This window comes from Mesoplodon mirus, assembly GCF_964341445.2.
Source record: "Mesoplodon mirus genome assembly, chromosome: 3".
NCBI lineage: Eukaryota > Metazoa > Chordata > Mammalia > Artiodactyla > Ziphiidae > Mesoplodon > Mesoplodon mirus.
In genome coordinates this window covers 169233120-170331447 of record NC_138978.1, presented here as the reverse complement: position 1 = coordinate 170331447, position 1098328 = coordinate 169233120, and the positions used below count along the sequence as shown (strand labels likewise).

General features: G+C 38.9%; 7 protein-coding genes and 2 long non-coding RNA genes across 24 annotated transcripts; 6 read left to right on the top strand and 3 right to left on the bottom strand.

The window, feature by feature from the left end:
- Nucleotides 1–19326: 19326 nt before the first annotated feature.
- VAMP4 (vesicle associated membrane protein 4) lies at nucleotides 19327–50644 on the bottom strand. 2 transcript variants are annotated; one of them, XM_082616578.1, is made up of 9 exons: nucleotides 50479–50644; nucleotides 49705–49939; nucleotides 47563–47682; nucleotides 41424–41470; nucleotides 37786–37836; nucleotides 28916–29016; nucleotides 26900–26979; nucleotides 23777–23828; nucleotides 19327–21557 (listed from the first exon to the last, which is right to left on the bottom strand). In XM_082616578.1, the coding sequence occupies exons 3-9, from the start codon at nucleotides 47626–47628 to the stop codon at nucleotides 21529–21531; spliced, it is 426 nt and encodes a 141-aa protein (XP_082472704.1). In that variant the 5' UTR covers nucleotides 47629–47682; nucleotides 49705–49939; nucleotides 50479–50644; the 3' UTR covers nucleotides 19327–21528. The 2 variants fall into 2 exon arrangements, with proteins under 2 accessions (XP_082472704.1, XP_082472703.1); XM_082616577.1 differs by lacking the exon at nucleotides 49705–49939.
- A 4-nt stretch (nucleotides 50645–50648) lies between these two features.
- LOC309801589 lies at nucleotides 50649–71470 on the top strand. The gene is made up of 4 exons (XR_014293616.1): nucleotides 50649–50829; nucleotides 51143–51305; nucleotides 52600–52655; nucleotides 71116–71470. It is a non-coding gene; the product is annotated as an uncharacterized lncRNA (long non-coding RNA).
- A 2040-nt stretch (nucleotides 71471–73510) lies between these two features.
- METTL13 (methyltransferase 13, eEF1A N-terminus and K55) lies at nucleotides 73511–87831 on the top strand. Of its 2 annotated transcripts, none has more exons than XM_082616576.1 (8): nucleotides 73511–73784; nucleotides 75579–76338; nucleotides 77621–77820; nucleotides 79267–79462; nucleotides 81887–82054; nucleotides 83590–83805; nucleotides 86024–86155; nucleotides 87364–87831. In XM_082616576.1, the coding sequence occupies exons 2-8, from the start codon at nucleotides 75684–75686 to the stop codon at nucleotides 87636–87638; spliced, it is 1842 nt and encodes a 613-aa protein (XP_082472702.1). In that variant the 5' UTR covers nucleotides 73511–73784; nucleotides 75579–75683; the 3' UTR covers nucleotides 87639–87831. The 2 variants fall into 2 exon arrangements, with proteins under 2 accessions (XP_082472702.1, XP_082472701.1); XM_082616575.1 differs by having other exon boundaries at nucleotides 73773–74198.
- Nucleotides 87832–124098: 36267 nt separating this feature from the next.
- DNM3 (dynamin 3) lies at nucleotides 124099–715670 on the top strand. Of its 10 annotated transcripts, none has more exons than XR_014293319.1 (23): nucleotides 124099–124399; nucleotides 215691–215764; nucleotides 280876–281025; nucleotides 281959–282162; nucleotides 319464–319562; nucleotides 320140–320300; nucleotides 331299–331441; nucleotides 342550–342685; nucleotides 345205–345272; nucleotides 348547–348685; nucleotides 364954–365040; nucleotides 369588–369658; nucleotides 381221–381272; nucleotides 382100–382129; nucleotides 420542–420655; nucleotides 547559–547668; nucleotides 614019–614130; nucleotides 676433–676597; nucleotides 684635–684861; nucleotides 686125–686361; nucleotides 711871–711948; nucleotides 714317–714420; nucleotides 715493–715670. XR_014293319.1 is itself a non-coding variant. In XM_082612947.1 (23 exons), the coding sequence occupies exons 1-22, from the start codon at nucleotides 124239–124241 to the stop codon at nucleotides 714336–714338; spliced, it is 2640 nt and encodes an 879-aa protein (XP_082469073.1). In that variant the 5' UTR covers nucleotides 124099–124238; the 3' UTR covers nucleotides 714339–714361; nucleotides 715493–715670. The 10 variants fall into 10 exon arrangements, 7 of the variants coding, with proteins under 7 accessions (XP_082469073.1, XP_082469076.1, XP_082469074.1 ...); XM_082612947.1 differs by having other exon boundaries at nucleotides 714317–714361; XR_014293317.1 differs by lacking the exon at nucleotides 382100–382129.
- Nucleotides 430659–436601, bottom strand: LOC309799988. The gene is made up of 3 exons (XR_014293384.1): nucleotides 434199–436601; nucleotides 432534–432650; nucleotides 430659–431009 (listed from the first exon to the last, which is right to left on the bottom strand). It is a non-coding gene; the product is annotated as an uncharacterized lncRNA (long non-coding RNA).
- Nucleotides 715671–726799: 11129 nt separating the features above from the next.
- On the bottom strand, nucleotides 726800–729469 carry PIGC (phosphatidylinositol glycan anchor biosynthesis class C). Of its 2 annotated transcripts, none has more exons than XM_082614472.1 (2): nucleotides 729357–729469; nucleotides 726800–728200 (listed from the first exon to the last, which is right to left on the bottom strand). In XM_082614472.1, the coding sequence occupies exon 2, from the start codon at nucleotides 727980–727982 to the stop codon at nucleotides 727089–727091; it is 894 nt and encodes a 297-aa protein (XP_082470598.1). In that variant the 5' UTR covers nucleotides 727983–728200; nucleotides 729357–729469; the 3' UTR covers nucleotides 726800–727088. The 2 variants fall into 2 exon arrangements, with proteins under 2 accessions (XP_082470598.1, XP_082470599.1); XM_082614473.1 differs by lacking the exon at nucleotides 729357–729469 and adding an exon at nucleotides 728990–729328.
- A 124-nt stretch (nucleotides 729470–729593) lies between these two features.
- On the top strand, nucleotides 729594–750932 carry LOC309799312 (uncharacterized protein C1orf105; the record flags this gene model as incomplete). Its single annotated transcript, XM_082612263.1, has 5 exons — nucleotides 729594–729734; nucleotides 730677–730762; nucleotides 733788–733878; nucleotides 742636–742693; nucleotides 750715–750932. 5 exons carry the CDS (start codon nucleotides 729594–729596, stop codon nucleotides 750909–750911), a joined length of 573 nt encoding a protein of 190 aa, XP_082468389.1. The 3' UTR covers nucleotides 750912–750932.
- A 65204-nt stretch (nucleotides 750933–816136) lies between these two features.
- SUCO (SUN domain containing ossification factor) lies at nucleotides 816137–890515 on the top strand. Of its 4 annotated transcripts, none has more exons than XM_082612944.1 (24): nucleotides 816137–816488; nucleotides 834247–834355; nucleotides 836057–836167; nucleotides 838321–838475; nucleotides 841523–841660; nucleotides 841895–842045; nucleotides 845518–845641; nucleotides 846341–846477; nucleotides 847540–847607; nucleotides 854828–854935; nucleotides 856717–856822; nucleotides 859358–859378; nucleotides 859581–859636; nucleotides 860148–860239; nucleotides 861055–861120; nucleotides 866780–866848; nucleotides 867808–867898; nucleotides 870850–872007; nucleotides 874637–874724; nucleotides 877417–877521; nucleotides 879084–879238; nucleotides 879831–879922; nucleotides 887424–887479; nucleotides 888489–890515. In XM_082612944.1, exons 1-24 carry the CDS (start codon nucleotides 816427–816429, stop codon nucleotides 888930–888932), a joined length of 3762 nt encoding a protein of 1253 aa, XP_082469070.1. In that variant the 5' UTR covers nucleotides 816137–816426; the 3' UTR covers nucleotides 888933–890515. The 4 variants fall into 4 exon arrangements, with proteins under 4 accessions (XP_082469070.1, XP_082469071.1, XP_082469068.1 ...); XM_082612942.1 differs by having other exon boundaries at nucleotides 816313–816488; nucleotides 846353–846477; XM_082612945.1 differs by lacking the exon at nucleotides 859358–859378 and having other exon boundaries at nucleotides 846353–846477.
- Nucleotides 890516–1047851: 157336 nt separating this feature from the next.
- Nucleotides 1047852–1054701, top strand: FASLG (Fas ligand; the record flags this gene model as incomplete). The annotated part of the gene is made up of 4 exons (XM_082615581.1): nucleotides 1047852–1048142; nucleotides 1048720–1048765; nucleotides 1053033–1053089; nucleotides 1054307–1054701. The coding sequence occupies 4 exons, from the start codon at nucleotides 1047852–1047854 to the stop codon at nucleotides 1054699–1054701; spliced, it is 789 nt and encodes a 262-aa protein (XP_082471707.1).
- Nucleotides 1054702–1098328: the final 43627 nt, after the last annotated feature.

Sequence of the window (1098328 nt, the reverse complement as noted above, 5' to 3'; positions counted from 1 at the left end):
GTGAGTACAACTGTACTGATTTGAAATTGTTGACATATTTCCTTCTCTTTGGTAAATAGCTGTTGCCCTGAGCCCTTGAGGGTCCCGCCCTGGTCCTGGGCTCAGTCCTCCCTAATATTTTAAAATATTTTGAATATTACCTTGCTGAGTCTAGTGCTTTTAATGCTTTTAGCTAATGATTGAGTTCTATTAAAAAAATTTCGTTGAGTTTACAGGTGGAAGTCAAGGTGGGTGGAGTATTAAGAGGACAAATTTGCCAGTCCCATGGGATAAATAGCTAGTTTCTAATGGGTATTGATTTCAAAGGAGCAGGGTAGAAATATGGCAGTAAGTTCCCTGCACCTTGACACGGATGATGATCATCACCACTCGTCATCCTTGTTCCAAAGGGAAAGGCGAGTGGAGAAACGAGAAAGAGGAAAGTGATGGGCGCAGAGTAGCATTGAACACATTTGTGACTGAACAAATAATTGAATACAAGACTGCATGACAAGTAGAAGTACCATCTCAGGATACTTGTTTTTATGAGGGTTAAACAAGGTAATCAATGCAACAAATGTGAAGCACTTGTTTTTATGAGGGTTAAACAAGGTAATCAATGCAACAAATGTGAAGCACTTGTTTTTATGAGGGTTAAACAAGATAATCAATGCAACAAATGTGAAGCACTTGCTCTATGTCAGGTTTGGGCTAAAATACAAAGTTGGGTCCAAACAAAGACTGTTAATTAAGAGGAGAAAGTAAGGTTGAGAAATGAGAAAGTGTATGCAGCAAGGAATTGATGGGCCAGAGAAAGGTCTGGTATTTTAAAGGATATGAAAGATAATGAGCAGAGAATAAAATCAGCAACAGGTTTCAGGCATTAAAAAAAACAAATTCACATAATGCTGGTATTAGCAGAACAACCCAGCTCTATGAGATAATTCTCTCACTATACTCCATCTTACTAAACTTACACTACTGAGCTCAACTTGGGCCCCATATTTAGGATAGACATTGGAACGTGTAAATGCTCCAAGGGAGAGTGGCCAATGAGCAGGGTCAGCTCGATGTGCATGTGACAAGTGCGCTCACACTGGGCGCTTTTAGAAGGGCACTGCACTTGGTTAAAAGCCCTGTCAACTGTCTTGAAATTCTAGTAATCTTATCTTTGAACTTCTGTTTTGTAAGTGAAGTCCGATGGGGCCAAGGAGATAGGTGCGTGCTCACATCCCCGAGCCTTGCCGGGCATCCACAGTCAGCATCTGTGGCCACTACCTGGCAGCTGTGATGCACTTACCTTATACTTGCTTTGAGTCTCGCCGAACTCCCATGAATCATGGGCCCCCTAGATCCTGTGCCGTGTTCCATATCAACAGCATCAGGGGTGCCAGCAGCCACAAGAGGCCACACTTTCCATCAAAACCAGACCTTGCTTCCAACGCAGAAAGAAGGTAATGGCATTCAAAGAAACAGGAACGACCTAGGAACCCTATCTTATCCTTTCTTTCTTGGGTAACTTCGCCGTACGAGCCAAGTGCTTATGCTGAAAACGATGATCTAGAAGAGAAGGGAAACACAGGGCAACTCGTAGCTCCTTTTTCTTTCTTACTCATCATCAGGTAGAGAGTGTTGGTAGAATGTGCACATATCAAGAAGTGAAACAAAACGTTTTATGCAGCATTTTCACTGTTCTGATAAAAATGAAACCTATGCATTGATGAGTTACAAAATACAAAATGTAATTTCAGTGATTCTGCACACAAGATAAAACCTCTTATCATTTGCATTTAAAACTGGCATTGCATAAATGGTAGGATTCGTTCTGACAGTTAAAATTTAATTTTTTCTTTCCCTAGAATGGTAATTACCCCTACTGCGCTTTTTAAAAATTATTTTTTTTAATTGTGGTAAAACACACAACGTAAAATTTACTGTCTTAACCATTTTTAAGTGCACGCTTCAGGGGCATTGAGTACTTTCACGTTGTGAACACCCACCACCATCCATCTCCAGAACCCTTTTTGTCTCACAAAACTGAAATTCTCTACCCACTGAACAATAACTCCCCATTGTTCCCTCCTTCTAGCCCCTGGCAACCACCATTCTACTTTCTGGCTGTATGAATTTTGCTACTATAGGCAATTCATATAAACAGAATCATACAATATCTGTTCTTTTGTGACTGGCATATTTCACTTAACAACGTCCCCAAGGTTCAGCCATATTATAGCATATGACAAGATTTCCTTCCTTTTTAAGGCTGAATAGCTTTAATGGCTGAATGCCATTGTATGTACATACCACGTAATCTTTATCCACTCATCGGTTAACGGACACGTGGGTTGCTTCCACCTCTTGACTATGGTGAATAATGTTGCTATGAACATGGGTGTACACAGACCAGTTCAAGTTCCTGCTTTCAGTTCTTTTGGGTACATTCCAAGAAGTAGAATTGCTAGATCATATGCTAATTCTGTTTTTAATTTTTTGAGGAAATGCCATAATATTTTCCATGGTTGCTGTACCAATTTACATTCCCAACAACAGTGCACAGTGTTTCCTTGCCAATACTTGTTATTTTCTCTTTTTTGATAGTAGCCATACTAATAGGAGTAGGCTGGTGTCTCATTGGGGTTTTGGTTTTCATTTCCCTAATGGTTATTGACATTGACCCTGTTATGTTTTATAACTAATAAAAAATATATATATATATATTTTAAAACTAAATTTATTTATTTATTTATTTTTGGCTGTGTTGGGTCTTTGTTGCTGTGCTTTCTCTAGTTGTGCTTTCTCTAACTGGGGCTACTCTTTGTTGCGGTGTGCGGGCTTCTCCTTGTGGTGGTTTCTCTCGTTGTGGAGCACGGGGTCTAGGCACGCAGGCTTCAGTAGTTGTGGCACGCAGCCTCAGTAGTTGTGGCTCTCGGGCTCTAGAGCGCAGGCTCAGTAGTTGTGGCACACAGGCTTAGTTGCTCCGGGACATGTGGGATCTTCCTGGACCAGGGATTGAACCCGTGTCCCCTGCATTGGCAGGCGGATTCTTAACCACTGCACCACCAGGGAAGCCCGAGCTGGGTAGAAACTTAATCTGAGTTTATGAAATCTCTTTGCAAGGAGATGTTGATCACCTGTTGCCCATCACTCTTGACTGTGGAAATAGGGAAAAAAGACTTAGTGAAAGTTTCAGAGATTTATTCATAAAGGAAAACCGCCTAGCGCAAGGTGATGCAGCTTGATGTCAAGGATCCAGTGGTTGGTTTCACGCTGGATTTCAGCTTTGGCTCTGTCACGCATCCCCTGTGCAAGTGCTGGGTTAATTGTTAAATCTCTCTCTGTGCCTTGATCGGCCAGGCAGGGCAGTAGGGGCAGATCCTGAGATGGGCCAGCGTTGTGTTGTATGGCACTTGCCTTGTCTGAGGCGCTTGCATAGCTTTCAAGCAAGCAAGAGTGAAGGAAGAAAGGGAGCTTTATCTGTCACCAAGGGGGATTGGGCCATTTCTGCAGGCCCAGAAAGTTTGGGGATCTGAGGATTCAAGTTTCTCAAGTGCATCCAGGCAAGTATTCCCATCCCAAGTCTCTAGGTCCTATTCCTTCTCTACCAGGACACTTCTTTGGTACAGACCTGCCTAGGCTAAGGAGTCATCCTTCTCTGAAGTTCTGCCAACTCCTGTGGTTAAGTCCTGGGCCTGGTCTCCAGCTCTCTGTTCTTTAGGCTCAGGAAATGAAGGTCTCTTTAAATACTTCCAAGGAGACTCTGATTCTCACATTTTGCTTTAAATTAATGATTGATTGCCCTGCACCTGTCGTTTTCCTTTTCAAAGCCATGGAGGGTTTTTGGCAGTAGGCACCCTATTCCAAAGTCCTTATGAATACTGCGTTCCTCTCAAATGCCAGAGGTATCGCATGAATTTATGCACCCCTCCACCTGTATCACCCCCTCTCCACCAGAGGGGACATTTTAGCAATTGCACTGCTACTGAATGTCAGGAACTATCAGTACCCACCTACCACCAGTGATGAGATCCACATTGCCTTCCAATCGGTGGGTGATCCAATTCCAGAATTCATCCTTAGAACTTGTTTTCTAGGACCACTCCTGGCACCAACCATTTCAATTGGGTCCCTTAGAAACAGTTGGGCCCAGGGATTCAGGCCCATTTGTTTTGCTGAGGGAGTGCTTTTCAGGAGAAAATCTGCACCATGATAAGGGATGCAGGATAAGGAAAGCTAAGGATGTAGTTCTGGGTAAAGTCTAGTCTCCACTGAGCCAAGAGGTTGTGTGTGTGTGTGTGTGTGTGTGTGTGTGTGTGTGTGTGTGTGTGTGTGTGTGTGTGTGTGTGTGTGTGTGTGTGTGTGTGTGTGTGTGTGTGTGTGTGTGTGTGTGTGTGTGTGTGTGTGTGTGTGTGTGTGTGTGTGGCTCTGAGGCATATATCACAACATAAAGTTTCTCACCTTCAGACACAGAGTTAGCCTTCTGAACCCCAGTATGAGTCAGTCATTGGCTCCAGGGTACCCTTAGGGATAGGGCATAACCTCCAGGTGAGGCAGTGCCCAGTGGCTGAGGGCAGTTCTCCCAGAGAAGGGGGCAACTGTGAGCCATTAGCAGCTACCCTTTACAATAGCTGAGGAATGGGATCTGGGCATCAGATGTACTTTCCACCCTACTTTTGGATGGTGACCGGTATGGACTATATCACTAGGACTCCTTGTCATCTGCTTTCTAGTCGGGTTAAAAAAAAACTGGGAGCCCTAGCACTGGATCACACAGGAAATGGAATGAGGTCAAGGTATTTATGCACTTGGCTTCCTCCCTGTAAGATCATCTTAGGCTGGCTACCTCCCTTGACCAAGTCAAACAGCCCTGTCCATGTGACTTTTTTCTTCCAGGTTCCTTCCAGGTAAACCCTCCCTTCCCTCATCCCTTCAAACCTGGGTGTTACCCTACCCCTTCTAGTTCCTTTAAGTCCCATCCATATTTTGTCAACAATCTCTTTATTAAACATTCCTTGAATTATTTTAAGTGTGTTGTGACCTGTGGCGACTAATGCAGTATGCCACCATGGCAGCAATTGATGGGATCAGAAGGATAAAAAGTTTACTTTTTACTCAAGTACACAGAGCATCTATCCAAGGTTTTTGAGTAGAAGAGTGAAATAATCTGATTTTTTTTGAACTTTCAATTTTCTCTTAGTTGCCTGTACCATGTAGGTTTTCCAGTAATTCTTTTCAAGAAAAGAGACAAGAATGTTATATGTTCTGAGCCCTCATATTTCTGACTATGCATGTGTGTTTGTGGTTTTCATGCGTAACTGATAACTGGCTGGGTATTAAAATTCTTGAGTCAACAGTTCTAGCCTCCCAGCTGTGTAGATGCCTTTCTAGGATTCTAGAATTTAGTGTAAGAGAAGACAGAGATGAGCTTTATTTTTGCTTCCTTGTAGGTATCCCATTTTTCCTGCCTCAATACTTACAGGATTTTCTCCTTAAACTTATGGTTATACACTCTGCCACAGGGTATCTTAATGTGTCTTTTCTTATATTTGACAAAACCTGTATGTCCTATAGGACTTTTTAAAAGTTTTTTTGATTGATTGATTTGATGATGGCTTCTGGTCCACTCTTTTTTTTTTTTTTTTTTTTTTTTTTTTTTTTTTTTTTTTTTTTCGGTATGCGGGCCTCTCACTGTTGTGGCCTCTCCCGTTGCGGAGCACAGGCTCCGGATGCGCAGGCCCAGCGGCCATGGCTCACGGGCCCAGCCGCTCCGCGGCATATGGGATCCTCCCAGACCGGGGCACGAACCCGTATCCCCTGCATCGGCAGGCGGACTCTCAACCACTGCGCCACCAGGGAGGCCCTGGTCCACTCTTTTTAGATTTCTTACACAGGAATATTATGTAATTATTAGTAATCTTATTCTTTTTTCCTCTCCATTTACATTTTTAGTCTTTTTCCTCTGTGTTCTATGCCAGCTTTTTTGGCCTCTCTTCCATTCCTCTGATTTTCTTCAGTCAATTCTGCTCCTTACTGCTTCAGTGAAGGGTTTGATAACTGCATTGGAATTTGTTTCCTGGCACTCCTTGCTTATCTAACTTGCTCCCCTTTTAGCTGATCTGTCTGTATAACTCCTTAACTGTTTTATCTGTGACTTTCTGAATTATGGAGACCATGATGCCGAGGTACTCTAAAAATTTAGTTCTTATAGTACACCATTTTAAAAATTATAGTTGTCTTTTGCTTCAGGATAATTGACTCATTCATTCATCTATTGTAGTGAGTACCTTGGGATACATCAGAACAAAAGAGACAAAAATCTCTCTTCTCGTGAAGCTTACATTTGGATTAAAAGAGAAAGACAATAAACAAAAGGCATAATTAATTAGATATCTACAGAATGTTAGAAAGGCTAAATGTTCTGGGAAAATAGAGATGGTAAGAGGATTGGATAGTGCACTCGGGGACACTTCATTGAGAAGATGAAATTTGATCAAAGACTTGAAAGATGCCTGGGAAGTGTTCATGCAGCCCTCTGAGGAAGAGCTTTTCAGATAGGCACACAGCAAGTGCAAGACCCTTAAGACAGGAGCATGCCTGGTGTGTCTGAGGAATAGTGAGGAGGCCAGTTAGGCTGCAGCACGGTGAATAAAGGAAAGAAGACAGGCAAAGAGGTCAGAAAGGTAACCTGGGGATACATCCGGAGAGTTTTTGGGTTTTACCCTAAAGGGTTTTGGCTCTTACCCTAAAGAAGATAGAAAGTCTTTGGACAGCTTTGAGCAAAGGCATGATCTGATTACATTTTGAAAGAATCTTTTCCACCATTCTATTGAGAACAAGTTAAGGGGAGAAAAGGAAAAGTAGAATATGGAGAACAGTTAGAAAACCATTGCAGTATTCCAGGTGAGAGGCGACGGTAGCTAAGGACCAGATGGTCACAGTGGAGGTAATAGAACGGTCAGATTTCAGATATATTTTATAGGTAGAACCAGAAGGATTTTCTGACAAATTAAAATGTGAGTTGTGAAAGAAATTAAGGAGTCAATATAACTCCATGATTTGGGGGCTAAGCAATTGGAGGGATTCAGTTGTCATCAACTGAGATGTGAGAAAATGCTTGTGGAGTAAGTCTGGGGGAGCAGTTTGGAATTTTGTTTTAGATGTGCTAAATTTGAAATGAAGAATCATGAAAATGTCACATCGAATATTTATTTACTTTTCATTGAAATATAGTTGATTTACAACATACTAGTTTCAGGTGTGCAACATAGTGATTCAAAATTTTTATAGGTTACATTCCATTAAAAGTTATTTTAAAATATTGGCTATATTCCTTGTGCTGTACAATATCCTGGTACCTTATTTTATACATGGTAGTTTGTACCTCTTAATCTCCTACCCTGTCTGTCCTTCCCCCATTCCCTCTCCCCACTGGTAACCACTAGTTTGTCTTTATATCTGTGAGTCTGTCTTCCTTTTTTGTTACATTCACTAGTTTGTTGTATTTTTTAGATTCCACATATAAGAATATCATACAGTATTTGTCTTTCTCTGTCTGGTTTATTTCACTTAGCATAATGCTGTCCAGGTCCATCTATGTTGTTGCAAATGGGAAAATTTCTTTTTATGGCTGAGTAGTATTCCATTGTATATACATCACATCATCTTTATTCATTCATCTGTTGATGGATACTTAGGTTGTTTTCACATCTTAGTTATTGTAAATAATGCTGCTATGAACATTGGGGTGCATGTATCTTTTCAAATTAGTATTTTTCTTTTCTTTGGATATATACCCAGGAGCAGAATTACTGGATAACATGGTAGTTCTATTTTTAGTTTTTTGAGAAACCTCCATACTGTTTTCCATAGTGACTGTACCAATTTACATTCTAACCAGCAGTGTACGAGGGTTCCATTTTCTCCACATCCTCTCCAACATTTGTTATTTGTGGTCATTTTGATAGCCATTCTGACAGGTGTGAGGTGATAGCTCATTTGGTTTTGATTTGCATTTCTTTGATTAGCGATGTTGAGCATCTTTTCATGTGCCTGTTGGCCATCTGTATGTCTTCTTTGGAAAAATGTCTTTTCAGGTCTTCTACTCATTTTGTAATCAGATTGTTTGCTTTTTGACATTGAGTTATATGAGCTGTATATATATATATATATATATATATATATATATATAATTTATTTTTCATGGAAAGGCATTTTATTTTAAATATAGCAGTGTGTGCATGTCAATCCCAAACTCCCTCCCAATCTATTCCTCCCCCCACCCACCCTTCCCCCCTGGTAACCATAAGGTTGTTCTCTAAGTCTGTGAGTCTGTTTCTGTTTCATAAATAAGTTCATTTGTATCATTTTTTTTAGGTTCTGCATATAAGCAATATCATATGATATTTGTTTTGCTCTGTCTGACTTACTTCACTTAGTATGATAATCTCCAGGTCCATCCATGTTGCTGCAAATGACATTTCATTCTTTTTAATGGCTGAGTAATATTCCATTGTATAGATGTACCAAATCTTCTTTATCCATTCATCTGTTGATGGATGTTTAGGTTGCTTCCATGTCTTGGCTATTGTAAACAGTGCTGCAATGAACATTGGGGTGAATGTATCCTTTTGAACCATGTTTTTCTCTGGATATATGCCCGAGAGTGGGATTGCTGGATCATATGGTAGCTCTATTTTTAGTTTTTTAAGGAACCTCCATACTGTTCTCCATAGTGGCTGTACCAATTTACATTCCCACCAACAGTGTAGCAGGGTTCCCTTTTCTCCACACCCTCTCCAGCATTTATTGTTTGCAGATTTTTTGATGATGATCATTCTGACTGGTGTGAGGTGGTATCTCATTGTACTTCTAATTTGCATTTTTCTAATAGTTAGTTAGCAATGTTGAGCATCTTTTCATGTGCCTCTTGGCCATCTGTATGTCTTCTTTGGAGAAATGTCTCTTTAGGTCTTCTGCCAATTTTTTGGTTTTTTATTGAGCTGAATAAGCTGTTTGTAAATTTTGGAGACTACTCCCTTGTCAGTTGCATCATTTGCAAATATTTTCACCCATTCTGTGGGTTGTCTTTTGTTTTGTTTATGGTTTCCTTTGCTGTGCAAAAGCTTTGAGTTTAATTAGGTCCCATTTGTTTATTTTTGGGAGATGATCAAAAAAGATATTACTGCGTTTATGTCAAAGAGTATTCTGCCTATGTTTTCCTCTAAGAGTTTTATATTATCTGGTCTTACATTTAGGCCTTTAATCCATTTTGAGTTTATTTTTGTGTATGGTGTTAAAGAATGTTCTGATTTCATTATTTTACATGTAGCTGTCCAGTTTTCCCAGCCACTTATCAAAGTCCTTCCTCCATTTTATAGTCTTGCCTCCTTTGTCATAGATTAATTGGCCATAGGTGCGTGGGTTTATTTCTGGGCTTTCTATCCTGTACCATTGATCTATATTTCTGTTTCTGTGACAGTACTGTACTGTTTTGATGACTGTAGCTTTGTAGTATAGTCTAAAGTCAGGGTGCCTGATTCCTCCATGCTTTCTCAAGATTTTTCTTTCTCAAGATTTCTTTGGCTCTTCAGGGTCTTTTGTGTCAAAACTTTTTTGTTACAGTTCTGTGAAAAATGCCATTGGTAATTTGATAGCGATTGCACTCAATCTGTAGATTGCCTTGGGAATATGGTCATTTTAACCATATTAATTCTTCCAATCCATGAACACAATACATCTTCCCAACTATCTGTGTCATCTTCATTTTCTTTCATCATTGTCTTATAGTTTTCCAAGGAGGTTTTTACCTCCTTAGATTTATTCCTAGGTATGTTACTCTTTTTGATGTGATGGTAAATGGAATTGTTTCTTAATTTCTTTCTAATAGTTTTTGTTAGTGTATAGAGATGCGACAGATTTTTGTGTTTATTTTGTATCCTTCAACTTTATTGAATTTATTGAGCTCTAGTAGTTTTTTGTGGCATCTTTAGGATTTCCTATGTATGGGGTCATGTCATCTGCAAACAGTGACAATTTTACTTCTTCCTTTCCCATTTGTATTCCTTTTATTTCTTCTCTGACTGCTGTGGCTAGGATTTCCAATACTATGTTGAATAAAAGTGGCAAGAGTGGGCATCCTTGTCTTGTTCCTGATCTTAGAAGAAGTGCTTTCAGCTTTTCATAATTGAGTATAATGTCTGCTCTGGGCTTATCATATATGACCTTTATTATGTTGAGGTATATTCCCTCTGTCCCACTTGTTGAGAGTATAAAAACTCTTTATAATTTATGTTTATGATAAAACATAAATGGATGTTGAATTTTGTAAAAAGCTTTTTTTGCATCTTTTGAAATGATCACATGGTTTTTCTTCTTCAGTTTGTTAATGTGGTTTATCACATTGATTTTGTGAATATTAAAAAATCCTTCAGATATAGAGAACAAATGTATGGATAACAGGGGGGAAAGGCGGGGGGGTGGGATGAATTGGCAGATTGGGATTGACATATATACATAATTGATACTATGTATAAAATAGATAACTAATGAGAACCTACTGTATAGCACAGGGAACTCTACTCAATGCTCTGTGTTGACCTAAATGGGAAGGAAATCCAAAAAAGAGGGGATGTATATATACGTATTGCTGATTCACTTTGTTTAGAAACTAACACAATACTGTAAAGCAACTATACTCCAATAAAAAAATTTTTTTAAAAAGAAAAAAATTGGCCCATGGGGAAAAAAAATTAAAAATAAATAAATAAATGAAATAAAAAATCCTTGCATCCCTGGGATAAATCCCACTTGATCATGGTTATGATCCTTTTAATATATTGTTGAATTTGGTTTGCTAATATTTGGTTGAGGATTCCTGCATCTATGTTCATGAGTGATATTGGCCTGAAATTGTGTGTGTGTGTGATATCTTTGTGTGGTTTTGGTATCAGGGTGATTCTGGCCTCAAAGAATGAGTTCAGAAGTGTTCCTTCCTCTGCAATTTTTTAAATAGTTTGAGAAGGATAGGTGTTAACTCTTTTCTAAATGTTTGGTAGAATTCAGCTGTGAAGCTGTCTGGGCCTGGACTTTTGCTTGTTGGGAGTTTTAAAATTACTGATTCAATTTCATTACTGGTAATTGGTCTGTTCATATTTTCTATTTCTTCCTGGTTCAGTCTTGGGAGATTGTACCTTTCTAAGAATTTGTCCATTTCTTCTAGGTTGTCCATTTTACTGGCATATAACTGTTTGTAGTAATCTCTTATGATCCTTTTGTATTTCTGAAATATATGTTGTAACTTCTCCTTTTTCACTTCCAATTTTATTGATTTGGGCCCTCCCTCTTTTTTTCTTGATGAGTCTGGCTAAAGGTTTATCAATTTTATCTTTTCAAAGAACCAACTCTTAGTTTCATTGATCTTTTCTATTGCTTTTTAAAATTTCTATTTCATTTATTTATGCTCTGCTCTGTATGATTTCTTTCCTTCTACCAACTTTGGGTTTTGTTCTTCTTTTTCTAGTTTGTTTAGTTGTAAGGTTAGGTTTTTTACTTGAGGATTTTCTTGTTTCCTGAGGTATGCTTATATCACTATAAAATTCCCTCTTAGAACTGCTTTTGCTGTGTCCCATAGGTTTTGAATCACTGTGTTGTTCTGTTTATCTCCAGGTATTTTTAAATTTTCTTCAGTGATCCATTGGCTGTTTAGTAGAATATTGTTTAGCTTCCATGTGTTTGTGCTTTTTGTAGTTTTTATCTTGTAGTTGATTTCCAGTTTCATTGTGTTGTGATTGGTAAAGATGCTTGATATGATTTCAATTTTTAAAATTTACTAAGACTTGTTTTGTGGCCTAAGATGTACTTTATCCTGGAGAATGTTCCATGTGCATTGAAAAGAATGTGTATTTTGCTGCTTTTGGATGCAGTATTCTCTCTATATATCTATTAAGTTCATTTAGTCTAATGTGTCATTTAAGACCAGTGTTTTCTTATTTTTCTGTCTAGATGATCTGTTCATTGATGTAAGTGGTGTGTTAAAGTCCCCTGCCGTTACTGTGTTTTACTGTCAATTTCCCCCTTTATGTCTGTTAATATTTGCTTTATGTATTTAGGTGCTCCTATGTTGAATGCATATATATTTACAATTGTTACATCTTCTTCTTGGATTGACCTTTGGTCATTATGTACTGTCCTTTGTACTCTTGTTACAGTGTTTGTTTTAAAGCCTGTTTTGTTTGCTATAAGTACTGCTTCCTCAGCTTTCTTTTGATTTCCACTTGCATGGAATACCATTTTCCATCCCCTCACTTTCAGTCTGTGTCTTTAGATCAGAAATGAGTCTCTTGTAGGCAGCATATATATGGGTCTTGGTTTTTTTTTTTTCATCCATTTAGCCACTCTGTCTTTTGATTGGAGCATTTAGTCCCTTTCCATTTACAATAATTATTGATAGGTATGTACTTATTGCCATTTTGTTAATTGTTTTGGGGTTGTTTTTCTAGTTATTTTTGTTCCTTTTGTTCTCTTCCCTTTTGATTTGATGACTATTTTTAGGGTTTATGTTTGGATTCCTTCTTCTTTCTTGCATGTGTATGTAGTATAGATTTTTGGTGTGTCATTACCATGAGGTTTATATATAGTAACCTACATATATGTGAATATTTTAAGTTGTTGAGATCTTAATTTCAAATGCATTTTAACAACCCTGCATTTTTATCCCCCTCCCCACCACGATTACTCTTTTTGACACCATATTTTACATCTTTTTGTTTTGTGTATCCCTTAACTACTCATTGCAGCCATAGATGATTTTACTAATTTTGTCTTTAACTTTCCTACTTAGCTTTGCACATGGTTGATTCACTACCTTTACTGTATATTTGCTTTTACCAAAGAGTTTTCTCCTTCTGTAATTTTCAGGTTTATAACTGTGGCCTTTTTTTGCTCAGAGAAGTCCCTTTAACATTTCTCATAAAGCTGAGCTCTTCTAGATTTTGTCTGTAAAACCTTTGCTCTCTTTATCAAATCCAAATGAAAGCCTTGATGGGTAGAGTATTCTTAGTTGTAGGTTTTTCCCTTTCATCCCTTTAAATATATCGTGCCACTCCCTTCTGGCCTGCAGAGTTTCTGGTGAAAAGCCAGCTGATGGCCTAATAGGAGTTCCCTTGTATGTGACTTGTTGCTTTTCCCTTACTGCTTAATATTTTCTCTTTATATTTAATTTTGCCATTTTAATTACAATGTGTCCTGGCATGATTCTCTTTGGGTTGATCCTTCTGGGACTCTGTGCTTCCTATACTTGGATGTCTGTTTCCTTTCCCAGGTTAGGGAAGTTTTCAGCTATTATGTCTTCAAATATGTTCTCTGCCCCTTTCTCTCCCTTCTCCTCTGGGATCCTTTTAATGCAAATGTTAGTACACTTGATGCTGTCTCAGAGGTCTCTTAACTTATTCTCATTTCTTTTTATTCTTTTTTTTCCTTTGTTAAGCTTCAGTGGTTTCCACTACTCTATCTTCCAGCTCACTGATCCGTTTCTCTATATCATCATCTAATCTGTTGATTCTGTCTAGTGTGTCTTTTACTTTGGATATTGTATTCTTCAGCTTTGCTTGGTTCTTCTTTATATCTTCTAAATCTCTGTTAAACTTCTTACTGTCTTCATCCATTCTTCTCCCAAGTTCTTTGATCGTCTTTCCAATCAATAGCTTGAACCCTTTATCAGGTAGATTGCCTTTAAACTTCACTTAGTGCTTCTTCTGGGGTTTTATCCTCTTCCTTAGTTTGGAACACGTTCCTCTACTGCCTCATTTTGCCTAATTTGCTGTTATTTCTATGAGTTTGTATCACCTTGGGTACGTGGGCTTTTGTAGACAACGTCCTGTGTATTCCAGCAGCACACTCCCCTCTGGTCACCAGAGCTGTATGCTCTGGAGGTGCCCCCCTCTGTGGGCTGCATGGATCCTTCTATTGTGGCGGGCTGACTACTGTGGGTGGTCTGGTAGGCATGGCTGGCTCCCAGTCCAGTAGGTTGCAGGCCCTACCTTGTGCAGAGGGTGCAGCTACTGGTTGGGCCAGGTCACATGGTGGCTGGCTGTGGAACCCTGGGTGGTGGGCAGGGCTAGTGCTGGCCTGCTGGTGGACAGAGCTGGGTTCTGAAGTAGGTAGTTGCAGGGCCAGGGTTCCTGGATCTAGTGTCATCCTGCTGGTGGTTGGGGCTGGTTCCTGACATGGCTAGGTGTGGGTTCTGGTGTGTCTCAAAGCTGGTACTGGCCCACTGGTGAGTGGGGCTGGATCCTGGGGCAGCTGGCTGAGGGGTCCAATGTGTCTTGGAGCTGGTATTGGCCTGATGGTGGGTGGGGCTGCAGCCTGGGGAATCCTCAGACTGGTGCTGGCCTGCTGGTGTGCAGGCTGGGTCCTGTCATGGCAGGCTGCAGGGCTGCGGTCATCCTGGGGCTGGTGTTCACCTGCTGGTCGGAAGGGCTAGGGCCCAGGGTGTCTGGGTAGCTGGTTCCTGCCCACTGATGTGTGATGGTGTTCCTGTGGCTAGTGACAGCTCACTGGTGGGCAGAACCAGGTCCCAGGGTCTCTGGCTGCGGGACCTTGGAAGTCCCGGTGGTACTGCCAATGCACTGTGTGGAGGGCTGGATCCTGGACCCTCTGGTGGACAGGGCTGTGTCCTAGACAGGCTGTGGCCTCAGGGGTTCTTAAGGTTGTCTCCTGCTGGTAGGTGGGGCTGTGTCCCCACCTGGCTAGTTGCTTGGCCTGAGGTGTCCCAGTACTGGTGCCAACAGGCTGGTGGGTAAGGCCAGGTCCCAGTGCTAATAAGCTAGAGGAAAGATACCAAAATGGTGCTTGCCAGCACCAGTGTCCACATGGTAGAACAAGCTGCCAAAAGTGGCTGCCACCAGCATCTCTGTCCCCAGGGTGAGCTCCAGTTACCTCCTGTCTCTCCCAGAGGCTGTCCAAGAACAGCAGGTAGGTCTGACCCAGGCTCCTTTCAAAGTACTTCTTCTGCCCTGGATCCCAGAGCATGTGAGATTTTTGTATGTGCTCTTTAAGAGTGGAGCCTCTGTTTCCCACAGCCCTCTGGTTCTCCCAAATGAAAGCCCTACTGGCCTTCGAAGCCAAGAATCTAGAGGCTCATCTTCCTAGTGTAGGATGCCCGGGCTGGGGAGCCAATATGGGGCTCAGACCCATTACTTCTTGGGGAGAACCTCTACAATTGTAACTATCCTCTCATTTGTGGGTCTCCTACCCAGGGGCGTGGGTCTTAACCATACTGCAACTCTACCTCTCCTACCCACCACATTGTGGTTCCTTCTTTATATCTTTAGTTGTAGATGATCTTTTCTGCTAGATCAATAGTTACTCTGTAAATAGTTGTGATTTTGGTGTGCCCATAAGTGGAGGTGAGCTCAGGGTCTTCCTACTCTGCCATCTTGGCCAAGGTCCTCTAGAATATTGAATAAAGTCCATATTCAGAAGTCAAGCAGGAGACATAAACTTGGGATTTGTCAGCACATAAATGTTATTTCAAATTATAAGATTACCAATGGGGATGTGTGTGGGGATGTGTGATTCAGACCAAGACCTGAACCCCGGAGCAGTCCAGTGTTGAGCTGGGGAGAAAAGGAGCAACCAATGAGGTAAGAACAAACCAAGCCCAGGAAGTGTGTATTAAGGAGAAAAGAACAATCAGCTACATCAAATGCTGCTGATGTGCAGGGGAGAGGGCTGAGACTGGAACCCTGGCATTAGCAAAGCAGAGGTCATTGGTGATCCTGACAAGAGTTTAAGTTTGGAGTGTGTAGGCAAAAGTTTTACTGAAGCATTTAAGAGAATGAGTGAAAAAGAGCTAGAAACCATAAGCATAGACACATTTTTCAAGGACTGTTGCTATAAAAAGCAAAGATATGAGGTGGAGGCTGACAGGGGAAGTGGGGAGGAAAGGTGGTTGGTGTTTTGTTTTTGTTTTTTTAAGAAGGAAGAAACAACAGTGGTTTTGTATGTTACAGGGGATGACCCAGGAGGATGTGCTCATAGGCTCCACGCACAACTTTTCACACATCCTTGGACGAGATCCAGTCCTTTTACTCAATACACAGGGTGAGTGCACTGCCCCAGGCCCTGCTCAGTTATACATTTGACTACGAGTCAAAACTCTTCTTATACCTGCAGCTGAAAAGCAGGGTGTTGTGCTCCACAGACGTTTCTAGCATTCAGTAGTTGTTCACAAAGTGTGACTCTGTTGAATTCAGGTAGGATCTGACCTTCCTGCCTGGTTCTCTCACAAATGACTGGTTGAATTATATTAAATACCATCATTCTCAGAATGCACATACCCGGCTCCTTCCCATCTCCATTCCTGACTACAGCCCTCTATTTATAGAGACTGTATACCTCTGGGTACAATGATGCCCCCAGTATCATCCCCTTCCCACACCTTTTTGGAGAATTAAAGAGACAAAATTTAGTTTATGGGTGGAGGAAGGTTGAAGAGAATGAACACTACTCTAGTTGCCTCTAAAAGCAGCATATGCAGCTGAGAGGTAGGTGCTGGGTTTTCTGACTGGAACACAAAGCGTTAAGAGAAATTCGTCCCCCTTCCTCTCTTTCAAATAGACATCACTGAGGTAAAGCATGAGTATTCCAGCAATTGTTTTTTCTGCTGTTGAGACTCAGTAATTTTACACTGAGACATTCTTCCTAGATTCTCTTAATAGGTTGGGCATTGGGCATGGTTTTTGGTGATGGAACACCTTTTATTTCTTATTTTTCCTCCATGTACTTTATTGGAAAACTGGGATGGATTAAATCAGGGTGATTAGCCAGATGGTATTTCAAATAAATTATGCTTTAAAGTTAAGGCAACAGGTAACACATATTGAATGAGCTAAGAAAGTGCTTACTTTTGTTTTCTATGAAATAGTTTATTTTACTGTTTACTATGGAGGGGCTATAAATACATATATGATAGGAACACCAAGGAGTAAATTTTGCAACACTGGTAAAAATGGTTATGAAGATTTGAGAGTCTAGAGAACAGGGTACATAAAAAGGAATGAAACGTGGATGGACCTAGAGGCTGTCATACAGAGTGAAGTAAGTCAGAGAAAAACAAATACCGTGTATTAATGCATATGTGGAACCTAGAAAAATGGTACAGATGAACTGGTTTGCAAGGCAAACACAGAGACACAGATGTAGAGAACAAACGTATGGACACCAAGGGGGGAGAGTGGGGGGTGGGTGGGTGGTGGTGGGACAAATTGGGAGATTGGGATTGACATATATATGCTAATATGTATAAAATGGATAACTAATAAGAACCTGCTGCATAAAAATAAATTCAAATTAAAAAAATAGAGAACAGGGTGCACATCTTTTTCATTGCTCATCTCCCACCATACCTCTTAAAACATCAAAGGCACTTATCAAAATGATTAAATAAAGGAGTGTGGAATTTAAAACAATGACACATACCACAGGCATAAAATCAAGGGCTTGAGTTTTCTAAGAGTTTGATATCTGACATTTTACTGACTAAAGTCTGACTTATGCAATGTACTTTGTAGCCTTCAAATATTTAACAGATGATTTGATTTCAAGACCTTTTCAAATGAAAAGAACCTAATGAAATACTGTAAAATCAGAATTTTTCTTTACCCAGTTATTAGAAAAGAGCACTCCTGTCTCCTGGTAAAGGCAAAAGACCCACTATTATGTCAACCGTGCCATCTCTGCAGTGAGGACTGTGGACACCAACACTCACTTCATGAGCAAACACACCAGTGTCTCTGTGGTTTTCCTAGGCACACTCACCTGGCCAGGAGCACAGCACTATGCTGGGCTGGTCATGCTTTCCTTTCAATTCCTACTGACCTGTTCCAAGCAGCTCCTTAAATAAAACGGGAGCAGGAATAAAAGTTTGTGTCTCCCCATCCCTTATTCTACTTGATTTCCAGAAAAAGTCAGAGTAAGACAAACTTATACAGAAGGCTCAAGCCCCACAACAGTCAAAGAAATGCTTCCACTTTGTCTACAACATGGAACAAACAGTGGATGGACTGAGAAGCAGGGCGCCTTCCAGCTCTTTCTGACTCAGTGTCTTTACATGGCAGCAACTTCCTACAGAAACATCAGCACTACGCTGCATTCTGAAACAAATGTATAAATGCTTTTGGACTGATCTATGCATGCTCTTACTCCCCACTCAGGGAAAAATAAAATTGACTCCAATCACATTTCCATGTGAAAACACAACCTTAGACTAATATGAGTTGGTTTTCCTAGACTTAGGAATACTGACTCAATACAGATAGACATCTTCTGAAGGCATTCATTCTCAACATGAAAAAACAATTTCTTGTGTATTTTCTAATTGTAGTATATACACATTTAGATGTAGATAGTGTGGGCAACAATGCTGACAGGCCATTAAGCATGTTTAAGATTGTTCTGATGAGAAATTTCCATTTTTTTCTTCTCAGTTTGTACACGTATAATCATTTCCAGGATACTCAAATGCTACACAGAATTGAAAGATGCCCAATTTTGCTATTAAAAAAATGAAGTTATAATTTTCTAGTGCAGAGTGACTGCAGAGGAAGACTATCATAAGCAATCTACAGGAGCGCTAACAGAAGGTATTTCTGTATTTGATGTGTACTAAGTACCCTTCCTCCATTTTAGATAACGTTCCATTTTCAACATTGAACTTTTCTTTAGTCAAGAAATCCCCAAGTTTATAAAACCGGAGGGCAATTTCCAGTGAGCTTTATCAGGATAGAGGGGCCAAAAAACTACAGGTATTACTGGGTTATAATCAGTAGGAGGGACTGATTAATCAGCATTATCATGAAACTGCTGCAGGGCAATAGGTTTCAGTAATTAAACATAAATCACGAGGGTATGTTGCAGGCATTATAAAAATAGTGACCTGATTTCACTGGGTATCAACTAGTATTTACAAAGCTAGCTGAATTTTTCTGTTGCTCTGCATTGCTGTTAAAATAATGAGAGTTCTGACGGTGGGGAAACTTCATTTTTCAAGTGCAGGATGATCCGAGCTGAATAAGAAAAAGAATGATTAAGGGAGAGGAGGAAGGTAGGCCTGGCATCAATTTGAACAAATTTTTCTTTTTCTGAAGGCTCATGTCTCCAAGGTTATGATAATAAAGTCATAAACATGCCAGCCACTTTAAGGGTCTCAGGATTAATGAAGACCAAGAACGATGAAATGATAAACGGTGAGCCAAGCCACCACTAGTGCAAGGCTCTAACAGAGTAACCTAGCCGCCACCAGTATTCTCAGCAGCAGTATATTTAAATACAAAGAGAACTACGCATACATGGTATTGTCATATAAATATTTCCTTTATTGTTCATGGTTAAAAATTTTATTTTCTTTCTTTATTTAAAAGCATACTTTATTAAAGAAACACTGGAAATGTGGATTCTTCTTGAGAAATAATCTTCCTCTTCACTGATCGATATGAAGAAACCAGATTCCTATACCAACTAATGGAAAGTTAACCACTGGTGAGTCTAGTTCCAATCCCAAATCAAGGACACACACGTTAGTACTGATTCTGTCCACTCACTTAAAACACTCCCATTCCTGAACTAGATTAGCTACTGAAATTCTAAAAATGCTCATTTTCCTGGGTATCCTCTTTTGTCAAAGGGTTTAGTATTTATTATGTTATTTACAGTAATTGACATTTATGAAAAGTGGAGAGACCAGAGAAAACACTCCATAGTATGTAAGACCTTTATCTCTTTTTAAATGTTCTTAGTAGACTATAATACTAAGCAATTATATTTAGATCTTCATGACTTGAAGGTGTCTTGAATATCTCTTAATCTGCTTTCTCCCTTAGAATTTCTTTCCATTCTAAAGAGAACATTTTTGCATCTTAGTATTAATCCTGTAGAATTAAAAAAAAAAAACAAAGAAAGATTCTATGTTTCATACATTTTGAATTAAAATTACCAAAGCAATAAACCCTATAAGGATCATTTTTTTTCTTATTTAAATACTGGTACTTTCTATTAACCCTATTTCAAATTTAGAGTTATATATACACATTGTGAAGATGTCCGTGTACATAAGTTTCTGCAGAACCTCCAATTTCATTATAAAACTTCTTCCTCACACACGTTAGAGAACTATGTATGTTCACTTTCACATGTTTAAACAACCCAAGAAGGGTGGCATATTTTAAAGTTAACAACACTTTTTATCATTATAAAAACAGACTGAGATTAATGGTGACCCTTGCATTTGGTTACTCTGACTGATTAGCTAGGCTCCTGACTTTTTATATTCATTATTGTTGGCTAATTTGACACTGGATTGTATGTATCACATGCATTTTCCAGGAGATAAAGAGGGAATACAAAACCCACAAATTCTGAGCACATGATTTTGCTACTTTTAGCACTTCTGGTAAAAGGGCTAGTTGAAGTTAAACAGGAAAGCTATTAACAAAGAGAAAAGTAGGGGACAAGTTACGTGTGGATTTCATTTACTCACATTTGGACTGGTCCTCCTTATTGGAGGCTAACTGAAAACAGATCAGACCATGACTTCTAGCTTTATGTTGGTCACTTTCAAATACTCCAATGACACTCTCCAATAATTTTATTATCTCCAGTTTTATGACGCCATACTATGCTTTTCACACTGTTTAAATTTCCCATTTCCATAATCCAAATGCCAAAAAATTACTACACATTCCCTTATACAGTCAAAAATAGGTTTACCAGAATGTTGTTAGTTATAGCTGAAGGCAGCAACATTTACAACATTTAGCTTTTGTTACACCCATAAACATGTGAAAATTGCTTGCAAAGCAATTGTAATATGAGAAGAATCTTGCAAACATCAATGGAATGGTTACACACGTCTTTCAGCATAATGATTTGGTACTCTACAGAGGCTCCCTGACCACCAGCCTGACCCCCACCTTGATGCAACAAATGCAAGTCCTTATGCCATTAAAATAACAGTATGAAATATCATTATCAGTGTTTAACTATATATACAAATAATGAACTGGCAAGTATCTAGTTTCAAATTAGACCCTTGGAATATGGCAAAATCAAGGCTGGTTATCTTTGCCATAAACATAATTTTTTTTTTTTTTTTTTTGCGGTACGTGGGCCTCTCACCGTTGTGGCCTCTCCCATTGCAGAGCACGGGCTCCGGACGTGCAGGCTCAGCAGCCATGGCTCACGGGCCCAGCCGCTCCGCGGCATGTGGGATCCTCCCGGACCTGGGCACAAACCCGCGTCCCCTGCATCAGCAGGCGGACTCTCAACCACTGCGCCACCAGGGAAGCCCCGCCTTAAACGTAATTATTAAAAGCACACTTTGTTGGAAGGGAAGAAGATAATGGGACATTCTCAGTGCTCCAATTTGAAGTGATACTTGCCTCTTAATTTCTTGAAAAAGAAACTTTGAAAGTTATATACATGGGTTTCATTTAAATTATGCAGCAATCTTTTATTATTATTGTCCCAGATTTTGTTTAATGAAGATCTGTCATCAAATCAAGTATGGTATTTCACAACTATAAGAACTGCAAGAGAAAAAAATGAAAAAGAAACATCAAAATCAGATTCAAAATCAGATTCATCAGATTAGCATTTTGATCAGATTAATACATAACCATAGCATAAAGCAGCTAAAATACTTAAATATTTAATAACGGGAAAATATTTACAATATATTTATTAGAAAGTATACATATGATCTTAGTTTTTGAAAAATATGTTTATATATTAATAGGAAAAGACTTAAAGTATATACAATAGTTATATTAATAGTAGCTATCTCTGTGTGGTAAGAGAACAGTTGGATTTTATTTTCTTCTTTATGTTATTCATGGGTTGATTCTTGGTACTGGCAGTAGTTATGTTCTATAAAGTCACCAAAAACACTGAATGAGTAAACACTGAACCACTGCTCTGAGGGGAAACACAGGCTTAAATCCCTGCCACCCTCTGGCTACATTTTTGACAACCAATCCATACATAACCTTGTTTTACATGTTTCTGTGTGAAGACACCTTATCTACTATATACTGTTGGCTTATTAACACTGAACTCCTGGCCAACAGTGCTGTCACTCACGCCTGAACAAAGCTCATCTAACACGTGTATTTCCTCCACAAGACACATCACAGCCTTGCTGCGCTCAGCAACACTAGCCAGCACTGCAGCACCAGTATACTCAGGGGCCTTTTTAAACAGCAAAAGCATCAACAAGACACACAAAAATGTGAGAAACTGCGCACTAACATTCGCTTCTCTGACTGCATCTGCCAATGACTCCGAAAGCATTGGGGTAACTGATCAATGTTAGCTAGTAGGTGAATTCACAAACACAGAATCCACAAATGATGAGGACTGACTTTTTCTTTAGAACAAAATCTTTTTTTCTGTTTAAAAAGAGTATCACCATGGAATTTTTCAAATGGTTATTCTGAGATACTTTCCAAATCTTTATAAAATCCCTGTAAACATAGATAAAGAAGCTTTGGAGAAAAGGAGATATTAAAAATGATCTGACCAGAGAAAGACAAATATATGATATCACTTATATGTGGAATCTAAAAAGTAATACATATGAATCTATATACAAAACAGAAACAGACTCATAGTCATAGAAAACAAACTTCTGGTTATCAAAGAGGAAAGGGGAGGGGGGAGGGATAGATTAGGAATATGGGATTAACAGATACAAGCTACTATACATAAAATAGATAAGCAACAAGGACCTACTATATAGCACAGGGAACTGTATTCAATATCTTGTAATAACCTATAATGGAAAATAATCTGAAATAATATATAACTGAATCACTTTGCTGTATACCTGAAACTAACACAACAATATAAATCAACTACACTAAAAATTTTTTTTGAATGATCTGACTTTAAAAAGAATATTAAGGGGAGAAAAAAGGAAGGGCAAGAGTTATGTTTCCATGACTGAAATGAAGCTCAAATCCAAAACAAATTATCATCTGGAGAATTTATCTGGATTTTCCTTCAAACACAGTATTACGAAATGCAAGCTGCCATACCTAAAAGTTAAAAATAAATAGAAAATGAGTGTTATGGTCCTGATCATAATAGTAGCTATATCTGGCCTCAAACAAATCACTTAGCCCTGCCTTTGCAGGGGTAGGGGTGGAGGGTAGGACAGAGGTTCTCTTTGAGAATCTGATGAAAGATATACTCTCACCATAAAACTGTACATATGCATATTCACATAAAATTTTACGTACAATTTATGTGCATTTTCAGAGAGCTACAGATTCTAGGTTAAGAACTCCTTACTGACCTACTTGAGAATGGACTTGAGGATATGGGGAGGGGGAAGGGTAAGCTGTGACAAAGCAAAAGAGAGGCATGGACATATATACACTACCAAACGTAAGGTAGATAGATAGTGGGAAGCAGCCACAGAGCACAGGGAGATCAGCTCGGTGCTTTGTGACCGCCTGGAGGGGTGGGATGGGGAGGGTGGGAGGGAGGGAGAGGCATGAGGGAAGGGATGTGGGAACAGATGTATATGTATGACTGATTCACTTTGTTATAAAGCAGAAACTAATAAAAAAAATTTAAAAATAAAAAAAAATTTAAAAAAAGAACTCCTTACTGGAGTCAGAAGTCATTACTCAATCCTGACATTAGTCATACTAGGTCAACTGAATATAAATTAAAAAGGAAATTTAAATGAACTTCAAAACAAATGACACCCCCCCAAATTAATAATCCAGTAAATACTTACTGATAATCACTAACAAAACGATAACAGCAACCAAAGCCATGATGGCTTTTATCTACAACACACAAAAAGGCATAAGAAAGATTAATGTCTGACTTGTTAATAAAGACTATCTGTTGTGCTGTTTACCACATTACACTAACTCATCATTGGACAGGCTCATTCCTTGAAAGGTTTACAAATTTTTTCTCAGATGAACTTCTGACTATTTGCATCTTTTTGTAATAATCAGAGTTCCCCGAATTTGAGGGTTTTGGCTTGCCTAGATTTTATTGTTTAAGGCTGCAGAGTAAACAGTAATAATCAAAGCCTTTACGGGCCTGATCTTTTTTGTCCATGATTTCTCACACATTTCTAATCTAAGACCAGGAAAAGAACAATATTTTATCAACTCTGTTCAGACGTGTCAGGATATTATGAATAAGATTGGCATCCAATACAGATGGTTCAATATATATAGTATAAGGCAGCATCTGTTATAGCACTTATTCTCAAAGTATATTAGAATTCGGTTAGTTTTTGTTCCCCTTACTTTCTTCTTAGCATTTTTATCTTCATTTTGAGGAATATAATTTAGATTTTTTGTGAAGAACCTCATTTAATAAATAACTTGCCTAAGAGCATTCTGTGTGTCAGTTTCACAGTTGAGAGGAGAAACCTTAAGATTAGTCCTTAGCTAGTTAATATTTTAGGTCTACATCACCTCTCTCCATAAAACTGTCACATTCCTCATCTAATCCTAAAATGCATAGATTATAAATTGATTTGATTTTCCTGATGAATTCAAATGAGTCTTGTTTTCACCATTTTCATAGATAATTGATTAAAGATGGTTCATTCAGAAAAAAGATACTCAGTTATTATAAACACATACAACACTGATGAATATCACAAACAGTAACTAGAAGTAGCTAATGAAATGTTTCTAAAATAAAACAAATGGCTGCATTTTAGTGGCATTACATTCATGACAAGAACAAAGTGACCAAGAGAATATACATGGAAGCTTTCCAATTTGAATACCAGGTGCCTATTAAAATTATTAATTATGATAACCAAAAAATGTAGACAGTACTTTACACTGTAAAGTACTTTAGTGACCAAGTGATCCAGAGAATATATGGAAGCTTTGCATCTTTTTTTAAGCTGAAAACATTTCTAAAGTAATTTGGAATTTTACAATAGCTTTTCAACTTTACCAAAAATATATCTTAATTTGCCCTGTTAATTTGTGCTAGCCTTAACATTTAGAAGATTTAAACGGAAATATCAATACCAATTTTAAAACACCTAAATAAACGGAGTTTCTAACACTGGCCAGGAAACGTTTACAACCAAAAATGGCAGTAATGTATTCATGCACGTCCAAAGCTCTCTTCTTCCAAACAACATAGACAAAAATCTGCTTCTCATTAAACACATAAGAGCCTCAGAGCCCCATAAGATACTTAAGAGAGGTGTCACTGATTCTCTCTCCCCACCCATTGGATAATTCTGTTCACTTACTTATTTTTAAAGTCAGGTTTATGAAAACATACTTTACATACAATAAAATTCACCCTCTTAAAGTTCATTTTGACGCGTTTTGACATACATACAGTTGTCAACCATCACCTTCATAGTCGAACGTAAGACATTTTCATCACTCAGAAAGTTCCCTCATGCCCTGCTGTAGTCAATCTCCACCCTCCATCCTTAGCCACTGGCAACCTCTGATCTCTTTTCTGTCCCTATATCCCTTTCCTTAGCTCTTCCCAAATAATCATTATGAAGTTAATCCAGAAAATGGTAGTGATATAGAGACTATTTAAAAATATAAATTTAAAATAGAATTCAATTTTTCCCCTTAAAAGCATACTATTCCTTTGATGTGGACCCCGTAAAGTACAAAATCAAACTCTTTAGATATAGCTAAAAAAAAGCTAGGCAAAATGCACATTATCATTTTGTTAATGGCCACGTGAATGAGTCATGTGGGGAGAGGAGGTAGCTCACGGACCTTTTGTTCTTCCAAACTAGTCTGCAGGATAGAAAATTTCTATAGAAATAGAAAATTTATTCATTAAAGAAAAACAGAAAATTTAAATTCTACATAAGAGGAGCAATGAAACTTGTTTCTTTCCCTAAGTTCTATTTCTGAAAGTAAGAGGATTCAGCAGGTAAACAGACAGAAATAAGCAAATCCAAGTCAACTCTTGAAAGAAATCCTTAGCATATGTCAACATCGAGTTTTGAAAGTTACTGCTAAACTTGAAAATGAAAGACTAAAACCAATGTGGTATATCCAAGGTTTTCAACAAAGCCAAAAATGATACACAGTATCAGGAGGAAAAAGAAAAGATCTGCTCATATGACATGAAATTCGCTATAAAGTCTTAAGAGAAACATTTTTTCTGTTTGATATATAGTAGCCATACTTGATAAATAAATTCATTTCCATAAAATGTTTTTCAGGAATATATTAGCATATAATGATTCCCATTTTTTTCCTTGTTACAAATTTTTCTTTTATATCTTATTTCTCCTATCCAAGTACTAACCAGGTCTGACCCTGCTCAGCTTCTGAGATCAGGCAGGTTGAGGGTGGTATGGCATAAGACTGTATCTTATTTCTCTGGAATAATGAGTGACAGTGGGATTTTCTTTTTAGCCCCATTTGCCATATGGATTCTGACACATTAAACTGCTTTTATTTTTTTCTCCATCCAACAGAAAATTATATTTTTCTCTGGCTTGCTTTCTGTCTTTTAAATATCTCTATGTAATGCTATAGGTTGCTCCAAAAACGTACTAAAAATAAATTACAAGTTAATATTGCTTACAAGATAAATCTAGAGGAAGCTAAATTATTAATAAACTGTGGATTACTCTCTATGAAGAAATCCATGAAAACATCCTTTTAGGCACTGCTTGATTCCTTTAGTTACTTCTGACCCATAAGATATTAATTCAACAAATATTTACTGAGTTCCACCATGTCCCAGGTTCAGAAGATATAATAATAAGCAAGACAGTTGTAGTCCTGTTCCCCACAGAGCTTATCACCTAGAGGCCCTTTTTTCTTCATGTCTTTAAATACCACTGGATATGCTGACGGACCTATCCAATATCTTCCAATTTACTTACTTTGCATCCACGCCACCACATTTGCCTTCGAAGTTGTTTGGATCTGTTGCTAAAAGCAGTTGCATTATCCGATAAGCTTTCTATATCACATAGAGGATGGAGAGAAGGATTAATCGACATAACAGCATTCTTTTATCTAGTCACACAAAGACAAGAAAACACTAATTTCTACTTCTGCAAGTCTATTCCCTTTTAAGCATGAAAACATCTTTCCTTTCCTCTACCCACAAACTCTGGCATTCTGTATTCTAAAAAAAAAACCAAAAAGTAAAAAATGGCTGCAGGTCAGTTTGCTCAATCCACTTTTACAATAAGAGTAAGAGAAGTCTCCCCAGGGCCTCAATGCTTTCAAATAAACTTATGAATTCTGGTAGAAATACTCTTTAAAAATTCAAATACTTGGCACAACTATAGAAAAAAAAATTTACAACAGAGAAGGCTAGATTCTTAGAAGATATCAAAAGTGACTGATTTTGAAGCAAAACAATGTATTTTTAAAGTGTTTAAATAAGTTTTTTGGTTAAAAAAGTCTGTCAAGGATTAATCAGATATTCATTCAGCCATTCATCATCTAAAAAATATGTGAGTGCCTAATAAGTGCCATGGACTGTTATAAGAACAGAGACTAACATTTGTCAGTAAAGAAATGTTACTAAGTCATCAGAGAAAGCATAAGATAAAAATATTAGATATGTGTGAAATAAGTTTGAAAAGAAGTGATTAGACCTATCCTCCTTGAGATCAGGAGAAATACAAAGCACATCAACGTAACAGGACAAAAGAAAAAAATAATCTAACTCTTCAACAATGAATTTTTAATCTTTCTGTTCTCAACTGATCAATTAAAGAAATAATACAACAATAAGATGATTCAAAGCAAAGGGAGCTACATACAACTCAATAACAAAAAAGCAAACAACCCAATCGAAAACTGGGCAGAAGACTTAAATAGACATTTCTCCAAAGAAGACATACAGATGGCCAATAGGCACATGAAAAGACAGTCAACATCTCTAATGATTAGAGAAATGCAAATCAAAACTACAATGAGGTACCACCTTGTATCAGTCAGAATGGCCATCATTAAAAAGTCTACAAATGACAAATGCTTAAGAGGGTGTGGAGAAAAGGGAATCCTCCTACACTGTTGGTGGGAATGTAAATTGTGCAGCCACTGTGGAAAACAGTACGGAGGTTCCTCAAAAAACTAAAAATAGAGTTGCCATATGATCCTGCAATCCCACTTCCGGGCATATATCTGGAGGAAACTATAATTTAAAAAGATACATGCACCCCAATGTTCACTGCAGCACTATTTCCAATAGCCAAGACATAGAAACAACTTAAATGTTCATCAACAGATGAATGGATAAAGAAGATGTGGTACATATTATAATGGAATACTACTCTGCCAGAAAAAAAGAGTAAAATAATGCCATTTGCAGCAACATGGATGGACCTAGAGATTATTATACTATGTGAAGTCAGAAAGAGAAAGACAAATATCATAGATATCACTTACATTTGGAATATAAAATATGACACAAATGAACGTATCTACGAAACAGAAACACAGACATAGGGAACAGACTTGTGGTTGCCAAGGGCAGGGGGTGGCGGGGTGGGGGAAAGGATGCATTGGGAGTTTGGGATTAGCAGATGCAAACTATTATACACAGAATGAATAAACAACAAGGTCCTACTGTATAGCACAGGGAATTATATTCAATATCCTGTGATAAACCATAATGGAAAAGAATATGAAACAGAATATATATATGTATAACTGAATCACTTTGCTGTACAGTAGAAATGAACACAACATTGTAAATCAACTATACTTGAATAAATTGTATATAAAAAAAACAAAGTAAAGGGAGCTAAAGTTAAAAACATTAAGACCATAAATGCCATTTTTCCTAAGTCAAGATTCCTAAACTTTGGCTAGAAAAATGGGAGAAGTAAACTATCAAAATACAGATTAATAACATCAAGAATTATATGAAGTATCTGTACCTGATTTGTCCTGTAGTTCATCTAGTCTCTCCCCTCTTTCTATTACCTTTGTAATATTTTCTTGCATGACATCAATGACTTCATCCACCTGATTCTGAACACTAGTTTAAAAGAAAAAGATTAAAAAATAATGCATTCTTTTGAGAATTTTACAGTTTTTGAGACTTTCATTAGACATGATAGAAAACAGCAAGTTCTCAGAATTATTCAACTCTAAAATGTTTAAGGCTTGTAGCAACAGTCCTTCCATTTGTGGGCTTGATTACTCAGGCAATTAAAAGAACATGATACAAATAAAGTAATATTTAACTTATAGTTTATTCTTAACCCTGTTTCTTCAAATTAAATATACTGTCAGAATGCTCAGTAACTACAGAATTTAGTCCAATAGCTTGACTCTAAATAATCCGTTTCATTTTCTTTTCAATAGGCCATTGAGGCATCACATAGACACAGCTATAAGCTACTTTTGCTATACATACAGTTCACACACTAAGGCTAACAAAAGAGTTTGCCCAGGTATGTTAGAAGCCTATGAAAAATATTCAGTTTCCAAAATGGAAAGGTACAGTATGCCCTAGGACACTAAGGCTCAGTGGGTATAACTCTTCACAGCTCATCAATTTCCTCTTAAACAGGGTTTAAAACAATGAGCAACACTTGGGAGGGTTTTGAAGCACCCACGAAGGAGCAAAGAGTAAACATTTTTGGTTGTTCTTCAAAATGAAAATATGATTTTCTTTATATCAGGTGATGAGAGCCTGTTCCAACCAAACTTCAGACTGTTCAATGAAGATTTTTTTTTAATAAATTTATTTATGGCTGCATTGGGTCTTTGTTGCTGCGCGTGGGCTTTCTCTAGCTGCGGCGAGCAGGGGCTACTCTTCGTTGTGGTGCGTGGGCTTCTCATTGCGGTGGCTTCTCTTGTTGCAGAGCATGGGCTCTAGGTGCATGGGCTCAGTAGTCGTGGCACACGGGCTCAGTAGTTGTGGCACACAGGCTTAGTTGCTCCAAGGCATGTGGGATCTTCCCGGACCAGGGCTCAAACCCGTGTCCCCTGCATTGGCAGGCAGATTCTTAACCACTGCGCCACCAGGGAAGTCCCATGTTCAAATGAAGATTTAAACTAAATTCAAAAATTTAATAATTGGACCTCAACTGCCTACTCTCACTCAGAAGTTACCCCCAGAGTACATAAACACAGAAATGATTAAGTGTCTAGTTTTCCTCTTTTGCTTCAATCATTTGACAAATGTCTAGTTTTCCCCTGTTGCTTCAATCATTTGACAAAATGTTACCTTAAATTAGTTTATGGAATAAGTCATGCCAGAGAAATATTTAAAATGAGAAATAAAATGAACTCACAGTTCTTATAACTCAAAAACTTTAAAATATAAAAACTGTTTAAAGTGGATTACTAGCAACTATAAGTAGATATATGTTTTAAATAAATAAGGATATGCAATTGTTCTTTCTAGTTGGGGAAGTGTATCAATTTATCAAATATCACCTAGGAAGCTTTTAAGAAAATTTCACAATACACATCTCCTCACTGCCCCCCTACTCTATAGTGAGTGGGGAGTAAGGCAGGACATGTGTAATTTTGAAAAAGAGTTCTATCCCTTCCCTGTCACGAAGCTGTATCTTCAAAAAGTTTGCTTTAAAAACAAAATGAAGGCCCATTTAGACACATACGGTTTCGGAAGAAGCATCCTCAGATTCAAGTAGAACTACTATGTTTGATGATAGTCACCCCTCCTCCCATGTTAAAAGCACCCACTGATTATCCACTCATAGACTTCAGGGTTCATCATAGCTCCCTAGAGTTCTGTGCCTCTCACACAGTATTCCACTAAACGGTATAAAACTGAAGCACAACTAAAGTGGGACATGGAGAATTCCCTTCTGCCCACACAGATCTGAAAGAGCCCCCACGTGTCTAAGAGGTCTTGTTGCAACTCCCAAGTAGACAGCTAAAGATGTAAAATCTTATACAAGAACAATGGCACAAATACTTAAGCAATTTATTCAATAAATAATTAAGAAGAGGGCTTCCCTGGTGGTGCAGTGGTTGAGAGTCCGCCTGCCGATGCAGGGGACATGGGTTCGTGCCCCGGTCCAGGAAGATCCCACATGCCGCAGAGCGGCTGGGCCCGTGAGCCATGGCCGCTGGGCCTGCGCGTCTGGAGCCTGTGCTCCACAACGGGAGGGGCCACAACACTGAGAGGCCCGCGTACCGCAAAAAAAAAATAATAATAATTAAGAAGAGCTTACTATGTACTGTTCTAGGCACTAGGAAAACAATACTGAACGAAGCAGACAATAATTCCGGCTCTCATGGAACGTATGCTTAAATGTGCAATGAATGCACTTCATTAACCTTCAGAGTTGTTTAACAGTCTGTGTCTAACCCATTACTCTATATTGTTTACAGCATTTAACACTAAGCGAAAGTATTTATTTATTTACATGCTTATTTCCTGTCGCTCCTCACTAGAAGGTAAGTTCAACAAATGCAGAGACCTTGCCTACTTTGTTCACTTTTGTAGCCCCAGTACCTGTAACATTGCTTGGGAAAGAGTATGCACTTAATACTTAACAGCTGAATAAGTGAACAGTTTGGGTATAAGTCCTGCAAAGCACATCCAGCTACTTGAGAAAGAGTTATAAGGCAGATATAAGAATGTAGAGGTCTCCATTTAACTATAATGGAAGCAGAGCTATTGTTTATCAAGGGCCAATCTTGAAATTCCTAGGTAGTTATTTTCCATCATATGCAAGAGATAATAGCCTAAAGTAAGGTGCAGCACGGTGGAAATGGACAGAATGTACGGCAGCACCTACACATAATCAGATTATAGCTATTGTGGATATTAATATACCTATACTACATGTGATTTTAAAACAAAACCAAAATAACTGAAGGAATCATTATGGTCCCAGCATCCCTATAAGCAAAAGACTCCATGGATAATACAGGCAGATTAATTGGAATAGAATTCATAAAATTACAGATTAAGTCTTACTAGATTATGATAAACCTAGGGGTATTACCTCAACAACATGACACACGTGTAATCTCTATGGCTAATGGAAACCACCCAACATTTTAATTTTTCCTGCCAAGTGATTAATAAATTATTGTTACTTTCTCCTTCACATATTACTAGCCACTGGTATAACCCTCTTAATCCAGCTACTGTATAACTCTCATTCAATCTTAAGATAACGGAAAATCTCATGACTGTGCTTCTATATTTCAAGATATTTTCATGCCCAGAACACAACTTTTATAGAAAAAAAAAGAAGAAAATCATCTATTTATTTACTTTAATATAAAGGATAATTTTTAAAAAAACAAGTGGAAAGGGACCTCCTGGTGGTCCAGTGGTTAAGACTCCGCGCTCCCAATGCACGGGGCCCAGGTTCGATCCCTGGTCGGGGAACTAGATCCCGCATGCCACAACTAAGAGCCCACATGCCACAACTAAGAGCCTGCATGCCACCACCAAAGATCCAGCAAGTTGCAACTAAAGATCCTGCATGCGACAATGAAGATCCCACGTGACGCAACTGAGACCTGGCACAGCCAAATAAATAAATAAATAATTTTTTTAAAAGTGAAAACGTATTTCCCCATGATTTTTTATATTTTCATAGCAGTTACAATACTTTGATTTCTATTTGTATTTTATGTTGGTCTTATCCTATTATACTGTAAATGCCTTAAAAACAGAGATTGTCCCACTCATCTGTTTCCCAGGTCATGTGAAATGTGCCTGGTAGAAAACAGGCATTCAACGAATATTTTCTGATCTGAATTAAGTATTTCATTTATTCAAAAATATATATTAAGGAGTTATTATTATGCTATGCATTGAGGATAGTGATGTGAACGTTTTGATCCTCAGCAAGATTACAGTCTAGTGGGGAACACTGGTAGCTAGGATTATATTACCATATGTCAAGTGCCATAATGGAAGGAAGCACATTGGTATCAGTCGTGCAGCCTAGATGAATCCAGCCTGGACCAGAGATGGCATCAAGATCCTGGTGCTGAGTTTTGAGAGGTTAAGAGTGAATTGGGCAGAGTAAAAAAGGTGATGGATGGTGGGAAAGTTCTAGGCTAAAGGAATAAGAGGAGGGGATATTTCAGCAACCAACCATTACCTGGATATGGGTGATGGAGTTGGGGGAAGAAAAGGGTAGAGAACTTCTAGATTTATAATTTGAGCAACTGAGTAGATGTAGATGATGGTCATTAACTGAAATAGAAAATTAGGGACTCAAAGAAAAAGCAAGTTTTTGAAGGAGGGGGTGGAGATTTATATCATTTCCTGTTAGAGTCATATAGTAGAAGAAAGGATACAAGAGAGAACATACCCAGGAAAATATCAAGACGTAGAGAAAAGACATTTTAACATTGTTTTAGTAATTTATTTATTTATTTTTGCTGTGTTGGGTCTTTGTTTCTGCGCGAGCGCTTTCTCTAGTTGTGGCAAGCGGGGGCCACTCTTCATCGCGGTGCGTGGGCCTCTTACTATTGCGGCCTCTCTTGTTGCGGAGCACAGGCTCCAGACACGCAGGCTCAGTAGTTGTGGCTCACGGGCCTAGTTGCTCCACGGCATGTGGAATCCTCCCAGACCAGGGCTCAAACCCGTGTCCCCTGCATTAGCAGGCAGATTCTCAACCACTGCACCACCAGGGAAGCCCTTAACATTGTTTTAAATCCTCCTTAGAGTCTGACAGCACTTGTGTTTCTGAGATGTCTTTATTCTAATTATCACCACTACAGGGAAGCCGCATGGTGTAGTGTAGAGAGGCCATGCTCTGGACACAGAGAGATCTGGGTTTGCAATTCAGCATTATCACTTACTATGTATGTGGCTTTGCAAGTCATTTTGCAAGCCTCTTTGAGCCTCATATTTTCTCACCTTTGAAATGAATATGATAATCTTTCCCTTATGAGAATTAGATGTGACAAGTGTGTTTTAAACACTTAGCACGGTTCCTAACACTTAGCATGTGTTTAATGTCAGTGTTCTTCCATTAAGGAAAAAAAAGCTCATGCTCTGCAACACACTCATCTGCTATTTTATAAAGAAAATATTTATTTTCACAGTTAACACCCCCATCTTGTGGCTTCTTAAGGTACTGTTGACAAAAAAAGTTTTAAATATATGCTGTATTTTTGCAAGTATATATATATATATATGTGTGTATATATATATACACACATATGCATATATACTATATGTAGTATATATGCTGTAGTTTTGCAATTATATATATATATACATATATATATGTATGTACATATATACATATATATATGTATATATATGTATCTGTTCATCATGGAACATTCCTTGGGGGAATTAAGTTAAACTTGTTGGACCAAGGCTATAGATAGGAGATTTCCTACCTGTGGCAGAGAATGTCTACAATTCACTGGAGTGGCATTTATAATGCTACTATTTATTTTAAAAGCAAAGGAAACATTCCAAAGAGAATCATAAATTTTTTTTTTTTTTTTTTTTTTTTTTTTTGCGGTATGCGGGCCTCTCACTGTTGTGGCCTCTCCCGTTGCGGAGCACAGGCTCCGGATGCGCAGGCCCAGCGGCCATGGCTCACGGGCCCAGCCGCTCCGCGGCATATGGGATCCTCCCAGACCGGGGCACGAACCCGTATCCCCTGCATCGGCAGGCGGACTCTCAACCACTGTGCCACCAGGGAGGCCCAAGAATCATAAATTTTTTATATAGGCATGTGACTATTTAAAATCTTTCCCAGGGCTTCCCTGGTGGCGCAGTGGTTGAGAGTCCGCCTGCCGATGCAGGGGACACGGGTTCGTGCCCCGGTCCGGGAAGATCCCACATGCTGCGGAGCGGCTGGGCCCGTGAGCCATGGCCCCTGAGCCTGCGCGTCCGGAGCCTGTGCTCCGCAATGGGAGAGGCCACAACAGTGAGAGGCCTGCGTACTGCAAAAATAAAAAATAAAAAAATAAAATCTTTCCCAAAAATCTTCCCTGAAAAGTGACACTGGAATACTAAAGAACCCATTAAAAGGACCTACTGTATCAGCACAGGGAACTATATTCAATATCTTGTAACAACCTATAGTGGAAAAGAATCTGAAAAAGAATATATATATATGTATAACTGAATCACTCTGCTGTACACCTGAAAATTAAACACTGTAAATCAACTTATACTTCAATTAAAAAAAAAAGTGACACTGGGCATTTTTGTGGGATTAATCTGTTATCAACATGTCAATCAAATGCAGACAAAGCAACAATGTTGCTGATCCACACATCAAAAAAACACCCTGTATGGAAACGTTACACATTAAGTGGTGACAACACACCTTAAAGAAACTCACCAGTGCTCCCAATTTTAGTTACTAAACAAATGCCAGGAATCTGTCCTTGGGCAAGTAGCGTGGCGGGTTGTGCTCCACCATTTGGGGCCACTTTGGGCACACGCCTGAGTCGTGCCCTGGTTCGGTAAACACTCATGGGGTTGTGCCAAGGGTTAATTTGTGTGTTTTGATGACTGACCACCTTCTGAGTACGTATGATAAGCCTTCAGCTCTAGAGTAAGAGCCATTACACTTCCTCAACAGTGCCTTACTCTTCTAAAATTCTGTGATCACCAACGTTATTATGGTAATTTAATATGCACATATACACATTCACGTGCATGTGTGCTTGGCACTTACTAACATAGACATATCCTGCAATGCCCACTCTGTATAACTGGCACTGGTTTTGGGGTCAGCTGGAAAGTCATACTCAAAAGACTCACTGGGCCACACTCAGTACCAGGCTCACTCTGCAGAAGGATGTCAGACAAGAAATGAAGCACATTGGCAGGGAAAAAACAGGTGTGTCATCAGTGGAGTCGTCTTCTCCTGTGGCAGCTGAGGTATATATGTGGGTGGACAGAGAAGTCACTCTGGCTCAGAGAAGGGCACTGGCTCTGCCACGGCATCCTCGCAACCTTGAATGCCTTGTGATCCTTCCAAAGATGAGGATGAGTGGCTTCTGAGGCCATCTCCCACTCACCTCCCCATCTCCCCTAGGAGACTGTCATGAGACAGTTTCTTATCACCTCCCAGGTTCTGATGACATATAAGGCTTTGTGCAGGATATACCCGCAGACTATAAAACCACTTAGCTGCAGGCTAGAATTGGCTCCTTTGTAATAGGGCATCTCACTATTCATACTGCAGCCCCCTGGACCCTTCTATTTTGGTATCATCATTTTTGGTGTTTAGGACAAGAACCCAGGGAGCTGGCACCTTCGGCTACTCTTCCTTTGACAATCTATGTAAGTAATAAACTGTCTGAATCTAAGTGGCTCATTGTATCTTTACTGGCTGAATCAGACACTTGAAGCAGCAGAGACTCTCTCTTCTGCTGGCCTTGAAGAAGCAAGCACTGTGGGTTGTACAGCTGCAAGGAAGTGCATCCTGTCAACAACTACCTGAGCTTAGTCAGGAGCTTCAGATGAGATCAAAGCCCTGGTGACACCTCAATTTCAGCCTTGTGAGACCCTGCAGAGGGCCCACCTAAGTAGTGACTGAACGCCTGAACCATGGAAAATGTGAGATGATGAATGTTTGCTGTTTTAGGCTGCTAGGTTTAGGGTAACTTGTTATACAGCAATAGAAAATGAAAACATCCCATTTAGTAGTCAAATCAGTTTGTTGGTACTGTATTACAGAGTCCATGAGCTAGGATCAGGCTCAGTGTGGACCTATTTCTTTACACCAACCACTACCTGACTAAAGCCCAAGTATCTAATCAATAACTTTTTTCTTTTTTAAACTGTGGTTTATTATTTATTTATTCATTCATTCATTCATTCATTCATTTATTTTTGTCACATCGTGCAGCATGCGGGATCTTAGTTCCCCTAAGAGGGATCGAACCCGTGCTTCCTGCAGTGGAAGCGTGGAGTCTTAGCCACTGGACCACCAGGAAAGTCCCTCATCAATAACTTGATATCCCATTACAGTACCCTTCCCACTATGTGCCATCTATATCCAGACTTAGGGTAGCAACTACCCCTCCTTAGATCCTGAACCTGGGCCATTCAGTTTATCTTTTATAGCTCGGTAAGTTTCCAGGCCTACTTCACTGCTCCATTCATTCCTTCTCCCTTCTTGCCAGGACTCATATGATTCTAATATTAGATACATTCACTACAGCATTATCCACCATCTACCATCAACAATATATACAGAAAAGCTCTAAACTGAAAATTAATGAGCCATAAAACTTAGATCAATAAATGGATTAGGATAAGTAATAGATATGAACAAATTCTGGAAGTATATAAACAAGATACTGTACTTCAGAAAACTAAATCTATTATATTACTTTTATTATCATGCTGAAAATGGGAATCAAGCTATAGATTTAAAACCAAAATAGACCTTGAGATTATGCTAAATAAATGAATTTGATATATAATAATTAAATTAAGAAAACCAACAACCAGGAATTGCGTCTCCTTAGCTATAATTAAGAGGTAACTTTGTGAAAATGAAAAGAATGACTGGGTTTTTACAACCTAGTAGTAATATTAGTCTACATCAAGGCTCAGCAAATTTTTCTGTAAAGGGCCAGCCAGATAATAGAGAGTTTAGATTTTGTGGGCCATAAGGTCTCTGTCACAACTACTCAAATCTGTCACTGTAGTTTGAAAGTAGCCAATAGATACTAGGAATGGCTGTGTTTCAATAAAACTTCACAAAATTAGGTGGCAGCCAGATTTGGGTCATATGCTGTAGTTTGCCAACCCCTGGTCCTTGTAGAAATATGATAATCATTTAAACAAATGAGTGTCTCACAAACTTACTGCTTAATTTTTTCATTTCTAGGTCCAAATCTTGGTCCAGATGGTCCCCTTCTGAAAACAAAACACCAAGTACATATTAATGAGAACATTAAAACAAACCCCAAAACAGAAAACACACACACTTGCTGAATTCTAAACATGGATCATTTATCATAAGGAACCACATATTACTGGTACTGATGGAACCTAATGATATTTAATCATGTCTGTACTTCATTGGTACTTAGTGCAGGCCATCACAGCTTAATTCTTCTGAATGTTATCACTTTTAATATAATTCTTAGTTATACACAGGTAGTTTTAATCATTAAACTCTGAAATACCATAACAACTAAAGTGCCAGTGACTATGAATAACTTTATGATCAATTATAGAACACTAGAAGTCCAACTACCTTGAATTTAGGCTCTAATGAAATGCTGATTTGGGGGGATGGATGTAGAGAAAAATCCATTCAAAACACTAAAATTTTTCAAGTATGTTTTTTGATTACTCATCTTAAAACTTAGCAACATAACTAAAGGGAAATTTAAGGGTCTACGAAAATATTAACATTTCTCAAATTATTATCTCTCCATAATAGTTGAGTGTTGTATCATTTAAACCAATCCATTTTAATACTCTGAAAATTAAAATTTTTGGATGTTTTAAGTAATTTTCCATATTCTGATGATAGAAAATAAGGTGTAAACCATAAAACTCAAAAAAGAATAGGTTCTGTACCAATTAAGCATTAATTTCCCATTTCCCCCTCCTCCCAGCCCTTGGCAACCACCATTCTACTTTGTGTCTCTATGAATTTGATTACTCTAGGTGCCTCAGATAAGAAGAATCATGTAAAATGTATCCTTTTGTGACCAGCTTCTTTCACTTAGCATAATTAATGTCTTCAAGGTTCATCCATGTTGTACCATGTGTCAGAATTTCCTTCCTTTTTAATACTGAGTACTATGCCATTGTATGTACATACCATATTTTGTTTACCCATCTTTCCACTGACGGACACTTGGGTTACTTCCACCTTTTGGCGATTATGAATAATCCTGCTATGAACAGGATTATTTTTCATAATAATCAACAGGTGTTAACTTTTTTTTTTTTTTTTTTTTTTTTTTTGCAGTACGCGGGCCTCTCACTGTTGTGGCCTCTCCCATTGCGGAGCACAGGCTCCGGACGCGCAGGCTCAGCGGCCATGGCTCACGGGCCCAGCTGCTCCGCAGCATGTGGGATCTTCCTGGACCGGGGCACGAACCCGTGTCCCCTGCATCGGCAGGCGGACTCTCAACCACTGCGCCACCAGGGAAGCCCGTGTTGATTAATTTTTTAAAAATTATTTCAGAAATTTTATTAGCTTTGTCTCCCTTTTAATACATAGACAGAACCACAGGGTGTGGTAGTGTGCCGGTTTTGTCGTCAGGCCCTTTGGAAGATGTACAGCATTATTTGGGAGTGAACCTCCAGTGTACAGTTAGCCTGAAAAGTTTGTTTCTCACTTACATTCGGGTGATCACTTGTTTAGCCAAAGCATCTGACCTTTTCAATACTGAGTCCTTTGTTGACAGGTAGCTGTTGCTCTAGTCTAAGGCTTCTCACTGTAATTGGCACTATGAGCAATTAGCTTTTTGACTCTGGAAACCTTGTTACCTGTAGGAAATTATCTTCCCACTTCATCTGACTTTGCTGCCAAAAATGATACTATTTCCTGTTATTGGATCTGATTTCCATCCTGCAGGCTCTTTTTGCCAATTGCTTCATGGCTGTCAATTACTTCTATAAAATGTTTTATACAATGTTTTTTATTTGGAAAAATAAAAGCCTCTATAAAAAACTCCACAACATTATAGCAAAGTGGGAGATAAATGTTTCCTCCCAGGCATACCCTTCTGGAGGTATGAGCCTCCAGAGAAAACTCTTGCAACAACATGTCATCCTTCCTGACTTTGCAAATAAAACTGAGGCCCTTTCTAATCAAAACTGCAAAGGACTGACCAGGTTAATTAATTCTGACAGAGCATCAAAGCAATCCAACGGGGAAAAGATCATCTTTCCATCAAATGGTGGTGGAACAGTTGGAGAGCCATATGCTCCCCGGCCCCCCCAAAATGATCCTTCACCCTTAACTCAACCATATATAAAAAAATTAACTTATAATAGATTATAGACCTAAATGTAAAAGTCAAAACAATAAAACTTTTGGAAGAAAACAAAGAAGAAAATCTTAGAACATTTAGGTTTGGCAAAGATTTCTTAAATAAACAAAAACAATGAAAGGAAAAATTTAATAAACTAATTTCATCAAAATCAAAACTCTGCTCTTCAAAAGATACAGTTATGAAAAGATTAAATTACAGACTGGGAGTAAGTATCTGTAAAACATATATCTGACAAAGAACTTGTATCTTGAATATATAAAAAACACACAACTTAATAAGACGACAAACTTAGAAATGGGCAAAAGATTTTTAACATGTACATCATCAAAGAAGATATAAGGGGCTTCCCTGGTGGTGCAGTGTTTAAGAATCCGCCTGCCAATGCAGGGGACATGGGTTCGTGCCCCGGTCCGGTTCGAGCCCTGGCCTGGGAAGATCCCACATGCCACGGAGCAACTAGGCCCTTGAGCCACAACTACTAAGCCTGTGCTCTAGAGCCCACAAGCCATAACTACTGAGCCCACGTGCCACAACTACTGGATCCTGTGCGCCTAGTCCCCATGCTCCACAACAAGAGAAGCCACTGAAATAACAAAGAGTAGCCCCTGCTCGCCGCAACTAGAGAATGCCTGCGCACAGCAATGAAGACCCAACACAGCCAAAAATAAATAAATTAAACAAACAAACAAATAAATAAAAAGAAGATATAAGGATGGCAAATACACACAAAAGAAGATGTTCAGTATAATTTGTAATTATGGAAATGCAAATTAAAACCGTAATGGTATACTACTATACACCCACAGGAGTGGCTAAAATTAAAAGACTGACCATATGCAGTGCTGATGAGGATCTGGAGCAACTAGAACCCCCATACAGTACTGGTAGGAATATAAAGTGGTACACAACTTTGGGAAACAGCTGTAAACATACACCAGCCATTCCACTCCTGTTTACCCAAGAGAAATGAAAGCATAAGTCTACACAAAACCTGTACATGAGTGTTTATAGCAGCTTTATTTGTAATAGCTAAAAACTAGAAACACCCCAAATATCCATCAATAAGTGAATGGGTGAATGAATTGCAGTATGTTCATATAATGGACCACTGCTCAGAAATAAAAAGAAACAAACTATTGATGCATGCAACAACATGGGTGAATCTCAAAATAATTATGCAAAGTGAATGAAGCCAGTAAAAAAAAGAGGCATACTGTATGACTCCACTTCCAAAAAAAAAATCTAGACAATACAAACTACAGTGATAGAAAGCAGATCAGTGGCTGCCTAGGACTGGGAGAGTGACAGATTACCAAGAGGTATGAGGAAACTTTTGAGGTGATGGCTATGTTCATTATTTGAATTTCATGATGATTTCACAGGTGTACAGTGAATATGTCAAAACTCTTATTGTACACTATATGTATTTTATTGTATGTCAGTTACACCTCAATAAAGCTGTAAAAAGAAAAACAAAAAACTTACAGAAAGAAGTCCTCTTCTTCATCTGAATCATCTTCCAAAAGATTTCTCTGTCAAAAAAAGAAAAAGACTTGAGTTTTTAGATTCCAAGGGGCTTACCAACTGTCAGGGGCAGGGTAATGAAACAAGTTCTATCCTGGTGAAATTTCTTAACTCCAAGCTTCCAGACACAGGCAAGAGTAATTACAGGTGCTTCACTGGAAGCTGAAAGATATGGAACCACACTGCAGACTTTCTAAGGAAATGCTTATAAGCCTGGAATCCTTTGACTGACCACAAGGTAGAGAGGTCACTGAAGCTGGCATGGGAGTGAGGGATGCAGGCCATCAGGGAGGGGCAAGTCCTTCCTCCTCCCCCTGCCTTCCAGTCTCTCTCTATCAGCAGAACCTAAGAAGAAGCTGGGGGCAAAGGAGAAATGTAGCTGCAGAGTCCAACTCTAGCATCAGAGAGAAGAGTATAGAAGGTAGGTTTGGAGCTGAGAGACAAGGGTTTATTAACTGGCACAGTCCACCTAACAGCCACTCGGCCTACGAATAGTCCTCTGCACATATTTGAACTTCCAAACAAAAACAACTTTATACTTTTACCTTATAAGATACAACTGTTTTTCTTAAAATAAGGAATGTCTCACCTGCTCCCCAAAAGGGGAAGATATAAAGTTCCAAAAGGAGGCTGAAGAAGAGCAAAAACCAGACCTTTTCAGCATGCAAGAACTCAAACAGTATACAACTTGTAGGCCAAGTAACGGCTCCCCATAGATGTCGACGTCCTAATCCCCGAAACCTGTGAATGTTTCCTTGAATGGTAAAAGGAACTTTGCAGAAGTTATTAAATCAAGGATCTTGAGGTGGGAAGATCAATATAGTGGGCCCAAAGTCATCACAAGAGTACTTAAAAAAGAGAGAGGCAGAAGAGTGTGTGTGTGTGTGTGTGTGAGAGAGAGAGAGGCAGACAGACAGACAGACAGAGGTTGGAAGATGTCACCCTGCTGGATTTAAAGATACAGGAAGGGGCATAAGCAAGGAGGTCAGGCAACCTCTAAAAGTTGGGAAAGGCAAGGAAAGAGCTTCCTCCCTATAGTCTCCAGAAGGAACATGGCCCTGCCAGTGCCTTGATTTTAGCCCAGCAAGATCCATTTTGGACTTCTGGTCACCAGAACTATAATAAATTTGTGTTGTTTTAAGTTTGTGGTAATTTGTTAAAGCAGCAACAGGAAGCAAATACAACACCCATGTACTTTTTCTGAAGAAACTACTCAAGGAATTACACCAGCTAAAAAGAAAATTAAATCAGAACAAAGATCTTAAGATGGAGATTGATATACCCAGTACATCTAATAAAATGTGTGGTCAAATCTAAATGGAAGGGGCTTCCCTGGTGGCGCAGTGGTTGAGAGTCCGCCTGCCGATGCAGGCGACACGGGCTCGTGCCCCGGTCCAGGAAGATCCCACATGCCGTGGAGCGGCTGGGCCCGTGAGCCATGGCCGCTGAGTCTGCGCGTCCGGAGCCTGTGCTCCGCAACGGGAGAGGCCACAACAGTGAGAGGCCTGAGTACCGCAAAAAAAAAAAAAAAACACACAAAAAAAAACTAAATAGAAGATGACTGTGAACTATAACTTACAGCTATTGAAAGAGAAAAATGCATAATATAAAGAAAAATTCTAAAAGAATCTAAAACTTTTCTCACAAAACCCAAAAGCAGGAAGTGGAGAGTAAAATGAGAAAGTTAAAAGCAAAGTAACATGCTCAACTTGGTGGGGAGAGGAGTGGAGAAGTGGGAAGAGGCCTAGAATGAAAAAGTAGTGTGGAGGGGCATAGTTTTTGGCATGTTGAGAGAGAACACAAATTTAAACATTATTGTTAACATATAAAGTTAATTAAAAAGAGAGAGGGAAAGAGAAAGAAAGGGAGGACATTTTTAACTGCCTAGTGGTCCTGGAGGCAGGGAAAAAGTGAGGAAAAATAATCAATCTAGCTACAGAAGTTAGGGAAAATAGGGAAAACATAAGAAATACAATGAATATCATTATCTCTATATATTATAATAAATAATACACAAAGAGTAAGAAAATGAAAAGAGGGTGTGTTCAATATTCATTTAACAACTATGTTTGAGCATCTTCTATGTACTAGGCACTGTTCTAAGTCCCAAGCATCAGCTTTGGACAAGACAGACAAGGTCTGAGCTCTTACAGAAAAACACCTGACGGTGATGAATGTTAGGCAGAGAATTAAAACAGTGATGGGATAAAAAGTGACAGGGTGACTAAATAAGATTAGGCTGTCAAGGAAAATCATTCTTAAAAGGTAAAATTTAGGCTGAGATCCAAACAATAAAAAAGAGCCAACCAAAGATCAGGGTGAAGAACACTCACTGCCAGCAGAGGGACTAGCGAGTGCAGGAAAGTCCAAATATATCAGTTACCTTAATAAGTGTGAACGGTGTGAATGCTCCTACTCAAAGTAAAAACTATACATGATTAGAGTTCAAAAAAACTGCAGCCAATATCTGTTTATAAGAAATTTACCTAAAATAAATGCCAAATAAAGGATGAAAGAAAAAAGAGAGATGAAAGAGATATCAAATTCTAACAAAAAGAATGTTAGAGTTAGCAAAAGTAATATAAAGAGATTATTTTAGGACAAGCATTAAACAATCAAATAAGATTTTACAATGACAAAATGCACAATCCACCAAGATTTAACAGCAACAAATGTTTATATGTAACAATATAGTTTCAAAATACATAAAGCAAAAGCTGCTCAAATTATAAGAAGAAATGGATACATTCAAAAATCATAGGAAAGCTTTAACATATCCTTCAAAGATGGAGAAACCAGGAAGACAAAAAAATAAATAATCTAGAACTGTGTACTCAGCAAATGTTATTTTCAAATATCCAAGAAATGAATAAGCAATAAAAGAATTTTAATAAATAGCCCAAACTAGAAATTACACAGGTCACATTCTCTGGGCATAATGAAATGGAAATTAAAACAAATAAAAGGAAATTTTAAAACACTCTTCTGTTAAAATGTTAAAAGGTAAATGTAAACTTAACAAACTAATTAGAAATGAATGACCCTGGGAACATTACAAAACAAAATCTGTAGAGTATGGTCACAGCAGTACCTAAAAGAAAATGTGACCTTAAATCCATTTATTTATGAAATTACAAAGACTGAAAATATATAAAATAAGTATTTAACTATTAAGATGAGTAAATTATTCCTAAGTCACAAACAACCCCAGAATCTCTAAAAAAAAAAAAATTCATGAATTTGATTACATAAAAATTTAAAACATAAAGAACATACAATATCATACACAAGGTTAAATGGCAAGTAACAGGCTGGGAAAGAAATCTGCAACATATTTGTAGACTAAAGGGTCTGGCATCTCTCTTTTATAAAGATCGCTGACAAACTAGTAAGAAAAAGACACATTATAGAAAAATCATCAAAGAAGAGAAACAGACAATTCCTAACAAAAAAAGAAACGGCCATGACCACATGAAAACATGTTCAAAGTCAATAATATTCAGGAAGATACATTACTTCCTTCAACAAATATTTCTAGCTAATAAGTAACAATCATTACATTTACAATACAGTTTATTTGCCTTAGAGGATGATGATACTAAAGTGTGTTTATTATAGTTGCCCAATGAGAAACACAATGAAAATGAACGTCTTTACACTTATTCACTGAACAAAAACACAAGAGCTAGGGATACATTATCAAAAAAGGGTAATGAGATACAATGAGATGTCATTTCACACCCACTAGGCAGATAATAACAAGTGTTGGTGAGGAGAAATTGGTGGTGAGGAGAAATGTGGAGAAATTAGAACTCTCATACACAGCTGGACGGGAATGTAAAAATTGTGCAGCCACTCTGGAAAACAGTTTGGCAATTCTTCAAAAGGTTGAACATAGAGTTACTATAATACCCAGTAATTCTACTCCTAGGTATTTACCCAAGAGAAATGAAAACATATGTAATTAAATGAAATGAAAATAAAAACTTGTATGTGAACATTCATAGCAGTGGTATTCATAATAGCCAAAAAGTATAAGTAATCCTAAATGTCTATCAACTGATGAATGAATAAAGAAAGTGTAGTATATTCATATAGTGGAATATTATTCAGCAATAAAAAAGAATGAAGTACTGATATATACTACAACATGGATGAACTTTGAAAACATTATGCTAAGAAGCCATTTACAAAAGACAACATAGTGTATGCTTCCATTTATATAAAATGTCCAGAATAGACAAATCTATAGATTTGTGGTTGCCTAGGGCTGAAGGGATGAGGAGAACGGGGGATGATTGCTAAAAAGTACAGAGTTTCTTCTTGGAATGATGAAAGTGTCCTAAAATTGATGGTGGTGATGGTTGCACAATTTGGTACTAAATACTAGTTACTAAAATCCACTGAACTGTACACTTTTAATGAGTGAATTGTATGGCATGTTAATTATATCTCAATAAAGCTGTTATCAAAAAAGTGTTATAGGGGGCTTCCCTGATGGCGCAGTGGTTGAGAGTCCACCTGCTGAGGCAGGGGACACAGGTTCGTGCCCCGGACCAGGAAGATCCCACATGCCGCAGAGCGGCTAGGCCCGTGAGCCATGGCCGGGGAGCCTGCGCGTCCAGAGCCTGTGCCCCGCAATGGGAGAGGCCACAACAGTGAGAGGCCCACGTACCACAAAAAAAAAAAAAAAAAAAAAAAAAGTGTTATAGGAAAGAGGAACAAAATTTTTTAAAGTTTTATAAAAGTAATTTATAAATTCTTAGAACCAATCAGTTACCAAATTTCATGATCTGATAAACATTCAAAAGGAGGACTCTATTTAAACAGCCAATTTTTTTTTCAATTCTGCTATTTAATATCCTATTTTTACAATAAATTGCAGTAGTATTCAACCAACAATGTAAAAAGAAAGTGCCATAGTTATGGTCTTAGAAGTAGAACTGATTGAAACTGTATATTTTATATTTTTGAGTAAATAAAGCTTATTTTAAAAAGTTTACTAGCAGTTAGTCTATTGGTGGATTGTGTCCCCCTTCAAGCAAAACAAAAACAGACACTGAATAAAGAGTTAGAATAAAGGGATGACAAATGATTCCTGTACTGTATTTCAAGATACTCCTAAATCATAAGATGTTGGACAGAGGTTCTAAGGTTGTGCAAAAAAGGAGCATGTAAAATGAAGTCAAATAGACTATCTGCTGTTTAAGGGCAGAGACCATGCCCTCTAGTTTTTAGCACAATGCCTAGCACATAGTAGGCAGTCAATAAACATTTGTTGCATGAATCAGAAAAGAAAGGACTGGCAAGAAGATAGGAAGTGCGGGAGGGCTTTAGGTTGCTGGATGAAAAAGAATAGCTCTAATTCCTTCCCTCAATAAATACTTATTGATTACTTATTCTAAAAGTAGCCTATCTACAATATTCATATCAATGCTATCTTCCAAAATGCTGCATAATTTCTAGATTTATACAATCCTGCACAGAATGTTCTGAAATAAACTAAAAATTGAACATTATATAAAAGCTGCTCTGGACTCTGTGGCAACTGCAGGACCAGAATCCTTTATCTGCAATTCCAAAATCTAAAAAGTTCTGAAAACCAAGAGATTTTATAAGCTTTGGAGTCAAAACTCATTTGGAGGAAAATCTTACCTGAATTGATATTAGCTAATTTATATGCTTAATTAGAATAATCAGACATTCCACTGAGAAATATTAGTATGTTTGGAGGTGCTGCTCTAGACCCCCAAAAGGCTCTTGTATAATGTGCACTAACTAGCTTTGTAAAATCTGAAAAATTCTGAGGAACTCCAACCACATTTGGCTCCAGAGTACTAAATAAGATATTGTGTATTTGCACAAAATTCCCTTTGAAAGACTAGAAAGAAGCTGGGAACATAATTTGGTCAATAATGGAAATAGAATTTGGTTGAGTCCCAATCTAAGTAACATATATTTTTTAGTGTTTACTATGAAGAAAACAAATAGGATTCGAATATAGCCATAAATATTAGATTATTCTAAAACAAATTATTTACAAAGGAAAGAAAAGATATTTTGAATCTTTCTTTTTTAAAGATTAAGATTCTGAACTTACCCTTTCACTTTTCACAGAACCAGTGACATCATCATCATTTAGATGGCGCTTAAACTTGGGAGGCATCTTTTTTAATGAAGAAGTACTCTTCTACTTCTCAGCAGAAAAAGTCTTCACCACCTTAAGGAGAAAATAAATTTCCTCAGATTTGAGACTTTGGGGTATAAGCTAAAGCACTGAAAACAGCGTACAAGGCCCTATATGGTGGGGCCCCTCCACTTCTCCGACTTCAGCTGCTCCCTCTCACCTGCTCCACTCCGGTGACCCTGGCCTCCATGCTAGGCCTCAATACACAACAGTTAAAAAGAGAAAATGCAGGTAACTTTTAGAGAACACGTGGGGGAAATGAGCGAAAATATTTTTATAAAATCAAAGAGCAGAGGGGGAAAATTAGGAGGTTGTCCGCTTGCAAGTGAGACATCAAATGCTTAAAGATTTTAACTTGGAGTCAGAAGATGGCAGAACACTTCTAATTCTCTCACTTTTAGGGAGTTACTTAAACAATGATTCTGTTTCCTCATCTGTAAAATAGTGATTTCTAGGCTTCTGCATGGAGTTGGGATATATGCAAAAACATTCTGTCAATTACAACGTCCTGTTCTAATGCATAACACTAGGTGCTCCAAGAAAAGGGGTAAGTTTGGAAAGTACTGGGTTAAACAAAGACAGGTTTTTTGTTTTTGTTTTTCTGGTTTGCTACAGAAAGTCTCACAGTCTTTTATATACTAATTTGCATTATGATTTTCCAGGAAAATGCTTGAATATGCAACATATTCAAAATTTTCTTGAGAAAAAGCTGACATGCAAATACGAGTTTCCAGTATCTTGGACTAGAAGATGGATGAATAATAAGAATAGCTAAGGTGTACTGAATGTTTTACTATGTATCAGGCACTATGCTCAGAGATTTACACACATTTTCTTTTACTCTTTACAACACTCCTTTGAAGTAAGCACAAAGAAACTAAGAGAAAACTAAGGCTTGGTAAAAGATAAGTAACTAATAGTGTTAGTCACTCTACTGATTGAAATATCAGAAACATAGGCCTAAATTATTAATGGCTGTGCATGATCAATTTTAATATTTATCCAATTAGTTGTCTATCAGGTTATACAGTTCTGTTCTAGAAAGACCACTTCCCTGTAACAACCCAGCAGTCCTCTTTCCCTTTCCACAAGAAGAACCTCTAAGATTTTTAAGTATAATTAGACATTTGTTGGTTAAGATCACACACTTAAAAAAGAATAAACAAGCCCAGAGTCCAGTTTCATAAACAAAATAAAGTAAAATTTTAAGTTGACTTCCCATCAAAACAAATTGATATACTTTTCTTTGATAAGAAATAATTTTCCAAACCAGAAACTTAACCACTTGTAACAAAAACCAAATACTTGCTACCTAAGTAACAGCTCTAGAGTTCTTCATTCTACAATATTTCTGTCACGTACATCCGGCATCTGACCCATTTTATTCCTCATACTTTGATTTCAGAATAATTCATTCATGCAGAAATGTTACAGAATGCATGGAGAAACAGATGACAAAGGAAGCAACCGAAGAACTAGAGCTTTTAATTATACCTATATTTTATTTATATTTTAAACCCTACAAAGGGTCTGCTTCAATATCCAAAAGCAAATAACAGGCCGACTTACATAACATCTTTATGAAATATACAGTAAAGCTACAAGTTTAATGATGAGCAAACCCAAATTCAGGTCCCATAATCCAAGAATCAGCTTCATGAAGGCAAGAAATCACTGTCTGACAAACATAAAAGCCATCATCAGCAAAGCAGCAGGCAGATTAATTAACTGTGCTTGATGAAGCACAGGGTAAATGATGATATTTGCACCAAATGACTAGTAGAAATAAACAATGCTCAGAAATTAGATTTATACATATTCTACCTAAGAGTTCTCCTGTACAAAATACATATGAATTCAGGTGTTTGTGTCTAGGTATATATGTAAATAAGAGAGCCTTCATGATGTATTTCAACATCACCAATACATTTTTAAAATGTCACACCACCATATGCTTCTTATGCCATCATCATACGTTTACAATTTCATGTATGTATTTTTTGAAGAGGCAGTACTTTCTGTATTCAATGGCTTTACAAGTAATAAACTTCTAACCTGTTGTTTAGCAAATGTTGGCTTCTTTTTTGCTTTATGCAAACAACAAGCACACCAAACCCCCTAGTATTTCATTTCACAAAAAGCTTGAATCTGGGCAGAGGCTTCCCTTTTCCCAGCCTGCGTTCCCTTTCTGACTCCTCTTCCTCATCTCTCATCAGCAGTCTTGGTTGGTGCAGTTTCACGGAAATAAGTGACTTGGATGGACACAGCCTGGAGATGTTATTCACAAAACCTGTCAAAGTGTAATGATTCACCTCACCTTCCGGTCATTATAAACACAGCGGGGTTGGTGCTCTCTCTCCCAAGCTTTTTAATGGTGAAACAAATCCACCCCTCCAGCAAGCAGCTCCATTCACATACACCCCGCCCCACTCCCACCCCATCTGTCGCACCAGGCCACGTCCCCCGACATCTCCTAACTCTAGTCCTTTCTGCCCCAAGATCCCCACTAGCAGTCCGGGCTGCCTCCCACTCTTCTCCAATCTTCCCCAGCCCCGCCACTGTTCTCTTCCCATTTCCCCAGAGCACCCTACAATTCCCATTCTTCTCCCCCTTAACCGCTCCCCATCGCACACTCCTGTCCTGGTCGCCCTTCCTCAGGGAACCCCCGGTCCGACCCCAGCCTTTTCCCACTCTGGGCTCCCTCCACTGCCCCCGAGGCCGGTCCCCCTGCCCGACGCGGACGTTGGGGGCGGCGGGGCAGGCACTTCGTCTCTGTTTCCTTCCTCCGCACATAAGCCCTTCCCGTCGGGAACAGGCGGGCGGCCGTACCTGCGTCTCCCGGGGAGCTCCGGGCAGCTCTCCGGGGCGGGTAGCGCTGGGCGGGCGGAGGAAGGAGTAGGAAGCGGAGGAAGAAAGCTGGGAGGGGGAACACAGTAGGCGCGCAACCCGCGCCTGTCGCTCCGCCGCAACTGCGCCCCCGCTCATCGAGCCGATCGGCGCTCCGCAGCCTGGCGCCAGGCGAAGGGAGCGGGTCCAGGCCGCGGAGATCGTCGAGGGAGTCGATTCCCCCTTCCGCTCTCTACCTAGAGGCCCTAGCAGACGCGAAGTTTGGATCCCCGGAATGATTTTGTGCTTTAAGGGAGGAACAATAGCCGCGGGCTCCCGAGGTCCCAAGCCGAGGTCGGAAGTTCAGGGAAGGTGGAGGAAGCTCTGAGAAGTCACGCAGGGTGGGGAGCCTTAGGGCTTGCTCCTGGCTGGGGTTGATGAGGCCTTAATAACGTGGTGCTTTGTGCCTGGTCCATCCCCCGGGCTAAGGCAGCCTAACAGAAAAACGAGGATGGCTCGAGCCTGACGATCGGCTTCGGCTCGTCTTGGGCCTTTCCTGAAGTAAGGAGATGTGTGTGATCCCTTGTTTATAGCATCAGAGTTAGACTGATGAGAGGTCTTCAGGAGAGAGATCTTCAGGGTTACTAATCCAGTCTCTTTATTTTAGACATTAGGAATCTCTCGTCCAAAGAGATTTACTTGACGTTGCACAGCTAGTTGGACAGGTTTGGGACGAGGACTCAGTGTTCTTTCCCCTGTATGCTGTAGAGTTCTAACCTCAAATAACTGGGTCCAGACACCAGGCAGACACCAGAGCCTTCAGATTTCAGGTGGGAATTCACTCTTGCACGTCCATTCCACTGTTCTCTTGACGCCGCCTACCTCCCCTCCCCCCAAGTTAGTAGCGTATTTAAGCCTGCAGAGGCTGGGCATAGTAATCCAAAACAATTCAGTTTCGTTTTTGCTTTCTCTTGTTTGTCTTATTTATCCATTCCTCCCACACACGCCCCAGCTGGATTGTTTTATCATTTTTTTCCTATCAATTTTTTTGCTACACGTCATTTTTACTAAATATCTTTGGGTCCTTTGTTTAATACAGTGTTTTGATTTAGTGCATATGTAGGCCAAACAAACACTAATTGAAAGATACCTTGGCTAGGGCAATGACTCTCAGGTTAATTACGTAGAGTTGAACCACCTGAAAAGCTTTAGAAACGGAGGATGCCCCGCACTACTCTGAAATTCTGATTTAATTGGCCTGGGATATTGAGAAACAGTAAGCCATAGGTTGTCAATTGAAGCTTCTGAAAGCCTGATGTTAGACTCGCTCATCATCTGTGAGTCCACTACTCGGATCCAGGCTGACTTGGACTGAAATAGTCCACCTGGAAGGGAAGTTGCTTATAGGGTGTTTCTCTGCTTGGGCATGATGATGAGACTACCCATCCACAGATAACCCAGAAGTTTTTTGGTTTGCGTTTTCCTGTCCACAGTTGGCTTTATATCTGCATATCTGCTTGCTATGGGTGTTTCCCTGCATTGGTGCCTTAGCCAGTTAGAGCTTTAACCACTTACAGCCTCTGCCCTTCTTACAGAACAACTTAAGGCAATATGATTATTGAGCTGTACTGTCATGTCATTGCATAGCTTGTATGAATAAACCATTCTTTTTGGTTTTTTTAACCATAGTTCTTTAGTTCTGCCAAATATTTTGGTATAATTGGTTTGGGGAGGGCTAATGCAAGCCTCACCCTTTAATCACCTGAACAAAGTCTCTTTGACTATCCCCAACATTTCTGAAAGCTTAGAAAGTGTCCTTTTACAGTTAATATGAATCAGATATACCAGTTATCCTGAAAGAATGTAAATAGCACTGGACTTAAAGTCAGAATGGGGTTCCAGTCTCACCAATTTGAATTATTTGATTATCTCGTACCCTATTTTCTCTTTCTTTTTTTATTTTATTTATTTTTATTTTTATTTTTTTTTATTTTCTCTTTCTTAAGCTCCAATTATTCAGATGTTGGTCCTCTAATTTTCTTATTTCTCTTTCAATATTAGACCTTCACCCTTAGTGGGGCCTAATATCCTCCTCACCAGAGATCCTTTGTTCTTTCTTTTCAGAGATCCTTTCTTCGAGGACTAAATCTCTGGACTTCTGCTGGGATGCAGAAGGGAATGTAAGCATCTGATTGATTCTTAAATAGGCTTTCTATTATTCCTTCTGTTTTTAGCCCACACCATGCTCAGAGGTATCTGGTGTTTTCAGTTCCCTTATGTGGGGTTTAGCTGTGTGAATCAGGTTGCTTCATGACCTGCTTAGGATTCCTGTTTCTCAAGTTGGCTAAGATAATTGCCACTAATTCATATACTTGCCAGGTTTCAATATTTTGTTGTTATTATCTTCTCTCCCATGAGGCAGAAAAAAATACAAATCAGTTATAAGCCTGTGAACAATTGTTCAGCATCAGTCAAAATGTAAATCAAAATAAACAATGAAATATCATTTTTAATCTATCAGTGACTGGGAAGGAAGGAGTTCAGCAGATCTACAATCAGTTCTGTCCCTTTAGAGGGAAATACTCCTAGGAGAGCAAGCAAGCATGCAAATCTTAAAAGTATGGTAATAACAGACTTCCTGGCTACAAACTAATATTTACTAGCAGGAGAGTTTGTATCTATGGAATTCCTTTAGCAAGATGTCCTTGGGCTGGGATTGATTACAGAGACCAATTGTTGATCAGTTAATTTAAAAAGTCAGTTAAAGCAATAGGTCATAAAAATGGCAGATATACTTTAACTTTTTAACTTCTGACTCAAATGTGTAATTATACATTCACTCACTAATCTTTGAAGTAGGGCCAAGACCTTTTATCTGAGCATGAATCTGTTTGTTGGAGCACCTCATTGTCTTTATTATAAATTACTTTGTTTAAATTTTCTTTTTCTTCAAAGCAGAGCAAGAACTTAAAGACACATTTGAAGCAATTTGAGTGCCAAGTCAATCTAGATTTTGTACAATTTTTTTCCAAAGTTTTACAGATTTTTCTTACCCATATCTAGTTCTATAGTAATTTATTTGTTGTTCACCTTCATCAATTTAGTTTTCATGGAAACAACTTTTTATTGGTATTTCATTTGTTTGAATATTTAAATTCCATAAGTATAATAAGAGGCATAAATATTTTAGGTTACAAATACAAAGTGACTCTTGATAACCATACAGCTCAACTGTTTTGGTGAGGAAGTACACAGGTGTATCATATAGCTAACCTGTTAGCCTCTAAGCTGTGAGTGCTGAGGGCCTTGGTGTTATGTAAATATAGTTAGCTTGTTTTACTTTTGATTTTGAAAGGATCTCAAACTTACCAAAGAATAAATACAAAGAACTCTTGCAAACGCTTTATTCAGATTCACTGGTTAACATTTTCTGATGCCAGGCTCCACTCCTAATTGAATTTCATGGCTCACAGTGTGAATAATACTGAAAGAGTTCAGCCCAGTCTTCTCTCTCCTAGTAGATGAAGGAACAGAGGGCCAGAAAGTATACTCGACTTAACTCACGGGGGTTGTTAACATTTCACTTCATTTGCTTTATTCTCTCCCCACCTCTTTCCGCACCTAATTATTTAAAAGTTACATACATCATGCGTGCTTACCCCTAGATACTTCAGTGGCTTTTCCTAAGAACAAGAACATTATCTTCATAACTATGATTCAATTTTCAAATTCAGAAAATTTAACACTGATACAATACTATTTTCTAATAAAGCTTCCATACTCAAAGTTTGCCAGTAGTGCCCATTGTGTCCTTTGTGGCAACAGTGAGTACAGTTCACAGAGAGAATGTACAGTAATGAGTAACAGAGCAAGTGGGTTAAGTGGAGTCTGGTTTTTAAAGATAGACTCTACTGTAGTTTAATTTTTGTTAAAAAAAATATAATAAAATGGAATGTCCCCTATGCTTTCCTCATGGAATGTTAATTCTAACATTATAAGATGGACTCATAGAGATGCTTTGTTCCTCTCCTAACTTCTTGTTTATTGATGTGACATGTTACAAGCATTTTATCTTGGAGAAGTTGCCTCCCACAAAGATGGCAACAACAGAGACCTGTGTAGTAATATGCTGTAATTGTATTATAAATTTATTTGCTACTTCTCTGAAAGTTAAACATGGCTACCACTTATTAAATGCCCATTTTGTTAAACACTATGTTCAGTGATTAGCATATGTTATTTCAGCACAACAACCCTCTGATAACAAGTATTATTTTTTTCATTTTATCAATGTGGAAACCAAGGTTTTGAGATGAATTATGTAATTTGTCCAAGGTAAGAGTATGGTAAAATTGGGCACATTGGTAAATATTGCAGAGCTATAAGTTTAAATTAAGATGAGATAAATATTTTATTGAAATGGGTTGCATGCTTTGCCCTTAAAATAGAAATTAGACAATTTATTCTTAAAGCATGGTAAAGGTGGAATCTGTCAGGCTTAATGTCTTGTGATGATCTTATATGACTAAGGAGGCTTTAGTCTGTTGAAGGTCAAACACAACTTTAATTTCTTGCTGAAGACAGAAATATTAATCTTGGGTGTTATATCAAAGTGAATAAATTCGTCCATCAGCTATGTGACAAGTATTCTGTTAAAGTCTCGCGATATAAAGATGGTAAACAGTGTTTTCTGTCCTCCAAGAACCCACATTCTTACATAGAAACACAAGACTAAGCAACTATTGAAAACTGAGTAAAGTTCATTATAGATTCAAGTGAACAATGGAATATATACTTATATATACACACACATATATGGATATCTTAGCAAATAGTATTGCCTAAGGTGAACTGTAATATCAAAACTGAATTACTTGTAGGAGTTTAACAGTAAATGAAAACCACAAGTGGAATCAAGCAGACATGCTGATACACCTCAGGACAAGCAAGAGGAGGAATCCATTACTATTGCCAGGTACGAAGAGGCAAGAGAAGGGTCAACAGAACAAAGCAAGAGCCACAGTTGTAGGAGAGGGGCTATCTGGCAGGAGCCATGGTCCTAGATAGAGGAATCTTAGCCATTGCTAAGACAGCTCTGACCTATTCTCCTCCTACTTCTCTTGCCAACTAAGTGAACCCCATGGAAAGACAAAAGGAAGGTGATAAAGTCTTCCCCTTCCCTTAAATGCACTTTTCTTTGGGGAAAGTGTTTTAGCATTCCCAGAGCATGGGAATCCTCAGCTTCAACTATTATCTCTATGAAGAAGAATCCAAAGAGTGTATATAAGGAAAAAAAGCAGAATTTAGGAGAATGTCTGTGTTTAGGGGTGAGAGGATGAGGGGTGTTCAATAAGAAGTGGTCAGAGCAGTACACAGAAAAACAGTAGAGACAGGACAGTGTAAAAGAAGGAGGAGGAATGGTCATTAGCACCAAAAACTTCAGAGAAATTGGGGGTGGGGAGGGCGGGGGGAGGGGTGGGGGGAATGAAGGCTAGAAAAAGCCATCAGATTTGTTGGCTCGCAGACCACTACTGATCTTCAGGAAGTGTTTCAGTAACATTGTGGAAGTGGAAGCCATATTGTAAGAGTTGATTTTTAGGGGAAATGCAGATTATATATTCCTCTTTCAAGAAATTCAGTTGTAAAGAGAAGTTGCAACTCAAAGCAGCAATAGGGTTAAGGTACCATCAGAAATAACTATGTTATATTTAGGAATGGGGAATAAGGAGCCAGTGTGAGAATGAGATTGAAAATGCAAATCAAAAGAAGAAAAAACACCAACGGACATTGGAGTGATATCTCTGAATAGGTGGGGGATCAGGGTTGGAGAGTAGCAGAGGGTAGTTCTGGGCAAGCTGGAGAGAGAATACCTTCTTGGAGGCAAGGGGGAAAGAAGTGACTGATGATGAAGATATAGAGATTTTGAAATGGAAAAGAGAGAAGTTAAGGAAACTCATAGACTCAAAATGATCAGTGGGGGGCTTCCCTGGTGGTGCAGTGGTTGAGAATCTGCCTGCTAATGCAGGGGACACGGGTTCGAGCCCTGGTCTGGGAAGATCCCACATGCCGCGGAGCAACTAGGCCCATGAGCCATAACTACTGAGCCTGCGCGTCTGGAGCCTGTGCTCCGCAACAAGAGAGGCCGCGATAGTGAGAGGCCCGCGCACCGTGATGAAGAGTGGCCCCCACTTGCCACAACTAGAGAAAGCCCTCGCACAGAAATGAAGACCCAACACAGCCCTAAATAAATAAATTAATTTAAAAAAAAAAAGATCAGTGGGCTTCCCTGGTGGCGCAGTGGTTGAGAGTCCGCCTGCCGATGCAGGGGACACGGGTTCGTGCCCCCGTCCGGGAAGATCCCACATGCTGCGGAGCGGCTGGGCCCGTGAGCCATGGCTGCTGAGCCTGCGCGTCCGGAGCCTGTGCTCCGCAATGGGAGAGGCCACAGCAGTGAGAGGCCCATGTACCGCAAAAAAAGAAAAAAAAAAAAAGAAAAGAAAAAGAAAAAATCAGTAAAAGGCAAGCAAGGTCTTTTGTGAAGGGTCAAGAAAGCAGTGTTGGAGTTGGAAGCTTAAAAAAAATGGAGACGGTTTGGAATAGCTGCTTTAACAATGGTGAAATGGTGAACAAAAGGAAATTCTCAGCAGCTGTGAAGATCCAGGCTAGAATCGTGATTTTGACTACTTTTTTTTTTTCTTTTGCGGTACGCGGGCTTCTCACTGTTGTGGCCTCTCCCGTTGCGGAGCAACAGGCTCCAGATGCGCAGGCTCAGCAGCCATGGCTCACGGGCCCAGCCGCTCCGCAGCATGTGGGATCTTCCCGGACGGGGGCACGAACCCGTGTCCCCTGCATCGGCAGGCGGACTCTCAACCACTGCGCCACCAGGGAAGCCCTTGACTGCTCCTTTAAATCAAGGACTCTGTCTTAGATTCCTTCTTAATCCTCCGTGGTACCTTGCACAGAGCAAGCACACAATAAATATTTATTGATGATTCTAATTTTTAAAGTTTGCTTTTGAATGAGAAGAAAAGATAAGAGAAAAAAGAAAAGGGAAGTGAAAGCATGAGAGAATGTTTTATATGGCCAGTGCGTGGGAATCCTAGAAGCACTTTGCCTGCTTACTGACCTTCACAAAATCACTTACTTTCAATGGTACTGGTTTCATTTCCCAGGGAGCAAAAGAATGAGTAATCTCCGCCTCCTTCTTGTCTTCCAAGAATATCACAAGCCCTTAGTAAAATAATATTTACATATTCTTTTGTTCATGTTATAAACAAGATAATATACAATTTCTCCATTTTTAAAGATTTCCTGTTCTTTTCTCTGTACTGTTTTATTATTATTAAAAGTTGGCTAGCGAGAGTTTGGCCTATTGCCATTGATTTTCTTTTGGCATTTCAAGAAAACAGAAATGAGAAAAAAGTATGAAAAATGAAAATTTGTGACTTACAAAAGTAAAATGAAGAAAGGAAACAGAGGCAATTTGATTCCAAGTCTTATTAGTCAATATCACTGTCTTTAAGTATTTAAATAAATGTTTATGTTGGGATTCAATAGTCATTTCACCTTATCAATCTACCTGAAGTGCACTTTAATTTCATAATCTGGACTTCCCTGGTGGCACAGTGGTTAAGAATATGCCTGCCAATGCAGGGGACACGGGTTCAAGCTCTGGTCCGGGAAGATCCCACATGCCGCGGAGCAACTAAGCCCGCATGCCACAACTACTAAACCTGGGCTCTAGAGCCTGCGAGCCACAACTACTGAAGCCTGCGTGCCTAGAGGCCGTGCTCCACAACAAGAGGTCACCGCAATGCGAGGCATGTGCACTGCAACAAAGACTAGCCCCTGATCTCTGCAACTAGAGAAAGCCCGCGTGCAGCAATGAAGACCCAGTGCAGTGAAAAATAAATTAAAAAAAAAATTCATAATCTATTTCTAGGAGGCACTCTCTCTTTGTATTTTACCCATAAAGTGTAAACAAACAAAATGCTTTAATTTAAAAAAAAAATGTTAACTGGAAAACACCTTTTTAAGTCATCCATAGCTTGCTATATCATATTCAGTTTTTCCCTATGTTGTAGTAGATCACGTCTCTTTTAATAATTAATAATAGAACAGTTTTCCTTCCGGCTCTGGTTATGTTGTTGTTATTTTGAGTTTATTAAGCATCCAACTCTCCCCCACTTTAAAAGAAAAACAATTATTTAACCAGAAAACTTCATAGTATCTTTTCTGTGACTCTGAATTCATCATGTTAGCTTACATTACAATGAATGCCTCAATGTCAGGAAGGTCCAGGTCTGAAACATGGTATACGAGATTAACTGTGGGAAAACTAACTGGCCTCAAGCTCAATGACAATCATCCCTATGGAATAATTTTAAGAAAAGTTTTTGGCAATCACCGTGCTGCCTTTCTCCCTCAATCCTTTACAGATGAATAACAAGTTTTGTAACTATTTTCTAAAATGTCATGGTAGTAAATTTAATAATGGACCTGTGCTTAGAATTATTTTGAGAGAATTCTTGAGGAAGTTTTCATGACCAAAGAACTCATCATTATGTTTTGAAACCTGTTTATTGCAACACAGTTCTAAGAGTATACTCTTGAAGGAAAATGTGTTTACATTTTAAGTTTTTCTTTTTTTTAAATGTGTGTGCAAATCTTTTGAGTCTGCGCTAGATCTCAGGGTTCCGGCACTGACACAGGGCTGCAGAGATGCAACTGAGTCACATCCCGAACCAGTGTCAGCATCTATGTGCACAGACATATTTCCCTACCTGCTCTTGATTTCCAGGCTACTCTTTTTTTTTTTTTTTTGCGGTGCGCGGGCCTCTCACTGTTGTGGCCTCTCCCGTTGCGGAGCACAGGCTCCGCACGCGCAGGCTCAGCGGCCATGGCTCACGGGACCAGCCACTCCGCGGCATGTGGGATCTTCCCGGACCGGGGCACGAACCCATGTCCCCTAGCATCGGCAGGCAGACTCTCAACCACTAGCGCCACCAGGGAAGCCCCTCCAGGCTACTCTTGATTTCAGTTATTGTATTTTTTGGTTCCAGAATTTCCATTAAAAATAGATTCTAATTCCTTGCGGAAATTATCTTTTTATCATATTTTAAAAATATTTTAATCAAAGTCCTTGTCTGCTAATCTAATACCCGAATTACTGGTTTCTATTATCTATTTTTTTCTTGGATTTTGGTGATATGACTCTTATCTCTTCGTATACCTAATAGTTTTTGATATTCATTCAATATTGACTATTGAATATAAAATAACCAAGTATTAAAAATTAAGTAGAGGGAATTCCCTGGCCATCCAGCGGTTAGGACTGCTCTTTCACTGCTAAGGGTGTGGGTTCAATCCCTGATGGGAGAACTAAGATCCCACAAGCTGCACGGTGTAGCAAAAAAAAAAAAATTGAGTATAAAATATTGAGTATAATAAAGAACATCAATGTGATGTTATCCCTCTCCAAAGTGGAATCACTCTCATCTCTGCTGGATAGATAAAGATGCTAAGCAGAAAGCTTCTGAAAAACAGTGATTTTCTCATCCTAACCTCCCACCCCAAGTAGCTTCAGCATTCAGCAAAATTTTGTGGGGAAACCATCTGTGTCGCTCAGTTATTCACTCTTCCCTTCTTCCTGAAATCCTGGTGCTCCAAGATTTCATCTTTGTCTTTTCGGTCCTGTGAGAACCCAAAATGTAAGTGCTTTGTTTGTTTTGTCCCCCAACAATGACCCTTGACCCAGGCAAAGCCCCGATTCTCAGCATCTTGCCTTGTACCCAGAATCTATAAGCACCTCCAGCTGGCAAAGGAAAAAGCTCACCATTTTGCAGTTCCTCCTCTGGAATCTTGGTCCCTCTACTCTTGTTGCTCCAACAGCTCTTGGATTGCTTTATAGAGATGCTTTTGGTACTTATCTGGCTTTTCCATTTATTCCTAGAGGGAGAATTGGTGTGGCTCAATTTACTCCATCAGACCTGAAAGTAGAACTATATTCAAGCTACTCTTAAACTACTATAAAGAGATAAGCTCACTTGCCGTGACTACACAAGAAAATGGGAGGGAGGGGTTTCTGAAAGGGAGAGTTTCTTAAGTCCTCCCACATACAAGCGGGTAGTTAGAGTGCATTACTTATTATAGGCTCTGGCTGGGAGGTGAGCCAGAGTGAGAAGATCCTGGTTTCTTCAGGCAATGAAGGCACATTCAATCAGCATTGTTTATTCAGAAATACTTGGGTCAGCTCCCCTTTGGCCACATATTACAGAGTTGGTAGAAAGAAAAGTAGGGTCTCCTTTTACTTAATATTTCTCTTTATATATAGGCTGTATCTAAACCTTTTTATGCATGATATATACACATTTATCATTCCTATTTTCCTTTATTATGGCAGTGAATTATTTGTTTTTCATTTTTAATCTTTTTTTTTAAGCAAAGAAATGATCACATCCTCTGTTCACACTCATTTCAAAGCCTATAACACAATCCATAAAGTTGGTCTCAGAGTCACAGTCACACTTCACTGGCATAGCAAATCACAAGGGCTCCATTATCATAGTTCCCTGCTTTAGGTTCTTTGGTCACAAGTAGCATATGAGCAGTTATTTAGAAGGAATGAAATTATGTCATCAAAATACCTTGAATAGATACATTTCAAACTTTCTTCAGAAGATGAAAAAAAAGTGAAATAATAAATCTTTCCCTAACAACGTTCTTTAAAAATGTAGTCAAGTTTTCTCTATGGACTAAGCCGGCCTCTGTGATTTATTCTTTACGTAATTATAGATTTAAGGCAGCACCAAAAGCACAGGAAAAATTCTTGTGACCATGAAGCATCCTTCACGGCCCTCCTATTAAGTGACAGGCACTGTGCATACACATTATGTACCAAGAACCTTGACGATCTAGTGAAATCTAGGAACCTCTTATTAAAATAATATCTCTAAATGCATCAAAATACAGAATTACAAAGGAAGGAAATTTATAATGCTATAAAATATTTTAAAAGAAAATTTGTGATACACTAATATATATGCTTCTTTATTAACTCATTAAATAAAATCTAGCGTCAGGCCTAACATCTACCATGATTTTGAATTAGTAATGAGCATAAACAATATTTCAGGGTATCTATGGTTGTAGTGTGATATGAAAATCTTAGTGATTCCTATCACTAGAACTGCTGAGGGTTTTGGGGGGCTCCATTTATAGTTGAAGAAAATGCTAATATCTGTTAGAGATTACTGAAAATAAAGATGTAATTTCTTTCCCATCCAAGTTCACAGACCCTCTGAATTCTGTCCATGGTCTTCAAGGCTCCCCTGATTTAAATATTTCATCCTCTTTACCAAAGAGTGGGTGGCCCCAAGGATACTGCGAGGTTTCTTTCTTTTTTTTTTTTTAAGTTATTTATTTTTTAGCTGCTTTGGGTCTTTGTTGCTGTGCGCAGGCTTTCTCTAGTTGCAGTGAGCGGGGGCTACTCTTCGTTGTGGTGAGCGGGCTTCTCATTGCGGTGGCTTCTCTTGTTGCAGAGCATGGGCTCTAGGCGCACAGGCTTCAGTAGTTGTGGCTCGCGAGCTTATTTGCTCCACGGCATGTGGGATCTTCCCGGACCAGGGCTTGAACCCGTGTCCCCTGCATTGGCAGGGGGATTCTTAACCACTGCGCCACCAGGGAAGCCCTGGGAGGTTTCTGAGCAAAGAACAAATAACTGTTTCTTGCCTATATATCCAGGCATGGAAGTTTGCCCTTCCTGATTAGAATATTTTTGCTTATTAACATGCTCATAGCTCTGCCTTGCCCAAAGTCCTTGCACCATTTCTGAAAACCTTGGAGTTGGATTGAATTTTAAAAGTCATCTGGTACAATCAAAATGTCCTGCCCTAAAAATAAATGTTGAGTTCTTATTATGTATCATGTTCTGTGCCATATATGTTACTGCAACTGATTCTCACAGCAACCCCATGAGGCAGGTGTTATTAGTTCTAGTTTACATAGACTCATTTGTTCATTCAGAAAAAACTGTATTGAACATCTGTTGTTTCTCTGTTACTAAACTAGGTGTGTGATTTAAATACAGACACAGTTGCTGTCCTCAGACTATCATATAGCAGGAAAGAAAGGCAGAAATAAATTACATAATTACATAAGTGTTTTGTTAAAAGAACAAACAAATGGCTGAGAATGAGATTCAAGGGGAACCTATTTCAAAAGATAAGGTTGTCAAGGGAGATCTCTCTGAATAGGTAGCATTTAAGTTGAAACTAGACGTATGAGAGAAACCAGTCATGCAAAAAGCAAGAGAAAGAGTGTTCCAGGCCGAGAGAATAGCAGGAGCAAAGGTTGTTAGACAGGAAACTTTGGCTTTTTTTTTTTTAAGTTTTGGCTGCACCTCGCAACATGCAGGATCTTATTTCCCCAACCAGAGATCGAACCCACACCCCCTGTAGTGGAAGCGCGGAATCTTAACCACTGGACCACCAGGGAAGTCCCAAGTTTGGCATTTTTAAGAACAATTTTTAAATTGTGGTAGAAAATATATAACATAAAATTTATCATCCCAACCATTTTAAAGTGCGTAGTTCTGTAGTGTTAACTACATTCTCATTATTGTGCAACAGACCTCTAGAACTTTTTTGTGTTGTAAAACTCAAACTCCGTACCCATTGAACAACTCCCCTGTTTCCATTCTCCCAAACCTCTGGCAATGACAACTCGACTTTGTTTCTATGCATTTGACTACTTCAGATACCTTATATGAGTGGAATCATACAACATTTGTCTTTTTGTGACTGGCTTATTTCACATAGCACAATATCCTCAGGGTTCATCCATGTTGTAGCACATGTTAGAATTTCTTTTTTAAAAAGGCTAATATTCTATTGTGTATGTATACACCACATTTTCTTTATCCATTCATCCATCAATGGATATTTGGGTTTCTCCACCTTCTCACTATTGTGAATAGTGCTGCTATGAACATGAGTGTGCAAACCTTTTGGAGAGATTGCTTTCAATTCTTTTTTTTTTTTTAATTTATTTATTGTTTCTGGCTGCATTGGGTCTTCGTTGCTGTGCACAGGCTTTCCCCTGGTTGCGGCTAGTGGAGGCTACTCTTTGTTGCGGTGTGCGGGCTTCTCATTGCGGTGGCTTCTCTTGTTGCAGAGCACAGGCTCTAGGTGTGCGGGCTGCAGTAGTTGTGGCTCGCGGGCTCAGTAGTTGTGGCGCACGGGCTTAGTTGCTCCGCGGCATGTGGGATCTTCCCGGACCAGGGCTTGAACCCGTGTCCCCTGCATTGGCAGGCAGATTCTGAACCACTGCGCCACCAGGGAAGTCCTGCTTTCAGTTCTTTTGGATATATACCCAGAAGTGGAATAGCTGGATCATATGGTAATTCTACCTTTAATTTTTTTCAAGGAACCTCCATACTGTTCTCCATAGTGGCTGCACCAATTTACATTCCCACCAACAGTGTACAAGGGTTCCAAATTCTCCACATCCTCAGTAACACTTGGGACACACACTGCACAGATACATGAGGCAAAGTTCAGGGTGACCAGGGATCTAGACCAGGGCAAGGGTCTAGAGATACCAGGTCATGGAAGGGGCACATGCCTAATCTCAAGTCCTAACTTACCCAATGTGGAATATTCCCCCTCAAGACAGATCTCGAGGTGACTTGACTGCCTTGCAAGGGAAGGAGGGCTGGGCTGACTGGCTAGAGTATCATCCAATAAGAGACACCTGGGAGTCCTGGTTGCTAGAGAGGCTCAGAACCCACCAGGCACCAAGTCCAAATGGGGACTGACTGTCGCCAGTTTAAAGCTGCCACGTCATAACGATTTTCAGGGGTTGGGCTCCTTCCACACTGGAGGCTATGCAAGTAGTGGGGACTGGCCAGAGAGAGCACCACAGACCTGGAAGACCCTGCGGGCCCAACGCCAGTTGGCTGAGTGCGTATTGGGCATGCTTGGGCCACCCAGGTCAGGGTAGCCGTGTTACCATGGCTGTTAGCCTTGAGCTCTAACCCTCCCCCTTCCTTGAGGTAACTAAGCTATGGAGCAGTGGTATCCTTGTCTTACAGAAAACCACCAGAAGAGAAAAACAAGAGCCCACCAGAAGTGGTTAGAACCAGCTAGGCCCAAGATGGCAGAAAACCTGACTTGCAGAAGACCTTGAGCCTCATTATAATACATTAGCATGCTAAATAACACACCCATCAGCACCATGACAGTCGACAACTGCCAGAAGAGCCCATACAAGGACTGAAAAGGGGCGTTGTCCCAATTCCGAGCATACCCCACCCCTGTTCTCAGATAAGTCATGAATATTCCTCCCTCTCTTTACTGTATTCCCTTCCTTTTACCTTGATGCTCCTATATATGTGGTATCTCAACCCAAGCTGGGTTAAGAAGTTGATTTGTGAACTAGGTTCCCGCCTCTCCATTCTCTGGCCACTGAATAAAGTTGTGCTGTTTCAGTCACACCATAGGTTTTGTTATTGGCTGTGCAAATCTGAATGGAAAAAGAACCTTCGAGTCATGGGGCTTTGGCTGGGCCAGGGCCCAGGTGGAGCTCCATACGACCAGTTCAGTAACAGCCAGGAATCTGGAACAAGGCAGGTGTCAGGAGAGGCAGGTCACAGGAGTAGAACTATTGAGGGTACAAGTCATCTGCCTAATTCTAAGCCCTAACCTACACAAATATGCATATTCCCCAAGGTAGAGCTAGAGGAATCTGGTCTTGCCAGGGCGTGGTTGGCCGGGCTAGCCAGAGTATCTGCCAATAAGACACCCTTGGGAACTATGATTTCTGGAGAAGCCCAGGACCCTGTCAGGCAGCACATCCAAATGAGGACTGACTGTCACCAGTTTAAAGCTGCCACCTCAGAACGATTTTCAGGTGGTGGGCTCCCTTTACCCTGGGAGTTATGCATGTGGTTGAGAACTGGCCTGAGTTTTACAGGTCTGGAGGGCCCTGGCTGCCCAAGGGCAGCTGAAAGTGTACGTGCTGGGCATCATCGTTCAGCAAGATCAGCTTGGCCGGAACCTGGAACAGGGCAAGTGTCCGGAGAGGCCAGGATATTAACCTCTTATCAGACATATGACTTGCAAATACGCCCATCCCACAGGTTACCTTTTCATTCTGTTTATTGTTTCCTTTGATGCAGAGAAGTTTGATGTAGTCCCATGTGCATATATTTGCTTTTTTTTTCTTCTGGCTGTGTTGGGTCTTCGTTGCTGCGCGCAGGCTTTCTCTAGTTGCGGTGAGCGGGGGCTGCTCTTTGTTGCGGTGCACAGGCTTCTCATTGCGGTGGCCTCTCTTGTTGCAGAGCATGGGCTCTAGGTGCGCGGGCTTCAGTAGTTGTGGCACATGGGCTCAGTAGTTGTGGCTCGTGGGCTCTAGAGCACAGGCTCAGTAGTTGTGGTGCACGGGTTTAGTTGCTCCGCGGCATGTAGGATCTTCCCAGACCAGGGCTAGAACCCGTGTCTCCTGCATTGGCGGGCAGATTCTTAACCACTGCGCCACCAGGGAAGTCCTGTATTTGCTTTTGTTGCCTATGTTTGTGGTGTCATATCCAAGAAGTCATTGCCAAATCCAATGTCATGAAGCTTTCCTCCAACATTTTCCTCCAGGAGCTTTATAGTATTAGGTCTTAAAATGGATTAAAGATGTAAACTGTATTTTTGTATTGATAAATGGTAAGGATAGGGGTCCGACTTCATTCTTTTGCATATGGATATCCAGCTTTCCCAATACCAAGGAGTTTGGTATTTTTGAGGATGATGGAGTAGGCCAGTGTGTCTGGAGTTTGGTAAACAGAGAGAGTGGTAGAAGAGGAGATCGGAGATGTAGCCAGGGTCTGGGTCATGAAAGACTTTATAGAACATGGGAAGAGTCTAGATTTCATCCTCAAAGCATTGTGAATCCACTGGAGAGTAACATAAACAGATCTATACTTTAAAATTCTTACTTTATTTTATTTTTTGATTTATTTTTTTGGCTGCGTTGCACGGTGTGTGGGATCTTAGTTCCTTGACCAGAGATTGAACCTGCGCCCCTGCAGTGGAAGCACAGTCTTAACCACTGGACTGCCAGGGAAGTCTCTATACTTTGTTTGTTTGTTTGTTTGTTTGTTTTGTGGTACGTGGGCCTCTCACTGTTGTGGCCTCTCCCGTTGCGGAGCACAGGCTCCGGACACGCAGGCTCAGCGGCCATGGCTCACGGGACCAGCCACTCTGCGGCATGTGGGATCTTCCCGGACCGGAGCACGAACCCGTGTCCCCTGCATCGGCAGGCGGGCTCTCAACCACTGCGCCACCAGGGAAGCCCAAAGTCCCTATACTTTTAATGATCATTGTTTTCCTCAAAATGTTAAACATAGAGTTATCATATGATCCAGCAATTCCACTCCTAGATATATATCCTATATAATTGAAAACACACATTCATACAAAAACTTGTACATGAATGTTCATAGCAACATTATTCATAATAGCCAAAATGTGTCAACAACACAAATGTTCATCTATCAATGAATAGATATACCACATTTTGTTTATCCATACGATGAAATATTATTCAGCAAGTAAATGGAATGAAGTACTGTTACATGCTACAACATGGATGAACCTTGAAAACAAGTGAAAGAAGCCAGTCATAAAAGACCACATACTATGTGATTCCTTTTTAATGAAATCTCCAGAATAGGAAATCTATTGAAACAGTAGATTAATGATTGCAAGATGGTGGAAATATTTTGGAAGTAGATAGTGGTGATGGTTGCATTGCATTGTGAGTATACTAAAACACACTAAAGTATACATTTTTAAATGGTGAATTTTGTTATGTGAAATATGTCTTATTGGAAAAACAGCTACATATTTTTATAAATCACTGTGGCTGCTGTGCAGTAAATGGATTAAGGCTGGGCACGAGCAAAGGAGGCAAAGGAGGCCATTAGGTGAAGGATCAGAAGGCTAGAAGTTTGACAAAATTCACGTACTGAGAAACTGCTAGATCTTTCTGATTCCAAATCCCATGTTCTTAACCTCTGTACTACATAGTTTCCTATTAAATGACAGGGGTTTAAATTTAGCCAAGGCTTCCCTTTCCTGCCACCTCTCTCCAGAAGTGCGCACACCACATTTCCTGAGGACTTTTTTCTGTTGAGTTTTCAAACATCAGAACTGTTGCTCGGATGAAATTTCCACATACTGGCGGAAACTTTTTCCTTCCTTGTATCAGACCAATGAGCATAAAAGTACACTGTTCAAAGATGAAATGCATTAAGAACAGTAAAAAGTTTGGCACCATCATTTGCGATGCGTCTTAGGGGAAGACCTTCCTTGAATTCTCATGGCAAGAAAAGTGCTTTAGTTTTAGAGAAGGATTACATATAACTTTTTCGTTGGACTAAAGGGAATTTTGTTCTCCTAGTTTCTTTGAAGTTCTCTGGATCTGAATGTTAAAAAAAATACCTTAGGTGGAGCACTTAAGAACTTTTTATTTATTAAATGCTGTTTTAAAAATCCCTTTTTTTGGTGGTAGAAAAATATTTTGTTATGGACTGAGGACAGAGAGCATCCAATAAAATGGGATACATGAGTTGTTCATGGTAGATGTGCTGAGTACTAGAGTTTGGTAAAAAAAAAACCAACAACTTGTTTTCCAAGAGTTTTTTCTTTTCCTGCAAAATAACTGAAATTTAGAATAAAATTATGGAGAACATATTTTAATGGTTTAACCTTGTAATCTTTCCCAGTAGCCAGGCTGCAAAATACAAAGATGAGATCCAAAAGGAGGGCTTTGTGAGCCTCCCCCTGTAGGGGTCCAATGCACCAGGCACAGGCCATTGTCTCTGACATCATTCCCTCATCTTTCCTGGCTTTCTAGTTTTCCAAATGTTATTGCCAACTGGCCTTAAAGGTAAACAACTTGCCATGTATACTATGCCCTTTGCTTTCCCCCCATAAAAGTGGACATAAATGCTTTGTAGTCGGTGCATTTCAGAAAACGAGTACACTTACAGAGGTCTACAGTGATAGAGTAGGAAACTACCAAGCAAAGAAAATCCTGGGAATCAAGTATAATACCCAGAGGCAGGCATGGCTGAATTCACTCAGCCATGTATAACTTTTTAATTTATTTTTAAACAATTGGAGTTTTGCCTTAGTTATGTGTATGTGTGTGTGTGTGTGTGTGTGTGTCTCCATCCCATGAATTCAAAGTAATATATGAGAAAATTCTTGGCAAATTGCAAGTGATATACAAACTAAAAAAATACTATTATGATTATCCCAATCTTAGGAATCCAATGTCAGCTAAAGAATGACTTCAGGTCAACAAAGGTTGATGCCAGCTAATAAAATGGTACAACATTATCCTAGGATGTCATGTGTTTCTTGCATTGTTCCAAGACATAGGAGACCATTTATTTCTTAAGTTCTCAAAGGTGGAAAACAAACCCATTTGCAAAGGAGACTTCCAGTGTGAAATAGTTTCCAGCATTGTACAAGCCACTCCCTGTACACCAAGGAGAGATTCCCTTTAAACAGTTTTATATCCCACTCATGAAGCCTTTTCATGTCTTGGACTACGAACTCCAATTGGATACCACTGACAGAATTTGAGAAGGGTATGAGCCCCGGGATAGGCATGCAGGGTGAGGAGACTAGCTTTTAGCTCTGGCTCTGGGTTTTACTAGTGTGGTGACCTCTAAATTCCTCGTAGCAACAGTTCTACAAATGACACCCTGTTTCTTTCTATAGATGATTTTCCCAGTCATCCAGAGGCCCAGGTGGAAGTCATTGTGTGCCCCTCAATCTTTTATACCCTCTATACAATCAGTCAACAAATGCTTCAGTTCTTCCTAAGAACATCTCTCACATTATCAGTTCAACTGTAACAAACCTGGTTCTCCATTGGCTTCTTGTGGCCAAACAAGTTTAATCCAAATGCTTGGAATAGAAGAATTCTATTCTTCTCAAAACCTGACCTTCACTTTAGTTTCTAGCTTTATCTTCTGTTGCTCCCCTCCCACTGTAACTTTCTGCCCAACGATACACTCCCTCTCCTGTTTAGGCTGTGTATTCGTTTCCTGTTGCCACTGCAGCAAATTACCAAAAACTTATTAACTTAAACAATACAAATTTATTATCTTACAGTTCTGCAGGTCAGAAGCCTGACAGGATCAACTAAAATCAAGGTGTCCACAGGGCTGTGTTCCCTCACAGGCTCTAGAAAAGAATCCTTTCCCTTGACTTTTCCAGCCTCTAGAAGCACTTACCTTGGCTCGTGGCCCCCTCCCCCATCATCCAAGCCAGCAACTCTGAGCCAGTCCTTCTCTTGCTGCTCCCTCTCTGGTTCTCCCTTTTCTGCCTCCCTCTCCTACTTCTACCTATGTCATCCTGATACTACTGGAACAAGTTCAGGTGTGCAGTATTTACTGAAGTAGTCAGATTACAGAATCTTTTAAAATCTTTTTGTCCCTTCCTCAGGAAAGCCTTCTCTGGTCACCCCCCAAATCAGAAGATGTCTCAAAGATATCTGCTCTTGTGGACTCTTATATTTCTCCTTCACAGCACTTATCACAAACCCTCATTACAGATTCTTTTTTGTAATTGTTTGCTGTGTGCTTTCCATACCATTGTCTTGCTTACCACTCACTGCATTCTTAGCTTTCACCATAGTGATTGGCTCATACTAGTCCCTTTAAATGTTTGTTGATTGAATCAGTCCTTGAGGGGAGAGGGCAGAGGCTGTGTTGTTTTGCTTCTTTGGTATTGGGGAGCACTTCAAGCACAGTGTCCTCTGCTCTCAATAAGTGCTCTCTGAAAGAACACATGTCACATCCATTAGGAATGCTGCATGATGTCATAGCTGGAGCCACTCAGAGGCCCCTTCCAGCTCACCTTATCTTGGGTAGAGAGGAAATAATGTGAACTCAGCAAGTGGTACATGAAAATAGATTTTCTTTGAGGTTCTTGTAGAGGGCTTTTAGATTAACCTTTTAAAATTGTGGAGTTGGAACCATATCCATTTTGACTTATCTCTTAATTATACTTTAAAACAGTAATTCTCAAAGTGTGGTCCCTGGGCCAACGTTGTTGTTATCACCAGGGAACTTGTTAGAAATGCAAATCCTTGGGCTTCACTGTAGACCTGGTGAATCAGAAACTCTGGGGCTAGAGCTCAGCAATCTGTGTTTTTGTAAGTCTTCCAGGTGATTCTGATGCATGCCAAAGTTTGAGAACTACTGTTTTAAACCAAAGTTCAAGTCTAGTTTAATCTATTTAACTAGTAAGAGAGTCTGCTTGGCTATCTATGCCAGTGAGGTCTAAAATATCCCAGACTACAGAAGCTCAATTCCAAGCCTACCTGCCCTCCTTGAGACAGGATGACAAGAGTACAGCCATTTTGGAAAAGGACCAGGGAACCACCTTGGGCAAACAGGACTTGCAAGCTAAAGAACAAAGACCCAGAGGGCCTGTGTCACAAAGACAAAAACCAGGCTTGCAGGAATAAAAAATTAACTTTATCTCTGTTACACTAAGGAGTATACCTAGTTGCCACAAGACAAGAAGCTCAACTATAAATTTTAGCCATATCTATTCCTGTGCTTTCTTACAGAAAATTCTCATGCATTTCTTTCTCCTTGGAGAAGCACTCTCTATTCCTGATAGCCACCATGGAGCCACCTGTTGCTGATCAAAGAAGTTTGATTATTTCTGAAAATTATCAGTGATCATGAGACAAACCCTCCGTTTTGTTATACAGTAGGTCCCCTACATACGAACCTTCAAGTTGCGAACTTTCAAAGACGCAAACGTGCGTTCCATCAACGTCAGGCGTGAGTGAAATTGGAGCTTGCCCTCCGTCTCCTATTGCTGATGATCCTTCAGCTCCACCATCTCCCACCTCCTCTCCCTCCTCCAGTCAGTAACTCTTCTTGCCTGGTCACTCGATGCCAGCCCCTGTATGAGAGCGGTTGTACTGTACTACTGTACTTTTCAAGGTACTGTACTGTAAGATTAAAAATGTTTTCTTTATTTTTTGTTTGTTTTTTAATGTATCATTTGTGTGAAAAGTATTATAAACCTATTACAGTACAGTACTATATAGGTGATTGCATTAGTTGGGTACCTAGGCTAACTTTGTTGGACTTAAACGAACAAATTGGACTTAAGAACGCGTTCTCAGAATGGAACTCCTTCGTCTGGAGGAGACTTACTGTAAAATCAACTTACCCCTTCTATTCTGAGAGCTGGTGCTTTTTTTTTTTGTGCCATCCTTGTTATGTTCAAGCTATATCTTTATTTTTTTTTTTTATTTTTATTTTTTTTTTGCGGTACGCGGGCCTCTCACTGTTGTGGCCTCTCCCGTTGCGGAGCACAGGCTCCGGAGGCGCAGGCTCAGTGGCCATGGCTCACGGGCCCAGCCGCTCCACGGCATGTGGGATCTTCCTGGACCGGGGCACGAACCCGTGTCTCCTGCATCGGCAGGCGGACTCTCAACCACTGCGCCACCAGGGAAGCCCCAAGCTATCTCTTTAAATAAAAAGATTTGCTTGCCTAAGAGTCTTGTGGAGGCGATATTCATTTCTATGGTATTGCTGTCCAAGAATCTGGAAAGAGCCCAGTAACATCCTCAGTCTGTAAATTCCTCCTGCAATCTATAATGCTGTGAAAAGCCCAATGATGCACATATTTTAAAACAGTGCCATTCACAGGAACTTCCTTAGGGTATTTGGATAAGATGAGCATCTGAAAACATAGTACGTTCATTAAATACATAAAATAAGCTGTAGTAACTACTTTTAATGGTTTTTTGTTTTATTTATTTATTTATTTTGGGCTGCATTGGGTCTTCGTTGCTGCACGCGGGTTTTCTCTAGTTGCAGTGAGCCGGGGCTACTCTTCGCTGCGGTGCACGGGCTTCTCATTGCACTGGCTTTTCTCTTGCTGCCGAGCACAGGCTCTAGGCCCGCCGGCTTTAGTAGTTGCAGTATGCAGGCTCAGTAGTCGTGGTGCACAGGTTTAGCTGCTCCTCTGCATGTGGGATTTTCCCAGACCAGGGCTCGAACCTGTGTCTCCTGCACTGGCAGGCAGATTCTTAACCACTGCGCCACCAGGGAAGTCCCAAGTAACTACTTTTAGATGACATCCGAATGACAACCTGAGGCGGCCAATTACCAAAATGAGCCTTAAGTTTTTTTTTTTTTTTAATAGATTTTATTTATTTATTTATTTCGGCTGCGTTGGGTCTTCGTTGCTGCACACGGGCTTTCTCTACTTGTGGCGAGCCGGGGCTCCTCTTCGTTGCGGTGCGCGGGCTTCTCACTGCGGTGGCCTCTCCCGTTGCAGAGCACGGACTCTAGGCCTGTGGGTTTCAGTAGTTGTGGCACGTGGGCTCAGTAGTTGTGGCTCGCGGGCTCTAGAGTGCAGGCTCAGTATTTGTGGCGCACGGGCTGAGCCTTAAGTTTTGCACACTGTGCTTTGAGGGAAGGAGGAAGAGGGAGAGGACGCACTTCTGAATAACTGGTTGTTATTCTTTTCCCCTGAATTTCCATGTTGTTACATTATTAACAGTGAAACCCTGGGAATTCTCTGGTAGTCCAGTGGTTAGGACTAGGCGCTCTCACTGCTGGGGCCCCAGCTTCAATCCCTGTTTGGGAAACTAAGATCCTGAAAGCTGAGCACAGCCAAGTGCTACTTTCCTCCAAATTAAACCTGAATTGTACAAGTAAAGTGGTTAAAGTAAGGCGGGGGTGGGGCGGGAGATGCACAAGATAAGCTGGGTTGGGCAGCTTTCTTCTGCTGTGGACTGGCTCTACTCATCCCTTGCCTCACTTCCTTCTAATCTACAAGTTTTCCTTTTCCGAGGCCCCTCTCCTCCAGTGTGCCCACCGCCGTCAGCGCTCAGCCCTTATGTGGCTCGTGATCAGAATGGGAGCTCAGAGACGAAAGGAACAAACAGCCTGGGACCCGGGAGCTCTCTTCCAAGGCTGCTGAGAAAGCTCCCCCAGCTCGGTGCTCCGACGCAAGCCTGAGACCGGGACAGCCCAGCTCCCGCCCTGCCCCCGGCCCGTGGCCCCACCCCGCCCCGCTCCGGCTCACGTAAATAAAAGCGCGGCTCCTGCGACGAAGCCGCCGGCGTGAGGCGAGCGCGTTGCAGCCAATGACGTGCCAGGACGAAAATCACTGACCAATGAGCTGCTGAGATGGTGTGGACAGCCAGCCAATCGTGAAGCCTCGCACCCGGATATGATTGCCGGTTCTGAAACCGAGCTCTGAGGAAGGGTGAGGGCCTCTCCACATGGGTGTGGGGCTTTGGGATGGAACAGGGGGGTGAGCGTTTATTAGGTTCAGTGCCTTGCGTGTGCGGTGAGCGTGTAAGGATCACCCTTTTGGGTTTTGAGTGAGGGACAAGTCGATGTGGCTGTTTGTCCGTGGAAAGAACTCCCGCTGCGGTGTCCCAGAACCAGCGCGTGGGGAAACCCCTCGGATGGTACCGCACAGGGAGTAGGAGAGTCTTGAAGACGCAGCTCGAGCAGTGGGAATATGAATCTCTTACCTAAAAGCCCTAAGGAGTTTGGCTCCATTGACTATTGGGAGAAGTTCTTCCAGCAGCGGGGAAAGAAAGCTTTCGAGTGGTATGGAACCTACCTGGAACTGTGCGGGTTGCTGCACAAATATATCAAGCCCAGGGAAAAGGTAAGCGCGGCCGGGCAGCCCTGTGTATGCCCTGGAAGGTAGGAACTGATAACAGAAATCCTGCACTTGTTTAGACGGTGACAGGCGTGGGCGCCCTAAACGGGCCCATATTTTCAGGATTCTGTGCAACATTCTAGCTAAAAGGTAATTACAGAGTATCCTTTTAAAGGTTTTCAGGTAACAGAGCTTCCACCCCCAGATCATTCTTGAATTAATAACCTCACTGGAAGAATGAGTGAGGTTATTAAGAATAACCTCATTTCTTTAGTAGTGCAACCTAGACATCTCCTCCTAGTGAGGAAAGTGTGCTTTTCTATCACTGTGCATCCCCGTGGAGCTGGCAGCACCCGGGGCTTTACTGATAAATGAATCTGTTATCAAATAGTTGTTGTGGGCCCACTGACTTTCAGGCACTGTGTTCAGCCCTTAAGCCACACGAGCATTAAGATATAAATCCTGAGCACATTCCAGAAGTGAAAAGTGCCAAGTACAGTAATAGGAGGTTTGATAGAGGTGGAAGTAGGGAAGGAAGAAGGGTAGAAAACGAAGATTTGAGGAGGAAGCTTTAAGAGCCAAACCTTATGCTGGGTGCTGTGTGTGTGTGTGTTTGCTCAGTCATTGAGTTCTCATAATAAACCTTGAGGTGAGTGGTAATACACGAATTCTACAGATGAGGAAACTAAGGCTCTGAGAGCCAGTTTCTTGTCCAAGATCATACATGTAGTAAGTGGTCGTGTGGGGATTTAAACTTAGATCCACCTAGCTCCAAAGCTTATGCACTTGTCATTGTACGATGCTTTTCCAGAGATGGTGATATCAGGGCAGAATTTTGAAGGATCAATGGGAGATTCCTCCACAGAGAGGGAGGCAACAGCCTGTGTTTTAAGTTTGGCTTCAGAAAATAGCAGAATATCATGAGTTGGAGCCAAGGCATGAGTGGAACAGGATTATGCCAGACCTAGGTTTTCAACAGTAAAACAAATAGGAGATTTCAGTTATAACTACTGTATTTGGATTCTGTGACTTCCTATCAATTCCTGAATAATAAATTCTTGATTCAGAGAAAAGAACAACCATGATTAGTTTGTTCCTGCAATTGATTAATAAACTCTTGATTCAGAGAAAAGAACAACCCCGGTTAGTTTGTTTCTGCATAACTTGCACTGTTATAGCGGAATGTGGTTTGTTATGAGTGAGTTCTTCTAATCGGTGGTGTTTCAAGATGGAGCCTAGAATCCACTTTGTAATGGTGCTCTCTCATGGCATAGCATCTTCGCCCTCTGAAAACATACAGCAGCCAGGGTGAGACTTGATTCCTTGAAGTGTCTGAAGCTCATTCCCTTGCCTTGATCACCTCCATCTTGTTTTCTTTCCCCCTAGGTGCTGGTGATTGGGTGTGGTAACTCAGAGCTAAGCGAGCAGCTGTATGACGTGGGCTATCAGGATATAGTGAACATTGACATCAGTGAGGTCGTCATCAAGCAAATGAAGGAACGCAATGCCAGCCGACGGCCCCAGATGAGCTTCTTGAAGATGGACATGACACAGATGGAGTTTCCCGATGCCTCATTCCAGGTGGTGTTGGACAAGGGCACCCTGGACGCTGTCCTGACAGATGAGGAGGAGAAGACGCTGCAGCAGGTGGACAGGATGCTGGCTGAGGTTGGCCGTGTCCTGCAGGTGGGCGGTCGCTACCTCTGCATCTCCCTGGCTCAGGCTCACGTCCTGAAGAAAGCAGTGGGTCACTTCTCTCGGGAGGGGTGGATGGTGAGGGTGCACCAGGTGACCAACAGCCAAGACCAGCTGTTGGAAGCAGAGCCTCGGTTCTCCTTGCCTGTCTTTGCCTTCATCATGACCAAGTTCAGGCCGGTCCCTGGCTCTGCCCTTCAGATCTTTGAGCTGTGTGCTCAGGAGCAGGGCAAGCCTGTGCGGCTGGAGAGTGCCGAGCGGCTGGCTGAGGCGGTGCGGGAGCGGCAGCAGTATGCCTGGCTGTGCAGCCAGCTGTACCGCAAGGCCGGGCTGGGGAGTGTGTCTCTGGACTTGTGCAGTGGGGACACGGGGGAGCCACGCTACACCCTCCACGTGGTGGACAGCCCCACTGTGAAACCATCGCGGGACAGTCATTTTGCCATTTTCATCAGTGAGTTGGGATTGCTCCCTCTCTTCCCTGGAGGGGGCTGGCTTACAGGGGCTGGGGCTGGGGCTTTGGCGGATGGGTATGCCTTGGCTGGTTTTATCTTGCAGGGGGCGGTGCTTGAAGAGGTTAGACTGGCCAAGGCATGAGGAAGGGGGAGCTGCCTGCTTGGATTTGAGGTTTATTTCTTCTCATCTTCCATTGCAAAGGCTTGAAGTAATACAGATACATTTAGGCAGGTCACACATTTGTAGAGATGTTAGTCACTCACTTTGTAACAAGGAGTAGTGGAAGCAACGGGAGTCCCAGCCTTGTAGCCTGTAAGCTGTGTGACCTGGGGAAGTGTCTGTGCGTCTCTGCTGAATTTAGAGACAGTACAGAGTAGTAGCTAAAAAAGTGAGCTCTGGAACCAGACTATTTAGTTTCCAGTCCTGGCTCAGTCGCTTCCTGGTGGTATTGGACAAGTTAGTGTTCTTTCTGTGCCTCAGTTTCTTCATCTATAAAGTGAGACCTTAACTGTGTAATTGTGAGAAGTGTAAAAGCTCTTTGAATGGTGCCTGGCACATGGTAAGTTTTACAGATGTTAGTGTTATTATTGAAAGGGGTAAATGATACCAGATTCACCTTAGTAATGATCAAAAGAGGTAGTATGAGGAAATGCTTTCAAAAGTAGAATATTCTAGACAACGTGAGGTGGTGATACATCATGCTGGTAATTTGTTTCCTGACAGCAAATCCATTTTTCCAAGTACTTCCTTATCCTAACTGTGCACCTGCGAGAACTAAAAGCACAGCGGATACGAGCATGGAGTCTGGGGCTGGACTGCCTGGGGTTGAGCCCTAGCTTCGCAGTTACGAGCTGTGTGAACTTGGGCAAATAATGTAACTTCTGTGTCTTAATTTCCTCATTTATACAATGGGAATAATAATAATACTCCCTGCACCTTGGGCTATTATGAGGATTTGATTAGTTTCTGTGTGTGAACTGCTTGGAATAATGCCTGGCACGTAAGAAGTGTTAGCATTATTGCTATTTTTCTTGCACTAGGTACTTGCCTCCCTCCCCTTACATACACGCTCACACTTCTTTTCCATGCTGGGTCCTGCCATGGGTCAGATGGCAGCTTTGCTGTGGACATTGTTGACTGGGGATTGATAGCCCCTCAGTTGGTCACAGTTGGAAGGGTTGCTGGGCTTGGGTAGGGGCTGGCTCTCTGCCACATGGGGCATATTGGTTGTGGGCTTGAACTTTTCCCAGGACTCCCTGTCAACAAATGCCTCTTTCTAGTCCCCCAGGGTCGGGAGACCGAGTGGCTCTTTGGCATGGAGGAGGGCCGGAAGCAACTGGCAGCCAGTGCGGGCTTCAGGAGGCTGATCACAGTGGCCCTTCACCGAGGTCAGCAGTACGAAGGCATGGACAGCATCCAGGCCGAGCTGTCGGCCAGAGTCATGGAGCTGGCCCCGGCCGGGATGCCCGCCCAGCAGCAGGTAACAAAGCTTTGGTAGCAGCTTTCAGGGTCTCTGGAGAAGTCATATTAGTAGCCAGGAAGGCAGAGGGTATCTTGGCAGAAGCTAGGACTAGGGTCTGTGACCCTAGTCTGTTCCTGGAGGGCATGTCAGCAGCTAAGAGCTAAGTGAGCAGAAGTTATGTCCCAGGCAGTGAGTGGAAGGTGAGCGGTTGCCCTTATTGAGACCCCCAGTAGCATCTGTGCCTGTGGGGCCACTCGGATGGCATGAAGGAAGTGCTCTCCACCTTGCAGGCTCCAGCTCTGCACACTGCAGCTTACTCAGGCTGTATTTCTCCTAACTCACTTTGCTCAGGATTTCCTTGGCCATTTTGCTTCTTAGAACCATCATTATGTGAGGTAGAATGGGAAAGGGCCAAAACAGCTCAGCTTAATTTTCAGGATATTAACATTGCTGGTCTGATGTTCCACTGGGAAGGAAACGGAAGGTTTTTGCCAAAATGTTGATATGGTATTATCAGTTGTCGCCATCTGTCTTGTACTGTCCTGCTCACAAGACGGTAATTGATAGGTGACTTTATTGCAAGGGCTTTATAGAAAGGAGTTTATCCTTCTTGATAGATGGGAAAGACAAGGTACCTGGAAGCTTAATGCTGTAGTAACAGAACTAAAAAGAAGAACCCAGGCTCCTGGGTTCCCAGCCTGTGGTTCTGCCCACTAGGCTGGCTTGTGCTTATAGATGAATATGTATTTGATGCTTTCTGGAAGACTTTGGGGTTGGTGTCCCATCAGAGAGACCCAGATCCTGTGGGAGGCTCATTTGTGACTTTCTCTCAACAGTGCCTACACCTCGGCAAAGTCAGGAGTCCCTCATGATTATTAAATACTCTTGTAAGTCTTTAAAAAGAAATAAATGTGAAGATTGGGAAGGGAGTGGAAAAGTTTAGGGGAAAAATGTATTTTTTCCTCCTAATTTTTTCTTCTGTTTAGAAGAATGCAGAAAAAAGTTGAGAATAACTGGGGGAAGGGAGACACTTCGCCACATTTGGAGTGGTTGCTTTCCCCATGGATTTTAATATCTTTATCCCTATTCAGATTCCTTCTCTCATGATTCTAGTCCCTTCATGAGGCTTCCTTCTAGCTTTCATTGTCTTGGACTATTGAAAGTCCTTTTAAGGATTACTGTTGAGAAACTCATATTTTTCTTGTGGAGAACCAACTGCATTTCACGAATGGTTTGGGGAATCTTTAGTTGTTCAGTTGGTTTTCAAAAAGGTCAGTTAAACCTTTTGAGATCTAGTCAAACACCCCAGAAGAATACTTTAACAAAATGGCAAATCTTCGAAGTTGTTGCTGCTCAGAACCTTGGTGTGGGGATTCTTCACATACACACAAAGGGAAGGGATTATAATTTCTCGTATTTCTCAGTTGAGCTGGTGTTTTCACCACATCTCTGCTCTTCCTTCAGGTACCCTTCCTGTCTGTGGGCGGGGACATCGGGGTCCGGACTGTTCAGCACCAAGACTGCAGCCCTTTGAGTGGCGACTACGTCGTCGAGGACGTGCAGGGGGATGACAAGCGCTACTTTCGGCGGCTGATCTTCCTCAGCAACAGGAACGTGGTGCAGTCAGAAGCCAGGCTGCTGCAGGATGTGTCTCACAGAGGTGAGGCGGCATGGGCACAGGGGTGGGGCCCACGTGGACGTGGTATGGACAGTTTGGGGTGGTCAGAAAGACCTGGGAGCTTGGTGGAGCTGTAGGACAGACCCGGATCCCTGTGACCAGAGGCACATGGCTCTGTGGGTTGTCCTCTTATCATCTGGGCTCTTAGGGTGTGAGTGGCGATGAACAGAAGGGAGGTCGACGTTCTGTTATTGAGCAAAGCCTGACTCTGCAGTGATAAGGAACCGGGGTGGTGGTTTACCAGACAAATGTGATAATCACTTTAATGCCTGCAGTTCAAAGAGCACTTTTTTTACAAGTTGCTCCATATAGGTCTGTATATTAATTCAGTAGGCCTGCCCTCCTCCATGGGGCCACCTCCTAGCACCTGTTTTAGAGGGTTGTACAGTTGGTGGGTGCCCTAGAGGTCACCTAGTCTGGTAGAACTTTCTGCAGTGAAGGAAATGTTTAATACCCAGTTAGCTGCCCAGGGTGGCAGCCATGAACCATATGTGGCTACCGAGCACTGTGACTAAGGAACTGAATCTTTAACCTTTTTTAATTCTGATGAACTTACATTTAAATTTAAATGGCCACAAGTGGCGCATGGCTACAGGCTTCGACAGGGTAGATCTCTACCATGTTCTCTCTTTTTTTAAAAATTAATTTATTTATTTATTTATTTTTGGCTGCGTCGGGTCTTCATTGCTGTGCGTGGGCTTTCTCTAGCTGTGGCGAGCGGGGGCTACTCTTCGTTGTGGTGTCCAGGCTTCTCATTGCGGTGGCCTCTCTTGTTGCAGAGCATGGGCTCTAGGTGCGTGGGCTTCAGTAGTTGTGGCACACGGGCTCAGTAGTTGTGGCATGCAGGCTCTAGAGCACAGGTTCAGTAGTTGTGGCACATGGGCTTAGTTGCCCTGCGGCATGTGGGATCTTCCCGGACCAGGGATCAAACCCGTGTCCCCTGCATTGGCAGGCGGATTCTTAACCACTGCGCCACCAGGGAATCCCCCCACCATGTTCTCTTTTAAGTGGTCTCCCAGGTGCTGCTCAGAAACACCCACTAATGGGGAGAGCAATCGTTTGTTTATTTTCTTGGGGCATTATATGTTTGCATTATAAAAGTAATACTTACTCATTGTAATCAATCACAGATTACATGTATAGAGTAGAAAAATATTCCTCCCCACCGCTTCTCCAGTATAACTTCCCTTTAGAGGCACAGAGAGTCAGGCTTGGAATCTGAAATTGCCTCTTGTGATTGCCGGTCATTCCCTTTGCCTGATGATGCTGTCCTGTTGGCAAGGCCATCTGGAAGGAGGGTGAAAAGGGAGAATTCAGAACCTCATGAGGTCATGGGTTTGCCCACAGCTCAGGATCAGGTTATTCTCAGCAGGATGGTGTCCTCTTGAGGGGTGTCCCCTGGTCATGTGCACCCATATTTGTTGCGTTCCTGTGCTGTCATTGGGTCACTTGGGCTGCAGGTTGGTTCAGTTTCATCTCACTGAAAGCTCAGTAAAAGTGCTTCAAAGAACATTTTGCCCTCCAATTTGGGTTTTGGTTTTTTTCCCTACTGTTATCAAGCCTTCTTAGTATCACCTAATTCTTAGGGGAATGATTTCCCTCATGGAAGTATTGGTGAGCAAGAAGGAGAATGTGTTAAAAAGCAATTTAACATCTCTGAAAAGCACGCTGCCACTTACATTACAGTGCCCAATGGTGCAGCTGGTCCCCAGGAAAACCCCAGAGCCATCTGTTCACTCTTTCCTGGAGCAGTTGAGGGAGTAGGTAGGGGGAGCGTAGAGGGGCCAGCTGCTGCAGACAGGTAGTCCCAGGTTCAAATCCTGGCTGCATTGCCTACTGATTTGGGCCTAATTAATAACTCTTCAGATCTTCAGTGTTTCCATCTGCCAGGAATTGGAATAAGAGCATTGATATAGGGTTGTTTCAAAGCTACAAGAGTAAAAGTCCTAGTATAGTAATTGGCATAGAGGAGGTAGTTGGAAACTCAGTCCTTTTTCCCCTAAAAGAACTGACGACTAAACTTCTCACCTGTTAGTGGCTTTATATTTCCCAGAGGACAGGTACTAGTACCCCTCACTTGAGTTTTCCCAGTGTTCTGAGTTTTGGGGTGTTTCTTTGCCACTTCCCTTTTCTGACTCTGGTGTATGTTAAATGTTTAACAACCGTCTCTTTGGGGAAAAAAAGCCATGATATGCAGTTTGCCCATTTCTGTGGCATAAAAATGGCCACCATGGCCAGATTTCAAGCCACCAACATGTCAGCCAGTTCACAGAATTCCTGCATATTTCACAATTGGGTTCTCGAGTCTCATCAAACCAGTTGCAGCATACTGCTGCTGGTGTGCCTTACTTTCCAAGGAGTAGTGTACCACGCATATGACTTCATTCATCTCTGTCTGTGATCCAGCCCAGAAGAAACGGAAAAAGGACAGGAAGAAGCAGCGGCCTGCTGATACTCCAGAGGACCTCCCTGCAGCTCCGGGGCAGTCCATTGATAAGAGTTACCTGTGCTGTGAACACCATAAAGCCATGATTGCCGGCCTTGCCCTGCTGAGAAACCCGGAGCTTCTCCTAGGTGAGGGTGTCGCCACTGCCTTCCACAGGAGGGAACATGTAAGATTACAGAGGTAATCAGTGTCAGCTGCCATGCAGTTTAAGAACCATGATTATAGACCAACAGATGCACATATAGTCATGTCTTTCTTATTCCCAACCATCTTCTACATTCATGAACATCCAAATAACTTTTCCTTCAAACTCAAATTGTTTGAAACAGCTACATGTGCTGATACCTAATTTTTTTTTCCTCTATTCATTTATTTTAAAAATCAGTGTAGAATAAACTATACTCAGTTTAAAAAGTTAATGTATAAAATACATTCAATGAGATCTGTAAAGTATACAGATCTTAAGTTGTTCAGCTTGATGAATTTTGCACATGCATTTACCTATGTAACCAGATGGAATATTTAAAAATCACATCTCTGGAGAAATATACCTGTGCACTTTAGGAGAATTTCTGGCTTTTCAGTGATACATTATTTGAGTACTAGATGCAATTCTATCTTGAATTTCTACTTTTAAAAAAAAAAACCATAGGGGCTTCCCTGGTGGCGCAGTGGTTGAGAGTCCGCCTGCCGATGCAGGGGACACGGGTTCGTGCCCCGGTCCGGGAGGATCCCACATGCCGCGGAGCGGCTGGGCCCGTGAGCCATGGCTGCTGAGCCTGCACGTCCGGAGCCTGTGCTCCTCAACGGGAGAGGCCACGACAGTGAGAGGCCCGCGTACCGCAAAAAAAAAACAAACAAACAAAAAAAACCATAGTATGAGTAGTACAGTCATAGCCTTATCACTAATAATAGGTTTGGATCTGACCACAGTAGCAAAAATGTTCGTGATTCTGTCTACTCTTGTAACTGTCTTCACCCAAAGTCCCTAAGTATGTCTTACTGGAACATGCTGTACATTTGATCTATCTTAGTGTTGATGTATGTCCCTAGAGTCTCAGTTCTTCCATTTAATTCTCAGGGTCTGTCTCCTTTTGGTGATTCTTTCTTGTTTCTTACCTTCCTTTCATTCCCTGTGGTTGCTGTGGTTTTTCTGTGCTTGTGTGTAGGATTTGGGCCTTTGTTTTCCTGTGGTTTCTGGAACTTGGGTGGATTGCCCTCACTTGGTGGCTGTGTCTGAGAAGGCAGTGTGGCCTTTGAGTTGAAAGCTGAGCAGAGGGCATCACATCTACACTCCCTGTGATCATAAACAAGATGTCGGCCATTGTCCCTCCCGTTTCCTAGAGGGGTTTAATAATGCTTATGGTGGGAGTTATTGCTATAATGTCAGCTGAGTGCTTTGGGATCTTTAAGGGGCCATAATAATAATACACTGGTTCATCTTCTGGATCTAGTAAAGGAAGGATTGTGAGGCCAGGGTTGAATTTTCAGATGTTAAATTGACTCCCGAATTTCTAGAAAGAGGCAAGGGAGGCCAGGTCTCTAAATCTTGTTTCCCCTGGGCAGCACCAACGATCTGACTCCCTCTTTTGCCCTCCCCAGGTGTGGTACAAAACTTTACAGTGAGCAGGTGGTAAAACGATGCTTTTATTCTTTATTACAGAGACCCCACTGGGATTGTTGGTGGTAGGCTTGGGTGGGGGCAGCCTCCCCCTTTTTGTCCACGATCATTTCCCAAAGTCCTGCATCGATGCTGTGGAGATCGACCCCTCCATGTTGCAAGTGGCCACTCAGTGGTTTGGCTTCTCCCAGAGCGACCGTATGAAGGTCCACATCGCGGATGGCCTGGACTATATTACCAGCCTGGCAGAAGAGGAAGGTATGGCTACTGGAGAATTTGGAGGGGCGTTGAGGGAGGATTGATCCGAGGTTGTCAGGCCTGCAAGGGCCTCTAGAACTCATCTCTCAGAGGGCAGCATCGGCATCATCCCAGTCTTTCACCAGTTCGTTTGTTCATTCATTTGTTGACAGTTATTCAATAAATATAGAGTGTCAACCACATGCTCAGTACTCTTAGGGGTTGGGCTATGGCAGCAAGCAAAACAGACCGTTTCCTGCCCTAATGACGCTAACAAACGAGTGGGCTTCCCTTCTGAATCTCTTCTGACCCTGTAACCTTGCCACTTTCTCATCATCCCAAGAAACCCAGAATCTGTATCTGAGTGAGGAAAAGGGGAAGAAACATTGCGGGGGGAGTGTTGGGAAGTTGTTTTGTAAATCTTTCAGCTAGAGGTGAAGCCAGAACCAGAGCGAAACAGCATTCATGTAGATGAGTGGTTCTAAACCTCAGGGACAATGTCTGCAGGCACTTTTTTGTTGTAACCATTAGGTACGGGTGTTTCTGGCATCTAGTGGGTAGAGACCAAGGATGCTGCTCAACATCCTACAATGCACAGGACAGCCACTGATGATAAAGAATTATCTAGCCCAAATGTCAATAGTGCTGAGGTTAAACCATGATGCAGGTGTTAGTGGGAATTCCAGTAGCCCTGCTGCTACTGGAATTAAGGCTCCATTTTGCTATAATAATTTGTATCCCAGACTTGGACAAAAGGCATATTAATGTTTTACAATAGCTCCCCTGATCCTTCTGCAGCTTAATATGTAGGCTTCTGATGACTGATGCTTTGAAGAACATGAGCCCCTCTGGGAGAAGTCAGTTAGGTTGGTTCAGTCCTATGTGAACCTGGGGAGCCCAGGCCACACATCCTTCCTGGTCTGCTCATTCTATAATAGATGCTCTGGTTCTCGCTGGGTTAGAGTATCTTCCAGGAAGGGTGTGGCAAAACGGGATGCCTGGGGTAAGCGTTTTGGTGCTGGGATGGACAGATGCTGTCTTATGTAATTGCAAACTGAACTGAACTCTATCAGAGTTTCACAGGTTCACTCTCTGAGACTGGGACCAGTCTGGGGTCCCAGGGCTGGTACATGTGAAGCACTTAAAACAGTGCCAGGCACATGGTAGGTACTCAATCCATGATGTGCTGCTGCTGTTACTACCTCTAAGTCAGTTTTGAACAGCCCTGGCCTTCGTCTTAACAACAACCTTTTGGATTGTTGGAGGTCTCAGTGCCACAAATGTGGGCCTTGGTTGTCCTTGGACTTTGATGAGCCAACATGTTCTGCTCTTGAAGAAACCAAAGTCAGATCTGTGCTATGAACAGTGATGGACATGCTGTAGTCCTAAGTAAATAGATATTTATCGAATAATCATTAGCATTGTCTCGAAGTCTGCCCAAAACAAATCATTAGTATCGCAGGCCTACCCCTTGTAAAAACTAACATTATAGTAAGGAGTGGATCAGATTCATGGTCAGTTCTTTCTCACCCATTGAGCGAAATCAGTTCTTTCTTGAGCCAGTAATTGTTCAAGCAGCTAGAAAAGATATGCTAACTTTAATTTGGGAACATTTTCTCCTAGGAGGCAACATATGCTGTTTCCAGAGTTAAGTTAAAGTTATCATTTTCAGGTTCAGCCCTTAAAGGCAGAGGCAGCTGCTTTGTCTACATCAATGGTTCTCAACTCTTGACTATATTTCGAATCACCTGGGGAGCTTAAGAAAAGTACACCGGAGGCTTCCCATCTCCCCTCCCATCTGTTCCTCGCCACCCCAGGGTTTTAACTCTGTTGATTAGGAGTGGAGCCCAGGTTCTCTGAATCTTTAGAATTTTCCCATTTGACTCTAATGTTCTGTCAGGATTGAAAATCACTATATAGATGGACTCTTAACCAAGCAGTAATCCTGCTGGAGTGGACCCCAGTAATGTGTGTCTGTGGAAAGGGCTTTAAAATGTGGAGGAAGAAGGTGAGATGAAGGCTCCATCTTCGACGTGGAGTACTCACAGCAGAACGCTGATGACGTGCCTCCTCTGGACTGTGACATTAGTGCCCTTACAAGCAAACCACATCCTCCATGCCATCCTTCTGACTTAGCCACCTGTGCCCACCACAGGTCATGGAGGAGATGTGGTGGAGGAATGTAAATGGTGTTATTTTATCCAGCAGAGACAAAGACTCGTTTGCTTCTCGTTCCCAGCACGACCTCACTACGATGTCATAATGTTTGATGTGGACAGTAAGGACCCAACCCTGGGAATGAGTTGTCCACCCCCAGCGTTTGTGGCCCAACCTTTCCTGCAGAAGGTCAAAAGCATCTTGACTCCTGAAGGTATGAAGAACAGAAGGTTGGGGAGGGAGAAGGGATGGGCCCTTTAAGGAAATTTTGCTTTTTAATGAAAAATGCACATATCATAAGTGTGTACCTTGATAGGTTTCCCCAAATTGAACATATTTATTTACCAGCACCAAACACCGAACATTTCCAGTGCCCCAGAAGTCCACCTCTTACCTCCTTTCAGTAACCTGTCCTCTCAAGGATAGCCACTATCTTCACTTCTATCAGCACAGCTTAGTTTTGCCCATACGGAATGTTCTCTGTTTCCTTCACTCAGCATGACGTTTGTGAGATTCACGCATAGTGTTGTGTTGACACTGGGTGATACACAATTGATTTCTCCATTCTGCTTTTGGCATTTGGGTTGTTTCCTGTTTGGGGCTTTTATAAGAAGTGTTGCCATTAACGTTCTAGTAGATGCCTTTTGGGGAAATGTGTGTGCAGGTCTGTTGGGCATAGATGTAGGGCTATAATTGCTGGATCACAGATTATGCATATGTTCAGTTTTTGTAGACGCTGCCACACAAAGTAGTTGTAGCAATTCACATCCCCACCAGCATGGTGGCGCTAGGGACCATTTGAATTCTTCCCACATGCCCTGGACTGGGCAGTATGTGATTTCATGTTCATAGCAGCCTGTTTTCAGATGAGGAAACTGAGGTAGAGACTTGTCAAGGTGACACAAGATAAGAGCTAGGGCTCCAACCCTGATCCTTGTGACTTGAAAGCTGAAGCTCTTTATCCTTATGTTCACTGGCTCCCAGGTATTTTCATTTGGCTAAGGCACTGTGGTGAACAGAGTTGATTTAGAACCCTTAATTGTCACCAGTGAAGGCATGTGATATATGTGTCAAGAACATAATCTCTCTGTGGAATTGCTACATTCTTACCTGGGGGTATGTATTCTTTCTCAAAGCAATCCTTTGTGAAACTGAAGCATGGAGAATGGTAACATTTGTTAGCAGCACAAAAGAGCAAGAAATTACCTTGAAGTTTTCTCATGATTCACGCATCCCCCATGCTTTTCTCTTCCTGCCTTTGTACGCTGTGTGTTCTCTGCAAAGTCACTGCCGCTGTAGGTGTGTTCCTTGGTCCACCAGCCTCCCTGGGGCAGGAATGGCTGTATTCCTCAGAGCTGAACCTTGTCTCCAGCGTGTCCCCTGAACCACAGTCATTCTGACCCTTTCCTCCCCACCCTACAGGAGTCTTTGTCCTCAACCTCGTGTGCCGAGACCCAGGGCTGAAGGACTCAGTGCTGGTTGGGCTCAAGGCAGTGTTCCCCCTCCTGTATGTCCGGCGAATTGAGGGTGAAGTAAACGAGATCCTGTTCTGTCAGCCGCACCCTGAGCGGAAACTTGCCACGCCAGAGCTGCTGGAAATGGCCCAGGCCTTGGAGCAAACCCTGAGGAAGCCTGGAAAGGGCTGGGATGACACGTACGTCCTGTCAGACATGCTCAAAACTGTGAAGATTGTGTGATTGTCAGGACCAGGCAGTCCTCTCAGCTTCCTGCCAGACTGACCTTGGGCTCCTGGCCTACCAGAGATTGAAGAAATATAATGCACAATACTTTTTAAGCCTTGTATTTTTCTTAGTTTCATACTCCCCTGCATGCGACCTCCAGCTTGGTGAGGTTGCCTGAAGATCTGGGAAAATAAAAAAGTCCTTTCCATCCTGTCTTCTTCCGTACTGCTTGGGTTAATTGCCTTTGCTTCCTTTACTGTGTCCTTGAGTAGGAGTCCCTGCCGGAGCCCCCATCAGGTGTTATGCCTTAACGAGCATGCCCCAAGCTCCTTAGGACTGGAGACAATCAAATGTGATTGCTGGTTTGCTTTACTTTCTCCTTCTCTTGGTCCTAAAGGAACAATCTCAAGTGAGATAGCAGAACATTCTGTGCCAAAAGACTATAAATAGAGTAGGATCATTTAAGAGAACATCTACGCTGTCTCCCTACAGATGGAACAGCTGCTGACACGGTCCCAAGTTTTTTTTTAATATAAATTTATTTATTTATTTATTTTTGCCTGTGTTGGGTCTTCCTTGCGGCCAGCGGAGGCTACTCTTCGTTGCAGTGTGCGGGCTTCTCATTGCAGTGTCTTCTCCTGTTGCAGAGCACGGGCTCTAGGCATGCGGGCTTCAGTAGTTGTGGCCCGTGGGCTCAGTAGTTGTAGCTCGTGGGCTCTGGAGCATAGGCTCAGTAGCTGTGGCACACGGGCTTAGTTGCTCCGTGGCATGTGGGATCTTCCTGGACCAGGGCTCGAACCCATGTCCCCTGCCTTGGCAGATGGATTCTCAACCACTGTGCCACCAGGGAAGCCCAATGGTCCCAAGTTTTAAGAATCTGCTAACCCACTCCTCTGCTTAACAACTTTCCTTGTAGCCTAAGCCATCTGTTCTGTTCCAGTGGAGGGAGTGGATGTAACTGGCCCCATGACTGCATGTGTCAGAGACTTAGCAGGCTGAAGTCTCCAGTATTGGTTTACTCACATTTACTGAGTGGCAGCTACATGCCATACCCACTGTAAAGAGCTGTAGTGGAAGTAAAGATGTTTAAGAATTGCCCCAAACCAAGAATTAGTGATAAAAATTAACATGTTCCAGGAACTTTTCTAAGTAATTCAATACACTGTCTCATTTGATCTGAGATAAAGGATAATTAAACCAAAACTGCATCTAACCCCAAATCTCACTTGGCCAGAAGTATCAATCTTACCTATTGAAACTTATGCCAGCAGTTCAGAAATTGGCTGGAATTTCACCTCTCCTAATAGTAGTAAGCCAAGGCTGACTTAATGAGCAGCACCATGGAAAATCTACCACCCCAGCACCTCTCTCCACAGGCCCTTAAAATGAACTCTAACCTCTTGAGGTGAAGCATATTTCAAAACTAGGTTGTCATCCTTACAAAATTTGCAGCCCGTTGAGGAGAAGGCTGTGTGTGCAGAGTAATGATTTTAGATGGTATCCATTAGAAATACTCGGTCTTCTTCACGGTGGGGGGGCCTTCCCTGGAACTGTGTAAAGGGAAGGTTATCTCATAGCATTCCCTGCACCCCAAGGACCTCAGCTTGGGAATCCTCTATTGTTTTCTAATTTGTAAACTCATGCAGTGTTAGGATAGGTTATAGAGGCATAGGGTCTGAGTTGGAGGATCTAGTGCTGTGCAGACTTTGAAACAGCATACTTGGTGGTATAGCCAAGCTAGAGAGTTACAAGAATGCTGACAAGGTCTCAACTGTGTCTCTTATGAGGAGTAGTTGAAGGAATGAGGTTCACTGGAGAGAAGCCTTTGGATGTAGGAAGAGGCACTCAGGGGTGATGATAATTGTCTTAAAATTTTTGAAAGACTGGGTATGTAAGAAGAGTGAGGTTGGTTACACATGGTTCCAAAGGCTGAAGAAAGACCAATGGGCAGAAATTACAGTTGGGCAGCTTTCAGCTTAATTTCCTACAAAGAGGTTTGTGCTGATGGAGACCATCGTGTTTACCAGGACACATGGTGATTCAGGCTTTTGCTCAAACCCTAGTCTAACTCTGCTCGGTGTGCTCACTTGTGAGGAAAGGGTTTTGTGTGTACAAGGCAATGCCATTGGCCTGTATACCATCTTTCCTACTGGAGAACTAACTATTAGCTTTTTCTTTTTTGGGGGGGTAGGGGATTTCATTTTATTTCATATTTTTAAAAACTGAGGTGTAATTGACACAACATTATATTAGTTTCAGGTGTACAACACAGTGATTCAATTGTATATATTGTGAAATGATCACAGTATGCTATTCACTTTTGCATTGATGACAGGCAAATGGCTCTTCATGAGAATTTTGCCTGACTTTAGGCATATGAACCCTGGAGGATAGGGAAGCTTGTAAAGTCATATTCCTTCTAGACCAGGCAAGTAACAAGTGTGAAGTGAGCCAGGTGTGAAACATAAAGGCTAGGATAAAGCCTGCCGTAAACCAGAGAATATATGCCCCGTAGAAAAACAGCAGCTCTTCTTCCAGCGGAGAGTTGTTCTGCAGGAGTTGCTAGAATTTTTTAAAAGAAGCCAGAAATCCCAAGTGGATGTGTGTGTGTGTGAATATTAAAGTGTTAGCCAATCAGAACACCTGTTCAAGCCATATTCAACCAGTTGGCCCGTCAGCTTCCACTACAGGGGACAGCCTTCAGAACACCTGAGAATCTGGCATACACCCAGGCTCCAAATGAGTATAAAACAAGGAACAAGCTGATAGCTACCAATCTCAAAAGTCTGGAAAAGTTCCATCTTGTGTTATGACTTACATTTTCTGTAATGGCTACTCTTGAGTGGGGATTGTCCCACCACCTTTGGGATAGTGTACAATTTAACTTCCCAGGACTGTCAGAAAACTGAATGAAAATATATCACATGACCTACCCACCCCCACCACCAAGACACATTCTGCAACAATGTAGAACTGGTGAGACTGGTTATTGTTCCTCCCCCTCCCCCCTCACACCAGTTTTTCACTGTGTCTCCAATCTGCCTTCATGACTCAGCTCGCTAACTGGGCTGCTGCTTGAGTCCATCTTCTTACAGGTAGACCAGTAGTTCTCAGCTGCATGTCAGCGTCATCTGATATGATAGGCAAAATAATGGTCCCCAAAGATGTCCACATCCCAATCCCAGCAACCTGTGAATATGTTACATTACACGGCAGAGGGGAATTAAGGTAGCAGAAGGAGTTGAGGTTGCTAACCAGCTGACTCTGATATGGAGATTATTCTAGAGTATCCAGGTGGGCCCAACATAATCACGAGAGTCTTTAAATGTGGAAGAGAGCGCAGCAAAACAGCCAGTGTCAGAACGATGTGATGTGAGGAAGGCTCGACTGGCTTTGAAGATGGAAGGAACTCAGGCAGCCTCTGAAAGCTGTAAAGGTAAGAAAACCGTTTCTCCAGTAGAGCCTCCAGTAAGGAATGCAAATCAGCCAATAATTTTAGCCCAGTGAAATTTCTGACTTCTGCATTATAGACATATATAATCAGTTTGTGTTTTTTGAGCCACTAAGTTTGTGGTAAATTGTTACAGCAGCAATAGAAAACTAATATACAGGGGAAAGGTGTGTGATAAGAACTTTAAAAATCTCATTTGGCAACTTTCAAATATGCAGTACAGTATTATTAACTATGGTCACCATGTTGTACATTACATCCCCATGACCTGCTTTTTTTTTTTTTTTGGTTGTGTTGGGTCTTTGTTGCTGTGTGCAGGGTTTCTGTAGTTGCTGCGAGCGGGAGCTATGCTTCGTTGTGGTGCGCGGGCTTCTCATTGCGTTGACTTCTCTTATTATGGAGCATGGGCTCTAGGCATGCAGGCGTCAGTAGTTGTGGCATGGGGGTTTTGTTCCTGGGGTTAGTGCAGACCACACAAGACTGCCCCCCAACCCCGCTTCAGACACCAGTCTCCCCACTGCAAGTCCAGGTTGTTGCCCGTGCTTCTGACCAACTGGCTGTAAATCCAAGGTTCCCATGACCCTTTTCTCGGGTTTGATAATTTGTCAGAGTGGCTCACAGAACTCGGGAGAACAGTTTACTTAGGTTACCAGTTTTTTATAAAAGGATGCAACTCAGAACAGCCAGATAGAAGAAGTACATGGTAAGCTATGTGGGAAGGGGTGTGGAGCTTCCATGTCTTCTCTGGGCATGCCACCCTCCTTGTACCTCCATGTGTTCACCCACCCAAAAGCTCTCAAAACCCTGTGCTCATGGGAGCTTTATGGAGGCTTTATCATGTAGACATGATTGATTATTAACTCAATGTCCAGCCCTTTTCCCTTCCCCAGAGAATGGGGGTGGGTGGCGGGGATGAAAGCCCCTAGATTCTAATCATGGCTTTGCGAGCGACCCAGGTTCTTGGACTCTTTAATCAATAGAAATTGTTAAGAGGCCAGATGAGGAATTCAGGCAAGGCTTTATTGGGAGTAGTGCTGCAGCATGAGGGAGCGAGAACAAGTAACAGGTGCCCTTGCTCGCTCCCCGTGGTGGGGCGCTGGGGCAAGGCGTTCCCTTAAAGGGGGTGAGGTTGGGGTAGATCCGTGGGTGGGGCCGGAGGGGTGGCTTAGGTGGTCTGCCCTTCTCCTTGGTGGTGCTGTGTGCAGGCATCTATGTATAGTACCCTGCTTTTGCTCCTGGCACCTCAGAAGTGGCAGCTGGGTTTTGGTCTTTTTGTATCTTGTTAATAATTTGCCCCAACTGCTCATGCAGGCAGTTATTTTTAGTCCCTTATAGTTTCTTTGTAGTCTGTTGCTTGAGGAGATGTTTGTCCAGGTGCAAGCACTGCAGTTGAGGGTCCCAGGTCTCAGCCTGTCTCAGCTTGGTCTTTCTGATGGCCAGCTTTCATCCAACAGCCTACCAAGAGTGACCACTTAGAACAAAAGATGTTTTGCAGGAGTTTTAGGAGCACTATGTCAGGAACTGGGGTCAGAGACCTACACATACATAATTATTTTGCACACCTATGCGCTGGTGCACACGCCAGCCCCCTGCCCTTTGAGTGGACGGCAGCAGGGAGGGGAGGTCAGCTTGTGGTATGGGGTGATCTCCTCCGTGGAGCACCGTGGACACACTCGCGCCATAATTGGGCCCTGGTGTGCATCCTAAGGACTGCTCAGTGAAGGCCAAATACTTCAGCAGAGTAAATCACAGGTAATCCACTTTCCCTCTTGTGGGTTGCCTTGCCATTTCATTTCTACAAATTTGTCAATAAGTAATGGTCAATAAGAAGCAGAATTCTTTGTTTTTTTAAAAATATTCAACAGGCATATTTTTGAGAGTGTGTTATGTGCCAGACACACATATGTGCTTGTGTTGAGTATAGATGGAGGAAAGAGAGAGAATTCCTGCTGTTACAGGACTCACTGACAAATTGCAACACCTGGATGAGTTCTGGAACCACCGCCCCTCCCCCCATGTTAATTGTGAAGAATGCACAGAAGATGGCCAGATGTTTGCTAAGAGTCTTCTTAGATCCTGTTAGAACAGACAAAGGGTCAAGTCTCAATAAAAAATGGCTCCCTTAAAGTGACTGAAGGTGTGACGAACTGTTTTGTTTTTCTGGCTCAGGTCTGACCTGGTTCCTATGCTTCCCGGTAGATGGCACTAGAAAACGCATTTAAGTGCTGGGGTTTCTACAAAATTTCCTTGGGAGAGGCAGAAAGAACTCTTTCAATGACTTGTTTCACCTGAACCATACTTCCTGCTTTTTTCTCATGTCTGAGGACAGACTCCTTTTTTCTCTCTCTTTACCCAGTATCCTACCCCCTCTGCTCTTTCATCATCATTCTTTTGTCCTTCCCATGAATATAAAAAGAGTATGCTTTTTCTCCAATCAAGGACCTCTACAATGGTTTGCATCACATCCCTGACTTTAGAAACATTGGCTGGAAGAAGAGCAATGGGATAATTCTAATAGAGCTTAAAACTAGGAAGCGTATAAGAAAGAAAAATGTAAAAACATGCGTCTGGGCCTGAGTCAAATTTTCTGTCAGATGATTTTCTGTCATTTCTATCATAGTAAATTAGAAGATAAGAGAAAGGTTGGTAAAAGTAAAATTTGATTGAAATAATGGATTTTGATATTTTTTCATGTAAGCCTGCCTGTAGTGGGTTGAACAGTGGCTCCCAAAAAGAAATATCCAAGTCTTAACCCCTGGAACCTACACATGTGATCTTATTCAGAAAAGGGTCTTTGCAGTTGTAATTAAGAATCTCGAGATGAGATCATTCTGGATTGGGGCAGTTCTAAATCCTATGACAAAGCCTTAGAATAGATGGGGAAACAGACTGAGACAGGGGAGACACACAGGGTAGAAGGCCATGTGAGGACCGAGGCAGATTGGAGAGATGTAACCACAAGCCAGGGGATGCCAAGGGTCACTAACAGCCACCAAAAGCAAGGAAAGAGGCATGAAACCATTCTCCCGCAGCCTCCAGAAGGAACCAACAATGCCGACACCTTGATTGAGGACATCTGGCTCATAACTGAGAGGAAGAATTTCTGTAGTTTTAGCCACCTAGTTTGTGGTCATTTGTTTTGGCAGCCTCAGTAAATGAATACCACTGCCTGTCCATGCCACTCCACAGAACCAGAGGTTGTATGGTCTCTGGGCAACGTGCTACCTACAGGTGTGTTTAGTTTAGCCCTCACAGGACAGTTTATATAAAATCTGGATTTCTGGCTTCTTTGGAAAACTTAGAAGCTCTGGCAATGCCAGGCTCACATTCACACTTGGCTAGAACTGGTAAACATCTGTCCATTTTAGATCAATCATATTTTCTGCAGTTCCCACTGCTCCCTATCTGCCTCCTTCATGCATTTGTTACACACCTGGTCCTGTAGGCATTTGAGGTTGTAGATTCTATATATGCATCAGGATTGGTAGGTTAAAAGACCCAATCCTCTCCTTTAGATTAAGAGGAAAGAAGCCCCTGATTTTGCAGTCAGTAGTTGTGGAGGGTTTTTATAAAGCAGAACAGTGTAAGAGGTAGCTCTGAAATCTGGTTGCTTAATAAAACTACCTGGAGACCATTTTCCATATACAGATTCTGGACTGTATCCCAGACCAACTGCCTCAGAATCTTGGCTTTATGTGTGGGGTGATAGAGGAGGACAGGGGTAGAGACTAGGAATCCGCATTTTTAAAAGCTCCCAAGTGATTCTGATAATAAACAGGCCATAGAACAGCTGCTACAGGATATTATCTTCTAGGACTAAAAAATGGAGTGTGAATTTCTTATCCCACTGGAGATCTTTGAAGCATGTTGTTTTTAAAAAGTCTTTTCTCAATAAAATTGGAATGATTTGTAATATTTTGCAGAGCTAAGGGTCTGAATTTGTTAAATTCTTTGTATTTAAGTACCTACAAACGAAAAGTGGCCAAACAAGGTAGCTCCTTTTAATAAGAGCAGAGAAACAGACAGCTAATTAGTACTATAGTGATATATTTTATCCAGGCAATATATTCATGAAACCTTTTTTCTCTCTGTTTTGGTCATGAGTGGGAACAAGCTGAGAAGATGCTCCATAGGGCTTGTTGACCTGCTGATGGGGCCTGCAGAGTACCATTTTCCAGGGATAGGACTGGTTAGGTTGAGACGTAATCTACAATTCTGAAACAGATATTTCCAGCTTCTCTTTTTAACATAAGGCCCAGATCTCTACAAGTCTCCTGGGGTTGCTCGTAGACCAACTGAAGGAATGAATAAGGAAATACAAGCGTATTTAAAGGAAGTCGTTACCACAATTTTGATCAAGGAAGGTTACATTTGGCGCTTCTCCAAAGCATTGCATACAAATTCAACTCACAAATATCTTATTAAATGATTCTTTTATTCGATAAACATTGAGTGCCTACTATGTGCCAGGCACTGTTCTATTGCACTAGAAATACTGCAGTGAATAAAAGTAAAAATAAAAGTCCCTATTCTCATGAGCCTTACATTTGACGATGAAAACTAAAAAGAAAGCTTTGTTAATATGTGGCAGGTGCTTTTCATAGAAAGCATGTTTGCTATATGGATTATACTAATTTATTAATTTTAAAGGCACCTATGCCAACATGTCCTGCAGAGAACCCAAGCTGACCTTTCCCTGAATAATAGTTCACAGAAGCCACCAAGTGCAATTTTCAAGCTTAATTTCTCTCAGCAATGTTTTATAACTTTTAATCCACAATTATTGTACACCTTTGTTAGATACCTGTCTAAATACTTTATAATTTTAATGCTATTGTAAATTGATCCTGTGCAGAAATGGGGAGGATTCCTGTCTTTCTCCTGTTCTCAGCTGTATTTCTTCATCTTCTAAAACAATGCTGCTGGGGTCCAAGCCAGGCCTTTCAGGGGCTCGTCAGCTTCTGCTTGGAATGCCCTCAGGTGGCACCAACTTCGACCTCACAGACCTACTCTCCCCTCACAAGCAAAGCAATGTCTGCAGTCTTGAGCTCCACACCTTTATCAGACATACTCAGGTTCCTCAGTGTCCTCTTTATTGACATTATTCTGGGACCTATACTAGACTGGGGAGCCAGAAGTCACCATGCAGGCACACAAGAACAGGAATAGAAACTTTGACCTTTTCCTTAATATCTTCCTCCTTTCAGCGTATATCAAGCACTAGCCACGTACCAAACACTATGCTGGGGCATTAGGGTACAAAAATCAAGAACTTTACATTTTGATAAGCTACCAAATTGGGTTAGATTGCCAAAGATGATGGCCCTGGGATGTGAGGGTGGAGAGGAATGAAGGTAGGCTGGCCTTTCTCACTTCCTGGCTCTCTGGGGGCATTGCTGATACAGAGCTGCCAGCTTAGGAAGATTGAAAGCAAAGGTGACTGAGCAGTTTAGCCTTTCAGAAATTGTTTCTGCCCTTTTTCTGGTGAGAGAAGAGCTCCCCTAGCCAGGAATTAAGATCCTATTAGTTCATAGCTATAAAACATAGTTGTTAACATAAAGAGAACTAACATTTACTTATGACTTACTATGTGTGGGGTACCATACAAATATTGTATAATTTTTAAGAAGTAGCTTTATTGAGGTATGATTGACAAACAACAAACTGAACATGTGTAACTTATCATACACTGATAAGTTTTAAAATTTGTATATACCCATGAAACAATCAAGCCCTCACCCTCAAAAACTTCCTTCTGTCTCTTTGTAATCCCTTGGCCCTATTTCTTTTCTTTTTTTTTTTTTTTTTTTTTTTTGCGGTACGCGGGCCTCTCACTGTTGTGGCCTCTCCCGCTGCGCAGCTCGGGCTCCGGACGCGCAGGCTCAGCGGCCATGGCTCACGGGCCCAGCCGCTCCGCGGCATGTGGGATCTTCCCGGACCGGGGCACGAACCCGTGTCCCCTGCATCGGCAGGCGGACTCTCAACCACTGCGTCACCAGGGAAGCCCCTTTGGCCCTATTTCTTCCCACCCCAAGTCTTATCTTCAAGCAAAAAATGGTCTGTTTTCTGTCACTATAGATCAGCTTACATTTTCTAGAATTTTATATTATCAGAGTCATACAGTATGTACTCTTTTTTGTTTGACTTTCACTCAGCATACTTTGAGATTCATCATATTGTGTGTATCAATAGTTAATTCATTTTCATTACTGAAGGATATTCCATTGTTTGGATATACCACAAATTTTATCCATTCATCTGTTGATTTTTTTTTTTTTTTTTTTTTTTTTTTTTTGGCTGTTGCTGTGTGACTTGCGGGATCTTAGTTCCCCAACCAGGGATTGAACCCAGGCCCATGGCAGTGAAAACACAGAGTCCTAACCACTGGACTGCCAGAGAATTCCCTGTTGACGAATCTTTAAGTCATTTACAGTTTTGGTGATTAAAAATAAAGCTGCTATGTTCAAGTTTTTTAATGGCTGTGTACTTTCATTTCTCTTAGGTAAATTACCTAAGAGTGGAATGGCTGTGTCCTATGGTAGGTGTATATTTCACTTTTTAAGAAACTACTAAACTGTTTTCCAAACTGATTGTATCATCTTACATTTTTCCCAGCAGTGTATGAGAGCTCCAATTGCTCCATGTCTTTGCTAACACTTAAGTCTGGCCAGTCTTTTTAATTTCAGACATTGTAAAATGTGTGTAGTGGTAATAGCTAATGGTATTGAGCATCTTTTCATGTGTTTATTTGTCATGCATGTATCTTCTTTGGTGAAGTATCTTTTCAAATCTTTTGCCTGTTCAAAAAATTAAATAGTTTTCTTATTATTCAGTTTTGAGAGTTCTTTATATATTCTATACTTTGTGTTACTTGTCTTTTATCAGGTAAGAGATTTGCAAATATTCTTGTGCCTTATCTTTTCATTTTCTTAACAGTATCTTTTAAAAAGCAGACATTTTGATGGAGTCCAATTTATCAGTTCTTTTATGGATTGTGTTTATGATCCATATCTAAAAAATCTTTGGCAGCTAGCCCAAGGTCACAAAGATTGTTTTCCCCTTTTCTTCTAGAAGTTTTATAGTTTTTGATTCTATATGTAGGTCTAGAATTCGTTTCAAGTTAATTTGGTGTATGGTATGAAGTATAGATCAATTTGAAATATATATATATATATAAATATCCAATTACCAGCACCATTTGCTGAAAAGACTATGTTTTTCTCACTAAATTGCCTTTGCACTTTTGTCAAAATCAATTGTTCAAATGTGTGGGGGTCTATTTCTGGACTCTTCCATTAATCTGTCCACCTTTATTCCAATATTACTCAGTCTTGATGACTATAACTTTATAGTCTTTTTAAAATTATTTATTTATTTATTTATTTTTGGCTGTGTTGTGTCTTCCTTGCTGTGTATGCGCTTTCTCTAGATGCGGCGAGTGGGGGCTACTCCTTGTTGCGGTGCCACAGGCTTCTCATTGCAGTGACTTCTCTTATTATGGAGCACGGACTCTAGGCACATGGGCTTCAGTAGTTGTGGCACGTGGGCTCACTAGTTGTGGCTCGAGGGCTCTAGAGTGCAGGCTCAGTAGTTGAGGTACACGGGTTTAGTTGCTCCGTGGCATGTGGGATCTTCCCAGACCAGGGCTTGAACCCGTGTACCCTGCATTGGCAGGCAGATTCTTAACCACTGCGCCACCAGGGAAGCCTAGTGCTATTGTAAATAGTGTTTAAATTTTTCAATTTCAGATTGTTTGTTGCCAGCATATGGAAATACAAGGCCAATATACAAAAGTCAACGTATCCTGAAACTTTGCTAAACTCTTTTACTCTAGTATCAATAGCTTTTTTTTCCAGATTCCATAGGATTTTCTTCATAGACAGTCATGTCACCCTGAGTAAAGAGCTTTATTTCTTCCTTTCCAATTTTAAATTTTTATGTGTTTTTATTGCCTTATTGGACTGGCTAGAATCTCCAGTACAATACTGAACAGAAAAGGTGAGAGCAGACATCCTTACCTTGTTCATACTTAGGGGAAAGCATTCTGTCTTTCACCATTATGTGTGATGTTGGCTGTAAGTTTCTCATAGATACCCTTTATCAGGTTGAGGAATTTGCCTTCTACTCAAGTTTACTGAGATTTTTAAAAAAATCATAAATGGATGTTGGATTTTATCAAATACTTTTTCATGATTTTCCTTTTTGGTCTGTTAATATGGTGAATTATATTAGTTGATTTAAAAAAAAAAACCTTGCATTTCTGGGATAAAGCCCACTTGATTGTGATGGATTATCCTCTTAAAATATTGTTTGACTGGTTTTGCTAAAATTTTCTTAAGTATTTTTACATTGATGTTCATGAAAAATATGAGTTAATAATTTTCCTTTCTTGAAATGTCTTTGCTGGTTTTGGTTTCAGTGTAATGCTCATTTTGTAGAATGAATTAAGAAATACTCCCTCCTTTCTAATTATCTGGAAGCATTTGTGCAGAACTGGAGTTCATTCTTCTTTTAGTACACCTCACTGGTGAATTCGTCTGGGTCTGGAATTTCCTCTGTGGAAGGGTTTTTAACTACAAATTAATTCCATTTTTTGGATAGATATAGGGATATTCAGGCTTCAAAAGTTCTTGAGTGAGATTTTATAGTTTTTGTCTTTAAAGGAATTTCTCTCCCCTACTTTGGTGACTCCAATTACATATATCTTAGGATTCTTGAGATTGTTCTACAGCTCAATGATGCTCTATTTATTTTTTTCATTCTCTTTCTCTCTTTTATTTTTGATAATTTCTATTGTTAGGTCTTCAAATGTTTTTTTCTGCCATGTTTAATCTGCCGTTAATCCCATTCATTGTATTTTTCATCCCAGGTCTGTGGTTTTCATCTCTCGAAGTTTGATTTGGGTCTTTTTATGTCATACATATCTCAAATGTATTTAATGTTCCTCTAAGTTCTTAAATGTGTGAAATGCAGTTATAATAATTGTTTTAATGTCCTTGTCTACTAATTGTATCAGCTGTCTTTTTTCGTGGTTGATTTTGGTTGACTTTTTTCTCCTCATTATGGGTTGTGTTGCTCTGCTTCTCTGAGTGCTTGTTAATATTTGATTGGATGCTGCACATCGTGAATTTTATGTTTTTTGAGTGCTGGGTATATATGTATACTTATAAATATTCTTAAGCTTTGTTTCAGGACATAGTTAAGTTATGTGGGAACAATGTGATACTTTTGTCTTGCTTTTAAGCTTTGTTAATCAGAAACACAGAAGTGTTTAGTGTAAGGTTGATTTTTGCCTTACTTTGAGGCAAAATCCTTCTGAATACTCTACCTAATGCCCCAGAAATTATGAAGTTTTCTACTCAGGATGAAAGAACTATTCCAGATCCTGTGTGTACTCTGGGTATTATTTTCCCTAATCTTTACAGTCCTTTACTGAATACTTGAAGGGGACCCTCTGCCTTGCAAACTCTGGCCACTTGATCTCTCTGGAGTCTCATCTGTGTGTCTTCTGCTCAGAGTTGACCAGGCTTCATGTTGATTCCATGGCCTGGGAACTCTCTTATGGCAGTAAGCTGGCTCAGTCATAGGGCTCACATCACTTATTTACCATCAGTTTTGAGTAGGTGAGCCGGCCGGCAGGCGGGCCCCAGCTGTAGCTGGAGTATTCCTTGGCAGGGACTTTGTCTTTTATTGCCTGATGTCCTATGTCTTGAAAATAGTTGTTTTATATATTTTGTCTTGTATTTCAGTTGTTGAAAGTGGGAGGTAAAATTTGGTCCCTATTACTCCATTTTACCGGAAATGGAAATTACTTAATCCTAATAACTTCATTTTACAATGAGTATTTTTTTATCCCTATTTTTCATGCAAGAAAATTTTGGTTCAGAGAGATTTCATTCTAAGCTAATTAAAGGTAAACCAAGGGCTTAAATCCAGGTGTTTCTTTCCAAAGTCTGAGTTCTTTTCACTGTGTTAGGCTCATGATGTTGTCTGAATGGCAGTCAGGGCTTGGTTTTAGCTCAGTCTCTGAGTTCAATGATATACATGATCTTAGTTAAGTCAAGCAAATTTTCTATGTCAGAACTCAAGGGAACCTTTCCATTGCTTTGTTCCAAGGTTACTCTTTAGGCCCTGACTGACTTCTCTTCTTATAGGCCACATATTTTCAGCCTGGTTTTCTGTCCCTTTTAAAGCAATGACCCTATTTGTAAAGTTATTTTCCTTTAAAACTCCTTTCTCCCCCAGGGGCTTAGTGCAGAGTCTGGCACACAAAAAGGTCCTCAATTAATGCTTATTGAGTGAGTAAATAAATGGGTGTATGCATGATTGACTGAAGAAAAGGGTGTTGTCCCCTTCCTTGCTTTCTCCTAAAAACCACAGTAGGAGGGTCCCAGGCCCCTGCAATTCCTGGACACCAGTGGAATCACATTAACATTGGCAATTCCCAGCGTCTGGTTCCACTCGGTCAAGCAGGCCCTTTAGCTCTCTTGAAACTCTTCCCCCCGACCCAGTAACAGTATTTCTGAATTTTTAAGAGTTCATGAAGGAATAACTACCAAGTATTTTGAACTGTTGGAGAAAAAAGGCACTAACTATAGTTATGTAAACAGAAGGTGGTAATTTTTTTGTTCCATCAATTTAAATACCAAAGTCTGAAATTCTGATGGTACCGGTTTTGGGCTGTAAATGTCACCTGTCAGCAAGAAAGTCATGAAATTCATAAAAGGGCACTTTTCTTCCTAAGATCCCTCTGGCTTAAATAGCTCCTGCTGACCAGGTGATGGGATGAGTCAAGGCCCCTTTCTGGCACACTTGGCCATTACCAGGAGTGCTTGCCTCCTAGGAGGTCTTTTGCAGCCCAGTGGGCTATGGAAGAAAGAGGAGGGGCCAGAATAGAAAATTCTGCTCAACAGCCCCACACGTGTCTTTGTCCTTCAGGCATGGTGACATCCCCATTTATTGTTTGATTCCACAAAATGGTTAGTCTCAGACGCTGGCTTTTAGGACCCTTGGGAATCCAGTTAAATTTAACTGCTGTTTATGGAGCCTGTGCTGTGTGCCCAGCTCGGTGCTCTTATCGAAGTGATCTTTAGCTTTCTGTTTGGCAGATATCTCACTCCTTAATCCTTCACTCTGAAGAGAGAACACTGAGAAGTAACACCTTGGGACCTGGGAGGATCAGCTCTGCAAAGAGACTTGTAGCTCTGATAGATTAAGGGTCTCTGATAGTTATAGAAATGCCCAGAAAATTCTCTGCCCTTTCTGATCCCACCCCCCTACTTATTCCCATCCCCTGAAAGGCTTGAATATGCTACAGTGTTTGGAAATTAGTTCAGGTAAGTCCAATGAAATATATACTATGATAAAGGTGCTTCAATTTGTGCTTTAATTGCTTATTAAAATTCATACTTAAAAGTGGATATTTTATATATGTTAGTCATATCTACCTGTTTATTCATTTTGTCTTTATAAATACTTATTTGAGATAGGTGCTAGCACTTTCTCCATTTTCCTCAGATGTGGAAGCTGAAAAGGGTTAAGGTATTTACCAAACAAGTTAGAAACTGAAATTTAATTAAAATTTGATCGGCTGATTCTAGTTCCAATGCTCTTCTCGCTATACCCCTTCCTCTCAGAGGGACCTCTTTATGGGCCAATAACATTTGTTTTAAATCTTCAATTTACCTGTTAGTGCTTTTTCTTCTACCTATGCTGCTCACTACTAATTTTAGTGTTAGATAAACCTTATTTTAAATCCTGGATTTATCACTTAAAAGCTTTGTGACTTTGGGCAGACTACTTCTCTGACTCTCAGTTTCTTTAGGATAAAACCACCTGCCTTTCAGGGTGGTTGTTTTGATATTCTGAGAGATTATGTATATAAATGCCTGGCACACTAAATACACTGGGATTAACTATTACTAGCCATACAGTTCCCATTTCTTTCACAGTACATCCTCTCATTCCACTTGAAGCTTCATTCCATAAAATCTTCCCTTATTATTTCAGACCTCGTGAATCTATCTTTTCTGAGTTACTTCATTATTTACAGCCTCTATTCAATTTGGCAATTAATTATTGTTTTATATTCTTAATCTTCGTCCCTGACTAGTTTGGAAGCTTTGGGGAGCCATTGGACTAGGTCTGAGGTCTCTGTATATTCTATGGTATTGAATACATCCTAGGTGTGCAGTAAATACTTGATGAAGTGTGATGGCTTAGATTCTTTGGGGAGTAAGTCTTGTAGTCACAGTAGAAAGCAGAAGGCAGGGTATCCTAGTGCCACTGGCTTGTACTAATATGTCCAGCTCATACTGTTGTAGAGACTGAGAGGATAAAGGCAGCCTTCCTATGTCGAAGCATAACTGTTTGTAGCAAGACTGGTGATTTCGGTTATGTATTGCCTCTCCAGGTTGCCCGACCCATAGTGACCTATGCACTGAGTCAAGGTTGCAGTGAGACCAAACCACAAGTCTCAGAGCATAGACTTTGAGTCTTACACCCATTCTGACTACCTTCGGGTCCTTGAGCAAGTTTTATCAGCCCTCTGAATCTGTTTGCTCATTTTAAAAATGGGGATAATGGTCTTTGCAGGGCTGTTATAAAGATAAAATGAACTTTATTAATTGCAAGGATTTAGTAAATGGTAATGTGCTATAAAATCTTTTTAAAATTATTTTTTTTAAATTATTTTTATTAAGAATTATTTTATTAAGAAGGGTTTGGATCCTTGTTTTTACTATTTTAAAAAGGCAGAAGGGTAAAATGAAGTGAATAAAAAGAGAGCTAACTTGTTGTTGCCCAAATTGTGCTTATCTAGAGTCAAGGAAAAAAGGTGAGTGAGACAGTTTTGGGGAAGGGCATCTGAAGATACTAGCACGTTTATAAGCCAAGTGCAGAAAAGTGTCCTAATCAGAAAAAAGGCTTGCTTTTTCAGAGTCCTAGAATACTGAGGGAGCTAAGATGGTTTTGGGGATGTGGGATGGAAGAGCAAGAAACAGGTATGATCTTGAGGGTCAGAGCTAGAAAAAGAGCCCATGGAAGGAGTAGAACCTGTGCTAATTCAATGGTCCATGTGCCAATGATTAGCTATTTACCTAGCATATATACATCGGGCACTGTGGTAAGTATTTTCCAGGCCGTATCTCATTTAATCTTCACAACAACCTCTGGGTAGCCGATACTGCTATCCCTGCTTTACTGGTGAAGAAACAGAAGCTTAGAGTTAAATCATCACAAGATCAGCTCTTGTTCTGCCTGACTGCAGATCCTAACTCTCAACCAATACGTCCTACTCTCTTGAAACCTGTGAACTTACGTTCCCACTTAGTTTGTTTCCCTCCAAATATTTTACTTTGGAGTAAAAACTACTTCTGTATGTGAACACACCAGGGTATGTGGTATTGTGATCTGGGTTAGGAGGTTATTGCCCTGGAGAAGAGGAAGTGGAGAAAGACCACAATCCTAGCAACAGACAGACACACACACCTCATGTTTATTGATTCTCTGGTCATCACGGAAGCAAAAATTTACCAAAAGCAGTGATGGAAACCCAGATTAGCAGAGAGCAGGGGGAGGGTGGTAAATTTTGGATTGGGGACTGCCCTGCAAGAGCCCCATTTCTTCTCAGTAGTGTAGGTCAAGATCACAAGCTGTTCCCGAAAGCACATTCACCTCTTCCTGGAACAGTGCTTATTTCCAGAGCTCTGTAGGGCTTCTTATACATCCTGACCATCTCCTGAGATGTGACCCTAATAATTCATTCTTCATACTGCTTATTAACTGAACATGACAGCAGAGTTGAATACAATGGGCCTGGGAGAGAAATGATTTTTTTTTTTTTTTTTTTTTTTTTGCGGTACGCGGGCCTCTCACTGTCGTGGCTTCTCCCGTTGCGGAGCACAGGCTCCGGACGCGCAGGCTCAGCTGCCATGGCTCACGGACCCAGCCGCTCCGCGGCATGTGGGATCTTCCCGGACCGGGGCACGAACCCGTGTCCCCTGCATCGGCAGGCGGACTCTCAACCACTGCGCCACCAGGGAAGCCCAGAAATGATTTTTTAATAGCTAAAAGAATCATTTAATCTCAATATGAAAAATATTTCTCAATTTATTCCTCAAATCTTGTCTTGAGTCGCCTGTTTATGGCTATCAACTGTACCAGGTACAGAGATGAATAAGAAACAGCCCCTAAGTCTAATGTAAAAATGGAAATGTGATACATTGTGATTATTACTAGAATAGAAGTTCCAGCAATTAAAGCCTCCCTCAATTAGAATAGATTACAAAGCAAAGTCATGCGCTTTCCTGTTTCTGGAAGTTTCATGCAGAGGCTGGATAATCACCTGGTCATGACTGCATTCTTGCATAGGATGGGGACATGGACTACATGACCTGAAAATATTCTCTTCCTGGGGTGCTAAGACTATTATTTCACGCAGCAGCTACAATGTTGTGGTAGTTCTGGCATTAAGGCAGAAGCAGCATGGCAGATATTCCTGGTTGCCTCCCCCAAATTTATTCTCTTTCCTAACTAAGAGAAATCCAAGTTTGTCCCGATTATGCCCAGCTAGTTTGACACTAGGGGTGGCCTTGTTACATAGTTCTGACAGTGAGATGCAAGATCAAGTCATCAAGTGGGGCTTCTGAGAAACCTTTTTAAACGAGGCTGAGTCATCTGATAAGAGCTTTTTCAGCTTTTACATTTTGCCTTTTGTCCCCTCTCCAACTTTTATTTTCTGCTAGGAACATGGCTATGATGTCTAGAGGTGGAATAGCCATTTTGTGACAAAAACCACTTTGCTAAAGATAGCGAGACAGAAAAAGAAGAGAAACCTGTGTCTCTGGTGCCATCCTAGATACTCTTTACCATCCTCGATTCCACACACGGGAAATTTTTGTCACAGGAAAAAATAAACCACTATTTAGTTAACTCACTGTAATTGAATTTCTGTTAATTGCAGCCAAATACACTCTTAACTGATATATACAATATAGTGAAAGACATCTGGGTTCAAATTTCCTTTTCATCATTATTATCTATGAGACATTAGGCAAGTTACATGGATCTCATGAAATGTCAATCTTATTTTTAACTGACATGAATAATACATATCTTACAAGGCTTTTGGAAAGATTAAATGAGACAATATGAATTGAAGTTGTCCAGCACATTACCTGGTACACAGAAGGACCTCAATAGATGTTTCTTTGATTTTTGTAGTTGAATATCTCCCTAAATGTGGTCCTTGAGACCACTGAGAAAAGATGCTCATTTTATTGATGGGCAGAATCCATAGTAGGGATGTGCAAGATGATCCACTGATGTGTGAAAAGAAAATAATGGAAATTCTATTTAGATTTATTTGTATCTTTTTAACATTTCTATTTTGAGTGCATTTTATCTTATAAGTACAGAAACACATGATCTAACTTATAAATTAAAAAACTAAATGCTTGAAGTGCATAATAAAAAAAAAAGATTTGGAGACTACAGTAACATTATTTGGGTTGCTTGTTTAGAAAAGGAAAATTTCTGGGCCATTCATTACCATGAGGTGACTGCTTTCATGCGGTATGAACAAAAAGCATTGGGAGCACAGGGGGAAAGTATCTAGGTCTATTTGGGAGAGGCAAGGACAGCTTCCAGAAAAGGCATCACACGAGCCAAAGGATGAGGAATTTGCGGAGGAAGAAAAGTATGTTCTAGGCAGAAGATTTCAGCTGGGCAAAACTTGAGCAGGAGAGAGCTGGAGGGTTCTAGAAACTTAGAGTGCTTTGTTTTTTTCTGTATCAAAGTGGTGGGACGGTCAGGAGATGTGCCTGGGACCCAACTATGCCATGCAAATGTTTAGGTTTCATACTCTTAGCAATTGAGAGCCATGGAAGGATTTGAGGCAGAGAGACACCGTTAGATTTGTGTGTTAGATCACTCTAGGAGCAGAATGGAGAATAGATTTGAGGTGACATCAGCCTAGAGAGAAAAAGACCAGTGAGAAAGCCAGTGTTTTCTGACGAGTTATGAGATATGAGGGTCATCGAGGGAGCTGGTAATGGGAGTGGAGAGGAAGGGATGGATTTGAAAGATAATAAGAGGTTCACATCAATAAGACATGATATATCTTTGTGATATACTGGATATAAGCAGTGAGGGAGACATGTTTTTTGCTAAAGTAATTAGGTGAATGGAAGGGCCATATCCCCAAAATAGAATGTTGAAGGAGGAGGCATTCTGCTGCTTCTGCCACTAACTGTCTGAACTTGACAAGTTACTTGACCTTTTCAAGTCTCATTTCTCTTCATCCATAAAATGAAATTGTTATGACTATTAGATATAATGGTATGTAGGAGGTACTCCATCCATGAAGGCTAACAGTAACATCTTTCAGATGTTAAAATGCATAACATTTTATTTTCCCAAGTAATACATATGCTTTAGCATAGTAAAAAAAAAAAAATGCTTGCATGCATCTTCAGAAAGTCTTGAATTGTGTGTGTTTGTATAGTTGTATTCACTTATATTTGCATAAAGGAACAGAGAAAGGATATACAACAGACTTAAATACCTAAGGGATGGAGATGGGGGTATGGGATGGGGGGAGGGAGGGTGGGAAGATGAACATAGACATGGGAACAAGATTTCAAAATGTGCACACTTTCATATTGTCCTAATTTTGAAACATGACTATTTTAAAACATTAAATAAAAAAATTAGAATGATAAACAACAAGGTCTTAATTATAGCACAGGGAACTATATTCAATATCCCATGATAAACCATAATGGAAAAGAATATAAAAAAAGAATGTGTATATGTGTATAACTGAGTCACTTTGCTGTACAGTAGAGATTGACACAGCATTGTAAATCAACTATACTTCAATAAAAAAACCTGGGTGACTTAAATGGTGTGAATTTCAGGCTGTCCAGTGGGTTCCATCAAAAGTCCTGGGGCTCTTACACCTTTCTGCCTTTACAAAACCCACCTCTTTTCTGGAATTTTCCTCCTACCCTCCCCCCACCCCCAACTTCCCTTCTACCTTGGTTGACTTATTTTTTCCTTCCTTTCCTTACTTTCTGCTCCTCTTCCACCCTCCCCTCCTTCTTTCTTTCTAAAATATACACATACATCACCTATTCTGGCCTCTTAATCGCAATTATTAAGTAATAAGCAGAAATCCTTCAGCTATGGGGTTGACATAAACAAGGGCAAAAATTCACCTTTGCATAATACCAGAGCCAAAGGGAAACCAGAAGCCTTAAAAGAAATTCAGAAGCTGTTTCTCTAATTAGACTGTGAGCTCTTAGAAAGCAGACTCTTGTCTTTTCTACCTCTGTGACTCCAGTACCTTGCACAGTGGCTGGTACACAGTAGGTGCTCAGTAAATGAGTGCTAAACTCAATTGAAAGAAATCTAATAGGGCATGTCCTTCCTTTTCAAGAATTTTTGTCTAGAGGTGAAGAACTCTGAATTTTGAAAATTAAATGATGCAGTATACACAGAAGCAGGAAAATGGTTAAGAGTGCGAAACTGAGGGGCAGGTAGACCTGGGCTCAAATTCCTTTTTTACAAATAACTATGTGACCTTGACTAAATCACTTAACTTCTCTGAACCTGTTTTCATCTGTAAAACGTGTACTCCTGGGTATGCACACATGCACACCAGTTTCAGATGGTTTGTATGACAATTGAATGGGATAACCAAAGTAAAGGCCTTAGCACAATGCCTGGCACCTAGTAATTGCTCAGTGTTGTTTCATTGAACGTGTTATTGCTGAACATGATATCTAGTTACTATAACAAAATTTCTGCAAGGTCAGATCAATGGTACAGGTCTCAGACTTATGAAACCTGAAAGAGCCTCAACTAAGAGAGGAGCTGAGGAGGAGAGATTGGATTAGAAGCCTGTCAGCAGAGGGTACTTGCATCTTTAAATTGAGTTCCTTGATGAAGCTATACCTGGAAGACAAGAGAAACCAGGCTTGGAGTCATGGATTTTGTGCACGACAAAATGATTAGAACAAAGTGCAATGTTGGCTGGTGGCCTCATGCTTGTTATCTCAGAAGTGCAGATCTTATGCACCTCTATCTGATTCATTTTCAGCAATGTGCTTTTTTGCCACCAAAAGAGGGGTGGAAAGAGGAGGGATGACAGAAGGATACTGGAGGACTGATGGGAGAGAATATTTGAGGACAGAACGAAATAGACCAAGACTCCTGTGCTTTTTAACTCATTGATTGCCGGGAACCTGGCTGAGGCAGAGCATTGGTTTATTCAGATCTTATGCAGCTCAGCAGCCTGTTAACAACGTGTCTGAGTCACAGGAGGTCAAGTGACTGCAGATTCTCTGATGAGTCATTGTCTTGCTTCCACTAATGTCCTGGTGGCTGGGGCTGACTTGTTTACTGAGAGCAAGCTACAGCTGTCTGCAGGTACAGACTCACTTGTGCTCCAGACCTCACCAGAAGAGCCAACAGGCTTGATTCCAGAGCTTCTGCACTCCTGGAAGGTCCTGATGTGGAACAGGTGGTAGGGGCAACCCTATGTGATGTGATAATGCTCCTCCCTTTGATTTGATATTATAATGAGCAAGTGTTTAGATTGGGAACCCAAAGGACTGAGCAAGAGGTAGAAGGTGTGAATACCACGAATTACATCACTCAGGATCCTAGCAAGACAGATGACACATTCACACTGGGCAACTGAGGAGCACTTAATAGATAGACTATTTACAAGGTGTGGGCTGGGTTCAGGGAAATAACAAGGGATGGTGCAGGGTCTCTCGGAAAGCAAGAGTGGGGAGCCATTACTAGGCTGAAGAAGCAAGGAGAGGGAGTGGTTACTGGAGTTGGGAGGGAGGAAAAGTATGGAGAGGGTCACCTGAGAGGAGCTGTGGCCTTCATTTAAGGGTGACAGTCGACTTCTGGTCAACCAACAGGAAGGGAGCAAGAGGAATAAATACCCAACCTTACTCTCCTTCCACTCTCCCTTCTTAGATCCTTCCACTGGCCAACTCTAACTGGAAGCCAGTGAGCAAGGGGGCTATTGATATAGGTCACAGAGGTCAGCCTTCTGGGGAAGGGGGTGGGTGGAAAAGGGAGAGAGAGGATCTGGGGGGGCAAACAGAAAATATTTAGTACTACTTCCTGCCTAGACATGCTAGTTTCCTCTCTGGTTCTCAGTTTTGTTCATCAGTAAAATGGGGAAATCACTCTACCTACTGTGTTTTGAGAATGGAATGAAATAATGTGGGTAAAGTGTTTTGAAAAGCCCCAAAGGGTTTTGTGAATGTTGAGCATGAAGTTGCTGAGTAGCTGCTATGTTTCAAGGAAGAAAATGTCATAGTGACCAGAGTAAATTCCTTGCTTCCGAGTTGATTTACCAGCCCTTTTAAAAAAAATTTGTGTTTTATATTGGAGAATAGTTGATTAACAATGTTGTGTTAGTTTTAGTTGTACAGAAAAGTGATTCAGTTACACATATACATGTATGTACCCTTTTTCGAATTCTTTTCCCATTTAGGTTATTACAGAATATTGAGTAGAGTTCCCTGTGCTATAAGTAGGTCCTTGTTGGTTATCTATTTTAAATACAGCAGTGTGTACATGTCAGTCTCAAACTCCCAATCAACCCTCCCCTCCACCCTTCCCCCTGGTAACCATAAGTTCGTCTCTAAGTCTGTGAGTCTGTTTCCATTTTGTAAATAAGATCATTTGTATAATTTTTTTTGATTCCTCATATGTGATATCATGATATTTGTCTTTCTCTGACTGACTTACTTCACTTAGTATGATAATCTCCAGGCCCAACCAAGTTGCTGCAAATGGCATTGTTTCATTCTTTTTAATGGCACCAGCCCTTCTTGAGACCCTACGAAGTATATAGCCCACACCTGAGGCTGAACATGGGAAAGATGGGTGGGCTATAAAAAAAAAAAAAAAAAAGGTGATGACAGATACAAGGCATAGCCACTTCTCCCTCAAAAGCCTGTACTATAGTTAGAAAGATATGAAGGTGTGTTCATGTGTGTATATTCCTTTATCTACATATGAAATGTACAGAATAGAAAGATAGGATCTTATCTATGTCTATCATGTGAATACACACACATGCACAAAATAATGCAGTCACTTATGCAAAATGAAGCAATACAGTTAGGAATGATTAGAGCTGGTTAGGGACAGTCAGGAAGGTATTCAGAAGAATGGAGTTTGAGTTGGAAACTGGACCTTGAGGTGCCAGCCTTTGGCCTGTCCAGGTTGGTAAGTTATTATTCTCCTTCCATGTTTAGAAATAGACCTTTTCAAAAAGAGGAGGAAATATTTAAGTTCTTTCAACTTACATCTTTGTTTCTTCTTTTTAACTCCAATGTCAGGCATGGTATTCTGAAGGTCCTCAAGAAATGTTCGTTAACTGAATCAGTAAAAAAAGATCTGGCACTTGTGCTGTTTTATTAAGTGAGAGAAGAGAATGCATATGATAACAGGGTCTCTTTTCAGCACTGGTCTCTATGAGAATTCTTCCAAGGGTGTTTAAAAAAACCACTGCAGGCAAAAGAACCCACAGTGAGTGAGCTTAGCATATGCGTTTGATAAGTGATTTGCATATGATTAGTGTGTGCATAGATTGCAATCTTGGAAATTTCCAGACAGAAAATGACTGCTCTCTGGGAGATGTTTAGTTTATTAAGAGCCTGTGACATGCCAGACATGTTTCTCCTCTTCTTCAGTTCTGGGACTCAGTAGAAAGAGATGAGTAAGGGTGGTGATAGTCTCCTCAAATAGTTGTCAGGTTATTGTAAAGCTTAAAAACAGTGGTTAGCCCTCAAGCACTTGTCCCATAAATGTTTCTAGTCAAGGACTCAGGATGTAGCAATGCGACAGAGTGTTAAAGTAACATTATCCAAACTTCTTTGAGCAAATATCAGTGGAAATGATACTGGTGTGGGACTGCTCAGAAACACTGCTATGAACTCAGGAATCACTGGCTCTGAGCCCATGGGACACAACCCAGAGAACAGAGCCCTGGAGCCATGCCAAGGCTTCTTGAGCTTTGAGATGTGTCTGTAGCAGGTAGGAGCTCTTGAAACAGGCTGAATATTGTGGAATAAAAGCACAGCCTGCCCTTCCTATCATCTCCCTGAAGAAGCAAGAGGAGAACATCACCCACTCAGAAGCTTGAGGGCCACAGAGAATGTTTGTTTCAACCCCTGCTCTCCCCCAGGCTCAGGGCTGCGGGTGTGTGAGGCTGGTGTCAGGCTTCCGATAACCAAAGAACTCGTGCCACACCTCAACCTAAACACAAGACTGCCAAGCCCTGGTAAAGGACCACAAATGATGAGGTGTATATATGCCTAGGTGGGCCCTGGCTGTTGAATATTTTTTCCATTTATTTTTATTGAGGTAAAACACACATAAGATAGAATTAACCACTTTAAATTGTACAGTTCAGTGGCTTTTAGTACATTCACAATGCTGTGTAACCATCACCACAATCTAGTTTCAAGACATTTTCAACATCCTTAAAAAAGCACCCCATGCCCATTAAGCTGTCATTCCCCATTTCCCTCTTTGCCCAGTCCCTGAGCACTGCCAATCTGGGTTTGGTCTCTATGGAGTTATCTATTCTGGATATTTCATATAAAAGTAATCTATAATATGTGGCCTTTTATGTCTGGCTGCTTTTTCACTTAGCATAAAGTTTTTGAGGGTCATCCATGGTGTGGCATATATCAGTACCTCATTCATTTTTATGGCTAAATAATATTCCATTGTATGAGGATACCATATTGTGTTTATCCACTCATCAGCTGATGGAAATTTGGGTTGTTATCACCTTTTGGCTATTGTGAATAATGCTGCTATGAAATTCGTGTACCAGGTTTTTTTGAATACCTATTTTCAATTTTAGGGGGCTATATACCTAGCAGTAGAAATGCTTGCTGAGCAATATGATAATTCTGTGTTTAGCTTATTGAGGAAACAGCAAACTGTTTTCCATAGCAGCAGCACCATTTTATATTCCCACCAGCAATGTAGGAGGGTTCCAGTTTCTCCACATCTTCACTAACACTTATTTCCCATTTAAAGAAAGGGTTTTAGCCATCTTAGTGTGTGGTTTTGATTTGCATTTCCGTAGTGACTAATAATACTGGGCATCTTTTCATTCCCGGTTTCATTTAACTCAATGGAAATATTTTAAAGCTATAAGTTTCTGCACTTGAGGGGATGTGTAGTATAATTTAGATGGTAAATTCTCATGTGTAGATTTGTTTAGCTATCTTTGAGTCATGTGGAGTAGGCTACTATGGATGAGTTGCAAGGTCTTTCCAGATATGACCATTATCTTTAGCAGAGCTAGAGATTTCTTCATTTCCATTTCTCTGTAGTTTACTGCCTGTGTTTTAATAACTGGATCTTACCATTCCTCTGTGAGTCCTCAAATGCAACCTGCAATTGCACTGATTTTGAGTTGTTGTAACTGGTCTTGAGTATTCTGAGATTGGGACATATTTTTTTTTAAATTTTTATTTTATATTGGAGCATAGTTGATTAACAGTGTTGTGTTCGTTTCAGGTGTACAGAAAAGTGATTCAGTTACACATATACATGTATCTATTCTTTTTAAAATTTATTTCCCATTTAGGTTATTACAGAATATTGAGCAGAGTTCCCCATGCTATATAGTAGGTCCTGTTGGTTATCTATTTTAAATATAGTAGTGTGTACTTGTCAATCGAGACTGGCACATATTAAGAATATATAGCGAGATCACATTCCTCCTTATTATTTGGGTATTATTTATTCAACAGAAATGTTCTCTTCTTCCGAGTAGGATTGCAGATAAATACAGGATATCCTGTTTTGTTTTATAATTTACCTAAATCTGGCAACTCTACTTACTGGGCACTTAGCTGGACTACACTTCTCAGTCTTCCTTGCACTTGGGGGTGGCCATGGGACTGAGTTCTACCAGTGTAATGTTTGTAGAAGTGATGTGCCATTTCTAGGACCACCCCATAAAAACCTCCCATGTGCGTTCCTGTATGATTTTTCCTTTTTGTAATTGGCTAGAATGGAGAAAACTTCTAGGGTGACTTTGGAAACTGCATGTTGAATTTGGAGAGCTACTGTTAGACTGACTGCATAGAGGAAGACCACCCTATAACTTATTCACTTTTCTGCACTATGAGAGCAAAAAATAAATTTTTATTGTATTTGGACTATTATGCATTTTGGGATCTATTATATTTGTTATATGAACAGTTTACTTAAGCAATAAATATATGCAGGGGGTTAAGTAATTTTATTGGTGACTAAATTGCTAGAGAAAGAGAGAACTTAGTATGGAACAGCTAACTGAATAATATGGGAATTATTTATAACTTCCAAAAGCAGTGCTGTAAAAGTGTGCCAGTAGGCTCTTGCTATGTAATCATTAACTCTAGAACTTAGTGGCTTAAGAGAACAACAGTCACTTTATTCTCTCTCAGGTTCTGTGGGTCAGGAATTTGGGAAGGGCTCAGCTGATCAGGATATTATTTATACTGAAGTTTAATTCAATCGGTATTTAATGTGGAAACTCATCTTATGGAAACCATGATTTGTGCTGTGGAGGGAAGTCAGAAAAGTAGATGGCATGATTCTGACTATCAGGAAGCTTGCAATACTATCAGACTTGCCCACATGGATAGGTACAAAATAATATAGAACACCTAGTTAACGTGTTAAAATCATTCATTCAGCAAATTCTTGGGGGGCGGAGTCAAGATGGCATACTAGGAGGACTCGGAATTGGCGTCTCCTCAAAACTAGGGCACCTACCATGCACCAGTGTGAGACCACGGACATCTAAGAGGACGGGAGGAACCCCCAGTGACCGGGTAGGATGTGGGGCGTAGGGGGAGGAGAAGTGGAGGCGGGACAGGACTGGTGACTTTGAGGGGCAGCTGGGGGAGGGGAAGGGATCCCACTCCCGAAGGGGGAAATTGGGGAACCATTAGGAGGGCAGAGGATCAAAAGGGAGCATGGCCAGGTTTCCCCTGCCCACTTGGGCCCCAAGGAACCTGCTCAGATCCTGAGCTTTATCCTCTGCCCACCTAGGCCCCCTCCAGCCGCGCGGGTCCTGAGGGAGTGGGAGGGAGGGAAGGGGGAGCAAAAGTAAAGGTCGGACCTCCGGGACCCGGACCCCTGAGGGGTGGCTGGGGGAGGGGAGGAGTTCCTACACCCAGGGGGACCCACCCACAGTTAGGGGTCAAGCGGCGACAGGGGAGACCCTGGGGGAGACTGTTGGGGAGGGGTGCTAAGGAACGGAAGGGAACGCAGCCAGCGCTTTCCCTGTCCACCGGGGAGCCTGTTGGGCTCCAGGGCCTAATTCTCTTCCCTCGGAGCCTCCCGCAGAGCCCAAGCCCCGCCGCTAGACCCTCACTCAGGGCCCTACCTCCAAACTCTGGAACTCCGTACTCCAGAGGCCCTGCTTTGGACGTGCTGCCTCTGCCCCTCCTCGCAAGTCCTAAGTAGAGGCCCCGCCCCACACTTGAATGTCACCACCCCACCTGCCTAGATCCTGCCCCACCCTAAATCTGTCTCTGCTTAAGTTCCACCCCCGCCTAAACTCTGCCCCCATAACTAAGGCTTTTTTTCTTTTTTCCTCTTTTAGATTGGGGTTCTGTTTCACTTTGTTGATTCATTGTAGATTCTTTTATATTTTTATTTTTCCTAATCTTTTATTTTTTAAATTTAATTTAATTGTATTTTATTTTTGCTGTATGCGGGCCTCTCACTGCTGTGGCCTCTCCCGCTGCGGAGCACAGGCTCCAGACATGCAGGCTCAGCGGCCGTGGCTCACGGGCCCAGCTGCTCTGCAGCATGTGGGATCTTCCCGGATCGGGGTACGAACCTGTGTCCCTTGCATTGGCAGGCGGACCCTCAACCACTGTGCCACCAGGAAAGCCCTATTTTTAAATTTTTTATACAATTTTAAAGGTTACACTCCATTCAGTTATTACAAAATATTGGCTATATTCCCTGTGTTGTACAATACATACCCAGTAGTTTATGCCTCCCACTCTCCCACCTCCTATATTGTCCCTGTCCTCCTCCCCACTGGTAACCACTAGTTTGTTCTCTAGGTCTGTGAGTCTGCTTCTTTTTTGTTATATTCACTAGTTTGTTATGCTTTTAAGATTCCACATATAAGTTTACCATGTATTTTTCAATCTCAATATTAGGTTGGCAAATGCAGGTACTTTGTTTTCCCGGGTTCAATGTTTTCACACAGGGATCCAAGTATGGCCCCTTGAAGCACATCAGAGAGCATCTCTGGTAGTTCTTAGCTGTGTGGCATTAGCCAAGCCACCTAATCTCTCCAATTTCTGTTTCCTTGATGGAAGAGGGAATGGTGTTGCTATCTGACTGTTAGTTATTACTTCAAAGGTAGCTGTGTTGATCTAATGAAATAACTGATGTGAAAATGGTTTGAGGCTATAAAGCAGTAACAAAAGCTCTCAGTGTTATTCATCACCACTGTCTTTGGCAAAAGGTCCAGGAGGGAGGGGGTTCAGTTGGGTGTCAAGTGTATCATCATGGATGTACTTTTCTGAGATTTATACTTCTCCTGTAAAATAAAAGAGAGGAGACCTGGTGAAACAGGCAAAGCTGTCTTAGGGCACTCTCACTGTGGTGTGTGTATGAGGTCCTCCCCATTCTTGTCCCCTTGCCCCAGTCCCAGACCCCCGTTTCTAAGCTGGCACTGCTGTAATGTAATCTTTTCTAAGAGATAGTTGATAATGGCTTAAGGTAATTTTTTCTCTTTTCCAAGTGATGTTTTCCCATTAACATAATTCTCAGAGATCCCATAAGAATAACTCTACATTGGCAGAATTTTAGAGTCATTACAAGCTTCTTGGGGAAGGGGTTAGGTATATTTTTATTTTGGATTGTGGCTGACTATTACCTAAATTGTGCCCAGACTATCATACTTTGTATTACCATTTCATGTATTACCGTTACATAAATGCCAGAGGTTATTTATTTTTATTGCAGTATAATATTAAGTGTACAGTTCAATGAGTATTGACAAACATATACAAATACGTAACTACCACCACAGTCAAGACATAGTTTCCATGTGCCCTAGTCCCCCATTCCCATCATCAGCTCCAGACTGCCTTCTGTCAACACAGATTGTCTAGAATGTCATATAAAGGTATTCATATAAGATGTAATATTCTATGTTTGGCTTGTTGATTCCATAGATTATGGCCTATGCTTTAAGTAAACAAAATTCAGTACATGTAACTACTTTCCTACAACTGTGAATAGTCTGCAGTTTTGTGTACTGAATGAACTCTTGGCTAATGATAGTCCATGTGATCATGGTGGCCTGGGCATCTCACATTTTTACTGTTTAAATCAGACAGAAATATTTCCCATTTAATAATCTTAGTTATAACTAGTTAGTTATCCACTGCCATTGAGTGGCAAAATTTTGGGGATAGGGAAGCTTGAGGACTCTCCTGCTTCTATTTGCAAAGATCTTTTAACCTTACATTATGCAACACTTTTGTCTTTGATAAGCTGGTATGTATGTAAACCAATTATGGGTCAAGCAAATGGCATTTATTCAACTTTTAATTTTTTTTTAACTCTTCTTAAAAGTTTTAAAGTTTACTTTTGACTGTGTTGGGTCTTCACTGCTGCGTGTGGGCTTTCTCGAGTTGCGGTGAGCGGGGGCTACTCTTCCTCACGGTGCAGAGGCTTCTCACTGAGGTGGCTTCTCTTCTTGTGGAGCATGGGCTCTAGGCGCTTGGGCATCAGTAGTTGTGCCTCTTGGGCTCTAGAGCACAGGCTCAGTAGTTGTGGCGCACGGGCTTAGTTGCTCCTCGGCATCCTGGACCAGGGATCGAAGCCGTTTTCCCTGAATTGGCAGGTGGATTCTTAACCACTGGGCCACAAGGGAAGTCCCTATTCATCTTTTTAAATTGTAAGAGTAATACATGCTCATTGTAGAAAATTTGAGAAATAAAAGGAAAAGGACAGTAATTTTTTCCCCATACTTTCTCATAGGGAATAACATTAAATTTCTGGGTATATTTCTTCCCAGTTCTTTTTCTTAGACATGGCCTTTTATGTAGATATGGTAATACTTTATTTAAAAGTTTGTACCCTGCTCTTTAAATTTAATATTTCATTCTTAGCAATTCTTTGTGTCAATAAAAAGCCTTCATAAACATTTTAAATGGCCATTTATAGCTTACCAAATAGATATTATATTATAATTCTATATATATACACAGATGTGTGTGTGTATATATATATATATATATATATATACACACACATACAGAGAGAGATTTATAATTCAATAAATGAGAATTAAGAAGCACTAGAGGGGCTTCCCTGGTGGCGCAGTGGTTGAGAGTCCGCCTGCTGATGCAGGGGACATGGGTTCGTGCCCCGGTCTGGGAAAATCTCACGTGCCGCGGAGCGGCTAGTCCTGTGAGCCATGGCCGCTGAGTCTGCGCGTCCTGAGCCTGTGCTCCGCAACGGGAGAGGCCACAACAGTGAGAGGCCCGCCTACCGAAAAAAAAAAAAAACAAAAACACACTAGAGGGACCTTCACCTTTAAAAGGAGTCCTATGTGATTAACTTTAGTATATATGGATTATGTTTACAGGAGAACACAGTTATACCTACTTGATAGAAAGAAGCACAAACTGGCTGCTAGATCAGACTTAAGTGATATAGAGAGTTCTCCTTAACCCTTCTCTCTTAATACTTTACACTTGCCTACTGGTATTTGTGCTCTGCATGTGTGTAGATTTATCCATGCTTCCATGAGACTACTGGTGAGTTTCCATCTGCCGGATCTCACATTGACAGAAGTCATACGGAGTGGTGCTTCCAGAGTTATTTTGGTTCTTGATGACAGCTGATGAAAAATATGGACAATAAAACTGGGAGTTTTTGCCCTCTCACCACCAACCTCCCCCCCTACCCCAGACTAAAGGAGAGAAGCCCTGAGAGGCATAAGTGTCAACTATAATGGCTACAGTATTGAAAGTCTGTATATCTATATTGGATGTTCACAGGGCTTACAGAGTTCAAAAGATGCCCACAGACAAGATGATTTGCAGTAAGATCTAAAATCTATCCACGAGATAAACCTTTAGAGAAAGAACTGAAGGCCTTGAATAGGTCTTAAATAGTACATAGAGTAAGAATATTGTTTACGCAGTGATGCTCACAATGGACAACATGACAAATGCTTAAGTTTTTTTTAAAAGATTTTTTGATGCGGACCATTTAAAAAAATCTTTATTGAATTTGTTACAATACTGCTTCTGTTTTATGTTTTGGTTCTTTGGCCCCCAAGGCATGTGGGATCTTAGCTCCCTGACGGGGGATTGAACCCGCATCCCCTGCACTGGAAGGCAAAGTCTTAACCACTGGACCGCCACGAAAGTCCCATTGCTTAAGTTTTTATTCAGTTCTGCTTCATAAATATTTATTGACCACCAAGCTAGGCACTGTGAGAAATCTATGGAATATGACTTTGCAGTAATCTGACTGATTTAAAAAAAATGAATTCTTGAATTCATATATTCGAGTATGTGCTGTTCTTTGAGAGGTTAAACATTTTTCTAGGGATGTTTTTACCACTTCAAAATTTTCTAACTCCTCTCTTAGAGCTTTCCTTCAGGCCTGTAGCATATTAAAAAAAAACCCAACTATCTATCTATATAATATGTGTATACCTGTGTATATAGATATATATTCTTAAAATTAGCCAAAAGTTATTTGGTGCTAAGTTCTATGAATGAGGTAGGAGATCAATGTGGATAATATTCTGTTCATCTAAAATGATGTGACTGAGTTTGAACTTTGGGGTAAAGTTCATCAATTTCAAAGGAGTTCCACTGATATTGTATGAAATGTGGAGGTATTGCAGTAAGTTTGTCACTTCTCAAAATGATCCTGAAGGAAAATATTCATTTAAATATAAGAACTCTGAAGTGTTTATAAAAAGTTCTAATTTCTTAGCTAGAGAGCCACGCCTAAAAAAGACTATTAACCTTTGGAATCTTCTGCCTTGCTAGGAAGATGGAGTGGAAACAAATGTAATAGTTAGAGAGCAAGAGTTGGCATTACTTACTTGGTGTCGAAACAGGGCTGAGATGATCGTGTGATACAGTCAGGAAGCTGGGGTGCCTGACCAGGCTCCTCTTTTCAGCTTTTCACTCACTTTCAAAGGTGTAGGTTGTCTTTCTGTCAAAAATTTCCCCCTGCTTTTTGCTTTCAAGTTTTCCCTTGCTAGTTGTTTTATCCAAAGTAATTTATGAGCAAATGGTATCAAGTGTGTCTGTGTGTGTTTAATTTCTCTTGATTCCATATTACTGTAGGACTGATTCTGGAAATGGGAAGTAAAGAAGGAAAGCAATTAACAAGACTAGTTCAGGATGATTTCTTGAAGGAGGTGGGTGGGACTGATTTTTCCTAAGTTCTAGAGAATAGAGATGACAGGCATTGCTTCAGTGCACATGAAATTCAAATTTATCTAAGGATGATACATTCTCTATCTAATGCATGGTAGCACTGTCTCCTAGAGTGGAGTGCAAGATACTCGAGGCAAGGATGAGTGCTTCTGAATCTTTTATATTCCTCACAGCACATAGCCGAGTGCAGGACAGACTCATTAAGGCTCACCTCAAGAGTCACCTCTTCTCTGAAACTTCCATGACGTTCTCCAGGCAGTATTGTTACTCTCAGATTTCCATCTCGTGTTCCTTTAAACAAACCCTGTGTCTTAGCTTGGGCTGCCATAACAAAATAACATAGGCTGGGTGGCTTAAACAACAGAAATTTATTTTCTCAAAATTCTGGAGGTTGGAAGTCCAAGATTAAGGTGCTGACTGATTCAGTTCCTGGTGAAGATCCTCTTCCTGGCTTGTAGGTGGCTGTCTTCTCACTGTGTCCTCGCATGGCAGAAAGAGAAAGAGAGCAAGCTCTCTAGTGTCTCCTCTTAGAAGGACACTAATCCTATTGGATCAAGGCTCCACTCTTATGACCTTATTTAATTTTAATTACTTCTTTACTCCAAATACAGCTACAGTGGGGGTTAGGGCTTCAACATATAGATTTTGAGTAGACAATTCAGTCCATCGCACCCTTAGAACACTTATTACATTTTCTTGTAATAATTTATGTCTGTCTGCAATAGACTATGGTTGTCTTAGGTGCGAAGCACTGTGCTAGGCATTGAGAATCACAAAGATGGATCTTGCTCTCAAGGAGCTTGTCATTAGTTGTATTAGCTTTCTATGGCTGCTGTGACAAATTACCACAAACATAGTGGTTCAAAACAACACAAATTTATTATCTTACACTTCTGTTGATTAAAAGTCCAACACTAGTCTCACTGGGCTAAAACCAAGATGTTGGCAGGGCTGTGGTCATTTTGGAGGCTCTCAGGGATAAGGATTATCTGTTTCCTGCCTTTTCCAGCTTCTTGAGGCTGCCTGCATTCCTTGGCTTGTGGTCCCCTCTTTCTCCATCTTCAAAGCCAGCAGTCATGTCTCCCTCAGACATAGCTGGTAAAGGTTCTCTTTTCTTAAACTGGGCCCATCCAGATAATCCAGCAGAATCTCCCCCATTCAAAGCTATTTAATTTAATAACATCTGTAAAGTCCCATTTGCCATGTCAGGTAAGATGTTCATAGGTTTTAGGGATTAGAATGTGGACATAATTTGGGGGGGCATTATTCTGCCTACTATGTTAGTGGAAGAGAAAGATGTAAATTAGAGACTCAGTGCAATGTGTCAAGTGCAATGTGAAGATCTATTCAGGGTGCCTGTACATGGGAAGCATAGAAGAAGGTGGCTGTTCAACCAATCACAGTAAAAATGAGGCACTGACAGCAAAAAGGAGAAGGAGGAGATGGGTTCCAGGGAGGTAGAAAGGGCATGATTTGGGAACCAACTTGAGGTAGGGGATGAGGGAGAAAGAGAGAAAGGGAGTTAGAATGACTTCCAGATGCTGGACTGGGTGGTACTCTTTATAGCTGAGCCTCAGAAATTAACTAGAATGAGGACACAAGTACCTTAGGACTTCTCTCTGCTCCTCTCTTTCTGTATTTTTTAATTTTTCTCTCTCTGAAGACCAGCATCTTTTGCATCTCCTTCCTGTAGATGAAAACATTACTAACCATAGTTCCACAGTTCTCTCTTTCTCCCTCTGAATTCTGTAGTACTTGGAAAGGGCTCTGATTGATATAGCATGAGTCAGTGTTCCCCTGGTGCATCAGGCTGTGGCCACAGCACAGTTAGTTGCCCTAGTGCCATTTTATTGTCATGACTGCTCTGGCTTCAACCATATGGTAGATGGAGGAGTGATTCTTAGAAAAAGCAGACATTGTTGTCTGTTGGGCAGACATCCCACTTACCTTGGAGAAGATGATGTGTTCTGTCTTTCTCTTCTTCTTCTTTTTTTTTTTAAAGTTGAAGTATAATTTACAGTAAAATGCACAGATCTTAAGTGTTTAGTTTGATGAGTTTTGGTAAATGTATACTCACACTCAAATCAAGATATAGAACGTTTCCATCACCTCCACAAGTCTCTCATGCCTCTAGCAGTCAATCCCCACCCCTCAAAGGCAACCACTGCTGACTTCTGTCACTGTAGAATAGTTTTGCCTGTTCCAGAACTTCACATAAATGGAATCATACAATACATACTTTGGCTTCTTTCATTCAACATAATGCAACTGAGATTCAACTAAGTTGTCGCTGTATCAGAATCCACTCCTCTTTGTTGCTGAGAGTCTATCACTGAATGCATATATCACACTTGTTTATTCATTCACCTTTTGATGGACATTTGGGTTCTTGGTTTTTTGGTTATAATGGACATTTTAATACAAGTATTTCTATGGTTAGAGGGAAATTTATAGCATTAAGTGTTGAGACTAGAAAAGATGAGTTCAGATTTGAATAAATTAAGTCAGAAGTGAGGATAAATTAATTCAGGCAGTGAGGTCTAGGACCAACGGAAATATAGTCTAAGGCCCAGAAGAGAGAGGTGGGCTAGTTATTTAGATTCTGTAGTCCCTAGCCATTATGTGTAGTTAAAGCCATGGGAAGTCCTCAGGTAGACTAAAAGGTCCATGAATTAAATCCTGAGGAGTATCAGTATTTGAAAAGAGGATCCCTCTAAGGAGGCTAAGGGAAGCATGCATTTACCCTTTGTGTCGCCGTCACAAGGCACAGGACCCAACGTACAGTCTCAGTTCGCTAAACTTAAGAGAATGGGTGCAGAGTGCATGGTTATGGATAGAGCCTATAGAAGGAGATCAGAGGAGAAATGGCATGAGGGGTCGCAAAGGGCAGAATGAGCTTGGTAGATTGAAGAGGAGGAGTGGTGCGGGGTAAGCACGACGGACTCCACCTTTCCTTAGATGGGGCTGGGAGGACCAAGCCGTTAAAGTTGAACGATTAAGTAGGGTCAGACTACGCAGGGCCTGAAATGGATGTCAGATTGAAGAATTTAGACTCCAAAAGGCCGGCTACCCCAAGAAGAGCCAGGGTTCTGGAGTGGGGCGTGAGAACGAGAAATTTCCTTCTGGGAGGTGCACTCTGGAGGCGGTGCACTGGTGGAGGCAGCCGAGGTGCTGCCGCTGGCGACAGTGCCGACTTGTTACCGGTGGTAGGGCTTTCCACTGGACTTGGGCTTTGTAGCTCCTGAAAGGGAACAGTGCCGCCGGCTGCTGCTGATTTTATGCCATTCCCTGACCAAGTGCTGTAACCCTGCTCCTGAGCCTTGAAATCAGACGACAGAGGCGGTGGCATCTGGCCGCAGCTGGGAGGCAGTGCGTGCGCGCCGCGCCGGGATGTCTGACTGGGAATACTAGGGCAAAGCAGACGCCCAGCGCGCCGCGGGCGGGGCGGTCGCGGGCCAGGCCACGCCCCCGCTCGCCTGCGCAGGCGCGCTTTGGCGCCCTTGCTGTCAGGAGCGCACTAGAGGCCGGACGGTGGCGGGATCCGACGTCTGACTGGACCCGGCTGACTGAACTGAGCGCGGCAGCGGCGGCGAGGTCTGCGTGGCCCCGGCTCCCCGCAACGTCGCAGAGACTAGCAGGGTCTAGCGGGCAGCCGGCGGCGCAGGCACAATGGGGAACCGGGAGATGGAGGAGCTGATCCCTCTGGTGAACCGTCTGCAGGACGCCTTCTCCTCGCTGGGACAGAGCTGTCTGCTGGAGCTGCCTCAGATCGCCGTGGTGGGCGGCCAGAGCGCCGGCAAGAGCTCGGTGCTCGAGAACTTCGTGGGCAGGTGAGCGTGCAGGGCGCGGGGGTGGGGCGGTGGGGGTGGGGGCGACCCCACTTCTGGCCGTTCGAGAGGGCGAGGTTGGACCAGGGGCTGCGGCGGAACGGAGGGAAGAGCGGAGGTGTCTGTGAGGCGGGCGGGGTCGTCCCGGCTCCGGGCATCCTCTGTGCCTCCCCGCCTGGCGGTTCTCCTGTCTGCCTTTCATCCTGCTATACAAAGCTATTTCCTCCTGGTCCTCCGGTCTGGGAGTCGGGGGAGGGGGTCCGCCCCGGGATCGACTTCCCCCGCCCGATGTGCGCCAGCCCCGCGCAGCCTGGGTGCGTCGCGCGCCCGGGAGCTTCGCAGTCCCCCTCTCTGCTTTCCCAGCTCAATATCCTCCTCCTTTTCTAGTCAGCCTCCCGGAGGCTCTCGGTAAGGCTGTGGGGTTTATTTCTCCGCCCCTCCCCCCCTTGGAGATGCTTTCCTTCTCGCCCTGATTCTCGGCTCCTGTCAGCTGTCTACTGTTCGAGACAGTCGTCGCCTGCCCCTAGCAGGGGAGGCGGGGTGCGAGGAGAAAGAAATCGTTTGTTGTGGTGAGGCTTTAACCCGCGACGCTTCCCCACCATTCTCCTCTCTAGAAGTCGAAGAATAAAAGGTGGTGTGTTCGCGTGTGCACCTATTCACAAATCCAGGCATATGTCAGAGAAACCGAGGCACAGACTCTGAGGGGGGGGTGGACGTGGACTTGTGTTGTCCAGGTGCCATGTCATTCCTGCATCATCTCGGAAGGGACGAGCATCTTTCTCGCACTCTCTCTGCGCCCCCTCCCCCAGCATCATCTTCGGTTCCCTAAGCTTTTATTTGTCCTGCCAGCCTTCAAGTTAACACGCTGAATCTAAATTATAGTTACGGGTTTCGTAGTTACTCTTAATTCAGAAAAAGCTAAAGAATTAATTTTTAAATTGGGAATCAGCATTTTTTCCATTGAGCAATTCATGAGAGATTAAGTTACCTTAACGGCCTTGCCTGAGCAGTGTAGACATTTGCTAAGAAAAGCCCATTAGAAAGCATTATGAAAGCCGAAATCTGTTTCCTAGCAGTAAACCAGGTAGAAATGTACAACAGCCGAGAGAGTGGGCCAGAGAGGGTACAATACAGAGATTGTACTTTACTCTTTTTATTTGGGATTCAGAAAGTTCCTGTTTTTTGGGTTTTTTTTCTTCTTTTTTTGTTAGTGTTTGGTGATGTGTAAAATTTAGATATTCCCATATCTCCTTTGGGAATGCTAGTATCCATAAAGTGTATATTCTTTTCTCTCAGATGATGCTCTCTCTCAGGTGATACTCTTAGGGTTTTTGTTTTTTGTTTTTCTGTTGAACTAGAAAGCTAAGAAACCCAACTTAAAAAAAATTAAAGTTGCTGACAGTTGGTTGGTATCTTTGACTAAGTCACTTAATCACTTTGCTTGGTTTTATCATTAATTTGAGTGATGAGAAAAGTGATGGTAAAGCATTTTGCCTACGTCATCATAGGCTTATGGTGAAGTGATGGATGAATATGTGATTTAAAACATGTACACAGAACAGTCACATACTTAAGGGTTTTACTCTCTTAATGCCAATGAAATTCACTAAATTTAAAGTGGTATCTATAGGGAAGGTGAGGTTTGATGACAACGTACTTTTGGGTTTTCAAACTCCAGAGCATTTAACGGTATGCCTTACTTGTCATTTAGCTACTTTTGTTTTTTAAACAAATACTTAAAGATTAAAATTGTAAGTAATTCATATGCAGTGACCATATTTTATGCATCTTTCATATATTTAGTTGGATGAGTCTGTTTTATAAATTCTTTTGAACCTAATGTCAATTTTATGTATGTATCTTAATTCTGTTCTTCAGATTTTCAAATCCTGAATATATTCATTAATGCTGTAATAAAATTGTAAACATTTTTCCTCATTAGCTATCCTCTTTTCAAATGAGAATTTTAAAAAATTTGGAAGAGTAAAATATTGTAGCTTGAACATTTTTTATGATAGAATGAAAAACAGGGACGTCATTTACCAGAATACATTAGTAATTTATTATACTTTTTAAAGCTTTACCAATAATTACTTACTGTAAGAATGTCAAGTCAAAGAAAAGGATGGACATAAAGGGAAAAACTCATTTAGTAAATATAGCAATGCTTTATTATCTGTAGAGATGACACCTGCCAGCAGAGCTTATATATTACGAGAAAATTAATTAAAAAGGTCATTTGACTTTAATAAAGGTTTCGGTCATTGAATTATTGAGGAATCTAATTTCTGATTATAAACCAACCTTAGGGAAAAAGGAATTCTCTATTTTGTTAGGAGATTCATCCTAGGTGGAAAGAACTACTCGTATTCTACTATAACCTTTTATCTTTATTATCCAGAAATTTTCCAATAAAGATAAGGTTCTTTTCTTTAAGAATGAAACTTTCCTCTTTTACATGTAGCTGTTTTCATTTTAAGACTCTGACCTCTGTGCAGTTATTGAACGCAGTCGTAAAACAAGGGGTCATTACTTGTGTAAATTAAGCATTTGCTCATCATTTAAGCTGGTCTTCAAAATAATGATCATTTCTCCTTAATATTTAACATTCCATGTTTAGTGGCCTAAACATCTCTTCTCCTCTCAGTTTGTTTGTTTATATTGATTTTTTTGACACCACTGAGTGAATTTGGATGTGAATGTGTTACTTCATTTAACTGTAGCTCTAAAATCCAATTTTGGGGTGACAAGTTTGAGATTATTATGAATATAATGAATCATGAATGAACTACTTGTTTGTGATTTTTCTTGCTGAAGTGATGAATTTACATATTAATGTAATATAGTGTGAGTAACCAGATTGTTCTTTTGGGTGTTCAGATGAGATATAATGCTCTCAGTGAGAGGCAGCTTAAGGTCTAATGAATAGAAGCTGAGACTCATTGTCTGAATATAGGGGTTCACTAGCTGGCTTGGGGTCTGCCCATTGGTCTGGTTTGTGCACAGAAGAATTTATTCAACTACTTTTACACCCCCCCCCCTTTATTTTTTTTTCAGTGCAGTGAGATGTTGATGATGATAATGGTCAACATTTATGGAGTACTTGTTATGCATCAGGTACTATTCTAGGTGCTTTTACATGGGTAATTTCATTGAATCCTCATAAACCCCTGAAGAGGAGGGTACTCTTTTTTTTTTTTTTTTTTTTTTTTTTTTGCGGTACGTGGGCCTCTCACTGTTGTGGCATCTCCCGTTGCGGAGCCTGTGCTCCGGACGCGCAGGCTCAGGGGCCATGGCTCACGGGCCCAGCCGCTCTGCAGCATGTGGGATCTTCCTGGACCGGGGCACGAACCGTGTCCCCTGCATCGGCAGGCGGACTCTCAACCACTGCGCCACCAGGGAAGCCTGAGGAGGGTACTCTTAAGAGTTCTGTTTTATAGAGGAGGAAATTGAGATTTAGAGACTTTGAGTAACTTGCTGAAGGCAAATTTAACATAAAAACAGTGGAGCTAGGATTCAACTTGAGGTATCTGGGCTCTATACTTGTGCTCTAAAACCTCTGTGCTGTATTAAACCCCCTCCGTATTGAGATTTACCAGTTCCTCTGATAAATACTTTTAACTTCTTTCTTTGATCACACTTAAAATCACCACCTAAAATAATAAGAAACTGCTATGTTAATAATTTCAGTCATATTTATTTATGTATGTCTATCTTGCCTCATTTCACAGAGGATTTGAGGCAACCCCTTAGGCAGAAACAACATTAGTTAAAAGATAAGTTTTTTTCTTTACCTATATTTAGACATTCTTGAAGGGAGCTCTAGGATATAATTGAGTTATTTATTTAAGTATGTGTTGATAGGGAATATAACTTGTTTATAGAGGTGTTAAGTGAAAACTGTACTACTAGTTGCTAAGGTGTAAATGTTTTTTAATGACATACTTGTTAGAAACATTAGTTCTTCAATGCTTACTATATAGGCAGATGATTCACATTATTTTCTTCTAGCCTAAATGGTAAATAGACTTTCAATTTTGCACAGGTAGAATAGGTTTTTTGACTAATGGGGATCAAATAAAGGATAAAGTGACTATGTTGAGGGGAATACATTTCAATGTGGAAATGTCATATAAGGTTTATTTATTTAGTTGTGAGGTTTCTAGAGATGGGTATGTTGATTATCAAATTAGAGTTGTTTCACAGGAGAACCTTAAAAGTGAGCCATTTGATGCTGTTGTTGAATGGACGTGACCAGATAATTTTTCAAAAATCCAAAGTCATTTATATGTCTTAGATAGATACTAATTTTTTTTTAAAAGAATAACCACTTCTGTAGGCTTTTATTTATTTATTTATTTGTTTGTTTGTTTATTTAGGCTGTGTTGGGTCTTCGTTTCTGTGCGAGCGCTTTCTCTAGTTGCGGCGAGCCGGGGCCACTCTTCATCGCGGTGCGCGGGCCTCTCACTATCGCGGCCTCTCTTGTTGCGGAGCACAGGCTCCAGATGCGCAGGCTCAGTAGCTGTGGCTCACGGGCCTAGTTGCTCGGTGGCATGTGGGATCTTCCCAGACCAGGGCTCGAACCTGTGTTCCCTGCATTAGCAGGCGGATTCTTAACCACTACGCTACCAGGGAAGCCCCTGATAGATACTAATTTATTCTTAAATCCTTTGATTTCAAGAGAGTCTTAAAAATTGGGGAGGTAAGAGTTCTCTAATTGCAAATAAGATTAGGCACAGAGCATGCATATTAGTAAACTTCTTAATTCAGAAATAGGTTTGTATTGAGGGAAAAGACTTTTAAAAATATCAAAGCATCTGAATTAGTGACTATTTTTCAACAAATGGCTTCCAAGTATTAAAGTTATTAGATAAATGGGTGCTAACAATTAAAATGTGATCACTGTTGAAAATCATACTTCATGGTTCTCAAGGGTCTATTTAACTGAAGTGTCAGAAACATAAACTTTGTTTCATCCAACAATGAATTGCTAAAACCTGAAATTACAAAGGTATTTTTGCTGAATTCACACTATGTAATATACTTTTAGGTTATCATAAATTCAGTTGGTAGGATTTAATTATAACAATCAACTTAATTATCAATAATTCGTTAGAAGCAATATACCTAGGTGAACTGGACTTCATAGGATATCTCTGTTTTGAAATTTACTTATGATTAATAGATATCAAAAAAATGCACTCCATTACTCCTTTAAGAATGAAGTTGGGCAGGCGTCATCCAAAACTTTGGAGGAATGGAAACTTAGTAGTTAGCTGTTCTAGAAGGTAGGCTATTGGTTTCTCTACCAATGGGACATACATTTAGTATATTAGTGTTTGTCTTAGGTAGTAAGTACTTGGTGCTAGGGCTAATAAGTACAGTTAAATTATGCTGTTTTACTTATTATGATTAATTTTGAGGACTGCAAGAAGCTAAAAGAAATAGATGTTTTTTTTCCTCTTCCACCAGAGCCAAGTCAAGAGAACTCTTGAGTTAATGTACTGTATAGAACAATTCATTTTCTGTATGGCCAAAGTTTTGCCTGTCTCTAAGTCTGCTTTGCTTTTTCTCACAGTCAGCATTCATTTAAAAATTCTAAAGGATTATGTTGTAGTAAACACATTTTTATAAAGTGGACGGAAGAAGGAGGCCAATATTTGCTTCGCCTTACTTGGTTGCAGGCATGGATTCTGTTATACACATTCCGTGCCTTCTGTAGCTTGTTTTCACATCCCCATGTTAATAAGGGAGGAAACTCAGGGTTAGAGAGACAAATAATTTGTACAAGGTCACATGGCTAGCAAGTGCCAAGCTGGGATTTAGCCTTGGATATGACTCCTATTGATACTCTTGAGAAATGTGGGCAAGGAAAGTCAATGAGCATATATTACTGCGTTCTAAGTATACTGGGTAAGAATGTAGAAGGAAGTATAAATGTATAGGAGCTGATATATATATATATATATATATATATATATATAAAGAGAACTGACAGCATAAGCTATGAGACCACAACTTTCAAAGAGTTTGTAAAATGAAGGCAGTTGGGTATAATGCAAACTAAATGGGACAAAATAATTTATACTATGTCACTTTATTTTTGTGAAAAAGAAAACAACTCTGAAAAGCTACAATTCTGAAAATGAATTTGTGATATAGTGGAAAGCAGACAGTATTTGAGATTTCGGTGTCATTTGGCAGTCGGTATCATTTTAGCTCAAGGCTGCATGTACTGAAGTATCGATGTCAAAGCAGGGAGTTGGTGATCTGTGTCTCAGTGTCTGACTTGACAACAAGGCATTGAATTTAGACTGTCACTTAATCACAAAGAACACTATGTTGGAGAGGGCCTGAGAGAAGAGTAGCAGGAAAGAAAAGAGGTTGGAGAGATTAAAAATATAACTGGATGCATTGAGATAGGTGGGATAGATCAGACTCACTAAGGATCTTTAAGGCACTAATACTTAAGGAGATGGAATTCTATTCTTTAAGAATAAGGCATTTAGTTAAAGTAGTAGAGCAAGTGGAAGACAAAATGTCAGGGAAAATGTTCTAAAGGCAAACCTTAGAGTAGAATGTATTTAGAAAGAAAGGAAGGTAAAGGCAAAGGGAAGGTTGATACTAAATGATTTTTATTATTGAATTAAACACTGTTCCAGAAAATTAGAAGGTTTATTAATACCAGGTTGGCAATTTTGGTTTTTTTGGTCATAGCTGGCTTAGCTTTTTAAAAATCAGTAGTGAGGACTGGCTTTTCACTAGGTTCTGTAAAAAAAAAAAAAAAAAAAAAAAACAACTTTCTCCTAGTTTAATTTTCGTCACTTCTTGGAGCTACATTAGGATGCAGAGAAACAAGAAATTGGCCCAAGGTCAGAAATAGAATCACAGTTGAGTTTGGAACTTGGTGTTCAGAACTGGGAGCCCCATGGCAGTTCATCATTTTCCCTTTCTCCTCTTATTGTTTTAAAGTGCCTCCCTCTCATCCTCTCCACCTCCGTTTCCCATTCCCTTCCATTGGACCACTCTTTCCTCCTCCTTGATACTCCCCTCCATTACTTTTCTTGATGGTAGACCAGCAATGATTTTTTTTCCCCCCATACACAATAGGGTAAAGAGACAGGGAACAGGATTTTTCTCAGGCTTAGACCAGGTAATTTGTCTGAGATAATATATTCTAGAGTAAATTGTAAGTTTTAGGAAACAGATGGGCCCAGGAAAAGACTACATGAAATAGTGGATGTTTTCACACAATATTAATATTTTCACACCAGGTGGGCATATCTAGAAAGTTGTGCCTGGGTTGGTCACTGATTGACCTTGCTTAAACCGAGGAAAGCTTCTGAAAAGTTGTGTATGAATAAGTAATATAAATGGAAAGGTTACTATTTAAAGAAATGGGTGAGATTTTTTGTAAATTAAAAAATATATATGGGGCCTCCCTGGTGGCGCAGTGGTTAAGAATCCGCCTGCCAATGTAGGGGACACGGGTTTGAGCCCTGGTCCGGGAAGATCCCACATGCCACGGAGCAACTAAGCCCATGTGCCACAGCTACTGAGCCTGTGCTCTAGAGCCCGTGAGCCACAACTGCTGAGCCCATGTGCCACAACTACTGAAGCCCGCGTGCCTAGAGCCCATGCTCTGCAACAAGAGAAGCCACCACAATGAGAAGCCCATGCACTGCAACGAAGAGTAGCCCCTGCTTGCCGCAACTAGAGAAAGCCCACGTGCAGCAACGAAGACCCAACACAGCCAAAAATAAAAATAAATAAATAAATTTATAAAAAACAAAACAAGTGAGCATGCTTTAAAAGAAATAATAAATAAGATATATATTTGGGTAGCAAATCCTTACCTTTCAGTTTGCCTGTTTCATATTCTTTTTTTGTGTTTGTATTCTTTGGGTGAGGCCCATCAATGTCATAGAAATTATTTTAACAGTTTCAACAAGCATTAATGTTGCGTTAAATTCTTAATGTTAATAAGAAAGGCAAGATAATTGTTGAGGAAAAGGATGACTTATTTGGTCCATGAATTTTATGAATGATACAGATTGCTTTAGATTTTGTTTTTCTTCTAACATCCCTACTGAAGATTCTCTATTTTCAGGAGTTTAAAGTGTGTGTGTCTCAGTGCTTCTTTGTGACAGTGTCTTATTTTCATTTCCCGGAGCTTCAAGGTCATGATATCCCCAGGAATAACACATACACACCTATTAGAAGTTAGTAGGGCTTCTGAAGGACCTCATTGTCTATCATTTCCTTGGCTTGAAATTGAAAAGACTAATTCATTTAAATAAGTAATTTGATGGGTACCTAATCTTACTTAAGATATTTGTTTTCTTAGATCCTCAAAAAGCCAATATTTGAAAAGGAGTCATCATATTCTGGTGATAGAGTGCCGGCTTTGCTGGTAGGTGTGTCGGTCCCACCGCTGACTCTATACTGGATACACACATGGCTCCTCAGCAAGGCATTGAACTTCACTGAGACTTAATTTCCTCATTTGCATTATAGGGACAATAATACAGACTTCATTGTTTTATGTGCGTGTGAGTTCCAAGTAAGATGATGTAAAGCGTATGGCCCCATAATAAGCATTTAATAAATGATTGCTGCGATATTGTGATTTATAAGAAAAATATATATTTTGTCATTCACATGACATGTCATTCACATGATAATTCTCAAATATATTTGGTCTTCGTTCACAGTTCCTGACTCACAGCTCCCAAAACCCTTGGAATTTCCGAAGTGTTGAAGGTGATAAGGGTGTCTTTTGTTAGGTTAATGAGGTGACTTTTGGAAAGCACCCAAGGATGAGGGCCAGTTGCCAGTGGAACTAACCACGTGATTAGAGGGTTGGAACTTTGTTCAATCCCCCACCCCCAACCTCTAGGGAACGGAGTGGGGCTTCAAGTTGAATCAGTTGCCAGTGGCTAATGATTTAATCAAGCATAACTGTAATGAAGCCTTCATAAAAAAAACCCCAAAAGGACAGGGTTCAGAGAGCTTCTGGGTTGGCAAACACGTGGAGATTTGGGGAGAGTGGTGTACCTGTAGAAGGTTTGGAAGCTCCTCACCCTTTCCCCATACCTTGTCTTGTATGTCTCTTCCATATGGCTGTTCCTGATATATATATATATATCTTTTTATAATAAACCAGTAGTATAATAAGTAAAATGCTTCTCTGAGTTCTCTGAACCGCTCTAGCAAGTTGACTGAATAGAGGAGGTCATGGGAACATCCAACCTGTAGCTGGCGGGTTAGAAACACAGCTAACAACCTGGGCTTATGATTGGTGTCTGAAGTTGCAGGAGAGGGCAGTCTTGTGGAACTGAGCTGTCAACCTGTGAAATCTGATGCTTTCTCCAGGTAGATAGTGTCAGAATTGAGTTGAATTGTAGGATACCCAGCTGGTGTCCGGAGTACTGCTTATTGTCGGTGTGGAAAAAACCACCTCCCCATGTTGGAATTGCTACCAGAACCCATTTAATGGTTATTAGCTTTAGTCTTTTATCTGGAATGGACGTTTTCTAACTATTTTAAAAATAACAGTAAATTTAGGAGAGAGGATAGATAGTACTGTGTAATGTGCCTGGTCTATGATAATGCAATCAATAAATGATAGCTATTTAAGTTTTTTATCTAGACTGGGCATTTTCTGAAACAAAAGCAAATTTAGGAGAGAATAGATAGTAATGTATATTTGCAAATTCTCTTTTTTGTGCATGTGAGAAAAATCACAGCTGCATCAAAATACCAACTTTTAGATCAGACTAACTTAAAGTATATTTGGACCTTTTTAAAAGAAAACATTGTCCACAATTTGCATCAGCCCAGGGTATTTTTTTTTCTTTAAACAGATATATACAACATAAATCCCGTTTGTATACTCTTCCCTTCCAAGAGTTCCAAAGTACTTTTCATTTATTCTTTTATTAATCCTAACAGTATCCCTGAGAGCATAGTAAAGGCATGTTTTATTAACTTCAATTTAGAAATGTGGAAGATTGAACTAGAAAAAGTTAAGTAACATGCTAGGGTTTAAGTGACAAACACCAGAGATGATGAACATAGTAGAGTTAATAACATAGAGATAATAGAATTAAAATGAATTTTGCTGAAATTATTTTCATATGTTCTCCTAGAGAATGAATTTTAAGCAAAGTATTTGATTCTGTGATATGGAATAAACCATTCTTAGCATATCTTTATCTTTTGGAAATGTTAGGTGAAGTTGTAGGCAAAGATGGTGGTAGAAGTGGGAAAAACAACTGAGAGAGTCTGATTGGAGAAGCAGGACGACTTAGCAAGAATATGAGCTAAGGCCAAGGAACAGAAATGATCTACAGACAAGGGATCAGGAGGTAAGATAGAAAAATAATAGTGTCTGGTGCTATTAGACCTTAGAGAAGTATCAAAATTCTTGCAGTAGGTGTTGAACTAATACCCAGTGACTCTATTTTCAATGGAAAGTTTCATATCCTGACTTGATTGACATTTCCACAACTGTTAACCTCCAATTTTAGCTCTGAGCTAGTTAACTAATTCCATTTGGTATTACCTTATCTTTGTGTTGCTAGGTATGCCTCAGAAGCTTTGTGTAAGAATAGCTTTGGGTTATCCAGAGGAGGCTTAGAGCTTTGTGTGTATGTGTGTCTGTTTCTGTTACCTAGTTAATAAAATTGAGGTCCATTCTTTTCATATATTTAAAGGAGGAGAAAAGATTTGAAGAAAGAACACAGTGGAATCTTACTGCTGAGGGAGTTAGGAGTATTTGTGAGTTATCTAGTTTGAGGTGGATTTGATTTACACCCACGGTAGATGTTCCCTGGATGTTTGTTAAAGAAATACCGCAGATAAGCTGAGGCAACATGGCAGAAAGCAAGGAGAGCTAGGATTAGTCTGGTCTTTACTGTCACCCCACTGGTCTTCCGCAGCTCTCCCTGTCTGATTTAGAGCCCCTCTTCAGTGGTCCTCGTTCATACTTCACTGCACAGGGATCTTACTGTACAATTGGTTGCCTTGTCTATCTGTCCAAGTGTTTGCAGCTTCCATGAAGTCAGGAGCTGTGTTTCATTGGTCATTTTCCATAACACAATGCTGGCATATAGCAGGAGCTAAATGAATGAACTAACTACGTGATTCTATACATTTATCCAAGCTGAAGCATACGTTCTTCGTCAATAAATTGGTTGAGGATGGGGTGGATGTTGGACTGGATCCGAGGTTTTCAAACTGTGGGTGTGACCTACTAGTGGGATGTGATATCAATTTAGTGGGTTGCAACAGCCTTAAAAAAGTATCAGAGTACCTTCCAGGTAGTGATGATAAGCACTGTATGGTGAACCTTTTGCATTAGTTGTATATTTGTATATGTTTACCATGCAGCAATATAAAATGTATTTCTTACTATGGTTGTCCTCAAAATTGTTGAATGCCTCTGGACTAGATCAATGTTACCTCTAGTCATTTATTTAATTCTATGTTTCAATGGTAGGATGTATTATGGAAGGCAAAATTCACACTATACTATACTATTTCTCTAGGTGAGTTAAAATGAAGATAATTTTAATATTTTTATTTTGTTAAATTGACTGTCTTTTAATTGAAAAAGGAATATGTATATGTGATAAAAACTCAGACATTTCAAGAGTGCATATAGTAGAAATAGTAAAAATTGTCTTTCTCTCACTGAGGTTTCTTATTTATTAAGATGTTTCATTTAACCTGCATATCTGACAAATTATTTCTGAGTTTATATTTTCTTTATATTACATTTATTTGATTTTTGAGAGCAGAGAGAGTTTAATAAACTTGTTTGGTTGTAGGTAGATGATTAAACCAGTTGTGAAAGGATACGTTTGAAAATTCTAATAGCAGGTGGATTTGTTCACTCACTGAGTCATTTACAGTCATATTTTGAGAGTCCACTCCATGCCAGAAACTGTGTGAGGCTCTATGTATATAACAGCTCCTTCAAAGAACTTGGTAACCCAGAAGGGTACAGGATTGATATGCACCATGCTGTTGTTATCAGGGTAACCAGGCTAACAATTTTTATGCAAGGCATTTGTTAGAAAGTAGTTGGCTGGGTCAGGATGGTATCTCCAAATATCTGAGGAGCTGTTAACTGGAGATTGGCTCTGTATGTCCCTGGAAGACTGAATTAGAACAAAGGGGTGAAAGTTATAGGCAGGCAGATTTAAACTTAACATAAGGGAGACTGCTCAACAGAACGGTTAAGAAATGGAATGAATTGCCTGTGAAGCAGTAAGTATTCCATCACCAGAAGGATAGAGGCTGGGGATTAAAGACTCACTGGCTTCTTGGCATGGTGTAGAAGGAGGCAGGTGGAGCCTCTGAAGGTTCTTGACTTTGAAGATTCTTGCTATCGCATAGCAACAGTTAAGTGTTTGTGATTATTATTGGAAATGGAAGTTTAGATAGAATTTGGGTGTCTTTAGAGGTACAGAGTGGTCTGAATGGTTAAAGGAAAATATCACATCTCTTTGGAGAGTCCAGGAAAGATTTCATCAAAGAGGTAGGGTTTGAGATGAGCCAGGAAAGTATAAGAATTTGATAAGTTGAGATGGGGCCAAAAGTCACAGATTGCAGCCTTTTCTGACCTCTCGATGACTTAGGGATGGTTCCCTAAGTTTAGTTCCGTGCTGTTTAGCTCTTCAAGGTTTCTGACTGACTTATTGTAGTTTGTGGTCCCTGAGGCAGACTGCAAACTCCTTACTGGTATTCCCCATAGTATCTTGCACAATTCTGTTTATGTACTTAATTTTTATTGAATTTTCACTAAGAAAACTGTTGACCCGACTTAAGATGGGTTGGTATTGGGCATAAAGATCATGGCTTTTAGAAATACTTCTATTTGACACTTATGAGATAATATTGACTGTGTTTGAAATAATGCTCTTAGCTTGATAAACTAATATTTATAGCCCATGTACCTTAGTTTTTGAGTTATCCTTTCTCTCACCTGTACTTCTCTACTATTTTTACTTATTTAAAAATTTTTTTAATTATAGTTGATTTACAGTGTTGCATTAGTTTCAGGTGTACAGCATAGTGATTTTTTTTTAGGTTATATTCCATTATAGGTTATTATAAGATATTAGATGTAATTCCCTTCCATTTTTTTAATGATATAAATCTACTTATGATTCTTCTGTTTTAACATCTGCCCTCTTCAGCTGTGTTAGCTTAGCTCTTTCCTTCCCTCACTATCTTTCCAACTTTTACTATCTGAACTCTTGTTCTCTGAACCCAGGAACCAAGTAGATTTGAATTACAAGGGATAATTAATACGTGAAAGAATGGTCCATCTCAACATTTCCCAAAGCAAGTATATAGATATGTGTGTGTATGATTTACCTGAGGAACTTGTCAAAATATGGGTTCTTGGGCTCTACTCATGGAGACTGACTCAGTGGGTCTGGAGTTAAACCAGAGTAATCGGTGTTCTTCCAAAAGCTCTTCTGGTCCTTCTGATAAGCAGCCAGATTTGGGAGCTACTAATCACTACTTTCACAGTTCCTATTATTTCTGCAGCTGTGGATAAGGAATGAAATGTGTCTTCATTTCCCATCAGTACACTGAAACTGCCCTTGCCAAGGTCACTGATGATCTCCAAATAGCTTAATTTACTTTCTAAATATTTCTGAAGTTAATCACCTATGTATGCTTAATTCCTACTACCAGTGATGCTTAATTCCTACAACCATTGACTGAGTTCAAGTTATCATCATTCATCTTCTGGACTATAGCAATATACTTAATGCCTTTCCCACCTGTAACCCTTCAATCTAACTTCCACACAGTCATGGCATGATAGATATGAAATTAAAATTAAATGGTGTCACTATCTTGGTGAAAACTTTTCTCTTAATGCCAATAGCATAAAATTTAAGCTTCTTGGCATGGCATAAATGACCCTGAATGGCCCAGCTTCTCCAGGTTATCTGTTGTGCTTTGACTGAACTGTGATTCATGCCCTACACACATTTACCATGTGTTTCACATTTCTTTGCCTTTTTCATGTGGACCCCTTTATAAGAAGGGTATTATAATCTTGGAAGAACAAAAACAACAAAGTTGGAGGACCCACACTTTCCAATTCTAGAACTTACTACAAAACTGCAGTAATCAAAACAGTATAGTACTGGCATAAGGATAGACATAGACCAATGGAATAGAATTGAGAGTCTGGGAATAAACTATTACATTTATGGTCAATTGATTTCTGACAAGAATGCCAAGACAATTCAGTGCAGGGTGGGAAAAGTAGCCTTTTTAACAAATGGTGCTGGGGCAACAGGATACACACATGCAAAAGAATTTGGAACGCTATCTCAAACCATATACAAAAACTAACTAAAAATGTATTGAAGACCTAAATGCAAAAGCTAAAACAATAAAACTCTTAGAGTTTTAGAGCAATACACAAGTGCAAATCTTGATGACTTTAGATTTGGCAGTGGTTTCTTAGCTATGACACTGGAAGTACAAGTGACCAAAAAAAAAATAATAATAACTTGGACTTCATCACAATTAAAAACTATTGTGCTTTGAAGGACACTACTAAGAACATGAAAAGATAACCCAGAGAATGGGAGACTTTTTTTTTTTTTTTTTTTGCAAAGCATGTATCTGATAAAGGACTAGTATCCAGAATATATAAGGAACTCTTATAACTTAATGAAAAGACAAATAACCCAATTTTAAAATGGGCAAAGGATTTGAGTAGGTATTTCTCCAGTGAATATATACAAGTTACCAATAAGCACATGAAAAGATGCTCGGTGTCATTAGCTATTAGGGAAATGCAGATCAAAACAATGATGAGATATCACTTCACATGCACTAAGATGGGTATGATTAAAGAAAAAGATGAACAATAACAAGTTTCAATGAGGATATGGAGAAATTGGATTCCTCATACATTTCTGATGGGAGTGTAAAATTGTAAAGCCACTTTGGAAAACAATTTTTCAGTTTCTTAAAAAGTTAAATATAGTTATAATATCCAGTAATTCCACTCCTATGCATTACACCGACAAGAATGAAAACCTTAGTATACACAATAACCTGAACATAAATGTTTATAGCAACATTATTCATAATAGCCAAAAGGTAGAAATAGCCCAGATACACATCAGTTGATGAATGGATAAACAAAATGTGATATATCCATAAATGAAACTTTATTCAGACATAAAAAGGAATAGAGTACTGATACATGCTACAATGTGGATGAACCTTGAAAACATTATGCTAAGTGAAAGAAGCCAGACACAAAAGACCACATATCATATTCCATTTATATGAAATGTCCAGAATAGGCAAATCCATAGGGACAGAAAGCAGATTAGTGGTTGCCAGGAGCTAAGGCAGGGTATGGAAATGGAGAATGACTGCTAGTGGGTATGGGGTTTCTTTTGGGGGTGATGAAAATGTTCGGGGATTAGATAGCATTGATGGTGGTACAATATTGTGAATATGTTAAAAATGACTGAATTGTACACTTCCAAAGGGTGAATTTTATGGTACGTGAATTATATCTCAATTAAAAGAAAACCTTAGGAGAGGATATGTGAAAGAGGGGAAAAAGAAGAAAAGCAGAAGAAAGGCACCCTGCAAAGGGAGCCAAGGAGAGACCAAAGATGTAGCAGGTAAATCAAGAGGCTGTTTAGAACTGAGAGAAAAGAGCAGTTTTATTGGAGTGGTAGGAATCTCAACTTGCAGTGAGTTGAGAAGGGAATGGGAAGTAAGTGGGGACAGAGTGCATAGACAACTCTTCTGAGGAAAAACTGGAACAGGGTCTGGGAGGGTGCATTTTTTTGATGGGAGATATTAGAGCAGTGATCCCCAACATCTTTGGCAGCAGGGACCGGTTTCATGCAAGACAATTTTTCCATGCACCGGGGGCGTGGGGGGGGATGGTTCAGGCGGTAATGCTAGCAATGGGGAGCGGCAGATGAAGTTTCGCTCACTCACTGCTGCTCACCTCCTGCTGTGCGGTCCTGGTTGGGTACCCCTGTATTAGAGCATTTTTGTTTGCTAGTGGGAATGATCCAGGAGAAGACATAGATGATACAGGGAAGAAAGACAGGAGGGAGGGTCAGGAAAGCCTTGGGAAAATGCAGGGGGATGGAATCCAGGGGTTCTGTAATGGAAAGCCTTTTACAAGAGGAGGAGGGGCACCTCATCCATTGGAACTAAAGGATAAAGAAGTTGGGGCATAGAGTTGATAGGGGGAGGATAGGGAAGTTCCAATTTCATAAGATGACAGCATTAGCTGATGGTAGAGTGGGAAGGAGAGGGAGGAATAGAAAGAAGGGAAAACGTAGGCAAAGAATATCTGAGGGAATGGGAATGTGAGTTCAGTAGAGAACTATATTAAAAATGTATATGAAATTGTCCTTTTCATAAGTCAAAAACAAGTGGATTTTCTAAAATGCAAGTTTTGTCAAGTTACTCTACTGTTAAAATCTCTGTTACCCAGCTTTTTGGCATGATACACTGTTTCGCTCATGATCTGCCATCTGCCTCTGTCCATTCTCCTCTCCTGCTGCTCCTCCCCGTTCACCGTGGTGTTCAGTCCTGCTGAACTACTTAGAGTTCCTAGCAAAAGCATCAAGGCCTTTCATGTCTCCATAGCTTAACACATATTCCTATCTACCTGGAAAGCTCTTTGGGTTCCCTTTTGCCTGCCTAACTTGACTTACTTTTCAAGATACAGCTTTCATCTCTTCTTGGAAGCCTTCACTAAACTCACAGGTAGAAGATATTCACTAAATGTATGTTGAAGGACTGGAGATTCTTAGAGCTCTGTTGAACTGATGATGAACTCTTTGAATACAGAAGAATTATCCAGAAAAGCAGTGTTGTGTGCACAAAAAGCCAAGGGCTCTTAAAAGTTTTGTGGCTTTCTAAGTTTGCATTTGCAAAGTCTTCATTTTCAAAGTCTAAAAAGTCTAAATGTCTAGGACATAGGACATAGACTCCTCAATAAATGAGCTTTAAAAATAGTGCTTAAGCAAAGAGTTACATGTAGCAAAACATGCCCAAGAGATGGTCTCCATGCAAGGATCACAAGGACATTTGCTTTATTTAAAATGCTGCATTTTTTTGTCATAACATTTAAGACAGATTTTGAAAGACCTATAACTGAAAGCTGTTTTTCCAAAAGGTAATGTTTCTCCAGAATGACTTGTAGGTTCCCTGGTTTGGACCCATGAATGGGTGAATGGAGGAATACATTTGGCGTAGAAGGAAAATATGTATATTTGGACCTACCCTGCATATTTTCCGTTAAGGTCTCCAGCTGCTTGAGTATTAAGGAGTTGTGCCAGTGAGGAGGACAGGACCTGGTAACTGGTTGAAAGGAGCTAACAGAGCTTATGATAAGGCTTGCCAGGGGAGACGACAAACTCCCAGTTGTCCATAGAACAGACAGGACTTGTGGAAACATAGTGTTAAGTGGAGGCCCCTGAGCTTGGAAAAGGGACTTTTCTATTAGGCTGGAACCAAGAAAAGCACAAAGAGATCACAGCTAATATACATAATATACATGTACAAACACCTCCATTTGGAATGGGGTACAGCATTTATCGTTGAGTTGTCATTGTGTGGCTTGTTTATTCAATATCTTCTCTCTAAAAAATGGTATATAAATTGAATATTTGTAAATAGTGTTTCCTTAACACTTTGCATTACTATATTAGAGATGCTTTAATTTTTAAATTTTGCTTGCCAAAAGTTTCTAATTCTTGCTTGAAAAATTTTTCTCAGCATGTAGCTTGGATTTTTAGAGTGAGAATCTTTGTGAGGCTAAATTGTTTTATAATGAAATTGATCATTCCTTAATTTCCCTTTTAAAACACAGATGTTTGAAATCTAGCAAGTTTTCTTAATTGGAGAGAAACATTTCCTTAATTTATAAGAAGTTAGTTATCATCCATGCAAATAAAACCATTTTAAATTTAGATTTATTTATATCCTGTTTTTCCACAGAGGATTTGAGGTGGCTTCCTATATTCATTCATTTTTTTCAACAAATATTTATAGAGATATTGGACACATAAAATGAAACAATAAAGATTAGAAATGAAGAAGCAGGACAAAAAAAAAAAGTAACTACGGTAAGACCAAAGAATGGAGAATAGAAAATTTTCAAACATAAAAATTATCATAATAGTGGACTTGAACGCATGTAAGCAGCCTGGTAGTCAGGGGCAAAAGCGAAATATGATCACTTAGTTTTATTACCAGCAAGGAGGAAGAAACATTCATATTCACAGTTTCCTCTAGAGCTAAGGCAAGAACAATTTCTCATATTTTATAACAACCTGTAGTAGCTTCCTTCCTCTGGGATCTCATTCATTATCAGGGTTCAGCTTGGCAGGTGACTTTGGAACCTTGAGCCTGGATCCCATTCCCATATTGCGGATGCATGCTGAAATTTCAACTTAAATGCTCATACTTTCACTAATAGATTCATCCTCTTCCCCAGATAGCTCATTTCTTATGTGTATTAATGGACTTCTCTTCTCTTAATCAACAAGCCTTAAAACTTTCATATTTTCTTCAACTCTCCACCCCCCACACCAACTAAATGTGGGGTTTCTACTTCAGGGTGCCTTTGTACTCTCTCGGTGCTTTTCCACTTCTGTTGCTGTTGTCTCAGTTCCGAACTTATTTTCCTCTTGCCTGCTCTATTACAATAGCTTGTTTAATAGCCTCAGTTCTTCTAGTGTCAACCCCTGTCTAAATCATTGTAAATACTCTTGCCAGAGTTCTCTTAAAGCACAACTCTAATCATCATCAGCTCCTTTTTCCAACATAATAAAATCCTAACTCCTTGGCATGACATTTAAAGCTTTCCATGATCTGGTCACCAACTACTTTCCAGCATAATCTTCCATTCCTCACATACTGTAGGTACCATTCTCTGGAACATTCCTTGTGCAGATTTCTTTCCCTTGTGTCATTACCCATACTGTTTCCTCAATCTAGAATGCTTTTGCTCTTCCTATTCCTCCCATTTTAATTCAATTTATAAAAATTTTCCTGAGTCTTTGCCATAAACAAAGGATTGTGCTAGCTATTGTGGATTCAGAGATAGAATGCTTACCCTTTCCCTCAAAGATCTCACAATTGTGTTCAGAGGAATTAGTAAATTGAAGTTTACATACTGTTTCCTCTATGAAGCCTTTCTAATTTCCTAGCTTAAATTGATTTTACTTTCTTTCGTGTTTTTTTAAAGCCCTTACTTGCATTTTTTATTTTTCATTTTAAATTTTTTTCTACAGTTTTTAAAGATTACTTTCCATTTATAGTTATTACAAAATATTGGCTGTATTCCCTGTATTGTATAATAGATCCTTGAGCCTATCTTACACCCAATAGTTTGTTCCTCTCACTTCCCTACCCCTGTTGCCTGCCGTGCCCCCTCCTGCCCCTGCACTGGTAACCACTAATTTGTACCCTGTATCTCTCACTTATATATTTTAAATAGGCCTTATGGATATTCCAAATATTATTTTATATGCCCCATTATAAGCTTCTATGCATCACATTACCTGCATCCTTAGGTCCCTATGCATGCCATATTATAACTTTCACACAGTAAGTGTTCAATAACTATTTGCAGGACTGCATACATGGTCAATTGGCTGAGATGTTACATAGATCCTAAGAAGTAGGTATCATTGTCTGTCAAAACACTCACAATGTATTTTTGGGGTCTGGTTTGAAAAGTTGCTTTTAGATCTTATCTTAAAAGCTTTGGTGCCTGTAAGTTCTAATAAAGGCCAAACATTTAAAAAGTTTTCCGGTATGTGTGTAACCACACATGGAGCGCAGCCTTTGAAGTCAGCAGGAAATCTACACAGCATGTGGAGAAGAGCCTGAAATGGTTTGGGCAGGGATAGGAGTCAGACTTTCAGGGCAGGCCTCCCCCAAGGACAAGTGAGCTGAAGATCAGGCTTGGAACAGATTTGAAGCAAACCTGTATTCACATGAGAGGTGATGGCTTTTGAAATTTGATATAACTCTGATTAGTTTGCTGTGGAAATGGTTACTGGTTAAGTGATTGAAGAACACTCCTCTCCCTGCCCCTACCATGATTACTTTATTTCATTAAAAAAAAAACCCTATATTTTATTTTATTTTTTATTTTTAAATTTGTTTTGGCAGCACTGCGCACAGCATGTGAGATCTTAGTTCCCTGACCAGGGATGGAACCCGTGCCCACTTCAGTGCAAGCGAGGAGTCCTAACCACTGGACCGCCAGGGAATTACCCTAAAAAACCTATATTTTAATATGGCTGTTCATACTTTGAACCTAAAATATTTGGAATATAGAAGTCACATCTGTGCTAGGCTATAATAGGTCACATCCATGGTTCATCTAGTCCATGATTTTTCTGCTAACAGATAGTCAAGTAATATGCCATGGAGAGACACTGGGCACATGGTCTCACTTTCATATATTAATCTTAAACTGAGGTTAAATGCACCCAAAGTATTTTTCGTATACTTGTCATATTTTTTTCTTCATTTCCTTTGAATTTACTTTTATTTAAACCTAACTTCTGCTTGGAATAATGTATACTTCATATTTATAGTCCACTTTGGAAATTATTAACAGGCCGCAAATTTACATGCTTGAGTGTTGAAGGGAATTCTTATCATCACAGTATTTGGCATTTCTGGGTTCTACTTCAGTGGTACCTTTGATCATATATCGCATGTTTATATATTTACCATATTTCATCTATCAAAGATGCCACAATTTTAAGATGCACCATTATTTTATATAAGCTAAGAAAGAAAAAAAATCCACTGTCATTTAAATACATGCTTTCTGGTCATAAAGAACCTAGGGGCAAGATGGGAATAAAGACACAGACCTACTAGAGAATGGACTTGAGGATATGGGGAGGGGGAAGAGTAAGCTGTGACAAAGTGAGAGAGTGGCATGGACATATATACACTACCAAACATAAAATAGATAGCTAGTGAGAAGCAGCTGCATAGCACAGGGTGATCAGCTTGGTGGTGTGTGACCACCTAGAGGGGTGGGTTAGGGAGGATGGGAGGCAGGGAGACGCAAGAGGGAAGAGATATGGGAACATATGTATATGTATAACTGATTCACTTTGTTATAAAGCAGAAACTAACACACCACTGTAAAACAATTATACTCCAATAAAGATGTTAAAAAAATACATGCTTTCTTATGTTTTATCATTATTGGAAAAGCTCTCAGACTTTAGAAATAGATTTTTATCATATATCACTCTTGTGTATACATAAGTTGTAAGATGTTAATAAAATTAATTGGTTAATTATTCCCCAAACTTCTTCACACTGAGTCCAACTCATGAATTACTCTTCAGTGCATGACTGATGATTGTGTTTTTCCACCCAATATCATCCCTTATACTGTTAAGAGTGTTAGTGGTGAAGCGTTTCTTTAAAAAGTACTTCTTGATTGAATAAGAATAATGTTATTTCCTAAGAGACAGAATCTTTTAGAGCTGATCAGTTTTAGAATTCTTTGGTTCACTCTCTGGGACCCACCCTCCATGGTGAGAGTGTCAAGAGGTATCCTGATCACAGCTCCTGGCATGCCAGGCATCCATCTTCTCTCTGGTCTGCCCAGGCCAAGGGGCAGAAACTGAAACGCCCTGAAGAACTTGGTGCCAAGCCAAGTGATTTTTCCTGTTTTCAACCCTGACACGTAGTCTGCGCATTGCGTGAACGGGTGGAAAATTTTGAGCAAAAAATGGCTTCTTGCCAGATCTATTTGAAATACTCAAATCTACCTATTTAATGGCATCTTCATAGATACGCATAATTGAGTTAGAAATGTCACAACTTAGGCAATTTTTCAGGCAGAAAGAAGGGAGAATTAGCTCTCTTCTAAGTCAGTGCTTCTTGGCAACTCTGGCTTGCTTTATGAAGCAAGGAGTAGCCTCTGTCTATTGAAAAACATAATTTTTTGTTTTCTCTCTTTCATTGATAGAGCAATTGCCATATGAGAAGAAACAAAAGAAGCTTCTTTGTGTCCTTTATATAATTTATCAGACTACAGTTGCAGGGGCTAATTATTCTTGCATGTGCTTTTTTTAAGGATGTGTATTTGAACATCATATGTTTGGTCTTTTGGAGAAAACCATTTTGTGAATGAATGCTTTTGGGCACAAGCTATTGCTTACCCCTCTGAATTAAGGTATGTGAAAACACCTGGCACATAGCCCAGGTGCTATTTCCTTTGCACTCCCCCATCTGGTACTATCCTCCACATGCCCAAGGAACTGTCATCTGCTTACTCACTGCTTGGGCACGTAGGATCTTAGCAGAGTTCAAGTTTCCCAAGATCTACAGTGTGTGATTTTCACTCTTACTCGAGTTTGTTTCTTCAGAGGCATTTCCTCATAAGGGAAGCAGGTAGTTATATCTGTCATATGTAGTTAACTGTTGAATTGTGCTGCTTCATTCTAGAGTTCCTCTTCTCTAGTTTATACTAACCACGTTTTTCCTGTACCCATATCCACAAAGAAACTTAAGCTCTTGACCTGAAATTTTCTGGTTGTTTATTTTCTCTTTTTCCATTTACTTAATTATAAATGGATTCATGTCATGACTGATAATCATTAGTTCTCACTGAGATACGATGCTGGGTTATTATCACTAAAATATTTTACTGCTGTACCTTATTTTTATTGTTTGAGAAATTAAAACTAATGCTTATAGGTGATAAATGTTTCATGCTACCTCAAGAAGGAAATCAACTTATTACCAGTTACTTTCAGTTTAATTTAACTTTCAACTTGTTAAAGGTGGGAACTGATAACTTTTACATGGACTCCAGTTAATTTTTTTTTTTTTTTTGGTACGCTGGCCTCTCACTGTTGTGGCCTCTCCTGTTGCGGAGCACAGGCTCCGGACGCGCAGGCTCAGCGGCCATGGCTCACGGGCCCAGCCGCTCCGCGGCATGTGGGATCTTCCCGGACCAGGGCACAAACCCGTGTCCCCTGCATCGGCAGGCGGACTCTCAACCACTGCGCCACCAGGGAAGCCCTAGTTAATTTTTTTTAATTGAAATATAATTGATTTACAATGTTGTGTTAGTTTCTGATGTATAGCAAAGTGATTGTTATACATGTGTATATGTATTCTTTTCCATTATGGTTTATTACAGGATATTATAGTTCCCTGTGCTATATAGTAGGACCTTGTTGTTTATCTATTTTATATATAGTAGTTTTTATCTGCTAATTTAAGTTAATTTTTTAATATGGGAAGTTCTGACATGTCCTATAATTTTAGTTACAGCAGCTCATATCTGATATTCAGCTTCCTTCACTAACCATTTGGATCATAAGGCCGTAATTAGGCACCATTGGTGGGAGCTACTGGAAGTGCAGATGTAGTGCCTAGGAAGATATAAATATGCATTGAAGAACTAACCTTGCAGTCAGGGTTCTGATGGCTTGCTTTAGGACCTATTTAAATACTTTTACATTTGCTATTATTATGTTTTCCATTATTATGAAAATATTAATAATATCTGTTTGACATGAATTGCCCCTTGTATTCCTTACTGGTTTAAAGTAAAATTGGTGACATACATAATTTTTATGGACTCTTACTATATCCTCATTATTAAGAAGACATGACTGAAAATAAATATTAGGCGAGACCAGTTGAAAAATAATGTGTTTATATTTTCATTGTGAACTAGCTGATGATCAGGCAGTTTTTTACTCATTTGGGACTTGTAAACTTTTGAAGTCTCTCGTGCATTGTTTGCTGTTCTGCAGAAGGTTGGTGCTAGTTGCCTGAAATGAAAAGTGAAGAATTGATCTTCAGCAAGATGATTTCTGTTGAACACTTGCTATATGCCAGTTATTTTGCAGAACAGACTGTGCATCAAAAAGAGATATAGAATGGTTGCTGCACTCAAAATTATATGCTAAAAGTCAAAAGTTTGCACTGGATATTGTCATAAGTAGTGGGGCAGAGAGGGCTATTTGGGGTGGAGGGAGGTCAGGGAGAAACCAGTGCCCATTGTTTAGAAATGGAGTGATACAGTACACAATCATGTATGTGCTCACCACTTTGTGCTCAATGCCTAGAGTCACAAGAACAGACAGATACATTGCTGTTAGGGATCTTATTTTTACCAAATGCTGCACAATTTTTCATAAATTTCCAAAAAACAAAGTATCATACAATCTTCTCTCAATTTACATGCTAGTTTTATTCTGAGAAAATTCCATGTGTTACCTGAATTCTTGTTTATATGTAAAACAGAATTAGGCTCCAGCTCAGATAACTTCACCTACATGGATGTGTAGCAAAAGATTAGAAAATTATGCAGGATGCAGGGTAGTTGTTCAGTGTACAGAACTCTCCCCAAAATTCAGGGTGGTTAACATTCCTGGTTCTGCAGTCACTGTGAAACATCTTCATGAATTTCCAAATTGCACTCCCTTGACAACCAGTGCCCTAGTGTAATATCAGTGACTATGTAACTTATATGTCCTAATTTCCCTTTTTTGTTTAAATATTTGGTTGTTGTTGTTTTGCTTGTTTTTATCTGCCGAAGAGAACGTTTAAACTGTAATCCTCTAGTAAGTCAGAGGTCATGTATTGATTAAATGTTTTCTCCAGAAAGATAGATTCTATGGATTTTAGAAGTAGTAAATTCTTTATTCCATTCAATTTAGCCAACATTTGCTGAGCTAGGTACCATACAAGTCTGGGCTATGGCTTCTGCTCTCACATGGCTGGCTAATAGCCCATCAGGAAAGTCAGTGTGACAAGGAGTGTGTGGAGAATTTGAGAAATGATAAAGCCTTGTAGAGGATTGAGGGAAGGTCAGGGGAAATGACAGAGACTGTCACATTTGAGTTAGGTCTTAAGGAATAAGTGTAATTTTAATAGGATTTTAGGAGTGTACTACTTTGTAACAGAAAGTTGAATTTGACATGACCTTTCAAGTCATATTACTTATACAGACTTTGCAATGAATTACCAAATGCCAAGTATTTCTTGAGGTGATAAACTATCCCCCAGTTTCTACTTTTTTTTCCTTTTGCAGTTAATTTTTTTGTCGTTTGTCTTTACATCTTTGTATCTTGATCTTCCCAGCTTGTTTTTGAGGATAGAAACTGTGCCTTACACTTCAGTGGATCTCCCATAGTGCTGAGCACAGAGTAGCCACTCAGTGAATATTGGAACTTAGATTATTGTCAAAATAATTTATGTAGGAATGAAGGGATTATTCATAGTTGGGAAAATTTTCGGTTTATTTTCCTATTAGCATTTCCTAGGAAAAGTGAAGTCAAGATGTTAATAATTGGGACAGTAGGAGGACAGCCTAGCCTCCACCAATCTTGGCACGCTGAGCAGGCCCCAGGTGTACTCTGTCTCAGTTTGTAGAACCATGTTGTTTTTCTTCTAGTCTCTTTCTTTAGATAAGAGAAAATTTGGAAAACTAATATCTGCTCTGGAATTTGATAGAAATTACCACTCAGGAGGTCTCTTTATGAATATTCATGTCTCATTCAGGTCTAATTTGGACAAGATGTTCTTTCTCACTTTGGAGTCAGTTGACGAGTAAGAATTATAGATATATTTTTTAATAGTTTAGATAAATTTGATAATATTTGTAAAGCATGTTATAAACCGGAAAGTATTACAGAAATTCTGCTGCTGCTGTTATTAAGATTGAGGGAGGAATATAATCATAGCAAGGAGGAGCAAAATAGTTCTATAATTACTTTTAGGGTCTGAGTCTTGTGTTTGCCATAATTTGTGAGGACACGTGGTAAGCTTTGTTGACTCACGTTTTATTGTTGTACTTATTGGATGTATTTGGATATTTAAAGATATAATGGTATAGTCCTTTAAGGAATCAAGTTGAATCATACTTCAAGATGAAAAGATCTTGAATGAGCTTCACTTGCTGTGAAGTTACTTCATCTCTGTAGGTGAAACATTTTTCATCAGTAAAATGGTATGTATTTCCCCAGCCTGTTATGAGTTTCTTTAATGGGTATGAAGGGCACAGCTTGGTGCCTGGCCTGTGATAGGTTCTCCATTTCCATAAATGTTTGCTATAGAATATTACTATTATTAAAAGAGTTATTTAAAATCCCAAATTCAGGGGCTTCCCTGGTAGCGCAGTTGTTGAGAGTCTGCCTGCCGATGCAGGGGACGCGGGTTCGTGCCCCTGTCCTGGAGGATCCCACATGCCGCGGAGCGGCTGGGCCCGTGAGCCATGGCCGCTGAGCCTGCACATCTGGAGCCTGTGCTCCGCAATGGGAGAGGCCACAACAGTGAGAGGCCCGGGTACCACAAAAAATAAAAATAAAAAGATAAAAAAATAAAATCCCAAATTCAACAGATATTTGTTGAACAACTACTATGTGTCAGGCAGTATTTTTAAGAACTAGAGAACAAAGCCAATGAAGGAATCAAAGATTACTGTTCTCTAGGAACTCACATTCTAACTGCAGAGATGGGTAAGCAACTGGCATAATAAATAAGTAAATTATATGGTATGTTATGGATGGTTAGGAATATGGACCTAAGTAAAGGTAAAGCATGGCACGGGGGATCAGTACTGTTCAGGAGGAAGAGACGAAGGCTTGGAGATGACAGCATTAATTGTGTCTCCAGAGTCGAGAATTGGTATTGCAAATAGCAAAATAACTTAAGGTGGGAGAGATTGGTCCCAAGCAAAGAATAGGTAGTTTTGGGAGTGAGAAGCCAACATCTCTTAAAGAAGTATTCAGCCCCTTTGTTCTAAAGAGCAGCTGTTACTCTCTAGAAGCTGTGGAAATGCCTGATGTTGTTAACTATTAGGCTTAAAACCTGTGAAAAGTTACATACTTTTTCTTTCCCTTTCTCCAGAAAGTAAAAAAAAAAAAATTCTTTTATCTTTTCCTTCAATGACAATAAAATAAGCATTCCTAATAGTATTATTAAATCTTTCCTTTAGGAGCTGTTTCCTTTACTTCCTAAAGGATTTTGCTCTAATCCAAACCAGAGGCACGTTTATGTTAAACCTCTCATTATATGACATTATTACTGTGTTTTCAAAAGTAAGAATGTTTCTATTTTTCTCCTGAATGTCACTTGATTACAGGAAAGGGATGTGAGAGGGCCTCTTACCACAGCTAAAGTACATTATTTAGCACTTCATGGTAGACAGCTCTTTTTCTGGAACTCATTTGGAAACTTAATGTGATGTGAACTCAGTTTTTTCAATTCCTAATCAGATGTCAGTTTTTCTATTATATTTTAAAATTATATGTCACATCCATATACATATATACAAACATGTATTTTTCATATATCTAGATATTCAGGTATAAACTTAGATGCCATAAATATATTTGTATATATTGTGTATAGATATGTATATATACACATAAGCATATTTTAGTAATTAAGTTAATTTGATTAATCTCTTAATTGTTTGAAAGAATTGGGGAAACCATCAGTTTTTATAATTAAAATGTCCTTAAAATTAATTGTGGAATTTGTACAAGTCAAAATTAACGTTTCAGTGGTGTCTGTGATAGTTCTTACATTTCGATGTTGCAATGAGAAGGTATACAGTGGTATAATAGATAATATAGGATTTTCAAAGATAATTTGAGAACTCCATGCTTTTAGCATCAAAATATGATACTCAAATAGTTCAATACTTGTCAAATGCACATATATAATTAGTGAGCCTGGATGACTTGCTATTCTTGCATTTATTCAGCAATTTCTAGAGTTCATGATTGCTTTTTCTAAATTGTATGTACTAAAGCGACTAAAAAAACCAGTGTTATTCCATTGGAATAAGCATGCAATTGTACCTTTTCCTGCTTGGTTGAAGGACTAACAGTGTCTCTTTTTGAAGACAAGTTGGAACATAGGATGTAAAAATGACGCTTGTGTAAGTTATGGCTGGACTCTGAAGGAGTAAACCAAGTATTTACTGGCAGTATAGTGTTGTGTAGTGTTTAAGAGCATTGATCTGAGCCTGAACACTGGATTTAAATCCTGTCTTGCCACTTACTAGGTGGCCAATCTTGGTCAAGTTGCTTAACCTTTTGGGCTTTAGTGTCCTTATCTGTGAAATAAGAATAATAGTACCTACCTTCTAGGGTCATTTTGAAGATTAAATGAGTTGGTATTTGTAAAGCACTTAGGATATTTTGTTACATAAATATAAAAATAGATATCACAGTAAGTAAAAAAAAAGAGTTCATCTTTTAAAGAAATATACTTAAATTTTTACTGATAAAATGGTGTGGTATCTGGGATTTGCTTCAAAATAATCTGGTAGGAGAGTGGGACATGGGAGTGAGAGAGAAAAGGGATGAATCAAGGTTGTTTATGTGTTGATAATTGTTGAAGTGGAATTTAGGTATGTGGATTTATTACACTATTCTTTCTAATATAAGCTTGGAATTTCCCAAATAAAAAGTCAAAACAACAAAAAAGTGCAGTTTGCCCCTTTCCATTTTCTTTTTCTTTCTTTTCTTTCCTCCCTCCCTCCCTTCCTCTTTCTCTCTCTCCCCCTTTCCTTTTTTCTGGAAATATCATTTTTTTAACATCTTTATTGAGGTATAATTGCTTTACAATGGTGTGTTAGTTTCTGCTGTACAACAAAGTGAATCAGCTATACATATACATATGTCCCCATATCTCCTCCCTCTTGCGCCTCCCTCCCACCCTCCCTATCCCACACCTCTAAGTGGACACAAAGCACCGAGTTGATCTCCCTGTGTGATGCGACTGCTTCCCACTAGCTATCTACTTTATCATTGGTAGGGTATATATGTCCATGCCACTCTTTTCCTTTGTTCCAGCTTAACCTTCCCCCTCCCCGTGACCTCAAGTCCATTTTTTACGTCTGTGTCTTTATTCCTATCCTGCCCCTAGGTTCTTCAGAACCTTTTTTTTTTTTTAAGATTCCATATATGTGTGTTAGTGTATGGTATTTGTTTTTCTCTTTCTGACTTACTTCGCTCTCTATGACAGTCTCTAGGTCCATCCACCTCACTACAAATAACTCAATTTCGTTTCTTTTCATGGCTGAGTAATATTCCATTGTATATATGTGCCACATCTTCTTTATCCATTCATCTGTCGATGGGCATATAGGTTGCTTCCATGACCTGACTATTGTAAATAGTGCTGCAATGAGCATTAAGGTGCATGACTCTTTGAATTATGGTTTTCTCAGAGTATATGCCCAGTAGTGGGATTGCTGGGTCATACGGTAATTATATTTTTAGTTTTTTAAGGAACCTCCGTACTGTTCTCTATAATGGCTGAATCAATTTACATTCCCACCAACAGTGCAGAGGGTTCCCTTTTCTCCACACCCTCTCCAGCATTTATTGTTTCTAGATTTTTTGAGGATGGCCATTCTGACTGGTGTGAGGTGATACCTCATTGTAGTTTTGATTGCATTTCTCTAATGATTAGTGATGCTGAGCATACTTTCATGTGTTTGTTGGCTACCTGTATATCTTCTTTGGAGAAATGTCTATTTAGCTCTTCTGCCCATTTTTGGATTGGGTTGTTTGTTTTATTGATATTGAGCTGCATGAGCTGCTTGTATATTTTGGAGATTAATCCTTTGTCAGTTGCTTCATTGGCAAATATTTTCTCCCATTCTGAGGGTTGTCTTTTCGTCTTGTTTATGGTTTCCTTTGCTGTGCAAAAGCTTTGAAGTTTCATTAGATCCCATTTGTTTGTTTTTGTTTTTATTTCCATTTCTCTAGGAAGTGGGTCAAAAAGGATCTTGCTGTGATGTATGTCAGAGTGTTTTGCCTATGTTTTCCTCTAAGAATTTGATAATGTCTGGCCTTACGTTTAGGTCTTTAATCCATTTTGAGTTTATTTTTGTGTATGGTGTTAGGGAGTATTCTAATTTCATTCTTTTACATGTAGCTGTCCAGTTTTCCCAGTACCACTTATTGAAGAGGTTGTCTTTTCTCCATTGTATATTCTTGCCTCCTTTTTCAAAGATAAGGTGACCTTTTGTGCATGGGTTTATCTCTGGGCTTTCTGTCCTGTTCCATTGATCTATATTTCTGTTTTTGTGCCAGTACCATACTGTCTTGATTACTGCAGCTTTCTATATAGTCTGAAGTCATGGAGCCTGATTCCTCCAGCTCCGTATTTCTTTCTCAAGATTGCTTTGGCTATTCAGGGTCTTTTGTGTTTCCATACAAATTGTGAATTTTTTTTGTTCTAGTTCTGTGAAAAATGCCATTGGTAGTTTGATGGGGATTGCATTGAATCTGTAGATTACTTTGTGTAGTATAGTCATTTTCACTATGTTGATTCTTCCAATCCAAGAACATGGTATATCTCTCCATCTGTTTGTATCATCTTTAATTTCTTTCATCAGTGTCTTATAGTTTTCTGCATACAGGTCTTTTGTCTCCTTAGGTAGGTTTATTCCTAGGTATTTTATTCTATTTGCTGCAATGATAAATGGAAGTGTTTCCTTAATTTCTCTTTCAGAGTTTTCATCATTAGTGTATAGGAATGCAAGAGATTTCTGTGCATTAATATTGTATCCTGCTACTTTACCAAATTCATTGATTAGCTCTAGTAGTTTTCTGGTAGCATCTTTAGGATTCTCTATGTATATTATCATGTCATCTGCAAACAGTGATAGTTTTACTTCTTTTCCAATTTGGATTCTTTTTATTTCTTTTTCTTCTCTGATTGCTGTGGCTGAAACTTCCAAAACTATGTTGAATAACAGTAGTGAGAGTAGGGAGCCTTGTCTTGTTCCTGATCTTAGTGGAAATGGTTTCAGATTTTCACCATTGAGAACAATGTAGGCTGTGGGTTTGTCATATATGACCTTTATTATGTTGAGGTAGGTTCCCTCTATGCCTACTTTCTGGAGAGTTTTATCATATATGGGTGTTGAATTTTGTCAAAAGCTCTTTCTGCATCTATTGTGATGAAAATATAGTCTTTCTCCTTCAATTTGTTAATATGGATTATCACATTGATTTGCGTATATTGAAGAATCCTTGCTTTCCTGGGATAAATCCCACTTTATCATGGTGTATGATCCTTTTAATGTGCTGTTGGATTCTGTTTCCTAGTATTTTTTTGAGGATTTTTGCATCTATATTCATCACTGATATTGGCCTGTATTTTTCTTTATTTGTGACATCTTTGTCTGGTTTTGGTGTCAGGGTGATGGTGGCCTGGTAGAATGAGTTTGGGAGTGTTTCTCCCTCTGCTATATTTTGGAAGAGTTTGAGAAGGATAGGTGTTAGCTCTTCTCTAAATGTTTGATAGAATTCGCCTGTGAAGCCACCTGGTCCTGGGCTTTTGTTTGTTGGAGGATTTTTAATCACAGTTTCAATTTCAGTGCTTGTGATTGGTCTGTTTATATTTTCTGTTTCTTCCTGATTCAGTCTTGGAAGGTTGTGCTTTTCTAAGAATTTGTCTACTTCTTCCAGGTTGTCCGTTTTCGTGACATAGAGTTGCTTGTAGTAATCTCTCATGATCTTTTGTATTTCTGCAGTGTCAGTTGTTACTTCTCCTTTTTCATTTCTAATTCTGTTGATTTGAGTCTTCTCCCTTTTTTTCTTGATGAGTCTGGCTAATGGTTTATAATTTTATCTTCTCAAAGAACCAGGCTTTAGTTTCATTGATCTTTGCTCTTGTTCCCTTCATTTCTTTTTCGTTTATTTCTGATCTGATCTTTATGATTTCTTTCTTTCTGCTAACTTTGGGGGTTTTTTGTTCTTCTTTCTCTAATTGCTTTAGGTGTCAGGTTAGGTTGTTTATTTGAGATTTTTCTTGTTTCTTGAGGTAGGATTGTGTTACTATAAACTTCCCTTTTAGAACTGCTTTTGCTTCATCCCATAGGTTTTGGATTGTTGTGTTTTCATTGTCATTTTTTTCTAGGTAATTTTTGATTTCCTTTTAGATTTCTTCAGTGATCACTTGCTTATTTAGTAGTGTATTGTTTAGCCTCCATGTGTTTGTATTTTTTTTTACAGATTTTTTCCTGTAATTGATATCTAGTCTCATAGCGCAGCAGTCGGAAAAGATACTTGATATGATTTCAATTTCCTTAAATTTACCAATGCTTGATTTATGACCCAAGATATGATCTATTCTGGAGAATGTTCCTGGAGCACTTGAGAAGAAAGTGTATTCTATTGTTTTTGGATGGAATGTCCTTTAAATATCAATTAAGTCCATCTTGTTTAATGTGTCATTTAAAGCTTGTGTTTCCTTATTTATTTTCATTTTGGATGATCTATCCATTGGTGAAAGTGCAGTGTTAAAGTCCCCTACTATGATTGTTTTACTGTCTATTTCCCCTTTTATGGCTGTTAGCATTTGCCTTATGTATTGAGGTGCTCGTATGTTGGATGCATAAATAATTACAACTGTTATATCTTCTTCTTGGATTGATCCCTTGATGATTATGTAGTGTCCTTCTTTGTCTCTTGTAATCGTTTTTATTTTAAAGTCTATTGTGTCTGTTATGAGAATTGTTCCTCCAGCTTTCTTTTGATTTCCATTTGCATGGAATATCTTTTTCCAACCCCTCACTTTCAGTCTGTATGTGTCCCTAGGTCTGAAGTGGGTCTCTTGTAGACAGCATATATACAGGTCTTGTTTTTGTATCCATTCAGCCAATCTATGTCTTTTGCTTGGAGGTTTTAATCCATTTATATATAAGGTAATTATCAATATGTAGTTTCCTATGACCATTTTCTGAATTGTTTTGGCTTTGTTATTGTAGGTCTTTTTCTTCTCTTGTGTTTCCTGCCTAGAGAAGTTCCTTTAGCATTTGTTGTAAAGCTGGTTTGGTGGTGCTAAATTCTCTTAGCTTTTGCTTGTCTGTAAAGGTTTTAATTTCTCCATCAAACCTGAATGAGATCCTTGCTGGGTAGAGTAATCTTGGTTGTAGGTTTTTCCCTTTATTCACTTTAAATATGTCCTGCTGCTCCCTTCTGGCTTGTAGAGTTTCTGCTGAAAGGTCAGCTGTTAACCTTATGTTATTTGTATGTTATTTGTTGCTCCCTTGTATGTTATTTGTTGTTCTTCTCTTGCTGCTTTTAATATTTTTTTCTTTGTATTTAATTTTTGATAGTTTGATTAATATTTGTCTTGGCTTGTTTCTCCTTGGATTTATCTTATATGGGACTCTCTGTGCTTCCTGTTTTGGTTGACTATTTCCTTTCCCATATTAGGGAAGTTTTCAACTATAATCTCTTGAAATATCTTCTCAATCCCTTTCTTTTTCTCTTCTTCTACTGGGACCCCTATAGTTTGAATGTTGGTGCATTTCATGTTGTCCCAGAGGTCTCTGAGACTGTCCTCAATTCTTTTCATTCTTTATTGTTTATTTTCCTCTGTGGTAGTTATTTCCACTATTTTATCTTCTAGGTCTCTTATCCCTTTTTCTGCCTTAGTTATTCTGCTATTGATTCCTTCTAGAGAATTTTTAATTTCATTTATTGTGTGTTCATCATTGTTTATTTGCTCTTTAGTTCCTCTAGGTCCTTGTTAAACGTTTCTTGTATTTTCTCCATTCTATTTCCAAGATTTTGGATCATCTTTACTATCATTGCTCTGAATTCTTTTTCAGGAACACTGCCTATTTCCTCTTCATCTTTATTCTAGTGGGTTTTTACCTTGCTCCTTCATCTGCTGTGTATTTCTCTGTCTTCTCATTTTGCTTAACTTACTGTGTTTGAGGTCTCCTTTTTGCAGGCTGTATGTTCATAGTTCCCATTGTTTTTGGTGTTTGCCCCCAGTGGGTAAGGTTGGTTCGGTGGGTTGTGTAGGCTTCCTGGTGGAGGGGAGTGGTGCCTGTGTTCTGGTGGATGAGGTTGAATATTATCCTTCTGGTGGGCAGTACTGCATCTGGTGATGTGTTTTGGTGTGTCTGTGAACTTATGATTTTAGGCAGCTTCTCTGCTAATGGGTGGAGTTGTGTTCCTTTCTTGCTAGTTGTTTGCCATAGAGTGTCCAGCACTGTAGCTTGCTGGTCGTTGAGTGGAGCTGGATCTTAGGGTTGAGATGCAGATCTCTGGGAGAGCTTTTGCCGTTTGATATTACCTGGGTCACTGGTGGGCCAGGGTCCTGAACTCGGCTCTCCTACCTCTGAAACTCAGGCCTGACACCTGGCCAGAGGACCAAGACCCTGACAGCTACGTGGGTCAGAAGAAAAGGGAGAAAAAAGAAAGGAAGAAAGAGAGAGAGGGAGAGAGAGAGGGAGGGAGGGAGGGACGGAGGAAGGAAGAAAGAAAGAGAAAGAAAGAAAATAAATAATGTTATCAAAATAAAAAATATTATTAAAAATAAAAAAATTAAAAAGTAATAAAAAAAGAAAGAAGGGAGCAAACAAACCAAAACACAAATCCACAAATGATAACAAGTGCCAAAAACTATACCAAAAATACAAACTAAACAAACAAAACAAAACAAAAGCATGACAGACAGAATCCTAGGACAAATGGTAAAAGCAAAGCTATACAGACAAAATCACACGAAGAAACCTACACATACAGTCACAAAAAAGAGAAAAAGGAAAAAATTATATATCTATATATAAAAAAAAGGAAGAGAGCAACCAAATCAATAAACACATCTACCAGTCAGAATGAGCTCTAAATACTAAACTAAGATAAACATAAAACCAGAAACCAATTAGATGCAGAAAGCAAACCCCAAGTCTACAGTTGGTCCCAAAGTCCACTGCCTCAATTTTGGGATGATTCATTGTCTGTTCAGGTATTCCAGAGATGCAGGGTACATCAAGTTGATTGTGGAGATTTAATCTGCTGCTCCTAAGGCTGCTGGGAGAAATTTACCTTTCTCTTCTTTGTTCGAACAGCTCCTGGGGCTCACCTTTGGCTTCGGCCCGCCTCTGCATGTAAGTCACCTGAGGGTGTCTGTTCCCTGCCCAGACAGGACAGGGTTAACGGAGAAGCTGATTAGTGAGCTCTGGCTCACTCAGGCCAGGGGTAGGGAGGGCTATGGAATGTGGGGCGAATCTGTGGCGGCAGAGGCCAGCATGACGTTGCAATAGCCTGAGGTGCACCATGTGTTCTCCCGGAGAAGTTGTCCCTGGATCAGGGGACCCTGGCAGTGGCGGGCTGCACAGGCTCCTGGGAGGGGAGGTGTGGATAGTGACCTGTACTTGCACACAGGCTTCTTGGTGGCTGCAGCAGCAGCCTTAGTGTTTCATGCCCGTCTCTGGTGTCAGTGCTGATATCTGCGCTGATAGCCATGGCTCATGCCCATCTCTGTAGCTTGTTTAGGTGGTGCTCTGAATCCCCTCTCCTCACGCACCCGGAAACAATGGTCTCTTGCCATTTAGGCAGTTCCAGACTTCTTCCCGGACTCCCTCCTTGCTAGCTGTGGCGCACTAGCCCCCTTCAGGCTATGTTCACAGAGCCAACCCCAGTCCTCTCCCTGCGATCTGACCTCTGAAGCCTGAGCCTCAACTCCCAGCCCCCACCTGCCCTGGTGGGTGAGCAGACAAGCCTCTCAGGCTGGTGAGTGCTGGTTGGCACCGATCCTCTGTGCAGGATTCTCTCCACTTTGCCCTCTGCACCCCTGTTGCTGGGCTCTCCTCCATGGCTCCAAAGCTTCCCCCCCGTCTCCGCCAGTGACGGGTCTTCCTAGTGTGGGGAAACTTTTCCTCCTTCATAGTTCCCTCCCAGAAGTGCAGGTCTCATCCATATTCTTTTGTCTCTGTTCTTCCTTTTTTCTTTTGCCTTACCCAGGTATGTGGGTAGTTGCTTGATTTGGGGGAAGTCTGAGGTCTTCTGCCAGCGTTCAGTAGGTGTTCTGTAGGAGTTGTTCCACGTGTAGATGTATTTTTGATGTATTTGTGGGGAGGAACGTGATCTCCACGTCTTACTCCTCCTCCATCTTGAATGTCCCCTCTCTCCCGCTTTCTTTTTATTTCTTCCTTCCTTTCCTTCCCTCCCTCCCTCCCTTCCTTCCTTCCTTCCCTCCCTCCCTCCCTTTCTCCCTTCTTTCTTTCCTTCCTCCACCCCTCCCTGCCTCCCTATTCCGTATCACTCCTTGTCCAAATCTGGCATACTATTTCTGTCTTTTTTGGTGTAGTTCAAATGCCACCTAGTATGAAGCCCTCCTTGATAACCCCAGCCACATACCATCTCTTCTCTTCTTTCTAACATAGCCCCTGGGCCTTTCTTAGGCCCTCCTGTATGCTGTATGGCTCTGGGATTATTCCCATGTGTGACTTTTTTCTTCTAGCCTTAAACTCCATGGGGGCTAGAATAATCATTTAATTCCCATAGCAAACACCTGACACTTCACATCTTTGTAGAACAAATGGCCTTTGTTGACTGTAATTAAGAAGGAGTGTAAAAAACATTGTGTCACTCTTGTTACTAAAATACCTTGTTTCTGAATGAAAGATTATTATTAGGATTGTATAATGGTAGTTCTAAATAGAAATACTTGTGGCTTTATATTATTTTTGCTGTTTGGGGTATTTCCTTTTATCTTTTCCAGGATTTCATTTGGAAAGTTAATGTTTCAGGTTATTAGCTAAGTTACAGAAATAAATATTCATCTAATTCTAGAATATTGGGATTCTGAATATGTGTGATACTTGTTTTCCATTTTATAGTTATGGAAAGTAAGATTTTCATTTGTGGACTCACATTATTTTTTCTGCTTATAGACTTTAATGATTCAAAGGAGAGTCTAGTATGAAATTGGAAAAAGTTAATTTTGAAAACCTAAGTCACAGAACTTTGTTTTGCTTCTGGATAGGCCCTGGAATCATAGAAATAAAACAACCATAATTTTAGTCACCCAACTCTTGCCCATAACACAGGTAAGGTTTCCTTTAGGTGTATTCCTGAAACACCTTATGTAAAGTACAGTTTGCTAAATGGTATATTTTAACTTATATTTTAAACCCAAAGATTTTATGTCTATTAGACAGTTGTAACTAGGATCATTTTTATAAGGGAGAGACTATTTTAAAGCAAAGAATTATAATTAACCTTATAAACAAGTTTGCTTGTTTATAAGTTGAACTTACCCAAGGTGAAGATTCCATTCATCTTAGCCTTTTCTTTACAATAAATCTTTCTTGCTGAATATATTGCCAAGTAGTGAAATTGGGCTACCTTGAGCTTCACTTCAGTCTCCTTTCCATTTACATCCTCTATAGAGGTGCTAATCACCAGTGAAATAGTTAAAAGATGATGCTGACAGCAAAAAGAAGCACTAAAGGACACGGGCAGTCTATAAACTAAACAATCAAGTTTCTAAAAAAAAAAATGAAGTGAGGTTATATTGCCTAACAGCATTATTGCCTTGATTTTCTCACTTGCAGTGGAGATTAAAGAGTCTCTGAATTTGGTTTTCTCCACTCCCTGCTGCATTGCCACCCCAGTGGCATGTTCTCATTAACCCAGTTTCTTGACCTTTAGCTACTGCACTGAAGAATTCAAATTTGCAAGAATTGAATTGCCTCATTCATATCTGCAAGGTTCGAATCATGGTTAAGTTTTAGGCGGGGTGTCTGATGAACAGGCTGCAAGTGAGAGTGGGTGTCCTTTAGTGAGGATCTGCGCTTGCTAAGCTATATTGTTTCATTCACTCATTTTCTCATTTAGCTTTTCTGTAGCACTAAGGACAGTGATTCTCAGTGTAGTCATTGTGACACATCATGCTATCTCTGGCTGACTAATGAGGTTCTGAGACAATTTAAAAATAGATTTTTCACTTAAAAATATGCCACATGAAATTATTAAGAAGAATGAAGGAGTAGGTATCGAAGATAAGATGTCCAACAATTCCTGCCAAGAAGGATTACTAACCGTTTGCCGAAGCTTTAATGAATTTTTTCTTTTGCTTTTCATATAGATTAAACAAAAGAGTGTGGGAACTTTTCTCCCTCCTACTTTCTTGGGAATAGGGACCTTGTTCCCTATTCTGCTGAATCCTTCATTGTCAATTAATAAAATGCTTTGCACAAATTGAATAATCAGGAAATATTAATTTAAAATTCCTTTACTTTTTTTGGTAGTTGGGAAAAACTCAAATCTGTTGGCAAGTTGATAGGACTGTGGGAACTTATTTATGAAAAATGCTTGCAACTGAAGCGGACTTCTCTCCTATACTAAATGTGCTTCTGGTAAAAGGATCTGCTGAACCACCTGTTTCTCCCATGAACTGGAGAAGAGACTTGTGTTAAGTGACAGAGGTGCAAGTAAGCCCCATTTATTCCACTGCTTTTCTGCATAGGTGTGAACCCAGACTGGACAATTCATCATCCAGGGGAGAGCCAGGTGGCCATGGCTTTATTTCTTTTATATTTTTGCATGGAAAAGCATGTCATTAGTACTTCAGGGGAAGAAGAGTATTGCATTGATCCCTAGAAGTACTTGGTACTGTTGGGACCTTTCATCAAGCAGATTCTGTCTACCTCAGTGAGTGTATTTCTGACCTTTGAGGTCAAGTTCTTTTTTTTTTTTAATGGAAAAAACATTAATATGTGAAAAACAAGAAATAACCTGAGGAAATTATCCATCTGATCAGATCCTCTGTCATTCTGGGAAATTTTACTATTACAACCTTTACAGAAATTTGCTAAGATTTTAACATGGAGCCTCCTATATTTTCTGTCAGAGCGTTTCTAGTTGTACAATAAAGTAAATAGATTTCATGCTAATACATTTAATTTTATCTGTAACATTCTCATAATTCAATCTGCTGCCCCCAAATCAAAACTAATGTACTTTTGGCTTATCTACTAGTTTGAATCACCTGTATCATTCTGCCCATACTCAGTTGTTAACATGTATTCAGGGTCTAATGTATGAAAGGCACCGTTTTAGTTGTTCAAAGAAGCAAGGGTTGGAAGTAGTTAGAAAGTCCTTTCTTTACTACAGTTTTCAAACATCAGATCATAATGAGTTTGAATGAGAAATGACTTACTTGTTGAGTAGCTGTGTTTTTAAAATCTAGGGTTTTTTGTTGTTGTTGTTATGGCTCAGAAGAGAATGAAGAATTATATGATGTATGCAATTAGTGCTGTCCGCTTTAGATTACTTTGGATATTTGAAAGCATGAAAGCATTCAGACAGGTGAATGTTGCAGTTGCAGGTAATGGAAACCACTCTAGCTATATAAGCAAAAAAAAAAAAAAAAAAAAGGTATCTGCCAAGGGAATTGCTACCTTTAATAAGTTTAGGAAGCTGGGGACTCAGGAAGTCTCTATGCCAACTTCTGGTCTGACCACTTTAGTCACAACCAAGAGTCACGAAGCACCTGTTGTCTTCTGGGACATTCTACCTTAGCTGTGATTCACAATCAGATTGCTGCCTGAACTGTTAACTTCAAAGCTGTCTGCTGCCTGCTAGATCTATACCAGCAAAAAAAAACACCTTGAGTGCTGCTTCTCTCCCACTTAACTTGATTCTGAATTCAGGTCTTATGGAAGTGCATCTAATGGTGAAACCTAAATTGCATTGAGAATGCTAGTTACAAGGGATTCTGGAAAACAATGATTTTGGCATTCTAGCTTCTACGGTATAGGAAGGCAGAGGAGGAGACTGGAACAGAAGTTGAGCTAGCTGGTTGCTGTCTCTACCACAAATGCTCTTGTGTTATTCCCTGTGACTTCTACAAAATAATCTTAAATTTAGAATTTGACTGATTAAATAAGGGAAAAGATTTTCAGATATAGACCTTGTATTTTGTATTTAGGTCTTCATGTAGATTTTTAAATAGATTTTTTGTTTTTATAATCTAAGTCTTCAGAAGAGTATCTAGTAATCAGCAGTTACATGGTCAGATGTGTCAACTGTAATCATTCAAGTATCTATAGGTGTAGTTATAGTTTGTATTACATGTGTCTTCTCTTTAGAACTTGGCTATTTTTTGAAATTGAACTTTTCCCACTGGTGCTTATGCTAGTGCATTTAATTGAGATTATTTTTTGCCATAGAGAGCATTAAGTAGAGCAAATGGAGCATAAACAGTATTAGTTTACTACTTTAATTTTGTGATCATGATATCGAATATACATTAAGTATAGTGTAGAATATACTTAAGATAGAGCTCCTTCTTTCAGGAACTTAACATTTAAGGAAATGGACAATGTATAATGCTTTTTAACCTGAAAATTCTTCTTTCCAGTTTTGTCTTTTCACATAGAACTAAGCAGAGGGACTGAGGGGTGTGGTTTTCAGCTGTACTTGGGAATATTTACATGACTGGTAAATTTTCAGATGAGATAATAGGAGATTCCAGGCAGAGGGCCAGGCCGAGCCAGAAGTGGCACCATAGAGCCAGTCAGGGCCTGAAAGAGCTGGAGAGTCTGGATGAAGGCCATGGGTGAACTATTATTCTGTGTATGTCTTTGAAATGGCAGCATTCTCCATACAGTATAGATATGCAAATACCAGCACCCAGTGAACCCCACTTTGATGTGTTGCCAAGCTCCTTTGGCCTCTAGTGGGTGCTGAGTGGGAGAGATTCCAGCCTCAGTCAAAACATCTGTTAGGAGAACAACAGGATTAATTTCGGAATTTGTCATCTTTTACCTCAGTTTCTCCAAGGAGACAGTTTTGTTATTTGACCTGAATGTTACATAATGTTTTAGGAAACAAATCTTAGAATTTTCTATGAAACAATAAATTTGCAATACCAAGTGAATATTATTTCTCTTTAAATAGATTTTTTCCAGGTCTAGAATTATTATTTTTGACTTTATTTTGAAATAATTTCAAACATAGAAAAATTGCAAGAATAATATAAAAAAACTCCTGCATACCCTTCACCCAGATTAACCAATTTTTAATGTTTTGCACACACACACACGTGTGTGTGTGTGTGTGTATGTCTTTTCCTGTACCATTTGAGAGTTAGTGGAGATATCATGCACCTTTACTCCTAAACACTTAATGTGTATATTGCCTAAGAACAAGGACATTCTCTTATATAACCACGTGGATATATGTCCCTATTCAAAATTTACCAACTGTCCCAATAATATTCTTTAGATCAGCGGTCCCTAACCTTTTTGGCACCAGGGACCGGTTTCGTGGAAGACAATTTTTTCACAGACTGGGGCGGGGGATGGTTTTGGGATGATTCAAGTGCATTACATTTATTGTGCACTTTATTTCTATTATTATTACATTGTAATATATAATGAAATAATTCTACAGCTCACCATAATGCAGAATCAGTGGGAGCCCTGAGCTTGTTTTCCTGCAACTAGATGGTCCCATCTGGGGGTGATGGGAGACAGTGGCACCCGAGGTGTGTTGCTTATGTCCGGTCTACTCCGTCATCTCATTTTGGTGGCTGTCACTGCAGAAAACCCTGCTTCACAAAGATAGGATGTTGGAAATGGAAGCAGGCTTTTCAGTGCTTTTGTGGCAATCTCAGGATATCCTGCCTTGACTTTAATCCAGAACGTATGGAGATTTGAAGTTGTCTCAAACATACTTTGTTTTTTTTTTTTTTGCGGTACGCGGGCCTCTCACTGTTGTGGCCTCTCCCATTGCGGAGCACAGGCTCCGGACGTGCAGGCTCAGCAGCCATGGCTCACGGGCCCAGCCGCTCCGCGGCATGTGGGATCTTCCCAGACGGGGGCACGAACCCGTGTCCCCTGCATCGGCAGGTGGACTCTCAACCACTGCGCCACCAGGGAAGCCCTCAAACATACTTTTAAGGCCACCGTCATTTGCGATCTCAAGCAGTTGATCCTCTTCTAGCACGGACAAAGTCGATTCACCTGGCTTATTTACAAATGGGATTCAGATCCATTCCTTCCCAGTTCTGGGGTCTTTTGTAGTTGGGAAGTAATGCTCAAACTCTTTTGAAAGCTGTGATCATGCACCAGGTGGGAGAAAGAAGGCCCTGGCTCAGTCTCTTTCAAAATCTCTGCCAATGTTTGAAACATGTCAGAAATCCCAATGTTCCCTCATCACCCCCATAATTCCAGTTTGGCTTTGAATGCAGCCACTTTATCTGCCAACTTGAACACAGTCGTCGTTCTCCCCTGAAGTGACAGATTGAGTTCATTGAGAAGGTTGAATATATCACACAAGTAAGCAAGTTTTGTGACCCATTCTGTGTCACTGAAATATGCTGCCAGTGGTGACTGTTTTTCTAAAAGAAATCTCTGAAACGGCTCTTGTAACTCAAAAACTCTGGCCAGTGATCTATCTTTAGAAAGCCATCTCACTTCTGTGTATAAGAGAAGACGTGTGTGCTCTATGTCCATCTCCTCACAGAGCTGTGAGAACAGACTTGAGTTAAAGGGATGTACTTTAATGTGGTTGATAATTTTAATCACATTCTGCAAAACATTGTTAAGTTCAGGTGACATTTTTCAGCTAGCCAGCATTTCTTTATGGATGACACAGTGCATAGAAGCAACCTCTTTGACCCGAGTAGTGAAACCAGAAAGCCGTCCAGTCATGGCAGCCGCTCTGTCCATGCATATCCCGACGCAAAGTGACCAATTCAGTTTTCCTGATAAGTAATCATTCAAAGACTTGAATAGTTCTGCAGTTGTGGTATTGGTTGGCAGCAAAAGTGCACATAACATCCTCATGCGTATCCTGAAATTTATTGCACAGAAACAAGCATTGTTGCCTTGTTGTCAACATCAGTAGACTCGTCAACCTGGATTGTGTACCATGGTGACTCATTAATCCTCTCTAACAATTGTGCCTCAATATCCTCTGCTATTTCATCAATTCTTCTAGTTATGGTGCTAGCTGAAAGAGGAACACGTGTCACGTTTTGAACTGCAACCTCCTAAAAGTTCATGACAAATGTCCTCAGCAGCAGGCAGGGTCAACTCTTCACCAATAGTAAAGGGCTTCTTAGCTTTAGCAATGTGTTTAGCCACTAAGAATGATGCTCTCAGTGCAGACACATTTGATGAAGTGGTGGCCTTCAGTAATTGCTTCTTTTCTTTGTGTTCATATTGTTTTCTTTTGAAAAACTCCAAAGGCTTGTCTTTTAATGCAGGATGCTTGGTCTCCATGTGGTGAAGCAGTTTTGAAGGTTCATGGCTTCCTTGGATAGCCAGTCTCCACCTATTGTACAAAGTGGGCTTGTTGCAATGAACCTGTAATTGAAGTAGGACTCTTGGTATTCTCTTTTAAATGCAGCTTTCTTTTTGTTGGCAGTCTTAGAGTCTTCTGCTGTCTCATCATTGGGTCTTTCCCCCTTTTCAAAGAAGCTCTCCAGTGACGTTTGTTTTTTACTCATTTTGGCTAGGGTAGCTTGTGGGCTTACTAAAACAGTGACTGAGACAAGTGTGCAGTATGGGAGAGAGGCACAGACAGAGGGGGTAAATAAAATGGGTGAAAATATAAAATAAAATAAAATAATGGGCAGGGCACGTGCAGACTAAAATAAGGGTTGGACTCTGACTTAAAGCCTGCCACCAGATGCAGCTGTAGAATTGAAGTACATCAACTCACTTGCCACTATATAAAGCCTGCCACCAAATGCAGCTTAATTGTCACTTGCCTCTCACAGATAGGGTTTTGATATGAGTCTGCAGGCAATTGATTTATTATGGTCTCTGGGCAGTCAGACCTCTCTGCTAATGATAATCTGTATTTGCAGCCTCTCCCCAGCGCTAGCATCATCACCTCAGCTCCACCTCAGATCATCAGGCATTAGACTCTCATAAGGAGCACGCAACCTAGATCCCCCGCATGCGCAGTTCACAGTAGGGTTCGCGCTCCTATGAGAATCTAATGCTGCCGCTGATCTGACAGGAGGTGGAGCTCAGGGGTAATGCAAGTGATGGGGAGCAGCTGTAAATACAGATGAAGCTTCACTTGCTTACCTGCCACTCACCTCCTGCTGTGTGGCCTGGTTCCTAACAGGCCACGGACTGGGACCGGTCCATGGCCCGGGGGTTGGGAACCCTGCTTTAAAGCGTATTTCCCCTTGACCAAGCATCCAAGTCAAGATCACATACTGCATTTAGTTGTCATGTCTTTCTAATCTCCTTTAATCTGGAACATTTCCCTAGCCTTTCCTTTTCTTTCATGACACATATCGCTGAAGAGTATAAGCCAGTTGTCTTATAGACTAACCATTAATTTTGGCTTGTATGATTCAATTTTTAAAAAATAAATGACTTTATATTTTAATTTGAAAAACATAGAAATATATGAGAAAGAAAACATTCACCTATGATCCTACTATCCAAGGATACAGTTGACATTGGCATATTTCCTTTCTTCCCCTATGAATATATTTTTCTACGTTATTGAGATCATTCTGTATATGCGATTTTTGTAGCTGATTTTATGAGAATTTTCCACCTTATTAAATGCTCATTGAAAGCATAATTTTAGTAGCTTCCTTGTATTCCTTATTACAGATACACTAACATATATTTAAATATTCTTTTATTGTTGGACATTTAAATTGTTTCAGAAGCTCAGGGCATTCCCAGTCTGACTTTTGAGTAAGGTTTGCTTTCTCCCAATGTGCCAATGTACCTGTCTGTTCAGAGTGTTTGTCACACCATCTGCAGTGACAGTGTGTTGTCATTTTCTCAGTCTGCCTGCTGGGAGATCACAGGGAGTTGAATATAGCTGAGTCAAACAGATGTTCAACTTGGATGCATCTTCAAGGTCTTGTCTTATTCCAGTCCTGAAGAAGCTTCTTGGGCTCTGAGAGACAGAGAGAGCTTCTGGCTGAAAAAATACTCCACAGTTTTTCAGTGGCAACAGCAGCCCATGGATTCCAGTTTGGTTCTGGTGTTCCCTTTGGGGATTTGTATCAACGATGAAAGAAGCAGAGGTTGGCTGAGTCTGTCACCTCCTGAAACGTTTTTTTTTCTTCAGAATAAAGAATATGCATCATCTCTTCTGTGATTCTTCTCTTGACGCTCCTGTCCAGCCTTCCACACTGGACCCAGCAGGGTTAATCACCCTCACCTCTGAGTTATCCATGAATCTTGTCCTTAGGTCTGTTACTGTAGCCCTCATACCGTATTGTGTACAAGACTGGCTTCCCCACAAGGCTTTGAGTTTTTTTAACAGTTAGACTTTTCCCTGCAATGAACTACCCTAAAACTTAGTGGCTTAGAACAGCAGCCATTAATGTAGCTCATGATTCTGTGGAATCAGCAGTTTGGGCTGTGCTTAGCAGGGCTCAGCTGATTTTTGCTGGGATGGACTCTTATGGATGGCCACTGGTTCAGCTGGGGGCTGGCTGATTGATGACTGGAGCACCTCAGTTTGTCTCTTGGGGTTTCTCATTCTTAAACAAGCTACTTGGGCTTGTTGACTCATGGCCACAGGGTTCCCAAGAGCATTAAGAGGGCAAACCCTGAGGTGCAAGAACTTTTCAAATTTCTCCTTCTGGTACATTTGCTACTGTCCCATTTTCCAAAGCAAGTCATATGTCTGACCCCAGAGTGACTGTGGGAGGGTGCTATAAAAAGGTGTAGATATGTCAACAAATGGGGCCATTTCTGCAGTCAATCCACTACAAGTTCCTTGATGTCAGGGTTGAATTTACACATCTTTCTATGCTTAGCTTGTATCATGCGTTTGGCACAAGTTAGGTGCTTGGGAAATGTTGAACTGATCTGTATAGTTACCTGACTCCTTTAGTATCACCCCAAATTCTAGGGTACAGTGAGAGCATTAAGGCAATGCTCTGGGGTGCCAAGCTTTAGGAGACTCTGCTTCTGGCTATTGATCAGTTAGTTGATAAGGAAAGTCTAAGGAGAGAAGGTGGGTAAACACTTGGTATTTTTTTTTAAAAATCAGATTTTTAGTGGAATCCTAATAACCTTCTTTATCTCCTAGGCAAAACATGCATACTTTTATAGTTATCTTGTACCCTTATCTTTCTTAAAAGAGTGCCCTTGATGTTCATTTTAATCTGATTTTATTCTGTAAAACTATTAGGGAAAGAGCATACAGCTGTGTTTAGACTGTATGCTCTAGAGTCAAGGCCTCTGAAGAATTCCTGAAATTTCAAATAACTAGGAAGAGTACCTCCCTTAGTTATATGCAATGGGGACCTCTGTCATAGCCCTCAAACTTTAGAGGGTCTTACTCTATCTTTCCTCTGGCTTTATGGGGCTAGGAGTTGGAGGGGTCAAGGATGTGCCAGGGGGGCACATGCTCACCTAGAGGTTGTACTCTTCCTCCTTTATGTTCCAGGTAACTCAGACTCCAAAATTTTCTGCCTAAGTGGCCTTAAGTTGCTTTCAGGACCTGTGTGGGCCTCTTTGCTTTTCTCCTAAAGGCACACCACACCAATGTGTCCCCTTAGGTGCAAGAGATGTCCAAGGAGTAGCATTTGCACAGTGGGGGTTAGGGAGAAGATGGATCTTGGACTTCGGGTTGGGGTACCCATAACCTTGCTTTGGAGGATTCTGAGGGTGTGGGTTGGAACTGGGAGTATGGTGAGATGTTGACAGGCCCTAGGCTAGGGGCCACTTTGCCTTGGACTGCAAAGGTTGTGGGTTGTCTGATCGGGAATCTTGAAAGGATGTTTGTTGACAGTAGTGGAATATTCCAGGGGAGCAAGAGCTGGACTGGTCTCTTTGGTTCATTTGTTTTTTTGATTTAATTGAAGTATAGTTGATGTACAATATTATATATTAGCAGTGTACAATATAGTGATTCATAATTTTTAAAGGTTATATTCTATTTATAGTTATTATAAAATATTGACTATATTCCCTGTGTCATATAATATATCCTTATTACAACTTATTTTATACATAGTAGTTTGTACCTCTTAATCCCTTACCCCTATATAGCCCCTCCCCCTTCCCTCTCCCCACTGATAACCACTAGTTTGTTTTCTATATCCGTTATTTGGCTTTTAAAAAAAATATTCATTGGTTTGTTGTACTTTTTAGATTCCACATGTAAGTGATATCATACAGTATTTGCCTTTCTCTGACTTATTTCCTTTAGCATAATGTCCTCCTAGTCCATCCATGTTGCTGCAAATGGCAAAATTTCATTGTTTTTTATGGCTGAGTAGTATTCCACCTGTTCTTTATCCATTCATCCGTTGATGGACATTTAGGTTGCTTCCATATCTTGGCAATTGTAAATAGTGCTACTATGACATCAGGGTGCATGTATCTTTTCAAATTAGTGTTTTCTTCTTTTTTTTTTTTTCTTTAGGATGCATACCCAGGAGTGGAATTGCTGGGTCAAATCACAGTTCTATTTTTAGTTTATTAAGAAACCTCCATACTGTTTTCCGCAGTGGCTGCATAGACTGGTCTTTTTTGAATTCTGGGAGTTTTGCTAAAAATCAAATGACTTCTGGAATATAATGAGCTAAACACTGCTAAATAGCTGCTTAACCTACTACATTTTATGGCAGTAAGTGAATTTGTTTCTTCTTTTGTGAGATTATGAGCTGAAAGTTTGGTTCCTGTTAATATATGACAAAATTATGAGATTGTATTCTTTCTTTTAGGAAAACTGTCAAGTTGTTAAGCTTGATCAATAAAAAATCTTTTGAGGTCTAAGTGATTACTGTGTAAAGTAATCATTACATCATTATGGTATAATGATGCCTTTTTTTTGTCCTTCCCTCTCCCCTGCTCTTTTTTCTTTTTTTTTTTTCTTCAAAATCCCCATGGTCAGTCACTGCCTTCCTGGAAAATTACCTTTGCCTTTGTTATTTACCTTATGATTTTAGGAATTTAGAATGGTGTAGGAATCTTAACAGAAGAGTTGGAATCAAAGCTTATTGTTTTCTGGCTATGGCTTGAATTTGAAATAAGAAAGGGCAAACATAAAAGTTTTAGTCTTTAAAATGTGAGGATTAGGTTAAGTCATTAGTGGTGAACATATGTCTAGTAATTTCATTTACAAGGCATTTGATTAATGACTATACTATAAACATTTCTTCAGATTCACATAACTCTCTTAAAGCCAAATTATTTTTGCAAGTTAGCACACAGAGTTATCTTTTCTGGCTTAATGTTTGAACATTATACACTTTCTTACTAGAAAGTTATTTCCTATTGGTTATAGTAGAATTATATTTTAATGTGTTGTGATTGGATAGCAATGTATTATCATCAAATAAAAGGGCAAGAGAAGGTAGATTTATCAGACAGTTGAATTACTGGAGATGTAATTGCTGTGAGGGAAAACCCAGTTGTCTGTGGGTTGTAGACAGAGTGCTTCCTGTTTTCTGCTGGAGAACTAGAATTGATTAGATTCAGACCAGTAGACTTCTGCTGATATTCATAGAATCACAGAATTATAGAGATAGGATTTTAGAAATCATCTAATCCAATACCCTCATTTAAAAAATAAGGATATTGAGGTGAAAGTTCTCTTCTTCAAGGTCACACTGTAGTCAGAACCCAAGGACCATAACCCTGAGCTAGTGACCATTACTTCTAAATACAGAGATTGTCTGCTCTGTGTTCATATTAGGTATACATTCTGGAGGTGAAGTCTTTTTAAAAAATTGTTTATTATTTAAAAGATTTTCTATAATTGTCACAGATGCATGAACAATTAAGCCAGTTCTTAGCCTGTTTTTACAAGTTCTTTGGTTTGCCTTTATTATTGCCAGAGTTATTGTTATTGCAAAAGCATCCCATTCTTTTTTCTTTTTTTTTGTGGTACGCGGGCCTCTCACTGTTGTGGCCTCTCCCATTGTGGAGCACAGGCTCCGGACGCGCAGGCTCAGCGGCCATGGCTCACGGGCCCAGCCGCTCCGCAGCATGTGGGATCTTCCCGGACCGGGGCACGAACCCATGTCCCCTGCATTGGCAGGCGGACTCTCAACCACTGCGCCACCAGGGAAGCCCAAGCATCCCATTCTTTAAGGATCCTTTCCCAGTGATTTGTGAGACCCGTAAAAAATGGTAAACCTTACATTTTTTTGTTGTGTTTTATTTACTTTATTAAATAGGTAATTCTTTCACAAATCTCTGCTCTGTTTAAATATTTCTTTGATAATTTATAAATACATTTATGCAACCCACATATGTGTAAATGGGCATGCAACCATCAATATTAGAAAAGATTTGGGATTTATTTCATTCACTGTTAATTTATTATAACCAAATAGTTAAGTTATTTTAAAGCATCATCTGATATATAGTTTTCTTTTCATTGTCTGTTATTTCTCAATAGGAACATATGGAACCTTCAGGATATGTGTAAAACAATCCTTAAAATCTGATTGTATTTTGGAAGTCAAAAAGGATTTTGTTTCCGTTATGCTCTCTGTAACCTGTCTTGTTTTATTTTTTTCCCCAATCTCCCAGTTCATCCCACCACGCCCCCGCCCCCCACCCCGGGCACTTTCCCCCTTTGGTGTCCATACGTTTGTTCTCTACATCTGTGTCTCTTTTTCTGCCTTGCAAACCGGTTCATCTGTACCATTTTTTCTAGATTCCACATATATGCATTAATATACGATACTTGTTTTTCTCTTTCTGACTTACTTCGCTCTGTATGACAGTCTCTAGATTCATCCACGTCTATAAAAATGACCCAATTTTTTCTTTCCTATGGCTGAGTAATACTCCATTGTATATATATACCACATCTTCTTTATCCATTTGTCTATTGATGGGCATTTAGGTTGCTTCCATGACCTGGCTATTGTAAATAGTGCTGCAATGAATATTGGGGTGCATGTGTATTTTTGAATTATGGTTTTCTCAGGGTATATGCCCAGTAGTGGGATTGCTGGGTCATATGGTAATTCTACTTTTAGTTTTTTAAGGAACCTCCATACTGTTCTCCATAGTGGCTGTATCCATTTACCTTCCCACCAACAGTGCAAGAGGGTTCCCTTTCTCCACACCCTCTCCAGCATTTGTTGTTTGTAGATTTTCTGATGATGCCCATTCTAACTGGTGTGAGGTGATACCTCATTGTAGTTTTGATTTTCATTTCTCTAATAATAATTATGTTGAGCAGCTTTTTATGTGCCTTTTGGCCATCTGTATGTCTTCTTTGGAGAAATGTCTATTTGGGTCATCTGCCCATTTTTTGACTGGGTTGTTTGTTTTTTTTAAATATTGAGTTACATGAGCTGTTTATATATTTTGGAGATTAAGCCTTTGTCCATTGATTCATTTGCAAATATTTTCTCCTATTCTGAGGGCTACCTTTTCGTCTTGTTTATAGTTTCCTTTGCTGTGCAAAAGCTTTTAAGTTTCATTAGGTACTATTTGTTTATTTTTGTTTTTATTTCCATTACTCTATGAGGTGGGTCAAAAAAGATCTTGCTGTGATTTATGTCAAAGAGTGTTCTTCCTATGTTTCTTCTAAGAGTTTTATAGTGTCTGATCTTACATTTAGGTCTTTAATTTATTTTGAGTTTATTTTTGTGTATGGTGTTAGGTAGTGTTCTAATTTCATTCTTTTACATATAGCTGTCCAAGTTTCCCAGCACCACTTATTGAAGAGACTGTCTTTTCTCCATTGTATATCCTTGCCTCCTTTGTTGTAGATTAGTTGACCATAGGTGCATGGGTTTATCTTTGGGCTTTCTATCCTGTTCCATTGATCTATATTTCTGTTTTTGTGCCAGTACCATATTGTCTTGATTACTATAGCTTTGTAGTATAGTCTGAAGTCAGGGAACCTGATTCCTCTAGCTCCGTGTTTTCCCTCAAGATTGCTTTGGCTATTTGGGATCTTTTGTGTCTTCATACAAATTTTAAGATTTTTTGTTCTAGTTCTGTAAAGAAATGCCATTGGTAGTTTGATAGGGATTGCATTGAATCTGTAGATTGCTTTGGGTAGTATAGTCATTGTCACAATATGGATTTTTCCAATCCAAGAACATGGTATATCTCTCCATCTGTTTGTGTCATCTTTGATTTCTTTCATCAGTGTCTTACAGTCTGAGTACAGGGCTTTTACCTCTTTAAGTAGGTTTATTCCTAGGTATTTTATTCTTTTTGTTGCAGTAGTGAATGGGGTTGTTTCCTTAATTTCTCTTTCTGATCTTTTGTTGTTAGTATACAGGAATGCAAGAGATTTCTGTACATTAATTTTGTATCCTGCTACTTTACCAAATTCATTGATTAGCTCTAGTAGTTTTCTAGTGGCATCTTTAGGATTCTCTATGTATAGTATGTCGTCTGCAAACAGTGACAGTTTTACTTCTTTTCCGATTTGTATTCCTTTTATTTCTTTTTCTTCTCTGATTCCTATGGCTAAGACTTCCAAAACTATGTTGAATAAGAGTGGCTAGAGTGGACATCCTTGTCTTGTTCCTGATCTTAGAGGAAATGCTTTCAGTTTTTCACCATTGAGACTGATGTTTTCTGTGGGTTTCTCTTATATAGCCTTTATGATTTTGAGGTAGGTTCCCTCTTTGCCTACTTTCTGGAGAGTTTTTATCATAAATGGGTGTTGAAAGCTTTTTGTCGAAAGCTTTTTCTGCATCTGTTGAGATGGATCATATGGTTTTTATTCTTCTATTTGTTAATATGGTGTATCACATTGATTGATTTGCATATATTGAAGAATGCTTGCATTCCTGGGAAAAATTTCACTTGATCGTGGTGTATGATCCTTTTAATATGTTGTTGGATTCTGTTTGGTAGTATTTTGTTGAGGATTTTTGCATCTATATTCATCAGTGATATTGGTCTGTAATTTCCTTTTTTGTAGTGTCCCTGTCTGGTTTTGGTATCAGGGTGATGGTGGCCTCGTAGAATGAGTTTGGGAGTATTCCTTCCTCTGCAGTTTTTTGGAAGAGTTTGAGAAGGATGGATGTTAATTCTTCTCTAAATATTTGGTAGAATTCACCTGTGAAGCCATCTGGTCCTGGACTTTATTTGTTGGAAGATTTTTTTTTTTTTTAGTTTTTATTTACTTAATTATTTATTTTTGGCTGCGTTTGGTCTTCATTGCTGCGCGAGGGCTTTTCTCTAGTTGCAGTGAGCAGGGGCTACTGTTGGTTGTGGTGCGTGGGTCTCTCATTGCGGTGGCTTCTCTTGTTGTGGAGCACAGACTCTATGCTCATGGGCTTCAGTAGTTGTGGCATGCGGGCACAGTACTTGTGGCTCATGGGCTGTAGAGCACAGGTTCAGTAATTGTGGTGCGTGGACTTAGTTGCTCCATGGCATGTGGGATCTTCCTGTACCAGGGCTCAAACCCATGTCCCCTGCATTGGCAGGTGGATTCTTAACCACTGTGCCACCAGGGAAGCCCCTGTTGGAAGATTTTTAATCACAGTTTCAATTTCATTACTTATGATTAGTCTGTTCGTATTTTCTGTTTCATCTTGGTTCAGCCTTGGAAGGTTATACCTTTCTAAGAATTTGTCCATTTCTTCCAGGTTGTCCATTTTATTGGCATAGAGTTGCATGTAGTAGTCTCTTACGATGCTTTGTATTTCTGTGGTGTCTGTTGTAGATTTGAGTCCTCTCCCTCTTTTTCTTGATGAGTCTGTCTAAAGGTTTATCAATTTTGTTTACCTTTTCAAAGAACCAGCTTTTAGTTTTATTGATCTTTGCTATTGTTTTCTTTGTTTCTATTTCATTTATTTCTGCTCTGATCTTTATGAGTTTTTTCCTTCTACTAACTTTGGGTTTTGTTTGTTCTTTTTTCTCTAGTTGCTTTAGATGTAAGGTTAGATTGTTTGAGATGTTTCTTGTTTTCTGAGGTAGGATTGTATTGCTATAAACTTCCATCTTAGAACTACTTTTGCTGCATCCATAGGTTTTGGATCATCATGTTTTCATCGTCATTTGTCTCTAGGTGTCTTTCGATTTCCTCTTTGATTTCTTCAGTGATCTCTTGGTCATTTAGTAATGTATTGTTTATCTCCATGTGTTTGTGTTTTTTGCATTTTTTCCCCTGTAATTGATTTCTAATCTCATAGTGTTATGGTCGGAAAAGATGCTTGATATGATTTCAATATTCTTAAATATACCGAGACTTGATTTGTGACCAAGATGTGATCTATCCTGGAGAATGTTCTGTGTGCACTTGAGAAGAAAGTGTAATCTGCTGTTTTTGGATGGTATGTCCTATAAATATCAATTAAATCTATGTGGTCTATTGTGCCATTTAAAGCTTGTGTTTCCTTATTAATTTTCTGTCTGGATGATCTGTCCATTGGTTTAAGTGAGGTGTTAAAGTCCCCCACTATTATTTTGTTACTGGCGATTTCCTGTTTATAGCTGTTAGCAGTTGCTTTATATATTGAGGTGCTCCTATGTTGGGTGCATATATATTTATAATTGTTTTATCTTCTTGGATTGACCCCTTGATCATTCTGTAGTGTACTTCCTTGTCCCTTGTAAGATTTTTTATTTTAATGTCTATTTTATCTGATATGAGTATTGCTGCTTCAGCTTTCTTTTGATTTCCATTTGCATGGAATATCTTTTTCCATCCCCTCACTTTTAGTCTATGTGTGTCCCTAGGTCTGAAGTGGGTCTCTTGTAGACAGCTTATATATGGGTCTTGTTTTTGTATTCATTCAGCGAGACTTTGTCTTTTGTTTGGAGCATTTAATTTAGTCACATTTAAGGTAATTATCGATATGTATGTTCCTATTACCATTTTCTTAATTGTTTTGTGTTTGTTTTTGTAGGTCCTTTTCTTCTCTTGTGTTTCCCACTTAGAGAAGTTCCTTCAGCATTTGTTGTAGAGCTGGTTTGGTGCTACTGAGTTCTCTTAGCTTTTGCTTGTCTGTAAAGCTTTTGTTCTTTTATTTTATTAATTAATTAATTAATTTATCTTTTTTTTTTAACATCTTTATTGGAGTGTAATTGCTTTACAATCATGTGTTAGTTTCTGCTTTATAACAAAGTGAATCAGTTATACATATACATCTGTTCCCATATCTCTTCCCTCTTGCATCTCCCTCCCTCCCTCTCACCCTCCCTATTCCACCCCTCTAGGTGGTCACAAACCACCGAGCTGATCTCCCTGTGCTATGTGGCTGCTTCCCACTAGCTATCTATTTTACATTTGGTAGTATATATATGTCCATGCCACTCTCTCACTTTGTCACAGCTTACCCTTACCCCTCCCCATATCCTCAAGTCCATGCTCTAGTAGGTCTGTGTCTTTATTCCCTTCTTACTCCTAGGTACTTCATGACCTTTTTTTTTTTTCCCTTAGATTCCATATATATGTGTTAGCATATGGTATTTGTTTTTCTCTTTCTGACTTATTTCAGTCTGTTTGACAGACTCTAGGTCCATCCACCTCACTACAAATAACTCAATTTCGTTTCTTTTTATGGCTGAGTAGTATTCCATTGTATATATGTGCCACATCTTCTTTATCTGTTCATCTGTTGATGGACACTTAGGTTGCTTCCATGTCCTGGCTGTTGTAAATAGAGCTGCAGTGAACATTTTGGTACATGACTCTTTTTGAATTATGGTTTTCTCAGGGTATATGCCCAGTATTGGAATTGTTGGGTCATATGGTGGTTCTATTTGTAGTTTTTTAAGGAACCTTCACACTGTTCTCCATAGTGGCTGTATCAATTTACATTCCCACCAACAGTGCAGGAGGGTTCCCTTTTCTCCACACCCTCTCCAGCATTTATTGTTTGTAGATTTTTTGATGATGGCCATTCTGAGTAGTGTGAGGTGATACCTCATTGTAGTTTTAATTTGCATTTCTCTAATGATTAATGATGTTGAGCATTCATTCATGTGTTTGTTGGCAATCTGTACGTCTTCTTTGGAGAAATGTCTATTTAGGTCTTCTGCCTATTTTTGGATTGGGTTGTTTGTTTTTTTGTTATTGAGCTGCATGAGCTGCTTGTAAATTTTAGAGATTAATCCTTTGTCAGTTGCTTCATTGGCAAACATTTTCTCCCATTCTGAGGGTTGTCTTTTTGTCTTGTTTATGGTTTCCTTTGCTGTACAAAAGCTTTTAAGTTTCAGTAGGTCCCATTTGTTTATTTTTGTTTTTACTTCCATTTCTCTAGGAGGTGGTTCAAAAAGGATCTTGCTGTGATTTATGTCATAGAGCATTCTGCCTGTGTTTTCCTCTAAGAGTTTGATAGTGTCTGTCCTTACATTTAGGTCTTTAATCCATTTTGAGTTTATTTTTGTGTATGGTGTTAGGGAGTGTTCTAATTTCATACTTGTACATGTGCCTGTCCAGTTTTCCCAGCACCACTTATTTCTCCATCTAATCTGAATGAGATCCTTGCCCAGCAGAGTAATCTTGGTTGTAGGTTTTTCCGTTTTATCACTTTAAATATATCATGCCACTCAGAATTTCGCTGAGTAATCATCTGTTAATCTTATGGCAGTTCCCTTGTATGTTGTTTTTTTCCCCTTGTTGCTTTCTGTAATTTTTCTTTGTCTTTTTTTTTTTTTTTTTTTTTTCTCCGTACGCGGGCCTCTCACTGTTGTGGCCTCTCCCGTTGCGGAGCACAGGCTCCGGATGCGCAGGCTCAGCGGCCATGGCTCACGGGCCCAGCCGCTCCGCGGCATATGGGATCCTCCCAGACCGGGGCACGAACCCGTATCCCCTGCATCGGCAGGCGGACTCTCAACCACTGCGCCACCAGGGAGGCCCTTTCTTTGTCTTTAATTGTTGTCAGTTTGCTTACTATGTGTCTTGGTGTGTTTCTCCTTTGGTTTATCCTGCCTGGGACTCTCTGCCCTTTCTGGACTTGGGTGGCTATTTCCTTTCCCATGTTAGGCAAGTTTTTGACTATAATCTCTTCAAATATTTTCTTGGGTTCTTTCTCTCTTCTCCTTCAGGACCCCTATAATGCAAATGTTGGTGTGTTTAATTTTGTCTCAGAGGTCTCTTAAGCTGTCCTCATTTCTTTTCATTCTTTTCTTTTTATTCTGTTCCATGGTAGTGAATTCCACCATTCTGTCTTCCAGGTCACTTATCCATTCTTCTGCCTCAGTTATTCTGCTATTGATTCCTTCTAGTGTATTTTTCATTTCAGTTATTGTATTATTCATCTATTTTTTGTTCTTTTATTCTTCTAGGTGTTTGTTCTTTAATTCTTCTAGGTCTTTGTTAAACATTTCTTGCATCTTCTCGATCTTTTCCTCCCTTCTTTTTTTGAGGTCCTGGATCATCTTAATTACTATTATTCTGAATTCTTTTTCTGGAATGTTGCCTGTCTCCAGTTCATTTAGTTGTTTTTCTGGGGTTTTATTTTGTTCCTTCATCTGGTATCTAGTCCTCTGCCTTTTCATTTTGTCTATCTTTCTGTGAATGTCAACCTGTCTAGTATTTTAATACCCATATAGTCAGGAAGTTCTTGGTTACCTCCTATTTAAAGATTTTTCTTTTTTTCCTTAGGTTTTATTTTTTTCTTCTCCTATTTCTGTAGCTGGAAATCAATAGTTATTGTTATATATTAAGGATTTAGAGGAATTTTTGGTTCTCTTTATGATTAGAAAAATCATTTGTTCGTGAAGTGTGAAAAATTAGTAACATTATTATTATTATTTTTTTAAATTAATTTATTTTTTGCTGTGTTGGATCTTCGTTTCTGTGTGAGGGCTTTCCCTAGTTGTGGCAAGTGGGGGCCACTCTTCATCGCGCTGCGTGGGCCTCTCACTATTGCGGCCTCTCTTGTTGTGGAGCACAGGCTCCAGATGCGCAGCCTCAGTAGTTGTGGCTCACGGGCCTAGTTGCTCCGCGGCATGTGGGATCCTCCCAGGCCAGGGCTCGAACCTGTGTCCCCTGCATTAGCAGGCAGATTCTCAACCACTGCGCCACCAGGGAAGCCCAGTAACATTATATTTGCAATAGAGTTTTGAAGCCAGTTCCCAGGGCTCTACAGTGAAACGATAGTGGAGCTGGGAATAAAACCAAGGTCGTATGAAATTCATTTTTTTTTTTTTTTAGAGGAGAGGAAATAATGTCATTTCGCCAGAGAACAAACTCTGTAGCTAGTAGAAACAATGAAAAGAGTTCTTAATATAGTTTATAAAACTGGTATAGATGCAAGAAATAGTAGTGATGGGGAACTTCTAGTATCCTGATGTTGGATGGAAGTCTAATTCTGCTAAATGAAGAGCAAGGCATCATAATGGAAAGGACCTTGAAATAGGTTCCAATTTCCTTTTGCTTGGCTGAAGGACCTTGAGTAACTCATTTAACAGTTTCTGTCCTTGGAACGTTAAAACCTTTCTTTCCAAACTTCTAAGGTTATTATGAAGATCAAATATGATAAAGCTTTTGAAAGTATTAAAAACAGTACTACACAGATGTGAGTTAGCATAAAGCCAAAACATCTGATGTATTCTTCTCTTGTATTGCCAACAGTGTCATCTCTTTGCAGGTGGAAGAAGCAGTGGAGAGAATTGCCATTCTGTGTCTTTTAATGATTGATAAAGAATGTATTGGTGATATGGCCTTAAAAGGAATTCTGGGAAAGGTGACCTTATTAGACTTTATAATGTCAAGGCAAGACACTACTGGGTATAATTTTTTTAAAGTAGATTTTAAGAAATTTAGAGAAAAAGTAGATATTTTAGAAGGGACTGTGACTCATGAAGATGGTTCATAACAAAAAGTGAAATTCTAGTGATTTATTTGTAAATGATTTAAACAAGAGAGGAAGGTGTATGGGCAAGATGGTTTATCTTAACAAAGCCAGTGATATAGACAACTCTCTGAGCACACAGTGTATGGAAAATACAACAAATAGTAAGGGAGGAGAATGTAACTAAGGAAAAATACAAGCATAGAATTTATTTAAAATGAAATTGGTTACTTTCCTGTAGTAGAATTGGCTTTAAAATATGCATTTAACAGAACATTTCAAAGTTAAAACAATGGCTATTGGCTACTCCTTAACTCTCTGACTAGAAAAGAATTCATAAGAAGGTTTAGGCAGGATAGTGTCATTTAGGCTTAAACTGAGAATTAACTGAAGTTTATGAAAAGATTAGAGCAAACAAACAAAAATAGGCTAAAGACAGGAAAGTGGGCTCTTTGTTTTTTAAAGGTTAAAGCTCCTTCCAGATGATAGAGAAGGGGATAAGGCCACTTATTAGGGAGGCTGGAAAGCCTCCTTAAAGCTAGTCTTTACTGCAAATATATTAACAGAGACTGAGCATTTACCAGGGATAGTTGCAGAAGAAGGGGAAAGATTTGGGTTTAAATGTCTTTATTTCTAGCATTACTACTTAATGTGTTCAGTGTAGCTGCATGGATGTCTAGATGTGTTGTCATCATCATGATCTGAGTTTAAGCCTCATTTTGTGTTCTTCTAATTAGGATTAACCAGTCATTTGTAGTGCAGATTTGTAGTGATATTGAGTGCTGAGAACTAGGGTATGTGGAAAAATTGAGAAAAACTACAAGTGTACCAACCTCTATTATCCAAACCACCCCTAATTATTTACAGTAGGCTCAGTGAATCAAAGGATGCTCTTGGGTGCAATTCTTCAAAAACCTATTCTCAAACAGTGTGGGATCTACCAAGTTGAGGGCCAGAGAAAGAACATTAAGGGTACTTTGTAGCTTGCCTGGGGACCCCTAATCAAACCTCTCTTCCAAAGCTGATATGTAGTGCCTTAAAATGAGCTGTTTACTTGGCTGTGCTTTCTCGTTTACATTTTGTGTTCAAATTCTTTACAGCTCATGTCAAAGGAGAAGAATGGAGCCTGGGCAGCAACCCCTTTTGTGAGGACATATTTAAAACTTAGTTTGATATTGTACTGTAAGAAGGATGCTAAAAATAATGATCATAGTGGATCGTTTTCCAATTTTATTTTAAGATTTGACTTTTTAAAACTATCTTCAGTCTTAAACGGAAATACTTATTCTGTGAATTTATATATAAGTAGCATTTCTAGCCACGTAGAAAAAATGAGTAGTTTGTTCGTTTTCCTAGAAAACTAACAGATGCTTTCCTAGAGATAAAGTGTAATTAAATTTATTTATAGTTGAGTTGGTAACTTTCCTATAGTAAAATTGGTTTTACAATATGCATTTAACAGAACATATTTAAAAGTTAGAACAATGGCTACCAGATACTCCCTGAGCCTCTCGTATTAAAAATAATTCATATGAAGTTTTAGATGTCAGTTGAATTAACTTATAAGCAACGTCCAGTGGGGAAAGAAATCATTAAATTGGCCCTTTTTTCTTTTGATACTGCTCCTGCAAAATAAGTTTGAGAATTATAAAGGTGACATAGTTTATGCTAGGATAGTAATAATAACTTCTAATTCTGTATGTGTGTGTGTGGAGGGGAAGGGCGTGTATAACTCTATCTAGAAGGACATTTTTTTGGTCTTGATTTTTAGATACCAATCACATCATCAAAAAATAAAGTCATTAATCTTGAATTGAGGTAAAATAACAATGGATGTGGTTTCTAAGAGTCACTCCATGTGGTTATTGAGAAGTCTGATTTTAAAAATGTATTGGAAGCTTCCCTGGTGGCGCAGTGGTTAAGAATCCGCCTGCCAATTCAGGGGACATGGGTTCGAGCCCTGGTCCGGGAAGATCCCACATGCTGCGGAGCAACTAAGCCCATGCTCTACAGCTACTGAGCCTGCACTCTAGAGCCCTCATCAGCCACAACTACTGAGCTCACGTGCCACAACTACTGAAGCCCACACACCTAGAGCCCATGCTCTGCAACAAGAGAAGCCACTGCAATGAGAAGCCTGCGCACTGCAACGAAGAGTAGCCCCTACTTGATGCAACTAAAGAAAGCCCACGTGCAGCAATGAAAACCTAATGCAGCCCAAAATAATTAATTAATAAAACACCCAGTAATGCTTTAAAAAAATAAAATAAAAATGTATTTGTTTCTGAAACTTTTCCCATATAATTGACTTTATATGGTTTTTGCAACCAAATTGTGCTGAGATGGCCAACAGCCCACCCAAGAGAGGAAGAGCATCAAGGTGAAAATGCCCCAGTAGTCAAAACGTCAGATCTAAGAGTTTCCCATTTAGAAAGCTGGAAGTGGCTGATATCAATGGATGGTATTAAAGATGGGGCTGGAGGCATAAATTTGGTAATCACATTCAGTAAATATCTCATCTCTTCCCTAATTATTTTTAAATAAACTTTTAATTTTAGAATGGTTTTAGGTTTATAGAAATATTGCAGAGATAGTAAAGAGAATTCTCATATACCCCATACTCAGTTTCCCCTATGATTAAAATTTTACATTAGTATGGTATGTTATAATTAACAAACCAAGATTGATATAATTTTTATTATTTAAAGTCTGTATTCTATCCAGATTTCCTTGGTTTTTATCTCATGGTCTTTTCTATTCCAGGATCTCATGCAAGATAGCATTCTGCATTTAGTCATTGTGTCTGTTTAGGCTCTTCTTGACTTTCACAGTTTATCAGACTTTCCTTGTTTTTGATGATATTGACAATTTTGAGGAGTACTGATCAAGTATTTGGTAGAATGTCTCTTAGTTGGGATTTGTCTGATGTTTTTATCCTGGGGTTATGTGTTTTTGGGAGGAAGACTACAGAGGGAAATTGCCTTTTTCATCACATCATGTCAAGGGCACATACTATCAACATGACTTATTACTGTTGATGTTGACCATTATCACCTGAGATAGTGTTTCCCTTTCCATACTGTCCTCTTTGGAAAGAAGTCACTTTGTACAACCTACACTTAAGAAGTGGGAATTTTATTCCACTTCCCTGAGGGTGGATTCTTTACATAAATTACTAGGAATTCTCCTGCATGGCATATTGGTTTGTTCTCTGTTTATTTATTCACCCAACCATTTACTTATATCAGTTGGACTCATGGATATTTATTTTATACTTTGGGTTACAAGCCAATACTATCAATACTTTATTTTTTTGTTCACACTGTTCCCTTGGGAGCTCTTTCAGTTGGTTTCAATGTCCCCTTTACCCATCATTTGTTCCATCTTGTGTGTGTGTGTGTGTGTGTGTGTGTGTGTGTTCTGAGCACTTCCTTACTTTCTGTCGCTGTAAAATGCTCCAGGATCATCTTTTATATTTTACATGCTAGTCTCAGAATCAGCTATTTCTCCAAGGAACCCTGAAGAATGGTATTAGGAACTAAGATCTGATGTTAGTTGTGCTCATTGTTACTGGGATATAGTTGCTTCTAGGCCTTCTCAGCTGACAGAACAAGGAAATATATATGTGTATACTAACCCATGTATATACACATAAATATAAATATTTCTGTATGCGACCATCTGTACCTATGTTAAACTAAACATGAGTTCATACTCATGTCTTCACTGTAATCCATTACCATATGGATAATTTATCCTCTACCTCTTGCTTATTTGTAACTTCCCCATTCCAACAGTGAGAACTTTGGCTCCCACCTTTCATTTATTTACTTATTTTTTTTTTTTTTTTTTTTTTTTTTGCTGTACGCGGGCCTCTCACTGCTGTGGCCTCTCCCGTTGCGGAGCACAGGCTCCGGACACACAGGCTCCGCGGCCATGGCTCGCGGGCCCAGCCGCTCCACGGCATGTGGGATCTTCCGGGATCGGGGCACGAACCCGTGTCCCCTGCATCGGCAGGCGGACTCTCAACCACTGCGCCACCAGGGAAGCCCTATTTACTTATTTTAAGTTATCATGAATATATCCCATAATCTTAAATATATAGTTATATTTTACATACTTGGTAAACACTGTGACAAAACTCCTATAATTTTTCTGAAAAATGGCAATTTCCCTCTGTAGTCTTTCTCCCCAAAACACGTAACCCCATGATAAAAACATCAGACAAATCCCAATTGAGATATTCTACCAAATACTTGACCAGTACTCCTCAAAATTGTCAATATCATCCAAAACAAGGAAAGTCTGATAAACTGTCATAGTTATATTATACATGTGTAACAATATCAGAACTTTTAACTTGTACCCTCAGGGGTAACAGCTTTACCAGCCATAGTACAGTGGTTATATACAGTTCCTTTTGTCTTACGTCTAGCAGATTTCACTCATTTCCAAAGTTACTTAGGTAAGTACCCTACCCCATCAGTGAATAGTTCCATACAATTAGAACAATTTGTAAGAACAATTTGTAATACAGTTAGATTGTTTTGTCATACTCTTCATTCCATTTTGGAATCCTCTGATGTCTTTAATGATTTTTTTTAGTTGCCTACATTAAGGTTCACTTTTTGTGCTGTAAAGTTTTGTAAGTTTTTAAAAAATTTTAATTAATTAATTAATTTCTTGGCTGTGTTGGGTCTTCGTTGCCACGTACGGGCTTTCTCTAATTGCAGCGAGCAGGGGCTACTCTTCGTTGTGGTGTGTGGGCTTCTCATTGTGGTGGCTTCTCTTGTTGCGGAGCACAGGCTCTAGGTATGTGAGCTTCAGTAGTCGCAGCACGCGGGCTCAGTGGTTGTGGCTCGTGGGCTCTAGGGCACAGGCTCGGTAGTTGTGGCGCACGGGCTTAGCTGCTCTGCGGCATGTGGGATCTTCCCGGACCAGGGCTTGAACCCATGTCCCCTGCACTGGCAGGTGGATTCTCAACCACTGCGCCACCAGGGAAGCCCCAAAGTTTTGTAAGTTTTGACAGTACATAGTGTCATGTATTCACTACTGCAGTGTCATATACCCCAAATTATTTTTAATTGTTTAATATTTGATCATTTTTGACTAAAAAATTCCAGCAGTTTGGGGTGATTCAATCTAATATCACTTGAAATGTAAGCCAGTGATTATTTACAGTTACATGAAATAGCTGAAACTTTCAATTAAGTTTTAAGTTATCATAAAGATATACCATAATCTTAAACATATAGTTATATTTTACATACTGGGTAAACACTATGATAAAACTCCTGTAATTTGTCTGATAAAAGTTATGTTAAATGGTTACATTCCTTAATCCTCTCCAAATATTTGCATTTTCAAAGAAGAAATACATATTTGAATTACATACTAATTCAAATATATCCTAACAAGTGTTAGACTTTTAGGCAGTGTTAACAACTTGACTTAAAAACTTGTAGGCAGGGTAGGGAAATCTTACTCTCTAGTGCCAACCTCCTTTAATTATTAACATAATGTATTGCTTCTTACTTCATTTTTGAAATGTCCTAGAGTCGTAGATGTTTGGGACCATCTTAAAGTTATCCTCAAGCCACATCATCTGTGTGAAACAGAATTACATATCTTCATTCAACAAATATGTTTTTGAGTATCTTCTATATGTGTGATATTGTGTTAGGGGCAGCGTTCCAAATTGTAGATCAGCCACCTTCCAGGTGGCTAAAATGCTCTTGGAACCAGTGGCTTCCAGACTGCTAAATTTCAAGAGACAGTTAAAGAAAAATGGCATGGATGTAGAGTTGCCACCTTTTTATTTTGTGAAGCCTGGACATTAAAAATGAACAAACAAACAAACAAGACTTTGATCAGGCAGGATTTGTTTTGCCTCTTCTGAATGTCAAATTTAAATTTCATATTATGTTCCTTTCTCTAATTAATAAAAGCTTTTCACCCTAATCCACTTTTATTTGAAGGCTTTTTTCTTAAACAACTTCAGCTATTATCCTACTCTATAGATGTCAAGGGTAGACCTTCAATGAGAAGAACAGATGTCAGAAATTTGGCAGTTGTGAATAATCATGTCTATCTCTTGTCAATATTTTGATTTTAAGTAAGGGAAATGCTGTGGAGAACTGCTGCTTTGGTTGGAAACCTAGATTAGCACATGCTGTTCCATAGTGAATGCTTAATAATATCTGCCAACTGAATGAAATAATGAACCTTCTCAAATCGTCTCATTCATTATGTGGAGATACAGAATCTAGCATCTGACAAGAACTTCCTTTGCTGTAACAATCTGGCATTTTCTACATTTTATAGGTGAACATAATAAAAACAAAATATTTGCCCTAATTGGCCTATCTAATTGGTAGAAGTTATCTTAGTTTTCTGACTTTGTCTTAATCTCTTTATAATAAGAAATCATTTAAAAATTAGTACATTTCTCATTCTCATTTTCATTTTGAACCTAGTTTCACAAGTAAGCATTTCATTGGGCATGACGAGACAGCATTTTGTGGATTTAGTGATCCTACAAATCTTGTACCATCGCTCCCAAGACCTAATAAGGCTGAAATAAAAAAAATTGTTTTAAGTCCTTAGGATATAAATAAAAATTGAATATATTTATGAAGATATAGAGATTTATAAAACTTAATCAAGAGATGACCACTTCATTCTCTGAAACTAGTTTTTCTCTCTTAAAGAAATATGTTCATTGAAGAATATTTAGAAAACACAGATTACATGATAAGAAAACAAAAATCACCTACAGTCAGCTGAAAGTTAGCCATAATGTTTTGGCATAGATTTAGCTTATATTGTACTGTTATGTCATATGATTTAAAAAATGTAATTTATATGTTTTTATTTTATGTAGAAAATGAATTTCACGTTATTAACTATTCTGTTATACTATAATAATTAATAGTATTCCATTGTGTGATAGGTCCCCTCTTTTTGGATGTTTGTATTATTTCCAATCACAATTTCACTTTAATTCTTGTTAATCTGACAGGAGATTATGCTGTTGACTTTTTAGGAGAAAGGGATGAAGAGTTGTATTTGAAACTAAAATGAAGTTGTGGGACAGCAATGCCCTTAAGTGCTTGGAATCACTGCTATGGAATTTGGTCTGCTTGCTTCCCTAGCTGGGCTGCAGGCCTGCTGAGGCCTGTTTGCTGTTAGCCAGCTGAGAGGGCAGTGGCCTCAGTTGTGTCAGCAGGAACAGAGCGGGCTTCATCTCTGCTCTTTGTCTCAGATTTGGTGCTGGTGTGTTGTCCCTGCTGCTGCCATGTGATGGCTCGTAAGCAGCACTATACACAGGATCTGTAACTCCTTTTGAAAGCTCTATTGTGAGATGCTGCTGAGTTTTAATGCAGAGGAGGTTTTTGCTAGCGTGTTGCTTTTGGTTTCTTTCAAATGTGAATGTGCCTTCCTCTAAAGAATCCTAAGGAAAGCACCTAAAAGATGAATTAAATTATCCTTCCCTTCAAGCCTCCTATGGTAGAATGGTAATGTAATAGAAAAGTAAGTACTCATATTTCTTTCTCTATTTTGCATTGCAGTTAATCACTATGAGGGAAGTGAGAAATAAGAGAGTGGGGGTGGGAATCAGGGAAGGTTTCATAAATGAAATGATATTTGAATGGGGTGATGAAGAATGAGTACGGTTTTTGAGAGTAGAAACAGATGACAAGAAGCACAGAAATGTAGATAGTGGAAGTTACTCAGGTTTTTTTTTTTTTAATTCATTCATAAAACATTAATTCGGGGCCTATGATATACCAGGAATTATACTAAACGTTGGTTACACAAGGATGAATTAGATATGGTTTCTCTTTCTAGCAGTTGAAGTGTGGTTGGGAAGGTAGAAAATATATAAGCATATATAGTTGGCTCTATAATATAGGTTTCTACAAATAATATGGAGTTCAGTGTAGGGATATCATAGCCCAGCTTAGGCAAAGTAACGAAAAGTCTTGGAGGGCTGATACCTGAGCTGAGTTTTGAAGGACCTATAGGCAAGGGGGGAGGGTACTCCAGATAGAGGAAACTGCATGTGCAAAAGCAAGTATGCAAGAAAGAAGATGGAATCTACAGGATACTACAAGAAGTCCTGTGTACAGCAAAAGAAGATACTGCAAAGTGGAGGAGGATTGGCAATAAGTAATTTATGAGGGCTTGAGTTAAGACAGATGGGGAGAGGGACTTCCCTGGTGGTCCAGTGGTTAAGACTTTGCCTTTCAATGTAGGGGGTATGGGTTCGATCCCTCGTCGGGGAGCTAAGATCCCACATCCCTCGTGGCCAAAAAACCAAAACATAAAACAGAAGCAATATTGTAACAAATTCAATAAAGACTTTAAAAATGGTCCACATCAAAAAAAAAAAAAAAAAAAGACGGGGAGAAAATCAAGGATGACTTCCCAGTTTTTTACTTGGTTGATTGGTTGGTGGTGCCATTCACTGTTACAGGAGATAAACAAGGAGAAGTGGATTGGGACATCACTGTGCTTGGACTGGGACATGTTGAGTTTGGGGTACTTGTGATGTACAAGTAGAAGTCTGGAGCTCAGAAGAGAGATCGAGACTGCAGATACTTGACTGGGAACCATTAGTAGGGAGTGGATGAAACCACTGAGGGGGAGAACATGTAGAGTGAGAAGAGGGCTGATAAAAACCCAGAAAGGACTAGACAATGGAAGACACTGAGAAGGAGAAGAGGTTGGAGTAAAACCAGGAGGGAATGGAGTGAGGGAAATTTACTGAGAAAGCATCAGGAAAGGAGAAGTGAGAAGAGGAGAGGATGAGAGGAGAAGAAAAGAGAGGAGAGGAGAGAGAGGTCAGCAGTATCAAGTGTTCCTGAAAGAAGAAGGAAGATAAATTCTGTGAGTCCCATTGTTTTTAGAAATAAGAAGGTCATAGTGATATTGATGAAGGCAGCTTTAAGGGTGAAGTAGAAGACTGACTTGAATTTCAGTGTTTGAGGCACACATTAGAGGTCAAGGAGGCATGATTTTATTTTATTTATTTTTGGCTGCATTGGGTCCTTGTTGCTGTGTGTGGGCTTTCTCTAGTTGCAGTGAGCGGGGGCTACTCTTCTTTGAGGTGCACGTGCTTCTCATTGTGGTAGCTTCTCTTGTGGAGCACGGGCTCTAGGCACGCAGGCTTCAGGAGTTGTGGCACGCGGGCTCAGTAGTTGTGGTGCACAGGCTTAGTTGCTCTGTGGCATGTGGGATCTTCCCGGACCAGGGCTCAAACCCATGTCCCCTACATTGGCAGGCGGATTCTTAACCACTGGGCCACCAGGGAAGCCGGAGGCATGATTTTAGAATCCTCTTCTAAGAAGCTTGGTTGTAGACAGAGTGGTGAGGGGTAAGAGCAGGTGGGAGGGGATGAGTGAAGCAAGGACGGAGGGAGATGGTGGTATTAGTTTGCTTGTTTTTTCCCCGAAGATGGAAAACTGGAATATTTTTTATAAGAACCACGTGAGAGAGGAGGTTGAAAATGTAGGAGAGTCTGAGAGGATGTAAACTGCTGGAGAGAGGTCTCTGAGGAGGAAGGAGGGAAGGGGGTTATGAGTACAAATGCATAATTGTACGGAGATCTTTCAAAGATGTCTGAGTGACGTTAAAGGTACACATACTAGTACACAGACTTCATTCTAAGTGGGCCTTAACTCTGTCTCTGTTTGTAGTGTTAGCCTATTTCAAAGGCTTTACTATTTTATGTCCCCCCAACAAAGAAAGTATGAGATTAGCTATTTAGTCTTCCCTGTTATCCCGATATTCTTCCTCTCTCTAGTTTAACCTATGATCTAAACGATTTTTTCCCCTAATATCTACTGAGTGACCTCTGTAAAAAGTAAAGAATAAAATTTCTTGACATATTCCTCTCGACCTATTAGGGACATGCTCTTCTCAAGTGGTGGGGGTCCCTGGAGAGAGAACTTCATGGGTTATAAGGCAACTTCTTTGGGAGACGGTTCTTTTAGAAAAAGTACAGAACTGGAAATCATGTTCCAGCCCCAATTCTGTCATTAGTGAGCTCCTGTGATAGGGTATGAGTCCCTTGAACCCCTCTTTGTCTCTTTCCTCACTTGTAACAGGTGAGTACTAAGTGCCATTGTACTTACCTCCTGTACTGTTGAGAGAACTAATATATGTATATTATTAATGCTTTGAAATGTATAGAATGCAGTGCATATGAAAGATGATATTATCATAGTTGTACCTTATCTGGCCAGAATTCAGAAATCCAAAAATTCATTGGTCCCTAGCAATGACAGTTTATAACGACATTGTGCATTATGTGGTAGAAAGCATTTTCACATCCTTGGTTTTCCATGTAACCCTGAAAGAAGACAGCTGTAAAGGGACAAGAGGTGAATTAAATAGGCTCTGCGTAGCCATGGTGATGTAGAAGTGTTCCTCTAGATTACCCTCAGGTGAGCAATGCAGGCTGTTGCCCAGAGCCCACTCACTTCCACACAACTCTCAGGCTGGGCTTTCTGACATCTACACCCATTATGGAGTAGGAGTGGCAGACTAGGAGCTAGGAGGAAAGTAATGGTTAAGAGCAGGCACGGTTATGGCAGGGAGATGTGGTACCTATCGTAAAATACCTCTTAAGGGAACAGTAATAATAATAAAAGCTCACAATTTGTGCAGGATTAGCAGGCCTTTTAAAGATTTAATGTGGGCTTAGCTATGTTTTAGCATAATACAATTGTTGATGTTTAAAATGGGGACTTTATAAAGATATTTAAATACTTGATATACTGTATGCTAAGAATGCCAAGAAGAAAATATCAACTATATTTATAGTTTTTCATTAAAATAAAAATTTGACAGTTAAAGTGCCAGCTGGGGCCTTTCCCAAAGGGTCTCACTCTTGTATTTGTAGGATGCCCATGAGTTACTGCTTCTTATATAAATTGCTGAGAGATAGAGCTGGTATCTATCTCTCATGTAGATGGTAGATGGTGTACAAAACCTGATGATAGATGAAGGGAGCTTCATATTATCGGTTCAAGCTTATATTTCCATAGCACATTTTAAAAAACATTTTAAGTCTATAGTGCTCCATGGGATCATAAAAAGGTTAATCCATACTCAGGATTTTTCAAGAATAAAATAACCTTACCCCATACTATATTCTGACCCTGGAGAACACATTATCAGCTTTGGAATAGCAATTATTCAGCTTTCTAGTTCTGAGATATAGTGTTCTTTCATTTAATATCTTTAATTGAAATAGTAACCTATAATAGACATTACTAAACATCAAATATGAAAGTTTCATTATATTTCTTTTACCAGTTTAATGAGCATTTTAATTATCCTTTGAGAATTGCCAGTGATCGAAATCAGACTTCTGTAAAAGGAAAGTAAAAACATTTATTATTGAATTGTGGTAGCCCTGTTGACATTCAGGAAGGACAAGCCTTGAAACCTTCTAAGATCCAAAATTCCTGCCGTGAGAAATGTTTTTGTCTTTTATAACAAGAGTCTGAAATCTGGACAATGGCTTAAAATCAAAGTAATGACCTGGAATGCTGTTGATTCAGAAGAAATGTGTTCAGGAGTGATAATCTTTGTTAAAAAGGAGAGACTATTTTTTAAATTGATCAAAGACTTACATTTCTCATTATTTTACTAACAGTTGTTTCAGTGAACATTTGCTACTGTCTTCACATTGAAGTTGACTTGTTGAACATTCATTCGATAAGCTTGAGACAAAGTTGTTGTGTCAGAAGCAACATTTTGGTGATTGCCTTACCTGCTGGTAGTGACAGGTTGTTAGGTGTTTGTCAGGGATTGGACATATAAAAGTACCTTTAGTGGTTAAAGACTACTTGTATTTTTCTGTTCTCTGAGTGGAAATTTTCTACAGCAGTTACGTTAAGAAAAGCCTTTTTTAAAACATACTTTTGATTTTATTGAAAAAGTTTAAAAATCAGTAAATACAAAGACTTACAACAAATGCCAGTGTACTCATCACCCAAAATTAGTAAGTTATTAATATTTTGTCTTTACAGATATGAATGACATTACAAATATAATAGAAATAAATATTACATGTATGGTAATGTCTTCTTTGTTTCTTCAGCTCCAGAGCCCAGAACTAATCACCAACTTAAATTAGGTGTTTATCCTTCAAGGCTGTTTTTACACTTTTACTCCATATATGTGTTTGTAAACAAAATATAGAATTGTTTTGTATGCTTAAAAAATCTACATAAAAGCTATCATTCTGCACCTTTTTTTTCAACTGAACATTACTTTGTTGAAAGCTATCCATGTTGATTCTTACAAATCTTGTTTATTCATTTTAATTGCTGTGTATTCCACTGTATGAATAAACCACAACCTACTCTAAGAACAGGGTTGAACTGGGGTGAAAATGGGGTGATACCATAAGGAGAAGTTCTAATTGAGAGAAACAAGATAAGGAAATTATTATTGATGTCTTCTTTGTACTTGATGCTATCTTTCTGAATTTTATTTTTCTGGAGGTAACTTTTTTCATTTAAATTTATGCTCCAAGGTGGATGTTGACAATAATACTGGCTTAAATTTTTTTACTTTTCATGCTATAATTTTTAGAGAGCTTTCCCAAGCACTATCTGATTTATTAGTACATGACATGACTAATTGGAGGAAAGCAAGTATCCTATTGCTATTTTACTTGTTTAGTAACTCATTTAAGGCCCTAGAGCTAGTGTCAGGACAAAACACTTTCTTCCTTGTAACCCATTGTCCTTTTTTTTTTTAAATTTAATTTAATTAATTTATTTTTTATACAGCAGGTTCTTATTAGTTATTTAATACATATTAGTGTATATATGTCAATCTCAAGCTCCCAATTCATTCCACCACCTCCATTGTCCTTTATTTGTAGCACATTGTTAATGTGGGGATTGATGAGGAAGGTATTTTGGTTGGAGGTTTTAATTGAGCTTGGAATTTGAAAATTTAACTTGTAGACTTGTCACTTTTGGAAAAGCAGGCTTAAGTAACCTTAAATTAAAAAGATAATAGCTGGGCTTCCATGGTGGCACAGTGGTTGAGAGTCCGCCTGCCGATGCAGGGGACACGGGTTCGTGCCACGGTCCGGGAAGATCCCACATGCTGCGTAGCGGCTAGGCCCGTGAGCCATGGCCACTGAGCCTGTGCGTCCGGAGCCTTGCTCCGCAATGGGAGAGGCCACAACAGTGAGAGGCCCACGTACCCCGCCGCCCCCCCTCCAAAAAAAAGATAATAGCTAAAAATTCTACTTATGTCTTACACACTTTAAAATTTTGCTTAAAAACTATTTAAATGAAACTAAAAATAGAGCTACCATATGACCCAGCAGTTCCACTCCTGGGTATATAGCCAAAAAACCCCCAAAACCCCACCAATTCAAAAAGATATATGCACCCCAATGTTCATAGCAGCATTGTTTACAATTGCCAAGATATGGAAGCAACCTAAGTGTCCATCAACAGATGAACGGATAAAGAAGATGTGGTATATATATACAATGGAGTACTGCTCAGCCATAAAAAAGAGTGAAATAATGGCATTTGCAGCAACATGGATGGACTTGGAGGGTGTTAAGCTAAGTAAAGTAAGTCAGACAGAGAAAGACAAGTACTGTATGATATCACTTATATGTGGAATCTAAAAAAATACAACAAACTAGTGCATATAATAAAAAAGAAGCAGACTCACAGATATGGAGAACAAACTAGTGGTTATCAGTTGAGAGAGGGAAGAGGGAGGATTAAGTGGTACAAACTAGCATGTATAAGATAAGCTACAAGGATATATTGTACAGCATGGGAATTATAGCCAATATTTTATAATAACTAAATGGAGTGTAAACTTTAAAAACTGTGAATCACTATATTGTGCACCTGTAACTTATATAATATTGTACATCAACTATTCTCCAATAAAAAATTTAAAAAACAAACTATTTAAAATGGTCTATTAAGGGCAAAATCATCACAGAACTAGAATTCATTATCCACTAGATATGGGTTCATAGGCTCTACATTTATTATAACTAACTAGTGCTTAGTAGAGGAATAATTCTGGAGAATATTTTATTGACCAAGTTTAGAATCTGTCAGAGACACAGATTTGATTTACATTTATAGATAATGTGACTATATTTAAATGCTGGGGTTAAAGGATAATCCTTATATCTATTCTATAAGTTTTGTAACATATGTTGCACCTAGCTATACTTTAAGGGACAGATTGGTTTGTGATATGTCAAAAATATGGATTTATGTAATAGCTAAAATATATCCAGAATATATATGAGTGCAAAGTGTGGCAATTATACTAGGTGCCTGTGATCTAGTTGGAGAAGGATGACTTAATGTTACTTGTATATATGTTAATAGGGCAACTTATCAAGAATTCACTGTAGCATGGTAGAGAAACACAACTTCGTTGTTTGTTCTGCAGCCTTAAGAGAAGCATGCATTCTATCCTTAGGAATGGGAGACTATTTACTCCATTCCTAAAGATGGAATTCTTATTCCCAAGGAAGGTAAACATGCTCTTGGATTGTCCTAGAATTCATGGCGCAGGCTTTTAGGACCATCTTGTGTCTAAAGTCTTTGAAAGAACAACTGAATCCTATTATTGTTGAAAGAGATTGGGAAAGAAATGCTAGTTGTCTTTAGAAGATTGGCTGATCCTCTTCCAGGGAAGAAAGAAATTTCTAGGGAGTGGAAATCAGAGGTGGTCCATTTTTGTGGGCAGTTGAAGCTGGTACTCTAGTTGAAGCAGTTCCTTGGAGGTTCCAAAGTGGGTATGGTTATGTGGGTGCTAGGGAGGACTGAGCATTGAGACAGCTTTGACATCCATAGTGAAGGTCCTCATGCCTAACGTAGCATAGAGTAAGCAATGGATGCTACCAATGGAGCTAAGTCACCTTCAACAGGGCCATGAGGGTTTACAATGAGCATTTCCAGGAGGGGGTGTTCACCATGGGCCACTGACTACAGGCCTTGCCTTCATTTTTCTTCACTGCATCACCTTGTGGGTCTTTTGGCCTTGCTGCTCGGCTTGTGGAATTTTAGTTCCCCCACCAGGGATCGAACGTAGGCCCTGGCAGTGAAAGTGCTGAGTCCTAACCACTGGACTGCCAGGGAATTCCCAGCCTCACCTTTAGGGTCTGATACAACTTAAGGGGTGAGGGAAGAAAGAGCCTTTAAACATGTCAGATTTCTCACTGACATGGCTGAATCATGTCCTTGAAGTCTGAACTGATTTGAATATGAAAAAAAACAAAAAGAGGGACTTCCCTGGTGGCGCAGTGGTTAAGGATCTGCCTGGCAACGTAGGGGACATGGGTTCGAGCCCTGTTCCGGGAAGATCCCACATGCTGCAGAGCAACTAAGCCCGTGCGCCACAACTACTGAGCCTGTGCTCTAGAGCCCACGAGCCACAACTATTGAGCCCATGTGCTTACAGCCCGTGCTCCACACCAAGAGAAGCCACCACAATGAGAAGCCTGTGTACTACAACAAAGAGTAGCCCCCACTCGCCACAACTAGAGAAAGCCTGCGTGCAGCAAAAAAGACCCAATGCAGCCAAAAATAAATAAATTTATTAAAAACAAAAAGATATGATATTTCTTGCATCTCTAGTGTAGTGGAGCAGTTCATAGCTTTATATGCATATGAATGTGCACATGAATATATATATGCATCTGTTTCATACCTCCCTGGCATTTATGCATCCATCCTGAAATGTCGTCTTCCCTTGTTTCACCACCTGGAAAATGCTTACTCATCATTCAAAATTCATGTCAAATACCACTTCTCTTTGAATAAGTAGAGAGTAGGGAGTCTAAAAATAATTCTTGACTTCCTAATTTGCAGTATAGAAATAATGCCTGCCTTGATTAAATCACGGACTGGTTGTAAGATTTTTATTAAATGACATAGTAAAGAGACAGAAGGTATTAAAGACTGACGGAGCCATACAAAAGCATGGAGTAGAGGAATTCGGTGTGCATAGAGGCAGGGCTCTAGGGAGACCTGTCTTGATGGAGCTGAAGATTTATTTTTAATTTTTTTTAATCTCTGGGTGTATGTGGCTGGGAGGAGAATAACCAAAAAAATACTCAGTGTGAGACTGGATTTAGGGGAGGATCTTGAAAATCAGGAAGAGGACTTTTAATACAATGAGGTGGTTATCAGGAAACATTTTCTTAATAGATGAGGGAGTATTTCAAGTCAATTTAGCTTGGGAGTGTTACACAAAATTAATTTTATTGAAGGGTGAACAGCCTGGAGAGACAGGAAAATCAATGTGGATACAAGTAGATTGTGAGGGCAAAAATCATGAATAGGTTTAAAAGCACAACCTCAAGACTGAAAATATAATGGGCTGCTTTTGAAGTAGAGAGTTTTAAATTGTAGGAGGTGACTCACCTTCTAAATTTATTGGTAGAGTATGATTTCAAGGTGTGATGTTTTAATGAAGGATGGATGTACTAGACTGAATTCCGTGGGGGAAGGGACTGTTACTGGATTGTTCAATCTTTTCACAGTGCTGGCAACGTCATAGCTTTCAAAGATTAGCTGAAGAAATGAAGTAACTTGTCAAACATTAGTAAGATATTTTTAGCTGTAGTTCAGTTGTACTTTGTAAAAATAAATATTTTAATTTCTTCTTTAAGACAGTTTCTTTTTAAATAACCGTTCCCCATTTCAAAGACCAAGAAGCTGCTCTTTGTGTTCCACCATTAGGTCAGCCTTATGAAATGATGAACCTGAGTGTCAAGAAACTTTTGCACAGGGCTTCCCTCGTGGCGCAGTGGTTGAGAGTCCGCCTGTCGATGCAGGGGACACGGGTTTGTGCCCCGGTCTGGGAAGATCCCACGTGCCGCGGAGCGGCTGGGTCCGTGAGCCATGGCCGCTGAGCCTGCGCGTCCGGAGCCTGTGCTCCGCAACGGGAGAGGCCACAACAGTGAGAGGCCCGTGTACCGGAAAAAAAAAAAAAAAAAAAAAAAGAAACTTTTGCACAAAATCCAGGGTCTGACATGATTCTGAATCTACTATTTTGGTTTTTTAATAAAAATGCACTGTGATATTATGATTTATAAGAAATATATATTTGGTCGTTCAGATAACCAAAATATATTTCTCATATATATTTTGTCATCATCCACAGTTTCTGGTTCACAGCTTCCAAAACCCTAGGAATTTCCTAAGTGATGAGAGCCTTAAAGGTACCTTTTGTTGGATTAATGAGGTGACTTTTGGACCCCACCTAAGGATGGGGGCTGATTGCTAGGGAAACTGACCAAGTCATAGGGGATTGGAAACTTTAGTCCCACCCACCTGACCTCTGGGGAGGAGAGGGAGCAGGAGATTGGATCAATCACCAGTGGCGAAGTATTTAATCAGTCATGACTATATAATGAAGCCTCCACAAAACCCCAAAAGGACAGGGTTCAGAGAGCTTCCAGGTTGGTGAATACCGGGAGATTTGGGGAGAATAGTATACCTGGTGAGGGCATGGAAGCTCCATGCCCTTTCTCCATACCTTGCCCTATGCATCTCTTCCATTTGGCTGTTCCTGAGTTATATATTTTTATAACAAATCAGTAATCTAGTAAGTAAAATGTTTCTCTGAGTTCTGTGAGCCCCTGTAGCAAATTAATTGAACCCAAGGAGGAGGTTGCGGGAACCTCTGATTTATAGCCAGTTGGTCAGAAGTACAGGTAACAACTTGGACTTGTGACTGGTATCTGAAACCAATACCATGTTGCAATGTTAGAACCCCCAATCTCTAGCCCCATAAGTCAGAAGCACAGGTAATAACCTGGGCTTACAATTGGCATCTGAAGTGGTAGGGAGATGGGGGCAGTCTTATAGGACTGAACTCTTAACTTGTGGAATCTTATGTGATCTCTGGGTAGATGGTATCAGAATTCAGTTGAATTCTTGGGAACTCTGCTCATATCAGAATTGTCATTAGTGTGGGGAGCCCCTCACCCACCCCATACACATTGGAAATTGAGTTTCAGAACACCAAAAGATGCACTAATCTTTCATATTTTATGGATATCCACTTTATTTTGGAAACTTATTTTTATTAAAAATTCTTCCAGGAAATGTCCACCAGATGTGACTTCCTGGGCCTTCTGTATTTTAAATATGTCTCTAACAAGTAATAATAATAGGAAGAAAAAGAGCTCACGTTTATTGAAGTCTTGCTATGTGCTCTATGCATATTATTTAATCCTTTCAACAATGCTTTAGAGTATATAATTCTATTTTTATTTTATAGACCTCCACCCTGAGATTTAGAGAGCTGATAGCCAAGGTAATATAGACTTAATGAGCAGTAGAGCTGCTATTTGAACCCAAGTCTTTTTTGGAAACAAAGTTTGTCTGTGTCCCACCACATTGTGCTGCAAGGCAGAAATAATTCCAGGCAGGCTCTGTTTTTAAGCATACCCAGAATCTGACCACCTCTCACCACCTTCACTGTTACCATCCTGGTTCAATGCTCCATGATGTTTTGCTTCTTTTATTCTAACATTTTCTGTTTTCCATACTTCTCTCTATGGACTCTAGTTTATTCTTAATAGCTGAAGTGATCCTTTAAAATAAGTCAGATCAATAGTTCCTGATTTCACATTTCTCCCTCTGACCTAATTTCTGATTTCTTTCCTTTGCTAATTCCTTTCTAGCATGATCTGCACAGCTAATTCACTCCACCCCTTCAAGTCATTTTCTCATTGAGGCCTACCCTGACTGACTATTTAAAACTGCAACCCCAAAGGGACTTAATATACCATAATCTAGGATTTTCAAGCTCTTGATAAAGTTCTTAAAACTCAAAAATTCTTTGCTTCAATGTTAAACAATAACTTTTTTAATGTTGAGATACAGAATTGGAATATATGTAAAATACCGCAAACATACATAGTCTTAAGTGGAATAGTGAAGATGCACCTAGTGTTTTTCAAACATTGACTATATCTCTTTGTAAGACATACATTTTACATTGTGACCCAGTGGATGTTTATAAAATTGAAACAAAAGTATTGTGAAATACTTAACATTTCTACATGTGACATACTGGGATATTTTCTATTGAATTATATTCCTTTTCATTATAAAAAGTATGTTGGTTATGATTTATAAAATTGATTTCATCACCTACTTATTGGTCACATCCCATAGTGTAAAAAATATTGGCTTATTGCATCTCAAATCTCATTGACTCAGGAGATAAGATATGAATCTTGAGCACTGACTTCGTGAAAATATAAAATGTAGAGAGTGACAGCTGAAACTTCACTTTAGTTTTGAGTTATTGACATGTGACTATTAGTGAATATTTACAATATTCACATTAACAAAAGTAATAGATTTAGTTGCATAAATATGTAATTAAATGATTTAAAGTGCTTCTATTTTGTTAATATTGTGTACTAATGTTAGAACTCTTGTGCTACATGCTACTTTCCATCAAGTGAATCAAGAGATTTCGTTCTATCTTTTCTTCCCTCACTTCCAAATCTCAGTATTTTCATTTTCAGTTGATTGGCATTTATTTTTCTACCTATATTGATATTAAAAACTAACAATGAGGAAAAATATTCAATAATGAAAAAAATATTGATAATTTATGCTCCATAAAGTATTACAACAATAATTCATAAATACATAACCCTACATAGCCTATCACACAATAAATTTTTTAGCATCTTATTTCTGAGGATAGAAAACATTTAATAGATATTATCTCTGTAATATTTTCTGATATAGTATATTTTCTAAATTTAAAATTTCCTAATATCTTTATTAAAAGTAAGAAACCCATATTCCAAGCTGTCTTTAATCATTGTCATCTTACATGCAATGTTCCAGCCACAATAAATTTTTTAGCCAATCCGTTTCTTCCTTTCTTTCTTCCTCTCTTCTTGCCTGCCTTCCTTCCTCCCTTTTGTCCTTTCCTCTAATAGTTTTGAGTACCTGCTATGTGCCATGCATGGTAGTAGGGAGAAAATAAAAGATATAATCCTTTGCCTTCGTTGGATTTAAACTGGATATCCCCAGTTGTGGAAGTGAAAACAGGAAGCCTTAAGATTGCTTAGAAAGCCACTGATGGGATTAGATTCTGTGTATCCTGCTTTACTTCTAACATCAGAGACTGATAGAGCATTGGAAGTGGCAGAGGTGTTCGCAGACATTAGTTCAGCCCTCACATTTTAAAGATGTTCTAGAAAACTGAGTCTCTTATAGATTAAATGATGTGTTGAAGTCACAGCTGGAACCTAAGCTGGGTTTTTGACCAGTGCTCTTTTATACCACCTCCTCTCTCTTTTTTGTGATACCATCTACCCAGATCCCATGTTGTCATATACTTTTATATGTGGTTTGTGCTGTTAAAGATCCCTTTTCATAATGCACACACTGAACTATAGACTTTTACCATTATTGGTTTTGTTACTTGAAATTATAATTGGAACTATTAGAGATACATCTGTGGAAAGGCAGTGAAAGCAGGCCATTAAGTGCTAATAAATGCCTCTCCTTATAAGAATGGAAATCTTTTCTAAGTATTTGAGCTCTTTTCACTGGTGCTCTTAAGTGGCTAGAAATAAAACTTGCAACACGCTTGTGGAATACTCTAGATGCCAGGGGATTCATTTCATTCTGTATTTGAATTGAGCACATTGTAGTTGGAGAATGTTTGTGTTTAAGCTCTCATTCCATGTTTTGCATTAACCTTTATTATGGAAAACAGTAGAACAATACTGAGAGCTCTTAGAGAATAGTCTTTAGGTAGCTGATGACTTTCCAGGAAGCAGCTGAAAAGGTTGAAGTTATAGGTGTTTATTTTGATATATTTTCCTTTTCATATTACCCAAAACTTTTCAGTATGACAAACTGAATCTAGTTTACCCTAAATTCACATGCCTATGGCTAGCAAAAGATCATCAAAAATACTTGTTGCTATGGATGTGTGTGTGTGTGTGTATATATATATATATATATATATGTTCTGAAACAAATTTGGGTAATTAATTACTAAATAGATTTCAGGATAACTTACTACTGCTATTTTTGCTAAAAATAATGATAATGATGATGATGGTTATAATGATAGCAGCTAACATTTTTGACCACTTACTATGTGCTAGGTGTTACTATAAGTACTTCAGTCTTCCTGTCTATGATTTCAAAATGCAGAATCCTCTGAAAATTAAATATTTTTGTAATTCATTTGGCAACACTTATATTGACCTAAACTCATTTACCGGCAAACTTTACCTGACTGATGTGAGGTTATTCACAGTTTATCTTTTTTTTTTTTTTTGCTATACGCGGGCCTCTCACTGCTGTGGCCTCTCCCGTTGCGGAGCACAGGCTCCGGACGCGCAGGCTCAGCGGCCATGGCTCACGGGCCCAGCCGCTCCGCGGCATGTGGGATCCTCCCGGACCGGGGCACGAACCCGGACCGGGGCACGAACCCGTGTCCCCTGAATCGTCAGGCGGACTCTCAACCACTGCGCCACCAGGGAAGCCCCACAGTTTATCTTTATCTCTGTTAGTGTGAATATTCGTTTGTTTTGCTATAGATATACCAGTAGCAAATATGTGTTAGATATATTAGCCTGTTTGATTTCAGGTTGCTGCTTCAGATTTCATTACACAATGTAAGTTTCATGCATGATTTTACCATTCTCAAATCAAAAAAAATTAAAAAAAAATTTTAATTGAAGTATAGTTGAGTTACATTGTTATGTTAGTTTCTGGTATACAGTGAAGTGATTCAGTTATACATATATATATTCTTTTTCATATTTTCCATTATGGTTTATTACAGGATATTGAATATAGTTCCCTGGGCTATACAGTAGGACCTTGTTTTTTTAATCTATTTTGTATATAGTAGTTTGTATCTGCTAATCCCAAACTCCTACCACCCCCTTTCCCCTTTAGTAACCATAAATTTGTTTTCTGTGTCTGGGAGTCTTTCTCAAACCAGAAAAATATTGAGTTGCGTTATCATATTTGGCCAACAACAGGTAAAGGGTTGTATTATCTCCACCCCCACCCCAACTTACAGATGAGGAAACTGAGCCAGTTAGCAGTGGATTTTGAATTTAAACCCAGGCATTTTAGTGCTAGAATCTGTGCTCTTAACCACCATGCTATACAGCCTTAAAAATGAGTCTTTAAAAGCATTTCACAGGGCTTCCCTGGTGGCGCAGTGGTTGGGAGTCCGCTTGCCGATGCAGAGGACGCGGGTTCGTGCCCCGGTCCGGGAAGATCCCACATGCCGCGGAGTGGCTGGGCCCGTGAGCCATGGCCGCTGGGCCTGCGCGTCCGGAGCCTGTGCTCCGCAACGTGAGAGGCCCGCGTAACGCAAAAAAAAAAAAAAAAAAAAAAAAAAAAAAAAAAAAGCATTTCACAGACATAATTATTATATTATTTATCTAATAAAACTCCAGTAAAGATAAATTCAGATTTGAAAATAATTACTCCATTTATATCTCTCTGTTCTGCTTCCTATGTTAAATGCTATCTTAAACATTCATTTTTTTAGTAGATTCTGTCAGATTTGATTGTTTTATCTTCAACCTAATGGCCTGTTCTTCTTTGGACTTCTTAAATTTTCAAAAGCTTGTGTGCTCGTTTTTTAAAGCATGTTGGGGGACTTCCCTGGTGGCGCAGTGGTTAAGAGTCTGCCTGCAATGCAGGAGACATGGGTTCAAGCCCTAGTCCAGGAAGATCCCACATGCCACAGAGCAACTAAGCCCATGTGCCACAGCTACTGAGCCTGTGCTCTAGAGCCCGTGAGCCACAACTACTAAGCCCACGTGCCACAACTGCTGAAGTTTGTGCGCCTAGAGCCTGTGCTCCGCAACAAGAGAAGCCACCGCAATGAGAAACACGTGCACTGCAATGAAGAGTAGCCCCCACTCGCTTTCTCTGCAACTAGAGAAAGCCTGTGCGCAGCAACGAAGACCCAACGGAGCCAAAATTAATTAATTAATTAATTAAAAAATAAACTGGGTCTTACAAGAAAGAGGAAACATTGTTGCTGACGCAAGTGATACTTTGAGGTGCTTTACACTCTAAATAAATAAGGAAGCCACCGAGCAGTTTAGTATAGCAAATAATTTGGACAGTAAAAAAAAATGGTCACCTTAGTTACACACTCTCAGTTTACTGATTGTTGGTGGACATGTAGTTTACATATTATTCTTGACATATACAAATGAGCAATATGGTCTAATGGGTATACTCAGAGAAGTGTAGATAGAGAAAATAATTCTTAAGTTTATTCATTAATATGCCTTCTTTAGTCAGCAGAGTTTATTGAATAGTAAGAAGGAATTTATTGAACTCTGTTATGTGTTTCCACTGGCTACTCTTAGTACATTTCAGGACTTGGAGCTATTAAAAGTATTTTTCCTAAACTTTTATTGGGAATATAGTTTCAAAGGTAACTTCTAAGATAAGAAATAACTAAACATTTGTTATGTGTGTATTTTAAATATATATATTCATGTTTATATATATATAATCATCGATTAGATATTGAGTGCTTTTCCTTTTTCCTTAGTTCTTTGATCTTTAAAATTTTCGTAATCAATGATATAGGATCACAGGAAAAAGTCAGTTAAACAGACAAGAAAAAATACATTTCAGGTAAGAAAATAAAACAATAGACCACATACATGATACCTATATCTTTAATTATGAATGTGTATTTATTTTTTAAAGTCACCCCTTAAAATTTATCTTCCCAATAAATTCAATTTTCATTCCTAGAATGCTGACTTCATGTGTTTACCAAGTCACCACTGAGCACGCTCTTTGTGCCAGGTGCTATGCCAAACGCTGGCGTTATAGAAATGAGGTTCCTGTCATAGGGAGCTTGTCTAGGAGAGGGGATGTGACTGGGGTTCGTAGTACTTTGGAATAAAGAGGAGGAGCATCTAAATATACTGTCATATCAGGAAATACTTGCCATGCATAGGAAGCTCTGCCAAGGGAGATGGGTAAAGAAAGGTGCATTGGGTAAGGGCTTCTGTAGTAGAGGAGTCAACACAGGGGTCTGAAATTAGTGTGAAGTCACTTGAGAACCAGATGTTCTGGGAATAAAAGATTTGTGAGGGGGAATAATGTATGAAGCTTCTAGAGTGTTAGGGAGGAACTGGATTCAAGGATCCACTTAAAACTGTCTTTGACAATTGGAAATCCTTTTCCCATTGACAAAAACACTATACGGTGTGGCTGTGGCTCTCTGTTTTGTTTTAGTGGAGAAAATGACCTATACTTTGGGGCTATTTTTTTCTTCCAGTGTCTCAGAAAAAGTGAAAACAGAGAGTACAGTGTTGGCTAGGGAAGTTTCTACCCTTATTCACACTTTCCTTCCATCCCCCTGCCAAGGAACCTGTAATACACATTCAGGACCAAGGACAGTAATTGGGCCACATTTCTCCAAGTTATGCCTTAGCAGGGGAGGGGTTGAAGTGGGCTGCCTAGACCAGCCTTGCCTAGTCATTGGATAAGTGTTCTCTCGCCCTTGTTTCTCACTGAGTGTGGTCTTCCACACATGGGCCTTTCCTAGCCATTGTGGTGTCAAAATACAAAGGTCTGAGGTTCATGAATGGGATGCATGGAAAAAAGGACGCCTTTCAGTTTCTTTGATAGCCAGGCTTTAGGCCTGCCTCTTAACTTGGCCAAATGAAGGTTACATATGATCCAGCCCATGTTTTCAGGGTTGTGAAGGGAACGTATTGGGGTTTGAGGCAAAGGCTGTCTGACCTTGTCCTTTCCACACGTTTCTTAAAAACCCTGCAGGAAGGGGGTGACCAACAGAACTGAATGTTTAGCACCCTGGGTTCTCTTATTTTTCTTTGATCTGTAGTACATATTTTCAATGGGGGTGAGATTGCCCCTGAGGGGGCAAAAATTGATTCTTGGGGGTCAAAAAGAATCTTACTTTTTTTTTTTTTTTTTGCGGTACGCGGGCCTCTCACTGTTGTCGCCTCTCCCGTTGCGGAGCACAGGCTCCAGATGCGCAGGCTCAGCTGCCATGGCTCATGGGCCCAGCCGCTCCGCGGCATGTGGGATCTTCCCGGACCGGGGCACGAACCCATGTCCCCTGCATCGGCAGGCGGACTCTCAACCGCTGCGCCACCAGGGAAGCCCAATCTCACTCTTTTTATGTATAAAGCATAGATGTACATGCAGTACATATACTATAGTACAGCTGTGGTATTAAATTTAATGGAAGGAAATTAATGCGGAAAATGTCTAATAAGGCTTCTTATGTGCATAGTAGTAAAGAAGAAAGTTGAGAAACATGTCTAAACCATGCTGTCTCTCTTTTTCTTTCTCATTCTCTTTGTTAGGCAGTGCAAGGCTGGTTCAGTGACTCATAATGCCATCACTATTCTGGACTCTGTCTGTTTTTGCTCTGCCATTCTTAGTGCATAGCTTTCTTCTTCAAGGTTGCCTTGTGATGTAAGATGGTTGCTGCAGCTCTGCTATCATGTATAACTCAGAGGGAGAAGAAAGAGGAGGGTAGGACCAAAGGTACACATCAACTAAATTAGATCCTTTCAAAGGAACTATCTGTGATGTCACTCAGCAACCTCTAATTATATCTTACTGACTAAAATATAATTGTGTGGACACTCCATTTATAAGGGAGGCTGGGAAGTGTAGGTTTATTTATTTACCTATTTAAGTTGGGCACATTGCCATTCTCAACAAAATTGGGATTCTGTTAATAAGAAATAACGGGCAAATGGATATTGGGTAGGCAACTAACAGTCTCTTTAGTTGTCCCTTTGTCATTCATTTGTAGGGCAACTACCCAGGGTAAAGTATAATCTGTGATTTGAAATAGAATGACAGCTAAGTGCCTCTACTTGATGCTGGGACTCATTAATCTGGTGCTTTAAATTCTTGAACTGACTTTGTGAATAAGTAAATAAAATGGATTACATATGAAGGCATTAAATTTTTGAGAGCATTTCCTAGTGGGGAGAACACATGGTATTTGTAAACTGAGAACTGGCTTCTTCAGTTTACAGATCTCTGACTCAGAAACTTTTGCATTTTGAATATTGCAATGGGAACCATTAATTACTGGTTAATTATATTTAATGAAAACATTGCTTAGAAATTCTGAGTTTTGTGAATGAAAGGTAAATATTGAAATTTCTTAGATGTTAGTAAAAAAAATAAAAGCACTGTTTCTTGCGTTTGGATGTGCAACTATGTTTTTCAAACAAAATGATGGTGGTATTTATTGAATACCACAAATTATAGAGTAAATGATAGCCCCAAAATGTGATCTTTTACAAATCATTAAATGCTAATATTCTTACTGTGTGCCAAGAATTTAGGGGGAAAAGGAAACTGTGGTGGAAAATTTCCAATTAAATGTGTGGATTTTGGCATAATTACTTCCTTCAGAAGCAATTAAAGTGGCATTGTAATGGCTGGCAAAGCTGGAGATTAGGGCATGCAAACACAAAGCCATTTTAACAGCGCCATTGTGTTCAGTGTGTGGAATACGTGACCTCAGTCCTTCTTGGGGCAGGGAGTAAACAGTATTTGGCAGTGACCTATGTCTGTTTCTCTCTCCTGTTTCTCTCCCTCTTTTTCCTCTTTTCCTTTCTCTGTTTAAAATTGAGTTATCATTTTGAAAGACTGTGAGATAATAATCCTACAGGAACTGTTTTGGAACACATAAGATTACATTTTGAGGATAATTTTTAGAAGAGACTTCTCTGTTTTTAAGGAATGATTTTTAAAAGTATATTGGCCCTTGGATTTTTAAAAATATTGTTTCCTTCAAATTCTATTCTGTGTCTTCAGACATTCAATAATATTTGCCTCCCTGATGTTCTGTATTGTGTACTTTGGTGAATACTGTTAGAACTTAAACATTCATAATAAAAATATTAATTTCAATGACCTCAGGAAATTACTGGTAAATCAAAAGTTGTCTTGCCTGTTCTTTCTGTCCATGTAAAATGCCACTTAGTTGTCTGCCTGTTGAGAATCAGATATGGGAATGTTTTCCTTCCATGTTTTGAATATATGGGGCAATGAGAAAACATCCTGAAAGAGTAGGTGGAAAGTGTTAAAAATAATACCTGGGCACTGAAGGAGGCACTGGGAGGAACACAGGGATGAGGGAGCAGATGTGTAAATAGACCAGTATGACAAGTGTGTGTTGAGAGTTTAGGTAGAGGCATGTACAGGGGGATTTCAAAGAAGGTGTACAGGGGAATTTTCTCAGAGAATGTGATATGGAGCTGAGTATTGAAGATTAAGTAGGAGTTGACTAGATGAAGACGTGGGGAGAGAGCATCCCATGAGGAAAGCATGGAATATGCCAAGGAACGTGCCTGAGAGCACAGGTGAACACTGAAACTTCCACTAGGATGCACACTTGTTGTTGTTGTTGTTTACAGTTTGGATTTCATGCTAAAGACAGTGGGGAGTCATTTAATGATTTAGAGTTTGGGAATGTTGTGATGGGACTTATGTTCCTCTTGAGGTTGGATTGGAGGGTGCTCAAATTGGATGCAGGGAAATTAATTGGGAGATTATTGTGGTAGTCTGTATGAGAGTTGGAGGCACCTGGAACGGGGATTGAAATAGAGAAGAGAGGATGCATTTAAGCGATATTAAGGTAGAATCAGCAGGACTTGGTGGCCATTTTGGAGCATGAAGACAGAGGAAGATGGTGGATGGATGATTTCCATGTACTTGGTTTGGCTGACATGTATGGATGCTGATGATGTGGATTGTGATTGAGAATAAAGGAGGAGAAACATGTTGGATAGATGTTAATGAGTTGAATTGTAGAGACTGGTTTTGAGACATCTAAGTGGAGATGTCTAAGAGGCTAGTGTGACTTTGGGATACCTCTGACTTCTGGTATTTAACTTATTGCTCTGGGGACTCTTTCTCAATCTCTTCGTTAGTTCTACTTCTTTCAGGTGCTCATTAAGTATTGATATTTTCCAGACTCCATATTCATCACTCTTCTCCACTCTGTTCCTACTCATCTATTCTCTTGGCTTCAACAACCTGCTCCAATGAAGACTGACAAATTATTATCTCTACACAGGACCTTTATCCTAAGTTCCAGTTGCTCAGTCTAACTATGTACCTCTTGTCTTAATCTAGATATTCTCAGGTATCTAAAGGTCAACATATCCTCATCTTCTCCCATTTTTTTTTTTTTTTTTTACAGTGTAGCGTAGTCTAATACTCAAGAGCACAGATGCTAGAGTCACACTTTCTAGGTTTGAGTCTTAGATCTGTCACTAGCTTTGTGACTTTGAGAAAATTATGTAACCTTTCTGTGTCTCAGTGTTCCCATCGGTGAAATGAGAATAACAATAGTATCTACCTCATAGGGTTGTTATGAAGATCAAATGAGAATGATGCCTGGCACATGGTAGATACTATATATATATCAGCTATTACCAGATATTTCTGTATTTCCTATTCTGGTTAACGGCACCACTATTCAATCAGCTTCCCAAACCAGAAATATCCTGGTGGCTATTCACTCCTTCATATCATTTCATTCCACATCAAAGTGATCATTAAGTCCTGTCAGTTGTCCTTTCTCTTTGCTGTCTTCTCTCCATCTTCACTATCACTGCCTTGAATAACCTTTATCATCTTCTTCCTCAGTGACCTAGACTGCTTAGTGACTAGCCAGCCTTCTTGTCTTCTGTTTTCCCTTTTCAACATTCTCTGTAGAGTCCCCCAGTGAACTGTAAATCTGATCACTGAAAACTCTTCAGTGCTCCCCTGTTTTCATAGGAAGAAGAAAATACAAGTGAAGCCTCTAAGGTCTCCTCCTGCCTCCTTCTCCACCTCATTCTGACCTTTCTTTAATATTTACAGTTTCATAATATTCTGTGTTATGTAGATCTCCCATGTCTTTACACATTCCCTGTGGATCCCCTGTGGAATGCCTCCTTATCTCATGTCTTTCTGAAATTGTTTCTGGCTGGTCCCCCAAGCGGAATAGATTATTCCCTGCTTTGCATCGATACTTCAACTTGTGTGGAGCTTAACCATAGAGTCTGTCATGCTTACTGTAGTCATTTGCATTTCATTTCCCACTCTCCTCCCCAAGACTAAGATGATTTGGCTTTGAATGGATCAGCTACATGAATTAACTTATTGGAGGGTATGAGTTATATCTCTTGGCTTCAGTCAAGGGCAGATGTTAGACTTTTATTTACTGAACAGATCACCTGGTTAGTCATCATTACATCTATATTGAACAAAAGCATGTCCATTGTTTATTTTCTGCTAAGTGGGAAAATTCCTTTTAGCTTTGTTGATACAGCCATTGCTCTCTTTTTAGGCTTCCAAAGATCAATCATTTCCTAATTGAGCAATGATAATATTTCTTGATAACTAAGTTTCTGGAAGAGCCAATAAGAAATGTTATCAAGGTGGTTCTTAGACCATAGCATAGGAACTGTTCTCTCCTTTTTGTTCAGGAATCAGGAAACCATGAAAGAGCATTGACTTTTTGTCTGAAGACTAGCTGTTAAGACTGTGTAGATTAATGCTTTATTGAGGTGGGTTGAGAGAGAAGAAAGACATTTGAATCGTAGCTGCTATGTGGCATAGCGAGGGAAGCACTATTCCTGCCTTAAAATCTGTACAGTCCAATCATAGATAAGGCATTCAGGCTAAAGAAGGGAGTCAATTTAATACTGCTTAGTCTCCAGATTACTCTTCTTGCTCTACCTTGAAGGTCCATTTTTCAGGAAAATGGCACACAAATTTAAAGCCACAGTAATACTAAAGGCACAGTCTTTTTTTCTGCATTAATTTAGCAAAGTAATTTTTCTGTAAGATCTACCTACAGGAGAACCAACCACCTATTGCACAGAAAATAATAAAATTCAAATGGATGGTTGTACTTAATGGCTAATGAATTATTCACGATTGTTTGTATCAGTGCCTTGGCTCCCTGTTTTGTTGATGGAGGCAGGAATAAGGAACTGAGCTTTCCAAACCAGTGCAGCTGGTCAATATCAAGGGGACAGGTCAGGTGGGATCTGAGCCTCCTCACCTCCAAATTTCATTCATGAAATGTTAAAAATTGTCAAGGCTTCCTTTTTTTTTTTTTACACGAGAGGATGCTAAAATATCAGGGAAAACACCCTGTGGTTGTACTGTAGCAATAGTACTACTTTTTTTTTTGTGGTGCTTTGGTTTTTAAAAATTTCCAATGTGTTGCATTTCCTTTAATTCATAGGATTATCTCAATTTAGTAGAAAAAGAAACTGAGGTTTAGAGAATTTTGCCCATTCAGTGGCAGAACTGGGTTTCAATGAGAGGTTCTCTGTGTTTCATTTGAGGGCTCACCCCCTTAGCTCTCACAGCAGGGGTGTGCTGGGCATATGGTTTTCATGCTGCTGGGTCATCAGAATGACATGAATCTTCAGGGTTCCAGATTAGTCACTCAGTCTTCAGAAGAGAGAAATTTCTCTCTCATGCTTTGTGGCACTCAGATACTCCTGTGAAGTCAGAAGAGACTTCAAAATAGCAGGATTTGGTTACCAAATCTTTTGACTTTTGGTGAAAATGTATGTGTTGGAGGTAGGACTGGTGAGAGCCATGAAGGGGATACTTAAAAACGTTTATTACTCTTAAAGCAAAGTTCTGTTTGCTTAATAAAAATGTAGAGAAAAGTGTTAGCTATGTCTGTCGTCTTACTTTTAGCCAAACACATAATTATTTGTTATTTAAGATGTTTGATACCTTCTCTTTTGCTTTGATAATGTTCAAATGATTGTTACTAAATCTACATTATAAATATATGGTTACGAGCTTGAGTTGAAGCAGATCCCAGCACGAAGATATTAAGTAACTAAACCTGCTTTCTTCCTTCTTCCTTCTCTCCTTTATTTTCTACATCTTTTTCTTAAAGAAAATATTTTATTGATTTGTTAAATGCCATCATTTAGACATTTAAGACATGTATATTTATCTTTGGCATCTATACATCCTAAAACCTCATTCATGGCCCTAATAACTCAAACAGATGGCCTCCAGCTCTTTGCTCTGGAGTTTTGTTTCATTTTCCCTTTATCTATTTTAATTCTCAAATTAACTTTTCCTTTTTAGGTCTAGGCACAGAGTAGATGCTCTCCTTGTTTTTTTAAAAATGATTACTGAAAACATCCAAACTAACAAATATTCTAATATAGTTCCTGAAGAATATTAAGAGTATCTGATTACATGTATTTGGATGTTTTTAAAAGGAGGGTGTTTGTCTCTCTCATTTCTGAACTCTAGTGTCATTTATCTGCTCCCTTCTTAATGGTTTTCTTTGTGCATGTATGTCTTTATCTTCCCGTTAGATTTCATACTCCTGGTGTCTAACTAGTGCAGGCCCATGCCCACAGCATCTTTTAGCACTTCTTAGTTTTTCAGTGAATTTTTTGATAAGTAAATCATATTATTTATTCAGGTGGCATTTTTTAAGAGCAAAAACAAGTCTGTAATTTCACTATTCTCTATTTTAGCTACATATATTGACATTCCAAATGAAGCTTAGCCCTTGGAGTCAAGGAGTAAAGTCATTAACTTAGCTAAGAGGCTGTCAGAATTTACACTAGCACTTGCAAAATAAATTAGTTGTAAGTAGGGGAAATTTTGCTTCATTTTATCTCTGTAACTCTCTGTTTCAAAGTTATCAGTGGAGCTAAAGCCTTGGATTTTGCAGCATTCTCACTGACCATTACCAATTGTATAAGCTGTTGTTTACTGAAATCCCATCTGTGTTGAAGCTGTGTTCTGTCAGTTTTCCTACAAAACTCATAGTACATCCCATGCCATTATTACCCACTAAATCGTTAAGTAACATTTCCTAACTTGAGGCCGGTTGTTCTCAAACTGTAACAGGGAAGAGCTAAGTTGAACTCCATGTTTGATCTGTTTCTTTGACTTTAACCTTTGCTTTTTATTGTTTTTGTTATTATAATCATACATAATGGCCTCCCTCAGGTAACCTTGCCCCTCTGCCTGAATGTTAAACCAAAGTGCCTTTGTACATCCTGACCCTGTCCACCTGTGGATGGCTGCAAGAAAGAAGAAATTAACACATCCCCTCCCGGAGGCTGGCCATTCCAGGTGATATTTGCAAAACTTATGGCCATTTTACTTTACTTCCTCATCACCTCCCCCTCTCTGATTCTATAAAAGAAACTGGCATCCAGACCCAGATAAGACAGTTATTCAGAGACACTAGTCCGCCATCTTCTTTGTCTGCAGGATTTCTGAATAAAGTTGCTATTCCTTGCCTCAACACCTCATCTCCTATTCACTAGCCTGTTGTGCGGCATGCAGAGCGAGCTTGGACGCGATAAAAAAACCATGGTGAACATCAGAATCCCCTGGAGTTTGTTAAGAGTATAGATGCCACATCTTTCCCCGAACATTTTGAATCTGTAGGTTCAAAATGGATCCTGGGTGTCTGTGGTTATAACACTTTCTGGTGGTCCTGGAACCACTTTTTGGGAAACATTGCCATTGAGTCAGAAATTTATTTTGAATGGAATTCTGTGATTTTTAAAATGATGATGCTTCTAAAAGTTGTGAGTCATTCTAAATGTCTTTAAAAACAGTGTTATAGGTATGTTTATGAATTCTCTTTGACATTGCAGAATCAGTACTGATTTATGTGGTGTTATAGATGTAATTATAAAATACTTTCTTTGCAGTTTTATTGGTTTAGTGTGTGTATATATATATATATATATATATTTTTTTTTTTTTTTTTTTTTTTTTTTTTTTGCGGTATGCGGGCCTCTCACTGTTGTGGCCTCTCCCGTTGCGGAGCACAGGCTCCGGATGCGCAGGCCCAGCGGCCATGGCTCACGGGCCCAGCCGCTCCGCGGCATACGGGATCCTCCCGGACCGGGGCAGGAACCCGCATCCCCTGCATCGGCAGGTGGACTCTCAACCACTGCGCCACCAGGGAGGCCCGTTTAGTGTATATTAACATGCCATTTTAAACACAATATTTATTTGAAAAATCTCCTTTTTTATAAGCTCCTATCTATCGGAAATGAGAAAAAACAAAAATCAAATTGCAGTATTTTTTCTGCTGTTAATTTCTACATATGCAATATTTATCTCCACTTAATCCCACATTTTGTGTGTGACCTTTTATTGGAGAAAAAATTTAGGTATTTAGAAGATACAATCTAATGTGCCTTTTTAATGGTCAGTATTTCACGGTGTTAATATTGATCTTGAAGCTGGACGGAGTGATGAATTTTTTAATTACCAAAGAGTTTAAGGATTAACTTCCACAGTAAATATTTTTGTAAATCCTTGTTCTCTGAAAATAAAAATTAATTGACAATACACAGTAGTTTAATGCAAACTTTTATTAATTCCAGCTAAATGAATGAATTACATATTCCAGTGAGGTCATTATGATAATACACATGGGTTAATATTCAGTGTAAGGATCCTTCCCCACCCCCACCCCCTTTTTTATTTTGCAAATGTGTCTTTTATAAGGTGGGTCTAGCATTCTTTAGGTATGTGATGCATTGAAAGGTTGAGAATTAGAAAATTTCTGTGGAACTTGATTTGTAAATTTATAGGTGATCAGAATTCCTTAATATGCCTTAATCTATTCCTTCTTTTTTTTTTAGGGACTTTCTCCCTCGAGGGTCAGGCATTGTAACGAGAAGGCCTCTTGTGCTGCAGCTTGTTACTTCCAAAGCAGGTAATGAATGAGGATGTTTGCCACATGGGTGAGTGTATCCCATGGTACCTGTTGTCTCCATTCCTGGCTGTTGGGTTGTAGCAACAGAAACGTTTTGTGATCACTCTGCTACGGGTAGCTGCCTATATTTACCTCCAAAATGCCCTCTTCTTCATTGCTTTTTAAATTTATTACATTAAATGGAAAGTCTCATTTCTCATTGTAATATATTTATAATTTTACAGTGTGGCATAACCACTAATACCCCTTTGGTATACTTCCTTCCTTCCTGCGTGTGTGTGTGTGTGTGTGTCTGGGAATTTTTTAAAAGTAATTTAACATCCATCTAACACCTGTATGCATATTGTCGACTGAAAAAAAAAAAGTGCAACCTAAAAGCTGAGAGTTGTGTTTTATTTGGTGGGAATTTTTAGGATTTAAAGCCCGGGAGGCAGCATCTCAAGTAACCCTGAGAGACCTGCTCTCAGGAGGCAACGGGGGAGCTAGGATATTTGGAGTTTTGCAACAAAGGGCAGGTAGTAGGAACAAAAGATTACTGTTAATAAAAGAAAACTAGATATCTCAAGGAATTTATCACTTTTCTGAGACTGGGAAGATGCAAGAGTCTGGGCTCAGTGAAATCATTTCTTTGATATGCACCTCAGCTATCTGGGGTCAGTATCTTGTGTTTTCACATCCTGAGTTTCCTCAGGGCTCACCAGCTCACCTTCCTGTGGTGGCTGCAATCACTGATAACAGTGACACGCTTTGTTTACTGATATGGCGGGCAATATTCCATTTATCAATATGTGTATAGTGTATGTGTATCTATATCTATGTTTATATCCATATCTGGATCTATATCTAATGTGCTGTTCTTGGCCCTCTCCTTAACACCATGGTAATTTGATAGGCAAATGAGCTTTGTTTTCATTTTTGTTTCTCAATAACTGGTGATGTGGAATTTTTTGTGTGTGTTTATTTGGTATTTGTATTTCTTCTTTTGTGAATTGGCTGTTTTCTTTTATCTTTGCCTATTGCTTTTTGAGGATTTTACTACTTTTCCTAACAATTTCTTTGAATGCTTAAGACTGAAGCACTTGTAAGGTTCATACCTCATAATTTGCAAAAAACAAGGTCATGGAGGTTTACCCTTATGTTTTCTTATAATAATTTTACAGTTTTGATTTTACATTTAGACCTTTGATCCATTTTGAGTTAATTTTTATAAGTGGTACAAAGTAAGAGTTCAACTTCATTTTTTGCATGTGTATATCCAATTGTCCCAGCACCATTTTTAGAAAAGACTATTCTTTCTTCACTGTATGTTTTTTGGCACCTTTATTGAAAATCAATTGGCCATAGATATATGGGTTTATTTCTGGACTCCCAAGTCTATTCAATTGTTCTATATCTCTGTATTTGTGCCTGTACCATACTCTCTTAATTACCCTTGCTTTGTACTTAGTTTTGAAATTCAGAAGTATGAGTTTTTCTTCTTTGTTCGTCCTTTTCAAGGTTGTTTTGGCTATCCTGAGTCCTTTAAAATTCTATGTGAATTTGAGAATCAGCTTGTTTTATCCTAGGAATGCAAGATTGATTTAATATCTGAAAATCAAGTAATGTATCATATCAACAGAACGAAAACAAAAATCACAGGATTGTCTCAATAGACTTAGGATGAGCATTTAAGAAAATCCCATACTCCATCATGAAACACTCAGCAAACTAGGAATAGAAGGGCACTTCCTCAACTTAATAAAGGACATGTATGAAAAACTCACAGCTAACATCATACTTAATGGTGAAAGACAGAATGCTTTCCCTCTAATATTGGGAATAAGACAAGGATGTCCACTGTTGTCACTTCTATTCAGTGTTGTACTAGAGGTTCTAGCCAGCTCAGTTTGGGCAGTAGAAAAAAATAAAAGACATCCATATTGGAGAGGATAGAGTAAAATTATCTCTATTTGCAGATGACATGATCGAGTACATAAAAGTTCCTAAGGAAGTCACTAAACAACTATTAGAACTAATAAATGAGCTCCACAAGTTTACAGGATACCAGATAAAGATACAAAAATCAATTGTAATTTTATACACTTGCAATGTGCAATCAAAAACTTGCAGTAAGAAAACAATTCTATTTATAATAGCATCATAAAGAATATACTACTTAGGAATAAATTTAACAAGAGAGCAAAACTTATACTCTGAAAACTACAAACTATCATTTAGATAATTTGAAAAACATCCCATGTTCACTGATTGGAAGACTTAATGTAAGATGGCAATACTTCCCAAATTGATTGAGTCAATGCAATCCTTATCACAATTTAGCTCACTTTTTGGGTAGAAATTGTAGACATTTTAAACCATTTCTTAATGTAAAAAAATCGAAGTTTGATCCAAAGGAATGGACTTGAATGATGTCATTTGGAAAAAGTAAATTGCTTACAAATCTACAATGTATCAGATACTATTTGAAGCTCTGGAGATACAGCAGTGACTAGGACAAAGTCTCTGCCTTTCTGGTGATTTATAGTCTGGTTATATCGTTTTTAATATATAGAAGGTTTACTCTTTTTGGTTATAAAATCTATACATTTACATTTAACAAAAAGTAAATATTTAGCATCGTTTTTTCCTTTCCATACTTTTTAAATTTTTTAGCATTTAGTTCTGAAATTTATTTTCATGTATGAAGAAATAATTCTTTCCCCAGTCTCCTTTATCTTATATTCCACTCTTAGTGCAATCTATTTCTGAATATCTTTTTTATTTTAATGTGCCAACACTATAGTGTTGTGCCATGCGGCATATGGGATCTTAGTTCCCTGACTTGCACCTCCTGCAGTGGAAGCACAAAGTCTTAACCACTGGACTGCCAGGGAAGTCCCTACAGTGTTTTACTTTTAACAGGTTTATAATTTGCTTTAATATCTATCTATCAGGGCTATAGTCCTCCCCCCATTATCTATCTATTTATTTATAATTTTTATTATTTTTTTTAATTTGAAGAGTTTGAATAACAAAATTTTATTTGCCTAAAACTGATACAGGCTTCTTCTACCTTTTAGGCGTTCCCAGTTTGGGAGCTTTTTTTTTTTTAACATAATTATTGGAGTAAAATTGCTTTACAATGTTGTGTTAGTTTCTGCTATATAACAAAGTGGATCAGCTATATGTCTACACATATCCCCATATCTCCTCCCTCTTGCGTCTCCCTCCCACCTGCCCTATCCCACCCCTCTAGGTGGTCACAAGGCACAGAGGTGATCTCCCTGTGCTATGAGGCTGCTTCCCACTAGCTATCTATTTTACATTTGGTAGTGTATATATGTCCATGTCATTCTCTCATGTCGTCCCAGCTTACCCTTCCCTTTACCTGTGTCCTCAAGTCCATTCTCTACGTCTGTGTCTTTATTCCTGTCCTGCCCCGAGGTTGTTCAGAACCCCCCCCCCCTTTTTTTTGATTCCATATATAGGTGTTAGTATATGGTATTTGTTTTTCTCTTTCTGACTTACTTCACTCTGTATGACAGACTCTAGGTCCATCCACCTCACCACAAATAACTCAATTTTGTTTCTTTTTATAGCTGAGTAATATTCCATTGTATATATGTGCCACATCTTCTTTATCCATTCATCTGTCAATGGACACTTAGGTTGCTTCCATGTCCTGGTTATTCTAAGTAGAGCTGGAATGAACATTGTGGTACATGATTCTTCTTGAATTATGGTTTTCTCAGGGTATATGCCCAGTAGTGGGATTGCTGGGTCGTATGGTAGTTCTATTTTTAGTTTTTTAAGGAACCTCCGTACTGTTCTTCATAGTGGCTGTGTCAATTTACATTCCCCCCAACAGTGCAAGAGGGTTCCCTTTTCTCCACACCCTCTCCAGCATTTATTGTTTGTAGATTTTTGATGATGGCCATTCTGACCAGTGTGAGGTGATACCTCATTGTAGTTTTGATTTGCATTTCTCTAATGATTAGAGATGAGCATCCTTTTATGTGTTTGTTGGCAATCTGTATATCTTCTTTGGAAAAATGTCTATTTAGGTTTTCTGCCCATTTTTGGATTAGGTTGTTATTTTTTGATAATTGAGCTGCATGAGCTGCTTGTATATTTTGGAGATTAATCCTTTGTCAGTTGCTTCGTTTGAAAATATTCTCCCATTCTCAGGATTGTCTTTTGGTCTTGTTTATGGTTTCCTTTGCTGTGCAAAAGCTTTTAAGTTTCATTAGGTCCCATTTGTTTACTTTTGTTTTTATTTCAATTTCTCTAGGAGGTGGGTCAAAAAGGATCTTGCTGTGATGTATGTCATAGAGTGTTCTGCCTATGTTTTCCTCTAAGAGTTTGATAGTGTCTGGCCTTACATTTAGGTCTTTAATCCATTTTGAGTTTATTTTTGTGTATGGGGTTAGGGAGTGTTCTAATTTCATTCTTTTACATGTAGCTGTCCAGTTTTCCCAGCACCATTTAGTGAAGAGGCTGTCTTTTCTCCATTGTATATTCTTGCCTCCTTTATCAAAGATAAGGTGACCATATGTGCATGTGTTTATCTCTGGGCTTTCTACCCTGTTCCTCTGATCTATATTTTTGTTTTTGTGCCAGTACAATACTAACTTGATTACTGTAGCTTTGTAGTATAGTCTGAAGTCAGGGAGCCAAGATTGCTTTGGCTATTTGGGGTCTTTTGTGTTGCCATACAAATTGTGAAGTTTTTTGTTCTAGTTCTGTGAAAAACGCCATTGGTAGTTTGATAGGGATTGCATTGAATCTGTGGATTGCTCTGGGTAGTATAGTCATTTTCACAATGTTGATTTTTCCAATCCAAGAATATGGTATATCTCTCTATCTGTTTGTATCATCTTTAATTTCTTCAGTGTCTTATAGTTTTCTGCATACAGGACTTTTGTCTCCTTAGGTAGGTTTATTCCTAGGTATTATATTCTTTTTGTTTCAGTGGTAAATGGGAGTGTTTCCTTAATTTCTCTTTCAGATTTTTCATCGTTAGTGTATAGGAATGCAAGAGATTTTTGTGCATTAATTTTGTATCCTGCTACTTTACCAAATTCACTGATTAGCTCTAGCAGTTTTCTGGTAGCATCTTTAGGATGCTCTATGTGTAGTATCATGTCATCTGGAAACAGTGACAGTTTTACTTCTTCCTTTCTGATTTAGATTCCTTTTATTTCTTTTTCTTCTCTGATTGCTGATGCTAAAAGTTCCAAAACCATGTTGAGTAATAGTGGTGAGAGTGGGCAACCTTGTCTTCTTCCTGATCTTAGTGAAAATGGTATCAGTTTTTCACCATTGAGATCCATGTTGGCTGTGGGTTTGTCATATATGGCCTTTATTATGTTGAGGAAAGTTCCCTCTATGCCTACTTTCTGCAGGGTTTTTATCATAAATGGGTGTTGAATTTTGTCGAAAGCTTTCTCTGCATCTACTGAGATGATCATATGGTTTTCATCCTTCAATTTGTTAATATGGTGTATCACATTGATTGATTTGCATATGTTGAAGAATCTTTGCATTCCCAGGAGAAACCCCACTTGACATGGTGTATGATCCTTTTAATGTGCTGTTGGATTCTGTTTGCTAGTATTTTGTTGAGGATTTTTGCATCTCTGTTTTTCAGTGATATTGGCCTGTAGTTTTCTTTTTTTGTAACATCTTTGTCTTGTTGTGGTATCAGGGTGATGGTGGCCTTGTAGAATGAGTTTGGGAGTGATCCTCCCTCTGTTATATTTTGGAAGAGTTTGAGAAGGATAGGTGTTTGCTCTTCTCCAAATGTTTGATAGAATTCACCTATGAAGCCATCTGGTTCTGGGCTTTTGTTTGTTGGAAGATTTTAAATCACAGTTTTAATTTCAGTGCTTGTGATTGGTCTGTTTATATTTTCTATTTCTTCCTGGTTCAGTCTCGGAAGGTTGTGCTTTTCTAAGAATTTGTCCATTTCTTCCAGGTTGTCCATTTTATTGGCCTATAGTTGCTTATAGTGATCTCTCATGATCCTTTGTATTTCTGCAGTGTCAGTTGTTACTTCTTTTTCATTTCAAATTCTGTTAATTTGAGTCTTCTCCCTTTTTTTCTTGATGAGTCTGGCTAATGGTTTATCAATTTTGTTTATCTTCTCAAAGAACCAACCCTTAGTTTTATTGATATTTGCATTGATTCCTTCATTTCTTTTTCATTTATTTCTGATCTGATCTTTATGATTTCTTTCATTCTGCTAACTTTGGGTGTTTTTTTGTTCTTCTTTCTCTAATTGCTTTAGGTGTCAGGTTAGGTTGTTTATTTGAGATTTTTTTGTTTCTTGAGGTAGGATTGTATTACTATAAACTACCTCTTAGAACTGCTTTTGCTGCATCCCATAGGTTTTGGGTCATCGTGTTTTCACTGTCATTTGTTTCTAGGTATTTTTTTATTTCCTCTTTGATTTCTTCACTGATCTCTTGGTTATTTAGTAGCGTATTGTTTAGCTTTCATGTGTTTGTATTTTTTACAGATTTTTTCCTGTAATTGATATCTAGTCTCACAAAGTTGTGGTTGGAAAAGATACTTGATATGATTTCAATTTTCTTAAATTTACCATGGTGTGATTTGTGACCCAAGATATGGTCTATCCTGGAGAATGTTCCATGAGCACTTGAGAAGAATGTGTATTCTGTTGTTTTTGGATGGCATGTCCTATCAATGTCAATTGTCCATCTTGTTTAATGTCATTTAAAGCTTGTGTTTCCTTATTAATTTTCTCTTTGGATGATCTGTCCATTGGTGAAAGTGGGGTGTTACTGTTAATTTCCCCTTTTATGGCTGTTAGCATTTGCCTTATGTATTGAAGTTCTCCTATGTTGGGCGCATAAATATTTACAATTGTTATATCTTCTTCCTGGATTCATCCCTTGATCATTATATAGTGTCCTTTTTTGTCTCTTGAAATAGTCTTTATTTTAAAGTCTATTATGTCTGAGATGAGAATTGCTACTCCAGCTTTCTTTTGATTTCCATTTGCATGGGACATCTTTTTCTATCCGCTCACTTTCAGTCTGTATGTGTCCCTAGGTCTGAAGTGGGTCTCTTGTAGACAGCATATATATGAGTCTTGTTTTTGTATCCAGTCAGCCAGTCCATGTCATTTGGTTGGAGCCTTTAATCCAGTTACATTTAAGATAGTTATCAATATGTATGTACCTATTATCATTTTCTTAATTGTTTTGGGTTTGTTATTGTAGGTCTTTTCCTTCTCTTGTGTTTCCTGCCTAGAGAAGTTCCTTTAGCTGTTTTTGCAAAGCTGGTTTAGCTTTTGCTTGTCTGTAAAGGTTTTAATTTCTCTGTCGAATCTGAATGAGATCCTTGCTGGGTAGAGTAATCTTGATTGTAGGTTTTTCCCTTTCATCACTTTAAATATGTCCTGCCACTCCCTTCTGGCTTGCAGAGTTTCTGCTGAGAAAGCAGCTGTTATTCTCATGGGGATTCCCTTGTATGTTATTTGCTGCTTTTCCCTTGGTGCTTTTAATATTTTTCCTTTGTGTTTAATTTTTGATAGTTAGATTAATATGTATCTTGGCATGTAAATCTCCTTGGATTTATCCTGTATGGGACTCTCTGTGCTTCCTGGACTTGATTAACTATTTCCTTTCCCATATTAGGGGCGTTTTCAACTATCATCACTTCAGATATTTTCTCAGTACCTTTCTTTTTCTCTGCATCTTCTGGGACCCCTATAATACGAATGTTGGTGCGTTTAATGTTGTCCCAGACATCTCTGAGACTGTCCTCAATTCTTTTCATTCTCTTTTCTTTATTCTGCTCTGCAGAAGTTATTTCCACTATTTTATCTTCCAGGTCGCTTATCCATTCTTCTGCCTCAGTTATTCTGCTATTGATTCCTTCTAGAGAATTTTAAATTCCATTTACTGTGTTATTCATCATTGTTTGTTTGCTCTTTAGTTCTTCTAGGTCCTTGTTAAACGGTTCTTGTATTTTCTCTGTTCTATTTCCAAGATTTTGGGTCATCTTTAATATCATTATTTTGAATTCTTTTTCAGGTAGACTGCCTATTTCCTCTTCATTTGTTTTTTTGGTGGGTTTTTATCCCCTTGTGTATTTCTCTTCTCATTTTGCTTAACTTACTCTGTTTGGGGTCTCCTTTGCACAGGCGCATGTTCGTAGTTCCCATTGTTTTTGGTGTCTGCCCCCAGTGGGTAAGGTTGGTTCAGTGGGTTGTGTAGGCTTCCTGGTGGAGTGGACTTCTGTCCGTGTTCTGGTGGATCTTGTCTTTCTAGTGGGCCGGACCACCTCCAGTGGTGTGTTTTAGGGTGTCTGTGGACTTATTATGATTTTAGCCAGCCTCTCTGCTAATGGGTGGGTTTGTGTTCCTGTTTTTCTAGTTGTTTGGCATGGGGTGTCCAGCACTGGAGATTTCTGGTCATTGAGTGGAGCTGGGTCTTTGCGTTGAGATGGAGATCTCTGGGAGAGCTCTCTCCAATTGATATTATGTGGGGCTGGGAGGTCTCTGGTGGTCCAATGTCCTGAACTCGGCTCCCCCACCTCAGAGGCTCAGGCCGGAAACCCAGCTGGGGCACCAAAACCCTGTCAGCCACACAGCTTTTGGGAGGTATGAGGTCTTCTGCTAGCATTCAGTAGGTGTTCTTTAGGAGTTGTTCCACACGTTGACATATTTTTTATGTATTTTTCTGGAGGAAGGTGATCTCCATGTCTTACTTCTACTCCGTTTTGAAGGTCCTCTCAGGACTTTGTTTTTTGTGTTTTTTTTCCCCTGACTGCTTTGTGCACAGCAGATTGAGAGAACAAAGCTCCATTTATCATACACATATACACATAGGTCCAGTCCATTACAGTAATTGTCACAGGTGTGTGGTTCAGGAAAAGAATGAGTCCATCTTATAAATTATCTTCTCTTAGCATCTTCAGATAATAAGAAAAAAGTGACACGTTTCTCCTCAAGGTAAATCCACAATAAAAACAGGGTAACAGGAAAAAGCTCATGGAAGGCTCTTATGTGAAGGACTAAAATACCAGATCCTCAAATGTATACATGTATGGATGCACTGTTGATAGTTTTCTATTCCCATAATTTATTTTTATTTAGGGGTTCTTTTCTATTTGTGTCAAAGTTTAGAATAATTTTTTAAAGACAAAACCATTGCCACTAGAATTATTTTAACTTCAATAGATTCATTAGAGAATAATCAATATCTTTAAAATATTATTATTTTTTTCCAATACAGAGACCATGCTATATTCTTTCCTTTGCTCACATTTTCTTTTACTTTGGTAAAATTCTTGATGGTCTTTGTACACAGTCCATACATTTCTAGTTAGGGTGTTCATACATTTCTAGTTAGGGTGTTCATACTTATTTTTGTTCTTGTAGTTTGAATATGTTTTTTTTTTCCATTATATTTTCTGACTCCTAATTGCTGATCTATGTAAAAGCTGCTATTTTTAATTTTAATCTTAAATTAACCATCTTACTCTATGTTTGACAGATTAAAATATTTTTAATTGATTCTCTTGGGTATTTTAGTTATATAGCAATTTTATTTGCATTTCTTAATTTATTCAACGAATACTTATGCAAATATTGGGATGGCTGAGAGAAGAGACTTATTGACCAGAATATTAATAAGCTCTGTTGCAGTGGGGGCTTTTTGTTGAGTATTGACATGGGAAAGATGTTCTTACACATTGAGCTCCTTTGAGAAGGAACATCACATGCTTCTTCCTTATACTCTTTTGTCAACAGTCTCCCAGTCTTGTCCCTTCCAAGCCCCTGACCGTTCTTTCACTACCTCCCATTAATCAGTGAGGATCATACCTCATGCCCCTCCTCTCTCTTCATGTGAAGTGGACTAGAAATTCTCCCCTCAGGGAAAACTTAAAACTTAAAACTTACTATCCCGACAATCCTTCAGCAACCTCAAAATGGGGCTTTTGCATTTCAGTACTCTACTCTAATTGATGCCAGCTAATTGCCCCCCCTCCTTTTTTTTTTCTTACCCTAAAGGCACACTGTTCACAGGGATGTCTGGGGTATGACTATAGGCTTGGGTTGATGGATGGCTAACAAAATGGCAAAAAGGGGAGATATATGTCACTGTTCGTGCAATTTACTTGTGCCTTCATATCTTAACTGGGATAAGTTCCATAAATACTACTTTCTTTTGATAGATGCATTCATTCACCCAATGTTTATTGAGTGATTCCTGTGTACCAGGCAAATATCCCTGTCATCATGGAGCTTATATTCTTGTGGAGAAACCAACAGGAAGTGTAAAAAAATAAAGCAAAACAAACACACAGAAGGTTAGGGGATGAAGAAAGTGGACATTTAAGCCGTGATGATATTTGTGTAGGCATAGGGATGTTAGATGATTCTAAGGTGGGAGCTGCTTATTTGTTTGAAGTTTAACAGGGAGACCAGTAGGTCTGGAGGTGGAGTAGTGAGGAAGGGGAGTAGGAAATGGGGTAAAGAGAGACGATGTTGCTGAAACAGGGAAAAAGCTCATTGGGTTGGGTCTTGTGGGCTAGGGACCTCAAAAGGGAACGTGATAGGAGGATTAGAGCCTTAAAGTAGGTGTCACTGAATGTAAGAGAAGGAAATGATAGAGTGATTCAGAGATTGAAAAGTGGTAGGATAATTTCTTTACTCATGAAGAAGGTGAAGGGATACCTCTTTTGTTGTAACCAAATGGAAAGTGGAAAATATGGGGGAAACTGCAGATAGGTCTGTACTTGTAGTGGATTCCTTGTTTGATGACTTTATTTTCTCTAGGAGAAGTAGGAGACGAAGTATTTGCTGATAATGATTATCTTTTTATTTCCATTAGTATGTCTTTCATTTCTCTTTAATGCCCTATTACATTAATCAAGTCTTCCAGAACCATATTGTGTTCCTTTGATGAAAATGCCTCTTGTGTTAAATTATGCATATGCTATTTGCTATTTGTTTTTCCTGGTAAGGAACCATTTTATTCCTAATTTTTAAAAGATTTTAAAATCTAATAAATAAATAGGTATATAGTTTTATTGAATGCATTTTGGCATTTATTGAGATTATCTTTTAAAAAACTCAGATATGTTCACCCTTACCTTTATAGATTTCTTATTTAAGCGTCCTTGCATTCCCAAGATATACTTGATTATAGTACCTTATTCTTTTACTGTACTGTTAAAGAAATTTCACTAATTTATTTAGGTTATTTACATTTCTTTCTATACACATCTATCTTGTTGGTGTTATAGAGTTATCAAGTGAAAGCTATACTAGTCAGCATAAAATAAATTGAGCAACACTCTCTGTCTTTTGCCTTTCTTCTATTAGCTTTGGATACTCTTAAAAATGCATTTTGGTTTCTGTTTCCAATTAAGGAGGGCTGCTAGCCTGGCTTATTACAAAGGGTTATGCCTTCACCTCAGGAGTTCAGCAGCCATGGGTAGTAAGAGCCTGGGCAAGGTTAGACTTGAGGCTGTGGTTGCACTGGGTCCCGAGGCCTGGGTGTCATGCACATGGGGAATATTCAAAACATGTAGATTCTTAGTGTTCTAATGCAGAAATTTTACTGCCATAACTCTAGAAACTTTTATAAAAGGATTGCTACCCCAAGACAGTGACTATGGAGAAAACTATAATAATAATTTGCTGCCATTCTTTTGAGCATTAATTATGTATCAGCACTATGCATTTTGAAGATACTTTAAAAAAATTTATTATTATTATTATTATGTTTCTTTAATTTTTTAAATTTATGTTTGGCTGCATTGGGTCTTTATTGCTGCGTGCGGGCTTTCTCTAGTTGCGGTGAGCGGGTTTCTCATTGCAGTGGCTTCTCTTGTTGTGGAGCACAGGCTCTAGGTGCACAGGCTTCAGTAGTTGTGGCATGCAGGCTCAGTAGTTGTGGCTCGCGGGCTCTAGAGCACAGGCTCAGTAGTTGTAGTGCACGGGCTTAGTTGCTCCATGGCATGTGGGATCTTCCCGGACCAGGGCTTGAACCCATGTCACTTGCATTGGCAGGTGGATTCTTAACCACTGTGCCACTAGGGAAGTCCCTGAAGATACTTGTATTTAATCTTTACAAGAAAATTCTGAGATACATATCATGATTCCCATTTTAGAAAAAGAGCCCCAGCAAGGTTAATCTATTTGTCCAAGGCTACACTGTTGGTAGGAGTGGGGATTGTTATCAGTATCTTCCTGACACTGTTAATATTGCATTTTTAAAATAAGAAACTTGAACTGCTTGATTTATATTTTCAGGACACACTTTATATTTTTATAGGGTATTTTTTAATGTAAAGGAGCATAAATATATGAATAATAAATATAGAAATTGGTTAATTCACAATTATCTAATTTCCAACATAATGCCCATATAGTAATATTTAACTGTTTGTCTCCACCTGCTGTTTTATTAGTTGCTAAACCAAGTCAAAAATTAATTATAGGCGCTATGCCTTATTCTACATAATTTGTTTTAGGACATTTAGTACTTATCACAGAGGGCATTCCAAAAATTCACTCAGTGTTGTGAGAAAGGTGAGCAAAATCACCACCTCTGTTTTATTAACAGTTTTAAGTGATATCATGGTAGTTTGGTTTCAGAGAGAGGTATTTCTGTAGGTATAGCTTGGAAGGACAAGACTTGGACAAAGCGTTGATAAGGTGTTGGGTGAGGACTGCAGTGTCAAGAGCAAGGAAGTAGGGAGAAGGTCTTCATAACACAAGAAGACAGTTTTCAGTGCCTGGGGGTTTCTTCCAGTGCCATGCTGAAACTGGGTTATGCCAGCTCCCACCATCAGGCTGTGCACCTGTCTTCCCATCTCTGTAATCAGTGACATCATGGTGATAGCTTGAAGTTGGTCATGGTGGGAATATTTACAGTACAGAAATGGTCAAATGCTACAAATCAGGACTTTTTCCTCCCTATGGTGCCAGCTATTAAACATTTACCAGCATACCACTGGTTTCCTTCTTTTCAACACCTGATTTTTACTGTTTACTGGTTAAATGACATGTCAGACTGAGAAAGAAAGTGTGTCTGAGTGTAATACTTTGATGAACTACTGAGTAAAGTGAAAGTGTCACTACTTTAAGAAATGATCCATTTGGAGTTTGATATGCCCTCTGAAGGAGAAGTATTTTTTTAAGACATCAGAATCCAAGTCATTCTCTGTGTTAAAAGTTACTGTTAAGGACTTATACAAGTAAAGCCTGTAGGTCATGGTTAAGGACAAATGATTTTGTCTCCTGGAGAACTTTTCTGTTAAAATATTTCTCTAAATGCTGTTATATTCCCTCACTCTCCTTTATTTCAATGACAATAATATAAGAAAAGAAGGTATTAAAAATCAGAAATTACAAAATGGATACATTAAAGGTAATTGTTCAAGTTACTGAAGTATTCTTTTTTTTGTGGAAAATTTCCTTGGTACTTCTGTGTGTGTCAAGTATAATAATTCATCAAAATTTGATTTACCACCTTTGTATTGCATCTGCTGCACAATATAACATGTGTCCATGTTTTAAAAACTGCCCAAGGCTTGTAATTTATTAAAAACTTATTACTCTTCAGTATTTGGGGTTCTTGGTTAGAGTTGCTATAAATAAGCATTTTAATAAAGATGCTCAGTAACAGAAAATTTGTTTCCAAGGCACCACATAACTAACAGGATGAGGTGGAGACGTAAAGTTCAGTCAGCAGGTCTGAGAAGCAGCAGGAAGGCTTGAAGGTGGAGAATCACTGTGTTCTGAGTGATGGGCTGCACAATGGAGTCCATCTTCAGGTCAGCATGGAGAGTACTGTGAGTCCCGGTGGAACTGAGCCAAAGGGTGTTTGAGGAGACTGTTTCCTACTATAATAGCCAGGGAATAATTAATTTTAGAGAAAAATGTCAACTTTTCACAGGTGAGGTATTTTAAAGGAGTTCATACATTAGTTAGACTTTAAATCTTGATTTATGTACAGTGACCAGACCTTGTTTTCTAGTTTCATAAATTAGACTGACACATACTTAGTGGAAAAGTTCAAGTACTGTTTTGAATAACAACACTGAAAATATTTTAAAACTACCTCTCATTTTGTTTTGCATTTAAATATCTGTATTTAATTAAGGTTGATTATTTTAGCATAAGATAGTCTGTTTTTGCAGAGGATGAAATGTTTATTTTTTTTCATCATAACAAGCTAACCACATGGTGAAAACAAATGTGATTCTGAAAACATTCTTTCTTAACTACAGCTTTGACCTTGTTCTGCTCCAGTGCTGGTTCCCTGTTGCTTTCCATATAAAGTACAGGTTACCACAAAAAGTGCAGACTCATAGTTTAAAGTCCCTTGAATATAGTTACTCTTAAATTTTAGTGTGCACAAAATACCGTGAGGATTCCTGGGCATCACCCTCAGAGGTTTTGATTCAGTAGGTCTGGGGTAGGGCCCAGGGTTCTGCATTTTAAAGAACTACTGCAGAGTGCTTCTAAAGCTGTTGGTCTTTGAGTTACACTTTGAGAAACAATTATAACAATTTCATCTACTTATTTTCCTGTTGTTATCTTTTGTTTCTCCAAATACCTTTACTGCTTCCTTTTAATAGGATCTTTTTGTTGAGGAATTACCTACTGTTCTTTAAAAAGTTGTCTAAATATTTGGTTATGGAGTCTTTCTGTAGGTCTAAGCTCTGTGCTTTGAATATAACAGGCATTCATTCAATGCTGTATTGTATTCTCCTCCTGCTGCCTGGGCATCTAGCTCAAACACCAGCACATCTGGCCCTGGTATTTTAAGAACGAGTGTCTTCAAAGACTATCAGAGGTTGAGGTTCTAAGAACGCCAAGTTTTGTTGTTAACATAACTGACTTTCCTTCCAGGTGTAAATGTAGAAATGTAAGAACCATCCAGGAGAAATCTCCACTCATCCCTTGGAGCTGGGGTCCTCCTACTTGATTTCTGATAAGCCCAGGAATTCCCACTGACCCCATGGAATGTCACATAGTTATCAAGCACATAATCTTAATTCTGGAAAATGTAACTATCAAAAATAAATTAGAAATATTTGGTGGGGGAGTTGGACAGAGGGGGGACGTTAAGTTTTCCAAGAAGTTTGAGGATCACTGGCATAGAAGGGATCAAAGGGTTTCACCTTTCTGGAGGATGCTTTGGGTTATTATTCCATGAATATTGGACATAATATAATAAATGAGCTTCCAGAAGTCCTAGGTAGAAGAACATTCTTGTTAAATGGATAGAGATGTAGAGGCTATAAACATGTATTAGAGTAGGGCTGTGTTGAAATATTCCCAAATTTATAACCTATTTCATAGGCCAAATGGTTCTCTTTCAGGGTTCTTATAAACTTTATTTTTGAGGTGGAAATAAGGTAGTTAGTACTGTTTAGGACTTTCAACCAGACCTACTTTAAATCTGGTTTGGTTGTTCTTTCAATATTTGTGTAACTCAAGAAATCAAACTTGTCCTTATGTGTGGTTATTGGAATTCCACTGTGAATTACTGGTTATATTCAAAATTCTTTTCTTTTTTCGTTTTTCTTTGCCGACAACACTCTGAAACTGTTATTTTCTACTAATTTTCTCATTACCCTTTTTTTTCTCAGTTTAAATATTGGCTATATGTTTATTAATAGACTTAGGATTTCTAGTAGCTCAGTTATGTACCTTCCAATACAAAGTCGAGAAATTTTCACTCAACTCTCAAAATTTAGAGAAAAGTCAAAGAGCTATTCTAAGCAAACCTGACCCAAATTTTATTTCTTCACGGTTAGATGACTGCCCTTTAACAACACATGCATTTCCATTTAGGAAGAAAATAAGTAAATAAAAGGTATTACATATTTCTCCTCAAAGAAAATGAAGAAATAATACATTTCAATAGAATTACTACTCCTGATTGTGAGGCTAAGATGACTTTTTTTTTGTGGTTCTCGGGCCTCTCACTGTTGTGGCCTCTCCCGTTGCGGAGCACAGGCTCCGGACGCGCAGGCCCAGCGGCCATGGCTCATAGGCCCAGCCGCTCCGCGGCATGTGGGATCTTCCCAGACCAGGGCACAAACCCGTGTCCCCTGCATCGGCAGGCGGACTCTCAACCACTGCGCTATCAGGGAAGCCCCTAAGATGACTTTTGAGTTGGCAATAATTTGTTGTTTTTTAGGTCTCTATTCTATTTTAGAGAGAACGTTTTGAGGCTTTTATATGCCTTGAGTTTCCAAACCAAAAATTATAGTCCTCTAACCTTAGACTCTTTTGGTCCATTTAATATTTACTCTAGGCTTATGTCTGCTTAAAGTGTTTAGATAGAAGAGAGAGACATCAGGTTTCCTAATTTTGGGGCCTTTCTCTCTTTTTATTCCTCTCCTTGCTCCCATTTTTTAAAAAATGGGTTTTCTTGAAGTAATTGATATTGAAGAGGACCAAAAGGTAAACTGTAGAGTTGTTAACAGCTGTTTAAATCTGAGAGGAGGAGGTATGATTTTTATTTATTTATTTTTGCGGTTCTCAGGCCTCTCACTGTTGTGGCCTCTCCCCTTGCGGAGCACAGGCTCCGGACGCGCAGGCTCAGCGGCCATGGCTCACGGGCCCAGCCGCTCCGCGGCATGTGGGATCTTCCCAGACCGGGGCACGAACCCGTGTCCCCTGCATCAGCCGGCGGACTCTCAACCACTGCGCCACCAGGGAAGCCCCTGATTTTTTTTAATAGAAAGAAAACGAATAGACTTGTTTTACATCATGACCATGGCTATAGCCAACTAATAATTATTACTTATCCGTCCCTTCCCGCTCTCATTTTTTCCCTTTCGGGCTTCTAACGATAGTAATCTTAGATCAAGGATGTCCTCTGTATTTGCATTTGTTAGATGAGTCAAGTAGTTTAGAATGCATTTTCTCTGCCTCCTTCTCTGTGGGGCTTGTTTTACCCTTCCTGCTGCCACAGCCTGCATCCTCCTCTCTGTGTAACACTGACTTCAGTAGTCACTTGACCCTGCTACTGTTGAATGGTATGGTCTCCAACTGGAAGAGACTGGTTGTTCTGTTGTCTGAACAGCATAGGAACAGATCATAGTTGAGCTACTCTGCTGGTTTATAAGATGCTTTTGTACTAACTGAAGGTGTTTGTTTTGCAAAATGAACTAAATTCACATTAAGTACTTTTCAATTAATGTTGTTAGTTTAATTTTAACAATCTCCTGCAGGTCTGGTGGAATTTTTTTCTCTTTGTTTTCCCCAAAGTGTATTTGTTTTGTAAATTTTTATCTTCATGTTTTTGCAGTTATTCATTCATTCATGTGTTCATTAAACAGATTTTAATGGCCACAGTGTGCCACACAGAAGTTGCCAGTTTGTGTCCTGCACACGATGTTTCTTCAATTGTTTTCCTGTTATTCTTATCTTGATTACTGTTTAAAGGAACTGATTTTTAAATCTCTGTATAAGTAATACAGTAATACAGTGGATGGAATTGTCTTTCTCACTTTAGTTTTTTTTTTTTTTTGGCTGGGTTGCTGCATGGGCTTTCTCTAGTTGTGGCGAGTGGGAGCTACTCTTTGTTGTGGTGAGTGGGCTTCTCCTTGAGGTGGCTTCTCTTGCTGTGGAGCACGGGCTCTAGGTGCGTGGGCTTCAGTAGTTGTGGCGTGTGGGCTTCAGTAGTGGCTTGCAGGCTCTAGAGCACAGGCTCAGTAGTTGTGGTGCACGGGCTTAGTTGCTCCGCGGCATGTGGGATCTTCCCAGACCAGGGCTTGAACCCGTGTCCCCTGCATTGGCAAGCGGATTCTTAACCACTGTGCCACCAGGGAAGCCCTATTGAGTCTTCTTTTTCAAAAAGGATGATGCAAAATTGGAAAAAAAATCCAATTATTTGCATTTTTTGGTTCATAGGGTTTTATTTAGGTAAGAATTTATTAAATAGATAATATGCAGCAGAGATATATGGATGAAAGATAAACAGTTCAGAAATAGAAGAATTAACCATTAGAAAAAGTGTTAAAATTTGGTAAGGGGACAAATTCAAATGTTTCATAAAGGAGGATTTCAGAAAATGATTTTTTTCAACCCATACTTTATTATTAAAGTCAATTTCTTAAAGATCTTAGTAATTATGAGAGGCTATTTCAAAGGTTTAAAATTCATGGTATATATTTATTCAACAATGGAGGAGTACAGGGAGTAGACAGTAGAAGCAAAGAGAATGAACTGGTAGAAGTTGGATTGGTGGCCTAAGAGGTTTTTTTTTTTCATGTTTAAAAACTGCTAAAAAGTACATTTCTAAAATAATTTTCATTTTCATTTTGCTCTGAAACAAGGGGATAAGATTGGGAACAATGGGAGTTGGCAGTGTAATAGTCTGCTATTAAACTTTTCCAGTGTATTTTTCATTTGAGTTATTGTGTTTTTCATCTTTAGAAGCTCTTAAAAATATTGTCCATTTCTCTCTGCATCAACTTCATGGTTTCTTCACTCTTCTTGAACATATGGAATACCTCTTTGTAATTTGTTTCTGTTCCTCTTGATTGAATTTTATCCTGGTTATGCATCATATTTTCCTGCTTTGTTCATGCTTGGTAATCTTGACTAGATATTGGACATTGTGAATTTCATGTTGTGCTGGATATTGTTTTAGTAATTTTGGACTTTGTTCTCATGTGCAGTTAACAGGTATCCATTTGATCTTCTTGAGGCTTACTTTTAAAATTTGTTAGGATGGCTTCAGAGCAGCCTTTAGTGAAGGGCAAACTTGACCTCATTATTGACTCTATTTGAAGCCCAGATATTAGTAGGCATTTCCACTCTTGCTCATTGGAACACCAAGTACTCCATGCATTTTGTGAGCTCTGGATATCGTTCCTTCTACTCCTTTCTAGTGGTTCTTTCCTCCAGCCTAGGTACTGTCCTTACATGTGTTCACTGATTGGTACTTGGAGGACTCCTCTAAGGGTCTCTGGAACATTCTCTCTGTTTAGCCCCCTTCTCATCAGTATTTCACTGCACAAAATTCTAGCTGCCATGGCCTCCTTGAACTCTGAGTTTTGTCTTTTTATCTTAGTGAGACCATTGAAGTCTGTTTGGGTTCTTCCTCTCTGTGCTGTGGTCTCCAGGCAATACCCTGGAACAACTGAAGCATTCACCTTGTTGATTTCCCTTCTCTCAGGAATTACTGTCTTGATTGCCTGTTGTCCAATGTCTGAACATTGTTCTTTCATATATTTGATCATATTTTCTAATTGTTTAAGGTGGGAGAGTAAATCTGAATCCTGATACTCTATCATGGCTGGAAGAGGAGGTGAGATTCAGTTAACCATTAACCCTGCTTGTTAACACTGATCAACACTGAGATCACATTGGTTTTCACTGCTTATGAAAACATTGCCAGGGTTATTTTTGGGCATTGGTTTATGGCTCTGAGGTCATGAAGAAAATCTTACAATTATACCTCCCAGATAAAGAGTTTACCTCAAACTGTTTATTTCACCTGTCCTCTTTTTTTGTTGTTGTTGTAATATGTCTCCCAATTATGGAAGCTACCAAAGAAATACAGAATATCAAATGAGTGAGGCATTTTCTCCCAAGTTAAAAACACCAGTTTTGCTAGAATCTTGATGATGCCTCTGAGCTATTTATAAGGATGTATAATCCATATATTTTTAGGTAACAAAGGGAATTTTTACCGGGCTGCAAGGTAGATGTGTTAGCAAGGGCTTTGAATTGAGAAAGGACTTGGATTTATAGTTGCCATGTTTAGAACATCACCTTAAAATTTACCTCCATTAGACTCTGCAGATGGTTACCACTAATATTGCTGTGTTTGTCAGGGGAGAGGTCAATCTTAGTAGAATATCATCAGGACTATTTATTGGTACTTACTTTATCAGCTCTTGGCTGTTGAAAAGACGATCCCAAAGTTGGTCTCCTAAGGAATAATGGCATGACTAGTAGGGAAGCTAAATTAGTTCATGAGGCCTCTCCTTGCTCTAAGGATTACACATCTACCTAAAACAGGTGGCTTTGCTTCAATTACTCTAACTATAGTGGGAATTAAATGTTAGATGATACCAAGACTAAGAACCTCACAAGGGTAGTTGTTTAAACACATTACATAAATGTGTGGTGCACATCTATAATTTTAAGTTAAAATTAAATTATTTTAACTAAATACCTTTAGCTAACTAATCAAGAAAGAGATTATTAGAGAGATGAGCAAGCAAGTGAATAGCCCCTTACTTAAGGGCCATCTTGTGTAGGCTGTTGATACCTGGGGTTCCCACCCGTGTATTTCCACAGGCTTGAGGGAGATTAGGGGCACTATGCTAAACTAATGTTGATTGATAAGCATCCTTTCCATGCTGACTTGTTGGCTAGATAATAAGGTAATTGTGAACTTGTGACAAATGTGTGAGTAAATATGAATACTGTGCAGTTTGGTGAACTATCCATTACATGTCCATTTCAGTTGGTAGCAGTGGTGGGATTACCATGCAATGACATCTATCGAAGTGAGACAAGAGGAACAGGGAGTAGATACCTGTTACTCTGATGGTGGCATAGTGGTAGACAGGTGGGGTTTGTAGTTCTTGGGGTGTGTGGATCAGGGGGCTGCATTTGGATTGAGGCTTCATTTCTTCCCTTTATGCCTCCAGCCTTATTCTCAGCTCAAGAGTTGTAGTTGGTAGGACTTTTGTGTGTGTGTCTGCTATACTGTCCTTAGGTTAATATCCTATGGCAAGATTTGTGTATGTGTATGTTGGGGAAAGGGGTGTGCATTATCCATCAAGGTTTCTAATTTGACTGGGCCTAGATATTTTTAAAAAGTACTACTCATAGCTTAAGTGTTTTTAATTTCATTATAACAGGCTGAGAAAAATCAGTTTTTCATAGCAAATACTGGAGCTTTTTAATTTGACTTTAGAAGTTTTATCAATAATAATTTTAGGTATATTAATAATAATTACTTTCCTTACTGTTTATGTAGAATTTCAAAATTTATCTAAGATAAAATAATAAAATACTTAAGCAAATTAAATTTGTTTCCTTTGGCTCCAACCTGCCATATCTACATTCATTTTTACTCCTTATGTTATCTCTCCCAAATCCCTGAGGTTTCAAATCCTATTAGCACCTGGAAAGCCTTTCCAAGAGCATCTGATAAGTTCACTTACGCTCAGATACAAGTAACTGATACAGTTTAAAGTGTTAATATCCCAAAGGTCTTTGCATTTTAACAGAAAAAAATGAGAAGCCTTATGTTATAGAAATTAATCTCTACCAGTGGAATTTTCTGTTGGGAAGGGGGGAAGGGTTTTTGTTTGTTTGTTTTTAATCTATAGGGGCTTTTTCAAGCTCTTAAAACCACACCAGTTAGGTGGCTGTAGCTGTGCTTCTCCCCAAGTTTAGCACCTTAAGGTAATTCCATCTTCACTTAGTTAGGAGTACTTTATAAATTATTTCTAATCTTTAAAACATTCCACTTGTAGTGAACAGACAGTATTTTAATATGCTTGACAGGTGATGAAACAAATACAACATTTCAGAGAAGTAAAATAGCGTATTTGAAAATACTTGGAAAAGTGTTAACACATTAGACAAACATACATTTTTATTGGTAAAATGTTTCAGCCCTGACAACTTAAGCAGTGTCACTAAATTTTTAATCAAGGTACTAATTTATAATGGATAAGGAAAGTAGGAGAAGTAAATACTGAGATGTTTTAAGAATGAGCTGGGTTAAGAACTCTTATTTCTTTATTTGAGTGCCTAAGGTAAACCGTCAGTTTTGTTTTTTAGAGTTCTGGGTGTTTGGGCATGGAAGGGTAATATGATAGACTGTCAAATGACCAACGCCAAGATGAAAAAAAAAATATATATATATAAGCTCACATCTGAATGAGCTTCTCATTGATCTGATTACTTTTAGAAAAAGGAAGGCAGCTCTTCTCTGATAACATGGGGAATTGAAAGAAGTGCTGCCAAGGAAAACAGCTACTACATGTTACTGGTTCTGCTGGAACTCCTGTTGACATACATCCTAAAAAAGATGAGTTTCCTGAAGGAGCCAAATTCCTAAATGGTAATCCGACCAAAACACTATAAGCAACTCTTGTGGTTAAAACAGAATCCAGATAGAGGAAGTACTAAGGTCAAGATTTGTAAACTACAACTAAATTATGAAAACTATTCTGCTTCCTAGTATTCAAGCATTCAAGAGCTCTGAAAAAATGCAGTATTATGTGACTTCCTCAATTATGTAATTTGTTTAGGCATATTGGTTAGGAAGTGAAAATATAACTACCTCACTTAGATTTTATCTGTTTTTTTGTATTAAAGATAATATTCTTATTTTATTTTCAAAAGAGAAAAGCATCAAAGCTACTAAAAAATCATATTATTTTTGTAATTAAAGAGAAATCTCAAGAATTTACTATTTCATGAAATAAATACCTGCTGCATTTATAAAATGATATTAATATGGGAAGTTGTAGAATATATATGTATATATATATATATGTATATATATATATATTTTTTTTTTGCCGTACGTGGCCTCTCACTGTTGTGGCCTCTCCCGTTGTGGAGCACAGGCTCCGGACGCGCAGGCTCAGCGGCCGTGGCTCATGGGCCTAGCCGCTCCGTGGCACATGGGATCTTCCTGGACCGGGGCATGAACCCGTGTCCCCTGCATCGGCAGGCGGACTCTCAACCACTGTGCCACCAGGGAAGCCCTGTAGAATATATTTTAAATATTGTAAGATATTACTAATTGTACCAGTAATGGAAGAACATTATCCTATCAATATTTGCTCCTAGTTTTAGCTAAATTTGTGAATAGAAATGTTATATATGGTTCTCCATCCAGCAACAAAGACCAGTAATTTACCAAGGGTGGGGTGGTGAGAGTGGCACTGCCAGTGAAAGCATAACGAGGGGTGGCAAATAAGCACATGAAAAGATGCTCAACATCATTAGTCACTAGGGAAATGGAAATTAAAACCAGATGGAGGTATCACTATTTTAGACACCTATTAGAATGTCTAAAATTAAAAAGACTGGCCATACAAAGTGTTGACTAGCATGTAAAGAATTGGAACTCTCATGCTCTGTTGGTATCTAATGTAAAATGGTGCAACCACTTTGGAAAACAGTTTGGCACTTTCTTTAAAAGTTAAACGCACCTACCTGTATGATCAGCCAATCCACTCTTAGGTATTTACTCAAGAGAAACTGATGCATTTGTCTTTTGACTTGTACACAAATAGCCCCAAAATGGAAACAATCCAAGTTGGGTTCATCAACAGGTGAATGGATAAACAAATTGTGGAATGTCCATACAATGGGATACAACTCAGCAATAAAAGGGAATAAACAATGGATACACTCAGCAACATGGATGAATCTCAAAATAATTATTCAGAGTGAAAAAAGCCAGACCAAAATAGTACATATTATATGATTCTACAATTCTAGAAAATGGAGACTAATCTATAGTGACAGAAAGCACAGCAGTGGTTTGGAGGGGAAGGTGGGCTGAAGGAAGGGATTACAATGAAGAAATTTGGGGGGAGATGGATATGTTCTTTATCTTGATTATAGTGATGTTTCATAGGCGTATACATGTGTCAGAACATCGAATTGTATACTGTAAATATATGTGGTTTATTGTTGTGATTGTTAATTTTATGTCATCCTTACTGGGCTAAGGGATGCCTAGATAGCTGGTAAAACATTATTTCTGGGTGTGTCTGAGAGTGTCTCCTGAAGAGAGAAGATTAGCTTTTGCACTGATAAACTGAGTAAAGAAAATCACCCTCACCAATATGGATGGGAATTCCTCCTTTCCCCGAATTTCTCAGGCCTTTGGGCTTGCACTGCAACTAAACTACCAGCTTTCCTGGCCTCCAGCTTGCAGATGGGTCTTTGCAGCCTACATAATTGTGTGAGCCAATCACTCATAATGAATCTCTTTCTATGTACCTGTATCCTACTGGTTCTGTTTCTCTGGAGAACCTTGACTAATACAATTGTATATCAATTATACCTCAGTAAAGTTGTTAAAAATATTATATGTCCATCTACCCAATTGCTGTCAATCTGTGGCTTAGTCATATACAGAAACTGCTGCTTATTTGGGGGATGGGGGATGGAGGGTATGCCATGCCATCCTACTCATGGTTTGGTTTCCACGCACTGTTTCCCAGAAATGTTAGGTAATAACACAATATGGCTAATCACATACATACTTTCCTAAGGTTAAATTTTCTTTAAGGTATTGTAAACTCTACTAGTCCTATATTTGCTGAGTCCTTAGTTCAAACAATGAGACTTGGTGGTTGCTTTATTGGTTGTAATGATCCTGGTGATTGATCTTCTTTCTTGTTTTTGTTTTGTTTTTTTCACTTAAAACATGATAGCTACTTTGATAGAACTCACATTTTGACCTCAAGGCAGGCAAATCTTTGTATCTCTACCTCTTTTGATGAATGTAGGACTTGGTGCCTACTTGGTTATAAGTTGTGAAGTACCGAAATAGAAACCAAACCTGGAAATATTTTACATGCAATGCTTTGCATTATAAAAGTCTTATTTGTCATCTGTTTGCATTTCTGTTCCTGAAGTGTGCTTATATTTGGCAAAAGCATTCTGATTCTCTGAAGTTTTAATTTATTTTTAAAGAAATGTGTTTCTGAATAATCATATTTCTGAAGAGGCAGATTTTCTGCTAAGGCAGCAAAACTTGGTGTAAGAAAATGTATTGCTGATTTATTGTGTGACCTTGGTCAGTGCATAGCACTGTGGTCTTTAGTGTTCTATTCTTTGAAATATATGTGGTGTTCAAAGCATAGTACTATAAGCTGACATTGTGAACTTCTAAGCAGTAGTTTCCCAATGTATTCTCTCTTTCATTGCTAGGTTGTGCATTTTTCACTCAGAAAGTGTCTTTTCTTTCTCATATACTGTGTTGTACCATATAGAGATGATTTGGATGGTAATGGCAGTGATGACTAACTAGAAAGAGGACATTAAAATAATCAAAATATTGATGTCCTCTGAAAGTTAGTATACAAAAATCAAGATTTCCATACTCATTTAAAAGATTAAAGAATATGTTCTCTGCTCCCCATGTCAACTAGAACTTTTGTTTGTTTGATACATCACCACATAATTCTTGTACAGTTTTCCCAGTACTTGCAAGGCCTCATGGACATATGATTCAAGTAAAGCCATAGCTTCTGTAGTGGGGAGACACAGGGCAGAATTGACAATTCAGTGATAAGCTGTGCGGTTGTGACTCTCAATGCAAAAGGAGTTCAAACTAGTTTGAGTCATTAGAGAAGGTGCTGTGATCTGATGTATACTTCAGACAAATGGAGGGTAAGCTGGGGAGAGGCAGAATTAAAATTAGGTCTTGAGGGTGGGTTACACAGGAGTCAGTGAGCAGACCTCTCCTTTCATGATGGTAATGAGCCTGACTTGGCAGGGTGAGGCCAGGTTAGGGAGAACACTGAAAACTTGATAGAGGAGTTCGGAATTTTGTGGTTAAAAACAGAAAGCCATTGTAAATTTCTGAGCAGGGAAATATAATTCGTGAAAAAAAAAATTTTAAGAATCCTATCTTGAAGACTGCAGCAATACAAGTTCAAGTGATAGAGGTGTTGACAAGGCAGTGGACAGTTGTTTTACCTAAAATATAAATAGATTATTTAAGATTGCTTAGGTTCCTGGATATTGATAGTTCTTCCCAAAGCCTTCAGAGTTTGTTTCTATCTTTCCAGTCTCGTTTTCTTCTGTGTTGTTCAGTCAATCCTCTATTTTAGCAACAGTGAGCACAGCATTTCTCAGGCTGTTCTTTCTGACTGGAATTCCTTCTGTCACCCTCTCTTTCTGATGCACTTTTGTTTCCTGGTAAGCTTCAGCTCTGATGCCACCTCTTCTATCACCCTTCTATAACATCATCCTTCCCGTAATTATTTTTGCTTTTCCTTATGTGCCGTAGCACTTACAGAGGCTACTCTAACAATACTGATCACGTTGTTCTGTAACTTAGTGTTTGTCTGACTCTCTTATCTGGTAATCAGTGAACTTCTTGAGGGCAGAAGCCACTATATTTGTATACCAAGCACCTAAGTGTAGCTCCAGTAAAATGGTAGGCATTTGTTTAAATGCTCCTTGAATGAATGAACTGGTCCCTCTACATCTCCACTGAATGTTGAATTTGAGGTCTTGTGAGATCCTACCCAGTATAAACTTTAGTGGATGAAAATACAGTGGAAGTTTATGTTCCATGAAAACTTAATGACATGAAATTTAGTACATGAAACTTAAATAGGTTGATTAGTAAATTTATTGGTTATTTTGAAGAGAGTTATTTTACAATGTGAATCACCAGATAACTTATTTGGTTACTACTTTGCTGCTATAGAAAGCAAAGGGCTTTGTATGACTGGACTGTAATACATTTCTGTATTTCAAATTATGATTCTTTTCTCTTAGGGAGTTATAATTTCTATTTCTCATTATTAATAGCACTGATTTAACTGCCAGCATATGAATAAAACACTCTACTTTTTACTTTGTTTTATTCTCTCATTCAGAGAGGTTGTTATTATGGCTTCTGGTAAGAAATGGCTGATGATTCTAGCCATTTACATAATGGTTCTTTTTTTGGAGAGAAGGTTTTCAGAGCTTTAAAACATTCAAATTCCAATTAAGTAAAAATTGCCATATAATATAAGAAATGGTCTGCTTATTTAATTTGTGTTATATGTGGATATCTAGAGGACTAACATATTTGTGCCTTCACACTCATCTAGTTCCTGAAGATGTATTTCTTTCAAACATCACATCCTAGTTGACAGTTGCTATTATCTACAGATCGAAAATTTGGCTGTTATCTTTTCCTTTGTAATTAATGCCATATTTACACCTTCAATTATAATAATTATTTATGGTTTTAGAAGTTTAGGCAAACTATCTTGCCCTTTCAATGATACCAGTTATCTGAGCTTTAAATAGATGAGCCCCACCCCCGCCCCTCCCATGCCCACAGCCATTGCTGCAGCCACAGCCACCCTGGTCCAGGATCCACACCTGGGACGACCTCGTAGATTGCTGTGGTGGAACGTGCAGCTGGAGCATTTGGGGAATGCGGAGATGGAGACCCGACTGGTGCACGCCAGGACCTGCTGAGCTTCTGCCGCCGCTGAGTCCACACCTTCAATGTGGCAGAGGAGTAAGACGTGGAGATCACCTCCCTCCCCAAAAATACATCAGAAATACATCTACATGTGGAACAGCTCCTACAGAACACCTACTGAACGCTGGCAGAAGACCTCAGACCTTCCAAAAGGCAAGAAACTCCCCACGTACCTGGGTAGGGCAAAAGAAAAAAGAAAAAACAGAGACAAAAGAATAGGGACGGGACCTGCACCTCTGAGAGGGAGCTGTGAAGGAGGAAAGGTTTCCACACACTAGGAAGCCCCTTCGCGGGCGGAGACTGCGGGTGGCGGAGGGGGGAGCTTCGGAGCCGCGGAGGAGAGCGCAACAACAGGGTTGCAGAGGGCAAGGCGGAGAGATTCCTGCACAGAAGGTCGGTGCCGACCAGCACTCACCAGCAGGAGAGGCTTGTCTGCTCATCTGCTGGGGCAGGCGGGGGCTGGGAGCTGAGGCTCCAGTTTCAGAGGTGGGATCCCAGGGAGAGGACTGGGGTTGGCTGCGTGAACACAGCCTGAAGGGGGCTAGTGCGCCACAGCTAGCTGGGAGGGAGTCCGGGAAAATGTCTGGACCTGCCTGAGGCAAGAGACTATTGTTTCGGGGTGTGTGAGGAGAGGAGACTCGGAGCACTACCTAAACGAGCTTCAGAGATGGGCACAAGCCATGGCTATCAGCATGGACCCCAGAAACGGGCATGAGATGCTAACATTGCTGCTGCAGCCACCAAGATGCCTGTGTGCAAGCACATGTCACTATCCACACCACCCCTCTTGGGAGCCTGTACAGCCCTCCACTGCCAGGGTCCCGTGATCCAGGGCAACTTCCCCGGGAGAACACACGGCGCGTCTCAGGCTGGTGCAACGTCACGCTGGTCTCTGTGCTGCAGGCTCGCCCTGCATTCCGTACCCCCCACCCCCGGCCTGAGTGAGCCAGAGCCCCCGAATCAGCTGCTCCTTCAACCCCATCCTGTCTGGGCGGGGAACAGACTCCCTCAGGCGACCTATGCGCAGAGGTGAGGCCAAATCCAAAGCTCGACCCCAGGAGCTGTGCGAACAAAGAAGAGAAAGGGAAATTTCTCCCAGCAGCCTCAGGAGCAGTGGATTAAATCTCCACAATCAACTTGATGTACCCTACATCGGTGGAATACCTGAATAGACCACAAATCATCCCAAAATTTAGGCGGTGGACTTTGGAAGCAACTGTAGACTTGGGGTTTGCTTTCTGTATCGAATTTCTTTCTGGTTTTATGTTTATCTTAGTTTAGTGTTTAGAGCTTATTTCAATTGATAGATTTGTTTATTGATTTGGTTGCCCTCTTCCTTTTTTAAACTATATATATATATATATATATATTTTTTTTTCCTTTTTCACTTTTTGTGTGTATGTGGAGGCTTCTTTGTGTGATCTTGTCTGTATAGCTTTGCTTTTGCCATTTGTCTTAGGGTTCTGTCTGGTTTTTTTTTTTTAGTATAGTTTTTAGCGCTTTTTATCATTGGTGGATTTGTTTATTGGTTTGGTTACTCTCTTCTTTCTTTCCTTCTTTAATGACTTTAAAATTTTTTATTTTTAATAATATTTTTCTAAATTTAATAACTTTATTTTATTTTATTATTTTTTTCTATCTTTTTTTTCCCTCCCTTTTCTTCTGAGTTGTGTGGCTCACAGGGTGTTCATGCTCTGGCTGGGTGTCAGGCCTGTGCCTCTGATGGGGGAGAGCCAAGTTCAGGACTTTGGTCCAGCAGAGACCTCCCGGATCCACGTAATATCAAATGGCGAAAGCTCTCCCAGAGATCTCCATCTCAATGCTTAACACAGCTCCACTCAAAGACCAGCAGGCTACAGTGCTGGACACCCTATGACAAACAACTAGCAAGACAGGAATACAACCCCACCCATTAGCATACAGGGTGCCTAAAATCATAATAAGGTCACAGACAACCCAAAACACACCAATGGACGCGGTCCTGCCCATAAGAAAGACAAGATCTAACCTCATCCACCAGAACACAGGCACCAGTCCCCTCCACAACCCACTGAACCAACCTTACCCACTGGGGGAAGACACCAGAAAAAACGGGACCTATAAACCTGCAGCCTGCGAAAGGAGACCTCAAACACAGTAAGTTAAGCAAAATGAGAAGACAGAGAAATACACAGCAGATGAAGGAGCAAGGTAAAAACCCACTAGACCAAAGATGAAGAGGAAATAGGCAGTCTACCTGAAAAAGAATTCAGAGTAATGATAGTAAAGATGATCCAAAATCTTGGAAATAGAATGGAGAAAATACAAGAAACATTTAACAAGGACCTAGAAGAACTAAAGGGCAAACAAACAATGATGAACAACACAATAAATGAATTTAAAAATTCTCTAGAAGAATCAATAGCAGAATAACTGAGGCAGAAAAAGGGATAAGAGACCTAGAAGATAAAATAGTGGAAATAACTACTGCAGATGAAAATAAACAATAAAGAATGAAAAGAATTGAGGACAGTCTCAGAGACTTCTGGGACAACATTAAATGCACCAACATTCAAATTATAGGGGTCGCAGAAGAAGAAGAGAAAAAGAAAGGGACTGAGAAAATATTTGAAGAGATTATAGTTGAAAACTTCCCTAATATGGGAAAGGAAATAGTTAGTCAAGTCCAGGAAGCACAGAGAGTCCCATACAGGATAAATCCAAGGAGAAACATGCCAAGACACATATTAAACTATCAAAAACTAAATACAAAGAAAAAATATTAAAAGCAGCAAGGGAAAAAAACAAATAACATACAAGGGAATCACCATAAGATTAACAGCTGATCTTTCAGCAGATACTCTGCAAGCTAGAAGGGAGGTGCAGGACATACTTAAAGTGATGAAAGGGAAAAACCTACACCCACGATTACTCTACCCAGCAAGGATCTCATTCAGATTTGACAGAGAAATTAAAACCCTTACAGACAAGCAAAAGCTAAGAGAACTCAGCACCACCAAACCAGCTTTATAACAAATGCTAAAGGAACTTGTCTAGGCAGGAAATACAAGAGAAGGAAAAGACCTGCAATAACAAACCCAAAAAGAGTAAGAAAAGAACATACATATAACTACCTTAAATGTAAATGGATTAAATGCTCCAATGAAAAGGCATAGACTGGATGAATGGATACAAAAACAAGACCCATATATATGCTGTCTAAAAGAGACCCACTTCAGACCTAGGGACACATACAGACTGAAGGTGAGGGGATGGAAAAAGATATTCCATGCAAATGGAAATCAAAAGAAAGCTGGAGTAGCAATTCTCATCTCAGACAAAATAGATTTTAAAATAAAGACTGTTAGAAGAGACAAAGAAGGACACTACATAATGATCAAGGGATCAATCCAAGAAGAAGATATAACAATTGTAAATATTTATGCACCCAACATAGGAGTACCTCAATACATAAGGCAAATGCTAACAGCCATAAAAGGGGAAATGAACAGTAACACAATCACAGTAGGGGAGTTTAGCACCTGCTTTCACCAATGAACAGATCATCCAAAATGAAAATAAACAAGGAAACACAATCTTTAAATGATACATTAAAGAAGATGGACTTAATTGATATTGATAGGACATTCCAGCTAAAAACAACAGAATACACTATCTTCTCAAGTGCTCATGGAACATTCTCCAGGATAGATCATATCTTGGGTCACAAATCAAGTCTCAGTAAATTTTAAAAAATTGAAATTGTATCAAGTATCCTTTCTGAACACAATGCTATGAGACTAGGTATCAATTACAGGAAAAAATCTTTAAAAAATACAAACACATGGGGGCTAAACAATACACTACTAAATAACCAAGAGATCACTGAAGAAATTAGAGAAGATATCAAAAAATACCTTGAAACAAGTGACAGTGGAAACATGATGACCCAAAACTATGGGATGCAGCAAAAGCAGTTCCAGGAGGGAAGTTTATAGCAATCCAATCCTACCTCAAGAAACAAGAAATATCTAAAATTAAAAAACCTAACCTTACACCTAAAGCAATTAGAGAAAGAAGAACAAAAAACCCCAAAGTTAGCAGAAGAAAAGAAATCATAAAGATCAGATCAGAAAAAATGAAAAAGAAATGAAGGAAGCAATAGCAAATATCAATAAAACTAAAGGCTGGTTCTTTGAGAAGATAAACAGAATTGATACAACATTAGCCAGTGTCATCAATGAAGAAATGGAGAAGACTCAAATGAATAGAATTAGAAATGAAAAAGGAGAAGTAACAACTGACACTGCAGAAATACAAAGGATCATGAGAGATTACTACAGGCAACTCTATGCCAATAAAATGGACAACCTGGAAGAAATGGACAAATACTTAGGAAAGCACAACCTTCCAAGACTGAACCAGGAAGAAATAGAAAATATAAACAGACCAATCACAAGTACTGGAATTGAGATTGTGATTAAAAATCTTCCAATCCACAAAAGCCCAGGACCAGATGGCTTCACAGGCAAATTCTATCAAACATTTAGAGAAGAGCTAACACCTATCCTTCGCAAGCTCTTCCAAAATATAGCAGAGGGAGGAACACTCCTAAACTCATTCTACGAGGCCACCATCACCCTGACACCAAAACCAGACAAAGATGTCACAAAGAAAGAAAACTACAGGCCAATATCACTGATGAACATAGATGCAAAAATCCTCAACAAAATACTAGCAAAAAGAATCCATCATCACATTAAAAGCATCATATACCATGATCAAGTGGGGTTTATCCCAGGAATGCAAGGATTCTTCAGTATACACAAATCAATCAATGTGACACACCATATTAACAAACTGAAGGATAAAAACCATATGATCATCTCAGTAGGTGCAGAAAAAGCCTTTGACAAAATTCAGCACCCATTTATGATAAAAACCCTCCAGAAAGTAGGCATAGAAGGAAGTTACCTCAACATAATAAAGGTCATATATGACAAACCCACAGCCAACATCGTTCTCAACAGTGAGAAACTGAAATCATTTTCTCTAAGATGAGGAACAAGGCAAGGTTGTCCACTCTCACCACTATTATTCAACATAGTTTTGGAAGTTTTAGCAATAGCAATCAGAGGCGAAAAAGAAATAAAAGGAATCCAAATCGAAAAGAGGAAGTAAGGCTATCACTGTTTGCAGATGACATGACACAATACATAGATAATCCTAAAGATGCTACCAGAAAACTGCTAGAGCTAATCAATGAATTTGGTAAAGTAGCAGGATACAAAATTATTCCACAGAAATCTCTTGCATTCCTATATACTAATTATGAAAAATCTGAAAGAGAGGTTAAGGAAAGACTCCCATTTACCACTGCAACAAAAAGAATAAAATACCTAGGAACAAACCTACCTAAGGAGATGACCTGTATGCAGAAAACTGTAAGACACTGATGAAAGAAATTAAAGATGATCCAAAGGGATGGAGAGATATACTACATTCTTGGATTGGAAAAATCAACATTGTGAAAATGATGATACTACCCAGAGCAATCCACAGATTCAGTGCAATCCCTATCAAACTACCAATGGCATTTTTCACAGAACTAGAACAGAAAATTTCATGATTTGTATGGAAACACAAAAGACCCCGAGTAGCCAAAGCAATTTTGAGAAAGAAAAACGGAGCTGGAGGAATCAGGCTCCCTGACAAAGCTACAGTAATGAAGACAGTATGGTACTGGCACAAAAACAGAAATATAGATCAGTGGAACAGGATAGAAAGCCCAGAGATAAACCCATGCACCTATGGTCACCTTATCTTTGATAAAGGAGGCAAGAATATACAATGGAGAAAAGACAACCTCTTCAATAAGTGGTCCTGGGAAAACTGGACAGCTACATGGGAAAGAATGAAATTAGAACACTCCCAAAGACCATACTCAAAAATAAACTCAAAATGGATTAAAGACCTAAATGTAAGGTCAGACACTATCAAACTCTTAGAGGAAAACACAGGCAGAACACTGTATGAGTTAAATCACAGCAAGATCCTTTTTGCCCCACCTCCTAGAGAAATGGAAATAAAAACAAAAATAAACAAATGGGACCTAATGAAACTTAAAAGCTTTTGCATAGCAAAGGAAAAAATAAACACGACTAAATGACGACCCTCAGAATGGGAGAAAATATTTGCAAATTAAGCAACTGACAAAGGATTAATCTCCAAAATTTACAAGCAGCTCATGCAGCTCAATATCAAAAAAACAAACAACCCAATCCAAAAATGGGCAGAAGACCTAAGTAAGCTTTTCTCCAAAGAAGAGATACATATTGCCAAAAAACACCTAAAAGGATGCTCAGCATCACTAATCATTAGAGAAATGCAAATCAAAAATACCATGAGGTAAATACGCAGACCTACTAGAGAGTGTGCTTGGGGACGCGGGGCGGGGGAAGGGTAAGTTGGGACAAAGTGAGAGTGGCATGGACATATATACAGTACCAGGTATAAAAGTGATAGCTGGTGGGAAGCAGCCACATAGCACAGGGAGATCAGCTCGGTGCTTTGTGTCCACCTGGTGGGGTGGGATAGGGAGTGTGGGAGGGAAGGAGGCTCAAGAGGGAAGAGATATCTGGATATATGTATATGTATAGCTGATTCACTTTGTTATAAAGCAGAAACTAAGACACCATTTTAAAGCAATTTTACTCCAATAAAGATGTAAAAATAAAAAAAATAGATGAAAATTTAGGGAAGCATTCAGTATACCCTACACTCAATTCTTTATTATTATTTACAGTACCTTTCTGCTTCCTTATTTTTCTTAAATTTTAGCTAGAGGCATGCTAATAGCCAGCAGTGATCCGAAGAATATGTAACTTTGTAAGAAATGTCTTTGGAATAAAAAGCATTGAATCCCCTTTAAGCTTTTAATTTTCTTTACGAAAGTATGGGATGTGGGGTTGGGTTTCCTCATTATTATGGACAGTATCCTTTTTCATATGTTCCAGTTTTCCAGGAAAGCTGATGAAGCATGACATCCCAAACTGCATGCAATACATGTGGGCTTTACTCTGCACATAACTCAGAGACAGTTGTCCCTCATGTTCTGGACGTAAACCTGCAATTAATGCACTTTTAGATCACTTAAGTTTGGGGGCAGGGATATTTTATTATTGATTTATATTGAACTTGCAGTCCACTGTAACTGCCAAATCTTTCGTTCTTGTACTTTGCTTGGATCCTCTTCTGGTGTTATTGATTTAAGAGCAGGATTTTACATTTATTATGATAGTAAATTTCTTTTGTTAAATTTCAGTGATGATTCCAGCCTACTGAGATAATTTTGGGTTCTGATTCTCTTTTCCAATTTGGTTACAATTCCTCCTTTGTCGTTGTAATAAACTTATCATCTAACCTTTCCCAAATCACTGGAGGGAACAGTGCTTGTCAGAACAGGCTCTAAGACCTTATGAAATAGCCAAAGACCTTGTTCCCCCTCATACATTTCTTAACCATCTTTGACTTTTGGGTGCCTACTAATACTCCTTGATGACAAAATGGAAAATGAAATCCTCTTAGGATAGCAAAGTGACTGCCAACCCTAATGCCCTTAAATCGCTTCGCTGCTTAGTACTGTCACCATTGAAATGCAGTTCCCTCTGGGGGCAGTGACATTTTATATTTGATCACCTTTCATTTCAATTAGCATGCTTGCTCATTCCCACAAGGAGAGGTTTAGTCCTTAGTGACGAGTCCAGAAGATTCTAAATCACACCAGTGGAAAACACCACCAGAAGAAGAAGAATTTTTAATGAAAATGTATTTTCATACTGTGACATTTCAAGTAGGACAACCAGAACTGAGGAAACTGGGGCAACACTTTATGTGATTTTTCCTGAGATAGCTAAAAATATGTTCTCAGTGGAGAATTAATGAATTATAGTGATTTGATGCCAAGCAGTTTTTTCTTTTTTCTTTTGCGCTATGCGAGCCTCTCCCGTTGCGGAGCATAGGCTCTGGACGTGCAGGCTCAGTGGCCATGGCTCAGGGGCCCAGCCGCTCCATGGCATGTGGGATCTTCCCGGACCGGGGCATGAACCCATGTCCCCTGCATTGGCAGGTGGACTCTCAACCACTGCGCCACCAGGGAAGCCCAGCAGTTCTGTTTTAATTAGGGATATTTAGCTTACTAGTAAAATGTTACCACAATTTGAAGGTAGAGAAGTTCTGTTAGAACAGCTTAAATTGATATTCTCTTTTTTTAAACACTGGCTCAGCATGTTAAAATAAAAATTTGAATACATATATGGATAGTACTACTATGTAATAGTGAACTTCAACTTGTAGTTGCAGCTGGGTGGGCTCTTAGCTCTACTCTTTTTTGAGTCAGTGAGTTGCTGAAAAGTGTTATCTCTTAGCCAGGGAGAAGTTACCATAAATGTATTGTCTGCATGAATGAACGGCTTAATGGCATGAAAGTTATGCACAGCTGGACTTTAGAAAATTTGACAAATATCCATTTATATATAAAACACGATAAGTCAGATCATTTCAAAAATAATATAATTTTCTAAAATAAGATCCTAACTTTCTTATACAGGACAATTATAAAATAAATCATTTTTTCAATATATGCTGAGTGTATTGTATGTTTCCGGCTCTATGGCAAATACAAAGGAGATAGAGATGAATATGAGATAGTCTTGGACCCATAGGAGCTCAGAGACTTAATAGCACAAATGGCTAATAAAATGATAAAGCTACTATCATAACCATAACAATAACCATAACTATAACTGTATCTCATGTGACACCACAAAGACATGTCTCATTTTATTGTGCTTCACAGATGTTGTGTTTTTTCAAGTTGAAAGTTTGTGTTAACCCTGTTTCAAGCAAGTCTTTCAGCCCCGTTTTTCTAACAGCATTTGCTCACTTTGTGTCTCTGTGTTACATTTTGGTAATTCTCACAATATTTCAAACTTTTTCATTATTATTTATTTGTTATGGTGATCTATGATCAGTGATCTTTGATGTTACTATTATACTTGTTTTCGGGCACCACAAACAGTGCCCAAAGATGGTGAACTTAATAGATAAAAGTTGTGTGTGTTCTGACTGCTCTGCTGATTAGCCGTTCCCCCATCTCTGTCTCCGCGGACCTCTGTATTCCCTGAGACACAAAAATATTGAAGTTAACCCAATTAATAACCCTACATGGCCTCTAAATGTTCAAGTGAAGGAAGAATTACATGTCTTTCATTTTAAATCAAAAGCTAGAAATGATTAAGTTTAGTGAGGAAGGTATGTTGAAAGCCAAGATAAGCCAAAAGCTAGACTTCTTGTGCCAAACAGCAAAGGTGTGAATGCAAAGGAAAAGCTCTTGAAGGAAATTTACAGTGTTACTCCATTGAACAAGTGAATAAGAAAGTGAAACAGCCTTATTGCTGTTTGTATGGAGAAAGTTTCAGTGGTCTGGATAGAAGTTTAAACCAACCACAACATTCCCTTAAGCCAAATCCTAATTCAGAGAAAGACCCTAACTCTCCTTGATTCCATGAAGACTGAGAGAGGTGAGGAAGCAGCAGAAGAAAAGTTTGAAGCTAGCAGAGGTTGGTTCATGAGGGTTAAGGAAAGAAGACGTCTCCATGAAAGTGCAAGGTTAAGCAGTAAGTGCTGATGTAGAAGCTGCAGCAAGTTATTCAGAAGATCTATTTAAGACAATTAATGAAGGTGACTACACTAAACGGTTTTCAGTGTAGACAAAACAGCCTTCTATTAGAAAGAGATGCCATCTTAAGACTTTCATAGCTCTTAGAGAGGAGAAGTCAATGCCTGACTTAAAAGTTTCAAAGGATAAGCTGGGGCTAATGCATCTGGTGACTAAGTTGAAGCTAGTGAACCCATGGACAATAGAGAACCCCCAAAGTGTCCGAACAAGGGGATAGTGTAGTCAGATTTACATACTAAATGGATAGCTTTGATGATGATGAGGAGGGTGGATAGTATAGGACAAGACTCAGAGCATGACTCTGGAGTAAGATGTTCAGGTGACACAAGACAAGAGCTTCCCTTACTTGGCATTGGTAAAAGGATTTAGAATGGAGTGAATAAATTTTTAGAAAGTAAAGTGCAATAGATATACCTATCTTACATATTTTTTAAGTTTGTTTGTAGGCAACATATAGTTTCTATTAATACTGTAAATTATATATTTTTAAAATTATGTTTTCTGATTGACTCTCATGATGAAATATTATATAGGAATAAAACTAGTGAAATGTAGCCGTATGCATTAACATGAATTAATCTTAGAAGCATAATGTTGAGTGAATAAAAAGCAAGTCCCAGGTCAAATGACCTCATTTTTATAAAGCTCAAAAACAAGCAAAACTAAATATTGAGGTGTTGTTTAGAGTTGCATATATGTGTTATCAATCAATATAGAAAAGGAAATATTAAAAACAAAATTAAGGATGATTGTTACCTCTTACAGAGGGGGAGGTGAGGGAAAGGATATGGAATGTGGAAGTACATGCGTGGATGGAATGGTACTGGACAGTTCTGGTTCTTATATGGGAGGTGGATTTAAGGATGCTGGTTTTATTACTATTAGTCATTATATGTATGTCATCCACTACCTATGTATTCTTTTGTATTATGAAATATTACATTAAAAAGATAATAAAGGAAAAAATAGATGTATAGGTAGAAATAAGAGCAAGAAATCCAGATTTCTAGCTTGGATTACTGGATCAATGATGGTGACATCAAGTAAACAGATAAAACTGACAGTTTATTCAGGGAAAATGATAAGCTGAGGTGCTTGAAGCACATTCAAGCAGATGTATATTCAAGCCTGCAGTTTGGGGGAGAAATCTAGGCTAGAAATGTAGATTTAGAAGTCATACAGTTGTTTTTCAAACCAAAAAGTGGATAAAATTACCCGGGGGGAATGAGAAAAATAGTGAGTAAGAAGGGTGTACAAAGGAACACCAGCATTTAAGTGCCAGGAGGAAAAGAAACCCATGCAGAGAAGGAATGGATAGAAAGACAGGAAGAAAACCTAGAGAGGACATCATGGAGGAAGCCAGTGGGGTAGAGTTTCATGAAAGAGGAGTGATTATCAGTGTCGGGTACAGCTGGGCTATTTACTAAAGTGAGGCCTGGAGTTGAGAGCCTCTGCTGACCTTAGTGAGTTCTGTTTCAGAGCAGTGGGGGCAGAAACCAACTGCAGTGGAGGGACATTGGGTACAGAGGGTATAGAGGAATGTTTGCAGAAATATGAGTGTACTGAGTGGAATTCTTTCTCCCCAAATTCATGCCAACCTCAGATTGTGATCATATTTCAAAATACAGTCTTTGCAGATGTAATCAAGTTAAGGTAGGTAATCAAACACTGAATTAAAATGGGTCCTAATCCAATGACTTTTGTCTTTACATGACGAGAGAAATTTGGATACAGACACACAGGGAGAATGTCATGTGACAACAGCAGCAGAGATCGGAATGATGCAGCCACAAGCTAAGAATGCCAAGGACTAGGCAAGAAATGGTATACCTGATTTAGATAACAAATAACTTTACCAGTTTTTTCACCAGTTTACATGTCTGTTTTCAAAACATTGTTGTGGGGACTTCATATATCACAATAATTAAGAAATATGCTGTATCTTTTCTAATAGTATGTTTCTGTATAACACTGTTAATGAGTCATATGTACCTGTAAGAACCTGGAAAAATAGATTTTTAGCTTCAAAAAAAAAAAAAAAAAAGAATGCCAGGGATTGATGGCTGCCACCAGAAGCTAAGATAATGTTATGGAACAAATTCTCCTCTGGAGCCTTCAGAGAGAACATGGCTGTGCTGACTTTTGGACTTATATACTACAGAACTGAAATCACAAAATTTTTCTTGTTTTAAGCCACCCAGTTTGTGATACTTTGTTACAGCAGCCTTAGGAAACAAATACAATAAGTGATAGCTAGAGTGTTATCTAGTTAAGGGAGCTCTGCTTTTTATAGGATGGATGAGACTTGCATATTTTCAGAATAAGTGGAGTCAGGAGAGTGGGAAAAGATACAGATAAAGGAGGGGTGGGAAATGCTTGGTGGAGCCCTGTCCTGGAGGCCCCAAGAGGAAAAGGGGTCAAGGGTCCAGGTAAAGAGTTGACTCTGAAGTGTAAACTGTACTCTGTGACCAGAAGAATGAAGGCAGGGTTGAGTGAGGCAGTAGTTACGTTTGTAAGTAAGAACAGGAAGATAAGAAAGAGTATCTATGATGACCTCAGTTTTCTTAAAGAGGTAAATTCTGCTGGACATGGGGATGTGGGGGGAGGTTAAGTTAAAAGAAGTAGTGGAGGTTTGTAGTAGTTATTAAGGATGAGGTAGCTGGGATCAAAGACAAACTATGATTGACAATGCCTAGGTCAGAGACCGTTAATTTGTACCAAAGATGACCTGTACTGTTGTGATGTAGCTTCAGACAGTGCTTGGACTCACAGGTGTCATGGCGAGGAAGGTAACTTTTGGAGTTGGGGTTTTGTAAGATGGGTGCATTGGAGGGATAGAAGTGCAAGGGAGAAGAGAAGAGGATGCCGGTCAGCGGATGGGTCAAACGATCAGCAGTGGACTCCAGACTGACTAGAAAGGAAGAGTTAGAGGACAGAAGGGAGTGAGAGACTTTAAAGAAAGAATAGGGTAACGAGAGCTGTCATGATATTTGATAGAAATATATGCTTTTGATCCCTGCATTTTTGACAAAGTGTGGCCATTGTCATCTGTGAATGTTTAACATCTCTTATACCATACTCCAAACTAAAGTAAAATGGAAAATAATGAGTATTGGCAAGGGTGTGGAGAAACTGGAACTCTTGTGCATTACTGGTAAGAATGCAAAATGGTGCAGCCACTGGAAAACAGTTTGGTGGTACCTCAAAAAGTTTAGGATACAGCAATTCCAATTCTGGGTTATATACTCAAAAGGATTGAAAGAATGAACTCAAACAGATACATGTAAACCAATATTCATGGCAATTGCCAAAAGGTTGAAACAACTCAGGTGTCCATCAGCAGATGAATGGATAAACAAAATGTAGTATATGCATACAGTGGATATTATTCAGCTATAAAAAGGAATGCAGTCTGATACATGTTGCAATATGGATGAACATTAAAATGTTATGCTAAGTTCAGTAAGATGCAAAGGGACAAATATTGTATGATTCCACTTGTATGAGGTATTTAGAATAGGCAAATTTATAGAGACAAAGTAGAATAGAGGTTAGCAGAGGCTGGGGGAAAAGAGAAATGGGAATTATTTAATGTGTACAGAGTTTCTGTTTAGAATGATAAAAAATTTTGGAAATAGTGGTGATTGTTGCACAACATTGTGAATGTACTTAATGCCACTGAATTGTACATGTAAAAATGGTTAAAACTACACCGATTAGAATGGAAAAATACACTGACAATACTAAATGCTGGTGAGGATGTGGAGCAACAAGAACTCTCATAATTGCTGGTGGGAGTACAAAATGGTACAGACACTTTGGAAGACAGTTTAGCAGTTTCTTACATAACTAAACATACTTTTACCATACGATCTAGCAATTACAATATTTGGTATTTATTCAAAGGAGTAAAAAAATTATGTTCACGCAAATCCCTGCACATGATATTTATAACAGCTTTATTCATAATTGCCGAAACTTGGAAGCAACCAAGATAGGTGAATGGATAAATAAACTGAGGCACATCCAGATGATGGATTATTCAGTGCTAAAAAGAAATGAGCTATCAAGTCATGAAAAGACATGGAGGAAACTTAAATGCATATTACTAAGTGAATGAAGCCAACCTGAAAAGGTTATACACTATCTGATTTTAACTATAACTTCTGGAAAAGGCAAAACTATGGAGAGAGTAAAAAGATCAGTGATTGCCAAACGTTGTGGGGAGGAGAGGGATGAATATAGGGAGAGCACAGAGGGTTTTTGGAGTGGTGAAGCTATTCTGTGTGTTACTATAATGATGGATACATGTCATTGTACATTTGTCCAAATCCATAGAATGTACACACCAAGAGTGAATCCTAATCACCCATGGACTATGGCTGATTATGATGTGCTAATGTAGGTTCATTGATTGTAATAAATTACCATTCTGGTGGGGGGTGTCGATATTGAAGGAAATTGTGTGTTTGTGGGGACGGGAGGTATAGGGAAACACCTTGTATTTTTCATTTAATTTTTCTCTGAACATAAAACTGCTCTAAAAAATAAGGTTTATTTTTAAAAAGTGGTTAAAATGATAAATTTTGTTATGTGTATTTCATCACACATAAACCAAACCTTAAAAGTACAAAAGAGATTTTTTTCAAAGCTGTTTATTTTATTAAGAATCCCTTGATTCATGGTGTTTTATCACATAATTAAAAACTGTACTTTGTATTTTGGGGTATATGTTATTTTAAGTGTAACCAGTAAGAGTTGAATAAGCAGGACACAAGAGGAGCAAAAAGGCCTCGTCTCGCTTGGTCCCTTCAGTGACTTCTCTTCCTTGGGAACCTCCATTGTGGTGCCCTTTGGAGGAAGAAGTCTCTTGTTTTTCTGACCATCTGGTCCACACAGACACTCCCTGTTGGAGTCCTTGCCCTCCCAAGTGGCCCTCGTGAGCAACACTAAAATGTCTCTTGGGCTGCTACTTTCCCCATGTGGCCACATCTGATCCATGGGAAACGTTCAGGCATCCTGTCCTTTGCCCTGTCACTGTGGCTGTGCAGTCTGGATAGTCTACTAACCACAGGCTTGAGCTTTCCCTGGCTTGGCCAGGCACTAGGTTCTTAAAATGTTCTTCACTAAGTGTGAGATATGGAAGACGGCATCTTTCCACCCTGCCCCTCATGGCAAAAATGTGGAACCTGGGGGGCTTGGCCATTAATTTCTTCAAAGAAATCTCTTTGCAAATGCACACTTATTCTCATCCTTTTATTGTTATATTTTTGGAGACATTAAGGGGACCCGAGAGGTATAAAAAATCATATCTGAGTCATATCCTATGACATTTCTTCCTATGGTGTTGATCTCATACCTGAAGGTTTCCACTGTAACTAAAATCCATGAGGTTGCAGCAGCTTGGTATGGTGAAATGAACTAGAGACCAGGGATGAAATAACTTGAGGTCTCGTATATCCACCATTTTTTTGGTTTTGTGACTCTATAAGGAAATCATTTAAGCTTTTTGATGATCACTTTCCATAAAATGGTTTTGAAGATTGAATGACTTAATGCACCTGGAGGTGCTTTGAACATTATACATGTGCTAGACATGTGCAAAATGCACTGTTGTTAGTTCAGAAGATTTTCTCTGCTATGGAGGCTTCTGATGAACATGATTCTGTGATCATGGAACTCAGAACTACGTTTTTTTCCCTCTGATACTAAAAATGTTAGTCTCAAGGGACTCATAGTTGGAGTGGAAGTCCATTCTTATGTTACATTTGTTTACTAAGCTATACTGAGGCAAAATGGGAGTTGATTTAAATATTGTTTTAAGTTTTCTATTGGAACACATAAATGATTACTATATCAATGTAAATTTGAAATACCAAATGCAAAATTATGTTGTATTGTCCAAGTGTGAACTTTGGTGGTTGCAACTGGTGCTATTAGGGACATATCTCAGATTCTGCCTGCATTTGGGTCATTTAGCTTTGATGGAGAAAAGTAGTATTTCTGGTTATACAGAAATAATAACAATTATTATTATCATTATTTTACAAGCTACATTTATATGGCACTTAGCATGTACATGCTTACCATGGCACTTATGTAAGTGCTTTGCATATATTGACTTATGTTCACAACAGTACTGTGGGGGAGCTGATATTATTATTATTCCCATTTTACATAGTAGAAATTGAGGCACAAAGGAGTTACAGTTTCCCCAGGATAATAATACCTACTTTCCGTGTTGTTGTGGGTAGTAACATGAGATAATGTGTCTGTCTGTGAATAAAAGCTTGGTGTATGATACTCAGTCATTTTTAATTTATTCCAAGGGTCAAAAGTTACTAATTACACAAGTCCATGTGATTTTGAGACTTGCACTTGGGCAAAACCACAGATTTATGCTGAAATAAATGAAAATAAGCAATTTGTCTTATTTACCCTGTGTGGTTCCTTTCCATGGGAAACGTTCAAGCATCCTGTCCTTTGCCCTCTCACTGTGGCTGTGCAGTCTGGATAGTCTACTAACCACAGGCTTGAGCTTTCCCTGGCCTGGCCAGGCACTAGGCCTTATTTCTTATTTCTATTTTCACTTTATATATGGATTACTTTGAAGCCCAAACAACCCATTATATCTTGAAATAATTTTTTAAAGGAATCCAGTAACAAACTCAGAACTATTAAAGAATAATAAAGGTGAGATCATATATATTAAAAATTTTAAGGGTAACTCTTTTGGTAAACCTTGACCTGTTAGCTTTTATGAGATAGTATTATTAGTAGTTATTAGTATTATCATTTTACTTGGGAGGAAACTGAGGCACAGAGAAGTTACAGTTTAGCTGGGATAATAATACCTGTTTCCCAGGATTATTGTGGGTATTAACAGGAGTTAATGTGTGTTAATTTATGTCCTGACTTATGCAATAGATATGTCTTAAAATATGGGTATAAAATAAGTTTTTGGATTCAAATTCTATTTTAAATGTGATAAATGAAAAGATTTTTGGTAAGATGTATAATAACCCTCCAATTATCTTTGAGGGTGAGTATGAATTTTTATATGCAATGCACTTCCATCTCATACAGGCACAGCATTCTAAATCACCTTTTAAGACCATGATGTGTTATGGTCAAAAATCACCATTAGGACTACAAAGTGCGGTATATATATATATATAGCCACAACTATCGTCTCTAACCCTTCACTGCTCAGTGCTTATCAGTGGCCTTTAATTAGTTCTTTAATATCTTCTTTGAGGATGTTAACAAGAAAGAATCCAGTAGCTGTTATCAGGATTCAGTTTGTTTTCTGAGGAAACTTCTTTCCTCAACAGGTCATAAAAATCAAATGAAGAGCATGTCAAATTTCAGCTACTACTTTTATTTTGCTCATTTGGAAAAATAATAACCATAATAATAACCTACATTTTTTACATTCATAGTATGGAATGGACACTGCTAAATGCTTTATGTGCATCGCCTCATTTAGCATTTACCCACAAAGAGGGGTGCATTCTGTCTCCTGCACTCCTCCATAAATGCTTTATGCTTTCATTCATTCATTTCTCAAATTTTATGTATATATATATTTTTTCTTTGCCGTGCACGCGGCGTGCAGGATCTTAGTTCCCCGACTGGTGATCGAACCTGTGCCCCCTTCAGTGTAAGCATGGAGTCTTAACCACTGGACCACTAGGGGAGTCCCTCAAATATATTTCTTATTTTTTAATTTTATTTTTAAAATTTATTTATTTATTTGGCTGCGTTGGGTCTTAGTTGTGGCATGTGGGATCTTTGCTGTGGCATGCATGATGTTTCGTGTGGTGCACCGGCTTCTCTCTAGTTGTGGTGTGTGGGCCCTAGAGCGCGCAGGCTCAGTGGTGTGGCACTTGGACTTAGTGCCGCACTACGGCATGTGGGATCTTAGTTTCCCGACCAGGGATCGAACCTGCATCCCCTGCCTTGGAAGGAGGATCCTTAACCACTGGACCACCAGGGAAGTCCCTCAAATATATTTTTTAAATTGAATATTTCTTGTTATTTTCCTGGCTGGTTCATCCTCAACTCCCTTTGCTTTTCCACCTTGGTGCTTTTGTTATCACTTGTTTGTAGTTTTAAATGTTCTCTTAGCTTTCCCTCAATTCTATCTATTCTCCTAAATTTAGCTCATACTCAAGTCTTTCCATAAATCCACCCAGCCTAAAAAGACCCCCACCCTTTCTAAATCCACATGACACCAATGTGCACCATTTATTTGTCAATTACTCATGAAGGTGTTTTCTATTCTGGAATCTTATTTAAATCTTGTGCTTAATTTTCACAAGTTTGTCTTCTTTCTCCAACTTGGGTAAGTTCTTCAAGATTGTGAATTATAGCTTATCACTTTGTGTCACCTATAGTAGTAGTTGCTTAATAAGTAGATTTTCACCAGAAACTCAACTCCCAGTTGAAAGGATATATTATATTATAGAATGGAAAACAGTCTCAATTCTGTCACCTAAGAAGCACAGTGTGTAATTGAAGGCTTGCTCACTAAGGGAGTAAAAAACCTTATCACAAAAGCACAGGTTTTTGGGAGACTGAAAATATAATATTTTTGTCGTGTTAAATTTCTTACTAAAATGAAGTCCAGAGAGCAATAACATACTCTCAAGAGTCTTATCCAGAGCTTGTCTCTATAACTGATTAGACCAGAAGGGGAGGAAATGGCTCATAAAAAGATTCTAAAGAGTTCTGCTGAGAAAAAGATTTTGCTCCATAATGTTGATTCATACTGAATGAGAAAAAAAAAAATACTGGAAGTTCTAAAATACTGAAAGAGACATTCTAGGCCTCATGTGTTTTTGAAAAATACTGAATAGTAATTCAGGTTTAACTTGGAATTATTCATTCACTCATTTATTTTTTTAATCATTCCTGTAGCTTTAAGGAATGTTAAGTTGAAGAAGTAAGTGAAACAGTCCCTACTCTCTTAGCACTTTCATTATAGTATTGGAGATAAGACATATAAATAAATAGTTCCTGTGTTGTGGAGCGTGTAATACATGTTATACGAATATTTTTAAGCATGTTACTTTGGATAGAGAATCTTTAAGTTTCTTTCTACCTGTAAAATTACGTTCACAGGGCTTCTGTGGTGGCACAGTAGTTGAGAGTCCGCCTGCCGATGCAGGGGATGCGGGTTCGTGCCCCGGTCCGGGAAGGTCCCACATGCCGCAGAGCAACTGGGCCCGTGAACCATGGCCGCTGAGCCTGTGCTCCGCAACGGGAGAGGCCACAACAGTGAGAGGCCCGCATATCACAAAAAAAAAAAAAAAAATTATATTCACAGAGGAGAAAAGCATTCTTTACAGTCAGTGAAGTGATCAAAGGAAGTTGTTGGTGGAAATGATCTTTGAGCAGGACCTTGTTAGGTAATATTTTGATAGGCACATACTGTAATCATGATACAAATCATCTATTGAGTGTTTGCTATGAAGGAGTCAGTATATTAGGTGCTTTAAACACATATTCCTGTGAGGAAGAGGGTACTGCAGAGTTATCTATGAATACCCTGAAATTATACTGAAAATTCTGTGTATATGTAAGTTTGTACATTTTTATGGGGAAAGGTTCCAGAGCTTCCAGAAACACGAACCATGGTAGAGAGAGTAGCACCTGTGATTCCTGGACTTTGAGAAATGCACACATAGATGGGTGGCAGGTGGAAAGAAGGAACTACTGAAGACAAAGAAGCTGTGAAAGGCTGAGAATTGGATGCTCCTAGGAGGGGAGAGCTTGAAGTAGTGAGAAGCAGTTCGTCTGGGATGGTTAACAGATTGTCCTCAGGAGTCAGAATGTCTGGATTTAAATTCTGGACTGCCATCTCCTAGCTGTGTGACCTCAGGCAACCTATTTATTCTCTCTGAAAACAAGAGCTCTGCTATTTAGATTAGCTGTTACATATTTACTTAAAATTTCTTTGGTTATTTTTTAAAAAAGTTCTATTGGAGTATAGTTGATTTACAATGTTGTGTTACTTTTTGCTGTACAGCAAAGTGAATCAGTTATATGTATACATATATCCACTCTTTTTAAGATTCTTTTCCCATATAGTTCCCTGTGCTATAAAGTAGGTCCTTATTAGTTGTCTATTTTATATATAGTACTGTGTATATGTCAGTCCCAATCTCCCAATTTATCCCTCCCCCGCCTCCCCTGGTAACCATAAGATTGTTTTCTCATCTGTAACTCTATTTCCATTTTGTAAATAAGTTCATTTGTAGCCTTTTTTTAGATTCTACATGTAAGCAATATCATACAATATTTGTCCTTCTCTGACTTGCTTCATTCATTATGACAGTCTCTAGATTCAGCCATGTTGCTGCAAATGACATTGCTTCATTCTTTTTATGGCTGAGTAATATTCTATTGCATATATGTACCACATATTCTTTATCCATTCTTCTGTCGATGGACATTTAAGTTGCTTCCATGTCCTGGCTATTGTAAATAGTGCTGCAGTGAACACTGGGGTGCATGTATCCTTTCAAATTATGGTTTTCTCCAGGTGTATGCCCAGTAGTGGTATTGCTGGATCATATGGTAGCTCTATTTTTAGTTTTTTAAGAACCTCCATACTGTTCTCCATAGTGGCTGTACCAATTTACATTCCCACCAACAGTGCAGGAGGGTTCCCTTTTTTCCACACCCTTTCCAGCATTTATTGTTTCTAGATTTCTTGATGATCTTTGGTTATTTTTAAAATTAAGAGCTTACTATGTGTTAAATGCTGCATTCATTTATTCTTTGATATGTGTATGTAAATGTGTATGATGTATTCTTTGATGTATGTATTGAATAATATACATTTGTTGAGACCATATAACTAGTCACTGGGAGAGTAGTCACTGGGAGAACTTTTATGAAAGAAGCAGACATGGCCATGCTCTTGTCCTCACAGCAACCTATGAATGAGATACCATTTACAGAGGAGGGAACTAGGGATCGGGCAATGTAAATGACTTTCCAGGGCACGAGATAAAGAAATGGAGAACCTTCAAACTCAGGTCTGATTCCAAAGTTTTAAACACTCATGTTCTCAACTACAGAATATTGCACAGCATGGCTGACTTTGCAAGAATGTTAACAAAGGGAAACCTACCTTAGGGATAATTTACGTGTAGATTTTGTGGTTGAAAGAGGAAGGATGCAGATATTTTGCATGGGCTCATCCAATGTTGTGAAACTACTATGGGGGTTATCAAGTAATAGGCCATATTTTCAAATCAGTTTTTAGTATGATGACACATTTGGATGATCCAGTGGTTAATACATTGTTATTGAGATTACACTCTTCATTGTGATCCATGTGACATATTCATATCTGAGGACCCTCTAAAATGAGTGCACTTGGTTTCCAAGCAAGGTGATTTTTTTCTCATATGTTTTTCACTGATTATCCTTTTTTCAAGTCTTAGAATTTTATCTATTTTGCAAAAGTAATTGTTTGCTTCCATGTTTGAGCCCCTTTTCAAGGAGGTGAGTGTCCTTGTGAGAGAATTTTCTATTTATTAAGTTCCTACTGAGATCATTGATGACTACTGCAGCTAAGCATTAATTTACAAGCAAATTGAGTTGGCAGAAACCATAGTACTGAGTTTCAGATGAGAACTTTATTTTGTTTTTCTTTATAGGTACATTTCTTTTAGCATCATTTAAACTGAAACACATAATGCATTGGGTTCTGCTAAGTGTTGGCTGCTCTTGTGAGAATCCCTTGGGATTAAATAAAAAATTATTTAAAGGGGGCCTTAAAATATTTTAAATTTATTTATCTCCATTTAGATAATTCAAACACTAATTGACCAGTTCTATTAATTGAATTTTCTTCATACTAGGGGCAATTTTTAGTTTTCTCCCTTCCTCCCTCCCTCTTTCCTTTCTCCTCTTTTTAAGTTTTCAAGAAGTGGTTATATTGGCTCTATTGTCTGAGTCATAGAATAATTTTTGCAATTTATGTAGTAAAGGCCTTTTGTCAGAAGAGTTACTTTGCATTTTAGTTTTATGCAATCAATTTTGAATATTATGCCCAAGAATTCTCATACATTCATAATTTTTCATTTATTCAGACTTTTATTGCAAAAATATGTACTCTCATTACCAAGCTATCCCATACTGACTCTGACTGCTTAGTGATTGGGCCACAGTTGATAATAAATATTTTTGTATGACTCTCTACAGCACTGAAGTGATTTGCTCTAATGAGACAGAATTTAGAGGAGATGTGTGTCTCATTTTTAAGAATATGTACTTTTGTTAAAATTTAGTGCATTTAGCAGAGTAGGCATTCATGGGAAAATTCTTATGCTTTTAGCTAAACATGCTGTGTGTGTGTATATATGTGTGTGTATGTGCAAGCTTGAGCCAGAGGAGAAAACTATTCTTTTTTTTTTTTTTTTTTGCGGTACATGGGCCTCTCACTGTTGTGGCCTCTCCCATTGTGGAGCACAGGCTCCGGACGCACAGGCTCAGCAGCCATGGCTCACGGGCCCAGCCGCTCCACGGCATGTGGGATCTTCCCGGACCGGGGCACGAACCCGTGTCCCCTGCATCGGCAGGCGGACTGTCAATGACTGCGCCACCAGGGAAGCCCAGAAAACTATTCTTTAGTAATACTGTAAAGAATGCTGTAGATAAAGATAAAAAAAATTAAATTGTCTTGTAGAAATTGACAAGCTGATTCTAAAATTCCTAGGAAATGCAAAGGACCCAGAATAGCTAAAACAACTTTAAAATATAACAACAAAGTTGGAGAATGAACACTACCTGATTTTAAGATTTGTTACAAAGCTACAATAATCAAGATAGTGTGGCATTGATATAAATATAGTTAAATAGACCAATGGAACAGAACAGAGTTCAAAAATAGACCTACAGATATATAGACAACTGATTTTTGATAAAAGTGGAAAGACTATTCAATGGAGAAAGGGTAGTATTTTCAACAAACAGTTTTGGAAAAATTGAATATTTATGTGTAAAAAATGAACTTCTATTTATACCTTTTACCACATAAAAAGTTAAGTTGGCTCTGTTTCTAACTGATAATGACCTTCATGGAGACATTTGAGGAGCTTACCAAACACACTAAGATATTGTTAAAATATTTAGATGGAATAGTGTTGCTGACAAATTGTGCATAGAAGCTCACACTCATAGAAAAAATTTTTTTTTGTCCAGCTGCAAATATATCCAGCAATGAATATTGTAATTTGATATTTTGAGAATTTTTTAAGTTACATATTTATACACTTGTAATTCTGATATGATTACTACTTAAATTTCATTTATAAACTTCATTTCTTGTGTATAAGATTCTATGGGAAAATATTTTCATTTTGCAAATTTTAGACTCTGTTATATTTTTTGTATAGCAGTCTGATTACTTGAACTTTCATAACAAAGTCTAGTGATTTCACTTTAATCACAGATTTTTACTTGGCAGATCACCTTATTTTTGTCTTCTTAAAACAAGAAATAACATTGAAATGTTTGCTGTTTCTGAAATTGTACATTCATTACTCTTTAATAATACTGTAATAACTCACTTATTTGGAAACCTCTTTTCAGTTTCTAAACTTAGTTGATTATCAGGAGGAAGTAAAAAGAGTCTTGGGCAGCCAAAATTAATATTACAAAGACTATGACCTAAAGTTCATTTTTGCAGGGTCGTGGCCTTACTCTGGGCAATTCCAGTCTTAATTTAGAGTCAGACCATACATACTAGGTTATTGGACTTCTCAGTCTAGAATAAAATATAACGCTGCCAGTTAGAATGGGAATATGCCTTAAAAACAGAAGAAGAGACACAATAAAAAGAAAAGCATACAAAAGGTAAAACAATTTTTAAGTTAGCAAAGTAATCGATAGCAAAAACCTTTGAAATAACAAGAAATATTTAAATTATGTATAGAACATTGTTTAAGGATACAGGAAACTATATAATACATACTCAATTTCTATAAATGTCAATAGTCACTTGCTAGTATTTACCTTGCCCTTTCAACAGCTTTTAACATTATTAATTATTCTCTCCTTAAAACATACACTATTCTTTTAGCTTCCATGATGCCAAATACTCCTAGTTTTTGTTCTATCTCTTTGGCCAACTCTCTCTGTCTTTTTTGCTGATGCATTATCTTCTACCTGGCCTTTAAAGTTTGCACCTACCCAAGGCTCCTTTCTGTGTCATTTCGTATTCTCCCTTATGGAATCTCTTCTATGCCATGACTTCAGTTACAACTCATGCACCTATGAATCTCACATTTATAGCTCCTGGACTAAACTCCAGACATGTATTTCCAGCTGACTGCTTGAAGCTCTACTTGGAGATTTCAAAGATATCAAACTCAACATGTCAAAAGTCATATATTTATGATCATTTTCTTCTCAATACCCACAAACCTCAAGTGTCTGCCAGTGTTTATTTGTTGATTCATTCACTCATTTACTCATCCGTTTATTTGCTCTTTAATTCAAAATATATATATTGAATACCCAATAGATGCAGTTCATCGTTTTAGGTACTGGGAGTACAGCAGATAATGTTTCTGTTCTCATAGAGCTTATATTCCAGTAGGTGAAGACAGGCAATAAAAAACAAAATCTTCACATAATGATTATGTGCACAGAAGAAAGTAAATTAGATGATGTGATAGAGTGTGACTGAGCTGCTACTTTTCTTTGCCTGATCAAGGAAGGCTTTCTAAATTAGAAATGATATTTTGGATGAGAAATAAATGACAGGATGGAGCCACACATGCAGAGATCTGGATGAAGGACATTCCAGAAGAGGAGCACCTTGTAGAAGGACCCTGGGGTGGGGAGGATGTTACAGCTAAAGTGTTTTGAGCACAGAGGGTAGAAATAGTGTTACAGATAGAGGTACACAGGGTTCAGACTGTCTAGGACTTTGTAGGCTGGGGAGAGTAATTTGGATATTTCTGACTGATCTGGAAAACCAGTAAAATTTTTTAAAAAGGAAGAAACATGATCTGACATATGTTTTAGAAAGATCTCTCTAGCTGCCATGTGGAGAATGGATTTAGTGGAGCAAGAGTGGAATCAGGAAGACCAGTTGGGATGCTTTTACGGTAGTCCAGGTAACAGGTGGCGTCAGCTTAGAAGGAGGATGACCACAGTGGAGGCAGTGAGAAGATGACTGGGAGAGAGTGGAGGAAAAGGGGATGTAGAAATAGCTGTTTTTTGATTCGAGGACCTGATTCAGTGGTAGTATCAATAATTGAGATGTGGAAGACAGGAGGAGGAGGAAGTGTGGATGATGAGAGGGGAAGGCAATGGGAGATTAAAAGTTTGGTTTTGGACATGTTAATATTGAGATCTATTAGACATCCAAGTGGAAATGTCGATTAAACATTAGAATTAGAATGCTTGAGACATGAATTTGGGGAGATATATATGTGATATATATATATTTGATATATATATCACATGTGTGTATGTATATATATATATATATTGTTTTAAAGGCCAATAGATTATATAAGAGAGGATAGGATATCCACCTAGGGAGAGAGAGATGACAAAGAAAATAAGGTCTAGGAGGAAATCTAGCTGCACTCCAATATTTAGAAGTGGTGAAGAGAAGGAACAATGAGCAAAGGATATGGTGAAGGAGCCGTAAGAGAGGAAGAAGAAAAAGTCAGGAAAGTTGGAATAATGGGAGTCAGTAGAAGAGAATGTTTCAAGGAAGAGGAGGAAAATCATGTCAGATGCTGCTGAGACTTAATTATCCACTTTGCAAATTTTGGCCAGGTGCTTGACCTGCTTCCTATTTGGTTTCAGTATTTGGAATATGGTTTATCTCTCAATTGTGTTTTCTTTTTTTTTTTGGGTGGAATGGTCTTTTTTTAAAAAAATATCCTTATTGGAGTATAATTGCTTTACAATGTTGTGTTAGTTTCTGCTGTATAACAAAGTGAATCAGCTATGCGTAAACATATATCCCCTCCCTCTTGTGTCTCCCTCTCACCCTCCCTATCCCACCCCTCTAGGTGGTCACAAAGCACCGAGCTGATCTCCCTGTGCTATGCAGCGTCTACCCACTAGCTATCTATTTTACATTTGGTAGTGTATATAGAGAGAGTCCCGGCCACTCTCTCACTTCGTCCCAGCTTACCCTTCCCTCTCCCCATGACATCAAGTCCATTCTCTACATCTGCGTCTTTATTCCTGTCCTGCCCCTAGGTTCTTCAGAACACTTTTTTAAAAAATTAATTAATTAATCAATGCATTGGGTCTTCGTTGCTGCGCCCGGCTTTTTCTTGTTGTGGCGAGCGGGGGCCACGCTTCGTTGTGCTGTGCGGGTTTCTCATTGCAGTGGTTTCTCTTGTTGCAGAGCATGGGCTCCAGCTCACGGGCTTCAGTAGTTGTGGATCGCGGGCTCTAGAGAGCAGGCTCAGTAGTTTTGGCACACAGGCTTAGTTGCTTCACTGAATGTGAGATCTTCCAGGACCAGGGATCGAACCTGTGTCCCTGGCATTAGCAGGCAGATTCTTAGCTGCTGTGCCACCAGGGAAGTCCCAGTAGTGTATTGTTTAGCCTCCATTTGTTTGTATTTTTTACAGATTTTTTCCTGTAATTGATACCTAGTCTCATAGCGTTGTGGTCAGAAAAGATACTTGATAAAATTTCAATTTTCTTAAAATTACCAAGGCTTGATTTATGACCCAAGATATGATCTGTCCTGGAGAATGTTCCATGAACACTTGAGAAGAGAGTGTATTCTGTTGATTTTGGATGGAATGTCCTATCAATATCAATTAAGTCCATCTTGTTTAATGTATCATTTAAAACTTGTGTTTCCTTACTTATTTTTCATTTTGGATGATCTGTCCATTGGTGAAAGTGGGGTGTTAAAGTCCCCTACTATGATTGTGTTACTGTCGATTTCCCCTTTTATGGCTGTTAACATTTACCTTATGTATTGAGGTGCTCCTATGTTGGGTGCATAAATGTTTACAATTGTTATATCTTCTTCTTGGATTGATCCCTTGATCATTATGTAGTCTCTTTCTTTGTCTCTTGTAATAATCTTTGTTTTAAAGTCTATTTTGTCTGATATGAGAATTGCTACTCCAGCTTTCTTTTGATTTCCATTTGCATGGAATATCTTTTTCCATCCCCTCACTTTCAGTCTGTATGTGTCCCTAGGTCTGAAATGGGTCTCTTGTAGACAGCATATATACAGGTCTTGTTTTTGTATCCATTCAGCCAGTCTATGTCTTTTCACTGGAGCATTTAATCCATTTACATTTAAGGTAGTTATCAATATGTATGTTCCTACTACCCTTTTCTTACTTGTTTTGTGCTTGTTATTGTAGGTCTTTACCTTCTCTTATGTTTCCTGCCTAGAGAAGTTCCTTTAGCATATGTTGTAAAGCTGGTTTGGTGGTGCTGAATTCTCTTAGCTTTTGCTTCTCTGTAAAGGTTTTAATTTATCTGTCAAATCTGAATGAAATCCTTGCTGTCTAGAATAATCTTGGGTATAGATTTTTCCCTTTCATCACTTTAAATATGTCCTGCCACTCCCTCCTGGCTTGCAGAGTTTCTGCTGAAAGATCAGATGTTAACCTTATGTGGATTCCCTTGTATATTATTTGTTGTTTTTCCCTTGTGGCTTTTAATATTTGTTCTTTGTATTTAATTTTTCATAATTTGATTAATATGTGTCTTGGTGTGTTTCTCCTTGGATTTATCCTGTATGGGACTCTCTGTGCTTCCTGGACTTGATTGACTATTTCCTTTTCCATATAGGGAAGTTTTCAACTATAATCTCTCCAAATATTTTCTCAGTCCCTTTCTTTTTCTCTTCTTCTTCTGAGACCCCTATAATTTGAATGTTGGTGCATTTAATATTGTCCCAGAGGTCTCTGAGACCGTTCTCAATTCTTTTCATTCTTTTTTCTTTATTCTGCTCTGCGGTAGTTACTTCCACTATTTTATCTTCCAGGTCACTATCCATTCTTCTGCCTCAGTTATTCTGCTGTTGATTCCTTCTAGAGAATTTTTAATTTCATTTATTGTGTTGTTCATCATTGTTTGCTCTTTAGTTCTTCTAGGTCTTTGTTAAACGTTTCTTGTATTTTCTCCATTCTATTTCCAAGATTTTGGATCATCTTTACTATCATTACTCTGAATTCTTTTTCAGGTAGACTGCCTGTTTCTTCTTCATTTGTTTGGTCTAGTGGGTCTTTACATTGCTCCTTCATCTGCTGTGTGTTTCTCTGTCTTCTCATTTTGCTTAACTTACTCTGTTTGGGGTCTCCTTTTCGTAGGCTGCAGGTTTGTAGTTCCTGTTGTTTTTGGTGTCTGCCCCCAGTGGGTAAGGTTGGTTCAGTTGGTTGTGTAGGCTTCCTGGTGCAGGGGACTGGTGCCTGTGTTCTGGTGGATGAGGCTGGATCTTGTCTTTCTTATGGGCAGGCCCACGTCTGGTGATGTGTTTTGGGGTGTCTGTGACCGTATTATGATTTTAGGCATCCTTTCTGCTAATGAGTGGGGTTGTGTTCTTGTCTTGCTAGTTGTTTGGCATAGAGTGTCCAGCACTGTAGTTTGCTGGTCGTTTAGTGGAGCTGAGTCTTAGTGTTGAGATGGAGATCTCTGGGAGAGCTTTTGCTGTTTGATATTACGTGGAGCCGGGAAGTCTGGTGAACGAGACTCGTTCAGGAGATCCTGAACTCGGATCTCCCACCTCAGAGGCACAGGCCTGGCACCCGGCCAGAGCACCAAGACCCTGTGGGCCACATGGCTCAGAAGAAAAGGGAGAAAAAGGGAAAGAAAGAAAAAAAAGTAAAGTGAAATAAAGTTATTAAAATAAAAAGTATTATTAAAAACTAAAAAAATTAAAAAGTAATAAATAAAAAAGAAAGAAAGAAGAGAGCAATGAAACCAAAAAACAAATCCACCAATGACAGACAGAACCCTGGAAAAAATGGTAAAAGCAAAGCTATACAGACAAAATCACACAAAGAAGCATATGCATACACACTCACAAAAAGAGAAAAAGGAAAATAATATATATATATATATATACATATAAAAAAAGGAAGAGAGCAACCAAATCAATAAACAAATCTACCAGTGGTAATAAACTCTAAATATTAAACTAAGATAAACATAAAACCAGAAACAAGTTAGATGCAGAAAGCAAACCCCAACTCTACAGTTCCTTTCAAAGTCCACCGCCTAAATTTTGGGATGATTCATTGTCTATTCAAGTATTCCAGAGATGCAGGGTACATCAAGTTGATTGTGGAGATTTAATCCACTGCTCCTAAGGCTGCTGGGAGAAATTTCCCTTTCTCTTTGCTCGCACAGCTCTCGGGGTTCAGCGTTGGATTTGGACCCGCCTCTACATGTAGGTCACCTGAGGGCGTCTGTTCTTCACTCAGACAGGATGGGGTTAAAGTAGCAGTTGATTTGGGGTCTCTGACTCACTCAGGCCGCGGGGAGGGAGGGGTACGGAATGCAGGGAGAGCCTATGGCGGCAGAGGCCGGTGTGACATTGCAACATCCTGAGGTGTGCCGTGTGTTTTCCAGGGGAAGTTGCCCCTGGATCATGGGACCCTGGCAGTGGCGGGCTGCACAGGCCCCCAGGAGGGAAGGTGTGGATAGTGACCTGTACTTGCACACAGGCTTCTTGGTGGCTGCAGCAGCAGCCTTAGCATCTCAGGCCCGTCTCTGGGGTCCGCGCTGATAGCCGTGGCTCACGCCCCTCTCTGGAGTTCCTTTAAGCGGCGCTCCAGGAAACAAGAGGGAAGAAAAAGTCTCTTGCCTCTTCAGCAGGTCCAGACTTTTCCCCGGACTCCCTCCCGGCTAGGTGTGGTGCACTAGCCCCTTCAGGCGGTGTTCACGCCGCCAACCCCAGTCCTCTCCCTGGGATCCGACCTCTGAAGCCCGAGCCTCAGCTCCCAGCCCCCGCCCATCCTGGCGGGTGAGCAGACAAGCTTCTCGGGCTGGTGAGTGCTGGTCGGCACTGATCCTCTGTGCGGGAATCTCTCCGCTTTGCTCTCCGCACCCCTGTTGCTGCGCTCTCCTCCGTGGCTCCGAAGCCTCCCGCCTCTGCCACCCGCAGTCTCCACCCGTGAAGGGGCTTCCTAGTGTGTGGAAACCTTTCCTCCTTTACAGCTCCCTCTCAGAGGTGCAGGTCCCGTCCCTATTCTTTTGTCTCTGTTTTTTCTTTTTTCTTTTGCCCTACCCAGGTACGTGGGGAGTTTCTTGCCTTTTGGGAGGTCTGAGGTCTTCTACCAGCGTTCAGTAGTTGTTCTGTACGAGTTGTTCCACATGTAGACGTATTTCTGATGTATTTGTGGGGAGGAAGGTGATCTCCACGGCTTACTCCTCTGCCATCTTTAAGGTCTCCTTTCTCAATTGTGTTTTATGTGGAAACGAAGATTATGAAATAGAGTTAATTTTTGTTATACTTTTTGAGCTCATTCTGAAAAAATATGGAACTAAATTGAGCTATGTAAGTATTACAGCTGCTGATTCTCTGATTGTTATTTTGGGCACTTGTGGTAGAATTCCATACAAATTCGTATTGCTGGATGGATTTCTGCCAAATGTTAGTCCTGGTCTTATATGCCAGCACTGTTCTGTGGCCACTTAATCCTCACCTGTAGGGTTAGCCTCACCCAGGCTTTAGACCCAGCCCAACTCTTAGGCAAGCAACCTGTATAGGCTATCGTTGAGCAGTAAATATCAAGGAAATACTATTATTAATCTCTCTTTACTGAGGTGTATGTGGGTGGCTTTGGCTTTGTTTCCTGTGAAAAAGGCTCTACCTCCCATTTCATGACTGAATTCTCACCTTGTTTTTTTGCCTTGGACCATCTGGCTCACTTGGGTCCAGAGTTCTGTTTTGGCCTCCTCCTCTGCCTCAGGAGTACCAGAGCCCTGATGCTATCCCCTGGTCTCTGCAGCTGGTCTCTAATACCTGCCTAGCACTCACCTTTTGTCTGCTATGAAATCTTGGCCCTTCTTATTTCCGCCCTATTGTTCTTTACCCTCTGACTGGGACCTCTACCTTTCACCGACTGTTGGACTCCCTCAGGTTAATTGTTTGTTTCTTTAGATTTCCTTTTTTTTTTTTTTTTGATTACTAAACTTTCCCTGTTTATGTTAGGACACAGTTGACTTCTGCTGTATATCTGGGTCTGTATAATTCATATCTAACTTGCCTTGTTGCTTACTTAACCAACGTTCCAGGCTCTTGCCTTCAATTTGGAATGACTTGAAGGATTTCTGGAAGCATTTTTCCAAATTGCTCAATGGTATGCAAAGAGGACTTCTTTAAAGAAGGTAGAAATCTACAGGTGTTCTTTTCTCTAAATATGATAGGCATTAGGGAAACACAGATGAATAAAATGCAGCCTTTGCCTTTAAGGAAATATGTTTTTAAATGTAGTCATACTAGATGGTCTTTACAGCCAGTGGATTCAGCTAGTTGCATTGAAAACCATTCCCTGTTTATGTGTCCAATGTACTCCATTTTCATTGGAGCCCCGTGGTTAAAAACATTGCTATTAAAACATTTTAGAAATAAAACTCCAGCTAAAGTATTGAGGACCCTAGTTCTTAGAATAAAGATTGACAGGAGGTTATATGCCTGTGCTCCATAATAATTCCTTTCTACTTAACCTTGATTAATTGAAACATATGAATGTTTTTCCCCATGGAAGGGGCATATTGGAAATATTTAAATTCTTATGGTCATGCTGTGCTTTTCACAGATGATTGGAATTCTGCCCAGGCACAAACCATATCATCCTTCCCCCAAACAATTTGTCAGCTGTTTAACCTAGCGTAATTTGTTTTTCATGATCAGCAGAAATGACAGTTGTAAAATGCTTTATAGGGAAATAAAAATAAAATAGAATGATAGCTCTGATTTTCTTTAATATCCTCTTTTTTCTCCCCAATCATTCTTTGATATAAAAATGTATCTTAACCTTTGCTTTAATACTGGGAAAACAGGAAAGATCTTTTTAAACTAGAGTCTTATTTTGTGAAACTGAAAACATACTATGAATTTCAGCAAGATAGGTTATACTGACACACAAAAGAATTTCATGGATGCATTATTAGGATTTCATTGCTTATATACACATAGCCTTCAACCTTTATATGAGCTTGTGGCTAAGAAATTTAATCACTCTCCATTCAGACTGAACTTGGGCTGAAGCCTGGAATTGTTTGAGAAAGAGATCATTCCAGTGCCCAACTACCAAGCATTTAGAATGAAAGGAACACTGAGAACATGCCAAGAGAGCTTGTGCCACTGGAAACTGTACCTTTCTATGAGAAAGAATTTATCTCAGGACCATAAGATGAGGTTTGTTAGAGCTTTAGACATATTAATTTACAACAGTATAAAAGTCTTAGAAGATACACACTTATAAGCTCTTAAAAAATCTAACTATTGATTGGCTGGTGCAGCGTGTTCTGTAGGGTTTGGCTTAGGTGTTAGAATTTCCTTCATCCCCAAACTCATGTGAATATTCTTCAGACGTGAGTATAGTAAATGATTCATTGTTCTTGTGGTAATCCTTTACAAGATTTTCATTTATAATTGTATTTTTGGACAGCAGGGAAGTAAAGCTGTGACCTTTAAATTCTGCACTGCTAATCAAGATTTATTCAGGGATTGTGTGATGATAAGCTGACTGATGATCCTCCTCAATAGCAATTATGGGCAATTGTTCAAAAACATGTATGCCACCTCTACTGTCCACCTATTTATAGTCTGCTTGCTAGAGAGCTGGGATCCCATAACAGGAGTGGCTTATCTTGTTGCTAGGAGGACTCATCTTATTGACAATATAATCCTGTAGCTGTGAATTCTGAATTGTAGTTATGGTTGCCATGTTTTTCTAATAAGAAAGTAGGATATGTGGTCTGACAATTATCACTGTACTGTTAGAGATGAAGGGGACATAGACCTATGAGTCTCTGGACCTGGGTAGAGGATGGACTACAGGTAGCTCCCTTCTGACAATTTAGATTAGGTTTTCCCTGAATTTTCTATCCTGTAGGATGAATTATTTCCCAGGAAGCTCTTTGAGACCCATAGAAATAGGGATTTTGTGGTTCCTGCCCATTAGTCCTTCTGATATGCTGGGCAGGTCTGAATCCCAGTGATGGACATAGTTGAGACCCAAGTTGACATTCCTGCTATGGTTACTCTTAGGTCATTTAGGATCACTCTCTGTGTGTGCGTGCGTGTGTGTGTGTGTGGTATTTTGTGGTAAAAATAATGGTCTTTGTAGGGTTTAAGCAGTGAGAATACAGAAATGGTTTTTACAGGCGTAAAATGACTCGACAAAATGGTAAATCCCCACTCTCACCTGATGAATTTCACATGCTCCCACCACCATCAATTCTACCTACTTTTGTCGTCCGTCTGTACTCATTATTCTGTTTCCTTCCTGTTCCTATGGATGAACTGGCATGTTCCTTTCTAGCGCTTCCTATCCCCTCTTCCTTGAGACATCACTTCAGCACTTGTCCCTTCTCACTTCTGCACCATCAGCTTTTCCTCAGGACTGGATTAATACCATCAGCCTATGAACGTGCTATTAGTTTGCCCATCTTTATAAAACCCTCCCTTGACTTCATAACCCTCTCCAGATGCCCTCTCACTTCTTTCCTCTCCTTTACAACACAACTTTTTTTTTTTTTTTTTTGTGGTACGCGGGCCTCTCACTGTTGTGGCCTCTCCCATTGCGGAGCACAGGCTCCATACATGCAGGCTCAGCAGCCATGGCTCACGAGCCCAGCCGCTCTGCAGCACGCGGGATCCTCCTGGACCAGGGCATGAACCTGTGTACCCTGCATCGGCAGGCGGACTCTCAACCACTGTGCCACCACGGAAGCCCTACAACACAACTTTTTAAAAGAAATATCTGCAACCAGTCTCCACTTCCTCTCCTCCTATTCTCTCTAAAGTCTATTCCAATCAGACTATCACCCACTCTATTCCACTCTAACAGCACTTTTCAACATCCTGAATGACCCTCAAGTTGCCCAATTTTATGATTTGTTCTTAGTTCTCATCTTACCTGACATGTTGGCAGTATTTGATGGAGTGGAAAGTCTCCTTTCATGAAACATTCTCTTTAACTGGCTTTGGGTCACCTTTCTCTCTGGGTTTTTTCTCCTATCTTGTTGACCACTCGGGCTTACTCTCCATTTCCTGACCTCTAAACATTGGAAAACCTGGGACCCAGTGCTCTGACCTCTTCCTTATCTGTCTCTCGCTTAGTGATCTCATCTACTTGCCTAACTTTAATGAATTCCAAATATATATAAATCTAGCTTGGACTTCTCCCTAGATGAAAGACTCACAGATCCAGCCCCAAAGCATTTTTGTGCTAATTAGAAAAGGGTAACCTTTCCTCAAGCCCTTGACTGCCATCTTCTGTAAAAATTTCAGAATAGATATACACTTATCAGATGAGATGAATGCGAATTGTGTGTCTTTCAGCTTTGTGATTCTCAACCATTAGTGGCAGTTCTGTTTCTCCATGTGGGTGGTGTGTAGTAGGCATCACAAGCTTAATAGGTCCCAAACTGAACTTTTAAATTTAATTTTATTGGAGTATAGTTGATTTATAATGTTGTGTTAGTTTTAGGTGTACAACAAAGTGATTCGGTTATACATATACATATATTCATTCTTTTTTTAGATTCTTTTCTCATATAGGTAATCACAGAATATTAAGTAGAGATCCCTGTGCCATACAGTAGGACCTTGTTGGTTATCTGTCTTATATATAGTAGTGTGTTTATGTTCATCCCAAGCTTCTGATTTATCCCTCCCCCCTACCCACATGTTTCCCCTTTGGTAACCATAAGTTTGTTTTCGATATCTGTAAATCTGTTGCTGTTTTGTAAATAAGTTCATTTGTATCTTTTTAAAAGTTAGATTCTACATATGAGTGATATCATATGATATTTGTCTTTCTCTGTCTGACTTACTTCACTTAGTATGATAACCAATAGGTCCATCTATGTTGCTGTAAATGGCGTTATTTCATTCTTTTTTATGGCTTAGTAATATTCCATTGTATATATGTACCACATCTTCTTTATCCATTCCTCTGTCGATGGACATTTAGGTTGCTTCCATGTTTTGGCTATTGTAAATAGTGCTGCAGTGAACATTGGGATGCATGTATCTTTTCAAATTAAGGTTTTCTCCGGATATATGCCCAGGAGTGGGCTTGCTAGATCATATGGTAACTCTGTTCTTAGTTTCTTAAGGAACCTCCATACTGTTCTCCATAGTGGCTGTACCAATTTACATTCCCACCAACAGTGTAGGAGGGTTCCCTTTTCTCCACACCCTCTCCAGCATTTATTGTTTGTAGATTTTTTGATGGTGGCCATTCTGACTGGTGTAAGGTGATGCCTCATTGTAGTTTTGATTTGCATTTCTCTGATAATTAGTGATGTTGAGCATGCTTTGATGTGCTTTTTAGCCTTCTGTATGTCTTCTTTAGAGAAATGTCTATTAAGGTCTTCTGCCCATTTTTTATTGGGTTGCCAAACTGATCTCTTGATCCCCAACCCCATCTCCCCAACATCTTCCTTTATGTCAGTCTTTTCTACTTCAAAATTCTTCTCACTGCTGAGGTCAGCCTCCTTGAAGTTATTCTTAATTCCTTTCTTTCTCCTATACCTCTCATTTAATCCATCAGCAAATCCTGCTGGTTTTTCCTTCAAACTTCATTATAATGTAACCACTCCTCACCACTCCCACCCAGGTCCAAGCCTCATCATCTCACCTTTACTATTCTGCTAGCCAGCTTCTTCTCTTATACCTCTCTGTCTGTTCTTAACACAACAGTACAGTTCTTTATTTAAAACCTAGGTCACCTCATGTTTCCCCTCTACCCAAAATGCTTCAAGTGCTCTACCATTCATTTAGAGTAAAAATCAAAGCCCTTAAAATGGCCCACAGGTCCTATACCATCCAGGTCTGTACCACAGCTCTGACCTCATCTCCTGCCTCTCTCCCCCATGCTCTGTGCTCCAGGCACGTTGGCCTCCTTGCTCTTCCTCCAATATGCCAAGCATAGTCTGCTTCAGGCAGTCTACTGGGATCCTCTTATGTAAAGCATGGCTTCTTGAGTCTTTGCTCAAATGTTACTTTATCATATCAGAGAAGCCTTCCTTGACCGACACATATAACAAAGCAACCTCCCTTCCCCAGTATTTAATATCCCCCGTATTCAGTTTTCTCCATAGCACTTATAATCTGGCACACAAACACTGTTTACTATTTTATCTCACTGTAATTTAAGCTTCACGAGGCTAGAGACTATTTTTTTCACTTTACTATATACCCAACTTCTGAAACAGTGCCTGAGAAGTAGTAGGAGCTCAGTAAATACATCCCTAAATCTCTTTGTGGAACCCTATCCCTAAAAAGACACAGAGGTTTGAGATGGTACTGCATAATTCCAATCTCTCAATTCCAAGGTAAAAGCATTTTCAGAAGTCCAGGAATGAATTTAAATCTAATTTGAAAATTGCATTGATTTTGCAGCTTTCTGGAAGGGCATTAGTTTACTACAGAGAAAGCAAATAGGCGCCATCTAGTGGCAACTAGAGAAGTACACATTTGTGTTACTTGAATTATTGATTAGTAACATAATTGAAAATGTAGTCCCTGATCCAGAAACTTTTTAATTCTATGAACGTAATAATTACGATAGCCGAAAGTTCTCAGATTTTCAGTTTCCACACAACATATTGAATTGAAAAGTACTGTTTATTATAAATTACTTACGGCTCATGTTTACTTACTAAGTTTTATTTGTTTATTTTTTAGGATCTGACATCCATTGTTCCTCTTTATTTTTCTTATTGTTTTATCCTCTACTTATCTTTAAACTCTTACATGGTACTGGCCTAACCACTGAGTGGGTAAATAAAATAAAGGCTCTATCATCTAAGAATTTATAATCTAATAAAAACAGCACCAATGAAGTAAATATGCGAAAGAAAATGCCAGATGATGCAGTGGTCTCTTCAGGTCAGACTTCTGAAGCCTATTGAAGCTTAATTGTTGTGTATATTTCCACCATTGATGCATGAGCCACATCTTGTAGTTGCCTCCCTGTTGGCCTTGCCATATAGTGGGTGAAGGTTAAATATTTATGGTGGGGAATCATAGAAGGACTACCAATAATTGTCTCAGCTGCTATCTGGCCCAGAATACTTAGCCTTAGTCTACGTTTGGTGGAGCAGTTCTTCAGCTAGTTGTTAGAGAAATTAAAGTATTTGTTAAGACTTGTTCCCTTGTTAAAATTATCATAAAATTTTTAGGTCTAATAGTATCAGTTTCCTTTTTTGAGTTGTGTTGTTTATCATATACTTGATATCTCTGGAAGCAGATATAGAAATTGATAGCACAACAGTTTCAAGATGTTACTGAAATTTAAAAAAACGAATATTCTGTTATTACATAGTTACTTTAGAGTTTTTCCTTCTGCCTACAGATACTGATTTTTTTTTTTTAGATTGCAGGTAAATAGTTTCTTTGTAATATCCTATCTTTTTTTTCTTGAGAAAATATCTTTTTAATTAAAGAAATTGGTGTGGTATTTTGAGTAGTATATTTTAAAGCTAAAATATTCCATATATTATTTCTTTTTAAAGAATAAAGCAAACGTTGTTTCTAAATCTTCTTGCCTTTTGAAGCTATATTTATATAATTTAGCATTCCATCGTGATAAAGTGGTGATATTGAAAAAGGACATTCTAATAGGATTAGTAAGTAGGCTTTTTGTGTACCCTAGCTCTAATTTCTTTGACAATTGGTTGCTATTATTTGTTTCATCATTTGGAGGGCCAGAATTCTCTTTATTTAGTAGGCTAAGTGGTTTAAAGACTGCTTATATTACTTAATTGCTTATCTGAAAATTAGCAAATTTAGCAGCCTTAGCATTTGAACTGTTTAATATTTCTAAAGTTAACTGTACTTTTTGTTAACTACTGTGTTCTCTCATTGTGATGGCTGAAGAGGAAATACTGGATACTTTGACTCGTAATTAAAGAGGCATTATTTCCTAATTGTTGCAAGAGTACATGAATTTTAGGTTGTATTAATTTGTCTTTTGTAGAATATGCAGAATTTCTACATTGCAAAGGAAAAAAAATTACAGATTTTGATGAAGTTCGCCATGAGATTGAAGCAGAAACAGATCGAGTAACCGGAATGAATAAAGGGATTTCCTCCATACCCATTAATTTACGAGTCTATTCCCCACATGGTAAGTCAAACAACAAAATTCCAAATTCTTGTCCTCAAAAATTTTTACTATATTAATTAACATACAGTATTTATAGAAGATGTTTTTTTCTCTCAAAAAATACCGAGTTTCTAGGATTGTGCTTAGATACTTCAGTAAATGGTATGATCCAAACAGCTCATAAAATTATTTATGGGGAGACAGGAGGAGATAACTTTTAAAAGAGAATTGAGTAAGTCATTTAAAAAAGTTTTTTTAATGTTTATCTGAAACTTTTAGAATTCCGAAGAGGTATGCATGAAAACTTCCATTTTTTTTTTTTTTTTTTTTTTTTTTGCGGTACGGTGGCCTCTCATTGTTGTGGCCTCTCCCGCTGCGGAGCACAGGCTCCGGACACGCAGGCCCAGCGGCCATGGCTCACGGGCCCAGCCGCTCCGCGGCATGTGGGATCTTCCCGGACCGGGGCACGAACCCGTGTCCCCTGCATCAGCAGGCGGACTCTCAACCACTGCGCCACCAGGGAAGCCCATGTATGATTCTTTTAAAGGGAAGGGCAAACCTTACCCAGAGAATTTTTACACCATTTGAAGGCAATGTACAAGACTGGCAAACAACATATTCACTTATTGTTCAGTGTTTGAATTATAGCTCCCAGTAACAAATGTGACAGCTCTCTGAGAAAACTATTAGGTATGCAAATCAGTGCTTCTTAAATTATGTTAAAATGATCATTTGGCCTAGCACAATCATATTATAAAAATAGAGAAAACTTGAAAAGCCATTTTGAATTCTATCCTTTTTATTCTATGCACATGAGTCGAAGTTCTTCAGATACACAATACGTAAAGCTCAGCTTGTTTTATTTCTACTAAAGTGACACATGATTCTGCATTGCTGATATCTTTCAGCATTGACGGTATATGTAAAACCTTTTTTTTTTTTTCCTTTCCATAGTGTTAAATCTAACCCTTATCGACCTGCCTGGAATTACTAAAGTGCCCGTGGGAGATCAGCCACCAGATATTGAGCACCAAATCAGAGAAATGATTATGCAGTTCATCACACGGGAGAACTGTCTGATTTTGGCTGTTACCCCAGCCAACACCGATCTTGCAAACTCAGATGCACTGAAACTAGCTAAAGAAGTTGATCCTCAAGGTGAGTGTATGGCCCATAAGACGAATGGGAATTCGTTTAAAATGTCAAGAGTTTGGGTATATTTCAAGGTAACACAAATTCTCCTAAGTTGATTTTATTATTAATTAAATTCACCATTATTAATATTGTTAGGTCTTTCATATTTAAGATGCTGAAAGAAAAATAACTGGGGAATATAGTCTAAACCTATATAAATAAATGTAAGATTAACTGAGATCTAGGAAAATAGACATTTCTAATTGTTATGAACTACTTATTTTAACAGCTAATAAAAGAAATTTCTGATACAGATTTCAGATTCTTCCCTTAGTTTTTATGAGTTATCTGAATATACTCCCAATAAAAAATCTTTTCTGTTTTTGTTTGTTTTTCATTAAAATAGGAAGCTCGTTTAATGCATGTAAGATAGTATTTAGTTTATAATATTTGACTTAAATCTCTGCTTTCATAATATATATTTGTTACTGGCATTTCAGAATCCAAAAAAGTCCCTTATTTATGCTGAGGTTTGACTTTTTCTTTCTCTGAGCTGAGTAATAATTTATGTTCAGGGACTCCAATGATGGGTCTTTGTGTGTGTCTGTTTAAAGAAATTATGAATGGCACTCAGTGATGTGTCCTTTCAAGATGCAGATGCATCTTCTCCAATTCTAGGAATTCTTTTTAAAAAAAATAATTAATTGCCCCATTTTCTCTGGTCTCTTTATCTGGAATTCTTATTATTGACATCTTAAAACTCCTGGATTAATCCTCTTTTTTTTTTTTTAATCTCATTTATCATCTGTTTGTCTCTTTGTTCTACTTTTTGCAATCTTTACTCAACTTTTAGCTCCTCTAATTTTTCATTTTTGATATCATTTAAAAGTTCCAACAGCATTTTCTTATTTTGTGAATGTTATTTTTTAAAATAGCATCATGCTCTTGGCTTCTCAAGTGCAGTATCTTCTCTAAAGATTTTAATGAGAGCTTTTTGAGGTTTTCTTTTTGTAATCTACAATGTCTCTGAGTTCATTTTTTTTCTGGTTGTTTGTTTTGGTCATTATCTTTGATGTTAGAGACCTTTTTCAAATGACTGGTGATCTTTTGCTGCTCTCATAGATTTAAGAGTAGAGCACTAAAAAGCTGATGGAAGGTCTGCCTGTGCTTGAAAGGGATTCATTGACTAATGGGCTTTTCCATAGGGTGATTGGGCTGGGACCTGGCCATTTTGTGGGTAGACTTCCTCAGCTGCTATTAGATTCTGCAAGTATTTTCTCTTGAGGTGACTTGATATAAGCCTGATGTCCAGTGGTCTCAGAGCTACAAGGAAGAATTGAGTTGGTGGGGGAAGGTGGGGTGATTCTCACTATTCAGCATGTAGACTTTTCATTAATCCCTCTGCTTTCATAATGGCATTCCTGAAGGTCTTCTTAAGTCCAAAGTCCTTCTGGTTCATCCTCTTCTGAAAGTAAATCTTCAGTATTCTGCTGAGGTCAAGGAGGAGTAACTGTGTGGGTGTGCAAGATGGGAAAAAGAGTCTGGTGGCCTAACAGTAAACCATATAAATTTTCAGCTAGTTCTTCTATTTTCAGCTCCCCTTACACTAACCTTGGTGCCTTCAGTTCTTGAACCTTTTCAGAGTTCTGCAGTAGTGACTGGTTTTCTTCTTCTTGGCTTCTTCCAATATACCTGAGATTGGGGTTTCAAAAAAAGCAGGTGGAAGTTCCAGATGGCTACATGGGGACCATCACCAGGACTCCTTCTTCAGCATCAGTGACTTGGGAGAGCCAGATTATGGATTGGGGCTGGAGTCTAGTTATAAAAATGATACTAAAACACCCCTGTCTCAGAAGCCTTCTTGTTCTGAAGGAGACAAAACCAGGTTATCTGATTGGAACAGAGAGAGATAACACTTCCATCAGTGGATTCTAGTGAGTGCAGCACAATCACATCCCTGAGAAGTCCACACTGACTTCAGATGAAACATCATGGAGGAGTACAAATGGTATCCCCAGTCTGTCTGCCACAAATCTGTATCCAGAAAGTTAAATGAGACTTTTTTTTCTGCTATAGATCTAGCTTATTTTACAAACTTATTTTTATTAGCTGCCACTTAGAAATTGCCATGTGAATGTTCATGAATTTACCCCAAATGAGCCTCATTTCTTGCGGCTCATTTTAACTCCTGCTTTGTCAAAGATAGGCCCTCGTTACCCCAATTTTTTATATCCTGTAAATGGTAGTCCTAAGAACAGATTTTTGAAAGTTTGCAGATAATTCACAGGGAACTTTGCAGATAATTCACAGGGAACTTTGCAAATAATTGATAATTTTACAGAAATAGAGAAAATATTCAATGCCACTTTATGCTACTTCTTTGTCTACTCTTACATGGTGATCGCTAAGGAGGACAAATTCATTGCCTGAAGGCTCATAAGTACAATTCTTGGGTTAGTTACTAGAAGTTCCTTGCTAACCTCAGGGTTTATTATTTGTTTTTGAATCCTAGTTTCAATTCTGAAACTTCTGAACACTATAGTACTTGAGAACCCTCAGGTTTGCATGGTGATTAGGTCTCCACCAGAGACCCACTTTTGTGTGCTGCTATCCTGAGGCTTTGGCTGGTCCTGGACATCACTGAAGCTCCAAGGGAAGAGGGTGAATTCTTGCCCAAAGCAATAGGGTTCACATTTGTAGTAAAAGAATTAAAATAGAGAAAAGAAGAAGCTGTAGGACTCAATGCAACTTGAGCTTAGAATATGAGATATAGAGACATGGTATATTGGGGTTGACAAATAGATACCTTTATTTACCCTCTGTGCCCTCCCAGTCATTCTGTGGGAAGACCGAATCATTCTAATATCTGATTCAGAGGTCTAGTTTTCCTTATAATTACAGCTTTGGTAAAAAAGCAGTGACACCAACTTTGGTTAGTTAGGTATGTGTTGCTTAACTTCTATGTGTTTTTGAGTTTCCCAGATTTCTTTCTGCTATTGATTTCTAATTTCATTCCATTGGATTGGAGAGCGTATTTTGTATTATTATTATTGTTATTTTTTTTTGCGGTACGTGGGCCTCTCACCGTTGTGGCCTCTCCCGCTGCAGAGCACAGGCTCCGGACACACAGGCTCAGCGGCCATGGCTCACGGGCACAGCCGCTCCGCGGCATGTGGGACCTTCCCGGACTGGGGCACGAACCCGTGTCCCCTGCATCGGCAGGCGGACTCCCAACCACTGCGCCACCAGGGAAGCCCCGTATTTTGTATTATTTTAATCCTTTCAAATTTATTGAGACTTGTTTTATGGCCTAACATGTGGTCTGTCCTGGAGAATGTTCCATGTGCATTTGAGCAGAATGTATTTTTTGCTGTTGTTGGGTAGAGTGTTCTATAGATGCTTTTTAGTTCTATTTGGTTTATAATGCTGTTCAAATATTGTTGCCTTCTTGGTCCTCTGTCTGGTTCTTCTATTATTGAAAATGAGATATTGAAGTCTCCCATTATTATTGATAAATTGTCTATTTCTCCCTTCAATTGTGTTGCGTTTTGCTTTTTGTATTTTAGAACTGTTGTTAGGTATATTTATACTTGTTATGTCTTCTTGATGGATTGACCTTTTGATCATTATAAAATGTCTTTTGTCTCTAGTAACAATTTTTGTCCTAAATTCTATTTTGTTTGAAATTAGTGTAGCCACTGCAACTCTCTTTTTGTTACTATGTCCTTGGTATATCTTTTTCCATTCTTTACTTTCAACCTATTTGTGTCTTTGAATATAAAATGTGTCTCCTGTAGATAGCACATAGTTGGATCAATTTTTAAAAAGCCCATTCTACCAATATCTGCCTTTTGATTGGAGTGTTAGTCCATTTCCATGTAATTACTGAAAGATAGAATTTATGACTTTCATTTTGCTATTTTACGTATGTAAGTCTTTTTGTTTCTCTATTTCTTTATTATTGCCTTGATTTTTGTTAAAAATGTATTTTCTAGTGTACCATTTTAATTACCTTGTCACTTATTTTAGTATTTTAAAGTTATTTTCTTAGTGGTTGCCATGGGATTACAATTAACCTCTTAATTTATAACCTCTTAATTTATAATCTGGTTCAGATCAATACCAACTTAATTTCAATAGTATACAAAATTTTTGCTTCCATATAGCTCCAGTTCCTCCCTTTCCTTTGTGCTATTATTGTTCTACAAATTACCTTTATACATCACAAGCCCATCAACACAGACATAAATACTTCTTTATGTAGTTCTCTTTTAAATCAGATAGGAGAAAAAAAGTTACACACAAACACAAATACATTATATTTTTTTTACATTTACTTATGTACATTTGTCCCTTGGTATCTGTGGGGGATGGGTCTAGGACCCCCAGTGGAAACACACCCAAATCTGCACATGCTCAAGTCCCTTATATAAAATGACATGATATTTTCATGTAACCTATGCACATCCTCCCATATACTTTAAATCATCTCTAGATTACTTATAATACCTAATACAATGTAAATGCTATGTAAATAGTTTCTGGTGTGTGGCAAATTCAAGTTTTGCTTTTGGCAACATTATGGGATTGTTTTGGGAATATTTTTGATCCACAGTTGGTTGACTCCATGGATGCAGAAGCTGTGGATATGGAGGATCAACTGTAGTTACCTTTACCACTGTTCTTTATTTCTTTGTGTGAATTAGAGTTACTGTCTAGTGTCCTTTTATTTCACCCTGAAGGACTTCAGTTAGTATTTCTTGTAGGGTAAATTTGCTAGTAAGGGAATCTTTCAGTTTTTATTTATCTGGGACTCTCTTAACTTCTCCTTAATTTTTGAAGGAAAATTCTTAGCTGATAGTCTTTATTTCACCACTTTGAGCATGCTATCTCACTGCTTTCTGACCTCTGTAGCTTTCTGATGAGAAATCAGCTGTTAATCTCACTGAGGATCCCTTCAACATCATGAATCTCTTCTCTCTTGTTGCTTTATAGATTTTCTCTTTGTCTTTGTCTTTTGAAAGTTTGATTATGATGTTGATAGATGTGGATCTCTTTGATTTTTTATCCTTCTTGGAGTTTGTTGAACTTTTTGGATGTGTAGATTGATAGTTTTCATCAAATTTTGGACATTTTCAGCCATTATTTCTTTAACTATTCTTTCTTCCCCTTTCTTTTCTTTCTGAGATTCCCATTAAATGTATGTTGGTACACTTGATATGCTCCTTTATTTTCTTTATTCATTTTTCTTTCTGATCCTCAGATGAGAGAAACAATCTCAACTGACCTGTCTTAAGATTTGCTGATTCTTTTTTCTGCTTGCTCAGATCTGCTGTTGAACCTTTCTAGGGAATTTTTTATTCGTATTATTTTAATTTTCACCTCCAGAATTTATTTTTTAAAAATAATTTCTATATCTTTATTGATATTCTATATTTGGTGAAAAATCATTCTCTTACTTTTTTGGTTATTTAGATATGGCTTCCTTTAGCTCTTTGAAGATATTTAAAATAGCTGATTTAAAGTCTTTGTCTAGTAGGTTCAATGTCTGGGCTTCCTCAGAGACAGTTTTTCTACTGCATGCTTATTTTCCTGTGCATGAGGCATACTTTCTTCACACATCTTGTAATATTTTGTTGAAAGTGGAACATGTTAAGTAATATAATGTGGCACCACTCAAAATCAGATTCCTCTCCTCCCCCAGTGTTTGTTTTTGTTGTTGGTTGTTGTTGTTGTTGTTGCTATTTGTTTGCTTAGTAATTTTCCTGAGCTAATTCTGTAAGGTCTGTATTCTTTGTTATTTGTGGTTATTAAAGTCTTTACTCAGTTTTCTCATTGATCAGCTAGTTATTAGACAGAGATTTTCTTAAATGCTCAGAGCCAAGTAGTCTCCCAGCATTTGCTGAAGGATTTGATGTGCATTTTGGAATATGCCTTCAGTGCTCAGGCAGTTTATAACTCTGCCTTAGTCTTCACTTCCTGCTTGTCTTCACTTCCTGCTTGTGTAGAGCCTTAAGGTTAGCTAGAGGTGAGAGTTTAGGGCCTTCTGAGATCTTTCCTGAGAATATGCACAGCCCCAGGCATGCATGTAGCCTTCTCGATTCTAGATTATACAAAATTCACAGGCCCTTATGGCCATCTCGTTCCCCCAATTTTTCTTTTTTTTGGTCATCATCTTTTTCTCCCTCAACTGTTATTGCTGCCTGAGGCAGCTGTTATGTTAAACAATCGCCACTGATTGTTTCCCACATGCTACCTGGGGGAAAATGCTATTTGCACTGAGTAAGCTCTGAGTTGGGCCAAATAAAGAAAGCTCTATGAATGGATATTTTTAGAGAACTACTAGACAGGTTAAATAATTACAATTCTCTGAAAGTGGTACTTTTGGTGTATTCCAACCCCATTCTTTCCCTTCCAATAGCTGCTGGCTGCTATTTTTTGCTGTGATGGTGGGATTTTTGGTTTTTAAGGCTACTGCAGAGCTAAGGAGAGGGGAATGGGAATAGGGAAAGTCCAAACACCACAAATTTCTCTGTTATTCCTGAGATCCAGTGATTTTGCTGAATAAATGCCCCTCACATTGTTGTAAACCTTTGGTTAATTTTGAGAGTTCTGAAAAAGTTGATTTTGACAACTATTGCCAGTATTCTTGTTGCTTTTATGGAGAAATGGCCTTTTCAGAGGTTCTATTCCACCATTCCTTATTCCATTCCAATATTCTTTATCCTAATCCTATATAACTTTAATAATCAGGACATTTTCATATAAAAGAAATCTGAATTGAGATGATGAGGATAATCTGGTTGTGATATCAGTCACCCTGTTAGTCTTCAGGATTGATTTGGCTGGCTTGAAAGTGACCTGTTCTCATCACTTCATGTACATTCTTCCTGATGTTTTGCCTTTAGCTAAAGAGGATTACCTATTTAGATAATAGAGGACCATTCTTTATTCAAGGTATCTAAATTATAATCTTATCCACCAAGGTACATAATTATATAGTTTTCTGAGAAGTGGTCTATTTTAGGCAGTAGCTACTTTGCACTAAATTAAGCCTATTTGACATAGATAGGCCATTTTCACCTTAGTAGGACTTGGGTATATTCGAATATGTACCTGAGAAGGAAGTTTATGTTGATAAGTTAATTATAAATTATTTGCATAATGATCTTAAAAGTTAAAGCTTTTACAAAATAAATGTTACTAAAATGCTGGGATAGAGTTATACATTTTTTATATTAAAATAAGATTCATGATGAATTATTCTCCCAGTGTATGTAGAATGTCACAGATTTGTAGCTAGACAAAGGTTGAGCTTACCTTTTGAATTATTTGTGAAAAATGTTTTTCTGACTAAATGAAGATTTTCAGTAAAACTCCAAGGGGAATGGCTATGCTATTTAAAAGGTCAAACTCCTAATCATCAGAATTATTTAATGTTTTACAAATATTTTTCCCAGTATAGTGGTCTTAAATTTTCAAAGTACTCTTACATACTTTGGTTTTAGTTTCACCAGAATACTTTGAGGTTGGCTGAGTTGAGGTCATATTTTGGGATGAGGAAATTTGTTCAGGTGATGTACACAATGTTGAATAACATGCCTGCAACCACACAGTGCATTTGTGATAGCCCCTTCCTCCTCATCTAGTGCTCTTTCTACTTCATCAGACCATTCTTCAATTAATTGCTTTATTAAATGGTATAGATGAAAGAACACAGGATTTGGAAACTGATCTGTCACTTCATGGTTGTATATTCTTGGGCAAGTTATTTAACTTTTTTGAACTTTATTACCTCAACTCTAAAATGACATGAAATTATAATAAACCTCAAAGGGTTGCTATGATAATTAAATAAGATAAATTTGCCTGTAAAGACAACTCAAACTCTAAATGGCTGGCCAAATGCTAACAGTTATTTTCCTCTTGAAAATATTCATAGTATGCTACTTTGTTATTTTATTTTTTGTACATCATTTATAGTATTAATAAACCTATAAAACAATCAGTAGCATTCTCTAATCCAAACTGCTGCCTACACTAATGTGAACTAATAAGTCTTGATAACAGGTAGAATTGTAATAGAATTATTTTGAATATTTTAATAATGTGTCATAAAAATTAAAATAATTTCAGATTCACCTGCAAATTGCTAGATTAACTGTAGGTAAAAGAAGACCTTAGCTGGGTTGAGGCTGGGATAGGGTGGAAGGAGGGTTGTCCTTAGCTTCGCTTGATGTGTTTAAGGCATTGTGCCAGCTGCTACTCACAGAAACAGAGTAAGAGGGCCAGACTAGGATTCTTACCTTGGAGACTGCATTGGTTTCTCTAAGGAACATTTCCTCCAGCTATTAGAAGTTCTAATCAGGTGCATTAAGAATTCAATCACTGCCTTTGTTAGTTAATCCATTAATTTGTTATTCAGCAGACATTTACCAGGCATCTATTGAGCCAGGCAAAGTGCTTGTGGTCCTTAGCATTAATTCTATGTGCTGGACCACCTAGTAGGATCCTAGGCTAGGTAGATACACACTACATATTTCTGATTATTTTTGTGACTTTCCACTACTTAAAAAAAATAAGCTGTTTGCATGGCATCTTGTCTTATGTGTGAGGTCATAAAAGTCCCCAGAAAAAGGTTTACAGAGGATCTGCTTTATGAAATGAACATTTTCATATTTTAGGGGATGTGATTTGGCTCACAACATATATTAATTCAAGTGAAATGGGTTGTGTAATAACACTGTGTGTCATATGTTATAACCACAAGTATCCTGTCAAGTAGGTGGCATTGCCCAGTTTTATATAAGAGGAACTGAGCTTAGAGAAGCTATGGAACTTGCTCACGGTTAGATAGCTCGTGAGTAGCAGAAGCATGATATGAGCCTACCTATCTCTGAGACCAGTAGGTGTAGTCTACCACTGTATCGTCTATCTTTCTCACACCAACTGTGTTTTAAACACTTCGTTCAGTGATAATCATGAACACGTTAGATTTTTATAAAATTTGAGTAATACCTGCTTGATGAAGTAGTTTTATGGTACTAAACATGGTGAAGCATTGTTAAAGTTATGTTGAATTAGGTTTTGTTCATAATTCTTCTATTTAAGGCAGAGATTTATTAGAATATCTCTGTATCGATCTGTATAAGAAACAGACTCATTGACAAACTTAAGGATTGAACTTTCAGAGGAAATATTATAAATGCTGGCTAAAGAATTGGTTTGGAAGAGTTCATGTTTACATTCTCACCTGAATGCTTCTTCATTATTTCCCAAAAGCACTCAGTGAATATTATCTTCAACTGGTTTAATGTGATTTTTACTTTTCATATCAGTTTTCAATATGGCTACATTGCTTTAACTAATTTTAAAAGATGATTGTAGTTGCTTGTTCATTTATTCAACAAGTAGTTAATGAGCAACTACTATATGCTGGACACCACTTTGAGCAGCATGAATACAGTGGAACAAAGCAAATCTTGGCCTTATGCAATTCACATTCTAATGGGGGAAACAGCCAAGATGTCTGATAAATGATTATTTTAATGTCCAGTAGTGATAAGTGCTATGAAGAAAAATAAAATAGTATAAGGGAAGAGAGAGTAATGGTCCATGGAAGCAGCATATGACCAGAGAACTGTTAAGTGAGGGAACAAGCCCTGTGAATATCTGGAGGTGCAGCATTCCAGGTAAAGGGGACAGCAAGCACAAAGGACTGGGAGAACTGGCTTTTCTGTTAAGGAACAGCAAGGAGGCCATCGAGGATGGAGCTCAGTGAGAGGAAGAGAAGTACTTTCTGCAATCAGAGAGGTAGGCGGGCCCAGATCAAGTGAGGTCTTCTAGGCCATGACAGAGACTTTGTATTTTGTTCAAAGTGTGATGAGCAGCCGCTGGAGTGTTTTGAGTGTAGAGAGACAAGATCTGATTTATGTTTTCATAGGTCAGTCTGGCTGCTGTGAGAAGAAATGACTAAAAGAGGGGCACGAGTATAAACAAGGAGATCAGTTGGATTACTCCTTCAAAGAGGTCCAGTGGGGAGAGGGATGATGTGGCTTAGAATAAGAGAGTAATGGTACAGAGGGAAGAAGTTGTCAGACTCAAGATATATTTTGAAAGTAGAGCTGATAGTTTACTGGTGGCTTGCTGTGAGTAAAAGAAAGGAGTCAAAGTTGACTCCAAGGGTTTTAATGGTGATGCCATTTACTGGGATTGGGAATATTAGGAGAGAAACATGGTTGGGGGAATCAAGTTTTCCCTTTTGGACATATAAAATTTGAGATGTTTATTAGTCACCTAAGTAGTGGTGTTAGAGACTGGAATTCAAGGGAGAGTTTCAAGCTGGAGTTATGAATCTGGGGGATATCAGCCTAGAGGTGGTGTCCTGAGTTGGATTATATCCCCCCCAAAAGATATATCTAAGTTCTAACCCCTGATAACCTGTGAATGTGTCCTTATTTGGAAATAGGGTCTTTGCAGATGTAATTAGGTTAAGAATCTTGAGATGAGATATTCCTGGATTTATGGCGCTTCCTAAATCCAATGAGTAGTGTTTTTGTAGGAGAAGAGAGAGGGGGATTTGGGAGGGACACAGAGAAGACCATGCCAAGATGGAGGCAGAGATTGGAGCAAACCACCAGTTTGTGGTAATTTGTTGTGACATCCTTAGGGAACTAATTCAGATAATATCTAACTCCTTGAGACTAGTTGAGTTGAGAGCACGTAGATGAATGTAGATAGAGAAGAGAAGGAAGACCAAGGAAGTAGCATTGGGGCTCTCCAGTATTTTAATAATGGTGAAGGGGAGGAGAAAAAGCAAAGGTGACTGAGAAGTGGTAGAAACCCAAGTGAGTATGGTATTCCTGAAGCCATGGGAAAAGAGGATTTCAAGAAGGGCGTTGTCATGGGCTGTGTCAAATGCTGCTGAGAGATCAAGAGGGTGGTTTGGTAGGTCAAGGCCCATTCTACTGCTCAGGCATTGTAAGGAAGCCCAATAACAGTATGAAATGAAACACAGGAGCTGGTAACTATGGGAAAGTGGGATTTCCCTTACATTGTAGTGAAATGGTGTACCCAACCTAATGGCATAAAAGGCAGTGAATCTATATTTCTTTGCCCCTCTGACTTGGCAATTTCCCCAGTCCTTACAACTTGTATTCAGCTTCAGACTTACAGCAGTTCTCTGTGAGGAACCCAGGAAGTGCTGGGAAGCTGCATCCATTCAGTTGCTTGTATTCTTAGCCCATGAATTCTTTCCATTGCTTCCTGGAAGATCCAGTTGTAAACAGAAGGAAACCAGCCTTGAACTCTGTCTAAGTCATCATTACTTTCAACTTTTGTATCTAAACCAGACTTTTATATTTTCATGTAATGGAGATGAGGGTAGAGAATTGACCTTTGGATTTGGCACATGAAAGTCATTGCTGACCTTGATAAGAAGGGTGTGGTAGGAAAATCTCCTAGGAGAAGGTTCAAAGGAGACTTGGATGTGAGGAAGTGGAGACAGAATACAGACAGCTTTCTCAGGATTCACGGTAGAGGGAAGCAGAAAAATGGGACACTAGTTGTTTAAGATCAGAGAACGTTTTTGAAGGATGGGCAATATTCATACCATGTTTGTGTGTTGATGAGAATGGACCAGAAGAGAGAGAAAAGTGTTAAAGAAGAATAGAGATGGGATAAATATAGGAGAAGCAGGATAAAGACAGGATAAATATATGAGAAAAATCCTTGATTAAGGGGAGTGGGAATGTTACATGGGGCACCTGTGGGAGTCCTTGCCATAGATAGAAGAGAATTAGATTGTTCTCTATTTTAAGAGTACAAAAGGCAGAGGATATGGATACAGATGAGGTTAGCTGGTTAGATTGATTGGTGGAGAGATAGCTTTCAACCTATTGAGTTTATTTATGATGGTGTAATATCCACCTATCCTGATAGGTTCTAATGGTCATATAATAAAGACGCCATGTTTACACTGCTGTTCAACATGACTAGAAGTGACACTAGTATCTTTGTGTTTTATAGATACTGTTATACCCTCGCTGAGCAGTTCATCCTAAAGAGGCACTCACATTTTCTGTATAAAAGCAGAAGAGTCAATCCCAGCAGTGGTATTGATTTATTACTTGAGCATGAGTTCATTACCCATGAAGACTCTCACTGTGCCTTTTATCTTCTAGGCACAGCAGTATTTTAGCATTACCCATCAAGCTTGTTGTCTACAATAGAGGGGTGTTTAAAGGCCTCACTAGGGAGGCAAATGTGTCTGGAAATTCCTTTCATGGTGATTTATTTCTCAGCAAACAAATTTCATTTCTAAATCTAGCATGACCAGAGGTCTTCCGGAAGTATAAAGAACACTCCAAGAGGAGTGTTAGACCTCTGGTTGGGAAAGAGTGCACCATTTTCTCTTGAGATGAAATTTGTGAATTGGTGAGAATTTACCAGGAGGCTGGAGGCAGACTTCCTTATTTGTTTTGTGGAGGTGTGTCCAACCTACCTCCTCAAGGTTTTGCCTTTCCACAAGTCTCCATATTCAATCTGGAAAAAGTTAGTTCATAGGTGATGTAAGCTGATACTCATTGACCTTTGGCAACACTTAGCAGTTGCCAAAGCGCTTTACTTTTCTATCTGGTCATGGAGGTGCTGGAGGTGCTGTTAAGTTAAACAGAAGCTTCAAGCATCCAGGTGTTAAGTCAGCACTCAGAATATAATGAATATGTTTATACAATGCAAATGTAAGAGCAATCCATGGAGAAAACCTATTTTCCAGTCAGTGTCTCTTTCTCTGCAGCTATTCTTTTTTCCTAATTGGATTCTCATTTTACCTTGAGATTCTTAGCTTAAATATTTGACCATATTAAAAACAATTAATACAGTTGTTCCTCAGTGCCCCTGGGGGATTGATTCCAAGAGGCCCTGCAGATACCAAAATCCATGGATGTTCAAGTTCCTTATATAAAATTACATAATACAATGAATACAGTTCACCCTCCTCACCTGCAGGTTTTGCATCAGCAGATACGGAGGGTCAACTGTAGATATTAAGTAATTAAATCAAGAGTGCAAACCCTACCAGATATTAATTGAATCAATTAATATTTGTGAAGCTATCTGATTCTTTAAGAAGAAATAACCTAGTGTGTTAACTGATACAAGGCATGTTTTGACTTCTTAAGGGATATGTTTTTGAGCTTATTTTTAGCATGAGTGCGACTCTTAAAATCAATTAGTTTTTGTTTTGTTTTTTTTTTTCAAATGGAGGAAATGCTAGGAACAAAGGCTAAAACCAAAATATTTCTGGTCTTTGAAAAAGTTGTTTTACATTCTTTCTGTTCAATCAATCATTCTTTTAAATTTAACATCTACTATGTACTAAGCTTGAACAAGGAATACATTAGATATCTGCTCTAAATAAAGCAGGGACCACAGATATACATGACCTTACAATCCTGTGTGATCAGAACTTTGATAGGAGGTGTATGGAATACATCATCATAATATTATACTCTGAACCCTGAGAATTACAGATGCATATTTCAAATTCATATTGCTATTTTACATTTGTACTTGAATTTCAAGAGTTTCACGTGTATACAATTCGAATAAGTTTGTTAAATCTTATGTTAGAAATCAGCCTCTTTGCAAAGAGAGTAGTTCATCTGAAGATTGATAAATAGGCTTACCCAAGTGTAGAGAAGAACTTCCATTTGAGTTTTATAAAGTATGTTGAGTCTTACAATTATATTTAAGATTACATCTAGATTTATATGTCATATATAAATCACATCTAGATTTATGTATGTCATAAAAAGTATGTTGAATCTTAGAATTGGAAACATGACAACAAAAAAAATTCATCTTAATAGGCTTTAAAAAGATTTTTTACAGAAGTGTGTACTTCTTGATATGCTATTTTTGTTGGGAAAAATAAAATAACCTTGATTATGAAATTCACCATGAAAGAGAGAAAGAGAATAGATTTAGGACTTGAATATGGATATAAATAAATAAATTTAATTCTTTTAAAAAACAGGAATAAAAGAGAAAAACGTGAAGACGTTGGTAACAGTGAATGTTCTATTAAAATGGAACTTGTTATTGTCATCAAGATTGTATCAGTATGAAAGGCCACTAAGACGTGGATTACTAAAACTGACACGTTCATTCCTTTTGCCACTGGGGGTCACTGTAAAGACGTTGCTTGAACAAGTCTAACATTTCCTTTTGTGGCGTTTGAATCTAGAAATTTAAATGTGAAAAAGAAACACTATTTATTAGAAAGACTAAAAATATATATAAGAAAGAAATAAGACATATTCTCTTGTTCCCTAAATTGCATATTACTGATCTGAATCTTTCTTAAGACTTCTGTTTATATTGATATATGTATAAGTGTTGCATTGCTATTCAAAGTGGAAGTGTTTAATTAAAGTGACTTTAACATTATAGAATAATTGTATTCTCATGTGTTTCTCGTTTCAAAATTCAAAGATATTTAAAACACAAGTAATAGTTACCTATGCAATTAAATCTTACTCCTGAATTCTGATATGACCATAAACTTCTAACATTCCCATTCATGTAGATAGAAACATATTCTATAATCTATCTCCAGAATATCTGTCCAAACCAGATCTATATATTTATTTCATTGACAGTATAAATAAAAATATCATTAAAACAAAACAAAACTCTTCTAAATTTCTATAAGACCCTCATTTTCCATGGCTTATCAGAATCTCTCTCTCTCCTTCCCTCCAACTCTATATTCCTTTCCTTTTTCTTCTCTCTGTTCTTCATCTAACATTTCTTGAGTGCTCGTTATGATCCTTGAATAGAAAGAGAATTATTTCTTCCACTGAGACAAGAGTGAAGTAAGAAATTTAGTACATGCAGATAGAGGTTCATCTGTAGATATCTGGAGAGGCATTTGAAGAATTTATTGCCTATTGACATAGGTTTTTTTCCTCTTAAGTAAGAAGCAAGGCTATAGGCTGAGAAGGAACTGGGAGTCAGGGTGGTGGTGGGGGGACAGTAAGGAGGATAGGAGAAAAGGGAGCTGTGTATGATGTTTGAGGAGAAAGGTATTTTGGACAGCCACTGTGGGGAAAGAGAGAAGGAGAAAGTGGGCAACATTGAAGGACTCCATTGAGGCCAGAGCCATCTGCACCAAGGCTTCAGGATTTTATGATTCCCAGGAACACTCAGCAGTGAAGGATTTTGAGAGGCAAGTACTTGGATTGCTTTTGGGTCAGAATTCTGTGGGATCCATTGGATGGAAGGCAGAAGAGTTGAGGATATTGGAAAAATAATAGTTAGAAAGATGAACTGTGAAACCCTTGGAGGAAGGGAAGAAAGGGAAGCCAAAAAGGACCCGTAAGTTTGGGGAAAATGGGATGGTTCAGAGTTGAGGTTCCAAATAAGACTGAAGAATATCAATGCATTATTTATAGTAGGTGAGTAAAGAAATCGGAAGAATAGGAGTTTGTGGTTAGAGACTAGAATGTTAGAGTTTATAATTTACAGTTGGAACAAGTCCAGATAATAAATGTCCAGGATGTGGTCATGGGAGGAAATTGCTAAAATGACATGCAGGTGAAAATCATTGAATAGAAGAGCTCAAGAAACTAAATACATGAAGAGAAATGAATACATCGTCCTCACATACATTGATGCTGCCTGGATAATGGTGGAACTAAGGATGGTGAAGAAGATCCTGATGCTGAAACCTGCAATAAAGAGGGTGTGTCTCTGTGTGTGTGTGTGTGTGTGTGTGTGTGTTTGTGTCTGAGTGTTGAAGATGGGTGTCTGGGCATTTGGTAGGTGACGGCAACAAGGAGGAACAGAGGGTGCTATAACCAGATGGTGTAAGGCTCCAAAGCAATATTTTATATGAAGGTGGAAGATTTTGGTTTGGAACAGAACTGAGGAGTAAGAACATTAACCTTCATTCTCTTTTCTTCCACCAGAGGGGCATGAAGGAAAGAACTAGATGAAGGCAAGGAGGTGAGAGCTATTGTTTAGACCAGAACATGAGTGTGTTGGAGTAATATGGTGACAATAAAGACAGTTCCAAGTGGCATAGTGCAAAGGATTGGCAGAAAGGCAGCAAGGGGAGGAAGTGAGAAGCATGTTGAAATGAAAGTACAAGCTGTTCTGCTGAAATAACCAGGAAACGTTCTTTTTTTTTTTTTTTTTTGTGGTACGTGGACCTCTCACTGTTGTGTCCTCTCCCGTTGTGGAGCACAGGCTCCAGATGCGCAGGCTCAACGGCCATGGCTCACAGGCCCAGCCGCTCCGTGGCATGTGGGATCTTCCCGGACCGGGGCATGAACCTGTGTCCCCTGCCTCGGCAGGCAGACTCTCAACCACTGCGCCACCAGGGAAGCCCCAGGAAACATTCTTAAGAAATGTTGCCTTAATAAAGAAAGTACACTAATAAAGCATAAGACATATAAAAATTACATTTTAAAACAGTATAGCCTAGTGGTTAATAGCACAAACTCTGGAGCCAAACTGCCTGGGCTTGAATCCTGGCTCTACCACTTACTAGCTGTGTGATCTTGGGCAAATTTCTTAATCTTTACATACCTCAGTTTCCTCATCTGTAAAATGGGGATAATAATACTACCTTCCTTATAAGGTTGTTATGAAATTAAATGAGTTAATATCTGCATAGTATTTAGAAAAGTGCCTGGCACTTAATAAACCCTGTAAAAGTACACATAAAATTAACATACTTCGTTGGTTAGAAAGTAGGTTTGTGGCTGTTGAGTTTCAGACTAACAAAGTTATTTTTCCTGCAGGAATTTCTGTGATAAAAGCCAATAGTTGCTGTATTTTCAGGAAGGTTATAGCTGTTAAACTGAAGTCTTACTCAGCAAAGTTAACCCTTGCTTTCTACTTCCTTCTTGCTTGTCTCTTCTTAGGGTTGCCAACATTATGACTTGTCTAATGCTCCTTACACATTCATGTGTTGTCACCTTTATAACCCATAATGATGCACAAAGCCAGAGCCAGTTAGATTACCTATACAGTTGTGTGCATGGGGTGTGTGTGTGTGAAACACAGTTTCTGGTGATGGTGCCTATAGTGATCTATATAATGAAAATCATGTTCCCTATTTAGTAGGTCCCAGTGGAGCTGATGGACTTAATAGAAACTTTTGCTGTAGGAGAAATTCCTGTTCAGATGAAGGACAGATGACCTGAGAAGCTTGGATTTGATTTGGGAGTGAAGGATGACATTAAAAGAGATCTGGTGCTATCAACTAGTTCCAAGTTAACCAACTGGAACTTCAGTTAAAAGTGTTTCCACGCTATTGCCAACAGAGTCCCTGGATGGTGTTCTGAACCAGACCATTTTGTAATCAGCAGTCTGAGCTATCTGTTCAGGATTTCAAATAGTTTGCTGAGGGCTATGAGTGGAGCATTATTAGTTACTGTCTGCAGTTAAAACCCCTGTATGAGAAAGGTAAGAGTGGGAAATATATAACAGTCCCAGGTCTACAACAATGATGGAGTCCTACTGGGCAGGCATTGTGAAGAATTCCTAGCCTGGCAGTGAAAGAAGTTTATTGATTAAATCCTAAGTGTACTTTCTGGGAGGAACTCCCTTGTCCGCTGTCCATTGTTCTCCCAGGGCTCTACCTTCTGGGAGTTTCTTCCTTGTCCATTATCTTCTAAGACATATCTGAAGTGGAAATGAGGGATTATAACCTTCTCTGGAGATGCATAGCTTTCACAGCCTGTTGTCTACTTGTAAAATCTTGGGGTCATAAAGGTTTTAAGACTCAAACTATCAAAGGCTTTTTCAGGGCAGGCTTTTTGTTTCTTTGGGAATACAATTTCTTTAAAAACTCATTAAGCCTTAACTATCTGCTTCTAGTTAATTCCAAGTACAAACAACTACACCAAAAGCTTTTTCCTAGACATAGATCTTAAAAGATCTTAAATCTGTTTTTTTGTTTTCTTGCCACCAATACTCTTTCCCCACCCGTCTTCTCTCTCTTTCAACTTATTACAGTTATCTTCAGGCTACCTGAGACTATTGGCTTGGGTAGGGAGGTATGTATTTTAAGTGTAAAGTCTGATGAGTTTTGATGAACATATACACTCATGCAACTACCATTACAACCAAGATAAAGAACATTTCCATCACCTATAAAAGTTCCCTTGTGTTCCTTTCTAGTCAATTCCACCCTGGTCCCATAGCCCTGGTGCCAGAAAACCACTGATCTGCTTTTTGTTGCCATCTGTTAGATTTGCCTTTAGAGTTCTATGTAAAATGGAATCATCCAGTAAGTACTCATGGTGTCTGGGTACTTCTGCTCAGCATAATGTTTTTGAGATTCATCCATGCTGCTGCATGTTTTAGTTCATTCTTTTAATTAAATTGGTGAATAGTATTTCACTGTGTGACTATGCCACATTTTGTTGATTCATTTACCTGTTGATGGAACTTTAGTTTTCTCCAGTTTTGGGTGATAACAGATAAAGCTGCCATAAATATTTATGTACAAGTTTTATATGTTTTCATTTCACTTGGGAAAATAAGAGTGGAATTGCTGGACTATTCACAATAACCAAGACATGGAAACAACCTAAATGTCCATCCACAGCTGAATGCATAAAGAAGACGTGGTATATATATGCAATGGAATACTACTCAGCCATAAAAAGAATGAAATAATGCCATTTACAGCAACATGGATGGACCTAGAGATGATCATACTAAGTGAAGTAAGTCAGAAAGAGAAAGACAAAAATACCATATGATATCACTTATATGTGGAATCTAAAATATGACACAAATGAACCTATCTACGAAACAGAAACAGACTCATGGACATAACAGACTTGTGGTTGCCAAGGGGGAGGGAGTTGAGGGAGGGGTGGAGTGGGAGGTTGAGGTTAGCAGATCTAAGCTATTATATATAGAATGGATAAAAAACAAGGTCCTACTGTATAGCACAGGGAACTGTATTCAATATCCTGTGATAAACCATAATGGAAAAGAATATGAAAAAGGAATGTATCTATCTATCTATCTATCTATCTATCTATCTATCTATCTATCTATCTATATATATATATAACTGAATCACTTTTCTATACAGTAGAAATTAACACAACATTGTAAATCAATTATACTTCAATAAAAAAAAGTGGAATTGCTGGGTAAGTGTATGTTTAATATTTTTAAGAAACCACTACAAATTTTATTCCCAGCAGCAATATGTGAGTGCTTCAGTTGCTCCACATGCTCACCAACACTTGGTATTATTAGTTCTATTTTAATCGTAGTCATTGTAATGTCTGTGTAGTGGTACTGATTTGCATTTCCCTGACGATTCATGGTGCTTAGCATCATTTCATGTCCTAATAGGCCATTTGTAAATTTTCTTTTGTGAAGTGTCTGCCTATTTTAAACTGTCTTCTTAGTATTAAGTTCTGAAGGTTAAGAAAAATGCTGATGCAAATATTTTATTATGTAATGCAAATATTTTCTCTCAGTCTATATCCTTTCTATATCTTTTAAAGAATGAGTTTTAATTTTGATGATGTATAATTTTAATTTTTAAAATATGATCCACTTTTTTTTATCCTCTCTAAGAAATCTTTGCCTAATCCAAGTATGCAAAGATTTTTGTCCTATGTTTTCTTCTAGAAGTTTTGTAGTTTCAGGTTTCTGGTTTTTAAAAAATTTTTATTACTATTCAGAAAAGCTTAATCTAAATGGTGTTAACTGAGGCACCAATTAACTTTTGACCCAGTAGGAAAAGATGCAATAAAAAAAATAGTAAAACTAGGACAAAATCAAATACACAAAGCACTTATATACATAAGTAACATTCAAAAGCAAGCAAATTGTAAAATGTCTCAATATTCTACTATTACATTATAAAGTCACAACTAATATAAATCTAAAAAATGTAGCTGGATCATTTTTCTTTTTTTTAATTTTTTAATTTAATTTTATTTATTTTTTTATACAGCAGGTTCTTATTAGTCATCAATTTTATACACATCAGTGTATACAAGTCAATCCCAATTGCCCAATTCAGCACACCACCATCCCGACCCCACCACGGTTTTCCCCGCTTGGTGACCATATGTTTGTTCTCTACGTCTTTGTCTCAATTTCTGCCCTGCAAACCAGTTCATCTGTACCATTTTTCTAGTTCCACATATATGCGTTAATATACGATATTTGTTTTTCTCTTTCTGACTTACTTCACTCTGTATGACAGTCTCTAGATCCACCCACGTCTCAACAAATAACCCAATTTCATTCCTTTTTATGGCTGAGTAATATTCTATTGTATATATGTACCACATCTTTTTTATCCATTCGTCTGTCGATGGGCATTTAGGTTGCTTCCATGACCCGGCTATTGTAAATAGTGCTGCAATGAACAGTGGGGTGCATGTGTATTTTTGAATTATGGTTCTCTCTGGGTATATGCCCAGTAGTGGGATTGCTGGATCATATGGTAATCCTATTTTTAGTTTTTTAAGGAACCTCCATACTGTTCTCCATAGTGGCTCTATCAATTTACATTCCCACCAACAGTGCAAGAGTGTTCCCTTTTCTCCACACCCTCTCCAGCATTTGTTGTTTGTACATTTTCTGATGATACCCATTCTAACTAGGGTGAGGTGATACCTCATTGTAGTTTTGATTTGCATTTCTCTAATAATTAGTGATGTTGAGCAGCTTTTCATATGCTTCTTGGCCATCTGTATGTCTTCTTTGGAGAAATGTCTGTTTAGGTCTTCTGCCCATTCTTGGACTGGGTTATTTGCTTTTTTAATATTGAGATGCATGAGCTGCTTGTATATTTTGGAGATTAATCCTTTGTCCGTTGCTTCATTTGCAAATATTTTCTCCCATCCTGAGGGTTGCCTTTTCGTCTTGTTTATGGTTTCCTTTGCTGTGCAAAAGCTTTGAAGTTTCATTAGGTCCCATTTGTTTATTTTTGTTTTTATTTCCATTACTCTAGGAGGTGGATCAAAAAGATCTTGCTGTGATTTATGTCAAAGAGTGTTCTTCCTATGTTTTCCTTAAGAGTTTTAGAGTGTCTGGTCTTACATTTAGGTCTTGAATCCATTTTGAGTTTATTTTTGTGTATGGTGTTACGGAGTGTTCTAATTTCATTCTTTTACATGTAGCTGTCCAGTTTTCCCAGCACCACTTATTGAAGAGACTGTCTTTTCTCCACTGTATATCCTTGCCTCCTTTGTCATAGATTAGTTGACCATAGGTGCGTGGGTTTATCTCTGGGCTTTCTATCCTGTTCCATTGATCTATATTTCTGTTTTTGTGCCAGTACCATATTGTCTTGATTACTGTAGCTTTATAGTATAGTCTGAAGTCAGGGAGTCTGACTCCTCCAGCTCCGTCTTTTTCCCTCAAGACTGCTTTGGCTATTCGGGGTCTTTTGTGTCTCCATACAAATTTTAAGATTTTTTTTTGTTCTAGTACCCTAAAAAATGCCACTGGTAATTTGATAGGGATTGCACTGAATATGTAGATTGCTTTGGGTAGTATAGTCATTTTCAAAATGTTGATTCTTCCAATCCAAGAACATGGTGTATCTCTCCATCTGTTGGTATCATCTTTAATTTCTTTCATCACTGTTTTATAGTTTTCTGCATATAGGTCTTTTGTCTCCCTAGGTAGGTTTATTCCTAGGTATTTTATTCTTTTTGTTGCAATGGTAAATGAGAATGTTTCCTTAATTTCTCTTTCAGTTTTTTCATCATTAGTGTATAGGAATGCAAGAGATTTCTGTGCATTAATTTTGTATCCTGCAACTTTACCAAATTCATTGATTAGCTCTAGTAGTGTTCTGGTGACATCTTTAGGATTATCTATTTATAGTATCATGTCATCTGCATGGCTAGGACTCCCAAAACTATGTTGAATATTAGTGGCAAGAATGGACATCCTTGTCTTGTTTCTGATCTTAGAGGAAATGCTTTCAGTTTTTCACCATTGAGAATGATGTTTGCTGTGGGGTTGTTGTATATGGCCTTTATTATGTTGAGGTAGGTTCCCTCTGTACCCACTTTCTGGAGAGTTTTTATCATAAATGGATGTTGAATTTTTTCAAAAGCTTTTTCTGCATCTATTGAGATGATCATATGGTTTTTATTCCTCAGTTTGTTAGTATGGTGTATCACATTGATTGATTTGTGTATATTGAAGAATCCTTGCATCCCTGGGATAAATCCCACTTGATCATGGTTTATGATCATTTTAATGTGTTGTTGGATTCTGTTTGCTAGTATTTTGTTGAGGATTTTTCCATATATATTCATCAAATATTGGTTTGTAATTTTCTTTTTCTGTAGTAGCTTTGTCTGGTTTGGTATTAGGGTGATGGTGGCCTCACAGAATGAGTTTGGAAGTGTTCCTTCCTCTGCAAGTTTTTGGTAGCGTTTGAGAAGGATGGGTGTTAGCTCTTCTCTAAATGTTTGATAGAATTCACCTGTGAAGCCATCTGGTCCTGGACTTTTGTTTGTTGGATGATTTTTAATCACAGTTTCAATTTCATTACTTGTGATTAGTCTGTTCATATTTTCTGTTTCTTCCCGGTTCAGTCTTGGAAGGTTATACCTTTCTAAGAATTTGTCCATTTCTTCCAGGTTGTCCATTTTATTGGCATAGAGTTGCTTGTAGTAGTCTCTTAGGATGCTTTGTATTTCTGTGGTGTCTGTTGTAACTTCTCCTTTTTCATTTCTAATTTTATTGATTTCAGTCCTCTCCCTTTTTTCCTTCATGAGTCTGGCTAATAGTTTATCAATTTTGTATATCTTTTCAAAGAACTGGCTTTTAGTTTTATTGATCTTTGCTATCGTTTTTTTCATTTCTTTTTCATTTATTTCTGATCTGATTTTATGATTTCTTTCCTTCTGCTAACTTTGGGTTGTTTTTTATTCTTTCTGTGATTGCTTTAGATGTAAGGTTAGGTTGTTTATTTCAGATTTTTCTTGTTTCTTGATGTAGGATTGTATTGCTATATACTTCCTTCTTAGAACTGCTTTTGCTGCATCCCATAGGTTTTGGGCCATCATGTGTTCATTGTCATTTGTTTCTTGGTATTTTTTTATTTCTTTTTTGATTTCTTTAGTGATCTCTTCGTTATTTAGTAACGTATTGTTTAGCCTACATGTGTTTGTATTTTTTACAGATTTTCTTCCTGTAATTGATATCTAGTCTCATAGCATTGTGGTCGGAAAAGATACTTGATACGACATTAATATTATTAAATTTATCAGTGCTTGATTTGTGACCCAAGATATGATCTCTCCTGGAGAATATTCCATGAGGACTGTAGAAGAAAGTGTATTCTGTTGTTTTGGGATGGAATGTCCTATAAATATCAATTAAGTCCATCTTTTTTAATGTGTCATTTAAAGCTTCTGTTTCTTTATTAAGTCCATCTTGTTTAATGTGTCATTTAAAGCTTCTGTTTCCTTATTTATTTTCATTTTGGATGATCTGTCATTGGTGAAAGTGTGCTGTTAAAGTTCCCTACTATTATTGTGTTACTGTCGATTTCCCCTTTTATGGGTGTTAACATTTGCCTTATGTATTGAGGTGCTCCTATGTTGGGTGCAAAAATATTTGCAATTGTTATATCTTCTTCTTGGATTGATCCCTTGGTCATTATGTAGTTTCCTTCGTTGTCTCATGTAATAGCCTTTATTTTAAAGTCTATTTTGTGTGATATGAGAATTTCTACTCCAGCTTTCTTTTGATTTCCATTCGCATGGAATGCCTTTTTCCATCCCCTCACTTTCAGTCTGTTTGTGTCCCTAGGTCTGAAGTGGATCTCTTGGAGAAAGCATATATATGGGTCTTGTTTTTGTATCCATTCAGCCAGTCTATGCCTTTTGGTTGGAGCATTTAATCCATTAACATTTAATGTAGTTATCAATATGTATGTTCCTATTACCATTTTCTTAATTGTTTTGGGTTTTTTATTGTAGGTCTTTTCCTTCCCTGTGTTTCCTGCCTAGAGAAGTTCCTTTAGCATTTGTTGTAGAGCTGGTTTGGTGGTGCTGAATTCTCTTAGCTTTTGCTGGTCTGTAAAGGTTTTAATTTCTCTGTCAAATCTGAATGACATCCTTGCTGGGTAGAGTAATGTTGGGTGTAGCTTTTTGCCTTTCATCACTTTAAATATGTCCTGCCACTCCCTTCAAGCTTCCCGAGTTTCTGCTGAAAGATCAGCTGTTAACCTTATGGGGATTCCCTTATATGTTATTTGTTGCCTTTCCTTTTCTGCTTTTAATATTTTTTCATTGTATTTAATTTTTGATGGTTTGATTAATATGTGTCTCGGTGTGTTTCTCCTTGGATTTATCCTGTATGAGACGCTCTGTGCTTTCTGGACTTGATTATTTCCTTTCCTATATTAGGGAAGTTTTCAACTATAGTCTCTTCAGATATTTTCTCAGGCCCTTTCTTTTTCTCTTCTTTTTCTGGGACTCCTATAGTTTGAATGTTGATGCATTTAATGTTGTTCCAGAGGTCTCTGAGACTGTCCTCAATTCTTTTCATTCTTTTTTCTTTATTCTGCTCTGTGGTAGTTATTTCCACTATTTTATCTTCCAGGTCACTTATCCATTCTTTTGCCTCAGTTATTCTGCTATTGATTCCTTCTAGAGAATTTTTAATTTCATATAGTGTGTTGTTCATCATTGTTTGTTTGCTCTTTAGTTCTTCTAGGTCTTTGTTAAACGTTTCTTGTATTTTCTCCATTCTGTTTCTAAGATTTTGGATCATCTTTACTATCTTTACTCTGAATTCTTTTTCAGGTAGACTACCTATTTCCTCTTCATTTGTTTGTTCTGTTGGGTTTTTACCTTGCTTTTTCATCTGCTGTGTGTTTCTCTGTCTTCTCATTTTGCTTAACTTACTGTGTTTGGGGTCTCCTTTTCGCAGGCTGCAGGTTCGTAGTTCCCATTGTTTTTGGTGTCTGCCCCCAGTGGGTAAGGTTAGTTTAGTGGGTTATGTAGGCTTCTAGTACGGGGGACTGGTGCCTGTGTTCTGGTGGATGAGGCTGGATCTTGCCTTTCTGGTGGGCAGGACCACCTCTCGTTTTGTGTTTTGGGGTGTCTGTGACCTTATTATGATTTTAGGCAGCCTCTCTGCTAATGGGTGGGGTTGTGTTCCTGTGTTGCTAGTTGTTTGGCATAGGGTGTTCAGCACTGTGTCTTGCTGGTCATTGAGCGGAGCTGGGTCTTAGCCTTGAGATGGAGACCTCTGGGAGAGCTTTTGCCATTTGATATTACATGGGGATGGGAGGCCTCTGGAAGTCCAGTGTCCTGAGCTCAGCTATCCTGCCTCAGAAGCTCAGGCCTGACACTAGCCGGAGCACCAAGACCCTGTCAGCCACATGGCTCAGAAGAAAAGGGTGAAAATAAAAGAAAGGAAGAAAGGAAGAAAGGAAGGAAGAAAGGAAGGAAGAAAGGAGAAAATAAAATTAAAAAGTTACTAAAATAAATAATATTATTAATAATTAAAAAATAAAAAAGTAATAAAAAAAAGAAAGAAAGAAAGAAGAGAGCAATGAAACCAAAAAACAAATCCACCAATCATAACAAGTGCTAAAATCTGTACAAAAAAAAAAAAATGGAGAGACTGAACCCTAGGACAAATGGTAAAAGCACAGCTATACAGACAAAATCATGCAAAGAAGCATACACATACACACTCACAAAAAGAGAAAAAGGAAAATAATATATTTATCTATATATAAAGAAAGGAAGAGAGCAACCAAATCAATAAACAAATCTACCAGTGGTAATAAACTCTAAATATTAAAGTAAGATAAACATAAAACCAGAAACAAATAAGTTGAAGAAAGCAAACCCCAAGTCTACAGTTGCTTCCAAAGTCCACCACCTAAATTTTGGGATGATTCGTTGTCTATTCAGGTATTCCAGAGATGCAGCGTACATCAAGTTGATTGTGGAGATTTAATCTGCTGCTCCTGAGGCTGCTGGGAGAGATTTCCCTTTCTCTTCTTTGTTTGCACAGCTCCCGGGGTTCATCTTTGGATTTGGCCCTGCCCCTCTGTGTAGGTTGCCTGAGGGCATCTGTTCTTCGCTCAGACAGGATGGGGTTAAAGTAAGAGCTGATTCGGGGGCTCTGGCTCACTCAGGCCTGGGAAGGAGGGAGGAGTATGGAATGCGGGGCGAGTCTGTGGTGGCAGAGGCCAGTGTGACGTTGCAGCAGCCTGAAGTGCACTGTGTGTTCTTCCGTGGAAGTTGTCCCTGGATCACGGGACCCTGGCGGTGGCGGGCTGCAGAGGCTCCCTGGAGGGTAGGTGTGGATAGTGACCTGTGCTTGCACACAGGCTTCTTGGTGGCTGCAGTAGCAGCCTTAGCATTTCATGCCCGTCTCTGGTGTCTGCACTGGTAGCTGCCACTTGCGCCCATCTATGGAGTTTGTTTAGGTGGTGCTCTGAATCCCCTCGCGCACCCCAAAACAATGGTCTCGACTTTTAGGCAATTCCAGACTTTTTCCCGGACTCCCTCCGGCCAGCTGTGGCGCACTAGCCCCCTTCAGGCTGTGTTCACACAGCCAACCTTAGTCTTCTCCCTGGCATCTGAACTCCCAAGCCCAAGCCTCAACTCCCAGACCCCACCCACTCCGGTGGATGAGCAGACAAACCTCTCAGGCTGGTGAGTGCTGGTCGGTACCGATCCTCTGTGCAGGAATCTCTCTGCCCTGCCCTCTCCACCACTGTTGCTGCGCTCTCCTCCATGGCTCCGAAGCTTCCCCCCACCACTCCCTGTCTCCGCCAGTGAAGGGGCTTCCTAGTATGTGGAAACCTTTCCTCCTTCACGGCTCCCTCCCAGAGGTGCAGGTCCTGTCGCTATTCTTTTGTCTCTGTTTATTCTTTTTTCTTTTGCCCTACCCAGGTACGTGGGGAGTTTCTTGCCTTTTAGGAGGTCTGAGGTCTTCTGTCAGCATTCAGTAGTTGTTCTGTCGGAGTTGTTCCACATGTAGATGTATTTTTGATGTATTTGTGGGCAGGAAGGTGATCTCCATGTCTTACTCCTCCACCATCGTGAAGGTACCAGTCGCCCCTGCCCCAGTTATTTATTTACCAGTCCTCCTCCAAACTGTCAAGTTCTTGCAAAACAAGGAAAGCCTGAGAAACTGTCACAGCCAAGAGAACCCAAGGAGACAGGATGATCCACTGTAATGTGGCCTCCTGGAAGGGGTCAGTTCTGGAGGCTGTAAGTCCCCAATCAGTGGGCCATCAGGGTTGGTTTCTGATAAAAGCTTTTTTCCTAGCGTTCAGATGGCCGCCTTGCTGTGTTCTCACATAGTGGAGAGGGCCTTTTTATGTTTCTTTAAAGAATGGGTCTGCAGTAACCTTTACTGAGGTTTGATCCTTTTGGTATCTTTAATTCAACATGTTTCTCCCCTCTGGCTGGTGGGACTTAATGATTCCCAGTCCTATGTGAGCTCTGGGAATTGTTTGGTTTAGTGCTCCCTGGAAGTTGTTTTTTGCCTAGCCTTGTGGAGTTTTACCTTAGTCATGCATGCATTCAAAGACTGGGGGAGACCCCTATGCACATTTGTAGAGCTCTTTCTATTCATAGCTCCCTTTTATCTGGCACAGGATCCTGTAAATTCTAGCAGCCTTGGCCTCCTTGAAATCCAATCTATATCTCTTCAACTAAGCAGGACTGCTGGAATCTCTTTGGATTTTTCCTCCTTGCGTTGTCCAGAAATTGCCTCCAAGTAGTAATTGAATAATTGTATGACTTATTTTGTTGTTTCTCTTCTTTCAAGAATCATAGTCCTGTACAACCTATTATTTCATGTCTGAAAACAATTGTTTTATATATTTTATCAGTTTTCTAGTTTACAGCAGAAATGTATGTCTGAACCCTATTACGCTTTTAAGCTAGAAAGAGAAATTACTGAGCTCCTTTGCTTAACTGAAATTCTTAGTGGACGTTTGCTGCTCAGAGCCTTTTCAGTCTATTTTCTTATTTGAATTACAAGAACAATTGGCTTTTTCAGCCATTAAAAGACCCAGATTTCTAGCTTCTCTCTAATCCTTTCTATTTCTGCTTGCAAAATGATAAATTTCTTTTGTGAACTCATCTCTTTCTTAAATACCTTGCTTTAAGCAGCAAGGAACAATCAAGACAAATTAACATCCAGGCCCTTTTCAATAGCTTCTCCTTTCAGTAGGCACTTAGTCTGCCTTACAACTTATCACATGAGGCGGGTTTACAAAATACACAGCTACTGTATAACATGAATCTTCATCTTTCTATGTTGCAATACTTGTTTCCTTGCTACCTAATCTTACTAAGCCAGGTTTTCATTATGGCAGCTCTCTTCTTCAGAGTACCATTGTTTGTACTGATATACAGTAATAAATAGACTGAAACATGTAGTGGTGCAAACAGTAGAAATGTCTATGCTGAGTTGATTTTCAGGGTAGTGTGGGGTAGTGTGGTGTTTCTTGTCTATGACATCTTTCATAGATGCCCAGATACTTATATTTGTCACCCATAGCGACTTAGGGACTTATTATGGTTAGATCCAGCAAGTGGAAGGTGAAAGAGCTGGCAGGAGAACATGTGGGAAGTTATACAGATCAAGCCTAGAAGTAGCACATATCACTTCACCCACTTCCACTGGCTAGAACTCAGTACTGGCAGATTACAAGGGAGATTGTAACTCAATTGTAAGGGAGATTTGAAAATATAGTTAAGCTGTGTGCCAAGGAAGAGGAAGAAAATGGATTTTGGTGGAGCAAAAGCAGGGAGATTTAAGTATACAGGAGTCCCTCTAATACATGGGGTATATGTTCCAAGACCCCCAGGAGATGCCTGAAACTGTGGAAAGTACTAAACCCTATATATTCTATGTTTTTTCCCTATACATACATATTCGAGGTGTGACAGGAAAACTAGCAGGAATTTCTTTTTCCATCACAGTTTCAATAGAAGATTGATTTTTACCATTGATCTTTGCAGCCTCAGCTTATGATTTTTTTCTTTCCTTATTGAGTTGAGAACTTGTGTCTTTTCACTTAAAGGAAGCACTTTACAGATTCTCTTTGGCATATCCAAATTGCCCTAATCAGTACTCTTGTGCTTTGGGGTCATTATTAAGTGAAATAAAGGTTACTTGAACACAAGCATCAAGATACTGTGACAGTCGATATGATAACCAAGAGGGCTACTAGGTAACTAATGGGTAGATACACTGGACAAAGGGATGATTAACATCCAGGGTGATGGGGCAAGATAGTGGGAGATTTCATCATGTTACTCAGAATGGTGCTCAATTTAAAACTTATAAAGTGTTTAGTTCTGGAATTTTTCATTTAAGATTTTTGGACAACAGTTGACCTCTGGTAAATGAAATCATAGTAGAAAGTGAAACTGCAGATGGGGGTGGGAGCTACTGTACGTGGAATCTTTTTCTTTTGTTCCTTCATGCCTTAGTCTGTTTTGGAGTACAGATTCTCAGTGAAAGAACCACTCTATACCTAAATTTTCTTATCTTTGGAGTAATTCTTTTTCCTTTCCCTCTCTTATATCCTGTCTCCCTTTACCCTCTCTTTCTCCTCTCCCTTCCTTCCACAAATACTAAATCTTTCAAGCACTGCGCTAGATTCTGGGTATAAATCGGTGAGCAAGATAGTCTCTGTTACCATAGCAACAGTAATTTTTTATGTTTTCTATTATTTACTTAATATTTTACCTAGTATCACATGCAGTAATATTACCTGATGACTTTGAAAATGAGAACTGTGTTCTTCAGAACTGTTGGAAAATAACAGGAAAATAATGTTAATGGAAAACTTATAGAAAAAAAGATGAAATTATTCCTATTCATCACAGATTGCTTTCAGAAGTAAAATATTCCATAATCTTTGCCAAACAGAAAGAACAGCATTTACTTCAAACCACCCCCCACTCAAATACCACCAAAGCCCAAAACAATAACAAAAAAGATGCATTAACTGAAGGACATCTAATTTCCTAAGTCTGTTTTTAATTTTGCTGTATACATGTTTACAGTAATTCTTCATTGATTTTGTTTTTCATTGCTGCTGTTTCAGTGTACACAGTGTTCCAGATTACCTTTCTGGCAACTGCTAATGTGGTTCGTGGCTTGGTTTTGTCCCATTTCTTAATTAGATGAAACAACACACTACTTAAAATTCAGTTTCCTATATAAATGGAAGAAATGGCAGTGTTCTTATGGGAAAATCACTGTATTGACAACAAACCTAGGTAACATGGTAGAATGGTATCATATTTCTTTTTTGGAATTTGTATTTCAATTCTTATCTAAACCTAAGAAAAGTAAACATGCTTTTTACTCATTCATTCATTTGATAAATAAACATTTATTGAGTTCCCACTCTGTGTTTGGCACCTATATGAATTGCTTGGAATATGTAGATTAGATGTTGTCCTTATTCTTGAAGAGATCATGGCTTTAGTGGATGAGACAGACAAATAAGCAGATTCCTAGTGTCATATAAGAACAATGATTTCAGTGTATGCAGAGAGCTCTGAAGTCACAGAGAAAAGGTTCCAAACTTACACTTGTGGGAGCCTGATTAAGGACCTGCAGGAGAGGCCTATAAAGTATTTTGAAGGATGAGTAGGAAATAACCAAAAAAAGAAGAGAGGGAAGGATACTTGAAACTGAGAGGGATAGCATTGTGAAGGTGAAGAGGCAAGAATGCATGATCACATGGAGAGCTACAACTTATTGAGTGTGACAGGAGCTTAGGACTGGAATAGAGTGGGAGTAGTGATGAAAAACAAAATTGGTGAGATCACAATTTTCATTTATTGAGTGGTTTTTATGTACCAAATACTTTACTTGTGTTATGTTATTTAATTGTCTTTAATTCATAGACTTTAGTTTTTAGAGCAATTTTACATATTCACAGAAAAACTGAGTAGAAGGTACAGTTTCCATATATGTCCTGTCCCCATACATGCATAACCTCTCCAACTATTAATATCCCCCACTAGACTGGTACATTTGTTACAACTGATGAACCTACATTGATGCTCAAAGTTCAGAGTTGACATTAGGGTTCACTCTTGGTGGTGTATACCCTATGGGTTTGGAAAAATGAATAATGACATGTATCCATCATTGTAATATCATACAGAATAGTTTTCACTGCCCTGTCTCCACTGACTGCTGGCATCCACTATTCTTTTTATTGTCTCCATAGTTTTACCTTTTCCAGAATGTCATATTGTTGGAATCATACACCATAAAGCCTTTTCAGGTTGTCTTGTTTCACTTAGTATTATGAATTTAAGGTTACTCCATGTTTTTGCATGGTTTGATTGCTCATTTCTTTTTAGCACTAAATAATATTCCATTGTCTGGATATATCACAGTTCATTTATCCATTCACCTACTGATGGACATCTTGGTTGCTTTGAAGTTTGGCAGTTATAAGTAAAGCTGCTATGAACATCTGTATGCAAGTTTTTGTATGGGCATGCTTTCAGCTCCTTTGGGTAAATACAAAAGAGTACAATTACTGAATCATATGGTAAGATTATGTTTAGTTTTGTAAGAAACTCACAAACCATCTTCCAAAGTGGCTGTACCATTTTACATTCCCACCATCAGTGAACGAGAGTTGCTAACATTCTCCCCATTCTTGCCTGCATTTGGTATTGTCAGTGTTTTGGATTTTGGCCATTCTAATAGGTGTGCAGTGATATCTTATTGTTGTTTTAATTTGCAACTCCTTAATGGTGTATGATGTGGAACACTTTTTCATATACATACTTGCCACCTGTATATCTTCTTTGATGAGATATCTGTTCAGGTCTTTCACCCATTTTTAAATCAAGTTGTTTCTTTCTCTCCCTGTCTGAAGCACAGGGAGATTTTTCTCAGATAGTCACTGTGAGAAGCTGGTTGAGCTCCTAGAAGCAAAACTCACAAAAGTATGGGTACCCTCTATGACTGGGTCCCCCTGGAGTTTTTAACTCTTTGACTGCCCACACTGAGCTTCCAGCAATTCATCAATTACAGTTTAGGTTTTTCTGCCTAGGCCCTGGTTCCCACAGAGTTTTCTGCTTTTGTATTTCTGCTCCAGTAAGTTGTGATTTTCTGTATTCACCTATTTGTCTCTCCAAATTTGGGGGACAGTGGTTTGCTCTGTGGCTTCACTTCTCTGATGAATCTCAGAAGCATTGTTAATTTTTCAGTTGTTCACTTGTTAGGACACAGTGGCAACTTCCAAGCCCCTTACGTGGTGGACCAGAAACCGGAAGTCCTATTATGTAATTTTAAAACATAGGTTTGTTATTTCCTCATTTTATTGATGAGTTAGAGTGAACATGTAACTTATTCTTCTGTTTGAAGTCATTTGAGAGTTAAAGGGGATGCGATTAATAATTATCCCAGACATCAAATGTAAACTGTGATGATTACCTTTTTGATATGGTTATACCTGATGAGGAAACTAATGTCTCAGAGCTAACAAGGGAAACCGATGGGACTTGAATCCAAACAGTCCAATCCTTGACTCAATGCTCTTAGATCTATGCTATATATAAGAATCAGATTTTTTTTTTTTTTGCGGTACGTGGGCCTCTCACTGTGTGGCCTCTCCCATTGCGGAGCACAGGCTCCGGATGCACAGGCTCAGTGGCCATGGCTCACGGGCCCAGCCGCTCCGCGACATGTGGGATCTTCCCAGACCGGGGCACGAACCCGTGTCCCCTGCTTCGGCAGGCGGACTCCCAGCCACTGCACCACCAGGGAAGCCAAGAATCAGATTTTTGAAGTGGCTTGTATGTTTTTTCTAGGTCTTTGTCAGGACTTGTCAGTACTCATCATTGTGGCTATTCTTTACTGAAGAGAAACATAATTGAAACACAGTACCCCACATTATTTATTAACTCTTAATGTATTATTTTAAATTTTCCTTTTAGTTGGAGGGCAAGAATTTTATTACATTACTTTTTACTTTACATACTACTCTACATAACCTCTTCTGAATCTGGAAGTTGTTCTCCTTCCCAGAATTCTGGACTTGAAAGAGACATCTAGTTAAACCTTTAGTTGTGTAGATAAACAGGCCCAGATGATGTAAATAACTTGCTGAATAACACAGTTAATCACTTGTAGAATCTAGCTAAGAATTGAGAGGCAGAAAAATATAGTGATTAAAAATGGAATTAGGGGCTTCCCTGGTGGCGCAGTGGTTGAGAGTCCGCCTGCCGATGCAGGGGACACGGGTTCGTGCCCTGGTCTGGGAAGATCCCACATGCCGCGGAGTGGCTGGGGCCGTGAGCCATGGCCGCTGGGCCTGTGCGTCCGGAGCCTGTGCTCTGCAACGGGAGAGGCCACAACAGTGAGAGGCCCGCATACCGCAATAAAAAAAAAAAAAATGGAATTAGGTTGCCTGCCTTCTACACCCTACAGCCTGCAAGCCTTTGGGCATGTGTATTTTTCCTTTCCAAGTCTCACTTTGAGGAAAGTGTAATTGAGAAATAATAGTACCTATCTCAGAGTTGTTTCAAGTCTATGTCTGGCACATAATCAGGACTCAACAAATGGTCTCTATTATTATTTTTATCTGCGTCCTTATATTTCCAGTGAAGTGATTTTAAAAACATGCTGCCTTTGAATCTCTTCAGGCAATGTCTTTTTGAGATCTAACAGTGTAGGTCTTGAGTCTGCCAGCAGGCATTCATTGATTATTTAAGTTGCCTACTTGTATAACTAAGAGTGAAAAAGAAAATAATTTCATTGGCCATTTCTGGGACACCAATAAGCATAGACTTTTCTGCCTTTTCAGAAATAGGGAGTAGTAAAGAAAATGCTTTTAAAATTTAACTCATTTTTATTAATGTTATAAATGTACATCACTTCAGAAAAACCAGTCTCTAAGGCTTTTAATAAAAACCTTTAGTCCCTTGCCCACTCCTCCTGACTCTGGATTACTGCTTTCCAGAGACTATCACTTTCAACCCTTTTAACTTTCTTTTGTTATTTACCTACATATGTAAGGATTTGGCTGTCTCCCATACCCACATATACTTACACACCCATATATACACTTACCTCCCCAATTCTACTAATATAACGATATCATATTTTGCTAAATGAATATTTATGATTCTAAAAATATTCACAACTGAACCATGTGTTAAATTATGATTAAATTTCCTTTCTTGAGTGATACTGCTGTCTTTGAGGTTGATAGTTGTCTCTTTTTTTGTTTGTTTGCATAGTCTACGTATCTGTCACCAGTGCATTCCCAACCTCTCCTACAGAAGTCTAAATCTCTAAATACGTTCAACAGGAATAAAGACACAGACCTACTTGAGAATGGACTTGTGGATATGGGGAGGGGGAAGGGTAAGCTGTGACAAAGCGAAAGAGAGGCATGGACATATATACACTACCAAACGTAAGGTAGATAGATAGTGGGAAGCAGCCGCAGAGCAAAGGGAGATCAGCTCGGTGCTTTGTGACCGCCTGGAGGGGTGGGATGGGGAGGGTGGGAGGGAGGGAGATGCATGAGGGAAGGGATGTGGGAACAGATGTATATGTATGACTGATTCACTTTGTTATAAAGCAGAAACTAATAAAAAAATAAATAAATACGTTCAAAAGCATTAGGCTTTAAGTATCCTATCACTTTCATTTTCTTTTCTTGGTGGGGGAAGATATCTCTTCAGTAATCTTTGTCCTCTTATTCTAATAGATACTGACTGCTCTCCTGGCCTTAAACTGGGATCTACACCATCCTAAAAATTCCCTTCTTTTTCTGGTTAGATTGGATTCCCTGCTTCCTGGATTTCCTGTCTACTCCTTGGTTAGTTTGTTCCCATGTTTGGTGGAACACATCTTTTAGTAATTGTCCCTCCCCCCCCACAAAAAAAAAAGGAGAAAGGGAGATAAAATATTTTGAGATTTTGCATGTCTGAAAATATCTTTTTCTACTGTCACATTTATTGGTAGTTTAGAATTCTAGTCTAGAAATTATCTTTCTCTCAGAATTTTGAAAACATTGCTCTGTGGGATTTTAGTTTCCAGTTTGCTGCTGGGAAGACTGATGCTGTAATGATTCTTGAAACTTTTTTTTTAATAACTTTTTTAACTTCTATGGAAGCTTTTTAGGATATTTTATTTGTGCCCAGTATTATGAAATCTTATACTTATATGCCATATTGTGTGTTATGTATATGTATGTTTTTCATATTGTGTTGGGCACTTGATGGGTTAATTCAATTCCTAAATTCATCTTTCACTTATAGGACATCTTATTGAATAGTATGTCCCTACATCCCCAACTGTTTCTGTTTGTCATTCTCTCTCTTATTGGAATGCCAATCATTCAGATGTTGTATCTTCTGAATCATTTCTCTAGTTTTAAAAAAGTTTTTCCTTTCCTATTATTTACTTCTTTTTCTTTTGTTTTCTGGGGGGGGGGTTCCTAACTTTGTATTCCAACATTATTATTTCTGCTCTCATATTTTTAATTATTGAAAATTATTTTTGTTTGTTCAAAAATTTCCTTTTATGGCATTCTATTTTTGTCCCATGAATGCTATGACCTCTCCTTTCTCTCTGAGGATATTAATACAAATAATAGTTTTCTTCTGTATTTTGCATTATCTTTGTTTTCTTTAAGTTCAGCTTTATAACGTTTATTTGTTTTGGTCTCATATTAGTGAATCTCCTTGGCTGTCCATTCATATTTAAAGGTGAAATATTATCAGGTGGTTGGAGTTCTGTGTGAGTGTTCTTGAATTATGGAATGATAGACTTCACAGCAGAATGATTTATTGGACTATTTTAATTATCGTTCCTTCGAATATCAATATATATGTTTTTCTCCTGGAATGGTTAGTATCCCCAGACCATTGTTCCAATCTCTTGCTTGGGGGGTTAAAATCTGCCAGCCATCTCTTTCTTGAAGTCAAATTAGGGAACTGGCCTGGGGAGGGCCGTCCCTGCCATTCTCTATGTAATATTTTACTTAATCATCCTCTTTTAATACCAGATCCATCCAAACTGGGCCAGGGACCCATGAGTTCAGAGTTTTTTCTAGTTCAGTCTTTCCAGAGAGTAAACCTGCACTGTCCTGCCAGGATGGACCAGGGCAGCTCCTAGCTATGTTACCCATGGAAATCTGACTGATTCCATCCAGTACTTCTGTTTTCAGCTTCAGCTGCCACCACCACTCTCCATAGTTTTCAGAGCTTTCTGTCCCCCAGGTCTTGAATCTTACTGAGATGCTGTGATGTAAATTATTTAGTTTCTAGACGCCTCCTTTTGTTGGCTTTCTTGGATGCAGTTTTCCTCTTTCTCTGATATGTTAAGTTGGTTAGCAGTCATCCAGCTAGATTTACAGTCTCAAAAATTTTCTGCATTCCTTTCCTATTTTCTTTGACTTTCTTGGTTTAAGCCTTTTTAATAAATTTTTTTTTTTTTTTAACCACGATAAGCAGTATATTGGTTAAAAGCATGGACTCTGGAACCAGACTGCCCAGATCCACTTCTTATATGACCTTGGGAAAGTTATTTAATCTCTCTCTGGCTTAGTTTCACCATCTTAAAAAATTAGTGGTTGGAGTACCTTTTAAGATTAAATAATTTTCAATGCTTTATTTTACAGATGAGGGAAACTGAGACCTGGAGAATTAAGTGACTTGCCTTGACTAGAATCCAAGGCTCAGAATTCCTATTTCAGGCTTCTTTCTATTAAATCATATTTCCTTTTCTGCGAGTTTGTTTTTGGGGATGATGGTATCCTATACATAGTTTTCTTCTTTTTATGTTTTTGACCTCAGGTACTCAGAATTGGATCAATAATAAGCTTTGGTTTATGACACACCCATATCATTGGTCCATGTGTAGCCTATTTTTTTGTTTTTAATAATGTGATACATAAAAAGTTAAAACATCCATATTGTGTGCAATCCCTGGGAGGAAAATTTAAATGTATCATTTCCATGTATGCATAGTACAAAAATAAACTCATACATTTAAAAGTATTTTGGTGAAGCAGCTATTTGTTCTTTTCTCTCCTGAATCAAGAGTTATCTTATGGATGGGTGGTTTGCAACTCTCTGCCTCAACCCATTGACATTCACCAGACAGGGGTAGTAGTGGATTAGAAAACAAAGTAAATGGAGAGGAACAGGGAAAGAACCAGGACATGAGTGCTTTGCAATTAGCATTGAGACATATATGTCTCTGAAACTTGTTAGTATTCTGCAAATTGTGTAATGTGGGGTTTGTTTGTGTTGCAGGTCTAAGAACCATTGGAGTCATCACCAAACTGGATCTTATGGATGAGGGAACGGATGCCAGGGATGTCCTAGAGAATAAGCTGCTGCCGCTTCGCAGGGGTAATGTACTGTGTCCTGTACAGGACTTCCTTTGATGATGTGGCAGAGAAACAACTGGGAAAACAATGGGAAGCTGGATTTTAACGTCTCCACAGTTGGGAGGAATGGATTGATGATTAGTTAAACATTTTATGGAATGGCATGGTGTTCCCAAATGATGTATTAAAAATTATCCAAAGGGAGAACTATTCCTTCAAATAATAAGAAAACAGGAAAAGGCAGGTGTTTGAAGGGAGGGTATAAATATTCATCATAGACTGCATACATGTATACTGTTTAAGTCTGAATTATTTACTTGCCTGCTATATGACAAAACGGCTTAGAGATTTACTCTATTTAAATGCACAGATCTTTTAAGGACAAAGGACATTATTTTGTTAATGCTAAAAAAATCAACGTTAGCCAAATCATCCAGCCGTTGTTAAATACTGATATCTCAAACTAAGTTTTGTAAAGGGATCTATTCTTCAGGCCCTGAAATAATTTTTTTTTCTTATTCAGCCTCTTCAAGAGTGTTAGAATTTCCCCAGAATAAATCAAAGGTGTCCCAACTCCATAGATGTGTGTTTTGTTTTAGGTTACGTGGGGGTGGTAAACAGGAGCCAGAAGGACATAGATGGGAAGAAGGATATAAAGGCTGCCATGTTGGCAGAAAGGAAATTTTTTCTCTCACACCCGGCTTACAGACATATTGCTGATCGGATGGGGACCCCACACCTTCAGAAGGTCCTTAATCAGGTAAAGATGTTTTCTTCAAGTGAAAAGAACAATGATAAAATATGTAAATGACTATTGGAATCCATATTTCTTATTTTTATACTCTTTTTCTAAACTAAGACATTTAGCATAATGATAGAAATTAAAAAGATGAATATGAATACTGGGATCCAGACTGTTACTATTCTAAGTGACCAGACTCCACCTTAATATTATTGAAAAAACAGCACGCAAAGCAGAAATACATATTTATTTGGAACAGTGAGCAGGGGAATACATTTTAGCACATGTTTGCTCATAATATATAGTTATCTTAAGGAGTGAAACTTTTATATCTCTGAAAAGTCAGTCTCTTGGCATTTGTTTTTGAAATATCAGTCTGTGATGGTTAGGTTAAATTTTCTGTAAGGTTTTGTTAGGATTCATTTGTTCCTTAATTTACAATCTTGAAAATACATAAGCAATTATTGATCTACATTCCTCTAAGAAGCTTTTCCAGATAATCTGTTTCCCTGTGACAGATAGAATTAGGCCCTCTCCCTCCCCTCGTCCCACGCACGTACACATTTCTTGCATAAACATTCAGTAGGCTTGGCCACATATTTTCCTGCCCTTAGTGGAGTTAAGAGTCATTGTCATTGAGTGTAGAGCTCCCACCCCAAGATTTGATCACATTGACTCAAACAGTGAGCAGCTTTTCTCACAAAAAGCACTGTGGAGGGGAGCTTCAAGACGGTGGAAGAGTAAGACGTGGAGATCACCTCCCTCCCCACAAACACATCAGAAATAACATCTACATGTAGAACAACTCCTACAGAACACCTACTGAACACTGGCAGAAGACCTCAGACCTCCCAAAGGCAACTCCCCACGTACCTGGGTAGGGCAAAAGAAAAAAGACAAAAGAACAGGGACGGGACCTGCACCAGTGGGAGGGAGCTGTGAAGGAGGAAAGGTTTCCACACACTGGGAAGCCCCTTCGCGGGCAGAGACTGCGGGTGGCGGAGGGGGGAAGCTTCGGAGCCACAGAGGAGAGCGCAGCACCAGGGGTGAAGAGGGCAAAGTGGAGAGATTCCAGCACAGAGGATCGGTGCCGACCTGCACTCACCAGCCTGAGAGGCTTGTCTGCTCACCCGCTGGGATGGGCGGGGGATGGGAGCTGAGGCTCGGGCTTCCCTCGGATCCCAGGGAGAGGACTGGGGTTGGCTGCGTGAACACAGCCTGAAGGGACTAGTGCGCCACGGCTAGCCGGGAGGGAGTCCGGGAAAAAGTCTGGAGCTGCCGAAGAGGCAAGAGACTTTTTCTTGCCTCTTTGTTTCCTGGTGCGTGAGGAGAGGGGATTAAGAGAGCTGCTTAAAGGAGCTCCAGAGATGGGCACGAGCCACAGCTATCAGCGCGGACTCTGGAGCCAGGCATGAGACACTAAGGCTGCTGCTGCCGCCACCAAGAAGCCTGTGAGCAAGCACAGGTCACTATCCATGCCTCCCCTCCCAGGAGCCTATGCAGCCCTCCACTGCCAGGGTCCTGTGATCCAGGGACAACTTCCCTGGGAGAACGCATGGCATGCCTCAGGCTGGTGCAACGTCCCGCTGGCCTCTGCCGCCGCAGGCTCACCCCACATCCATACCCCTCCCTCTCCCCAGCCTGAGTGAGCCAGAGCTCCTGAATCAGCTGCTTCTTTTACCCCATCCTGTCTGAGCGAAGAACAGACGCCCTCAGGTGACCTACATGCAGAGGTAGGTCCAAATCCATCGCTGAACCCCAAGAGCTGTGCGAAAAAGAAGAGAAAGGGAAATCTCTCCCAGCAGCCTCAGGAGCAGCTAATTATATCTCCACAATCAACTTGATGTACCCTGCATCTGTGGAATACCTGAACAGACAACAAATCATCCCAAATTGAGGAGGTGGAGTTTGGGAGCAACGATATTTATATTTTTTTTCCCTTTTTCTCTTTTTGTGAGTGTGTATGTGTATGCTTTTGTGTGTGATTTTGTCTGTATAGCTTTGCTTTTACCATTTATCTTAGGGTTCTGTCTGTCCGTTTTTCTTTGTTTTTTTAGTATAGTTTTTAGCACTTGTTATCATTGGTGGATTTGTTTTTTGGTTTGGTTGCTCTCTTCTTTTTCTTTTTTTATATTACTTAAAATTTTTTTAAAAATAATTTTTATTTTTTAATACCTTTATTTTAATTTAATTTATTTTATTTTATCTTCTTCTTTCTTTCTTTCTTTCTTTCCTCCCTTTTATTCTGAGCTGCATGGATGACAGGCTCTTGGTGCTCTAGCCAGGTGTCAGTGCTGTGCCTCTGAGGTGGGAGCACCAAGTTCAGGACACTGGTCCACAAGAGACCTCCCAGCTCCACGTAATATCAAACGGCGAAAATCTCCCAGAGATCACCAACTCAATGCCAAGACCCAGCTCCACTCAACGACCAGCAAGCTACAGTGCTGGACACCCTATGACAAACAACTGGCAACACAGCAACACAACCCCATCCATTAGTAGAGAGGCTGCCTAAAATCATAATAAGGCCACAGACAGCCCAAAACACACCACCAGACGTGGACCTGCCCACCACAAAGACAAGATCCAGACTCATCCACCAGAACACAGGCACTAGTCCCCTCCAACAGGAAGCCTACACAACACACTGAACCAACCTTAGGCACTGGGGACAGACACCAAAAACAATGGGAACTACGAACCTGCAGCCTGTGAAAAGAAGACCCCAAACACAGTAACTGAAGCAAAATGAGAAGACAGAGAAACACAGCAGATGAAGGAGCAGGCAAAAACCCACCAGACCTAACAAAGAGGAAATAGGCAGTCTACCTGAAAAAGAATTCAGAATAATGATAGTAAAGGTGATCCAAAATCTTGGAAATAGAATGGAGAAAATACAAGAAATGTTTAACAAGGACCTAGAAGAACTAAAGAGCAAATAAACAGGATGAACAACACAATAAATGAAATTAAAAATTCTCTAGAACGTAACAATAGCAGAATAACTGAGACAGGAGAATGGATAAGTTCTTCTTATCCGTTATCTTATCCGACCTGGAAGATAAAATAATTGAAATAACTACTGCAGAGCAGAATAAAGAAAAAAGAATGAAAAGAAATTAGGACAGTCTCAGAGACCTCGGGTACAACATTAAATGTATCAACATTCGAATTATAGGGGTCCCAGAAAAAGAACAGAAAAAGAAAGGGACTAGGAAAATATTTGAAGAGATTATAGTTGAAAACTTCCCTAATATGGGAAAGGAAATAGTTAATCGAGTCTGGGAAGCACAGAGAGTCCCATACAGGCTAAATCCAAGGAGAAACATGCCAAGACACATATTAATCAAACTATCAAAAATTAAATACAAAGAAAAAATACTAAAAGCAGCAAGGGAAAAACAACAAATAACAAACAAGGGTATCCCCATAAGGTTAACAGCTGATCTTGCAGGAGAAACTCTGAAAGCCATAAGGGAGTGGCAGGACATATTTAAAATGCTGAAGGAGAAAAACCTACAACATAGATTACCCAGCAAGGATCTCATTTAGATTTAATGGAGAAATTAAAACCTTTACAGACAAGCAAAGCTAAGAGGATTCAGTACCACCAAACCAGCTTTACAACAAATGCTAAAGGAACTTCTCTAGGCAGGAAACACAAGAGAAGGAAAAGACCTACAATAACAATCCCAAAACAATTAAGAATATGGTAACAGGAACATACATATCGAATAATACCTTAAATGTAAATGGATTAAATGCTGCAACCAAAAGGCATAGACTGGCTAAATGGATACAAAAACAAGACGTGTATATTGTCTACAAGAGACCCATCTCAGACCTAGGGACACATACAGACTGAAAGTGAGGGGTTGGAAAAAGATATTCCATGCAAATGGAAATCAAAGCTGGAGTAGCAATTCTCATATCAGACAATAGACTTTAAAACAAAGATTATTACAAGAGACAAAGAAGGACACTACATAATGATCAAGGTTTCAATCCAAAAAGAAGATATAACAATTGTAAATATATATGCACCTAACATAGGAGCACCTCAATACATAAGGCAAATGCTAACAGCCATAAATGGGGAAATCAACAGTAACACAAAATAATACTAGGGGACTTTAACACCCCACTTTCACCAAGGGACAGATCATCCAAAATGAAAATAAATAAGGAAACACAAACTTTAAATGACACATTAAACAAGATGGACTTAATTGATATTTATAGGACATTCCATCCAAAAACAACAGAATACATATTCTTCTCAAGTGCTCATGGAACATTCTCCAGGATAGATCATATCTTGGGTCACAAATCAAGCCTTGGTAAATTTAAGAATATTAAAATCATATCAAATATATTTTCCGGCCACAACGCTGTGAGACTAGATATCAATTACAAGAAAAAATCTGTAAAAATTACAAACACATGGAGGCTAAACAATGGAGGCTAAACACATGGAGGCTAAACACATGGAGGCTAAACAATACACTACTTAATAACCAAGAGATCACTGAAGAAATCAAAGAGGAAATCAAAAAATACCTAGAAACAAATGACAATGAAAACACGATGACCCAAAACCTATGGGATGCAACAAAAGCAGTTCTAAGAGGGAAGTTGTTAGCAATACAATCCTACCTCAAGAGACAAGAAACATCTCAAATAAACAACCTAACCTTACAGCTAAAGCAATTAGAGAAAGAAGAACAAAAAATCCCCAAACTTAGCAGAAGGAAAGAAATCATAAAGATCAGATCAGAAATAAATGAAAAAGAAATGAAGGAAATGATAGCAAAGATCAATAAAACTAAAGGCTGGTTCTTTGAGAAGATAAACAAAATTGATAAACCATTAGCCAGACTCATGAAGAAAAAAAGGGAGAAGACTCAAATCAATAGAATTAGAAATGAAAAAGAAGTAACAACTGACACTGCAGAAATACAAAATATCATGAGAGATTACTACAGGCAACTATATGCCAATAAAATGGACAACCTGCAAGAAATGGACAAATTCTTAGAAATGCACTACCTTCCGAGACTGAACCAGGAAGAAATAGAAAACATGAACAGACCGATCACAAGCACTGAAATTGAAACTGTGATTAAAAATCTTCCAACAGGGCTTCCTTTGTGGCATAGTGGTTGAGAGTCCGCCTTCCGATGCAGGGGACACAGGTTTGTGCCCCAATCCGGGAAGATCCCACATGCCATGGAGCGGCTGGGTCTGTGAGCCATGGCCGCTGAGCCTGTGCATCTGGAGCCTTTGCTCCACAACGGGAGAGGCCACAACAGTGAGAGGCCCGTGTACTGCAAAAAAAATAAAAATAAAATAAATAAAATCTTCCAACAAATAAAAGCCCAGGACCAGATGGCTTCACAGGCAAATTCTATCAAACATTTAGAGAAGAGCTAATACCTATCCTTCTCAAACTCTTCCAAAATATAGCAGGGGAGAAACACTCCCAAACTCATTCTACGAGGCCACCATCACCCTGATACCAAAACCAGACAAAGATGTCACAAATAAAGAATACTATAGGTCAATATCACTAATGAAGATAGATGCAAAAATCCTCAACAAAATACTAGCAAACAGAATCCAACAGCACATTAAAAGGATCATACACCATGATCAAGTGGGGTTTATCCCAGGAATACAAGGATTCTTCAATGTACACAAATCAATCAGTGATACACCATATTAACAAATTGAAGGAGAAAAACAATATGATCATTTCAATAGATGCAGAGAAAGCTTTCGACAAAATTCAACACCCATTTATGATAAAAACCCTCCAGAAAGTAGGCAGAGGGAACTTTCCTCAACATAATAAAGGACATATATGAGAAACCCACTGCCAACATCGTCCTCAATGATGAAAAAGTGAAACCATTTCCACTAAGATCAGGAGAAAGACAAGGTTGCCCACGCTCACCACTATTATTCAACATAAGTTTTGGAAGTTTTAGTCACAGCAATCAGAGAAAAAAAAGTAATATAAGGAATCCAAATCAGAAAAGAGGAAGTAAAGCTGTCACCGTTTGCAGATGACTTGATACTATACATAGAGAATCCTATAGATGCTAACAGAAAACTACTAGAGCTAATCAATGAATTTGGTAATGTAGCAGGATACAAAATTAATGCACAGAAATCTCTTGCATTGCTATACACTAATGATGAAAAATCTGAAAGTGAAATTAAGAAAACACTTCCATTTACCATTGCAACAAAAAGAATAAAATATCTAGGAATAGACCTACGTATGGAGACAAAAGACCTGTATGCATAACATTATAAGACACTGATGAAAGAAATTAAAGATGATACAGACAGATGGAGAGATATACCATGTTCTTGCATTGGAAGAATCAACATTGTGAAAATGACTCTACTACCCAAAGCAATCTACAGATTCAGTGCAATCCCTATCAAGCGAACACTGGCATTTTTCACAGAACTAGGACAAAAAATTTCACAATTTGTATGGAAACAGAAAACACCCCAAATAGCCAAAGCAATCTTGAGAACGAAAAACGGAGCTGAAGGAATCAGGCTCCCTGACTTCAGACTATACTACAAAGCTACAGTAATCAAGACAGTATGGTACTGGCACAAAAACAGAAATATAGATCAATGGAACAGGATAGAAAGCCCAGAGATAAACCCACTCATATATGGTCACCTTATCTTTGATAAAGGAGGCAAGAATATATCAGTGGAGAAAGACAGCCTCTTCAATAAGTGGTGCTGGGAAACCTGCACAGCTACATGTAAAAGAATGAAATTAGAGTACTCCCTAACACCATCCACAAAAATAAACTCAAAATGGATTAAAGACCTAAATGTAAGGGCAGACACTATAAAACTCTTAGAGGAAAACATAGGCAGAACACTCTATGACGTAAATCACAGCAAGATCCTTTTTAACCCACCTCCTAGAGAAATGGAAATAAAGACAAAAATAAACACATGGGACCTAATGAAACTTAAAAGCTTTTGCACAGCAAAGGAAACCATAAACAAGATGAAAAGAGAACCCTCAGAATGGGAGAAAATATTTGCAAATGAAGCAACTGACCAAGGATTAATCTCCAAAATTTACAAGCAGCTCATGCAGCTCAATATCAAAAAAACAAACAACCGAGTCCAAAAATGGGCAGAAGACCTAAATAGACATTTCTCCAAAGAAGATATACAGATTGCCAACAAACACACGAAAGATTTCTCAACATCTTTAATCATTAGAGAAATGCAATCAAAACTACAAGGAGATATCATCTCACACCAGTCAGAATGGCCATCATCAAAAAATCTAGAAACAGTAAATGCTGGAGAGGGTGTGGAGAAAAGGGAACCCTCTTGCACTTTTGGTTGGAATGTAAAGTGATACAGCCACTATGGAGAACAGTATTGAGTTTCCTTAGAAAACTAAAAATAGAACTACCATACGACCCAGCAATCCCACTAGTGGGCATATACCCTGAGGAAACCATACTTCGATAAGAGTTATGTACCACAATGTTCATTGCAGCTCTATTTACAATAGCTAGAATATGGAAGCAACCTAAGTGCCCATCAACAGATGAATGGATAAAGAAGATGTGGCACATATATACAATGGAATATTACTCCGCCATAAAAAAAATGAAATTGAGTTATTTGTAGTGTGGTGGATGGACCTAGAGTCTGTCATACAGAGTGAAGTATGTCAGAAAGAGAAAAACAAATACCATATGCTAACACATATGTGTGGAATCTAAAAAAAAAATGTCATGAAGAACCTAGGGGTAAGACAGGAATAAAGACATAGACCTACTAGAGAATGGACTTGAGGATATGGGGAGGTGGAACGGTAAGCTGGGACAAAGTGAGGGAGTGGAATGGACATATATACACTACTAAACGTAAAATAGATAACTAGTGGGAAGCAGCCGCATAGCACAGGGAGATCAGCTCGGTTGTTTGTGACCACCTAGAGGGGTGGGATAGGGAGGGTGGGAGGGAGGGAGATGCAAAGGGGAAGAGATATCGGACATATGTATATGTATAACTGATTCCCTTTGTTATTAAGCAGAAACGAACACACCATTGTAAAGCAATTGTACTCTAATTAAGATTAAAAAAAAGAAAGCACTTTGTAACTTTTTATCTATGAACTTAAATTAGTCAAGTAATTATCAGAAGTTCTGATTGTTCCCTCCTAAAAGGTGTCAGTAGAGGCTAACAGAGTAATAGGCTGCTTGTTACATTATACCTGAATCATTTAGGCAAAACAATTGAAGAAGTTTTAGAAAATAAAAAACAGTGGTGTACTTCTATTTTAAGCGACATAGTACTTCTATTTTAATGTGAAATTTGTACTTTTAAATTAAGGGTAGGTGAGTATTTGGAAGCCATGAAGCAGTGATAGTTGTGTCATTTAAAAATTATGAACATGGTTTAGAGAAGGACTGGTTTGTCATGCAAGAACCATGATAGTCTATCAATATATTTAGCTCTGGTAAAATTCTTTTTTGATTGCTGCTTTCGTGCCTGTATTGGTCTAAGAAAAAAAATCTTAGAGAAATATCACTAAGATGATCAGAAAGATAAAGTTAGGAATAAATTAAGTTGTGAATACTGGATGGATATGATTGACCATTTGGTTACTACAGGTGACCCCTAAATTATGGCCTAACTGATTCTGGTTGACTGAAAATTGAATAAATGTTATACTGAAAATCTTTCATTTCCTGGATAATCCGTTTCTCTATTGCTTCAAGGACCTTCATACTGTGTTTGAAATTAAGAGAATCTTATTGCTGATTTAATGTGCACCAACACCTCTGACCCTGAACCAGTTACTATGGCAAAAACTGGAAGAGAACAGGACATTTTTGAGGAATTGAAAGGAATATTATTATGGTTGAAGGGCAGAGAGTGAGGGAATGAGTTGTAAGAGATGAATTTGGAGATGCAGGCAGTGGCTGGGTCCTACGGTGTTTGTAGGCCAAGTTAAGGATTTTGGCTCTTATCCTAAGAGCAGTGGGGAGTCAGTTGTTTAAGGAATCTGAGAAGGGGAATAACACAGTCATATCTGTGGATTAAAAAGGATTATGGTGGTTGCAGATAGGAAGACCAAGAGTAGAGATGAGAGGACCACTTAGGAGTCAAAGTGAGAAATGATGGCAGCTTGGTCTCGGTTAGGGCCAGTGGAGATGGGAAAAGAAAGCAGATTTGAGAAATGTTTTGGAAAATTGAGAACTTGGTGGTAGATTAGCTCTGGTGGGTGGTGGAGTGGTAAAGTCAAGGATAACTCCCAAGTTCCCAGGTTGTTACGAAGTCATCAAAATGGAGAACCCTGAAGGGAATATTAGGTACTTTATTTCAGACATGCTGAGGTTGATGCTCCCAAGAGGAGAAGTCAGGCAGGTGGTCTAATACATATACCCTCACCAAAGATAAGAAGTCTGGTCTTTAGATAACATGTCCATAGCCACAGGTGTTTGAATATATATTGAAACCATGGATGAAATGATTGCCTTAGTAGAGAACAGACAGTGACCAAAGAAGAGGTGTAGGACCCACATTTGAGGTATATCAATATTTACAGGTCTGGCAGAGGAGAACAACTTGGCAAAGGAGATGGATAAGGTATTCAGAAAGGTTCGGAGAAAAATGACAGGAGCTGGGGTCGTGAAAGCTAAGGAAAGAAGTGTTTTAGAAAGCTAGGAGTGGTCCATAGTATTGCTTTGCTATTGAGATATATGAGAAACAAATGGTAGAAACCAAGTATTTTGATTATTTACCACTCACATGGCAGTCAGGTGGCCACTGGTTTCTCGTGGTTACTGTTACTCTTAGATTTGAGGGTTTGTGTCTTGTGGAATTGCTACTGGGAATGCAGTCATCTCTATTCTTTTGTTTTCTGCTTCAGAGCCATAATGGCAGCACATGCCAGGGGAATAACATGATAAGTCATAACTGTGGACAAGGGTATAATATAGTATGAACTATTGACAATTAAATAACTATAGATTTATTGAATAGATATATCCAGGTAACCTCAGATGAACATAAAAATGATTTAAAATGGTTCTTCAGTCAGTCTGGGTCTATTTATTCCCCTTACTTTGAATTTATTATTCTTTTTCCTACATTTCTATGAAGTTGATATTCTTTCTCTTGATTCTGAGTTTATTCCTTAAGCAGTTCAAGAAGGTGGTCTTTTTTTTTTCCTTTTAATTCAGACTTTCCTTAATTACACTGTAATAGAAAGAACATCAGGCAGAGAGCTAACCAGTCTGGGTTTATATCCCACCTTTGTTCTCAATTAATTGTGTCCCTCTTAGAAAATCTCTTGGAGAATTTTTTATCAGACTGAGCTTGAGGTGCCAGCAGATGACTTCAGTGGAAGTGCCAAGAAGGTGGTTAGGTAAAGATATCAACAAGAAAGCTTATGTGCAACCTGTTGAGGGTGTAAGCCAGTGACTAACCACAGTTGGACTGGGGCCTAAAGGTGGAGGTGAGAGGAAACACCTGCCTGAGCTATAGAATGGAGAGGAACTTAACAGCTGGCAGGTACCTCTGGGCTCCACCAGTGGTAAGCCATTTGGTCCTGAGAACTCAGGCAGCACCTGTAACTCTCCATTTCCTTCATTTGTACCACATTCTAACTTAATGTTCCTTTCGACAAGGTAGCTGATCTGACAAATCAATCCATGTTAAGGTGTTATTAGGCAGCTTCATTAGTAACATTAGCTGCCTTTTAACAGGGTATCCCAGACATAAAAAGATTGTCCGAGCAAGTGACTTTAGCTGAAGGAATTTTGAGCTTCGCTGTAGGGCAGTGGATGACAGAGTTGGAGTATCTGTCTACACAGTCAGTCTCACATGTATATATGGCTTTTTAAGGTTTTGAATGACCTGGAAAACAGTGAAGGGTGATTTTTGTCTTACGAGTTGATCTTCAATCTGTTGTATGAGTGTATGATTTTGTTTTGCTTTATTTAGCAACTTACCAACCACATTCGAGACACCCTACCTAACTTCAGGAACAAACTGCAGGGACAGTTGCTGTCCATAGAACACGAAGTAGAAGCCTATAAAAACTTCAAGCCAGAAGACCCCACCAGGAAGACCAAAGCATTGCTGCAGTGAGTTACCTTTCCCTTCTCTTGTTCAACATTTTAAACTAACTCTTCAGTTTTCTTTTTCCTTAGTCTATTTGTCATGCCGTTTTCTAGGTTTTTTCATAAAAGTAAAGTATATGAGTGAAGCTTTGTATATGTCATACAGTGAGCCTTGAATCTTTGTTTTCTAAAAGAATAATTTTTGATATTAGTTCTATTATTATAAATTTAACCAATGCCCAATCCTATGCCCAATTTTATATTGTGTTTTTATAATTGGATTCAGTAAATGAGCAAAACCAACAGTGATAACTCAGCAGGGTTTTTTTGCCCTTAGTCTTTAGAAGTGGGCTAAGTTCCATAGAAAAGCAACTGTTTCTATTGTTGTCACTTGTAGTTATTGTCTTTTTATTTCAGTCATTTCATATCATCTATCTGTGTGTATTTTTCAATGCAGTGAGAACCAAGGATTTAATATAAAAAAAAAGTACACACAGTAAGGACACATTTAAATTATTTTCCTTTTTGGTAATGATTTTAATGTAGCCCTTTAGAAACACAAATGTGAAAACTGCCAAGTATCTTTTTACTCCTTCATGATCTTCCCGTCTTATCCCTGGGTTATTAGATTTATCCCTGAGGGTTCTTGGGTTAGGATAGCAGAGTTGTTAGAGAATTGCCATCCCCTTATGTCTTTTATCCTCATTCCTTCTTTCAGCCCCTTTCAGCCTCATCTATTCTTTTATCCCTGTGCTGCAAATTGCCTCTCTCTCCACCAGAAGACCCCCACTGACCAGCTTATATTCCAGGACATCTGAAGTCCATCTCTAAAGATGATGCTTGCCACTTCTTATGGCCCGTTTCTCCCTCTGCAGTCCTGTAATCAAAATACCCTTAATCTGGCATTTAAAATGTACAACATAATTCCTTTTATTTGTGGGGAAATTTCTAAATGTTCAAATTAAGTAACATTAAATGCATTATCTTATATTCCTCCATTTAACAAAATAATAAGATCATACGGAGGAAAGAATTATTTTCTTGGATTCATCTCTTTCCTAGTTTATCTTTTCTTTTTATTCTTGGCTTTGGTTAAGCTCCTATAAAAACTCTCTAAGTTACAGAGAAAGGGAAGCTATTTCTGTTTAGGCCCTAGGTCATCATCCTAACACCCAACTGAAACTATTTGCAAAGACTGGGTCTTGCCTCTGTAATTCTGTTGGACTCAGATTACAATTTTCCACAGCTGGATTCTTCCCTTGTTAGGGAGCTGATTCAGCTCCTTCTTTCCTTTTTTCCTTCTTTCCTTCCTTCCTGCCTTCCTCCCTCCCTCCCTTTCTTCATTACTTCCTTCTTGCCTTGCTCTAATCTCTGTGTATCCTATTTGATGACTGGCTCTGTGCTAACTACTGGGAATTCAATAATGAATAAGATTTTAACCCTCAGAAAGTGGCCACAGTAGAACAGTGGAAACAGACATATGAACAACCATGTTAAGATCTGATAAATGCTACATTTCTGGTAAGAATAAAATGTTAAGGGAACCCAGGTAAAGAGCACTTACATGCGAGGAAGGGTGTGAATTCACAGAGAAAAAGATACTTGAATGAGACCCTGAAGTATGGGAGGAGTTTGTCAGGTGGAAGAAGGAGGTCAAGAGAATAGTGTGAACTTCGGTACGGCTTGTTCTAGTGGGCCAGGTGGCTGGGCTGTAGGATACGCGGAATGGAGGTGAATTTTCAAAAGTTTCCCGAAGTTTCATACCTTTCCAGGTGTTTAAATTTAGATTAATATTAGCATATGCATGAACATAGCTACATCTAATTATATTCTAAGTTTTCTGGCCTAAATATTTGCAGTTACTTTTAATTCATCCATGATTTTGATGAAAGAGAGTAAAAGGTTCAAGTTTTAGGTGGTTTGGATTTTTTTTCCTAATCTAACAGATTTTGAATTTGAAAGTGTGCCAGTATGTCAAAATTAGAGTTTCTAAACCTACTAATCACAAATACAAGTAGTCATTTTTTCTCTATAATATATTTGTTTTTTACCAACTGCCTTGAGGTAATTCATTCCTTCATTGAACTTACTGAGTACCTCTCATATGCCAGGCAGGGGGAAATAAATAAAATGCATGGTCCTTGCCCTTTGGAGAGAGACTGATAGATGCACGATGGTGATGTACTCTGCTAAGTGCTATGCTGAAAATATTCTGAGAAAGCCAAGGAGGGGCCCTTCATCTGGGTGGCAATGAGTGGTGGTGGGGAATAGGACTGTGGATCATGGAAAGTTTCCTGTAAAAACTAATGCTTGAACTGAGTCTTGAAGGACAGATGAAAATTAGCCAGACAAAGAAGCACAAGGGGGCCTCCCTGGTGGCGCAGTGGTTGAGAGTCCGCCTGCCGATGCAGGGGATACGGGTTCGTGCCCCGGTCTGGGAGGATCCCATATGCCGCGGAGCGGCTGGGCCCGTGAGCCATGGCCGCTGGGCCTGCGCATCCGGAGCCTGTGCTCCGCAACGGGAGAGGCCACAACAGTGAGAGGCCCGCATACCGCAAAAAAAAAAAAAAAAAAAAAAAAAGAAGCACAAGGCAGAGCAGAAAGGAAAACAAGTGTAAAAGCACAGAGATTTGGTACATGTGGGGAACTGCAAATAGCTTCTTTATGGTTGGCTTCGAAGGTGAGTGGGGATGAGAAGTAAGAGATGGGGCATCCAGGGCCAGACCACGGAGAATCTTAGGTGATGGGGTAAGGAGTTTTAATTTTATTAAATTCTGAGGAGTCATTGGAAAACAAGGCTAGATCTAGTTGTAGAGGGGCATGGGAGGGGAGTCAGAAATTTATATTGTTCTGGCAGAGTGAGGTCTGGGATGCTGGACCCAGGGAAGAGAGTAGGTCATGAAGTATGAGGTGGCTCAGCTGGAGCAGTTGGAACACTAGGTGATTGTAATGTCACAGGAGTTGTGGCTCATTTGACTATTATATATAAGGTTTTATTGCTTAACTTTAATTCTCAATTTAAGTATTTTAAAATACCATTTTATGGTTGCAACTAAATGGGCGAATGCATTTAATGACACAGATATTTAAAATATATATTTTATTATTATTTTTTTATTATTTTCTACTTGTGGGTACGTATTCAAAAGAATTAAAAGCAAAGACTTGAACAGGTATTTGTACATTCATAGGAGCATTATTCACAATAGCCAAAGATGGAAACAACACAAATGTTCACTGATGTATGAATGGATAAACAAAACATGAGGGGTTTTTTTGTATATACATTCAATGGAGTATGCTTCAGCCCTAAAAATGTAGGAAATTCTGACACATGCTACGACATGATGAACCTTAAAGATATTACGCTGAGTGAAATAAGCCAAACACAAAAGGACTAATACTGTATGATTCCATTCATATGAGGTACCTAGAAGAGTCAAATTCATAGAGACAGAAAGTAGAATGGTGGTTGCCTGGGGTAGGGGGAGAGGAGAATGGGGAGTTATTTTTTAATAGATACCGAATCTCACTTTAGGAAGGTGAAAAAGTTCTGGAGATGGATGGTGGTGATAGTTTCACAACAATGTGAATGTACTTAATGCCACTGAACTATATACCTAAAAATAATTAAAATGGTAAATGTTATGTATATTTTACAAAAACAAACAAACAAACCAAAAATCCCTCCAAAGCAGAAACCTGATCTTCTCAATCCTCTCCTTAGGATCTTTTAATGATTTCTGTTTACAGTTAGCATGGGCTGCAAGGCCCTGCATTACTCGGCTGATGTTTACTTTGCCAACCTCATTTTGGGAAGGAAGAAAGGGAGGTAGGGAGGGATAAAGGGAGGAATCAGAGCTGAGATTCAATCCAGGTCTCCTGACTCTCAATGATATAGTCTGTCTACTGTAATTACCTGCCTCCTATATTTGTAAGTTAAACTTTATCAGCTAATTAACACCTTAGATCAAACAACTTAGCAAATTGTTTTCCAATGTGATACCTTGCTGAGGATCCAGTCCTTACCTACATAATATGATAACTTTTTCATGAAGAACGATATCCTGAGCAGGTAGCACTGGAAAATAAAAGCAGAATAGGGAACTGCAGTCAGTTCTGATTTGTTCTAACTGGGGAAGCAGGGAAAGCTTTACAGAGGAAGGGCTATTAGAACTCAGCAAAGCTTTAAGAAGAAGTAGAATTTCCATGGGTAAAGGATGGTAAAAAGGACACTGAAGGCAGAGGACAGCCAGGGCAAAGACAAGGAAAAATGCATGAGTGGAGAATGCCTGGGAACAGTCAGGTGGATGGAAGGGTGGAGCAGATGGAGTGTAGACTGGAGGGGTAGGAGATGAAGCTGGGGAGGCAGTTCAGGACTTAAAGGCAGAAGGGAACTCAAAGCCATGGTAAGGAAACTGGACTTTAAAAAGAAAAGGAGAGTGAGTCACTGCAGTGTAGAATCAGAGCCAAGGAACCCCAGGAGTTTTTGGTGGAGAGAAAGGGAAAGGGCAACATCATGGGCCAAGTACCTGCATCTGAGCATGTGGGGACTTAGGATGGGGAAGGCACAAAGATGGGGAAGAAAGAGGAAGGTCTCTTCCGAACCTATGCTCAGACAGGGAAATTAAGAGGAGGAGACCAGAGACAGACACTAGACAACTGTGGTACTGTTTGATGAACTCTAAAGAGTGCAGTTGGCACAGGAAACTATATTAAATATCTTGTGATAAACCATAATAGAAAATAATTTGAAAAAGAATGTGTATATGTATAACTGAATCACTTTGCTGTACAGCAGAAATTAACACAACATTGTAAATCAACTATACTTCAATAGAATCATTTTTTTAAGAAAGAGTGTAGTTCTAACCTGGGATCAAGAGACCTTAATGAAAAAATTAACAGAGGTGGGTGGATCCTAGAGGGGTTTTTGTTTTTGTTGTTGTTGTTGTTGGTGGTGGTGGTGGTGGTTTTTTTTTAGAAATTTCAGGTAATGTCTGAAACATTTATATTAACATATTTCCATACAAGTAACCCAAAGAAAGTTTAGTATTAGTTGTTTTGTTTGTTTGTTTTTTTATACTGCAGGTTCTTATTAGTCATCAATTTTATACACATCAGTGTGTACATGTCAATCCCAATCGCCCAATTCATCACACCACCATCCCCACCCCACCGCGGTTTTTCCCCCTTGGCGTCCATACATTTGTTCTCTACATCTGTGTCTCAACTTCTGCCCTACAAACCAGTTCATCTGTACCATTTTTCTAGGTTCCACATACATGCGTTAATATACGATATTAGTTTTTCTCTTTCTGACTTACTTCATTCTGTATGACAGTCTCTAGATCCATCCACGTCTCAACAAATGACTCAATTTCTTTCCTTTTATGGTTGAGTAATACTCCACTGTATATATGTACCACAACCTCTTTATCCATTTGTCTGTCGATGGGCATTTAGGTTGCTTCCATGATCTGGCTATTGTAAATAGTGCTGTAATGAACATTGGGGTGCATGTGTCTTTTTGAATTATGGTTCTCTCTGGGTATGTGCCCAGTAGTGGGATTGCTGGATCATATGGTAATTCTATTTTTACTTTTTTAAGGAAACTCCGTACTGTTCTCCATAGTGGCTGTATCAATTTACATTCCCACCAACAGTGCAAGAGGGTTCCCTTTTCTCCACACCCTCTCCAGCATTTGTTTTTTGTAGATTTTCTGATGATGCCCATTCTAACTGGTGTGAGGTGATACCTGATTGTAGTTTTGATTTGCGTTTCTCTAATAATTAGTGATGTTGAGCAGCTTTTCATGTGCTTCTTGGCCATCTCTATATCTTCTTTGGAGAAATGTCTATTTAGGTCTTCTGCGCATTTTTGGATTGGGATGTTTGTTTCTTTAATATTGAGCTGCATGAGCTGTTTATTTTGGAGATTAATCCTTTGTCCGTTGATTCGTTTGCAAATATTTTCTCCCATTCTGAGGGTTGTCTTTTCGTCTTGTTTATGTTTTCCTTTGCTGTGCAAAAGCTTTGAAGTTTCATTAGGTCCCATTTGTTTATTTTTGTTTTTATTTCCATTACTCTAGGAGGTGGATCAAAAAAGATCTTGTTGTGATTTATGTCAAAGAGTGTTCTTCCTATGTTTTCCTCTAAGAGTTCTATAGTGTCTGGTCTTACATTTAGGTCTCAAATCCATTTTGAGTTTATTTTTGTGGATGGTGTTAGGGAGTGTTCTAATTTCATTCTTTTACATGTAACTGTATAGTTTTCCGAGCACAACTTACTGAAGAGATTGTCTTTTCTCCATTGTATATCCTTGCCTCCTTTGTCATAGATTAGTTGACCATAGTTGCGTGGGTTTATCTCTGGGCTTTCTATCCTGTTCCATTGATCTATGTTTCTGTTTCTGTGCCAGTACCATATTGTCTTGATTACTGTATCTTTGTAGTATAGTCTTAAGTCAGGGAGCCTGATTTCTCCAGGTCCGTTTGTTCCCCTCAAGACTGCTTTGGCTATTTGCGGTCTTTTGTGTCTCCATACAAATTTTGAGATGATTTGTTCTAGTTCTGTAAAAAATGCCATTGGTAATTTGATAGGGATTGCATTGAATCTGTAGATTGCTTTGGGTAGTATAGCCATTTTCACAATATTGATTCTTCCAATCCAAGAACATGGTATATCTCTCCATCTGTTGGTATCATCTTTAATTTCTTTCATCATTGTCTTATAATTTTCTGCATATAGGTCTTTTGTCTTCCTAGGTAGGTTCATTCCTAGGTATTTTATTCTTTTTGTTGCAGTAGTAAATGGGAGTGTTTCCATAATTTCTCTTTCAGATTTTTCATCATTAGTGTATAGGAATGCAAGAGATTTCTGTGCATTAATTTTGTATCCTGAAACTTTACCAAATTCATTGATTAGCTCTAGTAATTTTATGGTGGCATTTTAAGGATTCTGTATGTATAGTATCACGTCATCTGCAAACAGTGAGAGTTTTACTTCTTCTTTTCCAATTTGTATTCCTTTTATTTCTTTTTCTTCTCTGATTGCCATGGCTAGGACTTCCAATATTATGTTGAATAATAGTGGTAAGAGTGGACATCCTTGTCTCATTCCGGATCTTAGAGGAAATGCTTTCATTTTTCACCATTGAGAATGATGTTAGCTGTGGGTTTGTCATACATGGCCTTTATTATGTTGAGGTAGTTTCCCTCTATGCCCACTTTCTGGAGAGTTTTTATCATAAATGGGTGTTGAATTTTGTCAAAAGCTTTTTCTACATCTATTGAGGTGATCATATGGTTTTTATTCTTCAATTTGTCAATATGGTGTATCACATTGATTGATTTGTGTATATTGAAGAATCCTTGCATCCATGGGATAAATCCCACTTGATCATGGTGTATGATCCTTTTAATGTATTCTGTTTGCTAGTATTCTGTTGAGGATTTTTGCATCTATATTCATCAGTGATATTGGTCTCTAATTTTCTTTTGTTGTAGTACCTTTGTCTGGTTTTGGTATCAGGGTGATGGTGGCCTCATAGAATGAGTTTGGGAGTATTCCTTCCTCCACAATTTTTTGGAACAGTTTGAGAAGGATGGGTGTTAGCTCTTCTCTGAATGTTTGATAGAATTCACCTGTGAAGCCATCTTCCTGGACTTTTGTTTGTTGGAAGCTTTTTAATCACAGTTTCAATTTCATGACTTGTGATTGGTCTGTTCATATTTTCTATTTCTTCCTGGTTCAGTCTTGGAAGGTTATACCTTTCTAAGAATTTGTCCGTTTCTTCCAGGTTGTCCATTTTATTGGCATAGAGTTGCTTGTAGTAGTCTCTTAGGATGCTTTGTATTTCTGTGTTTCTGTTGTAACTTCTCCTTTTTCGTTTCTAATTTTATTGATTTCAGTCCTCTCCCTCTTTTTCTTGATGAGCCTTGCTAATGGTTTCTCAATTTTGTTTATCTTCTCAAAGAACCAGCTTTTAGTTTTATTGATCTTTGCTATTGTTTTCTTTGTTTTTCTTTCATTTATTTCTGCTCTCATCTTTATGATTTCTTTCCTTCTGCTAACTTTGTATTTTGTTTGTTCTTTTTCTAGTTCCTTTAGGTGTAAGTTCAGATTGTTTATTTGAGATTTTTCTTGTTTCTTGAGGTAGGCTTGTATAGCTATAAACTTCCCTCTTAGAACTGCTTTTGCTGCATTGCATAGGTTTTGGATCATCGTGTTTTCATTGTCATTTGTTTCTAGCTATTTTTTGATTTCCTCTTTGATTTCTTCAGTGATCTCTTGATTATTTAGTAACGTATTGTTAAGCCTCCATGTGCTTGTGTTTCTTACATTTTTTTCCTTGTAATTCATTTCTAATCTCATAGCGTCGTGGTCAGAAAAGATGCTTGATATGATTTCAGTTTTCTTAAATTTACTGAGGATTGATTTGTGACCCAAGATGTGATCTATCCTGGAGAATGTTCCATGCGCACTTGAGAAGAAAGTGTAATCTGCTGTTTTTGGATGGAATGTTCTATAAATATCAATTGAATCTATCTGGTCTACAGTGTCATTTAAAGCTAGTGTTTCCGTATTAATTTTCTGTCTGGATGATCTGTCCATTGTTGTAAATGAGGTGTTAAAATTCCCCACTATTATTGTGTTACTATCGATTTTCTCTTTTGTAGCTGTTAGCAGTTGCCTTATGTATTGAGGTGCTCCTATGTTGGGGGCATATATGTTTATAACTGTTATATCTTCTTCTTGGATTGATCCCTTGATCATTACGTAGTGTCCTTCCTTGTCTCTTGTAACATTCTTTATTTTAAAGTCTATGTTATCTGATATGAGTATAGCTACTCCAGCTTTCTTTTGATTTCCATTTGCATGGAATATCTTTTTCCATCCCCTCACTTTCAGTCTGTATGTGTCCCTAGGTCTGAAGTCGGTCTCTTGTAGACAGCATAAATATGGATCTTGTTTTTTATCCATTCAGCAAGCCTGTGTCTTTTGGGTGGAGCATTTAATCCATTCACGTTTAAGGTAATTATCCATATGTATGTTCCTATGACCATTTTCTTAAATGTTTTGGGTTTGTTTTTGTAGATCCTTTTCTTCTCTTGTATTTCCCACTTAGGGAAGTTCCTTTAGCATTTGTTGTAAAGGTGGTTTGGTGGTGCTGAATTCTCTTAGCCTTTGCTTGTCTGTAAAGTGTTTGATTTCTGCATTGAATTTGAATGAGATCCTTGCAGGGTAGAGTAATCTTGGTTGTAGGTTCTTCCCTTTCATCACTTTAAGTACATCATGCCACTCCCTTCTGGCTTGTAGAGTTTCTGGTGAGAAACCAGCTGTTAACCTTATGGGAGTTCCTTTGTATGTTATTTGTTGTTTTTCCCTTGCTGCTTTCAATAATTTTTCTTTGTCTTTAATTTTTGTCAATTTGATTACTATGTTTCTCCTTTGGTTTATCCTGTATGGGACTCGCTGCACTTCCTGGACTTGGGTGGCTGTTTCCTTTCCCATGTTTAGGGAAGTTTTCAACTATAATCTCTTCAAATATTTTCTCGGGTCCTTTCTCTCTGTCTTCTCCTTCTGGGACCCATATAATGCGGATGTTGTTGCGTTTAATGTTGTCCCAGAGGTCTCTTAGGCTGTCTTCATTTCTTTTCATTTTTTTTTTCTTTATTGTGTTCTGCAGCAGTGAGTTCCACCATTCTGTCTTCCAGGTCACTTATCCGTTCTTCTGCCTCAGTTAGTCTGCTATTGATTCCTTCTAGTGTAGTTTTCATTTCAGTTACTGTATTGTTCATCTCTGTTTGTTTGTTCTTTAATTCTTCTAGGTCTTTGTTAAACATTTCTTGCATCTTCTTGATCTTTGCCTCCATTCTTTCTCAGAGGTCCTGGATCATCTTCACTATCATTATTCTGAATTCTTTTTCTGGAAGGTTGCCTGTCTCCACTTCAGTTAGTTGTTTTTCTGTGGTTTTATATTGTTCCTTCCTCTGGTACATAGCCTCTGCATTTTCATCTTGTCTGTCTTTCTGTGAATGTGGTTTTTGGTCCACAGGCTGCAGGATTGTGGTTCTTGTTGCTTCTGCTCTCTGCCCTCTGGTGGATGAGGCTATCTAAGAGGCTTGATGGGAGGGACTGGTGGTGGGTAGAGCTGACTGTTGCTCTGGTGGGCAGAGCTCAGTAAATCTTTAATCCACTTGACTGTTGATAGGTGGGGCTGGGTTTCCTCCCTGTTGGTTGTTTGGCCTGAGGCAACCCAACACTGGAGCCTACCCGGGCTCTTTGGTTGGGCTAATGACAGACTCTGGGAGGGCTCACGCCAAGGAGTACTTCCCAAAACTTCTGCTGCCAGTGTCCTTGTCCCCACGGTGAGCCACAGCCACCCCCCACCTATGCAGGAGACCCTCCAACACTAGCAGGTAGGTCTGGTTCAGTCTCCTCTGGGGTCACTGCTCCTTCCCCTGGGTCCCGATGCGCACACTACTTTGTGTGTGCCTTCCAAGGGTGGAGTCTCTGTTTCCCCCAGTCCTGTTGAAGTCCTGCAATCAATTCCCACTAGGCTTCAAAGTCTGATTCTCTAGGAATTCCTCCTCCTGTTGCCGGCCCTCCAGGTTGGGAAGCCTGACGTGGGACTCAGAACCTTCACTGCAGTGGGTGGACTTCTGTGGTATAAGTGTTCTCCAGTTTGTGAGTCACCCACCCAGCCATTATGGGATTTGATTTTATTGTGTTTGCGCCCCTCCTACCATCTCACTGTGGCTCCTCCTTGTCTTTGGATGTGGGGTATGTTTTCTGCTGAGTTCCAGTGTCTTCCTGTCAATGATTGTCCAGCAGCTAGTTGTGATTCTGGTGTTCTCGCAAGAGGGAGTGAGAGCACATCCTTCTACTCTGCCATCTTGGTTCCTTACTTATAAAATATATATTTTAAATTAAATGTCTGAAATAAATCTTAATAACGTGCATTTCATATATTTGCATTTTGAGTAATGAATAGAGTGCAGTGTTAATTGTGCCAGTAGGTGCCGCTAAAAACACCAGGAAAAGAATTGCTAACCATAGCAAATTAAAATGAAAAATGTGAAACCTTGTAACTTTAACTTGAATTTATTTCTCTTTCACAATTATAGGATGGTTCAGCAATTCGCTGTGGACTTTGAGAAGAGAATTGAAGGGTCAGGGGATCAAGTAGATACCCTGGAGCTCTCAGGGGGTGCTAAAATCAATCGTATTTTCCATGAACGTTTTCCTTTTGAGATAGTAAAGGTTTGTACCAAATGTTATTTTTCCTTTTGTTTCATTTCATTTCTATATTCTTTTCTACATAACTTTTCATAAAATGTTATGTGAGTGGTAAGTGGGTTTCTTTAAACAAAAGCCTCCATACTCAGGTAATGAGATTTAGGAGAAAAGTTATTTTCTTACTGAGGGTTCTGATTTTATTTAATGGGATCTAATGACATTTCGATAATTGAACGACTAGTTGGCTTATTTGTTGTCTAATTAATTTAAAAATATTTCTTGAGTACCTACTGTGTACCAGTGATCTACGTGCCAGGGATCAAGACAGAGATACTGTCTGGTGGGAAAAAACAGAAAATTAACAAATAAAAAAGGAAAAAATATCAAGTATTATTATGTAACATAATATGAGAGAGAGGGGAGTTGCATAAACCACTTTTTTTTGGTCAAGCATAAGATCTAACATTTATTTAAAATTTTTTATGGAATATCAATTTATTGGATTATATAAGATGAAAAAAATTAAAGACTAAGAATCAGAAACTCTTCACATAAGAAGGGTAATTGAAAAAGTAGAATATAAGTGTAAGCACATTGGAATTAACATTTTGTGAAAAATACAAATGATAAAACTTGGTAGATAACTCAGGCACTACCTGGAAACAATTATCTGTAGTTCCCCATTGGCTAAGCCAGTTTTGATGGAATATTCAGGCAAGGTCTCTCTGACTACGGGGCCTTTAAAGCATGACCTGAATGGCATGAAGAGGTCACCTGTAAGTATATGAAGGAAGAAGGTTGTTCAAGGCAGGAAGCCAAGGACAAAGCCCTAGAACAAGCACCTGTACAGCAGGCGAGGAACAGCTGAGGCTGGGGTAGAGCTGATGAATGGGTTGGGGGGAAGAAAATGAATTCAGAGGAAGGAAGCGCCCAGTTTACACAGGGCTTTCTATGTTGCTGTGAAGTGTTTACATTTAACAATGGAAAGTTAGGGGAGAGTTTTAAGGATTTGGTTGGTGACTGGATTTGGTTGGTGATTTTAAAAGAACACTGTGTGGGTTGGATTGTAAAGGGGCAAGAGTGGACTGAGGGAGACAAGGTGAGTTAAACAGTAGGGCCAGAGCAGGGGTGGATCCACTTTCTGTGGGGCCTGAAGCCTGTACAATTTTGGGGAGCCCCTTGAAGGAGAAGAATACAAAATTATAAACACAGACATGCATCTTGGAAGGAGCTTATGCAAGGGAGAAGTCCTGAAACTTAAACTTCTTTAGCTTTATAGTAAAAATTCCTCAGAAGAGAGGCTTGAGAGAAGTGGATGGATTTGTGATTTTGGAGGTAGAGTCAGTGGGGGTTGGAATGATATGGGAGATGCAAAAAAGAGAGGATTCAAGATGACTCCCAAGATTTTGGCTGGCACAATTGAGCAAATGTTAGTGCCCATCAGATGAGGGGAACTGAGAAAAAGTTCAGTATGGAAGTATGAATCAAGAGTTTTGTTTTGGATATGTTCAGTTTGAAATGCCCAATAGGCAGCTAGGTAGTTTTAGGGACTATGTTACTTGCCTTACATACAAAGGCGAGTGCTTATTTCTTGATGTGGGAGGCAGATGGGTAAATAGACAGTTTCATTAAAATGTGCTAGGTTAAGTTACAAACTTCCGCGCAGGGTGCTATGGAAACAAGGCCCACGGACATGAATTCCAGTCCCACTGTGTAAAGGAGCCTGGCTTCTGAGCTGACTTAAGAAGGATGAGCAGCTAGTTAAGCAGGAAGAGGTGGGATTAGTCGAGGGAGAGGTTGTTCCAGACAGAAAGGGAGGAATGGTAAAGGCTGAGCTGTGGAACTAAAGCAGTTCATTGCTCTATGGCATAAAGTGTGAGGGGGAAAATGGACAGATAATGAGGCTGCAGAGGCCAAATCTCAAAAGTTAGGGGCTGAATCAAATGTTCTCTTGATGTCCCTTCCAGGTCTAAGCTCTATGACACTTTGATCCTACTTCCAAATAAATGTAAGGTACCTAGAACTTATGGGAAATTTTTATACAGTAGTCTATCCTGTGTTGGATTGGCAAAATATTATTAATTTCCTCTTTTAAAGAGGCTTTGAACTCAGGTGGTTAAAATGGCCAGGGAGAAAAGACAGCCATTGTTAATCTCAGCACAGCTGGACTGCTGTTGTACATCAGGTGACACTCTTACTTATGCATTCATATGTGAATACATTTACTATATTCAGCAAAAGAATGAAGAATTATATATTCAAATGAATTGCCAGATTTATGTCCATAAGTCATCCTTTATGCACAGCACTCCTTATCTATAATAGAGTTAAAATCCGCTGCACTAAAACTCCCAGAAATGCCTAACGTTCTGTGTTGCCTTGAACTTTATATAAACAGATGTTTTGACCATCTGGGTTTAGGTTAGGAAAGACATGGGTCTTTATTAATAACGGAGTCAAGTTATTCTCATTTTTTAATATTCAACGATATTATTATTCAAAGGAATTAAGTGTCATAACTGTGGCTCATTTTGCATCTGCAGATGGAGTTCAATGAGAAAGAACTGCGAAGAGAAATAAGCTATGCAATCAAAAACATACATGGTATCAGGCAAGTGCTTCACGTTTTCCTTGTCTTCAGTTCAAGCTACTAAAAAAAGTTAATGTTTATGAATGGCTAGTGAAGTAGCCTTTTCATCAACTGAGCAGAGTAGAATATAGAGGTGGGAGTAAGAAACAGGAAATCCTCGTTTGGATTCAATGGTAATTTCTAGTATTGGCGTACTGTCTGTTTACAATTAAAAAAACAAAAACCCTTTCTGCCCTCACAGCACTGTGCTCTGAACAATCAGGGATTTACTGATGAACAAGACCTTGTTCTTCAGGGCTCTGTATTTCAGGGACAGAGGCCAGACTTGCTCATAAGTGATCATTACTTATACAGAGACCAAATAGATTAATTTTGGCTGGATTTATGGAGCAAGATTGGGAAAGATTAATGAAGGTGGTTACTTTAGAGTCACACCTTGCCTGTTTTGAGAACAAGAATGATTTCAACAAGCAAAGGTGTCTGTGTGGATACATGTGCTTGTGTGTGTGTGTGTGTGTCCGTTTGTGTGTGTATGGGGTAGGTGGCAATGCAATGAGGTGTGAGAGGAGGGAGATTGTTGAGGCTGGAGGAGAAAAGAGGGGGCTTAAAGTGGAGGGAAGTAATGTGAGCAAAGGCATGGAGGTGGTAAAGGGCAGCACGTATTCATGGAGCAGGAAGCCATACATTTGGACTGGAGTTAGGAATGTAGAGGAAGAGCGGAGGGACATGAGGCTGGGAGGAGAACTTGTACCTGAATTCACCCTTGTATGAAGTGGGATCATTTTCATTTACTTTCATTACAGAAATAAATGATAAAAAACAAATGAATTGATAAAAACAATTGATAAAAAAATTAATGGATTTAAAACACACATTTCTTGAGTTCATGTATAGAGGGCTAAATACAATGTAATGGAGCATATGTTAAATTGAGGTGTCCTGAATTCAAGGTAAGAAGACAGGTTGCCTACTTCATGATCATCTTACATGAAGGAGGGGTCCTCAGTCCATTGGCCAGTTGTATCTCAGCTTTTGCCACAGGGCCAACTTTAGACTATTTTGGGAACAGAAGCTGAGAGAGCAAAACTTGACCCTGAGAGTGCATGTGATGGGTGATTTTCCAAAGGAGTTATGACATTTGAATTATCTATCCTTACAAAATTTAGAAAATCTCCTCTACAAGTCTCAAATAGTATGGGCAAATATGCATTCACAAAGTGAAAAGGAGACATGTATAACCATATCCAATGTTTTTTTCTTAACCTTCAACAGGATATCTAGTTCCCTATTAATTCTACTCCCTGTCCCTCAAATCCAGAATACATTTGGTACAGAAACTATGTCTTGCTCTTTAGCTGGGCAGAGCTAGTATGTGAACATACCGATTTGATAAATGCAAATTACGTTTTGGGGGGGTGGGTCATAAAGTATTTTACTTAATCAAATACAGTAGTTTTACTTGGCTTTTAAAACTCCTTACCAGTTACATTTTGGTTGAATGTAACTGCAAAAGCTCACTAATTCAGGATTGTAGATTTCTGATTTACATGCATACCAACAGAAGAGATTATTCTGGAGTTCATTTGCCTATAAGATGATAAGAAGTGCACAGTGTCCTGAGTATAAGACATATTAATGGTGTGATTATTTATGCCCTTAAATACACTTAATTTGAAGAGTTTTGTTCCCAACTGATTCTGTTAGTTATTTGAATAATAGAAACCATCTTTGCCCACTGGGGACCCACCTGATGGTCCTTCTTCATTCTGCTCACACTGAGTGCCAATGATGAGCAAGGGATCCCTCCTTGTGGGGAAAACAAAGATAAAGACAATAACGACTCTCCCTACCAGTGTAGTAACAGGACTAATATATGTGCTCAGACTACTGTAGTGCAAAGTAGGACGCTGGGATTCATAGAAGGAAGACATGGTCAGCGGCAGGACTGGAGGAGGCAAGCTGTAGGAAGTGGTTATTTTTGGTCCGGTCGTTGAAGCACAGGTGGGATTTGGACAGGCTGAAATTGTGGGAAAGGTGAAACGAACATCATAGATGAAGGAAAAGACATAAAATATTAGTATGAATATGTTTGTGGAAAAGCAAGTGGTCTGGTTTGGCTGAAACATAGCGTGCGTGAAAGGAAGGAGGAAAATAAGCTCAAAGGAAGATTAGGGACAGACAGGGGAAAATTTTTAATGTCAGACTAAACAATGTGGATTTTATTCTGTATCCAAAGTGGAGAAATTACAATTACAATATAGTATGATTACTACAGTACAATTAGAAATGGAGGTGGGCACAGGGTGCTAAGTAAATAAGAAGGGACATAGAATAAGGCTGCTAAAATGGATGTGTTAAAGAAATCTCCCAAAAGAGGTACCATAAAATTGAGTGTTTCAGGAAGAGAAGGTAACCAAATAAGGAGGAGGGAGGAGGGTCTAGGATGCGGAAGATCAACCACCAACATCTGGAGCCTGCACGTCTTTGGGCATGGCATATGTCAGGGTTCAGGATCCCTCTTATTGTAACTTTTCTCCATTGACCTTTTGTTTAAATATGAGTAATCATTTTTTACTTTTTTATGAAACACGCACACATGCACACACATACCTGCTTTCCTGAGCTTCTGTACAGCATGAGAAAAGCATTGTTATGACATCAGTTTGAATTAATTCCATCCAAATGAAAAGATAATTGCTACTTCGGTTATCATTTGTCATTTTTGTAAATTCACAATTTAGGCATTCTGGGCTCCAAGCTAGTTCCACTTAACTGCTTTCCTTTTCCTTCAGCGCCCCAGGACCTCAAACTGGGAACCACTGAGCTCACTATAATACAGCTCTCCTGGAAAGAATATGTTGTGTAGTCCAGGAATGCTACTATTTCAGTGTTCAGAAAGTGAAGATCATTTTCTACTCCATGAGGGAGAAGAGAGGATTGCTTTTGGAATACTTTAGAAATAGAAATGTAAATTTAGGACACCATTTCTGTTGTAGCATTCCTTTGTATTGCTGTGAACCAGTGAGTTGAGACAAATGACAGTTAAATATTGAGGGTCACATTATGAGCCTTGAAAACGTTTTGGGAACTGTTTTGAGGTAATGTTAATCATCTATAGAATGTATTAAGGATATTATTACAAATGATACTGTGGATAGAATAAATCACTATGTAACTTTTAAACTAGGCTTTTTGCATGCTTTAAGTAGCATGTCAATTAAAACATTTTAAAAAAGAGTATTGAATATCATTCAATTTAAAATATCTAATGTGCTGCTTTCTTTCTTACGTTCAGGACAGGGTTGTTTACTCCAGACATGGCATTCGAAGCAATAGTCAAAAAACAAATTGTAAAGCTGAAAGGGCCTTCCTTGAAGAGTGTAGATCTGGTAATACAAGAATTAATCAACACTGTCAAGAAGTGTACCAAAAAAGTAAGTTTGAATTATGTAACTTTGCAAGCAGTAACTACTTGGTTTACCCATCTTTCCTACCCTACTACATGCCTCTCTTTCCCTGACCCTCCACTTTGTCATAGAAGGTTGTGTGTTTGCTCAAGGGGAAGGATTGTGAAAAGTACTGAGTGGGAATTGCTTTCATGATAGATGGGCATATTGACTTCTATCACCCCATTCCAAATAGGGTTGTTGTCTTTATCAGGTAAACATCACTTTAGAACAAATTAGTGAATGCCCTAAACCAATTTTTCCTGTGATGCATGGATGGGAGTAATTGTTAGGGGAAGGGAATCAGTGATATTGTTTGTAACAAAAAGGTAATTCTTCTAAATTTTAAATGCATTCCACTTGAACCTGGATGTTCTGGGAAGGGGCATTGTGGTATAGTAGTTAAGAGCCCAGCCTCTGAGGTCTAGTTATCTAGATTCAGATCCTGGCTCTGCTATTTACTTGCTATCTGACCTTGAGCATCATACTTAATCTTTATATTTTTGTTAATTTCTGTGTAAAATGGAGATGATGATGATGGTGGTGGTGGTGGTGGTGGTGGTGGTGGTGGTGGTGGTGGTGATGATATCACCTCTGTGAGGATTAAACAAGATGATGCCTGAAACCCATGAGGCACTTAATACATTGATTAAACATAGTAAGTGCTCAGTAAATGGTGGTTAATCTATAAATGGCCATTTTTAGTAGCACCCAATATTCCCTACCTTGTAATATTTATTGATGGAGAGTAGTGGGCAAGAGACTTCCCAATCTTGGGGCTCTTCACTGAGGAACATGGAGGAATAGTGCTGGATTCCATCCATTCCATAGGGACATGAAAGGGGTACCCTGTATTGGAAAATATAAGAAGGGAATTACTGATGGTGTTAGGATAGGGTAGGCCTAGCCCTATGGCAGTTACTATTGTTACTTTGATTATTTCTTGAAAGTATAGATACTTCTGATTTTGTTAGTTTTGTTACCCTTCCCTTTCTGTATGGTTACTATGAGTAACATTCCTGAAAAACCAGTGAGAAGAAAGAGAGAATGAGTATGAGTGTTGTTTCCCAGTTACCTTACAGAAAAAATCAGATGAGGGAAAGGTATAAGTAGTGAAAGAGGAAAGGAAGCTAAATTTAGGAATTCAGGATTGTTAATGCTAAAAGAAAAGGAGTTAAGTGGAACTAGCTTGGGGCCCAGAAGTGGCTCTGGAGTTTCAGATCCCTTCTCTAGACTTCTTACTATTCTTCTACCTTGTTCCTTAAAGTTCTATTTTCTCTTCTCTAAAATAGGAAAAGCCATAGGCATTAAGGGACTGAGGAAAGGGAAAAGTTGCACATGGGGAAGAAAAAAATGTCTTTATGCCAGCTCTTCATTTGGAAACTTGAAGCCATTTAATAATACTTCACATACCCTCCTGTCTTTGCCTATACCTCCAAATACAGTTAGTCTTGTCACCTGTATATTGGCCTCCTCTTAACTGACTTGCTGAACTAACTGAAACTGCATTCTCTATTTAATCACATGGATTGCTGCCCTCAGCATATAGATGTCTTCTTCAGCCAAAAGCTCTCTTTAGGTTGCCCATGCATTCCTGCTTCCACCAGTTAAGTGGTCTTCTTTCCAACGACCAGTTGTGCTGTGTTTGTCCTCAAACCTGTTTAGCCAGTTTTCCTTCTTATTTTAATTATGTAGTTTAAGTGAAGAGTAAATAAATTGATCAAGTGCAGGAAAGACTTTGAATTTTGTTTCCATAAAAATCCAGCTTTGGAATGACTTAATAAAGGTTAGCTACAAAAGCTTTGCAATTGATTATGTGTAGGTAGGACAAGGCTAAAAGTATATGGGGGGGGGCCGGTGATAAAAATCTAGATGGGCTCTGCATTCAGATGATTTCCCCGAGTGTCTTTATGTTTCCCCTCCACTTTAAAGAAAGCAAAACTGGAAATCACAGATGAAAGATGTGGTTTATGTAAGACAGAAGACGCATAACTCCAATCAGCAGATCCATATGCAGAGAACAGGCCTTGGTCTCACATCAAAAGATTGGCACATGTGTGTACATTTATGTTTTAAGTTATATAAAGTGTTTATGGTATGTATGAATCTTTTTTTTTTTTTTTAATCATTTCCCATTGTATCCAGCTTATTGGAAAACTAACAGTTGGTGCCGATGGCATGGTACGAGACAGCTTCTTCCTGGACACTTTTTGGCTTTTATTCTTTGCTTTCCACCCTTTGAAACTCCTTTTCCATTAAGCTCTCTAGACCAGTGGTGGTTGTATATTTGTGCTGTCTTCTCAAAACATTTTATATGTTGCCTTAAATAAAACCTAGCTTTCTCCCTGAGATTATTGTTTACCCTTCAGCTCCCTTCACTGAAGGATATTTATTGGCCCAAACTCAAAGAATTTAAGGGCTTGAATCAGGCATGACATTTGTGTACTTCTCCATTTGTGGCTTCCAAGCATTATTCCTTCACCTTCCTATAAAAAGTCTTCCATTAAGGCCCGGGTGTTACCAGCTCTGCCACCCTTCTCTCTTCTATTTACTGTCACCATCAGATCCTGGTCACTGCCTTGTATTCATCAAGATATTTAGAACTTGGCTTACATTTTTCCTCTCCATCCTAAATTCACATTCAACTTGGATGACTTCAGTAGAGATCATGTCCAACACCCAGTAGCTGCTGCTCTTAGAGATCTTTGACTGCAGTGGTTCTCCATTCATTCCACACTAGCATCACACTCCTTGTGACCTCTTCCAGTCCCTGTCATGGTGGACAAATGTTCTACCAAAAGATTCTTCAGAAATTTAAAGCTCTAAATCTAGGGTTTTCAGAACACTGATTACCCCCTTCTACCCTCTTTTAACTTTTAAGTCAGTTGGAAAATTAGTAGGAAGGCTTAAAGGAGAATTGAAATTTACTATCTGCTTTGCTGCTGATAAATCTAGATTGGAAAACATGGCTGGGATTTCCTGCTGAAGTGGGAGCCTCCCGTTACTTCCTCTTCCAGCCGTTAACCTCAGAGTCCACAGTGGCGGAGAGAGTGAGATGTGCACCCAGAAGGAGCACAGCATGTTTTGGCTAACCTCACACCTACGGGCCTCTACAGTGAGCAGTGATGGAGTGTGCCTGCTCCACGAAGCCGAGAGCTGTGAGCCAACACAGATCAGGGGCTCGCAGGTCTCCTTTTGTCTTTTCTTTTTTTTTTTTTTCTTTCCTGCGAGGTGACGAAAATGACAAGGGCTTCTCCCGTAGTACTTTCTCAAGAGAGAAGAAATGTTGGTGGAAGTTCCTACTTTATGAGTGAGGTGTGAAGGGTGCTGGGGAGGAGGAAGGGAGAGAGCAGTTCTTCTCTATACCTAAATTCTGCCACAGGGTCCAACCCTTCCAGCTCTCTCATTCCTTTACTCTCCCTATAACCAGTCTTTAAACTCAAAGAGACCTTCAGACCTTTGGCTTCTGTGTTTTTTTTTTTTCCTTAGCTACCTGTCTCTTCCTGATTTTATTATATTTCCTGACCATTGTATCAGTCTGGGTCCAATCAGAAGAGAGAAACCACACAGCAGTTTGAACAGGGAACAGTTACTATAAAAATGTATTAAGGGCTTCCCCAGTGGCGCAGTGGTTGAGAATCCGCCTGCCAATGAAGGGGACGAGTTCGATCCCTGGTCCGGGAAGATCCCACATGCCGCAGAGCAACTAAGCTCGTGTGCCACAACTACTGAGCCTGCGCTCTAGAGCCCGTGAGCCACAACTACTGAAGCCCGTGCGCCTAGAGCCCGTGCTCCACAATGAGAGAAGCCACCGCAATGAGAAGCCCGCGCACCGCAGCGAAGAGTAGCCCCCGCTCGCCACAACTAGAGAAAGCCTGCGCGCGGCAACGAAGACCCAACATAGCCAAAAATAAATAAATAAATTTAAAAAATGTATTATCTATAACATGGGCTTAGAGGAATGAGGGATTGGCTAGTAAGAAGTTAAGAGAACAACTGAATATAGGAGTAGAAGCTGTAAGGAGCAGATGCTAAGGTACCACCTTTAGGGGAACATCCAGGAAAGAGGGCCCCTGACCAGGGCTAAGACTGGGACTTCCTTGAAGTGGGCCTGGATGTGGCTCACTGGGTGGCAGAAAAATTGCCATAGTGTCATGCTGCAGTGAAATCTGCCCTCTGTGCTGGGAGGGAAAGGGTGTCCATGGGGAGGTATCTCCTTGGAGACACTCTGCTGCAAACTGTTCCAGGTGGGGGCAATGGCTGCATTGTACTGCAGTAGCCTGCTTCAGCCTGCCTTTTCCTCCCTCAGTGTCTCTCCAGGCCCCGCCTCTCCTGACAAAACTTCACTTGGTGCCAGCCAGCAAAGGAAAAATACTTAGAGGGCCCAGGATTATTTTCACAGAGGGGGCAAGCAGGTTGAATTTGGAGCTGAGAGGCAATAAAATGACAAGCAGTACATTTACCTTTAACTTTCTGATCTGTTACTTTAATTCCTCTTGGATTAACTTTGCCACCTGTTAAAACCCTAAGGCTGGTCGAATTTACTATTTGTCTTTTATCTCCCTTTCCCCCAGGTTGCTGAAGAGCTTGGAGACAACCCTCTATCTGTGTGGAATAGTGCCACATAATATACCCACTGTCTTCAGCATCTCATTAGTTAGTGACTTGCAATGTTCTCCACCATAGTGATGTTAAACTTTTAACACTCTTTTTAAGATGCTTTGCTCATCACTTTCAGTAATGATTTCATAGAGAGAATGGAGGCCATAAATGGGAACATTAATTTCTAGCCCCCAAACCTATGTGTATTCCCAGCCATGCCCATCCTTCTCTCTGTCTCTGTTGAAGTATTAATCCTGACCAGGTCTGGGCTTCTACCTGTACTCTCACCTACTTAAGGAACTTACTCTCTGGATTCCTCTGTTTCCTGAATCATCACCTTCTCCATCACATTTTAAAATAAGTCAATGTATAAATATATTTATGTCTCTCCTGACTTATAAGTAACAAAAACCTGTCTTCTGCCCTATTCCTCTCCTTTTCTTCATGGCCAACCTTCTTGGGGTAAAAAGTAGTTTATGCTTGCTATATCTTTACTGTCTCATCTCCAGTTAATTCCTTAACCCTCTGAAGTTTGGCTTCCACCCACCACTCTATTGAAATAACTATGGTAAAAGTTAACCAGAGACTCGATTGCCAAATTGAAGGGACATTCTTATTCCCGATATTGAATTCCACTCTCTTTTTGAAGCTGACACCTGTCTTTCTTGGATTCTCCTCCATCTTTCTCATGATTCTTCTTCCATCTCCTTCAAGAGTTTATCCACATTTGCCTGCCTGTAAACACTGGAGTCCCCCAGAATTTGCTCCTGGTTTCCTTCTCTTCTCTCTCCTTTCTCCCTGGCAGATCATATCTCCCATAGTTCAGCTATCACTTAAAACATTGTTAATTCCCAAATCTATACCACCAGCTCAAGCTTCTTAACTGAAACTGTCTACTCTACAGTCTACTGCAACTACCTTCTCTTCTTACTTAAGGCTCTAAACAGTTTTGTTTTGTTTTGTTTTTTTTCCCCCAAACTAAATTACTACAGTGACCTCCTAACTGATCTTACTGCTTCTAGACTGGTCATCTTCAAATTCATCCTCCTCACTGTTGTCAAAATGGCCCTTCTAAAATACGCACACATATTTTTTGCCTGTTCCCTCAAAATTATTCAGTGACTCCTTATACCTTAAGAAAGTTCAAATCATTTGTGATTGTGTTTAGTTTTCACCATCTGATCCCTGAATAACTCTCCAGCTACATCCATTGTCACTTTTTGCTTGCTTCAGCCCTTCGAAGTGATTTGCACTATTCACAAAGATTTTTTGTGCCTTTAATATTTGTACATGTGATTTTGTTTGTTTAGAGAGTCTCCTTAAGATACAGCTCAGTCATCCTTTTTCCTGAAGGACCTCTGTGAGCCCTTTCTTGGTCTCCATCCTCACTCCCTTCTTAGTGCTTTAATTGTAACCCTGTGTTTACTTCTATCATAACAATTATGATACTGCATTGCAATTTGTTTGTAATTTATTTGTTTAGGTGAATGCCTCCTCTTGCTGATGATAAGCTCCTTTTGAAAAAGATCTGTCTTTTATCTTATCTTTGACACCTAACCCAGTGACTAATCCTACATGAGACATTCTATAAATACTTATTAATAATTTAGATATTTTAAAGTTATCCTGATGGTAAAGAAATCTGTACTTGGTTTAAAAAGAATATTTAATTACTCCTTTTTTTAAAAAAATTATTTTATATTGGAGTATAGTTTCAGGTGTACAGCAAAGTGATTCAATTATACATATACATGTATCTATTCTTTTTCAAATTCTTTTCCCATTTAGGTTATTGTGGAATATTGAGCAGCGTTTCCTGTGCTATACAGTAGGTCCTTGTTGGTTATCTACTTTAAATATAGTGGTGTGTACATGTCAATCCCAAACTCCCAATCTATCCCTCCCCCCAGTTCTTTTTCTGAGATCTTGGATCATCATCTTCACTATCATTACTCTGAATTCTTTTTCCAGTAGATTGCCTATCTCCACTTCACATGGTTGTTCTTCTGGGGTTTTATCTTGTTCCTTTATCTGGGACATATTCCTCTGCCATCTCATTTTGTCTAACTTTCTGTGATTGCAGTTTCTTTTCCACAGGCTGCAAGATGGTAGTTCTTCTTGCTTCTGCTGTCTGCCCTCTGGTGGATGAAGCTGTCTAAGAGGCTTGTGCTGGCTTCCTGATAGGAGGGACTGGTTCCTGCCCACTGGTGCATGGAGCTGGGTCTTGTCCCTCTTGGTGGGCAGGGCTGTGCTTAGGAAGACTTTAAGCAGCCTGTCTGTTGATGGGTGGGGCTGTGTTCCTGCCCTGTTGGTTGTTTGGCCTGAGGCATCCCAGCACTGTTGGGAGGTGATAGGTCTTGGGGAGGAAGTGGCGGCCTCCAAGTGGGCTCACACCAATGAGTACTCACCAGAACTGCTGCTGCCAGTGTCTTTGTCCCTGCAGCGAGCCACAGCCACCCTCTACCTCCGTAGGAGACCCTCCAATATTAGCAGGTAGATCTGGCCCAGTCTCTTATGAGGTCACTGCTTTTTTCCCCTGGGTCCTGGTGCGCATGAGACCTTGTGTGCACCTTCCAAGAGTGGAGTTTCTGTTTCCCCCAGTCCTGTGGAATTCCTGTGATCAAACTTTGCTGGCCTTCAAAGCCAGATTCTCTGGGGGCTCCTCCTCCCATTGCCAGACTCCCAGGCTAGGAAGCCTGACATGGGGCTCGGGACTTTCACTCCTGTGGGAGAGCTTCTGTGATATAATTATTTTCCAGTTTGTCGGTTGCCCACCCAGCAGGTATGGAATTTGATTTTATCGCTATTGCGCCCCTCCTACCGTCTCATTGTGGCTTCTTCTTTGTCTTTGGATGTAGGATATCTTTTTTGGTGGTTTTCAGCTTTTTTTTTTTTTGCTTTTTTTTTGTCAATGGCTGTTCAGTAGTTAGTTGTGTTTTTGTAAGAAGGGGTGAGCTCCTGTCCTTCTACTCCACCACCTTGCCACTTCCTCTAGTCACTCCTTGTAAAATGATAAAATTTGGACAGGTTTTCTTTCAAGTATCTATCCTTTTCCTTATTCCTCAATTTGATGTTCTTGATATTTGGCCTTATTATGTCTACCTTCAATTTTTTTTTACCTTAAAACTGGTCTAATTAAAGTCTTTTGTAAAGCAAAATAATCCTAATTAAAGTTGAGTATGCCAGGACTTAATTATTTGACCCCTTTTGAACACAACCCATAGATAAGGTGACCATATAATTTATTGTCCAACACAGATTTGAGATTTAAAAGGGGAGCTATCAATACTTTCACTGGAATAATATGAGTAAACCAAGACTGCTCCAGGCAATCTAAAATGTATAGTTACTCTCACTGTATTGTGAATATATATATATAAGAATATGTATATGTGAATATATATATATAAACTTAAAACAATATTTTCACTTACAATTGCTCATGTTGAATTTCTTATGTGTAAAATACTTAAGTTTTCTTTTCCTTAAGCCACATAAATAAACATCAGTGAAACACATGGGATTTATGTGTGTTCAGATAACAAGGCACAAAGCTAACCTGGGGGAATGCACTTCTTCTCAGGTGTTTTCTCACTGTGGTCTCTGGGGCACTGGAGGACAAGACAGGGACATTAGAGTTTTATGAGCTATTTGGCTTCACTCCAGGGACATCTCAACTTTGGAATTTTTCTGGTGGGCATCATCTTTCAGCTGCTTTTCTCTACTGCCTCTTCTCCAGTGCTTCATTGCAGGGTCCTGAGCTTTTTTGCAGGAAGCACTGAGAGGAACATCTTGTTTTTTTAACCACAGTTTAGCAACTGTGCCATTTATTGGCCTCTTGGGAAGCCACATTCTTGGATCGCCATCATACCAATTAATTGATTTTTTTCTCCCTGCTTAGAAAAAAAAAATGCTTTGCAAGGAAATAAAAAAGATACATTAGTTGGTTATTAGAAACACTGGGAAAGATTTTTCATTAAAAAGTGCTGTTAGAGGGGCTTCCCTGGTGGTGCAGTGGTTGAGAGTCCGCCTACTGATGCAGGGGACTTGGGTTCGTGCCCTGATCTGGAAAGATCCCACATGCTGCCGAGCGGCTGGGTCCATGAGCCATGGCCACTGAGCCTGTGCATCCGGAGCCTGTACTCCACAATGGGAGAGGCCACAACAGTGAGAGGCCCGCGTACCGCAAAAAAAACCAAAAACCAAAACCCAAAACAAACAAAAAAACCAAAAAAAGTGCTGTTAGAAGAAATGCTGAGTTTTGTGGCATGTTAGGTAAGTAGATATCTGACCCTGAATATACATAACTAAGCAGTGAATCCAAAGACCTTACCACAGCTTTCAAGGCCCTGCATGATCTTGCTCCTTTTCACTTCTAAACTTCTCCCATCTCCCTCCCCACAGTCCACTCCAGCTACACTGGTTTCCTTGTTTCTTCAACAGGTCAAGGAGATGTAGTGCAGGGCCTTTGCATTTCTCATTCTCAGTGTTGGAAATGCTCTGCCTCGAGATATCTGCATGGGTCACATCCTAGCTTCTTTCAGGTCTTTGCTCAAATGCCACATAATCAGAGTCTTCCTCTGACAGAAAATTATTATTTTCTGTCAGCAATTGCACATGCTTCCTTCGAACACACACACACACATATATACACACACTCATATCATTCTTCATCTACTTACCAAATTTGTTTTTCTTTGTGGCACATATGACCACATGAATTATACTACATATGTCTTTTATTTTTGTTGTGATTGTTGGACAGTAGAGGGACTTGGAGAATGTAAGCTCCATGAGAGTAGGGACTTGGTTTGTTAAGCTCATTACTCTATTTATAACCCCTGAACATCCAGGTTTTCAATAATAATTATTGAATGAATAATTGAATACATGAATCATGTCTCATTGACTTGGCAGGTGATTTTCTGTTTGGCTAAAGTAGTCACTTGAGTAACTTCCATGAAAGCTTGTAGGATGAAAGAGAATAGCTACAAAGCATCATGCTCAAATAGAATTTTCTTTTAGATCTGGATAGATCTGCTCTTGTTTTCACTCTGTACATAAAGATTTGCATTTCATCTCTTCTAATGGCTAGCTGTCCAGTCAAACACTCTGTGCTGTGCTTCACATACAGCAGATGCCTCATAATGGGCCATGGTACTCAGGTTTCGAATCAGGCTGAGTATTAAAGTTTGAATCATTTGTTGGGTTTTATATGAAATTCAGTCCTGGGACTTGACTAAAATTCAAGAGATAGTAATCTCACCTTTTAATCTCACAATTCGTTAAAGGATTCATGATCTTTGCAATTAATTTTTAATTTATAATTTACCCTGGCCCCTGCTTTTCCTCTTACTTTCTGCATGATTTTTCTTGTTCCATTTTAACTGCTTAATAATGTTTATCAGAGATAAATGTGGAAAGAGTGGTGATGAAAACCTGGTTATTTTCTTCAGGTATTGTTTTGACCCAGCACCAACACCCTCCTGCCCTCCTGTTTGGATGTTTTCTGATTACTTAATGAGATTATGGCTCTTCTGACTACCTTTCAGCTTTATTTCACTTAAGGTTGGGCTTTTTGTTTTAATTCCTTAGCATCTGATAAATAACACTAGCATTCTCTTCATTTCTTTGTTTAGAAGAAATAATAAGGTCAGATATGTAATGGAGAACATATCAACTTACCATATATGTTCTTCCTTCACAGAGCTCACCATTCGTCCCATCATTTGTAGAAAATATTTGAGGTTTGGGATTTGCCCACTTGGAGAAGGAGGACTAACAGTATTTCTTTCTCTCTGATTACTTTACCCAAGGCCTCCCAGGTGGGATCTGGCATCCTTCCCCTTTTTACCAACTTCACTTAGATCTTCCTAGACTTCCTATGTGCCACTCCTAAAATATAGAATCCTCAATAAAGAATTTTCCCACTTACACTTGGGAAGTTTCTTGACCTGTTTTACTAGAATTGTTTCTCATTTTTGATCACTTTTGTAAATGTGAATACTTCTCTTTTTCCTTTTTTCATAACAACTGTGTTGTGCCAAATAAGTATTCTCTTATCTCCTGAATAAATCCACCATTATGCTACACACAAACTAAAAATCACTAGGGGTTTTAAGGGCAGATTTTAATTCACATAAATAGAATAAAATTATTGAATGCTTTTATAAGCAGTGAAATCATTATGGCTACCGAGTTTGTAGTGCGTGGCCAACACTGGACGGTTTATAGTATTTTGATCAAAATAGAGCCCATATCTTTAGGTCAGCCAAACCATCAACTCAAGTCATGCACATAAAAGAAATTTTATTCTGGTTTTTGTTCATTTTCTCAGTGGTGTTTGCAATGGAACTGTGAACAGATGGTTACCTAAGAACCTGAGTCTTTGCTTAAGGCATTGAACTAGTTACTCTTGAAGGTATAGAATCTTGCCTGGCCTTGTGCCTGTTCCAAGAGAAACCTAATAGTATGGCTCTCATGATCGGATTAATCAATGGTTAATACATTTTGTAAGTGTATAATTTATTTTTATTGAGTAGAAATGTCTTTCAAGTGATTTTTTTTCCTCTAGGGAAAAATGTGCTCCATGCTTAAAATTAAATTTTTATATTGACATCCCATCAAAATAATTAAACACTACCCTAAATGATACTTAAAATTTTGGATTTTATTAAAACATGTTTTTGTATTTAAAAAAATGATGGTGCTACTTTGTCTCAGAACAAGTATAAAGTTTTCTCTTAGAATTATATATTTAATGTTTTGATTCCTAAATACATGTATATTGTATTATTACTCCATTTAATCTTCCTTATTATTTAAGAATATTCAACATAATTTTAACATAAGCTATTTAGAAGTAATTCATCATTTAATAGATGTTCAGCTTTGTCTGGAAGCTTTGCTGTCATTGTTTAAGCATCAAATCTTCTGAGGCCTTCTCAGAGCAGGTTTAGCCACTTACTTCTTTGTGTTTCTCCTTGATTTTTGTATATAGTCATAACAATTTATCTGTATAGTCAACCTGCCACTCAAGACTGTGAGGTTTCCAGTATCAGGTGCTTTGACATAAACTCAGCTCAGAGCTGGCCTATAGTGGTGCCCAAAGAATGTTTGTTAAATGAATGACTGATGTGAAATAAATTTAAGAATATAAAGTTATTATATCCAATAGCAAAGCCTTAATTCCTTGAGCCTGTATAAATCAACTTGCAGAATATTTAAATAATTAATAGAAGAATAAAGATCTAATGATGGTGATTTCTAGGTCAATATTATTTTGGCACACGTGATTAAAATTTTGATGACTGACAAAAAATTGTGTTCTTACAATGGTAAGCTTTTAGTTCAACATCCAGAGCAAAAGAGACTGAAAATTATAATGACTTACGTGGTTGAGAAAACTGATTACACCTTAAGTAAGAGACATAGAAGAGAGGCAAGGGATTGAAGTGAGCAATCAGCTGAGTATCTGTTAAAGCTAAGTAGAACGTCATGCAAACTGAGCAGGGACTCTGCTGAATGAGGTAATGAAATGAGTGGCAGAAAGCCTACTCAGAAGTCATTCTGAATGTCAGTAGGACTTTTTTTTTTGCCTTCTTCCTATATGTATTATGAAGAATTGGGACTGGAGCATTACATTTGGGAGTCAGCAATTAAAACCATCATTTTGATTTTTATACTCCCACAACATTTTTTACACTCCTACAAACCTTTTAAGACCAACCAGTTAGAAACTGTATTGGCTTCATTACTGCCTTTCAGTAATGCCTAGATCTTTCCTGCTTACTGTCCCCTTCAATATTTCTCTGAGGGCAGTTCTTCTAGTGTACTCTCTTTCCATTTTATCCCACTTAGAATTTAGGCTCATTTGCATCCAGTTTTCTCAGTTGTGGATACAAAAATATGGCTCTGGCGGGTTCCTTTCCTGATGAGATTGAGCTTGGAAAGATCAGGAGGTACACACAAAAAAATCAATCCTCCTGCCAAGGGCAGTAGATTAGAGGGTTCTTAGATGTTTCTACTTCATGGGATGCTCTTATCATTTTGGCCTTTCCTTGGCTTATTGATGTCTGCATACTAGTCTGTGGTCCTTCAGCTATCAAGTATTTAGTTTCTGAATAAATATTTATATTGCCACTCTTTGGTGTTTTAGAAATAATCTGCTATAATCCATTTTCTAAATGCTATTGGCATCCCCATCCTATTTAGTAGACCGCTATTGCTTGTGTAGTCACTTCTCTGCAGGAGTGTGGTTCTATGTTAGTGTGGCTATCATCAAAAGCAAGTATGCAATGATAGCTTGGGGTACTCTCTGAGTGCAGAGGAGGAACAATTGCTCTGGTGGCCTAGTGCAGGCTAGTGGTTTGTGCCGGATGTGCCATCTAGGTTTGCATTAGTCAAGAAGAAGGACAAGTATTCATCAGCTATCCCTTCCATACTTAGAAACTTTTTATAGGTCTTACAAAAAATAACTTGCAGTATTCTCAGAGTATAAAATGGCTTCTGGAATGATAGAACTGTCCCCGAAGAATGTTTCCAAAACTCAAAATGGAAGCTTCATTTGTGTCTTGAAGTTATTCATGAAGTAAGCCCCTAAATGAGCACAGATCTCAGGATTCAGCTAGGAGTCTCAGTAAGGGGGTGATGGTTTGGTGATCTCATGAACAGACACTGGGCTGTGAATTTTGAGGTGACCAAGGCAGCCAGGTTTCTATGCTCTAATGATGTTGTTATAAAAGTACTCTAGGACTTCCCTGGTGGCGCAGTGGTTAAGAATCCGCCTGCCAATGCAGGGGACACGGGTTCGAGCCCTGGTCCGGGAGGATCCCACATGCTGTAGAGCAACTAAGCCCGTGAGCCACAACTACGGAGCCTGCGCTTTAGAGCCCGCGAGCCACAAGTACTGAGCCCGTGTGCCACAACTACCAAAACCCGAGCGCCTAGAGCCTGTGCTCCGCAACAAGAGAAGCCACTGCAATGAGAGGCCTGTGCACCACAACGAAGAGTAGCCCCCTCTTGCTGCAACTAGAGAAAGCCTGCGCACAGCCACGAAGACCCAATGTAGCCAAAAATAAATAAATTAATTTTTAAAAAAAGTATGTTCGTTGTGGAAAAATTTGGAAAATGCAAACATGTATATAGAAAAAAATTAAAATTATGCATAAGCCCATCATTCAAAGTGGTTGTTGCTATTAACATTTTGTAGTATTTGTGCAGATTCTTTTCTGTGCACAGACAGCAGACTTACAGCATTAGGTGATTTAACATTTATATGTGATTTGTAATCACAATGGTTCCATGAAGTAGTGCAGTTTGTTGTCTTGCTAAGACACTAATGTGTATCATGCATGCTATAAAGTAGGTGCGCACAGTGACTCCAATGTCCGTGGAGCAATCACATCTCAGGGAGGCCTAGCATACAAGTTAGGGGAAATATTATGTGCTACAGTATTACTCAAGAATCTTGGAGTTTTTAAGGTCTTTGGCTATATCCTCAAAGGATATCAAGTGTATATGGTGGCCTGTGACTATGAGTGTGTGTGTATGCTTGTGTGTAATCACATTTTATATTTAGTAGCCTGATTTTCTTCACCCAGTGTCATAGATACTTTAGCATGTTGTTAGATATTATTTATAAATTAGATAGTATTATATCAAATATTAGCTATTATTTGGAATGGCTTATTACATCCCATTAGTGGACCTACCTAATTTATTTAACATTATTGGATACTTAGGTGGCTTATAGAGTTATGTCTGTTTGTCTTATTGTTGCTATTACAAGTAACGCCGTGATGAATTTCCTTATTATTTTAGCTCAGAATTCCATGAAGTAATTAGACTGACGTGTGTGTGTCTTTAAAATTTTTGAAACATATTGCCAAATTGCTTAACAGAAAGATTATTCTCATTGACGTCCCTTCAGCAAGTTTAAACTGTGCTAGTCTCAGTGCACCTTCACCTGCATTAAGTCTTATAAAAATGGTTATAGTAACTTGACAACATAGTAGTTATTATCTTTCTTTGCATTACTCTGTGCAGTTTAATATCTCTTATTGACCATTGAATTTCTTTTTAAATTAAATCACATTTTTTGCCTGTTTTTATGTGAGATATTAGTGTTAATCTTATTAATTTGCAAGTGCTTTTTATAATAAATGGAATTAATCTTTGCCTGTCATAAACCATGAATTTGCCCACTTTTTTCCATTTCTATTGCTGCTGTCCCGGTCCAAGTCTCATTATTTTCCATCTGAATTGCTTCAGAAGCCAAAATTCCTAACAGGTCTACAAGGATCAAGCCCCTGTTTACCATTCTAGCTTTGCCTAAAGACCATCCCCTTGCTCTCTGCACTGACCTTCCTTTACTTCTTTGACCACTCATTGTCCCTGTCCTCCAGTGCCTTCACACATGTTCCTGTGCTTGGCAAGCTCCATTCTCCCCACAACCGTTCCACACAACTTTACCCAACTAAGCCCCGTTTTTAGGTTAGGCTCCCTTGAACATCCTTGTATTGATAGTGTCCTTTTCTTTTTCTTCCTTACACTGAAAACAACTATAATTCATTCTTTTTTTGGGGGGTGGGTAGGAGTTTAGTAATTTATTTATTTTTATTTTTGCTGTGTGTGTCTTCGTTTCTATGCGAGGGCTTTCTCTAGTTGTGGCGAGCGGGGGCCACTCTTCATCGCGGTGTGCGGGCCTCTGACTATCGCGGCCTCTTTTGTTGCGGAGCACAGGCTCCAGATGCGCAGGCTCAGTAGTTGTGGCTCACGGGCCTAGTTGCTCCGCGGCATGTGGGATCCTCCCAGACTAGGGCTCGAACCCGTGTCCCCTGCATTAGCAGGCAGATTCTCAACCACTGCACCACCAGGGAAGCCCCATAATTCATTCATTTTTGCAAACTAAATTTTGGAAAATTACCTGCATAAATGAGATGGGATAAGTGATTGACATGCATTATTTCTGCAGTTTTGCCAAAAATATGTACATAAAAACACATCTGTTAGGGTAGAATTTAAAAAAATGATCTCTGTGGTTCATGGAATGTGAATCACCCTCAAAGAGTGATGGACAAGACCATGAACTCTGGAGTCTGAGGGCTTGGGTAGGAATCCTGGACCCACCGATTTTGAACTGTGTAGTCTGGGGCAAGTTACTTAACCTCTCTGCACTTTGCTTTCCTCCTCTGTAAAATGGGGTTAATAATCGGATCTGTCTTTTATGATTGTTGTGAATTTCGAATGAGGTAATTCATGTGGTGCTTAGCACACAACCTGGAACATGGTAAGCACTCTATAAATGTTAGTCATTATCCTCCTTTTCATCCTCATTTCTATCTTCTTCATCTTTGAACTTTATTAAGTGCTAACTCTGTACAGCATAGAGCTAGATGGCATCTGGGTTTCTGTTTTCTTTGCAGGGAATTTCTCTGCTGGTTTTGAAGTGTTTCTTCTCAGATAACGTAGTAACTTCTGATTGTAGTTTGTGCAGTCTTTTCTGTCACTCTGCCATTCTTCTTTAGGATATTTCATTTCTGCTTCCAGAATGGTAATGCATGTCTTCTGGAATACAACATAACTTATTTTTGTTTCTTTTTTGGCAGTATAAATATTTGAGTATTAACACTCAGATCTGTTTTTCTTGACAGCTGGCAAACTTCCCCAGACTCTGCGAGGAAACGGAAAGGATTGTTGCTAACCACATTCGTGAGCGAGAAGGGAAGACAAAGGACCAGGTGAGGAGAGGCCTTCCCTAGTGGGCAGGGTCCTTGTGGGAAGTGGAAGATCTCACCAGGGTTGTTTGGTCTCCAACAGTCGGCGTATCCCTGAATGGAAAAAAAAAGAGCTGAGAACACCACCACATATGTTTATTTTTACTTATTTATGAATTTTATACATGTGTTGCTATACTAACATCTTGTGTATGTTAAAAATATAAACATATATAAAGACCTTAGAAGGATAACATTTAAAAAGCAGTAATAGGAATTCCATTATTTTTTTCAACACTTCATGAATCATCATGTGTACCCTTAGCATGTACACACCCCACTTTGAAAACCACTAATCTGGAAACATATCACATATTTTCTTTAAGATAGGGCCCACAGATGGGCACCAAGATATTCATAAATTGCTGAAATGTTTTGCAAAATGTTTAGTGTTTTTATTTTTTTTCTTGAGGAGAATGGATAAAGCTATTCATCAGCTTATCCATGGAACCTATGACTAAAAAAATAAAAACATTTAAGAACAGCTCTTTTAAGCATTTCTAACTATTTTGTAAATATACATGGTTTGTAAGGAGTGGCTTTGAAATTGTCTTTGAATCTTGGCTAACTACGAATGAACGATTATTTTCAAGTGAGGATAATTCATTGAAAAAAGTTAAGGACTACATGAAAATAATTAAAGCTTCTTAAATTTAGGTGGATGTTTTCTTAGTTATTTATAAAACATTATAATGGGAAACACAAAGGTTTTCAGAAGCTCTTCAGTTCCAGGACACAGCTGCGAGTGTGACAGCACGAAGAGGACACTGGACTGAAGCCATGTGTTCACCACAGAATAACAGCATGTTCTTGCGCAAATCACTTCTCGGGACTGTTTTTTTTCTCATGTACAATGTTGAAATGTTGGTCTATATGATCTCTGAAGTCCTCTATAAGTTAGAATTCCAAGATTTTGTGGTTCTTAGGTGAATTGGAAAGAAGGAGAGAAAGAACTGGGGAAAAGGAGGAAGGCAGAATAGGAGAGAAGAGGTAGAGACAAACCACAGGGAGAGAGACACATGCACCGTGTGTCAGAGGGTACTGTAGGATTGGGGTGGGCGTGGAAAGAGAAAGCGAAGAGACAGAGGGATGGAGGCCCGGCAGGTTGGGATATTTGTGAGGGACTCTGGTAACAACCTGCTGCTCTCTGCTCGAGCTTTGGGATTCATTGCTGCTACTTTTTTATCATCGCGTTTTGAAAGTTAACTAACGATTATTCATAGTTTTCACTTATTTTGCAACTTCCTCACTCTTGGAGTAGTCACAATAGCCAAAAGTGGGGAAAATAGACTTTGTGACTTAGTAGAGATAAACAAATCAATGTTAACTCATGAGCCAGTGAAATCAAGCCTGGGTCCAGGTATACAACCTGAGACCAGAAGTTCCCCCACACACCTAATGTCACGGCTCCTGCTGGACCAAGAAAACGAGTTCTGTTATCAATTGTACTCCTGACCTTAAGTAACTAAGATAACCATTTTAATTTGTATCTTTATTCTATGAAGTTCAAATGATAATACATCCTACTTAACTCTTAGGGATCCTGTGTAAAAACAGTATTGAGGAAAAAGTTGTATAATTATTATCTTAATTATCTTTGCGTTCATATCTAAATCAGTTAACTTCTTCATGTTTCATGTTTCAGAGTTTTTGTTTTACTGAAATGACACACTCAAATTTTTCACTGTCATTAAGATTGTGGGCTCCAGGGACTTCCTGGCGGTCCAGCGGTAAAGAATCCGCCTTCCAATGCAGGGGACGCGGGTTCCATGCACCGTAATGAAAGATCCCACATGCCTCAATGAAGATCCCCTGTGCCGCAACTAAGACCCGATGCAGCCAAAAAAAATAAGGGAAAGGATTATTAAAAAAAAAAAAGAAAAAAGATTGTGGGCTCTGGGTTCAGACTACCTGAGTTCGAACCCAAGCTCTGTCATTTGCTTTCTGTGTAAATGAACAAGTTATTTATTACTTTTACACTTCAGTTTCCTCATCTGAAAGGGAATAATAATGGTAGTTAACTCACAGGTATTTTGTGAGGATGAAATGAAGTAATCCAGATATAGCTCTTAGTTCTTCATTAATTTTAGTTGTTTTTGTTATTCCTAAAGAGCTATGACACATAGTAGACATGAGAAAGAATTGCCTTTTCTGATTTCAAGCGAGACTGTCTTCCATCTGTACCTCTGATGTAGTGATTAATTCATTCTCCAAGTGGGAGTTAAGGGAGGGAGCGAGCATCTCTCTCCTAAGTGACCATCTCAGGTGGCCTGGTTTGACAGTTAATCAACTGCCTGAAGAAGCTGGTGCCTGCCACTGCTAATATGGACCTGTGTGGCATAGTAAAAACATGGATGTTTTTGGTAACGTGAACATGTCAGTTTGCATAGATTTCACATTTGAGTTCTGAACTCCGTGCTGCTTTAGGCCATATGGTACTTCTGAAGTCGCTGGTCAGAGAGTGACCCATTTCCTTAGACCTCTGTGCCAATACTGCTTTGAGGTATTCTTGCAGTTTTTTTAAAAAATGGAATTATTACCAACCTCTGCTGTGGAAACTTTGTGTGTGGGGGAAATTCTTCAGAATTAAAAATATGAAAAACCATAAATCTGTCTGAACTTTTTTCTAAAACAAAGGTTTTTTGAGCTTTGGTGTGTGCCTGCTGTTATTCCAGGTGCTTCCATACATGTAATTGCATGTTGAAATGGTTGGCTTTGTGGGTGATTACTGCTACCAGGGGTAGCTTTACATTTCTTCAACTAAATTTTCAATAACTGTGGGTGAGAAAGGCAGTGAGAGAGAGTGAAAAAAAGAGAAAAAAATGTTCTATTTTCCTTTTCATCCCCCACATGCAACCTGGCTCTTTTCCTAGGATGAAAACAGACTCCCAGTTTCCAGGAATATGAATGAGAACAGCCATAGTTGTTATTTTTCTTCCACTTTTCCCCTGTACTGCAGTCCAAGTTAATGTGTGTGAACGTCCAAGATATTCACGACAACCTTTGGCAATGTTGAGAATTATGTAGATATTTTGCTCTTTATGGTGGCAACTACTAATTTGTGCTTAAATATTATGGTTTATTGATCCAAACTCCTAGCCAAATGGATTTGGGGTATAAAATTTAATAGAATCTGGATTTATTATAGGGAGAATAGTGACAATGCCACAGATAATCTAATAGTGATGACTCCTCCTAACTCTTCAGTTTTCTTCATTAAGAGAAGAGAAAAACCTATTATCTGATGATATGAAAGTTTTTCATACAAGTATGATATTGTTGACCCAGTTAGTGCCTGGGCATTGACTTTATGTTGGTAGTGGGGATGGGTTTGGGGTGATTCATTTAGTCTTTTTTTCGGTAGGGCTCCTTGGGGCTCACAGCAAGATTTGGTCAGATGACCAACTGAGATTAGCCACAAAAGCAAAGCCTCAGAGACCATAGCATTGGGTAATGAGTGAGAAACAATAATACTTGGCCATGTACTAATTATATGGGAATAAATTTCTCCCTTTAAAATAAACTATTCTTCAAGACTGGTAGATAGTCATAGAATTTACAGCCACAAATATTTCTCAGGCACCTGTTGTGTGTATCATGCTAGGTTCTGGGGATAAAGTGGTGAACAAGATAAATATAATCTCTGCTTCCATGGAGCTTACAGTCTTGCAGGGATGCAAAACATCAAACAAAATATAATATAAATAATTAATTACATTTGTGATAAACACCACAAAGAAAAAGTATAGGGTATAATACATAAAAATATTATGATTTATAGACTGTATGAGAGTAACAGCATGATCCAACTTGGTCTTGGGTGAGGGTGTGGGGTGAGGGTCAGGGAAGGCTTTCCTGAGGATGCACCTCTTGGGGGGCATTATATAGACTGTGCCAATGAACTGTTACCACGAATGTTTGGATGCACTCAGATTTCACCTTCAGTGAAGCCTATTGATCTCAAGGAGGCTTTCTATTTATTTGTATATTGCCTTTTTGAGTTGGTTGATGAGATACTTCTACTTGCCTATAGGGAGCTTAAAGAGATAGAAGAGGAGAGGATAAACAAGAGGTGATATTGCTATTTTGTGGCTAACATATGATGTCTACAGGAGCAGGAAGCTCTAAGCAGCTCCTCCATGACCGTCTTGCCACATGTATTTTTATACATGTGTCCTTTTGAACATTACACCTACGTTTTAGAGGAATAGAATAATTCTAGGTTCTGTGTTAAGTTGGCTCTGTGTTAAGTAAGCATGTTAAGTACATGCTTATAAACTATAATGCTGTTATCTTCATGTGGGACTCAGACTTTTCACATAGATCTTTTGTTTCTGAGTTTAGAGTAAAAATGAGAGTCTAATGAAAAAAGTTAATGCAACTTTTCATTCTAACTGAAGCATCCTTTTTAAAATTAAATAAAGATAAATGACTTGTAGGCTATTACCGAATTTAGTGTTTGAGAATATTTAAGATGGGTTTTCACTGAAGTGATTCTCTTGGACTTATAGGTACTGCTGTTGATCGACATCCAAGTCTCCTACATCAACACCAACCATGAAGATTTCATTGGCTTCGCAAAGTACGTGAAATCCTTGATTGTCACATGCATTCCTCCTGCTGGTTTGTCTCAAATACACATGTGAATTTCTACAACAACCCCAGCATTCTGTGTCAGGATTAATTCTGAGTCAACCTACTGAGGAGATCTGAGCCTCGTGGCCATGGGGCCATGTTCTCTGAATGAAGGAGTTGGCTTCTTTATTGTACAGCATGTGAAATCATATGTAGCTCAGATACTCCTTGTTTTTGGATGATGATCTGCAGTTTGTACTTGAGCTCCCATAGATAAGCAGTAACAGATGCACATTTAAAATATGTTAGGGAACAATTTCTCATATAAATTTAAAATATCAAATGCAATTCACAAGATACAAGCTATTTGGCCATCCCTAAATCAGACTATAGCGGCCTATTTTTTTAAAAAACCTGTCCTTTGTGAACTTAGATGTAATCTTTTTGGATGAACATTCTCTTTTCTATGAAGTATATATGCTTTATATAAGCTTGTCTATATATTGCTAATCTATCATCCATGTGTTCTGTTATTTTCTAATATTCTATTGCTATATTCACAGATATTGTCAGGTAAACATTATGCTTAAGTATTCAAGGTTGGTTATTTATTGTGTGACATTTTCAAGACCCTGAATTTACCATTTTTTCCTGCCCTTTAGTGGAATCAGTTTTTTATTGCTTTTAAAGAATTTTGATTCTAACTCTAAAATATACCTGTGGCATGTAAGTGGTTCCAACCTCAAGTATATAAAATATAGTTTATTTTATATAAAAAATAAGGTAAAGAGGCCTATGTACTGTTACTTTACTATGTATTCAAAAATAGGGACAAATAAAAAATCAAACACAAGAAAATGTAAAACTAGACTGACTTAGTTTTACATTTTGACTTAGAAGAAACAGATATCTAGATCATGTGATCTAAACTCAACAGTGGCCTGAGGAATTTATAGGCATGTTTTAGAGAGGAAAGTCCCAATTATTCAACAGAAAATTGTCTCATTCTGAACATAGCCTAACGAATAGTGTATACACATATTGCATCCAGCAGTTATTACTACTGTGTGGTACACTGGTTTTTAGTTTTGGTACATTAGTTTTTTCAACTGTTTTCTGTCTGTGACTTATGTGTAAAATTGTTAGAACTCAGAGATTAATATGTTCCTTTAGACAGTTGTCTTTTTTAGCCGCACTGCCCGCTCCAACTTCTAGATAGGGATTTACTCCACAGCCATTTCACACAGACCTGCTTCCCTGTCTTCTAGCCCCCATGGCTCTCATCATCTGTTCTGCTCATTTCCCTCTGCAAAATCACCAGTGGCAAGAAACCTAGACTCTGATGTGTCTTCTTGTCTCTAGGCCTGGAAGAGTGGACCTGAGAATTTCTACCTGGTTTTCTGTGTAGTCAGTGAAATCCTTGTGGCCTGTTCTGAGCTCTGCTCTAGTTGCTATGGGGGAAAGAAAAAGAAAAGGAAAAAAATTGTCTTTTAGGAGCTTGCCTAATAATTGAAAAGTATAGAGAAATGCAGGTAAAAATTTAAACTGATGCATTCTCCATTTACTTCACTTGCCTCTTTGAGGAATTTAAGAGAAAAAGAAATCCTTGAGTCATTTGAAATAACCAGGAATACTGCCTTTCATGTTGACTTTTATTGGTTACAAATGCCAGTTCGATTTTTATAAAAATGTAGCAGATGCAGATATAAACTTGACACCATAACTTAAAAGTGAAAAGGATATTGCAGCACTGTCCTGTTATGGTATCCTGATTCAAGGAGGAAACAGAAAAAAATCATAATCATTTTGGAAAGATTCAAGTTTTGAACATGTTTTTTAACCAGCACTAAATTTAAATTTCACACCTATACTCTGCTTGAAACATTTTCCCCCTAGATTATCCTTTTACTTATTTTTAAAGATAAATGGTCCAGAGTTTATGTTCTCCAGTAAATTTTAATATTTTCTACCTCAGAAACTGTTGAACTAAAGTATTATGTTGACTAGGTTTTCAAAGGCATATAATTTTGCAAATGAAAATACTTCAATTACAGCCTTTTGGTACAGTCTCTCTGTAATCCAGGTGACAGTCCTATTTTTCCAGCAGTGAGATAGATTGTGAACCTTTATGATGCTAGGGGACTAAAAAGAATCATTGTTCAAACTGCTTTAGAAACCCCGCAACTTTGCACGTTTCTCATCTAATTTAAACTGCACACCTAAACTTTCTTTTGAAGGACTGGTCTGGGAGTCAACAGTCTGAATTCTTTTTCCAGGGTTTGCCACTGATGAAGTTTGGGTTTTGGCCACTTAGTCTCTCTGTATCTTAGTTTATTGCTCTGTCAAATGGAATAATAAAAAATCCCTGTCTTGTATACTTTTCAGGATTTTCAGAAGATCAAATTAATGAAGTTATGTGAAAGTGCTTTTGAAAATTGTGGTGCAGTCTGTAAAAGTGAGAAAGTACCATATGTACACACTCATACACACACACACACACACACACAGGGGAACTTGATTCTACGAGATGTACCATTTTACTTCATTTATGATGTTTTTAATGACTGGAGTATGATGGCCACTGAAAGACTTTTTTAGTTGCTGATGTTATCGCCAAATGTAATATTTTGCACTGAGACTCAGAGGTAAATGTTCTTTCTGTTTGTATGCTGAGTTGGAGTGCATTTCAATTTGACATGGGATAATTATGATGATGAAGAAATGTTCATTTCAAAATCACTTTGAGGAGTTGTGGTATTTTTTGTGCTTTTAAAAATTAAAAAAATATGGTTGTAGCTATAAATTTTGAGGTTGGCAGGAATGCTGTTTCCATCAAGGAAGAAAAGTCAAGCCATATTTGAAGACAATTATGTAAGTATTTTTAAGTTCTGAAGATAGAAAATTAAAGTCTAGAGTTGAGGAAAATAAGCATTAGTTTCATGAGATTTTTACAGATTTACCAAAATAGGAGGACCACCCCTCAGATTTATAGGATGGTGATGTATGGAGTATTTTACACATGTAGTTTGTTTTTCAACTGGGATGACTTTTTGTTCTAAAAATTATCAAAAAGAAAGGAAAACAAATTGCTAAAATTAGATTAATGGAAGGTGATGTCTCAGAGTAGTGTTCAGAACAACTCAAAATTCTTCTTTTCGCTATAGAATTTATTCTGCCATGTTGAATATGTGAAACTTTTTTTTCATCTCCCAGTTATTTGTTAAACATGGACCGTAAAATATGTACCATGTGTAATGTATCCAATAAGCGCTGCTGTAGACTTGCTTTGGAATTTAATTTCTGAAGGCTTGATTTTTCAATTGTAATATAGTTTCTGAACCTAAAAGTTTAGTATTTCAGAAGGAAATGTCAACTTTCCTCATGACTTAAGGATTTTAATTTGTCATTCTTCCCTGGTGAAAAAAAACCCCAACATTCTATTTTTCTTAACACAACATAATTAGTTTTTGTTATTTAAGAAAGCGAGCTATTCCAATTAATTATTCTTCATTCACTTCCTCTCTTTCTCAGTAATCCTGTTGTCTGAACAGAAAGGCAAGCTTGTTAGCTGAATGCCTTGGGGAGTGAACTTTCAAATTCTTGTGCTCTTCTCCATTTTCATGGGCACAGTTTGCCTTCTGAGTTACTAAGATTTTTGCAGTCTGGTGGTTTAAGAAACATGGGCTCCGGATACACACCGTTAGAATAACATCTCTGTGCCACAAACAGCGGACCGAGGTCTGTTTATCAATTTGCTGAGTAGGTCTCCCCACCTGTTTTCTCACAGTTGAAATGATAGTGTGCAGATTTCAGTTCTCGTTATGTGAGCACCATGAAAATTCTAAGGGTGGTAGCATTCATTATATCTCTTTCCTGATCCTCTGGAATGTCTCTGTTACCATTTTACTAAAGGCAGTATATGTGAACCTTGGCACCAAATTCCAAAACAATCTTGGTCTTTACCTTTACGTTCTTTTTTTTTTTACTTTCTTTTTTTATGTGTCCCTAATACATAATCATATTCCATTGTAATGGTGTATCTAGTTCCTATTCTTACATGAGAATGTTCTCTCTCTTGCAGAATTAAAACTTAGGTATTAGATTATAGCAAGATCCTTATTTGCCAATTTAGGAATTAAATGCTTGGTTTCCTACTGGGACTGGTAGAAATATAGATTTGAGCAACTTGCAAGGACATTGTTAGTATCATCTATTTAAATAAGTTATAAATTCTAATGTTTCAAGCACTGTTTTAAAAATAAGTGGACTTCTACTTTTCTCTTTCATTCTCAAATCTGTTGTTTTGAACTTTATCTTCATCCTTAAAATGAGTCTTAGGAGATGAGTCATCTTTCTTTTATAGGTCCCCAAGTTCTGTAGGGTTTTCTTGCATAATATTTAGCTTGAGACTTCACTAAAGATCCTGCAGGGGCAGTCAACATCATGTAGTTTTCTTCTTCCTTTGGCTTCAATCTGATTGGATGGAGCCAAGCCTACATGTGATAAGTTGCAATCTTGGGGCTCTCAGCAACTGTTTATAATCTTCTTGGGGTAATATAAAAGAACATTCTAAAAGAGATTCTTTACTCCAGAGCAGTGCTGTCTAATAGAACTTTCTGAGATGATGGAAATATTTTATAACCTATGCTGTCCAATACAGTAGCCACTAGCTACATGTGACTATTGAGTAGCTGAAATGTGGCTAGTAAAGCAGAAAAAATGAAAATTAAATTTTAATTAATTAAAAATTTAATTTAAACAGCCACTTCTGGGTACCAGTGACTGTATTGGACAGCACAGTTCTAGAATATGGTGAATCCAGCTGATTGCTCTGGGTCCTTTAGTGGGCTATACTTTATTGACAACTTGGTGGTAACCTACAGTGGTGGCTTCAAGAAGAGAAAAAAGAGGTAACTCTGTTAGCTGCTTCTAAACAAACCCCAGGGCTCAGGAATATACAGTCAGCTTTTTAAATGCTCTGTCACTACAGTATAAAGGATAGACTTTTCTCTTGCACTGCCTTAGTCTGTATGTTGCCATTTTTCTAGCAATTCCTCCATCATAGCCCAACTGACGTTTCTTTTTTTTTTTTTTTTTTTTTTTTTTCAATACGTGGGCCTCTCACCGTTGTGGCCTCTCCCGCCGTGGAGCACAGGCTCTGGACGCGCAGGCCCAGCAGCCACGGCTCACAGGCCCAGCCTCCCCGCGGCATGTGGGATCCTCCCGGACCAGGGCACGAACCCGTGTCCCCTGCATTGGCAGGCGGACCCTCAACCACTGCGCCACCAGGGAAGCCCTGACGTTTCTTTTAATTTCAAGTGTCCTCTACAAGCTAAACATAGTAGTAGAGGGAGAGGTACACTCTGACGTTTGCCGTGGAATCTGCGTCACTGAGGGACTCCATTTTCTTGATTTGTTTGAGCCCTCTTTGGTTTGACTTAGAGTCAGTACTCCTCTTTCTTCTTTCTCACTTCTCTTTTACTTTTTGGTTCACCATAGTCTTGTTTCTACCACATCACTCTACTGAGACTGCTTTCGCCCAGGAACGAACAGTTAATTCAATGGACAACTCTGAGTCCTTTGTTTGACATCATTAACCACTCCTTGTTGAAGAGACCTATCCTATCCCTTTGCTGAAATAACTCTCCATTGTCTCCTGGCTTTCCTCTTTTCTGCTGTAGCCACTTCTCATTTTTATTTTGGAGCTCTTTATCCTCTGATCATGGCTTAAGAACTGCTTTTTATCATTATTCTTCTGTAGACCCTTTTCTTTTCTCACTCACTGCACTATCCCTGTCCAATAGTGTTACCCACCACAGTGGTTTCAGTTACCAGCTTTATCTGATGCCTCTAAATCTAGATCTCCATTCCAGAACTTTTTCTTGAACTGTTACCATATTCAGCTACATAACTGGGAATCTCTATTTGTATATCCTAGGCAAGCCTCAACCCAATATTCCCAAATTAAACTCATCATCTGATTTTATATTTCATGCCTCCTCCATTGTTCCCACTCTCTGGGTGGTAACTCCCAGTTGCTCAAACCAGAAACCTGAGTGTCATTCTTTACTCCTTGTTCCCCTCACCTTTGTCTCCTTCCATCTTTCACAGGTCCATATGATTCTACCTCTATAATATTTTTGGAATTTTTTCTATTTCTTCCTATCATCATTGTTATTACTAAAGTTAGTCTTCTCTTGGGTGGTTTGCTACAATGGTCTCCTTGCCCCTTGTCATGTTCTTTCTCATTCCTTCTGGAATTCTTATTACTTTCAGAATAAAGTGTAAACTCATTAGTGTGGTTTCCAAGGCCCTGTAGAATCTGTCTTTTGCTTACCTCTTCAGCCTATTCTATTGTTACTATTCCTCTCTATCCCACCCCCTAACTCTGTGCTGTACCCAGACTGGCCACTTTTGGATTCCTAAATGTACCATACATACTCTTGCTGCAGCACATGTCTATGGCACACTTCTTCAAATTATTTAAATTTCCTATTGCAGATAAACATTAAAAATCCGGTGTATATAACCCTGGTATCAAAATACAATTCCATAAATATTTCTTAAGAAACTAAACACTGCGAGGTAATGTCAGTGCTGAGAGAGGTAGAGATACTGATTAATGCAACACACCGTTGGCCATCAAGCAGCAGACCTTGTTGGAGGGGAGTTAGAGGCCTGCGTATAACACAATCCTGTTTATAGAATACAGGCACAGACCAAGAGCTAGCGGAGTTCATGGGAAGGAGAGATAACTGGAGGTTTCTGAGAAGGCATAATTCAGAAATGGTACTTGCTTTGATTTTGAAGGCTGGGCAGGACTCCAACAGTCAGAGGGAGGGGGTCAAGGCTGGCTGCTTCCTGTCTTCCCTGGTTCAGAGTCGATACTATTTCAGGGAGGTAATATTTAATAAAACACTTCTTTGATCATGCCATTTTCTGGCTTAGAATCTTTGAATACTTTCTGCTGCCTTCAGTATAATGACCAAATTCTCCATAATTGGCCCTAACATAGAGTTATTGTACTAGGTGGCTTTTAAGGTCATTTATTGAATACAAACCTGAGTCTATGGTCATACAATTTTTCCCATAATTGTTTTACTTTCCACAACTTCCCTACATGCCCCAGATTTCTACCTCCTGGCTTTGCTTATACTACTCCATTCTCTTGGAATGCGGTTGATTTTCTTCCTCTATTAAAATTTTACTTTTCTTCAAGTTTTCTATGAAAATCTCAGATCAAATCAGACCAAAATGATCTTTCTTTTCTCTAAACATTCAGAGCAATTACTATGTACAGGATTTATCTGATAAATGGTCACACATACCCCTTGGCACATCATTATAGTCTTTTTTTTTTTTTTTTTTTTTTTGTGGTACGCGGGCTTCTCACTGTTATGGCCTCTCCCGTTGCGGAGCACAGGCTCCGGACGCGCAGGCTCAGCGGCCATGGCTCACGGGCCCAGCCGCTCCGCGGCATGTGGGATCTTCCCAGACGGGGGCACGAACCCGTGTCCCCTGCATCGGCAGGCGGACTCTCAACCACTGCGCCACCAGGGAAGCCCTGTCATTATAGTCTTATTGCATATGCACATGGACATGGATAGACACAAATATGCAAAAATTTTTTTGAGCTAAGAGGTAACATGGATTATTTTTCTTTGAATGTCTTTCAATGTGCTCTTATTTTTATAAAAAGTTAAACCTTTTGTTATATAATTTCAAAATCATTATGTTTCAGAGCATTAAACTAATTAACCTAATTTGGTTTTATGTGTTTTAATGTTCTGGCGAACTCTTCAGCAGTGACTTGTGTGTAGTAGGAATTTTATATGATTAATAACGTACACACAGATAATAAGATATGGGGTTAATTATATCCCACATTTGAAACAGAAGCACTTTTTTTGGCTTTCTATTACAGCCTCACATATTTATTCTTTTAGAGCTTATTCCTTAGTTATTTGTGTTTTGTGTATGTGTGTCACTACCCACACTAGATAAATTGTAGGCTCTTTTTACAAGGACCATATCTTATTTATGTTTATATGTTCCACAGAGTTCCTTTCAGATAGTTGGTGCCCTAAAAGTTTTGACTTATGTCAAATTAAAACATTATATATAGGTGTGTTTTACAATATTGCAGATATAACCAGTTAAGGACCTACTACCAAGAATACCTCCAGAGACTCAAATTAACTTGCAAGTCCTTACATGGTTTTCTGTGAACACATTTTTAAATAAGTATTTTGAAATACTTTCAGTCCAGTTATCATTGCATTCCTAAGAATTATGATAAAGGATGTTTTCTATCTAGGCAGATTATTTTTTATTATGTTACTTATGGAGTAGCTTTAAGTACCTAAATACATCATTAACAGAAGTATCTTTGGATTTATGGGGCCAGTTGCTGCAAAAAAGATTATTTTTTAGGTGAAAAGTAAAGGTAATTTAGTATTTGTTCTAACACTAATATTTGAGATTGGCTTATAAAATAAATCTATTTTTTCCCTGCATATTCTTATAAGTGGTAGATCCTAAATATGCATTATTTAGTAGATGAACATTCTATGTCAGTGGAAAATCTCTTCACCTAGTGGATTTCACAAGCATCTTAGAGTAACTTTGCATCTCAAGGAATCTTAGATGTAAAAGAAACTTAAGAAACAGTCCCCCAGCACTTGTCTCTGTCTCTCTGACTACACACACACACACACGCACACACACACACACACTTTATAGCCAAGAAAGCCAAGAAACTAAGGTCTATTTAGGTCATACTCTTTGCCTAAGGTAGCACAAGGAGTCATCAACAATCTCTATGTTTTTTGCTTTATATTCAGTTTCTTTTCTCTTATATGATTTTTAGGGGACCTATACATAATTTGAGGGTCCCCAGTAGTTCACCTACTTCAAAGTAAACACCTGTAAATCTGCCATAGTTCTAAGTTACCACTACTAGTCAGTGATTTATTTTAAAATAGTTCCTGTTTTTTTAAAAAAAAAAAAAAAAACCTCTAAAACACAAGTATGATGCTTGAGAGAGATGGTCATATCCATGAAGAAGGCATGATCACATTATAATAGTAGTTTTCCCATTTCTTCCTAGAAGAGAGGAAAGCCTGGAGGACCCTGGAGAAAGAAAACATGGGATCTGAAGCCCCAGGAAGAGTAGTACTTTAGGCACACTTTGTGCATCAGGGCATGGTGGGCAGCCAGAGGGCAGTGTGGGCTCATCAGACCCCTGGTCACAGACACAACCTTCACCTCATTCACAACCTCACCACAAAAACCTGAATAATGTAGATTTGGATTATGCAGAGAAAAGGTTGGAGAGAGATGAATTTCATAGTAATTAAGGGAATTAAGCATTTAACTAAAGAATAGAAAAATAATAAGAACTGAGGAGAGAAGAAAAGCTAACTCTGAAATTAGCAAATTGAAAAAGAAAGAGACACAAAACATCTTTATTAATGAAATACAGTGTGGCCTTTTAGCACCCACCTCTTCCCCATCCTCAGTTGAAGGTAGTATATAGTTTTTCTATGAGTTTGAAGGGAAACACCTTAAATACATCATGGGAGATTATAAAAGATTGCCATTTTGAGCAACTGTTCTAAGTGTGGCATTGATTTCTGATGTGCTGCTGAGCTATAATATCCCACTACTTTAAACAGTTGATTGATAACCTTAATCTATCTTTTCTCTGTTTTAGACTATTTCATTAATCTCTAAAACAGCTTCTATAAACAACTAAACAATCAGAGGGTTCAGTATTGCTAGTCTTCTCAGAATAACCAAAATGAGTTGTATTTTCTTATATTGATATATGTTTACTCATGGACTCACCAAAAGAAAGCCTTCAATCTTTTGAGAGATAGAGTAACATATTGCCTAATCCTGAGATTTCTGGGGTTAAATTGTTGGGGTGATATCTGACTCTTATCCCTTCTGTGCTCCTGTTATAATGGTATCAGCCTCATTGGATTTCTCATTCAACAGATATTTGTTGAAGCCAACTATGTGCCAGGTAGTTTCTACGCACTGGGGTTATAGCAGTGAATGAAACAGGCAAAAACCCCTGCTCACAAGGAGCTTTCATTCTAATGGAGGGAGGCAGATAATAAACACAAAAAAAATCAGTCAACTATATAGTATGTTTGAAGGTGAAAAATGCCATAGAGAAAAGCAGAACAGTATAAAGGGGATGAGAATCCTGGAGGAAGGGAGGGATTCAATTTTGAATAGGGTGGTTGTGGTAGGTCTCACTGTAAAGATAAATTGGAATAAAGACTTGAAGGAGGTGATGTTGGGAGCCTAGGCTGATGGAGCAGCTGGCATAAAGGCTTTGAGGTGGGAGTGTGCATGGTGGGATCAAAAAAAAAAAAAGGAGATCAGTATGGCTGGACCTTTCGAATGAAAGAGGTGGAGAATAGGAGGAGATGAGTCAAAGAGGTGGAGAGTGGGGGTTAAGGGCCTTGTGGACCATTGCAAGAATTTTGACTTTTACCCTGAGTGTAATTGTATTGCATAGCAATAGAGGGTTTTGAGCAGAAGAGTGACAGGAACCCCCCTTTAAAAGGATCACTCTGGCTTCTGTGTTGAGAATAGACATTAGGGGGACAAGCGTGTAAGACCAAAGAGACCAAAGAGTAAGTGATGACAACAGTGCAAGTGAGAGATAATGGTGGCTTGGAACAAGATAGTGGCAATGGAATAAAAAGATGTTGAATTTTAAAGACATTTTGAGTAGAGTCAATAGCATTTTCTGACGATTTGATGTGGAAGAGAAAGGGGAACCAAGGACTTTGGCTTAAGCACTTGGCAATATGGAATTGCCATTAATTAAAAAGGGGAAGAATGTGGGTGGAACAGGATTTAGGGAGGATGTCACAAGTTCAGTTTTCACAGATTAAGTTTGAGATGCCCATTAGACATCCAAGTGGAAATTTTGAGTTGTTGAAAACATATTTGAGTCTAGAATTGATGAGATGGGTCCAAGCTGAAGATGCACTATGGGAGTTGTCAGAGTATAGTGGAATTCAAAGCAATGAGATTAGATGATATCATGAGTTTGGGGTCTGGAATTAGACTACCTAGTACCAGCACTTGTTAGCTGAGTAATTTTGGGGAAGCCACTCAGCTTCTCTGTGACTCAGTCTCTCTATATGTAAAATGAATGAATATTACCTCACAGGGTTAAAATTAAAATAAAATCACTAATATCTGTAAACCACTTAGAACATGGCATATACTCAAAAAGTGCTGTCAATTTTCAGTACAATCTTATATACCTGTGGGATATCACTAATCCTTAACCTTGACTTATTAATGCAGCAATACAGGTTTTCTTCCTGTGGTGTATTTTTGATTTGTGATTACTAATTGGTTCTAGAAGTTCCATTGAGTTGGTTTTGCTTCCAGAATTAAACTGACCTGGATTTTTTATATTAGATCTGCCTCAGTTGTTGATATATTTTTAATGCCTGTATTTATTTTAGTATCTGTTACTTGCTCAGAAAAAAATCTTATGATTTTCTTCAGTGCTTCTCTCCTTTGCTTTTCTCAGTGCTCAGCAGAGGAGCAGTCAGGTTCACAAGAAAAACACAATTGGAAATCAGGTAGGAATGTTTAAAAGAATTAGAGCATGCATGTCCCAAAGAATTTGAACTAAATTGCTTGATTGACTTTTTTTAAATGCAAATTAATCATGTGCAAGTTTTGCTGGAAGTGCAACTTTTTGTTTTGTTTTTGCTTTTAAAGTTTTTGGAGTGAATTGCATTTTTTTTTTTTTTTTTTTTGCTGTTTTATGCAGTTAACCCTATTGATTTATTTTAAATAACTTTTCTGCTATTTGCTCTGCTTTTCAAATTTGACTCCTTGTGTCCTGCTTTGCTTGCTTACATTACCCCTAAATTTGATTTAACATTGACTCTGTGAGTCAGTTCAAGGTTAAAATATGGTGAGTAGTTGCATGAGCTTTCTGGTGCTGCTGACTAGTTCACACATTTGCACAGCTTGGTAACAGTGAAGGGACAGCTCTAAAGAAGGCAGTTTGGGATTTAAGATTTAATCTCTGCCACACCACATCTTGTTGGTTAATGAAGATGTTAATTCCTAAGAAGATCTGATCTTTTAAGTTTTTGTGTTTTGGGCTGGCCAGCTGTCTCTGACTAATAGCGCTCTGCAGAGATTGCATTAACTCTGACAGTTTGCTGTTTCTTTTATGTTTTATGTGATAATGAATATTTGCATTGTTATTTCTTTTCAAGTCAAAACAATGATGGTTTTATAGTTTTTTTTAAAATTCAGAGGTACAATTGTTGAACAAATTGAAACCTCTGCTCTAAAATTTTTTCCATTGTTTTGAAAGGAGAAGAGGTAATAATAGACTTTATTTTGAAAACTTTTTTTCTGAACTAAAGCATATAATTCTTTGCTATTTCAGGGAACCAATCTTCCGCCTTCAAGGCAAATTGTACGAGCTAAGTTCTGTAAGCTTTACTGTTGCTTTTTCATTTAGCATCCCAAGGGCACAGTTTGTCTTTAACTGATTAACTCAACTAGCGCTTGCTACTAATTTTTTTAAACTTAGATTGTCTTGTCCATAACACCCTATCATTGAAATAAAAATCCTCTTAAGAGGGTTCATCCCTTCACTGCTAATAACTTGCTGTGATTGAAAGGTATGAACTAGTAAATTCTAAAATGCTGTAATAATAAATGTTTAACACTGTGGGTGCTTTGATATTTCTCTAATTTTAATGGGCCTTAAAATAATTAAAATCATTAATGACCTTCATATCTGTCCTCTTATGCTATGTTGTTATAAGGTGTAAGCCTTTCATTTCCCCTTCTATGATAATATTTCCAATAAATGTAGGTGACACTTCTAACAGGTGGGTGAATATTAAACAACTGATTTTGATATATCTGTTGATACTACCCAATAGCAATTATTTGTATTTATTTTTTAAAAAATAATAAAACAAAAAGTAAAATTACACTGATTCACATTTTATATGGCTTTAGAGTTGAAGCTTTTAAAACCAGATGCTATATCTTCACTTAATGGAAGTATAAAGATATTGTCAAATTACTAGCATTAAAAGAAAAAAGAAATTATACTCATTTCTACCATGGGCAAGGCAGCCCTAAAATCTTTCTTCCAGCTATGCACAACTTGAGAATGAGATCGGAAGATGGGTCAGTTATTTTCTTCATGATGCTTTGGCAGAAACAAACTTTGGAGCGAGATATTCCTGGGTTCAAATTCTCCTCTGTCACATAGTAGCAATGTGGCCTTGGACAAATTGAACCTGAGTTTGCCCAATTGTGTGATGGGAAGAATAGAAAATATCTCTGCCTGGTGATTGTGAGAATCAGAAATAACCTACACCATGAGGTTTGCAGCTGGGTACTAGATACGTGCCCTATAAAGAGTAGACGGTAGGTAGGTAGGTGCTGCTTCTTGGAACTTTGGGGAGAAAAAAAATATGGAGTATAAGAAAGTTATAAAAGTTATTAAATGAGAACAGTGAAACATTTGGGAAAATTAGAAGCTATGGCAATTATTCTGTAGATTACAATGGCTAGATTAAGCCTGGGTGTGGTGTAATGGATTTACCTATAAAACTTTCCTCATGGTCAGAATTCTAGCTCATAGAAGTTTATACTTATTGGAAAAGCAATAGTATAGTGGCATAAATGCATACTTTAAATCAGATCTGGATGGAAACTCAGAGCAGTTTTTAATTATATTGCCTCCAAATGCTAAAATCATGCTAATTGTGTTTCTGTGCCTTTCCTTTCACTGAGTACTTCAAAGCCCATACATTATGGAAGTTTTATAACTCAAGATAATAGAATTGGGGTGAGTGTTGTAATAGAATACAGATCCCTTATCCAAAACCTCTGGGGCCAGATGTGCCTTGAAGGTCAGAACTTTCTGGATTTTAGAAAAATATTGCATATATTATATATTACCCAGTATTCCTGTGGGGTCAGAGGCAGCACCCTGTAATTAAACATATTGTATTTCTGCAGTGAAACAAATGATAATCACACCAAGTAGATTAAATGAAAGACATAAATATTTTCACATCAAGTCAGGTTTTGCTGCCAAATTTATTGCTGTTGTTGCTGTTGTTTTAACCTTTCACTTTGCAAGTAAGAGGTTATGAACCTGAATATCTTATTTTTCAGAACCAAATCCAATAATTAAACACTATACAGTATATTTTAAAGAATCCTTTATTGTTTTTTTTCTGCTTAGCAGAAATGAACCATAATGACTTGAAACCCCTTTTTTTTATGAATCTGAATAACTGAGGTTGATTTGGGTTTGTATTAAAAAATCAAGAAGCTCAAAAGACAGGGAGCTTTGGAGCTTAGCCTGCTAACTGATGTCAGCTTTAATGGTTGGTGAGGCTAAGATACTCTGCACTATCCTAGCAAATGCTTCATTCATTCTGATATCCTCTTAGCACTCCTGATTATAAGAGATGGCTGTGCAGAATCTATTCTGAATACTTTGGAAGAATTTGAAGAAAGAAAAATTCCTCCTTAAAGTCTAAATCCCCATTTGTTTTCACCTGCCTAAAAATTTGTCTGCTTAACAGTTCTACATGCTGGTGTCAACAAATGTATGAAAAAAATGTGAGCACACAATTAGCCTAAAGTTGCACTGCCCAGAAATTTCAACGTAAACTTCATTCATCCCTTCACTCATCCCTTGTGTATTTGAAACTTTTGAGAGTCAAAACTGTGATAGATGTTAGAATGATGAATAAATCATGGGCCCTGCTGTCAGGGAGCTCACATCCCAGTGGGGATTATGGTAAGTAGTTGAAGTCTGTCCCCTTTTTCAAGGTTAGCTCCTTCTGATACTTCAGGCCTCATTGAAACATCACTTCAGTAAGAGGCTGGCCCTGACTGTTGAATCTAAAGTCACCTTTCCTCCCCCAAATCTTGTCATTATTATCTATCTTGTTTATTTATTATTTTTTGTTTTCTTTCACTAGGACAGTAAGCTCCATTAAAGCTATTTCTTTTAAATTTTATTTTTTTATTTTTTTGGCTGTGCTGGGTCTTTGTTGCTGCACGTGGGCTTTCTCTAGTTGGGGTGAGCGGGGGCTACTCTTTGTTGTGCTGCATGAGCTTCTCATTGCAGTGGCTTCTCTTGTTGTGGAGCACAGACTCTAGGCACGTGGGCTCCAGTAGTTGCAGCATGTGGGCTCAGTAATTGTGGCACTTGGGCCCTAGAGTGTGTGGGCTTCAGTAGTTGCAACACGTGGGCTCAGTAGTTGCAGCTTGCGGGCTCTAGAGCGCAGGCTCAGTAGTTGTGGCACACGGGCTTAGTTGCTCTGCGGCATGTGGAATCTTCCTGGACCAGGGCTCGAACCTGTGTCCCCTGCATTGGCAGGCAGATTCTTAACCACTGTGCCACTAGGGAAGTCCCAAAGCTATTTTTTTTGTGTGTGTGATGGTGAAAGTAGTGGAGTATCATTGTAAGGTTTTAAGTGCAATCATAATAATACTTTAGAAAGATCATTTTGCCTATAGTGTGGAGAAAGATTTTGAAGGGAGGACGAGATTAGAAAAAGTAGACTAGTTAGGAGTCTAGTCTAGGAGTCTAGCCTCCTAACAGTTAAGAGGCTGTTGCACACAAAAGATTATGATTATTTGGGTTAGCTAAGTTCTCTGTACTAGATTTGAGGAGAAGCTGATGAATTCAGGAGATATTAAGTAGAAAGAATCTAAAGGATTGTGATGAATTAGATGTTGAGGAGAGCACTGGGGATTGTCAGCAATGCAGTGTGGACACCTGATTTAGGCACAGATGAGATGGTGGTGCTCTTCATGGAGAAAGGAACATAGTGAGGAAGGGTAGATATGTTGAATATAGTCACTGTGGAAGATTGGAGTAAAAATATCCAGTGGGAAGTTGGATGAAAGTGCCTAGACTTCAGAAGAGACAGAGAACCATTTATTCCAAAAATAGGGAACCAGTGAAAGATTTCCAGTAGGGAAGGGGTATCATCTGATTTATATGTTGGAAAGATCGGTGTATTAGCCATATGAAATGATTTGGAAGAATAAAACTAGATATATGGAAACTGATGAAGATATTTCTGAAATAATTCAGGTAAGAAAATACAAATGTCAATAGCAGGAGGTATCTAAGAGAAGGACAGGTTCAAAAATATGTTTAGGGGATGGAAAGAGTTATAAATAGTTGTGGAGTTGGGTGGGGGGTGTTAAGTCATTCTCCCAGGCTATGGCTAGGGAGGTCTACTGACAAAGGGAGTACAGATGAAGGAGGAGCAGATTTCAGTGGAGGTGGGAGAAGAAGTGGTGATTTCAGTTTCAGATATATTTTTTGTGCCTATTGGAGATGTCAGTAGAGTTTGAGGTTCAAGACTCATCTAGACTGGAGATATAAGTTTTACAGTTCTCAATGTGTACATCGTAGTTGAAGCCATGGGAGTAGATGAGATCACCTCCAGAAGATGAAAGCATAGAAGGAAATGTGGGATTTAAAGGATAAAAGAGAAAGAAGAGTTGGGACAGAACGAGGAACTGAAAAGGAGTCTAAGACGTGATAAGAGAAGTAGGAAAACTTGGAGAGTAGTAGAATGAGAGCTCAGGCAAGAGACTGTTTCAAAGAGGGAATGGTCAAGTAGTATTAGATATTTCCAAGAGCTCAAGAAGCACTGGGGAAGTTGTCAGATGGGTGGACTGGTAGAAGGTCCTGCACATTGTTTGGACCACCGAGGTAGTACCAGTCCTCTTGGTCTTGTGAACTGCTTTTCTACTCCACAGCTGGAGGGTAGAGCAAATCTAAGAAAGCAGGCAATGGAATTAATACCCTGAGCTGAAGTTTTTCTAGGGAAGCAGCATGTAAGGTCAAAAGAGCAGATGAGTTAAAGTTTTGAAGAAAGACAGTTTGAAATAAAGGATTGATATGAATGGTTCTGATTAGTGTACTAGTCATGACATTAGTCAGGAGAGGTTAACCAAGTAACAATCCCAGAATTTCAATAGCTTAATATAATAACAATTTAATTCACCCTGCTATGGCAATTCAATCAAGTCATCTAGATGGGGCTGGGGTGAGGCAACCCTGCTTCACGTGGTCAGTCACGGACTTTCGAATTCTCTTCATTCTTCCAAAAGATGAGAAGGAACGAAGGCTGAGTGTCTTTTTGAATTATGGTTTTCTCAGGGTATATGCCCAGGAGTGGGACTGCTGGGTCATATGGTAGTTCTATTTTCAGTCTTTTAAGGAACCTCCATACTGTTCTCCATAGTAGCTGTATCAATTTACATTCCCACCAACAATGCAGAAGGGTTCCCTTTTCTCCACACCCTCTCCAGCATTTATTGTTTATAGATTTTTTGATGATGACCATTCTGACCAGTGTGAGGTGATACCTCATTGTGGTTTTGATTTGCATTTCTCTGATTATTAGTGGTGTTGAGCATCACAGGGAGAGGAAGGGGAAGCTGGGATGAAGTGAGAGAGTAGCACTGACATATATACACTAACAAATGTAAAATGGATGGCTAGTGGGAAGCAGCCGCATAGCACAGGGAGATCAGCTCGATGCTTTGTGACCACCTAGAGGGATGGGATGGGGAGGGGGGGGAAGGAGGCTCAAGAGGCAGGTGATATGGGGATATGTGTATACGTATAGCTGATTCACTTTGTTGTACAGCAGAAACTAACACAGCATTGTAAAGCAATTATACTCCAATAAAGATATAAAAAATAAAGAAAACAAAAGAAGGCTGAGTGAGGGAGGTTTGTAAGGACCGGCCTGGAAGTGGCACACATCTTTTCCATTTCCATTCCATTGACCAGAACTCAGTCGTGGCCTCACCTAACTGCAAAGGAAACAGGAAAATATAATCTGAGATTGGGCCCAGAAAAAAAGACAAGACAAAAGATGATGTTGACTGAAAATTGAAAGGAAATGGGGAAACAAGGGCACTGGGGTTTTTCTGAAATTAGAGAAAATGTGTACCAGGATTAAGGGGAAAAATTAGGGTTGCAGGTTGAAGTCAGTGAGTGGGATGTTGTATCTCAAGGTTTAAGAGGGAAGAGAATGCCACCTTAAAGTCATAGATGTTATTGGAATAAGAAGGAACAGACACTGGAGGAGGGAAATGACAAATGATAGCTACAGATATTTGTGGAACATTGTCTTCAGGAGGTCTGTGTAGTAAAAAGAAATAGGGATGAAGTTTTCTGGAGTTGAATGTGTTAAGGGCCAGGATATATTGAGACCAGGAGGAATGATGTGGCTTTTACGTGACTGATAATCCATTCCTTTAGCTGTAAAAGTCTACAGCCAGAAGTGCTGACCTGCTCTTTGGCCCAGACTGCATCCAACTGCAATTGCGTAACTAGGAAGACCTTTTCCTTTGGCAGGGAGCAGAGCAGGTGCTTGCAGGATACCTCCTAGTTCCGGACTATCAGGGTACCTTCTAGTACTGGGCTTATTGTCCATTTTGTTTCCCACCAACGTGCCTTCTGTTGCTCTAACTTTAGAATCAATTGTGAAATTTGGCTTTCCCAAACCTACAAGTCTCCAGATAACTGGATTCTCAACCTTCTTGAATTGTAGGCTGTAAGGTAAAAAGACCTTTCTTATCAACACAGGGTCTCTTCCCTCCCTACTTTCTGAAAGCTAGTTTCAGCAGACAGTAGTCTCTTTTCCTTAGGACCCCCTACAGGTCTAAAAAGATCAACACACTCCAATATTCTAAAATTTTCCTACCAAGTTCCCTAGTTCTTCCATCTCCGTAAGTAATAGTTCGAGACCACTGTTAAAAGAGGTGAGAGTTCTGGGTTTCCCTGGTGGCGCAGTGGTTGAGAATCTGCCTGCTAATGCAGGGGACACAGGTTTGAGCCCTGGTCTGGGAGGATCCCACATGCCGCGGAGCAACTAGGCCCGTGAGCCACAACTACTGAGCCTGCGCGTCTGGAGCCTGTGCTCCACAACAAGAGAGGCCACGATAGTGAGAGGCCCGCACACCGCGATGAAGAGTGGCCCCCGCTTGCCACAACTAGAGAAAGCCCTCGCACAGAAACGAAGACCCAACACAGCAAAAATAAATAAATTAATTAAAATGATCCAGAATGTACCTTAAAAAAAAAAAAAAGCAGGTTACTCTTGTAGAGGGTGGCAGGTGGTGTTTTCTGAAGATGCTGCCAACACTACATTTAACACTCCAGGCTCTTAAAAAAAAAAAAAAAGAAAGAGGTGAGAGTTTAATCAGCTATTTTACAGCTGGATAGCAAAGACTGCCAACTTCCTAGGCTACAATAGAGGGCTCCTAACAGCCCTCCCTCCTTTTGTCCACTCAGCTAATTCCACCTTTCAGGGTCTGTCACTTTTAATTCCCACACTCATGTGACTTCCTGGTACCAATATCTATATCAGGATTCTTTCAGATATAAATTTCAGAAGAACTCAATTTAAATGACCTTGGAAGAAAGTGAATTAATTCGTTTACATGATTGAACATTTCATAGATAGTGTTAAGTACTATTTATCCATGGCTCAAACAGTATCAAGATGAACTGATTTGATAAACCATGATGAACTAGACAAACTCTTTCCAGTTTTTGGTTCTGCTTCTTTGCTATTGGCTCTATTCTTCGGCCCCAAAGAATTGCAATATGGCAGCCAGGGGGTTTCCTTCCTGGTTTGAATCCCACAGAAATAAATGAGTCTTTCTCCCAGAATTCTCAGAAGAACTCCTGAGATGCACTCTGATTGGACAGGCTTGGATCATGTGCTCATTTCTGAACCAATCACTGTGGCCAGAGAAAGAGATGTACTGATTGGCTTAAGCCAGATCACGTGGACTGGAAGTGGAGGTGGTTTTCTCTCCACTTGAAGTCAGAGCTATTGTTAGAAGAAGAGAGAATAGGGGCAGGAGGAAGTGCATCAGAGATGATGGCTACAGGTACTCGTTGAGCATTGTTTGTCTTCAGAACAATTTACTTTGGGTAATAGAATTCTTGTAGGTTTTGTCTTCTTGAAGGAATATAAGGTTTTTAATACCTCATTATTAAAACCCTATTTTCATTTATTGATTAAATTTAATAATTTTCCCAATTCATCCTCCGACTTTCTATCTCCTTCCTCCTTCTCTTTCTTTCTTTTTAAAAAATAATTCTATTGACTATACAAAGTTGAGAAGTAATATAGTACAATTGTTCTTCAGAGCTGGAATTGTGAAGCCACTCTGTGACCAGGAACAAATTATTTAACCTTCCTGTTCCTCAGGTTTCTAATTTATAATAAGCTGATAAGAATTGGAACTGCTTCACAAGGTTTTTGTAAGTATTAAATAAGATAATACAATTTAGGTACCTAGAACAGGGACTGACTGATAGTAAGTGCTATGTAAAGTACTTCCTATTATTATTGTTGTTGTTGTTATCTATTTGTATTATTCTGTTAGTCTTCAAGAAAGATAGTAATATAATTGCTTTTATTTTCAAATTGAACCTTTTCTCCCTTGGAAGTGGGGAGACTGTTACAAAGCAACAATGAAATCTGCATATCCAGTAATGGTTTATGGATTAATTTTTTTAAGGTTGTACTCCATTTATAGTTATTATAAAATATTGGCTACAGGCTGTGTATTGTACAATATATCCTTGCAGCTTATTTTATATGTAATAGTTTCTACCTCTTAATTCCCTACCCCTAGATTGCCCCTCTCCCCAGTGGTGACCACTAGTTTGTTCTCTATATCTGTGAGTCTGTTTCTTTTTTGTTATATTGACTAGTTTGTTGTATTTTTCAGATTCTACATATAAGCATTATCATATAGTAGTAGTCTTTCTCTGTCTGACTTATTTCACTTAGCAAAATACCCTCCAAGTCCATCAGTGTTGTTGCAAATGGCAAAATTTCATTCTTTTTTATGGCTGAATGGTATTCTACTGTGTATGTATAGCATATTTTCTTAATTGGTTCATCTGTTGATGGACACTTAGGTTGCTTCCATATCTTGGCAATTGTAAATAATGCTGCTATGAACGTTGGGGTACATGTATCTTTTCAAATCAGTGCTTTTGTTTTTTTCAGGTATATGCCCAGGAGTGGAATTGCTGGGTCATATGGTAGTTCTATTTTTAGTTTTTTGAGAAATCTCCATACTGTTTTCAAGTATTGGTTGCTGCACCAATTTACATTCCCACCAACAGTGTACAAATGTTCCCTTTTCTCCACATCCTTGCCAACATTTGTTATTTGTGTTCTTTTCGATGATTGCCATTCTGACAGGTGTGAGGTGATATCTCATTGTGGTTTTGACTTGCATTTCCCTGATGATTAGCCATGTTGAGCATCTTTTCATGTCCCTGTTGGCCATCTGTATTTCCTTTTTGGAGAAATGTCTATTCAGGTCTTCTGCCCATTTTTTAATCAGGTTTTTTGTTTTTTTTTTAATGTTGAGTTGTAGGATCTGTTCATATATTTCAGATATTAACCCCTTACTGGTCATATCATTTGCAAATATTTTCTCCCATTCAAGTAGGTTGTCTTTTCATTTTGTCGATGGTTTCCTTTGCTGTGCAAAAGCTTTTAAGTTTAATTAGGTCACATGTATTTATTTTTGCTTTCATTTCCTTTGCTTTAGGAGATAGATCCAAAAAAATATTGCTACAATTTATATCAAAGAGTGTTCTGCCTACATTTTCTCCTAGAAGTTTTCTGGTTTCCAGTTTTACATTTAGATCTTTAATCCATTTTGAGTTTATTTTCATATATGGTGTTAGAGAAAATTCTAATTTCATTCTTTTATGTGTAACTGTCCAATTTTCCCAGCACCACTTATTGAAGAGACTGGCTTTTTTCCAATGTATATTCTTTCTTCCTTTGTTGTAGATTAATTGACCATGAGTATGTGTTTATTTCTGGGCTCTCTATTCCATTCCATTGATCTATGCATCTGTTTTTGTGCCAGTACCATACTGTTTTGATTACTGTAGCCTTGTAGTATATTCTGAAGTCAGGGAGTGTGAATCCTCCAGCTCTGTTCTTCTCTCTCAAGATTGCTTTGGCTATTTGGGATCTTTTGTGTTTTCATACCAATTTTAGAATTTTTCTAGTTCTGTGAAAATACCATTGGTACTTTGATAGGGATTGCATTGAATCTGTAGATTTCCTTTGCTGGTGTGGTCATTTTAACAGTATTAACTTTTGCAATCCAAGAACACAATATATCTTTCTATCTCTTTGTGTTGTCTTCAGTTTCTTCCATCAGTGTCTTATAATTTTCCAAGTACAGGTCTCTTACTTCCTTAGGTAGGTTTATTCCTCAGTATTTTATTCTTTTTGATGTGATGGTAAATGGGATTGTTTCCTTAATTTCTCTTTCTTGTAGTTCATTGTTAGTATATAGAAATGCAACAGATTTTTGTATATTAATTTTGTATCCTGTGACTTTACTGAATTCATTGATGAGCTCTAGTAGTTTTCTGGTGGTGTCTTTAGGATTTTTTATGTATAGTATCCTGCCATCTGTAAATAGTGACAGTTTTACTTCTTCACTTCCAATTTGGATTCCTCTTATTTCTTCTCTCACTGCTGTGGCTAAGACTTTCAATACTATGTTGAATAAAAGTGGAGAGAGTGGGCATCCTTGTCTTGTTCCTGATGTTAGAGGAAATGCTTTCAGCTTTTCACCATTGAGTATGATGTTAGCTGTGGGTTTGTCATATATGACCTCTATTATGTTGAGGTACATTCCCTCTGTGCCCACTTTCTGGAGAGTTTTTATCATAAATGGATGTTGAATTTTGTCAAAAGCTTTTTCTGCATCTACTCAGGTGATAATATGGTTTTTATTTTTTGGTTTGTTAATATGGTATATCACATTGATTTGTGGATATTGAAAAATCCTTGCATTCTTGGGATAAATCCCACTTGATCATGGTGTATGATCCTTTTAATTTATTGTTGGGTTTAGTTTGCTAATATTTTGTTGAGGATTTTTGCGTCTATGTTCACTGGTGATATTGGTCTGTAATATTCTTTTTTTGTAATATCTTTGTCTAGTTTTGGTAACAGGGTGATGCTGGCCTCATAGAATGAGTTTGAGAGTGTTCCTTCCTCTGCATCATGGACTAATTTTTGAGGGCAGCTTTCTGAGTACAGAATAAGAAAAATGGCTTCACTCCAATATTCTAATAAGCAATTTATAGCATGTCTTTTTAAATAGATGTTATAAATTTTTAGAACCAATCAGCAGTTTCTTTATCAAGTTCTTTTAATTAAAAGTACTTTAAAAAACATTTTTGTAGGAAGAATTGTATAAATTTTTGCTCCATCTCTCTGTTGATCTACAAGGTAGCCAATTTTAATGAAACCTCTATCAATGCTCTAACAGGTGTTTGTGCTTTTTATTAAGAAATAACTGAATATTTAAAAAGTCTCAAAGATTTGTGGCAAGGTATTATATATACCTTTAAGAATATAAATGATTATCTGTATTCATGATACATTAAATAGATGTCCCTTATCAGCAAAGAAGTGTAAATGTAATTTTTATTACATGTATTGGATTGCATTTTAAGGCACACATTTCTAAAATTATGCAGTTCAAGTTTGTGGGAATATAATTTGTCATGCCAATACATGCATATATCACAACTGTTCTAGCATGTACCTTATCTGTAAAATGAGATCTATTCTTCTTAGCTGAGTTTCTTTCCTGTTACGATAATATAGCATTGCTTGTTGCTACTTAGTCTGACAAGGAAGTCTTTAAATTTATAAACTAATTCTGAGACTTCCATTTTCCTTGGTGTATTAGTTTCCTAGGGCTGCTGTAACAAAGTATTGCAAACTTGAGTAGCTTAACACAACAGAAATTTATTCTCTCAAAGTTCTGGAGACTAGAAGTCTGAAATCAAGGTGTGTTTGGGGTTATACTCTCTATGAAGGCTCTAGGGTAGCAGCTTTCCTTGCCTCTTCCTGGCTTCTGGTAGCTCCTAGCATTCCTTGACTTGTAGCTGCCTAACTCTAATCTCTGCCCCCATCTTCACATGGCTTCCTTCCAATGTGTGTCTGCCCATGTGTCCTTTCTTCTTCTTTAAGGACACCAGTCATTGGATTTGGAGCTCACTCTAATGCAGTATGACCTCGTCTTAACTTATTACATCTGCAAAGACCCTGTTTCCAAATAAGGTTACATTCTGAGGTTCCATGGACATTGTGGGAGACACTATTCAACTCACTACACTTTGGATACTTGAAGATTTTCTTTTTCTTCTTTTTAAAATGGCTTATTATAATAAACTTTACCTAGGATTTAGCTTTACAGTTTATTGCTGCACTTTAATTGTTTATTAAACTAAATTTATAATTTGGACCGTTGGAACTTTAAAAGGTATTTTCTTTATTATTCTGTTTTAAGAAAATACTAATACTTTCTCTTACTGAGATAAATCACAGCTATTCTCTCCTTCTGCATGGTACCTTTATTAAAATATTATTTTGATTAGTTTTTTTGAGGGTTGCTTCCTGAGAATTTTTCTTTTTTCTTTAAAACTCTATAGCTTACAAGATAATTTATCATGAGGAAAAAATAAAACGTTTAACACTTTTTTTTTTTTTTTTTTTTTTTTTGGCGGTACGTGGGCCTCTCACTGCCATGGCCTCTCCCGCTGCGGAGCACAGGCTCCAGACGCGCAGACCCAGCGGCCATGGCCCACGGGCCCAGCTGCTACGCGGCACGCGGGATCCTCCCAGACCAGGGCATGAACCCGCACCCCCTGCATTGGCAGGCGGACCCCCAACCACTGTGCCACCAGGGAAGCCCTAACACTTTTTTTAATGGTAATACACACACTCTCTTTTTCCTTATTCATTTTCTATGTCATCTACTCTTCTCTCCAGTCTCGCCCCACCCTCAAGAAAGGGCAGGAGTGGGAGGGAAGAGAACGGCAGAGAGAAAAAACTGACAGAGAAATGGACCCATGAAGTTCCACAGACATGCTGTGGAACTATAAATCCATATAAGATTTGGGAATTTACAATTTCAAAACCTACCAAGTAGGAAAGTTTTATTTACTAAAAAAGATGTAACAAAGTGAAAGGCTCTCTACTCCCACCAATTCTGTAGAAATCACAACAGTTAACCCTGATTACTTATGTTTCAGGTGTAGTTATAGGTACTTCACACACGTTAATTCATTACTCCTCCCAACAACCTTAAGAGGTAGGTACCCTAATTATTTCAATTTTACAGATAAGGAAAGTGAGGCATGGAGAGGCCAAGTCATGTGTCCAGTCATAAAGATGATAACTGACAGCACCAGGATTCAAATCCAGGCAGTTTGATTCTAGACCTTTTTCTCTTAATTACGGTGTTAACCACTGCTTCTAATAGTTCGTAAATTGCACAAAGAATTTTATTTAATAGTCTCAATTATGGCAAGTCACATCATTTCAGTCATTCACTATTATTTTTATTTATTACTTACATTTTTTCTTAATCTAAAGTGGATTGATCCTGAATAGAATGAACTTGGGTTTGTATAAATTAACCTGATTTGGTCATTGTGGGCTGCTATAACAGAGTAACATAGACCAGGTGACTTAAACAATAAACATTTATTTCTTGTGGTTCTGGAGGCTGGAAGTCCAAGATCAGGGTGCCAGCCTGGTTGGGTTCTTGGTGAGGGCCCTCTTCCTGTTTATGTCCTCACGTGGCCTTCCATGGTATATGAAGAGAGAGAGATCCCATGTCTCCTTCTCTTTTTATAAGGTATTAACTCCATCGTCTTCATCCTCATGATCTCACCTAACCCTCGTTACCTCCCAAAGGCCCCACCTCTTAATACCATGCCATTGGGTGTTAGGGTTTCAGCATATAAATTTTCGGGGATCATAAACATTCAGTCTACTGCACGGATCAACAATGAAAAACTATAATAGCTGTTAGAGTGTTTCCTTTTTTATCCCTTAATTCTGTGAAAGTATCTCCAGAGGGACCAATCAATAGCTTATAAAATACAACCAACTTTATTTTAATAAAATCAACAGAGGATGGAGTCCATGAAAGCCACACTTAGTGAAATGTATGGACTGCTAATTTGTTCTGTATCTTTTAAATCTAGACTTCTACTTGAAATAGAACTTAATGTATGTCTCATGATGTTTTTCCAGAAAATACACAGATGTGCTTACTGTAATTTTACAGCCAAGCTACATCTTAATTGAGGGTTTAGGGCTAAAAATCAGTGAGGAGAAAAACCCTATGTATTCAGAATTACCTTGAAATATCCCTTCAGTAGGCAGAATCTAGCCCTACCTTTCAGCTGTGATCTTTCCTCTGGGCAGTTGAGGCCTGGTCTTGTTTCACCAGGGGAAATGGGCACCTGGGCAAACTAAGGGTTTCCCCTCCTGCCTCTCTCCTGCGATCTCACAGCTACCCTTCCTCCCTCCCTGCTTCCCTCTTTTCTTCTTTCTGTCTCTTTTGTCCTAGTTGCCTGACTCTCTCTCTCTCTCTCTCTCTCTTTTTAACATGATATATTTCATTCCAAGTAAATTAAATGCCTGTGTGACTTGAATTCCTTGGAATTTTTGTAACATGTAAAATTTTATTTTCTCCCACTATTATTTTATTAACCACTGTAATTTCAGACCTGAATGTTCCTCTGAATTATCAGATAAATGACATCTTAGTGTCTTCCTGTTTATGACTATTTTCAGTGTTCATGGACATCGGGATTGTATCATTCCCTTGTTCCAGGATACTTAACTCTCACTGTTTTAATTTTCACTTCTTTAATCTCCACTCCATATCTTAGAGAAGAGGTTTCCATTTTATTCCTACACAGCCACCCAGGTGGTGGAGAAACTCCACATGGGTTGCTACTATTTGGCCCAATACCAAAAGTTGCTGGTTTTCTCCCTCAGGCAGGTCTATCATAAACCAAACCTGTGATAGACCCACCCAGGCCCCTCCCTCCCCCAACACTGCCCACTCCACCCCTTACTGCTCCTGATTGCAAGCCTGGGGAATGCCAGTGATTAGCTGCTGGATGTCTCACTCAAGTCTCCTACACCTTCACCGTAGTAGAGTTTCTCCCATTTCCATCCCTTACCAGCTAGCTCATCATCTAATCCTTTGGCCACAGTGACTTTTTAAGTAGTTAGTCAAGGATAGGATAGAGCTGGTACTCTAAAACAGAAATCTCTGCTCAAATTTTCTTTAGTTCTTGCTTCAGCCCTTCCCTTATGTGCACTGTATAGCTTATTTAGCACAGAGTTTCAGTGTAATGTATGATTTTGAAGCTTACTTTTTGTTACACAAGAAATACGTAAACATATTTTCACTGTGAAAAAAGTAATGCACATCAAGTAAATATACCCTTGACCCTTACCCAGTCTCATTCACCTTCATAGCTATAGCTACTGTTACCATTCTGGAGCATATGTACACATATACATACATGCCCAAACACATATGTACATACACACATGATTTGTGATTTTAAAAAATGAAAGGTTTGTACATATTTTACACTATAGTTGTTAGCTCCACAAAGGCAATGACTTTTGTCTCTTGTTAATTGATATATCTGTGACTAGAACCTGGTATACAGTAGATGCTCAGTAAATATATGTGAAGATGAACTAACTTTATCTACTTAATGATATGTCTTGGAGATTTTTTCATGTAAGTACACAGACAGAAGACAAGACTTCTTTTACTGGCACATAGTATTATTGTATATTCCACAGTGCAGATGTGCCAAAGTAAATTTAACCATTCCCCTAAGGATAGGTATTTGTGTTGTTGCCAGTTTTTCCAAAACAGTTGAACCAGTTTATAAACCCAACAACTATTTATGTGAGTACCTGAATCCTCAGTACTGGATAATTATATTTTATATAATTTTGAATAATCTGATGGGAAGAATAATATATTATTTTGAGTTGCATTTCACTTATTGCAAGTTATAGAGCAGCCTTTCAAATATTTAATAGACATTTGTATCCTCTCTCCTATAAAATGTCTGATTATGTCCTTTGTCCATCTTGAAAGGACTGTCGTGTTATTTTCTCATTGACATTTTAGGATTTTTATAGTTTTGATATTAATTTTATGTGTATTATATATAGTACAAATATTTTCTGCTTACTATCACTTGACTTTATTGTATATTATAAAACAAAAGTTATAATTTTGATTTAGACAAATTTTAAAAATTTTGTGGCATTTATATTTTATCTCATATTTTCTTCTAATAAGATTTTTATATATAGCTATATGAAAAAGAAAATTATTTTCTTGCTGATCACATACTTCTATTCTTTAAACCTCAGTCACTTATGTCTATAACTTACTAGAGACAGAAATTATTTTCATGCTTATTGACCAGTAGTATTCTTTTCTGAATAAGCTGTTCATGCCTTTGCTTATATACTCTTTGAAATTTTTCTTTTACTTTTTGACTTATAGAATTTTTGTATAACAATGATATTGCTCTTTTGCCATATTTATTAACAAGCATTTTTCTCATTTTCTTGTGTATGTTTTAATTTTACTTAACAGGTATTTGAGATAAAAGTTTAAAAGTTTTTGTAGTAAAATCTGTTATTCTTTTCTCCTGTCATTTCTTCCACTGCTTTTATGTTTAGAAAGGTAGTATTCACCTCAAAAGCAATTAAATATTCACCTGTGTACTTACAGCATTTTTATGAAGACATTATTGACATTTGTCTCTGTAATCCATTTAGGATTTATCATAGCACGTGGTAGAAGGTAAGGCACTAGCTTGGGGAGCAGAGTGTAGGGATTAAGAGCATGGATTCTGAAGCCTGACGGCCAGGCTTTAATATCTGGCTCTGCCACTCATCAGCTGTGGGCAAATTACTTAACATCCTTGTGCCACAGTTTCCTCCTTTGCAAAAGGGATGTGACTGTTGTATCTGCCTGTTAGAGTTAATGGGATTAAACACATTGGTTCATGTAAAGCACTGAGATCAGTCTTTGCACATTGTAACAACTCAATGATTATTGACAATGACAATAACAATATAATAATTATTATTAAAATTTTATTCCACTGGAGCGAATGTCTAAATATAATTTTTTGCATGATTCATACCATCACAATTGGTTTGCAATACTTCTTTGATCATATAATAATGGCAACAATAACAGTAATAATTATAGCCACTTACCTTTCTTGAAAGCTCAGTCTATGGCTGAGTATTGCACTGTATTCCTTACATCAATGTATGCAGTTCTACAACAACCCTATGAAGTTGGTTCCATTATTTCTCCTATTTTATAAATGATGTAACTGAAGTTTAGAAAAGTTAAATAGTTCACCATAGGTCGCAGAATGGATAAGTGGAAGAATTCTAGCCTCAGTCCAGGCCATGGACCAGTTCTTATCCTAGGATCTGGATTATTTATCCCTCCATCTGTTGATTTTTGTACAATGGCATACTTTTTAATTATTGCAGATGTCTAATATATTTTAATATCTGCTTGGTCATTTTCTTTCATTACTTTTTTAAAAAATGCATTTTGCTTTTGTAGATTATTCATTCTTTCATTTGAAGATTAAAATCTTTTCATATTCCAACTACAGTTCTATTTGAATTTTGATGAGATATTTGTAAAGCTTATAAATTAATATGGGAAAAGTCACATTTTTCATACCCTTTTATCCCATCCAACCAGATGGTGATTCCTTCTGTTTACTATAATTTCCTGGTTTTTTTCCCCTTAGTATAAGTAAATTCACATTTCTTGTTAAAATATAAAATAACTGGAATACCCTTATGTTGTAATTATAAATAGAGTGTTTTTCTGTTATATTTTCTAATTATTTAGTGCTATAAAATGAAAACTTGATTTTTAAGCATTTATTTTGAGTTTGTGGAATTTACTGTATTATCTAGTAGTTTTTAATTTAATTATAATTTTTTTCTCATTTGTGGAGTTGTATCTTTTATTTCTATTTTCATATATTATTCCTTTCAGAACATTATAAAATTATAGTAGATTTTCTTAGCTTTTCTTTTTATCTTGATGGGAATGTTTACAACCATTTGATGTTGGCTTTTGGTTTAAAATATATTTACTGTGATAAAGAAAGAAATGCCTCTATTTTTCTGCAACTGATATACTCAGAAATGAGAAGTGAGTTTTGTTGAGATGATCATGGTCTTACATATTGAACAAATTATGTAATTTGTTATACTGATAGATTTACTAACCATCCTTGCTTTCCTAGTATAAGCCCTATTTGGTCATTAGTGGGTGATTCTTTTACCATTGAATTAGTTTTCCTATTATTTAGCTTAAGATTAATATATTTTACCTATGAAATAAGGTTATTCTTTATAAAAATAAATGAATATATTTATAAATAAAAAATGAATGATTTTGCAATACTATTAAAATTCCTAGTGAAAGAGAAATGTCACAGAAACTGAGGAGAAAAGAATATTGTATGCGGGGCCTTCCCTGGTGGTCCAGTGGATGGGAATCCACCTTGCAATGCAGGGGACGCGGGTTCAAGCCCTGGTCAGGGAACTTAGGATCCCACATGCCGCAGAGCAACTAAGCCTGCACGACACAACTAAGACCCGACGCAGCCAAATAAACAAATAAATTAAAAAAAAAAAAAAGAATATTGTATGCCTCATTCCTCATTATCTCAATTTACTTGATAAGACAGGAAGCTGGGCTGTTTGTTGAGAGCTAGGGAAGTGGGAGTTAAATGTTACATGGGAGTCTTAAGAAGATGGTGAAACTCAGTATAGGTACCAAGTAGAATGTAAAGAGCAGCAAAAGGGCTTTCAGCTGTTGGCCATGCTGGGGTCTCACCACCAGTTCACATGCTGAGACTCCAGTGTAGAGATGCTAATTTCTTTATTTGTTATACTGAGAAAATCCCAGTCCTTTCAATTTAGCAAATTAAGGGATTAGCAAAGAACAAATCATAAAACCTCACTGACAACAAAGGTGCCATGGGATCTTTTGTTAGTGATGATATCCATGTCCTATATCAGAAGGTCATTTTGAAAGGGTGCCACTGATTCACCATCACAGTGAAAATAGAAGTAAATCAAAGCTGAGAAATTCTTGTATGTATTTCCAATAGAGCTCTTTTGTTATTTTTGTTCATTGCTTCCCATATTGAAATCAAATCCACCCAACATAAGTATGTCCCCAATTCGCCATGACCAAGGCAAATTGCAGTTTCTGTCCCTTGAGCACGAATCATTTCATACTCAGTGCAGTAACATTAAAGAACTTTTCTTGACTCATAATGTTTAGCCCAGGAGCCTCAAAATACAGACATCTTTACATTCTTAAGACTGAGAGAGAGTCAACTTTCATTGAGAGTCCTGAGATGTATGTTCATAGAAAAGAATGCTCATGCTGACCATGTCAGTTAGACAGGGGAGGACCTGGTCATCAGCCTTGTGGGCTCCATTCTCAGCATCACTCCCAACTCACTGCTTTATTTTGAGTCTCATTGTCAGGTAACTAAATGTCGGAGCATTTATCCTGGCATTAGTGTAAATTGCTGGGATAATTTATCATAATTAAAAAAAATTTTGTTTTGTAATGGAATAATTCCATTTGAGAATAATCTTATTTTTTCCCTCAAAAATTTAAATATATTTTCTAATCTTAGGGTCTCAGATTTCCCAGATAATAGCTTTATAAGTCAGTTCAAAATTTTATTTGCCCTAAATTCCCCACCCCTTTGTGAAGTGCCTCCTTTTCTTCTTTCTCCAGGCAGCTCAATGAACAGGTCTCTAATAGCTTCTGCAGAATCATATTAACTTTTCCTCAGGAGTAGTTTGAGTGGTACAAGAGGATTGTGATTTAATCACAGTAGTCTTAGTAGATTGAAAGAGTTAATGCTGGTCTCAGATTTATCTGAAAAATCATGGAAAGACCAATATGGTTTATTTTCCTAGTAGCATATACTTCCTAATTATGTAAGTGCAGAAAATAAAACTTATCAGAGATGATCTCTTGAGCAAAACGTAAACTTGTAGAACTTTAAACTAAGGAATAAACTGTCTTGCCCCCAAAGTAACTATGAAATCTCTTTGACTCAGCAGCCAATCCATTCCCACCTCAGGGAATTCCATTAGGCTGAATTCAATGGGATGAGTATTCCCACTCCAGGAAATGAGTGTCCTGGCTTCATAATTGAACCTAAGTTCCTTGAAGCTTTGTACTGTGCTCTTGCCTCACCAAATAATTGGCTGAAGTTTTTGTCCTGATTCCTGGTGAGGTTATTTTCACTCTTGGCCTGTGACGGATGGTCCCTGTGGGTAGATTGTGCTATGTGCTGCCATTTATATTGCCTGGATGGAGCACTACTTGGGAATACTATACATAAATAAAAATGAGTTTTAGAAATACAAATACGAATAGGAAATTCAGTCATCATCATAATTTGTTTCTAATGCCTATGATTATTCTTTGTTTGTAGTATAGTATGAATTCTTTATGTATGGAGTTCTACCACTTCCAGCTCCTTTTCTGAGTTTTAATTCAAGTCTCTATTGACTTTTTATAAATGTCTTTTATGAGAATGCACTATCATAACTAAAACATGAGTTTAATAGCAAGTCATTTGTTTCCTGCCCCAGTCTACTAAATATAATCTTAATTAAGGGAAGACATTTTTAACGTACATTTGTGTTTTTTTTTTCTCTTCAAAAACCTTTTCCTTCTCCAGCAACTCTGGTCTTCCTGTTGACCTGCTGTAAAGTGGAGGTGGGGAAAAGGAAAAGGAGGATTTGTTTTTCAGAACTCAACTATCTATAAATGACTTCCTTTTGTTTGGTACATCCATTTGCAGGGTTTCATTTTCAAATGCCTGGTTACAGGATCCATGTCCTGGAGGAAGGAACCGTGTCATCCTTCACTCATCCTGTGCACATAGCTCAACGACTGCTCCAAATATTATCTTCTATCACTTCTGGCATTTTTTGTACTTCTCCTCTTCCTGAAGTTCATAATTCATGTCACTGATTTCCGGTGCATACGGAGTCAGGTTTTAGAAATATGAGACAATTTTAAAATTACAGATGCAAAGCCTAGTGTTTGAGCCAACATCTGCAACTAGTTTACAGGATTAAGCAAAATAGCTGCTCTGGATGACTGATATTTACCAGGGCCTCTCCATTTCCCATCAGAAAGTAGAATGCCTGTTATTTATATGTTCTTCAGTTTTCAACAGAAATCAGGATTTCATCTGTTACATACCTCATTTTATTAAGTTTCCTCACAAAGTATCTTAAGTTACAGCCAATTTTCTATTAGCCATGATTAAGGAAGTCAGGAAGAATATGGGTAATTAAAATCCATAAATTAAAAGACTTATTTAACCAGAATTCAACACTCTCTCCTAAAACTTTTTGCTGAAATTACAAGCAAGTAAAACATCTGATGTGATTTTCTTTTGTTTTGTTTTGGTGCAAACAAAAAAATCTGAATGTGCCACTCCCTTGCTTACAACCACTCAAAAGTACTTCTTTCCAATTAGGATAAAGTCTAAACTTTAACATCCATTATTCATTCCGTGCCTGCTTCTAGTTCCTTCTCTTGCCACTAGCACTCTTGAATTCTGTGCTCCGGCAATAGTGACCTTCAGTCAGTGCCCTCAGTGGTCCAAACTCTTTCCCTGCTGGGGCTTTTGATGTGCTCTTTCCTGTGCTTTAGAATAGCTTCTTTTTCATTTTTGCCTGAGTAACAGCTTCTCATTTTCCTTAGTTTATCACTTCCTTAGGAGTACTTTCCCTATCCTCTATAGTGTTTTCAGTCCTCTGCTGTATGTTCCCATAACAGTCTGTCCCTTTCTCATTGATTGTTTGTGTATTTTCTTGTGTAATATTGTTCTTCCCTGTTTGCCTGTAAGCTCTGTGAAATCAGAGACAGTAGTTGCCATGCTCACTGCTATGTTCTCTGTGTCTAACGTAGTGCCTGCTCATGATAGGTGTCCAAAAAACTGTCGAATGAGAGTTACATATTTTAAAATCTGGAGGTAAATGACCAAATATGTAAATGACCTCTAAAATATTGTGAGGTTAACATTCAGAAAGGAACATCTAGAATATATTATAGCAGCTTATTAACTTTGAACGTTACTTTTTGTCATCCAGAGGAAAAAATTGGGTCTTAATTTATAATTGTTACTCAGAGTTGTCATTTCAGGCTTGCTTATGGTGATTATTCAAGTTTTCCACCTAAATACGTCACTCAAAAAATAATTACATATAGCTCTAAAGTGTGATTCTGATTGTAATAAATTCCAATTTTATAAAGAAACTGATTTAAACTTGATTAACAGTTAGAGCTAACCACCCAATTATGAATTATATTTGGACTCCAGCAGATGCTGTTGTCATTTTAGATAGGTGAGTTCTTCATTTATCATCTTTGATCTTTACGTGGTAGATATCTCCTAGGCATTGTGACAGTACAGTATGCCTGCTACACATTTACAAAAAGCCCTTGGTGGTGATGTTCCCCCTGGTTTAGAGCCATTATACCAATAATTTATTACTAACCTGTGATCTAGGGAAAGTATAACTATTTCAAAGGAGCATAAAGTACAGTTTCTACTTTGATAATATCTACCATTTATTGAACATTTACCAGATGCCAGACTTCATCTCACTTAATAGTCACAACACCTACTTGAAATTGGGACTATTAGCTCCAATTCTCAGATCAAAAAATGAGGCTTGATTAGACTAAGTAACTTGCCCAAGTTCATACATCTAGTAAATGGCAGAACTGACATACAAATCCCAAAAGTCCATGCTTTCAACTAAGCTATAATCTTATTGTGATAATGGGAGCAAGGCAAACACAATTGCTAGTAATTCAAAACAAGATGATGTAAGTGCTAAATTCAGATAATGAACAAAATGTTCAGAGAAGGAAGAGATCCATATGGACTACTGGAGCTTCTTTATTATTTATTAAAATAGTATCACAGATTAATTCCTTTTTTTCCTTAGAGTGTTATATTACCCAGAAACTGCTACATGTATTTGTACTTCTACCTATTACTCTTTGGTATATTTGAATTTTAAATAATCATGTCATAAAATTAGCTACCACTTTTTTAGTGGCTGTTTTGTATAAGGTAGTGTGTTAAGTGCTTTGTTCTTCAACACACTTTAACCTGGATCCTTGAAGGACAACACATCTTCTTGCTTCTCATTATGGGCCAGAATTTCCAGGAACTTTTTAATAACAGGTTCTCTGTTTGATATATATTTTCTTCATTGACCAATTATTAACTTAAAAAAATTTTTTTTAATTATTATTATTTTTTTGGCCACACTGCATGGCTTGCAGGCTCTTAGTTCCCCGACCAGAGATTGAAATTGTGCCCCCTGCAGTGGAAGCACAGAGTCCTACCACTGGACCGCCAGGGAATTCCCTGGCCAATTATTTACTTAAAAAAATTTTTTTGGAAGAAAATTTTTCTGCATCTAGAAGATGTTGTGCAGGTATTGATTCATTACATGAAATCAGAGTTGCATGGGAGACCTTCAACTCTGTTCCCCATCCATTCCAATCTGGCTGCTTCCCCTCTCCATCAAGCCACAAAAATAATGCTTGGTAAGGTTGTACCTCCAGCTTGTATCTGTGGAGCCACAGTGGTTTTTCAAATATTGAATGCTTTTCAGGGAACTCTACCTAATGCACTGTGGTAACCTAAATGGGAGGGAAGTCCAAGAGGGAGGGGATATCCCCTCCCTTTTGGATGTATATGTACATTTGTATGTGTATGGCTGATTCATTTTGTTGTGCAGTGGAGGCTAACACAACATTGTAAAGTGACCATACTCCAATAAAAACTAATAAAAAAAAGTCAACTGATGAGAATACTTAATTTAAGGAAAACTTTAAAAAAATATATCAACAGATAAAATTCTGTTGCTGTTTTTCTGAAACTAGAGTGATCTAACACACTTTCTGAAAAACATATAACTGATATCCCTTTTGAGCATATCTTTAAACTTTAAATGTTCCAGCCATTAAAAAAAAAGGTAACTAAAAAAAAAAAAAACCGAAAACAAATATTGAATGCTTTCATACCGGTTCTAACTGACTGCTCCCCCAAGTGCCTGCCTATCAGCAGAGAAGCTGAGAATCCCTACAACTTCCCCCTTATCCAGACATTGAAGGCAAAGTTCTGGTACAGAAGGGGACCTTTAATACCCTACCCTAGTACTTTGACCCCCACACCCCTTCAGATTGGTCATACTAGTATAATGCCATACTAGTTGTTAATTATTTTTAATATTTTCTCTTCAGTAACCCCCATGTTACCCAAACCAGTGAATAATTTTTTACTTTGAATTTACTTTCCCTCATGGTATCATATGACTTTTTCTTTTTTTTTTTTTTTACATCTTTATTGGAGTATAATTGCTTTACAATGGTGTATTAGTTTCTGCTTTATAACAAAGTGAATCAGTTATACATATACATATGTTCCCATATCCCTTCCCTCTTGCGTCTCCCTCCCTCCCACCCTCCCTATTCCACCCCTCCAGGTGGCGGTCACAAAGCACCGAGCTGATCTCCCTGTGCTATATGACTTTTTCAATCCTTTTGCCTTATTAAAACATTCTCTTCTACTGACTTCTGTTTTTCCTCCCACCTTCTAGCCACTCTTCTCTCTCCGTTGTAGGTTCATTCTCTCCTCCCAGCCATTATATATTGGCTTTCCTCAAGGTTCAGTCCTTAGTCCTCTTTTCTTCTCACTCAAACTCTCAACTTCATGTCATTTTTTTCGTACCGGTGGTTTTAATCACACTGATAATCAACAATTCACAAATCTGTTTATCTTATGATGACTTATCTATAGCCAGTGGTTTATTTTGCATGTTCACATCTTCACATGTCCAGACTGAACTCATGGCTTATCCCTTAACTAAACATATTCCTCCTACTCTCTCTTAGAGAATTGGCCTCCACGGTCTGTCCAGTTTCCAGAAACTTAAACCTTGGGAGTTGTCCTTGACACCTCATTCTCTCATCTTTTATCATTTGTCATTTAAATTTTTCTTTCTAAACAATTCTTAAATGTGTCCACTTCTCTCTCTGCCCATTTTTACCACTCTTGTCAAAGTTATCATTGTCTATGACTTAGGATTCTATCTGATCTCCATCATTGTCTGTGACTTAGGATTCTATCTGATCTCCCTGCATTCTCTCTCCCCTCTCTCTCTCCTCTCTCTCTCCTCTCTCTAACCTCTTTGTCAGACCAGAGATAGAAAAGCAAATGTTTCATGATGCAAATCTTATGTTGTTGCCCTACTTTAAACACTTCAAAGGCTTCCCATTCCTCTCAGGATAAAGACCAAATTTCTTCCCATAAATTACATGGCTAAGCATGATTCACCTCCTCTCCAGGCTTATCTTGCATAAGGCCCATTCTTGCTTTCTGTGCTATGACCATCCCATCCCTACTCCCAGCCCACACCTTTCATGTTAGTGCAAGTGCTAAAGTCTTCCAGGAGGCCTCCTCACATACTCCATGCTGGTCAGAGCTCTATTAACACACTGAACCACTTCTTGGCAGCTGCACCAGCCACAGCAGTAATTCTGTATTTATCTGTGTGAGTCTTTGCTTAGTGTCTATTCCCCCATTTGTCCATAAGCTCCATGAAGTTCAGGGACTGGTCCCCTTTTTGTTTTGGTTTTTGTTTATCCTTGTATTTTTAGTGTGCTCCCTGACATATATCAGGTACTCACTAATTTTATAATAAATAATGACTAAGGTGCTTTTCCTTTCTCTCTTGAAGAAGCTCTCTGGATTATTTTTAGTAAAATATCCAGATTCTACTCAGAGCTTGCTAATTATGTGGTATCTTTTCCTTTGTATGTGTGTGTATTTTTGTCCTTGAATGTGAGAAATAGATGACAAGCTTAGTTCTCATTCTGTTTTGTATCATTTGGAATCTCTTCCACATGGAGGGTTCCCATTAACTTCAAAGGAAGCTCTGCACATGGAAAAGATACACAGGAAAAAAGTGAAAAAAGTAGAGCCCTGATTTTCATCATGGTTAATGGCCTGGATCTTGTAGAGGTTTAGGTGAGTAAATTCTGAGAATAAACAGCTCATTCTTAGTGAATTCTTCAGAAATAGCTGTGCATGTGGCAGAAATAATGCATAAACAGGCAGTTGGGAAAATTGTGGGAAACAAGGAGAGGGGAAGAAATCCCTCAGGAGTAATTTTGAGAATCAAGATAATATAATAGCTTAGTGAGCCATAGAGGCATGAAAAACATACTCATTATGGGCTAATGTTCTGGAAGAGACTCGATGGAAAGGGTTTCAGGTGCTTTTATGGGACAGAATGAATGGAAGCTGATGGAGGCACCATAGAGGTAGTCCTTGTAGATTGGAATGGTCCAAAATAAAGTGGGAAGGAGGCTCCTTGTATTACCTGGTGAGGTTATTTTATGAAAAAATAACTTGGAGTTCTACTTAACCTATAAAATTTTATTTATGTGGTTAGGATTTAAACTTATACCAGTGTTTTTAAGTAAAGGTTGATGGTTACAGACAAACCAGAAAGTTATTATCTTTTTGGCAGCTGTATCTTCAAATAAAAAGGGGATTTGATATGAATATTAAGTGTGAGTTTCTTATTTTCAGTCAGTTTTTATTGCACACTGTTAATATGTTTTCAGTCAATCAAAATCAGCTCCTTATTTAAAATAGTCAAGTTTCTTTCATCATGATCATTTCCCACGTTATATTCCATAACTATTTCTTTTTCTGTTGTGCTGTGGAGTTATTTCACTACCCGACTATTGGTAATCTGCCTCAGTTTTCCAACATGCTGTGTTCATTACACATTAAAGGGAATCTTAAGAAATTGCCTGTTCAAAGCAAGCAATAATGTGATGGCAATTTGCATTTTTAATACCATGGAAATTGTGGGAAAATATAGGAAAATTGAAGGAGGAAATAAATATAACTTTATATCTTGCCACTAATTTTCAATCACAGTTGACATTTTGGTATATATTACAGTCTTTTTTCTATCCTTATCTTAACACATATAACCAAAATAATACCATACTTAATAATACTAATACATACTGATCTAAGTCCTTTACATATATTAACTCATATTTTTCACAACAACTGTTACAGGTGTTATTATCCATGTTATGTATGAGGAAATTGAGGCAAAGAGACTTATGCAGTGTCATCCAGCTAGCAAGTGTTGGGACTAGGAGGCAGTCCCAGATGGTCTGACTCCAGAGTCCTGCCCAGTGTTAGCACTCCCTTGCAAAAATGTTATCTCACATCATAGCGTAGGTGTTTGTCCTCAGCTTAATTTAACATCAGATGAGTATATCATAATCTGTTAAACAGTTTCCAGTTTGGCAGATAGGTTGTTTCCAATTGCTTGCTGTTAAAAACAGTATGGCCGCCAACATCCTTGTATGTGTTGTGAATTAAGGGCTAGGGCTCTGAAGTCGGACCACCAGAGAGACTCTATTTTATTCAGGTGCTAAAGTGCTGAATCCTCTGAGTGTGCTCTGCACAGCAGAGCAAAATGTAAGAAAGCCTGTTAGCAGTGCAATAGGAGCCTGACTGTAGTTCCTTTACCTGTCACATAGGGAAATCCCCCCTCAAAGGATTACTATGTTGATTAAAAGAAATAATGCACATGGAGCTCTTAGCACATCTCCTGGTACAGAGTAGTGTTAGTAAATGCTAGCTATTGTTATTTTTCTTGAATTCCTAGAAATGGAGTCAAACTGTATTCTTTGCCTATTTCAGATACTTAACAAAACTCTGTGCTCTGATTTCCTAGAAAGTTAAATCCATGAAAGGAACATCCAAACATAAAAATGTCATTTAGCCAATTCATTTGTAGTAGTATTTTACAGAGTCTTAAGAACAAAACAAACAATATTTCATCAAATATTTGATTATTTTGTATCTTAATTCGATTATTCTTTAAATCTCTTTAGATATGTTTTACCTTATTTGTTTGTTTTCACAGCTTCTTTATCCCAATCATAAGTTCAATGGGTATGAAAATCTATTTTTCACATTATGTCAGCCCACTGTGCATAGTTATGGCTGCTCTCATTTGTGATGAAGTGGGCAGAGCACCTAGCACAGTGCCTGCTCCGTCATATAGGCATTCAGTACGGATCGGTTGGCCGACTTATCAAGTGTCTCAGGGGAGAAAAACCTTTGAACACTTTCCTGAATTAAACTTATCTTTTAAAACTGCAGGCGTGAACCCCTTTCTTCCTCAGAGTGTGTGCTGTCTGTGGGCAGGCTAGCTCCCAAGTTGAACAGGGGAGAGGATGGGGGAGGGAATGGCCCTGGACTACACTTCTCTATTTATCCTTCTAAATTTACTGGTCTGAGAAGTCACTTTCCTGTTCCACGAGTGGAATGAGTGAGGAAGCAACAGGAGGGCCTCTTCGTCCCCCACCCCTTGACAGTATTCCTCAGCCTTCCTCCACTTTTTATTCCATTGAGTTTGATCATTAAGTTAGTGGTTAACTATGGGTGCAGCTAGCCCGCTTTGGGGGAAGAGATTAACAGTCTATCAGTCCTGCTCTTACCGTCTAGAAGCCTCTCCTCCAAAGCTAATCATGGCTCCTTTGGGCATCCTGCTAGGACCACTAGTGGATAGAGGGCTCTCAGATGGGTCCGAATAGTGCATCGATAAAATTCACTCCAAGGCTGTTTTGTTCCCCAGTCATGTTTCCTCCCTGTTTTATTTCCTGTTTCAAATTACATGCAGCCATTTTGTTCCCCTAGCCTATCAGAGATTCTGCAATGATCACATGACATCATTAATATAGTCTAATACATTACACCCAGTAATAAAATGTCAAGAAAATAGATGTGTCCTCAGTGTGACTATGAACCCCCTCATACTATGGAATTCTCAGAAATTAAAGTCCAAACATTACATTTCCAAAGGAATTTGCAATGTCTAAGATACTTGTGGAACATCAAATTAAAGTCCTCCCCCAATTCTTTCTGGGTTTCAGGCAAAGTGGTTCTCTTGCCCAGGTGGAGTTGGGTTCTTTTAGCAGTTACATACTCTGAGCTGGCCTCCATAAGAATGAGTTTTCCTTCTGGGCTTTGGAAGTTGAACTAATCTCTTGTGTTCCTTACTTCATGAATAAAGCAAAGAGTGGGACACAAAAGATAATACCAGCACCAGCTCCACAGCAACCAAATTTAATAAGACAAATAGACTCCCTAGTCTTTAGGCTACACTATGTTCCCAGACCCTTTTCCTAGATATAGCCACCTACTATAGCAAACATTCAGAGGTATGAATGAGAGAGGGTAGACAGAGCCTGATTTTAGCCCTACCTGGCTGTCAAGCAGTTTTTTCTAGTTTGTGAACCTATAAATTTATTGGGGGAAATCTCTCCCTAAGAGGTTAATTTTGCCGCTATGCACTTACCATAAAGGGGGAAAGCCATCCATCCATACAGTCTTGGAGAAAAACACTTGAAACATTGCTATTGCAAAGTTTAGGACTTTGCAGCCATGGCAGCCCCAGTCACCAGGTCTTGTCTGAGTTACCTTCCTGTCCTGTGCAGCATATTCAAAACCTTGTAATTTTTATTTCCCTTTTGCTTTTGTGTTTCTCTTTCTGCCTCTTGTTACATCATTTCTTCATCTAGAAGCCTGGGCCTCCTAAGGAGACTTTCTCCTGCTTATATAATCCAGAGAGAGTTTGAAAACATGTGCTGGGGTGGGAGGTGGGATTGACTCTTGAGTCTGTCAGTAAGCAACACAAGTTAAGTATAGCTGTCCACAGTTCCCTTCTTGCCCTGATCCAGGGTAAAGTATGGCACTAAGGGCAGCTAATCTAACCCTTCCTACTTCCCACCTAATAAAATAAACCTAGAACCTCAAGAGTGCTCTGTGATATACATATGGACCTCAGTTGCCTTACAGTTTAAACGTAGTAAATCTAATTCTCCCTCCTGAGGCCTACCAGGCCTGTATTTAGAAAGACTTTTCTCCCTATAGTTGAATTCTTGCCTCAGGCACACCTGTTTAGGAAAATGTCTGCCAGCCAAATTCAAGGATAAGCAGCCTATTTCCTGTGGATGCCTGTGCTCGCAAAGGTAGGCCCCTCCCAACCAGCTGAGTGACCTGCCTGGCCTGTGCCCTTGCTGAGCCTATGCAGCTCTGCAGATCCACTGACGTCAGCCCTGCGGTGTGTGAACTACCTTTATAGAAGCAGCTACTCACTTATAGTTAAAGCCTTTTGTAATCTACCAAGATCAAAATATCAAATAGTCTGTGGTTACAAACTCCACACACAGGCTGCAACAGTTAAAAGCCAGCTGCAAACCTGAGAAAAACTTGTATGGTCTACCATAAATAAGGCCAAGGTCAAAATGCCCTGCTCACAAAGTTCAAGGCCCAAAGCTTTGGCCACATTAGAACTTTTCCACATGTACTGTTTTCTTCCCATAATTTTATTCCTTGTCTGTGTATTTTATGATCCAGTGTGCTGGCCAGATGTTGAAGTCTGAATTTGTCGCTAACATATAGGTTTTGCCAAGCCTGAGAAGGCCTGACTTTTCATAGTGGGGAGGACCTAACTGGAACATATACTCTCCAGAATAGGCTTGCCTTTAAGAGGAGAGGCTGAGCTACTCCACTCTCCCTATTCCACTTTCAAAGTATCTGTATCTGGCAAAAGAAGCTTGGGTGATATTTACAGCAATACATATTAAAAACTGGTTTGCCTCAAGCCTTACAAATAAGACATGGCCTTTCAGCTCTCAAGGTCCCTTCCAGTCATATAATTATGCTCATGTTTACTTGGACACTCAAGGCAGAATTTGACATTCAAACACTAAGAGGCTGTAAATGGTTATTGTACTAAATGTTGATTGATTTATTTGGGGAATTTTAGATTTGAATATAAAATTAACATATCTTTCTCTATGAAGAGACTATAATCAATCACATTTGCCTTAACATTCTTTTCAAATTTTATTATTTAGTCTTTGCCTTCTCTTTCTCCCTACTTTCCTTTGTTTCGTTATATTAATTTCCCCTTAGTATTCTTTCTTTTTTGTTTTTAAAATATTTATTTATTTATTTATTTGGCCGTGCTGGTTCTTAGTTGTGTCACACAGGATCTTCGTTGCCGTGTGTGGGATGTTTGTTGTGGCATGTGGGGTCTTTAGCTGTGGCATGTGGGATCTAGTTCCCTGACCAGGGATCAAACCCTGGCCCCCTGCATTAGGAGCGCAGAGTCTTAGCCACTGAACCATCAGGGAAGTCCCGCCCTTTAGTTTTGTTGTCTCTTGTGTTCTGATCATTTTTCCTTAATGCTTGCCTTTTCTTATTTTGTTCCACTGTTTCTCCTTGATTTTGTGATTTCTCTCTCCCTCAATTCTTCTGTGAAAAAGTACATTAGGAATTACTTTTTCTTAATTCTTATTTTGAGCTGTTTGTCATTGGGGAAAAAAGTCCATTTTTGGCAAATATGCTTCTTTTTTTCCCCCAGGAGGGGTTGGGATTGGACCAGAGCTTCTTAAACTTTTTTATGACAGCTACTTGCTGACAGCTTTCAGTGCTGAACACACTTCCATGGATTCCTATGAAGGGATCTAGGCCATGTGTATTCACAGCACAGCAGCTGTAATCCTCTTTTTCTCTCCAAGTGAGAAAGCCTATTGCAATTAAAATGACTAATGTCATAGAATGTAATAATCTCTTCTAATTACTTTTTATGTCAGTTCTTTGCAAATATCATTTTAACTGTTATTAGTAGCTCATAATTTCCATATAGCTTAATTGACTATTCGCTGGACTAAATGATATTTAATAAATATCTGTTTTGGCTATAACGTTCAATACTTCTAGAAATAGTGGTGCATCTTTGAGAGGTGAATCCAATGATGCCAATAAGATCAGGCAATTTATTGCTTCACATCCTCTTAAATTCCCCAAACTCTATTCTTGCCTTTATTTACATAGTAGCTGACATTTTTTTTTCTTGCATTTTCTGCCTCTCTATTAGCCCCCTCCTGGCCTCATTTCTCTGCCTGGCCTAGATTAAATGGATGATCACCCAAATTACTCTCTTGCCCCAAACCTTCAACATCTTTACACCCAGGTACTTAGGTCACTTGGGTCCAGAGCCCTGGATCAGTTCCCACTTACCTTCTCTTTTTCTACGTCGAGTGTGCAGAATGTTGCTAGAGACAATAATGCAACTATGTTGATTGTGTCCCTGCAAGTTATGGTCTTCATTCTCAGCTTCCAACCATTATTTTTATGACCTTATGTTTTTAGAGCAGTTTTAGATTTACGACAAAATTGAGAGGCAGGTACAGAGATTTTTCATCTTCCCCCTGCCCCCACATGTGCATAACCTCCCCCGTTGTCAATATCACTCACCAGAGTGGTACATTTTTTTTAAAACCAAAGATGAACCTACATTGACATCATAATCACCAAAGTCCATAGTTTACCTTAGGGTTCACTCTTGCTATTGTACATTCTTTAGGTTGGAAAAAAGTATAATGTATCCATATAATATCAGAGTATTTTCAGTGCCCTAAAAATCCTATATGCTCTGCCTACTTATCTCTCCCTTTCCCTACCCCACCCTTGACAACTACTGATCTAAAGTCTCCATAGTTTTGCCTTTTCCAGAATGTCATATCATTGGAATCACACAGAATGTAGGCTTTTCAGATTGGCTTCTTTCACTTAGTAATATGCATTTAAGATTCCACCATGTCTTTTTATGGCTTGATAGCTAATTTCTTTTTAGTGCTGAATAATATTCCATTATCTGGATGAACCATGGTTTACTTATCCATTCATCTACTGAAGGACATCTCAGTTGCTACCAAGTTTTGGAAATTATGAATGAAGCTGTTATAAACATGCATATATGTACCTAAATTTTCAGTTCCTTTAGGTGAATACCAAGGATCATGATTGTGAATACCAAGGATCACATGGGAAGTGTACATCTAGTTTTGTAAGGAAGCACCAAACTGTCTTCCAAAGTGTTTGTGCCATTTTGCATTCCCACCAGCAATGTATGTAAGTTACTGTTGTTCTACATCCTCACCAGCATTTGGTGTTGTTAGTGTTTCAGATTTTGGCCATTCTAATAGGTATGTAGTGGTATCTCATAGTTTTACTTTTCATTTCCCTGATGACATGTGATACTGAGCATCTTTTCATATGCTTATTTGCTATCTGTGTATCTTTGGTGAGGTGTGTTAAAGTCTTTGGCCCAGTTTTTAATTGAGTTGTTTGTTTTCTAACTACTGAGTTTTTTTTTTTTTTTTTTTTTTTTTTGCGGTACGCGGGCCTCTCACTGCTGTGGCCTCTCTCCTGTTGTGGAGCACAGGCTCCGGACGCGCAGGCTCAGCAGCCATGGCTCACGGGCCCAGCCGCTCTGCGGCATGTGTGATCTTCCCGGACCGGGGCACGAACCCATGTGCCCTGCATCGGCAGGCGGACTCTCAACCACTGTGCCACCAGGGAAGCCCAAACTATTGAGTTTTAAGAGTTCTTTGATATGTTTGGATAACAGTCCTTTATCAATTATGTCTTTTGCAAGTATTTTCCCTTAATCTGTGGCTTGTCTTCTAATTCTCTTGATACTGTCTCTTACAGAGCAGAAGTTTTTAATTTTAATGAAGTTCAGATTACTAATTATTTCTTTCATAGATTGTGTCTTTGGTATTGTATCTAGAGAGGCATCATCATACCCAAGGTCATCTAGACTTTCTCCTATATTATCTTCTAGGAGTTTTTAGTGTTGTGTTTTGTCAATCTTTTTTTTTTTTTTTTTTACTAATTCCAGTTATGTTGTCTCATTCAATTACTGATTGTCCCAATGCTTAACACTATCCTCAAAGCTTCTTTCCAACTTCTCAGCCTCACTTTCCTGCAGATAATTATCTATTCTCTTATCCAGTGAAATGGAAAGATCAACTATAACCGTTCTAAACTTTCTACCCTTTTCCATTCAGAGAACCTACATCTACCCTCATTCTTCCAACCTCCCAGGCTCACATTCCTGTTCAAAGACAGCCCCCTCCCTGTGCACTTCATCTCATTCATTCCCATCTTTGTTGTCCTTGTATCATTTTTCTATATCACTAACCTCTTACTCTGTACTGTTAGTTCTCCTCAAGCAATAAATATGCTCGATTCTTGCCTATACTAAAAAAAAAAAAAAAAAATTCCCAAACCAAAAAACAACAGCAGCAGCAGCAACAAAAGCAATGACAAAAGCACCTCTTTTGACCCTGTGTCTCTTCTGGTTTTAACTGGCTTTCGTCCTCCTCTGGAAAGAGCTCTCTTTAGTCATTGTCTCCATTTTTCACTTCCCATTCACTTTTCAACCCAGTGAACTCTGACTTATCCCACCACCTCACTTCAACTTGCATAGCTAAAGACACTATGACGTCTTCATTGCACTTTCTATGTCCCTTTCTGTGCTGAATCTGACACTCCCAATGGCACATTCCTTGAAATTCCCCTTGCCTTTGGCTTCCATAACCTCACTGCTCTTATTTTTCTGACATTCCTGACCACCTCTTAAAAGTCAGTATTTTCCCCAGGATTTCCACTGTGAGCCACTGCTATTTCACACAGTTTTAACTGCCACCTATGTATATATGCTGATGACTTGCAAATCTGCATGTCCATTCCTAACATTTCCATTTTGCTTCAGAGGTCAGGTCACGTCTATGTGTGTCTCCCACAGGTGCCTCAGATTCAACATGGCCTTGGCTGAATTCATCATCAACTCCCCTACTTCTAAAACTTGGTTCTCTTTCTCTATTCCTTCTGATTTGGTAGCCCCATGAGTTTCAGAATCATTCTAGAACATCACAATGTCCAATAAAAATATAATGTAAGCCACATGTGTAATATAAAAATTTTCTGGTAACCACATTAAAAAATAAAATGAGTCAAGTGAAATGAATATTAAGAATAGATTTTATTTAACCCAATATATCTAAAATATTATCATTTTAACATGTGATACATTTTAAAACATTTAATAGATATTTTACATTTCTTTTGTACCAAGTTTTCAAAATCCAGTGTGTATTTTACACTTACCACACATCAGAGTTTGAACTAGTTATGAGGGCTCAATAACCATATGTGGCTAGTGGCTACTGTACAATGCAGTTCTAGTCTTTACCTTCACTAATCTCCCTTTCACCCAGTCATAAGTCCTATTGATTTTGTCTCCTAGGTGTTTCTACAGTAGGTTTATTTATTTTCATGCTTTCTGCTCGTGGCTTTACTTTACACCTTGATCATGTCTCACTTGGTTTATTGCAATAGCTTACATAACCTAGTTTGTCTCAGGGAGCATGCAAAATTCACTGGAATGCAGGAGGATATAGTAGAACATCTACATACATATTTTTATCTAGAAAATAAGGAAACAGTTAAGATTTATTAGTATTGAATATATATATATATATATATTATATATATATATATATATATATTGATGCCAGTGCCCTCACTTTGTATCACAGAGAAGTCAATAATAAAGTTATAAATGTAACAAATAAAATACATTTCCCCCACAAAATAAAAAAAATTAAGATATTTATTTCATCTTCATATAATACTTTAGAATTTCTTTGGGTATTTCTATAGATGTACACAGTTTAGTAATACATTGGTCATATCTACTTAAAAAATTTACATGTGTACTTGAAAGTTATTTTGGTAATGCCAAATTTTATCGCTAAAATTGGTGGTCTATTGAACTGGATTGACTCTGGCTTTACCCCGCTTGCCTCTCCAGCCTCAATTTCTTCATCCCACCTCACATTTTCTGCATGAAGTGGCTCTTTCATATTTTGTTCTTGTTTGTCCTTCTTCATGGAAAACAAATAAATAGGCAAACGAACTATTTCCTGACCTAACTCTAGTTCTCTGCCAGGCTCTTTCAAGCTATCATGTCTCCAAGGAAAGCCTATTAACATTACCTAAGTTGTATCCAGTCCTCCTTCTCCTGCTAAGGATACATCTCTTACTACACTGTTATGTTGAAATTATCTCCTTATGCATCTTCATTCCCTACAAAACTAAAATTCTTGAGGACAGGGGTGTGGCATCATCATGCTTTTTCATCTTGACATATGATAGGTTCTTAACAAATGTTTGTTGAACTAAATTCATGGCTCTCCTTGATGAAGCCAGCCTGTTCTATCAATGGATGAAATGGGGATTTTCTTATTGCAATTTGTGGAGTATCTGGAAGACTTCCTCTTTGTCCAAAGATGCCTGATAAAATGAAATAGTAAATACACTTTCATTAAGTACTATAATTAATATGCTATTTGTAAGCCCTGGTAGTGTGGGTAACAATCTTATTGGGAAATAACCAGTTCCTTCTTACTAAAAAATTAAATGAGATTATTTGCTCTAAGACGAATGAAGTTTTTTTTTTTGTTTTTTTTTTTTTTTTGCTGTACGCGGGCCTCTCACTGTTGTGGCCTCTCCCGTTGCGGAGCACAGGCTCCGGACGCACAGGCTCAGCGGCCATGGCTCACGGGCCCAGCCGCTCCGCGGCATATGGGATCCTCCCAGACTGGGGCACGAACCCGTATCCCCTGCATCGGCAGGCGGACTCTCAACCACTGCGCCACCAGGGAGGCCCACGAATGAAGTTTTGATTGTATGTATACATGCAACGGCTTTCAAACTTCAGTATGAATAAGAATCACTTTGGGACATGTTAAAATGTAGATTCCTGGGTTTCATATGCACATATTCTGATTCATTTGGATTTATAGGTATCCCAAGAATCTGTACTGTTAGAAAGCATCCCAATGGTTATTTATTATAACCATTTTATTTTATTAGCTGGTAGAAACCAGCTTTCTATAATACTTTGAGAAGTATTGTTTCCTTCTTTCTGAAGCAGAGGGTTAAGAAGGAGTTAAGTTTGAACAATGGAGAGAACTACCTTAATCTGGGCCTGAATGGGTTTCTACCTGGGGGTCTGTAAAAGTTAAAGAGTTAAAAAGGAAAATGGGCAATGCTGGGAGATACTGAAACAGGGAATCAAGGGTGACAGAGACTAGGATTGTGGAAAGAGGCTTGGAAGATCAATAATGACCTTGGCTGGGCTTCCCTGGTGGCGCAGTGGTTGAGAGTCCACCTGCCGAGGCAGGGCACACGGGTTCGTGCCCCGGACTGGGAAGATCCCACATGCCACGGAGTGGCTAGGCCCGTGAGCCATGGCTGCTGAGCCCGCGCGTCTGGAGCTTGTGCTCCGCAACGGGAGAGGCCACAACAGTGAGAGGCCCGCGTACCGCAAAAAAAAAAAAAAAAAAAAAAAAAAATGACCTTGGCTTATTTCACAATTTTTCCTAGGGTTGACTTTCTTCAACTAGAAAGCTGAAAAATAAAATATAAATATAAACTTAAAATCTGATTATTATTAGGTTATTTTCATTTTCCTTTAGGAAGTGACACTCAGTCATTCAATAAGTAATTTTAAAAAAATATTTCAGGATGTTTAGGATAATGGACATTGTAGGTATAGGGTGATTTTTGACATTTAGAACAATATCATACAATTCCATATACATTTCATTTCTATGACAACAAAAATTATCTAGCATAGAGGAGATCGTAAACAATGCCGTATGGAAAACAGAATTTAACTTTATAAAAGCTGTGAGAAAAAACAGATTTTCACTTAAATGCCATTTATAGGTAATTTCTATCCAAGTTGTTAATGTTGAAAAATTTAAATGCCGTTTAAATATTTTTATGAAGACTCTATGTATTTCTTAGCTTGGCAAGTAACAACCAGAGGTAGATGGATAAACCTAGACCATTAAAAACCTCCAAACTTTTAAGTTTAGCTTATTGTTTCAGCTTTCTCCCCCATTCAGCTTATTGAGAGCTGTTAACAAGGAACTAATTGGTTGGCTTGTTTTTTCTTTTCACCATTCGGTGGCCAGTCTCTGGTAGAAATCCTAATGAGATGCAAACCAGGCAAACAAATGGGCCAGTGGGCTGGAAGGGGATAAGAGACAGTGGGCATGGAGAGTCTATTGTTGTTTGTCCAATCAACTAAATATCTTTTAATTGTAGCATCAGTGCCATAAATAGTCCTGGCACAAGCCTATTAGTCTGCCTTATTTTATTCCTGTTTCAGTCTCTCTGCTTCCACCATCCATACAAGTCTGCGATTTTGATTTTTGTTCATTTGATGGGAGAGACTTCCCTCTGGTTATCTGTGCTTTTGGAAGATATATTATTTTGGGTGTTTTTTTTTAAAAATAAATTTATTTATTTATTTATGGCTGCATTTGGTCTTCGTTGCTGCATATGGGCTTTCTTTTTAGTTGCAGCGAGCGGGGGCTACTCTTCATTGCAGTGTGCAGGCCTCTCATTAAGGTGGCTCCTTTTGTTGCGGAGCACGGGCTCTAGATGCGCAGGCTTCAGTAGTTGTGACACGTGGGCTCAGTAGTTGTGGCTCTCCGGCTCTAGAGTGCAGTAGTTGTGGTACATGGGCTTAGCTGCTCCGTGACATGTGGGATCTTCCTGGACCAGGGCTTGAACCTGTGTCCCCTGCATTGGCAGGCGGATTCTTAACCACTGTGCCACCAGGGAAGCATGAAGATATATTATTCTGAATAGTTTAATAGAAGGTGAGCTTTGAGGGAAAAATGCTATTCTTATTGTAATTTGTATCTTGTTTTTAACTTAGTGCAAACCTGCATTCCCCACGAGCTCATGTTAAATTAAACATCTCTGCTGATCTGTGCTCTCTTGAAGGTGATTCGCAAGGGATGGCTAACCATCAGCAACATTGGCATCATGAAAGGAGGCTCTAAGGGATACTGGTTCGTCCTTACTGCTGAAAGCTTATCCTGGTACAAAGATGATGAGGTGAGCCACAGAAGTGACAGAATTTTTAAAATTAAAATGTTTCTATTTCAAATTAATTGATAGTATTGTGATATACAATTTTAAGACACCAGTGGTTTTCTTTCAGTAAGACTTAGCTTGGGATGTTTGAAGAAGCACTGTTTTTTCCTCATAGATTTTAAATTTTACGATAGTCCCCTCAAATATCTTTTATTTCTTTAATGTAGTCACGTTTGTTTCCCTGAAGAAATGGAGTTAGGGATCAGTAGTTGAAAACTTCCTTCTTTGTAATAATGGCAAGGTAGTGATATAGTGAAAGCGATTTTCATTAAATAATGCGTTGAAAATACTCAAGGTAATAGAGCATCGTAAGAGCAAAGTTAATAGCAGTGATGCAGAGTCAATAAAGCATTTTGGAATTGTTGCTGTGACATCTGTCTCAAATGACAGGCTTTTGAAAACGTCCAAATCACTAGTCTTCAAGTGAGTACTAGATAATTGTTTATACAAATTTTTTCTTTGAGAATTTGATATCTATGTAAAAGCATGAATTATGATAATTATGGTGTTCTGGTTCATGTTAGATGTTAATAATATTGGGCCTGTGACTTATTACTCATTTAAGTCTGATAGAAAAGCACACACAAAAAAATCAGTCTTACAGAGCCATTAAAGTGCTATAAAGTGATACTGGTAAATTTGGGAGGGCATGGATGGAAATTAAGCAGTGTTTTGGAAATTTTAATATCTCTGGTCTGACCTGAGAAATTTTGGGGGCTTATAATGCAGCATGCAAACATTGGATAAGAATACTCTGTGATAGCAAAACTATATACAGGTGAGATTGTGTCAGTTGTACTTGGTTATAAAAGGCACGCGTTTCAGAGTTAAAAGTCCTTCTGCTCTTGGCTTGATATCTTCTGAAAGCACTGCAAGGTGCTTTTGTAAATTGTTGGAGGAAAAACTTCATGTCCTATGTAGTTCTTTCTTTTTCCTAAATGCTTTGTGCAAATAATGTGTTTAATAAATATCAGATGATCAGTTGATGGCCACTAAATTTTCTGCAGTAAAGGAAATCAGATCTTACAGAAAGGTCCAAAGAAAATTTCTACTCAAAAGCTTTATTTCAAATTTTTGTCACATATTTTAATGACTTCAGTCAAACGTGGAATTGGTTGTTGTGAGTCTGATGATTAGCATTGGTTTCTTTCCTGTGCTGGCTGATTAGATATCTCTCTCATTCTGTGGAAGCTCCAGTATTTAAAGGTAACAGCCTCAGGAGCTCTGAGATGCCTTTCTAGATATAAACATCAGTAATTACATAATCTTCTTTTGTGTTCAGTTGCCCTACTAGATCTTCTCTTAGATACATTTTGTTTACAAGTATTTGTTTACAAATGTTCACAAGTAGGTGATCATGTATGTACACTTAAATACATATTGAACTATGGGCCATTCTCAGTTATTCTAGGCAAAGCAAAAGATTTTGCTGAGGAATCATGTTAGTAATAGCTAGTGTTTTATATTTATTAATTAAGTCATTTAATCCACATTACAACCATAAGGATAGGTACTATTATTATCCCCATTTTTCAGGTGAGTAAATGAAGAAAAAACACAACCTTTTGAAAAGTCATTTCTATAGGACTCAGTTTTCCTTATGGTAGAACACTTGGTGTTGGTGAGGATGACTAACTTGCCAAGGTCTCATAGCTACTTGGTAGCAAAGCAGAAATTTGAACACACGCTGTCTGGCTCCAGAGCTTATGACTTCAACCACAAATAGAGGCAAGAATCTCCGAGGTGCTGGAGTTTTCCAAGTCAACCTCATCCCACAGAAGATTTATTAAGATGAGTTCCAGGCATCCCAGCATTGACCTCTCCCTGAGTGTTAGTATCAGGGGCCCTGAAGACTCTGGGATTAGCCACTGCTGTTGGAGTATGGCTTTAGGGTTTCTGAAACAAGCCTGTTGGAAGGCACATGATGCTCCCTGTAGGGAAGGAAGAGGCTTTGAGAGCTTGGTGAGCTCATGGTCACCAGTCAGCCCCTTCTCTCTGCTATAAATTCAGAATAAATTTTTATAAAATCTCTGCTGCTGAAGCTTCCTCATGAGCACTTGGTTACCATAGATAGAAAATACATGTGTGCAGTTATAATATTAACCGAGTGCCAGAGAACATTTTATTAAAGGTATGTGTGTGGAAGGTGGTGGGCTGTGTGTGTGTTTTGGGTCGGAAGGGTAGGTCATAATGACCCTTAAAATAGATTGGACTGATTTTGATGAAGAAAGTTTAGAAAAGGGTTGTTTTCTTAGTTTAGGTCATTTTAAGAAAGAGAAAACGACAGATGAGGATGCTGCTCTATGGAGCTAACAAGTAGACTAACAATACAATATCAGATAGTAAGTGCCCTGAAGAAAATAGGTCAGTGAGCTAAAAACTGATGGGGGAGGGACCTTTCGATTGAGTGTTTGCGAAGAAGTAACATTGGAGCAGAGGCTGGAATGACTGTGTAGAAGATTATGTTGAAGAACATTCCAGGGTGGGAGTGGGCAGGAAGCTTACGGCTGAGATGGAGGAGGAGTAGGAGAGAGAAGTAGGAAATATAGAATCAGAGGTACCTTGTCAGGCCCCACCCAATGATTTGGATTTTATTCCAAGGATAATTGAAAACCATTGGCCTGTGTCAACAGGATGTGACCTGATTGGATTTACGTTTTAGAAGGATCAGTCTGGCTGCTGGGTTGGCCATGATTTGTGGGATGGAATGTGTGTGTGGATGGAGTTGGGGTGGCAAGAATAGAAGAAGGGAAACCAGCTAGGAGACTGTATCAGTGGTTCAGGCAAGAGAAGATGGTGGCTTGTACTGGCTGGAGAGGAGAGCTCAAGTTCAGGGTAAAGCAAACTGATGGGCCACATACAGCTACACTAGTCATTAGCTACTGTTTCTCATGAAAAACTCTGCTCAAGAAACCAGATAGGAGATTTTCCAGATAGTAATGCTCGACTCATGAGCCCTGTCTTCAAAGTATGTGTCAGTGGGGCAGAGCCTTTTCTCCCTGAAGCCATCCTCATTCATCCCCACCTTACCACCCCTTGGTAACCACCACTCTGGTTCACCATCCTGCTTCATTTCTATTGCCAGCACTTCCTACCACCACAGACCACCTCTGAGCCTGCTGGCAGGGCAGAAGGGAGGGGTCAGCACTGTTCCTTGCTCTTTACCAGTATTCAACTAATAGTTATTAGCGTCTGCTGGGAGCCACGGCTGGAAAGGAGGGTATGGGGAAAGGAGGTCAGAAGAAATGTCAGGAGGGTGGGGCTTAGAGGTAGTGAATTGTCTCTGGCCCCTTGAATTTGTACCCTGAATACCCATCCTTTATTAGCAGTGTTTTAAATGATGCTTAGATTTCATACATGCCTTGCTGTCATAGTTTAACTATGCTTCTGGATATGGATTAAAGATGCTTCTGTGGGCAACCTTGAAAACCCCAAATTTACAATTTTCCTTTGTGGAAATAAGCATGAGTTCTTACCCAACTTTTGGAGTCAGTTTGTTGGTAAGTTGAGTGCTTGTTACTTTGTTCCCATGGTATCTGTCACATCAGCATATACACACTTTGGAAATCCTGTTACATGGCAATTTACCTCTCTTAGTCAAGCAAGTGTGACACCATAAATATTATTAAGTTAGTTATAGATTTATCATTTATTTAATAATTTATATTCAGATTTTCATAGAGAATTGTTATTTGTTTCTATGTTCTTTCATCTTCCTGCTTTCTTGTGTAATTAGACTGGTATGTTTTCATTATAATCTAATTGGCTGTTGAATAAATAGCATATTATGGCATATGAATAGATATGGTTTTATTTAACTTTTGACAGGTTTGTAATAAATATAAATGACTTATGAAATGTATTTGTGATTAAAGAACAATGGTTCAAACTGTTTTCAGGATGCAATTAATTGAACAAAAGACCCTGTAGACCATATGCTTGGTGCAATGAAAAGGGCGAGGTGCTGGAGGATGTGAATTTGCTGTGACTAACTGCCAGTGTTGGAACAAGTCAGACTTCTCTGAGTCTCAGTTTTAGCTTATCAAATGGGGACTGTTGCTGACCAAATCACCTCAAAGGGAGTTTGTAGGACTCTAAGAAGTTGTATATTAACAAGTGCATTTATAATTTTTAGGCATCACATTTATATATTTATTCTTGTCATCTCAAGTAATACTATGTCCTCCTACAATAATGTCATTCTTTCAATCACATGTCTTCTAATTTCCAATCTGGTCATTTCATTTTGTGAGGTAGGATGTATGGGATCTTGGATTTTTCAGCAGAGGATGGTAAGATTCAGACAGTAAAATGGAACTCAGATCCTATTCCTTCAGTGGGACTTTTCTATGCTGCCTCCTCACCAGCCTATGGGTTAGAGATGATAATATCAAACTATGTGATTTCCTATCCTAACTGACAGAGGCAATAGCATGATAACCCTGTGTAATAATTTTAAGCTAGAGTTGGCATGGTGGTAATAATAGGTCCCCAGCATTTTTCCTGCTTTCTCCCCATCCTTAATATAACTATCCTCCCTACCCTTAAATCTTAGGTGGGTTCGTGAACATGCTCAGACATCTGTGGACCTCATGTTTTGAACCATTATTCTACATTACAGTAATATTATTTGTAATGTTACTGACAGATGACCTTAACAGAAAGGTTTCCACCTGTGTCCCAAGCAGTGTTATTTCCATGTGTTATCTTCAGAGAATCTATATAATACAAAGTGGTTATGGAAAACATAATTAATCTATGTACTTGACTATATGTTATCTTTTAGCATTACTCAAAAATTGGGGCTTTCTGCAACACGAAAAGAAATAGACCGTCTTGTACATGGTTAGATAGTTTGTAACTAATCACCAAGGGGATTTATCCAAACCTGGCTGTCCTTCCAAATCATACTCCAGTACCCCAGACTCTGAAATTCTGTACAAAAGTGGCTCTGAATGCATTTCTATGGGTTGCATAGACCTCTTCCTGGGTCCATCCTCTCCAGAGCATTCTATCATTGTGCATACCCAAAGTCAAGGGGGAGCTGTTTATGGGGGTGAGGACAGAGCTTGGACATGTGAGATTGTGTGTCCGCATATATCCCTTGGGATCTTGGATGAATGATACTCAGCTCCTTTGATTTCTATCAAAATAATGATATAAAGGTATTTGTAGTACTTATATTTACTAAGGATTTGAGGAAGCAATACAGCAATTCAAACCACCTCAAATAGCATATTAGATAACCCTCTGCACAGCAGTTTTTAACTAATGGGCACTGGGTATGTCACTGGCAGCTCTAGCCTTGTGCTGGCCCAGCCCAAGGAGAGTACATTGGCTTCTCTCTTTCTCTTCCCCTTCACATCTCTCCCCTCAGTGCTGTCTGGATTGCCCCAAACTCAAAGTGTTTACTCATTCTTTTATGTACATCCACTCAGCTCTTCTTAGCATGTAGTCCAGCCTTCGTTTCAGGCTCACCTTTGTATATCCAAATTAGTCAAAATGCTCAACCAAGCCAAATGGACTTTCAGTTAACAAGATGCTCCCTAGTTCTAAAGTAATTGTGGTTGTAAAAAAATATCTCTGCTATTCATTCTACCTGCTTAAGCTCATGAAGGCCAGCTTTCAATCTGAATGATGATCTTGATGAAGATCATCATGATAATGGTTAACATTTATTATTTATAATAAAGTTTATCAGGCACTGAACTAAGTCAATACTTTATTTACATTCTCCATTTTAGAAATGAAGATTGAGACTCAAAGAGACTAATTCAGCCAGCTACTAAGTATCAGTGCTATGCTCTTAATCACCTGAACATTTCCCAACAAATATATTCTGAGCACCTGTTATGTACCAGACACTATCCTAATCAGTAAGGATAAAGTGGTTAGCAAAGTACCCACCCTTACGAAGGATATTTCCTGATAAAGAAAACATAAACAATCAGGAACACCTATGAGATTCAGATTACAAACTGTGAATAAGATAAATCCAGTGATGTGTTTGACTTAAGGAGTATCTGAGATGGGAATCACAGCATGGGGGGACGTTAAACTGAGTGGTCAGAGAAGGTTTGTGTTAATGCCTAAGGCAAGATAGAGCCTGATGAATATAAGAAACTGAATTTAGGTCACTGTGACTGGAACAAAGAGAGAAAAGGACTCTATAAAGATTAAGGATTTTGATCCAAAGAATGATGAGAAGCCTTTGAAGTTTTTAAGCTGAAGAGTCACATAATAGGATTTGAAATTTTTATAGATCTTTGTGATTGCTTTGTAGAGACTGGATTGGAGGAAGACAGAACTGAATTGGGGAGTTGTAGAAAGCCATTGCTGTGGTATACATAAGAGATAATGGTAGCTTGGGCTGGATGGGTTGAGGGAAATTGATAGAAATGGATGAATTTAAGAGATTTTTTTCAAAAGGTGAAAATTGACAAAACTTATCACACGTGCTAAGTATTGGTTGAATGCTTTTAAGTTCCTGCTGAACTGTAAGCTTCTTGAGCCCAGGAGCCACTGTCTTGTTCCATGTTCTACCACCAGTAGACATGACGCTGAGAGGTGGCGCTAAGTAAATATTGGCCGAGTGAACATGTGATTGAGCAAATAAATAATTAAGTGCAGCATAGTAATTCATCATGTCCTGGTATCACAAGTGGCTAAACCGAATTATTGAATTACAGGGTAAAATTACCCTTAGATGTAGATTGTCTTAAAATTTTCTTAAGTTTCATCATTGAAGGTTAATGGATATTTTTTTCCTCTGACTATATAACTTCCTGGACTGAAGATAATTTAAGCAGAAAATAAATTTCCCAGTGTCATTTTCATACATTATAAATATATTTTGCACAGTTATTTTTTTTACATCTTTATTGGAGTATAATTGCTTTACAATGTTGTGTTAGTTTCTGCTGTATAACAAAGTGAATCAGCTATATGTATACATGTATCCCCCATTCCATCCCTCTTGAGCCTCCCTCCTACCCCTCTAAGTGGTCACAAAGCACGAGCTGATCTCCCTGTTGCACAGTTCTTTGGAGGGATTTAGAAAAGGTCAAGGCATTGGAATAAAATAGAAACTATCATTTCAAAAAGATTGTGGATTTAGATAGTTCTACATTAATCTTTAAAATCAGATTTGAAAAAAAAATGTGATGGCTTTTATTTAAATGATTCCAAAATAAAAAATTTAAAAGAATAGAATATTCTGATTCAAGGAGAAAAAAGTCTTATTTTTCTTAGTATCAATGAGAAATGTGTAAATGGTAGTTGAAATCTCTGGAAAAAAAAGGATTGCTAGTTTATGAACAATGATAGTACATAGCCAATATTTATTCCATTTAGGTAGTCCAACATGAAGATTAAAATCATAATGGAATACTCCTAGGAAAGTAGGGTAATTCAACAGAAGCATTTCCAGTGGAAATGTACTAACCTTACAGTATTGAAGAAAATCCAAAATCTGCATTGAAATAAGGACATTCTTTGGACTCAAAAAATTACAGGCCTCATTTTTGTGGGTTGATGTGTTTGGAAAGCTTGATAAGGAGATTATATAATTCCCTTATAGGGATATTTACTTAGTATTGTTTTTATTATGTAACTGTAACAGATGACACATGTAACTTTGGTAAAAGGAAACGACGTGACAGCTATGTCCCTGGATGGCAAAAGTTGTGAGACGGAGAAGTTATAGAAATCTTCAGCTCCTTCCATTTGCACTTAGACTTTCAAGATTCTGTTTCCTGCTAGGTCCGCACACTCCCTGTGATGAGGTCAGGATTGACCCTGTGAACACTAGTCACACTCCTTGCTGAGTTGTTTTAGTTAGCCAAAATTTAGATATTTTTTATTTTAAAAAAGTCTCAATAAATATTAAACTTTAAAACACTTATGTTACTTTAAATTCTTCCTGATCATAGTTGTACATGTGCTTTTTCATATACATAAGCTATCTTGTGTTATGCTTTTTAATGTGGGATTATTTCATGTAAACATTTCCAAGTTCTGGAATTATCCAAAGATTTATACTTTTGAAAAATATATTCAACAAACCATAATGGTAAATGCTATTTCAAATTTATTAAAAATACTTATAAACCCACACCCATTCCCTCATATGTATTATTTGTTGTACTCAAAAGTTTATATTGGAAGAAAAATATTACCCTTTATATTACCGTTTCCTGGAAGAGTAAAATTTTTAAATGTACCTCATTTAATGAATTTATATATATATATATATATATACACACACACACACACACACATATATATATATATATAAAACATTCTTTCAAGCTAAGTAAAAAGAATGTAATGCCAATATGTTAACCTCATGTTTTAAGGGAAAATTATTTGAAACGTCATCCTGGAGTGGTTCACTACAGGACGACTGCACTGGCCTGGCCTCCTTAGCTTTCCCTTTGGAGCTTGGTGTAATGGAACAGTCTCCTTTATGTTATGAGCCAGCTATAGTGTCAGCCAGAGAGCTCTCAAGCACTGTCCTGGCACTGCCTTGCAGGGTCCAATAGGATGATCCATATGCGGACTCCTGTCGGAGGCGTTTGCTACAGGTGTATAAAGCATTTACAACTGGGTGATTTTATGCAAATATTGTGAGACATTTTTATATTGTCTTCCTGTTTATATTTTACATTTTGTGAACTATTGTTTAGGACTTTATTTGCTAGTCATGGGACTCTTCTTTAAGGTAAAAACCTTCATTTCACAATGTGTTTTGCAGTAACATGTTTTAGCAGATGACATATTTCCTTAGGCCAGATTGTAAATGCAAGAATTTAGCCTTAATCACATTTTTACTTATTAGTTTTACCCAATCACTGTTTTTGTTTTTGTTGTTGTTTTTAAGAAACTATGGTGTCAGGTTTGGTAAAATACCAAATAATAGTAAAAATTTTGAACCTTGGGGAGTTTTTATCCTTATGACTAAATCTTTCATTTTAAAAATGAAATATCTGAATAAAAATAATTTGCTTTAATCCAAAATATACACTTGAAATGTTTAGTTAGATTAAAAAAGCAAAAATTTTGGGTAACCTTGTGCAACATTTTTTAAGGTTTGACCAGAATCTTTCTAAGAAAGATGAAAATTAATTTTAAATACTGAAGTTGACATGTTAGTGAACCAAATCAAAGTTGACAAATTTTTAATTTTACCCATCTCCCCACTTTTTACCCTTGAATATTTGAAATATTCATATAAACAAGCCAAACCTGATCATTTCACTCTAGTTCACAGTGTATAAACTGAAGTTTTGACATATCCTCAAAAGATATGGCAAAATTATACACTGCATATCCATTAATAGCTTTCCTTGTTCTTTTTGAAAATAATTGAATTGCCTGAACATTTTAAGAGTTTGAAAGTTTACAGTGAATGGGAGCATGTATTCCAAGTGAATGCATTGGCCCCGTAAATTCCACCCTTAGAACTGTACTTCCTTCTTAATTTCTTAATTTAACACTGACAGTAATAAATCATGTACATCATGACATTTGGAAATATCAAAGCTTCAATTTCAGCTTTGTATATATCAAAAGAAGAGAGGCAAATATTTTAATACATTTGAAAATTATGTTGGAAATAAATACTCTTTTCACTGTGTTTTACCCAGGCCCAAACTGGCAGAGTTTGTTAACTCAAAATACATTATTCCCTGGAATATTATCTCTTCACTCTTTTTCTTTTCTTCCTCTCTGTGTCTTAAAAAGTCATGATGATATAGAAAACTAAACTTAGTTTTTGGAGTAGAATTGTTAGAATCACTTATTCTGTCAAACATCAGACTGAGGTTATATTGTTTTGTTACATTCATTTTGGGGGTGCTGCTCAAAAGCTGTGTACAATAAATGTCAAGGGTAGTAATTTACTGACAACGATTAGGAAAAGAGAACTATAGAAAGCACAGGAACATTTTCAGAAATGGGTTTTATTATATTTCATAAGCACCACTCACTTTACTTTTGGTGGGTTTCAATATTTGAATCAAAAATAATAATAATACATAAGAGTTAAGAAACCAACAAATTAAAACCCCAGGCCCCCGCGCCCCTCATTTTGGTTGTAGCTCTTGGTGTAGATGCTATGATGTGAGGGCTGCTTTCTTTCAATGGCTGGTTGTCATTCAGGCTGGGTTGTCATGTGACTGCCTGTCTGTGCCTGCTGTACAGGTGAGCGGATGTTCTGCACAGCAAGTGTAGACAGGCAGACACATGACAACTCCGTCCAGCCAGGCCCTTGGTTCCTTCAGGTTTCCTTTGCTCATGGGCAGATACAATCAGTCTGTTTTCCAGATTTGGTGATTTTGGAGGGTCAGGGGAAAGGGAGAAAAACACACAATAGAATTAAACATTAAAACATTATGGAACTAAAAACAAGTTAGACTTTTGACTTTATTCAGAAAGTACACTTATACATTCATTCCAAATGTGCTAACATGGATAATTGACAGAGCAGAAAACTCACATTGAAATTTTAAGGATAAAACAACAACAAGAAAGACTAAACACAAGGTTTATTCTTAAATCCAGTTCATATTACTACTGGCCCACATGCAGTCAGAGTTCAGAGTAATTGAACCAGATGTTTTACTTCTTCACAAAACTCTGCATATTTTAAAACTGAAGTTAAAGACTATACATGTTTCTTGTAATAGGTAAGTACCATAATCTTGCCCATGAAAAAGAAACTTGTCATTTACATGGAAATGGCAGCCATTTGCAAAATAATTAATGAGCCTAATGTATTCGACAATGCAACAAACGGACTTTGGTATGTGATGCTTTGTTAGTGGGATTTTGACAAGGGGTTGTATTTTTGTCAATATTTTATTAAGCAACAGGAACTTATTTAAATTTCTCATATTTTTTTAATGCAAAGTTTTAAAGTATGGATTTGAAAACCAAATAAAAAGCAGTTGTGAGCTTAAGTTTTCCTCCTCTTAATTAACTACAGGGCTGTGCCATGAATCAAAAGGGTATAAACTAAAAAGTTATTACCCACAGTGATGCTCACAATGTGTATTGGACATTGTTAGTGCAGTGCAGTTACAAAATAGTACCTTAAACACAGAAAAGGAAACTTCATTTCGTATCTAAAAAGTAAAACCAGACCCTTTGGAAAATTTCCTTAAAATTCATATAAGAAAGGATTAATGGTGTTAAATATACAGTTAGAAATTTTAATTCTTATGACTTGAGAATAATTCTACTGGTTATTTTAATATAAATGATCAATTCACTTCCGTAGAAGTATTTAACAGATTTCCCTGCCCTTTAAAAAATAAAATATCCAGATAGTCAAAATTCCAATAAATAGAATTTTTAAAAACAAAACAAAACCTTATTGTCCAAGGAATGTGTATTTAGGGATTTTTTCAAAGAATTTTAAGGAAAACAAGTAGTTTGTTATTTCCCTTTAATTGTAAAATTCTGAGAAAATAGCAAATAGAAAGTTTATGAAGAGCAAAATAGTTTTTAGAGACTGAAAAAAATGACAGTATTCTACACATCTGAACTTTTATGCAGTGATTAGATATGGTACAGTTTTAACAAAGAGTTGATAAGTGTAACTTCCCATTTATTTATTTAATTTCAAAAAATAAATGTCAGATTCTGTTTCTGGTCATCACTTCTGAGTAGAGGACTTATTTTTTTTTCTTGACAGAATCAAAAACATCACTAAACTTGGCTGCTGTTTAAATAATTACAAGGCTAGAGTATGCAAAAACAAATACCTTAAGAAACTATTTTGTTATTGTTGCTGCATTCAGTGCAACAGAAAATATTTATGGAGTGATTCACTTACAAAGAGTATATTGGTGGAAATTTAAAATTACTGTAATTCTGTATAGCTTTCCCTCTCTCTCCCATAAATAATTTGATCCAGTTAACTCTGCTCAATTAAAGGAATGATGCATGCAACCTGAAAAAATAGAAAGAAATATTTGTGAGTTCATGTTATCCTTTAATATGAAGCACTTCTATTAAACCAAAATACCCAAAGTATTTGAGCCTGAAAAACCATAACTGTTTTTCAGGGGGAAAAAAATCTTGCTGAAAAATGATTTTATTCTACTCATAAGACTTTGGGACAATTTATGTTTCTAGTAGATTTTAAAAACACAATTTTAGTAAGTATGTGGCATATGCACACTTTTTGGTTATGTTGAACCTGATGGAAGACTGAAAAAACATTTAAGATTTTTTTCTATCTTCTAAACTGTACAGTAAATATTAATTCATTATCACTTAATATACTAAGTAAAATATAAAAAAGCTATTTATATTATTATCATACCATGTAATTTTTAATATGGTTATTACACCTCCTTTTTGTCTTTTGTTTATTATCTTAAGAAAGAAATGCAAAAATAGAATCATATTCTAAGTCTTCTACAACAAAATTAAACCAAAGCAACTCCAGAAAACTGGCTGTCACAGTAAGTCAGGGAATTAAAAATTAAGATTTAATTATTTTCTTTAATTTACTTCTTTATCTCTATTTATTAAAACTGATAAAAATTCTTAATAAGAGATCTTCAAAAGATTGATAAATATTTCTACTTAAATAATTTGTAGCACACCGAGGTTAAAAAGGTAGAAGAAACCAAGTAAGAAAGTTTCAATCTTTACTCAGGAATTTCCTGTCTTTTCTTAGGTTAAAGCCTGACTTCTAGTTATTTTAAGCTGGGATTTATGAGTGATGGTCTCTTAGCTATTATTTAGACATTATTGAGATGGGTGGGATAGTCTCCTCAGAGAAGAGGAAAATGGGTTGTTTTTAAAGAACAAATCTCTTGTAGAGTAATCAAAAGCTTTGGCTTCTCTTTAGTGAGGATGGACTCTGGTGGGTGAGTGAACTCTTCTACATTACCAAGTTGTATTTTCTTTTTATGTCCTATAACAGCTTTAAGACTTCAACCGGGGAAGAAAAAAGGGGGGGGAGAAAATTCCTTCATTAGGAGTTTTGTGCCTGAACTCTTTCCCACAAAGTGAAAAACTTGGGTGGTCTGTAGGATGAGAGGTGGGAGTAGATAGTATATTTTGGTTTTTAAAAAATATAAACACATTATCTTGGCCGAAAGCTCAAATACCAAGCAGGAAGGACATTAAACCTATTAACTAATTGCAAGAAAGTGATCAGTGTGAAATTGTGTCCCACTGTAAATAAATTTTCTTTGGTTTTGAGATCTATGGCTTAAAAAAGCAGTGGGAGTTGAAAATGTAGATAAACTGTTTTATGTTGATCCTTTTCCAATTAAGAAATGATGGTGTTGAAGCTAAGGCTCTGAATTTCCTTCTCTTAGCGGAAAAAATTTTCCTTTTAACTCAGTACCTAGTCTAACTTATCAATCACCATGCGCTAAAATGCAAAATAACTACTAAGTTTCTATGAAGTACAGTTTGGACAGGCCTTGCAATTTTCTCTTTCTGACGATGTACAATATTTAATTTTAATACTTACACTTACCATTACATCCAGGGGTAGTTTTAGTAGAAGTTGTTCATTGTTGGTTAGTTTCCTCTGGAATAGATCCCATGATCCCTAAAACATTTGTATATTTCCTTACAAAGTAATATCAAAAGAAAGTTAAATATTATTCTAATTACCCTGGAAATGGATAAGGTTATTTTACGATATGTGTGTATACATGTTAGTATGTATACCAGCGCATAAACTACCATCCTTCCTTCAGTCAGCAGTGGTTTATAAAGTGAGCTTTTACTTTTGATTTTTAACTTAGTTCATGAATTTAAAAAGGCGTACTATTCCTTCCCATTTGTTAAAAGTTTGCATTAAAAATGGGTTGCCAGAACTCACTGAGCACGTGCAGGGGCTCCTCGGCTATCCCTTTTGCAAATTAATTCTTATGTTCCTACTCCTGTACTTATGCCAAGGACACCATCGGGTCCCCTGTGTCTCCAGACTAAAAGTAATCCTGAGGGAGAAAATAGGTGAGGAACCAGTGGGGGCTTGTTTCATTAAAACAAAAAGACCACTTAATATGAAGAAAGACATTTAAATTAAATAAACATGAAATTAAAGCAAGTTAGGAAATTCAGTTATTTCTATGGAGTAAAAAAACAAACAAAACCCCCAAAGTTGAAAAATCTTAAATATTGCCAAAGTACCTTATAGCTATCTTCTTTAGTAACTATATCAATTAGTAAAAATATATTTCTTAAAAAAATAAGCTCCCATAAAGTTACCTAATAGATTTTTTTCCAATTTTCCTATGTAAAAAAAACTATATAGAGTTTTTAAAATCTTATTTGTTTTATTAAAAATAATTAATCTGGAAGCCTCCAAGATACAATAGAAGAAAAAAAAAAGGATGACACTGTATCATCTAACTGGAGAAAATAGCTAAAATAAATCCTTGCTTTTTATATTTTAACTAAAAACCATGAATAAAAGAGAAAACTTTTGTACCAGTTTTGGAATGATCAAAGGGGTAATTTTTAAAATAAATTGTCTTGACCAAAGATAACTGGGGAATCTTTGGTAATAAAACGTTTTGCCAAAGAGAACTTGTGACAATGTTTGAATTGTTGCAAAATGTATGATTTAGAAAAGGATTTGTTAAGGAACCAATGTAACTTTATAGAATTTAAAGGAGGACAAAAGGGGTTAGATTCACACAAAAGCCTAAAGAACAGATGTTTTCATTATATAGAATTGTTTGGGGGTAGATATAAATGGGGGTTGAGGCAGTAACATTTTTTTCCAGAACGTTCTTTAAGGAACCCATCTCTAAAGTTCAGCATGGATCATATTGCAACCCAGACTTTCTCTATTATTCTCTCTATTGGGATTTCATTCAGCTTGAGGGTTTTCCTCCCTCCCACCTTCCTCCCCCTCTCCCACCCTCCTTCACCCCCAGGACAGCTGGAAACTGACCAAAGAAAACTTTGCTTTCGTTTACAAATTCCTTTTTTATCAGTGGGTTTCTAGACAAAGTACCTTATCATTTTAAGTGCTCAGAGAAGTAGAAGCCTTGTAAAATATAGCCACGAGGGCTCAGCTGACCAGCAGTTATCAACCATTCTTGGATTTTAAAAAAATGCAATACAGAGATATATATTGTGATATCTGAACATAGAGGTTTTTATTCTCCGATTTATTTGGTTGCTGACTCAATAAGTTCTGGGTTGGTGCTCTTTTCTGGACCAGTCCCATCTGCATTGTCTGGTAGGCAAAAACTTGGCAGCCTCTTCTTTTATTGTTAGATACTATTATTTCTGATGTTTATATTATATAAAATTTAAGAAAAGCACTATTCATATAGCATTTTAATAATAGCAAGTATTCTTTACTTTGGGGCAAAATGGATTCAATCCTGGGATGCTAAAAGTTATACTACAGCCCTCATTCGAATAAGTTTTTAGGTCTCTGGATTATCAATTTCAACAATTCAAAACCAGCCTCATTAAATTATTCTTAAGTGTTCGGGGTGTGTTTCATATTTCATTTTGAAGTGGGAAAACCTTTAAACTTAAGAAAATAGTTAAACTCTTCAGAAATTGAATAACATCTAGTAAATCACTATGTACCACACATTGTTGTTCTTTTAAATTTAAATGCAGACCTATCTGTCATGCAGATACCTCAGTTTCTCTCACATGTGAAAGCAAATCATTGGCTCCCCACCTAGGCTCTCCTGGTCATAGCCCAGGTGAGCAGTCAAGAAGGCCTTACCCACAGGTCTTCCCTCGAGCAGTCCTTTCTCGGCAGTGTCCCGAGGGCTTCCTGGTCCCTACTGTGCAAAACCTGTGAAGAAAAACACTGGATATGAGATTCAAAAAAGGGGCAAACAAATGTCTTCTCCTCGGAAACAGCAACTTTTGTCCCCAGCTGTCCATGGCGTTGCTCTCCCTTGCCCAGTCTAACCAATGTGCAGACTACTGTACAACGGCATTGTCCTGAACAGGTAGTCTGAACACTGGGGCGACGGAGCAGGATCTCCAGAAGCTTCCATCTATGTACTTAAAATCCTCTCCGGTCTTTGGGAAAAAGGGGTTGCATTCGGCTTCCCCCCCTGAATTCTGCTGCCCCGACTGAGACTCAAGGGCTGTGATTTCCAGTCTTGACGTGGCACATTTGCTGCAGACTGGGGAACTGGCAATGAATTTAGGACCAGGAAAAGGGGGAGGGCTGGGCTGGAGAGTCCATATATGGGATGATGTCACCCTGGGGAGGTTTGGGTATGCGCTGTGCCGCTGGAGAGACCGCTAGAATCGCCTGCTCTCAGACATGGGTCTGTGCATAAAATGGTACCAGATGTTTTAGTGTAATGTTAAGCAGTCATTTCATCTTCAGGCCAGATTTTTTTCCTCAACTGGGCAGGAAGTGGGCCCCAGTATGGAAAAGCTGAAAAAAAAGAGTCGAGATGTACAGTTCTGCTGTGGCCAACTGAAAGTGAGTTAGTGTAGAAGTACAAATTTGCTGTCCGATCCAGGCTAGAAAAGTAATTTGAAGATAGAGGGTAGATAAAAAAGTAAACAGAAAGTTGAACTCTGGAAGCCAGAGCTCATTTGGAAACCTTTTTTGAGCTTTCCTGTGGTACTTTATTTTCTGGTAATTCACTCTTCAGAAAGGGCAGATAAGTTCTTTCTCTCTCTCTCTCTCTCTCTCTCTCTCTCTCTCTCTCTCTCTCTCTCCCTCCCTCCCTCCCTCCCTCCCTCCCTCCCTCCCTCCTCCTCCTGTCTGTTGGATCTGTCAGCGGCTTGCAGGCTGATCTAGACTTGAACAGTAATTATAGCAACTTCCTGAAAGTGAAGCCCCCATGAAAAGTCTGGAGAAATGTTCTTTGTCATGGCCTCTCCATGAGTAATTAGTTCCACATGTGGCCTTCCTCAGCTATTTTGGCTGGCTCTCTGAATGCTGTGCTATAGCTTGACCTAAAGAAACTTAAAAGTTTTGATTTCAAGCCTCCACTATGAAATAATGACTCTGGTCTCCTACCAAATTGCCTCTGGTAGATCCATGCTACTAGGTGCAGCACCGTTTTTCACTGGTAATTCCTGATTCTGTGTTAATACTTTTGTTTTAATGGTATTCTACTGCTTAGTTTCATCGCTGGTTAATTAAATCTGTTGAAATTTGCCAAGCACTGCTTGACAGCATGTTATAACATAGATGCCAGTCTGCTGGCATCTACTTTTCTTCTTTTGGTGATGTTTTCAATTATATATACTGTTGCGTATTCTGATTATACAGCTCTCTGACTTCCCCTCAATAGTATTCTGACTGACGTTCGAGTTGCCTCAAACAAGAGCTTGATTAATAGCCCTTCTAGAGATCAAAATGTGAAAAAATTTCTAGGTAGCTTCCAAATTTAATTTGAGTAGCCAAACTAAGAAACTTAGAATTCTTTAAAGAATTACAGCCAAAGCAATTCATTTCTACTGACCTTCTGCAATACTTTTTAGAAGCAGAAAAATCTCTCTCTTTAAAATGTGTTGGGTTGAATATTTCAAAAGGCTTCAAGTAAGAAGTGTCTTAAAGCATTTACTTTTCATTAAATGTCTTCTCTTGAATTAACATACCATTAAAGTGTTCAAAGGTTATTATAAGCCCTGCTCACCTGGGGAGGAAGATTAAATAAGATAAAAATGAATTATCCAGCAGTTTAGGATGGAACTAAGAGATTAGCATTAGGTATGTCATTCATAGAGAGATTTAAATCATAAATGGAAATTCAGAAGAATTACCTGATATCACTGTACTTCTGCCTCCATACTTGTGTTTTCAGGGCCTGTTCCATAGTGGTTGAGCAAGCCCAGTGTGCCTCAACTCCTTTTTTCCCTGTCACTGCTTTACACTATTACATAATACTGGAAATATGCAAGTGTGACTATATACTACCTAATAGTCTTATTACATGTGGATACCAACTCTGTCTTTTTTGAGTATCTATATGTTTATTCAGGAATCATCATAGAGGAGCCATGAGCCAGTGGGACAATAGTCAGCCAGGAATCCAGCATTCCAGGTGTGGGCTTGTTCCTGACACAAAAGTGAAAGCCTTTCCTCTGCCCTCTTCTATTTATATTGATGAAACATGCCTTGGGAGTTTTTGTAAGGCAGATGAAAGGTGATTCTGATCAGCCTGCTCCATGATTTCATCTTAGTTCACACATCTATACTTTTTCAAATATAGGAGAGATCTGTTTCTCAAATAGGTGTTTTTATGACATTTTATTCAAGGAACTCAATTTTATACTTACCTTTACTGCTTTTGAAGCATTTTAAATGATTTTCCTACAGAAACAACTGTAAAGGTTGTGTTCCCCTTAGCATATATGCCCATCTCATTGGGCTTCCAAGTGAGGAAAATGTTTTAGAGTTATCTTTCTTCCAAATAGTTCAACAAATATTTATTCTTGCCTGCTCATGTGCTAGTCACAAGGCCAGGGACGAACATTAAGGTGAAAAAGATATGATTCCTGCCCTCAAAGAGCTCACACTTACTTCTAATGTTAGGAATGCTAATCTGTGATCAAGTTCAATCTAAAAAGTCTGCCATGCCTTTATGGAAAGCCCTTGGCATCCACTTGGAAAATGGCCTTAGGACTTTTCTGTGTCTGTAAAGTTACCAGTTAAATATCTAAAATGTGATGGGCTCTAAAAAGCAAAGTTAGACATGACAAAGGCTTGCCTTTGAGAACTAATGTAATTTACCTTGATTATTTCAAAATGTATTGACCGAAGTGATTGTTTGAATCAATGGATGGTTTTGGGTGACTACAGAATTTGCTCTTTTTGAAAATGTCATGGATAGAAAACACTGTTTCAGTTGGTTATCATTCTCAAGCTTGGCAAATTTTTATAATTATAGAAATTCTCAAATTGAAACCAGGACTGAGTCTCGCTTCTATGTATTTTTAAAGGAACAACGTTACTAGTGTTTACAGTTAGAATATTTTGTGACATCCAAGTATGCATACTTCAGATAGTATTTATATAGCTTTAATTTTTTTGTTACAAGATTAGTGCATGAACATTATAAAAGTTCAAACAATAGAAAGTATGTGAAGAAAAAGTTAATAATCTTTCCCTCCAACATCCTGACCCTCTCTGCTTTTTCAAATTAATGGTAACAGTTTGATGTGATTCCTTTTACCACCTTCTCAATGGTCATTTTATAGCTTCTTTATAGATGCCCAAATCCTTTCATATACAATGTATCCATTTCTTATAATAACCTTATGGGGTAAATATTACCATCATTCCCATTTTATTGATGGTGAAATTGAGGCTCAGAGAGGTTAAGCATATTGCTTTGTGGAATTACAGTAAATAGAAGAGCTCAAATTTTTCTAAGTCAAAGGCCTGTGCTCAGAAGCATATTGTCAGCCCACACAGATAAATTTTTTCCTCTACTGAATTTGTATAGCACTTACATTTACTGTTAATAACTTGTCAATTATCTGCTGCCTTCTTTTAGTTTTATACTGAAATGTTGTTGTTATTTCACATATTTGGATTTTTCCCCCAAATAGAATATGTTAATTGAAGGTAGGAATGGTGTCTTTATACTTTCTTTAACTAGTCTAAAGTAGGCCATTTAGTAAACTATCAAAGAATGTGTAAAAGCTACATAGTATGCATGTGTTTTCTGATCAAACATTTGTCATGATAATAATTCAAGAATTAAAGCTGTCTTATTTTTTATCTTAAATGGAAAACATGGTACAATTTTAACATTTATATATGTGTACTGCAGTTATGTATCAGATTGCACTGTTCTTTTAGAAATAGTTGTGAACATTGGGCCAGCCATATTTCCTTGCTTATTTTTGGCCTTCTAATCTTCTGGACGCATCCTGTGTAACTATCGGTCATACCATCTTGTGTGAAAAGCAGGATCTAACCAAGATGTAGTGTTTCCTCTCTTGTTGTTTTCTCTTTCCCAGTTTGTATTTGAGATAAAAATCTAGTTGACCCCAGTTCATTGCAAATTAGGGAAGATAGCTCCACTTAGTTTGGCTTTATGTTGTGTGGATTAGCACTTTTTTTTTTTTTTTAATTTCAATTGGAGGCAATGCTGTCTTCTAATTGCCAGCATTTCCTATTTTGTCAGGGCCCGAAAGGACTGGGAGATTTGTTGTAGCAAAACTTTCCCCTTTTCTCTCCTTCCCTGACTCTCAAACAAATGGCTGCCTTCAGATCACTGCAGCGAAGTGCCTTCTTAGCCAGAGATGCAACATCAGAGGCTGTAAAATAGAGGAGAAATAGTCCAGAAGAGTTAACAGATTTTCTTTCAACAATTGAAAAAGAAGTTAAATTAGAACAGCTATAAATCATAAGCTTAATGCAACTGATTTTACAATCTTCAAAAAGCTTGCAAAAAGGCAAAGATTGTGAGAGAGTTGATTTTAAAACGTACATTTACTAATGCATGTTTTGTTTTGCCCGTCTCTAGAATTTCCATTGCTGAGTCTGTTTATTTAGAAATCAGCCCCTAACCAAAAGCAGTATATATTTTATGAACATTCTTTCCTCAAATCAATTGAGAAAGATAATGTTACGTCTTTGAGTTTTACTAACCACTGGCGTGCACAGCAGCCATTTCTATATTCCAGTAACATAATACATCCGGCAGACAAACCTTACAAACTCTGGCTCTATTGAAAACCAGTTGCATGAAGGTAAATATATAATTTATGACTCCAGTAAAATTTGAAGTACTGTCTTGAAATCTTTAGGGGGAAGCAAGATAAAGGGGTTGGAAAATTGGTGCTGGCCTTTTCAGGCGGATTTTAAGTGAGAGCGTACTAGGAATGCAGTCTGCTGCCTGCTTCAGCCCCCAAAAGCTGACGAGCATCATCTGAATGCTATGTGCTATGGACTCTTATTGAATTCCACGTTATAATCAGACTTTAAAATGAGTATTGGCTCACTTGGACAAGAGAAATATGGCGTACTCGGGTCACTGACAATTTTAGAATATTGACTCCTGATGTCTTTTGGCATCACCAATAGTTTATTTCCTTAGTACGACTCAGAAACAAGCATGCGTGGTTTCAAAAAGGGAAAGAAAATCTGCATGTGCATCACATAAAGACTCAGAAAGCGCGTTTTTGCAGGGGTAGAAAAAGTATCCTTTCTGTGGCTAGGGGTGCAAGTGAAGCATATTGGCTACAAGGAAATATGTGTGTGAAGAGAGCTTTCTGCTTTATCCAAAATACCTGCAATTATGCAGTAGATTGTTACAGAAGCTCCAAGTCTTTAAGTGATGACACACATACCTGCATAATACATGGCACAGTATCTTAATTTTAGGATTTATGATCTTTTGGTATATTCAGATTGGAAACACAAATTATATGAATTGCTAAAAGGGTTAAATCCGACATAAATCTGTTCAGTTGAGAATATTATTGTTACCTTAACTGGCTTCCCAATTCTGTTCATTCTCCAGAGAATTTATTTAAGGGATATATGAGATCATATTAAAATACTTCTATTCATGCCACCATGAGAATTTGCTTTACTTTTATAGACAAATGAAAGCACTTGGGGTATAAATTAGTTCATGTTAAAAGGTTATTTCCATGTTGCAAGTGACTATTAATCACATATCTTTATGAAAGCACTTATTTGCATATTAACCAAAAGTTGCTTCAATTTGCCATGCAAAATCAGATTATGTAACTTCATTGACTCCCAGGACTACAGTGCAAAAGTTGTAGAGAAAGGAAAGTGTACTGTTTTCCATTTTTAAAGGTTTGTTTTGTTTCTTTTTAATATTTTTTTGAGACTTATTTTATACCAGGCCTCCATGCTAGTTTTTCACATGTGATATAATTTAATCCAACAACCCGAAAGGTAGGATTTCTCCAAGGCTGCAGATGAAGTGGAAGCAGGAGGCAGTGCAGCATGAGGGTTTTGGAGCTGGAGGGCGTGGGTTTGAATCCTGTCTTCACAACTCATTATTTGGTGACCTTGGCAATCTTTAACTACAGTATTCTGAGCTCCATTTTCCTCATCTGTAAAATAGGGTTTCTCTGAGGACTAAAAGGGGTAATGTGTGAGAAAAGCTTGGATCAGGGCCTGGTGCAGAGGAGGGCCTCATGCAGCTTAGGTACTGCTGGGAGGGCACAGGCAGGCCCCCACCTTGATTCAGTTACTGATCCTCTATTCAAAACCAGGTCCTGTGACTCCAAAGCACAAGCAGCAGCAAGTACTGTTCAGGAAGAAAGTGTTATTTTCCTCAAGGTGTTTATAATCTCATTGGGTAAATAAATCATCTGTGTGTAAAACAAGTAAAAATAGAAGAAAATACTTGATTCTGAAAGAAAGACAACAGGGTTTTTAAAAAACACTGTAGTGGGAGAGGCTCCTTAAGATAACCTTTTGGAGAATCTCTTTGAAAAGTCAGTAATGACCTTCCTCTCCTTTGAGTGTATCTGCTTTTATTATAGTTTTGCATGTATATATTAAAACACATGTGTTTACACATGCATAAACATGTGTAAGTGCATCTATGTATATGTGTGTATATATACTTTGTAAATATTTATGTAATTTATAAATATTTTTATATATCTATATCTATATATACTTTTAAACTAAACCAGATCTCTATATGAGAATTACCAACATCAAAATCAATTCTTTTCCCTTTTTAAAAGCTAAAGCATGTGAATGTTTTTTGTAATCTTAGACGTTAGTTTTAGTGTGTGCACATTTCATTCTTTTTTAAAAAAATTGTGCCTGCCAGAGCTTTATAGCACCAGTTGAAGGTTAACAAGTGAAAATTAGGTAGTAAATGCCTTTGTAATTTTGCAAATGCAACATTTTAAGGGGATTGATTCCTCTACAGGTGGAGCTATCACTGACTGCATTTAAAAACTGCACGCACACTTTGTGTAGTATTGGTTTGGTTTTGTTTGGGAACAGTTTACTCCCAACCTCCTGCCTTGTAACAAACTGTTTTCCTCGAGTGCGTGCTGCTGCATTTCCATTTCACCTTAGTCTTTTCAAGAAAGAACTAGTCTTGGATTTTATTGGCTAGAATGGATTATGATTGCTTTTGAAATATTGGCTTTTGTTGGGGAACTAGTAGTTTTTTAAATAGTTTGTCTTCTTCAAGGGATCTGGGCTCCACTGAAAGTGTTTGAGGGTAGCCTCAGGTGCTGTCCGGCCCAGTGTGTGCATCAACTCACTGGAGATGATGCTTAGAGTTCACTCTGCATTTTCGGGGCCTCATGAAATTATTACTGAGAAGCTCATCAAAGAACGAAAGGAACTTAAAGTTCTTTTTTTTTTTTTCCTTCAAGTTTTCTAAACAGAGAAAACAAGAACCAGAATAAGCTGTATAAGAGGAATCTTTTGATTTTTCTAAAAGTAAGTGCCTTCTGCCAGTAGTGAAGCCAGTGTGAAGATAGTTATATTTACCCTTCTTATTTCATGATTTCAGTCCATGAAATTTTCAGTACATTTCAATTGGTTAATTTTTAGAAAGTTGACTCCCTCATTTTTTTAACCATTAAAAAGGACAAGAAAGCTAATGGGAGTTTATTTTCCAGTAAATTTTGCCCTGCCTGTTTTCTAAATCAATCTTAATTTTAGTTCCACCTTTGCCTTCAGATCGTAAAATAATTGGTGTTAGTCCCCCAATAATGCTCATACTGGTTATGAGCAATTAGGTTGGATCCAATTTGTTAAAGTCAATTCTAACTTCATTTTATTATTGTTTAATTTTATTTTGCTTTGACAGTATTTTGTATATTCAGATTCATTTAGATGAATGCCACTTCTGTTGCATTCTTATACTGTATCATTTTCAGTGCATTTGTCTGTTGTATGTATATGCAGTGTTTTCTGAATGTATTAAATTCCCCACTTTTTTTTTTTTTTTGGCTTGGCTATGCAGCTTGCAGGATCTTAGTTCCTGACCAGGGATCGAGCCCGTACCCCTGCAGTGGAAGCACGGAGTCCTAACCACTGGACTGCCAGGGAATTCCCCAAATTCCCCACTTAAAAACTATCATTCCCATGGTACATATTTCCTTCACATTAAGTATAGGAGAATTTTAGTGAGTTTTTTGTGTATGTGCATACTGATGGAAACTGTTTGGAAAGACCCTGTTAAAAACTGTTCTTTGTAAGATTTCCATAATACAGTTCTCTTTGCTTACCTACATCAATAGAAGTTTCAAATTAACATTTATAGTGAAACTACTATAGCCAACTATAGCCAAGTTGCTCAGTGCCTAGAGCAGAAGATTTTTGGTGATGTAGTATTCATAGAGATTAAATTAATTGTATTTGATTTCAAAATTTCATCTTTCTTGTACAAATTCCCCTTCTTTGAAGTTAATTTAAACCTTTGCTTTCTTGGATACAACTGAGGTATAAGAGAAGGAGTACCAAAATTGACTGATTCTAGCTCAGCTCTGCCATTTTCTCATTTGTCAAATGAGAGGTGGTTGGGAGGGGGTGCTTGGGAGCAGGTCTGATTTAGATAATATGACAAAATAAATTGGGATGTTTTTGAAGACTTTTTCAACAATTCATATAGCAACAGCTTGGAGAATTGTCACAGCACTGTCTTGGGGCCGGTGGTTGTGGCGCTTTAGCAGATACCATTTCCACCCTTGGTAACTTTTGTGGTGTTGCTGAATGTCTAAGGAGAGGAAGATCTGAGAATATTAGTTAAACTAGTTATTGTGTCAGAAGGCAGTGGTACGTGTTATTGTACCATACTGTATCTCTACCAAAGTGATCAAAGGGCATTCAGGAGAATAGGCTTATCATTAACATTTGTTCCTTTCTTCTCCTCCTCTTTCCTACTGTTCTGTCTTCCCTCTCTGCCCCTCCTCTGCTCAGTGTGAGACTTTGTGTAGCTCTTCCCTCCCCACTCCAGCCACAGTTCTTCCTGATTCTTCTTTAGGAAACAGAGTTGGAATTGAGCTACGAGTAAAAATATGTATTAGACCGTTTAATGAGATTTTGTTTTTTTCTCCTTGAATTTTCAATCAGATAAATTTAATCCTATGTATGCATTGCTTAAAAACAAATAGCTCCAAAACTAAACTAAATTGTTTTTATACTTCCTTGTGGCCTTTAAAATAATCTTCAGAGGCAATGATTTTTTTTTTTTTTTTTTTGTGGTACACGGGCCTCTCACTGTTGTGGCCTCTCCCGTTGTGGAGCACAGGCTCAGGGACCATGGCTCACGGGCCCAGCCACTCCGCGGCATGTGGGATCCTCCCGGACTGGGGCACAAACCCGTGTTCCCCTGCATCGGCAGGTGGACTCTCAACCACTGCGCCACCAGGGAAGCCCAGAGGCAGTGATTTTTAATTTTTTGGCCTCACCTCACAGCTTGCAGGATCTCAGTTCCCTGACCAGGGATTGAACCTGGGCCACGGAAGTGAAAGTGCCGAGTCCTAACCACTGGACCGCCAGAAAATTCCCCATACCGTTTTGCTTTAAATCGGCTTTCTCATGGCTCCAGAGAATATTGCATATCAGGTATTTCCAGATAGCCTTATAGACCCCATTGTCCATTCCATTCATTCATCCATTTGCTGTTTGTGCTCTGCTGATTCTTCTCAAACTGTTGCTTGACTTGTTCTGGCATTTATGTCTCATCTTTTTCACTTGATTATAAACTTTTTGAGGGCAGGGGCCACACCTGTAGTTGCTATGTGCTGCACAATGGCTTCCCAAATGGAATCAGGTTAATAAACATATATTGATCAATCTGAGATCTTCCTGAACGTGAAGAGTCAAAGAAAGGAGATTCCTTCTTAAGTAAGAATCAAGGCCACCCAAAATCACCTTCCTAATTACATTTTTAACATCTTTATTTACCTTTACAAAGACTTTAAATGTAAACTGCAATGCAGAATGCTATAATGCACAGGCCATTTGTAGTGCATTTGTAGTGCATTTGAGAGTGTGCTTAGAATGTGCCACAAAATGCTACAGATGCCATCTTACTTAAAAATCACTCAAGGAAGAATTTTTTAGATGAATGTCTGCTGGGAAACGACTGCCAGGAGAAATGTGGAAACCACATGAAATTCACTACATAAAGAAATCTGGTTTCCATTTCTGCACCACATTTTGTGCTAGCAGGAAGAAGATAAACAAGCTGTTTAAAACTAAAGTGAATAGCAAAGGGATTAAATTTTAAAATCCTGTATCGTAAATGTATTTTGGAATTTGTGAAATTTAATCCCATCACATAGGATCCTTTAAGAAGGGAGAAAATATGTTGAGTCTTCTAGTCTTAGATATCTCAGTGGAATGGATGAGTAATTTTGCTTCCTGTTGATGAGTAGTAATACTCTAACATTTGTCTTAGTTGAAATTAAAACGAAAGTCTCATTCTGGTTTTTGGTAGGCAGACATTCTTTTGAGAGTGAGAAAGGGAAGAAAGCAGAAAAACCCTCTTTTTTTGGTTAGTTTTAGATCATCCCTTTTAAGGATAGGGGAATTTTACTGTAGTGTTTTAATTTAGCTATGTAAAACTTGATATGAATAGGTGTATGGATGGGCTAGTTGGGAGTAGGAGGGTTCAACTGTTTTAATTTTCAGAAAAATATTCTGGAGATTCTTTTTTAGTTTTCTATTTAGTAGCCCTTATATATTTATAATTTAAATAATAAATATAAATAATGTATAATTTATATAATTTAAATATATTATGAAGTTGGCATTTAAGGAAGAATAAACATGATTAAGATAAAGTAGATTGTGAATAATAAAAATATTAACATTTAACATATAAAGACCAATCATTCAAATTGTCATTTCCCTTTAATAAACGTGACCAGATCATACATACCCATGTTTAGGAGTAACACACCTGCATTTCTGAATTCAGTGGGCCTTGTGCTTTGAAAACAAAAACAAAAACAAAAAAACATGAGATCAAGATTACAAAATCAAGTTGATTATATACTTGAATAGATTAAAACTTTTCCTTCCACAACTTAATTTCCTACTTTATGTTGGAAAGGGAGGCTGAGCTGTTTAAGGTTTTTTTTATATACTCTTATTTAACATGGTGTTTTGGGGGGGTTTGTTTTGTTTTGCTTTTTACTATTTTAACTTCCAATCTGAAAACTTTTAGCTGGCTACACTTAATAACTAATACATAATTTGTCTAAGCCTGCATTTATAGCCAAGGTGTCTTGTGTCCTTGGAAAGTGCTGTTTTTTTAGATAAGATGTAAAAATAAACTTCCAGTCACTCCATTCATTTGTTCTCTCATCCACTCATTTACTCCGTAAACATTTATCAAACTTCTATTATGTTACAGACACTGTGCTGGAGATAGAAAGATAAATAACATAAAACTCATGCCTTCTAGGAGTTTGTTTGAGATTACTTAAAGGGCAAAAACCGTTGTTAAGATGAAAGAATGGTTTCAATCTTTTGGATAAATATATAGTTACAAAAATGCTCAGGTTTATCGAACAGTATGCTGTTATCTGTTTAAACACTGCAGAACTAGATTTTCTTTGTTTTTTGTTTTGGGGTAAGCAGTAGAATAGTGGTTGAGTGTACAAACTATGGAGCTAGATGGCCTGGGTATGTATCCAGCTCTACCACTTAGTTTGCTATGTGACCTTGGGGATATTACTTGCCATTCTTGTGATTTGGGGATGAAAGGTCTTTACATAGTGCCTGGTGTTTATTAAGCACTTTAATAAATGTTAGCTTCAGGGATGATTTTCAAGATATTTAACAAGCAGTATAGTAGAAGCACCAAACACTTAGAACTGCTATTGGCTATAAAATCTGATATGACCACACCAGTGTGTATGGTCCAGATCAGCTCATTTAGCCTCTATTGTTATTATTGTTTCGACTTAAAACTTCTGAACCAAGCTTTATGCCTCACCCCCATCCCATCCTATGGACCATGACCCTGGGCCAGGCTCTGTGGAGCACACAGTCCTGGAGTTTCTAGGTGCCTGCAATTCATAATTTTTATATCTTTTTACTTTTAAGTAGCTAGACTTAGTATAGACTTATTTTCATGTTCCAGACAATTTAGGATGCTTTTCTTAACTAATAACTTTGAGAAAGACATCAGAGCCAAGCCTTGGATTCTGTTTCTTTCCCCTAATGTTGATTGGTAATTGTGATCGTGTAGGCCTTATTGTTTTTTCTTTTTTTCCTTTCTTCTTCTTTTTCTCCACTCCTCCTCGCCATTCCTCATTTCCTCTTCCTCCATCTCTTTCCTCCCCCCCTTCTTATTATAAGAAGAAAATAATATCTAAAGCTAGTTGCCTCACATTCTTTTTTAGAAAGACATGTATACCATACATAAATTTACTCTTTACAGTAACTGGTCAGTAGTTTGTGGTAAGGGTAGAATGGATATAAGAGCATTTGGGGAAAGTTAAAAGACATATGAGGTGCAAAAGACTGTCATTTTCTCATTTGTGAAAGGAGAGGTGGTTGGGAGAAGGTCGGACTTAGATGATAATGACAAAATAAACTGGGTTGTTTTTGAATACATTCTTCAACAATGCATACAGCAGCAATTTGGAGAACTGTTGTTTCAACTGACACTAGTTGCTTAACTGTAATTAATTCACTTGATCTGTCTGTTACATTTTCTCCATCTGTTAAAATGGGATGCTAATAGAACCTTTCTCATAGGATGTTGTGAGGATTAAACAAGGAAATACATATCAGGTACTTAGAACATAAATTTCAATAGTCATTTAATTTATTGTGCTTATCATGCACTTAGAATATAGCTAGGATTCAATAATTTTATTTAATTTATTCAGCAGATATTCAGAGTACTTACTATGTGCCAGATACTATTCTAGGACCTGGGGATACAACAGACAAAAATCCCTGCCCTCCTGACAGACCAGTGCTTTGGAAAAAAAATTAAAGCAGGAAAAGGGAGCAGAGAATCTAGGAAACGGCTTGCAATGTAAAATAGGGTGGTTAGGACACATGATGTTGGAGAAAGTACGTGCAAGTGGTGAGGGTATGAATACACAGACTGCTGGGGAAAGAGCCTTTCAGGTAGAGAGAACAGTATATGCAAAGACACCAAGGCAAGAGTATGCCTGGAGGCCAGTGGGCCTGGAATAGAATTAGAGAGAGTAGGAAGAGGTGAAGTTGGTACTAGAGACCTGCTTAAGATCTGAATGATACAATGACAGGCATAGAGAAGGGGGAACAGGAACATACCAGAGAAGACTTCTTAGAGGGGAAGGTAGACCTAGGAAATGAATAGACTATGAAGAAGTGCATGGAAAAAGGAGAACATTCCTGTTAAGGGGAAAGAACAAGAATGAGAGTGAAGGCACAGACAGTGGAGGAGGTACATTTTGATTGCATCCGAGTAGGCCGTCCAGAACAGAGGGTGAACAGTGAGGGAGGGAGGGACACAGGATTGGATAAATACAGTGGTATTGGATGATGGAGCACCCCGAAAGTTAGGCAGAGGACTTTTAGTTTCTGCTGATTTAAAAAAAAATGTTTCTAGTCAATAGAAGCAAACCACTGATAAAATCTTTTTTTTAACATCTTTATTAGAGTATAATTGCTTTACAGTGGTGTGTTAGTTTCTGCTGTATAACAAAGTGAATCAGTTATACATATACATATGTTCCCATATCTCTTCCCTCTTGCGTCTCCCTCCCTCTCACCCTCCCTATCCCACCCCTCTAGGTGGTCACAAAGCATGGAACTGATCTCGCTGTGCTCTGCAGCTGCTTCCTACTAGCTATCTATTTTACGTTTGGTAGTGTATACATGTCCATGCCGCTCTCTCACTTAGTCCCAGCTTAGCCTTCCCCCTCCCCGTGTCCTCAGGTCCATTCTTTAGTAGGTCTGCGTCTTTATTCCCGTCCTGCCCCTAGGTTCTTCATAACCCTTTTTTTTTCTTTTTTTAGATTCCATATATATGTGCTAGCATACGGTATTTGATTTTCTGACTTACTTCACTCTGTATGACAGACTCTAGGGCCATCCACCTCACTACAAATAACTCAATTTCATTTCTTTTTATGGCTGAGTAATATTCCATTGTATATATGTGCCACATCTTCTTTATCCATTCTTCTGTCGATGGACACTTAGGTTGCTTCCATGTGCTGGCTATTGTAACAGTGAACATTTTGGTACATGACTCTTTTTGAATTATGGTTTTCTCAGGGTATATGCCCAGTAGTGGGATTGCTGGGTCGTATGGTAGTTCTATTTTTAGTTTTTTAAGGAACTTCCACACTGTTCTCCATAGTGGCTGTATCAATTTACATTCCCACCAACAGTGCAAGAGGGTTCCCTTTTCTCCACACCTTCTCCAGCATTTATTGTTAGTAGATTTTTTTTTTTTTTTTTTTTTTTTTTTTTGCGGTATGCGGGCCTCTCACTGTTGTGGCCTCCCCCGTTGCGGAGCACAGGCTCCGGATGCGCAGGCCCAGCGGCCATGGCTCACGGGCCCAGCCGCTCCGCGGCATATGGGATCCCCCCAGACCGGGGCACGAACCCGTATCCCCTGCATCGGCAGGCGGACTCTCAACCACTGCGCCACCAGGGAGGCCCTATTGTTAGTAGATTTTTTGATGATGGCCATTCTGACGGGTGTGAGATGATGTCTCACTGTAGTTTTGATTTGCATTTCTCTAGTGATTAATGATGTTGAGCATTCTTTCATGTGTTTGTTAGCAATCTGTATATCTTCTTTGGAGAAACGTCTATTTAGGTCTTCTGCCCATTTTTGGATTGGGTTGTTTGTTTCTGTGGTATTGAGCTGCATGAGCTACTTGTAAATTTTGGAGATTAATCCTTTGTCAGTGCATCATTTGCAAATATTTTCTCCCATTCTGAGGGTTGTCTTTTTGTCTTGTTTATGGTTTCCTTTGCTGTGCAAAATCTTTTAAGTTTCATTAGGTCCCATTTGTTTATTTTTGTTTTTATTTCCCTTTCTCTAGGAGGTGGGTCAAAAAGGATCTTACTGTGATTTATGTCATAGAGTGTTCTGCCTATGTTTTCCTCTAAGAGTTTGATAGTTTCTGGCCTTACATTTAGGTCTTTAATCCATTTTGAGTTTATTTTTGTGTATGGTGTTAGGGAGTGTTCTAATTTCATTCTTTTACATATAGCTGTCCAGTTTTCCCAGGACCACTTATTGAAGAGGCTGTCTTTTCTCCATTTTATATTCTTGCCTCCTTTATCAAAGATAAGGTGACCATATGTGCGTGGGTTTATCTCTGGGCTTTCTATCCTGTTCCATTGATCTATATTTCTGTTTTTGTGCCAGTACCATACTGTCTTGATTACTGTAGCTTTGTAGTAAAGTCTGAAGTCAGGGTGCCTGATTCCTCCAGCTCCGTTTTTCTTTCTCAAGATTGCTTTGGCTATTCGGGGTCTTTTGTGTTTCCATACAAATTGTGACATTTTCTGTTCTAGTTCTGTGAAAAATGCCAGTAGTAGTTTGATAGGGATTGCATTGAACCTGTAGATTGCTTTGAGTAGTATAGTCACTTTCACAATGTTGATTCTTCCAATCCAAGAACATGGTATATCTCTCCATCTGTTTGTATCATCTTTAATTTCTTTCATCAGTGTCTTATAGTTTTCTGCATACAGGTCTTTTATCTCCTTAGGTAGTTTTATTCCTAGGTATTTTATTCTTTTTGTTACAGTGGCAAATGTGAGTGTTTCCTTAATTTCACTTTCAGATTTTTCATCATTAGTGTATAGGAATGCAAGAGATTTCTGTGCATTAATTTTGTGTCCTGCTACTTTACCAGTTTCATTGATTAGCTCTAGTAGTTTTCTGATAGCATCTTTAGGATTCTCTATGTATAGTATCATGTCATCTGCAAACAGTGACAGCTTTACTTCTTCTTTTCCGATTTGTATTCCTTTTATTTCTTTATCTTCTCTGATTGCTGTGATTAAAACTTCCAAAACAATGTTGAATAATAGTGGTGAGAGTGGGTAACCGTGTCTTGTTCCTGATCTTAGTGGAAATGGTTTCAGTTTTTCACCATTGAGGATAATGTTGGCTGCAAACCACTGATAAAATCTTAAAGTCTAAATTTAAAATCCATGTATACTCTATATACATAAAATTCTGTGAAGTTTGTTTTCAGAAGCAAATAAAAAATATAAGATTAAAATAATTGTTTTGATGTATAATAAAAAATATTGATACTTTTTTTAAAAAGTACTTACTATTAAATAAAAGATTCCCAAACACTCTTCTATGTGAATTACAGTTATACACATCATGGCTTGATAAACTATCAATAGATGTTGCTTTAAATATTAAAGTCATAATCCTTTGTATGAGTGATCTTGGTGTTCTAATGGTTCTCTTCTTTATGCCCATGATCAAGCTTTAAACATAAGTTGTTTTGCTGGTTACTGTGTCTACCTGATTTCATATTCACAAATAATGGTACAAAATGAGAGAGTCACATGAGCCAAGTCATTTTAATGGTCATGTGCTTCCTTTGGAAAATTATCTTGCAGTTTGAGACCCATTGGCATTATTAATTAATTTCTACCTCTTTTAGTTTTCTATTCAATGCCAAGCTATGCAAAAAGGTGATAAGATGGTCAAAAAGGGCATCTATAGATGGGAAAGAACAAGCAGCCTGTTAGGTTCATCAGACTTTCAGATGTCCTCATTGGCTCATGTTTTTTCCCATGTAATCTCGTTAGAAGAACAGCTTTTATTTGAAAATGTCTCCATCATCAAATGACTTCTGCTATTTTGTTTCAGCTACAGTAAGTTCATCTCACAGTCCAAGACTGCCATGGTGATTATGCCCTGACTCACACAGAACTAAACTTATTTTTCCCATAAAATTGATCCTCCTTAGAAATTTAGCATTATGTATAAATATGGTACTTGATCTTCCAAAAGTGAATGAGATTCAGTTCTAAGTTGATTTTCATGAAATCTATTTTAAGAAATAGATGATGTGCTCATCAGTTGAGTGGCACAGCATAGAATATTAGGAGATTTTTGATTCTATTCCTGACTTCACTGTGGTCCTGCAGCAAGGAATTTGGCTGCATGTGTGCCCCCTGTTAATGAGTGTACTGAGTGTCTCTGTGCAGTCAGTGCAAAATATCAGCTAATACCCTTAATAGATTTTTACTGAAGGACTGTGCAAACTTATTAGTCCGGTATGTGCTGTAAAATGTGAATAACTTTGAAAAATCGTAACAATTACTCTATTATAATAGGTTGAAATACACTCTTTAAAACAGTATGGATTCATTAACTTTGGTTTGGAGGCTGGATTATTTACTCTTTTCATCAGTGATTTTGATGACAGAACTCAGAATAAGTTCATTAGTCTTTGGATAACAATTAGGCAATGATGTTGACTTCCTGTGTTCTCTAAATACAAAGTGGCACTTGCTGTTCAGTTAAACAATGAATAAAAGGTAGAACGCAGTTCAGGAGAAACAAATGAATGACACAGGGCTAAAGAGAAAAACCACGACCTCTTTGTTGTCATGGCCCATTTCTTAGCTTAACTTCAGCATTACAGGACTCTTATTAAGAGTTTTTAAGAAGTTTACCACAACATTAGAATGAAATAATAGGGATGTGAACCGAATCAATAAAGTATTGCTGGAATGGTGTGGAGAGAAGATACACTGTATATCAATCAAGAATAATGCTTCCCCTCTGCTCGGCGTTGGTCATATTTATTTGAGATATGATCCCATTTAATGTCCATATTCTAAGAGGTACGAAAAATTTGAGGAAGGTACCATAGATGAGCAACTAGAGTGATTCAGGGTTGGAATCTGGCAAGATGGAGGGAGGTCCAGGGGTGTAAGTTTAAGAAAGAAAGCGTTGTTTTGACTGGGGAAGAAGCTTAAAATTGACTTAACTGCCTTTAAGTAAATTAGATTTCAGTGTAAGAAGGATTTTCACCCACACTTCATCTTCTAAGGGAAAGTAAACAAAATAAATTAGTGTAAATTGCTACCAGAGACTTAGATTGAGCAAAAGAAAGAACTCCCTGGAATCTATTGCTGTTAAACTCCAGGAGGTACTGATAAGTTATGGATTTTTTTCTCTGTGATTATCTTTTAAAACGAGATTTATCCATCTTGCTTGGATGATTGCTTACCCTGTTTCCTAAAAGCATGATTCTCTAAGGCAATATTTTGGCTGAAGTGTATTAGCAAAGGAATTGAAAAATTAGTTCTGTTTCCATCATTTTGTTAAATTTCTTGCTATTCTTGTACTTCAAAGCATTCATTTGACAAATATATATTGGGCATGGACTTATGTTAGCAAATGTTTTTATAATGGTAGGAAACAGCAATACATGCAATTATTGTCCCTGAAAAACAATACATAATATCTTGCCTAAACTTTGCTTCTGATTATTTATATGGAGTTTTATGTAAAGAAAATACTTCAAAGCTTGTATAATATAATGGCATATCTGTTGTTGCTTGCTTATCAGCTTTCAGATTTCCCTAAGAGAATTCATGATTTGTAAGTTCAAAAAGTATCATTTTGGGTCACATAATAGACATAAGGACTGCTTTCCAAACATTTGGCAATAAATTCTGACCTCCTGATTAATGTTAGGTAGCTTAATGTAAGATGCTGTTATAGTAACAATTACTCAGAAACACAAACAAATATGCAAAACGATAAAAGATGGCTTTCTAATGTATTTCTCCTGCTTTAAAAATACTCCAGTCAGGAGTGAGAAAGATACTTTTTAAAAAATATCTTTATATTTTTTGAATTTTGAACTGTATGAGTATATTGCCCTTTTAAAATATTACCTTATAATATTAAAAAATATATTTTTAAATACTTCAGTTTTGTCTTAAAATTTCTTACAAATTCTTCTTTGAAACTGAAAAAAAAATCAAGATCTGCAGAATAATTTAATCTATTTTAACCTATACTCAGACCATTGCATTAGAGTGTTACTCTTTTCATTGTTTTCAGGGCTTCAAGTAAGGTGGCCTGAATAATAGACATAGAGGACATTCTGAGAATGAATACCTGTCAAAGCTTTTAAATATTACTTTGATGGAGAAGCATGTATCTTTTTCAAGGCACTTAACATAAGCATCTGGTAGGATTCTGTCTCTTCATGCAAACAGGTGTCCTTGAGACTTTATATTGAATTAACCACTTTTTCAAATAAGAAAAGAAAATACAGTTAGAAACAATTGAACAGTACCTCTACTTTCTCTTATCATGATAAAGTGACAAGGGAGAGAACTAGCATTCTTTTTTCTTTTCTTTAATTTTTTTTTTTTTGAGAACTTTCTATGTACCAAGATAATAAAATATAAGTTAAAGCAATAGGCAGTGTTAAGGGCTGTGTTCAGCTTAGGGTGCTATTACTTGGTATTATGACTAGAGGACCAGAAATACCCAAATCCTCTGGAGACCACAGCAACCACTCCCCCCCGTGGTTTCTGAAGAAGGAATAATGGCAAAGAAAAGCAAAATAACACCTCATTATTTCCTGGGGATTTGGCCCCAAACCCCAGTACAAAGAATGCTGGCCAGATGGGCCAGACCACCTATCTGGAGCAACCACTTGAGGTGGTGAGGCCTAGTAGCTTCAAACCAAAGGAGGCCTCTTCTGTCCTAAAGTCCATACTGCATTTTTGCCTCTTATCACACTCCAACCACATGTAAGAAAGAATCAAGGGAGAGTGATGTGTTTGGGCCTGGGGGAAATGAACCTTGACCCTAAAGATGCCAAGCACAGGGGAAGAATGTAAACCACTGGGAAAGCCACGACTGTGTATACTGCTGGGTTCCTGTTCACCCTTTAGCAAAAGTAGCCCAGTCTATCAAACCACAGCAACTTCTCCTCCTGGGGGTGGTGTGGGACAAGTGGTGTGTGAGGAAGGTGGTGGGGAGAGTGGTCTTAAAGGGCACATTCTCCTAAGGGCAACAGGCTTGGCAACGCTGTTGGTGGTGGAAAGTAAATGAGCCACGCTGCTGCTTTTGTTTCAAAGTCCAAGGCACACATCCCTCATGTTTATGCTAATGGCACATGCAACTCTTTGTCCTGAGGCTGAGGACTTGGAGCAAATGCAACCTTGTCATTTCAATCAAGTTTACAATGTAGGCTCATGATCTAGTTTCAGTGACTGGCCGTTTTCAGTCTATCCAAGAAGCAATCTTAGTTAAGTCTGGTTATATGTAGGTATGTGTTAAAGACCTAACTGGTCTTTAACCAGATTAATCTTTCAAAAATACAGCTTTAAGGCTTCCCTGGTGGCGCAGTGGTTGAGAGTCCGCCTGCCGATGCAGGGCACACGGGTTCGTGCCCCGGTCCGGGAAGATCCCGCCTGCCGCAGAGCAGCTGGGCCCATGAGCCATGGCCGCTGGGCCGCTGAGCCTGAGCGTCCGGAGCCTGTGCTCCACAACGGGAGAGGCCACAACAGTGAGAGGCCCGTGTACCGCAAAAAAAAAAAAAAAAAAAAAAATCTTTATTGGGTGAAGAATGGATGGGAAGTTTCTGTACTGTTTTTCCAGCTCTTAGGTAAGTCTAAAATTATCTCAATATAAAAAGTTTTTTAAAAAGTAGAAAACGAAAGACCAAGACAATAATGTGTTTCAGGAAAAAAAAATAGATGAAAGTGTATGTCTTTAAGGAAATAAAGTTATTCTTATATGTTTAATATACAAAAAAATAGCTTTTATGTTAATACACTGCTCAAAAACTTTCAGTGACTTCCTGTAGTTTATAGAATGCAATTCAAACTCTTTAGCCTTGGAATTCAAAATCTCTTAACCTAAGCCCCAGTCTACCTTTCCTGTAAAATAAGTTACTATCACCTACCCTAATCCAAATCTCTAGCCAAATTGGTCTCCTTGCTGACCTTCAGTGAGGATTTCCCTATAGGATGCCCTCCATCCTTCTAGCTCATGAAATCTACAACAACCCTGCAAGGTACCTAAAATCTCCCTTCTTCCAGGAAGCCTTCCCTAAATACCCTCAGCCCATGGTAATACCTTGTTCTTCTGTACTCTTAAAGCAAATAGTGCATTTAAAACTTTAATGCTTCTATTTATTAAAGCTCCTTATTTTTAATGTCAGTTTTATGTGTATATGTCTCATCTCTCTACTAGAATTTTTAAGCTGCTCAAAGTCAGGGCTTTATATATTTTTGGAATTCCCCACATTGCTTAGAATATTTATTCATTCAATAAACTTTTATCAATTACCTTTTATGTGCCAGGCACTGTGCTGGGTGCTGGGAAAATGAAGCAAAGTTTAAATATTTAAATATTTCTTAAGGAAGCCTTTCTTGTTTCCCCCAGCCAGCTTAATCAGAGGGTCTCTCTTTTGGGCTCCCATTGCATCTTGCCTTTACTACTATCTTACTTAGAGGTATCATGCAGTGTCGTTTGTTAGATGGTGTGGCTGTCTCTTCCTCTAGACTGCGAGCACTTTAAGGACAGGCACTCAGTCTTTTTTCATTGTATCCCTCATACTAAGAATAGTGCATGTAGTAGTGCTCAGTATATGCGCACTGAATGAGACAATTAGAAAGAAACTGCAGCTGAAGGTTGTGGTGGGATAATTATGACTGAAGCCCTCACTTAAATAGGTCATTAGCTTTTAAGCAAGCTGTCTGAGAATCACATTCTTAGGATTTTCTTTGATACTTTCTTCAATCAATGTATAATTTTAGTCATGATGTTTGCATCATTACTAGCATGCCTTATGACACAGAATTTACACACACAGTTATATGGATACATCAGCCATCATAGTGGTCACTTGACAAATCTACAGATATACAAACTTTTTGAACTCCAGGAATGTGTGCTACCAACTCTATAATAATCTCTAGCAGCAGGTATCAAGTCAGCATTAGACCTGAATTCCTTGAAAGCAAGGAATCCAATTTGGGTTTTAATCCGTCTTTGTATCACAAAAGTCTAACACAAGCCAGGTACCTAGAACAGAGTATGTGCTTAATAAATGTTTGTGGAAGCAATAATATGAATAATTACAGTTATTCTCCCCACCCTACATCCTTTTTTCACTAGCCTTTTTAATCTCTTATGGTTTTATCAGAGCTGATAAGAATGGAACTTACTGACTTGAATTTCCTTCTCCTCTCCCTACTTTTGTGCTCTAAAATCCTGAAATGACTAAAAGTGGCAGCTCTGAGAATGAAAAGGAGCAAAAAATACTTTTGTGATCCGGGAATTCATTTTCAGATCTATATGAATGTCAAAGGATTGAGTTTTTAGTTAGATTTTAAACTGAAAATTGCTCATTACTTACTAAAAAAGAAAAACCTCATGATTCTTTTACATAATTGGGGTCCTCAATTATTTCTAGGAATAAACAAGCACATAGTTTAGAAGAATTTATCAAAGTCAATGTACTGAAAATTTAAACCCAGCTACAGTTATTTAGCTCACATTGCTCCAAAATACCTCAAAAGAAGTTGAAGTAGAGAGACTCTAAGTTTTTAAACTTGTCTTGATAACTCATATTACCACAGTAAGATTTTTTTTTAAGTGCAATTTCCTGCAAAGTGGAGATTAATTCCTGATGCTTTGAGGGTTTGTGTTCTTCAGATAAAAGACTACAAAGGGAAAACATGAACATGCCATCTCCGGGAATAATTATACTCTTTAGATTTCATGGATGTTATACTGTTTCCCTGCACATTAGAACAGCTTTGCTCTATTTCAGTATAAAACAAACATTTCCTTATGGTATTAACCACCTATATGTTATAATTCACTCTGTGATACCTTGCAGTGGGTGCTAGGTGAATACTTACTGAATAAATGAATGTCTTTCCTGATTATTAGTTGTTGAATATGGTCTCCCTATCATTTTTTCCCCAGTCTTTTCTTGAAAGGTTAACTATACTATAAAGGAAAAATAAGGAAGCACACCTTCTGTTTCCTCGTTATAGTCCATCACAGCTTCCTGTATGTGTTAACACAGATGATAGAAGGAACCTTGCATATTTTTAACAAAAGTTTCAGTGATCATGGCAGGATGGATGCTTTAAACAGGGCTGAGTATACAGTTGTTCTATTATCAAGACAACTGCCTGATTGAGAACAGCTCTCTGGAAGAACTCCAAGTATGTGTCTGGATTACCACAGGGTGCTGGAGTAATTAGAATTGCTAATGAGCAACCAATGACCTGGCTGATCTCCACAAAGTAGTTGAAGTGTATGAGATCCCTGAGACATGACTTAGTGGAAAGTGTTCTCTTCCTGTTCTAGCCTTCTTTGCCTCATTGGAAATATTAAATGCACAGCAGATCTCTGCACAGGAAGCCCTAATGCAGACAGTAGGTTTGCAAGGTGTCCCCAGCCAACTCCATATGGGACAAGCCCTTCTCACAGTTTTATAGCTTGTAGAGACCTGCCATGATGACCACTTATAGACATTTAAAAATCAGGTATCATTTATCAAGTTCTACAAGCCAAATTGCAATAAATGCAGGTGGATAAATCCACAAGTATGGAGCTTATGCTACTGCCCCAAGAGATGAAACTTGGCGTACATTTTGGGATGAATATGGTTTTTTGCATTTGAATTTCAAAAGTCTAGTAGCTCAAATGTCTATAAGTGACTGATAAAAAGTCAGGGATGGTGAAAACAGTAGTAGTCTTTGCCTCTCTTTTCTTTTAAATGATTATTCCCTTAGTTCAGGTTTCACCTAACTGACAAGGTTTCATCATATTATGTCTTGCTCAGTTATCGTCACCATGCGACTTCTGTTACAAGACAGACTCCTTCCCTGTTTCTGCACTTTGTCTGGGGTGAAATTCTTTATCAAGTGGCATTTCCCTCACTCCAAATACTTTTAAGAAAAAGAGTCTCTTTCAATTCTCCATCAACCTGAGTGGGCTGAGGTTAGGCACTCCTTTACTTTCCCCTTAGGCTCTTCGTTACTCAAAGTCCTATCTTCCTAGCTACATTTCCATGACTGCTCTTTCTCAGAAGAAAAATACTCTCTATGTTATTTTCACGAAATCGTGAAGAATCATATAATCTTTTTGTTCTCTCATTTCAGCTTAAATCTTAGGAAAAACAACTATTGCCTAAGGGTATTTAGTTTTCAAGTGGTTTAACTATTCACTGACTTTCTGGCTTGTAAACTCTCTAAATGACCACTAATGCCAATAAGCCTTGTCCAAGCTCTCCTTTAAAATATTCCAGTTAACTTGAGTCTTGGGGATAGAAAATTAATCGGGAGATTGTTACCTTGAATTTTGGGATAAGAAGAAACTTAAGAAAGGTCTTATGTGACTTGAGAGAAAACTTCACAAATAAGCCTGACTCAGTAGAAACAGAGTATTTGCAGCTATGGACATAGACTCATATTATTCCATTTACTGACTGGGTGACATTGGACTAGTTGTTATTTGATATGAACATCAGTTTCCATAACTGTGAAATTATTTGTGGTGATATTTAAATAAAATACCTGTAATTTCTTTTCTTCTTTTAAAGAAATTTGACTTTCAGTTTTTATAGCATCAAAGAACTGAGAGCAAAATCCAGTAATACGTTGTTTTGTAGTATGAGAAGAAAATTCCCTTGCAGCTCTGTTTATAAACTTAGTTGCATTTTTTTCTAAGTATGTTTAGGAAGCAGGTTTGGAAGGAGCTAGAAATCTGTGTACTGCAAATTAGCTTCTGCATAAATGTTTTCAGAGGGGAAGGATTAGACAGCAGAAGAGTATCACATGAAGAGAAACTAGAGAGCTTTTTGCTTTTGTTCTATTTATGTTTAAATTCGTACACATTAAGCATTTGATATATGTTAAATGCATTATTTTTTATGTCTTCATAATAAGTGTCTCAAGAGGAGGTACCATTAATATTCTCACTTGATAGATGAGGAAACAGACTTGGGAGGTCAGGCACCTCACAGCTAATAAAATGGCAAAGCTGCTATTTGAAAACAGGTGTGTTGGACTTGAGCTTTTAACAACTAATGGGGAGGGTAGAGGTGAATGGGGCTGACTCTGGAGCTAGGCTGCCATTACTAACTGTGAGACCTAGGGCCTTAACCTCTCTGTACCTCCTCAGTTTCATATCTGTAATGTGAATGGAAAATAGGATTAAATTAGTTAATATATGTAAAGCTCATAACATAGCACCTGGAATATGATAAGGACTTCATTGTTAATTGGTGGTTTCATTGTCAGTGTTATTATAATTATTTTCTAAAGATGGTCACGTTGGGGTGATTTGTTTAGAATTCATTAATGGAACATCATAATGTTCTTGTTTGCTTTGGTTTTCTGGCAGAAAGATCTAGGGAACATTTGAGTCTGGCCATCTACCCTCACATGAATTAATTCCTAGAGTCTGCATTTGAAGAAGGCTGGTGCGTTATACCTTTTTTGTAACCAAATCATTAAAAAGGAAAATTGAATTTCTGAGTTACGAGGGATCTTGTCAGATCTGTCTTCATTTCATGCTAAACTAAAATTAGAAAAAGATCTAACAGGTGATATTTCTATACTGTTGGGAATATAGTAATGTTATTATTCATCTGGAATTTTAACTTCTGCCCATCTTTGAATTCACAGTCTCTTTCTATATCCTGGTCTGGTATTTCTGTTCCTTTTCAACATAACTTCTGAGAAATAGAGGTTGATTAGTTTTGTGCCTCAAAGGACATACCTCCAGTTGCTCTAATGAGTCCAAAAGAAGTTGTGAGGAACAGCACATAATTTCAAAGAGAAGAGAGTTTGTAAGTGGTAATGATTAACTAGTGATATTGATTCTTTCCCCTCATACTTATTCTGTATTATCTTCTTCTTTTTTTTTTTTTTTTTAAATGGAGTTTCTTGAACAACTCTAAATATTTCATGGAAGGGAAATTCAAGCATTTAGCACCGTGGTAGCACAGCAAACACTGTAGAGGTCAATTTTTTTAAATTAATTAATTTATTTTTGGCTGCGTTGGGTCTTCATTGTTGCGCGTGGGCTTTCTCTAGTTGCGGCGAGCGGGGGCGACTCTGTTGTGTTGCGCGGGCTTCCCATTGCAGTGGCTTGTCTTTGTTGCAGAGCGCAGGCTCTAGGCGCACGGGCTCTAGAGCGCAGGCTCAGTAGTTGTGGTGCACAGGCTTAGTTGCTGCGCAGCATGTGGGATCTTCCTGGACCAGGGATCGAACCCGTGTTCCCTGCATTGGCAGGTGGATTCTTAACCACTGCGCCACCAGGAAGGTCCCTGTATTATCTTCTTTATTCAAGTTAAGCTATTTTGACTTTCTGGAAACATATAAACCAATAGAACAATTTTTTTCAGGTCAATATGATCATGGTAGTGAATAATTTATTACTTTTTATTTAAACATAGAATTTAATGTTATATGATAAAGGTTTATGAGTAGAATATAAGACTGAGGTTACCTGAGTCAAAATTTACCACTTGGGGTGGGGTGTGACTATGTAGAAGGAAGAGAAATAAATTGGATATATTTTTTTTCTGAAATTCTTACTTATACGTCATTCTCCATTTAAAATGGTTGAGTAGAGGAGCTCTATACCGTCAGTGCTCTGCAAGACCTCAGTACCAGCTTCTCCTTGGTGGCAAACGAGGAGATGCAAACATATTTTGGAAAATGTACTCATTTCAACCTTAGAAGAGTTAGGCTGATGACAGTATTGAGCAGTGTTTGTTAAATTGACTTAACCAATATTTATTGTATAGTCATCTTGAGTTGTGCTGATTTCTGTATCCAGATGATAGATATAAATAAATAGAGTAGTGCACCCCCCCAAAAAAAATCCTGTAAATAACTGTACTTGAGTCTTTATTCTCTCCATTGTAGAGGGAGGTTAAGAAGAGGGGATGTGGATTTGTATTCCAGACATAAGAAATAATCTCAAGTGTAGAGGCTTGGGAGCATGAAAGAATGATATGTTCAGGGAACTTTAGATGTGACTGCAGAACAGCACCTGGGGCCTGGCGAATAAGAGGTGCCTGCTATTTATGAATGAATAAATATTTGTTGAAGAAATAAACAGGGTGCCTTGAGAAGAATGATGGGAAATGTGTGTGGAATGTAAAGGGGAGCAGGGTAGGGAGCCTGCTAAAGAGCTGAAACTCATTCCTTCTGGTAAGTAGTTCATAGCTGGCGTGCTCCTGCTTCTCAGTGAGGAAGACCACCTTCATAGGTGGGCTTCTAAGACTTTACTTATTCATTTTTCTACATCTGTGAATACATGCTATTCTGCTGCTATCTGTCAGCCTTAAGCTGAGTTGTGGATTGTGTGATTCAGTATAGAGAAGGATACAGCTGTGCATGTAAAAAGATGGTGAGCCACGGTTACAGGTGGTGGAGAGCTCTTGAAGGGGTTGAGCAAGGAAACAATTTGGTCAGGCTTGTGTGTTAGAGATATTATTCTAGTAGATATGTAGAGGATGGACTGAAATGGGGGAAAAACTGGACATAAAGAGAACATTTAAGAAGTGAGTGTTATTTGTGTGAAAGGTGATGGATGCCAGAACTAAGGCACTGAGAGTGATGACAGAGAAGTAGGGAAGGAAGAGAGGTATTAAAGTGGTAGAAATGACAAACTTTTGATTTAGCCATTGGATGAGGGAGCTGAGAGAGAGAAGGGTCAGTGCTGATTCCAAGGTTTTTGCTTAAGAAAACGGGCAGAATGGCAGTATCAGTAACCACACAGAGAATCCAGGAAGTGATAGGAATGTTAAGGATAATAAATACTTTAGTTTGGGATAAATTGAGATTCACAAATGTGTGAGCCATCCAGGCAAAGATGTCCAATTGGAAATGCAGAATTTAGTCTCAAAAGAGAGCTTTTAATCCTGAAGCTAGCCAGGGAGAAGTATTATACCAAGGATGATTTCAGGATAAATTAAAAAGGAATAAAACTATGGTTAGATTTACTTGTGTTTCAAAGTATTAAAGTTGAGAGTTTACTATTAAAATAATTCATAGCATTCATGTTTGTCTTTCAAAGTTTTAATATTCATTAAATTTGATAGGCCTACACTCTTATATTTGCAAAATGAATATAAAAAAGTATTCATCTTTAAGTGGAGATACCTACAGTTTAAGTCTTCTGGATCATATGTCCAGGACCAAGCCAGCATGACGGTTTTTAGAGTCCACATACCTCAGAGGAAATTAGCGTCTTACATGCTGAACTTGAAATCATGATGAGGCAATAGTGGTGCCATAACCTTATGTTCTAAGAAAAACTAGATCTATTGATTTTACTGACTAGAAATATTTAAAATGATGCAATTTTTATAACGTATGCTCTATGGAAAATGAAGGGAAATTATGCTTTCAAATATTAGAGAATATTTCTTATAAGTACTATAGTTGAACCTTAAACAAATTTGATGATTGAGTATAAAATGAGGTTTTTTTTTCTTTTTTTCTGGGCTTGAGTCCACCAACTCAGGAAGGAAATATAAATTAATGAAGCGTAAGTTTAAGTTTTAAATACAAGGTTTTAAGACCTTTCCTGCTTAACTGTGGGTCCATTGTTAAATGAATATGCTCTATTTTGAAATAAATATGTCCATAAGTGAATGGAGAAGATTTGAGGCTGAAAACACTTTTTTCCTTGGCAGCAGCTGAGACTTGGATACCAACTCTTGATTTTCACTGTTTGGTTTAGAAGGGACTGACAAGTTACACCTTGGTGATTTATCTTCCTTGGCTGACATTTTTTTTTTTTTTTTTTTTTTTTTTTTTGCGGTACATGGGCCTCTCACCGTCGTGGCCTCTCCCGTTGCGGAGTACAGGCTCTGGACGCGCAGGCTCAGCAGCCATGGCTCACGGGCCCAGCTGCCCCGTGGCATATGGGATCTTCCCGGACCGGGGCATGAACCTGTGTCCCCTGCATCGGCAGGCGGACTCTCAACCACTGCGCCACCAGGGAAGACCCTTGGCTGACATTTTTGAACAAATCCCTTAGTGTGTTATACTTAGAATTGGTGTCGTGCTTAATGTTTCCTTTTCATAGTGTTTAATATTACTTGTTAATTTACCTTATATCAGAGAAAGTGTGCTAAGGTATCTGGAAAGAGCAATGTCTAATGATGAAGAGTTGGTAGACTATCCTATGGATGGCACATAGACTGCAAGAAGATAATTTATTTTTTATTTTGTTTTGTGTTTTCATAAATGGGTGAAAGATATTGCTGAGTTCCAGGTTTATTCTCTGATAGTAAACGTACCTACGATAAGCATTCATTATGGATATTAATAAGCATTTTCTTTCTTTTTTTATTGGGGTATAATTGCTTTATAGTGTTGTGTTAGTTTCTGTTGTACAACAAGTGAATCAGCTATATGTATACATGTATCCCCTCCCTCTTGGACCTCCCTCCCACCCATTCCCCCCTACATCCTACCCATCTAGGTCATCACAGAACACCGAGATGAGCTCACTGTGCTATACATTTTCTTAATGAGATATCACACCGAAGCTCAGAAAGGGGCCATTTATCTAAATTGCTTTATTTCTTTCAAAAAGAGGCACATTGGGCTTCCCTGGTGGTGCAGTGGTTAAGAATCCACCTGCCAGTGCAGGGGACACGGGTTCGAGACCTGGTCCGGGAAGATCCCACATGCCGCGGAGCAACTAAGCCCATGCGCCACAACTACTGAGCCTGTGTTTTAGAGCGTGCGAGCCACAACTACTGAAGCCCACGTGCCTAGAGCCCGTGCTCCACCACAAAGAGAAGCCACCACAATGAGAAGCCTGCACACCACAACGAAGAGTAGCCCCCGCTCACCGCAGGTAGAGAAAGCCCGCAGGCAGCAACAGAGACCCAATGCAGCCAAAAATAAATAAATTAAATAAATAAATTTTAAAAAAAGAAGAAGAAGAAGAGACACATTAATAGCGAGATCAGCATCAAGTTGTGGAAGTACTGATTTTTTAAAAATTATTATCTTTTTCCACATGGAGTAAATGCAGTTCATTAAAGCATGCTGCATTCTAATAAGACAACTGCCAGGAAATTATATTCACAATAACAATCTATCTGTTTCATTGCCACACACTCTCTCCTGACTTTGCTCAGATATCTTCCAAATTGCTGTCATTGCTTATGCAGGAGATATGGTAAAGATTATGACTGGATCAGCACAAATGTATTCCCACTTTTGGAAAAACAACAATATTCTGACTGTGAAACAGTACTATCCTTATTTGCAAACAACAATCTGCTTACCCATTGTGTGTGTACCTTGATTTTCCTCTTTAATTTTAAAAGTGATAAAAACTAAACATAGCAGGCAACTCATATATTTGGTTACTCAAAACTTATTCATAATGATTTACTCATTAATAATTATTGAGTACTTACTATAGTTACAGGTTGTGCCATGGGAAAAACTGAGTAAAGATGTAAGGTGTAGACCTTATTTCCTGAAGATCTAACAGTATTATATGGAAGTTTCCATTCATATATATAATTTCAGTGATGTTAGAAAATCCATGTTATTTGAAACCAAGTGAGTAATATACATAATAAGAACAAATAAGAGACTGGAGGAAAGAAAATCCTCTGAGAACTAATAGTGGTAAAGAAGATTGCATGAATGAGCTGGGAGCTGAGGTGTACTTTTCTCCTGTTTTATTATGAAAATTTCAAACATTCAAAAGGTAAAAGAATTTTACAGTGAGTACCAGTATGCCCTTTACCACTACCATTGACTTTTTTTCAATATTTCCTTTATCACCCATAGATATATTTTAATGATAAGCAAAAAAGACAGGTCCCGCTGAAAGGATCAAAGTGTGTTCAAGGGGAATTCCCTGGTGGCTCAGTGGTTAAGAATCTGCCTGCCAGTGCAGGGGACATGGGTTCGAGCCCTGGTCCGGGAAGATCCCACATGCTGCGGAGCAACTAAGCCCGTGTGTCACAACTACTGAGCCTGCACTCTAGAGCCGGAGAGCCACAACTACTGAGCCCGCGTGCCACAACTACTAAAGCCCATGTGCCTTAGAGCCCGCGCACCGCAACTACTGAAGCCCACGCACTCTAAGGCCCGTGTGCCACAACTACTGAGCCCACATGCTGTAACTACTGAAGCCCATGTCCTAGAGCCTGTGCTCCGCAACAAGAGAAGCCACCACAATGAGAAGCCCGCACACAGCAATGAAGACCCAATGCAGCCAAAATAAATAAATAAATAAAATAAAAGATAAAAGTGTGTTCAAGGTGGGGAAAAAGTAGCAGACAGGTTTTATGGTACAGTCCCCAGTGATCTCTCTACACACCCTTGTATAATCCCCTCTCACACTGTAGCTAGCAGGGTTGATCTGTGTGACTAAGGTAGGTTCAATAAGCTCCCTCCCCTACCCTCCTAGCCCAAAGATGTGCATACCCTAATCTCTAGAACCTGTATATATGTTATCTTATACGGCAGAAGGGACTTTGCATATGTGATTTGTGCATAAGTTAAGGATTTTGAGATGGGGAAATTATCTTGGATTATCTGGGTGAACTCAGTGTAATTACAGGTCCCTATAGGAGGGAGGCAGTAGACTTTGTGTTAGAAAGAAGATATAAGGATGGAAGCAGAGGTCAGAGAGGAGAGAGGATTCTACCTTACTTACTGGATTTGGAGGAAGATGGAGGAAAGGACCACAAGCCAAAGGAATACGGGTGGCCTATAGAAGCTGGAAAAGAAAGGACATGGACTCTCCCCTAGGGCCTCCAAAAGGAATGCAGTCCTGCTGACTCATTTTAGACTTCTGATCTCCAGAGCTATAAATTTGTGTCACATAAAGCCACCAAGTTTGTGGTAATTTGTTATAGCAGTGATTGGAAACCAATACAGTGACCAACAGAATATGGAAAAAGTGAAGGTATATCACTTCTGAGGTAATTCAATTATAAAAGACTGCAGCTTCAGTCTTGGGCTCTCTCTTTCTTGGATCACTCACCGTGGGAGAGGTCAGCTGCCATGTCATGACACACAGCAGGCAGCCTATGGAGAGGCCCACATGTCAAGGAACTGAGGTTTCCAGCCAGTGGCCAGCAAGGAAATGAGAGGTGTCATTCACCATGTGAGTGATCTTGAAAGCAGATCTTCCCCTAGTTGAACCTTCTGATGACTGCAGCTCCAGCCAGCAGCTTGATTGCAATCCATGGGAGACCCTGAGCCAGAATCACCTAGCTAAGCCAATCACAGATTCCTGTCTCACAGAAACTATGAGGTAATAAATATATATTATTTTAAGGTGCTTAGATTGGGGGCAATTCTCTATGCACCAAAGGACAGCTATACAGAGTTGAAATGGTGGGTTGAAGAGAGATTGTTGAAGATTTGAATGCTATCCTAATTGACTGCTCAGTAGGGAACCCTTGAAAGTTTTTGAACTGGGAAGTGAGCAACTCAAAACAACAGCAAAATTTATGGGGTTGGATATGTTAGAGAAAGGGGAGACTGGAGGGAAGAAAAATAGATATAGTAATATTAGGGATAGTAAAATTAGATATAACAATGAAAGCCTGTTCCAGGGCTATGAATTTAAGAAGGAAAAGGAAACAACACAGGTAAAACTTCAAAAGAAACTCAGTAGTACTTCGTGATTGAATGGACTCAAGGGAAAGGGAAATTGAAAAGTGGAAGATGGTGTGTTTTGAGTTTAAGAGAACGATGGTATAATTCTGAAAATGGGATATTTAAAATAAGAACCAGTTTTTGAAAGTTTCTTATTCTCTCTGAAATTAAGTTGGATAGGTGAAAATGCTCAAAAAGAAATTTAGGATAAAAGATTTCATTACCTGCCTTGTGGGGGCTTAGAAATGTAGGATAAGTGAGAGATGAAACTGGGATATGAGACAGTAAGAGCAAGGGGTATAATGTTTGAAGATACACAATGGCATGTATAGAGACCTAAGCAATTTGACTCTAAGTGTTCTTACAGCCAACCCAGAGGAAATGCTGATGATAGTATGGTTTCAGTACCAATGAGAGGAATGTCTTCCTTGGGTCATCCTAAAAGGTACATGCATCCTCAGCATTGCCCTATGGTAAACATAATTATTTTCACAGGATTTTTTTCTTGATATGTTTCTTAATGTACTCACTGAGTATAATGGTCAGATAAAAATAAAAACAATTTGATTTTAGGTCCAAAACATTAGTAATAAAAAATAAATCTAAATCTTGAGAAGGTGTCCAGAGATTGAGAGTCATTTACTCCAAAATATTTATTGAGTATTTACTGTGTGTTAGGGTCTGTGTGAAATTCTGAGAGTACAGTAGGAATTTTATATATATAGTACTAGTGAAGATGACAGGAGAGAAGAGAAGGAGGTTGACCAATAAGTTGTGGAGAATTCACAAGGACTGGGAATGAACAAAGATGAACAGAGATGAAGCAGCTAGAGAAGCAAGATTGTAAATAGTGTCAGTCATAATGGTGGCGAGAGCGAGAGAGAGAGAGAGAAACATTCTGGTTTACTGTAGCATCAAATTGATGTTAAGGAGATATCAATGAGAAGTAAGAATAGGTCACTGGGTTTGATCATTAGTTGATCTTCAGTGATATTTAGGATTTCATTGTCAATATGATGGTAAGGATAGGAGCCAGATTGCAGAGGGTTAAGGGGGGACCTTCTGGAGATGAAATGGAATCAGCAGACTCTAAGTCATTCTTCCACTCCCTGGGCATGGGTACATCACTTTATGTCTCAGTTTATAAAACAGAGCAAAAGTAGCGATCTCCTTCTAGCCCAAGATATAAGGAGTGCTTTGAGTGCTGGGTGATATACGGTAAATACAGGACATTAATAGTAGTTATCAGTGTGTATTTTGAATAAAACTATACTTGAGGATTGATTACTGAAATAGTTGGTTTGTGGAGTCTACTTTTAGATTGTCACCTCTAATTTTGCATTAATATAAAGCATCCCCTGTCTGGACTGGAATTTGGAATTTTTGTTTATTACTAGTGGTGCCTGATTGTCATCTGTGACCTTTGGTTTATGTGTTATGAGGTGGAATTTGGTAATTGGTGGTCTTGCAAAGCTTTTCTGACTAGTCCTGCTGGGTCTCAATTTTGACAGGTTGTTATTCCCCCTAGGTTTTAATCAGATGTAGAATTCAGTGTGATATTAGTACTTTCACTGTGTCATTCAGGAAACCAAAATAAAATAATAGATATGACCATGCTTTGAAAAGGTGAAGGATCATTTAAGTATTAATTATGTTTACCATCATTATGAAAATGATTGGAAGTATTATTCTATTAAAATAATGTTTAGGGCTTCCCTGGTGGCGCAGTGGTTGAGACTCTGCCTGCCGATGCGGGGAACGCGGGTTCGTGTCCCGGTCCGGGAGGATCCCGCGTGCCGCGGAGCGGCTGCGCCCGTGAGCCATGGCCGCTGAGCCTGCGCGTCCGGAGCCTGTGCTCCGCGACGGGAGAGGCCACAACGGTGAGAGGCCCGTGTACTGCAAAAACAAAAACAAAAAACAAAAAACAAAACAAAACAAAAATAATGTTTAATTATTATTAATTAATTAATAATGAAAGGAGATGGAGAAGTTTTTGTTGTGGTTTATTTCAGCTTCTGTGTAAATTACATGAACTGTCTAAGAAAAATATGTGTACGGGCAATATTTATAAATATATATATTTTAATGATGCTCTATTTAATCATTTGCATTTGGATTGTTTGCAGCCTTATTTAATTCTGGACTGATTTTCCCAACATAGTTTTGGAAATATGGATTCAATAATTTTTTAGATATAACTAGTAAGTATTGGGTTACTATGTGAGAAATACTTCTTCATATCTCACCTCTAAATCTTCACAGTAACCTTTTCAGGAGGTGTTATTACCTTTTTATATATAAGGAAAATAAGGCTCTGAGAGATTCACTAGCTTTTTGCCCATGGGGTATGTAGCAGAGATTTTAATCTACAACTAGAGCACCACAGTTATTTAGATATAAACTTAGGCGATGAAAATCAGTTTACTTAGTTAAAACATAATTGTATCTGTAAATATTGTATCAATATCATATCATGTCTCTGAGTCAAATTTGCATTGTTTTCAAAGCGGCATTGTCTCTTTCACCAGATCTCTGTCACCTTCAGCATGAACACATGACAGTTTGCCATGTAGGAATTTTATTAGTAACCTAATATATGTAAAGGATAAGCTATTATATATTTGGGAGTTTTAATATAGAGCCATGAGTAGAGGATAAGATGGTTAGTGATGTTTTGTGGAATCCAACATCTGTTTATGCTTCATGGTTTACTGATTTTCTTGCAATCCTTTATCTCATTCATTTGATCCTCACCATCACCCTGTGAAAAAGATAGGCCTAATTTTTTTCACCTCATTTTACTGCAGAGGAAATGGAGAGTAAAGGAGGGGGTGTGATTTTCTCAACAAACTTCAAATACATCTACATAAAAAGGATTCTGATAGATAAATAGTCTAAGGACAACTGGATCCAATGCAATAACTGCAATACATCTTATTGCTTATGTATCTGAGTTTATTGTGGATTATAGTTTGGTTTAGGTAAAACTTCTCATCATATAGCATAACTGAGGAAAACAGGAGAGTATAAAAAGTTTCCTTCCTTTTTCTGCAGGGAAATCATACTGCTTATTTGAGCCCTAATTATTACCCAGAGGAATGCTGCATACTTCTCCAGTGGTTGTGTGTTTTTGTGAAGAGTTAAAAGAGAAGCTGCCCATATGCTTCCCATAGTGATATTACCAATCCTAGAACTGTGACCCAGAATACTCTGCTGGGTTATATACGTGCATGGAAATTTGTCCACCTGTGGCCTGTGTTGTTTACTTGTGAAAAGATCATAATGTCTGATAGGTTTGTTTCCTAGTCATGAATGTAATGTAAGATTACATCAAACAAGGATAAGTTATCCAGTTGCCAACATTTAAAAATCATTTTTTCATTGTCAACCAGCTGCAACGCCCGGCTCTAAGGAGCACAGATCTTCCTTCATTTGGCTCATAATCTAGATTGTGAAGTCCAAACATCAGGACAAGTGGTTTCAAGTTTCATTTTTCATATAGTAGTTGTTTTAGTGTGTTTGGTCTGCTATAACAAAATCCAAAGCCTGGGTGGCTTATAAATAACAGAAGTTTATTTCTCAGAGTTCTGGAGGCTAGAAGTCCAAGATCAAGACACAGAAAATTCAGTGTCTGGTAAGGCCTGTTTCCTGGTTCATAGACAGCTGTCTTCCCTCTGTGTCCTTACATGGCAGAAGGGGTGAGGGAGTTCCCTGGGATCTCTTTTATAAGGGCACTAATCCCATTCAGTGGGGCTCTACCCTCATGATTTAGTCACCTCCCAAAGGCCCCACCTCCTAATACCATCACACTGGGGATTAGATTTCAATATATGGATTCTGGGGAGCACAAACATTTAGTCTCTAACGGTAGTTTTGAAAGCACGTGAGATTTCTCAAAATATAGTTTTTAAAAAGGTGCTTTTCCATCATTTCTAAGATAAATTTGTTCTTTTGGCAAAGGTGATTTTAATTGTTGGTGCATTTCCAAGACAAGGAATACACTCTGTTGACACTCCTTTCAAAACAATCAGATGAAAACAAGGCACACAATGCCAAGCCACAGACTCTCCACTGTACTCTGGTTGAATCCGTTCTTATGTTTTAGAACAGTTGAGTTTATATATACATCTTGCTAGTAGGGCAGTTCTCTGAAAGATTATACTACTTTCTTTATGCACAATGTCAGTGCCACAGTATTAAACAGAAATGAAATATGTGTCTGTGCTTCTTAAAAATGTGAATGTATTTCTCTATAGAGCTGTTTTGTAGCTGTCTTGCTAATAAAGTAGTGCCCAGCTCCAGGCCTGCAGACTCCTGACACACAGTCTCACAAATTTATGAATGCCAAAGCATGGAGCAAAATGAAAACAACTGGGGGAATGTTTAAGGGAAATAATTGGACTGTATCCAGATGTGCATGTGTAAAACATCACCCCTTAACTCCTCCCCCATATCCTGTCTAAAGACAGGATTTTTTTTTCTTTTTCTTTTTTCAAAAATAAACTGAGGTTATTTGAAAGAAGTCGTGGTCCCTGACTGAAACTGAGTAGGCAAAGCCAGGCTGAACATAATCATGTATGTTCTTGGTGTCCTTGTTTTTTAATTAACTCGTTGGATGCTATGCATCAATCTGCCTTATGGCAGTTCTTCATAGCTATGGCCACAATTTCATGTACTCCATCTGAAGATAATATGTAAGAGTTTTCAGGAATGTTAATTTTCTTGAATTTGGGGTTGTCATAAACTATAACTTTTTACTATTAGAAATGGGCAACATTAAATTGTCTAGTGTGGAGGAGGTCATTAGGATAGGCAGTGAAATCTGGTTACAAGGGAAAAGAAGTGTGAGAGCATTTATGGATTTGTTTGTTTGTTTGTTTATTAGTCCAAGACCAGCCAGAGGAACTAAAGGGAAAATAAAAAGAATTTGTCTCTATAGAATAAAGACACAGACCTACTAGAGAATGGACTTGAGGATATGGGGAGGGGGAAGGGTAAGCTGTGACAAAGTGAAAGAGCGGCATGGACATATATACACTACCAAACGTGAGGTAGATAGCTAGTGGGAAGCAGCCGCATAGCACAGGGAGATCAGCTCGGTACTTTGTGACAGCCTGGAGGGGTGGGATAGGGAGGGTGGGAGGGAGACGCAAAAGGGAGGGGATATGGAAACATGTATATGTATAACTGATTAAATTTGTTATAAAGCAAAAAATAAATAAATAAATAAATAAATAAATAAATAAATAAATAAAAAATAAAGAGCGAGGTTTTGTACTCAGTGACATGAAGAGAATAAAGTAAAAAGCACTCACACCAGCCTTCTTGGCATTCCTTCCACTAGTGATACGGATAGCAAAACTCAGGCACTTGGTGGTAATAATTCCTAATAATGGAATGCATCACCAAAGTAAAAAAAAAAAAAAAAAAAAAAAAAAAAAAAGAATTTGTCTCTATGGTGCTTAGCTCACTAGATAAAACATAAAAATGGAGGTCTTAGTGACCTTGCATACATGAAATTAATTTAGGACCAGGCATCACTGGGACAAAAAAAACTAGAGAACAGGGGTGCTCTGAGTAAGAACCTTTGCATGTTGGTATCTGACCATCATATGTATCTTAATGTACCAGAGGTGAAGCAATAAGATACACTTTTAGCTTAAATGTCAAGAAATAGTTCCTTGAAAGCAATAACCAAATCCAATAATAAATCCAACTAATTTCAGTAAAGGAGTTTTCTCATTGACTTGCTTTTCTCTTGTTCTGCATAAGAACAAAAATAAAGATGAAATTAAATTGTAATGAACTTGCTTAGAAGTACTCATTAAGACAGAGCATATAAAGACCTCCTGCTTACATGCCCCTCCCTGTGCAGTCTCAGAGACTCTCCCAGGGGATTAGAATTCCCAGCCTCATTAGGCAGAGTCTTGAGACTGGATTTCTGTTTTATTCAGAAAGAGAAAACAAAGTAGAGATAGAGAGAGAGAGAGATTTTAAATACCCAATTTTTTATCCTATTTTAGAAAGGATTAAAGACCCCAATTCTCAATGTTTCTGCAGTGGGTGGCTGATTTTTATCATAAAACTTCAATATTAGAACAGTATCAGCACTTCATTTTGAGGATAAGCATTGATTATCTAATATCATTCCAATTGTGCAGATAATTATCCAATATAAAGCCTAATTTTAATATCGTAATTACTGGAAATAATTTCCGTAAACAAGGAATTAGTCCATATTCTCAGCTCCTTTACCAAAGGGAACTGAGTGCAGAAAGGCATTGTCCTGTGCCAGATGCCAGGAAATAAGTGGGAAACGATGGACCCAGAGAGGGAAAGTAGATGACAAGATCACTTGTTTAATAATTATATGTATACATATAGCACCTATCCCTATACCATGCCTATTATTCCCCTCCAGATCGTCTCCACCTACTACCTGATTGTGATATATTTCAGTTATTCAGTTTGGGTTTCAAAGGCAAATAATTTCTGGGAGAGTTAGATATATTGATTTTATATACCTTATGAATATATAATTTCATGATGTTGAAAATATTCTATATTATCCACAGTTTTTTTAAAAACAGTTAAATTAACATAAATTAAAGTTTGATGTCTTAAGTGAAAACTTGGTGAATAAATACTCTAGAACTATTTCTGTGGCAGTTTAAGGAAAAAAACAGTGAGTCTGGGTTTCAAAACTCAAATACAGTAAACATTATGGACTTATTTAGTAAGGGTTGTACTTGGTCTGGCAGATGATAAAATCTTCAATTACTAGAATGGCAAAACACATCAGTTGCTTAAAATCATTGACAATTATTTGACAATGCATTCAAACATTTTTCTTGCTAGAGAACCCAAGAGCAGTGTAGTAGGAATGACTAGTGTTCAAAACAAGAACAACCACAACAGTGACAGCAAAATCTGGGTTCTTGACTCAGTTGTACCACTTACGGCAGTTTGACCTTGGATTAGTTGCTTTTCTTCTATGAGCCTATTTTCTCTATATATAATGAGACTGGGATCTCTATCCTGCTCACTTCACATGTTGTGAAGGTCATTACATTTATTGTCATATCCCTGCAAAGTTCCCTACCCCTCCCTACCACTCGCCTAAATCAGCTCCTGCTCTGGTCTTCATCTGGAAAACACCACCTTTATCTGTTTTTTATTTAGGTCAAAAAGCTAGGAGTTATCTTCCATCCTCTCCTCATTCCACCCTTTCTAATTCATCCCCAAGTCCTGCTGATTCTATCTCAAAATATATCTCAAATCCATCTCCTTCTTTTTAGCCACATTGCCACTAGCTTGGTCCAAGCCTTGGCCATTGCTCATCTGGATGGCCACAGTGCCCTGTCAGTATCTCCTTCTACTCTTTCCCTCTGCACCTCATCACATCCCAGAGTAATATTTAAAAAAAAAAAAATCAGATCTTTTCACTTTTTTTTGCTTAAAACACTCCAGTGGCCTCAGTTGCCCTAAGACACAATATAAAATCTTTAATTTGACCTCCACACCCTGGTCCCTTCCTGCCTCTTTGCCTTCATCAGCACTTCCTTGCTCCTCCTTCTCCCCACATTCAGGGGCTGCACTCTTGCCACACCAACCCCTTTTCATTTTTCCTTTGAGTAGCACTCCTTCCTACTCTAGGGCCTATATCCTTTCAGCTTTAATATTCCACATAAGGGCTTCCCTGATGGCGCAGTGGTTAAGAATCTGCCTGCCAATGGAGGGGACACGGGTTCGAGCCCTGGTCCAGGAAGATCCCACATGCCGCGAAGCAACTAAGCCAGTGCACCACAACTACTGAGCCTGTGCTCTAGAGCCTGTGAGCCACAACTACTGAAGCCAGTGCACCTAGATACCGTGCTCCGCAGCAAAGAGAAGCCACTGCAATGAGAAGCCCGCGCACCGCAACGAAGAGTAGCCTCCGCTCACCACAACTAGAGAAAGCCTGTGTGCAGCAACAAAGACCCAACACAGCCAAAAGAAAAAAAAAAAAGATTCCACATAAATGTGGCCTTTTTTAGAGAAGCTTTCTCTGACTTCGCCTTCTAGTCTAAATTAGATTTCCCTTGTCATACTCTCTCATGGCACCTTCTTTTTCCTTGAGCACTTATTCCAATATATAATTACATATTTATTTGTGTATTTGTTCCCTGGTGCTAAACCCAGGGGGCCAAGAGCCTTGTCTCTAGTGTTCACTGCTGAATCCTGAAGGCAGACATACTGCCTGCATACAGAGGCTCTCGAATGGCACTCTGCTGAGTGCTGGGAATGCAAAGTTCATTTTGCCACAGTCCCTGGCCTCAAGAAACTCACCATCACTTCATGAGAAAGAAAGATGAACAGGAATTATTTGTAATCATTCTGTAGCTCAGAGAAATTCTTAAAAATGAGTTTTAAGATCAGAGAAAAGAGTATATTTCAAGCAATCATACAGAAGCGTTCTCATGACAAGAGAAGTGTCTTCTCAGTTGGAAGGGGCATTAACAGTTCAGGCCATTAATTAGTTACTATTGGTTTAGACAGGAGTGTCATTATATATTTAGAGTGGAATCTACCACTAAACCAGAAAATTTGCTAGCTTGTATTAAGCATTTCTTACTATTCATTCTTTTTTGTGTGCATTTGTGTATGAATCTGTATGTGTATCCATGTGTGTATGAACTTTCTATCCATAAGGTTCTGTTGTATGAGAGGGAAAACATCCTTTTTGGTGAATGTTGCTCTGGCTTCCAGAATCCCTGAAGAGGACAAAAGGAGAATGCAGAATGTAGAGGGGGAGATGTTGCAATCTAATATGGATATAGAAATAGATATAAAGAATAGGTTGGGGGGCTTCCCTGGTGGCGCAGTGGTTGAGAATCTGCCTGCCAATGCAGGGGACACGGGTTCGAGCCCTGGTCTGGGAAGATCCCACATGCCGTGGAGCGGCTGGGCCCGTGAGCCACAATTACTGAGCCTGTGCGTCTGGAATCTGTGCTCCGCAACGACAGAGGCCGCAATAGTGAGGCCCGTGCACCGTGATGAAGAGTGGCCCCGCTTGCCACAACTAGAGGAGGTCCACACACAGAAACGAAGACCCAACACAGCCATAAATAAATAAATTTAAAAAAATAAATAAAGAGAATAGGTTGGGGCTTCCCTGCTGACGCAGTGGTTGAGAGTCTGCCTGCCCTCAGCACAGTATCGAGCAGCATGATGGGGAAAGCATGGTGATACCCCAGAACATCTCCCCAGGCTAGGTGCTGAGGACCAAATCCCTCTTTTAGAAATTCCTTGTCTCCAGTTAACACTTGCTCTCTTCATATTGTCTACCTTATAAGACAAATCCTTCTGAGAGGTGTAAGTCTGGATGTAGGAAAGGAGGAGAACATCTTAGAATTTACTGAATACTGAATCTGGGCCATGCACTTGGCATGCGCATTCCCCTTGCAATCTTGCGTTTTCCCCATTTTACAAATGAAGAATCCAAGCCTCAGAGAGATTGAGTAACCTTCTTGAGTACTCCTTTGCATGAATGAATTGTAGAGCTGAGATCTGACCCCCTAGTTGGTCTGCCTGCCACGTTCTCTCCTTTGCATGCTCGACACCTTCTAGTAAATTAATTCATGAGATGCTTTCCTCAACAGATGAAAATTAGAGCAACAAGAGTGTACTAAACATCTGGAATAGAAGTAGCCATGATAAAAAAAAAGGGGGGGGTGGGGACAAGAGAGCAGAAAATGAGGCTGGAGAGTCTTGTCATTCAGTCCCTAAGGAGCAGCTCCTCTGGGCCCTGCCTATCAGGGGGTTTTGCTGTGTGCCTCAAGGGGCTCAGATGGACTCTGGGAACCAAAGGTAAAATGATATTTAAGGAAACTCCTGATGTGTCCTTCTTTATTTGCATCAGCAGTGAGATTGAAAGGCCCCCTTGGTGTGTGAATACCTGGAATTAAAAGACTACAAATAGGCATTTAGGCTGTTTATTTTAGGTTTCCTGTTTACTTTATTCTCTCACTGGGAAGTAAAATTGGACTGAAGAGAAAAAAAGGCAAATAGACTCAAAAGGGAAGTGAAACTTAAGTTTGAAAGCAGAACCATTTTTACATTTAAGTTAAACTGTGGGTTTAAAACATGCAGCTCTCTATGGGAAACCATTGTGGGTGGAGTGCGTTTGTAATAGAGCTTCACCTAATTCATTCTATATGCTTGGCAGAGAAAAAGCAGAAATAAGAGCCAAATTCCAAAGGGTCTCTAAGGGAAGCAAGGTCACACTGTATTCAGAACTTAGAATATAGCAACCTGGCCTGAACAGAGGATTTTTAATGTGTTTGTGCACTTAGGAATCATTCTTCTAGAATATTGTAATTGTTTAACCATTCTGTGAAGTTCTATTATATTGCAAACACTGCTTCAGAGCCAGATAAAAAAGACTACTAAATAATTTAATCGAGTTTAACTCGGTTGATTTTATAGCTGGTTTTGAAACTAAAAATAGGTAATGTAGAAGGGTTTATTGATTCGTTCCACCATCATAATAAACTTGTAGAAATGTCTAAGAAGCCACATTTTGATTTTTTTTGGTCTGAGGAACTTGGCCTATTCTCAAATAAAAATTGTGCTTTAATTCCAAGTGGTCTTATTATGAACAGTTGTTGAATTTTACATTGTTTTATAATTGGCTCTGGTGCTTAATAAAACTCATTTGCAAGGTAAAAGGACAAAGATGTGAGAAGCAAGGAAACCAAAAGTTGTTAATCAGTAACTACAGTGAAAACGGGAATAAACAAAAATGTCACTTTAACTCACTTTCTGGGAAGACGTTCCAGGGTTTGGGGGATGACAGAACATCTTTTGGGTGGTTAGGGACCAAAAGGGAGTAAGGATTTCAGACTTTTGAAGTTATTTTTGCTTACAATCAAATTTACCTCAAAGTGCAGAGTCCATAAGAATTAATTTAAATGTCGGTTACAAATTCCAAGAAATGTGGGGATGTAAACCAGAAAGACAGTATGACCTAGAGAGCTGAACTCTGATGTTGACCTTGTGTCAGTCTTTTTTTTTTTTTTTTTTAACTTCGAAGTGTTGAAATACAGCTTTTTTCTGCTGATACCCCCCCTCCCCTTAAGGAAGTCCCAAATGGAGATAAAATAGAGCATGGGTTTTTTTTTTTTAAATAGAGCATTCTGTTTTTCTGGGGAATAATATGGAAGGACAATACCTCCTTTTTTTGAAGATGATAAGGGGTTAGAGCAAAGTTTCAGCCATTTCTGAGAGGTCTAGGATCCAGGCATTTGCCTATTGATGCAAATGTTGCTACCTCCTGCCTCTCTGAGGTACTTCTTGTCCTCTAGTGATGGTCAACCCATCTGAAGAAATCAGACTCAGTTAATAAAAGTTTTGGGGTCAACCTTTGCCAACGTCAAAGTATACTCTATCTATACCAGTGGTTCTTAAACTTTTGGGGTCACATACCTATTTGATAACATCATAAGAGTTATGGTCCTTTTCCTTGGAGTATTGCACACAGTCATAAAATGACTTCCAAAAGTTCTCCAGCCTGGAGGCCCAACCATGAACCACAGGTTATAAGCCCTATCTCTACAGGGTTAATTTCCCTAAACTCTGAAAACATCACCATCCAGATTATCTTCTCTAAGCGAGGAGCTACTCCTCTTGGCCATTAAGTCACCTTAATGGAGGGAGCAAACATCTGTGCATTGTAATCTATTCTCTTCATATTCTGTCCATCACTGCCTCTCCTCTGAGGTATCAGAAGACCTCCCCAGAGGGACCTAACAGTTTTACGTCATCCTTTTTTCTGAGCTCTGAGCAGGTCTCCTTTTCTTCCTCCTTTCTTTGCATCAGACTCCTACCCATCTTCTGACCTGCTGTATTCTCCTCTCCCACCTGCCTTCCATCACCAGCAGCCCAGAGTGACCACTCTCCCAGTGATTTCTAATACCATTCACACCTGGTACCAGCCATATGATGTTCACTCACTATTCTCTCTTATTTTTAAAGTAATTTTACTAAATATATACATATGAATATAGAATAGAAATGCTACCTGTTTTAATAAAATCTTAGCATTATGACATATTGCATCAGATCCTTGAAAATAATAATTACAGTTATAATGAAGATCTACTACCCTACCCTTGGAAACCCTTCCTCTTTTTCCCTCCCCAACATTAACCACTGTCATAGCCAGGCATGGTTCATCCTTTACTCTTCCCCCCAATTTTTTTTTCCTGGGTATAGGTCTGATCTCTCCAATGAGACTGTAATTCCTGAGAACAGATAATAACCTTATTCTTTTTTTGGTTTGTCCCACAATGTTTGGCTCAGTACTCAGGGTCCTTAATAAATGACTATAAATGCATGCATGTAATGTTGGATTACTTGGCTTCACTTTAAGGTTCTCTTCCATATTCTTGGCCCTCAAAGATAGTTTGCATCTTTTTATCAGAAATTTCAGAAGACTACTTTCTGTTCTTTCCTATTTTTTCTCTTCTCTCCAGAGAAGAAAACTCATATTATACTAAATTTTATAATCCTCTTGGTATTCTGTTGCTCTTCACTTTTCCCATTTCCTTATAACAGGCATGATTCTTATCCTTGTGTCTCAGTTTATTTATTTGTAGGTGTGGGGGAAATACTCTTGCTTTAAATTACCTTGAACTTTACAGATAGTATAAAATATATGTAATACGTGATTAAATACACAAATTCATTTTATTTCCCCAGATATTGTTGCTTTACCTTCTATGTTTATACACTTCTAAAATACATCAGTTTGTCCCACTTAGCAGTCTCAATTTACTCCTGACAGATAAGAAAACCAAGGCCAGGAAGGCTAAACGACATCTCAAGTAGCAGACTGAGGTCTCCAGATTTCTATTCTTTTCACTTCACCATTATGCATTATTATAGTAGAATATTGAGAATAGCAGCTATTAATCTTACTGAATGATTTGACTTTGTTTGGGCCACTTTACACCTATTATCCTAGGTTACAGTTATACAAACTGAGGCTCAGAAAGGTGAAAGGAATTGCTTAAAGACATAGCTAGTAATTAGTACTGTTAATAATGAATGATAACAACTCACACTTTTATAGCACTTACCATGTTCCAAGCACTGGTCTATGGACTTTATGTAAGCTAATTACGATTACATTTTGAGGCACAAACTAGTATCTTTACTTTACAAGATGAGGAAAATGAGACATAAAGAGGCTAAGTAACTTGCCTAAAATCACTCAGCTAGTAAATGTTGGAAGGAACTTAAAATCCCAGTAGCCTGGTACCAGAATCATGGTGTTACCTCCCAACAGCAGAAACAAGATTCTAATCTCAAAAGTGGGTGTGCTTTTCATTATGCCTCCAGATTCTTCTGCAGTATAACTCTTTTCCTAATTTGTTGTAAATATAGAAATATTTACTCAACTTTAGAGTCTTATTCTAGTTTCTCATTCTTTTGGGCTGGAATGTCCTTTACCAAATGAACAGCAAACTTCAGTGAACTCTTCAAGACCCTACTCACCATCTCTGTTACTGTCCCCGTGTCCTAGAGCTCTTCCCTCCCTCTCCCAAGAGTTAACCGCTCTGTTAAATATTCTACTTTTGAACCATAAAATTACATTTAAAAAATTAATAGACTTTTTTAGAATAGTTTGAAGTCTACAGAAAGATTGAGCTGACGGCACAGGGTTCCCATATATCCACTTTACTCACTCACAGTTTTCCGTATTTTTAACATCTTTCATTAGTGTGGAACATTTGTTACAGTTGATGAACCAATATTGGTACATTATCAGCTATATTATTAATAACTATTATTAACTAAAGTGTATAGTTTACATTATGGTTCAGTCTTGTGTTGTACATTCTATGGGTTTGACAAATGCATAATATCATGTATCCACCGTTACAGTTTCAGTGTTATAAAAATCCCCTGTGTTTCAGCAATTTATCCTCCCACTTCCCTCCTCCAAACCCCAGGCAACCACTGATCTTTTTGCTATCTTTATAGTTTTGCCTTTTCAGAATATCATATAGTTGGAATCATACAGTATGTAGCCTTTTCAGGCATGCTTCTTTCACTTAACAGTATGCATTTAAGGTTCCACCATGTCTTTTTGTGGCTTAATTAATAGCTTATTTCTTTTTATCATAAATAACATTCCGTTGTGTGGACGTTGTACATTTTGTTTATATATTCACCTATAAAGGAATATCTTGGATGTTTCCTAATTTTTTCAATTGTGAGAAAAGATTCTGTAAATGTTTGTGTGCAGGTTTTAGTGTGAAAATAAGTTTTCAACTCATTTGAATACGTGCCAAAGAGCATGATTGCTGGATCATATGATAAGGGTATGTTTAGTTTTGTAAGAAACTGTCAAACTGTCTTCCAAAGAGTCTGTACCATTTTGCATTCCCACCAGTAATGAATGTGAGTTCCTATTGCTTCACATCCTCACCACTATTTGATATTGTCAAGGTTTTTTTTGGGGGGGGGGTGGAGTTTGGCCATTGTAAAAGGTGTGTAGTGGTATCTCACTGTTTTAATATGCAATTCCCTAATGACATGTGATGTTGAGCTCTTTTCATATGCCTATTTACCATCTGTATTATCTTCTTTGGTGAGACTGTTTAGATCTCTCACCTATTTTTTTTTTTTTATTACCTCTGCAATTGCTATGCCTGGATCACTACACCCATTTTATTTGCTTAATAGTTGCCACTTGGGCCAGGCCAACCCCAAATTCTCCTAACACTATAGTTACCAATAATTCTATCTTGGTTTCTGCCTCCATATCAGTTGGTATGGAAAGTTAGCTTCCAAAGCCTATTCTCAAAATGTTTCACCTATTTTTAAATTTAGTTGTTTGTTTTCTTATTGTTAATTTTTAGGAGTTATTTATATATTTTGGATACCAGTCCTTTATCAGATTTGTATTTTGCAAATATCTTCTCCCAGTCTGTGCCTTGTCCTTTCATTCTCTTAACAGTGTCTTTCACATAGCAGAAAGTTTTTAATTTAATGAAGTCCAATTTAGTATCTTTTTCTTTCGTGGATTGTGTTTTGGGTGTTATATCTAAAACTCATCACTCAATCCAAGGTCACCTAGATTTTTTCCTATATTATTTTCTAAATGTTTTATAGTTTTGTGTTTTTCATTTAATTCTATGATCCATTTTGAGTTAATTTTTGTGAAAAATGTAAGATTAGTGTATAGATGCAGTTTTTTTTTCATGTGTATGTCCAGTCATTTCAGCACCATTTGTTGAAAAGATCATCCATTCTCCATTGAATTGCCTTTGGTCCTTTGTCAAAGGTCAGTTAAATGTATTTGTTTGAGTCCTTTTCTGGGCTTTCTATCTGTTCCACTGATCTATTTGTCTATTCTTTTCACTAATACCATACTCTCTTGTTCACTGTAGCTTTATGGTAAGTCTTGAAGTCGAGTAGTGTCAGCCCTCTGACTTTGTTCTTCTTCAGTATTATGTTGGCTATTATGGGTTTTTTGCTTTTCCACATAGATTTTAGAATCAGTTTGTCAGTATCCACATAATAACTTGATGAGATTTTGACTGGGACTGCACTGAACATATAGATCAAATTGGGAAGAGCTGACATCTTAATAATTTTGAGTTTTCCTATCTATGAACTGGAACATCTTTCCATTTATTTATGTTTTTTAATTGATTCCATCATAGTTTCATAGTTTTCCTCATATAGATCTTATACATATTTTGTTAAATTTATACCTAAGTATTTCTTTCTTTTGTTGGTGTTAATGTAAATGATGTATTTGTAATTTCAAACTCCAGTTATTCATTACTGGTGTGTGGGAAGGCAATTGACTTTTGTATATTAATCTTGTATATTGCAACCTTGCTTTTATCACTTATTAGTTCCGGGAGTTTTTTGGGTTTTTCTTTTGCGGTACGCAGGCCTCTCACTGTTGTGGCCTCTCCCGTTGCGGAGCACAGGCTCCAGACGCGCAGGCTCAGTGGCCGTGGCTCACGGGCCCAGCCGCTCCGCGGCATGTGGGATCTTCCCGGACCAGGGCACGAACCCGTGTCCCCTGCATCGGCAGGCAGACTCTCAACCACTGCGCCACCAGGGAAGCCCTCCAGGAGTTTTTTTTTTGGTCAGTTCTTTGGGATTTTCTACATAGACCATCATGTTATCTGCAAACAAAGACAGTTTTATTTCTTCCTTTACAATCTATATACTTTTAATTTCCTTTTCTTGTCTTATTGCATTACCTAGGAATTCCAGCATGATATGGAATAGGGAGTTATAAAAGAGAATATTGTTGCCTGGTCCAGATATTAGGAGGAGGCATCTAGTTTCTCATCACTAAGTATGATGTTGGCTGTATGTTTTTGTAGATGTTTGTTGTCAAGTTGCAGAAGTTCCCCCCCATTCCTAGTTTGCTGAGAGTTTTTATCATGAATGAGAGTTGGATTTTGTCAAATGCTTTTTTCTGAATTTATTTATATGATCATAGGATAATTTTTCTCTTTAACCTGTGGATATAAGGGATTACATTAATTGATGTTTGAGTGTTGAACCAACCTTGCATACCTGGAATAAATCCCACTTGGTCATGGTGCATAATTCTTTTTAAACATTGTTGGATTTGTTTTACTAATATTGTGTTGAGGATTTTTGTATCTATGTTAGTGAGTGATATTAGTCTTTAGTTTTCCTTTCTTATAATGGCTTTATCTGGTTTTGATTTTAGAATAATGCTGTCCTCACAGAATAAGTTAGGAAGTGTTCCCTCTCTCTCTGTTTAGCAAGAGATTGTAGGGAACAGATATCATTTCTTCCTTAAATGTTTGGTAGAATTCACCAGTGAAACCATCTAGGCCTAGCGCTTTAATTTTGGGGAGAAGTTATTAATTATTGACTTAATTTATTTAACAGATATAAGCTATTCAGATTATCCAATTCTCCTTGTGTGAGTTTTGGTAGGTTGTGTATTTCAAGGAATTTGATAACCACTCAAATATTCTATTTCTAAACCATGTATTTTTATATGGCATATTTTATACTTTATTAGTTTATATATGTGTTTTCTTCTGCTGAAGTGTGGCGTTCTTGAGAATACAGACCATGTTTTTAAATTTTGCATCCCTAAGACTTGGTACAGTGACTGGGCCATTTCACTGAAGGTTGAATGAGATGACCTGAAATTCTCTAAGATATCAAATGTATATAAGAAATACATATAAAAACACCATAGCTGTAAGAAGAAGAACATGAGATTATTTTTAATGTCATAAACATTTTCACTTTAAAAAAGACTAATCTACCAGGTCCCTTTAACTGGTTTGGTTCTGTGGTGAATTTTAATGTTAATCTATAGCCAATTTACTGTTTGAGAGAAGGCTGACTGATAGAGAAATCTAAAGTTAAAGGAGTTTAATCCAAAATGATGACATTTGTCGTTGGAGGAAGTATTAATAGAATTATAAGAATGTGATTCACCCCTTTCCCTATTTCTAGAAGTTATCTACTCCATAAAACAGAACACACCTGAATAGACACAATAACCATATAACCTGAGCCCCACTGGGGAGAAATGAAAATTAAAACTTACAAAACAGGAAGTTAGACTTATAATTTAAACTTCTGCTTAGTCTTTGGCTATGATTAAATGTTCAGGACAAAAAGTGAGCTGGAGAGTTTCTTTAATCTCTGCTCTGATGTGCTGACTACTATTGTGTAACTGAGGTACCTTGTGTTCCCCAAAGGGTGAGCCACAGGCTGCTTTCTCCAGACCCCATGTTTAGATTGCTTGCAAGCCCTCAAGTGCTACATCCGCTGAGACTCAGTGTTGCATTTCATTGATGTGTTCAGGCTCTTTTGGTCAGAGAAACCAAAGCATAAACATAGCACTGACAAGTCCAGGTCATGGAGTGGTTTTTGGTCACTGAACTGCCCAAGCAGGTTATTAGGGAACAATATTTTAGCAGTAGCAGCAAGTTGTTTATATGATATCTGATCCCAGACATTTTGCATGTGTTTAACACTGTATGAATCTATTTTTTGAGACTTGGGATGATTATGGTAAACAACCAGATTTCCTGGTGAAGTTGACTCTTGTGTTATTTCTCATAGAATTTATCACATTATTTATATGTATTTCTTCTCTATAGCCTGTGAAGTTTGCTTTTGTATAACACGTTTTTAAAAATAATCCACGTGTGTTAAAAAAATACTTAGTCCCAGCATTTTATTAAATAATAGTGTTCTATATGGGTTGGTACCAGAATATAATGTATGCAGTTCCTCAGTTGCAAAGCTATGTGGTATAATGGATAAATTCTGATATGTTTGATTGCTAAATTGGTTATTTATATAGTGTGTGATGTTTGTAAGGCTGCTTAACCAGTTTGATTCTTGATTTCCATCCCTATAAACTAGGTCAAACTGTGTGCCACATTCTTTAATGGCCATAAAGACCTTTGATATTTTTCAAGAAAAATGTCCTGTACCAAGGATTTTGTTGCCATGAAACACATATTTAGTAATAAGTAAGCTTGACATGAGGCATCTAAAAAGAAACTAATTGAATTGGGGTTCGTGCCCTAAATTTTGAATGCTTGTGAATTTAACATTTCTCCACTCATATGATATTTGTGTCCTTCCTCCTTAGATCTCTACAAAAAAATGAGTGTAGCACTCTCTTACAGTTGGCTCATAAAGTGTTTATATCCTTCTGCATGCTGAGGTTTTATTGTCATGAAAAAGATTTTCTTAGCAGTATGTAACATCTCCCAGTGCTATGGCACATTTTGACAAGGACCATATGTGCTGCCTTTCTTTTGTATAATTGAGGAAATTTCACAATATAATGGCCTCTGCAAATTTATTTTGAAACTTGAAACTGGTATTTTTTTTGTTTTATTGTTTTTAATGACACTGTGTCTTCTAGGACCATAACTATTTTGCATAAACTGATACAAACGGTGTGTTATTTATGCTCAAAAAGAACATACCTAATAGTGTTAATACAAGACTGAGGGAACTAATACAGTGTTCCTAAAATGACAGTATGGAGACCCAAGGTCAATTATTTCTGTATTTTCAGACTTGAATTCTTTCCACTTCACTATAATCAAATTTCTGTTCTTTTCTTGGGCATCACTACTTGAGTGACTTGCAGGCATCTGAAATCCAGCCCATCCAAAACTCAATTTGTTTATTTCCACCTTTACTTCCATGCCCTGCGAACCTGCCACTCTCCTGCATGTTCTGTCTTAGCTAATAGCCTCAGCAGCTGCACAGTTCTCCCAAATTACAAACTTCCTCAGAGTCATCATGGATATATCTTCTTCTACAGGACCTACATCAACTTGTCTTCAAATCCTGACAGTCCTTTCTAAATCAAATACTGTCCCTCCTCTCAGTCCTCTGGGTCAGGTCATATTCTTACCATAACTCCCCTGGATAAGCAGAACAGTCTCCTGAATGTTCCATCTTCTACACTACATTGTGATTCTTCAAGCACAAATGTGATCATGTCACTTCCCTGGGTAAAACCTCTGTTGCCTCTTGATTCTCCATAATATAGAGCAGTGTTTTACAAATTATAGGTTGCAAGATATTAATGAGTAGTGAATTAATGTTAGTGACTTACATTGAACTTTAAAAAATGTCATAAAATAGCAGAGTGCATCACACTTTGTAACGATATTGTTTTGTGAAACTCTGCTCTAGTTGTATTTATCTATATAGACATGTATGTGTCTGGGTACTGTTTTAAGATGTAAAATGTATATCTGATTGTGGGTTATAGTCATGAAAGTTTGAAAGCCATCAGTATAGAGAATAAAGTACAAGCTTTTTATCAGGGCTTATAGTTACTTTTATAATCTGCTCAGTTTACCTTCCTACTATCAATTCCAGCCAACTCTTCAGAGAAGCCTATGCCTATTTCTACTCAGGAACTCACCATATTTCCTTTGCATGAACTTTGCCATTATACAAACTAGTTCCTTTAAATGAAGTAGCAGTTCTAAAAGGTTTTGGTGTCAGCCTCTCTTTAAACTCTGAAGTATTCCCAAAAAACCTTTGTATATGTGGACTATAGACTGTATCTCTTGATATGTAACATACTAGAAATTAAAATGGAGAATTTTAAAAAATATTAATTTATTTAAAATAATAGTAAACCCATTATGTGCTGCCCTAAGTAGTATATTTTTGTAAAAAATAGCTGTATTTTCCAAAACAAATACAATTAGAAGAATGACATTGTTTTGCAATTTTGAAAACCTCTTTAATGTTTGGCTTAATAGAAAACAGATGTATTCTCATATCTGCTTCTGCATTCAGTCTGTTGTGTGTTATTTAGTTCAAGGATATGAAGAAAATTCAGACTCTAACAGATATGTAATTGGAAAAAGTTTGAGTATTTTAATAACCTTTTCATATAATTGTGTAGATATTCTTCTATAATACTACACCGAAACTCAACAAGCAGTAATTTCTGAAGGTTGGTTGCAATGTAGATCTGAAATCATAGCAATTAACTTTTCATCATCTATGACATTAAAATCCATTGCTTTGTCTCATTTTCGCTTTGAATGAATCTTTTACCCATGCATGATTTTGCAATACTATGCACTGGCCATTTGGGATATTGTTGTTTTGAATGATGTATAGATCTTCCAAATGTTCATCTACTTTAGTATACAATGTCAAAAAGTCAAATTGGTTAATATCACCATGGATTGCATCAAATAAGTCTTTAAGTACTGGGAAGCTGGCAAGTTCACTGTGGCAGATACAAGTTTTCTAAAGTTTTAATTTTCACATAAAAGCACTAATATTATGATTGGCAACTAATATTATTACTTGTTTTTCCTGAAATGTCGTACAACTGAATCAAAGTTTCACAGAACAGTAACCTTACTGCCTGTGATACACTTGAATAACTGTAGTTTGTCTGGCAGTGGTTCTTTCAAGTAAAAATGATATTCCATGAAAAAAGCACAACTCCAGCATCACACAAGTGCTTTTCCTTGAAATACCCAATGAACTGCAGAATGCAGAAGTGTTTTATGTATACTTCCCCATTTCATCACAGAGAACATTAAAAAGCCACATACCTAATGGTCAAAATTTTAGAAATAATTTTTACTGCTTTATCAAGGATATTCCTAAGTAAATGTGGCTCTTTTTAAACTGTAAGTGCCTGGCATTGAAGAATATGACTACTAGTGAAGTTTGGTGTCCCATCCTTGATTTGTGCTAAGACATCAGCAGTTTTAGAATCGTTACTCCTGTGTCATCAGTGCAAATATCCATATGGTGAAAAAGACAAATAATGCACTAATGTTACTATAAAAATAATTTTGATCATGTGGGCCTCCTGAAAGGGGTCCTGCTTACTCCAAGGTCCATACTTTGAGAACTGTTGTCTCGAAATCTTCCCTAAGCTCATTATTTGCTTGGAAAATTTGTCTTAAAATCTTAAGATAATCTTCAAAAGTCATGTCCTTGGTGAAGCCTCCTCCTAAAGCACCCCAGGTTAATTTGTCACTTCTTCTGAGTTCCTATTATAGCCCTTACTCCATTTCCCTTTGTCCATGAAGTACTTCCAGTAGGGGTTGAGCCTTATTTCTTTTTTTTTTTTTTTTTTTTTGCTTTATAACAAATTTAATCAGTTATACATATACATATGTTTCCATATCCCCTCCTTTTTGCGTCTCCCTCCCACCCTCCCTATCCCACCCCTCCAGGCTGTCACAAAGTACCGAGCTGATCTCCCTGTGCTATGCGGCTGCTTCCCACTAGCTATCTACCTCACGTTTGGTAGTGTATATATGTCCATGCCGCTCTTTCACTTTGTCACAGCTTACCCTTCCCCCTCCCCATATCCTCAAGTCCATTCTCTAGTAGGTCTGTGTCTTTATTCCTGTCTTACCCCTATGTTCTTCATGACATTTTTTTTTTCTTAAATTCCATATATATGTGTTAGCATACAGTATTTGTCTTTCTCTTTCTGACTTACTTCACTCTGTATGACAGACTCTAGGTCTATCCACCTCATTACAAATAGCTCAATTTCATTTCTTTTTATGGCTGAGTAATATTCCATTGTATATATGTGCCACATCTTCTTTATCCATTCATCCGATGATGGACACTTAGGTTGTTTCCATCTCCGGGCTATTGTAAATAGGGCTGCTATGAACATTTTGGTACATGTCTCTTTTTGAATTATGGTTTTCTCAGGGTATATGCCCAGTAGTGGGATTGCTGGGTCATATGGTAGTTCTATTTGTAGTTTTTTAAGGAACCTCCATACCGTTCTCCATAGCGGCTGTACCAATTCACATTCCCACCAGCAGTGCAAGAGTGTTCCCTTTTTTCCACACCCTCTCCAGCATTTATTGTTTCTAGATTTTTTGATGATGGCCATTCTGACTGGTGTGAGATGATATCTCATTGTAGTTTTGATTTGCATTTCTCTAATGAGTAAAGATGTTGAGCATCCTTTCATGTGTTTGTTGGCAGTCTGTATATCTTCTGTGGAGAAATGTCTATTTAGGTCTTCTGCCCATTTTTGGATTGGGTTCTTTGTTTTTTTGTTATTGAGCTGCATGAGCTGCTTATAAATTTTGGAGATTAATCCTTTGTCAGTTGCTTCATTTGCAAATATTTTCTCCCATTCTGAGGGTTGTCTTTTGGTCTTGTTTATGGTTTCCTTTGCTGTGCAAAAGCTTTTAAGTTTCATTAGGTCCCATGTGTTTATTTTTGTCTTTATTTCCATTTCTCTAGGAGGTGGGTCAAAAAGGATCTTGCTGTGATTTATGTCATAGAGTGTCCTGCCTATGTTTTCCTCTAAGAGTTTGATAGTGTCTGGCCTTACATTTAGGTCTTTAATCCATTTTGAGCTTATTTTTGTGTATGGTGTTAGGGAGTGATCTAATCTCATACTTTTACATGTCCCTATCCAGTTTTCCCAGCACCACTTATTGAAGAGACTGTCCTTTCTCCACTGTACATTCCTGCCTCCTTTATCAAAGATAAGGTGACCATATGTCCGTGGGTTTAACTCTGGGCTTTCTATCCTGTTCCATTGATCTATCTTTCTGTTTTTGTGCCAGTACCATACTGTCTTGATTACTGTAGCTTTGTAGTATAGTCTGAAGTCAGGGAGCCTGATTCCTCCAGCTCCATTTTTCGTTCTCAAGATTGCTTTGGCTATTCGGGGTCTTTTGTGTTTCCATACAAATTGTGAAAGTTTTTGTTCTAGTTCTGTGAAAAATGCCAGTGGTAGTTTGATAGGGATTGCATTGAACCTGTAGATTGCTTTGGGTAGTAGAGTCATTTTCACAATGTTGATTCTTCCAATCCAAGAACATGGTACATCTCTCCATCTATTTGTATCATCTTTAATTTCTTTCATCAGTGTCTTATAATTTTCTGCATACAGGTCTTTTGTCTCCTTAGGTAGGTTTATTCCTAGATATTTTATTCTTTTTGTTGCAATGGTAAATGGGAGTGTTTCCTTGATTTCACTTTCAGATTTTTCATCATCAGTATATAGGAATGCCAGAGATTTCTGTGCATTAATTTTGTATCCTGCAACTTTACCAAATTCATTGATTAACTCTAGTAGTTTTCTGGTAGCATCTTTAGGATTCTCTATGTATAGTATCATGTCATCTGCAAACAGTGACAGCTTTACTTCTTCTTTTCCAATTTGGATTCCTTTTATTTCCTTTTCTTCTCTGATTGCTGTGGCTAAAACTTCCAAAACTAGGTTGAATAAGAGTGGTGAAAGTGGGCAACCTTGTCTAGTTCCTGATCTTAGTGGAAATGGTTTCAGTTTTTCACCATTGAGGACGATGCTGGCTGTGGGTTTGTCATATATGGCCTTTATTATGTTGAGGAAAGTTCCCTCTATGCCTACTTTCTGCAGGGTTTTTATCATAAATGGGTGTTGAATTTTGTCGAAAGCTTTCTCTGCATCTATTGAGATGATCATATGGTTTTTCTCCTTCAATTTGTTAATATGGTGTATCACGTTGATTGATTTGCGTATATTGAAGAATCCTTGCATTCCTGGAATAAACCCCACTTGATCATGGTGTATGATCCTTTTAATGTGCTGTTGGATTCTGTTTGCTAGTATTTTGTTGAGGATTTTTGCATCTATGTTCATCAGTGATATTGGCCTGTAGTTTTCTTTCTTTGTGACATCCTTGCCTGGTTTTGGTATCAAGGTGATGGTGGCCTCGTAGAATGAGTTTGGGAGTGTTCCTCCCTCTGCTATATTTTGGAAGAGTTTGAGAAGGATAGGTGTTAGCTCTTCTCTAAATGCTTGATAGAATTCGCCTGTGAAGCCATCTGGTCCTGGGCTTTTGTTTGTTGGAAGATTTTTTATCACAGTTTCAATTTCAGTGCTTGTGATTGGTCTGTTCATATTTTCTATTTCTTCCTGATTCAGTCTTGGCAGGTTGTGCATTTCTAAGAATTTGTCCATTTCTTCCAGGTTGTCCATTTTATTGGCATAGAGTTGCTTATAGTAATCTCTCATGATCTTTTGTATTTCTGTAGTGTCAGTTGTTACTTCTCCTTTTTCATTTCTAATTCTATTGATTTGAGTCTTCTCCCTTTTTTTCTTGATGAGTCTGGCTAATGGTTTATCAATTTTGTTTATCTTCTCAAAGAACCAGCTTTTAGTTTTATTGATCTTTGCAATCGTTTCCTTCATTTCTTTTTCATTTATTTCTGATCTGATTTTTATGATTTCTTTCCTTCTGCTAACTTTGGGATGTTTTTGTTCTTCTTTCTGTAATTGCTTTAGGTGCAAGGTTAGGTTGTTTATTCGAGATGTTTCCTGTTTCTTAAGGTGGGATTGTATTGCTATAAACTTCCCTCTTAGAACTGCTTTTGCTGCATCCCATAGGTTTTGGGTCGTCGTGTCTCCATTGTCATTTGTTTCTAGGTATTTTTTAATTTCCTCTTTGATTTCTTCAGTGATCACTTCGTTATTAAGTAGTGTATTGTTTAGCCTCCATGTGTTTGTATTTTTTACAGCTCTTTTCCTGTAATTGATATCTAGTCTCATAGCATTGTGGTCGGAAAAGATACTTGATACAATTTCAATTTTCTTAAATTTACCAAGGCTTGATTTGTGACCCAAGATATGATCTATCCTGGAGAATGTTCCATGAGCACTTGAGAAAAATGTGTATTCTGTTGTTTTTGGATGGAATGTCCTATAAATATCAATTAAGTCCATCTTGTTTAATGTATCATTTAAAGCTTGTGTTTCCTTATTTATTTTCATTTTGGATGATCTGTCCATTGGTGAAAGTGGGGTGTTAAAGTCCCCTACTATGATTGTGTTACTGTCGATTTCTCCTTTTATGGCTGTTAGTATTTGCCTTATGTATTGAGGTGCTCCTATGTTGGGTGCATAAATATTTACAATTGTTATATCTTCTTCTTGGATCGATCCCTTGATCATTATGTAGTGTCCTTCTTTGTCTCTTCTAGTAGTCCTTATTTTAAAGTCTATTTTGTCTGATATGAGAATTGCTACTCCAGCTTTCTTTTGGTTTCCATTTGCATGGAATATCTTTTTCCATCCCCTTACTTTCAGTCTGTATGTGTCTCTAGGTCTGAAGTGGGTCTCTTGTAGACAGCATATAGATGGGTCTTGTTTTTGTATCCATTCAGCCACTCTGTGTCTTTTGGTGGGAGCATTTAGTCCATTTACATTTAAGGTAATTATCGATATGTATGTTCCTATTCCCATTTTCTTAATTGTTTTGGGTTCATTATTGTAGGTCTTTTCCTTCTGTTGTGTTTCTTGCCTAGAGAAGTTCCTTTAGCATTTGTTGTAAAGCTGGTTTGGTGGTGCTGAACTCTCTCAGCTTTTGCTTGTCTGTAAACGTTTTAATTTCTCCATCAAATCTGAATGAGATCCTTGCTGGGTAGAGTAATCTTGGTTGCAGGTTTTTCTCCTTCATCACTTTAAGTATGTCCTGCCACTCCCTTCTGGCTTGTAGAGTTTCTGCTGAGAGATCAGCTGTTATCCTGATGGGGATTCCCTTGTGTGTTATTTGTTGTTTTTGCCTTGCTGCTTTTAATATGATTTCTTTGTGTTTAATTTTTGACAGTTTGATTAATATGTGTCTTGGCGTATTTCTCCTTGGATTTATTCTGTATGGGACTCTCTGTGCCTCCTGGACTTGATTAACTATTTCCTTTCCCATATTAGGGAAGTTTTCAACTATAATCTCTTCAAATATTTTCTCAGTCCCTTTCTTTTTCTCTTCTTCTTCTGGAACCCCTATAATTCGAATGTTGGTGCGTTTAATGTTGTCCCAGAGGTCTCTGAGACTGTCCTCTGTTCTTTTCATTCTTTTTTCTTTATTTTGCTCTGCAGCAGTTATTTCCACTATTTTATCTTCCACCTCACTTATCCGTTCTTCTGCCTCAGTTATTCTGCTATTGATCCCATCTAGAGTATTTTTTATTTCATGTATTGTGTTTTTAATCGATGCTTGATTCATCTTTAGTTCTTCTAGGTCCTTGTTAACTGTTTCTTGCATTTTGTCTATTCTATTTCCAAGATTTTGGATCTGGGAAATAGAATCTTGGATCATCTTTACCATCATTATTCTGAATTCTTTTTCAGGTAGACTGCCTATTACCTCTTCATTTGTTAGGTCTGGTGGGTTTTTATCTTGCTCCTTCTCCTGCTGTGTGTTTTTCTGTCTTCTCATTTTGCTTATGTTACTGTGTTTGGGGTCTCCTTTTTGCAGGCTGCAGGTTCGTAGTTCCTGTTGTTTTTGGTGTCTGTCCCCAGTGGCTAAGGTTGGTTTAGTGGGTTGTGTAGGCTTCCTGGTGGAGGGGACTAGTGCCTGTGTTCTGGTGGATGAGGCTGGATCTTGTCTTTCTGGTGGGCAGGTCCACGTCTGGTGGTGTGTTTTGGGGTGTCTGTGGACTTTTTATGATTTTAGGCCACCTCTCTGCTAATGGGTGGTGTTGTGTTCCTGTCTTGCTAGTTGTTTGGCTCAGGGTGTCCAGCACTGTAGCCTGCTGGTCGTTGAGTGAAGCTGGGTGCTGGTGTTGAGATGGAGATCTCTGGAAGATTTTCGCCGTTTGATATTATGTGGAGCTGGGAGGTCTCTTGTGGACCAGTGTCCTGAAGTTGGCTCTCCCACCTCAGAGGCACAGCACTGACTCCTGGCTCCTCAATTTGGGATGATGTGTTGTCTATTCATGTATTCCGCAGATGCAGGGTACATCAAGTTGATTGTGGAGCTTTAATCCGCTGCTTCTGAGGCTGCTGGGAGAGGTTTCCCTTTCTCTTCTTTGTTCTCACAGCTCCTGGGTCTCAGCTTTGGATTTGGCCCCGCCTCTGCGTGTAGGTCGCCGGAGGGCGTCTGTTCTTCGCTCAGATAGGACAGGGTTAAAGGAGCAGCCTCTTCGGGGACTCTGGCTCACTCAGGCCGGGAGGGAGGGAGGGGCGCGGAGTGCGGGGCGAGCCTGCAGCGGCAGAGGTCGGCGTGACGTTGCACCAGCCCGAGGCGCGCCGTGCGTTCTCCCAGGGAAGCCGCCCCTGGATCCCGGGACCCCGGCAGTGGCGGGCTGCACAGGCTCCCGGAAGGGCGGTGTGGGCAGTGACCTGCGCTCGCACACAGGCTTCTTGGCGGCGGCAGCAGCAGGCCCAGCGTCCCACGCCTGTCACTGGGCTCCGCTCTTTCAGTCGCGACTCGCGCCCGTCCGTGGAGCCCCTTTAAGCAGCGCTCTTAATCCCCTCTCCTAGCGCACCAGGAAACCAAGAGGGAAGAAAAAGTCTCTTGCCTCTTCGGCAGCTCCAGAGTTTTCCCGGACTCCCTCCCGGCTAGCTGTGGCACATTAGCCCCCTTCAGGCTGAGTTCTCGCCGCCAGCCCCAGTCCTCTCCCTGCGCTCTGACCGAAGCCCGAGCCTCAGCTTCCAGCGCTGCACGCCCCGGCGGGCGAGCAGACAAGCCTTTCGGGCTGGTGAGTGCCGCTCGGCACCGATCCTCTGTGTGCGGATCTCTCCGCTTTGCCCTACCCAGGTATGTGGGGAGTTTCTTGCCTTTTGGGAGGTCTGGGGTCTTCTGCCAGCGTTCAGTAGGTGTTCTGTAGGAGTTGTTCCACGTGTAGCTGTATTTCTGGTGTATCCGTGGGGAGGAAGGTGATCTCCGCGTCTTACTCTTCCGCCATCTTACCCTGAGTGTACTTGCGGAAAAACACACCTTGCACTTTCCCAAAAACTTCATAATCCACTGACATCAGGGTGTCCCCTTCTGCCATACTCACGCTCAGACCTGGCTTCCGCGCTCCCACCAGAATGCCCTCCTATTAATATTTTAGGGCTAATCGAACTGATGAGCACGCCCCGAGGCCCTGCCCCAGGCTCACTCTCCTCGTCCTCCTCTCCGGTGGACTACCCCGGAGACCACCAGGCCAACGGTTCCCTGAGCCTTATTTCTTTACCACCCTACAATGACTGGTATGCGCTCTGGATTTATTAACGAGTAGCAAGCCTGCTCACCCTATTACACAGGCTGGAGGCTGGTTTTTGTTATTCTCCCTCAAGTCTGGCATCGAGTCAGAAGGGAATAATTATTTGCCTTCTATTTTCTGAGGCAAGCAGGAACATTTTGCCAACATATCCGTTAGGAAAAACTGATACAATGCTTAGGGTTCCAGGGCCATGTTATAGTATTGATACCATGACACTGATGTAGATAACACCAAAATCATTTCTGTTCAGTAAGGGCATAAAAGATTTCCTTGTGTCCTTTCGTCCAAACCTTGATACAGATCAAGAGATAATTTTTAGTAACTCAACCCTAACTTAAGCTATCCTTGGATCTATTAGTCTCCTATTAGATCATTTTGATGGGACTTTATTTGAATATTTTCTTAAACTTCTATTGCTTACGTTTATTCAGGAAACATTTATTCAGCATCTACTATGTACCAGGTACTATGCTAGGTGCTTAGGATACAAAGATGAGCAGGACATAACCTTGCCCTCAAGGTGATATAATAGAGGGATGGGAGAAAGCCATCTGGATTTGGTTCTCAGATTATAGTGCTTTTATTTTCTGTAATTTGAGAGTTAAGGGATTTTTTTTTTTTTTTGCGGTACACGGGCCTCTCACTGTTGTGGCCTCCCCCGTTGCGGAGCACAGGCTCCGGATGCGCAGGCCCAGCGGCCATGGCTCACGGGCCCAGCCGCTCCGCGGCATATGGGATCCTCCCAGACCGGGGCACGAACCCGTATCCCCTGCATCGGCAGGCGGACTCTCAACCACTGCGCCACCAGGGAGGCCCGAGTTAAGGGATTTTTTAAAGTATGTTTTGTGAATAAAAGCTAAATTGTAAAAGTTGTCTTAGATGTTTCAGTTGTAGATGTCCTTCTCTCCCTGTATTTAAAATAGTTTTGAGTTTGTTATTTGGAAAATCGAGGTTCAGGGTAAGGCTTCTAGAATAAAGAAAATCATTCCTTAACATATCACTTACAAAGATATATCACAGTATCTCAGCATTAAATTTAAACTTTGTATTGGATTCAGGCTTTTTAGCAAAACAAAGTATGCACTTCTTTAATTGTAATATCCCTTTAAAAAATCCTACATTTATTTTCACTAAGAATTATATAGTAATATTGCTCAGAATGTATAGCTTTATGCAGAAAGTGGAAAACAAAAATCCTAGCTTGTCCAAAGACTATTACTATTTATTTAATGAGGAGATATACCAAGTAAAAAAAAAAAAAAAGAAAGAAAGTTTCTACCAATCCAAATGAGAATTATGATTGAGAATGGCTCAACTACAAATTGCAGTTCTTCCCCAAGGTTGGGCAGAGAGGAAGCCAAAAGTAGTGGAGGCTGCAAAGTAGACACAGTATGGCTGCTGGCTTTCCTCTTTGAGTTTAAGGACCGAATTGCAAAGTTAGTCCCTATGTATTGTTATCTAGATCATGTTTTGCTGATGTGATGCCTTTTTTTTTTTGCGGTACACGGGCCGCTCACGGTTGTGGCCTCTCCCGTTGCGGCCTCTCCCGTTGCGGAGCACAGGCTCCGGACGTGCAGGCTCAGTGGCCATGGCTCACGGGCCCAGCCGCTCTGCGGCATATGGGATCTTCCCGGACCGGAGCACGAACCCGTATCCCCTGCATGGGCAGGTGGACTCTCAACCAGTGTGCCACCAGGGAAGCCTGTGATGCCTTATTTTATGTGTCCACTGATATTTGCTCAAATACCAGTCTAAATGTTGTGTTGAAAGTATTTTTTTAGAGATTAATATTTAAATCAGTAGATCTAAAAAAGCAGATTATCTTCCATAATGTGGGTGGGCCCCATCCAAACAGTAGAAGGCCTTAAAGAAAAGATTGACTTCCCCTGAGAACAAGGGAATTCTGCCTCCAGACTACCTTTGGACTTGAGCTGCAACATCAGCCCTTCTGTGGGCCTCCAGCCTGACACCCTGCTCTGCAGATTTTGGACTTGCCAGCCTCCACCGTGGTGTGGACCAATTCCTTAAAATAAATCTCTCTTTCTCTGTCTCTATCTCTCCCTGTCTCTGTCTCCCTGTCTGTCTCTGTCTCCCTGTCTCTCTCTCTCCCCCCCTCTCTCTCCACACGTGCGCACACACACACATACTCAGAGCCTATTGGTTCTGTCTCTCTACAGAACCCTAACCAATACAGCTGGCTTGTCCACATTTTTGGTCTTATTTTAGTCTAAGGAATAAGATCCTGCCCTGCATACTCTCTAATCCTTGACACTGCAAAGCTTAGGCTTAGAAATCATAATAATATAATGTTTCAGATCACAGTACAGATTTCAAAGAACTTGAACATTTGTGCATAATAAACTATTTCTATAGAAGTATTCAGAAGTGATGAGCACTAGGGATCCATAGAGAAAAGAAAAGGTGTTGAACTACATGGACCTTGGTAGAAAGGAAACATTGATACTGGTGGGAGAAGTAACAGGAGGAAAGGCCTTATTATAAGATAAATTGTGTCCTCTCCCCCTAAACTCATATGTTGAAGCTCTAACCCTCAGTACCTCAGAATATGACTATATTTGGAGAGAGGGCCTTTAAAGACATGATTAAGTTAAAATGAGGCCATTTGGGTGGACCCTAATCCAATATGAGTGGTGTGCTTATAAAAAGAGGAAGTTTGGACATAGAAAGATACACCAAGGGTGCACACAGAGGAAAGACCATGTGAGGACATAGCAAGAAGGCCGTGATCTGCAAGTCAAAGAGAGCCTCAGGAGAAATCAATCCTGTTGACACCTTGAACTTGGCCTTACAGCTTCCAGAACCGTGAGAAAATACATTTCTGTTGTTTCAGCCACCCAGTCTGTGGTATTTTGTTATGGCAGCCCTAGCAAACTAATATAGGTCCCAAGGGTGAACGTTAATGATTTTCAACTTTGCCTAGGGCAGGGCATGATCCTGGTGTGTTAGATATTCCACCCAGAAGCCAAGTCAGTGGATCTCAAGAACTGTCTTGGCTGGGCTGGAAGTGTTGGTCTCTTACTGGCTTAAGAAAGGCCAGGCTACTTGTTGCTATTTGCATTGAAGCAGGGAGGGGACTCCAGTACCTCTCCTAAGAGCCCTACAGAAACATAGTCCTGAGTCTGCAGTGCTCCTGCCTGGGTCCTTGCCCATCTATAGCTGCAGCTCCAGAAAAGTCGTGTCAGCTCAGGCCACAGGCATCTCCAACAGCCCAGTGATTTTTTCAGCTTAATATTTCTGAGGCCATTTTTTACCACCTTGAACATGTATTTACTGAAGTCTCAGTTTAAATAGCTAGATTCATAAAATTAAAATTATTTTTTAAAAATCATTACTAATTATGAGATAGTATAATACAATCATCAAAAATGCACTAGTCAGGGGGCTTCCCTGGTAGCGCAGTGGTTGAGAGTCTGCCTGCCGATGCAGGGGACATGGGTTCGTGCCCCGGTCTGGGAGGGTCCCACATGCCACAGAGCGGCTGGGCCCGTGAGCCATGGCCGCTGAGCCTGTGCATCCAGAGCCTGTGCTCCGCAACAGAAGAGGCCACAACAGTGAGAGGCCCACATACTGCAAAAAAAAAAAAAGAAAAAAAAAAAAAGCAGTAGTCAGTGATCACTTATTTGGTGCTTTGCAGTTTTAATATTAATTATAAAATACTTAGCAGTATTTTGACATACACTGTCTCATTTGATCCTTGTAATAAAGCTGTGAGTTAGACAAGGCAGGTATTACTCCCATTTTGTAGATGAGAAAACTGAGACTCAGGAAAGTTCAATGGTTTCCTCAAGGTCACCCTGCTGGTAAATGGCAAAGCTTGAAGTATAATCCAGTTCTTCAGATTCCTAAATTAGTGCTTTTTCCAAACCACTTTTCTGTAAATAGCTTCAAATATTTTATAAACATAATCAAGAGCTTGCAGGCATGCCTTTTTTTTGCCTTCTTAGGTTATGAACAAAGAAATGTGAGAATCAGTAAGATAAGGAAAATGACATTTGCCTCCCTAAAGGACTACTAACTTTCAGGCCTTGCAGGAAGGACGGGGAGTGAAGAACAGAGTCCAAGAAGCACACTGTCTTGCATACCAGAAGCTGTATGGATTGGAGGACAGAATAAAACTAAGCTGGAACTAAAGCAAAGGGGAATATTAAGCCAAAACGAGAATAATAAATTATAAAGTTACATCTGAACAAATCAGAAAAACTATAAAGGAAATGGATAAAACGTGAAATAAAAAGACTAGGAAAACTTTGTTTCACTTATTTATTTCATTTGTAAGTTGAATTTGATTTACAGGAGACAAAAGATGTCCCCCCAAAAGTTATGCCTTTGAGAGAGAGAAGAAAGAGTATAACATATGTCTGGGCAAAATCTGAGTCTCTAACATACATCAGTACGTCCTTAACAATATAAACTCTTTGTCAGTTTCTATACTCAGGTTTCACTCCTAGCCACAGCAGTAGGCCCTCGTGAGGGAAGAGTTTAAAGCTAGAGTAGATAGAAAAAGAAATGGTTAAAGAGCACTTGTTAAATCCAGTGATTTCAGCTGCCCTCCCTTAAGTCATAACTCCTGAGCAAATTTAAGATTGCTATTGCAGTAAAAAGGCAGTTGAGTAAACAGAGCTACATCTTATTGTTTCCAAAAATTAAAAAAATATTATAATAATACCTTTTGGGGATTTCAGTATCTGGGGTAGGATAGACTCTACCCTGCCCGTAAAGATACTTAGGAAGCAAAGTAGCATTATTACTTAACCAATACCTTGATTAACTAATTAAGGCTTGAGACAAAAAAAAAAAAAAAGAGGGGGAAACTTTTCTTATTATCGTCACTCGATAATTACTAGTATTTTCCATAACCTAGGCAATTCGGTATCTAAGAAACAAAATCCAGCTGAAACTGAACCTTCAAAAGTTTTCCTTCTACCTTTTTTTTAAGACCCAGAGCAGGATCTCTGTCATACTAAATAAAGTCCCTCCTGGATGTCTGGAAAAAGTCTTAGAGTCTGGGAGACATTCCAAAATATGTGCAGTGACCATTGCCACAGGCGTGAACTTCTTAATGCATTTTGCAGAAATCTCACCACGATGAAATTGATTACTGTCTGAAAGGATTGTTTTCCCTTTTTTAAAATAGCAAGCAGTTACAATATGCTTTTTAATATTTTATTACATCCTTAAGTATCTCATGTGGACTGAATATGACTGGAGAAAGTTGCTGCTCTGAGTTTGATATACAATGTCTAGTTAAAATTTTTTTTTAATTGATAGGTTTAGGTGAATGGAAAAAAGAAAGACTCTAGGATTTATGAAGACTACACATCCAAAGTTGTATATTGATTACTAAAACTTGAGTTTCTATCCAGTTCTCCTGCTGCAGATACCGAAATAAGGTCAGAGAATAAATGTGAAGAAATGGCTTTTCAAGGAATAGATGGAAATTGAAAAGAAAATGGAACCTGGAGTTTTGTGAGTCTGTTTTGTAAGGATAGTATTTATGAGGATGGAAGAGGGGGTGGGAGGGCTTGTTGTAATGTTTTTACATAATCAGGATCGAATTGTTCAAGTTGTTTAATGCTATCTATTCATTGCAGTGAAGCAAAAGAGTGAATTTATAGCTAACAGGCAATAATTTGGGTTTCCTTCACCTAATGCAAAAAATTGCAGCAGAACTGTCGTCAGGCTTATTCTAATGTCACATAGAAAAAGTCTGATGAATCAAGAGAAGGGAAAGTGCAGGGAAGATACTGGAATCATAATAAAGAATGGACAGAAGGGACATCAATAATGAGATTTCTGATTCTTGTTTGCATGGCAGTTTCCATATTCTTGTGAGAAGTTGGAAGTTGCTTTGTCTCTGGTATGAATCATACCTTAGCCAGATAGCAAACTAAGGCTAGTCACTGTTGCTGGAAGATCTCTTCCTGACAGTGATTCATGTGAGCCAATTGTCAGAAGTTTTGAAGTTCTTAAATAAAAGCTGATGTGTATCTTTTACTGTTGTGCAGTCGCTGAAAATATTTCATATGATACAAAATAGCTTTGCAGAAAGATTAATGTACTCCTTATCTTTGAACAAGGCTTAGCTCAAAAATCATCTGCTTATTCATGAGCGTCACATTTTCTGAGTATTTCATGTTTCACGTATATGTGTGATGAAATTCTTATTCTTATGGTACACAGGTTAGCACAAGAGGAGGTGTGAGAGGCTATTTAAGAAGCCCAAATTTTATCTTATATTGTCATGAGAGACTAAAAGGCAGCAAAAAATTACACATTTAACTTGTGGTCTTAGAAATTATTTTTTAACATCACAGACTGATTTTAGTACATAAGAAGGGCAGATCAAATAATTCTAATTTAGGCTAAACACACGATTCCAGAAATAGGAAAGATAAAGGGTGGAAGTCCCCCTAGTCAGATCAGTACTGAAGAGGAGAGAATTTACTTCTTTATACCTCACCTGTGTATCCAACCATCCTTCCATATGAAATGATAATCTTTTAGCCTTGGAACAAACCTTAAAGATCATATAGTCAAACATCTTTTTTGATGGATAGAGGAAATTAAGGCCTAGAAAGGATAATTAGCTTAGTTGCCCCAGGTCAAATAACCACTTTGAGGAGGAAAATCTGAATTTCAAGCAGTGGGTTTGCAGCCTGACAAGTCCAGGGTTCTTTCTTCTCTTCCCACACACTGTCCCCTGCACCTAACTTTTCCCCCTGAACAACGAAAGAGCAGCAGCAGTATCTCCATCATCACCATCATCCAGGCAGGTAAATGTCAACTTTTAGAGGGAGCCCCTTGCCCACAAACCAACTATACTTCAGGCCAACAGAACTAAAAATGACAGGCTAGCCTTGCTTTCCTCTATATCTGCCTCAGAAATTACTTTTTGGAGAAAATGCGTTGACAAGGTGAATTAAAAGGCATTGTTAGAGGAGGTTACAAGGACAGTGGCATTTAGGGTGCTGATAATGTTGTTTGTTGATCTGGTGCTGGTTACATGGGAACATTCAGTTTGTGAAAATTCTGTGAGCTATGCATTTCTGGATACTTCAACAAAAAGTTTAAAATTTTCATAGAACAATTAAAATTCATTGTTAAGGAAAGCATGTTGGCATCAAAGAAATTAAATATCACTGGAAATTATTAACACACATATTTTAAAAAGTTAAAACAAAAATTTCAACAAAAACAGTCATCGTTGTTTGGCATGACCAGAGTTATTATTGTAAAGCAAATTTATTTTTTCAGGTAGACTTTTTCTGGATGCTGGATCTTTCCTTCATAATGTGTAACTGCTAAAAATGTCATTTAAAAACAAAAATCTATTAGATGCTTACTATATCTTCTTACTATTCTAAATTACAGCTAACGCAAAGCTTTTTTTTTCTCACCTTCATTTGAACTTGTAATTTATGTCTAAATAGTTGGGAAATTGATCTCAAAATTTCATGGTATCCCATTATAATTCCTATGGAGAAAAAGAAAACTTAGAAGTTGTCCTGGTTGGATAAAATATTGTTCTAGTTATTTAACTATTGTCATTAACAAAGCAATGTTTATATACATATACAGACATATATGTGTACACACACACACAACACAAAGAATTGGAATATGATAAATATACTTTACCACTAAAGCTGCACTGGACATAAATGAATGTGTTTGTGATGAGTCAGAAGCATTTCAGTATCTTATAGCACTTTAAATATTGTATACTATGGTTAATATCCTGCGGATATGAAAAATGGCTGGGAACATGCTGGAATGTAAATTTTAAAGTAAATGCATAACGGTGTAGATGTAGAGAGATTGCTGAGTAAATTAGAACTTATTATTTATTGAAAATCAGCCATTCTTTTCAGTAGTATAAAAGAGAAAATGAAAGAATACCTGAAATCAGTTCATTTTGAAATTAGTCTTCTTTTCTGTTTCCAGCTTCCAGTGGAGGGCATATTAATCAGAAAAAGGACCAAATAGACAAAAATGCAGAAAGGAGATCTATGGCATAAGGTGCCTGAGTAGTCAGTTCCTACCTAATAAAGATTCACCTATGTTGAGAGGAATTAAATACTATTAAGAAACTGATACCAATTTCATAAACAATATGCAAATATTTTTATGTTTCAAATATAGCTACTCAGCAGATATCAAGTAACAAGCACATTTAAAATTGATCCTATGTGCCTGGTAACTGGTTAATATGAGTAGACTCTTTTAGTAGTAATTATTTCCAAGCTGATTGGGCAGGGACCATTTCTACCACAGTTTTGAATAGCAGTTTGAATCCTGTTAGCTTTTAGCACATGTTAAATAACAGTGCTCTCTGGAAATGTTGGCATCTGGTAACTTTTCTTTGAAGTGCAAACTTAAATTCTTGGTTACAGTAGTTTGTTCATTTGCCCCTGTGTCTACATGCACAGATCTCTACATGCATCAAATAAATCACACTTACTGGAAGATAGAATGATTTCTGAATGTACATGAACCCAAAGGGGAAGACATAGACTTAGGGAAGTTTTCAAGCTCCAGTCTTTATTAAGTATGTGTGTTTTAGGTTAAGAAGCAACCCAAAAGTTAAAAATCAGGGACACTTAAGTTTACCGGAGCAGGGAATTCCCTGGCAGTTCAGTGGTTAGGACTCTGGACTTTTCACTGCCGAGGGCTCCGGTTCAATCCCTGATCATGGAACTAAGATCCCGCAAGTTGCATGGCCAAAAAAAAAAAATATATATATATATATATATATGGAAATATTATACATAAAATATATATATATATGATGGATTCTAGAGTTCTTCCAAAGTATTTATTTGCAGAGGTAATTCTTGTACTGTCTGCCACAGAAATATTTAGAGTATGTAATATGTATTATAAGCACAAATAACTGTATTGATTTGCTGACTTAGTGAAGATTATAAGAGTGTCATATATACAGCTGGGAAAAAATGTTCATTCTGCTTATCCAAGGAAATTAAAATGAGGCAGTGAGCAAAATTTGAAAGATTAACGAATGAACTAAATAAAACCAAATGGGATGGAGTAATAGCTAAAATAATACAACATTTTAAAAAGGATAAAACTGAAAATTTCCCCTTCAGACTGTACATATCTACTAGTTGGGCTTAATAGTTGGTAATCTTTTCTTAATGGAAACTAGGAGTTAATCCTTATGACTGCTTGTGAAACAGAGCCAGGGTGACTGGCTCATCGGAAACCTAACCATAAAACCACCGTGAGAATTGTTACTCCTATGACTTAATTCTAGTTTTGAGCAGCATTGGCTCTTATAATCCTGAAGAGTTATAAAACCTTGAGCCATTTTTTTTCTAAAATACCTGATAATTCAATAGGTAATTTGCACTTAATACTACAGAAATGAAGGAAGGGACAAGAGCCACATCCGTACAAAATTGCAGATATAAATATACTTTTCAAGCTCTCTGTCAAAGAAATAAAAGAATCATAGGAGGACCTGAATAAAATCAAGAAATTTATCCAGTTAGTTGTATAATAAGATTCAGAATTCTAGATTTCATCCAAATATAGTCTCTTAAGTATACTGGGAAATCATTCCAGAATGGCTTCTCCATTCAAAGGCATAATTCCCTTGGAAGATTCATGTATATCTTATGCAATTTGGCCCTAAAAATGTTTTTTAGAGATTTTAGAGTCAACTCCATGATAAAATTTAAAGTAGTTTGATGCCCTTATCAGTGTTTTATCTCAGACATGTTCTCCCATAGCAGTGATTATCTGGCGTATTTACCCGGGACATTGGTCTGCTTATTCCTGAAAAATCCCAATCTTCTCCCCACCCCAATTCTAAAAAGCAAGGCAAAAACCTGGCTTCTTCATTGGTAATGGATGTTTTAGTCATGATCAGCCAAAAGGCTTCAACTCATCAGATTACATGTGAAGCCGCAAATTTATCTTGTTGGTCTCCAAGTTCAAAAGGTTAAAATGACTCATAGACACGCTAAGCCAAATTAGAGAAAAATTATTAATTCCTGTCAAATGTTTCTTTCTTATAAATGGGGTTTAACTCCTTGGGCAAATGTAACATCCTTTTCACCTCTATAATCACCAAAATTTCTTTAGAGAAGAAATAAGGGAAACAATATATATATGTACACACACACATATTTGTGTGTATTTTTCTTTTATTAATCTCACGCTCCAACCACACAAAGCAGTTATAGAATATGTCTGTGAACTTGGTTTATGCTCAGATTTCAAGTCCAAGGTAAGTCAAGTTTTTCACTTAAATATTTTCCCTCTGTAATTAGATACGTATCTAGATATTTTCCATAACAATGGATTCTTAACGTGACATTAAAATTTCATTTCACTATTAGAAAATCATAATTTATTGTTTTTTCACCATATCCTTTTCAAACTTCACAAGAATATTACTTTATTAATTGAAGTGACACATCTATGATTATTTGTTCCAATGGAAATGGAATCCTTCCTAGAAAAAAAGAAATGTTCTGATTAGAATTACAGCCTACAAGCAGTGTCACCCGTACAGTGATACTTATAGACATTCTGACTTTACTTTCTTCTTGCACCCATCCTTATAACATCACCACTATTCCCTGAAATGTGGAGAGGCAGAAACTTCTTTCTAAGCTTAAGTGCTTTCTCTGACTCTCTATTTGCTGCTGCCACCCTTTCTTACAGGAGCAGCAGTGCTAAGGGGCTACTTTCAGAAGTCCAAAACCAATACGGTGGTTGGGAAGCCATGTGTTAGGTGTGGTTAGGGCCTCTCAACCAACTATGCTCAGTCCTTTACCCTCTGAGATATTTGAAAGCTCCTGGTGGTTCTTTTGGTGTAGAAGTGAGTGAAGATTCAATAGGACAAAGCTTTAAATGTGCTGGAAGCCTCTTTTCCTTTAGAGATGTGTTGCCTGGTTGAATTTTGGCTTCACACTTTATTTTCTTCTTCTCACTGCCTCTGATTACATCACTTGTTTATTTTGTTTTCATTCTTTCGTTTTTCTTCTCCTTCTCCTGACTAATTTTGTCTCTGAAAATTCAACTCATTTTAGAATATACTGTATGTCAGGCAATGTTCTATTTTCCCTACAACCTAACAATCAAACTTTATTCTGTAGTTGACTTCCCCTTGGAAAAAAGAAAGAGACAAATCATATATATATATATATACACACACACACACACACACACATGATTTCAGAATATTTTAGGTAATTGGGTAGGGAAAATTTTTAGAGTATTTTTGATATTACTGAAAGAGACTATGGACTATAATGATAACATCTGGTCATATGCTAATTGAAATGATTCCTGCATGTTTGAAGGCATCAGAGGTATCCTTTAACTTGTAAAATTTCTTTTTATTCTATAGACATAATCACCATGGCATACCATTACAGAGAGATACTGTGGTCAACAATGATGTAGGAGAGTAAAAGGAGGACAGTAGCATATTGAGTCAGCCTCTTACTTAAGAGAAGCAATTACTAAGAAAATAGCCGTGTAGCTGAATCATAATTAAATATTGAAACTGATAGAAACTAATTAATTGGATGGTTTGGGTTTGGATTAAGTGCATGAAGAATTTTTTTTTAATGTGAGAGAACTATGCATTTTGTTACTCTAGTAAGATTAAAATTAATCTGAGTAAGTAAAGAGGACTGAGCAATTAATGCAACTTGTGGGTTCATTGTCACAAGCTAAAGAAGATAAATTTTGACAAATTTTTGTTGGAAAAACCTGATTTGCACCTAATGTGAAGTTATTTATAATCTTTATATATCCCACTTAATGTGACTGTTCATATATTTTACTGTGGAAACACTTATGTGTGGGTTTTGCTGCATATGATATATATACACAATATTACTTTTGTAAATTCCGAAAAAATCTGAATTCTGCAACATATGTGGTTCCAAGAACTTCAGATATGGAATTATGAACTTTTGTATAATTATCAACTATTGGGAGGAGAACTGGAAGGGGACTTGTGAGTGAGCTAAAAACTCCTCTTTAATAGGCAGAGTCAGTAGCTCGGATGTAAAATGGTTAAATCAAGAAGTAAAAGTATATGCATATTATATAGGGTTATGGACCAGATGATTTAGATAGAAATTCAAAGAAATTTCCCTTTGAAGTGGAGAGGGATGGAGTGGGAGACTTGCTTCTCATCACATGCTCTCCAGAACTTTTTGAACTGTTAGCACATGCATGTATTATTTAGGTTTAAACAAATCAAATTAATTATTACAACAAACTTCCTCTGACAGCCCTCAGAATGGGAGAAGATATTTGCAAATGAAGCAACTGACAAATAGATTAATAGATTAACCTCCAAAATATACAAGCAGCTCATGCAGCTCAATATCAACAAAACAAGCAACCCAATCCAAAAATGGGCAGAAGGCCTAAATAGACATTTCTCCAAAGAAGCTATACAGATTGCCAACAAACACATGAAAGGATGCTCAACATCACTAATCATTAGAGAAATGCAAATCAAAACTACAATGAGGTATCACCTCACACCAGTCAGAATGGCCATCCTCAAAAAATCTACAAACAATAAATGCTGAAGAGGGTGTGGAGAAAAGGGAACCCTCCTACACTGTTGGTGGGAATGTAAATTGATATAGCCACTATGGAGAACAGTATGGAGGTTCCTTAAAAAACTACAAATAGAACTACCATATGACCCAGCAATCCCACTACTGGGCATATACCCTGAGATAAACATAACTCAAAAAGAGTCATGTACCACAATGTTCATTGCAGCACTATTTACAATAACCAGGACATGGAAGCAACCTAAGTGTCCATTGACAGATGAACAGATAAAGAAGATGTGGCACATATATACAATAGAATATTACTCCCATAAAAAGAAACGAAATTGAGTTATTTGTAGTGAGGTGGATGGAACTAGAATCTGTCATAGAGAGTGAAGTAAGTCAGAAAGAGAAAAACAAATACCGTATGCTAACATATATATGGAATCTAAAAAAAAAAAACATGGTTCTGAAGAACCTAGGGGCAGGACAGGAATAAAGACACAGATGTAGAGAATGGACTTAAGGACACGGGGAGGGGGAAGGGTAAGCTGGGACGAAGTGAGAGAGTGGCATGGACATATATACACTACCAAATGTAAACTAGCTAGCTAGTGGGAAGCAGCCGCATAGCACAGGGAGATCAGCTCTGTGTTTTGTGTCCACCTAGAGGGGTGGGAGGGAGAAGCAAGAGGGAGGGGATATGGGGATATAAGTATACGTATAGCTGATTCACTTTGTTATACAGCAGAAACTAACACAACAGTGTAAAGAAATTACACTCCAATAAACATGTTAAAAAAAATAGAAACTTGCTCTGAGTTTGCACAATGTGCTAAGCACTATATTTGAAAATGTAAAAATTAAAACCTTCAAGAATTGTAATATGCAAAATAGACTAAACAATGAAGCATAATACAAAAAAGTAAGTGATTAACTATACAGAGAAGAGAGCGACTACTGTTTCTAGAACTAATAGAGAGTGTAAATAGATGTAAGGGACTGTGTGCATCTATGTGTATATGAAGGTGATGAGCCTGGTGTACTGTGGGTGTAGGAAGAGGGAAGTCAGACAGAGAAGTCGTCACAGTGACGACTTGTTAGAACGCAAAGGTCTCAATCCAAGAGAGGTAAGAGGGAGATGGAAATGAGGGAGAAGATGTGGAAAAGTTTATAATGGAGAGCACTTTTCCATGCCTTCCCTGTAGCCAGGGAAAACCAGCCTGCAACTCCTTAATTTAGACCTGTCTTCCCTGGCAAAGAGGAAGCTGTTCAGATAGTTTGTTGTTGTTGTTGTTTTCCTGGGGGGTGAAGGTGGAGGGGAGAAAGGTGCATTTTACGTAGGAAACCTATGTCTTAATTTTACTCTCAAAATAGAAAACCCTGAGACATAAGCAGGAAAATTTTTCAGGAAACTCAGTATAAAGTCAACTTTTTCTAGACTGCAAATTAAATGTATGACATAAGTGAAACATGGCTCATCTGACCAGGATCCTAAAGTAGGCGAACTAACTAAATCTCCCAGGTGGTCTTTAAGGACAGCCCTAAACCCAGAATTCATTGCACTAATCCAGCTTAAATATTTTAAGGGCGTGAACAAATATGATGAGGTCATTGATGAGAAAGGGTTGTTTGCTTCTATACCCATCTTGGCAGCTGTAGCAGCTGTGGTATGTCTTCAAACACCCAGATTATAGGTTAAACCGTCAAGTTGAGCCATTGAGCTTTAGAACTAGGTAGAAGTTTCTTGAAATATCAGGCTTTTGATGCAGCAGAAACAATGGCATTGGAGCTGTATGCAAAATGATTACAGTGGGGAGTGATCAGATACATTGGGAATAAATACAATATACAAAAACTTAATTTAAAAATGGAGAATGAGGACAACTCTCCAAAGAGAGCTCAACAAAAAATGCTTCAAGTACATGTAGAGTTAAGAGTGCACATGGGAGTGGCAGTGAGGCCTCTGACAGGTGGCAGGGGAAGTAAGTTGACAGATGAGCTTTACATTTCTTGAAACTTTGTCTTTATCTCAGAGTTCACAGAGGCGGATGGGAAGGCAACAGATGTCAGAAACAGCAGTGCTTCTCAGGGAAGATTAAATAATAGAGGAAATGGAGATCACATTACCAAATAAGATGAGAAAGGAAAGCAGTGTGTCTAAACGGCACTGGATGGAATGACCAGGTGGAATGTGAAATAGAATTTTGATGAGATATCATATTATAGAAGTAAACATCAAGCTGTCACAATGTATCTAGTTGGGATTCCATTAACTGATGACAATTATGGGTGCTTCCTTTATTTGTTAATAAAATAGCTCCATAGAGGATAAGAAAATTAAATTATTTATTATTTTTTTAATTGAAGTTTAGTTGATTTACAATGTGTTAGTTTCTGGTGTATAGCAAAGTGATTCAGCTTTGTGTATATACATATTTTTTCATATTCTTTTCCATTATGGTTTATTACAGGATATTGAATGTATTGATAGTTCCCTGTGCTATACAGTAGGACCTTGTTGTTTATCTATTTTGTATATAGTAGTTTGTATCTGCTAATCCAAAGCTCTTAATTTATTCTTCCCCCACCCTTTTTCCCCTTTGATACCCCCCATACTGTAGAAAAGTTTGTTTTCTATGTCTGTAAGTCTGTTTCTGTTTTGTAAATAAGTTCATTTCTCTCATATTTAGATTCCACATGTAAGTGATATCATATATTTGTCTTTCTCTTTCTGACTTACTTCACTTAGTATGATAATCTCTAGGTCCATCCATGTTGCTGCAAATGGCATTAAGGAAAATAAAATTTTCAATTTTTAGATATATGTATATTGCTCCATTTCAGAATTGGTGGAAATTGAAAGTATTTTTGCAATTTGTTGGAAAGAACTAGGGTTTAGGAAGATTTGGGGTTGAAAGCTAATTGGATCACAAGTTACTTTTCCTTCATTTTTTCCCCCTCATTTCACTTCCCTTCTCTTCCTTTATTTCTTCATCTTTTCTCCTTATTGCAACATGTGGAAGTGGGAACTCCCATGTGGGAACTCACAAGCGGTATTCGAAGAAAGAAAATTTATTACTAAGGATATTGCCCATGTTATTCTTTTTTTTTTTTTTTTTTTTGCGGTACGTGGGCCTCTCACTGTTGTGACGTCTCCCATTGCGGAGCACAGGCTCCGGACGCGCAGGCTCAGCGGGCATGGCTCACGGGCCTAGCCGCTCTGCGGCATGTGGGATCTTCCCGGACCAGGGCACGAACCCGTGTCTCCTGCATCAGCAGGCGGACTCTCAACCACTGCGCCACCAGGGAAGCCCCCCATGTTATTATATGAGTATATATTCACTAAGAAATCATTTATATAAGAAATGTAATCAATTAGATTTCTGATCCACATATTAAAGATCTTTTCAACTGAAAGAACTTGAGACTGGAATTTGAAAGACCTGACCCCTAGTTCTAGCTTACTCCTAGTTAGCACTGTGACTTCAGGCAAGTCATATGCCCTCTTTGGCTGTCAGTTTCTTCAGCTGTAGAGAGAAACCTGAGATAATGTCAGTAATGAATGTTCTTGGTGGATTGAATACCAGAGTCTAAGTGGTGATTCTAGTTAAAGCAAGTGGCATTCACTGTAATAACAGCAAGGGAAAGGGTGGCTCCAAGTGCAGAAAATTAGCTTGATAAAGGAGTTCCTACATTTTTTATCCATTCATTCTACTAATGCTAATCAAACATTACTGTGATTTTCTATGCCAGGAAATGTTTTTCTTCCAGATATCCACATTGCTCATTCTGTTGCCTCCTTTAGGTCGTCACTTAATGGTTCTCTTCTCAGGAGACTTTCCTTCTTCCCTATTTAAAATTGTGCAAACACATGCATACGCACACCACACACACACACACACACACACACACACACCCTTTCTGTGGAATTCCCTATGCCCCATTTTAAGCTTTATTTTTCTCCATAGCACTCCTCATTTTCTAATATTCTAAAAAATTGCACTTGTTTGTTTATTTATTTTTTTATTTATTTGCGGTATGCGGGCCTCTCACCATTGTGGCCTCTCCCGCTGCGGAGGAGAGGCTCCGGACACGCAGGCTTAGCGGCCATGGCTCATGGGCCCAGCCACTCCGCGGCATGTGGGATCCTCCCGGACCAGGGCACGAACCCGTGTCCCCTGCATCGGCAGGAGGACTATCAACCACTGCGCTACCAGGGAAGCCCTGCACTTGTTTATTTTATTATTTATATCTCCCACTAGAAAGTAAGATGAAGGCAAGGAATCTGTCTGTTTTGTTCAGTGCTGCGTATTTAACACATAAAATAGAGCTTATCACATATTCAGCCCTCATTAAAGTCAAATTCTTGATCATCAAGTGGCTGAGGGACTCTAGACTGGTTGTGAGTATATTGCTGAAGTGGGAATGGATGGGGAGGCTAGGAAGGTCAGAGGTTGTAATGGATCCATGACTGTAATTTTCAAGTGTTTTTAGCAATAGGATCTTTGCTTCAGATGGAAACTTATGTAGAGCTTCTTATAAAAAGAGTAAGCACAGACCTAGTCTGAGTGAAGCAGGTGAAAGGAATATGGCTCAGCCTACTTTTCTCCTGCATCCTTAAGGTGGTCCCTGAAGAGACTCCGTATAGATTTTCTCAAATTTACCTAAGCTCAAAAATCACTTGGGTTACTTGTTAAAAATAAGAAGGAATGAGAGTATAGCAGGAAGTTGATAAAGGGGCAGAGGTTTATATCAAGTAGGTGACAATTGGTAACAGAGAAGGGCAAGAATTGAAGAGGCTGAGCAGAGAGATAGGTTAGCAAAAGGGCAGTGGGGTCTAGTGAGTAAAGTAAATTTAATGGTGGTCAGTCACTTATACTTGTCTCCCACATGAGAAGAAAAAATTGGATCTTGGTCTGGGTTGAGAATCAGATATGCTTAAAAAGAGAAAAACAAAGCCATATTTAGGGGTTTGTTTTGTTGAATTTTATTATTGACAATGACGCCAAAGAACCAACATACAACCACTTGAACTAAATAGAACATGAACAGAGAGTTCTAAACATTCAATCATGTGATGGAGAGAAAATTCCATTGGTCAAAAATCTCATAGGAGACATAACTCACTCATTCATTAAACTAGTACACAAACAAAATCCAGAAAAAGATGTAGTCATATTCCTTGTTTTTTCATATTAAGTATAAATTTCTTGTTCTATCAGCAGATCATAATCAAATTATCTAAGTTGTGCAACCTCTCCAGACACATCTGCAGATCCCATTGTATACCCATTCTTTTGTGAAAATTCCCATACATCCTTTAACTTTTCACCCATCAACTCTTACAGTTCTTTGCATTCATCAAAATCAAAATTTCTTCTGAGAATATCACATCCTCAAAACTATATCAAATAGAGAATTCTCTTTTTCCCATTACCCTAGCTCCTCTTGGATGTCTCAGACTCCTCAGCATCAAAATATGCAAAGTGGAGCTCATGGCCGCACTGAACCCATGAGTTATCTCCATCTATTATTTCCTATCTAGTGAACATCACCTCCGTGTCCAATCTATTACTTAAACCCTGTTAGTCTTCTAAATAGTTTTCAAATATATATGTGCTTCCTCTACTCTCCAACTTCAGCCCAAGCTACTGTTGTCTTCTTCCTTGACTCTTGTAACAGCTTCCTACCTGTTCTACTGTGTGCTTCTCGTAGACATTCTCTAAATTCTTGGGAGTCTGCTCAAGGTGTCGCTCCATCAGTCACTTCTTTGCTGTTTTCACTGCCATTATCTCATTCTGTCACCTTTTTATCTGGGCCATTGGAACATCTAGCATCCCAGTTGCTGTCCCAACTTTTAGTCTCTGCCTTCTTCTATTTACAGTATATTCTAATACCAGTTTAATCTTCATAGAGCATACGTATTTCCCAACTGCCCTGCTGCTTATTGAATTAGATCCAGACCTACTAGTTTAGCATTCTCTTCACCAGAAATACCCTTTTCTTATACTTATGCCTATCAAAATCCTGCCCACCCTTTGAGACTCTTGAAGCTTTTCCTGACCTCCCTTAAGCCTGATGAGGCAAGTCTGTCCTTTGAACTCACATAGACCTGATGTCCTCTTTTACTATAGATTACAGACTTCCCTGAGAGCAGAGTTCCACATTTATATCCCCAGACAACCTTGCACTGTCCCTTGCATATGGTAAATACTCCATACATTTAATTAATTTTAGTACATTTTATTTGAATAACTTTTAGACCTTGAGTCTCAGAAAAGAACTAAATTACTTTATTCATTTTAGTATTCTGGAGTTCCATAATAATCAAATGGAAACCACCCTGCATATGAAAGCATAGCTTCACTCTATTTTGTTTCATTTCAAAGTGAACCAGGTCCTTTTACCAACAGAGAGGAGAAAAGGGGATTAAGCTGAAATTAATGTTTTAATGAAGATGAGGCAGATGGTGAATTGACCCAAGGGAAGCAAAAAAAAAAAAAAAAATCAACTTGCCACATGTTAGCAACAGAGACTCTTCATGATTGATGTTCAGTGACTTGGAAGTTCTCTTCAGGGCAAACTGCATTTTCACTGCTTGCTCACATACATTCTGAGGCATAGATTAATTTCAAAACAAGAACTTAAAGCTGTAAGGAACCTCAGACATCAGCTTAGTTTGTGGTTTTCAAACTTTTCTCTCTCCTTTTTGTTTTTAAGCATTGGAACCCTTTATTCAATCAAAATCTTCTGTGAAATCCCATTATATGAAATAAATAAAAATAGAGTTGTTTTGGTTAAAGTAGGTTGGGAGACCAGGATCCAGCCCTCTTGCCTCAGGGCTCTCCAACTTCCATGGTGGCCCCCGAAGCACATCCAGAGAAGCCCCAGAATACTGGTGATCTCAGTTTGAAAACGAAGGATCTGGTCTCCCCTTTCATTCCTTACGTGAGGAAACAGGTTCAGAGAGATTAATTACATGGCATGCCCAGAATTACAGTATTGGTATGGTAGAGCCAGGACTAGAACTTGGTTTCTTGCCATCCAGTCCAACATTCTCCTCCCATTTCACCATGCTATTTTCTTTAGTGACACATACCTCCTTGTAGTCATCTCAGTTTAGTCTTTATTTTTCCCAGTGGCAGCACATTTGAACAAAGAGCTCTGAAGTTCTTCTTTGAGTGTTTTGATAACTTCTGCTCAACACCTTAATTAGCAACTATTACCAAATGGCCAAGTACCATATTTTTATATAAAGATGCATTAAGTCGGTAGCATGTTGACAGGCAATTCTAAGAACTCTGTTTCACCCCAGCATTCAGGGGAACTTGGTATAATAAAGGTAAATAAGGGTAAAGGGCTAATAATTCAATTTTGAGGCCAGAATAGACAGGATTAAAAAGAGGGGAAATATACAGGACTTTTTAAATAGGAAGACCAACTGGAACTTAGAAAGTTTTATTAACTCCACATTTCCCCAAATGAAAAATACTTCATTTTTTAAAATTTTGGTTTTATTGTTGTAAGAACATCTTACATGAGATCTACCCTTTTAATAAATTTTAAGTGTACAACAGTATTGTAAACTATAGGTACACTGTTGTATAGCAGATCTCTAGAACTTATATCCTGCACAATTGAAACTTTATACCTGTTAGCGACTTCCCATTTCCCCCACCCCTAGCCTCTGGCAACTACCATTCTACTCTCTCATTCTATGAGTTTGACTATTTTACATACTTCATAAAGTGGATCCAGTAATCCCAATTCTGGGTGTTATCCAAAAGAACTGAAGTCAAGATTTCAAAGAGATATTATCATCCTGATGATAGCTATTCACAATAGCCAAAACGTGGAAACAACCTAAATGTTCATCAATAGATGAATGGATAAAGAAAATGTTGTGTATATATATGCAATAGAATATTATTCAGCCTTAAAAAAGAAGGAAATCCTGCAATATGCAGCAACATGGATAAACCCTGAAGACATTACGCTAATTGAAATAAGCCAGATACAGAAGGACAGATACCACATGATTCCACTTATGTGAGTTTTCTAAAATGGTCAAAATACTTTCTTTTAAGAACTTTTTTCTGAAAAAGTTCAAGAATAGAAAGTTTTAAATAATTCAACATCTCACCATCTAGGAAAAAACCCCACTATTAACCCTTCCTTTAGACACCTCTCTTTTGAATGTAAATGCGTGAATTTATAGAATTTAATATAAATATAATTATACTATCATGCTATTCTATAACCTGCTTCTCTCAGCCAAGAAAAACCTTGGTGCTCTTTCCATTGAATATAGATATGTCACTTTATTTCATAGTCACACAGTGTTCTTTTGTATGGATTTATCGACCATACTCTGCTAACTTTTAAACTGTAATGATAACAGTATCTACTTTATAATATTGTTGGAAGGATTAAATTACTAAATATATGGTAAAATGCTTAGAATAATAAGCACTTGACAACTGTTAGCTGTTATTAATATGTACTGTAATTTTTTAGCTAGTCCCCAGTTGATGGACAACTCAGCTTTTCAACAGTAACAAAGCAAATAACATTTCATATATGTCCACTTGTGCAAGTACTTTTTAGGCTCTATTCCTAAAATAGAAAATGGAGTTACTGGGTCAAAGGACAGATACATTTACAATTTTGGTCTTTTCACATCTCCCCTCTTCTAAGAGACTGTACCAATTAATATTCCAACCAAGAGTGTTTAAAATATCTATCTCAGTATAGGATATTATCAGTCTGATTGCAAATATTTACACACATGTAGTTTTAATGTGCATTTCTTTCATCATTAGTGAGGTTTGGTGTCTTATGTTTTTTTGACCATTTGTCTTTTGTCATCTGAGAACTGCTAAAACTATCCTTGATCACTTTTCTGTTAGTGTTGGTTTTTTTTAAACAGATTTTTTGAAGCTCTCTGAATATTAATTTTTAGTCACATATATTCCCAGTACCTTTTCTTAAATTGTCATCTGTTTTTCTGTTTTGTCCATTATTTTGCCATGAAGAAGTATCTCATATCCATAAGACATTATATAGCTTCAGGTTTTGTGTCACATATCAAAAGTTGGGTTTTTTTGTTTTTGTTTTTAACTCCAATCTTACCAAAATTATCACTTAAACTGTACTATTGGACTTTGAATTCGACCCATCTAAAAATTTTTTGGGGGGGTTGGGGGAACGGAGGCCAGTTCTTCTAAAGTTGTTTATCCAAAAGTCTGATTTGTACACAGATGTAGAGAACAAATGTATGGATACCAAGGGGGAAAGGAGTGGGGTGGGAAGAATTGGGGTTGACACATATACACTATTGATACTGTGTATAAAATAGACAACTGAGGGGACCATACTATATAGCAGTGATCCCCAACCTTTTTGGCACCAGGGACTGATTTTATGGAAGACAGTTTTTCCATGGAAGTGGGGGAATGGTTCAGGTGGTAATGTGAGCAATGGGGAGCAATGGGGAGCAGCAGATGAAGCTTAGCTTGCTCACCCACCACTCACCTCCTGCTGTGTGGCCTGGTTCCTAATAGGCCACGGACTGGGTATCCGTCTGAGGCCTGGGGGTTGGGGACCCCTGCTGTATAGCACAGGGAACTCTGCTTAATGCACTGTGGTATCCTAAAAGGGAGGGGATATATGTATATGTATGGCTGATTCATTTTGCTGTGCAGAAGAAGCTAACACAACACTGTAAAACTACTATACTCCAATAAAAATTAATTTAAAAAAACCCAAAGTCTGATTTGTAATGCCACCTTTATCACAAAGTAAATTCTCATATATTTCACTCTTTCTATGCTCTTTTCTATTGAACTAATCTGCCGGTGGACTTTTACAACAGGCATGTGATGTTTATCACTGTAATTTTTATATTAAATTAAAATTTTAATATTTGAAGGGTATATGACTTCTGATTAAATTTTTTATTTTTTAGAAATCTCCTGTTTATTCAACTGTTTATTCTGCCAAATGAAATTTAGAATCATTTTTTCAAGTTACCTCTCACAAAATTATATTGAAAATTTTCTCTGAGATTACATTATAGGTATTTAATTTTAGGAGAATTTACAACTTTAAATATTAGAGTTTCCTATTCAAGATCTGTTTCTCATTTTATTTTAGCTTTGTCCCTCAGCATAATTTTATAAATTTATTCATAACGCACTGCACATTTCCTGTTAAACTTATTCCCGGGTATTTTCTAGTGAATACCCTACATTTATTTAATGATTGATTTGGAGTACCATCTGACAAAGTGAGTCTGCAGTGTGAATATAAATTTTTTTAAAATTTCCATCACACTTTCAATGTTTGAAAATCCTGCGTTGTAAGATAAAGCAAAGAAGTAAATTTGTTAATGCTATTAGAAACAACATTATTCAGTGAATAAAAGTATAAACATAAAAAAAATTTCCATCAACAGTTGTCACCAAAAACCTCTCCTTTTGCCATTTTCCAATATGGAGCACAGTTTTCCAAAGGAGCTCAAACTATATTTCAGAATCCTTTAAACAATAGGTCATTTCTGAATAACATGTCTCACCTACATGCAGTATCCATTAAAAAAAAAAAAACTTACTTGGCGAAGATTTTACTATAAATTATTCAAAGATTTATGTTTTCATTATTTTTCTGGTCTTACCTAAAGAAGAAACACAACTGGAAAGTCCTTGAGTTTGCAAACTCACTAGGGTTAAAAAATAAATACTCTAAATTCAGCCAAACAGCCATTATGCTTAATTCCCATTCATCTAACAAACAATTATTGAGACCTATTATGTTCAAAGTTAGAAGCAGAAAACTTTCCCTACTCTGCAGAGACTCATTGTCTAGTAGGAAAGACAGAGATGAGACAAAAAATTGAAATACATATTCTGAACGATTAAGTCTGATAAAATCGATAAGAGCTCAAAATCAAATGACAATTAAATACCTAATGAATACTGTATATGCGTGTGTGTGTGCACACACATGCATTAATAGCACTTATTTGTAGTGAATAGCACACTCAGGCAGAAGTATGCCTGGCTAAGGCAGGTTTCTGTAAGGTGTAACTGTTATCTCTTTTTCCCACTCTGCATACAGAAATGTTGTCAATAATAATCAGGTTAGACATACTCTATTTATAAGTCCTAACTCTAGCAATAACTTTTTGAATTTTAAAACTCAAGTGTTTAATAAAAAGATATGGGGAGAATGATCAAGTTCATGGTACAGAATAAGAACTATATCCTTTTTTTCTAATTTAATTTATTTTTTTTGGCTGCATTGGGTCTTGGTTGCTGTGTGTGGGCTTTCTCTAGTTGCGGTGAGCCAGGGCTACTCTTCATTGTGGTGCACAGGCTTCTCATTGCGGTGACTTCTCTTGTTGCGGAGCATGGGCTCTAGGCAAGCGGGCTTCAGTAGTTGTCGAACAGGGCAGTAAAGCACGTGGGCTTCAGTAGTTGTGGCACGCAGGCTCAGTAGTTGTGGCGCATGGGCTTAGTTGTTCCACGGCATGTGGGATCTTTCAGACCAAAGATCGAACCCACATCCCCTGCATTGGCAGGCGGATTCTTAACCACTGCGCCACCAGGGAAGTCCCAGAACTGTATCCTTCTTATTACATAGATATGTAGGTATATTACAATAAAGTAGAGTATAATAAAATATACCGACTCAGACATGCATGTTGGGGTTCTTACGTAAACTTCCTGCTTCTCGTCACTAAGAAACTGGTTAGGAGAATGCTTCTTTCATTGTCCAAGTTGTGCTGATTCTTCTCTGTATGCTCCAGTGTTCTCATCCTGTGCTGATCTGTGCTAGGACATCACATTCTTGTATAAGTTCACTATCTACGTACAGAAAACTCTCATCCTTTGCTTTTGCACTTGTTCAAAGATCCATCTCCAGTGTTACTAGAGTTTTGTTTTGTTCTTTACTTCCTTCACTGGGGGAGTCAAAACTATGAGCCTGCTTGACCTGTCATGCTGGTGGTGGCTCTGCCATGTTGTGATGTTTCTTGGTCAGCCTCTGTTCTGAGAATACTGTGTATGCTGAGCTCTGCTCCCTGTGAGAATGAGCTAGACATTTTAGTTTATGGGAACAAAGCACTTGTTTGGCATCCAAGCTCAAAAGCTGCCTTTTCTCCATTGGACAAAATTGTGCATGGGATAACACGCCTATGGAATTCCATTGAATTATAGTCCTGCCTTCCTCGTCACGGCAGAAGCTCATTACTGTTTAACCCAGCTGATTTTTTGAGAATTCGACTAAAGCTATGTCTTCCCCTCCTCCCCACAATATGTGTGCACATACAAAAGTTTGCATATTGTTTCAGGCAATTGATTGGTTTGCCGGGAACCCCCAGCACTCTGGTGCTCTCTTGACTCCAGGAAAGAACACTTTGTTAAACCACTTCACACCTACTATCATATAGGACACAGGCTATTTGAAAAGTAGGAAAAATATACATACTAATAGAATGTTTTAATAAAGTTAGAATGTTCCTTTAAGTGAATGTTATTTTCTTATGTTCGCTTTCTTTCTTTGTTTCTTTGTTTTTTTTTTTACAGCTTAAATGTCCATGGGAATATCTCTCCTAGACATATCTGTAATATTTCCTCTACTTCATTCTCTCTTTAACCCACTTCAACCCAGTTCAAGAAGGTTCTGTTCCCACCCTCCCCCAAAACAGCACTTCTCATGGTTATCAATTTTCTATATCTTGACACATGTAATGGTTACTTTTCTATCCACATCTTACGTATTTCTTAGAAAGACTAAATATAATTCACTTCCCCCTCCATCTTAGAACACGTTCTCCTCTTTTCCTGATTTTTCTTACTAGCTATTTAGTATCTTTTAACTGATTCTTTCTCCTCTCTTCCACCTCTAAATATTGGAGTGGCTTGGGCCCTGTCCTCTTCCCTGTCTACACACACACACTAGCTGAACTCATCTAGTTTTTTTGGCTTTAACTACCATCTGTATGCCCTATTTTTATGACTACCATAATTATATCTCTAACTCTGAACTCCAAATTTGGATATCTACCTACCTTCTGGACATATATAGTTGAATGTCTAATCAGCATTTTAAATTTAACTTTCCAAGACAGGACTCAACCTACATGTCCTGTAGTCCTCTTTATCTTAGCAACAGGAAAATATAAATGTCCACCGTTGATTCCTTTATTTTTCTCACCACCCACCTTACACCTAATTCAGCTGCCCTTATTGTCATTCTAATACCTGGATTTTCCTTCTTGCCCCTTTACTTTTCTTTTTCTTTTCTTTTCTTTTTTTTAAATTTTTCTTTAATTTAATTTTTTATACAGCAGGTTCTTATTAGGCATCCATTTTATACACATCAGTGTATACATGTCAACCCCAATCTCCCAATTCATCCCACCACCACCACCAGCCCCCGCCGCTTTCTCCCCTTGGTGTCCATACGTTTGTTCTCTACATCTGTGTCTCAATTTCTGCCCTGCAAACCGTTTCATCTGTACCATTTTTCTAGGTTCCACATACATGCATTAATATATGATATTTGTTTTTCTCTTTCTGACTTCCTTCACTCTGTATGGCAGTCTCTAGATGCATCCATATCTCTACAAATGACCCGATTTCTTTCCGTTTTATGGCTGAGTAATATTCCATTGTATATATGTACCATATCTTCTTTATCCATTCATCTGTCAATGGGCATTTAGGTTGCTTCCATGACCGGGCTATTGTAAATAGTGCTGCAATGAACATTGGGGTGTATGTGTCTTTTTGAATTATGGTTTTCTCTGGGTATATGCCCACTAGTACGATTGCTGGGTCATATGGTAGTTCTATTTTTAGTTTTTTAAGGAACCTCCATACTGTTCTCCGTAGTGGGCTGTATCAATTTACATTCCCACCAACAGTGCAAGAGGGTTGCCTTTTCTCCACACCCTCTCCAGCATTTGTTGTTTGTAGATATTCTGATGATGCCCATTCTAACTGGTGTGAGGTGATACCTCATCATAGTTTTGATTTGCATTTCTCTAATAGTGATGTTGAGCAGCTTTTCATGTGCTTCTTGGCCATCTGTATGTCTTCTTTGGAGAAATGTCTATTTAGGTCTTCTGCCCATTTTTTGATTGGGTTGTTTGTTTTTTTAATACTGAACTGCATGAGCTGTTTATATATTTCGGAGATTAATCATTTGTCTCTTGATTCATTTGCAAATATTTTCTGCCATTTTGAGGGTTGTCTTTTCGTCTTGTTTATGGTTTCCTTTGCTGTGCAAAAGCTTTGAAGTTTCATTAGGTCCCATTTGTTTATTTTTCTTTTTATTTCCATTACTCTAGGAGGTGGATCAAAAAGATCTTGCTGTGATTTATGTCAAAGAGTGTTCTTCCTATGTTTTCCTCTAAGAGTTTTATAGCATCCAGTCTTACATTTAGGTCTCGAATCCATTTTGAGTTTATTTTTGTGTATGGTGTTAGGGAGTGTTCTAATTTCATTCTTTTACTTATAGCTATCCAGTTTTCCCAGAACCACTTATTGAAGAGACTGTCTTTTCTCCATTGTATAGCCTGGCCTCCTTTGTCATAGATTAGTTGACCATAGGTGCATGGGTTTATCTCTGGGCTTTATGTCCTGTTCCATTGATCTATGTTTCTGTTTTTGTGCCAGTACCATACTGCCTTGACTTCTGTAGCTTTGTAGTATCGTCTGAAGTCAGAAAGTCTGATTCCTCCAGCTCTGTTTTTTTCCCTCAAGACTGCTTTGGCTATTCGGGGTCTTTTGTGTCTCTATACAAATTTTAAGATTTTTTTTCTAGTTCCATAAAAAATGCCATTTGTAATTTGATAGGGAGGGATTGCATTGTATCTGTAGATTGCTTTGGGTAGTATAGTCATTTTTACAATATTGATTCTTCCAATCCAAGAACACAGTATATCTCTCCATCTGTTGGTATCATCTTTAATTTCTTTCATCAGTGTCTTATAGTTTTCTAATGCAGGTCTTTTGTCTCCCTAGGTAGGTTTATTCCTAGGTATTTTATTCTTTTTGTTGCAATGGTAAATGGGAGTGTTTCCTTCATTTCTCTTTCAGATTTTTCATCATTAGTGTATAGGAATGCAAGAGATTTCTGTGCATTAATTTTGTATCCTGCAACTTTACCAAATTCATTGATTAGCTCTAGTAGTTTTCTGGTGGCATCTTTACAATTCTCTATGTATAGTATCATGTCATCTGCAAACAGTGAGAGTTTTACTTCTTCTTTTCCAATTTGTATTCCTTTTATTTCTTTTTCTTCTCTGATTGTCGTGGCTAAGACTTCCAAAACTATGTTGAATAATAGTGGTGAGAGTGGACATCCTTTTCTTGTTCCTGATCTTAGAGGAAATGCTTTCAGTTTTTCACCATTGAGAATGATGTTTGCTGTGGGTTTGTCCTATATGCCTTTATTATGTTGAAGTAGGTTCCCTCTATGCCCCACTTTCTGGAGAGTATATATATATACTATATATACTAGTATATATATATCATAAATGGGTGTTGAACTTTGTCAAAAGCTTTTTCTGCATCTATTGAGAAGATCATATGGTTTTTATTCTTCAATTTGTTAATATGGTATATCACATTGATTGATTTGCGTATATTGAAGAACCCTTGCATCTCTGGGATAAATCCCACTTGATCATGGCGTATGATCCTTTTAATGTGTTGCATTCTGTTTACTAGTATTCTGTTGAGGATTTTTGCATCTATATTCATCAGTGATATTGGTCTGTAATTTTCTTTTTTTGTACTATCTTTGTCTGGTTTTCGTGTCAGGGTGATGGTGGCCTCATAGAATGAGTTTGGGAGTTTTCCTTCCTCTGCAGTTTTTTGGAAGAGTTTGAGAAGGTTAGCTCTTCTCTAAATGTTTGATAGAATTCACCTGTGAAGCCATCTGGTCCTGGACTTTTGTTTGTTGGAAGCTTTTTAATCACAGTTTCAATTTCATGACTTGTGATTGGTCTGTTCATATTTTCTATTTCTTCCTGGTTCAGTCTTGGAAGGTTATACCTTTCTAAGAATTTGTCCATTTCTTCCAGGTTGTCCATTTTATTGGCATAGAATTGCTTGTAGTAGTCTTTTAGGATGCTTTGTATTTCTGTGGTGTCTGTGTAACTTCTCCTTTTTCATTTCTAATTTTATTGATTTCAGTCTTCTCCCTCTTTTTCTTGATGAGCCTTGCTAATGGTTTCTCAATTTTGTTTATCTTCTCAAAGAACCAGCTTTTAGTTTTATTGATCTTTGCTATTGTTTTCTTTGTTTCTCTTTCATTTATTTCTGCTCTGATCTTTATGATTTCTGCTAACTTTGGGTTTTGTTTGTTCTTCTTTTTCTAGTTCCTTTAGGTGTAAGGTTAGATTATTTGAGATTTTTCTTGTTTCTTGAGGTAGACTTGTATAACTATAAACTTCCCTCTTAGAACTGCTTTTGCTGCATCGCATAGGTTTTGGATCGTCGTGTTTTCATTGTCATTTGTTTCTAGCTATTTTTTGATTTCCTCTTTGATTTCTTCAGTGATCTCTTGGTTATTTAGTAATATACTGTTTAGCCTCCATGTGTTTGTGTTATTTACATTTTTTTCCCTGTAATTCATTTCTAATATCATAGTGTTGTGGTCAGAAAAGATGCTTGATATGATTTCAATTTTCTTAGATTTACTGAGGCTTGATTTGTGACCCAAGATGTGATCTATCCTGGAGAATGTTCTGTGCGCACTTGAGAAGAAAGTGTAATCTGCTGTTTTTGGATGGAATGTCCTATAAATATCAATTAAATCTATCTGGTCTATTGTGTCATTTAAAGCTTGTGTTTCCTTATTAATTTTCTGTCTAGATGACCTGTTCATTGGTGTAAGTGAGGTGTTAAAGTCCCCCATTATTATTGTGTTACTGTCAATTTCCTCTTTTATAGCTGTTAGCAAGTTGCCTTATGTATTGAGGTGCTCCTATGTTGGGTGCATATATATCTATAACTGTTATATCTTCTTCTTGGATTGATTCTTTGTTCATTATATAGTGTCATTCCTTGTCTCTTGTAACATTCTTTATTTTAAAATCTGTTTTATCTGATATGAGTTTTGCTACTCCAGCTTTCTTTTGATTTCCATTTGCATGGAATATCATTTTCCATCCCCTCACTTTCAGTCTGTATGTGTCCCTAGGTCGGAAGGGGGTCTCTTGTAGACAGCATATATATGGGTCTTGTTTTTGTATCCATTCATCAAGCCTGTGTCTTTTGGTTGGAGCACTTAATCCATTCACGTTTAAGGTAATTATCAATATGTATGTTCCTATTACCATTTTCTCAATTGTTTTGGGTTAGTTTTTATAGGTCCTTTTTTTCTCTTGTGTTTCCCACTTCAATAAGTTCCTTTAGCATTTGCTGTAGGGCTGGTTTGGTTGTGCTGAATTCTCTTAGCTTTTCCTTGTCTGTAAAGTTTTTGATTTCTCCATCGAATCAGAATGAGATCTTTGCTGGATAGAGTAATCCTGGTTGTAGGTTCTTCCCTTTCATCACTTTAAGTATATCATGCCACTCCCTTCTCGCTTGTAGAGTTTCTGCTGAGATATCAGCTGTTAACCTTATGGGAGTTCCCTTGTATGTTATTTGTCGTTTTTCCCTTGCTGCTTTCAATAATTTTCCTTTGTCTTTAATTTTTGCCTATTTGATTACTATGTGTCCCAGCTTGTTTCTCCTTGGGTTTATCTTGTATGGGACTCTCTGCACTTCCTGAACTTGGGTGGCTATTTCCCTTCCCATGTTAGGGGGGTTTTCGACTATAATCTCTTCAAATATTTTCTCAGGTCCTTTCTCTCTCTGTTCTCCTCTGGGACCCCTATAATGCAAATGTTGTTGCGTTTAATGTTGTCCCAGAGGTCTTTTAGGCTGTCTTCATTTCTTTCCATTCTTTTTTCTTTATTCTGTTCCACAGCAGTGAATTCCACCATTCTGTCTTCCAGGTCACTTATCCGTTCTCCTGCCTCAGTTATTCTGCTATTGATTCCTTCTAGTGTATTTTTCATTTCAGTTATTGTATTGTTCATCTCTGTTTGTTTGTTCTTTAATTCTTCTAGATCTTTGTTAAACATTTCTTGCATCTTCTTGATCTTTGCCTCCATTCTTTCTCTGAGGTCCTGGATCATCTTCACTATCATTATTCTGAATTCTTTTTCTGGAAGGTTGCCTATCTCCACTTCATTTAGTCATTTTTCTGGGGTTTTACATTGTTCCTTCATCTGGTACATAGCCCTCTGCCTTTTCATCTTGTCTATCTTTCTATGAATGTGGTTTTTGTTCCACAGGCTGCAGGATTGTAGTTCTTCTTGCTTCTGCTGTCTGCCCTCTGGTGGATGAGGCTATCTGAGAGGTTTGTGCAAGTTTCCTGATGGGAGGGACTGGTGGTGGGTAGAGCTGGCTGTTGCTCTGGTGGGCAGAGCTCAGTAAAACTTTAATGCACTTGTCTGCTGATGGTGGGGCTGGGTTTCCTCCCTGTTGGTTGTTTGGCCTGAGGCAACCCAACACTGGAGCCTACCCGGGCTCTTTGGTGGGGCTAATGGCAGACTCTGGCAGGGCTCACACCAAGGAGTACTTCCCAAAACTTCTGCTGCCAGTGTCCTTGTCCTTTCGGTGAGACAGAGCCACCCCTCAACTCTGCAGGAGACCCTCCGACACTAGCAGGTAGGTCTGGTTCAGTCTCTGTGGGGTCACTGCTCCTTCCCTTGGGTCCCGATGCGCATAGTACTTTGTGTGTGCCCCCCAAGAGTGGAGTCTCTGTTTCCCCCGGTCCTGTCGAAGTCCTGCAATCAAATCCCACTAGCCTTCGAAGTCTGATTCTCTAGGAATTCCTCCTCCCGTTTCCAGACCCCCAGGTTCGGAAGCCTGACGTGGGGCTCAGAACCTTCACTCCAGTGGGTGGACTTCTGTGGTGTAAGTGTTCTCCAGTTTGTGAGTCACCCACCCAGCAGTTATGGGATTTGATTTTATTGTGATTGCGCCCCTCCTACCGTCTCACTGTGGCTTCTCCTTTGTCTTTGGATGTGGGGTGTCTTTTTTGGTTGGTTCCAGTGTCTTCCTGTCCATGATTGTTCAGCAGTTAGTTGTAATTCCGGTGTTCTCGCAAGAGGGAGTCGCCCCTTTATTTTTCATAATACTCCATCACTAAGTTTTTTTTCAGCCTGTCCTTCTTTTTCTAATCATTCCTTCCAAAGTGACGGATTTTAATTCACATTAAAAGATGCTTATAGTTTGTAAAATTTTAAATATCAGTAAATAAATATAAAATATAATTTCTTGTAAGGAGAACTTATCATTGAGGCCTACTGTAATACCAATGTGTAACGTTGTAGTAAGGAACAGAGAGGTTGCAAAAATGGTTTATAAACTCTTACACACTAAAAAACCGATTGTAATTTTTTATTAATTAAGAAGTTGATGTTATTAGCACTACTGAAGATGAAGCTAATGTATCAGTTAAATTCAGTAATTATGGAACATGTGTCTTCTACAAAGCTGGGTGTTGTAAATACAGAGAAAAATTAGAGAGTTACTTAAATAAGTCACTGCCAAGGAGGGGAGGCAGACAGATAAGTAAATAAATATGATAATGAAAGAAGTACAACAGCAAAGACATGTAGAAGATAAAGTGGAGGCAGCCAGGAGGGTGTGATTGACTGCAGTGGAGAGGGCGTGTCCATCACCCAACTGCTCAAGCTAAAAACAGAAGTGCTTTCCTTCATTCCTATCTTTACTTCATTCCTCTTTCTATCTGATTCATTTTCAAGATTTGCTGACTCTACTCCAGGGACTGTCAAACCTTGTCTGTAAGAGGCAGATAGTATATATTTTAGGCTTTGTAGGCCACATGTGTTTTCTGTCACGTATTTTTCTTCTCTTTCTTTTTTTCATAACCATTTAACATAGTAAAAATCATTCTTAGCTATTAGGGCCATATGAACATAAGCTAAGGGCAGATTTAGCCCTCTGGGCTGTAGTTTGCCAAGAACTGCTCTCCTCTAAAACCTTTTCCCAAACCCAGTCACTTCTCTCTTCCACTGCTATCCTAGCTTAAAGACCACTGTCTCTTTCCTGCACTACTGCATTAGTCTCCTATTTGGTTTCCTGCTCCTACTCTTGGCCCGCCCTAATTCACACTCCACAAAGTGGCCAAATGATCTTTTAAATCATATGTATCACTTCCCATGTCAAGGAAGGCTTCCCTGATGAACCTATAAAAAAATAATGTCTTGCAACATTTCTGTTATACTTAAAGAACTGAGGTTGCTTTTTTCTTTTTTGGGGGGGAGGGGCGTGGATCCTGGTATTTTTAGAAAAGCAATATAGTTTTCATCACTCTGATTTTATTTTAAATATGTTAACACAGTTAAAATAAGAAGGAATCTGAGAATTATCTTTTTATATATTGAAATATAATTATTCTGAATAATAAAAGAGTAATTAATTAAACTTAATTATAAGTAACCATTAAATCTAATTGTAAATAAATCAGTAAATATTTAAGTTTAGCAAGAGTAAGAAAAGGAGGAGGAGTGAGAGGAGGGGGGTAGGGAGCATGGGGCAGGAAAGAGGATGACACACTGTCATCTAAAGTTGGATAAAACTCAGTATTTGGGGCTTTCCTGGTGGCGCAGTGGTTGAGAGTCCACCTGCCGATGCAGGGGACACGGGTTCGTGCCCCGGTCCGGGAAGATCCCACATCCGCGGAGCGGCTGGGCCCATGAGCCATGGCCGCTGAGCTTGCGCGTCTGGAGCCTGTGCTCCGCAACGGGAGAGGCCGTAATAGCGAGAGGCCCGCGTACCGCAAAAAAAAAAAAAACCTCAGTATTTGTATTTATGTTGTTTATCACTCTTTGGGATGCTCTGGGTCTTTATTTGTCTGGTCTTGTCTGTGTAAAACTTTTTCTATGTTATTAATGAGGTCTAGGTGTGAAAATCTCCATAACCCCCACTTACTTCTATTACTTTCTACCAGCTTCTTGATGATGTCTTTTCTTACCCTTAGCACCACCTTTTTCTGCTGTGTTCTCCCTTCCTCTTCCTTTGATTCACCCATTCTTCTTTTATTAAGGGCCCAACCTTATTTTGTCTTTCCCAGGTATCCCTAATTCTTCCACAGCTCTATTTTTGAACCATACAACTCAGCATTTTACCAACCCGGCTTCTTAAAGGAAGCAGATAATTTGCAGCAAAAATTAAACATAGGTTCAATTACACATGTCAGTATGAATTAGACACATATTATTGAGATATTTTCAAGAGTTACTCTTTTAAATAGTACCTTCTTTTTCTCAAAAGATGAAAATGCTTTTTTCATCTATTGCCTCTTTGTTCCCATAACGTTAAGTTTATTTGTTTTCATTTTTCAATTTAAGGATTGAGTTTGTGTATTATTATCCCTGCTTTACATATAGTGAAAGTGAAGTGCAGAGCAGGAAAACAGTCCCCCCAAGGACCCTCAATGTATGCTCCAGCCAAGACTGGGCCTCCCAGGTTCTGAGGGCCAGAGTGTTTTTTCTCCTGGTCCTGCTGAGGGCAATTAGAAATTAAAGCAATTCCTAAGCTATGCTCCAAGTTATTTATAAGTCAGGGTCATTTGTTTGTACCTGTTTTGACCATGTCAGCACTTTTAAGAGAATTCCAAATACACTTTCCCTAAATCAGTGTTTCTCAAACTTGGGTAATGTCCAAACACCCTTTAAAGAAAAGAATCCTCATCAGTTATAAACATAGGCAAACTATTTTTATTTGTAATATTATTTATGTATGAACACAAAATTATTTTGTTTTAAATATCTACAAATACATAAGTACCTTATGCTTATCATTCTACTTTAAAAAAGCAAAGAAAATTAAATTCAAACAGAACTATATTACCAAAAAACTTCGATTGATCAACAACATTAATGGGAGAGATGATGTCCTTTTAGGAAATGTCATTAGCTAGTCAACAAGAAGGTGTTCTGGCTGCCAGGCATAGTGTATTTTGAGATTGGCATACTCTGTGCTGTATGACCCCACCATCCTCCTGCCACTTTTATCCTGTTGGAATGAAACTTCCATCCACCCATGGCACTGTGATGTCATCAGAGGAAAGTACGTAACTGATATATTGACATCTGTCTCTGCTCTTTTTTTCATCAGTATTCTGCAAAGTACTATTACTCAGTGCATACACAAACATGGGCACTGAAACTGAATGCCAGTGTTCACTTATAGAGTGGCATTTCAGAAAATCCTTTATACTAATTTTATTAAATACCAACCCCCAATTTTTTTTTAATTCTCACAAGACCTCATAGACTCTGGAGGTCAGGAGACTCTAATTGCAGAAACACTACTCTAAGCATACTGCTTTAAGAGATGGAGAAGCAGTCAGGGTTTTCTGGTCCAGCCTTGGACTAGGCAGGTACATACTGGGATGATTTAAGGGCAACCCAAGGATCTCAGGCCTACCAGGTGGCCAAAGCACTTGAATGACTCAGTCCTTTCAGGTGAAAGGATTGAAGTACCCAATTTAAATGCAAAAATATTACCTGGGAGGGACTTCCCTGGGGGTCCAGTTGTTCAGACTTTGCCTTCCAATGCAGGGGATGTGGGTTTGATCCCTGGGCAGGGAGCTAAGGTCCCACATGCCTCGTGGCCAAAAAAAAAAAAAAAAACTCAAAATGTAAAACGGAAGCAATATTGTAACAAATTCAATAAGGACTTTAAAAATGGTCCACATCTAGGGAGGGTGGGAGGGAGGGAGACGCAAGAGGGAAGGGATGTGGGAACAGATGTATATGTATGACTGATTCACTTTGTTATAAAGCAGAAACTAATAAAAAAAATGGTCCACATCAAAAAAATCTTTAAAAAACGTTTCTACAAAAAATATTTCCTGGGAAAAATAATTAATAACAATTGATTTTCTAGTGACATTAATTTATTATAAATGTAATTATGCATGAAACAAAGCCTAGCAGAAGGAGGCATAGTAGAGGTGAGTTTGATGTCATCATAAATCAGTGTGTATTAAGTATCTACTAGTATCAGCAATCTACAGAGATAAACAGATTTCCCCACTCTTGGCTTTTAAAATCTAGTTGGTAATATACAGGACAAATGGAGTGAGAGGGGGAGCTTTCTTGGGACATAGCAGAGGGAGAAATTTACAAACTAGGCAGCAGCAAAGCAGCCAGCCCAGGCCATCTTGGTGTGGAATCCACAGAGAAGAGAAACTGCCTAAATGGAAGATGTTTGGAGAAAGAAAACAAGCCTGTCCTACTTTTTAGTTTCCTAGTCAGTCTTGAGACTCCTGCTTATTTTTTTTAAAGTATCATAATATATCTGTAATAAAAAGTAGATGACTCTTCAGTATTGAATTTCATTTTTGTATTTCCTTCAGAACTTGCACTCCCTCCAAGTAATTTCCTTGATCTATTTGGTACAATCCATCGTGGGACTGAAGGAGAGGAATTAGTATCACCCCTTAGCCTGTAGTCACATTTCCTCTCTCTGGGTATGGACATAGTCCGACAGTTCTGGGTTTCTTACAAACCTTCCTTGAATAAGAACGCAGAGTTGAAAGTTGTTGATATTGTTTCTCTGCTTGTCACCCTCCTGGATTGATATTGTTCATGTGATAAACACAGTGTTTAATGGGTGTTTATCTACTCGGCATGTAATTAACTCATTTCCCTCATAGTTCTATAGCTTACAAGTGTAAAAGCTTACTATTTTAAGTATGTTGAAGAAATACCCACCTTACTGTTTTTATTGGTGGGAAGATGATGGCTAATAAAGTGTCCCCCAAGGAAAGGCAAACAAACATTAGGAATCCCTAAATGCACAGGCCTCTGCATAATCTCATTTAATCATCACACCTCCTATGAAGCAAGAATTATCACCTCTATATAGAGGTAAAATAAGGCTTAGAGAAATCAAGTAATTTGCCTGGGTTCACATGGCTAGTGTCAGAGCTCATATGTGAACCCCTACGTCTTAATTCCAAACCATGTGTGTCCTTGTCCTTGACTCACTGGTCGTTGTTTCTCAGAGACTGGGGATAGAGCCACCTGTGCATGCAGTGAAAGCAGAGAGCACTTCTAACTTAGGTAGCTTTTGGTTTCTTTTGGTTCCTTCTACAGGTCACTTCACTCTTCCTTTCTCTGTCTTCCCTCCACCTGCTCCTTTCTCTTTCTCTGTGCTACTTTTGTTGTCATCACCCTTCCCCAAGAAAGCAGTGGGCAAGCTAGGATTAGGATTGATGGAGAAGAACTATTCCACTTCTTTTTCCCTTGTCCAAAGCTTGTTTCTGGGTGGACATGTGTTTGAGCCAGTAGCAGTACACAGACCACCAGCTGTGCTCAGAGCCATCCAGCCAAATGTCATTTTAAGTCCAGGGCTGCATCTCAGAAGGCACATGGAAGGGCACCCTTTTTCCCTGTTCCCATCTTGAGCCCACACTCCCTGGAACACAGGGAGAAGGGCTCTCAGTAAAGTACAGAGGGTGTGATACTCAGGTCTCCTTTTCAAACAGTTGTTTCCCTCTCAGAAGGAACCTCATTGAATTATGTTAATATCAGCAGAGGAGTGGGAGGGGTGGCTTAATGGTCAATTCAAAGGACTTCAGAAAAGCTCACTCGTTTGGTTGAATGCTCAGTCCTGTTGCTTTTTTCCTTAGTGCTGCCTCTTTTTTAATGTTTCTTTGCTGAAATGATAGGGGAGAGAGGGAAAAATTGAGCCTTGAGTTTTGTCTGAAGTTTGGTGACAAATGATGGGAGTAAAATTTAAACCGTTCATCTACTGAGTTCTGGGAATTGTCAGAGGATTTTATTTGTACATGCCTTCCTGACACCCACTTTTCTAAGATAAGTAAAAATTATGCTGAATTCGTAAACAAGTTACTTTTATTGAGTTGAACTTTTACAAATGTATGGTGCATTTAGCCAAAATAACACTTTTATTTAATACAATTATACTCAAAGGGCTATGCGTGTAGAATTTTGTATGATTAATATGCACTTGAAAGCGTTACAAAGTAAGCATAATTTCAGAGTTTGTGGGATCTCTTAAATTCACTTTGTAATTTAATGTGCAGCCACAGAAGTCAAAATTGAGGGATATTACCACCAGGAATTTGTATTATATCACATACCTTTTCATGTAAACTAGTCACCATTCCAAACTTGAAACTTTCTCTTTTAAAAAAATATAAATTGTGTTGCCTTGGAACACAGAAAGAAGTGAAGAAATGAGACCATTAAACATTTGAAATATGCTAATTTTAAAGTGCTTGCAGTATGTTTTGCCATGCTAAGTAAAGTCCCTATACTTAGCTTACTACTAGAGAAAATTTAACCCATGAAGTTCACTGTGATTATAGAGGTAGTTGGTAATAGTTTATGAACATACATGCCACCAGGAATTTTTCTTTCTGTTTTATTCACATCATTTGCCTTATTTTGTTTCTCATAAATCTGCTCAAATGCTGTCACCTACCCCTTGAATTTTCAATTTAAAATTTCTCATACAGGTTATTTCTCATATAATTTTTCCTAGCTAAAGACTCTTTCCTTGAGTGAAAAGCCCTGGAAATTCATAACTCATAGCTTTCTCGCTCTCTCTCATGCACACACACTCACACTCACTCTCACATTCACATACTTGCTAATAATAGTTCATGTAGTTTTTTTTAAACGACTGTTAAAATGGGAAATGTTTATTCTTCTGCTTTACTGGCTATTCATTTTTGCTGACATAATAGTACATGATGACTAGATATTGCTACTGTATTTTCAGAGTTCTTAATTATCAACAACAGAATCTACTCTAGCTACTTTAAGTAGCAAAACGTTAATTAAGGGAGATATACTGTTCAAAGAACCTTTAGGAGGGAAAAATTACAGAAGTAGGCTGAGTTTCCAGGAATGGTTCTCCAAATTAAATTTCAGAACCTGGGTTGCCAGGGAGCTGTTTCCTCCACCAATCTGGAGGCAACACAATCAGGAAGCCACCCTATATTATATAGCCTCTGGATTCAGAGCCATAGCACCTCTGCCATGATCCAGGCCAACAAAACAGGTGCCACATCCTCTGTCTCTTTTCAGTGTGACTCACTTCTGAATCAAAGACTGGCATGAGCACATCAGATTGGCTGAAACTATGTCTCATCTGGAGCCCTCACTGTAAGAGCAAGATTGGGAAGGGAAGGGGAGTTTTGAATTGAACTCAAACGTCACAAGGAGGTTAGAATGGGTGTTGAGATAGTCCATCCTCAGAATCCACTTCAGTTAATATCTGTGATATATATAATCTATGGTGATTCTGTGCCATTCAGCTACTTGGAAATTCTATGTGTGAGTGAGGCTTGTGAAATATAGGATCTCCTTGTAAGGCGATCAGGTAGAAAGCTGACTTTTTCCTTGAAATGTTAGGATATGGGGCATTTTCTCTGAATCTATTTAGCTTCCCAGAGAACAACAGTCCAATATCCTGCCTGACAGAGGAATAGAAATCCATCTGGTTGCTGGCATTCTGGGGGGGAGGGCAGGAAAGGGGGCTGAGGGACAGCATTTCAGTATAAAGGCTTTCACTAAGTTCTCTTGTTTTTAACCCATGTTTGCTGTCCACCCTGCCTGGTATCTCTGGGTCCAAAACTTCTTTTGTATAATCTTTTCTCTAGGGAAGAGCCTCTGGTCTCCTGCTGGGGTTAAGGAATGGGCTGCCATACTTAGAGGGAAGTCATCAGTTGCTCTGTGTACTTCTGTGTATGGCTCTATCTAATCCTGCCCTTTCACTCCCACAACTGTATCCCTTCATGTGAGGTACCAGGTGCCTCCAAGGGGAAGACAATACCCAAGTGGGGTGGCTTCTCCTCCATTCTCTCCCTGTGTAGGTGTTAGGAGGTGATAACTCCTATCTGTATGCTAAGTTAATGGATGCTCCTCTGTCTGCTTTCTCTCTTCCAAAGCTTTTGGAAAAAAGTCCTTTAAATTTATTCTTTAGTGCACTTATTATATCTGTCTTTTACATTGTCAGTGTATGTACAAATATTCATGAATATTGCTTTAAATATAAGGATTAATATAGAGATTAAATATAAACATTTAAGAATAAAATCATTAATGTTCTCACTTTCAAATTATAAAAGTACCTTTTTAATCGGGGGTAAGAGCAGTCCACATTTTGAGGGTATCAGATGTACCTGAAATTATAGGGCAATATATATATATACTAAATGAAAAAAAAAAAAGTGGTATTGACCAAGAATGCCATGAGAAGGGAGGAGGGAGCCCTCCAGTGGGCTCTTATGGCCAGACAGGCTTCCTGGAGGAGGTGGAGATTTAACTGGACTCTGAAGAGAGAGAAGGAGCCAGGACAAGAGCAGTGTCTCCAGCTGGGTAATGACAAATGTGACAGTATTTCCCTTACCCAGCAGAGATATGCCAGTGTGTAGCTCCATTTAAGAGCTGAGTGAGTGCAGAGGGGGTAGCCATGAAGCCAATAGCATATATAAACCATGGAGTTTTCTTGGGCCTACTAGGACAGCCCGTCAAAGGCACACATAGACAGTTTCTTCAGTGCCCAAGAGGAAAATCTAAAGAAGTACTACTTACTAGCAGTGTGCTGGCTCACAGATGCTATTTACTACTCAAAATGTAATTCTGATTAAAGCAGGGTATTAGAACCCAACTAAAAAGATGGGTAGTTTATGAGTTTCATGCTTGTACATCTCTATAGTTATAACTTTTTAATAGCAATAAACACCAGATTTTAGTTTTCAACAGCATGTGGAACTAGTAATCTGGTATTCTCAATATTTTTATAGGCTCTTTTTTCTTTGATATTTTGATTATTTTATAAGTCAGTCATCATCTCTGAGTCCTTAATCTAGGCAAAGCACCATGCCAGCCTATGAGGGAACCCAGGCATGTGTGCATTCAACACTTTGTAGAATGTCAACTATGCGACCAAAAGTAAGAAGGAAGCAGTTGCTTCCCCTCAAAGACTTAATGCTTTGATGGGGAAGTCAGGATATAGTTATAGTGTAGCAAGGGAGCAAGATACATCGAATAACAAAAATAGTAAAGAAAGGTAATAATAGTAATGGATTCGCTCTTTCCCTTAGGAGTTTACCTGGTAGTTGGAAAGGCAGAACATACACACACTTAGATGAAACACTTGGACACTTAGAAAATAAGACAAAAGTACAAAGTAATGTAGTACAAACCAAGCACACAAGTTCTGTCAAGGGATCAGACTTGGGTGGGAAGAATCCCGGAAATGGTACAGGAGGCCTGAGTACCATGCCTGGCCATAGCAGGAGCTTGTGGTGGTTCAGGAGCACTGCATACTTGGGTGAGTTTTTGGTGGGTACATCAAAGTGCCCAATCACGCAGGCAGAGCATGGCAGGAGTGGTTTGAACTGTAAGGATTTGCTAGATTGTATCCATGGTTCTGAGAGATGCGTTTGCTCAGTTAGAAGTCACAGGGAGCTAGATGGAGCTGCTTGGTGTAGTGGACTTAAAGGGGTGAGGCGAATCAAGTTCCAGGCAGACTGGAAGTGAGAGCAGAGCCCTGGCACTGTGGGAACATCTGGAGAATAAGACTAGCAGGTGAACCAGACTCTGGAAGAGGGATCCGGAGGTCCAGGCCTGTGTACTAGAGTCCTTAGTCATTGCAACAGCATTTCTTAGGGCGAGAGGATGAGCCTTAATGGGCAGGTTTCTCATATCCCCACTCCTGCTTCAATTGAGGACCTACACTTTTTAATCTACTTAATGTAATGAGCTTCAGTGTCAGAATTTTTTTAAAAGATCCCACTGATTTGAAAATAATAAGTGTACAAATAGGGTGGGGAAGGAAAAGAAGACAGAAAAATGAGACCTATAATACTTGAAGAAAAAATGTACATTGAGCTAGATGGAGTAATCTTTTGTAGGAATTTTGAGGGAAGAGAAACAGAGTGGCAAATAGGCAGCAGTATTTCTAGTGGAGGAAATAGTATAGATGAAGACAAGATATGATGGAATGTGTTCTGTGTGGAAAGTGAAAATGCATTGACTTCCGGGAAAGCAGGAGTCCCGTGGTTGGTGCAGTGGGTATGTTGAAGAATTAGAATTTACTCTGAAGGGCAATATAGTGTCATCTTGGAAAATGAGGTGAGGTGAGGGTGGAAGCATGACGAGTATGTATGCTTTCATAATTCTTGTGTCAGTTATTCAAAGCATGAAAGGCTTATGTTAATTTATGAGGGCATCACATTTTTCTTGGCCCTGATCCCCACCCAGAAACCCAGGATAAAGTCTCCAGTTTCCCTGTTTGCAAACATTCTGGTCATAGTGTGTCAAGGAAAAAAGACAACATTGTCAGGGAAAAAAAAATTGATCAACATCATTGTCTCTTGAGCAGCAAGCAAATTATAATAATTGAGTGTCCCACAGTATCTCATGAGTTTTCAGGTTTCTGCAAAAGCATTTATAGCCCCTGGACGAGGGATCTTTTCAGCTTGGACTGATCTGTGGGCTACTGCCCTGTTTTTGGACCAGGTTCTCGGTCGCTTCATCATATTGTCTCCTCCTGTAGCTGGCACTGCAGTACCTGCTCTGTGCCCTACACACATCGTCGTCGGTGCTGTTGTGTCCTAAGAATGCCGCGTTCATTGCTAGCAGAATGGTGCAGCACTGAGGGAGGACAAATACATGTCAGGTTCTCAATAGGAGAAGAGACCTTTAACAAATTAGGAGTATACAGTATGGCAAATGTGATAATAGAGAATGCACATGAAATATTATTGAGTATGAGAAGAGGAGTGGTCAAACCCAGGAATCTTTGCTCTAGTGAAGCACAGCTATTCTCAGCAACATGGTATATTCTGTTAGTCTGTCGTGGAATCTGTTTCTAATCTGATTATTTATTAGCCTGAGAAATTGCCATGATGTTTTAAAATGTTAGAGCAAGGCAGTGAAGAATTATAACAAATCTCACATATTTAAAAAATAAATTTGGAACCATTATTACATATTTCAAAGATATATTTGGTGCCTTTACTGGCTTTTTAAAATAGTTTTCTCTTGTCTTTTATAATCTAGTCTCTTTTATGTTCTGTCAATTTTTAAAACTTTATGTCAGTTCTTACCTCTTAAGAGCAGCATATCTGCTGCATTTTGTTTTTTGTACTGTTTTGAAGTGTATTGGATTGTCACAGTATATTTATATGTTTAGGCCATGAGATTTTTTATTAATCAAATCAAGTATGTTGGTCTAGGTTAGTAAAATTTCACTTAATAAGCTATATGATACTAAGCAAAACACTTAAATTAATTCAAAATCAATCTTTGAGGAATTTAAAATAAATTTTCATATCACATCTGGTTAGATCATTTTTTAACATAATAGTATAGGTAGACATAATAGTAAAAATAGTATAGGTACACCATAAGAGTAAAATTCCATCATTTTGGTATTTTATTTGTAATGCATCATCAACAATCAAAGGTTTGCTAAGCAACATCTGTATATGCAGCAGTGTAATAACTGTTAAATGTAAACACAAAAGAATTATAAGACAGTCCTTGCCCTCAAGGAGCTTCCAATCTACTTGAAGAAGAAAACCGAACATAAATAAGAAATGGCATTCTATATAGCCTGTGACAAAAATTATGGGAAATTTGAGAGCTATACAAAGGTCTATGACTTGCTGTAATCAGAGTAGACTTCATGGAGGAGGTGGCACTTGACATAAATTTCAAGGCCACTAGTATTTGCCTTCTTGCTGAGAAGAGGCATTCCTAGCAAGTAGAAGCAATACAAACAAAAAAACAGAGGTAAAAATAAACGCAGCAGTCAGCCTAAACTTTATAAAAGTTTAATGATCAAAAGCAATGCCAATCAGTTAAGTATCTTATACAGGTTTTTTTTCCCATAGAATTTTTATTTGATTCTCAAAATATATGTGACTATCAACATTTTTATGCAGTATTTGGCTTTGGTTATCAGACATTCTAAAGTCAATTCAACAAATATTTATAATATATGCTATGTAAATTTCAATGACTACTATGCTAGGTATTATAATATGTGGAAATGAGGAAGGATTTGTGATCTTATCCTTGAAGATTTTGTTGCCTTATTAGTGAGAATGATGCAGAAATAAAATGATTCAATGTAGTCATCAAACCAAGGCCACTCAAATATTCCCAAGTTATAAAACTCTCTACCTATGAGTCACCAATTGTATGAAAGACTTTCCAGTCCTTTGCATATGCAGGAGCTATTCCTCCACATGCCAGACCCTCTCCTCATACCCACTGTAGCTCCTTCTAGCAACCAAGTTATATTGATGGTGCTCTGCCAGCTAAAGGTTATCATTGGGCACTTGCTGACCCCACATCTGTCCCTCATTTATCCTTTTGTTTCCTTTCAAGGTCAGTGAACACATACTGTGGGGCTATATCTTAATTCCCGCCTCCCTCCAACTTGATTCCTCTGCATTTACCACTCATAGTTTTGTTACTTCCACCTCATACCACACTCTTTCACACATTAATGCCTCCTTTTTTTGGCCTATTCTATTTCTCCTCTTTCTTCTAACTCTTACCAAGTTATTACAAGGAAAAAACAAACTCTCTCTCATATTCCCTCTCTCTTTGAACAAAGAATCCCTGTCATCTTTGATGCCCCCCATACAAATAGTGCTGGTAACCACCTTATATTGAGAAAAGGAAAGGTACCATGTTTCAAAATGAAGAAAATAATGGTGTTGAATGAGTGACATCAGCTTCTAAGCTTTTGAAAATATACAGAAATTTCTTTCTGAATCTCCATTAAAAAATCTTTCTCTAGAATTTTGCAAATGTTTCCCCCAAAATGTCTACTAAAGGTAAAATGTTTAAAATATCAAATTCTATTTCTTATTTATTTACAACTATTACAAAAAACATGCTCTACTTTTCTCTTTTCTTTGCAAATGTAACCTACTTGAACAATAAAATATACTGAACATTCTGAGTTCCAAATGAACAACTTTGACAGAAATTTTTTAATGTAATGCATTTACAAGATGAGGGTGTCTCATATAAGGTATACAGGCATACCTCATTTTATTGTGCTTCACTTTATTGCTCTTCTCAGATAATGTGTTTTTTTACAAATTGAAGTTTTGTAACAACCCTATCTTGTCAGATGATAGTTAGTGTTTTTAAGCAAAAAAGTACTTTTAAATTAAGGTAAGTACATTGTTTTTTTAGACATAATGCTATTCCACATTTAATAAACTACCGTATAGTGTAAACATAACTTTTACAGCATTGGGAAACCAAAAAAAAAAATCATTTGACTTGCTTTATTGTGATATTTGCTTTATTGCGGTGGTCTGGAACTAAACCTGTAATATCTCCAAGGTATGCCTATAATTTAAAAATTAATAGAATAAGCAATACCTATTGTATGAATTGAAAGGAGAGAGATGGGGAAGTGACACAGACAGACAGACAATTAAAAACCTGGGAAAACTTTTTGCACAGAATATAGAAACTTGAGCTGGACTCTAAATAGTGAACTGGTATGATAGGGAGAAGTTGACAGGGTGCCTCAAGCTGGGAAAAGACTGTTGGCAAATGTGTATTTGGTTGAAATGGAGACTTCCTATGGAAGAGTAAAGGAGATATTGACAAATAAGGATCGGCCCAATTTGTAGGTGTTTTTCAATTTCACATTAAGGAGTTTCATGGAATTTCTTCCGTAAGTAATGGAGAGCTATGAACGTTTTGAAGGACTGTAATGAATTTGACAGGGTGGTTTAAGAAAATTGCTCTCCCTGGTGATGTTAGAGGAATTAGAAGACTAGAAGACTAGATAGGAGGCCATTTATAACTGTATGCTTGTGAGATGCCAAGGACCTGGATTAATGTAGTGGGAATGTCAAACAATGGGAGCTCTTACAAATGCTTCAAACACAATGCAGCGTAGTCTTGATGTAATAAAGGAGGTGAGGGAAGACAATACATCATAAATGATAGTGAGGTTTCAGACTGGGTGACTGGGAGAATGATAAATACACCTGATGGCAGAAAGGTGTATTTATCAATTTTCAAGAGGAAAATAGAATGGATGAGAGGAAGGAAAGTGATGATAGGTACATGGGCTCATCACTGTCAATAGAAAGTTAATGTGAGTCACGTATGCCATTTAAAATTGTCTAGCAGCCACATTCAAAGCAGTAAAAGTAAACAGATGAAATTATGTTTAATAATACTTTATTTACCCCAATATATTCAAAGTATTATCATTTCAACATATAATCCATATAAAAGTATTAATGATATAGTTTGCATTCTTTTTTTCATACTAAATCTTTGAAATCTGGTTTGTAGTTAACACTTAAAGCACATCCCAATTTGACTAGCTACATTTCAAATACTTGGTAGTCCCCTTAGCTAGAGGCTACCATATTGAACACTGCATTATGTTTAGGCAGTTTAATGGAGTTAAAAAGAATATGTAGCAAATGTCTCAATTAAGCTAGTGCTAAGATTCACTATATTTTGGAAATTATAATTCTGTTTTTCCTTTCTCCTCCTCTATTTCTTTTGTTTATTTTAGCTATTTCATATTCAAGATGTTCTTTTAGCAGAATGTCATACTTTCCCAAAAGCACCAGGAATTTTAGAAATATCCACAATATGTCATTTCATTGCTCTCTCATTTAGTTCTCCATTTGACTTATAACTTTAGTTAAACAAATCAGTCTGAATCTTCTTTTTCTTCTATTTTTGTCAGTCTTAAAACTCTTCTAGTGGGAAGCAGCCGCATAGCACAGGGAGATCAGCTCGGTGCTTTGTGACCACCTAGAGGGGTGAGATAGGGAGGGTGGGAGGGAGACGCAAGAGGGAGGAGATATGGGGATATATGTATATGTATAGCTGATTCACTTTGTTATAAAGCAGAAACTAACCCACAATTGTAAATTATACTCCAATAAATTGGATATATAAACTCCAATTATACTCCAATAAAGATGTTAAAAAAAATACAGTACTGTACAGACATTTTTCCAAATAAGCCATACAGATGGCCAACAAGTACATGAAAAGGTGTTCAACATCACTAATTATCAGGGAAATGCAAATCAAAACCACAAGGAGATATCACCTCACACCTCTTAGAATGGCTATCATCAAGAAGACAAGATAACAAGTGTTGGCAAGAATGTGGAGAAAAGGAACACTTATGTACTATTGATGGGAATATAAATTATGGAAAACAGTATGGAGGTTCCTTAAGAAATTAAAAATAGAACTACCTTATGATCCAGCAATCCCACTTCTGGGTATATATCCAAAGAAATGAAAACAGAATCTTGAAGAGATAGCTGCACTCCCATATTTATTGCAGCATTATTCACAATAGCCAAGATACAGAAACAACCTAAGTGACAGCTGATGGGTGAATGGCTAAAACAGATATGGTATACACAGACAATGGAACATTATTCAACCATGAGAAAGAAGGAAATCCTGCCATTTGCAACAACATGGATGGACTTTAAGGGCATTATGCTAAGTGAAATAAGTCAGAGTAAGAGAATATAATATAGAATATCACTTATTTGTATAACCTTAAAGAGCAAAACTCAGAAACAGAGAGTAGAATGGTGGTTACCAGGGGTGGGGGTGTGGAAAAAATAGGGAGACATTGGTCAGAGGGCATAAACTTCCACTTACAAGACAAATAAGTTCTAGCAATCTAATGTACAGCATGGTGATTATAGTTAATAATACTGTATTCTTAACTTGAAAGATGCTAAGACAGTAGATCTTATATATTCCCACCACACAAAAAAATGGTAATTATGTGAGATGATGAAGGCATTGGCTCAAGCTATGGTAGTAATCATTTTGCAATATATGTTTATCAAATCAACATGTTGTATACCTTAAAGGTACACAATGTTATATGTCAATTACATCTCAATAAAACTGGAAAAATAAAAAAATAACTTGATTATGAAATAATTTAGCAATATGTCCTCAAAACTCTTAGATAAATGACATTTAGTCCTTTGGAAATGAAACTACATTTTTAATATTTCTCTGTCTGCATATGTGTGTATTTCTCCAGTGTTTAATATCTGATGTAAACTTGCTGGAGTTCTGGTCTTCACTATATGCTAAAGAATGCAGTACAAAAGGGAGCCTACTTCTATAGAAAACATGCCAAGGACATTGTATTCCATCTTTACAATGAAATGCAGATTTTCCATGAAAGGCGAATCCATCATTTCAAGAGGTTGAATAGGATGATGCATTAAAAAAATCCAGCTGCTTAAATTTAGGGCATTGAAAAACAACCAGTAAAAAAAAATGTTCCCTGCGTCTCAAACATTTTCATTTGATTATGTATTGGGTAGCTTTTCATTCAATCTGTGATCTTGCCTCTTAGAATGCTATACTAAAATAGTCTGACAAGTCTTTCAAACAAGTTAGACCCAACTATAATGCTTCATTTATGTAAATTATGTATTTTGCTATTTAGAATATCCTTGTGTTTGCTAATATACTGTTAATTTTTGTACAAGAAACATTGGAATCTTCTTACAGTGCTTTGCTTTTTCATGTTTATTCTTGGGCTTCTCTCACTGCCATTCTGTTTTTTATGTTTTTGTTTTGTTTTGTTTTGCTATCTTCTTTGAAGACCTTGTCTGCCAGGACAGCCATTTTGTTCTCCAACCAGCTTCCTTCAACTTCTTGAGTCATCTATTTCTCTCTGCCTCACTATTCTAAAGTGCTCTGCCCAACTTTCCCTGATTAATTTAGGAGTGAGAAGTGGCAAAGCCAGTGATAGTTCTTGCAACAACACTCTCTGATGTCTGCAGAGAGTGTGGTCCCCACAATCAGGCTAGGGAGCATGGAAGAGTTCTGCCCCACACTACTGAGCCTAGACCAATTCTCAAGCAAGAGCTGGAGGAGCTTCAGGAACAAAAAGGCTTATGTCAAACATATCTGTATGGTACATGTATTTCCCACAGGCATTAATAGTTGTTTATTAAAAGTCATGGCTAGATCTCCATGCTCTCCTCCTCTGGAGTCTAGGCCTGGTTTTTCTCAGGACTGTCACCCGAGATATACAGAGGACTACTGTTTAACAAGGACTGTGCAAAAGTGCCCCAGGTAATAAATATCGACTAGGTTTCTTAAACTGAGGATTCGGCTCTCTACTATTATACTGGTTGTTAGGCATTTATGCATATGATAATATTGTCCCTGGGCCAGTCCTTAAAAGTAAATGTTTCTAATAATTCTTTGGCATCCAATATGTTTTGTTTTACCAAGATTAGTTTGGTCCCATTTGCAGACCTCCCCTCTCAAATGTGCATTTTCTTCTTAAAGTGTTGTTAATTTTAAGAGAATTTGTTCTAGTTAATATTAGTTCACTTCTAATGGGTTCTTTTTTTCTCAAAGAGTTTGACAATGTAATGGATTCATTTCTTTCTGGACCCACATTTTATTCTAGACTCAAAAGAAGGAAGTATTTTCTGTGCTTTATCATAGTTTATAGGTGGTATTTCATACTAGGGTCCTTGTGCTTCCAGTCTCTTGCCAGCTCTGGCTATCAAAACTGCTTAGGCTGCAAATAAAATATGAAATGAAATCCATCTGGCATTTCTCATTGAATTAGGACCAGAACATTTTTGTTAAATATTAACAGATGGCTAAATTTTTAATATCAAACTAACATTTTAAAACATCTAAGGGGACCCACATGAGGAAGAAAGGATAGAGGACCATGTGTTTTCTCCATCCCTGAGCCCTTCCTTCCTCTTCACTTTCCCTCCCCTCATTCTTCTGACCCATGTGTTGAGAACCATTGGAGTCTCCTATCTCAGATAATTTTTGTTCCTTGGTAGCTGGTATCAAAGTAGTGTGTGATGGTATCAAAATATTCTAATTAAATGTTGACCAACTCAGGTGATGTGTTGCTATGGGCATGCTTCAAGATCTTTTATTAAAGCCAATTCTCTCTCTCTTTCTCTCTCTCTCTCTCTCTCTCTCTCTCTCCCTCTCTCTCTCTCTCTCTCTCTCTCTCCCTCTCTCTCTCTCTCTCTCTCTAGGAAAAAGAAAAGAAGTATATGCTTCCCTTGGACAACCTGAAAGTTCGGGATGTGGAAAAAAGCTTTATGTCTAGCAAGCACATCTTTGCACTCTTTAATACAGAGCAAAGGTAAGGAAATGAAGCAACTTTCGTCTTCACATTTTCTTTCCTTGAACTTCTACATGATCCAGAGACCATATTTGCAAGATTTCTTTTGCTCCCACCTTGAAATTTGTCAACTCTTCAGTTTTCCTTTTGTTTATTTTGTATTTTTAGCTTTTACCATAGGTTGTGGATTCAAAAGATTTAAACTTAGAATAAGGAGGATCTTCAAGTATTAATTAATTTATTTCCTGCTTTTCCAGCAGGCACCCATGTCATGCTGCTTCCATTCTTAAATACATTTTGTTACTTTAAAGTCTTCCTTGTCCTGAATTTATTGTTTACATACTTATAAATAAATTACTCAGCTATAATTTTTAATAGTCTCTGTCTAGCATGGATGAATATCACTTAAGACCTTCTCCTATGTATTATGACTCAATTCTTGCATTGGTGAATAGAATTATTCGGTTAATGTGAATATAAATATATTGTTCTTTACAGTTTTTCAAAGCACTCTCTACTTTCATTGCCTGGTTTTTGTAACAATTGTCTGTGAGGTCAAAGATAGAGTACTGTGGTTACCATTTCCTAAATTAGAAATGTAGCTCAGAGACTTTCTTAAGATCACAAAATTAGCCCTGAATTTTGGGCTGATTATCATGGAGTGCCATGGTTGTTCACTGAAACTAAGCAGTAAAGTTAAGTAAACAAATGGGGAGGCGACAGAGAATTGGATAGAGAGATGTAAAAAGGCTACAACTAGGCAAAAATAATAAAGGAGATCTTTTCCAAATGGAATTGTTATAGGAACAAGCTAATTAATTTCTATGAGGCATTTATTAAGAGACTGTCACTAGGTGGCAGGATCTAATTTTAACCCATCTGTCAAAGGCTTTTATCTTTATTTAGCAATGAATGAAGTTCCTTGATTAGGTTCAATGACTGGCCCAGGGTCAATCACACAGTAAATCAAAATGGCAAAAAACAAAACAAAACAAAAAAAACCCTTCTTCCGACATTCCCAGTCAGTTGCTCAGAGTGACTCATTATACAAAAATACTTAGAAAAACCACAAGAGTGAGCATTTAAGGAATCAAGGGAAAAGAAAATTAAATACAACTCCCTACCAGATACTGTGATGGGATTTTATTAAAGACTTAGTATTGTTTTTGAGAGCAGCTTGTAAAAAGACACTGAAAATGATAAAGAATATAAAGGTTTCCTGGAGAGAGCAGTAGTGTGTCTTCCACTAGGGCAAAGCTCAGTACTGTTTACATACCTTCCTCAGAGCAGCGGGGAGATGGGAGGTCCTAAAGGAATCTTCAGGGGTATGCTCAGCCTTCTTGTCTGGATGCAGAGTGGGAAGTATATTACCACACAGGAGGTCAAACTAAATTTGAATCCTTGATCAACCTAGAAAGTTCAGGTTATAAAAGGGCTGAGTACAAAGTAAAAAAATCAGACAATGGTAAAGCATCTATTTAGACAAATACAACTATGGATTTTAAAGACAGCAAAAAATACAAATATAAGAAAACTCTGGGCTTCTAAAAATCTAGGTATTCTGGAATTCTAGACTTGTCAGAAGGTATTGAACTCTTCACTTCTCAAGACCTCTGTGTGTGCAAGAATGTCCCATCTACATGCACATTTGCCATTTGTCTTTTCCTCTGAAATCTTGATTATTTTCAATTATTTTTGTACTGGCTAGGCCCTCCAGTACAATGTTAAGTACAACTAGGCATCTTTGTTTTGTTTCTGATTTTAAGGAAAATTATTTCACAACTTTATGGACTTTAAGCACTTTCTTATAGGTACCTGATATCAGGTAAAGAAGATCCCCTGGGTTCCTAGTTGCTCAGGTTTCTGTTTTAATCATGGATGGGTGTTTAACTATTTTAAGTGCTTTTTTTGCCTCTGTGAATTTTCTTTAATCCATTCACGTGGTGAAATATATTAATAGACCTTCTTATTGTAAACCATCCTTGATCTCCTGGGATTAAACCTAAATTAAATTATGATGTATTATTATCTATTATGTGTTCCTGGTTTAAGTTTGCCAGCATTTTATTTAGACTTTTGCATCTGTGTTCAAAAGTGAAATTGGCCCATAAATGTTCTTTTCTGTACTTTCCCTGCCTGGTTTTCATATCAAGGTTCTGTTAGTTTCATAATTGAAGTGGAAATAAGTTCTTATTTTTCTTTGGAACACTTTGTGTAAGGTAGGGATTAACTGTTAACTGATTGGTAGATCTCACCTGTAAAATCATCCAGCCCTGTGGACAGTTTTGATAAGTAGACTTTTGACTAGTGATTTAATAATTATAGATTTGTTCAGGTTTTCTGTTTTTTTCCATGAGTCAGTTTAGACAAATTATATAATTTTTTAGGAGATGTCCATTCTGTTCATTTTAACATATATTAGCATCAAGTATTTCTTAACGTTCTATTTTTACAAATCTCTGCTGTATCTGAAATATGACCCCTTTTTATTTCTGATATTAGGCCTTACTTTTTTTTAACTTGATCACTCTTTCCAGAGTTGTATCTATTTCCAGAGAACCAGATTTTGATTTCGATCCTCAATTGTATATATTTTGTCTATTTCAAGAATTTCTGCTCCCTTCTTCATTTCCTAACTTGTATTTTGTGTTTACTTTGTAGCTTTTTTTTTCTAACTTCTTAATTTAGATGTGTAGCTCATCAATTTTTATCCTATTTTTTCCTATATGCATATAAATGTTTAGATTTCCCTCTATATATTTTTTTGCTGCTCACCACAAACTTTGTAATGTAATACTTTTGTTATCGTTAAGCTTTGTTTGCTCCTATCTTCTATTTCCATAATCTTCATTACGATTTTTTCTTTGAGTTGTTTAGGACTGTGTTTTATATTTTGTAGTGCATGGAATTTTATTGTTTTGTTGTTGGTTTCTAACTTAATTGTATTGTAGTCAGAGAATATGGTCTAGCACATGGTGAAATTTCATGAATATTTCATGTATGCTTGAGAAGAATGTATTGATTTAGGAGTATAGGGTTCCATGAGAGTTCTTTGGATTGTACTTGTTAATTATATTATCCAATCTCTATAGTTACTACCTTTTTAAATCTTTATTAATGAAAAAACTTAACAAGTATATATTAGGCAGCTGTTACATGCCAGGTACTGGCATATACTTAAAATACATCTTGAATAAAACACAGAAAGATGATACATTTTAAGATTATATTCTAGAGAGGAGTGTTGGCAAGGAGACAGATAAAAGCCATAATGAATCTTACTTTATACTAGAGTGGTTTTAAAAAATCATACTTCATGATTGTGAGCTTGATTATTCTAGTAGGTCTGTCAGTTTTTGCTTTATGTATTTTGAGTCCAGTCTAAGAATCTACTAGATTCTTAGAAGTTTAGAATTGTTGTTTCTTCCTGGTGACCTTTTAAAAAAAATCATTTCGTGGAAACTCTCTTTATCTCTAACATTGTTCTTTGCCTTAAAATTTATTTTGTCTCATCTTAATATAGCTACACTACCTTTCTTTTGGTTAATATTTACCTGGTTTTTCTTTTTTACTTCCTTTTGCCATCAACCTTCCTGTATTTTTATTAAGTGTTTCTCTTATAATAACATGTAGGCAGATTTGTTTCTTTGCTTTTAATCTAATGTGAGATATCTTTCTTTTAACTAGTAAGTTTAGCCCATTTATATTTTTTATTATTACTGATTCATTGAATTAATTTGAACATCCTATTTTAGTCTTTCTCTTTACCCTGCCTTTTCTTTTTTTAAATTATGCAATGTCCATTCAGTGTTCACATTTCCAATTATCTCATAAAAATCATTATTTTTCTAACAATTTATTTAATTTTTTACTTTTTTATTAGAGTATAATTGCTTTACAGTGTTGTGTTAGTTCTGCTGTACAATGAAGTGAATCAGCTGTATGTATACCTATATCCCCTCCCTCTTGGACCTCCCTCCCACCACCCCCATCCCACCTATCTAGGTCGTCACAGAGCACCTAGCTGGGCTCCCTGTTCTATACAGCAAGTTCCCACTAGCTATCTGTTTTACACATGGTAGTGTATTTATGTCAAACCTAATCTCCCAATTCGTCCCACCCTCCCCTTCCCCCACTGTGTCCACATGTCCGTTCTCTATGTCTACGTCTTTACTCCTGCCCTACAAATAGGCTCATCTCTACCATTTTTCTAGATTCCATGTATATGCGTTAATATACGATATTTGTTTGTCTCTTTCTGGTTTATTTCACTCTGTATGACAGACTCGAGGTCCATCCACATCTCTACAAATGACCCAATTTCGTTCCTTTTTATGGCTGAGTACTATTCCATTGTATATATGTACCACATCTTCTTTATCCATTCATCTGTCGTTGGACATTTAGGTTGTTTCCATTTCCTGGCTATTGTAAATAGTGCTACAATGTACATTGGGGTACATGTGTCCTTTTGAATTATGGTTTTCTCAGGGTATATGCCCAGTAGTGGGATTGCTAGGTCATATGGTAATTCTATTTTTAGTTTTTTAAGGAACCTCCATACTCTTCTCCATAGTGGCTGTATCAATTTACATTCCCACCAACAGTGCAAGAGGGTGCCCTTTTCTCCACACCCTCACCAGCATTTATTGTTTGTAGACATTTTGATGATGGCCATTCTGACCAGATTGAAGTGATACCTCATTGTAGTTTTGATTTGCATTTCTCTAATAATTAGTGATGTTGAGAATCTTTCATGTGCTCTTGGCCAGTCGTATGTCTTCTTTGGTGAAATGTCTATTTAGGTCTTCTCCCCATTTTTTAATTGGGTTGATTGTTTTTTTGATATTGAGCTGCATGAGCTGCTTGTATATTTTGGAGATTAATCCTTTGTCGGTTGTTTCATTTGCAAATATTTTCTCCCCATCTGAAAGTTGTCTTTTCATCTTGTTTAAGGTTTCCTTTGCTGTGCAAAAGCAAAGGTCCCATTTGTTTATTAGGTCCCATTTGTTTATTTTTGGTTTTATTTCCATTTCTCTAGGAGGTGGGTAATAAAAGACCTTGCTGTGGTTTATTGTCAAAGAGTGTTTTTCCTATGTTTTCTTCTAAGAGTTTTATAGTGTCCGATCTTACATTCAGGTCTTTAATCCATTTTGAGTTTGTGTTTGCATATAGTGTTAGGAAGTGTTCTAATTTCATTCTTTTGCATGTAACTGTCCAGTTTTCCCAGCACCACTTATTGAAGAGGGTGTCTTTGCTCCATTGTATGTACTTGCCTTCTTTGTCATAAATTAGGTGACCATACGTGTGTGGGTTTATCTCTGGGCTTTCTATCCTGTTCCATTGATCTATATTTCTGTTTTTATGCCAGTACCATACTGTCTTGATTACTGTAGCTTTGTAGTCTAGTCTGAAGTCAGGGAGCCTGATTCCTCCAGCTCCATTTTTCGTTCTCAAGATTGCTTTGGCTATTCGGGGTCTTTTGTGTTTCCATGCAAATTGTGACATTTTTTGTTCTAGTTCTGTGAAAAATGCCATTGGTAGTTTGATAGGGATTGCACTGAATCTGTAGATTGCTTTAGGTAATATAGTCATTTTCACAATCTTGATTTTTCTAATCCAAGAACATGGTATATCTCTCCATCTGTTTGTATCATCTTTAATTTCTTTCATCAGTGTCTTATAGTTTTCTGCATACAGGTCTTTTGTCTCCTTAGGTAGGTTTATTCCTAGGTATTTCATTCTTTTTGTTGCAATGGTAAATGTGATTGTTTCATTAATTTCTCTTTCTGATATTTCATTGTTATTTTATAGGAATGCAAGAGATTTCTGTGCATTAATTTTGTATCCTGCACCCTTACCAAATTCATTGATTAGTTCTAGGAGTTTTCTGGTGGCATTTTAGGATTTTCTATGTATACTATCATGTCATCTGCAAACAGCGACAGTCTTACTTCTTCTTTTCCAAGTTGTATTCATTTCGTTTATTTTTCTTCTCTGATTGCCATGACTAGGACTTCCAAAACTATGTTGAATAAGAGTGGTGAGAGTGGACATCCTTGTCTTGTTCCTGATTATAGTGGAAATGCTTTCAGTTTTTCACCATTGTGAATGATGTTTGCTGTGGGTTTGTTATATGTGGCCTTTATTATGTTGAGGTAGGTTCCCTCTATGTCCATTTTCTGGCAGGTTCCCTCTGCCCATAAATGGGTGTTGAATTTTGTCAAAAGCTTTTTCTGCATCTACTGAGATGATCATACGGTTTTTATTCCTTATTTTGTTAATATGGTGTATCACATTGATTGATTTGCATATATTGAAGAATCTTTGCATTCCTGTGATAAATCTCACTTGATCATGGTGTATAATCCTTTTAATATGCTTTTGGATTCTGTTTGCTAGTATTTTGGTGAGGATTTTTGCATCTATGTTCATCAGTGATACTGATGTGTAATTTTCTTTTTTTGTGATATCTTTGTCTCGTTTTGGTACCATGGTGATGGTGGCCTCAAGGAACGAATTTGGGAGTGTTTCTCTCTCTGCAATTTTTTGGAAGAGTTTGAGAAGGATATGTGTTAGCTGTTCTCTAAATGTTTTATATAATTCACCTGTGAAGCCATCTGGTCCTGGACTTTTGTTTGTTGGAATACTTTTAATTAAAGTTTCAATTTCATTACTTGTGTTAGGTCTGTTTATATTTTCTAATTCTTCCTGGTGCAGTCTTGGAAAATTGTACCTTTCCAAGAATTTGTCCATTTTATTGGCAAATAGTTGTTTGTAGTAGTCTCTTATAATCCTTTGTATTTCTGAAGTGTCAGTTGTGATTTCTCCTTTTTCATTTCAAATTTTATTGATTTGCATCCTCTCCCTTTTTTTCTTGATGAGTCTGGCTAAAGGTTTATCAATTTTGTTTATCTTCTCAAAGAACCAACTTTTTGAGCAACTTCATTGCTGTGTGCAGTTTTATTGATCTTTACTATTGTTTTCTTCATTTCTATTTCATTTATTTCTGCTCTGATCTTCTTTCTCTAGTCACTTTAGATTAGATTGCTCTAGTTGCTTTAGCTTAGATTGTTTGAGATTTTTCTTGTTTCTTGAAGTGAGATTGAATTGCTATAAACTTCCCTCTTAGACTATGATTTTTCTGCGTCCCATAGGTTTTGGGTCATCGTTTTTTCATTGTCATTTCTTTCTATGTGTTTTTTTATTTCTTCTTTGATTTCTTCTGTGATCTCTTGGTTATTTAGTAGTGCATTGTTTAGCTTCCATGTATTTGTGTTTTTAACAGTATTTTTCCTGTAATTTATTTCTAATCTCGTTGTGGTCAGAAAATATGATTGATACGATTTCAATTTTCTTAAATTTTCTGAGGCTTAATTTGTGACCCAAGATGTGATCTATCCTGGAGAATGTTCTGTGTGCACTTGAGAGGATAGTGTATTCTGCCACATTCAGGTGGAATGTCCTATAAGTATCAGTTAACTCTATCTGGTCTATTGTGTCATTTATTTTATTTTTTTTTTCTTTTTCTTTTTTTAAAATTTTTATTGGAGTATAGTTGATTTGCAATGTTTTGTTAATTTCAGGTGTACACCAAAGTGAATCAGTTATACATATACATACATGTACTCTTTTTTAGATTCTTTTCCCATATAGGCCATTACAGAGTATTGAGTAGAGTTCCCTGTGCTATATAGCAGGTTCTTATTCGTTATCTATTTTATATATAGCACTGTGTATATGTCCATCCCCATCTCTCAGTTTATTCCTCCCCAACAGCCCCTTTGTAACCATAAGTTTGTTTTTGATATCTGTAAATCTGTTCCTGTTTTGTAGATAAGTTCATTTGTATTGTTTTGTTTTGTTTTGTTTTTTATAAATTTATTTGTTTATTTTTGGCTATGTCAGGTCTTCCCTGCTGTGCGCAGGTCTTCTCTAGTTGCAGCAAGCAGGGGTTACTCTTTGTTGAGGTGCCCAGGCTTCTCATTGTGGCTTCTCTTGTTGTGGAGCACGGGCTCTAGGCACATGGGCTTCAGTAGTTGTGGCACACAGGCTTCATTGCTCTGCAGCATGTGGGATCTTCCTGGTCCAAGGCTGGAACCCATGTCCCCTGCATTGGCAGGCAGATTCTTAACCACTGCACCACCATGGAAGCCCTTGTATTGTTTTTTAAAATTAGATTACACGTATGAACGATACCATATAATGTTTGTTTTTCTGTGTCTGACTTACTTCACTCAGTATGACAATCTCTAGGTCCATCCATATTGCTGCAAATGATATTATTTTGTTCTTTTTTATGGCTGAGTAATATTCCATTGTATATATGTACCACATCTTCTTTATCCATTCCTCTGTCTATGGACATTTAGGTTGCTTTCATGTTGCTGGATGTTGTAAATAGTGCTGCAGTGAACATTAGGGTGCATGTATCTTTTCAGATTATGGTTTTCTCTGGGGTCTGAGTATATGCCCAGTAGCTGGATTGCTGGGTCATATGGTAGTTCTGTTTTTAGCTTTTTAAGGAACCTCCATGCTGTTCTCCATAGTGGCTGTACTAATTTACATTCCCCCCACTGTTGTGTCATTTAAAGCTTATGTTTCCTTGCTTATTTTCTGTTGGGATGATCTGTCCATTGGTGAAAGTGGAGTGTTAAAGTCCCCTACTATTATTGTGTTACTTTTATGGTTGTTAGCATTTGCCTTATATATTGAGGTGCTCCTATGTTGGGTGCATACATATTTATAATTGTTATATCTTCTTCTTAGATTGATCCCTTGATCATTATGTAGTGTCCTCCCTTGTCTCTTTTAACAGTCTTTATTTTAAAGTCTATTTTATCTGATATGAGTATTGCTACTCCAGCTTTCTTTTGATTTCCATTTGCATGGAATATCTTTTTCCATCCCTTCACTTTCAGTCTTTATGTGTCCCTATGTCTGAAGTGGGTCTCTTGTAGACAGCATATATATGTGTCTTGGTTTTGTATGCATTCAGCCAGTCTGTGTCTTTTGGTTGTAGCATTTAATCCATTTACATTTAAGGTTATTATCAATATGTACGTTCATATTACCATTTTCTTAATTGTTTTGTGTTTGGTTTTGTGGGTCTTTTTCTTCTCCTGTGTTTCCTGCCTGGAGAAGTTCCTTTAACATTTGTTGTAAAGCTGGTTGGTGGTGCTGAATTCTCTTAGCTTTTGCTTGTCTGTAAAGCTTTTGATTTCTCTGTCGAATCTGAATGAGATCCTTCCTGGGTAGAGTAATCTTGGTTGTAGGTTTTTCTCTTTCATCACTTTAAGTATATCTGCCACTCCCTTCTGGCCTGCAGAGTTTCTGCTGAAAAATCAGCAGATAACCTTATGGGGATTCCTTTTTATGTTATTTTTTCTTTTCCCTTGCTGCTTTTAATATTTTTTCTTTGAATTTAATTTTTGTTAGTTTGATTATATGTGTCTTGATGTGTTTCTTCTAGGGTTTATCCTGTATGGGATTCTCTGTGCTTCCTGGACTTGACTGACTCTTTCCTTTCCCATGTTATGGACATCTTCCACTATAATCTCTTCAAATATTTTCTCAGACCCTTTCTTTTTCTCTTCTTCTTCTGGGACACCTATAATTCGAATGTTGGTGCATTTAATATTGTCCCAGAGGACTCTGAGATTGTCTTCAGTTCTTTTCATTCTTTTTTCCTTATTCTGTTCCTCAGCTATTACTTCCACCATTTTGTCTGCCAGCTCACTTATTCGTTCTTCTGCCTCAGTTATTCTGTTATTGATTCCTTCTAGTGTGTTTTTCATTTCAGTTATTGTGGTGTTCATCTCTGTTTGTTTGTTCTTTAGTTATTCTAGACCTTTGTTGAACATTTCTTGTATTTTCTCGATCCATGCCTCCATTCTGTTTCCGAGATTCTAGATCATCTGTACTATCATGACTCTGAATTCTTTTCCAGGTAGGTTGCCTATTTCCTCTTCATTTATTTGTTCTTGTAGGTTTTTACCTTGCTTCTTCATCTGTGACATACTTTTTTGTCATCTCATTTTTTTGTTTTTTGTTTTTGATGGGTGGGATTGTGTTCCTGTCTTACTGGTTGTTTAGCTTGAGGCTTCTGGGACTGGATTTTGTAGGCTGTTGGGTAGAGCTGGTCTTGGTGCTGAGATGAGGACCTCCAGGAGACCTCACTCTGATGAATATTCCCTGGGGTCTGAGGTTCTCTGTTAGTCCAGTGGTTTGGACTCAAGAGTTCCTACCACAGGAGTTCAGGCCTGACCCCCAGCTCATGAACCAAGATCCCACAAGGCATGCAGGGTGGCAAAAAAAAAAAGAAAAAGAAAAATAATCCAGAACAATAACAAAGTGTAAAAAATAAAATAATATTAGAAAACTAACAGATATGTTAGAAAGAATTTTAAAAAATAAAAATATAAATGAAACAACAAACGGAAGGTAAAATAGAACTACAATAGCAAAAAGAGGAGAAAAAAGAAAAAGAAAATGCCTTGGCTGTGGGCGGCGAGGCTTAGGCAGGGGCGAGGTTTAGGCGATGGGCGGGGCCTATGCTTAGGACCCAGAGGGCCGGAAAAGGCCCTATCGGGGCGGGAGGGGGCATTTAGGCTCAATGCAGCAGGAGGGGCCCAGGAGTGCCTCTGGCTTTGGGGGCCAGAGGACCAGGTCCAGGACCTCAGCAAGTTCTCTGGATCTGAGTGGAGGGGGGAACGCTAGGCACGTTCCTCCTGATCCTCCATTCCTGGAGGGTTCCTCCCCCTTGGCCTCTCTTCTTCCCCCTCTCCATCCCTCCTATGCCCCTAGGACCCATGTGGCCAGAGGAGGATCCAGAGAGCAGGGGACCAGACCCGGAAGTCCAAAAGGCTTCCCTGGGCCCGATTGGGTGGGACAAACACCCTCTGCACCTCCCCTGATCCTCTGATCTCAGAGGGTCCCTCCCATCTCCCTCTTCTCTTCTCTCCCCCTACCTCCCTCCTATGCCCGTAGGACCCACATGACCAGAAGGGCCCTCAGAGGGCGGGAGACCAGGCCCAGGAGCCCAGAAGGCTTCCTGGGGCCCGATATGGTGGGGGAAACACCCTCTACACCTCCCCTGATCCTCTGAGCTCCCAAGGGTCCTTCCAGGCGTGGGAACCCCTCCCCTCTCCCAGCCACCCCTCAGGGGCACTGGTCCTGTCTGGCTTCCACTTCTACCCCCTCACTTCCCCACACATCCTACCCGGTCACTCAGAGGTTCCTCTCGTCTCCTTGGGCATCAAGGTTCCCCACCAGCGTCCAAAAGGTGCGCTAGTTGTGGGGAGATGCAAGCTCCACATCCACCCATGCCGCCATCTTCTACCCTGCCTTTTGTATACTTGTTTTACCCCCTTTTTTCCAGACTCATTTTTCTTCATTTCAGGTTAACTTATTTTTTTCCTTGGCTTGGAATTTACAATATACACCTTATTTTTATTCCTTTAGGCATCCCTTTAATATTTTTGACTTAAAGCTTGAAGTTAATCATTCTACTCTTTTTTCATAATGACTTCAAAACACTTTAGCTCCACTAATTCTCTCCTGATTTCCATGTTATTTTTACCCAGTATTTGAGTTCCACATTACTTTTTACCACCTTACTCACTATTATAATTGATCCACAAAGTCATTGCTTGTTTCGATTTATTGACGTGATCTCCAATTTCTTTGCTTACTTTTCTTCTTGCATCCCAGTGTTTAATTTTGTTTCATTCTCTGTCACACTAAAGTATACCCTTTAGAAATCCCTTCAGTGGGTGCTACTTGATTGTAACTCAGCTTGGTGGTTGTTTTTATTTTGCCCTCAATTTTGAATAATACTTTAGTTGGATATTAAATTACAGATTGATAGTTCTTTCACCCCATAAATTTGAAGTCATTATTTCCTTATCTTCTGACTTCAGCTCTGCTTTTGAGAAGTCAATTGCCCATCTAATTATTGCTCCTTTCATAAGTTAATCTGTATTTTCTCACTGGTTGATTTTAAGATCACTTTTCTCATTGATATATTGAAATTTTGATACAATGTGTTTATGTGTGTGTGTTGCTTTATATTTGATTCTTGGGATTCATTGTGTTTAGTAAACCTTATGATTCATAGCTTTCATAAAATCTGAAAATCTGTATATCATCTCTTTGACAGTTTTTTCAAATTGAAGTATAGTTGATTTACAATATTGTGTTAGTTTCCGATATATAGCAAAGTGATTCGAATATATAGATGTATACACACACATACACTTTTTTTCTATTCTTTTCCATTATAGGTTGTTGCAAGATACTGAATATAGTTCCCTATGCTATACAGTAAATCCTTGTTGTTTATCTATTTTATTTATGGTACTGTGTGTCTGTTAACCCCATACTCCTGATTTATCCCTCCCCGAATTCTGCTTTGGTAACCATAAGTTTGTTTTCTATGTCTGTGTGTCTGTTTCTGTTTTGTAAATAAGTTCATTTGTGCTATTTTTTACAATGCATATATAAATAATGTCATATAATATTTGTTGTTCTCTGTCTGACTTACTTCACTTAGTATGATAATCTCTAGGTCTATCCATATTGTTGCAAATGGCATCATTTCATTCTTTTTTTATGACTGAGTAACATTTCATGGTGTGTGTGTGTGTGTGTGTGTGTGTGTGTGTGTGTATATCACATCTTCTCTATCCATTCATCTGTTGATGGACATTTAGATTGTCTCCAAGTCTTGGCAATTGTAAATAGTGCTGCAATGAACATTGAGGTGCATCTATCTTTTCAAATTCTCATCTTTTCTGAGTATATGCCCAGGAATGGGATTGCTGTATCATATGGTAACTATTTTTAGTTTTTTAAGGAACCTCTATACTGTTTTCCAGAGTGGCTGCACCAATTTACATTCCCACCAACAGTGTAGGAGGATTCCCTTTCTGAACACCCTCTCCAACATTTATTATTTGTAGACTTTTTGAGGATGGCTGTTCTGACCAGTGCGAGGTGATACCTCATTAAAGTTTTGATTTACATTTCTCTAATAATTAGTGATGTTGAGTGTGTTTTCATGTGCCTTTTGGCCTTGTGTATGTCTTCTTTGGAGAAATGTCTATTTAGGTCTTCTGCCCATTTTTTGATTAGGCTGTTTGTTCTTTTGATATAGAGTTGTATGAGCTGTTTGTACATTTTGGAAATTAAGCCCTTGTTGGTAACATATTTTGCAAATATTTTTCCCATTCTATAGACTATTTTTTCATTTTGTTTATGGTTTCCTTTACTGTGCAAAAGCTTAGGAGTTTGATTGGGTCCCATTTGTTTATTTTTGCTTTTATTTCTTTTGCCTTGGGAGACCAACCTAAGAAAACATTACTACAATTTATGTCAGAGAATGTTTTGCCTAAGTTGTCTTCTAGGAATTTTATAGTGTCCTGACTTATATTTAAGTCTTTATGCCATTTTGAGTTTATTTTTGTGTATGGTGTGAGAGAGTGTTCAAACTTCATTGGTTTACATGTGGCTGTCCAGCTTTCCCAACACCACTTGCTAAAGAGACTGTCTTTTCTCCATTGTATATTCTTGCTTCCTTTGTCAAAGATTAATTGAACATATGTGTGTGGGTTTACTTCTGGGCTTTCTATTCTGTTCCATTTATCTATATGTCTGTTTTTGTGCCAATGTCATGATGTTTTGATTACTGTAGCTTTGTAGTATTGTCTGAAGCCTGGAAGGGTTATGCCTCCAACTTTGTTCTTTTTCTTCAGGATTGCTTTGGCAATTATGGGTCTTTTGTGGTTCCATATAAATTTTAGGTTTCTTTGTTTTAGATCTGTGAAAAGAGTCATGGGGAAATCAATAGGGGTTGCATTAAATCTGTAGCTTGCTTTGGCTAGTATGGCCATTTTAACAGTATTAATTCTTCCAATCCAAGAGCATGAGATATCTTTCCATTTTCTCGAATCATCTTCAATTTCCTTTATCAATGTTTTGTACTTCTCAATATATAACTCTTTCACCTCCTTGGTTAGATTTGTTTCTAGATATTATTCTGATGTGATTTTAAAGATTTTTTTTTTTTACTTCCTCTTTCTGATATTTCATTGTTAGTTTACAGAAATGCAACAGAACTGTGTGTATTAATCTTGTATTTGGTTATCTTGCTGAATTTATTTATCAGTTCTAATAGTTTTATTGTGGAGTCTTTAGGGTTTTCAGTATATATTATCATGTCATCTGCATATAATGACAATTTTATGTCTTCCTTTCTGATTTGGATATCTTTTATTTCTTTTTCTTGTCTAATTGCTGTGGCTAGGACCTGCAATACTATGTTGAATAGAAGTGAGAGTGAACATCTTGTCTTGTTCCAGATTTTAGCTGAAAAGGAAGGCTTTCAGCTTTTCACTGTTGAGCTATATGTTGGCTGTGGGTATATCATAAATGGCTTTTGTTATGTTGAGATATGTTGCTTCTATACCCACTTTGGTGGGAGTTTTTATCATGAATCGATGTTGAATTTTATCAAATGCTTTTTCTTCATCTATTGAAATGATCATGTGGTGTTTGTCTTTTCTTTTGTTAATGTTGTGTATTGTATTGATTGGTTTGGGTATGTTGAACCATCCTTGTGACTCTGAGATGAATCCACCTTGATTATGGTGTATGATCCTTTTTACGTGTTGTTGGATTCAGTTTGCTAAGATTTTATTGAGGATGGTTGCATCTATATTCATCAAAGATACTGGCCTGTAATTTTCTTTTCTGGTAGTGTCTTTGCCTGGTTTTGGTATCAGGGTAGTTGTGGCTTCATAGAATGACTTTGTGAGTGTTTCCTCTTCTTCAATCTTTTGGAGGAGTTTGAGAAGGATTGGTGTAAGTTCTTTGTATATTTGGTAGAATTCCCCAGTGAAGCCATCCTGGACTTTTGTTTCCAGGGAGTTTTTTTTATTAAAAGTTCTATTTACTTCTAGTGATTGGTCTGTTCAAATTATCTATTTCTTCTTCTGTTTTTTTTTTTAATATTTTTAAATTTATTTGGTTGGGCCAGGTCTTAGTTGAAGCAGGCAGGCTCCTTAGTTGCAGCTTGTGGGCTTCTTAGTTGTGGCAGGTGGGCTCCTTAGTTGTGGCTCACTGGCTCCATAGTTGTTGCACATGGGCTCGTTAGTTGCAGCATGCAGGCTCCTTAGTTGTGGCTTGAGGGCTCCTTAGTTGTGGCAGGCAAACTCTTGGTTGCAGCATGCATGTGGGATCTAATTCCCAGACCAGGGATAAAACCCAGGCCCCCTGCATTGGGAGTTCTTAGTCTTCACCACTGTGCCACCCGGGAAGTCCCTCCATTTCTTCTTGATTCAGTTTTGGTGGGGTGTATGTTTCTAGAAATTTGTCCATTTCTTCTAGGTTGTCCAATTTGTTGGCATATAACTGTTCTTAGTATTCTCCTATGGTTTTTTGTTTTTCTGTGGTATTGGTTGTTATTTCTTCTCTTTCCTTTCTTATTCTGCTTATTTGGTTCCTTTCTCTTTTCTTCTTGGTGAGCCTGACCAGAGATTTGTTGATTTTTTTTTTTTTATCCTTTCAAAAAACCAGCTCTTGGTTTTATTGATTTTTTTTCTATTTTTTAATCTTTTTTCATTATTTCCTCTCTGATCTTTATTATTTCCTTCCTTCTCACTTTGTTTTGTTTGTTCTTTTTCTAATTCTCTTAGGTGGTAGGTTAGGTTGTTTATCTGAGATTTTTCTCATGTTTTGAGGAAGGCCGGTATCACTATGAACTTCCCTTTTATGACTGGTTTTGCTGCATCCCTTAGCTTTTGTATGGTTGTGTTTTTATTGTCATTTGTCACAATGTATTTTTTTATCTCCTCTTTGATTTCATCGTTGACTTTTTTTTTTTTAGTAACATGTTGTTTAGTCTCCATGTTATCATTTTTTCCTTTTTTCTCTTTTGGTGGTTGATTTCTAGTTTGATGCCGTTGTGGTCAGAAAAGAGGCTTGAAATAAGTTCTATCCTCTTAAATTAGTTGAGGTTTGTTTTGTGTCTTAGTATGTGATCTATCCTAGAGAATGTTCCCCATGCACTTGAAAGCAATGTATGGTCTGGGTTTTTTGGATATAATGTCTTGTAGATATCAATTAAGTCTAACTATGGTGTCATTTAGAATCTCTGTTGCCTTACTGATTTTATGTATGGAAGATCTATCCATTGATGTCAGTGGGGTGTTTAAGTTTCCTACTATTATTTTATTCCTGTCAATTTCTCCCTTTAAGTCTGTTAGTATTTGTTTTATGTATTTGGGTGCTCCTATATTGGGGGCATATATGTTAATGAGTGTAATATTCTCTTCTTGTATTGATCCTTTTATCATTATATGGTGTCCTTCTTTATCTTTCTTTATGGACTTTGTTTTAAAGTCAGTTTTGTCTGATGTGAGTATTGCTACCCCTGCTTTTTTGTCATTTCCATTTGCATGAAATATCTTTTTCCATACTCCCTTACTTTCAGTCTATGCTTCCTTCACCCTAAAGTGGTTCTCTTGTAGGCAGCATATTGTAGGCTCTTCTTCTTTTTTTTTTTTTTTAACATCTTTATTGGAGTATAATTGCTTTACAATGGTGTGTTACTTTCTGCTCTATAACAAAGTGAATCAGCTATACATACACATACATCCCCATATCTCCTCCCTCTTGTGTCTCCCTCCCACCCTCCCTATCCCACCCCTCTAGGTGGTCACAAAGCACTGAGCTGATCTCCCTGTGCTATGCAGCTGCTTCCCACTAGCTGTCTATTTTATATTTGGTAGGGTATATATGTCCATGCCACTCTCTCACTTCGTCCCACCTAACCCTTCCCCCTCCCCGTGTCCTCAAGTCCGTTCTCTATGTCTGCATCTTTGTTCCTGTCCTGCCCCTAGGTTCTTCAGAACATTTTTTTCTTTTTTTTAGATTCCATATATATGTGTTACCATATGGTATGTGTTTTACTCTTTCTGACTTACTTCATTCTGTATGACAGACTCTAGGTCCATCCACCTCACTACAAATATCTCAATTTCATTTCTTTTCATGGCTAAGTAATATTCCATTGTATATATGTGCCACATCTTCTTTATCCATTCATCCAATGATGGACACTTAGGTGGCTTCCATGTCCTGGCTATTGTAAACAGAACTGCAGTGAACACTGTGGTACATGACTCTTTTTGAATTATGGTTTTCTCAGGGTATATGCCCAGTAGTGGGATTGCTGAGTCATATGGTAATTCTATTTTTAGTTTTTTGAGGAACCTCCATACTGTTCTCCATAGTGGCTGTATCAATTTACATTCCCACCAACAGTGCAAGAGGGTTCCCTTTTCTCCACACCCTCTCCAGTATTTATTGTTTCTAGATTTTTTGATGATGGCCATTCTGACTGGTGTGAGGTGATACCTCATTGTAGTTTTGATTTGCATTTCTTTAATGATTAATGATGTTGAACATTCTTGCATGTGTTTGTTGGCAATCTGTTTATCTTCTTTGTAGAAATGTCTATTTAGGTCTCCTGCCCATTTTTGGATTGGGTTGTTTGTTTTTTTGATATTGAGCTGCATGAGCTCTTTATATATTTTGAAGATTAATCCTTTGTCAGTTGCTTCACTTGCAAATATTTTCTCCCATTTTGAGGATTGTCTTTTCGTCTTGTTTATGGTTTCCTTTGCTGTGCAAAATCTTTTAAATTTCATTAGGTCCCATTTGTTTATTTTTGTTTTTATTTCCCTTTCTCTAGGACGTGGGTCAGAAAGGATCTTTCTGTGATTTTTGTTCATGGAGTGTTCTGTTTAGGCTCTTATTCTATTGTCCAATCTCCCACTTTATGTCTTTGATCCATTGATCCATTTAGTCCATTGACATTTAAGTTTATTATTGATAGATATGTATTTATTGCAGTTTTTTGTTTTTTGTTTTTTTGGTCGAGATCCTGGGGATTGAACCCGGGACCTCATGCAGGCCATTTATTGCAGTTTTAAGCCTTGTTTTCCAGTTGACTTTGTATTTCTTCTTTGTTCCTTTCTTTTTTGTTTTGTTTTTCCTTTTGTGGTTCGATGATATTCTTTTGTATCATGCTTGAGTTCTCTACTTTTTAGTTTTTGTGAATCTGTTGTATGTTTTTGATTTGTGGTTACCCTGGGTTTCAAGTGTGTTAACCCATTACTAGATCTACTTGCTTTCAACTGGTAGTCATATAAGCTCAAACACATTCTAAAAAAACTGTATTTTTTTACTTCAGTCCCCCCCATTTTATGATTTTTATGTCCTCCTTTACATCTTCATGTTTATCGTTTTGCTGTCCATTGTAGTTATAATTGCTTTCAGAAAGTTCTTTGATTTTTTTTTTTACATCTGTGTACTGGTTTATTTAAGTTATTTACTTTCCCATTCTGAGTTTCTCTTTCCTATAAATTCTTGCTTCTTTTTTATTTAGAGAAGCCCTTTCAATATTTCTTTTTGGATAGGTGAGTATTGCTGTATTCTTTTTGTTTTTGCTTGTCTGAGAAATTCTTTATCTCTCCTTCTATTCTAAATGGCACTCTTGCTGGATAGAGTATATAAGTTTGCAGATATTTCTCTTTCAAGACTTTGAATATATTTAGCCACTCCCTACTTACCTGCAGCATTTCTGTAGAGGAATCAGCTAATAGACCTATGGGGTTCCCTTGTAATTAACTCTTTGTTTTTCTCCTGCTGCCTTTAGGATCCTCTCTTTATCTTTAACTTTTGTCATTTTTATTATAATATGTCTTGGTGTGGGTCCGTTTGGGCTCATCTTCTTTAGGACCCTTTGTGCTTCCTGTACCTGGACATCTGTTTCCTCCTTTAGGCTTGGGAGGTTTTCAGCCATAATTTCTTCAAATATATTTTCAACCCTCTTTTCTCTTTCTTCTTCTTCTAGGATTCCTATATGCATAGACTGCCATGCTTTATATTATCCCATAGATCTTGTATGTTGTTTTCACTTCTCATTTGTCCTTCTGTCTGCTCTTCTGATTGGGTGATTTCCATTATTCTATCTTCCAGATCATATATTTGTTTTTCCTGCATTATTTAATGTGCTATTTATTGCCTTTAGCTTGGTTTTCATCTCTGCAATTGAGCTGTCTAATGTTGATTGGCTCCTCTCTATAGTTTCCGGTTCCTTGTTACAGTGATCTGCATTTCTTTGATAGTCTTTCTTAATCCCTTCAGATGTTTTATTACCTTCTTTTTGAACTCAGGGCCTGGTAGAATGGAAAGGTCTGTTTCATTGTTTGCTCTTTCAGGGTATTTCTCTTGTTCTTTTAACTGGGAGTAGCTCCTCTGCTTTTTCATTTTACTTATATTTCTCTGACCCTATGAATTTAAGAGAAACAGTTATCTGCTGTGGTATTGAAGGGCTGTTTTTTTGTGTGTGGGAGCGACCCCATGTAGTCTGTGTGAGTCCAGAATTTTTGGTGCAAAGGTTGCTTTTGGTATGGATGCCTACCACAGCTTTCCTCAGGGTGTGCTGGCCCTTGTCCCCTTAATAGGGCATGTGTTTGGTGTTGTGGTGTCCAGAGCCCATACTGGTTGTTAGGCGGGGCCTCCTCTTTGCTCTGTAATTATCACAGCCCTGTCTGGGGCAGGTCTGCTCTGCAGCTGTTGGTGTAGAAGACCCCAGATCCATTTTCAAGCTGTGGTGTGAGGTAGGCGGGACTTCCACTTCCCTCTGGAAGGAGCTGCTTTGTGTTCTTCCCCAGGAGCTGTCTGCTATGATTCTGTGACACCACCATCTGCAAAGATCACTGTTGATGGTGCTCCTCTCGGGGTCCAGGTCCTCTGTGGGAGTGCCAGTAATTGACTCGGGAAACCCTCAGGTGTGTATGCAGGCTCACAAACCTGCTGGCACAAAAATCCACTAAAGCCATGTCTCCATACCCACTGTGAGAGAGCAGGCAGTTGGCTCAAATTTCAGCCCCACCTGTGCATGTGTGCACCCACAAAGTTTTATGCTCCTGTTGCCTGGACACATTTCTGCTGTGGGAGCACCTATAACTTGCTCAAATGTCCCTCGGGTATGTGTGTGCTCACAAAGCTGCCAGTGTGGAAAACCCACTGAAGCCACACCTCCAGGCCCACTGTGAGAGCCCAAGTAATTGACTCAGATTTCAGCCCTGCCTCTGCATGTCTGTGCCCACAAAGTTTGCAAACCTGTAGTGGCCGGAACCTTGCCCCGCTGTAAGCATGCTGATGATGCATCTTCTATGGCAGATCCACATCCCTCCCTTCCCATGTTGCCAATGAGTCTCCTATGGTAGATCCCCGCTCTGTCCTGCAGGCACCCCCAGTTGTGGCCCAGACCATAGTCCAGGCTCTTCAGGCTGTTTCTGCATAGCCAAACCAAGTCCTCTCTCTGGGTCTGTGTGCTGAAGCCCAAGTTTCACACCCAGTCGCTGCACACACCAGCAGGCACGCATCTCAGGCTGGGAAGTGCAACGGGGTCACAAGAACTGTCTGTGCTGGTCTCTCTCTGTCCTACCTACTGCAAACTGGGTGTCGTACTCTCCTCTTGAGCCTCTGAAGCTCCCTTTCTGTCCCGGCAGACATCCCAGCTGGTGAAGGAGGTTCCCAGGATGAGGGAACCTTTCCTTTTTCACAGTTCCCTCCCAGGGCACAGGTCCTATCCCAATTCTTCTCCCTTTCCCTTTGTTCTACCTGGTTACATAGGGATCTTTCTTGTAGCTTTGGTTGTATGAGATCTTCTGCATGCTTTCAGTAGGTATTCTGTGAGAATTGTTCCACATGCAGACGTATTTTTGATGTATTTGTAGGGAGAGGTGCGCTCCACATCCCTCTTCTCCACCATCTTGATCTCTCTCCACTATCTCTTTGACTTTTGTCTCTTCTGTGTTCTTTCTTGTTTCTCCTTCTAGAATTCCTATTAGACATATACATACTAAAACATTTACTCCTGGCCTTCATGTGTTTAACTCTCAATCTTGTATTTATCTCTTTGTGACTTGTTTTGGGACATTTTTTTAGTTCTGTCTTCTAGTTTCTCATACCTTCTTCATCTGTGACTAGGCCAGAACAAACTTGCCTGTCATCTTTCTTTTCTAGTGGACAGATTTCTTTTTTTCAATCTATTCTTTTTCTGAGGATGAGGCCTTTGAAGAGTCCTAGTTCTCACATAAATCCCAAGATTGTGTTTCCTATTCTTTTGTGGCCACTGAAATCCAAGCCTTTTGGTCACTAAAACTGACCCAGTGGCAAAAGAGATAAAAGATGTAGTTCCTCTTGGCTTGTTTTTCAGCACTTCCAGCTGTCTTGTAGGAACGAATTCTAAAATTTTCCATTCTGACATTTTCGTTGAAATGAAAAGGTCTTTTATTACCATTAGATTATTGAAACAAAAAACTATGTTCCTGACTTCCCCTAGAAGGGAGGATTGTGATAAAAGTGAACCAGGAAGGTCAACCTGGGAGTTCTCTGTGTTTTCAAGCATGAATGTTTTATAAACCAAGTAGGGAAAAACAACTGTCATTCTCCTATTCTCTCATTCATTTTCTCAATAAATAAATATTTATTCTGTTATTCATTCCAGAATGTTTATTAGACATTTCAACATTACTAACCCTGCATATCAGTATCGGTACTCTAAATGAAATATAAGGTGTGATCTTGTTGTGCTCTTGTTCTGCATTACTTTTGTAATCAGCGACTGTATATAACATTTGTTTTCCCGATCTTAAGATATAAAATTTAATAAATCAATGAAGAGATTAAAAAGGAAGAAAAGGTAGTCTAGTTGAGAGGATATTATACATGAAACAAATGGGTTATAGTGTAAAAGGTAACATTTAAACAGACTATATGATAGTGTATTCCATTCCAGTACTTAAGTGCTGGAGGAGCAGAGAGCATAGGATCTAGCCACAAGCAATAGTTAGCATCATAGAAGATGACTCTCATTGGGTTTGGCATAGATTGATGGAGAGGAAATAGAAAGGAATATCCCAAAGAGGGAATAGTATTAGTCAAAGCAAATGGGTGGAAAATGTTGCTTAATCTTTTGCCAGCCTTTTCTGGATGAGAAGTTAGTTTCAAAGGCAAGATGGCCCTAGTTAAAAAAAATAAAAACATTCCTTTGTCTTCCATAGGGTTTAATGAACTGTACTTACCCATGTAAGTTTATGTATTTAATATTTCATGTAAAGGGAAAATCATGCGTCTATCAAAATCCCATATACTTAGCATAATTCTTTTAACTGCACGTGAATGATATTCTTTTCACCACTTACATTGATTCTGAGGTTATGTTTCTATAATTTTTCTTTCTTCTGAGGCAAGATCTTAAAAGAAGTGTTCTCTTTCCTTTCCTTTAGATGAATTTATCCTTAATTAATTTAGAAGAGATTTTGTAAATGTTTCTGTTGCTTTGTGTTCCTCATCCATGTGTTCTGCTGCAGTATTTTAGATCAACTTATTTAGCCATTCAGCTGACCCATATAAGGTGCACTGGCCTAGGACTTAGAGTTTCTGTGTGAACATCAGGGTTGGCACTGATGTAAATGTAAAATATCATGGCTTTTTAGGGTTGTCTGAGACCTTAGAGATAATCTTGTCTGCCCTCCTCACTTCACAGATTAAGGAGTTGAGAGCTATAACAGTTCAATGCTTTCCTCATGACAAAAAAAAGTAGTTATGACCGAGCCAGAACTGGAACCCAGGTCTAATGTCTCCTTGATCCAGGGCTCTTTCTGATACTGTAGTTTTCATATTAACTATGGAAAGGAAATTCCACCTAATAATTTAATTGGAATTGTTCCTAAAAGAGCAGTGGAAAGATTTTTACTTTCTCGTGAAGGTATTTCAATTTGCTGTTAGGTCTTACAGATTTCCATGGAACACTTTTGAGTCTCATTTGCAAAGCCTGACATGGAACTGACCAGTACCCTTGCTACAGTTCTTGAAAAAATATATTAGCCACTGCTACTTGTATCACAGCATTATTCCTAAGAGTTCATTCAGTTGCTATTTCAACTTTCCACCATAAAGTTTAAAACAGTTATTCTGTAATTCCCAATCATCAGGTGTGTGGGAATTGATACATTTAACATCCTTCTTTAAAAAGCCTTCAGTGTCCTGGTGAATTAATATGATCTTTATGAGTCTGGTGACCAGATTTTTGAGCCATTCTAAACAGAGTTTTAGCGCTAAGATTTTTGTAAATGGAAGGAATTGTTACTGGTTGCAGTAACTTCAGCGCTTGAAGAGAGTAAATTTCACACCTAGACTGATTTAGCCTACAAAAACTCCAGGTAAGAATATGCACTCTCAGCCCTCCTCTGAGCCTTTCAAAGAGGGCATCTTAGATACCTGGGGAGACTGATAAGTTACAATATTTAGATCTCACATTCATTGCATCACCATATCATTTACAAAATCTAAGTTAAAAGATTCCTTAACTTCTTTGTGGCAAGGTCTAAACTGAAAACTGGAATGTTCCCTCAGGTTTTTGTTCCATTTGATTTTCTTAGAAATGCCATCTTTTCTCTGGTAGAAACACCTCTAGATAATGGCTCACTGTGCTGTTCTTTGCTCTCCCCAGGCACACATTGGCTTTTAAGGTCATGCTAAGGCCCATTTGGTCCCAGGTATGTCAGCTCTGGTAGCCAGCAGAGATCTGTGCCTGTCCAGGGGGTTTGTAGAGCAGCCACATGGTATTTTCAGAGCACCCCTTGGGGTTCTCCAGCTCTGTTTTCTTTTACATTAAGGCATTCTTTCTTTGACACTGCTTTGTAGCTTCAATTCAGGATATGGTTTATCAGTATTACCAAGTGTTCCAATTCACTGCTCCCCCCTTTTTCCTACAGAAAGTGATTTTACGATGTTTCACTACTCCGCTCAGTCCCCAGCACATTTTGTGTGTGTGTGTGTGTGTGTGTGTGTGTTTTAACATCTTTATTGGAGTATAATTGCCCCACAATGGTGTGTTAGTTTCTGCTTTATAACAAAGTGAATCAGTTATACATATACATATGTTCCCATATCTCTTCCCTCTTGCATCTCCCTCCCTCCCACCCTCCCTATCCCACACCCCTCTAGGTGGTCACAAACCACCGAGCTGATCTCCCTGTGCTATGCGGCTGCTTCCCACTAGCCATCCATTTTACGTTTGGTAGTGTATATATGTCCATGCCACTCTCTCACTTTGTCACAGCTTACCCTTCCCCCTCCCCATATCCTCAAGTCCATTCTCTAGTAGGTCTGTGTCTTTATTCCCATCTTACCCCTAGGTTCTTCATGACCTTTTTTTTTCCCTTAGATTCCATATATATGTGTTAGCATACGGTATTTGTTTTTCTCTTTCTGACTTACTTCACTCTGTATGACAGACTCTAGGTCCATCCACCTCACTACAAATATCTGAATTTCGTTTCTTTTCATGGCTAAGTAATATTCCATTGTATATATGTGCCACATCTTCTTTATCCATTCATCCGATGATGGACACTTAGGTTGCTTCCATGTCCTGGCTATTGTAAATAGAGCTGCAATGAACATTTTGGTACATGACTCTTTGAATTATGGTTTTCTCAGGGTATATGCCCAGTAGTGGGATTGCTGAGTCATATGGTAATTCTATTTTTAGTTTTTTGAGGAACCTCCATACTGTTCTCCATAGTGGCTGTATCAATTTACATTCCCACCAACAGTGCAAGAGGGTTCCCTTTTCTCCACACCCTCTCCAGCATTTATTGTTTCTAGATTTTTTGATGATGACCATTCTGACTGGTGTGAGATGATATCTCATTGTAGTTTTGATTTGCATTTCTCTAATGATTAATGATGTTGAGCATTCCTTCATGTGTTTGTTGGCAGCCTGTATATCTTCTTTGGAGAAATGTCTATTTAGGTCTTCTGCCCATTTCTGGATTGGGTTGTTTGTTTTTTTGTTATTGAGCTGCATGAGCTGCTTGTAAATTTTGGAGATTAATCCTTTGTCAGTTACTTCATTTGCAAATATTTTCTCCCATTCTGAGGGTTGTCTTTTGGTCTTTTTTATGGTTTCCTTTGCCCCGGCACATTGTTGACACTCAATAAATGTCTAATGCTGCACTGTAGTGAGTGTGGGCTCTTCAGGCATTCTGAAAAGAATGGCTCTTTATTCTCATTGTTGAGTGGTGTATTTTTCCAATTGTTAGCTGGAAAGGAACTGGAGTCAGGTTTTCCATTTATATACCTTTGTGGCTATATTTCTATATTCAGACATGCTTGGAGTTTAAGTTGTTTGGGAAAGTGCTTAATTAAACAAATATGCTAGGCAAGAGGGAGTATGAAATGCCTTGCCTAAAAGGTTATGTCTAACTTGGGTGTGGTGGTCAAATCTATATTAAAAGGGAAAGAATTACTCTTCCATAAATATGGATGCAGAGGCTCATATTTATTGGAAATCCAATAGAGTAAAAACATACAATGTTTTGTACTAGGAAATGAAATATTGTGTAGAGAATACAATTCAATTAAGCTTGTGTTTGGAACATAAACAAGACACCTGGAGAAGTTATTTCATTTTATCCTCTACTGTTGTCAACAGAATGTTTAAGACATTTCTTCTTGCTTCATAGAATACTGAGGATTGTTTATCTTCTGAATATTCTGGTTCAAGAAGATTTTTCTTCATCAGATGAAGATTCAGGTAGTAACCAGTCTTTCAATCCAAGCTGAGTAATGAAGTATGTGTCATCCTTCACTTTCTCATGGCGTGTAGGTGGGTTATCTTTCCACAGAGGGGGTCTTTGTAATACCCTCTAACTATGAGTAACTAGTGGAGGAAAAAAATCAGTTTGAGAGTAAAAACTTTTTATCACTCTCAATTAACTTATCCATTTCATTGTACCCATTCTGTAACTTCTGTAAGGTCTGATATAAAGATATGGTTTTCCCCATACTTTATTCTTGGTATAAAAAAATTTCTGCTAGGTATGAGATCAACCGGAGTCTGATGCATTGTCCTGAGGAACACATAAGTAAACTGGTATTAATCAGGTGTCAGTGGTATCGCTGTGAGAAACACTTAAACAATGTGTTTAAGTAACAGAATGTGTTAAGTCAACAGTTTAATACCTTGTACTTCTTTCTAGTTTTAACACAATGGTAAATTAATTAATTAATTAAAAATGTAATTCATATCATCAGTGTTTATCTCCACCGCTAGATTACTTTCCATGGGGCAGAAGCTGCTTTTTTTTTTTTAACTTTTATTGGAATATAGTTGATTTACAGTGTTGTGTTAGTTCCAGGTGTAAAGCAAAGTGAATCAGTTATACATATACATACATGCACTCTTTTTTAGATTCTTTTCCCATATTGGCCATTACAGAGTATTGAGTAGAGTTCCCTTTGCTATACAGTAGGTCCTTATTAGTTTTTGGTCCTTCTTGTTTCTGCTAGAACTATTAAGTTCATGGAGTCAGACAGAGATTTGAGGACTTTTGCAGAGTTATTGATTATAAGTTCACAATATGACAGTAATGTTTATTTCCCTCTACAAATCTATAAAGATAAACCCTGTGCTTTCCCTGTCAAGGAGTTGGATAGGAGTACATGCTTAGCAAGTCAATAAAAGGACACTTTATATTTTGAAAGCTGTTAAATCCAGATCTTTGAATCAGAGAACTCTGTTTTTGTGTCCACTGTCTTCTTTGTTCGAGACTCTCACTGCAAAGATATTTGTTGTCATATGGTTCTGATCTTGCATATTACAGTGGTTTCTCAATTCTTGCTACTGCATCTTTTCCCTTTAAGAGTGTCTCTATGGTTGTGAAATAGCATCATTAGGAAATCCTAGGTACATCAAAGAGGAGGGGTAAAAACATTTTCAAAGGGGAGCCTGGAGGGAGATGGATTGGAGAACCAAAATTGTCTGCCCATTTGATTTATTTGATTCACCAACCACACCAAGACAGACATCAAATATAATTTGGTAATATTTTTGTGAACTAAGTCTGTGACAATTGATTTCACAGCTAAGATAAATTCTCATGAAAGTCAACATGATTGCTTGGGTATGAAATATCTGTGGCTTGAAGCAATCAATTTAAATTCTTCTCTTACTGGTTTTCAAATTAAACTCTGAAATGAAATAGGAGTCTGATGCCCTACTTGGATGACTGTTTCTGCCTTTTCTGAAGGAAAAAATAGCAAGTTAGTGCTTTTCAGCTTTTTCAAATGTCATTAAAAGGCTTTGGAGAAATTCTTCATGCTTAAAACACCTGTGTGTAGTCTATATCCATTTTTTTAGGGGAATTAGGCATTGTGCTCTCTGGGAGCCCTTGCGTATTTCAAACAAAGGGATTGATAGGATAGACTCAGCCACTTAGATTCAGTTCCTTTCTTCACTAGAAGTTCAACTGGAGTTTATCTTAAGCCAATGGGAGCACCAGCAGGGATTTTGGTCAGTTTTTGAGGCATTCATGTTCAGGAGGTTTCTGTCCAAGGGCTATCTTGATGAATGAGCCCAGCATGGCTGTGTAAAGTTCAAGAACAAAAAGAAATTATGTCCTTCACAGCAAGTTTACTTTTCTTCTAAGATTTCAGAACAAACACATTGCCTGCTCCCCACCTACTTCCCAGAACAACTATTTGCTGATGGTCAGTCCCCTCCCCCTACCACCCCCTGCAGACAAACACTGTGGCTTGGGACAGACGTGCTCCTCCATTTGGGGACTGTAAAATGGCCCCAACTGTGTTCATTACTGCTAGTTGCAAACATACTATGGAAAAATATATGCTTGGTTCAAAGATACAGTCTTTAAAAGAGATGCTCTAGTGGTTAAGTTGCAAGTGAAAGTAACATCATCATTATAAAAGACTGGTACCCATGACCCGATATCTTTAAATATGTGATTGTTTATAAATAAGATTGTATTGCTAGTTTTTATTTAAAAATTAAGATTCCCTCTTGAAAGCTAGTTAGTCATGCTAAGGAACTGGATTCAAGATATTAACTAGCTTGTCTCAGGCTTTTATTTTTAAAGGATGAGTGAGTTTACCTTCTGGTTATTTATGATAAGGGTATGATAAGGGTGGAAATAAAGTGAGTTGTGTGTTGCGGCTTGTGATGGCTGGGCACCCCCAATAAAGCCAGCAGGGGGATAGCCAAGTATGCAGGTATTTCAGTCAGCAACCTGCGGGGAGAGCTCTTAAGAAATGACTAAGCAGGGTGTGAAAATTTCCCTAGCTGGGTCTAGCCTGAAGGAAACTTCTAAACACTTAAATTTCTTTGGCAGTCTTAGAGGCCTCCCAAGAACAAAAATAAAGAAAACTATGGGCATGTTTTACTATTGCAATAGTCAGGTTTTTAGCAATAACCTGTAGAATATTGTATAACAATCTACCTGTTGAAAAAGAAACTTACATCAAATAGAAGAATAAACAGAAAAAGTCCAAAACGGTTATTATTCAAATCTCTTGCTGTTGAAATCCAGTTACACTGAACAATGTATCCCTGGTTCTCGCTGGCAGACACAGTGTTTTCCATTATTACCAGTGTTACCGTATACTATCCTGATTATTAAATCAGTTACTAAAGCAGTAACACCTTGCCTAGTTCTTGAGTTTGAAGGGGAAAAAAATCCTTTAAATAAAAGTAACACACGTATATATAAAGCTCTCTAGAGGGACTTCCGGGGAAGATGGCGGAAGAGTAAGACGCGGAGATCACCTTCCTCCCCACAGATACACCAGAAATACAGCTAAACGTGGAAGAACTCCTACAGAACACCTACTGAACGCTGGCAGCAGACCTCAGACCTACCAAAAGGCAAGAAACTCCCCACGTACCTGGGTAGGGCAAAGCAGAGAGATTCCCGCACAGAGGATCGGTGCCAACCGGCACTCACCAGCCCGATAGGCTTGTCTGCTCACCCGCCGGGGTGGGCGGCGCTGGAAGCTGAGGCTTGGGCTTCGGTCAGAGCGCAGGGAGAGGACTGGGGCTGGTGGCGAGAACTCAGCCTGAAGGGGGCTAATGTGCCACAGCTAGCCAGGAGGGAGTCCGGGAAAACTCTGGAGCTGCCAAAGAGGCAAGAGACTTTTTCTTCCCTCTTGGTTTCCTGGTGCACGAGGAGAGGGGATTAAGAGCGCTGCTTAAAGGAGCTCCACAGACGGGCGCTAGCCACGGCTGAAAGCGTGGAGCCCAGAGACGGGCGTGGGACGCTGGGGCTGCTGCTGCCGCCGCCAAGAGGCCTGTGTGCAAGCGCAGGTCACTGTCCACACCGCCCTTCCGGGAGCCTGTGCAGCCCGTCACAGCCGGGGTCCCGGGATCCAGGGACGGCTTCCCTGGGGGAACGCACGGCACGCCTCGGGCTGGTGCAACGTCACGCCGGCCTCTGCCGCTGCAGGCTCGCCCCGCACTCCGTGCCCCTCCCTCCCCCCCGGCCTGAGTGAGCCAGAGTCCCCAAAGAGGCTGCTCCTTTAACCCTGTCCTGTCTGAGCGAAGAACAGACGTCCTCCGGCGACCTACACGCAGAGACGGGGCCAAATCCAAAGCTGAGACCCGGGAGCTGTGAGAACAAAGAAGAGAAAGGGAAACCTCTCCCAGCAGCCTCAGAAGCAGCGGATTAAAGCTCCACAATCAACTTGATGTACCCTGCATCTGTGGAATACATGAATAGACAAAAAATCATCCCAAGTTGAGGAGCCCGGAGTCAGTGCTGTGCCTCTGAGGTGGGAGAGCCAACTTCAGGACACTGGTCCACAAGAGACCTCCCAGCTCCACATAATATCAAATGGCGAAAATCTTCCAGAGATCTCCATCTCAACACCAACACCCAGCTTCACTCAACGACCAGCAAGCTACAGTGCTGGACACCCTATGCCAAACAACTAGCAAGACAGGAACACAACCCCACCCATTAGCAGAGAGGCTGCCTAAAATCATAAAAAGTCTGCAGACACCCCAAAACACACCACCAGACGTGGACCTGCCCACCAGAAAGACAAGATCCAGCCTCATCCACCAGAACACAGGCACTAGTCCCCTCCACCAGGAAGCCTACATAACCCACTATACCAACCTTAGCCACTGGGGACAGACACCAAAAACAACGGGAACTACGAACCTGCAGCCTGCAAAAAGGAGACCCCAAACACAGTAACATAAGAAAATGAGAAGACAGAAAAACACACAGCAGGAGAAGGAGCAAGATAAAAACCCACCAGACCTAACAAATGAAGAGGTAATAGGCAGTCTACCTGAAAAAGAATTCAGAATAATGATAGTAAAGATGATCCAAGATTCTATTTCCAAGATCCAAAATCTTGGAAATAGAATAAACAAAATGCAAGAAACAGTTAACAAGGACCTAGAAGAACTAAAGATGAATCAAGCATCGATTAAAAACACAATAAATGAAATGAAATATACTCTAGATGGGATCAATAGCAGAATAACTGAGGCAGAAGAACGGATAAGTGAGGTGGAAGATAAAATAGTGGAAATAACTGCTGCAGAGCAAAATAAAGAAAAAAGAATGAAAAGAACAGAGGACAGTATCAGAGACCTCTGGGACAACATTAAACGCACCAACATTCGAATTATAGGGGTTCCAGAAGAAGAAGAGAAAAAGAAAGGGACTGAGAAAATATTTGAAGAGATTATAGTTGAAAACTTCCCTAATATGGGAAAGGAAATAGTTAATCAAGTCCAGAAGGCACAGAGAGTCCCATACAGAATACATCCAAGGAGAAATATGCCAAGACACATATTAATCAAACTGTCAAAAATTAAACACAAAGAAATCATATTAAAAGCAGCAAGGCAAAAACAACAAATAACACACAAGGGAATCCCCATCAGGATAACAGCTGATCTCTCAGCAGAAACTCTACAAGCCAGAAGGGAGTGGCAGGACATATTTAAAGTGATGAAGGAGAAAAACCTGCAACCAAGATTACTCTACCCAGCAAGGATCTCATTCAGATTTGATGGAGAAATTAAAACGTTTACAGACAAGCAAAAGCTGAGAGAGTTCAGCACCACCAAACCAGCTTTACAACAAATGCTAAAGGAACTTCTCTAGGCAAGAAACACAACAGAAGGAAAAGACCTACAATAACGAACCCAAAACAATTAAGAAAATGGGAATAGGAACATACATATCGATAACTACCTTAAATGTAAATGGACTAAATGTTCCCACCAAAAGACACAGATTGGCTGAATGGATACAAAAACAAGACCCATATATATGCTGTCTACAAGAGACCCAATTCAGACCTAGAGACACATACAGACTGAAAGTAAGGGGATGGAAAAAGATATTCCATGCAAATGGAAACCAAAAGAAAGCTGGAGTAGCAATTCTCATATCAGACAAAATAGACTTCAAAATAAAGACTACTAGAAGAGACGAAGAAGGACACTACATAATGATCAAGGGATCGACGCAAGAAGAAGATATAACAATTGTAAATATTTATGCACCCAACATAGGAGCACCTCAATACATAAGGCAAATACTAACAGCCATAAAAGGAGAAATCGACAGTAACACAATCATAGTAGGGGACTTTAACACCCCACTTTCACCAATGGACAGATCATCCAAAATGAAAATCAATAAGGAAACACAAGCTTTAAATGATACATTAAACAAGATGGACTTAATTAATATTTATAGGACATTCCATCCAAAAACAACAGAATACACATTTTTCTCAAGTGCTCATGGAACATTCTCCAGGATAGATCATATTTGGGTCACAAATCAAGCCTTGGTAAATTTAAGAAAATTGAAATTGTATCAAGTATCTTTTCTGACCACAATGCTATGAGACTAGATATCAATTACAGGAAAAGAGCTGTAAAAATTACAAACACATGGAGGCTAAACAGTACACTACTTAATAATGAAGTGATCACTGAAGAAATCAAAAAGGAAATTAAAAAATACCTAGAAACAAATGACAATGGAGACACGACGACCCAAAACCTATGGGATACAGCAAAAGCAGTTCTAAGAGGAAAGTTTATAGCAATACAATCCTACCTTAAGAAACAGGAAACATCTCGAATAAACAACCTAACCTTGCACCTAAAGCAATTAGAGAAAGAAGAACAAAAACATCCCAAAGTTAACAGAAGGAAAGAAATCATAAAAATCAGATCGGAAATAAATGACAAAGAAATGAAGGAAATGATAGCAAAGATCAATAAAACTAAAAGCTGTTTCTTTGAGAAGATAAACAAAATTGAGAAACCATTAGCCAGACTCATCACGAAAAAAAGGGAGAAGACTCAAATCAATAGAATAAGAAATGAAAAAGGAGAAGTAACAAGTGACACTGCAGAAATACAAAAGATCATGAGAGATTACTATAAGCAACTCTATGCCAATAAAATGGACAACCTGGAAGAAATGGACAAATTCTTAGAAAGGCACAACCTGCCAAGACTGAATCAGGAAGAAATAGAAAATATGAACAGACAAATCACAAGCAGTGAAATTGAAACTGTGATTAAAAACCTTCCAACAAACAAAAGCCCAGGACCAGATGGCTTCACAGGCGAATTCTATCAAGCATTTAGAGAAGAGCTAACACCTATCCTTCTCAAACTCTTCCAAAATATAGCAGAGGGAGGAACACTCCCAAACTCATTCTATGAGGCCACCATCACCTTGATACCAAAACTAGGCAAGGATGTCACAAAGAAAGAAAACTACAGGCCAATATCACTGATGAACATAGATGCAAAAATCCTCAACAAAATACTAGCAAACAGAATCCAACAGCACATTAAAAGGATCATACACCATGATCAAGTGGGGTTTATTCCAGGAATGCAAGGATTCTTCAATATATGCAAATAAATCAACGTGATACACCATATTAACAAATTGAAGGAGAAAAACCATATGATCATCTCAATAGATGCAGAGAAAGCTTTCGACAAAATTCAACACCCATTTATGATAAAAACCCTGCAGAAAGTAGGCATAGAGGGAACTTTCCTCAACATAATAAAGGCCATATATGACAAACCCACAGCCAACATCGTCCTCAATGGTGAAAAACTGAAACCATTTCCACTAAGATCAGGAACAAGACAAGGTTGCCCACTCTCACCACTCTTATTCAACATAGTTTTGGAAGTTTTAGCCACAGCAATCAGAGAAGAAAAGGAAGTCAAAGGAATCCAAATCAGAAAAGAAGAAGTAAAGTTGTCACTGTTTGCAGATGACATGATACTATACATAGAGAATCCTAAAGATGCTACCAGAAAACTACTAGAGCTAATCAATGAATTTGGTAAAGTAGCAGGATACAAAATTAATGCACAGAAATCTCTGGCATTCCTATAGACTAATGATGAAAAATCTGAAAGTGAAATCAAGGAAACACTCCCATTTACCATTGCAACAAAAAGAATAAAATATCTAGGAATAAACCTACCTAAGGAGACAAAAGACCTGTATGCAGAAAATTATAAGACACTGATGAAAGAAATTAAAGATGATACAAATAGATGGAGAGATGTACCATGTTCTTGGATTGGAAGAATCAACATTGTAAAAATGACTCTACTACCCAAAGCAATCTACAGATTCAATGCAATCCCTATCAAACTACCACTGGCATTTTTCACAGAACTAGAGCAAAAAATTTCACAATTTGTATGGAAACACAAAAGACCCCAAATAGCCAAAGCAATCTTGAGAACGAAAAATGGAGCTGGAGGAATCAGGCTCCCTGACTTCAGACTAGACTACAAAGCTACAGTAATCAAGACAGTATGGTACTGGCACAAAAACAGAAAGATAGATCAATGGAACAGGATAGAAAGCCCAGAGATAAACCCATGCACATTTGGTCACCTTATCTTTGATAAAGGAGGCAGGGATGTACAGTGGAGAAAGGACAGCCTCTTCAATAAGTGGTGCTGGGAAAACTGGACAGGGACATGTAAAAGTATGAGATTAGATCACTCCCTAACACCATACACAAAAATAAGCTCAAAATGGATTAAAGGCCTAAATGTAAGGCCAGACTCTGTCAAACTTTTAGAGGAAAACATAGGCAGAACACTCTATGACACAAATCACAGCAAGATCCTTTTTGACCCACCTCCTAGAGAAATGGAAATAAAGACAAAAATAAACACATGGGACCTAATGAATCTTAAAAGCTTTTGCACAGCAAAGGAAACCATAAACAAGACCAAAAGACAACCCTCAGAATGGGAGAAAATATTTGCAAATGAAGCAACTGACAAAGGATTAATCTCCAAAATTTATAAGCAGCTCATGCAGCTCAATAACAACAACAACAAAAAAAAACAACCGGGCCTCCCTGGTGGCGCAGTGGTTGAGAGTCCGCCTGCCGATGCAGGGGATGCGGGTTAGTGCCCCGGTCTGGGAGGATCCCATATGCCGCGGAGCGGCTGGGCCCGTGAGCCGTGGCCGCTGGGCCTGCGCATCCGGAGCCTGTGCTCCGCAACGGGAGAGGCCACGACAGTGAGAGGCCCGCATACCGCAAAAAAAAAAAAAAAAAAGAAAAAAAAGAACCCAATCCAAAAATGGGCAGAAGACCTAAATAGACATTTCTCCCCAGAAGATATACAGACTGCCAACAAACACATGAAAGGATGCTCAACATCTTTACTCATTAGAGAAATGCAAATCAAAACTACAATGAGATATCATCTCACACCAGTCAGAATGGCCATCATCAAAAAACCTAGAAACCATAAATGCTGGAGAGGGTGTGGAGAAAAGGGAATACTCTTGCACTGCTGGTGGGAATGTGAATTGGTACAGCCACTGTGGAGAACAGCCTGGAGGTTCCTTAAAAAACTACAAATAGAACTACCATATGACCCAGCAATACCACTACTGGGCATATACCCTGAGAAAACCATAATTCAAAAAAAGTCATGTACCAAAATGTTCATTGCAGCTCTATTTACAGTAGCCAGGAGATGGAAACAACCTAAGTGTCCATCATCATCGGATGAATGGATAAAGAAGATGTGGCACATATATACAATGGAATATTACTCAGCCATAAAAAGAAATGAAATTGAGCTGTTTGTAATGAGGTGGATGGATCTAGAGTCTGTCAAACAGAGTGAAGTAAGTCAGAAAGAGAAAGACAAATACTGTATGCTGACACATATATATGGAATTTAAGAAAAAAAAGGTCATGAAGAACATAGGGGTAAGACAGGAATAAAGACACAGACCTACTAGAGAATGGACTTGAGGATATGGGAAGGAGTAAGGGTAAGCTTGGACAAAGTGAGAGAGTGGCATGGACATATATACACTACCAAACGTAAGGTAGATAACTAGTGGGAAGCAGCCGCATAGCACAGGGAGATCAGCTAGGTGCTTTGTGACTGCCTGGAGGGGTGGGATAGGGAGGGTGGGAGGGAGACGCAAAAGGGAGGGGATATGGGAACATATGTATATGTATAACTGATTAAATTTGTTATAAAGCAGAAAAAAAAAGAAATGAGAAAAAAAAGCTCTCTAGAGATCACTGAGCTCCCTCAACTCATGCACTTAAGAATATTAATTATAAGCCTGTTGTTTTATAATATCAATTTATAAATCAGAAATCTTTTTGTGACCTAACATTTCATGTTTAATATATTTTTATTTTTCCTCAGTTGATTTACTGTGAAACCAACTTACCCATAAAAAATGTCCTTAGTGACTATACCTGCTGAGAGAAAATATTGTGAAGGTTTTAATTATATACCTTGCCTATAAATTATATTATTCTGCTTCAGTTTGCTCCATTCAGAGGGAAACTATTTACTGGCATGTGTAATTAACTTTAATTAACATACATAGGCTTAGTAAAGGAAACTGACATGGCACAAGCCTTGGTAGGAAATGTTAGTCACACTCTGCAACTAATTGTGAGTAGATGTATGGTTTCATAAAGGAAATATTTGCAAAGCCTACTGGAGCAAGTTTTTTCCTTTTCTTTTCTTTTCCTAATTTTGAAACTGCCTATGTTTATTTCTTAGAACCTGAGGAAAATACTGTTCACTTAAAAGAACTGTCTCAAAAAATGCAATCGCAGAGAGTAGTTTTGAGTATTCAAACACAGAATCTGTTTTTTCTATCCGTGTGTTTGTTAAATCCATACATATTTATTAGCACACTGCCAATTATATCCATTGTTAGAAATTAAAAGTGAAACATTAGAAAAAATTAGCTTATTATATCAATTAAAAATAATAGTAATGAATCAGTTTCATATTAACATAAATAGTATGTTTTATGGAAAATATTTTTTTAAATATCAGTGAGAAGGGTAGCTTTTTTTTTTTACAGTTTTATAAATTTCTTTAATGTGTAGCTTAATAGAAGATGGCTGGATTCTCATATGTGCTTCTGCTTTTAATCTGTTGGAATATGTTGTTTTGCTTGAAGTATATGAAGAAACTCTTGTCTCACACAGATCTGTAGTTAGAAAGGGAAGAATATTTTTCACAGCAGCTTTTTCACATTCTGTGGATTTTCTTCTTTGATACCTCAGCAAAATGCAACAAGTGATAGTTTCCAAAAAGTTAGTTGCAGTGTGGAATCTGAAATCATGTCAATGAACTTTTTATATTCTGTTACATTAATCCACTGGTCTACTGTGCACTTTAAATGGATATTTTACTTATGAGTGATTCTGTAACATCACACATTTTGTCATTTGGAAAATATTGGTTCATTTATTCATACAGATCTCAATGTTTCGCATTTCATTATACAGTATTTTCATTATATTCATTAATATCACCACCAATGTCATCAGAAATGGGGGAGCTGTCAAGCCCATGGTGGGAGATACAAGGTTTCCAAAATTTGAGGCTCAATTTTATCATTGGTTATAAATGCTGTCAGTTGTCTTCCTCTAAAAGATAGGCTCATTTTGTTCATTTTGAGAAAATTTCTGCCAAAACTCAAGTTTGTTAACCATAGATTGACTGTTGGACTTTCAAGTAAAAATGGCATCCCATGAAAAAACTAGGTACTTCAGCTTACAGTTTAATTGCACCCTTTGCTTGAGAAAATCACTTCAGTATGCAGCAGAAGTGCTTATGCAGACCTCCCATTTTTGACATAAAATAATAGAAAGATGTATGCTCAGGGTCTAGATTTTTAAAAGTTAATGTTTTTACTACTTCAGCAGGATATCCTTAAGTGAAGCTGGCTTTTTTTTTGAACTGTAAGTTCTTAGCAATGAAGAGTACAATGACTCTCAGTGCAGCTTCATGACATTGTCTTGACTGGTGCTAAGTCACCCAATCTTGCTCTTGCACCATCAGTACAAATGTTAACACATTTGTTGCAGATAAATCATGAGATTCGAAAAAAATTGTACTTTGACTATTTCAGCAACACTTATTAATTAATAAGTATTTCTATTAAAATGAAGGTCTTTAAGGATTAGTTGGTACTGATACCGGACAAATATAACAAAAACAAGTGTAGTCATTCTTTAAATTTGTCCATTTTAAGGCAAAAGTATAATTCTGCAGATGAGATTTTTAATTCATGCTCCATGTTAGCAACCAAATCTTTAATTGGACAAGTTACTCTATCATTGGAAAATGACAGTAATTTCTTTTTACTCACTTTTTTTTTTTTTTTTTTTTTTTGCGGTACACGGGCCTCTCACTGTTGTGGCCTCTCCCATTGCGGAGCACAGGCTCCGGATGTGCAGGCTAAGCGGCCATGGCTCATGGGCCCAGCCGCTCCGTGGCATGTGGGATCTTCCCAGACCGGGGCACGAACCCGTGTCCCCTGCATCGGCAGGCGGACTCTCAACCACTGCGCCACCAGGGAAGCCCCTTTACTCACTTTTTATCCAGCAAGTATTCACCAATATCAAGTGCAAAATTTTTATTTATTAGCCTCTCAGCTACAGTGTGCACTTCTCTAGCTGTTGCAGTACAGTGACTTATCTCGTAAGATGCTTCAAGGGCTTTTTCACTGCTACTTTGAAAAACTCTAACAAACAATATTTGGATTTCAAAGAATATATCATATCTGTTTAAAATACGTGACTTCTTTTTTTTAATGTCCAACAATTGGTCTTAAAATGATGCTGTAACTTAACTGGCATTATAATGCTATTCAAAAGTGTTTAATTGCATAAGACAGTAAGGTAAATTATAAACATTAATAAAGGCAAGGAAAAGGAATAGCTTTAATTCTATTTTTATTTCGTATTTATACAAGACAAAAATGTATACATATAGGTTTGTGTGTCTCCACATAGGCATGAAGGAAACTTTAGGATTTCAAAATAACAATTTACTGGATCATAATGAAGTCACAAAGATTATAGCAAGTGTAAATTAAAAATAGCTGTTAAGAGCACAATAGAAATACTGAGAACACATGAGTTAATCTCTGGAAAAGCACATACTTCCTCTGAAAATTCTGGATAACACGAGAGTACACCAGCTCATCTTCCATTAACTGCCGGAGTGATGACATCATCACATGTCATCACAGCTTCTAGCGAACTCCTCTGTACATTCATAACAAATGAAAGTGAAAAAAATTAACTAATATTATTATAAAAGTTGTTTTGGGGCTTCCCTGGTGGCGCAGTGGTTGAGAGTCCGCCTGCCGATGCAGGGGATATGGGTTCATGTCCCGGTCTGGGAAGATCCCACATGCCACGGAGCGGCTGGGCCCATGAGCCATGGCCGCTTAGCCTGTGCGTCCGGAGCCTGTGCTCCGCAATGGGAGAGGCCACAACAGTGAGAGGCCCGCGTACCGAAAAAAAAAAAAAATCCAAAACAGTTATGGAATTTCCAGAACATTTGTTTACTCCCCTTATCTGGCATTGGTCTTTTATCAGTGATTATTTATACTGAGGAAGATGGGTGACCATGAGAGAAATCATCAAGTAGCTTTGGGTTGAAAAGGAGGTGAAGATGTTGGAAATGTGTTGATTTCCGAGAAGCATATGTGGAAATGAAGATGTGACTAAAGAGAGTATCCCTATCACCAAGAACATAGACATTTCCCCTGATCTCTAATTCTGTCCAAAAGTGAAAAGATCCAGGGCCTCAGTCTCAAATGAGAGAACTCCTCTGGTAATCTGGGGAAAGATATCAAATATATCCTTTTTCCTTCCCTTCCACTGTGATAGGTTTGAGAAGTGATGAAACACAGGAAATATTGAGCTACTGTTAGGTGGGTTTTTACTAAATGTTGTATATGTAAAGGATTATTTGGTCAATATCCTTCATCTTAAATCAAAACAGTCAGAAATTTAAAGTAGAGAATTTTCTCCTAAAGCACAGTTTTTCAAGCTTTCTGTGGTAAAGAACTTTTAAATAAAAGGTTTTTTTCAGTCTCTTCAGAACCATACATAGTCCCACTGCACAGCCAGTATTCAACTTAAACTGCATGTGACTCCCCTCATGAGTTTAACAACACCCAAACTGGTCTAAACTCTACTCAATAAGGCTCATCCACTGATCACGGCTTGGATGTCATGCAGTGTCTGACAACTACAAAAACTTCCAGCTGCTTTTTCTCAGGTTCTGTACTTTAAATGTATTGTAGACCAGTAACAAGCAGTTCTCAGACCTCAAGTACTGCTCTGCTGTTGACCATCACAAATAGGGAGTTGAATTTGCCACACACACTCCCTAGTAGAGATTAATTATTTCTAGACAGTTATGGCCTGTAATTTGTGTAGCTGTTGCTAGACACACAGTGGAGCTAGTTACAGTAATGTGGGCTCACCAGGTAGAATCATTCAAAGTGTATGTCATTTACATCTCGGATTAGTGCCCATGGTCCAGATACTGATTTTGGCTTTTCCTATAAAACACAAAATGATGTTAAATTACTGGCTAGGTCAAATTAACTCATCTCTATTTAAAAAATTTTTTTATTGAAGTACAGTTGATGTACAATATTACATAAGTTACAGGTGTACAGTATAGTGATACACAATTTTTAAAGATTGTACTCCATTTTAGTTATTCTAAAATATTGGTTATATTCCCTGTGTTGTACAATACATCCTTGTAGCTTATTTTATACATAGTAGTTTTTACTCTTAATTCCCTACCTCTATATTGCCCCTTCCCCCTCCTCTCTCCCTGCTGGTAACCACTAATTTGTTCTCATGTGGCTTCTTCTTATACCTGAATTGTTAATGAGGAGAAAGCAACCTGAGAAAGATGCTCTTACTGATACTTCAACTTTCCTGTTCTTTTTTAAACTATTAATACTTTGTCCTGCTGACTTCTTTTGCCCCTCTCCACAGAGCTGTTTATTTTTTCTTCCACATGACTTGACTGGTGTAAAACTCTGAGAACAAATACAGATTTCCAGCCCTTGGAAATCCAGGTAGTGCATTCGAGCCAGAGGCCTGAGAAGGGAAACGGTCAGCTGCTGTTAGTCCTTTAGATTTCCTGGCTCCATGAGAACACCTATAATATAGTTCCTTAAAAATCATATATTGTTATAAGATAATTTTCGTTTCCCAACAAACGTCTTCCCAAAGGCTATTTCCTTACTGAATCATTTTAAGTTTGACCTGTCATTTTATGATTAACCTTTTATGTTTAAGAAAAGCATGAAAGTTGTCTTATAGAGTTGAAGGATTCACGTTCTTTATTGCCTTTCCAAGAGGGTCAAACTAGTAATGGGTAAAAGTGACTCTGAAAAAAGATATAAGCTCATCATTAGAAAGAGATGTCTAGTAGTTTTAATATTTTTATATATTACATATATATTTTATATTTTTATTATAGCCTTTTAAAAATAGAATGGGCAAGTTGTGAATTAGCAAGCCTCCCCCATTGCCAGAGCACTTTGAGCAGAAGCTAGATTAAAAACATATTGGTAGGGTGATCATAATGTATCCTCACTTTTGGGAGTAAAAGGGGACACTATTAATAATTATGCTAGAATAATAGCTAGCAATAAGCCGACATGGTCTGGGGGAAAAAAAAAGGATAAATGGTCAAGGCTACATGTTGATGATGTCATAGAGGAGAGTCCTGCCTTATTTATAGGGGAATTTGGTTTAGGTGACCTCTATGGTACATGCCAACTTAACTACATAAACCTGTTTTATACACAATTATTTTCCTATAGTTTTTTTATGATTACTTATTTTGTTAGTATTCCCTAAATAGGATGGAGTTTGAAGTACATTATTAAGCATTAAAGTTTAAACTATGCTTGGCAAGTTTTTTTTTTTTTTTTTTTTTTTTTGTTTTTTGTTTTTTTTTTTGCGGTACGCGGGCCTCTCACTGTTGTGGCCTCTCCCGTTGTGGAGCACAGGCTCCGGACGCGCAGGCTCAGCGGCCATGGCTCACAGGCCCAGGCACTCCGCGGCATGTGGGATCTTCCCGGACCGGGGCATGAACCCGTGTCCCCTGCATCGGCAGGCGGACTCTCAACCACTGCGCCACCAGGGAAGCCCTTGGCAAGATTTTTGTGTAAATTGTGTTGTACTTCTTTTAAATCTTGTAACAGAAATTACACACACACATATTGTAATTTATATATAAATTAAATTACTTAGTATAATGGCCCATTCCCTAATTGTCCTTTATGAGTAAGAGTTCATGCTAATTATAATTTTCCAGCCTTGAAAGTGATATTTATAACTGATGCCTTCAACCTGCCCCTGGGATTCTTCTTATGAATTGGAGAATCAGAGTACTTCCAGAATCAGAAATGGGGATTCTCACTTTCATATTAGGTAAACTGGTATAAATTATAATAAATGGTGTGAGAACTAAAAGTTAGACAAAAAGCAAGATAGTTTCTTTGAGAAGAAAGCATGCCTAACTATTCTATGAGCTCTTTGGGAAGTTAAATATATGGCAATAAAGAATGATCAATGGATGTACAATGTGGGGAGTATACCCAGTATTTTGTAATAACTGTAAATGGAGTGTAACCTTTAAAAATTGTATAAAAAAATAAAAATTAAATTAAAAAAAGAATAATCAATGAATAACTACACATATAAGTTTTCAAGTAATCATTAGCAAAGTTTTACTATAAAGTTTATGAAATTGAGGGTTTATTGGTTTTTTTTTTAATGTGGCTAGGAAACTCTTCAAGAAGGTAGGTTGAGGGTGGAAATTAGCCAACTTATCAGCACTTTATTGAACACTTATAATGTGCTGGGATCTGTGGTAGGGGCTAGAAGAAACAGAAATGGTCCTTGTTCTCTGCATTCATGATTTTCATAGTGTATTGGGACGAGATGGGTATTTCTGTCAATGGCATAGTATAATAACTGAGATTTCCCAGCACCCTAATTTCCTACATTTCCAATGCACAAACTAGTCTTAACATCTGTGTAAATAATCTGAAATACATTGTGAAAAACTCAAATTCTGTAGATCCATCTCCCTTGGGCAGTGAAAAAACAATCTTTAGAAGACCTCACAGGGCTTTAGTAGTGAGTAAGAAAATGGCAGACTAATTGCAATGTGAGAAAACATGAGGTGTCATGTATTAGAGGAAAGTGATCCAAACTCTCTTTAAGACTCTTGGAATCTGGTTAAGTGCAGTGAGTGAAAAGGACCTAGGAATCTCTGTAGACTAGCCCTGAAAGTATCTAGCAACATGTTGATATGGTCAGGTGGATATCATCAAGAATTGAAAATGTCGTGCTTTTATACAAAACCATGTTGTTTTATAACCTAAAACATTACATTAAAAGCTTTTCAGTCAATTGCAAGAAAAGGTATAATATAAAAAGATAAGATCCTGTGAGTGAAAATTAAAATAATCGATGAGATTAGGAGAATTACCTTGCATATCATAGCAAGAGGATTAGGATGCTTTATTCTGTAAAAATGAGAAATGTTTTTAAAGTGTTGATGTCATTAGATTATGTTACTATGATTTTCCCCCATGAAATTTTAAACTACTAGAACTTTGATAGATCTTTGGATAAAAATATAGGCTGCACTACAGTCCTGTCAATTATAGACCTTAATAGATTACATTAGCCCCAAAAGGTGGTGCAGATACATCTCAAGCAATTTATATAAAATTATGGCTGCATCAAAAATTAGCCTGTTCCTGAGGAAAAGCATCTCTGAGTTCAGAAATTGACGGCAAGGGAGACCTCTTTGCCTTTTCTGATATGTTTCCTACTTTCTCTCACACATATGGAATACTCTTGTGGTGAGCCTAGATTTGACCCAGAGTTATGTTTTTCTTTTACTCTGTTCAAAGTACAGTAGACTTAAAATGACAAAGTGCTTATAAAAATATTTTATGGTCTATTTTCCTTAGATGCATAAATGGCTCTTTTCCTTGACCAGGGTCAATATTTCCTAAATTTTTATCACAATTTATAATTTATGGCCACTTTGCAGGAATGCATGTTACCATTACTGTTTCATAATAAGCAGCACATACAGTTGACTTCAGGGAAACGTTCACTACTTATTCTTTGACATGCTGTGGAGGAGAAGGCAAGTTTCTGTGATTCATTAGCCCTTTTCTTCATAAACATCCCTGCTTTATCCTGCCTTCAGTTACAAATCAGGAGCATCAGCATGTGAGTTATTGCATAAGTATACAAACTCAGCCTGTGTCACATTGCACCATTGGCTTCACTGCCTTTCATGTTCTGCTGTGTTTCCATAGTGAACCCCAGCACATGCTGACTAGAGAAGAACCCCAGCAGCTCGGAGTGCTTGATTTAATTTGGAGGTTAGAATGTTCTTTCTCTGGTAGTTTGTATTATCACTGTGGTTTTTCTAGTCTATGAGGTCAGTCTCCCCATGCTTCACCTGGGGAGGCAGGCCAGTTTTCTTGTTGTTGAAATTTGTTTTGCTTATTTTAACTAGCAATCTGGTTTTATAAACATAATCCTGCCAGACTGTGTATCATTTTTCTCCTTTCAGTATAGGAAATGAATGAGTGTGCATGTTGAGAAAAGGATTGATGCTTCATCACCTTTGGAGGGTGCAATTCATTTATGAGAAAGCTTTAGAATAATAATTTTATGCTGTATTGAAAACTAATGTGGGGCATTTAAAATTCCTTTTAATACACTGATGTTGATAGTAAAACCCTATTCATTTGAAATACACAAGTTTAAAAAAAATGTTTGATTAACTTTGGGTAGTAGAATAGTATAATACCCAGTGCAAGGGCTTTTATTTCTCTGCCTAGGCACAGTATAGCATGTGAGTATTTGCACTTGAATAATTTCTAACTCAGCACAAAACCACTAGCAAACTCATGACCTTGGTGCATTTGCATTGCTGTTGTCCTCCTTACTGTTTCTTGAGTATGTTAAGCTTTATGCTGTCTGAGGGCCTTTGCATTTGTCTGGAATGTTCTTCCCCCAGAAATTCTCATGAGTCACATCCCCCTCTTCAATTCTTGATTCTTTTCAAATGACATCACCTCATTTCTGACTACCCTCTCTAAAAAGGCACTTCTATCATTCTGTCCCCTTCTCCTGCTCTATTTTGTTCATAACACATTACTTTTTGATATGTTTACTCTCTTTTGTTTTCTATCTTCCCCATTTGAGTGTAAGTTCTGTGAAAGCAAGAATTTAATCTCATTTGTTCATTGCTATATCCTCAGTGCCCAGAACAGTGCCTGGCATAGAGTAGTTATTCTGCAGTGAATGAGTGGGTGGATGAGTGACTGAATAGATTTTGGTATTGCTTATTATTACCCTTGAGCTTGCTGCTTGCTGGGTTTTTTCCTCAGTTTTAAGCATTAGTCAACATTTATTTAATGGTAACTGCATGTTCTGTGAGGATATAAAAAAATGGTACTGAATAATTATATAGAACTTTTTACTTTACAATTCATTTTCGCTTATATTCCTTTATTTTGTTAAACATTTAGGTAGCCATCCAAAAGAGATTCCAGATTAATAATCAAAGGAAATAAAACATTCATGAAAAGTTTGTAAAGAGAGACACTAAAACCAAAATTATTGAAATTAATAGTATCCAAGTTTTGGATACACGCACACACACACACGCACAAACACAGTGAGATATGAAAGGAATAGTTCAAACCAAGCATTATTAATTAAGTTTTCATGAAATACTTTTGTGAATGAGGTAAAAGGACGGATTGAAATAGAATTCCACATACAAAGACTGGAATATGGGAAGTCTTGGTCAAAGATAGAAAATTGTGTTCTGAGAACAGCAAGTTTTGCTTTGATAGGAAGAGATATTTATAACTGGCAGTTATGAAAACTGAATATGTTAAGATTTTCTGTGTATGTGGTGATGGAGAGGAACAATGTGTTAGCAGAATTAAATTATAGGAAGTTTTGAAGCTGGTCTGAAAAAGTTTTGAAGCTAGGGAACAAGGGACTCCAGATTTTTAGAAGGGAGTTGACAGTAGTATGGAGAGGAATATACTTCTGATGAACCACAGTGTGGGCTGAAAGGAAGTAAGTTGAAATACACAGAAAGGAGCCTGGGATGTTGTTGAAATGTTCCAAGAGATGGTAAAATGACAGAGTTCCAGATGGACTATCCACTTGGAATTTGTTTCTTTTCTCCAAGGTCCACAAATTAATCATCATAACGGCAATGTCTCAAGAGCAGAGTTACCAGAAAAATGGTACCCCAAATAGAGATTAGGTAACTTGTGAGCCAACATCCCCATTTTCCTCAGTGTAAGCATGCTTAAAACTTTGCTTCCACAAAGTGTTTTAGAGCCCAAAGTATTGATGCCTATTGTTTAGCACTGTAAATTACTTTGTAAATAGCTATCACGCTCAATATAAGTAATTATTACTCATTTTTAAAGCGTATTAACAAACTGGATCTTAGTATTTTCTTTATGAGTCAAGCTGATTTGCAGACCTAGCTGTAATTTACTACAGTTCTGTTCTTGAATGTTAGCTTCTTTGTTTGGCAGTATTGTACTTGTTTCTTCTTTAGTGATACGTTTAAAAATATGATGTACTTTTGTTCATCCCATTTCTTTGCTCTGAAATTTTGGAATTATATAACATCAAGATTGAAAGGGACCAAGAGATGTCATATTTCATCGCTAGGCAAGACCATGTCTAAAATATATGAGCAAGATGAAAATCTATTATACTTCCTTCCATGACTTTTTTTAAATTAATTTTTATTGGAATATAGTTGCTTTACAATGTTGTGTTAGTTTTTGCTGGACAGCAAAGTGAATCAGCTATACGTATACATATATCCCCTCTTTTTTGGATTTCCTTCCCATTTAGGTCACCACAGAGCACTGAGTAGAGTTCCCTGTGCTATACAGTAGGTTCTCGTTAGTTATCTATTTTATATATAGTAGTGTATATATGTCAATCTCAATCTCCCAATTCATCCCACCCTCCTTCCCCCACCCCCATATCCATACCTCTGTTCTCTACATCTGTGTCTCTATTTCTGCTTTGCAAATAAGTTCACCTGTATCATTTTTCTAGATTCCACATATAAGTGATATTATACAATATTTGTTTTTCTCTTTCTGACTTAATTCACTCTGTAGGACAGTTTCTAGGTCCATCCACATCTCTGCAAATTGCACAGTTTTGTTCCTTTTTATGGCTGAGTAATATTCCATTGTATATATGTAACCACATCTTCTTTATCCATTCTTCTGTTGTTGGACATTTAGGTTGCTTCCATGTCCTGGCTATTGTAAATTTAATGACTGTTTATCCCAGTGTTTTTACCAAGCTCAGGACAGAGAGCTATGGAGGGGCTCGAATTTCTGATTGATCTTGTCCATTGCTCGTCCTCACTGCTCATTCTGTCTACCTTCTTCTTCAGTCTTTCTTTCTCGGTTAGTTACATCATTTAGATATTGCCTTGTTAGCTAATAGCTTTCTCCAGGAACAATTGCATTTTAATGATAATTACTGCCAGGCACCATGCTAAATGCTTTTCATACATTATTTCAAATCCTTTAAAACCCTCTTAGATAGTACTATCCTCAGTTATCAACAAGGAAATCGAGACCCTGAGAACTTGAGTAATTTGCCCAAAGTCACAAAACTAACATACGATTAACAAGTTCCAGAGTTAGAATTTCTCTGATTCCAAAGTCTATGCTCTTTCTGTCACATCACACAATGATTCATGCAGAAACCTAAAGATCTCAAGACTCAAAAGAATGAAACTGCCAGAAACAAAACTGGTTGGTGAAAGTTTTGATATGGGATAAGGATATTATGGGTAGGATAAAACTGTTCACCTACTCCACGTATTGAAAAGCCACTTTATTTCTTTCTATCAGGAAGCATATTTTGTTAGACCATTGGAATGTTAGGCTTAAGTCTACTTGGAGATAGTCTCAGATTCCTTATTTGCAGATAACAGTTCATCATTCTTATCTGGTAACTTTTACAGCCAGTAGAAACCCATATGTGTTCCTCATATGGAGGAAGAAGAAAAGGACAGTCCTCCAGCCCAGGTACCTGGACAGCTTATGGGGCGTCTCAGGCAGGTTTCACCTTTGGGTCGGACCTCTTTTTATGCCCACACAGCTCCAGCCACATGGCATCAACTTGCACCTGTTTACTCCAGATCTTCTTCCTTCCCAGGTATCAGCCACCTTATATCCTTCTAGCTACAGAGGGAGACCTGATTATCAGAGTTTCACTTGAATTACTGGAAAATTCTTCCTCATGTCTCTGTGCCACATTTTCTCTCAGTTTTTCCATCAGTGGCAATGGCTAATTAAATGCAAGGGGCTTCAGACTGCTGCAAAGAGTGCTTTGCCTGCTAGTTTCATCTTGAAAACACCTTCCTCTAGCCTTTTAACCTCATCTGTCTCCTCTTAATCACCTTGGAGGCTCTCTACACCTCCCTCATGTATGGACTCCATTGCTTTAGTTGGGTTCCAAAACTGGGCACAGTGGTTGGCGGGACTTGACCAATGAAGTATACGAGGCAGCAATTACTTATATTCTTTGTTTGTGACTGATTCTCCGTTGCTACATCCTGAAGTTGTTTTAGTTATTCCTTTCCATTCTCATAGAAAACCAACTTAACCTTGATTTTATTGAGATTTAGAGGGGTCATTTTCTAAGTTTAGCAGGGAAAGAGGTGAACTTCACCAGGAAAGGGCTGTGTTTTCTTCTTCCTCGGCTAAAAAGTGACTTGGGGTTGCCTTTATGTTTTCCTTGTGGTTAAAAGGCGCAATTGCTTGTTTTGCAATAGGTTTTCTTCTGTGTTGTATGCAATTTTCTCTTTTATACCTTTTTTCCCTTTAAAATTAAATCCAGTAAACTGTGAAAGAAAGAGAAGTGAAATAATCTCCACAGCTGCTGAGTTTTCGTGGGAGGGAAAGACATCTCAATTTTAAAGTTAGTCTTAAGACATGAAATCATTGTCCTTTCAAACAGCTGTCTGGTCAAAAACTCCTTTGTAGTGTTCATTTTAAACAGCAATTTTTAAAAACCACTAGGAGCTTTGTAAAGATTTCCTTTATCTGGTTATGAATTATTTTCAGTCTTTTGAGTAATTGTTAAATGATGAAACTTACTGTAATAAAACAGATGTCTGTTTTTTCTTTTGTTGTTTAGGCAGAAGGGGGAAGTGTCATTGGGATATTGGGACTTACTTGATACCTTGACAGTGAAGTCTAAATAAATTATTATTAGTATCTTAGCATTCCATTCACCATCAATTTTTATACATACTGCCGGAATATAAGCTTCATGAGAATAGGGACCTTGTCTGTCCTATTCACCATGTGTCCCTCAGGGCCTAGCACAATACCTGGCACATAGCTTCTCAACAAATGTTTATTAAACAAGTAAATCAATAAATGAATGCCACAAGAACCATTATACAGAATGACATGTCATATAACCAGTTACATACTTCATCCATCCGTCTGTTATATTTTACAGAGACACTTGGTGTGGAAATCTTCCTTAATAGAAACTTGGAGGTTGAAGATGTATCTCACAATCTCTACTGTTTTTATTAGTCCTTTATGGATCTTTTACCCAGGATTTTTATGTAAATCATCTCTGACATTGTTTATATTTCTACCACCTCTAGAAGTAATAAATTCCCTAAACAGAAGATGTAGTTCAACTCAAATGATGTATAAGTAAGTCATTAGGGGAACATAGAGAAGAGGATAATTTATGTAATTAATGCTACCTGGGGAAGATTCAGAGGAAGGAATATATGAGTTGAGGCTCTAAGGATGAGCGGAAGTTTGCCAGGTGGTAAAGAAGGTAGGAGGACATAGGCAGCATTGAATGAAAAGGCCTGAAGGATGAAAAGGCATGCCGTGGGACCCCTGGTCATAGACCCACCATCATCATCATCATCAACACATTCTGCATAAATATTGGATTGCAAAAACAACTTTTTAAAATGATATTATATTATTGGCTAATTTGCCTGCTATTGGTTATGCCCAAGTAGACACATGACCTGTGATTGTTTGGCTTGTCCTCCTATGGGAAATACATAATGAGGCTAATAAGCTGTATTAAAATAAAGTAAACTAATTCACATGGTACATAACATCACAGCCACATGTAATATGGTCATTATTTATTATCTTGAGACACCAGTCCCACATCTCCAGCTGCCTATTGGGCATTTTCACTCAGAAGGCCTACTTTCACTTCCTGTTTATAACCCATCTGAAACCAAAACTATTAACCTCTCTTCAACGCTACCCCTCACTGTTGGAGTTTTAGGGGGCCAGTAAATCACACTCTTTTCTCCCCTTCTCCAGTTCAGATTTGTTGTTGTTGTTGCTGTTTTTGGAAGCACAGGAAACAAACAGATAAGTCATGAAACAAATGGATCTAGATCTGTGGCCAGGTGTCTTGCTAATACTTCAGCCCCCAATAATCATAGCCAAAGCAGAGTGACCACAGACCTCTCCCACAAGGCAGAACTCACCAGAGCATCTTGGAATGAGAGAGAATTGCATGTGTCCCATGGACACAGCCTTGCTCAATTTCTCTTTTATAACCCATCAATCGAATCAATTAGTCCTCCTCCTCTTTTGCAGGAGAAACCATGAAGTCCAGGGGAAAGGGGCCAGGAGCAGAAGGGCTTTCAAGAAACCAGGTCTTTCCAGTTCCTACTAAGGAATCCAAACTTTCTATTTTTATTTAGATTACCTTCTTAAATTGTGTGACATCAGATTATTTTAGCATTTGGGTATGAGGAAGAATATTTAGATATAAAATATGCTATATTTTAAGAATTTCCACCACTTAAATTTTAATCTGCCTTCTTTATGACCTTTCTCATCATAAATAAGACCCCACAGTTATAACCAAAATTCATGCTTTCAGCTCTTTTATTGTGTCAGTGATTAACACTGACATGGACTTGGCACCATGGCTGTTGGCAGCCAGAGAAAGTCAGGAGTGGTGGTGACTCAGCTGATTCTGCAGCTGCACTTACAGTAAATGTGTTTTGCAATGCTCTTATATTTTAAAATATTTTTTATAAAAATTAAATTTTTTTCATTTAAAAATTTTATTTCTTCACCTTTTTCTCTTCACTGTGTCAAGGAAAGGAAATACTAAAGACTGAGTATCAAAATTGGTGATCTTTATCCTACTACAGTGGGAAGCCATTGATGGGGTTGCGTTTGGCTACAGAATGGAGAGTAGGAGAGAAGCAGGTCTAGGAGTTAGGAGTTTTGTGTAGCAGTCCAGGTGAAAGATGATGGTGTCCTGGACTAGAATGGAGGCAGTGGAGATGAAATAAAGGAGATTCATTAGGGGGCTGTGTTGACAGACGGACTGATTGAAACTGAAGTGCGGGAAAAAGAGACGTCCAGAATGACACGTATCTAGCACAAGCAACTAGTTGGAAGGGGGCACCATATACTAATACGAGGAAACTTTGGAGGAAGAGAAGATTTGAGAGTAAATCAAGATTTTGAAAGTGGAAATATCCAGAATTTAACTGTAGCTTGGAGGAGAAGTCTGGGATTTGTGAGTGGTCAATTTATACATGGTACTGAATGCAAGTGGTCTCTTTACAGTATTCCTCACAAAAACTTCTCTTAGGAAAAACCCTACTTGGTAGTGGTGGCTGGATCTTTTTTTCTATTATGGAGGTATAATCGACATATAACTTTATATTGGTTTCAGGTGTGCAACATAATGATTTGATATCTGTATATATTGTGAAACGGTCTCCACAAGTCTGGTTAACATCCGTCTCCACACAGTTACAAATTTTTTTCTTGTGGCGAGAACTTTTAAGATTTACTCTCAGCAACTTTCACATATGCAATGCAGTATTATTAACTATGATCACCATGCTCTGATCACCATTACATCTCCATGATTTATTTCTTTTTTAACTGGAAGTTTGTATCTCTTGCCCACCACACCATGCCCTGCTTTTGGCAATCAACAATCTGTTCTTTGTATCTATGAGCTCAGTTTTTTGTTTTGTGCTTTATAAGATTTGACATATAAGAGAGATCATACAATATTTGTCTTTGTCTGTGAGACTTATTTTACCTAGCATTATACACACACACACACACACATACACACACACACATTTTCTTTATCCGCTCATCCTTTGATGGACACGTAGGTTGTTTCCATGTCTTTTGAGTTTAATGTCTTACTTTTCTTTGGATAAATACCCAGAAGTGAATTGCTAGATCGTACTGTAGTTCTATTTTTAATTTCTTGAGGAACCTTCATACTCTTCCATAGTGAGTCCTCCAGTTTACATTCCCACCAACCGTGTACAAGGGTTCCCTTTTCTCCACATCCTTGCCAACATTTCTTTCTTGTCTTTTTGATAATAGTCATTCTAACAAGTGTGAGGTGATATCTCATTATGGTTTTGATGTGCATTTCTCTGATGATTAGTGATATTGAGCACTTTTTCATGTACCTGTTGGCCATCTGCATGGCCATGTTTATTCTGCCCATTTTTAAAATCAGATTTTTTGTTGTTGAGTTATGTGCATTCTTTTTATGTTTGGATATTAACCCTTTACCAGATATATGATTTGCAAATATATTCTCCTTTCATTTTGTTGATGGTTTGCCTTTTAATTTTGTTGATGGTTGCCTTTTAATTTTGTTGATGGTTTCCTTTGCTGTGCAAAATCTTTTTAGTTTGATGTAGTTTTGTTGCCTTTGTATTTGGTGTCAAATCTAAAAAATCATCACCAAGACCCATGTTAAGGAGATCACTGCTTATGTTTTCTTCTAGGAGTTTTATGGTTTCAGGTTTAAATTGAAGTCATTAATCCATTTTATATTTGTTTTTGTGTATGGTGTAAGATAGTGGTCCAGATTTATTCTTTTGCATATGACTGTTTAGTTTCCTCAACACCATTTATTGAAGAGACTGTCCTTTCCCCAATGTATATTCTTGGCTCCTTTGTTGGAAATTAATTGACTATGTATATATGGGTTTATTTCTGGGCTCTCTATTCTGTTCTGTTGATCTATGTGACTGTTTTTATGTCAATACTATACTGTTTTTGATTATTATAGCTTTGTACTATAGTCTGAAATCAGGGAGTGTGATGCCTCCAGCTTTGTTCTTCTTTCTCAAGATTGCTTTGACTATTCAAGGTCATACTTTTAAACATTTTATGACACTCAATTTCCTAACATATTTTATAGGAGTTCTACATCTTTATTCATAGGTGAGATTGGTTTATAGAGAAATATCCCAAAGTTTGGTCCTTAAAGTACACACTAGCCCTGTGAGAAGTTCAAGGAAAAAAGAATCTAGGGTCAAATAAATGGGGAATTCTGCTTAGCATGTTCTTTTCTTGGAGATTTACAGTGTGTATTGGCCTATTAATGTTTCTGAGATGCCCTGCATAAAAGAATCTTTCCCTTAAAATTTGGAAAGAAAGACCTATAAATTATCTGAGATCAGAACTATTTTGAAGAAAAATTTTGTTTTCCAGTTTATCCTGTGGATATTGGTCAGTTGGGATTTTATGATTCTTTTTTCATAATTTCCTAGAAATTTTATCCATCATTGATACTTATAAATTTGCTATCATAAAAGTATACTTAACATCTCTTAAAATAATTTAATCTTCTCCCTGTTAAATCATGTCTCATTTCTGATTTTTATTACTTTTCTCATCTTTTATTTACTAGATATTACAGAGCTGTTTCATTATTTGATTCATCAAAGAACAGAATCTTAAATTTATCAATGATAATTCAGTTTTCCATAATTAGTTCCTAATTTATTATATCTTGTATTTTGCTCTGCTAAGTTTTATCATTTTCCAACTTGTTAAATGCTGACAATGCATTTTTGCTTCTTTTTTTTTAAATAATAAGATGTACATGACTGTGATTTTGCCTCTGAATAGAATTTTGGCTGCATATCCTGAGTTTCAATCTGGTGCGTGGTATTATTTTGTCTATTTAGCAAATAGTGTGTAATTACACCTTTAAGTTGCTATTTGACACAAAATTTGGTGAGGGTGGGGGCTACTTTAAGTGGTTTTATGGTTCTTTTCTGTTTAACTTTTATCATAATTTCTAGTTTTATTGCACTGCTTCTTATTATTACAAGTAGATGAAATCAGGAATATTCTCTTTAAGATATAAGAATAATTCATAGTCCTAGCTTATTAAATTCATATTGTTGAAATCACAGGTTTGGTTCTCAATTTATAATAATGTAACATCTTGGTATCATTGATTCATTGTCAATAAGTCTTTGAAGAATTTTGGATGCTGAGAAAAGACTGAAAGAGTACTTAGTTAGCCGACAAATATTATTGAGCACCCAGCATATAATGTAAATGCTAGAAATACATTAATCAACATTTAGCACTCCATCACTGAACTTATGTTGCAGTTGGAAGAACATAAATGGAAAACGAGGTTGGAAAGGTAGATCATTCATGGCAAGAAGTTTGAATTTTTTTCCTGCTCATGGTGGGAAGTCACTGGAGGATTTTAAGCAGGGTGGTGATATAATATATGATCACTGTGGCTTCTTTGTGGAGAGTGGATCAAGAGAGGTGTCAAGGAGGTGTTAGGAAGCTGTAACAATCAACCAGATGAGAGAAGATGGTGGCTTGGATATGGGAGTCTGTAGTTCAGTGTAGAGGTCTGGAGTTATCTGCATTTAAATGGTATTTAAGGCCACCAGACAGAGATCACCTCAGAGAAAGCACAGACCATGGAAGGAGCTTGGGGCACTCCCAAATTTAAAAGTCTAACAAAGGAAGAGGAGACAGCAAAAGAGATTAAGAAGCTGCAGTCAGTAGGGTAGAAGTGTGGAAAGCAGGAGAGTGTGATATTGCAAAAGTCTTGGGAAGACAGTGATTAAAGAGAGGGAGTGGTCAACAATGTCAAATGCTGCAGTGAAGGCAAGTCACATGAAGGTTAGGAATTGAGCATTTTCTGTGGCAACATGTAGATCACATAAACTTGATAAGACCAGTAACTATAGAGTAGCAGGATCACAAATCTCACTGGGGTGGATTGACGAAAGAATGAGAGGAGAGAGAATGGAGAAAATGATTCAAGATAACTCAAGGAATTTCACTGTAGAAGCAAATAGAAATGAGGCAGAAAGTGAAAGTGTGTGTGTGTGTGGTGTGTGTGTGTGTGTTTTAAGATGGTTGCTTTTGAGGCATGCTAGTATGCCATATGAATGATCCAATAGTAGAAAGGAAGAAATTGTTGACATGGAAGAGAAAAGAAATAATTGCAGGAAGTTCAGGAAGACATTAGAAGAGATGGGACCTAGCGTATAAGTTGAGGGTTTGGTCTTCCATGGTACAAGAGGAAGGCGAACCTGTGGTTGCTAATGCAGGTAGTCTGGTGGATTTGATGGAAAGAAGATAGATCATCCTCATCAGATTGTATTTGTTTTTCCTGTGTAGTATGAAGCAGAATTATCTGTTAAGTGTGAGTGGCAGATGGTGTATTAGAGATTTGAGGGAAAAAAAGGTATGAAGTAATCCTCTGGTACAGTGAGAAAGCATATTGACTGAAGATTTATAGTAGGGAAGTCTGGAAAAGTTAGGTGCCCATTTGATATTTGAAGTGAGTTTAGTCATCACAGTTGTATAGTTTTTCTCTTGGATTCTTTAGCAACTTGGATATACGAGCTGAGTAAGAAAGTAATTCAGTTGGAGTTTTATTAGGTAAATAAAATGGTGAAGGAAAAGACAGGAAAGGGATGCAAAAGTTTGCAAGGTTATAGTTACAGTGCTAAACTGAGCATGCACAGAAGTGAAGACATAGCAGGGTGATGATGAGTGGAAATGTGGTAGGATCAGTGGATGAGTAAAAAAAAAAAAGTCCACAGAGGAGGCTGTTGTCCAGGTTTTCAAAAGGGAAAACAAAATGGAAATTTGATTGATGAGTTTATCATCACTGCCCTGCTATATACATCTATAATTAATTATGAAATTGATATTTATAATTATTTAGAAAGGATATCAGTGATCAACAGGAACTTTCTTTGAATATTGAGAAACAAGTTGAACCAAACTGACTCCAAATTTTTAATAGAATGGAGTAGATATAATATACTTAGACCTTGATATAGTCTTTTGAAATATGCGTGAGGGGAAATAGGGAGACATAAGTTGATAGTCCATTTATGATGGTCTTATGATTAAATCTTAAGTCTTATTGTTGATAGCCAATGGGTACAAGTTAATGGAACATGTAACTCTGGTATGGGATCCTTTGAAGTCTGTTTTAGGTCTATAATATGATTACCAACGACTCTGATAATGATATGGGAATGTTATGTAATAAATATGCAGATAATGCAAAACAGGAAGAATTGTGAATATATTGTTTGCCAGAATTTGGATTCGGAACATCTGAGCAAACTGTTAAATGGGCCAAAACTAACCAGATGAAATGTAATAATGCTAAGTATAAATTTTACTCATGTTTTAAAAACTCTATATGCATTCAGTCCAGGAGAGGTCTGGCTTTATAGGACGTCAAATGTAAGGGACCTAAATGCAGTGAAAGTAATGCATAATAATAATTTTTGTACTTTATATATTTTACTTGTACATTTAGCCAATGCTGGGCATGGTGTGAAATAAGTTCTTCACGCATATAACCTTATTATTATTTTTTAAAGGTGAATATATGATCCAATTTTTTTTTAATTTAATTAATTAATTAATTGATTGATTTTTGGCTGTGTTGGGTCTTCGTTTCTGTGCGTGGGCTTTCTCTAGTTGCGGCGAGCGGGGGCCACTCTTCATCGCGGTGCGCGGGCCTCTCACTGTCGCGGCCTATCTTGTTGCGGAGCACAAGCTCCAGATGCGCAGGCTCAGTAGTTGTGGCTCATGAGCCTAGTTGCTCTGCGGCATGTGGGATCTTGCCAGACCAGGGCTCGAACCCGTGCCCCCTGCATTGGCAGGCAGATTCTCAACCACTGCGCCACCAGGGAAGCCCCATAACCGTATTTTATTATCATAGTAAGCCTGAGATAGATAATGCTATTATCCCCATTTTATAGGTGAGTAAACTGAAATTCAAAGAGGTTGCCTTCTCCAACGTCATATAAGATAATAAATGATAATAATAGCCAGGATTTCAATAGGTGTTTATGGTCTTTACTATATTCTACTGTGTTTTACTTAAACTTACATTAGTAAAAGTTTTCTGTCCAGAAAGCAGGCAAAAATTCTGCCAGACTTCTTCCTTACATATGAATAATATCGCATCTGGAGATTTGTGATCAGTTGCTGGCATCTCATTTTCAGAAAATCCATTTAAAATAGAGCAAATTCACAAGAATGCAAGAAGGATGCAGTGTTATCTAGAAACCTCTTCATATGAGAAACATTTGGAAAAGTTGGCAGAAGTGTTGGCTTGGGGACTAGAAGACTTGTGGGACACGTAATATCTGGTCTCAGATGTTTGAAGAACTGTCATAGGCAAAGAAATTAAACTTCACATTTTTAACACCCAAAGACATTCTTATGATGTGAATGAAAGTTATGTATATAATCAAAACATGGGCTCATCATGTGGTCATGTTCTCTACAGTGTAACACTTAAAAGCCTTTTACTTATGGGATAAAATTTCTTATGGTCATTTTTAATATTGAGATGAATTTTATTTTTTCAAACTGCAAAACATATAGTTCAGCTTGATTTCATAGTGAAATCATTCAGAAGCCCATATCTGTGTGATTGCAGCTGAAATAGACTAAACAACAACAAAAAATGCAGGCAGTACAAATTGCTGTGGGTTATCTATATAGCTACGGCATGTGGTGAGAACCTGGAAGCTGCATCCACAGAATTTATGAGACTTCCAGTAAATCAGCTCAGTTTAGTGTTTTAGACCTGTATCCAACTCTCCTTGGATGTCTAGACACAGCCTAAGACGAGGCTTCAAAAATGGGTAAAAATGAAGCAGCCAAAGCCACCAGAAGCCTTTGACCCTCTTCTAATGTTTCAACCAGATAATTATTTTCCCTCTCAAGAATTTGGCTATCCTTTGAGGGAAAAAAAATCAAGATTTTCCATTTGAAGAGCCCCTGAAAGAAAATACTCTGGAGAAAGGTCAGTAAGAGTGGGCCAAAGCTGAATTCTTCAGATCTGCTTAGAGAGTGTGGAAAGTCTGTACCCTCTACTTTTCATGCTTTCCAGCTGGCCAAGAGCTCCCATGGCATTTGTCCAGCTTTGCCTTCCCCATACCTTTACATCTTCAAGGAACTCATACTGTGCAGTGGAAATGCCTCAGATGGAAACCTAAGTGGTAGTTAAAAGCTATTGTAGAGAGGTAATTAGAAAACTAAAAACTGATGAATTTTGATTCCATCAAGATAATCCATTACCCTTTCTGCTCTGTAGCAAAGATATGACCTTTCAAATTTTCCAACAATAAACTGTCATACTAGGAAAATATAGTTCCTTTAAATATGTCCCACTTTAATTAAAATTACTCATTCTACTTATTATGGTTTGTCTCTTCAAACTTTTTAAATCTTAGGTTTTCTGTAGAAAGTTAAGGGTCCAGTCAAAAATGAAAAAGTTGGTTTTAAAAATAAGCACAGTCCAACTTCATTCCATAGTTCATTTATTCATTGATTTCTTTGTTTGTTCATTCAACTAATATTTGTTTTACAGAGTCTATATGCCAAGGAACGTGGTAGGCCCAGGTTGTGCCGTTAATTAGCTATGTGATTTGGGGAAAGTCACCTAATCTCTCTGAATCTCAGCTTCCTCATCTGTAAAACAGCTCTATAACCAACTTTGCAGGGTTGCTATGAAGGTTAAATAAGATGACCTCTTATAAAGATGGTGAAAAATTAGAAGCTTCTCTTTTGCCCTTCTCCATCCATTGCTATATCCAGAAACTCATATACAACAGAGATGGAAAGTCTCAAAAGCACTGGAAAGTGGAAATGTCAGTCAACTATTTGCAAGACTCACACAGAGTGAACTAGATTGAAATCCTTTGAGTGACCATTGCATGCATTACCCTGAATAAGAAAAACTGGGCTAAACAGTAAAAAACAATAAGAAATTTCTTCACTTACTCACTGAATCAATGTGAGAAATGTGGAGACTGCCCCAACCAGAAATTTAGATAGCTAACTCTAGTTTGAGCCAGCTCAAAAAATGAATCCAAGTAAGAATTTACAAATTGAGAAGTCCAGGTAGAAAATGCCTGATGATAAATCTTTATTAAACTTAAACATGTAGAGTTCCATCTAAATAATTGCTTAAGTGTAACAAAATTGAATACAAAAGTAAAAAAAGAAAAAAAGGAACCTCAAAGAAATGTGAAAACAATAATTCAGAAATAATATTCTAAGTTAATATTTCTAGACAGATTTGCAAATGTCATGAGGTAATGTGGAAAGTAAAAGCTTCTAAATCCCCCAAGAAGCCAAAAATTATTATTTTATTCTTAAACTTTATATACAGGAATTTTATATACAAAAATGAATTCAAGAATAATTTGGAAAACTTTAAGATGGTCATTTACCTGTAGAACTGAAAACCACTAAAATAATATAGAAACCAAAAAGGCGAGAAATAAACATGATTAAAATTTTCCTAATTGTAGGAGGTGATTTTCAAACTGGGATGAAAAATAAAAGCCTACTTTACAGTTAGCATTTATAACAGATATTTCTTTTTAAAAACTAAAACAAATGGATAAAAGCAAAAAAGTAAAAGAGACAAAGATATGTCAGGCAAAAGCAAATAAAAATGAGAAATTATTACAATAATATACAAAAAGTATGTAATGAAATCAGAACAAAGAACATCATTTCCATAAATATATAAAAATGCTCATCCTCCTTTGCAAAAATATTAAAGCTTTGACGGAGAATCACTTTTTAAAAATTTATTTATTTTACTCATTAATTTTTGGCTGCAGTGGGTCTTCGTTGCTGCACGCGGGCTTTCTCTAGTTGTGGTGAGCGGGGGCTACTCGTCATTGCGGTGCGCAGGCTTCTCATTGCGATGGCTTCCCTTGTTGCGGAGCATGGGCTCTAGGTGCGTGGGCTTCAGTAGTTGCAGCACATGGGCTCAGTAGGTGTGGCTCATGGGCTCTAGAGCACAGGCTCAGTAGCTGTGGCGCACGGGCTTAGTTGCTTCTTGGCATGTGGGATCTTCCCGGACCAGGGATCGAACCCGTGTCCCCTGCATTGGCAGGCAGACTCTTAACCACTGCCCCGCCAGGGAAGCCCCGAGAATCATTTAAATTATAAAATTTGCAAAGGTGTTTTAGAGATGATACTCAATATTTTTAAGGGTGTGATGGTACTCATTATTCAATAAGTATTTATTGAATACCTACTAGTGCTAGTCACTTAGTAAGACCTAGCAGTATAGTGTAATCAAATCAACACATACAAATATGCCTTCCCATTTATGAAGATCTTATAATTTTCTTAATTTAAAAACATTTATTTTTATGTATTTTATAGCCTTTCTCCTAGTGTGAATGGAGTATTTTTTCCATTTCAGTTATTGGGTGTATTGAGGAAAGTCATTGATTTGTATTTTTTTAACATCTTTATTGAAGTATAATTGCTTTACAATGGTCTGTTAGTTTCTGCTGTATAACAAAGTGAATCAGCTATACATATACATACATCCCCATATCTTCTCCGTCTTGCGTCTGCCTCCCACCCTCCCTATCCTACCCTTCTAGGTGGACACAAAGCACAGAGCTGATCTCCCTGTGCTATGTGGCTGCTTCACACTAGCTAGCTATTTCACATTTGGTAGTGTATATATGTCCATGCCACTCTCTCACTTTGTCCCAGCTTACACTTCCCCCTCCCTGTGTCCTCAAGTCCATTCTCTACATCTGTGTCTTTATTCCTGTCCTGCCCCTAGGTTCTTCAGAACCTTTTTTTTTTTTTTTTTTTTTTAGATTCCATATATATGTGTTAGCATACGGTATTTGTTTTACTCTTTCTGACTTACTTCACTCTGTATGACAGTCTCTAGGTCCATCCACCTCACTACAAATAACTCAGTTTCGTTTCTTTTTTTTTTTTTTTTTTTTTTTCTTTTTGCGGTATGCGGGCCTCTCACTGTTGTGGCCTCTCCCGTTGCGGAGCACAGGCTCCGGATGCACAGGCCCAGCGGCCATGGCTCACGGGCCCAGCCGCTCCGCGGCATATGGGATCCTCCCAGACCGGGGCACGAACCCGTATCCCCTGCATCGGCAGGCGGACTCTCAACCACTGCGCCACCAGGGAGGCCCGGTTTCGTTTCTTTTTATGGCTAATATTCCATTGTATATATGTGCCACATCTTCTTTATCCATTCATCTGTTGAAGGACACTTAGGTTGCTTCCATGTCCTGGCTATTGTAAATAGAGCTGCAATGAACATTGTGGTACATGACTCTTTTTGAATTATGGTTTTCTCAGGGTATGTGCCCAGTAGTGGGATTGCTGAGTCGTATAGTAATTCTATTTTTAGTTTTAAGGAACCTCCATACTGTTCTCCATAGTGGCTGTATCAATTTACATTCCCACCAGCACTGCAAGAGGGTTCCCTTTTCTCCAGACCCTCTCCAGCATTTATTGTTTGTAGATTTTTTGATGATGGCCATTCTGACCTCTGAAGCCCTTCGAGCTTCAGCTCCCAGCCCCACGCCCGTCCCAGCGGGTGAGCAGACAAGCCTCTCGGGCTGGTGAGTGCTGGTCGGCACCACTCCTCTGTGCTGGAATCTCTCCGCTTTGTCCCCCGCACCCCTGTTGCTGCGCTCTCCTCCGCGGCTCCAAAGCTCCCCACTCTGCCACCCGCAGTCTCCGCCCGCGAAGGGGCTTCCTAGTGTGTGGACACCTTTCCTCCTTCACAGCTCCCTCCCTGTGGTGCAGGTCCTGTCCCTATTCTTTTGTCTCTGTTTTTTCTTTTTTCTTTTGTCCTACCCAGGTACGTGGGGAGTTTCTTGCCTTTTGGGAAGTCTGAGGTCTTCTGCCAGCGTTCAGTAGGTGTTCTGTAGGAGTTGTTCCACATGTTCATGTATTTCTGATGTATTTGTGGGGAGGAAGGTGCTCTCCACGGCTTACTCCTCCGCCATTTTGAAGGTCCCTCCATGATTTTTGTATATTTGTCTTGCAGTCAGTGTTAGTCTTTTAAGTAAGTATCTTAATACTAGCAGTGTCTTGTAAAAGCAACTTGGGTTTTCCAATTTTTTCTGAGTTAATTTTGTTGATTTATATTTTTTAGGATATTATTAATTACCTCTAGGTTCTTAGTTTTGACATAAGATTGCATAAAGTATTTGATTGTAATTTTCTCAATCTCCTATATATTTGTGGGTATGTATTCTATCCTTTCTCATTTGTGATCTTGTATACTTTTGTTTTCTCCCCTAATTAGGATTATAAATTTATTATCTATTGCTAAAGGGAAAATACTCATGGATGTCTTTATCCTTTATGTTATCTTAATATTTCCTATTTCATTAGTTTTGGCTTTAATCTATGTTAACTTCCTTTCTTGACTTATTTTGTTTTTTTATCCTAATTTAATACTTTCTATAGATGAATATTAACTTTTTTAATTTTTTCTCTAAATGATGAACATATTTAAAGCCATAACTTTTCCTACAGCCTTGCTGTGCTCCACCGGTTGGATATGATGTGTTTATATATATTTTTTTGCTTTCTAAATAATTTACAATTTTGTTTTGGTTTCTTCTGTAATACAAGGATTATCGAGGAGTGTGCTTGCTTTTTATTTTCTTTTTGAGTCTTTTTTTTAGAAATTCATTTTTTCTTTTTCTTTTTTTTTGTTTTGTGACCAAAGAATGGGATTCATAAAATCTCTCTTTTTAAAAATTTCTTAAAGCTGATATTATGTATGTGTGCAGATCCAAGTATATGACAGATTTTTGTAAATGGTTTGTTGATGATGAAAACATCTTTATCTTCTATTTAAGCGATAAGGGAATCTATTAAATTTACTTTATCTGTTGTACTATTTATTTCTCATATGTGCTTACTTATTTTTTGTCCACTATATCTAATTTGGAAAATGCCATATTAAAAACTTTCCATATTTATATTTTAATTAATTATATGCAATAGTTATGTCAAGTTTATCCTACATTTTAAAGTAACATTTGCTTCATTTACTTGTCTATTATATTATTTGGTGCAAACAGGTTTATAAGTATTTTCCAGTCTTCATAAATTGTACTTTGTATCATTATATAATATTTCTATTTGTTCTATTTAGTGCTTTTAAATTGTTTATCCTGTTCAGTACTTTTAAATTCTATCTTGTCTATATTAATATTGCCATTCATGCATTTTTATTTCTTTCTTTTGTGTTCATCTGATATATCTTTACCTGTTCCTTTATTTTTGCAAATAACATATAACTGGGTTTTATTTTTATAACCTAAATTAACTGTTTAGCTGAGAGAATTCAGTTCACTTTTATTAATTTAATAATTAATATACTTGATTTTATTCCTATTGTTAAAATTTCCTATTTTATTTTGTTGTTTCTTTTCTTAATTTTTTGTTGATTTGATCAAGAGGCTATTAATTTTCTTTAATTTTTCTTTTTTAATTTGGGAGTTCTGTACTTTTTATTTTATTAATATTTACACTCATCAGTACATAACCCTATTATTCCATGAGGCAAATTATGAAATATTTCTCTCCCAAGACACTTTCTTCTCCTACTTCTCTCCTTGCCCACTTCTTCCAACAATATGAGAACTCTGGGATCCCTTTGCTTCCCTACTCTTCACTCCTGTACCCATCAGAGGAGAACTTGTGAGCATCTTTTTTTCCTTCCACCCTCCCCTGAGTTTTAGACTATTTGAATTTCTGTTGCAATGTGTCTCTTCTTCTTTAAGACTTCTTATTTAGTCCTTATATTGCAATTCTTAGATGATCTATCATTATTTATTTTGATTTGACTCTATGGATACGACAAATTTTGTTGCTCACCACTGTTTTCTCTTCTCTTAGTTTTTCTTCACCCTTGAACACTCTCTGCAGGTTCATTCAGTGTTGTTGTAATCCTAATACTGCCTTAGCATCTCCCTCAGATTGGGTATATGGTGATAACCTGGCTGGATGTGGGACTCTGAGTCTGAAGTCCTCTTAAGAATCCATGAATACTATTTCATTGCCTTCTACCTTTTTGAATGTTCAGTCCAGGGCCAGTCTAATTCTTTTTCCTTTGTAAGCAACTTTCTCTTTCTTTACAGAAGACTTTTCTTTATCTCAGAGCTCAAGATTTATACTAGCGTGTGTGTATGTGTTAATTTTTCTCATCAATTCTACCTGAAACAGCACTTTCAATGTAAAGATTTGGATCTTTATGAAAATCAGGATACGTTTCTTTTTTTTTTTTTTTTTTTGCGGCACGCGGGCCTCTCACTGTTGTGGCCTCTCCCGTTGTGGAGCACAGGCTCCGGACGCGCAGGCTCAGCAGCCATGGCTTACGGGCCCAGCCACTCCGTGGTATGTGGGATCTTCCCGGACCGGGGCATGAACCCGTGTCCCCTGGATCGGCAGGTGGACTCTCAACCACTGCGCCACCAGGGAAGCTCACGTTTCTTTTTTAAAAAATAGTTTCTTTTTTATAATTATTTTTCTCCTCCCATCTTCCTTTTCTTTTTCTGGAACTCCTATTATTTACAGGTTAGATGTTCTGGGTCTTTCCTCCACACTTCTCTCTTTATATTTTTCTAATTCTCCTACTGGATCTTAACATCTACTAATTCTAATCTCAAGATTGATCATCCTTTCCTTCAACTTATCTACTCAATATATTAACTTAAAAATCTTATTTTTCTTAGTTCTATAAGTCTTTTCTAATGCCCTTTTGTACCTCTTCAAATACTCATTATTCTTTTGCTACCCCCAACCTTTCTCTTTTGTTGATAGACTGCTCTGATTGCCTTCTTTATTCTTTGTCTCTCTGGCTGTTAGACCTCTTTGGGTGTCCTTTTATTTTCCTTTGTTCATTGTGGCACATGTGCAACTGCTGGGTACTTTAAGTGGACTGGTCCCATGAGTGTGGGAAGGCACAGGAGTTAACTGTGTGATGAGGGAAGGACAGATAGCTGCAGACAGAGAGAGCAGTATATTCAAAGACTTCGGGAGTAAGCATGGCATATATGAAGAAATAAAAGGCCAGTGTGGCTTAAAAATCAAGGGAGAACAGAGTATGAAAAGAAGCTAGAGAGTAAGGTAATGTTGGGCCAGACTGTGCAGGGCTTTGTAGGCCATCATAGTGAGGGTGGTCTTTTCCTAAAAACATGTAGTATTGCAGTGTTTTATACCAGGGGTTTTAACTGGTATAACCAGGTATGTTTATGTGAATATCTGATTCACATTTTCAGAAGGTAATAAGGATTCCGTGTAGAGAGCAAATTTAAAGTGGTCGTGTGATGCTGCAAGACTAAAGAGATGTTGTAATAATCCAAAAGAGAGATGATAATAACATGATGGTCAATATACAGGAAGTACACTTTTAAGTGGTAAAATGTAAGGAGGTATATGAGAGTGTGGGAGATGTCTAAGGTACCTCCACAGTATCATCATTACACTGATGCTGCATGAAATGGGAACATCAAGTTTGAAATCACCAATTCGGTCATCCATGTCACAGTGCCTTTGAGATACTCAAGTGGAGAAGTCAATAAGCAGTATGAGTCGGGCAGGTCTGGACAGGGGATGTAAATATGTAAGCCATCTGAGTTAGGTGTAAATTGAAACTCTTAGCCATGAATGAGAACACCTTGGAAAAGATAAAGAAGAGAAAAAGATTGTTAATCTTGTACACTGCTAGTATCTAAATTGGATTATCTTTTCTGGAAAGATGATTGGAACGTGTATCATTGTCTTCAAAAATGATTATAACTTTGATTCTGTAACTCTATCTGTAAGAATCTATCCTCAGAAAATAATAGTAGTAAATTAAAGTAGAAAGACAAAGGCTTATGGATAAAAATATTTATTTGAGCATTATTTATGATTGCAAATAAAGTAAATTACTTATCTAATATTAGGAGGAGGTCAAGTAAATAATCATACATTTATATTAATGAATATTATAACATTATAATTTGATGTTTATGCAGATGTAATAGCATAAGTATATGACCATGATACAATAGTAAGTGAAAAGGACACAAACTTGTTAGAGAGAGAGAGAGTGAGAAAGAGAGAGAAACTCAACTGTGGAAAAATGCATAGAACAAAAGAATATAAAGAAATAGGTTTACCTGTAAATAGTAGAAAATGGTTGATTGTATCCATTTTTATACTTTTATCTAGTTTCTAAATTATTCTAAATGGGTATTATTACATCTTGTGTATTATTTTATTATTAAGAAAGGAAATATAAAATTATAGTATTGTCCAGTTGTCAATATGCACTTCACAGGCACTTTACTCTGTTAAATATTAGTTAATGTTCTTTCCTTTTCACAATATTGATGAGCATTTGTGATTTGAATCCAGCGTAATATTTTAGTTTTTTGAGATTATTGCCATAATTTTAAAGTTTTATGAGCCATTTAGATTTGTAAATTAGTTTCAAAAATTGATCTGATTACGAGACAATAGCAAATCCATTCCCCCCAGAACAACTCCCTGTCAGTTGGCACTCAGCGTGTCATACTGAGAACATTTGTTATTTCCTTCCCTTCTTATTGCTCAGCAGTACAGATAACTCTAAATTCTTTAATGTGAGGGTTTTTAAATTGTATAATACATACATATAGGAATTTGCTAATTATTTTAAATGCAATAGATTGTTTTTGTTTTTCTTCAGTGACTGTCAGAGAACTCTTCATTTGGACTGTCATTTGTATCATCATCTGCAGGGATATAATATCATTTTGAATTTGGTTCAAAACTAAAAGCATGATTTTTTTTTGACTCCAGGAATGTATACAAAGACTATCGCTTTCTCGAGCTGGCATGTGATTCACAGGAGGATGTAGACAGCTGGAAGGCATCTCTACTAAGAGCTGGGGTTTATCCAGATAAATCTTTAGTAAGTTGGATATATCTCTTATTTTAAAATTATTAACCATGTTTAAGAAAGCATAATTCTACATACTATATGCTGGAGAAGCTAGTTCTTATTTGACTTAATTAATTTGCCATAGTTTTAACTGCTACTTTGCTTATATATTTTTTTATCCATTAGATTTCTATTATAAGAAGTTTATCAGTATATTTTTAAAGAAAATGCCCAACTTTGCCATAAAACATAATATATGTAACCTCAAAGCAAGAGAGTTTCTTTGTTTAAATTTAAAATTTTATTTTCCTTTATATGCTGTTCTACAGTATACTATTCTATAGTATTCATATAAGCAGTTTATAACATTCTTCATATAGTCTATATCATCAATCATAACACTATTTAGTATTCTTTAAAATGTACTTATTTTTATAAAAACCTACCTCCTTTCATTATGTCTGTAGTACATATATCCAAAATTAAACTCTGGTTAATGTCATTGTGAGTATAAAAGAACAAAAAAAATTACATTGCTATATTAATAAAGATAAGTTATTCCCACTTATCTTTATTAATATACTTCAAGGGTCTTAGAGACACTTCTCTCATTCAAGTTAATAAACAGAAGACCTTCTATTTGTGTTCTTTGGAAAATGTAATATTACACAGACTAGTCTGGATTTAAACTTCAGAATTCCCACCCAACATATGTACACACACCATTAAACAGACTCTGCAGATGAGTGGCTCTCACTGCTTACTTGCTACCCCCGAGACATTGTACTATCCAGGTTCCCCCCAGAAGTTAAGCAATGAGACTGGGCTTTAAGGATTTACTCCAGCTTGACCTTTGTGGTGCTTAGATTGGCTGTAGATTAGTTTATAGGACTGACCATGTATAAGTTGGGTTATTTCTAGGCCCCAAATAGGGATGGAGTCTTCTCAAGGGAAGGTCTGAGATATGAGCACATTGTGGGACAATTGAAGCATCTCGGGGTGGATTTCAGACCTGACCATATCCCTGAGGTTACACTGGAATTTAACAAAGTTCCAAAGTTCCAGGGGTAAAGGATAGAGGATTTGTGCCAAAACATTCTCTTTGTTGCTGTTATTTTAGTTCTCACGTAGACCTCTTAACCCTATCTCAACCTCCACTTGTCTGGTTAACACCTAAAACAGTGAACCCCCATGACACACCCTGTGCCTTCCAAATGAGGTGAAACCAGACTCTTTCCAGGTGATATGCAGTACAGAGGTATCTTCTGTACCACTTCTATTTTTGTTGTTAATTCTAATCATTACTTATTACTCTTTCCTATCCATTTATGGTCGTGTGTTTAATTTCTATATTAAACATTTTATATTTAAAATGCACATATATGTAATGTTTTATTCATTCATTCCACAAAAGCCTGTTGAGCACGTGGTTTTTGCCAGCTACCTTTCCAGGCACTAGTGATGCAGAGGTGAATGGTGAGGTCCTGCCCCACCAAGGAACAGATGTTAAATAATTGAATGGATACAGTATAATTGTAGAGTGTGATTGTTAGGGTGATAAGTTCTATAAAAAATTAAATTAAAGGGACAGATAGTGAGAATGAGGGGCAAGTGAGCTTTATTTTAGTAAGGTGATTAGGGAAGACCCCTTTGAAGAGTTGACATTTGAGTAGGCTCCTGAAAGGAGCAGGGAATAAATAATATGAACATCTGATGGAGAGTGTTCATGGCAGAGGGCTAACAAGTACAAAGCCAGCTCAGTGTCTTAGAAGAGCAGCAAAAAAAGTCAGAGTGCCTAGACACAATGAAGGAGAACAAAAGTAGTTGATGATTTCCAAAAGTGGTCAGTAGCCAGATTATGTAGGCCTTGAAGGAGGCAGCCAGCATTTGAGTTTTATTCTGGGTGAGATGGGAAGCCATTGGAGGGTTTCAAGCCAGTTAGTGACATGATAAGATTTATATTTTTAAAAGATTGTTATGGCTGGATTGTTACGAGAACCAGCACAGCCTATGGGTTAAATCACAGTCATTAGCATCAAACTACATAGACTGAAATTCCTGAGGCTCACATACAAGCTGTGAGATCTTGGGAAGGTTTCCTAGCCCTTTTATCTTTCAAGATTCCCACATCTAAAATGGAGATAACGAGAGTCTGCTACAGTGTGGGTGACAGGATTAAATGAGATAATGCAGGGAAAGCACTGGACAGGTTAAACACAAGTAAGCACTCTATTTTTATTTATAATGATGATGATGATAATAATAATTATTATTTTCATCACAGACTACTTACTTAAGCAAGTAGAAGAGCGTTAAAACATTGTGGATATTTATAATACAGCCCAATGAGATTGTAAATACTTTATGATATTTTTTGTCTTCCAAATACATTTGGTTATATAAAATGTCAGTGTTGTGTGTGTGTGTGTGTGTGTGTGTGTGTGTGTTCCTTCCAAGGAACTGTAATGTTTGTGAAAATGTTTTCTTACATCATAATTTTGTCAACTAAACTTATTTTAAATGCACTACACAAGTTTGCCATTTAAAAAAAAATTATGTAATGCATCTCTTGTGAGCAAAAAACTGTCTTGGAAAAGCAAAATTACCCATCCCTCTGTGAACTCTTTTTATAAATCTGAATTTTCATGTGTCCATAGCTCTACACAAAAGAAGATGCTCAATGAGATATTTGCTATTTATTCTTATTAGGCTGCTCAATTTGAAGCAAATCTAGAGTTGTCCTACACAAACTGTTTTGATTCTTTTCACATCATTTTTATTTGCTTATTAACATACATTTAGTACAGTTGCTTGGAAAATCAAGACAAAGGGGCTTTTTACTACATGCCAAAGACATGACAGGAAATTAAACTTGTCAGTGTGCCATGAGCATCACTTTTCTCAGTTTTCATCATAAACAATATTTGCATTTCTTATGCACCATGTAGTTCTGCAGGTTATATTACACTATTGCTTGACTTTCAGATGTTTAAATGGAAGCTAACTACTGAAAGCAATCTAAGTAGAATGCTTATCTAAACATTGCATTTCGTGAACACTCTTAGGTTTGGGGGAAGCGATACTTTTAGGTAGAGTTATTCCTAATTTAGAAAGATTTGATGAAGAAGTCAGAGTAACCTAATAACAGATGTCTCTTTCTAAGTAAAATTTTAGGACTTCTGGTGTTTTTGTTTTTGTATCAATAAACCATTGAGTCAACAGCAAATCAGTCAATCCCTACCCTAATAATGAAACATTTATGTGTCATACATGGATATGAATCCTGATAAAGTTCTGCTTTCTACATGATACATCTCTATTTTAACTCTACATGAGACATCTCTATTTTAACTGGAAAAAATTCTACATAGGTCATTTTTCTAAATTGTATAAGTTTGGCCTCATTTAGATAAATAGCTATAACCCAAATTTGAATGAATTGACGTTTTGGATAATTTTTTTGTCCAAACTAAGGTTGCATACTTTTTTATAACATGTTTATCCTCATCATATCTTTTTCTATCGTGTCCACGTGGTGGACAGTTTTTATGTCACTCATATCACAGTTTTCTGCTACCTTGTTCCTTCTGTCTCTTAGGTCATTTCTCTTGGAGTTTTCTACAAATTTTTCTTCTTTCTTTCCTTCCCTTCCACCATCTTCTCCCACTTCCTTCCTTCGCTTCATCTATCACTATTATTGTGGACTCTAAAGATTCAAAGATTAAAAAGGAGGCAATTCTTACTTTATAGTAATTCCAAGTCTTGTGGAGAGAGAGATGCAAATAAGTAACCACTCTACGGTGTGATTAAAAAAACTATAGTGGATATCTATATAAAGTACAACAGCCCAACTATATTCCCATGTGCATTTTCTAATTACCTTCATTCCCTTAAACTTTCTGGATCTAATGCTAAATGTAGACTTCTTATCTGAGCATTATATTGTAATAGTATGTGGCCCTAAAATGGAAATGAGGAGTCCTGAATTTTGTTTCCCACTATGCCACTGACTTACTCAGTGAACTTAGACATAACATCTCTGAGCCACAACTCTGGCACTCTACCATCACCTGAGCTTTCTGAGCAGCCAGAATATTTTTTAAATATATTTAAATCTGAATTTGGATTAGGCAGAATTTTATTTTTTATTTCTATTTCCTTTGGCCATTAAATTGAAATTATAGTCAGTATAAAATTGTCAAATAAGTGTGTGGGATTTTACACAGTTTCAAAGTAAAGATGCCTCTAATGGAATTAATTAATAGTTTTCTGGTTTTGTTTTTTACTGATGAGATATTCCCTCAAGGATTTGGAGAAAGTTGAAACAGGAGTGGGGACTGAAACCGAGTCCCCCTGAAACTGAGTTCCTCTGCTAAGTTTATAACTGACCTCTCTACCCAAAACTTTATTCCCTTTCTTGCTCTGCACCATTTCCCCCTCAAGGTTAAGGAGCATCAAAAATGTGTGTGTGTGTGTGTGTGTGTGTATCAATAGCTAGGCAGGTCATAATTTAAAAACTTTTTAAATATTATTTTATGACACATGTACATAAATTTTTCCTCTAAGTGTGAACACAAATAAGTGCAAATTTAATTAAATATCTAAAGAATGTGGTATAACATATGACTGATTTTTCTGACACAGTTTTGTCAGCTCACAGTATGACTTAATTTATATATAAACATGAAGGAATTCCAAATTCTTTGGAACATTCTGTGTGCATTGAAGTTAAGTAGACTTTAAGTCAAATCCACTCGCGTTGGAATCCCGACCCTTCCGTTTATGTGCAGTGTGGCTCAGGCGACTTACTTCACTCTCTAGTTGTTTATTCTTTTTTAAACACAAAATAATAATCTCTTCCTCTGAGTGATTTTATGGGACTAAATGAATACTGTTGCACATCACATCTAGCTCAGTCCCTGCAACTGGATGAAAGCATTCAATGCCATGTAGCCTTTATTATTGTGATTGACTATCATTAATGTGTCCATGAAGGTGTAATTCTCAGTTTAGTAGTTCCCTTTTCTTTGGAAACTATCAGTGAGATCTGGGGAGAATTTCCCCAACTGTTGTCTCAGGATACCAAATGGCTGCCCTGTGGACAGGCTGGCCTCAAAGTCTCAATCAGTTAGTCAGGAGTGAGCCATAGAGGCTGTCAGGGTAAGTGAGAATCCACAAGCCTACCCTTAGCTGCTTGTTGACTGGCTATCCGAAAAAAGCAGCTTGCAAATCTGTGCATGCCCTGAAATAAATTTGGTGCAAATTCAATTTTGCATATTTGTTGTCATATACCTCAGAACTTTCACAAGGGTTTTTTTAGCTATCTACATAGATGGTCCTCCCCTCTAGTATATGATTTAAGAGATGAAAAATGACAGTAGAAAGTGAAGCACCCTGGAACTTCACTATACCTCTGAATTCAGGACTCTCCCAGTCATAATTCATGCTTTTAAGGACTACCTTGGAGGTTGAAACCATCGCATAATTAAATCTTTTGGGGACATCAGAAAGTCCTTTTGGATAGACTCTGCAACTGAACTTTTCTCTGTGGCAAATGACAAATAGGGGAGAAGAGGGATGGACACAGACCCCCATAAATATTTATTAATATGGTGATGACCACTCCCATGCATTTACTCAGCAGTCTTTTGTACAAGACAGAAAATGCCCATGTTAGTCCAGCTGTACATAACTTTATTCTTAGCTTATCCAACAGTGCTTCCCACAGAAATTAGAGCAGCTCCATGACCAATTTTGAAGAGTTTAGTTTTTCTTCAGTGGAGGTACTTTCTAAATATAAATGCTGCCATACAGAGTGGTGGAGGAATTATAGAGAATTTACAGTTCACCAGTCATGACTGTTATGCCTCTCTCAGAATAGACAATTGGGAAATGATTGAAGGAAACAAGAAATCGCAAAGCCACACCACGTCCTCCACTTGTATGTTTCTCATATTTAAGGATTAAGGCCCCCTACTCTGTGACATCACTGTTGCCACTACAAACAGAACCATCTGCCACCGAGCAGGGAAGCCAGTCATTCCCTAATGTGCAAAAATACTTGGTTGAACTCCTGAAACTTATTTGGTAGATCAAAAGCTGCACTGCTGTGGAATGCAATAAACCCCATCTGTTTGAGGTATTTTCAGCAATACTGCACTTCTTTGGAGAACCAAGGTCCCATTATTCTCTAAAAAATATTTTACTCCTGATAAAATTCTCTTTGGGGATCTTTATTGCCTTACTGAACCACTGGCATATTCTTTTACAAAAGACTCTTTTTCCCCCGATTTCATTCATTCTTGTACCGTTATTTATGTTTCACATAAGCCAGTGATGTTAATGGTTATATCATGGCAACTCACAATGTCAAGAAGCTTCTCTACACTATTTTACCAGTGTCTTTAAATTTATGCTTTTATTAAATATGATGGCCTCGATGGTCCTTGAATTAGACATTTCCCCAGTCACCAATTGGCATTGTTTTCCAGAAAATACACTCTACTGTGATGGTTCCCTTACTGCTCTCCAGAAAATTTTTGTATGTATTACTTCCCCGCACACACTTCCTCTCTTAAAACTAAATGCCAGATCTCCAGCTCAACCTGTTACTCCACCCGTGCTCAGGCTCCTCCACAGATGCACACACTTCACTTGCAGCTCTCTTCCACTCTGCATCTCAGCGGAGAGAGAAATTCCTTCTGGGCCCCTTGTGAGAAAAGTTCAGATCTGTTCCCTGTCCATATCCCATCACGTCTCCCTCACAGGATCTGACCTTACGAGGACTCGGGCTGCCCTGGGAGTAATGAATCACTGTTTTATTTTTTTAAGCCATATGTGAGTTAAATTGTTTGATATAAATCATACTCCTGCAGTTCCAGTTTGAAACAGGAGAGCCATTTGCCTGCCGCCTGTGGCTGGCGGCTCTCTGTGTCTCTATCCAGAGTGTCCCTTTTAGAAATGACTACATTTTTGTGACTAACCTTTCCAGACCCATTTTCTTGAATGTGGACCAGTGTTTATTTTGGCTGCATCCCCACTATACAGTTTTCGCTTCCCATGCCAACCCAAGACAAAAGTCATAATTTACAAAGTAAAGGAATGGTACAGATGGAGGTCGTAACTTGGTCTGCTTACCCTGTCTCCCCAGAGCCACCCACTCTTTTCCTCTACTCATTTTTTTCCCTCACCTTCTTTGAAACCAAGGATGCAGTGTTTGTTTAAAAATGCATTGGCTGATGAAATTTTCCACTGCTTGGCACGTTGGAGGAGGGGCTGTCAGGAAAGGGCAAGCTGACATACTAAATACTTTGCCTTTCATGCTAACAGTTCACTTATTACCAATTCAAACCAATGCTTTTTGGCCAGGTTCCCATACTTCAAGTATTTCAAGTAGAAAGAAAGGGGGAAATCTCTGTCATAATTTTCTACTGTTATAAATGTATGATTTCATTTAATATAAGCAGAATCTCTGACTTGTCCATGAGCTTTGGGCTCTGTATGTGTATGAATGGGATGTCAGTGAATAGCTAAGTTATTTGTTTGGATTTTGCTCTAGCATGAAAAACCTCATGATTTTAAAATAAATTTATGTTTAACATATTTCTTTTTTGTTTCTTTTTCCTTGCGGCTACATGCACAGGGGAACAACAAAGTAAGTTCTTTGTCCTACTGCAGCTCCTCTCTCTCCAGCCCCCGCTCCCCTCCCTCATGTGCCTTGGCGAGAGTGTTTCTGTGCACTTTGAAATGACCAATGTCTGTGACAGTGCACAAATGACAGAGGGTGTGCAAATGTCAGAGAAAACAGAGCTTGGACTACCATCATGGCTATTCATTTTTGACCTTTCGGAAGGGAAATATTATGTTCCTCAGGGCTGGTTATTGGACAGTTCAGAGAGGTTGTTATTATAAGGAAAGAGAGCAACACTGAGAGCAAAGATGATGAAGATTTAATAATGAGGACTCTTCTGCAGAAAGGGGAAGACAGTCTGATGAAACTCAGTGCAGCTGAAGTTTTTGACCAAAAATCAAAGCTCTCATGTTAATGTGTAGTTATAAAAACCCCAAACTGGTGTCTTAAATAGCAGGATGGCTGGCTTTGCTGGTGAAACTGAGCTAGATCAGTACTCTGGCTTTGAAGGTGCCTTAAAATGGATGGAGGAGGGTGGGGTCAACATTTGCCTTGGCTTCTGCACCCTTGATGTATTCCAGCTGGATGGAAACAGGAGGGTGTGGGGAATGGAGGGGGAGACTGAAATGTGTATGATAGGTTTGTGAAACCAGGCAACGCACACAAATGGTGGAAATTATTTTAATGTCATTATAATAGGTAAATGAGTAATTTAGTAGTTCATAGGGTGGCTAGATTGTTAAAACTTTAATTCAACTTTTCCAGAAGATTAGAACTACTTCTCACTTATATTAGGTATGTAATAGTAACGTAGTTGGGGAAGATGGTCTTAAGTTTAGCAGGGTGATTTGTTTTTCTTTTTTTTTCTGTGGAGAATTATTAGTGCTTTATCCTACCAGGTGGCCCACTTAAAATAGGCCTTATTGAATACAATAAGAATTGAAAGGATTCTGTTATAAAGGGTCTGCCTGCATATTTAAACCAGCTGGAATTCATCAAAATTGCTATTCATAAGCCATACATATAGAATTCAAAACAAATGTGGGAAATCTTGGAGTTTAATTTGATGGAATGTGCTATTATGGAATAAGGTGATAGAGATGGTTGGTATTGAAAATGTGTCACTTTATAAATTTATATCTTGCTATAATTGCTTATGACCCAAGTAATAATATTTAATAAAGTTAAAAATAATATAAGAAAAGTACAAGATAGACATTTGTGAAGGACCAGAGGGGCAAACTCAGCCCACTAATAGTTTACTTTTTAAAACAGAAGGTAACTTATGAAATCAATTAAAGATTTCTTCTACAAAGTAAAAGCTAATATTTCTAACTAATATACCACTGTTGGAGAAAACATTTGGACAAAATTTTAGTCTTATACCATATAATGTATTTTGATTCTTGAATAGTAAGTATCTCTGATCCTGGTCACTTAGGTTACACTGAGTCGCTGTCTAGAATTTGCATGTGCTGCATCTCTTAATCGTTTAAATAGCCTGAGCTATGTGAGTGCACTAACAGCAAGCCTATACATGCTGAGGATCAGGGAATCAGCTGCTGACATTTTAGGGAGGTGCTAACCCTTAGGCCATTCAAAAAGCATTTATGATTTGCTTCTTTCACTAGTGATTCATTAATGACTTAAAAGCATTTGTAAAATTCCCCAAAGAAAACTCTTCTTCATAATAGGAGTCATCCATTTGTTGTGTCTTGCTTGGCCAAGTTCTTCTGGGTAATAAAATGTTCAGTTTAACAGAATTTACTGATTTTTCAAATAATTATACAATGAGCAATAAAACTCAAACATTCTAAGCTGCTGCTCCCCAAGGCTACCTCTTGGATGATGCAGAAGGCCTTCCAGGGTCTCCTGGCACCTGGAGCCCCCGTCTGCAGTGTAAACACTTGATACAATGCTGTGGGAGATATTTGGGTGCCAGTTAGAGTGTTGGTTGAAGAGTGCCAAATATGCAAGCACTTAACTGTTTTGATTTTTAATTAAAGAGCAGCTGCTTTGGAGGAGCTGATGTTTATTGCCCCTATGCCTTAATTCTTAGTTGCCTATATTATGAATAAGTAATAGTTTGTGAAAAAATAGAAGGCTAATACTTTTAAAATATGATCATTATACTGACCATGGACTCTGGCACAAAAGAGCCTCTTCAAATCACAAGGAGCACATCTGCATGCTATTTTCCTTTAGCTTAGAATTTCAGTATAAATGGAAAACACTGGAATACAAGCTGTGCTGTCTCCAGAGTATAGATCTGGAGTCTTCAAAAGGAGAATATGAGATTCACTTTTCCCTCTCATGCTAGAATGCTTGTCTGAGTTGTCCCCAAGGCAACATACCTGACTTGTTGCCTGCCATATACATGAGCCAGCTATGAAAGGTGACTCATTTCAGACTCACAAAGGCTAATTGTTTATTTAGTGAATGGTATTTCATTATTTATGATAACTAACCAGACACTAAAGAGAATGAAGCCTGCTCAATTAATGTTTCTTTAGATGAGCAGGATGAATGGATTCATCTTCCTACATACATTAAGTATAGTGCACATACACATATATACGTACACACACGTATATTATAAGGTGTATGGAGCAACCCTACTATTCATTTTCTCAATGACAGCTAGATTGATCTGCTTCATCCACCTTTAGATTATGCTTAGAGTGTGGGAGCTAATTCTCTAAACTCCCAGAAAGAAAAAACTTCTACAAGAGACACACAGGTTTATATTATAAATGCATGATGGGGCAAAACACCGAGGGTCACATTCTTCCTTGAACAATTATATGTATTTTATTTGTCCTTAAAAAGCAAATTTTACTTTTGTGAGGAGATCACAGTTGCTCAGGAAAATTTTTCCTTCCAGCCCCATTACTTATTTTTCCTTTCAGCCCATTACTTATTTTTCCTTTGAAAATGTTTTTCTATTGGCATAGTGATATCCTAAGTTGCTTCGGCTAGAGTCTGTCTCCTCCTTATAGGGGTTTCCCTAGACCTTGGATTCCAAGTCAGTGTCTTCCATAGTAAGAGTATAATCTAGGACTCCCTGAATCAGCTTGGGGAATGTGAACAAATATAATACAGTAACAGGGAGGTTTGGGGCTTTTTTTGTTTGTTTGTTTGTTTGGTTGGTTAAACACAAATGTAAATCAGAATGTCATTTTCAGAACTGAGGCCTTCAGGTAAAAAGTAATCTCCATGCTTTGTCCTAGAGAGAAGACATTTAATTTCCTTCTTTAATTTGATGCCCTTGCTTGGCCAGCATATCTAGAAATTTAATAAACATTTAGTGTTATGTTTTTGTTAAAGACTTTGAGTTTCAGTTAAGTATCTTTGATATATTAGGCAAATTGAAGGTAGAAAAAACCCTTAAAATATAAAGAATAAAATACTATAATAACAACTCTCAAATTTCTTAATGATGTTGGTACAGAAACACTGATGAAAAGATGAAACTGATGAAAACTGAAAAGAACCCTAGGTTCAGAAATGAATACTTCAAAAAATTTTAAGTTATACAGAAATGCTACATTTACTCTCTTATGAATATTTTATTACATTTAAAAGAGAAATTTACTATCAACTTACTTAATTTCAGTCTAAAAACTTTAGTTTTAAAAACTAAAGGATTCTTGTATGCCCCCCAGCAAAAATATGAGGTTGACTGCCTTGATTGGAGAAAAGGAGCATTTGAAAAGGAGAAATAGAACTGAAACATGCTAAAACATGTTAAAAACATGCCATGTTAAAAATAACTAAGTTTTTACTAAGTTCTAGTTAGGTTAAATGCAGTAATTTATAGAGAGTTGAGGGCTTTGATATTTAAGGAAAGAAAATCTGATTTGAACACCTGTTTTAACAACATTTAAAAAACACTTTGTCTAGTAATTTTCTAACACATTCAGCAAGACAAGTGTACATTGTCAGTCTCCATTAGTGGGAAAAATAGTTATTACCTAAAGTACTGATTTGGTAATCCATTGGATTCTGGCCATCATTTGCAAAGACAGAGTGTGCCAAATCGAATGTCACCAAAATATATTACACAGAAGAACACAGTTGTTAAATCCATGTTAATTTGTTTTGCCTCTTATGCCAGATCTTTAACTCCTAAATTGGTCATATGTGAGAGAGTATAAGTAGGCACTGAAAATCCATCATCAAACCTGGAAATGTCTTATTGGTGTTGTGTGCTAAAATCTCAGTAGATGAAGGAGAAGACAGTACAGTGTCAGTTGGTATAACATCTTACGGAAAAAACCCGAACGAACTTTTTGGCCAACCCAATATATTTCCTCTCTAGTATTTAAAATGACTGAAAGAACATTGTATGTAGTTTAGGTATAGTCAACTCCATTAGGGTTATTTATTTTCTTTGAATAATGTACATTCTTTCCTTGATTTTCCTAAAGAAGTTTAGTGAATGTATTTCCCTGGGATTTAAGGAGAGCCCATCTGGTTCCCTTAATTTATGCATAAACTAATAAGAATACCATTAAAGTTAAAAGAAAGGATGAAAACTCACTGGCCTCAAAGTATTATTTTAGTTCTATGTGCATATAAAACTGAATTGTCTGTTTCAATCACTGCAACACCAATAAACCTTTGGTTCTTTTTTGGCAAACCAGTCTTAAAAGATCGTTGCTAATGAATGCTTAGTTTTTGAATCTCCAACTTTAATTTTAAACAGTTGGAAAAAAGGATAGTTCAATTGAAGGCAAAAAGCTTTGGTAAATGAGGTGGAATCTATATTGTGTTCCCAAATTTATGAATCTTGCCAAATAGACTCTATAAGGAAGCAAGAATTGATCTGCTGTTTAGAAAGCTCACAGTGGGTGAAAGGACAGGGACCTCTGAAGGATGTTTGGGGCTTGTTTTATATTTTTATTTTCCCTATTGTATCTAAAAAGAAGTGACTTCTCTCTAGTTAATGAGAAATAAGAGAATAATGATGTCTTAAGTCGTAGCTTTTTTGATGTATTTTTTCTCACAAAATTTTAGACATCTTTTTGTATGCCCTATGATATTTTTCAAAGGAATTGGTTTAACACTGCCCCAAAATAAAAGGAATTTTTTATGATTCTGTTTTGAAAACATGTTGTCATCAAGTATGATTTTAGAAGTTTCATTGTGATAAGTTTTATTTTGAAATTTAAGCCCTCACAGAAGCATTTTTAATAAAAAAGTAGAAATTTATTTCTTTTGTTAATTTATAATAATGTGGTTATCACACTGTACAGTGAAATCATACAGAATCACTGTAGTTATGAGAGTTTAAAATCCCTCTCCTTATCTTTACCAGATCAGCTGGGCAAAAAACAAAATGAAAAGAAAAATGTGATTGGTATAAGAAAAAAGGTGGATTCAAAAGATATGTATGTGTATATTTAAAATATATATAAATATTGAATATCTAATAAGCTTTAGAAAACTAGAGACACATAGCAAACTTTATTTTTTTAATTTTTTAAAATAAATTTATTTATTTGTTTTTGTCTGCCTTGGGTCTTCGTTGCTGTGTGCCGGCTTTCTCTAGTTGCGGTGAGTGGGGGCTACTCTTCATTGCGGTGCACAGGCTTCTCATTGCGGTGGCTTCTCTTGTTGTGGATCACGGGCTCTAGGCACGCAGGCTTCAGTAGCTGTGGCTCGCAGGCTCAGCAGTTGTGGCTCACAGGCTCTAGAGCGCAGGGTCAGTAGCTGTGGCACACAGGCTTAGTTGCTCTGTGGCATGTGGCATTTTCCCGGACCAGGGCTCGAACCCGTGTCCCCTGCATTGGCAGGCAGATTCTTAACCACTGCACCACCAGGGAAGCCCTACATAGCAAACTTTAAATGTGAAAACCTATCTACTTAGAAATGAAAAAATACACTCCAAGAATGGATCCAAATGGAAATCAATGCTTAATTTACAGACTATTTGAAATATAATAACAATGAAAATACTATACAGGAAATATTATAAAATATACCCAGTGTTATTCACAGAGAAAAATTAATAACTTTAAATAGAATTCTTATTTTAATAGAAGTAAATAAATTTAAAAGGTCAGAAGGGGGCTTCACTGGTGGCGCAGTGGTTGACAGTCCGCCTGCCGATGCAGGGGACACGGGTTCGTGCCCCGGTCCGGGAAGATCCCACATGCCACGGAGCGGCTGGGCCCATGAGCCATGGCCACTGAGCCTGTGCATCTGGAGCCTGTGCTCCTCAACGGGAGAGGCCACAGCAGTGAGAGGCCCACGTACCACAAAAAAAAAAAAAAAAAAAAAAAAAAAAAAAAAAAAAAGGTCAGAAGGAGAGAAAAAAACTAAGGAAAGAAAGAAATTAATGATTAAAGTAAAAATTAATGAATTAGAAAATAGGGGAAAAATGCAAGCTTAAACTACATGCAAATTTAAAGCTTTTGTATGGGACAAAAGATAGTAAACAGTTAAAAGGCAAATGACAAATTCATAAAATATTTGCAGTATGTATGACATACAAAGGATTAAATGTTATCAAAATAGAATTGTTTCTATTCAGTTCATTTAAAACATAACAAAAACCAGCCAATCAATAGACATAATCATTTAAGACCAAAAAACAGAAAGTAAAAAGACTGATAACTAGATGAGAAAAAGTTTCAATTTCACTAGCAACCAGGAATTGTAAATTAAAATAGCTGTCCAGATACCCTTTTTAAAAAAAAATATTTATTTATTTATTTATTTTTGGCTGCATTGGGTCTTCGTTGCGGTGCGCTGGCTTCTCATTGCAGTGGCTTCTCTTGTTGCGGAACACAGGTTCTAGGCGTGCGGGCTTCAGTAGTTGTGGCACGTGGGCTCAGTAGTTCTGGCTCACAGGCTCTAGAGCTTAGGCTCAGTAGATGTGGCACACAGGCTTAGTTGCTCCTTGGCATGTGGGGTCTTCCTGGACCAGGGCTTGAACCTGTGTCCCCTGCATTGGCAGGTGGATTCTTAACCACTGCACCACAAGGGAAGCCCCAAACATCATTTTTGAGCTTCAGATCATGAGAAATGTGAAAGAATGGTCATGATAGGTGGTAACGAGGAAGCTGTCCTTCTTATGTACTGCTACATGTGGCAGAGCATACACACAGCCTTCCTGGAGGGTGACCAGTTTGGTGACGTGCATCAAATGCCTTGGTTATGTGCCAACCTTTTGGCCAAGCCATTCCACTTCAAAAATTTATTTTTATCAATTAATTTGATAGTTGTGCAAAGGTATTTGTTCAAAAATTATTTGGAAACATTTTTCATAACTACCAATGTTTAAAAACTGTATCAATATCCATCATAGATAACTGGTTAAGTAGAGTGTGGTACATCAATGAAATGCTATGAAACAATTTTTGTGTGTGTGTGTGTGTGTTACGCGGACCTCTCACTGTTGTGGCCTCTCCCGTTGCGGAGCACAGGCTCCGGACGCGCAGGCCAAGCGGCCATGGCTCACGGGCCCAGCCGCTCCGCGGCATGTGGGATCTTCCCAGACCGGGGCATGAACGCATGTCCCCTGCATCGGCAGGCGGACTCTCAACCACTGCGCCACCAGGGAAGCCCAAAGCAAATTTTTAAAAATAAAGATATATATTTTATATATGTATATAAAGATATAAATATATCAATTGCAATGGAAATTTTCATGATAAGTTAACTGAAAAAAATCACCATGGATAACATAATCCCATTTTTGCTTTAAAATTTTGTAGAAGATGATATTTATATGTGTATATATATTTACACACAGAAATCCTGAGAAGATACACACCAAAATGTTAATTGTATGGGCAATTTTAAATTTTGTTCCCATGTCATTTTCTCATTTTGTTAACAACTGTCTTTTGTGCAATTTTCAAAAAAGATTTAAAAACAGGAAAAATGAAAAAGAGGAAGATATTTAAATGCAGGATGGTGAGAAAGAAACAAATATAAAATGATGAAAATAGTATTCAGAAGGAGAGATATATTACATAAATGGATTAAACTTTACAGGAAAGTAAAAGATAATATAAGTAAATAGTGGAAATTAATCATCTGAGACTACAAACTTGGCATAATTATATAATCTTGTTTATTATTAATTTTTTAATTCATACACAGATTTTGTCAACTCCTTTCCCTTTACCCTGCCTGTGCAAATATGTTGTTTTCCTCACTGAATTAACATATTGTTGAAGGACCTTGTTATGAGTCTCTGAACGCCCACATTACCCCCCCGCCGCCGTTGCCTGTGAGACTCAAATAGTGTCATTGTTTCAAATGCTCAAATTCATAGTATCCAGCCTCCCCATCTTCCTGGACCAATCATTCTTCCTGAAGTTGCAGTTTTGTAACTGTCAGCACTATCGCCCTCTATGACTGAGTTGTGCATAATGTACAAATAATATATATTATCTAAGGATTATCAGTCATTCCGTGGCCTAATATCTGGCCCTTGATCTTCTGCTATTTAAAAAAAATCTAATTGAGATTTAAAGATGAAAACATATAATATTAGGCTAATGAAAAGAATTCTGTAAAGCTTAAATTTAAAAGTTGATTCATTTGCCTTGAATCCATTCATTTATGTAACAAAATGTATAATCTGAAAATTGAAAAACAGATGACAATTGAAGTACTAGGATTAGCATTAGAGTCCCTACTAAGAAATACTCCCCTTGAGGGGAAAAATCATCCTTTTGGTTTCAGAGAGTTATATTGACCTTTGAATATTTACTCTGTGTTGCTAGCTCCCTACCAGACACCTCCAGTTTGAACAAGAACCGAAAGGTTTAGAGGTATAAAGTATCTGGTCCCTCTGTACCATATTTAAGCACAAAGAGACTAAGGCTGATGGTAATAAAAGAAAGTGACTTAATCTGACTCTAAAAAATAAACAGGGTAAAAAAAAAAGTTAAAATTGGAGAAAACATTTGCAACACATATGGAAGGTAAAGAATTAATATCTTTGCCAAAATTAAAGAGTTCTAAGAAATCAATAAGAAAAAACAGTGATAAAGATGAAAGAGATAATTGGTGTTTAGAGGGAAAATGGGGAGGCTGCTGAGTCAGTGCAGAGGAGAGATGATGATGGCTTGGGTTAGGGTCACAGTAGTGGCAATAGTGAGAAGTAGTTGGAGTCAGGATATATTTTGGTAGTAGAGCCACACCTTTAAGATTTACTGATGGATTGGATTTGGAAAGTGAGAGAAAGAGTAAAATAAAAAAAGATTATTGGATCTTGGATGATGGGTGTGTGTTAGTGCCATTTAATAAAATGAGTAAAATGGGGAAAGGAGAAAATGGAGTGGGTCGTTTCGTTCTGACCATGTTAAATTTGGGATCCTAGTACACATCGGTGGTTAGTCAGGATAGGTTAAGTTATACTGCTGCAACAAACACTCCACAAAATCTGGTGGCTGCAAACTACAAAATTTATTTCTTGCTCATGCTGCATGTGCATCTCAAGCTGCCTGGGACTCTGTTCCTTGTTATTCCCACTTCAGGACTCAAGCTGATAGGATTATTACTGATCACCATGGCAGAGGAAATGAGTGGAGAGTCATACACTGACTGTTAATGCTTCTATCTGAATGTGACATGTAATTTCTGTACCCTTTTCATTGTCCAAAGCAAGCCACATGGCCACACCTAAATTCAAATGGACAGGAAGTACCATCTTACCAGGTATCTTGGAGGGGAGAATCAAATATTTGAATGTCTATTTAAACATCCCAATGGAGATGTCTTCTAGGCAGTTAAATATATAAATCTAAGCTCAGAGGAGAGGCCTTTAGACAGAGATTTAGGAGTTGTTAGATATTTAAAATCTTGGCACCTAAGGAGAAAGAAGCAAAGTATAGAAGCAAAAAGAAGAGAGCTGAGGACAGAATTATCTATTCTTAGAAAGATAACAGAAGAGGAGAAATCAGTAAAGGAGACTGGGAAAGAACAGATGTGTGTGTGTGTGTGTGTGTGTGTGTGTGTACGTACGTACGTAGACATACACGTTTCTGTATGTGTTTATAAGAGCATAGAGAAAGATGTAGGAAATGGGTTTGGAGAAAAGTTAGGAATTATTTTTAACTTCTTTAGACATCCATATGTTAACTTGTTACAACATTCATGTATTATCTTTATAAACTTAGAAATACAATAAGATAAGAAAAAATTTATACAGAAAGTATATGGGGGAAGTTGGGGAGAGAGCAGTAACTTTTAGGTAGACTGAGCAAGTGAGTATAAGGCAATTTGTAGGAAGCTAGAAGAAGGCCAGGTGAGCGTATGCCTGAACCCAGTTGGTAATGATAATTACTACATGGAAGCCATATACTTGCATATTAAAAATTAAGCATTCTGAAAAAAAAATTAAGCATTCTGAATGGATGGAGCAGGTAGGCAAGTATCCCAGAACAAAACCTAAAATAAGTCACTCAGGACTCTAGTTTTTAAGAAATGATAAAGAGGACTAACATATTTTAACTTAAAACTATGTTATTTTTCTAGAGCATTTGCATTTTGTTTGCCTCAACTTGCTACATGCTATTTTAGTCCAGAATTAGGAATGCATTTCCCTTAATTATTGGGATAAGCAGAATCCAGTAAAAGTTCTAAAATGAAAACAGAATAGTATTTAAATAAGAATTTAGAAGATATATTCAATTATATGCCAACTAATTGAATCAGCCCTAAAATAGAAAAGGCTAGTGTTATTTGGGGATATAACGCAAAATGGAACACTAAAGACCACCTTTACATAACGACAACACACATTCTTCAGCAAAAATTATTATTACTGACCAAGTTTTAATTGAAGAAAGTTCTAATTTGGACATTTTCATTTTCCTCTTTGAAGTAATTAGCCATTAGTCTCAAATTTTCTATTTTGCGTCACATGGCTTCAAAGGAAGAATTAGTGACACTTCAAGGAATTGGGCAAAAAAAATGACAGTTTGATACAAAGAGCAAAATAGAGCTTTAAAAAAAGGATCAGCTTGTTGAAATTTTTCTATCACTGCAGTTATTCCCTCAAGTAAGAAATTGGAAAAAAGTACTCTTTCCACTTAGATCAGTCGTTCTCAACTAAGGGTGATTTTGCTCCCCGGGGACATTTGACAATGTCTGGAGACATTTTTGATTGTTGGACTGGGGAGATACTTCTGAAATCTAGTGGGTGGAAGCCAATATCCTATTATTTACAGGATAGCCTCCTCAATAAAGAATTATTTAGTCATACGTGTCAATTGTGTTGAAGTTGATAAACCCTGACCTAGCTTGAAATAAGTATGCAAGGACCTCTCATACCCAATTTAGCCTATGAAGATTTGGACCTATAACCGTCATTAACTGAGTCAAATTCACCTAAAATTGGTTGAAGGACTGGAATCTGTTCAGACTACAAACTCTGGTTTATAAGCACTTTACACTTCCCATTATGCTTCAGCAGTATCTGCTTCATATGAAAAATATTCCTTACCCTTTGATTTGATAGGTGGCCTTAGAAAGTATGACAATAACTGAAAAGATTTTCTAACTTAAGCTTGTATACCTAGACAAGTGGTATGAGGTCAAGGACTGTGAGTGTTACAAAGAATTGCCTTCACCAGCACTTTTTTGTGAACATGTGTCTTTCATTAAATAAAAAAAGCCCGGGACTTCCCCAGGCTCAGTGGTTAAGAGTCTGCCTGCCAATGCAGGGGACACGGGTTCGAGCCCTGGTCCGGGAAGATCCCACATGCCGCGGAGCAACTAAGCCTGTGCGCCACAACTACTGAGCCTGCGCTCTAGGGCCCGTGTGCCACAACTACTGAAGCCCGTACTCCTAGAATTCGTGCTCCACAACAAGAGAAGCTACCACAATAAGAAGCCCGCACACTGCAATGAAGCGTAGCCCCCTGCTCACTGCAACTAGAGAAAGCCCACGTGCAGCAATGAAGACCCAAAACAGCCAATAAATAAATGAATAAAATTTAAAAAACAAACAAAAAGGAAAGCCCAATTTTTATAAATTTGGGTAACTTTTATGTGCTACCACTAAAAGCCTATTTCAAAATTGGAATTCCATGAAAACAGAAAAAAAGTCAAAATCTTTCTATATTTGAGCATTAGAATGAGACATAAAAAGAGACTCAGTAAAGTATGGTTAAAATCTGAGTCTTTATCAAGAAAAACGTTTCTAATGTTCTAACCTAAGCTTATTCTTCCCTTTCCATGTGGTCCAACAATCCAACTCATGGATTGTAAGCAGAAGCTTTTTTGGGGTAAGGTATGGAATGTATTGTCTGCCAATAAAGATTTTTTTAAGTCACTTTAAGATGGCGACATCCAGACCCAAAGATAAAGCCAGTCATATAAATTTGCTCAGCCCATATAAAGGTAGAGTTTGTCAAGCATTGAAGCATAACTTTGATACTTTGATTTTCTTAAAATGTGACAAAATTACTGAAGTCAGTTATAGAAGCCAAGTTTTATGAAGGCTATTAACAATTTTACATTTCCAATTCATGTGAAGTGCTGAGAGGGTTATAGTTATAATGAATTACAGAGGGACAGAAGTATAAAGATTATAGTATTATGGATTTGTAGAATACAAATGTCACATCAGAGAGTGGCAGACATCTAAATTTCAGCTTGGGGACTTCCCTGGCGGTCCAGTGGTTAAGACTACATGCTTCCAATGCAGGGGGGCAGGTTCGATCCCTGGTCGGGGAACTAAGATCCCACATGCCTTGTGACATGACCAAAAAGTAAAATTAATTAATTAATTTCAGCTTGGATTCTATAAAATGACATAATGACATGGTGGTTGTGGTCCAGGAATAGTTCTTTTTTTGCAGGCCCAGCGGCCATGGCTCACGGGCCCAGCCGCTCCGCGGCATATGGGATCCTCCCAGACCGGGGCACGAACCCGTATCCCCTGCATCGGCAGGCGGACTCTCAACCACTGCGCCACCAGGGAGGCCCACCAGGAATAGTTCTTTAACAAAGACAGTGTATTACAACTGCTTACTAAATAGAAAGGCCTCCCAAATCGTGAAAAAGCAGTATTTAAATTTTAAGTACTAGACAGGGAACATTAGGCAGAAATTTGGCAGAACAGCATTTTGTATATTGGTTGATTTGTGTGATATTCTTCTGTGTTACATTTATTGGTTTATTATTTGCTTATTGTCTGTCTTCTTAACTGTACTTCAGACTCTATGAAGACAAGATCCCCTCTGTGGTTCTGTTAACTTATTATATCCCTAGAACTTGGGACATAATAGGTAGTGAGTAAATATTTGTGCAATGATTCAATGAATGGACATAAATGATGGAAAAAAGAAGTCACACACTGTGACCTTAGACATAGAGTTTTGAGGGAAGAAGTAGGTGAAAGTGCAAAGGAGGGAAATCAGGGAAAAAGTAAGAATAGATAAGAAAAGGTAGTGACACAGACAGAAGTAGCTTCCAGAACTTCTAGCCATTAGCTTGGTCACCATGATTCATTTACCTGAAATTACTCCCATGTACATTAACATTTTTACTTTGCCAGACTATTTACACACCTCATTCTTCAGGGCTAGGCATAATAAAATGCTAATGAAATAAATTACTAGCGTTTTTTTACCAGTATGTATAAGTTAATTGTGTTGTATTCCCAACTCTATCAACATATTTTGTACCCTGAGAAAGAGAACTTTTTATGTCTTAATTTTTCTCAAAATGGGGATAATAGCATTACTATAAAAAGGAAAATCCTCAGAATTCTTTCATTTCTTCATCCTTTCTTTCTGTACTCCCAGGTCAGAGGATGTTCCTCTTCTTTGACAAGGCCATCTCTTCAGCATATATTTGGGGCTTTGCTTTATCAGTTATTTCCATGTCTTGGATTTTTTATTCTCTCTCCTACTGGCTTTTTCTTCGATAGATAGATAGATAGATAGATAGATAGATAGATAGATAATCTCTATCTATGTCTTTGTCTATAGATATATAGACTTTTCTTTCTTCTACCTGGTTCCCCATTCAAAAACTGTATTTCTCTCTTTCCCTTCGCCACTAGATGTCTTTAAATTAGCTCATTTAATCCTCACAACAGTCCTGTAAGGCAGTGCTTCTCAGCTGGGGGCATTTGGCAATGTCTAGAGACATTTGTGACTGTCACAGCTGGGTTGGGGGGTGCTACTGGCATCTAGTGGGTAGAGGCCAGGGATGCTACTAAACATCTTATAAGGCACAGGACAGCCCTCTACAACAAAGAATTATCCTGCTTAAAATGTCAGTAGTACTGCTGTTGAGAATCCCTGCTGTAAAGTAAACACTATCTTCTCCATTCTAGAGATGAAGAACATGAGGCTTAGTAAAGTTTGCAAACTAGCCAAAGATCACATATCTAATAAGTGAAGGAGTCAGGATTTAATTCAAAACCAGTTTTGAATTTAGAGTTCATGAACTTTCTGATGTACATACTCAATTTCAATATAATTTTTATTATTGTATGTAAATTTAGAGTAAACATCTTAGTGCATGATTCCTCTTATTCATTTCTGATTATTTCCTTAGGGTAGACTTGTAGAAGTGGAACTGGTATCAAGGAGAATGAATAATTACAGAGTTTTTGATTACTTTCCTCAAAGCTAGAGTGATTCACATTCCTAACATCTCACCTAACCGTAACCTACAATTAGTATTACAATTTTCTTTTACCTTCATTTTTAATCCTTGCCAATTTGATCATCTGCCTTTCACTTAAAAAAAAAAAATCCCTTCTTCTCAAATAGTTTCCTTTAACTGCAAACGTACTGACCCTCCTGATTAGGGCAACAAAGAAGTGCAGAGTTTTGAAGCTCCAGTGTGAGCTGAAATCCCAGCTCTGCCACTTAATAGTGGGGTGACCTTGTGCAAGCTACTCAGAGCCTCTCTCTTCATTTGTTAAGTGGAGCTTGATGACAATCTCTACCTCACAACGACCAAGTGAGCTAATAATACTTGTGATGTATGCAGAACAGTGCCAGGAATAAAGTCAATTCTCAAAAGGTGTTGGCTGTCTTCAATATTGTTTTTTGTACTCACATGGTTTTTTAAGCATTTTTTTTAACTTAGAATTTTTTTATTGCAATATAATTGAAATGTAACAGTTATTAGTTTCAGGTTTACAACATAGTGATTCAATATATGTATGTATTGTGAAATGAGGTCACAATAAATCTAGTTAACATCCATCACCACAGTTACACTTTTTTTTTCTAGTGATAAGAACTTTTAAGATCTACTTTCTTACTTTCAAATATACAATACAGTATTAATTATAGTCACCGTGCTGTAGATCACATTCCCAGGACTTATTTATTTTATAACTGGAAGTTTGTACTTTTTGACCCCCTTCACCCATTTTGCCCACCTCACCCCCTATTGTTAAAGTGCTATGGTTCTGGACCCAGTAGTTGCGCTGACTCCCAATACCATCCTCTTTCTCCAAATATCATCCCTTTTCCAAGCTTACTATTTACCAAAGGCTTACTATTGCTAACGCCCTGAAAAGCATCAATTGGGCTACTATTGCTGATCTACTGCTTGGCTTTTACCTTCAGAATTTGTTCATAGCCTAATCTTTGCTCCAGGGTATCTCATAGGCCCGACTATAAACCATCTCTGTCTAGGTATTACAGATTATCCTACTCAGTAGTTCTCTGCTTTTATGTATTCTTACATGAAAGTTCTATATATTGAATAGCAGCATTTCCCAAAGTATGCTCAGCCTATTTAAAGGAGAAGGAAGTGTTTTGATGATCAAAAATGCTTTGGTTACATTGTATTCTTTGTCTCTCTTCCGGTGAGACACAGAGTATATTAGCATTTTTTTTAAATTTGAGAGTCCTGGAATAAAGAAACATGTAAATGTGTTTCACTGCAATTCTTGAATTTATCAAATACCACCCCCCCCCCCCCCCCCCATTTTTTAAAACAACACGGCATCATTTTGTTTGCTGGGGAATGCTGTTGCAGAATAGGCTGCAGTACTAGGAGCGGCCTCTGACTCAGGGTTTCTCAGCATGGTCCATCTGGCCTGCACCAGGCACACCCAAGTTTCTTATTAAAAATGCAAACTCCTGGGCCACTCCCAAGTCTTCTGAATTTGAATATTTGAGGATGTCACCTGGGAATATGCATTTTAAATAAGCTGCCAGGGTAATTTTATAGCATCTAAAGTTTTAGAATTACTACTGTAGGTACTAACAGCAGCCATAGTGCAAGGTGCAAACACTATTAATATTTCCCTTCTGTCACATCGAGGAAGATTTTTACACTCATAGCCTTTGATTTTACTGTGAGGTATATTGATGTAATGTTAAGAATCAGATGCCCTAAGCCCAGGTTTACCAGAAATTCAGCTTTCTCATCACACCCCATCCCAAGTCCCTGTCAGCTGTGAGCAATAGCAAATCAGTTTGCCAGTAGCTAGAGAGGCCGTGAACGGATTCTGTTCACAGCTCTGACACTGGTGGTGAGGAATTATTACTTTTCCTCGTTGAAAATGACCGTTGGCAGTCCCCAGACTGGAAGGAAGATCTAGAGAGACCCAATACATTTCTTCATGGCGCAGGATCAGAGCCGCCACCGGGTGTGCCTGAGAGCTCAAACTAGCTCACTCTTTTCTGTATATTTGTTTGTTCAGGGAAGTCATTACCATATCTCTTTGTACTTCTGTGCTAAGAAGCTCTGAAAATTTCCAGGGAGTTTTCCAGATGAGCCAAAGTGTATAACTAGTACTTCATTTTGGTTTTAAGTCCAGAGTGCAAGTGGATCTGAACTTGACACACATAAACAGCAGAAAGTTTATTTGTACAGGTTTATAGTTTTCATTTTTTCTTTCTTTTACCTTTTGCTTATTAGAACTGTTCTGCTAAATAATATTAACTTGTTAAAAGGTATGTCCACATTTTCCCTCTTTGGTGATTTCCACACTTTGTACCCTGCCAAGTTTGCCCATGATGTTCATTGACACTTGTTTTTCTAAATAGAAAATAAAGTTTGATTGATTTCAAAGGAGAGTTGAGAATAACCTCTGGTTGTGAAATATTTTGGTCGTTAAGTTGTTCCTTTTCAATGTGTAAAAGACTAGTCCATTCTTGGTATCACTTTGGAGTCTACCTTTAACTAAATTTCCTTCCTGACTTCTGACAGTATTGAAAGTTTGCATTTGCTGCCCTTGTAAGACAAGGACAGGGTGATGCTATTCTTGAAAATGTTAACTCAAGCTGTATTATCTATTTCCATCTATGTTTCCACCAATCTGTTTCTAAACATTTGCAGTGGCTTATATTGCCTTAGAACTTCACCTCTGTCAATCACTCTTGCCCTTGACCTGTTGTTAGCATTAGATTGTCATCTGCTGAGAAATGGATGGTGCCCTGGCCTGGCAGGTTATCTGCTCCATCAAAGTACTGCAGTCTGAAGTAGTCTTTGCATGCTATGCTTAGGGGTCAAAGCACCCAGAGGTACAGCAAACACTTGGTGTTCAGCCATATTTCAAGGCAATAGCTTCCTGAATCTTCCCCCTAACTTTAGGGAGCCAGTGTACTTGCCTAGACTTCCCCAGGTAACTTCCTAGTCTCCGATAGGTGAGGGCAACCTGAGAGCGAGCCTTCTTTTATACATCATTCCTGCTTGTCCTGTCTGTTGTAGTTTGATGTGATTTATTGCTTCTCTCATTTCACATCAGTTCAGTTCACTAAACCTTTATCGAGCACTTGCCAGGTGTCAAGAATACAAAAATTACTAGGTCCATGAGTTCTCTCCTTAAGGAGCTCACTATCTGACAGAAACTTACAATAGAGGGTGATAAAAGCTATATTCAGGGTTCAGTGGCTCCTAAGGAGTGCCCAGTAATCTTTGGGATGGGAGGGGAAGGCATCCTAGTGGGCAACACCTAACTGTTGAGGTCAGGCATGGCGGGACTGATGCCCTCACAGCAGGCAGGGGATCAAGTCACTGATGATAGTGTACTTCATCCTGTGCCATGGAGAAGCTATGAAAGGTCAGAGTGATGTTTTAGACTGTTTAGTCTAGCAGCAGTGTGAAGGATAAATTTAATGGGAGCCAGGAGACCCGTCAGGAGATTCTCATAGTAGTCAAGGAGAGAGGATGTGAGGGCCTGAACCAAGAAGAGTTTTAAGGAATAGATGATGATGTAAATGAAAAATATGCCCCTTCCAAATCTTTGGGGTTAGATTTATTCTGGGAATTTAGTATGTCATCAGAATCAGATCTAGGTTGACACATCTCCTTATATTATAAGTTGTGGGTTGACAGCCTCCTCTTCTCAGAGGAGGCACCACTCTGTCTCCATTGCTGGTCCCAACTTCTGTTTGTTTGTTCCCATCTCACATACAGGTCCCCTACGCAACTCCCACTGGGCTTCTCTGCAGCTATGACCATTAAGGCTTATGCTGACCGCTCTTAGGAGCTTTTCCTAATTACAGTCTCTGACAAACATTGAGCACTTGGCACGAGTTTTACCATCTGTATGACAAAAAGTGAAAAATAAATTAGAATATATAGTATTAACCATTTCTCATTGTTGGGCGGGTAGGGTTTCCTCTCACTCCATCAATGCATTGCAACATTTCTCTAGTTAAAAATAAAAGTAAGCATGTTGTAGAAGTTGTGATCTATTACAGTCTTGTTCTGTGCTTCATTTGTTGCCTCTCAGTAATCTGTGAAGCTGTTTGGTTTTTTCCTGATATGAGCCAATTCCTTTGTTCTTTTCCGTTTACATTTCTTCTTCTTTGTTTCCCCTTTTCCTCTTTTGAGATCCCGAGAGAGTGGTTTCAAAGGAAATTCTTTAAGAGACCTGCAAAATGTATTTTCTACATTGAGTTAAAAAACTCCATAGCAATAAATTTGGTTTAATGTGGTCAGTTTTATCACAGATCAGGCCTGCCCAAGGCAAGGGAGCTCAGCCAGTAATTTGGGAAGCCTTTGAAGCCACATGCACATGTATACATTAACCTCCGAAACTAACCATAATTTTAATTAACATAAAATAATCTAAAGACATGCTGATTAGACACCATGTGGCTTGAACAAAGCATTCTGGGCAGGGGGTTGGGGAATAGAGAACTTTGACCATTCCTATCCCCAACAGACAGGGTTTTCTTTAATCATTTAGAAACACATTTTATTTTGTTCAACCTTGTTTTTTTCCTTGCACAATGTTCTTAGAGACCAAAAACAACAAAATTCCAAAAGCTTTTGCTAATTAAAAAGAGAGGAACTGAAACTGTTATAGATTATGTCAGTTAAACCCCACATTAGAAAAGAAAAAAGTAGAACTCCAGATCTCTTTTAAAGCACATGATTTACACCATATTCCAGGAAATTGAAGCAGGCCGAGAATTTTTCATTCATTTCTCTTGTGTGTCATGTGGGCCACACTTCGAGCTTTTGGTTCTCCTAGGGACAAAGCAGGAAGAATTAACTCGAGCCAGTGCTGCTTTTTATGATATGTGGTTTTGAGTTTCAGAGCAGTGGAGTGCAGTGTGAATCATGGAAGCAACCAACTGAAAAATCCTCAACCCTATAACAAAAAGCAGATTTTTTCCCACATTTCTTCCAAGTTTTTATTTCACATGCAAGTCTGAGATACGAAATATTCTGTAAAACTGTAAGGAAGCCACAGTAGTTCTTGCTGTTTAGGGGTTTCCCAGAGAGAATCGGGTTCAGAATGTTCCTTTTTTTGCCAAAAGGTTTGTTATGTGGAGTGAACGGCCCAACAAAACAGACAACACCATCTCCATTTTATTACACATGTTATTTACTGGGGTTTCCCTGAAGAAAGCTTAAGAATTCTTTCCCCATGAGTCACTGACCAAGTGATTGTTTTCTTAAAATATAAACTTTCCTTCAGCTGGTCAATTTGGAACACAGTCTTCCGATCTTCTGTTCACTGCAGGGCTGCTTCACCTTCATCTGTAAATAATCACGTCTATAGCCAAAACGAGTGGCTTGAACGTAGCCAATTTCTTTCCGTTTAACACTCAGGTTTAAGAAATCAACAGCCTGATCAGGCAAGATTCAGAGGACTCTATCCTCTGAATGTGACCTGCATAATTATATTTTCATTGCTTTGGCAAAATGCCTCTCCTTGGTTTAATTTCTGCTGGAATTAATGAAATGGGGAATTGCACCCCTTTTCACCAAGCATTGGTGGTGGTCTCTATGCCCAGGTGATCTTACCTTTTTACCTATGTGCGTGGGCTAGATGATGTTGACTTCTACTCTCGTGTTCTTATTGTATATGACACTGTAATGGCTGTCATTGCTAGTAGTTGAACTTCCTAATTAAATATTGACACCTTAACAAATGTATCAATATGAACGTTAATCAAAGTTAACTTTTTCTCCATAAAAATAGCCCTATAATTGCAATCATGTATTCTAAAGGAACAATATTATTTTAGAGAATATTTCTGAACCCCTTCCCACCCACTTTCCCAGTGGCTATAAGAAGCCAGCTGATGCCAGCTGAGTGGTCTAGAATGCCTGCTAATTACCTCCTTCCACAGCTTTTGATTTTGAGCCCAACTGATGGCGCCAGAGGCTGAACCACAGTCAGATCTACAGGCCCCTGATTTGCCAAATGGAATCTATGCAGTTTGTTTCCTTTCTCACAGTGTTTTTATGATAGACTCAGCTCAAACTAGAAATAGACTAGGAATTGCTTCAAAATATTAATGGATGATAGTTAAATTTTGAGAAAAATAGCCATCAGAATTCTAATTCCATTTCCTGTGTGTGTGTGTGTGTCTACGTGTGCACAAAAGGATACATGTAAACATGTCACAAAATTTATTTTTATGAAAACATTGGCATTCTTTTAATTATTTTCCACTAAATACACTAATACCAAAGGCTTTCAGAATACTTCACATTTTATAACCCGATAAAGGTTTTAATCCACTGTCTGTTGATGACTAACGTGTAAGGTCTCATGTCCAAATCAGATGTGCCTAGAATTTTTGCTAACTGGCATCCTTTTAAAATATGCCTTAGAAAAAAAACCATTATTGTATGCATAGAGGGAATAAGAATTCCCTTTCCGGGAGTTTCAGAGGAGTTAGCCCGAGACCCTAACAGTTATCTCTCCTTTTCGTAGAAAAAAATTCAACACAAAGCTTTAGTTTCATGACCTTTAAAAATGTTTGTTTCTCTAAAAGTACTTTTTCAGCTGTATATTGCTTTCTTATTTGAGGTTCCTTTGGAAAGGGAAATTGATTATGCTAAAGAAAATAATGTTAGAAGCCAAGCAGTTCTCTGACACTTGCGAGTTAAAGGTTTCCTAAGTGAACTAATGGCTTTTCTCCCTGTTAATTTGGCTCCAAACACATTTGGGGTATAATGGCAATAAGTCAAGTATTTCAAACTCTATAGGGCAGAGTGAATGGAAAGTTAGCTCTCATTTTTCTTTATTGATGGGAAGTTGGAAATTATGCATAATTTTAAAGAGCAGATAATCTAAATCGCACAGCAAGCACGTGCATATGCGTGCACACCTGTACACACACACACACACACACACACACACCCTGTTATCCATTAGAATAAGTCTTCCTCATCACATTTACCAAACTTGTAAGTGTAGCTGTAACCACTTGGTTCACTGATTCATCCCACAGACATTTAGTTAGCCCCTTCCATGTGTCCGGCTATGTTTGGTGCTGGGTATAAAGCATGAAAGAATTCCTCATCTCAAAGTGCTCCCAGCCTCGTAAGGGAGGCTGATAAGAAAATCATTTATCATCACCTTTTATGATTATAACGGTAATATTTCTGTTAGAGAGCATAGATGAGAGGTGCCTAATTATGTTTTCCTGACAAGCAAGGATGTGGATCAGAAAGTGCTTTGAAAAGCAAGTGACTTTTGAGATGAGTTTTGAAGGGTACAAGTAAGAATCTGGGAGAAGGCTGGGGAAAAGGGAGTAGATCCCGGACAGAGGAACAGTATAAGTAAAAATTCAGAGGAATGAGAATATACTGGGGGAGCCGAAGGTAGATGGCTATGACTGCATGAAGTTTGAATGACGATGTACAAAGGAGGCTGAGAGGCAGGGGAAGTAGACAGAGGACATATCTTGCTGAGTTTTGTATGCCATGGGCAGGAGTTTGGACTTTATCCTAAGAGCACTATGCAGTCATTAAAGAAATTTAAACATGGGATCATCTTTATATTTAATAAGAGTGTTATACTAGGAGTGAGTGTTAGTATATCTAATCTATTAAGATATAGGGCTGGAGACTAAGAAACTGTTGCAATAGAAAATGAATGTTGAAATGGGAACAGGCAGACTTCTATTTTAAACAGAATGACAGACCAGATACCCCGATGGACACCCCAACACAATTATAGTTAAAATGCTGAATGTAATATGTAAAATTTGTTTTTAAATGCATTGCCAAATGGATTGAAGGAAAGAATTCCCAAAGACCATAAAATAAAGTAAAAGCAAGAAACCTGGGAGGTGAGCAAATACTAGAACTGGTTTTCATTCTGAGGGTTTCACCCAAACTCTAGAGATCTTGAGCTTTCATCATGGTGGCCAAAGAAGGTCTGGGGAACAGGTGTAAAGCTTAGGACATTACCATTTCTAAGGAGTCTAACAGGAGACTGTCATACAAGCTGGTATTACAAAAAACCCCAGCAACCTTAGTATAAGGGCATAACTAGAAATAGACCCAGTGTCCAGAACGGTGAAACAAGGAAATGATCCTTTATTGACCTTGGCACTAAATGGAAGGACGGTGGTGGTGGTGATCTGCCTTTAGACTATATAACACCAAATCTGCCCTCATTTGAGTGCAAGGTCTGAATTGACATTACATGTGTGTTGTGGAAAACCTCAAATACAGAATTTAATTTTCCTGGGTTAGTAGTACCCCAGACAAATTAGCAGAAGCAAACATAAATCGTCTCTGGAAAAATGCAAGTTTAACCCAGCTCTTAAATAACTCCTTCAGATAGAGTTCCAAAGAAAATGAATAGTTCACAAGGAACAAAGAAAGGAACGACATAAGGAAACAAGCCACTACTGAGAACCAAGAGGAACAACACACAGGGAAATCAGACCATTAAGAAAAGGTATTGGAGTTATTAGGCACAGAAATAAATTTAAATGTTTAATATGTTTAAGAAATAAAAGAGAAGCTTGTAAGTATAAGCAAGAAAGAGCAAGCAGATTGGTGGGGTGGAAGGAGTAACTTCTAGATACAATCATTGAAATGAAAAATTCAATCAAAAGATTCAAAGAAACAAATTAGATATAACTGAATAAAGAATTAGTGAACTGGAAAATCTGTAGTGACATGAATACACTGACCAAAGTAAAGTTCAGACCAGAATAAAACCCACAAAGAAAAAAACTGAGATCATAGATTGAGTAGGTCTAACATATGTCTAATCAGAGTTATAGAAGGAAACAGAATGGAGAAAAGGCAGTATTCAAAAAAGGAATAGGGCTTCCCTGGTGGTGCAGTGGTTGAGAGTCCACCTGCCGATGCAGGGGACACGGGTTTGTGCCCCGGTCCGGGAGGATCCCACGTGCCGTGGAGCGGCTGGGCCCGTGAGCCGTGGCCGCTCAGCCTGCGCTTCCGGAGCCTGTGCTCCGCAGCGGGAGAGGCCACGGCAGTGAGAGGCCCGCGTACCGCAAAAAAAAAAAAAAAAGGAATAGCAGAATATTCACAATAGCACTGTTTATAATAATGAAAATCTGGAACAATCTAAATGGCCATCAATAGAAGGGGAAATGAATAAATCGTAGTATATTTTCACAGTGGAGTACTATACAGCATCCCAAACAAGTGAACTACAGTGCATGTAATAGTATGCATGAATTAGCAATATAAACTTAAAAAATTATGTATAGTGTATTCCTTTTATGAAATTAAAATAACTGATAAAAAGAACTCTTTAAAACTACATATAGATGCAATAAAACAATAATGAAAGAAAGTAAGGGAATGATGATCGTTTTCACAGATGGTTAACTTGGGTGACAGAGACAGGGAGATGAGTTGGTGGAATGTCCCCTATGAGTAGATGCAGTTATTTAAAAAGTACTAGCTTTTGTTTTGGGTAATGAATTCACAGGTGCTAATTACATTATAAAAATAACTGATTTAAAATCTAAGTAAATAAATAAAATTGATTGATACATTGACCAATGATGAAAGTGTGCCATGAACCAAGAATTGTGGTTAATCCAATTCTGTATACTAGAAGTATATTGAGGGAGATGGGAGGAGAGAGAGAGAAAAAGAGAGAGAGGAGAAAGAGAAAGGAAGGAGGACAGAGAATTTCCTAAAATTCTTGGAGTCCACCAATTCCCAGATTCAGAAAGCACAGCAAGTCCTAAATAGAATTAAATAATAATGATAATAAATATACACTTAGGTGCATCATAATGAAACTCTAAGACAAAGAGATCTTAAAAGAAGCCAGAATAGATCACCTACAAAGACAATGGAATTAGCTTGACTGTTGATCAATTAACATGTGAATATCATTGGATAGGTAAATGGTAGAGCCAAGACTCAAGTCCAGAGTCTACCAAGATTTGTCACACACCTATGTATAGAATATTTTGCTTACCATACGAATGCAAACCAGAAAAATAACAGAAAATAGAAACCCCAAAATTTGAAACGCTGGGAAAAAGCTTAGTAATAATCCATTTAACAAATGAAAATGTCTGTAAAACTTATGTAAGTACAAGAGAGAAGAGGGAAGTAACATTTGTTTAATGCCTAGATATGTGTCAGGCATTGTGCTGGTGTTTTTTTAAATCTCATTCAGTCCTCACAACAAATATTTATAGGTTGCAGTTCTTATTTCCATTTTGTGGTAGAAGAGGCCATGACTTGAGGAGATTAAATAACTTACCCAATTTCACAGAGCTGGCAAATGGTAAATTCAACTTCTGGAGAGGTGCCATCAGCCCTGCCCAACCTCTGCATCTTCCCAGTAGCATTTTCAATAAATGAATAATGTAATTTGTATTAGCTAAGGTGTCACACTTTCTGGGTAACCTTCCAATACTACCACTCCTAATATCAAGGGTTCCTGACCCCAGAGACATGCCTGGGAAGATCAATTCTCCCTTCTCACTTCTCTAGACTTTTTTCCTTCTTGGATACTCTACCAATCCCTCCACTACATATTTGGTCACCCATTTAAAAGTATATTCACTATTTTCTAATAATGCAAGCGTTTTGAATCCTGGCTTACACACTTAGACAAATTATTGAATCTGTGTGAGCTTCAATTTCCTCATATGCAGATTAGGAAACACACACCCCTCAAGGATTATTGTAATGACTAAATGAGAAAATAAAATCAATAAAGCCCTTAGTTCAGTTCCTGGCACTTAGAAGTTCTCAGTAAGTGATTGCTGCTGCTCTTATGTCCTGTACAGGTACAGAAATGGCTTTTATGGTCAGTGGTACTCATTTTCCTTTCCTAGTTTGCTTCAGGGTAAGTGATCCATCTTTAGTCTACTGGTTGTGGTCTGATATAGTCTTGACCTAGTTGTCATTAATTTTATATCATTTTAATAAGAAAATAATTATGAAATATTCTGTTCTGAATTTCACATTGAGGTAATATTTATATAGTGATATATTACAAATAGCCATTTTCTAAATTAAGATTTTTTTTTAAATCCCAGAGGTTCATCCCCTGAGTTGAATTCACTAGAATGGAATAAATGAAAACAGTGTTCACTAAGCTTCTAAAGAATATACATGTTATTTAAGTTAGTCTGGCCAAAGAGTAATTTTGCCTCCAGGATTTATTTTTCTGAATTAAGTGGTTATGCACAATCACTTTAATGATACAGTGATTTATGAAGAGGATTGCTATACTGTGGAGAGTTAGAAACAGAAAAGCACCAAATCCACATGTATATAAACAACTCATCCTGAGGCCAGAAGGAGGAGGAGAGGCAGGAAAAAAAACATTAAAATAAATTGGTAAATATGTACATTGTGTGATGCATGTCTGTGATACATACAAAATGCTAAATTGGTCAATTTCTGGAAATAAAATTGTTGTTTTTTTCAAATTGTGCAAATTTGATAAACCTAATAGGCAGAAAGTGTTATATTTTACCTTTCAACTAACCATTCTATCATTTTTTTCAAAGAGGATAATAAATGCTATTATAGAATATCTTCTTTCTACTTGATTATGTCAGTTGACTTGACATTTCTGTTCTCCTTTATGACTTTTTGGTATGGTAATAACATCATAAAGTTGCTTACATTTTTTCATACCATTCCATTTTATCTCGTTAGTATATTTCTTGTAGGTGGACTCTTCCTACTGCTAATGACTTAATATGCTCATGAATCCAGAGAGGTGGACTTTTTTCCTTTGTAAAACAGCATTCTGTGCCACTTTATGTAGTATTCAGACTTTTAGAAGATTGCTTAAGTATCATGGTATAACTAGAGAGGATAAAAGGAGGTACTTAGCTTTGGAGAAAAATTAATGTAAAAACAGTTCTCCAAAGAGCACAGCAATACAATAAAATATCTAGATAATCTATTAGGCTATCAGAGACCAGGTTATGCTAGAGGACCAATAGGAGAAGAAAAAAGCTTCAGTTCTTACTCATGTTACACTTACTTTGTAAAAAGAATTTTGCTCTCTTTTACACAAAATGTAATTCATAAGACCTTTTTATATCAGCAGGGAACTCATCTATCTGCATAGCCATGGAACCTGACGGCTGTTAACAGCATGACAAAACACTGCTGAACAGTTCAGGATGCAGGGATAAGGAATATCATTCTATCATTCCCAACTGAAACAACATCAGAAAATGTAGGCAGGCTAAATAGAATTATCCAAAATGGAGCCTGTCTGAAATTCCAAGTCTCCCGGAGACAAAAGTACTATTCACCTCTTCTCCCTTCTTACGGCTGAAATTCATTTGCATCCACTGACATCTTTTAAATTATTACCCTCCTGGGAAAGTCTGAACCCCCTGTAGAGTACTTATAAACATTCAGTTGTTTCTGATCAGACCTGTGTTGTTTGTAGTTCCCCTGACTCATATTTTAGTATCCCAGCAAAGAAAAATCACTGCCAGAAATATAGCAAATGTTTACCATCTAGATTCTCTTGGTTTTAGGGACTTCCTGCAGCAATTTAAAAATTTTAGATATCTACTTTATGCTTTAAAGGTCATAATTCTAGAAGTCTGGCTTTTATTTGACCCTTGAGAGTGATAAATCTAATAGAATTTCTTGTGCCCTGAGAAATGCAAAATGGGAACTAGCAGGTTCCAAAAATTCAGCTACAGAGTAATGGATGGCTTTCTCCAAATATCTGTTAAAATCTTACTATAAGAAATGCTAGGATTTTTTTAAGTAAAATTGTTTGGCAACAAGAATTTAGCACTTTCAAAGCAGCCACATGGTCTCTTACCCAGGACTCCCTTAAAGATTGCTTTGCTGAGGCTGTTCGACATCTGTCAGCATTTTCAGCATAAACCATCGGCTCAAAAAAATGCTTCAGGCTGAAACTTGATATATCAGATCCCAGCTCAGGAGTTTTTATGTGTATTCAGGAAAATAAGTTCAGCTGTTTCTAAGTTAGAGCTATAGAAGAAAAAAAAAATCTAATATACCATTTCAAGATACACTTTTAGTTTATACATAGGTAAAAAGAAAACAGACTTCTACCCAACTAAAATGAATGGGAAACATGTAAACAATTTGATAGTCGTGAATTTTTCTTCACACTGTATTGCTGAAACAGGATGTCTTTACTGGAGCTTGGTGACCGCATTCTTAGTAGGGTGGTATATGGAACTCTGCCCAACATTAATTCCAGAGGTCAGAATATGCCCACCTCTTGGCAGCTGAGGATGAATAGCCTAAGTGACAAATTCCAATCTTTCAGTTTCCCAGATCATTGTACAGCCAGAGACTAATACAATAAACAGCAGTTTGCCAAAAGGGATCCACTGGTGGATTGTGCTTTTGCACAGCTTCAACATACATTATCTTGACATCTAAAATTACTTCTCAGAGTACAGCTGTGTGTGTGATACTGGACTTCATTCCACTGAATGATCCCATGCAGTCCATTTACAACAGGAATGCACTTTTGAACCAAAAACTGTCACCACAAATCTCACCGTGAGTGCAAGAATTCATGAAGAGTTCCAGTTTATTGGTTTGCAAGGATTTGCCTATGAAGTTAAAGAGATTGTGTCTTAAAATTGTTATCTCATACAACATGAAAAAAATCATTTCAGTGAATGGACTCCTGATATTGATATTTTTTAGTTGACTATTTGTAATGTGAACATTTTTTTTCTTTCCATATGAATGTTAATTGGAAATAGAAAGCCAAGGAATGAGCAGTCCTTCAACGTACCAGTCCTCTGCACCAGGGTCTATGTTGCAGAACTTTTTTGAATTAAAGCTTCCTTAAATTTCTACAGCATAACCTTCAGGAAAAGAAAAAAAATCTCAAAAACATAAACAATTAAAACTGTACTAAAATTGAGCCACCCTTTTATGTATGTATATCCCTCTGCCCTGATCACAGAGTCTTCTATTGCAATAGGATTTTCTTCCCCATGGCAATAGGAAAATGTCCCTGTTTTTCTGATTGATTTGTGCTTATTGAACACTGAACTTAGAGCTTTGAAAGCTGCATTTCAGTTCTAGCTCTTCAACTGATCTTGTATGGCCTTGGAAAAGTTGTGCATCTTTTTGACTCTTAGTTTCTGAAAAAGGAGATAAGTCTACCTATGTCACAAGTTTGATCAAAAGCTCAAAACAAATTACATAAGTAAAACAATTTCAAAATTGTATACTTCACATTTATACAAAGTACGTATTCATATTTCTACAAATAGTACATAGTATTGTTACTAACGTCAAAGGAAACTAGAAGTCTAAATTATGTGGACGCCAAATAAAATTTGACAAACAAATGGTGGTTAGGATTTAAACTGCTTTTAGTATCAACCATTGATTCCACTTATTCATGGTTTGCAAAATGTTTTGTAAGGATCAATAGCTATTCTGAAATAGCTAATAACAGTCAACACATAGTAGTAGTAATACGTAATATGTTGATGTGTGTGTCTTTGTATCTGTGGTATATAAAACATTTTAGCTATAGATATTCTGAAGAAAAAGAGGAGACTTAGCACTAATCAGAGCTCTCAAATGGTTATTATTTTAAACTATACTAATCTTAAGATCTTTTTGAAAGACATGTGGCCTTTATTTCCAGCAGTTTTTAAGACTAGTTATCTTAACTTCAAAACATCCAGAAATATTGAGGAGAGTGTGAGAATTGCTCTTTTTATTCCTGATTGAGCTCACAAGAAAGATGAGAAAACCTGGGGTGCAGAAATAAAGAGGAGGCTGGAAAGCAGAGGGTTAAGCCTGTGGTGAAGCTACAGCTGTCCGTGGGGCATTTGCCATCACTGCACCCAAGAGCTTTGGGTTTACATACTTATATGGGGATAGGAGAAAAGACTTCAGCCAGAACAAATTGGAAAACTAAAACCAAGACCCTGGCAGTAAGCAGGGTACTCAAAGAGATACACCTTCAATGAAATGGTACATCAAGAAAAATCTACCTGCCAATAATGGAAGAAAACAAAGACAATTATTTATTTCAGCCTGGCTTCTGGGTAGAAGAAAAGTCTTCCTTGAGAATCCTTTTTGTCACTGTCATGTGATTTAGGGTTCAAATTTGCACCACTCGCATGGTCAAGCGGATCGAAAGCTGAGAAATTAACTTAAAGTGGACCCTGGTAAAAAGCAGTTCTGGGAGCCTGTAGAAACATGAATACCCTCTGGAGGAACACACCCTCATATCAGACCTAATAGGATTAACACGAATAAAAATATATATAAATACACAATCCAACATTTAAAAGGAAGCCATCATGAGTGAGTCAAGGGAATAACACACAATAGAAAAGTTGTTGGGCTATGTTTAAAATGTTTACAGAAATAAAACAAATCACAAACTTGATAAAGGAACACCTTTTTTAAAAAAAAGACAATGCCATATTTTTAAAAAGAACCAAATAGAACTTTTAGAAATGAAAAATGCAATTATTGAAATTAAAACTTTCTGAGCGAATTAAACAGCTGAAGAAAGACTAAGTAAAACGGACTGTATACAGTGGTGTGCTGATAAACGTTTAATAAGTGGTTTAATAAGTGGCTCTCCAGGGGGTGGAAGAAAACCCTTTTATGTAGTATTTGCCAATTCCCATGGTACACCTACTCCCACCATGGCCCATTTTAAGCTACCAATGTGATGGCAGTGAACACAGACTTGGGAAAAGATATGCCCAATTTGTTATTATAAGCTTGTACAAGCCAGTTCCTACACACGACTGGATGTATAACTGAATAAGTTACCTGGAATACAGCATAGAGAGGTAGAGAGATAGGAAATGTGTATGAGACATAAAGGATAGCATGAGAAAGTCTGACGTAAGTTAATCATTGATATAAGTCATGAATTCTAAGATCTAGGAACACCACAGATAACATTCAGAAACACATTGTAATGAAATTGCAGAACACCAAAGACAATCTCAAAAGCATCCAGAGAAAAAAGAGAGATTAACTTCCAAGGAACAAGAATTAAGACTTCTTCTCAAGAGCAACAATGGAAAAAAGAAATAATGGAATAATCTTCAAAGTACAGAGAGAAACACTGTTAACTAGAACTAGTTAACCTAATTATGTTATATAAATATTATTATTTAATATTAAAGTGAAGGTATAATAAAGTCATTTCAAACAACAGAAGCAGAGAGTTTATCACCAATAGATGCACACAAAAGGAACTTCTTAAAGAAGTACTTTAGGAAGAACTAAAATGATCTGAAAGGAATATGGACAAAGAAATAGGTAAACATTTAGGTAAATCTAAGCTGACATAAAAACAATAATAATAATTAAAGACCATGTGAACAGTGAGTTTTATTTTCCCACAAATACTAAACAGCTTTTTATGCATTTAATTTAATTATGTTACCACTTAGAAGTTTTAATCATCTTTCGTTCACTTTGACTTATTAAAAAATCAGGAAAAAATTTAAACGGTGTGGTAAAAAATTTACTTGTTTTAGTCCAAGTTACACTTTGCTAAACAAACATACTATTTAGGTAGGTTTTTAATTTGTAATGAAAGATCCATTAATATCTGTAGGAAGAGAACACTCTCTTTTGTGTGTTTCTTGTACTCTCACACTATTCTGTAGACGGTCCCCAACTTATGATGATTCACTTATGATTTCTCGACTTCAGGATGGTGGGAAAGCGGTATACATTCAGTAGAAACCGTATTTTGAGTTTTTTTTTTTTTTTTTTCTTTTTGCGGTATGCGGGCCTCTCACTGTTGTGGCCTCTCCCGTTGCGGAGCACAGGCTCCGGATGCGCAGGCCCAGCGGCCATAGCTCACGGGCCCAGCCGCTCCGCGGCATATGGGATCCTCCCAGACCGGGGCACGAACCCGTATCCCCTGCATCGGCAGGCGGACTCTCAACCACTGCGCCACCAGGGAGGCCCGTATTTTGAGTTTTGATCTTTTCCTGGGTTAGCGATATGCCTTATGCTCCTCTCTCATGATGCTGGGCAGCAGCCACAGCTCTGCATCAGCCCCAGGATCATGAGAGTAAACAACCAACACACTTACAACTATTCTGCAACCGCACAACCATTCTGTTTTTCACTTTCAATATAGTATTCAATGAATTATATGAGATATTCAACACTTTATTATAAAATAGGCTTTGTGTTAGATGATTTTGCCCAACTGCAGGCTAATGTAAGTGTTCTGAGCAAATCAAAACTACAATGAGGTATCACACTGGTCAGAATGGGCATCATCAGAAAATATACAAACAACAAATGCTGGAGAGGGTGTGGAGAAAAGGGAACCCTCGTGCACTGTTGGTGGGAATGTAAATTGATACAGCCACTATGGAGAACAGTATGGAGGTTCCTTAAAAACTAAAAATAGAACTACCATATGACCCAGCAATCCCACTACTGGGCATATACCCTGAGAAAACCATAATTCAAAAAGGGTCATGTACCACAATGTTCATTGCAGCTCTATGTACAATAGCCAGGACATGGAAGCAACCTAAGTGTCCATCAAAAGATGAATGGATAAAGAGGATGTGGCACGTATATACAGTGGAATATTACTCAGCCATAGAAAGAAACAAAATTGCATTATTTGTAGTGAGGTGGATGGACCTAGAGTCTGTCATACAGAGTGAAGTAAGTCAGAAAGAGAAAAACAAATACCGTTTGCTAACACATATATATGGAATCTAAAAAAAAAAAAAGGTTCTGATGAACCTAAGGGCAGGACAGGAATAAAGACACAGACATAGAGAATGGACTTGAGGACACGGGGAGAGGGACGGGTAAGCTGGGATGAAGTGAGAGAGTAGCACTGACATATATACACTACCAAACGTAAAATAGATAGCTAGTGGGAAGCAGCCACATAGCACAGGGAGATCAGCTCAGTGCCTTGCGACCACCTAGAGTGGTGGGATAGGGAGGGTGGGAGGGAGACGCAAGAGGGAGGGGATATGGGCATATATGTATGCATATTACTGATTCACTTTGTTATACAGCAGAAACTAACACAACACTGTAAAGCAATTATACTCCAATAAAGATGTTAAAATATATATATATGTGTATTTATATCTTGTTGATCTTTAGCAGTCAGTTTTGTGAGTCCTATGTCATTATCTAGCAAGGATTTCCAATTTAGAGTGAACTGGAAAAAACATATTTTACTAAAGTTTATGGTTGTGAAAAAGTTTATCCCCAGAACACTGGAAGTTCAGAGCCTTTGTTTCTTCCTACCCGCGCGCTGGTGAATTTTTACCACTAGGAGAGTTATGTACTCACTCCAACTCACAAAAAACGGGTTATTTTATACTAGTCTCCAATAAAAGGACCAGGACTCCTTGGAGAAATTCTAGGACTGGAGCATAGAAAGTACAAAATGAGCCTGGAATACATATGGTGCCAGAAAGTAAGTACTCAAAAAATGATGGGGGACATCTTAAGGATACAGGAGGCAACTTGAAGGAGGCTTCCAATGACTAAATTTGGGACAATTTCAGCAAAAGAATAATGATAGTAATGGATTATATCCTGTAGAATCCATATTTATATAAATAAATATTTGACTAAATAATTAAATGAAGGGGAAGGGAAAGTTCTTCCTTACAATATAATTCCAATTAATACATTTAGAAGAGAAAGTAGACATGGAAAACCACCATTTGCAAAACAGCACAGTAGTATTTGTTTCTCTCAAGAATCATCAATGGATGCTGAAGTTAGTTGATGAAAATGTGATGAGAAACAGGCTATTTACATACCCTCAACATATCACCCATAAGATACTTACTAATTCCAAAAAGGCAAAACTGGAAACTTTACAGCGGAGAAACCTGGTAGTCACCATCTTAACCAAGTGCTCAGAGTTAACCTCACTTGTTAACGGGATAGATCAACAACATGTGTCTCCTGATGTAATTCACTGAGGCGGACATCTTATTTATGTGGTTTGCTTGACAAAAATGTATAACCTGGAATAATAATGAAGAAACCTCAGATAAACTCAAACTGAGAAACACTTTGCAAAACAACTGGTCAATACTCTTCAAAATTTCCTGACTGATTTTCAAGATGAAAATTTATTTAAAAATAAAAGATAAGGTTACTTTTTTAATTTTATTTTTTAATTTTTATTGGAGTATAGTTGCTTTACAATATTATGTTAGTTTATACTGTACAGCAAAGTGAATCAGCTATATGTATACATATATCCCCTCTTTTTTAGATTTCCTTCCCATTTAGGTCACCACAGAGCACTGAGTAGAGTTCCCTGTGCTATACAGTAGGTTCTCATTAGTTATCTATTTTATACAGAGTATCAATGGTGTATATATGTCAATCCCAGTCTCACAATTCATCGCTCCCCTTCCCCCTTGGTATCCATACGTTTGCTCTCTACGTCTGTGTTTCTATTTCTGCTTTGTAAATAAGATAGTATATACCAGTTTTTTCAGATTCCACATATATGTGTTAATATACGATCTTGGTTTTTCACTTTCTGACTTACTTCACTCTGTATGACAGTCTCTAGGTCCATCCATGTCACTACAAATAACTCAGTTTCGTTCTTTTTTATGGCTGAGTAATATTCCATTGTATATACGTGCCACATCTTCTTTATCCATTCCTCTGTTGATGGACATTTAGGTTGCTTCCATGTCCTGGTTATTGTAAATAGTGCTGCAGTGAACATTACGGTACATTTATCTTTTTGGATTATGGTTTTCTCAGGGTATATGCTCAGTAGTGGGATTGCTGGGTCACATGGTAATTCTATTTTTAGTTTTTTAAGGAATCTCCATACTGTTCTCCATAGTGGCTGCATCAATTTACATTCCCACCACCAATGCATGAGGGTTCCCTTTTCTCCACACCCTCTCCAGCGTTTATTGTTTGTAGATTTTTTTGATGATGGCCATTGAGACTGGTGTGAGGTGATACCTCATTGCAGTTTTGATTTGCATTTCTCTAATAATTAGTGATGTTGAGCATCTTTTCATGTGTTTGTTGGCCATCTGTCTTCTTTGGAGAAAAGTCTATTTAGGTCTTCTGCCCATTTTTTGATTGGGTTGTTTGTTTTTTGATACTGAGCTTCATGAGTTGCTTGTATATTTTGGAGATTAATCCTTTGTCAGTTGCTTCATTTGCAAATATTTTCTCCCATTCTGAGGGTTGTCTTTTTGTCTTGTTTATGGTTTCCTTCACTGTGCAAAAGCTTTTAAGTTTCATTAGGTCCCATTTGTTTATTTTTGTTTTTATTCTCATTATTCTAGGAGGTGGGTCAAAAAAGATCTTGCTGAGGTTTATGTCAAGAGTGTTCTGCCTGTTTTCCTCTAAGTATTTTACAGTATCTGGCCTTACTTTTAGGTCTTTAATCCATTTTGAGTTTGTTTATTTATTTATTTATTTATTTATTTATTTATTTAATTTTTTGGCTGAGTTGGGTCTTTGTTGCTGCACACTGGCTCTCTCTAGTTGCGGCGAGCGGGGGCCACTCTTTGTTGCAGTGGGTGGGCTTCTCATCGCGGTAGCGTCTCCCATTGTGGAGCACGGGCTCTAGGCGCGTGGGCTTCAACAGCTGTGGCACACGGGCTTCAGTAGTTGTGGCACGCAGGCTCCAGAGCGCAGGCTCAGCAGCCGTGGCACACGGGCCCAGCTGCTCCGCGGCATGCAGGATCCTCCCAGACCAGGGCTCGAACCCATGTCCCCTGCATTGGCAGGCGGACTCCCAACCACTGTGCCACCAGGGAAGCCCTTGAGTTTATTTTTCTGTATGGTGTTAGGGAGTATTCTAATTTCATTCTTTTACATGTAGCTGTCCAGTTTTCCCAGCACCATTTATTGAAGAGGCTGTCTTTTCTCCTCTGTCTTTGCCTCCTTTGATAAAGGAGGCAAGAATATTGTACATTCTTGCCTCCTTTATCAAAGGTAAGGTGACCATATGTGTGTGGGTCTATCTCTGGGCTTTCTATCATGTTCCATTGATCTATATTTCTGTTTTTATGCCAGTACCATACTGTCTTGATTACTGTAGCTTTGTAGTATAGTCTGAAGTCAGGGAGCCTGATTCCTCCAGCTCCATTTCCGTTTCTCAACATTGCTTTTGCTGTTTGAGGTCTTTTGTGTTTCCATACAAAATGTGAAATTTTTTGTTCTAGTTCTGTGAAAAATGCCATTGGTAGTTTGATAGGGATTGCACTGAATCTGTAGATTGCTTTGGGTAGTATCGTCATTGTCACAATATTGATTATTCCAATCCAAGAACATGGAATATTTCTCCATCTGTCTGTGTTGTCTTTGAAATAAAAAAAGCAAAGATAAGGTTATGATAGTTTCCTAGGCCTCTCCAACCTCCCTCATTCTCAGAAGGCCCATCTATTAAGTGTCTCCCCTCCCAGCTCTATCCAGAGACATCAGTGCATGGCTTCAGTAGAATGGGGCCAAGTGCAAGGCTAAGAAGGAAGGAAGCAGTTTGAGTATGAAGCACAAGGTCCCTACTGTGTTGAGTCAGCATGGTTGAGGCTATTAAAATGCCATCTTTTTCTCCCTCCCACTCCTCTCTCTCTTCCTCTACCTCAATACTCCACATCCCAGACTGCTTTTAATCCTATTGGGAGGATATACAGTGAGAAAGAAAGGAAAAATAATGAACGGCTGTATTCCTTGGCACATGAATAACACTTTCCCTTTTGGGGCTTCAAGAATTAAAAATGAGAGGCTTTTAATCTTGCTAACTTGTGCAAGTGTGTGTGTGTCCCTGTGGTATGTGTGTGTATAAAAATGTAAACTACCACTGTGGGAAGAATAATCCTGATTTTGAAAATCTACTAAGGCAAAAGAAAGCATTATTCCAGAATAAGGTGTGTTAGAGACCAGTGGGAAAAAGAACAGCAGATGATTTTGTTTAGGGCTGGGTGAATTAGGAAATACCCTTTTCATAGCTAACTCTAAAGAGATGAGCTGTTGTTGCCAAGATGTGTTTATCAAATGTCTAGGCCATCTCACAGGATGTGAAATTTGGTTCAGCTGTGTAAAATAGCTCTGTATTTTTATTTTAGCCAAAACTCAGCAAGACTCACAGTCAGTTCCCTCCCCAACAGAGTAAAACAGCAACAAGGACAACAACAAAACACACTGAAACAGCAGAGTAAATGTTGGAAGGAAGCCTGTTGTGATCCAGCCTTGCTTTTTAGAAGGAATCTCTCTCAGTTTGATGCATTGCTTCTCATAACTCCTGATGGCTTTTCTTACGATAAAATTAATTGAAGTGAAAAGAGAATATTGCCATTGGTAATTACTTCTACTTAAAAAAGAAAAAAAGCAGGCAAAATTTCCATGCTCCTGTTGACTTTCTCGTGGCTCTAACAGGCTACGGAAATGGTGCAAAGCAAAGCTACAGTTAGAATAGTCGGGTGTGAATACAGACCACATGCCTCGCTACTTGCGCTTCTTTCTGGAGCAGTCTGTTTTGAGTGAGCCGGCCTCCCTCTGGTTAATCATTTGGCCTGGTGAGATTCCACCAGGTTGCATCTCTGGTGACTCAGACAGAGCCTGGGCCATCACTGAATTTACATTAAAAATCAGATTGGCGTCTGGACACCCCCCACACACACACACACTTAATAAGCATCAAGTTGTGCACTTCCCTCTATACTGATGGCACTGCTGGCTGTTTGTGTTGTTTTTGGCTTTGAGGTCTTATAGACCAGCCAGCCATTGTGTAAACATGGTCTGTCTGAACTGCTTCGGGGCTAACTGCCTTCTTAGAAGTCCTCTTGCTGTTCATTATTTTGCCAGCAAGCTGTTACTATTGTTAATTTAAAATTCCTCAGTCTATAAGATGGTGAAGTGTAGAAAACAGTAGTGCTTTAAATCTTCAAGATTTGGGAGGATCTTCATTTCTATAATTTGGGATAGGGGTTTTAAACCAGTGTAGAACTTGTAAATTTCCTAAATGTAATACAGAATTTGGGGATGGGGGTTAATACTAAACTATTCTGCTCATGCTGTTTTAAAAACTTCTGGTGTGTGTGCCTTTTTATTTTTTGTTCATCATACAGTCTATTCAGAAAAATTTAAAAAAAAATTAAGTAGCTCTTGGCAGAAGGTCAAAAACCAGCATTGCAGGGAAGGTATTTAAAAGTCTTTTAAGTGTGGCTATTTGTATAAGCAATAACCGAACATTTCTTATGACTAGGGAGGACTATTTTCACAGTCTTTCATGGAACTATTTCTAGACGATTTCTGTGGCTCTTTTCCTTGAGCTCATTTATTTGCTTTTGCTTTAGAACAGAGCATTTTAATGAGCAGTTTTATGAGCCTAACTTGAGTTCTACAAGCTCCACATGACTGGATTCTTGTTACACATAACCTTTGCCCTATTTTCCATTAAAACACAAGACTTTCCTATAATCAACTTTGTACTAAGACCTTAGAGGAAAGAATGCAACAGATACTTTGGTCTACTATTCAGCCCACTAAATATGTTTTTGAATTATTTGTTGTTTCCTTGTTTTAAAAATTATACATATTAATATTTTAATCACAAATTCCTTTCTTTTCTAAGATGCTTATATCCTCATTGGTTTCATACCTTTGCCTAATCCAATATTGCCATATCCCTCTGAATAAAAATCTATTTAGCTGTCTTTATAATCCATTGAGGCAGGTATAAAGGCAAGATGTACCCCAAATCATTTTGGAAATAGGAACTTTCAAGAAAAATAAACCACGCAGTTTTTTTAATCTTACGTGTAATTGCCAGTGCCAGAAAGTTCCTTCTTATGGCAAAGCTAGGTAACCATCTGATGCACCTTGACTCCTTCTCTTTGTCTTGTAATTGAAAGGTCAGACAACTATTTTCCATTTTATACGTAGTATCCTAGATATTTTGGTATAGACTGACTTTTTTTCTCTAACCTGAAAAATCCAAATTTGTTTAATTTTTCTTCCAAGTCCACTTTCAGTGTTTTAATCCGTTTTATTGATGTCTGCTAAACATTCAAGTTCTCCCTTTCATTTGAGCAGGCTGCAGAACCCCTGGAAGGGTCTAACCATACTAAGAACAATGGAGCCGTTGTTGTTTGGCACACTCAGCTCCCCTCTTGGTCATGCATTCCAGCCACGTTTTGCCTTTTAAAACTATACTAAGAATTTAAGGTAGTCTGCGGTTCCTTATAACACCTAGCTCTTTTTCTCCCCTGGTTACTTCAGTCAATCTGTCCTCATCTTACAGTCTTATTTACTTTTTCTTTTTAGAACAAGGAGGGCACTCTTTAAAACAGAGTGAAGTAAGTTTAGGGTAAATGAAAGGAAATCTACTTCACATAGCGGGTTATAAACTTATGGAACTCGTTAGTTCCCAAAGGTGGTGCTGGCAGGAAAGGTAAATGAATTTAAAAACCTCTTAGCCAGATTTATGAATGAGAGCCACAAATGGCTACTAAGAAAACCAGGGCTCTGCCTGATTTTTACAGTTGAAGTCAGAGAGTTGCTCTAAGCCTTCCCACAGGAGGTCTCTTGAGATCTGTTAAGTCGGCTGACCTTGGGTGTGGCCTATGATGGGATCTCCCGAGCATCCCGTGTCCTCTCAGTACTTGTCTCTCCTTGGTCTCACTGAGGCTCAGAAAGACCCTACAGGCCTGTTCTGGGATCGGCAACTTTCTTTTTGAAATAACTTTTTTTTGGTAACTTTTCCTTTACCATCAACCCTCTGTCTACCACAGTGCCAATTATGACTGTCAGGGAATGGTGATGTCTGTCCAGTGGAAACTAGCTGAGATCACATTTGGATCTTAAAACATAGATACTTTCTTTTATGTAAAGTCAGACCTTTCTTTTTCCTGGGAAGTTTCAGGCATCAGACCATAAATAGCATTTTTACTTCATACTGTACTCTATCCTCCATAGAATCTTCAATCCCCTCACCCCTTCTGCTTTTCCCAGATCTACATCTGCAGGGGTTTTCAACCTAGGACAATTAAAAAATCGCAGGTGCTCCAGGCCTCATCCCAGACCGAGTAAATCACAATCTCTGTGGGTGGGGCCCAGTCAAGGATATTCTTCCAAATCATCCCAGGCTATTCTCAGCAGCCAGATTGAAAGCCTGGACTGACGAGTTGCTTTAGGTTTTCTCCTCCACCTGCACACCCTGCTCATCATCTCAGTGCCATCTGAGGCATCATTCGGCCACACACCCCACCTCCCCACCCCACCCCAATCCCCCTGCCACCCTCCCATGTTAAATGTTCGTTAGTGATTTTGAAGCTCACTGCACCAGTCAACAATGCTGGACCTTTATGCTGTCTGCTTTCTTTGTCCTTCCAACTGTGAACTCCTAGGAAAAGAAAACTTGCTGCAAAAATATGGTCCCTTGCAAATTTATGATACCCAACACTTATAGGACCTTCACCTCCTTTTACTCATCTCTTTGTTGACTGATGTGCTACCTGCTCCAAATATGATCTTTCTTCACATCAGTCCCTCACATGCCTCTAGGCAGGCATGTCTCCTCTTTTTTTGGGAGAACGTTGAGACCAACCAGGTGAAGCTGCCCAATACCCTTATTTCATCCTTCCCCCCATTCTATTCTTACCCTTCCCTTCAATCTACGAGAAGAAAAATTCCATTTCCATTTATTAAACACTATAGAGTACTAACCATGTGCAATGAATTATAATACAGTGGAAAAGACCTACTAGAAAGCAATTAATAATTCATAGGAAAAAATGTAAATTCTTAAGAAGAAGAAACATTTAAGCAATAAATGTGTAGGAGGGAGAGATCAATTCTGATGGTCGAGGGAAGGTTATCACATAGATAACCATCTCACAGTCTTCTACGCTGGATATAAACTTAAAAAATGTTTTTTCAAAGACAACTGGGGAAATGTAATGTGAACACTGAATATTTGTAATGTTGAGAAATTATTAATATTTTTAGGTATGATAATAGTATTGTGGTTATGATTGTTAAGGTCCTTTTCTTTTAGGAATACACACTGACATATTTACAGATAAAATTATATGATGTTGGAGTTTGCCTCAAAATAGTTGAGGAAGATAGAACAAGGATGTGCATGTGGTGAATTACTGAAGCTGAGTAATGAGCACCTCCAGGTTAATTTATATTATTCTCTCTACTCTCTCTACTTTTACACGTATTTAAAATTTCCCAAATAAATAGATTTTTTAAAAAGTCACTGATGTTAAGAAATTCTTGTTAAATATTTTTGAGGTGACAGTAGTACTATGGTTATGTTTTTTGAAGAGGAGTCCTAATCTTTTAGAAATGCCAATTGAAATATTAATGCATGAAATGGTAAAAAAAAATGGAGTCATTGAGATCATTGCAGTTTTTTTTTAATTATAGTAAAGCAAAAACACAAAATTTTTACTTTGTCATTGAAAAAAATTTCTCCTCAGGAATATATCCACAAACCCCAAGTTGAAAAACAGTACTTTAGAAAGTTATGTAAATCCTGCTCTGTATTTTACCTGTTTTTACCTAAAGATTATGCCAGTTTCCAAGTAAAACTGTGAGTTGTACATTCTGTAGATGAGTGCATACAGAAGAGTAAAAACCACCAAACACCGAGTGTGAGTAGTTATAGTCCTTAGCGATGTAGGGTTTATCACAAGAGTAGTGGCTTTAAAAACCATTTGGTTATATTCCAGTTAACATCAGCCTTCAGTAGATATGCATTGAGATGTACTAAAACAGTCCTGGATGAAAACAAAATTCCACAGGCTTTCCCCATTATCAGTTTAATTAGTAAATTCAATCTTAGCTCTCTGACAAATTTTTCAATGAAACACTGATGATTAACAAATTTCTCTGATTTGGAGAAGAAGGAGAGTCTTGGCTCTGAGATTAGGATATTCATGAGCAACAAAATGGTCATTAAACTAAAATCAGATCCCAGCTGACTATCTGGAAAATCCACAGATTAGAAAATTCTCATTCATGGATGAATGAGAATTGAGTGTGATACCAATACCTTTATTATTTCAAGTGGATAGCTGTAAAGCATATTATTCTCTATTCTTGTCACCTTAAAGCCGTAAATGCTCATTAAACTCCATCCCTGTACTGACGGTATCTCAATAAAAGTTAAAATTAAATGCACAACTGATTACCTTAATGAGACCATTTTATGCTCTCTCAAAGTCTCACTTGACACTGTAACCAAAAGGAAATTAAACTTTTGTACACTTAACCAGGAAACATAGGATTTATCAGGGAGCCATTCTGAGACTATCAGTCTAATGTGAATATTTTTATCAGCATGAGTCAGCAATATTGTTTAACAGTGGAGCTGGGACTTCCCTGGTGTCGCAGTGGTTGAGAGTCCGCCTGCCGATGCAGGGGACACGGGTTCGTGCCCCGGTCCAGGAAGATCCCACATGCCGCGGAGCGGCTGGGCCCGTGAGCCATGACCGCTGAGCCTGCACGTCCGGAGCCTGTGCTCCACAACGGGAGAGGCCACAGCAGTGAGAGGCCCGTGTACCGCAAAAACAAAAACAAAAAACAGTGGAACTGGAACTTAAGAACAGGATTGTTAATGTGTAACCATTTATAAAGTTTTCTAAATGAGCAGAATTTCTTTAGAACTTAAAAAGAAACCTTTATTTAGGAAAATATAATACCATGTACCTACACTTGTGTCTACACTGTCCAGTGAGGTAGCCACTGTGGTTACTGAGCACTTGAACTGTGCCTAGTCCAAATTGAGATGTGCTGTAAGTGTAAAATACACACTGGGTTTCAAGGACTAGGTGGAAAAAAAACAGAAAAAGAAAGAAAGAAAGAAGGAAAGAAGGAAGGAAGGGAGGGAGGGAGGAAGGGAGGGGAGAAACTATTTAATGATGTTTATATTAATTATACATTGTACCAGTTTGCTGGGGCTGCCGTAACAAACTACCACATACTAGGTGGCTTAAACAACAGAAATTTATTTTCTCACAATTCTGGAAGGTAGAAATCTGAGCTCAATGTGTCAGCAGAATTGGTTTCATCTGAGGCCTTTCTTACTGGCTTATAGGTGGCCATCTTCCCTCTGTTATCATCTGGTCTTCCTTCTGTGTGTCCCTATGTCCAAATTTTCTCTCCTTAGAAAGACAACGGTCATATTGGATGAAGGCATACCCTAAAGGTCTCATTGTAACTTAATTACCTCTTTAAAGACTCTATCTCCAAATGCAGTCCCATTCTGAGATACTGGGAGTTAGGACTTCAACAAAGGAATTTTGAGGAGATCCAACTTAGCCCATAAACATATGTCAAAATGATAATATTTTGGATATATTTTGTTAAATAAAACATTGTTCAAATGCACTTCACTTATTTTGCTTTACTTTTTTTAATGTGGCTACAGAAATGTGGCTTGCATTATATTTCTATTGGTTGACACTGTATTTTATTTCTTTGGAGTGTTAAAACACTGTATCCATCACCTGTTGGAGGAGTAGGAAAAAGTTCTAATTATGAATAAATTTCTCACTTTCTATTTAATTCCACTTTTAATACTCAGGGGGGTTTTTTGTTGTTGTTTTTTTTTGCTGTACGCGGGCCTCTCACCGTTGCGGCCTCTCCCGTTGCGGAACACAGGCTCTGGACACGCAGGCTCAGCGGCCATGGCTCACGGGCCCAGCCGCTCCGCAGCATGTGGGATCTTCCCGGACCGGGACGTGTCCCCTGCATCGGCAGGTGGACTCTCAACCACTGCCCCACCAGGGAAGCCCCTTAATACTCAGTTTTACTGAGGTATTGCTAATGAGCAAAAGCAGTGAGATGATATATAAAGATCATGAAATGTACACAAGGAAAATTAGGTCAGAGTTCCATTTGGATCTTCCTCTCTTTATGATCTCAGGTACATCTTTTTCCCTCTCTGTGCTTTAATTTCTTCTTCCTTAGTGAATAATAATGGCGAAAATTTATTGAGGGTTTATTATGTGCCAGGCACTCTTCTGAATTCTACCCTAGTAATTTATTTAATCCACACAACAACCCTTTGAAGGGTAATAATGATAATAGGTACCATTATTACTCTATTTGACAGAAAACTGAAGCACCCAGAGATTAATTAACCTGCCCAAGGACACAGAATTAGTAAGTGGTAGAACCAAGTGGTCTAACTTGATCACCTCCTTTATTCCTTCCCATACTTCTCTCTCATAAGATTGTTTTGGGAATCAACTGAGGTGGTGTCTGTGAATGCATTTAAAAATTATCAACAGTTATTTTTTTGGTCTTTTTTCCTAGAAATGATGCAGATAAAGCTATGTGTTTCTCTTCTGATCAGCAAATGTGTATATCTTCCTTGACTGGTCATTTCAGAGCTAAAAGAAGTGACTGTGTCTGTGTTTTTAATACATTATTGAACTACAACTCTTTAATTCAGAAATCATTATATCTGTTTTACTTTGAAAGTGTTTATATGGATTGAGTAGACATAAACAATTGGCAGAGGGAATATCATAGTACTCACTAATAATAACATTTCTAGGAATTTTGAAGCCATGGTTAGGAAAAAGGGAAATTCGGGGGAAACTGTGAATACATGCATTAGTACATTTTCTTAGCAATATTTACATCTGTAATCTAAAGTTACCTTGTTATTCTGTAAAGGAACAACTTGATCTGGTCATAAGAAACATTATTTGGAACTGTAGATTGATTGATCAACATCTGTTAGTGGTTGTAGTCTGATATCTGCTCCTAAACTACTTTTAAAACAGTCTAGGGGAAGAAAGTTTTTAAGAAACTACATCAATTTTTCTCTTATACTTCAAGTCATGTTTACAAATTTTATTAACACAGGCCTCAGTACAATCTCATGTATACAAACTTTAAAATACTATAGAACTTTTCTAATAGTAATTGCACCTTTTCATAAATTTACCTTAGAAGAGTTTTCATTTTTATTATAAATAAAACCGTAAGTTGCTGATCTTTAAGTCATCTTGTCTCTCTTAACTTTCACCACTCTGTGAAAAGTAGACAGAATTTGATAGCTGAAGCAAATATCAGTATTAAGGTAAAGCAAAGTACGTTTTTTTAAAAATATGTGTTCCATCCTCCATATTGGTAAGTAGGCAACACACACACACACACACACACACACACACACACACACACACACAGTTTCAGAAGAGGGATGGAGAGAAGTAACAAAAGACAAACTCCAGACTCAATGGTCATAACTTCTGGTATATAGCTCTTTGTCCAATCAATCTTACTTTCAATATGAAAGTAAGATTGCAAACTGAAATCTTGCCTAAATTGAGACAAACTTGCTTACATTTTAGAGTATTAATTGGGAACGACTATCTACAAAGACAGGAGTTCTGTTTTTGGCAACTTTAGAAGCAACTTTCCAATTCCAATGTATGTGCTGTCTATTTTATGACCCAGACAGATGTGGTCCAGTGCTGTCACCAGAAATGTTCTACCTTTGAACGTTGGAAACAAGAAATTTGCAATATCTCAACATGGCGAATTTCTTCTGATTTTACTTTCGTCTCTCATATTAACAGAAATGAATCTAAATTGTCTAAAACAGCTTTTAGATGTTTTATCTGGATCATCTGGTAAGGCTGTTGGGCCCTCAAGGTGTATTCACTAACTCATTTGTAGGGATGGATGAAAAAGTTATCTTGAGGCCTTTGGGAATTCTGCAGTAGAATTCTGTGGTTGACAACTTTATCAACTACAGTGGACCTTGGACAAATTTAAAACCCTTGACTGTAGCTGCTTCTTTAAAGGCTTCATTTTTTTCCCTACACTCTTGAAAGAAGTAATGATTCTACCTAAAGCGTTTTACCATTGTGTGTTTGTAATCCATTGCATTCTTTTTTGTTTGTTTTTTACATGTTTTTGCATGTAAAGCAAGTGATACTGTATTTATATTGAACTTTTAAGATTATTTACCTCATAATATAAGGAAGAACTAAATTAATGCTTTCATAATACTTGAATTTTATCACCCCTGCTTTCTCTAGGACTTTATTAACTTTACTGTGATGCATCAGTACTCATCCATGTAAACATTTCTGAAGAATGAAACAATAGATAGATTTTGTTTTATAATATTTATGATTTTTCTTTCACATCTTTGTCCATCTTTCAGTCTTTATAACAAGACCCAATGTTTCATTGCATAGACCTTATAATCCCTTAATACCCTGATTCTAAAATGAATGAGCTTTAAGAATATCTGTTAAACAAATGGTATGATGGATGTAATAACTTGAAATTTCCCTGCGGTTATGCATTTTAGATAAGAAAAGTAGACTTCCAAAAGCATAGATTACTCTTTTGAGATGGTCATTTTTGTTCCTAATCTTCAGGTATTATCTTCTTACAAATGAACCCACTAAGATTTTTCTTGTGATCGTAATATTTGGTTACTTGAGTATGAAACATTTGTGATGATAGTGACATTATAGAATTAGCAGCATCAAAAGAAACACTCTGAATCACAGAAGAGCTTTCATCGTGACCAACATCATGAAGAATTGTTTTACGTCTATAAGGCATTTCTCACAGGACTATATTTGGTCATCCGAGTAGCATTTGGAAGTACATCTTTCATTTCAAGGTATTTATAGATCACTTTTGTTGGGGGGGTGAGTATCAACCCCACCCTAATCAAGAATGGAGAAGAGGTAATATTATATAGCAGTTAAGAGAATATATTCTGCAATTGGAATATCTGTATGGAATCCCCGCTCTACTACTTATTAACTAAGTGACTTTAAGCAAGTGAGTTTGCTTCTCAGTCTCCTCATCTGTAAAATGCAAATAACAACAATAATAATAATATCTACTTCATAAGGTTGCTGTAGGATTAAATGGGTCAGTGAATGTAAATCAGTTTGAAAACCATCTGACATTTTACTGTCATTTAGTGAGATTTTTTTTCATCATAACTTTCAATGTAGAAATGTTTCCATATGGTAGAAGTCAGTCTACCAATTTGGTTGAAGAAAAAATGAAAAATATAGCCCATTAACTAGCATATGTAGTAACGTAACAAGAATTCATCAATGTAGTAATGGTATCCTCTAAGGATTATCTGAGCATCATTTTAGCCCTATAACTTTCACCTTTTTCTTGTGGATTTGCCATCAACCATTATGATCCCTGCCTTCAGGAAACTTTCATTTTGGTTAGGGAAATGGACATTTACATACCTAACAAAGATACAAGACAAAGGATAAAAAATCTAAACTGAATGTTCAGAGGGTGTTGTGTTTTAGCTGCAGCATTCAAAGATGTGTTACATTCGTGCTAAACCGTGAAGGACGAACAGGTGGAGGTATAAGAAAAAAGTTTTAGGCTGAGAGAACATCATGAATATCTAAGTGTTTTATTCATTTGGACTCTTTAGGGCATAAGTAACAGAAATTAAATTCAAGTGTACTCAACTTTTAAAAAATAACAAAACCATTTACTGACTGTTATAACTACATAATCCAGAGGTAGATAGAGCTGTCCCAGCTGGATCCAAACATTCCCATAATGTCTTTAAATATCTGCCCCCTCCATGTCTCAGCTATGCAGTTCTCTCTGTTGACTTCATTCACTGGCAGGTTTGACCCCTCTTCGCTCTGAGGCAGGCTAGCCCTCAGGCTTACATCTTAAAAAGTTTTCATCCTAACTGAAAGGGAACGTCTCCTTCCTAACAGTTCTGACAAATGTGCTGTGATTGGCTTTGCTTGGTCATGTTGCCATCTGTCATCGCAGAGGCTAGGCCAAATGGGTATTTGGGGGACTTGGCCCTATCAGTGAGGTCCCATCTAACCACCAGGACTGAGAGTGGGGAGAGGAGGCTTCCCAAATTTATATTTGGTCTACCAACAGAGGAGGGATGGCAAGACCTGTGATAGAATAGAGATGATGAAGATGGATTATTTTTTGACTCATCTCTCTCTCCCTTAATCTAATTGCATTAGATTTCTCAATTATTAGTGAATGCTGTGAAGTAAAGTTAAATCATTAGAGTGGGACCATTTTAACTCCCCATCCCAGCCTCCCTGATCTTCTGCTTCTCTGAATTCTTACAGCACCTATAAACTCCACTAAGCAATGTAACACTGAATCACATACTATTTTATAATCTATAATGAGACTGTATATTAGCATTCTCCAGAGAACAGATAAGTTCATAAATATGAACTTATTATGTTGAAATAATAATGAAATACCTGCCTCAAAGTACCAGACTGTAGCCTAGACTATCCTCAAAGGCTTCCTGGAGCATGTTTCTCCCATTTTTTTTTTTTTTTTTATAAGTTTCATTGCCTGCCTTTCTGGCCTCTGCAAATTAGAAGTGAATGACTGGGAGTGGGGAAAGGCTCTTAGTGAAACATTCTCCATATTGTGAGGCTAGAAAATTCAAAGCAGCATTACCCTGGAAACAGTATTTTCAGAATGACAACCTGCTTCACTAAGAAAAGTTAAATGATATTTTTTACCCTTTTTTTTTAAAGGGAGTGGAGAATTGTATAACAATAATAAGATGCTTTAAAAGGGGCAAGCATTGGTTATCTGGAAAAATCACTTGTGTAGATCTGTAGATTAACTCCCAAAGTTCTCCACTGCTGAGAAGAGATGCAGCAAACTCCCCTTTAGCTCAATAGTATGTTTATGTGCATATTATTGCCAGAATACTTCGGATTTCTATTATTCCACTTTTAAAGAGTTGCAGTCACCAGCCTTATTTAGATGGTTTCAATGATCCTCAAAGAAGCCTATGACATAACTAAGTAAGAGCTTTAAGGAAAGGAAGGAGACAGAAACAAAACATATGAAAAATAGATATCCTGATCAAGCCCAGAGCTTCTATAGTGGATGCTTTGAGGTATCGTGGGAATTATTTCTGATTTGGCTCTATCATTCTTTTACTTGTTAAAGTTTCAAGTCTTTAGGAGAAAGCCTTTAAATTAAAATTTTGGGGCTTCCCTGGTGGCGCAGTGGTTGAGAGTCCGCCTGCCGATGCAGGGGACACGGGTTCGTGCCCTGGTCCGGGAGGATCCCACATGCCGTGGAGCGGCTGGGCCTGTGAGTCATGGCCGCTGGGGCTGTGCGTCCCGAGCCTTTGCTCCGCAGTGGGAGAGGCCACGACGGTGAGAGGCCCGCGTACCGCAAAAAAAAAAAAAAAAAAAATTTGTAAAGCAGCCTGTTTCTTGAATAATGTGCAAATAATATTAATTTTTATAAACAATTTTACATTTATAGTGCTAAGTTGCTATTTTTGATTGTTTAAATTGCATTAGATTTCTCAAAAGCTATTTAGAAAAAAATTACAATAGGAAGGCTGTCCATTGTTATTTTTCAGAAGAAAGCTGGTTTTCACAATATTATTCACATTTTGTAAACAGCATCAATGAACCTGCACATAAAAGGTTAAATGTTTGCAGACCATTCTTTTTTGCCTGAAAGATCAGAGACAAATTACTATTTTTATTTTACATTCCCTTGATGAGGATAATGATAAACAGCTGTCACTTCAGTGCTTGGACTGCAAAGAATCCTATTGCAATCCTATAGTTTAAACAAAGAAAAAAATACATAGTCATACACAGTATTCATACAGAAAAGAGAATGATAGAGAATTTGCTTAAGACTGGAGTTAGAGAAAAGGGAGTATTTGCTCTCTGCAGTTACTCAGTTAAAAGAAAAGTTCCACATATGTACATTTTCCCCATTGATCTTAGACATACTGGAAGGGGAAATTACTCCTTTCTTTCTTTCTAAAATCAGAAAAGAAATTAAATTTGCATTGTGAATTCTATGAGTCCCCATAATGCCCATGGTATTATCAGAGTAGTTAAGATTTGAATGTGACTGTGTGTCTACTAGTATTTCCAAAAACTAAAGAGAATTTCTAATTGTTTTACTGGTTATTCTGGAACGTTTCTTTTTTTAATGTTGAGAATTAAACCGTTCAGTGTTCTCCATTCACTCCAATGCTTTGTTTATTATTTGCATCTGATTTCAGAAAGTGAATGTCAATGTCTTTTGCATATTTTTATATGCAGAAATTAAAGCAAGGCTAAATGTTAAGAATAGTGTGAAGTGGGGAAATTCAGTGTTTCTATATGAAAATAAGAATGGTGGTATAATTTTCCTGGTGTTTCATGTTCCTAGAGGTTCTTTTAATAAATGCTGTTTATTCTGGTTTTCTCTTTTGGCAAAATCATTTTTTTTTTTTAACAAATATCAGTATTTAAAATGACATCTTTTTCCTAGAAACTCTTTTTACATTTATTATTTTATCTGTGAAGCTAACTTGATATATTATAGATTTTCCCCTGTTTCATAATACTTCTTGATTTTTTTATACCTAAGGAAAACCAGAAATTGGATTCACATTATATTCATCTTACACTTTTTGAAAACGTTTCAGCTCTCAGAGCCTCAGTATGCTCTTAAGTTGACAATAACAATGGTACCCACCTCCTAAGGTTGTGGTGTGGATCTTCTATGTAAAGTGCTTATCACAGTACCTAGAACACAGTAAGTGCTCAATAAATGTTCCTGGGAGAGGTAGTATGTTGATGCTGAAATGCCATCACCCCCTGTTAAATACAACAGCAAAATCCCAGTATGTTTCAGATCAGAGAGACAAACTGAATTGTACTTTATCCATTATGGAGGTTTATATTGCTTTATGTAAAAGATGTTTTCATTACAAAGCTGTAGGTCATGTGTTCTCACTTATATACATAATTTCATCATCATTTTATCATCCTCACTATGATCAAGTAGTAGTGGATCCTCACTCATCAACTTGCAGTTTCTCTCATCTCCAATTTTTGTAACAAGTAGGCACTCTTGGAGATCCTGAAATGCACTGAGGCAGCTTTCTTTCTTTCTTTCTTTCTTTTTTTATTTTGTGGTACATGGGTCTCTCACTGTTGTGGCCTCTCCCGTTGCGGAGCACAGGCTCCAGACGCGCAGGCTCAGCGGCCATGGCTCACGGGCCGAGCCGCTCCACGGCATGTGGGATCTTCCCGGACCAGGGCATGAACCCGTGTCCCCTGCATCGGCAGGCGGACTCTCAACCACTGCGCCACCAGGGAAGCCCGAGGCAGCTTTCTTGATTTAGGTAAACCCTTTTGTAGTGTCAGCTCCTCCTCCTTCTCTTTCTCTGGTGCATCAAGCTCTGTTCTAGGTGCTGAGAAGGGAGAGAAAAACAAGACCCCAGAGTCTAATAGGGGAGAAGCATAAAACTAGGCTGGATAAAATAATAAACAGTAGTACAAGACAAAGGTGAAGTACAGTACAGGGAGCGGTGGAGGGTCTGAGGGCCATCGGGAGTTTGTCTAGAAGAGGTGATGGTGGAGCTGGGTTTTGAAAGATGAAAGATCTTCACAGATGGGAGGAGGGGATTCCAGGCAAAGGGACTAGCTTGCAGAAAACATGGTGGTATAAAAAAATACAGTTTGCCATTTTTATATGGTTGGAATTGAAAATGTCTTGTGCTCAGATTTTTCAACTTAAATTTCCGTGATGTGTGTTGAGAGTCAAGCGGCTCTCTAACTCATTCCATGAATATTCAGAAAGGAAAGAAAGAAACTAACGTTATTGAGCACCCACGAGGCCCTTAGCTACGTTACTTCATATGCATTATCTCATTTAACTTCCACAAGTTTTCCAGAGAAGTGTATTCCCATTTTAAAGATGGGGAAGCTGAGTCTCAGTTACATTAAATAAGTGAGGTGTGGCCACACAACCACTACATGATAAAGCCTGAATTTGAACCTAAAGTTTTTACTTTCAAATACAATACCCTTAAAACAACATTGCAGTTACCACTGATTCTTAGAATTTGGGCTCAGTATGGAACACAATCTGCAGTGGTTTTTATGCCCTGGAAAGAAGTTTGGGAAAACAATTGGTTTTTCACTGCCATGGCTGACCTTCCCTCTATCACTTTACCACTTTATGGCCTTAGCTTTTTACCTATTTATCCCAGATCCTATTGTGCTTATATTACAAATTAATAATAAAAATAAGGAACTACCTGATTTAATTCTTTCAGTGACCAAAGACCATTTAAAAAGAAATGGTATAGGGAAACAATTGTTATTTTTGAAACTTCCAATCCTCTCTCTTGCTGTAGTAGCAGTAAGATGCCTCAGAAATGTCCTCCACAGTATGGTACTGGCACAAAAACAGAAATATAGATCAGTGGAGCAGGATAGAAAGTCCAGAGATAAACCCACGCACATATGGTCACCTTATTTTTGATAAAGGAGGCAAGAATATACAGTGGAGAAAAGACAGCCTCTTCAGTGAGTGATGTTGGGAAAACTGGACAGCTACATGTAAAAGAATGAAATTAGAACACTCCCTAACACCATACACACAAAAAAAAACTCAAAATGGATTAAAGACCTAAATGTAAGGCCAGACACTATAAAACTCTTAGAGGGAACCATAGGCAGAACACTCTGACATAAATCACAGCAAGATCCTTTTTGACCCACCTCCTAGAGAAATGGAAATAAAAACAAAAATAAACAAATGGGACCTAATGAAACTTAAAAGCTTTTGCACAGCGAAGGAAACCATAAACAAGACAAAAAGACAACCCTCAGAATGGGAGAAAATATTTGCAAATGAAGCAACTGACAAAGGATTAATCTCCAAAATTTACAAGCAGCTCACACAGCTCAATATCAAAAAAACAAACAACCCAATCCAAAAATGGGCAGAAGACCTAAATAGACATTTGTCCAAAGAAGATATGCAGATTGCCAACAAACACATGAAAGAATGCTCAACATCACTAATCATTAGAGAAATGCAAACCAAAACTACAGTGAGGTATCACCTCACACCAGTCAGAATGGCCATCCTCAAAAAATCTACAAACAATAAATGCTGGAGAGGGTGGGGAGAAAAGGGAACCCTCTTGCACTGTTGGTGGGAATGTAAATTGATACAGTCACTATGGAGAACAGTATGGAGGTTCCTTAAAAAACTAAAAATAGAATACCATACGACCCAGCAGTCCCACTACTGTGCATATATCCTAAGAAAACCATAATTCAAAAAGAGTCATGTACCACAGTGTTCATTGCAGCTCTATTTACAACAGCCAGGACATGGAAGCAACCTAAGCGTCCATCGACAGATGAATGGATAAAGAAGATGTGGCACATATATACTATGGAATATTACTCAGCCATATAAAGAAACGAAATTGAGTTATTTGTAGTGAGGTGGATGGACCTAGAGTCTGTCACACAGAGTGAAGTAAGTCAGAAAGAGAAAAACAAGTATTATATATGAACACGTATATGTGGAATCTAAAGAAAGAAATGGTTCTGAAGAACCTAGGGACAGGACAGGAATAAAGATACACACATAGAGAATGGACTTGAGGATACGGGGAGGGGGGAAGGGTAAGCTGGGATGAAGTGAGAGAGTGGCATGGACTTATATATACTACCAAATGTAAAATAGATAGCTAGTGGGAAGCAGCCGCATAGCACAGGGAGATCAGCTCGGTGCTTTGTGACCACCTAGAAGGGTGGGATAAGGAGGGTGGGAGGGAGACGCAAGAGGGAGGAGATATGGGGACATATGTATAAGTATAGCTGATTCACTTTGTTATAAAGCAGAAACTAACACACCATTGTAAAGCAATTATACTCTAATAAAGATGTTAAAAAAAAAAAAAGAAATATCCTCCAGTTGTCACCCTGAAGTATGGGGCCAGACTCTCAGGACTGGAAAGTGACCACTGTGTTTTAGAGTGAGCACATATTATTTTAATATTTTTAAGGTGTTAGAAGAGCAACAGAAGCCTTTATAAATGTTTAGAACTAATTTCTACCTTTGTTATTGTTGATTTTTGTGGCCTACAATATGCCTTTCACACATGCATATTGATCGAAAGTTAACGCTTATTTATAGATCTCTTTAAGCGATTCAGCACAGTGCTTTGCCGAGAACTGATTGGATGATTAAAAACCCGGCAGATCAAAGCATGTACATTTCCAAAGAAGAGTACTCCATGTCCACATTGGAAGCAATAAATTATTTTCCCCTTTTATTTTTTGCATTCATAATTAAATCTTTCCAAAGCTAGAAAGTAGCCAGACCACTAACAATATTTGTATCATGTTCTGGGGCTTAGATGGTTCAACCTGACTTGAAATGGAGACCATTTGTTCTAAATTGATTTCAATGCCAAGCCAATAGGTCAGTCCTTAATGATGAAGATGCCATTCCAGCCCAGCCTCTGGTAGATAAGCCAAAATTAATTAACTCAAGTCACAAAGTATAGAAAACAGATGCTTCTCTCATGTTGCAGAAATAAATGCTTTGTGTATGAATGTGTTCTGTTTTATTCAAAGAGTAACAAGTTAGAAGTTAAAATTGTAAGTTTTTCACAGTTGAGCCAGCCTTTAGTAGTGATGACAGAAGCATGAATTTATATAACAAATTCCAGCAAGAGCATGGAAAAATGAATTATCCCCTATATCTCTTATTTTGGCTCCAGGCCAGGCCTAGGAGATTTAGTTTTAAATCTGGACTGATCCAAGTGCTGATCCATTCCAGAGCAGACCTAGGAGTTCCAGAACAACACCAAGGTTATTTCTAATCTATAGGATCCCTGGAGACACCTCCCAGAAGCGTACATCTGCATCATATGTTTGGATTCAGTTCTTTGGCCAGCTTGCAAATGGCTTAAGATTAGATTGTTCTCTGGAGGTATGTTGTTAGGTGCACTGTTTATCTGGTCATCCATCTAAACATTCATTCAGACTTACAATACTTGCTTTTCCTCAATTGTGGCAGGCTAAAGGTAGAATAATAACTACATGGTTCTGATCTCTTTTCAGAATTAATGGCTGTTTGATAAGATAAAGATGTTACCATCTAGTAGTACAACTCCAAATTCAGTAAACAGAAGTCTTTCATCTGATAATGTCTGGTATTTTTCTCTTCTGAATAAATGTGAAATAATCCATGTTTGACTTTCCTTTCTGTTAGACTGAAAATGATGAGAATGGCCAAGCAGAAAACTTTTCCATGGACCCACAGTTGGAGAGGCAAGTGGAGACCATTCGCAACCTCGTAGACTCCTACATGTCTATTATCAACAAATGTATCCGAGACCTAATTCCAAAAACGATAATGCATCTTATGATCAATAATGTAAGTAATTATAAACTGTCTCATTTTAACCTCTAACCCATCCTAGTGTGGAAATTGCTCACATTCTCTTCAGCTTCTTTGTGATATTTTCTGGATGGTCAAAATACTTATCACCTAGGCTTATCATTTTCCATTACAAGTGATAAGTGACTGACAAGTGGAAGAGAACTTAAGAAAGAAAACATAAAACTTCTAGATACAGTACAGTGGTATTCCCTATTGGCTGTCTCCTCTAGAAGGGTGTGAATTTGCTTACAATAAAGCAGAGCAAAAATACTCTAGTCAGGGTATAAATTAGTTGCAAAGCCAGCAATAAAACCAGATACCCTGGCTCCTAGACTTTGAAATTAAAGGCAAAAGATATTTATACTCTTCTGCATACACACACATACTGAATATGGCAATATGATTATTTTCACCTTCTAAAAACTATGGAATGCTATTTTAACATGGGAAAGGGCTTTTTGCCCTGTCCCCTTGGCTACAAAGTCAGTTACCTTTTCTTTTCTAAGGTAAAGATGATAGAGCCACGGATCTCAAAGTGCCTGCTAGACTAGCCATCAGTTGCTCTATATTGCATAGAATCTCTCCCTTTTCATGGTTATTTTTATAGCAGTCAGAAGATGATACTTAAATTACATGGTCTGGTTTGGTCCTTTTGGTAGCTACTTTGTTAAAGTATAAATAACATCACAATTTGTTTGAGAACTTATCTTTTAGATAAGATAGGCTATAATGAGGTGTTTTATAGCAGGCTTTTCTGACTCTTGAAAAGTGAGACACCAACGATTTTATTCCTAGTTATCTTCTAAGGACACCTTCTTATTTAAATCAATGATATATTATGAGCATTTACTTGTAACAAATAAAAATTAGATGGTAAAGTACTGACAAGAGCCCCACACTAGAATTTAGGAGAAACCTGGATTCTATTCTTGGCTCTGCTACAGACTCTGTTAACCTAAGACAAATCCTTAACTTCTTTCTACCTATTTCCTCCATATGTGAAATATGAATCATAGAAAAAGTACCTGGCTTAGGGATTTGTTCCACAAGATAGCATATATGGAAGTACAATGAAAAGTATAATTGTAAGAAACTAATATGGCTGCCTACTTAAGAATTGTAAATAGCCATTATCCATATATAAAGATTCCTTTCAAAATTCGAAGTATGACAATCCATTTGTTGTTCATGATCTATGAGTTTCTTGACTTTAAGAAGCCCCAAACAGTCACAGGAGCAATCTTGTTTTTAACTCACTCTATTTTTGTACACATTCCATTTATTCAAACAAGGTTAGTAGGATGCTTTGAAGCATCAGCAGGTAAGCAATGTATTGCAAATATATTGGAAACTATAAATTATGTACTTGAGCTTGGTCAATGGCCTGCTGTGTGACCTGATGCAAATCATTTGGCCCCTCTGAGTTGAACTCAGTCACCTCTAAAACTACACTAAGAACACTGAACTACCCCACAGAGTTGTCAGAGAACATCATAAGTGTGGCTGTATGCCATTTTGAAAAATATAAAGTACTAAGCAAATAGTCTGTTTTTTAAATTACCCTCTTAACTTCACTTAAATGAGTTCAGGTTGTTTTGCCATGGAATCCAGGCACTTGCTTATTTAAACATTTTCCTGATTAAGTATCATTTATCTTTTCACTGTTTTACTGAGAGTCATTAGTGCTGCCATCAGTTCAAACGCTGCTCTGCTCTGCACTATATTAAATCATCAGCACAGGAAATAGCACTTCCTGTCTATAGCTGTGAGGAGTGGCTTGACATAAATTAGTTAAAAGGAAAAAAAAACCTGTTGCAGATCTAACCTACTTTCACCTTCTCAAGACACACACACACACACACACACACACACACACACACACACACACACACACACACACACACACACACACACACACACACACACACACACACACACACACACGTAATTGCCCTCACTCCTCACTGGTGTGCTCACTTCATGAAATGGCGAAAGCCCCACCTACAGGGTATTATCCATGGAAGTAAAGTTCTGCTAATTGTCTCCAGGGAGACCGCACAAAAGAGTCATGAGAAAGAAGACTTCAATTAATATCTGATCTCCAAGGTCAAACCTTGAAGTAGAGATTAATAGGAATAAGGAGAAAGCAAAAACATTATGTAATGCTGGATTCTTATGAAGTTATGGTTATCTTTGTTTGAATTTAACTTTTCATATCTACCAGAAAATAGTTTTACACATCTAGGATGACTGCTTTTCTTTGGGTATTATTTTATTCACTTTTTTACTATATATGTAAGAGTATATAGTTTTATATATATAATATATATTTTAAATTTATATATGTAATTATGCATATGTAAAAATACAAATCCCTTTTTTAAAATGTACTCATATTCTCATGGCATTTTATTGTACAGAACGTCTGAGCCCTCTTTGTTCATTCCAGAAGAATTTGTTCATTCCTGTTGAGTACAAGGAACAGAAACACAGTGAACACCCAGCACTGTGTCATGCATATGTGTTGACTTTTTTTTTATTTAAAGTGAAGAGATCTTCAAGTGAGAGAATTAATCATAGAATCACAACAAGAAAACAAATACTTTGACTCCTTATTCTGAATTCCATCCACTTAACCCTGCTGTTTCTAAAAATGGTTGTGGGTGAGAAAGCTAGTTGTTCCTCCAGAACCAATAAATGCCTAAAACCGGGTCCTCTATTTGTTGACGATCACTATTGAAAGTGGTGCTGTGGCTTTTCCTCTTTGAAATGGGAGTGACTACTCTGCCTTCTGAAAAAGAATATGTTTCAGCCAACTTTCATAAAGTTCAGAATTTGGTGGGCAGTTTCCTTTGAAAGTTTACATTAAGCGTTCTGCCACTCAAGTCTCCATATGGAATTGTTTAAGAAATTTAAAGCCAGCAATAAATGCCTCCCCTCAGACATACTGTAAGCCTTTGTCTATTGAAATGCAGCAGCTGTTTCATTGCTTAAACATACCAGGTAACAGCAGCACAAAGAAATAGCAAGTTTACGACAGGCGGTTGTTCTAGACAGGCTACAGGCAAAGAAACAGAGTTTTGTTTGGTACATTAAAGAAAACACACATATAACGCCCCACAGCAAGCATATTTTGATGGCCTCTTCTCTGTAGCTCACACCACCAGAAGTTCTCCATCAGAGAATCAAGAAAGTGGATCCAGTTTTATTCGAAAAGTATTACTGGCTAAGCGGCACACAATTCTGTGTTTGAACAGAATAGCCACCTACTGGGTACTCATGATTTTGTCCAGTTTCTAAATGAAGAAATTGAGGCCCCAAGAGGTTTAAGTGACTAGCCCAGAGGGTTCATTTTACTTGAAGATTTAATTAGGGTTTGTTTGAATATGAGAAACAATGTTTTGTATCTTAACTAGTAAGTGATTTAAAACATTGTCCCTCATATTCAAACAAACCCAGCTAATACAAAATAGAATGTAAAGTTTTTTATGAAACATTTTAAGAACCAAACATGAAACTTAGAGGCATTTCACACTTGGACCCTGTGCCCATGGACCCCTGGAGGTCCACGTTCACTCTCCTTGGCCATTGATGCTTTGGTGGAAAATTAGTAACATGTGCCCTAGTTTCAAAACTTACGGTAACTTTAATGTGTGTGAAGTAGAGTGTTATTTTAAATGTTCATTATTTGAGGGAAAAGTACATCTTAAATGCCAGAGCACTGATTTGCTTCCACGGGTCAAGAATTCTGCATCCTGCTCAAGAAACAGATCCTGACTAGGACCCAGAAGCCCCACTCTTGCTCCCCCTCCCCTATCACTCCACACCCAGGGTAACACTCCTGCTTTCTTACACTGTAGATGAGTTCTAACTGTTCTTGAACTTTGGAATCATACAGTACGTACTTTTTTGTGTGTCTATCTTCTTTTCTCGACCTTTGTGAGTCAAAGGATGTTACTTTTTTTTTTTTTTTTAAAGAAGGAAAACTTCGTTGGTCTTTAGCAAAATGAAATCCCTCGGAAATGTAAAGCAGCCTTAAGTGGAAATGAGAGAATTGTGAGATCTCAAAGAATCACAAAATTCTACCCAAGTCGCTCTCTAAAACTAAACAAAATTAAACTTCTCAATTAAATTTTTATGTGCATATTCATGTGAATGAGAGTTATCACTGTCCCATTCTGTAGTTCCTCCTGCCTCAAAACAAAGAGATTTTAAGGAAATGGTCTCCTTAGTAAACTGAATTGTATGAAAACTCTATAAATGCCTCTTCTGTTTGTGAAGGCTTTAAAATGGTTGTAGTAATAAAGACAAAGAAAGTTAAAGATCCAAAAATACTGCAGGTTGCTAGAGAAGGGTTAAAGTAAGAAAGAGAGGAAAACATGTGGAACGTTTTTAATGACCTCACATTCCTTTACACTGAGCAGAACGACATGGTGCGGTAATGCCTGTTTATCTAGCCTGTAGAGTCTGAACTGGAATGAGGTTTTGTGTATGAGAATTTTTTGGTGAACCACACAAAGATGTATAGGTTATAAGGTGTTATAATTAAAGGCATAAATATTATTTCAAATCTCACATCCAAGCATAATTAGTTTATGTCATGTTCTGTGAGGTATTTTCTAAATGCTATCATGTAAAAGGGATCCACTTGCCCTCCAATTGTGCAGAATCCTTGGTTTAAATATTTGTACCATTGACATACAAACTGCTCAGAAAGTCCCTGAAGTGTCTGGAAACTCCCCGAAGTCCCCCACCTTTGTTCCAGTTGTAGCATTAGAAAGTGAGGCTAGCAGGAGGAGAAGAGTCTTTCTAGAAGTTTTCTTAAGTGCAAAATAAAATGTTAACTTATGCTTTATGTTGAACTACGTCACTTGATGCCAGCACTGTTGCACTAACTTCCTACCTCTTCATACCTAATGCCAAGTTAGACTATATACTGTAAAAAGAATAGATTTTGTTGATGGAGCACTGACTAAATGCTAGGCATCATGCTAGGCAATTTATATTCACTCTTTCACTGGATCCTTGTACCAACTCTTTTTTTTTTTCCTTCCACTAACTCTTGAGGCAGCTCCTACCTTTAACCTCATTTTACAGATCAGGAATCTGAAACTCAAAGAGGTTAAGTTATTTGTCCAAGAACAATAAGTGTTAGAGCTAGGACTCAAATTCAGAGCTGTCTGATTCCAAAGAATATGCCCTTAACCACTGTGCTATATTGCCATTTTCTCTCATGCTAAAATTATTCATATTATTTCAGAACATTGCCAAATCTGTTGGATAGTAGGCAACTATCCAACTATATCCATCTATGTTACAGTTTTAGTGTGTAACATTTTGATGTGGAAGAGTTGATTCAAGGCAGATCTTTGATCAAAATGCTGAAGCAGGCTCTTACTATTTTATTTCGTGGTTTGTTTGACAGTTGCTTCTTAATTCAGATCTGCTTTAAATCTATTCTTGGAAGAATCTTCTTTTAAATTGTGTTTAATAGATTCTAAGTGATACTCCAGGAAGATGTAAAGCTTCAAAAGAGCTTAACCCAACTGATGGTCAATGCCAGGAAACTTGTCTGGTTTTGAGTTTGGAGTTGCATCATCTCTCCAAGTGGATACACACACCTCACAGTGGAAGATTTGTGCAAGCGTGCATGACTTCTTGGGTACCTGCAAGTGTGTCTGGCAGTAAATAAATCTTCAAGGAGGGGAATGAAATATTTCTTAAGCCAAATTTACTATCTTCTCTAAATCTGACTTTCCTTGACTTCCCCTCACCCAGACCTCAATGCTTGAGGTGTCTTTGTTCCTTTCTTTGTTGCCCTTCACATCCAAACAGCACCAAGTCCTGTTGGTTTTTCCTTTATAATGTCATTTATATCTGCCCATATTTTCTATGCCACGTACTAAATTAAACCCTTATCATCTCAAAAATGATCTGCAATGGACTTCTGACAGATTTATCTCTACTACCACACTTGCAAATTATTTTCCAATCACAGCCAGATTGATTTTCCTAAAATTCTCTTTTATTATTTCACTTACTTGTTTTAAAAGCCTTCCAGGGGCTTCCCTGGTGGCGCAGTGGTTGAGAGTCCGCCTGCTGATGCAGGGGACACAGGTTCGTGCCCTGGTCCGGGAGGATCCCACATGCTGCGGAGCGGCTGGGCCCGTGAACCATGGCCGCTGAGCCTGCACGTCCGGAGCCTGTGCTCCGCAATGGGAGAGGCCACAACAGTGAGAGGCCAGCGTACCACAAAAAAAAAAAAAAAAAAAAGCCTTCCATTGCTTCCCATTGCCAAGTGGATAAAGTTCAAACACTTTTCCTTGACATTCAAGGCCTTGACACCTGGCCCAGGGTTGTCTGGCCAAATTTACCTCCCACAGCTATCACACATAAACCTTCCCTTCCACCAGACAGTTGCCCAAATATGTCTTGCGTATTAGATTGCTTCCACATTTAAATCACTCCTGGTTCACAGAATATGTGCAGAGAATGCTTTTTATTTCACCACAACAAAGCTGTGATTTAGCTGAATTTTCTGATTAGTAGAATTATCTACATGGTTTGATACCTTTAAAAAATAGTGAAGCTATGTGTTTTAGAGTCTTGTCATCTCTGAGTTACAAATGTAACTACAACCTGGGAATTTTGAGCATCTGACAGGTGTTATGTTGTCTACTTGAATTAGTAACAATTAAATATACTGGACTTTGGCCTTTCTTAGAGCCAGTGACTCTAGATAAGCACTAGCTTTCTCATTTAACAGAGAAACTGAAAAATCCAAGTTGCTTTATTTTTCTAGGCTTAAGTTAATTGGCATACTTGTGTACCACACTAAAATAATGATGCTTAAACATAAATTATCTTTTCTAAGCACTCAAAGTGAGGCAAGGGGGTTAATGGAAAGAGCACTGGACTTCAAGTCAGAAGGTTTGGGGTTCAACTTCATGTTGTGTGACTTTGGGCAAGTTACTTAAACTCTCTGAAGTCCATTCAGTTCCTTCATCTGTAAAATTGGTATAATAATATATATTTCATAAGCATGCAGTGAGAATTTAAATCAGATAACTTGTAAAGGCCCATTGGATTTCACTGATTCTCACATTCACTTTTTTTCACATTTAACATTTCTAACATGAAGATGCATGTTACACTCAATGACATCTTGGCATTCTGTTGTAGTTTAGTTGATGGTGTTTTTTCTTTCTTAGTGGCACATTAAAGACTGGTGTGTCTTAAAATCAGTGGTGTCTTAGACTTGATGAAATATAATGATTGGTTCTCTCTCCCCCAGGGCTGCACAACATATGCATCCTCTCCATTCTCATCCTGCCACAAAATGCCCCTCCCCTAAGACTCATACGAATTGTTCATATTTTAGTTTGTTTTCATATATCTGTTAACTATGGAACCTTATGTCAGTCCTCATCACTGTTAAGCTCTAGAAAGCAGAGAATATATCACTTTTTTTTTGTAAACCAACTTGCATAATTATATACGATTCTGTATTTAATAAATACTTATTGGCGCTAATTCCACTTTTGAGACAACACTGAAACCTGGGGTCTTAATAGTATTTCAGTGATTCTGGTAAAAGCTAGGTAAAGGGCTGGGAATACCAAGGCAGGAATAACTTGTGTTATTACATAGGCTTCTGTGTGTCATTGTTTCCTGTTGAAAATACTACTGCTTACCTCCTGGTACCTTCCCTTGTCTATATATAAGCCAAGCAGCCTCAGACAACATTGCAGAAATGCTTGTACAGCCAACAGTCACTGTTCTGGTGATGGTGAGGTTTGGCCCTCTTTTCAACTAGTCTATGTTTTTCTTTACTGTCAACAGCCATAAAACAGAGAGGAAAACTGTTATTGGCATTGGGAGGATAATGAAGAAAATAAGTGTAAAGAGATGCACGATGCATCCCTTTTCCCAGAGTGGACTTTTGTGGCCTTTGTGCACAGGCTCTGAACCAGGTTATCATTCAATCACTCATTCATTCCCATTTTTTCCTTTTCTGTGGTGACCTGGCAGGTTAAAGATTTCATAAATTCTGAGCTCCTAGCACAGTTATATTCTTCAGAGGACCAAAATACTCTGATGGAGGAATCTGCGGAACAGGCTCAGCGCCGGGATGACATGCTTCGAATGTACCAAGCCCTTAAAGAAGCCCTCGTGGTCATCGGCGACATCAACACAGCCACGACGTTCACGCCCGCACCGCCGCCGGTGGACGACTCCTGGATCCAGCATTCCCGCAGGTAGGAAGATGGCTCCACATCACTGGAGGCCTCCCAGCTTGTCCAGTGTCATTTTCTGAATGTGCTTCCCTAAACCAGTATGAACCTAAAGAAAAAAGAGGAAGAAAGATATTTAAGTCCAGGAGCGAGGGAGAAGGTCAGATGATCCCAACTGCTTTCAAAATCAAGCACAGAATCATTGGAAACACCTCATAGATTAACTGTGTGGTTTCCTTTACTCATAGAACTACCTGTTAGATCTGTGGGAAAGAACTACAAGACAGAGCTGCCAAGTAAACTATGAAAAACCTAACAAACTTTTTATCTTAGGTATTGGCATATCCCAATGACCTGTACTGTTCTAGGGTGTGGTGGCTTAGGAGTGAATATGATTTGAACCTAGTACATTTTTAGAGGGTGTCAAATTCAGAACCGGGCAGATCCATCTCCTGATCCTAAACATGGTCCTAAAGTAAATCGCTTGAGGAAATTGGATCCCAAAGATTACAGGTGGGGAATTTTGAACTGTGTCCATATTTCATTGGAGATCGAAGAAGCCTAACTAAAAGAATTGTGGGCTGACTCACATGATAATTTCTTTTGAAAGGGCTATTTTATCTTGAAGATTATGAGTTTGGAGGAACTAGGTGATTGGCAGTGGAAAGAATCAGAACATGTGAAATTCCTTAAAAATCTATTGACTTAAATAACTGTGTTACACATAATTAAAAAAAAACCTTTACACTTAAAAAAAAATCAAGCACAATATATCCTTACTTTGGAACATTATACAGCCATTAAAAAGAGTAAGTTCTTTAAGTAGTGAAATGAAAACACAGGCCAGTTAATGTGAAGCTTTAAAAAAATGTTAAGTTGTAGAACGCTGTGTACAAAAAGGCAATGTATGTATATCTATATAGGTATATATATATGTATATGTGTGTGTGTGTGTGTGTGTATATGTGTATATATATATATATATATATATACACACATACACACACAGAGAGAGAGAGAGAGAGAGAGAGAGGGAGGGAAGATATTGTAGAATATAGTTAAAAAGGATACCCGGGAAAAGATGTTGGTTGTCTCCACAGAGCAAGGGGGGAGGGGAGAGAAATTTTCTTTTCACTATTTACCCTTCTATACCGTTTAACCTCCCTAACACGTGTCTGAGTTAGTCAGAAAGTACTTTTTAAAAAGCAGTCAGTTATAAAATATTTTTTAAGGATGAATTCCAGCGGAGAGGAGGATGGGCAAACTACTGTCGGTCTCTGCCCCCAGGTCCCCGCCTCCGAGCCCCACCACCCAGCGGAGGCCAACGCTGAGCACGCCCCTCCCGCGGCCCACTTCCGGCCGCGGGCCCGCACCCGCCATCCCCTCCCCGGGTCCCCACTCGGCGGCGCCTCCAGTGCCGTTCCGGCCTGGCCCGTTGCCTCCTTTCCCCAACAGCAGCGACTCGTTCGGGGCGCCTCCGCAGGTTCCGTCTCGGCCCACCAGGGCCCCTCCGAGCGTCCCAAGGTGAGTGTTCTGCGCGAGGCCGAAAGCAGGGCCATGCTCGTCGGTTCTCTTCTCATAGCCTGACAGACAAAATTGATTTGGAAAAGAAAATGGTAAAGATACTGTCATACACGTTTTCAGCTTTCCCCTCCGGGAGGGGGATCATGGGAAGATTGCTGAGCCTGTGACAACATTTAGAAACCAGTATATGGCCTAAACCTCTCCTTTCTCAACTGGCACAAACTAAATGGGACCAGAGAAACCTGGGTCCAGATGAATGACGTTTTGGCAGCTGTTTGTAGAATTTGACGGAGACCTTTGAAATGAAAGAGCTGTGGCTGGGTTGCTGCAAGCTGTGTGCTCCCTAGGTCACAAGAGCATCACCAGCCAAGGCCTGGCCTTCTCTATTAGCAGAGGAATTCTAGAAAACCACTGACTTCAAGGAATATTATCCATCTGCCCTCTGAACTTTGACCCTTAAACCCAATATTATTAACTTTAATGTAGGCTGAGTAAAAATCTGGCTGGTTAATCTGTGATTGTTTTTTAAAAAGCGATGCATAGAAATTTTAACACAGACATATAATTGCTGTGTGCAGTCACTGATCATATATAAGATAGAACATTGTACATTTGAATAATACATTTGGCATTTGTAAGCAGATTGTCAGGCTTAACTGTGAAACAGAATAGCTAATAAATAAGTAGAACTTGAAATATGTATACATATAGTTGAAGCTATATTCTAACCCTCATACATTTATGGTCAGTATACTGATTAGAGATTTTGAAAATAGAGGGAATTAGGGTTTTTTCCCTCAACATCAGAAATTTAAAAACGAAAGAAAATAGCCCACACAGAAAGTTAGTTTTTTAGAAGTTCAATTCAGAGGATTAAAATATTTGTATATTCCATGAAGGAAAACCTTACTATGCAGGGACCATAAAAAGAGAAGTGAGTTCCGCCCACCCATGAAGCCTGAGTCACCTCACCCTCTGATTTCAGTACTTAAATTTATTTTGCTCTTCGGGCTTTTGGGTGTAATGAAGAGAAGAAGGGGCATCTTAACCCACTAAACAAAGGGATGTGTAGGGGGAATAGAAGGAGATGTGGAATCAGAAGACCTGGTTTGCCACAGGCCTTGGGCCACTCATTTAATTGAGCCAGGAGTTCCTCATCTATGACATAAAGATATAACAAGGATGTGACCCAAATCATATGAGACGAGGTATTTGAAAGAGTCTCACAAACTGTAAAGCACTGTGGTTGTTACTGCCATCATGATTTTGGTCCCCATCAAAGAGGATATATGTACTCTCAAACCTATGTATTTTTTTTCTAACCTCAATAGGTTTGGCTTATAATTTATTTGGAACTGAGCTGAATTTCTGGTAATAATAGTAACAACAGCTAGTATTTATTGAGCTCTCAATGTATGCTAGGCACTGTCCAAAGAGCTTTGCAGGTACATTTTTGTTTAATGCTCACAACAACCCCATGAGATAGGTTATTATCTATTTTACAGACGAGGCACAGAGGTTAAGCAACTTGCCCAAGGCTGCTCAGCCAGGCCCGAATCGAGCTGGACTTTAATCTCAAGCAGTCTCCTAACCATATCGGGATTTCTCCACCTCAGCACTACTGACATTTTTGTTGTGGACATTGTGCTATGCGTTTTAGGATGTTCAGGAGCATCCTGGCATCCACCTAGTGGATGTCGGCTGCACTCCCTCAGTTGTGACCACTAAGAATGTCTCCAGACATTGCCACTGGGGGCGGGGAGAGAGGCAGATGGGGGTGGGGGGCGGGGGGATGTGGGGAGAGATTAGGGTTAGAGTTGAGAAGCCTTGAGAACCCTCCCCTGGAGAACCACTGCACTGCAGTATTCAAAAGACTGTCCCTTCCATGTAAACAAGCATAAAGGTCAGCATTGAGCCTCACCACACACAAGATTAAATTATTGTTTTAGGAAATTTAAAACTGACTGGGAAAGGGTCTGCAGTTGTGCCAAGAAGGTATGGAGGCCATTGGCGGGGCGGGGGTGGGGTGGGTGTTGAACGTGGGTAGACGGGAGTCCCATACAGGAGCCTTAAAGTTGGCTATTTTGTCTGTTTAGCTATAAGAAGGAACTAGAGCAACCTGGTGGCGCCTGTCTTCGAGAATGAAAGTGCATGTCTTTGCCTGCTCGCTTGGCTGCTTTACCTCTGGGTTTCAGATAAACTGGCTTGCCAATACCCTTCAGAGATAACTGTTGAATGCTAAATTGATTTGTTAAGCCAGGTGGAGTCACCCTTGGTATTTCCCAGCTCACACACACACAAGGTAGCCAGCAGGAATCGGGCTCTGGAGCCTCTGCTGGAGAAGGGAAACTGCCAGGTTTCAGGCACCTGCTTTGAGGAATTTATAGGACAACAGAGTGTTATTCAAAATTTCTGGAGTATTCTTAGGTTAGAGCCAGACTTAACTTGATCTGGCCTTGCAAAGAGTCTCAAAAGTAAAACAGAAATGAGGGTTCAGAGTAAAAGAGGAAAATTGGTGGTTTTTGCTGAGCCTTCCAGTTTCAGCGCCAGTTCAGCACACTGGGAGGGAAATCCTTGGGGGGACGAGGGGGGGTCACCTGAGAGAGAGCAAGAAGGACTTTGTTAGGATCCTTATGCCTATTAAAGTTTAGCTTTAGATGGAGAATTCTGACCACGTAAAGTCTGTTTTTAATAAAAGCCAGGGCAGGAATCCTACCAAATGCAAGCCAGAAATGGGGTTTAAGATTTCAAAAAAAGAAAGAGAGAAAAGGAAAGAGAGACAAAGATAGAAAGAAAGAAAGAAAAAGTTGAGGGAAGCTCTTGTTGAAACTTCACCTTGTTTTATTTATTTATATACTCTCTTTTCCCTCCATGACTTGCCTCCATTTTCTCTCTTAAAAACTAAAATAACTCGAAATGCCATTATCCATCATCTCCAGAAAAACAACCCTTAGGTTTCCGAGAAGGAAGTTTAATTTCTTCCCCAGTTTTTTGCTTTCTTAAAGGCCCTTTCTCCCCTTTTATCTGAAACCAGAAACGCATAACGTGACAAGACAGCACAAGCAGTGTCCTGCCGGCTCCCTGTTGGGCTTTAAGAAACTGAACTTCTAGAGGCAAAAGATTCTGCCACTCAGCGTGTGCCTGTGCATAGTTTTCTTCTGGATAACTTGTGATTTCATTAGCAAGTTGTGATCTTCGTTTTTAAGAGCATGGATTTATCATAACCCCATTCAGATGTAACGAAAGCACCTGCAGTTGTACAGAAACCATGAGTGTTCTGCTTTTAAAAAAAATGATTATTTTTATATCTTTCCATTCCAATGTAAAGGAAGAGGAAGGAGAGAGGCTGGTGGAGTGGTTTGGGGCCCAGTTTTTCTCAGCTGCTCAAGCTGCTCTGGTTTATGTGCACGGAGACTTTCAGTGAGGGCTAGAAATATTGCAAACTACATGCCTGTTTTTATTAACTCTTCCTGAACTAGGGGAGCATCTCTGTCCCAAAGAGCCTCACCAGCATGGATGCTTCTGCCATTAGAAGGTTAACTGTACACAAATCTGATCTGTGGAACATTCTCTGTTGCCAGAATGTTTGGTGTGTCCCCTCCCCTCTCACCTCTGTCAACTTCTCTGGAGCGGCTGAAACCCAGTTGGAAAACCCCAGCCAGTCGTGTCCTTGTTGAGCAACATGATCTTAAACAGACATCAGTACCTCTTTAGGGGCCCTATTCTCTTACTTGAAGATCCTAATCTTTACCAAATACTAACTTTAGGGCTGATGTAGCTATTTTCGGTTACAGCTTCTTAAAATTAGCTAATTGGGAATCACAGCCTTTGACATTAACAGAACAAATTAACTGAATCAGAGTGTGCTTTTCCTGGCAACAGCCGACTCTGGCATTATTTCACTCATTTGTCTTCTCCCCTTTCCTTGGACTAGGCTATTTTACAACGGTCAAAAGGGGTTAAGGGTGGGAGGAAGGGTCTCTATCCAAGGAAAAGCAAACTTCATTTACCTCATCATCCAGTCTTCTATTTAAAAAAAAATTTTTTTTTGAAAAATAGAAGTCCTTTCTTTTAACTACCCCTGTCACCAAATCTGATGGTGTCTTTTAAAAATGACAAAAGTGAATCGGAAGAAAGGACTTAGCTTTTACTCCAGCTCATTCACATGACAGAAACACAGCATGGAAACCAAGAAATGCTCCACAGAAAAAGTCTCTGGTGAGGCCCATGGTGAAACTGGGGTCCCTGCACTGCAGAGACAGCCCTAGAATAGCATCAAGATTATCCCAGGGCCTCCCACTTATGCTCCTTCCATGACTTGTAAAGTTTCCCTGACTTTACATGCACACTTTGAGAGTCTCATCACAGCCACACATTCTCAGTAATTTACCACTCAACCAACCATGGCAAAAGGTACATCAGTTTCTCTACATGAAGAGACAATCCATGCACTCATGTTCTTTTCTTTAGAGGTAAAAGCCGTTTGGTTCTCTTTACAATTTAGTTGAATCTGGTTTTAAATGTTTGACCCTGATGCTCTTCTGTACCGTATCTCTTTTACGTATTTTATATGTTGATTTAATTGACAGTTAACACAGAATCCCTTTCACCTAGGGATAAGGTCTCCCTGTTTTGTTTTCAGCCAGTCCCCCGAATTTTGAGTAAGAGCAAACCCATGATTCTTATGAGTGTGTCTTTGCATCCCTAATATCAAGGTTTGGTGCCATGAAGGACGAAGCTGCCGAGCCTTGAAGTTGTGGGCTCAGGGTTCACGGACAGTTAAGCGACTTGTGGGACTAGCCTGTCTGACTCCCCAGCAGTCATGTCCTGGAAACACCCTGACTTACTTCCTCCTCAACAGCCCTCTAAAAAAAAGTACGACTTCTTTTAGCAGCTGAGTGTCTTTGGACAAGTGATGAATTCATCTTGTGATTTCTGATTTCAGCCATGAGCTTTCTATTTTCCTCGACATCCTTCTCCTTTAAAGAACAAACAAATAAAAATATGATTAGGTGTTCTGACTTTTCAGGGAACAGTTTTTATATTTAGCAACTGGATTTAAAAGTCAAGCAAGGATTTTTACAAAGTATAATTGCTGAGAATAGAAACAACTTTGAGGCGTTCTTTCTGATTCTTAATATTTAAGGCATCTCATGAGGCTACTATGTAACAAAATTAGTTACAGAAATCCCAAATGTAATTAATAATTTGTTGCAGGTTTAACATGAGTTGTCATGATGCTTAACATATTGTAATGAAAACGGGAATTTGGCCACAAGCTGCTCACTAAAGAAAAGCGTCCAGTTTAATCTGAGCCCCACAATTAGATAGTTCATCAAAATCATTCAAATGCCACAGTGATTCTGGTTGTAACATAATAATTCACCAAAGTGAATCAATGGTTAATGTCAAAGGTTTTCATTCTTCAGGTCTTTGTTTCATTCTGGTTCAAGTGGAAGTAAAATTAGCCTGGTGGTTTCCTTCTTGGGTATAGCAAACTTGAGTCTACTTTACACAAACATCTGCATCCTGCCACAGTCCAGAATGACTGGCAGTCTGTTTAGGCAAGGCCCAGGAATTTGGGAGCTTTGCAGATGTGTCAAGGTAGATTTCAGATTGCCTTTCAGTTTTCAATGTGCCCCTTATCTTACTTTTCCAAACTTCTGATGGTGCAGGAGGGTACAAGAAAATGGAAAATAAGAAAGGATCTACATGAGGCAAAGTACAAACAGCAGAAATGCAGACAGGCGGCAGGGCAGTAAATATAACAATATACCATATACCATACCAGCCCCGTGCTAACTGGCATTGAGTTAAGGGAACAACTGCTTCCATGTCCCACGACCAATAATAGCAAATAGCTCTGTCACTGTTCTCGTTTGGCGCTCTAAATTGCTAAGCTTCAACAGTGTAGGGAAAGCCTTTCTGAGTTTCAGGGTACCTAATCCTGCCCCTGGTTTCACCTGATTGAGGAAGACAGCCAAGACGGGAGTCTGGCACAAGAGCCACTGACCAGTGAAAAACGCACAGCCAATAATTGTTATTCTTCCTGTAGCCAGTCAGCAGCAAACTGTCACCAGTTGGAATCTGCTGAATGTTCCTATATATAAGTTGATGTCAGCTCAGAGAAAAGAATTCTACCCCGTGTAAGCAGACCCACAGTGTTGTAGATGCACAGAAGCTAGTACTTCTGTTTCATCACTGCCCTCTTTTGTCTCCCTCACTGTAAGAAAAGAATGATTTTACAGGGAAAATCTTCATTTTCAGGCAGTTGTGGTCAGATGGCATGTTTTTCAATGACTTGAGAGATTCATGGCACAACATGATCCATGGCTCTTTCACCTCTAAATTTTGTATAAGCAGCAAACTCCAAGAATGAGCTGCTGGACGCCTCTTCCTCCCTCTGACTTATCAGCTACGAGGAAAAATTAGAAGTGAAATTTAGCTTACTAGAGCTGCTTTAGCCGATAAATAGCCAGGAAATTAAACATGAAAATGTAAATGCTGCATCTTTCACTCAGAATGTGCTTTACATGCCTCCCTCCAGCAGAATGAGAAAGGAGTTGAGGATTTAACTGAGGGTTTGATGGCTTTTGTCTGCTTGTCATAACTTTATTGCTGCTTAAGCATAGAAGTTTTAAATGCCCAATGTTAAAACCTTTAGCTTACTCTAGCCAACATATTGTAACCGTTGTCTAGGCGAACCTCTGAATCTAAACACATATTTACACCCTTTAGTTGCCAAATGAAATCCACCTGGCTTACCCAATGCTGTTTCCAAAAAAATATTACACTTTTGGTCTGGCCAGTATTTTTAAATGCAGGGGACGGGGGACGGGGTGTTGGAAACGCATTGGGTTTGCAAGAATCTGCATGTGTACTGATGCCACATTACCGGTATTTAGGTGAAGTTTAGATCACATGGCAACTCTGACCAGAAATAGAATTCCTACAGAGGGCAAGGTCCAAAGCCACAAGGAACTGAGGCAGCCTCATCATGGCACAGTACTTTCTTTTCTTTCTGGCTACTTTTCAGGCATCAGAGCCACATGATAGGCAAACCTGCAAATAACAAGCGCTCTAATTTCTGAAATTATTTTTTAACCATTCCCATAAACACCAGGAAATGTCCACTCCTGTTTTCCAGTCAAAATTATCTGCTCACATGAATTCTAGAAAGAACACATTCCATCCAAAGATCAGGAAAAAAATTCCTTAATCAAAATGGCAAATAGCAAAATTCTCAGTCATTCATGGTCAATGACAAGGCCAGGCCTTCTTGATTTTAATTGCTCAGACACGTGGAGAATTCCAAATCTTTGTGAAGTCAGCAATTTCCCCCATTGGGATTAGTTTAAACACTGAAAAACAGGATAATACTGTTCTTGCTGCTATTATGGGAACCCAGTAAATATACAAGTTAATATAAAATTTAGAAATATGCTTCATCCCTTTCCTATTTTGTTTGTTTGTTTTGTTTTGTTTTTGTAGAAAGGCTAATGAACCAACTGAGACAGAGAATAAGCTAAAGACTAGATAACCACCAACTAGATATACCACCCCAAGTGAATCCCCAAGCTTCTATGGCAATGTTGAAAACCAAGAGAAAGGAGATCTCAGGTGGCTTTGAATATGATTTGGAAAATAATCTTATTTTACAATCAAATATACCAGTTGCCTCCACCATGTAAATACTACCTGTATTAGGTTTCAGATTTTCATGATCAGCCTTATCTAAATTTCAGTATATTTTGCATTCATCTAGAATGAGACCTTTTATGAGAGTAGGAGATAGGAAAGCCTTTTAAAAGGTATTTTGCAGTCCAAGAACCTAAAATGGAATTATTCCACTTGGGAATGGATAATTATGTAAGATATATTCTGTACCACATGTATTTTTTTAACTTTGTATTAGGATTACTCCCAAAGCCAGTTTTAAAAGTGAATGAAGTTTTTCCCTCAAATAAATCTCCTCCTAGTCTCGTGTTCAAGGGTCTCCACCAGAAAGTCTGCACACCGCTTTGCCTTTAGACCACCATTCATGGAGGAAAGCTATAAAAACTGAGGAAAACGTCTACTTATTTTTAAAACAACTAGAATTTCTTCTTGCTTCTTAGCAGTATTGGAAAATATTTTAATAACTAAAATAATAAAACTTCATGTGAGTCCAATTCTACATTAATTATTGCCTCTTGAGGTGGAAAATTAAGGAAACATTAGTAAATGTGTTAACTAGAGAAACCGCTGCAGTAATTTCCCTGCACGTATCTGGGTCTAAGGTCACAATAAAATCCATACTGTACATAGCCCTTGAAAGAAAGGAAACTCACAGTTTTAGCTCTAACAATAGTAGTGTCAGAACACTCAGGACTGAAATTAATGGACCATAAAAATCCCTGTGATTCATCAGTAGAATTTGATTAACCTACTTAAATGCTCTACAGTTCAGTTTAGGGATCTGTAATGAGGGTTGTTGATATGATTGCTTGACTTGTTTTAATATTTCAAACACTCTACCCCATTACCATCTTAATACTCAAAAACTAATGAGTATTTGAAAACTCATTTTAAAGCACCATATCTTTGAATAAATATGTTGAACTCGTGTTTCTTGCTTTTGCTTAAAACTTTGGTGTGTGATTGATGCCACCTTGTAGATTTCCCTCTTTTTTTTTTTTTTTTACTGTACTCGCCTCCTTCAACCCAGGACCTTTTCTATTTGATATATAGTGTTTATCCAGTCTTCTAGGTATCTGAACAACACATGGGGCACTCATACCAATGACCATTGTTACTGTGTTGTTCCCTTCCCTGTAGAGCAAGAAGTCTCAGCAAAATATTCTTGACGGTCCCAAGGAATCTGCAATTTACAAATACTTTCACAGTCTCCAGTTTCTGTCAAAATGATGTCATTTTTATCATTAGAGTTAACTTTTCTATTTTTGTCTATAGATTTCATACCACTTATTAAAGTGCATTTTGAGGTACAAAAATATGAAGCTAGAATAAGGAAGGTAGCACTGACCGTTGTCTCCAGTCCAGAAAGCAATGTGAAATTGGAAAGGCAAAGTTTTAGGACATTTCTTTTTACTGCATTCTCATTGCACTCCTGCTTTGTACCCCAGTCCTTCTGATTGCCCTTGTCTGTCAGTTGGGCCCTACACCCAGTTATACAGGACAGTCTTCCTTTGGTTACTTCTGACTGACACCTGCCTTCTAGCTGTGTTTGGCAGGCCAGCAGGATGAGGTAATAATCAGAAGAAAATGTTCTGGTTCTTTGGCCTCATCCATGTACAACATTATTCAAAACAGTTTTCTGTGAGTGAGAATATAGTTGCTTTGAGGTCCCTTGGTCTAACATTCTGTGGGGATGTGGAGGAACAAAACTGTAAACTTTTTTGATCCCTTCTAGAATAGTGGAAATATAAATTATACCTGCCTTTGTCCATCCTCTCAGTGATGTTTACAGACAGATATATGTAGAAATGAGAGCCTTTCATTTGTAATCATTCTGGCTTTACTCTCTCCAAGTCCAGCCATCTTCTTAAGCACAGCTCCCATGGTCGTTACAGTAGTGTTTTCCTAAAAGCATATTTTGTGAACTATTTCTCCAAGATGATGGCAGTTTTTGTAAGACAGATGCCTAAAAGACATATGGTTTTCATAGATTTTTCCGTCTAGACTAGCTTTATTTAGTGACTTTTGGTCTGAATTGGTCCAGTTAAACTTTCTGTAGGAGCTTATATAAAATTTTTAAACGTGGGCATACCACTAAGGTGTAAAACAAAAAGTTTGACTTCTTGTTGGCGAGTGATTAAAAGGGATTGGTTGAAACTTTCCTTCAGGTTAAGTAATTCTGATCATACTGTACGCCCACTCGTCCATTCCTCTCCCACAGCACTGTCCAAAATGGAAAGGCTTACCCTAAAAATCCGGTAACTGTTAAATTCATATACTTCTCACTGTTTTCCTGAGTAAATTCTTTGTATTCCATTTGATGTATGTGAGTGTGTTAGAAAGCTCTAATTCTTTCTGCAGACTCTTTACATGGCCCAGGGGACATATGAATCCTTGCCCTTTTAGCACCAGTTTTTACAAACACAGCATTTCCCTCATTTTAAAAAAACACCCAACAAGCCACTGAGTAAAGGAGACGAACATACAGGAGTTTTCGTAGTGCCTTCAAACACCAATGAAAAATTTCATTCTAAAATGTGGTTTTTGAGCCGGCATCAAAGACTCATTTAGCAACAATATGACACTTCAAGAGAAAAAGAATAACTTCTAGACTTGCCCAGAAAGCAGCCTTTTGCTCCCTCTTTTGTAAGAGCTAACACCGCAGATCCGTTCCCAGTTTAACTGCATCAGGACGAGGAGACTCGTGGAAGGGAGAAAATGTGGGCCGTTCTGTCTCCACCAGTATCATCACTTGGCTTCGCACTAAGCATTTAATTGGACTCGGTCACATATTTGTTCACTGACATGGCAGCTTGCAAGGCACACCGCCTCTCTGTTTTTCTGTTTGCTTTCAACTTTTTTGTTTTTAAAATTTGAACTCTAAGGCATGTTAGAGCTCCTCCTGCTGGAATTTTTTTTTTTTTTTAATCACTGGGATTCTAATTAGTGAACAGTTACTCGTCTCCATTTTTTCCACTCTGACTGATATGAGTGACCGGAAAAATACCACATGGTGCATTTAAAACTGGCCTTTTAATTCACCGGGTATCACAGGTCAGGCAGAAATGAAACGCTGGCACAACGTAAATCTTCTGTAAGTCTTCAAATTCCCTGTGCTCAGTTTTTTTTCTTCTTGTTGTTCTTACAAAAATAAGAGGAATTGGAAAGTTAACTTTTGCATCAGTATTCCTCATTACATTTTTACCCTCTTTGAGATAAGGCCCCAAGTCAGATATGCCCGAAAGCTTCTTGCTGTTTATCAGAAAGAGGCAAAAGGTCTTTTCCACCTTTCCAAAGCAGAAATGAATTTTACACTTTCTTATAGAGATCCAGTGTTGCCTTTTCCCTCCCCATCCTTGCTTGTTTTGCTTCTTCTCCCTGACTTGAGATGACAAAGGAATGTGCATCTCACAAGTAGAAGTTTGCCTCTCCCAGTAGCTAGTCCTTAGCACCTCCTTCCCAACTTCTCCTCCTTCCCCCAAATGTCTGAGTTGGCCAACCCCTTCCCCTGGTGCCTGGGGTGGGAGTGAGGGGAAGGGCAGGGAGAAGAGGACAGAAGAAGATGAAGAGGGTTAGAAATAGTTTTACCCCAGCTACCATCAATGGGAGTAGGTTTCTACATCCGTAAGTTCTTAGATCTCTTTGGGCATTTCTTGAAAAAGAGAGAGGGAGAGAGAAGGGAGGAAGGGAAGGAGGGGGAGAGAGAGACAGAGAGAAAGAAAGTCTTCCGAGGGGACACTGCCTGACTTCTTTCAGTAGCCATGTGTGTGTAAATCTCTTTAAAAACCACATCCTCCCTCTCTATGTAGTTTTCTCATCACTGTATTCCTCTTACCTTCTGCTTCTCTGCATACCTTTTAGTCTTTTTCTCTACCCAACTTATCTGTCGTCAGTGATACAGTACAGAAGCTAAAATATAAAAATTAATCTCAGAAGTAATGCTTTTTAGGAATCATATTTTAAAACAACTAAAAGCCCTCCAAAAATTGTTTGTTTTATGAATTAGGACTTGGAGCAAAACAAGTAATTTTGCCACTTGTGCTAAAGAATAAGACAATACTTGATTTCTCAAACTGACAGTACTTTTTCTAGCTTTTTTTCCCTTCATACATACTATCTCCTATTCCTGGAATGCCAGTCCCCTCAACTTGTTTTGTTTTCTTCAAGTCCTTCCAACCTCTTTCCATCCCCAGGCTAAGACTCCAGGTGTCCCTGAAACTCTTGAGGCATAATACTGCCGTAGCACTTACCCAGCTGTGGACACTGTTTACTTGTCTCTCTTCCCAGCTCAAGTAGAAACTCCTGGGCAGTGACTGTCTTTATTTCTGTACCTCTAACTCTTAATACAGCACCTAGCACATAAACAGGGCTTATTGAGGTAATGAAAGAAAACAAAATGTGTTGATGTTTGGTGTTTAATCAAAGTTTATTTTTAGAATTAGCCCAATATTTAGTGTATTTTAAGAAACAATTTAAACACACTTTCTCTCTTGTTCTGTTCTGTTGAAAACCTTGCCTGGCTAATTCTTTTTACAGCTCATAAACTGAGCAGATTTAATGTGGGCAAATCATCCCTTAAGCTGCCTTTTTGCTGCAGCTACAGAAGTGGGTTTATCAGTACCATCCTTACGGGTGAAATCCAAGTCAGATATTTAAAATAAAGTAAGGAAAGTGTGGCAAGGTAGGTTATATTAGCACTTATCTCAGAGACTAAGTTATACAGTATATTCTATGTTTGCATCATCAAATAAAAACTGTGGACCGTTTTTCTCCTTATGTTCTTATTTCAAAGTCTGTCTGTCAATTGATTCATACTTTCCCAATAGCATACATTATAAAATCGTGGGTTCATTTTCACAGGGGAAAGAAATGCTGGCTCTAAAATGTAGCAAGAATCATATTAGAGAATTTTTTGAATCCTTTAAATGGACTCCAAGTTCTCTGTTCTTTCCAACATCTACTGTAAACTATTCTTGGACAGTATCGGTTTATTCTGTTACTAAAGCTAAAAGGCCAAAAATATGCTGGATAGCATCCTATAGTATTTTTGATAATAAATTACAAAATATTATCTTCCATGTGGACAAAATCATGACTGTTTATAGCATTTTTCTGAACTTATCAGCCTTAGATTTTTTAGACGTGTAAAACCTGTTTTTTGAATAAATGCTCAAATCAAGAAGCAAAGAACAACACAATGCTGAAATTTAAAATGCTGTGTCCTATAATCTGTTCTCTTAGAGCAGACATTAGCAAGAGGAAGCCCTGGGTCATAGTTAGTTACCTTTCCATTTCACCGGGAGGTGTGCTCCTATCTGATTTATCCTTGGGGATGTTCACTCATTCATGTTCTTGAACTTCTGGTTGGGACACTGCCCCCTGCAGGTGCTGTGGAAGGCTGCAGGCAGGGTAAGGAGTAATCTCAGGTTTTAGGAAAGTTTATAACGTTGTTCAGATGCCTTAAACTTTGAAAAATGATGCAAGGATTAAGTAATTCAAGAGGGTCGTGGAGAAGCAAGGTGTTTCAGTTCCTGGGAAGGAACTACTATGGGCATCTCCCAACTCAACTGATTCTGATGCCACCAGAGCCATTTTTGCCTGGAGCCACTCTAGAGCCAAACGCAGCAGAGTGCACCGTGGGAGGCGCTCTTCACAATTTTAGAAGACTCAGAAGCAGTTTTTGCTTTTGTTCTCTTTTGTTTTCTAAGAAATTCATCCAATGTAGCCCTCAGAAAGGAGGTGCCTTACTTCTTGTGCTTAGGTAGAGAAAACCCTTCATTTTTTTTTGATCTGTTTCATCAATAAGATTAAAAAGTTGTGCAAGTTGGTATTAGATTCTCATGGCTCCTAGAAACCTGAGATGTATAACTCTCTCATGATCCTAAATGCAATTATCTGTAAATTAAATTTTGAGACAGTTATATCTTAAAGCTTCACCTATATCTAATGAGTAGAACTTACGGTATAAATGAAGCCTATTGCATATCCTTTTTTAATGCAAATAACTATCCTCTTAGGCAGATAGCATTCCCCTAGAAGTATCAATCTTTGAATATTTTTTTGAGGGTTTTCCTTTTTTTTTTAAAATTTGGGTCCACCTAGCTAACTAGGTTGGATTTCAATCATAACCTCTCCAAAGATGAGAGTTTGGAATTCATGGTTAGATGTGCTTAGTTTCTATACCTACTGCCATTTTCATGAGCAAATACAAGCTTCCCTAAACAAGTAGTTATTCTTCTGGTGATGACAAACAAGAAAACTACCATAGCATAATATCTTTGTCTTTATAAAATAAACCTAAAACTGACCCATGCTTGAGTCTAATTTCCAAAGGTATCAAAGTATTTCTACAACCATTTCTTCATCTTTCTTAAGATCTTTTTCCAGCACTTTCTCTTTTTGCTTTTACTTTACCTGGCAAGTGAAATGAATTGCTAATGAAGCAAGGACAAAATCATTTATTATGTCTTAGAACAGTTTTCAAAGCACAATCCCAGGACCAGCAGCATCAGCATAATCTGGGAATTTGCTAGAAATATCTCACCCCTTTAAAAATTCTGTGTGGGACCTAGAAACCTGTGTTTTAACAAGTCCTCTGGGGAATTCTGATGCACTGTCCAGTTTGAGGAACATGCCAACATAACTGCCCAACAGAAAGAATCCTGGCCTGGGAGTCATGATATCTTGTTTTAAGCACAGGAAAGGACAGAGCCTGAGCTACATAGACCCAGGCTGGCTCACATACTTTCCAGATAGATAAATCCCGCTTCCCATCTTGAAGAGGAATAAGGGCAGGGGCAGAAAGACCAAGCCATTTCAGTAATCAGTGTTACGCTGATTACCAGGAAGCAGGGAGCTAGAGGAAAGGTAGCTTCCATCCTCACCCCCATGCTGATGCACCCCTGTTAAGACTGTCTCCCATCATGAATACCTAGAACCAGTTAACCCAAAGAAGAGCAGATGAGAATTTAGTTCTTCCATTCTTAGAAGAGAATCAAACAAGACAATAAGACAGCTGACCATTCTTCTCTCTTATCAGTGTAGCCAGTTGCCTCCCCACCATGCCTCCCACCCTAAGTGACCGTTTGACTTTCTTACAAAATTTGTCATTGTCCAAAATACTGCAAACGGTCCATCCCTGCAGCTACAAATGCAACTTCAAGTATTACATCTTTCCCTTTAGATTTGGAAGCAGAAACATAGCTTTGCTATAGTAACCATAAACCGCCCACACACAACAGTGTTTCAATAAACACTAAGTGATGCAAGATGCTCCATTGCAATATAATGGGTAAGTTAATGAAGCCCATGACTGCACAAAGTAACAGAGGAAAATTTGGTACAAAACAAATAACTCTGCTTGGCCCAAAACAAACTGTCTTTGGAAACTCTTTGAATGGTTAGGAACTAGACCAATGAAATGAACCTTAACAGTAAACCTTAAATGTTTTTCTGGTGTTGAAGTTGGCAAACATCTTAGCATTACTTATTAAGAAAATTCACACTGAACAACTTAATGCTTCTCTTGAATTGCTTTCTATAGAAATTATTGGGGGGTTATTGTTTTAGAAATAAGATGATGCTCATTTCTTCCAGTAGGGTTGACAGACTTTTTTTATAAGTAAAATTATTTTATATATAAATAGTGAAGTTAGTAATCATAAACTTTCGTAATCTATGACACTGACACATTAAAAAAAACAAAACACCAAAACACTGTAATCTTTACTTAAACATTCTAAGACCGAGACAGTGAAGCATTTGAACACACTTTTTAGGGTTGTTTTTTTTTCCCTGCAATAACGGCCAATTATGCTATTGTAATTACCTAAGCAAGCTGTTGTAATTACCATCAGTCAAGGGTTGACAGACTCTAGGATTTTTAATTACTCAATACATATATGGGTTACTTTAACCTGAAACCAAGCATATTTTAAAGATGTTATAATTATTTTAAGAGAACATGATGGAAATTTTATCTTTCTTTTTTTAATCATTAATTCACCATACAGGTGTGCAGTGCCTAGTCACTTAGGGACTCCGTTCAAGTGCTCATAATGGGGGGCTTCCCTGGTGGCGCAGTGGTTGGGAGTCCGCCTGCAAAGGCAGGGGACGCGGGTTCCGGCCTTGGTCCGGGAAGATCCCACGTGCTGCAGAGCAACTGCGCCCGTGCGCCAGAACTGCTGGGCCTGCGCTCTGGGGCCCGCGAGCCATAGCTGCTGGGCCCCTGTGCCACGGCTGCTGAGGCCCGCGCGCCTGGAGCCTGAGCTCCGCAGCAGGGGGGAGCCGCCGCGGTGAGAGGCCCGCGCACCGCAGCGGGGAGTGGCCCCTGCGCGCCGAAGCTAGGGAGAGACCACGCGCAGCAACGAGGACCCAATGCAGCCAAAATAAATAAAACAAAAAATAAATAAATTAATTTTTTTTAAAAAGTGCTCATAATGGATAGGTTCTCCTGATTTATTTATTTGAAAAAAATATTATGAGCCAAAGGCGACACTGAGTTCTGGGATACAGTGGTAAACAAGACAAACAAAAGATCTGGCACATAGCAGAAAGTTATGTTTTTCTGGTCTCCTGCCTTGCCTTCTATGTGCAATTGCCCATTACCGTTGACCTTGTTGTGTCCCATCAGCATGGTCCAAAGATTGGGGTGGAGATTAATGAGAAGTTGCTGTTCCATCAGAGTATTTCAGTCTTTCTATTCTCTGTGTCCATCGTTGAACTCCTCCATTCCTCCTCATCACTTAATTTCTAGTTTCTTTAACCCCATTATAGACCTTCATTCTCTTATGACTTTCACATTTTATGTGCCACAGTTAAAATCATATTTGCCCCTGCTTTGACCACATTATTGTATTTTCAAGCTCTGAGAATATATTCTCAGAGTCTGACTTACAAAATTTTGCCTCATTTTTTCCACTTAAATGGGGTGCTATAGTAAAACCACTTGCATACTTCTCTTATCCCATTCATCTTCCATATGAATAATAGGTTTTGAGTTTTTAAAAATTATGCAGCATAATACAGTCCACATAGTACATGCTCAGTAAATAATACATGCAATGCATAACTGGAGAGCATGTTATAGATCACCTAGTCTGAGTCTCCTGTGTCATAGATGAGAAAACTGAGGCTTAGAGAAGTTTAGTGATTAATGATTATGCATACTGGCAATTGGAGCTAGAATCCACATCTTTTGACTTCTGTGTAAACTTGCTGCCTCAAATATAAACCTCTGACAAATGCCTCAAAAGATTGCATTTCTAGCCTCATTGGACCCGCTCACCTTGACCTGGTCTATACTCTTAACCTGGCTAAACATCCTTGTGTAGGTACTTTTCAGTCATTCATTTGTTTGTCTACTATTTAATAAATATTTATTCACTGCCTTCTAATCACATTATACAATGATGAATATACATAATAAATACAGACTATGTCGTCTCTGCACTCAAGAAATTTGCAATCTACTGGAAGACACGGGCAATAATCTAGTAAATAAATACATAGTGGCAGAGTTAAGTGCTATGAAATACATAAAACTATGAAGCCATGAGGAGTGGTGGTTGGAAACTATAGGATGGTCAGGAAGTCCTGAGGAATGACATTTAAGCCAAGAACAAAAGGATCAGAAGAGAACTCAGTTTGCATTCCTTTCTGTCTTGGCTACAACCCTTGGTCAAAGCTATCACACATGCATGAAACAATTTCCAACCCACCATGCCACACTGTGCTCTGCCCCTCACTGCGATTGTCGTTTAAGATCCACTTTTTTCAAATAAAATCCCCTAATTAAGTCTATCCCATTATTAAGCCTCTGGTAGAGTTTCCCTTTTTCAAGTTCAAATTCTGGCCAACTCTCTTGCCCCTCCTGTAACTGCTTAAATGCTAAGAATATATTTCTATAGGTTATGTGACTAATTGTCAAACTCCCTGAGGAAGAGCCTATGATTTACTATTTATTCCAAACATCTGCTGAACAACTGAGCAGTCAAATACCCTGTAGGTAGAGTTTCCAAGAGTCTAAATCCTACATGCCATTGTAACTTCTTTTTTTTTTTTTTTGCAAGAGCAATGATTTACTAAAAAAAACAAACAAAAAAAACCCTTAATATAATGTAAAGATCAGTGGTTATCACAAGTATTCATAAGTTGTTTCTTCTAGGAGTAACTTTCATTTATTCATTTTGTCAAACATTCAGTGGCTGAATGACAAGCCCTGAGCTAGACACCACAAGAAAATGAAGATGAGTAAGACACAGCCCATTTCTAATCAGTTGCAATAAGCATATAAACCTAATTCTAGAAATATGTTGAGATTCTACAGAAGCATCAAGATAGGGAAAGGTAGGTCAGAGAAGACTTCACCAAGGTGAGTCTTGCAGGAGGAATAGCAGGTTCCAGCAGATAAACAAAAGAACATTGAGAACATAATTGAAGGCAACACCCTGCTAAACACTCTATGAAACAACTCAAGTGGACATGACCTCTGGCCTCTGGAAACTTCACATCAAAGGAGAAAATGATGTAGGTTCAAATCCAGGACATAAGTTAAAACAAATATGGCCATTTCAAATGAAAATGAGCAGTATGCTAGTGAAAGCAAAGCGCAGGTGTTTTTGCATGGTCATAAGTGAAAAGGAAATTATAGGAGGATTTTTCCCAGCAGGAAATTACCGAAACATTTCAGGTGGTCATGGTAGCAGGTAGCCTTTCTGCAGGAAAAGGACTTAACTTGTTTACTCAAATTAAAGAGCTAATAGGGATTGGTTTAGTTTCATAGCTGTGCCTATAAAGTATCTCTAATTACACTTTCAAAAACTGAGTGCCTGCTTAGTAATGAGACTTAGTATAAGAGGTTAAACTGGAATACACCTTCCCAAGGAAACCTTTCCTCTCAAGCCTCCTGGACATTTTTCAAGTACAGGAGGCAAAAGAAACGCTACTGAGATCTATGAGTTTGTGCTTAAGTGGTCAGTATTTGTACCATTAATCAACAATATCTCTTTTGCTTTGATCTTTCCTTGACCATCTAATTTTATTTTATAGCTGTGTAATTTTTTAACATTTCATAACCATTTTCTTTAACTTTTCTAACTTCACTCCTTCATCCTGAGAAAAAGTATTTGATTTGATCAATTTAGTGTGTCCAATACAGAAGAAAATTTCATGACATGACTGTAATTCCAGAAGGGTTCTTTCTGAAAAAAATCAGTGGGAGAGTTTTATCAAGAAGAAAGGTTTCAATTTGCAGAATTTGTTGAATTTTGTTGACTATAAACATTACTCTCCGAGATATGACATATAAAGTCAAGTATACACCCAAAAAAGCTTATTAATACATTTAGGAAATAAATGTATGGGTTCAGGGCATAAAGAGTATTAGTTGGTAAAGCTGAGATTCTCAGATATAGTAATATTTCGTTATCTGGAGTTTATTCAGCAACCTCGGCTATTAGAAACACCATTACCAACCAGAAAGTGAGCAATACTGTTGCTAAGAATAAAACCTTTAGGACCCAAAATAGGAACCAGAGCTCATGCAGTTTACTCAGGCACTCACCTTGAGCCTGTTTACACTTATTGTGGAGAACTCTTAAAAACCTTAATTTTTCTGACTTCCTACTGCTTAGCAAATTAGAAGTAAGATACAGAATAAATTGGAGAAAGCTACTGCTAAAGACAATGAGAAGTGATAATTAACATCCAGACAGGGAGAAAAAATAGGAAGAATATTACTTAAAGGGAAATAAAAATTCAAACCCCATCAGTCTCTGAGGCCTAAATACCTTATTAGTTCCTGGAGTGGGCATAACAGTACGCTTCATACTCTGTTGACTGAGAAATATGCCGTGTATTTCAGATGGCTTTTAAATGACTTAATATTTTTATTAGTATTGGGAGGGACGACTTCAGTTTTTAGCAAGATTTGGATATGAAAAAATACCTCATTAAAAAAAAATGCTACGTGAATGAAAGGTGACAGTATTAAATTATTACAAATGGTAGCCACTCCTGCTGACCTGTCTGTGCATGAGCATGTGCGTGACGGCTCTTTCTCAGTGTCTTTGGGATAACCTTCTGCTAGATATTCTACTTGTGTCTTTACCTGTCTCTTTCTCTCTTTCTAGCCGGAGACCACCCCCATCACCTACTCGTCCCACTATAATCCGTCCACTAGAATCCTCCCTGTTAGACTAAATGAAGTGTCTGGCATGGCAGTTAATTACTAATGAATTATGCAAAAGCAAAATATTTGATAACCGTTGCAGTAAATCATGAGTAGTCGCATGTGTGGACATCAGTATTGGCAAGTAACCAGTTTTACTAATGCATTCATCACTCACCTTCATTGCTCATGATATGTCAAACTTTTGGGGTTTGACTCTTGAAAACTGCTGACTCTTTGAGGCTTTATCTGTTGTATCAACCAAAGTAGATTGTATAGCAGCCCGCTACTTTGTGGACCATTGGCCTACCCTGGCATATATTTGGAATTGCTTTGACAATTTTCCCAGGTTACCTACCAGATAGCCCATTCAATATAATTCCTAAGAGATAAGAGATGGTGGGCTTAGACCTAAATGATACATATTTATTTTTCCACATTCTGTTTTGACTGACGGAAATTATGTTGTCTATTATACATGTTTCTGCCTACGCCATGATTAGCTATTTAGATCCTCTCTCCGTCCTCTTTATTTCATAAAACTGCTAAGAAGTGATTTTTTAAAAGTTAGGATTCCTTAAAAATAAAACTTTTCCAGAAGCATGAGGTAGTTTGCAAAGGAAAAGTTAATGCATTGCTTGCTCTAGAGGGCTTCTCATGGCAATGTGTTTTGCTTCAAGCTAGAAGCATATTCAACAGTGAATTAAAGCTTGTTTTTTGGTAGTTAGTAAATTGGGCTAGTTTCAGAGTTCAAGGAAGAAGCAAAATATCACATCTCTAGCAGGGTCTGTACAAATGTAATTTCTTTATTCACGTATATACTTACCTCCTCACAAGTTACAGTGAAGGCTGACATGGAAAATATTTAATTTTTTATATTGATCTAATTTTAAGCATGGCTAATTATATTTCGACACTAATTCCAGTTGATTTAGTTAGTTAGTGCAAAAATATATCTCCCTTTCCATGCTAATATGTAATTTCCTAATGTAAAAATTTAGCCTACCTTTAAAACAGTTTACCGTAACTTTTTAATCTGTTCTAGGCTTTCTTAATAAATCCTGAGCCTTACTATGGGATAGCCATATTTAAAGAATGGGACCTGGAATAGAAAGAAAAGATGCCCTAGTTTGAGAGCAGAGCTCACACTCCTACAGTCGGACAACTTCAGAGTCTCTTTCCAGGTCATTCCAGAAAATAATATTAAGACATCGAGATTTAAAGCAAATTGGCAAATTCTAACATTTCTGCAATTTATAAGAGCAGCTTAGCCTGGGGGTTAATAGTTCAGTCTTGAGGCTGACTTTTGGACTACCTAGAACTAGATGATTAGCATGTAGGAAACAGCCAGAAGCCAACCGGAATTTTGTCTGCTAACTGTTCCCAGACAGCAGACCAAGTATTCACTGCATAGTTGTGTCCCACGACACCATTTCATATTCTACAGAAGTAAATCAGGTTTAACCAACTGAAATGCCTCCCTTTGAAAGCAGCAAACATGATTTGTATGTTAACTTTAATTTCCTGTGTAGTTTATACCCAAAGCAGATGCCCATAAAGTATGAAGTAAAACTTTTAACCATTATTAAAAAGAGACCTTGCCAAGTTGAATGGCATTGTTTTGAACTTACTCTAAAGGGTTAAAACTAGTCCACTTAGGCAAAAATCAGAGAATACAAGATTTACAAAAAGGGCATTTCAACTTTTAAATTGCAAGTGATTGTATAAGAACACCACCCTAAATCACCACCCTAAATCTTCTCATATCTTTCTTTTTCTCATGGAAAAAAATTAACTCTTTGTGAATGGAACAGATGTGCAAAATACATACTGTATTTTTAAAATAGTGTTGCAGCTAAGTGGAAATAAGTAAACATCCATAGTAAAATGAATAGTCTAAAGTGATCTTTTCACAAAATTCCCTCTTTTTTAGGATCCCCTTTGCTCCTTCTTTTGAATTCTCTAAAATAGGCATCTAACAGATTATATACTTCAGGGTTTGGCTTTGTGCTGTATGTGGTTTTGCGTTTTGCTGTATTTCAAAAATTTCCTTTGGTTAAAGGAAGATGTTGTGGATAACCACTGATGTGTTCTTAGATCAGCACAAACCATGTCAAAGAAAACTGGAGATTTTTTTCCCAAGTTTCTTTGCACCGATTTTATGCATCATAAACAATGGCATTTGTCACCTTTGGCTTTTGCTCTCAGATTATCACCCCACAGTTTCACTGTCCCAATTGTCTCTTCTTGTGTGTACATTTTTGTTTTACTTCTAAGTTATTTCTAATAGAACCCAGCCTCCCCTGGAATTTCAGCAGTCATGTTGGAGAATATTTTCAGTTTACTGCAGTACTGTGTCATATGATTAGTATTAATCCCATTTCCCAAAGGGTTTGTATCCTGCTAAAAGGAGATGTCAATGTAAATGAAGTCAGAAGCTCTAGGATGTGCGGAGTGTGAAGTACAGCGTTCATATCAGGCCTTAAGATGGGAATGTCGCTTAATGAGCTTTCTAAGTATTTCCCACACACTTCAGATCTTTTGTGTAACTTCATCCTGATTGCTCTGATGTTGTCTACACAACAGATGTAGCTCCATCATGTCTAGTATAATAAAACATACAATGTTTTTAGGATCTGGAAAAGTAAACTTTATATGTTTATTTGATGGGTAAATCTATTTTATTGTCACATGCTAATTCTTGCATGCTTATTGACTAACTGGAATAGCCATTTACTCAATTGTGGACAGATGATTGAAATAGTATTGATTTAGAACAGATATATTGAATTTCCAGAAATCATCTACCAAGATTACTCCTCTGAATATTGCTTTTAGCTGTGTTTTGTAACATAGAAGAGCAGTAGGGTCTGTTTAGTTAGCAAATTGCCTACTTGTTCAGATACAAACTCACTCTATTCTAAAACATTATAATAAAACCAAGTTCCTGTGATATAACTATAAGCCTTCTGACCTTAGAATTAAAGAGTAGTCATATAGATTCATTTTATGACTTTTTAGAATAGACTGTAGCCATAATTCTCAAATATGAAATGGGACCTAATACCAGTATGTGATAAATGTTGATGTTTTCTGTGTACACACATATTTTCTAAGCATGTGTCCCTGTGTATACAGTATATACATAGTAAATTTGTGTAAGTACATGTATTTTGTGCCCCTGTGGGTAAGTAGCTTTAAAAATCACTTGTTAAAATGCCATGAGCATGAGTGTGATTGTGTGTGTATTGTATATATATGTATATGTTTGTGTGTAAATAGTTATACATGTGTGTATGTGTGGGTATGAATATATTTTTTAAACTGTGCTAATACAAGAGTTAGCTTTAGAGTATTCGCCATAATATGTGATAAAAGTGGTTGATTTCTTATAACATACATGAGGTGTACAAAATTTTCTCCAGATTACATTCATTCTGAGAGGCACAAGGCTCAGAACTTCCATGACAACATGGTAGAATAACATCTACAGGCATTTGCATCTAAATTCACAGCATTGCTATCGAAGAAGAAATTATCTTTGCCAATATAGCTAGCTCATAGTAAGTGTAAGATCTGGAAACCTACCTTTAAGATCTCTGATTAGAAATATAAATTATTCTTAGATTGCTGAGGTGAATCTTAAAAAGCTAAGTTTGTCTACATAGTCATTTTCTTTCTCTACAGTAACTGTCAAAAAATAAAAATAGAGGGATACAGCAGTATGATACAAGTAGTGGATTTTCTGAGTAAGTTTGCTTAAAACGCAGGGAAGAAGTTATGTAACACCTCAGAGGCAGGTCATCCATCCAGTTTTTCAGGTTAACATTTTTCATTTGTCAAACAATGTAATTATTTGAAATGGACAGGAATCTCCTTAACATTAAGAATAAAGCTTAAATAGTAGGTCTCTAAACTATGGAACTCGATGAAAGAAGATAATATTTGAGACTCAAGCCATGAGTTTTATATCATTTCACTAAGAGGACTGCAAGCTGTGAGCTCACAGTTTAATGTGAATGAAGCTAGATGGTTTCTAAGAAACAGTTATTGGTTCACTAGATCCCTCATTCCTTTCTTAAAAGCTCAAATGTGTCTTCTAGAACCTTCAGTCATCCTGTCTAGTTGGTATGTTTAACATTATGTGGTGCTCTGTATGGTGAAATTTTAAGAGTATTTTGAAGCATATGTAGTATATGCATTGCTATTTGTATATATGTGTAAGAATGTATGTATGTATGAGAGCAAGAGAGAGGAAACTCAAGGAAGAGTCTCCTGTTTGTCTTAAGACCTGCTCATACTGGTATATTGGTGAGACTTTTCACCTCTCTGGTCTGGGGTTTCACACATGGCTCAGCTCAAGCCTTCATTCCTTTTTAATTTTTACCCTCAAATTCCTTAATGTAATGTTTTTTTAATTACGATAAAATTACTCTGTCTAATCTCTTGCATTGTATGTTGCCAATTTGCTAAAAATGATTCCTTCCAATCAGAAATTCCACCATTACTTGATTTGTGTTTAATTTCACATGTACAACCTTTGTTTTGCTTGCCTGTGTGTTTCTTTTCTCTCCCTTTTCTGAATCAAACTCCTCTTTTGCTTTTTTATATTAAGAAGCAGTGTACAGAAGCAAAATCTTGCCTTCTCTGTTGATTCTTTAATTAATTGGAGCCAGAGTACTTTCCCCTGTCTTTTTGGCACTTTCAGGCTTTCTTAATGCTGACATATGGATGGACTCTGTGAATGGAATTTTTGAAGCAAGTTCCTAAAGCCTGTATCATTCTTGAAGGTCATGTGTACCTATTGTGAAAATGTGAAGCTGTATTTCTGAACCTGAAATAAATGATAACATTTGAAGGACTCCCCCCTTCCTCATTCTTGTATATATTTGAGTCATGTCTATGCTTATCAGTAAGATCTGAGACTTGTAAATATTTATAACTCTTTCGATCCTGTTGGTACCAATGTGGAGAATGATAGCATTTGGCGTTACTGTCATTAATTTGGGGAAGGATGAGATTTTTAAAGGGAGCAAATTGGACAAATCAAAGGCAGGAGAGTGGGAAACATTTTATTCCTGATTTGAAGTCATTGTTGTACTAAGTTAAAGAAGAACACAAACCTTAGGGAGCCGGAGGATACAAAGTGACACTTGCCAAGAAGCACCGTGACATTTTGCTACTGAAAAGGAAGTGATCCCGAAAAGCTAGGAAACAGAAGGATGAAGAATACTCTGCCCAAATGGTAGGTCTACAGAAGGCATTTCTGACAGAAAGTAATTAAGTTCCTGACTCAACAGTTGGCCTCCACTGTTTATTCATTCGGCGTTGAGGGGAGAAGTTACCCCTTTCAGCTTCCCCAATATTAAGAGAACAGAAGAGTGTTCAGTCTTACACACGTCCTTATCCTGAGTTTCCAGAGAATAGAGAAAGATTCCTTGTTACAAGAGTTTTGATGATAGGTCACTTATCAACATACATAGACTCAGATTGTGCCATCTAAAAGCAGGAGACAAGAAGGGAGTGGGAGGGGAGAAATGTTGGTTTACTTTCCCTTTGTGTTCAGGGTATGCTCTTTGTGAAAAGATGAATTGGAAAGACTGTTGGGCTAATTCACACTTTCTGTTGTGATTTCTTTCTCATGTCTATACACCTTCCATGAGTGGAGCCATCAGTGCCTTCAAAGGAAGCTTTTTAATGGAAGAAAGAGTCAGGATGCGAATCATGCTGTGCACTGTGCTGTGAGTGTGTGTCTTACCGCATGATTCTGTATTCAGAATAGTTCCTGGTAGAAATTACCAAAACCAAAGGACCTTATTGTAACTATCTGGCAAATTTCCATTTTTATTTTAAAAATAGTTCTGACATCAATGTAAGTATCTGCTCAATTAGTTTTCAAGATTCTTGTTTTTCAGCTGAAACCTTTAAATTTCATACTGAGAAGTACTAATTTCATCACACACCTGGCATTGCCACTTTTAAGACCATTTCTTGGTGTTCTTTCACACTGAGGCAGACTTATACTTGGAGTACATGCAAGAGATGTTGGCTAAAACTACAACCTTAATTTGAAGTTTCCCAAAGTCCATTCCGTGAGATTTTAATAAGTTTTACACAGACATACACCAAGGATTTCTTGATTGACTATACTTGGGAAATGATGACTAAAAATTAGATGTTTCTTTACTGGAAGACTATAGAAGCTTTAATATCAGATGGCAGGGCTAGTGTCTCCATGTTTCTCAGATTTATTTGACCATCAATGCTTTGTTCATAGAGCATCTCACAGGACTAGCGTTCTGAGGTACATGCCTTAGGAAACACTGCTTTAGTGGCTTTAGGCCAGAGGGGAAAGGCATTGAGTGAGATTGTCCCAGTACAGACTGTCACTAACACACAGTTGGGTGATAAGATCAAATGTCATGGCAACTGGAGCTCCCAGCTTAGGACCATCCTCCTGGAGCTCTGATGCTTGGGGAGATCCAAGGAGGTAGGTCACATAGGAACAGGGGGCATGAAAGCAGATAGAGACAGACATGCAATGAGTCCTAGGGGGGCATTGTGGAGGACTCAGATCACTTTCAGTATTACCTTTTCTCTCTCACTTGCCAAAAAAAGAGCTCCTTTAAATTAATTACATTACCTCCATTGTATTCTTCTAAAGGGGGGGATCTAGGCTGACTTAAAAGTGAAGGTCAGCAGAAAAGCATTGAGAACGCTTATTCTTACTGCCTTTCTTGTCTCACTTTCCCAAGCCTTCAGGCTCACCAACTGCTCTGGGATATTAAGTTATCTGAGTGATGGGCAAAGAAAACAAGCAGGGAATATTTTGTGAGATTGTAACAGAAAAGAAAAAAATTATAAGGAAGGCCTTCCCAGGGCTCTTGCCAGAGGAATGTCACCCTAGGAACAGCTTGCAGCACTGAGGTAGATCCAAGAGAATGTGTGTAATTCATCATTCTTCTTAATAATGGAGACTTTTATATATGAATTATGCCCATGTTCCACGCACAGCTTTTCCTACCACCTTACCTTCCTGTTTCAGCCAAACGATTCTCCGAAGTTGTTTTTAAGAAAGCTTAAGGAGGTATAACCTGAAGTTATAATCTTGAGTAGGTAGAATTTGCTTGTATGGTGGATGCTAGTATGATGAGCTTTAATATGTGTTAGCAACTCAGTATCCCAACTCAGTGTTCCAAACTCAATACTTCAAGTTTTGTGTTAGAAGTGGCAATGGTATAAGGTAACTTTGTAGCCCTTCATATAAAAAGCCCCAATATTTTCAGCACATGACCTTCAAGCACTTCAGCACTGTGTTAAGTAATATGGAAAATTCTGGAAAAGAAATAGTAAAAACCCAAACTGCCAAGACCCATAATAGAAGTAACTCTGAGCCAGTGTATGGTGTCGTCACCAACAATGCTTTTTTGGCAACGAGAGGAAAGTTAGATACAGGATGAGTGCAGAGGGAAAGAAAAGAGCTAAGGGGATAGATGTCACTCTGCTGTTTGAAGCACACATTCTAGCTGTCCATGAAACATATTCCAAGACATAAAGTTTCTGATCCTGTTTCTAGACTAGAACACCAAACTAACTCAAACAGAAAAGTGCTTTGGCATATGCTGACAAAATGTCCCTTTAGCACTGTGGACTTGCTGTTCAGTTTAATGGCTCACCTCCCCACCCTGCTGAGGTAATTAAAGTGTTCTAAAGCCCCTTCAGAACTCAAAAATAGTTTCTGTTTGCTGGGCAGGTGATAAATCTCATTGAGCCTGACAGGAATTTAATTACACTTTCTTCATGAAAACACCAGGCATAACCATTACCTGGATCTCTAAAGCTAAAGGCTTGCAGACCCCCCGCCACCCGCCCCCTGCAGTTGAAAGGTTACAGACCAATAACAAGTTCTTCATCATTTAAATGGATAGGAGGCCTCCTTACGTTCAGCCAGCTTAAGCTGGACCAAAGAAAAATTGGTCTTGGACTTTGGGGAAGGTAAGGTCGTTTTTTACTGCTGCTCAGAAATAGCCCAGTCAGTATGGCTCCATTTACATCTCATAGAAGATGAAACAGAAGTTTGCTTTTGTTTTTGCTTTTGTTTTCTTGTAGACTTCATTGCTCCACTCACTGAAGTGTTACAGAAGTAAGATGGAAGTGAGTATGTTGTTGAACACCTGGATGAGTAGCCAAAAAGAAGTCCCACAGGGAGCAGGGTACTGAACTAACTTGCTGTTCTATGGCTTGCTGTAATGTTGAGCTCATTACCAGTTGGGTTAGAAAGAGGAAATTAAATGTAGACTTCTGCTGGAAACCCGTGGGAAAGCTTCACTGGGCCTGCTGTTTTCCTACTTACAGAGCTGTCCATTGCCATGTAGCATTTACTGTATCTTCCCTAGCAGCCCATCATCCAGCGAGAGGCTGTTGTCAAAACAAAGCAAAACTCTGGATCCTTCTTTCACCACCAGTGGGCCTGACAAGATGCAAGCCAGGCTAGGGATACAGAGAAAGGGCCAGCAAACCAAATTTCATTTACCCTGGACCTGGTTCAGAATAAATAGGAACTTCAGTTGCACCTAACTCTAAGACAGAGGGAAACCTTACCCAAAGTCTTTGGGGTCACCATGGAACAGACATAGCCTCATAGTTTGCCTGGGCCTGGAAAGGCTATCACATCAGGATTTCACCTGAAGGAAATTCTTATTTACAAGTCCTTTTCTCCAAGATCGACCCCAGATATTTTCTGCATTGTGATTACATTGCTCATTTGATCCCTTGCCGCCTTCTACTTTCCCTCATCTTAAAGAAATCTCACCTGTCATATTTCTATATCAACTCCCTCTCCCCCTATGGAGATTTCACAACATTTACTGAAATCTTTGGAAATAACCGAATGTCACAAAATCAGGGTTGGGAAACATACTCAAGTTATAAAGGTATGCGGCTCTTGTACTGTTCCCAGTTCTCCTGAATATGATTGCATGGATTTATCATTCCGTGGTACAAAATAACAAGGTTTTGGAGTGGGCTCAAATGGCTCATACCTAGCACATGGCTGGAAGCCAGGAAACATCCTAGGAACTGCTCACTATGCCATGTGATATTCTCTCATTTCCCCTGCATGTCTGCATGTTTTCTGTCTGATTTGAGTTTGATTTTTGTGGGATATTTATGCATGCTCTTATTTGGATTTATTTTCTAATTTAAACATTGTTTTCTTCCTCTGCATCTGTGTTTTTCTCTTTCTTTTGTTTTATTTTGTTTTGTTTTCTGTTTTGTTTTCACTAGGCGACCCCCTCCTGCAGTTCCCGGACGACCATCCTAACCCCCATCATTCATCTCCTTTTATTTCCAACAATATGTCTATACTTGGTATTTAAAAGCCTTTCATTTGCACTATATGTCATATGTACATAAAAACTTTTATTTTTGATCCATGTCTATAATAAAAACAAAGTTTATTCTATATAAAAAATGAAATGTGTTCTGTTTCTTTTTCTAAAGAAGATCCGAGTTAAAATAGGAGTTCGTTTCAACTAAAACCACGTAAGGTGAAAACTACATAATTTGACCTTTTAAGGTGCTTAATTTGAAAATGATTGATTTTAAGTTCTTAATGCATTGTGATTTGGGATGCTATTTGGTGGAGAAAAATAATCTCTCTTCAGTTGAAATGTCTGTCCAATAGAAGAGTGAAACAAGTAAAAATCCTGGGTGTCTAGAAAAGACACAGAGGACTGAATAATTTCACTCTGCCCCCAGGAATCCCATTAATAATTATGATTACACCAAGACCTTTTTTCTATTTTCATTATTTTTCTAGGAGATAAAATATGTATGATTATGGGAGAAATTGTCGGTCTGAAACACATCAATCTCATAGTTTCCATTTGGCAGATTCAGGGGAAAAAACACATCATTTGAATAAAAGTACAAGACAAGGAAATGTTGCCACCTTGAGAAGATTCTTAATGATGTCAGTAAAGTACTGGAAGAATAGAATCTTTATGAGTTTTGGGGAAAAGGTAACTTTTTTTATACTTTAATCCTCGAATGGTAATTCCAACACTGAAATTCTAAACTATCATTAAAAACAAATCCCAAAGATTTATCCAAATAAAATGTTTATTATTAAGGTAATGTAGTCCATCCTGCCAAATATGTGATCTGAAGGCTCCCTAAAGGTTTGAGATTTAATTCAGAGTTTTCTTTTTGAAGATTTACTTGGTCTAAATTAAAATTTTAAAGGATCTCATCTTGGATGAGATCACTTCTGAATGTGCCTCACTTTAGCATATGAAGAAAAAAACTATAGGACAGGAAAGTAAAGTACTGTTGATCAGGACTTGGTGGTCCACTCACTTCCTGGCTGACTTAGACAAGCCCTGGCAAAGAGAGGCAGCGCTGGAGATGTAGGCAGGAACCTTAGTTCAACAGTGGGGGACCCTCACTACCAATGCCCTTTCTCTGGGCTGTAAAAATCTTTTTTAAGGACTACGTTCTCCTCCCCAAAATGCAAAAGCAGTTTATTTCTCAGGTGAAAACTTTCATATGGCACATTACGTTGGTGTGTACTTGCATCTCAAGTTCAATGACTGCGAGTTAGAAGCGCTTGTGACTAAGGAAATTCAAAGGCGCAAAAGCTGGGGATCAACAGAAGCTCAAGTTTACCTGGAGGCGGCTGAATTGACGCAAAATATCACACAGCACGCAGTTTGTTGCCCTTCCCTTCACCTTCAGTCCAGGCATTTAATTCCTCTAAATCAGTATTCTTATCGGGTAGCTTTCTCATCTGATAGCATGCTCATCCCAACAGACCCAGTTTTCCTGGATTATATCACACCACCTCCGCAAATACAAACAGAGGTTGTCAACAGGAAGGTTTTTGCCAATTCATCTTTTTTAAGTGTTTGGTACTTTTCCACTTTGTCTTAAACTTGAACTTATTTTTATGTGCAGTGTTACACCATTTAGATGTTTAAAACTTAGACTGACCTGATGACCATGAGAACGTAAGGCTCGAGTCATGGAAGAATGAAATGATTCCCTGGCAATCTTACTCGGTCTCCTCAACAACTAGGTACGGCCCCTTCCTCACATTCGATAGGCGAGAAGAAAGGGGGCCTCCTCTTCGAATGGGAGGGGGAAGGAAGAAGCCTGGAGTAAAATGAAACTATGCTGAGGTTTGTTCATATTTACTGCTCATAGTGTTTCTGTGTTTCATAACATCCCCTTCCTCAGCTCTCCCACCTCCACCCTCAATATTGGATAGAGAGCTGAAGAAGTATAGTTGAACTGTACTGTCTCAGGATCTTTGGGAGAAACAAACCATTATATCTTTAGTAAACATAATATTTCTTAAGTATTCTCATCCCTTTATTTATGCATCAAACATTTCTTGAATTCATAAGAATATCCTAGTTACTGGGAACACCAGAGAAGAAACAGGATAAAAGTAGCTGACAAAATAGCTAAATAAGCAATTCCAATATAAGCTATGACAGGAGAAAATTTGGGTCCTTTTTTCCAGGGAGAACTGTTACCGACTTCCATGCTGAAGCAGTTATTTGAGTCCTAGAACCAGATTATCTGCTTGACCCAAAGCCTGCTAACATTCCAGAATGTGGTGATTTTGACCTCTGACAAAGAAGGGAACAATAGAGCTCATTTCAGCCAGTCAGAAACCAAACTTTTCATTTCTAATGGAATAGTATAAGTTTCTGAATCACATAAGTGTTGGTTGAGAAAGACATAGTGCTATTGAAAGTGAAGTAGTCTGTTAACTTTGCTTTGGCTTCTAACAAAAAGTCTTTTGATTTAGAAGATACCCTGTAGCAGTCTCCCACTGGATGCAGTGAGGGGAATGAGAATGCCCCAGTCTCCGGCTAGAAACACCCAGGACACCTAGGAGATGGAGAAAAGAGAACTAAAGGTAGGAAAAAATAAACAAAACGTCCCATGCTTTCCTTGGGGAGTTCCACTGTTAAATAAATGTCTGTAAGCCTTGGGAGCCACATATACACTGAAGGGTGTTTCAACAAACATCCTAGAAGTTGAAATCCAAGAGGGGATAAGGAAATAACCTCAGCTGTTCATGTACAAACATGGATACCTTCGGTGGGTTCAGATCCTGTACCCTTCAGTACTCTTATCCCAGAGTTTGAAAAAGACTGTACTTGCCAACGTCTGTTTTATAACTCAGTACTAAGTATGATCCTTTAAAAAAAACTCAGAAAATGGATGTTGGAATCTTTAGTCCAGTTCCATGAGATTCACAGTCTTCACAGCTGTGAGTCAATCTTAAAGACATGAACCTTATCCACAGAAAGAAAAGATTGCTGAAAAAGAAAAAAAAAAACTTCTATACCCTTTATAATACTACAGAGTCTATATCTGAATAAATCAAATGGAGCTTATGCTACCACACCACTGTATGTCCCCCATTTAAAGAGACATACCAGCTGCCTCCACTACCATAATATATACCTATTTTTGTTTGTTTTTTTAATACTACAAGTTTCTATCGAATTGCAATACTGTCAACATTTAAGATCGGATGGCAGGTTGTTGGATGAGTCAAGACTATAAACTGCTACTCTCGAAGTGTTCTTAATCTAGTCACATTTTACAATACTTTATATCAGGTTTTGATTCTCACTGCAGTCCACATCTTCAGTGATCCTCTTGAACATGAGCCATGAGCAGGCAGAGAATAAAGAAAGCCTTAGCCTCTGGCCGCCAGGAGCCAAAGCAACTTTAGGATCCTCAAGACAGTAACAGAGAAGTCACTGAAGTGGGTCCTCCCTCTCAAAACAGCTGCTAACAGACTAACAGAGGATATTTTTTGAAGCTCCATATAACGCAGTGGAAAAACTAGCCTTTCAGATTCTTTGGGGTTTTTTTTTTTTTTTTTTTTAGTCTTTTGGATTATTAAGGGCTAGCTTTTCTTCCCCCAGTCCTCCTCTCTGTGGCTGTATTTCAGTTAGAGCCAAGGAGATACTTACCTCTGCTTGCTGCTTTTTTCTCTTTTAAAGGCAAAAATACTCTCAGCCTCATACACAATAGCTGCTGGGGCCTAAAGATCTGTTTATTCTGCAATTTAGAAAGAGTGGGAGGCCCACGGTGTTCTCACCGACCAGAGTCCAAATGTTCCCTGGGCCCTGCACAAGGCCACGGGGCCGTCCTGGAGCGTGAGCCGTGTGCCAGCGGAGCTTGAGAAAGCAGAAGCAACTCCTCAAGCCAGCTCTCTCAGGGGCCCAAGGGGACAGTATCCCTCGACCTCAGCACTGGTAAAATCAATGGGCTCCAACACCCCAGCAAAGGTATGGTCAAGAGATTGGAGAGCTAGTCTGTTTAGGGCACAAGACCTCACTCAGGCTGATCCTGGGTGTCATTTGAAACCCAGGTGCCAATTGGCACTGGATGGTGACAGAAAAGGCCATTTGCCTTTCTAAGCTCCTTCCTCTGGCACTCTTAGCCCTGTGGCACCTGATGGTGCGAGGAGGCACCAGTACCGTGGAGTTGCCAGGCCCCAGGTGCCGAGCAAATGTTGGGCTGTTGGGAAACAGACTGCCTTATCTCTGGGGAGTCCTCCTGTTAATCACAGTAATAGATCTGGGAAGAAAATGGTGTTTTGATTTGGCTAGTGATTGCCACTGTTCCCAAGGTAAACAAGCCAACTTTAACTGCACCTGTGAGTTGTAAAAGAAGAAAGACACCAAAAGCAGTGGCATGGTCTAAGCTAGCTCACTCCTACAGAACTTCAGCTGTTTCTACTCTACCTCTCGCCTGCAGCTGAGCTCGCCAGAGCCCTCTCAGTGGTCAGAGGAGCGTCCCTCCTCAGGCCTGATGGTTCCCAGGAACTTGGTCAAACCCTGGCTCTCACTTCAGCTCTGATCACTTTCCCCAGAATCCAACTTTCTAGAACACTACAAATGGCACTGCCCCACTGTTGGAAGTTTGCATGGTTCTCAGGAAATTAGTCATGAGCCCCACAAGGCTCTTGTCAATATGTCCATTACCCAGAGAATCAGCACATGAACTCCATTAGGGAACAATAAAAAACATGTTCGTGATGACACGAGGGTGCCTGCACACTAAGACCACACCTCCTCTGAGGTAAAAAGGAGGCCCCCAGAAATCTCCTCAGCCCTACCCACCAACACTCACATTCTCATCATCTGCCTTGAACCCGCCGGGACTTACATAGCTCTTTACCCCAGCCTAGGTCAGTCTGCCAAAAAGCCCTAGACTGCTGGGTTGCTGTCCTGTATGGAGATTGGAGTACATATCTATTCCATGCTCTTCTCCCCCACCTCTCCAACTTCTGAAACCTTTACCCTGTACCCTCTATAATTCGCTGCCCATGATCAGTAAACTTCCCCTAAATCTTCAACCTGTCCTCTGGATGTGTCCGTCACCTTCTTTCTCTAACAGGACAGCTCTAAGCGTACTGCTTTCCGGGCGGCCTTCTCCAAAGGGGGTGCTTGTCTCCCACAGCCCTTGTACCGCTGAGCCTCATGTGGGGTAGGTATACTTGTTTTTCATTTTTGCTTTCAGACCATTCTTCCTTCCTCCTCCATGAAACCTTCAGCTTTGGACCTCATGTACCAGATTATAGCACACACCCCTCATTGTTGCACTTAGCTACCAATCTCCAGTTCATTCTCTCTTATTTCTTGATGATTTTAGCTCCTGTTTCCCTGTCATTCTTTCCAGTACCCCTCTTGTCTTAATTCTTGGGGATTTCTACCTAAGTGTAGGTATTCCTTCCAACACCGCCCCCCATCTCACTTCTCATTTCCTTGGACTTCACTCCTCCAAAGACGTTGCCCTCCACCCTACCTCAGCTGCTCACTCCCAAAGTCATAACCTTGTCTTTATCTATTCTCTGACCTTTACTTCCTGTCTTTCAAACCCCTTGAACCTCCAATCCATTGACCTTTGCCCTGTCCCTCACCTCCCTGTCCTTCACCCTTCTTGAGGTTCACGCTCCTTCTTACCCAACTTAAATTCCACGGTCAACCATTATAATCAGGCCCATGCATAGCTACCGTTCTCCCTTGCCCTTCTCTCAATCTGATTAATCACCACCCTGGGTAAATTCAACTCTCCGTCTACTCTAGTTTGCACTCATGTAGCTGTACATGGTTAGGAAAATACACACACACCCACACACAACCAAGCTTCACTTTAAATTCATGACTACCATTCTCAAGAGAGCCCTTACTACTGCTGGGCAATTATACTAGGCATCCCTAGTTCATTCACTCTCCCAATGTCCTGAACTGTTTCATACCTCCTCACTTCATCACTTCCCCCTTACTCTCACATCTCAGCTGATTCTTTGCCTCCTACTTCCCTGAGAAAATTGAAGCAATCAGAAAAGAATTTCCAAAGACTCCCATCACCTCATTTATCCACTAACCATCTACCCACTTACCAGCATCTGTATCTATATTCTCTGCCTTCCCACTATGTTACCATAGATCAACTATCCCTTCCCATCCTAAAGCCAGTCCCTCCACTTGTGCAATAGATCCCATTACCTCTCACCTGCTCAAGAATATTGCCCCAGCAATTAATTCTTCCCTTTCTCACATCAACTATTACTTTCTACTCTTTCATTTCCGTCGGTATACAAACATGCTGTCATTTCCCCTATCCTAAAAACAAAAAGGTTTCTTGCCCTCACCTCCCCTTTCAGTTTCTGTCCTATTTCCTGTTTCCCCTTTGATGTAAAACTTCCAGAAAGTTGCCTGTACTTGCTGCTCCAATTTCTCTTCTCTTATTCTCTCTTAAATCCACTTCATATAGGTTTTTATTCCCACAACTCCACAAAAACAATGTTCTTTTAAGGGACACCAATCACCTCCTCCTTGCTAAATCCGATGGTCAATGCTCAGTCCTTGCTTTCTTGATTTTTCAGATTTTGATCTGATTACAGTTGATCACCCCTTCTTCCTTGAGTCATCTGCACTTGGTTTCCAGGACTCTAAACTCTTGGTTTTCCTCCTGTCTCAGTGGCTGTGCTTTCCAAATCTTTTTGCTTATTCTTCTCTCCAACCTTTTACTTTGGATTTCTTAGTCCTCTGTATATATAAACTTCCTTGGTGATGTCATCCAGTCACATAGCATTAAATGCCATTTATATACCAACAAGTCTTAAATTTATATCTCAATCCCATATATTGCTCCTAAAACCCAAACTCATATCTCCAACTCCCTACTCAACATTTCAGCTTGGATGTCTACATTTCATACCCTACATGCCCCAAACTGAATTCCTGATCCTCCTCCCCCAAATCTTTATCCATATCCCCTTGGCCCCCATCTCAATTGATGGCATCTCCATCTTTCAATTTGTTCAGGCCCCAAACTGTAAGAGTCACTTACGATTCTTCTCTTGCATCCATACCCTACATCTAATATGTCAGGAAGACCTTGACTCTACTTTCAAGTTATATCTAGAATGTGACTATTTTTCACCACTTCCTCTGCTATCACTCTGCTCTGAGGCACTGTCATCCCCTGTTTGGATTAATATCAGAGCCTCCTAATGCTTATTTCTGCTCTACTCTTCCCCACAGCAACCAGAATGAGCCTGTTAAAATGTATGTCAGATCATGTCCCTCTTTTTCTCCAAGACCCTCCAGTGTTTCCCATCTCAGAGTAAAAGCCAGAGTCCTTTTAATAGCCTACAATGTCTAGGTGACCCAGCCTCCCACTTTCCCTCTCTGGCCTCCTCTTCTGCTCTCCTTTATCACCCCACCTTGGCCACTCCTGGCTATTCCCCAAACATGCCATGCAGTCTTCTGCCAGGGCCTTTGCAGCAGCTCTTCCCTCAGCCTGGAACTCCCTTCCCCTGAGAACCTGGATAATTCCCTCACCTCCTTTCAATCTTTGGTTAAATGTTACCTTTTCCATAAGACCTACCCTGTCCCCCTTACTGAATACCATTGCTACTTTTTTCTTCTTTTTTCAATAGCATTTGTTACCTTCTGCTTATGTTTATTGTCTCTCTCCTCCTGCTAGAATGTAAGCTCCATTAGGTCAAGGAAGTTTGTCCCTTTTACTTGTAGGTGTATCTCACGCACGCAGGACAAACAGTATCTGTCATGTAGTTAATGTTCAGTAAGTATTTGTTGAATGAATAAATTTCTGAGGCTAAACATCATAAAATGCAAATGGTAGAAGTGAGTAGAGGTGGTCCTAGGTGGACAATACATTTTTTAATAAATAGATGTTGGGGGAAGAGAATAAGGGACAAAGGGGATGATGAGAGGCTTGATAAAGCATTAAAAGCGACTGCCTACCAGTTAGCCTTTAGCCCTAGGTGCAATTCAAGACACATTGAATTTCTTTGTAAAAGGGAACATCAATAACTTCCACAAGATGGCACTGTGTCCAGTCCTGTTTTCCCGCATTCGAAGGGTTTGAAATATTGTAAAACTGTGTGACTGATGCCCTCTGCTGGCTTGTTTTTGTTTTTCTTGACCTTGAGCCTTTGGCTTAAAGATGTAAATGATGGCTCCATATGCTTCCTTGAACATGCTCAATGTGATTCTCACATCCATAATTTAAGCCAGCTGGCCAAAAGCACACTCAAAAGTTTATAGTACTGACACAGCATACAGGCATAACCCTGACACCGATTTGATTGCCACACAGAACCACTGTGGTGTGGTGACACTCAGATCCCTGCACCGCATTCTAGCCGCATGCCAGTCATGCATCACGCCAAAAAATCAAGCACACTTGCTGCCTCGTGGCTCTACCTGTCCTTCATCCTTCCATCTCAACTACAATCCCTGGCACCATTTTGGAAAGATGGGCAAAACTGCCTTCCCATTCCTCCCTCCTTGCTCTCAATTGCCACCACCACCCTCCAGCCTTCCTTATAACTTAGGGTGACAAGAAACAGAGCTGGGAGGAAGGGGTACATCTTCTTATACAGACAAGTATTTGACAAGTTGGGATTTTAGTTCCAAAGCTACCCTAGCCCTCTCCCCTTCCCTGCCCTCCCCCACCTGCCCACATACACACACCATAGTACTCTCTGGAAAGTTAGATCATTAATATCCTATTTGCAGTGTGGTTTAAATTTAAAAGACTGACTGGATTACTATACTTAAGTGATAGGTAACTTTCCCAAGAACTGTCACATTAGGTCATACCAATTGTTAAGTAGGCCTGCATCCCTATGCCAGCAGCAACCCAGACAAGCATGCCATCAGTGAGCCTCATCATTCTTCAGGTAGCAACACCTAAAGGCTTGGGATTTCTTAACATTTATTTATTTGTTTGTTTGGCTGTGCTGGGTCTTAGTTGCGGCATGCAGGCTTCTCTCTAGTTGTGGCACGTGGACTCTAAAGCACGCAGGCTTAGTTGCCCCTCAGCATGTGGGATCTTAGTTCCAAGACCAGGGATCGAACTCACATCCCCTGCATTGGAAGGCAGATTCTTAACCACTGGACCACCAGGGAAGTCCCTTAACACTTTCTTACAAGACAGTTATGGCTTTTTTATGTGTGTTTTTTCCCAAAACTTTTTGGAACCCATTTATATCCCTGGCTTGTAAAACTTCTTAGACTTATATGCAGACAGTGTATAAAATTATTTTTTCATTTGTCTTAAATTTGCTCTGTTCAAATTTCAAAGGGTGTCTCCTCCTATAAGTCATGATTTGGTAGGCAAATAACATCCACTTTCACCCTTAATAGTTTTATAGAAATGACTGTATCTCTTTCGAGGCTTCCTTCCAGGCTGTGGTGTTCTATTCTCTAATTCGTTTTCATAGGCCAGCTTCCTTTCCCTCTGATTCCTACCATTTTGGTTATTTCAGTTATCCTTCTGTGATCTAATTCCACTATAGCCTGGTTGTGAGGCAACCAATTCTGTACAAAGAATTCCAAACACAAAAGCACTGGATTCTGTTCTCAGTAACCTTCTAGATAATGCCCAGAATTCTGAACCAATGTCCTTCAGATACTACACATGGAACCCCTTAGCTTGGGTGTACCATCTCAGGTACCTCGAACTTAACATGCTTCATTCTTATTTTCTTATCTACTTTACTTCCAAACCTGTTCTCACATCTGTTTTCTCATGGTATACTTACTAGAAAGAATCCACTCAAGGCAGAAGCCTCCCCCCACCCCGCCAGTTCTCTTCCCCTTCCATTGTCCAACATGAATTTACCAAGTTCTGAAAATCTCTAATCGGAACCGACACCTCCTTGGTACAGTCACCACCCTTAGTCTAGACCCTCATTTTTCACTATTACCACAAGAGCTTCCCATGCTCAGCCTCTGTAGTTCAGCCTGAATCCTGCTACCAGAATTTTATAAACACACACACACAAAAGTGTGTTTGGTGGGAGCCCTATATCCCTTTTCAAAAGCTCCTTAATTTGCCATTGACTCCAGGATCCAGGAATTCAAGGTATTCACCACGCTCAGACCTCAGCCTCTCACTGCAGCCTGTCCATTCTGCACTCCCCTCTCCTGCCAGGATGAGTCAGGCCCTGTGCACCTGGACATACACACTGTTCACTCCGGTTGGAATATTCTTCTCCCCACAGTCACCTCTTTTCTCTTTGAACTGAATCTGCTGCCCCACCCTGCACCCTCACATCCAGCCCGTAACACCCCATCCCCTGCCACCTCCACGGGGAACTTCTACAACCATCAGACTGCAGAGGATCAAGCCTCGGGTAACTTCAAATACTACTGTGTGGAAGAGCTGAACATGACAGCACAGGCACATTCATTCATCCCACTGAGGAAGTATTTTTGAAAGTGATTCAAATGTGGGCAACTGTCTGCTCACCAACGTGGATGCAGTTGCTATGTGAGTTCCCTAAAGTTGATCATCGGAAATCCATTCAAATAAGGAAAGTGTATTAAAACATTAAAAAGCAAAATCTATTTTATACAACTCTTTACTATATTCAACCACTAAGCCCTGGCCCTATTTCTGATGTGGACTAAATAATAATTATAAGCCAATTCTGGTCAGTCAAGGCATGCAGAGTAGTGGTTACCCTCTTTGGACAGGGCATGCTCTCCCCATAGTTCTAGCTGCCATTAGTCCCACAAAGCATGCCAGTTTCACCTGCTCGTATTGCTGACCTGGCTCCTAAAGGTCTCTGCCACCTTGGCCCCCAAACCATCTTTTACTTGCTTGAATCCCACCTGACCTCTAAGACTAAGCTCAAGTGCCATCTCCTCTAATAAGTATTTCCTCATTACTCCAGCTAATTTGACCTCCAGCCTCTTTGAATTCCCCCAACATTTTGCTTGTGTATTATGACACATCATACGCCCCTTGTAGCTAGTTGCATCCATGCTTCATTAAGAACTAAGTGGAAACTGTGAGTCAAGGTTAAGTGACCAATTCTGTGATCTCAGGCCACAAAACTGGACACAGCATCCAGGGTTCTAGGATTTGAGCTGTAGATAAATAACAGAGCCTACATTTAGTTCACTGAAAAAGGTAAAAGTGACTTTATATGCACACACATACTCTTATTCTCTCCTCATGTCCCTTCTATCTGCCTTCTGCTCACAGAAAAATAAGACAATTTGATGGATGTATTGTTACTTTTTTAATAAATAGAAACCACATCACTTCATTTGTTACAGAGAATAATAATGAGAGACAATAATTCAAGAGGGCCCCAGGAAGCTTTTTCATCGACAAAGTAACAGAAAGGAGAAGCACCTTCACTGCCCAAGCCTATGGGTAATTTTTTTCTCTTGATCTCTGATCTCCCACACACATCATTATGCCACTTCCAGAATGGAACTCTGCCTTCAAATCTCCTACTAGTTGGAAGGCTGGTCTATCAGCTTGTCTCAGTAACGGAATGGAGGTCCCTAACTCAGCTGAGGAACCTCGACAAGTCTTCTTTGATTTCAGCCTCATCCCAAGGCCCATGAATGTTTTCTTTAAAAAGCTGCAGGCGAATGAGGTAGAAAGGGCAGAGACATGAGATGGAAACCAGCAGAAGGGCAAAGAGTATGGCTCCCACAGCACTAATGGACAGCAGGCCTCCCAAGGCTGAAAATGCAAAAAGCAGTGTGACTCCCACATAGCTGTGGGGAGTGCATGCCTTCAGTTTCTTCTGTAACATGGGCCATAGGGCAAAAATCTGGATGGCAAATGTCACCATGACGAAGGCATGTAGGGACCGGGGCAGGCGTGAGGCAAGGCAGACAGAAGCAAAGATGGCCATGTTCAAGGACAGTGTGCTGGATACAATGGCAGCATTGGCACCATAGTCAAAGAAGATGAGGTGGCCTAACAGCATGAAGACTGACATGGCATAGATGGTGTCAGTGCTGATGGACTCTGTCAGAGTCTTCAGCACGGGCGAAAAGCCATACGTGAAAGTTATGAAGACTAGGGCACTCTTCAAGTCAGCCCACCGGGTCCGCCCACTCTTCTTCCGTCCTTCACCTCCATCAATGAGATCAAACAAAACATAGCCAATCAGTGAAGAAGCCAGGCAGGTCCCAAAAAGCCAATGGGGAGCCAGAAGACCCTCATCCATATACCACCAGATAACCACAAAAACACAGACACTGCACAGCTGCTGTATCACCACACTGGACTCAAATACCACAGCCCAATATTGGTATTTCCGGGTATAGATGTTCTTCCGGAGCTCTTCCAGGAACCTCTGATCCACGTAGTTATCAGGAAAAGGCTGTCGCTCATACAAGACCTTCTGCCACCTGGCCTCTTTGGTGTTAGTTACAGGCTGGGCACACATTATTCTTTCGCTCAAACTCAGGCCAGTTCAATCTCCCTTGCAGAAGTCCATGTGGTTCTCGATCTTTATAAAGTTTTGAAATAAAACCTCTCTGGAAATTCCATGCTGAGCTGTGGTTGATATTGTACCGACCTTCCCTTGCTTTCAAAGGCAGCAACCCAGGCTAGGCCTACAGTAGATGAGTTTGTTCTCTGAGGCAGGACAATACAGCCAAGTTCCTAGAAAAAGAGAGACTATGAATCTATGAAAGTTGTGAAAGGTCAAGGGTAGGACTGAGTTAAAATCAAACCAACGTATTGCTTTATTAGAAGTTTATTAGCAGTCTGAACAGAATACACATGGTGGCCATCTTATAATTATGGATATTAAAATTTCATTTCAGATTTTACATTATAATCCCTTGTCAGCTATCACTTATGGAGTGCTCACTATGTGCTAAGAGTGTTACGTAGCTTCTTTCATTTAATCTCCACAACCTTGCAAATTAGTATCAACCTCACTGTAACTAGTAAAAAAGCTGAGATTCAAAGTGCTTAGGTAACTTTAGCCCAAGTTAACAGTGGTAAATAGTGGATCCAGATTCCAATGAAAATTCTGCCCCAAAGCCTGTGCCTCTAAACCAGTTCTTAACTCAGGAGTTCACATATCCTTGAGGTCTATAGGTGGGCTTCAGACCGTTCAAAAACCCTATCAATGCATATTTGTAGTTGTAATTTATGCAAATTTCTAGAATTAGGTTCCAAGCTTTTATTGGGCTCTCAAAGGCACCTGTTACTTAAAATAAAAACAAAAATGTTACTGGTCTAAACACAAAAGTAAACCTCACAATACAGAAAGATATGAGCTTTATGGTTTATTTAACCAAAACCAAGGACTCAAGATTCTTAATCCCTTAACTGAGCTTAACATCCTTTAAAGAGCTATCATCCCACTTATTAACGGCGAAACTCGGGAGGATCAAAGATAATGATACCCTTTTCACAATGGGAAAACTATGAGTCAAATACCAAGGTCATCCAGCAAGTCTGCGAGGAAAATTCTTATTGTCCGACCTAATTTCTTCCATGGAGAGCATGATAGGTTTTGCATCACAAGCCAGACACCCTGAGAGCCCCCCTCACTGCAGCAGGGACCCCAGCCCGGGGATCTCACGGCTGCCGCGGGGGCTGGAGGGTCAGAGGCGCCGAAAAGGGCCACGCCCGCCCGCAGGGCGGGGGAGGGGTGAGGAGGGGGTGGGGCGGGGTAGAGCGTCCCCGCGGGCGCCCTACTCCCCCTCCCGGGCAATGCCCGCCCGCCGCCGCCCCTCACCCAGCCTCGGGCCTGCGGGGGATGGCGGAGGAAGCTCGGAGACACCGACTCCCACACGGAACCCACCTGCCCGCGAGTTCGTAGGGGTGCGCGGCCGGGAAAGAGCAGCCGCCCGCCTCCTTCCCCATCCGGGGCGCCGAGGTCGTGTCGGCGGCCGAGCACTTCCGGAGCCGCCACAACCTCCGCGGTTAGAGCGCCCTTCCTCGGCCTTCGCGGCCGCGAGGTCGCTGCTGCCCCCTCCTGGCCGCTCAAAGGAACTCCCGGCTCCTATCCCGGAAAGAACGCTCTGAGCCAGGAAAGCCGATGCTCAACGGGGAGAGTGGCACGTGGCGTCCGAAGGGCAAGGGTGGGAGGCTGGGCTGGGAGAAGAAAGATTATAACGGCTACTTTGATGGAGCTCCTATTATGAACTCAGGCCCTCAGCTAGGGACTTCCCACGCATCCGTGCATCCACTGGACACATATTCACTAAATATCTACAGGTATCAAGCACTGTTTTTTGTTTTTTGCGGTACGCGGGCCTCTCATTGCTGTGGCCTCTCCCGCTGCGGAGCACAGGCTCCGGACGCGCAGGCTCAGCGGCCATGGTTCACGGGCCCAGCCGCTCCGCTACATGCGGGACCCTCCCGGACCGGGGCACGAACCTGTGTCCCCTGCATCAGCAGGCGGACCCCCAACCACTGCGCCACCAGGGAAGCCCTCAAGCACTGTTTTAGGTGCTAGTGATACAGCAGTGAACAGAACAGACAAAAATCCCTCCCCTCATGAAGGTTTCTGTCTTGTGCATTGACCTGTAAAGTGATGATATCGTCCTCCTTTCATGGAAGGCAAAACATAAGCTCAGAGAGGTTGTGATTTTTCCAAGGCCACACAGTTGGGAAGTGGATTAACCAAGATTAATATCCAATTGTCTATAGCTTCAAAGTGCAGTTCTTTCCTCTGCCTCCTAGAAGGGATGAGGGTGGAGGGCCCCATGACTGAAAACAGCCAGACACTTTGAATAGGTGGCCTCTAATGTTCAGCTGAGGTCATGGAAATACAAGCAGATGCATGAACAGATGGGAGTAATGAAGAAGCAAAGGGATATAGTAGAATACAAGATGTAGTGGACACAAAAGTCAGAAAACCTAAATCCACTCACGAGCTGTGTGACTCAGCAAATCACACTGTCTACGCTTTGATTTCTTCATCTGTAAAATGGAGATAACACTATTTCCTCTTGGCTACTTAATGGGAGAGTCAGCAGGATCAAATATGAAACATACAAATGCTGTGTAAAGTGTCGGCTGCTGTGTAGCTGCTATTAGCTTACTTTGATCATCCTAATGACGGAAATAGCCAAGTGCAATAAACCCTGCAAAATGATCTCTTTCCATTTCCTTCCAGGTTTCTGTTCCAAGATTTGACAAGATCCCGTGGTTTAGTGAGGCCAGCCTCCTAAACGAGCCATTAGTGCTCAGCCTCCCGAAAAGGTAATAGCTCAGCCACTGAGGGCGAAGGTTTCAAGCAAGGTCTCATGGAAGATGATTTCTTAAGGGTTAGGGGCAATCATCTGAGGGGCACAGCTGATCAGTTGAGAGACATTAGTCAAGTGCTCAAAACCCAGAAAGCGCCAGGATTTCTAAGACAAAAGTGAGCCCTGAGAATTGGCCTGGCTGGAGGAGATAAGACCCGAATTAACCTCCCTCTGTACCACCACCACTTAACAGTGCAAGAGAATTTTGCCCATGGACACTGCCTTTCAAAAGACTTCTGTCCTCTTCATCATCTTTTCTCCCTGCTTTAGCTTGAAGTTTTAAAATTTTAACCATCAAAAGTCTAGAACCATAAATTCCTGTCTTTACAGAGTAGCAACTTGCTATGTTTAAACTTTGAGACAATCTCCTCCAATCTCACCAGTCCTGCCCTTTCAAACCAACTGCTATGGAACACGTTTCTGTTTTTCAAAATTGGGGAAATTCACGTGTAGGGAGCTGCCACTTGAAATAACTGGGATTCCTCATTCCTGCCCCCTTTTTGATCCCCAGGTGTAGTGATATACCCCAAGGGGGGATGAAAGGAAGGGCGAGTGTGAAAGCTAGAAAGATGATGCTCTCTGAAAACAGTCTTTCCTCCTGTTGGTAACTGTCACGTACCCTCCTGCCCATGGATAAATGACTCTCTATGAGGGATATCCCCTCCACGTCCCCACTTCAATAACATGTACCTTTGCTTTGTCTGCTGCAGTTTAAAACATCACATTCTCAGGAAGCAGCTAAACAATTTTGTGTATTTTCAGAGCACCTATGAAATGTTTGTTGTTCGATTCTGGGTTTTTCTTTTCTTCCATAACTTTGAATATATCTAAACTCTAGCTAATGTCTTAGTATAAAGCAGGCAATCAGAGACTGAATAAACCCAAAGGCTTGTTTACTAAATAAAAACACAGGTACCATAGTTCTTATTAAGAGTTGTTAGCAGTTCAAGGATCACCATGAGTAATGACAATTTAGCACCTTTTAATTGGAGGCAGGGTACAAACTCACATAACATGAATAGAGCTGGCCAAAGGGAGCTGTAGTGAAGGGGAGATCACCTCCCTTCAGGATTGGGACTGCCTGCAGGTATGTGACCCCAGTGGCCAGATCTGCTGGGTTTTCCAATAATAGCAGAAATCTGGATTTTCATGTGAAATGGCTCGTGTCTGACATCGAAATAGGGTAACATCCCACTATCCCATCCCACCCCAGCCCTTTAGACTTGCCTCTGCAGCCAGGAGCAAAGCATGCCTATGCGTGGCTCTCTCACCCCCAGCTCCCTTTTTCCTTGATTGTACAAACCTCTGGTAGGAGGTGGGGAGGGGACTCAGGGTGGGGGGGCTTGAAAAAGGCAGGCCCAGAGCACAACTGATCACCCTCAGAACTTGCTCGCTTTCATAGCCAGGCCCCTGAGTGTCAGAGGGGACGGCCAGCTGAGAAGGGAAAGAGTAGTTTTTCCTGCAGCCAGACATGCTTGAGCTAGTTGCAAGGAGAACTTACCTCACATGGTCTGCTGAAGCTCTACTCATGTCTGTAGTGGGAGGATTTGGGCAGCAATCTCAACTCTTGTTGAGAGACATAGCGCTTATCTACCTCGCAAGAATTCTAAGACGACTGGACAGCACCTGTGAGGTGCCCTGAGCTTTCAGAAGGACAAGATAGGAATGGAAAGTCTTTTGGAAGGATGCTTTAAGTATCAACAGTTCCTAAGGATTGGAAACTCTTCATGTGGCCAAAGCTCTGAGTTCCAAGCTGTTTATTTTCGGCAAAACCCTTTTTTGAGAACCTGGTTAGAAAGTTCTGAATGTGCTTTAAGTATTACCTAGCTTTGGACAAGCAATTCCAACACAGAACAGTCTGAAAAAGAGAAAGGAACATTTAGTGAAATGTGCTCAGAGCACCCCTAATTGTGAGCTCTGGAAACACACCTTACAGGCTTGGAGGAGGTGAAACCTGGGTCTGAAGATCACTGCCTACAGACCACTTCCTTCCAGGAGGTCTCTCTCAGGTTGGCCTGACTGTGCTGAGCCACACCCATCATCAGTCTCAAAAGCCCTCAGGTCACACCAGGTCCTGTTTGTTTGAGATTATTGTACGCTGAAGCAGTTCCAAAGTGGCCTCTGGTCTCTCCTGGTCAGCATTTGGGTGTCAAGTCCAAGGCCAGCTGTTCACATATCAAAGACAAAGGCAGTGAAGTCAGACCTGGGTCAGACCTGCCTCCCCGCTCTCCCAGGGCCCAGGAAAATGGTGGGAGAAATAAAACAATAAATGCCTCATGAACACCAAACTCCCTGCGCATGCCTTTGTTATAAATGAACAAGGGACAATGAAATCTTTCCTCATAAGAGAGGAGAGGTGTTGTTGGCAGAACTACCAACGTTCCGAGTGAGTTTCCATTTCTAGGGAGGCCAGGGCAGGCGCAGGGCTGTACACACAGGCTGTTTACAATGCTCAGGTCCCCTGCACACCCTGGCTCCTTACGCTGTAATAAAATGCACCACAGCAGCCAGCAGGGCCGGTCACCCTGGGAAGAGAACTGATGTTATCTCTGCAGCATCTCTGCCTCACCTTCTGCCTGGAAAGAAGGAATGTTCCAGAGGAAAAGTGTAGTTGGAAGGAGATGTTTCATGGGAGGAAATGGATGGATTGTTTCAGGTTGCAGGGACAGAAACTGAGAAAGCAGGGCAGGCAGGAGAGGACTGCTTTTGTTAAATATCCATCTGCTTTTCTGAACAATTCTTTTCTTGCCTTATTTGCACACTGTCTGTGACAATCTAGAACTGGCATTGGTTAGTTGAAAACCAAAGGGACAGAGAAGCCAGAGTGACTAAAGAGGGAAAATCTTGTGGCAGCTCCAAAATGACCTGGGCCCTCCAGGATCGGAGTGGGGTGTCCCTAGGGTCCTCTCTGAAACAGCCAAGAGCCTGGTGCTTCAAACCAGGGACTACAGTTCTAACTTGCTCTTGCTTTGATTCCTCAGGTATCCCCATTCCTCTGCCACTTTTCTGGTTTCATCCAAGAAGGATATGAATTTGCCAATTTTGTTCCAAGTTCCAGATGTCTTATCTAAGGTACTCAATTTTTTTTTTAATTGAAAAGAAAGCTGGGACTTTCCTGGTGGTCCAGTGGTTGGGAATCTGCCTTCCAATGCAGGGGACGTGGGTTCGAGCCCTGGTCGGGGAACTAAGATCCCACATGCCGCTGCAGGCAACTAAGCCCGTGCGCTGCAACTACTGAGCTCGCACTCTGGAGCCCACGCACCACGACGAAGACCCAGTGCAGCCAAAATAAAATTTTAAAAAAAGGAAAAAAACACCATAGCTAGCTCTAGAATGACAGAAAATTTGGGTACAAAGCCATTTCCTATCTCCTTAACACAGCCCTGAGTCTGGATCATTGTCAGTGTTTAACTGAGATTTGTTGAAAGATGTGAATGAACCCCTCTCCTGCACCCTGTCTTGAGTGTCTTAGGGCTCTGTCCACTAGAACTAAGAATCAGGTTAGAATCATCAAAAAGGGAACCCTCAAAAATTCATATTGAGGGATCTTCCCTGAGACCTTCAGAGACTGCTTCTAGCCTGTGTCCAGAACGAACCCTTTTCTGCAGTCTCTAACCCCCTACCCCACCCACCATGAACCCCTCTGTCTCCCACCTACAACCCCCTAAACCCATGGAATTTCGCGTTAAGAGCTCGTGATCTCCCCTTCACCTCGCGGAAACCTGCCACGACTGGCTGCCGAGTGACACTCCGGGACGCTGCGCTCCAGGGGGCGCGGGGGGGTACCCACATCAGGGGTGCTTGTGCAGCGAGCATCTGCCCCAGGTGGAGGCAGACAGAGGACTCTCGGGGATGAGAGCAGTTTCTCCCCGAAAGATCACAAGTCACACAGCCAGGGCCACTGAAGGCAGCGCGCGAAGCGGCGTTCCGAGAGCACCCGGCGCATTGCCCACTCGCAGCCAGAGACAAGTGTGAGCCGCGGTGGGGACGAGCCCCCGTGTCAGGGGATAAACGCTTACAGAGCCCTCGTGTCGCTTGGCTGAACGCAGATACAGAATAAGTCAGATGCCACCCACACAAATGAGTGGGCGGACGGCCAGGTACGCAACCGCGGAATAAGAGAGAGAGGGGCAAAGTACTGGCGAGAGGAGGTGGGAGGAAAGGTCACCTGCGGGCTGGGGGAGGGGCGAGCGGAGATGGGGCGAGGGAATGATTCAAGAGGAAGCGGCATCTGCACTGGATCTGGAAGATATTCTTTCCACAAGCGGAGGAACAGCCGGAGGAGCAGAGACAGGGAGACTGAGCGTGCGGGCAGAACATCAAGGAATCAGGCCGGCGGGAGCCCTGGCTGAAGTGGGAGGGACCTAAGGAGGGGGTGGACCCAGCCCGGGCACAGAGAGAACGTGCGAACGTTCCCGGGTTACAAGCACAGAAGTGGCGGGGTCAGGGCTGTGCTTGAGAGTCAAGCACGAATCCCCCTAACACCCTAGACTGCACGGGCAAGTAGGTAAGAAATGCATGGAGGGGCCTGGGCGGAGACAGGGCTGACCCCCCTGTTGCTGCAGAGCCCGCAAGAAGCCTTCTAGTCACTCGTCTCTGAACTTCTTACTGAGACAGGCTCTCCCGTGCTACCGAGCGCCTCCTCGTCCGGGTCTGTTCTGGGTCTTAGTACACCGTGTCATCCTGGGCACTAAGATTCTGAGGCCGGGGAGGAAAGCGTCTCTAATGAGCGGGTCGAGCGAGGGGCACCCCCTTCAACAGAGCTTAGAATTTCACGGCTGCAATACTCACATGCGGCCACTAGATGGAAGCCAAGAGCAACAGCGTCCGCGGCCTGGCCAAGAGGCTGGGCCCGCGGGGAATGGTCTCTAGGCGGACCCAGGAGGTCGCAAGTCCATCGCTCCTGCTGGGACAGGAGACTCCGGTACCTCATGAACCCCTAACCCTCACCATCACCCTGTCGGGGGCTGACCCTCCACCAGAGAGAGAGAGAGAGTCGCTCTTACTGATTGGAAGGGCTGACAGGCGTAGGGGAGACAAAAGTTTACTGTACCTTTAACGGCTTAGGGTTTGGGGCTGGGCCTGAGAATTAAATTGACAGAGTAACAGGAGAAAAGCATGTAAGTTTATTTACTAGAAGTTTTATGTGACACAGGACCCTTTATAAGGAAATGAAGACCCCAAGTGGCAAAACCTGAATGTTTTTATAGTAGGTTAAAAACAGAGGGGCAATTGTGGAAAAGTAACTAAACTGTGGGGAGGCTAAGGAGGATGAGGATTACTTTGAAAAGGTCCTGTTTGTACAGAATTCTCTTGGCTTCAACTTCTTGTCCTTGAAGATAAGAATGATGCTTTCCTCCTGGTATTAGGACATCTCCCATTTGGGTTTTTTTCTCCTGATTTTCGGAAGAGAAGGAGGAGGGTCAGAGCACCCTTCTTGCACCTGCTGTTTTTTCCAAGTGTCTCAGCTCAAAATGATGCTGAGGCCAAAGTGGCAGATTTGGGGGAGGCATATTCTGCCACCCTTCATAGGGACCTGGGATCCCTGTTCCGTTGGGGCACCTGGCAGCTACCTCACGTCAGATCCCTGCCTGCCACACAGACCTCCTCAAATCTGAATCCAGCCCCCAGAGTCGGCTGCGAGCATGAGGCCTGCATGTGTGCGCTGCTCCTTTCTAGAGAGAAACTGTGCTGTACCTTGTGGGAGTGGAATGCACTATCTCTTATCTCTTTCTACTCCTCCAAATCAGGGACCTGTCAGGGAGCTGTGGTAGCCCCGCAGCCAACTAGAGGTCCTGGCCCCAGGACGCAGGTGCAAAGGTCCGGCCACCTGGCTGCCTTCCTCCTCACCGTCACAGGTCAAAAGGCAGAACTTTGAACATGCACATTCCAAATGGCCTTTCTGTCCTGCCCAGGAGCACTCCCAGGGCAGGGGCGAGTCTCTGTGTGACTGGAGCACGATGCCTTAGTGAACAGCCAGAGAGACAGAGAAGAAACAGAGGCTCAGAGACAGAAAGACAGGGAGAGGGAGACAAACAGCAAGACAGCAGAAGCCAGAGACACATAGAGAGGTCAGGGGACAACAGACACCAAAAAGGAAACAGAAGAGGAGAGTCCGAGCTACCAAAGAAGAAAAACAGAAAATGCAGACAGAGAAATGAGGCCTAAACACTTCCCCATTTAAACACCTGTGGAGCAGCTTCTTTACTAGGCGGGGCTTTCACCTGCCTTTTCCAGGCCTTGACTCAGGACTCCTCCAGATGCCGTGAAAGAAGAAAGCGAACCATGATAATTGGGTAGTTGAGGTCAGGAGCTGACTTAAAGCTCGCGGACAGACAGAGCCGACGTGGGGCTGATCAGGGAACTGCAGTGGGAGCCCCTGGAGCCTCTTTGCCTGCTTGCAGGGTTGGCTGTGACCAATTCTTTGAGGAGAATAAAGTGCCCCCCACTCCCTCCATTCCTGCCCCCAGCCCCGGCTACTCTCCTTGATTGGCTTTGTTGTTCCAGTCTTAACGAGTCAGGGGAAAGAGGAGAGCATTGCTTTATGTTTATGTTGCTTTTGGCAGACCTGTGACAAAAAGCCCTGGGTGACAACACTGTGCAGTGGAGATGTGGCTGGGAACACATAGAGGAGGTGACTTCCAGTTTTCTCACCACTGAGAACTTTATTATTTTTCTCTCATTGACTCTCAGTTTTTGAAAATTCATGACCACCAGGGAAACATCCTCACATACTCCCCAGCCCTTCTGTTGATGAAACACATACAACAAGTACAACGTTTAAAGGGAAGTACTGATGAATAACACTGACCTGAAATAATGATCTAAGTGTAAATAATGATATAAATAATGAAATAAAAGCCAAGTTTAACAAGTCTGGATGGTAAGTACATGGCTGTCGATCATTTCGTGTATGTTTGAAATTTTTCCTAGTGAACAGTAAGAGTTTTGTTTTTTTTGTTTTGTTTTTGTGGTGCGCGGGCCTCTCACTGTTGTGGCCTCTCCCGTTGCGGAGCACAGGCTCCGGACGCGCAGGTTCAGCGGCCATGGCTCACGGGCCTAGCCGCTCTGCGGCATGTGGGATCTTCCCGGACCGGGGCACGAACCCGTGTCCCCTGCATCGGCAGGTGGACTCTCAACCACTGCGCCACCAGGGAAGCCCAGTAAGAGTATTTTTAAAACTATGTTCAGCTTTGTTCTTTAATTGAGATGCTTGGTATTGTCAGAGAGCAGGAAAAAGTGTAATTATGATAGGGGTTTTTTTTGTTTGAATATTGAAAATAGTTCTCTGACCACTATTTTTTGGATCCTAAGGGATACAGGAATCATTATGTCCTGATATGGACCCTAAGAGTCCACTCTCTTCCTGAGAAAAGGTAGTCTGTCTTTGACCCTTTATCCAAAGAACTTTCTGGCTGATGGAAACTAAATGTATGTGCTACTGGACAAATCTCTTAACCTTTCTGGGCCAGTTTCCTCACTGTGTTCAATGAAAGAGTTGAAGTAGGTGATTGATGAGGTGCCTCCCAGTTAAGGCAGGAGAGGGAAGGAGGAAAGGAACAGAGGCGCTGGGCGAGATCAGAGGCAGACTTGTTGGTGCCCCTCGACTCATGCTTGCGATGGCTATTTTTAAAATTGCCACCTGGTGCTTACATTTTTCAGTTTTTGTTATGTGGACAGGTGTGTGTGTGTGAGAGAGAGAGACAGAGACAGAGGCGAGGAAGAGGGAGGGAGAGGGAGAGGGAGAAACAATTCTGTTTCTTTCCCAAAGATTCAAGGAGGCCAAGGACTTGGGCCACGAGCCGGAGCTTAGGCAGCTGAGCAGACACTGAGCTCAGATATGAAGGTGTTTCCAGGTGTGAAGTGTGAAGAACAGGCTTCGGCTTCTGGGGCCCAGCTGAGCTCTGCGTCATGCCTTGGCCTGGCTCTCCTGTCACACTGCCATCTGCTCTCCTGGGGACAGCTGCTCGGGAAACGAGAACCCCATGAACATTTCCGAGCCTCCTTTCTTGGTGGCTCTGACTGTACAGATGATACAGCTGGGGGGCCTGTGCTCAGAGCCATCGGCCAGTTCACTCTCCATTCCTGCTAGCGTGCTGAGCGGGCCCGAGGGAAACCAGGAGGGAGAAGGACGTACTGCGGACAGAAAAGGCATTGGTTTCGAGGCTTAGGAAGGAAGCTGAGGCCCAGGGAGAACACAGAATCCCAAACTCTGCGTCGGCTGCTTTGTAGACCGGCCAGGCGGGATTGCCCATCACGGCTGCCTAACAGACACATTGCACAGACAGCCCCAGGGCCCTTGCCCACCTCTCCAAGTGAGGAGGGATGCAGTGGCTCTTCTCAGGGATGAGGCTTTGGCTGACAGCGAGTCTCAGGTGGAGTCACTGCCACTTTCCTGGCAGAGGTGACTGAAGCCACACATCAAAGACCTTTTCTTCTCTACATAGGCAGCGTGGGCAGGCTTAGAGTTGGCCTCTGGCCTATTGGCTGCAGAAACCAGCAGCACCAGGGGAATGGGAGGCCCAGGGCGTTTCTGTGACTGACCACAGCCAAGCCTCTCAGCGCCAGGTCTGGAGCCGAGCAATTTGCTTCCAGCCTCTGCGTTTCCTAAGAATTTGGTACAGATGAATTTGTTGTACACAAATGTCCTGTAATGTTTCCCTGAGGACAGTGCTGTTATAATAGTGATCTTCACACATGTGTGTCTTGTAGGGATTTATGGACATACATGTATGCTGGTCATGTCTCTGTTTATACCTGATAGCTTAAAACGCTTACACTGATTTATTCATTCAGCCAACATGTGTTGAGTGTCTACTGTGTGCCGATTCCGAGACGGGTTCTAGATTCCTGTCCTATTTCAGGTCAGTGGTGTTCATCAGTACTTCCCTTGGAAACTTGTACTTGTCGTTATACATGTTTGATCAACATAAACAGGAGAAGGACTTAGGAGTACGCAGGGTAGTTCCTGTGGTGATCACGAGCTTTCAAAACTTGAGTCAAGCAGAAAGAAATAATAAAAAGAGTTCTCGGTGGTGAGAAAATTGGAAGTCAGCCTCTTATACATCCAAAGACGTGTGAGATACGTTCTTGCTCTTAAAGAGCTCTCAGCCTGGCGGAGGAAACAAACACATTAAAAAAATAATAATAACAGTACAAATTGCAACAAGAGTTATACCAAATCTGTGATGGAACCCGAGAGGCAGGCACCCAGGTAAGGGGGTCAGGAGAAAGATTTTCTGAGGAAGAAACATCTAAGCTATATCATAAAGGGTAAGGAGTTAACAAGGCCAGATAGAGCAATATATATGGCATTTTTTCCCTCAGATTCCAAAGGATGACAGTCATCATGGTGGGGGACTCTGGAGTCACAGGCTCAGCTGTCATTCACCTAGCAAGCTCCTGCCGTGCTCCATGCGTGTTTGTTGCTTGGTTTGCCACGAACCCCGTGATTCCAGTCCCTGTGGGGTCTGGTGTATTCTTATGCAGAAACCAGAAGTCCGGAAAAGGTGGCAGAATCAACTGCAGGAAAGACAAGCATCCGCTTCTAACTCAACTAAAACCAAACCTGCCTGAGAACCCTCCCACCCCACCTCCAGCATCCAGGCCTTCCTCATCCTTTCAGACCAAGCAAAGATGCCGCTTCCAGAAGCCCTTCCTGATTCCTCACGTTGGAGGCAGTCGCTCTCGTTGCTGAAGGCCCAGAAGCATCCTCGCTTCTTCAGTGATACCTGGTGCATCCAGCCTTGAATCGCAGTTTCAGACCAGTGTGTTAGTCTCAGAACTGAAAGATGTGAGGGACAGAGGGAAAAGCCTGGGCCCCAGGAGGTCCCACCCCCAGGGTACAGGGAAGATAAGGTATGAGGTTGAATTGGCCCAGAAGAGTTAAAGGAGTCAGCCCCGGGGGGTGGGAATGGGGGCTTGATGGGCTTGATGGTGGGCGGGGTGGGGTGGGGGTCCTCTCCAGCCTCCCTCCTCCCTCCTCTCTCCTCCCACAGACAACTGGCCGTTCCAGGCTGTCCTCACTTACCTGAAGCGGGTTGGCCAGGTCTTTCTTCCATGTTGTTGCACAGTGTTCCTAGGTTGGAATGCCGCCCCCCTCCTTGCTCACCACCTCCATCACCTACCTGAGCACCGCCTGTTCTTTCAACCTTCCTCAGACCCTTTCCGTGACACCCCACTCCCACCAGATGAGCTCAGCGCCTCCCTTCCGCTCCCCTGTGGCCTCAGTATATTTCTGCCCTTCCACACCAGCACACCTCTTGGTACCCAGGCTGCTGGGTGGTGAGCAGCTTGCAGTCAGAAGCTGTGTCTTCTTTACCTTGGTGTCCCCAGTATGTAGCGAATGGACAAATACATAAGTCTGCGTTCTTCCCTGGTCTTCCTTTGGGCCAGAAACCTTCTTATTCATCTTTGTGACTCCATCACAGCGCCCTCTACGTGGTGGCCTCACAATGACGGTTTGTTGCTGAATGATAAATCCAGCCGTTCCCACCCATGCTTTCCCGGGCCAGCCCACAGTGTGGGGATACTGAGTTGATTCTTTGAAAATGGCCTGTAAATATGAAATGTATTTTAAATATTTGTCAAAAGAATCCAACGTGGTACATCGTTTAGAGTCCTCAGTCCTCAATAATGCCGCACCCAAGCGCCATGTGTCTCTGATAAGACAATCCAGCAAAAGTCACCTTAGGAGCACAGCCCAGGCACTCACTCCCCACGCTGCCCAGGTATATTCTTCCTTTCCAGTTGCACACACCTCGCAGGGCAGCGCAGGAGCAGATCAGGGCACGGGCGTGCACACCTGCAGTGCTAGGTCACCAACTCGACCTCACGAAAGAGGAGCCTTCAGTTCCTAGTGACTCTCTGCTTGTCCCTGTGGCCCTCCTCTCCCCTGAATTCTATGCTTCCTGAGAACCTATCTCATGACTCTGGTGTCAGTGTGAATGGGGAAGGGTAAGAGAATCCCCAGACGGAGCGTTAACCTCAAGCTGCCATGTGCTCCCTAACCAAGCTTTCATCAGTCATGCAAACGAGAAGCCTGTGTTTCAGGTGGAAATGCCCCGAAGCCCACTCTTCCACCCTTTGGCAGAAGTGGAGTCAGAAAGGAAGCAGGGCTTCCAGTGAGCAGAAGGGGTGCCCCACTCTCCCTGCACTGGTGGTTTCTTTGCCTCCCTCCTCTAGGGAAGGGAGGGGGCTCAGGACCCACACACCAGCTCCTGTGCTGCCTAGGGCTCGATTGGCGGCTCCGGGGAATTGCAGGAGGGCCACGTGGTGCTGGGCAGTGCAGGCTTGAGAGCTGATGTCAGGCCAAAGTGAAGGCGTGAGAAAAGAGGGTAGGATTTCAGAGGGACCAGAGAAGGGAGGTTTGCAGAAGTCTCCTATTCATTTTTCTCAGGCCGTCAGAGGTCTTCAGCTAGTCCAGATGGTGGAACTTTTGTATGAAAGGTAGGAAGCGTGTTACCCACGAGAGAGCGCAGCCCCTCAGACTGTGTGCTCGTGTTGGAAAGAGGGACCTAGCTGGATTTCAGCCCCTGGCCCCACCCCCGCTGCTAGCTGTCTTATTCCTGTTCCACTGTACACGGGGGCCCGAGGTCACCATTTAGTCTGTGGCTCAACCCCTCCTGCCTAAACCCTCTCTGAATTTACCAGCCACAGACAAGCCTGGGTTTCATATCCACCGGGACGGGGCTGAGACCAAAGTGTCCATCTCTGTTTCATGGAAGAAATAACGGTTACTTCTCTCACCCCTCCACCCCTTGCCCACTTCTTTGCTGCCCCAGATTCCCCACCATTTCCTCACCTCTCTCTCTCTCTCTCTCCGCACAGGCCGGGAGGAACCCGAGAGACCCCACGCTGATCAGAAACAAGCAGCTGTGCTCCACGTGTTGAGAACTGAAAACGGTAGTCGAGGAGGATGGCAGACCTGGGCGTGAGCATCCCCGGGGCACAGCGCTACCCCTTCCCCACCAAAGCCCAGCAGAGAGACCGTGACGGGGCCTTGCAGGAAGGGCTGCGGATGAGCAGCTGCTGGTCCTGGGACCACCGTCTCCTGACACGATATGGTAAATCTCCCCATTTGCAACAAACCAAATGATAAATGAACCAAGGCAGCTTGGGCCAGAGGGGAAGAGATGAGATGAGCCACGCTGCTTTGGGCTCGTCAGGTAACTGCACCTTACAGAGGTGCCGGAGGCTATGGAGCCTCTTCTCCCCGTTACCATGTCTCCAACACAACACTCCAGCATCACAACCATGAAACAAACAGCTTCATCTTGGGGTTTGTCGTAAATTCAGCCATGACCGCGGTGGCGGTGGAGCTGGGGAGAGATTCTCTGGTTCTTCCTGGCTATAGGGGTTGTTTGTAACTGGTGCGGGGGGGGGATGGTGGGTGGGGGGAGTTTTAGGAAAAGAAAAGCTATCAGAGGGATGTGGGCGCCACGAGGACGTAGCTCTGCCATCAGAGCTGCTGAAGAAAGAGGCATGTTTTGGGGGGTGCTGTACATGTTGGAACTAAGACTTGGGTCAGTTTAGGGGGTAGGGTTAGGGGCCTTCAGAGCGAGCACCAGGCTGGGTGGAAGGTTAATTTAGCTAAACCGTTAGGTTAGGGTTTGGGAAGGGTCTCTCCGATTCTAAAAGCCTGGGATTCTCCTTTGACTCAGGGAGGAAGGTGGGGCTAGATGTGCAGAAAGAGGAAGGACAAGGAGTAGAAGACAAACAGGAGACACGAGAGGCTCCTTTGGTGAGTTCATGGCAAAAGTGCTTCCAACCAGCAAGCACTTCTCTGGGTTGTCATGTGGGATTTGGAAAGTTAACTGAAGCTGCCAGCAAAGGTGTACCTGGATGTTCCCATCTCTGTTCATGTTCTGCATAATTAGGATCATGGTGTTCAATATTAGAACTGACTGGGATCTGAGAAGCTGCGATTGGCATTTCTCCTGGTCTCATTCCTGGAATCACTATGTCCACATTTAGAATGCCCTGACCCCAGGCCTGAGCGGGCCCTGGCCAGCTGGCTCACTTGGGACCTTGACAACTGTTCTCTTTCTCAAGACCTCTTTTCTGACCTTTGCTCTTGCCCAAACCTGCCCCAAGTGGAAGCACACACTGTGGTTTTACCATTCCTGCAGATGCCCAAAGGAAGGGCCTCAGACACAAAAGTGCCCAAGGGCCCTTCCCTACCATTGTCGGAACCGGGGCTCACAGACCCTGGTGGGAAATGATAGAAAATGAGCGTGAAATACCCTTGTCTCACTCTGTGCAGTAACAGCTCCCCTTCCTTCTGGGGCGGGGACTGGGGAGGGGAGGGGCTGTCTGTCTGCTGTTGTCACTGAGACCCCTCCATTCTCTGCAGGGGGTTGAGAGGAGATACTGGGAAAGTATAAAAAGACTCCTAAAAATAGAAGGGACTTCCTCAACTTGACACAGGGTGTCTACAAAAAACCCACAGCTAACAACGGACTTAGTGAGGAAAGACTGGATATTTTCCCCTAAGATCAGGGACAAGACCGGGACGTGTGCTCTTGCCACTGCTGTTCACCATTGTACTGTACGTTCTAGTCAGGACAGTTAAGGCAAGAAAAAGAAATTAAAGGTATCCTGATTAGAAAGGAAAACATAAAACTGTATTTGCAGATGATGTGATTTTATATATAGAAAGTCCTAAGGGATCCATAAAAAATCTACTAGAGCTAATAAATGAGTACGGCAGAGTCACAAGACACAAGATCAATATACAGAAAATAATTTTATTCCTAGATATTCGCAGTAGACAATCCAAAACTGAAATTAAGAAAACAATTCCATTTATAAAAGCATCAAAAATTAAAATACTTAGGAATAAATTTAACAAGAGAAAGGAGAAAGCAGAAAATGATTTATTAATGACTCATATTAAATACGACTTGAGTTTGCTAAGGCAGTACGTTATTTCTTTAAAATTAGAATGCAGTTTGGGGCATTGTTCTACATGGGACTTTCTTCCACTGGTGCAACCAAGAACTATGATAATCCCAGATGATCTGAAACTACCCTTTAGCAACTATCCATAGCAAATACTATGAGTCATAGGTAAATCAACGATTTAAATTAGCACACAGCTTTGTATCTGGTTATATCGGTTGTGGATTGAGAAATACAATAAGTAAAATGCTTAGGGAATGCTTTAGGGATGAGCTTCTTGAGTGGTTTCATTTTCTGGTTATAGTACATAGTTAGACAAAAAACATTGTTTTTAACCTCTTTGCCTGAAGAGCTATGGAAACTACTGTAGAAACTATAATCTTCCTTTCTACCTTCATAAGAATAGTACAAGGCATAGGATAGGAGATATCGTCGATAACTTAGGCAGAACTAAATACAAATTCTCCATGTGGATGACATATCTAATTCATAAAGTATGGGAGATTGCACATAAATTTTCTTGAGTCTAAGACAGCCTCTGCTACTTTATATTGACTAAAATTACTGTTATCAGTTTGTTGTCATTTGCTGCTTTCTTATCAAGATCAAGTATATCAAAAATAAAATCCAGTCAAAGTTGGATTAGTTGGATTTCAGGGTTTTTTCTGCATTTAACTACTGGACCGGGAAGAAGAACTAAGTTTTCACTTTATTAAAAAACTCAAAACGTGGAGTCACCCCGGATAAGGCACCAAGATAGGTGGACTTGCCTTGCGGTAGATGGTTGAAATGTAAACATACAGTCACCCTTCCATATGACTAAACAAAAAAGTTATATGTGATCTAATGGCAATCTTTAATTTGTTTCCTCTACAGAGAGCAGTAACGTGGGAAAATAAATAGGTCTTTTTGTAACCTTAGATGACAGCAGGAGTTGTTATATTTCCCTGTATGAGCTCAGAGCCATTTGTACAAACTAAAATATAGACTCAGATGCACCAAAACCATGTCCTGGCCCAAACAGACAGGGCCGTGGAAGAAATGTGTATTTGAGCAGTACAGACTCCAGCACTAGTGACATTTACTGCCCCCAACTCTGTACTTTTTAAGTGCTCTTATATTGGATCACAATAAAAGTCATTCTAAAAACTATTCCTTACAGACTTTAAATGGAAAACTGGAATTTCTGAGCCAAAGGTACTCTTCTATGAAAGAGACTTTTGAAATGTTTTGTTCCAATTTATTTATCTTGCAAGTTTGGTACTTTAAAGAAAGTCTCAAATCCTGAGTCATTAATTGTGTGTGTGTTTTTTTAAAACAAACTCTTATTCCTTTAAAGCTAAGACCGAAGTTTGAACCAATCCTAAAATCATGTCAATTCCAGACAGAAGTATCATTAGATTGGTCTTTTTTTTTTCTTTTTTTTTTTTTTGGTGTAGTGAAGGACAACATCCTACTTCTGTTTGAGATTTACCTAGTGTGACTCTAAAGTCAGGTCCTCGTTCTGTTTGTAGCTCATAAAATCTGTCCTCACAATTTTTTTTTTTTTTTTTCGGTATGCGGGCCTCTCACTGTTGTGGCCTCTCCCGTTGCGGAGCACAGGCTCCGGATGCGCAGGCCCAGCGGCCATGGCTCACGGGCCCAGCCGCTCCGCGGCATATGGGATCCTCCCAGACCGGGGCACGAACCCGTATCCCCTGCATCGGCAGGCGGACTCTCAACCACTGCGCCACCAGGGAGGCCCTGTTCTCACAATTTTTAAATCTCACTACATATATAAGCAGATTGGAATTGTCCTTACTGAAATAATTTTTAAGGTGACTTTAATTATAGCCATTGTAGGAATTAAATGATGTTTGTTGACTGGAAGGAATGAAGGAAAAAAAGGGAGGGAGGGAGGAAAGAGAGAGGAAATAAGTACAAGCAGATAGATACATATTTGTTGAATTATAGTGTAGACAGATCTTAAACTATTCATTCTTAAAAATACCACCTTCTTGTTTGCCCAAAATGGGTAATAGAAGGGATTTTTCTTTTTCTTAGTCCCAGTGAGTCCTCCAATGGCAATTTAATAAAATTAACTGACTGGACTGACCATATTTTTGGTAGCAAAGTAAAAATAATCCTGGAAAATCTCTGTGGAAGTAGATACCAGGAAATGAATGTAGAGACGTAAATTGCCCATACAAGTTTACAGATTGGTCAGTCTTTAGAAATAAAACAATTTAAAATAATGTAGAAATGGTTTGAGCTTATATACCTTTTGGTTGAGGGTCACTTCCACAGTCTCAGCCACCAGGAGAAATAAGGAGTGATCAAGACATTTTTGTCGAGAATTGGAAGGTTCTAAACAAAATATTCTCAGTTTTGCACTGATCTGGAAGTGTTGTTACTTTTTTTTTCCTGAGAACTGGAGGATTCTCTCCTTAATCCCTTCTACTTTCAGACCATATATTATCTGACAGTGGAATAAAACATTTTTTTAAATGAAGGTTTTGTCAAAATCCATGAAAATACTACTAAAGTAAAAAGAGCTTCAGGAGTGGTGGTCTTTGGCCAGTCATCTCACACTGCTCCCAAGTGGTCTGAGCATCAGATTAACAGGTGCTGGGGTCAAGAGACCACCTGTGTTTTAAAATGTACAATGACACATTCCTTTCCACCAAGCCCTAGCCAAATCACTAATGTGTATTCTTGCTTCTTCCATTCAGAATGATGAGTCTTCATCCACCAAAGGCCCAGACTGTACCCAAACGTCCTCGTGATGACAACCCAACAGGTTTGCTTTCTTTTGGAGTACTTGTAGTGGGAGACATACCACCCCCAGAGTAATACCTAAGATAATTTCTGAATTTTCTGAACAAATTCCCATTCTCCATCCCTTCTCTTTCACGTACTGCTTATTGACCTGTTTCGCCTGGTCCACAGCCCTCCCTTCACTCCAGCCCTACCTGTCCCCTCTTCAGGCCTCACTTGCATTTATCCATGACGTGTTCCTTCCCGTGTCCTCTCCATGCCACAGGGCTCTGCCCCATTCTTTCTAAAGAGCCCCATAATCCACTTGCTGAAGAATGTCCGTAGGGATGGGGCACAAAGTAGATAGTTCCCTTCTCAGGCAGTCTTGATAGTACCAATTAAGGTGGGAAGGGAAATGTGTCCCCACACCCATGGCATGGCCTCACCAAACCCTGAGCCTTCCCTTCCACAGGCTCCCTAGAACACCTGCCTTCCCCTGGCAGCTGCCCAGTGCTATTCTTATGTTCCTGTGTTGGTATGGAAAAAAAGGACAGCACGACTATCTCTAGCTTCAGCATTGACCTAAGTCTTATCTTTTAGAGAAGCCAACACTGGGCTGGCAAAGAGGAGGTGGGTCATTCTTTGGAGTGATATGATTCAAGGGTTTAATGCAGTATAGGCTGTTGCTTTAGTAACTTTGTCCATCTTCTCATTTGCTCCCAGATTAACTGAAGCCACTTTCAGTTTTTCTCTTATTTGATACACACAGTAAGGAAAATCAAGTTCACTTTATACTGATGGGAAAGTCTAAGCTCTATCCTGGGAGATTGCAGAGGAGCTAGAGCCAGAACTGAACTGAGAGGCCATCAAGAAAGGAAATTTGAGGGTAGAAGGATTATCTTGGAGGGATGTCAAAAGGGAGGACCAGAGACTCAGGCGACAGCTGAGGTTAGGAGATAAACACTGTAGCGGAGTGAAAGACTGCTAGTCCCAATCCCTTCTTATGTATCCAAAAATATTGGCCTCACTCGTGACTTTCATTTAGCCAAAGTGGACTGAGGATCCAAGAGCTAAGAGCATCCTCCCAATGAAAGCTGCCCCCATCTGCCTGTAACCACTTCATTCTCTTGAAGCCTAGGGAACACTGGGTGACAGGCATGTGCTGTTGGTTTCAGGGTTCTCCGTACCAGCCATACATTCATTCTGAGTTTCCCTTAAACCTGAATTTTTTCAGGTCTGCCTCACAAAGGATAAAGCACACATACACGTGTACACACACTCACACACAATTACATGCCCTTCCCTCAGCAGGAATGTTTATTTTCTGATTCTACAGGACAGTGTGATAAGATGCCTTTCCTCAATTCATTAACCCTGGGAGTGTATTTCAATTACCAGTATAAGAACTAGACTCAGTGCACATAGATCAGCACACTATGTTCTGGACAGACCTCGTTCTTGCTCATAGAGTTCATCCAAGGGTAGCAGTGTTGGAGGTGAGACTTCAGAGAGAGTGCTTATGGAGCTGAAGCTTGGTAGATCTGCAGTTGATTCCAGTCTCAACCCTTCTGAGCTGAGCTTGGCTCTTGTGTGTGCTCTCTGAGGTCAAAGAAAAATCCTAGGATCAAAGAGACCTGCATTCAGATCCTAGTCTTGCTAGACAGATTTGGCCATATTGTTGAAACTATCTGGGTCTCTGTGTTCCCACCTTTAAAACCAGAGAAGCATTTTGCCCACCCCCCACCCAAGAGCCAGACACTCAGTACAGGCAGCGTTCACCTTTGACTGACCCAGAAAATCTGCTGACACTGCCCCAGCCCCACTGGTTTATACAGTTTAGACACGTCCCTGTGCTGCATAGCCTGTGGACATGCTGCATATACCAAATGGCTGACTCATCCCAGCCACCATCACTGCCAGTGACTGTCTAACTCATTCTGTTGATCATGACAGTAATCTCTAGTATTTTTCTGGATTCAGCTAAACTTGATATGTCCTCAATAATTATTAGTGAGAACTAAGTAAATGGAAAGAGCCTATCTCTATTAAGTGATGGGGTTTCTTCTGGATTTGTTTATCTTGACTTTGGCCTTGAGTTCAGAGTTCCATGACACAGGCTCTTGTCCATAAACATTGGTAGAGCTGCTAACCACCTGACTTAGGTCTACCACCTGGCCCAGTGCTGAGATATGGCACAGAGGGTTAGGATTAAGGAGATCTGGGTTCTGGTCCTCAGTTCATCACGACCCTGGACCTGTTTCCTCTTCATTACAGCAATGACACTGAACTAGGTCCTAGGTTTGTGATCTTGTGACATCTCTTAGCTCTCATTCAGCTGGACTAAAGAGCTTCTTCCAGAGAATTCAGGACTCCAGTTCCCTTAGTCATTCAGTGATTTCCAATGGGAAGATGCTATTTTATACACTGATTTACTCTCCTTCACAATGAGTATTTTCGAAGAGTTGAGTATTAACCAACTTCTTGTATATAAACTCATATTCAAAGAAGAGGTCAGGATGGTAAGGATTTTAAGGAGCCCTAAAATAAATTATTTTATAAAATGAAGGTTCCTTTTGAAATACAAGTACTTTCCCAGTACTGTAGCCTTTCATAAGATCACGTTTGTTTGAAGAGCAGAACCACATACATGTCCCTGAAAAGTCTTCTGAGAATTGAATCCTCTTTTCCCTTTGACCCATGTTACAACTCCAGACACACTTTATCTTCATTTATAATTTTTTTTTAAACTTCAATCATTCTTTGGCAAAGACTAGTCCTTTGTTTTATTAATTAATTAATTTATTTTTGCTGTGTTGGGTCTTCGTTTCTGTGCGAGGACTTTCTCCAGTTGCGGCGAGCGGGGGCCACTCTTCATCGCGGTGCGCGGGCCTCTCACTATCGCGGCCTCTCGTTGCGGAGCACAGGCTCCAGACGCGCAGGGTCAGTAGTTGTGGCTCACGGGCCTAGTTGCTCCGCGGCATGTGGGATCCTCCCAGACCAGGGCTCGAACCCCTGTCCCCTGCATTAGCAGGCAGATTCTCAACTGCTGCGCCACCAGGGAAGCCCACTTCATTTATAATTTAATTGGCAATGTCTCCGAATATTTGAGTTATGTTTCTAAGCACTCCTTTCTGGCCTCTTTGACAAGATTTGTAAAAGCTTAAGTTGGTGGGGGCTAAGATCGTTCTAGTAAAAGGGATTCTCATGTGAACTTTGAAGCTGTTTTATAAGGTTAAAGAAGTCTTTGGTGACATTGGTTATTTTGAGTAGATTTTAAAAATAGACTCTATCCTTGTCCTTCCTTCTTACACTGTCCTCCAGAGGGCACTCGCTACAGACTGCCCATTCTGGGCCCCAGAACAGCTGTCTCCCGTGGACTGCTGTCAGATGCCTACAACACTCTGCAGGACATGCAACTCTCTTCCTTGCCCAGAAAGGAACCAGTGGGCAAGACAATGAGGCAGTGAGTGGTCAGAGCTCATCCCCTTCCCGACACTCAGAGAGAAAGCATCCTCACCAAGCCAGTTTCTGACACTAGCGCCTTCTCATCACTTCCTCTTAATGAAAAAGGTGACTCAGTTTTGCCTTCCTAACTGTTGCTAGAATTCTAGCTCTTGCCCTTGTCTTATCACTCATTTCTCCTAAAAACAAAATGGTTTAATGTCCATGATTATAAAGATGTGTTGATGAAAATGGAGCATATTGAGTGTCGTTCATTTTATTTTGCTAAAGATTCTTTATAATAGACAACATCTTTCTGTTTCTAAGACATGAATTTTCTGTGAAAATTATTTCTTCCTTCAGGGCAGGGGGCCAGAGATGGCCCCAGGAGGTCCCTCATGAATTCAGCCTAATAAGAATAAAAGAGAGAAATGGAGGTCACCCTTCTGTCCTTATCTCTGTCAGTTAACTCTGATAGATGACAGAGGATACTGGGACGCAGTAACTGGAAAATGACAGGTGATTAGCTGCTGCCACCCTTGAGGACAGGAACAGTGTCTGTCTTGCCTTCCTCATGCCGCCTTCTTTAGTGCCTTGCATATAACAGATGTTCATCTAATCTGTGTTCAGTTGAATCCAAAACAAATGCTTGTATTTGGTAGTTTTGTTACTTTAGTTTGAGGATATATATCTCCAACTCTGTCGTAGTCCATGTGTGTGAGGGAGACAAAGGAAGAGTCTAGGCTTGTAACTATTAAATTTATGGGCACACATGCTCCATGCCCAGCTTCAGGAGGGCCCGTATAAAACAAAAGGCCAGGACTTCCCTGGTGGCTCAGTGGTTAAGAATCCGCCTGCCAATGCAGGGGACACGGGTTCGAGCCCTGGTCCGGGAAGATCCCACATGCCACAGAGCAACTAAGCCCGTGTGTCACAACTACTGAGCCCGCGTGCCACAACTACTGAAGCCCACGCGCCCAGAGCCTGTGCTCTGCAGAAAGAGAAGCTACCGCAATGAGAAGCCCGCGCACCGCAACGAAGAGTAGCCCCCTTTTGCTGCAGATAAAGACTGCACACAGCAACAAAGACCCAACGCAGCCAAAAATAAATAAAAATAAATAAATGTATTAAAAAAACAAAAAGGTCCCTTCCATTGCTTAGGAGGCAGTGGCCTTATGGAATCTCAAGCTCCTGACTAAATGGGCACTGGACCAACATGAGAAAACCAACCTCTGTGCTGACTGTGTTTGAAGAATGGGATTCAGAAATATCTAACAAATGGCCTGGTGACCAAATTGACCTCATTTCTTGTGCGCACGTGGGCACAAACAGGCACACACACAAACTCCCAAACCAGAAAAACTTGCTTGATTGCCCTATATTCCTAGTAGGCTATGGATTCTTGGTTTCAGTTCATTTAGAGTTCAAGAATTCCAAAAATAGCACGCACTGCCTTTCAAGGTGAAGGCTGTATGCATGAATTATGATCCCATTTCAGATGATTGTCAAAGAACAGACAAATCACAGATAAAGATGTTTCCTTCTCTTTTTTTTTTTTTTTGCAAATTAGCATATCCAGTAAAAGGATTTGGGGCACCTATACCCATACGTCAGGGGAGGATACAAGCCCCCAGCACAATTATTTAGAGCTTTTGAGGTCATCTGAATATTATGTACCTAGACAGATAGAATGCTTCCTAAATCTCCTTAAGAAGTCTCCATCTAGAATACTTGGGTGTTTCCAAACTCTCATCAAAAAGAATAACATTATGGTGTTTGCTAGTGTTCTAGCATGGTGACTGAGAATGATGGTCTATAGCAGCGGTCCCCAACCTTTTTGGCACCACGGACCAGTCTTGTGGAAGGCAATTTTCCCACGGACCGGGGCAGTGGGGAGGTGGGAGGGATGATTCAGGCGGTAATGTGAGCGATGGGGAGCCGCAGATGATGCTTTGCTGGCTAGCCTGCCTCTCACCGCCTGCTGTGCGGCCCGTGCCTAACAGGACACAGCCCGGTACCCGTCCGCGGCCCGGTGGTTGGGGACTCCTGGTCTATATCATGGTTCTTAAAATTTTTGATCTTAGGAACCTTTTGCACTCCTAAATAGTGGGTTATATCCACTGACAATGATCATATTATGAATTAAAATGGAGAAATTTTAAAACACAAAAATACACAAGTACACCTTCCAGTTTCTGTCAGAGTGTTAACATCATCACATGTCATGTAGCCTCTGGAAAACTCCACCATACCCTTGGGAGGCAAGAAAAGTAAGAAAGGCAAATAACATCTCGGTGTTATTATGAAAATAATTTTGACCTCACAGAAATCCCAAAAAGGATTTCAGAGACTCCAGGGGTCCCCAGACCATGCTTTGAGAACATCTAGTATACAGCATATACCCTTGCATCTCCAGCCTTCCAGGGAAAGGGGTGCCAGGATGCTTAACTCACCTACCTGAGAAATCTGGTCCCTTGGCAGAGATTAGAGAGAAGGCAGCAGCAGGTTTTCAAAATTTGGTGGTATTGACTTTTTAATTAATTTATTTATTTATTTATTTATTTATTTGGTTGCATTGGGTCTTTGTTGCTGTGCACAGGCTTCTTCTGTAGTTGCGGCGAGCAGGGGCTACTCTTTGTTGCGGTGTGTGGGCTTCTCATTGTGGTGGCTTCTCTTGTCGTGGAGCACAGGCTCTAGGTGCGTGGGCTTCGGTAGTTGTGGCTCGCGGGCTCTCAGGCTCAGTAGTTGTAGCACACGGGCTTAGTTGCTCCTCAGCATGCTGGATCTTCCCGTACCAGGGCTTGAACCCGTGTCCCCTGCATTGGCAGGCAGATTCTTAACCACTGCGCCACCAGGGAAGCCCTTCAGATTTATTTTTTAACATGGATAGTCTTGGGTAGACTTGTTTGTTTCAAGGCTAAAGCCAGATTTTGCTGTTTTAAAAATAAATGACAGGGCTTCCCTGGTGGCGCAGTGGTTGAGAGTCCGCCTGCCGATGCAGGGGACACGGGTTCGTGCCCCGATCCCGGAAGATCCCACATGCCGCGGAGCGGCTGGGCCTGCGAGCCATGGCCGCGGAGCCTGTGTGTCCGGAGCCTGTGCTCCGCAACGGGAGAGGCCACAGCAGTGAGAGGCCCGCGTACAGCAAAAAAAAAAAAAAAAAAAAAAAAAAAATGACGCTTGTCATTTATAAAAATCTACAGACATGAGTCAGACTTACTCCTACTTTTTATCTTCTTTCACCCCAACAGGGAACTTAAAAAGCAATCAATCAGCACAATTCTTTTTTTTAAAATTTATTTATTTTTGGCTGTGTTGGGTCTTCGTTTCTGTGCGAGGGCTTTCTCTAGTTGCGGCGAGCGGGGGCCACTCTTCATCACAGTGCGCGGGCCTCTCACTGTCGCGGCCTCTCTTGTTGCGGAGCACAGGCTCCAGACGCGCAGGCTCAGTAGTTGTGGCTCATGGGCTCTAGAGCACAGGCTCAGTATTTGTGGTGCACGGACCTAATTTCTCCACGGCATGTGGGATCTTCCCAGGCCAGGACTCGAACCCTTGTCCCCTGCATTGGCAGGCAGATTCTAAACCACTGCGCCACCAGGGAAGCCCCTCAGCACAATTCTTTTACTGCCAGAAATGGAGAGAAATTCTGTATTTCGGAGAATCCATGCAAAAAATCAAGTATGTAACACAAAGCCATTGTCACCTCCAGTCCCCAGTTTAACCTTGGGAAATCCCACAAGCCTTTACTGCCTCTGCCCTCATCAGGGTCACTCATCTTTTCCCTGGCCCCCGACTGTCAAAGCTCATGGGAGGCCTGTCAAGGGTCTGTTGGCGCCTGGGCCCCGTGGTATTACACATTAGAGCTGGCCATCTACCTGAAAATGTGCAAGAATCATATAACTCCAGGGAGCAGAAGTGTAACAGGGTTGGAAGAATGGCCTTGTCTCCTCCTAAGGAAGCCCTGTCTAGAATGTCCTGTGTGGATGTAGCTACTCCAGTTGGGGGAGGTCTGAAGGATGAGGACGGCCCTGCCCAACAGAATACAGAAAATTTCCAAGAAGAAGAGGAAGCACAGACTTGTTTCTATAAATAAATCTATAAACTACAGTCTTAAGAATCAAGATTAAAGAAATGGATAAAACTTAACTAATCTCTAGAAAAAACTGAGATGATCAATCATGTTTCAACCATGTCCCCCTCAAGCCCATCTTAATTTTGCACCTTAGTAAGTACTGTCCCTGTTTCATACATGTAATTCTTGCCTCTCTAGAAAAATGTGTCACTTCATGAGGATGAGAACAATATCTCATGCTCCCACCGTATCTCCATGGGAGCTACCCAGACACATACACAAGAGATACTTAGAAGGAAGAAAAGTCCATTTCTCAGTTGCTAAGCAATATGAAAAAATAAGAGGTGAGATCCTTGTATTGGGGGATCTGAGGATACAAAGGGTTTAGGTATTAGGACCCTGCCTTTGACTAACTTATCAGTGGAGAAACAACACACATACACACGAATGAAGAGCATGTGTACAGGCCAGTATGGGAACAAGCATGAGTTACTCTCCACTATAAACTGAACCCTGGTGATTGCATCAGTAACGTTCTCATAGCACCAACCGTCCAGCCCTCTGGACAGGAACAAAGATGCAATTGTGTGACCTCATCAGGAAAGTTGGTCAGAGGAGAAATAGACATATCCACCCACACACAATGTTATCTCTTGTTCTTTGCAGAGTCTTTGGCAAGAGGTTTAACTGCCTGGCCAGTGGAGTGCAGAATGGTGAAATAAGGCATTGGCAAATGTTTGCAGTTTCGAGGAAAACTTGTTCCAAAACCTCTTGGGATTGGCCTCCCCTGGGTCCTGTGTAACAGTGGCCATCCTATGGGATGTCACATGGCCAGAGAGTCAGTGACTTTCAGATCCCTTGCTGAGAACCTGAGAGGAGCAAGAAGGGGAACAGAGAGGAGGACTCTCTCCTTGCTTCCCAGATTCTCACATGGAGGAAATTACATGAAGAATAAGAGTGTCTAAAAAACAAGAAAGATACTGGGTAACATTAGTTGGCTCTTAGGAGTGGAACTGAATGGCTAGAGGACAGAAATTGGCAGAAGGAGATTTTTCATAGTACACCCTTCTTTACTCTTTGAGTTTTAAACCACATGAATGTTTTTCATTGACTCAAAAACAACAAAAAAAGAGGAAATGAAGAAAAGAAAAAAAAACCCTTCAAAAAGTTGCCAGGGAGATTTCTAGCTTTGGAATTGGAAATCTTATAAACTATCAACATAATTACTCATCTTCCTGAAAAAACAGACAAAAGAGTCCTTGATACTATATACAAGGTTCAGGCAAGCATCCAGGTCAAAGATAAATTTTATCTCTGGCCCTTGGAAGTTTTGCTACTGAAATGCTAGTTCTGGCAAGTAGTAACAAATGTCTCAAGCTTATGTAGCATTTTAAGCTTTTTTTCAAAGCACTTTCACTTATTTTTCCTCTCTCTTTGCATCAGTTCCCCAGTGTTCTCCTTACATTAAATAGGAGCAGTAATGATCCACGCAAGCTGTCCATTTAACAAACACAGTCCTTTCCTGGGCACTGCTACAAAAATGCTTCATTTTATTGTAACAAGTGCACCTGCTTCTTTTTTATGGCACTGCCTACATGGGACTAGTTTCTTGCACAAAACCCTTGAAATATTTGGTGGCATGACCATGTTCTCCTTAGTCTTTTAAAAAATAAATGAATAATTAATTATGTAATTGAAGTATAGTTGATTTACAGCATTTTGTTAGTTTCAGGTGTACAGCAAAGTGATTCAGTTATGTATACACTATTTTTCCGATTCTTTTCCTTCATCGGTTACTACTATGCTATACAGTAGGTCCTTGTTGTTTACTTACTTTACATACAGTAGTGTGTATCTGTTAATCCCAAACTCCTAGTTTATCCCTTCCCCCACCTCCCCCTTGGTAACCTTAGGTTTGTTTTCTATGTCTCTGAGTCTATTTCTGTTTTGTAAATAAGTTCGTTTGTATCATTTTTTTAGATTCCACATATAAGTGATATATAATATTTGTCTTTGTCTGTCTGACTTACTTCACTTAGTATGATAACCTAGGTCCATCCATGTTGCTGCAAATGGCATTATTTCTTTCCTTTTTAATGGGTGAATAGTATTCCATTGTACATTTGTACCACATCTTCTTTATCCATTCATCTGTCAGTGGAGATTCACCTTGCTTCCATGACCTGGCTATTGTAAATAGTGCTACAATGAACATTGGGGTGCATGTGTCTTCTCGAATTAGAGTTTTTGTCTTTTCCAGATATATGCCTAGGAGTGGAATTGTTGGGTCATATGGTAGTTCTATTTTTAGTTTTTTAAGGAAACTCCATACTGTTTTCCATAGTGGTACACCAATTTACATTCACACCAACAGCATACAAATGTTCCCTTTTCTCCACATCCTCTCTAGCATTTATTATTTGTGGACTTTTTGACCCTTAGTCTTTTTTTAAACTTATGAGCCCCACGTTCTTTGGCTAGTATGATGTGGCCCAGTCAGCCTCTCTGGACCTATCCCAGTGCCACTCAAAACAAGGGACTTAGAGTAGAATCTAAAACTCCAGATGTGGGCTTCCCTGGTGGCGCAGTGGTTGAGAGTCCGCCTGCCGATGCAGGGGACACGGGTTCATGCCCCAGTCCAGGAAGATCCCACATGCCACGGAGCGGCTAGGCCCGTGAGCCATGGCCGCTGAGCCTGCGCGTCCGGAGCCTGTGCTCCGCAACGGGAGAGGCCACAACAGTGAGAGGCCTGTGTACCTCAAAAAAATAAAATAAAAAATAAAAAATAAAATAATAAAAAAATAAAACTCCAGATGTGACCTGGCCGGATGTGGCTGTGTGACCATCACTCTCCCTTGTTCTGGATCTCCTGCTTCTAGAAATGAGACTAAAAGGGCATTAGTTGTCCTAGCAGCTACATCACTTCATTCTCTCACATTGACTTGCCACCAACTAAAGCCTTTTTGTCCTTTTAGTGAGAATAGCTGTTCTGACTGCTTTCCTCAGGCTGCTAATATTTTAAAAACCTAGGGCTTCCCTGGTAGCGCAGTGGTTGAGAGTCTGCCTGCCAATGCAGGGGACACGGGTTCGTGCCCTGGTCTGGGAAGATCCCACATGCCGCGGAGCGGCTGGGCCCGTGAGCCATGGCCACTGAGCCTGTGCGTCCAGAGCCTGTGCTCCGCAACGGGAGAGGCCACAACAGTGAGACGCCCGCGTAACGCAAAAAAAAAAAAAAAAAAACCTATATACATGACTATATTCTCCCTTATGAAGGTTCCCCTGGCTAGATTCCAGCCATTTTCAAATCTAGATTCCATCAATCATTAGTCCTACCAAGTTTGACTATCTGGTCCTCTGTCTTCCTCTCAGTCTTTGATACAAGCCTTGTCAGGAGCCAAACCCCATGGCATGGCTCTAAAGCCCTCCTTTTAGATCAGCGATTTTCAAGGGCCTTTTCTTAAATCTCTATTCTATTATGAAAACATTAAAATATACAGAGAACTAGGACTAGCAGCACAAAGAACACCTATGTATCCTCCACCTAGGGTCTACAATTGTCAATATTTTGTCACGTTTCCTCTATTTACATATTGTTTAGCTCAATCATTTAAAAATAAAGACACATGACATTTTACCACTAATAGTTCATTTTACCACTTGCAGCTCTGCACCCCACCCCCACAAAATTCTCCTTCAAAGGATAACACCTTTATCAAAAGTAACAAAAAATGAACAATAATTCCTGCTTGTTTTCTCCACTTCGTCCATATTCATATTCCCCAATTTGTTGCCAACATGTCTATCATGGCTTTGAACAAAGCGAAATCAAATCAAGGTGACACATTGCATTTTTGGCTCTTTTAATCTAAAAAAACAATACCTCAACTTCTTTTTTTCAATGAATTGCCTGTCAAAGAGACCAAGATAATTGTGTTTTAGAATGCCAAAGACCTCTTTAAATACTGTCTGTCTTCATGTTGGTAATTTCAAATGCTGCTACCAAGTACGAGCCATTTATTGAAAAATTACTAAATTTTCTTGTCTATTAATCAAATCCCTATGTAACTACCAATAAGAACTTCTGATAAGCATGAGATAACACTCTGACCATATCAGGTTGATAGAATCACAGGGATAAACTCGGAATTGTGATACTTTATAATTGTGTAACTTTGGCTACGTTACTTAACCCCTGTGAATCTTGGTCTCCTGTGCTGTATAATGAAGATAAAAGTATCTGTCTAAATAATAAGAGCAGCATGTGTGCTAAAATTGGAAGGATACAGAGAAGATTAGCATGGCCCCTGCACAAGAGTGACATGCAAATTTGTGAAGCATTCCATATTTTTTAAGCTAAGCTCATATGTATATTTATTAGATATTGCAAAATATCCCTTTATGAGAGTTTTCTAATTTATATTATCACCAGAAATGTATGCAAGTGCCTGTTTCCCTCAGCTTCGACAACAGTGGTAGTAGTTTTTATTTTTAAATCAATTTTAGAGAAATTATATCTCTGTGTAATTGAAATTTGTGTTTCTCAAATTATGAGATCAGACATATTTGCAATATGTTTAAGGGTCATTTATATATATATTTTTGGTAAATTGTTCAGCTTTTAAACTTATTTTACTATCATGACCCATTAATTTTTTAAAATTAATTAATTTATTTTTATTTATTTTTGGCTGCATTGGATCTTTGTTGAGGTATGTGGGCTTCTCATTGCGGTGGCCTATCTTGTTGCGGAGCATGGGCTCTAGGCTCACGGGCTCCGTTGTGGCGCACGAGCTGTAGAGCGCAGGCTCAGTAGTTGTGGCTCACAGGCTCTAGAGCACAGGCTCAGTAGTTGTGATGCACCGGCTTAGTTGCTCCGTGGCACGTGGGATCTTCCCGGACCAGGGATTGAACCCGTGTCCCCTGCATTGCAGACAGGTTCTTAACCACTGCACCACCAGGGAAGTCCATGATCCATTAATTTTTAAAGAATAAAATATTTAATTAGCCAAATGGCACAAAAGAAAAAATCCTACAAGGATTGATGCAGTAGCACTCATGGTTTCCATTTAGAGTCTCTGACCGCAGGAGCAAACAAATTTTCATTTAACGTTTGGAAAGTTGACTTTTTAAACTAACATTTATCAAACTCATACTGTATGCTCATAAATGATCAGCTGAGCACTAATGTGTTCCCTACTACATGCTGGACACTGTGAATTCACATTTCATCTTTACAGCAACCCTACAAGATAGGTAGAGTTATTATCCCCATTATATGAATGAGGAAATTGAACTCACAAATGTTAAATAAGTTCGCCAAGTTCACACCAAGTTGGGAATTGAACTGAGGTCTTTCTGAGCATGTAGTTGGAGCTCTTTCCACTACCCTACCCTGCCTCTTTGATTGTAAACAGTGCCCAGTTCTTATTCAACACAGTATATCTCATATTTCCTTGCAATCAATCACCTCAACCTTGTTAGAGTTAAGTCCAAAGTAGCAATTCCTCTGTGGAATCCTCTACCTTCTGAGGGATAAAAATGGCTCCAAACCAAGCCAAGCCAAGCCTTGTCTTGTGTTTTCTCAGGGTAAGGAATGCCATGTGCTTGCTCCAGGCAGAGGCCTCTGTTCTCTCAGCCTGTTATCGGCATGTGTCATGTGTTTGGAATGGGAAGCAGGCTCTGACATGAAACTCGCCCACAAGGATAGACAAGGCTTGGGCGGTGGATGGTAGAGGGTAGGAAGGCAGACTAGACCCAAGAGTGTGGCAAAGTCAGTGAACGAGTCTTAACAGCAGTCAGCCCTGGTGTTCCAGTCCACAGCTGGAGCCCAAAGTGGAGCACAGCAGCAGTGTGGGGGGGAGGTGCAGGAGTGTGTATGGAGGGGAAAGGAGACACTTGAAAATGTCACGGGCAGGAGTTCATCATCTTGGAAGTCTGGTTACCTATGTCAAAGCTCCATCGTGGAACAAGGTTCAAAGGGCTACCCATAGAAGGGAGTCTGGCCAGAGCAAAACTAGAAAGCCCAGGGATTCTCAGGAGGAACATATCATGATCTATGGGGGAGGAGTGTAGTTAGAAAGTGCATGCAATATTTCAATATTTTGCATGTACACATATTTAAAATAAAATAGTCTTATTGTGTTAAAATGGAACATAATGAAAGTAAATCTGAACAAAGTCTTTTTAGCTGGTGAGGATGTTCAGAAACTTAGACTGTAGCCAAAAACTATTAGTTATCTTTCGCGTATTAGTGACTTTCGAGGAGGTTGTGAAATTTTTATGTTAAAAGAGAGGGCATCAGTTTCAATATTAAGAAACCTTTGGAAAGTAGAAGAGAAATAAGGAGTCCAGTTCTGGGGGCAGGCTTTGTTGCCCCCAAGGGCAATGAGTTAGCCTAGGGCTTCCTTCCATTTGCTTTATTTAATTAATTAATTAATTAATTAATTTTATTCTATCTACTTTTTGGTGCAGTGATAATTTCTTCTCATACCCATTCCAAAGTGGAACGAAAGGAATATGTGTGTATGGCCAAATAATCTTACTAATAATCAGACCTGATCTTTAAAATCTTGTTATTGTAATTAAACCTCTTGGTCTAGGATCCAGGGGGAATTGACAATGCTGTTCTTTGATGCCCTTTGTGAAGTTCCTGGAAGGGAGTTATTATTTTAATATGCATATTAAAATTTATTCTCTAACTTGGCTGAGAACCAAACAAAAGAAAATAAGCTTGCTTCTATTTCAGGAGAGACATCTGAGTTATAAGAAATGTAAAAATCATTTTTCTCACTAGGAAAAGAAAGACAATTTTCTCCACTCAATGGACTATTAAATTTTAGAATCTCATTCCCTGAAGAGGTTTAAGAATCTGGTAGATGGGCTAGATCTGTGCAGTCCATGAGTTCAGTGGGGACCAGATGATCTTTGGTAACAGGGAACAGTTGGGGTCACTCTTTCAGTCTTTGGGTTCCACACAGAAATGAAGATTCACCAGCACTATTTCTAGATTATTTAAAACTAACAATACATAAATTATTATAATATATAAATGTAAAAACTCCTATAAAGGTAAATGTACATTTTGAGCATTTTATATTATACTAAGACTTTATTGCTTAAAGGACTTTAAATAACGTAAAATGAGATTTTTTTCCTTAAATTGAAGGAAAAAGGAAAAAGTGAGAAAGGAGTGAGGAAATGGAGGTAGAAAAGACCCAGCAATCCCACTACTGGGCATATACCCTGAGAAGAACATAATTCAAAAAGAGTCATGTACCACAATGTTCATTGCGGCTCTATTTACAATAGCCAGGACATGGAAGCAACCTAAGTGTCCATAGACAGATGAATGGATAAAGAAGATGTGGCACATATATATAATGGAATATTACTCAGCCATAAAAATGAACAAAGTTGAGCTGTTTTGTAGTGAGGTGGATGGACCTAGAGTCTGTCATACAGAGTGAAGTAAGTCAGAAAGAGAAAAACAAATACAGTATGCTAATACATATATATGGAATCTTAAAAAAGAAAAAATGGTTCTGAAGAACCTAGGGGCAGGACAGGAATAAAGATGCAGACATAGAGAATAGACTTGAGGACACGGGGAGGGGGAAGGGTAAGCTGGGACAAAGTGAGAGAGTGGCATTGACATATATACACTACCAAATGTGAAATAGATAGCTAGTGGGAAGCAGCTGCATAACACAGGGAGATCAGCTCAGTGCTTTGTGTCCACTTAGAGGGGTGGGATAGGGAGGGTGGGAGGGAGACACAAGATGGAGGGGATATAGGGATATAGGTATACATATAGCTGATTCACTTTGTTATACAGCAGAAACTAACACAACAATGTAAAGCAATTATACTTCAATAAAGATGTTTAAAAAAAGAAGAAGTGAGGGGTTCTCTGCTTATATAGCTGCACAAAGGACAGGAGTAATTTTTCCATTGATTTAAAACATTTCTTTTTGATTTTGTTCGTTCTAGCAGTCATTACTGATTATGAAGATAACCCAAATGAATGAATCTGTAGCCAGTTCATAGATATGGTCATTTAAAAATTTTTAAATCCAATTTATTTAAGATGAAATAAAATTCACCTATTTCTTCCACTCCCTATCACCCCTTGCCTCTTGTAACCATCAATCTGTTCTCTATATCTATGAGTTTGAGTTTTGTTTTGTTTTTTCAGATTCCACATAAAAAAACAGATCATATGGTATTTGTCTGATTTATTTCACGTAGCATAATTGCCTTGTGGTCCATCCATGTCGTTGGCAAGATTTCATTCTTTTTATGGCCGAATAATATTCATCTGTTTGTGTATGTAATTTCTTTATCCATTCATGCATTGGTGGACACTTAGGTTGTTTCCATATCTTGGCTATTGTAAATAATGCTTCAGTGAACATGGCTGTGCAGATATATTTTCAAGTTGGTGTTTTTATTTTCTTCAGATCAATATCCAGAAGTAGGATTACTGGATCTTATGGTAGTTCTATTTTCAGTTTTTTGAGGAAACTCCATACTGTTTTAAATAGTGTTTGTACCAATTTACATTTCTACTAAGAGTGCACAAGAGTTTCCTTTTCTTCACATCTTTGCCAACACTTGTTATTTCTTGTTTTTTTGACAGCAGCCATTCTGACAGGTGTGAGGTTTATCTCTCTGTGGTTTTGATTTGCATTTCCCTGGTGATTAATGATGTTGAACATCTTTTCATCTACCTGTTAGCCATCTGTATGTCTTTTTAGGAAAAATGTCTTCTTAGACAAAGATTTTTAATTGGGTTGTTGTTGGTTTTTTTTCGAGTTGTATGAGTTTTCTTTTTTTTACATATTTTGGATATTAGCTCCTTATTGAATATATGATTTGCAATTATTTCTCCTATTCAGTAGGTTGCCTTTCCATTTTGATGATGGTTTCCTTTGCTGTGCAGAAGCTTTTTTTACTTTTGCTTTTGGTATCAGATTCAAAAAATCATCACCAAGCCAGGTGTCAAGGAGCTCACTGCCTATGTTTTCTTCTAGGAGCTTTATGGTTTCAGACCTTACGTTCAAGTTTTAGTTAATGTTTGGTATGGTGTAAGATAGTGGTCCAAGTGTCATTCTTTTGCATGTGGCTGCCCAGTTTTCTCAATACCATTTCTTGAAGAGGCTATCCTTTTCCCATTGTATATTCTTGGCTCCTTTGTTGTAAATTAATTGACCATGTATGCGTGGATTTTTTTCTGGGATCTCTGTTCTGTTCCATTGACCTGTGTCACTTACTTTAATTTAATTCAATGAACATTCTGTGAAAACCTACTGAGCAATAGGCATTGTGTTGGGTGCTGTAGATCCAACAGTGAATATCATTGTTTTCTGCTCCTGAGAAGTTTGTGATCTAATTGGGCAGTAGAGGTAGGTTAATAGATAATCACAATGAAACGTTAGAAGTGCTGTGATAGAGGTATGCATAGGGTAGTAGGAGGGGTGGGGAAGTGAAGAGAGGGTTTCCTAGGAGAATTGTCCATAAGCTAATTTTAAAGAGCACTCGATATTGGATCTAGCGCAAAAGGGCAGCCTCTAAGGGGGTGAGGAACTATAGTGGTTATACGCTTGGGCTCTGTACTCACGCTGGCTGAGTTTCCTCATCTGTAACACCAAGATAGTAATATACCTTATAAGGTTGCCATACAATTAAAGGAAGTAATTATGTATAGCACCTTAGCACCTAGCTCTCAGTATATATAAATTATTAATTCACTTTAAATGCAGTATTACCTGATGGATCTGAAATTGTGTTTGGAGGGCTCTTACTTTAGGGTTAATTCTGTGCTTAGAAGTTTTTTTTTTTTCTTGTAGAATATTACACAAGAGTCAACAGGGGTGATGTATTAAGGAATTGATAAATTAATTAGAAATGTGGCAGTGTTGAGGTTTTTTTTGGCTGCTTTGGGTCTTTGTTGCTGCGCGCGGGCTTTCTCTAGTCGCGGTAAGCGGAGGCTACTCTTCGTTGCGGTGCACAGGCTTCTCATTGTGGTGGCTTCTCTTGTTGCGGAGCACGGGCTCTAGGCACGTGGGCTTCAGTAGTTGTGGCACACAGGCTCAGTAGTTGTGGTGCATGGGCTTAGTTGCTCCGCGGCATGTGGGATCTTCCCAGACCAGGGATCGAACTCGTGTCCCATGCATTGGTTAGCAGATTCCTAACCACTGCACCACCAGGGAAGTCCCACAGTGGTGGTTTTAAAAGGAGTTAATAACGTTTAACAAGAAGGTACCTCAGCCCAATCCAACATTTGCTCTCATTCATTCATTCAGTACTTGAGTTCCTATCGTGTACTCTATGGAAGCCTTACAAAAAGGATTCCAACACAATACTTTTCCGTAGAAACTCACAGTCCAATGAGAAAGACAACGTGGAAACAAAACATTACAACACCATATGATAAGTGTGGTCATAAAGTCATGTGCAAAATACCAGTTATGACATTATTTGGATTATTTGGCTGTGTAATACTTAACTGAATAACCTGAAGAAAAGCATGATCAGAACTGGGTCTGAGAAAGAACAAACAATGGCAGCTGAGTGGAAGAAGGAAACACCAGTTGGAAAGAGATCAGTTAGAGGCTTTTGCAATAATCTGGCAAGGTTGGTAAATCTTGGTAGCTTCTAGCTGAATATATGGTCTGGCCCTAGGAAGAGAGATCTGGACTGGAGGGTCATATCTAGGAGTCATCAGTCTAAAGGTGGTATTTGAAGCTATGGGTACCAATGAGATAATTCAAGAAGATGGTGGTGTGGTGTAGTGTGAAAAGAGAGGGATTCCAAGAGGGCAGGCCTGGAGAATATTAATAAATAAAGGACAAGAAAGAGAAAGAAGAAAGTTAAATTGAGAAGAAACTGGGAGTAGGTGTCCCAGAAACCAAGGGCAGAAAATTTTAGGAAACAGAAGGTTATCAATGGTTGTAAATGCCACAGGGAAGTCAAGCAGGAAAGGAATGAAAAGAAGTCACCAGATTCCATAATTAAGATATTGGGGATAACCTTAGTTCATGTATTACTTGATCAACTGGATTGCAGTGAGTAGAAGAAAAAAGGAGTTTGGTGATGAGGATGAGAGTTACAAAACACTCTACTGCTTTGTTTCTATGAGTTGCTTTGAAGATAAGAAATTTTGTAAAATATTGTTATGGTTTAGGGATCTCACTGATAGCATTTTTCAAAATGCACCTCTTGGGCTTCCCTGGTGGCACAGTGGTTGAGAGTCCACCTGCCGATGCAGGGGACGCGGATTCGTGCCCCAGTCTGGGAAGATCCCACATGCCGCAGAGCGGCTGGACCCGTGAGCCATGGCCGCTGAGCCTGCGCGTCCACAGCCTGTGCTCCGCAACGGGAGAGGCCGCAACAGTGAGAGGTCTGCGTACCGCAAAAAAAAAAAAAAAATGCCTCTCAGTGTTATCTGAATCCTCTGGGCTCACTCCCTGCCCTCAACACACCCACACCAGAAGCTCAGGACTGCAAAGAGAAATGAAGAGGAATCTGCTCTCCAGCTCAGGGCCCTCCTCCAGCATCCAGCCCTCTGCCTGATTCCAGTCCTCCTCACTGGAGATGATGTCATCTCCCCTCCTCGCTGACCCATCTGGCTTCCCGACTTTGCTCCCACGTCTAGTATCTCTGAACCTCAGACTGTTTGCTTTGGGCCTGGTAACTGGACCTCCTCAGCGCTGCAAACTCAGGCCTGAGCCCGAGAACACCGCTGGCAGTGCCAATAGGGACCCATCCCCTATTTATTCACTGCAGATACATTTGTTAAGCCCCTGGTAGGAGTCAGGTACTATGCTAGGCACTGGAAGACATTGTTGAAGAAGGAAGCCAAAGTTCCTGCCCTTAGTGAAATTTACATTTAGTAGGGGAGGTAAAGAATAAAGAAATGTTGGGCAAGGGCCCCCCGGGCACCCTCCCTTCCAGGGAAAGAACTTGGACCTACACACGTTGAAATGTAGTTACACTTTGTAAACTCTTGGAGCCACTCTCCTAGCTATGCTTGGGCCTTTGACATCTATCTAAAGTACAAGGTCTCACTAGTATCATATCTCTTCCCCAGGCATTCAGTCTCCCAGCATTCCCACAGTCAATAGTTATAATAATGGTACTGTATCAGTCAAGTCAGATTCTTATTCTTTTCTGACTGACTCTAGAAAATGAAGTAGTATTTTCATTTGTTCCCACATCCCTTTTCAGTGGCTTTCTCCCCTGCTGTGGCACCCTCATTCCACATACCATCTCACATTCCATTTCCAAAGTGCTAGACTTTCTAATTAATCACTGTATGTTACCCTATCTAAGATGCCATCAATGAAAAGATGCACCATTATTTTATATACCAATAAAGAAGGGACTTCCCTGGTGGTCCGGTGGTACAGAATCTGCCTTCCAATGCAGGGGATGCAGGTTCCATCCCTGGTGGGGGAACTAAGATCCCACATGCCTTGGGGCAACTAAGCCCGTGTGCCACAGCTACTGAGTCCACGTGATGCAACTAAGACGCAACACAGCCAAATAAATACATAATTTTTTTTTTAACGCCCAAGATGAAGAATCTAATGGGAGACCCCTACATAAAGCTGAGACACCAAAGGGCCACACTTTCCGTACAGAAGTAAACAAGAAATAAACTCACCACACAGAGAGAGACAACAAAAAATCTCGCGTGCCTCGGTCTCGGCACTGATGGAGAGAGGGTGAAAAACATCTCATCTGAGAAATGAAACTACAAGCTGGCACTCATACAGGTGGTCTAAGTTCACACTGCTAGTGTGGCCCAAATATTCTCAATCTCAGAATTTAATTTGTAGTCGTGTCACAGTGACCAGCAGAAGAAGAAGTAAATCCTCACAACCAAGGTTCTCAATGCCCATATGATGGTCCACCAACTCTAGCAGTAATCAAAATCAGTACATTCTACTGGAACCAAAGGACACTGAGCATCTGGTAGACTGGTGTAGGGATCTGGACTATAGTCTCTTTCCTGTGAGTTTAAATTATGAAGGTAATATTTTGTCTATTGAGACCACTCCAAAATTACAGATGGAGAAACCAAGGTTTATATATAACCATGGCACTGGGGTGCTCATTTAGTGCTCCCCAAAGCTACTTCTTTTTCTCTGAAAGGTCATAACTTGTCTGTGTCTGGCATCTTAGTCTCTTCCTGGAATGAGGGAGGGCTAGATGGTAGCTTTTATTAAGTATCATGTTGGCATATACAGACATGAACGTAAGTTGCTGGAGCCATGAGTCGTAATGTTGACAGAACCTCACCAGAGACTAATTCTGGGCTCCACATCTGGAAGTTACAGATGCTGGTAAAGGTTTTGAGAGGAAACATGAAAACTTGTAAAACAGGAACTAGGTAGGAAGGGTAAAATTCTGGGCTTTTTCTTTTTTTACCCAGAAGGAATTCCAGAGACCATCTAGAGCAGTTCCTCAGGCCATCTGGCAGGGCTTTCAGATTTTTGCATGGCTCAACCTTTTGCATAAACTCTGTTTAAATGCCACCTTTTCAGAGAAAACCCCTTTGATTATCTCATCTATAATAGCCTACCTACAATCCAGGACGCTTAATACTTTATTCTGCCTCTTTTAATCACGGCAGTTATCACTATCTGATACTGTCTGAAATGATTAGTTAATTGTTAACTTACTTTTTTTCCTCTCTTCTCCCACTAGAATGTAGAGACCTGGTTCAAACAACTCTGTAAACCCAGAGCCAGAACAATACCCCTAAAATAGAAACTCAAAAATATTTGTTGAATGACTGAACAGTGAATGAATGAATGAAGAAAATAAGGACAGAAGCTGTAATTATGTCACTCAGATAAAATTCCATATCAGGTTTAGACTAGGTTTTAAGTGATTCATTTTCTCTGAGCAACTAGCTATAATGTTTCTGTATCACAGCTCTTAGCATAGTGCCTGCCACATACAAGGCTCTCAGGAAATATTTGCTGGATAAAAGAATGTGTATCGTATACCCCTTAATGATGAGCTGCTAAAATTACCAGGAAGAGTTAATCAGGGAACAACATATAATCTTATTAACCAAAAAAATATTGGGAAATACAAATTGATTTTATATGACATGAAGATTGAAAGATTTAAAGATTTAAAATAACATTTTTAGAATAAGAAGTGGAAAATCATTAAGACTGGGAATGGAATGCAGGGGACTTTTAAGGAAGAAGGAGAAATTCAAGATGTCATGATTGTCCATGTTCCTCTCAACTCCTTTGTTAAGTAACCCGGGGAGGTTATAAAATCTTCTTCCAGGAGGGCTTTAAAAATAAGAGCCCTTTCTCCTTGACTGGAGTGCCCCCAGAATGAGGGATAAACCAAGCAGCCTTTCCAACATCTTCCAGCCTCATGATACTCTGAATTTGGACACTGAAAAACTACTCATTTGTAATCCAGCAAACATTTACAAAGTGCCTCTAAGTGCCAGAGAAGAGTCAGGATCCTTTGGCTGCAAGTGACAGAAACTCAATTCATACAATTTAAAAAGAAAAGAAAAGAAAAAAAAAGGACGTACGCTTGAAGGATACTGGGTTTTCTCCCAGAGCAATAAACCCACAAAAAGGGCAGGGATGTAGCAGACCCTAGGAACCATTGGAGCCAGGAACTTAATATGGTGTGGATTCTTTCTCTACCTTTTCCCTTCTTCCTGATGTTAGCTTTTTCCTTCCCCTGCTGCAGACTGCCTATTTCCCCATGGTGGAAAACCTGACAACAGGCATCTTCTAAGATTTATGCCTTATAGCTTTTGGCCACTGTGGTTCCAAGTTGAAAAATCTAAAAGAAGGCACCTAGCCCAACTTGAAAATGCACCCTATCAAATCAAGCAATCAATTATGACCATTGCAATGGGTTTAGATTAGAAGTCCATAAAGATAAAGTGGTGGGGAGAGAGAGACAGTTTCTAAAGGAAGTTGGTGGGGCTGAGCAGGCAATGCCACATACACACATTATGGTCTGGCACCATGCTGGATACTGGTCAAAGGTGACTGAGGCTTTATACCTGTAAAACCAAGGTGTCATCAACTACTGAAGCACACAAAAATGCTGGCAGTGATATCACCGGGAAGTCTGACGCGGTGCTGTGTTTGGGTGCAGCTGAGTTTGGTGCCTGTCTCTGAGAAAGCAGCCTCCAATTTCCTTGACAATTTCCTTGTCTCTGCAGTTCAGGAGTTTGACCTGTCCCTTGGAGCTAGTGATGACGGTGGAGGTAAAGGTGATGGTTAAGGAACTGGTTTGTCAACACTTGGGAATCTGCAAAAGAGGTCACTGTGACACTCTTGGGGGTGAGCATGATCAAGTAGAGTAGATGGAGAGAAAGAAAGAGAGAAAACAGGAGAAGAGTGTTGTGAATGGGGTTAATGTCAAATTAACCCCAAACCTCACTTCCTCATAGCTCTGCATGTCTTTCTCCATTGAGGAATGAGAAAGTTTAGCTCTCCTGGAAAATACTAAGAGTGTAAAGCTTTCTGATCTGGGAATCTCTGATCACAGACCGTCCCTTCTGCTCTGTGGCTGTGTGTCCTCAGCAACCCCCCCCCCCCCGCCAGCAGTGCCTGGTTGGAAAGGGGGTATGAGACTGAATGAGCTATTTCTGTCCTAGCTTTGTTTCCATGACAACTGATCCTCAAGCATTGCATCTAGGCCCTTATAAGTCACACCTTCCCAAGGAGGACTCTGTAGGTTTGCGGAAGGGATGGAGTTGGCTTCTGGTCACATAGCTGGGCTTTTCAGAGATTCTCCAAAGGGTTGATGTATCTTTTAGAAATATTTCTGTTTTCAATGCTTAAAGTAATAGTAATTCTTTCCTAAATGACTTGAAATCAAAATTCTTCACTTTTCCTTTTAGGCAATGGCCACAGCCCACTAACTCCCAAATAGGCCTATAAGAACAGCACGGGCTAGAGTATGCCTGCTCATTTGTCAGTCAAATGGGAAAGTAGGAGGAAGTAATGCATTGGTGACAACTGACTCAGCCAGTCAGCCCAAGTCAGGAAGCATCTCTCTTTTCCCTGAACTAGAGTGACTGTCCAGAACTGGAGCATTTCAGGGGAAGAAGTGTGTTAAGATTTCTTTCAAGTTAAGAGACACATGTGGCAAGCATCACAGAGGAGATGGAAGTGTTCAGGGAGATGAAGCTGATAAACATCCCTATTGTAAGAATTTCAGTGACCAACTCTGAGTTCCTCCTTTAGGCTTGAAGGAAGAAACCATGACTTAACCATTTCCCTGTATCTAGTCAGCATGGTGCCTGGCACTGAGCTGGTACTCAGTAAGTTTTGGTTGATGGACTGATTAAAAGTAATATTTGATATTTGCAAGCATATCTCAGGAGCTATGCAGAATCTGGGGCTTCCTAAAAGCACCAAACTTGCTCTCTAGAAGTGAAAGTCATCCTTTTAAAATTTTTAAATTATCACTCATTTAGCTCTGATTGATTTTTCTTAATCATGCTCCATGTTAACTAGGAATTTGATTCCCAAAAACTGGTTCTGAGTGAAGTAGAGGGAATTAGTTTTCTCTCTCATAATCCTCTAAAGGAGGAGCAACTCATTCTGAGATCCAGAAACTGAGCTGAGGATAGGAATGCCTGTGGATTCCCAGCAAAACTCAAGTTTGAAATAAAATGAAATGCCTTGCGGAGTTATCTTCACTGAGTGACCACGAAACCACCACAGAAACGTAGAAACAGAGTCTAGTCAGCATGGAATTCTCTTTGGTTTCCTTTCAATTTATAACACCCCTAGACCTTAGATAATTGAAATCTGGAGTTTTTCACAGTTAGACCTCTTATTTGTGCATGAGAATTACTGAAGTAAACTGGCTTAAAATTGAAAAACAACAAGGCAAAGGTAAGCAATGAGAATTGACATTTGTTAATGAAGAACAACCATGTAAGATGTTTATATTTTAGTGGCTGAGAGCAGGGCCGCTGGTGGCAGCCTGTCTGGGTCTGTGTCCTGACACTACACCTTCTTGCTGCCATGTGACTTTGGGCAAGACTATTTTGAGACTGAAATGTATTATATCAAGAAAAGTGCTTAAAATATGCCTGGCACATAATAAGTGCTCAATAAATATCAACGAATCTTACTATTATGATATTATTTTTAAATGCTTTCTAAGCCATAATTTTAATAAGGCTATCCTCCTGCTTAAAATACTTCAATGGTTTCTTGTTTTCCCCCTAAACTGCAAGTTCTTGAGCATGGCCAACAGATTATTCCAGTGCTGGCCTCTACCTACTCATCCCCTGCCTCTCCTCTCTGATCAAATCCTAAGCTCTGTTCTTAGGATTCGAGTTCTTTGATGTGCCTTGTCCTCTTATGTCTCTACACATGTTCTCTTTCTTCTGCTTGAAACACCGTCTCCCTACTGCTCACCTGGCTAATAGCTATTTGTCCTTAAACTAGCCTAGATAGCTCCTCTTCCAGGAAGCTCCCTCTAACTTAACTAGTTTGGCTTAAGGACCCCTCCCACAAGCTCTTCAATCCCCTTGTTCTACTGCTTTGCATTCCCTAACATACTCTGCTCACATCTTTCCTTCTCTTTCTCTCCCATGGGCTCCTTGGTGGAAAGAAATGACATCATGTTGTCCAATGTATCCTCAGCATGTATCACAGAGCAGGTGTTCCAAAAAATGCTTGGTCTCTTAAGAATAGAGGAGGCTTACAAATGAAATCTTCTAGAAAAATCAGCAAGGGTAAAGAGCTGAAGCCCACAAGAAAGAGAAATAGAGAAAATCTGTAATTCCCTCACGTCTCAACCCACTCCTGCACCCTCACATTTGCAGGCCTGAGATTTGCTCCTTTGCTGTCTTCCGTTCTCAAGTTGCCCTGAAGAGAATGCCAGGAGTTACATTCTCTGATGACCCATGCCTTTGAGGGCTACCTGATCCTGCTTTATTTCCTGTTGTGCAACCACAACAGGCTATGCATGGGAATTAGGGGGGTTACAAATTGAAAGGAAAGCAAAGAGAATTCCATGCTGACTGGACTCTGTTTCTACCCTTCTGTGGTGGTTTCGTGGTCCCTCAGTGAAGCTAACTCCGCAAGGCATTTCACTTTATTTTCTTGATCCTCAATGGAAAATCCGAGCAGCCACGGTTTCAGATCCTTCTAAGCTGATTATGGTTCTTAGAGGTAAGGGAACCAAGGCTTTCCATAATCTAGACAATGCAGAGCTTGTCTTTTGAACTACCAGCACTGGATAAATACTAATCAACTGCTTTTCCCTTTTCTAAGAATCCTAGAGGGCCAACAGTTCATCCTTTAAAGGCTCCTGTGGGTGGAAACACCATTCTGTTCCACATTGATTAGGAAAGTGATAGCTCAAGGTCATTCAGCAGTTAAGTGGCAGAACTAGGTGGTACTGGGGTCACATAACTCAAGTCAGTCTCTTTTTCCCTTTGGCATTTTTAACTCTGGACACAGAGCTACAGAATTAAAACCAGAGCAGGGGGCAGGCTAATGAGAAAATTATATATTTGAACAAGATTTAAAAATAAATAAATGATAAATAGAATTTATGGAATCCCTATGAACCTATTCCCAGTAATCTGGAAAGCATTAGCAAAAGCAAATACCCCAAGTTATCCCAGGGAATTACCCTACTGTATTCATTTCTTTGGCATGAAAAAATCCCCAAGGATCCAGAGTAAGGGTTAGAAGAGAAAGAGGAAGAAAAATATTTCTAAAGAATCAGGGGTTTGATTTTTCTGCCATTTAGTAAAGATTCTATTTTGAGCTGAATTGGTTTACAAGCTTCTGAAATCTCTTTCTTAGGATGTTTGATCATGGAAAGTGGAAGAGACTTCAGACTATTTCAATCTCAAGTGTGAATAGATCCGAAGCTTTTCACCTGTCTCTGAAATAGACAGGAAAATAGTCAGGGAGCTTCTCCAAGTTAATGAAGTCTCTTCTGGCCCAGAGATCATATATCACCTATCATTATGTCTCTAATTCTAGTAATTCTGTATAAGGTCTGTCATTTAGCAGATGCGCAACAAATTTTGCTGAAAAAAATTGTGAATGCATGGCATGTTTGGTGAAGGGATAGTGGTCTCTTATTTTTAGTTCTCAAAGAAAGAAAAGCCCTGATTTATAGCATTTGCCAATTACTGTGATGTAAATACTCCCAGCCAGGCCACTTTCAAGTTACCCATGGCTTAACAACAAGCTCATAAAGTTTCTATAAATTTAACCATTGGCTCTCGTGATGGTCAGGAGTCAATCCAGCACACCCATGCTGTGGCAATACATTCTTGGCTCCCCATGTATACAAAGGCAGAGCAGTACCGAATGTTTTCAGTATACTTAGCCTTCAGAAGGAAAAGGGGGTTCTAGATAAAGCCAGAGGTAGCTTGGGAACAGAAATTCTGCAGCATGATGAGGCCTCCCACGTAGAAAAGCACATCAGTCGTGTCCTGGGGGGACTGCCAAGGACCAGAATAATTTTCTGTCTTTAGCTTAGTGTGAAACATTGAAGAAGTGCATGTCAAACACGCCTCTGCATTCTGCATGCCTCTTCCTCTAAGCAAAGAAGAAAAAAACCCTCGGAATTCCCAGAGCCTCTTTAATAGAGCTGAGGTTTGTGTGAACAATTAAAAAACACTAATCCAGGTCTGAGTGTATTCAAATCACAGTTACCAATGTAAGATGTCTTTGTAATGTGGGGATTAGACCAAAGAGGGTTATTTCTGATTATCAAAACCAGGAATATTTTTTGTGTGTGATTGGCAATAAGCATTCTTCATTACAATAAATAGATCATTATTTCCATTCTCTCTCACAATTTACATCATTCATATAGTTTTTGTTCAAAGTTTCTCCATTTGTCATGCTGCTGAATTAACAGGGTTTCCCGCTCATGAGTGCTTAGGATGAGTGCTTGGTGACATGTGTTTCTCAGAAACACATGTATGTAGCCAGTATGACTCCTTTCAGCCAATTCATCCTCTCCACTATATGCTCTGGACAGATCTGTAACCTGACACAGGGGTTCTGGTTACGGATCTCAGGAAAGTAGCTGGGACCAGGTCCCACCTGGAGCACATGTCCCTCCTTCCCAGTTCTGCCCTGTCCGGGAGGCGGGAGCCTTGAGTAGAGCCCGGGAAGGTGAGAGCTAGACTGGCAGGGCTTTCTTTCAAAACACACACTTCCCCCACCACCCAAACGGGCATTATGTAAAAGATGAGCCCCAGCCTGCTCTTCTATTCACAGATTTAGTTAAACATCACTCACCGCAATCTACTTTTTACTTGTCCCTTGGTCCTACTCTTGGTCTTTCTCACATTCGCTCTGCTATTATTCTCTTCCTCCTTTCCTAAGATCATTCTTTGGAATTACCCTGTGTGTTTGGGTCGGCTCCACTCAGTTTAGCGTAAGAGATAACACAGAATCTGAGAAGTCAAGTGGTCTGGGCTTGTGCCTTGACCCCTTCACTTGCTGGCGGTGTGACCTTGGGAAAGTGACTTGACCTGTTTAAGCCTCAGCGTCCCCATACGCAAAACCAGGTCACTACAAGTCCCTATTTTATGAGTGTCGTGAGGTGAAAATGAAGACATATGTGCCAAATTCCCAGCAAATATCTCGGTGGTAGACACTTAAACAGGTTAGCTCTTGTGAACATTACTTCCGTCCTTGTTATTATCATTGTCATCAGTAGAAGTGATGTTTCCATGGCACAATGCTGCCCCAAGTGCCTTGGGGGAGGCCCACACTGCAGCCTTAGAGGTTCCCATGGCCAAGGACCCTGAGCGAAGTCTTTTTTATTTATTTATTTATTTATTTATTTATTTATTTATTGGCTGCATTGGGTCTTCGTAGCTGTGCGCGGGCTTTCTCTAGTTGCAGTGAGCAGGGGCTACTCTTTGTTGCGGTGCGCGGGCTTCTCACTGCGGTGACTTCTCTTGTGGAGCACAGGCTCTAGGCGTGTGGGCTCAGTAGTTGTGGCTCACGGGCTCTAGAGCTCAGGCTCAGTAGTTGTGGTGCACGGGCTTAGTTGCTCCACAGCATGTGGGATCTTCCCAGACCAGGGCTCGAACCTGTGTCCCCTGCATTTGCAGGCGGATTCTTAACCACTGCGCCACCAGGGAAGTTCCCTGAGAGAAGTCTTGATAAACGCTTACTGTGCAGAGATGCTTGTGAAAGTGATGCCAAATCTACCTCCAAGCACAGAGCCGGGTAATAATCTGTCCCTTGACATGCCCTGCGAGTTTGTCTTGGATAAGAAAATCCTTAATGACTTTTTGATTTTGCTTGCCATGTGCTTTGTTATTGCTGACACAAAATTATGTCTAGAAAACATACATCTTTTCTAAAATTTAATTTGATAAACACTGACTTCTTAACCTTTAAAATGAATAATGGCCATTGTAACAATGTCAGGAATGAAATGGTTTTATTGTTTGTTCCCCCTCTAAGAAGCTGAACCAGGGATGGGTAAGATGGCCTGGCCTCTTATACCTCCTGTAATTAAAGATCAGTCTGGAGTCCTGCTTGAAAGCCCCACCTTTATTCACTTCCCTCCATTTATTCTGGGGAAATAGCCAAGCTCCTGAAATAGGACAGATGTTGCCTGGATTTGTCAGGTCTGGAAGCCCTTGAAACTGCAGTTGAACTCATCTGTCAGGATCAGCGGTTTGAGCTTACCTTCAAGGTCAAAAGTACCTTTGAATTTTCCAAGATACATGAAAAGAGATTCCATGTATGCAGTCATGTGCCACCCTATATGTCAGGGAATGAAAGCATGCCTTCTAGATACTCCAACAACAAACTTTACAAGAGTCTGAGAAACCTGGAGAAGGCAGGAGATGGCCAGGAATAAAGGCCAAGAGGAGCACTTGGGCTTTTCCAATGAGCAGGAAAGGTCACTGCCCAGGGTCGGCAGTGTTAGGACTCCCAGCGTTTCCTGACAGCACCATGACCATTGCATTGCACTCTACCCGAAGCCTGTCTCCACCCTCCCCCCCCAAACCCCTTCCTCTAATTCTTGGCCTCCTCCCCACCAGCCTGCAGTCCTGTTCCAATCTTCAATTTCAAAATGGTGGTGGTGGGGGGAGCTACATTTGACAAAAAGTTTCCTACAAGCTTTGCACAGGGGTCTGTATTCCATTTCCCTCAGAGAGTTCTTTTGTCACATATTGGAACCTGCCTGTTGCTGTAAGGGGGGCTCAGAGCCCATCCAATACTTCCACTGTCAAGTCACAAGTCCTCAGCCCTGTCCTTGAGCAGTGAATTTGTATTTTACAAATTCAATTTCAATTTTCTGAAGAACCTTATGTATTATGACCAGCAAATCTAAGAGATGGAAGGTCATCAGAGGTCATCTTGCCCAATGCCAGAAGCCACAGCCCATTTACAGTGTTCCTCACAGAGTGGTCTGGCCTTTGATTAAATACCAGATGACAGAGGTTGCCTCTTCAGAAGAAAAAGGAATGTCTGAGAAACAGGGGTGGGAAGGGGACTAACCTTTCATAATATATTTTTTGTTCCTTTTAAATTTCATCCTGTTGCATTGGTTGCCTATTCAAAAAAAGTAAACTAGGTATTTTGAAAATACCTTTAGTGTGATGGAACCCATTACACCACAAAGCAGATAGATCATTCCATTTCAGATGGTTGGAATTGGCAGACAGTAGTTTCTCCTGCTGAGCTGAAATTAGTCTTTGTGTGGCTTCTACTTTTCTACCCATCCCTCTTAGTGAGTCGTACAGAACCCGCCAACCCCTCTTTAGCATCAAAAATAAAAAAGTCAAATATATGAAGACAATCATTCTACTTTCTTTTAGTCATTTCTTCTTGAAGGACAGAAAGGTCACACACTTTGCTACATCAGATCTCTCAGCTAGAAGGACTGGAGGAAAAGAAAAATAATTTTAGTATTTATGGGAAAAAAAAAAAAAGAAATTGGTCCAGGGATGAGTTTCCCTCGTGCTGTTTTGTTGAATCTGGCCTCCACTGCTCACTGAAGGGTAAGGATTGGTAGAGGCAAATTTTACTCCAAAATAAAGAGGTAGCTGTGGCCTTACCTTTGCAGCCTGAGAGGAGGGAAAGAGAGGCTCCCTTTGGCAGTGGACATTTCTTAGCAGCCTCAGAAAAGTTTCATGAGCTTCTGTAATAGATTGCAAAGCATTTGGGGGCAAGGGAATGCCTGTTGCCACAACACAGAAGTTTTGCACAGGATTTCATCCAGAAATTTATAAAGTTAATAAAATCAGAGGACTAAATTTAAGCGCACTGTTCTTGGATTGGAAGGACAATGGATAGACCTGGAGCTTTGTACCCAATGCCTTTGTTTGTTTGTTTGTTTGTTTGTTTGTTTAAATTAATTAATTAATTTATTTTTGGCTGTGTTGGGTCTTCGTTTCTGTGCGAGGGCTTTCTCTAGTTGTGGCAAGCGGGGGCCACTCTTCACCGCGGTGCGCGGGCCTCTCACAGTCACAGCCTCTCTTGTTGCGGAGCACAGGCTCCAGATGCGCAGGCTCAGTAGCTGTGGCTCACGGGCCCAGTTGCTCCGCAGCATGTGGTATCTTCCCGGACCAGGGCTCGAACCCATGTTCCCTGCATTGGCAGGCAGATTCTCAACCACTGCGCCACCAGGGAAGCCCCCTTTCTTGATTTTTATTATCATTTCAACAAGTATTGTCTCTCCTCCCCGCTCCATCCCAAGTCCCCAGAACTGTGCTAAAATACAAAGGAAGCACCAGGATATGTACCCTGCCCTCCAAGAGCATATATTCATCCTGAGAAGGCTATATGCACACAAAAGCAATGAAGTAAGAATACAAGACCGATTAGACTTGGCCAGAGAGTAACTAGTCACTGGGGCAGCATTCAGCCCATGGAGTCTTTCTGTAGCAGGTGCACACATAGGAAACCCTCACAGATTATATGCCTTCCCAGACCTGAATATTGTCCTCATTTCCTCTCTCCTACAGAAAAAGGACCCTACTGACCTATTAGGAAATGACCTTCAAGGTATCTGTCCAGTTGCAAAAGAGGTACCCCCCCACTTACCCAAATACCTTTTCATCCTGGTTTCCCTTATGGCTAAGGGTACACATTGGGGACCTACTGACTGGAGTAGAAGAGAAAGTCTGCAATTAAGAGGTTTGAGGAGTCATCAGAGAGATTTGTCTGCCAGAAGGATATCTTTAAGCCTCAGATTCAAGCCAGAATAATGTTCACCCCTATGAGATGGCAAATCCTATAATGTCTCCCTTAGCCCACCTGTGGCACTCCTGAGCCCCTCAACAGCATGGTAAAGCCTCTCCGGAAAGCTGGTCTTCCAGAGCCTTGGCTTACCTTAGCAGCACTGTAAACACAGGAGGAACTAGGTATCTAGAAAGGCATGGAACTGGACAGTGAGTGCTTCTGTTTAAGGCTGTGTTCTTTCGTCTCAGTGCAGGCACTCGTTCATCTGTCTACTCCGGCCCGGTTCACACGCTGGCAGCATCTCTCTTTGCCCAGCTCAATCAATTCAGCCCAGCTTTAAGCTGGAGCACGTCAAATGTGTTCTCACCCCAGCGTTTACCACTAACCAAGCTGAACGACTCAGCAAGTGTTTCCTGCCTTTTATTGTTCTCTTTGAGGGTAGGAATCAGGCCTTCCCCATGTGGAAGGCCCACAGCAGGCACTGAGCCTGGTGAGGAGAGGGTGGGCATGCCCAAAGCACCACTCAGTGAATAGTCAGTGATTACCCCCCATCAGCCTGGCGCTGTGCTTGGCACTGGGAGATCAGGGATGAATGAGATGCTCCTGCCTTCATGTTGAGAGAGGGAAGCAGACAAGCTAGCAAGCCGCGCACGGTACAGAGAACCGCGATGAGAACCGAGGCCGGGAGGGCACTGAGATGGGCACTGAATCCAGCCTTGGTGAGCAGAGGGGCTGGGGAAGGGAGTCCAGGAAGCGTCGAGGGGAGTCACGCCCCACCTGTTGAGTAGGCGCTAGGTGACCCAAAGACAGGGCCGGGTGTGCGCACAGAGAGGAGGTTCTGGAGCCAGTGGAGCCGCTGGGAGGTGAGAGAGAGCATAGGTTAGAACTGAACGATGGATCCTTGCATCTCAGAATAGTTTCTTATAGCTGGAAAGTTCTGAAGGTTTTATCATCCACTTTTCACTCAGTTTAGTGATGGTGGTTGATACCAATTCATATTCATATTCAGCCTATGTTTAACAAAAGCCCTCTGTCCTGATCTGTGAAAGGACAGCTTAAAATGTGTGGAGGTCAGGAAAAAGCAAAGGCCCAGTCTCTGACCCCACCCCTCCAGCTCTGGTAGAAAAACAAAGGCCACTAGCAAGTGTCTGTCCTGCTGGAATGCGCTGGCTCAGCTCAGGGTTTGGGGAGCTCTTTCTCCTCTTTCTTTCTCTCCTCTTTTGGTCTGGTGAGCTTGAAAACAGTCTGCATTCTCAGAGCTGCCCCGTCAGGTCTCATACATGACTCCCTGCTTAATCAGGCGCACACACCCAACTGCTTTCCTGCACACATCCTCTTGCAGCCCTCCGCATGCCCACCTCCCCACCGCGCATGCCCTGGGGCCCTCAGAACCGTGACCGCTCTCCAGAGACAGGAGGTCTGCAAGAGGGCAGCCCGATCTCCTGTGGGAGGACCTAAACACGGGAGGAGACGTGCATGTGATTCGTAGGTCTTTTCATTAGGACCCAGGAGGAAGTGGGATGGTTCATCCTCTTAGGCAAATCCTTAAAGATCTCAAAAGAAGGAAAAGGACCTTCAAATCTTTGTTTCCACATTGCAAGTAATTAACATTCTTAGATCTTCAAATGGAAGTTTAACATGGATTATCTCACTCAATCCAAATGATAGTCTTACGAGGTGTTTGCTATTATTTTCTCTCTCTGTGCCTCAATGTCCTCATTAGGGATATAATGGCACCTACCTCATAGTCTTGGAAGAATTTAACAAACAAATAATAAATACATTAGAGCTGTGCCAACTCTCAGAAAATGTGAGTATTTATTATTGTGAGGAATCTGGGGCACAGACGCTAAGTACTTTGGCCAGGATCACACAGCTGACAAAATGAGGCCAAGATTCAAGTCCAGCCAGTCTGACCCCCAAGCCTGACCTCCTAATGGCAGCACTATCCACCCAGTGGCTCTGCTCCAAAGAAGGATTAAGGATGACAAGGAACCGGTGACTCTGGGTGTTGCTAGAGAGAAGCTGGAAAACCCCCTTGGTTGGGTAAATCAGTGGTTCCCAGAACCTGCTCCCAAGCGGCATCCTCAGCATTTCCTAGGGACTTGTTAGAGATGCATACTCTCAGGCCCCATCCCAGCTACTGAATCTGAAGCTCTGGGGTGAGACCAGCACACTGTGCTTTCAGGAGCTCTCCCGGTGATTCCGCGGCACACTAGAACCCTAGAAGCTCCGGTGTAGACCCTCAACGCTCAGTTATCTCATACGTAACGTGCTCTTAGGCTCCACAGATGAACGTGGCTCTCAACCACGTTATGATGAACTGTCCCTCACCCAACTCCAGGCGGAGGTTTAGAAAAGGCTTAGCTGAGGGCTGGCCAAAGAGGGCTCATGGAAGCCCCAGCTGCCCTCGGTCTTTTGTCAGAGAGCAGATGGCAGTGGGACTTTCTCACCTTCTCTGATATTCCCTCCAGCAGTTAAAGAAAGAAGAAACAGACCTCTAAAAATGTGGATTAATTTGGCCTCATGGCCACAGCACATGGAGGCCTCAGTTTTGGGAAACACTAGGTCTCGCAGTGGAGAAAACAGATTTGGTACCCAGGTTTTGGTGGTCGTTATTGATTCCCCCCCCCTCACATTGACTGAAAGTAGAATTTAAGGGCCAGAAAGGCTAAAAAGTGACCAAATGAGTTCTTCCCCTTGGGGAGCGTATCTATGGGGCGTAGGGGTGGGCAGAGGTATAACCGAGCTCTAGGCTCTATAGCATTAAAATCTGGGTGAGAGTTCATAAAATTTACAAAAGTAGCACAATTTCCCCAAGGATCAGGGCAGGAGAAGGGTTGGCACATGGGTGGGCATGGGGATCAGGCTCCATCACGTTCTTTAGCAACTTCATATTCTTGCATGTCTTCTACCTGGCTTAGTCTGCAGCAGCAACTTCTAGAGGGCTGTAAGAAGCATTATGGTGATGACTTAATACTGTCCTTCTGAGCATGTACCCTGCGGCAGGCACTATTCATTCTGCATGTGTTAACTCTTGTAATTCTCATAAGTCTTGAAGTAGGTATCATTTTTTCATCCTCCTATTACAGATGGATTTAAAATACTGAAGCACAGAGATATAAAGTAATTTACCTAGGGACAAACAGCTGCCCAGTGGTGAAGTTCAGGTTAGAACCCAGGCATTGTTGGAATAGAGCGGGCCCTACGATGTGATTCCTCCTCTTCAGGAGAGTTTGTGCCCATGCCAGGGGAAAAGGAAAAGAAGAAGAGTGGGGAGGAGAGCAGGTCAGAAACACGAGGCCCTCAGCTGATCCCTGAGCCAGATTCCCTCCCTGACACTGCCCCAGCCAACTGCTGCCAAATCAGTCCTCCGGACTGGAGTATGACACCCACACCCTGTTCATCAGAGTCAGGTGGCAATGACACACGCAGTCCTTTGCCAGGGAGCACCCCGATACAGGTATCAAAGTCCACCTTCAGCTCTGGACTACACCTACCCTGACTGAGACCAGAGCTCAGGAGAGCACCCGGCGGAGCTGCCCTGGCCCTGAGGAGTTTTGCTCAGGCCCTGCCTGCCTCTCTGCTCAATAGGAAATGGGCTCCACGCAGGATGTCCTGGCCCAAGGTGGGGGCCTGTCACTCCATGGCGGCTATTTCAGCTGAGGAAGCCAGGCTGACAGATGTCACCAGGTGTTCCCTCACCTGCCCACCCTTCCTAGAAGACAGTTAGAGGTTTCTCACTGTGAGTCAGTCTTTCTGGGCATTTTCACAGGGAGGGAGGACTGCCTTCAGGTTTTCTCTGGGGGAAAGGAATTCAAAGCCAACAGGCCTCTCCCTGGGAGATTGCAGCCACATGCCAAGGTTCCCAGGAAACAGCCAGCTCACCTGATCTGACAAGTGACCCCTCCTGACAAGTGGCCAGTCGAGTTCCAAAACATCAGTGCCACTGACTAAGAGCAAATTGCCTCTTTTTGAGGAACACAAGGTGTTTTTGACAGGGGGGAGCAGACCCCCTTCGCTCTTCAGATGCAGGAACACGGAGGACTCTCAAGCCTACTTCACAGAGCAGGATATTTGGATCACCCCTTCACAGAGGGGCTGACACATTAAATGACCCTGCTGACGCGTGAGGGGATTGGTAGCTTGAGGTGGGCGCAGACCCGTGATACTGCTGACTCTTTCTGGACACAGGAATGCCTACCATGGATCCACTCCATCGCTGGGCAGTGAGTGCTCAGACGTGTAACTCCTGGCCTCTGAACAGTGCGTGTTTTGTTTCCTTGTTTGAAGCCAATTTTAAACTTAAATGTATGTAGGGGAAAAAAATCATGTTTTTGCTATTGGACAGTCTAAAAAAACTGGCAAGGATACAAGGAGCCTTTGTTACCTGGACCAGGATCTGAGGAAATGCTCCTTACCCAGAAGAGGACTCTGGAATAAACTGTTCCTTTCACCAGGGCTGGCACAGCCCCCAGTGAGGACTGAGGGAACAGGCGAATAAAACCTGAGGGCTGGAAGAGCCAGTGGGACCTCCCAAAGTTGTCAGGCCCCACCAGGGCCCTCGTCCTCCCGCCTAAACCATTCTGGGTCATGTAGCCTAAAATCCATCAGTCTTTAAACATCTCCTCCCACCTCCTCAGGGAAGATGTCTTCCTCCGTCCCCAGTTCCCAGAAGTTTCTGCCTTTCGTTTTTGAGAGCTTGCTTTTCACCTGGTGTTCAAGGTCATCCATTCGAGAAGCAGGCTGGCAGGCTTCCCTCCACAGTCCGGCTGTGAGCCCAGGGATCCCTGAGCCTACATTGGAAGCACCCCACGTTAACCCTGAAACTGCTGGTGGACTCATTCACTGAGCAAATCTTTAGGGAGCACCTCCTACACACCAGGCCTGATCTAGACCCTAGAGATATACCAATGAACCAGACCCTTATCCCTGCTGCCACAGAGCCTACATTCTATTGGTTGGCCAAAAAGTTTGTTCGGGTTTTCCATACCATCTTATCAACTTCTTGGCCAATCCAGTAGTACATATAAATAAATAAAACACAAATTTTAAATATGGTATATTAGGAAGTGATGACTGCTGTGGAAAAAAGCACAACGGGCTAGGAAATAACCAAGGAGACTGATAGAGACATGAGGACTCAAGGGGACCCAAATCAGGAGTAAGTCACTGGGTGAGGTTGTCCTTTGGCTTGAATGCCACTGCTCCCCTCACCCCAGTTCCTGCACTTTTACCAAGAGCTCCTTCTAATGCCTGCCTCTCTTCTTTTGATCCTTCTGTTCCTATCTCTTCCTCCACCACCAAATACCTTGGCTCTTCCTCTATCTTTCAAATTCTCCTGGTTTTCAAGGTCCAGCTCAAGCCCAGCCTTATCGCAGCTCCTCTGAAGTGTACAGATCTGTCCCTTCTCTGAGCTCTGTAAAAACAGTAAGCCATGCAAGTGCTACTTTGTTTTTGTTTTTCTTTTTGGCTGTGTTGGGTCTTTGTTGCTGTGCACTGACTTTCTCTAGTTGTGGCGAGCTGGGGCTACTCTTTGTTGCGGTGCATGTGCTTCTCATTGCGGTGGCTTCTCTAGGTGCGCGGGCTTCAGTAGTTGTGGCACCTGGGCTCAGTTGCTGTGGCTCGTGGGCTCCATAGTGCAGGCTCAGTAGTTGTGGCTCACGGGCTTAGTTGCTCCGAGGCATGTGGGATCTTCCCAGACCAGGGATCGAACTCTTGTCCCCTGCATTGGTAGGCGGATTCTTTTTTTTTTTTTTTTTTTTTTTGTGCTACACGGGCCTCTCACTGTTGTGGCCTCTCCCATTGCGGAGCACAGGCTCCGGACGTGCAGGCCCAGCAACCATGGCTCATGGGCCTAGCCGCTCTGCAGCATGTGGGATCTTCCCTGACCGGGACACGAACCCATGTCCCCTGCATCGGCAGGCGGACTCTCAACCACTGCGCCACCGGGGAAGCCCGGTAGACAGATTCTTAACCACTGCACCACCAGGGAAGTCCCAAGTGCTACTTGATCTTATCTTGTCTTCTGTAAGTGTCTCTTCAGTAGCATTCTCAACTTGTGCAAAGCTATAGAAGAAGGAGGCTGAGCTCTCAGCATATGGCCTTGAATATAGGATGCCTTTAGTCATCATACTAAGTGGCTTCAGTGCAGTTTGCTAGGAGAGGACTTCTCTCTCCCTTACAGGAAGCCGCAGCTTTTTCTCCTCAATCCTTAACCGCTCCCGCAAGCTCTCTCAGCAGAATCTCCATCTGATATGAATTCGCTCAGTTTTCCCCTCCTCAAAATGTAATTTATATTTTCATCATCTTCCTATTTAAGAAGAATTAGTGCTGACTTTGTTCAAGACTAACAGTTTCATCTACACTTTCCCACCATGGCTGCTCATGACTCTGGCATCTTGTTCTTTTCATTATCTAGAAATTCTTGTTCATTCTCTTAAAGGACTGGCTCCTTCTTAGCATCCCAGTGAGTTGATGTCTTCCCCATTAAAAATAAGAAAAGGGCTTCCCTGGTGGTGCAGTGGTTGAGAGTCTGCCTGCCGATGCAGGGGACACAGGTTCGTGCCCCGGTCCGGGAAGATCCCACATGCCGCGGAGTGGCTGGGCCCGTGAGCCATGGCCGCTGAGCCTGTGCGTCCGGAGCCTGTGCTCCGCAACGGGAGAGGCCACAACAGTGAGAGGCCCGCGTACCACGAAAAAAAAGAAAAAATCCTGATACTTCTTCCTCAAGCTACTACCAAATCATTCCAGAGGGAAAAGTGACTTAGAACATGGACCCTTGAACCACATTGCCTATAGTTTAAATAATACCAGTTCTATTGTTGCTAACTGTGGGTTTGGGCAACTTACTTAACCATTCCATGCCTCAGTCTCCTCATCTGTAAGAATGGGGATAATCATAATAACAACTATCTCATCATGCAGAGCTGACAATGAAATAAATTAATTGTCAACCACTTAGAACAGTGTCTGACACATTATAAATGCTATGCAATTGTTAATTAAAATATATAATTGTTAAGCATTAGCTATTACTACTTCTTTCATTTCTTTGGTCTTATATCTTCCTATAGCTACCATCCAATCTCTCTATTGCCTTTCATCACCAAATTTCTCAAAAAGATGGCTTATGTTGCAGATTCTCCACTAATTGCCTCCTTTTCCTCATGTCTTTCATTCCTCGACCCACTCCCATACTGAAACCACCCTCTTCAAAGACGCCAGTGGCCTCTTAAGCTGCGAATCCAAAGTTTCTTTTCCTTCCATTTGCCTTCTAATATCTGACTTAGAATCTCTTCCTCCCTTTGGAGAAGGCACTCCAGCTTCCCCTCAGCCATCACCTCTCCATACACTCCAGACCTTAACGCAGGCCTTCCCAAAGGTTCTTCTCGGCCTCTTGTGCTACCCTCTCTCCCTGGTGATGTAATCCACACTGCTGTCTTCAGTTACTGCCTACACGCCATTGCCTCTTACACCTACTAGGCCTGACATTTCCCCCTGAGCACCAGCCCAAAAGCCTGACTGGCCAGACAGATAGATAACCTATCAAATATTCAGTTACAACATGTCAATCCTCTCCCTCTCATGTGTTGCTGCAAGTCTTTGTTTTGATATTTAGCCTCAAAAGCTTGAAATCTTAGAGTCTTTGTTGTTTTCTACCCCTACATGCCTTTGCATTTTACAAATCAGTTGTCACCTCCCTTAGCTCAGTTGCTCCCCACAATGACCCTAAGAGTGTTATTTGATTAGTGATTTAGTAAGTCTTAATTTAGATGAGTCTTCTTTTCCCAGACCGACAAAATGAGCTTATTTGCCAAGTCTCTTAAGAAAGGCTGGTATAACTCTGATTTACAAAGGAAGAAAATGAGGCTCATGAAGGTTAGGTAACTTGTTCAAGGTGTTGGAAGGGTCAAGTACAATAGTATGTGTAATGGAAGCTTCATGGACCATAAAACATCATGTAAATACAAGGGTTTCATAATTACTAATAAAATATTAAATTATTCCTGATACAACAAATTTGGTAAATGTCATAAGAGAAGTACTAAGTGTACAGAACTATAGAGGGGAGGGAAATCCATTTAGTTTGGGGTAATAAGGATCTTAGAAAAAGATCTGTCAAAATCAAGTGAAGAACACATGGGTTAGATTTCAGTTTGATTATCTTCTAAATGACCAGAGGTGAAGTCTAGCAGTTGCCAACCTAATTAGGCCTGGATGGGATACATTCAGAGACTTTGTCCCTTTCTCCCCAACCTTCCAAGTACTACACTGTCACTAATGATGACCACCCCCCCCCATTATTTAAATGATTGAGACAGTCTTAACTTGCAATAATCCTTTCCCCAGACTGGCAAAATGGATATTTTGCCAATTCTTTTAAAGGACTCTTGTGAGGATTAGTGAGATTATGCTTGTACAGGGCTTGAGTTCTTACTAAGTAGAATGCTGAACAAATACTGACATAGTCCTTATTTAACCCAACTGACATTTCTTTTAATAGTTACTCATGAGTAGTGATACCTTGAGAACTAGGCCTGAAACTGGACCAGCTATGAGCTGTCTAGCCACAAAAATCAGGGGATGCCCCTTTACCTAAAAAGGTAGTCACAGAATGAGATATTACCACTCTTCTCTGACAGCTGTAAATATGTTATGTCACATTTATGTTCAGATCACTAAGAGGTCCTGTTCCTGGTGGGCTGGGGAGAGGCTACTTTCTCTACCTGAGTGGTCATCAGATGGTGTTCAGTCAGTGCCCCAGCCTGGGCCACTTTGTCCCAAGATGGGGGACAAAAGAACTAGAAAGGATAGAGCCAATCCCAGCTCACCAACAACTTCACAATCTGTTGAAGATGTAAGAAAGTTTTGTTTCACAAATTGCAGTGCCTGAATTAAAAAGTGAGGAGAGACCTCTCCTAGGTCCCAAAATCTTCCCTGTGGGTTGCAGTGGATGTAAAGGACAGGGAGTGGAGGAAGAGAACTGAGTCACTAACAAGGGAATGATTCATTTAGGTCTCTGGGTTTGGGGCTGTAAGTATTCACTGGTGCCGGCAGCTTTTCTCAAGGTTCTCCTGTTACCTACTTTCTTGAGCACCCCACCCCTAAGGAACACTAACCTGAAACGACAGTATCAAAAGAAACTCCCAAAGCTTAGTCCATAGCAGGACAGCTAGATGGTGGGAGGGCCAGCTGGAGAGGGCCTCATCTCTACAGCCAAAAGGGGTGTGGGGAAAGAACCTACAACAAAGTACAGTTGGAAAGTGACATGCTTAACTAGAATTTTTTACTACTTGCTTCCAGTTGAAAAGGAAAACCTAGCCTATGATGTCAAAAGTATTGTCACTCACACAATTATGTAGGCAGCATAATTGACTGACAACCTCACTGCTCCTCTGGATCTTCCACCGTGGTCCTGCTGAGGCCACACTTCCTACGGGCTGCTCCCAGCCACTGACAAAGCACACAGGGCATAATGAGGCAGGCCCTTTCCTGCAAGACTCTTCCAGTAGGTGACTTTGGCTCAGGGACATCCTGTCAGGTTGGCCAAACCCTTCTTGTAACTGTGCTGTAGTCCATGATTCTTCCTACCCATTTCCCCTTCCTTGCGCCTCCCCTTCACAGTCACCAGAGCTGCATCGTGGTCTGAAAGCTCTTCCCAGCTTCTCTTCCTTCCCCCTTTAACCTTCACAGGCACCGACCTGTGAATCTCCTTCACATCTAATCCTCTCTTGGCTCTGTTAAGAGGACCTGAATTAGCACAATCATTAACAATAATATATCTATTGCATTCTCTGTGGAGGGTACTCTACCAAGACTGAGGGATGGAGGAAGCATACAAAGAGATACAGGCCACAGTCCCTACTCTCAGGGAGCCTTTCACTGAATAAGTATCCCACAGGTAACAATGGTGAACAGTAAAAAGAAGTATATGCTTCTAACACAATACTGTAATCACCTATTTACATGACTGTTTCCCTTTCTATATCTCAGTGGGACCAGTGCTTTTTAAACTGTAAGTCAAGACTTATTAGGGGGCTATAAAATCATAACAGCAGGTCACAACCAGCATCATTTAAAAAAAAATAGAAGATACAGAGGCAGCATACATAATAAATATTATATTGTGAAACTTTTGTGTCTATATATATACGTGTACACACAAATATATGTGTGTAATGGGCTATGATGTAAAATATATTCCTTACTGGAACACCATTAAGGAATTTTGGGGGCTTCCCTGGTGGTGCAGTGGTTGAGAGTCCGCCTGCCGATGCAGGGGACATGGGTTCGTGCCCCGGTCCGGGAAGATCCCACATGCCGCGGAGTGGCTGGGCCCGTGAGCCATGGCTGCTGAGCCTGCGCGTCCGCAGCGTGTGCTCCGCAACGGGAGAGGCCACAACAGTGAGAGGCCCACGTACCGCAAAAAAAAAAAAGGAACTTTGGAAGTGAGTAAACTGGACCATAAGCTTCCTGAGGACAAGGACAGTGTCCTTACTCAGGTCTACAGTCCCAGGGTCTAGGCGCTCAATATTATATGTAGGCATTCAATAAATATTTGTTGACTGTGTGTGCTTTTGATGGTTAACTTTAGAAGTCAGCTTGACAGGGCTTAGTGGTGCCCAGATAGCTGGTAAAACATTATTTCTGGATGTGTCTGTGAGGGTGTTTCTGGATGGGATTAGCATTTGAATCAGTAAAGCTGAGTAAAGAAGATCACCCTCACCAATGCAAGTGGGCACCATCCCATCCCTTGAGGGTTTGAATAGAGTAAAAAGGATGAGGAAGGGTGAATTTGATTTCTCATTGAGCTAGGACATCCATTTTCTCCTACCTTCAGAATTCGGTGCTCTGGTTCTCGGGACTTTGGACTTGGACTTGGAATGATACCATTGGCTCCCCTGGTTCACAGGCCTTTGGCTGTAACTCCACCTCTTGCTTTCCTGGGCATCCAACTGGCAGATAATAGATTGTGGGACTTCTCAGCCCTATAATCACATGAGCCAATCCCTTGTAATAAATCTCTTTTAAAATATCTCTGTGTATCTCCTATTGGTTCTATTTCTCTGGAGAAGCCTGCCTAATACCGTGCTGAATAAGACAAAGAGAGTCACTTCACAGAGGAGAGGAAACCTGAGTTAGACGTTGAAAAAAAGGACTGGATTTAGAAAACTGGAGAGGAAAAGCAAGAATAGGCAGGGGGCATGATATGAGCAGAGAATCAAAGGTCAAGATGCTCATAATATACTGGGGAGATTGAGTAGACCAGTTATTTTGGCTTAATGCCCATTAGAGTGGAAAGAAATAAGGGAGGAAAAAGAAGTTGGCCGGAAATTTATGTCAAAATGACCAACACAGTTCTCCAAGCATGTGTTTTTGCAATGATAAGGTGATAAAGTAATCATGATAATGACAAAATCATACCCAGAACTTATACAAGGCATCTTTCAAAGGTCTCAAAGCATGTTACTATGCTGCATTATTCATCTTCTTTATAATTCTGTGAGACAGGTTCAGGGAAGTTATCAATCATCTCTATTATACAGGTAGGGAAAAGCGGATAGAGGCAGTGAGAGTATCTTAATTCCACATCCCTATAGTGAGCAGGCTGGAGTTCTTTGAAATGCAGTCGCCCCATTTCAGCTACCTTTTCTAGGGCCAATCTCCGTTATTAATGTGCGTCCCAATTCCCATTCTGTATAAGTCTGTAGATGTTTATCTTTTCCAGGCAACTAACTGGACTTAAAGCCACTTCTCCACCTTGTCCCTTGGAAAGGTGGACTGGTTACATCTTCTCTTTTAGTGGCACACAGATATTTCTCACTGACACCTAAAATGAAGTCTTTGTGTCTAAAGCTAATAGAACCAAATGACACATGGGTTTTAAGGTGAATTGCCAGTCTAATATACATTCATTCTGTTAGTCTACTGGAGTCTTCTGCCTTTGAATTCCATCAATTTCTCTCTCTTTAGGCTGTTCCTTCCTACCCCTCTCCCCTCTTTCACCACTGATGAGACATGATACATAATCTCAGATACTGATTACCAAATCTAGTGAAAAAATTGAATGGTCCACAGACCTCCTCAGCCTCCAGTTACCTCCTTTTATTCTTCATGGCCCACACTTTTCCCCACTTGGGCAAAATAAGAGGTGATATACCAACTGAAACTTCCTATTCTTATCAAGCAGAAAATAAATAGCAATCTCAGAGCATACCAGTTGCCGTAATGCTTGTCCTTTCTTTCCAGTCTTCTCTGTGGGCAGGCCACCTCCCTTGATGCTCTGTGGCTTTAGATCAATTACATGTTTTCTAGTCCAAGCTGGGCCTAAGTGTATTTGTGACTATGGTCTTTGCTAGAGATTAAACCTTTCTTGGGGTTCTAATCTATTGCCCCCTGAGTTTGCTATTGTAGCTCTTTTTGATTTCCCTTATTGAATTATAATGATCCTGCATTTGGGCTCCAGAATTATAGGCAATCATAAAACCCCAAGCTTAGAAATTGATTAGGTAGTTAACTAGGGGATCTGAGAGTGAACTTCTATAGAAGATGACTAAAATCATTCATTCATTTATTCAACATTTATCAAATATGTAGTGTATGTTAGGCAGAGTACTAGGGGCTAAGGATATAGATAAGACATTTCTCTACCCTCAAGGCAGTTTTAGTCTACTGGAGACTTCAGTGGAATTGCAAGTTTATGATCTAGTAGAATTCCTACTTTAAAAGTCATTTGGTGGTTATCAGGGGCTGAGGGGATGGGGGAATTCAGGAGATGTTGTTTAAAGGTACAAACTTGTAACTAGTAGATACTTCCTGGAGATCTAATGCACAGCATAGTCATTATAGACAATACTGTATTTTAAACTTCAAAGTTGCTAAAAGACTAGATTAGATCTCAACTGTTCCCACCTCAAAAGAAGTGATAATTATGTGACACAATAGAAGTGTTAACTAATGTTAATATGGTGATCATATTGTAATATATAACTGTATCAAATCAACACATTGTACACCTTAAATTCTTACAATGTTATATGTCAATTATATTTTGATTAAAACAAAAGCCCTTTGGTTTCATTTCAAATCAGAATACATCCAACCACTGAGGTTGCCTGCTTAGAGGATCAAATTGCTGCTATGGGATTTAGATTCAAATACATTTATTTTAATTTTAAAAATCACCTAAAATTTTAGGAAAATTATAAAGCAATTACTGAGATGCAGAATGAATACATCAGGTAAGCATGTTTACTTACTAGAAAAATCAATTCCTGACAGGTAGAGCTGGTGGCAAGGAATCTTGATAATTTATTCCAGTATTGACAGTTGACAATACATATGAAAGTACCTTTCCATTTGTAAAGGGAAAACAAAGCTGTTGTTATTGATACACAGTACTCTAAAAATCTGTGACTGTGGGAATTTCGTGTGATTGGATATGAGTCTGGAGACCTGACAAATCAGCCACTAAGAAGAATAATTTGGAATTTTCTTGACCCTTTTAAGCTTTAGACTTTTTTGCTTATGAAATATAGTTATAGCTCATCTACCTACCTCACTGGTTGGAACTGATGAACAAATGAGATCATGAGAATTAAAGATGTAGACACCATCTTTTCCCCTTACCCAGTAATCAACATCACAAGTCTACTTTCAAGGGAGGGAAGTGAAGTAAAGGGGACTGCTTTTTCCTGGTGAAACCCTGTGAAGAGAGAGGAAGAAGAGGTAGATAATGTGGTTTCTTGGCTCACCATCTCCCTGAGTATTAGTCTCAGTGAATCATTAGCCTTTGATACAAGAGAAGCAGGTGTTTTGTTTGTTTGTTTGTTTGTTTTGTGGTACGCGGGCCTCTCACTGTTGTGGCCTCTCCCGTTGCGGAGCACAGGCTCCGGACGCGCAGACTCAGCGGCCATGGCTCACGGGCCCAGCCGCTCCACGGCATGTGGGATCCTCCCGGACCGGGGCACGAACCCGTGTCCCCTGCATCGGCAGGCGGACTCTCAACCACTGCGCCACTAGGGAAGCCCAGAGAAGCAGGTTTTTTCGGAAACCCTGTAGCATATTTCCCTGCTTCTGCCTGGAACATCAAACGTTTATTGTGTCTACCTCATGAAAGACAATGGGCTTCAAAGATGAAAAAGGTATAGCCCCTGCTCTCAGGGAAGGTTGAGATGGGAAGTGACCCCTAGAAGCTTCAGGGCGGAATGGTTCACAAAACAGACAATGGAAAGGGAGATCTTTATTAGTTAATTTTATCAGGGTCAAGATTAATTCTGAAACTTTAGAAGATATGCTTAAACAAAAGCTGAATAATTATTCTCATAACTGGACAAGATGCATCAGATCTCATTTGCTAGAGTGAAACAACAGATCACCCAGAATAATGGAACTTCTTGCTTGCTTTGGAGGTACCTTGGATTTCATTCCCAAATTTTCTCAGATGTGAGGTTTTGAGAATAATCAAGGTGGAGTAAGACATTGAAAAGCAACAAAATGACAGAGAGAACACTGGAAAATAACAGAAATGGGTAGGCAACTTCAGGGGAATTTGTAATGGAAGAGGGATGGCAGATCATGGCATGAAGTAAACAAACTGTGTATTCACTTTGCAGCAATTATGTTACTAATTAGTGTGAAGGTAATCTAAATGAAAGATTTTAAAAAGGTGACATCTAGATTCATTTCAAGTTTTTTATTAATGTGTCATTAAGTTTGTTTAAATCTTCTTTTATAGTGTCTAAGTATAACCTGGGCCAAGACTAAGTCTGGTAACGTTGAATATTGAATGGATAAAGACTTGTCCTTGATCTTCTTCTTCTAAAACTCCTTTTAGTCCTTTATTTCCCTGCATCTTTGGGCACCAGACAAAACCTGCCTACCTAGGTGAGAACCCTGTTGTCTAAACCTCTCCCTGACCTACACACACCATCAGCACTTGCGTTCTGGATCTAATTTCAACATGACCCTGCTCTCCACTGAGGAAAAAAACCAGTGAATCAACAGCAGTATAGAGCCTCCATTAAAGGAGAAAATGGAGCTGGTCCAGAGACAGAGATGGATTTAGAGAGCTAGGAAGGGAACAAGGGAAGCCAAAGGAGGAATGAGATTAAAAAAGGAGATGGTGGGGCTTCCCTGGTGGCGCAGTGGTTGAGAGTCCGCCTGCTGATGCAGGGGACACGAGTTTGTGCCCCGGTCCGGGAAGATCCCACATGCCGCGGAGCGGCTAGGCCCGTGAGCCATGGCCGCTGAGCCTGCACGCCCGGAGCCTGTGCTCTGCAACGGGAGAGGCCACAACAGTGGGAGGTCCGCATACTGCAAAAAAAAAAAAAAAAAAAAAAAAGGAGATGGTGAACCATTAGGCCAAATGCTGAAGAGCGGTCTTGGACAACTGAGAAGAGTTGGATTTAGTGATTAGAACTGATGAGCTGAGTAGAATGAGAGGAGAAGAGACAAAATGCAACATGTTAAGGAAAATCAGCCCGTGAAGAAATGGAGACAGGGTTGTAAAAATAATGATGATAACCAATGTTTATTGGGGAGCTTAGCTGTGTGTCTAGAATTCCACAAAACACTTGGCATGTATTATCTCCTTACAGAGACCCTATTAAGTAGGTACTATCATTATCCTCCTTTTAGATGAGCAAATTGCAACACAGACTGGACAGTAATTTATGCAGGTTAATTTACTCTGATACATTACCCATAATCTGGAGCTGATGAAGCTCAGATCAAACTCAGAACTGTTCAACTCTTGACTGCCAGCTTACTGTGATTCTCACTCTAGATTTGTTTGATTCAGAGGAAGGAAATAGTTTTATCTGTATCTCGTGAGGAGAATGTGGTTTGGGGGAACTTTTTGTTAAGACAGGGAAGCTGTAAGGATATATGTGAGCAGATGGGAGAGGAGCACTGGAGATGGAGGTTGAAGATATAAAAAGATGAGTCTACTGAATGGAAACTTGCAATTGATGGGATAGAATTTCCCAAGGATAGAAAGAGCTCTGATTACAAACACAGCTGGAAAAGTTAAGACATAAGAAAAGGAAGAAAATGCTTACTGGGTTTGATGATCAGGAAATAATTTTGTTCGCAATAGCTTTAAAACTTAGATTTTACAGAGGAAGTCAGTTGTAAACAAATATTCAGTTATTTCTCAGATGAGTTATGCACCCTGTCAAATAGAGTCGACAACAGCATTGCCTGTCATTTCTAATTATTTTCTAGACACTGATTATGATGATGAAAAACAGTTTATCAGTACTCCATCATGTGAAATATTTACGTTGCTCCATTCATCTGAGAAATTATATTCCTCAGGTAGCCTCTGGATAGGTAGGGCATGTCAATTGGAATTCTTTTGATTTCAAGGGTCAGGAACCCAACTGGAACTAACTTAGGTAAAAGAGGATTGCCTTGTCTCACATAGCCAGACCCCAGGAAGGACAGGGATGTAGCCAGCCTTGGGAGAACGGGAACATGGGGCTTGAATAGCAGCAGGATTCTCTATTCCTTATCTCTGTTTCTCTCTGCTGCTAACTTCATTCACTCCTACTCCAGGCTACAAGCTGTCCCTGGGTTCAATCTCCATCCCTTCCCTACCAGAAAGAAAGAAAGGCACTTTTCCCAAACTCCAGTGTGAAAATCCCAGGGAAAGGCTCAGAGTGCATTAACCTGGGTCATGTTCCCAACTCATGGGGCCAATCACTGACCAGAGGAATGAGGTCAGCTCCCATCCAGACCACTTGCGGCCAGGTGCAAGGTGGGGAAGTTCAGTTCTTCTAAAATAAGGAAATGCTGTTTCCAGAAGAAAGAACGGGTGATGGTCAGAAACAAATAATAAAAATCTACTGCCTAAGTGTAATCAGTTCTTTTACTGATGGGGAAAGTGAAGCACAGAGGCATTAGAAAATCAACTCAGAGTCTTCTTGAGTAAGAACGGACAATAGATGCGGTTCTTTTTATTAATCTTGCTGCTAAATTATTCTGGCTATTGTGTTAAAAGTTGGATTTGGTTTTGGTCGTAATGATTGCTGTTCCCCAGTTGTATTCTTTGTAAGCAAAGAGCAGTATGTGACTAGGAGTATGTATTTCTGGATATATCCTCAAGAGTCAGCTTCCCTCTTTTCCATAGAAAGTAGTAGGAAAATACTGATAAAAAATTTACCTTGGGCCACCAAGACTCTGCTTGATTCAGGCCTGTCTTCACCTGCAGAGTCATAATGAGTGAGCCCCACCTGCAGAGTCATAATGAGTGAGCTAAGAAATAGGAAAACTTCAGCTCCATCTGGTCTGCGGACACAAGCCTTTGAGCTATCATTTCATTTGTCACAGTTCATTTAAAGTGAGAACTTGCTTCCTTCCCAGTCCTGAGAATATAGGCATTTAGGCATTCTAGAATATGGACGACATGTCCAATTTGTATCTCTTCACTTTAAATATTTTAAAGGAATTGGCATATTTCACACAGCTTAAGGATAATTTTCTCCTCGTTAATGAAAGGAATTTGCAAAAGTAATTATTGAATACTTAGAAGTAAAGCAGAACATAAGGATTATCATTGTAGGCAGAGCTCTTGGAAATACATATACATGAAAAGAAGGCAACGTGAACTTGAATAATGCTTATGTCTAATTTATTGTGTGCAGATCTTTGGCTGGAATGCTGAAAGATTCATTGAGGAAAACTCAATTCATTGTTTCAGTGTTGAGAAAATAAAAGGGACTTTTCTATTAACCTCCAGATTAGTAAGTACAATACACAAAACATGTTTCTTAACTAGCAGAATGGCTTTTAGGACTAAAATTAGTCCTAATGGATATTTTTCAAGTATTTCCTGTTCTCTGCCACCCACTCATTCAGATTCAGATTCAACTAACTGTTTGTGATTGACTGCTCTGTTCTGGCACTTTGCTACATGCTCCTATTACCTCGTTTGATTCTCAATTCAACTTCCGAGGAGTCTCAGCATTCTCATTTTACAGAGACTTAGGGAAATTACGAGCCTTAAGTAAGGCCTGATCTGTGTTGAGTGAGGAGCTGGGGTTCTGGCATCAGAATCTGTTTTTTTCCAGATACCATGACCTGTGCTCCTTCCTCTGACCCTTGTCTCCATTTTATCAGAGTCAGTGACTTGTATCAACATTTAGATATCAAATAGCAAAAGGAATGGGAGTGAGAAGAAAAATATTCTTTCCTTGCTAATTTCAATTTTGTGAACAAAAAAATCAAGCCGTTTGCAGAGAAATAACAAAGAATAGAGCAACCATAGCTTGAGTAGTCATGAGGCATGATCTAAAACCATCTGTGCTTTCCCATGTCTTTTGCGTGTGTGTCTGTTTGCTTTCTGTAGTGTCAACAAGTTCTCTGTGTGGCAGAAAGGCGTGAAAGATGAAACACAGCAGGTTTGAATTACAGGGTTGTATGGGTAGGGGCTATCCCCCCCCACTCATGGAATTTTATTTACTGATTGAAAGCCTTGTGTAGCATGTGTTCAAAGATAGCTGTGTCTTGAAAGAAGCGATATCACCCTGGTGATATCAGAGGGTCATGTAGCCATGTGGGACCTTAAGATAAACAGTCCTGCACACTCTGTCCCAGTCAATACACAATTTGCCAACTTCACATGAAATGTTCTTTGGCAAATAAAAAGGTTCTCTTAGGGAAACGTAGGATGGATACATGCTGGTATTTTTACCTCAAATTAAAATAGAGTTATCAAGTGGATTATTAAGAAATAAAAATTAATTATTCCTGAACACATCACCCTAATAATAAAACTAATTTCATTTTTGTGTATTCCCTTCCTGGGAACATCGCTGTCTTTAGGATGCATCACTTTGGCTCCTGTGGTCTCTTTTGAAGAATTACAGTTTGCAAGAGATGAAATGCCTGACCTTGTGTTTTACTGTGCAAGGTCATGGCCCTCAGCAGTATGGTTGCATGGTGTTTGTTTGTCCTTTTATGCATTCTCTGGTGGTGTCTAGATGTTCAAACCAACATACTAAGAACAGAATAAGTGTGCTAAGGAAGACCCATTTCTCTGTAGCCCGGCTCTCCCCAGTCATTTCTGGTACAAAAGGCAGACCTCAGGGACTGCTTCCTGATCATGCATTTTCAGTTTCTTAAGTAACTGCAACAGGAAGCCATGAGGCTAGGCCTTATTTCCTAAGATGCATTGTTTTTGTCAGCCCATTGCTCCCATCACTATTCAGCTTCTAGCTTTTTACATTTTTAAATAAATCCCTTTTTTTTCTTTAAAAAAAAAGAAAGGTCATGCTCAAAATGCAACACTCATTGCTGCCAGTAAAAGCAATGAAAAACGAAAAAGATATAGGAGCTCTTCCACTGTTCACTAGGCTTCCTTCGACTATAGATCAACCCTTCCATGGTTGTTTTTCTGGGAACAAGCAGGAGGACAGAGAAATAGCTTCAGGAGGGTCACCTCGATGCACACAAAGTTGCATGACTCACCCCATTTTATCACTCTTCTCTCCCCCAGCTCCCCGCTCTCTCCTCTTTTTCTCCCTGTTCCTTGTCCATATTCTCCCTCCTCCCTTTTCTCCCTTATATCCTTTTATCTGGACAGGTTTTTAATATTGTTAGAATATTAAGATTAATGAAATAATACTTGAGTGTTCTGATGACCTCCGAGGAAGGTTCTTTGGATTTCTTTGTTCTCTCATAACTAATGTCTTCTCTGGGAGTAAACTGTTCATCCATCAAGCATATTAGCTCTTCTCCAGCAAGTTAACCATTCATTAGGTGATTTTTTTTTTTTCAAGATTAAGGCCAAGGATCTGTATTGGCTCCTCGCGGGGAGGAAATGGAAACAATTCCAAGGGCTGCTGTCCTTGGGTGAAGAGGAGAGCAGTACCATTGCGGGGAGGTTGGCGGGGGGGCATTCAAGGCCTTCTATAATCTGCCCCAAACTACCTTTTCAGCCTTGTCTCCTACAATCCCTGACAGGGCTGTAGCCTTCTCTCAAGATAAACTGAACTTCTTTCTTGTCCCTTAGGATATGAAGCAGGCCCCAGACCTTAGCTTATTTGCTCTTCCCACTGCCTGGAAAGCACCATCCCATACCTGAAACATGACAGGCACACACGCAGTACCTCACATGCTCCTTCTGCCAGGGAAAGTGCATCTATCCTTGAAGGCCCAGTCCTAGGCCCATCTCTTCCTCTGCCTTCCTTGAGTAGCTCACCTTGCTCCATCCCTTCTTTTCTTCTCTGAACACCTACAGCACTTACCTGTGTCAGGCAAAAGTTAATCTCCATGATGAAAACATGCTGGCACTGAAACTGGATATGATGTTCTTGATAAAATGTATTAGGCTTTGAAAAAGAGATGTGTGTGTGTGTGTGTATGTGTGCGTGTGTGTGTGTCTTAGTGAAGAAGCTGAAGGCTGAGAGGTTGAGAAGAAGAGATGATGAATACAGAGAGGAGAGAAGTGATGAAAATAAAGTATCACCTCCTGGTCCTGATCACTTATCTTACAGAACCCATTTTTACTAGTCCTCTCCCGTAGCTGTGCTAATTCTCTCTCTCTCCTACAGCTGCCAGTTTTATAGGTGGTAGAAACTCACCAAGGCTTCTCAAACACCAGTTCAATATTTAAAAAAAACATCTTTTCAATTTGGAGAGACCACTATACACACAACAACACACACACACACACACACACACACACACTCTATACCCCAAATGCCAAAATGTCCACTAAATTGCACTTAACCTCCTAAGTGCTGCTCCTTCGGCATCCTGTTGGCCAAAACTAAAAACTGAATAGTTTATATTCTTCTCCCTTCCCTTCTCCAGCCTTTTCCTGAAAGTTCTAATGGTATTAGACCAGCTTCAGGCAGTCTCCATCTCGCCCTGTAGTCTAGTCTGCACATACGCTGAAGCCTTTGACACGTCAAACAAAACCTCCTGGTACTTTTGTTTTCTAGTGTGTACACACATACCCTTATAATGTCGGAATAACATGCTCTGTAAATAAAATGTGAACATTAAAACGTGTTTTTGAGTACCCAATTTTGCTTCTATACTAAAGACATATTTGTGAAAGATAATGGAAAAGTTGTAGACTTTGTAATACCTTTTTCAGGTAAAATCCTAAAGGTGTTCATATATATTCATATATATATATATATATATATATATATATATATATATATATAGCCATAGCCATACACATGTCAAACTTATGATAATTAATAACTCATGTGGTTTTGAGATGAAAGAACAATGAAACAAACATGGAAAGTATTAGAGATGAAACTTTACTTCCTTCCTTCCTTTCTCCCCATCTTTTCCTTTCTTTCAATAAATATTTAGTATCTGCTACATATGTATTCGGTGCTGTAGGGAATAGAAAGATTAAAACACTGACCTCTGCCCTGAAGTCCCTTTCAGTCTTGTTAGGAAGATAAGGCATGATGGAAAAGATTATATGATATAGACATTAAAAGATTAATACATAAAATGTCATGAAGTAATATGTGATTATATAGCAAATAAGTGGTGTTGGCGATTAGTGCTACAATTTTAAGGTAGACATCTTTGTGGGTCGGGTGGTCCCAGCAGACTTCCTAGATGAGGAAGAGCTTCAGGTGGGCAGAAAAGAGAAGCACAGGACAATTCTGATGGAGGGAACTAAACTAAGCGGTGGATTAAAAGACTGTATGTGGGATTAAAATGCTGTATTGATAATATGATCTCGATGATGTTTTAAAAACAGATGCTTAGAAAAAGAAAAGACAAGAAATATGGAAAAATACAGTGGTTGACTTTGAGCGGTGGGACTATGGTTTTCTTGGTATTTGTCTATTTTCCAAATTATCTATCATGAACCTAAGAAAAAAAAATAATGTAATGGAACCTTAGAAAAGTCATGAATCAATTTCTGTTGACCTTTTGCTCACAAATCTTCTAGTGACAATACAGAATTACCTCTCCTAGCTCATGTTTATAACAGGCCATTCAATTATTTTTCTCACAGAAATGTAGGAGCAATTTCCATGATTAATGTTTTGTTTGATATGTTAGGTAACTTTTGTGTTCTCTTCCTTTCAGCATATTAGCCATTGTTCCAGTTATCTTCTGTGTAATAAAATCACCCCAAAACTTAGTGGAGTAAAACAATGTTTTATTGTGCTTATGGATTTCATGGATAAGGTATAGGGACAGGGAACACAGGGAGAATTTGTCTTTGCTCCACTGGAAGATTAAAAAGTTTGGGGTGATGACTGCCAGAGGCTGGAATTATCTGAAGGCTCATTCACTGAGACATCTGTCAGGAGATGCTGGCTGTTGACTGGAATATAAACTGAGACTATTGACCAGAACACATACATGTGACCTCTTTGTGTCACTGGGCTTCCTTATAATATGGAGGTTGTTTTCTAAGGGTGTGTCCAAGTAAGAGAGAGAGCCAGGCAGAATCCATATCTCCTTTTACGATCTTCTATGACATAGCCTTGGAAATCACATGGCCTCACTTTCACCACAGTCTATTGGTCGAGGCAGTCACAAAGCCCACCTCCCCCTCTCATTTCAAGGGGAGGAGAGACAGTCTCTGACTCTTGATGGAGAAGTAACAAGGTTCCAGAAGAACATGGGGAACTAGACAAATTTCTGTGACAATTTTTAGAGAATATAATCTACCACAGTCATTGTCATGCTTTCTCTTACAATTGAGTCAGTTGTACCCAATTATTGCTGAAAAAGCCAGATGAGCCACAGATTTTCAGGCACAGAGCTATGTTCAATGGCAGAGAGACTCCTTAATTCAGTGATATCAAGTATCTGCTGCAAGTTGCCTTTCCACTGGAGAAAGAAAGGTCCCACCTTCATCACTGAAATGGCTTTGTTTATAGTCCTGGAAATGCTGTTTATGTTATTAATACGCTGACCAAGACCAGAAAGTTCTGCTGAGAGAGTCCCGTCTCACTGAAGTTTACATTCTATGCTATATATATTTTTTTTCTTTCTTTCTTTTTTTTTTTTTTTTTTTTGAGGTACGCGGGCCTCTCACTGTTGTGGCCTCTCCCGTTGTGGAGCACGGGCTCCCGTCGCGCAGGCTCAGCAGCCATGACTTACGAGCCCAGCTGCTCCGCGGCATGTGGGATCTTCCCGTGCCGGGGCACGAACCCGTGTCCCCTGCATCGGCAGGCGGACTCTCAACCACTGCGCCACCAGGGAAGCCCTCTATGCTATATTTATAAATGCACACATAAAGCCATTACTTGAGTGTGGACAAAACAGGGCAAAACAGACTCAACAGAGGGAGTTTGGAAAAAGAGCAGGAAAGAAGGAAAATGAGTACATGAGAGAGGACTGGTGGAAGGAGATTTTCTTAATATCTTCCATTCATCATTGCCAAGTGGGAAATCTTAGTTGATAGCAGTTGGGTCTTGGTCGGCAGAAGATTAGCAGAATGATCTCTAAATCATTCTGCTTAGGCCTGTGAGAAGCATAGGTAAAAGAAAAAATGAGACTCTAGCCTTAGGAAGTTTATTTGTCAGGGTGAGGGGTGTCAAAGGAAAATCACATACATATATATTTCACTTTTCACTCTACAGTGAGAATGTGAGTTGTCATTTAATCAGAGTGGTGCAACTTAAAAACTGAATGAAATTAGAATAGAAATAAAATTTACCAAGTTTCCCTGCAGCCATACTTTTAGTCCAATACAACAGAGATGCTTTATTTAGTCCTGTAAAGGTAATGGCTCAAGGAGCCAAGGGAAGAATGTCTTAGAACAGTGTTTCCAAACTTATTTGACAACAAAAGCCACCTATTAGGTACAGATTTCAGGGCCAGCCTCCTGGAAATTCTGATTTTGTTTCTCGGGTGGGCTTAGGAAACTATATTTTTTATAGAAGATTCTATTATAAGGAAAATTTAGAAAATTGAGATCTAGAAGAAATTGCAGTTGACCAAAGAGGAGTGAAAACACAAAGAACTGCTTGTGCAAATAAAAAAAAAGAAGCACAGTTAATTAAATGCTTTGTGCACCTTTCACAAGTTGGCTGAATCTATGTCGGCAACACCTATAGATAAATACAATAAAAATAAATTCATAATACATTTGTCAAGATATTTCCAGCAAATGTGAGTCTCTAAAAAGTAGGTATAGTTACTCACAATTGTGCAAATAAATGCATCACATTGATTTTTTTAGCCTATAAGTAGGTTCTGAATAAAGGTAAAATTAAAAACATACAATGTTTAAAATTAATCAAAATCATTTTAAAGGATTCAAATTTTAAATCCTCCCCATAATGATCAAAAATCCCTTTCAGGACTTCCCTGGTGGCTCAGTGGTTAGGAATCCACCTGCCAATGCAGGGGACACAGGTTCAAGCCCTGGTCCAGGAAGATCCCACATGCCGCGGAGCAACTAAGCCCGTGTGCCACAACTACTGAGCCGGTGCTCTAGAGCCCGCGAGCCACAACTACTGAGCCCGCGTGCCACAACTGCTGAAGCCCGCGCTCCTAGAGCCCGTGCTCCACAAGAGAAGCCACCGCAAGGAGAAGCCTGCGCACCACAATGAAGACCCAATGCAGCCAAAAATAAATTAAAAAAAAAATCCCTTTCGTCTTCATCCCTATTCTTCAGTAATAAGTATTTTTCTTTTCAAACTTCTTACAGTGTAATTTTTCTTTTCAATTGTATCTCGGAAGATGGGACTTTAACTACTGACAGTCCTAATAAATTCCAATAAAGGCTGAATGTTTCTAAACATTCTAAAAAAGTCAGACTTTAATGTTCCATCTCACAAGTAATATAATGAATATAATTGTATTGCTTAATTGTAGTTCTGGTTTTTTCTTTTTAATTGTTGTAGTTTTAAATGAAAGAATGCACATAAAAGCTCTAACTCTGAATATAAAATCTGCCCAATAAATTTAAATATCCCACTATATGAATCATCATCCTCATCATCACCAGTATCATCCTCATAGTTAGACTTGATTGAATGGCTCCTTTGTAGCAGAAATAATGCTCAGTGCTCTGGGGGATACAGAGGTGAAATAAGATACTTCCCATCCATCCAGTGAAGGACGCACTAACTATAGTGCAAGTCAAAATGTAATAATCCATATTATGAGGTTCAAATAGTGGAGGGATTGCACAGTGGGATTCTGCCAGACCTTATGGAGACAGTGGCTTTCCATCTGGCCTGCCAAAAGTTTCTATAAAAATGCAATATTCTCAACAGTTTCTCAGCCTTTCCTAGAAGCATCCTTGTTACTCTTCATTAATTATTTGGTGATGTGAAATGATTAATATTTAATGCTTTCCTATTGAACAGACTTTCTCAATGAGTTCAATTAAATGGTTTGGGTCCTTTCAGTGTAACGAATTGAAAGTTGTCTTGTGGAGGGAAACTGCAAAGGCTCTTTAATACTGGTTTACCTTAAATATCATTTCATGCAGATCCTTTAAAGATTTACCGACACACTTTAATATCCCTTTATCTCCCTGTGCAAAATAAAGAGGAGAAATTACTTGGTCTATATAACGATCTTCACAATTCATGCCTCAAAACAAGATAATGACTGAATAACTGAGGCAAAGTAAGTATGTGTCAATTATCCAGGTAGTTGCTTTACTTAATAAGACCATTAGAGAGATGGTTTAAAAATAGATATAGATAACAGAGGGAAGGAGAAATTTTCAGGCCTGGAAAAAAATTACATTTAAAACACTAAATAGGGGCCTCCCTGGTGGCGCAGTGGTTGGGAGTCCGCCTGCCGATGCAGGGGATGCGGGTTCGTGCCCCGGTCTGGGGGGATCCCATATGCCGCGGAGCGGCTGGGCCCGTGAGCCATGGCCGCTGGGCCTGCGCGTCCGGAGCCTGTGCTCCGCAACGGGATAGGCCACGGCAGTGAGAGGCCCGCATACCGCAAAAAGAAAAAAAAAAAAAAAAAAAAACACTAAATAGGTGGTTCTGAAAGCAGGGGTAGTGGGGAGAGGTCTAGTAACGCTTTCCTATTCTAAAAGAGAAAAATAATCAATAGGAAAATGTCCATTTGCCCCACATCTCCACTTTTTATTATCTTCTTCCATTCCATTCAGATTTTCAAGTCTAGGGACTGAATAGAACAATTGTGAAATCTACACATCATAGCAAATAGTTTACTTTGTTCCACAGATTTAGGATAGACAAATGGAAAACATACTAAAACATGAAAAATATGAATTTATTTTGCCACAAATATCATGATAAAGTATCTTAATTTTTTAAAATTCAAAATTATACATGCACATAAGAGTCAACTAGTTCTGGGGCTTCCCTGGTGGCGCAGTGGTTGAGAGTCCGCCTGCCGATGCAGGGGACACGGGTTCGTGCCCCGGTCCACGAAGATTCCACATGCCGCGGAATGGCTGGGCCCGTGAGCCATGGCCGCTGAGCCTGCGTGTCCGGAGACTGTGCTCTGCAACGGGAGAGGCCACAACAGTGAGAGGCCTGCGTACCACACACACACAAAAAAAGAATCAACTAGTTCTAACAAAGTTATGAAGAAAAGCAGTGCCCTGCTGCCCTCCTTCTTTTTCTCTTTTTGAAAATCAACTGCTTTTACTGCTTAAAGTCAGTTATTTTGATATTTACCTCCATGTCCTAAATAGCATGTGTTGTTATTCTTTATTTTTGATTTTCCAAGTTTTAGGCATTTTTGCTTGACTTTCTGCTATGGAAGCTGAGGATTTTGCTCTTTTTCCTTTTTCCTGACCAATAACTCCTACCTGAGACCTATAATCCTTCCAATCCTCCCATCCTCCTCATGTAGTTATATCATAATTTTGATTAGATTTAATTTCATTGTTCTTAAGATCATGTAAATGCTATTCACAGATGAAACTTTCCTTCAGAGCTGTTTTCTAAATTGTTTTATTTTAGTTTTCTAAAAGTGCTTTTCACTAATCAACTATCTTTTCAAAAGTGTCTAAGTTTTCCTCCAAATCACTCAGATGCAGTAAATGTTCTGTGGCTGTCATCTTCTTGAAGAGGTCTCTCTCAGTGTCTTCTGACCTGCCCCAGTCCGCAGTGGCTGCCTCCTATGCCTGGTACTCAGCTGTCATGGTGGGTTCTTCCTTCAGAGTCACGCTGGGGATCCCCTTCACCTCTTTCCTCTGTACTGGATTTCCTGTTTCCTATATCAAGTGTCTTCTTCTTTTTGGTTTCCTACCTTGTTTTGGTAGAGCAAAATTTCTTTTCATGAGAAATGCACAGCAGGTAAATTTATTGAGATCTTGCCTGTCTCAAAATGTCTTTATTCCCCCTGACACTTGGGGATTGATTAATGGCTTGGCTGAGAATATAATTCTTGGTTGGGAATAACCTTCCTTCAGTATTTCGAAGATGCTGCACTACTGCCTTTCAGCTTTCCATGTAAATGTAGAGAAGCCTGAAACTATTGATTCCTGATTCTTTGTGCATGGTCTATTTTTCTCTCCTATCTCTAAAACTTCTGTGATCTTCCCTTTGCCTCCAGTGTTCTCAACTATCCCAGTGATGCACCTTACTGTTGGTCATTTTTATCCAGTGTGCTGGGCACTTAGACTAGGGAATTTTCAATATGGAAACTCCCAACTGAAGGAAAATGTCTTCAGAATTATTTATTACCCCATCCCTGCCTTCTCTCTTCTTCTATTACAGGTATACTGGACCTCCTGGATTGGTCCTTTATCTTTTGGTCTACTTTCTAGATGATTTCTGCAACTTAATCTTCCAATTTTTCCATTGAGTTTTTTATTTCATAGCTTTACTTTATAAGAGATCTTGTTTTTGTTCTTGACAGGTTCCTTTTTTATAGTATCCTGCTCCTATTTTATGGTGGCAATATCTGGCAATGTTAGAATTTCTTTCTTTTTCTTTTTTTTTTTTAAGATTTCTTCTCACTGCATAGTCTTTTTCTTCTGCTTCAAGTTGTTTGTTTTTCCCTGTTTGTTTTAGTCTCTATCCATCATGTTAGAGTATTTTCTCATGCCTGGTAGTCATTAGTTATCTACTCCTTTTAAAGAATGGGGCACTAAAAAGCTGATTGGATACTCTGAGTACATGGCTGGGACTTGACTACACTTTCTCATAGGGCGAACTAGTTGGGAAAACTCAGGTCTCAATATCTTTTAGGTCTTTTCTCTTGGGATAATCAAATTCCCCAGAGAAGACTCTTCCAGTCTCCCACCTGGAAAATGAGAGACTGCCTGCCAGTGCAGGAAGATGGCTGGGGTCTCAGCATCAAGTGTGTGTTCCTACTCCCTCCAAATTGCTATTATAAAATTTTTTTAATAAATTTATTTATTTTATTTATTTATTTTTGCCGCACTGTGTCTTTGTTGCTGCGCATGGGCTTTCTCTAGTTGCGGTGAGCAGGGCTACTCTTCGCCGTGGTGCACGGTCTTCTCATTGCGGTGGCTTCTCTTGTTGCAGAGCATGGGCTCTAGGCACGAGGGCTTCAGTAGTTGTGGCACGTGGGCTTCAATAGTGGTGGCTCATGGGCTCTAGAGCGCAGGCTCAGTAGTTGTGGCTCATGGACTTAGTTGCTCCGCGGCATGCGGGATCTTCCCGGACCAGGGCTCGAACCCGTGTCCCCTGTATTGGCAGGCAGATTCTTAACCACTGCACCACCAGGGAAGCCCTATAAAAATTTTAAACATAGAAAAGTTGAAGGAATAGTACAATGGCTACCTGAATACTCTCTATCTAGATTCAACAATAGTTAACACCTGCGCCTATTTGTTCTTGCTCTCTCTCTCTCTCTCTCTCTCTGAATCTTTGAAAGTAAGGTGCTGTCACTATGACATTTCACTCTTCAATATTTCCATACATCTCCTTAATGTGAGGACATTTCCTATATAACTACAATGGTATTATCATATATAAGAAAAATAATTTATTATTTAGTGACCAGTCCTAATTTAAGTTTCCCCAACCGATTATCACAAAAATACTCTTGTTTTTTGCATGATACTTCTGCCTTAAACTATGCCAGGTGTTCCCAAGTCCAAGCTTTACCTTTTTCCTCCCCTGATAATAAATCTATAGTTTTTTGAGGGAGATGGGGGAAGGGCAGTCACCTAGCCATGTAGAGTCGTGAAGGGTCTCTAACTATTTCTTACTTTGCAACCCCCTCTCACTACTAACACCACCAACCACATGTACTGTTAACCTCACTTTCCGTTGTACTTTGGGCTGGCATTTCCTGAATGAGCTTTCTGGGGATTTCGTGTCACAAATTGGGTCAATTTTTGCCACTTCCTGTTGCTAAATTAGGGTTCAGTTTTATCATGTCTGCTATGTTGAGGATTATTATCCATTGTTCAAACCAGAACATATTTGAAAGTAAAAGTTGGCACTATTATTAATTATGCCAGGACGATTAATAAGGGTAAATCAGAGTTGTCCTTGGAAGACCAGCATATGGTCACTTTAAGAAGTGTTTCCTTACAGATATGCTTTCCAGCTTCAAAGTTTTGTTCTTCTGATTCTCTCTCCTGATCTCCCCATCCTTGTGGCTTTATGTACAAACAACAAACAAAATTTTCCAGTTGTTTTATGGGGTTTTGTGAGTAAGGTAATTGCATGTGTTCAGTTGCACTATCTTTACTCAATTTAATGATCTTGAACTCACTGTGATCACTTTGTACTTGGCACGCATTTTGTTATTTTAATATTCTTGAAGGCTTTGTTTCAAAGAAGATAGCATCCCTAATGCTTAGTCTTTAGAGTCATCACATTACCTAAAGTGAAGTATTTTATGTAAATATTCAATAAATATCTGTTTATTTATTTATTTTTTTGGTGTCATTTAGAGTTCACTATCACTGTTTATGTCAAACGCAGAATACCAAATAAGTGTCAGGCAAACCAAAACTAGAGGGCACATGATAAAAATTGTAAAGGTAGTTTTTAATTAGATTATAGGGTTTACTGTTCCCTATACCTGAAATAGGTTCTCCTCACATCTCTATCTATGAAAATCCTACTCATCTTTCAAAACTCACCTCAAATCTGCCTCCACCTTTAGGTCTTCCTTGATAGTTTCCCCAAAAGAAAAAAAGTAATTTCTTTTTCCTCTAAAATCTTGTGACACTCATGATTTGTATTATTTGTGGCATTTGTTCCATGTCTTATGTATCTTATTTCCCCTAGTGCAGTGGCTTTCACCTTATTTTTACTGCAACCCACATTAAAGCATATATTTTACATTGCAACTCAGTATGCATATACATATATAACAGAACACACACATATACACACATGCACACATGTACACATACACAATACATACGTCACTGAAACAACAGTAACTGAGATAATACTACCCCTCACTGAGACACTGATATTTTATAAACTATTACCTTTTACTTTTTAAAAAGTACTGCTGGAGTCCCTTAAAATTGATTTCTTGACTCTCTAACTAATTGTGACTCACAATTTTAAAAATAATGCCATAGGGCTTCCCTGGTGGCGCAGTGGTTAAGAGTCCGCCTGCCGATTCAGGGGACACGGGTTCGTGCCCGGGTCCGGGAAGATCCCACATGCCGCGGAGAGGCTGGGCCCGTGGGCCATGGCCGCTGAGCCTGAGCGTCCGGAGCCTGTGCTCCGCAACGGGAGAGGCCACAGCAGTGAGAGGCCTGCGTACCGCAAAAAACAAAACAAAACAAAAGAAAATACTGCCTTAGTGCAGGGCTTCTTAACTTGGAATCCACGTATACAATTCACTGGTCCATGAACTTGGACAGAAAAGTAATTATGTCTTTATTTCCACTAACCTTTTACTGAAATTTATAATTCTCTCTTATTACGAATGTAGGTAACTAACCTTAGTAGTACTAACAATATCTATAAATTTGTCACTAATGGAAATCTTTACATCACATGATACATATTGTAGGTATCTTTTTAAAAATTAATTAATTAATTTTTTATTTTTGGTTACGTTGGGTCTTCATTGCTGCACGTGGGCTTTCTTTAGTTGCGGTGAGTGGGGGCTACTCTTTTTTTTTTTTTGCAGTACACGGGCCTCTCACTGTTGTGGCCTCTTCCATTGCGGAGCACAGGCTCCAGACGCGCAGGCTCAGCGGCCATGGCTCACAGGTCCAGCCGCTCCGCGGCATGTGGGATCCTCCCGGACTGGGGCACGAACCCGTGCCCCCTGCATCGGCAGGCAGACTCTCAACCACTGCGCCACCAGGGAAGCCCGGGGAGCTACTCTTCATTGCAGTGCACGGGCTTCTCATTGCGATGGCTTTTATTGTTGCAGAGTACAGACTCTAGACGCGTGGGCTTCAGTAGTTGTGGCACGTGGGCTCAGTAGTTGTGGCTCACAGGCTCTAGAGCACAGGCTCAGTAGTTGTGGCACACGGGCTTAGTTGCTCTGCAGTATGTGGGATCTTCCCGGACCAGGGCTTGAATCCGTGTCCCCTGCATTGGCAGGCGGATTCTTAACCACTGTGCCACCAGGGGAAGTCCCTGTAGGTATCTTGAAATACCTTTTAAACTCATCACTCTTTTGGAATTATTGAAGCTACTAGACCTGCTGTTGTCTTATTATTTAATGTGTTAATAAAAAAGCACATGTATTACTAATCACAAATTTGCTTTGTAATATTTTCACAACTGTATTTCAGTTTAATTGGTTTCCTTTGTAATCTATTATTTTATTTTATACCCTTATAAACACTCTGAGAAGGGTCCCATGTGTATCACCAAACTGCCAAAGGGGTGCAGTCTGGAAGAAGGTTAAGAAACCTGCTAGGACAATGTGAGTTTCCTGGAGGCAATCTGCTGCAGCACCTTTCATATAAGAAAAGCTCGATAAATATTTGTTAAACACGTTATTTCTCCAGATTACTCAGGGATAATTTAAGCCCAGAAAAATCTAGTCACATACAAGTCAAACAGTATTATGCTAAGAAGCTAATTTGGCTATTTGTAATGGAAGAGGTAGCTGGCTAGGGGCTCTAGACTAGTCAGTTACATAAAATTTTCCCAGCTTAGGGGATTGCTATTCCTAGGAATTAAAAATATTTGGCAGGACTTCCCTGGTGGCGCAGTAGTTGAGAGTCCGCCTGCCGATGCAGGGGACACGGGTTCGTGTCCCGGTCTGGGAGGATCCCACATGCCGCGGAGCGGCTGGGCCCGTGAGCCATGGCCGCTGAGCCTGCGCGTCCGGAGCCTGTGCTCCGCAACAGGAGAGGCCACGACAGTGAGAGGCCTGCGTACCGCAAAAAAAAAAAAAAAAAAGTATTGGGCAGATTGTAATGTGGTATGATTAAACAAATGAAATAGTAGTTAAGTAAAAAATTATTTCTTGGGACCCTATAATAATAATAAAAAAAGCATTGTGTTTTGCATATGTAACACATGGCCTCTTTGCATAAGGAATTTACACGCTGCTTGGGGAGATAGACATTACAAGAACTAAGAACACAGGTGTTTCAGGACATGGCAAGGATGTGATGAAGGTAATGTTTTAGGAAGCTTCATCTGAGAGCATTGCACAGGAGGTACTGAAGGGCACAGCAGTTAAAACTCCTAATACATCATCATCAGTTGCTTCGTTTCTCTTCCTATGTGGAAATATGTATTTATAAATGCTTGCTAGATCCTTCCACCAGAACCTCAAGCTCAAAACTATGCTCCTAAAATCAAACTAATCTTTCCTACAAACCTGTGACTCCTGACTTTCCCATTCATGTCATGACCACACACCCTCCTGGAAACTGTCTTAGATTTCTCCCTCTCCATCATCCACTTCCTGAGTAATCCTTCCTCTGGCTGATTTCATTACTAGCCTGCTAAACTCATGTATTTTCAAAGTAGACATTTGTAAAACAGTGATAGAAGATTAAATTGGCGATCATAAAGTACAAAAATTTTAAGGGGAAATCTTATCTTTTGTTATTTGCTGTATAAACAGAACTGAACAAACCAACATTGCAGTTTGTGATTCTTCTGTTAAGGGACTGAGTTCTCAGGCTGTCCTAGAGAAGCAATTCACTTTCTTATCTCCCTCTGAGTTCTACATTTTCCTCCTCCAGTGGCCACATTATCAGTGCTCTAGGGTAGATTTGGCAAAGTAGTTTAGGCTCCCCTCAGGCAAGGAGTGACTGAATCAAACAGGTATGTGCTATTCTATGTACATATCTACACACACTCAAAGAAGCAGCAGCAAGTGGAGTGAAAACAAACAGTAAGAAATCTCCGTACTGTATCTATATGTAGTTAAAAATTTAAGTGCTGATCACCACATTCACCCTTATTTCCATCTGGTTTAGTCCCTTTTCTTGTCTCTGTATACGTCTTTTCTCAGTTCCCTGGCCTTTCTTTCACTGATTTCCAGGGAACTTTTGTCCTAAATGGCTTTTACTCTAGAAGCATCTAATTTCATTGAGCCTCAGCTGTTCCTCTCTAAGACACATAGTATCTTAGCGTTTTATAATATTGAAAAGGGCAAATAACTTTTCAACAAATTCAAAATAAGTCAGAGCTTGTTCATCAAATATCACCAACTTAGACAAATATTTCTTCTCTTGTGCTTTGAAAGTATGATTTATATATGAGATAAATGACAAAGGAGATGGCCAGAGGGGTTGGCTTCTTTTCTGACATCTGCTTCTTCTTCTTCTTCACCACCAGCAAACAGAGTATTTGATCTCTATCAGGGCAGGGACAACCTGTCCAGAGTTTCTGTGTCTTTAACCTTTTAGGAATGGGAGAGCTCCTGTTCATCGTGCATTTTTGTCCTTGGTGACTTCCTGAATAATCCAAGGATCTGCAAGTCACGTGAGTTATCATGTGTGTTGTCAGTGCTTTATAGATTTTATTGAATTGTGAGATTCTGCTATAGCACAGTTTCTCAAGCTGGGTACTTTCAGCTTTTCAGGCCAAATAATTTTTTTGTTATGTAAGGCTGTCTTCTGCATTGTAGGATGTAGCATCCTTGAACTCTACCCACTAGGTGTAGCATTACCTCAGTTGTGACAACCAAAAAATTTCCAGACAATGCCAATTTTCCCCCAAGGGAAAAAAAATTGTCCCTGGTTGAGAATCACTGTAGTGTAGTTAAGAGGTGGTAAATGGTGATTACTTAGCGTGAGCCTTAAAGATTATATACACATTTTGGTTTTTCTATATGCTTTCTTGCCATTCTTTGGCATATGTTATACTTTTGAGTATGGTGGCATTTATCTATACTCAATTTATTTTATATAATTCTTACTCATTTTCTTATTATATTTATCTATTTCATTATATTTTTTCCATTATTTTTTCTCATTATATTTACCAACCATGCAGAAAAATGTCTACCAGCTTTTCAAACGTCACCTCCATGGAACTTCTCTTATTCTCACTATCTGAAGCCTTAAAACAAAGAAGAATGAGCACAAATAGAAACTCAAGTGAAGAAGTTAATTTATGGGGAAACAAGTTCTATTTTATGCAGGTAAAATTTGAAGTGATGGTAGAATAAGTGTTATGTCTAGCACTTACTTGAAGTGAAGTTGGGATATAGACCGGGGAGTCAACAGTATAGATGAGAACTGAAATTATGAAATATCCAAGCGAAAAATGAAAAGGCTCAGAGGGCTGAAAATTACACCTTAACATGAAGCAATGGAAATGAAATTAACAAAAAGGGAAAAAGATATTTATTTATTGAAATAATTAAAGCTAATGATTGATTAATAATTAGGCGAATGGCAACCCTACCACAGGGGTCACAATAAAGCCCCAACTGTAGGAAAAAGGAAGAAAGAAAGAAAAAGAAGAAAGAAAGGAAAGAAGGAAGGGAGGAAAGAAAGAAGAAAAATTCTATCTACTAACTATATATTCCAAAAGATCATTGCAGAGACTTAGTGGAAAAGCAGTGGGTGGACTTGTGGGTTTGGGGTGAGAAGGAGAGGATACAAGAGAGGCACATGATAACTTGCCAGGCTTGAGTTGAGCATGTATTCTAACAGAACTTTCTTTGCTGTGATCTACTGAGGATCAGCTCAGGAGAACCTCTTCCTTGCCATGAATAACCTATTTCCTGGAGTGAAAGGAAAAGGGTGCCTCACATGGTAAAGAATGTAAAATAATCCCCATCCTTCTGTTGCCCCTTCCTTTTAATTTACATGTTAATCATTTGATACTGCTCTTGGGCGAGTTAAGTGCTTGCCTACTACAGTGAGAGAGATGAAGTTATTTTATTGTCATATACTAAAAGTGCCATGAACAGATCATTGGAACTGTTACCTAATTATTGCCAGAAAAATTAGTTTAGGATGAATTCTTCTAAAACCAAATCATCCTATGTAGAATTTTTCTAATATCCAGTTGGCTCATAGTAAGAATTCTAGAATGAGTCAAAACATTCTGTTCCCTGGGAATACAATTAACAACTAATTCAACTTAGAAGGTTTACAAGGAAATTACATGGTTCAAAATTAAGTGTCAGATGGGCACTTTACTGAGTCTTTTTTCCTTCGACCACATGAGCACCAAGTGGCCTACACTTTAATAACACCTGCTTTGAACATTTCTTACACTAGACATTGTGCCATGTTCCACGGCACAGACAACTGGAGTCTCCATTCTCCCATATGTCTGGCTGCTTTCTGGAGAAGGTAGTTCTGAGTTTCTGACAGCCAAGACAAAAAGGGAAACATCATTGAGTTATACTTTTATATTTCTTATTTTATAAAAGAAATATCACTCGGTAGAGACTAACTTCCCTCTTAGTGTCAAGAGTCAAATACATCACCAGAGACAGAAGAAGGAACACATGAGGCCAGAGGCCAGACGTCTTCTCCCGAGCAAAAAAGCTCGTGCGTCTTCTTCTATACCACCTCATAGAAGAGAACTATGTCAAGAGGCGCTTGGGAAGAAAAGCGGTCAAGCATTGTGGACTTTCAGGCAGAGGGTCCCTAAACAAGCTTCTGAGAGATCTTTAGGGGCCTCAATGGCATAAAAATCTCGGGGGGGGGCACACTGCTCGTTTTAAAGATTGAGAAGCGGTCACTTTTTGTCTCAGACTGTAGCAACAGACGTGTGTACGCGACCACCTTCCCCGCTTTCGGTGAACCTCAGAACTTGGAGCTCCCCCATAAGGAGCCGCAGTTTTCCCTTCCGGCCCCACCGCAGCGAACCCAAAGCACGAATCCAAGGGACTGAAGACCAATCGAGCCGATCCCAATGGAGGAATCTGGCGGGGAGCGAAATTCTTCAAGAGGCGGAAAAGATACGGAAGACTTCTCATTCCAACCAATCAGATGAGAGGCACTCTTGGCACACCCCTTTCCGCTAACCAATCAGCACCTAGCTCGATGGGCCCGGCCCACTGACACCCGGAAAACGTCTTTTAAATTTTATTAGTATAGCTTTTCCCCCACCGTCATTCTAGGCCTTCCCACAAACTGTGGTCAGAAAAGGAAAACTGGATGTAACAATTCCAAAGCTGGCCAGTCTTGCAGTGAGAAGCGAAACCACAGACCTCTTCATCAAAACAGTAATCCTGGGAAGGACAGGGAAAGGGAAAGGGAAGGGTTCCGGAGAGAAAACTACAGCTCCCAAGGGTCCTTGCACGGACACGGCGCGCCCTGGGCTAGAGGGCGGGCCATCGTACGAAGAAGGCTGAGGGTCACGAGGCTCCTCTTGGACTTCCTGAAGTGGGCGGGACTTGAGATGGGCGGGGCGGTGGCCACCCCCGCCTCTCTCGCTTTGTGCCCTCCTCCCTCTGGCTCAGACGCCTGAGACGTCGGAGGGGGCGTGGCCCGCGCAGAGGCTAGTTGGGGGTGCGAGCGCCGCTGGACGTGGGTGACGCGTCTTCTTCCAGCTCAGCGGTGTATGAGGTGTCGCGGCCCCGCCGGTGATTGGTTGTTGAGAGGCTAGTACGCAGCGGCCGTTGGTCGCCGGCAGCACGGAGCGAGAACCGGGGAGGGCGGGGGGGATATGGGGCAGCGGCGGCGGCGGCGGCTGGAGGAGGCGGGCGCGGACGAGCCGGCGGCCGCGGCAGCAACGGCGATTCCCGGAAGCCTCCTGTGAAGCGCACCCGTCGGCGCCGCTGTGGGCCCCTGGGAGAGAGCGGCCAGCGCGCGCGCCGCTCAGGAGCCGCTCCTCCAGCGCCGCAGCCCTTCGGACTCTCGGTCTCATCCTCGCTCTCCTGCTCCGGCTCCTCCATCTTGGCCTCGGCAGTAGCAGCTGCAGAGAGGATGTGCCGCCTTCTGGCAGGGGGAAGAAGGAGGAAAAGATGAAGAAGTACCGGCGGGCCTTGGCCCTAGTCTCCTTCCTCTCTCTGTGTTCCCTGGTCTGGTGAGTAGCCGCGACCACACGGGAGTTTTCCATGAAGGGAGAGAGGGGCAGGGAGCGGCCCAGGTCACACCCCCAAATCATCCCGGCTTTTAGGGTGCGGGTCTCCAAGGCTCCTATGAAACGACAAACCGATTACTCCGTGACCCCTCTGCGGGCTGGCCTGGCAGCCCTCTCTGCGGAGGTTTTCGTGGCGCGTTTTGGAATTTACAGAGACTTAAGTGGGAGAGGGAGGCGCCTGGGTGCCTTTGTACCCGGTTACCCTGGCCCTTGGTGATGGTGGGTTGTGTGTGGGAAGTGTTCAGATAGAGGCTGGGTAAGTTGCTCGGGTTTAGTAGCAGCCACTTGTTTTCATGGTATGGGAAGGGCATAAGGTATGTCGGATGTGATGTGTTCCCGACAGGCGATTTTAAAAACGTGACTTGTCGTGAAGGTGACTAATGTACGAACACTGGTTCTCCTGGACCTTTCTCTCCTAGTCTTTGGCCTCGGGTACACTTGGGGTTGCTGTTCTTGGAGACTTTTGGGAGGCGTTATGAAGCACTTTTTCAAGGGGTAGATGATAAGAAGCTGTTTAGCAGACAGTGTCTTAGGGTATAGTGCGTACAGGGGTTTCTGGTAGTGTGGCTTGGATAATGTCCCGTAGTAATGGAAGGATAAGTCCTGCATTTTGAAGGCGGGAAGAGTGCTTTGTCTATAAGTTTGTGGAGTTTCTGTTAGTCCCTGGCACATTTGGGGTTTTTTGAAGGAGAAGAGAGAAAGCTTGTCAGTCAAAGGATCGCTACCACTGTACTTGGAAAATCCATTCTGCCCTCCGAGGGAGTTTCTTCGGAGATGTGTGACATTTGCTGACTGTAAAGATGCTTCTTCAGTCAAAGTTATTTGCCGTTATATTAGAATCTAGATAAACTAAGTTTCTTGTTTAGTTTATTTCTGCAACACACCAACATTTTTTTTTCATTTATGTGGGTGCCTAATGGATTCCAAAGACACTGAAGTTGTAGAGTTGTTGCTCACAGAAAATATTATGTAAATAAGAAGAAAAGAAAACACTTGCCTGGCTGAAGAATTTTGATTGGCAGGTTGATAGACGTTTTAGAGAACAAGAAATTTGGCCTCTTGACGTTCATTCCGAACCCTTTAATGAGACCAGTGTTATCTCACCTACTTTTTAGTATCATGTTGGTTACCAAGAAGTGCATGTAGGAGATGAGTCCACTCACCTCATTTTAAATTTAAATTTGTACCTGAGATACGGAAACCTTGTGTTCATATCCGCTTCTTTCTGGGGGCTGTTTAGTTGTTTGTAGGTTATATATGTTTTTTCTTTCCTCTTTCTACTTGATCTTGCCCATCTTTAGGCCATGTTATTCTTCATCACTTTCTGAAATGGTTGAGAGAGCAAAGAGGTTACACTTTTCATTCAGGTTTAAAACACACCAGGATCTCTGATTTTTTTTTTTTTTTAGTTGAAATATACTTGACATATAACATTGTGTAAATTTCAGGTGTACAACATGTTGATTTGATGCATTTACATAATGTAATATGGTTACCATTGTAGCAATAGTTAGCATCTCTATCACATCATATAATCATTTCTTTTTGTGGTGGGAATAATTAAGATCTGGTCTCTTAGCAAGATGATAATTATAATACAATAGTGTTGTTCTGTACTCACTATACTGTGATCTCCAGGACTAACTTATCTACCAGTTGCAAGTTTCTACCCTTAAACATGATTTTAAAAAAATTAATTGGCTGGTAGAAGTGAAATCAAGCATTACAGTGTGGTTTTTAAAATCATTTGCAGATTTAAATTAACCAAGCTTCTATTACTTTGTTTAATTTCGGGCTGTCTTTTGCTTAAGCTGACCTCAATATGGTTTCTCAACTTTATTCATTGGAAGTAGTGAGGAGATCATTACCTGTTAGGGGAAAAAAAAATCAGTTAGCCTAGTACTGAAAATAATAGTCTTTAAGTTCCGTAAAGTTTATTGACTTTCACAGTGAAAAATGGATGTTGAGGGATTAAGTAAATAGTGCAAAGTTTAAGAAACTTTTGTTTAAGAAACAGTTGGGTTTGTTTTGAGATTTGTTTTTGCTGCCAAATTTTAAGATATTTTAATTGGGGCTTCCCTGGTGGCGCAGTGGTTGGGAGTCTGCCTGCCGATGCAGGGGACACGGGTTCGTGCCCCGGTCCGGGAGGGTCCCACATGCTGCGGAGCGGCTGGGCCTGTGAGCCATGGCCGCTGGGCCTGCGCGTCCGGGGCCTGTGCTCCGCAACGAGAGAGGCCACAGCAGTGAGAGACCCGCGTACCGCAAAAAAAAAAAAAAAAAAAAAGATATTTTAATTGTTCTTTACTGAGGCCGTGGAAAGGCATTATAGGATATTAAGGCTTGAGAATTTTTTGGAAGGGTGATGATGACATCAGGGAAGAGAAGTGGTGTGTGGTGTGATTGGCAAAGGGTATGTTGTGTCTTTTGAGGCTGTTCTTCCTTGGGAAATTGGAATAATGAAATTATGTCACTGACTCAGCTGGAGATCTAACTCTTGCTACAAGATGGTCTGTTAGGTCATTTCTCAACATCTCCATTCTGCCCTAGCCTAATGCCCGTGTAGGGTTTGACAAGTTTTGCAAAGAGTCATTTTTGTTTCTGTCATTTATAAAGTGTTCCAAGATTTTGTGATCCATTTCTTTTTTAAGCCGTACCATTTTGTAGATTTATGAGTGCTATGTGTTTATACTACAATACTCTATAGTTTGTAAGTTTCTAAACTCCTTTTCCTACCAATATTACTGAATTTTTCAGTCACTTTATTTATACTGTCACATATTTATAGCCTTGCTTATGTCTCCCCTCTCCTTTTGTCTTTCCAGCCTGGAGTCCTAACCTTAGATTACTTTCACAAAAGGCTCATCCTATCCTTCTTATTATTCATTCTGGTTGCTATTTTTTCCTTTTGCATACTTCATGTGATTCTTTATCAAATAGTAGAGTATTTTAGGCATAAATGTACTATAGCTGTGGCAAGAATAATTATGATAGCTATTATTTATTGTCAACTACCTCTTACAAACCTGTGGTGTGTACTTTGCACATTTTAGCACCTTTAATCTTCACAATAACCCTATTAGTATTATTGATAATTTACTTTTACATTTTATAATTAAGAAGTAGAGAAGTTAAATAACTTGACTAAGGTAAAGCAGCTATTAAGTTTTGGAGCTTGGATTTGAACCTAGGCCGCCTGATTCATGGGATCCTGACTGCTGTAATCCTTTGACTGTAGGTCAGGAAACCTATATTGTAGATAGGGCTCCATCACTTACTAGATCTGCATCCTTGGACATGTTTTGTAATTTCTTTGAACCTTAGTCCTTATATCCTAAAAGTGGGAAAACTAATTCATTCACACCCCACAGGGTTGTTAGGAGGATAACAAGAGATAACATATATGGTAGATCTTTGTAAAATAGTAAGGGTACATTATCTATATGTTTCATCATAAAGTCATTCAACAAAAGTTTTTCTCGTGTTCATTAAGTACCAGATGTTGTTATGGGCATTGAAAATGTGGAAATAGGGTGACCAACTTATCCTGGTTTTAGCAGTGAAAGTCCTAAGTCCCAGGAATCCCCTATGTTAGTTTCCTATTGCTGCTGTAACAAGTTACCAAAAATTTAGTAACTTAAAACAACACACATTTATTATCTTACAGTTTTGGGGGTCAGAAGTCCAAAATAAGTCTTAACTGGGCTAAAGTCAAGGTGTCAGCAGGCCTGGTTCCTTCTTGAGACTCTAAGGGAAGAGTCTGCTTCTTGACTTTTTCAGCTTCTAGGGGCTGCTTATATTCTGTGGCTCCTTCCTTGGATTATTCCAACCTCTTGCTTCAGTCTTCACATCTACTAATGACAGATCCTCCTGCCTCCTTTTACAAGGACTCTTGTGATTACATTGGGCCCACCCAGACAATCCAGGATTATCTCCCCATCTCAAATTCCTTAATTTAATCACTTCTGCAAAGACCTTTTTACCATGTAAGGCAACATATTCAGGAATTAGGACTCAGACATCTCTGGAGGGGCCATTATGCAGCCTAGCATACCCGCCTTGGTCCTGGCAAACTAGGAAGATTGATGACCACCTTAAAGAGGGAAAAAAAAAAGACTTGGTCAGTGCCTTAAGTGGTGGATATTCAAATTTTTTTGTATTCCCCCCATCGGAAAAGCATTGTCCATGCACCTTTAATATGTAATTAATTGTTTATAAGATTTATACATGTGTAAATATGGTATTAGTATATTAGTATGCTAATAGCATATTGGTATACATAATAAATTACACAAATTAGATGATTAAGAAAGATGAGAAAGAAAATAAACAGTCTAATACTTTAAGTTAACAGACCTTTTTGTTCTTATTTAAAAAGTAGTAGTTTGGTGAGAGGTGTGTGATTGACTGACTAGATTATTTTACATCAGAATGTGGATGAATAATAGCTTGTGCTTAGCGCTGCTCTTTTCTTGTTGGCTTGTGCTTGCATTATTATTATCTTTGCAGGAATTTTTTCAAAGCTACTTCTCCATGTTGTGAGAGTCAGTTTAGTTAAAACTAAATAATATAATCCCTAAATTGGCTTCATTGAGCACACATAAATTGCAGTGCCTCACAATGTGCTGGAAGTAAAGCCCACTGTTTGTGGAACTTCTGTACTTTGCTCAGGTTTCTGACTGTGTAGTCTCTGCTGTTATGGCCAGCTGACCTTCAGATCAAGTGTGAATCCGTCTATTAATCTTGATAAAGCTAAATTAATTAAAAAATAGCCTTTATTTTTTAGAGCAGTTTTAGGTTCATGGCAGAATTGAGCGGAAAGTGCAGAGATTACCTTTAGTACTTGCTCTCTGCGCCCACACGTGCACGGCTTCCTCCATTATCAGCATCCCCCAGCAGAGTGGTTTAATTTATTTTTTAAGACTAAAAAAATCTATTTTTTTCTTCCTGAACCCGAAAGGATCATCTTGGAGAAGCTCATATATAGAGCTAATGAGAAGACCCTGACATTCAAACAATTCTCATACATTTGACAAATAGGTACCAAAAATAGTTTAAAAGGTCTTTAGAAACTCGGAGGGAAGACTTTGTATTCTAGATAACGGTCTATCACTAGCTGTGTGTCCTCCAACAGATTATTTCTATGAGCCTCAGTTCTCATCCATAAAATGCTTTGCAGAATGGCTAGTTCGAGTTGGCAGAATTTTGTTTCAGGCAGAGGAAAGATTCCTGTTGGTGGAGGGAGATGGGAAGGGAGGTTAGAGCCAGGTTTTGAAGGGACTTGATTATTGTGCAGGTGAACTCTGATTTTAACCTGACTGAGAGGATGAGCCAGTGAACTAGTTTAAATAGGAGAAACCGGAGAGTGAGGTCAGATTGATCTTTTAGTTAGATCACTAGGGGGATAGAGTGGATTGGAAAGGACAGACTTTAGAGACAGGGAGCCCTAAAGTGGCAGTCACACTAGGAGAGAGTTGATAGATATCCACAATATCTTGTGGATAGATATCCACAAACATTTTATTAGGTAGAAACATTTATATGTTTAAAATACTTTAGTAAGAAACTAAATACTCTGTTGGAAACGTACATGTTGCAGATTGTACTTTAGTGCCAGGTGTATGTTACCTGTTTTGTTTTCAAGACCATATTTTAAAGTAGATTCAAAAAATAAAATTGTACCTGTCTCAAGGGAATGGAAATTGCTTTTGAGTATTTGTAGTATAGGAATGTCAATCCTTTGCGATAGACTAGTTTCATAAATGCCGAGTTTTTTGAAAGAAAATTTGGTTTTATTTTAGGACTTTGTTTTTGTAATGAATCATTAGTTAAAATTATTTTATATTTTCCGTAAAAGTAACACCTAGCTTTGGTAGAAAATGTTTTGTAGCATTAACATGGCTCATAAGTACTAAGCTTGTTTTATATATTTATATATATATATATATATATATATATATTTTTTTTTTTTTTTTTTTTTTTTTTTTGCGGTACGCGGGCCTCTCACTGTTGTGGCCTCTCCCGTCCGGATGCGCAGGCTCAGCGGCCATGGGTCACGGGCCTAAATGCTCTGCGGCATGTGGGATCTTCCCGGACGGGGGCACAAACCCGTGTCCCCTGCATCGGCAGGCGGACTCTCAACCACTGCGCCACCAGGGAAGCCCTATATTTCTTGTTATGGAGTATTTGAACTCGATAACAGGAGAAAATGTGTAAAGTGCTTAAAACAGTGCTCTGCTCACAGTAAGCCCTATTTTGTAAGTTCTTATTATTCATTCATCCTGGATACTTTGGCAGAAGTAGGATCCTAGGCTGAGGTATCAGAGTTCAGAAGTAGGAATCCATACATCTGTTCAAAATATCAATATTACTGTGTTGCCAACAATGTATTTGGTGTGGTGGGGGTGGCTGAAGAAGCAGGAGACTTGAGCTCTGCCCTCAGGAGTATACAAGCTGCTTGTCAAAATATAGGTAGGTACTGGTGTAGTGGAAAGGGCATGAAACTAAGTTAGAGCTTGGCTGTAATCCTTCATTTCCAGTATTAACAGTGAACATTTATTGGGCACTTATTTCTTTTTTTAAATTTTTTGTACAGCAGGTTCTTATTAGTCATCCATTTTATACACATCAGTATATACATGTCAATCCCAATCGCCCAATTCATCCCACCCCACCCCCCCACCCGTGGCCACTTTCCCCCTTGGTGTCCATACGTTTGTTCTCTACATCTGTGTCTCTATTTCTGCCCTGCAAACTGGTTCATCTGTACCATTTTTCTAGGTTCCACATATATGTGTTAATATACGATATTTGTTTTTCTCTTTCTGACTTACTTCGCTCTGTATGACAGTCTCCAGATCCATCCACGTCTCTACAAATGAGCCAATTTCGTTTCTCTTTATGGCTAAGTAATATCCTGTTGTATATATGTACCACATCTTCTTTATCCATTCGTCTGTCCATGGGCATTTAGGTTGCTTCCATGACCTGGCTGTTGTAAATTGTGCTGCAGTGAACATTGGGGTGCATCTGTCTTTTTGAATTATGGTTTTCTCTGGGTATATGCCCAGTAGTGGGATTGCTGGGTCGTATGGTAATTCTATTTTTAGTCTTTTAAGGAACCTCCATACTGTTCTCCACCGTGGCTGTATCAATTTACATTCCCACCAACAGTGCAAGAGGGTTCCCTTTTCTCCACACCCTCTCCAGCATTTGTTGTTTGTAGATTTTCTGATGATGCCCATTCTAACTGGTGTGAGGTGATACCTCATTGGAGTTTTGATTTGCATTTCTCTAATAATTAGTGATGTTGAGCAGCTTTTCTGGGCACTTAATTCTGTTCTAAGTGCTTTATATACACTAACTCATTTTGTCCTAATTAAACTCTTTTGAGATAGACACACCATTTTAAAGAGATTAAGAAGGGTACAAAGAAATTAACCAACTTGCCTAAATGCTCAGTAAGCAGTGAGCTGGAATTTAAGTAGCTTGAGTCTGAGCCTGTGCTCTTAACCACTACTCTCTGCTGCCTGTAGGCTGGGAGGTGGCCTTAGGCAAGTTTCTCTACCTTTTCTTTGTTTGTCAATTTTCTTATCTAAAAAATGGGGCTGACTGGATTGGCTCTACAAGGAATGAATAATAGAATTATTCATGAAGCTTTTAAAAAAAATACATCCTACAGCACTTACCTTGGAGATTTGGTTAAGTTTGGGATACTCTTTTGTGCATTCCAGTCATTACTGCTAAATTAAATGAATTCTGAGATTTTTCTTTTGCACTTTTAACATTCTAAGGTATCTGATTTGAACATTAGTGAACAATACAAAGAGCTGAATTGTTTAGTAGTTTCTTAAAAACGGGAAAAAACTGGACCGGAGTTGTCAAGGAAGACTTGGTTTTAAGAGAAATGACATGTGTGGTTCATATACCTTACTTCTGTGGAATACAGGTGCTTCATGAACTGAAATAAGATACACTGGTGCTGTTAATATGAATAGTGGCCTTTCCCTAGTTTGTGTGTGTGTGTCTGCTTGCCTGCCTGCAGTGGGCAGATAGTACTTAATTGTCAGGAGAAATGAGAAAGGTTATGAGTAAAAGAGACGATGTACTTGATATGGGTGGAAGTGATAGTAAGCAGACAAGCCTGAGTAGAAAATAAAAGCTAAAGTCATCCCTTGGTATCCGTGGAGGATTGGTTCCAGGACCCAACCTTGGATGCTCAAGTCTGTTATGTAAAATGGCGTAGTACACTCAGCCCTCCCTCTACCCAGATGTGGAACCCGTGGATGCGGAGGACTGAGTGTATTCTGGAAATTGTGATGGGTTTTGCAAGCTAAACCAAGGAGTAAGGCAGTAAAGATCCAGCAAGAGAAGTGGTGTTTGGAGAGTGTTATTTTGACATCATTGTGTTACAGGAGAAAGACTGGAGGGATGAATACTAAATGAAAAGTAATTGGAATAGTTGAAGTTTTTCATAACAAGGACTTAACTTGGCAGTAGAAATGAAGAGGGTTCATTGAGCAGAGATTTTGAGGAAGTAAATGATCTGGTTTGGTGATAGGTTGGCAAGTTGGCAATGCAGTACAGTAGAAACAGCATTGGGCTATGATTCAGAAGAACTGGGTTTTAGTTTGCCTCTAACCAGCTCTTGGTCTTCAACACCACCTTTCTGTTGTCCATCTCAATGTCAAGAGATGTTTACTGAGGATTTTCTATGTGCTGCCTTCTGTGCAAGATTCTGGTGGACAAAACAGAAAAAGTGGCTGCTTTCTTGGAGCCTACTGTGGTTGAGAGAATAAATTCTAGGGTCTAAAATGATGAATCTGTGAAGTAAAGTTCAAAGAGAGAAGAGGAGTTAATTTTTTTCCTTTTAACTTGGGAAACTAGAGGAATTGGAGGTGTTAAAAAAGAACTGGAAGAGTTGCAAAGAGTTTTAAAGGAGAAGGAGATGTTAGTTGAGGCGAGTAGAATATCCTAGTGGAAACGTTATATAGGCACTTAAGTGCAGACTTCAGTGAAAATGAGATTGGGCTGGAGCTGTCCTCATAGAGGGGATCATTTTTGAAACAGAACCTTTGAACATGGAGTTTCTGCAGGTACTTAGAACAAGCAAAGGTGACAAGCAAAGTAAAGCTCTGAGAGCGGAAACTAGGGAAGGTGGAAAGAGGTTTAAGGAGGTCATTTGAATGGTCAGCAATATAAAAGTCTCAGATAGCCTGAAAAGCTTGAAAGTTGAGAAAAGGGCCTTGTTTTCAAAAGAGAGAGGTGATTGGTAAGTTTTTGTGAGTGTTGATAAGTTTTTGTGAGTGGAAATAGAAGGTATTTGGAGAGTGGTAAGTGTGAGCTCGTACACATTTGTTTCGCAGCCAGAAGGGATACAGGAAGCTGGAGTAGCCTCACACTTGTATGTTTCAAACCACTCAACCCATTTCGATTTGAGGAGGGATACTGAGGGCCTACTGCAAGGGACTTGAGCATCTGTGGATTTTGCTATCTGCAGGGGGTCCTGGAACCAAGATACCTAGGGACAACTGTTTACACTACTCTGGAATTTGATAAATGAAAGAAGATAAGGATAGTAGCTGATAACAACTGCTAACATTTGAGTGCATATTCTATGCCAGGCTAAGCATTGCACATGCATTATTTCATTTTCCCATTTTACAGTGGAGACATACAGGTTTTGTAATTTGTTCAAGAGAATACACCTGGGATTAACACTTGGGTCTTTTGACTCTGAAGTCCATGCCCTAGCCACTACACTACAAAGCTTTATATTTATCTCTTGTGGCTGCTTTCTAAATCAAGAGGTAAATATTGCCCCTCCCTTCTAATAGTTCTTATATTTTTATGGTCTGCTGTAACTAGCCATGACTAACATCATCAGTTCTTAAGGGAATGGATTAGTGTTATTTTCTCACCTTTCTTTTCATTTATCTATTGATCAGAGAGTATTAAATAAGAAATGTAGCACTAGAGAAAGATCGTAGGCTTTGGAGAGGTAGGTCTAGATTTGTAGTCACAAATTGAGTGACATTGGGCCAGTTAACTTCTGAGCTTTAGTTTATTTGTAAAAGTTAGATTAATATTTTAATCTAAACTGCCTGGCACACTAAAAAAGAAGACTGTTTTCTTCTAGAGACATCAGATATTTAGGATTGGATTGATCATACTCTGTTTATGCCACCTTCTGTATGGGTCCCCCTTTTTCCTCCATTTTACACCATTACTCTTTTTATCTTCTATCTTCATCTTCACTATCTCCTCCATGTTAGGCATTTACCCTAGAGTATATTTGATGTGTTTTTCCAGTCTACCTTCATGTATTTACTTCATATATTTGTGTTTTCTTCCAAAATAATGTTTTGTTTATATGTTTTAAAATTTACATACAGGGTATAATGCTATTAATCTCATTCTTTTTCCTACTTTTTTCCACTGAACCCTTTTAGAAGCTTGTTTTAGTTACTAGAATCATCATTAAGTGAATTCTACGTAGTTAATGATGTGGCAGATGCCTCAGGAAGGCCTGATCTCATTTATTCATTCATTCAATGGGTATTTATTGAGCCCTTTGTGTGCAGGCTGCTTCTAATGAGAGATTTTATGCCAACAAACGCATTTGGGAGTATTTGTTCCAGTTGCTTGTCTTCTGCGCTCCCAGTACTATAGATGAATTAGGGTGGTTTTGTAGTAAATCTTAATTATCTGGCAAGGTGAAACACTTGTCTTTGCTTTTTTTGTTAATATAGTTATTCTTAGACCGGTTTTTCCATATCATATTTAGAACATTAGGATCCGTCAGGTTTTTTTGTTTGTTTGTTTTTGTCTTTAGGATTTTCTTTTAATTTTTATTTTATATTGGAGTATAGTAGATTTACAATGTTGTGTTAGTTTCAGGTGTACAGCAAAGTGATTCAGTTATACATATACATATATCTATTCTTTTTCAGATTCTTTTCCCATATGGGTTATTACAGAGTGTTGAGTAGAGTTTCCTGTCCCATACAGTAAGGATCCTTCAGGTTTTTTTGTTGTCCTTTTTTTTTTTTTTTTGGCTGTGTCGGGTCTTAGTTGCAGCACGCAGGATCTTTCGCTGCAGCATGTGGGCTTAGTTGCCCCGTGGCATGTAGGATCTTAGTTGCCCAACCAGGGATTGAACCCGCATCTCCTGCATTGGAAGGCGGATTCTCAACCACTGGACCACCAGGGAAGTCCCCCTTCAGGTATTTTGATAGGAGTTATATTTAAGTGATGAATTACTTTGGGGAGAATTGCTGTCTTTACTCTGCTGTCAGTAGCATTCCATCCATGAACATATTAGATCTTCATTTAGTTGTCTCTTCATTTTATGGTCATTATTAGAGTTAACACTTTTTCTCTATAAGTGGTTGTGTAATTTTTAAGGTTAATTTCTATAAATTATTTTATAATTTTTGTTATTGCTAATAGTTTATTTTCTATTTTGTTATTGCTGGGAAGGAAAATACTGACTTTTTTGCTTATATTTTTAAATTGAAATAATTTACATACAGTGAAATGCACATATGTTATCAACTGTATAGTTGGATCAGTTTTGACAAATGCATACATCTGTGTAACTCACACCCCATCAAGATACGGAACATTTCCATCACTCCAGACTGTTTTTTCATGTCCCATTCTACAGAATTCCCTGAAGCAACCGGTGATTTGATTTCTGTCACCGTGGATAGTTTTGCTAATTCTGGAACTTTATTTAAATGGAATTATACAGTATTTATTCTGGTGTCTGGCTTCTTTCACTCAGTGTAATGCTTCCAAGATTTATCTATCTTGTTTCATTCATTAGTAATTCATTCCTTTTTATTGTGAGAAGTAGTACATTGTATGAATATACTATAGTTTGTTTACATTCTCCTGTTGAACATCTGGGCTGCTTCCAGTTTTTGGCTATTAGGAGTAAAAGCTACAGGGAACATTTTTGTACACATAGTTTTCATTTCTCTTAAGAAATACCTAAAAGTGGAATTGCAAGCGCCAAAACAGATGGATATCTTATGCTTCTGGATATAATACCCTGAGAAAGACACAACATCACTTATGAAGGCTTCCAGCCAGGAATACATAACCTGAATCTGGTCATGAAACATCAGACAAACCTCAAAAAAGGACCATATTATTTCAAAATAAAAGGATTATATGCTTCAAAATGTCAGTGCCACATAAGGTAAAGGCCAAGAACTATTCCAGGTTAAAGGAGGCTGAAGGCACATGAAAAATGCAGGATATGATCTTACACTGGATTCTGTACTTGAGGTGGGGAGAGGGGGAATGCTGTAAGGACACTACTGGGGACATAGATTATTGTGTCAATGTAACATTTACTGAGGTTGATAATTGTGGCATGGTTGTGTAAGAGAAGATCCTTATTCTGAAGAAATACATACAGAAGATATTTAGAGATAAATTACATGGAGTGGGGAGAGAGGGAGGGCTATGTGCTTGCCAGGAGCAAATGGCAAATGATGGAACCAATGGGTCAAAATGTTAACAATAGGTTGATATGGGCAAAGGGTTTGTGGATGTTCTTTGTGCTATGTTGGCATTTCTTCTGAAAGTTTGAAATTATTTCCAAATAAGAAGTGGGAAAAAAGAGTGGGATTTCCTTTTTCTCTGTGTATGGTGTTGATTAATCCACTCAAATTTCTTTAATTATTATCAATTAATTCAAATTTTTGTATACTTTGTGCCAATTTTGTTATTTTTCTGGGACCATCCATTTCTTCTGAGTTTTCAAATATATTAGTATATATAGCTGGTAATATTTTATAATTTTAAAAAATCTGTTTTGTTTGTGGTTATTTCATGCTTTTAGAATGTATTTTGTTAATTCACGTCACCAACTCTCCTTTATCGGTTTTTCCAGAGGTTTATCTTTTTAATATTTTCATAGGAGAACTAACTTTTGGTTTTCTTAATCTTCTTTTTTTTTTGGTTTTGTTTTTTATTTCAGTGATTTCTGTCCATATAGTCTTCCTTTTTTCTTTAAATTTACAGTCCTTTATCTTCTTGAGTTGAAAGATTAGCTCTTTTGTATTCAGTGTCTCCAAATGCGCTCAGAAGCATAGTTTTCCTGCTGCTGTTCTACCGGCATCCCACCAATTTCGACCTGTAGTCTTCTGCCACAGTGTTTTATAATGTTCCCTATTGTTTCCTCTTTAACCAGAGGATTATTCTGCTGCATAATTTTGTTTCCAGGCTTTAGAATGTTGTTAGCTGTTGCTATCCTAAATGACAGTCAAATGTGAATTTTACAAGACATTTAATTACATTTACTCTGAAAGTTAATACCTTTCTATATGAATGGTGAATCCATGCCACGTTATTGGGGAGGAATTGGCAAAAAGGCATAAATGTCCTCTTAGTTTCCAGATTCTATTTTTTGAGTTTTTGTGTGTGTGAGGGGGTGGTGGGTGGGTGGGCGAGTTGGGGAGTGGCAGTGGTGGAGGTGATGGGACTGATGGGAAGTGGAATGAAAAGTGACCTAATTTCCTTTCTGCTACTTGCTACAAAACAGTTCCCCTCGGAACCCTTATTCATTTAATAAATATTTATTAAGCACATAATGTTTGCAGGTTTTGGCTTTGTAGGGTGGGGCTAAAGTATCACTAGTTAGGAGTATGGAATTGATTCTCAAAGAGTTTAAGTGTAAGAGAGGATATACATGGCACAGAATCAACTTACAAATAGTAGAGGGGAGTACTCATTTTGAACTGAGGGAGAGTGTCAGAGGCTCACAGACTGCCATTTATCTTGATGTGATTTGTGGTGCTGAACTTCTTAAAAGTTTTGAAACTCATCTCATCAGGCTTGGGATTTTCATAGTACAGTTTTTGAAACTTGATTAACTAGTATGGAATGAGACCCATTTAATCATGCAACAAAGTGCCCTCAGCCATTGTAATGTGACCCACTGATTCTTAATGAGGGGGCATGCATATCTAATTCACCTGGGGGAACTTGTTGAGAGTAAAGACCCCATTATAGAGATTCATTCTTCAGTAGAGTTGGAGTGGGTTTGGGGTATTTCATTTTACTTTGGTGATTTAAAATTCCTAGACAGTTATTAGTTGGTGATAAATTTTATCTATTTTAGGCTTTTTCTTATACACAAAATTAAGGTTATCTTTACAGGTCTGTCCTTAATTAATATCTGTCCTTAAATAGGGACTGATATGTTAGAGGTATTTAAGTGATACTATTGATAAAGCTGTAATTAAGAGGAGGAATAGGGTAGATAGGTAAAGAATGTAGTCTATATTAATGTCAGGTGTATTCGTATTCTTCAGAGAAATAGAACCAACCATATATATGTGTGTGTGTGTGTGTGTGTGTGTGTGTGTGTGTGTGTGTGTGTGTGTATAAAATGAGGCATTGGGTCACACGATTATGGGAGCTGAGAAGACCCACAGTCTGTGATCTGAAAGCTGGAGACCGAGGAAAACCAGTGGTTAATTCAGGCCAAGTCTGAAGGCCTATTAACCAGTAGAGCTGAAGATATAAATCCCAGTTAAAGGGCAGGAGAAGATGAGATGCCTCAGCTCAAATAGTGAGCAGAGGAAAAAAGGGCAAATTCTTCTGATTTTTGTTCAGTTCAGGCCCTCAAAGAATTAGATGATGCCCACTTACATTGGGGAGGGCAGTCTACTGAGTCCACTGATTCAAATGCCAATCTCACCCAAAAAACTCCTAACTTTGGGTAATGGGATTTGATTATATGATAGTAAAAGGTTCATGAGATTTAACGTCTTTTGGCCATCTTCATATTAACTGTGAATATTAGGATTTATACACACATATACACATACACATGCAGAATACTTGATGATAAAACTAGTATGTGCTCATGGTAGAAATTCAGAAAGTCTAGAAAGGAATATAGAAAATAAGGGGGCATAATCTCCAAAATTCTAACACCCACAGTTTTGAATATCTGAAACTTTTTGTTGTCCCAAATATGTGTATATATACACTCACAAATGCACCTACAAACACACATGTGTACATACACACAGCTGAGAATCAATGCAAAAGTCTATCAGTAAAGAAATATTTAATAAATAATGATATATCTGTATGAAATTTTGAATAAGTAATATATTCTTGTGGTTCAAAAGACATAGAGTATTATAGAGTGAAGAATACCCATTATCCTGTCACCCAGTCCCTCAGTTTTCTACCCTGGAGGCAACCAAGGTGGTGCTATTTTTCTTTTCTTTTTAATTCTTCCAGAGAAATTTATGCACATACGGGTGCCTTTAGTACACGTATGCACACATGGTAGCATACTATATGTATATATTATTATGTACTTTGCTCTTCTCTCTTTTTTTTTGGTTTTAATTTTTATCAAAATGATGTATTCATATCAAAAAGTCAGATAGCTCTAAAAAGATTTTGTTTGTTTACTTTTGCAAATAAGCCATTCCCTCATCCCTCTTTCCCCATTATTTCTTTCAAGGAAACCACTTTTATCTCTTGGCTGATGAATTTTATGTTTACCTCTTTGTCTCTAAAATAATTGCTTTAATGTCAGTTTTAGGTATTTTACTACAGATGATCAGATTCTCTTAAGTACATGCTAGTAATACAGTTTAGTCATAATTTGGGTTAGATCAGTATTCAGTGTTTATATTATGACTATAAATGATACAACTGAGCTGTGTAGTAAAACATGATTACTTTTCTGTTTTCTGTTCTACTTTTCCTTTTTCATGGTACTAATATTTGACTTGTTATGTTTGCTTATTTTTCTATTTAATTACAAATTATCTTCCAGTTATGTAAATCTGTTCTTGAGATTATCAGACTCATCAGTTGTGCTGTTAATTTCATCCTCCTAAAGAAGACTCTTCCAGAGCTTCTGATGACCTCCAATTTAGTATGGTTGCCCTCTGTTCTTTGTGTACGTACAGCTGTCATCCTAGGAATTCTCTTTCCGGTCACCCTGGGGATTCCCTTTTCCTCTTTCATCTCACTACCATATTGTTGTGATTATTGTGGTTTCTTAGATGTCTAGTTTCCCCACATTAAAATCTTCTTGACTATTCTATTTATATAAAGTTTACAGTCAGTCTAATTTTTTAAGTTTCCTTTTTTGCCACTTCAGTATGTGGTTTTCAGATCTTCCATACATATTACCTTAAATTGTGTAAAACTGACTTCTTTTTTTCAACTTAAAGAATTGTTGGGCTTCTCTGGTGGCGCAGTGGTTGGGGGTCCGCCTGCCGATGCGGGGCACGCGGGTTCGTGCCCTGGTCCGGGAGGATCCCACGTGTCGTGGGGCGACTGGGCCCGTGGGCCGTGGCCGCTGGGCCTGCACGTCCAGGGCCTGTGCTCTGCAGCGGGAGAGGCCACAACAGTGAGAGGCCCGCGTACCACACACACACAAAAAAAGAATTGTCAATAATGGCAATTTCAAACATTTCTACTATTAACAACATAGAATATGTACTAGTATATGTATAGAACATTTCTCACTATGTTTATATTTAGTATTTTATTGTTTCTATTATAAATGGGGACTTTTCTTCTGTTAAATCTTATAACTTGTGATGATTTGAGTAGAGAGTGTTGATTTCTTTCTTATACCTAGGAATATAATTTTATACCCAAGACTTCTTTTAATAAGTGTTTCTTTTTAGTTTTCCACCTATATAAACTCATTATCTGAAATTAATGATAATGTTACTGTCTCCTTTCCCATTTTACACTGCTTTTGTCCTCATATAATGTAATACTAGTGATAATGGACATTCTTGTCTTGTTTCAGATCTAAATAGGGGTATTTTTTGGTTTCTTCACTGAATATGATACTGGCTTTTAGGCTCATGTGTTATGCATATGTTTCCCATGTTAAATGTCTACTTATTACTATTTTATTGACTTTAAAAATCTTGATGGTTGTGTAAATTTATCAGATGTCTTTTGGTGATGGTAATCATGAGATGTTTTTCTTTGATATTTTTGCATGGCAAACTAAATAGGTTATATTATATTGAACCATTTTTGAATATCGGAGCTAAGCTCTACTTGACCGTAACAGTGGTATTTTATATCTTTGGTATGTTATTGGAGACTTTTTAAAATTTTCTTTATATGTTTTGTGTCTGATTTCATATTATTAACCTATAGTATTTATATGTATGTGCTCTTTCTGTTAATTTTTGATATCACTGTTATGTTCCCTATATAAAAATAATTTGGAAGCTTTACTTCTGTGCTTTGAAATATCAATAGTTAGGTAGCTTTAGAGTTATTTGTTCTTAAATATTTGGTAGAATTTAGAATATCATTGGCTTTTGATGCTTTCTGAGGAGGTTAGCTCTGACAACTTTCTCTGTTCCTTCTGTGATAATTATCAGATACTCCTTTTGTGGAGTTTTTCCTGTTTTACCTTCATGAGATTCATGATGCCTTACTTGGAGTGCTGATAACACTGTTTATGCTTTTCTTAGGACATTAAATAAAAAATCTTTGTCTTATGTACATTTGTCTTCATCATTAAATTGTTAAGTTCTCAAGGGCATTAGGATAAGAACCATCTGTTTGTTTATTGCCTCAAATTCTAGTCCAGGTATGGAATATGTTGGCTTAACAACTTTTTTTTTCTTCTTTCTTTCTTCTTTTTTTTTTGGTGGTGGTGATGGTGAATGTTTTACAGGCTTCCCAGTTGGCATGTATGTTGCAAAGAGAGTTCTTCAGCTTCATCATACTACTCTCAAGATGACAATTGTGCACTAGAAAATGAAGATGTACAATTCCAGAAAAAGGTACCTTAAATGAAGTTGAAGTTGTAATTTGTGTATTAGCTTTCTAAGACTTCCTCAAAACATTTGGAATAAAAGTATTTCAAAAATACTATGACATAATTTTTGGTGGAGATTTGTAATTTTCTTTGCTATATAATATGAGGAGTTACTCAGGTAATTCTGAAATTAACATGACTCTGAGATATTTATATATTTATTCTTATTGCTTATATTTGGAATGTTGTAATAACATCCTTAGTCCTCCAGTAGGGAGAAAAAATAGTGCCTATTCAGAGAGGAAACTAGGGTTCTCTTTTTAATGTTTTAACTAGTAAAGGGTTTCTAAAGAAACCCCAGTCTTATAAATTAAAAACTATTAGAAATGAGGATTATAGGGAAAGTCTGCAATTAGTGGCTATGTACTTTGTTTTATATAATTGTGTGGAGTGAATAGACAGAGTCCAAAAAATCTGATGGTTTCTAAATAATTTATTATTTTATCATTTTAAATGATGAAAGGTGAGTATTGACTTTAGCTAGATTTGGCTCTCCCCTCCCCCCAAATCAATATACTTATTTTAAATTACAGATGTAATTTATACCCACTATAAGATATTCATATTTATATTCCATTCCCCTCCTCAAAGGAACCACAATTTACTGTTTCTTGTGAAAACATTCAGACCATTTTCTGTGGTTATAGATATATCATTTTATAGCACACAAATTAATGCTTTAATTTTTGTTAAAAAAAATTGTACAAATTTATTTCCCCTCTTCCCCAGTAATATCTCATGGATACCTTTGCATGTTACTGTATTCTTCTGAATAGCTAAATTTTTATTCTGTCATATGGGTATATCACAATTTATTAAGCATTTATTTACTGATAGACTTTTGCATTGTTTCTCAGCTGTGTGTGTGCATGCATGTTTGTGTATACATTTGTGTGTGTGTGTGAATGCACAAACTTATAATTACATGCTTGGGCTGTTTTGTTAATTTTTGGCATGATACTGTGTTTAGAGTAGATTATTTAAATTTCTGAGTTATACAGGATATATTTCTGGGATGGAGCAGTTAAAATTTTGAAGACTATTGCTGGGTATCTCTCCAAATAAAGTATAATTGTGTGCTTCTGTCTACAGTCTATAAGATTTAGATATCTTCTTTGATGAGAAATTAGAAAACTTAAATGTTGTAAGAATGAGTTTAAGCAAAGCATTAAGAAAGGGGAAACATTCCTTCAGCAAACATTTGGGTACCTAGTATATGCTATACAGGCTTAGATAATGATGAATATGAACTTTGCTTTTATGAAGCTTATATGCCAGAAGATAAATTTAAGGACAATATATCTGAAATTCTAATTTGAAACTGAGTGTAAGAGATGACACAAAGAACTATAAGTACATTCATTTATCAAGTATTTACTGACACAGTGCTGGGTAGTAGGACTAAAGTGTTCATTAAGAAATCATATATAGTGTATATTTGGAAGGCAGCTATGATCATCACTAGACCACCAGTGCACACATGTAGTGTACATTTGAAGTGAAGCAGTAAGGAGGGTAATACAGGAAGGTAGACAATAAGCATGGAAACAAAAGACATTAAAGTCACAGTAAAATGTTTTGGTTGTAAAGTATAGAAAGATGGTCTGCTTCAGGACTGTTTTGTGAAACAGTTTGATCCGTTGGCCTTTTCTTTGTTGCAATATAGGATGAAAGAGAGAGACCTATCAATGCCGAATTATCGGGAAAAGTGGGTTCAAGCTTACCTGTTCCTCCAGAAGAACACAAATTAAAAGATGACTACATTGTGAATGTACAAGTAAGCTTTGTTGCTTTGATTTTTAATGATATGCCTTTTCAAACCACTTCACAAAATAGAAAACCTGTTTGGTCACCATATTGTGTATTTTTATTTTTTTTCTTTTTGTAGTACCATGCAACTGGCCTTAATACTAGTCACCTGCTAAGAGTACTACTTTTGAGAAAATTCGGAATTACAGGTTTAGTAGTAAATGTGACTTTTCTCTGTAGTATAGGTTTGGTTGTAAGTCCTCCTTTCTTCTAGATTCCATTTTGGCTCTCTGTAGTTTATCTTGTCTCTTCAGTTTTTCAGATGTCAGGGGAAATTATTTTCTGACTTAACGTATTTATATGTAGAACACAGAGCATTTTGATACCAAAATTTTACCACTTAGTGTGGAATATGGATTAATAAACAATAGGTTGAGTGTGTTTTTTCCTTTTTCTCTCATATTACATCCTAAATGTTATTTTCCATTTTGTATACCAGGTTTTATGAAAGATATTAAAAACTAGACCAGAATGTAATCTGATCAGAATGCTGAAGCATCTGGAAACCATTTAATATCAGGAGTGACTGAAGGAACTGGGGATATTTGATCTGGAGGGAAACTAAATATCTCAAATATTAACAAATACAAATTTCAGCTTAAAAGGAGGGAGAATTCTCTTAAAAAAATGAAGCCAGAGTTATCTTATAAGTCAATTGGGTTATCTAAGGAGATATAGTAAGTTTCATTTTATTGGATTCTGGAGGACATTTGGAAAAGATTTGTGCATAAGAGTAAGAGAAAAGTGATCTCTGTAGCCCTTCAATTTTATGAGTATCCTGAACAGTCCAGCCGTTGTTCATTTTCCTGAATTTTTATTATGGTATTCTCTTGTTCAAATACTTTGAAGTGCTTACTGCATCTTACAGACCTGTGCTGTTCAATATAGTAGCCACTAGCTACATGTGGCTATTGAGCATTGGAAATGTGGATAGTCGAAGTTGAGATTTGCCGTAAGTATAAGATACACATCGATTTTGGAGACTTAGTGAAAGAAAAAAAAAGTGTAAAATATCTTACTAATTTTTTTATATTGAATGCATATTGAATGATAATGCAATATTTGATAATACTGTAATGGTTCTTTTCTCAAAGTCTCCATCATAAAATGCAAACTATTTGTATTCTTTTGTGAATTTTTTGTTCCAGTGTAAATAATTCCCCAAATGATCACATTTTATTTTGTATTCTTCTGATTCTGCCTCATGTTTTCTTTCTGCTGCTGTACTGGCCGTCCTATTCTTCAGTGTCCTAGTTCTTCTAGTCCAGAGTGGTCCTTAGTTTCTCTTTACTTTGAACTGAGCATGAGTACCTCTCACTTGATTTTCATTTAGTAACTATTAAATGTCTACTGTGTGCTAGATACTGTGATAGGCACTAGGAACATGAAGATCAAGAAAACATAGTCCTTACTCAAGACATTTATAGTGTAGTTGAAGAGAAAGAAACAAATAAGGGCAATTGAGGTGTTTATAGATCCTGTGATTAAAGTCTGTACAGAGAACAGTGGAGGCATAGAGGAAGGGGAATGGCTAATTCTATTTAGGGTTAGTTGTGGGGGAGGAGGTACTGATAAGAGGTTTTCAAACATGAGTAGGTGTTAAGTACGTTTCAGTTTGTGTTTTGGAGGAGCGAATGGCCCAGAGCATACGGGCCTTGAAGGAGCAGCAAGAATCATGTATTGCTTTGTAATGTTATTTGTTGTGTTGTTATTTGTTGATACACATTGTCCTCTAAACTGCTCAGGGGCAAAAACTATGCACTGTACTATTTTATATATTTATATAGGATTTCTGTGTTGCTATTAGCATTAATTAATTACAGTAAGAGGGAAATTTTGTGGGTCCTGGTATAAAATAGGAAATAGGAAAGAAGAAAGACAAGCTGCCTTGTCTTAGTTTATGAAATGCCATGAAAAATGTATAGAGCCTGTAGTTTAATATGAAATATATTCCTTAGGGTGGTAATGTTGGAAGAAAGGATTTTTATAAAAGTACTTTTTTAGTGAACATTATTTATTTTTATTGTTACTTTTGAGACAAACTTTTCATAATACCCTCTTCAGCTAAAGAGATAATTTATTAATCCCAACATTAAATATAACTGACTTTTTTAAAAACAGAATACGGAGTCAAAAAAGTTAAGTCCATCTGTGATTGAAACACTCCCTACAGTTGATCTACATGAAGATTCTTCCAGTGTAGTTGTGGACAGTGAAAACGTGGAAAATATTTCCAGCTCATCTACCTCAGAGATCACTCCAATCTCAAAGCTTGAGTAAGTCATTACAAAGAAAAAAAAATATGATTAGATAATGACAGAAAAATTTCTTTGATACTCAAATTTGACATTTAGGCTATATAGCAGACCTAAGTAATAATGCCTATTTTATTTTTATACATTGTTTAAAGTTTACTTTCCATTTATAGTTATTACAAAATATTGGCTATATTCCCCATGTTGTACAATACATCCTTGAGCCTATCTTACACCCAGTACTTTGTACCTTCCACCCTGCCACCCATACATTGCCCCTTCCCACACTCCCCATTGGTAACCACTAGTTGGGTCTCTGTATCTGTGAGTCTGCTACTTTTATTATATTTATTAGTTTGTTGTATTTTTTAGATTCCACATATAAGCTATATCATACAGTATTTATCTTTCTCTGACTTATTTCACTTAGCATAATGCCCTCCAAGTCCATCCATGTTGCTACAAATGGCAAAATTTCATTCTTTTTTGGCTGACTAGTATTCCATTGTTTGTGTGTGTGTGTGTGTGTGTGTGTGTGTGTATATAGTGTTTTTGTTTTTTTCAGGTATATACCCAGGAGTGGAATTGCTGGGTCATAGTTTTAGTTTTTTGAGAAACCTCCCTACTGTTTTCCACAGTGGCTGCACCAATATACATTCCCACCAACAATTTACAAGGGTTCCCTTTTCTCCACATCCTTGCCAACATTTGTTATTTGTAAACTTTTTGATAATAGCCATTCTGACAGGTGTGAGGTGATATCTCATTGTGGTTTTGATTTGCGTTTCCCTGATGATTAGTGATGTTGAGGGTTTCCTTAATTTAGAAAATCTCTTTTATACTCCTAGCTCCAGCAACACTACAAAGAGCAAAACAAAATTCCCTTCTCTTAATACTACATTAAACATATCCTTTATCAAATGAGTTAACTTATATAAAATGTATAGGACAATATCTGGCACATAGTAAAAATACATGTGTCAGTTAATATCATCATTTTTATCCTCACTACTATTTTTTTTTTTTACCACAAGCACTTTTTAGACACATGTCCTCTTCAAGAGTGTAAGGGACTAGGTTGAAGGAGTTGTACACAAAGACGTTACAGTTACCATTTAGGAGTTTGCCCTGGTAAGGGACAAGGTAACAGAAGACATGCTTAGAAATAATGATAGTATTTAAAATTTTTAAATATTAAATGCTTAGAAAGAATTTAAGGCTAGATAGTGTGTATCTGAACAGTACATCTTATTTTCTCATTATATTGAACATGACTGTCTAATGAAATGGGAGTGAGGTAAAGAAAAATATTAAGGTATATATTTTTTAAATGAAATTACAGAAGTGCTTTAAGAATTTTAATGAAGCGCTTTGAGATAATAGATGATTTCTTGATACTGTAGGCAACAATTCTAATATTGATAGAATGTACTAATAGAAATGAAACATTAGAAAAGATGCATTTAGAATAAATAATTTAAAAATCTTATTTTTGGCAAGATCAGATATTAACCTATAATATTTTGTTTTAAAATTTGGTGATTAGCTATTGGGTTGGCCAATCATTCATTTTTTTCCATAAGATGACTCTCGTAGCACTTAGTTGTCTTTAACTTCATTCGAAGCAGTTTTGTTAGATTGTATGTGACAGCTGTCATATCAGCATGCATTTAAAAAAAGACATCAAAATTGGTGAATTTTTGTGTAGCCATTTTAATTGAAGATGGAAGAAAAAAAGCAACATTTTCGGTCTGTTATGCTTTATTATTTCAAGAAAGGTAAAAAAGCAACTGAAATGCACAAGAAGATTTGTGCAGAGTATGGAGAAGGTGCTGTGACTGATCGAACATGTCAAAAGTGGTTTGTGAAGTTTCATGCTGGAGATGTCTCACTGGACGGTGCTCCGCAGTCGGGTAGACCAGCTGAAGTTGATAGAGATCAAATTGAGACATTAAGTGAGAACAATCAACGTTATACCACGAGGGAGATAGCCAACATATTCAAAATATCCAAATCAAGCATTGAAAATCATTTGCACCAGCTTGGTTATGTTAATCGCTTTGATGTTTGGGTTCCATATAAATTAAGTGGAAAAAACCTTCTTGACTGTATTTCCGCATGTGATTCTCTACTTAAATGTAATGAAAACATTCTGTTTTTAAAACAAATTGTGACGGGTGATGAAAAGTGGATGCTGTACAATAATGTGGAACGGAAGAGATCATGGGGCAAGTGAAATGAACCAACACCAACCACACCAAAGTCTGGTCTTCATCCAAAGAAGGTGATGTTGTGTATATGGTGGGATTGGAAGTGAGTCCTCTATTATGAGCTCCTTCCAGAAAACCAAATGATTAATTCCAACAAGTACTGCTCCTAGTTAGACCAACTGAAAGCAGCACTCAACAAAAAGCGTCTGGAATTGTTAATTAGCATTTTGTTATTAGTCAACAGAAAATGCATAATCTCCCATCAGGATAACGCAAGACTGCATGTTTCTTTGATGACCAGGCAAAAACTGTTACAGCTTAGCTGGGAAGTTCTGATTCATCCGCCATATTCACCAGGCGTTGCACCTTTGGATTTCCATTTACTTCGGCCTTTACAAAATTCTCTTAATGGAAAAAATTTCAGTTCCCTGGAAGACTGTAAAAGGTACCTGGAACAGTTCTTTGCTCAAAAAGCTAAAAAGTTTTGGGAAGATGGAATTATGAAGTTGCCTGAAAAATGGCAGAAGGTAGTGGAACAAAAGGGTGAATATGTAGTTCAATAACGTTCTCGGTGAAAATGAAAAATGTGTCTTTTATTTTTACTTAAAAACTGAAGGCACTTTTTGGCCAACCCAATATTTAAAGGCCAAGCAAGGGCACTAACAGATCGAGTCAACGGTATACATAATTTAAATCTTTACACGATTTAAAATATCTGAATTCTTGAAAATCGTCTGCAGAGCTCTAAAGCATTCTTTTCTGGCTTAGATTTGTTTTGGAAATCAGTAATATCACTTTTAACTTATGGTTCATCATATCCATTAAATTGTCAGATTGTCTTTTTTGTTTCTATTTTAGTGAAATAGAAAAATCTGGTACTGTTCCTATAGCCAAGCCAAGTGAAACTGAGCAATCTGAAACTGATTGTGATGTTGGTGAGGCCCTTGATGCAAATGCTCCAGTTGACCAGCCTTCCTTTGTCAGTCCACCTGAAAGGTGGGTGTGAGCAGTTGTTTGCCCTTTGTATGGTTCTGTAATAAACAGCAGTGTCACGTTTGAGTAGACTTTGGTGCATGCTTAATTCCACTTTATGACTGAGAGAAAACTGATCCCTTTGTACTCCTTTCTTGGTTTACTTTGTACTCATGTACACTTATAATAGTTTAGATTGCATATACTCATTATTCAGCTAAAATTTGTTTATTTAATATGCCTTTTGCTTTCAAATAGCCTTGTCGGCCAACATATAGAAAATGTGTCATCTTCGCATGCTAAAGGAAAGATAACAAAATCAGAATTTGAATCAAAAGTTTCATCAAGTGATCAGGGTGGTGGTGATCCAAAATCTGCATTGAATGCTTCAGATAATTTAAAAAGTGAGGTAGGTAAATAACTTGCACTATCTCCTACTTTATTATACAATGCATTTTTGTTATTAGCTAATCTTGTAATTTGCTATCCGTGTTTGCCATAAAGTCAGGGGATCAGTAGTTAGTGATGAACGTGGAACTGAGGTGAGCTGTGCTCCCAGAGAGCAAGTTGTTACTTCACAGAACTATTGCCAGTATACTGTTTATACATAGTGTTGTCCCAAGTATGAACTCTCTTGGGTTATATTTAATTTTAAATGTTTTTTTGCCACCATTGATTATTTGATAACCAGATACATAAAGTCCTTATTTACGCAGTTAAGAGAGCTATATAGAAGAAGTTATGATTGTTAAGTATCTTCAGAATAAAAATTTAACTCAATAATACAAGATTAAATTTAGTCTCTTCAACCAGAATTATTTTAAAGGGACATTTTACCCTTTGTTATTTGTGTGCAGAATACAACTAGACCAGCTTATATTAAAGAATATGATTCTTAAAATAAAGACAGGGCTCATTCCTGTGTAGCAGTTTTACTTTCTTTTCTTCTTTCGAGTTCTACTTTGACTTCACGTAGAGGCCAGTACAGAATTTCCTGAAGAAATGTTGACAGAGAAGTGTTCTCCCTTCAGCTAAGAAATAGCTAAATAAAAGATGAAGGCTGCTCTATGCACTTCAAAACGCGTGGAATCGGACGGAGTATTTTAAAATACTGAGTACCACATCCACATTTATTTCTTTATAATTTGCATCTTCTGTTCTCCACCTTTTCTTTCACATATTTTCTGTGAATCTGCACTCATAACTAACTAAACTTCATTCTGGAGACTTTACTATCATTGGGCCAGCTGTTTATTTGATGCTTTTTATAAATATAGGAGGTCCCCATTTCATAGTCCAACATCTTGAAGGAACTAATTTTCCCAGTGAAACCAAATCAAGCATACGTTACAGTTCAGTTGTCAAATACCACAGGCATAAATAAAATTAGACAAACATTACAAAAATGTCTTCTTTGAGCTATTTAAGTATCAAATGTAAAATTCAAGCATGGCAACCAGTTTTGTTCAAGATTTGCTTGTTCTCAACCATTTGCAGCAGTCTTGCAGATCCTTGAGATAACAGGGATAAACTCTCCCACTCACACAAACTTAACAGGGCAGAATTATTCTGAACTGGATAGTATACAAAACTACTGGACACTTTATAATATGCTCATTATCTGACAATTTTTCTGGAGTATTAAGTTATTCAGGAGGTAATTAATACAGTTAAAAATTCCACTCTTTTGCCTGTTATAATGCTTTACAAAGTAATTCTATTGTATTGTTTAGTTCTCTTATTTGTTGCTAAGAGGCGATAGTGATTGCTCTGCCTGGGTCTCAAAGAGTGTGTGTAAGTTCTTATGTATTTCTTTTAGTATTTGGGCTTTACTCTTAAGTATCTCAACTATATTAATTTTTATAAATATTTGTTTATTTTCTCATTCAAACTAGATTTTTGTTATTTAATTTTTAAATTAGTATAATGCTACTTCTTTAATTTTATTTTCTGCTATGTATTTTTTTAATAGCCACATACTTTATTTGGTAAGTTAGTGTGTTCTGCAAAACAGTCCAACGTGGAGGTTGTATAAGAACCAATTTGCTAATAAGTCTTCCTAAAGAGAGATAATAGGTATTTGTATTGATGTATTACACTAATACACTAATTAGTATTAGTACTCGAAAATGTGCCCTAATATAGCAAATATATACTGTATAAGATTTGTGCTATTTACCAAAGTATGCTGTCTAAATAGATGTTTTGTACACTTCTCAAGGTACTGTTAATAAGTACAATATGTGTTGTTTTAGGAATACAGAAATAATTTAAAAATGGAATGAACATCCTTGCATACATTCTTCCAATTAAGAAAAAAATTATAGATTGAATTGTATGCCCTTCCCAGTTACATTCCTTCTCTCCACTTCAGATATAACCACTATCTTGAATCTGGTGTTTTTTACATTGGCAGAGCATGTTTTTTAACTCTTACCAAATATGCATTGCTACAAACAATACATACTATTATTTGGCATATTTTGAAACAATGTAAAATGGTATCGTTCTTGTCTTAAGTATCATTTTACTCAACATTGTTTTTGAGTTTTGTCTATTCATTGTTCGATTCTATCACAATTTATTCTTCAATTAATGGATATTTAGATTGTTTCTAATTTTTTGATGTTATCCATAGTGCTGCAGTAAGTATCCTTATGCATATTTTCTTAGGCACATATGTGTGTTTTCACTGATATTTATACATAGGAGTGGAATTATTGGGTCATAGGGTGTGCATATCTTTATTTAATATTCCTAAATGTTAAAATCACTTTAGCAGTCTAATAGATGTACCATGGCTCAATAGGCTGTCACACTTTAACCTCAGATTGGTATAATTTATTTAGTATCTTTAGCTTTCCTTTGCATTCCCTGATTATACTGAGAGTGAACATTCTGTATTTTATCTTTGCTTAGTTTATTGTTCCTCCTTTACTCTCCCCCATTATTGATTTGTAGGCAGTCTTTGTAGTTGGTAATAATTCTTTGTTGGCTGAATGTGTTGCAGATATTTATTTCTGTCTCTGGCTATTTGAACCATGTGGTTTATGGTCTTTTGATACATTTAATTTTTAAATTATAATGTATCCAAATGTATCAGCCTTTTTAAAAATGATTTCTTTCTTCATCTTGTTGAATCCTTTTATAGCCTGAATCATGAATATGTTTTTCTGTACTTTCTTTAAGCTTTGCTTTTCACATTTAGGTTTTCATATCCACTGTAAAATTTTTATATAAATGGTACTTCTTTTTTTTTAAATTTTTATTGGAGTATAATTGACATACAATGTTGTATTACTTTCTGCTGTATAGCAAACTGAATCAATTATACATATATCAACTCTTTTTTAGATTCTTTTCCCATATAGGTCATTACAGAGTATTTAGAGTTCCCTCTGCTACACACTAGGTCTTTATTAGTTATGTAAATGGTACTTCTTGTTAAGGATTTTGTAGAAACAATATACGACATCTAAAATTAGTTAGCTTTCCTTTAATGTATATATTAATGTATATTTTAAGATGGATGCATTAAAATTATAGTATTAATTTGTACAGTTTTTGTATGGGTAATTTTTGGCTTACGATATATAGGTCTTTTTACAACCTATGCTAATATTGCTAACATGTGAAGGGATTCATCCTGTGGTGCTTAGGTAGAAGATTTTAATTCTTCGAAGAGAAACTCAACTTTTAAGTTAAACCAAAACTTTTCTTTTTACATTTTTTGTTTTTTTTTCCAAAATACTATCATTCATTATAAAATTGGACTTTTATTTAATTTGACAGAAACATTTGTATTTACTATTATAATTTATTAATCTGTTTTCTCTATATTCTTTGAAATCTGAAATCTTTATTTTTGACATTTCTGTCAGAGTTCTGATTATACAAAACCAGGAGAAATTGACCCTGCATCTGTAACAAATCCCAAAGATCCAGAAGATATACCAACATTTGATGAATGGAAGAAGAAAGTTATGGAAGTAGAAAAAGAAAAAAGTAAGGAAGCACTGTGATTCTTTTTTCTTTTTTTTAAGGGGACTGGTTTAAATATGTAGTTCTCTTTTTAATTGGTAAAACAAAGTAACATTTTTGAAAACTTTTAAAAGGTGAAACTTACCAAGATGCCTTTGATTACCCACATGCAATTTACCTGTGCATATGTCTTAATCTTGATTAAAATCCATTATTGTAAATTATTAAATGAGGCTAAAATAGAGTAGGCAGAGCAGTGATTTTTCATCTCAGTTTATAAGAGGAAAGTTGAGGCATGGAAAGTTCTGAGTCATAAAGCTTTAAACTGTAAACAGAATTGAACTAAATTATTATACTTTCTTTTTGTTGTTGTAAATTAAATCTCAGAGTTAAAAATTATTATGATTGGGATTAGAGATAGAAGGATAGCATTCATCCTTAATAGAATAAAATGTATATGCAAAAAGTTTTGATTTTCATGGATAAGCTTCATTTTGTGAATTGTACTAGGCATAAATTGAGTAATGTAGATTTTTGTAGTTAATTTGTTTATTAGGGATATTTTAAAGTTATTGAGCTGAAGCATTTTGATTTTCATGTGGGTTTTTAAAATATTCTCTTAAGCATTAAAACCTGTTCTCTAGATGGCAGCCTGTTGGTCTTGAGATTGTTTGCTCTGGGTATTTTCAGTCATAATCATCATATATATATGTTCATAATAAGGTTTGTCTGCAGGTCAGTCAATGCATCCATCTTCTAATGGAGGTCTACATGCCACAAAAAAGGTCCAGAAAAATCGAAATAATTATGCTTCAGTAGAATGTGGTGCCAAAATTTTGGCAGCTAACCCAGAAGCCAAGGTACTGAAGTGTAAAATTCCTCTGTACATATAGAAAACTAGTGACTTTATTAAATGTAAGCAGTGGTATTTTAACATGAGCTATTTTCCTAATCCACTAATAAATGCAGGATTATGCCTTTAAAGACATTTTCTTGCATGGATTCTTAGTGTATTGGTTGATACATTGCACCCTATTTTTGTTTTTTCTTTTTAAAGACAATTTTTTTAGAGCAGTTAGAGGTTCACAGCAAAATTGAGAGGAAAGTACAGAGATTTCTCATATACCCCCTGTCCCCACGCCTGTTAGCCTCCTCCATCATCATCTCCCACCAGAATGGTACATTTGTTACAGTTAATGAACTTATACTGACACATTGTTATCACCTGAAGTCCATAGTTTACATTAGAGTTCACTCTTAAACATTCTGTGGTTTTGGACAAATGTATAATGACTTGTATCTACCATTATAGTATCATACAGAGTATTTTTACTGCTCTAAAAATCTTCTGTGCTCTACCTATTCACTGCTTCCTTCCCCCAACTTTTGGGCCACTGATCTTTTTACTATCTCCCTAGTGTTATCTTTTCCAGAATGTCATATAGCTGGAATCATACCATACGCAGCTTTTTCAGATTGGCTTCTTTCACTTATTAGTATGCATTTAAGATTCATCCATGTCTTTTCATGGCTTGATACCTCATTTCTTTTTGGTGTTGAACAATATTCCATTGTCTGGATGTACCACAGTTTATCCATTCACCTACTGAAGGACATACACTCTGTTTTTAAACTTTTAAAACCCGTGTGAAATTTACAGAAGGAAATAGCTAATAAAAAAATAATTTTTCCCCTATAGTAACAGACATTTAATTTTAAATGTCTTGTTATAAGGCTAACTTAGCACAGTATAGACAAAACTTGTAAATTTTAGCTACTTTTATGCTTTCTTCCCAAAGTGAATGTTTCAGAGTCTTAGGTGTATTTTAAGATCTAAAAATATAGAAAACCTAGAAAGCTTGATAGTTGAAATAAATATTTTTCTTTAAGTAATTTGTTCCCTTCCCCCTTTCTAAAAATAGAGCACATCTGCTATTCTTATAGAAAATATGGATCTTTATATGTTGAATCCTTGCAGCACTAAAATATGGTAAGTAATATGAAATTTAATAAAGTATACTCTACATGTATTATATTAAGCTTTTATTTTGGGATTAGATTGATTTGTTCATATAGTCACTTAATAAGCATTTATGATTGGTTGGTGCTGGTACTGTACTTACCTTAGGTTCTGGGGTACAAAATTGAAGACAAAAATGCCTTTCCTTTTAAGGACGACATCACACAAAAAAATTGACAGATCTAGTTCAACAGTTTTCAAGTGGTATAAAAAGTACTGCTGCAGAGGTATTATAGGAAAAGAGATGATATATAACTGCAGAAGAGGATGAGCTTGCTAGAAGAGGTAGTTCATGAGCTGAATCTTGAAGGATGAATTCCTTGAATTCATAGGAAGTCACAGATGAGGGAGGCAGAGGTATTCAGGAACTATAAGAATAGGGGATAGCACTAAAAGGAGCATATTTATCTTCTGGGCAACTAAAGTAGAAGCAACCTGAAGAAGTCATTTTAGTGATTACAAGAATAGAGGTACAATTAATCATGGAAGATGAGACAGCAGAGTCAGTTTAGCAATAACCAGGCCATTCCATGCTACACATACCCAGCTTAAAAGTTTCTGAAGTTTATCTTAAAGACCGTGGAGGGTAGTGTTTGTTTTAAGGAAGGAAATGACATGACCTCACTGGCATTTTAGGAAGGCTTATCCTTAAAAGATGGCCTACAGCATAATGCAGTTGGAAGCAGGGAAACCAGTTAGGAACCTGTTGTCATAGCTCAGGTGAGAAATGAGGGCTTTAATTAAGACATTGGCAATTTGGATAAAGAAGAGAGGGGAATCTGAAAAATTTGTATAGCAGATAAAATTGACAGCTCTTGGTTAGAAATTGGATGTGAAGAAGAGAGAGGCATCTGTTAATCTCCCTTGATTTTGGCTTCCCTGCTTGGATCTATGATTCTGCCATTAACTAAGAATATAGGCAAAGGAACCGATTTATGTGCGAAATAAATTGATATACCAACAATTTTATTAGATTACTTGATTTCATTGATCAAAAGCAGCTGTTTTAAAAAAGAATTGAGGGCTTCTCTGGTGGCTCAGTGGTTGAGAGTCTGCCTGCTGATGCAGGGGATGTGGGTTCGTGCCCCGGACCGGGAGGATCCCACATGCCGTGGAGTGGCTAGGCCCATGAGCCATGGCCACTGAGCCTGCGCGTCCGGAGCCTGTGCTCAACAACGGGAGAGGCCACAACAGTGAGAGGCCCACATACCGCAAAAAAAAAAAAAAAAAAAAAAAAAAAAAAGAATTGAGGTAAATCACCACCATCAAATTGAGTAACTAATATATATGATTGATATATATATATACATTTTTTTAATTTAAAGAGAAACTCTTTAAAGATAATGCTTATTCTTTTCTACTTTTGGTTTTCACTCCTTTTGTTAATATACATATTTAAGTTCAGTTTGAAAATTAACACCAAGCTATTTAAGGGTATTAAGGGATAATATTAAAAAACTTAATTTTCCCATATGCCATTTGGTCTGGAAACTGAATTTGAGGAAATAGTTATCTGAGATCATAATCAAAGTGTTATTTTTGGGCTTTTGTTTTTGTTGATAAAAGCCCCTGTAGTCAGTAACAACTCAGTTTTTATGCTCTAAAATTTTGTATTTTAAGCAAAGACATGCTGGGATGAAGTTATATGAAGCAATCATTTTGTTTTATTCTGGTTTACAGAATAAGTGATCATAGCTACCCATTTGTATGTTTTTGCAGACAGCATGCATTTGTGTATGTGTGTTTACTGTATATTTTACTTTTTGCTCATCCATTTATGCGTCTTTTCATTGTATAATTAAAGAACCTCAGAACACCTTTACTGATTTCACCTGATTTGATTGGGTTGACCCACCTAAGGTATAAGACCACACAGTCTCATTATAGCTTTATAAATCCTAATATCTGGTAGAATAGTTTATACCTCATCTTCAGATGTATCTTCACTATTTTTGTCCCTTTGTTTTTTCTTTTAAATTTTAGAATCATCTCATTGAATTCTAAAAAAAAAAAATCATGCTGGCATTTTTATTGAAATTGTATCGAATGTCTAGATGAATTTCAGGATAATTGACATTTTAGGATTTTGAGCCTTCTTGTTCATTTGATAGTTTGTCCATTTGTTCATTCATCAGTTTATTCCTTCTTTCATTCTTTCTATGTTTATTGAGCACCTGTTATGTGAGGTTGCTGATACTAGAAATAACATTCTTTCACAAATTAGGCTGAGATCCTAGAAAGGTGTCAATCCCTAATCACTAATGAGATTGAACATATTTTCATGCACCAGTTTTTCCTGTAAATAATGCTGCTATGAACATTGGGGTGCACGTATTGTATCTTTTCAAATTAATGTTCTCATTTTCTTCAGTTTTATACCCAGCAGTGGAATTGCTGGATCATTTGGTAGTTTTATTTTTAGTGTTTCAAAGAACCTCCATACTGTTTTACATAGTGGCTGCACCAATTTACAGTGTACTAGGGTTCCCGCCAACAGTGTACTAGGGTTCCCTTTTATCCACATCCTTGCCAACGTTTGTTATTTGTAGACTTTTCAGTGTTAGCCATTCTGACATATGTGAGGTGATATCTCATTGTGGTTTTGATTTGCATTTTTTGATGATTATCTGTGTTGATCATTTTTCATGTGCCTGTTGGCCATCTGTATATCTTCTTGGAAAAATGTCTGTTCAAGTCTTCTGCCAATTTTTAACACATTTTTGACCAGAGACGTATTATGGCCACAGGCGTTAGTTTCTGCAAAAATCCCCCAGTCAGTAATGTGTTGGGCTTCCCTGGTGGCACAGTGGTTAAGAGTCCACCTGCCAATGCAGGGAACATGGGTTCGAGCCCTGGTCCAGGAAGATCCCACCTGCCACAGAGCAACTGAGCCCGTGCGCCACAACTACTGAGCCTGAGCTCTAGAGCCCATGCTCTGCAACAAGAGAAGCCACAGCAATGAGAAGCCTGTGCACCACAACGAGGAGTAGCCCCCACTCACCACAACTAGAGAAAGCCCGCTCGCAGCAACAAAGACCCAACACAGCCAAAAAATAAAAATAAAAATAAATAAATAAAATAATGTGTTAAACTGGGTTCTTTGTTTTCTTTGATATTGAGTTGTATGAGTTGTTTATAAATTCTGGATATTAACCCCTTATCAGTCATCATTTGCAAATTTTTTCTCCCATTCAGTAGGTTGTCTTTTTGTTTTGTTGATGGTTTCCTTTGCTGTGCTAAAGCTTTTAAGTTTACTTTTGCTTTTATTTCTTTTGCCTTAGGAGACATATCCAAAAAATAGTGCTATGATTTATGTCAGAGTGTTCTGCCTATGTTCTTTTCTAGGAGGTCCATGGTTTCAGGTCTTACATTTAGGTCTTTAATCCATTTTGAGTTTACTTTTGTATCTGGTGTGAGGAAATGTTCTGATCTCATTTTTTGTACATTTAGCCGTCCAGTTTTTCTGGCACCACTTATTGAAGAGACTGTCTTTTCTCCATTGTATATTCTTGTCTTCATTGTCATGGCTTAACTGAGCATAAGGACATGGGTTTATTTCTGGGCTCTCCATCCTGTTCCATTGATCTGTTGTCTGTTTTTGTGTCAGTACCATGCTGTTTTGATTACTGTTGGTTTGTAGTATAATCTGAAGTCAGGGAGCATGATATCTCCAGCTTTGTTCGTTTTTCTCAAGATTCAATGTTCTAAATTAGGAACTCAACTGTAAAACCTTCCAGGCCTCTGGGAAGATGTTAGTTTTAAATTAAATTAAGTATGTGATTTCAAAAATAAATATTTAGTACAGTCACATGGCTCAAACCCAAAAAGGTATTTAAAAGAGGTAGGGGAGTTACAGTGAGAAATATACTTCCAATCTGTCATCTATCTTCTTACTTAGTGTTAAATTTTTAGGTATCTTTTTAGTTTCTTTATGCAAAAAATTAGAGATTTTTATTTATCTCTCACTTTTCACAGTAGCATATTATACTTAGTATCTCACCTTGAATTAAGTTTTAACTTAAAAATATCTGGTCATGTTTCTGTTTCACTCATATAAAACTTTCTCATTTTTTTTTGATAGCTGCATGAAAATCCATTATATGATTGTACCAAGATTTAACTAGTCTTCTGTTGATGGTATTTGGGTTGTTTATAATCTTTTGCCATGACAGCCAGTTATTATAAATAAGCTTGTGCATGCACTGTTTTATGCTTGTGTGAATAGATGGGAAGTTTTAAAAATTATATTTAAAAGAAATAATTATGAGACTATATAGGTTTTCTATTTCTTCTTGAGTTAGTTTTGGTAAATTACATTTTTCTAGGAATTTGTCTTTAATACATTTTGAAAGTTTTTGTAAGAAAGCTGTTTATGGTATTCTCTTATTGTTTAAAGATCTTTTCTTTGTAGCTTTGCAGTATAGTCTGAAGTCAGGGAATGTGATTCTACCAGCTCTGTTCTTTCTCAAGATTGTTTTGGCTATTTGGGGTATTTTGTGTTTCCATATAAGTTTTAAAGTTATGTGTTCTAGTTTTGTGAAAAACGCCATTGGATTGCATTGAATTTGTGGATTGCCTTGGGTAGTATGTTTATATCATCTAAATTTTGACACATGGTATTTTATCAAACTATTCTTATGTTTAGATCTGCTACTTTACTGATCTTTTAAAATTCCTGACCTATAAATAATTAAGGGAAGTATGTTGAAATTAGACTTGTCAGCTTTTTATGTAGTTCTATTAATTTACAAACAGTGTTGTCTGCCTCTAAGAAAATAGAAAAGATGAGGCAGTAAGATAAGAAAGCATTTTAAAATCAACTTTCATGTGGAATAATTACATATGTACTAATGTTTTATGAGTCTGTTAGTTTCATACAAGTTTTAGAATTGTTAAATCTGCTTGGTGAATTGACTCTTTACACCTGGAAATACATTTGTCCAAAAGTTTATTTTAACTGTTAGTAATATAGCTCCTGTCTTCTTAGAAATTGAGAACATTGTATGCAAAAAAAGGAGGTAGAGGAGAATTTGCTTTTTCTTCTTAGTGCTCTTTTAGATTTATTTTCTCCATTGTAAATAAAAAGCAAAGTCCTGAGTCTGATTTTCTTTAGTTTCCTCTCCCCAGGGTGTTGTGGTGGTATGGACAATGTTTAGGCTTTGGAGCCAGATAGATGTTTGTTTTGACTTTTAGCTTTACTATGTATTGGCTAAATGACTATTAGTTAGGCCTCTTGATTCTGCTGCTTTAACAGAGACCAGATAACTGTGGTCTAAAAAAGATAGATATTTAATTTTCTCTGACATAAAAACCTCAAGCTGGTAGGTGGTGCAGGGAACAGAGAACAATTAAAGGACCCACACACCTTCTGTCATGTTTTTCTACCACCCCTGAGATGTTGTCTCTGCCTGCATTGCTGAGATGATTTCCTACCACATCCTCATTCTAGCCTGCAAGGTAGGAAAAAGCAAATGGAGAGGTAGCAGCTTCTTTTAAAGGCTTGACCTGGAAGTTGCACTGGACACGCCGCTCACATCCCATGACCCATAACTAAGCAACATTGCCAAGACTGGGAAAAACAGTCTTTGATGGGTGGCTGTATGCTTGGCTACATCTTTGGGAGGGGGGGGACAGGTTCTGTTACTAAAAAGGCAGAAGGGAAAAATGTGAAGTAACCAATTAGTGATTATTGAATGGTTCTATAAAATGGCGATAGTGTCCTATGCAGTTTGGTTGTAAGAATTAAATCAAAGGATGGATATGAATCATCTACCATGGTATCTGACCCAGAGTAAGCATTCAGCTAATGTTCGTTTCCTTTTTTTCATGAGCTTTTCTCTGAATCATGGCTGTTTTTACCATCTCCTGGAACTCAGTTCTGTTGCTTTCCAGGATTAACACCATGTTAATTTCAATGCCTTTATTTAACATTTAATTGTCAGTGTATGTAATCTCATTTGATATAATAATTAGTTTATTAAAGTATTGGAGTGCTAGATGTCATGAGTATTTCTTTTCCCTAAATGCCATGCTGTATGCAGTTTTATTTTACACGTGTAGAACCATACTTTTAATTTTTTCCTAAACAGCAATATTTTGTGGCATCTTTTCCATGTCCATAAATATATATATATATATATATATATCTCAAGTATCATTTTTTCAAAAATTTCATACACATGATTTCATATAATCCCATAATAACCCTTTTTTTCCCCTTCCCTACCCCTATTTCCCCTCCTCCTTTCCCTCTCCCCACTGGTAACCACTAGTTTGTTCTGTGAGTCTGCTTCATTTTTGTTTTATTTACTAGTTTGTTGTATTTTTAAAAACAGCTTTATTGAGGAATAATTGGCATAAAAAACTGCATGTAAAATAAATTGTGAAATGTTAAAATGTACGATTTGATAAGTTTTGACATTTATACATCTATGAAACCATCACCACAATGAAGATAACAAGCATGTCTATCTCCCCCAAAAGTCCTCATGCCTCTTTATAATTTTTCCCCTCCCAGCCTTAACCCCATAGCAATTAAAGATCTGTTTTCTATCACTATACATTAGTTTATATTTTCTAGATTTTTATGTAAATGGAATGTATAGTTTTTAGTACCATTTTTAATACCTGTATGGTATTTCATTGTCTGGGTGGGGCCATAATTTGTTAATCAATGCTCTGTGCTAAACATTTAGGTTGACTTTCCCCCCCTGCTCTTATAAACTGTGCTTTGTTATATTTATTAAAATGTATATTTAAGGGTGATCATTTGGAGACGTGTACCCATAGATTAAGTTTCTAAAAGTATATTGCTGAATCAAAGGCTATGGTACCTTTTGAGACAATATGGCCAAACTGCCCACTAAACTGGTCAGGTTACACTCTTACTAGCTGTTCTTAGTCAAGTCATTCCTTCTCCAAGAATGAGGTTTGTTATTAGAAAAGAATCTTCTAAAAAAATATTATAGGACAAAATCAGTATCTTTTTTTTCCCACTAATGATATGCTTGGGAAATACTTAAGGGTGTTCCTTATTTATAACCAAGGTTGCAGATCCTCTTCCTTGCTTACATTTTTTTAATGAGTAACTTCATGGAGGTCTAGTTTATGTAAGCTGTTAATGTCATGTTTAATATGAACTGTTATTTTGGTTGGTTTATCTAAATAATTGTCTTGTCTTCTTTTTAAAGGTTTGTTATTGAGCTCTGTGAACCAATTCAAGTAAAACAGTTTGATATTGCAAATTATGAATTATTTTCTTCTACTCCTAAAGACTTTCTGGTTTCTATCAGTGACAGGTAAATTCTAAAGCTGGTTTCTACAGAGTTTATATTGGATTTTCAGAATAAAAATTTAAAAACAGGTCACATTTTAAAACTTATTTTTTATTTTAATCAACTTGTATCAATTTGTAAGAACAGTAGTAATAGTATTGTAGGAAAGGCACTTGTTAGTTTACTTTCATTAACTTATATAGTGCTTATAACAACCCTCTGATATTATTCCCTTATGAGATGAGGAAACAGACAAGGAGAGATTAAGTAGCTTGCCTAGATCACATGACTTGTGACTTGGACAACCAAGATTCAAATGTAGATCTGTATGACTTTAAAGTCCTTATTTTTAATATATTACGCCCTATTGCTTTCAGATATTTCTTTAAAAAGTTATTAAAAACATACATGAGCATTTTATATCATGAGGTATATTTTTGTTAAAGTATATTTTAAAAACTTTGTTATATACGTGTGATTATAAGAGAAATAAACATACGTTGTAAGGAATTTGATAGAGAGCCCCAATCCTGTCAACCATAGATAACTGTATTAGCATTTTAATATATTCTTTCCAGTCTTTTCTACACATTTATTCTACCAAAAAAGTCAGTTTTTAATGCTTACATCTTGAGACTATCCTTTTGTGTTTTAAACACATCATTTTTAATGAATACTTGATATTTTCCTCCCAGTGGAGGTGTTTATTCCTTCCATAAATCCTTTTTGAGTGCCCATAATATACCATGTAGGATGCTGGGTTTTTTTTTGTTTTTTTGTTTTTTTTTCCGATACACAGGCCTCTCACCATTGTGGCCTCTCCCGCTGTGGAGCACAGGCTCCGGACGTGCAGGCCCAGTGGCCATGGCTCTCGGGCCCAGCCGCTCCGTGGCATGTGGGATCTTCCTGGCCCGGGGCACAAACCCGTGTCCCCTGCATCGGCAGGTGGACTCTCAACCACTGTGCCACCAGGGAAGCCCAGGATGCTGTTTTTTATTTTACCATTCTTTTATCATTGATCATTAAGGGTTTTCTGTGGTGCTTTTTTCCCCCACCCTACACTTAGCTTTGCCTATATACAGTTTTTGAAATGAATTCTCAAGATCTCTCCTTCATTTTTCTTTTACTAATCTTGCTCAAATCATTTCCTTTTCTCTAAGCTGTAATTTTCTTATATGTCAAATGAATATTCAGCTTTCACAACTAAAGTGTTTTTTTTTATGTGATGAGAGAACACTCATTACTTGAGGGATTCTTTAAATGCTGTAGTAAACAAAAATAATAGTTTTGGGCTATTACATTAGATGTCCTTTTAAAGGGGGAAAAGCTATATAAGAGCTGTGAAATTCAAATATTATAGTAAAGGATTTTTTCCTTTTCCACCAGTACTTATACTTCATATCATCACACACTTATCAGTACATGAAGAGTAGTACCTCTTTCTTCCAAAACAATCTCTTGGCTACTTTCTGTTTTAAAACCTCCAGTTTACTTGGAAGCCCTCCCAAACCCCAAGAAGCAGTCCTGGTCCTACTTTTGTCTTCCTCTGTCTTCTATTTGATAATGGTGTAATTTTTCAAGACCATCTTTCCTCATAAGGAGGAACCTGTCAGAGTTTAGCTGGAAGAGAAAAATGTATTTATTCAACTCGATGCTTAACTCATATTTAAACTATGTTAAGTAAGTGTGTTTACCTGGAGAGGGGAAAAATAATGCATAGGATCTCTTTTGAAAATGTGATGGAACCTCTCAATATGTGATTTATGATTTTCTAAAAAGGAATATTTATATTTTATATTTTCTAGATACCCCACAAATAAATGGATTAAGCTGGGTACTTTCCATGGTAGAGATGAGAGGAATGTCCAGAGTTTCCCTTTAGATGAACAGATGTATGCAAAATATGTGAAGGTATGTTTATATTTGCAGAACTATGTTCTGTAGTGAAACATATCTGTTATTCATACTTTGTACCTCACCTGTTTAGAAATAAGAAAAATTAAGAGGAAATTTACTGCAATATTCCTTTTAATAAAACAGTTCTTACTTGGATATATTATTTTATGGGAAAAATACTAATAAAGTCCCTTTTGTATAACTGGAAACCTAGGCTGGTTTTTTGATATCTGTGGCTCTGATGAAATTCCAAATTATAACTTGTAATATTTTTGGAGTCTTGATATAAAATGTCATATTTATAGTATTATATTTATTTATATTTTAAAACCCAAATCAGTTAGTCACTGCAGTCTTTAAAGCTGTTCCGATTATTAGAATCTAAGATCATTTCCATTTTCATATCTAGTTATTTATCATTATAGCTTTTTGCCTTTTGTATACTCAAGTGAAATATTATGTCTAAGTAACAATTTCAAATAAAGTTTTAACCATTTAAATTCCTGCTGCAACCTAAATGTCCATCAACACAGGAATGGATAAAGAAATTGTAGTACATATATACGAAGGAATATTACTCAGCCATAAAAAAGAATGAAATAATGCCATTTGTAGCAACATGGGTGGACCTCCAGATTGTTACACTGAATGAAATAAGTCAGACAGAGAAAGATAAATATCATATGATATCACTTATATGTGGAATCTAAAAAAAAATGGTACAGGTGAACTTATTTACAAAACAGAAATGCTACAAATGAACTTATTTACAAAACAGAAACAAAACACAAACTTTTGGTTACTGAGGAGAAAGTGGAGGGTGGGGGGAGGGAAAAATTGGGAGACTGGAATTGACACATATACATTACTATATATAAAATAGATAACTAATAAGGACCTACTGTATAGCATAGGGAAACTCTTCTGTAATACTCTGTAATGACTGATATGGGAAAAGAATCTAAAAAAGTATGGATGTATTGTATAACTGATAACACTTTGCTGTACAGCAGAAAGTAACGCAACATTGTAAATCAACTATACTCTAATAAAAATCAAAAATAAATAAATAAATTCCTGCTGCTTCCTCCCCCAATGTAGAGGTGGAATTATCTACCAAAGTAGAATTAATCACTCTTGAGTTGAATTTAGACAAAATATGGGAATTTCTTACTCCTCTTATTTCTTCCTTTTTTTCTTTAAAATAATACAACCATACCTTAAAGTACAACTGTGTTAATAATAAGACCTTTTGGAATGACAGCAGCTCTAATTTTCTTTCTAATCTTTTCTTCTTTAAATGTGAAAACTTATAGCTACCTACTTGTCTTTTGGGATTTTACTGTCTATGTCTTTTTTAAGCATGTATTAAATTGGCTTCTGTAAATGGGTAAACTTGTAGTATTCCTAGTCTCCATATAAAAATGTTTTTATAAAAATGCTGTTTTTAAAGTACAGTTGATATTCTCGGTTAATGATTCAGCTGTGTTCAGAAAAGTTAAAGGTACATTTTCAGTTTCTTTTAAAGTGAATAGTGAAACAGTTGTTTAATGACTTTTTTATATAGCACAGTTTCTACACTGTGATAAGGAAAAAAATGTTAAAAATAATTTGGCAGGTGATAACAAGTGTACCTAATTTTACAATTAAGACAACTGACATGTCATGAAATAGTTCCAAGAATCATTCTTTATATCATCTACTTTGTTAATAATGGAAAAACATTTTATTGGTGATACAAAAAATGCCACATAAAACTCCCTACTTTGTCCTTTTTATGATGGGAGACTATAGAGCATTTTGATGATTGGTTTTCTTAAAAGCCCTTTTTGGTAGAATTAAGTCTGAAAGCAAAAAATATTTACTTCTGATTCTCATTTTATACTGATAAATGTTATATAAGTTTACCTGGGTTTTCCTCATCCCAAAAGAACTAAATCCAGATTTGCAAAATACTTTTTAATAATTTATATTTTTAAAATGTATTGATAAATATCTTCTACTTCTGTAAGTTATACTTGAACTAGCATAGCATATCAAAAATTCATGCTTTCCCTAAAACAATTTGTATACAGTACTGTACAAGAATAAATATTTCATATTATGCTAGTTAATTCTTTTATCAATATGAATGTTCATAGATATGTGTAGCTGCATATGTATCAATATATAAATTCATATGTGGGTATATACATGATAACATGTCTATAATATTTAAAGTAATATAAGACAGGTTATTTCTAGATACTCTTTACTAGTTACTTTTAGAATGCTTTCATATCTAATGGATAAATAAAACAGCAATGAATTTTAGATTAAAGTTAATTTATTTCATTACAGTTAAACTATACTTTCTAATTGTGTTGGTAAAAATTTAAATCATTGCTTTGGTTTCTGCAAAGAAATAAGAGTACTACAATGTTATCCATCACAGTACATTGCTTTCTATTCCTTAATTATAAAAAAATTTACAAATATTAAATGTTGCTTATGGTATGTTATCCAGACTTTGGAACTGATTTCTTTTTCTTTTCCTTTCTCTTGCTTCAGATGTTCATCAAGTACATAAAGGTTAGCAACCTTCTCTTTTGCAATATTGAATAACAGGGCGTGGCATATTATTCATGGCAAAGAGCAAAACTTTACAAGTATTGATTTTTGGGGAAGTGAGGACTTTGTTTTTAGAAATATTATAATGAAAAAATGAATATATTGTTAGATAATCTCACATGCACTGTACTGGCTTCCCATTTCATGTGCTTTTATTCTTTAGGTGGAGTTGGTATCACATTTTGGATCAGAGCACTTTTGTCCATTAAGCCTTATAAGGTAATACAGAATAAAAACATTTACTGAGTGGTTTAAAAAGAAAAAAAGGGATACATAAAAATCCCACTATATTTAAAGTAAAGAAATAATGTTCTACTATGTGCAGATAACACCATAGAAATATAAGCTACTAAAAAAAAAAGAAAAAAAGAAATATAAGCTACTATACCTTTCTTACTCTTGAATACCGTTTAGAAAAATGTAAAAATTTCCTTTAAGAAAAAAGAAACTTCATTTTATGTGTTCCATTTAGCTTGCTTGATAAGATGACAATATATGGAAACATTTTAGACCGATACAAAACTTAGTTATTGTATTTTTAAATGCCTTAAATAGATTAACATTTTAATGGGAACAGTGGATTGAGAAACAGTGGTTATTATTTTTGAGTCCAGAAGTTAATGGCCCTCAAAACATAACCAAAGTTATTATATTTTGTCATTTATTATGAAGAGATGAGTCTTAACAACTGTTTAGTTTTGAAAGACTTTAATGAAATTGTTGTTAATAGGGTATTTGGCACTAGCATGGTGGAAGAATATGAAGAGATTGCTGATTCCCAGTACCAGTCAGAACGTCAAGAACTATTTGATGAGGACTATGGTAAGTGACTTTAAAACAGTGACTATTTATGTATTATTTTTTGCTTTTTGAAATCTAATGGTAATGGGTAAATGTAGGTCACTTTAAAAAATCAATGTGGTGGTTGTCTTTAGTTTTTTCCTTGTTGTTAACCCTAGTAACTAATTTTTTCTGAAACCTATTTTCTAAAATAATTTTCTGCTTTGTAAATTGAGCTGTTTTCCAAGCTTATCAATCAGTTATTTGTGACTGGAACTCCGTTCCATAACATCAGTGCTATAAATTATGGTTATATCCCTGTGCCAGCCCCAAAAACCTGTTACTCATAAGGCAACTGAAATAGTAGACTTGAAAATTAATTTCTTTGATTTGCCTTTAGCCTCAGAGCAAGCATATTGAGGCCTGAGTTTTTGAGAAACTCCCATGAACCTGCAGAGGTCAGAGAAGGTTTTATGATACCCTCCATTTCTACTTTATCCAGTTCTTGTTTTAAGATGTCTTAAACTGTAGTCTGAAAAATCTAATTTTCCCCTTCCCTAGTTTTCCCATAAGTGAAAGACATTTACTAAAGGTTGGTAAACTACATTGAAAGCTTGAATAAAAGTCTTATAAATGTGATTAAAATTTTGGTAAGCAGTAGAAATATTTTCCTTGGTTTATATCTGTTTGATAAATGGCCTGTGAATTTAATTTTCTTTTTGTGAATGTGTTTTAGATGTATAATAAAAATTATGAAATTGTTTTAAATGTCAGCTGACTGACGGGATATAATTTGAGCTTTTAAACATATTGGAGATAGTTCTTAGCATAAGTACCTTCATTTTCTCTTTGAACAGATTACCCACTGGATTATAATACTGGAGAGGATAAATCCTCAAAAAATCTTCTTGGTTCTGCTACAAGTGAGTATTTTGGGTTTTGTTAGTCACTAAAATTAAAGTGTTTCTCAACTTTTTTTTCCTGGCATATGTGAACATTTTGTTGTGGTATAGTTTGGGGGGCTCCTACTCTCCCAGTGTTAAACTTTGAGTTGAAATCAAAGAAAATACTTTTGAAAAGTATTTCCGTGGAAATAAAATAGGAAGAATATATGAAAACAAGAGAGGGAAAAATGCAAGCACAAGTTGGTTCTTCTACTAAAATTAAGCAGTTATATTTTTAGGCAAATTCCTTACAATGAAGAATGGGCTATGAATTTACTTGGAGAAAGAATTATTAAAGAAGTCCTAGACCATATGAGTAAGAGCATCTGGGTAATCGTACTGGATGGGAAAGGAATTAGTTTTAGAGGTGGTACTCATCAATGAAATCCTACCAAATGAGGATTTGTTAATGTATGGGTATGGTTAGTTTCCTACTTAATTATAAAACATAAACTAAAAAAAACAGTGACTAACGTACTAGTTGTTTAATTTCTTGTCATGCTAACCTATTATCCGAACTTAGTGGTAGGCTAACTAAGTAGACTCCTTGAAAGACCACTACTGACTGACACTTTAGTTTTACTGTTTGAATGCAGGTAGGTATATTTTATGTTTGTTATCTTTGGTTATTCCTGAAAAATATGGAACTTACTGGAAGGAGTTTTCTTTTTATTTGGAGATTAATAATTGAATTTAATGAAAGTAAGTCTTAGTAAAATAGAAAACTATTTGTGCATTTCTCTTTTAGTGAGTTGAATTGCTTGAATCCCAATCTCACTGTACATTGTCCTTATAGCTTTTTAAGATACTCATCCAGTAGTACATATACTTCAGGTAGATATTTGGGTGGCTACAGTATATGGAGTTGAGTCACTTCTCTTTCTTTTCATCTTTTTTTCTCTTTCTTCCCTTCACGTCCTCTTCCTCTCCATAGAAGACTATAGATTTCAGTGGACTTTTTAGGGAATAGAAAGAAGAGTGTTAAAAAATACCTGCATAAAGGGAATGCTTTTATGTACTATTTAGCCTTGTTACAGATTAGCTCAATATATTTTGTTTTACTCTATTGCTAGTCAACTGACATTTTAGATATTATAGACTACTTTTAAGTAGGTTCCTTAGCTCTATCTAGCTGATGATAGCATTAAAACAGGTGCCTCATTCACTGCTGTGGGGTATAGTTTTTTAGGAGTGAAAAAATGATGCTATTTTATTTATCTGGATATTAATATTATTGTTCATGTCCTTAAATTTGTAATAAAAAACTCTATGTTATATAATAGTCATCATATCATAGCTCAGTAATGCTGACTTAGCTGTGAGGAGGAATTATTATTTTATGGGGTCAGAAAATAGCCCCAGACTAAAAGCTCTCTAGTATCCAATGGTTACTGGGAAGGAAGAGGCACCTTCCAGAAGTAATGACTTAGAAGTTTTAGATAAGGGAAAACTGTTGATATTCTTGCTTTCTTTTTCTATCTTCCTATGGGATTAACTCCAAGACACCATTAAAACGTTTTTAGTGGAGGACATTTCCCTATTTGTAATCACTTCTCTGACTACTGTATTATTTTAATTAATGAGACATAGAATGTTTTTAGATCCTACTCTTTGGATCTTTTTCCTTGGAGGTGTGTTTCTTGGTAACACATCATTTTTCTTTTTTGTGGCTTTCTAGAAGGACAGTCCATTTACCTTCCAGCATTCTAGATGTTAAAAGATTTTATGTAGTGAGACAAGATGGGTGGGAGGATGTCAGCTGAGCCTAAGCATGAAAAATGGGGTTTAAAAAGATCTCTATTTCTTGAAGTTTCAGAACAAGAGACGCAGTAGTAACTGAGTGATAAGACTGCTGTCATAAAGTTTATAGGCATGACCTAACACTGCTGCCTTCTGTACCTGTATCCTTCTAGTTTTGTCTGAACAGTCTAGGACTGGTTTTGAGCCTGACCTAGTTACTGCCTCCAATGTAGTATAACTTTAAGGCGTAAATAACAATGTGGAATCAGGCCAAAGAGCTAGTCTCTGGCACTAGAATGTCTGAATTTGACTATAATCATCATCACTTTCTAAATTAGCTTGAAATTGGCCAATTTTGCACCTAATTTATTTTCAGTATTTATGTGATGTCTCCAAAACAAGATCCTGTGGCTTTAATCTAAAGAGAAACTCTTTTTTTCTTTTTGTTGTTGAGCAATTAGTAGTTGTAGGAAATATACGTCACCAGAGTATGTTGCTTCTGATGGGACTTGGTTGTCAAAGAGCATGCATGCTGCATATTTAGACATTGTTGATATTACATAATTTACTGAACTGCCAGAAAGGGAGAAACTACTATTTTAGAGCAGCATTCTTGGCTTTTACATATTCCAGTTCTGGCAACTCTTCTGCCTGAATCTTTTTTTTTTTTTGCGGTATGCGGGCCTCTCACCGTTGTGGCCTCTCCCGTTGCGGAGCACAGGCTCCAGACGTGCAGGCTCAGCGGCCATGGCTCACAGGCCCAGCCGCAACGCGGCATGTGGGATCTTCCCAGACCGGGGCACGAACCCGTGTCCCCTGCATCGGCAGATGGACTCTCAACCACTGCGCCACCAGGGAAGCCCCTGCCTGAATCTTTCGTTTACATTCTTGAACCAGAACATTTAAATATTTTATATCACCAGAAATTCTTTGTATCACTCTGCTCTACTTGTACTTGGTCATGTGGATCTTCCTGATCACTCTCTACTTTGATATTCTTGCAAGTCTGCCTTTACTCCTATATATGGTCTGCATTTTATTAGAATCATCAGATTTGCTAAAGTCCAGGCCTCTGTTTCTGTTTCTGTATATGTTTAAGACAAAGTGTAGTTTTTGTTTTAAGTCAGAGTATTTTTTATATTTTAAGGTCCTAGAAGGAAAAGAGAATGAAGGTAGGCATGCTCAGTACACATGGGAGGAAGTAGTTTTTTCATTGGTTTGTCTTGTAGCATAGGCAGTTTGTTTTCTGTCTCAAAAAGAGCCATTGGTGTGCTGGAGACTGAGTATAACATACTGATATTTGGTCCCTAGGAGAATTTCATCCCTAAAGGAATGGGATGGGATGAATAGTTGCCCAACTCAAAGAGAAAGGAGTTGGCTAATCCATGAGAAATTAAGAACGGGTATCTTGTTTGGCACTATATTGCAAATTATACTTTTACCCTTTAGCCTTTCTGAAGGCTTTTTAGTGGCCAGATTATCGTCATGACAAGCAGTCACATGTTCGGATGCAAAGTGAGAATGGTTAAGAAAATTCACAAAGCTGCTTTCTCTCAAAAGACAAAAGCAAAAGATTGTATTTGTCATTGTTCTGTGAACATAGCAAGATTCTTTCTTACAGGTTAGATGGACTGAGAAAGAAGAAGTTTGCCAGATTTTGCTTTTGTTATCAAGTGGCCCCCTGAAATGATGATTATAATGTTTTAAAATGAAGGGTAGCATAAATCTTCCTTATTGTAGGTAGTAGTATTAAAATTTAGGTTAAAAAGTAATACTCTGGGCCTCCCTGGTGGCGCAGTGGTTGAGAGTCCGCCTGCCGATGCAGGGGATGCGGGTTCGTGCCCCGGTCCGGGAGGATCCCATATGCCGCGGAGCGGCTGGGCCCGTGAGCCATGGCTGCTGAGCCTGCGCGTCCGGAGCCTGTGCTCCGCAACGGGAGAGGCCACAACAGTGAGAGGCCCGCGTACCGCAAAAAAAAAAAAAAAAAAAAAAAAAAAAAGTAACTCTGAAGCTTCTTTCTCTACACTGATTAATAGATAACAGATTTTTTTTAATTGTTAATAATAATACCAGAAAATTTTAATGCAGAGGGTTTTAAATCTGTGGTAAGATTGCCCTTTGAAGCACAAGGGACTTAGAATATAGACTTGGTTACAAAATTTGGGTTCTGTGAAGCCATCAGTTTTGACTGAACTTCAGCTGTCAGGCTAAGTAGAGGATCACATACTACTATTGCAGTATTGGGTGACATTAAAATTGTATTTATGAGGAAATAACAGAGTTTCCTTTGCTACTTTATCTTGGTTTGTAAGAAAATAGAGTTTCCATTTCTGTTTTTATCTCATGCTGAGGCATCTCTTTAGCCTAAGATCCGAGACTGCTTCTCTGTTTAACAATTTGCCAGGTCAAAGGGCAAGGTTGACCTGTAATCTTAGATATTTAAAAAGCAAATATAAAGCTTTTGTGTGTCAAACTGATGATTGGAAACAAAGTACCACTGCTTGTTGTCTTTCAGAATATAGAATCATAGTTAATGTAAAGATTAAAATTAATAACTGTCTACCAGATATCACTTTTTTTTTTTTTTTTTTTTTTTTTTTTTTTTTTTTTTTTTTCTTTTTGCGGTATGCGGGCCTCTCACTGTTGTGGCCTCTCCCGCTGCGGAGCACAGGCTCCGGACGCGCAGGCCCAGCGGCCATGGCTCACGGACCCAGCCGCTCCGCGGCATATGGGATCCTCCCAGACCGGGGCACGAACCCGTATCCCCTGCATCGGCAGGCGGACTCTCAACCACTGCGCCACCAGGGAGGCCCCAGATATCACTTTTAATAGTCTAAAATATACTATTTTTACCTGCCATAAAGCATATCTTTACAGTGTCAGCGCCAGGTGACAGTGCTTGGCTTGTTCCCAGCCTTCCTGATATGCTAGCTTTTCCTTCTTTAGATCCTTTTGTACTTCTCACATCTATGGTTTTCATGAAAGTGTGATGAAAACTCTATGGATCTCTTTTAGGAAAGGAAACTAAAATGGAAAAAACTGATGAGGCTTAATATGTAGCCCCTGCCAGATCTTAGTATTTTAATAGGATAAATACCTGGTGAATTAAATTCTAATAGAATTTCAGAGATTAGATTGGAGTTGGAAGTTAATTTCCCTTGAAATTACATTATATTACTAGAAGGAAGTCTTCTGTTCCCAGCCAGCTAAGTTTTATGACTTTGACTTTCAATTCATCTGCCCTTGCCCATACTCATCCAGTTCACTAAAGAATTTATGTCATTTATTGGCCATAAAACATTGTTAAAAGTCATCAAATACATGATTCTATGCAGTGTCATTTTGGATTTAAGCATATTACCTAGATATTTTAGTTGAAAATAAAGTCTTTCTGCTGCCCTTTGGATAATAATCTTCCCATTTCATTTATTTTTACCTATGATAGTCACATGTTTAGGAAAAACTTTTATTTCTTCAGGCTTTTTTGTTTTTGATTTAGACTGTAGAACCCCTTTCTAAAGAAAAAAAGACTTTTCTATAAAATACAAATTTTGGTTGTCACATTTCTTTCCTATCTCAGTACAGGCTATATGTTGAATTATACTTGAATTTTATAATATGCTGAAGGTAGTGTTTGCTAAAAGGTTTGGGGAAGTTTTACAAAAAAGTATAATTAAATTTTAAAATCCTTCTGAACATAAAAATTCAGATTCATGCTTAATACTTTTTGCCTGAAATTTGTGTCCTATATTGGACTTACATAGTAAGGCGAGCAAAAAGGTAATTAGTCCAAAAAATGAAAAAAGACCATTACAAATGGTTTTTGACTATCTGATATTGAGTTATATGAAAATATTTAGGTGTATTGGTATTTTTCTCTGATTGAATTTTGTTTTAGATGCCATTCTAAATATGGTGAATATTGCCGCTAATATTCTGGGAGCAAAAACTGAAGACCTGACAGAAGGTACCTAATCATTTTATGGGTCTTTTAAATATATGATACTCCAGGGATCTTCCTAGTTAGTAAAATTAATTAATAAGCCAAGCAATTTGATTTTTCATTTAGAAATATAGAAACCATTCAGAGGAACTTACCAGTCTTCTATTATTCATTGTTTATTTGAATTTCACAAGTTCTCTTTAATAAATACGATCCTGTCTATATAAAATCATGAATTTGTTTTTTGATTCTTCCCTGCTGTAGAAGTAATGATTTTATCCCTTATCTCTTTCCTGAGGTTTTGGTGCTCTAGAGGTACTTCAAGTATGCTTTTATTTATCAAACAGCTATTCAATTAAGAAAGCAATTATTTCCTTAAAGAATGTCAGATAAGAATATTATTAGCAAGGAGAAACAATCTTGCCTTTTTTGTTTTCAAAAATACTTCGTCCCAGTTATAAAATAAGTCATGGGGTTGTAATGTACAACATGGGAGGTACAATATGGTGACCGATGGTAACTAGACTTATTGTGGTGATCATTTTGCAATGTATACAAATGTCAAATCACTGTGTTGTACACGTGAAATGAATATAATATTGTATGTCAAATATACTTCAATAAAAAAAATTTAGTTCCAAGTGCAAACTTAAAATGACCCACTTATTTCTTCTCATTCTCTTTTAGTAACTCAGGTGTCTTATTAATCATGTAAGATTACACAAAATTCATAGTCATCTTACTTGCTTTAATTATCTGAGAAGCTGAGAAAGAATATGTACTCTTGTAGTTGTGACTTTCTACGATTATTTCTTTCCAAAAGAACTTTGATGAAGAAACCCCACAAAGTCTGCAGTAGTAAACGTATTTGACTTTTTTTCTTCTCCCTTGAGAAACTAAAGTCCTTTATTTGTTATAGTGAAATATTTTCATGGTATAGCTTTTTAAAATTAAACTCAATATGGGCATCTTTCTTAAAATAGGAAATAAAAGTATATCTGAGAATGCCACTGCCACAACTGCACCTAAAATGCCTGAATCAGCTCCTGTTTCAACTCCTGTTCCATCACATGAGTAAGTTATATTGTGATATTAGAGTTCTATTAAAATGGAAAGCTAAGTATACTTGTACATAAAAAGGTACTTGTAACTTGTGGGAAATGATTATCTATAGAAAGCTCTGGATCATGGGACAGACATTCCACAGCCACTTAAAACATCTTTGAGTTGCTTTTTGGGTACTGGGAATTCACTTCACTCCAGACCAAATGTTTGTTGTTTTGATTTTATGTGTTACTTATATTATTTACAATACTTAATCTTTTCCTTGTTGCACATAATTAACCTAACTCTGCAAGTATAAGTGAGGAAAAATATTAAAGGTCTGTTTTTATTAAGTTCAAATTTAAAAGCATTGATTAAGTATCTGTGCTATGCCTAGAAAGCTATAAAGGGTACCTGAAATACTTAGAGCAGTGATTTTTAAATGATTTGTTTGCCACACAGCATACTCTCTCAGTGTTCAGTTTCTGAAATCGAATGATATAGGTCTTTTCCCAGGGTGCAGTGGGCACTTTGGGCAGGGATGTATATATGTAGGTAACATATGAAATAACCTCGTTTGGTCCTTTCTACCAGAGGTGATTAAGGTTTGTCGGTACCTCAACTTCTGATCTATAATAGATAGGCTCATTAATGATTTGGGTTATTGGGACAATAATTGGGATAATTTGGATATAGTTATTACAAATGTAACTTCTGTATATTTCGTTGGATATACTCCCTGTAAACTTTGGCAGCCCTTTCTCTCAGAGGAACTCTACTTAATGGGATAAGATATTTGAACAAGAAGCAGTTAGTTCAAGGTTATAACTAATGAAACCTCCAGTGGGTGTGCTTCAAGCTGTAATTCCTAAGTACTATCTTAATTAAAAAATGAGATTTTTGTGCTTTGAAGTGCACAGTGTCAAATTTGTATTTTCCTGTATTAATCCTGAAAGTGACTAAAGATATTTATTGGGTGACCAGAGGTGAAATACATAGCATTATGTGCTATTGATTCCTAGAAGGTCCAAAGAAGTCTCTTTGGTATAGAGATTCTTAGTGTTTCTAGTTATGTGGAGCTGTCCCGGTTTTGTAACTAGATTCTTTAGTTAATAACATATATCAATAGTATGTCTATTTTTCAAAACTAAATGAAATTAATTTCATTTTACACATATATACACACATACGCACATATATACATATACACATTCACCCCTCATACATATGTATGAATATTTGTTGAAATGTATCACATCAGGCTAATGTAGCAGTTTTCACTTTTCTATATTAGAGTTTGTTTTTTAGTAGATATTCTTGCATAATTGTTTGTTTCTTTACTTAATGTTTCTTCATGTATGTTTGTCTTAAATTCTTTTTGATGGTTATATGGCAGTCCTCTGAAGAAAATAAAAGAATCCATGATAGGGTATCACTCTTAAAGTTATTAAGAAAAGATGACTTACTTTCTTTTCCCAGGTTTGAGTTTTTTAAAGTATAACTCTGATTAGGGTGTATATATATATATATATGGTATATAACTTAATTTTTACCAAATTAATTCAGTTTAGTTTTTTTCCTTCTTCAGACATTCCTCCTTTTTACTGTTATAATTTATTTGGTAGATAATAAGCAGTATACCACCTGCGTATGTAAGAAATGTTGTATAGTGACTATATATTGATATCTGTATCTATATCGTCTATTTAGGGAAGCATAGCCTAATTATGTTTTAGTTTAGTCCATTTACTATGTTATTATCAATAAGATGAAAGTCCAGCTTTTAGATATTGTCTTTTTTATTCCTACTTTTGCTATGTGATATTAGGCTTTGTTTGAAGACATTTCCTGGCATTCTTAGTAGTGTTTCACAGTAGGAAAATTTGCATATGAAGGTTTTTTTTTTGGTTTTGAAATTACTTTGTTTTCTCAAATTACACTTTTGGTGCTGCAAGGGCTGCACCCAGAAATTCATTATCTTTATCTTGGAAGGGACCACAGATATTATAATGTATAACACTGTTCCCACCAGCTCCATTTCCCACTCTCCCTACCCTGCACACATACTCCAGAGCCCAAAGACAGGACTGAGTTAGTGGCACCACTAGTTCATTATTAGTCAGGATTTTCATTAAAATGGTTAAGTATTTAGCTTTCAACGATTGAAAGTTAGCCGAGGTGATACTGAGATTATTTGGGGTGAGTGGGGATATGTTTCTTCTCCCTTTGCAGATAATTGTTTGTGTGTGTGTGTGTAATGCCATGTTGAAATTCCTCAAGTCATCCATAGAGAAATAATCTCTGAGAAATCTGCAGTTGACCCTTGAATAACATGGGTTTGAACTGCACGGATCCACTTATACATGGCATTTCATTAGTAGATACTACAGTACAGATGATTTTGGTTGGTTGAATCTGTGGATGAGGAGCCATGGATATAGAGGAACTGTGGATATGGAGGGCTGACTATAAGTTATACTGCATGGAGGCCGACAATTCTAACTCCCCACGTACGGTTCAAGGGTCAACAGTAATTGCCTTTTGAAAGTAGGATATTCAAGCACAAAGTGCATTCATAATAAGAGTCCTGCCTTCTAGTTCTAGCTCTGGGACTAGCTCTGGATAGCTCAATTTCTGATATAAGGGGTGATGAGGCTTGTAATATTGGTGAATATTTATGGGAGGAAAGTTACATGAAACGTTCAGTAAATGGAAATATTCACATACAAACAACTCTTAAACAGAGTTAAAAGAAAAATTTGATTTGGTAAATATGGTGATTTGAATTATCTGGCTGGTCACTTGATAAGTTATCTTTCTGTTACCATTTCTGAATAATACTGTTTTTATAAAGAAAGTGATTTGAAGGGAAATAATTCATCCAAAGTAAATTGAGTGTTTTCTGTATTTCCAGCCTTCCTTTTACCTTATGTATGATACATTTATTTTCCTTAAACATAATTATGGATATGTATTTCTAGGTTTGTAACTACTGAAGGACTTGTACATGACACAGAGCCATCATCACCAGATACTACAAAAGAGGGTCCCATTGTACAACTAGTTCAAGAAGAGGAGGAGGAGGCAAGTCCTTCTACAGTGACCCTTCTGGGTAGTGGTGAACAAGAGGATGAAACGTCACCTTGGTTTGAGTCAGAGACACAAATATTTTGCAGTGAACTGACCACAATTTGTTGTATTTCTAGTTTTTCGGAATACATATATAAATGGTGTTCAGTTAGAGTTGCTCATTATCGGCAACGCAGCAGAACTGCTATGAGTAAAGAAAAAGAGTATCTTGTGTCACCTCAATCACCATTAGTACTTCCTGAAGAATCAGTAGATGTTTCAGTATTGCAGCCTCCAGGTGGAGAACCAGACAGTAAGAGTAAGGAAAAGAAAGCTGAAACTATTGTTCTAGGTGACTTAAGTAGTGTGCACCAGGGAGGTTTGATTAATCACACTTTAGATGCAATTGAACTTGAACCAAGCCATCCTCAAACTCTTTCTCAGTCTCTTCTCTTAGATGTTACTCCAGAAATCAATTCATTATCTAAAATAGAAGTATCTGAGCCTATTAAATATGAGGCAGGGCATACACCATCACAAGTGATTCCCCAAGAGAGTTCTGTTGAGGTTGATAATGAAACAGAAAAAAGGTCTGAGAGTTTTAGTTCTATAGAGAAACCAACTGTGATCTATGAAACAAAAAAACTTGATGAAGTAATGGATAATACTATAAAAGAAGACTCCATGCAAACTATCACAAAGCTATCCGAAACGATAGTGTCACCTGTAAACACAGCTACTGTGCCAGACAGTGAAGATGGGGAAGCCAAAATGAACATAGCTGACACACCAAAGCAAATTTTGTCTCCTGTTGTGGATTCTTCTTCATTACCTGAGGCAAAAGAGGAAGAACAGTCTCCAGAAGATGCCCTTTTAAGAGGGTTACAGAGGACAGCTACAGATTTTTATGCTGAATTGCAAAATTCTTCAGATCTAGGATATGCTAATGGAAATCTTGTACATGGATCAAACCAAAAGGAATCAGTATTTATGAGACTTAATAACCGTATTAAAGCCTTAGAAGTTAACATGTCTCTCAGTGGTCGCTATCTGGAGGAACTTAGCCAAAGGTAAGCTTTATTATGAATTAGCACAGTCCACTTTGCACAGTGAGTTAAGTAGCAAAGTATAATCTGTGACTAGAGAAGGAGGGGATTTAATTATCTCATGGTATAATAGTAATAAGCACCATTTTAGCTGGAGAGAGAAAGAAAGTTATTTGGATGTTGATCAGTGATCTTAAGAATTGATTTCCTTTTCTAGAAGTATTACTAAGTGACTATTGTTAGGCTGATAACAAGTTTGAATTATCTATAATCAGTTTCTCCTTTCTTCTGTTGCTTAACTTTAGCCACTTTTGCTGTTTGATTCCCAGAGCACTCATGGGAAAAATTAGTCTATAGACTTTAAAGCTCTATGTGGAACTTGAGCAGATATTTTTTAAGAGCTTAAATAAGTGAAGATTGGAAAAATGCCAGAGGCCATGCCAGTTTGCTTATGCAGTGATGAAGATCTCAGGCACAGTTCTCCACTTTTTAAGCCTATTTACTTTTTTTTTTTTTTTTATTCCTTAAGTATCCAGTGTCCTTAGGGCTTTTCCAACATTTTGTAACCACCTAGGCACTCAATGGCCAGAATTTCTGAAACGCTACCTTTTCGTAATCTTCTTAAATTAAAATGCTGCTAATGAAATGTCACTACGGTCATCATTATATCCTAAAAGGGGTTTCTTCTTAATTCATACATATAATTTATTGGCCAGTTTTCTGTGGGTGTGTGTGCATGTCTACATCATACCTGTTCTTGCCTCTCCCCACCCCCACCCTATTTGCCCCACTAAAGGAACCACAGAAATCACTAATAAATCTTTCTTTAATTGAGATGTAATTGACATATAACATTGTATTAGTTTCAGGCATATAACATAATGATTTGATATTTGTATATATTGCTAAATGATTACCACAATAAGTCTGGTTAATATTATCACCACATACAACTTTTCTTTTTTCCTTGTGGTAAGAAATTTTAAGATCTACTCTGTTAGCAACTTTCAAATATACAATCCAATATTATCAATTATAGTCAACATGCTGTACATTATATTCCTGTTACTTATTCATTTAAAGTTTTACCTTTTGACCCACTTCATCAGTTTTGCCCACCCCCGCCCCCCGCCTTGGCAATTACCAATCTGTTCTCTATCTATGAGTGCAAGATTTATTTTCCCTTTATTTAGATTCCACATGTAAGTGAGATCATATGATATTTGTCCTTCTCTGTCTAACTTATTTCACTTAGCGTAATGCCCTCAAGGTCCATCCATGTTGTTGCAAATGGCAAGACTTCCTTCTTTTTTATGGCTGAATAATATTCCTTGGTATACACATACCACATTTTCTTTATCTGTTCTTCTATTGATGGATACTTAGTTTGCTTCCAGGTTATGACTATTGTATATAATGCTGCATTGAACATGGGGGTGCAGATATCTTTTCAAGTTAGTGTTTTTTTCCTTCAGATAAATACTCAAAAGTGGAATTGCTAAACGATATGACAGTTCTATTTTTGATTTTTTGAGAAACCTCCATACTGTTTTTCATAGTGGCTGCACCAATTTACATTCCCACCAGCAGTGTACAAGGGTTCCCTTTTCTCTGTATCCTCGCCAACATGTTATTTTTTCTCTTTTTGATAATAGCAGTTTTAACAGATGTGAGGTGATAACTCATTGTGATTTTGATTTGCATGTCCCTGATGATTAATGATGTTGAGCATCTTTTCATCTTTTACTTGTTAACCATCTATCTGTTTTCTTTGGAAAAATATCTATTGAGATTCTCTGCCAATTTTCGTTTTTTAATGTTTTATTTATTTTTGGCTGCATTGGGTCTTTGTTGCTGCACGCGGCCTTGCTCTAGTTGTGGCGAGCAGGGCTGCTCTTGTTGCGGTGCGCAGGCTTCTCGTTGCAGTGGCTTCTCTTGTTGCGGAGCACGGGCTCTAGGTGTGCGGGCTCAGTAGTTGCAAGCACATGGGCCCTAGAGCGCGCGGGCTTCAGTAGTTGTGGTGCGTGGGCTCTAGAGCACAGGCCTCTAGGTAGCCTTTTCATTAGGTTGATGGTTTCTTTTGCTTTGTAAGAAGTTTTTCAGTTTGATGTAGTCCCACTTGGTTTTTTTTTGCATTTATTGCCTTTGCTTTTGGTGTTAAATCCAAAAAACATTTCCAAGACTCATGTCAAGGAGCTTACCGCCTGTGTTTTCTTTTAGGGGTTCTGTTGTTTCAGGTTTTACGTTCAAGTCTTTAATACATTTTGAGTTAATTTTTGTGTATGGTATAAGATAGGGGTCCCGTTTCATTTTGTTGCATGTGGCTGTTCAGTTTTCCCAGCACCATTTATTGAAGTGACTGTCCTTTCCCCATTGTATATTCATGGGCCCTTTGTCATAAATTATTGACTATATATGTGACTATTAAATCTTTTATAGCAGTGAGGAACATAGAATTGATGTTGAGGTAGCAAATACCTCAAGGGACCTCTTTATTTTATCTTTGTAAGTTTTCCTGTATTGCACAGGGTTCAGTAAGAGTCATTTTCAGAAATATGGATTTATCTTATATATTGAAATCAGAAGTGTGTTTCCAGTAATAAATTAATAAATAAGAAATTAAAACCAATTTAAATCAATTCTTACTCCATAGGTACCGAAAACAAATGGAAGAAATGCAAAAGGCTTTCAATAAGACAATAATAAAACTTCAGAATACTTCAAGAATAGCAGAGGAGCAGGTTGGTCATCTTCATATCTTATTTACTTTTTATATAAATTTCCATTGAATTTTGTAGGATCTCTCTGGTAAGAAGGATATGTAATGTTGGTTCACTTTTTCCCTGATAGCTGATAATTAAGCTGTAATATGATGTTTTCTAGCTGATAGCATCAGTATCTGCTCAAGAGAAAATTTTCTTGAGCATTATTTGTATTACATTTCAAGATTTGTATGTATGTGTATGTGTGTAGAAGTGCAGTGGACTTTTTGGCAACTTTGTTAAACTCTAAAATCATTTGTGGTTTCTGTGTAGACAGTTTTATTGGTTGCAAATAAACAGCTCTATTTCTTTTTAATCCTTATACCTTTTTATTTTTTTTCCCTCTTATCTCTTGCCTAGAGCTGTACAGTGATGCAATAGGACTGATAGTGGCCATTCTCCTGTCTTGTTGATTTTAAGGGATTGATTTCAGTATTGCAGCATTAAATGTGATGTTCATTAATAAGTTTTTATAGTGTGTTACCATCATGAAGAAATTTTATATTTAACTTTTCTAAAAGGTTATTTGGGACTAAGGGAAGGTGAGATGAGGTGAGGAGGCCTCAGGTTGCAGAGTTTAGTTGCATCTTACTCCCAGTTTGTGACACGTTATAATTGTGGTTCCACAAAAAGATTTTCCCCACTCCCTGCCTTTTTTTTTTTCTGAAATTGAGGTTTGAAAGTTGTTTACATATTCTTAGTATGAGTCCTTTATCAGAGACAGGCTTTGCAAGTATTTTCTCCCAGTCCATTACTTGTTTTGTCATTCTCTTAAACATATCTTTTGAAGAGCCGAATTTAATTCGTTGAAGCCCAATTTACCTGTTTTCTCTTTGCCTAACCCAAAGTCACAAAGATTGTTTTCCTCTGTTTTCTTTTAGAATTTGCATAATTTTAGTTTTACATTTGGTTTATGATCCATTTTAATCTTTACGTGTTAAAGAGTATGGATCAAAGTTCTTTTTTTTGGGAGGGAGGGGATTGAGAAACATGAATATTCCTTTCTTCCAGCATCATTTGTGGAAAGGACTATCTTTTCTCCACTGGATTTCCTTTGCGCTTTTGATGAAAATGAATTCCATATACATGTGGATTTGTTTCTGGAATTCTCTTCTGTTTTGTTCATCTATGTCTGTCTTTTTGCTTATACTGCACTGTTGTGATTACTGTAGCTTTATAGGAACTCTTGAAATCAGGTAGAGTGAATCCTCCAACTTTGCACTTGTCCAAAATTGTTTTGGCTAATCTGGATTTGACTAATACAGATTTTAGAATCAGCTTGTCAGTTGCTACCAAAAACAAACAAACAAACAAAAACCTGTTTGGATCTTGATTGGGTTTGTGTTGAAGTTATAGATCAATTTGGAGGATTGACATGTTAATAGTATTAAGTCCTCTGACCCATGAACACAGTATTTATTTAGTTCTTCATTAACATTTTCCCTCTATATTTTCTCTTTATATTTAACATTTATGCTTTATGAAAGACTTGTTTAAGTACTTTTAAATAATCTTGTGTATATTAACACTATTGGAAGTAAATCTGGATTAGAAGTGTTAACCAATTTAATAACTATAATAACTTATCCTTTAAAACTGTCTAGAATTTCTCAGTGTGAGTGAGTCAAAAGAAACAGTTTAATGAATCACATTCCGCATTTTAAAAATATGAAGTAGGATAGAAAGTACCACAGTGGATCACAGTGAGGGAAGTAAGTGAAACTTCTTGTTATAGTTTTATACATCCGCCTACTCACCCCCACATACACAGTGGAGACTTAAAGATTATTTAAATCTAAGTTTGAAAAACTTAGGTTTAGAATAATAAATGGTTATGTAGCTATTTCATAGAGGGTCCTAAATTAGAGTGTTAGATTTCCTTGACTTCTTTCTGCCCTCTTTTCCTTCTTCCTAAATTCACTAGTTAGTTGAAATTTTCAGTATAGTCTACCTAACATAGGTTCATGACCATGAGTATATTGTATAAGTCTCTAAAATATGCATGCAAGTGATATTTTAAATAAAGACATGTCTGTTGATTATAAAAGTTTCTAAAATTCAGAGCTGGAAAGATGGGTGTTTTGATGAATTTCTTTTCACTGGTTGACTAGAGGACCTGTTGTAGTTTTTTGACTATGTGACATCCTAAGTTCCATCCTAATATGCTGTGAAATAGAACTTTTAAAACCTTCTTGAGATCCAGAAACATTCTTCAAAAATTTTTCAACATGTCTTTGTATTGACTGCTTTGGTTTAAAAAAAAAAAAACATGCTTGACAAAGTGACTATTTTGCGTATAGCTGGTTATATACTGGTTTATACATATGGAGCCCATATTAACTTGAAAAGCAGTTTAGTAGCGTCTGTTAGACAATATTCTACATGGTAGCAGTGAATGGCAAAAGGTTTTTTGGTTTTTGGTTTCTTTTGGCTCGGGGCAGGGGAGGAAGGTTGAATAGTCTTAGATTCTTGAAGTGTTTTATGTTTTTTTTTTAAATTTCTGGTCCAAGTTTACAGTATCCATTCATTAAGAGCTTCCTATTAATATGTCCCCCCCCCCCGCCCTGAGGAATTTAACAGTTTTTCCAGATTTTTTACTTGAATTTATAATGCAGTTAAAGTACACATGAAACACAAAGGCAAATAATATTTATTTCCTCCTTTATTATAGGATCAGCGGCAAACTGAAGCCATCCAGTTGCTACAGGCACAACTGACCAACATGACACAGCTTGTTTCAAATTTATCAACAACAGTAGCAGAACTAAAACATGAGGTAATTGTTATTGATGGTATTGTAGGAAATGGTGTCATAAAGGCAGGCTTCATATCTAAGAACTTTAATCGAAGAAGATTGTCATTTATAAAGAACTTTTTCAGAACACCAGAAAGTGGCATTTTAAAGTTTTGGAAATATATTAATTATCATAATCTTTTGGAAAACACGGCTTTCATAGTTTAGGTCTTAACCTAAAAACCTAGTTATAAAGCAATTCTGTTAGGCCTTTTGTAAACCATTGGTAGTTGCAATATATACTTCATTTTCAGTTCAAATAGGCTTATTAATTGCTTAATGAAACAAATTTTTCATTGATTTAAGCAGTAATTATTGAGCTACCGGTGTGTGTGAAGCATGAGCTGTCCAGTTCTAGGTTGGGGCATACAGCAGTGAAGAGTCCCTAGCCTCACAGGGCCCTCTCACCTGGGGGAGAGAGGGAATACATACAGTAAATATATATGAGGGACAGTGGGGTAGAGAGTGAAACTTGTGTGTGTGGATGGGTGGTGCTTTAAGTGTTGCTGCTTTAGCTACGGTGATGCTGGAAGGCTTGCCTGAGGAGGTGGCATTAGAACTGAGTGCTCAAGAGGAGTTAGCATCCACACAGAGCCTGGGGTCAGAACAAACCTGTTAGTAGTAGGGCAAAGGGCCTGTGACTAGAAACAGTGTAATGTGTTTGGGGTCAGAAAGAAAGCTGGTGTGGCTGGAGCAGAGTGAATGAGAGAAGTAAGGGTAAGAAATGAGTTTAGGAAATTGGCAGAGACCTGGTCATATAGGCCTTTGTAGGCAATATAGAGTTTGAATTTTATTCTAATCACTGCAAGTCATTGAAAGTATTCAGTAAAGAAGTAACGTGGATCATCTCATTGAAAACACTTTGAGAAACTCCCTGTTTGTTGCTGTATAGAGAATTGCCTCTTAGAGACCAGCAAGAGTGGAAGTGGGGAGGAAACCAATTAAAGAGGCAATTGCAGTAGCCTGGGTGAGGTGATGTTGGCTTGGACTAGGATTTTAGAAGTGGAGAACATTGTGAAGTTGCTGAATTCAGGATATATTTTAGAGGTAGAAAGACAAGCCTTGCTGAAAGATTGGATGTGGGACATGAGGAATTAAGGGTGATCCCCAGGCTTAAATCACTGGGCAATTGGTGATTTAGTTTTGTAAGGTGGGAAAGATAGGTAAGGAGCATGATTTTTTTTTTTCTCACCAAGGAGAAGATAGTACAAATGAAAAAATGGAACATATGTGGCAAAATGTTAATGATTGGAGAACATGTTAATGATTGGTGAAAGGCATATTATATTCATTGTATTATACTATTTTTAAAACTTTTCCATAGGTTTGAAAATTTTTAAAGAATGGAGGGGGGGAGAAGAAAAAGTAAAACATTGCCTTTGTGGTACATTTTCAAAGAGCATGCCCTGCATTTACAGTTTTGAAGCACTCTGAAAAAAAATGTTTAAAATGATTTGTCCTTTGAACTTTAGATCCCACTGTATTTTTTTCTAATATGGTTTTCAAATTATTATTATTATTATTAAGCCCTCTTCTCATCTCAGGTTTCAGATCGACAAAGCTATCTTGTCATATCTTTGGTTCTCTGTGTTGTCTTGGGACTGATGCTTTGTATGCAGCGTTGTCGAAACACTTCTCAATTTGATGGAGATTATATTTCAAAACTTCCTAAAAGTAACCAGTATCCAAGCCCTAAAAGGTAAGTCAGCATTATATTTCAGTTTTCCTCTTTTTTTTATTTTTTGGCCATGCTGCGCAGCATGTGGGATCTTACTTCCCCGACCAGGGATCGAACCCATGCCCCTTGCATTGGAAACATGGTGTCTTAACCACTGGACCGCCAGGGAAGTCCAGTTCCTCTTATACCTTTGAGAAATTTGAGCAGATAAAGGATACTGAGATAATTTCTTTCCCCGTATGGTTATCTTGAAACCAAAATGTTAAAAACATCATTGGAACTAGTGAGATGGTCCTATGCATGCCTGGAAGGTTCTATAGACTCTAATAGAGAAAACACTGATAGTAAGTGCATAAAAACCCTTGAAATGGTTGTGAAAGATGCTTCAATGTGGAATTTAAAGGGGGAGGAGGAGAATAGGTATTCTAATACAATACCTTTTAGAGAATGATCCTTAAATTTTTTTACATGTGTTACCAATAACTGGAGTGTTACTTTAGAGGTTAGTCCTACGTGGCATGTACAGTTCTCTAGCGTCTGTCTAGCGCCAACTACGGAGTAAATTACATGTATTTTACTCATTGTGCCCAATGTTGTTTTTTCTTAATGTTAGGTGTTTCTCTTCCTATGATGATATGAGTTTGAAAAGGAGAACTTCATTCCCACTCATCAGATCCAAGTCTCTACAACTAACTGGGAAAGAAGGTAGATTTTTTGTGGATATGTAATATGTGTATAGAAACCTGAATCTAGCTTCCTTCTAGCAGAAGCATAATGTCAATGTTGTGTTTGAGACCATCTGCAACAGAACATGGGTATAAGTAGCCTTTGTTTGTGCAGTGTCAAAGCCACTTTACCGTTTCCACACTTTAAATCTATCTTTGTTCCTAAAAGCCCAGAGGGTGGGGTGGGGGGCTTAGTGAAATTAGCCATTGGTAGCCTTATTTGCACATGCTCCTGTTTAGAAGTATTTCTTTTTAGAAAGGGGTGTTTGAGAAAGTTCAGCAGATATGGAAAACCTGAATGTGCTCCCATAGTATCCTGTGCTTATCTGCCTTCTCTTCCTGTACAGGTAGGACCCCTTTTGTCTCTAGTTTAGGTCTGTGAGGCACTTTCCGAAAAATAAATCAGGTCTTTCTCTTTGTCATAGCCCAGGGTCTATAATAGTATTCCATTGTCTAACACTTAATGAATACTTAAATTTAAATGAATGGGTGTGTACTGAGTGGTTGTTTTCCTGTATTAGTACTTTTTATAATTAGTACTGTAATTAGTGCTTATTGAGAGACTTATCTTCATAGCAGTATTAAAATAACCAAATTAATGATATATTTCAACTAGTGCTTTCTTAATAATCATTGGATTCTCTTTCTTTAGGATTTAGTAACTGAGCAGCATGTTTCAGTTGATTCAGTCATTTAAGCAATCATTCCTGAGATTCTCTGGTTTACTGTTATCACAAAACTTTACAGACTTAATCCATTACATGTGTGTTTACTTACAACTAGTAAATTTCATCCTAGTTCCTGCCTTTTTCTTTCTCTTTTGTTCTTCTTTTGGCTGATGTGTCTTTTTATAACTGAGTTTTTTAAATGAAGTATAACTTGTACAGGAAAGTGTACTTATCGTATGTGAAGCTTGGTGGATTTTCACAAACTGAACATACCTGTGTGACCAACACCCAGATTAAGAAGCAGAACATTATCCAGCGCCCCAGAAACTTCCTTGTGCTCTACACTGCCCATCCCCTCTCAGTATAGCCACTACATATTTTGATATTGTGAGATTCACCATGTCATTGAGTATAGTTGTAGTTTGTTTGCTCTTATTCCTGTATAGTATTCCATTATACAAACATACATTATTCATTTACATTGGATTATTTCAGTTTGAGGCTATTACATATCTTTTGGCGAACACATGAACACACATCTGTTGGGTATATACCTAGAAATGGGATTGCTGGATCATAAGATTGTGTATATTCCACCTTAGTAAATACTGCCACACAGTTTTGCAGAGTGTTGTATGAATTTGCCCTCCCGTCAGCTCTTTTTGAGAGTTCCATTTGTTCCATATCCCTATTAACATTTAGTATTGTTGGTCTTTTAGCCATTGTGGTGGGTGTATGTGCATTACTTATTTGAGCTGTGTTCGTGTGATTAAGAAATATGTTGAGATGTTTCTCCTCAGCATTTCTAGTCTCATTTTAAATTAGTTGAAATCCTATTTTACTATTTCTTTTCTCTATGTCACTCTTCAAAGCCAGAATAGCCTTTTGTGCCTGATAATAGAATTACTTCTGTTTTAAACAACTGTGTCATCTTGGTTCATCTTTACAGTTAAAAAAGTTGAGTACAGTAGGCAGGAAACTGGCTTTAATTCTGATTCTGCTGTTTGTTAATTCATTTATTTCTTCTCCTGTTTGAATTAAATCTCTTCTTAAGGCATTTATCATAGTCTACTTTGATTTTAGCCATCCTGTACTTGCCTTATTTTTAATTCTAAGCTCAGTGAATAGGGTCCATGTCTTATTTTGTTTTCTTACTGTAGTAAAAGACATGTAAAATTTACCATCTTGAAATTTAATTTGCTCTTAAAAATTTACTTTTTAAGTGTATAGTTCAGTAATGTTAGGTATATTCACAATGATGTGAAACAGATCTCCAGAACTTTTCCATTTTGTAAATCTGAAACTCTATATCCATTAAACTAATCCCTTTTTTCCTCTCCTCCCAGCCCCTGGTAACCTTCATTGTTTTTTCTGTTTCTGTGAATTTGAATATTTTGATAAATAATATGATTCCTCTTATATGAGTTGTCTTTCTCTGGCTGGCTTATTTCATTTAGCGTAGTGTCCTCAAGTTTCATCCATGTTGTAGCATGTGACAGGATTTTCTTTTTTTTTAAGACTGAATAATATTCTGTTGTACAGATATAATCATGTTTTGTTTATTCATCTGTTGATGGGCATTTGGGTTGCTTCTACCTCTTGGCTATTGTGAAATAATGCTGCTGTGAACATGAGTGTGCAAATAAATCTTTAAGACCTTGCTTTCAGTTCTTCTGGATATATAGTTGACCCTTGAACAGTGCTGGAGTTAGGGGCACTGAGTCTCTGTGCAGTTGAAAATCCATGTATAATTTATAGTTGACCCTCCATATCTGTGGTTCCTCCATATCTGAGGCTCTGGATCTGCAGATTCCGCCAACCACGTATTGTGTAGTACTGTAGTATTTACTGCTGAAAAAAAATCCACGTTTAAGTTGACTTATGCAGTTCAAATCCATGTTGTTCAAGGGTCAACTGTGTACACAAATGGGATTGCTGGATCATATGGTAGTTCTATTTTGAAGAAACTTTACAGTGTTTGTCATAGTGGTTGCACCATTTTACAGTTCCACCAGCAGTACACAATGGTTCCAGATTTCTCCACAACCTCACCAGTGCTTGTTTTCTCTTTTGATAGTAGCCATCCTAATGGATGTGAGGTGATATCTTATTTTGCTTTTGATTTGTGTTTCTCTGATGATTAGTGATGTTGAGCATCTTTTCATGTGCTTGTTGGCCATTTATAAATCATCTATGAAGAAATGTCTATTCAACTCCTTTGCTCATTTTTAAATCAGGTTTTTTTTATTGTTTAATTGTAAGAGTTCTATATATTCTGGATATCAATCCCTTATCAGATACATGATTTGCAGCTATATTCTCCCATTTTGTAGGTTGCGTTTTCACTCTTGATTGTGTCCTTTGATGGACAAAAATTTTTTAAGTTTGATGTAGTCCCATTTGTCTATTTTTGCTTTTGTTCCTTGTACTTTAAATGTCACATCCAAGAAATCATTACCAAGGCCAATGTCATGAAGTTTTCCTTCTGTGTTTTCTTCTAGGAATTTTATAGTTTTAGGTTTTATGTTTAGGTTCTTAATCCACTTTCAGTTAATTTTTGTATATGATGTAAGATAAGGGTTCAACTTCATTCTTTTGCATGTGGCTATCCAGTTTTCCCAGCACTATTTGTTGAAGAGACCGTTCATTCCCCATTGAGTGGTCTTGCCACCCTTGTTGAAGATTATTTGACCATTTGTGAGAGGATTTATTTCTGGTCTCTTTTTTTTATTCCATTGGTCTGTATGTCTCTTTATACCAGTACCACACTGTTTTGATTACTGTAACTTTGTGATGTGTTGTGAAATCAGGCAGTGTGAGTCCTGTTTTTATTTTTTAAAAATTGTTTTGCCTATTTAAGATCACTTGGGATTTGATATGAATTTTAGGATGCATTTCAGCAAAAGAATGCTATTAGGATTTTGATAGGGATTATGCTTAATCTATAGATTGTTTTGGTAGTATGGACATCTTGACAATATGAAGTCCTCCAGTCATGAATGTGAGGTGTCTTTCCATTTTTTTGTACCTTCTTTAATTTCTTTCATCAGTGTTTTGTAGTTTATACTTTGATTTACATCTCTCACTTTTGTTTACCAGCCAGGTGGACCAAAATTGTTTTGATTTTTGTAAGACATTTTTATTATAAAATAAGTGAAATACAAAAAAGTGCACAAAACTGAAATGTACAACATGCAGAGTAATTATAAAGTGAACACCTGTGTAACTAACACCCAGATCAAGAAATAGAACAAGGCCAGCACGTTGGGTATTGCTCCTGTAGAGATAGCTATCTTGACTTTTGAAATAGTCATATTCTTCATTTTCTTAATAGTTTTACCATCAGTGTTTGGATTCCTCAACAATATAATTTGATTTTTGCCTGGTTTTGAGCTTTTGATAAATGGAATCATACCATATATACTCTTCTTTGTCTTCTTTCTTTCAGCATTCTATTTGTAAGGTTCATATACGATTATACTTCATTTTCAATATTGTATAGTATTTCAGTAACTGACTAAATCACAATGTAGTGATCCATTGTAATGTGTTGTTTACAGTTTGGGGCTATTACAGATAATGCTGCTCTAAACATTCCCTTTGTTTGTATACCGGCACATAGTTGCATGAGTTTCTCTAGGAATATTATCTAGATGTAAAATTGCTGGGTTGTAGGGTATGTTTATCTACAAGTTATAAGATAATGGCAAACTTTTCCAAAGTGGTCATATCAGTTTATCCTTCCACCAGTACCATGAGAATTCCCTTCATTCTATGTTTTTACCAGCATGCACTTAGAATTGTCAAATTTTAAAGTGTTTAACCTCATTGCAATTGTAATTTGCATTACCTGATTACTAGTGGGGCTGAGCATTTTTACTTATGCCGTTTATTCATTTGACTTTCCTGGGCATTAAAGGTTTTTGCCTGTTCTTTTACTGGGTTGTTTCTCTCTTTCATACTTGTTTATAGTTATCTTTAAGATTTGGATTCCAATTGTTAGTTGGTTAAATGTTGCAGATACCTTATTTCATGTAGATATCTATTTCACTCTTGAGACAACCTATTTTACGTGGAGTCTTTTTTTAAAATATTTATTTATGGCTGCATTGGGTCTTAGTTGTGGCACGTGGGATCTTTTGTGGCTGCGCACAGGCTTTGTCTAGTTGCAGCAAGCAGGGGCTGCTCTTCGTTGCAGTGCGCGGGCTTCTCATTGTGGTGGCTTCTCTAGTTGCAGAGCACAGGCTCTAGGCATGCGGGCTTCAGTAGTTGCAGCACGCGGGCTCAGTAGTTGTGGCAATGGGCTCAGTTGCTCCACGGCAGGTGGGATCTTCCCAGACCAGGGCGCTCGAACCTGTGTCCCCTGCATTGGCAGGCGGATTCTTAACCACTGCATCACCAGGGATGTCCCACAAGTCCCCTTTCAAATCACACTATACTACTTTCCAGGTAGTATGAATATTTTATAATAAAAAAATATTCCTAATTCCTCCCTTCAATCCCTTATATCATTTCTGTCATTCTTTTTACTTCTATATAAGCATGTATATTCTGTCATTCTTTTTACTTCTATATAAGCATGTATAGTTATGTAAGCATACCCAAATACATTGTTGCTATTATTGTTTTGAACAAGTTGTTATGTTATGGATTAAGAATAAGAAAAGTTTTTATCTTACCTTCACTTACTCGTTCTCTGATACTCTTCCTTTTTTTATGCAGATCGGAGTTTCTGACCTGTATTATTTTCCTTTCTGAAGAACTACTTTTAACATTTCTTGCAAAAGCAGGTCTATTGGCAACAATTCGTCAATTTTAGCTTGCATCTTTGATTTTTTGTAGTTTGTATATGAAATGCCTGGGTGTAGTAATTTTGGCATTTGTCCTTCTTGGTATTCTGAGTTTCCTGGATCTGTGGTTACTATCAGACATTAATTTGGGGAAATTCTGTCATTATTACTTACAATATTCCTTCTGTTCCATTCTCCTACTCTTGTCTTTCTGTATTCTCATTACACATAATGTTACACCTTTTGTAGTTGTCCCGTGGTTTTCGGGTTTCTGTTCATTTTTTTAAAATTCATTTTTCTCTTTACTTTTTAGTTTTGGAAATTTCTATTGTCATATCCTCAGCCTCAGTTATTCTTTGCTCAGCTGTGTTCAGTCTACTAATAAACCCATCAGAGGCATTCTTCATTTCTGTTACTGTGTTTGATCTCTAGCATTTCTTTTTAATTCCTTTTTAGAATTTTTCTGCTTACATTATCTATCTGTTCTTGCATGTTATCTACTTTTTTCCACTTAAGTAAGTCCTTAGTATTAATCATGGTTTTTAAAAATTCCTGATCCAATAATTTAAGCATTCCTTCCATATCTAACTGGTTCTAATGCACGTTTAGTCTTTTCAAACTGTGTTTGCCCTGTTTTAAATGCCTTGTAATTTTTTGTTGAAAGGGGAGTATAATGTACAGGTGGTCCCCAACTTATGATGGTTTGACTTAATTTTTCAACTTCACAACGTGTGAAAGCAATATGCATTCAGTTAAAATTGTGCTTTGAATTTTGACGTTTCCCAGGCTAGTAATATGTAGTATGATTCTCTCTCATGATGCTAGGCAGTAGCAGCAAGCTCTCAGGACAGAAATGACTTCTGTGTTCCACTTGACTGTCTGGGTTCCTACTTTTCCTTCAATTGTGGCCTGGGATTACTTACTTAGTCTTGACAGCCCTTCAGTGCTGTTAGTGATTTTTTTAAAAATTCATATTTAATTGCTTGAGGTTGATCTGAAAACCATTAACAACCATTCCTAGAAGTAGATGTCATGTTTTTTAAAAAAGCAATTTGAATGAAATTAGTAATCTGATAGAAATGACTATTTAAAGGAATCTTTGGATATTTTTATATAGTTGATGACTTTCTCAACAAATTTCTGAGACAATGTAAAAAATTATAATTCGTTGAATCATGTTATTAGTTAATTTCTGGTACATGAACTTTTATACTGAGTTTGCTACTTATAAACTTCTGCCTGCATCAGACTATAAATCATTTACTTTTAGTGGGTTGAATAGGACTGAAGTCTCAGAGCACCTCTTTTATATGCTTGTTTATCTTGTCAGGGTGGGGGTGGCATAGAGCTGACGTGAATGTGCTTAAAGTAATGAAATTTCAGCAACCTAAGGCCAGTATTTCTAATTTACTCACCATGCCAGAGTGTTCATTCATTATTGCTTGATCGCTGATACTGCATATTCAAGCTATTTTAAGATTTTGGAGTTCATAGTTTTGATCACAATAAATCATAGTTTTGATCGCAGTAAATAATAGTAATAAACAATTAGAAAAAACTTCTTAGACCTCTTTTTGTATGTTCCTTTAACTGGCTTTCATACAGTCACAACTGCTTGTTGCACATAGTTAACCCATATTTGCAACACAGTACAGAGTATAGTCTTCTGGAAAAATATTCAGATGATCTGTAGGTTTGGTATTAGCTTACCTGGAATGTGATTTTTCTCATCACGTAAGAGGGTAGAGCTGGCCCAAACAAGGATCCTTACTGTGATGGCTGATAGCTGATAGCCAACACAGTAAGTTAAAAACTTAAGTTATTTGATGATGATCAATCAAGCCCAAAATAAGATTGGTGCCCTCTCCTAACTTATTGCTTTTGGCTTACTAATTTCAAGTGCATAAATATATAAATTCATTGGTTCTGTTAAGAAAATAATCATAAAGGGATAATATAATATTTATAGTATTTAATCATAGTATAATCTACATTTTACGTCTGCTTTTTTTCTTACTTATAGTAGACCCAAATGATCTGTACATTGTAGAACCCCTCAAGTTCTCTCCAGAAAAAAAGGTAATGTTTTGTTTCCTTTAAAGTATATTGGTGTGTTATGTGGGTGTAGATGAAGAAATAGGTTGAAAGTTTTAATATAACCTTTAAGTGGTCCTTAAACTTACTGTTTATTTTCAATCGTGATAATGATGTAAATGTTTACAGGGGTCACCAAACTATGACCCATAGGCTATATATGGCCTGTGGCCTGTTTTTTACGGGCCTGAAGCCATTTTTAAAGGGTTGTAAAATAAAAAATATGCAAGAGAGAAAGTATGTGACCTGAAAAGCCTAAAATATTTACTATCTGGCTTTTACAGAAAAAACTTGCTGACCCCTGGCTGATTGTCTGACATGCACTGATAATAAAGAATGACTCAGTGTGTGTGCTATTCCTGTAATCCTCACATCAACCTGAAGACGATACTCTCCCCATTTTTTAAGTGAGAACACTGAAACTCAGAGTTTGTATCTTCTTTAAATGACTCATTAAATATCAGACTGTACTTAGGCTTTTTTGGTTACAAAGTATGTGCTTTTTCCATTTTGCCTCTTAAAGTAAGTTGTACTCATTTTGATTAGAGGTAATTGTCTCTAGGTGAAAGAACTTGGCCATTAGAACTTACTACCTTGTAACTTGGGGAAGGAATCAAACCTGTGAACCTTGGTTTTCTCATTTGGTAACCAGAGACAAAATATGGATACTCACCTTTCAGGGTTGGCAAGTAAGGTACACATGAAAGCAACTAGAATGATGTCTGGCACATAATAGGCATTCAGATTTTAGTTATTGCCCCCTAATCTATATTCAGAGGTGGCAGATAAGTAAAGAGTTTGACTGAGTAGTATTTACAAAATGAAAAGGTAGTTATGGTATCTGTACAGAACATAACAGTATGTTTTGCTATTTATAATACTCTTTTACTTTCCACCAGGAGATGGCACTTTACTCCAGTAGCTCAGCTCTCTGAATTTGGTTAGGTAACTATTGGAGGTCTAATTCCTACCCTTTCTTTTCCTTGTGTTATAGAAGAAACGCTGCAAGTACAAAACTGAAAAAATTGAGACCATAAAGCCAGCACATCCATTGCACCCTATAGCCAATGGCGACATAAAAGGAAGAAAGCCTTTTACGAACCAGAGAGATTTTTCTAATATGGGAGAAGTTTATCACTCTTCTTATAAGGGTCCTCCGTCTGAAGGAAGCTCAGAAACTTCATCACAGTCAGAAGAGTCTTATTTTTGTGGCATTTCAGCTTGCACAAGTCTGTGCAATGGACAGTCCCAAAAGACAAAAACTGAGAAGAGGGCTTTGAAACGAAGGCGGTCTAAAGTCCAAGACCAAGGAAAATTGATAAAAACTCTCATACAGACTAAGTCAGGATCATTGCCAAGCCTGCATGACATAATCAAAGGAAACAAAGAGATCACCGTGGGAACACTTGGTGTCACAGCAGTCTCGGGACATATTTAAAATTAACCGAACTTTTCATACTGGAGACTTTTGTTGTTGTTCTTTGAAGAACAGTCTGTGGTATTTGAAGGGTTTGGGGGAGGGAGAAAATATTACTGGGAAAAGTATTCAGAAATATGATTCCTGCCTTTTTAAAAAGTAGGTGGGATTGTGTCCATCTTGGTTAATGAGCTGCAGTTTTACAAGGCTGATCACTTCCTACAAGGACAATGGTAGACATTTTATAAAGATTTTTTTCACAGATTAATTACTGGGACAAAAGTAATTTGGAAGCCCAGTTCCTTGGGTGGGATAGGAATGAAAGCCTAAACCTCTTCCTTTAGCTTTGTTCCTATTTCTTGCACCTTCCCATATTTATGTGCCTTTTGTCTATTTATAATGCCACTGGAAGAGGAGGGAGAACTTTTCCTGTCATTTGATTTCTTTCATAACTTTGTTAGTTTTTTGAAGCTGCAAACACTACAAGGCTTTAATGTGATCTGCGCCTGGAGTTCAGTAAAGATCAGTAAAGACAGTATAAAGATCCTAAAGACTTGGCCAACTAGACCTCTGTTTAGCAAACTCACTTGAAACAGACGCTTGATGGAATTTTTACATCTCTTCTTTTAGGTAAGTGGTGATGCTTTTGATGTTATTTTCATTTAACTTACACTAGTTTTCTTTGGTTACTAATTCAATGAGAAGGGGAAGAAAAAAAAAGGACAGGATCTTTTCTTGCAGATAACTAGTATTTGCAAATAATTGTTTTATAAACTCACCTTTTAAACACATTTAGCCACTTTTAAGGGTTTTCTTTAGCTACATTACATTTTCAACATTCACAATAAGCACTAATCCTCCCAACTTTCAGATCACTGTTTTCTCTTACAAATGGAAAATTCAAAGGTTTGTCAAATGAGTCCAGGTCTCATAATCACTGCCTATGTATGTATGCACAGAACCAGCTAGTGAGTTTGTCAAGCCTCGTCTAATTGGTCAAGTCTAAAGGGATTATTATTCCTTGATGTTTGCTTTGTATTGGCTACAAATGTGCAGAGATATACATGTGTGATGTCAGTGTGTTTGTCTTCATCTTTTTTCTTTAAAAATAGTTGGCAGTGACTGTATTTGAATCAAATGATTTCTAAGTATGTGTTTGTACAGTAATGAGTGAAAGTGGAAAGTTTCTTTTTGAAAGGGAGAGAATTGACCGTTTTGTGTTGTAAGATTTAAGTTATTGAGCACTTTTAGTAGTAACTTTTTAAACTTGTCTAATACCTTTCTGGGGGTATTGGTTGTAATGTGACTTATTTAAAGCCTCTTTTGTTTAAGTTGCTGCTTTAGGTTAACAGTATGTTTTAGATGATTTAAAATTGTTTTCCAATCTGTACAGTTAGTTAGCCATTCAGAGCAAGAGGGCCTGATTGTATAGAAACCCATTGAAAAAGAGGTCCAGATGAGAGCAGAGGTAGAGTGGGAAGTTACACCATCTGTGTGCAGCATCCAGGGTTGTGGAAAGAAGACTTTCAATATATAACTACAGAGCTGTAGTGCCATTAGAAACTGTGAATTTCCAAATAAATCTGAACACTTGTCTTTATTAATTACTGGCTCTTCTGTTCTTTGAAGGAGAACTTTTCCAAACTTGTTACTCTGAACAGATTTGTTTTTGCCACTTTTAAAGTTAAATACAGCAGCATCCTGTTAAATAATTGATCACATTTCAGCCAACTACAAACTGATTGAACTTTGACAGAAACATTTTGTTCCCTATACAGTCAGAATTTCACCATTTCAAACACTGAAATGAGAGTTTTGAATATTTAGTAGACTATGTTTATGTGCTTTTCTCTTATTAGGTGCCATCTTTAAGACTACTAATTGTTAATTTTTTCCATATATAACGTAGCATAACATTTTACAATTTGGGGTTTATTTTTCCTCTCTGAGATTATACTTACATGAGGGGAAAAAAATGAAAATTCTTGCCAATAATAGATTTGTGCCTGGTGAGAAGCAAAAGCTGTACACGTGTGTGTGTGTGTGTGTGTGTGTGTGTGTGTGTGTGTATGTAATAGGCTTTCAATGTTCCTTGGTAGTCAACTTTATTTTGTTTCTTCTAATATTAAGTAAAGCATTAAAACAGTAAGAAATAAGAAGAAACGAAGGGATCTGTAAGAGCAAGAACACAAAGTAAAGCAGTTCTTTTAATTGGATTTTTTGAAATAGAGTTATATAATTTGAGGAATGAAATTGTTTTATAAGGTAAGCTTTGCACAGAAGGACAGCTGTCCTCTATTCTCTACCACTACACATTCCCTACACCCCAGCCTTTCCCCCATCAAGGGTTTCTTGCTCCCCAGCAGCAACTGTTTTCAACTCTGTATCTCCAGTTACTGTGCTTATTTTGCCACTTACTGATTTGACAGTTTTTGATGTGTCCCCAGTGTGAATATATAAACTTGTTGGCATGAATATGAAGTAGATATAAACTTATATTTGTTAACCTGGTTGAACAAATTTAAGATCACAGTATAATAAGCAACATATCTATTTAGAAATATGTTTTAACTCTCTATTTCATAGAACAGAGTTACTTAAAAACCTCATGCTTGGGCTTCCCTGGTGGCACAGTGGTTGAGAATCTGCCTGCTAATGCAGGGGACACAGGTTCGAGCCCTGGTCTGGGAAGATCCCACATGCCGCGGAGCAGCTAGGCCCGTGAGCCACAACTACTGAGCCTGCGCGTCTGGAGCCTGTGCTCCGCAACGAGAGGCCTGTGCACCGTGATGAAGAGTGGCCCCCGCTTGCCACAACTAGAGAAAGCCCTCGCACAGAAATGAAGACCCAACACAGCAAACATAAATAAATAAGTTAATAAACTCCTTACCCCCAACATCTTAAAAAAAAACAAAAACCTCATGCTTTTCCCCAACTTTTTAACTTGAGAAATTTCAAATCCATAGAAAACGTGAATTCCCATGCACCGTTACCCAGGTTCAACAATTAGCATTTGTAGTTTTCTTTTTATATATACATACACACATATTAAACACATTTTTTGGGTGAGGCACTTGAAAGTTAAAAGATATCATGCCCTTAACCCCTAAATACTTAACGCATGTGTTTTCTAAGAATAAGAACATTCACCTACATGACCATAATACTAGTATCACACCTGAGAGTCAGTAATTCCCTAATATCTAATACACACTCCATGATCAGATTTCTCCACAGGCCCACATGCATACTCTTTCCTTCCTTTTCCTTTCCTTCTTTCTTTACCAAGGGCCAGTCAAGTTTCACTTGGTTTCATTGTTTAGTTTCTTTTAAAATGTACAGATTGCTTTATGACTTTGCATGTCTTCCTTGTGTAAGGGCCATACTTATTTTCTCTGAATCATTCCAGTTTTAGTGTCTGGGCTACCAAAGTGGCTATTAAGAGCTTTTCTAGTGATGTATCAACACTGTCACTATAAATTTTATCCCAACCCACAAGTATTCATTTATATGACATTAAGACATTAAAAAAAATCCTATTGGAACATGTATTATATACTCCACTGCACTATACTCCACTTAGTCTATTACTTTCAAAATTAATCTTTAGAATATTTGTTTACAACAGAGTTCATCACTTGCATTTGTAAGGTCATACACCCTAGACTACCAACTTTGCATTCCATTTTTATGACAAATCAGATATTGAAAACCCAAACAAATACCTTCTGTTATAAAACTTGTAAAATAAGTCTTTTTGAGCAAACAGAAGCATTTGTGACTTTTAAGTTTATAAGGGATAAAAACCAAGTTTTACACCCAGAATGGTTTAAAATAGTTCCCCATGTAGGTGGTGTACTATCCCACTTAAGAGCAGGTGTTTAAATCAGACTGCCTAGTTTCATATTTGTTCTCTATCTCTTGAGTTTGGCATTAGACAAAATCACAATCAGTCATAATCTCATTAAGCAACAGATTTCTCACCTGTACATATGTGTAACAGCACCTATTTCAGATAATTGTTCTGAAGATCAGTCATGCTTATACATGTAAAACTATCATGTGCCTAGCATGTAGTATACACAATGTTAGCTATTAATGTTTTGATGCTCAGAGTGAGATCTCATCCCTTTGTCTCTGAGCATCAACCAGCAGGTGTAAGACTGTCATCTCCAGCCTCAGTCTACAACCACCATCCATTAGCAGGGTCAGCAGGGAGCTTTGAGCCGGATGTGCTCTGAGTAAGATTCCACCCTCAGTGCTTCCATCGCAGGCATCAGTAAGTCACTCCAGATCTCTGCAGGGCCCCTGAAAAGACCTTGCAACCCCTTGTTATAAGGCCTTGACACAATTTTATGCCTCAAAACCATTAAGGCAAATTTCATATGCCTTTGATTCCTATTAATTTTATCACCACAAGAAACCCCATATGGCTCTTCACATCCTTCTTTCTGGACTCATATTCCTTCACCAACGCCTAAAATCACTTCCCCTGTGCCCTCTGATTTTGAACTCAAAAATCAGTCATCAGTAAAATTTCCTAAATCTTTAACTTCTTTCAACCTTCTCTTCACTTCCTTATTCTAATTGAAACTACTTTCCTTGAATCCTTTCCAGGTCACTTTTTTTCTTCCTGACTGCCTCATACCACTCGACCTAGAGGTAGAATAGATGGTCTCCTTAATCTTCAGTGCCTAAAATGCCTCACTTTGTATCTTATATTGACAAACTCTATCATCTACTCTTTCTCCTTGTTGCAAGTGAACCCCTATTTTCTCTCACCCTCTCTCATCTTCATTCATGGGGTCACTGTCATTCTAATACTATTTCTGTCATAATCCTTGATTTCAATGTCTACATTATTTTTTCTCGTTTCTCACTTCTTTGCCTTCTTTCCCCTAAGATCTTGTTCTCCAGCCTGTATCAGCCACTTACTCCCATGATTAAATCCTAGTGTTTGTCACTGTCAATATCCATAATCCTTAATACCAATTTCAAGCACCCAACTCTGACCACCACCTCCTATTTTTCTAGCTCATGCCCCCCACACCCTAACTCTAACAATTCTTCGATTTCACCAAATCCTACAGTCCATTGGTCATACTGATAAGAACAGAGTAAAGGGAAAAAGTAGGTGATTAAATAGATAATCCCACTAAGGGAACATAAGTAAAAAAAGTATGGGAGACCCCTGTAAGTTAATGATCACTCAAGAAAGCAGGTTTGCCTAACCACAAAACCAAACGGGCTTCCTTAAAAACAAAACCATGCAACAGTCATGAGACATGCCCTAAAACAATAAAACAATGATGGCTTTCTTAAGCTCCCTTTACACCCTGGTCTTTCTTGTCCCACTCCCAAATCACTTTTCTTTCACTCAAAAGAAAGTTCTCTTTCCTATAGGGGAGGGGAAAAAATGACACTCAAAATATTTTCAAATGCACCTTATTCTTCATTAGGGCAAAGGCAATGCTTCCTATCTTTGTCCTTGACTTCCAAGAATGGCTGAAAGATGGACTTCCCTTTTACCATTTCAACTCAACACCCTTAAAAGTCAACAGCAATGGAAGAGGAATCAAGATGGTGGGGCAGTAGAATGTGGAGCTTACCTCCTCCCACAGATACAGCAAAAACACATCTACAAGTGGAGCGATTCACACAGAGCATCTACTGAATGCTGGCAGAAGACCTCAGACTTCCAAAAGGGCAAGAAAACCTCCATGTAACCAGGTAGGACAAAAGAAAAGAGAGAGAGAGAGAAAAAGAAGGAATTGGTACAGGACCTGCACCCCAGGGAGGGAGATGTGAAGGAGGAAAAGTTCCCCCACCATGGGAAATCCCCTCAATGGTGGGGAGATCAGCCTGGATGGAGGGGGAGCCTTAGAGCCTCGGAGGAGAGTGCGGCAACCAGTTTGTGGAAGGACCTGCACAGATGGTCAGTACCTCTGCCCTGTGCTCCCCAGCCTGGGACACTTGTCAGCTGGTGTGGGCAGGGCTGGGTGCTGAAGCTCGAGCTTCAGATGTCAGACCCAGGGATAGGACCAGGGTTAGCTGCATGGAGACAGCCTGAAAAGGTTGGAGAGTGACAACTGAGTGTGCACTCAGAAGAGGCCTGGGCCTGCCAAGAGGCAAAACACCACTGCTGGGGGGCACCTGAGAAGACGGGCAGGACTGCCATAGGAGCTTCTTTTCCTACCTGTGGGCTCTCAGGCAACAAGGCACCATTTACATGAGTTCTGGGGGCAGGTGCAAGCTGCTGCCACCATCTTGGGCTCCAGAGACAGACATGGGCCCCTGCCACAGCTAGGGGACCTGCAAGCAGGTGCCACTTGCTGTCCTGCTGGGGGGAGTTGCACAGCTTGCCACCACCACTGTGAGACCCGCGGGTGGGCACCGATTGCTGCCCCCACCATATGGGGAGCACGCGCAGGCTATAAGCAGGCACCAATTGCTGTTCCTACTGTCCTGCAAGTAGGTGGGCTGTTGCTGCCGCTAAGAGACACAAGAGCAGGTGCCATCTGCTGCCCCTACTGTCCTGGGGCTGCATGGGCCACTGCTGCCACTGGGAGACCCGGGAGCGGGTGCCGATCAATGCCCCTGCCATACCAGGAGTGTGCACAGGCCACCATGCCTGCACACGTCATATCAAGAGGATAAGAACCAGCACACACTGTGGAAAGAGGCAACAATCATGCAAACTAAAAGCAGCCCCTTGATTCCAGACAAGATGGCAGGGGTAGAAGGACGTGAACTCACCTCCTCTCACTAAAACACCAAAACCACAACTAACAGCTTAATAACCATTGACAAAAAAAACTGAAACCCACCAGAAAAGATACTTCACATCCAAAGACAAAGAAGAAGCCACAACAAGACGGTAGGAGGGGCATTTTCACCATATAAGACAGATTCCATACCTGCCAGCTGGGCAACCCACAAACTGGAAAATAATTATATTGCAGAGGTTCTCCCACAGGAGTGAGTTCTGAGCCCCATGTCAGGCTCCCCAGCCTGAGTGTCTGAGCACAGTAGGAGGAGCCCCCAGAGCATTTGGCTTTGAAGGCCAGTGGGGCTTGAGTGCAGGAGCTCCACAGGACTGGGGGAAACGGAGGGTCCACTTTTGGAGGGTGCACACAAGATTTTATGTGCACTGGGACCCAGCACAAAGCAGTGACTCCATAGGAGCTTGGGCTAGACCTACCTGTGGGTCTTGGAGGGTCTCCTGGTGAGGCGTGGGTCATCTGTGGCTCACTGAGGGCAAGGACACTGGTGGCGGAAGTCCCAAGGAATATTAATCGACATGAGATTTCCTGGAGGTCTCCATTTTAGCACCGAGACCTGACCCCACCCAACAGCCTACAGGCTCAAGTCCTGGGATGACTACAGGCCAAACAAACAGCAGGGGGGAACAGCCCCACCCATCCGCTGACAGGCACCTAAAGTTGTACTGAGCTCACAGCCACCTCTAAATACACCCCTTGACATGGCCCTGCCCACCAGAGGGACAAAACCCAGTACCACCCACCAGTGGTCAGGCACCAGTCCTTCCCACCAGGAAGCCTGCACAAGCCTCTGGACCAACCTCACCCACCAGGGGACAGACACCAGAAGCAAGAGGAAATACAATCCTGCAGCCTGCAGAAAGGAGACCACAAACACAGAAAATTAGACAAAGTGAGACGGCAGACAAATATGTTCCAGACAAAGAAACAAGATAAAACCCCAGAAGAACAACTAAGTGAAGTGGAGATAGGCAATCTACCTGAAAAAGAATTCAGAGTAATGATAGTAAAGATGATCCAATATCTCGGAAAAAGAATGCAGGCACAGACTGAGAAGATACAAGAAATGTATAACAAAGATCTAGAAGGTTTAAAGAATAAACAGAGATGAATAATACAATAATTGAAATGAAAAACACACTGGAAGGAACCGATACCAGAATAAATAAGGCAGAAGAAAGAATAAGTGAGCTGAAAAACATAATGGTGGAAACCACCACTGCAGAACAGAAAAAAGAAAATAGAATGAAAAGAAATAAGGACAGTCTTAGAGACCACTGGGACAACATTATACACACCAATATTCACATTATAGGGGTCCCAGAAGGAAGAGAGAGAGAGAAAGGGCCCGAGAATATTTGAGGAGATTGTAACCAGAAACTTACCTAACATGAGAAAGGAAACACTTGAGTCTAGGAAGGTGAGAGAGTCCCATGCAGGATAAATCCAAGGAGGAACATGTCAAGACACGTATTAATCACACTGACAAAAATTAAAGACAAAAAATTATTGAGAGCAACAAGGGAAAAGCAACAAATTACAAGGGAATCCCCATAAGGTTATCAGCTGAATTTTCAGCAGAAACCCTGCAGGCTAGAAGGGAGTGGCACGATATATTTAAAGTGATGAAAGGGAAAAACCTAAAACCAAGAATACTCTACTCAGCAAGGCTCTCATTCAGATTTGACAGAGAAATCAAAAGCTTTACAGAAAAGCAAAAGCTAAGAGAATTCAGCACCACCAAACCAGCTTTACAACAAATGCTAAAGGAACTTCTCTAGGAGGAAAAGAAAGGGCTACAACTAGAAACAAGAAAATTACAAATGAAAAAGCTCACCAGTAAAGGCAAACAAAGTAAAGGTACGAAATCATCCGCACACAAATATGATATCAAAACCAGTGATCATGAGAAGAGGAGAGTACAAATGCAGGATATTGGAAATACATTTGAAATTAAGAGATAAGCAACTTGAAACTATCTTGTATGTATACAGACTGCTATATCAAAACTTCATGGGAACTACAAACCAAAAATCTACAATAGATACACACACAAAAAAGAGAAACCCATCCACACACAACACTACAGATAGTCATCAAATCAAGGGTGGAAGGGAGGAGAAAAGACCTACAAAAGCACATCCAAAACAATTAACAAAATGGCAATAAGAACATACATATCGATAATTACCTTAAATGTAAATGGATTAAGTGCTCCAAAAACAAGACCCGTATATTTACTGTCTACAAGAGACCCACTTCAGATCTTAGGGACACATACGGACTGAAAGTAAGGGGATGGAAAAAATGTGTTCCATGCAAATGGAAATCAAAAGAAAGCTGGAGTAACAATACTCATATGTTTACTCATAAAGTAAACAATATTTTTTTTAAATAAAGACTGTTACAAGAGAAAAAGAATAATGATTAAGGGATCAATCCAAGAAGAAAATATAACAAATGTAAATATATATGCACCCAACATAGGAGCACTTCAACATAAGGCAAATGCTAACAGCCATAAAAGGAGAAAATCGATAGTAACACAATAATAGTGGGGGATTTTACACCCCACTTTCATCAATAGGTCATCCAGACAGAAAAATCAATAAGAAAACACAGGCCTTAAATGACACATAAGACCAGATGGGCTTAATTGATATTTATAGAACATCCCATCTGAAAGCAGCAGAATATGCATTCTTCTCAAGTGCACATGGAACATTCTCCAGAGGCACTAGTCCCCTCCAACAGGAAGCTTACACAACCCACTGGACCAACTTTAGCTACTGGGGACGGACAACAAAAACAACGGGAACTATGAACCTGCAGCCTGCAAAAAGGAGACCCCAAACACAGTAAGATAAGAAAAATGAGAAGACAGAAAAAAACACAGCAGATGAAGGAGTAAGATAAAAACCACCAGACCTAACAAATGAAGAGGAAATAGGCAGTCTACCTGAAAAAGAATTCAGAGTAATGATAGTAAAGATGATCCAAAATCTTGGAAATAGAATAGAGAAAATGCAAGAAACATTTAACAAGGACACAGAAGAACTAAAGATGAAACAAGAAATGATGAACAACAAAATAAATGAAATTAAAAATACTCTAGGAGGGATCAATAGCAGAATAACTGAGGCAGAAGAACGGATAGTGAGCTGGAAGATAAAGTAGTGGAAATAACTGATGCAGAGCAGAATAAAGAAAAAAGAATGAAAAGAACTGAGGACAGTCTCAGAGACCTCTGCGACAACATTAAACGCACCAACATTTGAAAAATAGGGGTTCCAGAAGAAGAGAAAAAGAAAGGGACTGAGAAAATATTTGAAGAGATTATAGCTGAAAACTTCCCTAATATGGGAAAGGAAATAGTTAATCAAGTCCAGGAAGCATAGAGAGTCCCATACAGGATAAATCCAAGGAGAAACATGCCAAGACACATATTAAACAAACAGTCAAAAATTAAATACAAAGAAAACATTAAAAGCAGCAAGGGAAAAACAACAAATAACACACAAGGGAATCACAATAAGGTTAACAGCTGATCTTTCAGCAGAAACTCTGCAAGCCAGAAGGGACGGGCAGGACATATTTAAAGCGATGCAGGAGAAAAAACTGCAACCAAGATTACTCTAACCAGCAAGGATCTCATTCAGATTTGATGGAGAAATTAAAACGTTTACTGACAAGCAAAAGCTGAGAGAGTTCAGCACCACCAAACCAGCTTTACAACAAATGCTAAAGGAACTTCTCTAAGCAAGAAATGCAACAGAAGGAAAAGACCTACAATAACGAACACAAAACAATTAAGAAAATTGGAATAGGAACATACATATCGATAATTACCTTAAATGTAAATGGATTAAATGCTTACACCAAAGGACACAGACTGACAGAATGGATACGAAAACAGCAAGCATATATATGCTGTCTACAAGAGACTCACTTCATACTTAGAGAAATATACAGACTGAAAGCAAGGGGTGGAAAAAGATATACCATGCAAGTGGAAACCAAAAGAAAGCTGGAGTAACAATTCTCATATCAGAAAAAATAGGCTTTAAAATAAAGACCACAAGAAGACACAAAGAAGGACATTACATAATGATCAAGTGATCAATCCAAGAAGAAGACATAACAATTCTAAATATTTATGCACCCAACATAGGAGCACCTCAATACACAAGGCAAATACTAACAACCATAAAAGGGGAAATCGACAGTAACACATTCATAGTAGGGGGCTTTAACACCCCACTTTCAGAAATGGACAGATCATTCAAATGAAAATAAATAAGGAAATATAACCTTTAAATGATACAATAAGCAAGATGCACTTAATTGCTATTTAAAGGACATTCAATCCAAAAACAACAGAATACACATTTTTCTCAAGTGCTCATGGAACATTCTCCAGGATAGACCATATCTTGGGTAAAAAATCTAGCCATGGTAAATTTAAGAAAATAAAAATAGTATCAACTATCTTTTCTGACCCCAACGCTATGAGACTACATATCAATTACAGGAAAAGATCTGTAAAAAATACAAACACATGGAGGCTAAACAATACACAACTTAAAAACGAAGTGATCACAGAAGAAATCAAAGATGAAATCAAAAAATACCTAGAAACAAATGACAATGGAGACACAATGAACCAAAACCTATGGGATGCAGCAAAAGCAGTACTAAAGGGGAAGTTTATAGCAATAAAATCCAACCTTAAGAAACCGGACTTCCGGGTAAGATGGCGGAAGAGTAAGACGCGGAGATCACCTTCCTCCCCACGGATACACCAGAAATACAGCTACACGTGGAACAACTCCTACAGAACACCTACTGAACGCTGGCAGAAGACCCCAGACCTCCCAAAAGGCAAGAAACTCCCCACATACCTGGGTAGGGCAAAGCGGAGAGATCCCTACACAGAGGATCGGTGCCGAGCGGCACTCACCAGCCCGAGAGGCTTGTCTGCTCGCCCGCCGGGGCAGTCGGCACTGGGAGCTGAGGCGCGGGCTTCGGTCAGAGCGCAGGGAGAGGACTGGGGCTGGCGGCAAGAACTCAGCCTGAAGGGGGCTAATGTGCCACAGCTAGCCGGGAGGGAGTCCGGGAAAACTCTGGAGCTGCCGAAGAGGCAAGAGACTTTTTCTTCCCTCTTGGTTTCCTGGTGCGCGAGGAGAGGGGATTAAGAGCGCTGCTTAAAGGGGCTCCACAGACGGGCGCGAGTCGCGACTGAAAGCGCGGAGCCCAGTGACAGGCGTGGGACGCTGGGGCTGCTGCTGCCGCCGCCAAGAAGCCTGTGTGCGAGCGCAGGTCACTGCCCACACCGCCCTTCCGGGAGCCTGTGCAGCCCGCCACTGCCGGGGTCCCGGGATCCAGGGGCGGCTTCCCTGGGAGAACGCACGGCGCGCCTCGGGCTGGTGCAACGTCACGCCGACCTCTGCCGCTGCAGGCTCGCCCCGCACTCCGTGCCCCTCCCTCCCTCCCGGCCTGAGTGAGCCAGAGTCCCCGAAGAGGCTGCTCCTTTAACCCTGTCCTGTCTGAGCGAAGAACAGACGCCCTCCGGCGACCGACACGCAGAGGCGGGGCCAAATCCAAAGCTGAGACACAGGAGCTGTGAGAACAAAGAAGAGAAAGGGAAACCTCTCCCAGCAGCCTCAGAAGCAGCAGATTAAAGCTCCACAATCAACTTGATGTACCCTGAATCTGTGGAATGCATGAATAGACAACACATCATCCCAAATTGAGGAGCCCGGAGTCAGTGCTGTGCCTCTGAGGTGGGAGAGCCAACTTCAGGACACTGGTCCACAAGAGACCTCCCAGCTCCACATAATATCAAACGGCGAAAATCTTCCAGAGATCTCCATCTCAACACCAGCACCCAGCTTCACTCAACGACCAGCAAGCTACAGTGCTGGACACCCTAAGCCAAACAACTAGCAAGACAGGAACACAACGCCACCCATTAGCAGAGAGGTGGCCTAAAATCATAAAAAGTCCGCAGACACCCCAAAACACACCACCAGACGTGGACCTGCCCACCAGAAAGACAAGATCCAGCCTCATCCACCAGAACACAGGCACTAGTCCCCTCCACCAGGAAGCCTACACAACCCACTAAACCAACCTTAGCCACTGGGGACAGACAACAAAAACAACAGGAACTACGAACCTGCAGCCTGCAAAAAGGAGACCCCAAACACAGTAACATAAGCAAAATGAGAAGACAGAAAAACACACAGCAGGAGAAGGAGCAAGATAAAAACCCACCAGACCTAACAAATGAAGAGGTAATAGGCACTCTACCTGAAAAAGAATTCAGAATAATGATGGTAATGATGATCCAAGATTCTATTTCCCAGATCCAAAATCTTGGAAATAGAATAGACAAAATGCAAGAAACAGTTAACAAGGACCTAGAAGAACTAAAGATGAATCAAGCATCGATTAAAAACACAATACATGAAATAAAAAATACTCTAGATGGGATCAATAGCAGAATAACTGAGGCAGAAGAACGGATAAGTGAGGTGGAAGATAAAATAGTGGAAATAACTGCTGCAGAGCAAAATAAAGAAAAAAGAATGAAAAGAACAGAGGACAGTCTCAGAGACCTCTGGGACAACATTAAACGCACCAACATTCGAATTATAGGGGTTCCAGAAGAAGAAGAGAAAAAGAAAGGGACTGAGAAAATATTTGAAGAGATTATAGTTGAAAACTTCCCTAATAAGGAAATAGTTAATCAAGTCCAGGAGGCACAGAGAGTCCCATACAGAATAAATCCAAGGAGAAATACGCCAAGACACATATTAATCAAACTGTCAAAAATTAAACACAAAGAAATCATATTAAAAGAAGCAAGGCAAAAACAACAAATAACACACAAGGGAATCCCCATCAGGATAACAGCTGATCTCTCAACAGAAACTCTACAAGCCAGAAGGGAGTGGCAGGACATAATTAAAGTGATGAAGGAGAAAAACCTGCAACCAAGATTACTCTAACCAGCAAGGATCTCATTCAGATTTGATGGAGAAATTAAAATGTTTACAGACAAGCAAAAGCTGAGAGAGTTCAGCACCACCAAACCAGCTTTACAACAAATGCTAAAGGAACTTCTCTAGGCAAGAAACACAACAGAAGGAAAAGACCTACAATAACGAACCCAAAACAATTAAGAAAATGGGAATAGGAACATACATATCGATAATTACCTTAAATGTAAATGGACTAAATGCTCCCACCAAAAGACACAGAGTGGCTGAATGGATACAAAAACAAGACCCATATATATGCTGTCTACAAGAGACCCACTTCAGACCTAGAGACACATACAGACTGAAAGTAAGGGGATGGAAAAAGATATTCCATGCAAATGGAAACCAAAAGAAAGCTGGAGTAGCAATTCTCATATCAGACAAAATAGACTTTAAAATAAAGACTACTAGAAGAGATAAAGAAGGACACTACATAATGATCAAGGGATCGATCCAAGAAGAAGATATAACAATTGGAAATATTTATGCACCCAACATAGGAGCACCTCAATACATAAGGCAAATACTAACAGCCATAAAAGGAGAAATCGACAGTAACACACTCATAGTAGGGGACTTTAACACCCCACTTTCACCAATGGACAGATCATCCAAAATGAAAATAAATAAGGAAACACAAGCTTTAAATGATACATTAAACAAGATGGACTTAATTGATATTTATAGGACATTCCATCCAAAAACAACAGAATACACATTTTTCTCAAGTGCTCATGGAACATTCTCCAGGATAGACCATATCTTGGGTCACAAATCAAGCCTTGGTAAATTTAAGAAAATTGAAATTGTATCAAGTATCTTTTCTGACCACAATGCTATGAGACTAGATATCAATTACAGGAAAAGAGCTGTAAAAAATACAAACACATGGAGGCTAAACAATACACTACTTAATAACGAAGTGATCACTGAAGAAATCAAACAGGAAATTAAAAAATACCTAGAAACAAATGAAAATGGAGACACGACGACCCAAAACCTATGGGATGCAGCAAAAGCAGTTTTAAGAGGGAAGTTTATAGCAATACAATCCCACCTTAAGAAACAGGAAACATCTCGAATAAACAACCTAACCTTGCACCTAAAGCAATTAGAGAAAGAAGAACAAAAACATCCCAAAGTTAGCAGAAGGAAAGAAATCATAAAAATCAGATCAGAAATAAATGAAAAAGAAATGAAGGAAATGATAGCAAAGATCAATAAAACTAAAAGCTGGTTCTTTGAGAAGATAAACAAAATTGACAAACCATTAGCCAGACTCATCAAGAAAAGAAGGGAGAAGACTCAAATCAATAGAATTAGAAATGAAAAAGGAGAAGTAACAACTGACACTGCAGAAATACAAAAGATCATGAAAGATTACTATAAGCAACTCTATGCCAATAAAATGGACAACCTGGAAGAAATGGACAAATTCGTAGAAATGCACAACCTGCCAAGACTGAATCAGGAAGAAATAGAAAATATGAGCAGACCAATCACAAGCACTGAAATTGAAACTGTGATAAAAAATCTTCCAACAAACAAAAGCCCAGGACCAGATGGCTTCACAGGCGAATTCTATCAAGCATTTAGAGAAGAGCTAACACCCATCCTTCTGAAACTCTTCAAAAATATAGCAGAGGGAGGAACACTCCCAAATTCATTCTACGAGGCCACCATCACCTTGATACCAAAACCAGACAAGGATGTCACAAAGAAAGAAAACTACAGGCCAATATCACTGATGAACATAGATGCAAAAATCCTCAACAAATTACTAGGAAAGAGAATCCAACAGCACATTCAAAGGATCATACGCCATGATCAAGTGGGGTTTATTCCAGGAATGCAAGGATTCTTCAATATATGCAAATCAATCAACGTGATACACCATATTAACAAATTGAAGGAGAAAAACCATATGATCATCTCAATAGATGCAGAGAAAGCTTTCGACAAAATTCAACACCCATTTATGATAAAAACCCTGCAGAAAGTAGGCATAGAGGGAACTTTCCTCAACATAATAAAGGCCATATATGACAAACCCACAGCCAGCATCGTTCTCAATTGTGAAAAACTGAAAGCATTTCCACTAAGATCAGGAACAAGACAAGGTTGCCCACTCTCACCACTCTTATTCAACATAGTTTTGGAAGTTTTAGCCACAGCAATCAGAGAAAAAAAGGAAATAAAAGGAATCCAAATTGGAAAAGAAGAAGTAAAGCTGTCACTATTTGCAGATGACATGATACTATACATAGAGAATCCTAAAGATGCTACCAGAAAACTACTAGAGTTAATCAATGAATTTGGTAAAGTTGCAGGATACAAAATTAATGCACAGAAATCTCTGGCATTCCTATATACTGATGATGAAAAATCTGAAAGTGAAATCAAGGAAACACTCCCATTTACCATTGCAACAAAAAGAATAAAATATCTAGGAATAAACCTACCTAAGGAGACAAAAGACCTGTATGCAGAAAATTATAAGACACTGATGAAAGAAATTAAAGATGATACAAATAGATGGAGAGATGTACCATGTTCTTGGATTTGAAGAATCAACATTGTGAAAATGACTCTACTACCCAAAGCAATCTACAGGTTCAATGCAATCCCTATCAAACTACCACTGGCATTTTTCACAGAACTAGAACAAAAACTTTCACAATTTGTATGGAAACACAAAAGACCCCGAATAGCCAAAGCAATCTTGAGAACGAAAAATGGAGCTGGAGGAATCAGGCTCCCTGACTTCAGACTATACTACAAAGCTACAGTAATCAAGACAGTATGGTACTGGCACAAAAACAGAAAGATAGATCAATGGAACAGGATAGAAAGCCCAGAGTTAAACCCACGGACATATGGTCACCTTATCTTTGATAAAGGAGGCAGGAATGTACAGTGGAGAAAGGACAGTCTCTTCAATAAGTGGTGCTGGGAAAACTGGATAGGGACATGTAAAAGTATGAGATTAGATCACTCCCTAACACCATACACAAAAATAAGCTCAAAATGGATTAAAGACCTAAATGTAAGGCCAGGAACTATCAAACTCTTAGAGGAAAACATAGGCAGAACACTCTATGACATAAATCACAGCAAGATCCTTTTTGACCCACCTCCTAGAGAAATGGAAATAAAAACAACAATAGACAAATAGGACCTAGTGAAACTTCAAAGCTTTTGCACAGCAAAGGAAACCATAAACAAGATGAAAAGAGAACCCCCAGAATGGGAGAAAATATTTGCCAATGAAGCAACTGACAAAGGATTAATCTCCAAAATTTATAAGCAGCTCATGCAGCTCAATAACAAAAAAACAAACAACCCAATCCATAAATGGGCAGAAGACCTAAATAGACACTTCTCCAGAGAAGATATACAGACTGCTAACAAACACATGAAAGGATGCTCAACATCTTTACTCATTAGAGAAATGCAAATCAAAACTACCATGAGATATCATCTCACACCAGTCAGAATGGCCATCCTCAAAAAATCTAGAAACAATAAATGCTGGAGAGGGTGTGGAAAAAAGGGAACACTCTTGCACTGCTGGTGGGAATGTGAATTGGTACAGCCGCTATGGAGAACGGTATGGAGGTTCCTTAAAAAACTACAAATAGAACTACCATATGACCCAGCAATCCCACTACTGGGCATATACCCTGAGGAAACCATAATTCAAAAAGAGACATGTACCAAAATGTTCATAGCAGCACTATTTACAATAGCCCGGAGATGGAAACAACCTAAGTGTCCATCATCGGATGAATGGATAAAGAAGATGTGGCACATATATACAATGGAATATTACTCAGCCATAAAAGGAAATGAAATTGAGCTATATGTAATGAGGTGGATAGACCTAGAGTCTGTCATACAGAGTGAAGTAAGTCAGAAAGAGAAAGACAAATACTGTATGCTAACACATATATATGGAATTTAAGAAAAAAAAATGTCATGAAGAACATAGCGGTAAGACAGGAATAAAGACAGAGACCTACTAGAGAATGGACTTGAGGATATGGGGAGGGGGAAGGGTAAGCTGTGACAAAGTGAAAGAGCAGCATGGACATATATACACTACCAAACGTGAGGTAGATAGCTAGTGGGAAGCAGCCGCATAGCACAGGGAGATCAGCTCGATACTTTGTGACTGCCTGGAGGGGTGGGATAGGGAGGGTGGGAGGGAGACGCAAAAGGGAGGGGATATGGAAACATATGTATATGTATAACTGATTAAATTTGTTATAAAGCAAAAAAATAAAATAAAATTAAATTAAAAAAAAAAAAAAGAAAAAGAAACCGGAAACATCTCGAATAAGCAACCTAACCTTTCACCTAAAGCAATTAGAGAAAGAAGAACAAAAAATACACCAAAGTAAGCAGAAGTAAAGAAATCATAAAGATCAGATCAGAAATAAATGAAAAAGAAATGAAGGAAATGATAGCAAAGAGCAATAAAACTAAAAGCTGGGTGTTTGAGAAGATAAACAAAATTGATAAGCCATTAGCCAGACGTATCAAGAAAAAAAGGGAGAAGACTCAAATCAATAGAAAAAGAAATGAAAAAGGAGAAGTAACAACTGACACTGAAGAAATACAAAAGATCATGAGAGATTACAACAAGCAACACTATGCCAATAAAATGGACAACCTGGAAGAAATGGACAAATTCTTAGAAAGGCACAACCTGCCGCGAGTGAACCAGGAAGAAATAGAAAATAGGAAGAGACCAGTGACAAGCACTGAAATTGAAACTCTGATGAAAAATCTTCCAACAAACAAAAGCCCAGGACCAGGTGGCTTCACAGGCGAGTTCTTTCAAACATTTAGAGAAGAGTTAATACCTATCCTTCTCAAACTCACCCAAAATATAGCAGAGGGAGGAACACTCCCAAACTCATTCTACGAGGCCACCATCACCCCGATACCAAAACCAGAGAAGGATGTCACAAAGGAAGAAAACTACAGGCCAATATCACTGATGAACACAGATGCAAAACTCCTCAACAAATTACTAGGAAAGAGAATCCAACAGCACATTCAAAGGATCATACGCCACGATCAAGTGGGATTTATTCCAGGAATACAAGGATTCTTCAATATATGCAATCAATCAACGTGATACACCATATTAACAAATTGAAGGAGAAAAACCATAGGATCTTCTCAATAGATGCAGAGACAGCTTTCGACAAAATTCAACACCCATTTATGATAAAAAAAAAACCTGCAGAAAGTAGGCATAGAGGGAACTTTCCTCAACATAATAAAGGCCATATATGACAAACCCACAGCCAACAACGTCCTCAATGGTGAAAACCTGAAAGCATTTCCACTAAGATCAGGAACAAGACAAGGTTGCCCACTCTCACCACTCTTATTCAACATAGTTTTGGAAGTTTTACTCACAGCAGTCACAGAAGAAAAGGAAGTCAAAGGAATCCAAATCGGAAAAGAAGAAGTAAAGCTGTCACGGTTTGCAGATGACATTATACTATACATAGAGAATCCTAAGGATGCTACCAGAAAACTAGTAGAGCTAATCAATGAATTTGGTAAAGTAGCAGGATACAAAATTAATGCACAGAAATCTCTGGCATTCCTATAGACTAATGATGAAAAATCTGAAAGTGAAGTCAAGAAAACACTCCCATTTACCATTGCAGCAAAAAGAATAAAATATCTAGGAATAAACTTACCTAAGGAGACAAAAGACCTGTATGCAGAAAATTATAAGACACTTATGGAAGAAATGAAAGATGATACAAATAGATGGAGAGATATACCATGTTCTTGGATTTGAAGAATCAACATTTTGAAAATGACTCTACTACGCAAAGCAATCTACAGATTCAATGCAATCCCTCTCAAACTACCACTGGCATTTTTCACAGAACTAGAACAAAAAATGTCACAATTTGTATGGAGACACAAAGGAGCCCGAATAGCCAAAGCAATTTGAGGAAGAAAAACGGAGCTGGAGGAATCAGGCACCCTGATTTCAGAGTATGATACAAAGCTACAGTAATCAATATAGTATGGTACTGGCACAAAAACAGAAACATTGATCAATGGAACAGGATAGAAAGCCCAGAGATGAAGCCACGCACGTACGGTCACCTTACCTTTGATAAAGGAGGCAGGAATGTACAGTGGAGAAAGGACAGCCTCTTCAGTAAGTGGTGCTGGGAAAACTGGACAGGTCCATGTAAACGTATGAGATTAGATCACTCCCTAACACCATACACAAAAATAAGCTCAAAATGGATTAAAGACCTACATGTAAGGCCAGGAACTATCAAACTCTTAGAGGAAAACATAGGCAGAACCCTCTATGACATAAATCACAGCAAGATCCTTTTTGACCCACCTCCTAGAGAAATGGAAATAAAAACAACAATAGACAAATAGGACCTAGTGAAACTTCAAAGCTTTTGCACAGCAAAGGAAACCATAAACAAGATGAAAAGAGAACCCCCAGAATGGGAGAAAATATTTGCCAATGAAGCAACTGACCAAGGATTAATCTCCAAAATTTACAAGCTGCTCATGCAGCTCAATAACAAAAAAACCCAAACAACCCAATCCATAAATGGGCAGAAGACCTAAATAGACACTTCTCCAAAGAAGATATACAGACTGCCAACAAACACACGAAAGAATGCTCAACGTCATTAATCATTAGAGAAATGCAAATCAAAACTACAATGAGATGTCATCTCACACCAGTCAGAATGGCCATCCTCAAAAAATCTAGAAACAATAAATGCTGGAGAGGGTGGGGAGAAAAGGGAACCCTCTTGCACTGATGGTGGGAATGTGAATTGGTACAGCCGCTGTGGAGAACAGCCTGGAGGTTCCTTAAAAAACTACAAATAGAACTACCATAGGACCCAGCAATCCCACTACTGGGCATATACCCCGAGAAGACCATAATTCAAAAAGAGTCGTGTACCACGATGTTCACTGCAGCTCTATTTACAGTAGCCCGGAGATGGAAACAAACTGAGTGTCCTGCATCGGATAAATGGATAAAGAAGATGTGGCACATATATACAATGGAATATTACTCAGCCAGAAAAAGAAACGAAATGGAGCTATTTGTAATGAGGTGGATGGACCTAGAGTCTGTCATACGGAGTGAAGTAAGTCAGAAAGAGAAAGACAAATAGTGAATGCTAACACATATATATGGAATTTAAGGGGAAAATGTCATGAAGAACCTAGGGGTAAGACAGGAATAAAGACACAGACCTACTAGAGAATGGACTTGAGGCTATGGGGAGCGGGAAGGGGAAGGGCAAGCTGTGACAAAGCGAGAGAGAGGCACGGACATATATACGCTAGCAAACGTAAGGTAGATAGCTAGTGGGAAGCAGCCGCATAGCACAGGGAGATCAGCTCGGTGCTTTGTGACCGCCTGGAGGGGTAGGAGAGGGAGGGTGTGAGGGAGGGAGACGCAAGAGGGAAGAGATATGGGAACATATGTATGTGTATAACTGATTAACTTTGTTTTAAAGCAGAAAGTAACACACCATTGTAAAGCAACTCTACTCCAGTAAACATGTAAAAAACAAACAACAACAACAAAAGAGACCCTCTTCAGACCTAGAGACACATACAGACTGAATGTGAGGGGACGGAAAAAAATTATTCCATGCAAATGGAAACCAAAAGAAAGCTGGAGTAGCAATTCTCATATGAGACAAAGTAGACTTTAAAATAAAGACTATTAGAAGAGACAAAGAAGGAAACTACATAATGATCAAGGGGTTGAACCAAGAAGAAGATATAACAATTGTAAATATTTATGCACCCAACAGAGGAGCACCTCAATACATAAGGCAAATACTAACAGCCATAAAAGGGGAAATAGTAACACATTCATAGTAGGGGACATTAACACCCCACATCCAGCAATGGACAGATCATCCAAAATGAAAATCAATAAGGAAACACAAGCTTTAAAAGATACATTAAGCAAGATGGACTTAATTGATATTTATAGGACATTCCATCCAAAAACCACAGAATACACTTTTTTCTCAAGTGCTCATGGAACGTTCTCCAGGATAGATCATATCCTCAGTCACAAATGAAGCCTTGGTAAATTTAAGAAAATAGAAATTGTATCAAGTATCTTTTCCAACCACAATGCTATGAGACTAGATATCAATTACAGGAAAAGATCTGTAAAAAATACAAACACATGGCGGCTAAACAATACACTACTTAATAACTAAGTGATCACTGTGGAAATCAAAAACTACCTAGAAACAAATGACAGTGGAGACACGACGACCCCAAACCTATGGGATGCAGAAAAAGCAGTTCTGAGAGGGAAGTTCATAGCACTACAATCCTACCTTTAGAAACGGGAAACACCTCGAGTAAATAACCTAACCTTGCACCTAAAGCAATCAGAGAAAGAAGAACAGAAAAAAAAAAAACCCCAAAGTTAGCAGAAGGAAAGAAATCATAAAGATCAGATCAGAAATAAATGAAAAAGAAATGACTGAAACGATAGCAGAGGTCAATAAACCTAAAAGCTGGTTGTTTGAGAAGATAAACAAAATTGATCAACTATTAGCCAGACGTATCAAGAAATAAAGGGAGAAGATTCAAATCAATAGAATTAGAAATGAAAAAGGAGAAGTAACAACTGACACTGCAGAAATACAAAAGATCATGAGAGATTACAACAAGCAATTCTATGCCAATAAAATGGACAACCTGGAAGAAATGGACAAATTCTTAGAAAGGCACAACCTGCCGAGAGTAAACCAGGAAGAAATAGAAAATAGGAAGAGACCAGTGACAAGCACTGAAATTGAAACTCTGATGAAAAATCTTCCAACAAACAAAAGCCCAGGACCAGGTGGCTTCACAGGCGAGTTCTTTCAAACATTTAGAGAAGAGTTAATACCTATCCTTCTCAAACTCACCCAAAATATAGCAGAGGGAGGAACACTCCCAAACTCATTCTACGAGGCCACCATCACCCCGATACCAAAACCAGACAAGGATGTCACAAAGGAAGAAAACTACAGGCCAATATCACTGATGAACACAGATGCAAAACTCCTCAACAAATTACTAGGAAAGAGAATCCAACAGCACATTCAAAGGATCATACGCCACGATCAAGTGGGATTTATTCCAGGAATACAAGGATTCTTCAATATACGCCATCAATCAACGTGATACACCATATTAACAAATTGAAGGAGAAAAACCATAGGATCTTCTCAATAGATGCAGAGACAGCTTTCGACAAAATTCAACACCCATTTATGATAAAAAAAAAAACCTGCAGAAAGTAGGCATAGAGGGAACTTTCCTCAACATAATAAAGGCCATATATGACAAACCCACAGCCAACAACGTCGTCAATGGTGAAAACCTGAAAGCATTTCCACTAAGATCAGGAACAAGACAAGGTTGCCCACTCTCACCACTCTTATTCAACATAGTTTTGGAAGTTTTACTCACAGCAGTCACAGAAGAAAAGGAAGTCAAAGGAATCCAAATCGGAAAAGAAGAAGTAAAGCTGTCACGGTTTGCAGATGACATGATAATATACATAGAGTATCCTAAGGATGCTACCAGAAAACTAGTAGAGCTAATCAATGAATTTGGTAAAGTAGCAGGATACAAAATTAATGCACAGAAATCTCTGGCATTCCTATAGACTAATGATGAAAAATCTGAAAGTGAAGTCAAGAAAACACTCCCATTTACCATTGCAGCAAAAAGAATAAAATATCTAGGAATAAACTTACCTAAGGAGACAAAAGACCTGTATGCAGAAAATTATAAGACACTTATGGAAGAAATGAAAGATGATACAAATAGATGGAGAGATATACCATGTTCTTGGATTTGAAGAATCAACATTTTGAAAATGACTCTACTACGCAAAGCAATCTACAGATTCAATGCAATCCCTCTCAAACTACCACTGGCATTTTTCACAGAACTAGAACAAAAAATGTCACAATTTGTATGGAGACACAAAGGAGCCCGAATAGCCAAAGCAATTTGAGGAAGAAAAACGGAGCTGGAGGAATCAGGCACCCTGATTTCAGAGTATGATACAAAGCTACAGTAATCAATATAGTATGGTACTGGCACAAAAACAGAAACATTGATCAATGGAACAGGATAGAAAGCCCAGAGATGAAGCCACGCACGTACGGTCACCTTACCTTTGATAAAGGAGGCAGGAATGTACAGTGGAGAAAGGACAGCCTCTTCAGTAAGTGGTGCTGGGAAAACTGGACAGGTCCATGTAAACGTATGAGATTAGATCACTCCCTAACACCATACACAAAAATAAGCTCAAAATGGATTAAAGACCTACATGTAAGGCCAGGAACTATCAAACTCTTAGAGGAAAACATAGGCAGAACCCTCTATGACATAAATCACAGCAAGATCCTTTTTGACCCACCTCCTAGAGAAATGGAAATAAAAACAACAATAGACAAATAGGACCTAGTGAAACTTCAAAGCTTTTGCACAGCAAAGGAAACCATAAACAAGATGAAAAGAGAACCCCCAGAATGGGAGAAAATATTTGCCAATGAAGCAACTGACCAAGGATTAATCTCCAAAATTTACAAGCTGCTCATGCAGCTCAATAACAAAAAAACCCAAACAACCCAATCCATAAATGGGCAGAAGACCTAAATAGACACTTCTCCAAAGAAGATATACAGACTGCCAACAAACACACGAAAGAATGCTCAACGTCATTAATCATTAGAGAAATGCAAATCAAAACTACAATGAGATGTCATCTCACACCAGTCAGAATGGCCATCCTCAAAAAATCTAGAAACAATAAATGCTGGAGAGGGTGGGGAGAAAAGGGAACCCTCTTGCACTGATGGTGGGAATGTGAATTGGTACAGCCGCTGTGGAGAACAGCCTGGAGGTTCCTTAAAAAACTACAAATAGAACTACCATAGGACCCAGCAATCCCACTACTGGGCATATACCCCGAGAAGACCATAATTCAAAAAGAGTCGTGTACCACGATGTTCACTGCAGCTCTATTTACAGTAGCCCGGAGATGGAAACAAACTGAGTGTCCTGCATCGGATAAATGGATAAAGAAGATGTGGCACATATATACAATGGAATATTACTCAGCCAGAAAAAGAAACGAAATGGAGCTATTTGTAATGAGGTGGATGGACCTAGAGTCTGTCATACGGAGTGAAGTAAGTCAGAAAGAGAAAGACAAATAGTGAATGCTAACACATATATATGGAATTTAAGGGGAAAATGTCATGAAGAACCTAGGGGTAAGACAGGAATAAAGACACAGACCTACTAGAGAATGGACTTGAGGCTATGGGGAGCGGGAAGGGGAAGGGCAAGCTGTGACAAAGCGAGAGAGAGGCACGGACATATATACGCTAGCAAACGTAAGGTAGATAGCTAGTGGGAAGCAGCCGCATAGCACAGGGAGATCAGCTCGGTGCTTTGTGACCGCCTGGAGGGGTAGGAGAGGGAGGGTGTGAGGGAGGGAGACGCAAGAGGGAAGAGATATGGGAACATATGTATGTGTATAACTGATTAACTTTGTTTTAAAGCAGAAAGTAACACACCATTGTAAAGCAACTCTACTCCAGTAAACATGTAAAAAACAAACAACAACAACAAAAGAGACCCTCTTCAGACCTAGAGACACATACAGACTGAATGTGAGGGGACGGAAAAAAATTATTCCATGCAAATGGAAACCAAAAGAAAGCTGGAGTAGCAATTCTCATATGAGACAAAGTAGACTTTAAAATAAAGACTATTAGAAGAGACAAAGAAGGAAACTACATAATGATCAAGGGGTTGAACCAAGAAGAAGATATAACAATTGTAAATATTTATGCACCCAACAGAGGAGCACCTCAATACATAAGGCAAATACTAACAGCCATAAAAGGGGAAATAGTAACACATTCATAGTAGGGGACATTAACACCCCACATCCAGCAATGGACAGATCATCCAAAATGAAAATCAATAAGGAAACACAAGCTTTAAAAGATACATTAAGCAAGATGGACTTAATTGATATTTATAGGACATTCCATCCAAAAACCACAGAATACACTTTTTTCTCAAGTGCTCATGGAACGTTCTCCAGGATAGATCATATCCTCAGTCACAAATGAAGCCTTGGTAAATTTAAGAAAATAGAAATTGTATCAAGTATCTTTTCCAACCACAATGCTATGAGACTAGATATCAATTACAGGAAAAGATCTGTAAAAAATACAAACACATGGCGGCTAAACAATACACTACTTAATAACTAAGTGATCACTGTGGAAATCAAAAACTACCTAGAAACAAATGACAGTGGAGACACGACGACCCCAAACCTATGGGATGCAGAAAAAGCAGTTCTGAGAGGGAAGTTCATAGCACTACAATCCTACCTTTAGAAACGGGAAACACCTCGAGTAAATAACCTAACCTTGCACCTAAAGCAATCAGAGAAAGAAGAACAGAAAAAAAAAAACCCCAAAGTTAGCAGAAGGAAAGAAATCATAAAGATCAGATCAGAAATAAATGAAAAAGAAATGACTGAAACGATAGCAGAGGTCAATAAACCTAAAAGCTGGTTGTTTGAGAAGATAAACAAAATTGATCAACTATTAGCCAGACGTATCAAGAAATAAAGGGAGAAGATTCAAATCAATAGAATTAGAAATGAAAAAGGAGAAGTAACAACTGACACTGCAGAAATACAAAAGATCATGAGAGATTACAACAAGCAATTCTATGCCAATAAAATGGACAACCTGGAAGAAATGGACAAATTCTTAGAAAGGCACAACCTGCCGAGAGTAAACCAGGAAGAAATAGAAAATAGGAAGAGACCAGTGACAAGCACTGAAATTGAAACTCTGATGAAAAATCTTCCAACAAACAAAAGCCCAGGACCAGGTGGCTTCACAGGCGAGTTCTTTCAAACATTTAGAGAAGAGTTAATACCTATCCTTCTCAAACTCACCCAAAATATAGCAGAGGGAGGAACACTCCCAAACTCATTCTACGAGGCCACCATCACCCCGATACCAAAACCAGACAAGGATGTCACAAAGGAAGAAAACTACAGGCCAATATCACTGATGAACACAGATGCAAAACTCCTCAACAAATTACTAGGAAAGAGAATCCAACAGCACATTCAAAGGATCATACGCCACGATCAAGTGGGATTTATTCCAGGAATACAAGGATTCTTCAATATACGCAATCAATCAACGTGATACACCATATTAACAAATCGAAGGAGAAAAACCATAGGATCTTCTCAATAGATGCAGAGACAGCTTTCGACAAAATTCAACACCCATTTATGATAAAAAAAAAAACCTGCAGAAAGTAGGCATAGAGGGAACTTTCCTCAACATAATAAAGGCCATATATGACAAACCCACAGCCAACAACGTCGTCAATGGTGAAAACCTGAAAGCATTTCCACTAAGATCAGGAACAAGACAAGGTTGCCCACTCTCACCACTCTTATTCAACATAGTTTTGGAAGTTTTACTCACAGCAGTCACAGAAGAAAAGGAAGTCAAAGGAATCCAAATCGGAAAAGAAGAAGTAAAGCTGTCACGGTTTGCAGATGACATGATAATATACATAGAGTATCCTAAGGATGCTACCAGAAAACTAGTAGAGCTAATCAATGAATTTGGTAAAGTAGCAGGATACAAAATTAATGCACAGAAATCTCTGGCATTCCTATAGACTAATGATGAAAAATCTGAAAGTGAAGTCAAGAAAACACTCCCATTTACCATTGCAGCAAAAAGAATAAAATATCTAGGAATAAACTTACCTAAGGAGACAAAAGACCTGTATGCAGAAAATTATAAGACACTTATGGAAGAAATGAAAGATGATACAAATAGATGGAGAGATATACCATGTTCTTGGATTTGAAGAATCAACATTTTGAAAATGACTCTACTACGCAAAGCAATCTACAGATTCAATGCAATCCCTCTCAAACTACCACTGGCATTTTTCACAGAACTAGAACAAAAAATGTCACAATTTGTATGGAGACACAAAGGAGCCCGAATAGCCAAAGCAATTTGAGGAAGAAAAACGGAGCTGGAGGAATCAGGCACCCTGATTTCAGAGTATGATACAAAGCTACAGTAATCAATATAGTATGGTACTGGCACAAAAACAGAAACATTGATCAATGGAACAGGATAGAAAGCCCAGAGATGAAGCCACGCACGTACGGTCACCTTACCTTTGATAAAGGAGGCAGGAATGTACAGTGGAGAAAGGACAGCCTCTTCAGTAAGTGGTGCTGGGAAAACTGGACAGGTCCATGTAAACGTATGAGATTAGATCACTCCCTAACACCATACACAAAAATAAGCTCAAAATGGATTAAAGACCTACATGTAAGGCCAGGAACTATCAAACTCTTAGAGGAAAACATAGGCAGAACCCTCTATGACATAAATCACAGCAAGATCCTTTTTGACCCACCTCCTAGAGAAATGGAAATAAAAACAACAATAGACAAATAGGACCTAGTGAAACTTCAAAGCTTTTGCACAGCAAAGGAAACCATAAACAAGATGAAAAGAGAACCCCCAGAATGGGAGAAAATATTTGCCAATGAAGCAACTGACCAAGGATTAATCTCCAAAATTTACAAGCTGCTCATGCAGCTCAATAACAAAAAAACCCAAACAACCCAATCCATAAATGGGCAGAAGACCTAAATAGACACTTCTCCAAAGAAGATATACAGACTGCCAACAAACACACGAAAGAATGCTCAACGTCATTAATCATTAGAGAAATGCAAATCAAAACTACAATGAGATGTCATCTCACACCAGTCAGAATGGCCATCCTCAAAAAATCTAGAAACAATAAATGCTGGAGAGGGTGGGGAGAAAAGGGAACCCTCTTGCACTGATGGTGGGAATGTGAATTGGTACAGCCGCTGTGGAGAACAGCCTGGAGGTTCCTTAAAAAACTACAAATAGAACTACCATAGGACCCAGCAATCCCACTACTGGGCATATACCCCGAGAAGACCATAATTCAAAAAGAGTCGTGTACCACGATGTTCACTGCAGCTCTATTTACAGTAGCCCGGAGATGGAAACAAACTGAGTGTCCTGCATCGGATAAATGGATAAAGAAGATGTGGCACATATATACAATGGAATATTACTCAGCCAGAAAAAGAAACGAAATGGAGCTATTTGTAATGAGGTGGATGGACCTAGAGTCTGTCATACGGAGTGAAGTAAGTCAGAAAGAGAAAGACAAATAGTGAATGCTAACACATATATATGGAATTTAAGGGGAAAATGTCGTGAAGAACCTAGGGGTAAGACAGGAATAAAGACACAGACCTACTAGAGAATGGACTTGAGGCTATGGGGAGCGGGAAGGGGAAGGGCAAGCTGTGACAAAGCGAGAGAGAGGCACGGACATATATACGCTAGCAAACGTAAGGTAGATAGCTAGTGGGAAGCAGCCGCATAGCACAGGGAGATCAGCTCGGTGCTTTGTGACCACCTGGAGGGGTAGGAGAGGGAGGGTGTGAGGGAGGGAGACGCAAGAGGGAAGAGATATGGGAACATATGTATGTGTATAACTGATTAACTTTGTTTTAAAGCAGAAAGTAACACACCATTGTAAAGCAACTCTACTCCAGTAAACATGTAAAAAACAAACAACAACAACAAAAGAGACCCTCTTCAGACCTAGAGACACATACAGACTGAATGTGAGGGGACGGAAAAAAATTATTCCATGCAAATGGAAACCAAAAGAAAGCTGGAGTAGCAATTCTCATATGAGACAAAGTAGACTTTAAAATAAAGACTATTAGAAGAGACAAAGAAGGAAACTACATAATGATCAAGGGGTTGAACCAAGAAGAAGATATAACAATTGTAAATATTTATGCACCCAACAGAGGAGCACCTCAATACATAAGGCAAATACTAACAGCCATAAAAGGGGAAATAGTAACACATTCATAGTAGGGGACATTAACACCCCACATCCAGCAATGGACAGATCATCCAAAATGAAAATCAATAAGGAAACACAAGCTTTAAAAGATACATTAAGCAAGATGGACTTAATTGATATTTATAGGACATTCCATCCAAAAACCACAGAATACACTTTTTTCTCAAGTGCTCATGGAACGTTCTCCAGGATAGATCATATCCTCAGTCACAAATGAAGCCTTGGTAAATTTAAGAAAATAGAAATTGTATCAAGTATCTTTTCCAACCACAATGCTATGAGACTAGATATCAATTACAGGAAAAGATCTGTAAAAAATACAAACACATGGCGGCTAGACAATACACTACTTAATAACTAAGTGATCACTGTGGAAATCAAAAACTACCTAGAAACAAATGACAGTGGAGACACGACGACCCCAAACCTATGGGATGCAGAAAAAGCAGTTCTGAGAGGGAAGTTCATAGCACTACAATCCTACCTTTAGAAACGGGAAACACCTCGAGTAAATAACCTAACCTTGCACCTAAAGCAATCAGAGAAAGAAGAACAGAAAAAAAAAAACACCCCAAAGTTAGCAGAAGGAAAGAAATCATAAAGATCAGATCAGAAATAAATGAAAAAGAAATGACTGAAACGATAGCAGAGGTCAATAAACCTAAAAGCTGGTTGTTTGAGAAGATAAACAAAATTGATCAACTATTAGCCAGACGTATCAAGAAATAAAGGGAGAAGATTCAAATCAATAGAATTAGAAATGAAAAAGGAGAAGTAACAACTGACACTGCAGAAATACAAAAGATCATGAGAGATTACAACAAGCAATTCTATGCCAATAAAATGGACAACCTGGAAGAAATGGACAAATTCTTAGAAAGGCACAACCTGCCGAGAGTAAACCAGGAAGAAATAGAAAATAGGAAGAGACCAGTGACAAGCACTGAAATTGAAACTCTGATGAAAAATCTTCCAACAAACAAAAGCCCAGGACCAGGTGGCTTCACAGGCGAGTTCTTTCAAACATTTAGAGAAGAGTTAATACCTATCCTTCTCAAACTCACCCAAAATATAGCAGAGGGAGGAACACTCCCAAACTCATTCTACGAGGCCACCATCACCCCGATACCAAAACCAGACAAGGATGTCACAAAGGAAGAAAACTACAGGCCAATATCACTGATGAACACAGATGCAAAACTCCTCAACAAATTACTAGGAAAGAGAATCCAACAGCACATTCAAAGGATCATACGCCACGATCAAGTGGGATTTATTCCAGGAATACAAGGATTCTTCAATATACGCAATCAATCAACGTGATACACCATATTAACAAATCGAAGGAGAAAAACCATAGGATCTTCTCAATAGATGCAGAGACAGCTTTCGACAAAATTCAACACCCATTTATGATAAAAAAAAAAACCTGCAGAAAGTAGGCATAGAGGGAACTTTCCTCAACATAATAAAGGCCATATATGACAAACCCACAGCCAACAACGTCGTCAATGGTGAAAACCTGAAAGCATTTCCACTAAGATCAGGAACAAGACAAGGTTGCCCACTCTCACCACTCTTATTCAACATAGTTTTGGAAGTTTTACTCACAGCAGTCACAGAAGAAAAGGAAGTCAAAGGAATCCAAATCGGAAAAGAAGAAGTAAAGCTGTCACGGTTTGCAGATGACATGATAATATACATAGAGTATCCTAAGGATGCTACCAGAAAACTAGTAGAGCTAATCAATGAATTTGGTAAAGTAGCAGGATACAAAATTAATGCACAGAAATCTCTGGCATTCCTATAGACTAATGATGAAAAATCTGAAAGTGAAGTCAAGAAAACACTCCCATTTACCATTGCAGCAAAAAGAATAAAATATCTAGGAATAAACTTACCTAAGGAGACAAAAGACCTGTATGCAGAAAATTATAAGACACTTATGGAAGAAATGAAAGATGATACAAATAGATGGAGAGATATACCATGTTCTTGGATTTGAAGAATCAACATTTTGAAAATGACTCTACTACGCAAAGCAATCTACAGATTCAATGCAATCCCTCTCAAACTACCACTGGCATTTTTCACAGAACTAGAACAAAAAATGTCACAATTTGTATGGAGACACAAAGGAGCCCGAATAGCCAAAGCAATTTGAGGAAGAAAAACGGAGCTGGAGGAATCAGGCACCCTGATTTCAGAGTATGATACAAAGCTACAGTAATCAATATAGTATGGTACTGGCACAAAAACAGAAACATTGATCAATGGAACAGGATAGAAAGCCCAGAGATGAAGCCACGCACGTACGGTCACCTTACCTTTGATAAAGGAGGCAGGAATGTACAGTGGAGAAAGGACAGCCTCTTCAGTAAGTGGTGCTGGGAAAACTGGACAGGTCCATGTAAACGTATGAGATTAGATCACTCCCTAACACCATACACAAAAATAAGCTCAAAATGGATTAAAGACCTACATGTAAGGCCAGGAACTATCAAACTCTTAGAGGAAAACATAGGCAGAACCCTCTATGACATAAATCACAGCAAGATCCTTTTTGACCCACCTCCTAGAGAAATGGAAATAAAAACAACAATAGACAAATAGGACCTAGTGAAACTTCAAAGCTTTTGCACAGCAAAGGAAACCATAAACAAGATGAAAAGAGAACCCCCAGAATGGGAGAAAATATTTGCCAATGAAGCAACTGACCAAGGATTAATCTCCAAAATTTACAAGCTGCTCATGCAGCTCAATAACAAAAAAACCCAAACAACCCAATCCATAAATGGGCAGAAGACCTAAATAGACACTTCTCCAAAGAAGATATACAGACTGCCAACAAACACACGAAAGAATGCTCAACGTCATTAATCATTAGAGAAATGCAAATCAAAACTACAATGAGATGTCATCTCACACCAGTCAGAATGGCCATCCTCAAAAAATCTAGAAACAATAAATGCTGGAGAGGGTGGGGAGAAAAGGGAACCCTCTTGCACTGATGGTGGGAATGTGAATTGGTACAGCCGCTGTGGAGAACAGCCTGGAGGTTCCTTAAAAAACTACAAATAGAACTACCATAGGACCCAGCAATCCCACTACTGGGCATATACCCCGAGAAGACCATAATTCAAAAAGAGTCGTGTACCACGATGTTCACTGCAGCTCTATTTACAGTAGCCCGGAGATGGAAACAAACTGAGTGTCCTGCATCGGATAAATGGATAAAGAAGATGTGGCACATATATACAATGGAATATTACTCAGCCAGAAAAAGAAACGAAATGGAGCTATTTGTAATGAGGTGGATGGACCTAGAGTCTGTCATACGGAGTGAAGTAAGTCAGAAAGAGAAAGACAAATAGTGAATGCTAACACATATATATGGAATTTAAGGGGAAAATGTCATGAAGAACCTAGGGGTAAGACAGGAATAAAGACACAGACCTACTAGAGAATGGACTTGAGGCTATGGGGAGCGGGAAGGGGAAGGGCAAGCTGTGACAAAGCGAGAGAGAGGCACGGACATATATACGCTAGCAAACGTAAGGTAGATAGCTAGTGGGAAGCAGCCGCATAGCACAGGGAGATCAGCTCGGTGCTTTGTGACCGCCTGGAGGGGTAGGAGAGGGAGGGTGTGAGGGAGGGAGACGCAAGAGGGAAGAGATATGGGAACATATGTATGTGTATAACTGATTAACTTTGTTTTAAAGCAGAAAGTAACACACCATTGTAAAGCAACTCTACTCCAGTAAACATGTAAAAAACAAACAACAACAACAAAAGAGACCCTCTTCAGACCTAGAGACACATACAGACTGAATGTGAGGGGACGGAAAAAAATTATTCCATGCAAATGGAAACCAAAAGAAAGCTGGAGTAGCAATTCTCATATGAGACAAAGTAGACTTTAAAATAAAGACTATTAGAAGAGACAAAGAAGGAAACTACATAATGATCAAGGGGTTGAACCAAGAAGAAGATATAACAATTGTAAATATTTATGCACCCAACAGAGGAGCACCTCAATACATAAGGCAAATACTAACAGCCATAAAAGGGGAAATAGTAACACATTCATAGTAGGGGACATTAACACCCCACATCCAGCAATGGACAGATCATCCAAAATGAAAATCAATAAGGAAACACAAGCTTTAAAAGATACATTAAGCAAGATGGACTTAATTGATATTTATAGGACATTCCATCCAAAAACCACAGAATACACTTTTTTCTCAAGTGCTCATGGAACGTTCTCCAGGATAGATCATATCCTCAGTCACAAATGAAGCCTTGGTAAATTTAAGAAAATAGAAATTGTATCAAGTATCTTTTCCAACCACAATGCTATGAGACTAGATATCAATTACAGGAAAAGATCTGTAAAAAATACAAACACATGGCGGCTAAACAATACACTACTTAATAACTAAGTGATCACTGTGGAAATCAAAAACTACCTAGAAACAAATGACAGTGGAGACACGACGACCCCAAACCTATGGGATGCAGAAAAAGCAGTTCTGAGAGGGAAGTTCATAGCACTACAATCCTACCTTTAGAAACGGGAAACACCTCGAGTAAATAACCTAACCTTGCACCTAAAGCAATCAGAGAAAGAAGAACAGAAAAAAAAAAACACCCCAAAGTTAGCAGAAGGAAAGAAATCATAAAGATCAGATCAGAAATAAATGAAAAAGAAATGACTGAAACGATAGCAGAGGTCAATAAACCTAAAAGCTGGTTGTTTGAGAAGATAAACAAAATTGATCAACTATTAGCCAGACGTATCAAGAAATAAAGGGAGAAGATTCAAATCAATAGAATTAGAAATGAAAAAGGAGAAGTAACAACTGACACTGCAGAAATACAAAAGATCATGAGAGATTACAACAAGCAATTCTATGCCAATAAAATGGACAACCTGGAAGAAATGGACAAATTCTTAGAAAGGCACAACCTGCCGAGAGTAAACCAGGAAGAAATAGAAAATAGGAAGAGACCAGTGACAAGCACTGAAATTGAAACTCTGATGAAAAATCTTCCAACAAACAAAAGCCCAGGACCAGGTGGCTTCACAGGCGAGTTCTTTCAAACATTTAGAGAAGAGTTAATACCTATCCTTCTCAAACTCACCCAAAATATAGCAGAGGGAGGAACACTCCCAAACTCATTCTACGAGGCCACCATCACCCCGATACCAAAACCAGACAAGGATGTCACAAAGGAAGAAAACTACAGGCCAATATCACTGATGAACACAGATGCAAAACTCCTCAACAAATTACTAGGAAAGAGAATCCAACAGCACATTCAAAGGATCATACGCCACGATCAAGTGGGATTTATTCCAGGAATACAAGGATTCTTCAATATACGCCATCAATCAACGTGATACACCATATTAACAAATCGAAGGAGAAAAACCATAGGATCTTCTCAATAGATGCAGAGACAGCTTTCGACAAAATTCAACACCCATTTATGATAAAAAAAAAACCTGCAGAAAGTAGGCATAGAGGGAACTTTCCTCAACATAATAAAGGCCATATATGACAAACCCACAGCCAACAACGTCCTCAATGGTGAAAACCTGAAAGCATTTCCACTAAGATCAGGAACAAGACAAGGTTGCCCACTCTCACCACTCTTATTCAACATAGTTTTGGAAGTTTTACTCACAGCAGTCACAGAAGAAAAGGAAGTCAAAGGAATCCAAATCGGAAAAGAAGAAGTAAAGCTGTCACGGTTTGCAGATGACATGATAATATACATAGAGTATCCTAAGGATGCTACCAGAAAACTAGTAGAGCTAATCAATGAATTTGGTAAAGTAGCAGGATACAAAATTAATGCACAGAAATCTCTGGCATTCCTATAGACTAATGATGAAAAATCTGAAAGTGAAGTCAAGAAAACACTCCCATTTACCATTGCAGCAAAAAGAATAAAATATCTAGGAATAAACTTACCTAAGGAGACAAAAGACCTGTATGCAGAAAATTATAAGACACTTATGGAAGAAATGAAAGATGATACAAATAGATGGAGAGATATACCATGTTCTTGGATTTGAAGAATCAACATTTTGAAAATGACTCTACTACGCAAAGCAATCTACAGATTCAATGCAATCCCTCTCAAACTACCACTGGCATTTTTCACAGAACTAGAACAAAAAATGTCACAATTTGTATGGAGACACAAAGGAGCCCGAATAGCCAAAGCAATTTGAGGAAGAAAAACGGAGCTGGAGGAATCAGGCACCCTGATTTCAGAGTATGATACAAAGCTACAGTAATCAATATAGTATGGTACTGGCACAAAAACAGAAACATTGATCAATGGAACAGGATAGAAAGCCCAGAGATGAAGCCACGCACGTACGGTCACCTTACCTTTGATAAAGGAGGCAGGAATGTACAGTGGAGAAAGGACAGCCTCTTCAGTAAGTGGTGCTGGGAAAACTGGACAGGTCCATGTAAACGTATGAGATTAGATCACTCCCTAACACCATACACAAAAATAAGCTCAAAATGGATTAAAGACCTACATGTAAGGCCAGGAACTATCAAACTCTTAGAGGAAAACATAGGCAGAACCCTCTATGACATAAATCACAGCAAGATCCTTTTTGACCCACCTCCTAGAGAAATGGAAATAAAAACAACAATAGACAAATAGGACCTAGTGAAACTTCAAAGCTTTTGCACAGCAAAGGAAACCATAAACAAGATGAAAAGAGAACCCCCAGAATGGGAGAAAATATTTGCCAATGAAGCAACTGACCAAGGATTAATCTCCAAAATTTACAAGCTGCTCATGCAGCTCAATAACAAAAAAACCCAAACAACCCAATCCATAAATGGGCAGAAGACCTAAATAGACACTTCTCCAAAGAAGATATACAGACTGCCAACAAACACACGAAAGAATGCTCAACGTCATTAATCATTAGAGAAATGCAAATCAAAACTACAATGAGATGTCATCTCACACCAGTCAGAATGGCCATCCTCAAAAAATCTAGAAACAATAAATGCTGGAGAGGGTGGGGAGAAAAGGGAACCCTCTTGCACTGATGGTGGGAATGTGAATTGGTACAGCCGCTGTGGAGAACAGCCTGGAGGTTCCTTAAAAAACTACAAATAGAACTACCATAGGACCCAGCAATCCCACTACTGGGCATATACCCCGAGAAGACCATAATTCAAAAAGAGTCGTGTACCACGATGTTCACTGCAGGTCTATTTACAGTAGCCCGGAGATGGAAACAAACTGAGTGTCCTGCATCGGATAAATGGATAAAGAAGATGTGGCACATATATACAATGGAATATTACTCAGCCAGAAAAAGAAACGAAATGGAGCTATTTGTAATGAGGTGGATGGACCTAGAGTCTGTCATACGGAGTGAAGTAAGTCAGAAAGAGAAAGACAAATAGTGAATGCTAACACATATATATGGAATTTAAGGGGAAAATGTCGTGAAGAACCTAGGGGTAAGACAGGAATAAAGACACAGACCTACTAGAGAATGGACTTGAGGCTATGGGGAGCGGGAAGGGGAAGGGCAAGCTGTGACAAAGCGAGAGAGAGGCACGGACATATATACGCTAGCAAACGTAAGGTAGATAGCTAGTGGGAAGCAGCCGCATAGCACAGGGAGATCAGCTCGGTGCTTTGTGACCGCCTGGAGGGGTAGGAGAGGGAGGGTGTGAGGGAGGGAGACGCAAGAGGGAAGAGATATGGGAACATATGTATGTGTATAACTGATTAACTTTGTTTTAAAGCAGAAAGTAACACACCATTGTAAAGCAACTCTACTCCAGTAAACATGTAAAAAACAAACAACAACAACAAAAGAGACCCTCTTCAGACCTAGAGACACATACAGACTGAATGTGAGGGGACGGAAAAAAATTATTCCATGCAAATGGAAACCAAAAGAAAGCTGGAGTAGCAATTCTCATATGAGACAAAGTAGACTTTAAAATAAAGACTATTAGAAGAGACAAAGAAGGAAACTACATAATGATCAAGGGGTTGAACCAAGAAGAAGATATAACAATTGTAAATATTTATGCACCCAACAGAGGAGCACCTCAATACATAAGGCAAATACTAACAGCCATAAAAGGGGAAATAGTAACACATTCATAGTAGGGGACATTAACACCCCACATCCAGCAATGGACAGATCATCCAAAATGAAAATCAATAAGGAAACACAAGCTTTAAAAGATACATTAAGCAAGATGGACTTAATTGATATTTATAGGACATTCCATCCAAAAACCACAGAATACACTTTTTTCTCAAGTGCTCATGGAACGTTCTCCAGGATAGATCATATCCTCAGTCACAAATGAAGCCTTGGTAAATTTAAGAAAATAGAAATTGTATCAAGTATCTTTTCCAACCACAATGCTATGAGACTAGATATCAATTACAGGAAAAGATCTGTAAAAAATACAAACACATGGCGGCTAAACAATACACTACTTAATAACTAAGTGATCACTGTGGAAATCAAAAACTACCTAGAAACAAATGACAGTGGAGACACGACGACCCCAAACCTATGGGATGCAGAAAAAGCAGTTCTGAGAGGGAAGTTCATAGCACTACAATCCTACCTTTAGAAACGGGAAACACCTCGAGTAAATAACCTAACCTTGCACCTAAAGCAATCAGAGAAAGAAGAACAGAAAAAAAAAAACACCCCAAAGTTAGCAGAAGGAAAGAAATCATAAAGATCAGATCAGAAATAAATGAAAAAGAAATGACTGAAACGATAGCAGAGGTCAATAAACCTAAAAGCTGGTTGTTTGAGAAGATAAACAAAATTGATCAACTATTAGCCAGACGTATCAAGAAATAAAGGGAGAAGATTCAAATCAATAGAATTAGAAATGAAAAAGGAGAAGTAACAACTGACACTGCAGAAATACAAAAGATCATGAGAGATTACAACAAGCAATTCTATGCCAATAAAATGGACAACCTGGAAGAAATGGACAAATTCTTAGAAAGGCACAACCTGCCGAGAGTAAACCAGGAAGAAATACAAAATAGGAAGAGACCAGTGACAAGCACTGAAATTGAAACTCTGATGAAAAATCTTCCAACAAACAAAAGCCCAGGACCAGGTGGCTTCACAGGCGAGTTCTTTCAAACATTTAGAGAAGAGTTAATACCTATCCTTCTCAAACTCACCCAAAATATAGCAGAGGGAGGAACACTCCCAAACTCATTCTACGAGGCCACCATCACCCCGATACCAAAACCAGACAAGGATGTCACAAAGGAAGAAAACTACAGGCCAATATCACTGATGAACACAGATGCAAAACTCCTCAACAAATTACTAGGAAAGAGAATCCAACAGCACATTCAAAGGATCATACGCCACGATCAAGTGGGATTTATTCCAGGAATACAAGGATTCTTCAATATACGCCATCAATCAACGTGATACACCATATTAACAAATCGAAGGAGAAAAACCATAGGATCTTCTCAATAGATGCAGAGACAGCTTTCGACAAAATTCAACACCCATTTATGATAAAAAAAAAACCTGCAGAAAGTAGGCATAGAGGGAACTTTCCTCAACATAATAAAGGCCATATATGACAAACCCACAGCCAACAACGTCGTCAATGGTGAAAACCTGAAAGCATTTCCACTAAGATCAGGAACAAGACAAGGTTGCCCACTCTCACCACTCTTATTCAACATAGTTTTGGAAGTTTTACTCACAGCAGTCACAGAAGAAAAGGAAGTCAAAGGAATCCAAATCGGAAAAGAAGAAGTAAAGCTGTCACGGTTTGCAGATGACATGATAATATACATAGAGTATCCTAAGGATGCTACCAGAAAACTAGTAGAGCTAATCAATGAATTTGGTAAAGTAGCAGGATACAAAATTAATGCACAGAAATCTCTGGCATTCCTATAGACTAATGATGAAAAATCTGAAAGTGAAGTCAAGAAAACACTCCCATTTACCATTGCAGCAAAAAGAATAAAATATCTAGGAATAAACTTACCTAAGGAGACAAAAGACCTGTATGCAGAAAATTATAAGACACTTATGGAAGAAATGAAAGATGATACAAATAGATGGAGAGATATACCATGTTCTTGGATTTGAAGAATCAACATTTTGAAAATGACTCTACTACGCAAAGCAATCTACAGATTCAATGCAATCCCTCTCAAACTACCACTGGCATTTTTCACAGAACTAGAACAAAAAATGTCACAATTTGTATGGAGACACAAAGGAGCCCGAATAGCCAAAGCAATTTGAGGAAGAAAAACGGAGCTGGAGGAATCAGGCACCCTGATTTCAGAGTATGATACAAAGCTACAGTAATCAATATAGTATGGTACTGGCACAAAAACAGAAACATTGATCAATGGAACAGGATAGAAAGCCCAGAGATGAAGCCACGCACGTACGGTCACCTTACCTTTGATAAAGGAGGCAGGAATGTACAGTGGAGAAAGGACAGCCTCTTCAGTAAGTGGTGCTGGGAAAACTGGACAGGTCCATGTAAACGTATGAGATTAGATCACTCCCTAACACCATACACAAAAATAAGCTCAAAATGGATTAAAGACCTACATGTAAGGCCAGGAACTATCAAACTCTTAGAGGAAAACATAGGCAGAACCCTCTATGACATAAATCACAGCAAGATCCTTTTTGACCCACCTCCTAGAGAAATGGAAATAAAAACAACAATAGACAAATAGGACCTAGTGAAACTTCAAAGCTTTTGCACAGCAAAGGAAACCATAAACAAGATGAAAAGAGAACCCCCAGAATGGGAGAAAATATTTGCCAATGAAGCAACTGACCAAGGATTAATCTCCAACATTTACAAGCTGCTCATGCAGCTCAATAACAAAAAAACCCAAACAACCCAATCCATAAATGGGCAGAAGACCTAAATAGACACTTCTCCAAAGAAGATATACAGACTGCCAACAAACACACGAAAGAATGCTCAACGTCATTAATCATTAGAGAAATGCAAATCAAAACTACAATGAGATGTCATCTCACACCAGTCAGAATGGCCATCCTCAAAAAATCTAGAAACAATAAATGCTGGAGAGGGTGGGGAGAAAAGGGAACCCTCTTGCACTGATGGTGGGAATGTGAATTGGTACAGCCGCTGTGGAGAACAGCCTGGAGGTTCCTTAAAAAACTACAAATAGAACTACCATAGGACCCAGCAATCCCACTACTGGGCATATACCCCGAGAAGACCATAATTCAAAAAGAGTCGTGTACCACGATGTTCACTGCAGCTCTATTTACAGTAGCCCGGAGATGGAAACAAACTGAGTGTCCTGCATCGGATAAATGGATAAAGAAGATGTGGCACATATATACAATGGAATATTACTCAGCCAGAAAAAGAAACGAAATGGAGCTATTTGTAATGAGGTGGATGGACCTAGAGTCTGTCATACGGAGTGAAGTAAGTCAGAAAGAGAAAGACAAATAGTGAATGCTAACACATATATATGGAATTTAAGGGGAAAATGTCATGAAGAACCTAGGGGTAAGACAGGAATAAAGACACAGACCTACTAGAGAATGGACTTGAGGCTATGGGGAGCGGGAAGGGGAAGGGCAAGCTGTGACAAAGCGAGAGAGAGGCACGGACATATATACGCTAGCAAACGTAAGGTAGATAGCTAGTGGGAAGCAGCCGCATAGCACAGGGAGATCAGCTCGGTGCTTTGTGACCGCCTGGAGGGGTAGGAGAGGGAGGGTGTGAGGGAGGGAGACGCAAGAGGGAAGAGATATGGGAACATATGTATGTGTATAACTGATTAACTTTGTTTTAAAGCAGAAAGTAACACACCATTGTAAAGCAACTCTACTCCAGTAAACATGTAAAAAACAAACAACAACAACAAAAGAGACCCTCTTCAGACCTAGAGACACATACAGACTGAATGTGAGGGGACGGAAAAAAATTATTCCATGCAAATGGAAACCAAAAGAAAGCTGGAGTAGCAATTCTCATATGAGACAAAGTAGACTTTAAAATAAAGACTATTAGAAGAGACAAAGAAGGAAACTACATAATGATCAAGGGGTTGAACCAAGAAGAAGATATAACAATTGTAAATATTTATGCACCCAACAGAGGAGCACCTCAATACATAAGGCAAATACTAACAGCCATAAAAGGGGAAATAGTAACACATTCATAGTAGGGGACATTAACACCCCACATCCAGCAATGGACAGATCATCCAAAATGAAAATCAATAAGGAAACACAAGCTTTTTTTTTTTTTTTTTTTTTATTTATTTTATTTATTTATTTTTTGCGGTATGCGGGCCTCTCACTGTTGTGGCCTCTCCCGTTGCGGAGCACAGGCTCCGGACGCGCAGGCCCAGCGGCCATGGCTCACGGGCCCAGCCGCTCCGCGGCATATGGGATCCCCCCAGACCGGGGCACGAACCCGTATCCCCTGCATCGGCAGGCGGACTCTCAACGACTGCGCCACCAGGGAGGCCCCCCGGAAACACAAGCTTTAAAAGATACATTAAGCAAGATGGACTTAATTGATATTTATAGGACATTCCATCAAAAACCACAGAATACACATTTTTCTCAAGTGCTCATGGAACGTTCTCCAGGATAGATCATATCCTCAGTCACAAATGAAGCCTTGGTAAATTTAAGAAAATAGAAATTGTATCAAGTATCTTTTCCAACCACAATGCTATGAGACTAGATATCAATTACAGGAAAAGATCTGTAAAAAATACAAACACATGGCGGCTAAACAATACACTACTTAATAACTAAGTGATCACTGTGGAAATCAAAAACTACCTAGAAACAAATGACAGTGGAGACACGACGACCCCAAACCTATGGGATGCAGAAAAAGCAGTTCTGAGAGGGAAGTTCATAGCACTACAATCCTACCTTTAGAAACGGGAAACACCTCGAGTAAATAACCTAACCTTGCACCTAAAGCAATCAGAGAAAGAAGAACAGAAAAAAAAAAAACCCCAAAGTTAGCAGAAGGAAAGAAATCATAAAGATCAGATCAGAAATAAATGAAAAAGAAATGACTGAAACGATAGCAGAGGTCAATAAACCTAAAAGCTGGTTGTTTGAGAAGATAAACAAAATTGATCAACTATTAGCCAGACGTATCAAGAAATAAAGGGAGAAGATTCAAATCAATAGAATTAGAAATGAAAAAGGAGAAGTAACAACTGACACTGCAGAAATACAAAAGATCATGAGAGATTACAACAAGCAATTCTATGCCAATAAAATGGACAACCTGGAAGAAATGGACAAATTCTTAGAAAGGCACAACCTGCCGAGAGTAAACCAGGAAGAAATACAAAATAGGAAGAGACCAGTGACAAGCACTGAAATTGAAACTCTGATGAAAAATCTTCCAACAAACAAAAGCCCAGGACCAGGTGGCTTCACAGGCGAGTTCTTTCAAACATTTAGAGAAGAGTTAATACCTATCCTTCTCAAACTCACCCAAAATATAGCAGAGGGAGGAACACTCCCAAACTCATTCTACGAGGCCACCATCACCCCGATACCAAAACCAGACAAGGATGTCACAAAGGAAGAAAACTACAGGCCAATATCACTGATGAACACAGATGCAAAACTCCTCAACAAATTACTAGGAAAGAGAATCCAACAGCACATTCAAAGGATCATACGCCACGATCAAGTGGGATTTATTCCAGGAATACAAGGATTCTTCAATATACGCCATCAATCAACGTGATACACCATATTAACAAATCGAAGGAGAAAAACCATAGGATCTTCTCAATAGATGCAGAGACAGCTTTCGACAAAATTCAACACCCATTTATGATAAAAAAAAAACCTGCAGAAAGTAGGCATAGAGGGAACTTTCCTCAACATAATAAAGGCCATATATGACAAACCCACAGCCAACAACGTCGTCAATGGTGAAAACCTGAAAGCATTTCCACTAAGATCAGGAACAAGACAAGGTTGCCCACTCTCACCACTCTTATTCAACATAGTTTTGGAAGTTTTACTCACAGCAGTCACAGAAGAAAAGGAAGTCAAAGGAATCCAAATCGGAAAAGAAGAAGTAAAGCTGTCACGGTTTGCAGATGACATGATAATATACATAGAGTATCCTAAGGATGCTACCAGAAAACTAGTAGAGCTAATCAATGAATTTGGTAAAGTAGCAGGATACAAAATTAATGCACAGAAATCTCTGGCATTCCTATAGACTAATGATGAAAAATCTGAAAGTGAAGTCAAGAAAACACTCCCATTTACCATTGCAGCAAAAAGAATAAAATATCTAGGAATAAACTTACCTAAGGAGACAAAAGACCTGTATGCAGAAAATTATAAGACACTTATGGAAGAAATGAAAGATGATACAAATAGATGGAGAGATATACCATGTTCTTGGATTTGAAGAATCAACATTTTGAAAATGACTCTACTACGCAAAGCAATCTACAGATTCAATGCAATCCCTCTCAAACTACCACTGGCATTTTTCACAGAACTAGAACAAAAAATGTCACAATTTGTATGGAGACACAAAGGAGCCCGAATAGCCAAAGCAATTTGAGGAAGAAAAACGGAGCTGGAGGAATCAGGCACCCTGATTTCAGAGTATGATACAAAGCTACAGTAATCAATATAGTATGGTACTGGCACAAAAACAGAAACATTGATCAATGGAACAGGATAGAAAGCCCAGAGATGAAGCCACGCACGTACGGTCACCTTACCTTTGATAAAGGAGGCAGGAATGTACAGTGGAGAAAGGACAGCCTCTTCAGTAAGTGGTGCTGGGAAAACTGGACAGGTCCATGTAAACGTATGAGATTAGATCACTCCCTAACACCATACACAAAAATAAGCTCAAAATGGATTAAAGACCTACATGTAAGGCCAGGAACTATCAAACTCTTAGAGGAAAACATAGGCAGAACCCTCTATGACATAAATCACAGCAAGATCCTTTTTGACCCACCTCCTAGAGAAATGGAAATAAAAACAACAATAGACAAATAGGACCTAGTGAAACTTCAAAGCTTTTGCACAGCAAAGGAAACCATAAACAAGATGAAAAGAGAACCCCCAGAATGGGAGAAAATATTTGCCAATGAAGCAACTGACCAAGGATTAATCTCCAAAATTTACAAGCTGCTCATGCAGCTCAATAACAAAAAAACCCAAACAACCCAATCCATAAATGGGCAGAAGACCTAAATAGACACTTCTCCAAAGAAGATATACAGACTGCCAACAAACACACGAAAGAATGCTCAACGTCATTAATCATTAGAGAAATGCAAATCAAAACTACAATGAGATGTCATCTCACACCAGTCAGAATGGCCATCCTCAAAAAATCTAGAAACAATAAATGCTGGAGAGGGTGGGGAGAAAAGGGAACCCTCTTGCACTGATGGTGGGAATGTGAATTGGTACAGCCGCTGTGGAGAACAGCCTGGAGGTTCCTTAAAAAACTACAAATAGAACTACCATAGGACCCAGCAATCCCACTACTGGGCATATACCCCGAGAAGACCATAATTCAAAAAGAGTCGTGTACCACGATGTTCACTGCAGCTCTATTTACAGTAGCCCGGAGATGGAAACAAACTGAGTGTCCTGCATCGGATAAATGGATAAAGAAGATGTGGCACATATATACAATGGAATATTACTCAGCCAGAAAAAGAAACGAAATGGAGCTATTTGTAATGAGGTGGATGGACCTAGAGTCTGTCATACGGAGTGAAGTAAGTCAGAAAGAGAAAGACAAATAGTGAATGCTAACACATATATATGGAATTTAAGGGGAAAATGTCATGAAGAACCTAGGGGTAAGACAGGAATAAAGACACAGACCTACTAGAGAATGGACTTGAGGCTATGGGGAGCGGGAAGGGGAAGGGCAAGCTGTGACAAAGCGAGAGAGAGGCACGGACATATATACGCTAGCAAACGTAAGGTAGATAGCTAGTGGGAAGCAGCCGCATAGCACAGGGAGATCAGCTCGGTGCTTTGTGACCGCCTGGAGGGGTAGGAGAGGGAGGGTGTGAGGGAGGGAGACGCAAGAGGGAAGAGATATGGGAACATATGTATGTGTATAACTGATTAACTTTGTTTTAAAGCAGAAAGTAACACACCATTGTAAAGCAACTCTACTCCAGTAAACATGTAAAAAACAAACAACAACAACAAAAGAGACCCTCTTCAGACCTAGAGACACATACAGACTGAATGTGAGGGGACGGAAAAAAATTATTCCATGCAAATGGAAACCAAAAGAAAGCTGGAGTAGCAATTCTCATATGAGACAAAGTAGACTTTAAAATAAAGACTATTAGAAGAGACAAAGAAGGAAACTACATAATGATCAAGGGGTTGAACCAAGAAGAAGATATAACAATTGTAAATATTTATGCACCCAACAGAGGAGCACCTCAATACATAAGGCAAATACTAACAGCCATAAAAGGGGAAATAGTAACACATTCATAGTAGGGGACATTAACACCCCACATCCAGCAATGGACAGATCATCCAAAATGAAAATCAATAAGGAAACACAAGCTTTTTTTTTTTTTTTTTTTTTTTTTATTTTATTTATTTATTTTTTGCGGTATGCGGGCCTCTCACTGTTGTGGCCTCTCCCGTTGCGGAGCACAGGCTCCGGACGCGCAGGCCCAGCGGCCATGGCTCACGGGCCCAGCCGCTCCGCGGCATATGGGATCCCCCCAGACCGGGGCACGAACCCGTATCCCCTGCATCGGCAGGCGGACTCTCAACGACTGCGCCACCAGGGAGGCCCCCCGGAAACACAAGCTTTAAAAGATACATTAAGCAAGATGGACTTAATTGATATTTATAGGACATTCCATCCAAAAACCACAGAATACACATTTTTCTCAAGTGCTCATGGAACGTTCTCCAGGATAGATCATATCCTCAGTCACAAATGAAGCCTTGGTAAATTTAAGAAAATAGAAATTGTATCAAGTATCTTTTCCAACCACAATGCTATGAGACTAGATATCAATTACAGGAAAAGATCTGTAAAAAATACAAACACATGGCGGCTAAACAATACACTACTTAATAACTAAGTGATCACTGTGGAAATCAAAAACTACCTAGAAACAAATGACAGTGGAGACACGACGACCCCAAACCTATGGGATGCAGAAAAAGCAGTTCTGAGAGGGAAGTTCATAGCACTACAATCCTACCTTTAGAAACGGGAAACACCTCGAGTAAATAACCTAACCTTGCACCTAAAGCAATCAGAGAAAGAAGAACAGAAAAAAAAAAAACCCCAAAGTTAGCAGAAGGAAAGAAATCATAAAGATCAGATCAGAAATAAATGAAAAAGAAATGACTGAAACGATAGCAGAGGTCAATAAACCTAAAAGCTGGTTGTTTGAGAAGATAAACAAAATTGATCAACTATTAGCCAGACGTATCAAGAAATAAAGGGAGAAGATTCAAATCAATAGAATTAGAAATGAAAAAGGAGAAGTAACAACTGACACTGCAGAAATACAAAAGATCATGAGAGATTACAACAAGCAATTCTATGCCAATAAAATGGACAACCTGGAAGAAATGGACAAATTCTTAGAAAGGCACAACCTGCCGAGAGTAAACCAGGAAGAAATAGAAAATAGGAAGAGACCAGTGACAAGCACTGAAATTGAAACTCTGATGAAAAATCTTCCAACAAACAAAAGCCCAGGACCAGGTGGCTTCACAGGCGAGTTCTTTCAAACATTTAGAGAAGAGTTAATACCTATCCTTCTCAAACTCACCCAAAATATAGCAGAGGGAGGAACACTCCCAAACTCATTCTACGAGGCCACCATCACCCCGATACCAAAACCAGACAAGGATGTCACAAAGGAAGAAAACTACAGGCCAATATCACTGATGAACACAGATGCAAAACTCCTCAACAAATTACTAGGAAAGAGAATCCAACAGCACATTCAAAGGATCATACGCCACGATCAAGTGGGATTTATTCCAGGAATACAAGGATTCTTCAATATACGCAATCAATCAACGTGATACACCATATTAACAAATCGAAGGAGAAAAACCATAGGATCTTCTCAATAGATGCAGAGACAGCTTTCGACAAAATTCAACACCCATTTATGATAAAAAAAAAAAACCTGCAGAAAGTAGGCATAGAGGGAACTTTCCTCAACATAATAAAGGCCATATATGACAAACCCACAGCCAACAACGTCGTCAATGGTGAAAACCTGAAAGCATTTCCACTAAGATCAGGAACAAGACAAGGTTGCCCACTCTCACCACTCTTATTCAACATAGTTTTGGAAGTTTTACTCACAGCAGTCACAGAAGAAAAGGAAGTCAAAGGAATCCAAATCGGAAAAGAAGAAGTAAAGCTGTCACGGTTTGCAGATGACATGATAATATACATAGAGTATCCTAAGGATGCTACCAGAAAACTAGTAGAGCTAATCAATGAATTTGGTAAAGTAGCAGGATACAAAATTAATGCACAGAAATCTCTGGCATTCCTATAGACTAATGATGAAAAATCTGAAAGTGAAGTCAAGAAAACACTCCCATTTACCATTGCAGCAAAAAGAATAAAATATCTAGGAATAAACTTACCTAAGGAGACAAAAGACCTGTATGCAGAAAATTATAAGACACTTATGGAAGAAATGAAAGATGATACAAATAGATGGAGAGATATACCATGTTCTTGGATTTGAAGAATCAACATTTTGAAAATGACTCTACTACGCAAAGCAATCTACAGATTCAATGCAATCCCTCTCAAACTACCACTGGCATTTTTCACAGAACTAGAACAAAAAATGTCACAATTTGTATGGAGACACAAAGGAGCCCGAATAGCCAAAGCAATTTGAGGAAGAAAAACGGAGCTGGAGGAATCAGGCACCCTGATTTCAGAGTATGATACAAAGCTACAGTAATCAATATAGTATGGTACTGGCACAAAAACAGAAACATTGATCAATGGAACAGGATAGAAAGCCCAGAGATGAAGCCACGCACGTACGGTCACCTTACCTTTGATAAAGGAGGCAGGAATGTACAGTGGAGAAAGGACAGCCTCTTCAGTAAGTGGTGCTGGGAAAACTGGACAGGTCCATGTAAACGTATGAGATTAGATCACTCCCTAACACCATACACAAAAATAAGCTCAAAATGGATTAAAGACCTACATGTAAGGCCAGGAACTATCAAACTCTTAGAGGAAAACATAGGCAGAACCCTCTATGACATAAATCACAGCAAGATCCTTTTTGACCCACCTCCTAGAGAAATGGAAATAAAAACAACAATAGACAAATAGGACCTAGTGAAACTTCAAAGCTTTTGCACAGCAAAGGAAACCATAAACAAGATGAAAAGAGAACCCCCAGAATGGGAGAAAATATTTGCCAATGAAGCAACTGACCAAGGATTAATCTCCAAAATTTACAAGCTGCTCATGCAGCTCAATAACAAAAAAACCCAAACAACCCAATCCATAAATGGGCAGAAGACCTAAATAGACACTTCTCCAAAGAAGATATACAGACTGCCAACAAACACACGAAAGAATGCTCAACGTCATTAATCATTAGAGAAATGCAAATCAAAACTACAATGAGATGTCATCTCACACCAGTCAGAATGGCCATCCTCAAAAAATCTAGAAACAATAAATGCTGGAGAGGGTGGGGAGAAAAGGGAACCCTCTTGCACTGATGGTGGGAATGTGAATTGGTACAGCCGCTGTGGAGAACAGCCTGGAGGTTCCTTAAAAAACTACAAATAGAACTACCATAGGACCCAGCAATCCCACTACTGGGCATATACCCCGAGAAGACCATAATTCAAAAAGAGTCGTGTACCACGATGTTCACTGCAGCTCTATTTACAGTAGCCCGGAGATGGAAACAAACTGAGTGTCCTGCATCGGATAAATGGATAAAGAAGATGTGGCACATATATACAATGGAATATTACTCAGCCAGAAAAAGAAACGAAATGGAGCTATTTGTAATGAGGTGGATGGACCTAGAGTCTGTCATACGGAGTGAAGTAAGTCAGAAAGAGAAAGACAAATAGTGAATGCTAACACATATATATGGAATTTAAGGGGAAAATGTCGTGAAGAACCTAGGGGTAAGACAGGAATAAAGACACAGACCTACTAGAGAATGGACTTGAGGCTATGGGGAGCGGGAAGGGGAAGGGCAAGCTGTGACAAAGCGAGAGAGAGGCACGGACATATATACGCTAGCAAACGTAAGGTAGATAGCTAGTGGGAAGCAGCCGCATAGCACAGGGAGATCAGCTCGGTGCTTTGTGACCGCCTGGAGGGGTAGGAGAGGGAGGGTGTGAGGGAGGGAGACGCAAGAGGGAAGAGATATGGGAACATATGTATGTGTATAACTGATTAACTTTGTTTTAAAGCAGAAAGTAACACACCATTGTAAAGCAACTCTACTCCAGTAAACATGTAAAAAACAAACAACAACAACAAAAGAGACCCTCTTCAGACCTAGAGACACATACAGACTGAATGTGAGGGGACGGAAAAAAATTATTCCATGCAAATGGAAACCAAAAGAAAGCTGGAGTAGCAATTCTCATATGAGACAAAGTAGACTTTAAAATAAAGACTATTAGAAGAGACAAAGAAGGAAACTACATAATGATCAAGGGGTTGAACCAAGAAGAAGATATAACAATTGTAAATATTTATGCACCCAACAGAGGAGCACCTCAATACATAAGGCAAATACTAACAGCCATAAAAGGGGAAATAGTAACACATTCATAGTAGGGGACATTAACACCCCACATCCAGCAATGGACAGATCATCCAAAATGAAAATCAATAAGGAAACACAAGCTTTAAAAGATACATTAAGCAAGATGGACTTAATTGATATTTATAGGACATTCCATCCAAAAACCACAGAATACACTTTTTTCTCAAGTGCTCATGGAACGTTCTCCAGGATAGATCATATCCTCAGTCACAAATGAAGCCTTGGTAAATTTAAGAAAATAGAAATTGTATCAAGTATCTTTTCCAACCACAATGCTATGAGACTAGATATCAATTACAGGAAAAGATCTGTAAAAAATACAAACACATGGCGGCTAGACAATACACTACTTAATAACTAAGTGATCACTGTGGAAATCAAAAACTACCTAGAAACAAATGACAGTGGAGACACGACGACCCCAAACCTATGGGATGCAGAAAAAGCAGTTCTGAGAGGGAAGTTCATAGCACTACAATCCTACCTTTAGAAACGGGAAACACCTCGAGTAAATAACCTAACCTTGCACCTAAAGCAATCAGAGAAAGAAGAACAGAAAAAAAAAAACACCCCAAAGTTAGCAGAAGGAAAGAAATCATAAAGATCAGATCAGAAATAAATGAAAAAGAAATGACTGAAACGATAGCAGAGGTCAATAAACCTAAAAGCTGGTTGTTTGAGAAGATAAACAAAATTGATCAACTATTAGCCAGACGTATCAAGAAATAAAGGGAGAAGATTCAAATCAATAGAATTAGAAATGAAAAAGGAGAAGTAACAACTGACACTGCAGAAATACAAAAGATCATGAGAGATTACAACAAGCAATTCTATGCCAATAAAATGGACAACCTGGAAGAAATGGACAAATTCTTAGAAAGGCACAACCTGCCGAGAGTAAACCAGGAAGAAATAGAAAATAGGAAGAGACCAGTGACAAGCACTGAAATTGAAACTCTGATGAAAAATCTTCCAACAAACAAAAGCCCAGGACCAGGTGGCTTCACAGGCGAGTTCTTTCAAACATTTAGAGAAGAGTTAATACCTATCCTTCTCAAACTCACCCAAAATATAGCAGAGGGAGGAACACTCCCAAACTCATTCTACGAGGCCACCATCACCCCGATACCAAAACCAGACAAGGATGTCACAAAGGAAGAAAACTACAGGCCAATATCACTGATGAACACAGATGCAAAACTCCTCAACAAATTACTAGGAAAGAGAATCCAACAGCACATTCAAAGGATCATACGCCACGATCAAGTGGGATTTATTCCAGGAATACAAGGATTCTTCAATATACGCAATCAATCAACGTGATACACCATATTAACAAATTGAAGGAGAAAAACCATAGGATCTTCTCAATAGATGCAGAGACAGCTTTCGACAAAATTCAACACCCATTTATGATAAAAAAAAAAAACCTGCAGAAAGTAGGCATAGAGGGAACTTTCCTCAACATAATAAAGGCCATATATGACAAACCCACAGCCAACAACGTCGTCAATGGTGAAAACCTGAAAGCATTTCCACTAAGATCAGGAACAAGACAAGGTTGCCCACTCTCACCACTCTTATTCAACATAGTTTTGGAAGTTTTACTCACAGCAGTCACAGAAGAAAAGGAAGTCAAAGGAATCCAAATCGGAAAAGAAGAAGTAAAGCTGTCACGGTTTGCAGATGACATGATAATATACATAGAGTATCCTAAGGATGCTACCAGAAAACTAGTAGAGCTAATCAATGAATTTGGTAAAGTAGCAGGATACAAAATTAATGCACAGAAATCTCTGGCATTCCTATAGACTAATGATGAAAAATCTGAAAGTGAAGTCAAGAAAACACTCCCATTTACCATTGCAGCAAAAAGAATAAAATATCTAGGAATAAACTTACCTAAGGAGACAAAAGACCTGTATGCAGAAAATTATAAGACACTTATGGAAGAAATGAAAGATGATACAAATAGATGGAGAGATATACCATGTTCTTGGATTTGAAGAATCAACATTTTGAAAATGACTCTACTACGCAAAGCAATCTACAGATTCAATGCAATCCCTCTCAAACTACCACTGGCATTTTTCACAGAACTAGAACAAAAAATGTCACAATTTGTATGGAGACACAAAGGAGCCCGAATAGCCAAAGCAATTTGAGGAAGAAAAACGGAGCTGGAGGAATCAGGCACCCTGATTTCAGAGTATGATACAAAGCTACAGTAATCAATATAGTATGGTACTGGCACAAAAACAGAAACATTGATCAATGGAACAGGATAGAAAGCCCAGAGATGAAGCCACGCACGTACGGTCACCTTACCTTTGATAAAGGAGGCAGGAATGTACAGTGGAGAAAGGACAGCCTCTTCAGTAAGTGGTGCTGGGAAAACTGGACAGGTCCATGTAAACGTATGAGATTAGATCACTCCCTAACACCATACACAAAAATAAGCTCAAAATGGATTAAAGACCTACATGTAAGGCCAGGAACTATCAAACTCTTAGAGGAAAACATAGGCAGAACCCTCTATGACATAAATCACAGCAAGATCCTTTTTGACCCACCTCCTAGAGAAATGGAAATAAAAACAACAATAGACAAATAGGACCTAGTGAAACTTCAAAGCTTTTGCACAGCAAAGGAAACCATAAACAAGATGAAAAGAGAACCCCCAGAATGGGAGAAAATATTTGCCAATGAAGCAACTGACCAAGGATTAATCTCCAAAATTTACAAGCTGCTCATGCAGCTCAATAACAAAAAACCCCAAACAACCCAATCCATAAATGGGCAGAAGACCTAAATAGACACTTCTCCAAAGAAGATATACAGACTGCCAACAAACACACGAAAGAATGCTCAACGTCATTAATCATTAGAGAAATGCAAATCAAAACTACAATGAGATGTCATCTCACACCAGTCAGAATGGCCATCCTCAAAAAATCTAGAAACAATAAATGCTGGAGAGGGTGGGGAGAAAAGGGAACCCTCTTGCACTGATGGTGGGAATGTGAATTGGTACAGCCGCTGTGGAGAACAGCCTGGAGGTTCCTTAAAAAACTACAAATAGAACTACCATAGGACCCAGCAATCCCACTACTGGGCATATACCCCGAGAAGACCATAATTCAAAAAGAGTCGTGTACCACGATGTTCACTGCAGCTCTATTTACAGTAGCCCGGAGATGGAAACAAACTGAGTGTCCTGCATCGGATAAATGGATAAAGAAGATGTGGCACATATATACAATGGAATATTACTCAGCCAGAAAAAGAAACGAAATGGAGCTATTTGTAATGAGGTGGATGGACCTAGAGTCTGTCATACGGAGTGAAGTAAGTCAGAAAGAGAAAGACAAATAGTGAATGCTAACACATATATATGGAATTTAAGGGGAAAATGTCGTGAAGAACCTAGGGGTAAGACAGGAATAAAGACACAGACCTACTAGAGAATGGACTTGAGGCTATGGGGAGCGGGAAGGGGAAGGGCAAGCTGTGACAAAGCGAGAGAGAGGCACGGACATATATACGCTAGCAAACGTAAGGTAGATAGCTAGTGGGAAGCAGCCGCATAGCACAGGGAGATCAGCTCGGTGCTTTGTGACCGCCTGGAGGGGTAGGAGAGGGAGGGTGTGAGGGAGGGAGACGCAAGAGGGAAGAGATATGGGAACATATGTATGTGTATAACTGATTAACTTTGTTTTAAAGCAGAAAGTAACACACCATTGTAAAGCAACTCTACTCCAGTAAACATGTAAAAAACAAACAACAACAACAAAAGAGACCCTCTTCAGACCTAGAGACACATACAGACTGAATGTGAGGGGACGGAAAAAAATTATTCCATGCAAATGGAAACCAAAAGAAAGCTGGAGTAGCAATTCTCATATGAGACAAAGTAGACTTTAAAATAAAGACTATTAGAAGAGACAAAGAAGGAAACTACATAATGATCAAGGGGTTGAACCAAGAAGAAGATATAACAATTGTAAATATTTATGCACCCAACAGAGGAGCACCTCAATACATAAGGCAAATACTAACAGCCATAAAAGGGGAAATAGTAACACATTCATAGTAGGGGACATTAACACCCCACATCCAGCAATGGACAGATCATCCAAAATGAAAATCAATAAGGAAACACAAGCTTTAAAAGATACATTAAGCAAGATGGACTTAATTGATATTTATAGGACATTCCATCCAAAAACCACAGAATACACATTTTTCTCAAGTGCTCATGGAACGTTCTCCAGGATAGATCATATCCTCAGTCACAAATGAAGCCTTGGTAAATTTAAGAAAATAGAAATTGTATCAAGTATCTTTTCCAACCACAATGCTATGAGACTAGATATCAATTACAGGAAAAGATCTGTAAAAAATACAAACACATGGCGGCTAAACAATACACTACTTAATAACTAAGTGATCACTGTGGAAATCAAAAACTACCTAGAAACAAATGACAGTGGAGACACGACGACCCCAAACCTATGGGATGCAGAAAAAGCAGTTCTGAGAGGGAAGTTCATAGCACTACAATCCTACCTTTAGAAACGGGAAACACCTCGAGTAAATAACCTAACCTTGCACCTAAAGCAATCAGAGAAAGAAGAACAGAAAAAAAAAAAAACCCCAAAGTTAGCAGAAGGAAAGAAATCATAAAGATCAGATCAGAAATAAATGAAAAAGAAATGACTGAAACGATAGCAGAGGTCAATAAACCTAAAAGCTGGTTGTTTGAGAAGATAAACAAAATTGATCAACTATTAGCCAGACGTATCAAGAAATAAAGGGAGAAGATTCAAATCAATAGAATTAGAAATGAAAAAGGAGAAGTAACAACTGACACTGCAGAAATACAAAAGATCATGAGAGATTACAACAAGCAATTCTATGCCAATAAAATGGACAACCTGGAAGAAATGGACAAATTCTTAGAAAGGCACAACCTGCCGAGAGTAAACCAGGAAGAAATAGAAAATAGGAAGAGACCAGTGACAAGCACTGAAATTGAAACTCTGATGAAAAATCTTCCAACAAACAAAAGCCCAGGACCAGGTGGCTTCACAGGCGAGTTCTTTCAAACATTTAGAGAAGAGTTAATACCTATCCTTCTCAAACTCACCCAAAATATAGCAGAGGGAGGAACACTCCCAAACTCATTCTACGAGGCCACCATCACCCCGATACCAAAACCAGACAAGGATGTCACAAAGGAAGAAAACTACAGGCCAATATCACTGATGAACACAGATGCAAAACTCCTCAACAAATTACTAGGAAAGAGAATCCAACAGCACATTCAAAGGATCATACGCCACGATCAAGTGGGATTTATTCCAGGAATACAAGGATTCTTCAATATACGCAATCAATCAACGTGATACACCATATTAACAAATCGAAGGAGAAAAACCATAGGATCTTCTCAATAGATGCAGAGACAGCTTTCGACAAAATTCAACACCCATTTATGATAAAAAAAAAAAAACCTGCAGAAAGTAGGCATAGAGGGAACTTTCCTCAACATAATAAAGGCCATATATGACAAACCCACAGCCAACAACGTCCTCAATGGTGAAAACCTGAAAGCATTTCCACTAAGATCAGGAACAAGACAAGGTTGCCCACTCTCACCACTCTTATTCAACATAGTTTTGGAAGTTTTACTCACAGCAGTCACAGAAGAAAAGGAAGTCAAAGGAATCCAAATCGGAAAAGAAGAAGTAAAGCTGTCACGGTTTGCAGATGACATGATAATATACATAGAGTATCCTAAGGATGCTACCAGAAAACTAGTAGAGCTAATCAATGAATTTGGTAAAGTAGCAGGATACAAAATTAATGCACAGAAATCTCTGGCATTCCTATAGACTAATGATGAAAAATCTGAAAGTGAAGTCAAGAAAACACTCCCATTTACCATTGCAGCAAAAAGAATAAAATATCTAGGAATAAACTTACCTAAGGAGACAAAAGACCTGTATGCAGAAAATTATAAGACACTTATGGAAGAAATGAAAGATGATACAAATAGATGGAGAGATATACCATGTTCTTGGATTTGAAGAATCAACATTTTGAAAATGACTCTACTACGCAAAGCAATCTACAGATTCAATGCAATCCCTCTCAAACTACCACTGGCATTTTTCACAGAACTAGAACAAAAAATGTCACAATTTGTATGGAGACACAAAGGAGCCCGAATAGCCAAAGCAATTTGAGGAAGAAAAACGGAGCTGGAGGAATCAGGCACCCTGATTTCAGAGTATGATACAAAGCTACAGTAATCAATATAGTATGGTACTGGCACAAAAACAGAAACATTGATCAATGGAACAGGATAGAAAGCCCAGAGATGAAGCCACGCACGTACGGTCACCTTACCTTTGATAAAGGAGGCAGGAATGTACAGTGGAGAAAGGACAGCCTCTTCAGTAAGTGGTGCTGGGAAAACTGGACAGGTCCATGTAAACGTATGAGATTAGATCACTCCCTAACACCATACACAAAAATAAGCTCAAAATGGATTAAAGACCTACATGTAAGGCCAGGAACTATCAAACTCTTAGAGGAAAACATAGGCAGAACCCTCTATGACATAAATCACAGCAAGATCCTTTTTGACCCACCTCCTAGAGAAATGGAAATAAAAACAACAATAGACAAATAGGACCTAGTGAAACTTCAAAGCTTTTGCACAGCAAAGGAAACCATAAACAAGATGAAAAGAGAACCCCCAGAATGGGAGAAAATATTTGCCAATGAAGCAACTGACCAAGGATTAATCTCCAAAATTTACAAGCTGCTCATGCAGCTCAATAACAAAAAAACCCAAACAACCCAATCCATAAATGGGCAGAAGACCTAAATAGACACTTCTCCAAAGAAGATATACAGACTGCCAACAAACACACGAAAGAATGCTCAACGTCATTAATCATTAGAGAAATGCAAATCAAAACTACAATGAGATGTCATCTCACACCAGTCAGAATGGCCATCCTCAAAAAATCTAGAAACAATAAATGCTGGAGAGGGTGGGGAGAAAAGGGAACCCTCTTGCACTGATGGTGGGAATGTGAATTGGTACAGCCGCTGTGGAGAACAGCCTGGAGGTTCCTTAAAAAACTACAAATAGAACTACCATAGGACCCAGCAATCCCACTACTGGGCATATACCCCGAGAAGACCATAATTCAAAAAGAGTCGTGTACCACGATGTTCACTGCAGCTCTATTTACAGTAGCCCGGAGATGGAAACAAACTGAGTGTCCTGCATCGGATAAATGGATAAAGAAGATGTGGCACATATATACAATGGAATATTACTCAGCCAGAAAAAGAAACGAAATGGAGCTATTTGTAATGAGGTGGATGGACCTAGAGTCTGTCATACGGAGTGAAGTAAGTCAGAAAGAGAAAGACAAATAGTGAATGCTAACACATATATATGGAATTTAAGGGGAAAATGTCGTGAAGAACCTAGGGGTAAGACAGGAATAAAGACACAGACCTACTAGAGAATGGACTTGAGGCTATGGGGAGCGGGAAGGGGAAGGGCAAGCTGTGACAAAGCGAGAGAGAGGCACGGACATATATACGCTAGCAAACGTAAGGTAGATAGCTAGTGGGAAGCAGCCGCATAGCACAGGGAGATCAGCTCGGTGCTTTGTGACCGCCTGGAGGGGTAGGAGAGGGAGGGTGTGAGGGAGGGAGACGCAAGAGGGAAGAGATATGGGAACATATGTATGTGTATAACTGATTAACTTTGTTTTAAAGCAGAAAGTAACACACCATTGTAAAGCAACTCTACTCCAGTAAACATGTAAAAAACAAACAACAACAACAAAAGAGACCCTCTTCAGACCTAGAGACACATACAGACTGAATGTGAGGGGACGGAAAAAAATTATTCCATGCAAATGGAAACCAAAAGAAAGCTGGAGTAGCAATTCTCATATGAGACAAAGTAGACTTTAAAATAAAGACTATTAGAAGAGACAAAGAAGGAAACTACATAATGATCAAGGGGTTGAACCAAGAAGAAGATATAACAATTGTAAATATTTATGCACCCAACAGAGGAGCACCTCAATACATAAGGCAAATACTAACAGCCATAAAAGGGGAAATAGTAACACATTCATAGTAGGGGACATTAACACCCCACATCCAGCAATGGACAGATCATCCAAAATGAAAATCAATAAGGAAACACAAGCTTTAAAAGATACGTTAAGCAAGATGGACTTAATTGATATTTATAGGACATTCCATCCAAAAACCACAGAATACACATTTTTCTCAAGTGCTCATGGAACGTTCTCCAGGATAGATCATATCCTCAGTCACAAATGAAGCCTTGGTAAATTTAAGAAAATAGAAATTGTATCAAGTATCTTTTCCAACCACAATGCTATGAGACTAGATATCAATTACAGGAAAAGATCTGTAAAAAATACAAACACATGGCGGCTAAACAATACACTACTTAATAACTAAGTGATCACTGTGGAAATCAAAAACTACCTAGAAACAAATGACAGTGGAGACACGACGACCCCAAACCTATGGGATGCAGAAAAAGCAGTTCTGAGAGGGAAGTTCATAGCACTACAATCCTACCTTTAGAAACGGGAAACACCTCGAGTAAATAACCTAACCTTGCACCTAAAGCAATCAGAGAAAGAAGAACAGAAAAAAAAAAAAACCCCAAAGTTAGCAGAAGGAAAGAAATCATAAAGATCAGATCAGAAATAAATGAAAAAGAAATGACTGAAACGATAGCAGAGGTCAATAAACCTAAAAGCTGGTTGTTTGAGAAGATAAACAAAATTGATCAACTATTAGCCAGACGTATCAAGAAATAAAGGGAGAAGATTCAAATCAATAGAATTAGAAATGAAAAAGGAGAAGTAACAACTGACACTGCAGAAATACAAAAGATCATGAGAGATTACAACAAGCAATTCTATGCCAATAAAATGGACAACCTGGAAGAAATGGACAAATTCTTAGAAAGGCACAACCTGCCGAGAGTAAACCAGGAAGAAATAGAAAATAGGAAGAGACCAGTGACAAGCACTGAAATTGAAACTCTGATGAAAAATCTTCCAACAAACAAAAGCCCAGGACCAGGTGGCTTCACAGGCGAGTTCTTTCAAACATTTAGAGAAGAGTTAATACCTATCCTTCTCAAACTCACCCAAAATATAGCAGAGGGAGGAACACTCCCAAACTCATTCTACGAGGCCACCATCACCCCGATACCAAAACCAGACAAGGATGTCACAAAGGAAGAAAACTACAGGCCAATATCACTGATGAACACAGATGCAAAACTCCTCAACAAATTACTAGGAAAGAGAATCCAACAGCACATTCAAAGGATCATACGCCACGATCAAGTGGGATTTATTCCAGGAATACAAGGATTCTTCAATATACGCAATCAATCAACGTGATACACCATATTAACAAATCGAAGGAGAAAAACCATAGGATCTTCTCAATAGATGCAGAGACAGCTTTCGACAAAATTCAACACCCATTTATGATAAAAAAAAAAACCTGCAGAAAGTAGGCATAGAGGGAACTTTCCTCAACATAATAAAGGCCATATATGACAAACCCACAGCCAACAACGTCCTCAATGGTGAAAACCTGAAAGCATTTCCACTAAGATCAGGAACAAGACAAGGTTGCCCACTCTCACCACTCTTATTCAACATAGTTTTGGAAGTTTTACTCACAGCAGTCACAGAAGAAAAGGAAGTCAAAGGAATCCAAATCGGAAAAGAAGAAGTAAAGCTGTCACGGTTTGCAGATGACATGATAATATACATAGAGTATCCTAAGGATGCTACCAGAAAACTAGTAGAGCTAATCAATGAATTTGGTAAAGTAGCAGGATACAAAATTAATGCACAGAAATCTCTGGCATTCCTATAGACTAATGATGAAAAATCTGAAAGTGAAGTCAAGAAAACACTCCCATTTACCATTGCAGCAAAAAGAATAAAATATCTAGGAATAAACTTACCTAAGGAGACAAAAGACCTGTATGCAGAAAATTATAAGACACTTATGGAAGAAATGAAAGATGATACAAATAGATGGAGAGATATACCATGTTCTTGGATTTGAAGAATCAACATTTTGAAAATGACTCTACTACGCAAAGCAATCTACAGATTCAATGCAATCCCTCTCAAACTACCACTGGCATTTTTCACAGAACTAGAACAAAAAATGTCACAATTTGTATGGAGACACAAAGGAGCCCGAATAGCCAAAGCAATTTGAGGAAGAAAAACGGAGCTGGAGGAATCAGGCACCCTGATTTCAGAGTATGATACAAAGCTACAGTAATCAATATAGTATGGTACTGGCACAAAAACAGAAACATTGATCAATGGAACAGGATAGAAAGCCCAGAGATGAAGCCACGCACGTACGGTCACCTTACCTTTGATAAAGGAGGCAGGAATGTACAGTGGAGAAAGGACAGCCTCTTCAGTAAGTGGTGCTGGGAAAACTGGACAGGTCCATGTAAACGTATGAGATTAGATCACTCCCTAACACCATACACAAAAATAAGCTCAAAATGGATTAAAGACCTACATGTAAGGCCAGGAACTATCAAACTCTTAGAGGAAAACATAGGCAGAACCCTCTATGACATAAATCACAGCAAGATCCTTTTTGACCCACCTCCTAGAGAAATGGAAATAAAAACAACAATAGACAAATAGGACCTAGTGAAACTTCAAAGCTTTTGCACAGCAAAGGAAACCATAAACAAGATGAAAAGAGAACCCCCAGAATGGGAGAAAATATTTGCCAATGAAGCAACTGACCAAGGATTAATCTCCAAAATTTACAAGCTGCTCATGCAGCTCAATAACAAAAAACCCCAAACAACCCAATCCATAAATGGGCAGAAGACCTAAATAGACACTTCTCCAAAGAAGATATACAGACTGCCAACAAACACACGAAAGAATGCTCAACGTCATTAATCATTAGAGAAATGCAAATCAAAACTACAATGAGATGTCATCTCACACCAGTCAGAATGGCCATCCTCAAAAAATCTAGAAACAATAAATGCTGGAGAGGGTGGGGAGAAAAGGGAACCCTCTTGCACTGATGGTGGGAATGTGAATTGGTACAGCCGCTGTGGAGAACAGCCTGGAGGTTCCTTAAAAAACTACAAATAGAACTACCATAGGACCCAGCAATCCCACTACTGGGCATATACCCCGAGAAGACCATAATTCAAAAAGAGTCGTGTACCACGATGTTCACTGCAGCTCTATTTACAGTAGCCCGGAGATGGAAACAAACTGAGTGTCCTGCATCGGATAAATGGATAAAGAAGATGTGGCACATATATACAATGGAATATTACTCAGCCAGAAAAAGAAACGAAATGGAGCTATTTGTAATGAGGTGGATGGACCTAGAGTCTGTCATACGGAGTGAAGTAAGTCAGAAAGAGAAAGACAAATAGTGAATGCTAACACATATATATGGAATTTAAGGGGAAAATGTCGTGAAGAACCTAGGGGTAAGACAGGAATAAAGACACAGACCTACTAGAGAATGGACTTGAGGCTATGGGGAGCGGGAAGGGGAAGGGCAAGCTGTGACAAAGCGAGAGAGAGGCACGGACATATATACGCTAGCAAACGTAAGGTAGATAGCTAGTGGGAAGCAGCCGCATAGCACAGGGAGATCAGCTCGGTGCTTTGTGACCGCCTGGAGGGGTAGGAGAGGGAGGGTGTGAGGGAGGGAGACGCAAGAGGGAAGAGATATGGGAACATATGTATGTGTATAACTGATTAACTTTGTTTTAAAGCAGAAAGTAACACACCATTGTAAAGCAACTCTACTCCAGTAAACATGTAAAAAACAAACAACAACAACAAAAGAGACCCTCTTCAGACCTAGAGACACATACAGACTGAATGTGAGGGGACGGAAAAAAATTATTCCATGCAAATGGAAACCAAAAGAAAGCTGGAGTAGCAATTCTCATATGAGACAAAGTAGACTTTAAAATAAAGACTATTAGAAGAGACAAAGAAGGAAACTACATAATGATCAAGGGGTTGAACCAAGAAGAAGATATAACAATTGTAAATATTTATGCACCCAACAGAGGAGCACCTCAATACATAAGGCAAATACTAACAGCCATAAAAGGGGAAATAGTAACACATTCATAGTAGGGGACATTAACACCCCACATCCAGCAATGGACAGATCATCCAAAATGAAAATCAATAAGGAAACACAAGCTTTAAAAGATACATTAAGCAAGATGGACTTAATTGATATTTATAGGACATTCCATCCAAAAACCACAGAATACACTTTTTTCTCAAGTGCTCATGGAACGTTCTCCAGGATAGATCATATCCTCAGTCACAAATGAAGCCTTGGTAAATTTAAGAAAATAGAAATTGTATCAAGTATCTTTTCCAACCACAATGCTATGAGACTAGATATCAATTACAGGAAAAGATCTGTAAAAAATACAAACACATGGCGGCTAAACAATACACTACTTAATAACTAAGTGATCACTGTGGAAATCAAAAACTACCTAGAAACAAATGACAGTGGAGACACGACGACCCCAAACCTATGGGATGCAGAAAAAGCAGTTCTGAGAGGGAAGTTCATAGCACTACAATCCTACCTTTAGAAACGGGAAACACCTCGAGTAAATAACCTAACCTTGCACCTAAAGCAATCAGAGAAAGAAGAACAGAAAAAAAAAAAAACCCCAAAGTTAGCAGAAGGAAAGAAATCATAAAGATCAGATCAGAAATAAATGAAAAAGAAATGACTGAAACGATAGCAGAGGTCAATAAACCTAAAAGCTGGTTGTTTGAGAAGATAAACAAAATTGATCAACTATTAGCCAGACGTATCAAGAAATAAAGGGAGAAGATTCAAATCAATAGAATTAGAAATGAAAAAGGAGAAGTAACAACTGACACTGCAGAAATACAAAAGATCATGAGAGATTACAACAAGCAATTCTATGCCAATAAAATGGACAACCTGGAAGAAATGGACAAATTCTTAGAAAGGCACAACCTGCCGAGAGTAAACCAGGAAGAAATAGAAAATAGGAAGAGACCAGTGACAAGCACTGAAATTGAAACTCTGATGAAAAATCTTCCAACAAACAAAAGCCCAGGACCAGGTGGCTTCACAGGCGAGTTCTTTCAAACATTTAGAGAAGAGTTAATACCTATCCTTCTCAAACTCACCCAAAATATAGCAGAGGGAGGAACACTCCCAAACTCATTCTACGAGGCCACCATCACCCCGATACCAAAACCAGACAAGGATGTCACAAAGGAAGAAAACTACAGGCCAATATCACTGATGAACACAGATGCAAAACTCCTCAACAAATTACTAGGAAAGAGAATCCAACAGCACATTCAAAGGATCATACGCCACGATCAAGTGGGATTTATTCCAGGAATACAAGGATTCTTCAATATACGCAATCAATCAACGTGATACACCATATTAACAAATCGAAGGAGAAAAACCATAGGATCTTCTCAATAGATGCAGAGACAGCTTTCGACAAAATTCAACACCCATTTATGATAAAAAAAAAAACCTGCAGAAAGTAGGCATAGAGGGAACTTTCCTCAACATAATAAAGGCCATATATGACAAACCCACAGCCAACAACGTCCTCAATGGTGAAAACCTGAAAGCATTTCCACTAAGATCAGGAACAAGACAAGGTTGCCCACTCTCACCACTCTTATTCAACATAGTTTTGGAAGTTTTACTCACAGCAGTCACAGAAGAAAAGGAAGTCAAAGGAATCCAAATCGGAAAAGAAGAAGTAAAGCTGTCACGGTTTGCAGATGACATGATAATATACATAGAGTATCCTAAGGATGCTACCAGAAAACTAGTAGAGCTAATCAATGAATTTGGTAAAGTAGCAGGATACAAAATTAATGCACAGAAATCTCTGGCATTCCTATAGACTAATGATGAAAAATCTGAAAGTGAAGTCAAGAAAACACTCCCATTTACCATTGCAGCAAAAAGAATAAAATATCTAGGAATAAACTTACCTAAGGAGACAAAAGACCTGTATGCAGAAAATTATAAGACACTTATGGAAGAAATGAAAGATGATACAAATAGATGGAGAGATATACCATGTTCTTGGATTTGAAGAATCAACATTTTGAAAATGACTCTACTACGCAAAGCAATCTACAGATTCAATGCAATCCCTCTCAAACTACCACTGGCATTTTTCACAGAACTAGAACAAAAAATGTCACAATTTGTATGGAGACACAAAGGAGCCCGAATAGCCAAAGCAATTTGAGGAAGAAAAACGGAGCTGGAGGAATCAGGCACCCTGATTTCAGAGTATGATACAAAGCTACAGTAATCAATATAGTATGGTACTGGCACAAAAACAGAAACATTGATCAATGGAACAGGATAGAAAGCCCAGAGATGAAGCCACGCACGTACGGTCACCTTACCTTTGATAAAGGAGGCAGGAATGTACAGTGGAGAAAGGACAGCCTCTTCAGTAAGTGGTGCTGGGAAAACTGGACAGGTCCATGTAAACGTATGAGATTAGATCACTCCCTAACACCATACACAAAAATAAGCTCAAAATGGATTAAAGACCTACATGTAAGGCCAGGAACTATCAAACTCTTAGAGGAAAACATAGGCAGAACCCTCTATGACATAAATCACAGCAAGATCCTTTTTGACCCACCTCCTAGAGAAATGGAAATAAAAACAACAATAGACAAATAGGACCTAGTGAAACTTCAAAGCTTTTGCACAGCAAAGGAAACCATAAACAAGATGAAAAGAGAACCCCCAGAATGGGAGAAAATATTTGCCAATGAAGCAACTGACCAAGGATTAATCTCCAAAATTTACAAGCTGCTCATGCAGCTCAATAACAAAAAAACCCAAACAACCCAATCCATAAATGGGCAGAAGACCTAAATAGACACTTCTCCAAAGAAGATATACAGACTGCCAACAAACACACGAAAGAATGCTCAACGTCATTAATCATTAGAGAAATGCAAATCAAAACTACAATGAGATGTCATCTCACACCAGTCAGAATGGCCATCCTCAAAAAATCTAGAAACAATAAATGCTGGAGAGGGTGGGGAGAAAAGGGAACCCTCTTGCACTGATGGTGGGAATGTGAATTGGTACAGCCGCTGTGGAGAACAGCCTGGAGGTTCCTTAAAAAACTACAAATAGAACTACCATAGGACCCAGCAATCCCACTACTGGGCATATACCCCGAGAAGACCATAATTCAAAAAGAGTCGTGTACCACGATGTTCACTGCAGCTCTATTTACAGTAGCCCGGAGATGGAAACAAACTGAGTGTCCTGCATCGGATAAATGGATAAAGAAGATGTGGCACATATATACAATGGAATATTACTCAGCCAGAAAAAGAAACGAAATGGAGCTATTTGTAATGAGGTGGATGGACCTAGAGTCTGTCATACGGAGTGAAGTAAGTCAGAAAGAGAAAGACAAATAGTGAATGCTAACACATATATATGGAATTTAAGGGGAAAATGTCGTGAAGAACCTAGGGGTAAGACAGGAATAAAGACACAGACCTACTAGAGAATGGACTTGAGGCTATGGGGAGCGGGAAGGGGAAGGGCAAGCTGTGACAAAGCGAGAGAGAGGCACGGACATATATACGCTAGCAAACGTAAGGTAGATAGCTAGTGGGAAGCAGCCGCATAGCACAGGGAGATCAGCTCGGTGCTTTGTGACCGCCTGGAGGGGTAGGAGAGGGAGGGTGTGAGGGAGGGAGACGCAAGAGGGAAGAGATATGGGAACATATGTATGTGTATAACTGATTAACTTTGTTTTAAAGCAGAAAGTAACACACCATTGTAAAGCAACTCTACTCCAGTAAACATGTAAAAAACAAACAACAACAACAAAAGAGACCCTCTTCAGACCTAGAGACACATACAGACTGAATGTGAGGGGACGGAAAAAAATTATTCCATGCAAATGGAAACCAAAAGAAAGCTGGAGTAGCAATTCTCATATGAGACAAAGTAGACTTTAAAATAAAGACTATTAGAAGAGACAAAGAAGGAAACTACATAATGATCAAGGGGTTGAACCAAGAAGAAGATATAACAATTGTAAATATTTATGCACCCAACAGAGGAGCACCTCAATACATAAGGCAAATACTAACAGCCATAAAAGGGGAAATAGTAACACATTCATAGTAGGGGACATTAACACCCCACATCCAGCAATGGACAGATCATCCAAAATGAAAATCAATAAGGAAACACAAGCTTTAAAAGATACATTAAGCAAGATGGACTTAATTGATATTTATAGGACATTCCATCCAAAAACCACAGAATACACTTTTTTCTCAAGTGCTCATGGAACGTTCTCCAGGATAGATCATATCCTCAGTCACAAATGAAGCCTTGGTAAATTTAAGAAAATAGAAATTGTATCAAGTATCTTTTCCAACCACAATGCTATGAGACTAGATATCAATTACAGGAAAAGATCTGTAAAAAATACAAACACATGGCGGCTAAACAATACACTACTTAATAACTAAGTGATCACTGTGGAAATCAAAAACTACCTAGAAACAAATGACAGTGGAGACACGACGACCCCAAACCTATGGGATGCAGAAAAAGCAGTTCTGAGAGGGAAGTTCATAGCACTACAATCCTACCTTTAGAAACGGGAAACACCTCGAGTAAATAACCTAACCTTGCACCTAAAGCAATCAGAGAAAGAAGAACAGAAAAAAAAAAAAACCCCAAAGTTAGCAGAAGGAAAGAAATCATAAAGATCAGATCAGAAATAAATGAAAAAGAAATGACTGAAACGATAGCAGAGGTCAATAAACCTAAAAGCTGGTTGTTTGAGAAGATAAACAAAATTGATCAACTATTAGCCAGACGTATCAAGAAATAAAGGGAGAAGATTCAAATCAATAGAATTAGAAATGAAAAAGGAGAAGTAACAACTGACACTGCAGAAATACAAAAGATCATGAGAGATTACAACAAGCAATTCTATGCCAATAAAATGGACAACCTGGAAGAAATGGACAAATTCTTAGAAAGGCACAACCTGCCGAGAGTAAACCAGGAAGAAATAGAAAATAGGAAGAGACCAGTGACAAGCACTGAAATTGAAACTCTGATGAAAAATCTTCCAACAAACAAAAGCCCAGGACCAGGTGGCTTCACAGGCGAGTTCTTTCAAACATTTAGAGAAGAGTTAATACCTATCCTTCTCAAACTCACCCAAAATATAGCAGAGGGAGGAACACTCCCAAACTCATTCTACGAGGCCACCATCACCCCGATACCAAAACCAGACAAGGATGTCACAAAGGAAGAAAACTACAGGCCAATATCACTGATGAACACAGATGCAAAACTCCTCAACAAATTACTAGGAAAGAGAATCCAACAGCACATTCAAAGGATCATACGCCACGATCAAGTGGGATTTATTCCAGGAATACAAGGATTCTTCAATATACGCAATCAATCAACGTGATACACCATATTAACAAATCGAAGGAGAAAAACCATAGGATCTTCTCAATAGATGCAGAGACAGCTTTCGACAAAATTCAACACCCATTTATGATAAAAAAAAAAAACCTGCAGAAAGTAGGCATAGAGGGAACTTTCCTCAACATAATAAAGGCCATATATGACAAACCCACAGCCAACAACGTCCTCAATGGTGAAAACCTGAAAGCATTTCCACTAAGATCAGGAACAAGACAAGGTTGCCCACTCTCACCACTCTTATTCAACATAGTTTTGGAAGTTTTACTCACAGCAGTCACAGAAGAAAAGGAAGTCAAAGGAATCCAAATCGGAAAAGAAGAAGTAAAGCTGTCACGGTTTGCAGATGACATGATAATATACATAGAGTATCCTAAGGATGCTACCAGAAAACTAGTAGAGCTAATCAATGAATTTGGTAAAGTAGCAGGATACAAAATTTTTTTTTTTTTTTTTTTTTTTTTTTTTTTTTTTTTTTCGGTACGCGGGCCTCTCACTGTTGTGGCCTCTCCCGTTGCGGAGCACAGGCTCCGGACGCGCAGGCTCAGCGGCCATGGCTCACGGGCCCAGCCGCTCCGCGGCATATGGGATCCTCCCAGACCGGGGCACGAACCCGTATCCCCTGCATCGGCAGGCGGACTCTCAACCACTGCGCCACCAGGGAGGCCCCAGGATACAAAATTAATGCACAGAAATCTCTGGCATTCCTATAGACTAATGATGAAAAATCTGAAAGTGAAGTCAAGAAAACACTCCCATTTACCATTGCAGCAAAAAGAATAAAATATCTAGGAATAAACTTACCTAAGGAGACAAAAGACCTGTATGCAGAAAATTATAAGACACTTATGGAAGAAATGAAAGATGATACAAATAGATGGAGAGATATACCATGTTCTTGGATTTGAAGAATCAACATTTTGAAAATGACTCTACTACGCAAAGCAATCTACAGATTCAATGCAATCCCTCTCAAACTACCACTGGCATTTTTCACAGAACTAGAACAAAAAATGTCACAATTTGTATGGAGACACAAAGGAGCCCGAATAGCCAAAGCAATTTGAGGAAGAAAAACGGAGCTGGAGGAATCAGGCACCCTGATTTCAGAGTATGATACAAAGCTACAGTAATCAATATAGTATGGTACTGGCACAAAAACAGAAACATTGATCAATGGAACAGGATAGAAAGCCCAGAGATGAAGCCACGCACGTACGGTCACCTTACCTTTGATAAAGGAGGCAGGAATGTACAGTGGAGAAAGGACAGCCTCTTCAGTAAGTGGTGCTGGGAAAACTGGACAGGTCCATGTAAACGTATGAGATTAGATCACTCCCTAACACCATACACAAAAATAAGCTCAAAATGGATTAAAGACCTACATGTAAGGCCAGGAACTATCAAACTCTTAGAGGAAAACATAGGCAGAACCCTCTATGACATAAATCACAGCAAGATCCTTTTTGACCCACCTCCTAGAGAAATGGAAATAAAAACAACAATAGACAAATAGGACCTAGTGAAACTTCAAAGCTTTTGCACAGCAAAGGAAACCATAAACAAGATGAAAAGAGAACCCCCAGAATGGGAGAAAATATTTGCCAATGAAGCAACTGACCAAGGATTAATCTCCAAAATTTACAAGCTGCTCATGCAGCTCAATAACAAAAAAACCCAAACAACCCAATCCATAAATGGGCAGAAGACCTAAATAGACACTTCTCCAAAGAAGATATACAGACTGCCAACAAACACACGAAAGAATGCTCAACGTCATTAATCATTAGAGAAATGCAAATCAAAACTACAATGAGATGTCATCTCACACCAGTCAGAATGGCCATCCTCAAAAAATCTAGAAACAATAAATGCTGGAGAGGGTGGGGAGAAAAGGGAACCCTCTTGCACTGATGGTGGGAATGTGAATTGGTACAGCCGCTGTGGAGAACAGCCTGGAGGTTCCTTAAAAAACTACAAATAGAACTACCATAGGACCCAGCAATCCCACTACTGGGCATATACCCCGAGAAGACCATAATTCAAAAAGAGTCGTGTACCACGATGTTCACTGCAGCTCTATTTACAGTAGCCCGGAGATGGAAACAAACTGAGTGTCCTGCATCGGATAAATGGATAAAGAAGATGTGGCACATATATACAATGGAATATTACTCAGCCAGAAAAAGAAACGAAATGGAGCTATTTGTAATGAGGTGGATGGACCTAGAGTCTGTCATACGGAGTGAAGTAAGTCAGAAAGAGAAAGACAAATAGTGAATGCTAACACATATATATGGAATTTAAGGGGAAAATGTCGTGAAGAACCTAGGGGTAAGACAGGAATAAAGACACAGACCTACTAGAGAATGGACTTGAGGCTATGGGGAGCGGGAAGGGGAAGGGCAAGCTGTGACAAAGCGAGAGAGAGGCACGGACATATATACGCTAGCAAACGTAAGGTAGATAGCTAGTGGGAAGCAGCCGCATAGCACAGGGAGATCAGCTCGGTGCTTTGTGACCGCCTGGAGGGGTAGGAGAGGGAGGGTGTGAGGGAGGGAGACGCAAGAGGGAAGAGATATGGGAACATATGTATGTGTATAACTGATTAACTTTGTTTTAAAGCAGAAAGTAACACACCATTGTAAAGCAACTCTACTCCAGTAAACATGTAAAAAACAAACAACAACAACAAAAGAGACCCTCTTCAGACCTAGAGACACATACAGACTGAATGTGAGGGGACGGAAAAAAATTATTCCATGCAAATGGAAACCAAAAGAAAGCTGGAGTAGCAATTCTCATATGAGACAAAGTAGACTTTAAAATAAAGACTATTAGAAGAGACAAAGAAGGAAACTACATAATGATCAAGGGGTTGAACCAAGAAGAAGATATAACAATTGTAAATATTTATGCACCCAACAGAGGAGCACCTCAATACATAAGGCAAATACTAACAGCCATAAAAGGGGAAATAGTAACACATTCATAGTAGGGGACATTAACACCCCACATCCAGCAATGGACAGATCATCCAAAATGAAAATCAATAAGGAAACACAAGCTTTAAAAGATACATTAAGCAAGATGGACTTAATTGATATTTATAGGACATTCCATCCAAAAACCACAGAATACACATTTTTCTCAAGTGCTCATGGAACGTTCTCCAGGATAGATCATATCCTCAGTCACAAATGAAGCCTTGGTAAATTTAAGAAAATAGAAATTGTATCAAGTATCTTTTCCAACCACAATGCTATGAGACTAGATATCAATTACAGGAAAAGATCTGTAAAAAATACAAACACATGGCGGCTAAACAATACACTACTTAATAACTAAGTGATCACTGTGGAAATCAAAAACTACCTAGAAACAAATGACAGTGGAGACACGACGACCCCAAACCTATGGGATGCAGAAAAAGCAGTTCTGAGAGGGAAGTTCATAGCACTACAATCCTACCTTTAGAAACGGGAAACACCTCGAGTAAATAACCTAACCTTGCACCTAAAGCAATCAGAGAAAGAAGAACAGAAAAAAAAAAAAACCCCAAAGTTAGCAGAAGGAAAGAAATCATAAAGATCAGATCAGAAATAAATGAAAAAGAAATGACTGAAACGATAGCAGAGGTCAATAAACCTAAAAGCTGGTTGTTTGAGAAGATAAACAAAATTGATCAACTATTAGCCAGACGTATCAAGAAATAAAGGGAGAAGATTCAAATCAATAGAATTAGAAATGAAAAAGGAGAAGTAACAACTGACACTGCAGAAATACAAAAGATCATGAGAGATTACAACAAGCAATTCTATGCCAATAAAATGGACAACCTGGAAGAAATGGACAAATTCTTAGAAAGGCACAACCTGCCGAGAGTAAACCAGGAAGAAATAGAAAATAGGAAGAGACCAGTGACAAGCACTGAAATTGAAACTCTGATGAAAAATCTTCCAACAAACAAAAGCCCAGGACCAGGTGGCTTCACAGGCGAGTTCTTTCAAACATTTAGAGAAGAGTTAATACCTATCCTTCTCAAACTCACCCAAAATATAGCAGAGGGAGGAACACTCCCAAACTCATTCTACGAGGCCACCATCACCCCGATACCAAAACCAGACAAGGATGTCACAAAGGAAGAAAACTACAGGCCAATATCACTGATGAACACAGATGCAAAACTCCTCAACAAATTACTAGGAAAGAGAATCCAACAGCACATTCAAAGGATCATACGCCACGATCAAGTGGGATTTATTCCAGGAATACAAGGATTCTTCAATATACGCAATCAATCAACGTGATACACCATATTAACAAATCGAAGGAGAAAAACCATAGGATCTTCTCAATAGATGCAGAGACAGCTTTCGACAAAATTCAACACCCATTTATGATAAAAAAAAAAAACCTGCAGAAAGTAGGCATAGAGGGAACTTTCCTCAACATAATAAAGGCCATATATGACAAACCCACAGCCAACAACGTCCTCAATGGTGAAAACCTGAAAGCATTTCCACTAAGATCAGGAACAAGACAAGGTTGCCCACTCTCACCACTCTTATTCAACATAGTTTTGGAAGTTTTACTCACAGCAGTCACAGAAGAAAAGGAAGTCAAAGGAATCCAAATCGGAAAAGAAGAAGTAAAGCTGTCACGGTTTGCAGATGACATGATAATATACATAGAGTATCCTAAGGATGCTACCAGAAAACTAGTAGAGCTAATCAATGAATTTGGTAAAGTAGCAGGATACAAAATTTTTTTTTTTTTTTTTTTTTTTTTTTTTTTTTTTTTTTTTTTTTTTCGGTACGCGGGCCTCTCACTGTTGTGGCCTCTCCCGTTGCGGAGCACAGGCTCCGGACGCGCAGGCTCAGCGGCCATGGCTCACGGGCCCAGCCGCTCCGCGGCATATGGGATCCTCCCAGACCGGGGCACGAACCCGTATCCCCTGCATCGGCAGGCGGACTCTCAACCACTGCGCCACCAGGGAGGCCCCAGGATACAAAATTAATGCACAGAAATCTCTGGCATTCCTATAGACTAATGATGAAAAATCTGAAAGTGAAGTCAAGAAAACACTCCCATTTACCATTGCAGCAAAAAGAATAAAATATCTAGGAATAAACTTACCTAAGGAGACAAAAGACCTGTATGCAGAAAATTATAAGACACTTATGGAAGAAATGAAAGATGATACAAATAGATGGAGAGATATACCATGTTCTTGGATTTGAAGAATCAACATTTTGAAAATGACTCTACTACGCAAAGCAATCTACAGATTCAATGCAATCCCTCTCAAACTACCACTGGCATTTTTCACAGAACTAGAACAAAAAATGTCACAATTTGTATGGAGACACAAAGGAGCCCGAATAGCCAAAGCAATTTGAGGAAGAAAAACGGAGCTGGAGGAATCAGGCACCCTGATTTCAGAGTATGATACAAAGCTACAGTAATCAATATAGTATGGTACTGGCACAAAAACAGAAACATTGATCAATGGAACAGGATAGAAAGCCCAGAGATGAAGCCACGCACGTACGGTCACCTTACCTTTGATAAAGGAGGCAGGAATGTACAGTGGAGAAAGGACAGCCTCTTCAGTAAGTGGTGCTGGGAAAACTGGACAGGTCCATGTAAACGTATGAGATTAGATCACTCCCTAACACCATACACAAAAATAAGCTCAAAATGGATTAAAGACCTACATGTAAGGCCAGGAACTATCAAACTCTTAGAGGAAAACATAGGCAGAACCCTCTATGACATAAATCACAGCAAGATCCTTTTTGACCCACCTCCTAGAGAAATGGAAATAAAAACAACAATAGACAAATAGGACCTAGTGAAACTTCAAAGCTTTTGCACAGCAAAGGAAACCATAAACAAGATGAAAAGAGAACCCCCAGAATGGGAGAAAATATTTGCCAATGAAGCAACTGACCAAGGATTAATCTCCAAAATTTACAAGCTGCTCATGCAGCTCAATAACAAAAAAACCCAAACAACCCAATCCATAAATGGGCAGAAGACCTAAATAGACACTTCTCCAAAGAAGATATACAGACTGCCAACAAACACACGAAAGAATGCTCAACGTCATTAATCATTAGAGAAATGCAAATCAAAACTACAATGAGATGTCATCTCACACCAGTCAGAATGGCCATCCTCAAAAAATCTAGAAACAATAAATGCTGGAGAGGGTGGGGAGAAAAGGGAACCCTCTTGCACTGATGGTGGGAATGTGAATTGGTACAGCCGCTGTGGAGAACAGCCTGGAGGTTCCTTAAAAAACTACAAATAGAACTACCATAGGACCCAGCAATCCCACTACTGGGCATATACCCCGAGAAGACCATAATTCAAAAAGAGTCGTGTACCACGATGTTCACTGCAGCTCTATTTACAGTAGCCCGGAGATGGAAACAAACTGAGTGTCCTGCATCGGATAAATGGATAAAGAAGATGTGGCACATATATACAATGGAATATTACTCAGCCAGAAAAAGAAACGAAATGGAGCTATTTGTAATGAGGTGGATGGACCTAGAGTCTGTCATACGGAGTGAAGTAAGTCAGAAAGAGAAAGACAAATAGTGAATGCTAACACATATATATGGAATTTAAGGGGAAAATGTCGTGAAGAACCTAGGGGTAAGACAGGAATAAAGACACAGACCTACTAGAGAATGGACTTGAGGCTATGGGGAGCGGGAAGGGGAAGGGCAAGCTGTGACAAAGCGAGAGAGAGGCACGGACATATATACGCTAGCAAACGTAAGGTAGATAGCTAGTGGGAAGCAGCCGCATAGCACAGGGAGATCAGCTCGGTGCTTTGTGACCGCCTGGAGGGGTAGGAGAGGGAGGGTGTGAGGGAGGGAGACGCAAGAGGGAAGAGATATGGGAACATATGTATGTGTATAACTGATTAACTTTGTTTTAAAGCAGAAAGTAACACACCATTGTAAAGCAACTCTACTCCAGTAAACATGTAAAAAACAAACAACAACAACAAAAGAGACCCTCTTCAGACCTAGAGACACATACAGACTGAATGTGAGGGGACGGAAAAAAATTATTCCATGCAAATGGAAACCAAAAGAAAGCTGGAGTAGCAATTCTCATATGAGACAAAGTAGACTTTAAAATAAAGACTATTAGAAGAGACAAAGAAGGAAACTACATAATGATCAAGGGGTTGAACCAAGAAGAAGATATAACAATTGTAAATATTTATGCACCCAACAGAGGAGCACCTCAATACATAAGGCAAATACTAACAGCCATAAAAGGGGAAATAGTAACACATTCATAGTAGGGGACATTAACACCCCACATCCAGCAATGGACAGATCATCCAAAATGAAAATCAATAAGGAAACACAAGCTTTAAAAGATACATTAAGCAAGATGGACTTAATTGATATTTATAGGACATTCCATCCAAAAACCACAGAATACACTTTTTTCTCAAGTGCTCATGGAACGTTCTCCAGGATAGATCATATCCTCAGTCACAAATGAAGCCTTGGTAAATTTAAGAAAATAGAAATTGTATCAAGTATCTTTTCCAACCACAATGCTATGAGACTAGATATCAATTACAGGAAAAGATCTGTAAAAAATACAAACACATGGCGGCTAAACAATACACTACTTAATAACTAAGTGATCACTGTGGAAATCAAAAACTACCTAGAAACAAATGACAGTGGAGACACGACGACCCCAAACCTATGGGATGCAGAAAAAGCAGTTCTGAGAGGGAAGTTCATAGCACTACAATCCTACCTTTAGAAACGGGAAACACCTCGAGTAAATAACCTAACCTTGCACCTAAAGCAATCAGAGAAAGAAGAACAGAAAAAAAAAAAAACCCCAAAGTTAGCAGAAGGAAAGAAATCATAAAGATCAGATCAGAAATAAATGAAAAAGAAATGACTGAAACGATAGCAGAGGTCAATAAACCTAAAAGCTGGTTGTTTGAGAAGATAAACAAAATTGATCAACTATTAGCCAGACGTATCAAGAAATAAAGGGAGAAGATTCAAATCAATAGAATTAGAAATGAAAAAGGAGAAGTAACAACTGACACTGCAGAAATACAAAAGATCATGAGAGATTACAACAAGCAATTCTATGCCAATAAAATGGACAACCTGGAAGAAATGGACAAATTCTTAGAAAGGCACAACCTGCCGAGAGTAAACCAGGAAGAAATAGAAAATAGGAAGAGACCAGTGACAAGCACTGAAATTGAAACTCTGATGAAAAATCTTCCAACAAACAAAAGCCCAGGACCAGGTGGCTTCACAGGCGAGTTCTTTCAAACATTTAGAGAAGAGTTAATACCTATCCTTCTCAAACTCACCCAAAATATAGCAGAGGGAGGAACACTCCCAAACTCATTCTACGAGGCCACCATCACCCCGATACCAAAACCAGACAAGGATGTCACAAAGGAAGAAAACTACAGGCCAATATCACTGATGAACACAGATGCAAAACTCCTCAACAAATTACTAGGAAAGAGAATCCAACAGCACATTCAAAGGATCATACGCCACGATCAAGTGGGATTTATTCCAGGAATACAAGGATTCTTCAATATACGCAATCAATCAACGTGATACACCATATTAACAAATCGAAGGAGAAAAACCATAGGATCTTCTCAATAGATGCAGAGACAGCTTTCGACAAAATTCAACACCCATTTATGATAAAAAAAAAAACCTGCAGAAAGTAGGCATAGAGGGAACTTTCCTCAACATAATAAAGGCCATATATGACAAACCCACAGCCAACAACGTCCTCAATGGTGAAAACCTGAAAGCATTTCCACTAAGATCAGGAACAAGACAAGGTTGCCCACTCTCACCACTCTTATTCAACATAGTTTTGGAAGTTTTACTCACAGCAGTCACAGAAGAAAAGGAAGTCAAAGGAATCCAAATCGGAAAAGAAGAAGTAAAGCTGTCACGGTTTGCAGATGACATGATAATATACATAGAGTATCCTAAGGATGCTACCAGAAAACTAGTAGAGCTAATCAATGAATTTGGTAAAGTAGCAGGATACAAAATTAATGCACAGAAATCTCTGGCATTCCTATAGACTAATGATGAAAAATCTGAAAGTGAAGTCAAGAAAACACTCCCATTTACCATTGCAGCAAAAAGAATAAAATATCTAGGAATAAACTTACCTAAGGAGACAAAAGACCTGTATGCAGAAAATTATAAGACACTTATGGAAGAAATGAAAGATGATACAAATAGATGGAGAGATATACCATGTTCTTGGATTTGAAGAATCAACATTTTGAAAATGACTCTACTACGCAAAGCAATCTACAGATTCAATGCAATCCCTCTCAAACTACCACTGGCATTTTTCACAGAACTAGAACAAAAAATGTCACAATTTGTATGGAGACACAAAGGAGCCCGAATAGCCAAAGCAATTTGAGGAAGAAAAACGGAGCTGGAGGAATCAGGCACCCTGATTTCAGAGTATGATACAAAGCTACAGTAATCAATATAGTATGGTACTGGCACAAAAACAGAAACATTGATCAATGGAACAGGATAGAAAGCCCAGAGATGAAGCCACGCACGTACGGTCACCTTACCTTTGATAAAGGAGGCAGGAATGTACAGTGGAGAAAGGACAGCCTCTTCAGTAAGTGGTGCTGGGAAAACTGGACAGGTCCATGTAAACGTATGAGATTAGATCACTCCCTAACACCATACACAAAAATAAGCTCAAAATGGATTAAAGACCTACATGTAAGGCCAGGAACTATCAAACTCTTAGAGGAAAACATAGGCAGAACCCTCTATGACATAAATCACAGCAAGATCCTTTTTGACCCACCTCCTAGAGAAATGGAAATAAAAACAACAATAGACAAATAGGACCTAGTGAAACTTCAAAGCTTTTGCACAGCAAAGGAAACCATAAACAAGATGAAAAGAGAACCCCCAGAATGGGAGAAAATATTTGCCAATGAAGCAACTGACCAAGGATTAATCTCCAAAATTTACAAGCTGCTCATGCAGCTCAATAACAAAAAAACCCAAACAACCCAATCCATAAATGGGCAGAAGACCTAAATAGACACTTCTCCAAAGAAGATATACAGACTGCCAACAAACACACGAAAGAATGCTCAACGTCATTAATCATTAGAGAAATGCAAATCAAAACTACAATGAGATGTCATCTCACACCAGTCAGAATGGCCATCCTCAAAAAATCTAGAAACAATAAATGCTGGAGAGGGTGGGGAGAAAAGGGAACCCTCTTGCACTGATGGTGGGAATGTGAATTGGTACAGCCGCTGTGGAGAACAGCCTGGAGGTTCCTTAAAAAACTACAAATAGAACTACCATAGGACCCAGCAATCCCACTACTGGGCATATACCCCGAGAAGACCATAATTCAAAAAGAGTCGTGTACCACGATGTTCACTGCAGCTCTATTTACAGTAGCCCGGAGATGGAAACAAACTGAGTGTCCTGCATCGGATAAATGGATAAAGAAGATGTGGCACATATATACAATGGAATATTACTCAGCCAGAAAAAGAAACGAAATGGAGCTATTTGTAATGAGGTGGATGGACCTAGAGTCTGTCATACGGAGTGAAGTAAGTCAGAAAGAGAAAGACAAATAGTGAATGCTAACACATATATATGGAATTTAAGGGGAAAATGTCGTGAAGAACCTAGGGGTAAGACAGGAATAAAGACACAGACCTACTAGAGAATGGACTTGAGGCTATGGGGAGCGGGAAGGGGAAGGGCAAGCTGTGACAAAGCGAGAGAGAGGCACGGACATATATACGCTAGCAAACGTAAGGTAGATAGCTAGTGGGAAGCAGCCGCATAGCACAGGGAGATCAGCTCGGTGCTTTGTGACCGCCTGGAGGGGTAGGAGAGGGAGGGTGTGAGGGAGGGAGACGCAAGAGGGAAGAGATATGGGAACATATGTATGTGTATAACTGATTAACTTTGTTTTAAAGCAGAAAGTAACACACCATTGTAAAGCAACTCTACTCCAGTAAACATGTAAAAAACAAACAACAACAACAAAAGAGACCCTCTTCAGACCTAGAGACACATACAGACTGAATGTGAGGGGACGGAAAAAAATTATTCCATGCAAATGGAAACCAAAAGAAAGCTGGAGTAGCAATTCTCATATGAGACAAAGTAGACTTTAAAATAAAGACTATTAGAAGAGACAAAGAAGGAAACTACATAATGATCAAGGGGTTGAACCAAGAAGAAGATATAACAATTGTAAATATTTATGCACCCAACAGAGGAGCACCTCAATACATAAGGCAAATACTAACAGCCATAAAAGGGGAAATAGTAACACATTCATAGTAGGGGACATTAACACCCCACATCCAGCAATGGACAGATCATCCAAAATGAAAATCAATAAGGAAACACAAGCTTTAAAAGATACATTAAGCAAGATGGACTTAATTGATATTTATAGGACATTCCATCCAAAAACCACAGAATACACATTTTTCTCAAGTGCTCATGGAACGTTCTCCAGGATAGATCATATCCTCAGTCACAAATGAAGCCTTGGTAAATTTAAGAAAATAGAAATTGTATCAAGTATCTTTTCCAACCACAATGCTATGAGACTAGATATCAATTACAGGAAAAGATCTGTAAAAAATACAAACACATGGCGGCTAAACAATACACTACTTAATAACTAAGTGATCACTGTGGAAATCAAAAACTACCTAGAAACAAATGACAGTGGAGACACGACGACCCCAAACCTATGGGATGCAGAAAAAGCAGTTCTGAGAGGGAAGTTCATAGCACTACAATCCTACCTTTAGAAACGGGAAACACCTCGAGTAAATAACCTAACCTTGCACCTAAAGCAATCAGAGAAAGAAGAACAGAAAAAAAAAAAAACCCCAAAGTTAGCAGAAGGAAAGAAATCATAAAGATCAGATCAGAAATAAATGAAAAAGAAATGACTGAAACGATAGCAGAGGTCAATAAACCTAAAAGCTGGTTGTTTGAGAAGATAAACAAAATTGATCAACTATTAGCCAGACGTATCAAGAAATAAAGGGAGAAGATTCAAATCAATAGAATTAGAAATGAAAAAGGAGAAGTAACAACTGACACTGCAGAAATACAAAAGATCATGAGAGATTACAACAAGCAATTCTATGCCAATAAAATGGACAACCTGGAAGAAATGGACAAATTCTTAGAAAGGCACAACCTGCCGAGAGTAAACCAGGAAGAAATAGAAAATAGGAAGAGACCAGTGACAAGCACTGAAATTGAAACTCTGATGAAAAATCTTCCAACAAACAAAAGCCCAGGACCAGGTGGCTTCACAGGCGAGTTCTTTCAAACATTTAGAGAAGAGTTAATACCTATCCTTCTCAAACTCACCCAAAATATAGCAGAGGGAGGAACACTCCCAAACTCATTCTACGAGGCCACCATCACCCCGATACCAAAACCAGACAAGGATGTCACAAAGGAAGAAAACTACAGGCCAATATCACTGATGAACACAGATGCAAAACTCCTCAACAAATTACTAGGAAAGAGAATCCAACAGCACATTCAAAGGATCATACGCCACGATCAAGTGGGATTTATTCCAGGAATACAAGGATTCTTCAATATACGCAATCAATCAACGTGATACACCATATTAACAAATCGAAGGAGAAAAACCATAGGATCTTCTCAATAGATGCAGAGACAGCTTTCGACAAAATTCAACACCCATTTATGATAAAAAAAAAAAACCTGCAGAAAGTAGGCATAGAGGGAACTTTCCTCAACATAATAAAGGCCATATATGACAAACCCACAGCCAACAACGTCCTCAATGGTGAAAACCTGAAAGCATTTCCACTAAGATCAGGAACAAGACAAGGTTGCCCACTCTCACCACTCTTATTCAACATAGTTTTGGAAGTTTTACTCACAGCAGTCACAGAAGAAAAGGAAGTCAAAGGAATCCAAATCGGAAAAGAAGAAGTAAAGCTGTCACGGTTTGCAGATGACATGATAATATACATAGAGTATCCTAAGGATGCTACCAGAAAACTAGTAGAGCTAATCAATGAATTTGGTAAAGTAGCAGGATACAAAATTAATGCACAGAAATCTCTGGCATTCCTATAGACTAATGATGAAAAATCTGAAAGTGAAGTCAAGAAAACACTCCCATTTACCATTGCAGCAAAAAGAATAAAATATCTAGGAATAAACTTACCTAAGGAGACAAAAGACCTGTATGCAGAAAATTATAAGACACTTATGGAAGAAATGAAAGATGATACAAATAGATGGAGAGATATACCATGTTCTTGGATTTGAAGAATCAACATTTTGAAAATGACTCTACTACGCAAAGCAATCTACAGATTCAATGCAATCCCTCTCAAACTACCACTGGCATTTTTCACAGAACTAGAACAAAAAATGTCACAATTTGTATGGAGACACAAAGGAGCCCGAATAGCCAAAGCAATTTGAGGAAGAAAAACGGAGCTGGAGGAATCAGGCACCCTGATTTCAGAGTATGATACAAAGCTACAGTAATCAATATAGTATGGTACTGGCACAAAAACAGAAACATTGATCAATGGAACAGGATAGAAAGCCCAGAGATGAAGCCACGCACGTACGGTCACCTTACCTTTGATAAAGGAGGCAGGAATGTACAGTGGAGAAAGGACAGCCTCTTCAGTAAGTGGTGCTGGGAAAACTGGACAGGTCCATGTAAACGTATGAGATTAGATCACTCCCTAACACCATACACAAAAATAAGCTCAAAATGGATTAAAGACCTACATGTAAGGCCAGGAACTATCAAACTCTTAGAGGAAAACATAGGCAGAACCCTCTATGACATAAATCACAGCAAGATCCTTTTTGACCCACCTCCTAGAGAAATGGAAATAAAAACAACAATAGACAAATAGGACCTAGTGAAACTTCAAAGCTTTTGCACAGCAAAGGAAACCATAAACAAGATGAAAAGAGAACCCCCAGAATGGGAGAAAATATTTGCCAATGAAGCAACTGACCAAGGATTAATCTCCAAAATTTACAAGCTGCTCATGCAGCTCAATAACAAAAAAACCCAAACAACCCAATCCATAAATGGGCAGAAGACCTAAATAGACACTTCTCCAAAGAAGATATACAGACTGCCAACAAACACACGAAAGAATGCTCAACGTCATTAATCATTAGAGAAATGCAAATCAAAACTACAATGAGATGTCATCTCACACCAGTCAGAATGGCCATCCTCAAAAAATCTAGAAACAATAAATGCTGGAGAGGGTGGGGAGAAAAGGGAACCCTCTTGCACTGATGGTGGGAATGTGAATTGGTACAGCCGCTGTGGAGAACAGCCTGGAGGTTCCTTAAAAAACTACAAATAGAACTACCATAGGACCCAGCAATCCCACTACTGGGCATATACCCCGAGAAGACCATAATTCAAAAAGAGTCGTGTACCACGATGTTCACTGCAGCTCTATTTACAGTAGCCCGGAGATGGAAACAAACTGAGTGTCCTGCATCGGATAAATGGATAAAGAAGATGTGGCACATATATACAATGGAATATTACTCAGCCAGAAAAAGAAACGAAATGGAGCTATTTGTAATGAGGTGGATGGACCTAGAGTCTGTCATACGGAGTGAAGTAAGTCAGAAAGAGAAAGACAAATAGTGAATGCTAACACATATATATGGAATTTAAGGGGAAAATGTCGTGAAGAACCTAGGGGTAAGACAGGAATAAAGACACAGACCTACTAGAGAATGGACTTGAGGCTATGGGGAGCGGGAAGGGGAAGGGCAAGCTGTGACAAAGCGAGAGAGAGGCACGGACATATATACGCTAGCAAACGTAAGGTAGATAGCTAGTGGGAAGCAGCCGCATAGCACAGGGAGATCAGCTCGGTGCTTTGTGACCGCCTGGAGGGGTAGGAGAGGGAGGGTGTGAGGGAGGGAGACGCAAGAGGGAAGAGATATGGGAACATATGTATGTGTATAACTGATTAACTTTGTTTTAAAGCAGAAAGTAACACACCATTGTAAAGCAACTCTACTCCAGTAAACATGTAAAAAACAAACAACAACAACAAAAGAGACCCTCTTCAGACCTAGAGACACATACAGACTGAATGTGAGGGGACGGAAAAAAATTATTCCATGCAAATGGAAACCAAAAGAAAGCTGGAGTAGCAATTCTCATATGAGACAAAGTAGACTTTAAAATAAAGACTATTAGAAGAGACAAAGAAGGAAACTACATAATGATCAAGGGGTTGAACCAAGAAGAAGATATAACAATTGTAAATATTTATGCACCCAACAGAGGAGCACCTCAATACATAAGGCAAATACTAACAGCCATAAAAGGGGAAATAGTAACACATTCATAGTAGGGGACATTAACACCCCACATCCAGCAATGGACAGATCATCCAAAATGAAAATCAATAAGGAAACACAAGCTTTAAAAGATACATTAAGCAAGATGGACTTAATTGATATTTATAGGACATTCCATCCAAAAACCACAGAATACACTTTTTTCTCAAGTGCTCATGGAACGTTCTCCAGGATAGATCATATCCTCAGTCACAAATGAAGCCTTGGTAAATTTAAGAAAATAGAAATTGTATCAAGTATCTTTTCCAACCACAATGCTATGAGACTAGATATCAATTACAGGAAAAGATCTGTAAAAAATACAAACACATGGCGGCTAGACAATACACTACTTAATAACTAAGTGATCACTGTGGAAATCAAAAACTACCTAGAAACAAATGACAGTGGAGACACGACGACCCCAAACCTATGGGATGCAGAAAAAGCAGTTCTGAGAGGGAAGTTCATAGCACTACAATCCTACCTTTAGAAACGGGAAACACCTCGAGTAAATAACCTAACCTTGCACCTAAAGCAATCAGAGAAAGAAGAACAGAAAAAAAAAAAAACCCCAAAGTTAGCAGAAGGAAAGAAATCATAAAGATCAGATCAGAAATAAATGAAAAAGAAATGACTGAAACGATAGCAGAGGTCAATAAACCTAAAAGCTGGTTGTTTGAGAAGATAAACAAAATTGATCAACTATTAGCCAGACGTATCAAGAAATAAAGGGAGAAGATTCAAATCAATAGAATTAGAAATGAAAAAGGAGAAGTAACAACTGACACTGCAGAAATACAAAAGATCATGAGAGATTACAACAAGCAATTCTATGCCAATAAAATGGACAACCTGGAAGAAATGGACAAATTCTTAGAAAGGCACAACCTGCCGAGAGTAAACCAGGAAGAAATAGAAAATAGGAAGAGACCAGTGACAAGCACTGAAATTGAAACTCTGATGAAAAATCTTCCAACAAACAAAAGCCCAGGACCAGGTGGCTTCACAGGCGAGTTCTTTCAAACATTTAGAGAAGAGTTAATACCTATCCTTCTCAAACTCACCCAAAATATAGCAGAGGGAGGAACACTCCCAAACTCATTCTACGAGGCCACCATCACCCCGATACCAAAACCAGACAAGGATGTCACAAAGGAAGAAAACTACAGGCCAATATCACTGATGAACACAGATGCAAAACTCCTCAACAAATTACTAGGAAAGAGAATCCAACAGCACATTCAAAGGATCATACGCCACGATCAAGTGGGATTTATTCCAGGAATACAAGGATTCTTCAATATACGCAATCAATCAACGTGATACACCATATTAACAAATCGAAGGAGAAAAACCATAGGATCTTCTCAATAGATGCAGAGACAGCTTTCGACAAAATTCAACACCCATTTATGATAAAAAAAAAAACCTGCAGAAAGTAGGCATAGAGGGAACTTTCCTCAACATAATAAAGGCCATATATGACAAACCCACAGCCAACAACGTCCTCAATGGTGAAAACCTGAAAGCATTTCCACTAAGATCAGGAACAAGACAAGGTTGCCCACTCTCACCACTCTTATTCAACATAGTTTTGGAAGTTTTACTCACAGCAGTCACAGAAGAAAAGGAAGTCAAAGGAATCCAAATCGGAAAAGAAGAAGTAAAGCTGTCATGGTTTGCAGATGACATGATAATATACATAGAGTATCCTAAGGATGCTACCAGAAAACTAGTAGAGCTAATCAATGAATTTGGTAAAGTAGCAGGATACAAAATTAATGCACAGAAATCTCTGGCATTCCTATAGACTAATGATGAAAAATCTGAAAGTGAAGTCAAGAAAACACTCCCATTTACCATTGCAGCAAAAAGAATAAAATATCTAGGAATAAACTTACCTAAGGAGACAAAAGACCTGTATGCAGAAAATTATAAGACACTTATGGAAGAAATGAAAGATGATACAAATAGATGGAGAGATATACCATGTTCTTGGATTTGAAGAATCAACATTTTGAAAATGACTCTACTACGCAAAGCAATCTACAGATTCAATGCAATCCCTCTCAAACTACCACTGGCATTTTTCACAGAACTAGAACAAAAAATGTCACAATTTGTATGGAGACACAAAGGAGCCCGAATAGCCAAAGCAATTTGAGGAAGAAAAACGGAGCTGGAGGAATCAGGCACCCTGATTTCAGAGTATGATACAAAGCTACAGTAATCAATATAGTATGGTACTGGCACAAAAACAGAAACATTGATCAATGGAACAGGATAGAAAGCCCAGAGATGAAGCCACGCACGTACGGTCACCTTACCTTTGATAAAGGAGGCAGGAATGTACAGTGGAGAAAGGACAGCCTCTTCAGTAAGTGGTGCTGGGAAAACTGGACAGGTCCATGTAAACGTATGAGATTAGATCACTCCCTAACACCATACACAAAAATAAGCTCAAAATGGATTAAAGACCTACATGTAAGGCCAGGAACTATCAAACTCTTAGAGGAAAACATAGGCAGAACCCTCTATGACATAAATCACAGCAAGATCCTTTTTGACCCACCTCCTAGAGAAATGGAAATAAAAACAACAATAGACAAATAGGACCTAGTGAAACTTCAAAGCTTTTGCACAGCAAAGGAAACCATAAACAAGATGAAAAGAGAACCCCCAGAATGGGAGAAAATATTTGCCAATGAAGCAACTGACCAAGGATTAATCTCCAAAATTTACAAGCTGCTCATGCAGCTCAATAACAAAAAAACCCAAACAACCCAATCCATAAATGGGCAGAAGACCTAAATAGACACTTCTCCAAAGAAGATATACAGACTGCCAACAAACACACGAAAGAATGCTCAACGTCATTAATCATTAGAGAAATGCAAATCAAAACTACAATGAGATGTCATCTCACACCAGTCAGAATGGCCATCCTCAAAAAATCTAGAAACAATAAATGCTGGAGAGGGTGGGGAGAAAAGGGAACCCTCTTGCACTGATGGTGGGAATGTGAATTGGTACAGCCGCTGTGGAGAACAGCCTGGAGGTTCCTTAAAAAACTACAAATAGAACTACCATAGGACCCAGCAATCCCACTACTGGGCATATACCCCGAGAAGACCATAATTCAAAAAGAGTCGTGTACCACGATGTTCACTGCAGCTCTATTTACAGTAGCCCGGAGATGGAAACAAACTGAGTGTCCTGCATCGGATAAATGGATAAAGAAGATGTGGCACATATATACAATGGAATATTACTCAGCCAGAAAAAGAAACGAAATGGAGCTATTTGTAATGAGGTGGATGGACCTAGAGTCTGTCATACGGAGTGAAGTAAGTCAGAAAGAGAAAGACAAATAGTGAATGCTAACACATATATATGGAATTTAAGGGGAAAATGTCGTGAAGAACCTAGGGGTAAGACAGGAATAAAGACACAGACCTACTAGAGAATGGACTTGAGGCTATGGGGAGCGGGAAGGGGAAGGGCAAGCTGTGACAAAGCGAGAGAGAGGCACGGACATATATACGCTAGCAAACGTAAGGTAGATAGCTAGTGGGAAGCAGCCGCATAGCACAGGGAGATCAGCTCGGTGCTTTGTGACCGCCTGGAGGGGTAGGAGAGGGAGGGTGTGAGGGAGGGAGACGCAAGAGGGAAGAGATATGGGAACATATGTATGTGTATAACTGATTAACTTTGTTTTAAAGCAGAAAGTAACACACCATTGTAAAGCAACTCTACTCCAGTAAACATGTAAAAAACAAACAACAACAACAAAAGAGACCCTCTTCAGACCTAGAGACACATACAGACTGAATGTGAGGGGACGGAAAAAAATTATTCCATGCAAATGGAAACCAAAAGAAAGCTGGAGTAGCAATTCTCATATGAGACAAAGTAGACTTTAAAATAAAGACTATTAGAAGAGACAAAGAAGGAAACTACATAATGATCAAGGGGTTGAACCAAGAAGAAGATATAACAATTGTAAATATTTATGCACCCAACAGAGGAGCACCTCAATACATAAGGCAAATACTAACAGCCATAAAAGGGGAAATAGTAACACATTCATAGTAGGGGACATTAACACCCCACATCCAGCAATGGACAGATCATCCAAAATGAAAATCAATAAGGAAACACAAGCTTTAAAAGATACATTAAGCAAGATGGACTTAATTGATATTTATAGGACATTCCATCCAAAAACCACAGAATACACTTTTTTCTCAAGTGCTCATGGAACGTTCTCCAGGATAGATCATATCCTCAGTCACAAATGAAGCCTTGGTAAATTTAAGAAAATAGAAATTGTATCAAGTATCTTTTCCAACCACAATGCTATGAGACTAGATATCAATTACAGGAAAAGATCTGTAAAAAATACAAACACATGGCGGCTAAACAATACACTACTTAATAACTAAGTGATCACTGTGGAAATCAAAAACTACCTAGAAACAAATGACAGTGGAGACACGACGACCCCAAACCTATGGGATGCAGAAAAAGCAGTTCTGAGAGGGAAGTTCATAGCACTACAATCCTACCTTTAGAAACGGGAAACACCTCGAGTAAATAACCTAACCTTGCACCTAAAGCAATCAGAGAAAGAAGAACAGAAAAAAAAAAAAACCCCAAAGTTAGCAGAAGGAAAGAAATCATAAAGATCAGATCAGAAATAAATGAAAAAGAAATGACTGAAACGATAGCAGAGGTCAATAAACCTAAAAGCTGGTTGTTTGAGAAGATAAACAAAATTGATCAACTATTAGCCAGACGTATCAAGAAATAAAGGGAGAAGATTCAAATCAATAGAATTAGAAATGAAAAAGGAGAAGTAACAACTGACACTGCAGAAATACAAAAGATCATGAGAGATTACAACAAGCAATTCTATGCCAATAAAATGGACAACCTGGAAGAAATGGACAAATTCTTAGAAAGGCACAACCTGCCGAGAGTAAACCAGGAAGAAATAGAAAATAGGAAGAGACCAGTGACAAGCACTGAAATTGAAACTCTGATGAAAAATCTTCCAACAAACAAAAGCCCAGGACCAGGTGGCTTCACAGGCGAGTTCTTTCAAACATTTAGAGAAGAGTTAATACCTATCCTTCTCAAACTCACCCAAAATATAGCAGAGGGAGGAACACTCCCAAACTCATTCTACGAGGCCACCATCACCCCGATACCAAAACCAGACAAGGATGTCACAAAGGAAGAAAACTACAGGCCAATATCACTGATGAACACAGATGCAAAACTCCTCAACAAATTACTAGGAAAGAGAATCCAACAGCACATTCAAAGGATCATACGCCACGATCAAGTGGGATTTATTCCAGGAATACAAGGATTCTTCAATATACGCAATCAATCAACGTGATACACCATATTAACAAATCGAAGGAGAAAAACCATAGGATCTTCTCAATAGATGCAGAGACAGCTTTCGACAAAATTCAACACCCATTTATGATAAAAAAAAAAAACCTGCAGAAAGTAGGCATAGAGGGAACTTTCCTCAACATAATAAAGGCCATATATGACAAACCCACAGCCAACAACGTCCTCAATGGTGAAAACCTGAAAGCATTTCCACTAAGATCAGGAACAAGACAAGGTTGCCCACTCTCACCACTCTTATTCAACATAGTTTTGGAAGTTTTACTCACAGCAGTCACAGAAGAAAAGGAAGTCAAAGGAATCCAAATCGGAAAAGAAGAAGTAAAGCTGTCACGGTTTGCAGATGACATGATAATATACATAGAGTATCCTAAGGATGCTACCAGAAAACTAGTAGAGCTAATCAATGAATTTGGTAAAGTAGCAGGATACAAAATTAATGCACAGAAATCTCTGGCATTCCTATAGACTAATGATGAAAAATCTGAAAGTGAAGTCAAGAAAACACTCCCATTTACCATTGCAGCAAAAAGAATAAAATATCTAGGAATAAACTTACCTAAGGAGACAAAAGACCTGTATGCAGAAAATTATAAGACACTTATGGAAGAAATGAAAGATGATACAAATAGATGGAGAGATATACCATGTTCTTGGATTTGAAGAATCAACATTTTGAAAATGACTCTACTACGCAAAGCAATCTACAGATTCAATGCAATCCCTCTCAAACTACCACTGGCATTTTTCACAGAACTAGAACAAAAAATGTCACAATTTGTATGGAGACACAAAGGAGCCCGAATAGCCAAAGCAATTTGAGGAAGAAAAACGGAGCTGGAGGAATCAGGCACCCTGATTTCAGAGTATGATACAAAGCTACAGTAATCAATATAGTATGGTACTGGCACAAAAACAGAAACATTGATCAATGGAACAGGATAGAAAGCCCAGAGATGAAGCCACGCACGTACGGTCACCTTACCTTTGATAAAGGAGGCAGGAATGTACAGTGGAGAAAGGACAGCCTCTTCAGTAAGTGGTGCTGGGAAAACTGGACAGGTCCATGTAAACGTATGAGATTAGATCACTCCCTAACACCATACACAAAAATAAGCTCAAAATGGATTAAAGACCTACATGTAAGGCCAGGAACTATCAAACTCTTAGAGGAAAACATAGGCAGAACCCTCTATGACATAAATCACAGCAAGATCCTTTTTGACCCACCTCCTAGAGAAATGGAAATAAAAACAACAATAGACAAATAGGACCTAGTGAAACTTCAAAGCTTTTGCACAGCAAAGGAAACCATAAACAAGATGAAAAGAGAACCCCCAGAATGGGAGAAAATATTTGCCAATGAAGCAACTGACCAAGGATTAATCTCCAAAATTTACAAGCTGCTCATGCAGCTCAATAACAAAAAAACCCAAACAACCCAATCCATAAATGGGCAGAAGACCTAAATAGACACTTCTCCAAAGAAGATATACAGACTGCCAACAAACACACGAAAGAATGCTCAACGTCATTAATCATTAGAGAAATGCAAATCAAAACTACAATGAGATGTCATCTCACACCAGTCAGAATGGCCATCCTCAAAAAATCTAGAAACAATAAATGCTGGAGAGGGTGGGGAGAAAAGGGAACCCTCTTGCACTGATGGTGGGAATGTGAATTGGTACAGCCGCTGTGGAGAACAGCCTGGAGGTTCCTTAAAAAACTACAAATAGAACTACCATAGGACCCAGCAATCCCACTACTGGGCATATACCCCGAGAAGACCATAATTCAAAAAGAGTCGTGTACCACGATGTTCACTGCAGCTCTATTTACAGTAGCCCGGAGATGGAAACAAACTGAGTGTCCTGCATCGGATAAATGGATAAAGAAGATGTGGCACATATATACAATGGAATATTACTCAGCCAGAAAAAGAAACGAAATGGAGCTATTTGTAATGAGGTGGATGGACCTAGAGTCTGTCATACGGAGTGAAGTAAGTCAGAAAGAGAAAGACAAATAGTGAATGCTAACACATATATATGGAATTTAAGGGGAAAATGTCGTGAAGAACCTAGGGGTAAGACAGGAATAAAGACACAGACCTACTAGAGAATGGACTTGAGGCTATGGGGAGCGGGAAGGGGAAGGGCAAGCTGTGACAAAGCGAGAGAGAGGCACGGACATATATACGCTAGCAAACGTAAGGTAGATAGCTAGTGGGAAGCAGCCGCATAGCACAGGGAGATCAGCTCGGTGCTTTGTGACCGCCTGGAGGGGTAGGAGAGGGAGGGTGTGAGGGAGGGAGACGCAAGAGGGAAGAGATATGGGAACATATGTATGTGTATAACTGATTAACTTTGTTTTAAAGCAGAAAGTAACACACCATTGTAAAGCAACTCTACTCCAGTAAACATGTAAAAAACAAACAACAACAACAAAAGAGACCCTCTTCAGACCTAGAGACACATACAGACTGAATGTGAGGGGACGGAAAAAAATTATTCCATGCAAATGGAAACCAAAAGAAAGCTGGAGTAGCAATTCTCATATGAGACAAAGTAGACTTTAAAATAAAGACTATTAGAAGAGACAAAGAAGGAAACTACATAATGATCAAGGGGTTGAACCAAGAAGAAGATATAACAATTGTAAATATTTATGCACCCAACAGAGGAGCACCTCAATACATAAGGCAAATACTAACAGCCATAAAAGGGGAAATAGTAACACATTCATAGTAGGGGACATTAACACCCCACATCCAGCAATGGACAGATCATCCAAAATGAAAATCAATAAGGAAACACAAGCTTTAAAAGATACATTAAGCAAGATGGACTTAATTGATATTTATAGGACATTCCATCCAAAAACCACAGAATACACATTTTTCTCAAGTGCTCATGGAACGTTCTCCAGGATAGATCATATCCTCAGTCACAAATGAAGCCTTGGTAAATTTAAGAAAATAGAAATTGTATCAAGTATCTTTTCCAACCACAATGCTATGAGACTAGATATCAATTACAGGAAAAGATCTGTAAAAAATACAAACACATGGCGGCTAAACAATACACTACTTAATAACTAAGTGATCACTGTGGAAATCAAAAACTACCTAGAAACAAATGACAGTGGAGACACGACGACCCCAAACCTATGGGATGCAGAAAAAGCAGTTCTGAGAGGGAAGTTCATAGCACTACAATCCTACCTTTAGAAACGGGAAACACCTCGAGTAAATAACCTAACCTTGCACCTAAAGCAATCAGAGAAAGAAGAACAGAAAAAAAAAAAAACCCCAAAGTTAGCAGAAGGAAAGAAATCATAAAGATCAGATCAGAAATAAATGAAAAAGAAATGACTGAAACGATAGCAGAGGTCAATAAACCTAAAAGCTGGTTGTTTGAGAAGATAAACAAAATTGATCAACTATTAGCCAGACGTATCAAGAAATAAAGGGAGAAGATTCAAATCAATAGAATTAGAAATGAAAAAGGAGAAGTAACAACTGACACTGCAGAAATACAAAAGATCATGAGAGATTACAACAAGCAATTCTATGCCAATAAAATGGACAACCTGGAAGAAATGGACAAATTCTTAGAAAGGCACAACCTGCCGAGAGTAAACCAGGAAGAAATAGAAAATAGGAAGAGACCAGTGACAAGCACTGAAATTGAAACTCTGATGAAAAATCTTCCAACAAACAAAAGCCCAGGACCAGGTGGCTTCACAGGCGAGTTCTTTCAAACATTTAGAGAAGAGTTAATACCTATCCTTCTCAAACTCACCCAAAATATAGCAGAGGGAGGAACACTCCCAAACTCATTCTACGAGGCCACCATCACCCCGATACCAAAACCAGACAAGGATGTCACAAAGGAAGAAAACTACAGGCCAATATCACTGATGAACACAGATGCAAAACTCCTCAACAAATTACTAGGAAAGAGAATCCAACAGCACATTCAAAGGATCATACGCCACGATCAAGTGGGATTTATTCCAGGAATACAAGGATTCTTCAATATACGCAATCAATCAACGTGATACACCATATTAACAAATCGAAGGAGAAAAACCATAGGATCTTCTCAATAGATGCAGAGACAGCTTTCGACAAAATTCAACACCCATTTATGATAAAAAAAAAAACCTGCAGAAAGTAGGCATAGAGGGAACTTTCCTCAACATAATAAAGGCCATATATGACAAACCCACAGCCAACAACGTCCTCAATGGTGAAAACCTGAAAGCATTTCCACTAAGATCAGGAACAAGACAAGGTTGCCCACTCTCACCACTCTTATTCAACATAGTTTTGGAAGTTTTACTCACAGCAGTCACAGAAGAAAAGGAAGTCAAAGGAATCCAAATCGGAAAAGAAGAAGTAAAGCTGTCACGGTTTGCAGATGACATGATAATATACATAGAGTATCCTAAGGATGCTACCAGAAAACTAGTAGAGCTAATCAATGAATTTGGTAAAGTAGCAGGATACAAAATTAATGCACAGAAATCTCTGGCATTCCTATAGACTAATGATGAAAAATCTGAAAGTGAAGTCAAGAAAACACTCCCATTTACCATTGCAGCAAAAAGAATAAAATATCTAGGAATAAACTTACCTAAGGAGACAAAAGACCTGTATGCAGAAAATTATAAGACACTTATGGAAGAAATGAAAGATGATACAAATAGATGGAGAGATATACCATGTTCTTGGATTTGAAGAATCAACATTTTGAAAATGACTCTACTACGCAAAGCAATCTACAGATTCAATGCAATCCCTCTCAAACTACCACTGGCATTTTTCACAGAACTAGAACAAAAAATGTCACAATTTGTATGGAGACACAAAGGAGCCCGAATAGCCAAAGCAATTTGAGGAAGAAAAACGGAGCTGGAGGAATCAGGCACCCTGATTTCAGAGTATGATACAAAGCTACAGTAATCAATATAGTATGGTACTGGCACAAAAACAGAAACATTGATCAATGGAACAGGATAGAAAGCCCAGAGATGAAGCCACGCACGTACGGTCACCTTACCTTTGATAAAGGAGGCAGGAATGTACAGTGGAGAAAGGACAGCCTCTTCAGTAAGTGGTGCTGGGAAAACTGGACAGGTCCATGTAAACGTATGAGATTAGATCACTCCCTAACACCATACACAAAAATAAGCTCAAAATGGATTAAAGACCTACATGTAAGGCCAGGAACTATCAAACTCTTAGAGGAAAACATAGGCAGAACCCTCTATGACATAAATCACAGCAAGATCCTTTTTGACCCACCTCCTAGAGAAATGGAAATAAAAACAACAATAGACAAATAGGACCTAGTGAAACTTCAAAGCTTTTGCACAGCAAAGGAAACCATAAACAAGATGAAAAGAGAACCCCCAGAATGGGAGAAAATATTTGCCAATGAAGCAACTGACCAAGGATTAATCTCCAAAATTTACAAGCTGCTCATGCAGCTCAATAACAAAAAAACCCAAACAACCCAATCCATAAATGGGCAGAAGACCTAAATAGACACTTCTCCAAAGAAGATATACAGACTGCCAACAAACACACGAAAGAATGCTCAACGTCATTAATCATTAGAGAAATGCAAATCAAAACTACAATGAGATGTCATCTCACACCAGTCAGAATGGCCATCCTCAAAAAATCTAGAAACAATAAATGCTGGAGAGGGTGGGGAGAAAAGGGAACCCTCTTGCACTGATGGTGGGAATGTGAATTGGTACAGCCGCTGTGGAGAACAGCCTGGAGGTTCCTTAAAAAACTACAAATAGAACTACCATAGGACCCAGCAATCCCACTACTGGGCATATACCCCGAGAAGACCATAATTCAAAAAGAGTCGTGTACCACGATGTTCACTGCAGCTCTATTTACAGTAGCCCGGAGATGGAAACAAACTGAGTGTCCTGCATCGGATAAATGGATAAAGAAGATGTGGCACATATATACAATGGAATATTACTCAGCCAGAAAAAGAAACGAAATGGAGCTATTTGTAATGAGGTGGATGGACCTAGAGTCTGTCATACGGAGTGAAGTAAGTCAGAAAGAGAAAGACAAATAGTGAATGCTAACACATATATATGGAATTTAAGGGGAAAATGTCGTGAAGAACCTAGGGGTAAGACAGGAATAAAGACACAGACCTACTAGAGAATGGACTTGAGGCTATGGGGAGCGGGAAGGGGAAGGGCAAGCTGTGACAAAGCGAGAGAGAGGCACGGACATATATACGCTAGCAAACGTAAGGTAGATAGCTAGTGGGAAGCAGCCGCATAGCACAGGGAGATCAGCTCGGTGCTTTGTGACCGCCTGGAGGGGTAGGAGAGGGAGGGTGTGAGGGAGGGAGACGCAAGAGGGAAGAGATATGGGAACATATGTATGTGTATAACTGATTAACTTTGTTTTAAAGCAGAAAGTAACACACCATTGTAAAGCAACTCTACTCCAGTAAACATGTAAAAAACAAACAACAACAACAAAAGAGACCCTCTTCAGACCTAGAGACACATACAGACTGAATGTGAGGGGACGGAAAAAAATTATTCCATGCAAATGGAAACCAAAAGAAAGCTGGAGTAGCAATTCTCATATGAGACAAAGTAGACTTTAAAATAAAGACTATTAGAAGAGACAAAGAAGGAAACTACATAATGATCAAGGGGTTGAACCAAGAAGAAGATATAACAATTGTAAATATTTATGCACCCAACAGAGGAGCACCTCAATACATAAGGCAAATACTAACAGCCATAAAAGGGGAAATAGTAACACATTCATAGTAGGGGACATTAACACCCCACATCCAGCAATGGACAGATCATCCAAAATGAAAATCAATAAGGAAACACAAGCTTTAAAAGATACATTAAGCAAGATGGACTTAATTGATATTTATAGGACATTCCATCCAAAAACCACAGAATACACTTTTTTCTCAAGTGCTCATGGAACGTTCTCCAGGATAGATCATATCCTCAGTCACAAATGAAGCCTTGGTAAATTTAAGAAAATAGAAATTGTATCAAGTATCTTTTCCAACCACAATGCTATGAGACTAGATATCAATTACAGGAAAAGATCTGTAAAAAATACAAACACATGGCGGCTAAACAATACACTACTTAATAACTAAGTGATCACTGTGGAAATCAAAAACTACCTAGAAACAAATGACAGTGGAGACACGACGACCCCAAACCTATGGGATGCAGAAAAAGCAGTTCTGAGAGGGAAGTTCATAGCACTACAATCCTACCTTTAGAAACGGGAAACACCTCGAGTAAATAACCTAACCTTGCACCTAAAGCAATCAGAGAAAGAAGAACAGAAAAAAAAAAAAACCCCAAAGTTAGCAGAAGGAAAGAAATCATAAAGATCAGATCAGAAATAAATGAAAAAGAAATGACTGAAACGATAGCAGAGGTCAATAAACCTAAAAGCTGGTTGTTTGAGAAGATAAACAAAATTGATCAACTATTAGCCAGACGTATCAAGAAATAAAGGGAGAAGATTCAAATCAATAGAATTAGAAATGAAAAAGGAGAAGTAACAACTGACACTGCAGAAATACAAAAGATCATGAGAGATTACAACAAGCAATTCTATGCCAATAAAATGGACAACCTGGAAGAAATGGACAAATTCTTAGAAAGGCACAACCTGCCGAGAGTAAACCAGGAAGAAATAGAAAATAGGAAGAGACCAGTGACAAGCACTGAAATTGAAACTCTGATGAAAAATCTTCCAACAAACAAAAGCCCAGGACCAGGTGGCTTCACAGGCGAGTTCTTTCAAACATTTAGAGAAGAGTTAATACCTATCCTTCTCAAACTCACCCAAAATATAGCAGAGGGAGGAACACTCCCAAACTCATTCTACGAGGCCACCATCACCCCGATACCAAAACCAGACAAGGATGTCACAAAGGAAGAAAACTACAGGCCAATATCACTGATGAACACAGATGCAAAACTCCTCAACAAATTACTAGGAAAGAGAATCCAACAGCACATTCAAAGGATCATACGCCACGATCAAGTGGGATTTATTCCAGGAATACAAGGATTCTTCAATATACGCAATCAATCAACGTGATACACCATATTAACAAATCGAAGGAGAAAAACCATAGGATCTTCTCAATAGATGCAGAGACAGCTTTCGACAAAATTCAACACCCATTTATGATAAAAAAAAAAAACCTGCAGAAAGTAGGCATAGAGGGAACTTTCCTCAACATAATAAAGGCCATATATGACAAACCCACAGCCAACAACGTCCTCAATGGTGAAAACCTGAAAGCATTTCCACTAAGATCAGGAACAAGACAAGGTTGCCCACTCTCACCACTCTTATTCAACATAGTTTTGGAAGTTTTACTCACAGCAGTCACAGAAGAAAAGGAAGTCAAAGGAATCCAAATCGGAAAAGAAGAAGTAAAGCTGTCACGGTTTGCAGATGACATGATAATATACATAGAGTATCCTAAGGATGCTACCAGAAAACTAGTAGAGCTAATCAATGAATTTGGTAAAGTAGCAGGATACAAAATTAATGCACAGAAATCTCTGGCATTCCTATAGACTAATGATGAAAAATCTGAAAGTGAAGTCAAGAAAACACTCCCATTTACCATTGCAGCAAAAAGAATAAAATATCTAGGAATAAACTTACCTAAGGAGACAAAAGACCTGTATGCAGAAAATTATAAGACACTTATGGAAGAAATGAAAGATGATACAAATAGATGGAGAGATATACCATGTTCTTGGATTTGAAGAATCAACATTTTGAAAATGACTCTACTACGCAAAGCAATCTACAGATTCAATGCAATCCCTCTCAAACTACCACTGGCATTTTTCACAGAACTAGAACAAAAAATGTCACAATTTGTATGGAGACACAAAGGAGCCCGAATAGCCAAAGCAATTTGAGGAAGAAAAACGGAGCTGGAGGAATCAGGCACCCTGATTTCAGAGTATGATACAAAGCTACAGTAATCAATATAGTATGGTACTGGCACAAAAACAGAAACATTGATCAATGGAACAGGATAGAAAGCCCAGAGATGAAGCCACGCACGTACGGTCACCTTACCTTTGATAAAGGAGGCAGGAATGTACAGTGGAGAAAGGACAGCCTCTTCAGTAAGTGGTGCTGGGAAAACTGGACAGGTCCATGTAAACGTATGAGATTAGATCACTCCCTAACACCATACACAAAAATAAGCTCAAAATGGATTAAAGACCTACATGTAAGGCCAGGAACTATCAAACTCTTAGAGGAAAACATAGGCAGAACCCTCTATGACATAAATCACAGCAAGATCCTTTTTGACCCACCTCCTAGAGAAATGGAAATAAAAACAACAATAGACAAATAGGACCTAGTGAAACTTCAAAGCTTTTGCACAGCAAAGGAAACCATAAACAAGATGAAAAGAGAACCCCCAGAATGGGAGAAAATATTTGCCAATGAAGCAACTGACCAAGGATTAATCTCCAAAATTTACAAGCTGCTCATGCAGCTCAATAACAAAAAAACCCAAACAACCCAATCCATAAATGGGCAGAAGACCTAAATAGACACTTCTCCAAAGAAGATATACAGACTGCCAACAAACACACGAAAGAATGCTCAACGTCATTAATCATTAGAGAAATGCAAATCAAAACTACAATGAGATGTCATCTCACACCAGTCAGAATGGCCATCCTCAAAAAATCTAGAAACAATAAATGCTGGAGAGGGTGGGGAGAAAAGGGAACCCTCTTGCACTGATGGTGGGAATGTGAATTGGTACAGCCGCTGTGGAGAACAGCCTGGAGGTTCCTTAAAAAACTACAAATAGAACTACCATAGGACCCAGCAATCCCACTACTGGGCATATACCCCGAGAAGACCATAATTCAAAAAGAGTCGTGTACCACGATGTTCACTGCAGCTCTATTTACAGTAGCCCGGAGATGGAAACAAACTGAGTGTCCTGCATCGGATAAATGGATAAAGAAGATGTGGCACATATATACAATGGAATATTACTCAGCCAGAAAAAGAAACGAAATGGAGCTATTTGTAATGAGGTGGATGGACCTAGAGTCTGTCATACGGAGTGAAGTAAGTCAGAAAGAGAAAGACAAATAGTGAATGCTAACACATATATATGGAATTTAAGGGGAAAATGTCGTGAAGAACCTAGGGGTAAGACAGGAATAAAGACACAGACCTACTAGAGAATGGACTTGAGGCTATGGGGAGCGGGAAGGGGAAGGGCAAGCTGTGACAAAGCGAGAGAGAGGCACGGACATATATACGCTAGCAAACGTAAGGTAGATAGCTAGTGGGAAGCAGCCGCATAGCACAGGGAGATCAGCTCGGTGCTTTGTGACCGCCTGGAGGGGTAGGAGAGGGAGGGTGTGAGGGAGGGAGACGCAAGAGGGAAGAGATATGGGAACATATGTATGTGTATAACTGATTAACTTTGTTTTAAAGCAGAAAGTAACACACCATTGTAAAGCAACTCTACTCCAGTAAACATGTAAAAAACAAACAACAACAACAAAAGAGACCCTCTTCAGACCTAGAGACACATACAGACTGAATGTGAGGGGACGGAAAAAAATTATTCCATGCAAATGGAAACCAAAAGAAAGCTGGAGTAGCAATTCTCATATGAGACAAAGTAGACTTTAAAATAAAGACTATTAGAAGAGACAAAGAAGGAAACTACATAATGATCAAGGGGTTGAACCAAGAAGAAGATATAACAATTGTAAATATTTATGCACCCAACAGAGGAGCACCTCAATACATAAGGCAAATACTAACAGCCATAAAAGGGGAAATAGTAACACATTCATAGTAGGGGACATTAACACCCCACATCCAGCAATGGACAGATCATCCAAAATGAAAATCAATAAGGAAACACAAGCTTTAAAAGATACATTAAGCAAGATGGACTTAATTGATATTTATAGGACATTCCATCCAAAAACCACAGAATACACATTTTTCTCAAGTGCTCATGGAACGTTCTCCAGGATAGATCATATCCTCAGTCACAAATGAAGCCTTGGTAAATTTAAGAAAATAGAAATTGTATCAAGTATCTTTTCCAACCACAATGCTATGAGACTAGATATCAATTACAGGAAAAGATCTGTAAAAAATACAAACACATGGCGGCTAAACAATACACTACTTAATAACTAAGTGATCACTGTGGAAATCAAAAACTACCTAGAAACAAATGACAGTGGAGACACGACGACCCCAAACCTATGGGATGCAGAAAAAGCAGTTCTGAGAGGGAAGTTCATAGCACTACAATCCTACCTTTAGAAACGGGAAACACCTCGAGTAAATAACCTAACCTTGCACCTAAAGCAATCAGAGAAAGAAGAACAGAAAAAAAAAAAAACCCCAAAGTTAGCAGAAGGAAAGAAATCATAAAGATCAGATCAGAAATAAATGAAAAAGAAATGACTGAAACGATAGCAGAGGTCAATAAACCTAAAAGCTGGTTGTTTGAGAAGATAAACAAAATTGATCAACTATTAGCCAGACGTATCAAGAAATAAAGGGAGAAGATTCAAATCAATAGAATTAGAAATGAAAAAGGAGAAGTAACAACTGACACTGCAGAAATACAAAAGATCATGAGAGATTACAACAAGCAATTCTATGCCAATAAAATGGACAACCTGGAAGAAATGGACAAATTCTTAGAAAGGCACAACCTGCCGAGAGTAAACCAGGAAGAAATAGAAAATAGGAAGAGACCAGTGACAAGCACTGAAATTGAAACTCTGATGAAAAATCTTCCAACAAACAAAAGCCCAGGACCAGGTGGCTTCACAGGCGAGTTCTTTCAAACATTTAGAGAAGAGTTAATACCTATCCTTCTCAAACTCACCCAAAATATAGCAGAGGGAGGAACACTCCCAAACTCATTCTACGAGGCCACCATCACCCCGATACCAAAACCAGACAAGGATGTCACAAAGGAAGAAAACTACAGGCCAATATCACTGATGAACACAGATGCAAAACTCCTCAACAAATTACTAGGAAAGAGAATCCAACAGCACATTCAAAGGATCATACGCCACGATCAAGTGGGATTTATTCCAGGAATACAAGGATTCTTCAATATACGCAATCAATCAACGTGATACACCATATTAACAAATCGAAGGAGAAAAACCATAGGATCTTCTCAATAGATGCAGAGACAGCTTTCGACAAAATTCAACACCCATTTATGATAAAAAAAAAAAAACCTGCAGAAAGTAGGCATAGAGGGAACTTTCCTCAACATAATAAAGGCCATATATGACAAACCCACAGCCAACAACGTCCTCAATGGTGAAAACCTGAAAGCATTTCCACTAAGATCAGGAACAAGACAAGGTTGCCCACTCTCACCACTCTTATTCAACATAGTTTTGGAAGTTTTACTCACAGCAGTCACAGAAGAAAAGGAAGTCAAAGGAATCCAAATCGGAAAAGAAGAAGTAAAGCTGTCACGGTTTGCAGATGACATGATAATATACATAGAGTATCCTAAGGATGCTACCAGAAAACTAGTAGAGCTAATCAATGAATTTGGTAAAGTAGCAGGATACAAAATTAATGCACAGAAATCTCTGGCATTCCTATAGACTAATGATGAAAAATCTGAAAGTGAAGTCAAGAAAACACTCCCATTTACCATTGCAGCAAAAAGAATAAAATATCTAGGAATAAACTTACCTAAGGAGACAAAAGACCTGTATGCAGAAAATTATAAGACACTTATGGAAGAAATGAAAGATGATACAAATAGATGGAGAGATATACCATGTTCTTGGATTTGAAGAATCAACATTTTGAAAATGACTCTACTACGCAAAGCAATCTACAGATTCAATGCAATCCCTCTCAAACTACCACTGGCATTTTTCACAGAACTAGAACAAAAAATGTCACAATTTGTATGGAGACACAAAGGAGCCCGAATAGCCAAAGCAATTTGAGGAAGAAAAACGGAGCTGGAGGAATCAGGCACCCTGATTTCAGAGTATGATACAAAGCTACAGTAATCAATATAGTATGGTACTGGCACAAAAACAGAAACATTGATCAATGGAACAGGATAGAAAGCCCAGAGATGAAGCCACGCACGTACGGTCACCTTACCTTTGATAAAGGAGGCAGGAATGTACAGTGGAGAAAGGACAGCCTCTTCAGTAAGTGGTGCTGGGAAAACTGGACAGGTCCATGTAAACGTATGAGATTAGATCACTCCCTAACACCATACACAAAAATAAGCTCAAAATGGATTAAAGACCTACATGTAAGGCCAGGAACTATCAAACTCTTAGAGGAAAACATAGGCAGAACCCTCTATGACATAAATCACAGCAAGATCCTTTTTGACCCACCTCCTAGAGAAATGGAAATAAAAACAACAATAGACAAATAGGACCTAGTGAAACTTCAAAGCTTTTGCACAGCAAAGGAAACCATAAACAAGATGAAAAGAGAACCCCCAGAATGGGAGAAAATATTTGCCAATGAAGCAACTGACCAAGGATTAATCTCCAAAATTTACAAGCTGCTCATGCAGCTCAATAACAAAAAAACCCAAACAACCCAATCCATAAATGGGCAGAAGACCTAAATAGACACTTCTCCAAAGAAGATATACAGACTGCCAACAAACACACGAAAGAATGCTCAACGTCATTAATCATTAGAGAAATGCAAATCAAAACTACAATGAGATGTCATCTCACACCAGTCAGAATGGCCATCCTCAAAAAATCTAGAAACAATAAATGCTGGAGAGGGTGGGGAGAAAAGGGAACCCTCTTGCACTGATGGTGGGAATGTGAATTGGTACAGCCGCTGTGGAGAACAGCCTGGAGGTTCCTTAAAAAACTACAAATAGAACTACCATAGGACCCAGCAATCCCACTACTGGGCATATACCCCGAGAAGACCATAATTCAAAAAGAGTCGTGTACCACGATGTTCACTGCAGCTCTATTTACAGTAGCCCGGAGATGGAAACAAACTGAGTGTCCTGCATCGGATAAATGGATAAAGAAGATGTGGCACATATATACAATGGAATATTACTCAGCCAGAAAAAGAAACGAAATGGAGCTATTTGTAATGAGGTGGATGGACCTAGAGTCTGTCATACGGAGTGAAGTAAGTCAGAAAGAGAAAGACAAATAGTGAATGCTAACACATATATATGGAATTTAAGGGGAAAATGTCATGAAGAACCTAGGGGTAAGACAGGAATAAAGACACAGACCTACTAGAGAATGGACTTGAGGCTATGGGGAGCGGGAAGGGGAAGGGCAAGCTGTGACAAGGCGAGAGAGAGGCACGGACATATATACGCTAGCAAACGTAAGGTAGATAGCTAGTGGGAAGCAGCCGCATAGCACAGGGAGATCAGCTCGGTGCTTTGTGACCGCCTGGAGGGGTAGGAGAGGGAGGGTGTGAGGGAGGGAGACGCAAGAGGGAAGAGATATGGGAACATATGTATGTGTATAACTGATTAACTTTGTTTTAAAGCAGAAAGTAACACACCATTGTAAAGCAACTCTACTCCAGTAAACATGTAAAAAACAAACAACAACAACAAAAGAGACCCTCTTCAGACCTAGAGACACATACAGACTGAATGTGAGGGGACGGAAAAAAATTATTCCATGCAAATGGAAACCAAAAGAAAGCTGGAGTAGCAATTCTCATATGAGACAAAGTAGACTTTAAAATAAAGACTATTAGAAGAGACAAAGAAGGAAACTACATAATGATCAAGGGGTTGAACCAAGAAGAAGATATAACAATTGTAAATATTTATGCACCCAACAGAGGAGCACCTCAATACATAAGGCAAATACTAACAGCCATAAAAGGGGAAATAGTAACACATTCATAGTAGGGGACATTAACACCCCACATCCAGCAATGGACAGATCATCCAAAATGAAAATCAATAAGGAAACACAAGCTTTAAAAGATACATTAAGCAAGATGGACTTAATTGATATTTATAGGACATTCCATCCAAAAACCACAGAATACACATTTTTCTCAAGTGCTCATGGAACGTTCTCCAGGATAGATCATATCCTCAGTCACAAATGAAGCCTTGGTAAATTTAAGAAAATAGAAATTGTATCAAGTATCTTTTCCAACCACAATGCTATGAGACTAGATATCAATTACAGGAAAAGATCTGTAAAAAATACAAACACATGGCGGCTAAACAATACACTACTTAATAACTAAGTGATCACTGTGGAAATCAAAAACTACCTAGAAACAAATGACAGTGGAGACACGACGACCCCAAACCTATGGGATGCAGAAAAAGCAGTTCTGAGAGGGAAGTTCATAGCACTACAATCCTACCTTTAGAAACGGGAAACACCTCGAGTAAATAACCTAACCTTGCACCTAAAGCAATCAGAGAAAGAAGAACAGAAAAAAAAAAAAAACCCCAAAGTTAGCAGAAGGAAAGAAATCATAAAGATCAGATCAGAAATAAATGAAAAAGAAATGACTGAAACGATAGCAGAGGTCAATAAACCTAAAAGCTGGTTGTTTGAGAAGATAAACAAAATTGATCAACTATTAGCCAGACGTATCAAGAAATAAAGGGAGAAGATTCAAATCAATAGAATTAGAAATGAAAAAGGAGAAGTAACAACTGACACTGCAGAAATACAAAAGATCATGAGAGATTACAACAAGCAATTCTATGCCAATAAAATGGACAACCTGGAAGAAATGGACAAATTCTTAGAAAGGCACAACCTGCCGAGAGTAAACCAGGAAGAAATAGAAAATAGGAAGAGACCAGTGACAAGCACTGAAATTGAAACTCTGATGAAAAATCTTCCAACAAACAAAAGCCCAGGACCAGGTGGCTTCACAGGCGAGTTCTTTCAAACATTTAGAGAAGAGTTAATACCTATCCTTCTCAAACTCACCCAAAATATAGCAGAGGGAGGAACACTCCCAAACTCATTCTACGAGGCCACCATCACCCCGATACCAAAACCAGACAAGGATGTCACAAAGGAAGAAAACTACAGGCCAATATCACTGATGAACACAGATGCAAAACTCCTCAACAAATTACTAGGAAAGAGAATCCAACAGCACATTCAAAGGATCATACGCCACGATCAAGTGGGATTTATTCCAGGAATACAAGGATTCTTCAATATACGCAATCAATCAACGTGATACACCATATTAACAAATCGAAGGAGAAAAACCATAGGATCTTCTCAATAGATGCAGAGACAGCTTTCGACAAAATTCAACACCCATTTATGATAAAAAAAAAAAAACCTGCAGAAAGTAGGCATAGAGGGAACTTTCCTCAACATAATAAAGGCCATATATGACAAACCCACAGCCAACAACGTCCTCAATGGTGAAAACCTGAAAGCATTTCCACTAAGATCAGGAACAAGACAAGGTTGCCCACTCTCACCACTCTTATTCAACATAGTTTTGGAAGTTTTACTCACAGCAGTCACAGAAGAAAAGGAAGTCAAAGGAATCCAAATCGGAAAAGAAGAAGTAAAGCTGTCACGGTTTGCAGATGACATGATAATATACATAGAGTATCCTAAGGATGCTACCAGAAAACTAGTAGAGCTAATCAATGAATTTGGTAAAGTAGCAGGATACAAAATTAATGCACAGAAATCTCTGGCATTCCTATAGACTAATGATGAAAAATCTGAAAGTGAAGTCAAGAAAACACTCCCATTTACCATTGCAGCAAAAAGAATAAAATATCTAGGAATAAACTTACCTAAGGAGACAAAAGACCTGTATGCAGAAAATTATAAGACACTTATGGAAGAAATGAAAGATGATACAAATAGATGGAGAGATATACCATGTTCTTGGATTTGAAGAATCAACATTTTGAAAATGACTCTACTACGCAAAGCAATCTACAGATTCAATGCAATCCCTCTCAAACTACCACTGGCATTTTTCACAGAACTAGAACAAAAAATGTCACAATTTGTATGGAGACACAAAGGAGCCCGAATAGCCAAAGCAATTTGAGGAAGAAAAACGGAGCTGGAGGAATCAGGCACCCTGATTTCAGAGTATGATACAAAGCTACAGTAATCAATATAGTATGGTACTGGCACAAAAACAGAAACATTGATCAATGGAACAGGATAGAAAGCCCAGAGATGAAGCCACGCACGTACGGTCACCTTACCTTTGATAAAGGAGGCAGGAATGTACAGTGGAGAAAGGACAGCCTCTTCAGTAAGTGGTGCTGGGAAAACTGGACAGGTCCATGTAAACGTATGAGATTAGATCACTCCCTAACACCATACACAAAAATAAGCTCAAAATGGATTAAAGACCTACATGTAAGGCCAGGAACTATCAAACTCTTAGAGGAAAACATAGGCAGAACCCTCTATGACATAAATCACAGCAAGATCCTTTTTGACCCACCTCCTAGAGAAATGGAAATAAAAACAACAATAGACAAATAGGACCTAGTGAAACTTCAAAGCTTTTGCACAGCAAAGGAAACCATAAACAAGATGAAAAGAGAACCCCCAGAATGGGAGAAAATATTTGCCAATGAAGCAACTGACCAAGGATTAATCTCCAAAATTTACAAGCTGCTCATGCAGCTCAATAACAAAAAAACCCAAACAACCCAATCCATAAATGGGCAGAAGACCTAAATAGACACTTCTCCAAAGAAGATATACAGACTGCCAACAAACACACGAAAGAATGCTCAACGTCATTAATCATTAGAGAAATGCAAATCAAAACTACAATGAGATGTCATCTCACACCAGTCAGAATGGCCATCCTCAAAAAATCTAGAAACAATAAATGCTGGAGAGGGTGGGGAGAAAAGGGAACCCTCTTGCACTGATGGTGGGAATGTGAATTGGTACAGCCGCTGTGGAGAACAGCCTGGAGGTTCCTTAAAAAACTACAAATAGAACTACCATAGGACCCAGCAATCCCACTACTGGGCATATACCCCGAGAAGACCATAATTCAAAAAGAGTCGTGTACCACGATGTTCACTGCAGCTCTATTTACAGTAGCCCGGAGATGGAAACAAACTGAGTGTCCTGCATCGGATAAATGGATAAAGAAGATGTGGCACATATATACAATGGAATATTACTCAGCCAGAAAAAGAAACGAAATGGAGCTATTTGTAATGAGGTGGATGGACCTAGAGTCTGTCATACGGAGTGAAGTAAGTCAGAAAGAGAAAGACAAATAGTGAATGCTAACACATATATATGGAATTTAAGGGGAAAATGTCATGAAGAACCTAGGGGTAAGACAGGAATAAAGACACAGACCTACTAGAGAATGGACTTGAGGCTATGGGGAGCGGGAAGGGGAAGGGCAAGCTGTGACAAGGCGAGAGAGAGGCACGGACATATATACGCTAGCAAACGTAAGGTAGATAGCTAGTGGGAAGCAGCCGCATAGCACAGGGAGATCAGCTCGGTGCTTTGTGACCGCCTGGAGGGGTAGGAGAGGGAGGGTGTGAGGGAGGGAGACGCAAGAGGGAAGAGATATGGGAACATATGTATGTGTATAACTGATTAACTTTGTTTTAAAGCAGAAAGTAACACACCATTGTAAAGCAACTCTACTCCAGTAAACATGTAAAAAACAAACAACAACAAAAAAAGAGACCCTCTTCAGACCTAGAGACACATACAGACTGAATGTGAGGGGACGGAAAAAAATTATTCCATGCAAATGGAAACCAAAAGAAAGCTGGAGTAGCAATTCTCATATGAGACAAAGTAGACTTTAAAATAAAGACTATTAGAAGAGACAAAGAAGGAAACTACATAATGATCAAGGGGTTGAACCAAGAAGAAGATATAACAATTGTAAATATTTATGCACCCAACAGAGGAGCACCTCAATACATAAGGCAAATACTAACAGCCATAAAAGGGGAAATAGTAACACATTCATAGTAGGGGACATTAACACCCCACATCCAGCAATGGACAGATCATCCAAAATGAAAATCAATAAGGAAACACAAGCTTTAAAAGATACATTAAGCAAGATGGACTTAATTGATATTTATAGGACATTCCATCCAAAAACCACAGAATACACATTTTTCTCAAGTGCTCATGGAACGTTCTCCAGGATAGATCATATCCTCAGTCACAAATGAAGCCTTGGTAAATTTAAGAAAATAGAAATTGTATCAAGTATCTTTTCCAACCACAATGCTATGAGACTAGATATCAATTACAGGAAAAGATCTGTAAAAAATACAAACACATGGCGGCTAAACAATACACTACTTAATAACTAAGTGATCACTGTGGAAATCAAAAACTACCTAGAAACAAATGACAGTGGAGACACGACGACCCCAAACCTATGGGATGCAGAAAAAGCAGTTCTGAGAGGGAAGTTCATAGCACTACAATCCTACCTTTAGAAACGGGAAACACCTCGAGTAAATAACCTAACCTTGCACCTAAAGCAATCAGAGAAAGAAGAACAGAAAAAAAAAAACACCCCGAAGTTAGCAGAAGGAAAGAAATCATAAAGATCAGATCAGAAATAAATGAAAAAGAAATGACTGAAACGATAGCAGAGGTCAATAAACCTAAAAGCTGGTTGTTTGAGAAGATAAACAAAATTGATCAACTATTAGCCAGACGTATCAAGAAATAAAGGGAGAAGATTCAAATCAATAGAATTAGAAATGAAAAAGGAGAAGTAACAACTGACACTGCAGAAATACAAAAGATCATGAGAGATTACAACAAGCAATTCTATGCCAATAAAATGGACAACCTGGAAGAAATGGACAAATTCTTAGAAAGGCACAACCTGCCGAGAGTAAACCAGGAAGAAATAGAAAATAGGAAGAGACCAGTGACAAGCACTGAAATTGAAACTCTGATGAAAAATCTTCCAACAAACAAAAGCCCAGGACCAGGTGGCTTCACAGGCGAGTTCTTTCAAACATTTAGAGAAGAGTTAATACCTATCCTTCTCAAACTCACCCAAAATATAGCAGAGGGAGGAACACTCCCAAACTCATTCTACGAGGCCACCATCACCCCGATACCAAAACCAGACAAGGATGTCACAAAGGAAGAAAACTACAGGCCAATATCACTGATGAACACAGATGCAAAACTCCTCAACAAATTACTAGGAAAGAGAATCCAACAGCACATTCAAAGGATCATACGCCACGATCAAGTGGGATTTATTCCAGGAATACAAGGATTCTTCAATATACGCAATCAATCAACGTGATACACCATATTAACAAATCGAAGGAGAAAAACCATAGGATCTTCTCAATAGATGCAGAGACAGCTTTCGACAAAATTCAACACCCATTTATGATAAAAAAAAAAAAACCTGCAGAAAGTAGGCATAGAGGGAACTTTCCTCAACATAATAAAGGCCATATATGACAAACCCACAGCCAACAACGTCCTCAATGGTGAAAACCTGAAAGCATTTCCACTAAGATCAGGAACAAGACAAGGTTGCCCACTCTCACCACTCTTATTCAACATAGTTTTGGAAGTTTTACTCACAGCAGTCACAGAAGAAAAGGAAGTCAAAGGAATCCAAATCGGAAAAGAAGAAGTAAAGCTGTCACGGTTTGCAGATGACATGATAATATACATAGAGTATCCTAAGGATGCTACCAGAAAACTAGTAGAGCTAATCAATGAATTTGGTAAAGTAGCAGGATACAAAATTAATGCACAGAAATCTCTGGCATTCCTATAGACTAATGATGAAAAATCTGAAAGTGAAGTCAAGAAAACACTCCCATTTACCATTGCAGCAAAAAGAATAAAATATCTAGGAATAAACTTACCTAAGGAGACAAAAGACCTGTATGCAGAAAATTATAAGACACTTATGGAAGAAATGAAAGATGATACAAATAGATGGAGAGATATACCATGTTCTTGGATTTGAAGAATCAACATTTTGAAAATGACTCTACTACGCAAAGCAATCTACAGATTCAATGCAATCCCTCTCAAACTACCACTGGCATTTTTCACAGAACTAGAACAAAAAATGTCACAATTTGTATGGAGACACAAAGGAGCCCGAATAGCCAAAGCAATTTGAGGAAGAAAAACGGAGCTGGAGGAATCAGGCACCCTGATTTCAGAGTATGATACAAAGCTACAGTAATCAATATAGTATGGTACTGGCACAAAAACAGAAACATTGATCAATGGAACAGGATAGAAAGCCCAGAGATGAAGCCACGCACGTACGGTCACCTTACCTTTGATAAAGGAGGCAGGAATGTACAGTGGAGAAAGGACAGCCTCTTCAGTAAGTGGTGCTGGGAAAACTGGACAGGTCCATGTAAACGTATGAGATTAGATCACTCCCTAACACCATACACAAAAATAAGCTCAAAATGGATTAAAGACCTACATGTAAGGCCAGGAACTATCAAACTCTTAGAGGAAAACATAGGCAGAACCCTCTATGACATAAATCACAGCAAGATCCTTTTTGACCCACCTCCTAGAGAAATGGAAATAAAAACAACAATAGACAAATAGGACCTAGTGAAACTTCAAAGCTTTTGCACAGCAAAGGAAACCATAAACAAGATGAAAAGAGAACCCCCAGAATGGGAGAAAATATTTGCCAATGAAGCAACTGACCAAGGATTAATCTCCAACATTTACAAGCTGCTCATGCAGCTCAATAACAAAAAAACCCAAACAACCCAATCCATAAATGGGCAGAAGACCTAAATAGACACTTCTCCAAAGAAGATATACAGACTGCCAACAAACACACGAAAGAATGCTCAACGTCATTAATCATTAGAGAAATGCAAATCAAAACTACAATGAGATGTCATCTCACACCAGTCAGAATGGCCATCCTCAAAAAATCTAGAAACAATAAATGCTGGAGAGGGTGGGGAGAAAAGGGAACCCTCTTGCACTGATGGTGGGAATGTGAATTGGTACAGCCGCTGTGGAGAACAGCCTGGAGGTTCCTTAAAAAACTACAAATAGAACTACCATAGGACCCAGCAATCCCACTACTGGGCATATACCCCGAGAAGACCATAATTCAAAAAGAGTCGTGTACCACGATGTTCACTGCAGCTCTATTTACAGTAGCCCGGAGATGGAAACAAACTGAGTGTCCTGCATCGGATAAATGGATAAAGAAGATGTGGCACATATATACAATGGAATATTACTCAGCCAGAAAAAGAAACGAAATGGAGCTATTTGTAATGAGGTGGATGGACCTAGAGTCTGTCATACGGAGTGAAGTAAGTCAGAAAGAGAAAGACAAATAGTGAATGCTAACACATATATATGGAATTTAAGGGGAAAATGTCGTGAAGAACCTAGGGGTAAGACAGGAATAAAGACACAGACCTACTAGAGAATGGACTTGAGGCTATGGGGAGCGGGAAGGGGAAGGGCAAGCTGTGACAAAGCGAGAGAGAGGCACGGACATATATACGCTAGCAAACGTAAGGTAGATAGCTAGTGGGAAGCAGCCGCATAGCACAGGGAGATCAGCTCGGTGCTTTGTGACCGCCTGGAGGGGTAGGAGAGGGAGGGTGTGAGGGAGGGAGACGCAAGAGGGAAGAGATATGGGAACATATGTATGTGTATAACTGATTAACTTTGTTTTAAAGCAGAAAGTAACACACCATTGTAAAGCAACTCTACTCCAGTAAACATGTAAAAAACAAACAACAACAACAAAAGAGACCCTCTTCAGACCTAGAGACACATACAGACTGAATGTGAGGGGACAGAAAAAAATTATTCCATGCAAATGGAAACCAAAAGAAAGCTGGAGTAGCAATTCTCATATGAGACAAAGTAGACTTTAAAATAAAGACTATTAGAAGAGACAAAGAAGGAAACTACATAATGATCAAGGGGTTGAACCAAGAAGAAGATATAACAATTGTAAATATTTATGCACCCAACAGAGGAGCACCTCAATACATAAGGCAAATACTAACAGCCATAAAAGGGGAAATAGTAACACATTCATAGTAGGGGACATTAACACCCCACATCCAGCAATGGACAGATCATCCAAAATGAAAATCAATAAGGAAACACAAGCTTTAAAAGATACATTAATCAAGATGGACTTAATTGATATTTATAGGACATTCCATCCAAAAACCACAGAATACACTTTTTTCTCAAGTGCTCATGGAACGTTCTCCAGGATAGATCATATCCTCAGTCACAAATGAAGCCTTGGTAAATTTAAGAAAATAGAAATTGTATCAAGTATCTTTTCCAACCACAATGCTATGAGACTAGATATCAATTACAGGAAAAGATCTGTAAAAAATACAAACACATGGCGGCTAGACAATACACTACTTAATAACTAAGTGATCACTGTGGAAATCAAAAACTACCTAGAAACAAATGACAGTGGAGACACGACGACCCCAAACCTATGGGATGCAGAAAAAGCAGTTCTGAGAGGGAAGTTCATAGCACTACAATCCTACCTTTAGAAACGGGAAACACCTCGAGTAAATAACCTAACCTTGCACCTAAAGCAATCAGAGAAAGAAGAACAGAAAAAAAAAAAACCCCAAAGTTAGCAGAAGGAAAGAAATCATAAAGATCAGATCAGAAATAAATGAAAAAGAAATGACTGAAACGATAGCAGAGGTCAATAAACCTAAAAGCTGGTTGTTTGAGAAGATAAACAAAATTGATCAACTATTAGCCAGACGTATCAAGAAATAAAGGGAGAAGATTCAAATCAATAGAATTAGAAATGAAAAAGGAGAAGTAACAACTGACACTGCAGAAATACAAAAGATCATGAGAGATTACAACAAGCAATTCTATGCCAATAAAATGGACAACCTGGAAGAAATGGACAAATTCTTAGAAAGGCACAACCTGCCGAGAGTAAACCAGGAAGAAATAGAAAATAGGAAGAGACCAGTGACAAGCACTGAAATTGAAACTCTGATGAAAAATCTTCCAACAAACAAAAGCCCAGGACCAGGTGGCTTCACAGGCGAGTTCTTTCAAACATTTAGAGAAGAGTTAATACCTATCCTTCTCAAACTCACCCAAAATATAGCAGAGGGAGGAACACTCCCAAACTCATTCTACGAGGCCACCATCACCCCGATACCAAAACCAGACAAGGATGTCACAAAGGAAGAAAACTACAGGCCAATATCACTGATGAACACAGATGCAAAACTCCTCAACAAATTACTAGGAAAGAGAATCCAACAGCACATTCAAAGGATCATACGCCACGATCAAGTGGGATTTATTCCAGGAATACAAGGATTCTTCAATATACGCAATCAATCAACGTGATACACCATATTAACAAATCGAAGGAGAAAAACCATAGGATCTTCTCAATAGATGCAGAGACAGCTTTCGACAAAATTCAACACCCATTTATGATAAAAAAAAAAAAACCTGCAGAAAGTAGGCATAGAGGGAAATTTCCTCAACATAATAAAGGCCATATATGACAAACCCACAGCCAACAACGTCCTCAATGGTGAAAACCTGAAAGCATTTCCACTAAGATCAGGAACAAGACAAGGTTGCCCACTCTCACCACTCTTATTCAACATAGTTTTGGAAGTTTTACTCACAGCAGTCACAGAAGAAAAGGAAGTCAAAGGAATCCAAATCGGAAAAGAAGAAGTAAAGCTGTCACGGTTTGCAGATGACATGATAATATACATAGAGTATCCTAAGGATGCTACCAGAAAACTAGTAGAGCTAATCAATGAATTTGGTAAAGTAGCAGGATACAAAATTAATGCACAGAAATCTCTGGCATTCCTATAGACTAATGATGAAAAATCTGAAAGTGAAGTCAAGAAAACACTCCCATTTACCATTGCAGCAAAAAGAATAAAATATCTAGGAATAAACTTACCTAAGGAGACAAAAGACCTGTATGCAGAAAATTATAAGACACTTATGGAAGAAATGAAAGATGATACAAATAGATGGAGAGATATACCATGTTCTTGGATTTGAAGAATCAACATTTTGAAAATGACTCTACTACGCAAAGCAATCTACAGATTCAATGCAATCCCTCTCAAACTACCACTGGCATTTTTCACAGAACTAGAACAAAAAATGTCACAATTTGTATGGAGACACAAAGGAGCCCGAATAGCCAAAGCAATTTGAGGAAGAAAAACGGAGCTGGAGGAATCAGGCACCCTGATTTCAGAGTATGATACAAAGCTACAGTAATCAATATAGTATGGTACTGGCACAAAAACAGAAACATTGATCAATGGAACAGGATAGAAAGCCCAGAGATGAAGCCACGCACGTACGGTCACCTTACCTTTGATAAAGGAGGCAGGAATGTACAGTGGAGAAAGGACAGCCTCTTCAGTAAGTGGTGCTGGGAAAACTGGACAGGTCCATGTAAACGTATGAGATTAGATCACTCCCTAACACCATACACAAAAATAAGCTCAAAATGGATTAAAGACCTACATGTAAGGCCAGGAACTATCAAACTCTTAGAGGAAAACATAGGCAGAACCCTCTATGACATAAATCACAGCAAGATCCTTTTTGACCCACCTCCTAGAGAAATGGAAATAAAAACAACAATAGACAAATAGGACCTAGTGAAACTTCAAAGCTTTTGCACAGCAAAGGAAACCATAAACAAGATGAAAAGAGAACCCCCAGAATGGGAGAAAATATTTGCCAATGAAGCAACTGACCAAGGATTAATCTCCAACATTTACAAGCTGCTCATGCAGCTCAATAACAAAAAAACCCAAACAACCCAATCCATAAATGGGCAGAAGACCTAAATAGACACTTCTCCAAAGAAGATATACAGACTGCCAACAAACACACGAAAGAATGCTCAACGTCATTAATCATTAGAGAAATGCAAATCAAAACTACAATGAGATGTCATCTCACACCAGTCAGAATGGCCATCCTCAAAAAATCTAGAAACAATAAATGCTGGAGAGGGTGGGGAGAAAAGGGAACCCTCTTGCACTGATGGTGGGAATGTGAATTGGTACAGCCGCTGTGGAGAACAGCCTGGAGGTTCCTTAAAAAACTACAAATAGAACTACCATAGGACCCAGCAATCCCACTACTGGGCATATACCCCGAGAAGACCATAATTCAAAAAGAGTCGTGTACCACGATGTTCACTGCAGCTCTATTTACAGTAGCCCGGAGATGGAAACAAACTGAGTGTCCTGCATCGGATAAATGGATAAAGAAGATGTGGCACATATATACAATGGAATATTACTCAGCCAGAAAAAGAAACGAAATGGAGCTATTTGTAATGAGGTGGATGGACCTAGAGTCTGTCATACGGAGTGAAGTAAGTCAGAAAGAGAAAGACAAATAGTGAATGCTAACACATATATATGGAATTTAAGGGGAAAATGTCGTGAAGAACCTAGGGGTAAGACAGGAATAAAGACACAGACCTACTAGAGAATGGACTTGAGGCTATGGGGAGCGGGAAGGGGAAGGGCAAGCTGTGACAAAGCGAGAGAGAGGCACGGACATATATACGCTAGCAAACGTAAGGTAGATAGCTAGTGGGAAGCAGCCGCATAGCACAGGGAGATCAGCTCGGTGCTTTGTGACCGCCTGGAGGGGTAGGAGAGGGAGGGTGTGAGGGAGGGAGACGCAAGAGGGAAGAGATATGGGAACATATGTATGTGTATAACTGATTAACTTTGTTTTAAAGCAGAAAGTAACACACCATTGTAAAGCAACTCTACTCCAGTAAACATGTAAAAAACAAACAACAACAACAAAAGAGACCCTCTTCAGGCCTAGAGACACATACAGACTGAATGTGAGGGGACGGAAAAAAATTATTCCATGCAAATGGAAACCAAAAGAAAGCTGGAGTAGCAATTCTCATATGAGACAAAGTAGACTTTAAAATAAAGACTATTAGAAGAGACAAAGAAGGAAACTACATAATGATCAAGGGGTTGAACCAAGAAGAAGATATAACAATTGTAAATATTTATGCACCCAACAGAGGAGCACCTCAATACATAAGGCAAATACTAACAGCCATAAAAGGGGAAATAGTAACACATTCATAGTAGGGGACATTAACACCCCACATCCAGCAATGGACAGATCATCCAAAATGAAAATCAATAAGGAAACACAAGCTTTAAAAGATACATTAAGCAAGATGGACTTAATTGATATTTATAGGACATTCCATCCAAAAACCACAGAATACACATTTTTCTCAAGTGCTCATGGAACGTTCTCCAGGATAGATCATATCCTCAGTCACAAATGAAGCCTTGGTAAATTTAAGAAAATAGAAATTGTATCAAGTATCTTTTCCAACCACAATGCTATGAGACTAGATATCAATTACAGGAAAAGATCTGTAAAAAATACAAACACATGGCGGCTAAACAATACACTACTTAATAACTAAGTGATCACTGTGGAAATCAAAAACTACCTAGAAACAAATGACAGTGGAGACACGACGACCCCAAACCTATGGGATGCAGAAAAAGCAGTTCTGAGAGGGAAGTTCATAGCACTACAATCCTACCTTTAGAAACGGGAAACACCTCGAGTAAATAACCTAACCTTGCACCTAAAGCAATCAGAGAAAGAAGAACAGAAAAAAAAAAAAACCCCAAAGTTAGCAGAAGGAAAGAAATCATAAAGATCAGATCAGAAATAAATGAAAAAGAAATGACTGAAACGATAGCAGAGGTCAATAAACCTAAAAGCTGGTTGTTTGAGAAGATAAACAAAATTGATCAACTATTAGCCAGACGTATCAAGAAATAAAGGGAGAAGATTCAAATCAATAGAATTAGAAATGAAAAAGGAGAAGTAACAACTGACACTGCAGAAATACAAAAGATCATGAGAGATTACAACAAGCAATTCTATGCCAATAAAATGGACAACCTGGAAGAAATGGACAAATTCTTAGAAAGGCACAACCTGCCAAGAGTAAACCAGGAAGAAATAGAAAATAGGAAGAGACCAGTGACAAGCACTGAAATTGAAACTCTGATGAAAAATCTTCCAACAAACAAAAGCCCAGGACCAGGTGGCTTCACAGGCGAGTTCTTTCAAACATTTAGAGAAGAGTTAATACCTATCCTTCTCAAACTCACCCAAAATATAGCAGAGGGAGGAACACTCCCAAACTCATTCTACGAGGCCACCGTCACCCCGATACCAAAACCAGACAAGGATGTCACAAAGGAAGAAAACTACAGGCCAATATCACTGATGAACACAGATGCAAAACTCCTCAACAAATTACTAGGAAAGAGAATCCAACAGCACATTCAAAGGATCATACGCCACGATCAAGTGGGATTTATTCCAGGAATACAAGGATTCTTTAATATACGCCATAAATCAACGTGATACACCATATTATCAGATTGAAGGAGAAAAACCATAGGACCATCTCAATAGATGCAGAGACAGCTTTCGACAAAATTCTACACTCATTTATTACAAAAACGCTACAGAACGTAGGCATAGAGGGAACTTTCCTCAACATAATAAAGGCCATATATGACAAACCCACAGCCAACAACGTCCTCAATGGTGAAAACCTGAAAAAGCATTTCCACTAAGATCAGGAACAAGACAAGGTTGCCCACTCTCACCACTCTTATTCAACATAGTTTTGGAAGTTTTACTCACAGCAGTCACAGAAGAAAAGGAAGTCAAAGGAATCCAAATCGGAAAAGAAGAAGTAAAGCTGTCACGGTTTGCAGATGACATGATAATATACATAGAGTATTCTAAGGATGCTACCAGAAAACTAGTAGAGCTAATCAATGAATTTGGTAAAGTAGCAGGATACAAAATTAATGCACAGAAATCTCTGGCATTCCTATAGACTAATGATGAAAAATGTGAAAGTGAAGTCAAGAAAACACTCCCATTTACCATTGCAACAAAAAGAATAAAATATCTAGGAATAAACTTACCTAAGGAGACAAAAGACCTGTATGCAGAAAATTATAAGACACTGATGAAAGAAATTAAAGATGACACCAACAGATGGAAAGACATACCATGTTCTTGGATTTGAAGAATCAACATTTTGAAAATGACTCTACTACGCAAAGCAATCTACAGATTCAATGCAATCCCTCTCAAACTACCACTGGCATTTTTCACAGAACTGGAACAAAAAATGTCACAATTTGTATGGAGACACAAAGGAGCCCCAATAGCCAAAGCAATTTGAGGAAGAAGAACGGAGCTGGAGGAATCAGGCACCCTGACGTCAGATGATACTACAAAACTACAGTAATCAAGACAGTGTGGTACTGTCACAAAAACAGAAATATAGATAAATGGAACAGGATAGAAAGTCCAGAGATAAACGCACACACATACGGTCCCCTTATGTTTGATAAAGGAGGCAGGAATGTACAGTGGAGAAAGGACAGCCTCTTCAATAAGTGGTGCTGGGAAAACTGGACAGGTCCATGTAAAAGTATGAGATTAGATCACTCCCTAATACCACACTCAAAAATAATCTCATAATGGATTAAAGAGCTAAATATAAGGCCAGAAACTATGAAACTCTTAGAGGAAAACATAGGCAGAACACTATGACATAAATTACAGCAAGTTCCTTTTTGACCCACCTCCTAGAGAAATGGAAATAAAAACAGAAATAAACAACTGGGACGTAATGAAACTTCAAAGCTTTTGCACAGCAAAGGAAACCATAAACAAGATGAAAAGAGAACCCTCAGAATTGGAGAAAATATTTTCAAATTAATCAACTGACCAAGGATTAATCTCCAAAATTTACAAGCAGGTCTTGCAGCTCAGTAACAAAAAAAACCAAACAGCCCGATCTAAAAATTGGCAGAAGACCTAAATAGACATTTCTCCAAAGATATACAGACTGCCAACAAACACATGAAAGAATGCTCAACGTCATTAATCATTAGAGAAATGCAAATCAAAACTACAATGAGATATCATCTCACACCATTCAGAATGGCCATCCTCAAAATGTCTAGAAACAATAAATGCTGGAGAGGGTGTGGAGAAAAGGGAACCCTCTTGCACTGCCTGTGAGAATGTGAATTGGTATAGTCACTGTGGAGAACGCCTGGAGGTTCCTTAAAAATCTACAAATAGCACTACCATATGAGTCAGCAATCCCACTACTGGGCATACACCTTGGGAAAACCATAATTCAAAAAGAGTTATGTACCATAATATTCATTGCATCTAAATAGTCCAGAGATGGAAACAAGCTAAGTGTCCATCATCGGATGAATGGATAAAGATGTAGCACATATATACAATGGAATATTACTCAGCCATAAAAAGAAACGAAATTGAGCTATTTTTAATGAGGTGCATCGACCTAGAATCTGTCATACAGAGTGAAGTAAATCAGAAAGAGAAAAACAAATACAGTATTCTAATACATATATATGAAATTTAAGGGAAAAAAACATCATGAAGAACCTAGGGTTAAGACAGGAATAAAGACACAGACCCACTAGAGAATGGACTTGAGGGTATGGGGAGTGGGAAGGGTAAGCTGTGACAAAGCAAGAGAGAGGCATGGACATATATACACTACCATACGTATGGTAGATAGCTAGTGGGAAGCAGCCGCATAGCACAGGGAGATCAGTTCGGTGCTTTGTGACCACCTGGAGGTGTGTGATAGGGAGGGTGGGAGGGAGGGAGACACTATAGGCAAGAGATATGGGAACATATGTATATGTATAACTGATTCACTTTGTTATAAAGCAGAAACTAACACACCCTTTTAAAGCAATTATACTCCAATAAAGATGTAAAACAAAAAAAGGAAGCAACCTTAATGTTCATAAATGGATACACATAATGGATATTAATATCCATACATCCATAATATTTATAACATGGTATATTGGACCATAAAAATGAATAAAGTACTGATTCATGCTACAACATGGATGAACCTTGAAAACGTTATGCTAAGTGAAGGAAGACAGTCGCAAAGGTCTACGTATTACATGACTGCATTTATATGAAAAGTCAAGGATAGGCAAATCTACAGAGACAAAAATAGATTAATTAGGGGTTGCCTCGGGGAGGGGGTGGGGAGGAATAGGGAGTGACTCTTAATATAGGGTTTCTTCCTGGAGTGACAAAAATCTTCTAAACAAATTGTGGTGATGGTTGCACAACTTTGTGAATATACAAAAACCACCGAATTGTACATTTTATAATATATTTTATGGTGAATTTCATGGCATATAAATTATATCTCATTAAAGATTTTGTAAAATGTGTAAAAAAAAAAAGCCCAATAGGAAAAAAACTAGCAAACAAAAAAAACAACCTAACTTCACACATAAACCAGCTAGAGAAATAAGAACAAACAAAACCCAAAGTTAGTTAAGGAAAGAAATCATAAAGATTAGAGCACATATAAATGAAATAGAGACATAGGAAACATCAATGAAACTAAAAGCTGGTTCTTTGAAAAGATAAACCAAATTGATCAACCTTTAGCCAGACTCATCAAGAAAAAAATGGGAGAGAGCTCAAATCAATAAAATTAGAAATGAAAAAGGAGAAGTTACAACTTACACCACAGAAATAAAAAGGATCATAAGAGACTTTTACAAGCAGCTATATGCTAATAAAATGGACAACGTAGAAGAAATGGACAAATTCTTAGAAAGGTACAACTTTCCAAGACTGAAACAGGAAGAAATAGAAAACATGAACAGACCAATTACAAATACTGAAATTAAAACTGTGATTAAAAACCTTCCAACAAACCCAAGTCCAGGACCAGATGGCTTCACAGGCAAATTCTATCAAACATTTAGAGAAGAGTTAACACCTATCCATTTGGAACTCCTCCAAAAAATTGCACAGTAAGGAACACTCCCATTCTATGAGGCCACCAATACCCTGATATCGAAACAAAACAAATATACCACACAAAAAAGAGAATTACAGGCCAATATCACTAATGAAAATAGAGGCAAACATCTTCAACTAAATGCCAGCAAACTGACTCCAACAAGTTGGTGAAAGGATCATACACCACCCTCAACTGGGATTTTTCCTAGTGATGTAAGTATTCTTCAGTATCTGTAAATCAATCAGCGTGATATACCACATTAACAAATTGAAGAATAAAAACCATACGATCATGTCAATTGAGGCAGAAGAAGCTTTTGACAAAATTCAGCATCTATTTATAATAAAAAGTCTCTGGAAAGCGGGCATAGAGGGAATCTAACTCTACATAATAAAAGCCCATATATGACAAACCCACAGCTAACATCATTCTCAATGGTGAAAAGCTGAAAGCATTTTCTCTGAGATCAGGAATGAGACAAGGATGTCCACTCTCACCACTTTTATTCATAGTTTTGGAAGTCCTAGCCATGGAAATTGACAAGAAATAAAAGGAAACCAAACTGGGAAAGAAGAAGTAACACTTTCACTGTCTGCAAGTGACATGATACTATACAGAGAAAATACTAAAGACACTACCAAAAAACTACTAGAGCTCAATGAATTTGGTAAAGTTGCAGGATACAAAATAAATACACAGAAATCTCTTGCATTCCTATACATTAACAAGAGAAGATCAGAAAGAGAAATTAAGGAAACAATCCTATTTACCATCACATAAAAAAGAATAAAATACTTAGGAATAAACCTACCTAAGGAGGCAAAAAACCTGTACTCCTGAAATTATATGACATTGATGAAAGGAATTGAAGATGACAGAAACAGATGGAAAGATATACCATATTCTTGGATTGGAAGAATCAATATTTTCAAAATGACTGTACTACCCAAGGTAATCCATAGATACAATGCTATCCCTATCAAATTACCAATAGCATTTTTCACAGAACTAAAAAAAAAGTTTAAAATTTGCATGGGAACACAAAAGACCCCAAATAGCCAAAACAATCTTAAGCAGAACAGAGTTGGAGGAATCACTCTGACTTCAGGCTATACTACAAAGCTACAGTCATGAGAACAGTATGGTACTGGCACAAAAACAGACACATAGATTAATGGAATAGGATAGAAAGCCCAGAAATAACCCCCTGCAATTATGGTCAATCAATCTATTACAAAGGAAGCAAGAATATACAGTGGAGAAAAGACAGTCCCTTCAATAAGTGGTGCTGGGAAAACTGGACAGCTACATATAAAAGAATGAATTTAGAATGTTGTCTAACACCATACACAAAAGTAAACTCAAAATGGATTAAAGACCTAAATGTAAGACCAGATACTATAAAACTTCTAGAGGAAAACATAGGCGGAACACTCTTTGACATAAATCACAGTAATATATTTTGAATCTGTCTCCTAGGGTAATGGAAACAAACGCAAAAAAACACTAATGGGACCTAATTACACTTAAGATCTTTTGTATAGCAAAGGAAACCATAAACAAAATTAAAAGACAACCTAAGGAATGGGAGAAAATATTTGCAAATGATGGCACCAACATGGGATTAATTTCCAAAATATACAAAACAGCTCATACAGCTCAATATCAAAGAACGAAATGACCTAGTCAAAAAATGGGCAGAAGACCTAAAGAGACATTTTCCAAAGAAGACTCACAGATGGCCAACAGGCACCTGAAAAGATACTCAATATTGCTAATTATTAGAGAAATGTAAATCAAAACCACAATGAGGTATCACCTCACACTGATCAGAACGGCCATCATTAAACAGTCTATAAATAATCAATGCTGGAGTGGGTGTGGAGAAATAGGAACCCTCCTACACTGTTGGTGGGACTGTAAATATATATATATATAATATATAATATATATATATATAATGAAATATTACTCAGCCATAAAAGAGAATGAAATAATGCCATTTGCAGCAATAAAGATGGACCTAGAGATTATCATACTAAGTGAAGGAAGTCAAACAGAGAAAGGCAAATTTCATGATATCACTTAAATGTGAAATGTAAAAAATGATACAAATAAACCTATAGACAACATAAGTCGACTCACAGACGTAGAGAGAGGCATAAACTGTGAATCTGGGATTAAGTGATACACACTATTATACATAAAATAGATCAACAAGGACCTACTTATAACACAGGGAACTATGTTCAATATCTTGTAATAACCTATAATGGAAAAGAGTCTGAAAAAGAACACATGTATAACTGAATCACTGGGCTGTACACCTGAAACTAAACATCACATTGTAAATCAACTATACTTCAATAAAGAGAATAAAAAAAGGATATATGAGTCCTTTCAAAGAGGTATTTTATTCAACGAGGTAAAATAAGTATTTTGTGATCATCATGTATTAGGGATGGACTGCCACAACCCTTAACTTTAAGCCATAAGGAAGTTTACACAGTCTAATTCTAAGAACCATGCAGTATTTAGGAGAAATGAACAGTATTTTTTATCACAGGTGAAGAAAAGTCTGCTCTCCCCAGGAGCAGGCAATCAGAATTCTTATTTATTGGGGTTTATGGAACTTTAAAAGAGCAAGTACAAAAATGACTCAAAATCCCCACATGAAAAAGAATATTGATTTGAGGGGGCATGAAATGCTAATGTGTATCACATCAAAGAGACTCTGCTTAAAAATAACAACTAGTAGCACAGCAGAGAACGGAAATTGTGGCTCTTCTTTTCTCCCCCAAGAGTCTCTGATCTCCCCCTACAACCTCATAGCACCCTTCACATGTATTGCATGAGCCCCACTAGGGTTTTGTTAGCTCTGATCTGCATGTTTCTATGAATCCCAGAATGACCAAGTTTATCAAGTCACTCAGAAATACCTTAAATATTTACCACAGGGCCATATTGCCTATCCCAGGCTAGACCTGGCCATTGTTTGCCTAATTATAGTTATAGCAAATAGATAACCCTGGGCATTTTAGTGTTTACTCTTTTTTTTTCCTATAGTATAGATCAGTTTAGAGCTATCTCTAACAGCTATTTGATTGTAAAAATAGGTAAGTCTCTTTGTATATTATCAGGAATGAGAGTCTGAACCTGGTACTAACGAGATCACTTTTAGTCAATTCTAGGGTGACTCTGTAAACTAATTCAGAGACTATTATTTACAGTAATGATCAATTCATCTGTGTTTGAAAAGTGGCTGTGGGTTTGAATTTCCATTCTTCAGTATTCATGAAAGAGGACTCATAACTAAAAGACAATTAAATGAAATTTAAGGAAATGATTTGCCCTCAAGATTTCTACTGAGGAACATTAATTGCTAACATATTTCATACTTCCTACAAGAGGAATTACAGATGCACAAACTTCCACTGGTAATTAGATGGACTAATTCCCCCCACACCTGTAATCTGCCGACTTTCATCACAAGTTTTATATAGGTCTAGGGCTCTTTCTGTGGAATTGAATAACTTAACTGATTGATTACCCTTAGCTCAAAAAGGACCCATCAGAGGATCCTTTATTGCCTGACCCATTTCAAAACTTTTCCTGAGTAGCACAGCATCCAGTTCTTTAAAATCTTCATAGTCCAAGAATACACTCTACTAACATAGGAACCCTTTGGAAGGGTCAAGCAGACCCTATCCAGGTGCTGCTGGGCTGTGTCAAGTCTTGTTTCATGGTGTGGCCTGAGAAGAAGAGAAGGTCAGGCCTACCTTAGTCTGGGCCTGCTCCAGTCTCCCATGGGCACAGCTTGGACAAGTCCACGTGGGCATCCACACACTTGCTTGTGCACGTACACGTACCTTCCAGGAAACAAACCTCATAACTTTCAGATGAAGGTTAAGTACACATTTAGAAAAAGACATTCTAACAACCTTCATCCGTCCACTTATCCCTCTATTCTAACATTTGATCATAGTAGCATAATGACAACAATTTACTTAGACATCTGTGTCTCCTCTTCCTCACTAGAACCGTGAGGTTTCTGAGACTGAAGTCTTAGAGTAATGCCAAAGGATATGCCTAGTTCAGTTACAAGTCTTAACTAATGTTTTCCTAATTAAGATCTCTGTCTGAAACATCTTCATTTGGGTTACTTTGCAATTTTGAAGCTCCCCCAAGAACAGATGCAAAGGCTTCAGGCAGGGCTGTTTTTTTTTTTTTTTTTTTTTTTTTTTTGCGGTACACGGGCCTCTCACTGTTGCGGCCTCTCCCGTTGCGGAGCACAGGCTCCGGACGCGCAGGCTCAGTGGCCATGGCTCACGGGCCCAGCCGCTCCGCGGCATGTGGGATCTTCCCGGACCGGGGCACGAACCTGGGTCCCCTGCATCGGCAGGTGGACTCTCAACCACTGCGCCACCAGGGAAGCCCCAGGCAGGGCTGTGTTAACACAGCCCCTAATCTTAGGAACCTCACAGTCTAGTGAGCAGGGGTAGACAGAGAAATGCAAACAAACAGCCATTAATATAATATCATGTTTAAGTGCTCTAGTAGTGGCATGATGAAAAGCTATAGGAACACAGAGGGTATACCCCTGCCTGGGCAGAGCAGATTTCACAGAGAAATTGCATTGCCTTTTGCGCTGTGTCTGGAAGAATGAGTAGTTTACCAGGCAATAGAAGCAGTGGTGGTAGGCACTGTCGGGGAAGGGCAGGAATTAAGACTGGCCATCAGGTGGGCATTTCATCCACAAAAAGCCCTAAAAAGCCTAGAGGCATAAAGTGCAAGGAGCTTCGTAAGCACAGCAGGTCATTAATCAGATGAATTTCAATTTCTCTCCCAGGGCAAAGATCATCAGGTTCTTACCTCTACTCTTGGCGTTCTTTCATGATAGGAAGATGCCTTTACTGACCCATCATTATGAGCTTTTCTGCTCATGGAGATTAATTAGGAGGTGTGGGATCTCCAAATACTGTCTCTCTTCGGTTGTTACCAAACCAAACTTGGGTCTGCTTGCCTGCCACAGTAAAGCCAATCTCCAGACCACAGGTTGTGGTGAAGGAAAATGCAGTCTTGATTGCAGGGTTCCACACAAGGAGTTCAGGGCAGCTAGTGCTCAAAAAACCCAAACTCCCAGATGGGTTTCAGTAAGGCGTTTTTAAAGGCAAGTAGAGGGAGGGGCGTCACAGGCACGTGATCAGCTCGTGCATAGTTCTCTGATTGGTTGATGCTGAGGTAACAGGGCAGAGTCAAAGGGGTTAACATCATCAATCCTTAGGTGCCAGTAGGTGTGGGGCCTACGTGCTTATGATCACTGAGTAGTTAATTTCTTCCATCTGGTGGTAATTTGGCATCTGTAAAACAACTCAGGAAACGTGTGTCAGATACTGTTATCTAGGTACTTCAGAGAGGAGCTAAAGCAGAGGATATGGGGGAGGGGGTCAGTCCTGGGAAAGCTCCATAGCGTCCTGCTCAGTTACATTGTGGCTGTAGGCTTATGTTTGAGATGATGACCAGCTGGGATTAAGAGAGTAGGCTTTGCTGTGATAGTGGATCCTTATGGGTCCTTATTGGTTCTCTTCTGGGCTAATCAACTGAATTAACATATTTCTATAACCTTTGGGCAACCTAGGCCTTTTTAATCCCTTTCAGGCAAGGAGTGGGGAAAAGCAAGTCACTTCCTCATATTCTTCATTGCTTTTCTCCACGGAGGCCAAAGAAAAAAAATTCCAAAGTAAAATAAGAAAAAAATCTTAATTTTTAAATAGTAATTGGCATGGAAAAAAACTAAAGACACAATATGACCAGGAAGATTGAGTTCAGAAGTCTGGATCAAGGACCAGATCAATCCTGATGGGTATTTATTTCAGGAAAATTTCCCTCTTCCATAATGACACTCTCTTGCAGAGAAAATATTTCACATCAAAGAGGTGACCCACCTGGAAGAATTATTTTTCTTGAGTAGCTCAAGATTGAGGACACATGTGGGACCCATTTCCCCTTATTCCAAAGGTTTCTTCAATGGTGGCTCCAGGTGAGTAAGGGGATGTGTGGTGTCGAATTTGAACCTCTCTGCCCAGGGATCTGAGGGACCTCCCAGGGCCCCTAGCCTTTGGGAAGCACTGGTCTTGCATGGAAGTTCTTCATCTGGGCTTAGAGAAGGAGTCTGAGGAACCTGAAATTCTGTGCAAAATTTTGAGTTTATTCTTATTTGTCTTTATCTTTTGTCAGTTTCTCAAAGGAGTCTGTCACTCTCAAGTAGGTTTAAAACCCCAAGTTTGGGGCTTCTTTGGTGGTGCAGTGGTTGAGAGTCCACCTGCTGATGCAGGGGACACGGGTTCGTGCCCCTGTCCGGGAGGATCCCACATGCTGTGGAGCGGCTGGGCCCGTGAGCCATGGCCGCTGAGCCTGCGCGTCCAGAGCCTGTGCTCCGCAACGGAAGAGGCCACGGCAGTGAGAGGCCCGCGTACCGCAAAAAAAAAAAAAAACAACCCCAAGTTTGATACAATATGTTTTAAGTCCTTCCTTCTCCCCACCCCACCTTTTTTTGGGGGTGGGGATGTTAGTGGTGGGAACAAAAACTGGTGGAGCTTCCCTTTGATGTTACATCACATCTCCTTAAAGAGAGATCTGAAGGACCCAGGAAAAATCACTTCAGAACACTTTTAACCTGGCTTCTTTCAAAATTCTGGCAATAACTCACGAATTATCCTAATGAGCAAGAAATGGGGAGACAACATCTACAGAGGCCCATATTTCTATACTAGCTTGGATACAAACTGAACCCGTACAGAAGCGGGAGGTTTTATGCACGGACACAGAAGAGTGACACAAATAATTATGACTCTGAAAAGAAAGGCCAAAACAAAGAGGAAACCATGAGGCAAAGCTGGCAAAAACGCAACATCAAACTGCAATGACCTCTTTTTTTTTTCCTAAAGGACGATAAACAAACAAGATCATGACACCAGCAACAAGTGACATAGCTCACTGGTGGCAGAGAGCCGGCAGAAAAACTGTGTCTTGTCTCAGCCTGGGGAGGTAAGAAAAGACGTCCCTATGCAGGGGAGAATATGGCTCTCAAACTGGTTCAATGGGCAAAATACCTGATGATTTTTATCAGCAAGAAAGATGATAATCTAGGTTACAATTTCTGATTCAGATCTGTAGGGCCAAAAGTATTTCAAAATTTAAAAACGTTTTCATTTTAGAAAGGTAACATAGTACATATTTTGCTATGAGGTGACACCCCCATTCTGGATCAGGTTTCCATGATCAAACTAATATTTGATCAAAATTCACATTTTGACAGTTCTATGAATATTCACACTAGTGGGAAAAGAGACTCTATACAAAGACTTTATATATAGACTCAGCCTCATGGCAGTTCAGGTCAAAAACTGTCACCAAATGAAATCAATTTAGGGCCCACTGCCAAGTGAGTTATGAAAAACTTCCAGTTTTCAGGACTTTAGGAAGAAGGAATGTAGATCTGTATTTTACATATATATATATACATATATATATCTCCACACATATATATACACAGATCTCTGCAACTTAACAAATAATTTTCTAGAAACCATGCACACACCACCTATTAATAAAATCATATCATCCAGTTATTGAAATATAGTTTCAGTAATATCCAGAATAAATTCAATTGAACAAGTTTTAAAATATTGAGGACATGTGTTTCTCTCAGATGTCTCCCACTCCTAGTATCCATTTCTTGAGAGTTACAAATTGTCTCCACATTCAAAACTGCAAGTTTTGACTATTCTAGAATGAAATTAGTCTGAGCATGGTGAATGTGATATAATAAAAAAATAAATGTTTGGTCTTATCCCAGGTTCCTGGCATACAGTTCCTAAGCGTTTGGAATCTCTGGAATGATAAGAGTATCTTTTGTATGCTGATGAGGTGACTCTGGCTAGCGTCCCCTAGGTAGCTTCAGGATGGGGGCTGGTGCCAGAAAGACAACCCCCAATCTCTGGGGAGGGTAGAGGGGCTGGAGATTGAATTAATCACCAGTGGTCAGTGATTTACTTAGTCACACCTGTGTAATGAAGTCTCCATAAAACCCCCTAAACAACGGAGTTTGGAGAGCTTGCAGGTTGGTAAACACATTAAGGTGCTAGGAGGGTGGTGTGACCTGACACGGCATGGAGCTTTAACCCCTGATTTACAGCCAGTCAGTCAGAAGTATGGGAGGCCCAGGACTTTTGACTGGCACCCGAAGTGGGGGGCAGTCTGTGGGATGGAGACCTTAAACTGTGAGGCACTCTGGGAAGTTAGTGTCAGAATTTGACTGAATTGTTGAACATCCAGTTGGTGTCTAGAGATTCAGAGAATTGCTTGTTGGCGTTAGAAGATACCCCAGAGTGAGACTTTCATCATAGTGATTCTCAAACCATGTTCCCATGGGACAGTAGTGTTTGTGGAGCTGACTGAGGTCCTTTGTGGTGGTTATTGAATAATGATAGTCTTTAAAATTTGCTGAAATAAAGTGCAGAGGTTCTCAAATTGTGCTTCATGAAAGCAAAATTCAGAGATACATTTAACGTCCAGTCAGAGAGGCACATTCAGTGCCTGACCTGATACGAAACAACATCTGACTCTATACCAAAGGACTCTGCTCAGCACCAGAGATCCAGGTGGTCTGTCTCCAAGACCAGTATGGAACCCAGGTAGATTTTGGTTCCGATCTTGACTTGGCTATTTACCAACTTTTTCACCATGGGCAAATGATTGACCATTTCTAAGCCTCGGTTTTCTTTTCTTTTATCTACTTTACCTATCTATCTATCTATCTATCTGTCTTTCTCTTTTTCTCCCTGTCTTTCTCTTCTCTTTCTTTCACCAATTATTACCTGCCATCATCTATCATTTCCATCTATCTATCTATGGTAGACAAACTATTCATCAATATCTATTTCCTTTTACTTCTATGCATTTAGGATGATCACACACACACTCATACACAGCTACACATGACCTGCTCTGGCCAGTGAAAAATGAGGAGAGGTGATGACTTGTGTCCCTTCCAGCAGAAGTACTGAAGAGCTGGTGCCAGTGTTCCATCTTTCCTTCTCCCTGGTGTTGTGATTGACAGTGTAGATGGTGATGCCTCAGCTGACCAAAGTCCCTGAATGAAGACATGATGGAGCCCAGCCACTGTGGACTCATGCTATTGTGTGAGGCCAGTGAGATTTGGGGATTGTTTGTTGCTTAACCTAACTTAACGTGACTAATACATCATCTTGCCTTTTTCCAAAAAGAAGTTAAAGTACCTTAAAGAGAAATAGAGCACAATAGGATAAAAAAGTAACTGGGTAAATTAAGGTAACATATATTAACATTTGCCTCACAGAATTATTGGGAGAAGACATATATTCATCAGTGTGATTGATAGTAGATGTAACAATATGAGACTTCAGCTCATTTTCATATATGGATCTTTCTGTATGATAGTCCCTCCCCACCCCAGATACCTCTTTTACTTTCTACTATGCTCAGGGAGCCCTTCCTTGACCCACTTACTTACAATTACAAGGCAGTTTCCTCCACCCCACCCTCATTATCACCTTAGCTTACTTATTTTTTTCCATTGTACTTATCACCATCTACCATACTACATCTTTTATTTATTTGTTGGATATCTTCTCCTACACTATAATGGAAGCTCCATGAGGGCAGGGGCCTTTATCTGTTTCGTGCACTGCTGTATGCCCAGTACCTAGCTTGACATATAGAGTCAGTGCTCAATAAACTTTTTGATGAGTTATGAATTAATAAATTGACTCGATAGGAATTTCCAGAATCCTTACTGCAGATACCCAAATGGGGAAAATAGCCAACTTCCTGGTACTCTAGACTTTGGGAGAGCAAGACATACATACCACACTGAGAAATGTCTTCTCCATGACAATCTCCTTGACTCTGATCTGCCCATCTTTACCTTCCTTGTCTCCTCCCTTTTCAGTATTCTGGTTTTGAAATATGCTACCCACTAGGCAGACTTCAACAACAGTAATAATGAGAAGTAAAATTAAGTAATGGTTAGTATTCATTGAGCACTTCTGATGTGCTAGCTTCAAGGCTGAGTACATCCCATTCATATTCTAATTTGAATTTCAAAAACTCTGAAGTCAGTACTATTATTTTCCTTATTTTAAGGATGAAGAGGTTGAGGCTTAAAGATGCTAAATAATCTGCTTAAGGCCACATTCTGAATAAGTGGTAGTGTATGTGATTCAGTTACCTTTTGTTCTGTAACAAGCCACCCAAAACACAGTGGCTTAAAACAATTTACTAATATTTATCATGGTTCTGTGGGTTGAAAGGGTTCAGCTGGATGGTTCTCTCTTTGAGCCTCTCATATGATGGACATGTAGCTAGATGGGTTCTGGCCTGGGTGTCAAGATGGCTTTCACATGTCTGGCATCTCAGATGGGATATCTAGAACACTTGGGAACTCTCTCTGTGTACATGGCCTCTCCCCATTGTTAGCTTGGGCTTCCTCACAGCATTGAAGCCTCAGAGTAGTCTGACTTTTTGTGTGGTGACTAGCTTCTTATGAATTGTCCTTAGAAGCCACACAGTGTTGCTTCTATCACATTCTATTCGTTACACAGGACCAGCTCAGATTCACTGTGGGAGGTCATAAATACTGGGAGGTATGGGCCAGTGGGAGATTATTTTGGAGACTTGCTATCATGTTGGGATTTTTAAACCAGACATTCTGAACTCAGGCTAGAGGCTGCAAACTCATTTATCTAGATGGAACAGCAGGTGACATGTGAGGAAGGAAAGCCCTCACAAGGCAATTGAGACTGGAGAAGACCTCGGTGAACTTGAGAGCATAGGTCTTACTAAGAGGCTACCTGCTATCAGCACAAGCTGACTTTGCCTGGAAAGACTACAGGCCCCATATTACTGCACCCTCTGATTTTTAAAGGGAAGCTAGAAATCTAGGTTTTATTTTTAATAAAATACCTTAATTTAGATACTTTTCCCATATAGGCCATTACAGAGTATTGAGTAGAGTTCCCTATGCTATACAGTAGGTCCTTATTAGTTATCTATTTTATATATAGTAGTATGTATATGCCCAAGAGAAGATATGTGTATGTGTATAACTGATTCACTTTGCTGTACACCTGAAACTAACACAACATTGTAAATCAACTATACTCCAATAAAAATTTTTTAAAATACCCTAATTTAAAAAGCACAGTATAGGGGCTTCCCTGGTGGCGCAGTGGTTGAGAGTCCGCCTGCCGATGCAGGGGATGCGGGTTCGTGCCCTGGTCTGGGAGGATCCCACGTGCCGCGGAGCGGCTGGGCCCGTGAGCCACGGCTGCTGAGCCTGCGCGTCTGGAGCCTGTGCTCCGCAGCGGGGGAGGCCACGGCAGTGAGAGGCCTGCATACCGCAAAAAAAATAAAAAAATAAAAATAAAAAGCACAGTATAGATCAAGCAAAACACTCCTGTGTTTGGCCCAAGGGCTGCCAGTTTTTTTAAAACTGGCATACAGTAGGTCTTTGTTGGTTATCTATTTTAAATATAGTAGTGTGTATATGTCAATCTCAAACTCCCAATTTATCCCTCCCCCCCGATCTTTCTCCTTTGGTAACCATAAGTTTGTTTTCTAAGTCCATGACTCTGTTTCTGTTTTGTAATAAGTTCATTTTTTTCATGTTTTAAGATTTCACATATAAGCAATATCATATGATATTTATCTTTCTCTGCTGACTTACTTCACTTAGTATGATAATCTCCAGGTCTATCTATGTTGCTGCAAATGGCATTATTTCATTCTTTTTAATGGCTGAGTAATATTCCATTATATATATATATATATATATATATATATACCACACCTTCTGTATTCATTAATCTGTCAATGGGCATTTTTTTACGTTGCTTCCATGTCTTTTTTTTTTTTTTTTTTTTTGCGGTACATGGGCCTCTCACTGTTGTGGCCCCTCCCGTTGCGGAGCACAGGCTCCGGACGCGCAGGCCCAGCGGCCATGGCTCACGGGCCCAGCCGCTCCGCGGCATGTGGGATCCTTCCGGACTGGGGCACGAACCCGCATCCCCTGCATCGGCAAGTGAACTCTCAACCACTGTGCCACCAGGGAAGCCCACTTCCATGTCTTGGTTATTGTAAACAGTGCTGCAGTGAACATTGGGGTGCATGGATCCTTTTGAACCATGGTTTTCTCAGGATATATGCCCAGGAGTGGGATTGCTGGATCATATGGTAGCTCTATTTTTAGTTTTTTAAGGAACTTCCATACTGTTCTCCATAGTAGCTGCACCAATTTACATTCTTGCGAAGAGTGTAAGAGGGTTTTCTTTTCTCCACACCTTCTCCAGAATGTATTGTTTGTAGACTTTTTGATGATAGCCATTCTGACTGGTGTGAGGTGGTATCTCTTTGTAGTTTTGACTTGCATTTCTCTAATAATTAGCAATGTTGAGCATCTTTTCATGTGCCTCTTGGCCATCTGTATGTCTTCATTGGAGAAATGTCTATTTAGGTCTTCTGCCCATTTTTTGATTGGGTTGTTTGTTTTTTTGATATTCAGCTGCCTGAGCTGTTTGTAAATTATGGGCTGCCAGTTTATAAATATTGCACTAAACTCCAAGTTCATGTCCACACTCGCTAGCAGAGCACGCAAGACCCTCATGATGGCGAGGCTACCCTGCCTGACTGTCCAGCTTCATTTCTCACTCCTGCCAACATCCATGCATTCAGCAAGTATTTGATTCCTACTACATGCTAAACATGTTTAGGTGCAGGGATTATCGCAGAGAACAGAACGAAGTCCCTGCCCTCGGGGGAATTATGTTCTAGTTGCTGGTGACAGACAATACACAAATAAAGGTATAAAATGGCAGATGGCACTAAGTACTATAGAGAAAAACAAAGCAGGGTGAGCTCTTGTGAGGCGGGTCGCAGACATGCCTTGTTTTCCTGTCCCGCTCTTTTGTCTGCTGGGAATGATGCTCCCTCCCTTGCAGCTTAGCTGCTTGAGACTTAGCTTGAGCATCACAACCTCTGAAATATTTTCTCTGACCTCCACCCTGCCTGTGGAAGATTGGTGACCCTTCTCCTGGCTTCCATGGCACTGTGCCTACTCTCACCATGAGGTTATAACTATTTTTAAAATTTATATTTAATTTTCAATATCTCTCACCAGATAGTGTGTAGTAAATCGAGGGCTTTTGTATTTCCTTAAAATTTTATAAATCTTTGATGATCAAAGGAACATCTTTGTGAAGATCTTTAGTGAGAGAGCCACTGGGTGGGAGGGGAATTCTCCTGCTCTGTTTTCTTCATGCCCCTTCCCAGTAAGAAAAGCACTTTCTTCTGTTGTCAAAACACAGAACTGTACATGTGATTACTTGGAAAACCAACTTAAAGGACATTGTTTGTGTCCTTTGGTTTAGGGACAGCTTATTAATGAGTGTAAAATATTGTCTTGTATTATCAGTGGGTCAAAAGAGCCAAAGCTGACTTTACCTGGTTGTGAAACAGATGCTGATATACCCATCCTATCTGCATATTCGTGTATTCATGCACACATCAGAAGATGAGGAATATATCTCCTGTGCCTACAGGCTGGGACTTAACCATGTGAACTTATACTACACAACTTAGGTAAACAGGATGCATATTTATGATTGACAAGCATCAAACACGAAAAGCTGCTCCTGGCCCAGCCCCATCACTGACCAGCATCTCTGACTTGCTGTGCCACTGTGGTTTCATACGGCTCCTGCTGCCTGAGTTTCCGTGGTTAAAGCCTCCTTTGTCTAACATTCTGAGAACCCTGGCCTGTGTGCCTGGAGGCTGGCTCATTTTCTAGAGGACCCAGAGCCGGGGCTCCCTCTGCCCATGTGTTGCCACCCCCTGGAACAAGATGAGGGCTGATTTTCTGTTTCTCAGGTGGAGCACACACTTGTTCCACTGCACTCTGGAACGCTTGAGATCTAGAGTTCAGACCACAGAGGGCTGTGGGCAGAGCAGCCTCTGATGTGTCTCATCTCTGGAAACCCTGACTTTCAAGCTGTGTCAGAGCCGCTCTAGAAGAAAGTGACCAGGCTTGAACCGTGTGTGGCGGTAGGAGGGAGGCGAAGCCTTGGGCAACAGGTGGCTGTCTGGGAAGCTTGTGCCCTGGAAGGGCGGCTGTGGGGAAAGGCCCACTGACGGGCATCACTCGTGTGTGCCTCACCTCGGAGGAGGAGGGCTGGTCGTGGACAGGACGGACGGTCAGAGATGCAACTGCAGCTGACCTCACTGCTCAGGAAACAGGCTGAGTCAGGCTGCCAGGAATGCCTGGGGGATTCTGATGACATGGAGCAAGGAGGATTCAGGTCACAGATCAGATTTGAAATTTCTCTTGAACTGATTACTTGCTTCATATGAGCTTTCGGTTGAATGGACCCAAACTTTTTTTTTTTTAAGACATCAAATTAAAATAAATGAGTGGCGGTAATTCTTCAAGTCCCATCTGACAGTCAACCTCTTCAGTGAAGTGTTTCCTCTGCTCCCACCTCCGTCTATTCCTCCACCCTCAGTCCAAGTATGATTTCTCTCCTTTTTCACACAATACTGATTTGGAGGTGTCTAGAGTGTTTATCACACTTGTAATGCAGTTACTGTTCCATGAGGACTTCTCTGCTTCAACGCTGCCTTTCTAACCACGGGCCACCTGAGTTTGAGGACTGGCTTGCTCCCCTTTGCTTCCCAGAGGTGGGTAGTGAGCGCGTAGCACACAGGAGCTCAGTGATCGGTGGCAGAACGCAGGGGCTCCTAGACTCGCTCCTGTCCCTTGCCCACTCCTGGTGACTGACAACCAGCATTGGCCACATTCTGGGAAGGAGATGGCCAGGAGATGCTCTAAATGTGGTTCAAATAAATCAGGTTGGTAGAACAGACAGCATGGCATGAGCTTCAGAAACGTGTTATGTCTTTTGACTGCTCATAACTTTCATAGCCATTTTATAATCTGAGAGCTACAAACAAGATCCCCACTGGTAGCTTGCTGTGTAAGTTCCCTGAGGACAGGGGATATCCTGTCTTCCACTGTACGCCCACAGTGGTATGTGGTGCCTGGTGCTCAGGGGTGTTGGTGGAATGACTGATCAGCTCCTGGCTTTGTGGTGGCGCCTCAGTCTGTAATTTACCTCTTCTCTCTGACTCCAGGTGCTGGAGTGTGGGGGAAAAGGGACTGATGATTAGCAGGAAATCAACCAGGAAAGGCAACGAGAAATCAAGGCAACTGCTCAAGAAGTAGGATTGCAATAAATCATGAAGGTCTAATGCTGTGTTTTTGTTAAAGGACTAATGTCCGCCTTGTTTGTCCTGGTGAACACAGGGAGGGATAGAAGTCACAGAAAAGGAAGGCCTTTGAGATTGGGATATCTATCGAGATGATCAAAAACAAACAAACAAACAAACAACAACCACAAGTACTTGGGTTTGAGCAATAGAGAAACTGTGGCTGGTGATTTTGTGTGCTGCAGTGACTCCTCTCTCTGTAACAAGCTTTAGAGACTTGGCCCTTCTTTGCCCTGTTCCATTGTTCATTCAGCCCTTTCCTAGACTCCTGCTGCCTCTAAAGACTGGGCCATCTTTCCCCAGCACTGTCCCAGCCCTGACACCTACTCAGCTGCAGGTGTTGATGTTTCAACACCTTAACCCACCAGATAGATGCCTTCTCCTTCCCACCACCCTTGGTGCTCTTTCTTTCTCAGATTCCTATCTCCTTCCCTTTGTCTCGGCTTTCTCTTCCCTCCCCCCACACCCCCACCATTGGCTGGCATATAGCAAGCTCTGCCTTCCTGTCTTCAACAAATATTTCCTGATTGCTAAACTCTCTAATTAGGTGCTGATGATATAACAGTGAATAAGGTACACCTGACCCCTGCCCTCCATATGTCTTCAGTTTAGCGGTTCCTTTATTGCCAGTCTGACCAGGGTCACAAGAGCTGCAGCATCTTGCCCGCCTCTTATTCATGGAACTTAGGGTTGGGAGGGATTCCTTCACCACCATCCTCATTTTACACAGACAGACAGACAGACACACACACACAAGTGCTCTTTCTCAGTCTTTCCCCCTTTCTACTGTTTAGCTTTTTTCCTAATAAATCAGACATCTTTGGGTGCCTCTTAAATAAAAATTATGTTCTGGGGACCTGGAAAGCATTGTGGGAGTTAGAGGAGGTGAACCTCATCGAGAGTAGTTTCATATTCTCACATTGAATCTCACTGGAAGGTTAGGTGGGTGGAGGTCTAGATGTCAGCCCAGGAGGAGCTCTTCTCTCCTGGTGAGCTCTGGTCTGCCACCCGGCAGCCCTGATTATTTGAGTGGGGTTGACCTTTCCTCTTCTCAGGGGCTGGCCAGACTCAGGCCAGTGGCCCCAAACATTGTCAGTGCCTGTTCGTTAAAACTCTTACTCTCTTTAAGCATCCCCTCAGCATCCTTGCTGTGGGTTTATTAGGTCTCTTTTGGTTTCAGGTGACAGAAACCTAACTCAAATAGGCTTACACTAAAAAAAGAAAGAAAGAAAATGTTCTGACCCCCACAGTTTATAAAATTTAGGCCCCGCTGGAATCAGACACTCAGGTGATATCATCAAGTACCTATCTTTGCCCATCTCTCAGCTCAGCTATCTTAGAGGCTCCCATGTAGATGACTAGATAAGCAGGGCCAGGCCTCCCCTCTGCGTTATTAACAAGCCCAGTGGAACAAGAGCGCTTCTTTCCCAGCAGCGCCAGCAAAGTTTCAAGAGATGCTCAGTAACAGCCCAGCTCGGGCCCTTGGCCGGCTCTGACCCAGTCACTGAGGCCAGCGAGACTCATGGTTTTATTGACCGAGTCTGAGCCCTGGAGCAGGATGGCATCTAGATGGGATCAGCTGCAACTGAACCACATGGACAGAGAGGGAGGAAAATTTCTCAAAGAAAATTGGAACATTGTTACCAAATATGGGGTGATTGTTGCAGGGCAAATTTACTTTACAATGAACAAGCGCAGTCACTCTTTAGTGATTTCTGCATCCTTCCTACAAGCAAGAGTGTTCATATAGAAACATTTCTCTCCATCTAAGCTTTAAGGGCTGGGCTCCTAAAATTGGGTCTCCCCGTCCTCCTCAATACCCTCCTGGTTCCATATAGGAGCTGTTTTTTTGTTTTGTTTTGTTTTGTTTTGTTTTTTAGATATTTGAATATTTTCTTGTGGAGGGCATTCATCAAGAGGAAAAATAACATTTCTTTTTTTTTTTCAATCCACTGAAACAATCAAGAAGCACAATCTCTGCTCCTTAATGAGGACAAACACAAAGTTTCTAAAACAAATTTTCTGGAGACAAAAGAGCATCATAGATTTATCTGAATGGGACCCATACGTCATGTGGTTTGAGCCCTGTCTCCAGGGCGATCAGAGTGTTTGGAGCCTGCAGTGGGATGCACCTGGCCTTGACGGATGTTGGAAGACTGGAGGCTCTGGCCCTGGCTCTGCCACTCATAACCTGGGTGAGACTGAGTAATTCACTTTTTTCCTGGGTTTCAGTTTTCTCATCTTTAATGTTAGGTTTGGACAACTAGATGTTTTCTCTCTAGTGTACTCCATTTTATTTCTAAAGTATTTGATTTTTGGCTGACACTCAAAATCCATAATATTCTGGGTTGCACATCCCCCATATTTGTAGATGGCAAAACTTAGGCACTGTAGGATTAAATTTAAAAAAGACTTTTCTGCTTGATTCAAGAAGAGGAGTGTGAGTGACAATAATGTTCAACCCTTCTTTCAGGACAAGAGATCTCACTAGGTCATGGATATCTTCAGATCCAGTGTGGACTAGACTTAGTTTTTGGGACACAGTCAACCAACTCTTAATTTTCCACTGACCTTGTGACATGAAGTTGCCCACAAAAATAAGCAGATGCCTCCTCTGTGCCTGAAGCATGGAGGACATGAAGCAGGGGAGGAGAGAGACATCTGTGTACAGGAAACCTCTGAATTCAACATATACCATATTTAAGCTCTCTGAGATATTTAATTAATGTAAATGATATGCTGCTAACCATGATGCTCGTTTCAGTTTGGGAAGGTCTTTCATCTCAGATTTCCAGCTGGACAATGAGGAAGTTATACTGGATGATCACACTGTGTTGAAATCCAAGGCAGGGTCCATGCCTGGCACAGGGGTACATGGTAGACGCAGAGTGAAAGAAAGAATGAATGAATGAACTGATGGCTGAGATGAATTTCAGTTGCAACTCTGTGACCATGAACACAGGGATCTCTCTTCAGGAGGGAAGACAGTACATAGGTCTAGGAAAATGTGAAGAAATGGAGAACACAGAAAATATGTGTCGCTGGAGAAAGGGACTGTGGGGCAGAAGAGATTTTTGAACCAAGAGGTCATGATGCTTAGCTTCTGCCCCCAAGGTCTGTGAAAGGAAATGCTTCCTGCCGCTCTGACCACTTCCTCAGTGTCCCACCCGCCCCACTGCTCCCCATTCTTCACTCTATGGAGTTGGAGCTGAAACAGAATCAACTGCAGGAAAGTCGTGGAAATGAAACTGCTTTAGTGACCATAGTCACTGGGTCCTTGTCCGTGTCTTTATGCTCTGCCTGACCCTCTCTGGGCCCTCCCTCTGTCCTGTGTGGTGGTGTGGGTTACATGAGCCCAGGGAGAGTGAGCAGTGCCTTTGCAAGCTGTTGCACACACTCATGTGTGCACACACACACACGTCAGGATGTAGGTTGCACACACAGGTTAGGATGCAGCTGTGAGAGCAGTACCTGCTGTGCAAGAATAAGGAAGATGCAAAGCTGCGAGATGAAGGAAACCCCAACACGTCTGCTCGTTCAGCCAAAATCCCCACCCTCAGAGGGTTGGAGACTGAGGAGTGCCAGGCCCAGGGCTGAGAGCTCCCTTTCCTTACAGTCAAATTACCTTGATGTGTGAGCAATGAGATGTGTAAAGATGATGTGCATTGTAGGATCCGGGTTCCCGTGGGTTAGATATCTGCAGAGAGGAAGCTGATTCAGCAGGCTGTCAATCACTGTCCTGGGGATGCATTTAGGTGTCTCAGTGTATGTGAAAACCAGTTCTGTCAGAGGAAGGACAGACCTGCTGTGGACGGAAAGATGCAGAGGTTAACCTCTGTAGTGGTGATGGGGGCGGGTTTCTGAAGCTGGCAATAAAAAGGCAGTCAGGCTGGCCTCCACTGCAGTGAGGCATGGGACAGGAGATAGCGGGGGAGGTGCCTCGGTAGGCTGATGGCGCATCTGTCACGGGGCTGCGTCAGGGGACGCAAGCACAGGTGCCAGGCTCATGGCCCAGGGAGGAGAGTCTGGGGCAGGGGAGCAGGCCTGGGGAAGACAGTAGTGAGCAAAGCAGGTCCCGAGTATGAGAGGAACAGGCACATGGGCAGGGCCTCAGGGATAGAGGAACCAAATCCTATTGCTGGATGCAGTTTGTTATGGACACAGGAGCTCAACAGCCTGGGTTTGAATCCAGGCTCTGCCACTTAATAATTGTGTGTGTAACTTTGGAAAAATTATTTTACCTTTCTGAGCTTTGATGTCCTTATCTGCCAATGGGGATATTTTGGGTTATTTTGAGGAATTGACATGATAATCCACATAAAGGATCTGATTCAGTATCTGGACGGGATGGGTATTCTGTAAATATTGACACTCATGATACTTGGTAAACATTCCTGGGGGCACCAGATGGTTGCTTGTTGATAAGAACCAGGTTATGAAGTTAGAGCAGGACCTTCAGCCCCAAGGTGACCAGAGTGCAGGGCGCCTGTTATTTCCTGTTCAGAAATCGGTGTGGTCCCAGAGCTCAGCCTGCAGTGTCACCATCTGTAACGTGCAATAAGTTTTGGGCAAAGGGGGTGGATAGGTTATGGAGCCAGTGGGTCACCAGAGCTGGCGGGGTGGGCTGCCCTCCCTGCGGCCTCGTTGCTTGAGGACTGGTGCTCCCGGCATGCTGACTCAGGGCTGGCCAGGCTGCGACACATGGAGATGGCGCCAGATGGCCAGGGCAGTAAGTGCTTTAACTGTGTTCCCGTGTGGCTTGGTTTTTGTCAATTGAAGCTGATTTTTTTAGGATTTAGCTTCCCGTTTGAGTGGGAGAGACATTAAGTCCATTTCAGACTGATTTCCAAGTGCAGCAGCTTTCAGCATTTCTCTCTGACTTCGTGCCTATGGGCGATGGGATCTCAGGAGTCTGATCGTGCCACGTGTGCCAGCACCTACCTGTGGTTAGTGAGGCCCCGCTCCCTCCTTTTGTCCTCCTTCTTGCCTAGCCCCTCCAGTCCCCTCTCTTTCTCCAGTTTTCAGCCTCCCTTTCCTCACCGACCCTTATTTTCTGCCTTGTGCCTCTTTCACCTCTACCTTCCTCTGTCCGCCACTTTTCTTATCTGTCTTATTGATCTTTTAACCAACCTCTCCCTCATCATGGAGCCATGGTTATGGAGCTCGAAGGGACCTCAGGACATTTAGTGTAGCCCTTGTCCCAAATCTCTGCCGATGTATCATTATCCTGAGCTTAGGCATCTCCTGAACTGGGAACTGACCCCAGCCCCGGGTGGCTCGTGCTGTGTTTGCAGCACTGTGACTATAAACGCAGTAGGGACCCACGGATGGAAGAAGATTTTCCCCCTGCCTCTGAGGAATTTGGAGTCTAGTGGAGCAGAACCTTCCACTGTTTGGTTCTAGTTCTACCCCACAGGGTCTATCTAGACAAGCAATGCTCGGGATATTTATTGAACATTTCTGTGTACCAGCCTCTGGGCTAGAGATTACAGATTGCGAAGTTGACATTAAAGTGTCCCAGGAGTTAAGATGCTTGAGTTTAGGAAATAGAAGAGATTTCTAATGACTTGGTATGTGAAGTGCTGTAATAAGCGGGCTACAGGAGGCTTGAAGAAGGAGGGATTTGCTGTGCCTGGGAAGGCTTCACAGAGGAGGTGATGTCTGAGCTGACTTGGGAAGGAAGAGTTCACCAGGCATAACTCGGGGATATTGGGCTAACCCAGGCTGCTAGACTAAGGTAAAATAGTGTTAACTGCGGATAGAGGGAATGAAGAAATGGGCTGGAATGATAGAGAGATCCCCAGGATATGGAAAAAAAAATCACATGCAACATGACATGGGACCCCTCCCCACAGGGTGGGGCAGGGAGGTCTGGGAGCAGACACCCTGAGGAGTAGCGGGGTAGGGGTCCAGGGGTTCCTGCTGTGGAAGGACACAGCCTTGCTGGGCTCTTCTGTTGATAGAGGAAGTGACAATACTGGGCTGCCTGTCCTGTGGTGGTGGGTAAGGAAGGTAGAGGGTAGAGTCTGAGTAGCTCAGTCCAGGTCTCAGTTCTAGAATACAGTGCATTTAGGGAGGTAAGTAGAGCTAGGAGTTGAGAGTGGGCTTTCAGAGGCAGGTAGACCTTATAAACCCAGGAGGCATGGAAGAGTGTGGGCTGGGAGCGTAGGGGTTTGAAAGTGAGAATGAGAAGCTTCCACGTGGGATTCAGTTTCCCTAGAATGATAAGTAGGGATTTTCATGTGTTTGGGGAGGGGAACTTACTTGTCAAAGGAGTTCTAAAGGCACATGAGAATTTTCAGGGATGAGGAGACAGCTGTGAGGTGAAGTAAAAGCTAGAGGGACAGTGTGGTCTAGTGGGAAGATCTGAATTCAAACCCAAGCTCAGCCTCCTCATGGGTTCTTCAGCTTCTCCAAATCACTTGCAAAATGGAGATAAGAATCATGGAAGGCCACTTGAGAGTCAAATAAGGTAATGTATAGTGTTCCTAGCTCAGTGTAGTTGCTAAGTAAATGTTTCTTTCCTTCCCACCCATCCCAACAGAACATTAGTTAGTGATAGACAAGGGTGGGACAGAAAAGACTGGATGAATTTCAGGGGATGTGAAGAGGACACCAGGGACAGGACCCACCAAACTAAGAGCTCCTAAAGGAGTTGTGTGTGACCATGGCTGTGTCCTTGTACCTTCCATGCTGCGTGGCACCTATTAGGTGCTCAAGATATGTATGGATGGAATTGAACAGAAACAAATGTTTACTGTGTTTCATTTCCACATGTGAAAGTTGTGGTGGAGAAACACTAGGAGACGGGGCAGGTTTTCTTCCCAACTCTTCCACACACTGGCTGTGGCCCTGGGAGAATCCTCTCACCTCTCTGGAGCCCAGGTCCGAATCTGTAAAATCAGGGACACGACAGCGTGATCTCTTCCCTATTCCGGCACTGAGATTCTAGAACCCTGTAAGGTTTTAGGTTGGTAAGACAGCACTGCAGCTAGTTTGCAAATAAAGCTCAGCGGGGAGCACTTCATTTGTCAAATAACGAACTGGTACAAGGCCTAGGACTCTTCACTCACTGGGCTGGGGCTCTCTCAAGGTCAGTAACAGACAGTGAACCACATCCCAGGATCAGAGGCTGTGTGCTCAAAAGTTTCTTCTCATGAGACCCTGAGGATGGAAGGCTCTGGAGGCATCCAGCTGCATAGACCTGACTCACATCTGCTAGACACTCAAAGGAAACAGTGGGTGACAAAAACAACGACTTTGACATTTACGTAAATCCTTAGTGCATGTGACTTTCCCACAAACCCACCATGACACATGTTTTTGCAAAGAAGCATTTCAGACATCAATAAGGGGCTCATAAAAGAGCCCACAAGGCCCAGGCCTTTCCAGGCTTTTTTTCTTCCAGTTTTATTGAATTATAATTGACATACAGCACTTTATATGTTTAAGGTGTACAGCATAATGATCTGACTTACACACCCCATGAAATGATTATCACAGTAAGTTTAGTGAACATCCATCATCTCATATAGATGCAAAATTAAAGAGATAGAAAAGCTCTTTTCCTTGCGATGAGAACTCTTAGGATTTACTCTCTTAACTTTCATATATAACATATGGCAGTGTTCATTATATTTATCATGTTGTACATCACATCCCTCAGACTTATTTATAACTAGAAGCTTGTACCTTTTGACTGCCTTCATCCAATTCCACTCCCAACGTCCCCTGCCTCTGGTAACCAGAAATCTGATCTCTTTTTCTATGAGTTGGTTTGTTTTTAAAGTATAATTGACCTACAACATTATGATAGTGCCTGTTATTCAGTATTTCTATGCATACCAAAGTGATCGCCATGGTAAGTCTAGTTACAATATGTCACCATACAATTATTGCATAATTCTTGACTATATTCTCCACACCGTGCATTTCATACCTGTGACTCATTTATTTTGCAACTGAGTTTGTACTTCTTAATTTCCCTCACCTATTTCTTCCCCCATGGCCCCCAACTGACTTCTTCTCTGGAGACCACCTGTTTTGTTCTCTGTATCTATGACTCTGTTTCTGTTTTGTTATGTTTGTTCATTTGCTTTGTTTTTTAGATTCCACATAATAAGTAAAATCAGACAGCATTTGTCTTTCCCTGACTTATTTCACTTATCACAATACCCTCCAGGTTCATCCATGTTGTCACAGATGGCAAGATTTCATTCTTTTTTATGGCTGAGTAATATTCCATTATACACATCTTCTTTATCCATTCATCTCTTGCTGGTCACTTAGGTTGTTTCCATATCTTGGCTATTGTAAATAAAGCTGCAATGAACATAGGGGTGCATATATCTTTGCAAATTAGTCTTTTCCTTTTCTTCAGATAAATACCCAGGAGTGGAATTGCTGGATCATTTGGTAGTCCTATTTTTAACTTTTTAAGGAGCCTCCATACTGGTTTCCATAGGAGGTGCACCAATTTACATTTCTGTCCACAGTGCATGGTGGGGGGTTCCCTTTTCTCCACATCCTTGCAAGAACTTGTTATTTGTTGTCTTTTTTTTACATATTTAATTATATCTGCTTTATTTTTCTTCCAAGCTTTATTTTTATTTTTTTATATTTTATTTATTTTTTTAACATCATTATTGGAGTGTAATTGCTCTACAATGGTATGTTAGTTTCTGCTTTATAGCAAAGTGAATCAGTTATACATACACATATATCCCCATAACTCCTCCCTCTTGGGTCTCCCTCCCACCCTCCCTTTCCCACCCCTTTAGGTGGTCACAAAGCACCAAGCTGATCTCCCTGTGCTATGTGGCTGCTTCCCATTAGCTATCTATTTTACATTCGGTAGTGTATATATGTCCATGCCACTCTCTCACTTCGTCCCAGCTTACCCTTCCCCCTCCCCATGTCCTCAAGTCCATTCTCTATGTCTGCATCTTTATTCCTGTCCTGCCCCTAGGTTCTTCAGAACCTTTTTTTTTTTTTTTAGATTTCATATATATGTGTTAACATACAGCATTTGTTTTTCTCTGACTTACTTCACTCTGTATGACAGACTCTAAGTCCATCCACCTCACTACAAATAACTCAATTTCGTTCCTCTTTATGGCTGAGTAATATTCCATTGTATATATGTGCCACATCTTCTTTATCCATTCATCTGTTGATGGACACTTCGGTTGCTTCCATGTCCTGGCTATTGTAAATAGAGCTGCAATGAACATTGTGGTACATGACTCTTTTTGAATTACGGTTTTCTCAGGATATATGCCCAGTAGTGGGATTGCTGGGTCATATGGTAGTTCTATTTGTAGTTTTTTAAGGAACCTCCATACTGTTCTCCATAGTGGCTGTATCAATTTACATTCCCACCAACAGTGCAAGAGGGTTCCCTTTTCTTCACACCCTCTCCAGCATTTATTGTTTGTAGATTTTTTGATGATGGCCATTCCTACCCGTGTGAGGTGATACCTTATTGTAACTTTGATTTGCATTTCTCTAGTGATTAGTGATGTTGAGCATTCTTTCATGTGTTTGTTGGCAATCTGTATATCTTCTTTGGGGAAATGTCTATTTAAGTCTTCTGCCCATTTTGGATTGGGTTGTTTGTTTTTTTGATATTGAGCTGCATGAGTTGCTTGTAAATTTTGGAGATTAATCCTTTGTCAGTTGCTTCATTTGCAAATATTTTCTCCCATTCTGAGGGTTGTCTTTTCATCTTGTTTATGGTTTGCTTTTTGCTGTAAAAAGCTTTTAAGTTTCATTAGGTCCCATTTGTTTATTTTCGTTTTTATTTCCATTTCTCTAGGAGGTGGGTCAAAAAGGATCTTGCTGCAATTTATGTCATAGAGGGTTCTGCCTATATTTTCCTCTAAGAGTTTTATAGTGTCTGGCCTTACAGTTAGGTCTTTAATCCACTTTGAGTTTATTTTTGTATATGCTGTTAGGGAGTGTTCTAATTTCATTCTTTTACATGTAGCTGTCCAGTTTTCCCAACACCACTTATTGAAGAGGCTGTCTTTTCTCCATTGTATATTCTTGCCTCCTTTATCAAAAATAAGGTGACCATATATGCATGGGTTTATCTCTGGGCTTTCTATCTTGTTCCATTGATTTATATTTCTGCTTTTGTGCCAGTTTCATACTATCTTGATTACTGTAGCTTTGTAGTATAGTCTGAAGTCTGGGAGTCTGATTTCTCCAGCTGTTTTTCTTTCTCAATATTGCTTTGGCTATCTGAGATCTTTTGTGTTTCCATACAAATTGTGCAATTATTTGTTCTAGTTCTGTAAAAAATGCCATTGGTAGTTTGATAGGGATTGCATTGAATCTGTAGATTGCTGTGAGTAGTATAGTCATTTTCACAATGTTGATTCTTCCAATCCAAGAACATGGTATATCTCTCCATTGCTGTCTTTTTGATAATAGCCATTTTGACAAGTGTGAGATGATATCTCATTGTGGTTTTGATTTGCATTTCCCTGATGATTAGTGATGTTGAGCATATTTTCATGTTGGCCATCTGTATGTATTCTTTGGAAAAATGCTTGTTCAGATCCTCTGTCCATTTTCAGTTGGGTTGTTTGTATTTTTAATATTGAGTTGTATGAGTTTTTAAAATAATATATTTTGCATATTATCCCCTTATTGGATATATTGTTTGAAAATATCTTCTCCCCTTCACTCTCATTTAGTAGGTTGACTTTTTGTTTTGTCAATAGTTCCTTTCACTGTGCAAAAGCTTTTTAGTTTGGTGTAGTCCTGTTTGTTTATTTTTGCTTTTTTTCCCTTGCGTGAGGGGACACATCCAAAAATATATTACTAAAACTGATGCCAAAGAGCTTAGTGCTTTATGTTTTTTTCTAGATGTTTTATGGTTTCAGGTCTTATTTTTAAGTCTTTAATCCATTTTGAATTTATTTGTGTGCATGATGTGAGAGAGTAGTCCAGTTTGATTCTTTTGCATGTAGCTGTACAGTTTTCCCAACATCATTCATTGAAGAGGCTGTCTTTTCTCTATCATATATTCTTGCCTCCTTTGTCATAGATTGATTACCCATAATAGTGTGGCTTCATTTCTGGGATCTCTATCTTGTTCCATTTAATTATGTGTCTATTTTTGTGCCAGTACATTCTGTTTTGATTACTCTAACTTTGAGGTATAGTTTGAAATCAGGGAGCACGATACCTCCAGCTTTGTTCTTTCTTAAGATCATTTTGGCTGTTTAGGGTCTTTTGTGTTTCCATAAAAATTTTAGAATTATTTGTTCTAGTTCTGTGAAAAATACCATTGATATTTTGATAGGAATTGTGCTGAATCTGTAGATTGCATTGGGTAGTATGTTCTTTTTAACAATATTAATTCTTCCAGTCTATGAACATGAGATATCTTCCATCTGTTTGTCTTGCCTTCAGTTTCTTTTATCAGTGTCTTATAGTTTTCTGAGTACAGTTCTTTTTTCTCCTTAGAGTTATTTTATTATTTTGATGTGGTTGTAAATGGGATTGTTTTCTTAATTTCTCTTTTTGATAGTTTGTTGTTAGTATATAGAAATTCAACAGATTTCTGTATATTAATTTTACCAAATTCAGTGATGAGTTCTAGTAGTTTTTTGGGGGTATCTAGTATCATGTCATCTGCAAACAGTAGCAGTTTTACTTCCTCCTTTCCAATTTGGATTCCTTTTATTTCTTTTTCTTGTCTGATTGCTGTGCCTAGGACTTCCAGTAGTATGTTGAATAAAAGTGGTGAGAGTGGGCATCCTTGTCTTGTTCCTAATCTTAAAGGAAATGCTTTCAGCATTTCACTGTTGAGTGTGATTTTGGTCGTGGACTTGTCATACATGGCCTTTATTATGTTCAGGTATGTTCCCTCTATACCTACTTTGTGAGAGTTTTTATCATAAATAGATGTTGAATTTTATCAAAAGCTTTATCTGCATCTATTGAGATGGTTATGTGATTTTTATTATTTAATATGTTAATGTGGTGTATCACATTGATTGGTTTGTGGATATTGGACCATCCTTGCATCCCTGGGATTAATCCCACTTGATCATGGTGTATGATTCTTTTAATGTATTGTTGAATTTGTTTTGAGGTATTGTTGAATTTTGTTGAGAATTTTTGCATCTATGTTCATCAGTGATATTGGCCTGTAATATTCTTTTTTTTGTGATATGTTTGTCTAGTTTTGGTATTAGGGTGATGTTGGCCTCATAGAATGAGTTAAAAAGCATTCCTTCCTCTGCAACGTTTTGGAATAGTTTGAGAAGGATCAGCATTAACTCTTCTCTAAACGTTTGGTAAATTTAATCTGTGAAGCCATCACATCCAGTTTTTTTTAAAAATTCCTAATTCAGTTTTATTACTGGTAGTTGATCTGTTCATATTTTCTATTTCTTCCTGGTTCCATCTTGGGAGAATGTCCATTTTATTGGTGTCTAACTGTTTGTAGTAATCTCTTATGATCCTTTGTATTTCTGTGGTATTGGTTGTAACTTCTCCTTTATTATTTCTGATTTTATTGATTTGGGCCCTCTCTCTTTTTTTCTTGATGTCTGGCTAAAGGTTTATAAATTTTATTTATCTTTTCGAAGAACCAGCTCTTAGTTTAATTAATCTTTCTTTTGTTTTTTCAGTCTCTATTTCACTTATTTCTGCTCTGATCTTTATATTTCTTCAGACGTTTCCATTCTTAATAGTTATTGTCTCTATCCTGCCTGCTTACTGCCCTATAGGCAGTGGGTTCCCAGCCCTATATACTTGGGAACACTGCTCACAGTGTAGTCTTGAGCATTCTTGTTTCATAATCCCTCTCACATTGTGTCCTTTTTGGATTAGAATTTTGGCTCAAACACCAACAGTCTGTGTGACTTTAGGCAAGTCACTTAACCTATTTAAGTGTCAGTTTCTTCATCTATATTCATATAATCAATAGATATTTATTGAATGCCTCTAATACAAGGCACTATTCTAGGCTTGGAATTCATGTTTAGCCATTTCTCTTTGAGAAATTAAAACAATTAGTCACTGACAAAATTTAGGTAACCAGTGTATGACCCCTGACACTGTTCCCTGTTGTGCACAATGTATTATCATGCTCGCATACAAGGACTGAGAATAAAAGATGGTCAGTCTGCAAGGCCATACCTAACTTACCATGTCAAGGTCAGCCACCCGGGTTCTAACTGCAGGAGAACATGATGAACCTCCTGAGAGAAATAGTAATGCACTGAATGGTATTAAAATGTTTGAGCCAGGAGGGAGGACAGAGTATCTCCCTGGCTTCTTGGGACATACTTTGGGTGTGAAGAAGGTCATCTGGAGGCAGGAAAGACCAAAGGATGCTCAGGATCCAGTTGGATTATTAATGGTAGTAGATGACTTTAGGAGTAAGTCTGTGTTTCCTTTCAAATGCCTTCTGATTTGTCTCAGGGTTTAAAAGCCAACAATTGAAGAGAAATTGAGGAAGTACATTGTAACTTGAGTGTTCTGTAAAGTTACTTTATGAGAAGTCTGCAAAGAGTTTCAACATTTATTTATTGAGTGCATATTAGTTGTCAGGCACTGTGCTGGGCTGGGTATACAATCAAGTGCAAAGTATAGACAGGATTTTATATCTATACCTATGATATTGTTATAAGTACCAGAAGAGGAAAAAAACCCCCAGAGTATTATTAAGAAAATAGTAATTATCTAATTTAGATGGAGTGACAAGTGAAGGCCTCTTTGAGGAAGTGATATTTAGTTTAGGATTGAAGCGTTCTAGCACCTGGTCAAATGTAAGTCGGGCAAAGAACTTTCCAGGCAGCATTGCAGGCAAAAGTCCTGAGGTAGGAAAGAACTGGCCATATTTGATGAACTGAAAGGTCAGTGTGGCCTTAGTGTGGTGAGAGAAGAAGAAAGTAGAAAGAGCTAAGTTGGAGAGTTAGGAAGAACCCAGATAATGCAAGGGCTTGGAAGTCATGATAAAGAGTTCAGATTTTATTCTAAAGGCAATAGGCAGCCACTGAAGTGATACTTTTAAACAGCAAATTGACATGATCAGATTTACATTTGCATCAGTGACAATTGAAGAAGTGACATGACCCACCTCAGTGGAAGGTGAAGAAATACAATGTTGCCATGCTTCTACCATAAGGCCAATAGCACGTGCAGAGTATCATCAGGAGGTGGAGCACCTGGGACCCTCCTGCACTGATTAATTCAGCCAGTATATGTTCGTTGAGTTTTTACCCAGTGATGTTGAACAAGATAGACACAGTGTACCACATGTAATTTGTTAATACTCAGTACTATCCCTGTCTTTTTACCCTCTTTTCTGTTCCCAGGAGCATAAAGCCTAGAAATTACAATTCCTACACTCCATTGCAAATGGGATCCCAATTAGATTCCACCAATGAGAAACAATTGCATGAGATTTGGAAGGTGGTAAAGGAGAAGCCATTAGTTGTCACAGCAGCTACTGATGTGTGGTGTGGTGTGGGGACAACAGAGGTAGTGTGGGGTTTTCCTACAGCTTTCTGCTGTCCTCCTAAGAATCACCAACTTCAGTGTTGCTGGAAGCTGAAACTATTGGTTGTAGCATAGGTTTTGCACTTCAAATTTTCCTAAAAGTGTCCTTCCCAACCTTTGCTTGTCCAGTCTTTAATTCCTGTATTAATCCTTTCCCCACTTTGCATACTTAGAGTGGCTTCTGTTTTCCTGACCAGACTCCAACTGATACACAAAGGACAGGGAAAGAATGAGAGTAGTCTTGACATCCAATAATAATGTTGCATGGGGTGGCAGGGCTGAAGGATAATTTTAGCCCCATTGCTACTGTCATCCACAGCTTCCTGATTTTCCCCCTTCTATTTGCTGTGGCGTGGAGAAACAAGAGTTCCACTTCATAGCTTATTCCCCAACCCATTCTTTTATACTAGAAAAGAACATCAAAGTTGCCTTTCTCTTGGAGACAAGAGATCAAATTGAAGCACAAAGAAAGTTGTGGTCATCTACCTAGTAAAGTGAATTAAAAAACCTTCAACATCTTGCAAATTTTCCTGAGCCAATCAGATCTTGTGAGGTGGGAGTAGAAAAGGGCCATCTATAAAAAGAACAGTAGGAAGAGCACACTCTTTGGAGATCCAATGGACTTGAATGTGACTGAACCCTGGTTCAAACTCTTACCAGGGTTACTTTTCTCCTCTGAATCCAATTACTCATCTATGAAGATAATATACTCATTTTCGTAGATTTATTATGTATATTAATAATGATGATGATAAATAATAATTGCAGCTAACAGGTATAGAGCATGTACTATATTCCAAACACTCTCCTAAAGTTCCTCACGAGAATTAACTCATTTAATTAATCCCCACAGTAATGCTAGAGGCAACGGATGCAAAGAACATAGCAGGCCTGACAAGTTGACATATGAACATGAGTTTCTGACTCTGTCCCTTGAAACAACTCCAAGAAAGAGGATGTGTCCTGATGGGCCTGAGAAACTGACATAAGCATGAGAAACTCGTGAGGGGAAAAGGGTGGTGGTTGGCTCTCAGTGTACATGTGGGTATATGTTTACAGCAGCACACGGGAGAAGAGGGTCAGATAGCATAGGAAGATAGGTTGGGCCAGAGGTTTATGGTTCTGTGTGTTTCTCTTTCCTATCTTGCTTGGTTGTTATTTTGAGGCAGATAAACAGCAGTGATTGCCCAGCAGCACTGGGGGGGGGGGGGAATATCAAGATAGTGCTGGAATCTGGCTGAGATGGGGAAGAGTCAACAGCAGGTATAGGCAGGTGACTCCAACTGAGGAAGAAATCTCTTGAAAAAGAGCAATGCCAGGCAGAAACTCGGGAAATTTTACTTGGTAAGGTAGGTAGGTGACAAATAGGGGATGATTGACCCCAGAGTACAATGCCAGAGGCTCTTCGTCCAAAGGAGTGACCACCTGCCAACTCCCTAAGCTCTCCAGGAAGGGCACAAGGTACTCCTGGATCCCTGGGCTTTAGCCACCTTCACCTCTCCCGACCTCCAACTCCCACATACATGCTGCATGTTATCCTCCATGATAGATGACATTCCCAGGAGAGTGAGTACAAGCTCACAAGGAAAAGTGATCAGACACACCAGGAACACACTGCTCTATAAGAAAGACAACATACTGAACAAAGTACACCAGGCAGAGAAAATGAACAGACCAGAGAAAATAAGTTTAAAATAAGCAGGAGAAATACCCTCAAAAAATATAAAGGTGAAATACTGATAACATTAGTCAAGAAAAACAATTCAAAGAAGAACTAATTGGAAATATTGGGCTTGAAAAATGTAATAGTTGAAATAAAAATCTTAATGGATATGTTAAGTTGTGGAAACAATACAGCTGAAGAATGTATTACTGAGCTGGAAGATTTCTGAATGCTGCAAAGCATCAAAAAAGTAGAAAAGTATTTTGAAAGAAAAGCTTAGAGGTGAGGAGAGTAGAAATTGAAATGTCAGCATCCTTGTAATAGGAGTTTCAGAAGAAAACAAAATAAATGTAGAGAAAGAAATATTTAAACAATCTCCCCAAATTAAATAAAGGTAAAAGACCTTAGTCTGAAAAGGCTTGTAAAGTACCACATAGGCTATATTGGAAAAACCAAGTGATATATATTCATTTTAGTGAAATTAATAATGCAAGGAGAATATTCTGAAACTTTCTGGAGGGGAAAAAGAAAAATGCCTAAAAAGAATAGGAGTTGGTTTGACCATAGACTTCTCACTAACCTGGATGTGAGAAGACAAAGAGAAATATTTGCAAAATTTTGAAAAAAAGAGAGATAAAGAACATCAGATGTGGAAATATATATCCAACTAAATTAACATTTAAATATTGGTAAAAAGGAACCATAAGGCTCTATCACAAGCCAGAATTAAAATTCTAGGCAGTACGAACATGATGAAGGCGATGGTGGGGAATGGGACTATATTTTGCTCTCTCTCCTGTGAATTTACCCTGTATGGACTACATCAATGGACTTCCTCACCTTCTGGCTTTGAGTTGAATTTGCCTAGTGTGGAGCCCCAGCAGGAGGGAAGGGGGAAGGTGCTAGGACAGGGTATTTATTCTCCAGACTCATCTAGGGCTGGCTGCAATTTCTGACTGGAAGTCACAATTCCTGTTTAGGCTGTCTTCTCCACAAAATTCTCTCCTTCTTAGGTTCCAATAGCTTACCTTTCCCCTTGACTAGTGGTCATAATGACCCTGTTCCTTATATATTGCTAGAATATTATACTATCCTTTTTGATTTCCCTACACCTTACCTCTATGTTTGTGAACAGTCCTTTTTATTAAGCCCTTCTCAAGCTATCCTAATTTGTGTTTCATCTGTGTGCTGATGAGATGCTGATGATATAATAGGAAACTTTTATTGACAAAAGTGATATATAAAAAAACAAAAACCTTAGGAAAACATCATACTTACTGTGAGAAACTTTAGATGCAGTCTCTTTGTGATTAGGGACAAGACATAGATACCCACAATCACAGTTACTGTTTTATATAGTTCTTCTCGAGGTTTGAGACAATACAAAAACAAAAGTAAAAGAATGAGGCATAAGGTTTGGAAGGGAAGATTAAAACTTCTCATTTTGTCCACTGATAATGTATATCTATATAGAAAAAAACCCCAGAAATCAATAGACACACTATCAGAAATAAAAAGAGAGTTCCACAAGTTTGTAAGATTCAAGATTATTTGTTACAAAGTGAAGAACATTTATTTAAACCAGTTATAGTCATCTGTATTAGTTATCTATTGCTGCATAACAAATGACCCCAAAATGTAATGGCTTAAAATAAAAAATACTTATCTTAAAATTTCTGTGGTCAGGAATTCAAGGTTGGTTTAGGTGGGTGTTATGGAACTGAATGTTTGTGTCCCTCCCAAATTCATAACTTAAAATTCTGTGTCCCAATGTGATGGTATTAGGAGGTGGGGCTTTTTGAAAATAACTAGGATTAGATGACATCACGAAGGTGGGGCCCTCATGAATGGGATTATTACCCTTATAAGAGCCAGGAGAGAGCTTGCTTCCTCTCTCTTCCCGCCACGTGAGGATACAATGAGAAGTCAGCCATCTGCAATGCAGAAGCTGCAGTCTTTTTATAACTTAATCTGGGAAGTGCTATCCCAACACTTCTGCTGTATTCTATTAGTTAGAAGTGAGTCAGTAGGTCCAGCCCACACTCAAGAGGAGGGCATTATGAAAGGGCATGAATACCAGGTGGTGGGGGGTCATTGGGGTCATCTTAGAGGTTTCTTACCACAGAATCTAAAAATGCCACAGAAAATTACAACATTTGTAATCACAACAAAATTACAAAGTATCAAGCAATTAATCTAAGAAACGATGGATAAGACCATCCTGAAGAAAAATTTTAAAAGTCATAAAGAACACATGGAAAACTGTGGATAGGGCAAAAATATTGTAAAGAAAACACTTCCCCTAAATTAGTGCAATTACTGTTAATAGTCCAGTAGAACATTTTAAGACCATGATAGTTTTTCTTTTCCTAATACATATAGGAGAGATTAAATATACTCAAATAGTTATGTCAATTTTGAAAAAGAAGATCAAAGAGGGAAAATTTTACTATTCTAGCTCTCAAGACATTTTAGAAAGCCATAATTGTGAAAACTGTGTGACCCTAGTACTGGAATAGAGAAATAAATCATTGAAACAGAGATAAGAACCCAGAAAAAGACCCGACTACATGTATAAACTTCATATATGATAAATATATACCACTGTAATTCAGTTGGGGAAAATACAGATTGTGTTGGGAAAACTGGTTCATACATGGAGAAAAACAAAGATGAACTCTTTTAATACCACAAACAAAGATGAACTCCAGATAAGTTAAAGCCTATACATGAAATCTGCGATGGTGTGAGATATTTTCCATGTCTAAAAGTAACAATAGATTAATATCTAGAATATAAAGTACAAGGAAATCCTGTGAATAAACACAAACAGATAAGAAACCCAATTGAAAAATGGGCATGGTGTACAAAACAGGAAATATACACAAAAGGGAAAACATTTGTATAACAAAAATATGACAAGATGTTCAACCTCACAAGAAATCAGAAAAAAAATTAATAGTCAGTATGATATGACTTTATATCCATAGCACTTGGTAAAAATTAGAAAAGTGGATAATATCAAGTAGAGATGAGGACATAAGGTAAGATCATCATGGTGTCAAGGGATTCAACCACTTAGATACTGAAGTCAGACATTGACTTGTACTTTTCCCTGCAACATCTTTCCCCCATCTCCACCCCCTCTACCTTCTTTTATCCTTAGTGAAAGAAGGTAAATTACATTAAGTCTACAGATGAATCATTTGTGGGAAGATACACTGTATTTACAACAACAAGAACAGCAACATTTTTTGAGTGCTTACTTTGATGTTGAGGACTATTTTAAGTGTATCAAATGTTTTGACTCATTTAATTTTCATAATGCCCTATAAAACAGGTACTATTGTGATCATGCCCATTTTTATAGATGAGAAAACTGTGGCACAGAGGAGGGAAAGTGACCTGTCCAGTTCACATAGCTAATAAATGGAAGAACTGGGATTTGAACCCAGGCAGTTTAACTCCAGAAGCACACACCCTAACCACCATGTGACACTTTCTTTCTATCCTCCCCATCCAGGATATGGTGTATTTTTTCCATTTATCTGAATATTTGTCATTTTCAGGAAAATTTTTATAGTTTAAAAAATATGATTCTAGGGCTTCCCTGGTGGTACAGTGGTTGAGAGTCTACCTGCTGATGCAGGGGACACGGGTTCGTGCCCCGGTCCGGGAAGATCCAACATGCCGCGGAGCGGCTAGGCCCGTGAGCCATGGCCGCTGAGCCTGCGCGTCCGGAGCCTGTGCTCCGCAACGGGAGAGGCCACAACAGTGAGAGGCCCGCGTACCGCAAAAAAAAAAAAAAAAAAAAAAAAAAAGATTCTATTCAATTGTTATTAAGAGTTATTTCAGGATACTTTAAGGGTTGTGTTTTTGGTTGTACATATGGTGGAATTCTTAAAATTATATTTTCTGATTATTAATTATAAACATCATTTTTCATGACTATGAAGAAAGCTATATGTGAGCTCTAAAGCACGTTACCTCTGCCCATCTGTAAAAGAGGGTGAGAACACTGTGCCGTCATTCTGATTTCATCTGTCTCCCTGTTTCATGCATGGAGACTGGGATGTGGGCAGAAGTGCCCAGAGAGGGGGCAGTGCCAGCTGTTGGAGTCTGATTTCAGCAGCCTGCCTTGTGTGTCACAGTAAGGCATTTGGGCCCCTCCCAGAATCAACCTTTCCGACAGAAGGTTTTAGGAGAGGAAGTGAGATAACTGAATTTGTTTTTAAAAATATCATTCTTGCAGCATTATGCAGGGTGACTTGGGCTTGGGAAAGGCTGTTGGCCTGGAAACCAGTTAGAGTATCACTGCAATATTTCAGGTGAGATAATAAAAGTCTGACCTCAGGCAATGACTGTAGGGAGGGAGCGTGCTCATGGGACAAGCATGGCTCAGGTAAAATCGACAGTCCTGGGTGACTAGTGCAGTGCTGGAGGAGGGGAAGAGGTGGAGTGGAATTTGTCACCAGGAAGAGTGACCTCAGGTGAAACAGGTTGTATTGGGAACGGGGGTGGGCGGAATGGGGCAGGGAGATAAATTTGGTGTTGGTTTGGTTCAGGTGGAGAGCCAGAATGATAGCCATAGAAATGCCAAAACATGATATAACAACTGATGAAACTTCAAAGGCAGAACCCTTTAATAAAATGGAAAATAGGGATTTATGAGAGGTTTATATGATTTATGTGGAGCTGGCACTTGGAAATTACTGTAAATGGTATTTGAAGCCAGAGAAAATGTGAAATAAGTTTAAGTAGAGTCCCATCTTTAGTTAAAAAAAAAAATTAGGATAACCAGTGAAATTTGAACTTCAGGTAAAAAACGAGTAATTTTTACTATATTCCATGCAATGTTTAAGATGTACTTATCCTAAAAACTAGTTATTATTTGAGATCCAAATTTAAGCTGGGCGCCATCTGACAACCATAACAGATATGGCAAACAGAAAGGCCTACAGGGACCAGGAAAGCCGTTTCACAGAGTGAGGTGCGTGAGAAATATAGTGGAGGGTGTGCAGGCTGGGCAGCCTGGAACATCTGTGTCCCATCCCCAAGAGCAGCTGCTGCCCAGCTGGTTGGGTGTGCAGAGAGGGTCTCCAGACGGTCCAATAGTCTAGCGGTTCAAAACATAATATAAAGATAACATAAATTTTAAAATATATGGAATATCCCAATTTTTAAAGGGGACAATCAGTAGAAAGAAAGAACACTGTAAGGCACAAGCAAAGCAGGTCTGTGGGCTCCGTAAGGCATATGGGCGACGGGTTTGTAACCTCTGATCTGACCTCTACAAAGTGGGTGGAGCAGGTTTGTAACCTGTAAATTATGTTGCTTTGCTATGTCGGGGTGAATAGTATTTGGGTGTGGGGAAGGGATGGCAGCCTGGGGACGATTCCCTCCTGCAAAAGGTGAGACATAGAAGCGGCTTCTCTGGCCACGACTCCATGCTCTCGCCCCTCAGTGCCTGAGTGTGCCCCACTGGCCACTCTCCCCATAGCTGGGCCATGGCCGAAGTCGAGAGGGCTGTGCTGCTGCTACCTGCTCTCGCAGGGCCTGAGGAGACGAACCCGCCCTACCAGCCTTTCAGGCAGCAAGGCAGCAGCAATTGGGGTTTTGAAAGCTTTTATCAGAAGATTGTGGGCGGAAACTGCCCCGGGTTTGCTCTGAGCTTCTTGAGGCTTCTCAGCTTCAGATGCAAAGCGAGTGGGTGTCTCTTTGAGAAGCAGAAAGAGGGAAAGAAAGAACAAAAGAGAGGTGTTTCCCTGGGTTCTGGAAACTATAAAGAGAGAGCCAGCTCCTTTCTCTCGAGCAGTCAGAAACAGGAGTCCCGTCCTTGACACCCAGGACTCCCCAGGATTGAGAAGGAGGAAAACCCTTGGCTGGGGGCTGGCCCGAGGCACTGGCTGCCATGCAGCAGCCCTTGAATTACCCGTACCCCCAGATTTTCTGGGTGGACAGCAGTGCCAGCTCTCCCTGGGCTTCTCCAGGGTCAGTCTTCCCCTGTCCGCCCTCTGTGCCAGGAAGGCCCGGGCAAAGGAGGCCACCGCCACTACCACCACCTCTGAAGAAGAGGAGGAACCACAACACAGGCCTGTGTCTCCTTGTGATGTTTTTCATGGTTCTAGTGGCCCTGGTTGGATTGGGGATGGGACTATTTCAGCTCTTCCACCTGCAGAAGGAACTGGCTGAACTCAGAGAGGTAAGCTGCCCTGTGGACTGCTGTGTCCTGAAGGCATGGGTGTGAGACAGCCCTGCTGTAGTGGAGGGAGGAAGGTGACAGTGATCCATGTGGACCACAGTCTTGCTTGCAAAGTACTTCGCAGTCCTTTTTTCCTGTCTTAGAAATGAGTCACTCGAGCCATCCTGTTCTATATGCAGAGGAATGGGGGCTCAAATGAGTGAAAGGAATATTATCTATGTTGGTATGGATCAGAGCCAAATTAGGACTGGTAACTAGAGTTCTTCTTTTCTCAGTTGGCTGCTACCTACCTTATACTCAGTGATTCAAGAAAGAAAAGGAACTTGGACTCTTGATTACAAGTGAATTTGTTCAAATGGACAAACTAAATTTCCTTGAAAATACTTAAAAATATTGGAACTATTCCAAATCACAAAACTGAGGCATGGAGAGGCACAACTTGGCCGGAGTCTGAGTTAGCAGAGGTTCTAAGGTGTTTAGATTCCCTTTCCAGTGCTTAGTTTATTTGACAATTCTGCCTCCTTTGCTTAAAGAGCTTCATATTTATTATATACCTTTTCTCTTTTTGTTTCACCAGTCCACCAGCCAAAGGCATACAGAATCATCTTTGGAGAAGCAAATAGGTGAGTCCTTTCATGCGTGTACATGAGTTAGAAAGATAGTCCTTAGCGCTGAACCATGCTGAGGGAATGCCTTGAATTCCATCTCATTCTTGGGCATATGTATACTATGGAAGAGGAATCCTAACCAATTCTGAATCTGGTCACTTTGGTTCTTTGAGCTGCCCTAAAATATGAAGTGAATTTAATTGTTCAAAATTAGTGCAGCTGAGTATCACACAAAAGTAAAAATAATTTCTGCTTGTATTTGGAAAGAGCGACACATATATACAACCCTGGACCTTTGCCCCTTAGCAGTTGGCTCCAGGCCTGTCCCCTTCCTCAGGCCTCCTGGTTCCCATGCACAGGGCTGTGGCTATAACTTCTCGGGAGAGAAGAGGAGGTAAAGGCAGAGATAGCTGCTGCTGGGAAAGACCCATGCTCTCCTATTTAATCTCTATAAGAGATTACTTAAGAGTCAGACCTTATTTAACATTTTTTCATAGGATATATTTAAGCTTTTAAAAAGTGGGCAACCAATCATCCACATTAGGATGGTTCTTTTGCAGCCACTGGAAAGCTTGGAGGAAGACTTTTGCCATTATTCAAAGGGTAGTCCCACTTCACTCACAGAGGCAATCGTGAGCTACCTTTGATAATAAAGGAAAAACCTTTGTATGAGATCCAGGACAGGAAGAAGATGAAAATGTTGAACATTGACCTTCTAAAGTTTCAGGACATAGTTTTGGAAACTGTGGACAGATAGATTTAGAATACTGCAACTCATTAAACTAAGATTCACTGAACTTTAGATTTGGTAAGAGTTGGAAGCGAGCTTAGAGAACATCTGGTCCAGTCATCTCATTTTTCAGAAGAGAAACAAAACACCAGATAGATTAGGTGATGTGCCCAACACTACTGGTGTGATACTGGGGTGAGAAGGAACATAGGCTCCTAATGCCTTGTCACTTATAGTGCTTCCCAGTACATGCTCTGGTGCCTCATGACATAGGGAAACTCCTGTCTCTTTCTGATGGCCATGGAATGAGAATAAAGATGACAAGCAAGATGCCTCTGCAAAGACAATAGTTAAATCTCATCCTTAGAAATTGGGAAGAAAACAGAAGACACCACTGGCTACCCAGTAAGGGGAGCCTGTTCCAGTTTCTCAGGATATGCCTGAGAAACCCAAGTCACCCTATTGCCCTAGCAGGTAGGCTCTTGCAGGAGCCATCCATAGGATCCTCTGGTTTCTAGTTCTGGGTCTGAGTCCCTAAAGAGTTAGAAATTCCAGATGTACCCAAGCAGAGTAAAAACATTTGTTAGAAGAATAAAGCCTCTGGAGGATTTCTAAAATAAGATAGCTTTGAAAATCAGTGAAATGTGGCTGGTAAAATGGGTACCTAATTACTCATCTTTCACTCACTTTCTGGAGTCATTTTAGTAATTAAAAATCAAGTGAACAGATGAGTCAGGTCCACTTGTCCCACTAAACAAGTATCAAGTATCTTTCCTAGATCAACCCAGATGGACCAGAAATTGGTGAATTATCACATGGAAATCAAATTAGCAACTTTACTAATGAGCTAAGAGATGCAAATTTAAAAAGGGGGACACCCAGGTTTATCCATCAAATTAGTGAAGTTAAAAAAAAATCCATGTTGGCAAAAATGTGAGAGAAAAGGGTCTGCTTCAACAGTTGAGAGTCAGTGGGCATGTAAATTGATACACTTTTTCTAAAGAGCAGTTGGGAAAAAGATATCACAGGATTAAAAATGTTAATTTACCTTGTAATCTCATCACTAAGGCTTTATTATTTAAGAAAATAATCAAAATGTGCCTGAAAATTTATAATAAGGATGTTCATCACTTCCTTATAAGGCGATTTATAATAAACCAGTCAGAAGAAAGTTAAATGCTTCTTAATAGGAAATTAGTTAAATATATTACAGTGTATTCAGATGAGAGCATAATATGCAGCAACTAAAAGCTATATGTTAGAAGGACATTTAATGCCATAGAGACTGTGCATTCTATATTGTTGGATAAAAGACAAGTTATAAAGCAGTGTGTTTAGTTTAATATTGACATATGCATATTTTTATATTCTTAGTAAACATCTAGAAGGATTTATACTCCAACAGGTTAACTGTGATTTTTCTCTGGAAGGTACTATTGTAGGTTATTTAAACTTTCTTATTTGGTTCACTTTCATTTTTCCACAGTTAACTCATTAAATCTTTTATTCATTCACAAATGTTCTTGGAGTGTTTCCTGTGCCAGGCTGGGTGTTGGGTGATGACCGAACGAGAGACAAGTGGCTTGCCCTCATGGAGCTCTTAGCATGCTAGAGAAGATAAACAAAAGCAAGCAAACAGACAACATACTTTTAAGTTGTACTAAGTGTGACCTAAGATTGAGTGGTCTGGAAAGTCCCCTCTAAGGAGGTGTTGTTAATGTGGATATGTGTATGTGTGTGGGTAGGTAGGAGGCTGGGAACATCATTCCAGCCCTGAGAATGGCATGTGCAAAGGCCCTGGAGCAGGATACAGTCATCACCAAAATAAAGGATATATTTCTACTTTATTTATTCCAGCATTTATCCAGCAGATATCTTTATTGAGTACCTTCTATGAGACTAACACTGCGAGGGATATACAACATGTGATTCTCTGTTCCATTTCCTGTCAGTTCATGGCTGAATGCCAGATCAGCTACACAGATGGTTTGTGGTGTAGGAATATAGAAGAGACTCAGTTTTGCCTTTCCTGTTCACTAACACCTCACCTCATTCATGGTGGGTTGTCTTGGGTGGCTACAGAGGTAATAATTGCTTACATCATATTTTCAGCTGATTGGAGCATTCTCACGCCATACAGAGTTTTATAGGCTAATCATGAAGAGCCTGATGTGGATGAGTGCCTTTCTATGAAAATTTCTTGAATGTCTTAGCTAAATTCATTAGTTAAGTGGTAGAGCTCTTCCACTGAAATATCTAAAGTCAGAGAAATAGTACCTATTTTGAGAACTGTTGTCTATTTTAAATCTTTCAGTTTAATTTAGCAAACATGTACTGATCACATGCCTTGGGGTAGAAACTGAGCTAATTACTCTGGTGGATTAAACATATAGTAAGGAATTTGCCATTTATTTGGGGAGTAAGATGAATTATACAGTTACCACAGAAAAAGGGGAGTCAAAACTGACAAGAGAGGTGAAGACAGAGTGCTTCTAGGTTTCAAAGGCGGGAAAAAGCATATTTGATTAGAAAGGCTTGGGAAGAGGTATTAGAAAAGAGGTATTTTAGATGGTATTTGCAGGGTTGATAGGAATTTAGCACAGAGATCCGTTTGGGAGGGTATCCCAGGCAGAAGGAACAGCATGGGCAAAGGCATAGAGGCAGGGAAGCTGGGTGTGTTCAGAACCGTTGTGCAGCTATGTCTAGTGTGGGTGAGTAAGCAAGAAAAGGCTGGACAGATAGGCAGAGATCACATGGTGGGGGACACTTGTACACAATTACACGTTCAATGAGGAGCATTCAAGGTGTTTGAGATCTTAGGATAATTTATTTGGGGCAGATTGTAGAATGCCATTGGGGAAGACCTAGGGGCCTGGAGATTAGCAGTCTTCTTCAGCCTTTGTCCTGCAGAGTCCTAAGGGCAGCTGAGCCAGAGAGGAAAGAGCCTTGGATCTGGACTCAGGAGACCTGAGTGTCAGTCCCACTCTGACACTGAGTAAACAGGTCTCCTTGGACAAGTCACCCAACTTGTTTTTCTTGGACTTCTTGGACAAGTCACCCAACTTGTTTTTTTTTTTATCAGGAAATAACTTTTTATTTTATATTGGAGTATAGTTGATTAACAACGTTGTGTTAGTTTCAGGTGTACAGCAAAGTGATTCAGTTATACGTATACAAGTCATCCAACTTTTAAGCTCATTTTGCCATCTATAAGATGGGACAGTAATCTCTACCTCAAAGAGTTGTGGCCAGTTATAAATGCAATAACTTATATGGCACATCTTTATAAACTAACCTTTCTATTATTTTATTGTAACATTATAATTTATGCATGTGCCTATTTTAATTTAGTTCCTTTTTACCTCTCTGTTTCTGAAATACAGGCTGTTGTAATTCCTACAATTTGGACTTGAATTTCGAGTTGGCTATGTTAGACTGTTGTCATTTATGCTTATAAAACCTCTTTTATTTAAATGCCCTGCTTAGAGTCCCACAAAAAGAATAGTTGTTGTGCCATTTTTTACATATATCTTTCATCTCTCTATGAAACAGGTCACCCCAATCCATCCTCTGAGAAAACGGAGCTGAGAAAGGCAGCTCATTTAACAGGTCTGTATCTGGAAGATGGGCTTGGGAAAGCCTTTGGCAGAAAGCAGAAGAGCTGGTTGGTCTCTGTGACGACTGTGCTCTGCAGTAGTTGATATTTTCCAGTGACAGTATTTGAAACCCAAGGGTTTTCTTTCTAGTCAGGTCAACCTCACACACACATTGAGCCCCTACTCTGGGCAAGGCCCTGTTCTAAACTGGAGAAATGGAGCTGCTTATGACGTGATCCTTGCCCATAAGGAGCTCACTCTTTTTACTCACTCCAGTGACTCTTAGGGAATTTGGGGCACAGATCCAAGCGGTGAGAGCTGGGGAGATGGGGAATGATGAATTATTTTAGTACGTGTTTCCCCGGTTTTCTGTAAGAGCTTTACTCTGCTTTGTCCATGAGTAGAAAAAGGAGAGGGGAGGCCCAGTCCAGGCACTAGTGGTCGTGTAGTGGAGTGAAATGATTTGATTGCAAGGTGGTATGGGCATTCCCAGTGTAAAGTCCACAAATATCTGAAAAGTGGATAAGTATCATGGAAAGTGGTATGCTGCTGTCCCTGAAATTATTTCAGCAGAGGCTGTACAATGATCCAATTTAGATAAACAGACATTTCTTGAGCACATGCTGTGTGCCAAGCCTGGGGTACATGGAGATGAACCACACACGGCTCCTGCCTTCAAGGAACTTACAATCTAACAGGGAAAGACAGGTGCATAAGCAATAATTCCAGCATTCTCTGCTTAAGAATGTACATAATGCTGTGGGGATACAAATGAAAGGGGATTTTCACCCACACTGAAGAATCCTTAGTGCAGGTAAAGATTGGACTAGATGATCCCTAAGGTCCTTCCCAACTTTAGAACTTCAGAGTTCCTTGGATTTGACTTTTCACCTCATGAAGGGACCTCAAACCCTAGTAGTTTTGGTACTAGTTCTGAACCTTTGTTCCAGAGAGCTAAAATCATCCCAATCATTTCTCACTGCAGTTGATTAGGGGTATATGCTATTGTCCCAGTTGTGTGGATGATAAAATTGAAGACGTCAATTTGATAAATGTGTGAAGAAATTCAGTAACAGGTCAGGCCTGATCCGTCACCTTGTTCAATATGGGCTATGTCATTTGGGGTAAAAAGCATTTGCTCAAGGAATGGTCCACAATTTTGCCTTGGAAGCTTGGTTTGTTGATACATGAGCATTCCTGGCTGAAAGCTCCTCTCTGGTTTGGTTTCAGGCAAGTCCAACTCAAGATCCATCCCTCTGGAATGGGAAGACACTTATGGAATTGCCCTGGTCTCTGGGGTGAAGTATAAGAAGGGCAGCCTTGTGATCAATGAAACTGGGCTGTATTTTGTGTATTCCAAAGTGTACTTCCGGGGTCAGTCCTGCAACAACCAGCCCCTGAACCACAAGGTCTACACGAGGAACTTTAGGTACCCCCAGGACCTGGTGCTCATGGAGGGGAAGATGATGAACTACTGCACTACTGGCCAGATGTGGGCCCGCAGCAGCTACCTGGGAGCTGTGTTCAATCTCACCAATGCTGACCATTTATATGTCAATGTATCTGAGCTCTCTCTGGTCAATTTTGAGGAATCTAAGACATTTTTTGGCTTATATAAGCTCTAAGAAAAACACTTTGGGATTCTCTCCATTATGGTTTCTTGTTATAGGCACTGAGAATGTTGTCTTGAATGAGGGTCTTCTTTTTTTTTTTTTTTTTTTTTGTGGTACGCGGGCCTCTCACTGTTGTGGCCTCTCCCATTGTGGAGCACAGGCTCTGGACGCGCAGGCTCAGCGGCCATGGCTCATGGGCCCAGCCGCTCCGCGGCATGTGGGATCCTCCCAGACCGGGGCACGAACCTGTGTCCCCTGCATCGGCAGGCGGACTCTTAACCACTGCGCCACCAGGGAAGCCCGAGGGTCTTCTTAAGTCCACTTGAGGTCAAGAGAGAAGACATGAACCAAGAGGATCTTGAGACCACAGGGTTCAGCAGTTCTACAGTTCCTCATCTCACCTAAGGTCCACAAGCCAGACAGGAGGAGGACTAGTAGTAATGAACATGAAACTCTGGGCTGCCAGGTGAACATGCAGAGACAAGGAAAAGCAGCTATCAGGGTGTTCTACACTCATCTTAAGTGGCCTAGCACACTTTGGTACACTGAAGATGACACCTTTTAACTCACCTCTTGGGGTGGGTCTACTATCTACCTCAGGGGAGGCTGTCTTTCACGTATATGGATGCAACATGAATGTATAAGGGGTGGGAAAAGAGGACTAGGCTTACATAAGCTAAAGAGACTAAAAGGCCAGTGTCCCACTGGCAGCATCTTTACTTCTAAATGCATAGCCTGAGCCATCAGGTGATGCTAACAGAGAAGCAAGGGAGATCTTTTGAGGACTCAGTCCATTCCCTATACAGCATGTATATTTCCAGTGCAATTGTAGGTGTGTGTGTGTGTGTGTGTGTGTGCGCGCGCATGACTAGAAGAGTTACGTAAGTAGAGAGAACGTGGAGATTGGGAAGGACATGTTAGGAAAATATGGGTTGCATTTGGTGGTAGATTTTGAATGCTTTTTGGGCAACCAACTCTAATAGTCCTCAAAACTCTTTGATTGTCAGTTATTAAAGCTGTTTTCCCATAATATAACTAATATTTATATATTTTTGTGCATTTTTAATGAACAGAATACATGTAACAAAAACTATTTTAGAATACAGATAAACATTATGAGTGTCCTTTTTGGAAATCACTAAGATCTGGAGTTTTTCCTCATTATTTCTTTCTTCCATAGCCTCCTCATTCATTATGACTTAAGCCCACTTTAAGAAGAATTTACGGGGGTGAGAAGAGCTGTGAGGCATATCTTTGCATCTTTGCATCTTCGCCAGGCTCTCCTCTCCTCACTATATTCTCTTTCCCCTCCATCTCCCACTATCCAGAGTTTCCATTACCAATATTATTGCCAGTGTTAAGCTCACCCAACTTCCCATAGATCTGATGACAATTTGTCTTTTCCTGGGGGCAGAGATGTGGCATAGTGGAAAGGGCACAGACTTTGGACTAAAAAACCTGAATTTGAATCTTTGTTCCTCTACTTACTAACTATGCAATCACTGGGTAGATCACTTGACATTTTTGGACAAAAAGAGACTGATATGTACTTATAGTATCTAACACATCGTAGAATGTCAAATAATAGTGTCTGCCATTATTAATAAGCCACTCTATGGGAGGCACTTCATTCTCCAGAAGAAGCCACTGATCTGAGGGATCCATTCAAACACCTGGTTTCTTGCCTCCTCACCTTGGTCTCACAATAACCTTTTCCTATTTTCTCCAAATGCTCATTACCGTGACTTCTCCCTAGACTTTTGTCATCATTAAAAATAACAACATCTCCTCTGGAATTTGATTTCAGACACCTTATTTTCACAACATCATGTCCTTTTTCCAACTCAGTTGGTCCAACACTTTCTCTCCTAAAAATATGTATATATATATATTTACTGTGTTGTGACATCTACTTAATAAATGCTATCATTTTCTTATATATCCCTCAGCTCCTTCTCTATCTTCACTCTTTTCTCTATCCAGCTTAGGTTCCACTATCTGTCGTTACGGTCAGTACCTTGGAAAGACCCTGAATTCCAAAATTCTCAGTTACTGTCCCTGTTTTCCTCTTGTAAAAATCCCATTCTCTTTATGCTGGCATCCTAGCAGCCGGATGTTGCTGGAGAAAAATGACACAAACTGATTGACTATTTTTATTTTTATTTATCATCTGTTTAAGTCATCCAATCAAATTTTTTTTAATAAATTTATTTATTTATTTTTGTCTGCGTTGGGTCTTTGTTGCTGTGTGCGGGCTTTCTCTAGTTGCGGCGAGCGGGGGCTACTCTTCGTTGCGGTGCATGGGCTTCTCATTGCAGTGGCTTCTCTTGTTGCGGAGCACGAGCTCTAGGCGCGCGGGCTTCAGTAGTTGTGGCACACGGGCTCAGTAGTTGTGGCTCACGGGCTCTAGAGCGCAGGCTCAGTAGTTGTGGCGCACGGGCTTAGTTGCTCCGTGGCATGTGGGATCTTCCCAGACCAGGGCTCAACCCCATGTCCCCTGCATTGCCAGGCGGACTCTCAACCACTGCACCACCAGGGAAGGCCAAATCAATTATTTATCAGTGAATTATTTCTGTCTTTTGATAGATTTGAATAGGTAATACATGCACATAGCACAAATTTTAAAAGGTACACAAAGATATAGGATGAAAATAAGTCCTCTTCTCATCCTGTCCTGTGGCTCCATCTCTGCCCACAAGGAGGATCACTGTCTCCTTCTGTAGCTTTTCCGAGATGATCTATACATAAATATGACATCACTTTACATCAGGGTTTTCCAACCTCGGTTCTATTGATGTTATGACCTGGACAAATCTTTGTTGTGAGGGCTGTCCTGCCCGTGCATTGTCGTATATTTAGCAGTAACCCTGCCCTCTACTGACTAGATGCCAGTAGCATGCCCCTGCCCCCATGTGTGATAACTAAAAATACCACCAAATATTGCCAAATGTCCCCAGGCTGTAGGTGGGGAGACAAAATCACTCCTGGCTGAGAACCACTGCTTTACATTAGTGATCACAGATTTCAAGTAGGCATTCAACACAGCCCAGCACTTTTTCTTCAGTTCCCTGGTAAGCATGTTTTTTCCTCACTGTTTGAGACAACTACATCATGTCTTTTCCTTTTATAAACCAACCTCATCCCCTCCTCCCACCATGGAACCTCACTTTTACCACCAAAACACAAACCCACTTGTATCTGAATGATCTCTTTCTTCCATCTGATACAGTAGAGGAAGAGGACCTTCTGTGTGCACTAATTTCCTCTTCCCTACTTTACCTGTTTAAATTTTCTTCTTTCTTCTAAATCTTCAAACTAGCTCTATGAAATAATTTCCACCAGCATGTACATATATTCAAGTATCCCCTGTCACTGAAAGATAAACCAAACCAAACTAAACCAAAAAAAAAAAAAAACCCAAACCTTTCTTTAGCCTTCTTCTTCCTCCAGAAATGGCTGCATTTCTCATTTTCTCCATAGAGACAAACATCTGAGAAGGTTTTCTCCACACACATGGGCTCCATTTTTTAAGCCAGGAATCTGCCTGTTATTTATTTAACCACTTAAAAATATCTGTTTTTTTTTTTTTTTCTGCTAGAAAAAAAATTCCAAAAGCAAGACCTTTTCTGCCTAGTTTACCACTGTATTCACATTACCTAACCCAGTGCCTGGCACATATTAGGTGCTCAATAAATATTTGTTGACTAAATAACTTTCATTATAAGGCAAAAGTTTTTCAATGGGTATGTTTTTCAGAGTAGTGAATCTATAGTTGTGTTGCCTCAAGGACGTGTGTGCTTGTTTATCCAGCTTTGACTAGATTATTCAATGGGGGTTTGAGGCTACAGATGAAAAAAAATAGTGCACCCTAATTCATAGAATTCGAAATCAAGAAAGATCTGTTTGGTCGTTGGCATTACCAGGAGCTTTTGGGAGACTGTTGAGGAAAAATTCTAGGTAATTAAAGCTGAAACTGTCATTTAGAAGATACATAATACATATTTGTTGAACAAATTAATGAACAAAACTAAAAGTCCAGGTTGGAATGTGTCACCTGCTCTCCTTGAAACTCTTCTGTTGATTAATCTTCTCTATGTGGTCAGGTTTCTGACCAGGTAACTTATGGAGAAAGTCAGAGAGGTAGTCACCCTTCTTTTGGCTGATGCTCTGTATTCCCAACCCTCACAATGAAATTCTCCTCATCCATGTCTTCTTCATATGACTCCATCCATCCAAGTACACCACTTCTAATGGTCACAGGAAGTTTGCTGGACCATTTTTTGGGGTCAGTGGGCCCTCCTAGATAATGGTATTAGAGCAAAGAGGAGTAGGAATGGAGCTGGGCATCCTGAGATGACTGACGCCATTAGCTAGCTGTGGTACTACTGGTTCTTTTATCTATCCAAGTGTGAGCTCTGCTAGGATGCCTTCAGGATTTTCTGAAGACAGGGTTGTAGCTTACTGTGCTTTAAGTACTGGTTTCAGGGAAGAGATATTAACGGTTCCTTTAGTTATTTTTCTTTAAGAAGGAACACAAGGAAGGTCAAAACACCAAAACCTTTTGAATGTGCTCATCAAAAGTAGAGTCAATCATTGTTCCTTTATGAAATGCTAAACCCAAAGTAGACCACTTAAAAAAAAAGGTCACTTCTGGTTTAGTAGTTTGAGGTTTTCTTTCTTTTCAAACAACTGAAAACACAGAAAACCATGTTTTTTTCTTAGCCCCCTCCCTCCTCTAGAGTGGTGACTTTGTATTCTCTGAAGTAGGTTTTGACTTACCACAGCTTAACAGAAAAAAAGCTTTACTGGAATCATCACTGTGAGGATGACTAATTTGAAACAACAGATCATTGGAAGAGGTTGAACTGGGTGGAGAAGCCTGGTTCCTCAAAGCCAGACTTTAAGATTTCCTTAAGGAGGTTAAGCCATAGACATTCCCTGGTCCTTATCTAAGAAAGTGTGCTGTTAAATTACATGTTAAATTACACATGTTAAATAACATTTTTTCATAGGAGTTTGGTTAAGTTGTGATGTCAGTAGAGATAAATTTTTTACTGTGTGTGTGTGTGTGTGTGTGTGTGTGTGTGTTTATTTCCCCGGGTTTTGGATTATCCAGAGGCAGAATGAGGTGATCCTAGGAGAGCCAAATTAAAGCCAATTCCTTAGGGTTTTCAGACTCAAAAATGGACCTTACTTAGAAATTATATAACTATTGAGAGTAGCCAGGAATCTTTGGGATTCATCTAGAAGCCAACCAGCCTTGGAAATATAGACAGCTAAGTGGGTATCTTTTGCTCCTTACAATTCACCCAGAGGGTAGAAAAGCATCACCTCAGTGATGATTTTCTTCCTTTTGCTAAAGCTTTCCATTTGCTGGGAGACATTTATTCACCATTCTGACTGATACATCTTTAGAGAAAAGTGCAATGCACATGTCTCTCCTCTCTCATTCAGAGGCTCCCTCAGCTCTACAGAACCACCCTTTTTTCTCCTTCTCAGTAAAATGACATGAACCTCAATCACATTCTGTTGAAAGTTGTCTTCTGTCTAAGTTTTCTGAAAATTTCAGGGAATATCTCCATTCTTTGGGCAGTCCACATGATAATGGGTTTCCTGGCTCTCACCTGTTTTCTGGCAGTGGATGTTCTCTAAGGTACTCCCATTGTGGAATACCTGTATTTCCCTCAAGGCACTACTACCACAACTTGCTGGGTGTAGACAAATTTTACTGATGGTTTGTGGGTAATGGATAGAGATTACATTACACACACAGTGTAAGTTATACCTAAAATTGAGTGTTAGACATCACTATCATCCCCCAAATTTGCCACAATTATCTCCTTAAGTGTGTCAACCAAAACCCTAGTACTTGAAAGGAAGCACACGCTCATTCATTCAAAAATGGTTTATTTAATATCCACCATATACCAGAAACTACCCTAGATACTGTGAATACAATGAAAAATAAAGCCTCATATGGAGTTATATTTTAATGGAGAGATGGTAAATAGACAACAAAAAAGAAGCAAATAAATACCTAATTAGTCATATGGTAGTAAGTGTTAATGAAGAAAATTTAAGCAAGGTAAGGTGGTAGAGAGTGGTGAAGAAGGAGGGGATTATTTGATAGGTGGTGAGGGCACACCACTTAGAGCACATCAAGTAGAGAAATGAAAATGCAAAGATGTGGTTGGTATGTTTGGTATATGGTTAGAGTGGAATGAGCTTGATAAAAACTGGTTGGAAAGGTAGCCAGAGGCCAGATGATGTAGGACCTTGGAAGCTTTGGAAAGGAGTGTGGATTTTCTTCTAAGTGTCATAGAAAGTTGTTAGAGGGCTGGGAACAGAGAACAGAGAGTGATGTGACCTCATTTACAATTTAAAAGGAACACTCTAGTTGTTTATGGAGACCAGCCTCTGAGTTGAGAGACCAGTAGAAGGCTGCTTCAGCACTCCAGATGAGAGATGGCACTGGCTTTAACCAGGGTATTGAGAGTCATTTTGATGTTAGAGTTAAATGGATTTGCTGATGGATTGGATGTGGGACATGAGAGAAATGATGATTCTCTCATTTTTGGTCTGAGCAATTGGGGGGCTGGTGGTGCCACTTACTGTATTATAGTTTTGCCGCTGTCATGTAAGAGGCACAGTCTGTGATGGAGGAAGAAAACTCTTGTTTCCTGCTGCACATCCTTGGGTTTGTACCAACAAGGACCAACTCTTCACTAATAGCCAAAGGCACAGAGACCAACCAGCCTTAGAGTTCTGCTTGAGTTCTTCTCATGGATAGAAGTTCTCTATACCAGCCTTAAGAAGGAAGGAAACTGTGTGTGTTAAGATTGCCATATATAAACCTGAAACTGCCCCCGTTGCCAAAAATTACTCATCACAGATCTTGGGTTATAAGTAATCTTAGAAATAATATAAGACAACCTCTCTTCTAAGGTAGAAGTCCTCTTTGCCATATTTCCAACAAGTGGAACCCATTTCCAACATATTCTCTATTTGAAAATGTTCGGAAGAGAGGGCTCCCTGAACTGTGAGGGAACCCATTTCTGTACTGGCCTATATTACATTGTAGATAGTTCTTTCTTAGATTTAATTGAAATCCTCTACACATTTGTCATAAGTCTTTGCTGCTTAATACGCCTATAGAATTTTATGGCTTGTCAAGCTCTCTCATGTACCTTATCTTGTTTAATTTTCACTAAACCCTGTAAGGTAGATTGTTATCCTCATTTTATACACAAAAACAAGTGAAACACTGAAAAGTTGTGAGCCTTGCTCAAGGTGACGTGGCTAAGAAATGGTGGATGGGACTTAACTCTAGTTGTCTAACCCTATGTCTTACATTCTTTCCACATGCAAAGAGACTTCTTAGAACTGTATCTTATATAATGGCGCTGAAAATGAGCCTCATCCCATTAATTTTCAGTGTTTCCTTAGCTCCTTGCATTTCAGTGTGAGTCTCACTTTGCCTATTACCAATACTCTGCATTATATTTATTGTTATATTATATATAACATATGTATATATTGATGTAATTCTATAGATAGCGGTCGCAGATTTTCAGTGTTGAGACTTTCTCTTAGATTCTTCTTTTGTTTCTTCTCTCTACTGTGTTCCATCTGAATTGCCCTTATTGTCCCTCTACCAGCAAATAGCATCCTGGTTTTAATAAGGTGAGAAGGAAAGAGATTGAGCTTAGGGTCAGAAAGCCTGGGTTGAGTTCAGCCTCTGCTGCTCAACTAGCTATATGTGGGCCCTTAAGTAAGTGACATGAATATCTTGAGATTCAGTTGTCTCCTCTGTAAAATAAGGATGCCAATTCCTTTTCCTATGATTTTTTTGGAATATTGTTAATGGCAAATAGAGTGAGGCTACTTTGTGACTTGGAAAATCACTCCTGATGGTAAGTCAGTGGAATTGTCATATCCCTCAGCAACTTTCTTGATAAAGTCACTGTTAAAAAAATCCTTACGTGCTTACAAAATCGATTATTCATAATCCTACTATATTTTGTATGAATCCCATCACACATAAAAATATTAATAAGGAACAACATGTAGGTAAATCTCATTCTGAGGTATAAAAATGAAATAATATCTTACATTTTCATAGCCTTTAAAACATTTTCTCACATGCCTCTTGCTTTTACTGTTTTTAAAAAATATATGGCGTAATACACATAAAAGCAGTTGGCATGTGTCAGATTATAAAAGTTAGTTGAATATATCTAATATAGTCTGTGCTCAATATGCTTACAGCCTAGTGTGATCCATTTTGATGCCTATTTTTTAAATCCTGAAATATAATGAAATAGAGTGATGTGTAAACTTTTGACTGGTGAGATATAACACTTTAAGCTCTTTGCTATACTTATCTATAGCTAAAACCCTCTGCTTAACTCAGGGTTGCCTCAGGAGATGTGAGCTGCTAAGGAAATCCACCTTCTCTGGCAGCTCATCACAGAAGGGATGGAACCTCTTGGTTCTTCTGTCATAGCTCTGGCTTTCTGTGGGTGAACCACTTCAAAGACTGAACTAGTAAGAAGCACCCTTGATGTCATCGAACTCTGAAAGTGTCCGCACAAGTAAGACACCATATGCAAGACAGGAACCTTTGCAAAGGAGACTGGAGAGTTGGAGAGGCATCAATGGTGTCTCAAAAGTTCCTCTGGGCAAAGGATCTTTTAGTTTCACTTGGTTTAGGTCTCAGTTTTCTCACACACCCCACCCTAGCAGCAGCACGCCTGCAGTACTTCCAGTCTGTGGAAGGGAACTTGGTACACATTTTCTGTAAGGGAAGCTTCTATAAGTTGTTCCTGATTGGAAGAGAAGGCAGGTGGAAGATTCAGGAAGCTACAAAGGTCTCTGGCCTTAAGTAAATGAACTAAGATTCTAGACTTTCGTAATAGATTAAAGACTGCAGCTTGAAGAAACTGGGGATTCCGATAACATGCAATGCATCTTTTTCTCCTCACCCCGGGTCTTCATTGAGAAGAGGAAACAGCCTTGGCTCAGATGGTGAGAAAGAGACATGAAGGTGTTAAACAGAACTCTAAAGTGTGAGCTACAAGGGAAGACAGCTCAAACCTCAGCATCCTCTTTGCATCATTTGGTGGGTTGTGTTCTGGCTTCTAAGAAATTCCGGTGGCTTCTGCAGGGGTCTGGGAGGGTGGCAAAGAGAAGAACACCATGCAGGGGCTGAGGTGGTTGATACTTCCTTTAGGATGACAAATTGGCTCTTTCCAACTTTCCAGAAGAACACCATGCAGGGGCTGAGGTGGTTGATATTTCCTTTAGGATGACAAATTGGCTCTTTCCAACTTTCCAGAAGAACACGGAAAGACTGCTCTGTTCTGGGAAGGAAGCGGGAGTACAGTCAGTGGCCAGGTAGCTGGAAGAACATTTGAAGAGGAGATGAATATGTTTTTTTCTGCTCTACAGCCAAGTCCACACTGTCATACCTTATGGATCACAAGGTGGATGCCCATCTTGGGTAAGAATACCCAACTTTTTATTTAAAAATAATGGGATGCTTGTCACAGGACTTATTCTTGCCCTAAGCCAAACCATGAAGTACATAAATAGCCATAGTAGTTGTAATTTATTGACTCCTTTTTGTGAGGATTATGCAAAGCACCCGACATTTATGTTTACTAATCCCCACAACAACTCCACAAGTCCATTTTGAAAGTGACCAAAAGCTGATTTAGTTTCAGAGAGGTTAGGTCACTTTCCCAAAGTCACAGGGTAACAGAGCTAGGATTCAAGACCAGGCTTTTACGATCCAAGGACTCTTACCTAAAGCAAAGTCATACTACCCCATTATGATACCAATACCCTTCATTCATTCAACAAACATTTATTAAGCACCTACTAGGTGTCAAGCATTGTTTAGGGGATAGAGTGGTGAACACGACAGACAAGTTCCTTTCTTCTTTTAAACTTACATCCTAATTGGGGGTGTGGGTGGTAGAGAAAATAAACAGACAAACAAACAAATAAATATATAACTTATCAGATAAGCACCATGTAGAGAATTAAAATAAGGTGATAAGGTAAAGAGAGACTAGAAAACTACATCAAAGGGAAGGCCTTTCTGAGGAGGTACCATTTAAAATAACAAGAGCCAGGAATGCAGAGCTTAAGCTAAAGAGCATTGCAAGCAGAGGCAACAACTTTTTATGGCTTGCTTATGGTATTTTGAAACCATAATGCACCTAACAATATGCTGAGCTTTCTTAAGAACTTAAATGCCAGTAGGTCCACTAGTCACTGTGATGACTGTCAACCTAAATAAAGAGGTAAACTGAGGCAAGCTCAAGTTACCAGAAATCGGGTTTATTTGAGAATAGTGGAGGAATTGCTATTCAGGAAACACGTGCTGTAGCAAGTTACAGGCAAGCCTGTCGAGGGTTTGGGGTGGGCTGTATTTATGAGCAAGCAGTGCAAAGAGGGGGAAGTTCAGGCAGAGTCCAAGCAATACGTTTTTTGGCTTGAGGATGGAGAGAGATTCTTGGCAGATGTTCATTGGTCAGGAGACAAGACTTCCATAAACCAGGCATTTATAGGAAATCAGTCTCTCGGTTCTTAAGTTCCATTCCTTTGAGGGCGCATAGGTGAGGTTCTTCATTTCATACCCTCCAGTTCCATTTTAGATTGAAATCCTTTCACACAACCAAATATAGCCCCCAAACATTTCCAAACTTCCTTCTCTGGTGGATCCTCCCTCCCTGCTTGTTGAAAACCACCATCAAAAGCGATGGCTCTAAAACAGGAGTGAGCTTGGCATGTAGCAGGAATAGCATGAAAGACCATAGCGCTGGAGTCTGGGGACGGCAAGAGATAATGCTAGAGATTAATAGAGACTCAGATCACATAGGGCTTTCTAAACTGCAGTGAGGGCTTTAGATTTTATTGTTAGTTCTAGTGGAAGCCACTGAAAAGCATAGTAGAAGGAGAATTGGAGAGAAGTGGAAAAATTTGATCTATTACTTTTGGTAGTAGAATTTTCAGGTCTGTTGATTGGGTGTTGGGTGCATGGAAAAGAGATGAATCAAGGATTACACCTACTATTTTCTACTCTGTTTCCTTTACAGCACCTATTGTAATGATTTCCTAGACTTTTTTCCTTTGTGTATTTTTCCAATTAGATCCATGTCTGCTTTTCTTCTTGCACTCAATAAAAGTGTGTTGAAAAAATGATTGAATAGAATAATATGAACATCTCTTCCTCCATACATACAGACCTACCTCTTTCTTTCTTTTTTTTTTTTTTTTAAAGATGTTGGGGGTAGAAGTTTAGTAATTTATTTATTTATTTTTGCTCTGTTGGGTCTTCGTTTCTGTGCGAGGGCTTTCTCCAGTTTTGGCAAGCTGGAGCCACTCTTCATCGCGGTGTGTGGGCCTCTCACTATCACGGCCTCTCCTGTTGCAGAGCACAGGCTCCAGACGCGCAGGCTCAGTAGTTGTGGCTCACAGGCCCAGTTGCTCCGCGGCATGCGGGATCCTCCCAGACCAGGGCTCGAACCCGCGTCCCCTGCATTAGCAGGCAGACTCTCAACCACTGCGCCACCAGGGAAGCCTCCTCTTTCTTTTTAATGGCTGGGTGCATAGACCGTCAGCACATCTTCAGTCATTTCTCTATGAAGGAACATTTAATTTGTTCCCAAAGTTTTGCTGTTTCAAAAAAAAATGCTATAATGACTATGTTTATATACACGTTTGTGTATTTCTGCTAGTATTTGTCTAGGATAGAAAAATAGAATTGGAAGGTCTAGGCATAAGCTATATATTATGAGTTTCAATGAGTATTATCAAATTGCTCTGTGAAAAGTTGTACTGATTTTCACTCCTACCCACACCAGGTGAGAAAGCCTTTTCTCTATACTATAAGCCCTGTTTATATGATAATTTGTAAAAATTTTTACAACATCAGCAGGCAAAAAAAGGTCTCCATAATTTGCATTAAAATATTTTTGAAGGGGGCTTCCCTGGTGGCGCAGTAGTTGAGAGTCTGCCTGCCGATGCAGGGGACACGGGTTCGTGCCCTGGTCTGGGAAGATCCCACATGCCGTGGAGCAGCTGGGCCTGTGAGCCATGGCCGCTGAGCCTGCCTGTCCGGAGCCTGTGCTCCGCAACGGGAGAGGCCACAACAGTGAGAGGCCTGCGTACCGCAAAACACACACACACACACACACACACACACACACATATATATATATATATATATGTATTTTTTTTGAAGTTGAAACTCTTTTATTTTTGGTTTTATTTACTTCCATTTGTAGTTCTTCAGTGAATTACCTAATATAATTTATTCTTAAAAATTAAGCTGCTTTCTTTTTATTACTTGTTTATAGTAGCTCTTTATGTGGTATGAATGTAACTCTTTGTCAGTTACATGTATTACAAAGATCTCTTCCCATTGTGTCATCTGTCTGTTAACTTTTTCCATGCAGAAATATTTAATTTTTAAAAACAAATCTATTGTTTCCTGTATAGCTCTTGTCACACTTAGACTTCCCTCACCCTATGCTTATATGTATATATTTCTCTATTTTCTTAGACTATAAAACTTTCATTGTGCTTTAGCTCCATAATGTATTTAAAAATCTACTTTTATATAGTGTGAGATAAGTAGCAAACAACTTTTTCAAAATAGATAGTGAATAACATAAGCAATACCATCTTTTAATTTCACACTTATTTGAAAGGACAGCACAATCTTAGACAAAGCTCCCTTTATGCTTGGGTTTGTTTCTGTTAAAAAAAATAAAAAGGAAGAAAAAAGAATCATTAGGCCCAAGGTGGAACCACTTGTCCCCAGAACAGCAAACCAAGACTTAATTGCAGTCTCCACTTCTCCCAGGAGTGGAATTTCTGGAAATTTTTGGTCAGTACTAGTGAGGTAACCTTGCCTGAAACTTTCTTTTGGTTTGCTAATAACCTCCTTGTACTGCTCTGTTTCTGTAAAAGCCTTCCATTTTGTACAGCTTCTTGGAGAATCCTTCTGTTTATTAGATGGTATGCTGCCCGATTCATGAGTTGTTGAATAAAGCTAATTAGAAAGCAAATTTACTCAGTTGAATTTTATTTTTTAACAGTTCTAAACTTTCTCTTCTGTTCCTTTGATATTCTTCTCTGTTCTGGACTAGTCACTGTATTTTAATAACTGCATCTTTATGACTTTTTGTGTTGGCACTTTATATCTATATCTATATCTATATCTATATCTATATCTATCTATATATATATATATACTCTTCATATAGAGTTTATAATCAACTCCTCCAATGCCTCTCCCCCCACCCACTTCCCTGCCAAATCCTACTGGACTTTTGATTGGAATTACATAAAATTTATTATAATTTAATTTTGGGAGGAATATGACTGCTTTACACTATGAAGTGTACCCTTCTAGGAAAATATGCTGACCTCTATGGCAGGCAATTTACACATTAGTTTCATTTTATCCTCATACCAACCTATGAGGTGGATATTTATTATCTCTTTTTATAGATGAAGAAAGTAAGTGTTAGGTTAATTTACTTGTCCAAGTTCATATAGGCAGAGAGTGGGTAAAATGAATATTAAAACCTAGGTCAATAGACCAACAGGTTTCCAAAACTGGTTTTCTTTCCACTCTAATATTTGTCTCCAGTGTCAGACCAGGAAAGAGATGCTGAAGGCCTGAATTAGAGTAATAACAGTGGAGGAGATGATAAGAAGCCTGACTTGAGAGATGTTTAGGACTCAGTGATTTATTGCATTTGGGGTAAAGGGAGAGATAAAGCTGGGGCATATAGGGTAGTTGGATGGGTGGTAGAGACATTCACCAAGAGATACAGTACAAGAGTGGAGCCAGGGTCTCTGGGGAAAGTTATGAATTCAGTTTTGGATACATAGCTTTTGGTGTCATTCATGAAACAAAGAACAGAGGTGACTGGAAGTCTCCATGAATTGTGGTGGAAGGATAAAAGGGCAAGGGGAGATGAAGATCCTAGTAAAGGAGTTGTTTAAATTATCCCCAAGGCCACTAGACCCCTACAATTTTTTATTGATGAGACAGGCCTCTGAATCTTCATGGGATACATCTCCCACCCTCTGGAGTGCATGTATCTTACCAAGGCCTTCAAAATACTTGCCATTTCTTGCTCATCTTGGCTGATTAATATGGTGCCATCTGTAGAATACACTAATGTGTGTTCAGATGGTCCAAGTCTCTTTAGACTATATTATGACAGAGGGAGAGAGTTAATATAGCCTTAGAGGAAAACCATAAGTGCATACTATTGTCTCTTCCATGGGAATGTGAACTGTTTCTGCTCTGTTGTCTCAATAAGATGGAAAAGAATTCATTGACCATATCAATGGTATGTACTTTGTAGCTGAGACAATGCTAATGTGCTCTAACAAGGATAGCATATCTGTCATGGCAGCTGCACTTAGAGGTAGTATTGTTGGAGTTTGTAGCAGTCCATTGTCATTCTCTAGGCTCCATATGGTTTCTTTATGAGTCAGACTGGTGAATTCAGTGGAAACATGATGAGGACTACCACCCCTGCCATTCCACCCCCTAGCATGCAAGATTGTTTTGATTTACTATCTTGGCTGAAGGGTGATGGTGGTAGAGTTTGGTCTTCCCATCATAATATGCCATGTTGTGAATGACCCTAGTTGTTGATGATGGTGGCTAAGAGGTGGAGGTGGACGTAAATTTTGATTTTTGAAAGTATTTTTTTCTTGCAAGGCAGAGGCTTCTGTGTCATCTTCAAGCAAAGCAGAATGTTAATCTTTAATACAGAGGAGTGTGCCTCTTCTGCAGGCCCAGAAAGGTCAAGGGAATCTGATGTTTCAAGGCTTTTGAGTGCATTGACCCAAATGTCCCATTTCCCAGTCTCAAGGTACAATTCCTTCTTAACCAGCGTCCTTCCTCTGGCATAGTGGACTTGCCAGAGATTTTAAACTGCTCTTCAACATACTAATTAAGTCTGGGACCCAATTCTCAGATTTTTCTGCCCTCCAGCTTCAGGGGTTAGAGTCTTTTTGATGTTGCCCAGGAGGTCCTCTGACTTTCTCACTCCTTAGCACTATTGACATTTTGAGCGTGATAAAACTTTGTTGGGGATGGTGTTGTGTTGTTTACCACTGGGTGGTTAGCAGCATTGTATCAGAGGCCAGTAGCAACCTCGACTCCCACCCTCCCAGTTGTGGCAACCAAAAATGTCTCCAGACATTGCCAAATGTTCCCTGGTGGGGGCAAAATTGACTGTAGAGAACCAGTGCATGAGATAAAAGGTTTTTAGGGTGGAACAAGCAGGTATTATGTGCCTCAGCTGTCCTGATGTAATATGCTCTTCACCCCCGCCCCCCAAAACATGCTGAATCTGATTCTGTCCAAACCTTAGAGCACGCTTACATGTGTAGTGGATAATGCAGTGCACTGCCCACATTTCCCTTCAGGACCAAGGCACTCATTTCCCAGCAGTGAGAATGTTGGCCACTGAGGGTTCACAGCTGAAGGAAACTGCCCTCAGCTGAAGGCAGCTGCCTTGTGCAAGGTTTCACACCCTCCCTGTAGGCGCCTGCATCCAGTGACTGGCTGATGTGATGGTACAATGTCACTGCCACAGTTTAGAACAACTTTGAAAGGCCATCCTACTTCTAGAGCTTCCCATGGGATAGGTCGTGGCCTTTGTTGCAACTTCATTGCAGTTCGATTTCTCCCTTTGTCTAGTCCAGCTTCTTTCAATCCCACAAATGTGGTGTTCCTGAGAGCTAACCCTAATAAATAGATCTTCCACAGATCTCTCCCTTGGTGTCTATTCCCAGAGAACCCAACCTAAGGAAGTTGGTCTGAGGAAGCAGACTACAAAATGGGATTTTAGAGTTGGACAGCCCACTGACAAGCTGGCAATAAGGATCCCATCACTAGTGTTCTGATAGACTCTGGCATGTGGTGAGTAGAATTGTTAAAACTTTTGCTGGGAACTGGGATGGGATACAGGTGAAGGGGATGTGCTGGCAGGTGCAGTATCTCAAGCATTTGAGAAGTCCAAGGGATGTGAAATTATAAGGACAATGAACTTAGATGGCTGAGTGCTGTCAGTTAATTGAAAAAAGACAATAAGAAGTCTGATGATGAGAAATGTTAGTAGTGCTGAGGTTGAGAACCCCTGATCTAATGGCTTTAACTATTGATGATCTTTCCTTGAGTCAATAGCTCATTAGGATTTATAAATTTATCATTTCTTCCACATTTCTTAGATGGAATTCTCTAAAAAAGAGCTTTTAATGATCATCTAGGTTTACTTGCTTTCTCTAATATTTTTCATTTTAGGGTAATAGAACAACCAGCTATGGAATGAGACAGTAGGAATAATCAGAAAAATCCTAGTTTTCACTACAGACCTAAATTAAGTACAGATAATTTTAAAATGTAAAAATGAGAATCAATAAATTTGATAAGCAGTTACTGAGGGTAGGCAGAAGTTAGAATGACTCTTGGTTTTCTTTTTTTTTTTTCGTTAAGAATTTATTTATTTATTTATTTATGGCTGAGTTGGGTCTTCGTTGCTGCACACGGGCTTTCTCTAGTTGCGGCAAGTGGGGGCTACTCTTCGTTGCGGTGCGTGGGCTTCTCATTGTGGTGGCTTCCCTTGCTGGGGAGCATGGGCTCTAGGTGTGCGGGATTCAGTAGTTGTGGCACGTGGGCTCAGTAGTTGTGGCTCGCGGGCTCTAGAGCACAGGCTCAGTAGTTGTGGCGCACGAACTTCGCTGCTCCGCGGCTTGTGGGATCTTCCCGGACCAGTGCTCAAACCCCTGTCCCCTGCATTGGCAGGCGGATTCTTAAGCACTGTGCCACCAGGGAAGTCCCACTCTTGGTTTTCTAACTGGGTGGATAATGGTGCCAGTCATTAGATAAAGGAGAACAACAAGGAGGATGAGAGATTTGGAGACACTGAGTTTGAGAAGTTTAGCAGATTAAATATCATTCAGCAAATATTCACTTCCTCTTTCTCAGCCTCTATGAGAAAACTGCTCTTCTCTGAGCCTTTGATGGTGTGCTTGGGTGCATGGCTTGTTTTGACGGACAGAATGTGGATGAAAATGATAGCTGCCCTTTCAAAGCCTAAGCCATGAGAGGCATTGTATATTTCCACTCAGAGAAGGAGCTTCTAACGCCTGCCATGAAAATAAAAGCCCCCTTCGTTCTGGGTCGCAGAACAAAACACGTATGGAGCAGATCTGAGCCTAACCCTCAGCTTGGAGCAGAGCTGCCTAGCCAAGCCCATTCTAGATCAGCTGAACTGCAGGCAATTTGCAGATTCATGAGACTGAGAATCAACGTTTCTTTACCATTGAATGTATGGTAGTTTGTTATGTGGCAATACGATGGAAACAAAAACCCTGAGGGACACACACATGAAAATACACAGTATGGATGTAGATATGCAGTTCTCCAAATGAGGAGAAGATCACAAAGGGAAAAAGAATAAAATAAAAGAAAGACCAGAGACAGAACCCTGGAAATTATTAACATACTGACAATTTGTCATTTGGACATGCTTCGTTCTGAGTATTGAAGATATTTTGCTCTGTGATGATATTATCTAATTTAAAACATACATGAGGATATATATTACTGTAAGAATTATCTGTATATGCTACCCAGTCACTTAGAGCTGTAATATACACATGGACTCTGGATTATCCAGAGTCCAGATACCAATCTGTAATTTTTTTTTTTTTCTGAATAAGACACTTTCTCTCCCAGGGTAGGTCTTAATATTTTGATTTTTAAGGTAAATTGCTCTTGCTGCTTTTTAAAAAAAATATTTATTTATCTTTGGCTGTGTGGGGTCTTTGCTGCTGTGTGCGGGCTTTCTCTAGTTGTGGCAAGCGGCGGCTACTCTTCATTGTGGTGCACAGGCTTCTCATTGTGGTGTCTTCTCTTGTTGCAGAGCACGGGCTCTAGGCATGTGGGCTTCAGTAGTTGTGGCATGTCAGCTCTAGAGCACAGGCTCGGCAGTTGTGGCACAGGGGCTTAGTTGCTCTGCGGCATGTGGGATCTTCCTGGACCAGGGCTCGAACCTGTGTTCCCTGCATTGGCAGACAGATTCTTAACCACTGTGTCACTAGGGAGGCCCCGCTTTTACTTCTTTTGATTTCACATTCCAGCTTCTTTGCTTGGCTGGATTTTGCCTCTATAACAAAACATCTCTCCAGACTTCCGGGTCAATTTCCATTAGAAACCATTCTGTATGTCAATCTTTGAGATTGATTAGTCACTTTCTATTTCTCTTTCCTCAATATTCAGTTGAGAAGATTTTATTTTATTTTATCTTATTTGCTCTAGGGCACTGAAAAATCAATTTTATTCTGCAAAGGTTGGAGGTTCCTGTTTTATTTTAGCGTTCTCTCTTTTCCTCTTCTCCCTCCTCCCCACTCCCTCTCCTCTCCTTTTCTTCTTCCTCTCTCTTCTCCTTGAACTCTTCTGCCTGAACTCCACCATTCTGTTCCTTTTTTTAATGACACTTTCTAATTCCTTGAGGTACTAAGAAGAGGGTTAACAGTTATTTTTGCTCTTGTGTCCCAACTCCACAGTATAAAGACATGTTTTTTTTTGCTTCTTTGTTTGTTTTTATAGTGATACCGTGTTCATCTTTTAAATGCCATGGTTCCTTTTAACTGCCAGAATCACAGTAGCATCACTGACCACAAAAATGCTTTCATTCTTCTGGGGCCTGGAGCCTCTGTTCTAAGTCTAGGTAGAGACAGACACAGAACTGCATGTAAACCAAACTTCATGAAGTGGTTGCAGATGCTCTCTCTCCCAACCAACATTTCAGAGCAACTTCCTGTTCTCATGAGGAACGAACCAGAATGAATTACTTTATGCAGACAAGATAGGAGAAAGATAGTGTCATTTCCTTTGCTGAGATTATGACTTGACACTCATCCACTTAGTTCAGACTTTTAACAGAAAGGGGGAAGTTCTGATAAACAGCTAGTTATGAGGGAAGATGATGTATTTAATTTTAGAAATATTGAATTTCAGAGTCTAGTGAGTTTTGGGGGCACAGAGTCCACTTTTGAAGTGTGTATAATTAGTTTGGCTTTGAGCATGTTGAGTTTGAGGTTCAGGGAGACTTTCCTATAGAGATGTCCAATTGGCAGGACCGACACACAGGAGAGGTGTCAGGGCCAGAGTTACAGATCTGGGCATTACTTGTATGTTTGAAGCTTTGAGAGGCTATGGGGGAGCTTGTGGACTGCCAAAAGCAAGGGCTGAGATTGAGCTTGGGTTATACCCAATTTGGTGCATGGATGGAGGAAATAAAACCAGTGAAGAAAAAGATGAGCACATATGGTAGGGAAATTGTGACAATATAGCCTTGTGCATGCCAAGGCAGATAGAATTCTGAGGAGGTAGGCATGGTTGTGTAACTGGGCAAGGACTTGTGTGTCTGCGGTGCAGAAAGCCAAACTCTGATAGCAAGTATCTGCAGCAAAGTAAGGGTTTATTTGTAGGGCACCAAGCAAGGGAGTGGAAGACAAGTCTCAGATCCATTCCATCTTGGTCTTTGAGTTAGGGATGTTTTAAAGGATGTTTAAAGTTTCTTATCAAAGAAACTGGGATTAATCATCCTCTTGTGACATTTCTGTGACATTTCTTAATCATAGTTTCAGGAGTCAGGATGTCTCCGGTTTATGATTCTCTGGCCAGGCGGTCCATGGCTCAGGAGTCTGTGAGCTCACCTTGTCCTGGAGAAGCAACTTGAGTTTGTACGTTAATGATGAAATCTACAACAGCAACTTTAGTACATTAACAATGTTAGGGACAACAGCAATCTTAGTTATCTGACTCCGGTTGATTAGCATTCAGTTAGCACAGGATTGAGGTCAGAGGGTGTAAGAAAGGGAATAAAGTTTTGGAGAGAAAGATTAATCATAAACTCAGTAAGGGAATTCGGGTTTAGGGGGACTTGGTTTCAGTTATGAGAGTCTACCACCAAAAAGAGATCAGGAGCACAAAAGCTGAGCAAAAGCCATCTGATTTGGTGACGAGGAGCCACTGGGGACATTTGAGAAGATAGTTTCAGTGGAGTGGTGTGGACTGGAATGAAGTGCCTGTGATTAGGAAGGGATTCATTGGTGAGGAAATGGAGGAGGGGAAGACAGACAACCTTTCAGAAGATGTTGGCAGGAAACAAAGAAGAAAAAGAACTCCAGGATTAAAGTCAGAGTTACTTACCCTGGTGGAATAAACTCCAGGGCTCCTCATTGCTCTGGCCCTGGGATGCTTTGGATTTTACGATATTTGTGATATTTATCACCTTTTTAAAAATGTGCAATTTGTTATGATTTCTCTTCTCATTCTAAAGAAATGCTCACTTTTGGACCTACTTTTATATTTGTCATTTTGTATATTATATAAGCTTTGGGTTGCGCAAATTTGGATCTTCTCCAGCAAGGATCAAAGTTCATGTAACAGATTCATCAATAAGAGAATTTCTTCTCTGCCATCTTTTTAGACCCAAGAATAGTTTTGGTAGAGATGCAATCTTCCAGTGAATGTGCTAGCATGGTGGTCATGACCAAGCAGATGCAGCAGTTAACTTATCCTGATTCTTGAAATCTTACTTAATTTTAGCTCCTCTCAGCACTGGTCTTTTTTTCTTTTCCTTTAACCACCCATGAACACAAACTGGTTGATTAGATTAGCTGCTATTACTTTGGAAGGTGCCTTAGTAGGCGGGATTGGATGACCTTTGAGTTCTTTGTCAACTTGAGGTTCTATATTTGTTTCAAAGAGCAGGACTTCAAGGGTAAGGGAGGCAGAGCTGGAAGATCCAATGAGTATTTGTGACCAGGTAGGGGAAGGGGTGGCAGCGAGGGAATGGCGCGAGGGAGGACGTGAGCAGCTCTGAGGCAGGATAGGGGGCCAGCATAGGACGTTTTGTCCAGGTGAGGAGTCTGGAGTGGGAGTCGTTGGGTTTTCTGGGGTTGACCAGGGACACAGGCCCAGACTGACAGGACAAGGGAAGAGTTGAAGCTAAGTCTGGGAGGAGACACAGGGGAGAAAGCAGTGCAGAGAGGTGAGAGTGATGTCACGGATGAGTGTAGCCGCCTCAGAGATACCTCCAAAGCACCCCACTCACAGGAAGAGCGCGTTTGATCACTGATTCATTGTGTGGCCTGCTCTTCCTGTGCTTCAGTTTCCCCTTCTGTAAGATGAGAAGCACCCCAAAGGGCTATGGGGAGGAAAAACTAAAAAAAATAGACCAAGACACTGGTGGTGGATATGTTCTTCTATGGTTTCTATGGCAATAATTCTCTGCTGAATTAAAAAAAAAACCTGCAAGGTGAGTAAAATATACATCCACATGTTAGTAAAATGCATTTCAAATTGAGATTTTTCCTCTTGCTGGGGATTGCCACTAAAAGAGGTAATTCTCCTCAAGAAAACCCCCAGTCTAGGGGGCTCTGGTTTGTCATTAAAACACAGAAGCTGAATTTGGCACACATTTTTTTGCAGTAAAGAAATAAATGGCAGACAAATGTTAGCTCTTTTATTCACAGTAACATTTATTGCGTACCGACCATGTGCCAACGTGCCGGCATTATAACAGGTAGTAAGACTACAGAAATGGAAAGCGTAGATTTAGCCTTAAATAAATATAGAAAGGAATGCAGCTAATTACAACCACACGAGATAGCGGCTCTATTCCACAGGTGTGTGCCAGGTGCTCTGAGAGATCAGACGGAGGAACCAGGGGTGCAGGGGACAGAGGTCAGCACAAGTTCCAGAAAGGAGCTAAGTGTGAGCAGGTCCCTGGAAGTGATCAACGAGGAAGGCTCAGGAGCAAAAGGAAGGGCAGGAGGACATGAGAGGAGGAGTCTTTGGCGTTAAGTCTCCAGTCAGACTATTAGAATGACAGTTCCTTAGAAGCTGACCCCATGTTTGATTCATCTTCATATGTCCCAGGGACATTTCCCAGACCTTTGCCCACAGTGGCACCCCAATAGACATTTATGTTTATTTAATTCACTCCTTTGTCTGAAAGGATTCAGTAGCTTTCCACTGATGATGAATAAGTTCCAACCCCCTCTTCTGGACTCTGAAGTCTCGTATGATCTGTACCTATCTTGAACTGCTCTTCCCTTGCCTGGCTTGACTCTATGACTCATAATGTGACTGGCTATTTCTTATCCTCCAGGTTTCCATGTAAACCTTCTTTCCCTAGAGAGGTCTTGTTTGATCAGCTAATCTAAGTAGGCTCTTCATACTCCATTCTGATTGTCTCTATTATTGTATCTTATTCCTAAAATATTTAATGAATAAACGTTGATCAGAATAACAAAATAATAATAAAAGCTAAAATTTATTGAGTGCTTATTGTATGCTTAGCATTATGCTTCTTTCTTTTTTCTTTTCTTTACCTTTTTTTTTTTTTTGTGGTGAGAACACTTCAGATCTACTTGTTCCAAGTATACAATACACTATTAAGTATAGTTACCATACTGTACATTAGATCTCTAGAAATTATTCATCTTATAACTGAAAGTTTGTATGTATGTTGCATGTTTACTTTGTTATGCGCATTATCTTATGTAGTCCTCATAATAAATGTAGAAGGTAAGTACTATTATTACTTCTAATTTATAGAAGAGGAAACTGAAACTTAAGAGAAGCTAAGCAAATTGGCCCAGGAAACACAACTAATGATAGAGTGACAGCTTAGAGATCAGGGTGTCTGGCTTCAGAACCTCTAATTTACTTAAGACTTTTAAATACTGCCTCTTGAACATGTTTGAAAGCTCAAAGTGTTAGCAAATGATTACCATGTATTTATTTCAGATCAGCTTTGTGTGCTGTGGATTTTTAAATAATCCAGGACATTAATCTAGAATCTTCTACTACAATTCCTACTATCATCCATGGCATCAAGTGATAGTCTTTGTTTATTAGCAAAAGGGAAAATGAACTGAATTCTCGCCTTTCTCTGCCTCTAATTTCCCTTGGCCACAATTCACGTGATACCAATGGGCTCGAAGTCAGTGGAGAGCTCCAAGGCAGTGCATCTCTAACATTTCTGTGCATAAGAATTACCTGGGGCTCTTATTCAAATGAAGTTTCTGATTCATAGGCCTGGGATGGGGTCTGTGAGTCTGCATTTCTAACAAGCTCCCAGGTGAGCCGATGCTGCTAGTTGGGGACCACACTATGAGCTGCGTGTTCTAAGGGGTGAATGTAACGTAGAATACCTAGGTTTTTCTTCTCTCCCCAACAAGGGAAATAAGTTCTATAACTGGCCTCTGGGCACAGAACTTGGTATGGATATGTAATTACACTAGAATTTAATGTCCAGGAGATTAGGGTCCTTTCCTGTCCTTCTCACCAACATGTTTCCAGTTCCTGGCACAGAGTTGAGCTCAATGATTATTGAAGGAAGAGAATTGGTCCTTGCTTGGGAGAGTAGGTAAGAATTCATAGTCTCAGTCTTCCATTCCTTCCCAGTTCTAGGGTAAGTGAATGGAGTCCATATTCCAGGAAAGTGAAAATTCTTTCCTGTATAGTTACCCACATGAAGAGAGTGATAGGCAACCTCTGTGGGAGAAGGAAAGGGAAAATGAAATCCTAAGACTTGAACTTCTACTTTGATTAACAGTCAAGTCTATTTTGGGTTTGACTTTTCTCATTTAGGGCCAGATGCAGCAGACAGTTCCTTACTGCTCTAGAATGGAGGGAGTTCCTGAACACATTCATCCATTCATTCAGCATATTTGTGGGTGCATCATTCCAGAGACTTGAGATACATTGGTGAACAAACAAAGAAGACCTCTATCCTCATAGAGTTTTTATTGCAGCTGGTGGAGACAAATAGTAAATTAAATAAATAAGTATATTATATGCTACAAGTTTATAAGGGCTCAGGAAAAAGGAGATGTAGAATGAGGTCAGGGAAATATGGGACTATGAGGTGGAAGCAGGTTTTAATATTAAATAGGGTGGTCAGAGCAAGTCTCATTGAAAAAGTGATATTTGGGGAGAGACTTGACAGGAGTAAGGGAGTAAACCAGGCAGATCTGGGGGGCATGCATGTTGCCAGATAGAGGCAACAGCTGGTGTAAAGGACCTGAGGCAGTAGAGTGGCTGGAATACTCCAGGGACCACAAGGAGGTCAGTGTGTCTAGAGTGAAATAAAGGATGAGGAAAGAAAGTCATAGGAAGTGAGGTCAGAGAGGTAAGGGAGTAGGCGAAGAACTATTCAGGTAGGTCCTTGTGGGACTCTGTAAGCACTTTGGCTTATGCTCTGAGTGAAATAGGGGCCATTGTAGACTTTCGATCATAGGGTGATATGATCTGATTTGTGTTTTAAAAGTATCTATCGGGCCTCCCTGCTGGCACAGTGGTTGAGTCTGCCTGCCGATGCAGGGGACACGGGTTTGTGCCCCGGTCTGGGAAGATCCCACATGCCGCGGAGCGGCTGGGCCCGTGAGCCATGGCTGCTGAGCCTGCGCGTCCGGAGCCTGTGCGTCGCAACGGGAGAGGCCACAACAGTGAGAGGCCCGCGTACCACAAAAACAAACAAACAAACAAACAAAACCCAATTAGATTCCAAGTAACATATGCCATAAATAAGTATACTCCTTTCAGATGGCTAGATTAGAGGAATTTTGTAACACTTTAACATGGTTGATGATTGTTTTCAATTTTTTCCTTCTCAAGGAAAACATAATTCAGGTCATTTGCGTGTCCCTGTGCCTTGTGTATAGTGATCAATAGTTATTAAATATATACAGCAGCAAATATAAATGACATAGGTTTTCCCCAGCTGAGAGTATAGACATGTTTTTTTGTTTGTTTTGTTTTGTTTTATGCATGAAGATGCTTTGAATAGTTGCATAAGATAATACTTCTGGAAACACACAGGAAAAAAAAATCTAAGTGTTGATTTTCAAATAAAATTAATGATTTGCCTTGATAATTTTATTTTAAATAAATCCCAGTGAACTGACCTGCTATTAAAACACAGTCTGTTAAAACTAGATGAGGTTTAATCTATACTTCCTTTTCTCAGCCAGAATAGATGTGGCAACTCTAGTTACTAGAAACTGAACATTTATCTTTGAAATAGTAACTTTTATGCTTTCATTTCTTTAGAGAAACTAATTATAGAAATTGGGTGTAAATATTTTAATCTTAGAAATCATTTTTCTGAAAAACTGTATGTATAATTATGTGAGTAATGAAAAACTAGCATGGTCAAATATTACAATTTTGCTTCTTTTATTTGATAAATGAACTTTCATTTTAAATTTGGGAAATTTTTTTTTCTAGAAACTGAATTTCTTTGATGCAATAGACATGGTCTTTAATTGTGCCAGTGAACACTCCCAAGAGAAAATGTGAAGTATCCATACCATTTTCTGTGGCTGCTCTGTCTTCCTGTGTGGATCTGAACAGTGGGACCAATGAAAGGTAACATGCTGAGATGGCCTGCGATGCCCTCTGGAACAGAATAAACAATGATTGTCAAGATGATGTGACTTTCATGGAGGGAAATAACCTGTATTGAACATGAGAAGCTCAGGCAGTGGGACAGAGTCCTTTTTAGGTTCGTTTTTAGTTTTTGACCTCATTGAAGATCACTTGCAGTCATCTCATCAGTGCAGAGTCCCTGTACTATGGTCATTTCGATGATCCTCAGGAAAGAGGATGTGCAGCATGCTATGGGTCCCTACACCCAGCTGAGTTGCTGCGTCAGCTGGAAATCCACAAGGGTCGGGTGGGTGTGTTGATCTTGGGGATCAGGTTTGTGTCTAACTAACCCAAGCACCCAGATTCACTGTTGTAAATTAGGTCCCCAGATTTCTGAGCCCCCTTAATCTTTGATCAACGTAGTTTTCTACAAAGAGAGTAAACTTTACTGTCTCTCATGCACCTCTAACTGAGCTCAGGTCCTCCTCCCCCTGCTTGTCACCTGCTCTACTTTCCCTGTCCTGAGTTTCAGTAAATGGCCTTGCCCTCTCCCTTCTTGCCCAGGCCAGAGATCTTGGGGTCATTTCTGATGACTACTTCTCCATCACCCCTACATCCAACCCATTATCAAGTCCACCATCTATATGCTTTCCATCCCTTTAGATACTTTCCCTCCTGGTCCTTTTTCCCCTGCTCTTCTGCTGCACTCTTTTATTTATTTATTTATTTACTTACTTAATTCCGGCTGAGTTGGGTCTTCATTGCTGCACGTGGGCTTCCTCTAGTTGAGGTGAGCGGGGGCTACTCTTCATTGCGTTGCACGGGTTTCTCATTGCAGTGGCTTCTCTTGTTGCAGAGCATGGGCTCTAGGCATGCAGGTTTCAGTAGTTGTGGCACGTGGGCTCAGTAGTTGTGGCTCATGGGCTCAGTAGTTGTGGCTCATGGGCTCTAGAGCACAGGCTCAGTAGTTGTGGTGCACAGGCTAAGTTGCTCCGTGGCATGTGGGATCTTCCCGGACCAGGGCTTGAACCCCTGTCCCCTGCATTGGCAGGTGGATTCTTAACCACTGCGCCACCAGGGAAGTCCTTCTGCTGCACTCTTGAACTCCAGCAAGCCATTCATCACTCTGCTATTGAAACATTCTTTTAAAATCACACACCTGGTTGTGCCCCTCACTCCTTTACTATGGCTTTTCACTGACCTAGAGTTTAGCTTCAAATTCTTAACACGGCTTACCTAGTGCTCTGGTCTCCAGCTCCCTGTGTAGCTACACTGACTATCACCCTCCAGCCCCAGGTGAATCTCCCAGGCTCTCTGCTCCAAGCAGTACCTGATGGTTATCAATTCCTTAAATATGACAGATAGTTTCTCACTGCCTCCAGGCCTCCCTTTACCTGGAAATTATCAACCATTACTCCCTCCCCCTCAGCTTCACACACATACACTCTCAGCTTAATTAACTCCCATTTGCTATTTAGGGCTCAGCTTAAACATCACTTTCTTCCGGAAGGCCTTCTCTGATTCCTCAGACTGTTAGGCCCCCTAGTTATTAGCTCCTCTAGTCCCCAGTATTTGCACATTAGAACTTTCTGAATTGTGTTTGTGTATTTAGACTGTGTCTTCTCCACTGGACTGTATACTCCATAAAGGGGAGTTCCTTTTCTTTTCACTGCTGTGGACCCAGTGCCTGACACATAGGAGGAACCAAAAAAACATCTTCTGCTTAATGCTGACACCCTATATCTGGATGGTTTGCCAGCAAGTAGCAGCATTCCCAGACTCAAATGTCCCTTTAAAATACAGTTTGCTGGGCTTCCCTGGTGGCGCAGTGGTTGAGAGCCCGCCTGCCGACGCAGGGGACACGGGTTCATGCTCCGGTCCGGTAAAATCCCACATGCCGCAGAGCGGTTGGGCCCGTGAGCCATGGCTGCTGAGCCTGCGCGTCCGGAGCCTGTGCTCCACAACGGGAGAGGCCGCAACAGTGAGAGGCCCGCGCACTGCAAAAAAATATATATATATACAGTTTGTAATTCTTTCACATATTAGAAAGTTCAGAGTCAGGGCAGACTTCAGACTTGTTTTGATTTAGCAGCCCAAATGGGTCGTAAGTGACCTCTCCACTCTGCTTCCTATCTTGAGGGGCTTCTCCTTGGGTCACTTGCCGTGTGTGGTTGTCAGATACTTCCCAGAGTCTGCCTCGCTGCTCAGCCAGGCTGAGAAGGAAGTGACCACAATCATGGACACTTTACAGGGAACCCAGGCTTGGGACCTCCAGAGCAGAAATAGCTCCAAACGTTGACCATGGTGCTCCCTGCCTCCTGTGCTGCCAATTCAGCTATGGTTTCAAAGACCCCCCGCCACCCCCGCCAAGATTCCATAAAAACTAGCACTTAGATGTTGTCCTTTATCTTTTAAATAAAGTGTTGACCATCACTTTCTCAGTTCAGTGAGGACTTCTCAGGCCTCCTTTAAAAAACCCCCCAAAACAAAAACACCCAAGCTAATAGATACAGAGAACAGATTTGTGGTTGCCAGAGGGGGCGGGGTGGGGGGATAGGGAATGGATGAAATAGGTGAAGGGGGTCACAAAGTTCAAAATTCCCTGTTATAAAATAGATAATTCATGGAGATCATTTCACAATACATACAAGTATCAAATCATTGTGTTGTATACCTGAAACCAATATAATATTGTATGTCAATTATACCTCAATAGAAATAATTACATTTTTAAAAGTGAAAGAAAATGAGTGTGACAGCAAAATCGCCCCTCAGGCTGCTCCCATTCTTCCCAAGGATTCAAATTCAAGCACTTTCGAGAAACTCCTCTTTTCAAGGAGAGCTATTAATGAACTGCTCGTTTATAAACAGGCCCCCTACACGTTGGAAAAGGGGAGACGGAGGAAAGAGGCAGACCACTCCAGGTTGGTAGGCGGTAGGTTTAATTTAATAAGCAAGGGAACTTGCAAGGCTTGTCTTGGACGGCTGCAACTGAGTAGCTCTCGCGCCTCCCTGCCAGGTGCTATGAGTTTATGAGTCCTTAATGAGGTGCAGTCACGTATTCAATCCAGATGGTCTCAATAACACCTTACCCTTTCAAGGCTGCGTCCCTGAAAACGGTTCCAGCTGTGGGAACTGTGGGAGTATATAGGTTTCAAGGGAAGGGGAGGGGGTGAGAAGTCTTTGCCTGCCCGGATCTACCTGCCAGATCAGCCGATGGTTAAGTCCCCTCCGTGACCTTCTCCGTCTCTGGCCTGCTTCACCTTTCCTGAAAGAGGTACGGAGGCTTTCTGAATGTTTGGCTGCTCTAGACACTTAAAATACGATGGTGTGTTCGTTTTAGAATCATACGGAGATGTTTAGGTTCTAAATCGAAACAAGCAGTACTTGGCATTTATTTTCTCCTTTAGGTAAATTCAAAATACCTTGAGTTTAAGTATACTGAGTTTAAACGTCATGTTTTAAGTTAGAAGAGACTTAATGCTCTTCCAAGAGTCTGTTGGAACCAAGAGTTAACGTACAGATCCTTTACTTCGGCAAAACATTTACATTAAAAAAGAGTTGTATATGAGGTGAGAAAGGGGAGTGGGGAGATCTCAATAGTAAATCAGCAGTTGGCTTTCGGGATAAAAGAGTGCCAAGTACTGTGTCTAGGGCTTAATTCTCACTGAATGATTTACTCTCAGACAATAAAATAGTCGAGTGAATGAAGATCCTTGCTTGGTGGCTTATCGGGAAAAAAAAAAAGTACTCCTGGCCAGAGATATGGGAATCAGGTTCCGAATATGTCTATAATTAGAGCTCATTCTCTCTGACTTGTCAATTTTTAAAGTTTCCTGCTTATAACTCGATTAGACTGCATCTTCTTTTTTACCTGTGTTTATTTTGTTGTTTTTAAAACAATTCAGCGCTTTCAAGATATGGGGGAAATTTGTTTCTTCTCAAGTAAAAGTTGTCTCTCCGAGTGGGAGGAAGCGGCGGGGGTCACCATGGGTATTCCCTGCTCTACTGATTTCGGAGTGAGAAGGCACCTGCTTCAGCTGACGGGCTGAAAACAAAGTAAACTGCTGGAGCTTTTTCTTTTGATCGCTCCCATTATGAAGTATTTCCCCACCTCGTTTGCTGAGCTTGATTTCCACTGCAGATAGAAGGTGTCTGAGTGTGTCACTCTTTCCCTCTATTTGTCAACTTTTACTTTTTGTTTAATCGGGCAACCCCATGGGGGTGGAATCTTATTCATTATTCCAAGTAGTGCATAATCAGATAACTTGAGAATGTTTGCAGAGACCTTGGTGATTAAAATAACTGTCTCTGGGGCTCCTTAGCTTCAGGTAGGATGGGTATTTTTCATGTTAGTTTTGCAGGTTCAGCTCTCTCCTCTTTATGAGGCTGAAGGTCGAGGTGCGGGGGAGAAGAGATGAGAAAATTGCTTTTTTATTTTCTGCTAACCTAGCCTTTAAAAGATAGCTGCAGAATGCCTGAGAGGGTAATCTGGCTTTGAAGTCTGTGCGTCTCCCCACATGCATACTCACTGATTCTGGGACTCATTGATTCAGCAGGTGGGACTGGCTGATTGGGGTAACTTCTTTGTTTATAGCTGCTCTTTGTATCCCCCTCCTGAAGCTTCAACCTCAACAGCTGGGGCTGCATTTTCCCAATAGACAAGCTTCATTCTGTAGTCAAGAGTATTTGAATACTTTTCCCTTCAGGTTGAAGGATAAAATGAAAGGATAAAAAAAGCAAACCCGTTTCATTTAGTAGAGAACTATCCTTCTTTTACACTTGACACCCAAGCCTTGAAGACTGATATGATAGAGTAAAATTGCTCTATATAATTGAACAAAATTCATTCTGAAACAGGTTAATAGCTTTTAAGAGAGAAATTGGTTTACATAGTTCATGTGCTCCTCCATTTTCATCCTAGCAATCAGAGTGGTAATTAAAAACATAAATTAGATCACACCATTCACCTGTATTAAATCCTTCAATAACTTTCCAATGCTCTAAAGTTAAAAATCCACTCTTGCCCATGGCCTTCCTGACCGATATCTTCTGACCCCTGCTTACCTCCCCATGCTAGCTTCCCCAGCATCCACTATGTTTCAGCCAAACTGGCCCCTTCATTTCCTGGAACCACCACCCTCTCTTACCTCAGGGCCCTTGGACACACCATTTCTTCTACTTGAAATGCTTCTCTTGTGGACTCTTTACACGGCTGTTTCTTTTCACCCTTTGGCTCTTAGGCTGTCTTCTCTTCCACAGCCATACTAATGAGGTCCCTCTATTTACCATTACTGCATCCTGTTCATGTACTTATCAATTTGCTTATTTGCTAAGGCATTGCCAGTCTCTCCCTATTGTACCACAAGGGCTATGCCTATTCTTTTTTCTTCTTTCTTTTTTTTTTTTTTGAGATGGACAGATGATCTAGAAGAAATAATTCATCATAGATTATTTATTTACATAAAACAAGGAGGAAAGGTTTTAAATGTTCAGTCTGATGACTTTGACAATTATGTATGCCCATGTAACCACCACTCATAATAAGATAGTGTCTTTTCATTATCCATGAAAGTTCCCTCCATGCTCCTCTCTCATTAGTCCTTCACCAAAGGTAACCATTTTCTGATCTACATTACTATTTTTTAGTAATATATTTTAGTTCAGTTTTGCCTATTCTTGGCCTTCTTTTAACGTAACGCCTATGAGATTCATTCATGTTGCTGCAGATATCAGTTCACGCCTTCTATTGCTGACTAACATTCTACTGTATGAAGATACTAAAAGTTGTTTCTCCATTTTCTTGTTGATGGCATTGAGTTGTTTCCAGATTTTGGAATAAGGCTGTTACGAACATTTTCGTACAAGTATTTTTATGCTCATATGTATTCGTTTCTCTTGGGCAAGTACCTCGAAAGGGAATTACTGAGTCACAGGGTAGATGTTATATTTAACCTTCTAAAAGTGACCAAAAAGTTGTCCATGTTTTATTTACTGAAATATACCTGATTTCTATTTTAGGGCTTGACACACAGTAGCTGTTTATTATCTCTTTGTTGAAGGATTTAATGTTCTTTTCCCTGTTCTGAATGCCTGAGAGCCTTTTTTTTTTTTTTTTTTTTTCAGTTGACCACTACTCCCTAAGCAGAAAATTGTTCCTACTCTTTGCTACCATAAGTCAAACCCTTATGTGGGTTGTGATTGGTTTTTCCTCTCAAGAGGTCAGGGTACTTTCAAAGGAGAGCTCAGTCATTTAGCATCTGTTGGGAAACTGATGCCTAAAATAGTTTAGGGTCTTCAGACGGTCAAGGGCAGAATTGAAGTTACAGCGCTCAGCTCTCTATTCTTTATCAGGAACTCACTAAGAAAACTCGTTTCTTCCTCTCAATAACAGTGAGTCAGGCCAAGGTCCACATTTACTGCGTGGAGAGAATGGGTGCTTCATTTAGAGTGAAGTCTCAAGGAATCTCATGCCTGATTTGAAGTGACCCAAATAGGTTCACACTTCTCTCTCAGAACCTTTATTCCTTTGACTTTTCTGGAAGCTTGGGAAGTCTCTGGGAGGTTACATGAGTAGGTGAGTGAACCTGGGCTATGGGGGGATGGGAGTGAGGATGGGAGAGGGAGGAATAGTATAGTGGGTGGGTGGCAATTAACATTGATTTAAAAAATCAGATGCTGCTTTCATGAGTAACTCCTTATAAGACAGAGTCTTTCTGCAGTTCATGAGTATTTGCATAACAGCTCATTAATGCTTGGGAGAACTGAATCACTGGAATGTCATGGGGGCAGTTTATTTCTATCAAGACTGGTGGAATCTTTCTGTGGTGGGCCTGGCCTGCTGAGCCCCCATAACATAACAACTTACATCATCCGGTACAGAAGCGCCTTGGTTTCTGGCAGTTGATTAGGGGTTGTAGAGCTCACGAACACTGACTCAGAATGCATCTAGAAGTTAAATGAGGGAAGTAAAGTCCCTATTAAAAAAGTCTTCCTTTCCCCAGGATAAGAGAGAACTCGGAAAATATCTAGATGGAAGGACTTAAAATATTTCTTCGAAGCCATTTTTCATAATTCTCATCTTTCCTGCTTCAAAAAATGTTTTATGTCAACTTATAATTAAAAAAAAGACACCTTATAGCATAGGCCAGCTAAAACAGTATAGCAAACTATTTTAAGTGAAGGGAGGTAATTTTACACCAAAACTGGGATGATATTGTCAGTAAAATCAGATATTAAATTTGGTTCTGATCTTCTTAGCAGCCTAAGCAAAACAAGAACAACTAAAAAACAGAGACCTAGTTCTTTTTATTTGATAAAGGGAATCATAAAAATCCATTTGGAGTATTTTTTTTTGGTATTGAATTCCTAAGAGAAATTAACTTAGTGGGTTTCTTTATAAAGGATAATGAATAAAGAAATGGGCATGTCTGCAGAAATGTCCTGCGTAAATGTCTCTTACATTCAAGATCCTTCAGAATCTATTAAGTTGTGCTCACTTAAGGAATCTGTATGGAGTCCTAACCTAATATGTTTTGTTTAAAGATTATTTAATTTGACACAGAATTAGAGTATTGAGAGTTTATTGCTGGAGTTCTTAACTTTCTTACGCTATAGACCTCTTTTTAAAATACTGTTTTATATACATGAAACGAAGTACATAGGATTATAATGAAATCAATTATATTGAAGTACAGGTTGATATGTTCAAAAAATTGTGATGCATTAATAATAAGTAACACAATATATCAGCAGGTCAACAAACTACTGTAGTTTAATATAGTGATGAATGTAAACACTATTTCAACATTTGTACAACTGTAATATGATAAGAAAAATCTGTGATCTCTATTAATAGTCACAGATACTGCTAATATTACTGTGGCTTATTTCCTACATTCATGAACGATATGTTAAATACCAGTTCAAGGTTAGTGAAAATCAAGATACATTTTTTTTCTCATCCAAGTTCATGAATCCCCTGTATTCTATCTACGGGCTCCTTGGGTTCTAAGGACACCATGTTAATGACCAATGATTTAGAAGAATTGAAAATAGGGAAAGTATTCATCTTCATTTGTTTTTGTCAGGAGCTTAATGAGTCAATCCAAGATTGATTGAGTGACTTAAGTAAAGTTATTCTTTGTAATGAAGGGAGATCCATCAGCTTTAGAAAATGAGAAACAAAGTTGATGTTATATTATGAAAGCATTTTTCAGTCTTCTGTTTGATTTTCTTTGATGTCTTTATTTTTAATTATTTCCTGAACATCTCTTTAACAATGAAAACTATTTTATTTAATTTTCTTATGCCCTGGCAAAAGATAGATGTTAGAATAAATAAAAGAATGAGTGAACAAATTTGTTCCTGATATTTTTGTTCTCTAGCTTCAATTCTTTCAGTAAATCTTTCTCTGAGCTGCTAACAAGTATTATAATAAATAAAATGTATTAGATGGAATTTCCTTTCCTTTTACCTCTCAATTTATTGGCTTGTGGAGATTCCAAAGCTTTTCGCAGTGGAAAAAAGAAAGGAGAAATCATGGATCTGAAAGATAAGGAAGTTGTGTACCGGACTCATGGACAATTCTTGAATTTAAGAAGGACACCAACAAATGACAGTCTGGTGCTCAGAAAATCAGGCGGAGTGAGGCCTCTTTTCTGCTTACCCTTTCTTCTTCACCCTTTCTTCTGCTTTTCCATGATTCATAGTTGAGAATGCAAAGACAGAGGGGAAGGAAACAAAGGGGAAAGCAGAAAGGTGGTGAGAAGGAAGAGTGGGAGGAGAAAAAGCAAAGTAATCTCTATTTGTGCTGAACATTCACTGTCAAGCCATCATTCACGGACCACTTGGAGCTGTTTTGTGTATATCTGTGGAGTGGTAGGGTTTCTAGAATGGGTTATTGTAAAGTATGGACCAAGGACCATCTGTGGTATTTGTTTCAAGCGCGGTCTTCTGGGCGTCTCTCCCAACCTACTCCGTCAAAATCCCTGTGGGACCCAGGACTGTGCATTTTAACTAGTTTTCCAAGTGGTTCTAATGCCCCTTAAAGTTGGAGAACCACTAATTTTGATGAGAGAGCAAAACTTGCTTGACTCTTGCTAAGGCAAGGTAAATCTAACTCCAGTCCCCCGTTAGAAAAAAAATCTGCTGTTTCACTCACAAATATACTTACTGCACTGGAATTCAGGAATTTTAACATTTGGCCAAGCAATAGGTTAAATGTTTTCTTCCTTTCAGGCAATTATTAGCAAGGAAGCATGGTAGGCAGCACTCTTGAGTTAATTTGCAGGGGCCTCATGCTCTTCTCTTCAGCTTAAAAGAAAGAGAATGGGTAGAAGCCAGCTCTCCTGCTCATCCTGAGTATGCGAGTGTGCTGGGGGAGCTTTTTATCCACGGCTATATGCTGATCATTCTTAGATGATAGGAGGTAGAGCCAGAATCTATATATTAAAGTACATTGATATTATCCAGAGAGAAAGAACTATAAAACCAACTCCCAAATAATTTATATTGGCTTTCAAGAAGCAAGGTCTCTATGATACTGCCTTTTTTTGTTGTTGTTAGCAAAATTTACTTTGGCCATGGTAAAAATCCATTTTTCCATTTTATGAAGACATTCTGTAAAGCTTGAGTTAAGCAGTCCAAAACAGTTTCACTCACCTAGATATTTTCTAGAGCACTTTTCCATGCTATTTTTCAGTCCATGATACTTCTCTTAACTCCCAGGTCATACCAAACTACACTAAAAGATCCCTCCCTATCCAGCCATCTCTCTAGTCATATTCCACACACCATAATCAGAAATGAAGCTTCCTTAAATGTAAACATAAAAGTAAAACAAAATTAGATAGATATGACTATTTGAACACACAATGAAATTCATGAGATAGAAGTAAACTAAAAACCTCCTCCCTAATAATATAAAAAATTAAAAACACAACAGTAGACTTTGAAAATTTTAGTTTGAAGCCAAAATAATTGATGGCTTTAGAGTTCCTCTTTGGTCTCCCTTCTCCTTACAAAGTCAACATTTAAAACCACACAGGGCTGAACTTTTTCACCACCATTCAGCTTATCTTTTAGACACATGGTATGAATTTGTCACATGAAAAGCATTTCATTTGACACTTCAGCAATTTAAAAACTGTCTATAGAACATTTAATTCAGGCACTGACCATTTTCTTGGAACCATTGGGATTTAAAGGGATGAGGCCTAAATATTAGAGAAACCATCTGTTTCAGAATGATAATTCTTTTCTATCAATCATCTGAATGGTCTGCTTTCATGTTTTTACAGGTTAGACTCTTCGTCCTAAGAATTAGTCAATTTACATCATCCTTAAACCTTTGTCATTTTTTTGGACTTAATGTTGTAGCATCACTTCAAACTATAGTGTCTTGAAGTATGACTTACTAATTTGACATTTGTAATCTGGTTGGAAGAGACTTTGAGAAGTATAACAGCATCCATCCTCTTACACATACTGCCTCAGTGATGATGCATAGATGGGTATCAGTTCATATTTTAATAAATCCCCAGAAACTGATAACATCACTCCTAGTTGCTTCTTTTATTTCATGATGTTCAAGGTTTCTTTGATAAATTCCTTCATTTTTCAATTGCCTTTTAACCATGCAAAACTGAAGAAAGTCTGTCTTAACTGGCTGTTGACTGGCTTCCCCTTTTTTCTTATAATCTCCATAGACTACCAGTTCTGCTCCTGCTGATCTGGATTTGGTTGGTCTAGAATTGAAAGATTACTAAGGACAACTGGATATTAGCTCAGTGGATGATAACATTTAGATATTTTACGCTTTTGTGGGAGAAGACTGTGGAGGGAAGTTAAAAAGAGCAGTTTTATATTGCTGACCCAAATGTGGTTCCAGGGGCTGCTCTGTTGACCCGAACAAGAGAAGTGGTCTTCTCCTTTTTGTACTAGTTAGACTGTACTTGGAGCTCACATTTATTTCAGTAAGTCCCATGTGGGAGTGTCCTGGACAAACTGGCATGTCCAGTGGAGAATGACCAGAATACATGATGAGATTTGGAACCCTTAGGTAGGTAGAGTGTTTAAAAGAACTAGAGGGTATAGCCTGGAGAAGAGTAGAGTAATGGGAGACATTATAGGCATCTTCAAGTAACTAAAGGACTGTGATGTAAGAAGGTTTAGTTTTGCCCCCATGTAACCCCAGAAACAAAACTAAGGCTCACAGGGGGAAGTTACAAGGAGTCAGATTTCTCTTCAGTGTAAGGAGGAATTTTTTTTAACCAATTCAAAGTCTCTATATACAGAATATTTTGCTTTGGGATGTAATAAGTTCCCCATCCCTGAGAGTATACAAGCACAAACAGGACAGCAATTAAGAGTTATGTTATACAAAATTGAGCTATTTGTAATGAGGTGGATGGACCTAGAGTCTGTCATACAGAGTGAAGTAAGTCAGAAAGAGAAAGACAAATTCTGTATGCTGACACATATATATGGAATTTAAGAAAAAAAATGTCACGAAGAACATAGGGGTAAGACAGGAATAAAAACACAGACCTACTAGAGAATGGACTTGAGGATATGGGGAGGGGGAAGGGTAAGCTGAGACAAAGCGAAAGAGAGGCATGGACATATATACACTACCAAATGTAAGGTAGATAGCTAGTGGGAAGCAGCCGCATAGTACAGGGAGATCAGCTCCGTGCTTTGTGACCACCTGGAGGGGTGGGATAGGGAGGGTGGGAGGGAGATGCAAGAGGGAGGGGATATGGAAACATATGTATATGTATAACTGATTCATTTTGTTATAAAGCAGAAACTAACACACCATTGTTAAGCAATTATACTCCAATAAAGATGTAAAAAAAAAAAAAAAAAAAAAAAGAGTTATGTTATAGAATAGGCTCCAGCAAGGAAGGTCTGATCAGTTGACCTTAAGTTCTTTTCCAAACCTTCAGATTATAGTTTAGGAAATTCAGTCTTGTAATCTGATTTATAGCAATTTGCCAAAACTGATAAAAAGAAGCAAGGCATGGTGGGAAAAAGGTGGGTTTAGGTTCTGCTCTTGGTCTTGAATATATTAGGGTTGTGACCATAGGCATGTCACTTTAACCTCTCTGGGTCTTCATTTCTTTAACTGGAAAATAAGGGTTTTGTGATTCTAAGAAGGAGTCCACCCTTATCTTACTCTTCTATTTGAGTCTCTGCCTCCATAGTACCACTTCTTCATGGCTCATCTAGGGGCTTAGAGGCTCAGCGGTGACCTCTCCTGATGGACTCCTCTATGTGCCTCCAGGGAGACACCTGGGCAGTGAGTCTAAAATGAAATCCAGTTGCTACTTCACCAGAGTAGGGCTCTGGAAAGAGGTAGAGTCAGAACAGTCCTGAAGGTCATCTGGCAGACACGGACTACATCCAGTGTTTGTCGCAAAAGTTACAGTTAGAGTCAACTGACTTGCCCATGATTCAGCATTTGCACTTCTTAATATACTGCAGTAACTGTTCTTATAGAGTATCACTTAGCCTACTGAGGGTTAAGTTACTGATGTGTAGACCTTTGGATTTACTCCAGAGAGCCATATAAAAACCCCTAAGAGGCATTATTTCTTTCCCTCTTGGCATAAGCTGTGTTGGTGCCATTTAGAGCCTTATCTTTCATCTTCCTCCACTCATGCCTCTTCAGGGTTTCCTATCCTCGCCCCCTCTTCTCCCTCCCTGCGACCTGCTGTCACGTGGTGGAAAAATGCAGAGACTTGTTTTGCCACTCTCTGGGGAAACCGATTCTAAAGTACAAACAGAAAACCAGATATAATGATTGAAAAAAATAGCTGAAATTATTTTGAATAGTCAATAAGAAAACCATGTAGCAAAACCCACCTCAAAAGCCCAGTTGTTGGGGTATTCCTTTCAAATTCTACTAACTGGAGAGGCCATGTACAGGGAGGAGGCTATAGAGATGGAGATCTTTACAGAAAGATAGAAAAGGTCAGATTGGTAGTGAAAAAAAAGCAACTTGAATAACAAGTTTGAGAGAGTGAGATAGAGTATTTCCATCACAGAGAATGAAGAGTTTAGCTTCCAAGAGGCATATGTGACCTCTTATTGTCATTTTACTTTGTGAGAAGATACTTCTGGAGTGTCTTTCTCGTGGATCCCAATGGAAAGTGTTTTGATGAACTTCCCTTCCACAGGCTTTTTTTTTTTTTTTTTTTTTTTTGGTACCACTGAAAAGGGTGATTTTATAGGTTTGGTTAAATGGGCAAAGACCAAGTTGAGCATAGTTGGGGATGGGGACATTTGGGAATCTTTTCTAGGCGGAATCTGAGTGGAGACAGAAGTTCCAAACTGGCATCACACAGGTGTTGCAATGGTGCTGTGGGTTTGTTTGTGATCACCCTCTCACCCTCTGAGGAAGTGTACTATGAGCAGTAGTGTGTTTACACGGCCACTGCCACAATGTTTTCTTTGACTCTGCTTTGCCCAGCAATGTCAATGACTAGACAAATATTTCTGCAGTGTCACCAGAAACGACTGTGTCTAGGTATAGGAAACAATCAGAAATCCATAGTGAAGACACGTGGTCAATTCCTGGGCTGGGAGTCATTCTAATATCTCATGTCTGAAATCAAATAGAACAATCTTATTTGTCCTGTGAGCTCACATTATCAATCTAGTAACATCTTAGTCCAGTGAGTGTGTGACTAGTTGAGGCTATTTAACGAGATTCCATAGAAAGTGAGGATTAAGGAGAAGGACTAAGGAGGAGCTCCTAGCTAAAGCCAGAGGGGAAAAGGTGTTTTCCTCCCTTTGGAATGTTAGCATGTGAAAGCTGTAATTTGTGATTAATAGCTAAGGTTTTCAGTTCACAAAGTTCTGGGTCAAATCTTCTTACAAACTGTATAATATTGGGCAATTTTCTAAGTCCCCATTTTCTTATTCTTAAAACAGGGATAATACTAGTACTTATGCAAATCAGTTAAGATGCCTTTGGTTGTGAATAATAGAAAACTCAAGGTAGTTTAAGGGAAATGTATTGGTCTGTGTATCTGTGAAGTCTTGAAGTATGTCAGCTTCAGGTGTGGTTTGGTCCAGATACAATTTCATTGGGCCTCTAGTTGTATTTCTTTACAGTTATCTTGCTGTGTCTTCCTTCTTGCATCAGCTGCGCCCTCAGGCTGTCTTACCTCAGGGGAGCAACAGTGGTTGTGGCAGTTCTAGACCTTACATCCTCATATCCCACTATCTAAAAGAAGAGAGTTTCTCTTCTGGTAGTTCCCATGGAACGGAGAAGAACCTTCTTTCCAAAAAGCCCTCAACAGATGTCTCCTTATGTCTCAAAGGCCTGAATTTAGCTCATGAATACACTCTGAACAATCACTGGGCAAAAGGGGTGGGATGATAGATATAAAGGTCACTTCTAGAGCTGTGGGTGAGGTCAAACCCACATCAACCACCATGCAAAGGCTATAGCAGAGGCCATGCCCCAAAGGAATATATGCCTGTTGTTCCAGGAAAAGGGGAGAAAATGATTCTAGGATAGGCAACCAACAACAGTATCTAGATGGTGGTTGTAAAGGTCTTAGCAGAATTCCTGACCATTGGAAGAAGGAATAGATAAATATAAGCAGTGATTATTATGTTGGTGTCATACTAAGATCACTTTCTGCCTAGAAGTGCTGCCTCACCTTTTCTTCTTTCACCTGTAATGCCTGCCTCTCCTATTTAGCAAGACTAGAGAACTGGATTGCAGCTGTAGCTCGTGTCTGACTTGCTGGGTGGTCTCGGCCAAATCACTCATTTCCTATTTGTCAGAAATGAATCTCAGATGAAATATGAGCTGAGGTACCTTTCTAGAAATAAAGTGCCCTTCTTCTTTCTTTGCACCCCCCTCCCCAGGAAACCTTACATAAAGTTAGTCATGATTCAGGAACCCTGTCCCCCAGTTTCATGGTTTAATTTAAAGACAAAGGGCTTTAAAGTCGGACAGATCTGGATTTGAATTCCAGCTCTGCTAGTGCTATGATTGTGGGCAACTTTATTCAAGCCTCAACTCCCTTTACTATACAAGGGAAGGGGTTGAAAATAATATCTGACCTCCAAGCTTGACTTACATAAATGTGATAGAGTTGGAGTGAGGCACAAGTTAAAGTTTATACGGTGGTAGAATCAACAGAACAGTGACTTGTATTTAGAAATCTATGTTGGTGATTTCACCTGCTCTCATTTTTAATGTCTATCACTTGTCTGATGACTACATATATTTCTCCTTCAGGGATAGTGAGAGATTAAATTGAGGGCTTTGAAAGTTAAATTAGGAGGGTGTGCATGGATATATCGTAATGTGAAATCAGAGGGCACATTTCCCCTCCCTCTACCAGATTGATTCTATCTCATATACGTCTGTTATAAATAATTTGTAAATATTCAACTAATTTTGTTATATCCATTCATGCTTTTCTTCTCTGTTTCTTTTCACTTTTTTTCTGCTCCTGCATACATGTTTGGCTTGCTGATACTACCTAGTGGCAATTGCAGGTATTGCTTAAGCTTGATAGTGGCATTAGTTTTTTTTAAAACCATTTTATTAAGGTATGATTGACATATAAAAAGCTGTACATATTTAACGTATATAATCTGAGTTTGGAGAAAAGTATATACTTACTTGTGATAGCATCACCACAATTAATGCCATAAAAATATCCAGCACTTCCAAAAGTTTCCTGTCTTCTTTATTTATTTTTTTTATGATTAACAACATTTAACATAATATCTACCCTCTTAACAAATTAAGTATACAATACAATGTTGTTAACTAGAGGTACTGTGCTGTACAGCAGATCTCTAGGACTTATTCATCTTGCATAACTGAAACTTTAACTGATACTTCCCCATTTTCCTCTCCCCACCAGCCCATGGCTTCCCACCACCATTCTACTCTCTGCTTCTATGAGTTTGACTATTTTAGATTCCTCTTGTAAGTGGGATCATGTGGTATTTTGTTCTTCTGTGTTTGGCTTATTTCACTTGGCATATTGTCCTCCAGGTTCATCCATGTTGTCACAAAATGGCAGTATTTCCTTCTTAAGGCTGAATAATATTCCATTGTATGTAAAAGCCACAAGTTTTATTTATCCATCTGTCTATTCATCTGTCAATGAACGTTCAGGTTGCTTCCACATCTTGGCTATTGTGAATAATGCTACAGTGAACATGGGAATGCAGATATCTCTTCAAGATAATGATTTTGTTTCCTTTGGATATGTAACCAGAAGTGGGATACTTAGGAATAAACTTAACCAAGGAGGTGAAAGACTGGTACACTGAAAACTATAAAACATTGATGAAAGAAATTTAAAAAGACACAGGTAAATGGAAAGACATCCCATGTTCACGGATTGGAAGAATTACTATTGTTAAAATGTTTACACTACCCAATGTAATTTCCAGTTTCAATCCAATCCCAATCAAAATCCAAATAACTTTTTTTTACAGAAGGAGAAAAAAATCTAAAATTCATATAGAATCTCAAGGACCCAAATAGCCAAAGCAATTTTGAGCAAGAAGAACAAAGATGGAGGCATTGCACTTCCTGATTTCAAAATACAGTACAAAGCTACAGTAATCAAAATGGGGTGGCACCAGGTTTTAAAGGAAGTGTCCGATCCCTGAAACCAAACTGAGTCCTGGAAGTTGAAATTCTGCCTCAATCCAGCTCTAGAGCATCAGGAGTGAGGCTCAATGCTGAGGGAGCTCAGAAGAAACCTGAACTGATAGTGCTTTAATTCTCTTGCCTCCTGGAAGCTTAATGGGCAAAACCAGGTTCCAGGGACTGGAATTTTATAACAAATTAGTAATTATTACCTTAACAAGCTAAAATGAGCTGGTCAGATGAGCCTGAAAAACTGAGTGGAGCATAAGATGGAGAGTGGGGGTTATTGAGCTGATAGATGAGATTGACAAATAAGACAGCTCCCCAGCTCTTCATGAACAGGGACCATTATTGGTCAGATCCTCAGATGCAAAAATGTGTCCAAAGAAGTATCTCAGTGCTTGCATGAATGTAGAAGTTTGATAATATACCGAAGCTCCAAAGACTTTGAAATAGTACTTGTTTATAGCATTCCTATCAATTTTTGGAACAGGAATAAATCCTTTCCCAAGTCCAAGCACTTTGATAATAGAAAGGCTAGGACGCAGGATTGCTCTAGTTTTCCGAGACAGTCCGCATTTCTTTTTGCCCTCTAGGTGGCAAATACAACAGAGGGACGTGTGCTCTGAGGGTTATTTCCAGCAGGCCTGGAATTAGCCTGAGCTGTTTTGCTAAAAAGTTTCTGTGAGACACTAACCTGATGGAGGCATGGAACACACTGATTACTGGTGTTGCTCTGGGGGAGTTCTGGGTTAGTTTGTACTGGCCTATCAGCATTTGATAAGAGTGAGATTGATGATTTGCAGCTGTAACTTAGGCTGGTTACATAGCAGAAATATGTCCAACTGATCAGCAAAATATAAAAAGATCTCAGTTGATATTATTTCCAAGTTGTTCTGGGCATTTGTCATTGGAGAGAGAAAGTGCATCCGGCCACAGCCCTTAGGGAGGGAGGACAGTGAGAGCCGGCACTTGGCCTCTCCAGGCCCCTTTCTGTGAGACCCTGTGGCTGTGATGTTGATCAGACACTACTACTGTGTCATTTGTCTGCTTAAGCTTTGTCATTTGAATTTTCTTTAACAATCCAGCTCTATTTAACTGCCACTGGTGGGGAAGGAGTAACTCTTTGTTGTGCAAAAAGCCTGGGACTTGGTGCAGTGGCACTTCTTATTAGCTTTGTAACTTGGGTGATTTATCCAGTCCCTCTAGCTGAGGGTTTTTAGGCAGTGAAATCAAGAAAGTAACATTACCTACTATATCCCTCTAACATACTGCTTCTAAGAATCAAAAGAGATATGTGTGAAAGATCACTAACTTTAAAGCATCATGTAAATATTATCTCAATTATTATTAAAAGTACTATTATTAGTAGTCTTAGTAGTAATACTTTGAAGTGATTGTAGAATAATTAGCCAATGTAGAGTATAGAAACACCTAGAATTAAGGGGAAGGTCAAGAAAAGTCACCATTGGAAAAAGAAAATAATGAAAGTCAACTGA

Bases quoted from the DNA above. Each gene is read 5' to 3' on its own strand.
- DNM3 (XM_082612947.1), top strand. From the start codon at position 124,239: ATGGGGAACCGGGAGATGGAGGAGCTGATCCCTCTGGTGAACCGTCTG. The intron at 281,026-281,958 runs GTAAGTCAAACA...TCCTTTCCATAG, and splicing joins ACGAGTCTATTCCCCACATG to TGTTAAATCTAACCCTTATC. The intron at 676,598-684,634 runs GTAAGTAATTAT...GTGACCTGGCAG, and splicing joins TGCATCTTATGATCAATAAT to GTTAAAGATTTCATAAATTC.
- METTL13 (XM_082616575.1), top strand. From the start codon at position 74,046: ATGAATCTCTTACCTAAAAGCCCTAAGGAGTTTGGCTCCATTGACTAT. The intron at 76,339-77,620 runs GTGAGTTGGGAT...GCCTCTTTCTAG, and splicing joins TCATTTTGCCATTTTCATCA to TCCCCCAGGGTCGGGAGACC. The intron at 77,821-79,266 runs GTAACAAAGCTT...CTCTTCCTTCAG, and splicing joins GGATGCCCGCCCAGCAGCAG to GTACCCTTCCTGTCTGTGGG.
- VAMP4 (XM_082616578.1), bottom strand. From the start codon at position 47,628: ATGCCTCCCAAGTTTAAGCGCCATCTAAATGATGATGATGTCACTGGT. The intron at 29,017-37,785 runs GTAAGTTTGTGA...CTTTTAAACTAG, and splicing joins AGAAATGAAAAAATTAAGCA to TGTTCAGAATCAGGTGGATG. The intron at 21,558-23,776 runs GTAAGTATTTAC...TTTCTCTTGCAG, and splicing joins CGTTTTGTTAGTGATTATCA to TTCTTATAGTTGTGAAATAC.
- SUCO (XM_082612944.1), top strand. From the start codon at position 816,427: ATGAAGAAGTACCGGCGGGCCTTGGCCCTAGTCTCCTTCCTCTCTCTG. The intron at 847,608-854,827 runs GTAAGTAATATG...TTCTTTTTAAAG, and splicing joins CCTTGCAGCACTAAAATATG to GTTTGTTATTGAGCTCTGTG. The intron at 859,637-860,147 runs GTAATACAGAAT...TGTTGTTAATAG, and splicing joins TGTCCATTAAGCCTTATAAG to GGTATTTGGCACTAGCATGG.
- PIGC (XM_082614472.1), bottom strand. From the start codon at position 727,982: ATGTGTGCCCAGCCTGTAACTAACACCAAAGAGGCCAGGTGGCAGAAG.